The sequence below is a fragment of the Mirounga angustirostris genome, unplaced genomic scaffold, assembly GCF_029215605.1.
Source record: "Mirounga angustirostris isolate CCGP_5_RB_7025 unplaced genomic scaffold, mMirAng1.0.hap1 SCAF_12, whole genome shotgun sequence".
NCBI classification, from domain to species: Eukaryota; Metazoa; Chordata; class Mammalia; order Carnivora; family Phocidae; genus Mirounga; species Mirounga angustirostris.
In genome coordinates this window covers 95,418,102-96,571,534 of record NW_026991720.1, presented here as the reverse complement: position 1 = coordinate 96,571,534, position 1,153,433 = coordinate 95,418,102, and the positions used below count along the sequence as shown (strand labels likewise).

The 1,153,433-nt window shown below is 40.6% G+C and overlaps 6 protein-coding genes, 1 long non-coding RNA gene, 2 other non-coding genes and 2 pseudogenes across 11 annotated transcripts; 7 read left to right on the top strand and 4 right to left on the bottom strand.

Moving 5' to 3' along the window:
• Positions 1-81,378: 81,378 nt before the first annotated feature.
• Positions 81,379-81,665, top strand: LOC135362149 (CDGSH iron-sulfur domain-containing protein 1-like; annotated as a pseudogene).
• Positions 81,666-84,605: 2,940 nt separating this feature from the next.
• LANCL2 (LanC like glutathione S-transferase 2) lies at positions 84,606-134,898 on the top strand. The gene is made up of 9 exons (XM_064575456.1): positions 84,606-85,702; positions 88,590-88,707; positions 113,773-113,980; positions 115,121-115,268; positions 116,360-116,506; positions 120,244-120,426; positions 127,606-127,782; positions 128,028-128,100; positions 131,840-134,898. The coding sequence occupies exons 1-9, from the start codon at positions 85,499-85,501 to the stop codon at positions 131,941-131,943; spliced, it is 1,362 nt and encodes a 453-aa protein (XP_064431526.1). The 5' UTR covers positions 84,606-85,498; the 3' UTR covers positions 131,944-134,898.
• Positions 104,517-104,623, top strand: LOC123836249 (U6 spliceosomal RNA). Its single transcript, XR_006788923.1, has one exon. It is a non-coding gene; the product is annotated as a U6 spliceosomal RNA (small nuclear RNA).
• Positions 134,899-175,717: 40,819 nt separating the features above from the next.
• On the bottom strand, positions 175,718-287,815 carry VOPP1 (VOPP1 WW domain binding protein). The gene is made up of 5 exons (XM_045864944.3): positions 287,561-287,815; positions 238,203-238,261; positions 209,698-209,775; positions 204,595-204,731; positions 175,718-178,351 (listed from the first exon to the last, which is right to left on the bottom strand). The coding sequence occupies exons 1-5, from the start codon at positions 287,612-287,614 to the stop codon at positions 178,161-178,163; spliced, it is 519 nt and encodes a 172-aa protein (XP_045720900.2). The 5' UTR covers positions 287,615-287,815; the 3' UTR covers positions 175,718-178,160.
• An 885-nt stretch (positions 287,816-288,700) lies between these two features.
• LOC123836020 (dynactin subunit 6-like) lies at positions 288,701-289,413 on the top strand (annotated as a pseudogene).
• Positions 289,414-330,604: 41,191 nt separating this feature from the next.
• Positions 330,605-391,059, bottom strand: BLVRA (biliverdin reductase A). Its single transcript, XM_045864942.3, has 8 exons — positions 390,917-391,059; positions 384,729-384,761; positions 367,027-367,148; positions 364,866-364,985; positions 363,649-363,746; positions 338,582-338,689; positions 336,482-336,653; positions 330,605-330,968 (listed from the first exon to the last, which is right to left on the bottom strand). The coding sequence occupies exons 2-8, from the start codon at positions 384,738-384,740 to the stop codon at positions 330,710-330,712; spliced, it is 891 nt and encodes a 296-aa protein (XP_045720898.2). The 5' UTR covers positions 384,741-384,761; positions 390,917-391,059; the 3' UTR covers positions 330,605-330,709.
• A 15,486-nt stretch (positions 391,060-406,545) lies between these two features.
• LOC123835732 (cytochrome c oxidase assembly factor 1 homolog) lies at positions 406,546-509,634 on the top strand. The gene is given in 10 exon segments (XM_045864940.3): positions 406,546-407,131; positions 446,890-447,077; positions 471,074-471,226; positions 476,400-476,595; positions 498,927-499,047; positions 501,082-501,160; positions 501,163-501,180; positions 503,185-503,333; positions 507,221-507,297; positions 508,197-509,634. Coding segments are annotated over 5 exon segments (408 nt in total). The 5' UTR covers positions 406,546-407,131; positions 446,890-447,077; positions 471,074-471,226; positions 476,400-476,595; positions 498,927-499,047; positions 501,082-501,096; the 3' UTR covers positions 508,297-509,634.
• A 15,300-nt stretch (positions 509,635-524,934) lies between these two features.
• STK17A (serine/threonine kinase 17a) lies at positions 524,935-561,817 on the bottom strand. 3 transcript variants are annotated; one of them, XM_064575458.1, is made up of 8 exons: positions 561,472-561,816; positions 549,990-550,202; positions 542,666-542,810; positions 530,806-530,932; positions 527,550-527,598; positions 527,285-527,464; positions 526,376-526,491; positions 524,935-526,276 (listed from the first exon to the last, which is right to left on the bottom strand). In XM_064575458.1, the coding sequence occupies exons 1-8, from the start codon at positions 561,675-561,677 to the stop codon at positions 526,167-526,169; spliced, it is 1,146 nt and encodes a 381-aa protein (XP_064431528.1). In that variant the 5' UTR covers positions 561,678-561,816; the 3' UTR covers positions 524,935-526,166. The 3 variants fall into 3 exon arrangements, with proteins under 3 accessions (XP_064431528.1, XP_064431527.1, XP_064431529.1); XM_064575457.1 differs by having other exon boundaries at positions 524,935-526,491; positions 561,472-561,815; XM_064575459.1 differs by lacking the exons at positions 524,935-526,276; positions 526,376-526,491 and adding an exon at positions 526,536-526,711 and having other exon boundaries at positions 561,472-561,817.
• Positions 561,818-584,837: 23,020 nt separating this feature from the next.
• Positions 584,838-1,018,907, bottom strand: HECW1 (HECT, C2 and WW domain containing E3 ubiquitin protein ligase 1). The gene is made up of 29 exons (XM_045864939.2): positions 1,018,674-1,018,907; positions 886,113-886,170; positions 816,597-816,921; positions 808,638-808,745; positions 773,752-773,846; positions 735,541-735,616; positions 729,572-729,741; positions 695,268-695,410; positions 692,832-692,932; positions 689,902-691,221; positions 684,716-684,817; positions 679,593-679,743; positions 671,601-671,743; positions 668,925-669,046; positions 666,462-666,647; positions 656,141-656,275; positions 646,808-646,913; positions 645,784-645,880; positions 639,225-639,308; positions 638,667-638,776; positions 632,825-632,945; positions 631,957-632,070; positions 630,966-631,118; positions 600,557-600,655; positions 599,881-600,010; positions 595,764-595,910; positions 594,470-594,584; positions 592,208-592,406; positions 584,838-585,098 (listed from the first exon to the last, which is right to left on the bottom strand). Exons 2-29 carry the CDS (start codon positions 886,137-886,139, stop codon positions 584,987-584,989), a joined length of 4,791 nt encoding a protein of 1,596 aa, XP_045720895.1. The 5' UTR covers positions 886,140-886,170; positions 1,018,674-1,018,907; the 3' UTR covers positions 584,838-584,986.
• On the top strand, positions 673,197-698,476 carry LOC123835731 (uncharacterized). The gene is made up of 3 exons (XR_006788825.3): positions 673,197-673,552; positions 680,039-680,332; positions 692,632-698,476. It is a non-coding gene; the product is annotated as an uncharacterized LOC123835731 (long non-coding RNA).
• An 83,466-nt stretch (positions 1,018,908-1,102,373) lies between the features above and the next one.
• LOC123836159 (5S ribosomal RNA) lies at positions 1,102,374-1,102,492 on the top strand. Its single transcript, XR_006788863.1, has one exon. It is a non-coding gene; the product is annotated as a 5S ribosomal RNA (ribosomal RNA).
• Positions 1,102,493-1,153,433: the final 50,941 nt, after the last annotated feature.

Here is a 1,153,433-nt window from a genome sequence, read left to right as displayed (position 1 = left end):
TACTCTTGGGGTCTTTCTCCTTCTATAGAACCCCCCCTTAATATTTCTTGCAGGGCCAGCTTAGTAGTCACATATTCTTTCAGTTTCTGCCGGTCGTGGAAGCTCTGCATCTCTCCATCCATTCTAAATGAAAGCCTCTCCATCCATTCTAAATGAAAGCCCTTCTTAAATCCCATAAGTGGATAGGATAGGGGAAGAGAAGGAAAATAAAATAAAGAGAGGGAGGAAAATCATAAGAGACTCTCTTCTCATTTAGTACCCTGAGTATGTCTTGCCAGGCCCTTTCTGGCTTGCCAGGTCTCTGTGGATAGGTCTAACGTTATTCTGATGTTCCTCCCTCTGTACATAAAGAATCTCTTCCCCCTAACTGCCCTTAAGATGGTTTCCTTGGTTCTAAGATTTGCAAGTTTTACTGTTACATGCCGGGGTGTTGGCCTGTTTTCCTTGATCTTGGGAGGGGTTCTCTCTGCCTCTAGGACTCAAATGTTTGTTTCATTCCCCAGATTACGGAAGTTCTCAGCTCCAATTTGCTCAAATACATCTTCTAGTCCTCTCTCTCTCTCCACTCCCTCCGGGATTCCAATTATTCTGACATTGGAATGCTTCATGGTGTCACTTATTTCTCTGATTCTATTTTCATGGATTCTAAGTTGTTTTTCCCTGGCCTCCTCTTTCCCCTTTTTATCTATTATATTGTCTTCCAGGTCGCTTATTCACTCTTCTGCCTCAGTTACCCTAGCTGTTAGATTATCTAGATTGGATTGGGTCTCATTGATAGCATTTTTAAGCTCTGCCAATTCACCTTTTATTTCTGCCCTTAGAGACTCTATGTTGCCATTAATTGATTTCTCCATTCTAGCCATTGTTTTCACTTGCTAGCCTGAATTCCATCTCCAACATCTTGGTTATATCTGCATCCATTTGTAAATCTGCAACATGAGTCATAATCTCTGAGTCTTTTCTATTTTGGGGGCTCCTCCTCATAGTCATTCTGTTGATGGGTGTTTGAGGGAATGTATAAGGTCCAAATTATTGACCAGAATCCAAGCAAGATGCACCTGTTTTCTTGGGGCCTTAGGGTTGCTGGCCTCTTGTTTTCCCAGGCTCTCTTCTGCAGGAGGGGCCTGCCACGCTATTACTCAGGCAACCCTGTTTGGGCAGAGTTGCCCTGCCCCCCTGTGGTGAGGGATGGGCTCAGAGGGAATCAGTTTTGGGGGCTTTTGTTCTCTGGCGGCTTTCCCTGGTGGATTCCATGTCTCTTCCGCGAGTCAGAGCAGAAGAGACCATTTCCAACTCTCTGCCTCCAAACAGAGAGACCGCAGTCTGTTCTTCAATGAGCTCTCCAGGCCACACTGTCTCCGTTTCTGTCTGTGCTGCTATAAACTGCAGCGTCCTGTGTTGGGCGCCCCTCCTCAGCGCTCCCAGTCCTGCCTCCAGGTCGGGGCACGTCTCTGCCCTTTGTGCTTCTAAAACCGCCAGCCGCCCCCATTTCACCTGTGCGACCCGGTCACTCCGGGTTTCCGCCCCCGGGGCTGCCCTAAAGTCCTTTCCCCACTGCTACCGGTCTGCAAGTCTGTGCCCGGTCCCCAGCGCACGAGGCTGTTGATCACTGGCGGTGTAGGATCCCCACGGCCAGGCACCCTCCCGCTGCCTTTTATCCTCCATTATCTGCCCATGGAATCACGGCTCCCCGCTTTGTACCTCAAAACCAACCGCCTGCAATATTCTGTTTGTAGAGATCCAGATCTTCTTACATCTCAGGCTGGTTTCATGGGTGCTCAGAGTGGTCTGGTGGATATCCAGCTCAATTCTGGGGACCCATTGAAATAGGATCCCCTACTCCTCCACCATCTTTCCCCCCTCCCATATGTGGGATTTAAGAAACAAAACAGATGAACATAGAGGAAGAGAAGGAAAATAAAATAAAGAGAGGGAGGAAAATCATAAGAGACTCTTAACTATAGAGAACAAACGGAGGGGTGTTGAAGGGGAGATGGGTGAGGGGATGGGCTAAATGAGTGATGGGTATTAAGGAGGGTACTTGTTGGGATGAGCACAGGGTGTTATATGTAAGTGATGAATCACTAAATTCTACTCCTGAAACCAATACCAAACTATATGTTAAGTAACTTGAATTTAACTTAAAAAAAAGTTGTAGTCTATTTTCCCTCAAAGAACTGATAACTTACTTGGGGAGAGAAGAATTCCACACATTAAGAGTAGCAAAATAGTATAAAAAAACTTTAAATTTCAGATATAATGGCATGAAAAGAGAAGGTATTTAGGAGAAGTTTTCTGCCCTCCACAAATGTCTGCACTTCTTGGTTTGAAAATGTTAAGTTATTAGGAATTGAGAGGAGAATTTATGGTTTATCTATAATGTTGCTCCTTCCTAAGTCTGGCATATAAATTCAGGAATTTTTCTACTTATAGATACTCTACTTATCACATTTTAAAGTTATTAACAAAACTACTCACAAAAGCTCTACACAAAGACTCTTCTTACCACCAGGAGGTAGCAATAAAGGTGTTGGGGATTTGCAGAGAGAAGACAAGACGACATAGCTGTCCAGGAGAAGAGAAGTGTGAAAGGTCAATAGTAGAGGTTCTCCAACTTTGGTGTTCAGCTCCCCTCGATAGACATTTGTTTGAGTGCAGTAGGCATCAGGTCTTCTTTCCTCCAACTATTACTGCATCTTACTAACCCCAGAAGAGCCAGGACCCCAGCCACCAAGTCCCCTTGAAAGCTTTCTACAGTTCCCTTTTGAGGCTGCATTGACAAATAACCACATTGTGATTTCAAAATCTTACTGGGTATAAAACCATCCTCCACATGCTGACTGTTAAGTTAGTTAACTTGAATTTACTGCTAAGTCAGTGATAAAAGTTTTAAAGTGTAAATGTCTGGTTAAAATAGCAATAGCTAATCAAATCCTTTCTTATGTCAGTGGGGGAACAGATAGATTCTGGACATCTAAGGTAAGGAAGATAAAGCAAGAAAGGAGAATTTATAGAGGATGCAGAAAGCTTCAAAAAGGCAGTACTGAGAATTTTAGAAGCAAACTTCTATCATCTCAATTTTTTCTGGGAGTTAAGCCAACTGCAACTGTGTTCAGGGGTGTTTTGTCAATGACTTACTTGCAGGTCACTGGGGATCCTTCTGGGTTAAACTAAATGACACATTCTGATAATGCATGACTTATGAAGCTGTGTGCTTAACATCTTAGTGTACTCAACTTTGTTCTAAAAGAGCATTCAGACAACTCCTTGGTTAATTATCACTAAGCTATTAAAAGGCCTAAAACTGGGGCACCTGGGTGGCTCAGTCATTAAGCATCTACCTTCAGCTCAGGTCATGATCCTGGGGTCCTGGGATCAAGCCCCGCATCAGTCTCTCTGCTTGGCAAGAAGCCTGCTTCTCCCTCTCCCACTCCCCCTGCTTGTGTTCCCTCTCTCGCTAAATCTCTCTCTGTCAAATAAATAAAATCTTTAAAAATAAAAAATAAAAAAATAAAAGGCCTAAAATTTAATTTCATGGTGCAAACAAATTTCAGTTTTATATCTAAGAGCTGTTATAAAAATAATCCTTTTATTAAGTTATTACAATAATGAAATAATAATGATATCAAGGAACGTGTATTTCATACTAGTTGTGCCCTGGCTGAAATGGCCGCATCTTACCTTAAAATCTGCCCTTATAGGAGAGATTCTGATCCAGCATCTTGGAATCATCAGAGGAGGTCATTTGAACTGCAAATGTCTCCCAGAAATTCTGATATGTAACACCAGTGCCCAGTGAAAGACCCTCTTTCAGTCTCCCACTGCTGCTACTAAAGAGATCACATCATTCATCAGAGTGATGGAATGAAAAATCGTTTAATAACTGCTATCTTAAAACAACTAAAGACAAATATTAAGACTTTTCTGTAGTTTATATGCTTATTTGCTCAAGTCCATGGGAAGAAATTGTTCTGCATGAACCAGAATGCATTAGGAATCAATATGAAACACAGGAGTGCACCAGTAAATAACATCAAATAAGCAAGAGTAGCTGAACTACCCCAGGACTAAAGCATTGTCTAAACAGTAAAGGCAATTCTATTTCAGTTCACCAATTCTGCAATGAGGAATTGGTATTATTATCTCAGTAACATTTGTGTTAACTATATATTAAATTTAACTTATCCTATACAAATTAACTTATTCTATAGGCTAAACTTAAATTAACTGCCTCAGAAACTATACATAATTTGTCCTATACTATGAATATTGTCATCTTGATGATAATGACAAAGGAAAGAAAAATAAGAGGAGAATTGACAAACTTTTAGCTAAATTGACCAGAGAAAAAGAGAAAACTCAAATTATAAAAATCAAAAACAAAGATGGGACATCACTATCAATATCATAGAAATAAAAAGTGTTACAAAGTGGGATGCCTGGGTGGCTCAGTTGGCTAAGCATTCAACCCCTGATTTTGGCTCAGGGTCCTGGGATCAAACCTCGCCTTGGGGTCCAATCTCAGTGGAGTCTGCTTGAGATTCTCTCTCCCTCTGGCCCTGCCCTCACTTTCCCTCTCTCTCAAATAAATAAACTAAATCTTTAAAAAAGTGTTACAAGGTATGGAACGAGGCAGATGGTGGAGGAGTAGGGGATTCCATTTCAACTGGTCCGCTGAATTTAGCTGGATATCTATGAAACCATTTTGAACACCCACAAAATCAGCTTGAGATGTAAGAATATATATCTGGATCTCTACAAACAGAAAAGTGACTGCTTTTTGTAAGATAGGACACGCAGAGTCCTGAATCTGCAGGGAGATATCAGAAAATAAACAGAAGGGGGAGGGAGCCTCTATAAGCTGGCTCCTGGAAAGGGATATAACACCAGAGTGCAAAATTGGAACCTCCAGAAATCTGCTCTAGTGAGAGACATCCCTCTCTGAAAGGGGCTCTGGAAATGAAAAGGCAGAATTCTAGGTAGAGCATTGTGGTCTCAGGATACATGGAACCACAGAGCAAAAGGGGGAGCCTGAACCAGTAGAGGGCCTGAGCAATGGAGCCAGGAAGCAGGTTATGGTCACTGAGCCCAGGAAGGGACTCTCAGCTTGGATCACCATAAACGCTGAGGCAGGCCGGTGGATAATTGCTCTTTACTGAGCAGCCTGAAAAATTCTGGAACCTGTGCCCAACTGGGCAAAAACTCACAGGATAGTAGTAGCTAAGAAAGGACATTAGAGCGGCACCCAGACGTGATCCAGGAGCTTCAGATGTGCACGCAAGTCAGGCTGCTCGAAGTTGTAGAATCACAAAGGGCAGTGGCACTCCCAGGCCCCTAGGACTCTGAGAGAGTTGCAGTGGGCGCCCACCCCCGGAGGCTGCTTTTTTTGGTGCATACAGAAGTGGAGACTGTTTGTCCTGGAGGGTTTATTAAAGAGGCAGACTGCGATCTTTCTGCTCTGGGCCCGAGGTTTGGGTGTTTCCATTTTTGCTCTGATCCTCTGAAGAGGCATGGAAAGCCTCCAGGGAACAAAAGCCACACAGAGCCCATTCCCCTGACAGGGGGCGGGGCAACTCCACCCAGGCAGTGTTACATGACTGGAAGAACAGGTGGTCAACAAGCCTATGGATCCCACAAGACTGTAAATTCCAACACCAGGTGAAAATAGTATATTGAGCTACAGGCGTCACCTGATGACAGATAAAATTGTCCTTTCCTTTTTTTCTTTTTCTTATGCTTTTTTTCTTTTTTTCCTTTTTACCTTTTTCTCATTTCAACTAGATGTTTATTATATCAACTTATATTTCATAGTTGCTTTTAACTTGTATTTTATCACACCTATATTTTTTATAGATATATGCTTCATTTTGGTCCTTTTTTCACTCTATTCAATTTTATCTTTATATATATAAGTTTTATTTTCCTTGCAATTTGGGGATGTAGTGTCTTCTACCACATAGACCAAGACTCACCCAGGAAGAAGTGGAACACCCTGCTTTGACCATACTGAGAGATTATAGTCCATTTCCCCTCCCCCCTTCTCTTTTTTTTTTTCTTTCTAACTTTTAATTCAGTTTTTTTTTTTTTTTAATTTTTAAAATCTTGTGTTTCATTTTGGCTTTGTTTTTCGGTGGTGGCTTCTGATCACTCCGGATTTTGCTAGGGTGCATCTTGCTTGGGTCATGGTTGATATTTTGGACTCAGTTCATTAGCTCAACCATCCCTCGACAGAATGACTAGGAGGAGGAATTCTCAACAAAGAAAAGAACCAGAGACAATGTCCTCTGACACAGAACTATTGGATATGGATATAAGCAAGATGTCAGAGATAGGATTCAGGATGGCAATCATGAAGTCAATAGCTAGGCTTGAAAAAAGCCTTAGTGACAATCCAGAATCTCTAAGGGCAGAATGACATCTAATCAGGTTGAGCTTAAAAATGCTATGAATGAGATGGAGTCTAAACTGGATACTCTAACACCCAGGGTAAATGAGGCAGAAGAGAGAATAAGTGATCTAGAAGATAAGCTAATGGAAAGGAAGGAAATTGAGGAAAACAGAGAGGCAGCTAGAGCACATGAAAAAAGTATTGGAGAGATTAATGATTCCATGAAACGATCCAATGTCAGACTTATTGGGATCCCCGAGGGGGTGGAGAGAGAGAGAGAGGGATAGAGGTATATTTGAGGAAATCATAGCTGAGAATTTCCCTAATCTGGAGAAGGAAACAAGCATTCATGACCAAGAGGCAGAGAGGACCCCTCCCAAAATCAACAAAAATAGATGAACACCCCAACATATAATAGCAAAGCTATAAAGAAACTATCATGAGAGTAGCTAGGGAGGGGAGGTTCCCTATATATGGAGGGAGGAATATCAGAATAACATAAGAACTATCCACAGAAACCTGGCAAACCAGAAAGGGCTGGCAACTCAGGGAACTAAATGAGAAGAACATGCAGCCAAGAATATTTTATCCGGCAAGGCTGTCATTCAGAATGGAAGGAGAGATAAAGAGCTTCCAGGACTGGCAGAAATTGAAAGAATATGTGACCACTAAGCCAGCCCTGCAAGAAATATTAAGGGGGATCCTGTAGTAAAGAGAAACCCCAAAAGTCACACGGACAAGAAAGAAACAGAAACAATCTATAGAAACAGGGACTTGCAGGCAATACAATGGCACTAAGTTCATATCTTTCAATAGTTACTCTGAATGTAAAAGGGCTGAATGCTCCAAAAAAAAGGGCACAGAGTATCAGATTGGATAAAAAAGCAGGATCTGTCCATATGCTGTCTACAAGAGACTCATTTTAGACCTAAACACACCTCCAGACTGAAAGTGAAGGGATGGAGAACAATTCACCATGCCAAGGGACTTCCAAAGAAAGCTGGAGTAGCAATCCTCATATCAGACAAATTAGATTTTGAACCAAAGACTGTAGCAAGAGATGTAGAGGGACACTATATCATTCTTAAAGGGTCTATCCAACAAGAAGATCTAACAATTGTAAATATCTATGCCCCCAACATGGGAGCAGCCAATTATATAAACCAATTAATTACCAAAATAAAGAAACCTATTGATAATAATACATTAATAGTAAGAGACTTCAACATTCCAATCACAGCAATGGACAGATCATCTAAGCAGAAGATCAACAAAGAAACAAGAGCTTTGAATGACACATTGGACCAAGTAGACTTTTGCAGATATATACAGAACATTCCATCCTAAAACAACAGAATACTCATTCTTCTCAAATGCACACGGAACTTTCTCCAGAATAGATCACATACTGGGTCACAAATCAGGTCTCAACCAATACCAAAAGATTGAGATTATTGCCTACATATTTTCAGACCACAATGCTTTGAAACTGGAACTCAATCACAAGAAGAAATTTGGAAGGAGGTCGAACACTTGGAAGTTAAAGAGCATTCTGCTCACCTCTTTGACCTCAGCTGCAGCAACTTCTTCCTAGAAACATCACCAAAGGTGAGGGAAACAAGGGCAAAAATGAACTATTGGGACTTCATCAAGATAAAAAGCTTTTGCACAGCAAAAGAAACAGTCAACAAAACAAAAAGATAACTGACAGAATGGGAGAAGATATTTGCAAATGACAAATCAGATAAAGGGCGAGTATCCAAAATCTATAAAGAACTTCTTAAACTCAACACCCAAAGAACAAATGATCCAATCAAGAAATGGGCAGAAGACATGAACAGGCATTTTTCCAAAGAAGACATCCAAATGGCCAACAGACACATGAAAAAGTGCTCAACATCGCTTGGCATCAGGGAAATCCAAATCAAAACCTCAATGAAATATCACCTCACACCAGTCAGAATGGCTAAAATTAACAAGTCAGGAAATGACAGATGTTGGCGGGGATGCCGAGAAAGGGGAACCCTCCTACACTGTTGGTGGGAATGCAAGTTGGTGCAGCCACTCTGGACAACAGTATGGAGGTTCCTCAAAAAGTTGAAAATAGAGCTACCATATGATCCAGCAATTGCACTACTGGGTATTTACCCCAAAGATATGAATGTAGGGATCCAAAGGGGTACGTGCACTCCGATGTTTATAGCAGCAATGTCCACAATAGCCAAACTGTTGAAAGAGCCAAGATGTCCATCGACAGATGAATGGATAAAGCAGATGTAGTATATATATACAATGGAATATTTTGCAGCAATCAAAAGGAATGAGATCTTGCCATTTGCAATGACATGGATAGAACTAGAGGGTGTTATGCTGAGCGAAATAAGTCAATCAGAGAAAGACACTGATATGAGGAATTCTTAATCTCAGGAAACAAACTGAGGGTTGCTGGAGTGGTGGGGGGTGGGAAGGATGGGGTGGCTGGATGATAGACATTGGGGAGGGTATGTGCTATCATGAGCACTGTGAATTGTGCAAGACTGTTGAATCACAGATCTGTACCTCTGAAACAAATAATACAATATATGTTTAAAAAAAGAAGAAGAAGAAGATAGCAGGAGTGGAAGAATGAAGGGGGGAAATCAGAGGGGGAGACGAACAATGAGAGACGATGGACTCTGAAAAACAAACTGAGTTCTAGAGGGAAGGGCAGGGGGAGGATGGGTTAACCTGGTGATGGGTATTAAAGAGGGCACGTTCTGCATGGAGCACTGGGTGTTATGCACAAACAATGAATCATGGAACACTGCATCAAAAACTAATGATGTAATGTGTGGTGATTAACATAACAATAAAAAAGAGCATCCTGCTCAAGAATGAATGGATCAACCAGGAAATTAAAGAAGAATTTCAACGAGTCATGCAAAACAATGAAAATGAAAACACATTGTTTCAAAACCTATGGGATACTGCAAAGGCAGTCCTAAGAGGGAAGTACATAGCCATCCAAGCCTCTCTCAAAAAATTAGAAAAATCCCAAATGCACAAGCTAACCTTACACCTAAAGGACCTGGAGAAAGAATAGCAAATAAAACCTAAACCAAGCAGGAGAAGAGAAATAATAAAGATTAGAGCAGAAATCAATGAAATAGAAACCAAAAGAACAGTAGAACAGGGTCAACAAAACTAGAAGCTGGTTCTTTGAAAGAATTAATAAGATCAATAAGTTCTGGCCAGACTTATCCAAAAGAAAAGGGAAAGGACCCAAATTAATAAAATCATGAATGAAAGGGGAGAGATCATGACCAATAGCAAGGAAATACAGACAATTGTAAGAACACATTATGAGCAGCTACACGCCAACAAATTAAGCGATCTGGAAGAAATGAATGCATTCCTAGCAACTTATAAACTACCAAGACTGAAACAGGAAGAAGTAGAACATCTGAACAGACCAATAACCAGCAAGGAAATTGAAGCAGTAATCAAAAACCTTCCAAAAAGCAAGAGTCCAGGGCCAGATGGCTTCCCAGGGGAATTCTACCAAACAGTTAAGGAAGAAATCAGACCTATTCTACTGAAGCTGCTTCAAAAAATAGAAATGGAAGGAAAATTTCCAAACTCGTCCTATTAGGCCAGCATTACCTTGATCCCAAAACCAGATAATGACCGCATCAAAAAGGAGAATTATGGACCAATATCCCTGATGAACATGGATGCCAAAATACTCACCAAGATATTAGCCAATAGGAGCCAACAGTACATCAAAAGGATTATTTACCATGACCATGTGGGATTTATTCCTGGGCTGCAAGGCTGGTTCAAAATTCACCAATCAATCAACAAGATAGATCACATTAATAAAAGACCCACATGATCCTCTCAATTGATGCAGAGAAAGCATTTGACAAAATACAGTATCCTTTTCTGATTAAAACTCTTCAACGTATAGGCATAGAGGGAACATACCTCAATATCATAAAAGCCATTGATGAAAAGCCCACAGCAAATATCATTCTCAATGGGGAAAAACTGAGAGCTTTTCCCTTAAGGTCAGGAACATGACACGGATGCCCACTCTCACCATATTTTTCAACATAGAACTAGAAGTCCTAGCCTCATCAATCAGACAACAAAAAGAATAAAAGACATTCAAATTGGCAAAGAAGAACTCAAACTGTCTCTCTTCACAGATGACATAATACTTCATATGGAAAACCCAAAAGACTCCACCTCAAAATTACTAAAACTCATACAGCAATTCAGCAATGTGGCAGGATAAAAAAATCAATGCACAGAAATCAGTTGCATTTCTATACACTAACAATGTAACTGAAGAAAGAGAAATTAAGGAATCGATCCCATTCACAATTGTACCAAAAACCAGGACTGCCATCTGCCCCGTCTAGGAATAAACCATAAATATAAGAACAAAAACATAAAACTCTTAGAAGAAAACATAGGAAGGGCACCTGAGTGGCTCAGTTGGTTAAGCGTCCAACTCTTGATCCCAGCTCAAGTCTTGACCTCAGGGTCATGAGTTCAAGCCCTGCATTGGGCTCCACAGTGGGCATGGAGCCTACTTAAAAACAAAACAAAACAAAAAGAAAGCATAGGAGTAAACATTTATGACTTTGAGTTAGGCAATGATTTGTTAGATATGACACCAAAAGCATGTGTGGTGAAAAAAAATAATAAATTAGGCTCTGTCAAAATTAAACCTTTTGTGCCACAAATAATACCAAGAAAGTGGAAAAACAGACCACCTAGTAAGGAACTCTTATTCACAATATATAAAGAACTCTTACAACTCAGTATTAAAAAGACAGCAACTGGGGCACCTGGGTGGCTCAGTCGTTAAGCGTCTGCCTTCGGCTAGGGTCATGATCCCAGGATCCTGGGATCGAGCCCCGCATCGGGCTCCCTGCTCCACGGGAAGCCTGCTTCTCCCTCTCCCACTCCCCCTGCTTGTGTTCCCTCTCTTGCTGTGTCTCTCTCTGTCAAATAAATAAATAAAATTAAAAAAAAAAAAAGACAGCAACTAACGAATCATTGAATACTACATCAAAACTACATCAAAAACTAATGGTGTACTATATGCTGGCTAATTGAATTTAAATTAAAAAAAGAAAAAAGAAAAAAATAAATATATTTTTTAATTTGATGAAAAATATTCTTTATCACTTATTTTTATTCAGCAACATGTACTAATCTTAGGTGTACAGCTTGATTACTTTTACATTTGTATTCACTCATTTAATGACAATTCTCCCGGAAGGTTCCTTTAAGTCCCTATCTAATAAAAATGTAGCATTCCTTCTCATACCCTCCTTTGGAATAACTGCTATTCCGACTTCTGTCACCATACATTAGTTTTGCCTAGAAGGTTTTAAATGACTGTGCTCTAAGTTTTGTGACCTACTTGGTTTTGTCTTAGAAAATGGAAGTCTCCAAGATGTAGTGAAAAGAAGGGGCCCATGCAACCCAATGTTCATAGTAGCAATGCCCACAATAGCCAAACCATGGAAGGAACTGAGATGTCTTTCAACAGATGAATGGATAAAGAAGATGTGGTTCGTACTGCATGGAGCACTGGGTGTTATATGCAAACAATGAATCATGGAACACTACATCAAAAACTAATGATGTAATGTATGGTGATTAACATAACATAATAAAAAAAAAAAGAAGATGTGGTTCATATATACAATGGAATATTACTCAGACATCAGAAAGGATGAATACCCACCATTTGCACCAACATGGATGGAACTGGAGGGTATTATGTTAAGTGAAATAAGTCAAGCAGAGAAAGAATTATCATATGGTTTCACTTATATCTGGAATATAAGGAATAGTGCAGAGGACCATAGGGGAAGGGAGGGAAAACAGAATGGGAAGAAATCAGAGAGGAAGACAAACCATGAGAGACCCTTGACTCCAGGAAACAAACTGAGGGTTGTGGAACGGGAGGTCGGTGAGGGGATGGGGTAACTGGGTGATGGGCATTAAGGAGGGCATGTGATGTGATGAACACTGGGTGTTATACACAACTAATGAATCACTGAACACTACATCCTAAACCAATGATGTACTACATGTTGGTTAACTGAATTTATTTTTTTTAAACGTCAGGGTTTTTTTTAAGGTTTTATTTATTCATTTGAGAGAGAACGCAAGAGAGAGCACAAATGGGGTGAAGGGCAGAGGGAGAAGCAGACTCCCCGCTGAGCAGGAAGCCCGATGTGGGACTCAATCCCGGGACTCCCGGATCACGACCCGAGATGAAGGCAGTTGCCCAACGAACTGAGCCACCTAGGCGCCCTTGAATTTAAATAAATAAATAAATAAATTCAGTAATAAAAAGACAAATAACCCAATTGAAAAAGGACAAAGTGTTTAAACAGGTTATTCTCCAAAGAATATATTCAAATGGCCAATAAGCACATGAAAAGATGCTTAATCATTGGTCCTTAGGGTAATGCAAATCAGAACTACAAAGATACCACTTTACACCCCCAGGATAGCCAAAATCAGAAAGATAGATAATAACAAATGTAGATGAGGGTGTGGAGAAATTGGAACCCTCATATACTGCTAATGAGAATACAGACTTGGGCAGTTGCTTTGGAAAACCGTCTGACAGTTTCTCAAAAGGCTAAATACAGAGTTACCATATGATACCACCCCTGGGTACATACACAAGAGAAATGAAAAGCATATGGCCACTCAAAGGCTTGTATGTGAATGTTCATCACTGCATTAATTCATGATAGTGAAAAAGTAGAGACAATCCAAATGCCCATGAACTGATAAATGGATGAATAATATGTGGTATATCTATATAATATAATATTATTTATCAATATTATTGATAATAATAAAAATATTATTATCAATAAAAAGAAATGAAGTACTGATACCACAAGATGCATAAATCTTGAAAACGTAAAAGAAGCCAGATGCAAAAATCTACCTTATGTATAATTCCACTTACAGGAAATCTCCAGTATAGGTAAATTTTTAGAGACAGAAGTAAATTAGTGATTGGTGTGTGGAATAAGAAATGACTATTAATGGGTATAGGGTTTCTTTTGAGTAGTAATAAAAATACTCTAAAATTAGATTATGGTGCAGTTTGCACAACTCTGTAAATATACTGCAAACTGCTGGGTTGTACACTTTAAATGGAGGAATTTTATGGTATGGGAATAGTATTTCAATAAGGCTATTAAAAGTTTAAGAGAAAAAAGAGTCAAACACGGAAGAAAAGGAAAGGGAGAAAAAAAGCAAAGAAAGGAGAAGGATGAAGAAGAAAATATCTGTGTTGTCTTTACAGAATCTTAAGTCCCTGACATGAGCATGCCCAACCTACAAAATTGCAGGATGGGTTAAGAGTTTAAATGCCTTAGGCATTTTTATCACAGCTGAGGAACTCCTAGCTTAGAAAACACAAAATATGTCATTAATCTTGTGTTTTTTTGTTTACCTTTTTTATTATGCAGGCTGCTAGCAAACCTGTCTAACCTTTACCTTGAATGTACTTTGTATTGATTCCTAGTAATGTAAATAAACAAAATGTACTAATTAAAAGGTAAAGGCTTTCAGATTGGATTAAAAAAGCTGACCCAACTGTGTGCTGGCTACATTATTATACTGAACAGCAAACAAATTTACTCTCTGCCCCAAAAGGAGATGCTATCTCTATCTTCCAAGGCTGATCACTATACAAAAGCCTTTGAAAAACATAGTCCAGGGCGCCTGGGTGGCTCGGTCGTTGGGCGTCTGCCTTCAGCTCAGGTCATGATCCCAGGGTCCTGGGATCAAGTCCCACATCGGGCTCCCTGCTTGGCGGGAAGCCTGCTTCTCCCTCTTCCACTCCCCCTGCTTGTGTTCCCGCTCTCGCTATCTCTCTGTCAAATAAATAAATAAAATCTTAAAAAAAAAAAAAAAGAAAAAAGAAAGAAAAACATAGTCCAGAACAGAGCCTCGGCTTGGAAGACATGCAGAAACACTAGAGACATGGAGAGTTGTCTCCCAACAGGGCTATTCAGGCTATCTCTTTCTTGACAGAGTGAGCATCGGTAGTTTATGTCTTTCAAGCACTTTATCCATTTCATCTAAATTATCAAATTTATTGTCATAAAATTGATTATAATATTTCCTGACTTTCCCTTTAATATCTGTGGATTTATAATGAAGTCCTATCTCTCATTCCTGATAATGATAGTTTTTGTCTTCACTACTTTCTTCTACTTGGTCTGGCTAGAAGTTTATCAATTTTATTGATCTAAAAATAAAAAGCTCTTGATCTCATTGATTATAGTTTTCTCTTGTCTATTTTATTAATTTCTACTCTGATTTTTATTATGTCCTTTCTTCTGTTCAGTTTGAGTTTAATTTGCTCTTTTTTTTCTAGGTTTTCAAGGTTACTTGTTAAGTTTCTTAGGTCATTGATTTGAGCCCATTCTCCTTTCTAATATAAGCATTAATGTTATAAATTTTCCTCTAAGCTCTGCTTTAGATGCATCCTACATTTTTTGTGTTTTCTTTTAATTTTCACTCAATTCAAAATAATTTCTAATTTTTTTATTTCTTCTTGACCCCATGGGTTATTGAAGTGTGCAATTTAGCTTCCAAATATTTGGAGATTGTCCAGGTATCTTCCTATTATTGATTTTTAATTTGATTCCATTGTGGTAGAAGAACATACTTTATATAATTTGGATTTTTATAATGTATTAATATTCACTTTATAATCCAGAATACAGTCTATTCTGCCAAATATTCTGGGTGCACATGAAAATAATGTATATTCTGCTGTTGTTGCATAAAGATGTATGGTAAAATTGGATAATAGTGCTATTCAAGTCTTCTCTACTCATTGATTTTTTCTATTTGTTCTATTGATTATTGGAAGAGTGGTGTTGAAATCTCTGGTTATAATTGTGAATTTGTTTATTCTTCCCGTGTTATCAGATTTTGTTGCATTGAAGCTCTGTTATCATTATAATGTTTAGAAACATAAACTTTAGGATTGTTATGTCCTCTTGTTGAATTGGCATTTTATCATTATGAAATGAATTTTTTTATTCATGGCATTATTGTTTCTTCTGAAATATTTCATACAATGTTTTGGTAATAACATAACCCTCCAGCTTTTATCTGATTAGAGTTAGTAAGGTATATATATTCCGTTCCTTTATTTTATATGTGTCCATATTTAACTTGGGTTTTTTTATAGCCAGCACACAATTGGGTCGGCTGTTTTAATCCAATCTGAAAACCTTTGCCTTTTAATTAGTACATTTTATTTATTTACATTACTAGGAGTCAACACAAAGTACATGCATCTGTCATGCTAAACCGTGGTAACAAATAAAATCTAAAAATTTTAATGACTTGTCTCAGTAAAAGTTATATATCACCCACTCAACATTCAAAGCCGTTGATAAGGTCTCTTCCATCCGCTGACTCAGGGATCCAGACTTTCCTTATTGTGATGCTATTAGCTCAGCCACGGCAGAATAGAGACATGGAGGAGACATGCCTACTTTTACCTGTCTCTTTTCATAGACCCTTAGCCTGACCTAGAAATGTAGCTCCAACACAACTACAAAGGAGGCTGGGAAAGGGACACATGGGATGTTGTTGAGCATAACTGTCTTTGATGATCTTTGCTGTGTTTGTTATTATAAGCTGGCTCAGAAAGGAATTGGGAGTCTTGGAGAATGTGATCTAGGGGTCAAGTTCTATACTGTCAAGACTCCCTATGGTTAAGAAGGTGTTCAAACTTTACAAAGAACTTTGGGAGAATGAAGATGTGCACTTCAATGTAATTATCCTAACTATTTTAAAACTATAAAATGTTAAATCTCGACAGAGCTTTAGAGATCATCTACTCAATACTCCAATTTTACTATCAAGGAAACGCAGGACAGGTGGTGTACTGTGTTTTTAGCAGAATTGGCTCTAAATACCATGTCTCCTGCATTCCAGGATAGGGCTCTTTCCTTCATACCATCTTAATGTAAAAGTCTACAGAACTACCTTCATAAGGCTTCAAAGTCAGAGAAGATTTATGAATTGAATTCTTTCATAGAACAAGTACAAACTTTTGAGTCTTAAAGACCTAGGCTCAAACGAGATCCCAGCTTTCTTCCCCCCAACCCTTTTTAAAGATTTTTATTTTTAAGTAATCTCTACACCCAATGTGGGGTTAGAACGCATGACCCTGAGATCAAGAGTCTGTGTTACACATACTTAGCCAGCCAGGAAATCCAATCGTACCTTTCTTATATGTGTGATCTGAAGCAAAATATTTAATTTCTTTAACCACAATATCCTCCTCTGAAAATTAGAATAATAATATCTATCCCATGGGATTGTTGTGCATAATAAATGAAGAAAATGAGGCTCCTGCCTGGCTCAGTCAGGACAGCAATGCGACTCTTGATCTTGGGTTTGTAAGTTCCAGCCCCACGTTGCGTGTAGAGATTACTTAAAAATAATAAATGAAGTAATTTATTTGAAGTATCTTTGTAGAGTTGACATTTGTTAAGTATGAGTTCCTTTATATATTCCATCTCTTCAAATGGAGGTCTGGTTTTAAAAGACATACCTAGAATCACAAAACGCCTGAGTTTGAAAAGATTTGTAAAGGTCACCTAACCCCAAAGCCCCCCGGTGCTTGATTCTTCTCTACTACATCCTGACCAAGTGGTCAGCTAATCTGTGCTTAAATACCTTCAGTGGCTGAGGCAAAACAGCCATTTTTATTTGGGGGCCAGTTTGACTTTTGGAAGGTTTTTCTTTAAAACTCCCATGCAGGGAGTTTTTTTTAATAAAAAAATTTCTTTTTAAAGATGTTACCATTGGGGGAAACTTGGCAAAGCATATATGGGATTTCTGTATCATTTCTTGTCACTGCATCTGGATCTACAATTATCTCAAAATAAAAAGTTTAATTAAAGAAAAAAAGAGTCTGCCTTCAGCTTAGGTCATGATCCCAGGGTCCTGGGATTGAGCCCTGCATGGGGCTCCCTGCTCAGTGGGGAGCCTGCTTCTTTCTCACCTTCTGCTGCTCCCCATGCTTGTGCTCTCTCACTCTCTTTCTGTCAAATAAATAAAATCTTTATTTTTTTATTTAAGTTCAATTAGCCAACATATACTACATCATTAGTTTTTGATGTAGTGTTCAATGATTCATTAGTTGCATATAACACACAGTGCTAATCGCATCCTGTGTCCTCCTTAATGCCTATCACCGAGTTACCCTACCCCCCCACCCACTTCCCTTTCCACAACTCTCAGTTTGTTTCCCAGAGTCAAGAGTCTCTCATGGTTTGTCTCCCTCTCTGATTTCTTCCCATTCCATTTTCCCTTCCTTCCCCTATGATCCTCTGCACTATTTCTTATATTTACATATGAGTGAAACCATATAATCATCAATAAATAAAATCTTTAAAAATAAATATAAAAATAAATAAAAATAAATAAATAAAACACCCAAGTGCCCTAGTGTCAACTCCTTAGGGTCATACAAACAGGTTTTCCATATAATAGCTCTTCATTACATTTGAAAACACATTTTATAGTCCCCAAACCTTCTCTCCTATAGGCCAAACATTATCTAGTTCTTCAGTAAATCTCATTTTGGCACATTTTTCCTCTCATCACTACCCTGACTCTTGCTTCTAAACTCCAAATTATTTATAGTTCCCTGAATATGTGGCTTCCAGCTGTGGCTGACCAGCACAGCACAAAGTGGGGCTATCACTTTCCGCCTTCCAACTTCTATACTTGTATTAATGCAGTCTGAGCTCATTCTAGCTTTTTTTGGCAGTCACCTCATAAACCAATGATTCACACTGAGATAACTTCTTAATAAAATGCATTAAAAATCCAAAAGTCTTCTTAACAGGAGTTGCCCCAAAGCTACATATTTCTCATTCTTCATTTGAGCAAATGGGTGTATGGATCCAGATCAGGACTTTCCCTTTAACTTCTACTTGTCGAGATCTTTCTGAATCCTACTTTTGTCCCAAATCTCACTGTAATCTACCAGTGTGAACACCGTGCCTTCTGTTTGTCATATCCCAGGATTGGGACACAAGACATGATCTTCCTTACAGCACCTTGGCATAGGAGGAGTAAAAGAGGGAGCCAGTAAAATGACCTTTACCAGGAGGGTGGATGGAGCCTAGGCAGAGGAATGCTGCACCCGGAGGGGTAAGCCAGGTACACAAGTCAAAGACATGACCAATTTACCCATGAATTTGGCCACAGATGGCCCTCATATTTCCAAAAGAAGATAGTGAAATCTTATTCTGGAGGATTGTGATGGAAGGAACTTAGACTCCAATAGGAAAGGAGCCAAGGCCCAAGGGAGCTCTCCCAAGGGCTACAATTATTTAAAATGTGCAAAGAGAAAGCTTGATCCCCGAAAGAGGAGTTAGTAAAAGCAGGACAGGAAACACAGTGGAAACCCAGTCCTGGAAAACTGGGGTTAAGAAGAGCTTCTGTTGGGCAAGCTCATGGGGGCACAGGAACAGCACTTCTTGATCCAAGTCTAGGGGTAACAACTTGCTGATACATTTACTGGACAGGATTGGTTTGGAGTCTAAGATAACAGGGGCCAGTGCTAGGGATGAATCCACCAGGAGGCAGTTGCAAGTAACAGAGAAGGCAGAAGCTAGAAAATGAGACATACATGCCATCACTAAAGACCCAAGTGAAAGAGCAGAAGACCCACCTGAGACATGGTCATAACACACAATCCCGGCCACACCACTTCCATCCTCTTTGGTTTGATTTCCCCCTTTATGTCTTTTTCTCCATTTCTCTCTAAAATCTGATTTCATGGAGAGCAATTTCCCCTGTAATTTTTTCTTGATGTTTCTTGGGCCCTAAATAGGAAGATTTGTCTTTAAATAAATAGGCATCAGACATCAGTGCTCAAAACCTATACCTAACTGCATTATCATTAAACCTACATTTCCCTCTTATCCAGAGGGTTGATGGGAAAAAAAAAAAAAAAAAAGATTAAATGCCTTGCTGAATTTCAGTAGCAATGTTGACCATTCTGCCAATCTTTCAGTTTTATAACTGGATCAAAAAGGAAATGAAGCTACTTCAGTATAGATTTTGATTGAATCCACTGTCAAACTTAGTTATCTGTAGCTTGTGCAAGTAGAGACAAGTTATTTGTTTGCTAAACTATTTCACAAGACTACAGTCTATAGTATGTAGGATGTGCCTTTCTCCTTTGGGGGAAAATGGAAACACTTGTTCATTTTTGCTCTTCCTACATACTCCAAACACCTGTGATTTTGAAAGACTCCTGCTCATCATTGGTGAATTCAGCTGCTTGATATCTAAATTTCCTTTGGTCCAGACCTATAACTAGATAATCTCTCAGTACAGGTCACCAACTAGTAGATGTTGCCCATATTCAGACCACAGCTGTATTTTGTTTTGTTCAAATAAGGTTTGAAAATTTCGAGCTAGTTGCCAATGTTGAACATTGAAGACATCACATTAAATCAGGATTCCTTATCTCTTTTGAAAATTTGGAAGCTCTGATTTTCCAATTTCCACATGGGATGCCAGGTATCCTGGGGCACCCTGCATTTCTAGTTTGCCCATCCCCACCTGGCTCACTTGACCCCTTTATATTGGCCTCCTGGCTCCTTTCTGTGCAGACTTTGTGATCCCTAATTTAATTTCATCATTTATCCTGGACTCAACTTCCTGCTTTCAGTTACAAGCTTCCTAGCTTGAAGTTAATAATCCCCAAATGAGGATGAAGAGGCAAAATGTGAGTTGAGAGTATGGCAAATGCCTACGTAGCATCTACCAGGTGCCAGACACTGAACTGTTAGTTCAATTCACACTCACAACAACCCTGTATGGGAGGTGCTGTTATTACCCTCATTTTACAGGTGAGGACACAGGCTCAGAGAAGCCCGCTTCCCAAAGGTGTCTTCTCCACACCTTCTGTTCAATGAGAACTGTAATTATTTCTTATGAGTCAGGGAGTATCTAAATTTACTTTCTGAAGTCAGAGCCTTAGAGGATCACCAGCTGCAATCTGGTAGTGAGTAAGTGGTTTAAATACTTTTACTTGTCATTATAAATAAACTTGAGACTGAAGAAAAAGGAAGGAACATCTTTCAAAAGAGCATGTCTTTGACCTGAATGACAGGGGAGGAACTGCATACAGACTCCTAAAATCTCCCCTAGTCAAGCTGGATAGTATTTAGGTTCAAGGACATTTAGGTAGTCAGTAATCCATCAAGTATGGTGCCTACTACACACCAGAAACCATGCTAGGTAGTTGCCAGGGGTTTCATCCTTCACTAATATTCATTTGTGGGCCTCTGAGGTACAAGCAACACACTAGGCTTTGAATATGTAGTCTCTGCCCTTGCAGCTTATGTATTAGCAGAAAAGCCAGACTTTCAACAATTACACAACTAGCTAATTATCATTGTTAAGTATTGCAAAAAAATGCAGCATGCTTTCCAACCTAGGTCTTCCCAAACATCTAGTTCCCTCTTTTGCACAGTTGGTGGGAATGCAAACTGGTGCAGCCACTCTGGAAAACAGTATGGAGGTTCCTCAAAAAGTGAAAAATAGAACAACCATACAACTCAGCAATTGCACTACTAAGTATTTATCCAAAGGATATAAAAATACAGATTCAAAGGGGCACATGCAACCCAATGTTTATAGCAGCCTTGTCAACAATAGCCAAACTATGGAAAGAGCCCAGATGTCCATCAACTGATGAATGGATAAAGAAGATATAGTATACATATATATATAATGGAATATTTTTCAGCTATCAAAAAGAATGAAATCTTGCCATTTGCAATGATGTGGATGGAACTAGAGGGTATTATGTTAAGTGAAATATGTCAGTTAGAGAAAGACAAATACCATATGATTTCACTCGTATGTGAAACTTAAGAAACAAAACGATGAACATAGGGAAATGAAAAAAAAAGAGAGAGGGAAACAAACCATAAGAGACTCTTAACTATAAAACACAAACTGATTGAATTTAAATTAAGAAAAATAAATTAAAAATAAATAAAAAACAAACTGAGAGTTGCTGGCCGGGGATGGGCTAAATGGGTGATGGGTGTAAGGGAGGGCACTTATGATGAGCACTGGGTGTTATAGTTAAGTGATCAATCACTAAATTCTACACCTGAAACTAATATTACACTATATGTTAACTAACTAGGATTTAAATAAAAACTTGAAGCAAACAAACAAAATCTAGTTCCCAAAAACTAGTCTGGGAAGTAAGAAGAGGCCTTCCAGGTGAGATAATTTTTGAGCTGAAATCTGCAGGAGTTGGAGGAGTTAGGTGAATTTAAGTAAGGGAAAAGGGAGAGACTTCTGGTCAAAGGGGATAGAAAGTGTCAAGGACTTAAGGAGGGAAAAGGCCCCTTATTTCAAAGAAGTGAGAAAGGCCAGTAGCCAGCACACACAGTGAAAAAGCAGTGAGGGGAGAGAGGCATGGAGTAGGACCAGGGACCTTGGCAAAGGTTACACCACGTAGGGTTGGTGAACTATGTTAAGAATTTGAGATTTATCCTAAAAGCACTAGGATTTCAAGCAGGATGGTGACATGATCAAATTAGCATCTATAAAGGTCAGTGTGCTGTCATGTGAAGAAAGGTCAGAGATGTGGAAGAACATATACAGGGAGTCAGGTATTGTGCTAACTCACTGGGGCAAGTAAGAAGTGCTGGTTTAGAGCTGAGTTTCTCATCAGCAGCACTACTGACATTCTACACCAGCTACTTCTTTGTTGTGGGGCTGTCCTATGTTTTGCAGGATGTTTAGAAGCTGTCCTGTCCTCTACCCAGTAGATGCCCAGTAGCACCTTCCCCCAGTCATGACAACCAGCTGTGTCCACACATTGTCAAATGTCCCTTGGAAGCAAAATCATCCACAGTCGAGAACCACTGGTTTAGACTAATGTGGTGATAAGGGAGGTGAAGCGATGTGAAGAGATCCAAGATCTACCTTGGAGGTAGCATCAAAAGGAATTAATGATGGACTTGACAATGGTTGGAGATGACTCTAACTTGAGATACTGGTGGATGGCATGGCCACCCCTGATAGAAAATATGAAAAAAAGACCAGATTTGAAAGGAAAAATAAAGAGTTCCATTTTGGGTGTGTACAGTTTACAGTGCCTCTTAAGACCTCCAAGGAATACAAAGAAAAACAGAACAAGGCCCCTGTCTTCCAGGAGTTTAGAGTCTAGAAAGACAGACTGACAAATACATTAATGATTGCAGTGCACTGGGTTAAATACTCCATTAGTTATACTCACATGAGCTGGACACACACAGACAGGCAACCGGACATAATTGGAGAGAGAGAAACAAAGGACGGCTTCTCAAAGACACTGAAGATTGGAATAAGTTTTAAAGACTGGATTAAAATAAATCAGTCAGAGGTAAAGAAAAAAAGAGGAAAGCAAATGGGAAAATATGCAGCCTAAGGAAGCATAATATGTTCAGAAAACATAAGGAACTGCTGAAATAAGGGCTACAACTAAGAGAGTAAAAATGTGGACAAGGTGAGTTTGAGAGATTCTACTGAGGTTGACGCCTCAAGACTTGAAGACTTGCCTGATTGTAGGAAAGAGAAAAGAGACTACTCCAAGATGGCCTCTGCTTGAGCAGCAAGTAACAGTACCAGGGCATGTTCAGTGTTCTACCCAAACAGTTGTTCAAGTAAATATGGGACCATTCATGTAGATAGAGACTTCAGGGTGACAACTGAATTTGGTGGGAAGATATAACCAATTTGAGGTTAGGAATGACGAGCTTGAGAAGTGGGAGAGACAAGGTAGCAGCACCTTCCAGTGAGCTGATCCCAGGCTCCTAGAAACCCTGTTTGTTAAGAGAGGAAAGTCTGGTCCCAAAGACTATCTTTCAAATGACTTTTCTCTTTAATCATCTGGGTTCTTCATTCTGTGCTGATCTTTACTACATTTCAAATATGTCCACACCTCCCCGCTACATTTCTGACTGGTATGTCACTTTCTTTCAAACAGGGACTTGAAGTCTCCACAGTAACCAGCCTTTGAAAAGACAGTTTGGCTTTTTTTTTTTTTTAGCTTTCAAATCATGTTCATACAATTCAGTAAGAGCTAAAAGTTGATGCATTTACCAGTGTACTTATTTAACTGAGAGATTTCAGTCTAGTATGAATATGTTAATCTATTACTTTTCTCAGACATGTATAGTTTAACCCATTAATTCATAAGTATAGAATGATTAAAAACTTCTGTCTGAAGACAACTCAAAATCAGTAATTTTTCCTTCAGGCTAGGGGGAAGGGATGTATTCAGTAGGAGAAAAATTAAACTGTAATTCAGAATGGTCTTAAAAGTGACCTGATGTTGTCCTTGTGCATGTCTGAATCCAGGAGTCCATTTCAAATCTCTCTCAGGGAAGATGGAGTTGGCCTGGTCAGGTGCTGGAGGCTAATTCCCACAAGTGTTCAGAGGCTGAGGGGAACCTATCAGTGACCCCTGAGACTTAGTGTCAGTCCTTCCCTCTAGGTAGAGGGCAATTCAGCAAGTTTATATCTTCTGTGGAAGGTTAGTCATTGAGTTCAATATCACTGGTCTGTCCTTTCAGGAAAGGCAGTTTCCCTTAAAAGGGGCCATGGACTTCTTTGATATACAAATTCTCAGGCCACCAGAATCTGGTACTTTGTCTTTAATGTGACAGTGAGTTTTTCTTATCTTTGTAGCCATAAAACAGATGCAATTTTATTTCCATTTTCCACCCAAGTGGTTCACGTTGAGTTAACGTTCATATTCTTAACCAACTCCATGCCATACTGTTTGCCCATATAAGCAAAGTAGAACTCAGCACAAAATAATTCATCTTTTTCTCCACATCCTGCACCTATTTTATTGACAATTTTATAACTACTAGTAAATTTTATCTCAGAAATTACTTATCAGAGAAAAATACTCACTGATAATTTATTTAATACAGAAATTGTACCCATGCATGTTTTCATTTTTATTTCACTGAGATTATTTTCTTTGGGATGGAATATTTGTGTTCTTTCTCTAAGTCATATTTAATCAGCTCTACTGCCTCATGCTGCCAAGATGGAAGCAGCAGTTGGGAGGCTGTATGAGTCAAGCTTCTGACAGGCCAAATATGACTCACTCAGCCAGGAAATTTTCCTGCTTGGTTTAAGGGATTGCTGTTATAGCTTGTATTAAAAGTTATTCAAAAAACAAACTAAAGCTATGCACCATTATTTGCATTTCATATAGATTTGACCTTTGGTTCATAATCCAGTAAGCAACCCTCATGTCAAATCACTGTCATTGAAGAATCCAGGGTTAAATTAATAAATACTGGGGCACCTTGGTGGCTCAGTTCGTTAAGCATCCAACTCTTGATTTTGGCTCAGGTCATGATCTCAGAATCATGAGATCAAGACCTGAGTTGAGCCCTGCACTCAGCGTGGAGACTGTGTAGGATACTCTCTTTCCCTCTCCCTTCCTTTCTCACACGTGTGTGCATGTGGGCACACTCCCTCTCTCCCTCTCAAAAAAAAAAAAATAAGTAAATAAAAATTTTTTAAAAATTAATAAATCCAAGGGCACCTGGGTGGCTTGGTTGGTTAAGTATCTGCCTTTGTCTCAGGTCATGATCCCAGGGTCCTGGGATGGAGCCCCACATCAGGCTCCTTGCTCAGCAGGGAGCCTGCTTCTCCCTCTGCCTGCTGCTCCCCCTGCTTGTGCTCTATCTCTCTGACAAATAAATAAATAAAATCTTTAAAAAATATTAATAAATCCAGTACCTGTTGTCATTGATGGTGATGGTGGATTTTTGTTTGTGGGAGTTTTGACCACATTAGGATCCCCACATAAAGAGGCATTCAGTAGACCAGATAGAATGTCACTTTAATTGAGGTGATTAGTTGCTCCTTCTTTTCCTGAAATTACATTTGCTTTCTTAAAGAAACAGTTAATGGAATTTCTTTTTTAACATGCTTTATACAGATTGGAATGTTTTCTAATAAAAACAGTTTCTTCCTGTTTTTTACTCTTGGAGCTTTACATAGAAATATTGAGTTTGTTTTAGGTGTCAAATTGAATATGCTAGGTATAGAAAGAATAAATGCCCCATTTTAATTTTTTTTTATTGTGGTAAAATAGAGATAATATAAAATTTACCATCTTAACCATTTTCATGTGCACAGTAAGTGGTAGTAAGGACACTCACATTGTTGTGCAACCATGACCACCATCCAACCCCATGACTCTTTTCATATTGAAAAACTGAAATTCTATAGCCATTAAACAATAACTCATTTTTCCCTACCCCCCAGCCCCAGGCAGCCACCATTATAATTTCCATCTTTATGATTTTGACTACTCTAAGTAGTGCATATGAGTGAAATTATACAGTATTATTTGTCCTCCTATCACTGGCTATTTCACTTGGAATAATGTCCTCAAGTTCATTCATGTTGTAGCATATTGCAGAATTTTCTTCCTTTTTAAGGCTGCATAATATTCCATTGAACGTCTATACCAAATGTTGTTTATCCATTCATCCATCAATGGAAACAAGTTACTTCCCAAACTTAGCTATTGTGAATAATGCTGCTGTGAACATGGGTATAAATATCTCCTTGAGATCCAGCTTTCAATGCTTTTAAGTATATACCCAGAAAGAGAATTGCTGGATAATATGATGTTATTTTTAAATTTTTTATGAAATGCCATACTGTTTTTCATAGCAACTGTACCATTTTACATTCCCACCAACAGTGCACCAGGGCTCCAACTTCTCTACATTCTTGCCAACATTTGTTGTTTGGAGGGGGGCAGGGTTTAATAGTAGCCATCCTAGTGGGTATGAGGATATGTCTCATTGTAGTTTTGATTTGCATTTTCCTAATGATGAGTGATGTTGAGCATGTATTCCTGTGCTTATTGGACATTCAGAAACATACACAAAAGTCCTTTGTCCATTTTTTAATTGAGTTGTTTCTTTGTTGTTTGTTGAGTTTTAAGAGGTCTCTATATATTCTGGATATGAATTCCTTATTATTTGCAGATACTTTGTCCCATTCTATGGGTTGCCTTTTTACTCTATTGTTAGTGTCTTCTGATGCACAATTTTTTTTTCATTTTCATGAAGTCAATTTTGTCTGTTTTGTTCTTTAATTACCTGTGCCTTTTTGTCATATCCAAGAAATTATTGACAAATCTAATGTTACAAAGCTTTTTCCCTCTTTTCTTTTAAGAGTTTTATAGTTTTAGGTCTTACATTTAGGTTGTAGATCCATTTGGGGTTAATTTTTGTATGTGGTGTTAGGTAGGTCCAACTTTATTCTTTTGAATGGGATATCCAGTTTTCCCAGCACCATTTGTTGGAAAGACCATCCTTTCCCCCACTGAATGGTCTTGGCACCTTTGTCAAAAATCATTTGACCGTATACGTTAGTATTGCTTTCTGGAGAACTCTATTCCATTTGATTGGTCTGTATGTCTGGCTTTACGCTAATATTTTTTGTTTTCATTACTGTAGCTTTGCAGTAAGTTTTGAAATCAGGAAGTGTAAGCCCTCTGACTGTTCTTTTTCAGGATTATATTGATTATCCAAGGTCCCTTGAGATTCCACATGAATTTTAGGATAAGTTTTTCTATTTCTGCAAAAATGTTATTGGAATTCTGATAAGGATTGCATTGAATATGTAGATAAGTTTCTTAGTAGTATTAACATTTTAACATTATATTCCTGAACTTGGAATCTGTTTCCATTTATTCATGTTTTCTTTGATTTCTTTCAGCAATGTTGTGTAATTTTTACTGTATGACTTTGACCTTAAGAATGTTAGTTCCTGGGGCGCCTGGGTGGCTCAGTCGTTAAGTGTCTGCCTTCGGCTCAGGTCATGATCCCAGGGTCCTGGGATCGAGCCCCGCATTGGGCTCCCAGCTCAGCAGGAAGCCTGCTTCTACCTCTCCTACTCCCCCTGCTTGTGTTCTCTCTCTCACTGTGTCTCTCTCTGTCAAATAAATAAATAAAATCTTTTTAAAAAATGTTAGTTCCTAAGTATTTTATCATTTTGGTTTGTATTATAAATACAATTGTTTTCTTAATTCTCTTTTCAAAATGCTCATTGTTAGTGTACAGAAATGCAACTGATTTTTTGTACGTTGACTTTGTATACTACTAATTCGCTTAACTTGTTTATTAGTTCTAACAGATTTTTTGGTAGAAACTTTGTTTTCTTATAGATAAGACCATATTATCTGTAAACATAGACAATATTATTTCTTTCCTTTTTGGATGTCATTATTTTATCTATCTATCATCTATCTACCTATCATCTATGTCTATCAATGCCTGTAGCTCTGGCTAGAACTTCCAGTGCTTTGGTTGAATGGAAATGGCAAAAGCAGGCATCTTTGCCTTGTTACTGATCTTAGAAGAAAAGCTTTTGGTCTTTCACCATTGAGTATGATGTTCATTGTGGGTTTTTAATATATGGCTTTTATTATGTTGAGGTTGTTTCTTTCTATTCCTAGTACGTAGAGTGTTTTTATGATGAAGTATGTTAAATTTTGTGAAATGCTTTTCCTGCATCAATAGAGATAAACACCTGTGGGTTTTATTCTTCTTTCTGATATACATATTATAGCTATCAATTGTAGGTTAAATCATCTTTGCATTCCAGAAGTAAGTCCCAGTTGATCATGGTGTCTAATTGTTTTTAATTAATTCTGCTTAATTCTGTTTGCTACTATTTTGTTGAAGATCTGTTGTTGATGGATCAACAATTCCATACATCAGTGTTTAAGGGGATATTGGTCTGTAGTTTTCTTGTAGTGTCTTTGTCTGGCTTTGGTATCACCATAATGCTGGCCTTGTAGAATGAGTATTTCCTCCTGTTCAATTTTTTTTGAGAAGTTATAGAATTGGTGTAAATTCTCCTTTGAATGGCAGAATTTGCCAGTGAAGCCATGAGGTTCAGAACGTTTCTCAATCAGGGTATTTTCCATTACTGAGTCAATCTCCTTATTAGTTTTAGGTACACTCAGATTTTCTATTTCTTCATGGTTAGTCTTGGTAAGCTTTGTTTCTAGGAATTTGTACAACGTAACATTTGCTATCCAATGTGTTGCATATATGTACGGTCTAATAAGCCTTTTATTTCTGAGAAACTGATGATAATGTCCCCACTTTCATTTCTGATTTTAGTAATTTGAGTTCCAATTTGTTTTCTTAGGCCATCTAGTTAAAGTCTGTCAATTCTGTTAATCTTTTTGAAAACCAGCTTTTGGTTTTGTTGATTTCCTATATTATTTTTCTATTCTCCATTTTGTTTATCTCTGTTCTATCTTTTTATTTCCTTCTTACTACATCTTTGGGTTTAGTTTGTACTTCTTATACTAGTTCTTTAAGTTGTAAAGTTATATTTTCGATTTGACTTCATTCTTGTTTTTTTCTTCTTTTTTACTGAGATATAATTGACTTATAACACTATATTCATTATAGGTGTACAACATAATGATTCAATATTTGTTGATGTTGTGAAATAATCGGCACAATAAGTCTAGTTAACATCTGTCACCATATATTTATAGGTTTTTTTGTGTGTGTGATGAGAAATTTTAAGATCTATTCTCCGAGAAACTCAAATATATGATAGAGTATCTTTTATCTATTTCACCCACTCACCAGTCCTTGCCTTTGGCAACCACCAATCTGTTCTTTAAATCTATGAGCTTGCTTTTTTTGGTTTTGGTTCTTACAAGGTTTTTTCTGCTTATAACCTGAACTTTTTTGGTTGTAATTGTTTTGTCTTTTAATTTTATTGAATTCCACTGTATAGTTAACATACAGTGTTATATTAGTTTTAGGTATACAATACCTAGGTATACAATTCAACAATTCCATACATCATCAGGTGTTCATCACAATCCCCATCACCTATTTCATCCATCCCCCCAGCCTTCCCTCCCCCCACCTCCCCCCAGTAATGATCAGTTTTTTCTCAATACTTGGACTACTAGCTGCCTATCCCTATTTTCCTCAGCTTCCTTCCTTTCTTTCAGCTTATCTCTAGATCACTAATTCATTCTTCTGCCTCATTTATGCTGGCTGTTAGAGTATCCAGATTAGACTGCATCTCATTCATAGCATTTTTAAGTTCGGCCTGATTAGATCTCATTTCTGCCCTTAGAGATTCTATATTGTCACTAATGTTTTTTTCAAGCCTAGCTCTTGACTTCCTGATTGCTACCCTGAAGTCTATCTCTGACATCTTGCTTATATTTGTATCCATTAGATCTGTGGCAGATGACATTGTCTCTGGCTCTTTTCTTTGTTGGGAGTTCCTCCTCCTAGTCATTCTGTTGAGGGATGGTTAAGGGAATGGACAGAGTCCAAAATATCAACCACAATCCAAGCAAAATGATCCTTAGAAAAAATCCGAGGTGGTTGAAAGCTACCACAGATACACCACCAAAGCCAAGATGATCCAAAACAATAAAAAAGACAGAAAAAAGAAAAGAAAGAAAGAAAAAAAAAGGAGGGGGTGGGGAGAGAGATTATAATCTCTCAGGGTGCACAAAGCAGGGTGATTTGCCTGTTCCTGCTTGATTTTTGGTCTATGTGTTAGAAGACACTATATCCCAAAATGGCAAGGAAATCCGAACTTATATATATATCAAGATAAAATTGAATAGAGTGAAAAATGGGCTAGCATGGGACATAAATCTATAAAACATATATGTGGGGAAAAAAGTTAAAAAGCGACTTAAAAACATAGGTTGGTAATTAAGAATCTATTTGAAACGGGAGTAGCGTGAAGAAGAAAAAAGAAGAAGAAAGAAGAAGAAGAAGAAGAAGAAGAAGAAGAAGAAGAAGAAGAAGAAGAAGAAGGAGAAGGAAGAAGAAGAAGAAGAAAGAAGAAGAAGAAAGAAGAAGAAGAAGAAGAAGAAGAAGAAGAAGAAGAAGAAGAAGAAGAAGGAGGAGGAGGAGGAGGAGGAGGAGGAGGAGGAGGAGGAGGAGGAAGAGGAGGAGGAGAAGGAGAAGAGAAGAGAAAAGAAGAAGAAGGAGGAGGAGAAAAGAAACTAAAAAAGAGATGTAAAATTTTAGCCTGAAGTATAAATGAGTCCTGAGGGAACACCTGGAGCTCCTTATATTATTTTCCCCTGGTGCTGGAGTTTTACAGTCTTGTGGGAAAATAAGCTTCCAGGCATCTCTTTAGAGGGTAAGAGCAAATATGGCCATGCGGGAATCTCCTGCCCAGAGCCACAGCGTCGCTATCCACCCCCTCAACAAATCCTCCAGGTCAATCTGTCTGTACCTCTGCAAGTACCAAACTCCACTGACTAGACCATCTTCTAGAGGAGGGGCTTTTTGCGTTTATTCTCAAATGCCTTTGCCTCAGGCGAATTGCTCCACCCTTGTCAGGGGCCAGGCTAAGTAATCTGCTCCAGTTTGCTCTCTGTAGCTTTTGTTCCCTGAAGGCTTTCTGTGCAGCTTTAGAGGATGAGAGTGAAAATGGCGGCCTCCCAACCTCTGGCCCTGGAGCCGAAAGCTCGGGGCCCCACTCCTCAGTGCACCCTCAGAGAAAAGCAGTCAATCACTACTGTCTCCCTGGTCTCTGGCCACACTCTGTGCTCGCCCGGCCTGTGACTGAGGGTTTCTATCTCTAGCACATGACCCCATTTGGAGTCTCCAAACCCAGTAGATTCCTGTGGCACTCCTCCCAGGGGGAGGAAGGGGGTGGTCTCCCCTATTCTGCCATTTGTTGGGCCCCTGCTTGAAGAGCAGTGGCCCAACTGTGCCGTGGATCATGGTTTATGGAAACCCCGAGCTGAGAGCCCACTCCTGGGCTCACTCTTCTCAGCTGGCTTCCCCGCTCTGATACCTGGGAGCTCTGCCACACTCCGGCACCCCTGGTCTTTCTGTGACCCCAAGGATTCCGAGACCACACTGTCCCAGTGAGTGTTCCACCCTCCCCACCCCCTAAGCTGCCTGAGTGACATCCCTCACCAGAGCAGACTTCTAAAAGTTCTGATTTTGTGCTCTGCTGCTCTACAACTTGCCAGTATCTGGCTGACAGAGGCTCCCTCCCCCTGCCATCTATCTTCCCATATATTGCCTTGGGTTCACTTCTCTGCACCTCCTACCTTGCAGAAAATGGTCACTTTTCTATTCATAGAGTTGCAGTTATTCCTTTCTTCGATCTCTGGTTGAGTTTGCAGGTGTTCAGAATGGTTTGATAGCTATCTAGCTGAATTCCTGGGACCAGACAAAATTAAGGTCTCCTACTCCTCCGCCATCTTGGACTCTTCTCTATTTGGAACTCTTTATCGGTAAACTACTTATCTCCATTTCATTAAGGTCATCTTTGTCTGAAGTTTCACCTTGTCCTTTTGTTTGAAACATATTGCTTTGTTTCTTTATTTTGCTTGACTCTGTTGGTTTCTAAGCAATTCATAAAACAGCCTCCTCTAACTGGTGTAAGGTGGTATCTCAATGTGGTTTTGATTTGAATTTCCCTGATGGCTAATGATGATGAACATTTTTTCATGTGTTTGTTGGAGAGGTTGTGGAGAAGGGGAACCCTCTTACACTGTTGGTGGGAATGCAAGTTGGTACAGCCACTTTGGAAATCAGTGTGGAGCTTCCTCAAAAATTTAAAAATAGAGCTACCCTATGACCCAGCAATTGCACTGCTGGGTATTTACCCCAAAGACACAGATGTAGTGAAAAGAAGGGCCATATGCACCCCACTGTTCATAGCAAATAGCCAAACTGTGGAAAAGAGCCGAGATGCCCTTCAACAGATGAATGGATAAGGAAGACGTGGTCCATATATACAATGGAATATTACTCAGCCATCAGAAAGGATGAATACCCAACTTTTACATCAACATGGATGGGACTGGAGGAGATTATGCTAAGTGAAATAGGTCAAGCAGAGAAAGTCAATTATCATATGGTTTCACATTTTGTGGAACATAAGGAATAGCATGGAGGACATTAGGAGAAGGAAGGGAAAAATGAAGGGAGGGAAATCAGAGGGAGAGATGAACCATGAGAGACTATGGACTCTGAGAAACAGAGTTTTAGAGGGGAGGGGGGTGGGGAGATGGATTAGCCCAGTGATGGCTATTCAGGAGGGCACGTACTGCACAGAGCACTGGGTGTTATATGAAAACAATGGATCATGGATCACTACATCAAAAACTAATGATGTATTGTATGGTGACTAACATAACATAATAAAATTTAAAAAAAAAAGAAAAGAAAAAAATTATCAGTAGGTTCTTATACTAAAAAAATAAAAATAAAATAAATATTAAAATGTTAAAAAACAAAACAAAACAGCCTCCTCTTCCAGTCTTGAAGGAGTGACCTTGTTTAGCAGATGAGCCATATTGCTCAACCCTACCCTAATTTATGGTTGTATCTCAAACCTATGTGATTGTCCAAACAGCCTACTTTATTTTTAGTGGCCCCCAGTAGGTAAGGGTGTGCAAGATCTGTGAGTGTCTTAAAGCCGACGATTTCAGTCAGCATCTAGACTCAGGCTGATTAGAAATTAGATTCTCACACAGTTTTTATTATTATTTATTTATTTATTTATTTATTTATTTATTTTTACAGATTTTATTTATTTATTCATGAGAGACAGAGAGAGAGAGAGAGGCAGAGGCAGAGGGAGAAGCAGGCACCCCGCAGAGCAGGGAGCCCAACGCAGGATTTGATCCCAGGACCCTGGGATCATAACCTGAGCCGAAGGCAGATACTTAACCGACCAAGCCACCCAGGCGTCCCTCTCACACAGTAGTTTTTAAAATATGCAAATATACAGTGTCTTGTAGGACAGCAAGCATAAGTTCTATTGGCCACCAGAGCCAGTTGATCTAGAGGTGTTCCCTTGGCAACAGCACAAAGATCAGGGTGACAGGTGAGTGTACAAACTGCTTCCTGATAGATACCAGCAACCTGGGGCTGCACTGGCCCCTGCTCCCAGAGAGCCCATCTAGACTCCTAGATGTGAGCTAAACCAGAAGCCTCACCCTCAGACCAAAGATTCAGGACAAGCAAATAGCCTCTTTTTCACAGAATGACAGAGGTTGTTTTTTGGTCCATTTGCTCTGCCCTCAGGTTAGTAGCTGGCCAAGAACTCTCTCCCCAACTGGTACAGCCCCATGAAGAGAAACACAAGCCTTGTTGGTCACCAATGCCAGCTAAGCAGAGAGTAAAAACCAGAGCACCAGATGCATGTAAAACTCCCCTTGAAGATACAAATGCTCTGGAGCACAGCAGAGAGAGAGTAGGGTCTCTGAGAGGATTCCAGTTAGTCCCCAGATGTGCGTTTAATGAGCAGCCTGCTTCTAAAAATCACAGCTGTGAAGATGAGCTAAGAGGCCCCTTTCACAAAAGCACTGGGCTCCTCAGTCTGTTGCCTCCTGGCTGTAGGGTTGGTAGCCAGTTAAGAACCCTTTCTCCATATGTTACAGCTTTGCTGGACACCAGAGCCAGGTGATCCAGGGGTGTCTGATGGGGGGCAGTTGCACAAACCGGGGTGCCAGAGAAGGGTATGTGTTCCTTTGGGGGCAACATCAGCAAGCTGGAGTGAGGCAGAGAGAGAACACAAAGATGGTGATGGCCGGCCTCCACCCCTAAGTGTGTGTGAAATTGAATGCCTCCCCTCAGGTTGGTGCTTTAAGATAAGCAAACAAGCCTCTTTTATGGGGTCTTTTTTAGCCAGTTGCCTCTGCCCTGGGCCCTGGAGTGAGAGGGTACAGGTGAAAAAACCCTGTGAGAACTGCTTCTCAGTTTTCTATAGCCTTGTGGGTCTCATGGACATAACGCCTTTGGATTTCGAAGCTAGATGTTTAGGAGCCTGTCTTTCAGTTGCAGGTCTTAGAATCTGGAATGCTCAGTGTGGGGCTCGAACCCTTCACTCCTCAGGGAGAAGCTTGGGGTTTTAAAATCCCTGCCAGTTGTGGGTTGCTGCACCAGGCATGGGGTTTATGACAAGATTTTGTCTCAGTTTCTCCTACCCACTCTGATGTGCACTTTTTTCTCATTTGCCTGATGTGTAGGAGTTGCTCAGTTAGTTTTTGTCATTGTTCCTATTGTCGTTGTTTTTCAGGGAAGTGTTTTTTTTCTTTTCTTTATGTAACTGTAGATTCAGTATGTCTGTGGGATGAAGTGAATTCAGGATCCTCTTACATCACCATCTTGATCCAGACGATTGTTGTTTTTTAATCTAAGTGTTTATAGCTATAAATGTCCCCCTTAGCACTGCCTTTGTGGTGTCCCTAGATTTTGATGTATTGTGTTTTTGTGTTCGTTCATCTCTAAGTATTTTCTAATTTCCCTTGTGATTTCTTCTTTGATCCATTGGTTGCTTAAAAGTGTGTTGTTACATTTCCACAGTTTTGTGAAATTTTCAGTTCTTATTCTGTTGTTGATTTCTGTCTTGATATTGCTGTGATCAGAACATACACCTTGTGTGATACCTACTTTTTTTTTTTTTAAAGATTTTATTTATTTATTTGACAGAGAGAGACACAGCGAGAGAGGGAACACAAGCAGGGGGAGTGGGAGAGGGAGAAGCAGGCTTCCCACTGAGCAGGGAGCTGGATGCAGGGCTCAATCCCAGGACCCTGGGATCGTGACCTGAGCTGAAGGCAGTCGCTTAACCAGCTGAGCCACCCAGGCGCCCATGTGATACCTACTTTTAAAAAATATATTAAGACTTCACTTGTGATCCTGGAAAATGGCCTATGTGCCCCTGAGAAGAACGTTTATGCTGTTGTTGGGTCTGTGTTCTATTACAGACATTCACTTATTGTGTTGTTCGAGTCCTCCATTTCCTTATTTATAACTCTCTGGTTTTTCTATTCATTATTATAAGTGGGATATTAAATCTTTCACTATTATTGTAGAACTACTAATTTTTCCTTATGATTCTGTCAGTTTTACTTCATATATTTTCATGGTCTGTCACTAGGTGCATAACTGTTTATAAGTGTTGTATCTTCAAGCTGTATTAAACCTTTCATTAGTACGTAGTAATGTCTTTCTTTGTCTCATAAATGTTTTTGATTTAAATTCTATTTAGTACGATATCAGCAGAGCTACCCTTGCCCTCCTTTGGTTACTATTTATGTGCAATATCTCTGCTCATTCTTTCATTTTCAACTTCTTTGTGCCTTTAGATATAAAGTGAATTCTTTATTCTATTCTGCCAATTTTGGTCTTTTAATTAGAAAGTTTAGTCCATTTACATATAAAGAATTACTTATAGAGAGGTACTTATTTCTGTCATTTTGCTATTTGTTTTCTATGAGCCTTATAGCTTTTTTGTCCCTCACTTACTACACTACTATCTCCTTTTGTGTTCAACTGACTTTTTTGTTGTGAAATATTTAAATTTCTTTTATGAATATTCTACAGCTATTTTCTTTGTGGTTACCATGGGGATTACATTTAATAGCCTAACATTATAACATTCTAATTGAAATTATACTATCTTAACTCAAAAACATGCAAAAAGTCTGCTCCTTTACAGTTCTGTTCCCACTTATTTTGGTTGTTGATATCACAAAATTACATCTGTACACATGGTTTGCCCCAAAACATAAACTAGTAATTCTTTTAAATGCATTAGTCACTTAAAGTACGTAGAAAACAAGATGGGTTGTTGCAAACCAATGTTACAGTAATGCTAACTTTTGTACAAATTGCTCTTAAATGTATTAGTCTCTTAAATCATGTAGAACCCAAAAAAGCTAAATCAAACCATTGTTACAATAATGCTAGCTTTACAATTGCCAAGGCATTTACCTTTACTGAAATATTTATTTCTCCATATGGCTTTGAGTTACTGTCTAGTGTCCTTTCATTTTATCCTGCAGGACTCCCTTGAGCATTTCCTGCAGGCAGATCTACTGGTCATGAACTCCTTCAGCTTTTGTTTATCTGGAAATGTCTTAATTTCTCCCTCACCTTTAAAGGACAGTTTTGTTACATATAGGATTCTTGGTTGACAGTTTTTATCTTTTAGCACGTTGAATATATTGGCCCACTGAATTCTGGCCTCCAAAGCTTCTGATGAGAAATATGCTTTTGATCTTATTGAGGATCTATCTCTCACATGTGATAATTCATTTCTCTCATGCTGTTTTTAAGATTCATCCCCCAAAAAACTTTTAGGCCTGGTTCACTTATTTTTTTTTTAATTTTTCTTTCTGTTCCTAAGACTAAAAATTTCCATTGTTTTATCTTCGAGTTTGCTGATCCTTTTCTCAGAATGTTCAAATTTGCCTTTGAATCCATGTAGTGAGTTTTTCATTTCAGTCATTAAACCTTTGGCTCCAGAATTCTTTTGTTTCTTTTAAAGTTTTCTATTCTTTTATTGATATTTCCATTTTGTTCACACACTGTTTTTTGTTTTTGTTTGTTTGTTTACTTTCCCTATGCTTGTTTACTTTACTTCTTTGAGCCTGTTTAAGACAACTATTTTAAAGTCTTTGTCTGGGCACCTGGGTGGCTCAGTTGGTTAAGCATCTGCCTTCAGCTCAGGTCATGTTCCCAGGGTCCTGGGATCGAGTCCTGCATTGGGCTCCCTGCTCCATGGGAGGCCTGTTTCTCCCTCTCCCTCTCCCCCTGCTTGTGTTCCTTCTCTTGCTTTGCAGAGAGTCTGCTTCTCCCTCTGCCCCTTCTCCCACTCATTCTCTCAATCTCTCTCTCTCTCCCTCTCTCAAATAAATAAATAAAATCTTTTTAAAAAATGAAAAAATAAAGTTTTTGTCTTCAGTGTATGTCATTAGATTTTTTTCAGGGACAGTTTCTATTGATTATTTTTTCCATTGAGTGGGCCATATTTTCCTGTTTCTTTGACTGCCTTCTAATTTTTTGTTGAACACTGGACATTTGAATCTAACAATGTGGTAACTCTTAAAATCAAAGTCTTCCTATCCCCCTGGGTTGCAGTTTTTTGTTATTGTTTATTGTTTTTGTTTGTATAACTATGGTCTTAAGCATAAACTTAACGTCTTCTCAGATCTTTCCTGAACCTCTGCCTTCACCTAGGAATGCATGATGACTTTCTAGTTTTTGCTGTCTGTGTGGTTATTTTTGAATAAGCTAGTTTCCAATGGCTGGCTCTCAAAAGAAGAAAAAGAGAGAAAATGAAGGGGAGGGAAAAGGCAGCAGCCTTTTAAATCCCCTGGAAATCACTTCAGCCAGAGAGAAGGGACTTGCAACAATTGGGGGGGGGGGGCGTGCAATAACAATGGCCTTACCTCTTTTTTCTGAATCTCTGTGATTGGAAGCATCCATCTGAGATAAGAGCACAGACCCCTAACATTTGGAGGACAGGATCATTTTTTACCACTCTCGCTCCTGCAAACTGTGTCAAGCTGCTCCTGGAACATAAGCATGGCTGTTTGCTAGAGGGGTGAGGAGTGGGGGATGGATAGATGGTATTGTGCTAAGAGCTGAAATTGACCAAGGTTAACCACAACTTATTATTAAAGCCTTTCCTTGGAATTTCCAAACCTTCAGTAGGCTCTAGAGTTCCAAAATATTACATCACACTGATTTTGCCTATGTAATAGTTGTTTCGGTGGGGAGAAAGATTCATGGTACTTCTTATTCTGCCATCTTCTCCTAATCCTCTCTCTTTTTCTTTTTAAATTGGGGTGAAATTTACCTACACTACACAAAGTCTGAAGAATTTTTACATATTTTTATGCTCATGTAACCACCACCTAGATCAAGATGGTGTGGGAAACAAAGGCAAAAGAAAAATTAAATATCTTTACTACTTACAGCCCATTTACAAGTCCTTAAAACAGGCAGGGTGACATTCCTCTAGGAATACAGCTGCCTTGATGTTAATACTTTGGTGAGGGCAAAAGGCAATTTTAGCACAACCCCCAGGATCCTGTAAGTCTACTTTAACATATAAAAATTTCTTTGGAACCTTCCTTCATCTCTACCCCCAAGATACATGTTGACAATCATCCCTCAAGCATATGACCCACCAGTAAACATCTGAAGGGTCTCATGACTGAGTTTTTACTAAAGAGTAATAACAGACCTTTTCCTAACAATAGCTAGCACCCTCAGGATCCTAGGCAGACTGGAAGAAGTGGTGATGAACTACAACTGTATGGATCCCACAAGACTGAATCTCCAGCTCTAGGGAAAATAGTATATTGAGATCCAGGTGTTTCCTCATGGTTCATTTATCTTTCAGTCTAAAATTTTCCATTTCTTTTTTTTACCTTTTTCCCATTTCAACTAGATTCTTATTTTACCAACTTATGTTTTTAAGTTGCTTTTTAATGTTTATTTTTTTACATCTACATTTTATAGATATATGCCTCAATTTAGTCCTTTTTTCACTCTTTTCAATTTTATTTAAATGTATATATAAGTTTTGCTTTAGTTGCAATTTTGGGATGTAGTGTCTTCTAACACAGAAAATGCAATCAGGAACAAGTGGATCACCCTGCTTTATTCACCCTGAAAGATTATAGTCTCTCCCCCACACCCCCATTTCTGTTTTCTTTCATTTTGATTTTGTTTCCTTTTGCTGTTGTGGCTTCCAAATACTTCGGATTTGTCTAGGATATATTTTAGTGGGGCCGTGGTTGATATCTTGGACTCTGCTCATTGGCTCACTCATCCTTATCTGGGCAAAGTGACTAGAAGGAGGAAGTCACACACACAAAAAGAACCAGAGGCAATGTTCTCTGCCACAGATATGGATATAAGTAAGATGTCAGAGATGGAATTCAGGATAGCAATTAAAAGTTGATAGCTAGGCTTGGAAAAAAGCATAACAGACATACAGAATCCCTAAGGGCAGAAATGAGATCTAATCAGGCCGAACTTAAAAATGCTATGAATGAAATGCAATCTAAATTGGATGCTCTAACAGCTAGTGTAAATGAGGTAGAAGAGAGAAGAAGTGATCTAGAGGACAGGATGATGCAAAGAAAGGAAGTTGAGGAAAAGAGAGAAAGATAATAGCCCATGAAGAAAGGCTTTGAGAATTTAATGATGCATTGAAAAGAACCAATATCAGAATTATTGGGGTGTCCAAGGGGGTGGAAAGAGAGAAGGCTAGAAGGTATATTTAAACAAATCATAGCTGAGAACTTCCCTAATCTGGGGAAAGAAACAAGCATTCCTGTCCAAGAGGCAGAGAGGACCCCTCCCAAAATCAATAAAAATAGATCAACACCCTGACATATAATAGTGAAGCTTGCATATCTTACAGCCTAAGAAACTATCCTGAGAGTACCTAGGGAAAGGAGGTTCCTTATGTATGGGGGAAAGAACATCAGAATAACATCAGAACTATCCACAGAAACCTGGCAAGCCAGAAAGGGCTGGCAAGACATATTCAGGGTAGTAAATGAGAAGAACATGCAGCCAAGAATACTTTATCCAGCAAAGGTTGTCATTCAGAATGGAAGGAGAGATAAAGAGTTTCCAGGACAGGCAGAACCTGACAGAATATGTGACCACCAAGCCAGCCCTGCAAGAAATATTAAGGGGGATATTGTAAGTGAAGAGAGACCCCAAGAGTAACATAGACCAGAAAGAAACAATTACAGAAGCAGGGACTTTGCAGGCAATACAATGGCACTAAATTCATATCTTTCAATAGTTACTCTGAATGTAAATGGGCTAAATGCTCCAATAAAAAGATACAGGGTATCAGATTGGATGAAAAAAAAAAAAACCCACGAACCATCCATATGCTGTCTACAAGAGACTGATTTTAGACCTAAAGACACTTCCAGACTGAAAGTGAGGGGGTAGAGAACAATTTACCATGCTAAGGGACCTCAAAAGAAAGCTGGGGTAGCAATCCTCATATCAGACAAATTAGATTTTAAACCAAAGACTGTAGCAAGAGATGTAGAGGGACACTATATCATACTTAAAGGGTCTATCCAACAAGAAGATCTAATAATTATAAATATATATGCCCCCAACATGGGAGCAGCCAATTATATAAACCAATTAATAACCAAAGTAAAGAAACACATTGATAATAATACATTAAGAGTAGGGGACTTCAACACCCCACTCACAACAATGGACAGATCATCTAAGCAGAGAATCAACAAAGAAACAAGAGCTTTGAATCACACATTGGACCAGGTGGACTTCATAGACATATACAGACATTCCACCCAAAAACAACAGAACACTCATTCTTCTCAAATGCACATGGAACTCTCTCCAGAATAGATCACATACTGGGTCACAAATCAGATCTCAACTGATACCAAAAGATTGAGATTATTCCTTACATATTTTCAGACCACAATGCTTTGAAACTGGAACACAACCACAAGAACGAATTTAGAAGGAGGCCAAACACTTGGAGGTTAAGAGCATCCTGCTCAAGAATGAATGGGTCAACCAGGAAATTAAAGAAGAACTTCAACAATTCATGCAAACCAATGAAAATGAAAACACATCTGTTCAAAACCTATGGGATACTGCAAAGGCAGTCCTAAGAGGGAAGTACATAGCCACCCAAGACTCTCTCAAAAAATTAGAAAAATCCCAAATGCACAAGCTAACCTTACACTTAAGGACCTGGAGAAAGCTCAGCAAATAAAGCCTAAACCAAACAGGAGAAGAGAAATAATAAAGATTAGAGCAGAAATCAGTGAAATAGAAACCAGAAGAACAGTAGAACAGATCAATGAAACTAGAAACTGGTTCTTTGAAAGAATTAATAAGATCCATAAACCTCTGGCCAGACTTATCCAAAAGAAAAGAGAAAAGACCCGAATTAATAATCATGAATTTAAGGGGAGAGATCACGACAAATAGCAAGGAAATACAAACAATTGTGAGAACATACTATGAGCAACTACATTTCAACAAATTAAGCAATCTGGAAGAAATGGGTGCATTCCTGGAAAATCATAAGTTACCAAGAATGAAACAGGAAGAGGTAGAACATCTGAACAGACCAGTAACCAGCAAGGAAATTGAGGCAGTAATCAAAAACCTCCCAAAAAAACAAGAGTCCAGGGCCAGAAGCCTTCCCAGGGGAATTCTACCAAACAGTTAAAGAAGAAATCAGACCTATTCTACTGAAGCTGCTTCAAAAAATAGAAGTGGAAGGAAAACTTCCAAACTCGTTCTATGAGGCCAGCATTACCCTGATCCCAAAACCAGACAAAGACCCCTTCAAAAAGGAGAATTACAGACCAATATCCCTGATGAACATGGATGCCAAAGTACTCACCAAGATATTAGCCAATAGGATCCAACAGTACATCAAAAGTATTATTCATCACGACCAACTGGGATTTATTCCTGAGATAAAAGGGTGTTTCCACATTCATAAATCAATCAACCAGATAGATCACATTAATAAAAGAAAAGACAAGACCCATATGATCCTCTCAATTGATGCAGAGAAAACATTTGACAAAATATGGCATCCTTTCTTGATTAAAATTCTTCTAAGTATAGAGTTAGAGGGAACATACCTCAATATCATAAAAGCCATCTATGAAAAGCCCTCAGTAAATATCATTCTCAATGGGGAGAAACTGAGACCTTTTCCCTTAAGGTCAGGAACACAACAGGGATGCCCACTCTCACCACTTTTGTTCAACATGGTACTAGAAGTCCTAGCCTGAACAATCAGACAATGATAAGAAATAAAAGGCATTTAAATTGGCAAAGAAGAAGTCAAATCCTCTCTCTTCACAGATGACATGATACTTTATGTGGAAAATCCAAAGGACTCCCCCCCAAAATTGCTAGAACTCATACAGCAATTCAGCAATGTGGCAGGATAAAAAATCAATGCACAGAAATCAGTTGCATTTCTATACACTAACAATGTAACTGAAGAAAGAGAAATTAAGGAATCGATCCCATTCACAATTGCACCAAAAACCATAAGATACCTAAGAATAAACCCAACCAAAGAGGTAAAGGATCTCTACTCTAGAAACTACAGAACACTTATAAAAGAAATTAAGGAAGACACAAAGAGATGAAAAAGCATTCCATGCTCATGGATTGGAAAAACAAACATTGTTAAAGTGTCTGTGCTACTCAGAGCAAGCTACAATGCAATCCCTATCAAAATACCATCAGCACTTTTCACAGAGCTGGAACGACAATCCTAAAATTTGTATGGAACTAGAAAGGACCCCGAATGGCCAGGGTAATATTGAAAAAGAAAACCAAAGCTGGAGGTATCACAATGCCTGACTCCAAGCTCTATTACAAAGCTATGATCACCAAGACAGCATGGTACTGGCACAAAAACAGACACACAGACCAATGGAACCTAACAGAGAGCCCAGAAATGGACCCTCAACTCTAGGTCAACTAATCTTTGACAAATCAGGAAAGAATATCCAATGGAAAAAAGACAGTCTCTTCAATAAATGGTGCTAGGAAAATTGGAGAGCCACATGCAGAAGAATGAAACTGGATCCATTCTGTTACACCATACACAAAGACAAACTCAAAATGGATGAAAGACCTCAATGTGAGACAGGAATCCATCAAATCCTAGAGCAGAACACAGGCAGTAACCCCTTTGACCTAGGCCACAGAAACTTCTTCCAAGACATGTCTCTAAAGGCAAGGGAAACAAAAGCAAAAATGAACTTTTGGGACTTCATCAAGATAAAAAGCTTCTGCACAGCAAACAGTCCACAAAACTAAAAGGCAACCTATGGAATGGGAGAAGATATTTACAAATGACATAACAAATAAAGGGCTGGTATCCAAGATCTATAAAGAACTTCTCAAACTGAACACCCAAAAAACAAATAATACAGTCAAGAAATGGGCACAAGACATGAACAGACACTTCTTCAAAGAAGACACAAATGACCAACAGACATGTGAAAAAATGCTCAACATCACTCAATATCTGTGCTGGTTACATTCTGTTCCTCTCCAGCCCTAATCCCTTAATTCATTCTATACCTTCTTCTATTCTGTTTTGTGCTTCAGAATGCTAACCTCTGTGGACACTGTCCCTTTTGCTGTCTTACCCTCTGGCTTTCTGAAGGTTTGGCCAATGAAAGGCACTGACTAAGGTCAGAAAAGGAGAGAAGAGAGAGAGAGGCCAAAGATGTATCTCCTTTTCCCCTGCTTTGGCATGTTCGCAGCAGGCAATGCATCACTCTGTGACTAGATTTTCTTCCAGAAATCTAGTTTTCATGCAGGCTCTGGTAACACCATTGCCCCTTTGGATACTGGCCTGATAAACCTTCCAATTGTGTTAGTCTCTGGGTGCCTTAAAATACTCTGTCTCTTAACCCTGCTCAATCTCTATAAATGTTTCCTCCATTTAAAAGTCTTTTCAAAAATTCCAGCCAACTGTGAGCCACTGCCATAAACTCCACATGAAATCAATGGGTTCCATCTCAAAAGACTTCTGAAGCATAAGAGAATACAAAACACAAGTGAACTAATCAGCACTGTTGATGCCACTATATGTTAGAAAGGAACTCAAGATCACTTGCCCATGAGAGAAAACAAATCCTTCAAATCATAATCATTCTTTGTATGCTTGACTGTCATGGACCTGCCTTTGTTTGCTTCAAAATTGAAGGAAGCTCTGGATACCTGTGGAAGCTATAAATACCAGATGACTTGCTTTAAATTGCCTCACTTTTGTGCATTCTCTAGAAATCAGTACACACACACCAGCTTCCTTTTTCATATGGAGGTAATGGAACTTCCCATACCATGATGCTTTCTTCTCAATCAAGGAATAATGAAATAATGGTCTAAAAAATAGGGCATTTTGAAAGGATTCTAGGAAGATGGCAGAGTAGGAACCACCATGAAATACCTAGAGTAGTCAAAAGTATGGAGACAGCAGAATTGTGGTTACCAGTGATAGGGGGAGGGAGGAAAGGGGAATTTATTGTTTAATGAATTCTGGTGTTGGGTAGTGGTGATGGTTGCACATCAATATCAATGTACTTAATACCACTGAACTGTACACTTAAAAATGGTTAAGATAGTAAATTTTTATATGTATTTTACAACCATAAAAATGTGGGGGGGGGGAAGAGAAAGGAGGTCACATCAAATTGGTAGGAGGGGTGGAGATGTGATCTGTAATCAAACTCCTTGTGAGACAAACCACAATAGGAGTGACACCACAAGCACAAAGAAGGGGAGAATCAGACCTCACACCAGGCATCCCAGGCACAGGGGATCTGCACTGGGAAGATGAGCCCCTATAACATCTGGCTTTGAAAACCAGAGGGGCTCACTTTTGTGAATTTTTATGACCAGCAGGGCTTAACTCCAAGTACTTTAAAAATCAGCAGGCTTGGCTCTGGAAGAGCCTACAGACGACAGGTAGCTGAGTCCCACCCTTAAAGAGATAGCATAACAAACAACCCACTGAGATCCAGCATAGAAGCAGCATCTTGAAAGAGATTTATTTACTCATCTCAGAAGAGGTGCTGGAGATGCAAGGATCTTTAGAAGACTTCAAGAACAAAAGATCTGGTGGGCACCGTTTCCCTTCCCAGATCCCCAGCCTAGATAGCAGTACCCCTGTGGGAACCAGTGCAAACACTCTCCACTTAGCTTGTTAACACCATGTGACCCAGTACTAATTTGTCCTATGGATCCACCCTATCCAACCAGTCCCACCCAGCAGAAGTACCTCTAAAGCAGCTCTTACCCTGTCTCATCCTGCAAGGAGTGTAGTCACAGCAAGGACCGGCACCACTCCAAAGTGATTTCTGCCCTGGGGAAAGAGAGAGATAACCACATACACTAATATGATTGCAGCACCAGCAGGCAAACCTTATAACTTGCAATACAGAGAGTGCGCTACTGATCACTACATCTGCAGTCCCAGCAGACTAGGGACAGGCATCTGATCTGTCAGCCTTGCTCACCAACAAAAACCTCTCAGGAGTAGCATAGGGAGAGAGCCCTGAAGTTCAGGGTCATTGCAGCCTGGACAGATGGTTTGGAGGTAATTATCTGGTTTGTCTGCAGACCCTACCCAACAACTATAGCCTCCAAGGGGACAACACAGGGAGAGTGCCCTGCAGCTCAGAGTGACCTCAGCAAAGAGTCTGAGGACAGGAATCTGGTCTGACTGCTGACACTGCTCAACTACAAGCCCATGATGGCTCCAGACTGGCCCCTTCACAGCACAGGGACCAAACCTTGCCCACAACAGGCAAAATGGGCCACTGCAGCAGACTGAACAAAAACAAATGAGGTAGAGCCACATTAGGGTACATGCAACCCACATAGGAGGCATCCCTGAAATGTCTAGCTCTGGTAAACAGGGGACATTATGCCACAGGACACAACAGGCCTCTTCATAAGGCCACTACTTTCAAGATCAGGAAACATAACTGACTTTCCTAATACATAACAAATACAAAGAGTTAGACAAAATTAGGAGACAGGGGAATAAGTCTCAAATGAAAGAAAAGGACAAAACCTCAGCAAATGAGCTAAATAAAATGGAGAGAAGCAATATGCCTTACAGAAAATTCAAAGTAATGGTCATAAAGATACATACTGGACTTGAGAAAAAAATGGGGCATCCCAGTGAGACCTTCAAAAAAGAGATAGAAAATATATTGGGGCACCTGGGTGGTTCAGTTGGTTGAGCATCCAACTTTTGATTTTGGCTCAGGTCATGATCTCGGGGTCATGGGATCAAGCCCCACTTTGGGCTCTGTGCTCAGCAGGGAGTCCACTCAAGATTCTCTCTCTACCTCTCCCTCTGCCCCTCCTTGCCTGTACATGACCTCTCTCTCTCTCTCAAATAAATAAATAAATCTTAAAAAAGAGATAGAAAATATAAAAAAAGAACCAATCAGAGATGAATAACTCAATAACTGAAAATAAAAATACACTACAGCGGTGCCTGGGTGGCTCAGTCAGTTAAGCATCTGCCTTCAGCTCAGGTCATGATCCAGGGGTCCTGGGATCAAGCCCTACATTGGGCTCCCTGCTCAGCAGGGAGCCTGCTTCTCTCTCTCCCTCTCCCTCTGCCCTTCCCCCCGCCACTCATGCTAGCTCTCTAGCACATGCTCTCTGTCTCTCTCTCTCAAATAAACATATAAATCTTTTTTAAAAAAATTAAAAAAAGAAAAATCCACTAGAAGGAATCATTAGTAGACTAGAGGAGATAAAAGAACAGATCAGTGAACTGGAAGGCTGAGTAATGGAAAATAAGCTGAACAGCAAAAAGAAAAAAATAATAATAAATGAGAATTAGTATAGGAAATTGAGCAACATCATCAAGCATAATAATAATAATAATAATATTATTATTATTATTATTATTATTATTATTATTCACATTATAGGACTCCCAGAAGGAGAAGAGGGAGTAAAGGGGGCAGAAAATTTATTTGAAAAAATAATAGCTACAAACTTCCCTAATCTGGGCTAAAAAACATACATCTAGATCCAAGAGCCACAGAGATCCTCCAAAAAAATCAACCCAAGAAGGTCCACACCAACACACATAATAATTAAAATGGCAAAACGTAATGATAAATAGTGAAATTTAAAAGCACCAAGAGAAAAGAAAACAGTTCCATACAAGGGAAACCCCATAAAGCTACTGACTGATTTTTCAGCAGAAACTTTGCAGGCTGGAAGAGAGTGGCAAGATATATTCAAAGTGCTGAAAGATAAAAGCCTTCAACCAAGAATACTCTAGCCAGTAAAGGTATCATTCAGAATAGAAAAAGAGAAAAACATTCCCCAGACAAACAAAAGCTAAAGGAGTTCATCACTACTAAACCAGTCTTACAAGAAACATTAAAGGAAATTCATTGAGTGGAAAGGAGGGGCCATAATCAGGAGTAAGAAAATTAAGAAAGGAAAAAAATTTCACAGTTAAATACAAATATAATAAAAGTAGTAGATAATTCATATAAAACTAACATGGAGGTTAAAGCACAAAAATAGTAAAATCAATTATATCTATAAATCAGTCAAGGGATTCACAAAATAAAAGGAAGTAAAGTATGACATAATATACATAAAATATACAAGGAGGTAAATACTTAGTGCTTTTAGAATGCGTTAAAACTTATATGACCATCAACTTAATATAGACTGCTATATGCATAAGATGATATATATGAGCCTAATAACAACAAATCAAAAACTACTAATATGCAAAAAATAAAGTGAAAGAAATTCAAGCACATTACTTTAAAAAGCCATAAAACCACAAAAGAAGAGAGCAAGAGAAGAAAGGAACAGAGAAGACCTACAAAAGCAACCATAAAACAAGTATCAAAATGGCAATAAGTATGTACTTACCTATCAATAATTACTTTGAATGCAAATAGACTAAATGGTCCAATCAAAAGACATAGGATGAATGAGTGGATTAAAAAAAAAAAATGCCATCTACACACTGCCTACAGGAGATTCACTTTAGACCTAAAGACACATGCAGATCAAAAGTGAAAGGATGGAAAAACATTTACTATGAAATGGAAGCAAAAAGAAAACTGGAGTAGCAATACTTATATTGGACAAAATAGACTTTAAAACAAAACTGTAACAAAAGACAAAGAAGGACATTACATAATCATAAAGGGAACAATTCAACGAGAAAATTGTAAATATTTACAATATATATTTTTTTTAAGATTTTATTTATTTGCGAGAGAGACAATGAGAGACAGAGAGCATGAGAGGGAGGAGGGTCAAAGGGAGAAGCAGACCCCCTGCTAAGCAGGGAGCCTGATGTAGGACTCGATCCCGGGACTCCAGGATCATGACCCGAGCCGAAGGCAGTCGCTTAACCAACTGAGCCACCCAGGCGCCCCAATATTTACAATATTTATGCACCCAACATCAGAGGATCTAAATACATAAAGCAACTATTAATGGACATTAAGGAAGAAACTGACAGTAATACAATAATAGTAAGGGATCTTAATAACCTACTTACATCCATGCATAGATCATCCAAACAGAAAATCAACAAGGAAAGAGTGGCTTTGTATGACACATTGGACCAAATGGACCCAACGGATATATTCAGAACACTCCATCCAAAAACAGCAGAATACATATTCTTTTCAAGTGCACATGGAACAGTCTCAAAAATAAATCACATGTTAGACCACAAAACAAGTCTCAATAAATGTAAAAAGTTTGAAATAACATCATGCATCTTTTATGACCACAATTGTATGAAACTAGGCATCAGTCATAGGAAAAAATCTGAAAAGAACACAATCCATGGAAGCTGAATAATATGCTGCTAAACAATGAATGTCTCAACCAATAAATCAAAGAGGAAATATAAAATATAGAGAGACAAATGAAAATGAAAATAACAAATCCAACATACTTGGGATACAGCAAGAGTATTCTGAGAGAGAAGATTATAGCAATATAGACCTACCTCGAGAGGCAGAAAAAGTCTCAAATAAACAACCTAACCTTACTCCTAAAGGAGCTAGAAAAAGAAGAGCAAAGGTCGATGAGGATGTGGAGAAAAGGGGACCCTCATGCACTATTAGTGGGAATGTAAATTGGTACAGTGACTATAGAAAATAGTATGGAGGTTCCTCAAAATATTAAAAGTAGAATTACCATATGATCCAGTAATTCCACTACTGGGTATATACCCCAAGAAAATGAACACACTGATTCAAAAGGATACATGCATCACTATGTTTATTGAAGCATTATTTACGATCACCAAGCTACAGAAGCAACTCAAGTGCCTATTGATAGATGATAGATGAATAAATGAAAGAAGATGTGGCATATATATACTATGGAATGTTACCCAGTAATAAAAAAGAATGACATTGTGCCATTTGCAACAACATGGATGGATCTAGAAGATATAATGCTAAGTGAAATCAGTCAGTCACAGAAAGACAAATATCTTTTGATTTCACTCGTGTGGAATTTAAGAAACAAAATAAATGAACAAAGAAAAAAAAGAGACAAAAAAATCCCACACTCTTAAATATAGAGAACAAACTGGTGGCTGCTAGAGGGAAGGTGGATAGGGAGATGGGAGAAATAGATAAAGCAAATTAAGGGTACACTTATTTTGATGAGCACTGAGAAATGTATAGAATTGTTGAATCATTATATTGTACACCTGAAACTAATGTAATGTTAATTATACTTGAATTAAACTAATGTATGTTAATTATACTTGAACATAAAAAAAGAAGATATACAGGTGCCACATAAGCATATGAAAAGATGTTCCACATTATATGCTATTCAGGAAATGCAAATTAAAGCAACAATGTGATACCATTACACACCCCCTGGTGGGAATGCAAAATGGTGCAGCTACTTTGGGCAATTTCTTACAAAACTAAATATACTCTTACCATACAATTCAGCAATCACATTCCCTGGTACTTACCCAACAAAGTTGAAAACTATGTCCACACAAAACCTGCACACAGATGTTAATAGCAGCTTTATTCATAATTGCCAAAACTTGGAAGCAGCCAAGATGTCCTTTAGTAGATGAATGAATAAATAAACTGTGGTCCATCTAGACAATGAAATATTAGTCAATAGTAAAAAGAAATTAGTATCAAGCCATGAAAAGTCATGGAGGCACCTTAAATGCATATTACTAAATAAAAAAAAAACAATTTGAAAAGGCTACATATTGCATGATTTCAACTCTATAACATTCTGAAAAAGGCATGACTGTGGAGACAGTAACAAAGCCAGTGGTTGCCAAGGGTTGGAGGGATGGAACAGAAGAGAGATGAAGAAATGGAGCAAAGAGGATTTTAGGGCAGTGAAACTATTATTCTATATGATACCTAATATGATGAATACATGTCATTATACTTTTTTAAAAACCATAGAATGTGTAACACCAAGAGTGACCCTAAAGTAAACTATAGATTTTGGTTAATAATAATGTACCAATATTGGTTCATCAATTGCAACAAATGTAGCACATTAATGTGAGATATTAGAAATTTGGGAAATTACAAGGGTGATGGGTAAAGGGGTTATATGGGAATTCTGTGTACTTTTCATTTAATGTTTTCTGTAAACCTAAAACTGCTAAAAAATCTACTATTTTTTTTTTTAACAACTAAGGGTTTTATTTTCCCAGTGCAAGAATATAGATGAAGGCAGGTAAAATTAAGGTTTTTAAAATTTTTTAAATTTTCAATTGAAGTACAGTTGACATATAATATTAAACTTAGTTTCAGGTGCACAACACAGTGATTCAACTGCTCACCACAATACGTGTATCACAATATTATTGACTGCATTCCCTATGCTACACTTTTCATCACTTATTTATTCTATAACTGAAAGGTTGTACCTCTTAATCCCCTTCACCCATTTTGCCCACCCCTACAACCCCCTCCATTTTGACAACCACCAGTTTTTTCTCTATATTTATGAGTCTACTTCTGTCTTTTGTTGTTCTTGCTTGTTGTGCCACATATAAGTGAAATCACTCACTATTTGTCTTCTTCTTTCTGGCTTATTTCACTTAGCATAATACTTTCTAGGTCCATCCATATTTTAAATGGCAAGATTTCCTTCTTTTATGGCTGAGTAATATTCCATTAATGTATATATACACAGCTTTTTGTTTTCCTTTGAGTACAATTTATATTAGTGTCGGGTGTACAACCGAGTGATTCCACAGCTCTACATTATGCTATGTTCACCACAAGTATAGGTCCCATCTGTCACCAGACAACACTAACACAATACCATTGACTATATTCCATGTGCTGTACATTTTATTCCCATGACTTACTTTTTCCATAACTGGAAGCCTGTATCTCCCACTCCCCTTCACCTATTTTGCCCATCCCCTCACTCCCCCTCTCCTCTGGCAACCACCACTTTGTTCTCTGTATTTATAGGTCTGATTTTTGTCTGTTTATTTATTCATTTGTTTTTTTTAATGCCACATATAAGTGAAATCATATGGTATTTGTCTTTCTCAGCCTGACTTACTTCATTTAGCATAATACCCTCCATGTTGTCACAAATTGTAAGGCCTCATCCTTTTTGATGGCTGAGTAATATTCCATTATATACAATGGAGATATATATATAGATATAGATATAGATATATAGATATATAGATATCCAACTTTTTTATCCATTCATCTATCAATGGATGCTTGGATTGCTTCCATACTTTGGCTATTGTAAATAATGCTTCAATAAACATAGGGGTGCATATGTCTTTTTGATTTAGTGTTTTCATTTTCTTTGGGTAAATACCCGGAAGTAGAATTACTAGATCATATGGTATTTCTATTTTTAATTTTTGGAGGAACCTCCCTACTATTTCCCATAGTGGTTGTACCAATTTACATTTCCACCAACAGTGCACAAGAATTTCCTTTTCTCCACATCTTCACCAATAAAGGCCACATATGACAAATCCACAGCTAACATCATCCTCAATGGTGAAAAACTGAGAGCTTTTCCTCGAAGATCAGGAATAGAACAAGGATGTCCTCTCTCACCACTTTTATTCAACATAGTTCTGGAAGTCTTAGTCACAGCAAACAGACAAGAAAAAGAAATAAAGAGCATCCAAGTTGGTAAGGAAGAAGTAAAACTGTCACTATTTACTGACGACATACTATCTGTAGAAAACCCTAAAGACTCCACCAAAAACTACTATATGTAATAAATGAATCAAAAAGTTGCAGGATACAAATTCAATATACAGATATCTATTGCATTTCTATATACTAATAACAAAATAGCAGAAAGGGAAGTAAAGAAAACAATCCTATTTACAATTGCATCAAAGAGAATATAATGCCTAGGAATAATTTTAAACAAAGAGGTCAAGGCTTATACTCTGCAAACTAAGGCATTGATGAAAGAAATTGAACACACAAATAAAAGGAATGATATATGATGTTTATGGATTGAAAGAACCAATATCGTTAAAATGTCCATACTGCCCAAAGCATTCTACATACTCAGTGCAATCCCTATCATATTACCAGCAGTATTTTTCACAGAACTAGAACAAATAATCCTAAAATTCGTAAAAAAAAAAAAAAACAACCAGACAATCTTAAGAAAGAAGAACAAAGCTGTATTACAATCCCAGAATTCAAGATATACCACAAAGGTATAGTAATTCAAACAGTATGGCACTAGCACAAAAACAGACATATAGATTAGTGGAACAAAACTGAAAGCCCAGAAATAAACCCATGCATATATAGTAAATTAATTTATGATAAAGGAGGCAAAAATATATGAGGAAAAAACAGTTTCTTCAATAAATGATACTGGGGAAACTGGACAGCTACACACAAAAAAATAAAAACTAGACCACTTTCTTATACCATGCACACAAAAAAAAAACTTGAAATGGAATAAAGACCTAAATGTGAGATCTGAAACCATTAAATTCCTAGAAGAAAACATAGGCAGTAATTTCTTTGACTTCAGCTGTAGTAACATTTTCTGAGATACATTTCCTAAGGCAAGGTAAACAAAACAAAAAATAAACAATTGAGACTACATCTAATTAAAGTGTTTGCACAGTGTTGCAAACCAGTAAGAAGATAAAAAGGCAGTATACTGAGTGGGAGAATATATTTGTAGATAATATATCTGATAAGGGGTTAATATCCAAAATATATAAAGAACTCATACGGCCCACACCAAGAAAAAAAAGTAAAAGAAAATAATGTGATTTAAAAATGGGCAAAGGATCTGATTAGACATTTTTCCAAAGAAGACATACAGATGGCCAGCAAACACATGAGAAGATACTCAACATCATTAATCGTTAGGCAAATGCAAATTTAAAACCACAATGAGATATCACCTTATACCACTCAAAAAGGCTAGTATCAAAAATACTAGAATGAAGGTTTATTATTCTCAGCTATGAGTAAAATTCCAGGGGTCAAGGAATCTAAATATAGTTTGTTTCTCTAGTTATAACTATCATTGGGGTCCAACCAGACAAAAATATACAAGTTTATAAAAATCTAGGTTACCAAGGATTGGAGCCTATCTTCTAAGTATCCTTGGGTACTTCAGGAGGAAAAAATATTGTTTGAATTCTTTGCTTGGATGCATCTTTTGAGCATTCTTTTATTTGCAAAGACTAGTACTGCACCTGGGTATAACAGATCAAGTGGGACTTTTCTATTTGTCCCAGAATTAGTGACTAAGGTCCAATGCCAAGGATAGAAAGTATACCCACTACAGTCCAGGTCAGATATTGAACTCTGCTTCTAGGACTAAAAAAGGAGATTGTCTCCCAACTGCATCCCTCTACCTGCCTTACAAGGAGGAGCAGACTGAGGAGGGGTTGGGGTGGATAAGTCACTGAGTTACCTTGTGATCTTGCCCAGCATTAATGGTGAGAGCCTTCTCTTTTCTCCTTCTACAGAAAAGAAGAAAGTGCTTCTCTCACCCATTTATTCCCACCTAAAAGCCAAGAGAGGAGAGAAGTATTGGAAGAATCATTTCTGGGAATTGTAACTGCCTGAAAAAATATTGTCCTCTCTCTCCCTGGTTGATGCTTTCTTTGGTAATCCAGGAGAGCAAGTATTCCAGGCCAGCAAGGTGAGAAGGACCCACTGTGGGATGTGCCACCCATCCCAGATCTCTGAAGATCTTGGGGACATAAAGGGAACTAAGGTATTCCATTGTGGAGCACAGATGCCAGAGGACAGCAGGAGCCCTGGCGTCACGTAGGCGAAGGGTCAAATAGAGCAAGTTCCACCCTGAACAGATGGAGACCTGGATTGCTGATGTGGCTACCAGGAGAACAGTGGCCCCCTTTTGAAGGAATACTCTATGATAAAGGGTAAGCCTGAGTGAAATTGAATGCTACCCCCTCCCAAGTCAAGCACAGATACTATTTATATAGAGGAGAGAAACCACCAGCACCAGATTGAAACAATCCAAAGCAGGGTACGTCCAGAGAGAAGGTCCCACTCCAGCCCTGGAGCCACATCCCTATAGCGGTGATGGTAGGGAAGACTCACATCAGGTACAACTGGACCAGATTTCATTTAGTTGTTTTTTTTTTTTTTTAATAAATTTTGTTTAAGTGAAACACACATATAGAAAGTACATAAATTATAAGATTACAACTCCATGAAATATCACAGAGTGAACACACCCCTAGATTTAAAAGGACTGAACATTCCCCAGACTCCAGCAACTCACTCATCCTCCTCCCAGTTACTGTCCCCTCCACAAAGGTATCCTTGTCTTGACTTCTAACATCATAGAGAGTTCTGACTACTTTTTAACTTTATATAAGTGGAATCATAAGTATGTTGTCTTTTGACTCTGGCATCTTTCCTTCAGAAGTATGTTTTTGAGATTCATCCATGTTGGTATGTGTTGAGTAGGTCATTTATTTCTATTGCTTTATAGTATTCCATTCTATGATGTATTCCTTTCCTCTGCTGCTGTAACAAATTACCAGAAATTCAGTGGCTTACAGTTCTGGACTGTAACAAACAGTTCTACAGTAACAAACACCAGAAATTTATTCTCTTACAGTTCTGGAAGCCAGAAATCCAAAGCCAGTATCACTGAACTTAATCACGGCATTAGTAGGCCCATACTTCTTTCTGAGACTGTAAGGGAGAATCCATTCCTTGTCTCTCCCAGCATTTGGTGACTGCCAGCATTCTTTGACTTGTGACCACATCCTCTGTCTCTACTTCCTGGGTCACATTCTCTTCCTTTTCTGTGGATATTAAATCTCCTTCTGCTCTCCTCTTATTAGGTATATCTAATTGCCTTTAGAGCCAGCCTGAATAATCTCCCCATCTCAAGAACTTCAGCTTAATCATAACTGTGAAGAAGGTAGTATTTATGGTTCCAGGGATTAAAGCTTAATATCTTTGGTGGGCCATTTTTCAGCTGTACTACAATTTATTTATCTATTCTAAAATCGATGGCTAGGGCACCTGGGTGGCTCAGTAGTAAAGCATCTGCCTTCGGCTCAGGTCATGATCCCAGGGTCCTGGGATCAAGCCCCGCATCGGGCTCCCTGCTCAAGCGGGAAGCCTGCTTCTCCCTCTCCCACTCCCCCTGCTTGTGTTCCCTCTCTCGCTCTCTCCATCAAATAAATAAATAAAATCGTTTAAAAAATAAAATAAAATAAGATAAAATTGATGGCTATTTTGGTTGTTTTCAGTTTGGAGCTTTACAAATAATGCTAATAAGAATATTCCTATATATGTCTTTCAGTTCACGCATGCATTTGTGTTGTGTCTATGCCTACCAATGGAACAGTGGATCATAGGGTGCGTGCAAGTTCAGCTCTAGTAGTTACTGCCAAACAGTTTTCCAAGGAAATCCAACGCATGGCGCATGAGAGTTCCCCATTACTCCACATTCTTGCCAACACTTAATATGGAAATTCTTTTTAATTTTACCTTTCTGCTAAATCATTGTCTGATTTTAATTTGCATTTCTCTAAAGACTTATGATGTTGAGCATGTTTATCTTTGTTAGTCACTTCATTATCCTTTTTTGTGAAGTGTCACTTCAGGACTCTTGCGTATCTTATCCACTGTATTGTCTTTTTCAAAAAATAGATCTTTATATATTTTAGATACAAGCCCTCTGTCAGTTTAATGTACTACAAATATCTGCTCCTAGCCTAAGACTTAACTTTACACTCTTAGTGACGTCTTCTTATAAGTTCTCAGCACAGGACACCTGTGTGGCTCAGTTAGCTGGGCATCTGCCTTTGGCTCAGGTCATGATCCCAGGGTCCTGGGATAGAGTCCCACATTGGGCTCCCTGCTCAGCAGGGAGTCTGCTTCTCCCTCTTCCCCCCCCCCCCTTGCTCGTGATCTCTCTCTGTCTCTGACAAATAAATAAATAAAATCTTTTAAAAAAAGAAACATGTAAGATCTCTATACAGAGAGTCATAGAGTAGTAGTAAGAGAAAATTTAAAAGATCTAAATAAGCACATATTTGTATGAGATGGATTTGAGACTCAGAATAATTAAAGTCATTTCTACCCAAAATGATCTATGGAATAACAAAATACCTAATCAAAATCCCAGAAATTTCTTTTTGTTAATTGACAAGCAGATTCTGAAATGTGTTTGGAATTGCAAATGACCAAGAATACCAAGACAATCTTGAAGAAGAATGAAGTGGTAGAACTTTTCTTTCTGACTCTAAGACTTAGCACAAAGTAACAATAATTAAAACAGTATTGGGAAGAGGATAGACAAATAGACCAAAGGAAAGAATAGAGAACAAGAACAAACTTACACATGCATGCATACTTGACTTCTGACAAAATTGGCAGTATAGGACAATGAGTAAAGGCAATAATGCTGGGTCAGTTGGATATCCAAATGGGAAAAAATTAAAAATAGTCCTTACTGATAGTAAACACATTAGTAATTTCAGGTGGGTTATAGATATTAATATGAAAGGTTTAAGAATAAAGCTCCCAAATGATAACATGAAAATAGCCTCATGGCTTTGAGGCGGCAACAATTTCTTAAACAGAGCCTGAACAGCAACATATTAGGATTACATTAACATCTGGATTGCTTTAATGTCTGAAGGTGATCAAAGAGTTTGAAAAAATAAGCTGCATACTAATACATTATCAATAACTACAATTTATTCAGCATTTACTGTGTACTAAGCACCCTACCAGGTTTTAAATGTCTTATGTCATATAACCCTTACTACTACTATCATTATTTTGCAGATGAGAAAACTGAGGCACAGAGAGTTTAAGTACCTTGTCCAAGGTTGTTTTTACAGCTAGTAAGGAAAAGAGTTGCTGTTCAGACCAGGCAGTCTGGCTTGAAAGTCCACACTCTTAATGATTCCACTTGGGCCCAATTTAAGGTATTGGATTTTTTTTTTTAATGTTTCCAGTTTTTATTTAAATTCTAGTTAGTTAACATATAGTGTAATATTCATTTCCGTCATAGAATTTGTGATTTATCACTTACATGTAACACCCAGTGCTCATCACAACCAGTGCCCTCCTTAACATTCATCACCCATCTAGTTTATCCCCTGCCCACATCCCCTCCATCGAGTCTCAGTTTGTTCTCTATAGTTAATAGTCTGTGTTATGGTTTGCCTCCTTCTCTTTTTTTTTTCCTTCCTTCCCCTATGTTCATCTGTTTTGTTAAATTCCACATGAGTGAAATCATATGGTATTTGTCCTTCTCTGACTTATTTCGCTTTGCATAATACCCTCTAGCTACATCCATGTCGTTGCAAATGGCAAGATTTCATTCTTTTTGATAGCTGAATAATATTCCATTGTATATATAACTCACATCTCCTTTATCCATTCATCAATTGATGGACATTTGGGCTCTTTCCATACTTTGACTATTGTTGATAATGCTGCTATAAACATCGCGGTGCATGTGTTCCTTCAAATCTGTATTTTTGTATCCTTTGGGTAAATACCTAGTAGTACAATTACTGCCTCCTAGTGGTACTTCTATTTTTAGCTTTTTGAGGAACCTCCAAGCTGTTCTCCATAATGGCTGCATCAGTTTGCATTCCCACTAACAGTGCAAGAAGGTTCCCCTTTCTCCTCATCCTCACCAACATCTGTTGTTTCCTGTGTTGTTAATTTTAATCATTCTGACAGGTATGAAGTGATATCCCATCAGACTTTTGATTTGTATTTCCCTGATGATGAGCGATGTTGAGCATCTTTTCATGTGTCTGTTAGCCATCTGGATGTCTTTGGAAAAATGTCTATTCATGTCTTCTGCCCATTTCTTAACTGGAATATTTTTGGGGACAGTGTTGGAGTTTGATAAGATTTTGGATATTAACACTTCATCAGATATGTCATTTGTAAATATCTTCTTCCATTCTGTCGGTTGCCTTTTAGATTTTTTTATTGTTGTTTTAACTTGATGAAGTCCCAATAGTTCATTTTTGCTTTTGTTTCTCCTGCCTCCAGAGACGTGTATAGTGAGAAGTTGCCAAGGTCAAAGAGGTTCCTGCCTGTTCTCCCCTAGGATTTTGATGCACATACCCTCCCCAATGTCTATCACCCGGCCACCCCATCCTTCCCAATCCCCACCACTCTAGCAACCCTCAGTTGGTTTCCTGAGATTAAGAATTCCTCATATCAGTGAGGTCATATGATACATGTCTTTCTCTGATTGACTTATTTCGCTCAGCATAACACCCTCCAGTTCCATCCACGTCATTGCAAATGGCAAGATTTCATTCCTTTTGATGGCTGCATAATATTCCATTGTATATATATACCACCTCTTCTTTATCCATTCATCTGTCAATGGACATCTTGGCTCTTTCCACAGTTTGGCTATTGTGGACATTGCTGCTATAAACATCGGGGTGCACATACCCCTTCGGATCCCTACTTTTGTATCTTTGGGGTAAATACCCACTAGACCAATCGCTGGATCGTATGGTAGGTCTATTTTCAACTTTTTGAGGAACCTCCATACTGTTTTCCAGAGTGGCTGCACCAGCTTGCATTCCCACCAACAGTGTAGGAGGGTTCCCCTTTCTCTGCATCCCCGCCAACATCTGTCGTTTCCTGACTTGTTAACTTTAGCCATTCTGACTGGTGTGAGGTGATATCTCATTGAGGTTTTGATTTGGATTTCCCTGATGCCAAGCGATATTGAGCACTTTTTCATATGTCTGTTGGCCATTTGGATGTCTTCTTTGGAAAAATGTCTGTTCATGTCTTCTGCCCATTTCTTCATTGGATCGTTTGTTCTTTGGGTGTTGAGTTTAAGAAGTTCTTTAAAGATTTTGGATACTAGCCCTTTATCTGATATGTCATTTGCAAATATCTTCTCCCATTCTGTCAGCTGTCTTTTGGGTTTGTTGACTGTTTCTTTTGCTGTGCAAAAGCTTTTTATCTTGATGAAGTCCCAATAGTTCATTTTTGCCCTTGCTTCCCTTGCTTTGACGATGTTTTTAGGAAGGAGTTGCTGTGGCTGAGGTCGAAGAGGTTGCTGCCTGTGTTCTCCTTTAGGATGTTGATGGACTCCTGTCTCACACTGAGGTCTTTCAACCATTTGGAGTCTATTTTTGTGTGTGGTGTAAGGAAATGGTCCAGTTTCATTCTTCTGCATGTGGCTATCCAATTTTCCCAACACCATTTGTTGAAGAGACTGTCTTTGTTCCATTGGACATTCTTTCCTGCTTTGTCAAAGATGAGTTGACCATAGAGTTGAGGGTCCATTTCTGGGCTCTCTATTCTGTTCCATTGATCTATGTGTCTGTTTTTGTGCCAGTACCATACTGTCTTGATGACAGCTTTGTAATAGAGCTGGAAGTCTGGAATTGTGATGCCGCCAGCTTTGCTTTTCTTTTTCAACATTCCCCTGGCTATGCGGGGTCTTTTCTGGTTCCATACAAATTTTAGGATTATTTGTTCCATTTCTTTGAAAAAAGTGGATGGTACTTTGATGGGGATTGCATTGAATGTGTAGATTGCTCTAAGTAGCATTGACATCTTCACAATATTTGTTCTTCCAATCCATGAGCATGGAACGTTTTTCCATTTCTTTATGTCGTCCTCAATTTCTTTCATGAGTATGTTATAGTTTTCTGAGTACAGATTCTTTGCGTCTTTGGTTAGATTTATTGCTAGGTGTCTTACGGTTTTGGGTGCAATTGTAAATGGGATCGACTCCTTAATTTCTCTTTCTTCTGTCTTGTTGGTGTTTAGGAATGCTACTGATTTCTGTGCATTTATTTTATATCCTGCCACTTTACTGAATTCCTGTATGAGTTCTAGCAGTTTTGGGGTGGAGTCTTTTGGGTTTTCCACATAAAGTATCATATCATCTGCAAAGAGTGAGAGTTTGACTTCTTCTTTGCCAATTTGGATGCTTTTTGTTTCTTTTTGTTGTCTGATTGCTGTGGCTAGGATTTCTAATACTATGTTGAATAGCAGTGGTGATAGTGGACATCCCTGCCGTGTTCCTGACCTTAGGGGGAAAGCTCTCAGTTTTTCCCCATTGAGAATGATATTCGTTGTGGGTTTTTCATAGATGGCTTTTATGATATTGAGGTATGTACCCTCTATGCCTATACTCTGAAGAGTTTTGATCAAGAAAGGATGCTGTACTTTGTCAAATGCTTTTTCTGCATCTATTGAGAGGATCATATGATTCTTGTTCTTTCTTTTGTTAATGTATTGTATCACGCTGATTGATTTGCGGATGTTGAACCAACCTTGCAGCCCAGGGATAAATCCCACTTGGTTGTGGTGAATAATCCTTTTAATGTACTGTTGGATCCTATTGGCAAGTAATTTGGTGAGAATTTTTGCATCCATGTTCATCAAGGATATTGGTCTGTAATTCTCCTTTTTGATGGGGTCTTTGTCTGGTTTTAGGATCAAGGTAATGGTGTCCTCATAAAACGAGTTTGAAGTTTTCCTTCCATTTCTATTTTTTGGAACAGTTTCAGAAGAATAGGTATTAATTCTTCTTGAAATGTTTGGTAGAATTCCCCTGGGAAGCCTTGAGGCCTTGGGCTTTTGTTTTTTGGGAGATTTTGATGACTACTTCAATTTCCTTAGTGGTGATAGGTCTGTTCAGGTTTTCTGTTTCTTCCTGGTTCAGTTTTGGTAGTTGATACATCTCTAGGAATGCATCCATTTCTTCCAGGTTATCTAATTTGCTGGCATAGAGTTGCTCATAATATGTTCTTATAATTGTTTGTATTGCTTTGGTGTTGGTTGTGATCTCTCCTCTTTCATTCATGATTTCTCTTTTCTTTTTGATAAGTCTGGCCAAGGGTTTATCAATCTTGTTAATTCCTTCAAAGAACCAGCCCCTAGTTTCGTTGATCTGTTCTACTGCTCTTTTGGTGTCTATTTCATTGATTTCTGCTCTGAACTTTATTACTTCTCTTCTCCTGCTGGGTTTAGGCTTTATTTGCTCTTCTTTCTCCAGCTCCTTTAGGTGTAGGGTTAGGTTGTGTATTTGAGACCTTTCTTGTTTCTTGAGAAAGGCTTGTATTGCTATATACTTTCCTCTTAGGACTGCCTTTGCTGCATCCCAAAGATTTTGAACAGTTGTGCTTTCATTTTCATTGGTTTCCATGAATTATTTTAATTCTTCTTTAATTTCCTGGTTGACCCAATCATTCTTTAGTAGGATGCTCTTTAGCCTCCATGAATTTGAGTTCTTTCCGACTTTTCCCTTGTGATTGAGTTCTAATTTCAAAGCATTGTGGTCTGAAAATAGGCAGGGAATGATCCCAATCTTTTGGTACCGGTTGAGACCTGATTTGTGACCTAGGATGTGATCTATTCTGGAGAATGTTCCATGGGCACTAGAGAAGAATGTGTATTCCATTGCTCTGGGATGGAATGTTCTGAATATGTCTGTGAAGTCCATTTGGTCCAGTGTGTCATTTAAAGTCTTTATTTCCTTGTTGATCTTTTGCTTAGATGATCTGTCCATTTCAGTGAGGGGGGTGTTAAAGTCCCCCACTATTATTGTATTGTTGTCAATGTGCTTCTTTGCTTTTGTTATTAATTGCCTTATATAATTGGCTGCTCCCATGTTAGGGGCATAGATATTTACAATTGTTAGATCTTCTTGTTGGATAAACCCTTTAAGTAGGATATAGTGTCCTTCCTCATCTCTTATTACAGTCTTTGGTTTAAAATCTAATTTTTCTGATATAAGGATTGCCACTCCAGCTTTCTTTTGGTGTCCATTAGCATGGTAAATGGTTTTCCACCCCCTCACTTTCAATCTGGGGATATCTTTGGGTCTAAAATGAGTCTCTTGCAGACAGCATATCGATGGGTCTTGTTTTTTAATCCAATCTGATAGCCTGTGTCTTTGATTGGGGCATTTAGCCCATTTACATTCAGGGCAACTATTGAAAGATAGGAATTTAGTGCCATTGTATTGCCTGTAAGGTGACTGTTACTGTATATTGTCTGTGTTCCTTTCTGGTCTATGTTGCTTTTAGGGTCTCTCCTTGCTTAGAGGACCCCTTTCAAGATTTCTTGTAGGGCTGGTTTTGTGTTTGCAAATTCCTTTAGTTTTTGTTTGTCCTGGAAGATTTTTATCTCTCCTTCTATTTTCAATGACAGCCTTGCTGGATATAGTATTCTCGGCTGCATATTTTTCTCATTTAGTGCTCTGAATATATCATGCCAGTTTTTTCTGGCCTGCCAGGTCCCTGTGGATAGGTCTGTTGCCAATCTAATGTTTCTACCATTGTAGGTTACAGATCTCTTCTCCCGAGCTGCTTTCAGGATTTTCTCTTTGTCTCTGAGACTCGTCAGTTTTACTATTAGGTGTCGGTGTGTTGACCTATTTTTATTGATTTTGAGAGGGGTTCTCTGTGCCTCCTGGATTTTGATGCCTGTTTCCTTCCCCAAATTAGGGAAATTCTCTGCTATAAATTGCTTCAATATACCTTCTGCCCCCCTCTCTCTTTCTTCTTCTTCTGGGATCCCAATTATTCTAATGTTGTTTCGTCTTATGGTATCGCTTTTCTCTTGAATTCTGCCCTCATGATCCAGTAGTTGTTTATCTCTCTTTTTCTCAGCTTCTTTATTTTCCATCATTTGGTCTTCGATATCACTGATTCTCTCTTCTGCCTCATTTATCCTAGCAGTTAGTGCCCCCACTTTTTATTGCACCTCATTAATAGCCTTTTTGATTTTGACTTGGTTAGATTTTAGTTCTTTTATTTCTCCAGAAAGGGTTTCTCTAATATCTTCCATGCTTTTTTCAAGCCCAGCTAGTATCTTTAAAATCATGATTCTGAACTCTAGATCTGACATCATACTAATGTCCATATTGAGTAGGTCCCTGGCAGTCGGTACTGCCTCTTGATCTTTTTGTTGAGGTGATTTTTTCCGTCTTGTCATTTTGTCCAGAGGAGAATAGATGAATGAGAGAACAAAATGCTAACAGGGTAACAATGTCCCCAGAAAATATATTCTAAACAAATCAGATAAGACCTGAAACTGGGGGAAAAGAAAGGGAAAGAAAGAAAGAAAAAAGATAAAGATAAAAATAAACAAAACAGAACAAAAAAACAGAATATGATCAAATATGATCAGGCTGATGCATAGATCAGTGCCACACACTAGATTTGGGTGTATTTTGGTCTGTTAGAAGAAAATGCCTCCCAAAATTTTAGAGAAAGAAAAACTTATATAGGTACAAATACGATGAAGGGATGGAATATGACTATAAAGATGAAAATTATAAAAAATTTTATAAAAGGAACTGATAAGAAGTTGTTTGATAAAAGAAAGAAGAGGATTAAAAAAAGAGAAAAAAAGGGAGAGAATGTGATCAGGCAGGAGACTAGAACAAAGCCATACACTAGAGATTTAGGGTATATTTTGATCTGTTAGAAGAAACTGTATCTCAAAATTTTAAAGAGAGAACAACTTATATATATGCCAAAAATAAGGGTAACTACTATGAAGGGATAGTATATGACTCTAAAAATGAAAAATAAAATTTTTTTTTAAAAAGCGATTGATAAGGGGGCGGAGCAAGATGGCGGAGGAGTAGGAGACCTGGATTTCGTCTCCTCTCAGGAATTCAGCTGGATAGGGATCAAACCATTCTGAACACCTACAAACCCAACAGGAGATCGAAGAAAAGAAGAGCAACAACTCTCTCATCAGAAAAGCGACCACTTTCTGGAAGGTAGGACGTGCGGAGAAGTGAATCCGAGGCGATATTCGAGAGGATAGACGGGGGGGGAGGGGCCTCCGTCGGCCGCTTCTGGCAAGTGATAGAGCCACGGAGCACAAAATCAGAACGTTTAAAAGTCTGCTCCGCTGAGGGACGTCACTCTGGTGGCTAAGCGGGGGTGGAACCCTCGCAGGACAGTGTGGTCTCAGGACCCTCGGGGTCACAGAAAGACTGGGGGTGCCTGAGTGTGGCAGAGCTCCCAGGTATTGGAGCAGGGAAGCCGGCTGCAGAGGCGGAGCCCATGCGCGGGCTCTCAGCTCGGGGTGGCCATAAACCGTGATCCGCAGCACAGTCGGGCCCCTGCTCCTCCAGCAGGGACCCAACAAGCGGCAGATCCGGGGAGACTCACCTTCCTCCCCTGGGAGGAGCCGCGCGGGAGCGCACTGCGGGGATATGCTGGGTTTGGAGACTCCACCCGGGGTCGGGTGCCAGGGATAGAGGCGCGCGGTCGCAGGCCGGGTGAGCACGGAGTGCAGCCGGAGACCGGGGAGACGGGAGTGACTGACGGCTTTTCTCTGGGGGGTCACTGAGGAGCGGGGCCCCGAGTTCTCGGCTCCTCCGGGGCGGACATTGGGAGGCCGCCATTTTCACTCTCCGCCTCCAAAGCTGTACGGAAAGCTCGCAGGGAACAAAAGCCCTGGAGAGCAAACCCGAGCAGATTACTTAGCCGGGAGGGGGCAAGGGCGGGGCAATTCCGCCTCCAGCAGAGACATTTGGAAACCACGGCAACAGGCCCCTCCCCAGAAGATCAGCGAGAACAGCCAGCCAAGACCAAGTTTACCGATCAATGAGAACGGCAGAACTCCAGCACTAGGGGACTACTGCACATAGAATTCACGACTTTTTTACCATGATTCTTTAGTCTTTTAAAGTTAATTTTTTTTTTAACTGTCTTTTTGTCTTATTATTTCTTTTTGAATTTTTCTTTTTCCCTTTTTCAACCAACATCTTATCAATCCCTTTTTTTTAAAAAAAAAAAACAGTTTTATTTTTCATTTTTAGAGTCATATTCTATCCCTTCATAGTAGTTACCCATATTTTTGGCTTATATATATAAGTTGTTCTCTCTTTAAAATTTTGAGATAGTTTCTTCTAACAGATTAAAATATACCTTAAATCTCTAGTATATGGTGCTTTCTATTCCCCTGCCTGATCACATCCTCTCCCTTTTTTTTTCTCTTTTTCTTTTTTCTTTTTTTAAATCCTCTTCTTTCTTTATTCAAACAACTTCTTATCAATTCCTTTTATAACATTTTTTATAATTTCCATTTTTACAGTCATATTCATCCCTTCATCATATCAACCCTTATTTTTGTACATATATAAGTTTTTCTTTCTTTAAAATTTTGGGAGGCACTTTCTTCTAAAAGACCAAAATACGCCCCAAATCTAGTGTGTGGCACTGATCTATATACCATATAGATCATATTTGATCACATTCTGGTTTTCCTTTTGTTGTTGTTGTTTTGTTTTGTTTGTTTTTGTTTTTATCTTTCTTTTTTTTTTTTTCTTTTTCTTTTTTTTCTCTTTCCCTTTCTTATCCCACTGCTTCAGGTCTTTTCTGATTTGTTTAGAGTATATTTTCTGGGGACGTGGTTACTCTGCTAGCGTTTTGTTCTCTCATTAATCTATTCTCCTCTGCACAAAATGACAAGACGGAAAAAATCACCTCAACAAAAAGAACAAGAGGTAGTACCGACTGCCAGGGACCTACTCAATACGGACATTAGTACAATGTCAGATCTAGAGTTCAGAATCATCACTTTAAAGATACTAGCTGGGCTTGAAAAAAATATGGAAGTTATTAGAGAAACCCTTTCTGGAGAAGTAAAAGAACTAAAATCCAACCAAGTAGAAATCAAAAAGGCTATTAATGAGGTGCAATCAAAAATGGGGGCACTAACTGCTAGAATAAATGAGGCAGAAGAGAGAATCAGTAATATAGAAGACCAAATGATGGAAAATAAAGAAGCTGAGAAAAAGAGAGATAAACAACTACTGGATCACGAGGGCAGAATTCGAGAGATAAGCGATACCATAAGACGAAACAACATTAGAATAATTGGGATCCCAGAAGAAGAAGAAAGAGAGAGAGGTCCAGAAGGTATAATGGAGCAAATTATAGCAGAGAACTTCCCTAATTTGGGGAAAGAAACAGGCATGAAAATCCAGGAAGCACAGAGAACCCCTCTCAAAATCAATAAAATAGGTCAACTCCCCGACATCTAATAGTAAAACTTACGAGTCTCATAGACAAAGAGAAAATCCTGAAAGCAGCTCGGGAGAAGAGATATATAACCTACAATGGTAGAAACATTAGATTGGCAACAGACCTATCCACAGAGACCTGGCACGCCAGAAAGGACAGGCAGGATATATTCAGAGTACTAAATGAGAAAAATATGCAGCCAAGAATACTCTATCCAGCTAGGCTGTCATTGAAAATTGAAGGAGAGATAAAAAGCCTCCAGGACAAACAAAAACTAAAGGAATTTGCAAACACAAAACGAACCCTACAGGAAATCTTGAAAGGGGTCCTCTAAGCAAAGAGAGACCCTAAAAGCAACATAGACCAGAAAGGAACACCGACAATATATGGTAACAGTCACCTTACAGGCAATACAATGGCACTAAATTCCTATCTTTCAATAGTTGCCCTGAATGTAAATGGGCTAAATGCCCCAATCAAAAGACACAGGCTAACAGACTGGATTAAAAAACAAGATCCATCGATATGCTGTCTGCAAGAGACTCATTTTAGAACCAAAGATATCCCCAGATTGAAAGTGAGGGGGTGGAAAACCATTTACCATTCTAATGGACACCAAAAGAAAGCTGGGGTGGCAATCCTTATATCAGACAAAGTAGATTTTAAACCAAAGACTGTAATAAGAGATGAGGAAGGACACTATATCATACTTAAAGGATCTATCCAACAAGAAGATCTAACAATTGTAAATATCTATGCCCCTAACATGGGAGCAGCCAATTATATAAGGCAATTAATAACAAAAGCAAAGAAATACATTGACAACAATACAATAATAGTGGGGGACTTTAACATCCCCCTCACTGAAATGGACAGATCGTCTAAGCAAAAAATCAACAAGGAAATAAAGACTTTAAATGACACACTGGACCAGATGGACTTCACAGACATATTCAGAACATTCCACCCCAAAGCAACGGAATACACATTCTTCTCTAGTGCCCATGGAAAATTCTCCAGAATAGATCACATCCTAGGTCATAAATCAGGTCTCAACCGGTACCAAAAGATTGGGATCATTCCCTGCGTATTTTCAGACCACAATGCTTTGAAACTAGAACTCAATCACAAGAGGAAAGTTGGAAAGAACTCAAATACATGGAGGCTAAAGAGCATCCTACTGAAGAATGAATGGGTCAACCAGGAAATTAAAGAAGAATTAAAAAAATACATGGAAACCAATGAAAATGAAAACACAACTGTTCAAAATCTTTGGGATGCAGCAAAGGCAGTCCTAAGAGGAAAGTATATAGCAATACAAGCCTTTCTCAAGAAACAAGAAAGGTCTCAAGTACACAACCTAACCCTACACCTAAAGGAGCTGGAGTAGAACAGCAAATAAAGCCTAAACCCAGCAGGAAAAGAGAAATCATAAAGATCAGAGCAGAAATCAATGAAATAGAAACTAAAAGAACAGTAGAACAGATCAACGAAACTAGGAGCTGGTTCTTTGAAAGAATAAACAAGATTGATAAACCCCTGGCCAGACTCATCAAAAAGAGAAGAGAAATGACCCAAATCAACAAAATCATGAATGAAAGAGGAGAGATCACAACCAACACCAAAGAAATACAAACAATTATAAGAACATATTATGAGCAACTCTATGCCAGCAAATTAGATAACCTGGAAGAGATGGATGCATTCCTAGAGATGTATCAACTACCAAAACTGAACCAGGATGAAAGAGAAAACCTGAACAGACCTATAACCACTAAGGAAATTGAAGCAGTCGTCAAAAATCTCCCAAAAAACAAAAGCCCAGGGCCAGATGGCTTCCCAGGGGAATTCTACCAAACATTTCAAGAAGAATTAATACCTATTCTTCTGAAACTGTTCCATAAAATAGAAACAGAAGGAAAACTTCCAAACTCATTTTATGAGGCCAGCATTACCTTGATCCCAAAACCAGACAAAGACCCCATCAAAAAGGAGAATTACAGACCAATATCCCTGATGAACATGGATGCAAAAATTCTCACCAAAATACTAGCCAATAGGATCCAACAGTATATTAAAAGGATTATTCACCATGACCAAGTGGGATTTATCCCTGGGCTGCAAGGTTGGTTCAACATCCGCAAATCAATCAATGTGATACAATACATTAACAAAAGAAAGAACAAGAATCATATGATCCTCTCAATAGATGCAGAAAAAGCTTTTGACAAAGTACAGCATCCTTTCTTGATCAAAACTCTTCAGAGTATAGGGATAGAGGGTACATACCTCAATATCATAAAAGCTATCTATGAAAAACCTACAGCAAATATTATTCTCAATGGGGAAAAACTGAGAGCTTTCCTCCTAAGGTCAGGAACACGGCAGAGATGTCCACTATCACCACTGCTATTCAACATAGTATTGGAAGTCCTAGCCACAGCAATCAGACAACAAAAAGAAATCAAAGGCATCCAAATTGGCAAAAAAGAAGTCAAACTCTCACTCTTTGCAGATGATATGATACTTTATGTGGAAAACCCAAAAGACTCCACCCCAAAACTGCTAGAACTCATACAGGAATTCAGTAAAGTGGCAGGATATAAAATCAATGCACAGAAGTCAGTGGCTTTCCTATACACCAACACCAAGACAGAAGAAAAAGAAATTAAGGAGTCCATCCCATTTACAATTGCACCCAAAACCATAAGATACCTAGGAATAAATCTAACCAAAGAGACAAAGGATCTATACTCAGAAAACTATAAAATACTCATGAAAGAAATTGAGGAGGACACAAAGAAATGGAAAAACGTTCCATGCTCATGGATTGGAAGAACAAATATTGTGAAGATGTCAATGCTACCTAGAGCAATCTATACATTCAATGCAATCCCCATCAAAATACCATCCACTTTTTTCAAAGAAATGGAACAAATAATCCTAAAATTTGTATGGAACTAGAAAAGACCCCGCATAGCCAGAGGAATATTGAAAAAGAAAAGCAAAGCCGGCGGCATCACAATTCCGGACTTCAAGCTCTATTACAAAGCTGTCATCATCAAGACGGCATGGTACTGGCACAAAAATAGACACATAGATCAGTGGAACAGAATAGAGAGCCCAGAAATGGACCCTCAACTCTATGGTCAACTCATCTTTGACAAAGCAGGAAAGAATGTCCAATGGAAAAAAGACAGTCTCTTCAACAAATGGTGTTGGGAAAATTGGATAGTCACATGCAGAAGAATGAAACTGGACCCTTTCCTTACACCACACACAAAAATAGACTCCAAATGGTTGAAAGACCTCAGTGTGAGACAGGAGTCCATCAAAATCCTAAAGGAGAACACAGGCAGCAACCTCTTCGACCTCAGCCACAGCAACTTCTTCCTAGAAACATCGCCAAAGGCAAGGGAAGCAAGGGCAAAAATGAACTATTGGGACTTCATGAAGATAAAAAGCTTTTGCAAAGCAAAGGAAACACTCAACAAAACCAAAAGACAACAGACAGAATGGGAGAAGATATTTGCAAATGACATATCAGATAAAGGGCTAGTATCCAAAATCTATAAAGAACTCATCAACTCAACACCCAAAGAACAAAGAATCCAATCAAGAAATGGGCAGAAGTCATGAACAGACATTTTTCCAAAGAAGACATCCAAATGGCCAACAGACACATGAAAAAGTGCTCAATATCGCTCAGCATCAGGGAAATCCAAATCAAAACCTCAATGAGATACCACCTCACACCAGTCAGAATGGCTAAAATGAACAAGTCAGGAAACGACAGATGTTGGCGGGGATGCGGAGAAAGGGGAACCCTCCTACACTGTTGGTGGGAATGCAAGCTGGTGCAGCCACTCTGGAAAACAGTATGGAGGTTCCTCAAAAAGTTGAAAATAGAGCTACCCTACGATCCAGCGATTGGTCTACTGGGTATTTACCCCAAAGATACAAAAGTAGGGATCCGAAGGGGTACGTGCACCCCGATGTTTATAGCAGCAATGTCCACAACAGCCAAACTGTGAAAAGAGCCAAGATGTCCATTGACAGATGAATGGATAAAGAAAAGGTGGTATATATATACAATGGAATATTATGCAGCCATCAAAAGGAATGAGATCTTGCCATTTGCAATGACGTGGATGGAACTGGAGGGTATTATGTTGAGTGAAATAAGTCAAAAAGAGAAAGACATGTATCATATGATCTCACTGATATGAGGAATTCTTAATCGCAGGAATCAAACTGAAGGTTGTTGAAGTGGGGGGTGGGTTGGGAGGGTTGGGGTGACTGGGTGATAGACACTGGGGAGGGTATGTGCTCTGGTAAGCGCTGTTAATTGTGCAAGACTGTTGAATCTCAGATCTGTACCTCTGAAACAAATAATGCAATATATGTTAAGAAAAAAAAAAAAGAAGAAGAAGAAGAAGGTAGCGGGAGGGGAAGAATGAAGCGGGGGAAATCGGAGGGGTAGACGAACCATGAGAGACAATGGACTCTGAAAAACAAACAGGGTTCTAGAGGGGAGGGGGGTGGGAGCATGGGTTAGCGTGGTGGTGGGTATTGAGGAGGGCACATTCTGCATGGAGCACTGCGTGTTGTGCACAAACAATGAATCATGGAACACTTCATCTAAAACTAATGATGTAATGTATGGGGATTAACATAAGAATAAAAAAAAAAGATTTTAAACATATTTGTGGAGAAACACAGCTTAATTAAAGTTACTGGGAAATGACCACTTAAAAGAAAAAAAAAGCGATTGATAAGATGTTGGTTGAAAAAGGGAAAAAGAAAAATTAAAAAAAAAAGACAGTTAAAAAAATAATAATAACTTTGAAAGACTAAAGAATCATGGTAAAAAAGCCATGGATTCTGTGTGCAGTATTCCCCTAGCGCTGGAGTTCTGCCGTTCTCATTGATCAGTAAACTTGGCCTTGGCTGGCTGTTCTCGCTGATCTTCTGGGGAGGGGCCTGTTGCCATGATTCCCAAATGTCTTTGCGGAGGCGGAAGTTTCCTGCCCTTGCTGGTCTGAGCTAAGTAATCTGCTCGGGTTTGCTCTCCAGGGCTTTTGTTCCCTGCGAGCTTTCCGTACAGCTTTGGAGGAGGAGAGTGAAAATGGCGGCCTCCCAATCTCCGCCCCGGAGGAGCCCAGAACTCGGGCCCCGCTCCTCAGTGAGCCCCCAGAGAAAAGCCGTCAGTCACTCCCGTCCCCTGGTCTCCGGCCGCACTCCGTGCTCACCCGGCCCGTGACCGAGCGTTTCTCTCTCTGGCACCCGACCCCGGGTGGAGTCTCCAAACCCAGCAGATCCCTGCGGTGCCCTCCCGCGCGGCTCCCCCGGGGGAGGAAGGGGAGTCTCCCCGGATCTGCTGCTTGTTGGGTCCCTGCTGGAGGAGCAGTGGCCCGACTGTGCCGCGGATCCCGGTTTGTGACAACCCCGAGCTGAGAGCCCGCGCCTGGGCTCCGCCTCTGCAGCCGGCTTCCCTGCTCCGATACCTGGGAGCTCTGCCGCACTCAGGCACCCCCGGTCTTTCTGTGACCCCGAGGGTCCTGAGACCCCACTGTCCCGGAGGGTTCCACCCCCCGCTTAGCCACCAGAGTGACGTCCCTCAGCGGAGCAGACTTTTAAAAGTTCCGATTTTGTGCTCCGCGGCTCTATCACTTGCCAGAAGCGACTGACAGAGGCCCCTCCCCCGCCGTCTATCCTCCCGAATATCGCCTCGGATTCACTTCTCCGCACATCCTACCTTCCAGAAAGTGGTCACTTTTCTGTTCAGAGAGTTGTTCCTCTTCTTTTCTTCGATCTCCTGTTGAGTTTGTAGGTGTTCAGAATGGTTTGATCCCTATCCAGCTGAATTCCTGAGACCAGATGAAATCCAGGTCTCCTGCTCCTCCGCCATCTTGCCCCGCCCCCAATGCTGGTGGTATTTTGATAGGGATTGCATTAAATCTGTAGATTGCTTTGGAAAAACCGTTATTGGATTTTATATATTGTAGGCATTTAACTGGCATACTGATCCTGAACCTGAAGAGGACATGTAGGATGCAAATATATCAGGAGCCCCCAGATCCATCTGGATACATCTCAGTGTCACATATTAAAAGATGCTGAAAGATAATAAAAATATCATAAGTGTGGGATGCCTGAATGGCTCCGTTGGTTAAGTGTCTGCCTTTGGCTCGGGTCATGATCATGGGGTCCTGGGATCAAGTCCCGCATTGGGCTCCTTGCTCAGCGGGGAGCCTGCTTCTCCCTCTGCCTGCCACTCCCCCTGTTCATGCTCTCTCTCTGACAAATAAATAAATAAATAAAAATATACCATAAGTGTATGGGCTGAAGATTCTAAAGATAAATATCTCAGAAATCAGGTCAAAATCATGCTAGTAGGCTCAACCTTCATATCTTCCTAATCATGTTTCCACAAAGGTAACTGTGAGTTGTTATGTTGGTGGGAAAATATTTTTTAGACTTAACGGAAAATGTTTTTTAGATTTAAATAACCGCTTGTCAGAATGTACAACTTTCGCCCAGCCATGGGCTTTTCACTGCCTACTTTGAGTATATCAATAGGTTATCATGTCATTATCCACCAATAAAATATCTGAAGAATATGTGAGCCCAAGAAAACCATAGATACTCATGAATTAGTACTGGCAAACAATAAACTTTACATTAATGAGATCCATGATAGCCAATCTCTAATTTTTCTTTGGTGGGTTACCTTTTAATCTGGTTGGGTTATATTGGGCTATCTATCTTTGTTAACCAGGTACTAGGAGGAGGACGAATCCCACATTTGACAGGACACAGTAGAGATGGAACCAATCTTAGTTAATCCTCATTTCCTTTTAAGAACTGAAACCTCCAGTGCTGATATGAATTCTGGGTATATAGAGTTTATTAAAAATAATAACAAAAAGCATAGAGAGACTTTCTGCTCAAGCACATAGAATGCCCATGATATTCATATGGCCAGGGAAATAATACAAGTCTAGAAGAAGTTACCATCATGTGACTCAGCCCTACCCTTGCCAATTCTTTCCCTGACAGATGGAGAGCTGAAAGATCCAAAACTCTGTCTATAGTAGGTTTAACATTCTAAAATTTAGTCACTTGTAGGAATATAATATTAATACTCATTTGAAAAGATTTGGCTTATGAGACCCCAACTGACTTCACTCAGAAGGAGATTAGTCACTTGAGACACCCACACAAGGTACTTTCCTCTCCCTTCATTCCTTCCCTCCATCCTTCTTTTTTTCTTCTTTTTATAAGTTTTTATTTAAATTTCCATTAGTTAATATACAGTGTAATAACAGTTTCAGGTGTAGAATTCAGTGATTCATCACCTACACATAACACCCAGTGTTCATCATTTCCCTCCATCCTTCTTTTGTCTTTTTCCCTTTTTCTTTCCCCTCACTCCCTCATCCCTCCCTCCCTTCCTCCCTTCCTTCATTCTTTTGCAATAGATAATATTTTATTGTCTTAGTCGCATAGCCTTATATATAAATTGTCAGTCAATATATTATTCTAGAAAGGAATATAAAGGAGAGTAAATGCAGTGTTTAACGTCTCATTATATCCATAGTCCTCTCAATCAAAATAAGAATCTTTAAAATATCCAGGTCAGTAAAAAAAAAAAAAACTATAATTAATGTCATTTTTTGTGTGTGAAGATGCTTTGTCTTCTAAGCCAAGCACTACCCAGCAAGAGAGTTCCTAAATGTAAATCACCAATAAAGACTGTTCTCTTCTTCCCTAGGCAAGTCTTCAAAAATGTCCTATTATCAAGGTGCCACTCTCTGCGCTTACATAGATCCATGCTAATTCCTGGAGCTGAGTATTAGGAATGGTGGAGAAGGAATGGGCTGAAGGGTCAGACAAGGTGAAAGAGATTCAGAGAGACCGAAGAACCTAAGCACAAAGCAGGTATGAATAAAAGAAGAAAGGACCCAGGGAGTTTAATACCATATGTAATCCATACTTTCCACAGCGGCACAAGACTTAGATAGCCAAATAAGGGCATGCCTTGTAATTTTAGGATTAACAACGAAGATATTATTTAGTTCCATGACTTCAAGTCATAATTTCACTGGGATCCCCAAGACTTTCATATCCCCCTTTTCCCTGACAGGGTCCCAGGGACTCCTAGATACGGCCACAGCATAGCATAGCTCTACAGTGTGCTAAGCACATTCTAAGTTGTGCTCTGGGGGATGTTTCAAGTATAACACAGGATGAGGGGCCTCACCCAAAGCTGGACAATGCAGGGGTACTGCTACATGATCACTTTGGTGGCCATCTGGTGGCCATTAATATCTTCTTGTTATTTATTACTTACTAAACACACGGAAACAACTAAGTGTGTAATAATAGTGGACAGGTAAAATAAGATGTGGTAGGTCATACAGCGGCATCTTATGCAGCCAATAAAATCACGCTACAGAGGAATATTTAACAGGAAGGAGTTCTGCTATAATGGAATGATTTTGCCAACCTATAATCTTTACTTATAAAACCTGAATAAAAAATTTAAAAATATCTTTTTAAATATATAGGCACTGGTGTGTGACCCAAAGCAGGCAGAAACTGGAGTGCAGTCATTCTTTGAAAACCAGGAAGCCCAATAGGCAAGAGATTCGCAGTTATGCAGCTTCAGTCTGCAGGCAGCTCAAGGCAGCTGAAAACCTCAGCCTTCCTGGCTTGAAATGTCCAATGACAAAATTTGGGGCTGGCAAAGCAGATGGAAAGTTAGGGAATAAATCCTGGATGACAGGGAGACAGAAGGAATAAACTCCAAAATCTGATGGTATACTCTGCCCAAATTCTTGGCTGATTTGCTAAATTACACATGCCAGGGGAGACTCCAGTGAGCCCAGCAAAATATTAACAACTGAAAATTGAAATAATAGAGATTTCAGCTGCTGCTCACTGCAGGGGAGACAGTTTGATTTCTTTATAATTCTATTAATTTATTTTAAGGATGTATGTTTAAAGATTAACACTGTATTGCAATGTTTATAACATACATAGATGATATAAACATACCAACAACACAAATTATAGGGGAGATGTAACTGAACATACCTTTTGTTTGTTGTTGTTTTTATTTTATTGTGGGAAAAAAAACACTTAACAAGATCTACCCTCTTGCCAAATTTTTAAGTGCAAAATATATTACTGTTGACTATACGTGCAAAGTGGTATAGCAGATCTCCAGAGCGTATTCACTTCATTTGACTAAAACTTTATGCCTGTTCATTAGTAACTCTCCATTTCCCTCTTCCCTCGGTTCCTGGCAACCACCATTCTATTTTCTGATTCTATGAATTTGACTATTTTGTTCAAGTTCTTAGTCTATTTTTTAAATCCGGTTATTAGTTTTTTACTGTTAAGTTGTAGGAGTTCCTTGTACATTTTGGAGATTAACCCCTTATCAGATATCTGGTTTGCAAATATTTTCTCCCATTCCACAGATTGCCTTTTTATCTGGTGATTGTTTCTTTTGCTGTACAGAAGCTTCTAACTTTGATACAGCCCTAGTTCCTTATTTTTGGTTTCATTACCTGTGTTTTTGGTGTCACATTAGTGAAATCATTGCCAAGATCAATGCCATAAAGCTTTTTTCTCTGTTTTAGGAATTCTATAGTTTGGGGTCTTATGTTTAAGTCTTTAAAGATTTTGAGTTGATTTTTGTGTATGGTGTAAGATAAGGATCTATCTTTTGCATGTGGATATCATTTTCCAACACCATTTTTGGATGAGAAATTGTGTATTCTTGGCATCCTTGTTGAAGATTAGTTGACCACATATATCGTCTGTGACACACATGACATTCCTTCTTCTCCATTAACCTTATTTCTGAGGTTGGGGAAGGCATACCTTAGGGTACGTAGGGCCCATGGCAGATGTTTTACAGGGCCACCATTTACATAAACAATTTGAATCAGTGTATCAGCCTCATTCTTGTGGCCTGATCACTCTCTTTAGGCCACTCTCTTAGAATCTGGGTTAGGCATGGGGACCCCAGGAAAACCCCCGAGCTACTACCCCTGGAGCTTCTGGGGCATCTAGTTTGTACCCTGTAGGGTGAGTGCTCTGAAGAGAAGAAATGGGAGTGGGCCCTTGTATGTTTTGTCAGGGCTTGGGGCTCCCCACCCAGACTGCACTGCCAGGCTTCACCAATCCTAGGATGCAAGAGGAACAGAGAGAATTCTGAGGAAGGGCCTAGGGAGGTATTATGTTATCTCTGTCACCCTGCTAAGTCTCACGGGCACCATATCAGAGCACATTTGAACAATACCATGCAATGCCCACTCCCACAACCTTCTTTTTGGACAATAATCAATAATAAATCTGTGTTCCAACATGGAGCCCAGGTGTCTTGAGTCTCACATAGTGCAAGTTAGAACAGTCCTTTCTTTCACCTATATTTTTGTAGAGTAGGATTATAGCACTCTGCTAGGTAGGAATTGGCTATCAGTCCCTGCATTGTTTTTTGTGTATAATGCTTTATTGAGATGTAATTCATATAGAATTCACTCGTTGAAAGTATATGATTCAATGGTTTTCAGTATCACAAAGGTTTGCAACTATCGCCGCAACCAATTTTAGAGTGTTTTCATCACTACAAAAAGACACCTTGTACCTCCTAACCATCACTTCCCAATCTCCACTCCCCTAAGTCCCACAGAACCATTAATCTATTTTCTGTTTTTGTAGCTTAGTCTGTTCTGAGTAGTTCATATAAATGGAATGCAATGTGTAGGGTAGGGGGCGGATCTTTCCATGTCATTATCTGCTTAGGAAGTCAGGGAGTCAACTAGTTAGTCAACTCTTTCTTCATAAATGAAGGGGTGGGGAGGGCTGTCCCAAATGAAGTTCAGCTTGCATCAGGAGAGGCCTATTTCTTTTTCTTTTTTTAAATTTTTTATTGTTGTGTTAATCCCCATACATTACATCATTAGTTTTTGATGTAGTGTTCCATGATTCATTGTTTGTGCATAACACCCAGTGCTCCATGCAGAACGTGCTCTCTTTAATACCCATCACCAGGCTAACCCATCCTCCCACCCCCTCCCCTCTAGAACCCTCAGTTTGTTTTTCAGAGTCCATAGTCTCTCATGGTTCATCTCCCACTCCGATTTCCCCCCTTCATCCTTCCCCTCCTGCTATCTTCTTTTTTTTTCCTTAACATATATTGCATTATTTGTTTCAGAGGTACAGATCTGTGATTCAACAGTCTTGCACAATTCACAGCGCTCACCATAGCACATACCCTCCCCAGTGTCCATCACCCAGCCACCCCATCCCTCCCAACCCCCACCACTCCAGCAACCCTCAGTTTGTTTCCTGCGATTAAGAATTCCTCATATCAGTGAGGTCATATGATACATGCCTTTCTCTGATTGACTTATTTCACTCAGCATAACACCCTCCAGTTCCATCCACATCATTGCAAATGGCAAGATCTCATTCCTTTTGATGGCTGCATAATATTCCATTGTATATATATGTTCTTTATAGGAGAGGCCAATTCTTGCATGGAGAAGAGCAAAGGAAATAATTAGCTAGATGGAGGCAGAGCAGCTACCTGAGTAGTTATCTTACAATACTTGTTACCAAAAAATACTGTATTTTTTTCCCCAGAAAGACCTTACCTCTGCAATTGTTCTGTATACCAGGTATGCAGAGGCCGATCCCCCTAGCTCATGAATAAGGTCACATGAACAGTAGTAATTCATATTTCACTGGCTCACTACCTGCAAACTGACCCCCTCCCAAATATATGGGAGTCTTCATGATATGCCTCCTATGTTCTCGAATAAGTCTGCTCCCCTGAGTCTGCCTCTGCTTCGCAGGGCACCACTATGTCTGGCACCTGACTGGCTGTGTCTGGTCTGTAATAAGAAGGAGGAAATGCTCAAGATTGATAAAGCCCATCTTTCCTTCAATGTGACTTTGTTTTCCTACAACCCATCTCAGGTTGAGCTGAGGACAAGCCCCAATCCCACCCACATTGTTCTCAGAATCACACCAGGCCTGCAAACAACTGAGGCTTTGTTGCTGCACCAGATGGTTATACCTGGCTCTCAGAGGGTAAAGAGAAGACAAACTCTTGCACATAGCCTGGTGCTGGGGCTGCCTGCAAGTCCCCAGACCTTCTCAGAGATATCTGAACCCCAGCAGTGAGATCTCTGCTGTACCTTTAATTTCCTATCCGAGTAAATCCTAATGTCTCTTATATTCTGGAGCACTCAAGATGAGCTTCTCTCAAGAGCATGCTGTTCTCAGTGTGACCTTTCTCCCAAGGTCATGCTCCAGAAGGACAGCAGAGGAATGGTGCCCCACAGACACATGCCTTGACGAGAGACGAGGGTGGAGATTGTAATGTTACCACAACCTTTGGTCTAAGTCTCCCATATGAAATCCAGTTACCAGATTTCATAAGCATGGTGTTTTAAGTTCAGCTCCTCATTCCGCCTTAGGTCCTGACCTCGTGTTCCACAGAAGACTGCATGAGCTGTAGCGCCCAGACTGAGTCCAGCAGAGATTGTTCTTGCACCTCTTCTTGTTCCTCCATAACCTTTCCTGGGATCTAACCAGCTTCTGGGTTCCTTTTTGCCTCGTTGTCTATCCCTCAGTCTGAAACAAGTTAAATCCTCACTAATTCCTACAGAAACCTAGAAATCAACCTAGATATTTCGGATAATCATGATAAATTTTGATCCTAGGTAGAAAGAGAGTATGGAAGAGTCTGAAATTGTCTGTTTTGACTCAGAGACTTTAAGGATGACCAAGCCCTCCTCTGTTAAGAACCTCTTCAGCAGCCCCTACTAAGTCCTATGAGAACAATGGCCCTGTCCTCAGCAACAGGTGCAGTGCCGCAGAGAACCCATGTTGACACCTGCCATAGGGACAAAAGCAGAAAAAGATGCTCTCTAATGTGCCATCACGTCTTCCTGGGAATGCTTACAGAACCCAGACTTGGTTAAAATCTAATATGCTTTTGGATTCTACAAGTATAGTATAAGCCCTAGGATCCAACTTATATTCTGAATTTCAGCACAAGCTTCAAATCTATTGAAACATCCATGACCAGACACAAAATTTGGATCAGTTTCTAATTCTCCTTTGACATGTTTGAAGAGACACTTAGCCTTTCCTTGATCATTACCTTTCAGTCATAAATTGAGTCCCACAAAGCAAGAAATTATATAAATGACCTCAAAATACATGAGCTGTCACAGGGAGACAGAGTAAAAAAGACAACAGGAGACAGGAAATAGCCAGAGGTAAGTGCTCTTTGCCAGGTATACTTTGCAGTATTCATCCACACACTGGACTGCTTTGTATTTTCCATATCTCTGAAATGAAATATGCCTAATGGAACAGCTTGTTGAAGGCAGCGATTCCATTTATTTATTTATTATTTTTTTTTTTTATTTTATTTTATTTTATTTTATTTTATTTTATTTTATTTTATTTTATTTTAGTGTTTATTAGTTTCAGGGGTAGATTTTAGTGATTCGTCAGTTGCATATAACACCCAGCGCAGTGCTCATTACATCAAGGGCTCTCCTTAATGCTCATCACTCCATCCCCTCACCCACCTCCCCTCCAGCAACCCTCAGTTTGTTTCCTAGAGTTAAGAGTCTCTTATGGTTTGCCTCCCTTTATCACTCTCTTTTTATCTTATTTTATTTTTCCTTCCCTTTCCCTCTGTTCATCTGTTTTGTTTCTTAAATTACACAAGTGAAATCATATGGTATTCGTCTTTCTCTGATTTATTTTGCTTAGCGTAATACCCTCTAGTTCCATCCATGTCATTGCAAATGGCAAGATCTCATTCCTTTTGGTGGCTGCATAATATTCCATTGAATATATTTACCACCTCTTCTTTATCCATTCATCTGTCGATGGACCTCTGGCTCTTTCCACATTTTGGCTATTGTGGACACTGTTGCTATAAACATTGGGGTGCATGTGCCCCTCCGAATAACTGTTGTTGTATCCTTTGGATAAATACCTAGTAGTGCAATTGCTGGGTCATAGGGTAGTTCTATTTTTCAGTTTTTGAGGAACCTCTATACTGTTTTCCAGAGTGGCTACACCAGCTTGCATTCCCACCAACAGTGTAGGAGGGTTCCCCTTTCTCCGCATCCGCCAACATCTGTCATTTCCTGACTTGTTAATTTTAGCCATTCTGACTGGTGTGAGGTGGTATCTCATCATGGTTTTGATTTCTATTTCCCTGATGCTGAGTGATGTTGAGCATTTTTTCATGTATCTGTGGCCATTTATATGTCTTCTTCAGAGAAGTGTCTGTTCATGTCTTCTGCCCATTTCTTGATTGGATTCTTTGTTCTTTGGGTGTTGAGTGATCTTGGATACCAGCCCTTTATCTGTATGTCATTTGCAAATATCTTCTCCCATCCCGTAGGTTTGAAGGCAGCAATTCTTAAATTTTTGATCTCAGAATCCCTTTACACTCAAAATTTATTGAGAATCCCAAAGAACTTTTGTATGGACAATATCTATTAATATGTACCAGTTTATAAATTATTACTGAAAAATGCTAATTATTTATTAATTTGGCAACATAACATAAAATACGTGCTATAGGTTAATGTAAACAACATATTTTTATGAAACGTAACTATTTTCAAAACCAAAATAATGTGCATGAGGAGGGTGGCATTATTTTACATTTTTACCAATTTCTTTACACCTGGCTATGAGAAGATAGCCAAACTTTCATATTTGCTTCTCTATTAAATCTGCTATGACATCTTATATCATGTTGCCTCTAGAAAACCCCATTGGACACTCGTGAGTGGACAGTGAGATAGGCAAAGAATGTCTGAGAACTCCTCTCGCACCTTGACTCCACTGTCTACACAAGCCCATTTGTGCTCAGCATCCTACATGCCTTGCAGGCAATGAGTCTGACTTCCAGAGCACCAGCTGAACGGGTTTCAGCAGTCACCAGTGTTGCCAGAACAGCTGCAAGTGCTTATCTAGTTTACAAAAGATGTTATGTTAAAGATCATTGCAGCAAATCTACAGTAAAGCTTCACATCCAGAAAGACAACCCCAGGGTGTGATGCTGTTGGTGGTGGTCCAAAAATCCCCGTTCTATGACGGATTGCACACAAAATACAATGAAGAAACTGGAGACAATATGAGACCTCCGATCATGAAAAGCAATTTAAATGGAGAGTTTTAATTCTGCAAACCAATTTTTCATGACGTTACCTAATTGGTTTGTTGTTGTTGTTGTTTTAGTTTTTATTATTTAAGTACAGTTGGCATACAATGTTATATTAGTTTCAGGTGCACAAAATACTGATTTGACAATTGTATGCGTTATGTAAGACCCACAATGATAAGTATAGTTACCATTTGTCACCATACAGTTATTACAATATTATCGACTATATTCTTTATGCTATACTGATGACTACACTTCTGTCTGGTGCACCTCCCCTGGGTTCTAGATCGGGTATATTGCAAACTGCTGCTTTCATATTCATGGCATTTACCTTATTTGCTACATCATGGTACAAACTTGTCTAAATTTAAAGAAAAGGAGAAGGAAAAAACAACGTCATGGTCTGAGTTATTTTAGTTCTGTGAGGATCTGTTTCTTTATATTTCAAATAATGACATTAGAATATAGTTGTATGTTAACATATTAAATTACTCTCAAAATTAACAAAAAAGGAAAAAGAAAAAGAAGAAAGAAAGAAAAAGAAAAGAAAGAAAGAAAGAAAAGAAAGAAAAGAAAGAAAGAAAGAAAAAACACTTTTGGCCTTACAGCTGCCCCCAAAAAGTCCCTGATGATACTTTGAGAACCAGTTACTGGCTTAAGGGATCAAATTTGTCTTAAATTAGAGCTGTAGAGCATATATGGCTTACAGTTGGAAGAAACCATCTTATGTATCAACAGAGAATAGGGGTAAAGCCAATCTCCCCTCTATACCCCTGGGCTAGCCTGTTTCCTCCCCAACAAGCCAACAACCTGGACCCTGATGTATGGACAAAGTGTAGGACAATCTCAAAAGGGAATTGCTGTGTAAGAAGAGGAGAATTTGGTAGTCTGCCTACTGGGGCTTCCCCTTGTACTACCCAAAGGAAAGGTCTTCATCATGGAGGCTTGGGCAGCTCTGGCAAACATAGATAGGACTGGAGGACCCACTCAGTGGCTTAGGAACACAGAAAAATCTAGAAGCTTGCCATATGACACACACGTGAAGAATAAACAAAAAGATATTTAATAAATCAAAACACAAGCAAACAAACCAAACCTTAGGCCTTCACATGTACTCAAGAGATGCTCCTTCACCTGACCCCTCTCCCGACATTCACGCTACCTGGAAGATCCTGTCAAGCAGCCCCGCTCACTTTCTCAAGAAAACCTATCTCCTACAAGAGGAAGCCTCACTCCCTGGACCCTCTCAGAGTGCCCAGCCTTGAGTGGTGTCCTAGTTTCAGCCAGGTGAACACAGATGTTCCCCTCTCCCAGTTAGTTTCCTTTGTCAAGAATTGCCTATTGTCCTCACCACTCGTAGGTATTTGTTTTTGACATTAATCCTTGTACTGTCCCCCCTTACTTACATAGATGAGTAGGGAAGGGCACCCTAAGAATCTGGTTTGGCCTTAAGTGAATAAAAAGTTGTAATTTCAAGGCCCTGGCCCAAGTCTTTATGCTACTAAAGAGTGGCCACCGGAGGATGACGGTCCTGCAGCTTGAAAGGGCAGCAGAACGGATCCCCGCATCTTCTGTATTAAAGAGCCTCCAGGAAACAGGAGGGTGAAGAAAGATCTTCCGCTCCTCTGCAAAACAGTGTAAGTGAAATTTCCACTAACAGCAGACCTGCAGATCAGACAGTATTTAGGAAAAGAAGGCAACTCCTTAAATCGGTTTTACATTTTTTTAGTCTTTGAAAATATTGGTTGTCCTCCGTGTAAGTTTGTGTTCTTGCCAACAGTTGTCCACAGGTACCCACCACATTTTAAGAATGAGAAAAACGATCTTCACTTCACAGCGAATGGGTTTGAGGAGACAGCAAAGGTCACCAGACTCACCATACCAAAGCCAGCCCTGGCTGTTTCTGCCCCACCTGCCTGTGGTGTCCTAGTCTAAATAACTCAGGCTTTGGTGAATATCTGCTGTGGGGTATTTTGTCTAGTGAAGTCCCTGAGGTGGGAGAGGGGTGGTTCCTAAGGCAGCTGAACATCAGTAGTTAGGGGATTAAATTTCCTCCAGGTGGAAGCATGAAAATTGGGAGCAGTAAGAAAATTTCCTTTACTGAGGGTTGGACCCCAGGACAAGGAAATGAAGCAGAAAGTGGAGCAGGCCCTCAAGGGATGCAGCTACATAGGCACGCTGTTATACAGTTGTTTCCTTGAACTCTGAGGATAGTTATGCTGAGTAATCCCTTTAAAATGAGGTTCCCCTACCCTGTAATCGCTGGTGGCCATCCCATCATAGGGGGTGTTTCACATGAACAGTTGGGGGAGACAACAGTATGCAGTGGGGAGCCAGGCCAGAGGCAGGAGGATTGATCCCTTCCTGTTTGATACCGTTTTCCTCTATCATGTCACTTTTTATTATACTCAAGCATCTTGCTTGGTTCCAGAATAAAAAAAGAAGAAAAAATCTCTTCCTACGCTGTAATCCTTACCTTTCTCACCCATAACTGTAGGAACCCGAAGGGCAGAAATTACCTTTTTTAATGTCTATTCGTCATCACCTAGCATCATCTGGCATTCAATCAATATTTAATTGGGGGTGGGGGGCATAAGATATTTTCCTCAAGGAGAAATCATTACATCTATTTGGTCCCAAATAATTAAAGTGACAACAAGAACAAAGAGAGCCAACAAAGACTGTTGTTAATCATACTGTGATTACATAAATGGCACGATTTATTTGTGTCCTTTTACTATGCATGTTATGTTCCCGGGCAATTAAGAAAGAGGAATCTTTCAGGCCAATTAAATATTTAGATGATTAACATTACCTCCTGTTACCAAAGACATGTTTATTCAAACACAGGGACTGAAATAAAACGTGAAAAGGGAAAAAAAAAAAAAAATGGCCTGTGGCTCCTCCTCCAGACACCCCCTCCCAACTGTGATGAATAGGAGGGACTGTTTCCCCCCCCTGCCCCTGGGAGACACTATCCTTGCAGTGTTTTAGGCTGTTTTGAAATGCTTTTCTCTAGAAGAATTTTTTTTTTCCTTGATACCAAAGAGCTGCTGCTGCTCGCGTGGCTGGCGCACCGGGGGCAGAGGACATCGGCGGCACCTGTCGGCTGGTGAAAATGCAGACTGATGATGGCGCGTCTAGGGACGCGCTTTCCCTGGTCTGCACACCGCACACACCTTGAATGACAGCGACTTATTCTCGACAGGCTTTTCCTGCGGGAAGCGCCACGCGCGGTCCTTCGGCTTGCTCTGGAAAATCTGGAGAGGGTCTCGGACGCAGAAGAGGAGCCGGGCGCGGCGAGCCCGGGAGCGACTCCAGAGCCCGGGGACGCCGGCCCTGCCGTGCGCGTCGCCGCGGACCGGCTGTGCAGGCCGCGGGCCCCCAGCCTGAGAGCGGGCGGCGGCGGCGAAGGGGCGATGCGGCCAGGCGTGTGCGGACTCTGAGCTGCCTAGCGCAGCGGAGGCTCCGGCCTGCGCGCTCCCGGCCGGGCAGCTTCACCCGAGCCCGCGCCACCGGGGATCGGCGGCCCAGTCGGCGTCCGGGCGGGGTGGGGGCACCACGTGCAGCACAACAGCTGCCGCCAGATGTGCCGGCGCCCCGCTGCGAGGCCGGCCCCCCGGAGAGGCTCCTGCCCGCGCCGAAGCCCCGCTCGTCCTTGCCGCTGGCAGCCTTCGTGAAGGAAGCCGGCGACCCCCGGCCGCGCAGGGTCGCGGAGAGAGGCGGCGGCGGGAGCACGCCCGGGCTCCCAGAGCGTTGCTCGAATCGAAGCGCCTCGCCGGGAGGTTTGTCCCCGCGCGCTCGCCGTGCCGCGCGGCGCCAGCGGCAGGGGAGAGCGCGCGGCTGAGATGGGCGAGACCATGTCAAAGAGACTGAAGTTCCATCTGGGCGGGGAAGCAGAGATGGAGGAGCGGGCGTTCACCAACCCCTTCCCGGACTACGAGGCCGCTGCCTCCGCGGTGTTCGCCGCCGGGGCGGCCGAGGAGACGGGCTGTACTCGCCCCCCACCCACCACCGACGAGCTTGGCCTCCCTTTTCACAACAACGGAAAGGTGAGTCGGCGGTCGGCGCTGGCCGAGCCTTGGGCCGCGCCAGGTGGGGGGGGGGGGGGGGTTGGCGATGGTAGCGTCCACCCGTCCCGCCCCGCCCCCAAGGCGCGCTGACGTCACCTCTCCGCGCCGGGCGCCGCGCGAGTCCCAACCTGGGAGCGCGAGGGAATCGGGGAAGAACGGCGACTGGGCGCGCTTTCTGTTAGCAAGTTGCCCTGCTTCCGGGAGGAAGGGTTATGGATTTGTTTTGTTGACAGCTTGCCTTTTGATAGGCGCCTCCTGGCCTCTCATGCCTTTGAAATACAGTGATGAAGCCTCTGTTTCTTGGCGCGTGGAAGTGAATGTCAGGGCTGTGGTGGCGGTTGACATGCAGATTTATTTTCTTTTTTTTTTTTTAAAGATTTTATTTATTTATTTGAGAGAGAGAGAATGAGAGAGAGAGCACGAGAGGAAAGAGAGTCAGAGGGAGAAGCAGGCTTCCCGCCGAGCTGGGAGCCCGATGCGGGACTCGATCCAGGGACTCCAGGATCATGACCTGAGCCGAAGGCAGTCGCTCAACCAACTGAGCCACCCAGGCGCCCGCAGATTTATTTTCTATCGGGGGCCCTCGCACGCGCTCCAGCCTCTGGAGCTGCAAGCGTACCCCCTGACAGTCTGTTCCTCGTCTCCCTGAGACCGGTTTTATCGTCAGGCCTGGCCCCTGGTCCCCTGCCCTTGGGATTTACGGCAGAGGAACAACAACAAAAAAGCGTTGTTCATAAACAGTAGTGTCATTTGGATTGGTCTTGTCTGCGTGCCCAGGACTTTGAAACGGGGTATTTGAACAAACGTTCATTTCGTAGGGGAGAAGTGGGAATAAGGGAAGACGTGAACATCAGCGTAACTGTTCACGTTTGGTGAAAGCAGACGTTTACCAGTTAGGTTATTGTTTTTTTCACCGACCTAAGTGTTCCAAGTCCCAGTTCCCCTCCCTGGTTCCCCATGTATTTTGCATTTTTACTGTAAGTCACAAGTAGTGTAAGAGTAAAGAGAGGAGGTTTCTTAAATCTGGAGGGAAAAAATACTAAGGAACCAGCAACGTTTCAAAGAAAAAGTTGTAAGAAAAAATGATAATCCTCATCAGTTCATTCAGTCCCGTGTTGTTAATTCTTGTTCTGCTCGAGTCCAGTTTTTTCATTGGTTCTGGAAATTCTTATCTAATTCGGTTTTATGATCTTAAAGTTAGGTGAAATCTGTATTCTAGACTACTTGCCAGAGTTTTTACCTGTTTTTACCATTGTGTATCTCTCTGAAGATGAAGCACATTTGCAAAAGCATAAGAGTAAAACAATGACTGTAAATGACAAAAGACTTAAAAAATGGCCATAGTTAAAGATGTGATGAGAGTTCATTTGATAAGGAAATGTAGTTATTTCTGTGGTGTGAAACAGTTTAAGATAATTGGTCATATTGGAACATATATCCATACACATACACCTGTTGAGGAGGAAGATCTTCCTTTGCCCTGTGGTCCTTCTAGCTGGACTTAGAATCAAACCCACGTAAGAGATTAACAGGAGAAAATAAAATTTAACAGGTGTACTTGCAGGGAATCCATACAGACAGGAGATTCCAAAGATAATGAGGCAACAGGAAGCTTTTAAGAGCTAAGGAGAGGTGTGTGTGTGGGGGGGGGCTGAGGACACAAAGGGGGAGAAAGACCATTAGCAAGGAAGTGAAAGGGGATGTTTGGAAAAACAAAGTTGCCATATTATGCAGATGAGTTCCTTAGGTAAAGGGGAGTCTTTTTTACTAGCTTTCTTCCCGTTACAGGCTCTCCTTTACAATGTAAATTTAGGCAGTTGTGGGGGAGGCAGAGAGCTTTTCCTGCATCTGCTGGGTTTTGATTACTTTAAAAAAAAAGATTTAATTTTAGAGCATGGGTGGGGTGTGGCGACAGAGGGATAAGGAGACGCAGATTCCCTGCTGAGCAGGAAGCCCAATGCGGGGCTAGATCTTTCAGAAATCATCAAAGACGTAAAAATCTGAACACTGTTGGGGCGCCTGGGTGGCTCAGTCATTAAGCGTCTGTCTTCGGCTCAGGTCATGATCCCAGGGTCCTGGGATCGAGCCCCACATCAGGCTCCCTGCTCAGTGGGAAGCCTGCTTCTCCCTCCTGCTCCCCCTGCTTGTGTTCCCTCTCTCGCTGTCTTTTTCTCTGTTAAATAAGTAAATAAAATCTTAAAAAAAAAAATTTGAACACTATCAACTACTTATTTAAGAAGCTGCTAAATTTCTCTGGAGAAAGGCTACTGGTGATTAAGAATACTTGTTTCTATAGCTCTTAGCAGCCTTGGGACTTAATATTTTTAAATTTTTTTATTATTTGTTAATATGATAAGGCAAACTATGGTACTTATATTTATTTGCATTTCATTAAGTGCTAAGTAATTTAACATTTTTCATATGTTTGTCATTTCATATTTTTCTTTTTGTAAGGTACCTTGATAATTTTAGGTCTATTTCTATATTGTGGTCTTTTTTTACTTATAATGTTTTATATTGCAGATGTTTCCCCCTTGTCATTAATTTTTAAGCCATCTTTCTTACATTCTTTAACTTACGGAAGTTAACATGTTTGTGTAGTCAAATCTATCTTTTTTTTTTTAATTTTTATTTCCTTTGGTTTCTACAACTTATTTTTTGTAATCCTACCAATGCCTATAGTCCATATAGGGCATTACCTCATTTAAAAACTTACCTTATAAAATCAAGGTAGACACCAATGAAGCATCGAAAAGGGCCAGGTAATATAATCTCTACCTCTTACGTTCTGAGGTTATTTAAGTATTTATTATAATATTGCTCTATTCTTACACAATATAAATTTCTGTATTCTTTTGGTTCTCAGATCATTCATAATTTCACAAGGCGAATCCAGACCAAAATCAAAGATCTTCTACAGCAAATGGAGGAGGGGCTGAAGACAGCTGACCCACATGATTGCTCTGCTTATACTGGTTGGACAGGTGAGAATGTGGGATACAAGTAATTGGTATGTTCTATTTTGGATTTATAATTATAAGACTTGAATTAAAATTTTTCTTTTGAAAATAGTAAAGTTTTGGAGTGGGGGTGGGGTGGGAGGGATGGGGTGACTGGGTGATAGACACTGGGGAGGGTATGTGCTCTGGTAAGCGCTGTGAATTGTGCAAGACTGTTGAATCTCAGATCTGTACCTCTGAAACAAATAATGCAATATATGTTAAAAAAAAAAAAAGAAGAAGAAGAAGAAGGTATCGGGAGGGGAAGAATGAAGCGGGGGAAATCGGAGGGGTAGACGAACCAGGAGAGACGATGGACTCTGAAAAACAAACTGAGGGTTCTAGAGGGGAGGGGGGTGGGAGGATGGGTTAGCCTGGTGGTGGGTATTGAGGAGGGCACATTCTGCATGGAGCACTGGGTGTTATGCACAAACAATGAATCATGGAACACTACATCTAAAACTAATGATGTAATGTATGGGGATTAACATAAGAATAAAAAAAAAGAAAATAGTAAAGTTTTATACCCTTTAAGTGATATCTTGAACTTCTTCAGTGATGAGTGCTTTGGAGTTTTATTTCTAAGAAATATTTTCTGCTTGAAGTTTGATATGTAGTATGTCATATTTTTATAGCATTATGTATTTGACCTAATATATGGGTATCTATGAAAATGCATAATAAGAGAAAACTTGCCTTAGGGTCAGTTTTTTGTTTGCCTTTATTACTTTGATCTTTGGGACAAGTTGTAGTATGTGATTTCTCCATTATGCATAAACTGTTTAACCTATTGCTTGTACTCATTTGACTCATTTGTACACATAAAGATTTTGTTTTTGAATTTAGTGATAATAATTGAATAAGCAACCTGTAATACACATTACATCAAAAAACTTAATTTCAAAATTATCTTGTCTTAACTATTCTTTACATTCTTACTATTTTACCATATAGCCCAAACATTGTAATAATAATTTAGGGAGTATAAAAGAAATAAAAGACCTTCTTCTGAGAGTTTAGACTGTATTATGGTTACTGCTAATAACAATTTATGTATCAATGTACAGCCCTTGTTAAGTTTTTATAGTGTAGTCAATGAACAGCATAGACATAAGTATTCATGTTAGAATTACTGAGAACTGATACCTGCTTTTGCAGTGCACAACCAAACATAATGGCCCTGATCTTTTTTTGTGTTCATTTTTATATTTATTTCTGTGATGCTTTATTTGTATTTGCCTATTATGAATACAACATTTACATAATGACATTAAAATTAAATTTTTCAAAACTATTAAACTCAGAAAGACATGGAGCTAGTTCAACTTACTGAGCCAAAGAAATTTACCTTAAATGTAAATTTAGATAATTTTAGCTAACTTGAAATAAAATGCAAGAAGGATTTTTAAGAAATATTTATTTTAGAGAGAGAGTGCCTGCGAGTGGGGGGAGGGGCGGGGGGAGAGAGAGAGAGAATCTCAAGCAGACTCCCTGCTGAGTGCAGAGCCTGATACAAGGCTCAATCTCACAACCCTGAGATCATGACCTGAGCTGAAACCAAGAGTCAGATGCTCAGCTGACTGAGCCACCCAGGAGACCCAAGATAATTTTAGCTAACTTGAAGTAAAAAGCAAAGAAGGATATTTTTACTTCTATTTATTTATTTATTTTAAGATTTTATTTATTTGAGAGAGAGAAAACGAGCATGAGGTGGGGGGAGGGGCAGAGGGAGGAGGAGAAGCAGACAGCCCACTGAGCAGGGATCCCAGTACAGGACTGGAACCTAATGCAGGACTCAATCCCAGACCCAGAGATCATGACCTGAGCTGAAGGCAGATGCTCAACCTGACTGAACCACCCAGGCACCCCAAGAAGGATATTTTTAAAGGAAAAATAACATAGTTATTATTAGCACAGATTTCCCCTAAAAAGTCTTTTACTTAAAACATTTCTTGTTGAAATGGGGGTTTGAAGTCCATGATTATTAGGTTCTAAATAAGCTATGCATCAGAAACAGAGGGCTTTATAATAACATATTATCAGCCTCCATCCCAGAATGATTACATGAGGATCTCTGGCAGAGGAGTCCAAGAATCACTATTTCTTAAAAATCCCCATTTGTTGTCATCTTTTGGAATCAGTGATTGAGCCATCATGGAGGTATTTGGTGTGAATGGTTAAAAATAATATTTAGGGCCATTCAGAACAGACAGGCCCAGATTGAAGTGGTACCTTCTGCCTCTGCCCTGATTATCAAAGCCCTCAAGGAACCACCAAGAGACAGAAAGAAGCAGAAAAACATTAAGCACAGTGGAAATATCACTTTTGATGAGATTGTCAATATTGCCCAACAGATGCGACACCGATCTTTAGCCAGAGAACTCTCTGGAACCATTAAAGAAATCCTGGGGACTGCCCAGTCTGTGGGCTGCAATGTTGACGGCCGCCACCCTCATGACATCATAGATGACATCAACAGTGGTGCGGTGGAATGCCCAGCTAGTTAACTACAAAGGAAAATGTTTCAATAAAGGATCATTTGACAACCAAAAAAATAATAATAATAATATTTAGGGCTTTGGGATTCAGGTAGCACTATGGAATCTACTTAAACCCATACCTCCTATCTTTTCTCCTAAAACTGTACAATATAAGAAGAATGAATGAAGCACCCACAACTTATTATTTTTTTTAGCAAAATTGTGAGATAGAGAATACACCGAATAATAATGTATGAAAAACACATAGAATCCAGAATAACTGTAGAAAGTGACACTGGTGTCCAGGTGAGGAAGCCAAATGACCCATTGGTGGCAAAATGTATTCTGCACTTCCCCCTCTCCCAAATCAATAAATAATTATTCTCAGAAGGATGACACACACCCTCTGGGGGAATTTTTGAGGGCATATCTGAACACAAAGTGGGCAAGGAAGAGAGGCAGAGAAAAATGGTATGGAGAACATACAGGGAACAGAGGTTATAGAATTTTTTTAAACAGCATTATTCTAAAAAAGGAGATTATTTTATGAGGCAGGAACTTCATCCCTGGTGGCACTGGCTAGTAGTGTAGTCAAAAAGGAAACGTCAGTGGGTCAGTGGTAGGAACTCTTGTGAAACAAATAAGGATATGAGAATCAAAGGAAATCTGGTCACCACGAGTCACCATATACAAATAAACTGTCACTTAGTAAGAAGAGGATGCCCTTGAGATTAAAAAAACAGGGAAAGCTATCCTAACATTTTCCCTCTTTTAGAGAGTCCTCCTGAAAAATTCACCTAATTCAAACTTAAGAAAAAATTCAATTGTATATGTAATATTAGAAACAAAGGAATATCAAATTTTGTCAGTGGAAGAAGAAAAAACACCAGGAAAATGCCATTACAATGTGGAGAAGAATTGCAGCATTTTCAACATTAATTTTGGAACTTAATTAAGCAATTATATCACAAAGCAGAAATAAAAGGAACCCGGAAAAGAGACCGCAAGACGCTAAGATGATGTGAAATAAGAACTGAAAGAACTAAGAAAAGAAATTGAAGGACAAGAAAAAATCACTTCAGAAATAAAGTCCAAATGACAAGGGGCTGAAGAAGGAACGGACACTACAGAAAGCACAGCAATACCATAAAAATGAAAAAACATAAAATGAAGAGAGAACTCTAGTTTCTGGTCTGGGAAATGAGTTTAGAAGTTGTCACTGCAGAGTAAAGAGCTGAACAAACTGAAAGATAAACAATTCTTAGATCCATTAGCGAAGTGAGGTCATAGGGCAAATGTCTACACCAAAAATAGGAGAGATAGATAGGGAGATACAGAAAATCACAATTTACTGGAGCAGAGAGCCACACGAAGGAACATCCATGGGAACGAGTGTGGGGATAAGAAATTTAAACTTTTTTTAAATAGAGAGAGACACAGAGAAAGAGGGAACACAAGCAGGGGGAGTGGGAGAGGGAGAAGCAGGCTCCCCGAGGAGCAGGGAGTCCAATGCGGGGCTCGATCCCGGGACCCTGGGATCATGACCTGAGCCGAAGGCAGACGCTTAACGACTGAGCCACCCAGGCGCCCTGAAATTTAAACTTTAATTAATTGCTGGAGGCTGAGTGTGAATAGTTATGAGAGTTAAATGCCTCTAAATGGACCCAGTTATAAGGACCCTTCTTCACTTTTTCAAGCGTTCTCACTGAGATTGGAGAAAAATCCCTTTGTGCTTCTGGAAGGGCTAGGAAAGAGGAACCATTTTGAAATATGTGAGAGCATTGTTTTTCTTCACCAGATGGGCCCTCAGGAGAAACTATTTTACCAGAACCTAACCTACTGGAGTTTTATTGAAGCCAGACTTCCCTGGGGGAAGGGAAGTACCCAACTCCAGCCCCCTATAACTGTCCTGTCCAACCTACAGGAAAGAAAACACCGAGAAGCACTAGTAAAGGTCATAGCCCAGGGGCACACCAAAAGACTGAGACCTAATCATAGGACCATCGAGTGCTTCTACTCCCCTTTTCCTTACCACCACATTACTAAAGGACCGGTTACTGCAGTTTCTTTTACCCTGTACATTATGTTGACCTTGCAATAAAAATTCACAAGGACTACTAAAAGGCAAAAAAGTAAAGTAGAATTAAAACAGTTTGAAGTGACTTAAGTAAACGTCAGACCCAGAATCAGATACGGCAGGAATGTTGACATTATCAAAGCAGGAATTTTCAAATACTGTGATTAATAATGCTGAGCATTTTAGTGGAAAAGGAACCATGTAAGAATACATTAATAATGTAAGTAGAGAGATGGAAATCCTTTTTTTATTGTTTTTATTTAAATTCCAGTTAGTTAACACACAGTATAATATTAGTTTTGGGGCTCCTAGGTGGCTCAGTTGGTTAAGCGACTGCCTTTGGCTCAGGTCATGATCCTGGAGTCCCGGGATCGAGTCCCGCATCGGGCTCCCTGCTCGGCAGGGAGCCTGCTTCTGCCTCTGACCCTCCTCCCTCTCTGTCTCTCTGTCTCTCATTCTCTCTCTCAAATAAATAAATAAAATCTTTAAAAAAATATATATTAGTTTTGATATATAATATAGTGATCCAACATTTGCATACAACACCCAGTGCTCATCACAACCAGTGCCCTCCTTAATCCCCATCACCTATGTAACCCAACACCCCCACCGACCTCCCTACTGATAACATCACTTTGTTCCCTGTAGTTAAAAGTCTGTTTCTTTGTTTGCTTTGTTTTTTTGTTTTTGCTAAATTGCACATATGTGTGAAATCATATTGTCTTTCTCTGACTTATTTTGCTTAACATAATACCCTCTAGCTCCATCCATGTCAGTGCAAGTGACAAGATCTCATTCCTTCTTATGGCTGAGTAACATTCCTTTGTATATATGTATACCACATCTTCTTTATTCATCAGTTGATGGACACTTGGGGTGTGTCCATATTTTGGCTATTATACATAATACTGCTGTAAACTTTGAGGTGCATGTATCCCTTTGAATTAGTATTTCTGTATCTTGTGGGTAAATACCTCGTAGTGCAATTGCTGGGTCGTAGGGTAGCTCTATTTTTTAACTTCTTAAGAAACCTACATACTGTTCTCCCGATTGGCTGTGCCAGTTTGCATTCCCACCAATAGTGCAAGAGGGTTGCCCTTTCTCCTCATCCTCACCAGCATCTGTTGTCTCTTGTGTTACTGATTTTATCCGTTCTGACAGGTGTGAAGTGGTATCTCATTATAGTTTTGATTTGCATTTGCCTGATGATGAGTGATGTTGAACATCTTTTCATGTGTTTGTTGGCCATCTGGATGTCTTCTTTGGAGAAATGTCTGTTCATGTTTCTGCTGGGACCTCTATTCTCCCCATCATCGTTATCAAAAATCTGCCCATGTTTTAATTGGATTGTTTGTCTTTTTGGTGTTGAGTTTTATAAATTCCTTATATATTTTGGATATAGCCCTTTATCACATATGTCATTTGAAAGTATCTTCTTCCATTCCATAGGTTGCATTTTAGTTTTGTTGATTGTTTCCTTTGCTGTGCAGAAGCTTTTTATTTTGATGTAGTCCCAGTAGTTAATTTTTGCTTTTGTCCTTGCTTCAGGAGACATACCTAGAAAGAAGTTGCTATGGCTGATGTCACACAACTTTCTGCCTATATTCTCTTCTAGGATTCTTACGGTTTCAGCTCTCACAAAAATAGCTTGAAATCTGGAATAAGTGATACCTCCAGTTTTGTTTTTCTTTATCAGAATTGCTTTGGCTCTTTGGGGTCTTTTCTGGTTCCATACACATTTTAATATTGCTTATTCTAGCTCTGTGAAAAATGCTGGTGCTATGTAGATTGCTTTGGGTAGCATAGACATTTTAACAATGTTTGTTCTTCCAGTCCCTGAGCATGGAAAGCTTTCCATTTCTTTGTATCCTTTTCAATTTATTTCATAAGTGATCTATAGTTTTCAGAATACAAATGTTTTATCACTTTACTTAGGTTTATTCCTAGGTATCTTATTGGGGGGGCAATTACACATGGGATCGATTCCCTGATTTCTTTTTCTGCTGCTTTGATATTGGTGTATAGAAATGCAATAGATTTGTGCACATTGATTTTATATTCTGCAATATTGATGAATGCACGTATTAGTTCTAGAGATTTTTTGGTGGAGTCTTTCAGATTTTCTTTTTCTTTTTTTTTTAAGACTTTATTTGAGAGAGAGAGAGAGAGAGCAAGTCTGTGCACAGAGTGAGAGGGAGAAGCAGACTCTCCGCTGAGCAGGGAGCCCGGCATGGGGCTCGATCCCAGGACTCCAGGATCATGACCTGAGCTGAAGGCAGACACTTAACCAACTGAGCCACCCAGGTTCCCCATCTTTTGGATTTTCTACATAGATGTTTCTCTATGTCATCTGCAAAGAGTGAAAGTTAGACTTTTTCCTTGCAATTTGGATGCTTTTTATTTTTATTTTCTGATTGCTGAGGCTTAGATTGCCAGTCCTATGTTAAATAGTAATGGGGACAGAGGAAATCCCTCTCTTATTCCTGACAGTAGGGGAAAAGCTCTCAGTTTTTCCCCATTGAGGATAATATTAGCTGTGGGTCTTTCATATATGGCCTTTATGATGGTGGGGTATGTTCCATCTATCCCTACTTTGTTGAGGGTTTTTATCCAGAATGGATGCTGCATTTTGTCAAATGCTTCTTCTGCATCTATTGACAGGATCACATGGTTCTCATCCTTTTATTAATGAGGTGTATCGTGTTGACTGATTTGCAAATATTGAACCACCTCTGCAGCCCAGGAATAGATCCCACTTGATCTTGGTGAATAATTCTTTTAATGTACTGTTGGATTTGATTTGCTAGTATCTTGTTCAGAATTTCTGTATCCATGTTCATCAGGAATACTGGTCTGTAATTCTTTTTAGTGTCTTTGTCTGGTTTTGGGATCAAGGTAGTGCTGGCTTCATAGAATGAATGGAACTTTTCTTTCCATTTCTGTTTTTAGGAACAGTTTGAGTATTCACATTTAAATGTTTGGTAGAATTCCCCTGGGAATCTGTCTGGCCCAAGACTTTTGTGTGTTGGGAGATTTTTGATGACTGATTCAGTTTCTTTGCTGGTTATTGGTCTGTTCAAATTTTCTATTTCTTCCTGTTTTAGATTTGCTGGTTTGTAGGTTTCTAGGACTTTGTCCATTTCTTCCAGGTTGCCTAGTTTGTTGGCATATGATTTTTCATAGTATTCTCTTATAGTTGTTTGTATTTCTGTGTTGTTAGTTATGATCTCTCTGCTTTCATTCATGATTTTATGTATTTGAGTCCTTTCTCTTTTCTTTCTGAAGGGGTTTATCAATTTTATTAATTCTCTCGAGGAACCAGCTCTTAGTTTTGTTAAATTGTTCTACTGATTTTGTTGTTGTTGTTGTTTCTGTATCATTTATTTCTGCACTCATGTTTATTATTTTCCTTCTTCTGCTGGCTTTAGGCTTTATTTGCTATTCCTTTTCTAGTTCCTTTAAGTGTAAGGTTTTTTTGTGTATATTTGAGACTTTTCTTGCTTCTTGAGGTATGCCTGTATTGCAATATACTTCTCTTAGTCTTTGCTGCGTCCCAAAGGTTTTTGAATGTTGTCTTTTCATTTTCATTTGCTTCCATGTATATTTTTTTATTCTTTCTTTAATCTCCTGGTTAAGCCATTCATTTTTTACTAGGATGTTCTTTAACCTCCATGTATTTGTGGTCTTTCCAATTTTTTTCTTGTGATTGACTTCCAGTTTCATAGCATTGTGGTCTGAAAATATGCATGATATGATCTCAATCTTTTTGTACTTGTTGAGGGTTGATTTGTGACCCTGTATATGATCTATTCTGGAGAATGTTCCATGTAAACTCAAAGAATGTGTATTCTGCTGCTTTAGGATGAAATGTTCTGAAAATATCTATTAAGTTCATCTGATCCAGCGTGTTATTCAAAGCCATTGTTTCTTTGTTGATTTTCTGCTTAGATGAGGTATCCATTGCTGTAAGTGGGGTGTTAAAAGTCTCCTTCTTCTAGTGTATTGTTATCAATGAGTTTCTTTATGTTTATTGTTAATTGTTTTACATATTTGGGTGTTCCAAGTTGGGGGCATAAATATTTGTAATTGTTATATCTTCTTGATGGATATAGATCCCTTCATTATGATATAGTGCCCTTCATCTCTTGTTACAGTTTTTATTTTAAAGTCGATTTTGTCTGATATAAGTGTGGCTACTCCTAGCTTTCTTTTGATGCCCATTAGCACGATACATGGTTCTTCATCTCTCACTTTCCATCTGCAGGTGTCTTTAGGTCTAAAATGAGTCTCTTGTAGGCAGCTTATAGATAGATCTTGTTTTTTTTTAATCCATTCCCACACCCTATGTCTTTTGATTGGAGCATTTATTAGTCCATTTACATTCAGAGTGATTATTGAAAGATGAATTTAGTGCCATTTTTTAACCTATGGAGTTGGTGTTTCTGGTGATGTTCTCTGATCCTTTCTAGTCTTTGTTGCTTTTGGTCTCCCCCGCCCCCGCACTCTCAAAAGATTCCCCTGTAATATTTCTTTCAGGGCTGGTTTAGTCGTCACGAACTCCTTTAGTTTTTGTTTTTCTGGGAAAGTCTTTGTCTCTCCTATTCTGAATGACAGTCTTGCTGGATAAAGAATTCTTGGGTGCAGGTTTTTTCCTTCAGCACGTTGTATATTTCCTTCCAATGCTTTCTGGCCTGCCAGGTTTCAGTGGACAGATCTGCTGTGAACCTGATGTGTCTTCCCTTTTAGGTTAAGAACTTTTTTCCCCTTGCTGCTTTCAGGATTCTTTCCTTGTTTGTGTATTTTGTGATTTTCACTATGATATGCCTTGGCGATGGTCAGCTTCTGTTGAATTTCATGGGTGTTTTCTGTGCTTCCTGGATTTTGCTGTTCTGTGTCCTTCCCCAGATTAGGGAAGTTTCAGCTATCATTTGTTTGAATAAACCATCTGCCCTTTTTTCTCTCTTTTCATCTTCTGGGACTCCTATGATACGAATATTATTATATTTTTGTAAATTGCTGAGTTCCCTAAGTCTGTCTTTGTGGTCCATTACCTTTCTTTCCCTTTTTTTTTTTTTTTTCACATTCATTGTTTTTCATAGTTTTATCTTCAGTATCACTAATTTGCTCCTCTGCTTCATCCATCCTTGTTTTTATGACCTCCATTTGGGATTGTGTCTTGGTTATAGCATTTTTAATTTTGGCCTGACTAGATTTTAGTTTTTTTTAATCTATGCAGTAAGTGATTGTCTGGTGTCTTCTATGCTTTTTTTCAAGCCCAGCTAGTCTCCTAATAATCATTGTTTTAAATTCTAGTTCAGACACATTATATCTGTATTGATTAAATCTCTGTCCATGAGTTGTACTTCCTTTCTTTTGGGGTGAATTTCTCCATCTCATCATTTTGGTCTAGAAAAGAAGAAAGAAAGGGAAAAAAACCATAAAAGATAAAGAAAAATAGAACAGAAACAAAGCAACTAGATCCTGGGTGTTTTGGTCTGCTTGTTAAAAAGATCTAGATCCCAACATAAAATAAATAAAATAATATAATATAAAAGTAAAAAATAAAAAATATATGCATAAAGTATATCCATATAAGTAAATTTAAAATTAATATTAAAAACGAAGGAATCAAAAAATAAGAAAATAATTCGAAAATAATAATAAAATAAGTAATAAAAGTAAAAAGGCAGTTCGATCCTATTTACCCCTAGAGCTCAAGCTCTGCGGCACTCTATGATCAGGAAGCTTAGTGCTGGCAAGTAGTTCGTGCTGGTCTTCTGGAGGAGATCTCAGGCTGACTTGTTTCAGTGGAAATGCACCTCCAGGGCACAGGGGTGCAGGGCTTGGTGTAAACAGCTCCGGCCTCCACTAGGTGGTGCTGTTTTCCTCCCTGAAGGCTTTCAGCACTGATGGGTAGGATGAATATGGCAGTATCCCACTATCTAGCCTGGGAGGTGAAAATTCATGCCCACACTTTTCAGTGAGCCCTCGCAGAAGAACAGTCAATCACTCTTGTGTCCCCTGTTTTCATCAGAACCCTACGTTTACCTTGCCTGTGTCTGAGGTTTTTTATCTCAGGTGCAAAACTGAGTTTCAAAACTCCAAATTTTATCGACTTCTCTAGCGTGGATCCATACTGTTCCTCCAGGGGAGGGTCTCACCATGCCTTTGCCATTTGCTGGGCCGTGCCAGGAAAGTGGTCACACAACCACCCAGCCTTTCTAAATTTATGTCCAAACAGAGCAGAAAGCCGGCACCAACACTCGCTGTTCTCAGCTGGCTTCCATACTCCAGTGCCTGGGAACAGTGCAGCACTTAGGCGCCACCCATTCTTGCAAACCAAGGGATCCTCGGACAACGGTGTCACACCTGGGATTCTGCCCCACTTCACACCTGAGCACCTTAATGTTCCCCACTGTAGCAGACCTCTAAAAGTTCAGATTTTGCTTATAATACTTTGTGGTAACTTCTGTAAGTAGGCTTCCTCCCTGCAACTGTATCCATAGCTGTATCTCTCCCAATTCAACTCTCTGCACCTCCTAACTTCCAAAAGAGGTCACTTTTCTACTTGTAGACTTGCGGTTTTTGTTCTCTCAGACTTCTGACTGATTTCTTGGGTTTTCAGAATGATTTGATAAATATCTAGCTGTGTTTGTGGGACGACACAAGCTTAGGGTCCCCCTAATCCTTTGCCACCTTAACTCCTACCCTATAGTGTCCTTCTTTGTCTCTTATTACAGTCTTTGGTTTAAAATCTAGTTTGTCTGATATAAATATTGCTAACTCTGGCTTTCTTTTGTCATCTGTTTGCATTATAAATATTTCTCCGTCCCTTCACTTTCTTTTTTTTTTTCTTTTTTTCTTTTTTAAAGATTTTATTTATTTGACAGAGAGAGACACAGCGAGAGAGGGAACACAAGCAGGGGGAGTGGGAGAGGGAGAAGCAGGCTCCCCGCAGAGCAGGGAGCCCGATGCGGGACTCGATCCCAGGACTCTGGGATCATGACCTGAGCTGAAGGCAGTCGCTCAACCAACTGAGCCACCCAGGCGCCCCCGTCCCTTCACTTTCAATGTACGTGTGACTTTAGGTCTAAAGTGAGTCTTTTCAATTATCATATGGTTTCACTTATATGTGGAATATAAGAATTAGTGCAGAGGATCATAGGGGAAGGGAGGGAAAACTGAATGGGAAGAAATCAGAGAGGGAGACAAACCATGAGAGACTCTGGACTCCAGGAAACAAACTGAGGGTTATGGAAAGGGAGGTTGGGGGGGGGATGGGGTAACTGGGTGATGGGCATTAAGGAGGGCACATGATGTGATGAGCACTAGGCGTTATACACAGGTAATGAATCATTGAACACTACATCAACAACTAATGATGGCTACTTGAATTTAAATGAAATAAAGTTAGTCTTTTGTAGGCAGCATATGATGAGTCTTTTTTTTTTTTTAATGCATTCTGTTACTCTTTGTCTGTGGATTGGAGCATTTAGTCCATTTACAAATATTCAGAGTAATTATTGATAGATAATGTATTTAGTGCCATTTTATTACTTGTTTTGTTATTCTGTCTAGAGATTTTTTTTCTGATCTTTTCTTGTCTTTTTCAATTTTGGTCTCTCCTTTCCACTCAAAGAGTCCCCTTTAATGTTTCTTGCAGGGCTGGTTTAGTGGTTTTAGTTTTTGTTTGTCTGGAAAACTCTTTATCTCTCCTCCTAGTCTGAATGATAGCTTTGCTGGATAGAGTATTCCTGGCTGCATACTTTTCCCATTCAGCATGTTGAATATATCATTCCACTCTGATCTGGCTTGCCATGTTTCTGTTGAAAAAAAATCTCCTGCTAGCCTTATGGGGTTTCCCTTGTAAGTTAAAGACTTTTTTTGTCTTGCTGCTTTTAAGATTTTTTTTGTTTATCAATATGTTTTGCAAATATAATTACAGTATGTCTTGGTATTGACCTTCTTTTGTTGATTTTGCTCAGGGTTCTCTGTGCCTCCTGTATCTGGCTTTCTGTTTTCTACCCCAATTTAGGGACGTTTTCAGCTATTATTTCTTCAAATAAATTTTCTTCCCCCTTTTCTCTCTCTTCTTCTTCTGGGACTCCTATAATAAAGATATTACTACATTTGATGGAGTTACTGAGTTCCCTAAATCTATTCTCATGTTGCATAATTCTCCTTTTTCTCTTTCTTTCAGCTTCATTTCTTTCCATACATTGTCTTCTGGGTCATTAGTTTGTTCCTCTACTTCTTCCAGCCTGATGTTTATTTCTCAATTGTGTTTCTGATCTCTTTTATTGCACTCTTCATCTCTGATTGATTCTTTTTTAACTTTTATCTCTATGGTAAGGATCTCACTGATGTCTTCTGTGCTTTGCCCCAAGCCCAGTAAGTATCCTTACGATCATTGCTTTAAATTCTCCATCAGGCATGTTACTTGTGTCTGTTTCACTTAGATCTCTGGTCATGGCCTTATCTTGTTCATTTGTGACAAATTCTTCTGTCTTTGCATTTTGTCTAAATCTCTGCCTTCTTCTGTGTGTTAGGAAAGCCAGTTATGTTTCATGTTCCTAAATGTAATGGCCTTATGAGAAGTGTTCATGCAGTGCCCAAGGCCTGGCGCTTCAGGGAGTGTCTCTGGTGTGTGCTGCTTGCACTGTACTGATGTTTTTGGCTTCTCTGTCCTTCAGACCAGTCGTTTGCAGAGGCTGTCCTTGCCTGCTGTGGGCAGTGTTTGGTGCCTGGCCTGAATGTGGCAAGTTTTAACTAGGTGTGCTCTTCTGCTTTTGAAGTGAGACCTGTCACCACCTCCACTGCAACTGAGGCCCTGCGGGACTCCCTGTTTGGGAGATGTGATGTGGGCATGAGTTTGTGCTGGTCTTTGGAGGAAGGACCCTCTGCACTGGAACTGAAGGAAGTGTGACTGGAAGGCAGTCTCACCAGAGCACAGAGGGGTAGGGCTTCTTGGTGCAAAAAGTTAGGCAGCCAGTGTTTGCACTGCACTGCTTCCTGCAAGTGACTCTCTTTATGCTTCGGGTCAGGAGAGAGAAATGGCGCCAGCTAGCTCCTTTGTTCCTGGAGAGGCATCCACTTAAATACAGCTCTTCAGGGACATGTTCCAAGAAGAGCAAATAATCTCTCCACTCTGTGCCCCAGACACTCTTCAGATCCCTGTTTCCATGCTATCTGTCCCTCGGGTTGTTTGCTTGCCTTACTTCCAGGATTTGGACAGTGCCCTTTGGGCTCTATTGCAGCCAAGTCTGCTGACCTTTAAAACAACAGGTTTTAAGCCCCACTGGTTGCAAGAACTTAACGAAATTTAGCCCCTTTCATTTTCCAAGTCAGTGGCTTTGGGGAAATGTTTTTTGTGCGTCCCCCTGTGTGCTCCTCTCTCTTGCCCTTCTCTACCACCTCTGCTCCCTCCCTCCCACAACACTCGTGATCCTTTTCTCCCCTAAACCATGTCTCTGCACTTCCTACCTCTTCAGTGTGGCCTCTTTTCTTCTCTTAGTTTTGGAGTTTGTTCCTTCAGTCTTCAGGTTGATTTCTGATGTATTCAGGATGATTCAATAGTTACCTAGTTGTATTTTTCAGATGAGGCAAGTCTAGGGTCTGCCTACTCCAATGTCATCTTTGAAACCCCAGGAGAGATGGAAATTCTAAGAAAGAATAAAACAGAAATGCTTAGAAATCAAATGTATTATAACAGAAATGAAGAATTCCTTTGATAGGTTTGTTACAGACAAGACACAATTAAGGAAAGAATTAGTGACCTTGAGAATGACATAGAAACTTCCAAAACTGAAAATGAAATTGAAAAAAAGTCTAAAAGATACCCAGTAGAGAATATTCAGGTACTGTGGGACAATGACAAAAGGCATAACATCTATGAAATGGGAATATCAGAAGGAGAAGGAACAGAGAAAAAAAGAGGAGCAATACTTAAAGCAACAGTGACTGACAATTTCTAGAAATTAACATCAGACACCAAACCATAAATCCAGGAAGCTCAGAGAACACCAAATAGGATAGATGCCCTCCAACCAAAAAAAACCCTCCACAGGTAGACCAAAAATAAAAAACTTCATGTAGGCATATTATACTCAAACTTCATAAAACCATAAATAAATAATCTTGAAAGACAGAAGGAAAAAAAATGTCCTACTTATAGCAGAGCAAAAATAAGAATTACACCAGACTTCAGCAACCATATAAGCAAGATGAGGGTGGAGTGAAGTATTTAAAATACTGAGAGGAAAGAATCAGGGTCCTAGAATTCTGTAACCTGCTCAGTTAGCCTTAAAAAGTTAGTGAGAAATAAAAACCTCAAACAAAAATTAAGGGAATTTATTGCCAGTAGACCTACCTGCAAGAATGTTGAAACAAGTTATTTTGAGAAGGAAAAGGGTATAGGTCAGAAACTTGGATCTACATAAAGAAAGGAACATCAGAGAATGAATAGGTGAAAGTGGAATAATAGTTTTTATTTTTTTTTATTCTTAATTACTCTAATGGGTCAAACTATATGTTCAAAATAACATTTGTGTAAAATATTTGTTCAAAATAATAACATTACTCAATCATGTTTATATGATATATATGCTTAAATGTGTGTAATACATATAAGTAAATTGAATGACATCGAGATACAAGGGACGAGAGGTAGGAATTAGGAATATTTTGTTATTATGAGGTGCTGGCTCTATCCTTGAAATGATACAGTGGGATATGAGGGTGGAGTGGGATTAAATAAGAAAAATCACATCATCATATCAATAAATGCAGAAAAACATTTGACAAAATCTACCACCTATTCTTGACAGAAAATCTCTGGAAACTTAGGAATAGTTCTTCTATTTAGTGAAGAACATCCACAAAAGAACCTAAAACTAACATCATATTTAATGATAAGACACTTGAAGCTTTCCTGCTAAGGTCAGCAACAAGACAAGAAGGTTCTCTCTCACAACTGCTTTCATCATTGTACCAGAAGTTCTAACTAATGCAGTAAGACTGTAGAAGGAAATAAAAAGGTATACAAATTGGGAAGGAAGAAATAAAACTGTCTTTGCAGATGACATGATCATTCTATGTAGAAAATCAGAAATAACAACAAAAAAAATCAAGCAGTTATTGCAAGGTTACAGGATATGAGGTTAATATAGAAAAGTGAGTCACTTTCCTATGTAACTGCAATGAGTAAGTGGAATTTGAAATTAAAAACAGTGCCATTTGTGATCATTTTGGCAGCACATATACTAAAGTTGGAACGATACAGAGAAGATTAGCATGGCCCCTGCACAGGGATGACGTACACATTCATGAAGCAGTCCATTAAAAAAAAAAACATAATACCATTCATATTAGCAGTCCACCCCAAATGAAATGGTTAGGTATAAATGTAACAAAATATGTACAAAGTTTGTGTGAGGTAAACTACAAAATGCACAACATATCTAAAAGGCCCTCACCAAAAAAGATAATACAGATGTGAAGTAAGTATATGAAAAGATGTTCAACATCGTATGTTATTAGGGAATTGACAAACTCCAAAACACTGACAATACCAATTCCTGATGACAATGTGCAGCACAGAGCTTTCACTTATTGCTAGTATATATTTATATTCTTTTTTTTTTTTATTCTAAAGAATTTTGAGATAAGCAGAAGAGTATGCAATGAGACTGAATGGGGACGTTAAAGAGTAACATAAAGTTGCTATCTGGCCCTTTACAAAGAAAGGGGGGGGTGGCCAACCCTGTAGTAGAGGACCATAGCCAAGGTATGATTGAGGGAATGTAGGTATAAGCTTATAGTGACATTGATTACTTTTAATTATATAATTAAGATCCAAACAGAAGTTTGCAGATAGGGGAAGAAGGTACAGAAACATTATAAATGAGGTGGAGAAACCATTGAAACAGGAAATTTTAGAAGCCACACTCCTTTTCACTGTGTATAAATTTATTTCACAATGTAAATGAAATGGATAATTCTCTGTGAATACATAATCTACCAAACCTCACCCCAGGAGAGATGTAACATCTAAATAGACAAACTTCCAAATAAAAACTTGAGAATGTTGTTCAAGATCTACCCCCAAAATTTCACTGTGAAATTTTGCCAAACCTTGAAAGAACAGGAAATCCAAGAATAGCATCAGCAAATTGGTGGAACAGGAGTTTTCTACCATCTTTCCCCCAAAGAACACTGATTGTGGCAATCACACACAGGTGAGAGTACCTTTGTGGGACCCAGGAATCCAGTAGAGAACTTCCAAGCACACCACTGGGAGGACAAAAAAATCTTGAGATTGGGAACACTGAAGAGAGTAAGCAGAACAGTTTCACTTTTCCTATGTCACCCCATCTCCAAGGTGGCACAGCTCAGTGCAAAAAGATGAACTCGGCCTGCAGTTTCTCCCACAGGGGAAAGTGAGAGCATGTGAGTGAGTTTCCTATTTCCCCAGCTATGAAGGATGCTGTCAAAGACACTCACTTCTCTCTCACTCTTTCAGAATACAGGGGTGATCTACATGACTGAGGGGCAGGGAGACTGGGAGCATAACAGCCAGTGTTCAGAACTCAACAAGGAACACAGATCTTACTAATCACACACTCCATTAGGAAGCCTGGCCACTAGCTGATGGGAATACTTGGCCTGTGAATCGCCCCATCTGACCCACGGGCATCTCTGACATTTCATTCTCCTTACCGACATGGTGCTCCACCCTATACCTGCAGAGTACAAGTCTTTGTGGACAGTTAGAATAAGTAGAAAGCCAGCTCAACCCTGTAGAAGTGAAAGAGAACATACAAACTTGGGCATTTAGCACTGCTGTAGGGAAAGCGAACAGGAGACTCATAGCATGTAGCCTGGCTTTGTGGAATTAGGAGAAGGCATACAATCACAAGAATTCACTCCTAAGAGGGGACAAGAAGTTTGGAGTAGGCATATTCATAGAAAAGGTATGATAAAGCCTCAGAATCCCTAGCAGGGCTGACAGAAGGCATTTTTTCCCCCCGAAGGCAGTTAGTAAAGACGGGAGGAGGTGAGTAGTTCTTCAAATGCTAAGACGACAATGTAAGGCTTAAAGAAACATGAAAAATCAAAGAAATAATACCAGTAAAGGAACAAAATAATTTTCTAGTAACTACTCCAAAAGAAATGGAGATCTACAATTTGCTTGAGAAAGAATTCAAATTAGTTGTTTTGAAGAAGTGAGCTTCCAGAAAACACAGAAAGACACCTCAGCGAAATCAGGAAAACAATATGTAAAACAAGAAGTTTAACAGAGAGATGGAAATCATAAGAACAAAAAAAAGAACCAAAGAGGAATTGGGGAGCTGAAGAATACAATGAATGAAATGAAAATAATGCAGTAGAAAGCATCAGCAGTAGAAAGAAACAGAACAAAAGACTCTATGAACTTGAAGACACGTAATTTATAATTATAAAGTCAGAAGAGAAAAAAGTAAAAAGAATGAAGAAAAAGTGAAGAAAGCCTATGTGAATTATGGGGTATCATCAAGTGAAACAATGCATATGCATTAGAGGAGTCACAGAAGGACAAAGAGGGAGAAAAGGACAGAAAGCTTGTTTAAAGAAATAATGGCTGACAGTTTTCCAAATCTGGGGAGAGAAATGAGCATCAAAGTTCATGAAGCCTATAATTCCCCATGTATTTTCAACCCAAAGAGTACTTCACTGAGACACATTATAATAAAATGTCTAAAGTCAAAGACATGGATAATTTTATAATTTTGAAAGCAGCAAGAGACAAAAAACTCCTATGTCAAAGGAACACCCATCAACCTATCAGTGGATTTCTCAGGAAAACCTTATAGGCTGGGAGGAGAGTAGGTTGATATATTCAGTCCTTAAAGGAAAAAAATACCAAGTAAAAATACTATACCCAGCAAAGCCGTCCTTCCAAAATGAAGGAGAGACAAAGACTTCCACAGACAAACAAAAGCTGAGGGAGTTCATTACAAGACCTGCCTTCCAGGAAATGCTGAAATTAGTTCTTTACGCTGAAATGAAAGGATGCAAACATGAAAATATAAAACACTGATAAAGCAAGTGTATAGTCAAATTCAGGCACTGTAATAATGTAGATCACTTTACCACAAAAGTTAAAGGACAAAAATATTAATAATAACTATAGCTATGACATTTTTAAATGGATATACAATATAGAATATGTAAATTGTGACATTAGAAACAAAATGTTGAAGGGAGTAGAGTTTTTGTATGAGGTCAGAGTTAACTTATCAGCTTAAAATAGAATGTTATATGTTATATAAACCACAAGGGAAAAACTTATAGTAGTATTCAAGCAATTTTTAAAAAGGAACCAAAGTGTACCAATACAGAAAATCATCAGATTACAAGGGAAGACAGCAAAAGAGGTAGAAAGAAAATATAAAACAACCAGAATATGAATAAGATGACATGTGTAAGACCTTACATATTAGTAAGTACTTTAAATTTAAGTGGATTATCAAACCAAAAGAAATAGAGTGATTGAATGGATAAAAAAACAAGACCTAACTATATGCTGCTAACAAGAGACTCATGTCAGCTTTAATGGTCTGCTGAAAGTGAAAGAGCTGAAAGTGAAGAGATGGAAAAAATAACATTTGATGCAAATGAAAACCAAAATAGAACAGGGATGGATATACTTATGAAGAAATACACTTCAACTTCAAAAACTTTAAGAAGAGACAAAGATGGTTATTATGTAATGATAAAGGAGTTAGTTCATCAAGAGGAAATAACAAATATATACATGTACCCAGAGCAGTTAGGGAAGAAAAAGAAATAAAAGCTATCCAGATCAGAAAGAAAAAGTGAAATTGTTTCTGTTTGCAGGTGACATGATCTTCTATACAGAAAACCCTAAAGATCCTGCCAAAAAATTGTTAAAACTGATGAACAAATTCAGTACAAAATTAATATACAAAAATCAGTTGTGTTTCTATAGACTAACAGTAAACTATTGGAGAAAGAAATTAAGAAAACAATTCCATTTATAATAGCATCAAAGAAAAGTCCTTAGGAATAAATTTAATCAAGGAGGTGAAAGACCTATATGCTGAAAATTATAAGACATTGATAAAAGAATTGAAGAAGATGCAGATAAATGGAACAATATCCCATTATTGTGGATTAGAAGTATTAATGTTGTTAAATATTGTTATGTTGTTATGAATATTGAATATGAAATGTTGTTAAAATATTCATAGTTCCCAAAGAGATCTATAGATAATGTAAAAAAAATAAACAAAAAACCTAAAATTTGCATGGAACTACGAAACAACCAGAATAGCAATAGCAGTCTTCCGAAAGAACAAAGCTGGAGGTATCACACTTCTGATCTCAGAATATATTGCAGAGGTATAGTAATCAAAACAATATGGTACTGGCATGAAAAGAGACACATAGCAGAATGGGACAGAATAGAGAGCCCAGAAATAAACCTAGCATAAATGGTTAATAATCCTTGACCAAGGGAACAAGAACACACAGCAGAGAAAAATCATCTCTTCAATAAATCATATTGGGAAAACTGGAGAGTCATATGCAAAAGAATGAAACTGGACCCCTATCTTATACCACTCTCAAAAATTAACCCAAAATTGATTAGAGACTTTAAATGTAATGCCTGAAACCATGAAACTGTAAGGAGAATACATAGGGGTAAAGCTCCTTGACACAGGTCTTGGCAATGGTTATTTGTATACCCAAAGCTTAGGCAACAAAAGAAAAAATAAACAAGGAGGACTACATCAAACTAAAAGGTTCTGCACAGCAAGGGAAGCAGTTAATAAAAAAGGTAGCTCACAGAACGGGAGAAAATATTTGCAAACCATATTTATGCTAAAGGGTCAGTATCCAAAATATACAAAAAATTTATACAACCCAATAGTAAAGATGATGATGATGATCATCATCATCCAATTTAAAAAATGGGCCAAGGACCAAAGAAGGCAAATCAAGACCATAATGAGATACCACCTCACACCTGTTAAGATGGCTTTTATTAAAGATAGAAGAGATGACAAATGTTGGCAAGGATGTGGAGAAAGGGGAACCCTAGTACACTTTTGGTGAGAATGTAAATGTAAAAAATTAAAAATAGAACTACCAGATAATCCAGCAATTCTACTTCTGGGTATTTTTCCAAAGGGAGAAAACTTAACTCGAAAAGATACATGCACCCCTGTGTTCATTGCATCATTCACAATAGCCAAAACATGGAAACAACCTTAGTATCCACCAATGGTTGAATGGATAAAGAAGTTGTGGTATCTTTATCTATTTCTATCTATATTTACATGTACATGTACATCTGTGTCTATACCTACATCTAGGTGGATGTAATGAAACATTAGTCAGCCACGAGAAAGAACACAATCCTGTCATTGGTGACAACATGGGTGGTCCTAGAGGACATTATGCTAAGTGAAATAAACCAGACAGAACCATGATCTCACATATATATGAATTCTTAAATGAACTCACAGAAACAGAGTTGAATGGTGATTACCACAGGTTGCGGGGTGGGAAAAATGGGAGAGATGGTGGTCAAAGAGTACAAACCTTCAGTTACAAGATACACCAGTTTCTTAGATCTAATGTACAGCATTGTGACTAAAGTTCATAATGCTGTATTGTATACTTGTAATTTGCTAAGAGAGTAGATCTTAAGTGTTCTCATCACACACATTAAATAAATGGTATGTGAGGTAATGGATTTGTTAACCTGATTGTGGTAATATTTTCACAATGCATAAATATATCAAAGCACTCTGTTGTACACTTACATATACAATGTTGTCACTTATACCTTAATAAAACTAGGGGGAAACAAACAATAAACTAAGACACAGTTTCTTTCAAAGACCAGGATATCCCAGTGCTACTCTTTTTGTGGGACTACATCAAAATAAAAAGCTTCTACACAGCAAAGGAAACGGTCAACAAAACCAAAAGACAACGTACTGAATGGGAGATATTTGCAAATGACTTATCTGATAAAGGGATAGTATCCAAAATATGTCAAGAATTTACACAACTCATGGCACCTGGGTGGCTCAGTCAGTGAAGCGTCTGCCTTCGGCTCAGGTCATGATCCCAGGGTCCTGGGATCAAGCCCCGCACTGGGCTCCCTGCTTGATGGGGAGCCTGCTTCTCCCTCTTCCTCTGCTGCTCCCCCTGCTTGTGCTCTCTCTGACAAATAAATAAATAAAATATTTTTTTTAAAAAAGAATTTACACAACTCAACACCAGATAAACAAATTGTCCAATTAAAAATGGGCAGAAGACATGAAGAGACATTTCTCCAAAGAAGACATACAAATGGCCAACAGACACATGAAAAAATGTTCAACATCACTTGGCATCAGGGAAATACAAATGAAAACCACAATAAGATACCACCTCACACCTGTCAGAATGGCTGAAATGAACAACTCAGATAACAACAGATGTTGGCAAGGATATGGAGAAAGGGGAACCCTCTGCACTGCTGGTGGGAATGCAAGCTGGTGCGGCCAATCTGGAGAACAGTTAGGAGGTTCCTCAAAAAGTTAAAAATAGAGCTACCCTACGACCCAGCAGTTGCACTACTAGGTATTTATCCAAAGGATACAAAGATACAGATTTGAAGGGGTACACGCACCCTGATGTTTATAGCAGCATTATTGATAATAGCCAAACTATGGAAAGAGCCCCAATGTCCATCAACTGATGGATGAATGGATAAAGAAGATGTGGTATATAATGTCCTGAAGGTTACCAGGGGGAAGTGGGCAGGGGAGGGTGGATGAAGCAGGCGATGGAGATTAAGGAGTGCACTTGTTGTGATGAGCGTTGAATAACGTATAGAATTCTTGAATCACTATATTGTACACCTGAAACAAATATAACACTGTACCTTAACTATACTGGAATTTAAAAATAATAAAATTTAAAAAATAAAATAATAAAAAAAGAACAGGAAATCTCAGTGTTACTTTTTTTCTTTGCTACTTTTAAACTGTTTCAGAGGTAGGAAAATAAGGAATACTTCCTATTATCTTATGAAACAAGGATGATACTGGTACCAAAACTGACATAAAGATTTACTTAAAAAATATACCACAGCTCAGTCTCACTTACTAATTATTAGTTTGGTAGTTATAATGCTATAATGCTATTTTGGCTTTATATATTTTAGATATTCATACTGAAGTATTCAAGGGCAGAATGTTAGGATGACTTTTTAAAAAAATATTTTGCCTATCATTTACTTTAAAATATTTAAGCACTGGGGCGCCTGGTTGGCTCAGTTGGAAGAGCATGTGACTCTTGATGTCATGGTTGAGAGTCCGAGCCCCACGTTGGGTGTGGAGATTACTTAAAAATAAATAAATTAATTAAAAAAAGACCTGGCTAACATTTAAAAAAATAAATAGGGTGCCTGGGCTGCTCAGTCAGTCAAGCATCCCAGTCTTGATTTTGGCTCAGGTCATGATCCCAGGGTTGTGAGAGTGAGCCCCACACTGGGCCCTGTGCTGGACATGGAGCCTGCTTGAGATTCTCCCTCTGCCTCTCCCCCCCTAAAATTAATTATTTAATTAATTAAAATATTTAAGCATTGAATACATATATAACTATAGGTTTTAGGGTTCATAGGCTGACCACATCATCATTCTATTTTTTAAGGATTTCTGAGTCAATCATGAGGTACTTATTTGTAAACCTTTTAAAATGAGTATGTTTGAAATTTCTAGGTACCTTTAGCTTGCTTTCTTTATGTTTGTAATTTCAATTTCTTCAATACAAAAACAACTTAAATACAGGACCTCATAAATAATTCCTATGGAAGGATACTTTACCAAGGCTTACAAATATGGTACTTTTATATTTGTCTGACTTAAACAACTTTCAAGAAATGAATAATGAGGGCACCTGGGTGGCTCAGTTGGTTAAGCCACTGCCTTCGGCTCAGGTCATGATCCCGGAGTCCCGGGATCGAGTCCCACATCAGGCTCCCTGCTCGGCAGGGAGTCTGCTTTTCCCTCTAACCCTACTCCCTCTTGCGCTCTCTCTCTCACTCTCTCTCTCTCTCAAATAAATAAATAAAATCTTTAAAAAGAAAAAAGAAATGAGAAAAGGACTTTTCAAATATAGGTAGAGAGAGAGAGGTTAAGCATTTGAAAAGGAAGTAGGATACTCTGAAATAGAGAATTAAAGGACAAAAAAAACCCCTACCTATTTAGAGAAATTTAAAAACACAGTGCCTAGCAGAACATAGATGGTGAACCATGCATGCTGTGTTGTACACGTGAAAGTGCTGTAATATTGTGTGTCAGGTATATGCAAGTGAAACAATTAAAACAACATAAAGTAAAAAGCAAAATGAAAAATAATAGAAGTGAGAGTAGGATATTAGACAAAGAACATAATATTAGAGAATCCCAATTCAAACATGAATAAATGTTCTGTTTGGCCTTTTCACCATCATATCATTTTCTTCAATACTTTCTCTGCAATATATTTTATTAAGTATATATTTATACAGTTGTTTGTTTTTTGTTTTTTTTTTACTTAGCCATCATAGTGACTGGAGTCCAGGAATAATAGCAGGCTTCTTTCAGAAGCTGTGTAGGTCATCGTCTGTAGATTTTCAGGAAAAAAACCCTTTCTGGTTCACTCAAGTGTCTGGATTTGTTCTTTAAAATAGGAAGGTTACAGGGCACCTGGGTGGCTCAGTGGGTTAAGCACCCAACTCTTGGTTTCAGCTCAGGTCGTGATCTCAGGGTCGTGAAATTGAGCCCCGCATGGGGCTCACGCTCAGCTCAGAGTCTGTGCTCTCCCTCAATAGTAAATAAATAAAATCTTTAAGATAGGAAGGTTGCATAGGTGATAGACTCTGTCTTCTGTGTCTGTTACCTTACTCTGCATCATACGGCTATCCCATAAACCGTGAGTTGACTCACTGGTTGGTTGTTCATTTGGATAGCTTGGTCACTAAAGAAAATTGAAAACTTGTGAGAAATAGAAAAATTAGAAAGAAAGGGGTGTACAATTTAGAAAGTAGTGATTTAATTTGGAAATGATTATATGAGAAGTAAAAAGAAAAGGATCCAAGTTAGCTTCAAATACAGTGGAGAAGGAATAAAATCTTGAAATGAGCGTACAGAAAATGGGAATGTTTGGGAAGTCTTAATGTTTTATTTACCTTGTCTAGGATGTACCGAATCACTGTAACAAAGCAACTAGCAAGATAATGGATTTCAACTTGGTTTAAGCTTTTTCTACCCTGAGGGCTTTTCTTTGTCTCTGTTTTTTAAAGATGTATCAGATGTAACTTGTTTGATGATGCCCCTTCAGAAACTTAGGGTTTATGTAAGTTTTTCATGTGATCATAAAACAATGTCCCGAAGGTGGAAAAAGAAAGGTAATGATGCTTTTCTTTGGGGCCGGGGGGGCATTTTCCAGGCATAGCCCTTTTGTACCTGCAGCTGTATCGGGTCACGGGTGACCAGACCCACCTGCTCCGGTCCCTGGATTACGTCAAGAGAACACTTCGGAACCTGAATGGCCGCAGGGTCACTTTCCTCTGCGGAGACGCCGGACCCCTTGCTGTAGGAGCTGTGGTGTATCACAAACTCAGAAGCGACTGTGAGTCCCAGGAATGCATCACAAAGTGAGTTTTTCAAACTGGAAGTATTTTTTCTAAATTCTCAATTCAAGGTCTTACTGTAGAAAGACATTCAAAAAGGAAATTATTTTTTAATTCGTCTGCTGTTGCCAGCGGATCTTTCCAAGAAGTGAAGGAGGTTTGTATGTTAACGCTGAGCATAATGAGAAGATCATATGCCTCCTTTCTATCCAAGCTTGTGTCTGCCTTAATCTGGGGAGAGATAGACCTGTTTCTTCGTGTGACTTTACTCTTTTTCCTAAATAATTTCTGGTTGCCTTCACTGCATGAAAGTTAGCTTGTATCTGTGCCTTAGATTCACTATCCTAAGTTATTTTTTAGGTTCATTTGTTTTGGAACAGTTAGAGAGTATAAAACTTTTATTGCACCTTTTGGTTTATATTCTTTTTCGAAGAGGTAGAAATCAGGGCCTACTCCCGTGGTCTGGTGGAGTGTCTGGCACACGCTAGTTAGTTGATGTTTGCTGAAAGATAGAATGAGTCAAGCTAATTCCCAAACATTGACTACATTTTAGTACTATTTCTTTTAATTTCTTTTAAATTAAGTGTAATTTCAAAAAAATTTTTAAAAGTAAATTAAGTTTAATTTATTTTAAAATTTCTTTTAAATTTTAAATCATTCTCTTCTAATTCTTATTTCAAAATTGAGTATCATCTCTTACAAGGTTTAGACTAGGTATCAAGGTAGATATTCTGAACAGGAAGGTGTGTTGTTTTTAATGTGCTATCTGAGGGAAATTAGTGTAGTGGAGAAGATTTTATTGTTTGGGTTTTGTTTGTTTGTATTTCTTAGAATCAGTTTTTTTTTTTTTTAAAGATTTTATTTATTTATTTGAGAGAGAGAGAATGAGAGACAGAGAGCAGGAGAGGGAGGAGGGTCAGAGGGAAAAGCAGACTCCCTGCTCAGCAGGGAGCCCAATGTGGGACTCGATCCCGGGACTCCAGGATCATGACCTGAGCTGAAGGCAGTCGCTTAACCAACTGAGCCACCCAGGCGCCCTCTTAGAATCAGTTTTAAATTAAAAATAAGTAACAGGTTATTTCTAAACTGATAGGGTTACTAACAGTTTCAGAAAGAGGAATTTCACACATTCTCCAGGAAAACAGAATTTTTCTTGTTGGGTAGACTTTTGCAGCTCCAGAGAACCATCGTGTGCCGAGATTCAGAGCTTCCCGATGAGCTGCTTTATGGTCGGGCGGGTTATCTGTATGCCTTACTCTACCTGAACACGGAGATTGGTCCAGACACCGTGTGTGAGTCAGCCATTAAAGAGGTACTGTGGGCTTGCCGTCAGCCATGGGCGTCCTGTCATCTCTACCATCCCAACCTGTCTGTCAGCACAGGGCTACGGTAGGGGCTGGACTCTTCTTCTGGGTATGAGTAATTTCTTCAGGCATCTCATAAAAGCGATAAATAGCTCCTTTTTTTTTCCTTTCTAGGAATGTTTTTTTTTTTAATCTGTCCTCCTCTTAGGCCTATTAATTTACCTGTTTCTACTAGTACCAAACAACAGCAGCTTCAAAAAGGTAGAATCTTTATTTCTCTTTCCTAAAGCATCTGAACTGGTAGGCAGTCACAGTGAATATGGCTAAGGATCTGGGTTCTTCTCTGGTCTTCTCCCATATCCTAGGGGCGTGCCCTCATCTGCATCCCCAAAGCTAATCGAGCACCCCCAGGCTCAAGACAGGGGAGGAAGTAGAGGATAAGCAGCTCCTTTTTTTTCCTTTTTCTTTTTCTTTTTTTTTTAAGGCCACGATCCAGAAGTGGTCTACTTCACTTCTGCTCACATCCTACTTCCAGAACTTAGTCAAAGGACCGTGTCTTTCTGTAGCTGAGAGGCCAGACGCCCCGCCAAAACTTAGAGCACTGTTACCAAAAGTGTGGAAGGAGAAAGGATATGAGGGAACAATGTGTCTTTGCTACATAGTCATTACAGATATGATATTCTTTTGATTTAACTAAAATCTGCATGCCACAAGAGACCTCATTTCATTAGCCTTTCATAAATAAGGCTAAATTCCTCCAGCCTTTCCTAGATGTACTGCCAGTCTTTTGGAGAAAACATTGCAGTTACAAGGGAACTAAGTAGTCTAGGATAGTTTTTATAGGAAGTTTTTCTAGATTCTAGTAAACTGTTCATACAGAGGACTTTTAACGTCGTGGTTTGACTTCCTAATTTCTTCTTCTCTTCTGATTTCTCTCTGCCTGTATTTATTAATTTATAAGCTAAAGATTAACGGTGGTGGCTACTGCCTGCTTCTAGATTTTTAGGTTAAGAAATCTATATAGAAGTGTTAGTGTTAATTAGACGAAAACAGGATACACGTAATTCTTTAGGCCAGCGCTGTCTCCTCACCCCCGTAGGTAGTCGGCGCTATCATCGAGTCAGGCAAGACTCTGTCGAGGGAAGAAAGGAAGGCCGAGCGCTGCCCGCTGCTCTACCAGTGGCACAGGAAGCAGTATGTTGGAGCAGCGCACGGCATGGCCGGGATCTACTACATGCTAATGCAGGTAAGGAAGGGTGCTCGGAAACCCTAATACAGTGCCTCCAGTATTACATACTCGGCCAGAGAGGAAAGGGGGGCTGAAATTTTAGTGTAAGTCGCGCAGGCTGAAATAAAATAAGGATCCTACATTGAATCGTGGGTACTTAAGCTCTGCTTCATGAACCCCAAGCACTGAAGTGCTGAGAGCACTTTTTTTTTTTAATGTGAGAGAGCGCGAGCAGAATGGGGACGGGTAGGGTCAGAGGGAGAAGCAGGTTCCCCGCCGAGCAGGGAGCCCGATGCGGGACTCGATCCCGGGACTCCCGGATCATGACCTGAGCCGAAGGCAGTCGCTTAACCAACCGAGCCACCCAGGCGCCCTAAGAGCACATTGTACATGCGGTTTTGTACTGGGTTAGGTGTCTAGTGGCCACATTTTCCTTCGGTCCATGTCCTTCTGCTCATTGGAGTCGTTACTCTTTGAACAGAGGGGAACCCTCAGGGAGCAGAAAGGGCCTCCAGAATCCCTACTGAGGCAGAGACTTTTTCCTATTCAGATACCCCCAGCTTGCTTTCGGTTGTGTTCTAAACTTTCAACTAGTTTATTGTTGTGGTTCTGATCTGGTCTCTCAGTCATGCCTGACGTCGCTTGAACTGAGTAGTCCCCGCTCTGTCAGGCAGGCAGAGACCGCCCCCCCAAATAGTGCTTCAGCCAGCTTCCGGCCTTATGGCCTGTGGTGCCCTTCCCTGCTGCGTACACAGCCTTTTTTTTTTTTCCCCCCAATTAAGCCTTTCTTTATCGACCACACCCATAACAGAGTAGTTAATGCTCAAAAATCACAAAGCTAGCAAGTCAAGGAGCATGGATTAGCATTTAGGTTAAAACTTCTTCACTAAAAGCTAAAAATTTTTACTTCAAATCCCCTTTTTAAACCTACTCTACCATTAAAGGAGATTCATATCTAAACGGGCCTAAAACCCCCTTTTCTGGTAATTAGTTGTCTTTGTTTATTGTTGTAGAAAGCGAAACATATGTATCCCAATTTGTGAATTTTCTTTATAGTGCAGACACATGTTTTCAAAGTAACTAGAAGTCCATCTCTTTTTTTAAAATAGCACTATTATTCTGGAAAGTTGGTAGTTTGTCTCTGTTTTCTGTTTCCCCAAGAAAATGTTTTAACACCAGCTTTTGAAACTTGGCTTAGGGGAACATTAACCATATGAAAACCACACCAATAAGACCTAACCTTAAAGTTTAGATGTAGGTGTTGAGGTTAATTTTGTTAGATATCCGGGGTTTCCTTGAGAGAAACACAAGTCCCCAAGGTTGTGCCCTTTATCTGCCTTTAAAGTGAAGAACGTGCAACTATGAAACCCAACTTCCCTGATGAGACTAGGAGACCATCCGGAGGCCCAGACTACGAACAGGTAGACTGAGACTAGAGGGCAGAATGGCAAACGACCAGACAGGGTGGAGAAGAGCACATGCGAGCCCGCCGGAGCTGAACATGCCGGTACCGCGGAAGGGGAGCCCGGCCGGGTGCGCTCGGGGCAGGACGTGTGGGCGCAGGAGGGCTGCGCTCGAAACCTTCAGCCGGAGCGGCTGGGTCTCCATCAGGAGGGTCGCCCTGCCCCGTGACTGTTCCTCCCTAACTGCTGCTGGAGCGAGCCGGCCTCAAAGGCCACAGGGTGCTGGGCGCGCCCTTCCTGCCCCCATGGCGGAATCGCGCCCCCCCATCCCCCTTTGGTCTCACCACCGACATTCCAGGAGGGCGATTGACGTGGGGCTGTTGTCTGTTGTTGTATGTTGGAGAAACAACTCAGATAAAAGATTGACAGACGTAGGTATTTTAAAGCCCCCATTAAAAATGTGAGCTAGCTCTCGGTGATGGTTAATATTAGATATTAATTTGGCTGGGCCACAGCGCCCAGGTATGTGGTCACACATTTTTCTGGGTGTTTCTGTGAGGACATTTTGGGTGAGATTTACACTTAAATGGTGTTAGAAGGTGGGGGAGGGACAGGAAAGTCTCCCCCGACTGAGAAGACACTTCGAGACCAGAAAACGAAGCAGGCCACTCCATAGAGTTTACACAGAGTTTTATTCGGGGTACCTTACTGATGGGGGGGATCGGGCAGAGGATGATCTACAGCCGCTGCATAGTTATTCTCTGCAAAGTCCAGACCTTAGCCCCTAGATATTGTAGAGCGAGGGGACATGCAGAAGGGCATTGTAGTGAGATCAGAGCGTTCGCACACACCTCGGAGGGCTTGCAGGCACCTAATTGACAGCTACCCTTTAATGAGATCTTGTGGCCCCAGCTGTGCATCAGGAAGGGGCAAGACTATGTTATCTCTGACAGATTCATGAGAGGCCAAAACAGGCCTCCCCCCCCATTCCTGCCTTGACCGGCATTTCTAAGGTATGTATGTCATTCTCCAAGGGGCCCGGAACACATAGCCACAAGAGAGGCCACTGAGCAAACATGAACAAGATGGAGGGCCAAAGATGAATCATCATTGTCAGCACTCTTACAAATGCTTGGGCTTTTAGTAAAGCAGTTTCTCCTCCATAATGTGGCTGGGCCTCATTGAGTCAGTTAAAGGCCTGCCCTGAGCAAGAGGGAATTCTCCAGCAGATGGCCTTCAGACGTCATCTTCAACATCACAACAAGTTGAAATAAAACAAGGTCTGCCCAAGTCTTAAATAACCAGATAAGTGAATTAATTTGAATTTTATATGTTTCTCAGTATTCCAGGTAATGGATGCTTTGCCATATTAGCTATAGTACAAAGGCTTAAAAAAAACACAATCAAGTCAAAAAATGGGCAGAAGACATGAACAGACACTTCTCCAAAGAAGACATACAAATGGCTAACAGACACATGAAAAAATGTTCATCATCATTAGCCATCAGGGAAATTCAAATCAAAACCACATTGAGATACCACCTCACACCAATTTGAATGGCAAAAATTGACAAGTCAAGAAACAACACATGTTGGAGTGGCTGTGGAGAAAGGGGAACCCTCTTACACTGTTGGTGGAAATGCAAGTTGGTACAGCCACTTTGGAAAACAGTTATGGAGGTTCCTCAAAAAATTAAAAATAGAGCTACCCTATGACCCAGCAATTGCACTCCTGGGTATTTACCCCAAAGACACAGATGTAGTGAAAAGAAGAGCCATATGCACCCCAATGTTCATAGCAGCAATGTCCGCAATAGCCAAATTGTGGAAAGAGCCGAGATGTCCTTCAACAGATGAATGGATGAAGAAGATGTGGTCCATGTATACAATGGAATATTACTCATCCATCAGAAAGGATGAATACCCAACTTTTACATCAACATGGATGGGACTGGAGGAGATTATGCTTGAAATAAGTCAAGCAGAGAAAGTCAATTATCATATGGTTTCACTTATTTGTGGAACATAAGGAATAGCATGGAGGACACTAGGAGAAGGAAGGGAAAAATGAGGGGGGGGAATCAGAGCGGGAGACGAACCATGAGAGACTATGGACTCTGAGAAACAAACTGAGGGTTCTAGAGGGGAGGGGGGTGGGGGGATGGGTTAGCCCGGTGATGGGTATTAAGGAGGGCACGTACTGCATGGAGCACTGGGTGTTATACGCAAACAGTGAAGCGTGGAACACTACAACAAAAACTAATGATGTATGGTGACTAACATAATAAAATAAAATTTTTAAAAAAACGTAAGGAAAACTAAATGTTTTGGGTTTTTTTCATTTGTTTAAAGCCAGCAGCAAAAGTGGACCAAGAAACCTTGACAGAAATGGTGAAACCTAGTATTGATTATGTGCGCCACAAAAGATTCCGATCTGGGAATTATCCGTCATCATTAAGCAATGAAACAGATCGCTTGGTCCACTGGTGCCATGGTGCGCCCGGTGTCATCCACATGCTTATGCAAGCTTACAAGGTCAGTACCTCCAGTTGATCACAAGCATTTAATGTTTAGAAATCCACTTTTTTCCACCAGGTTCTCATTTTGATTTTGGCCAGCACATGTGATGGCAAACTAAAAACCTTTTCAAATCAATGTTTTTACAAAATAAAATCTCCCTGTTTCACTTTATCACCCCTGTAGTTGGAGCTATAAGGGTCTGTATGTGTATTTTAACAGGGATTATATTCATATGTAAAAAGGAAACCTGGGGGACAGCATAGTAATGATTTTTATTCTGCGTGTGAATATCCGAGAAGGCAGTAGGCATTATTATAACTAAACGCTTTTTTGTTTGACTTCACATCATTTTATGTTCTTGGTTGAATAAGTCTTTATTGTTGGATGATGATGTTTATTTGGGGCCCTTTAAGTTTGAGTTTAAAATTGTTACAAAATTACTCATAAGGGAGAAGTGTGATGTTCAAAGTTTTACACATATGGGGTATTATAGAAAAATAGGCAGTCCCTTTACTGAATAATTCTGGTAGTCTCAAGATAATATTTGGGCACAATATTAAGAATGCATTCGATTGAAAGCAAACAATGCTTCTTTTTTTTTTTTTTTTTTTAGGTTGTCTTTAAATGTGTTTTCTCTTTCTTTAAGAAGAGAGAGAGAGAAAGCGAGCATGAGAGGGGGGAGGGTCAGAGAGAGAAGCAGACTCCCTGCTGAGCTGGGAGCCTGATGGGGGGGACTCGATCCTGGGACTCCAGGATCATGACCTGAGCCGAAGGCAGTCACTTTAACCAGCTGAGCCACCCAGGCGCCCCGTAAAGGCGTTCTCTTACTATTTTACTAAATAGAAGTTGAAATTACAAACAGCTTACTGTAGCCTATAACATTTAAGTTTTTTAACATTTTTTGGAAAAATAATTCACGTTTAAAGAAAACAGTGTTTTCAAGCAAGTTTTTTAGAAGACTATACCACATTTGGTTTTATTTTTTAAATTTCTTATTTGAGGGCACCTGGGTGGCTCAGTCGGTTAAGCGTCAGCCTTTGGCTCAGGTCCTGATCCCGAAGTCCTGGGATTGAGCCCCGCGTTGAGCTCCCTGCTGAGCAGGGAGTCTGCTTCTCCCTCTGCCTCTGCCCCTCCCCTCAGGCTCACTCTCTCTCTTAAATCAATAAATAAAATCTTAAAAAAAAAGTTTTTATTTGAATGCAGTTGACACACAATGTTGTATTAGTTTCAAATGCACAACATAGTGCTGCCCCAATTTACACATTATGCTGTGACCACGAGTGTAACCACCGTCTGTCACCATCTGTCACCATGCAACACTACTACGGTATCATTAACTATATTCCTTATGCTCTTTTATTCCTGTGACTTATTCATTCCATAGCCTGTTATCTCCTACTCCCTTCACCCATTTTGCCCAACCCCCCCAACAACCATCAGTTTGTTCTCTGTATTTACAGGTATGAGTCTGCTTTTTGTTTGTTTCTTCATTTTCCTGTTTTAGATTCCACATATGAATGAAATCTTATGGTATTTGCCTTTTTCAGTCTGACTTATTTCGCTTAGCATAATACCGTCTTGGTCCACCCATGTTGTACCAAATGGCATGATCTCATCCTTTTTTATGGCCGAGTAATATATTACAAACACACACACACACACACACACACACACACACACCACATCTTATCCATTTGTCTGTCAATGCACATTCAGGTTGTTTCCCTATCTTAGCTATTATAAATAATGCTGCAATAAACAGGGGTGCATGTATCTTTTTGAATTAGTGTTTTTGTTTTCTTTGGGTAAACACCCAGTAGTCAAATTAATGGATCATATGTTATCTCTATTTTTAAATTTTTGAGGAACCTCCATACTGTTTTCCACAGTGGCTGAACCAATTTTCATTCCCATCAATAGTGTGCACGGGTTCCTTTTTTTTCACATCCTCTCCAACACTTGTGATTTCTTGTGTTTTTGATTTTAGCCATTCCAGCAGGTGTGAGATGATATCTCATTATGATTTTGATTTGTACTTCCCTGCTGACTAGTGCTGTTGAATATCTTTTCACTGTCTGTTAGCCGTCTGTATGTCTTCTTTGCAAGAATGTCTATTCAGGTCCTCTGCCCATTTTTTAATTGGATTGTAAATAATGCTTCTTTTGTAATTTTATCTTTTTAATGCATCTTTATTTGTAATATTTGATTTTGGAGGTTGTTCTTCATATATCAAAGTATATAACAGTAACCACATGATTGATTAGTGTTTTGGCAAAGTCTCTTAGTTTTGTAGAAATAGATAGAATTAATGAAGCAGAATTCGTATTTCTACCTAGAAATAACAAAAGAACTAATCCCGGAATCAATTTTATTTTCCCTTTGTGACTAACCATAATAATTTACATAAATTGTGGGGAATCTCATGATTTTGCCTAATTTTTCAGAATTTTTTAGTCCTCCAAGAGTAACACCTAAAATATTCAAATATAAAAGTCAGGTATGAGCATTTAAGAAAATAACTCAGAAAGTTATGATAAAAAGAAAAAGCATAATGAAATATACTCTTTGGAAATCAAAAGAATTTAAGGTTTCATCTTCTTAACAATACCTCAGTCTTTATTTTTATTTTGATTTTTTTTTTAAGATTTTATTTATTCATTTAAGAGAGAGAGAGCACGAGGAGGGGGAGGAGCAGAGGGAGGAGCAGACTCCCCGGTGAGCAGGGAGCCCGATGCAGGGGCTCGATCCCAGGACACTGCGATCATGACCTGAGCTGAAGGCAGTCGCTTAACCAACTGAGCCACCCAGGCGCCTAATACCTCAGTCTTTAAATAAAATAAAATTCTGTTCAAATCAGTGCCTCCCTTTTTTAGAGCCTTAGAATGATGTAACTTCAGTGACATCGAGATAAGTCTCTAATATTGTAATTGTCCAACCATGACGAGTATACTGTTGACAAACAAGGACCCTTTGATATTTAAAACAGATGTATGACTTTGAGAAAAAGTGAAAGCTTTTGTTTGCCGGGCGCCTTTTTCTCTTTCACATTAAAGAGGGCAAGCAGTGCAGGTGGGCCCTCCTGGTGGCTGACGGTCTCGGCTTCTGAGGGTCCCGTCCGGCCCCCCGTCTGACCCGCTCCCCGAGAGAGCGGTAAACAGGTAATCGGGAGCCAGGACGTCCAATGGGGCCATCAGCCTAGGGAGATCCCTTTCTCCTAGCCCCGTTGGCTATCACGCCGTCTGTTTCTACGGCCGCTGGTCACACGGGGAGCACACAGAGCACCCATAGCAGAGCCCTGCTCTCGGTAAACCACAGATGCCTCCCAGCAGCTGCTGCCTATCCGGCTTTGGCTCAGAATATCATTGGAATGTCTGTCCCTGCCTTCTTCCGAAACAGCAAGTTCCCTCTTCTCTTAAGCATAGAGCAAAGACATTACGATCCCGTACTTAGTCACTAAAACTTAATTTTGTCCATTTACATCAAGATTCTCAAACATGAGGAAGGCAAGGAGTAGAATCTTTGGGGGCAGAAGGCCTCAATGGTAACTTGAAAAGGCATATATGATAGAGTTTTACAATATATGAGTGAAGTGTGAGATTGGTGTTTGGCCAAGGCGGAGGGTGGGGTGGGCAGAGACAGGGTAGGGGGTGGGGTGGAAATGCAAAGGTCGAGGGTCCATTTTCTCTCAAGTTATTGTTAACTCAAAATAAGAGCATCTGCATTCATTGAGGCTGTCTCAGAATTAGGAAGTGCTTGCATTTTATATAAGTTTTCAACATTTTCTCTTGCTGGCATGTGAACTCATATAAGTTCTTCAAGAATGCTGATGAAAGCATAAGGTTTTCAGGTGTTTGCAAAAAATATTAATATCTTTCACAAAGAAGACTATAAATTGAGTTTAGTTTCACTTAATTTGCTTTCCCTTCCTAGAGATGCTCATCATATGTGTTAGTTGGGTGGACTCTACTTTGTATGAACATACACTGTTAATTTAAAATTATATTGTATTCTAGATGATCCTTGAAAAATGTCAGGGTTTTAATAATATTCTGTGCTATATTAGGAATTATATTACTTGCAAATGATTTTCTAGCAGATTACATTTGTGGACCCTGTGGCTGGAAGCTATTTTGCTGAGCAGTTCTTGATTATCTGACAGTAGACTACAAGCGATGGTAACCAGTTCTACCTTCTAACTACACACATGGGCCCTCCAGCATTAGCAGTATGTGGATTCAGCCACTGTAAACAGATGCTAACACTGGTCAAATGAAAATTGTATTTGGGAAGGTATTTACAAATATGTGGCCCAGGAAAACCATGTAAGTCATACCAAAGTGATATCGATGTAATCTTTTGATTCCTTAAAGTAGGAAACCACCACGCCTTATGCTCTCCGATGGTCAGCCGTTGACCAGACATCAGAAAATGTTTTCATATAAACGGTGTTCCAAAAGCTCATTTGTAAGTTGATTATTTGAAACATGGCATATCTTGAAGGAGTGCATATCAGAATCAGCTGGAGAGATTCTTTCAAATTATACTTTCTTTCCTTCTTCCTCAAGGTGGTTGATACCTTCCTGAGTGTAAGCATCCCTTATATAAATCTACCGCTTTATCAGTTTTTTTTCCAGTTGTTTCTAGTTTTTTACTCTTATGAATAAGCTGCTATGAACATTCTTGTACAGGTCTTTTTGTAGACATGTGTTTTCATTCCTTTTGGGCCAGTACCTCGGAGTAAAATTGCTGGATCAGAAAGTAAGTGTAAGAAACTGCCAGACATCTTCACAAAGTAACAGCTGTCATACCTTTTACTTTCCATCAACAATGTAAGAGAGTTCACATCTTTGGCAACACGTGGTACTGAAAGGCTTTTTAATTATATTCTGGCGGATATTTCATGGTAGTTTCTAATGGATAGCAATTTTGCTTGTGTTCATGGCTCGTTTATGTATCTTGCTTTGTTGAACGTCTGTTCATTCCTTTTACCCACGTTGTTTTAATCTTTTATCTTTTTATTATTGAGTTGTAAGGATTCTGCCTATGTTCTGGTTACAAGTCTTTGTCAGATAGGTGTTTTGGAAATAATTTTTTTTTTTTTAAGATTTTTCATTTATTTGACAGAGAGAGACACAGTGAGAGAGGGAACACAAGCGGGGGGAGTGGGAGAGGGAGAAGCAGGCCTCCCGCGGAGCAGGGAGCCCGATGCAGAGCTCGACCCGGGAAATAATTTTGTAGTTGGCCTAATCATAATCCTTATGGTATCTTTTGAGGAATGGAGTTTTTAATTCTGGTAAAGTCTGTGTTTTATCAAGTTTTTTATGATAATTTCTTTCTGTATCTTGTCTAAGAAGTTGTTAACCAAAAAAAACAGCCAGTTATTTTACCAGCAAAATGGGCTTATTCAAGAATGGCAGAGAATTACATTTTGGGATATGCAAGCTATGACAAAACCGTAGGCAAGTCCAACAAACAAAGGAGATGAACATTATTTTATGGAGAAGAAGGAGCGGGGGAGAGGTGGTTTTGAATGTCAGTCCATTGGAAAAAAGCAGGAGTTCAGGGTCATGCCAGTTTCTCATTGGCTGAGTTGCAGGGGTAGTCGAATTCTTGTAGGAGATGCAGGGAACCTTTTTTCCCCGTTGGGGCCTATAACTGATGATTCTTTCCTGTTTCCTGTTCCCTCTTCTGTTGGGGTCTGTAATCGACAAGTCTTTCTGGAATTGAGTAGAGTGGCAGGCTTGCCCTTCTAACCTCCCAACTCCACTTTAGTGAGGTTTCCCTTTATTAATTGTCACAAAATTTTACTTACCCCCAGGTTACAGATAATATTCTTCTCCAAGCTGCACGGATTTCGATTTAGAACTATGAGCTATCTCTAACTACGTTTTATATATTACATGTATATTTTGTATATTAGGTTTATATATGTGACGTAAGAAGAGAGATTATTTTTTGTAAGCATCAGGATATCTGATTGTTCCTACATTGTTTCTTGGAAAGACTTTTCTTTTCCCCCATTTGATTGATTTGGTGTCACTAATACTCATAACAAGCCACTGACTTGAAGAACTAGTATCCTTTTAGAGTTGAGAAAACTGAGACATTGAGCCACTTGTCCAAGGCCAGGCCACACAGTTACAAGGTGACAGAGCTGAGATTCGAACTCAGGCAGTCTGACCCCAGAGCGCACATCTCAGTTGCTTTCATGAGCTAAGAGTCTTGCTTCTGACCCTGGTGAATAGTTTCTACATCAGGAACAGTGAGTGAAATACAAATGTCTCTCTCTTTGCCCTTCTACCCTCTGCAGACACTGATGCACATAGTTCATCTTTTTTTTTTTTTGAGGTCACTGCTAATCAGTCACAGGTAGATGAATCCTGTTTGCTCCCCCCAAGGAGGTCCTCTCTGAGGACCCTTTTGTCTCTTAATTCATTTACACTAGCATGGAATGAGCTAAAGCAAGTGGAGATTACAGCAGATTCTGAGGGAAGGACTAGGGAAACAAAACAAATGGAACGTGAGGGGAAAGAGAAGAAAATTTAAAAGGGGATTTGAGGAGGCAAAAACAGCCAGCCTCCTCCTGCCGGGCATTTGTCTTCGGCGAGCTCATCCGTCTCGTGACGTAGAAACCACTCGGTGGAGACCGTGCCAGTGAGTCGTGCAGCCCAGGCACGTCTGCTCCGGGGACTGCAGGAAGCTCCATGCTGGTTTCCGTGTGATGGATTATGGCAGATCGCACCAGCCCTGAAGTGCCAGGCCATCCGGGTCTTACTGATAATGGGGCTGACCCGGGATACTGAGTATTCTTGACCTGGCTGACAGGATATTGTGGGACCGTCAGTCCCTCGGGTGACTTCACCAGGAGCATGTTAGTGCTGCAGGGCATATTGCTCTGGGAATTACAGAATGCTTCTTGGTTTCGGGTAGCTTCTGTTTTAATTTTTTAACTAAATTTTAGAACTACTTTTGCAGAACCGTGAACTGGGAGGACAAGGGGAAGAGATGGGTAGATTAAGCTCGTGAGGTGCGGTACTGTGGTGTTGCTGGTGGTGGTCGTGTTTACCCCCAGAGGGGGTAAGGTTTCAGGTTCAGGTTTCCTAAGGTGTCAATGACTAGCCAGAAAGGGAAACTGTTTTGCTAAGTCATCATCGAAAACATCTTTCTCACGCTGTTCTGCTTTTCACTGCCCAGGTCTTTAAGGAGGAGAAATACCTGAAAGATGCCATGGAGTGTAGTGATGTCATTTGGCAGCGAGGTTTGCTTCGGAAGGGCTACGGGATCTGCCACGGAACAGCCGGGAATGGCTATTCGTTCCTGTCCCTGTACCATCTCACGCAGGATAAAAAGTATCTCTACCGAGCTTGCAAAGTAAGGAGTCTTAATGGAGACAACTTGGGAATACTCCAGAGCATGCACAAAATCCAAAACTACAGCTCCCCTCCTTCTCTTAACCGGTTTCTCCCAGCTCTGTGGTCTCCCCTGTTTCTCCTGGCCCAGCAGTACCCCTTGCCCGGGAACCCTCTTCCTCGAGTGCTTGGTGAATTCATTGCAGTGTCTCATTTGCTGCCTTTTCACCAAGTGAAATCTCTGCTCTTAAATGTGTTTCCCCTTAGTTTGCAGAGTGGTGTCTAGAATATGGAGCACATGGGTGCCGCATCCCCGACAGACCCTACTCTCTCTTTGAAGGTAAGAGTGAGCAGAAAGCGCTGGGTTTAAATATCTGGGTGAGTGAATTTGGGCCTTCTGTGTCTCTGCACTGGCTTGTGGCATTTGCTCTTCCTTGAGTAATAACTCCCCCACTGTAAAGCAGCTGTGAACAAAGTAGTTTATTGCTGAAAATTACGTCGAGTCTTTCTGCCTTACCTATTTCGTGCACCCGTGAGCATGCTTCAAATATTTCTAAAGAATATATGCAGACAACATAGAATGTTTGCTACTCAGTAAAAGAAGAAATAATAAGGTTACTCCTCTGCATTTTGTCTGTAACATTGTATATATAATACTGATCTATTCACAGGAAACTTGTTTAGTTATTTAAATATGTTTAATTATTTCAGATATATAAAGAAGGATGAATAATTGATATTAGTAACTTAAAACTATTAGTAGTTAGGAAAATAGGTAGTTGGAAAAAATAATAGCATACTGAAGAACGTTCTGAAAAACAAGCAAAGACAGGAAATGAGCAAACGCAGTAAGTCTGCTGCAAAGCACCATATATAGACTATAATCAGGAAAACAAAATAGAAACCCTACAAAGAGGACTCGTACATTTTTTGTATTTATATTGTGTGTGTGCCTGTGTGTGTGTGAATTAGATAATTTGTGATATAAGCCACAGAAATCAAAGGGCAAAGGTTGAATGATACTAGGATAAATTGGTGATAACTTTTGATTACTTTAGAGCTACATCTTATACTAATTCCAAAGTAAACTTCAGAAGGAATAAATGATTGAATAATTTTTTAAAAAATCAAACAATAGATGGGTGTTGAATTTTGTCAAATGCTTTTTTCTGCATCAGTTGATATGATCATGTGGATTTTTTTTTCTTCTTTATTAACATTGTGGATTACATTGGTTGATTTTCAAATATTAAGCCAGCCTTGCATCTCTGGGATAAACCTCACTTGGTCTTCTTATATATCGCTGAATTGTATTTGCTAATATTTTGTTGAGGATTTTTGCATCTATATTCATGAGGGATTTGGCCTAGACTTTTCCCTTTTTGTACTATCTTTGCTTTTGGCATCAGAGTAGTACCGACCTAATAAACGGTACTGAGAAGTATCCTTTGCTCTTCTGTTTTCTGGAACAGATAATGTATTAATTGGTGGAAGAATTGGTGTTCCTTCTAACATAAATGTTTGGTAGAATTCTCCACTGAAACCTTGGAGTAGAGATTTGGGTGGGGACTAGTTAGTTCATAGGGCTGTTCAAGTTATCAGTTTCACATATGGTAAGTTTCAGTAGTTTGTATTTTTGAGACATTGTTCTATTTCACCTATGGTGTCAAGCTAATGTGTGTAAAGCTAATCCTCGTTTATTTCCCTTCTGATGTCTGAATTACCTGTAGTGATAGGCCCCATTCTGCTTCTGCTCTTGGGTATATTTTTTAATCATATATTAGAAATATAAGCAGAAAATAGAGCACTTGCCATTATCTTTTGCTGATTAATATCCTTTTAATATTCAAAGCAATCATAATGAAAAAATAATCCTCAGAAAAAAATTTCAGTCTTTTACATCATAAAAATGCAGTGTATCTGCATTCGACAGAACGGAGTTAATACCTGAACTCTCAGTGGAGTGCATTCAGGTTTATAAATGGCAGCTCCAGAGCCCGAGTAGGTCAAGATCTTAGAATGTACAACTCCCTAAAGGCTGGGAAGTTAGATTCGTCTGTTCCCTTGGTGGGCTCTAGGTAGATCCCTGTGGGGTGGGTGGAGAGTAGTTCTGGTGCCTTTGCGGAGGCGACTAGGCTGAAAGGGTCACTGACACGGTAACCCCTTCTGGAGCTTTCTCCTGCCCAAGTGCTCCGTCGAGGTGAATCTGCTGCTCTTCCCCACCAAAACAAGAAAACAAATGGACCACTCTAGGGTGTCGTGGGTCATCGTCTTTTTCTAATAGGTTCTGATAAGTCAGTGTTGTTCAGATTTCTTAAGCTACTGGAACCCTTTCTTCAAACAAAAACTTACAGGGTTAGTCTGAGAACAACCAAAATGTAGGAAAACAGCTGATGACACACACAAAATGTGAATGAATTGCAAAATCATTGAGGGAAGAAGCCACACAGAACAGGCTATATATAGTGTGGGGTTCCATTCAAAGGACATTCTGAAACAGGCCAGACTACTCCGTGCTGGGCATGGCGGCAGGGGTCAGCCAGAGAGGGACACACAGGGGGCAGGCAATGGAAGTATTCCATATCTCTTGACAGGAATTTGGTTTACACGAGTGTGTGCATTTGTCAGACTCAGAGGAGTCCACTGAGGACTTGGGTGTTTGGGTGCATGTAAATTTTATGTCAAAAGAAAAGCTATAAACAAAAATCCAATAAGGGAGGAATTGTTCTGATTGAAAAGGGAGATAAGGGGCCCAGAGGCTGGAGCCAGCCAGCTGGCGGGCTTCCTCACCCACCCTCCTGTAGGTCTCTTTAAAGCCCGATCTTGGTGCAGACTACAGTGATTTGCAGTGGGGATTTCGATGAAAACAAAGTTCATTTTATTTTTTTAAGATTTTATTTATTTATTTGAGAGAGAGAGCATGAGCAGGGGGAGGGGCAGAGACAAACAGACTCCCCCTGCATCCCCCGCCCCTGAGCACAGAGCTCGACACGGGGCTCGATCCCAAGACCCTGAGATTATGACGTGAGCTGAAGTCAGATGCTTAACTGACTGAGCCAACCAGGCGCCCCGAAAACAAAGTTCATTTTAAAGTAGCATTCGTGTGTGTGTGTGTGTAATGGAATATTTATTCAACCATGAAAAAGAATGAAATCTTGTCATTTGCAACAACATAAATGGAGCTAGACAGTATTGTGCTAAGGCAAACTAAGTCAGAGAAGGACACCATATGATTTCACTCATATGTGGAATCTAAGAAACAAAGGGAAAGAAAGAAAGACAAACCAAGAAACAGGCTCTTACCTACAGAGAACAAACTGACGGTTGCCAGAGGGGAGGTGGGCGGGGGGCTGGGGGAAACAGGTGATGGGGATGAAGAGTACGCGTGATGAGCACTGAGTAACGTAGAGAAGTGTTGAGTCATTAAATCGTACACCTAAAGCTAATATAGTGAAGAATTTGACAAATGCACACACTTGTGTAAATCAAACTCCTGTCAAGAGATATGGAACCGGCAGGCTTCCTCGCCCACCCTCCTGTAGGTCTCTTTAAAGCCCGATCTTGGTGCAGACTACCGTGCAGAACGCCGATATGGAAGAGAGAATTCCACCCTACTGGAATTAAACTTTTTTAAAAAAGTTTTTAAAAATTAAAGTGGCATTCTTAAAATTCAAAGAAGATATAAAATGCAACCTTTTTGTTTGGACTAGGAATAAAGCGCTGAGAGAGGAAGTTTTATAGTTGAAGTAACACCATAGCAGCACCCCTAACTTTTTAGGTGGCCCTTCTATGAGATCATCTCAGAGTTGCAAGACACAAGATTAAAGCCCAGAACCCAATTAAAAAAAAAAAATAAGACAGGGAAGAAAACTGGTATCGTTATCTGCTGGGTGCTAATATAAGGATTTCTTTGTGTTTTTTTGGTTTTGGTTTTGTTTTTTTATGAAGTCATTTGTGACGTCCTCAGCACCTTTCCCATCATCCCTGTAGCCCCTGGTACAGGCAGTGATCACAGGTCACTTTGTTTTGGACACTCCCCTAATGCCCTTGAATAAAAGGATGCACATTGTACGTTGCAGGCATGGCTGGCGCGATTCACTTTCTCTCGGACATCTTGGCACCGGAGACATCCCAGTTTCCGGCATTTGAACTTGCTCCTTCGCAGAGGAACAAAAAGATGTAAAGAGACTATAAGACACCTGTTTGGACCAAAAGCCAGGTTGCTTAGTGCCTGACACAGAACCAACTGTGAATCCGGAAGAAGGCAAAAAAAAAAAAAGAAGTAAACACCTTCACGGGCCCCCTTTGTTGCAAAGACCCTCAAGTTAGAGCATGAATGACAGAAACCATCCCGTCAGCGTTTTGTAACAGTGTTCCCCTCACTGGTGTGAAATACGAATTCTTCACCTCCAGCCCTCTGTAGCATTTGCATGTTCCTTGGTGTTCGTTGTCTAGAGGTATAAGTTGTTCCAAACAGAAAGCCCTTCCCTTCCCATGAGCCCGGAGCCGAGCGCACGCGAGGGCATGGCGGCAGCCACTTCTCTGTGTATAAGATTTAAGGGAGGTGTCTCCTGTGTTGACAGGGAAGAGTCAGGCAGTGTCTCTCTCATATACCAGAAAGCGTCTCTAAGGTGGTATCCTTGTGGTACTTTGTCAGCACTCTCTGTGAGTACCTTTTGGACAAGCACGAGGGAAAGACCATTCCAAAAACCGAAAAGAAAGAAGATAAGAGGGGGGGTTTTGCTGGAATGGTTGGGGGTGGGGGTGGGGGTTGAGCCTTTGCACCGGGTCGCCGAACGCTCTGCTCCCTCTTTGTGTTTTGTGTTCACCCTTGGTGTTTTTAAGAAGCCAGAGGGCATGCGTCGCAGCTCTACTGGGGCGCCCTGTTCTCAGCTGAAGTTCCGGGCACCTGTGTGGAGTTCCAGAGGCTCCTGCCAGTCCCAGCCCAAACCAGCCAGTGCCCTGGGCGCTGGACTTCGTGATACCAGAAAACAGCCAAGGGAGGCCTTTCCATGACCATACTGTAAATCAAGTAGGGGTGACTAAGCGTTGGCAATTCTAGATTTGGCTTACATTATTAAAACTTTATCATCATCATAACCTATTATAAGTTCAGTAGATCCAATTCCAGATGGCGATAAGCAGATATTCACCTGTTCCCCTGTCCCTGCAATTAAACTTACATCAAAATTTGGTAAGTTATCTCAGTGTAAATTTGGGAGGAATACGGTCATTTTTGGCCTACTTTTGGGTGATTGAAATCTCACATTTGATTGAAATATATGAAGCAATAAAAGGACTAGTCTGCATTTATACATATGGGAAACATAATCTAACCAAGAAAATTGTGGTATTAATCTGCCTGACCTGTTTTATCTAAAAAAATGGACATTAATTTGGATTAGCATATTCTCAGTAATTCTGTCGTGTGGATTTCAGGTTTTAGAAGAGTTTGTCATCACCGTACCAGTGACCTGGGACTTTCCACGCACTTCTCTTGTGAGCTAAGGCACGGGTCATAAAAGCCTAGATAGGTTTCTCCGCTGGTCTGGTCCTTGTCCATAAGGGTCTGTCTAACCACTTATCAGCCCTAGTTTCCACTCCTTTCATAAAGGAGCAGGAATATCCATGCAGAAGACAAATCTCCTTCATGCATATGCAGTTCGTCGGGTGTTGCTGAACCTTCTTTGTGGGCCTGGCATCTGAACATGGACCTTCATTTTCTTTTCTTTTTTTTTTAAAAGATTTTATTAATTTGTTTGACAGCGAGAGACATAGCGAGAGAGGGAACACAAGCTGGGGGAGTGGGAGAGGGAGAAGCAGGCTTCCCACGGAGCAGGGAGCCTGATGCAGGGCTCGATCCCAGGACCCTGGGATCATGACCTGAGCCGAAGGCAGACGCTTAACGACTGAGCCACCCAGGCACCCCCCTTTTTTTTTTTTAAGATTTTATTTATTTATTTGACAGAGAGAGACACAGTGAGAGCAGGAACACAAGCAGGGGGAGTGGGAGAGGGAGAAGCAGACTCCCCGCAGAGCAGGGAGCCCGACGTGGGGCTCGATCCCAGGACCCTGGGATCATGACCTGAGCCGAAGGCAGACGCTTAATGACTGAGCCCCCTCAGGCGCCCCGGGACCTTCATTTTCTAAATGAAGCCTCATGGATGCCTTCATTGCAGACACTGTTTCTAAGTCATGACTATCTTCTCTCACGTTAGGTTGATGGCTTCCATGGGTATAAATGCTCTTGGTTATATTTTAACCAACCTCCTGGGCCTGCCCAGTACTTCTCAGGCAGCCCAGTACCCCATTCCTAAAGTCGGGACATGCGGTCCTGGGTCAGTTGAGGGGGACTGTTTGGCAGGAGAGCCAAACAACCATGCCCCCTCCTTCCCTCCCCACCCACCTCCTCCAAACCACACACACACAGCTTAGGAGGTCTTGCCTGCCTCAAGGCTTCGGCTAACAGCTTTGCCCAAACTTAATTCCTCAGGGGAAGCCAATGGGACTGCACAGGGGTTACCCCCAGAAACCCGCAGTACATCCTGCCTCAGCCAGGGGGAGCACGTCGAAGGCCCTGATTCTGGGCACATGTCTCCAGAGCAGAAACAGCAATGGAGACTCGCTCACTTACCTGGGCATCTCACCATATATGAGAAGTTAAGTGTCAGCCTTCTTTCCAACTAATGTACTGAGGGAAAGATAAAGTATTCGTGGAATAAATGGAGCTTTTATTTACGGGGTTTCCTTTTTTAAGTCAGCTGGGTTGACACCCTCCTGCTTACCCACTAGATGTTAACAGATGCGCAGCTCTCCGACTCTACGTTATCCCCCTTCCTAGCACCTGTTACGTAGCTGCTGCAGAAGGGACAGTCCCTGAAGGCAGAGGAGAAACGGCATCCACTTCAAGGAACAGAAAACTTACGGAAGTCGGTTCAGTAATTCTAAGTGTTTGAATTCAGATCTCAGAACATCGCACGGTGATCTCTTGATTTGTTTGTGATCTCCAAAATGTGTCTAAATTTTAAAACTATGTGTATGCACAATACCATTTTAAAATTTGAAAGAAAAAAAGTCGATGGCCACAAAAAGTGTGTGGAGTTCTTTGGTTTCGTTAGTAAAGACAGTTCCGCGATGACGACTTGTGGGCTCTTCATTTATTCTCACCTCCATCTGCGTTTGAGAGTGAGGTTGGTTGGGAGCATTGGTCACCATTCTGAAGATTTCATTCTTCACTTAAAAATGTGGCAATCGCCCACATCACGAGGTACTGAATAATTCATTAGAACGATAACAAGGCATCTACACATGCGTTCTTTTTTTATCCCAAGGCTCCCCAAAAGCTGGACAGTGATGGTAAGAGCAGCCTACGTTTAGCTGGCATGGTGTGACGGGCCTTTGCCCTCACCGTCCTTAACGGTGACAAGTGGTGACAACACCGCTGGAGGTAGGCACTGTTATCCCTGTTTTACAAGTGAGAAAGCTGACAGCCTTGCCCAGGATAACCGCTAGAATGGAGGACAGGCGGGGTTTGCCGTTGGTCATGCTCCTTTGCACCCAGTACCCCTTCGCCTAGATGTCCCTGCAGAAAGTAAGAATTGAAACCTGGGAGAGGCCTTGCGCAAGAGTACATGCCTAGGAAAGGAGGAACAGGGCCTCTTTCTCTGTCCTTGTCACCTGCTCGAGCCTACTGCCCTCCAGGCTGGGTGGGGGACTCCAACCGCTAGTGTAATTGTGTAGGGCTTTTAGCATCTATTACTTCATCTGCTGGATTCACAAGAGCAGTGATCCAAGTTTAAAGTCCAGGTTCCCTGAACATTTTGACAGACTGTCCTGACTCCATCCCAGGCTGGCTGCTGCAGCTTAGAGGGGCTCTTCCTTTCTTGGCCCTAAGTCCGGCATGAGGCTAGGTTTGTGGGGGGGTGGGGCCATGGTGGTTGTGAGGATCCTAGGTGTGTGCCATGTTTTCTGTGCATATGCATATGAATCTCCGGAGAAGGGGTTCCTCGCTTCATCAGAGCTTTTCATCAGAGCCTTTGACTCCAAAAGGTAAAAAGTTCAGGTTCTGGAGTAGAGAATGCATGTTAGCAAGCTGGGCTTCAAAACAGGGAGCAGGGAGGCTGTGCAAGATGGGCATGGCAGGGGTATCCGGGATCACGAGGCACCCGCCCATCTAGGAAGATCCCTATCGCAGTGGAAGATGCTACCTTCAGGTCTCGACTTTTCCATATCACGTCGACTTGAGGAGAGCCAGCTGTCAATTTTCAAAGTGACCGTCACCCCCTGAGGCCCGTCAGCCTGCTCTTCAACGGGCCCATGGCCCTGGAAGGCCGTGTTGCATCTTTGCCCTTCCTGATCAGAGCAAGGTTGCAGGCTCCTTCAAGGCCCCATTGTAACCAAGACTGGCTCCCCAGAGCTAGATCGCTAGAAGCACCAGTGATCCCAGATGCTTGAGGCTATTCTGAGGTCCAGTTGCTTCCCAAATACCACTGCACCCATTTTCCCCTCTCACTTAGAGGTGGGAGGCTTGAGTCCTTCATTCAGCACACGGTTATTGCACGCCTACAGTGTGCCAGGCATTGGGCTGAGTGCTGAGAGTGGTCAGTTCTCAGCGGTCATGGATTCTGGCCTCCTGAGTTCACAGTCCTGCTTGGTGAACACCCACTGGGAGTGAGTAGCATTGAGCTCAGACGCAGGGGAGGCCCTCCCTTAATAGGACATCAGACAGCTCCTCTGCATTGTGGGGTGGGGGCAGTAAGCCTCCCGGGTGAAGAAGACACTGTGCGTCTTCCAGGTATGGCAGGAGAGGACCCCAGGTAAGTAATCACCCAGCTGTGCAGTATGACGCCCGCTCGCATGAAGATGAGGCTGATCCCAGCCATCAAGGGGCATATGGACTGGAGGTGAAGAAGCTGAATGCCTGTGTTTACCTCTGAATTCAACCACTTGTGTGAACTTAGACAAGAAATTTCCTGAGCCTCAAGTTTTGTTTTGTTTCCAGAAAATCAGGACAATAACCAGGACATCTTCATGTGGTTGGTGGGAGGATTAAAATGAAATAACAAATAGAGAAAGTGTCTAGCCACTTGTGAGTGCTCTGTTGGGGGAAGTGAAGGTGTTGGTGTAGTGCTTTTAAAATGTGACGAAACAGGCTCACTCTCCTAAGTAGTAGAATGAAAACCCAGAACTGTCCAGCTCCAAACCCCATGCTTCATGACAATGCTGGAGCTTCCAGCCCCTTGAGCGTGTGTGTGTGTGTGTGTGCCCGCGTGAGCACACACGCGTGAGCGCCTCACCGCCCCAGGGTCTTTCAAGGGGAGGAAATCCCATAGGGGCAAGGAGTAACCAAGCAACAATTTCAGGCCTAGGACAAATCTGAAAGTTGAGAGACGTTGGGTCCTCTACTTCGCTGGCCTATTCTTCGTTTAGAGACCCACAGCGATCTTCCCAGTTCTGCATCAGGTGGCCTGTTGTGGCCTTCACAGGATCGTCCAGCAGAAGCAGTGCAGGTCACATGTCAATAGAGTACACCCCACCCTTTAAAGTACTGCCCGTAAGAGGATAAAACATGTACCAAGCAACGTAATCGCACATCCTCCCATAATCATAAATATTCCCCATGGTCCCAAGAATGGATGAGGCCGGCTTTTCAAACCATTTCTTCACAGAGGAAGTTATCACATACTATATCAGCTGTTGGGGACGAAAAGGGGGATAAGGAACAAGGCCTGCTCTCCTGGCCCCAAGAAGCCCTGAGTCGGGAAGGAGGAGCACATTTCCTCTTGGCACCTGGGCTAAATGTTCTCAGACCTTGCGTGCCTGAAAGATGTCTTTGTTCTGCTCTGACACTTAAATCGCTGATTGTTTATAGAATTCTGGACTAGAAATCACTTTTCTGCTGAACTTTCAAGGCATTGCTGCACTGTCTTCTAGCTTCCGGCATTGCCTCTGAGAATTTCATAGCCATGGTGATCCTTGTTTTGTTGTGTGTGATCTCGTGCCTTGCATGTCATTGTTTTACAAGGTGCGGATTTTTTCTTCTCTATGTTTCTTCTTTTTCTTCTCAGGTGTTTTCTTCTCTATGTCATTGTTCTTCTCCATAATGAGTCAGTCAGTCCTGGACTTTTGGTAGGCCCTTCCAGCTTCCCTGGAAACCTGTGTCTTTCAATTCTAGGGCTTTTCTTATTTCTTAATGTTTTTCCCCCTCTGATGTCCTTGTCTTTTTCTTGAACACCTGGTGTTACTTGGTTGTTAATCTCCCGTGACGGTCCCTAACTTTTTTTTTCCTTTTCACATCCCCTTGTCTTTTTGCTTTACTTTCCAAGAGATTTCAACTCTATTTTCCAGTCCTTCTATTAAATGTTTCCTTTCTTTATGTCCGGGAGTTTGTCTTGTTCTTAGGGACCTTTTAAATATATTGTCTTCTTATTTCTTAGCCGCAATATCTTATCTCTCTGAGGATGTTAACTTATTCAACAAATGGTCATTAAGAGCTTATTCAACACCAGACACACTATTCTAGGCAGTTGCTTTGTGAACAAAGCAAAGATGCTTACCTTGTAGAGTTTGCAGTATAGCAGGGAGAGATAAACAATGAACAAAAATAAGCAAATTGTCTCATGTTAAGGTAATAATATGGAAAAAAGATAAAACAGAATAAAAGGGACTGACAGTGGCAGAGAGAAAACATTACTATTTTAAACAGGATGATCAGAGTAAGACTAGAGACTGTGACATCTGACCCAAGACATGAAGAAAACGAAGTTGGCCAGATGAACGTTTGAGGAAGAGCACCCAGGCAGAAGGCAGACCAGTGAAAAGGCCCTCGGGTCAGAGCACGCCACTCAGGTTCATGGAAGAAAAAAGAAAGCCTGGTTGGAATGGAGTGAATGAGGAAGAGGGTGATAGAGGATAGAGGAGACTAGGCCTGGAAGGCCGTTCTTAGGAATTTGGCTCTCACTCTGGGTGATGTAGAGAGCCACTGGAGAGTTTTGAGCAAAGGAAGGACATTATCTGGTCTATGTTTTAAAGGGATCATTCGGGAGAATGCAAGGTAGCAGCAGGGAAAAGAGAAGGCTAGTCCAAGAGAGAAATGATGGTGGTGGCTCACCCCGGTATAGTTAGGAGCAGTGGAGTTGGTGAGAAGTGGTCAGAATCTAGATGTATCTTGAAGCTAGGGTCAATAGAATTCCCTAAAATAGGTGCAGAGTAGAAAAAAGTAGATAAAGATAGCTCCAAAGTGTTTGTCCCAAGCAACCAGAAGCTGAGATGTGAAGGAGGTCAGGCAGGAAGATGAGGGCTCATTCTTAAGCATATTGAGTTTGAGATGACAAACATGAAAAGTCTGGAGTTTAGAGAGAAATCTGGGATGGAGCTGTCACTTTGGAGTCTATCAGTGTTATTGAAAGCCATAGGGCTGGATGAATTCACCCAGGAAGTGAGGATAAAGAGAACAGGGAAGAGAATAAGAGGTCAGACAAAGAGCTTTGGGCCACACCAGCATTAAGAAGTTAGGAGAAGGGCGACTGGGTGGCTCAGATGGTTAAGTGTCTGCCTTCGGCTCAGGTCATGATCCCAGCGTCCTGGGATCGAGTCCCGCATCAGGCTCCCTGCTCCTTGGGAGCCTGCTTCTCCCTCTGCCTCTCTCTCTCTCATGAATAAATAAATAAAATCTTAAAAAAAAAAAAAAAAAGTTAGGAGAAGAGGGGCCTGGGTGGCTCAGTCGGTTAAGCATCCGCCTTCAGCTCAGGTCATGATCCCAGGGTCCTGGGATTGAGTCCCACATCTGGCTCCCTGCTCAGTGGGGATCCTACTTCTCCCTCTGCCTGCAGCTTCCCCTGCTTGTGCTCACTCTCTCTCTGACAAATAAATAAATAAAATCTCACAAAAAAAAAAAAGAAGAAGAAAAGTTGGGAGAAGAGAAAGAACCAGCCAAAGTGAGTGAGAAGAAGCAGTTATTGGGATAGGAAGCATGTTTTCCTAGAAGCCAGTGAGGAAAATGGATGTGTGTGCAGATGGAAATGAGCAACTGACCCAGATGCTTCTGATAAGCAAGAGAAAAATTAAGAATTGACTGTTAGGTTCAGTAGATAGAGGTCATTGGTGAATTTGTCAGCAATATAGACAATACTTTAAAGAAGTTTTGTTGTAGGGCACCTGGGTGGCTCAGTTCATTAAGCATCTGCCTTCGGCTCAGGTCATGATCCCACGGTCCTGGGATTGAGTCCCACATCGGGCTCCCTTCTCAATGGGGAATCTGCTTCTCCCTTTCCCTCTACCCCTCCCCCCTACTTGTGCTCATTCTCTCTCTCAAATAAATAAATAAAATGTAAATAAAAAAGAAAGAAGTTTTGTTGTAAAAGAGAGGAAAGAAATGGGGCCGTAGCTGGTGAGAGACATAGATAAAAAACCTTTTAAGTTCAGAAAAATAATAGCATGCTTGAAAATTGATGGGTATGAACCAATGGGCTGGTAAAAAAAAAAAAAAATGTGACACTGAACAAGGGGCAGTGCTGGAGTGATGTCCTTAAGGAGCAGAAGAGGTGGGAGCCAGTGCCTGAGTGCAGGTAAGCTGTGGACAGGAGCCTGGCCTCTGTGCTCTGGCCGACGGATGGTACAGAGGCTGGTGGGTGAGTGGGAGGCTGTGGCAGCTGTGGAAGTTCTCCTCTGATTTCTTCAGTCTTCTCAGCGAAGTAGGAAATCTCTGAGTGAAGATGGAAGTGGCCGCAGTGTTGGGATTTGAAGAGAGAAGAGAAAGGGAATATTCCCTAGGAGAATGGCAGAAGGAATGAGTGGTTCCCAAACTTCAACACGCTCAGAAAACACTTGGAGGACTGGTTAAAACACAGATTGCTGGGCTACTGTCTGATTCACTAGGTCTGGGGTGGGGCCTGAGAATGTTTTTCTGACAAGTCCCAGGGTGACACCAATGCGGCTGATCTGGGGTCCCCACACTTCAAGAAACATACTGTTGCTCCTCCCCCTGGTTACTCGGGTCTGGACTCAGGGCACCTGCAAGTACACCAGGACGGCATCACGGGACCACAGGCTCAAGAACGCAGGTGAGGGCGCCTGGGTGGCTCAGTTGGTTGAGCAACTGCCTTCGGCTCAGGTCATGATCCTGGAGTCCCAGGATCAGGTCCCACATCGGGCTCCCTGCTCAGTGGGGAGTCTGCTTCTCCCTGTGACCCTCACCCCTCTCATGTGCTCTCTCTCTCTCTCTCAAATAAATAAATAAAATCTTAAAAAAAAAAAAGAACGCAGGTGAGACCAGTCAGTGGGCTGTGAGTTTTTCTCCAGCCATGTTCAGCTTGCTTTTTAGTTTAGTTTGTCTGAATTGCTTTTTCCCATTGGTTGGGTTTAGTTTTTACCTTTCAGATTTTAGGGTTCACTGATTATATGCTGCAAAAAAAAACTGCCCAGAGTTTTTTGTTGGGAGATTTTTGATTACCGATTCAATTTCTTTGCTGGTTATTGGTTTGTTAAAGTTTTCTATTTCTTCCTGTTTCAGTTTTCGTAGTTTGTATGTTCTAGGAATTTACCCTTTTCTTCCATATTGCCCAGTCTCTTGGCATATAATTTTTCATAATATTTTCTTATAATTGTTTGTATTTCTGTGGTGTTGGTGGTGATCTCTCCTCTTTCATTTGTGATTTATAAGTATTTGGGTCCTTTCTCTTTTCTTTTTGATAAGTCTGGCCAGGGGTTTGTCAATTTTATTAATTCTTTCAAAGTACCAGCTCCTAGTTTCATTGATCTGTTCTACTATTTTCTTTTTTATTTCTATGTTTATTTCTGTTCTGATCTTTATTTCCCTTCTGCTGGCTTTAGGCTTCATTTGCTGTTCCTTTTCTAGCTCCTTTAAGTGTAAGGTCAGGTTGTATATTTGAGACTTCTCTTGCTTCTTGAGGTAAGCCTGTATTGTTATATACTTCCCTCTTAAGACTGCTTTTGCTGCATCCCAAAAGTTTTGGACCATTGTGTTTTCATTTTCATTTGCATCCATGTACTTTTTAAAATTTTTCTTTATTTCCTGGTTAACCCATTCATTCTTCAGTATGATGTTCTTTAACTTCTATGTATCTGTGGTCTTTCCAAAATTTTTTTTCATTGACTTCAAGTTTCATAGCGTTGTGGCTCGAAAATATGCATGGTATGATCTCAGTCTTTTTGTACTTGTTGAGGGTTGATTTGCGGCCCAGTATGTGGTCTATTCTAGAGAATGTCCCATGTGCACTCAAAAAGAATGTAAGTCCTGCTGCTTTAGGATGAAATGCTCTGAATATATCTGTTAAGTCCATCTGGGCCAGTGTGTCATTCAAAGCCCTTATTTCCTTGTTGATTTGCTTTTCTTTTCCTTTTCCCTTTTTTTTTGGCTGACACCTGACACTTTATTAGTGAGGAGACTTGGTTTGGGGAGGGGGGATGCCGGGATGGACAAGAAGCTCCCATCACAAGGGATTTTCTTGGAAATCAGGCGTTCCTCCTTGCAGATTTCGAGGAGACACCATCATGGATGAAACCTCCAGAAGGCAGTGCTGTGACTGGAAAGCAGCAGGGATAGGAGGTTTGCTTAGGCACAGAAGGACAGCAGGGCTTTGATATCAGGCTCAATATCGATGGCTGGAAAGCAGGAAAGCCTGCTCACAGGCACACCATCTGGGCCCACCAGGACCTTCTCAAAGTTCCAGGCAACATTGTGGCAGCACATCCTAGACCAAGTATTGAACTTGGGGTTGGTCATGAGCACAGTGGCATTTTCACTGGGGGCGGACAGAGCCCCCTGCAGTAAGGTGAAGGGGGGGTGTACCTGCGTACTGTTCACCTCACACTCCTCAGAAGTGTGCAGGTTGGCTCCAACTATCACTTGGGTGGGGGTGGGATGTACTTGAGGGAATTCAGGATCTCTTTCTTCTTGGCATTCTCCTGATGCCGGAACTGTTTGCCTGGGAAGCCGAGTTTGACCAGGCCCTGGGCCCAAGACACTGCTACAGCTCCTTCATCTGGCGCCCCGTTCTCAATGAGCAGCACCTTGCCCCACAGAGAACCCAGCCAGCAGGCACACAGAGAAGGCTTACATGGAGCCATGAGAGTGCACATGGCGGGCTACGGGACAGGAGTGTGGAGCTTTGTCCTTGCTGCTTTTCTGCTTAGATGATCTGCCCATCGCTGTGAGTGGGGTGTTAAAATCCCCATTAGTATTGTATTATTATCAATGAGTTTCTTTATGTTTGTTTTTAATTGATTTATATATTTGGGTGCTCCCAAGTTGGGGGCATAAATATTTACAATTGTTAGATCTTCTTGTTGGATAAATTATGATGATGATATAGTGCCCTCCTTAATCTCTTGTTACAATCCTTGGTTTAGGGGCGCCTGGGTGCCTCAGTCATTGAGCGTCAGCCTTCGGCTCAGGTCATGATCCCAGGGTCCTGGGATCGAGCCCTACATTGGGCTCCCTGCTCAGCAGAAAGCTTGCTTCTCCCTCTCTCACTCCCCCTGCTTGTGTTCCCTCTCTCTCTCTCTCAAATAAATAAATAAAATCTTTAAAAAAAAATCCTTGGTTTAAAATCTAGTTTGTCGGGGCGCCTGGGTGGCTCAGTCATTAAGCGTCTGCCTTCGGCTCAGGTCATGATCCCAGGGTCCTGGGATCGAGCCCCGCATCGGGCTCTCTGCTCGGCGGGAAGCCTGCTTCTCCCTCTCCTACTCCCCCTGCTTGTGTTCCCTCTCTCGCTGTGTCTCTCTCTGCCAAATAAATAAAATCTTTAAAAAAAAAAAAAATCTAGTTTGTCTTGGGGCGCCTGGGTGGCTCAGTCGTTAAGTGTCTGCCTTCGGCTCAGGTCGTGATCACAGGGTCCTGGGATCGAGCCCCGCATCGGGCTCCCTGCTCGGCGGGAAGCCTGCTTCTCCCTCTCCTACTCCCCCTGCTTGTGTTCCCTCTCTCGCTGTGTCTCTCTCTGTCAAATAAATAAATAAAATCTTTAAAATAAATAAATAAATAAATAAATAAAATCTAGTTTGTCTGATATAAGTATGGCTACTCTGGCTTTCTTTTGATGTCCATTAGCATGATAAATGTTTTTCCATTTCCTCACTTTCAATCTGCAGATGTCTTTAATGAGTCTCTTGTATGCAACATATAGAAGGGTCTTGTTTTTTTATCCTTTCTGACACCCTATGTCTTTTGATGGAAGCATTTAGTCCATTTACATTCAGAGTGATTATTGATAGCTAAGACTTTAGTGTCATTGTATTACCTGTAAAGTCTTGTGTCTGGAAATTATCTCTTTCTTTCCAGTCTTTATCACTTTTGGTCTTTCTTTCATAGAGTCCACTTTAATAATTCTTGCAGACTGGTTTAGTGGTAATGAACTCCTTTAGTTTTCGTTTGTGTGTGAAACTCTCTCTCCTTCTATTCTGAATGACAGCCTTGCTGGATAAAGTATTCTTGGCTGCATATTTTTCCTCTTCAGCACGTTTGAATATATCATGCCACTTTCTTCTGGCCTGTCAAGTTTCTGTGGATAGATCTGCTGCTAGCCTTATTTGTCTTCCCTTGTAAATTAGGGATTTCTTTTCCCTTGGTGCTTTTAAGATTTTTTTCTTATCTCTGTATTTTGCAAGTTTTACTATGTTATGTCTTGGTGTTGGCCGGCTTTTGTTGATTTTGATGGAGTTTTCTGTGCCTCCTGGATTTGGATGTCTGTGTCTTTCCCCAGATAGGGAAGTTTTCAGCTATAATTTGCTCAAGTAAACCTTTCCCCCCCAGGGACTCTTATGATACAAGTGTTATTATGATTTATGGAGTAACTGATTTCCCTAACTCTACACTCATGATCCAATATTTTTCTTTTCCTCTTCACTTCAGCTTCATTATTTTCCGTAATTTTATCTTCTATCTCATGTATTCATTCCTCTGCTTCTTCTATCCTTGTGGTCATTACCTCCAGTCAGTTTTGCATCTCAGTTATAGCATTTTTTTATTTCGACCTGACTAGTTTTTAGGTCTTTTATCTCTGTGGTAAGGGACTCCCTGGTGTCTTCTATGCTTTTCTCAAGCCCAGCTAGAATCCTTATGATTGTTGTTTTAAATTCTGGATCAGGCATATTACTTATATCTGTTTCAATTAGATCCCTGGCCATTACCTCTTCTTGTTCTTTTTTTTGGGATGAATTCCTCCATCTTGGCATTTTGTCTAGGTCTCTGTTGTCTCTGTGTTAGGAAAGCCTGTTATGTTTCCTGCTCCTGAGAGTAATAGCTATTTTAAGAAGAGGTCATATACTGTCCAGGGCCTGGCACTTCAGGAAATGTTTCCGGTGCATGCTGTGGGCACTCTGCTGCTGTGTTTTTTGCTGCTCTTTCCCTCAAGTCAGTTCTCTGCAGAGTTTCTCCTTGCCTACAGTGGGGAGTGTTTGGGCCTTGTCCAGTCCGTGGCAAGTTGTAACTAGGTATGCTTTGGTCTGCTTGTTAAAAGAGGCCAGGTCCTATTTCCACTAGAGCTGAAGCTTTGCAGCACTCTATGGTTAGTAGACATTTTTTTAAGATTTATTTATTTATTTGAGAGACAGAGAACAGGGGAGGGGCAGAGGGAGAGAGAGAAAGAGAGATTCAGACTCCTTGCTGAGCGTGGAGCCTGACGTGGGGCTTGACCTCATGACCCTAAGATCATATCCTGAGCTGAAATCAAGAGTCGGATGCTTAATCAACTGAGCCACCAAGGCACCCCTATGGTCAGTAGACTTGGTGTATGTGGGGAGTTTGCGCTGGGGGGGGCCGCTCCTGCTCTTGTTCTCAGGAACGCTTGCCCTGGTACAGAAGCACCTGCAGAACTCAGGGGGCAGGGCTTGGTATAAGAGGCTCAAGCCTCCACTGTGGGTGCTACACTGCTCACTGAAGTCTGTGCTGATGGGTGGGGGAGAAAAATGGTGCCTGGCTGCTCCCCTGTCCCGGAGCGGGGAGTTTGCACCTTCCACTATACAGGAAGCCCTCACAGAAGAGCAAACAATCTCCACTCGTGTGTCCCAGGGATCCCTCAGATCCCTGCATTCACCCTGTCTCTGTCTGGGCTGGCAGTTCAGTGCACTTGTGTTTTATCTCAGGCACACAGGCTGAGTTTCAAAACTCCAAATTTTAGGGACCCAGGGCAGCATGGACCCATGCTGATCATCGGGGGGAGGGTCTCAGGGTGCTGGGGCTGGTGCCAGTTTGTCCCAGAAGGGTACTCACACCAACACACAGGAGGGACAGCAAAGCACAAGCATCCAGGTTAGCTGCCGTCAGCAGGTGTCTCTGCCCCTTTGCTAATGGATGCAATGGCACCCACTGGCTCTTTTGTCCCTTGAGAGGCAGTGCCACACCTCCCAAATGCACCCCAAGAAGGGGCACGATCTCTCCCAGTGTGTCCCAGGGGATCCAGAGACCATGCTGTCTGCTCCCAGGCCTCTGCCCTCCTTCTCCACAGGAACAATGCTGCACATGCCAGGCTCCACCCTGGCCATGGCATGGACTTCACAAACTTCAGTCTTTGAGGTCCACTGGTTGTAAAAACTCGTGATAATCGGCCCCTCGTGTTTTCCCAGTCAACGGTTTTGGGGAAGTATTTTTCTTGTGCAATCCCCTGTGTGCTGTGCATGTTTTCACTCTCTCTCTGTCTCTCCCCTCTCTCCATGTTCAGGGCTCCCTTCCCTCTGCAGTAGCCATGATCCTTTTCTTCCCCAGATTAGGAGTCTCTGCATCTCCTATCTTCCACAAAGTGGCCTCTTTTCTCCCTCTAGTTTGTTCTCTCAGTCCTCAAATTGATTTCTGGGGTGTTCAGAATGACTTGATATTCATCTAGCTGTGTTTGAGGGACGAGGCAAGCATAGGGTCCCCCTGCTACTGTGCCATCTTAACTCCCTTGACTCAAAAACTGCTGAGTTATGAAGAGACTGAAGCAGATGGAAATTCTGGTCCGTGTGGTATAATCTCATCCACCTCTCTGTTGGGGAACTGCTGGGGCCAGTCCCTACTAAGATGACCTTCTGCAGGTGGCAGAAGGAAGTAGGGGCAGGAAGCTGGGTGGCCACCTTCATCAGATGGCAGTCTGACCTTCAGTTAGATCTAGTGTCCTCTGGACCAAAGACCAGAACTCTTTTCAGAAAAAAAGCTTTCAATTTTGTGCTAGGGTTGGGGAGGGGGCTGTGATGCCATTGGGTAGGTGGGGGAGGCATCTGGAGAGCTGACTGGGTTTAAACCAGCTAGACTCAATCTCCTCACTGCCACCCAGAGGCCCTGGAGCTGTCAGTCCCACGCCTTGAGTAGGGTCCGGGTGACTGACCAGGTAGCTCTTGCTCTCCTTCCTGGGGGCTCTGGACTCCCTTTGCTCCTCCTTCTTCCCACAGCCTTCCTCTGCTCAGTCATTAATCACTCATCCATCTGCTTTTTGGCTTCCCCAAATGTGTAGCTGTTTCCTCCCTTGTTGATCGCATTCTTTTTATCAAAATTCTCTTTATCAAAATACACTGGGGGTTGAGGGAGGGCATGCTGCACTCCAGCAGACCTTGGGAGGGAGCCCAAGTGTGCCCTTCAACCCTGCAGCTTCACTCTCCTAAGGTTCCCTGGCTGGCTTGAAAGTCCAGGAATGGCCCAATATTTTTGAGCCCTCGAGAGTTTTTATCTCTATAATTTTTCTGGGACTCTTCCTAAGCTATACTAAGCACTGCCCAGCCACCATGATCATCACAGATTGAGCAGATTTTAAACTTCTTTTTACTCACTTGTCAGCATCACTATCATGTGTTCAAACAGGGACTAGTGAAAGATGGGCACCGCTTGCCACACTGCACACCCCAGGCCACTCTGGTTTTCTGAGTTTTTCTTGCATTGAATTGTCTTGCTAACATCATAATTTTGTGATTTTGTCCCCTATGGAAAGCCTGCTATTTTTGTCAAATGGGAAAATTCATAAATGAAGAAGTCAAGTGTTTGCAAAACACCATAGTTTCCCAATCGTTTTACCATCATAAATATTAGCCATTTCTGAAAGAATAGACCTTGAAGGTCAATAAGAGCAGAAGCCAGGTGGCTAGGGTTGGGGGAAAGAGAAAGGAAATGGGAACTGCAACCTTACAGACATATGCTGACACCTGAAATTCCTGTATTCCACATCCAGAGAGAAGTTGTAAAATTAAAGTGCCCTGGGGGGATGGCGGTACATTTTATTCAATATCTCATCAACATTTACAGACACTCAGATAAGAATGGTCTCTAATGTCGACTCTCTGGGTTCCAGTCTGGGCTCTGCCACATTCAGTACTTCCTTACAGGGTTGTTGGGGGGATTAAATAAAATAATCTGAGCAAAGCAGCTAACACAGTACAAACGTTCAGAAAATCAATGTCACCTTTAAAAATTAGGAATGATTCTCTAAGGAAAGACGGTTTTAATAATGCCTCTGAGCTGGCACTACCCCAGAAGTAAGCCAGGTAAGGCAGATATCGTCATCATTTTCCCATTCCAGCACCACTTCCTGCTTCTTCTGGTAATCACAAGACCTTTTCTCAGGGAGCTGCTTGCTTGTCTCACTTAGAAGCTGCAGCTTCAGCACCGCCCCCCCCACATATGGCTAACTCTTCCAGAAAAATGTGGTATTTAATTTAAAACTAGCACATTCTGAGTTATTGGTAATGTTCTCAGTGGCCCACTCAAGGGATATAACAATAGGGATTCTTCACATTCTTTCTTCTAGGCTCTCATATCTTTCATGGGCTTAATCCCTTGAGTGCATTTCATTTCTAATGTATGGTAGTAATATCGATCATTTATTGAGCCAGGCACTGTGTGAAGCACTTGATAAGCATCATTGCATTCAATTACTCCACTCAGGCCTTACAAAAGTCTATGCAGAGGCTTCTGAGCCACATTTTACTAGCTATGAGACAACTCAGGATCAGGAGAGCTGCCCAGTGTAGCTGAGTTGTAGGGCAGAGATTCAACCAGACCCAAATTAATGGGAGTAGCATCGGATATTTCAAGGTCCAGGATAAAAATGGACCTAATTTCCATTCTTGCTGAAGGGTGAGGGTAGTGAAGGAAGATAAGCCATTAGTATGAGCAGTACAGTGACAGCAAAGCATCTAAAGATTAGTAAGCTTAGTGGACAGAGACAGCAAAGCAGCAGCTGAAAGATGTGCTCAAAATTGAAGCATTTAAATCATGCACATGAGCTTCATATTCTTGTTTTATACCCTATTCTAACAAGCATGGTTCTCACAGGTTCACCCTATTATACATTGGAGGGAACAATAGAAGGTAAATGTTACTGCTTTGCCCCTTAATTAATTAGTGAGTCTAGGCAATGATCATCAATGGCTATCTGGAGACAAGTAGACCTTATATACCTTCTGATAGAATTATATACCACCACTTCTCAAGTAGACCTTCACAACAAAACAAAAACAGAATCTGAATCTTGGGCGCCTGGGTGGCTCAGTTGGTTAAGCGACTGCCTTCGGCTCAGGTCATGATCCTGGAGTCCCGGGATCGAGTCCCTCATTGGGCTCCCTGCTCTGCAGGGAGTCTGCTTCTCCCTCTGACCCTCCCCCCTCTCATGTGCTCTCTCTCTCCTCTCATCCTCTCTCTCAAATAAATAAATAAAAAATCTTTAAAAAAAAAAAGAATCTGAATCTTTTTTTTTTTTTTAAGATTTTTTTTTTATTTATTTATCTGAGAGAGAGAATGGGAGACAGAGAGCATGAGAGGGGGAGGATCAGAGGGAGAAGCAGACTCCCCGCCGAGCAGGGAGTCCGATGCGGGACTCGATCCCGGGACTCCAGGATCATGACCTGAGCCGAAGGCAGTCGCTTAACCAACTGAGCCACCCAGGCACCCCAAGAATCTGAATCTTATCAAGCTTCTCTATTTACTAGTTTACAAGAAATACCAATATCATGGAGATGCTTTCAGCAAATTCCAGACTGTGGATATATCTGCAGGATAAATAACCTGGTTTGTTTTATAAAAAGGTAAAAAAGAGATGGAAAGGCAACCTGTAGATTCAAAGAGATTTAGAAATCCATTTCATGGTATGACTTTATTTGATCCTGATACAAATAAATTTATTTTAAGAAACTGCAAGACAATCAGGAACAATGTAAATATTCATTGGATCTTTAAAGATATTAAAGAATGATTGTTGAGCTTAAGTGTGATAATGCTACATGCTTAAATAATTATAGGTAAAATGTCTGATATTTGCTTCAAAATAGTCTAGGGAAGGGTCACAAGTAATATAGATGGATAACACACGATTGGTCATGAACTTATAATTTTTGATGGTTTTGTGATCATAATTCTACTCCTTGTTTTGATGTATTTTAAAAAATTTCCTCTAATTGGGATCTGAGATTGGGACCATGGAGATACAATGATTTGGAGAAGGATGGTGGGAAACCAGGACTCTGACACAGAAGACTAGTGGCTGGACAAGAAGGGATAGGATAGGGTAGAGAGGAAGAGATATGTCTCTTGGAAAGAACTGGAAGAAAAGCAGTGTTCAGAGGAAAGCCAAGAATGAAGGGCTCAGGATTCAGTGCCTATGGAATGGAATTATAGTCTTTCAACCATGCTTAAGGCCATGCCATTTTCCCAAACTGCTGTTTCTGATAATCTCTTGTTTCAGTTGATCACTCAAGACAAGTGTCCAAACCATCATCAAAGCTCTAGACCAGAGCACATAATTTATCAAATATATAAGTGAAGTTATTCATTTATTCATTTAAAGGTATGGCCTTCCCCCAAGATCCTTACGGTATTACTGATCTATTCCTGTGTAACAAGTTACCCCAAAGTTTAGTGGGTTAAAATAACAATAAACATATTTGTGTCCATAGGACAGAAATTCACGATCAACTTAGCTGAGCAATTCTGGCAGGGGCAGAGGGAGAGGGAGGCAGAGAGAATCTTTTTAAAAAAATTTTTATTTAAATTCAATTTAATTAACATATACTGTATTATTAGTTTCAGAGGTAGAACTCAGTGGTTCATCAGTTGCATACAACACCTGGTGCTCATTACTTCAAATGCCCTCCTTAATGCCCATCACCCAATTACCCCATCACCCCACCCACCACCCCTCCAGCAACCCTTATTTTGTTTCCTATAGTTAAGATCTTATGGTTTGCCTCCCTCCCTGTTTTCATCTTATTTTATTTTGAGAGAGAGAGAATCCTAAGCAGGCTCCACACCCAGCACAGAGCCTGAGATGGAGCTTGATCTCATGACCCTGAGATCATGAACTGAGCCTAAATCAACAGTTGGATGCTTAACTGACTGAGCCCCCAGGTGCCCCAGTCTGTGCTCCTTTTTTAACTCTTACAAGGACACTGGTCATATTGGATCATGGGCCTACCCTGCTCCAGTAAGACATCATCTTGACTAATTACACCGGCAATGACCCTATTTCCAAATAAGGTCATATCTGGGTCTCAAAAGAACATAAATTGGGGGCAGGGGTCTCTTCATAGAGCTGCTTGAGAGTCCAAATGACATGGCCAATGGATCTCCCAGAGCAAGGATCTAAGAGAGCCAAGGCCATTCATTTGTGGCCAGACATCAGATGTCATATACCATCACTTCCACTGTGTTGTATTCGTTGTGGAGGGATTAGACCGAGGCACAAATATCAGGAGACCAAGATCACTGAGGGCCACCCTGAAGCTGGCTACATGATACAAATTTCTTCAATTGAAAAATACACTCATCCCCTCCCCAGGCCTCCTAAATGCTCATCTCATTACAACATTAGCTTCTGTTAGGTTGTTAAACACAATGACCTTCAGGTTTTTAGCTCTTTTGTTTATCTGAACAATTGTCTGAGGTTTGACCCTAGAAGTTTCTTTTAACACAACTCCTGACAAAAGATTTTATAGCTACACTCTTGCCTTCCATCTTTATACCATAGTTTTCTGACAATACCCTGAATTTCATCTTTGCTTGGAAACTATTTCTTAATTTTAACATTATTTGCCATCTAGAGGTCTGAGAATTTCCAAAACCAGCAAGTCCTGACCCCTTTATGTTTAAGAGTCCTCTGTTTAGCTTCTTTCTCAGCTCATACATTTTGCAGGCATACCTTGGAGATATTGCAGATTAGGTTCCAGACCACTTCAATAAAGCAAGTATTACAATAAAGCAAACCAAATGGATGTTTTGGTATCCCAGTGCACATAAAAAATATGATTACACTATACTGAAGTCTATTAAGTGCGCAATAGCTTTTTTTCTAAAAAAGATAATGTACATACCTTTATTAAAAATACTTTATTGTTGGGGCACCTAAGTGGCTCATTTGTTAAGCGTCTGCCTTCAGCTCAGGTCATGATCCCAGGGTCCTGGGATCGAGCCCCTCATTGGGTTCCCTGCTCAGCGGGAAGCCTGCTTCTCCCTCTCCCAATCCTCCTGTTTGTGTTCCCTCTCTCGCTGTCTCTCTCTCTCTGTCAAAAAATAAATAAAATCTTTTAAAAAAATACTTTATTGTTAAAAAATATTATTAGCCATCATCTCAGCATTCAGCAAGTCAATCCCTGATCAAAAGTCACCATAACAAATATAATAACGATGAAACAGTTTTAAACATTCTGAGAATTACCAAAATATGACCTAGAGATACGAATTGAGCAAATGCTGCTGGTGCTAATAGACTAGTTTGACATGAGGTTGCCACAGACCTTCAGTTTGTAAAAAATGCAATATCTGCTAGGCATAATAAAGCAAACTATAATAAAACAAGGCATGCCTGTTCTCTAAAGAGTAAGAAGCAGCCAGACAGCATCTTTAAGATTTTGCTTGGAAATCTTGTAGGTCACTCAGTTCAATAGACACATTTTCTACTCTCTTAGAAGAGATATCATGTAAGACAGGACTATTAAAAAAATTTTATCTGCTTTAGGTTTCTCTCTCTCTCTTCACACATACGTACACATACATCTGCTGAATCATTTGAAAGTGAGTTGTAGACAATATGACCCTTTGCTCATAAATGCTTCGTTATGCATCTTCTAAAAATAATATCCTGCCACATAATTACAATACCAATATCATACCTAAGAAAACTAACAGTGATTTTATAATACTATGTTGTATCTGTCTTTTAAGTTTATGCTGTTGTTGTTGTTGTTGTTTTTCAGTCAGGATCCAATCCAGGTGAATGCTTTATATTTTGTTCATCTCTTCTTGCCTAAGATAACCCCCCTGTCCCCACCTGTTTGTTTTTTTATTTTGTTTTTATGACATTGACTTTCTGAGAACTCCAGTATTATTGTCTTACAAAACTTCCCCCTATGGATTTGTCTGATTCTTTCCCCATGGTGTCATTTAACATGTTCTGCCATCTCCCACTTCCTGTAACTTAGAAGTTAGGCCTAGACTCTAGAGCTACATTTCCAATATGGTAGCCACCAGCCACATATAAATATTTGAATTTAAATTACTTTATGAAGATTAACTTAAATTTAAAAATTCAGTTCCTCCATCTCATTGACCTCATTTCAAGTTCCCAATAGCCACATGTAGCTAGTAGTGACTGTATTGGACAGTGCAAATACAGTACATTTCCATCATCATAGAATGTTCTATTGGATAACACAGCACTAGACAGTTATATATAGAATAAACATTTTTGGCACGACTACTTCTTTTTAAGCTTTTATTTTAATTCCAGTTAGCGTAAGTGTAATATTAGGTTTGCGTGTATAATATAGTGATTCAAAAATTCCATAAATCACCCTGTGCTCATCATGATAAGTGAACTCCTTAATCACCATCACCTGTTAAACTCATCTGCCCTCCCCACTCCCCTGTGGTAGCCATCAGTTTCTTTTCTACGGTTACGAGTCTGTTTCTTAATTTGTATTTCCCTCTCTTTTCTCCCCTTTGCTCATCTGTTTTGTTTCTTAAATTACACATGAGTGAAATCATATGGGATTTGCCTTTCTCTGACTGACTTATTTCACTAGCATTATACACTCTAGTAGATCCATGTCATTACAATTGGCAAGATTTCACTCTGTTTTATGGCTGAATAATATTCCATTATATATAGATACAGATATAGATGTAGCTATCTCACATCTTGTTTATCCATTCATAAATTCATGGACAAATGGGCTGCTTTTATATCCTGGACATTGTAAATAATGCTGCTATAAATAGGGCTGCATGTATCACTTTGAATTAGTGTTTTTGTATTCTTTGGGTAAATACCCAGTAGTGCAATTGCTGGATCACAGGGTAGATCTATTTTTAACATTTTTTTAAATTCAAGTTGGTTAACATATAGTGCATTATTAGTTTCAGAGGTAGAATTTAGTGATTCATCAGTTGCATATAACACCCAGTGCTCATTACATCAAGTGCGTTCCTTAATGACCATCACCCAATTACCCCATCTTGCCACCTGCCTCCCCTCCAGTTTGTTCCCTATAGTTTGCCTCACCCTGTTTTTATCTTATTTTATTTTTCCTTCCCTTCCCTGATGCTCATCTGTTTTGTTTATTAAATTCCACATATGAGTGAAATCATATGGTATTTGTCCTTCTCTGATTGACTTATTTTACTTAACATAATACCCCCTAGTTCTATCCACGTCATTGCAATTGGCAAGATTTCATTCTTTTTGATGGCTAAGTAATATTCCATTGTATAGATACACCATATCTTCTCTATCCATTCATCTGTTGATGGACATCTGGGCTCTTTCCATAGTTTGGTTATTGTGGACATTGCTTCTATAAACATGTGGGTGCATGTGCCCCTTTGGATCACTATTTTTGTATCCTTTGAATAAATACCTAGTAGTGTGTGTCATTCAAAGCCTTTGTTCCCTGGTTAGTCTTCTGCTTAGATGATCTGTCCATTGCTGTGAGTGGGGTGTTAAAGTTCCCTACTATTATTGTATTATTATCAATGAGTTCGTTTAATTTTGTTTTAATTGATTTATGTATTTGGCTGCTCCCAAGTTAGGGGCATAAGTATTTACAATTGTTAGATCTTCTTGTTGGATAGACTCTTTAAGTATGATATAGTGTCCTTCTTCATCTCTTATTCTAGTCTTTGGTTTAAAATCTAGTTTGTCTGATATAAGGATGGTTACTCCAGCTTTCTTTTGATGTCCATTGGCATGATAAATTGTTCTCCACCCCCCTACTTTCAATCAGGAGGTGTCTTTGGGTCTAAAATGAGTCTTTTGTAGGCACCATACCAATGCGTCTTGTTTTTTTTTTTTTTATCCATTTTCATACCCCATGTCTTTTAATTGGAGCATTTAGTCCATTTACATTCAGAGTAATTATCAAAAGATAGAATTTAGTGCCATTGTATTACCTGTAAAGTTGTTATTTCTGTAGATCATCTCTATTTCTTTCTGGTCTTTTTTACTTCTGGTCTCTCTCACCACTCAAAGTGTCTCCTTTAATATTTCTTGCAGGGCTGGTTTAGTGTTCACGAATTCCTTTAGTTTTTGTTTGTCCTCTAAACTCTTTATCTCTCCTATTCTGAATGACAGCCTTGCTAGATAAAGTATTCTTGGCTGTATATTTTTCCCACTTAGCACATTGAATATATCATGTTAGTCTTTTCTGGCCTGCCAGGTCTCTGTGGATAGGTCCGATGCAAGCCTTAAGTGTCTACCCTTGTATGTTAAGGACCTCTTGTCCCAAGCTGCTTTCGGGATTTTCTTTATCTTTGAAATTTGCAATCTTCACTATTATATATTGAGGGGTTGACCTATTTTTTTTTTTTGAGGGGGTTTCTCTGTCCTCCTGGACTTGAATGCCTGTTTCCTTCCCCAGATTAGGGAAGTTCTCAGCTACAATTTGTTTAAATAAACATTTTGCCCCTCTCCCACTCCTCATCTTCTGGGACCCCAATAATCCAGATAGTATTTTACTTTATGGAATCCCTGAGTTCTGTAAGTCTCCCTTTGTGACCTATAGCTTTTTCTCTCTTCTTTTTAGCTTCCTTATTTTCCATCATTTTATCTTCTATATCACTGATTTTTTTCTTCTACTTCATTCATCCTTATTTTCATGGTCTCCACTTGGGACTGCATTTTTAATTGTTCATTTCTGCCTGACTAGATTTACTTCTTTTATCTCTACAGTAAGGGATTCTGTAGTGTCATCTATGCTTTTTTCAAGCCCAGCTAGTATCTTTAAAATCATTGTTTTAAATTTTAGTTCAGACATCTTACTTATATCCATAGTGATTAAATCCCTGGTTGTGAGTACTACCTCCTGTTCTTTCTTTTGTGGTGAATTTCTCTGTCTTGTACTTTTTCCAGAAAAGAAAGGAAGAAAGAAACAAGAACAACAACAAAAAGAACAAAAACTTCAGGAAGTGTTTCTGGTATAAGCTGTGTACACCTGTTCTGTTGCATTTTGGCTGCTCTTTCCCACTGGTCTGTCCTCTACAGAGTTCCTCCTTGCTTGTAGTGGAGGGAGTGTTTGGACCTTTAACTAGGTGTGCTTCGATTTGTTTGCAAGATAAGCCCGTAAAAGAAAGAAAAAAAAAAAAACCTGATCCAAGACAAGGATCAGGAAAGGAAAAGGAACAAAAATGCAAACAAACAAACAAAAACTACAAGCCTGATTTCAAAGCATAAGAAAGAAAGAATGAAAAAGAGTAAGGAAAGAAAAAAAGAGAAAAAAAAATAGAAGCCTGATCCATAAAATGATAGAAGGAAACAAACCAACCAACAAATGAACAAAAAATTATAAGCCTGAGACAAACAAAAAAAGATGAAGAGAAAAGAAAAAAAACACAAAATGAAAAAAATATATATAAGATAAAACATTGAAAATATGAAATAGAAAAATTTAAAAATTTTAAATTTAAACATTAAGAGAAGAAGAAAAAAAAAAAAAGCAAGCCTAGTTCTATTTCCACCAGGAGCTGGTGTATTGGAGCATTCTTTAATCAGGAGACGTGGTAGATGCAGGGGCCTGTGTTGGTCTTCTGAGGGAGATGCCTGTAGGTTGGCTTACAAGGTTACTTGCCCTTGTAAAGATGTTCCTGCCCGGTGCAGGGTGGCAGGGTTTAGTGTAGGGGACTCCAGCCTCCACTGGACATGCTGTGTTTCTCTTTGCAGTCTGACTGTGCTGGTGGGGGGGGGGAGTGGTGAAGGAGGAGGAGTATGGTGTCATTCACCCTTTTGTCCCTGGCAAGGGAACTCCTGGCCACTGCTGTTCCAGAGGCCCTCTCAGAAAAGCAAACAATCTCCTCTGTCCCATGGCTTTTGTCACTTCCCTGCCCTTAACCTGTCTGTTCCTGGGCCATTGGCAGTCCTAGAGCCATAGATCTCCCGTACTTTATCTCAGGCTGGTCGCTGGGATCAAAACTCCGAGTTTTAAAGGGCCTGGCAAGGTGTGTTCCCACTCTCCAACCCCTACCCCTGGAGGAGAGCCTCACAGCCTGCACTGTCCCATCCTGTCCCCAAAAAGCAGTTGCATAGTGTGCACGAAGAGGCTAGAGTTTATTGTAACGCTCAGTGCAAAGCTGGAACCAGCTTATCGGCAGTCTGCTCCCTACTCAGTACCCTACTCTGTTCTGTCCAGAAAAGCAGTTGCAGAGGCTTGATTCTATTGTGGCAGACAGTGAAAAGAAGCAGTCAGGTTATCTGCAATCTGCTGCTGTCTCTGCTCAGTTCTGCTGCAGAAAAGCAGTCACTCGTGTGTGCACACAGAGATATAGGTCTGTTGTGGCTCACAGTGAAAGTTGTTAAGAGGTTTTCTGCCCTCTGTGCACATCTCTGACCCTGCTGTTGAACAATACTCAATGGCTCCCATCTGGCCTTTTGTCCTTGGAGAAGCAAAAAATGCTCTTCCAAATGTACTCTGGGTTGGGGAGCAATCTCCTCCAGCACAACCCAGGGTATCTCCTTGGTGCGGCTTATTGTGCAATCCCTACCTGCTCTGCTCTCTCCCACTTTCTCCCTCTCCCTGACTTTGCTCTGCAAAAAGGGTTCCCTCCCCTTTGCAGCTGCATGTCTTTCCTCTCCCCCAATTCACAGCTCTGAACCTTGCATTTGCCACGTCTCTCCCTCCAACTGCAGTTTTCGTAATCCTCAATCCTTAATCCTTAATTCCTAGTTGTTCGAGATGTTTGGATGTTGACCTACCTACGTTTGAAGGATGAGGCAAGCTCTGGGTCCCCATACTACTCCACCATCTTAAGTCCGCCCTGCCCCCCTCTTGTTACAGTCTTTGTTGTAAGTCTGTTTTGTCCCATATACATATTGCTATTCTGGCTTTCTTTTGATATCCACCTGCATGATAGATGTTTCTCCATCCCCTCACTTTCAATCTTCAGATTCCTTTTGGTCTAAAATGAGTCTCTTCTAGGCAGCATATATATGGGTCTTGCTTTTTTTTAATCCAATCTGTCAACCTATGTCTTTGGATTGGAGTGTTTAGTCCACTTACATTCAAAGTAATTATTGACAGATATGTATTTATTGTCATTTTTTAACTTGTTTTGTAGTTCTGAAGATTTTCTCTGATCCCTTTTTGTCTTTCATGGTTTTCTAATTTCTTTATCAATATTTGGATTTCTTTATCTTTATTCTTTGCATGTGTATTAGTGGTTTTTGATTTGTGGTTAGCATTAGGTTTGGATATAACTCCATCTGCATATAGCCATCTACATTAAATTGATGGTCATTTATGTATGAACCCATTCTTTATCCCTCTCCTCCCCATGTTTTAGGTATATGCTATTATATTTTATATCCTTTTATTTTGTGAGGTCGTTGACTGACTTTTCATAGAAATACTCATTTTTACTGCTTTTGTGTTTCCTACCTCTATGCTGTCACTTTTGGTCTCTCCTTTCCATTCAAAGAGTCCCTTTGAATATTTCTTGCAGGACTGGTTTAATGGTCATGAATTCCTTCAGTTTTTGTTTGTCTGGGAAACTCTCTCTCTCCTTCTAGTCTCAATGATAGCCTTGCTAGATAGAGTATTCTTGGCTTCAGATTTTTCCCATTCAGCACTTTGAATATATCATGCATCTCCCTCCCAGCTTGCAAAGTTTCTGTTTAAAAATATCCTACTTGTGTTATGGGTTTTCCCTTATTAGTTACTCTCTTCTTTTGTCTCACTGCTCTTAAAATTTTTTATCACTATATTTTGCCAGTTTAATTATAATAAGTCTTGGTGTGGGTCTGCTTTTGTTGATTTTTTAAAAAGATTTTTTATTTACTTATTTGACAGAGAGAGAGAGAGACAGCAAGAGAGGGAACACAAGCAGAGGGAGTGGGAGAGGGAGAAGCAGGCTTCCCGCTGAGCAGGGAGCCTGATGCAGGGCTCAAACCCAGGACCCTGGGATCATGACCTGAGCCAAAGGCAGAGGCTTAACAACTGAGCCACTCAGACACCCCTGCTTTTGTTGATTTTGATGGAAATTCTCTGGGCCTCCTGGATCTGGATGTCTGTTTCCTCCCCCAGATTCAGGAAGTTTTCAGCTATTATTTCATCAAATAATTTTTCTGCTCCCTTTTCTTTCTCTTCCTCTGTGACTCCTACAATATGAATATTATTACATTTGATGGAGTCACTGAATTCCTTAAGTCTATTCTCATTTTGCCTAATTCTTTTCTCTCTCTTTTGTTCAGCTTGATTACTTTTATTACTCTGTCTTCTAGTCATTAATTCATTCTCATTTGTTTCAGTCTTCTCTTCCTTCCATCACGCATGTTTCTGATTTCATTACTGTGTCCTTTATCTCTGCTATGTTATTCTTTATCTCTGTATTAAGGGTCTCACTCATGTCTTCCCCTCTTTTCTCAAGTCCAGTGAGTATCTTTATGATCATTACTTTAAATTCTTTATCAGGCATGTTACATCTGTTTCACTTAGATCTCTGGCCGTGGCCTTGTTCTTTCGTTTAGGATAAATTTCTCTGTCTTTTCATTTTGTTTAAGTCTCTGTGCCTGTTTCTGTGTTTTAGGAAAGTCAGCTACATCTGTTCTTGAGGTTAATGTCCTTATGAAGAAGAGGTCCTGTAGTGACCTGTTATGTAGTGCCCCCTGTTCTCCAGGGCCTGGCACTTCCAGGAGTGTCTCCAGTGTGTGCTGCATGCACTCTGCTGTTGTGTCCTGGTCACTATATCCTTAGGCCAGTCATCTGCAGAGGCTCTCTTTGTCTGTTGAGGGCAGTGTTTGGTGACTGGCCTGAATGTGGCATGCTTTAACCAGGTGTGCTCTGGTGTGTTTATGGAATGAGTCTTGTTGCCACTGCCACCAGAACTGAGGTTCTGCAAAACTTGCAAGTGGGGAGACACATTGTGAGCATTGGTTTGGGTGGTCTTCTGAGGCAGGGGGTCCGCCAGACTGGGACTAAAGTAGGTGTGACTGGGAGGGGCAGTTCCACAGAAATGTGGGGTAGGCAGGCTTGGTGTAGGCAAGTTAGGTAGTGCATACCTGTGCTGTGCAGGTTCTGGGTGGCTCTATTTATGTTGATGGGCTGGGGCGGAAAATGGCACCTGCCAGTTCCTTTGTTCCCAGAGGGATCTCTACATGAATGCTGTCTCTCTGGGACATGCTCTGAGATGAGCAAATAACCTCCCCACTATGTCCCAGGTACTCTTCAGATGACTGTTTTGACGCTGTGTGTTCCCAGGCTGTTTGCCTGCCTTCTCTCCAAGAGCAGTTCCAATGCCTCTGACCTCTCCCAGAGCTAAGCATGCTGACCTTTAAAACTCTAGGCTTTCAGCCCTGCTCATTGCAAGAACTCATGAAATTTGGCCCCTCTCAGTTTCCAAGCCAATTGCTATGGGGTTTCATTTTCCCTATGAGCTCCCCTGTGTGCTAGTCTGTCTCTTGCATTTCTCCATGACCACAGCTCCTTCCCCACTGCAGCAGCCATGATCTATTTCTCTCCCAAACCATGTCTTCACATTTCCTACCTTCTTCCATGTGGGCTCTTCTCTACCGTTAGTTGTGGAGTTTTTCCTGCCAGTCTTCAGGCCAATTTGGGGGATATTAAGGATGATTTAATAGTTATCTAGTTGTATTCATGGGACAAGAGCTTAGGGTCCTCCTGTTTAGCTGCCATCTTCTTTGACCCCATGATGACTTCTTAGCTGATATTTGGTACTTCATATTGTACCACAGGAGGAGGCCTGGCTGGGAGTTCTAGCGTGCCCCAAGTGACTTATGAATTGTGTACATGTGACTAGAAACATCACACTCTTCCCTACTCTAGACATCCTTTTCTGGTCATGTCAGCCTGGATCCTACATCCTGTGATGGAAAAGATTTGTAAGGAAAATAAAACAGAATAAAAAATTTTAGATCTGAAAGGGAATTTTGATACCATTTTTATAAACATCTGAGGAAACTGAGGCTCAAGACTTATCCTGGGTCACTGATGCTAGTTTGAAGCAAAGAAATGACCTTCAACAAATATCTTCTTACTCCTGGCCAGACTCATACATCAGAGTTGAAAATATCTTGTGGCAACTGAGGTCAGTTGGTACTGCTAACCCTACAACTAATAATCATAAAATACCTTTTATTGACTACTTAAGTGTTAGGCACTTAGTATTTAGTCTTTTTTAAAAAATTACTTTCCACAATTCTCACAACCAGCCAAGAGGTACACTATGAACAGAAAATCTGATTAACAGGAATTTATTTTTTCGGGTAATAAGAAATGGCTCACTGGTTCAGCAATTCAACAATGTGAAAGCAGGTACCTCTGTGATTTTCTTGGTAATTATCTTTCCATCTTGGTCATAGGATAGCTGCTGCCACTTTAGATATCACAACAATGATGAAAGCAGAATGAACTGACATGTGGTAGTGCTAGCAACTTCGGTCTCATTCATTAGAAAAGTTCAATCTCTCCCAGAAGTCCCAGAGTAGACTTCCATAGTATCTTTCATTGGCCAAAACTGTCATGATCACCCATATGAATATGATGGGAAAATGACAATGATGTGCAGCTCTTCCAGCTTCTGTAAAACAGACAGGCAAGGGAATGGTGGTAATGGAGGTGTTCCTTTCCTCATGGTTCAGATAAGGAAGCTGATGCTCAGAGTGGCAAAATACCTCACTCAAGGTTACCAAGTGAGTAAGTGGCAGAAATGTTTTGATTCCAAAGCTCATAATGAGTAAGGCATGCTCACTGAAGAACAGTGATGAAAACTGATGTTGCCTGAGTCTCAGGTGATTTGAACACTTAAGAAGAGGTAGGATCTGTGTATTCTCAAAGAACAGAGGAGACACTGCTCCCAGACAGTGATGTTGCCACTTGGATAATGAACTGAAGAAGGCCATTCAGGAGAAGAGATGCCTGCTGGTGTCCACAGGTATCTAAGTGGATACCTTAAAAGACTTCTATTTATTCCACCCTTAATATATATTTAATGCTATATTTCATGTATCTATACATTTAATGCTATATATATCCAGTGCTATATTTTACATATATTTCATAAATACATATTTAATGCTATATTTCATATTCTTCCTAACCGTCTCTCTTTTTTTTAAGATTTTATTTAGTTATTTGTCAGCGAGAGAGAGAGAGAAAGTAAGCACAAGCAGAGGGAGTGGCAGGCAGAGGGAGAAGCAGGCTCCCCACGTAGCAAGAAGCCCAATGTGGGACCCAATCGTAGGACCCTGGGATCATGACCTGAGTCAAAGGCAGCCACTTAACTGACTGAGCCACCCAGGCACCCCTAACCTTCTCTTTTCTATGAGAGCTTAATCTTGCCACTCTTGGTCTTGGCAACCACACACACTTCAAGAAGTTATTTTCCACAGTTGGTGAGGGATACACCTAATAAAATAATGCAAACTTGAATAAAAAATGGGGCTTCTTGTTCCCCGTTCAAATTGGTAATTTTATATGGACTAGCAATCATATACAGTGTTGGCAAAGGCTGGTGGAATAAATCAGTATAATCTTACTAAAGGTAATATGTATCAAAAGCCCTAAAAAATCTACATATGCTTTGGCCCAGCAATTTAAGGAAATAAATGTGGATGCACATAAATAGTAACAAGCATACTCAGTACAGTATTATTCACAATAGAGAAAAATGAGCAACAACTTGTGCAAAAAAGCAAGTTGGAGAACTATATTATTACCATAAATTTAAAAAGGAAGCAAAAGACATATATGGTAAAATTATAAAGAAAAGTAAGGGGATTTTAACACAAAATTCCGGGTAATGGTAGGGGGTGCAATGAGGTAGAGAGTCCCAGGGACCTCCGTTTTCTTAAGTGGGAAGGCAATGTGGTGTGTTCATGTTATTATTGCATTTGGTCTGCGTCATCCAGTTATGCTAACAAACTATGAGCCATCACAATGAAGACTGATTTTCACTGGAGCCCCTCTCCTGGCAGCTTGTAGATCTCAGCCCCACGGCCATCCAGGGACCCCAATGCTGCCAGCTTCCACAGTGTGAGACTCTGAATCCAGGCTTCAGAATGGGGAGGGAGAGCCTGTAGGCCTGGGTTACCAGCATCCTCACTCCACAACTAGCATAGCCCCCTGCCTGGCTGCCAGGGCCTGGGAGAGGTGGGCACAGCTGAAGATGGATCCGCTCTTCTAAGTATCTAGCCAGCATCTACCACAACATCTTATGCTAAGTTACACTCATTCTTTTGAATGTGAGGAATATTTTCTTATTTAAAAATGAAAAACAGAGGAGGAATTAAGATGGCAGAGAAGTAAGGGGACCTGAAGCTTGTCTCATTCATCGACTACAGCTAGATAGTATTAATTAAACCATTCTGAACACCTAAGAAATCAATTGGAGGTCTTGAGAGAACAAAAAGTGCAAGTCTACAAGTAGAAACACCTCCTACATTTCGGAAGGTAGGAGGTGTGGAGAGTTGATGTGGGGGAGATGTAGCTGTGGGTATGGCAGCAGAGAGGGAGCTCTGCTTAAGGAGGCTACCATGGCTACCACAAAATATTATAAGCAGCAGAGCACAGAATCTGAACTTTCAGAAGCCTGCTACCCTTGGGTGATGTGCCTGGCTTAAAGGTGCTCAGGTGGAGAAGCTGGGCAGAATCCCAGGAATCAAGTGTGGTCTGAGAATCCCCTGGGTCACAAAAAGAATGGATGGTGCCAACCTGCTGCACTGTTTCCAGGCATAGGAGTGGGAAGCCAGCTGAGAACAGCAGGTCTTGGTGCCAGCTTTCTGCTGTTTTGCCATAAACTGCAAACTGCTGTGTGGTTGTGTAACTGCTTTCCTGGGACCAGCTGGCAACCAGCAAAAGCTTGGCAAGACCCTCCCCCAGAGGAACAGTACAGGTCTTCACCATGGGGAGTCCCTAAAATTTGGAGTTTCAAAACTCAGTCATGTTCCTGAAATAAAAAAGCTCAGACACAGGCAGGATGAACACAGGGTTCAGATGGAAACCAGGAACACAAGAGGGATGATTGATTGCTCTTCTGTGAGGTCTCACTGAAGAGTAGGGGTGCAAACTTTCAACTCCTGGGCTGGAGACCAGGACTCCACCATATTAATCCCACCCATCAGCACTGAAAGCTTTCAGGGAACAAAACAGCACCACCTAGTGGAAGCCAGAGCTGCTTAAACCAAGCCCCATCCCCCTGTGCCCTGGAGGTGGATTTCCACTGAAATAAGTCAGCCTGAGAATCAGCACAGCAGGCTCCTACCTCAGAAGATTAGCACAAACAACTGCATGACACAAAGTCTACTGGTCATAGAGTGCTGCAAAGCTTCAGCTCTAGGGGAAATGGGACCTAGTTTCCTTTTTACTTTTATTCTTTATTTTTTTGTTATTATTTTTTTCAATTCCCCTTTTAAACTTTTTATTATTAATTTATAAATAAAAATTTATACATTTTTATTTATATATTTTAACATATTTTGTTTCTTTTTAGTTTTTTTTTTTTTTCCTCTTTTTCTTTTGGGATCTAGATTCGTTTAACAAGCAGACCAAAACAGACCCAGGTTCTAGGTTTTGTGTTGTTGTTTTCTTTGTTTTTTGCTCTTTTCTTTCTTTTCTTTTCTTTTCTGGACAAAATGACGGGAAAGAGAAATTCATCTCAAAAGAAGAACAGGAAGTAGAACTCATGGCCAGGGATTTAATCAGTACAGATATAAGAAAGATGTCTGAACAGAATTTAAAACAGTGATTATAAGGATACTAGCTGGGCTTGAAAAAAAGCATAAAAGACACTAGAGAATCCCTTACTGCATACATAAAAGAACTAAAATCTAGTCAGGCTAAAATTAAAAATGCTATAACCAAGATGAAATCCCAAATAGAAGTCATAAAAATGAGGATGGATGAATCAGAGGAGCAAATTAGTGATATAGAAGATAAAATTATGAAAAAAAAAAAATGAAGCTGAGAAAAAGAGGAAAGTAAAGGTAATGGACCATGAATGTAGATTTAGGGAACTCAGCAACTTATTAAAACCTAGTAACATTTATATCATAGGAGTCCTAGAAGAAGAAAAGAGAGATAAAGGGGCAAAAGGTTTAGTCAAACAAATTATAGCTGAAAACTTCCCTAATCTGGGGAAGGACACGGACATCAAAATCCAAGAAGCAGAGAGAACTCCCATGAAATTCAACAAAAGCCGATTATGGCCAAGGCATATCACAGTCAAATTCACAAAATACGGATAAGAATATTGTAGGAGCAAGGGAAAAAAAGTCCTTAACCTACAAGGGAAGACAGATCAGGTTTGCAGCAGATCTGTGCACAGAAATGTGGCAGGCCAGAAGAAAGTGGAAGGAAATATTCAACCTGCTGAATGGGAAAAATATGCAGCCAATAATTCTTTATGCAGCAAAGCTGTCATTCAGAATAGAAGGAGCGATAAAGAGTTTCCCAGACAGGGGTGCCTGGGTGGCTCAGTCAGTTGAGCATCTGACTCTTAATTTCTACTCAGGTCATGGTCTCAGGGTCATGGGATCAAGTCCTGTCTCAGGCCCCATACTCAGCAGGGAGTCTGCTTGAAATTCTCTCTACCTCTCCCTTTGCCCCTGCCCCCTGCTCTTTGTCTCTCTCTCTCTAAAATAAGTAAATCTTTAAAAAAAAAAAAAAAAGTTTCCCAGACAAAAACTAAAGGAATTTTGATCACTAAACCAATGCTGCAAGAAATTTTAAGGGGGACTTTTTGGAGAAAAAAAGACCAAAATCAGCAAAGACTAGAAAGGACCAGAGAACATCACCAGATACACCAACTTTACAGGTAACACAATGGCACTAGATTCATATCTTTCAATAATCACTCTGAATGTAAATAGACTAAATGTGCCAACCAAAAGATATAGGGTATCAGAATGGATAGAAACCAAGATCCATCTATATGCTGCCTACAAGAAACTCACTTTAGACCTAAAGACACCTGCAGATTTAAAGTGAGAATTGGAGAACTATCATGCTAATGGACATCAAAAGAAAGCCAGTGTAGCCATACTTATATCAGATAAACTAGATTTTAAAACAAAGACTGTAACAAGAGATGATGATGGACATTATATCATAATGAAGGGGTCTATCCATCAAGAAGATCTAGCAATTGTAAATATTTATGCCCCCAACTTAGGAGCACCCAAAATATAAATCAATTAATATTAAACATAAAGAAACTCACTGATAATAATACAATAATAGTAGGGGACTTTTATACCCCATTCACAGAAATGGACAGATCATCTAAGCAGAAGAACAACAAGGAAACATGGCTTTGAATGACACTCCGGACTGGAAGGACTTAACAGATATATTCAGAGTATTTCTTCTGAAAGTAACAGAATATACATTGTTTTCCAGTGCACATGGAATAGTTTCCAGAATAGATCACATACTGGGTCACAAATCAACCTTCAACAAGTACAAAAAAATCACGATCATGCCATGCATATTTTCAGACCACAATGCTATGAAACTGGAAGTCAACCACAAGAAAAAAATTGGGAAGACCTCAAATACATGGAGGTTAAAGAACATCCTGCTCAGGAATGAATGGCTTACCCAGAAAATTAAAGAAGAAATAAAAAAAAATACATGGAAGCAAATGAAAATGAAAAAAATGGCAGTCCGAGAATTTTGATATATACTAAAGGCAGTTCTAAGAGGGAAGTATATTGCAATACAGGGCTACCTCAAGAAGCAAGAGAAGTCTCAAATACACAAACTAACCTTACACCTAAAGGAGCTAGAAAACAACAGCAAATAAAGCCTAAAGCCAGCAGATGAAGGGAAATAATAAAGATTAGCACAGAAATAAATGATATAGAAACAACAAAAATCAGTAGGACAATTTAATAAAACTAAGCTTGTTTTGGGGGAGAATTAATAAAATTAATAAACCCCTAGCCAGACTTATCAGAAAGAAAAGAGAAAGGACCCAAATACATAAAGTCATGAATGAAAGAGGAGAGATCATAATCAACAACATAGAAATACAAATATAAGAGGATACTATGAAAAACTATATGCCAACAAACTGGGCAACCTAGAAGAAACGGACAAAGTCCTAGAAATCTACAAACTACCAAAACTGAAACAGGAAGAAATAGAAATAGACTAATAGTAGACTAATAACTAGCAAAAAATTGAATCAGTCATCAAAAATCTCCCAACCCAAACAAAAGTCCTCAGCCAGATGGATTCCCAGGGGAATTCTACCAGACATTTAAACAAGAGTTAATACCTATTCTTCTGAAATGGTTCCCAAAATAGAGATGGAAAGTCTGAAACTCATTCTACAAAGCCAGTACTACCTTGGTCCCCAAACCAAAGACTCCACAAAAAAGAATTACAGACCAATATCCCTGATGAACATGGATGCAAAAATTCTCAATAAAATACTAGCAAATCAACTTCAACAGTATATTAAAAGAATTATTCACCATGATCAAGTGGGATTTATTCCTGGTTGTGGCGGTAGTTCAATATTCACAAATCAATCAATGTGATATACTGCATTAATACATGAAAGGATAAAAACCATAGGAACCTCTCAGTAGATGCAGAAAAAGCATTTGACAAAATACAGTATCCTTTCTTGATAAAAAGCCTCAGCAAAGTAGGGATAGATGGAACATACCACAACATCATAAAAGCCATATATGAAAGACCCAGAGCTAATATCATCCTCCATGGGGAGAAAACTGAGAGCCTTTCCCCTAAGGTCAGGAATAAGACAGGGATGTCCACTCTCACCATTAGTATTTAACATAGTAGCAGCAGTCTTAGCCTCAACAATCAGAAAACAAAAAGAAATAAAAGGCATCCAAATTGGCAAGGAAGAAATCAAACTTTCACTATTTGCAGATGACTTAATGGACTATGTAGAAAGATTCCACCAAAAAATTGCTAGAACTAATATATGAATTCATCAAAGTTGATGGATATAAAATCAATGTGCAGAAATCTGTTGCATTTTTATACACCAATAACAAAGCAGCAGGAAAAGAAATCAAGGAATCAATCCCATGTTCAATTGCACCAAAAACAATAAGATATGTAGAAATAAACCTAACTGAAGAGGTAAAAGATCTGTACCCTAAAAACTATAGATCATTTATGAAAGAAATTGAAAAGGACACAAAGAAATAGAAAAGCATTCCATGTTCATGGATTGGAAGAATAAACATCATTAAAATGTCTGTGCTACCCAAAGCAACCTACACACTTAATGCAATCCCTATTAAAATACCACCAGCATTCTACACAGAGCTAGAATAAACAATCTTAAAATTTGTATGGCCCACAAAAGACCCCAAGTAGACAAAGCAGTTCTGAAAAATAAAAACAAAACTGGAGGCATTACAATTCCAGATTTCAGGCTATATGACAAAGCTGTAGTCATCAAGACAGTATGGTACTGGCAAAAAACAGACACATTGATCAATGAAACAGAATAGAAAACCTAGAAATGGACCCCAAACTATATGGTCAACTAATCTTTGACAAAGCAGTAAAGAATATCCAATGGAAAAAAGACAGTGTCATCAGCAGATGGTGTTGGGAACACTGGACAGCAACATGCAGAAGAATGAAACTCCCTTACACCATAAACAAAAATAAACTCAAAATGGATGAAAGACCTAAATGTGAGACAGGAATCCATCAAAATCCTAGAGGAGAACACAGGCAGAGACCTCTTTGATCTTAGCCACAGCAACTTCTTACTAGACATATCTCCTGAGGCAAAGGAAACAAAAGCAAAAATGAACTATTGGGACCTCATGAAGAAAAAACCTTCTGCACAGTGAAGGAAACAATGAACAAAACTAAGCAGCCAACAGAATGGAAGAAGATATTTGCAAATGACTTATCTGATAAAAGGTTAGTATCCAAAATATATAAAGAACTTAACAAACTCAACACCCAGAAACAAATAATCCAGTCAAAAATGGGCAGAAGACATGAATAGACATTTTTCCAAAGAAGACATGCAGATGGCTAACAGACATGTGAAAAGATGCTCAACATCACTCATCATCAGTGAAATACAAATCAAAACCATGATGAGATACCACCTCATACCTATCAGAATGGCTAAAATGAACAACCCAAGAAATAACAGGTGTTGGCGAAGATGCAGAGAAAAGGGAATCCCCTTGCCCTGTTGGTGGGAATGCAAACTGGTGCAGCGACTCTGGAGAACAGTTTGGAGATTGCTCAAAAAGTTAAAAAATAGAACTACCCCGGATCTAGCAATTGTACTACAAGGTATTTACCTAAAGGATACAAAAATATAGATTTGAAGGGGCATATACACCCTGATGTTTATAGCAGCATTATCAACAATAGCCAAACTATGGAGAGAACCCAAATGTCCATCAACTGATGAATGGATAAAGATATGGCATGCCTATATATATTCCATTATATATATATATATTATAGATATATAATCCATTACATATATATATAATTGCATTTTATATATATAATGGAATATTACTCAGCCATCAAAAAATGGCATCTTGTCATTTGCAGCAATGTGGATGGAACTAGAGTATATTATGCTAAGTGAAATAAGTCAGAGAAAGACAAATACCATATGATTTCACTCATACATGGAATTTAAGGACATATGGAAAGGGGGAAAAGAAAAAAAGGAGAGAGGGAAACAAACCATGAGAGACTCTTAATGGTAGAGAATAAATTGAGGGTTGATAGAGGGAGTTGGGTGGGGGATGGGCTAGATGGATGATGGGTATCAAAGAGGGCACTTGTGATGAGCACTGGGTGTTGTATCTAAGTGAAGAATCACTGAATTCTATTCCAGATACCAATATTGCACTGTAGGTTCATTAACTAAAATTTAAATTTAAAAAAATGAACAAAATGGAACAAAACCCTGAAAATTAGATTATAGAGAATGGAGCATAAGTACACTGTGTAGCAGCCATGTGGTAGGCTACTATTTATTTATTTATTATTATTATTTTTTTAAGATTTTATTTATTTGCGAGAGAGAATGAGAGAGAGCACGAGAGGGAGGAGGGTCAGAGGGAGAAGCAGACTCCCCGCTGAGCAGGGAGCCCAATACGGGACTCGATCCCAGGACTCCAGGATCATGACCTGAGCCGAAGGCAGTCACTTAACCGACTGAGCCACCCAGGTGCCCTAGGCTACTATTTAATCTTTACAGGGAAGAGGTAGGGAAATGTTTTAATGCCATGAAAAAAAATGTTGGAGTGGGCGCCTGGGTGGCTCAGTCGGTTAAGTGACTGCCTTACTGGATCGAGATCCACATTGGGCTCCCTGCTGGGCGGGGAGTCTGCTTCTCCCTCTGACCCTCCCCCCTCTCATGTGCTCTCTCTGTCATTCTCTCTCTGTCAAATAAATAAATAAAATCTTTAAAAAAAAAAAATGTTGGAGTAAAACAGGGTACAAAATATTCCTATTTTATTCCCGTGTGTGTCCTTAAAGCAAGAGAGCTAGAAAGCCTGGAGAGGTACCCAACTGTTATCTTGGGACAGTTGCCAGTGATGTTCCTTTTCCTTAGTGCTTCGTGTTCAGTCTACATTACATTTTCTGTAGTGAGCACATATTACTCCCATAATTAGATTAAAAAAACAAATCCTTGGGTTTGGTTTCTTTTGAATGAAGAATATTAGCAGGGATCTTGTCAAGATGCATGAAGCAGGATCCCCTGCGGGTGCCCCCTTGGGCCCTTCCCCGCCCCCACCCCTACTTCCACCCCCGCCCCTGCACCCTTGCAGTGGCCCTAGGAGGCGTGGGCCCTGAGCTCAACTGGTTGGGGCCGGCCTGCCCAACCCCCCACCCCCGCTCCCCTTGTGCCTCCCCCTCTCCAAGTAGTGCCGGCGGGACCCCAAGTGGTCTGCTTAGTCCTCACCCCACCCGTGTGCCTCCATAGCCCTATTTTCCAGAGGGCGAAATGGAGACATCTGGAGCTCCCGGGACCCCAGCAGTGGGGTGACACGCTGGAGTCGCTGTACCCAGGGACTGGCCCCGCCTCCCACCCCGCGGTCACATTGTGGTTCTGCCTGAGCCCTGATCTCTCTAGGACAGGGTGCACACCAAGAACATCTGTCCCATTGTGTCCTGCCTCCTAGAGTGGAAAGCTGGTGCCTTTGCCCCTGCCCCTGTCCGAGGGCGATGAGGCCAGGCCTTCTGAGGAAGGATGACTTGAGCAAGAGCAGAAGGCAGGAAAATGGAGATGATCTCCAAGGTCAGCACGGCCAGCGTGTCCTTTGCAGGTTCTGGGGCTAACACAGCGGGCAGTGGCCTGGGCTAGAAGGGGATAAAGAGAGCCAGAGAGCTGTAAGCTGGACGTGCCTTCCCCAGGACTTCCCAGAACTGAGATATCCCTTCAGGGCACTAGACCAACAGACTATCCCTGCTAGGCCTCCAAGTCTCTGTGAGGGCTAGGGGTCACCTAGAAGGGTCCCTGGTTTTGCCTCTTCCCTGGGGAGCGCAGAGAAGGGGGTGGAGAGACCACAGTTCTTAGGTAATTGCTCACACAGAGGGCTTTTCCACACAGGGCCTGTCCTGGCAGGTAGTAGCAAAGGACAGCATGGGGGACAGCCAGCCTGGACCCAGGAGACCGGAGCCCTCACCACCCATCAGACTCTGTTGATCCTGTCCCCCTCTTACTTAGTCCCCCTCCGCCCCATCACCCCTTCTGTACCTGTATTCTAGGGCTTAGTCATAGAGGTCAGATGCAAGAGGTCCCGGACAACTTTTAGGTCAACTTGTCCAAGGAAACACTTGTCCAAGGGTACTCAAGTGGCCAGCAGATTTTTAGGGATGAGCACTCTTGACTGGAGGGCATGATTTCTGCAATTTTATCTTAGATCTCTTTGTGCGTCCACACTGTCACACTGGGAAGTTCTTCCAGACAATGACAAGCTTGAAGTGATGGAACTATGATTGCCTTGTCCTCCCTTCAGTTGCTGATAACAACCTGCTCCTTCCAGAGACATCCGAGTTTCCTTGGGGAACTTGGTGAGAACCAAAGGAGTGACGGACTTGTGTCTGGACACACATTTGGGGCAGGAGACCTCAGGGCTTGTCCTGGCATCATCTACCAGACCAGGAACACATGATTTTAGAAGCACTCTTGGGGTCCCACTAAAGCTGTCTCTTGGGTATTCCTTAGCAGCACCTTGACGCTGTTTTAGGACTGACCATCCAGCACCTTTGGACATTGGAATGAAACAGTGAGCTAGAATGGAGGGCAACAACCCTCATGCGCAGCCTACAGAGTGCCAAGAAGAAATTCAACCTTTCACCTCCCAAGACTGACTTGTAACTGTGTTGTTACAGGGATCTGCAATATCAGATACCTAGAGAATTGTGTTGGTTCACTACAGGTTGCAAACTAGGTCACAGGAGGTTGGATTTTACCTTCAACCTTTTCATAATTAACCTAATTTTTAACCTTACTGGATTATGCTGTAAGCAACCAGCAAGAACCTAAGAGCTGAACATTTTCTTATGCACTCTCGCCCCACGCTGTCCAAGAAAGTAGCCGCTAGGGCTGTGGGGTTACCGCACACCGGAGATTGTGCGAGTGAGCATAAAATTCATACTGGATTTTGGTGACAGTGTGGAATAAAAAAAAAGTTAGCATTTCTTTTTAATAAATTTCCTATTGTTATATGTTGAAATGATGAAAATAAATTTCACTTTTTTTCTTTTTTAACGAAAAGCTGTTGAAAATTTAATATATTTGGCTCACAGTATGTTTTTGATGGATGATGCTGGTCTAGAATATCTATCTAAAAGTATTTCTCCCTGTAAACTTTAAAGCAAAATGCAAAATTCCTTTCTTCCACAAAACATGAAGAATTTTGTTTGTAAGTGTCCAGGAATCTTTCAAAGGTACGTGCTTGATATCATTCTCCTGTTTGTGTATAATGAGTATCAGGTCTGTGGCAAATGATTTCAGCATCTCGGGACTGTTTGTGATTTCCAGAGTCCAGAGAGAGAGACAAACGCCGCTCACTCCAGCATTCCTGTTACTGTTGAAAAGAGATGGCATGATGCTCCTCCTCCCTCAACACACTCTTGGGACCAGCACAAGAACTCCCTTCTTCAAGAATGGTAGCAGGGAGGGAAGTGTGTTAATAATCATCCCTGCACCCCCATAGCATTTTAGGAGGGCTTTGTGCCCAGGAATGAAGCAGGATCCTTCCTGGACAGTGCAAGACAGCCAACCCAAAACAGGAACATTACAATAAAAAGTTGTGGGGGGATGGGAGACAGCAAAAGAAATACCCAAAGTAATATAAACATACAAAAATATTGCTTATAATTGATGGCTTATTCTGTGGTGCTCACCAATCTCATCTTAAATAAATGGTGAGGGAAAAAAACACCCATTGCTGAGCAGTAGTTAGATAACAAGTAGATAACCACTTATTATCTACCTTTATGTGATCAGGGTCTGAAAGATGGGAACTACACGGAGGATGTATTCAAGGATCTTCTTCCCTACACCCCGGGTCTCATCTGCGGACAGATGGGCAAAGGATTAGGTGAGAGTTCATTTTCTCTCCCACGGTGCTTCAATTTCTCTTGTTCAAGAAACTGTGGAATGAGGGAGAACAGAGGATTTTAACTATTTGTTGACTCTCCACAATGTGCCGGGTACAAGCCTGGTGTAAAGTTGAGGAAACAGACTTGAGATCATTCGAGTGATTGAAACTTAAGTCATTTGTCTGAAGACACACGGCTAACAAACAGTAGACTCAGGACTGGAGCAAGGCTGTCCATCTTCAGAGCCCAGAGTCTCGCCATGATACCACAATGGGTAGTTCTGCCCCTGTGGCTTGCCCTCACGTCTACTTTGGGCTGTCATCTTTGGCATTCAGAGTGTTAGCAGTTGAGAACTCAAACCATTAAGGATCATTTCGGCTGAGAGATGGTTGGCCAGTTGGGTGGAAAGACTGGTGTAGTGCAAGTCAGGAGAAAGCTCGGCTGAGCTTCTTTCCTCTGGTGCCAGAGAAAACCTCCACATCTGTGGTGCTGGTGACTGGGTCATGATTTTTCACAGGTCCTTGGGTTTCCACTTTGCAGGGCTCTCTCTACAATGCTGCAATCAGGGGCTGTGGGAAAGGGACGGCAGCCCAGCTCATGAATGCTTTAATTGACTGACACATTAGAAAATACTTGTTTTAATCGACTGATTACATTAGAAGATGCTTAACTCACTTTTTAAAAATTAAATAATGATACCACTTAGCCCACCCCCGACACCTTACAATGCAGAGCGTCCCCTCTGTGAGAAAGCAGGCTGCGGGGCTGTTAGTTCCTGCAGTTGGCTGTCCCCCTTACCTGGGGGCCAGGGGCAGAGAACACGGCACATCCACAGGTCGTTACCTTGGCAAAGACCCCTTGCCCATACCTGCCCTCTGCACCTGCTGGCCTCCCTGTGGAGTTTTTGTAAAGCTCTCACCTCCCCGGCCACCTTCTCTGAACATTGCCGCTTCAGTCTTGTCTATCAATCAACCCTACCTGCCATCTTCTATTTCAGAATTACTCAGAATTTCTGTCCTTGTACCTTTTTTTTTTTTTTTGCCTTGAGAGCCATTATAGATTTCTTAAAGTTCAATGAAATTTGGGAGGAACAGATAAAAGTGAGCACTCAGTCACTGTTTGCCATCTCAAGTCATGACCTTTGACTTGTAAATCAGGCTGCTTCCAATTTGCTGGGGCAAGTCGATAACCTGGTGGGGTGTCCTGTAAATTAGGTAAGGTGTGTAAATTAGCCCTGCCTTTGCCAGAGGGAGCTGCTTGACCTCCTCTGGCTTATTTCCTGTCCTGTTTTAAAATCAAATGCTTCTTTATAAATACTATCTCACTTAGGGATTCATCTAAAATGCAGCCTACAGCAGCTTTCTCCTTCAATAGATCTGTGAGAGAAATATGGTTTCTGTCCCAGTAGAGCTGTATTTTTTTTCTCTCCTCTCTTTTCCCCTCCCCTCCCCACTCCCTTCCCCTCCTTCCTTTCTATTAAGTAGGCTCTACGCCCAGCGTGGAGTCCAACACAGGGCTTGGACTCACGACCCTAAGATCAAGACCTGAGCCGGGATCAAGAGTCGGATGGACGCTTAACTGACTAAGCCACCCAGGCACCTGAAGAGCTGCATTTTTAAAACCAAGGCTCACCTACCTATGGAAAGCAGATCCAGGCCCCCTGGATAACTAATGTCAGTGTTACCTGTGAGTTTATCTAATTAATGTTTCTGTCTTTCTACTTGCCTCAGATTATTTTTTCCTTAGCCAGATTTTTAAAATGTGTTGAGGCACCAAACGTTCCTTACATTCTTTGACGGCCTCTAATTTCTGGAGCTCCTGAGGCGGAGTGCACCACACAGCCTCCCTCGTGCCACCCCCACCTGGCCGAACCCATGACCCACTGTGTGCCCTTCCTCCTTAGAACCCTTATCTCTACCCTCTTCCCCACTTCCCAACAAAACAATCGGAGCATGTGCCCAAATTTATTTTTTATTTTGCACACATAGGAAATGGGACCCTATGAAAAGAGAACAAAAAAAGAGGAATGAGCCAAATGTTGCAGAGAAAAAACATGCACAGATCTGCTCCCAGTTTACTCCTAACCACTGACTCTGTAAGACTTCCAACACACCAGGAGCTGGACTCACTCCAGGAGGGGGACACAGGCCACAGTCAGCACAGACGGAATGAGAACGGTCAGGAAATGTCACAAGTGGGATTTCTACATACCGTATCAGTGTTCACTGTAGAAGCATTCTCACCCAGGTTCAAGGGAAACCAAAATTTATCTTCACAAACATGGAATACGAAATTGCTGAGCACTACCTAAATCGTTCAGTCTCTGAGATCATTTGCTATCAAAAAGATAAATAAAATTTAGTCACGGATATCTGGGTGCTTTTTCAGCTGCACTCTGATCCAATTCCAGGGGCAGCTCTTACTGTGCTTCGTTATTAAAAAAAAAAAAAAAAAAAAAAAAGTGAAGGGAGAAATTTCAGTCAAAAATGCAGAACGAATGACCCGGAAGAAGAGGAACCTTCTGGACCCATGTAGTTGTCCTTGGCTGTAAACAGCAAATGTTGTGCTTTGTTGTCTCATTTGGATCAAGGACCAGAGTGAGGGGAGGTACTGCCATCAGGGGCAGGAGTTGGGAGGTCACACGAGGGTAGCTGAAGACTCCAGCAGCACCAACTGCGTTTAAAAACTGTGTTTCCGAGGGTTTGTGTTTGGCTCCCAGCATTTCCTGTGGAATTCCCTGGGAGGCTTGCAGATTCTCCATCTTTGCAGGAAGGTAAGTCTGAGCAGTTGCTGCAGTCCTGTCCTGATTTCTCACCCTTACTCTACACAGACGTCCCGGTAGCAAAGGGACACCCAGACTCCTGGTCTCGGGGAATGAAAACTCCAGCAAGATGTTCTGATGCTCAGGTTCAAGAAATAACAATTTCTCAAGAGGCTCCAATTAGTTTTTACAAAAATAAGCCCCCCCACCCCACCCTATCCCACTACTACACACACAGGGATCTACCCATCTTGGCTACGCTGCTTTGTCTTCCTATACACAACCGGTCAGATCTCAATCTGGGTTTAAATGCACCACCAGCATTATTTGCTGCAGAGGAACAGAACTTCCTTATAACCCAGTGACTACTTGTTAGATCCCAGGGTGACACATGTTTCTTAGCCAGGGTTTGCATTTCTAACCACATCTTCGATTCTAATTTTGATTACGTTGTCAGTGAATCCTATTCAGTACTTTTTGAAGAGATCTTCCTGCAGTCCTGGGATTTTGCATTCCTTTTTTTCAGCAAGCTTTTCCTCTTCAGAGCCTGACACACACACACACACAAACACACACCTGCTGAGATCAAACGACTGGCCTGGCCTGCTGGCCCTCAAAACCGCTGGCCAGACCCTGCCGGCACATCTCTCCCCAAGGGGCTGATGTGACTTCCCAGCCAGATGTGCCTCTCCGCTTTGAAAGTGTCCATCACCACCACCACCAGGGCTGCCATAGGGAAGGGCGTGGAGATCTCTGGTCAGGCACCAAGGCCAGACAGCCGCTGATGTTCAGAGAAGACACTCCGAGTCTGACTTTCAAGGACAGGACTCTACATGAGCTTCCACAAACTCACTAAACAGTGGGGGAAACATTTTATTTTTGCCAAGTCAGACCAAGAGTTCATAAAATGCAGTGTCCCAGTTTGATGCAGGAAATCAATGTCCCATAAATTTAAGTAACCTTCCTTAGTGATTTTCAGGTAACTGTAGACATCCAACCTGACCTAACCCGGATCCTCATCTCCTCGATGATGTACACAGTCCTCTCCCAGCCCTGGCTTTGCAGAAGGGATGCCGCTCTCATCTCTAGGAAGCGAAGGGACATAGAAAGTGCTATGAGGCTTCTCTCACACCAGAGTCTAACAGCTTCTTGAAGAGGAAGACTGACAGGACGAGGGGCTCCAGGAGTGGACCCCGTGGGCCCTCATTTCTGTGAGCTGACTGCTGTGTGCTTGGGAGGAAGCTGCCTAGGCCAGAACAACCCCCTCCTTGTGCTCCCCCTGCACACATGGGCCCTGCCGTGGCTCCTTCTCCTTAGTCTCCCTCCCGAGGATCTCAGGCGTCAACCCTTGGGGACTGTCCACACGCTGCCAGAGCTCAGATTACCCTTGGGGACTGTCCACACGCTGCCAGAGCTCAGAAACAGAAGCAACAGAGGAGACACAGGATAAATTCAAATACTGGTCCTCCACAGAAAACTTGAAAGGGAGCTGTGCTTGCTTTGAAGATATCAAGGAGGAATTTGCCCTTTGTGGCTCAGAAGACAATTCCTGGAAGCGAACATCGATGGGGACAGAGAGGTGGGGTGAAAGCGCCCCTCCCTGTTCCCCTGTGAGGTCGCACAGGCCGTGCCCCCTGCTACTTGGCCTTCACCACCTGTTCATATGGGGGCGGGGGTGTATTGCAGTAAGAGGGGGGCGGAGGGTAGGCTGTGCTTCCCTGGGGTGAGCTGGGTTGGACCTGGAAAGCCATCGCCATGGGATTTCTGGCAGGATTCATCCCCGGTCCTCCAGGGTCGGTGTAATATGGCAGCCCCGGCTGCTGGGCTCCTGAAAAGACAGATGAACAGATGTGAACACAGCGGAAAAAAGGCACTGCCCATCACCCCCGGTCGTCCCCTCAGCTGACAGGGACAGAGGGCCAAATGCCCAGACACAGTGGGGCACCCGGGACATGGGAACGAGCCAGAGCCACACGTGAGTCCCCAGCCTCATGCAGCCCGTGCTCTGGGGTGCGGACGGCTGAAAGGGCACCCACAAACTCCCCTGGGTGGCTAAGCGACAGGACAGACATTAACAGGATCGGGTACAGTAGGCGGTGGGGCTCCCATGTCGCTAACCCAAAGCCTGAATGATAAACCAAGGAGGCCCTGCAAAGAGCTGGGGAAGTGCGTGCTGAAAAAATTACCAACAGAGAAGGCCGTGTCCACTTTCAAGTGAAGAAAACCAGGGCCACGGTAAGGTAAGCCAGTTTGAAGCTCCCTGCTGGTTTCCTGACTCTTGCCAGAATTATCACTGGCAGCTCCACAGGCCCTTTGAGAACACAGTTTGCTGAAGTCCATTCCTGAAGTCCAGCCTCCATTTCCATCCGCTGGGTTAACATTTTATCAGGGTGGCGGATATCGGTCATCCACATGAGCCCAAGTTCACAGACAGGGAGACCATGGGAGCAAATGCTAGAGGGTGGGTTGATGCATCTATGGAATCGCTACTTGTCTTTGGCACTGCTGGAGGGGATGCTTTTCTCCCTGCTTCAGGCCAGCGTGCAGGACATGGGAGGGCGGCACCCAGAAGACAAAGAAGGTGACAAGCTGGCCACCCTGTCCCACATCGAGTCATAACTCTCATTTTAATGGGCAGGAATATTTGAGCTGCTATTTTCGAGTCTATATTTTAGATTTGCTTACTCTGATCACGTGGATAAGGCTACAGAGTACTGAATATATAAACAAAGAATCGAGAAAAACAGAACAAAACAAAACTGTGAGCTTTGGGTGTGTCCCGGGCTAAGTTAATTTTGTTAGTAGACTCAGGTCTATTGGGAGTTAGGCCTCATTTAACCCAGAAAGCTACTTGGAGTGTCAGAGAAATCATCCCTGTATGTATATTGGTTAGGGCTTTTTTTTTTTTTTTTTCCTTTTTTCAAATGTCTCTTGCCACAGTTTAACTGAATAAAGGTCAGTTTACTAAGAAAGATGCCCATCAACCTGCGTAAGATGTCGCAGACCTGGCCTGTGTCAGATCTTGGAAACCTACAGATGTGCAAAAGGAGAGAATGTAAGACAGAAACCGAAGGCCAGAAATGCATTCCAGGGTGTCAGGAGGAGCGCAATCAGTCACAAATGCCACCTTTATCAATCCCTGCCTCATCTCACACCTGTATGGCCCGGCAGGCAGCACCTGCTCCTATCTGTGCATCTTTCCACTGCCTTGGGATGCATTTGCTTACAAGCCCATGACCAGCCACGACCATGAGTTTCCCAAGGGCAGAGATTACAATTTATTTATCTCTGGATCCCTGTATATTTTATATAAACAAAAAGTTACTTAAAGATTAAAAAAACAAACAAACAGGCAATTGTAATAGTTTGGAAAAGACTGACTATGAGAGAAATCCCTGACTATGAGAGAAGGAGAGAATGAGAGGTATTCAGGGGGACTAACTCAAAGGCCTTGGGGACCAATTCAATGTGAAATGCTTGAGGATAGAGAAGAGGTCTGACTTGAAGAGACCCTGGTTTCTGGTCTTGAGAAAAGGGCCCAACAAGAAAGAGAGGGAATATAAGGAAAGAGGGGGTACAGGGGAAAGAGAGAGGGTTGCAGGGGAAGAGAGGGGTGCAAGGGAAAGAGGGGATGCAGGGAAAGAAGGGGTACAGGGGAAAGGGGGTGCAGGGGAAAGAGAGGGTACAGGGGAAAGAGGGGGTGCAGGGAAAGAAGGGGTACAGGGGAAAGGGGGTGCAGGGGAAAGAGAGGATACAGGGGAAAGAGGGGGTGCAGGGGAAAGAGAGGGTACAGGGGAAAGAGGGGGTGCAGGGGAAAGAGGGGGTGCAGGGTAAGTGCAGGGCCAATGAAAGCTCCATGCTGGGCCTGGAGCTGAGGCAGCCTCAGGACTCTCCTGTAAAAGTGGGGACAAAAACATGGGTGTGGTTAAAACCAGGCAGGAAGTGTGAAGGGAGTGAGAAAAGTCGGCTGAGGAGAGAACTGTAGGAAAGACCAACATTCAAGACAGGAAAAAAACACCAAGCGTGTAAGGTTGTAGAGAAGAATGCAAAGGAGACTGGAGAGAAATACTGAAACACAGTGAAGTAGGGGTTGTGTTATGGCAGCAAAGGGAAGGGAGAATTTTTAAGGAAGGAGTGACTGGTCCTCTACAATGTCAAATAGAGGACAAGATAAGAAGAGCAGATTTTCAACGGATATGGTTTTTCATATCATCAGTAGTTTCAGTACAGTGGTAAGCACCAACAGCAGTGCCCAAAACTCTAAAACAGGGGAAGGAAAGAGAAGACCAGATGAGGGGGCAGGTGATAGCTAAAAGGGATGCAGGAAGAAGAAAGATGTGGTTTTAAGGATGGGAAATGCTTGATATTGTGTATAGGGTGTAGGAACACATATTAAGGAAAGAGAAAGGATTTCTAGGGAAGAATATCAGCTCAGTGAGGGCAGGGACCTCATAAGTCTGCTTCAATGTTTGCACCCCACTGCCTAGCCAAGAGCCTGGTGCACCAGAGGACACCGATTCGTTCTGCTGAATGCACAGAGTCAGCAGCCAGGAGGAGGAGCACAGGGAACCCACAGTTGTGTGGGAAGGAGGACCAGGGCGCTCATAGCAGACAACCTCTATATGGAGTGAACTGCAGGGGAGGTTATGTGAGCAGATTCCAAAATGCTCACAGAAGAGATGGCCATAGATGGTAGCAAAACAGTGACAAGGAGTGACAGAGCCCACTGGTATGGGATTCACTATGACAGGGATTTATGAACAGTGGAAGCCAGACACCAAAGGGATGCCAGCACCATTTCCTACCCCTATGGGGGGTAGAACATGGGAGAAGAGAGCTAGCCCTTCAGGACTGAAGGGTCGTGGCAGATGGTCCAGTTAGAGAAAGAAAACATACAGAGGATTCTGTGAAGAAGCTTCCTATAAAGGAAGACTGTTTCTACACTAGACAAAGAGGAAAGGATCTGGAGAAATGAGTAAAATAATGGCAGCCACACAACTCTCTCTTCTGTTTCCTCAAGTATTAAGTAAGTGTCTATAATGCCAATCTGCAGGACACGGGTATACACACATATTTTATGGGTATGGTATGCAGGACACGGGTATACACACGTATTTTATGGGTATGGTATGGGGACAGTAAGGGGATGGGAATGCGATTAGCCAGAATTGTATACCTATCCTTTTTTTTTTTTTTAAAGATTTATTTGAGAGAGAGCGAGCATGAGCGGGAGGGGCAGAGGGAGAGAGAGAGAGAATCTCAAGCAGACTCTGCACTGAGTGCAGAACCCAACACCTGGCTCGATAGCGTGACCCTGAGATCACGACCTGAGCTGAAACCAAGAGTCGGACACTTAACCGGCTGCACCACCCAGGCGCCCCTCGAATTGTATACATATTCTTGAAGACGCTGAGGCTCAGGAAGATGAAGTAACTTGTCAAGGGCACACAGCTGGTATCTGGAAGCACCAGGATTGGAACACAGGAGTGGAGTGGAGAGCCCAGGCTCTTTCCACTATGACAGGTGTTTCTCACAATAGGGTCATGAGCTTGGAGAAGAAGTTCAGGCTAGAAAGGGATGGGAAAACCAGAGAAGAGTGGTGACACAATGGGCCTACATTCTGAGCTCCAACCAAAAATGAAGGGCTTGGTTAAGAACTGTCATAACACAGACTTCCCACCTTGGCTGCCTCTTATCCCTAGCACATCATCTTATCTCCAGAGAACTGAAGTCATTTCATTCTTTGATTCTGTCATCTCTTTTCTCATTGAGAGTCTTAGCATGACTTGAGAAGGAACTCTAGATTCGGCAAAGGTGAGTAAGAGTATCTTCAAAATTCTCTATCAGCTGACAACAGCTACTCCTAAGTAGAACTATTCCACCTATGCTGAAGGATGGTCTGGCGGCCAAGCTTTCTTTTTCTTTTTTTTTTTAGATTTTTTTTTTTTTTTTTAATTTGAGAGAGATGGCGGCCAAGCTTTCTTAACAATGACCCTGCCACCACTCAACTACGCTGACTGGCCAGTAACCTATGAATGGATGAGCTGGGGCCAGTCTTTTCTTGAGATGCAGAAGAATCTGGCTGGTAGCAGAGAATGGAGTGGAAATGCAGGGAGAGGTGGAGACAGCCTGAAGAAGATTGTGTGGCCCAAGAGAGATGGAAAGGTTACCAGCCCCGTGATGTCCCAATTCCCAAGAGCTTCCATGTGTATTTATAATTAGCCCCCACTTGGAGTTAGCTCTAATGAGTTTCGGTGTTCTTTTCACTCTACCGACTGCCTGTGTTCTCAGGTAAATCAGACCCCATATCCTGCCTTCGATATCCATCTCCTCTAGCCAGGCTGCTCCTCAAGGTGTAGGCAGGTCTCTTAAATACACTGCAGTACACACAGCTCACCCTTTTCCCCCATGACTCAGACTTCCTCTATTTATTCCCACTCTTGGTTGGGGTCACCCATTTCACCAGTTCACTCATGGGACTATAAGCTAAGTTCCCTTATGAGGGATAACACACTGTCCCTAATCAGGTTCTTAGCTGCTTCAGTCTTGTTTCTTATTGCCCTGCCTTATTCTTTGCCTCCCAACAAGAACCTAGTTGTTTGTATCCTGCTCACCTCTCCCCTGACCCTCTCCAGAGAGCGTTTCCTATGTGTTCCACATGTAGACCACTCCTCCATCTCCCTACACCACCTCCTCCTGGCTCCTTGTCTGGCTAATTCCCATTTATCTTTCAAGTTTCAGATCAGAATCACCAAGTCCAGGAAGCTACATCTCACTGCCTACCACTCCCTTCCTCTCTGGATTAGGTACCCTGTCTTCCTGGCAGCCAGAACAGTATAATTTTCTGAGCTTTCTGCACACGAAGACAGGATCATTCATCTTGGAACCCTCAGAGTCCAGAACAGCACGTGGTATGTGATATTCCATAAATACATGAGATGAATGACTGAAGAGGGATGAGTGGTGATGTTGCTTTGGATTCTCCCTCTGCTATACTGTGCTGGGCACACTTGGCAGTTTCCTGAGGCACACCCATTTCTGACACGACAGGAAGAACAGGCTGCCCCAGCCCAGCAAGCCTGCACCAACCCTGCCTGTCCCTCCTGGGGACAGAGGCATTCAAAGATGACCTCAACTCCCTATCACAGATGACAGCAGGGTGGGCTGTGGTCTTTGTACCAGAGACGTGCCTCGGGCTGTGTCTATAACATCCGTGCATCATGGCCACTCACACTGGAGAATAATGAGACGCACTGGCAAATGTGTCCAATTTAATTGGCATTTTTATGTTAACAGTCACAACTCATGGCTATTGCTGGGAATTAGAAGGATAGGACTGAAATATTGAAGATGGAGAGGCACTTGGGATATTAAAGAAACAGAACAGATGGGAGGTGGATAAATTACGTACTTGCCAGAACATGAGCCCTTAGGTGAAAACACTTGGCAAACACAGGGATGGAACATGCTGGAAAGACTGCGGTGTAGGTGGAAGGTCAGCAGAAACAGAGGATGGACCCTCACAGAGCAGCTGGCCAGGTGGAGATACCAGCTCACACAGAGACATCTGCTAGATCTCTGCTCATTTGGCTAAAAGACTAAGTCTTGACAAGACACTGACCTGGTTGACCAGACGGCCTCCCATAGAGAAGAGAAACTGAGGAGGTGGACTCCGTTCTGACTCGTTTAGGGAAGTGGCAGACAGAACACTACTTCCCCTGTGTGAAAACCACAGGGAGAAGGCCAGGCAAGAACAGGTCTGTGTCCACAGGCTTGAGAGAGAGAATTTCAAAAATGTTCCCCAAAATGTATACACGATTCTAGGGCACATAACTCTGGAATCCAAAGCATATTAAAATCGAAATCTCAACTCCATAATCACAAATAAGCATGATGATAACACTTTCAAAGGTTGCAAACCAAGCCAGTGTGACTGATCCTAAAGAACAAAATTGAAAAGTGAACCTATCACCAGAATGGAACCAGGTAAAATAAAATCCAATGGAGCTAAGGGTTGACACAAAACTGAACAAAAAAGAACCTTTTCAAAAATGTATGCATGGAGGATAAAGAAGATTCAGAAAGAAAACAAATGGCCAAGAGAAAAACATTCAATCTGATTCTCTTGTTAAAGAGAATGGTTTGAAATGGAAATGGAGATTAAAATGAGGGAAAACAAAACTCTAAGATAAGTAAGAACAGGCCAGGTTTGGGGAGAGCAATCAGATGGCCTGACTCTTGACAAAGTACCACTGTGTAGGAAGTGAGGAAGAAAACCAGCATTTAAACCCTGCATTAATACTATGAGATGCACATCATTTATTCCCGTTTTGTAGATGCAAAATCTGAAGGCCAAAAATTGTACATAATTTGCCCAGGAGGATTTTCTTCTACTGGACAATATTTGGATCTGTAAGACACAAAGAGTCCATCCTGCAGCAAGCAAGGTGAAGTAGCTAAGAGTGAGCTGGGGCGGGCAGCGTACACAGATGGAAGGAAGGAGCTTGAGTCCCTGTACGCTGCGAAGTAAGCCACAGAGTTAAACCAGGAGCCTCCCTCTTTGTGACTTTTTATCACAAGAGATAGCTCTTAAAAACCGGGGTGTCAGTTGCTGCCAAAAATACCAGAACGAATTCTTGCAGAGAACATTTTCATGACTGATAGACAAGTCTCCCCACCCTTCATTACTTGCCCCTTTCTTTCTTCTGATACTGTATTTATTCATTTTGCTAAATTGTCTCAGCTACTAAAAATATTTTTCAGTTCATTCTCTAGGATTTTTTTAGATATGTAATGATATATTGTTTACAATTAGAAATAGTTTTATTTCTCCTTCCTAATGGTAAAATGTTATCTTTCATGTTAATACTTTAGCCAGAAGTTCTAGAACAATGTTAAATATTGATGATAGTAAATATTCTAATTTTTTAATGGGGATACTTCTACTGTTGCACTAAAGATGATGTTGGCAGCAGGCCCAGAGTATAAATTTACTTCATCCTTACTGAACATCAAAAGGCACAGCTGGTCATACTGGGGGTATATCACTGAGGACTTGATCCTTGCCTTCCAGGACCCGCAAGGAACATACACTCTAAGTCTTTATTATATTAAGAAAAAGCCTTACAATACCAGTTACGTTACTAGTTTACAGTACACTAATGGTTTTGAAAGAGTTGTGATAAGCGATTTATACCGAATTTTATCAAATTTTATCAACAGCTTTTTCAGCATCTACGGAGATACTCATTTTTTGTTTTGTTTTGCATTTTTTATTGTGGTAAAATATACATAACCTAAAATTTACCACCTCGACCATTTTTAAGTTTACAATACAGTGGTATTAAATATACTCACACTGTTGTGCAATCATCACCACGATAGGTCCCCATAACTCTTTTCATCTTGTAAAAGTGAAACTCTATATCCATTAAACAATAACTCCCCATCATCCCCTTCCCTAGCCCTGGGCAACCACCAGCGTACTTTCGGTCTTTATGCTTCTGACTACTCTAAGTGCCTCATATAAGTGGAATCATACAATATTTGTCTTTTTGTGGCTCACTTATTTCACGTAGGATAGTATCTTCAAAGTTCACCGATGTGTAGTACATCATAACTCCTTCCTTTCTAAATTAATATCCCATTGTGTATGTGTGTACATGCCACATTTTGTTTATCCATTCATCTGTCAGTGGACACTTGTGTTACTTCTATGTGGCAGTAATTGTGAATAACGCTGCTAGGAACTTGGGTGCACAAATTTATCTTCGAAACTGCTTTCAATTCTTCTGTGTATATACCCAAGAAGTGAAATTGCTGGATCATGTATGATGGTCATTATATTTTTAACTTTCAGGAATCGACATCCTGTTCCCATAGTGGCTGTACCATTTCACATTCCCACCAACAGTGCAAAAGGGTTCCAACTTCTCCACATTCTTGCCAACACTTGCTTTCTGCTTTCTGACAGTACCTATCTTAGTGGGTATGAGGTGGTTATCTTGTAGCCTTGATTTGCATTTCCCTAATGATTAGTGATCTTGAGCATGTATTCATGTGCTTGTTGGCCATTCGTGTATCTTCTTTGGAGAAATGTCTATTCAAGTCCATTGCCTATTTTTGAATAGGGTTATTTGATTTTTTTTTTTTTTGGCTCAGTTTTACGAGTTCTCTATATATTCTAGATATTAATTGCTTATTAAATATGATTTACAAATGTTTTCTCCTATTGGGGGTATAGCCTTTTTACTCTATTGATAGTGTCTTTTGATACATAAAATTTTTAAATTTTCATGAAGTCCAACTTGCGTTTTTTTGGTCCTTTATTACTCAGACCTTTGGTGTCATATCCAAGAAATCGCCAAATCCACTGTTGTGATACTTCTGTCTTCGTTTTCTTCTTCTTCTTCTTTTTTTAAAGATTTTATTTATTCATTTGAGAGAGAGGGACAGAGAGAACACACAAGCAGAGGGAGAGGCAGAGGGAGAGGGAGAAGCAGGCTCCCCACTGAGTCAGCTGGGAGCCCGATGTGGGGCTTGATCCCAGGACTCGGAGATCACGACCTGAGCTGAAGGCAGACGCCCAACCATTTGAGCCACCCAGGCTCCCCTGTCCTTGTTTTCTTCTAAGAGTTTTATTGTTTTAGGTCTTATATTTAGGTCCTTGATCCAGTTATTTTTATTTAAAAATAAATTTATTTTTTAAGATTTTTTTTTTAAGTAGGCTCCACACCTAGCATGGTGCCCAACATGGGGCTTGAACTCATGACCCTGAGATCAAGACCTAAGCTGAGATCGAAAGTTGGACGTCTAACTGACTGAGCCACCCAGGCACCCTTTAGAGATTTTATTTTCAAGTAATCTCTACATCCAATGTGGGGCTTGACCTTACAACCCCGAGATCAAGAGTCGCATGCCCTACCAACTGAGCCAGCCAGGCACCCCAAGTCCTTGATCCATTTTAAGTTAATTTTTGTACACAGTGTTAGGTAAGGGTCCAACTCCATTCTTTTGCATAGGGATTTCCAGTTTTCCCAGCGTAATTTGTTGACCAGACCATCTTTTGCCCATTGAATGGCCTTTGGCACTCCTGCTGAAAGTAATTTGATCAAATATGCATGGATTTATTATGGGGCTCTCTATTCTTTTCCATTGGTTTGCTTATCTGTCTTTATGCCAATACCACATTGTTTTGATTAAGGTAGCTATTTAGTAAGTTCTGAAATCAGGAAGTGTGACTCCTCCAATCAATGTCCTTTGAGATTCCATATGAATTTTAGGATGGGTTTTTCTATTTCTGTAAAAAACATCATTGGGACTTTGATAGGGTTTGCCTAGACTCTCTAGAATGCTTTGGGTAGTACTGACATTTTAACAATATTAAGTCTTCCAATCCATGGACATGAGATCAGTTTCCATTTATGTCCTTTAAAATTTCTTGCAGCAATGTTTATAGTTTCCACTGTACAAGTCTTTCACCTCCTTGGTTAAATCACTAATTATTTTATGTTGTACTGCTACTGTTAAGTGGAATCATTTTTTAATTTTCTTGTCAGATTGTTCACTGCTCATGTACAGAAATTTAACTGATTTTTCTGTTGATTGTTTCCTGATACTTTGCTGAATTCATTTATTATATCTTTTCTTGGTCAAATCTTTAGAATTTTCTACATATAAGATCATATCATCTGTAGTTTCCTTCCTTCCTTTCTTTTTCCTCTCCTCTCCTTCCCTTTCCTCTCCCCCCCCCCCCCCCCCATCTCTCTTTCTTTCATCTTTGTCTGGTTTTGGCATCAGGGTAATGCTGGCCCTGTAGAATATATTTGGAAGTTTTCCTACCTCTCCCATTTTTTGGAATAGTTGAAAAATAGGTATTAACTCTTCTTTAAATGTTCGGTAGAATTCACCTATGAATCCATCTGGTCCTCAACTTTTGTTTGTTGGGAGTTTTTTGATTACCAACTCAAATTCATTACTAGTAATTGGTCTGTTCAGATTTTCTATTTCTTCATGATTTATTTTGAAAAATTATACGTTTCTAGGAATTTATTCATTTCTTCCAGGTTGTCCAATTTGTTGGCATGATTTTTGTAGTATTCCCTTATAATCTTTCATATTTCTATAATGTCAGGTTTTACTTCTCTTTTGTTTCTGATTTTATTTATTTGGGTCCTTTCTCTTTTTTTCTTGATAAATATGGCTAAGGGCTTACCAATTTTATATTTTCAAAGAACCAGCTCTTGGTTTCATTGATTTTTTTTCTATTGTTTTGATGAGGTAGTTACCTCCTATTCCTAGTTTGCTGAGTGTGTTTGTGTTTTATTATAAAAGGGTGCTGAATTTCATCAAATGCTTTTTCTGCATCATTGAGATTATTATGTGTTTTTTTTTCCTTCATTCTGTTTATGTGGTTTATTACACTGATTTTTATTTGTTGAACAGTCTTTGCAATTCAGGAATAAATCCCATTTGGTCACTGTATATAATCCTTTAAAAATACTCCTGAATTCTGTTTGCTAGTATTTTGTTGAGGGGTTTTTCATCAATGTTCACCGAGGACAATGGTCACCTATAATTGTCTTGTAGTGTCTTTGTCTGACTTTGGTGTCAGGGTTATTAATGTTGGCCTCATAGAATGCGTTAGGAAGAGTTGCTTCCTCTCCAATTTTTGGGAAAGTATGAGAAATGAAATCACCAGGTTCAGGGCTTTATTTTGTTGGGAATTTTCTTTTTCTTTCTTTTTTTTTAAGATTTTATTTATTTCTTTGACAGAGAGAGAGAGATCACAAGTAGGCAGAGCGGCAGGCAGAGGGAGAAACAGGCTCCCTGCTGAGCAGGGAGCCCAAGGTGGGACTCGATCCCAGAGCCCTGGGATCATGACCTGAGCCGAAGGCAGACGCTTAACCAAGTGAGCCACCCAGGTGTCCCTACAATAATACTTTAAAAGATTTATTTATTTGAGAGAGAGAAAGAGAGAGTGCCCATGTGCAAGCAGGAGGAGGGGCGGAGGAAGAGGGGGAGAGAGAGAATCCTCAAGCAGACTCCCCACTGAGCACGGAGCCCAACATGGGGCTGGACCTCAGGACCCTGAGATCATGACCTAAGCCGAGGTTGGATGCTTAACCTACTGACCCACCCAGGCGCCCCTATAATAATACTTTTTATATTGCCAAGGCATCTACCTTTACTGAGATGTTTATTTCTCCATATGGCTTTAAGTTACTGTCTAGTGTCCTTTCATCTCATCCTGCCAGACTCCCTTGAGCATTTCTGGCAGGGCAAGTCTACTGGTTGCAAAGTCCTTCAGCTTTTGTTTATCTGGGAATGTCTTAGTTTCTTCCTCACTTTTGAAGGAAAGTTTTGCCTAGAGTATTCTTGGTTGACAGATTTTTTTATTTTAGCACTCTGAATATGTCAGCCCACTGTCTTCTGTCCTCCATAGTTTCTGATGAGAAATCTGCTTATGTCCTCACTGAGGGATGATCCCTGTGGTTTTCAAGATTCTCTCTTGGTCTCTGGCTTTTGGGAAAGATTGACTATAATGTGTCTTGGTGTGGATCTTTGCATTCCTCTTACTTGGAGTTTGTTGAGCTTCTTGGATGTTTATATTCATGTCTTTCGTCAAATTTTGGAAGTTTTCAACCATTATTTCTTCAAATATTCTCTGTGCCTTCTGTCTTTCTGACACTTCCATGATGCAAATGTTGGTCTGCTTGATGCTGCCCTACAAGCCCCTTAGGCTCTATTCACTTTTCTTCCATCTTTTTTCTTTGTGTTCCTCAGACTTGATCAATTCTATTGTCTTGTCTTCAGTTTGCTGATTCTCTCTTCTGCTTGTTCAGATCTGCCTTTGAATCCATGTGGTGAATTTTTCATTTCACTTATTGTACCTTTTAGTTCCAGAATCTCTTGTTGGCATCTTTTTAGGTTATCTCTTTAATATTTCCACTTGTTAATACGTCACTTTCTTTACCTTCTCCACATATACCTGTAGTTCTCTGAGTATCTTTAAAACAAATGTTTTAAAGATTTGTTTAGCAGATGTGGCATTAGGTCTTTTTCATGAACAGTCTGTTGATTTAATTTTTTCTTTGAATGAGCCATACTTTCTTATTTCTTTGTATGATTTGTGATTTTTTTTGCTGAACACTGGACTTTTGAATCTAATAATGTGGTAACTCTGAATATCACATCCTCTTCTTTCCCCAGAGTCTGCTGTCTTTGTTACTATTTTTATTTTTATTTTTTAAAATTAATTGTTGTAGGTTGTCTCTGTGCTGAGAATCAGCCTGAGATATAAACTTAACAGTCTTCTCCCTGGGATGTGCAGTCACGTTCTAATTTTTTGTATATGCAGTTGTTTTTGAACATCTTAGCCTTTAATGTCTGGCTCTAAAAGGAGAAAAAGTGAAAAATGGAGGGACAGGGAGAAGAGCACTGGCCATTTAAATTCCCTGGAGGTCACTTCAGCTGGAGGAGGAAGGGCTTGGAACAGTGTGGAGAGGTGCCTCTTAAACCAGTACTAGCAAATAGCTATCAGAGTGCAGAGACCCCATGTTTGGAGGGCAGGGTCCTTTTACCCACCCTGCTCCTGCATGCTATGCACAAGCTCCTCAAGGAGTATGTGCTCAGCTGCCTATCAAGTGGCCTGCATTGAGGATGGGTAGCTGCTAGAGTGCTAAGAGTTGAAATTGACCAAATTAACTGCAATTTAACCTCCTAGTCTTCCCCGAAAGTTACAAGCTTTCAACAGACTGAAAAATTCCAAGATAACAGTTAAAATCCATGTATAACTTTTGATTCTCTCACAACTTAACTAGTAATAGCCAACTGCAGACTGGAAACCTTATATGTATTATATATATATATATATATATATGTGTATATATATATATATATATATATATATATATATATATATATAATTCTTACAATAAAGTAAGCTAGAGAAAATGTTATTAAGAATATTGTAAAGAAGAAAAAACACCCTTACAGAACTGTATGGTATTAATTGAAAAAAAAAACAACAAAAAACAACCCACACATAAATGGACCTACACAGTTCCAACCTGTATTGTTCAAGGGTCTACCTGTGTAGTTACATCAGACAGTTTCTGCAATTTCTGTCTAGGTGGGGAGAGAAATTCCTGGTGCTTCCTACTCCAACTTCTTCCCGGAATTCTCTGCCAATCGTGCTTTTTGATCTAACTTACACTGTTAACAGCTTGCCTAATATTAGACTATCCTTGCTCTCTTAGGAAGATCAATGCTTGGTTATGGTGGTTTACTTCTTTGACACATTGTTTAATTCAGCTTTCTAGGACTTTTGTATTTATGCTCATTAAACACATTTCCGTATAAGTTAATTCTGTTGTTGTTTCCAAGTTATACCAGCTTCATAAAGCAAATTATGTAGATTTCTATATTTTTTCCCATAATTTTCTATACAGTGTAGTAATACATACACTGTTAAAATGCACAGGTTCTTAAAAGTTTCAAAGATACCTTATGAATTTACAGCCATTTTAGAAGTTAATTCTTTGAAAAGTTCTTCAAACTTTTGCTAGATCCACTGAAATTTTCAAGGTTCTGATGCATCTTTGGTAAAGTACACTTTCCTATCTTACCAAGGCTTTCTGTTTCATGAATACTTCCTTATAATGTTTAATCTTCTCTGTTTTAATTTATGATTTTACTTTTTCCCTGTTCTACGGATTAGATACATCAAGGGTAGGACTTGCAATGACATTTACTTTTTTTTTTTTTAAAGATTTATTTATTTATTTATTTGAGAGAGAATGAGAAACAGAGAGCATGAGAGGGAGGAGGGTCAGAGGGAGAAGCAGACTCCCTGCAGAGCAGGGAGCCCGATGCGGGACTCAATCCTGGGACTCCAGGATCATGACCTGAGCCGAAGGCAGTCGCTTAACCAACTGAGCCACCCAGGTGCCCGACATTTACTTTTATTGCTTTTGTACTGAGTACTAACTTTTAAATTTGCAAATCTATTCTTCTGCTTTGTGCAATTAATTTATACTTATATTATTTGCTTCTTACTGCTTTCTGTGAGTTTATTAGTTTCTGAACCTCTTTTAAAGAGAGGTCAGTTCATTTGCTTTCACATTTTAAACTTTTAGCAAAGAATAAGGCTATGAATGTACCTCTAGAAGTCAACTTACATACACTGCATATGTTTTTGTATTAACATTCATACTGATTCCTATATTCACTTGTGAATTCAACAAATATTGAATCCTTCCCATGTGCCAGCACTGTTCCAGGCATTTAGGACACAGCAATGACAAAAACAAAATCTCAGTCTTTATGATGCTTGCAGCGAAGAGAGACAATAAGCAAGGTAAATAATAAAAAATATAGTACATTGATATTAAGTGTTAAAAATGAAAATAAAGGGGTGCCTGGGTGGCTCAGTCGTTAAGCGTCTGCCTTCAGCTCAGGTCATGATCCTGGGGTCCTGGGATCGAGCCCACATTGGGCTCCATGCTCTGCAGGAAGCCTGCTTCTCCCTCTCTCACTCCCACTGCTTATGTTCCCTCTCTCACTGTGTCTGTCTCTGTCAAATAAATAAATAAAATCTTTAAAAAAAAAAAAAAAGAAAAGAAAGCAGGGATGTTGGAAAAAAGCAAAGAAGGGAGGAGGAAAGGGAATGCAATTTTCCACTGTGTAACCAGGGAGGGTCTCATGAGAAGGTGAAAGACCTAAAAGAAATGAAGAAATCCACCCTGAGTGTATGGGGGAAGGTAATGGAGAAGCATGCCATGTGTATATGGCAGGAAGGGTTTAGATGGAGAAAGAGCCTTTCAGGCAAAAGGAATCACAGTGCAAAAGACACCAACATAGCAGCCTGGAAGGTCTGAGGAAAAGCAAGAGGCCAGTGTGCAGTGGGAGTGGAATGAGCTGGGAAGACAGCAGGAGGAGAGGCAAGTGGGAACAGAAGAGCAGTAGGAGGGGGAGAGACAGGGAGGGGCCTTGTTGGCCACCGTAAAGACTTCTGACTGTGAGCAGGGTGTGTGGTCTCTAGAGAGCTGTGAGCCTTCCACTTAGGAAGCGCTGACCTCTCTTTGACAGTGTCTGCTTTGAAGGAAATAGACCAAAGCAGGGGAAGTGGGAAGCAAGAAGACTAGTCTGGAGGCTCCGGTGAGAATCTGCATAAAAGGTGGCAGATGGGAGAAAATGTCAAGATGGCTTTAGGCCCCAGCAGCTGGAAGAACAGAGCTGCCATTCGCTGAGATGGGAAGACTGGGTGGGCAGGCTTGGGGTGAGGAGCGGTAAATACCAGGCCCTCACTCCTACCCTTCATTTGCTCACCAAATGATTTAGGGAGTATTCTTTTATTTCCAAGTGGGAGCAGGTTATTTATTTGCTCATTTGTAGATTTCTTAAAAACTCCCAAGTTTAGAACCACTAATAGTACCAGTTACTGGCACTTAGGGAGCGTTGCCTCAGGCCTGGAGCTAAGCACCGTCTGTGGGTCATCTCAGATGCAGTCACCCCTAGCAAGTCTCTTATGAGCTCAGCCTCACAGCTGAGGAGCTTGAAGCTTAGGGGAACCGAGTCACATTCCCAAGATGTGCTAGAGGGGCATGAAGTTAGAAATGAAACCGCGATCACCCTAGCCCAGACCCTGAGGTATATGATTTCTGCTTTTGTAAACTTATTTAGATTTTCTTGGTAGTGTACAACTTGAAAAATTCTTTTAAATGCGCCAGTAACTTTTATACTTTGATCAGATTCATAGTAATGCATGGGCACTCCTCCAGTTCACACCATTCTTTCCTCTCATTTCTAAGTTTTCGTGTTATACACTTGAATTAATTCAATACATAACTCAAGTTACATCGTCAAATACAAAATTATTTTTATCAGCGTTAAAAAGACTTCTTTTTTATATGTGTATATATTCAGAAAATCATGGGTTATTTCTTGAAGGATAAACAAAAGACTGGGAATACTGGTAAGCTGAAAAGAAAAAGAGAACCAAGGAAGAAATGACTTTGTATACTTCCTCTTGCATTTATTACCCATTACAAAAAAAAAGGGACCTTTTTCTACTGTTTCTTTGGGAGGAGGAGGAGGGGAGGGAGTTAAAAGGATTATCTGTATTAGGTACCTAATACCTTCATGCTGACCTGCCAGGGTTTATAGAGATTATATATGGAGTTGAAATACAGCTGAGACACACATGAACACTGGGGCCCCAATGTCTCACGAGAAAAGGCAGCCACAAGCTTTGTGAGCAAGGTAAGTAGGAAATAAAACCCTTCCACCAAAAGTTTTCACTTTTTCTTTCCTGGCTATATAAATCCGAAGTTGAGAGAAGAAAAGTTTTGCTCACTACTGACAATTTTTTACAACAGAAGCCAAAATAATTGTTCTAAGAATACAGTGGTATTCCAAGGAGCAAATCCTAGAACACAAGGCAGAAAAAGAGCAACAGTGATCACACCCCAACAGAGATAAGGACTATATTCTACTCTAGTCCTGCGGATCTCAAAGGTTCTCACACAGGCTTTAATGCTTAGCTCGTATGAGATCAGTTATTACCCCCAATGCCCACCCCCCTCCCTTTTTCTTGTTGTTGCTTCTTATCAAACATCTAGACTCCTCTGTGTGGGTACTATTCTATATCACCTGGGGATCTTGTTAAAATGCAGATGTTGATAGAGCATCTCCGTGGTGGCATGAGAGTCTGCACTCCTAACAAGCTCCCAGGGATGCACTTACATCTCCGGCTCAAACTTTTGAGTAGCAAGAACTAGACACTTCACAAGTGTCTACTGATCTTCATAACATTATTCCCCCTCTTAGAAGAGAAATCTGAGTCCTAAAGAGATTAGGCCCCTCGGTTCACTGGAACTCTTCCGTAAGTCCTGTCAACTCCAGGCCCAGATGGACCCCACACCTGTTCTGTTGCTACCACCCTCCCCGCCACCACCCTGGCCCAGACCCACCACCACCCTCCCTGCCACCACCCTGGCCCAGACCCGCCACCACCCTTCCCGCCACCACCCTGGCCCAGACCCGCCACCACCCTCCCCACCACCACCCTGGCCCAGACCACCACTGCCTCCTCCTGAGATGGCGACAGACAGTCTGGTTCCTCTTCTTCCATCTGTGATTCGCACGGAAAGTTCTCCCATGTAGCTATCAAATCACCTTTGATCATTCTCCGCTAAACACCCCCTAATGCACTCCTGTTACTTTTCTGTTACATTCTTCAGCTGTCTCTCTCTAAAGCAGTATGTAATTGGATTTTTAACACAACTTGATGATATTTTAACACATTTAGAGCCACTAGAATATATATTGTAGGTAGTCTTCCACTTTCATATTCTGCTTTTATGTCTTAATGTTTCTCATCTAGTCTGTTTTCTTGCCTTAAAAAATGTTTATTACTATCTTTGATGCTGATTTAGAATGCAGACATGTTACTTTTGGGGGGGGGGAGGGGCAGTGGGAGAGGGAGAGAATCATAAGCAGGCTCCATTCCCAGGGCAGAGCCCAACATGGGGCTTGACCTCACGACCCTGAGATCACAACCTGAGCCAAAATCAAGAGTCGGACACTTAATCGACTGAGCCACCCAGGTGCCCCAACATGTTACTTTTAATTCTAAGAGTAGGTACTATAAAGATGCATAATAAGGTGTCAAACTCAATACTGGGGTTCCTTTTGTGGAAAACTAGCATTACCGACTTCCTTCTACCCCTTTGTCAGTCTTTAACTGAACCTGGGGACAAACATGTTCTTTCCCCTTTCCACCCCATCATGTGCTTCTCCAGTTTGTAGAAGCCTCATGAACAAAAGTGCTGGGCAGAAGTGCCCAAAGATGGCAAAGGCAATGTTGAAGCTGGTTTTCTTTTACTGAAGCTTCTGGTGACAGACGGGAGGCCAATTTGAGGGTGTGGAGCAGAACCCGATGACCAGTAGGATACTGTGACTTCCTATGATTTTTCTCTCTTGTTTGCCTATGATAACTCAAAGGGAACTAATAAAATACCCCTGGTTGGCTACATACCCACTGCTAAGCTTGCTTTGTTTTCAGTAATAATGATTACCTTCATGGGTGTCAAATGAGTAGGCAGCCTAGCTTCCTACCTGACAGCTTTTCCTCCACAGAGATGCAAGGGTTAAAATATTTTTTCCTTCAAATTTTTATCTAAATTCTATTTAGTTAACATATAATGTAATATTGGTTTCAGGAGATTTTAGTGATTCACCACTTACATATAACACTCAGTGCTTATCATAACCAGTGCCCCCCTTAAAGTCCATCACCCATCTAGCCCATCCCCCCACCCACCTCCCTCCGTCAACCCTCAGTTTGTTCTCTGCCATTAAGAGTCTCTTATGGGGGCGCCTGGGTGGCTCAGTTGGTTAAGCGACTGCCTTCGGCTCAGGTCATGATCCTGGAGTCCCGGGATCGAGTCCCGCATCAGGCTCCCTGCTCGGCGGGGAGTCTGCTTCTCCCTCTGACCCTCCTCCCTCTCATGCTGTCTCTCATTCTCTCTCTCTCAAATAAATAAATAAAAAATCTTAAAAAAAAAAAAGAGTCTCTTATGGTTTGTTTCCCTCTCTCTCTTTTTTCTTTGCATGTATTCATTTGTTTTGTTTCTTAAATTCCACATATGAGTGAAATCATATGGTATCCATCTTTCTCTGACCTATTTCACTTAGCATAATACACTGTAGCTTCATTCACATTGCATATGGCAAGACTGTATTCTTCTGATGGCTGAGTAATATTCCACTATGTATATATACCACATCTTCCTCATCCATTCATCAGTTGATGGACATCTGGGCTCTTTCCATAGTTCGGCTATTGTTGATAATACTGCTATAAACGTCAGGGTACACATGCCCCTTCGAGTCTGTATTTTTGTATCCTTTGGGTAAATACCTAGTAGTGCAAATGTTGGGTCATAGGGTAGTTCTATTTTTAACTTTTTGAGGAACCTCCATACTGTTTTCCAGAGTGGCTGCACCAGCTTGCATTCCCACCAACAGTGTAGAAGGGTTCCCCTTTCTCCGCAGCCTCGCCAACACCTGTTGTTTCCTGACTTGTTAATTTTAGCCATTCTGACAGGTGTGAGGTGGTATCTCATTGTGGTTTTGATTTATATTTCATAAGGGTTAAAATATTAATACACAACAAAGAGCAAGCAGAAAAACATTTTAAAGTATCTCCCCAAGACATTAAAAGTCTTCTAAAAAAAAGATGAAATGTATCAGAGGACACTGAAAGTTTATAAAAGGTCAACTGAAAAGGTAAAAGGCAGATCAGGTGAAAAATGCATGTTGTGTATCATTTTTGCTGAAGTGCCACATGCAACCCGAATATGTAAGATGAGAGAATAAAAATTTCAAACTTCATAATTTTTAACTTCAGGATCTACAGCTTCCACATTTTTCTGTTAGATTAGAGGTCAGGAGTTACTACTGCTGTCATTCTGCTTCGCTGTCCTTCTTGAGGAGCCCAGAGGCAGGGGCCATCTGTTTAATCTCCCCTGTATGCACTTGGCTAAGCACGGCACTTGGCACCCAGTACATGCGCTTCAAACACATTGGCAGGTGACAGAAGGAGACTGCGTGTGTACAAGACATCGTTTGGGGACCTCTCTGCAATAAGGAGCCCTCTGTCTAGTCTGGCCCAAGTCTGCCCTTACTTCAGCTCTGAAAGGACTATCACAGCCATTTTGAATACATTTAGGGAGAAAAGTTCATGATGACAGGCTTGGGAGGCAGTCTGGACAGATGAAGCAGCAGACCTGAAAGGTAATCTAAGGGTCTTAAATGCAAATGAAGTGAGTGGGAACAGTCTGTCCGACTGGCTTTGCGCTTAGGAACCACGTAAGGAGCACACTTCAGACACGTGTCATCTTCCCTCAAGTACGAGTGGTTTTTAAGAATGTGCACTGGGCAGAAAAGGGGATCAAACTCTGTCTCTGCTCTGTCATTGGCAGAGCAGAGAATAATAAGCAGAAGACTTACATGTGCTAGAAGTTTCTGTCCCCGATGATCGAAGATTATAGATGGGAACACTGCTGTCATTAAAGTAACAATATGAACCGCCTACCAACAGGGCAGGCTATAAAAAATGCCCTTCCTTTTGCATTGCACTCTGTGTGAAGTGTGTCATCTATCTGTAGTAGCTAAGGATATTACATGTTTTTATGAGGGGGAAAAAAAACCCTCACATTTTCAAATGGCAGGAAAAAAATTAAACTCCCATTTTTATATGGTAGAACATTCTAGATGTATGTACTTTATATGAACTGAGTGATGCAAATCATACAAAATAGCAATTGAGTTGTCATAGAATAAGGAAAGATTGGAATCAAAGTTAGAAAGAATTATCAGAGTAAGAATGACAGAGTAAGACACAGAAGCAGAAAATCAGAAAGACAGACACATGGAACTTTCTGGAAAAAATATTTCTGGTTAGCAAGGAGGAACTCCATGCTGTGAGGCCGTAATCTCAAAACCACACCTCCTCCCTCGCCCTAATTATTTAAAAAATAATAAAATTAATTTTTTAAATCAGTGTTAGTCACATTAATCAGTATTAAAGGAAACCATTTTAAAAGAAGACAAACCACATTAACACCACAGATGTCATAACTGCTTATTCTCTCGCATCTCTCTCTGTGCATTTGTGTGATTACACAGTCAGAATCCACACTCTAAATAACATACCACCAACTGCCCTCCTCCCTAAACACAGCTTTATTCTTGTCTTGCCACAGTTACGTGGCCTTGATCTTCACTATTAACTCTGGTGACCACATAATATCCCATAAAGAAGAGAGGCCATAATTGAATCTTCTTCTTGGTGGTCCCCTTAGCCCCCCCTTCCCTACATTCATCTCGTGCACACCAAATTCAGTTGAGACCACCACTCAGGGTTTCCTGAAATCCAGCCCCTGCTATCCTCCAGACCCACAGCCCTGCTTTAGCCAAGGTTTTTACGTTTTTTTTCCTATTGCTCTAAAAGTTCTTTTCTTCTTCCAGTTTTATGGAGGTGTAATTGACACAGAGTATTGTATAAGTTTAAGATATAAACATAATGATTTGATACATATATGTTTATATTGCAAAATGATCACCACAGTAAGTTACTTAACATCCACCACCTTGCATGGTTGCATCTTTTTTTCTTTGTGATGAGAACTTTCAAGATCTACCCTCTTAGCAGCTTCCAAATAGCAATAAAGTATTGACTATAGTCACCATGCTGTGCATTACATCCCCAGACTGTATTTACCTTATTACTGGAAGTTTGTACATTTTAACCCTCTTCCCCAACCCCCTCTTTCTACAAGTTCTTAAAGGGCAGCAGTGAGGATATCTTGGTCCTACCTCTCCTCCTGTATGAACACAGTGGAGGCTGCCAGTTAGCTCATGTTTTCTGAATGAAGGAAGGAAGTCTATCTTTCCTCTCTACCCAGGAGGATGTATCCATGGGCCCTGCCAGTTAGCATGATGTGGGAAGATTTTGGGGGGGCCTACAGCATTTAGGGAGCTCTGACTTTCTCCGGTTACATTTTGGCTACCTCCGTATATAAAGACGAACAAAAACGAGGAGTGCTTTTCTTAATCTGATTCCATTTTGCAGATAAAGTGCCTACCTAGACTCAGAAAGGACAGGGGCCCACTGTGATCTCAGAGACCTTAGGCCTCCTAACACCCTGTCCAGGTGCCTCTTTTTGTTCCCCAAACCACAGCTTCTCCAACACCCCTCAGCTAGCTCAAGGCCCAAATGAGCTAATGGGAGGCCTCGGGCCTCAGCCTTGGTTTCTTTTGGGAGCCCTACCTTTGAACTTCAATTGCATACCCAGTTTGTCGGTCTCTTCCCCCGGGTCTTGCTCCAACCTGTATCAGCCCCCTAAAGCCATGATGCTGCCACAGTCCTCCCTGTGCCCCAGTTAGGAGCCATCTCTACAATGTGTAGATCTGCTCTTCTTCACTCAGCCACACTGGACTGGGATGCTGGTCCCAGGTGGAACACCGCTGTGTGCCCCTCTGCAAACCAGGATGCAAGCCGCTACCCTCCCCCTGTCCTCCTGTGCATGAGTATGGATTCTCTAAGACCTGCCGCTTTTTCTTCTTCACGAATAAGCAAAGCTCACCAGAATCCACTTCCCCTCCCCCAGGCCAACAGAAGAGAGATGGAGCCACCCCAGCAAATCCACAAACACGTGTGTTTTCCTGAGCACTGAGCAGTCTATTCCTGGGCGTAATATTTATCCTGTGAACCCACCACGTAATGTTAGTTCACTGAGTTTCTCTTCCTACGCTGCCGAGACCTGCATGGCCTTCTCCCACTGCACATCCCCAGGGGCACAGTGATGAGAAAAGGTCAGGATGCGGGGAAGCCATAGAAAAGGAAAGATTGGAATCAAAGGATCTCAACAACGTGCTGCAGAGGGGATGAAGCCCACCGACAGCATGAGATGGGTGTCTCCACCAGAATCACTAAAAAGCCAACAGGCCCCCCCCCCTTTTTTTTATGACTAAAGAATCGAATCAAAGGACTTACATTGCTTCCAAGCTCAGCGCTGTGACCAAATGACACAGACCTTGATCTTGTAGTGCAATTACGGAAACTGCCCAACCCCCACAGAACCCGACCAAACCCTCTTCTCGTTCGATGCTCTGCTATATTTTGGGATTGGCGATTGCATACTGCTACAACAAATGTAAGAAAGATGGTGATGACTCACTGCAGACAGGTAGGAGCACCCAAATCAGTGTCTCTCGACAGGTGGTCAATGACGCAGCTCCAGTGTGGATGCATCATGGGAGGTCTTGGAGGAAAATGCATGGCCCCCACTTCTCTGAATGCCTCCAACCACAAGGTAGCACGGGGTCGAACCACATTCCCCGAGACGCTTAAGAGCCTGTGTTTCATCCCCAACAGCTGCTCCCTGGCGTTTCTGGTCTTTCTCCACTGTCTACAAAGGGACAATTTTGTACTGGGGACCCTCCTACATCTATGCCACCTTCAGTAGTGTCCTGTGGGAGGGGGGGTTGTGGTCACAGGACAGACAACAGCTGCTGGAGCTCTGCAGCTCCAGAGACCTGGGGGCGTGCTAAAGGCTGGTGGGAAAGGAAGACCGCGGGAGCCTCTCTGGCCACCTCCCGGCCCCTCACTCCTCCCCTGCTCACCCCCACTTAGACATTCATTCCCATCTACCCATACTGCAGAGAGCCTCCCACATACATGGCTTCCCCGCATCCTGACCTTTTCTGCCACAGGTTTCACCGTGGTTGGTGACTAGATAGTCAATTGTACAATCACTCAGGCTCTCACACACAGTCGTGCAAACTACGCAATGCAAAGCAGGTGGGTGAGGGCTGGAACCCAGGCTCGCTGCAGTGTCCCATGTCCCTGCTGCACAGCAGCTGGGCAGTATCCATGGGCTGAGTGAGCACTTCAAGCCGGCCAGGGCTCCAGGCTCTGAGGGCGGCCACAGTAAATCCTGACCCCAGGCTGACCAGTGCACTCAGCTGCCTGGTGCCTGAGATGTAAATCCTACTGAAGCAGGGCTCAGTGCGGGGACCAAAGTATACACAAGGGATTAAAACTCACCACAATCAATGCTGTTAAAGCACTTGGCAAAGCACCCAGGGGAGAAAGGCAATGAAGGGCCTGGGACAATTCCACTAAGGGGGCATTTTCCAGGCAGACAGAGGGCATGTGCAGGATCTCATGAGACGGCAGGGCTTGAGAGAGCCGGTGGCTCACACAGGGCACTGAGCAGAAGGCCGTGGGGGGAGGGAGGAGGTTGTAAAGGCTTCTGAGTCCTTGGCTAAGGAGTGTGGACTTGCAGGGAGCAAAGTGAGCCGGCAGAGAACCTTAAAGCCAAAGAATAACATGACCGACGTGCTTTTTATTTTTTTTATAAAGAACTTTCTGGTGGCACTGTGGTAGACAAAGAGCTAGAAGATATCAGTGACTGGGAAACTTTCAGCAGCCATTGCTCAGGGGTAAGGGTCTGAAATAAGGCCTAAGGCCTAAGGTCTCTGAGATGGGTGTGGCTGGTAATGGGACTGAGGACTCCAGGCAGGGTGCACCGAGATGCAGAAAAGAGGCAGAATGAGGAAAGATGGCACGTGGGGGACACAGAGCGTTCTCATTTGGAAATCCTGAGACCACATAGACATTCAAGGGGAATTACGTGGCAGGCAGCTGGGAGCTCCACCTGCTCACCGCATTCACCCTGACAGGAAAGGGACGGCAGACCTGACACTTGGCCAGCACCGTGGACAAAGGGCACGTGGCATCTTGCATCTGTGGCCACGTGGGACATGGACTGCTTTTCCCTGCACTACAGATTGACATAGTGATAACAGAAAGAAGAAGAGGAAATTTGTAAATGTTTGGCCCATTTCTCTGATTTACTGTTTCGTTCTTGGAAAAGAAAAAAAAATCAAAGGACTGACTCAAATTAATCCAGATGAAATCTAATTTTGCGCCCTCCCCAATTTTAACTGAAAATCTGCACCTCACCCTATGCTAGAGAGTACATTTGAAGCTATTCAGATATTTCCAAATACGAAAGAATAAAATCCATGTACATGTGAAAAGTCATGCTATCCTGATTGAAAGTTTAAGTACAGCAACCTCTAAACTGTTAAGGAAAATTCATATTCAGATCTTTTAGTAACATTTAGAAAAATAATAAAGATTATTCTTTTAAAAAAACTGGGGAGTATCTGGTGTAAAAGAACTAATCAACAAATGTCCATTTCTACTCCCTTTGCATCTTGAGAACAGCACGTCCTCCATGCAAACAGGAGAGAGAAAACTTTGTACACTAAATTCCCCTAATTCTTTTTAAAAAAAAAAAAAACACTTTTTTGAGTTATCCCTGACATACAAAAAGCTGAACGTATTTAATGTATACAATGTGGTCAGTTTAGAGATAAATATATATGGTGAAGTCATCACCACAATATATGCCATAAATCTATTCATTACCTCCAAATTTATTATTATGATGATAAGAACACTTAATGTAAGATCTACCCTCTTCACAAAATTTTAAGTTAACAGTGCTGTTAACTATAAACCCTACTACACTGTTTAGCACATCTCTAGGATGTAAAAACCATGGCAGGAACTGCTCCTAGAATTCTGTCTACTTGTGGTGTGCAATCAATAGAGAAAACCCCTGCCCTCTGCTCCCCAGGGGACAACTGTGACAGACAGCAGGAGAGCAGGGTGCACGGGAGTGATGACCTCAGCACACAGTGGCCGAAGGACAGGAACTCGAATGAGCAATGCCTAACCACCCCTCTATCCCTTCCTCTGCAGGAGGTTCCCTCAAAGGGAAGGAAAACATCTCACATATAATGTCAAAAATAGGGAACCAGCCCGTGTCCCAAGGGAAGCTTGAATTCGCCCACCAGAGTCCTTGAGAGTTTTTAGATAGTTAAAGCAATTTTGTAAGAATTAAGAAACCACTACTTTTTTCTGACTCTGTGGCATCACTTTGGGTAATGTTCCCTAACTAGGCCAAATGTAACTTGTACAGAAATGTCTCTAGCCGCACTGTTTATAAGTATTCAGAATACTAGTAAATTGCATAAATACTTGTTGAATGAATGAATAAAAAACAAAACAAACGATCAGCAATGACAGAATATCTGAGCAAATCACCATTTAAAGTGGCATAATTAATATTTAGTCCAGATGCATTATAAATAACAGGGACACTATTGTTTGTACATAGAAATTTATACATGGAATGATTTTTAAGGAAAAAGAGCAAACGATATGCATATATGAACTGCATAAATATGCATAAAAGGCACACCACTATTTAGGGAAGGATACGAGGTCACAGAAATACAATCTAATAGATGCTGCACTTTTCATCAGCACAAATGCATGGTAAGGTTGATCCTCAGACCTTAAATGAATAAACATGGCCTGAATTTTTTTCTTCTAGCACACGTGGTAGCAGGGACCTTTTCAAATGCTTGCAGGGGACACAAACACTGCAGAGAGGAGAGACAAGGACAGAGGGGCGGGCTGACCTGGCGCGGGGTTCGGGGGCTGCCTGGTGTAGGACACGTTGAACGCAGGCTCCTCGATCAGCGGCGGGGGGTACATGCGCCTCCGGATAAAGAAGCCGGCTCCGCAGCAGAAGAGCACGCCCATCATCAGGAGGAACCTGAGCAAGAGCACAGTGGTGAGGTGGTGCTCAGGGCAGACAGTGGCTTGGCCCGGGCTCAAAGGCCCTAGGACTCGGGGGTCCGCGCACAGGGACTCGCGATGCAGGGGTCACAGGGGCTCAGCACCCGGCTTCTCAGGCTGGCCTTCCCCTGACATTTCTGCCAGGACATTCTTGGGTGGATGACACCTGGGAGACTTCTGGGACGCCCCTGAACAGGACTCACTCACACTGAGAAGCTAAGTGAGCTTTCTGTCTCAAAATGCTCCATATGGTTAGCTGCCTTCAAAGGGTTGGTGCAATCCCTTCCTGTCCATGGCCCTGACCTCAACTCAAAAGTTTTAGTCAAAACGGGAGATGCCTGGGGCACCTGGGTGGCTCAGTTGTTAAGCGTCTGCCTTTGGTTCAGGTCACGATCCCAGGGTCCTGGGATTGAGCCTGGCATCGGGCTCCCTGCTCCTCGGGGAGCCTGCTTCTCCCTCTCCCGCTTCCCCTGCTTGTGTTCCCTCTCTCGCTGTGTCTCCCTCTGTCAAATAAATAAAAATAAAATCTTTAAAAAAAAAAAAAAAACGGGAGATGCCTTTTGAATCTCGTCTGGATGCAAGCCGTGGCTGATCCAGCTTTGCCTCACGGTCCATGTCCCCCACTTCCCATGCTTCACCGGGAAAGCAACAAGGATAAGCACTTTTATCCTTCCTAGCAGTTTTCTCTCCATTATTACATGAATATTGACAAAGAAATTTTAAATGGTGGCCTTCTTAGAGCACACCTTAATTATAGAAAACCTACAGGACTAGAGGAAATACAGTCAATAAAAAAGCTGCCGATGTGACATCTCTAAGTATGGCTGCCATTCTCCTACCGTGACCTTAAAGTCTAACAAACAGCAGAGCTGACTGCTTTAATGACAGGATCTTTGTCCAACTCATCTAAGACTTCTCAGAGACTGTCATGTTGCTGGCATTTAATAAATGACAGACAAATGGATAAACGGCTTCTTCCCACCTCACATTTGCGCTGTACCTTGTCTTTCTAGACACTAGGGAAGTCATTCTGAGAAGAGCCAAGCTGTCTGTCCTGCACACACACATAGCTGGGAAACTCTGACATTACTATGGGACTCATGGAATCTTCCAGAACCTCACCCAATATACCCACACTATGTGGGCAGCTTACTGCCTTGTGAAAGATGAACATGGAGCAGAGATGCTACATCATGGTTAAAGGCATCTGACCACACATAAATGAAATTTAGAAAAAAAGCAGACAATAAAGATTTTAAGAATATTAATATGATGCTAAGTGTAAGTCCATCAGTCAGTCAATAAGTATTTACTGGACAACCTTGGAACATGGAGTAGGAAGAAAGATCAGAGGCAAAAGACAGGAAATGATTCAGGAAAGGGCTGCAATTGTGGCTTTCTGACCTGTCTTCTAATTCATTATTTATTCAACAATTTTTAAGCAGCTGCTCTGCTCCCAGCACCATGTTGTGCATTATAGAGAGTAAGGTGAGTCCCTCCCCACCAGTTAAACCTGAGTTCTGGTAGAGGAGGGAAACAGCAAAACATAAAGTTACAAAATCAGTGATTTACAACTCTGGTAAGTGCTATGAAAGAAAAACGAAGGTGCAATCATAGGGGTGTGTGTGTGTGTATGTTACATACGTAAAATTGACCGTCTCCACCATTTTTAAGCATACAAGTCAGTGCAACAAGAGGTTTTAAACAAGGGTATGTGTTACAGTGAGGCAATCGGAAAAACTTCTTTCCCTTCAACATCCGAGCTGAGTTCTGAAGGATGGAAAGAAAGAGGCAAGCTGGAGAGGAGGAAAGGCACGTTCTGGGGGGAAAGAACAGCAACTGCGCCCCAGCAGGGAGCTGGGTGAGCAAGAGGCCCCAGGGGATGGCTGTGGGCTGCAGTCTTGGGGAGCTAAGAAATCCCTACTGCGCAGGGGCCTGGCATCTCAGCTCTGGGATGCTGGAATCACAAAGGGAACTGTTTCAGCTCTTAAAATTAATTTCCCTCGGGGGGACTCAATTATAATCTTACATTCAACAGTAGGTCCAACTGTAAGTATCTGAGCAGGAATATAAAGCACAGAGAGGCTGACTGTATATAAGGGTTTACCTTTTCAAATAACACTACCACTCACTCCCAAGAGACTCACCCCCAGGCTCCCTGGATTGGAAAATGCAGAAGCCATCTGAGATATGGGTCTGTTCCAGGAGATAAGCTGAAATGTGGATTACACTATCAAATGGAATTCTTCTTCTCCTAGCCAAATAAGAACGATATTGCACCTCAGACTTTAGGCTGATGGCAAGTAAGTACAAGGCAGGGACAGAACAAAGTCACACGGCAGGAGACCAATGGCCAGCCTCGGTATCAATCATCATCAGATTCATTCCTCACTGAAATATGGGTCTGAAAGAACTTATTTTAAGAGAGAAACTGGTAAGGGACAGGGAAATGAGCTTATAGGAACAAGGAAAGAGAGAAGCAGGACCTCAGGGAAAAGGAGTGGTAGAGTAAGAAAAGCAGTTCTTTGAAGTACTAGAGATTGATTGCTGAACAGGTTTGGGGAGCTTTCCAGGGATTAAGAGAGGAAGTTTCTGCCTTTTCTATCATCAAAAGTAAACTGGTTTGTTCAATTCAATTTGTTTTTTCCAATCTCTTTCTGCCCTCTCCCCAGCACGTGGTTCTCTCCCTGAACTACTACGCAGACCCAGGTGCATCCAGATCTCCTGAGTGGGAGCCCCCAGGAGCAGGGCTCATGCACGGTGCTAACCCTGCCAGGTTTTACTCCTTTCTAGTGTGCTTCCCAGCTCTACCAAGGTGCTACTGGTCTAGTTTTTCTAACCCCAGTGATTTCATTCAGGCTGTGCTGGTTAAAGATTACTCAAGATTTTAGAACTGGCAGGGACTTTTGAAAGCATTTTCCTCCAAAACCTTTGTTCTATGGTGAGGAGACAGACTTCCTCAAAAGCCAGGTGGGACCCAGGTTGGAGGGCAGCCCTTCCTTCCCTCCACGGCCAGCTCCGTATTCGCATCCCCTGTCCCTCTCCCCCAAACACCTGCCCCCACATGAATTTCCTGCCACTCTCGCATCACACTGGCTCTTCTTATGTCTCTGTCCCATCAATGTGCTGGTCCCTTTGCACAGAACACCCTCTCTGAGACCCGGTCAGAAGCTTTGCAAGCTTTCCCCAACTTCTCTGGCATCAGAGGCTCCATTTTGTGTTTCCAGAACACTGGTTTAAAACTCTCCACACACTGGGGCGCCTGGGTGGCTCAGTCAGTTAAGCATTTGCCTTCGGCTCAAGTCGTGATCTTGGTCCTAGGACACAGCCCCACATAGGGCTCCCTGCTTAGCAGGGAGTCTGCTTCTCCCTCTCCCTCTGCTCCTCCCCTCTGCTCATGCTCTCTTTCTCAAATAAATAAATAAAAAATCTTTAAAAAGAAATAAAACTTTCCACATATAATTACCTACTTAGACATCTGTCTCTTTTAGGAGCCTGACTACTGTAAGTGCCTCTCCATGGGGCCCTGGTGCATACCAGACACTTAATGTTTACCAAGAGAAGGAATGCATTGAGCAGAAAGAACTCAGGCATCCTTTGACTTCAGCTGGGGCACCTCAAAATTATACCTCAGGGTGTTCTCTGGCTATATCCCCACTTTAGAACCTGTTGTCAGAATATCAACACTAGGAGCTTGGCCACATCTTCTGGCATCTGGCACCCCTCACTTGATGGTAACCTGGCAAAACTTCCTAACTATTTCAGAATTCTTGCCCCAGACGGTCCTGTCTCCTTCTACTACACAAGGCCCCATGGAGGAAAATTCTGAGGGCAAGTATGCATGAAGCTAGGCAAAGCTCTGAAAGGGCACCCCCCCTGGTCCTCCTGTCCCCTGCTTTGGTACTAGTCCACTCCACCTTAAAGTGCACCCAGAGATGTTCACATTTAGAAAATCTTAGGCTAAAAACAATTTACCTTCTACTACAGAGTTTTAGGTACCAACATGGCACTTGGTTCAGTAGGGCTTGCCAGAAGAGTGACATCAAGACAGGGGATGTCCAAGCCAGCTCTGAGGGAGGCCAGGCCAGGGCCAGATGTGACAGGTGAGCTGAGCCCCCAAATGCCCGATGCCCCATCAAGGAGGCAGGGACAGTGATAGGAAAGCAACCTCTCCTATCAAAGATAACGTGACATGTGGAATCCCACGTACTGGTGTTTTCCCTGATCAAATGCTCTTTTGGTTTCAGGCAAACCCTCTCCCGCCCATGCCCTGCCAACCCTGAGATCTGAAGCAGTATCTCTCATCTACAGAGTCAAGTACATTTTCAGACATACCCCCAAACGGGCATCCCCTGAGGAGGGCAATGCACGGGGGGTTCCCGTTAATGGAAACTGCACCCCTATCCTTCTGGGATGCTCTGTCAGCAATACTCCCTCACTCCCTCTCAAGGCAGAATTTTACAGACTTCAGACAGCTCCCGATCTCCCTCAGCAGAGCTGGAAGATCATCAGCAGGCTGTCCGTCCTGAAAGTTAAGATTCGGCTGACACAGCGTGAATGGGAATGGCCTTCAGGCAGCAGAAACATTGTACCAAGATTCGCTAACTCCGAGTCCTTCAGACAGTCATCCTCAGTTCCATCCCGGCAACTGGCGAAGCAGCTGCTGAAGGACAACACTGTCATCCCGCCCACCTTCCAAAAGATTAACTCCTCTTTCCCGGCCACAGCCTGTGAAAATGGGAACGAGCTTTCTGCAAACTCTGTGAGCAGAAGTGCTTGTCACGAAGCCAGGCTGAACGTAACTGTTTTCTTGACTGAGGCTGTCCCTGAGACCGAGAGCTCAGGTGAAGGTGATGTGATAATACGGAGTGTGGCAGAGCCCCTGGGGGAGGGGATGTGGGGGGAGAGCAAGGCATTCGAGACCAGGAAGAGTTGTGACCTACCAAAAATACCACAGCCTCTGTATGGAGAGGGCCCGCACGCAGCACCTGGAACCACAGCAGTCCTCGTAGGGGCGGCATCTGCGGGAGAGAGGGGGCAGCACAGGCGGGTCAGTGTCCGGCTTGGAAGGAATACCGAACCAGTCATGAGGTCCAGGCTGATTTCAGGGCAAAGGACGGGACTGGCACCGTCGCATCACAAACTGGCGGGACTGACTGCTGTCAGTCCGGGCGCCCAAATGGGAAGTACTGAGATGGACGCAGTGAGCGTCATTCAAAGTGCCGTGTCTCCTATACATCTCCACGTGCTGGATCACAGGGGCTTCCCTCTGGTGAGGCCTATGACCAAAGGCCAGCACGAAACCCATCAGCTCTGCAGCTGGAAGGAAGCTCAACCACAGACCCGCGTCCATGCGCCCTAGATCCTGCTCAGCGCCCGATCCCTGATGAAGGTCACGAGATGGCCCTACCACATGGCAAGTCCAGTGAGGTTAAAAGCAGAGGTTACGGAGTCAGACGACATAGGAGGGGTAGTCCTGGGCTTGCCACTTAATGGCTGTGGGGCTTCTGACAAGTTACTCAACCTCTGTGAGCCTCAGTTTCCCGTAACTGAGTTTTTGCAGTTTCCCAGTAAAGTGGGTGGGAGGCCAGGCCCCCTTTGCAGGACCGCTTTAAGTTTTAAGGCCATCATCCTTATACAATCTGCTGACGGGACTGTCCTTGCTGCCCCTGCCCCTCCGCAGTGCCTGAGGCTGGGGGCCCTGCAGGGCACAGGCCGTGCTCAGGGGCTGTTCCTCCCCTGGAATTGCTGCCCATTCAAGGCCCTCAGGACTCAGTGTGGACTCTAAAGAGTCACGTTAGCTTCCTTTAATACTCCACCCCCGGGGCACCTGGGTGGCTCAGAAGGTTAAGCGTCTACCTTCGGCTCAGGTCATGATCCCAGGGTCCTGGGATCGAGTCCCACATCGGGCTCCCGGCTCAGCGGAGAGCCTGCTTCTCCCTCTGACCCTCTCCCCTCTCATGCTGTTTCTCTCTTGCTCGCTCTCTAAAAAATAAATAAATAAAATCTTAAAAAAAAAAAATACTCCACCCCCCAACTTTTTTTTGGAAAAGAGAGACTACCATGAAAGCTGAAGCCCCTTGGTTCTGCACGTTGGTATTTAGACACTTTCACTACAGTGACTTGAGTCCAAGCGGTAGTAGGTGGGGAAAGGGAGCAAGGTGGGTTGTTCCTCAATAACACTACACGATCATATAGTTGTGATCTAGGTTCCTGCCAGTTTTCTTCTCTTAAAAATTTAAGTAGGAAACATTCATTCCATGTGTATGGAGTAAGAGAGTGCTAAATCTGATTTTTTTTTTTAAAGCAAAAACACAGCTTACTCTAGCTGAAATAGTTGCCAGTTCAGAAATATTTTTTTTTCCTTTTGGAATAAAATAATACTTCAAATAAAAAAAAATAGCTGGGAGAAATACACAGTTTGATCCAGGATCTTGGACACTGGATTTGTAGGTAATTCCAGTATAAATTGGCTTGTTGTATGAAGAAAAATGTGTAGAAGATAGCTCCCTAGGAAATGTAAGTGAAGACCAGTTGAGATGGAGAGTTATGAGTTCAGTGAAACTCAGCAAAGCTGAGCTCCAATGCCGTTTCTCCTTAGTTGGCTCCCAGGGCTTGTGTCTGTGTTTCTAAACACCCAGCACCCGACTGCTGCTAAATCCTCTATCACTTCAAGGACAAACTGAGCTGAGAGACTCCTGCTGAACCACCACCACCACCAACGGAACCACGCACACACACATTCTCCACATGATACACGTTTTCACACCCAGTCCTCCCACAGCCCACAAACATGAACTTGCACGTACTAGGTAGAACTCGTTATGATTCCTATAGGATGCTCCCATAAGTTGGTGACAGAAGGTAATCTGTTTTACTTGCTTTAATCAACCAACAAACAGCAGAGCACAGAAGTATGTGCTTAAAAATGCTGCCAGTCGAACAAAGAAGAAAAGAGACAAACAAAAAACAGACTCTTAACTACAGAGAACAAACGGGTGGTAGCCAGGGGGGAGGTAGGCAGGGGGATGGGGGGATGGGGGGATAGGTGATGGAGATTTCGAGTACGCTTACCGCGGTGAGCACTGAGTAATGCGTAGAATTGTTGAATCATTATATTGTACACCCGAGACTAATATAACACTGTATATGAATTCTACTTGAATTAAACTATTTTTTTATTTTTTTAAAGATTTTATTTATTTATTTGAGAGAGAGAATGAGAGACAGAGAGCACGAGAGGGAAGAGGGTCAGAGGGAGAAGCAGACTCCCTGCCCAGCAAGGAGCCCGATGCGGGACTCGATCCCGGGACTCCAGGATCATGACCTGAGCCGAAGGCAGTCGCTTAACCAACTGAGCCACCCAGGTGCCCTTGAATTAAACAATTTAAAAAACGCTGCTGTTCTTACAACCTATGCACCCATCAAAAAGCCACCAAGGTGCTACTAGGAACTTGCTGGACCCTGGGGGGTGGAACAATGAAAAGCCAGATAGAAGTCCCTGCCATGGGGGAGCTTTCTTTCTAGAAGAGAAAGACAAACAAACAAGAAAAATATGAACTGTGTTGGACAGCAATACGTCCTACTCTGGTGAAAACGAAAGTAGAAGCTGGAAGGCTGAAAGCGAGGGAAACGGGGTGGTAGGTAATACAAGTTCAAACAGGGTGTTCAGGGATGACTCACTGAGAAGGTGACACCTGAGCGGAGACCACGCAGAAATCCAGCCTGGCAATGACCTGGCCTGGCACGAGGCCCTCAGCGTTGGTGGAGGAGTCCCGGCCCTCCGGTCCTAGCACACACACACCGTGGTTGCATTGTCGGAAAGAGAATGTGAGGGGAAATGAAATGCCCAGTTCAGGGGGCTGGGGGCATCTGGGCCAGGGCTGGGCCAGCAAGGACCCACTACCACCCAAACAGCACACTCTGCTCACTGATGCACAGCACTGTCCACAGCAACTCCTTGGTGCCCTCCTCCTCAAGAATCTCAACGGTCTTGGGTGACCAGTGTGTGTGTGTGCATGTGCATGTTTGTGCACATCGGTGTGAAAGAAGGGGGGAGCACTCAAGGGAGAAAAAGGCCTTCCTGCTTTTAGGGTAGGCGGTGTTCAAACAATTAATGGTAAACAAAGGAGATTAAACTATTTTCTATCATGAATCTGTAAAGAGAAGAATCCTCAGCAACTATGTCAGATTCATGATAACTGTGATGTTGTGATGGGCAGGATTCAAAGATGGCCCCAATATCCCCACCCCTTAGAGAACACGGCCTGTATGATCTTCTCTCCTCGAGTGCGGAGGATCCCATGAATTTGATGGAATGGCCATGCCCACAAGTATGGAATGCTACATGAGGTGGTATGTAACATTAAGACTCTCCTGCTGGCTATGAGAAGTAGCTGCTGTGTGGTAAGAGGGCCATGTGGCTCGGACTGGGGGTGGTCTCCAGGAGCTGGGTGCAACCCCCAACCAGCCCGCAAGGGAACGGGGACTTCAGCCTGACAACCACAGGGACTGGATTCTGCCAGCAACCTGCCTGAACTTGCAGGAGAACCCCAAGCCCCAGATGAGGACACGACCCGGCCAACTCCTGATGTCAGCTTCGTGAGAACCAGAGCAAAGGACCCCATAGTGGCTGTTGTGCCTAGACTTGTGATCTGTAAGATAATTATCTTATATTTATTTATAAGATTTATAAGATCTATTTATTATCTGTAAGGTAATAAATATATGTAGTTTCATTCTGCTAACTTTGTAGTAGCTTATTATGTAGCAATAGAATACTAATACAAATAAGAACAAAGCTTACAGGTTATGAGAGCCCTTCTTACATTCTAGGTACCAGGTCAGGTGCTTTACCTCATTTAACACTCAGAGCATCCACACACAAGGGAAGTATTATTAGCCTCATGTTTGAAAGAAGCTCAGAAAACAAGGCATTAGGGATATCACGCCTCCTTTCAGTCCAGGGCACTATCTGCTAAAGCCAAGAATGGACCTGGCCAGCATTTCGAGAAAGCGTTTGGCACAGACGCAGCCTCTCGGGTAATACCGAGTCTTCCATTACCAAAGGGTAACTCCTTTGTCCCCACTTGGTTTGCCTACTCTTCCTTGGCCCTGCTTTTACAAGCTGCTCTGGACCGAGCCATTACAGTGATGGTGTGTGGTGACCATACTCATTAAGAGTGACTCCATAACCATTTAGCTCATGTGAATGAACCAAGTGGAAGAGACAAAGAGAAGGAAGGCAGTGAAGGGATGCCTTAGAACGAGCAAGAGGCTGAGAAGATGCAGAAGGTGGAGGTGAAGTTTAATGTGGTGAGAGCCATTCCCAGAGGGCAAATCAAGCCCCAAGGAAGTGGGAGGGAAAGGAGGGATATTCAGCAAGACTACAGAAACTCGGACAACGTGAACCAAGCACTGAATCCTCAGGCAAATGGCAGCGGGTCCCCGGGACAGAGCCTACAGAGAGAAATTCAGTAACCACTCTTCAATAATGCCTGTAGGGGTTCTTCCTTTGGAACTGTATATTGACCAGAGATTCCCCAAAATGCCTCTACCGCCCTATATCAATAACTCTCTACAACTGGCAGATAATTTAATCATAAAAGACAGAAATAATGCAGTAAGATGTGATATTAGGTAAGTACGACATTCACTTGGAAAGAATTACCAGTGCTACACAATATTATTCATCGGAACAGTGTTTTTCAACTACTGTGACCCACTAGTGGATTGTGAAATCAAGTTAGTAGGTTGTGATACCCATTTTATAAAGGTAAAGATTGATTTAAAAAAATCAGAGGGCATCACATATAAGAACCGTTCTGTGAAACTGACCTTTGGCTCACATATACACCCATACAGATATGTGTGTGCTAGGTCGCAACACAGAGGGTATTTCTTCAAAGCTTGTGCCGTGTGAGCCCCCAGAGTGGACCAGCTCAAGTTTCTGTTGTGTCTAGATGAGCTTCTTTCGTCCTCCTGGTAGGTTGAGGGCAGCTTTCAGGTCCAACTAGAAGGTTACTTCCTGCTGTCAATGGTGCTGGGCTAAAACCTGTTTTTAGGTCCCCCATGACCTCTGCCTGGGTGACACTGGTCAAATGGCTGTTGCATTTTTATTCCTAATTCTACTGAAAGATGCCTTGCAATGATCAAAGTCTAGAAGATGCAACTCTCAGGAAGGCCCTCTCAAGTGGGAATGCCCCCTGCTCACCCGCCTACTTATGAGCACCCCCTGAAGGAGGGCAGGAGGTGGCTGTGGCAGGCTGGAGGACAGAGATGGCAGATACCTACCTGCAGCTTATGAGAAATGAGACTGTTCATCTCTCCATTGCTCTACAGCCACCATGAGGTTTCCCTTGTCCCTCCCTCTGGGCTTTGCCCCTAACTATAACGAGAGCTGCCTCGGGCACAGTTCCGAGCTGAAGGTATACTCAGGGAGTCCATCCAAGTCTAGTAAACGTAAACTTGGTTAAAAAAAAAAAAAAAAAAAAAAGGAAAGCAGGTATTGGGATAAACATTTGGTGAATGGATCATCTTTCAAGAGCTGAATTTGATAAAATGCTTCCCCTTCACAGCTATACTTACAAGCAAGCATTTGCTACTTTGAAACCTAAGCCCCTGCGGCATCCTATTTCCCAGGTTAGAAAAAAAACGCATAAGACATGAACCTCTATAAGCCTCTTGTCTCAAATTCTACACACACACACACACACACACACACACACACACACACACTCCCCTCAGCCTGAGAATCGAGATAGAAGGATAATGATTTTGAGTTCCTAATTCAAATTACTCTCTGTTGGCAAGATTCAACATTTAAGTGCTCTAGCTCTTTTCAGGATCCAAATTTGGAACACTAGCAGTAAATATTTGTTGTCAACTGATTATCTGCTTTCTTTCCTCAAAACAGAGCAAGCTTTATGCTCCCTTGTTTAGCTGAAGGCCCATTCACTCCAAGTGTACTTGTTGGCTCATCAGCAATCCTGGACTGGCTCCCAGTGTGGATGCTGATGAGTGCCAACCTCTTGAAGGAGCACGTAATTACCCATGGGGTGACACTATTACCCCCTTTCTTTCTGCTACTTTTCCCCCAGTGAACCTGCTGGCAAATGGGAGCCCTCAGAACACACCTACTGGCATTCCAAACAGCTGTGATTACAAAAGGAAAGTTAAGTGTAACACTGAGCTGAATTAAAAGTAGTAAACATCAGCAGGCAGGCCGGCCCATTAAATAAGCCATCATCTGACACATCAGGTCTAGTGCTCCCAGTGCCTAAGCCTGAAATGGCACTGGTGTTCCGAAAGACAGCTGAAGACTAACTAGGCTGGACGCAGAAAAAAATCAGGGTGGAGACAACAGAATGGAATTTTCCTTCTTGTTCTACTCTGTGTGCCACCTCTCAGACTTGCAGTAGAAAGGAACAAACATTACTTTTAAGTAAATCCACTCCTCAACATAACTAATTTTAAGTCCAGGACTCTAAAACACACACGCCTGCTTCAAAGATGTAAAAACAGCATGTACATCAGCAGCACTGGGTTCCTGGAATTGCTTCCTGCTAGCCAGGTATTCTTCACTGTATCCCAGGATCCGAACACAAATTTCTGAGGAGGTCAGAGAAGGGGGTGTTAATTCGTAATTAAGTACATTAGAGAGACAGAATGAGACTGTCCAGCCTCTCTCGTCCAGTAAGCGATAGGTGCTGAGGTCCTGAGGATGCATAATGTAAAAGGAAGCATGAGACTGGAGTTAGAAATGTGTCATAGCAGTGATGAAATGCAAATATGACAGGATGGCGCCCTTGGGAGTTTCAGGAGTCTGCGAAGTAAGCACACGCCACACCTGGCGTGCCTAAGTACAGGATCTAAGAGTTATCTATAATTAAACTTCACGTCTGAACTCTGGTCCATTGTTTCAGTCAGTCAGGAGCTTGTGGAACCACATTCCGTCCCTCCAAGCATTCACTATTCCTTCTAGTTTTCTGTCACTTAAATGGAAGAATCCGAGTCAAGTGTTCTTGGGACCCAGGAATGCCCATCACTACCCAGCCCATTCTGCTCCTCCTGTCTGCATCGACCCCGCAACAGATGACGTGGCATGGCAGCAGCCAATAATGCCACAGTAAGGTCAGGTGGATGGAGAATGAGGCTTGGGCCTGCCCATGAAGTGCACTCTTTCCACACCTTAATGCTGAAATCTAGAACCAGAGATCTTCCCAAAGTCCAACAGGCTGCCTGGAATAAGAAAATCAAAGGAAGAGAAAAAAAGAAACCCACCCTGCTAAGTAAGTGATTCGTGGCCTGGCCGCATGGAATGTTGGGGGGTGGGCAGGGGCGTGCATGAAAATTGAGCACCATGCAGGAGGAGTGGGAGCATGAGCATGCTCATAGGTGCAGTACCAACCCGCCACTGAGTGGTCTTCCAATCAGCTGTCCTAGACACCAATCAGATCAGTTCACTGCCTGGATAAAAAGAAAGCAGTAGGGGCGCCTGGGTGGCTCAGTTGGTTAAGCGACTGCCTTCGGCTCAGGTCATGATCCTGGAGTCCCAGGATCAAGTCCCGCATCAGGCTCCCTGCTCGGCAGGGAGTCTGCTTCTCCCTCTGACCCTCCTGCCTCTCATGCTCTCTGTCTCTCATTCTCTCTCTCTCAAATAAATAAATAAAAAATCTTTAAAAAAAAAAAAAAAAGAAAGCGGTATTTGAATTACATACTCACTTAGAAAGGAAAGAAGGAAGAATGGATCCAAGACCTACCTCCTCTCCCTACAACCTGTGAGTATGATCGCTACAGCATGACTTCCACACTGTCACTCAAATCAGTGACAAAGTATTGAGGATGGAGTGAATGGTGAACTCCTTTAGACACCTTCCTTCCATTTTGGTATTTTATTAATCCTCATTTTATAAGTACAGCTCTTGTACCAGTTATGAATCCACCTAACTGGCCTATTTATTTCGATCAGAATTCCCTTACTGTTGAGCTATTGTGTAAGAGGCTATTAAATGTCCCCATGAAACTCAGGCACACTGTCAAGTCACAGATCTCCCAGTCTTATGGTCTCTTTGAAAAAATTAGCCCAACCTCACAGGACATCAGAGGGGCAAACCCTAATTGGTTGTAAACGATCACAAAATAACCCTTTAAAAATCTCTTCTAGATGATTCTCCTGAAGCCTCCACTTTCCCATATGCCCTTTTTTAAAAATTTTATTTTATTATGTTAGTCACCATACATTACATCATTAGTTTTTGATGCAGTGTTCCATGATTCATTGTTTTCGGGTAACACCCAGTGCTCCATGCAGAACGTGCCCTCCTTAATACCCATCACCAGGCTAACCCATCACCCCACCCCCCCATATGCCCTTTTAAAATCTCAGTTTGCTTCTGAAGTATATAGACATCCTGACTATCCCTGCCTCTTCCCTCCTAAACAAGGTCATATGTGATCTTTGTGACATTTCAGGTTTCCCACTAACCCCTGAAGCAACAGTTCCAAACACATATCAGTGAGTCACAGCCATCTCTTGCCCAAAATTGAGTCTATCATCCTAAAATCTACTACTCATCACCAATTCTACCTTCCTATAGCAAGCTTTTTTATTATTTTATTATTTTCTTTTTTTTATTATGTTATGTTAAGTCACCATACATCATTAGTTTTTGATGTAGTGATCCACGATCCATTGTTTTCGTATAACACCCAGTGCTCCATGCAGTACGTGCCCTCCTTAATACCTATCACCAGGCTGACCCATCCTCCCACCTCCCTCCCCTCTAGAACCCTCAGTTTGTTTCTCAGAGTCCATCGTCTCTCATGGTTCGTCTCCTCCTCCGATCTGCCCCCCTTCATTTTTTCCTTCCTACTATCTTCTTCTTTTTTTTTAATGTAATTTTTCATTTTCATTTTGAAATTTTTCATTATTTCAATTCATTAATGAAATTTTTCATTTTCAGCCTTATGAAGGCATAACATGGCAGATCATATCTGCATTTAATACGTGCAGTTTGGTGTTTGGACAATCATCGCAACCAAAATAATAGACATATTCGGTCAGTTTCAATACTAAACATCTGTGACAAAAAGACTTTTTTTTTAAAGGACGTTCATCTCTCCAATCACAGGTTTTAAACCTTTTATCTGGCTGTCAAGTCAAAAACTTCAGACTTGAGGATTAATTGATGGTTCACTCTGTCCACCTCAGCTGACTATTGGTATGTCAGCCTCTTTTCCTTCCTGATGTGATGTATTCTCCCTGACAGGCAGAGCTGTGCCCATCTGATGAGACAAGGCCCTGTTGTGATGATCTTTTAACTGTGATCTGGCTGACATACCTCATGGCAAAGTCAAACACCTCTGGGCCTTAAAGAGGAGACCACAGTGACTCTGGTGAAAACCAACTTTCAGACTTTGAGGGTCTGCCCTGTGAGTTTCTTCTCCAGAGACACATCTACATCACAAATTTAGAACTAGAACTGGTTGTACTTAGGGTGGCATATGGGATTTACCCAGAGAATTTTTACCTTTACTTTTACTATGGGAGAAAATACTCTCAGTGCTTATCCTAAGTTCTAAAATTAACAGATTAAATGGGTTGCAAAGGGCTCATTCCCTGGCCTCTGGGCCGTGAATCACTGCTGTCTCACAGCAGCCGCACCCAGAGTTGAGCAGGTAAAATGCACCACAAGGCTTTAGCTACTGCTGACCTTTGCTAACTCCAAGTTTGGAGACTCTAACCTCGTGTTTCTGGGAGAGAGATTTCTCCCTTTTTCTCCTCTCAGCAAATTGCTGATCACTTAAAATCAGTTCTGTTCAACTCTATCCTGAAAAACAAAGGATTTATTCCCTGTAGTGCTGGGTTAGCTCTCAGATCGAGAAACTAAATTCTGGCCAGAATAACGAGTTACTATGGAAAAATGAGAAACAGAAGTTCTCCTACGATCTTACAGAATTTAAATGTGATAATAAATTTCATCTTACTGAAATACACAGGCATGGAAAATAAAAATGGAATGATATGAATTTGCCAATAAAATCTTGAAAACAGACAGATTCTAGTACCCATTAGCTCAAAAATCACGAAAGTTAGAGTCAGGCTGACACCTGGCTTACTTTCTCAGCTTTACTTTTACTTGAGTTGGTTAACTATTATTTACATGCTCAGAACTCTTAAATCTACTCTCTGCCTCTGGACTTCCTCCTGAGCTGCAAAAACAAAGCATCCGGGATGTTCAAGAACTTCAAACTCAACATGCACACAGCTGACATCCTCCACTCCTTCTTTTGCTAAATTCCTCCCTAAACCTGCTCTCCTCATGGTCTCTCTCACTGTCTGCCCAACTAGAAATCTCTGGAGTAACTGAGTCCCTTTTCCCCACATCTTCTGTGAAATCCTATTTAAGCCCACCACTGTGTTCTTTAGCTCCATCTTCACTGAGTCAGAGCTTCCATATTTTGCCCTAACTATGGCAACAACCTCCTCACTTCCTGTCTCTACCTCTTACCCCCGTACCATCATGACAGCTTTCTGAAAGACCAAGCTGATGAACCGTGCAGAAGGAAGTCTCAGCCACTCAGTCCCCGTCTCAATGAGCCTCACCTTCTTCTTCCATCTTATCTCCTGACACCTGCCAGGCACCCTAAACTCTAGCCTTGTGGTTCCCCAAATATATGATGCATCTTCATACTTCCATGCCTTACAGCTTCACTATAGCCTCTGAAACTGCTCCTCACCCTTCAAAGGTCAGGTCTGTTAAGTCTTCCCTCATGCCATCCCCTCATTCTCCCCCATACACCATGATCCTCCCTTTGCTGGATCTCCATTTCTACAGTCTCATCGTGTTCACTGCTGATAGCATCTGTCCTCCACACAGGACCCTGAGCTTAAGAGCAATCCTATCTCATTCCTTTAAGTACTGCCCAGGGGCCTACCATGGCTCCTGGCACATCATAAGTGGTTTTGCCTTAAGCAGAAGTGACAGTGCAGCAGAAAGGAGACTCCTTCAAACATAAGAGCACAGTAACTAACATGAACTCAGAGTACGAAGGGCACTTCAATTACTACGTTACACCCAGTGCTAGTGAGGATGGTTGGAAACAAGTGTCTTCTATACTCTTGGCTGATTGTATCATGATCACTTTCGGGAGGTTAGTCCCGCAGTGTTCATTAAAATTATAAAATAAGCATAACCTTTGCTAACACAATTCTATTTTTGCAAAATTATCCCATGACAAACATAAGTTCTGGCATATAAAGATACAGTAGGTAAAAAGATGTTCATTGAGTAGTGGGGCACATTAAAATCCTTTCTCCAAACTCCTGGGACCAGATACGTGGAGAACTCAGAACCGTTTGGATTCATGAATGATAAGATAGGCAATACCATGTATTATATGATGCATCTGAGCAGAATCTGCATTGAAATATACAAAACATCTGCTAAAATAATCAAACAAGGAGGTCATTAGACTGAGGTGGCATCAGAACCTACGTAAGCAAACCAAAATCTAAGCCGGAGTCAATTCCTGTAAATGCCTCCAGGTTAAGAACAATCACTCACAGTCAGCTAGGGTTTCCCAAATAATGCAACCACTTAAACCACAGCCAATTGAATAATTTCCTTGCTTTGCTTCTCTATAAAATCCTTGCCCCAGGCTCCTGTTGGTGGAGTGCTCCTAACTACTTCCATTATGAGACTGCCCAGTTTGAATTGATGTTTACTCAAATAAACTCTTAAGAATTCTAATATGCCCCAGTTAATCTTTTAACACACCATACTAAATGGAATTTTAAAAAGAACAGCCTTATGTCTATTCAAATCCATTTTTGCTACCAAATGAATTATTTAAAAATTTGTTTACATGGAACATTCTCTAGGATAGCTCATATGTTAGGCCACAAAACAAATCTCCATAAATTGAAGAATAGTGAAATCATATAGTGCATTTCTTCTGACCACAACGGTATGAACTAGAAATCAATTACAAGAAAAAATAATGGAAAAAAACACAAACACGTGGAGAATAAACAGCATACTATTAAACAACCAGTGGGTCAATGAAGAGATCAAAGAGGAAATAAAAAATACATGGAGACAAATAAAAATGAAAATACAATGGTCCATAATCTCTGGGATGCAGTGAAAGCAATTCTGAGAGGAATTTATAGTGATGCAGGCCTCCCTCAAGAAATAAGGAAAATCTCAATCTAACCTCACATCTAAAGACACTAGGGAAAAAAAAAAGGAACAAAGCCCAAAGTCAGTAGAAGGAAGGAAATAATAAAGATCAGAGAATAAATAAATGAACTAGAAACTAAAAAGAACAGAAAAGATCAATGAAACCAAAAATGGGTTCTTTTGAAAAGATAAACAACATTGATACACCTTTAGCAAGATTCCCCAAGAAAAAAATGAGAGAGGACCCAAATAAATAAAATCAGAAATGAAAGCAAAGTAACAACTGACACCACAGAAATGCAAAGCTTTATGAAAGACTACTATGAAAAATTGTATGCCAACAAAGTGGACAGCCTAGAAGGATAAATTCCTAGAAACATACCATCTTCCAAAACTGACATTTCAAAGAAATAGAAAATCTCAACAGACCAATACTGGTAATGAAATTGAATCAACAATCTAAAAGCTCCAACAAACAAAAGTCCAGGACCAGATGGATTCACCGGTAAACTCTATGAAACATTTTATTCTCCTCAAGCTAGTCCAAAAAAATAAGAGGAAGGAAAGCTTCCAAATATATTCTACAAGGTCACCATTACCCTGACACCAAAACCAGACAAGGGCACTGCAAAATAAGAAAACTACAGGCAATATTCCTGATGAACACAGATGTAAAGACTCTCAACAAAATATTAGCAAACCACACTCATTAAAAGGATCATTCACCATGATCAAGTGGGATTTATTCTGGGGATGCAAGGATGATTCAACATTCGCAAATGAATCTATGTGATATCCCACATTAACAAAATGAAGGATAAAAATCATATGATCATCTCAATACATGTAGAAAAAGCATTTGACAAAATTCAAGATTTGTTCATGATAAAAACTCTCAACAAAGTGGGTTTAGAGGGAACATATCTCAACATAATAAAGGCCATATATGAAAAATCCACAACTAACATCATACTCCATGGTGAAAAACTGAGAGCTTTTCCTCTAAGATCAGGAAGAAGACAAGGATATCCGCCCTTACCACTTTTATTCAACACAGCACTGGAAATCCTAGCCACAGCAATCAGATGGGAAGAAGAAATAAAAGGCATCCAAATCAATAAGGAATAAGTAAAGAAGTTATATGTAGATATATAGAAAACCCTAATGACTCCACCCCCCCAAAAAAACTATTAGAAGTAATAAATAAATTCAGTAAAGTTGGAGGATACAAAATTAATACAGAGATATGTTGCATTTCTATATGCTGATAATGAAGTAGCAGAAAGAGAAATGAAGAAAAAAATTTCATTTACAATTGCACCAAAAAGAATAAAATATCTAGGAATAAACTTAACCAAGGAAGTGAAAGACCTGTACTCCGAAAACTATAAAACACTGATGAAATAAATTAAAGACAACACACAAAAATGAAAAGTACATATAATGCTCATGAATTAGAAGAATTAATAGTGAATGTCCGTACTGCACAAAGCAATCTACAGAGTCAATGCAATCCCTGTCAAAATACCAATAATATTTTTCATAGAACTAGAATATATAATCCTAAAGTTTGTATGGAAACAAAAAAGTCGCCAAAATAATCACCTTTGGGGGTTAGGATTCAACATATGAATTTGTGGGGGGAGGGAAGGACACAAACATTCAGACCACAGCAGGAGTCTAGAGATCTTAAGGGTAGATAACCAGGGAAATATTTCTCCCTGCTCTGAGGACAAGAAAATGCCTCTACCTTACACCAAGAATCTTCCTTGATAAAGCCAACAATAAGAACAGAGAAAGAAGAAAAATTCTTCCTTAGAATATCTGTCCCTAGACCAGACCAGACACCTCCTCTCCCAAGGCTGCTAAGCAAAGGCTATGCTCAGCTGGCTCCATCACGGCAGAACAGCCAGGGTTCTGTAAAGGGGAACGCAGAGGAACGCACGGTGAAGGGAGTGCACCTGCTCCCTACCCCCACCAGTCCTTTCCACTCTGCACACCCCTCAAGCTCCCAGAGCTGCTGGGAAGAGAGCGGGGCACACAGGAGTCCAGGGGCACATGGAGTCCAGCCGACGTGGCAGAGAGGCAGCTCTCCAAAAGGCTTAGGATCTGACAACAGAATAGGGAGGTGTGGTGCACACCAGCACCTCCTGCTCCTCAGAGGCGGCCTTGTGTTTCAGAGCCCCTGGAACTGAATCCTTCATATATGGCCTTTTTCATATATGGATTTTTCATACATGGCCTTTATTATGTTGAGATATGTTCCCTCTAAACCCACTTTGTTGAGAGTTTTTATCATGAACAAATCTTGATCAGTTCCAGGGGCTCTGAAACACAAGGCCAGGCAGGGAAGGCAGCCCAGCCTGGTCTGGCTCTGCAAAGCCTGTTTTCTGGGCTGTTGATCTGACATCGGCAAATAACACTCCATCCACTCACACCAGTAATTATTCACAACAGAGAAATGGACCCAGAGAGACACAATAAACCAGGGTAATGTGAGTGCTTTACAAGAAGCTTCAACACTCCAGTGGGAGACTCGGGAGTAGGGCCTGAAAATGGCCTGGTCAAACTCAATAGGAAGGGAAGAGCAGTACTGGAAGGAACGGCCTCTACCCGAGCTGCCCAGAGCTGGGCACATACTGCTGCTCAATAAGCCGTGGCCCGTGAACTCCTGGACAGCAGGTCCTGGCTCCCTCACCTTTACTTCCCACGGTCCCTCTCCTCACTCCCTCCTCCTTTGGTGGTGGTGTGGAAATAGCAGGTACTCAACAAATGTTAGCAGAATTAATGCATGACCCTGATGGTATCTTCTTTCATTATCTGTCATGTATCCTATCTTCCTTTTGCATTTGACCAAAACACTTTCCATCCATATGTTCCATTCCATTCTCTTCTTTGAGCTAGGCATGGTGTGGACTCTCTTGAGTCTCGGTGGGGCTGACTTCCGAGAAATTTCCCCACATTCTCTCCTTCAGTGGTACTTAGATCTGGACCCAAAGCTAAAATAAGTGAGTAAACGGAACATCTGGAATTCAGACACTCTGCATCCCTGTTCTAGCCACGTGGCAGCCACAGATGCGACCAGTTATGCAAAAGGCCCTCGAAGAAGATACAGGCCCCGGTGAATGGCTTAACCTCTCCTGTTGCCAGTTATTTCATTTGTAAAACTAGGTAGGAATGATTTTAAGGTTTCCTTAGTTTTCTAAGAAAATATAGATAGGGGCGCCTGGGTGGCTCAGATGGTTAAGCATCTGCCTTCGGCTCGGGTCGTGGTCCCGGGGTCCTGGGATCGAGCCCCACATCGGGCTCCTGGCTCAGCGGGGAGCCTGCTTCTCCCTCTCCCTCTGCCTCTCCCCTGCTCATGCTCTCTCTCTGTATCTCTGTGTCTCAAATGAATAAATAAAATCTTTAAAAAAAAAAAAAAGAAAATATAGATCAATCAAGGACAACCTTTGGGGTCAAACCTTTCCCATCTGCCAGCTCTGCAGGGGGCCACTAGGCTATCTTACTTCAAAATCACTGGTGTCTAGGTTAAGAAGACACAACCCACTTCTAATCTATCCTCAATTTTCTGGAAAGAATTACTAGATTCATTTCTATTCATAAAGAACAGGAAATATGCACACCTAAATCACAAGCTTTCTCTGGCTTGTTTAAAATCACATGAAAAAAGTCATTGTCCAAATTAACATCCGTGTACCTGACTGTCGCAAAGCTTCAGCTCAGCACCTGGGAAGATGCCTTAGGAACCTCAAAATGTGAAACAGTGAGTGCTCACAGGCTTCTAGATCCATCCCACTGTCTGACCATGTGATTCACATCTTCTTCCTACTGTTGTGTCAATACTAAGACCTGCGGAAGAAAGATGACTCATTCCTTTGAAAGAAAATATTCGGTGGTTTTGTATTTGGCAAGAAGGGTGGACCACTAATGAGCTATAATCCAGCCCACATCTGCAGGCTTGTTTCTGCTACAATTCATAAGCCTACTTGGTCATTCATCTATTATTGCCTATGCTCTACATTATTTTGCACAGACAGCTGGAGGGTGTCACTGAATAAGCAGGATGAGACCTTGCAAGACTACTTAGCATAGGAAACTAGGACCCAGAAAGCTTAGGAGATTTGCCCATGATCACACAGCGACCGAATGGCAGAGGAGGACTAGAGAAGGTCTTGACTTCTAAAACATCTTCCATCCCTAAAACATCTTCCATCACTAAAGATTGGAGGTGACTCACTCTTGCCTTCTCCAAGGCTACAAATGTGCACTGAAAGCCTCCTGTGTCAGGCCCTGTGTTAGCACAGGGACACGAAAGTCAGCAAGACAGAACTCGCGTCCTCAACAGACTCTGAGTCTAGGGAGGCGACAGTGAGTCTGATGATGGTTCGAACATGGTACCAAAGGACCAGAGAAGGATAGACGCCCCTCAGCTGAAACAGAGATAAAGGATGAGAGGCCACTATCAAAAGCTTTCTGGAGAGATCATACATATAACAAGCTTAGAAAGGGCACTGCAGAGTGAGCACTCAATCCATGTCAGCTGTTGTCATTTTTAGTCTCTGAATTATAATTAATTCCCCTGATGTCGTGGAGGGCCCTGCCTCAGCTGCAGTCTGGGAAAACTCAGGGACACACTCTGCTCTGTCCTGATCTGAGGGAGACATGGAAATGTGGGTGGATCTTGGTGACCACTGTAGAGTGAGCCAGGGCCCTCCAATGTGAGGTTCCTCCACCACTGTCAACTTTGGAGAAGGCCTTAAGGTCCCTGGCCCCACACTTGAAAACTCACCCATCTACGTGCCCATCATAGACTCGGCACTGGAACGCTTTCCACTGGCTTCTGCTTCCCAAGCTGTCTCCCACCTCTGCCCTTGAAGATACATGTCCATTCATGGATGGCGGCTGTGGGCAAGAGAGCTGCTGGGACCAGCCTCAGGCTGCAAAACTTAGCAGAAAGGATGACATTTCTTGTAGAGAGGGGAGACACTGCTCCTGATCTGTGAGCACCACCTCCACCAACCTCTGCCCAGGAAGGGGTCAGTAACGGCCATGGCGCTACCCACTTAGGCACGAAGTGCACCCTGTGCCAACCTCTGGATCCCGGAGCCAGGTTGGGAAGGGCCCTTCTGAGAATCACCAAGAGCATACCCCACGGTGAGCCAAACTCATCCAGTCCTCCCATCCCTCTGGGGCGGCAATCCTTGTATGTTAAGTCAGGGGTCCCACCTGGTCATCTATGGACACAGACCCCCGGCCCTCTCCAGGCCATAATGCAACTACGTATTAGTGACGATACACACATTATGAACATACACAGCAGTATCTACCCTGACTGTGACTGAATACAGTAGTTATTACCACATCTACTTTATAACAGGAGAATGAAGGCCCAGAGGCCAAGTGATCTGCCGAGTTGCTCAGTGGGTGAGAGGAGGTGAGCCCAGAACTACCTCTCCTGCATTGCCTGGCTGCCCTTTGCATACTCAGGAGCACTGGGTGCACTACCTGAGACAGAAGAGCAGTTCCCAGGCACCTGACAAGGCACAAGGAACTCAGCACTGCCTGCAGCTACCTGGGCATATAAAGGGAGCTCCAGGATGTGAGGCTGCCTTTAGATTAATGCCACCTTTCACTGCAGTACTTTCTGGACACTAAACAAACAGGGAGGAAAGAGTGCTCCTTCAGATCTATGTGGCCCTGTGCCGGCCACTGCCCCAGGATGTGCTCCTTGGCAAGGTCCTTCTCTTATCTTCTCATCTCGTGCCTCCTGCGGCTCACATCGAGTTCTAAGCTATGTGGACAAAGAGGGTTGAATGCACAAGTCCTTGGTAGAAGACCAATTCAAGCAGAGGCAGAATGAAAATGAAGGAACTCGATTTGGTGAGGCCATGTGACCACCTAGCTATTTTTAATTCATACTGTTGCTAGGAGGAGATACAAGGAAGCTATCTGAACCAAAGTACAAAAAAGGCACGTTTTAATTAAAGGCTTTTGAAAGGGCAGTCTGTAGATAAGAAAGAAAGGTAGTAGAATGAAGGGTAGGGCGAAAGGAAAAAAAATTTGAAACATGTGCTTTTCCTCTGTTTGGATTTTAAAGGGGCTTTTTCTTCAAAAATAAGAATATTTTATTTGTACATACATGTATGCAGGCTTCCAGCTCAACAGAGGTTAAAAAAAAAACAACAAATGAAAGAAAGAAAAAAACTGACTGAAGGGAGAAGGCAGTGAGAGAAAGATAATTTAGCATAAAGAAATCTAAACAGGCGATGGTAATTTTGTACATCTAGGTAGCTACAGTGGAAGCCCAATTATCTTAAAAAATGAGCCTCTATTAGCTTAGTACCTTTAATGCTGAAATAAAATTCAGGAACATGCAGAAAAGCAGGAAAAGTAGGAGGACCATATGGGATTTCTGGTGAGACAAATGAAATTAGATTTCAAATATAAGAGTAAAATCTCTAAAACAAGTTTGCAAACTAGATGTTCTCTCCCTAATGCACTCCACGGTAAATTGTAGGCATGAAACAGAGGTATCATTTGGAATATATTTTCTGCAGGGGAAAAAACCCTGTCACAGGGTAAGAGGACGACGCCATCTTGAGTCAACATATCTTCAAGAAACTATCTATCTTGAAGACTCTCATATAAAGCACTTTACCCAGAAGAAATGAAAGGCAGAATACACCAGAAGTGTATTTTTCAAGTGAGATCTGTTAACTCATGGGTTTTAAATTTAATGTTAAAGGTGCTTCAAAAATAACGGCTCAGTCACACCTTATTATACTGCAGCTTCCAGGAGCACGAGCGCCTTCCCTGTCCTACACCAGTGTCTCCCAGCAACAAACACATTGGCAGACACTCCACAAGTGCCTGGGGACAGAACGAATGAAGTGCAGCCGGCTCAGTCCCTCGAGATGCTGCACACATGTCCAATTCTCCAGTGGAAAGAATCGATCACATGCTAGGTCATAAATCAGGTCTCAACCGGTACCAAAAGACTGGGATCATTCCCTGCCTATTTTCAGACCACAATGCTTTGAAACTAGAACTCAATCACAAGAGGAAAGTCGGAAAGAACTCAAATACATGGAGGCTAAAGAGCATCCTACTGAAGAATGAATGGGTCAACCAGGAAATTAAAGAAGAATTACAAAAATACATGGAAACCAATGAAAATGAAAACACAACTGTTCAAAATCTTTGGGATGCAGCAAAGGCAGTCCTAAGAGGAAAGTATATAGCAATACAAGCCTTTCTCAAGAAACAAGAAAGGTCTCAAGTACACAACCTAACCCTACACCTAAAGGAGCTGGAGAAAGAACAGCAAGTAAAGCCTAAACCCAGCAGGAGAAGAGAAATAATAAAGATCAGAGCTGAAATCAATGAAATAGAAACTAAAAGAACAGTAGAACAGATCAACGAAACTAGGGGCTGGTTCTTTGAAAGAATTAACAAGATTGATAAACCCCTGGCCAGACTTATCAAAAAGAAAAGAGAAATGACCCAAATCAACAACATCATGAATGAAAGAGGAGAGATCACAACCAACACCAAAGAAATACAAACAATTATAAGAACATATTATGAGCAACTCTATGCCAGCAAATTAGATAACCTGGAAGAAATGGATGCATTCCTAGAGATGGATCAACTACCAAAACTGAACCAGGAAGAAATAGAAAACCTGAACAGACCTATAACCACTAAGGAAATTGAAGCAGTCATCAAAAATCTCCCAACAAACAAAAGCCCAGGGCCAGATGGCTTCCCAGGGGAATTCTACCAAACATTTAAAGAAGAATTAATACCTATTCTTCTGAAACTGTTCCAAAAAATAGAAATGGAAGGAAAACTTCCAAACTCGTTTTATGAGGCCACCATTACCTTGATCCCAAAACCAGACAAAGACCCCATCAAAAAGGAGAACTACAGACCAATATCCCTGATGAACATGGATGCAAAAATTCTCACCAAAATACTAGCCAATAGGATCCAACAGTACATTAAAAGGATTATTCACCACGACCAAGTGGGATTTATCCCTGGGCTCCAAGGTTGGTTCAACATCCACAAATCAACGTGATACAATACATTAACAAAAGAAAGAACAAGAATCATATGATCCTCTCAATAGATGCAGAAAAAGCTTTTGACAAAGTACAGCATCCTTTCTTGATCAAAACTCTTCAGAGTATAGGCATAGAGGGTACATACCTCAATATCATCCACAAATCAACGTGATACAATACATTAACAAAAGAAAGAACAAGAATCATATGATCCTCTCAATAGATGCAGAAAAAGCTTTTGACAAAGTACAGCATCCTTTCTTGATCAAAACTCTTCAGAGTATAGGCATAGAGGGTACATACCTCAATATCATAAAAGCCATCTATGAAAAACCTACAGCGAATAACATTCTCAATGGGGAAAAACTGAGAGCTTTCCCCCTAAGGTCAGGAAGCGGCAGGGATTCCATTATCACCACTGCTATTCAACACAGTATTAGAAGTCCTAGCCACAGCAATCAGACAACAAAAAGAAATCAAAGGCATCTAAATCGGCAAAGAAGTCAAACTCTCACTCTTTGCAGATGATATGATACTTTATGTGGAAAACCCCAAAGACTCCACCCCAAAACTGCTAGAACTCATACAGGAATTCAGTAAAGTGGCAGGATATAAAATCAATGCACAGAAGTCAGTGGCATTCCTATACACCAACAACAAGACAGAAGAAAGAGAAATTAAGGAGTCGATCCCATTTACAATTGCACCCAAAACCATAAGATACCTAGGAATAAATCTAACCAAAGAGACAAAGGATCTGTACTCAGAAAACTATAAAATACTCATGAAAGAAATTGAGGAAGACACAAAGAAATGGAAAAACGTTCCATGCTCATGGATTGGAGGAACAAATATTGTGAAGATGTCAATGCTACCTAGAGCAATCTACACATTCAATGCAATCCCCATCAAAATACCATCCACTTTTTTCAAAGAAATGGAACAAATCATCCTAAAATTTGTATGGAACCAGAAAAGACCCTGCATAGCCAGAGGAATGTTGAAAAAGAAAAGCAAAGCTGGCGGCATCACAATTCCAGACTTCCAGCTCTATTACAAAGCTGTCATCATCAAGACAGTATGGTACTGGCACAAAAACAGACACATAGATCAATGGAACAGAATAGAGAGCCCAGAAATGGACCCTCAACTCTATGGTCAACTCATCTTTGACAAAGCAGGAAAGAATGTCCAATGGAACAAAGACAGTCTCTTCAACAAATGGTGTTGGGAAAATTGGATAGCCACATGCAGAAGAATGAAACTGGACCATTTCCTTACACCACACACAAAAATAGACTCCAAATGTTGAAAGATCTCAATGTGAGATAGGAGTCCATCAAAATACTAAAGGAGAACACAGGCAGCAACCTCTTCGACCTCAGCCGCAGCAACTTCTTCCTAGAAACATCGCCAAAGGCAAGGGAAGCAAGGGCAAAAATGAACTATTGGGACTTCATCAAGATAAAAAGCTTTTGCAAAGCAAAGGACACAGTCAACAAAACCAAAAGACAACCGACAGAATGGGAGAAGATATTTGCAAATGACATATCAGATAAAGGGCTAGTATCCAAAATCTATAAAGAAGTTATCAAACTCAGCACCCAAAGAACAAATGATCCAATCAAGAAATGGGCAGAAGACATGAACAGACATTTTTCCAAAGAAGACATCCAAATGGCCATCAGACACATGAAAAAGTGCTCAGCATTGCTCGGCATCAGGGAAATCCAAATCAAAACCTTAATGAGATACCACCTCACACCAGTCAGAATGGGTAAAATTAACAAGCCAGGAAATGACAGATGTTGGTGGGGATGCAGAGAAAGGGGAACCTTCCTACACTGTTGGTGGGAATGCAAGCTGGTGCAGCCACTCTGGAAAACAGTATGGAGGTTCCTCAAAAAGTTGAAGATAGAGCTACCATACGATCCAGCAATTGCACTACTGGGTATTTACCCCAAAGATACAAAAGTAGGGATCCGAAGGGGTACATGCACCCCGATGTTTATGGCAGCAATGTCCACAACAGCCAAACTGTGGAAAGAGTCAAGATGTCCATCGACAGATGAATGGATAAAGAAGACGTGGTATATATATACAATGGAATATTATGCAGCCATCAAAAGGAATGAGATCTTGCCATTTGCAACGACGTGGATGGAACTGGAGGGTATTATGTTGAGCGAAATAAGTCAAACAGAGAAAGACATGTATCATATGATCTCACTGATATGAGGAATTCTTAATCGCAGGAAAGAAACTGTGAATTGTGCAAGACTGTTGAATCTCAGATCTGTACCTCTGAAACAAATAATGCAATATATGTTAAGGAAAAAAAAAGAAGAAGAAGAAGGTAGCGGGAGGGGAAGAATGAAGCGGGGGAAATCGGAGGGGTAGACGAACCATGAGAGACGATGGACTCTGAAAAACGTACTGAGGGTTCTAGAGAGGAGGGGGGTGGGAGGATGGGTTAGCCTGGTGGTGGGTATTGAGGAGGGCACATTCTGCATGGAGCACTGGGTGTTATGCACAAACAATGAATCATGGAACACTACATCTAAAACTAATGATGTAATGTATGGGGATTAACATAAAAACAAAAAATTAAAAAAAAAAAATTCTCCGGTGGAGAGACCACATGGCACTGGCCTGGATGCTAGATCCTGACATCCAGGCTCCCAGGGAGGGTGAGCTCAAGCTGGATCCAAGTCAGCTTTACCTGTACCACCACCTGTGCCAGCCCCATGGAAACCATGATAGAGTTGGCTTTGGGGAACAAGAGTTGCTCCCCTTCTTCCACAGACCCCAGTGCTTCTAGTTAGGGTTGTGATCTTTCTGGGCCTCTCATCTGGCCTGCAGCAAATCCGTCCTCGAGCAGCATAAGCTTGGATGGAGTAGAATACATCTAAGCCACTTCTCCTCGCTCCTCACTCATCCCCAACTGGATGGACAGCAGGGAGGAGTACCTTCATGTGGAAATACCTCACAGGGCAGCGGAGTGGAAAGCTCAGCTTGTAGAACCAACCCCGTGTGCACACAGACGAGAAGCAAACGGGCCGTGGGGGTGTATATGTTTGCGTACGATTTCAGTGCCGACCACGCACACGCCCCATGCTACACACCCCGGTCAACACTCACGTTCACATTTCATGAAGAAGCTAACTGAGAATCAGGTCGAAAGGCCAGTAAAGAATGGAGTGCAGCGGCTGTAATGTGCGGAATTAGGTAAAGGCAGTGACTTCACCTCACTGCGAATATACTATAGGCCGCTGAATGAATTGTTCACTTGAAAATGGTGACTTTTGCTATGTGAATTTCACCTCAATTAAAAAGAAAGTCATAGAGCAAATACTTGAACCCTGATCTTCGGGACCCTGGAGGCTTAAAGTCTATGATTAAGGAAAAGGTGCCAGAGGGGCACCTGGGTGGCTGAGTCGGTGAAGTGTCTGCCTTCGGCTCAGGTCATGATCCCGGGGTCCTGGGATCGAGCCCTGCATCGGGCTCCCTGCTCAACAGGGAGCCTGCTTCTCCCTCTCCCACTCCCCCTGCTTGTGTTCCGTCTCCAGCTGTGTCTCTCTCTGTCAAATAAATAAATAAAATCTTTAAAAAAAAAAAAAGAAAAAGAAAAGGTGGCAGAACATGGGAAATAAAAAGGGGGAGAACCAAGCGGGTAGGAAATCAACTGTGCAAACATGACAGTAAATACCCAATGCCACACACCGTGTCAAGCTGCGGGGTTAAGTAGATGTACAGGCCCATCCTGGAAGCACCCACAGGACATACAGCACCGTGTGAAGACTATCTAAGATGCGACATCAGAGCCAAAATGAGGAAGGAGGAATAAATTCTGAAGGGAAGCTTTCCAGCCAGCGAAGAGCCCACCAGCCAGAGAACTAGGAAGGATGCAGGGCCGCCTGCAGAAGTCAGCGTGGGCCCTACCGTAGGGACTGAAGAAAAAGGCACCCACTCAGCATTCAGGGATGTCCGCTGGGTGCCAGGCACCATCTTAGGCACTGGGAATTCAAATACTCAAAAGTCATGGTCCTGGTCCTCATGGGACTCACAATAAAGAAAGAAGATAAAACCAGACAAATATCTTGGAAATCAATCTACTGTTAAAGTTGGCTAAAAATCTGGACTTTGTTCCTGACGTTTTTAAGCAGGAAAGTGACATGAAAATTTCAGTAACTTAGAAAGAAGTGAGAATTTGATGAGAGAAAGGAATGAAAGAAGACCCATTAGAAAGCCATCTGTATATTCAATGCAATCCCTATCAAAACTCCAATGGCATTTTTCACAGAAATAGAAAAAACAATCCTAAAATTTGCAAGGAACAAGAGACCAGGAGTAGCCAAAGCAATCCTAAGAACAAAACTGGATGTATCACACTTCCTTATTTCAAACTACACCACAAAGATACAGTCATGAAAACAGTACGGTACTAGCAGAAAAACAGACACATTGACCAAAAGGACAGAATAGAGAGCCCAGACACAAGCCCTCCCGTTTATAGTCAATTAATATTTCACAAGGGAGCCAAGACTCAGTGGGGAAAGAATGGCCTCCTCAACAAATGGCGCTGGGAAAACCAAAGAAATGCTTGCAGGACAATGAAATTGGATCTCTACCTCACACCACTCACTAAAATTAACTTGGAATGGATCCAGGACTCCCAACACCTGATAAGCTAAAAATCCTAGAAGAAAATATAGGGAAGAAGCTCCTCGATGTGTGTCCTGGCAATGATTTCTTTGGATCTGACACCAAAAGCACAAACAACAAAAGCAAACATCAACAGAAAGGGTGACCCTATATCAAACTAAAAAGCTACTCTAAGCAAAAGGGACAATCAACAAAATAAAAAGGCAACCTATGGAAAGGGAGAAAATATGGGTAAACCACTTATCAGATAAGGGGTTAATATCCAAAATACACAAGGAACTCATACAACTCAATAGGGGAAAATAACAATAATAATAATAATAATAATAATCTGATTAAAATGGGCAGAGGACCTGAATAGACAGTTTTCCAAAGAAAACAAACAAATGGCCAACAAGTACATGAAAAAGTGCGCAACATCACTCATCATCAGGGAAATGCAAATCAAACCACACAGAGGTATCACCTCATACATGTTAAAATGGCTATCACCAAAAAGGTAAGAGACAGCAAGTGTCAGTCAGGGTATGGAGACAGGGGAACCCGGAACCCTGTGCACAGGTGGAATTATAAGCTGGTATAGCCCCTATGGAAAGCAGTATGCAGAGTCCTCAAAAAATTAAGAATAAAATTACAATATATGATCTAGCAATCCCACCTGTAGCTAAACATGCAAAGGAAATGAAAAGAGGATCTTGAAGAGGTATCTGCACTCCCGTGTTCACTGAAGCATTATTCACAACAGCTATGATATTGAAGCAACCAAAATGTCCATCAACAGATGAACAGATAAAAAAGATGTAATATGCACATAAAATGAAATATGAACCACCCACAAGGAAGAGGGGAATTTTGCCATTTGTAACAACATGGATGTACCTCGAGGGCATTATGGTAAGTGAAATAAGTCAGAAAAAGATACTCTATGATCTCACTTATATGTGGAATCCAAAAAAGCCAAATTCAAGAGAGTGGAATGGTGGCTGCCAGAGCCTGGGGGTGGGGGAAATGAGGAGATACGGGTCAAAGAGTAAAAATTTCCAGTTATAAGATGAGTAAGTTCTGGGGATGTCAGGTACAGCACGGTTATTATAGTTAACAGTACTGTATTATATACTTTAAAGTTGCTAAAGAGAGTCAATCTACGTATTCTCACCACAAAAAAAAAAAAAAAAGAAATGGCAATTATGGGATATAATGGAGGTGTTAGCTAAAGCTATGGTGGTGATCATTTCGCAATATATATCAAATCAACACGCTGTACATCTTAAATTTACACAATCTTATACATCAATTATATCTCAATAAAGCTGGATAAAACAAAGTGTATGCAATGGTTCACAAGAGCATTAACACAGGTTTGGATTCAGGTGAAGCAGTGGGAACAACAGAGAGAGCAGAGGTCAGATCAGGAAGAGTAGTGTGTATGGTTGGGGTTTTCAAGTGGCTGTGGGGTAAATGACATTGATTCATGTAAGGGGCACAGGACAATGCCTATAGTAAATTATCAATGTTACTATTATTACTTTTTATATTAGCTTCAGCACTCAAATAACAGTGACTTTACTTTCTAAATTTTAGAACCCCCCCCCCTCACCAGTGGTAAAGAGAGGTGAGAGGAAACCAAACCAGTAGACAAACCACACTAAAGACAAGAACAGGGCTTGTCTCTGTGTTCTCTGTCGATACAAAAACCTTTCCCAAGTATGGAAGGAATAAGTAAATGAATAAAGGAACAAACAAACAAGTAAACACAAGAAGAGCAATGACCTCCAACTCCCAAACTCTAAAAGACCAGGAAATGGGAGCACCTGGGTGGCTCAGTGGGTTAGGCGACCAACTCTTGGTATTGGCTCAGGTCATGATCTCAGGGTCCTGGGACTGAGCCTGCCTCAGGCTTCACGCTCAGCAGGGAGTCTGCTTGGGGTTCTCTCTCTCTCTCTCCCTCCGCTCACGTGCTCACCTACGTGCATGCTCTCTCTCTCAAATAAATAAATAAATATTTTTAAAAACCACCAGAAAATGATTCATTAGCTGATCTACAAAACAATTTCAGAAAGATCTGTTTTCAGGGGCGCCTGGGTGGCTCAGCCGTTAAGCATCCGACTCTTGATTTTGGCTCAGGTCGTAAGATCGAGCCTCGTGTCAGGCTCTGTGCTGGGCGTGGAGGCTGCTTAGGATTCTCTCCCTCTCCCTCTCTCCTCCTACCCCCCCCCCTTGTGGCACACATTCTCTCTCTAAAAAAAGAACTAAAGTTTACCAAGGAATATACATTGTTCTAAGAACCAGAATATTTTATCTTCATGCTATCCCATACCCATGTTTCTTCAAGCTGAAAACTCTGTAATTAAAGTCCTTGTGCTGCTTTATTTTCCAAGTGGGTTTTGTCTTTTTGCAGCTGCAGAGACTTCTGCCAGGACCCCTCCAATGTGAGGCATCGAGGACCCCTGCTTGTCAGTACATCCCCATTCACAGGCAGGCAACCTTTCTCCTCCTATAGTGGTCTCTTTCAGATCAGAAATTCCACAAGAACGGCAGGTAATAAAAATGCACGTCTTGGCCAATTAAGAAGTAACATTCTTAGCTTTGCCCAGTGGCGGTATCGTAGCCACTGAGCCTTATCCGAGGCACGATTATTGCTAAGAAATAACATTCTTTGCTACTATTATGTATTTCCTGTCAAATCTCCCTATATGCTAAAATATACAGTGCTTCTGCTCTAATACAATTATATACATTACCGAAAGATCCCATGTTTTACAAAATTTACTACCAAAAAGAACAGTTTCAGAAAAAATTGGTTTGGGGCATTCCTCTCAAAACCTGTGGATCTTCAAAACACAAAAAAATAATAACTGATAACCTGGAGAGTTAATCTGACCACCTAGGCAGGTGGCTGAGCATAGCCAGTGACTAATTCAGCCAATATTAAAAATAAATAAATAAATAAAATAAAAACAACAGGGGTAAGATACAATAATGCTTTAATTAGAGTAATACTGGCAGACACCCAGGCACAGGAAGAAGCATAACCTGCTCTGAGCCAAGAGCCATGAAAGGCTGACTGTCCCTGACCAGGGAGGGGGCCCAGGGCCAGGTAATCCTTCTGATCACTGTCAACACACATATACGCACACACACACTCACAGCAACTGACCTTTTTCCTATCCAACTCAAGTTCGGAATTCTACTCCCCCTACACTCATTCCCTTTGCCCAGGAAAATTTGTATACACCAACACAACTCTGGCCCTTTTGACCAATTACGTATGAGTGGACATGTCTCCCAGAACAAAGCACCTGGTATTTCATGCTGTCCTCAGAGAAAGTGATCTGAGCCGACTAAAGTGTCCTTAGAGAGGTTACCTGCACATTCGTGAGCAGAGGCAGGTGAAACCAAGGGTTAAGGCCTCCACAAACTGAGTTTTCCCCATCCTATAACCAGTCCTATTACCTATGAAAGAAATAATTCCCAGAGAAAGACGTGACCACAGAATCAAACCAACAGAAAAATGCAAATACTTACATATAGTATGTTGGATAGAGTCCTTCAAAATACCAGCAATGTTTTTTGGCCTCTGTGCACTGAAAATAGAAGAAAAACTGTCAGTGGAAAGTCATCTGCATATTGTTAAGAAGATCCGACAAAAAGGCACAAGGATGGGTGAATTGATATACCTTGAAGTGTGGAAAGCAGAGGGTTAGGGGAGACAAAGAATCAGAGGGAGACCCATCCCCACGATGACTTTTTTTTTTTTAAGATTTTATTTATTTATTTGAGAGAGAGAGAGAGCAAAACAGAGAGCACAAGCAGGGGGAGGGGCAGAGGGAGAGGGACAATCAGACTCCCCGCTGAGCAGGGAGCCCCAGACGGGGCTCCATCCCAGGACCCTGAGATCATGACCTGAGCCGAAGGCAGACACTTAACTGACTGAGCCACCCAGGTGTCCCCACGATGACGCCTTTAATTTCTTTAATTTTTTAAAAGGGAAGAAAACAGGAAAACATCAATTTCCCTATAATTTTTCTAGTCTTTTATATCTCTAAAAATATGGGCATGACCAGCTCATTAAAAAGGTAAACTAAAGACAACCCATTTTTTTAAATTCATATGGTCCCATATTTCAAATATCTAAAATATGCTAAAAATAAAATATGACAAATACTTCCATTTTCCCCAACTGTCATTTCTGAAAGGTATTTCCCACAGTTTTAACATTTCTAGATCTTTATATTTCAGAGTATTCCAAAAGCCATATTCAAATCATGGATCTCCCGGTGCGGATGTACATCGGCCAGGCTTTGTAAATCAGAATTCATTTGCCAGCATCCATGGCGCCCCCTGCCCTCGTTCCCAGGAAGGAGAAATGGACGAGGAGGACAAGGAAAGATAACAGAGCCTCCCCAGTGCTTTCCAAGGAAGTCTGACACTGGACATGGAGGGCAGAACAGGTGTAATGCGACCCTGGTGGACTGGACTACCTCACACACCTCCAACAACCGAGAGTACGTGCACCAAGGGCTGAGTGAGAGCTCCAAGGGGAAACGCTCTCATGGACCTGCACAAGATTTCTCTAAAGTTCTTCAGCTTGTGCTATCATTTTTTTTTAATTCACAACTTCCCACATTCATGATCCAGTTCATTGGACCCTATGTATAAACAATAGCTTCAAAATATTATAGTGCAAAGCTACCGACAGGAAAACAAGGAAAGGCATAATGAAAACTAAGCTTTCTCTGGGGAAGGCAGGGGCTGTCTCACCCAACCCCCACCCCTGGGCATCCTTCCTCTGCCTTTTCCAGCCCTAGCAGATGTATGGCAATGCCCTCCTGCAACAGTCTTCCTGACAGTTACAAGGAAGTTTCAGAAACAGACCCCAAGTGTAAAGCTGAGTGTCGAGGGAAAGGTGAATGCAAATATTATGTGTTACACTGGCTAAATCAGATGGGTTATGAAAAGAGCGTGAAACACTGGGTTGTTTAAAATGTGCTTCAGGACATTCAGAAGCACATTCAGGCAGTCTGAAGTGACCCAGTTTTATTAATGGAAAATGAGTTTAATTTAGACTACGTTAGTTCCTGCCCAGTTCAAGAAATGAAGTTCAGACAACCGAAGAAATCAATTTATTTTGGCAAGGAAGAGCAATTTCAGGTCTCTGCCCTAAATTACAATTCATTTCACTGGAGTCCTCTATGATAAGCTGAGAAGCCAGGTCGTTCTTCCAGGTAGCATGTTAAATGTTTCTTCTTTATTCTCCATCCCTACTGGAGATAGGCACACTTTTCTTTGAACTTGACACCCAACTCTCCCCAGACTGTCTTTTGACCACAGGATGGTAGAAAGAAAAGCTAATCAAGACAGAGGATCCTGGGCGCCTGGGTGGCTCAGTTGGTTAAGCGACTGCCTTCGGCTCAGGTCATGATCCTGGAGTCCCGGGATCGAGTCCCGCATCGGGCTCCCTGCTCGGCAGGGAGTCTGCTTCTCCCTCTGACCCTCCTCCCTCTCATGCTCTCTGTCTCTCATTCTCTCGGTCTCAAATAAATAAATAAAATCTTTAAAAAAAAAAAAAGAAAAGAAAACTTTAAAAAAATAAAATAAAATAAAAAAAGACAGAGGATCCTGCTCCCAGATCTGCCATGACCAGGCTGACCGACTCTGGGAAAGGCAGCGCTCCCTGACCTCAACACCCAGCTGCCTGCATGGTGGTGGTATGGGACATACAGAGAGGCGTGTATGGGATCGATGGGAATCCATGTATGTATGTATGTAGGAGCTTCAGAACTACAACAGGGTATATAAAAGCAGTGAATCATTACGTACAGTACAACTCCCAGACACTCTCGTGGGGAGCCTGCTTCTCTCTCTCCCTCTGACACTCCCCGCCCCCTGCTTGTGCTCTCTTCACGCCTGCTCTCTCTCTCAAATAAATAAATAAAATCTTTAAAAAAAAAAAAGAAAGAAATTTTTTTTTAATTTTTTTATTCTTATGTTAATCCCCATACATTACATCATTAGTTTTAGATGAAGTGTTCCATGATTCATTGTTTGTGCATAACACCCAGTGCTCTATGCAGAATGTGCCCTCCTCAATACTCACCACCAGGCTAACCCATCCTCCCACCCTCCTCCCCTCTAGAATCCTGTTTGTTTTTCAGAGTCCATCGTCTCTCATGGTTCGTCTACCCCTCCGATAAGAAGAAAGAAAATTTTATGGTCACGTTTCCTGAAACAGAAAACACCTTGAGAACTGAGCTACCTACCACTAAAACATAGTTTCATTTTATCGTTACTTGAAATTAGTTTAAGCTTTTGAAATTTGCAACTATCCATGCAACTTCTCATCATTTTTGGTAGCTGGACTTTTACAACGGCTTTCTTAGTAAGGAATGTTAACACTGTAATAACACACACATATTATACTTCACTAAAGGTAAAATGGGGTATTATTCCATTTTATAGCTGGATAATAGGAAGAACACAGAGTCACATATTTCATTACTCAACTGAAAACACTGAATGAGGACTAAGAAGTCCTGGGAATTTTCACTGTTGAGCCTTTCCTTCACTAAATGCTTGTTAACCGAACCCCAGGTGTCAAAATCAGCTTGCACACCAATCCAAGAGCCTGACAGTAAGACTGAAGATTAGGTTCCATAGGACAGGAGGTGAAGAGGAAAATCCCTACTACAAACCACCCAGAGTTGAGAGCCAGGTTCTGCCAAGTGGAAGTCTACCGGCAAACCCTATAAATTCCAATCCCCAAATCTAGCATAAGCACTAGGATTCAGGGCAGAGCCAGAGAGCTGGAACTTCGGATATGTGGTCAAAATGGGAGTTTGTGAGGGATGCGTAAGGGGGAGGGGGGTTCCCAGAGCATTCCCAAACAGTGGTGAGCTCTCACAAGTGACCTCATGAGCAAGCAGAGGGGTGGATATAGGAAGAGGCAGAAGAAAGGCACTGTGCTAGGGTCCCCTGGAAAAACACCCAAGTCAAGAGGAATGGATGGATCTGTCCCACAGAAGAAAGACGAATCAAAACCTAGAGAGCTGGGTTCTCATGCTGAGAACTTACCAGCCATGGTGCCAGTCAGTCTGGACCTCAGCCTTCTCATTTTTAAAACAGGACAGACTCCCGTGCTGAATTTATAAGATGGCTTTATAAATTAACTGAGATTGAATGCATCAAATGCCTGGCCAGATCAGAGTATAGTTTACTGAATCTCACACCCAGCCAACAATTCTATCTCTAAATGTGTGTCCTGAGTCAAGCTTTCCTAATTCTCTGCAACAAATGACTTCCAAGACTCATTTTACTGTGATTACCTATCATCTAAAGAGAAGCAATGCTTCCAAGCCTCTTGAGAACAAAGATTCTATGTATATAGTACATTACATTTGCATGGAAAGTTTTCTAAAATCACCCTAAAATAAACAAGCCCCTCTCTAAAAAAAAAATTTCTAAGTATATAAACTAAGGAAAAAAAAAATCTTTTCAGGGTCATGTCCGCCCTAAAAGTAGGCCTACCCATTCTACCATAGTTACTGCCATGATGCTATCACGGGTTCTTAAAGGATTGGCCATCTACTGAAACAGAAAATATATTTGTTAGGAAAGGTCAGGTCAGCTGCTCTCTGTTACTGATGGGGCATCCTCAACAGCCAGGGTGCTCTAGGGTTCTGGGTAAACAGTACGTTCTCAGTGCACTCATAACGTAATACTCCTTCCGTGTGTACAATGAAAGTAATAATAAGCATAACCATCTATTTCTCAAAGAGATCATAAAGAATAGCAACAATTTATAAACTATTAACAAAGTAGAATATATGCAGGATTGTGAGAAACCACGTCGTGTAAGGAGCAATTCGATCGAGGGTAATCTAAGAGTTAGCCTGGAAAGGCTTGTAAGACATCTGTAGTCAGGGAAGAATCCCAGTGATCTATTATTCAAGGACTAGGATATTTATAAATGTAGTTGAGCTCTCCTAAATATAGTCATCCATATTTAGCCAGGATCTAAGTAAGCCCAAGGAACAAATCCTTGCTAATCCCCAACAGTAATATAAATTATTCTATGTCCATCTGTGCTGAACATAGGAGGCCCCAGACACCACCATTTAATAAAAGGGCACATCCTTTTCCTGATCCAAGGTAAAAGAAAGTTGCACCACAATAACAAACGGGTGACTCTGAAAGAACTGAAGCTGTCTGTGACTTTGGGACACACCCGAGTGAACAGTTAAGGGACAAAAGGATTCAAAACACTATGGATTTTATCAAAATTCCACCCTTTCTCCTTCTGTTCAAAGGGCGGTGGAGCAGGATCTTTAAATGAGTAGCAAACTGGTAACCTAGTGCTTCACTAACAGAACGAATCCCACCGACACCTGGAAAGCAAGGATCCTTTTTTTTTTTTTTATACTTATTTCACAAGTGTGTCCTGGGCAAATAAGTTCACAACTTGCTTCAAAATGGGAGGAAGGCCCTAGAAGGATCAATTTGATGAGTCTCTTTGTCAAAGGGGAAAGATGCCCTGCTGCGCCCCGGTGCTGCCTTCTCATTCACCAAAGGCTGAACTTGAGACACCCGCCCCGGATCTAGGCTGCAGTCAGTTCCAGCCCAAGTGGAGTGGGCACTGCCACTCAGCACAGACTCTGAACAAAGGGAGCCTCCTGGATGCTGGCAGTGTTGGTGCTCAGGACCAGGGACAGAGGCAGAGGGCAGGGAGAGTCCTTGTTGAAGTCAGAGCAAGAATTTATGGAGGCAGTAACATATATTGCATTATTTGTTTCAGGGGTACCGGTCTGTGATTCATCAGTCTTACACAATTCACAGCGCTCACCATAGCACATACCCTCCCCAGTGTCCATCACCCAGGTAATTATAGCAAGGTCTCTGAATTTCAAATAATATATAGGAGTAAACATGCTGGAGTAAAACAGGAGTAAAAATTCCTGTATTGGAATTTTAATAAACTTCCTAAGTGCTAATTACTTAATCCTTTGGCGTATGGACATTTTCTTTTTCAGAACATCTCATCTCCAAGGAACGTTGATTTTTTTAGAAATAAGAGTATGAGGCTTCTCACAAGCATCATTTATTAAAGGAAAGAAAGCTGAGAAACTCTTTAAACAGTAGAAATAAAAGATCCTCTACTGTCTTACATTAGAAGTCAATCAGCCATTCCTATATTGCCAGCAAATAATCATTAGAGATGTAGCACTGTCTAAAGATTCTAGGGGCACGTAGACAAGACACAAATCAGGCCCAGCTGCATATCCCTGGGAAAATTCTGCAGACTCTCATAACTTATTCTGAATACAGTCTCCTTGTTAGCTTTATCTACTCAACAGAAGAATGGTAGGGCAGCTTCATCAAGGTCCTTAATGCAAGTAGGAAAAAATCCTCATCTCCAGGAAATGAAAATTAATCAATAACCAAAATTAAAAGGCAGACAATAGAAGAAACTATTCAAATATAATAAAGTTAATATCTTTAAGCAATCAAGAGCTTATATAATTCAATAAGAAAAAGATAAAAATCGCAATAGGAAAAAAAATAAAAGTAACAGATATGACAATTCTTCAAAGAAGAAACACAAAAGGTCAATAAAGCTATTTAAGAGATAAAATCCACTAGTAATAAAATAAATATAAATTATAATGGTATGGTTTTCGCTACCAAATTTTTAAAAAGAAAAAAAAACAACCTAGTATCAACTGTTGATGAGGGCATGAGAGAAAAGACATATCATGTAATAGCGTTGGAAATATTATGTCTCAGGAAGACAATTTTTCAATACATATCAAAAAACCTTGAAATGCACTACCCAGAGCAACCTACACATTCAATGCCATCCCTATCAAAATACCATCAACATTTTTCACAGGGTTGGAACAAACAATCTAAAAATTTGCATGGAACCAGAAAAGACCCCTAATAGCCAGGGGAATGTTGAAAACGAAAACCAAAGCTGGGGGCATCACAATGCCTGACTTCAAGCTATATTACAAAGTTGTGATCATCAAGACAGCATGGTACTGGCACAAAAACAGACACATAGTCAATGGAACAGAATAGAGAGCCCAGAAATGGACCCTCAACTCTATGGTCAACTCATCTTTGACAAAGCAGGAAAGAATATCCAATAGAAAAAAGTCTCTTCAATAAATGGTGCTGGGAAAATTGGACAGCTACATACAGAAGAATAAAACTCGACCATTCTCTTACACCATGCACAAAGATAAACTTATAATGGACCTAAATGGGAGACAGGAATCCATCAAAATCCTAGAGGAGAACGTAGGCAGTAACCTCTTCGACATCAGCCACAGCAACTTCTTTCAAGACACATCTCCAAAGACAAGGGAAACAAAAGCAAAAATGAACTTTTGGGACTTCATCAAGATAAAAAGCTTCTGCACGGCAAAGAAAACAGTCAACAAAACATAGAGGCAACCCATGGAATAGGAGAAGATATTTGCAAATGACACTACAGATAAAAAGCTGATATCCAAGATCTATAAAGAACTCAAACTCAACGCCCAAAAAAACAAATAATCAATGTCAAGAAATGGGCACAAGACATGAACAGATATTTCTCCAAAGACATACAAATGGCCAAAAGACATGAAAAAATGCTCCACATCACTCGTCATCAGAGATATATAAATCAAAACTACAATGAGATACCACCTCACACCAGTTAGAATGGCTAAAATTAACAAGACAGGAAACAACAAATGTTGATGAGGATGAGGAGAAAGGGGAACCCTCTTACACTGTTGGTGGGAATGGAAGCTGGTGCAGCCACTCTGGAAAACAGTACGGAGTTTCCTCGAGACATTAAAAATAGAGCTACCCTATGACCCAGCAATTGCCCTACTGGGTATTTACCCCAAAGATACAGATGTAGTGAAAAGAAGGGGCACCTGCACCCCAATGTTTATAGCAGCAATGTCCACAATAGCCAAACTGTGGAAGGAGCAGAGATGTCTTTCAACAGATGAATGGATAAAGAAGGTGTGGTTCATATATACAATGGAATATTATGCAGCATTCAGAAAGGATGAATACCTACCATTTACATCGACGGGCATGGAACTGGAGGGTATTATGCTAAGTGAAATAAGTCAATCAGAGAAAGACAATTATCATACCGTTTCATTCATATGTGGAATATAAGAAATAGCACAGAGGATCATAGGGGAAGGGAGGGAAAACTGAATGGGAAGAAATCAGAGAGGGAGAGAAACCATGAGAGACTCTTGACTCTGGGAAACAAACTGAGGGTTGCAGAGGGGAGGTGGGTGAGGGGACGGGGTAACTGGGTGATGGGCATTAAGGAGGGCACATGATGTGATGAGCACTGGGTATAATACGCAACTGATGAATCACTGAACACTACACCTGAAACTAATGATGTACTATATGTAGGCTAAGTGAATTTAAATTAAAAAAATAAAAACCCTGAAATGCACCTAACTTAAGGTTTGGTTAACAAAATTATAATACATCCAAAAGATGTATTAGTAGGCATATACCATCAAATTCTAGAAAAATATACAATTGTATGGGAGCACTTTGCTAAGAAAAATAAAGCCAATAAAATAGCATAACTGGGATAGCATACATTTGGTATACATCACAGTAGAGGGGAAATAATATGTATAGATATATGCCAAAGTAATGACAATAAGTTACGTTTTTGGTGGCATTAGAGAGGATTTTTTTCATTATTCATTTTGGTAATCAAATTTCCAAGTTTTCTTACATAATTTCTGTATGGAACATTTTGTTTCTAAATTTCTGTTAAATTTTACTTTAAAAAGCAGATCGCTGGGGCACCTGGGTGGCTCAGTCAGTTGAATGTCTGCCTTTAGCTCAGGTCAGGATCCCAGGGTCCTGGGATCAAGCCCCTCATCGGGCTCCCTGCTCAGCGGGGAGCCTACTTCTCCCTTTCCTCTCTGCTCATACTCTCTCTTTCTCAAATAAAGAAATAAAATCATAAATAAATAGATAGATAGATAGATAGATAGATAGATAGATAGATAGATAGATAGATAGACAGATAGATGATAGATATCAGATCACTTACAGCCTAATAAAGTGGACAGTGGGCATAAAGAGACATTTAAAATGAGGAAATATAATTGGTTAACAAAAGTGAACATTATTCTACTACAAATTAAATAAAAATGAACAAAGTTTGTGAAAAATAATATACAAAGCTAGAAAGGGTGTATTGAAACAAATACTCATACAGTCAGCAATTAAAACTGTATTTATATCGGGGCGCCTGGGTGGCTCAGTCGTTAAGCATCTGCCTTCGGCTCAGGTCATGATCCCGGGGTCCTGGGATCGAGTCCCACATCGGGCTCCCTGCTCGGCGGGAAGCCTGCTTCTCCCTCTCCCACTCCCCCTGCTTGTGTTCCTGCTCTCGCTGTCTCTCTCTCTGTCAAATAAATAAATAAAATCTTTAAAAAAAAAACAAAACAAAACAAAAAAACTGTATTTATAAAAAGTTTAACATCATGAAAAATGTTCATTTTATGCAGTCATTTTAAAAACATATTATATACATTTAATTTTAACAATGTAAAAAATATGTATTTTTTAGGAAAAATGGGACAAGTCTAAATTTATAGTGTTATTTTGGGACAGTGTGCTTTCTTTTGGGTTACTTTGCAAAAATCTCTTAATCTGAGCCTTAAATTCTTCTAACAATATTCAGAAGCTGTTGCGGCATGATGCAAAGGGCACGTGAGTCCTAAATTAGTTTAAAAGAGGGATCCACTGAAAGACTCGAGACCCTTAGGCACACAGGCATTCCTAGTCATGCCATTTGAACACAAGAGTTCTGAAAAACATGTTATTTTTTTAAAACAGTTATCAACATAAAGTTTAATTTTTGAGACAGTCATGGGATCCAAGTTCTAGCTCAACATGAGGTTTAATGTATATACCATTATGTTGGAAAACTTACACTCCTATGTTTCTCCATTACTCTCCATGACTCACAACACTTCTGACACCAGATGTGTGGGGGCTTTCCCCTCATCACCAAGTAACTCCGTGACACCAGCTGGGTGTCCTACAATTTAACTCAGTTCTGACACTCTGTACCAGGAGACAGCATTAGATCACACAGGTCAAGAGTTCAGTCCCACAAGAGTGCCCCTTCCCACCTTCCCCCTTGTCACTTGGGCTTCTGATCTACTGGCTATGGATCAGAGGTTCCCACAACCCCCTCCTCAGGTTCCATTAATTTGCTAATATGGCCCATAGATCATTTTACTCACTAGACTGCTGGTTTATTATAAAAAGATATAACTCAGGAACAGCCAGATGGAAAAGATGCACAGGGCAAGATAAAAGGAAGGGGTGTGAAGCTTCCATGCCCTCTCTGAACACACCACTCTCCCCAAATCTCTATGTGTTCACCAACCCAGAAGTTCCCTGAACCCAGTCCTTTTGGGCTTTTATGGAGTCTTCATCACGTAGGCATTAGTGATTAAATCATCAACCACTGGTAATCATTCAACCCCCAGCCCCTTTCCCCTCCTGGGGAATCAGGGGAAGGCCTGAAAATTCCATCATATGGTTGGTTCCCCAGTCAGCCAGCCTCCCCATCCTTAGATGCTTTCCAAAAGTCAAGTCATTAATATGACAACAGGTGCCTTTACTGGGATGAAAACCAAATACGTATTTCTTAGTATAAATCATGGTATCATAACCATAAAAGTCACCCACCCATTTTCAATGCACAGTTTGGCGATTTTTTAGAAATTTATATACCTTGTGCGTTCAACACCACAACCCAGTTTTAGAACATTTCCATCACCCCAAAATGTTCTCTTTTCTTTCTGTAGTTGATTCTAGCTCCTACCCCAGCCCCAGGCCACAGTGATCAGTCCTTTAGCTTTGTCTTCTCTTTTCCACAAGGCTCAATTACATGAAATCATAAACTTATAGCCTTTTATGTCTAGATTCTGTCCATCTAGTTGTTAACTAGATCAGAAGTTCACTCACTGCCAGTGCTGAATACTATTCCATTGAATGAATGCACCACATTTTGTTTATCCATTCATCTGGGCTGTTTCTTTGTTTGGGCTATTGTGAACAAGGTGCTATGAATATTTGCATGCAGATCTTTCTGGGGACATATGTCTTGATTTCTTGGGCACATACCCAGGAGTGGACGTGCCAGGCCATCTGGTGACTCGATGTTTAGCTTCTTTAGGAATCTCCACACTGTCTTCCTCGGCAGCTAAACTATCTTCCATTCCCACCTGCCGTGTGTCAGGGCTCCAGTTCCTCCACAGCCTCACCCACAGTTGCTATTACCTGGCTTTTTGAGCTCAACCATCTGATACTCTACTGGTATCCTGTTGTGATTTTAGTTGGCACTTCCCTAATGACTAATGAGGCAGAGCATCTTTTCACTCTAGCTCCGTTTCTGCAATGCCTATTCTCCTCCGGGTACTCTTCATATGAAATCTCACTGAACAGCCTAACAACTCTGGGAGTTAGGCGGTCTGTGTACGTACAAGCAAGTACATGAAGGTCTCAGATAGGTGACTTCCCCTGGCAAGGTAACACAGGAAATGAGCAGAAAGTTGGGGTCTGGATAAGGTCTGCTGGTTTCTAACATCTGTGCATTTTTTTCTGGCGCTGTACAGATGTTGCAATCTTCTGTGTCACAATAATTCATAATCCCAGTCCTTGTTATGTCTGTCACATCTCTCTCAGGGAGCCGGAATGAAATTTATTTCAGGCATTACTTCATCGCCTAGAAGAAAACTAAAATGATGACTGAAACCACATGAAAGACCCCGCTTCCAGGGCGCCTGGGTGGCTCAGTCGGTTTTAAGCAGCTGCCTTCGGCTCAGGTCATGATCCCAGGGTCCTGGGATGGAGCCCCACGTCCGGCTCCCTGCTCAGTGGAAAGCCTGCTTCTCCCTCTCCCTCTGCCTGCCACTCGGCCTACTTGTGCTCTCTATCTCTGTCAAATAAATAAGTAAAATCTTTAAAAAGAAAGACCCCACTTCCATCCTCCCCAAAATAAACTTTCCGAGTCATTAGAAATTAGACCTTAGAACACCCCTCAAGTCTCAGCACTATGACTGACTGCATCTCCAAGAGCAAAATAAAAGACACGAGCACTTAGCAGCGTGGCCAAGACTCGGCCAACCTGCCACAAAACCCCACAAACCCAAGGAGCCCAAAGCCTGTCCAGGGGCCAAACCAACCACCGTCATGCTCAGGAAGTGTTCTTAGCTGCTAAAAAGACACAGAGGTGGTACTGGCTAGTACAGCACAAAGGGAATACACAAGCTGCAGCCAAAAAGGTTTATGTGACAAATTTTCCAAATGCCACGAAACATCATTCATTCAAAAAAACTGATGACTGGGAGATTTAATTAGAACGGTCTGAAAGCAGTGATAACAGATGGAAATAGTAGAGCTACTGTTACTTGCTGGCAACAAATGAATATAATCAACCTTAGTCATGGGCCCAATTCTAAAAAAAAACATGGAGCAGAGATGAAACCTTTGGATACTCTCCCTCAGGGCCTAACCCAGGAAGGGCCCCCCTTTCAACGTGACTGCAGAGGACAACAGCTACGTCATGAGAAAGTCAACCGCTCGGCTCGGCAACGACCTGATCTGTAACGTGGGCACCCTGCTTGGATGCCATATATCCCTGGAAGTGACTGAGCATAGTGAAATTCAGTCGTTTCCAACCACGTCACACAGTGCCCCCCAGATGGATGACACACATACACTTAAAAAGGCCGCTCTTCTCCAGTTGGGCCTAAATCTTTACCAGCAGATCCAAAACTTAACCACCAGACTGATGAGAAAATATCAGCTTCTTACCTTTTGTTGACAGAAATGCCTAGAAAGGTTAATAAGCACAGCAGCTTCAAGGGTAAATAAGGGCTTCCTAACTTAGGCTGTGATCTAGCCTCCCCGTGTGACTTATACTTTAGACGGAAAGTATGTTGGATTCTCTGATACCATTTAAAGCGCTCAAAGTCTGGATTCTAACTGTAAGGAGCACAAGAGCCTAAAAAGAGCTGAGATTTGGCTAAGCACAATGAGAGGCTGAACGACCGTGGGGTCGCTCATATTCAAAAGGCGGTCCAACTTACGCCTCATCTCATGCCAAGCACCTCCAGCCCATTCTTTGTCCCCAGAAAGTCCCACACCGTTGTTCCCTGGGTCTTCAAGTTACCAGGGCAGCCCCACATTAACCCCCCGGCACCCACTGCAATTTCACCAAACAGCGACTCACCCTTCAGGTCTCAACTGCAATATGAATTTCTTCCTAAGTCTGAATGTAGAAGGAGAACCCTGTGGACCACCCCCAATACATTCTGACCCTGCCATTTATACATTCTGGACTTCTCCTCTGTAATTACATAGAGTTTTAGTAACTGGGTGTTAACTGGGGCTCACCACCCCTTATTCTCCTAAACACAAAGGCAGGCACATATCAGCGTAACTCGGGTTTGGTTCCCCAATGCTACTACACTGCTTTGTACGTACAGGGTACTTAACACGTGTGTTTAAAGAATGAAAGGCAATACGCCCCCGACACAGTCCCCAGGTATGTGCTCTGAGGGACCTGCCTTACACACCTCTAACCTGCAGCTACACTCAACTCAACTCATGGTGAGCGTTTTTACCTCATCCTCTTGATGCTCTGTTTTTGGGTACGTGTAACTGTCCCAGAATTTTCCTCCTTACCTTTTCTCCCATTGAGTATGTGGGGTGGGGGTGGGGGATGAATGAAAACAGGAAGGAGAATGGTGGAATTCTGGTCTACAAGGAAAACAATTCTTTGTTTTAAATGTTGCAGACAGCAATGGCATTCCATCCAAAACACCACATTTCTGGAAGAATATCAGAAAATTTTTTCATCGCTCTGTCTCCTAACTCTGTCAGCTATCATTTCTAATAGCTGTCACTGTGTCCTGTTTTTTATTTATTTATTTGACAGAGAGAGAGAGACAGCGAGAGAGGGAACACAAGCAGGGGGAGTGGGAGAGGGAGGAGCAGGCTTCCCGCAGAGCAGGATGGACTCCATCCCAAGACCCTGGGACCATGACCTGAGCCGAAGGCAGATGCTTAACGACTGAGCCACCCAGGCGCCCTATTATTATTTTTTAAAGATTTTATTTTATTTATTTGACAGAGAGAGAGGCAGCGAGAGAGGGAACACAAGCAGGGGGAGTGGGAGGGGGAGAAGCAGGCTTCCCGCTGAGCAGGGAGCCCAATGCGGGGCTCGATCCCAGGACCCCGGGATCATGACCTGAGCCAAAGACAACCGCCTAACTGACTGAGTCACCCAGGAGCCCCTGTGTCCTGTTTTTTAAAATCTATGATGGAGGGGCGCCTGGGGGGCTCAGTCGTTAAGCATCTGCCTTCAGCTCAGGTCATGATCCCAGGGTGCTGGGATCGAGCCTCCCATCAGACTCCCCGCTCGGCAGAAAGGCTTGTGTTTCCTCTCTCGCTGTGTCTCTCTCTGTCAAATAAATAAATAAAATCTATGATGGATATCATTTTGTGTGGGGATTTTTTGGGGGGGTCGATCGGGGATGAAGAAAGAAAAGGAACATGACACAGTAGCATAGTGAAAAAGCAAATGCAAGCAGATGGCAAAAAGCATTCTACAAACATGTGGCAGACAGACATTCTTTGGTGTTTTCTAGTTCAAATATCTAAATTCCACTGGTCTGTCTTGGCTTCATTTCTCATGTATAGTTTTCTAAACCCTTGTCTTGGCAAGTGCGCGGTCCTGCGATGGTCACCAGCAGCACGTGCCAGTTCTTAATCACGATGGTGAGTAGCTGTGTCTGGGAAGCTGGGGCTGCCTACAGCTTTACCCTGGTTGGAGGCATCTCTGTCTCCATCCTTCAGAGCCCGATATTCAATACCTCCACTGACTGGGCTTCTGCTTTTGAGCTCACTCTGCAGTTACCCCATTTCTGACCTAACGAACCCCACACTTCTCCACGGTAGCTCTCTTACACGTGTCTTGACCACAACAAAATGCCAGGATACAATGCTGTGCAGGGCTCTGTCACAAGCCAGGGGCCTTTTTCCAGTGGCCCCCTGGCATCTTGACCATGTGCCTGCAGGACTGTGAGCCTCAGACATCCAGAACGGAGAGCCCCCACCTATCCCCCCACCCTTGGGCTCCCTATTTCCAAGAACAGCACTGCCATCCACCACAGCACAGTCAGCCGAAGGCTGCGCCCACTCCGCCTCTTCTTTTCACTCCACCCCACGTGCTCCTCAAGCTCTCTCCCTCCCCAGCACCTCTCTCCTTGGTGGCAATCGAGGCCAGGAGGCGAGTGGAAAGAGCGGGTAAGCTTGCCTGTGGGGGAGGAAGAAGATGAGGATGCAGGAGGAGACCAGTGGAGACAGGAGAGCAGAGCTCCAAGCTGGGCAGACATCCTCGACCTTCCACGCCCCAGAAGTCCTGGCTGAGCGGCTGTTGACACCGTCCTCGCCTCCCTCACTTCTCGTGACACTTGGTCACGCTCAGATGGCTACATAGCACTCTGCTCAAGACAACCCAAGAGAACCTAGCACAGCACATCAAGTCCTTGCTTTGAAATCTCCAGTGGCTCCCCATTCATGACGGTGTCTTTCTTTTTTTTTTCTTGAGGTCACAAACCCCTTTCTTCTGAATACGATTTTATCCTGTATCGGGCTCCCTCACACAAACACACAAAAGTGGGGGCGCTCCTACGGCACAAACTTCTGTTCGAACCCTGAAAATGCCTCACTGGCAGATTAAACTCGAGACTCACAGGGAAGGTCCTGCCTCAGCCTGGCCATGCCCCCTCATTCACCAGTGCCTCCTATCTCTGCTCCCTCCTCAGCCACCTTCCGTCCACCCGCCTCCAGGGGGCAAGCACCTGACTGATGGCAAGTCTAGATCCTCTCTCCCTCCGCCTGCGATGCTCTTCCCTGGAGTTTCCATTATGTGGGGCTTGGAAGATAACTTCCTGAACTTCCAGAAAATGAGATGTTACTTATTCTCCTTGGGGCTATGACTGAGATTTAATAAAACAATAAGCACTTAGGCATTCAAGGGTTTTCATGTGCATTATCTTCTTTTTTTTTTTTTAAGGTTTTATTTATTTGACAGAGAGAGACACAGCAAGAGAGGGAACACAAGCAGGGGGAGTGGGAGAGGGAGAAGCAGACTCCCAGCTGAGCAGGGAGCCCGATGCAGGGCTCGATCCCAGGACCCCAGGATCACGACCTGAGCCGAAGGCAATGCTTAACAACTGAGCCACCCAGGCGCCCTGTTGTGCTTTATCTTCTTACTTGGTCCTAAAATGTTGCATGAATGGGCAGGCTCCTCAGCCAGGAGGCATGGTTAGCCCTGTGCATGCTGTCCCATGATTCGATCAGAAAGGGGCTGCCCCTTTGTGGCCACCATCCTGCAGCCGGTCTGAGGCCGTCTCCAAGAGCCTTCGTTCTTTCCCTGGTGACAGTGCACTTTTCACACTCTTGCCCACCCACCTGCACAGTGTCTAGCCTCTTCTCCCACAGACCAGGCCTCTGAAGTTTAAGGGCCCTGCCTCGTTCACCCTATTAGCTCCAGTTTCTGGGCCAGGGTAGGGGTTCAGGAAATGCTCGCCTCTTCTTCCTCTGCCTGCTCAAAAGTTTTAATTCGCTTTGACTAAACAGACGGTAGTTTGGAAACTGGCCCTGCTTGCTTTCCAGGTAAGACCCAGCCAGGCAAGATTTCACGTAGCGAGGACAGAGAACTTAGAAAGCACCTCATATGCTGTGGGAGGGGCTGAGGGAGACAGAGATGGATAAAATGCCATACTGTCTCTGAAAGTTTTCATGAGGGTAAAAAGATAAGAATGATGGGAATCATATGACACGTGGCAGAGGAAAAAGGTTGGAAAAACAAAGCACTGGTAGTCGAGGAACACGGAGATGAGCGGTAACAGGGGCAGGGCATCGGCCACAGGGAAAGGGCGTGCGTTACCTACCTGGATTAATGCAGGCACCCAGCTTCACTCTCAGCAGGACAGGAAATTCACTATAACTACCCGAATGTTAACAGAAAGTGAACAGAATGAAATTCAGACAGTGTGAAATCCACGGCTCTTGCAGCAGAACTGCCTGGTTATGTCTAAGAAATTTGGAAGGTCCAACAGAAACTCTAGTCAGAAGCTTCTGGAGGGAAGGGGTTGGCAGTGGACTGAATGCAGAAGGTTAATCAAGAATTTTTCAACTGACCCTGTCTAATTATCTAACCAGGCAGGACTGTAAGAACCCCTCCTCCAGACCAAGCGGGACCTCCATGGAAAGAAAGGCTGCTCCTAATTGGCTCTGATACTCTCTTCGCTGCTCTGACAGCTTCTTCTGGTTTCCTCAGGCCAAACCCACATGCTTTTCATCCTGAGCACTCCGAGTGCTTGGCTGTCTCACGGAAGATTGCGCCAAGCATCTCACTGAATCCCTCCCCTCAGTAAGTCTGATGGGCACGTTAGCTCACATATTATACCCAGGGCTGTTTTTACTAAGAGAAAATCTACATGAGCCAAACCCAGTAGGAACAGCTTTAGGCTTTTTTTTTCTTTTTCTTTTTAAGGATTTATTATTTGAGAGAGGGAGAGAGAGCATGCGAGCAAGGGCAGGGGCAGAGGGAGAGAAACGCTCAAGCAGACTCCCCGCTGAGTGTGAAACCCAACGCGGGACTCAATCCCACGACCCTGAGATCATGATCTGAGCCCAAATCAAGAGGTGCATAACCAACTGAGGCACCCAGATACCCCACAGCTATCAGACTTTTGGGAAAGTGGAGGCACGTAAGTCAGACAACGTAACTCCGCATTTGAGTTTTCAGGAAGATAACATACAACACCCCCTACAATGCTCTCCTTTCTGAAGCCCAAGCTTTGAGCCAGGCTCCAATTCAACCATCAGCTAACCAACCACCTGAACATGTGAGAATATCCTGTGTTCAGTTCAGCGCTGCACTGGCTGGCCCACAGCTACTTGCCATTGATTAGGTCACACGGATGAAACCAATTACAGAATGATCATCAATAAAATGCTGGGAATACCCTCATCCATTAAAATATAGACAACAATATCTACCTCACTGACGGTATTATAAGGATTCAGTGAGGATACAATGTTTTGTAAAAGCACAAAAAAATGGAGCTGTCCCTGCTTGCCCAAGCCAGTAAGAAACAATCATCTCCCAACAGCTCCCACTTCTTCCCACTTCAAACTATGCCAAAGCATTTAAAGGAAAATCCAATTCTCAAACCACCTGCAAAAGTTCACTCTCCTAAAATCCACTCAGTAAGCACTAGCAAGTGTTGCAGGCTTTACCAGGTCCTAGGTGGAGGCCTGGATACATCCGAGCAGTGATCTGCCCACATCCTTCATTGCTCTCCTTAGATCCTTTCCACAAGCCGATGAGGAGGCGAGAGGGCCCCACGTGGGAAACTGCAGCTCACAGTGAGCCGGACCCAAACATGAGCTCCAGCCTAACTCAGTCACCGCGCGCTGCCTTCTGCCTCCCCCTCAGCTGCCCTCAGACCTCCCAGGCTTCAAGACACCTCTCTTCTTCAGCTGCCAGGGTGGAGACTTTTACTGCTAATCTAGAGATTCCGTCTCCAGGACCTGCTCACTGTAAAAGTGTTTCCAGAACATGAACTATTGAAAAGTCTATTACTACAAACCAGAATGGGTAGGTGCTATTCACAAATGCTATCTCTTAACACAATCTGCACTTGGGACAGCTACCTGTTTCCTACTTGGAAGTATCTTCTCTAACTAAGCTACACTGGTCTTTCCGTCTGTCTCTAAGCCCAAGCAAAACTTAGTCATGATCCATCCAGCCTCCAAAGTAATACAAAGATGCAAAGAATAAGTTCAACACCCTGAAATGGACAATATATTTGGGTCTTTTTCTTTCCTTTTTTTTTAAGAGAGAGAGAGCACACATGCAGGGGGGGGGGGGGGGTAGTGGTGTTAAGCAGGCTCCACACCTAGCATGGAGCCCAAAACAGGAACACAGTGCCCAATCTCACAACCCTGAGATCATGACCTGGGCCAAAATCAAGAGTTGGATACTCAATTGACTGAGCCACCCAGGTGCCTCTATTTCAGTTCTTTTCTAACTAATGTTCAAGTATTTTCTCAAAATCTGAGTATGAGCTTTTCCTACTGAGCTGCACCCAAACCACATACAATTAATCATACTACCATCCGAATCCTCACAATTCCGCAGCCAGCTGAAAATCACTTAAACTATGACCTTTCATGGTTTAATAACATACATAATAATCCACTAATGCAAACTTGCAGAAGAGCATGAGACAGACACTTTTCCAAAAGTTTCACAGGGCACTGTGTGTAACAGCAAAAAGCTAGAAACTACCTAAATTCCATCAAAAGAGAGCTGATTAAGTGAGTCATCATCATTCACATAAAGGAGCACTCTAATTCTAAGGGGAATGTGGTGGGTTTATACACATTGATATAGAAATATCTCTAAGAAATATCTCTTAAGAAAAAAAGAAGAAACAAGATGCAGAACACTGTGTCTAATATGATCTGTGTACTTTTAACAAAGTATCTGAGTACATAAATTAGAAAATAAAAATTCAGGGCGCCTGGGTGGCTCAGTTGGTTAAGCGACTGCCTTCGGCTCAGGTCATGATCCTGGAGTCCCGGGATCGAGTCCCGCATCGGGCTCCCTGCTCGGCGGGGAGTCTGCTTCTCCCTCTGACCCTCCTCCCTCTCATGCTCTCTGTTTCTCATTCTCTCTGTCTCAAATAAATAAAATCTTAAAAAAAAAAAAAAAAAAAGAAAGAAAGAAAATAAAAATTCAGAGGGCTGCAAAAGAGACTAGTCGTAGCTCCCTGTGCAGAGAAGGTCTAGGGTTGGGGAGGTAATAGGGAGAAGAGAAGCCCTCACCTTCTGCCTAATACCTTTTTTAACCATATACACACATTCATTTTGTTTAAAAAATTAAAACCATCAAATCAATTATCTATAAAGAGCAAGATCAACATAGATGAAATCCCCAGATAAGTTAAGAATGCCATTTCAACTGGTATTCACCCCTTTACAACAAAGCTTCAAACAAACTGAATTCAGTTTCTCCCTATTCCTCTCTCTCCACCCATCCTTAAAACAAAACTAATGAGCTGTGAAATGGCCAAAAGGAAGACAAAGGCTCTGAGGGATTCACAACTGGATAATCAGCTCCTTCGTGGGTGAGACCCACTGCTTACAGCGGACCCTGCTGTGGGGAGAGTTCATGTTCTCCCACAACAGACTGTGAGTTCTTGAAGGACAGAAGTCTCGGTATTCTGCCTTCTGGCCACGGTCCTGGGACAGCAACAGCCTCAGGCAGGCTCAAGAAATGGTTGCTGAACCAACTATATGGATAAATGGATAAGCATGATTATACACATACATACGTGTATGCATATATCACACAAAATTGCACACGCACATGCATGCACACACACACACAGTCCCCCATGTGATGGAAAAGCTACTGAAAAGGGTTTTTTTGCGGGGGAGTGATGAAAATGTTCTTAAACTGACTGTAGTGATTCTTGCACAACTCTGTGATTATAGTAAAAACCACTGAATTGTACACTTTAAATAAGTGAATTACATGTATGTGAATTATATGTCAATAAAGATACTGTATTTTCAGAGGCAAAGGATTTGAATAGACATTTCTCAAAGAAGATATACAAATGGCTAATAAGCACATGAAAAGATGCTCAGCAGCTTTAGTATTAGGGAGAAGCAGGTCAAAACCACAGTGAGATAGCACTCCACACTCCCTAGGATGGCTATGCTAAAAAAGACAGACAATAACACGTGTAGACAAGGATGGGAGAAATCAGAACCCTCATACACTGCTGGTGAGAATATAAAAGAGTATAACCGCTCTAAAAAAATGTCTGGCTGTTCCTCAAAGACTAAACAGAGTTACTCTATGACTCAGCAATTTCACTCCTAGGTATTAATATACTCAAGAGAAATTATAACATACCCAAATGTTTGTAGCAGCATTATTCATAATAGCCAAAAGTGGAATAAACTCAAATGTACTGGAATGAAGTAAGATACATGTTGTAACAGGGAAGAAGCCAATCACAAGAGACCACGTGTTGCATGATTCAATTTACACAACTTGACCAGAATGAGTGAATTTATAGAGACAGAAAGCAGATTAGTGGTTGCTTAGGGCTAGGTGAGGGGCCTACCCTCACCTAGAATGGGGAGTGACTGCTAATGGGTATGGGTTTCTTTTAGGACATGAACAATATTCTAAATTTAGATCATGGTGATGACTGCACAACGCTATGAATACTAAAATATATTGAACTGTATATTTTAAATGTGCAAAGTGTATGGTATGTGAATTACATCTCAATAAAGCTGTTTTTAAAAATACAAGAAAAATTTGCATGTATGAATTTGTGTTGGTTTGGAAAATACAATTTTAGAAAGATGACAGCTGAGTGAAAGGGAACAAGGGGAGGAAAATATGATCAAACGGGAATAAAATAAATACACAAGATGGCGTGGAGTTGTCAGTTTGGGGCAGCAGGGGCGGGGGGGGATGGCCCCCCTCAGCTCTCAGAGGCCAACACACACAGACAGAAACATGATCAGCCACAGTATTGCAGGGGCCATCAGATGGAAAAAAAAAAATTTCAGAGAAGAGACAGTCCTTCTCAAGAGAATAGTCTTTCTGATATTGGAATGTGATGAAAATTTTCCTTTGGGTCTTCCCAAGGAGAACAGTCGTGATCGGCACGGGAGAATGGGGGTTCTGGGAGAATCTCCCCAGAAGGTAACTGGGACTGAAAGATATAATCTGATATTTAACTCTGGAAATTTTTGTTGAGTTCTGTAGAGCTGGTGGAGACCTTGGGAACTCCACCAAACATTCGAAATAAACTAAGCTAATGAAAACATGAGGCCAGCTTGAACTCAAGGAAAAACAAAAAAGTTGTACAATAAAAGAAGTAAAGTATTAGTATTCTGCATGGCAAGAGTCGCAACATTTAAACAGTCATAATAATGAGGATACTGAGTATGGATTTAACTGAATACCGTGCGTGTGTGTGTGTTGATTTAACCAAACACACCGAGAGAGGAGGAAAGATGGAACAGATAACGGCTAACACCACTGAATCAAGAGCTAGATATATGTGTATTGTTTTAAAATTTGAAGGCAAATATTAAAAGAACCAGCTAAAAAGGTTGAAAACAGTTGCCTCTGAGAAGCAGACCATAATAGTAGAAGTATGATGGAGTTATTATTTTTAGTTTTAAACTCTGGCCCTATTAACCTTTCCAATTTATATTGCTCTATTACTTTCTTAAAAATAAAAACATAATTTAGAAAAACAGAATCAACTTGTTGCTTACAGCAAAAACCACTTACAGTCAACATTACCCATGATCACTACTTCTATCAAAGAAGGTACCAGGTGAGACCAGGTTGGGAGAGAAATACTGTCACCAGGAGGGGCATCCCTCTGGACCATCCCAGCCCCTGGTGCTGCGATGGGGCTGGCCCGCGGCTCCCGGACAGCGTCCCAGCACCCCCAACACAGAGCGGCACACAGCCAACACATGTCAGGCCTGGGCACAGTCCAAGTGCCCCAGCTGGGGCGGGAGAAGTGCATTCTTTCCTGCCCCATCGCCACCCCTTCTGGCTGGCGTGCATCACTGAATTCACCCAGAGAATAACACAGGTATGATCGTACTCTGGTATGACTGAAAAAGATAAAACAGACACGACTGCAGTTGGGGGGGTCCCAGCTTGTGAGTCACACTGGTTACATTTCCCACAGAGCTCAGGGATGCATAAAGTGTGTCCAAGTTACCACCTGCCCCTGTTCTGTCCCCAAGGCTCCTGAGAAGCCACCATTCACATTGGTTTTGGGTGCTATGCCTTCTAAGCCAGTAGACCTATCATTGGGCAGGGGGGTTAAGGCTCTTGCGTTCAAAAGTTAGCCCACAAATGAATATGTAATTATCCCCAGGGCGTTCATCAAGCTGAGAATGGTTGTACAAAGTGAACACCTAATGAAAAGGGAAAGGTGATGGCAGGAAGCAGGAAGTTCTGGCAAAACGGAATTATGCCTGAATTCAGTATGGGGTCCTGGAGTGGATCCTGGAATAGAAAAATTGGGAAAAATGGTGAAATTCAAACAAAGCCTGAAGTTCAATTAAGGGTAATATATCAATGTAGGTCTCTTCTTTTTGAAAATATACCATGGCACTGTAAGATGTTAAATCAGCGAACACTGGGTAAGAGAACACACAGGAACTCTGTATCAGCTTTGCAAGTTTTCTATGAATCCAAAATTATTCCAAAACTAAAAATATGTTTATTTGGGGGGTACATATTGTACCCAAAACAAATATACAACAACAAAAACCTGAAGCAGACGCTCTGGCTTTGAAATACAGAGAGCAAAGGTAGGAGCCGGGGAGAAGAGGCTGCAGCAGGAGTGAAGGGCCAGGTCAGCCAGGGCCTTGCAGGCCACCTTTGTAAGGACTACAGTCTTTTTCCAGAGGCTGACAGAAAGTCACTCAATTCCTGGAAGCTACTGTTGGGCACTCTCCTCAGCATGCCTCCAGGACATGGGGAGATGGGCGGCCTTCAGCGTAGAGGAATGAACCAGCAGGAGCAGAGATGACTCAGCGTGCGAGCAGAGAAGTGAGGGAAGAGTCAGCTCTCTGGACCCACATTATGCCAACTGCCCAATCTGGCAGAGGGCCAGGCAATTCGTCATCCCTCTGACCTGGATGTTTAGCAGCCCCAGGTCAGCTGTAAGGTTGTGAAAGGTGCCAGCACGGCTCTAGGAAATTTTTGTTGAGTTCTGTAGAGCTAGTGGGTTGGGTATGACTCCATGGCACTCCACTAGGCACACCTAATGCCTACAAACATCCAGGTCAGACCCCACCACATCTCTGAGGCTGGGGAGTAATAGCAAGGTGACGTCTGAGCTTCTCTCTAACGAGGATGCCGTATAAAAGCACTGACACTAGGCAGGGCATTTGGCTGATTTTATAACGAAATTCTGTTCTTCTCTGACGTTGAGGAATTCCTTAATACAGGAATCTGTAATTTAAACTTAAGTCTCTATATACCAATAAATCTTGCCTGCTTCTTGGGAGTTACAGAATCATGCAAATTGGAGGAAGAGTAGGGAAAAACCTTGACAGAGACCTCTGTATACAGAGAACTGAATGTGCCAAGCCCTTACTAGAAACTGAGCTGAGAATGGTCATCTCCACTAGCCACCCATGGGTGTGGTTCTGTTTGGCCCACAGTAGTTTTAAGATAGGGAAACCTGTTCACAAAATAATCTCCATTTCCAACCTGTGAAAAATCCAAAAACCTGTCAACGTCAGCTAGCTCTGAGTGGTGCCTCCCCGCCACACCTCTCCCATGATGAGACCTTTGCTAACTATCTACACTTCCTCCCTATCACTGCCTACTAGATGGAGCTAGTCGGCCACACAAGTTCATTTACCTCCTGGGCCCTGTGTCTTCCACACACACAATCTCATTCTTCCACACAAGCACACCAGCAGTTTCACAGTGACTGCTTCATTTCCTTGTCAATAGTTCTCAAACCTTTTCACCAAAGTAACCCTGACAGTACCCAAGAGCATGGAGACAAGATTCTGGGAATGGAAGCAAGTAAATGGAGATGTGGTCTTCAATCACACTCCTCAGTGGAATTCAAACTTTTTTTTATTATGTTATGTTAGTCACCATACAGTATATCATTAGTTTTTGATGTAGTGTTCCAAGATTCACTGTTTGCGTATAATACCCAGTGCTCATTGCAATACGTGCCCTCCTTAATACTCATCACCACGCTAACCCATCTCCCCACCCGCCTCCCCTCTAAAACCCTCACTTTGTTTCCTGGAGTCCATAAGCTCTCATAGTTCATCTCCCCCTCCAATTTCCCCCCCTTCCTTTTTCCCTTCCTTTTCCTAATGTCCTCCATGCTATTCCTTATGTTCCACAAATAAGTGAAACCATATGATAATTGACTTTCTCTGCTTGACTTATTTCACTTAGCATAATCTCCTCCAGTTTGGGATGGTGTTGAAAGTATACAGAGAGCAATCTATACTTTCAACGCCATCCCGATCAAAACACCAATGGCATTTTTCAAAGAGCTGTAACAAACAATCCTAAAATTTGTATGGCACCAGAAAAGACCCCAAATCACCAAGGAAATGTTGAAAACAAAAAACAAACCTGGGGGTATCACGTTGCCTGTCTGTCCCTCAGGACTTCGGAATACCTAAGAGGGTGCCTACCAAGCCTCCCTGCTCATTTTCTCAAAATACAGGCTTTAAAATGTATCTTTGTCATCCCTCACAGTGACCTACAGTAGTTCCATTTGCAGCAAACCTAATATTTTGCATTCAGATATCACACACACTCCCAAACAGACTGGCATCTCTGTGCTGGTTGGCTAATAATATATATTATGTGGGTGATCAAGTTTGCTATTGGTAATTATAAAGCTCTCTTTCATGTGTACTCTCTCTAATGGGCTTTAATCATCTTTACTTTTATCAGCCTTGTGCTGGAATTTACTATATTCCTCTTGGCCCAAGACTGCATGTAGAAATCTAAGAAACATAGTCCATAATTACCAGCACCCTTATCATGATAGATTTCTAATCTATGAAGCTTTGATAATCTATGATAATACATGAAAGATGGGGGAAAGATGGCAAACATTATGGGTTCTGTAATAGGTACTTCACGATGATGAAATCCCAGCATCTCCAATACCCAACAAAATCTACAGTCTTTGGGGAAGGAGGGATCTTGTTGGATCACCATTTGTGTCTAGGAACAGCCGGGGGTGATCACAGTGGGACTGGCCACCTGGAGATACAGGGGTTGGGACAGACCCACCTGTGAGGCATGACAGCTAGGATGTGAAGGGACAAGGGGAAGGTCACACGAAGTCCTGCCTAGCAGGGAGAACACATCCAAGAGATCTGCCAGTAGAGAATGGATAGTCCAGGCATGTGGAGACCAGGTATTCCTGGTCTAACAAGGAAGATAGGATCATTTCATCATAAATGATTCCCAAGCACTAGAGACACCCAGGCTGCTAAGCAAAGGCCCATTTATACAGACAGTCACAGGACAAGAAGGTTAGCAAGTGGCCCAAGTCCCCTAACCATTCATTCTTCACTCAGGGCAGGTGACCCTTAAGGTCAGGCACACATACTCCTTTCGGAACAGTAGACTGATGACAGATGCATATGGCCTATGCCTTAATTTCTACTAAAATGCCCAAATCTGTGGCTCATCTGGACAAAAGCTGAGGAAGGCAATGACCCTCAAACATCACTTTTGCAACAGGGCCTAAAGCAGAACACCATGTTATTAGGGACTTTTTCCCTTTTTTCCATCCTCAGAAACAGGGTCTGCTCCCTATTCTCCATCTTCCCTACGGTGACTGTTAGAAGAAGGGCCACACTGGCTGACACTCTGGGCACTGAGTGTAAACTTTCCCTGGGAGCAAAAGCAAAAGAAGGAAGCATCTGCTGATGCATACTGTTTGATCTACTTCCTTTACCCCAAACACTACCCTCTAAACAGACCATCTCCATATCCAACTGTATGAACAACACTTTACCTTTTTTCCAGAAAAGAGAGTGTGGAAGTTTTCTATTAAAGAAAAAAAAAAAAAAATCCCCCTTAAAAAAAAAAAATCCTATGTATTAAAAAGCCTACACTCCACTCTTTTCTGAAGAAAAAAACATACTGCTCTCAAGTGAAGAAAAGGCTCATTTTTACCTCGTTCCCATCACGGTCACTGCAGAGACTGACTGCCCTGACCAAGAATATAGTCCCTGGACCATCCACATCAAGACCAGGCAACTCTCAAGAGCAAGGATGCCTCAGAGCCACATGGCCAGGGTCAAGGAGCCTGAACCACTGAGTAGCAGGTATTACTTCCCAGAAAATGCCCTTGCTTGGGAGAGGACACAGCATTTCATTTGCTACAGTAACCCAAGAATTCCTGGCAGGCAGAGCTCCATTTCCTGGCATTGCATAAGTCAGTCATGAGAACCAAAGGTCCAACATCAGCTGAGACAGCCCATCTACCAGGCACGGGAACCTGGGCAAGGGGGTAGACTTGTCAGCCTCTCTCTGAGACAGAATATCTGCCAACACCCAGTAAACGCAAGGAAGTGCTAAGATTTTAAACCTCTGTATCTCATAGGGATATCTCATAGTTTTTGCCCAAATAAGCAAAGGTATAATATTTGACACTGTGGTCATGTATACTGCTAGAAGTATAAATTTGGATTAAAAAAAAAAAACTTTCTTTTTTTTTTTTTTTTTTTTTTTTTAAAGATTTTATTTATTTACTTGAGAGAGAGAGAACACATGAGAGGGGATAGGGTCAGAGGACGAAGCAGACTCCCCGCCGAGCAGGGAGCCCGATGCGGGACTCGATCCCGGGACTCCAGGATCATGACCTGAGCCGAAGGCAGTCGCCCAACCAACTGAGCCACCCAGGCGCCCCTTAAAAAAAAAAACTTTCTGAAAGTCAGTCTAGCAAGACAAATCAGATCAGGCAAATTTTTTAATCTGTCAATAAACAGACTCTGGTCTGGTTATTCCATTTCTAGAAATCTATCCTTTAAAAAAAATCCCAAACGCACAAAGATGTTGATCTTGGTATTCTCAAAGTAGAGGAAAACAGGCAACAAGCTAAATATTCAACATCAGAACTGATGAGTCGATCAATAGCCGTATCATAAAAGATTACATGACCACTAAAATGTTTAGGAGTATTTGTTAACGGAACGGCAGTGCTCATGAGAGAAGAATGCAAAGCGGCATACACACGTTACAACTACTATGTGAAAAATGCAAAAAAACCCCACAAAAAACGGCCGGACAGAAAACCTTATGCAATGCTAAGTTGCTAAGAATGGTGAATTAGGAGTACTTGTTCTTGTCTCTTTGTGTGTTTCTCTCTTTTCCAATGATTTCACAATTAGAATGCATTGTTTTAACTTTCGTAGTGAATAAAGCAATGTTTCAACCATGAATTTTGAAAATCACAGACTGTATTGGCTTGAGGGATCGGACGAGCTTCCTGGAGAAGGTCGTATTTGAAATGAGAACTGGCAGACAGAGGGAGAGGGCATTCCCAGAGGAGGGCACAGCATAAGCGAAAGCAAGGGGGTAGGTTCCAGTATGAAAACACAGCACTCTGGCTTGGCTGGTAAATTACCAACAGAAAACACACATGCCCTCCTCCTCCCCCAGAGCGGACTCCACCCCTCAGTCATGGCAGCGTTTCTTCAGACTTCTTTTCAGCAAGGTCCTCCTTGGTGAATGCTGACTGGGGCTACCATCAAGATTAGCCGGAGCTTACAGGATGCAACCAACTAGCTGCCATGCTTGCTGTAGTCTGGCCACTTCTACAGTTGATGTAAGTTTTCGTTAGATCAAAGTAATGCCCTAGCATATTACGATACGAAACTTTAGAAACCAGTGTTTACAGTAAGCACACCCTTCTGAATATCTGTGCTGGTGAAAATTTCCTACTGTTTAGTGCCAACTCTGAATCTGAGCACTCCTCGAGGCATATCCCAAAGGTCAACTGTCCCATCCAAGCGAAATGTCTAAATGCACAAAAACAGAGAGAGAAAGGAGGTCTTATTCCTTTCTCCTAAGGGAAACATGGAGTGGTGAGGGAGTCAGGTAGGCAGAGAAAGAGGGTCTGTGTTTCTCTTTGCACACAGTAGGAGGGTAAACAGGAAAACACTGAAGGAAAAAAGGAGAGTTAAAGCAGAAAAACAGTAAAACATGGGTGTTGAAATGACAATGGGTGAGAGGTGGGGGGACTGTGTTAGGAGCCAGATTAGGGACCAGTGAAAGGGGAGGAAAGGAAGTAGTGGGGCCCATTACTGTCAAGGTCTGTGCCCTCTGCTGGTTTTTACTATGCACTATATGGGGAAGGCCGTCCTTTAAAGAACTAGGTAAGATGACCAATACAGGCACCTTCTGGACTTAGAAACACCACCGAGAGAAGGAACACAAGTCAGCTGATGCCTCCTCCCAAGCAGCCTAAATGGACTTTTTAAAAAGCTGTTCTCGTCACACAGACTCTGGGGATGGGGTTAGCAAAGATTTTCTCATTACCATCTGAAATTAAGTGGCTGTCCCTATCAAAAAACACATGACTCATTTTAAGGACAGCAACCACCATTTATTGGATATCTATTATTTGGCAGACCTCTCCATGCACACAGGATCTCTAAGTTCATATACCCTGCGATACAAGCATGATTTCCCTCCCCAGTGTTACAAATGAAGTCCAGAAAAGCTGTGACATGCCCAAAAAGAAAGTGCTGGAATCAATTTAAAACAGATCTGTCTGGCTCCAAAGCTGCCCTTTTCCTACCACATTACACCCAAAAAAGGGAGATCTCAGGTCATGTAGACCAACGTCCCTCCTAAAGCAGGAGTCTAATCGACCAGATCAATGACACAGGATATTCACAGACTGAAGCAAGAATGCAGCCAAGGGAGCCCGATTCTCCCAGGAGACCTCCCAGTGCCTGAGTCGCTCAACTCTGCCAAATCCAGAAAGGCGACAGAACACCATGGAGACAAGACACAGGATTTCCTAGACTCTACCCTTGAACCCAAAGGAGAAAGTATTCACACTGCTGGCTGCAGACTTCAACAGCTGCTCACACACTTTAGAAAAGACAGGCAACCAAGATCTGTGCCTTGCGCTATTCTAATCCAAGTCAGGGTGGAGCGTTTTGTCTGGGTTTTAATGCTCTTGCTACAGCAAAATGACAAATGCTTGACAACATAATTACAACTGCCAATCTTCCTAAAATAAAGTAAACTTGGAAGCATTCAGGGAGCAGAACTTAAATATTTCATAACCTCGCTCCTAATATTTGTGTCCCCCAACCAGGAGGCACTGTTAGAAAAGACCTGCAGTTCATCTGTTATATTGCCTATTTTTAAAATTTAGATTCAAGAATCTGTTTTTTCAAAAAGGAGGGGTTTGGGGGACAGTTTTAAATGTAATTCCTAACGATCAGTTCCACCGCATTGCAGAATTTAATGGGGATGTATTTTCATTTCTACTTTTGCACCACTTGGGAGGAGGAGTCAGAATGTGCTAATGGAATTTTCACAAATACAAATCTCTGTAAGGGGCCCGCTTCCAAAGTGAGGAAAAGAAAAGACTAGCCAGGGACACACAGGGTGTTTACCTATGATACAGACCCTAAGACAGGGTTACTAGGTCTGGTTGTAAGCTCTAATTCATCTACTACAAAACAGATAATATTTAGATTATAGATCTAGGCCTAACAATTGTGGGTTTGGTTTAAATGTTTCCCTTAAGGAAACCAATGAAACAAAGTAGCGGCAGAGGTAGATTACTTCCCTCAATCCTACCTAAGTCTCTCTGCGCCTGTTCTCCACCCTACCCACCCCCCCCACACACACTCCTGTGTAGACGTGTACCTGTGCACCCATACCTTCATTCACATTCTTCCTAGGCCTAGCAGCCGGGCATCGTCCCCGTCCAGACCCTGGAGCTCACAGCAGGGCTGTTCCCAGGTCTGCCCTGTTTGGCACTCGGGGAATGCCATTCAGAGAGACTACGCTGTGACAGGCACACCCTAGAGGGATGCATCTTGGCAACCCTGGATGCTACTCCCCCTGTTCAAAATTTATAATCTTGGGTCTCTTTCCCTCCCATCTTTTGCCATTTCCAAAATGCAAAAGCTTAGCCCGGAATGTGATCAAGGGTAAAAAGGAGAGGCAGAGAGAACCACCCATACAAAGGTACTTCTCCTTACCTATTTCCTGCTGATAAGATAGGCTCCAAAACCTGTAAAGTGACCAGTTAATTCTCGAAAGAAACAAACGAGCAATGCCTGCTACCTCACCATTGGACACAGCACCTGGTTAGGGCAAGAGCATGGAGTCACAGAGGCTTGGGACAGGAGAGCTCAACCACATAGCATCTAAGGAGATAACAGGGCACTGAAGGGCACCGTGACTTAAGATTGGTTGGAATTTTAGGTCCATTAATGTTTTCAGTTAGGGAAGTGACAGGTTGCATTCGAGTTTCAAAAGATCACGCAGGTAGAAGGAGGAGGACTATACGCAGGCAGAATAACCTGGAATGAGGCAGGTATAGAGAAACGAGAGGCCTGGGGGAGGAGCATTCTCCAAATTGGAAGGACAAAGAATCAATAGGACTCAGAGACTGTAGAGGATGCAACAAGGGTGGGGCTGGAATGGCCCTAGGTTTCTGGGGCAGCATCCTGGGTGAGTGGTATGGCCACTGAGATAGAAACAGGGGACACGTGGGAGAAAGGATAAGCTGTTTCAGGTACAGGATCTGAGACGTCGGCTGTCCTGGCAGAGATTTCTGTTACGCAACTGGATTAACAGAGGCTGGAGCTCAGCAGGGTATTCCTGGGCTAGAGACATAGATTTTGGAGACATGAGCATAAACACGATCACTGAAGATTTAGCCGTGGAGGAGATTCCCCAGGACCTTTCAGAGAATGAGGAGGGTAGAAAGTCCTCAACCAAACCGCGGAGACACCAACACCTAAGGTACAAAGGAGTGGTCTGGGAAGGTAATGGAGGAGGGGATGCTCCGCTGTGTGCTGGAAAAGAGAAAAGCAGGTGCAAGGTTATCTTCCTGAAGAGATGCTCCTTCCAAGTTAAACCGTGACATTAAAGCACGCTTCTAAGCCAAAAGACAAATCCATCTGAAACTTAAGTTCCACAGAGACATACGCATTTAAAAGTCTCTTAAAAAACTATCCATCTGTCTGCAGACTTTGGAGAAGTACCAGAAAAGAAAAAGAAGGAAAGCTGTAAAACATGGGAGCTGGGACGGGAGGGCAGGAGGGGACAGGGAGAGTAGGGGGCCGTGTTGACACACCCAGCTGCCACGATGAACTGCATCCCACCCATCAGCACTGCTGCTCCCTCCCTTCTCCCCAACCCAAGCCCTTGAAGGCTAATACTGCATAGACATTGTGACAGTCCCTAACCTTTTGTGTGCCTCACACACAAAAACTGGAAAAAAGCAACTCCTACTACCTCCTTTTACCGCCCACAGGATCTCTGATAAATCACGTAACTTCTTGACTTTGGTTTATGCATCTGTAAAGTGGAGTGACAAGACTCACAGAGTTACTGTGGGGAACACAGGTGAGGTATACAACTAGAACAATACCAGGTGCCAGGTAAGATCCAGCTATAATTGGTGGGTCTAGATGGCCCTTCTTCTAAGCTTCAAAGTACCAAAAGCTCTTTAGGTACAGGCTTCTCCTAGTTTCTGTGCCCTTCACCTCATTAATTATAGTAATAGTGGTCAATTATCTTCATGTGAGCAGCATGCCCTTGGCTAAGAATATAATTCCTTATGAAAAGTTTTAAAAAAGAAAACCAAACTCCATTCACATAACTTCTTACAAAGACCTTTCAAGAACTATAATCCTAAGGAAATAAATACTTACACCAGATTCTTCCAATGAGGTCTACTAATGAAAATAAAATAGAGAAAATAAATACAAATTTTAAAATACTCAAAATAGTTGTATTCTAATTTCCTAGTAGATTTTCCCTTCCTAGTAATTTGTACATGGCAATGAGAAAATGGATTTGTGTGCCAGGAGCCTCTCCGTTTACCTGTGCGGGGACCAAGCACTCACACTTATGAAGCAGAATGCCACTGCATTCACCGAGCACCTCTGCAGGCTCTGTCTGGAGTCATCAGCTGCCAGACAGTCTGCCAAGCCCCTTCGGACCTCCCATCATGAACAGGCTGGGCCCCTGACTGCAACCAGCGGAAGATGATAATGTGCACAGGACTCAAAGGCCACCAAGACAACCCAATGAGGCATCCTGTTTTCTGAGCCACCATTCAGTTCTTAAGCTTACTTATCTGCTTCTGGATACCATAAGCCAAAATTACCATCTTCTAGATTTTCATTTCCTTTTTATAATAAAGACACATCATTTAGGAAAACAAGACTGAATTTCAGTCTCTAACAACCCAAAAGACCAAAACATGAGTCATCCAGCAGGAACCTTTTCCAGGCCAGGCCCCAACGAACCTGCATGGAAGAAAATGCTATCATGATATAAACTTATAAACATGAGGCAGAGGTGAAGCACGGTATTTAAGAACAAAGACTCTGAGGTCAAGCTGATGCAGGGGGAGAATACTGGCTTTAGCTAGAAAATCTTGGTTAAGCTTCTTAATCACTTGTACTTCATTTGGCTCATTTGAAAAATGGACTGAACTTGTAGGTTGTTGAGAGGAAATGTCAAGTGCTTAAAACAGTGCTTGCAGGACATCAGCAAGATGGTGGAAGAGCAGGTTCCCAGCTCACATGCCCCAACACAAACAACCACTTGGCAGCCATCCACGGACAAAAGTCTCTTTGTGGGACTTTTGGGATCTAAGCAGGAAGCTGCAAAACTCAATGAAGCCTAAGACCAAGAAGCATCTCTCGGAGAAGGCAGGCCCATGCCCCAGTGGTATGCTCACTGGCAGGGATCCCAGCTACAGACTGAAAGCAGCCCTGTCCCCATGGACTTGGCTCCAACCCAGCTTGACCATGGTCCTGAAACCAGCTACAACTACCAGAGGACCCCAGAGGAGCCACATCCACCCATGGCCCTTTTATCACACCTGCCAACCTCAGACCTGACTGTACCTCCTGTGACCTGACACCAAACCCCACTAGGAGGAGGTCTAGAGACACTCCTACTGGCCCAGGGACGCAGAAACACCCATCTTTTCCCCGGGCAGCAGGTCCGTTGACCTCACTCCTAGCTGTGGAATCTGTGGCAGCCTTCCGACTCAGTTCTAGGACTGATCTCTGTGGCCTGAGGGCAATACTGTGCACTCATGGAACTGGAGGAGACATGCCTATATGGCCCCCCAAGGGCAGGTCTGCCAACCTCAGTCCCAACTGCAGATCCTGAAGAACCCTGTGACCCTACTCCAACCCTGCTCTAGAAGGCAGTGCTGCCCACCCAGAAACCTGGTACAAGTATACTCAGGATATAGCTGGAGCCACACCCATCCATATCCTCCCTGGTGAGAGGCTCACCAACTGCAGACCTGAAAATGGCCCCATGACCAGCCTCGAGACCTACTCAACTATAGTTCCAGAGTCAGCCCTGTCTACCTGGGATAGAGGCAGGATCCATAACCACCCATGCCCCTGTCACAGGCCTGCCAATGTTGGACCCAACTGCAGACCCAGTAGCAGCCAGGTTACCCTGCTCAACTGCAATCCTGAAGGCAATCCCATCAGTAGAGGGACATAGAAGGAGAAGGCCTTTACCTGTTAAAACCAGCCTGTAAAGACAGGAAGAAGTGTTTACTGCTTTAAATACACAGACGTCAGCGCAAGGTTACATGGATCATGAAGAATCGGGCAAACTAACAGCACTACAGAAAACTAAAAAAACCCCAGGAACCAACACAAAAGAAATGGATATATATAAATTTCCTGACAAAGAATTCAAAATAATTGTCTTAAGGAAGCTCAGTGAGGTTCAAGAAAATACAAATAGCTCAACAAAATCAGGGGGAAAAATTCATGAACAAAATGAAAATTTCAACAAAAAGGAAAAGAATCAAACAGAAATTCTCAAACTGAAGAATACAACGAAAGAAAAGAGAAATACAAGAGAGACCTCAACACTATCAAGCAGAACAAAGAATCTGTAAACTCAAAGACAGGTCATTTGAAATGATTCAGTCGGAGAGAAAAAAGAGTGAAAAAGAGTGAAGAAAGCCTATAGGATTTATAGGATGCCAACAAGTGAATCAATATATGTGTTATGGGACCTGGAGAAGGAAAATAGGACAAACGAAAGAAGAGAGTTTGTTTAAAGGAAAAATGGCTGAAAATCTCCCAGATCTTCCCAGGCTCCTCAAGCTCAAAAGTTCCCATATAGGATCAACCCAAAGATTACACTAAGACATATTATAATTAAATGATCAAAAGCCAAAGATAGTCTATTTTTAAGGCAGCAAGAGAAAAAAAGACTTGTCACCTATAAAGGAACCCCTATAAGGCTATAAGCAAGTTTCTCAGCAGAAACTGTGCAAGCCAGGAGAGAGTGGGATGATATATTCAAAGTGCTGAAGAAAAAATTGCCAATTAAAAATAACATACCCAGGGCGCCTGGGTGGCTCAGTTGGTTAAGCGACTGCCTTCGGCTCAGGTCATGATCCTGGAGTCCCTGGATCGAGTCCCGCATCGGGCTCCCTGCTCGGCGGGGAGTCTGCTTCTCCCTCTGACCCTCCCCCATCTCATGTGCTCTCTCTCATTCTCTCTCTCTCAAATAAATAAATAAAATCTTTAAAAAATAAATAAATAAATAACATACCCAGCAAAGCTGTCCTCCAGAAATGAAGGAGAGATAAATACTTTCTCAGACAAACAAAAGCTAAGGGAGATTACCACCACCAGACCTGTCTTGCAAGATATGCTAAATGAAGCTCTTCAAGTTGAAATGAAAGAATACTAATTAGTAACACAAAAACATACAAAACATAAAACTTACTGGTAGAGGTGAAGTATTCTAAGTCAAACTTAGAATACTCCAATACCATAATACTAGTAAGTAATTTTTAACTAGTGTAAAAAGTTAAACACAAAAATATTAAAAATAACTATAGTTACAATAGGTGTGGTAATGGATAAACAACATAAAAAGAAAGGTGACATCAAAAGCACAAAATGTGTTGGTGGGGGGAGTAGAAGTGTAGTTTTTGTAGCAACTGCAGGTAAGTTTATAGCTTACACTATAAGGTGTTTCATGTGAGCCTCCTGACAACCACACTGCAAAATCCTACACTAGATACACAAAAGATTAAGAGAAATGATTCAGAGCATACCCCCAAAATCATCAAATCACAAAGGAAGACCATAAGAAAGGAGGAAAGGGACAAAAACTACAATGAAGTCAGAAAATGATGAACAAAATGGCAAGAGAAAGTTCTTACCTATCAATAACAACTTTAAATGTAAATGGATTAAATTCTCCAAACAAAAAACACAGAGTGGCAGAATAGATTTTGGAAAAAAAAAAAAAAAAAGACCCAACTATATGCTGCATACAAGAGACTCACTTAAGCTTTGAAGGCACACATAGGCTCAAAGTAAAGGGATGGAAAAAGATATTCCATGCAAATGGTAACCAAAAGAGAGCAGGGGTGGCTATATTTATACAGACAAAAGATACTTTAAATCATAAACTGTCAAAAGAGACAAAGAAGGTCATCATATAAAGATAAAAGGGTCAATTCAACATGAAGCTATAACAACTATAAATATGCCTGCACCCAACATCAAAGCATGTAAATATATAAAGCTAAAACTGATAGATCTGAAGGAGAAAATAGATAGCAATATAATAATACTCAGATAGCAATACAATAATACTCTCTATAATGGATAGATCACAGAGAGAGTATCAATAAAGAAACAGCAGAACTGAACAACACTATAGATCATATGGACCTAACAGGCATATACGGTACTTCCCACCAACAGCAGAAGAACAGACATTCTTCTCAAGTGCAGATGGAACATTCTGCAAGATAGATTCATGTTATTTCACAAAACAAGTCTCAACAAATTCAAGCAGAGAAAAATCATTTCAAGGTTAGATTTATCTTTTTTTTAAAGATTTTATTTATTTGTTTGACACAAAGAGAGAGAGAGAGAGAGCACAAGCAGGGGGAACTGCAGAGGAAGAGGGAGAAGCAGGCTCCTCACAGAGCAGGGAGCCTGATGTGGGACTCGATGCCAGGACCCCAGGATCATGACCTGAGCTGAAGGCAGACGCTTAACCGACTGAGCCACCCAGGTGCCCCAAGGTTAGATTTAAATGTAAGACCTGAAACTGTAAATTTCCTAGAAGAAAATATAGGGGGAAAGCTCCTTGATATTGGTCTTGGCAATTATTTTTTTTAATATGACAATAAGAGCACAGGCAACAAAAGCAAAAAGAAACAAGTGGGACTGTATTTTACTTAAAAAACTTCTGCACAGCAAAGAATCAATAAAATGAAAAGGCAACCTATGGAATGGCAAAAAAAATATTTGCAAACCATATTATCTAATCTGTAAAATATACAAGGAATAATTCCATAGCAAAGAAAGAAATAACCCAATTAAAAAATAGGCAAAGTATCTGAGTTGACATTTTTCCAAAGAACACATACTAACGGTCAACAAGTACATGAAAAGATGCTCAACATCACTAAAAGGACAGGAAATCAAAACCACAATGAGATGTCACCTCACACCTATTAGGATGGCTATTATCAAAAATACAAGAAATAACAACTGTTGGCGAGGGCGTGAAGAAAAGGGAACTGTTTTACACTGTTCGTGATAATATAAATTGGTGCACCTGTTATAGAAAACACTACAGAGGTTCCTCAAAAAATTAAAAATAGAACTACCATATCATCCAGCAACCTCACTTCTGGGTAGAAATCCAAAAGAAATAAAATCGCTATCTTGAAGAGATATCTGAACCCTCATGTTCATTGCATTACTCACAATAGCTAAGGAAACAACCTAAGTGTCAATGGGTGAATGGATTTTAAAAAAAAAGCTTATATATAAAAAATACTATCATCTTTAAAAAAGAAAGAAATTCAGCCATTTTCACAACAAAAATGAACCTGGAGGACATTATACTAAGCGAAACAAGCCAGACACGTAAATACTACATTATTTCAATTATATATGGAATCTAAAAAAGTCAAACCCACAAAAGCAGAGAATAGAATAATAGTCACCAAGGATTGGGAGAGGGGGGGAAATGGGGAAATACTGTTCAAAGGGTACAAAAATTCAGTTACGCATGATGTGTAAGGTCTGGACAGCTAATGTACAGCATGTGGACCTCCCTGGGTTGATTTTGTTGGGGGCTCTCCGTGCCTCCTGAATCTGAATGTCTGTTTCCTTGTCTAGATTAGGAAAGTCTTCAGAGCTATTATTTCCTCAAATAAATTTTCTGCCCCAATTTCTCTCTTCTCTTTCTGGGATCACTGTAATGCCAATGTTATTAAGCTTGATGATGTTGCTGAGTTCCCTTAATCTAGTCTCATTTTTTATTATCCTTTTTTTCTTCCTGCTATTCAACTAGATTGCTTTCAATTACTCTGTCTTCCAGCTTGCTGATCTGTTTTTCTGCTTCCTCTAGTCTATGATTTATTCTCTCTAGTGTGTTTTTAATTTCAGTTACTGAGTTCTTCATCTCTGATTGGTTTTTAAAAAATAGAGGTAGAAAACATAAAAAAGAACAATCAGAGATGAAATTTCTATCAGGAATATTGCTTTATCTCCATTTCATTTGGTTCTTTTGCTGTAATTTTGTCCTGTTTTTTTCATTTGGGACATAGTCCTCTCCTTATTTTGTCTAACCCTCCGTGTTTGTTTCTATGTATTAGGAAAGTCATTTATGTCTCTTGATCTTAAAAGTAGTGGCCTTATGGAGAAGAGGTCCTATAGTGCTCGACAGTGCAGTGTTCCCGCTTCACCAGAACCTGGCACTTCAGGAGTGTCTCCTATGTGTGCTGCATGCACCCTACTCCCGTGGTTGAGCCATGTTTGCCTTCAGTCCACTTAGTTAGAACAGCTCTCTATGCTTGTTGTGGTCTGTGTTTGGTCACTGCACTGTTAAGGGGTCAGTCTGGGGCCACTCTGGGCTTGTAGTTCTGTCAGACCAGATGCCTGCCCTCAGCCCATTTGCCAGGGCTGCAGTCACACTTAACTGCAGAGTGCTCTCACTGAGCTGTTCCCTGAAAGGCTTTCATTGGTGGGCAGGGCCTGCAGTCAGACTAGGTGTCTGCCCCCAGTCCATCTCTTGGGGTTGCAGTGACTACAGGGCTCTCTCTTTGTGCTGCTCTCTGTGAAGTTTTTGTTGGTGTGTGGGGGTGGCAGTCAGATTGAATCTGTGACCCCAGCCCACTGCTGGGGCTGCAGTGGAACTGGTGTGTGGGGTTATCTTCTCTTCTCCCTGACAGGAGTCACTTTGGAGTGGTGTTGCCCACTGCTGGGACTGCTTGAAGAACGAGAAGCTTCTGGAGCTGCCTTGGAGAGACTCCTGCCTAGTGGGGCTGCTTGGATAGGGAAGTCTGCAGAATGTGGAGGCAGGACACATGGTGTTAGTTAGCAAGATATATGCCGGTCTTCTTGCAGGATGAGACATGGAGTTGCTTTGGAGGGACTCCTGCCAAGTGGGGCTAGTTGGATGGGGCAAGTCCATAGAACATGGGGGCAGGGCATGTTTTATTAGCAAGATCCATGCAGGTGCTTACTGGTACTGCTTGAAGGATGAGATCTGACCAGGCTGCTTTGGTGGGACTTCTTTCAGGTACGGTAGGCTGGACAGGGCAAATTCAAAGGACAACCCAGGGTAGGACACATGGTGTTAACAAGCTATATGGAGAGTGTTCAAGCTGGTTCTTGCAGGTGTCTGGGTATTTAGCCCAGGCATGGGGTGGGTGTGAGAAATGGCTTCCACCAGCTCTTTTATTCTTGGGAGAAAAGGCTCACTGACTATAAAAACTCACAAAGTTAAGCCCCTCTGGCTTTCAAAGCCAAATGCTATGGAGATTCATCTTCCCAGTGCGGGTTCCCTGTGTCGGGGGTACCTGATGTGGGGTGTGTTCCTGTCCCTTCTCCGTGCTCCAGGCTCCATGGTATTCCTCCCATTTATGGTTCGTCTCACTGGTTAGTTTGGCTCCTGACTGGCCAGGACCCTGTCCTTCTTACCATTTTTCAATGTGGCTTCTCTACGATTAATTGTGGAGCATCTGTTCTTCCAGCCTTTGGTTCATTTTCTGGGTTAGTTACACCAGTGTGGCTGTTACTAGGTATATCTGCTGTAGAGGTGGACTTAGGATCCTCCTACTCTGCCATCTTCCCAGACTCCTTGGTAACGCCTTTAGTCTCACAGGAGTAGTATGACTCCTGTCCAGAAGGAAGTCTCCAAGGGCAGCCATTGCCCACAGACATGATCATGTGGCAGCCTGAGCAGCCACCACAGTGATGGCCCCTAACATCCAGCTCAGGTGACCAGTGTGCCCAGGTGTCGTAATTCTGAAGACTAATTCCTTTCCTTCAAGGAAGTGGAAAAAGCATCAAGTGCATCAAGTTAACTGTGGTCTCAATTCCGCTATTACAGAAACCTTCTCGGGGCGCCTGGGTGGCTCAGTTGGTTAAGCGACTGCCTTCGGCTCAGGTCATGATCCTGGAGTCCCGGGATCGAGTCCCCCATCGGGCTCCCTGCTCAGCGGGGAGTCGGCTTCTCCCTCGGACCCTCCTCCCTCTCATGCTCTCTGTCTCTCATTCTCTCTGTCTCAAATAAATAAATAAAATCTTTAAAAAAAAAAAAAGAAAAGAAAAGAAACCTTCTCCCTATCTGTGATTTGTCCTCTTGGGCAACTCAGAGAAGTGGGAAATGAACCTCAACTTCCACAGGGGTGACCACCACATATTTTTTTACTCTTTCTACCAAGAACTCAAAGCATGAAACAGACGTAAGACTTATATTAATAAATCCTCACGTCAGCCCAGTACAGTGAATTGCGGCACACACTCACTCATTCACTCACTCCACTGACCATCTCAGCAGGGCTTTGGACTGCACAAGTTAGTTTCCCACAGAATAACCTTGTAATGTGGTAATGGACTCTAAAAAACTTCACTGACAGTGATTTAGCTCCAATATTTATCTTAAGCAGTATTTTTTTCAACCTTGTGTTAGGCAAAATAATGCCTCTTCCTCCCCCCCGAAGATGTCCACAAACTAATGTCTGGAATCTGTATGTCACCTTACTTGGCAAAAAGACTTTGCAGATGTGATTAAGTTAAGGATCTTGATGGGGCGACTGGGTGGCTCAGTCGTTAAGGCCTCTGCCTTTGGCTCAGGTCACGATCCCGAGGTCATGGGATTGAGCCCCACGTTCGGCTCCCTGCTCGGCGGGAAGCCTGCTTCTCCCTCTCCAACTCCCCCTGCTTGTGTTCCCTCTCTCGCTGTGTCTCTCTCTGTCAAATAAATAAATAAAATCTTTAAAAAAAAAAAAGTTAAGGATCTAGAGATGGAGAGATTATCCTGGCTAACTTGGGTAGGCACCTTGTATTCCCAAGAGCCTTTATAAGTGATAGAGGGAGACAGAAGTGAGAGAAACTTGAAGATGCTACTCTTTGAAGATGAAAGAAGGGACCAGCAGTCAAGGAATGGGGGCAGCCTTTACAAACTGAAAAGGCAAGGAAACAGATTCTCTAGGAGAGCCTCCGGTAGGCATGCAACCCAGCAGTCCCCAAACTGGGAACCTTTAAGTGAGGCTGCTCCCTAACTTTAGTGAGTCCAATTTAAGACTTCTGACCTCCAAAACTTTAAGATAATAAGTTTGTGTTGTTTTAAGCCATTGAGTTTGAGCTAATTTGTGACAGCAGTAACAGAAAACTAATATAGACCTCATAGCAAGTTCTTTTTCCTTAGCACAATATCCTCACTCTCTTCTCCCAAAGGCTTACATTTATGGGGATCTGCCCCATACCCTCATCTCACTTCCATATGACCAATTTTCTTCATTTTCCAATCCATGAACCCCCTTCTAATTTTATAGCTTCGGGACTGACCCTAAATCAGCCATCTTAACGATAACCTCCTAGAACTCTCATACTCCTGACATACTACTATGGTCCCAGGGCCAATCCCAACTCTAGTAGCTACCTTCTCATTCCTCTGCTCCCTTGCCATTCAGAGGCAAGCCAGGACACTTGGCTGTATCCATAGGACTATGAGAAATGTTCATTTAAATCTCACCCATCAATGCTCTGCGATGCACAGGTATACAGCATCTGAGTGGCCCTTCCCACAATGGCTCTCTCAGACCTTTGCCATTACTTAAATTTCGGATCCTTTCCAACTCACCTTCTTGGATTACTTTAACAACAACAACAACAAGATATCTCACCACAGTTGCCCCACTAAACCTAAAATATATCTGCACCTTCCCCCCCTGCTCACCTCCTCATTCCCCAACTCAAACCACATTCTCTTTCCTGAGGTAAACCTCTATATCCAAGCTCCTAATCTCATTATGCTCCCCCTCTTCCCCCACATCCGCTCAACTTTTCAAGGTCCCCTAGGAGCTCAAGGTCTAATGGGTTCACAGACCACAGACCACAAACAGGCAATTAAAATACCTGAGCTAGGAGGTCCTGGAAGTGGCTTGTCCAGGTTCGGCACTTAACTCATACCTGAGGGGACAAATAGCATAGTCTTCCTAGGCCACCTGATCCTCTTCAGCAATGGTGGGAGTTCAAATGGAAAAGTAAGAGGCAAGGGAAACAAGCAGAGATCCTGTGGTGCCTTCAGGGACCTGCGGCAAACAGTTTAGTCTGGCTGGGCTGACTAAAGACTGTCATCTCATCATCTCATCAGAAACCCTGTGCATCTGTTAAAAAATAAAGATGCCTGGGGCCTGCCTAGAGACAATGTTCACAATCTGTTGATCCAGCCTACACAAAGAGTTAGGTTTCAAGTGGGGGATTTTCCCAGGGCCTCCCTCAACACTGAGGCGTTTCTCTTTCTACAGGTGAATCAACTGAGTCAATGAGAGCTTAAGTAATTTACTCAAAGACTCCCAGCCAATACACAAAGAGATGAGATTCTCCAACACATGGTCATGTAATCATCTGTTATGGTCTGAATGTTCATGCCCCCTCAAAATGTATATGTTGAAACCCTACTGCCTGATGTGATGGTATTGGGAGTTGGGGCCTCTGGGAAGTGATTACCTCGCAATGCCCTCATGAATGGGATTAGTGCTCTTATAAAAGAGATCCCACAGAGACCCCTTGCCCCTTCCACCAAGTGAGGACACAGCCAGAAGGTGCTTCACTATGAATCAGGAAGAGGGTCCTCACTAGGATTCAGCCATGCTCACCCAAGCCCAAGCCTTGATCTTAGACTTCTCAGCCTCTGGAGCCATAAGAAATAAATTTCTGTTGTTTATACGAGTAGTTAGTATTTTGTGATAGCAGCCCAAATGGACTGAGGCACCATCCAAACAGATGTTGGCAAGTTTCACAAGATGAGATGAAGAATGTAATGTGAAATATAATTAGAATAAATATATAGGCCTCAATTTCAGTTTTTAAAATTATAAATTATAATAAACATCTCCACAACTGCTGTGAGGATTTGTGGGTTACCAGGAGCACATATTAAAAAGACTGAAGTGCCACTGAAAATTCAATGTGAAGCTCTTGGCTCATCTTATCTGCATAAGACAAGGTCCACACTAGGGCTGTGACAGAGCCAGTCAGTCACACCTATAGAACAGAGTGTCCTTATTGTTCAAGTAAGTCACACCGGGGAAGAGATAGGAGGCAAGCCAAAGGCTTCATGAGAAAATATACTCACCACTGAACTCATTCCTTCTAAAGTAGTGCACCAACAACCCAGCTAAGCACAGCAGCATCTCTGATGACAGGATCACAGGAGAGTACAACACAAATACCACACAAATGGACAACAAAATGCCCTTGTAGATCTCACGAAGATGCAGTATGTCATAAAGCCTATGCAAGGGACAAAAGAATCTGGCAGCTAAGTCATTAGTAATGACCAAAGGAGAATGATATGAATAAAAAAGACCATGAGAAGCTACAGGTGGGAGTTGGGGGTGAAGGGTTGATTACTAGAGCACATAATTCTGAAGACAAAAAAGAAAAAAAACTTCACTATGATCATGTCTCTAACTTCCAATGTCAAGTGAAGACTATCCTATTATTCATCATAGATTTTTGTCAGAAAAATTAATCTCTCCCCACCCCCAAAATTGATTCATAATTATAAAAAATACTTAGATAAACTTAGCTTATTTTTGTAACTTGGGCTTTGTTTTTTCCCCCCACTATTAACCACAAAATTTTGGTCCTTGTTTTAAGTGGATTCGCTTTGACTTTTTCTAGGACCAATCATTTTCAGACAGTGAGAATTTCTTGAGCTTGACGGAGTTCCAGAGTTTTCAAAGGGCAGCTGTGAGGATGGTAAGATGATTCAAAACCACATCTTTGGAGGAAGAAGAGAATGAACCTTGAGAAGAACACAGTGGGGACTATAATAGCTGTATTCAAATACTGAAGGGTTGACACTGTGATTCTATTTCTCCTGAAAAGCCCAAGAATGCAGAACTAGAACCAGGTAAAAACAATGCAAACATGTCTCCTCAATATAACAGAAAACTTTAACAAATGAAATTGTCCAAAAAGTTGATGCATTGTTGTTGAGAGACAGTAAGTTTCCATCACTACAGGTGTTCAAACGGAATAGAGCTAAGTCCTAGTAGAGGTGCTCCATTCTTCAGAGTCCACAGCCAATCAATGACCTTCCCCTCTCCTACTATAGATCTACTCAGCTCCTTCACCCATGGTCATTACCCACTAATCTGTTTACTCATTCAAATATTTACTGAGTCCTATTCTGTGGCAGGTACTGTTCTAGGAGCTGGGGATATTTCAGGTAACAAAATGGAGCAAACCTCTGCCCCTATAATGTAAATTCCATCACATTTTAGAGGTAATAGATACAGAGAAGGGAGGGAATTGGTCTGAGCAAGGGGGCTGGGAGGGGAATTGGGCTGGAATTTTATACAGGGTGATCAAGATAGGCCTCAATGAGGGTGACATGTGGGAGGCCTCATCAAGAAGAGATGACAAACATGAGTTCTAGGAAAATTACTTGTCATCCTATGGCTAGATCAAGTGACCACTAGCCTAATCCATGACCTTCTAGAGTCACTTGCCCCCAGCTGGCCTTTATGGCTGCACACAAGACAAAAGAGGTCAAGGGCCAATTAGAGCCCCAAGCTGGCCCTCCTCACATACCTGGAGCCAGGTTTTCCCTACTGCAGAGCAAGTGCTTGCCCCTGGGTTCATTTATCACTGCCAAAGCTCATCCATCAGCACCCAGCCCCCCACGGAGCCTCTAGAGATAACAAACTCCCTATCGTCTTCTTTTTCATTCAAATTGCACGTTGCTCAGATTCCAAAAGCTCTACGAAGTGGGAGGGTTGAAAAGGTTTATTTCAGAGAACTGGCACCCAAGAGCTGCCACAATTGCTGGCATTCCAGGGCACAAGAAACATTTGGCAAGAAACAAAAAACACTCTTAAACATGACTTGGTTCTAATTTCAAGACGCCCAGGCACCAAAATACATAGGACTTTAGAAAAATACTCAGTAATCCTCTTATTTTCCTTAGTTGCAAAAGACAATGTTCACCATAGCACATACCCTCCCCAATGTCTATCACCCAGCCACCCCATCCTACAGGGGAGGGGGTTGGGGGGATGGGTTAGCCTGGTGATGGGTATTGAGGAGGGCACGTTCTGCATGGAGCACTGGGTGTTATACGCAAACAATGAATCATGGAACACTACATCAAAAACTAATGATGTAATGTATGGGGATTAACATAACATAATAAAACAAAATAAAAAGAAATGAATGGATAATTGGAAGATTTTTCCATAAAACTGAAGTTATTCTATTAAAGTCTGTCCTTAAGTCAAAAAAAAAAAAAAAAAAAAAAAGACAATGTTCACCTTCCAAACCTCTCTCTCTAGGAGAAGACCTCTCCTTTAGAAAAACCCTAGCCTAAGAAGGGTTGTTCTTTTGTGGGAACACGGAGCAGCCTCACTTAAAGGTTCCCAGTTTGGGGTTCCAGGGGAGAAACAGAAAGATACTGATGCCAGACCCTCCAATACAGTAACCCAGTAGAATTCGTGCCCCACCCCCCCACCAGTGAATGGATGCAACAGAACACCCAGCACTTGCACTGGGGAACGTTATACATATTTCTAGGCTCATTTCAGAGCCTGTAGAACAAATACTACTAAGCCTATTATAAAAGTGTCCACAACCTGACCTCCAGAAAGAGCCTGCAATGACAATATCTGGAAAATGAGGCACTGTGATAAAAAGTCCCTGGGAGGCACATACCCTTAGGACATAATTACTCCCCAGGTTCAACGAAAGCACAATCAGATTTGAAACTTTTTTTTTTCTTCTGGTTTCTAAGGTGTTGTTGCAGCTCAGCAAAGGCCCCTGGGAATTACTTTATCAGGGCTACTAGGAGACAACTTAGCACATTCAGTCTTCCTGGAGGCACTGTTCTCAGGGCAGAAGCATAGAACTTTAGAATTTTACTACCCAAAAAAGGCTTGGGGGGGGTTCCCAAGTCTGTGACCACATTCATGACCTGGGTGCCTGGGACCTAAGCTTCTGGCAAAGTGACAGGGGAGTCGGGACGATCAAGTAAGAGACCCTCCTCAGCTTCTCATGCAATTCGTAGGAAGCTCTCGGTTAATAGAAAGGAAAGGTCACTTCAGTAATGAGCTCCCAAGAAGCCTCCCTGGGGAAGGGTTGGTGCTTTCAACAGCCTGTTCCTACTTAAAGCCCTGTCCAGGCTGCAGGGTGAGCACACAACCAAGTTTCCTAGGACAGCCCTGTTGATGGATGCTTGCTGTGCGAGCCCAGTTATTAAGAGCTCCCGATTTCATTCTCCTAAGTGTCGTAGTTTGGATGCTAAATTATATGGGTCCCCTAAGGAAGTGTGACTGAGTTCTAGAGCATATTTTGCAGGTTTACCTGTTTCATGGAACACATACCTCTCCAAGTCCACCACTGGTTTCAGGACATACTCTGGGCAAATTCTTTCCACGTCTCTGTAGACCCAGCCAGGAGAACAGCAGGGTGAGGTGGAGCCCAGCTGCCTGGGTTTGTATCTCAAGTCCCTCGCATTTAACAGCAGTGAGACCGTGGACAAGTTCTTTCTAACAGCTTCCATTCGAAATCAAAATGGCGATAAAAGTAATTGCTAAGAGAATATTCGTAATCAGTTAATATTTGTAAAGTGCTTAGAGCAGTGCCTGAAACAGGGTAAACACTCTATAAATGTTTGATAAGTAAAAAACAAATATGTAGTCTTTATGTCTAATAGGTAAGTGAATTTCTATAAAGGGATGGTGAGCTTCTAGTTCCCCTCCCTACTCAAGGACTTCTTGCTGACATAAATAAAACCTCCCTGCCCGATACTGGGTGGTGCTGGCTAGGAACAGAGTGCTGCGGGCTTGGAATGGAGTAACTGCTGCTAGGAGGGTGCCCTTTTCCCAGACAGTATATAATCAACTACACTACAACCACAATTAAACCAGTTCAAGCAGAACAAAGAATCAGAGGCAACTCTCCTGGGTTGCAGTTGGCTGTCAGAGGTCACCAAATATCTCCGTCAGTACTTTTATGTGCTTAACGTGAAGAGAACTCTGCCTCCTCACATATTTGGCAACTGTGATTCACACTTAATGTATGTGATTCAGGACTTCAAGAGCGTCAAAGGTGCTCTGACAACAACCAATTTTAGATGAAATTCAGAGCAACCAATTTAAGATGAAAACATCTCAGTATCTATCTCATGTATAAAATTCCATGTGTTGAATAAAAAAAAAAAATCTCCTTAATTCTTCAGAGAGACACCTCTCCACCAGAGACAAAATAGGTGCTTAGGATAATCATCTCATAAAAGTGGGCTACACCACACCATCCTATTGAAAACACAAATTACCAATCATCTAGATACCTGACTTTGGGAAAACATCAGCTTAGTCATTTCCTTTTCACTGTTGCCACCGTTTTGCCTTTGAGATCGTTTCAACCTTTCAGACATGATTTGAACACTCTATTAAGAGGATAAATTCTTATGCAACAGCTTCTTTGGAAAGAACTCGGTCCCTGAAGCGGTCTCAGCTACCTAACAGGGCACAGCACCACACACACTGAAGACCTGGGAGAGGCACGACAATGGAATGCTAGATAATTTTATCAAGAGCTGATTTTAAAAGGTGGCTCAGAGGCGGGCATTGCATGCCTAAGTACGGATGCATTGGTTTTTAGCTCAACAGTCCTCTCAGACTCACTTCACCTTCGTTCTGTCTAGTGAGTCACAGAGGAGATGCGATTCCTAAGGTCTTAAAATTCTGAACAAATGCAAAGAATGCAAGTGAGGAGGCCCCACACAAAAATATTAAATAAGAAGGCAGAGGGATATTAAGAACAAAAACAGGGGCGCCTGGGTGGCTCAGTCGGTTAACCATCAGCCTTCATTCAGCTCAGTTCATGATCCCAGACTCCTGGGATCCAGCCCCCCTTCGGGCTCCCTGCTCAAAGGGAAGTCTGCTTCTCCCTCTCCCTTTGCCCCTCCCCCCGCTCGTGCGCTTGCGCCTCTCTCTCTCTCTCTCCCCCCTCCAAATAAATAATCTTTTTTTTTTTTAAAGATTTTATTTATTTATTTGACAGAGAGAGACACAGCGAGAGAGGGAACACAAGCAGGGGGAGTGGGAGAGGGAGAAGCAGGCTTCCCGCCGAGCAGGGAGCCCGATGCGGGACTCGATCCCAGGACCCTGGGATCAGGACCTGAGCTGAAGGCAGTCGCTTAACCAACTGAGCCACCCAGGCGCCCCAAATAAATAATCTTAAAAAAAAGAAAAGAAAAACAAAAAGTCGGCCTGGCGCAAGAAGGTTTTCCATCAACCTTATTTGCGAGTGCTAACATTTCCTAATAATTATTTTTTAATCAACTAAGAAAACCAAGCCATTTCCAGCACAGATACTCAACTATGAAAGAGTTTTACGGCCCTCTAAAATAGAAGACAGAAAGGAGTGTAAGTATTCATCACCCATTTACTCCGATTTCATGAATTTAATGCAAATTTCCTTCAAAATAATGAAGATGAGCAGGGAATCGGACAAACCCTAAGTGAGGCTCCACACCCCAAAATCCTACTAGCTCACATTTTAAAGAACCCACTTTAGCAAAAAGGGGGAACTCCCCCCCCCCGCCACATCAGGGGGCGCAACTTTCCAGCCCCGGGCAGGGCGGGGTGGGCTGGAGGGAGGGCAGGAGCGTTGCGTTCGACCCGGCGCCTCCACCCTCCATCGCTTCTACAAGTTCCCTCTCTCGGCTCCAGCAAATCACGCCCACCACCCAAACTCTCCGTGGAGTTTTTCTCTCGCAACCGAAGGCTGTGCGCTTCATTTTCACACGCAGGAGTGTTTCCTCCCGCTCACTGCTGCTACTTCCCTGGCATTCCGTGACATTTTCCCACAACTACGAGTCCGCGCGTTCGCACCTCCACCCTCCAGCGGCCAACCCACTCCAACCTCAAACCGCACGCGGCCTGGATTCTGCGCCTGCGCCGCTCCCGGGACCACCGCCCCCCTCCCCCCCCCCCGCGCGCATGACCCCCTCCCCACCCCCGTCCTCCTTGAGGGAACTTGGGGTGCAACGCATAAAGGTCACTCCTCAGTCTTCCAGAGCCGCCGCGAGAAGCGGGAGAAATAAGCAACCCCGGAGCGCGGGAGAAGGGGGGTGGGAAGGGGAGGCGGTGCCGGGTGGGGATGGGAGGGGAGGGCAGAGGGGAACAGGGGGGAGGCCGATGCGACCTCGTCACCAGGATCCCCACACAGTCAGCACCCGGACTTAGGTCCGCGAGGCTGGGGCTCTCCGCCGCTCGACCTTTCGGGTTCTCCCAGACGGTCTTCCGGGGGCGTCTCGGCACTGCACCCCGCTCAGCCCCCGGCATTGTTCGCGCTCCGCTAGCGCATCTGAGAGGCGCCGGGGGAAGCGCGGCCCGGGCCTCGGCCCCTACCTCCACGAGCAGCCCGAGCAGCAGCGCCGCCACCCTCCGGGGCAGGCGGCTCATGGCTCCGTGTCGTCTCCGGGTGTGCCCTGCTCTCGAGTCGCGGGCGCGAGTCAGCAGCACGTCCCCAGTGGCGCGGGCGACAGGGCGGGGGTTCGGGCCCCGCGCCGGCCGGATTTGGGGGCGCGGGGCGGCCGGCGGTGGCGAACCTTAGACGCGCCGCGCTGCCCTCGCTGCGCCCCGCCCCGCCCTCGCTGCGCCCCGCCCCCGACTCGCGCGCGCTCCCGGCACGCCCGCTTGGGCTCGCGCCCGCGGGCACCGGGATCCGAGCCCAGGCGGGTGCACTGCTGCTGGGCGCCCGGGTCCGCAACGCCTCGAGCGGGCATAGGGGTTGCAGGGCCAGGCGAGCGGGAGAGGAGCGATCGGCTGTCTTCTTCTCCCTCGATGGAGACCGTCCTGTCACCCTCGAATAGACCCAGGAAGGTTTTGGAAAAGGAGCCAAGTCTTCGCGTGGTGAGGCTTGTTTCGGAGGGAGGTGGCTGTAGATCAGCCTGTCGCTCCGTCTTGCGTCCTGTGCTTCTGTGTTCTTCACTCTCCCTCCTATTCCTACAAACCGCGGGCGCCGGCAGCCGTGCCCCCTACCCACGTGTGACAGAAAGGACAGCCAAAGGGAGAGGGAGACGGACTGTGAATAGAAGGCTCCTTACACCTCACTCCTCATTAAGATGTCGGTGCTTTTTATGTCTGCATTCTTTTCCCCTGGTCCTGCCTGGACTCCACCGCAATAGGTCCCACGTTCAAGTCCACCCTCCCACTGCTCAGTTTGTGATGTCCTTGAACTCTGCTGACTCACCTTTCCACCTCCACTACCTAGCTCCCACCGTATTTATTTTTCACAACGTGGCTCAGATCTCAACTCATCAGTGCAGTTATTCAACAAGCATTTATTGAACTTGTAAGATGTACCAGACCCTGAGCCGGAGGGCCAGTATGTAGAGGTGGGCTTCTTGAAAACTTAATGCCGGAAGTTTAAAGGGATAGTCACTTACATGACTATGACACATCCAGGGTGCTGAGTGGGGAGACCAAGGGGTCAAGGGTAATAAAGGAGCATAAAGGACATAAACGATGACTGGAGGTAGAGGAGGGAGTCGTGGAAATACGTATCACCTAACGCTAATCCCAGACACTTTCTAGCCTTCATCACATGTCCTCATCTGATGATTTTAAAATATGCACCACTCATGGTCCAAACCATGGGGGAGAAGGCTCAAAAGAGTGTGAAGACTGCTCCTAGAGCAGTTGCGTGTGCAGAAAGTGAAATCCGGGGTGATGTAACTGTAGGACCTAGGACGGTGATCCACTCTAAAGGATGAATTATTGCAGAAGCTGGGCCGATAGTGATTGCTCAAGGTAACCTCATAGAAAAACAGGTGCTTATCATAAATGCTCACCCTGATAATATCACCTCTGAGGCTGAAGATCCAGAACAGAAACCTACGATCATTGGCTGGCTGTTATTCCCAAGCCATGAAAATGGGAGATAATAATGTTATCGAATCAAAAGCATATGGGGGCAGAAATGTAATATTGACAAGTGGGGCTTGCTGCAACCTGAATACGTTTGAAGTCATCCCTGAGAACACAGTGATCTAGGGTGCAGACTGCCTTCATCAGGTACAGACTGGGCGACCACAGCCCCAGACACTACTGTTGGATTTCCTGATGAAAATCTTGCCCAACTACCACCACTTAGAGAAGACTATGAAAGGAAGCTCAATTCCAGTTAAGAACTAAGAACAATATATGGCATCAAGATAACAGTTTGTCTTTGACCACTATCTTTTGAAAGGGCCACAGTGTTCCTGCGCTCTTAGCAGTTTACAGAATACATGTTGACTTTATTTTGTAAAATGGAGTCAGAGGAAGGTAATGGATTTTTCACTGTAACTGTCTTTTGTAATTTATATAAAATACATTATTTTCCTATATCCTTGCTCCTTTTCTGAGAATTTACAGGTTTAGTTTATTTTTCTTTTGTCATATAAAATGTTGGCCATGGATTTTAGTTGTATAAAGGACTCCCCATGATAAGAAAGGGCATATTGTTATTATATTCTAGCATATATTGTACTAAATAAAAATGCTAATGATAAGATTTGTAGTGAACATAATTTTAATCGATTTTTCTATTTCTGTTAACTTTCCCAAAATAGATCTTTCCATTTTTATTGCATGATATCTATATTAAAGCTACTGTGTTTATCGTCTCCTTTTGCGGCTTTGGAGCTGTTTAAAATTTCAGGTGAAATTTCAGCAGCTCTTGAATTAATTTGACTTAATTTTGTTTCCAAAAAAATTCGTTTAATTTTCATTTTAGTAAAACAGAAATAATTAGGGGAAGTTGTATTCAGTAGCATACAAAATCAGTAAGAATGATCTCTGATGAAAATGACAAGTAAATGAACATTGAGAGGATAACAAAACTAAAAGAAATCTTGATATATTTATAAACTTATGCCATGATTTTAGCATACTACTAGTGACTGCTGATGTTGTTGTAATTTATCTAATTACATAATGGCAACATATTTAGGATTTTATTATAATTCTAAATTTTAATAATTCAAGTGCGTACATTTGATGGAACATTTTAACTCTTGAATCAATAGCTATTGATTAATACTAAGACATTAAATACTAAAATACTTTCTCTTGAAATTAATTGATTAATTAAAATAAAATAATAAAATAAAATATGCACCACTGGACTGTACCCGTTAGAACCAGAACTTGCAAGAAAATCAGGCAGGATGACTGTGGGCTTCAGTGTCATGGTAAGGGCACCATCAGACAAGCCCATCAAGGGTCTCTGGACTCTCCTAACTTTGACTTACTCTTTACAATTAGGGCATTTTACTACTCTTTTCAGTGCAGAAGTTAACTTAGAGAAAACTAAGCTGCAAGCCTTGTTATAGGGAAGAGGTGCAAAAAATTTTTTCTCCAATGGCAATGTAAGTCCTATAAAAATATAAATGACCTCTGCTAGGGTCAGAACCTCAGCCAATTTTGTGTCTAATTTAGGAATCTCACCCCACGAGCTGTCCCTTCCTCCCCTTTGCTTCTTCGGCTGTATACACACCAGTTGCCTGCCTTCTCCTTTGACGCAGCTTCATATCCGACCAGTTCCTTCATTAATAGAACCCTGACATGTGTATACTATGTACTGGCATGTATTGATATGTATGTGAATTACATTTCTATTCCATTTTGAACATTATGCTGATGCCTCTCTCCTGGTTCTGTATCTCCACTAAGAAGGTTGTTTTGCTGAGTTTAACTTCTTATAATTTATATAAATTTCCTTCAAAACACAGAGCTAAAACTTTGTGATGCTTTCTTCTCAGTCTGATATCTCTTTTGTGTGCCCTCTGCCTGGTCCTAGATGATGAGTGGCTGCTTGGCATGAGTGGGTAACAAGATGAGGGCTGGCCTGCCAGGCTGTTTCCCTGAATACAAATCATAAGGGCACACAAAGGCTCTGAAAAAGTATCAAGATGAAGAAAACTCTACTACAACAACTCTCAGGTAGGATATGACTTGGGGTTGGAGAAGAAATTCTCTGATCTGTTGTTTGGGGCAGGACTAGACATGCCCCAGGCCTGCTCACCTGCCTCTGATGAGGGAAGACCCAAGAACCTGGGCTTTTGTTTGTCAAAGGAAGCAAATACAGGAGGGACTAGGCTTGACTTGTAGTCCCCTTGCAAATCTCAACTCTCCTCACATGGAGTGTGCATGAATGATGGACATGTATTTCATTTATTCCACAAATGTTTATCTACACCTTCTTTCAGCCAGGCACTCTTGTGGGCATTGGGAATAATAGCAATAAAAAAAAAAAAATAGACATAATAGCTGCCCTCTGGATTGAAGTGTAGACTTTAATCCAGTGAGGGGCAAGGGATAATTAGAAATAAATAAATAAATGTGTGTATGTCAAATTATAAGTTCCAGGAAGAAAAATAAATGACATGAAACATTTAGGAGGTATGGCAGGTATCATTGAAAAGAAGAGTGTCAGGCCAGGCCTCTATGGCAAATTGCCAGGAGCAGAGACCTAAAGAGAGGGAAGAGAACTGAATATGACTATTAATCAAAGGCCCTAAGGCAGGAACAGCTGGGGCCTGGGGAGCTTTCAGACAGAGTCAGTGGGACGAGGCCCTGTGGTCCTCTAAATGTGGTGGAACTTGAATTCAAAGACAAAATGGGACCCAGATTGGTAGTCCATTATAAGAATTTGAGGTTTTCTGAAAGAAATGTGATGTTTGAGGATTTTGAGTTGGAAAGTAACATGATCTGGCCTGTGCTTTAAAAGGATCACCCCCTTTTCCGTGTTGAAAACAGACTGCGGCACAGTGGAGAAAGACTAAGGGAAGGGCAGAGACTAGAAGAACAGTGAGGAAACTGACACAATAGTCCAGGCAAGAGGTGGGATGACTTATAATAGGAATGGAAGCGGAGAGAAGTACTTGGATTCTGGCTATAGCTTGACCCTGATGATGGGTATAGCTGTTCTAATAAAAAAAAAGATGACAACAAATCTTTAGGGAGTTGTTCAGTACAACACATCTATAGGATACTGACTGAAAAGTTAACAGGGGTCAGATTTAGGAGTCCTGTTCTAGGTGAATTACAAGAAAGTTGTGACCCATTCATGTACACAAAATTATAAGCTCAGCAAACAGCTTAATAATAAAAATGAGGTATGTCTATCTAGACAAGATTGGAGAGGTTTATCTTAAATACCCTCCAAAATGTGTGTGTGAGGAGGGATGATGATGATAATGATTATGATGATGAGTGTGTATTAGAAAATTGACAAGGATGCTAAAAAGTTTTCTGGTGAATCAGTTAACAGCACAAATTTGTAAACCAGATGAAAAAAACAAAAACAAAAGCCTTCTTATCTCCCATTTATTCTCCTAAAATCCATTGTCTTTTTTAAAGAAACCTCTTTGTTCTTCCCACAGAAGTTCTTTCCCCAACTCCCTTTCACCTATTAAGTATGTAAAACTCTAACATTAACCATTTAGTAAGCTAGCTACACATTTTATTAGTTCTTCTATGTAAGAATAAATCTTTTTTTTTCTCATGTTAACCTGCTACTTCAGTTTAATTTGCAGGTCCTCAGTGAATTAAGCTAAGAAGGTAGAGGAAAAGTTTTACTTCCCTGACATGGCTGATGTAAGAGAATAAGTGAATGAAAAATTGACGAGACTGGATGAGAAATAGAATGGTTTGGAGATAAAGATTTAGTCAATAACCATAGATTTTAATAATCAAATTTTTAAAAACAAAACAGTGGTGGTAACTTTGACACCCCATAGATTGGCTTTGCAAAACTGACCCTACAGTTCTTTAAAAAAAAAAAAAGAATTTCCTACTAGATGTGAACAGATCACAATTCCACATAGTATGCCTTTTCTTTATATTTTTTGTGTCTATTTTTATTTTTTAAAGTTTATTTTAATTCCAGTATAGTTAACATACAGTGTTCTATTAGTTTCAGGTGTACAATACAGTAATTTAACAATATAGTAACTTAACAATTCTCCACATTATTCAGTGCTCACATGAAAAATCTACCCTTTAATCCTTATTACCCATTTCACACATTCCCCCCTACCCACTTCCCCTCTGGTAACATCAGTTTGCTTTCTACAGTCAAGAGCCTGTTTCCTGGTTTGTCTTCTCTTTTTTTCTTATGCTCATTTGTTTTGTTTCTTAAATTCCACTTATGAGTGAGATCATATAGTATTTGTTTTTCTCTGACATATTTTGCTCAACATTATATCCAGCTCTATCCATGTTGTTGCAAATGGCAAGATTTCATTCTTTTTTGTGGCTGAATAATATTCCATTGTCTATATGGAATATATATATCCACTGCTTCTTTATCCATTCATCAATGGACACTTGCGCTGCTTCCATAATTTGGCTATTGTAAATAATGTTGCAGGGGCACTTGGGTGGCTCAGCCAGTTAAGTGTCTGCCTTCAGCTCAGGTTATACCAGGGTCCTGGGATCAAGCCCCAGGTCGGGCTCCTGCTCAGCGGAGAGCCTACTTCTCCCTCTCCCTCTGCCTGCCACTCCCCCTGCTTGTGTTCCCTCTCTCTCTTTCTCTCCCTCTCTGTCAAATAAATAAATAAAATCTTTAAAAAACAAACAAAAAAATAATGCTGCAGTAAACATAGGGATGCATGTACCCCTTTGAATTAGTGTTTTTGTATTTTGGGGGTAAATACTCAGTGGTGAATTCCTGGATTTGGGGTAGTTCTAATTTTAATTTTTTTTGAGGAACCTGCATACTGTTTTCTACAGTGGCTGCACCAATTTGCATTCCCACCTATTTCTTTACATCCTCACCAACACTTGTTGTTTCTTGTGTTGTTTATTTTAGCCATTCTGACAGGTGTGAGCTGATATCTCATCGCAGTTTTGATTTGCATTTCCTTTAAATTAAAGCAACATCATTTGTTAAATACTAAGGGCAAGGGAGGAAATTGCAGTAATTGGACATATATTATGCTATACCTACCTTTTGAATACAATATAGAATTTAATTTTTTAACAGGTGTGGAAAGTGGATAGCATTATGCCTTTTTCACAGATTAGTTACTCCCATTCAGAGACAAAAAGTAACCTTCCCAAACCTGTCAACTAGCATAAGGTGACACTAGGCCAGAACTTTATCTGACTCCAAAGCCTATATACATCCTTTTCACACTAAAGGAAAAGTTCCTTTAAGAGCAGTGTTTCAAACCACTCATTAAATCCTCCGTAACTGGAGAACTGCAGAGAAGCCCTTCTAATAAGAAAAACAAGCATCTTCGATTCTTACTTTGTTTCATTGTTTGAGGATGATCTTAAATTATCTTGATCCAATGAACCAAAAGGGAGAATTATAGCCACACTTTCACTTGATTTGTTTGCTACTAAAAGCTTTTCTTAAAAGCTACTCGAGTAATAACTAGAAGTAAGGTACATTAGGACTCTGGTTTTGCTTCATGAGTAAATGTCCTTGGATTCATGTTTGGCACCAAAGGCCTGACACATGTTTCACAATGACCAGACAAGCTGGTACCTCCGAGTACCAGGCAAGAACAGGTCATATCCCTAAAAGGGCGGGGAGGGCGGGCAACCCTGTTGGGACCCCTCTCACTCCTGAGAGTTTTTTCTGTATCTTCACTTAATAAACTTCTATTGCTTTACTCACTAAAAAAAAGGAAAAAGAAAGGACAGGTCATATCCCTGCTCCATAGTAGCGCTTCCTGTCTAAATTTTATTGATGAGTTATGAGAGCAACCTCTTGCTCCAAGTGAGCTGCAGCAGAATCTAGACTGATTTGGTCAGATGAGGTCTTCTAAGATGTTTCAAAAGACAAAGACCTAAGGGTTTAGTGGATGCCTCTCACTCTTTCATAGATTTGATCTAACACAAAATTGACACATCTTTTTGTAAACTTTACTTCCCTCATTGCCTGCCTCAAAACTAAGCTGTGTACTTTGAGTACATACATATGTCAGATTCATTTTTGTGTCCCTAAAAATTGGTACAATGTCGAAGACAACAGTAAGCATTAAATAAGTATTTAAGGGGCGCCTGGGTGGCTCAGTCGGTTAAGCGGCTGCCTTCGGCTCAGGTCATGATTCTGGGGTCCTGGGATCGAGCCCCACGTCCGGCTCCCTGCTCAGTGGGGAGCCTGCTTCTCCCTCTCCCTCTGCCTGCCGCTCTGCCTACTTGTGCTCTCTCTCTATCTCTCTGTCAAATAAATAAATAAAAATCTTTAAAAAAATAAAAAAAAAAAACTTTAAATAAGTATTTAAGGAAGAAAGAATACATTAGAGAAGTTAAAGGAAGAAAGGTGGTTAGGAGTATCAAGTATGTGCTATAAATGTGAGTTTTAAAGTCCTGCTAAATCCCCTCCTGGAGATGTCCTTTTGCTAAATTTTGCAATCTTAGTGAAATGTCTACATTATTATTCTGAGTCAAAGTTTAAAGTATTGGGGAAGTTTTAGTTGTCAGAACCTTTGAAACAATTTAGCAAATAAAATCCACCTCAATAATCCACTAAAAGTTGTGCTAAGCATAACCTAAGCTTAAGCCTAAGCATAGCCTTGCTTATTCCATTGTCCTCTAGAAATCCCCTTGACCACGTTTCAAAGCCCAGGTCTGCACAAAGGGTTGCTGGGTGAGCTGTGCACATTCAGCCAAGTGATCTTTGGCTGCTTGCCTTGATTTGATAGTTCCTGATTTATATCTGCTCTGTCCTGTCAGCTCCTTAATGCTATTTTCCTCCTGTCTCCCCCAAATAACCATAAAGTCACTATGTTGAGGGCCACTGATTTTCTGCTTAAGCAAACTCTCCTGATTAAGATCATATAATTTCAAGACAGTGTCTATCTCTTAATGCCTTAGAGAAGAGACAAATGGTAGAGAATAGCTCTGAGAAAATTCAGACAACCCTTAGCCTTGTACATTTTGTTCTCATGTTATATAGTACACACTAGGAAGAGCCAATGCAAATGACTGCATGACTGAGGCATTAGTCAATGTCTAAGCAGGAAGAAGCTTAGTATAAAGCAATAGGGAGAGTTGAGGACTATGGCCAAATTAAAAAGTAAGTGTCTAACAAAAAGGTTCATTCAATTACTTTTAGAACATTGAACTGGCTATATAAATCATATTTACAATTACTGCAGGCTATGTTCAGTTTGTGACCCTTGGTCTGTAATATAAAGTTCGGCCTAAATAAATCCTAACTATGAAGGGAAATTTGGAATATCTTCCTACCAAATTCACACCATACATCCCAATTCTTGACTCTTAAGGCACCGTTCAAGTCTTACCTTTATCCAGTTTGTTTTAGGCCTAGCCTACCTGACACAGTTGGCACTCAACCATTATTAATTAAACAATTGAAAGAATCGCAAGTTCTCATTATTAGGTTACTAAAGCACTTGCCAGGTAAGTATACAATAATTTAGCCCCTAACTACAGATATTACTCTACTTCAGTGTTCCTCAATCTTAAGCATTATATGAACCTTTTTAAAAAGAAAAAGTTCTCAGCATCCAGAATCTCGTAGGGGTTGTGAGAGAATCCAAGAGATAATCCCACCATATCAGTTCTCCTCTGCTTCCATAAAAATAAATCCATACTTTTTAGAATAATGAAGATTATACTTTTTAGTCTCCCTTGTGCTAGGTATTTGCAGGTAACCCACGGGAAGAATTTTTTCGGGGTACTGTAACAAAATACCACAGACTGGGTGGCTTTAACAATAGAAATATATTTCCACATAGTTTTGAGGACTAGAAATTCAAGATCAAGGTGTCAACGGGGTTGGTTTTCTCTGAGGATTCTCTCCTTAGTTTGCAGATAGCTGCCTTCTTAATTATTGCCTCTTCATGTGATTGACCTTTGTGCATGTGGCCCTGGTGTGCCTCTGTGTAAAAATTTCATCTTATGAGATCACCAGTCAGTCTGAATTCTAATGGCCCACACAGTGGCCTCATTTAATTGAATCAACTCTTTAAAGGCCCTATCTCACACTCTACCGTAGAGGTGTTGAGAACTTCAACATATGAATGGGGGGGGTAAAATTCAGCTCATTATATCCCACCCATTGGCCCCCCCAAAATTCATGTCTTTCTCACATGCAAAATACATTCACTTCCATCCCAACAGCCCCCCAAATCTTAACCCATTCCAGGATAAACGTTAAGTCTCAAATCTCATCTAAACATCATCTAACTCGGGTGTGGGTTAAGAGTGAAAATGTGATTCATCGTCAGGTAAAATTTCTTTCTAGCTGTAGACTTGAGAAACCAGACACCTTATATGTTCTCAAAATACAATGGTGGGACAGGCATAGGATAGATAGTCCCATTCCAAAAGGGAGAAATAGGAGAGATGGTTGACAGGTTCTAAGCAAGTTCAAATCCTAGCAGGGCAAATTCTTTATATTTTAAGGCTTGAGAATAATTCTCTTTAGCTCAGTGTTCTGTCCTCTGGGTAGTCCTTTCCTAATTTGGGTCCATTTCTGGGGGGCAGAATTGCCTCCTCAGCCCTGGGTTGCAACTCCTCAACTAAGGCCTTGGGTAGTGGCAATCCGGTCCACTGAAACCTAGGTGGTAGCCCCACCCTCTGGAACTGAAGAGGAGAAATATTTCCAGCATCAGAGTCATCCGTCCATTTTCTTGAAGGATAATGCATGTTCACAGCCAGATAGTTATCCGTATTGCAAACAATGAGAAAGTGTGTTCTAGAGAGAACCCCAACAGTGGTCAGACAATCACTCCATAAAGAAACTACCAGGTGTGACTCATGGATTTAATCAGCCATCTCAGCAGTAGCCTGGGATAGAAATGGGGTTAAACCAGCAGAAACATTGCCATATTGAACGAAAGGGACAGAAATGAGATAAAATAAAGGAAGGCTGTTGGACTTCTGGAATTCTTCAGGATGGGACAATAGAGCTATCTGGCTATGAGCATGTAACTATATATCTAAGTTTGTCATTCATGATTTCTCCTTTCCACAAAACACTAGAACACATTCAGCCAAGTTCTCTGCCACACTTTATGATAAGGATCATCTTTCCTCCAGTGTCTAATAACATGTTCTTCCTTTCCATATGAAGCCTCCCTAGAAGGAACTTCAATGTCCATATTTCTACCAACAATCTTTTCAAGGCAATCCAGGGCTTATCTAACATACACCTCAAAACTCCTCCAGCCTTTATCCATGATTCAGTTCCAAAGCCACTTCCAAATTTTTAGGTTTGTTGTTCCAACAGCAGCACTATTTGCATTAGTTCACTAGGGCTGTTATAACAAAGTTATCACAGACTTTGTGGTTATAACAACAGAAATTTATTTTCTAACAATTCTGGAGGCTGGAAGTCAGCCTCAGATCAGAGTGCTGGCAGGATTGGTTTTACAGAGGCCTCCCTCTTTGCTGCCTTTTCACGTGGTTGTCTCTCTGTGCCCTGATGTCTCTTTGTGTGTCCAAATTCTCTCTTCTTCTTTTTTCCATTCAAATTCAATTAGCCAACATACCTAACATCATTAGTTTCAGATGTCGTGTTCAATGATTCATCGTTTGGGTAATAACACCCAGTGCTCATCACATCACATGCCCTCCTACATATAAGTGAAACCATATGATAATTGTCTTTCTCTAATTGACTTATATCACTTAACATAATCCCCTCCTGTTCCACCCACATTGATGTAAATGGTAGGTATTCACCCTTTCTGATAGCCGAGTTATATTCCATTGTATATATGAACCACATCTTCTTTATCCATTTGTTGTTGAAGGACATCTGGGCTCTTTCCACAGTTTGGCTATTGTGGACATTGCTGCTATGAACATTGGGGTGCAGGTGCCCCTTCTTTTCACCACATCTGTGGCTTTGGGGTAAATACCCAGTAGTGTAATTGCCGGGTCGTAGGGTAGCTCTAATTTTAACTTCTTAAGGAACTTCCATACTGTTTTCCAGAGCGGCTGTACCTGCTTGCAAAACACGCTCTCTAAAGGCCAGGGAAACAAGCAAAGATAAACTATTGGCACCTCATCAAGATCAACAAAACTACAGGGCAACCTACGGAATGGGAGAAGATATTTGCAGATGACATATCAGAAAAAGGGCCGGTATCCAAGATCTACAAGTTCTCTCTTCTTATGCGACACCAACCAGATTGGATTCTAACGGCCTCATTTTAACCTAATCATCTCTTTAAGGGCTTTATTTACAAATACGGTGTTAATCTGAGGTACTCAAAGTTAGGGCTTGAACATATGAATTTCCACATGGGGGAAACACAAAGCCATAACACACACCAGTGGAATGTAAGCATCCAGGAATCTTCCTTCCCTAAAGCACCACGTTCTGGTGAAGAGGGGACATTGCACTACAGGACTTCATAAGGCCACTGCTTAAGAGCCGGAGATTGAGCTGACTTTCCTAACATACAGAAACAGACACAGAGAGTTAGACAAAATGAGGAGACAGACAGATAAGTCTCAAATAAACATCGGGTGTTATACACAACTGATTAATTGTTGAACACTCCATCTGAAACTAATGATGTACTATGTGTGGGCTAATTGAATTTAAATTAAAAAAAGAGTTTCCCAGATAAACAAAAGCTAAAGGAGTTCACCACCATTAAACCAGCCTTACAGTAAATGTTTTGGGGTTTTTTTATTCTTATGTTAATCCCCATACATTACATCATTAGTTTTAGATGAAGTGTTCCATGATTCATTGTTTGTGCATAACACCCAGTGCTCCATGCAGAATGTGCCCTCCTCAATACCCACCACCAGGCTAACCCATCCTCCCACCCCCCTCCCCTCTAGAACCCTGTTTGTTTTTCAGAGTCCATCATCTCTCATGGTTCCTCTACCCCTCCGATTTCCCCCGCTTCATTCTTCCCCTCCCGCTACCTTCTTCTTCTTTTTTTTTTTCTTAACATATATTGCATTATTTGTTTCAGAGGTACAGATCTGAGATTCAACAGTCTTGCACAATTCACAGCGCTTACCAGAGCACCTACCCTCCCCAGTGTCTATCACCCAGTCACCCCATCCCTCTCACCCCACCCCCCACTCCAGCAACCCTCAGTTAGCCTTACAGTAAATGTTAAAGAGATTCTCTGAGTGGAAAGGAAAGACCATAAACAGGGGTAAAAAAAAAAAAAGTAGAAAGCACAAAAGCAGTAAAATTAAGTATATCTATAAAAAGAAATCAAGGGATTCACAAAATAAAAGGATGTAAAGTGTAACACCATATACCAAAAACGTGGCGGGGGGGAAGGAGTAAAGAATGGGTTGAAATTTAGTGACCATCAACTCAATATAGATTGCCACATGCAAAAGATGTTACATACAAACCTAATGGAACTGCAAATCAAAAACTGGTACTAGATGTGCAAAAAGTAAAGTGAAAGGAATTCAAGTATATCACTAAAGAGCGCCAACAAACCATTAAAGGAGAGAGCAAGAAAAGAAAGCAACAGAGAACTATAAAAACAAAAATAAAAGTAACAAAATGGCAATAAATACATACCTATCAATAGTTACTTTGAATGTAAATGGATTGAACATTCCAATCAAAGGAAATAGGGTGATAGAATGGATAAAAACAAGACCCATCTATATGCTGCCTACAAAAGACTCATTTCAGACCTAGAGACACATGCAGACTGAAAGTGAAAGGAAGGAAAAGCATTTATCATGCAAATGGAAGTGGTAAGTAAACCAAAGTAGCAATACTTAGATTGTTCAAGGTAGACTTTAAAACAAAGACTGTAACAAGAGACAAAGAAGGACACTATATAATCATAAAGGGAACAATCCAACAAGAAGATATAATTGTAAATATTTATGCACCCAACATGGGAGCACCCAAATACATAAAGCAGCTAAATAGCACAAAGGAAGTAATTGAAAGTAATACAATGATAGTAGGGGACCATCACACCCCACTTACATCAATGGACAGAATATCCAAACAGAAAGTCAACAGGAAAACAGTGGCTTAGGTTTTTATTTTAATTTTTAAATTTTTTTTCTGGAGAAAAGTTTTTATTTTATTATGTTCTAAAGTTATGCTTAAATGTTATTCAGTTGGGTCTCTTTTTATACATCAAGAAAAAGGATCCTTCGATGTGGTATGCAATGAGATAGTGGACATGTATGGAAAATGATTTCGGTCCTTACACAGAATTATATACACAGAGGGGAAAGCACGGTGATTATCAGTGAATTCGTAGAAGTGTTGTGGCAAAAGTGCCGGCAGGGGGCGCCTGCGTGGCTCAGTTGGTTGGGCGACTGCCTTCCGTTCAGGTCATGATCCTGGAGTCCCCAGATCGAGTCCCACATCGGGCTCCCTGCTTGGCGGGGGGGGGGTCTGCTTCTCCCTCTGACCCTCTCCTCTCTCGTGCTCTCTGTCTCTCATTCTCTCTCTCAAATAAATAAATAAATAAAATCTTTTAAAAAAAAGTGCCGGCAGACATTCCTTCAATCTGCCTCCCTTTTCTTTTTTTCTTTTTTTAAATTTAAATTCAATGAGCCAACACATACTACATTATTCGTTTGTGAGGTAGTGTTCAATATTTCATCAGTGGCCTGTAACACCCAGTGATCATCACATCACATGCCCTCCTTAATGCCCATCATCCAGTTGTCCCATCCCCCCATCCCACCCACCTCCTTTCCATAACCTTCAGTTTGTTTCCTACAATCCAGAGTCTCTCATGATTTGTCTCCCTTTCTGATTTCTTCCCATTCAGTTTTCCCTTCCTTGCCCTATGATACTCTGCACTGTTTCTTATGTTCCACATGAGTGAAACCATATAATAATTGTCTTTCTGTGATTTATTTCACTTAGCATAATCCCCTCCAGTTCCATCCATGTTGATGCAAATTGTAGGTATTCATCCTTTCTGATGGTGAGTAATATTCCATTGTATATATGAACCACATCTTCTATATCCATTCATCTGTTGAAGGACAACTTGGCTCCTTCACAGTTTGACTATTTGTGGACATTGCCGCTATGAACATTGCGGGGGGGGGGGGGGGGAGGGGCGTTCAGGTGCCCCTTATTTTCACTACATCTGTATCTTTGGCATAAATACCCAGTAGTGCAATTGCTGGGTCATAGAGTAGCTCTATTTTTAGCATCTTGAGGAAACTCCATACTGTTTTCCAGAGTAGCTGTACCAGCTTGCATTCCCACCAACAGTGTAAGAGGGTTCCCCTTTTTCCTCATCCTCGCCAACATTTGTTGTTTCCTATCATGTTAATTTTAGCCATTCTAACTGATGTAAAGTGGTAACTTATTGATGTTTTGATTTCTATTTCTCTGATGACAAGTGATGTGGAGCATTTTTTCATGTGTCTGTTGGCCATTTGTATGTCTTCTTTGGAGAAATGTCTGTGCATGTCTTCTGCCCATTTCTTGACTGGATTCTTTGTTTTTTGGGTGTTGAGTTGATAAGATCTTTATGGATCTTGGATACCAGCTCTTTATCTGATATGACATTTGCAACTATCTTCTCCCATTCCATAGGTTACCTTTTAGATTTGTTGACTGTTTCCTTTGCTGTGCAGAAGCTTTTTATCTTGATGAAGTACCAATAGTAAATTTTTGCTTTTCTTTCCTTTGCCTTTGGAGACATGTCTAGCAAGAAGTTGCTGTGGCCGAGGTTGAATATGTTGCTTCTTGTGTTCTGCTTGAGGATTTTGATGGATTCCTGTCCCCCATTTAGGTCTTTCATCCATTTGAGTTTGTCTTTGTGTATGGTGTAAGAAAATGGTCCAGTTTCATTCTTCTGCATGTGGCTGTCCCATTTTCCCAGCACCATTTCTTGAAGAGACTGTCTTCTTTCCATTGGATATTCTTTCCTGCTTTGTCAAAGATTAGTTGACCATAGAGTTGAGGGTCCATTTCTAGGCTCTCTACCCTGTTCCATTGATTTATGTGTCTGTTTTTGTGCCAGTACCAGGCTGTCCTGCTAATCAGAGCTTTGTAATAGAGTTTTGAATCAGACATTGTGATGCCACCAGCTTTGGTTTTCTTTTTCAACATTCCCCAGTGATTTGGGGTCTTTTAGTATCTTGGTGAGTATTTTGGCATCCATGTTCATCAGGGAATTTGGTCTGTAATTCTCTTTTTTGATGGGGACTTTGTTTGGTTTTGAGATAAAGGTAATGCTGATTTCAGAGAATGAGTTTGGAAATTTTCCCTCCATTTCTATTTTTGAAACAACTTCAGAAGAATAGGTATTATTTCTTTTTTAAATGTTTGGTAGAATTCCCCTGGGAAGCCATCTTGCCCTGGACTCTTGTTTTTTGGGAGGCTTTTGATTACTGCTTCAATTTCCTTGCTGGTTATTGGTCTGTTCAGATTGTCTATTCCTTCTTGTTTCAGTCTTGGTAGTTTATAAGTTCCCAGGAGTGCATCCATTTCTCCCAGATTGCCAAATTTTTGGCTCATAGTATGTTCTTAAAATTATCTGTATTTCCTTGGTGTTGTCGTGATCTCTCCCTTTTAATTCTTGATTTTATTGACTTGGGTCCTTTCTCTTTTCTTTTGGATAATTTGGGCCAGAAGTTTATCAATCTTATTAATTCTTTCAAAGAACCAGTTTCTAGTTTTGTTGATCTGTCTACTGTTCTTCTGGTTTCTATTTCATTGATTTTTGCTCCAATCTTTATTATTTATCTTCTCCTGCTTGGCTTAGGTTTTATTTGTTGTTTTTTCTCCAGGTCCTTTAGGTGTCATGTTAGCTTGCATATTTGAGACTTTTCTAATTTTTTGAGAAAGGCTTGTATTGCTATGTACTTCTCTCTTAGGACTGCCTTTGCTGTATCCCAAAGGTTTTGAACAGTTGTGTTTGCATTTTCATTGTTTTCCATGAATTTTTTTTAATTCTTCTTTAATTTCCTGGTTGACATATTCATTATTTAGTAGGATGCTCTTTAACCTCCAAGTGTTTGAGTTCCTTCCAAATTTCCTCTTGTGATTGAGTTAAAGTTTCAAAGCATTTTGGTCTGAAATTATGCAGGGAATAATCCCAATTATAATCTAATTATAATACTGATCTTTTAATATCCAGTCAAGACCTGATTTCTGACCCAATATGTGATCTATTCTAGAGGTTTCATGTGTACTTGAAAATAATATGTATTCTGTTGCTTTAGGATGGAATGCTCTGAATATATCTGTGAAGTCCATCTGGTCCAATATATCATTAAAAGCCCTTGTTTCCCTCTTGATCTTCTGCTTAGATGATCTGTCCATTGCTGTATGTGGGGAGGGAAGTCTCCTACTATTATTCTCTTATTATCAATGTTTTTCTCTAATTTGGTTTTTAATAGGTTTATATGATGGCTGCTTCCAAGTTAGGAGCATAAATATTTTTAATTTTAGATCTTCTTGCGGAAAGACCCTTTAAGTATGATATAGTGTCCCTCTTCATCCCTTACTATAGTCTTTTGTTTAAAATCTAACTTCTCTGATATAAGGATTGCAACCTCAGCTTTCTTTTGAGGTACATTGGCATCATAAATGGTTCTCCACCCCCTCACTTTCAGTCTTGAATTGTCTTTAGGTCTAAAATGAGTCTGTTGTAGACAGCATATGGATGGGTCTTGCTTTTCATCCAATCAGACACCCTGTGTCTTTTGATTGGAACCCTTAGCCTGTTTACATTCATAGTAACTATTGAAAGATATGAATTTAGTGCCATTTTATTATCTGTAAAGTCCTTGTTTCTATAGACTGTCTCTGTTTCTTTCTGGTCTGTTACTTTTGGGCCCTCTTTTCGCTTATAGAATCCCCTTTACTATATCTTGTGGGGATGGCTTAGTGATCACAAATTCTTTAGTTTCTTTTTGTCCTGGAAGCTGTTTATCTCTGCTTCCATTCTGAATGACAGCCTTGCTGTATAAAGTATGCTTGGCTGCATGTTTTTCTCATTTAGTACCCTGAATATATCATGACAGCCCTTTCTGGCCTGCCAGGTCTCTGTGGATAGGTCTTTTGCCAGCCTAATGTTCCTCCCCCTGTAGGTTAAGAACCTCTTGTCCTGAGCTGCTTTTAGGATTTTCTCTATATCTCTGAAATTTGCAAGCTTCACTATTATATGTCAGGGTGTTGATCTATTTTTATTGATTTTAGGAGGGGTTCTCTTTACCTCTTGGACTTGAATGCCTGTTTCCTTCCCCAAATTAGGGAAGCTCTCAGCTATGGTTTGCTCAAATATACCTTCTGTCTCTCTCTCTCTCTTTCTTCTTCCTCAGGGACCCAAGTAATTCTAATATTGTTTAGCTTTATTGGTATCACTGATTTCTTGAAGACTCCCACCTTGGTCCATTAGTTGTTTTTCTGTTTTCCTCAGCTTCCTTCTTTTCCATCAATTTGTCTTCTATGTCACTTACTCTGTCTTCTGAACCAATTATCCTAGGTGTTAGAGCATCCAATTTATACTGCATCTCAGTTAGAGCATTTTTTATTTTGGCCTGATTAGATTTTATTTCTGCTAAGAGATTCTCTAGGTTCTTTTAGCCTTTTTCAAACCCAGCTAGTAACTTTATAATTGTTACCCTGAATTCCAGCTCTGATATTTCACTTATATCCATATCGACTAGCTCTGTGGCAGAATATTACCTCTGGTTCTTTCTTTTGTTGTGATTTCCTCCTTCTAGTCATTTTGTCCAGAGAAGAATGGATATAAGAGAATAAAATAAATAATATAAACCACGACCCAAGTGAAATACACACTAGACAAATCCTAAGAGGTCAGAAGGTAAAAAAGAAAAGAAAAAAGAAAGAAAGAAAAAAGGTGGGGAGAGAATATAATCTCCCAGCTGGACAAAACAGGGTGATGCACTTGGTCCTGAGTGTATTTTGGTCTGTGTGTTAGAAGATACTAAATCCCAATATTGCAAAGAAAGCAAAACTTGAATATATACAAAAATAAAATTGAGTAGAGTGAAAAGAAGCCAAAAATGAAGAATATATCTATAAAATATAAATGTAAAAAGTGAAAGTTAAAAAAAGGGACTTAAAAATGAAGTTGGTAAAATAAGAAACAAGTTGAAAAGGAAAAAAAAGAAAAAAGAAAAGGAAAATTTTGAACTGAAAGATAAATGAATCATGAGAAGAAACCTCAAATTCTATATACTATTTTCCCCTAGTGCTGGAGTTTGCAGTTCTGTGTGCTCTGTAAACTTGGTGTTCCCTGTTCTTCCAGCTGGTCTTCTTGGGGAGGGGTCGGCTGCATTGATTCTCAGGTGTTTTTGTCTGGGCAGAGTTGCACCACCCCTTGCTAGGGGTTGAGGCTCAGTGTAAGGTGCTTCAGGTTGTTCTATGTGGCTTTTCTTCACTGAAGGCTTTCCTGGCGTCTTTAGAAGTTGAAAATAAAAACGGCCAGCCCCAATCTCCAGCTCTGGAGCTGAATGATCACAGTCCCCTGTCTTCAAGTAAATCCTCAGGGATAAGTGGTCTTCACTTTTGTGTGTGTGTCAAACTCTGCAGACCCCTGTGGTTGGTGCCCACACTGATCCTCCCAGGGAAGGTGGAGGGTTGCGGAGTTTCTGTCCTTTGCAGGGCTCCTGCATGGAGAGCAGTTGCCGATTATGCTGTGGCTTGCAATTTATGGCAAACTGAGCTGAGGTATCCTTCCCAGGCTCACTGAACCTCATCAGTTTCCCCACTCCAATGCTTGGGAACTCTGCTGGCTCAGACACCCTGTTCTTTCTGTGACCCTGGTGATTCTGAGACCACACTGTCCCACCTAGGATTCTGCCCCACTTCACCACCTGAGTACTTTTCAGGCAGGGATGTCTCTCACTGGAGCAGATTTCTATAGGTTCTAATTTTGTGCTCCAGGGCTATATCACTTTCTGGTAGCCAGCTTACAGAAACTCCCTCCCCCACCATTTGTTTTCCAATATATCCCCTCAGATTCACTTCTCCACACCTCCTACCTTGTAAAAAGTGGTTGCTTTACTATTTGTAGAATTCCAGCAGTTCTTTTCTTACATCTCAGGTTGAATTCACAGGTGTTCAGAAAGATTTGATAGTTATCTAGCTAAATTATGGAGACCAGATAAAACTAGGTCCCCTACTCTTCCACCATCTTGCCTCCTCTCTCCTGATAGCATTTAGATATATGAAGACTCCTAAGATGTTTTATTCTACTTTTGGCCTCCAAAGTTCCATCAGGTTTTTTTCTCTGGACACTCCAATCACACTGGTTTCTCTGGAAAGCTCTGCCCAACATGTTCAATGTGGTATTTATCCCTGAATGAAATCTTGGATAACTACAGGGATGAGCCCTCCCAGAGTATTTGCCAAAGTGAACTGCCAATTTCTGCATCCCAAAACTCAGAGATAATTCTCTCCCCCACTATCATAGCCTTCTCTAAACCATGAATTACCATAGTGCTATGGGTGTGTCTTACTTTCCTTCTACAGATTTGACTCCAAGAATATTTATTGACTACTTGATGGTTTATTCCTATCCAAGGAGGAAAATCACTACCTTTTCATGGTGTTCAACAGGAACCCTTTCCCAATATTGACACCCTCCTTGAAGAACTGCTGACCACTTACTACAGAATAGTTTCTGCAAAAACAAAACAAAACATTTTAGTGTTTGGCTCTGCAAAGGTTTTGTTAGGAGAGAAAATGTCTTCCTCAATAACTTTGCCTTCAGGCTGCCTAAACTCCTCATCATAAATACAGCTAATATTCTACCAGTTCCCACCATTTTCATAGAACTAGATGTTTCTAATAATTAGAATAATTAGCTATTAAATTCTGGACTAAGTAGAAAAATTGCAAGTGTATGTTTTCTAAGAATATGTGCTATGACATCATTGCACTACTTCCAAACATGCAATATCCACAGATATTAATAGACTATTTTTTTAATTTAAATTTTAGTTAACATACAGTGCAGTATTGGTTTCTGGAGTAGAATTCAGTGATTCATCACTTACATACAACACCCAGTGTTCATTCCAAGTCCCTCTTTAATAGCCATCACCCATCAAGCCCATCCCCCACCCATCCTTCCATCAACCCTCAGTTTGTCCCCTATTGTTAAGAGTTTCTTATAGCTTGTTTCCATTTCTCCCTTTTTTCTTCCCCCCTTCCCATATGTTCATCTATCTGTTTTCTTTCTTAAATTCCACATGAGGGGGATCATATGGTATTTGTCTTTCTCTGACTAACTTATTTCACTTAGCATAATACACTCTAGCTCCAACCACATTGTTGCAAATAACAAGATTTCAATTTTTTGATGGCTGAGTAATATTCCATTATATATATAATTATATCTATAAATTTCACATCTTCTTTATCCATTCATCAGTCGATGGACATTGGGCTCTCTCCATAGTTTGACTATTACTGATAATGCTGCTATAAACATTGGGGTGCAAGTATCCCTTTGAATCAGTATTTTTGTATCCTTTGGGTAAACACCTAGTACTGCAATTGCTGGGTCATAGGGTAGTTCTATTTTTACCTTTTTGAGGACCCTCCAAACTGTTCTCCAGAGTGGCTGCACCAGTTTGCATTCCCAACAACAGTGTACCTTCACCAACACCTGTTGTTTCTTGTGTTGAGAATATTTTTTTAATTAATGTTATAACTCTTACCCTCAGAAGATTTATTTTCTTATCAAAGACTATAGTTACTTGCAGATTTATAGTGTGAAAAATAATTCCTAGAAAAGTATTAATCATTATTTCACATCAAATTAAAGGTTTAATTCAAGTTAATATATAAGAAAAATTTTAGTAAGGGACTTGTACCTTTGGGAAGATGAAATACTCCTTTTACCTCCTGTGGAATATCTGTAGAGCCTCTGTGGATGATTTCTTTCATTTTCAGATCTTTACCATTGATATGGTCATGATCCTCAAATCGTTATCTCAATCCACGGTATTTCTGAGCACACTAACATAGCCACATCCAGTGTCCTACTAGAGAATTTCATTTGGGTAATATATCTTCAAGCTCAGGTAAAACCCTGAACTTTATATCTTCTTTGCCAGCCCCTTTTCCTGTTTTCTCCACCTTGTAAAGGTTACCAGACCAAATCCTGAGAGCTTTCCATCTATTCCTCTGTCTCTTAACCTCTCAAGGTGCTTATTAATTATATTGCATAAGAGTCTCTTGAGTGTGCCCTTTACTCTATCTTACACAAAAAAATATTCCTAGTTCAGGTCTTTACATCTTCTCTCAATATTTTCTGTGTTACTTGCTTTCAATCTGTTCTCCATGCTGCTGACAAAATAATCTTTCTAAAATACAGGGGGAAAAATCATCTCCTTCTTTGCTTAAAAACTCCCGAATTTCTTCCCATTGCTTTTTATTTTCTTTTAATAACATATTTTGACCTCGGTAAAATCCCTTAATATAACTTTACCATCTTAATCATTTTAAGTGTACAGTCTGGTGATATTATGTATGTTCATATGGTGAAACCATCATCACCATCCATCTCCAGAATGCTTTTCATCTTTCAAAACTGAAACTGTATTCATTAAACAATGATTCCCCTTTTTCCTTCTCCTCCCAACACCTGGCAACTATGATTCTACTTTTTATCTTTATGCATCTAACTATTCTAGGTGTTTTGTACAAATGGAATCACAAAGTAATAATCTTTTTTGTGACTGGCTTATTTCACTTGGTATAATGTCGTCAAGGTTTATCCATATTATATGTCAAAAGTTCCTGCTTTTTCAAAGCTAAATTATATTCTACTGTAGGTATATAGCACATGTTGTTTATTTGTTTGTCAGTGGACCCTTGGGTTATTTCCACATTAGAGCTATCATGAATAATGCTGTTATAAACATAATTGTACAGATACCTTTTTGAGAATCTGCTTTCAATTCTTTTAGATATATACCTAGAAGTAGAATTGCTAGATTATAGGGTAATTTTATATTTAATTTTTGGTGAAAATGGTAGATTGATTTCACAGAAGCTGTACCATTTTACATTACCAACAACTGAACAAAGATTCCAATTTCTCCACTTTCTTGCTAACAGCCACACTTGTTGTTTTCTATTTTTTCTCTTCTTTCTTTTTTTTAAAGATTTATTTATTTATTTAAGAGAGAGAGAGTGCACGAGAAAGCAGGGGGAGGGACAGTGGGGAGGGAAAGAGAATCTCAAGCAGACTCCCCACTGAGTGTGGAATCCAACCTGGGACTCAATCTCATGACCCTGAAATCATAACCTGAGCCAAAACCAAGAGTCAGAGAGTTAAGTGACTGAGCTGCCCAGGTGCCCCTCTATTTTTTTCTTAATAATATTTATTGTACTAGGTGTGAGGTGATACCTCACTGTTGTTTGATTTGCATTTCCCTCACAATTAGTAATATTGAGCATCTTCTAATGTGCTTATTAGGCATTTATATATCTTCCTAGAAGAAGTGTTTATTCCAGTACTTTGTCCATTTTTAACTAGGTTGTTTGTTTGGAGTTTTAGGAGTTCTCTATATATTCTGTATATTAATCCCTTATCAGATATATATATTTTTTTAATTCTTTATATGTAATTTTAAAAATATTTTATTTTATGTAAAGTCAATTAATTAACATATAGTGTGTTATTAGTTTCAGAGGTAGAGTTCAGTGATTCATCAGTTGTATATAACACCCAGTGCTCATTATATCCTGTGCCCTCCTTAATACCCATCAACCAGTTACCCCTATTTATTTATTTTAGGGAGAGAGAGAGCACATGAGTTGGGGGAGGGCTAGAGGGAAAGGAAGAGAGAGGGAGAGGGAGAAAGTAGACTCCCCGCTGAGCACAGAGCCCGATGCAGGGCTTGATCTCATGACCCTGAGATCACAACCTGAGCCAAAATTGAGAGTTGAACACACTTAACTGACTGAGCCACCCAAGTGCCCCTCAGATATGTAATTTATAAATATTTTCTCCCATTCAATAGAACAAGTCTATCTATAATAAACTTATGATCTCCATTGAAAGCAGCATCAATACATAGTTCCTTATCTGAAGAACCAGTAAAGATACTTCAAATGTGAAAACAGCAATATAGTAATACAAAGAATTTCTGAGTCAAGAAATTATGTCATTGTCAAAAGCTATCAGTATTTCTCCAGCAACTGGAAAAAAACAAATCTGCAATCCAGCTGATAAAAAATTCAAAATAGCAATACTGAAGAAACTCGACAAGCTACAAGTAAACTCAGAAAGACAGTTAAATAAAATTCATAAGAAGGTACATGAACATGTCCTTTGAAGTTGTAAATCTTTTGTCTTTGAAATGTAAACTTAGCCCCAGCAGGTGATCAAAACATTGCCCACAGAGGCTGAAGAAAATAAAAGAGAGGTAGAGGAAGACTCTTTAACATACAGATGACTGTACCTTGTCAACTGCATTATAATGAACTCTTATAAAATCTTTAACTCTGGCCATTTTTAAGTCTTTCGTTAAACGTCTGTTGTTGCTGTTCTGATGCTTTGGCAAGAAAAACGTTCTCTGCCAAACTGCTTCATCTTTCAGGAAATCCATAGAAAAGACTTTGGTGAGTACAGGTCTGATAACTAAGATCAATTTGCTTTCAAGTGGAAGGGACAATGATGAGCTTTCCAATCCCCTCTCCCCCCACAGGTACCTGAATAGCACCCCCCCATATGTCATGGATGGTATCTGGGGATCTATCTCTGTTCTCCTGTTCCACATCGGTGAGAAGGGACCGTTAATATTTATGACATAATTCTAAGATGTAAAGATTTGCCTCTCCTCCAGGGCACATTGCCGTCTTTGCTGGAACATCTGCAAGAGAAAGGATGTAAAATAAATCCATGGAAAATTCAAGGCACAGTCACTACCTTAAGGTTTTAGCTAGGCAAGACTCATATTATTCCAAAAGATGTGATTTAAAAGATGCAAGCCTACCCAAACTCTAAGAAGGTGAAAGAGGTACGAGCTTCTGTAGGGATTTGGGGGTTTTGGAGGACTTTTATTCCCCACCTGGCACAGTGTCTCCATACTTTATATCACCTGATTAAAAAAAAAATATATATATATATCTGGGATGGGGGATCGGACAAGCAAGCCAACTTTGAGAAAGTAAAAGTAATAGTAAAGCAGATTAAAGCTCTGTGTTCTGTCAAGCAAGGCTCCTATTTGAGTTAGATAGGTCTTTGACTCCAGAAGGCATGGGTTGGGCATGGTGGCAGGGACAACAGAAGGAGAGAATACCTTTAGGATTTTGGTGAAAATCCTACATACCACCGTAGAACAACAGTTTCTAGCAGTGTTCACAGCACTCCTCCAGATGGAGCCTCTCACTAAAGAAAGCACTGTGATGAGAATTTCTATGCCTATCAAGGAGAGGATTGAAAATATGTCCACTAACCCATCCCTGCTATGGCTCAAACCCATACTTTGAGTAAGTGGCATGCCCATTTTCAGCAGAGGAGCACCCTGTCCACCAGCCCCCTGTCTCTAGAAATACAGGCACTATCAGGCCCTATGGAGTATATAGAACCTCCAGATGCCCCCACACCTGTACCTGATGGTGGCCTCTACAGCCTATAAAGAGTGGGTAGGGGAGATTCCCACTGATACTTGGTATACTGTTGGATCTAGTCAAGGGAAGCTACTCACAAAGACTGCAATCACTATTCAGCCCAATACTGACACCATCTGGATGGAAACAGGAAAAAACCATAGCAGTCGGTGGAAAGCAGCAGTCTGGCTGTTAACTCTTTGCACTGTAGTTGGGCTTGTCTAAAGAGATTAACCATATGGCTCAGACAATGGAAAGCTGAATGTTTGGATGATTATGAATAAACCATTATGGAGTCAAGATATGTGGAAAGATAGTTGGGTCTGTCTGTAGGAGCCTAAGGCAGCCTTCACTGTTTTCGTTGTACAAGCTTACAAGACACTGACATCTCTCGGCAATCAGAAAGCTGATGCCCTAGCTTGGGTATAAGCTTTAACTACTGGCCCTTCAATAGATACATCATTGGGTGCATAGAAAGAATGGCCACTGCAATACCCAGATGAAATGGCATTTTGCCAGGCATGCTGAACTGCCCTTGAAGTACATTGACTTGGTTAATGCAGTAACAGCCTGTCCTGGGAGTTCTAAACAATGTCCAAAGAAACTGCCAAAAACATCTGGAGCCATTCCCTGGAATTCCTAACCAGTAAGAGATTGCAATGCAGATTGATTGTCCTTTGAGTGAATGTTCTAAATATGCCCTGGTTTCTGTGGTCACTGCATCTGGCCTAACCCAAGCTTTCCCTTGCTGCCATACAATCCAGGCTGCCACCACTAGGGAATTAGAGAAACTGAGTACTATGCATGGATACCTTCATAAAATAGACAGTGATGGGGGGGGGGGTCACATTTCAAAGGTATAATATGCAAGAATGGGCAAAAGAACATGACACTGAATGGAAGTTTTACCTCCCCTATAGCCCACAAATGGCTGGGTTAGTAGAAAATTTAAAAAAGGAATATTAAAGTAACAAATTAAATTACTAACAAGAAAAATGATCTTGGCTGGTGTACTAAAGTACTGTCTCAGGCTTTAATACCTTTAGGTAATGAACCAGTAGGGCATATTGCTCCATATACCAGACTGCCCTCCCCCCCCACTGATGAAATATCTAGCACAATAAAGAAGTAAAAATTGTGGGAAACAGCCTTTACCCTGACTCTCACTTAGGATCAACATGTTATGCTGTTGAGAACACCAAGCCCTAGGAATTATCTGGAAAATGAATTATCTGTTGAAATTTACAAGGTGACATTCCTCTGGGATGGGTAAGCTACTTTGCACCCTTGGGTGAAGGGAAACTGCTCAACCCCCTGCTTGGATCTCATCGTCCATCTGCAAGCTGGATTGTTGAAATACCCTATGCTTGAAATGGAAGAAACACCCTGAAAGAGGGGAGAACGTGGGCATCTCAGACTGGCATAGCCCATCCCCAGTTTATCTTCTCATGCTTGCCGATTTTCTCTAGCCTGGCCAGCATGTATGGTTTATACAATCAAGTCAAGTTTCTAAAGCTGCCAACCTCTCTCTCCTTAAGTCCAGATAGAAATGATTTTTCACTAGTATGACCATTTGGCCACTATCTTTGTTCCTTCCACAGGCCAGGGGGATGTTATAGCACACATAGAAACCTACTAAACTCATTCAACAAGCATTAAATAATAGCCAACAAATCCTGTTCTTACTGAACACTGAAAAGCCTCTGATGAGAAAAGCTGTCCTCCAAAATAAAATGGTCTTAGACATTATTACTGCCTCACAAGTAGGTACCTGTGCATTATCCAAACAGTGGTGTAGGCTAATACCTGGTGCGTCTGCTAATATATCATCTTTATTAAACCACATGAGTTATCCTGAGTTATCCCTGAGTTATCCAACCCCCAGCCTAGGAGATTTAAAAAGTGTATGGTTTGGATCCTGGGGCTCTGGATGGAAAAAGTTGTCACTAATTTGGGGAATTGTTTTCTTAAGCTGTGTTTTCCCTTTCATATGTCTGCACCGTTGCTTAGCATCAGCCTCCAATGCAACCAGACAACAACTACAGATCCGCCTCCACGCTACGTCTTGCTGACCACTCAGAGCCCATTGCAGGAAAGGGAGCAGATGAGACTGTAAAAGCCAGTCATGAGGGGTGGCATTTTGGGGAACATCATCAAAAAGATGTGACCACCAAATGACCTGTAAGCCAGATCCAGGCTTCTCATTGCATCTGTTGTCCTTAAATGTGGGTTCCATTTGCCTTTACCACTCCTAGAGGCTGCTCAAGAACACAGCCTTGAAATGGTGATGTCGTGTTGAAAATACCTGCACAGTATATGTGACTGTATATTTAACTTCTAATATTTGGTAGGCAGGTGTGGGAATTCTTTTCTCTTGCTGCCACTCAAGACAAGCCTTACATGTAAGTTCACGTTGCTTATTGAAACTGCCACCTACCAACCTGGAGTGAGTGGCCGGTCTCTTTCTTTGACTTCTTCCTGCCCTCTGCTCCTGGTGGCCATTTTCATATTACAAATGGGAAGCTCTTGAAAGATTCTCAAGAACAGGCCATATGTCACGTCACAAATTAAATCTCAATAGATTTAGAAAGATGCTATCAAAGACTGTTGGATCTCAGATCTGTACCTCTGAAACAAATAATGCAATATATGTTAAGGAAAAAAGAAGAAGAAGAAGAAGAAGAAGAAGAAGAAGAAGAAGAAGAAGAAGAAGAAGAAGAAGAAGAAGAAGAAGAAGAAGAAGGAGAAGAAGGTAGCGGGAGGGGAAGAATGAAGCGGGGGAAATCGGAGGGGTGGACGAACCATGAGAGATGATGGACTCTGAAAAACAAACTGAGGGTTCTAGAGGGGAGGGGGGTGGGAGGATGGGTTAGCCTGGTGGTGGGTATTGAGGAGGGCACATTCTGCATGGAGCACTGGGTGTTGTGCACAAACAATGAATCATGGAACACTTCATCTAAAACTAATGATGTAATGTATGGGGATTAACATAAGAATAAAAAAAAAGAAGAAGAAGAAGAAGGTAGCGGGAGGGTAAGAATGAAGCGGGGGAAATCGGAGGGGTAGACGAACCATGAGAGACGATGGACTCTGAAAAACAAACAGGGTTCTAGAGGGGATGGGGGTGGGAGGATGGGTTAGCCTGGTGGTGGGTATTGAGGAGGGCACATTCTGCATGGAGCACTGGGTGTTATGCACAAACAATGAATCATGGAACACTTCATCTAGAACTAATGATGTAATGTATAGGGATTAACATAAGAATAAAAATAAATTAATTAATTAAAAAAAAAAGAAAGATGCTATCATGATATCTTTGACAATGATGGGGTGAGTTAGAAATAAATAACAAAACAAAACAAAACAAAAACCCTGGAATGTTCACAAAATTTTGGAAATTAGACAAGAGACTTAACTAACCAAAGGATCAAAGAAGAAATCACAAGGGAAACTAGAATATACTTGGAGATAAATGAAAAGGAAAACAGAACATACCAAAACTTATGGGATGCAGCAGTTTTGCTGGCAAGGGGAACTTTATAGCCATAAGGCTTATATTAATAAATAAGAACTAACGATGAAATTATATGTTGGTTAATTGAATTTAAGTTAAAAAAATAAAATCTATGTAAAATAAATAAATAAGAAAGATTTCAAATTAATTACCACTTTATAATTTACTTTTAAGTTTTTTTTTTTCAAAGATTTTATTTATTTATTTGACAGAGAGAGAGCACAAGCAGGGTGAGTGGCAGGCAGAGGCAGAGGGAGAAGCAGGCTCCCCGCAGAGCAGGGGGAGCCCGATGCGGGACTCGATCCCAGGACCCTGGGATCATGACCTGAGCCGAAGGCAGTCGCTTAACCAACTGAGCCACCCAGGCACCCTTTTTTTTCTAAGTTTTAATTTAAATTGTAGATACTTAATATATACTGTAATATTGGTTTCAGGAGTAAAATTTAGTGATTCATCACTTATGTATAAAAACTAGTATTCATCACAAGTACCCTCCTTAATTCCCATAACCCATTTATTTTCTTCTACTTTTTAAAATTTAAATTCAATTTTCATATACTGTGTTATTATTTTCAGAGGTAGGATTTAGTTGCATATTGATGCTATAAACATTGGGGGTAGTTGAAAGATGCTTTTACACAGTATTGTTCCATTAAGTATATGGCATTTTCCTTTAGTTTCCACACATACATTAGAAAACACCTCTATCTTCATATGAGAAGGTGTTTGAAAACGCACCTATATCATGAGAGAACAGGTTAGTAGAAAGATCCTTCCTACACTGTTGTTTCACTGAGAATATAAAATTTTCCTTCTGTATCCACATAAACTTTTGAAAACCCATCTATTGTTATGAAAGAAGATGTTAGTTGAGAGATGCTTTGTAAATAATGTTCTTTCGTTGAGTTGATTATATGGAGTCCCACTTTCGAGCCCTGCATCAGGCTCCCTGCTCAGTCAGGAGTCTGCTTCTCCCTCTGCCCTTCACAAGGCTCGTGTTCTTGCTCTCTCAAATAAATAAAATCTTGGGGAAAAAAGAAAAGAAAGATGTTTTTTTACAAAGTGTTTCATTGAGTTAATTATATGGCATTTTTAATGTTTCCATACGTATATTAGAAATCACTTCTATCTTAAGGAAAGAAAATCTTAGTTGAAAGATAGTTTCTACACAGTGTTGCTTTACAGATGTAAGATTACGACATTTTCTTTATGTCTCCACACCTACTTTAGAAAACACTTCTATCTTCATGTAAGATGTCTGAAAACACATCTCTTCATGTAAAATGTCTGAAAACACATCACTTCATGTAAAGAGATATTAGTTGAAAGATCTTCTTCACAGTGTTGTTTCACTGAGTATATTGCATTTTCCTTATTTTCCATAAATACATTTGAAAACCCTTCTATCTTCATGAAGGAAGATGTTAGTTGAGAGATGCTTTGTACACAATGTTCTTTCATTGAGTTAATTATATGACATTTTTTTCTTTCCATACATACATTAGAAAACACTTCTATTTTTTAACTTAATAAGTAACTTTAATTTTTTATTTTTTATTTAAATTCAATTTAATTAACGTATACTGTATTATTAGTTTCAGAGGTAGAATTCAGTGACTCAACAGTCACATAGAACACCCAGTGCTTATTATTTCAAGTGCCCTCCTTAATGCCCATCACCCAACTACCCCATTTCCCCACCCACCTCCCCTCCAGCAACCCTGTTTGTTCCCTATAGTTAAGAGTCTCTACACTTTTCCTCCCTCTGTTTTCCTGTCATTTTATTTTTCATTCCCTTCCCCTATGTTCATGTTTGTTTCTTAAATTCCACATATGAGTGAAATCATACGGTACTTGTCTTTCTCTGACCGACTTAGTTCACTTAGGGTAATATCCTCTAGTACCATCCACGTCATTGCAAATGGCAAGATTTCATTTTTTCGATGGCTGCATAATATTCCACTATATACTTACATATAGATGGTATATATATGTATATAATATACTACATCTTTTTAAAATTTTTATTCCATTTTATTTAAATTCAATTAACATATAGCATTTACTTAGTTTCAGAGGTAGAGTTTAGTGATTCATCATTTGCATGTAACACCCAGTGCTCATTACATCAACTGCCCTCCTTAATGCCCATCACCCTGTTACCCTATCCCCGCCACCTCCCCTCCAGCAACCCTATTTGTTTTCTTTAGTTTAGAGTCTTTTATGGTTTGTTTCCCTCTCTGATTTCGTCTTATTTTATTTTTTCCCTCCCTTCCCTATGTTCCTGTTTTGTTTCTTAAATTCCACATGAGTGAAATCATATGACATTTGTCTTTCTCCAGTTGACTTATTTCACTTAGACTAATACCCTCTACTTCCATCCACATCATTGCAAATGGTAAGGTTTCATTTTTTTAATGGATGAGTAATAATCCATTATATATATATATATATCTCACATCTTCTTTATCTATTCATCTGGTTGTTTAAAAATTTTATTTATTTATGGGGTGCCCGGGTGGCTCAGTCGTTAAGCGGCTGCCTTCGGCTCAGGTCGTGGTCCCGGGGTCCTGGGATCGAGCCCCGCATCAGGCTCCAGTCTCCCTGCTTGGCGGAGAGCCTGCTTCTCCCTCTCCCTCTCTCTGCTGCTCTGCCTACTTGTGCTCTCTCTCTCTGTGTTAAACAAATAAATAAAAATCTTTAAAAAAAAATTTATTTATTTGACAGAGAGAGAGAGCACAGGCGGAGGAAGTGGCAGGCAGAGGGAGAGGGAGAAACAGGTTCCCTGCTGAGCAGGGACCCCCCCAACCAGGGCTTGATCCCAGAACTATGGGATCATGACCTGAGCCAAAGGCAGACACAACTGACTGAGCCACCCAGGTGCCCCTATTAATTCGTCTGTTGATGGACACCTTGGCTCTTTCCACAGTTTAGCTATTGTAGACATTGCTGCTATGAACAGTAGGGTGCAGATACCACTTCAAATCACTATGTTTGTATCCTTTGGGTAAATACCAGTAGTACAAGTGCTGGGTCATAGGGTAGCTCTATTTTTTTTATTATGTTATGTTAATCACTATACATCATTAGTTTTTAATGTAGTGTTCCATGATTCACTGTTTGCGTGTAACACCCAGTGCTCTATTCTTAACCTATTGAGGAACCTCCATACTGATTTCCAGAGTAGCTGTACCAGCTGGCAACAACAGTGTACGAGGGCTCCATTTTCTCCACAGCCTCACCAACATCTGTTGTTTCCTGGCTTGTTAATTTTAGCCATTCTGACTGGTGTGAACTGGTATCTCATTGTGGTTTTGATTTCTATTTCCCTGATGCGAGTGATGTTGAACATCTTTTCATGTGCCTGTTGGCCATTACTATGTCTTCCTTGAAGAAATGTCTGTTCATGTCTTCTGCCCATTTCTTCACTGGAGTTTTTGGTTTTTTTGGTGTTGAGTTTGGTAAGTTCTGTATAGATGCTGAATACTAACCCTTTATCTGATAAGACATTTGCAACTATCTTATCCCATTGCATATGCCGCCTTTTAGTTTTGTTGACCTTTTCCTTTGCTGTGCAAAAGATGTTTATCTTACTGAAGTCCAAATAGTTCATTTTTCCTTTTGTTTCTCTTCCTTTGGAGACATGTCTTGCAAGAAGTTGCAGCAGCCAGGGTCAAAGAGGTTGCTGCTTGTGTTCTTCTCGAGGAATTTGATGGATTCCTGTGACATATTTAGGTCTGTCATCCATCTTGAATTTATTTTTGTGTATGGTGTAAGAAAGTGGACCAGTTTCATTATTTTTTTATTATTTTAAAATTTAATTAGCCAACATATAGTATATACATAGTTTCAGATGTAGTGTTAATAATTTATTAGTTCTGTATAACACCTAGTGCTCATCACACAATGTACCCTCCTTAATGTCCATCACCCTGTTACTCCATCACCCCACCCACCTCACCTCCAGCAACCCTCAGTTTGTTCCCTGTAGTTAAGAATCTCTCATGGTTTTTCTCCCTCTCTGATGACTTCCCATTCAGTCCTCCCTCCCTTCCCCTATTGTCCTCTGAGCTGTTTCTTATATTCCACATATGAGTGAAACCATATGATAATTGTCTTTCTCTGATTGACTTATTGTGCTCAGCATAATACCCTCCAGTTCCAGCCATGTTGATATAAATAGTATTTGCCCTTTCTGATGGCTGAGTAATATTCCACTGTGTGTGTGTGTGTGTGTGTGTGTATCTTTATCCATTCATCTGTCAATAGACAGTTTAATTCTTCGGTATATAGCTGTCAAATTTTCCCAGCACCATTTATTGAAGAGACTGTTTTTTTTCCATTGGATATTCTTTCCTGCTTTGTCGAAGATTAATTGACCATAGCATTGAGGGTCCATTTCTGGATTCTTTATTCTGTTCTTTTCCTCTATGTGTCTGTTTTTGTGCCAGTACCATACTCTCCTGATGGTTATAGCTTGTAATATACATCAAAGTCTGAAATTCTGATGCCATCAGCTTTGGTTTTCTTTTTCAACATTCCTTTGGCTATTCAGGGTCTTTTCTGGTTCCATACAAATTTTAGGATTATTTGTTCCAGCTCTGTGAAAAAAGTTGATGGTATTTTTTTTATTATGTTATGTTAATCACCATACATTACATCATTAGTTTTTGATGTAGTGTTCCATGATTCATTGTTTGTGTATAACACCCAGTGCTCCATGCAGTACGTGCCCTCTTTGATATCCATCACCAGGCTGACCCATTCCCCCCACCCCCCTCCCCTCTAGAACCCTCAGTTTGTTTCTCAGAGTAAAAAGTTGATGGTATTTTGATAGGTATTGCATTGAATGTGTAGATTGTCTAGGTAGCATAAATATTTTAACAGTATTTGTTCTTCCAATCCATGAACATGGAATGTTTTTCCATTTCCTTGTGTCTTCCTCATTTTCTTTCATAAGTGTTCTATAGTTTCCAGAGTACAGATTCTTTACCTCTTTGTTTAGGTTTATTCCTAGGTATCTTTAAGTTTTTGGTGCAATTGTAAATGGAATTGATTCCTTAATTTCTCTTTCTTCAGTCACACTGTTAGTGTGTAGAAATGCAACAAATTTCTGTGCATTGATTTTATATCCTGCCACTTTGCTGAATTCCTGTATGAGTTCTAGCAATTTTGAGATGGAATGTTTAGGTTTTTTTTTTTTTTATTAACATATAATGTATTATTTGTTTCAGGGGTACAGGTCTGTGATTCATCAGTCTTACACAATTCACAGCACTCACCATAGTACATACCCTCCCCAATGTCCATCACCCAGCCACCCCATCCCTCCCACCCCCCTCCACTCCAGCAATCCTCAGTTTGTTTCCTGAGATTAAGAGTCTCGTATGGTTTGTCTGCCTCTCCGGTTTCGTCTTGTTTCATTGTTCCCTCCCTTCCCCTATGATCCTCTGTCTTGTTTCTCAAATTCCTCATATCAGTGAGATCATATGATACTTATCTTTCTCTGATTGACTTATTTCACTTAGCGTAATACCCTCTAGTTCTATCCATGTTGTTGCAAATGGCAAGATTTCATTTTTGATGGCTGCATAATATTCCAGTGTGTGTGTGTGTGTGTGTGTGTGTGTGTGTGTGTGTGTGTGGGTACACACCACATCTTTATCCATTCACCTGTCGATGGACATCTTGACTCTTTCCACAGTTTGGCTATTGTGGACATTGCTGCTATAAACATCGGGGTGCAGGTGCCCCTTCTGATCCCTACATTTGTATCTTTGGGGTAAATACCAAGTAGGGCAATTGCTAGATCATATGGTAGCTCTATTTTCAACTTTTTGAGGAACCTCCATACTGTTTTCCAGAGTGGCTGCACCAGCTTGCATTCCCACCAACAGTGTAGGAGGGTTCCCCTTTCTCCGCATCCCTGCCAACATCTGTCGTTTCCTGACTTGTTAATTTTAGCCATTCTGACTGGTGTGAGGTGGTATCTCATTGAGGTTTTGATTTGGATTTCCCTGATGCCGAGCGATGTTGAGCACTTTTTCATGTGTCTGTTGGCCACCTCTTGTTTGTTGGGAGGTTTTTGATTACTGCTTCCATTTCCTTGCTAGTTATGGGTCTGTTGAAGTTTTCCATTCCTGTTTCAGTTATGGTAGAATATGTTTCTAGGAATTTATGCATTTCTTCCAGATTGCCTAATTTCCTTGGTGTTGGTTGTGATCTCTCCTCTTTCATTCATGATTTGATTTGGGTCCTTTCATTCATGATTTTATTTAGGTCCTTTCTCTTTTCTTTTTGATAAGTCCAGCTAGAGATTTATGGATCTTATTAATTCTTTCAAAGAACCAGCTCCTAGTTTTGTTGATCTGTTCTACTGTTCTTTTGGTTTCTACTTCATTAATTTCTGCTTTAATCTTTATTATTTCTCTTCTCCTGCAAGATTGAGGCTTACTTGCTCTTCTTTCTGCAGCTCCTTTAGGTGTAAGGTCAGGTTATGTATTTGAGACGCCTCCTGGTTCTTGAGAAAGGCTTGTATTGCTATATACTTCATTGCATCCCAGTGGTTTTGAATTGTTGTGTTTCCATTTTCATTTGTTTCCGTGAATTTGTTTAATTCTTCCTTAATTTCCTGGTTGACCCATTCATTCTTTAGTAGGGTCTTCTTTAACCTCCAAGTGTTTGAGTTCCTTCGAAATTTCCTCTTGTGATTGAGTTCAAGTTTTAAAGTATTGTGATCTACAAATATGCAGGGAATAATCCAATCTTTTGGTACCAGTTGAGACCTGATTTTTGATCCAATATATGATCTATCCTGGAGAATGTTCCACGTGCACTCAAGAAGAATGCATATTCTGTTGCTTTAGGATGAAATGCTCTGAATATATCGGTGAAGTCCATCTGGTCCAGGGTGTTATTCAAAGCGCTTGTTTCCTTGTTCATCTTCTGCTTAGATGATCTGTCCATTGCTGTGTATGGATATTACACATGGATATCTTCTACTATTGTATTATTATCAGTGTGTTTAATTTTGTTATTAATTGGTGAATGGAATTGGCTGCTCCTAAGTTAGACATAAATATTTACAGTTCTTAGATCTTCTTGTCGGATAGACCCTTTAAGTATGATATAGTGTCCCTCTTCATCCCTTACTACAATCTTTGGTTTAAAATCTAATTTGTCTGATATGAGGATTGCTACCCCAGCTTTGAGGTCCATTAGTGTGTTAAATGGGTCTTCATCCCCTCACTTTCAATCTGGAGCTATCTTTAGGTCTAAAATGAGTCTCTTCTAGACAGCATATGGATGGGTCTTGCTTTTTATCCAATCTGAAACCCTGTGTCTTTTGATGGGAAGATTAAGCCCATTTACATTCAAAGTAACAATTGAAAGTAATGACTTTAGTGCCATTGTGTTGCCTGCAAAGTCCCTGTTTTTGTAGATTGTCTCTGTTTCTTTCTGGTCTATGTGACTCTTGGGCTCTCTCTTCACTTACAGGATTCCCCTTAGTATTTCTTGCAGGGCTTGGTGGTTCACATATGCTTTCAGTTTGTCTGTCCTGGAAGCTCTTTATCTCTGAATGGCAGCCTTGCTGGATAAAGTATTCTTGGCTGCATGTTCTTCTCATAGAATACCCTGAATATATCATGCCAGCCCTCTCTGGCTTGCCAGGTTTCTGTGGATAGGTCTGATGTTAGTCTGACATTCCTCCTTCTGTAGGTAAGGAACCTCCTGTCTTGAGCTTCTCAGTATTCTCTCTTTTTCTCTAAAATTTGCAAGCTTCACTATTATCTATTTGTCGGGTGTTGATCTATTTTTATTGATTTTGGGAGGGGTCTTCTCTGCCTCTTGGACAGGAATGTTTGTTTCCTTCCCCAGATTAGGGAAGTTCTCAGCTATGATTTGCTCAAATATACCTTCTAGCCCTCTCTCTCTCCACCCCCTCTAGAGTCCCGATAATTCTAACATTGTTTCATTTCAAGGCATCATTAAATTCCTGAAGCCTTTCTTCATGGGCTCTGAAGTTGTCTTTCTCTCTTTTCCTCAGCTTCCTTCCTTTCCATCAGCCTGTTCTCTAGATCACTTATTCTCTCTTCTACTTCATTTACACTAGCTGTTAGAGCATCCAATTTAGACTGCATCTCATTCATAGCATTTTTAAGTTCAGCCTGAGTAGATCTTACTTCCGCCCTTAGAGATTCTCTACTGTCATTTATGCTTTTTTCAAGCCCAGCTAGTAACATTGTAATTGCTATCCTGAATTCCATCTCTGACATCTTACTTATATCCATATCGATTAGCTCTATGGCAGAGAATATTGCCTCTGGTTCTTTCCTTTGTTGTGAATTCCTCCTTCTAGTCATTCTGCCCAGAGAATGATGGGTGAGCGAGTGAGCAGAGTCCAAAATATCAACCACAACCCAAGCAAAATACACCCTACACAAATCTGAAGCAGTTGGAAACCGCAAAAGAAAAGCACACAAAACCAAACCAAAACAAAACAAAAAACAAAATAAAAAGGGGTGGGCGAAGAGAGACTATAATCTCACAGGGTGGACAAAGCAAAGTGATCCACTTGTTCCTGATTGAATTTTGGTCTGTGTGTTAGAAGAGGCTACATCTGAAAATCGCAAAGAAAGCAAGACTTGTATATATATGTAATTGGATAGAGTGAAAAAAAGGACTAGAATGAAGCATAAATCTATAAAATGTAGACGTGAAAAAATGGAAGTTAAAAAACAACTTAAAAACACAAGTTGATAAAATAAGAATATAGTTGAAACGGGAAAAAGGTAAAAAAAAAAAAAGAAAAAAGAAATGGAAAATTTTAGACTGAAGGAAAATGAGTCATGAGGAAACACCTGGAGCTCAACATACTATTTTTCCCTGGCTCTGGAGTTTTGTAGTCTTGTGGGATCCCTAAGCTTGTCATTCACTTGTTCTTCCAGTCTGTATTCTGGAGGAGGGGCCTGCTCTGCTGCTTCTCAGGTGTTTTCTCCTGGGTGGAGTTGCCACACCCCCTGTCTGGGGGATGGGCTCAGTGTAACTGGTCCTCTGTGTGGCTTTTGTTCCCTGGCAGCTTTCCATGCCTCTTCAGAGGGTCAGAGCAAAAATGGCTGTGTCTGTGTCTCCGGCCCAGAGCCACAACATCGTGGTCCCCCTTCTTCAATAAACTTTCTGGGTCAAACAGTCTCCATTTCTGTGGGCACCAAACTCTGCAGACTCCCACGGTTCGCACCCACTGCAATCCTCCAGGGGAAGTCCCAGGGACCTGCGAGTGTCACTGTGCTTTGTGTCTTTGTGACCGCGAGTGGTTGTGGGCTCGCACTCGCATCATTCTCCGCTGCTCCCAGGTTACGGCTGGGTGCCGCCCTACTGTCATTTCCAGGGCCACTGCCACCCTGAGAGCTGTTGTCCAGTCTTGGGCACAGCCATTTTGTCCCTCTCACAGGATGGTAAATGGCCTGCACGTTCCAGTCCTTTTCAGGGTGCTCAGGCAAAGAGCGGTCTCCCTACTGGCCTGGCTCACGGTTTATGGTGACCTGAGCTGAGTGACCCCTCCTGGGCTGTCTGACCTTAGCCAGTTTCCCCACTCCACTGCTCAGGCACTCTACCGGTTTAGGCACCCCCATTTGTTCTGTGTCTCCTGGGATCCTGAGACCACCATGACCCACCTAGAATTCTGCCCTTTTCATCCCGAGCCCCTCTCAGAGAGGGATCTCTCTCACTGGAGCAGATTTCTAAGGGTTCCAAAATTGCAGTCCGGTGTTGATTGCTTTCCGGTAGCCAGCTTATGGAGGCTCCCTCCCCCCTTCATTTATCTTCCAATATCTCCCTGCAGATTTACTTGACTCTGCACCTCCTACCTTCCAAAAAGCAGTCATTTTTCTGCTTGTAGAGTTCCAGATTATTTTCTTGCAACTCAGGCTGAATCCGTGGGTGTTCATAATGGTTTGATATCCAGCTAAATTTGAGGGACCAGATGAATGAGGTCCCCTACTCTTCCACCAGATCTGTATTTTTTAATTACTAAACATATCTTTGTCACATTAAACAGCAGGGCTGATCATTGAGTTTGTTATTTGAAAATAACAGCAACTTTTCTGTGTGAGGTGGTTTATGCCAAAACATTTCTATTTGTTCCCAAGTATAATTTGCAATGATATCAGGTCTATAAGCAGCTGAAGAAACCAGAGAAATGTTACAAGACTTCAAAAGGAATTTAGGAAGTTAAGTTCATATCAATGTCTTGCATTTGACCAGTCATTTAAAGTTCAGAAACCCCTTCACAAACCTGTAGATCAGGACTTCAGTGCATTCTTTAGGAAGGCTTTCCTAACTTCTTGCCTAGAAAAACCCTCCCTAGTACACGATTTTAAAATCCACTTTTTAGCATTCTTCATAGCTGTGCTTTAACATTTATTATTTGAGTAACATTTTTCTTCCTTACTAGTCCACAAGCTCCAAGAGACTGATATGCACATGAATCACTATGCAATCCTCTTAAAATACAGATTCTGGTTCAGTAGGTCTAAGGTGGGCCTGAGAATTTACATTTCTAACAAGTTTCCAGGCCAAGGCAAAGCCAAGGATGCTGGTCAGCATATCATATTTTGAGTATCAAGGACTTAGTTGTCTTGGACCTCTTATTCCCCTCTTCCCATTAAATCCCTGTTAATTACTTTTGCGGAGAGATGTGTCTATGTTTTTTTTTCCTTTCAACCCATCAACCTAGGTCCCCAAGGCTTCCTCTTCTATTACAGCCCCCCTCCTATCCTCCTCCATCTCCAACATCAACACTATTAATAGACTGGCTTAGCAGGGACTTTCCCAAAAGAAGCCTCCTCTTGAGGAACTCTAGTGTCATTGACTAAAATGTTTTTTTTTCTTTTCTTTTTTTTCCACTTGATTCCTTCAGACCATAAGGAGGGAATTTACTGTTGGGATTTAAGGGACCAGCAAGGACAGCAAGGAATATCCCTTTTTCTCCTTTCCAATTCTGGGGACCAACTCAGCTATAAATGCAGGAGAAAGACGAAATTTTTTTAAAAATCAGTTTTATTATAATAAAGCTGATTGGGGAATGTGGCTGGGATCTATAGCCAAAAAGGTTTGCTACTCTGCCCTCTCTTAGAGTAACTCAACTTTCTTTCAAAGCCTCAGGCCACCCTACTGCAGTGGAACAGCCTACCCCTGTCACCTACCACATGGACAGAGAACTCAGGGGCACCTAGAGGGTGATTGGGCTTTGTTGCTTAGTCTCTTTTTCAGCTTTACCACTAAGGCAGGGTGCTCCTACCACAGAACTGGGTTAGGAGCAGAGAAGGATCAAGGGCACTACTGTTATTTTCCTCCTGGAAGACCCCCTAACACTTACATAGTGGGATAAAGTACAGGTACAGTACAAGACCTTCTAGCACTTACAAGTACAGTGGGATAAAGGGCTTTTTCTAGTTAGACAGAAAGCCAAGTTTGTTCTGAAATCTCAGACCTCAAATCCCCCCTTTCCCACTAAGCTTTCCAAGGAAGTCAAGATAGCCTTAAGGCAAGGGAGAAAGCAAAGGTCACCATCTTTCGGGTACTTTATACAAATGGCAATGGATGCTTGTGGCTTCTTTATTTCAGTGAAACCCTGGAAGAGAGTTAGGATTGGGGGGCTGCTGGCCTTCAGAGGAAGGAGTATTTGGGAAATGCTGCAGTGGGGTAGAGCCAAGAGGGCTCCAGCAGCCCCAAAGGAAAAGGAGGGCAGTTGTAAACAGCAGAGTAAGAAGGACCGCTTGCTGCTCCGTGACGTGGATGGAACTAAACAGTATTATGCTGAGCAAAATAAGCCAGGCAGAGAAAGACAACTACCATATTTCACTCATATGTGGAATGTAAGAAACAAAACAGATGAACATAGGGGAAGGGAAGGAAAAATAAAATAAGGTTAAAACAGAGAGGGAGGCAAACCATAGGAGACTTTTAAATACAGGGAACAAACTGAGGGTTGCTGGAGGGCAGGTGGGGGGGGATGGGGTAACTGGGTGCCGGGCATTAAGGAGGGCACTGGTTGTGATGAGCACTGGGTGTTGTATGCAACTGATGAATCACTAAATTCTACCCCTGAAACTATAATACAGTATGTTAACTAAAGTGAATTTATTTTAAGATTTTATTTATTTATTTGACAGAGAGAGACACAGCGAAAGAGGGAACACAAGCAGGGGGAGTGGGAGAGAGAGAAGCAGGCTTCCCGCGGAGCAGGGAGCCCGATGTGGGGCTCGATCCCAGGACCCTGGGATCATGACCTGAGCCGAAGGCAGATGCTCAACCGACTGAGCCACCCAGGCGCCCCTAAATTGAATATAAATAAATATTTTTTTAAAGAAAGGACTGCTGCTCCATCTCTCCAGGTTCTGTTTTCTCCTAGCTCCCCTTCCTTCTCCTTCTGCAACTCTTGCCAATTTGTAAAACTAATGGATGTTTTCATTTTTAATCTCATGAAACAAGCTTGAGATGAGTAGTCATCAGTTCATAACTACATATCCCGTGACAAAGACTATGACCAAACTTCAGTCAGGCTCCTCTGAACCCTCTTCTCAACTAGGCCTTGACCTTTGGATTTCCATGTCTGTCTTTGCATCGCCTAATTTAGTGAAAATCCTACTAAGTCCGTTCTGTAAGAATCCCTACCCTCAATATCTGACCAAATTCCTCATCCTGCACCCCTGGTATCTGATCATGCCGACCTGCCTTCAGCAAGAACCTCATCAAGGTGGTTTAGACAGAATCCCCCCACCCTTGACGTTTCCTCTTAGTAATTTTCCATCCCCTGACCCCCACCCTGCCCCTTGGCTATAAATCCCCCACTTGTCCCTGTTGTATTTGGAATTGGGCCTGGTTCTGTACTGAGGTCTGTTTTCCTCTATTGCAGGAATCTTGAATAAAACTGGCTTATACCACTTTAAGCTCTGGTTTTAATACCCATCTCCACCTCTAGTATCAAATATGGCCAATATTTTTGAAACAGTAGAGCGATCAGGCCCAATGGAAGATGCTATTGCACACACTTTAATCATATTTGATATTTGCCTCACGCTAGATGCTGTACAAAAACAGATAGAATATTTCCTGGCCTCAAGGGATATTTGATGTGAGTAACAAAACAAGAGAACCAATTGACCACTGTTTATTAAATTGTTTTACATGGCAAATAAAGGAAGAACCTTAAGGATTTTTGTTTTTTATATTTAAATTAATATATCTGCCTGCTTTACCTTGTGGTATATGGTGATAGAATAATGGAAATCGAGGTAGAAAACAGAGTGCTGACTTCAATGACTGCCTAGCTCCTGAACTGATTAAACCTCACAATGGGGTGGCAGTAGGCAAAAAGCAAGAGGGAGACATTTACAAAGGCAAGAAATCTAACACAGGCTTTGAAGAAAACGCAACAGGACCACCACTGAAAGGAAAAAGCAGGTCTGCGTCAAGGCCAGCACTCTCTCAACAGGAGCAGTGAGTCTAGATAAGTCAAGGGCTGCCAGTATGAACACATTTTTTGGGTCTCAACTGGATGCCTCCTCCTTGGTCTCCAGTACCATCTCCTCCTGGCAGCCTTCCGAGTGCTTTACCTAAACTGGAAACCTGACCACACCACTCCCCCTTTAAATAACACTCTTCAATGCCTCTGCACTGCCTAATAAATAAGACGCCAGCTCCTTCATCTGACTTCTAGGGATCCCACAATCGGATTTACCTCTCTGGGACTCCCTCCTCCAGACACAACACTCCAGGAACACTGTTCCAGGGTACTCACCAGGCTGCTTCTCACTGCCTTCACTTTGCTCAGGTCAGTCCTCTGCCAGAAAAGCCCTCCTCTGACTGTTACACAGCTAACCTAGTTATCAAGATCTGGTTTGTAGGCTTCTCCCCCAACCTTCCTCCAGGTGACCGGGGGTGTATCTCTTTTACTGGACCTATGACATTACAATGACTAGTTGGCGTGACTTGCTTCCTTTCGACACTGAGTTATCGAGGGCAGTGGCTACGTCCTATTCATTTTTAGAATCCCCAGCACCTACCATAGTCGCCCAGTGAACGTTTGCTGAGGGAAATAAATTTCCTTAAAGCAGGGAGGCTCCAATATAGTATTTTGCACGAGTGGGGTTTAAAGGCTGGTTCTGCTCTTTACTATCTGGGTGATTGAGACAAGATTTTCCAATGTACTAATGAAAACAAACCTGGTAATACCCATCTGATAGGGCTGTTGGGAAGAGTAAATGAAATCAGGCATATGAAGCATTTAGCTCAGTTCAACCAAGCGTAGTTCTCCCTACAACACCTGCCCCCAACTCCCAAATATCACTCCCAACACAGCTCGGGACAGTAAACAAAGCCTGTTTACCCAGGATATGTTTAATTGTAAGAATCGAGATAAAGGTCAACTCTTCATGAAAGGAAACTATAGTCCCATCTGAGAGGTGCCGCAGGCGTTCTTCTCTTACTTCTTTGAGGAGCAGTACTTCTGGATTTCTTCTGCGAGCCACAAGCAATGCAGGATGCGCTTCTGTTCAGCAGCTAGTTCCTTTTCAGAGAACTGGCCCAGGAGTTTCTGGACAAATATATTTTGATCTTTCAGAAAAATATTCTTATTGACTCCGACATTTGGCATATTCTCCAGAGACCCAGATTTAAAATGGAAGCTTAAATGTCGGTTCCGTTTTAGACCGGGCCCTTTCTCTTCAATCCATGTGAGCGGACTGCGAAGACAAAAATCATAAATGTCAGAGATTACAAGGGAGGGCAAGTGGATATTTGCTGGCACCCGAGAATCTGGTAACAGGCTTTCATTGTGCACCCATCTTCCCTGAAGCTGCTGCTCAATGGAGTGGCATCTGGACCTCCACCAGCCTCCCAAAGGCCTTGGGTGATTGTTCCCAACTTTACTGCCAAACAGTCCTTCATCGAATTTTGCCATCAGGCAAGGGAATTCATTCAGGGATTTTTGTGTGAACATCAGTTTGTTTGTTTTTTCCTTTTGTGACTGGCTTATCCGTAACTTTTTAAAAAGTTTTTAATTCCAGTTAGTTAATATACAGTATTAGATTAGTTTCTGGTGTACAATATAGTGATTCAACAATTCTATACAACACCCGGTGCTCATCACAACATCCTGCATCCCCATCACCTGTTTAACCCATCCCCCCAACCCCCTCCTCTTCTCTCTTTCTCTCATTTGTTTTTATTCTGAGTCTCACAGATAAAGAGAGCCAGATAAGGACCACAGGCAGTCCATGCACCACCTGAGATTTGTGTGCAAAACTGTTTTTTCCATGTGTATGTGCATTTTAATGGAAAGAAGTGCTTTCATCACATTCTCAAAGAAGTCTATGGTCCAACGCACATGCCAGAAAACACCAGTCTAACCCTGCTGATTAACAAAGCACCTGTTTCTGTTTCAAAATCTGCCTCCCTCCAACTTCCTGCTAAGGTCAGCACTCACAAAAATCTAAAATCCAAAGAGGACAGACTCCACTTCTCCAAAGTCCCTCCTTTCTCTAGGATTATCTTTTCTGTCTTTTTAGCCGGTCAGAGCCGTGGTATCTGCTTAGTGAAACACAGGGAAACCTCCTAGGTAGGCTCTGACCTAAAAAGTAAGAAGCTTCACTGAGTAACATGACAGAAAAAACATAAAATCTGCTTCTAAAAACACATTCTAAAAGCAATACGGCATTGAATTTAGGGATGTTCTAAATGAAAAAAAATTCCACAGGCCCTTCACCTAAATAAAAGAATCTTCAACTTGAGACAATCCTTTTGGATTTTTGCCTATTGGCATACAAATCAAAGTATGGGTAATTTTTGATTATGCTGCTTTTACTTATTTTTAAATATTTGTATGATCCTATAGTGTTGTTTTATTGTCTGCATACCATGCACAATTGATTATATAATTTTTTATTATTGCCAAATATTTAAGCCTCTTTCCAATTTTAAATTAATATGGGTACTCTGGATTCAACATTTTCACACATATATACTCGCATATATAGTTTTCCCCTCTTCTTCTTAGAACAAAGTTCTGGGAATGAGATGGCTTGTGGTTGGCCTCTGGCTACTTCTCTTTGCTTTCCCCTCCCTTTTCTTTTCCTAAAGGGATGAGTCAGGGTGAAGGACAAAGCAATTTTGTTGGACTATTGTGCTAACGGATAAAGTTTTCAGTGTGAATACGGAAGGTGTTAAATCTTGAGTACACTTAAAGTTCTCTAGCCTTTTCCTCCCCTGCCACCATTCCTCAAATTTCCTCTCTCCTTTTCCTTTGGGCTGCAATAGGTCAGGCCTGGGGTGGGCAGGTTAGACCAGTGTTGCTAAGGAAGAAGGGAAGCTACCTTTTGGGTTTTTCTGCCTGTAGACTGATGGTCCCTGATCAAGCTTAAGATTTAGGTGTGAGGTTACAGGAAAAGGACCCAAGCAGGTCCCTTAAGAATGTTTTGGGTGTTGGAGGGAGCTCAGGGCTGCCTTCCACCTGTGTAAAGGAATCCTCCCCTTTGGCTAACCTAGCTCACCAAGACCTACACTAGAGTGTGGAGGTGTATGTTTAAGAGGAAAAGATCTGAAGTACATAAAAGGGGAGCCAGGCCAATAGCCATATATGTACGGAGACATCAGAGGAAATGTTGATAGAATAACTTCCTTATTTTGTGGTCCTATCTGCTAAAAACCTGAGGAGACCCGGTTTCCTAACCTCCTAGTCATGTATTTAAGTGAGGATATTGAATGTTGGCACTGTACTGCCAAATGAATGGAGTAGGGCTGAGGATGGCCCTGGTCCACGCGAGTTCTGGGCTTGGACAACACTCAGCTCCAGACATCCCAAACAAAAACACAAGCTTTAAACTCACAGACAACTTCTCCACTCTCCCTCTCTGTGAGACCTTCATTTGCAAATATTTGCATTTGTCAACTTGGGCATGGACTACCTACAAAAAAGGCCTCTTACAGCTCACCTTCTCCAGGGAGGTGTTCAGCCACATCCACATCCCTAGTATCAGCACGTGTTTGCAAGCCTGGGGGAGGTGGTGATTTCTAACACTGCTCTCCCCAGGCCCTGAAGGATGAGCAGGCAGCGGACTGCATGGCTTCGACACTATTCCTAGCAGCTGGTTTCAACAGGAGAGCTGAAACTTTTAACTCTCCTATACACTGATTAGCCACATAAGATTTGGATTAAAAAAGTATTTTTGTTATTTTTACAAAGTGTGAAAACTGCTGGTAAGATGGAAAGAACATGGGCTGGAGAATCAGCTGCACGGGGATTTCCTGGATGACCTTGGGATCTAAGACAGACACCTGCCTCGCCGGCAGGGGAGGACCACCATAAGGGACAGACAAGGCCTGGTGTGTTTTCTAGGATACAACTTTCTTGTGCCCTTCCCATGCACTTTTGGGGAGAAGCTGTGGCAATCTGGGGACAGGAGACAGGCTGCCTAAGTGTGATCCTCACACAATCACTTAGTTCCGTGCCCTTAGCAAGTTTCTTAGCCGCTCTGAGCCTCAGTTTCCCAGGTGATAGTAATAATGCCCACTTCAGAGAGTTGGTATACAGATTATATGAGAAAATCCTTGTTAAAGGGCTATGTGCCTCACACACAGTAAGCACTCAATAAACATTCATTAACCCTAGCATTGGCATAACAGGGATTCAAGTAATGATCTCGGTCTTGCGAGTCCTTTTATTGTAACTTTTCAAGATCATGCCTCCTCTCCTCCCCGACCCCAGCTATGGTTCTGCTCTCTTCTACTGTGTTGTTTGAAGGTAGTTATAACTTAAATTGTGTCTGGAAACAACTGGCAGAGTTTCCTAATGTGTAGTAATAACCCTAGAAGGACATCTTCTTGTAGCTTTAAGAAAATGTGGCCTAAAAACTGAGACAAGGTTTGGGGGAGAGAGAAAAGAAGCCCACAGATCCCAAGCATTCCTCCCGGGTACTGTCAGGAGCCAAGACTGCATTCACAGTGTAAGACAGCTTTTCTTTGTCACAGGGCACACTATACCAAGGGCCCTGTAAGCCAAGCAGGGACCCATTTGCTTTGAAGAGCTGCAGTTCGGCCAAGTTTTCTATTCTGGAAGTTATTAAAATGATTCATGTATGAACGTGTTGTAGCCTATAAATCAAAAATTCATATTCAGGTCAGACAAAGAATCTAAGAGACAGTAGTTAAATTGGTAAACTACTAAAATGAAGGTGTTCAATCTATCATCTAAAAATTTTTGGTTATGACTCAGATTTTTATAAATAAATGATCTTTACAAACTCTTATCAAAAAGTTGGTCTCTCTTCTAAAATATTCATTTCCATGGCTAGTTTTGTTTAACTGAGGTATAGTTGACATTTAACATTGTACTAGTTTCAGCCCACAGCTAGGTTTATTTTTTTAAGATTTTTATTTATTTGTTTATTTATTTGAGAGAGACGGAGCGTGAGCAGGGGGAAGGGCAGAGGGAGAGGGAGAAGCAGGCTCCCCACTGAGCCAGCTGGGAGCCCGATGCGGGGCTCGATCCCAGAATCCAGGATCATGACCTGAGCCGAAGGCAGATGCTTAACCGACTAAGCCACCCAGGCGCCCAGCCCACAGCTAGTTTTAAAAGCACACAGGCTTTAAAACATTTCATAATGTGATGACAAAAATTAACATTAATGCTGTTTATTCACTGCTTTAACACTGAATACAGTAAGTTTGAGATATTCAAAATACTCTGATCCACCTAATCAGTGAACATGAATAAGAAGTGTATCATTTTCCCTACGCAGTTGTGGTCGTGTTGAGATTAAAAGTACAATCTGGGGGCGCCTGGGTGGCTCAGACGGTTAAGCGTCTGCCTTCGGCTCAGGTCATGATCCCAGGGTCCTGGGATCGAGTCCTGCATCGGGCTCCCTGCTCCTTGGGAGCCTGCTTCTCCCTCTGCTTCTCTCTCTCTCTCTCTCTGTCTCTCATGAATAAATAAATAAAATCTTAATAAATAAATAAATAAAAATAAAAATAAAAGTACAATCTGTGAAGTAGAAAGTATTACATGAAATTTAGAATTTATTATAACATAGTGTTTGCCATCTGCCCCAACCCCTCACCTGATGCTTGCCTCCCCTTTGCAATAATGCGAGTCAGTCTCTACTTCCCTCACATCTTGTTTCCTGTCTGACTCCTACTCAAATTTCAAGACTGAGCAAAGCACCTTTTCCTCTGAGAAGCATGACCTGACCTCTCCAGGGTCCCCTTTCCTGTGCTCCTGCAGCACCCTGAGCGACCTTTAGCTCCGCCTGTAGGAGACTGCACCTGTCTGCGGGGAGGGTCGGACCACAGCTGCAGTTCTAACGCTTGCAATGCTGGTGTCAGAGCCAGGGTCTACCAGTGTGATTCCTCCAAATGCAGCACTTCGAAGCTCTGCATACTTGACCTTCATCTGTGACTTCTGCCTTCCCCTTGCAAAGAGAAAACTCCTCAAATGGACATAGATCGGGCTTCATGCAGGAACTCAAATACTTCTCTTTTTGTAAATACCCACCTGTTTCTTTTATTACCAAGAGACCCACCTACCTGGGAACACATACAGAAACACTACAAAACACTTGCTGTTTTAAATATTTTACAGAGCCTAAGTGCTTTTCAAGGAAAACTATGAATGTGCTTTTGTTTTAAAAGACTTGGTATAAAAAATAAAGAACTAGAACATTTTGGGAACAGTATGACAGTATGATATAAAACTGAGAAACAAAACTTTAAATTTTGGTCACACTGAGGGTTGAGATAATTGGACATGTGATAATAAACAAGCAGGGTAAAATGTCAACGGCAAGATCTAGGTAGTAGTTTGGGTATGCACTGCAAAATTCTTCCAACTCCACTGTATGTCTGAAACTTTCATAATGAAGTGCTGGAAAACATTCGGGCCACAGAGGTAACTGGATTTCTGCTACCACCTCTGGTACTGCTTACTTGTGTGGCTTACACAACCTGCCCAAATTCGGTAAGCCTCTATTTACTTCCTGGCAAAGGGGCTCACGTTAGTCTTATTTACCTCCCAAGGCTGCTGCGAGGATGAAGTGAAGCAACATAAGTGAAATCCCAGCATGTCTTCTGTCTACAAAAGCAGACAGCCCTTCCAGAGTCGGGGGTGGGGGGGTTTAGGCCCTCTGGGCTTTGTCTAGATTCTCCTTTGGGAACACACGACAATGTCTTCAAGTTTCCTGCTCCTTGGTTTCTCGCAACCTACCATTTGTTCTCTGTCTCCAAGCACACAGTCATTTTCATATACTGATCTTCCTTTCGCTCTTCCAAAGTGGCGGACACAAGAGAGAGCTCCCCAAAGAGGGAGACCAGCCAGGTCAGGCGAGAAATGCCACTAAACGCAGGGAAGCCAAACCGCTCTTCTTCTAACGGGCCAGCTGTGGAGAATCACAAATACCATGGGAACTGAGAAGTAAGGTGGAGGGCAGAGGGGGCTTATGGGCAGGGTGGCCGTGGCAGGACGACCCTGCCTCCCCGCGACCTTGCAAGATGACTCTGAATATTTAGGTGCCTGAATGAAAACCTTCATAAAAGCATCTTTAATCTTGTTTATTTAATTCAATTTTGTTAGGAAAATAAGACATTTCATTGGAAACAGTAGTCCATCTAGCCCACAGGATAATAAAAATATTTCAGGCTTCTAATATATATATATATATATATTAGATATATTCGTATATGGATGTATAGTTTATATATAGTAAACATATATACACTTACATATACAAACTTCTACACCCTCTTCAGTTAGTGATTTAAAGAAGTCTTGTAAAAGAAGAATCAAGGTATTTTAGCCCCCGAGTCTACATTCCGATAAATACCATATAACTATCTATATAAATGACAATAGGGTAAAGGCACCATGATAGCTCTGAAGAAAACAGCGATACCTACAAACTATGTAAATATCAAGAAAAGTGATACAGTGTTAAGTGTTTTCTCAGTCTTCATAATCTCCTACACCAAAGTACATTCAATAGAATATTTGTGTGAGAAATACGTGTGGTTAAGATATTGCTCCTGACTGTCCCCGGCCCAAATTTTAAACATAATCCAAATTTAAAAGATTACATACCTGTTACATTGTTTATAAACCAATGATTTCTTACAAATTTGATACTGACTTCAAATTCATAATTATGCCTATGATTTAAAAAAGGTTAACTTATAAATAAAAGCCAACAAAATTGTAAGTTTCATAGGCAACATGGTTTGGAATCGCTAGGACCTAGGTATCAAACTCACAAAAGAAGGGTTTCTCCTTCTCAGCTGGTTACTGTTTGCTCTTGTTCAGAGAGGACACAGCAGCCATCAAATGTTTGAGCCATGAAGTCAGAGGCCTGACCTCCAACCTGGCCTGGCCACTTGGCTGTTTTTGTCAACTCTGTGAAGCTACTCACGTCTCTGATCTTCCTTTTTTTCCTGTATAATGGGGGTATAAATACCCACTTTATAGGACTGTCATATGAATTAACATGAACGAATGCATGTCACATACTTAGCACAGTTCCTGTATAGATTAATGGTTATTATTTGTCACAACAACCCTATCATTAGTTTAAACGATGAAGGTGGATTTCGAAATGACGTTCCACTGTTATTTTCTGGAAGTTCATGAGATGAATGGTTTTGCCACTTAACAATGCCTGGCCATGTCAGGGTTTTGCTTCCATAAGGAGAGCCCTCAGGAGAGGTGGCCCAGATACCCTAGGGTATAGCCAGATAAGGAGTCCATACAAAGGTCACCCCAAGAGCAGGAGCCTCAAGGATGCTCATTTCCTATTGCTAATGGAGCTACTCAAATAATGACCAACATAAATAATCAAATATACAGTAGGTCAAATATTCTGGCTGCAGCCAATGTCCTTGTAACTTATTGGAGGAAGAAAGGGGCTATGCATATTCTGTTTGCTCTGCAAAGAGGATAAAAATGTTCTCCTCCTCAAGAACCTGTCTCAGTCCATTTTGAACTTCCTACGGAAAAATAATCTCCAATTTGTTAAGATTTAATGAGGAAAATTCTACACCTAATAGGTTGGGACGGAAGCATTAGTAAATTTAAGATTTCTAACATACTTTTTACCTAAGGCCCACCAAAGCACTTAAATCTCATTTGAAGAAAGAAGGAAAATAGGTATTTTTATTGTTTGTGGCAACATGGGAAGATAATATTACATTGGCCTTCAGTCAGAGAGTCTTTAGCGAAAATGAATCCAAACTAACATCCTAGAGAACCAGGAAAGAACCCAGTTAGCCTACCAGCCTCCCCAGTTCCACATGAGCCGTGATCCCACCTCAAACTGACCTGTGAAGAGAAGAGACCCTTTCAGCAGTTCTTTCCCCACCACTTCTTTTTTCAGGAATGCAAACTCCTCCATCAAGAGTTCAACATGCTCCTCATGCAAGACCTTCCCTGTCATGACAAAAAATGGGAGTGAAAAAGGCAGTCATCACCGGCTGTGTATAGACGTGCATCCCAGATTCTAGGTCTGTCTTCCCCCAGCACAGGGTACAGAGACCGCAGAACCACCCGCGGTACCCCTGCACCCTAACATACCCCAGCTGAAGGTGGTGCCAGGGCCAGGCTTGCAACAGAAATCAAAATCTAAGAAAGCCAGATGGCATCCACCTGCCCCAAAGGCAAGATGAGATCAGGGAAGTGTCTGAGCCGAGTGTTAAGTTCTCTTCTAGCCAGAAGGGGACAGTGCAGCATAAAAATCTAGGAAACACGGAGAAGACTAGGAACTGTCGGGACTGGAGAGGAGCTAAAATTAGACTCTTTATTTCAAAGAACTGGAAGAACCAAGTGATTTTTCTCAAATTACCCAGGCTGAAGGGAGGATAAATAATATATTCATAACCAAAATTTTGGATTATAAAATAAAGCTGTTAAAAAGTTTTGCTCTGGTGGTTTTTTCTTATCTAGGCTAGAAGTTTCACAAAGTACCAGAACTATTTTCCCCCTCTTTGATAGCTCTTTATTCTCAACTAGTCTCACATGTCTATTTTTTTCATATACATTCCCCCCATATTACTGACCTCTTTTGTTTTGTCCACAAAACAAAAACAAAACCACCAAGAAAAACTTAAAGCACAATTAAAGCTCTTTTGTTCAAGTATGCTTTGCTTAGTATTTCCATTTTTATTTATTTATTTTTCTATCTTTATGGCTTATTTACTACTTGTTACAAGTTTGTAGCCTTAAACATTATAAATATTACCCCCCCACACATCCTATCCCTTGTTAATCACAATTTCATTGGGCCTTTTTACAGGTTTGACTTTCTAGACTCCACATATTAGTTAAATCATATTGTACTTGTCTTTCTCTGACTTATCTTACTTAGCATATTTTGCTCAAGATATACCCATGTTGTTGTAAATGGCAGGACATCCTCCTTTCCCATAACTGAATATTCCACTTCATGTATGTACCACATCTTTTTAAAATATTCATGTTGATGGGCATTTGGGTTGTTGCTATTGTGAATAATGTGGTGATAAATGTGGGAGTGCATATATCTTATCAAAATCCCATTTTCATTTTCTTTGGATAAACACCCAGAAGTGAAATTGCTGGAGTGTATGGTAGACCTATTTTTAATTTTTTGAGAAATCTCCATATTGTTTCCCACTAACAATGTATGTGGACTATCCTTTTCACCTTTTACCAGCACCTGTTGTCTCTTTTTTTCGTGCCATTTTAACAGGTGTGAGGTGATAACTCATTGTGGTTTTATTTGCATTTTCCTGATGATGAGTGACATTGAGCATCTTTTCACATGCCTGTTGGCCATGCCGATACCCTCTCTGGAGAAAATATCTATTTAAGAACTATTTTGTGATTAAGTATAAAGTGTGTTTAAGATCTGTATTTTCACATAAACACAGAGGGAAATCTGGGACACTGGGAGGGGCTCTGGGATATTGGCCATTGCTTATCCCAGCTTCACAGAAAACTGCAGAATGGGGTGGGCTTGTTCTTGCACCTTATGAGTAAGCAGGCACATGGCCTGAATCTCTACAGAGTTAGGTGTGTGGGAGAGTGAGATTTCTTCCGCCCACTACCTAGCCCCTGAATATGGCAAAGAAAGCTTCCTACAATAAGCAGAAGCTTCTCCCCTGTGGTGGTTTTATCCATATTTACATGCCTATGAGGGGACTTGGGCATCTGGGAAGTTGGACCATGTTATATTCTCTCCAGAACTAGTTTTATATTTCCATTTCTGTATTTCTATATCCTTGGTCATTAAAGAATTTTTTTACCTTTCGGATCGCCTGAGTAGCTCAGTTGGTTGAGTGTCTGACTCTTGATTTCAGCTCAGGTCATGATCTCAGTGTTGTGGGATTGAGCCCCACATTGGGCTCCATGCTCAGCGCAGAGTCTGCTTGAGATTCTCTCTCCCCCCTTCGCTGCCCTTCCCCCCCGCTCACGTTCTCGCTCTCTAAACAAATTAATTAAAATCTTAAAAAAAAGACTTTATCAAAGATGTGGTACACACACACATATACACACACAATGAAATATTACTCAGCCATCAAAAAGGATGAAATCTTACCATTTACATCGACATGGATAGAACTAGAGGGTATTATGCTGAGTGAAATAAGCCCATCAGAGAAAGACAATTATCATATGGTTTCACTCATATGTGGAATGTAAGAAACAGCACAGAGGACCATAGGGGAAGGGAGGGAAAACTGAATGGGAAGAAATCAGAGAGGGAGACAAACCATGAGAGACTCTTAACTCTGGGAAACAAACTGAAGGTTGTTGGAGGGGAGGTGGGTGGGGGGTGGGGTAACTGGGTGACCGGCATTAAGGAGGGCACGTGATGTGATGAGCACTGGGTGTTATATGCAACTGATGAATTACTGAATTCTACATCTGAAACTACTGATGTACTATATGTTGGCTAATTGAATTTAAATAACAAACAAACAAATAAATAAATAAAAACTTTACCTTTCACCTGAACCTTTACTTATTTTTCTATCATTCACTCAATGATCTATTGTGATAAACACATGTGGTAACTACAGCATACATACATACATACACACACACAGATTCCAATACACATATTCCTAGATCTCTTTATTGATCACACCTAGAGTACAAACCTTGATATCAAAATAGAATTTATTGCACTGATGCTGGGAACCTAAACTGATGCAGCCACCATAGAAAACAATATGGAGGTTCCTCCAAAAATTAAAACTAAAACTACCATACGATCCAGCAATTCCACTACTGGGCATTTATCCAAAGGAAATGAAAACACTAATTCAAAAAGATATCTGCACCGTCATGTTCACTGTAGTATTATTTACTAAGACATGGAAACAACCTAAGTGTCAACTGATGAATGAATGGATAGAGAAAATGTGACATAAATATACAATGGGATATTATTCAGCCATAAAAAAGAAGGTAATCTTACCATTTGCAACAAAATAGGTGGACCTTGAGGGCGTTATGCTAACTGAAATAAGTCAGAGAAAGACAGACAGCACATGATCTCACTTATATGTGGAATCTAAAAAACAAACAAACAAAAACAAAAAACCCCAGCAAACTGACAGATACAAACTGAGCAGATGCAGAGAACAGGCTGGTGGCTGTAAGAGGTAGGGGGTACGGGGCGGGCAAAATAGGTGAAGGTAGTCAAAAGGTCCAAACTTCCAATTATAACTGGAATGATAATGTCATGGAAATATAATGTACAGCATAGTAACAATAGTTAGTATTGTACTATATACTTGCAAGATGCTAAGAGATCTTAAAAGTTCTCATCACAAGAAAAAAAACTGTGGTGATAGGTATTAACTTATTGTGATGATCATTTTACAATATATATAAATATGGGATCATTACACTGTATACCTGAAACTAATATAATGTTATGTGTCAATTATACCTCAATTAAAAAATAAAAAAAAAAACATTCACCACTAAATGAACCTTAGCTCCTTGGAGAAATGGCTAAAGTGCACAGCTGAGGCAAAGAAAGCACACAATGAACACAAACCAGTTTATGCTGGAAAGCAAGGAACTGCTCAAAGAATAATGGAAATATGATTAAATGACACAAGAGCTAGCAATAAAAAGGTCCCCACTAATCAAATATGAAACAATTTTAATATCAAAATAAATAGATTATAATACATTTAATTAAAAAAGAAGCTATGAATCAATCCATATTAATATAAATTCATAAATGAATAATCAGAAAGTGTGATAAATAATGGATATTTATCAAGTTTCAAACTACCTCCCCACAAAATAATCATTAATACAAAGTGGTGAAAAGTAACTTTCCGTGTAGAAACCTGGCAGACACCACCTTAATCCAATGACATAATTATTAATGGACAAATTGAATTGGATGCCACTTCTTTCACTTAGAAGAACACAGCATTAGAAAGACGGCGGAGGAGTAAGGGACCCTATTCCAACCGGTCCCCTGAATTTAGCTGGATATCTACCAAACCATTCTGAACAGCCACAAAATCAGCCTGAGATGTAAGAATATACATCGGGATCTCTACAAGCAGAAAAACATGACCTGTCCCCAGGTATGAAGCGCAGAGCTGTGATTCTGCGGGCAGATATCAGAAGATAAACAGAAAGGGGAGGCAGCTGCCATAAGCTGGCGCTGGGAAGGTGAGATAACACAGGAATGCAAAAGCATCCTGCACTGGGGACCGGGCACAGACTCACAGACAGGTAGCAGCAGGGAAAGGACTTTAGTCCAGCCCTCAGACAGGATCCAGGAGCTGCAGGTGCACACGTACGAACCAGGGGCGGCTCATGGTTTTAGAAGCACAAAGGGCAGAGACGTGCCCGGCCCTGGGATCAACCTATGGGGGTACTGCCGTGGGGCACACAACAGGGGAGGCTAAGGTTTTTAGCAGTGCAGACAGAAACAGAGACTTTCAGTCCTGGAGAGCTGAGTGGAAGAGCACACTGCAATTTCTCTGTTCTGAGACAGAGGTTTGGATGCAGGTTAATTCTGCTCTGACTCTCGGAAGAGACGGAGGAGACATGGAAAGCCGCCAGGAAAAGCCGCAAGAGAAGAAAAGTCCAAAAAACCAGTTTTAACTGAGCCCACCCCCTCCTGACAGGGGGCAGGACAACTCTGCCCAAGCAGAGTTGCCTGAGTAACATCACGGCAGGCCCCTCCCCCAGAAGACAGGCTGGAAGAACAAGAGGCAGACAGCCCTAAGGTCCCTACAAAACAGGTATGTCTTGCTTGGGTCCTGGTTAATACTTTAGACTCTGTACATTCCCTCAACCACGCCTCAACAGAATGACTAAGAGGAGAAACCCCCAACAAAGAAAGAATCAGAGACTGTGGCCTCTGCCACAAACCTAATGGATAAGGATATAAGCAAGATGTCAGAGACAGACTTCAGAGTAGAAATTATGAAGTCAATATCTAGGTTTGAGAAAAATATTAACGACAGTATAGAATCTCTAAGGGCAGAAATGAGATCTAATCAGGCCGAACTTAAAAATGCTATGAATGAAATGCAGTCTAAACTGGATACTCTGACTGCCAGGGTAAATGAGGCAGAAAAATGAATTAGTGAGCTAGAAGATAAGATGATAGAAAAGAAGGAAACTGAGGAGATCTGTGAAAAACAGATTAAAGCCCAAGAGATCAGACTGAGAGAGATTAATGATGCCATGAAACGTTCCAATGTCAGAATATTGGGATCCCTGAGGGGGTGGAGAGACAGAGAGGTCTAGAAGATATACTTGAGCAAATCGTAGCTGAGAACTTCCCTAATCTGGGGAAGGAAACAAGCATTTGTGTCCAAAAGGCAGAGAGGATCCATCCCAAGATCAAAGAGAACAAATCAATGCCTCAGCATATAATAGTGAAACTATCAAATCTTAAATCCAAGGAAACAATCCTGAAAGCGGCTAGGGGGAAGAGATTTCTTACGTACAGAGGGAGGACCATCAGAATAACATCAGACTTGTCTACAGAGACCTGGCAAGCCAGAAAGGGCTGGCAAGACATATTCAGGGTACTAAATGAGAAGAACATGCAGAATACTTTATCCAGCAAGGCTGTCATTTAGAATGGAGAGACAACGAGCTTTCAAGACCAGCAGAAACTGAAGGAATATGTGACCACCAAGCTGGCCCTGCAAGAAATATTAAGGGGGGGGGTTCTATAAAAGAAGACAGACCACAAAAGTAATATAGACCAGAAATTTACAGAGACAATCTATAGAAACAAGGACTTCACAGGCAACATGATGGCAATAAAATTGTATATTTCAATAATCACTCTCAACGTGAATGGCCTAAATGCTCCCATGAAATGGCAAGGGTTGCAGATTGGATACAAAGACAGGACCCATCCACATGCTAGCTAAAAGAGACTCATTTTGAACCTAAAGATACATCCAGACTGAAAGTGAGGGGATGGAGAACTATTTTTCATGCCACCGGACCTCAAAAGAAAGCTGGGGTACCCCAAAGATACAAATGTAATGACCCAAAGGGGCACATACACCCCAATGTTTAGAGCAGCAATGTCCACAATAGCCAAACTATGGAAAGAGCCTAGATGTCCATCAACAGATGAATGGATAAAGAAGATGTGGTATTTATATACAATATTATGCAGCCATCAAAGAAATGAAATCTTGCCATTTGCAAAGACGTGGATGGAACTAGAGGGTATTATGCTAAGTGAAATAAGTCAATCAGAAAAAGACAAGTATCATATGATCTCACTGATATGAGGAATTCTTAATCTTAGGAAACAAAATGGGGGTTGCTGGAGTGGTGGGGGTGAGAGGGATGGGGTGGCTGGATGATAGACATTGGGGAGGGTATGTGCTATGGTGAGCACTGTGAATTGTGTAAGACTGTTGAATCACAGACCTGTACCTCTGAAACAAATAATACATTATATGTTAATTAAAAAAAATTAAAAAAAGAAGGGGCACCTGGGTGGCTCAGATGGTTAAGTGTCTGCCTTCAGCCCAGGTCATGATCCCAGAGTCCTGGGATCAAGTCCTGCCTCGGGCTCCCTGCTAGGCGGGCAGCCTGCTTCTCCCTCTGCCTCTGCCTCTCTCTCTCTCTCTCTCTCTCTCTCTGACTCTCATGAATAAATAAATAAAACATTTTTAAAAAAGAAAAAAAAACGATCCAAAACAAAAAAAAAAAAGAAAGAAAGAAAGCTGGGGTAGCAATTCTTATATCAGACAAATTAGATTTTAAGCTAAAGACTGTAGTAAGAGATACAGAAGGACGCTATATCATTCTTTTTTTTTTTTTTTTAAGATTTTATTTATTTATTTGACAGAGAGAGACATAGTGAGAGCAGGAACACAAGCAGGGGGAGTGGGAGAGGGAGAAGCAGGCTTCCTGCAGAGCAGGGAGCCCGATGTGGGACTCAATCCCAGGATCCTGGGATCATGACCTGAGCCGAAGGCAGATGCTTAACGACTGAGCCACCTACGCGCCCGGACGCTATATCATTCTTAAAGGGTCTAGCCAACAAGAAGATCTAACAATTGTAAATATCTACACCCCCAACATGGGAGCAGCCATCTACATAAGCCAACTGTTAACCAAAATAAAGAAACATATTGATAACAATATGTTAATTGAAGGAGACCTCAATACTCCATTTTCAGCAACAGACAGATCATCTAAGCAGAAGATCAACAGAGAAACGAGCTTTGAATGACACACTGGACCAGATAGACTTCATAGATATATACAGAACATTCCACCCTAAAACAACAGAATACTCATTCTTCTCGAACGCACATGGAACTTTCTCCAGAATAGACCACATATTGGGTCACAAATCAGGTCTCAACCAATACCAAAAGATTGAGATTATTCCCGGCCTATTTTCAGACCACAATGCTTTGAAAGTGGAACTCAATCACAGGAGAAAATTTGAAAGGAATTCAAACACTTGGAAGCTAAAGACCATCCTGCTAAAGAATGTTTGGGTCAACCAGGAAATTAAAGAACTTAAAGAACTCAGGGATATCAATGAGAATGAAAACACATCAGTCCAAAACCTATGGGATACTGCAAAGGCGGTCCTAAGGGGGAAATACATAACCATCCAAGCCTCACTCAAAAAAGTAGAAAAATCCTGAATACACAAGCTAACCTAATACCTAAAGGAACAGGAGAAAGAACAACAAATAAAACCTAAACCATGCAGGAGAAGAGAAATAATAAAGATTAGAGCAGAGATCAATGAATTAGAAACCAGAAATACAGTACAGTAGATCAACGAAACTAGAAGCTGGTTCTTTGAAAGAATTAATAAGATTGATAAACCACTGGCCAGACTTATCCATAAGAAAAGAGAAAGGACCCAAATCAATAAAATCATGAATGAAAGGGGAGAGATCACGACTAACACCAAGGAAATAGAAACAATTATTAGAAATTATTATCAGCAACAAATTAAGCAACCTGGAAGAAATGGATGCCTTCCTGGAAACTTACAAACTACCAAGACTGAAACAGGAAAAAATTGACAATCTGAATAGACCAATAACCAGTAACAAAATTAAAGCACTGATCAAAAACCTCCCAAAAAACAAGAGTCCAGGGCCAGATAGCTTCCCAGGGGAATTCTACCAAACTTTTAAAGAAGAAATAGTACCTATTCTTCTGAAGCTGTTTCAAAAAATAGAAACAGAAGGAAAACTTCCAAACTCATTCTATGAGGCCAGTATTACCTTGATCCCAAAACCAGGCAAAGATCCCATCAAAAAGGAGAATTACAGGCCAATATCCCTGATGAATATGGATGCCAAAATTCTCAACAAGATCATAGCCAATAGGATCCAACAGTACATTAAAAGGATTATCCATCATGACCAGGTGGGATTTATTCCTGGGATGCAAGGGTGGTTCAACATTTGCAAATCAATCAGTGTGATAGAACACATTAATAAAAGAAGAGACAAAAACCATATGATCCTCTCAATTGGTGCAGAATAATCATTTGACAAAATATGGCATCCTTTCCTGATTAAAACTCTTCAGAGTGTAGGGATAGAGGGAACATTCCACAAGTTCATAAAAACCATCTATGAAAAGCCCACAGCGAATATCATTCTCAATGGGGAAAAGCTGAGAGCCTTTCCCTTAAGAGCAGGAACACGGCAGGGATGCCCACTCTCACCACTATTTTTCAACATAGTAATAGAAGTCTTAGCATCAGCAATCAGACACAAAAAGAAATAAAACGTATTCAAATTGGCAAAGAAGAAGTCAACTCTCTCTCTTCGCAGATGACATGATACTTTATGTGGAAAACCCAAAAGACTCCACCCCCAAATTACTAGAACTCATACAGCAATTCAGTAAATGTGGCAGGATACAAAATCAATGCACAGAAATCAGCTGCTTTTCTATACACTAACAATGTAACTGTAGAAAGAGAAATTAGGGAATTGATTCCATTTACAATAGCACCAAAACCTGTAAGATACCTCGGAATAAACCTAACCAAAGAGGTAAAAGATCTATACTCCAGAAACTACAGAACACTTATGAAAGAAATTGAAGAAGACACAAAAAGATGCAAAAACATTCCATGCTCATGGATTGGAAGAATAAACATTGTTAAAATGTCTATGCTGTCCAGAGCAATCTACACTTTCAACGCCATCCCGATCAAAATACCAATGGCATTTTCCAAAGAGCTGGAAAAAACAATCCTAAAATTTGTGTGGAACCATAAAAGACCTTGTATCGCCAAGGAAATGTTGAAAAAGAAAACCAAAGCTGTGGGTATCACGTTTCCTGATTTCAAGCTATATTACAAAGCTGTGATCACCAAGACAGCATGGTATTGGAACAAAAACAGACACATAGATCAATGGAACAGAACCCAGATATGGACTCTCAATGCTATGGTCAACTAATCTTTGACAAAGCAGGAAAAAATATCCAATGGAAAAAAGAAAGTCTCTTCAATAAATGGTGCTGGGAAAATTGGACAGCTATATACAGAAGAATGAAATTCGACCATTCTCTTACACCATACACAAAGATAAACTCTAAATGGATGAAAGACCTAAATGTAAGACAGGAATCCATCAAAATAGGCAGTAACCTCTTTGACATCAGCCACAGCAACTTCTTTCAAGAAAGATCTCCAAAGGCAAGGGAAACAAAAGTAAAAATGAACTTTTGGGATTTCATCAAGGTAAAAAGGTTCTGCACAGCAATGGAAACAGTCAACAAAACAAAGAGGCAACCCACAGAATGGGAGAAGATATTTGCAAATGACACTACAGATAAAGAGCTGGTATCCAAGATCTATAAAGAACTTCTCAAACTCAACACCCAAAAAACAAATAATCAAGTCAAAAAATGGGCAGAAGACATGAACAGGCACTTCTCCAAAGAAGACATACAAATGGCTAACAGACACATGAAAAAATGTTTGAAATCATCAGCCATTACAGAAATTCAAATCAAAACCACACTGAGATACCACCTTACACCAGTTAGAATGGCAAAAATTAACAAGGCAGAAAACAAATGTTGGAGAGGATGTGGAGACAGGGGGACCCTCTTACACTGTTGGTGGGAATGCAAGCTGGTACAGCCATGCTGGACAATAGTATGGAGGTTCCTCAAAAAGTTGAACATAGAGCTACCCTACGACCCAGCAATTGCACTACTGGGTATTTACCCCAAAGATACAGATGTAGTGAAAAGAAGGGGCAAATGCACCCCAATGTTCATAGCAGCAATGTCCACAATAGCCAAACTGTGGAAGGAGCTGAGATGCCCTTCAACAGATGAATGGATAAAGAAGATGTGGTCCATATATACAATGGAATATTACTCAGCCATCAGAAAGGATTTGCATCAACATGGATGGAACTAGAGGGGATTATGCTAAGTGAAATAAGTCAAGCAGAGAAAGTCAATTATCATATGGTTTCACTTATATGTGGAACATAAGGAATAGCATGGAGGGCATTAGGAGAAGGAAGGAGAAGGAAGGGGAAATGAAGGGGGGTGGAAATCAGAGGGGAAGATGAACCATTAGAGACTATGGACTCCAGGAAACAAAGCGAGGTTTTAGAGGGGAGAGGGGTGGGGGGGATGGGTGAGCCCCGTGATGGGTATTAAGGAGGGCATGTATTACAATGAGCACTGGGTGTTATATGAAAACAATGAATCATGGAACACTACATCAAAAACTAATGATGTACTGTATGGTGACTAACAAAAAAAAAAGGAACACAGCATTAGTTCTATAGTATTTCTATGAAAGATGCATACCCTGAATGTAATTATCAAGACACATCAGACAAACCCAAATTTAGAACATTCTACAAAATAACTGGCCTGTAACCTTCCTAACTACCAAGGAGAATAAGGAACTGTCCAGAGCAGAGACAATGTGATGTGTCAAGTGAAGACAATATGTGGTTTTAAATGAAATCAGTTTGGTATAAAAAATGTTATTAGGAAAACTAGGAAAACTAGGACAATTTGAATGGGGTCTGAATCTCTAATCTGAGGCTTAGATGATAGTATGTACCAATGTTAATTTCCTCAATTTTTTTTCATTTTTAAATTGAGGAGTAACAGTCACACATAATTATATATGTTTAAAGTGTTGATTTGATAAACATATACATTGTGGGATGATTACCAAGAGAAAGGTATTTAATACATCCATCACATTGCAGTTAACTCTGTGTGTTTGTGATGAGAATGTTTTAAGGTCTACTTTCAGCAATTTGCAAACATATTAATTGTAGTTACATGCCACACATATTTTCAGAACTTTACCTTTTTTTTTAAAGATTTTATTTGAGAGTGAGCAAGAAAGTGAGCAAGAAAGAGAGAGAGCAGGAACACAAGTGGGGGGAGGGGCAGAGGGAGAGGTAGAAGCAGACTCTCTGCTGAGCAAGGAGTCCGATGCGGGGCTCGATCCCAGGACCCCAAGATCATGACCTGAGCCGAAGGCAGACGCTTAACCGACTGAACCAACCAGGCATCCGGCAACTATCATTCTAATCTCTGTTTCTATGATACTGGCTTTTCCCCCCTTTTTTAAAAGATTCTGAATGTAAGTAAAACCATACAGTATTTTTTCTCGGGTTGTTTCACTTAGAATACTGTGGTTCTAGGTTCATCATGCTGTTGCAAATTGCAGGATTTCCTTCTTTTTTATGACCGAATAATATATATATTATAAAACTCATTGCAGCATTATTCACAATAGCCAATACAGGGAAACAACCTGAATGTTCTTCAGTGGGTGAGTGGGTAAAGAAAATGTGATTGATATATATGTAATAACATATATATAATATGTACAGATATATAGCTACATGATACATGTAATATATGACATATATGCGATATTAATGCATAATACATATTACATACTGTATATGGTTATATATAACATATTTTATATCTATATTATTACATATGTAATATATCAATTACATTTTCTGTATACATACACACAGTTTGCAAATATTTTTCCCATTCTATAGGTTGACATTTCAATTTACTGATTGTTTTCTTTACTGTGCAGAAGCTCTTTAGTTTGATGTAGATCTATGTTTATTTTAGCTTTTGTTGCCTGTGCAGTTGGTGTCTTTTCCAAGACAACAGTGCTAAGACCAAAGTCAAGGATTTTCCTGTTTTCTTTTAGGAGTTTTACAGTTTCAGGTAAGTCTCTTTTTTTATGATTTTGTCTTTGATACATGTCAAGATACTTTTTTGTGACTGGTGTAAGACAGGAGTCCAGTTTCATTCCTTTGCATGTATATATCCAGTTTTCCTAAAAGCACTGATTAAAGAGACTACCCTTTTTCCATTGCATGTTTGTGGAGTCCTTGTCAAAAATTAGTTGACCACATAAACATGGGTTTATGTCTGAGCTCTCTATTCTGTTCCACTGGTCTGTGTGTCGATTTTATGCCAGTACCATACTGTTTTGATTACTATAGTTTTTTTTTCTTTTTTAAAGATTATTTATTTGAGAGAGAGTGAGCCAGCAAACGCACATGCATGAGTGGGGGGAGGGGCAGAAGGAGAAGCAGGCTCCCCGATGAGCAGGGAGCCCAATGCAGAGCTTGATCCCAGGATCTTGAGATCATGACCTGAGCTGAAGGCAGATGTTTAACTGACTGAGCCACCCAGGTGCCCCTTGATTCCTATAGCTTTGTATCAGAGGCTGTAATAACAAAGTGTGATTTTTTTTTTTTTTATTTAAGAGAGAAAGCGAGCCAGTAGGGGGGACAGGGAGAGGGGGAGAGAGAGAATCTTAAGCAGGCTTCACGCTCAGCCTGGAGCCTGACACAGGGCTAAGTCTCACAACCCTGAGATCATGACCTGGGCCAAAATCAAGAGTTGGATGTTTAACTGACTGAGCCACCCAGGTGCCCCTCCAGATTTATTCTTCATTCTCAAGATTGCTTTTGGTATTTGGGGTCTCTTGTGGTTCCACACAAATTTCAGAATAGTTTCTCTATTTCTGTAAAAAATGCCCCTGGAATTTTGCTAGGGATTGCACTGAATCTGTAGATTGCTTTAGAAAGTATGGACTTTTTAACAGTATCTATCCTTCCAATACAAGAACATGAGGCATCTTTCCATTTATTTGCGTCTTCTTCAATTTTTCTTTTTTTTTTTTTGTGGACAAAATCTTTTATTAGTTTTACAGACCTCATCAGTGCCCCTGGTAGTTCCGTTATGACCATTTTACCTAACTTAGAACTAAATGAGAAAATTTTTTCAACTGCAGTCCTTTCTCACCTATGGATATTTCCCTTAGCACTGTACACCTTATAAAATAGGACACATCCTGTTACTTTTTGCCTGACAAACTTCTTTTGTAAGCAAAAGCCTATTCAGGGAATTAATGTTCAAATGGTCAAGATTATCAAATGCACCAGTGTTTCGAGGTATTTGCCAGGTATCCAAAGCCAAGAATTAGATGGTTGACGCCCAAATACTGTTGATTTACCAAACACTGAATTCTTTAAGTTCTAAAATTAATTTTTAAAGAGCTCTTCGCTTTTCATCCTGTTCAACTGTCATCTTTCAATATTCCCTATTGTTAGATTTTGGAGTGACACTTATCAAGACCTCCAAAACCTTTCCAAACTAAAAACAAAGCTTACCCTACACTCCACTCCAAAATGGATCCTCTCATTATTTCCCATTGCACCTCTTCAAACCTTGGTTAATAATCTCCAGTGCATGATGATGACTCTTCACCCAACCTTGCTCTTTAAAGATGAAAATTCCTATCAGGAAGTGGATTTCTAATTCTTAAGTGACAGTAAACTTCCAGTAGACTTTCTTCTCCTACAACCTAGATACAATTAACGCTACCATTAAGTAAAACATTGAATGCCTGTTTTAGGGTACTTTAAACTACGTATTTATGTGACAAAGCATTCCAGTTAACTGGGAAACTAAGTGTGACAATATATCAAGTTTACCCCATCAGAAGGCTAAATGAATTTCTTTCGTTTTTAAAAAAGTTCTTATTTAAATTCCAGTTAGTTAACATACAGTGTTATATTAGTTTCAGGTATACTCACAACACCTGGGGCTCAACACAATTGCCCTCCTTAATCCCTGTCACCTATTTCACCCATCCACCCACCGCCCCTCTAGTTACCATCAGTTTGTTCTCTATAGTTAAGAGTCTGTTCTTGGTTTGCCTTTCTCTTCTTTCCCCCTTATGACTGTTTGTTTTGTTTCTTAAATTCCACATATGAGTGAAATCATATGGTACTTTTCTCTGACTTATTTCACTTAGCATAAGACTCTTCAGCTCCACCCACATTGTTGCAGATCGCGAGATATCATTCTTTTTGATGGCTGAGTAAATATTCCATTGTATGTATACACATTTTCTTTGTCCATTCATCAGTTGAAGGACCTTTGGGCTGTTTCCATAGTTTGGCTATTGTAGCTGATGCTGCTATAAACACTGGGGTGCATGCTGGATCTTCTTCAGTCTCTTTCATCAGTGTCTTAGAGTTTTCAGTGTACATTTCACCTCCTTGGTTAAATTTAGTTCTATGTATTTTGTTTTTAATGGTACTATAAATGGGATTCCTCTCTTAATTTCTCTTTCAGATAATTTGTTTAGTGTATAAAAACACAACTGATTTCTGCATGCTAATTTTGTATGCTGTAACTTTACTTAATTTATTAGTTCTAAACAGTTTTTTGGTGGAGTCTTTAAAGTATTCTGTATATAAGAGCATGTCATCTGCAAACAGAGATAATTTCACTTCTTCGTTTCTGATTTGGATGCCTTTTATTTGTATTTCTTGCCTAACTGCTCTGTCTACAACTTCTAGTACTATGTTAAACAGAACACAGTGGTAAGAGTGGGCATCCTTGTCTTGTTCCTGATCTTAGAGGAAAAGCTTTCAGTGTTTCACCATTGAGTAGGATATCAATCAGCTTCTCAATATCACCTTCATTATATTGAGAAACATTCCTTCTAAACCTAAATTTGTTCAGAATTTTTATCATAAAAGAATGTTGAATTCTGTCAAATACCTTTTCTGCACCTATTGAGATGATGATATATTTATCCTTCTTTATGTTAATGTGATGTACCACATTTAACGATTTACATATGTTGAATGATCCTTGCATCCCAGGGATGAATACCAATAAATCATGGTATATGATCCTCTTAATATGTTCTTGAATTTGGTACTAGTATTCTGGTGAAGATTTCTGCATCTATGTTTGTCATGGATATTAGCCTGCAATTTTCTTTTCTCTTAATGTACTTGTTTGGGATGATGGAATTTTGGTAATGCTGACCTAGTAAAATGAGTTAGGAAGTGTTCCTTCCTCTTTAATTTTCTGGAAGAGTTTAAGAATTGGTAAAAATTCTTTAAATGTTTGGTAGAATTCACCTGTGAAACCATCTCACCCTGGACATTTATATGTTGGTATTTATTATTATTATTATTTATCTAATCTCCTTCCTCATTATTGGTCTGTTCAGTTTTTCTATTACTTCATGATTAAATCTTGGTAAGTTATATGTTTCTATGAATCTATCCATTTCTTCTAAGTTATCTAATTTGTTGGCATGTAATTGATCATAGTAGTCTCTTATGATTCTTTGTATTTCTGTGGTATCAGTTATACTGTCTCCTCTCTCATTTATGATTTTATTAATTCCAGTCATCTTTTTTTCTTGGTAACCTTTCTAGCTAAAGGTTTGTCAATTTTATTTTTCTTTAAAAAAAAAAAACTCAGTTTCATTGATCTTCTCCATCATCTTTCTAGTTTCTTTTTCATTTATTTCTGCTGTAATCTTTATTATTTTCTTCTGTTAAGTTTGTTCTTCCTTTTCCATTTCCTTGAAATGTAAAGGTAGGTTGTTTGAGATCTTTCTTTTTTCTTAATGTAGGTGTTTATTACCTTAAACTTCCCTCTTAGAAATGTTTTTGCTGGATGCGATAATTTTTGGTATGTTTCCATTTTCATTTATCTCAAGAATTTTTAAAATTGCCCTTTTGATTTCTTCGATTGGCTGTTTTTTCAGAAGTGTGTTGTTTACGTATTTGTGAATTTTCCAGCTTTCCTCCTATTATTTATTTTTATATAATATCATGTGCTCACAAAAGGTAATACTTGGTAAGATTTCAATCTTATGAAATTTGTTAAGACTTGTTTGTGACCTAATATATGATCTATATTCCACGTTCCATTCTTCTTGAAAAGAATGTATTTCCTGTTGCTGTTGTTTGGAATGTTCTTTATATGTCTATTGGGTCCATTTGGTCTGAAGTGTGGTTCAAATCCATTATTTCCATATTATATTTCTATCTAGATGATTTATCCATTGTTGAAAAGCACAGTATTGAAGTCCCCTACTATTGCACTGCTATCTATTTTTGTCTTCAGATCTATAAATTGTCTAATATATGTAGGTGCTCCAATACTGGGAGCATATAAACTTACAATTGTTACAATCTCTTAAATGAATTGATCCCTTTATCATTATATTATGACCTTCTTTATCTCTTGCTACATCTTTTCACTTTTCTATTTTGTCTGATATAAATATAGCTACTCCAGCTTCTTTTGGTTTTCATTTGCATGGTTTATTTTTTTTTTTTAAGATTTTATTATTATTTTTTTTTAGAGAGCGAGCGAGAGAGAAACAGCATGAGAGGGGAGAGGGTCAGAGGGAGAAGCAGGTTCCCCGCTGAGCCGGGAGCCCGATGTGGGACTTGATCCCAGGACCCTGGGATCATGACCTGAGCCGAAGGCAGACGCTTAACCATCTGAGCCACCCAGGCGCCCATTTGCATGGTTTATTTTTCCATCCCTCCAGTTTGGGCCTATGAGTCTTCCTGTAGGCAGCATATAATTGGATTTTTTTTTTTAATTCATTGAGCCACCCTGTCTTCTAGTGGAAAATTTAAGTCATTTACATTAAGAGTAATCACTGATAGGTAACGCTTTTGTCTTTTTAACCTATATGCTAGAGGTCAAATTGCTAGAATTCACTACTGCAGAATTCAGAGTACTTTGAATTTAACTATATATTTACTTTTGCCAGTGAATTTTATACTTTCATATATTTTCATGCTACTAATTAGCATCCTTTCATCTCAGCTTGAAGAACTCCCTTTAGCATTTCTTGTAAGGTCTATGATGATAAATTACCCCAGCTTTTATTTGCCTGGGAAAGTCTTTCTCTTTCCTTCATTTCTAATGTCCGTGGTTGACAGTTGTCTCTTGGTTGACTGTATTTTTCTTTGATCACCTGGAAGGCCTGCTGGGTTTCTGCTAGGAAATCTGCTGCCTTATCAGGATTGCCTCGTATGTGGTGAGTCTTTTTTCTCCTGCTGCTTTTGAAATTCTTTTTTAATTTTTCTTTGAGAGCTTGGCTGCAATGTGTCTCAGTAAAGATCATTTTGGTTTAAGTCATTTTGGGGACGGTTGAGCTTCATTTTTCCCGGATGACCATATCTCTCCCCAGATTTACGAATTTTTAACCATTATTTCTTTAAATAAGTTTTCTCTCCGTTTTGCTCTCCCTTCTCCTTCTCAGACTCCCATAGTATGAACATTGTTTCAACTGATGCTGTCCTATAATTCACATTCACTTTCTTCACTCTTTCTCAGTCTAATTTTTTTCTCCCCCCGTGATTGGATAATATCAAGAGATCTGTCTTCAAGTTCACAGATTCTTTCTTCTGCCTGATTGAGCTTGCTGTTGAAGCCCTCTACTGAATTTTTCATTTCATCCAACATATTCTTAAGCTCCAGAATTTGTTTCGTTCTTGTGATTTCTACCTTTGTTGAACTTCTCATTTTGTTCATGTACTGTTTTCCTGAGTTCATTTACTATGTTCTCTTGACTCGTGCTGAGCTTCCTTCAAATGATTATTTTGAATTCTTTTTCAGGTAACTTGCAGATTTCCACTTCTTTTGGGTCAGTTACTGGAAAATTATTGTATTCCTTGGTGGTGTCATGTTTCTGTTTTTTTCATATTTCTGCTGGCTTTTTCACTGATGTCTGTATTGAAAGAGCAGTCACCTTAGTATCTTTCAGCAATGTTTTGCCATTTGTCATATATGGTCTCTATTATGATGAGGTAGTTTCCTTTCATTCCTAGTTTGTTGAGTGTTTTTATCATTAAAGGGTGTTAAATTTTGTCAAATGCCTTTTCTGCATCAATTGAGATGATCACATGAGTTTTGTCCTTCATTCTGTTAATGTGGTGTATTACATTATTTTTTTTTAAAGATATTTCTTTTTAAGATTTTATTTATTAATTTGTCAGAGAGAGAGACAGAGAGAGCACAAACAGGGAGAACAGCAGGCAGAGCATGCAGAGGGAGAAGCAGGCTCCCCGATGAGCAAGGAGCCCGATGTGGGACTCAATCCCAGGACCCTGGGATCATGACCTGAGCCGAAGGCAGACGCTTAACTGACTGAGCCACCCAGCCATCCCTACATTCATTATTTTCATGTGTTGACCCAATTCTTACATCCCAGGAATAAATCCCACTTGGTCATGCTGATCCTTTTAATATGCAGGTGAACCTGGTTTGCGAGCATTTTGCTGAGAATTTCTGCATCTGTAGTCATCAGGAAGATTGCTCTGTAGTTTTCTTGCAGTAACTTTGTCTGGCTTTGGTATCAGAGCAATGCTGGCCTCATAAAATAAGTCTGGAAGTGTTCTTTCCTCTTTTTAAGGAACTTCTGAGGAGAGTTGGTGTTACTTCTATAAATGTTTGATAGTATTCTCCAGTGAAGTCATCTGGTCCTGGGTTTTTCTAGTTAGGATGTTACTGTTTCAGTCTCCTTACTAGTTACAGGTATGTACAGAATTTTATTTATGATTCAGTTGGTATTCTGTATGTTTTTAGGAATTTATCCATTTAGTCTATAATATCCAATTGCTGAGCATATTTGTTCATAGTTTCTGTGGCACGTTATAATGTCTCCTTCACTTGATTTTATTTGAATCTTTTTTCTTCCTAGTTAATCTAGCTAAGGGTTTGTCAATTTTGTTAATCTTTAAAAAACCCATTGTTAGTTTTAGTTTCCTTGATTTTTTCTATTCTTCCATTATTTATTTCACTTATTTCTATTCTAATCTTTATTATTTTCCTTTTTTCTGCTAACTTTTGATTTAGTTCAGTCTTCTTCTGGTTCCTTCAGGTGTAAAGTTAGGTTGTTGGCCTGAAATCTTCCTTGTTGTTTAATGTGTTTACTGCCATAAATGTCCTTCGTAGCACTGCTTTTACTACATCCCATAAATTTTGGTATGTTATATTTTCACTCTCACTCTCTCAAAATATTTCTAATTATCCTTGTGATTTTTTTCCTTCAACCATTGGCTGATTAAGAGTATGCTGTTTAATTTTCATGTATTTGTGGGTTTTCCAGTTTTTCTTCTGCTAGTGATTTGATTTCTAGTTTAATTCCACTATGTTCTGAAAGATACTTAGCATGATTCCAATCTTTTTAAATTTGTTAAGACTTGTTGTGGCCTACATATGGTCTATTCTGGAGAATGATCTATGTGTGCTTGAGAAGAATGTGTGTTCAGGGGCGCCTCGGTGGCTCAGTCCAACTCTTGATTTCAGCTGGTATCATGATCTCAGGGTTATGGGATCAAGTCCACTTTGGGCCCCATGCTCAGCAGGGAGTCTGCTTGAGATTCTCTCCTTCTCCCTCTGCCCCTCCCCCTGCTGGTGTGTGTGCTCTCGCTGTCTAATAAATAAATCTTTAAAAAAAAAAAAAGAATGTGTGTTCTGCTATTATTGGATGTGTTTTGTATATGTCTGTTCAATTGGTCTATAGTGCTGTTCAAGTCCTCGGTTTCATATATTGATCTTTATCTGGTTTTCCTACCCATTACTCAAAGTGAAGTACTGAAGTCTCCTACTATTATTGTGCACCTTCAACAATGTTTGCTTCATATATTTGGGAGCTCTAATGTTAGGTGAACTGACCCTTCTATCATTATATAATGTCTTTCTTCATCTCCTATGACACTTTCTGACTTAAAGCCTATTTTGTTTGATACAAACACGACTTTTTGCTCTTTTCATTACCATTTACATGGAATATCTTTTTCCATCTTTTCACTTTTAGGCCATGTGTGTCTTTGGATCTGAGGTCTCTCGTAGATAGTATACAGTTGGACCTTATTTTTGTTTTTTTTTTTTGTTTTAATCCACTGAACCAATCTAAGTCTTCTGATTAGGGAGTTTAACCATTTACATTTGAAGTGATCACTGACAGGAAAAAACTTACTACTGCCATTTTGTTAGCTGTTGTCTTACAGTATTTTGTCCTTTTCCTCTCTTACTGTCTTCTTCTGAGTTTTGTTAATTTTTTCTGTGGTGATGTGTTTTGATTCATTTCCTTTTGTGTATCTTCTCCAGATATTTTTATGTGGTCACTATGGGGATTATATAAAACATCTAGCTATAATAATCTATTTCTATATTTCTATTTATATTGTCTATCCATTAACAGATTTATAGTTATTTTTTATGCTGTCTTTTTAATTTTATACCAGAATTAAAAATGATTTATGAACCAACAAAATACTACAGGATTCTATATTTGTCTTTATATTTACCTTTACCAGAGAGCTTTTTATTTTTGTACGCTTTCGTGTTGCTGTTTAACATACTTTTGCTTCACTTTAAAAGACTCCCTTTAGCATTTCTTGTTGAGTAGGTCTAATGGTGATTAACTCCTTCAGCTATTATTTGTCTGAGAAAGTTTTAATTTCACCTTCATTTCTAAAGGACAGTTTTGGTGAATATAGTATTGGTTGGCAGTTGTTTTCCTTTCAACAAATTGAATACACCATCCCACTCCCTCTAGCTTATAAGATTTCTGCTGAGAATTCTGCTAATAATCTTACAGGATCTCCTTTATATATGACAAGTCACTTTTTTCTTGCCTTTTTCAATATTTTACCTTTATCTGTGATCTTGACAGTATGATCATAATGTGTCTTGGTGTGGATCTCTGGAATTATCCTAGTTGGAGTTCATTGTCTTGAATTTGTATTCCATTTCCTTCTTCAAATTTGGGAAGTTTTCAGCCATTATTTTTTTCAAATAAGCTCACTAACCCTTTCTTGAACTTCTCCTTCTGGGACTTGCATAATGCATATATTGATCTATTTTGTGATGTACCATAAGTCCCTAAGCTTACTTCACTTTTCTTCATTCTTTTTTCTTTTTGTTTCTTTGACTCAAATTTCAAATTAACCATCTTCAAGTTTACCATTTTCTTCCACTTGATCAAGTTTACTGTTGAACCCATGCATATTTTTCAATCCAATCATTATATTCTTCATCTCTAGAATTTCTTTTTTATTCCTTTTTATAGTTTACATCTCTTTGTTGATATATTTTCATTTTGTTCATGTACTGTTTTCCTGATTTTATTTACTAGTCTGTGTTCTCTTTTAGCTGACTGAGCATTTTTTAGAGTTATTTTGAATTCTTTGTCCAGTAATTCATAGATCTCTATTTCTTTAGGATCAGTTTCTGGAGATTAATTTTGTTCCTTTGAGAGGCCAATGTTTCCCTGTTCCTTTTTATGCCCTGTGATCATTTGTTGAGATCTGACTATTTGGAAAAACAGCCACTTCTTCCAGTCTTTACAAACTGACTTTGTACAAGGAAAAGACCTTCACCAATCAGCCAGGCTAGCAATTCAAGGGGTCTCTCAAATCTTTTCTGGGGATGTGTCTTCTCTGGGATTATATGTGTAATTTCCAACTGAAAGAGGCTTGCCTCTGTTCTCAAAAACCTGTAATCTCTTGCTCACCCTGGTGTCTTTATGCAATACTGCACTCTCTCTGATCTGTAAGAAGCCACAATGTTTGCCTTGCTCTTAGCAGCCCCAACCTTGCACCTAAAGTACACTACTATTTCTTTCAGCACTCCAAGTCAGGAGAGGTAGAAATCAGTCCCTCAAGCAGCCCTTGAAAAACCAGAACATTGGACACATGTTCCACTCTTCTCTTTTCACCCAAGGGAGAAGCTAAGAGTTGGGAGTTTTGTCCTGATCATACCATGCTGTGCCAGGGAAGGGAAAGGGCTATGATGAGCTAATGCAATGAACTTTCTTACCTGCTTCAATGCAACTCTTCTTGGCTTTGTGTATGCCTGGGGTACTGCAAACACTTACATGGTTTCTGGAGTCCTCACAAAGGCAACATGGTCTACATATTGCTCTTAAGTCAGTGTCTCCATGGAGGAATGAGGTCCAAGGGCTTCCTATTCCACAATCTTGCTGACATTAGTCCTAAATTATCCATAACTTTAGCCATCCAAAATGATCTTGCATTTAGGTATGCTGGGTTGAATAAAATTATTACTTTCTGGGCTACAATGTAAATGTTATAATTACATTTTCAACTCACTTTCAGTGGAGAAATTAATATTGCTAGTTGTGAACATCTGGCAACATGGGCCCCTCAAGGGCAAGGGTCATCTTTCTGTTATTCCTACTGTCAAGCACAGTATCTCATGCATAATAACTATCATGTTCTAATATGAGTTATAAATACTTGCCTAGAGAACAATAGGTCAGTTTCATTGCTAAGAACTTTTTTTCTTTTTTAAAGCCATTTATGATCTCTACATATCCACCCAGATTCTGCTTGCTCATGGAGCTAATACCAAGGCTCTAATATAACACTGATCCTTATTATCTTCTTCTCATTTTTAAAAAAATTAACTGAAGTCCATATTTTATTCAGATTCCATTAGTTTATACCTAAGGTGCTTTTTCTGTTTCAGGATAGCACATTACATTTAGTCATCATGTCTCCTTAGCTTCCTCTTAGGTTGGAAAGTTTCTTTTTTTTTTTTTTTAAAGATTTTGTTTTTATTTGACAGAGACACAGCGAGAGAGGGAACACAAGCAGGGGGAGTGGGAGGAGAAGAAGCAGGTCTCCCGTGGAGCAAGGAGTCCGATGCGGGGCTCGATCCCAGGACCCCGGGATCATGACCTGAGCCGAAGGCAAACAGTTAACGACTGAGCCACCTAGGCAGCCCGGTTGGAAAGTTTCTTAAACCTCTTTTGTTTTTTAATGACCTTGACAGTTCTAAAGAGTACTGGTCAGGCATTTTGTAGAACACCCCTCAACTGGGATTTTTCTGCTGCTATTTTCATGACTGCACTGAGGCTATGTTTTGGGGGAGAAAACTACAGAGGTAATGGGCCATTCTCATCATATTATATTGAAGGTACATCTTATCATGACTTACCACTGTTGATGTTAATTTTGATCAACTAGGTGTAGTGGTGTTTGGTTTCTCCAGTGTAAAGTGTACTCTTTTCCCCTTCTTTCTGTATTTACTCTGGAAGGAAGTCACTATGTGCGAGACTTTGTCTTTCTGAAGAAATAGCCTGCTATTTTGTAGAGTGTTCCACATTCTAGTTTGCTTGATTTTTTTACACTGTTATTTAATATGTTCCTTTATCCCTGTATTACCTGTAAATCTCAATTATATGGTTGATGCTGTGTATATCACATCAAATGGTTTGTGACATCAGATTGACCCATATTAGCAATCTTTTGGTTAGGATGGTAACAACAAACTCTTCATTGTAAAAGTACACTTTTTTCTTTGCAATTAGCAAGAAATCTATGGGGTATTCTTTAGTATCTTGTTCTTTGTCCATGGACATCTGTGCCATGAGAAAATAATACACAAAGGTGATGGCCTCAAAGCTCCTCTCGCTCACATCAATAATCATCTATCTGCTCATTCAACCAACACCTCCTGAAGGCCTACTCAGTTCTAAGCAGTGTTTAGCGCTGGGGCTTACAGAGGGGAAAGATGGATTCTGTTCTTCAGCAGTACCTCTCAGTGCTACACAGTGCTACAAGAGTTCCAATAAAGTCTGATCAGTCTACACTGGCTAAGTGCCAGGTGCTTTCTTCGGTGATTTTCATGTAAGTGTTCACCATACTTTGCTTATATATTAAAGATTTTCAAAAGCACATGTTGAAACAAAGAGTTTGTCATTTAAACTTTATTTAACTAGATCCTGAAATCCCTAAACATTCTAGATAATTCTCATTGCCCCCATAAAGGAACTTGTGGAGGTATTGTAAAAACAAAAATCTCTGGAGGGCAGTATGGCTTAAAGGAACAACGTAGACTTCAGAGCCAGAAAGGATTGAATTCAAATTGGCTTCTCCCAATTCGTAATCATGTTACTAGCTTTGTGACCTGGCACAAATTACTTAACTTCTCTGAAGCATGGATTTGTTTACATAAGGAATTATGTAACATTCCTTTACATAAGCTCGAGAAAATACCTACTTCCAAGGGTTTCTAGGAGAATTAAATAAAATAACATATAAAGTGCTTAGTAGAGTTCCCGAGTTGCTGGCATATAGTAAATATTTGATAAATGATACTCCTCTTGAGAAACAACTCAAACTACAGAGTGTGCACAGAGAAGACAATCAATGACTCTGATTTGGACATTTTTCCAGTAGCAATGTAAGTTTCATATGAATAACAGCGGAATAATATCATGACAATAGCATAAGTCGCAGCTAATTCATATTTTTCATTAGAGTAAAAGAAAAGTCTCTAACAAAAGTTTGCCAATTCCCACTCATCCCTCCACCCTGTTGGCCTTCCACACACACCCATTATGTGCACCTACAGTGCAGGGGAGTGTTGGGGGAGCTGGGAGCCCACAGGACCTATCTGACATAGGGTTAAGTTTTAAAGGCATGAAGATGGTACCAGAGACATCTTACATGCAGGAACTCTAAAAGAGGGTCTGTGTTCGACAGAATATACGTCACCTTTCTGCTCAGCCAGCTTCCACAGGTCCTGAGCTGCTGCCCAAGACAGTGTCATGGGATATTCCACAAGGACATGCTTGCCAGCATTAAGGAACTGCCTTTGGAAAAAAGGGAGAGAGAAAATACACTTCAAGTAAGCTTCACTAAAATGCCCTGCATGACAGAGAACAGACTGTTATAAATACATGTAAGTCTCTGAGTCATGAAGGAATGCAGATGCGAATCAGGGCCAGGGGATAAGGAGGATGAATTGTACGTCCTGTTACCTTCTCCTATGCTAGAAGAGGCGTTCAAGTTATGTGTTAATTTGAACATTCATCCATTCACCTACTCATATATTCAACTAGGTACTATTTGCCAGCTACTTTGGAGGAGAAACAAAAGACATTAACCTGTAAACTGCCTGCCTATTATCACATGATGGCCATAAATAAAGCCTACCAAACCATGAACAGCCAGCTCTGCCTGAGGCAGTCTGAAAAGATTTCAGTAACATCTGAAATAGGAGTAGGTGTTTTCCAGGTGCAACATGCAAGATGAGGGTATTTCACTTTGGGCAGCATATGCAGAGGCTTGGGTGTTGGGAAGTGGCTGGAACTGCCTTGTTAGTTATGTGTGGGGCTCCTCGTTCCAGGCTCAGTCCCACCAAATGCTTGAAGGGCTCTAGGCTTTGCATCTGAAGGTGGGGCAGGGGGACCTGTCACTTCTCTTGCTCCATAATGTCATCTCCCCTCTTCGATGCCACCACTACCTTCTTTCCTCACTTATCTCATGGCAAAAACAGTTCATATTAAAGGAACTCTCAGAGATATTTAAAATGTTAAAAGCACAAAGGATAAAATGTTGGCAGCTGAGCCAAACTTAGAAAGGATTACGACAATTTGCCAAAGCACAGAAAAGATGGTGGCTCCACATCCTACTATGACAAGAGACAAGCACTATTCAACCTACTGTCAATACATTTTTTACAAAGAACACTCTTTAATTCCTCGTATTGTTTTAAATTACAGTGTACTAAGTAAATATCAGTTTTACATAGTTTTTCATTTTCTTATACATTTATAACCAATAGTAAGAGTTTTGAGCATTTTGACATTTTTTAAAGGTAATGGCTCCACTGTAATTCTTCCCTTCAATTATCAAAATTTCTTTGAGAGATTTCAGCTTGCCCCGTCATTTCTACGACGGGGCAAGGACTACCTACATTGGAAACCCACCTGATATAGTCCTCATGGCTGGAGCTTTCACTGCAGATAAAAGCAACTTCAACCTCTTGACTGGAAAGGGCATCTTCCAAAGAAATCTGCTGGACTTCCTCAATGTTCCCAAGCTCTCGTCTATTTGAGAATAACAAAAATGCACCTCAAAAGTACACAGCATATCCAATAAATGAGCACCATCTTTCTCCTCTCCCCCCAACGATGTCCTGATAGCCGGCTTTTGGAAATGAAGAAACGAATTCCCTCCCTCCCTCCCACTTCCAGGACATTTTCCACCACAGAGTGAGAAAAAACAGCCTCAGGGTTTAAGTCAAGAGACCCAGCATTGAGTGCCAACACTACTGTGAACAGCCTCTATGATATGGCAGTCTTTGAATCACTCCATCTCTAAAACAAAAACAACTGATCTCCTTTCATCTCATGAGAAGTGGTCCCTCTGATCACAGCCAGCTCCAAGCATCTGGCCAAGCACTATAACTACCAGACTTCACTCACAGTCTAAGAGAAGAAGCAAGACACACATGTAAATATGTAACATCAATACAAGATGAACATGAGAAATGTTGTGTTTGGGGGTTCAGGTGGGTAATTCAATGAAGGCAAGGGACATCTAATTTAGGGTTTCAGAGTAGGCTTCCTGGGGAGATGGTAGGACTCAGTAGGTAGGTCATGAGAAACAGGGTATGTGAGAAGGGGAATGGTGTGACAGAGGCAGGGGTGCAGTAAAGCAGGGGGTATGAGGTGGCCATCTTCCCACATGCCTTGAATAGTTTAGGAGTTACCACTATATCAGTCATGGCAGCCAGCTAGCAGAAGACTGGGGTTTAAGCGACAAGGAGAGGTCCCACTTCAGCCTTGAGCCCAAGTGCTGTGTTCAACCCAGCTTCAGGTAGGGGTGCAATGGGAGTTACAGTGCTGGGTAATAATAATTTTGATCTCCCACTTATGTGCAAGTACCTTAGAATTTTACTGAGGGGGCGCCTGGGTAGCTCAGTTGGTTAAGCGACTGCCTTCAGCTCAGGTCATGATCCTGGAGTCCCTGGATCGAGTACCGCATCGGGCTCCCTGCTCGGCGGGGAGTCTGCTTCTCCCTCTGACCCTCCCCCCTCTCATGTGCTCTCTCTCATTCTCTCTCACACAAATAAATAAATAAAATCTTTAAAAAAAAAAAAAAAGAATCTTACTGAGGGGAGAAGATTGACCAAGGGCAGATTCCCACCACTTCTGGGTCTCTCTAGTGCCCCAGATAGTCTGTGTGGACCATCACAATAGTTATTCATGCTTTGTTTGATTTCTCTAAAGCACTAAAAAGCAGAGAGAGGTGCCTAAGTTGCTCCCCACCTTCTCTCCTCAGCCAACACAGTGCCTACAACATCTTGTTCACAATTAACACTCATAAATGACATTATATGGTGTTAGTTTGGTGAGTGGTGTATGTAAGGAAGTGGTGAGTGGTGGAGGAAGGTGCTGAGTGAGTGTGGGTCAGAGAAGAAGAAACACGGTGGGAAGTCTGGTTTTGATGGAGTTATAGCAGATAAATGAAGTTATAGGAGATAAAAGTGAGGCTCAAAGTTATCAAAGGGAAAAGGATACACGTGGCTTAGATGATGGGTTTTGGAATCAAATAGACCTGTGTTCAAATCCAGGTCTTAGACTTTTAGACTTTCTAGCTGTGTGTCCACAGGCAAATTACATAACCTCTCTACCTCTCTGTGGCTCCCTTTCTTTATCTGTAAAGTGGCGTTGATAATGGTATCTATGTCACATAGCCCAAGGCCATTGCATGGATGGCTGTCATGATAACTGATATAATGATTAACTGGCACACATTGACAGCCTTCTTTCTAGGCCGACCCACCATGTGTTCATTGTGCTCCTTTTGTGTAACCATCAGGCCCTGCTCTCATCTTCCCTGCCTCTGTCTTCACAGTCCCCTCGAGGCTGACTCGCTGTATATCCCGGCTGCAGATACAGCACTCCAGCTCCCAGACCCATCCCAACTTGAGATCTCGTGGGGCTGACCCTGAGCACGGTTCTCTGGAATGACCCCAGAGCCGGCTCTCTCTCTCCTGGGTCTGGAGAATCTCTATGTCCCAAGCCCTAATTCACCTCACTGGCCTTGCCCTGAATTACAAGGCACAAGACAAATGCCAGCCACCTGGACACGAAGCCAATCAGGTTCAGGAAAGCCGAGGAAGCATGTGGACTCCGCAAGTCCCGGATCCGCACAGAGCCGGCTCTGCCAACGCCAACCACCACCACGCCGAACTTCCTCTCAGGCTGAAACACAAGGGACCGGAGTAGGATTTAAAGACAGTCAATGCCTCTAGCACAGAACAGCAAAACCAAGACATATCAGCAGGACCCGTCGGAGTCCAGACAGGGAAGGAAAGGAGCCAGCCCAGAACACACAAGAAGCCGTAGCACGTAAGGGTGGAAGAAGACACCCCCTGAAATGAGAGCTCAGGGAGAGGTCAGCTCCACCCGAGGCATCTTTCTACAGGAGCTCTGACTGTGTCATCCACAGAGAAGGCTCCTCACATTTGGCGTTCCATTTCCACTGCCCCCTCTCCAAAGATGAGAGATTTTCCTCCTGAAGTCGTATCTCCATACTCCCTGAATCCTCCTCCAGTGGACACGCAATCTGATACAGCCAGGGCCACAGCTGCTTAGAGAGATGCTGGCACACAGGCCCCAGGGCAAACCGTGAGCTGTCACCGTACTCAGACTCCCCACTACAGCTTTCTGAGTTCCAACCAACTTCACTCCCACCCTAGTGGGGAAGCTCACCCAGTATTCAGGTGTACTGCTGGTGGCTGTGTGCAAAGGGAAAAATCAAGTCGCTATAGATCCAAACGGATAAAAGTTACCTCGACACACCCCTCAAACCCAGTTCTCCTTGGATGTCTCTGAGCGTAGAAATGGGAATGTCATCTCGGATTCACCCCTTCCTGCCACCTGGGTTATCTGTCCGTCACCACTTCCCACCGATTCTGCCCCTTCCTGTGTCCACTGCTCTAGGGTTGGCCCAGGATTTGTTTGCCTAAATCACCAACTGGTCTGACTCCTTCTAATCTCATCCTTTCCACACATCATCCACAGGCCTGTCTGCCAGAGTAGTTGCTTAAGATAAAAACTAAGTCCCTCCCCTGATTAAAGCCCTTCATTTTCCCAACTGTTATTGACTGACTGTGTCCTCCCAAAATTCATATACTGACTAGTATGATGGTATTAGGAGATGGGGCCTTTGGGAGGTGACAAGGATTAGAGGAGGCCCTGAGGAAGGAGCCCTCATGAATGGGATTAGTGCCCTTAGACGAGTCACAAGAGACCTTGCTTCCTCTTTCTGCTCTCTGCCCATGTGTCAGCAGTCTGCAACCTGGAAGAGAGCCCTTACCAGAACCTGACCATGGAGCCTGATCTCAGACTTCTAGCCTCCAGAATGGTAAGAAATAAATTTCTGTTCTTTATTAGCCATCTGGTCTATGGTACTTTATCATAGCAGCCCAAACTAAGACACCAACTAAAGAGAGAAAAATACTGAAGTCCAAGTTCTTAAAAAAAAAAAAATACTGAATCATTATGCTGTACTATTAATATTATTATCCTGAAACTAATATTATGTGTCAACTATATCTCAATTAAAAAAATACTTTAAGATGAAAAAAAGAAAAAGCCTCTCTGCCCCTTGGCGTTCATGGAACAAAAACATAAAAAAATTTTCATTTTCTACCCCAGCCCCTCACCCAAGGTATATTTCCCTCAGACTCTCCCATCTCGGTAAATGCCACCACCATCCACTCAGTTGCTCAGGTCCTTAAACTTGGGAGTTATCCTTGCCTTGTTTCTCTGTCCCACATTCCATACCCAATTCATCAACAAATCGCCAAGATCCATCCATAAGCCTTCTATCTACTTCTGTCCATTCTTCATTGCTACCCCCTAATCCAAGTCACAATCTCATCCCTTGGACTGTTCCAGTAACCTTATTATAACTGGTCCCCCTGCTTTACTCTTTCTCCTGTTCTGTCTATTCTTCATACAGCAGCAAGAATGATCTTTAGACTAAATATGATCAGATAATTATCTGCCACTCCCCACCTGCCTCTCAGCTTACAACTCTCTGGAGGCCACCTATTATACTCAGAATTAAACCCAAACCACTTGCTGTGGTCTACAAAGGCCTTCGTGATCTGGCCCTGCCTATCTCTCTTAGCTCATCTCCCAGCCCTCTCCCTCTTGTCATACTGGCCTTCTTCCTGCTCTTTTAGTACGTCATAGTCATTTGCACCTCAGGGCCCTTGCATGTATGGTTTACTTTGAAAAGTGTCAGGCTCCAGGGATGTATTGTGGACAGACCTTGCTCTTAACAGAGATTTTAAAGAAAGGAGAGAGCAAACAAGTCAACATATGAATTAAATATGAAAGTCTTGGGGTAACTGGGTGATGGACATTAAAGAAGGTATGGGATGTAATGAGCACTGGGTGTTATATAAGGCTGATGAATCACTGACCTCTACCTCTGAAACCAATAATACACTATGTTAATTAATTGAATTTAAATAAAAAAAAAAGGCAATTTAAAAACAAGCAAGCAGGAAGGCCAGAATATTAAAATAAAAACAACCATTTTAGTTGACTACATTAAAAAAAACAAACAAAAAAAACCCCATAAAGCTGTCTGGTATCTCCCATCTCTCTCTTATCTTAAAACTTTTCTTCTTTATACAAACACTCATCTTTTAAATATTTTAAAACCACTTCTGTCTATACAATAAACAAAATAAATATTAATAAATAAGTAAGTAGGCAAGTCTTTACCAAAGACTTCTTTACCAAACATTGAGGCCTTCCAAACTTGGCTCTGTCTACTTCTTCTGGTCACCTCTCCCACGGTGTTACCTTTAGACTTCTGACTTTCCAAACAACTGGAAAGTATGTAAAACTTTGTATGTTTGCTAACTTTAAGCCTTTGCAAATCCTGTGTCCCTTGAGCTCCTCCCCACCGCCCACCTGTACACCTTCAAAGCTTTCGAGACCTGGGCATCTTATGAAGCCCTTTCTGATGCTATTGGTTATTCTTTGCATTTAATAAAATTCACCCATTTTAGTGTACATTTCTATGAGTTTTGACCAACGTACAGTCATATTACTACGATAAATCAAGATATAAAACAGTTCTATTTTTTATACCTCCTCCCAAAATTACCTATGCTCCTTTGTAGTCAAACCCTACTCCCACTCCAGGCAACCACTGTTTGCTCACTGTCACAATAGTTTTGCCTTTTCCAGAAAGTCATATAAATGAAGTCATACAATATGTAGTCTTTTGAGTCTGGCTTCAACTTAGCATAATGAATTTTTTATCTATGTTGTTACATGTATCAGTAATTTCTTTCTTTTTATTACTGAGTAGCAGTGGTCCACTGTATGAATATACTGGTATGTTTATCCATTTGGCAAATGAAGAACATTTGTGATGCTCCCAGTTTGAATGAATTCATAATTCATTCTATTATGAATAAAGCTGCTATAGTCAGTCATTGACTAGTATTTGTGTAAACACAGTTCTTACTTAACTTGGGTAAATACCTGGATGTAAGAGTCGCTGGAGTCATATGTTAAGTCATATGTTTGAGACTTAACATTAAGTCATATGTTATGTTTGCTGGGTTATATGTTAAGCGTAGATTTAACTTTATGAGAAACTGCCAAACTGTTTACCAATATGAACCCTGGAATGACCATATGTACTATTTTGCATTCCCACCACCAAGGTCGGAGTTCTACATTCTCACCAACATCTGGTACCATCAGATTTCTCTCCTCCTTTTCATTTCAGCCATTATAGTTGGTATGTTGTGGTATCTGTGATTTCTACTTACATTTCCATAGTGACTAGTGATGAGGATTGTTTCATGTGCTTATTTGCCATCTGTATATCTACACTGATGAAGTGTCTATTCAAATCTTTTGTGACCTTCTATTGGGTCGTCTGTTTTCTTATTATTGAGTTTTTAGGGTTTTTATGTATTTTTGATATTGAATTCATTTGTCAAATTTGTAATTTGCAAACAGCTTCTAGTCTGTAGCATGTCTTTTCATTTTCTTAAGGATGTCATTTGAGGAGCTAAAGTTCTTAATTTGGATGAAGTCCAACTTATCAAAAAAATTTTAATGTATCATTCTTCTGGCTAACACAAGGACACAAAGACTTTTCCCTATGCTTTCTTTCAGCAGTTTTATAGTTTAAGGTTTATAGTTTTAGTTACTTTATGTTCTGATTTGAATTAGTTTTTGTATATGGTGTAAGGTATGAATCAAGGTTCTTTTAAAAAATTTTTTAGGTAGAGAGGCAGTCTCTCGAATGTGTATTCCACAGGCTCTTTCAACTGCCTACAATGAGACAGAGGTGTGCCAGGCTTGTATGTAAATACACCCAGACTTCACACCCGGCTCATGTGCCATCTCTGCTGAAAGTCATGAAGAGTTTTTTTTCCCGTCTTTGTAGATGATATCCAATTGTTCCAACAAAAATTTATTGAGAAAAAGTTTTTTTTTTCATTGAAATGCCTTTGCACCTTTGTGGTATTGTCTCGATTGTTGTAGTTTTATAGTAAGTTTTAAAACCAGTTACTGTCAACCTTCCAACTTTTTTTTTCTTTTCCAAAATTTTAGTTCTCCTGCCCTTACATAAAAATTTTGAGTCAACTTGTCCATTTCTACCAAAAAGAAAACATCTGCCAGGATTCTGAATGGGATTACACTGAATCTACAGATTAGTTTGGGAAAAAACAAACATCTTGGAATAGTGAATCTTCAAATTCATGAACATTGTATATATCCATAATTTAGGTCTTCTTTGATTTCTTTCATTCTATCATTTTCAGTGTATGAATCTTGTTTTGTTAAATTTACACCTAAGTATTTTATGACTTTTAGTGCTATTGTAAATAGTATTTGGCTTTTAGTTTCCACTTCTAAATTGTTTATTGCAAATAATTAATTTTTGTATATTGATTTGAATCTTGTAAACTTGAACTAATCACTTTTAGCAGCTTTTTTTGTAGATTCTGTCAGATTTTCTACATAGACCATAAGTCAGACATAAATAGAGATGGTTTCACTTCTTCCTTCTCAATCTGCACTGCTTTATTCATTTTCTTGCCTTACTGCACTGGGTAGGTCTTCCACTAGATTAGTGAGAGGAGACATTCTTGCTCACTTTCTAATCCTAGGGGGAAAACACTGGGTCTTTAACATGAAAAATGATGTTTAGCTGTAGATTTTTTTTGTAGCTACCCTTTATCAGGATGTGAATATTTCCTTCTATTCATATCTTGCTGAGATTTTTAAAAAATATAAATGGCCTAATTTTATCAAATGCCTTTTCTCATTCTATTGATATGATCATTGAAACTTTTCTTAAAATCTATTAATATGGTAATACCTTTCATTCCTAGGATAAACCTCACCTGGCCATAATGTATTATCCTTTTTATATACTGATAATTCTATTTGCTAAAATCTTATTAAAAATGTTTGCATTTATGCTCATGAGAGTTACTGGTCTATAATTTTCTTGTAATGTGGAATGATTCCTAGGATAACTGATTTTATAAAAGTATTGCCTTTTTTTTTTAAGGTTTTATTTATTTTTGCGCACGCACACGTGAAAAAGAGAGCACATGAGCAGGGGATAGAGCAGAGGGAGGAGACACCCCGCTGAGCAGGGAGCCCAATGTGGGACTTGATCCCAGGACCCTGAGATCATGACCTGAGCTGAAGGCAGACCCTTAACCAACTGAGCCACCCAGGCACCCAAAGTACTGCCTTTTATACTGCATGTATAAAATATATCAGTTAATTCCACTAAGGAGCTGTCTTTTCTTTAAGGTACTAACTCCAATAGATGAGATACATGTCCTTAAAATAGGTGTCCCTTAACCAAAAAAAATAAGATCACTGGTAAGATTCTTGGTTTATGGCTAGATAAGAAGCTCCTAGCATATTTAAGTCTTCATTAAAACTTCATTAAAAACTATGATATGACCCATTTAAAACCTTCAGAATAATTCATAGAAAGTATATTACACACTGAGTGACTGAACTACTAACTAGATACATGAAGCAGCTCTTTTAAGAAATCAGACCCATAAATATGTCTGTCTTGGTATAATATACATAATTGAAATGAACAAAGTTTGGAAGACAAATGTTCTGTTAGAATCTTTAAAAATCACACATTTAGTAATCCATTTGTGCTTACAATATTCATATGTATAAACTTAAATTTTAAAAAACCTCTGTACATGAGAATAAAAAAGATATACATATTTATATATATGTTAATATATAGGAATGCACTATTGTTTAAAATCCTCTCCTAAAGTCAAACCCTCCTCTTCAGGTGCAACAACTTTTCATGCCTAACTGTTGACATGTGGAAGCTCCTCTGGTGTTAGTGAAGTACAGGAGGCAGTGATAAAAGACCCAGCTAAAGCCATTAATCCAGGTCTTTGAATTGACTGATTATCTTCATTTGCACCTTCCCCCGCCAACCATCAAGCCCATCAACCATAAAATGATCCATTTCTTCACATTTAGATTGTTTACTTGTTTTTTTTTTTTGCATTTCCAATTAGTACCTTTTTTTGTGATCACTTTTTAAAATTCAAATTCAATTAGCCAACTTAAAGTACATTATTAGTTTCAGATGCAGTGTTCAATACTTTATCAATTGTGTATAACATCCAGTGCTCATCACATCATGTGCCTTCCTTAGTGCCCATCACCCAATTACCCCATCCCCCCATCCACCTCCCCTCCAGCCACCCTCAGTTTGTTTCCTATAGCTAAGAGTCCCTCATGGACATATCCAAAAGAAAAGAGAAAGGACCCAAATTAATAAAATCATGAATGAAAGGGGAGAGATCACAACCAACACCAAAGAAATAGAAACAATTGTTAGAAGTTATTATCAGCAACTGTATGCCAACAAACTAGGCAATCTGGAAGAAAAGGATGCCTTCCTGGAAACTTATAAACTACCAAGACTGAAATAGAAAGAAATAGACAATCTGAACAGACCAATAACCAGCAAGGAAAATGAAGCAGTAATCAAAAACCTCCCATAAAACAAGAGTCCAGGGCCAGATGGCTTCCCAGGGGAATCCTACCAAACATGTAAAGAAGAAATAATACCTATTCTACTGAAGCTGTTTCAAAAACTAGAAATGGAAGGAAAACTTCCAAACTCATTCTATGAGGCCAGTATTACTTTGATCCCAAAACCAGACAAAGACCCCATCAAAAAGGAGAAATACAGCCCAATATCCCAGATAAACATGGATGCAAAAATGCTCACCAAAATACTAGCCAAGAGGGTCCAACAGTACATTAAAAGGATTATTCACCAGGACCAAGTGGGATTTATTCCTAGGCTGCAAGGTTGGTTCAACATCCAAAAACCAATCAATGTGATACACTATATTAATAAAAGAAAGGACAAGAATCATATGATCCTCTCAAAAAATGCAGAAAAAGCATTTGACAAAGTACAGCATCCTTTCTTGATTAAAACTCTGCATGGTGTAGCGATAAAGGAAACATTATCTCACTATCATAAAAGTCATCTACAAAAAGGCCACAGGAAATATCATTCCCAATGGGGAAAAACTGAGAGCTTTTCCCTTAAGGTCAGGAACACGACAGGGATGCCCACTCTCACCACTGTTGTTCAACATAGTACTAGAAGTCCTAGCCTCTGCAATCAGACAACAGAAAGAAATAAAAGGCATTCAAATTGGCAAAAAAGAAATCAAACTTTCACTCTCTGCAGATGATATGATACTTTATGTGGAAAACCAAAAAGACTCCACTCCAAAACTGCTAGAACTCATACAGGAATTCAGTAAAGTAGCAGGATATAAAATCAATGCACAGAAATCAGTTGCATTTCTATACACAAACAACGAGACAGAAGACATAGAAATTAAGGAATCGATCCCATTTACATTTGCACCAAAACCCATAAGATACCTAGGAATAAACTTAACGAAAGAGGTAAAGGATCTATACTCTAGAAACTACAGAACACTTATAAAAGAAATTAGGGAAGACATAAAGAGATGGGAAAACATTCCATGCTCATGGTTTGGAAGAATAAACATTGTTAAAATGTCTATGCTGCCCAGAGAAATCTACACATTCAATGCAGTCCCTATCAAAATGCCATCGACATTTTTCACAGAGCTGGAACAAACAATCCTAAAATTTGTATGGAACCAGAAAAGACCCCGAATCGCCAAGGAAATGTTGAAAAAGAAAACCAAAGCTGGGGGCATCACAATGCCTGACTTCAAGCTATATTACAAAGTTGTGATCATCAAGACAGCCTGGTACTGGCACAAAAACAGACACATAGATCAGTGGAACAGAATAGAAAGCCCAGATACGGACCCTCAACACTATGGTCAACTAATCCTCGACAAAGCAGGAAAGAATGTCCAATAGAAAAAAGACAGTCTCTTCAAAAAATGGTGCTGGGAAAACTGGACAGCCACATGCAGAAGAATGAAACTGGACCATTCTTTTACACCACACATAAAAATAGACTCAAAATGGATAAAAGACCAAGGTGACACAGGAATCCATCAAAATCCTTAAGCAGAACGCAGGCAGCAACCTCTTTGACCTTGGCCAAAGCAAATTCTTGCAAGACAAGTCTCCAAAGGCAAAGGAAAGAAAAGCAAAAGTGAACTACTGGGGCTTCATCAAGATAAAAAGCTTCTGCACAGCAAAGGAGATAGTCAACAAAACAAAGAGGCAACCCACAGAATGAGAGAAGATATTTGCAAATGACATATCTGATAAAGGGTTAATATCCAAAATATATAAAGAATTTATAAAACTCAACACCCAAAAAACAAAGAATCCAGTCAAGAAATGGGCAGAAGAAATGAACAGACACTTTCAAAAGAAGACATTGGAATGGCTAACAGACACATGAAAAAATGTTCCACATCACTTGCCATCAGGGAAATACAAATCAAAAGCACAATGAGATATCACCTTACACCAGTTAGAATGGCAAAAATTAACAAGACAAGAACAACAAATGTTGGTGAGGATGCAGAGAAAAGGGAATCCTCCTACACTGTTGGTGGGAATGCAAGCTGGTGCAGCCACTCTGGAAAACAGTATGGAGGTTCCTCAAAAAGTTGAAAATAGAGCTACCCTATGACCCAGCAATTGCACTACTGGGTATTTACCCCAAAGATACAAATGTAGTGAAAAGAAGGGGCACCTGCACCCCAATGTTTATAGCAGCAATGTCCACAATAGCCAAACTATGCAAAGAGCCCAGATGTCCATGAACAGATGAATGGATAAAGAAGATGTGGTATACACACACACACACACACACACACAGATACAATGGAATATTACACAGCCATCAAAAAAAATGAAATCTTGCCAGTTGCAACGACATGGATGAAACTAGAGGGTATTATGCTAAGCGAACTAAGTCAGTCAGAGACAATTATCATATGATCTTGCTGATATGTGGAATTTAAGAAACAAGGCAGAGGATTATAGGGGAAGAGAGGAAAAAAGGAAACAAGACAAAATCAAAGAGGGCGACAAACCGTAAGAGCCTCTTAATCTCAAACTGAGGGGGAGGGCGGGGGGGGATGGGGAGCTGGGTGATGACACTGGGGAGGGTATGTGCTGTGGTGAGCGCTGTGTAATGTGTGAGACCGATGAATTACAGACCTGTACCACTGAAACAAATAATAACATTATATGTTTAAAAAAAAAAAAAAAAGAACATCCTAAAAGAAGCTGGAGAAAAAAACACCTCACCTACAGAGAAAGACAAGAACTACATGCTGCTTCTCAGAAACCAAGCATGCACAAAGAGAGGAGAGTGAAATATTTAAAGCGTTGAGAGGCAGACACTACCAACCTAGATTTCTGTTCCCTGTGAAATGATCCCTCAAAAGTGAAGAAGTTCTTGGACAAACAAAAACCGAGGGCATTTATTGCCATTACACTGTCTTGCAAGAAATGTTGAAAAGAAGTTCTTTAGAGACAAAGAAAATAATATAGGACAGACACCCAGGTCTACATAAAGAAAGGAAGAGCACCAAAGAAGGATTAAGTGAAGGTAAAATTAAAACTTTTTCTTATTAATTCATGTAGCTGATAATAATTTGTTCAAAATAGTAACAGCAACAAATATTTAATTATGTATGTTTATGCATATGTATCTCATGTATTTATATGCTTATGTATGCTTACATATAAGTGAAGTAAATGACACAAAGCACAAGAAGAAATAGGAATATTTTGTTAAAGTACTCACACCCTATGAACTGGTATAGTTGTTATTTGAAAGTGGACCTTGATTAGCTGTAAATGTATATTACAAACTCTACGGCAACCACTAAAAAAGGTTAAAAAAGAAGTATAATCAATATGCTAAGAAAGGAGAGCAAATGGAATCATAAAATGCTCAAATTAAAACCAGAAAAAGAGTGGGAGACAAAAACAGGAACAAAGAACCAGAGCAACAAACAGAAAATAGCAACAAATATTAATCCAACGATATCACTTTGAACATTAAATGGTCTAAATGCATCAATTAAAAGATAAAGACTGTCACAGTGGATCAAAAAATAAGACCCAATTAGATGCTGTCTATAAGAATTCCACTTAAAATATAAAGACACATATAGATTAAAAGTAAATGGCTGGAGATAAATATGCCATGTTAGTATTTTAAGAAAGCAGAAGTAGCTATACTAATTTCAAGGGCATTACATAATAATGGGGTCCAATAACATTAACCCTTAACATGTATGTGCCTAACAAGAGCATCAAACTACATGAAGCATCCATCTACCCAATGGATCTACAAGGAGAGAAAGATGAACCCAATATCATAGCTGGAAATTTCGACACCCCGCTATCAGAAATGGACAGATCCGGCAGGCAGAAAAGCAGTAAGGACATAGCCGAACTCAACAATACCATCAGTCCACTGGATATCACTGACATCTACAGACTATTTAAATGACAGCAATACACAATCTTCTCAAGCTCACATGGAACATTCACCAAGACAGACCACATTCTGGGCCATAAAACATACTTCAACAAACTTAAAAGAACAGAAGTGATGCAATGTCTCCTCTGAGACCAAAATGGAATTTAAACTAGAAATCAACAACAAAAAGATAACTGGAAAAATCCCCAAATACTGGTGGCTAAAACTTTGGGGGTGGGAACCAGCAAAAGGCAGAGGAAAGGACAAGAAGGAGGAGCCGAAAGAGGAAGATATGCACAGGTTATGAGAAGGCTGAAGGATATAGAGAGAGGAGCCAGGAAAGGGAGGGCAATGGATTTCTAGAAACTAAGAGGTCTAAAGTTCCATTTTCAGTTGTTTGCTTTGCTCTGCTATGTCAAACCTTTGGGAAAATGCCGCTGAAATACAGGAAAAGGAGCAGTTTCAAGACCGCCGTAAAAGGACACACATAAGGGACAGCAAAGTGACTCAAAAAGTAAGAGTGGGCTTGCTCCCATCTTTTGGACTCAGAGAAGCTGGTGTCTGGAGCTCCGAATCTGATCATAGAATTCAGAGGAAGTTAGGATTCAGAGAACATGTTCTGCCAACTTAGGAAAAAAATTGTTTTGAGATGAAAAGGGTAAAAGTAAACATAGGGGGCGTCTAGGGGGCTCAGTCGGTTAAGCATGTGACTCTTGATTCCAGCTCAGGTCATGATCTCAGGGTCGTGAGATGGAGCGCCACATGGGCTCTGTGCTGGGTGTGGAGGCTGTTTAAGATTCTCTCTCTCCCTCTACACAGCCCCCTCTCTCCCTCTGTAAAAAAAAAATAAAAATAAAAAATAAAATCATTTTGGAGGAACTTCAGGGGATAAGGCATGAGGCAAGTGCTGGACCACCATTCCGGGAGGGGAAAAGGGGATTCCAAATAGGAAGAACAACCTAATGTTTTTCATCCACTGTTTACAAGGATCAGAAAGTTTAACAAAACACTGGCGAGTGCGGAAAAACAGGTATATTCATACAATGCAAGAGGGAGAGAAAAATGGGCAACTTTTGTGGAGAGCAACTTGGAAACAACTTATGCAAATACTCTGTGGTCCAGTAAATCCATTTCTAAGAATGTGTCCTATAGAGATACACAATGAAAAGACTTAGGTTTATTGCAGCCTTACTTGTAAGAGCAGAAAATCGAAAATAACATATATATTGTTAATAGCTGGTTGGTTACGTACATTATGGTATGCCCTTACAATGAAATATTACACCACTATAGAAAAGAACAAGGAAGTTCTTTATGTATTTAAATGGACAGATCTCCAAGATAGATTTTTGGGTGAGAAAAGCAAGACACAGATCAGTGTTAATTTGTGTGCTACACTTTGTGCCAAAGAAGGAGAACAAAAAATATTTGTTGTATGTGTTTAGAATCTCTCCGAAAGGATCGCCAACAAACCAGTAACACTGTTTGCCTGGGAGCATAAGAAACAGAGTAGCTAGGAGGGAAGAGGACTTTTCAGGGTACATCTAATCTCCAAGCAGATTAGAACTCTACGGCTTGTGGACCCTTTGGCTTACTCCCATCTCCCTTCCCGGGGGTCCCTCTACAGTGCCCAAAATCTTCTGCTGCCCCACCCTGGGGACCTCCTGCCCCCGACTGCCCAGTCCACGGACCCCAGTCATTTGACTCGTCACACCTCCAGGCTACAACTGCTGCTTCCACTCATACTTTCTGGCCCAGCTGTAATCTGGTTTCCACTACCATGACTCTCTGCTTCATCACAAGCCATCTTTTCAAGGATAAATTCAAGGTCTTTTTCTCAGCTGCATTCTCCTGGACATCAGACATATTTAAAAGTTAATTGGACCTTCCCTCCTTTCTTATACTGAGGTTTACTTTTCACCTCATACTGAGGTTTTCTTTTCACACTTCACCGCTTTCCTTCTTCACCCTGCCCTCCGGATGTGCATATTTCCCAGGGCTCAATCCTCGTCCCTCTCTTCTTCTCTCTTCTCCATATTCCTGGAGTTTGGGGAGGGGGGAATCCCTTCATTCCTAAGGTTTCCATCACCACCTTTATGCTGAGGACTCCCAACATCCCGAGCTGTGAGCCATCCTTTCCTCCAAGCTCCAGTCCTAAGAAGAAATGCCAACTGGGCATTTCCAGTTTCCACCTGGCCAGCTCATTCTGACCTGGATCATCATCCTCTGTGCCAGGTGCCAATCACCTACGCCACCTGACTGGCTGTGCTCTGAATTTCTGGGCAAAGGCCAGTGGCTCCACGAATTCCGTAAGGGACCCAGCTTGAAATGCTTGAAATCCTGGAAGTCATTCATGTATTCAACGAAAGTCCTCTGAGATCAAAGGGCTAGCGGAGGCCGACAGTCCTTCTCCACACATGTACTCCAGCTAGCCTCTGAGTCACAGCAAGTTTTCCCTGAAATTTTCTGTCCTATGATTTCCTTCCTCTGCATTTTCACTAGCCCATCTAAGTCCAGGATTGCATTACAAGATTACTGAACAGTTTCTGAACCATTGATTGTTTGACTGAATGTTGACTGCCATTTGGTGAGGACAAACAATGTATGAGGCATCAGACCAGGTGCTGTAGGTATACTACGATGAAGAAGACACAGACAGCTATATTTGATTTCAGAGAATGGAAGGCCACAAAAAAAGAGAGAAAGAGCAATGGGAATTAATGAGAGGAAGGTATCAATCACTTCCAGAAAGAAAGCCCTGAGAAATTTCACATAGCAGAAATGACATATGAACCGCATGGACAAGATTAGCTGAATATACACAAGAAGAGAGGCATTCACCAAGTCAGAGACATCAGGGCCTGCATGACCATTCTGCCCCCAATACCCCATGACTTGAGCAAGTTACTTAACCCTCATTTTCTTCATCTACAAAACAGATGCAATAATAGCATCTTGCTCATATTTGTCTTGTTAGGATTAAATTATGCACATCCTGGGAAACTGGGCAGCAGATTAACATTATGTTTTATCTTGAGAACGTAGTGCTGAGTGGAACAAATAAGAAAGAGAACAAGATGTGAACTGTAACACAATACCATTATTGAAATTAAAAGTATACTACACAGGGGTTGCCAGGGGCTCGGGGCTCGGGTGCCTGTGACAACAAAGGAGCAACGGAAGAAAGGAGTATTTTGGAGGGAGGGTCTAAACCCCAATTGTGGGAATGGTTAAACAAATTGATGCATGTGTTGTAGTTCACAGAACTCGTGCACCAAAAAACAAAAAAACAAACAAAAAAACAATTTCACCAAATGTAAATGTAAAGGGTATTTGTACAAAAACAATAACATATACTTTGGGGAATACATGAAAACAAAAAGGTAATCATTTAATCCGTTAGAATAGCTGTCTTTGGAAGGGTGAGAATGAGGATGAAGACGAGAAGGAATGAGAAAATAAATACAAGAGAGGAGCCCTGCACACACCAACAAGGACCACATGTCATGAGCAGGGGCTGAGGAGTACCTTCTAAGCCCCGCAAGAGGGAGAGAGAATGACCTAGAGGAGGGTAAGGAAAGGGAAGGAGAGGAGGTACAGGAAGTGATCAAGTGATGAGGAGGCAGAAAGTGAAGCAAGCAAAAGACAGATTTGGAAGGTACTATGGTCTCACCAGCAAATTCCGTGAGTACAAGTACCTTATCTATATATTTTTTTTTACCATTAAAGCCATAAAGCCAAGTCTAAAGTCTGGTACAGTGTACTGTTACATTTTAGTGACTAAATCAAGCAAATAGGATTTACAGCATGGAGTGTGGGAAAGGAGGGAAGAGGGTGTCAAGCTTCCAGGCCCCATACACAGATGGCGGTGGTGCCATTCCCTGAGAAGCCTATTTGGGGCAGGTGCAAAACAGCAGGTCCAGCTTGGGTGTTGGAATGAGCTGGAGCACCTGTGAAAGCTCTCAGTGAAGATGAGCAATCCAGGCTTCTCAATGTACAGACCTGGAGTTGAGGAGGAGGATCTGGTTGAACAAATCCATTTGGGACATTCCTAAGCATACGACTAACAAAAACTGGGGGATCAGATGAGCAGCCTCGGACAATGGGTAGGAGGAGAAGTATCCTGGGAAACACAAAGTTTTAAAAAGCAGGCAGAAGAGAAGCCTAAGAAAGACTCTGAGAAGAAGTGAGCAGAGAGATAGGCCGAAACCTTGGGATGGCGTGGGAACACTTGAAGAACATGGCCAATAGGGTCAAATGCTTCAAAAAGGAAGTTTCCACCAAATTTGGTGATATGGATGCTACTGGTGACTTTCAGTTGCAAGGTTTTGGTGGAACAGTGAGAACCAAGTCAGACTGCAATGGGGCTGACATAAAAGGGAAGTGAGAAAGTGGTCACATGCACTGAACGACGGGTGTTTAAGGCAGAAGAGAAGTGACAATAGTTAAAGGGGAACCCAAGGTCTAGGAATGTTTTCAAAGGTTGAGAGTAAAAAGCCATCAAAGAAGGAAGGGTCAAAATGATAGGAAAGAAGGGGTAACTGATGATTGATGGAGCTGTTACTGGGCCAGGCTGTATAAGCTTTCAATTAATGCAAAGTTTCTGATTTTTCTTCAGAACTCCTAAGACCATGAAAATTTGAGTGAGTCACAGGGGCCTTCACATAAGGGGTCAGAGGCACCGGAAAGTGCTTAAAAGAAGTCAGCCCTGAAGTGGGGAAGGCTAGGGGAGCAGTAAGTAGGGAGACTTACTTTTGACTTTTACCACTTTATGGCTTTTGAGCTTTGTACTCTGTATGTGTACTGACATTATTACAAAAATAATTTTTAAAAATTATTATTTAAGATGAATTTCAGTAAGAAAGAAGCCCGACTGCAGTAGGTTGAGAATGACTTTGGAGAGAGGAAAAAATGGAGAAGTTACCTATGCACATCTCTTTCAAGAAGCCTCCCTTTGAAAGACATGAGAAAAATAGGACGACGGTAGCTTGACAAAATGTCATGTGTTGTTTTGTTCGGAAGAAAGTAAGAACTAAAGCACTCTGAGGGGCGCCTGGGTGGCTCAGTTGGTTAAGGAGCCGACTCTTGTTTTCGGCTCAGGTCATGATCTCAGGGTCGTGGGATCAGGCCCCACGTCGGGCTCTGTGATCAATGGGGAGTCAGCTTGAGGATTCTCCCTCTGCCTCTGCCTCTCTCCCCACTTGTGCTCTCTCTCTAAAATAAATAAATAAATCTTAAAAAAAAGAAAAGCGTTTGGAGATATTAATCAGAAGAGTCAGGAGAAATGAGGTTAACAATGCAGCTGGTAAAGGAGATAATTAGGGAGAGGCAGGGTGAGGTCTGAAGAGGCAAGAGAATTGGCAATTCAGAGTATGGACAGGGATTTCTAGGGACACTGGATGAGATAGGTCCACTCCCCTTTCTTCTTCCTCTATCCAGCCCAAGCATAGAGGGGAAGCTGCTTCAGGGTGGGCCTGATTAGTCTAAGCCACTTGGCAAAATCTCGGCTCTTCTTAACCCAGTAATTAGTCCAGGAGTGGGCATGTGACACAATTCTTGCCAATAAGACCTAAGGAGGCATTAGGTGCGGTTTCAGTAAAAAAAAAAAAAAAAAAAAGAGGTTCCTACTTTTCTGAGAGAGCTGCAGGAAGCTCTCCTTCTCCTGCTCAAAGTGAATGAGGAAGCATGTAGTCCCAACTGTTGCTGGCAGCCATTCCATAACCATAAGGGGAAGTATCTCTAGGAGAAAGCTAACATTTGGATGAAGAGCAGAGAGACGAAACGATCCTGGATCATCAAGATCGCCGAGCCACTGGATCAGCCAGCCCTGAAGCCTGCCGTCAGTTTGGACTTCCAAGATAAAAAACACATTAAGTTGGGTTTTCCTATACTCACAGCCTGGAGCCCTCTCACTGATAAACATCCCTTTCACCGTGACAAGAGGAGTAAGACATATGGGAAGGCAGGAATTGAGAGAGAGATGATGTCTGATGGTTCTCATTTTTCTCTGTAAAGTAAAAAGTGGTCCAGACGCTAAGAGTGAGGAGGGAGCAGGGAGGCATGAGAAGGCTGGACCTGGCCATTCAGGGCAATGGGGAAGGGGGCTGCATGCAGCTCCGTGGAGGCCAGGTGGGCTGTGCTGAGCATGCATATGCGGGTCTGGAGACGTTTGCCAGCTGCAGATACATGAAGCTGTGCCACCCACCCAAGACCACTGTCCTGGGGTTGGCATGGTAGATCAACGGGACAAGAGGAAAAGCGGTTGGGGACATCAGAACAAGAGTGGTTGAAGAGATGGACCCCGGGGTTTGGCTGGACTTGGAGAGTAGAGGCAGGAAGGAGCTGATCAGTCAGGAAAAAACAAAAGGGCAAAGTGACTAGAAAACTCAGCAGATCAAAGAACAGGGACAGTAGAACTGAAAGCCCCTAGGAGACAATGCAGAGAAATGTCCTAATAAGCAGAGGTTAAGTCCCCAGAATAACACAAAGCAAGGCTCTAGGCCCAGCACCCCTACACCCTGCTGCCCACTCCAGCCCCAGCCCTTCAGTGTTGTTTCAGGATTAACTGCAATAGATAAATTCTAGTCTAACTGAAGCTGAACAGACACAGATAAGAACTTGGAAGGGCCGAATTCTTCCATTATCACCCAGAGTCACGTGCACATCGGCAGGTCGGAAGGGAAATGTTTTCAAGTTTGTGCCAATGTTTTTGAAAGTTCTGTAGGGAGAGAAGACACTCTGTGAAGGAGACATGAGGAACACTGCAAGAAAAGCATTCCTTAAACCAGCCCTTTTAAAGAACTCACCTCTGCATTCATCTTGATCTCCTACTTCTGTGGCTGTGAAGACAAAAGCAGAGGTCAGGACCCTGAAGACACCTGCCCCAGACTCCATGCAGACGCTCCCCTTTGCCATCCCACTTTCTCCCACACTCTTGTTTTTTTTAAAGATTTTATTTATTTTAGAGAGAAAAAGAGAGTGAGTGGGGGGAGGGAGGGGGAGGGAGAGAGAGAGAATCTCAAGCAGACTCAGCACTGAGTGCAGAGCCTACCGGGGAGCTTGATCCCACGACCCTGAGATCATGACCCAAGCCAAAACCAAGAGTCGGACGCTTAACCGACTGAGCCACCCAGGAGCCCCAGATCTGCCTTTCTTTTATGGAGACAAGCAAGGCAGCAGGAAATACATACTTCTTTTTTTTCCTCCTAGCTGACTTTCCAGAGGACTTACACGTATTATGTTAAAAGTACAGTTTACTCTGAATCCATAGCATTAAGGAGGAGGAAAGAAGAAACAAACAGGTGAGTAGGAGTCAGAAGAAATGAGGAAAGAAAAAGGGAAGGGAAGGAGAAACAGGAGAGAGAAGGAAAAGAAGTAAGAAACTAGTAGGGAATAATAGTGGTTATTTAATGTACTTTAATGTACTCCAAGGACTGCTTGTTGAAAATGCATATTTCTGGCTTCTACCCCCAGAGATTCTGATTCAGGAAGTCTACAAGGGAGGGGAGGCTGAGAATCTGCATTTTTAACAGGTGTCCAAAAGATCATGTGCACGTGGTCAGACAGCCAAACCTGGAAAAACACTAGAACTAAGAGTAAAACAGAGAGGCCCATAAAAATTAACTTTCTCATTCATTTTTCAGAGCTCTTAGAATTGCCACTTTATCTCAACTAAGACTCGGGCAGGCAATGGCAGGGTGACTGTGTGACTAGAAGTGACAGAGAAAGAATTAAAGCCTCTCCAGCCCTCCCACCCGAGTGGGATGTCCAGGAAGCCAATGCAGATGCTGCGCAGAGCTGGATGAGAGGGAGGAGGGCCCTCCAAGTCCTCTGGGAAGGGAAGGCTGTGGTGGCTCGGTCCTTGGACCCATCCCTGCATTTGAGCTCATTCTCCTTCAAAATATAGAAAGGGTTGGACATAGTGATGATAACCATGAACAAGAACAATGAAACAAATAACACCCATTATTAAAAACAACAAACAGAAACGAACAAAAAAAATTGACCCTTGACAATCCTATGAACATCTGGGATGGTCATCTGGACTGTGTGTTGAAAGTAACCCATTTTCAGTAATTCCCCTCCCTTCTTCTCTCCTCCTTCCTCCTTTGTGCTTTGAGATTGGGTCTCATGACCTAACCTAGCAGGCACATGGGCTGTCTTTCCTTTAATAACCCAGGGCCTTTTCATGTTTCCTGAAAAATGTGAAAAGGGGAACTTGTAGAAGACAAACCTAAAAAGCAGGGAGTAACAAAGCAGGTAAGCTTTCCTCCCAGATCTCAGGGAGTCAGTATGGGTATGATGTCTTCTCATGCATAAAATATCTTGGAAGGAAAACCAAGACACTGACAGCAAAGCCAGGGGGAAAAGCTAGAACTAAGCAAGGACGTGTGTTAAGTAGCAGCCTGGACCACAGTGGGGCCCCAGAGAACACACCCTGGTAGCTCTCCCATGCAGATGCCCTACCCAAAACTCTATTGTGTTTTACTCATGTTTTTAAGAATTTTGATTAAGCCTCCCTTAGAGCTTACATGTGGGTGGGAAAGTCAGATAACAAAATGCACAGATATGAGGAGGTTAGTTACAGTTGTGAGCCTACTTATATCAACTACTTTGTATTAACGTGAATCCACAGACCCTTGGCAAAAGAGCTAACGCTAATTCTATTTTACAGACAAGGCACCTGAAGTTCAGTGTGGATACAAGCATTTGGTCTCACAATCTAGGCCCTGTAGCACTGCATGGTAATTTTCAGACTTTGTGGTTCTAGAGCCAAACTCCAGAGTACTCCAGAGACCTTTACAGATCCCGTCTTACACTCCCTCAGACAACTACTATGACAAACAGAACTGGTGTTGGCCCTGCATCAGTCATGGGCGAGCCAAGGGATCATGTCCAAACAGGTTCCTCGTCTGTAGGCTGAATGAGTGGGCTTCATCCCTAAGGTCTGTTCCTGCTCTAACAGGCTCTCTGATTCCCACAAAATGAAATTCAGGCGACTTTTAAAACAAGTAGAACAATGCTCAACCTCACTTATGATCACAGAATGCAAATTATTATTTCACAAAGGTGCTCTATCAGACTGCCAGAGATCAAAATGTTTGCCACGGTGCAGTGGGGAAAGGGTGGGGAAGAATACACTCTCTGACATTACTGGGGGACTACAGATGGGTATCAGCTCTGTAAGAGGGCAGTATGCAACATCTATTACAATTCCAAATGCACACAACCCCTGACCTAGCAATTCTACTGCTTCTAATCTGTCTCCAGCGCCCAAATCACATTCAAAAGAAATCATTAAATTGCCCTGAGTCCTTTGTCCTTGCAGAAACATTGCTACTACTTGCCTTTCCTTTCAAATGAGAACTTCCAGGAAAGTTTTCCTATGAAAAATGTCTACAAAACATTGTTTATAAACCTTACTGCTTTCCCACAGAATCTGGGAAAGCAAAACAAAGAATGATATGGAGAAATGCACATGTGGGAGACAGAATCCCGCTTAGAAATCCTAGCTCATTAGGCATCAGTAGTCTACTACCTAGGATGAATTACACTCTCATGTATAAAGCACATTCAACTGGGGTATCCTGGCCAGATCCTAAACCGGGGTATCCTTCCCATGCGCTCTCCCTTCCAGCTTTCAATTCCTCTTATAATAAGATGGCACAGCCAAGAGGCACAACCCCAGACCAGGCGGGATCTGGCTCTGCCTTTCCATTCTCTCCCTGCTCATCACCCAGTTCTCTTCCTCCCCACTGGCCTGCCAAGACGAGTTAAAGTTTGAAAAGAATCCAGGGAGAATTTTATTCTATATTTTAATATATTCTTAAATATCTAAGACCTAATCCTATAGCAAGAAGATTTAGGTCTGTTCATTTGTTTACTTCAAGGGTTTAATATTTAACTGGTCAAACACTAAAAGCCTTTAAGTTTCTGACTGTCGGTATTATGTTTAGAAACAGGTATAGACACATTTTTATTTCCTTTTAGATTTTTAACTTTTTAATTTATTTTTGTATTTTAATCCATCTAGGCTGTATTTTGGTGTATGGCATGCGGTAAGACTCTACGTACTTTTCCCCCAAATAGTTGAGTTGTTCCCAAATAATTAATGGGCTATTTCATCATTTCCCCCAATGACTTGTACATAAGATCTTATGAATATGGTTATTCTTTTTTTCACTTTTTCTGCTGTCATTGACCTTTATTCCCATGCCTATAATATACTGTTTACATGACTATGACTTAATACGTTTTGTTATCTGATAGTTCAAATTCTCTCATTAACTTGTTCAGTACTCCTATCTATTCTTGCTTGCTCGGACTTCCAGATTAATTTTAGAACATCTTTGTCAAGTAAAAAAACAAAACAAAACAAAACAGAACAGTTCCACTGAGACTGTGCCTGTAACTGTATCAAACTTATAAATTAAATTAATGTGAATTAATAGGTCTCTCCATCCAGAAATATATGGTATGTCTAGGAGCAAGCACTTAAAAAAAATACAAAACAGAAGAATCTTGAGTTAGTTCCTGAATTACCAAATAATGACAAACGATAGTTCAGGCTGCAGTGGTCCACTAGACAGCTAAAGAAAAAAAGCCAAGACTTTTGCATAAAAAACCTGCTTAAAGCAATTTGAGGTAGGTTTCTCCTTTCCCCACATCTACTGTAGCAGGTCTACTAAACAGTGTTGGAGTTTGAGCTTTGACCCCAAAATGTGATGCACTCAGACAAGCTATCACTCTGGGGGATACCAGTCTGCCTGTGGCTTAAGAACAGAATTCTATACCTGACATGAGCACCCACTGCCAGTCTGACCAAGGCCAAGGTACGGGTGTTGGTTTCTGCACCACAAAAAAAGGAGAGGGGCAAATGAACTTAGGCATACTTAGATGACCTCTCTTTCGGTGCTGACATGCTGTAATTCTAACCCACTTCTATTTTTTTGTTCTCCTTTGGCTTAGCTTCCTCAGTGTTTGTCTTGGTTAACTGGAGGTTATTAACTTCTTTTCTGGTTCTCTCAAAGGCACAGACGCATGTAAACTGGGACAAGGCTCCAGTTATCAGAGCCAGGGAAGCAGCTGCCATTGACATTAAAACACACAAAAGGGCTGAAGAGGTAAAGCTTTCCTGGACACTCTCTCCAAACCTAAGCCACTCTTCCTCTCCCCACCTTCTTGCCACTCCTACCTGCTCTATGTTTGTCCTATTCCTCCTTATCACCATTTCGAAACCATCTACCTTTTCTTGAAAGTACCATTTTTCAAAATTGTCGTCATGATGTTGACTAGTATAAATAGATGATTTGTGGTGGCTTTTTTTCTTTTTTTTTAAGATTTTGTTTTTAAGTAATCTCTACGGGGGCTCCGGCTCCCAATCCCAAGATCAAGAGTCGAGTGCTCCACTGACTGAGCCAGCCAGGTGCCCTTATTTGTGGTTTTCTACGATCTATAATTCTGTTTTCTATTGGAATGGATGATAAAGCACTAATTATTGAAAAAAAAAAGTGCTCTTGATAGATATAAAAGGAAAAACTGAGGTAACAGGAGTCAAAATACTCTTATTAAGGAATAAACATCTAGTGTACTGAAATTTATGAGGGTCTGTCCTGTTTTTTTAAAGTGACTTAATTAATTCAAATAATTGCAAATAATGTGCAACTCAGTTTCAAAATGGGGTTGAGATCAGGATATTCTGGGGCCCATAGGTGTTGTTAGACACTGATCCCCCAGAAAGATAGGAACGTTGGTTCCCTGTTACCGAAAGGCCAGTTCTTCCTGCTGGAGACAGCTACAGGATCCCAGGACCTGCAGAGCATAACTGACAAGTGGGGGAGGGCAAGCGAATGCAAACCTTCCACACAGGCGGAACATGTAGCACTAACTTTTGTTTCTAACCTTTTAAAAGCTCTTACAAACAGACAGCAAAGTGGTGGTTGCCAGAGGGGAGGTGGGGAGAAGCCTCTAGCATGCTTTACTTCCCAAACGACCAGAACTATGTAACTAACCAAGTTTACCTTCCTAGAAACAAATCTGGGACCCAACTAGAGACCTGCACTGTCCTGTAAGGTAGCCACTAGACAGATATGGCTAGGAATATGTTAGTTTAATTAAATATAGGGCATTTCCATTATCACAGGAAGGTCTACTGGATAGTACTGACATACTTACTCTTTTTTTTTTTTTTTGCCCGGACTTATTTTCTGTTCTTACACTGTCTCTGCTCCCAGTATCTATATACATACACATATATATATTTATATTTATATTTATTTCTGACCATGCTATGCGATTCTGTTGTGAACTGCCTTAATTCCTTTGTCGAACGATTCAGGGTATCAGGACTTGGAAAGATCTGTGTATATATTTAACCGTGTTGCTGCTGGGAGCTCAGCCTTAGTTTTTTAGAGCGCACTTAACTCATTTAACCCTCACAGGGGTCTATGAAATACCTCTACTTTCCAGTTTCCCAAGAGGAAAGCGCGGCCAGGAGAGGCGTAGGGGCTTGCGCAGGACCTGTACTCGAGGCGCAGAACCCGGGCCCCGCACGGCTCGCGTGGAGCGAGCTGTCAGCACACGTTCGAGCTGCCGCGACAGAACCACCGGCTCAGCCCCAGCCCCTTGGACTACGCCGTGCGCGTACACAGCACCGGCCGACTTACGCCTACATTACAACTGAAACCATACACACTTTTAAAATAAAATACACATTTACTTTTTTAAACAGTCTGTGTTTTGCTTATTTGAGGAAGCCCCTTCCAGGGAGAGCTCGCCGCGATCCCGGCCAGCCAAGCCCCGGGACTGCCTGCTCCCCCTCCGGGCCCAGCGGAGCGAGGCAGCAGCCGCCCAGGCGGAGGCCGGGGTTCGGCCCTGGGCCCGAGGCCGCAGGGCGGGGCCCGGCCTCCCGCGGGCCACGTTTTCCAAGCTCCTGCCCAAAGGTTTTAAAAAAGCTGGCCGCGACCCCCGTTCACGCCCGCGCCGCCCGCCTTACCTGCCGCTGGCTGCAAAGCTCGAGCTCCCCGCGCAGTCGCCGTGCGGCCGCCTAGCCTGCCGCCTAGCCTGCCGCTGAGGCGGGCGCCGGCTCCGATTGGCCGAGGCGCGCGGGGGCGGGGGGAGCGCCCGGGGGAGGGGAGGGGAGGGGCCCTGCTCCAGGCCGCTGGTGGGAGAGCCCCGCCCCAGCCTCCAGGGCTGGCTGCGAACCGACCGACGGACGAGGGACGCAGCGGGAGGAGGAGAAGACCGTAGGCCGCCCTGTTCCAGACCTGTGAGGCCTCCGCGCGGGGGGGGGGGGGGCACGGGTGGGGGTGGGGTCTACCGTGTGCTCCGCCCCTCTTCTGGGCCGCACCCCCACCGCGAGAGTCCGTCCGCTCGGTCCTTTTTGGGTCCAGGTTAAAGAGGCAGCAAAAAGCATTTTTTGTTTTTTTTCTTTTTCTGTCGGTGTGGTAACATACACATAACGTAAAAGTTACCGTCTTAATAATTTTAAGTGCACAGGTCAGGGATATCAAGTACATTCGCACTGTTGTGCCGTGATCACCACCATCCCTCCCCTATGTTCGTTTTGTGAAACTCAAACTCTCTACTCATTAAACAATGACTCCCCCTTATGCCCTGGCAAAGTATGCTTTTTTCTTTATGATTCCATTGCTCTTAAGAACCTCCTGTAAGTGGAATCATACAGGATCTGTCTTTTAGTGACTGGCTAATTTCATTTAGCATAAGGTCCTCAAAGTTCATCCGTAAAGCCTTATTGCAGAATTTCTTCCCTTTTTAAGGCTAAACATTTAAGTCTTGTCCATTCATCCAATTGATGGGACACTTGAGTTGCTTTCACAGTTTAGCTATTGTGAATAATATTGCTATGAAAAGGGGTGTACAAATACCTGAGACCCCGCTTTCGATTTTTTTATTTATATCGAAAAAATATGTAAGTGTATATATATATATATGAAGTATATACCCAGAATTGGAATTGTTGGATCATATGGCAACCCTATTTTAAATTATTTGAGGAACCACCCTACTGTTTTCCATAATGACTCTACCATTTTACATTTCCACCAATAATGTACAAGGGTTCCCATTTCTCCACATCCTCACACTCATTTTCTGTTTTCTTGATGGTAACCGTCCTAATGGGTATGAGATTGTATCTCATTATAGTTTTAATTTGCATTTCTCTAATAATATTGAACAACCTTTGGTGAGCATGTTGGCCATTTGTATCTCTTCTTTGGAGAAATATCCAAGTCATTTTGAGTCAGGTTGGTTTGTGTTGAGTTTCGGGAGTTTTCTATCTATTCTGGATATTAATCCTCTATTAGATATGTGATTTGCAAATATTTTCTCCCATTCTGTGAGTTGCCTTTTTACTCTGATGATAGTGTCTTCTGATACAAAATATTTTAAAATTTTCATGGAGTCGATTTCTCTAATTTTCCTTTTGTTACCTGTGCCTTTAATGTTATATCAGAAATCATTGCCGGGGCACCTGGGTGGCTCAATCGTTAAGCGTCTGTCTTTGGCTCAGGTCATGATTTCAGGGTCCTGGGATCGAGCCCCGCATAGGGCTCCCTGCTCAGCGGGGAGCCTGCTTCCCCCTCTGCAGCTCCCCCCATTTGTGTTCCCTCTCTTGCTGTGTCTCTCTCTGTCAAATAAATAAAATCTTTAAAAATAAATAAATAAATAATAAAAATAAAAATAAATAAAATTAAAAAAAAGAAATCATTGCCAAATCTGATATCACAAAAATTTGTCCTATTTTCTTCCAGAAATTTTATTGTTTTAGGTCTTATTTTGGTCCTTGACCCATTTTGAGTTAATGTGGATATCCAGTTTTCCCAGCACCATTTGTTGAACAGACTGTCCTTTCCCCATTGAATGGACTTGACATTCTTGTCAAAAATCATTTGACTATACATGTGAGGGTTTATTTCTGCGGTCCCTATTTTATTACCTTAGTCGATATATCTGTCTTTTTGCCAGTACCACGCTGTTTTGATTGCCTATAGCTTTGTAATCAATTTTGAAATCAGGAAGTATGAGTCCCCCTCCTCTCTTGTTCTTTTTCAAGATCGATTTGGCAATTCATGGTCCCTTGATATTCCATGAATTTTAGGATGAGTTTTGCTATTTCTGCAAAAAAAAAAAAGTCATTGGAATTTTTGTTGGGACCAAATTGAATCTATATATTAGTTTGGGTGGTATTGACACTATAATGAGATTAAGTCTTCTAATAATACATGAGCATGGGATGCATTTCCATTTATTTATGTCTTCTTTAATTTCTTTCAGCAAGGTTTTATAGTTTTCATTGTGCAAGTTTTTCACCTCCTTAGTTAATTTCTAAGTATTTTATTCTATTTAATGCTGTTGTAAAATTATTTTTGTCATTCTTTTCGGATTATTCATTGTTAGTGTATAGAAATGCAAGTGATTTTTGTGTGTTGACTTTATCCTGCTACCTTCCTGAATTCACTTATTAGTTCTAATAGTTTTCTGTAGGGTTTTTCAATTTTCTACATATTAGATCATATCATCCACGAACAGAGATAATTTTACTTCTTCTTTTCCAATTTGGGTTTTTATTTCTTTTTCTTGTCTAAATGCATTGGCTATCACATTGGGCTCTGTGTTGTGTGTAGGGTCTGCTTGGGATTCTCTCTCTTCCTCTGCTTCTCTCTCTAATTTTTAAAAAACTACAAAAATAAATAAAAAAATAAAAATAAATGCATTGGCTAGATCTTCCAGTACTATGTTGAATAGAAGTGGTGAAAGTGGGCATCTTTGCCTTGCTCCTGATCTTACAGGAAAAGCTTTCAGCCTTTCACCATTGAGTATGTTTTGCTGTGTTTTCGTATCTGACCTTTATGATGATGAGGTAGTTTCCTTCTATTCCCAGTTTTTATCATGAAAGGGTGTTGAATTTTGTCAAATGCTTTTCCTATATCAATTGAAGTGATCGTGTAGTTTTTTTTCCCTTGAGTCTCTTGATGTGGTACATTAAATTTATCAGTTTTCATACTGAACCATCCTACTTGGTCATGGTGTATATCCTTTTCAATATGCTGCTGAATTCTGTTTCCTAGTGCTTTGGTGAGTATTTTTTCATCAAGGCTAATAAGGGATATTCACCTGTATTTTCCTTTCTTATAGTGTCTATGTGTGGCTTTGGTATCAGGGTAATATAGGCCTCATAGAATGAATCAGGAAGCAGTCCCTCCTCTTCAATTTTTTGAAAAATTTGAGGATTGGTACTAGTTCTCTTTTAATGTTTGGTAGAATTCACCAAGTGAAGCCAGCAAGTCCAAGGTTTTTCTTTCTGTGGGGATTTTTGATTACTGATTCAATCTCCTTACTAGTTATACAGATCTCTCCAGATTTTCTATTTCTCCATGATTTAGTCTTATTAGCTTTTGTGTTTCTAAGAAAATGTCCATTTCATCTAGGTTATCCAATTTGTTAGTGTACAACTGTTCTTAGTATTCTCTTATAGTCCTTTTTATTTCTGCAGAATAGATAGTAATGTCTCTACTTTCATTTCTGATTTTAGTAATTTGAGTCTTTTTATTTATTTTTTTTCCTTAGTTCATCTAGCTAAAGGTTTGTCATTTTTGCTGATGTTTTCAAAGAATAAACTTTTGGTATCATCCATTTTCTCTATTATTTTTCTCTTCTCTCATTTATTTCTGCTCTAATCTTTTATTATTTCCTTCTTTCTGCTAGCTTTGAGTTTAGTTTGTTGTTCTTTTCTAGTTGCTTAGGTTGTAAAGTTAGGTTGTTGACTTGGAATCTTTTTTATTTTTATTTATTTTTTATTTATTTATGAGAGAGAGAGCACGCAAGCAGAATAAGCAGGGAATTGGCAGGTGAAGGAAAGGGAGAAGCAGGCTCCCTGCTGAGCAGGGAGCCAGACGTGGGGCTCAATCCCTCGATCCTGGGATCATGACCTGAGCCAAAGGCAGATGCTTAATGAACTGAGCCACCCAGGCACCTTTCCTTCTTTTTTTAAATATAGTGTTTTTAGCTATAAATTTCCACCTTAGTACCATTTTTACTGTGTACCATAAATGTTGTGGGGTTGTTTTTTTTTTTTCATTAATCTTTAAGTACTTTCTAATTCCCCTTGTATTTTCTTCTTTAATCTACCGGGTATTTAAAACATGCATTGTTTAATTTCCACAATTTTGTGAATATTCCAGTTTTGTTTTTGTTATTGACTTCTAATTTCATCCCATTGTGGTCAGAGAAGATACTCTGTATGATATCTATCCTTTTAAATATATTGAGACTTAATTTGTGACCTAACATGGTCTGGAAAATGTCCAATGTGCACCCGAGAAGAATGTGGAATCTGTTATTGTTGAGTTGAGTATTCTGTGTATGCCTATTAGATCTAGTTGGTTATTGTGTTCTTTCATGGTTCACTATGAAAACTATCTATTCTGCAGAAATAAAAAGGACTATAAGAGAATACTAAGAACAATTGTACACTAACAAATTGGATAACCTAGATGAAAATGAAATCCTCTGTTTCATTATTTATATTCTGTCTGGTTGTCCTATCCATTATTGTGAGTGGGGTATCACAGTCTTCAACTATTATTGTAGAATTGTCTGTTTTTCCCCTTCAATTCTGTCAGTTTTTGCTCCATATATTTTGATGGTCTGTCCCTAGGTACATGAATGTTTATAATTATTATTTATTCTTGGTGTATTGAAACTTTCATTAATATATAATGTCCATCTCTGCCTCTTGTTAACTCTTCTGTTTTAAAGTCTATTTTGTCTGATATTATTACAGCTACCTCTGCTTTCTTTTGATTACTATTTGCATGGAGTATCTTTTTTCCATCCATTTACTTTTGACCCGTTTGTGTCTTTGGTTCTCTTCTGAGTCTCTTGTAGAAAGCATATGTTTTTATCCATTCTGCTAATCTCTGTCTTTTGATTGGAGAGCTTAATCCATTTACATTTAAAGTAATTACTGATGAGGAGGGACTTAACTTCACTTACTATTTGTTTTCTACATGCCCAATAGCTTTTTTTGGTCCCTCATTTCCTATAACTACCTTCTTTTTTTAGTTGACTTTTTGTAGTGAAATGTTCAAATTCCATTCTCATTTCTTTTGTGTGTATTCTATAGCTATTTTCTTTGTAGTTGCCATGGGAATTACATTTAACACCCTAAAATTATAACACTGTAATTTGAATTTCTATCAGTTTAACTTCAATAACATACAAAAGCTATTCTCCTTTACAGTTCTGTCCCCCCTTCCTTCTGGTTGCTGATGTCACAAAATTATTTCTTTATACTTTGTGTGCCCTAAAACATAAACTAATGATTTTTAAAATGCATCAGTCTCTTATTGTCTAGAAAATATGACTTAGACTTACAAACCAATGTTAGAGTAATACTAACTTTTACAGTAGTAATAACTTTCTTTAAATATATAAGTCTCTTAAATCATGTAGAAAACAAAGTGCAATTACAACCCATTTTTACAATAATAGTAACTTCTATAATTTTGCATATATTTACCTTTATTGAGATCTGAATTTCTCTCTATGGCTTCAAGTTACTATCCAGTGTCCGTCCTTTCATTTCACTTCGCAGGACTCCCTTAACCATTTCTTGCCAAGTTTGTCTGGTGGTTACAAACTCCCCCAGGTTTTGTTTATATGGAAAAATATTAATTCTTCTCTCATTTTTTTTCTCTCTCACTTTTGAAGGACGATTTTGTCAGTATTCTTGGTTGAGTTTTTTTTTTTTTTTCCCTTTTAGCATTTTGAATATAGCCACCTACTACCTTATGGCTTCCAAAGTTCTTGATGAGAAATCTGCTGATAATTTTATTGAGGATTCCTTGTATATGAAGCTTCACTTCTATCTTGCTTCTTTCAAGATTCTCTTATTGTCTTTGCCTTTTGAAAGTTTGATTACAATGTTTCTTGCTGTGGGTCTCTTTGAGTTCATCATACTTAGAGTTCACTGAGTTTCTTGGAAATTTATATTTATGTCTTTCATCAAATTTGGGAAGTTTTCAGCCAGAATTTCTTCAAATATTCCCTCTGCCCCTTTCTCTAGTCTCCTTCTGGGACTTCCTCATTGCATATATTGTTCTGTTTAATCCATTAGGTTTTGTTCACTTTTCTTCAATGTTTTTTTCTGTTTCTCATCCTCATTATTTTCATTGTCCTATTTTCAAGTTTGCTAATTCTTTCTTCTGTTTGCTCAAGTCTGTCTTTGAATCCCTCTAGTGAATTTTCCATTTCAGTTATTGTAGTTTTCAGCTCTAGAATTTCTTCTTGGTTTCTTTTTAGGTTTTCTGTCTCTTTAGTGGTGTTTCCATTTTGTTCACATATCATTTTATTTACTTTATCTACATCTTCCTTTAGTTCTCTGAACATATTTAAGACAATTGTTTTAAAGATTTTTCTAGTATATCTACTTTTTCAAGGACAATTTCTGTTATATTTTTCCCTCTGAATGAGCCATACTTTCCAATTTCTTTGTATGCCTTATGATTTTTTTTGTGTGCAACACTGATCATTTGAATCTAATAGTGTGGTAATGCTGGAAATCAGATCCTCCCCCTTCCCCAGGGTTTGCTGATTTTAGTTATTTTTATTATTTTTAAAATTTTTGTAGGTTGCTTTGTGGTCAGGATTAGGATGAGGTGTAAATTTAAGGTCTTCTCAGATCTTTTTTGAGGCTTTTCATAGAAATGTGCAACCACTTTCTAATTTTCCCATAGACGCAGTTGTTTTTTAATGTCCTAATCTTTAATGTCTGGCCCCCCCAAAAGGGAAAAGGCAAAAGAGGAATGGGGGGAAAGGCATTGGCCCTATAATTCCCCAAAAGTCACTTCAGTTGAGGTGGACAGGGCTTGCAACAATGAAGGGAATTGCAACAATAATGGCTACCCACCTCTTAGTCTGAACTGCTATGATTTTAATTGGCAATCAGTGATCAGAGTACAGATATTTTGCAGACAGACTCCTGGCTTCTGCAAGCTGCATGTAAGCTGCTACAGGGACACATGCCTAGCTGCCTGCCATGTGGCTGGGGTTAGGAGATGGGGAGCCACTACAGTGCTAAGAGCTGAAATTAGCACAATTTACCAAATCCAAGTCTTCGCCTGTATGTTGCAAGCCTTCATCAGACTCTAGAATTCCAAAAATAGTTGCCTCAGACAGATTCTGCCAGTGCACTTATTGTCCAAATGGGGAAACTGATTTCTGATTCTTCCTATTCTACCATCTTCCAAGAATCAGGACTCTGGCCAATAACTATAATTACATTACAATAACTATAGTTACATTTCTATACACTAACAATGAGGCAGAAAAAAGAGAAATCAAGGCATCGATCCCATTTACAGTTGCACCAAAAACCAGAAAATACCTAGGAATAAACCTAACCAAAGAGGTAAAGGATCTGTGCTCTGAAAACTACAGAACACTTATGCAAGAAATTGAGGAAAACACAAAGAAATGGAAAAAACATTCCATGCTCATGAATTGGAAGAACAAATATTGTTAAAACGCCTATGCTACCCAAAGCAATCTACACATTCAGTGCAATCCCTATCAAAATACCATCGACATTTTTCACAGAGCTGGAACAAACAATCCTAAAATTTGTATGGAAACACAAAGACCCTGAATAGCCAAAGGAATGATGAATGATGAAAAAAAAAAAAAAGGTGGTGGTATCACAATTCAGGACTTCAAGCTGTTTTACAAAGCTGTATCATCAAGACAATATGGTATTGGCATAAAAACAGACACATAGATCAATGGAACAGAATAGAGAGCCCAGAAATGAACCCTCAACTCTATGGTCAACTAATTTTCATCAAAGCAGGAAAAAATATCCAGTGGAGGGATGCCTGGGTGGCTCAGTCAGTTAAGCTGCCGACTCTTGATTTTGGCTCAGGTCACGATCTCGGGGTCGTGAGTTTGAGCCCCATATCAGGCTCCACGCTCGGTGTGGAGTCTGCTTCAGATTCTCTCTTTCTCTAAAATAAATAAATAAAATATTTTGGAAAAAAAATCCAGTGGAAAAAGGACAGTCTCTTCAACAAATGGTGTTGGTTCTATTGGACAGTCACATGCAGAAGAATGAAACTGGACTACTTTCCTACACCATACACAAAAATAAATTCAAAACAGTTGAAAGACATAAATGTGAGACAGGAAACCATCAAAATCTGAGAGGAGAACACAGTCAGCAATGTCTTTGACCTCAGTTGTAACAATTTCTTACTAGACACATCTCCAAAGGCAAGGGAAACAAAAACAAAAATGAACTATTGGGACTTCATCAAGATAAAAAGCTTCTGCACAGTGGAGGAAACAATCAACAAAACTAAAAGGTGACTATAAAGAACTTATCAAACTCAACACCAAAAAAATAATCCAGTTACAAAATGGGCAGAAGACATGAACTGATATTTCTCCAAAAAGACATAAAATGACTAACAGACAAATGAAAAAATGCTCAACATCACTCTGCATCAGGGAAATACAAATCAAAAGCACAATGAGATACCAACTCATACCAGTCAGAATGGCTGTATTAACAACTCAGGAAACAACAAATGTTGGCAAGGATGCAGAGAAAGGTGAACTGTCTTAACACTGTTGGTCAGAATGCAAACTGGTGCAGTCACTCTGGAAAACAGTATGAAGGTTCCTCAAAAAGTTAAAAATAGAGCTACCTTATGACCCAGCAATTGCACTACTAGGTATTTATCTAAAGGATACAAAAATATTAATTCAAAGGGTCATATACACCCCCAATGTTTATGGTAGCATTATCCACCTTAGCCAAATTATGGAAAGAGCCCTAATATCCATCGAATGATGAATGGGTAGAGAAGATATGGTATGTATATGTGTGTGTTTTTATATTTATATATATAAGTAAATATAATGGAATATATATATATATATATATAATGGAGTATTACTGAGCCATCAAAAAGAATGAAATCTTGCCACTTGCAATGATGTTGATGGAATTAAGAGTGTATAATGCTAAGTGAAATAAATCCAAGAAAAATACCATATGATTTCACTCCTCTGCAGAATTTAAGAAACAAAACAGATGGGGGCACCTGGGTGGTTCAGTCAATTAAGCATCTGACTCTTGATTTCAGCTCAGGTCATGATCTTAGGGTGGTGAGATCAAGCCTGGTGTCAGTCTCCGCCCTGAGCATGGAACCTGCTTAAGATTCTCTCTCTCCTCACATACTGGGTCACAAATCAGGTCTCAACAAATACCAAAAGATTGAGATTATTCCCTGCCTATTTTCAGACCACAATGCTTTGAAACTGGAACTCAATCACAAGAGGACATTTGTAAGGAACTCAAATACTTGGAGATTAAAGAGCATCCTACTAAAGAATGAATGCGTCAACCTAGAAATTAAAGAAGAATTAAAATAATTCATTGAAACTAATGAGAATGAAAACAAATCAGTTCAAAACCTCTGGGATACAGCAAAGGCGGTCCTAAGAAGGAAGGACATAGCAATCCAAGCCTCTCTCAAAATATTAGAAAAATCCCAAATACACAAGCTAACCTTACACCTAAAGGACCTGGAGAAAGAACAGGAAATAAAGCATAAACCCAGCAGGAGAAGAGAAATAATAAAGATTAGATGAGAAATCAATGAAAGAGAAACCAGAAGAACAGTAGAACAGATCAATGAAACTAGAAGTGGTTCTTTGAAAGAATTAATAAGGTCAATAAACCTCTGGTCAGACTTATCCAAAAGAAAAGAGAAAGGACCCAAATTAATAAAATCATGAATGAAAGGGGAGAGACTGCAACCAACACCAAGGAAATACAATTTTGAGAACATGTTATGAGTAGGTATATGCCAACAAATTAGGCAATCTGGAAGAAAGGGCTGCATTCCCGGAAACTTACAAACTACCAAGACTGAAACAGGAAGAAATAGACATTCTGAACAGACCAATAATCAGCAAGGAAATTGAAGCAGTAATCAAAAGTCTCCCAAAAAACAAGAGTCCAGGACCAGATGGCTTCCCAGGGGAATTCTACCAAACATTAAAAGAAGAAATAATACTTACTCTACTGAAGCTGTTTCAAAAACTAGAAATGGAAGAAAAACTTCCAAACTCGTTCTATGAGGCCAGCATTACCTTGATTCCATAACCAGACGAAGACCCCCGTCAAAAAGAATTACAGACCAATATCCCTGATGAACATGGTTGCCAAAATACTCACCAAGGTACTAGCCAATGGGATCCAACAGTACATTAAAAGGATTATTCACCATGATCAGGTGGGATTTATTCTTGGGATGCAAGGGTGGTTCAACATTCACAAATCAATCAGCATGATAGATAACATTAATAAAAGAAAGGATAGGAAACATACGATCCTCTCAATTGATGCATAAAAAGCATTTAACAAAATACAGCATCCTTTCTTGATTAAAACTCTGCACAGTGTAGGGATAGAGGGAATATACCTCAATATCATAAAAGCCATCTATGAAAAGTCCACAGTGAATATCATTCTCAATGGGGAAAAACTGAGAGCTTTTCCCCTAAGGTCAGGAACACAACAGGGATGCCCACTCTCCCCAATATTGTTCAACATAGTACTAGACATCCTTGCTGCAGCAATCAGATGACAAAAAGAAATGCATTCAAATTGGCAAAGAAGGAATCAAACTCTCTGTCTTTGCAGACAACATGATACTTTATGTGGAAAACCCAAAAGACTCCACCCCCAAATTGCTAGAACTCATACAGGAATTCGGCAACGTGGCAGGATACAAAATCAATGCACAGAAATCAGTTGCATTTCTATACACCAACAATGTGTCTGAAGAAAGAGAAATTAAGGAATTGATCCCATTTACAATTGCACCAAAACCCATAAGACACCTTGGAATAAACCTAACCAAAGCAGTAAAGGATATCTACTCTAGACACTACAGAACACTTATGAAAGAAATTGAGGAAGATACAAAGAGATGGAAAACCATTCCATGCTCATGGCTTGGAAGAATAAACATTGTTAAAATGTCTATGCTACCCATAGCAAGCTACATATTCAAAGCAATCCCTATCTAAATACCATCAACATTTTTCACAGAGCTAGAACAAACAACCTAAAATTTGTATAGGACCAGAAAAGACCCCAAATCGCCTGGGGAATGTTGAAAAAGAAAACCAAAGCTGGGGGCATCACAATGCCTGACTTCAAGCTATATTACAAAGTTGTGATCGTCAAGACAGCCTGGTACTGGCACAAAAAAAAGACACATAGATCAGTGGAACAGAATAGAGAGCCCAGAAATGGACCCTCAACTCTCTGGTCAACTAATTGCCGACAAAGTGGGAAAGAATATTTAATGGAAAAAAGACAGTTTCTTCAATAAATGGTGCTGGGAAAATAGGACAGCCACTTGCAGAATGAAACTGGACCATTTTCTGGGAGAAGATATTTGCAAATGACATTACAGATAAGGTCTGGTATCCAAGATCTATAAAGAACTTCTTAAACTCAACACCCAAGAAACAAATAATCCAGTCAAGAAATGGGCACAAGACATGAACAGACACTTTCAAAAGAAGACATACAAATGGCTAACAGACACATGAAAAAATGTTCCACATTACTTGCCATCAGGGAAAATACAAGTCAAAACCACAACGAGACCCACCTTACACCAGTTAGAATGGCTAAAATTAACAAGACAGGGAAGAACAAATTTTGGTGAAGATGTGGAGAAAGGGGAACCCTCTTACACTGTTGGTGGGAATGGAAGCTGGTGCAGCCACTCTGGAAAACAATACCGAGTTTCCTCAAGATGTTAAAATTAGAGCTACCCCATGACGCAGCAATTGCCCTACTGGGTATTTACCCCAAAGATACAGATGTAATGAAATGAAGGGCACCTGCAAGCTGCACCCCAATGTTCATAGCAAAAATGTCAATAATAACCAAACTGTGGAAGGAGCCGAGACGTCCTTCAATAGATGAATGGATAAAGAAAATGTGGTTCATATATACAATGGAATATTACTCAGCCATCAGAAAGGATGAATACCTACCATTTGCATCGACATGGATGGAACTGGAGGGTGTTACGCTAAGTGAAATAAATCAATCAGAGAAAGCCATTATCATATGGTTTCATTCATATCTGGAATATAAGGAATAGCACAGAGGATCATAGGGGAAGGGAGGGGAAACTGAATGGGAAGAAATCAGAGCGGGAGACAAACAATGAGAGACTCTGGACTCCGGGAAACAAATTGAGGGTTGCAGAAGGGAGGTAGTTGGGGGAATGGGGTGATGGGCATGAAGGAGGGCACATGATGTGATGAGCACCGGGTGTTATAAACAACTAATGAATCATTGAACACTACATCAAAACCTAATAATGTACTGTATGTTTGCTAATTGCACTTAATAAAAAACAAAACAAACAAAATAAAGCAAGAACTGGGGTTTGCCCTCAAGCAAAAAGCCATACAAGTGGGAAACTCACTGTGTCCCATTTCTTTTCTTTCTTTCTTTCTTTCCTTTTTTTTTTTTTTTTTTTTTTTACAAAAGCATTAACTCTTCTCCAGTATATAACTTCTTGTGCTGTTCTCCCATTATCTTTAGGTAGTTATTTTTTTCTACTTGGCTCAGAGTTTACAGTTTTTACCTGTAGGAGGGTTGCTCCAATAGGAAGTACTCAGCTATTACTAGAGGCAGAATCCCTTTCTTTTTCACTAATGCCTATAGGATCTGCGCTGATTTCTTTTCTCTCATTCCTGATATTGGTTAATTTGTGTCCCCCCCCACCTCTTTTTTTCATTGATCAGATCTTTAGCTAGACGTTTACTAATTTTATCTTTTAAAAGAAGCACATTTTCTATTCAAATAATTTCCAGAAGTATCTTTATTTCCTTTGTTCCTAGTTTTGTTTTTTTCCCCCTAATTTCTTAAAGTGGAAGCTTAAATAATTTAGATTTTCCTTTTTTCTAATATAGACATATAAAGCAATAATTTTTTCCTCTAAGCACCACTTGCACTGTGTTCTACACTTTTGGATATTTTTTTTTTTATTCAGTTCAACATATTTATCAGTTTCCTTGTGATTTCTTCTTTGACCCATAGTCTATTTAAAAATATGTTGTTTAGGGCACCTGGGTGGCTCAGTTGGTTAAGCGTCTGCCTTCAGCTCAGGTCATGATCCCAGGGTCCTGGGATAGAGCCCCACATCTGGCTCCCTGCTCAACGGGGAGCCTGCTTCTCCCTCAGTGCTTTCCCCTGTTCATGTTCTCTCTCTCTCTTTCAAAAAAGTAAAAAAACTTTAAAAAATAAAAAAAAAATGTTGTTTAATTTCAAAATATTTGGAGTTTTCCCTCATACCTTTCTGTTATTAACTTCTAATTTGTTATATATTATATATATTATAAATATAATTATGTTATTCTAATTTAATTATGTTATATAATTGTACTACAGTCATATACATATTGTGTGATTTTATTCTATGTAAATTTATTGAGATTTGTTTTATGAACCCAGGCACATACTTAATGGGAAAATTCTAGAGCTATCCCATTAAAAGTAGAATAAGACAAAGAAGCCTACTGTCTTCACTATTTATTAAATATTTTTATTGGAAATAACTAGCCAATACAATTAGATATGAGGAATTAGACGTATAAAATTTGGAAAGGATTGGGCGCCTGGGTGGCTCAGTTTGTTAGGCGACTGCCTTCGGCTCAGGTCATGATCCTGGAGTCCCGGGATCAAGTCCCGCATCGGGCTCCCTGCTCGGCAGGGAGTCTGCTTCTCCCGCTGACCCTCCTCCCTCTCAAGCTCTCTGTATCTCATTCTCTCTGTCTCAAATAAATAAATAAAATCTTTAAAAAAAAAATTTGGAAAGGATTAAGGTAAAACTTTATTTCAATGACATGATTGTAATCACAGAAAATCTAAAAGAATCAACTCCAAACAATAAAACAACTTAGTAAGGTAGTAGAATATTAATATGCAGAAAATGATACTTCCATGTAGAGGAACAACTGCCATATATAGTAACTCTATTCTGATTTGATAGTTCTAGGCAGCTGCTGAGAGATAGACTAGATATGCTGGCTTTGATCCTGTTGCTGTTGGTGCATTTCTCAAAGTAGCCATTTCACCACATAATATTACGCCTCATTGGCAGCACTATAGTAAACCCCTCCTCATCTCTCTACCTCCTACCCCTGCCCTGGCTCCTTGGAAGTTAAGAGGTAGCAAAACAGATCCTTTCCCTAAATATATAGGAAAGAGAGAGAAAGTATCACATAGGATACTTGTGGCTGTAAGAAGTAGAATTCCTGTCTCAAGCTGACTTAACAATAATAACTAATATTTTTGTGCGCTTACAACATCACCAGTGCTACCTAACCTCATTTAATCTTCATATAATCTCTATCAGAAAATAAGGAAACATTAGATATCCCCCCAAGAACTTCATTAACAGGGGAGCTCCAGGTTTGAAATGACATTAAACTTACTAGTCTGGTTATGGGACATACCAAATTTAGGTGACCCACCGATACTGAGACTACTTTTTGGAGGAAAGGTACTTGGACTTCAAACTTGACATTAAAAAAGTAAATGATGACAGTAATGGTGGTGATGATGATGTGGGAAAACAAAGGCAGAAGAAAAATTAATTTCCTTACTAGTTGCCCATTGACAAATCCTTGAAACAGGCAGAGTGACATTCCTCTAGGGACTCACCTCCCTGGATGTTGGCACTTTGCTAAGGGCAAAATGCAATCTTAGCCTGACCCCTAGGACCCTGTAAGTCTTCTATAACATAAAAATTCCTTTGGAAACTTCCTTTATCTTTACTCCCCAAGATACATGTTAGCAATCATCCCCCAAGCATATGACCCAGGGATACGCATCTGAATGGTCTCATGACTAAGGTTTTTTTTTTTTTTAAGATTTTATTTATTTATTTGACAGAGAGAGAGACAGTGAGAGAGGGAACACAAGCAGGGGGAGCGGGAGAGGGAGAAGCAGGCTTCCCGCTGAGCAGGGAGCCCGATGAGGGGCTCGATCCCAGGACCCCGGGATCATGACCTGAGCCGAAGGCAGACGCTTAACGACTGAGGCACCCAGGCACCCCGCCTAAGGTTTTATAAGACAGTAATAAATGTCCTTTTCCCAACAATAACTAACCCCCTCAAGGTCCTGGAAACCTTGTTTCCAAAATTCCTTAGAGACTATGCTATCCCTAACCCCTTCCCAACTTGAAGGTATATCATCACCACCCCTTACCGACCCCATTGCATCTTTCTGCCCGCAGGTCCCTGTCCGTGTACTTTAATAAAACCACCTTTTTGCACCAAAGACCTCTCAAGAATTCTTTCTTGGCTGTTGACTTCGAACTCTAACATCTTTCCTACATCAATGACAGCAGTGGAATGTTCAAAGTGAAAATAAGGGTAACTAACCCTTATTGATCACTTACAAAGTGCCAGACCCTACCTAAGTGCTTTACATCCTTACAACAAATGTAAGAGATTAATTCTGTTATTATTCATTTTACTACTTAACTCAGGTAATTTACATTTTTTTTTCCTTCTTACCCTCGCATTCCCCGGAGCACAGCAGGCATTTAAGAAGTATTTGGTGAATAAAAGGAAATTTAATGTTGCCAAATTTCTCAGCCGAATGGGGCAGGACGGACTTCAGAGCCAGAATGGGACTCGGATGGCGGGTGGTTTTAAGTCCTTGGAGGTCAGCCCAAGCGCCAGATCGCCCCCAGGAGCCATATAAGCCGCTGGTTTAAATTTCCTCGACTAGCGCTGCTGGACTGAGTTGTATGCTGGGGGCTACCGGGACGCAGAAAACAGAAAGAGGGGATCTGAGGAGACGACACCACTCCCGGTGCGAGTCCGGGCGTCCGGGAAGCTGGAGCCACCAACCCCACCTCCGCCAGGGACTCAGCCTGGGATGCGGGTTGGCTGGACCAGGGTCTGGAGCCGGGCGGCCGGCCGGTCCTGACGCTCTAGGCCCGCGAGGATGACGCACCGGAAGTCTCCACTGCTCTTCGCCGGCGTGCGGGCCTGCGGACTTTTCCCGCCCACTCTGCTGCCTCCGGGGGCAGAGCACGCGCGTTCCGTGGCTTGGTGCTCGGATCCCGGACAGGTTAGATTCCGCGTGGGTCCAAGCGCCCCGTCTCTTTTACGCTTGGAAATGTTTGTTCCCACAGTCTGGGCGGCTGCGTTTGCGCTCCGTGTGGGCCGCTGCCAGGGTAATGTCCTCAGGGATGACCTCCCGGCGGCTTGCGCCGCCGCGCGGTTGCGACCTCCCCGCTGGTCGCTCGGCGCCTGGGGGCCCTTGCTGGTCTCGGCGCCGGGGGCTGCTACAAGGTGCTTCCTCTGTCTCGGGCTTATGGGGCCGTGAGTAGCTGGCCGCGACCCTGCCCTGCGGTCCGTGTGGAGCGTTCCTAGGAGCACCTGTGGAGAGTTGGGAGCCCTCCCTGAGAGGTGGAACTGGGCACTTCGTTGATGGTCCTGAGTTACAACAGTGTGAGCAAGACCCTGCCGAGATGATGGTAGAAAAGAGTTTTCTGAGAAGTGGTCGTAGTGATTTTTGTCCCCATCACACTTGCACTCCGTACGGGGTCCTGACCATAGAGATGATTTTTGTTGTTGGGGACAGGACATACGTGCATGTGTGAATGTCAGTGCCTGTGTTGTGTATAGTATTAAAAATCCATAGGGGCGCCTGGGTGGCTCAGTCATTAAACGTCTGCCTTCAGCTCGGGTCATGATCCCAGGGTCCTGGGATCGAGCCCCGCATCGGGCTCCCTGCTCCGCGGGAAGCCTGCTTCTCCCTCTGCTTTTCTCTCTCGCTCTGTCTCTCATGAAATAAAAAAAAAAAAAAAAAAGAATAAACAGAGTGGATGGGGCGTCTGGGGGGCTCCGTCGTTAAGCGTCTGCCTTGGGCTCAGGTCATGATCCCAGGGTCCTGGGATCGAGCCCCGCATCGGGCTCCCTGCTCCGCGGGAAGCCTGCTTCTCCCTCTGCTTTTCTCTCTCGCTCTGTCTCTCATGAAATAAAAAAAAAAAAAAAAAGAATAAACAGAGTGGATGGGGCGTCTGGGGGGCTCCGTCGTTAAGCGTCTGCCTTCGGCTCAGGTCATGGTCCCAGGGTCCTGGGATCGAGCCCCGCATCGGGCTCCCTGCTCCGCGGGAAGCCTGCTTCTCCCTCTGCTTTTCTCTCTCGCTCTGTCTCTCATGAAATAAAAAAAAAAAAAAAAAAAGAATAAACAGAGTGGATGGGGCGTCTGGGGGGCTCCGTCGTTAAGCGTCTGCCTTCGGCTCAGGTCATGATCCCAGGGTCCTGGGATCAAGCCCCACATCAGGCTCCCTGCTCCGCGGGAAGCCTGCTTCTCCCTCTCCCACTCCCCCTGCTTGTGTTTCCTCTCTCACTCTGTCTCTCTGTCAAATAAATAAAATCTTTAAAAAAAAAATCCATAAAGATTCTTACATTTTAATACTTGCTTCTTGAATCTTTCTCATTCTTACCTGTGGGGTATTGCTCCACGTTTAAGGCATTTTATTGCTCTGTTTCACCTTTGTGTCGAAGTAAGGACTCTACTCAAACTTTGCACATACAAAGCACAGATCTGATTGGGTTATTCTCACGCTCAGAATCTTATTGGCCTTCCCGTTGATTCAGGATAATACAGATTCCTTAGCCTGGCTTCCAGACCGTTCAATGTCTTGCTAATGCTGAGTGATTAGTCAACCCCTTTCCTGGAAAACACCTACACACACAGGCCGAATGCTCCAGCAATGCCAACACGCGGTAATTTCATCACTTTGGATATGACAGAGTTTTACAATGGTTTACCTGCCTTTTGAAGCTTATTTTTCCGTTCTGTCAAAATTTATTGAATTCCTAATATTCCCAGGCACTGTTTTAGGAGCTTAGGGGTATATTAGAAAAAAAAAAAAAAAAAATCCTTGTAGAAAGTATCAGCTTAATTGAGATATAGTTCATATACCCTAGAGTTTACCCGTTTAAAATATACATTGATTTTTAGTGCATTCACAAAGTTGTGCAGCCATTTCTGCAAAACATTTTCATCACCCCCAAAAGAAGCTCTGTACCTATTAGGAGCCTTCTGATCTTTCCCCTACCCCACCCCACTCCTACCTCTATGCAACTGCTAATCTGTCTACATATATGCCTTTTCTGGACAATTCATATAAATGAAATTATGCAATATGTGGTCTTTTTTGATTGTTGTCTTTCACCTAACATTGGTGTTCATCCATGTCGTAGCTGGTATCAGTACTTCATTCCATTTTATTGCTAGATAGTATCTTACTGTATGGATATACGGCCATTTATTTATCCGTCGGTTAGCTGGTAGACGTTTGAGTTTTGGCCATTATGAATAATGCTGCTACGAACATTCACGTACAGGTTTTTGTGTGAACATCATTTTTTTTTTATTTTTTATTTTATTTATTAATTTACATTCAGTTAGCCAACATACAGTAACATTAGTTTTGATGTAGTGTTCAATGATTCCTTACCTATAACACCCAGTGCTCATCAGATCACGTGCCCTTAATGCCTGTCCCCCAGTTACCCCATCCCCCACCCACCTCCCTTTCCACAACCCTCAGTTTGTTTCTAGGAGTCCAGAGTCTCTCATGGTTTGTCTCCCTCTTTGTTTTCTTCCCATTCAGTTTTCCCTCCCTTCCCCTATGGCCCTCTGTGCTTCATGTTTTCATTTCTCTTGGGTATATACCTAAGATTAGAATCGCTGGGTAATAGAGTAATTCTGTTTCACATTTTGAGGAACTGCCAGACTGTTTTTCAAAGCAGCTATACCATGTTATATTCCCATCAGCAGTATATGAAGGTGCTGATTTCTTCGTATCGTTGCCAACACTTGTCATCACCTGTTTTTTATTTTAATTCTAGCCATCCTATGTGACGTGATGAGCACTGGGTGTTATATGTAACTGATAAATTATTGAATACTACATCTGAAATTAAGTATGTACTATATGTTGGCTAATTGAGTTTAAATTAAAAAAAATTCCAGTGGTTAAAAAAAAAAAATTCTAGCCATCCTAGTGGGTGTGAACTGTGTCTCGTTTTGATTTGCATTTCCTTGATGGCTAATGATGTTGAGCATCTTCTTATGTGCTGTGGGCCATTTGTATATACGCCTATTCATATCCTTTGTCCATTTTTAAAATTAGATTATCTTTTCATCATGGAATCCTAAGAGTTCCTTTTTTTTTAAGATTTTATTTTTACGTAATCTCTACAATGTGAGACTCAAACTCATAACCCAGAGATCAAGAGTTGCATGCTTCACTGACTGAGCCAGCCAGGTTCCCCTGTAAGAGTTCCTTTTATATTTGAGGTACAGGTCATTTATTAGGTATATGACAGTCTTGTGCATTATGATATAATTCCTTTAAATGAAAAGCACATGAGGTTAATTTTTACCGTTCTTGGAGACCAGGTTTATAGGTCTGTGGGGGTAATTCAGAGAGTCAGTTGAACAACAACTTTAATGTGTAGAAGACCAGGCCCAGGAAAACATGCTGTGAAGAACCTGTGAGCAGCATTTTAAGAGTTGAAAAATGAAGCAGGGGGAAACAGTTTATATAATTTGTCTATTCCTAACCGAGTTTTGTCTTTTCCTTATTGATTGATAGGAATTCTTTGTGTAGAGAATTGACTGTTCTCATTGACTGTTAAATATGTGGCAGGTATTTTTGGTCTGTTTGCCTGTTAACTTTGTTTTGTATCTTTTACTATACTAATGTTTTGCATTTTTCTGTTGTCAGGACTGTCAGTCTTTTCCTATAAAAGGCCTCCAGGTGGCAGTTTGGGATACTGTTCTTAAATTATAGGGATTATATAAACTGACACTAGTTAATGTGATGTCCCTGGTACTGTATTTAACTTTATAGCTTTCATTGTTTCAGACACTGGTGCCTCCCTATCTCTCTGCCTTGAAAAATACACTATAATCTACTTTAGCTTTGTTGGTTCATTTGATTTTATATTTCAAACATACTCCTAGAAGCTATTCCCATGTTCTCTTATTTAGATTTCTGATAGCCATATTGGACAGTTGGTCATCAAATAGTGGGTACTTACCTCATACTAGCAGAAGTTTATTTAAGGATTTTATGTATGCAGAGCTTGAATGTAACTATGCTGGTCCTATATTGATTGGGGCATGCTGGAGATAGTAGTTTTATAAAATCCTATTAAAATTATTTTCATATTTTTCTCATTTCATTGGATTAAAGGTAGTGGTAAAAAAGTATTTTTAGGATCTCTGAACATTTTGAGAAACTGAGGAAAGCTATATAACAAAGCTCCCTAGAAAAAGTTGCATCTCTATTTTACATACAATGTCCAAGGCTTCATTATTACCCTTTGGCCTGATTTGTTAGGAGGACTCTTATATTTCTTGACTCGGTGTTTGTTTGCCTCAGGTTTTTTTGTTTTTTTTTTTAATTATGGTAAAATATATATATCATGAAATCTAGCATTTTAAACATTTTTACATGTACAATTCAGTGACCTTGGGTACATTTATGTTATTGTGCAACCATCACCACCATCCTCTCCAGAACTTTTATCTTCCAAACTGAAACCCTGTTCTCATTAAATAGTAACTCCATATTGCCCCTCTCTCCAGTTGTTGGCAACCACCATCCAGTTTTTGTCTCTGAGTTTGACTATTCCAAGTACCTCATATAAGTGGAATCATACAGTATTTGTCCTTTTATATCTGGTTTATTTCATGTAGCATAATGTCTTTAAGGTTTATCCATGTTGTTGTATATTGCAGAATTTCCTTCCTTTTTAAGGTTGAATAATATCCCACTGTATATGTATATCACATTTTGTTTATCTACCTATTAGTTGATAGACATTTGGGTTGTTTCTATCTTTTGGCTTTTGTGAATAGTGGTGTTATGAGCATTGGTACACAGATATCTGTTTGTGTTCTTTTGGGTGTGTACCCAGAAGTGGAATTACTGGATCATAGAGTAATTCTCTGTTTAATTGTTTTGAGGAACTGCACATACATTTCAGTGTTTTTTGTCATTCACATAAAATATGAAATTTAAAAGAATGGAATAGGTCAGACATATATTGTCATGTTTACCTTTCTATAAATATAAATTCAAAGAGCCATCTCCTAATCGAAGGGATATAGAAGTTTTTGTCTTAGGACATGGGGCTCGTTGAGCTTATTAAAATTATTAGAATTCAGACTAAATGAAAGGTTTACCTCGATAGTTTCTCAAATCCTAAACTTCTTTGTAATTCATGCTCTTGTTTTTCTTAATTCTGTGTTTTTAATGTTTGGGGACAAGTTACCCATCATGGCAGACTCTAAAAAGGAGGTGATTTTGCATACTTGTATAGTTCCAAAGATCTGGATTACTCTCTCATTATTTCATTGCTCTAGATGGATACTTTGGCAATTACTCTGGTATGCTGTGAATACTGCTGCTTTTGACAAGTGAGTTTTCCTCCCCCACTGCAAAAATATCCATGATATTTATTAACGAAGAATGGGAAATTGCTATTTGCTGTGGGGTATGGGCTGTAACAATGATAAGGGAATACTGAGGAGTTTGTGAAAGATGTTGCAGTTGGAGGAGGGGGTGTTAGGGAGGGTCTAACAGGCAACAGGCAATTTCAATTTTCTAAGGTTTGGTTGAACTATACTGTTGTCTTTTTTCCTACATTTCCCCATTGGTCTCAGGGAAGTCACAGTTATTCAGAGGGATCCCAATATCCACAAAAATGTACAGTTCCAACATCAGGGGACTACTTGAAAAAATAATGGTACAGTGATAAATATAATTTATTTCTTTTGCATGTGGCTGTCCAATTATCATTTCCCCACTGTGTGTTCTTGCCTCCTTTGTCATACACTAATTTACCATATAAGTATGGTTTTATTTCTGTGCTCATTTCTGCTCCACTGACCTGTGTGTCTGTTTTTGTGCAAGTACCATACTGTTTTGATTACTGTAGCTGTGTAATATAGTTTGAAATCTGAGATTGAGATACCTCCAGCTTTATTCTTTATCCAGATTGCTTTGGCTATTCAGGGTCTTTTGGGGTTCCATACAAATTTTGGGATTATTTGTTCTAGTTCTGTGAAAAATATTATTGGTATTTTGATGGGGACTGTATTGAATCTGTAGATTGCATTGGGTAGTATGGACATTTTAACAATATTAATTCTTCCAATCCATGAACATGGAATATCTTTTCATTTATTTGTGTCATCTTCAATTTCATTCACCTGTTTCTTACAGTTTTCAGAATACAGGTCTTTCACTCCTTTGGATAAATTTATTCCTTGGCCTCGGCATTTTATCTTTATGATGAATTGTAAATGGGATTTTTTCCCCTTAATTTCTCTTTGTGCTAGTTTGTTATTAGTGCACAAAAATGCAACAGATTTTTGTATATTAGTTTTGTGTTCTGGAATTTTATTGAATTCCTTTATTCTAATAGTTTTTTTGGTGTAGTCTTTATGGTTTTCTATATGTAGTATCATATCAATTGCTAATAATGACAGTTTTACTTCTTCTTTACCGATTTGGATGCCTTTTATTTATTTTTCTTGCCTAATTACTGTAACTAGGACCTCTAGTACTACGTTATATGAAAGTGGTAGGAGTAGGCATCCCTGTCTTGCTCTTGATCTTAGAGAAAGAGCTTTCAGCTTTCACCATTGAGTATGGTATTAGCAGTGTGTGTTTTTCAGAAATGGACTTTATTATGTTGAGGCATGTTCCCTTTATACCCACTTTGCTGAAAGTTTTTATCATGAATGGATGTTGAATTTTGTCACATGCTTTTTTTGCTTCTATTAAGATGATCATATGATTTTTGCCTTTCATTTTCTTAATGTGATGTATCATGGTTGATTTATTTGGGGACATTGGACCATCCTTACATCCCTGGAACAAATCCCACTTGATCATGGTGAATAATCCTTTTAATGTGTTGTTGAATTCAGCTTACTAATATTTTGTTGAGGATATTTGTATCATGTTCATCAAGGATATTTTTTTTTTTTAAGATTTTATTTATTTATTTGAGACAGAGAGAATGAGAGACAGAGCATGAGAGGGAGGAGGGTCAGAAGGAGAAGCAGACTCCCTGCCGAGCAGGGAGCCCGATGTGGTACTCGATCCAGGGACTCCAGGATCATGACCTGAGCCGAAGGTAGTCGCTTAACCAACTGAGCCACCCAGGCGCCCAAGGATATTGGTTTTTTTTTTTTTTTTTTTTTTTAAGATTTATTTATTTGAGAGAGAGAGAATGAGAGACAGAGAGCATGAGAGGGAGGAGGGTCAGAGGGAGAAGCAGACTCCCTGCCAAGCAGGGAGCCCGATGCGGGACTCGATCCTGGGACTCCAGGATCATGACCTGAGCCGAAGGCAGTTGCTTAACCAACTGAGCCACCCAGGCGCCCATCAAGGATATTGTTTACAATTTTTTTCCTTTTTTTTTTTTTTTTGTGCTGTCTTTGGTTTTGGTATAAGGGTAATGCTGGTGTTAAAAATGAATTTGGAACCATTTCTTCATCTTTGAATTTTTGGAATAATTTGATCTTTAAATGTTTATATATATGTATATATGTATATACACATATACCACTAGAATTCACAGTGAAGCTGTCTGGTCCTGGACTTTTATTTATTGGGAGTTTTTTGAATCCTGATTCAATTTCATTACTAATAATCAGTCTGTTTAGATTTTTTATTTCTTCCTGATTCCATTTTGGAAAAATTATGTTTTTAGGGATTTAATAATTTATTTTAGGTTGTCCAATTTGTCGGCGTATAATTATTTATAGTAGTCTCATGATCCTTTGTGTTTCTGTGGTGTGGGTTATAGCTTCTATTTCATTTCTGATTTTATTTTAGTCCTCTTTTTTTCTTGATGAGTCTGGCTAAAGGTTTATCAATTTGTTTGTCTTTTCAAAGAATCAGCTCTTGGTTTCATTGTTCTTTTCTATTGTTTTTTAGAGTCTTTACTTCATTTATTTTCAATCCGATCTTTATTATTTGCTTCCTTCTACTAACTTTGGGCTTTGTTTATTCTTTTTCTGTGTTCTTTATGTGTACAGTTAGATTGTTTACTTGAAATTTTTCTTGTTTCTTGAGACGGGCCAGGCCTATATTGCTATAAACTTCCCTCTTAGTACTGCTTTTGCTGCATTCCAAAGATTTTGAACCGTTATGTTTCCATTTCCATTTTATTTCATGTTTAGCCTACATGTGTTATCTATATTTTTTTTCATTATTTTTTTCTTTTTGGTGCTCTTAGTGGGTAGTTCCTCTGCCTTGTCTGCAAGTTGATTGGTCCTTTCTTCTTCTTCATCTAGTTTGTTGTTAAACCCCTGTAGTATATGTTTCAGTTTAAATATTGTATTCTTTAATTCTTTGACTTCTTTTTGGAATTTTCCTATATTTTCTACATCTGTTGAAATTCTCACTGTTCATCCATTCTTCTGAATTTGGCGAGCATCTTTATGACCTTTATGATCTTAACTTTGAACCCTTTATCAAGTGAATTACTTATCTGTTTTTATTAAGTTTTATTTTCTGCAGTCTTCTTCTTTCATTTGGAGCATATTCCTCTGTTTCTTCCTTTGCTTGCTTAACTCTCTGTGTTGGTTTCTATACATTAGACGAAACAGCTACTTCTCTCGGTATTGAAGTGTCGGCGTTGTGTAAGAGATGAACCTTATTGTTCAGCTTTTGCCCTAGGTCATAGTTGTCTCTCAAAGCTTTCTGATTGCCCAAGTAGCCCATCTTATTCTTAGTAGCTCCCAGTAGTTCAGGGTGTCTAAGACCAGTGTGCCAAAGGGGAGGACCTCAGTCAGCACCTAGATTCAGGTGATTGATTGGAAGCCAGACCCTCAAGCAACAGCTTTGAAAGTATGCAAATACATACATATATATATAGAGAGAGAGAGAGAGAGAGAGAGAGAGAGAGAGTCAGTCCCGTGGGACCACTAATGTAAGCCCTGCTGGCTATCAGAGCCAGGCAGTCTGGGGGTGTCCCCTTGCCAAGAGTCACAAAAAGCAGGACTCAGATGAATGTAAACTTTCTGGGAAATACTAGTGAGCTGTAGCAAGGCACAGGGAGAGTGTAAAAATGGTGTCCTCCAATTTGTTTCTTAGGAGTACTTGTGTAGCCTTCCGATGTGTGCCAAACCTGAAGCTCCAGGACCACCACACAGGCCTTCCATGAAAAGGCAAGGGGCATGTTTCAGTTTGCTGTCTGGGTAGTGTCCTGGGGGTGGTAGCCTGCCAAGATATGTTTCCAATTATTATGGTCCTGTGGGACCCAGGAAATGCAAGCTCCCATTGCCACCAGAGCCAGGCAATCAGCAGATATCTCCCGGGAGTCAGATGCAAAAATCAGGGACCAGACTCTTTACTAATAGTTTTTATCAAGTGTGGTGGGCAAGAAAGTGTAAAATCAACACAGTTCCTTTTCATGTTCTTTCAGAAATTCACAAATTTCCTCACAAACTTGGTTGGGAAGAAAAACATTTTGTTAGTGATGTTTTCCAACAGGTGGCAGTGTGGTACTGTAGTAGGGCATAATAATAAAGACTGTAATGCTGCTGCATTTCCTTTTAAAAGTTTTATTTGAGAGAGAGACCGCGAGAGAGAGCATGAGCAGTGAGGAGAGGGAGAAGCAGGTCCCCTGCCGAGCAGGAGGCCCGACGCGGGGCTTGATCCCAGGACCCTGCGATCATGACCTGAGCCGAAGCAGACGCTTCACCGACTGATGAGCCACCCAGGCATCACTGTAATGCTTCTTATCAACTGGAAAATAATCGCTTTAAGCTTCTACTTCAGAAAAACAATTAAGAATTTTTTTATATAAGTTTTTATTTTAATTCCAGTTCGTTGCATACAGTGCTGTTTTAGTTTTAGGTGTACAGTATAGCATTCAACAGTTCCATACATCACCCTGTGCTCATCTTGACAAGTGCACTCCTTAATCCCCACCACTTATGTAACCCATCCCCCACCAACGTCCCCTCTGGTGACCGACCATCAGTCTGTTCTCTGTAATTGAGTTTGTTTCTTGCCTTGTCTGTCCTCCCTCTCTTACTTGTTTCTTTTTGCTTGTTTTGTTTCTTAAATTCTACATAGGAGTGAAATCATGTGGTATTTGTCTTTCTCTGACTGACTTATTTCACTTGGCATTATACTCTATCGCTTCATCCATGTTGTTACAAATGGGAAGATCTTACTCTTTTTTATGGCTGAATAGTTTTCCATTATTTATTTTATGTATATGTATATACGTATATACGCATATACCACATCTTCTTTATCCATCAATTGATGGACACTTGGGCTGCTTCCATATCTTGGCTATTGTAAATAATTCTGCTATAAACATCAGGGTGCATGTATCCCTTCGAACTAGTGTTCTTCTATTCTTTGGGTAAGTACCCAGTAATGTGATTGCTGGATTTTTAACTCTTTGAGGAACCTCCATACTGTTTTCCAGAGTGGCTGCACCAGTTTGCATTCCTACCAGCAGTGCAAGAGGATTCCCCTTTCTTCACATCCTTGCAATCACCTGTTGTTTGTTTTCTTTTTTTCTTTTTTTTTTTTTTTAAGATTTTATTTATTTTTTAGAGAGCAAGTGAGAGGGAAACAGCATGAGAGGGGAGAGGGTCACAGGGAGAAGCAGGCTCCCCGCTGAGCCGGGAGCCCGATGTGGGACTCGATCCCAGGGCCCTGGGATCATGACCTGAGCCGAAGGCAGATGCTTAACCATCTGAGCCACCCAGGCGCCCTCACCTGTTGTTTCTTTTAGCCATTCTGATTTTAGCCATTCTGACAGGTATGTGGTGATACCTCATTGTACTTTCGATTTTTATTTCCCTGTTGATGAGTGATGTTGAGCACCTTTTCTTGAGTCTGTTGGCTATCTGTATATCTTCTTTAGAGAAACATCTGTTGATATCTTCTGTCCATTTTTAAATTGTTTGGTTTTTGGGTGTTGCATTTTATATAAGTTCTTTATTTGTTTTGGATACTAGCCCTTTATTGGATATGTCATTTGCAAATACCTTCTCCCATTCAGTAGGTCGCCTTTTAATTCTATTGATTGTTTCCTTCACTGTGTAGAAGCTTTTTAATTTGATGTAGTTCCAATAGTTCATTTTTGCTTTTGTTTCCCTTGCCTCAGGAGACACATCTTGAAAGAAATTGCTACAGCCCATGTCAAAGGATTTACTGCCTGTGTTCTCTTCTAGGATTTTTATGGTTTCAGGTCTCATATTTAGGTCGTTAATCCATTTTAAATTTACTTTTGTGTATGGTTTAAGAAAATGGCCCAGTTTCATTCTTTTGCATGTTGCTCTCCAGTTTTCACAACAACGTTTGTTGAAGAGACTCTTTTTCCCATTGGATATTCTTTTATGCATTGTTTAAGATTAATTGACTGTAGAAGTGTGGGTTATTTCTGGATTTTCTGTTCTGTTCTATTGATCTATGCAGCTTTTTTTGTGCCAGTACCATACTGTTTTGATTACTACAGCTTTAAAATATAACTTGAAGTCTGGAATTGTGATGCCCCCAGCTTTGCTTTTCTTTTTTAAGATTGCTTTGCTTTGGCTGTTTGGGGTGTTTTGTGGTTCCATACAAATTTGTTCTAATTCTGTGAAAAATGCTTTTGGTATTTTGATAAGGATTGCATTAAATACGTAGATTGCTTTGGGTAGTATAGACATTTCAACAATATTTGTTCTCCTGATCCATGAGCATGGCCATGTCTTTCCATTTCTTTGTGTTGTCTTGAATTTTTCTCATCAGTGTTTTACAGTTTTCAGATCACAGGTCTTTTATCTCTTTGGTTAGGTTCATTCCTAGGTATCTTACTATTTTTGATGCAATTGTAAATGAGATCGTTTTCTTAGTTTCTCTTCCTGCTGCTTCATTATTGGTGTATAGAGATGCAACAGGTTTCTGTATGTTGATTTTGTATCCTGCAGCTTTACTGAGTTTGTTTATCAGTTCTAGCACTTTTTTGGTAGTCTTTAGGGTTTTCTCTATATAGTACCATGTTATCTGCAAAGAGTGGACATTTGATTTCTTCTTTACTGATTTGAATTCCTCTTATTTCTTTTTGTGTTCTGATTGCTGTGTCAAGGACTTCCACTACTATGTTGAATAAAAGTGGTGAAAGTGGACATCCTTGTCTTGTTCCTGACCTTAGAGGAAAAGCTCTTAGTTATTCCCCATTAAGAATGGTGTTTGCTGTGGGTTTTTCATATATGGCCTTTATTATGTTGAGGCATGTTCCCTATAAACCTACTTTATTGAGGGTTTTTATCATGAATGGATGTAGAAAAACAGGAATTAACATTTAACTCTAGAATCCTTTTTTTGGGGGGGGGGGTGGAGATCTACTCCAAAACTTATCTTACTCTTATAATATCCCTAGCAAAACAATCTGTGGATAAAAGTCTCTTTCCATACTTTCATATTTATTTTCAAATGGCTTAAAATGTTTGCAGAGTTGTGAGTTAACTTTTTAAAAAAAATGTTTTAAGCTTTTATTCAATTCTACAGATTTTAAAAAGGCATTAAGTTAAACATTTCTAGAGTTTACCAAAAATCTCTAAATTATGTCTTCACTTAAAACAGAATCAGTGTTATTTAAACCAGTCACCTTTTTATATTCATAATTTTTTTCTTCAAAAGTAGAATAAATTTTAATTTTAAAAATATATAATCATTTCAATGAGTATAGCTCCATCACAGTTCATGAGATTTATACTTATATATAGTAAAGAAATTCATTTGTATCAAACACAAACAAAAAAACCCCATACAAGAGATAGTTTCAGTATTCATGGTGAGTGTAGGACTTGAGACAAAGTCTCCCTTTCAAAGGTCAGTGCATCTGGAATGTTTAACCTAAAGTTATCATCCTTGATTATCAAAAAACCAAAGCAAAAAATGATATTTTAAAAAGGAAAATGAGTTTCAAAGTCAGTGACCATTCCCCTCATTTCAAAAACAGAATTTTTGCAAAATGTCAAGTTACATACATACCAAACGTCAGGTTACTTAGATAGAAAAAAAACTGCACACCTTAACTAAACAAACTTGAAAAAAAAAAAACTTTACAGACCTAAAATGAATTCATGCAGATTTTTATTTATTTATTTATTTTTATTTTTTATTTTTTTAAAGATTTTATTTATTTGTTTGAGAGAGAGAGACACAGCGAGAGAGGGAACACCAGCAGGGGGAGCGGGAGAGGGAGAAGCAGGCTTCCCGCTGAGCAGAGAGCCCGATGCAGGGCTCTATCCCAGGACCCCGGGATCATGACCTGAGCCGAAGGCAGACGCTTAACGACTGAGCCACCCAGGCGCCCCTCATGCAGATTTTTAAAAATTACAACTATTCTATCTCCTTGTCTCCTTCATTATTATATGTATTTCCTAATCTATATTTAACAAAAATGATAATGCTTTCAAGATACAGAAAATATAAAGCAGGATCATTTTTCAGTAATTTAAAGGAGGAGGAAAAAACCCTAAAGTATAACCCTCCAGAGAAGCAAAGCAAACTGTGAAGTGATGAGTGATCATGATGTTCTCAAAGTAGAAATATGTGACTTTCATTTAAACTTTAAAATAGCAGGCTGCCAGGGTGCCAGCTGGCTCAATCAGAAGAGCATGCAACTCTTGATCTTGGTGTCATGAGTTGGAGACCCACGAGTTAACTTTTTTCTAAACTTTAGCCTTTTGTGGCAAGAATAGCTCCAGTGTTATGAATGAATCTGTGTCATAGATTCTTATCCATGGGACTTAGATGTTTTATATTCTAGCCTTCTCTATCACATGTAGGAACCCTGTTCATAACATCCCTCACAGTTGGTGATGTTAATTAATCAACAGATGGAACATATGCAGAAGAAAGAGATTTTGATTGCCAGCATCCTGAGTTTGAAGATTTAGTGGAGATTTTCAGTGAGAAATGATGAAGTGGAGCTTGTGAGACATTCACACTTAGATGACTCATAGGTTTCCAAACCTAACCCACTCAAGAGGGGATGGGACTCCTCTTTTCCTCACTCTTCTGGCAGCTTATGTCTGGCAGTATATACTTCCCTGGGGACTGGGACCATCATTTATCCAAATGCTCATACAAAATATCTGGGATCATCTTTAAGACCTCTCAATGTTCTTTTGATTCCTCTTAGGTAGAATTTCTCAAATGTGGTCATATCTATTTCTATCATCCTAATCCAAACTACTATCGTCTCTTACCTGGTTGCTACTTCCTAATTGGTCTGCCAAAATGTATTAGTAACTCCACTTTATTTTTCACACAAAGCCATTTAAGAAATACAAAATCTGATTGCGTCTCCTGCTTGAGAAACTACTATTACTTATTATTATACTTAGAATAAACCAGAAATATTTAACTTGAACCATAATATTCTTCTTTCCCAAGCCTACCCTGTGATCTCTCTGCTCATTGCTGCAGCCTCATATCATGCCACTTTTCCCTTGTTCAATGTGCTCCATCCTCTCCAGTGTTCCGTTTGTTCCTTGATTGGAGGAAATAAGGGGAATAGATGCAGGGAGACTTGTTTTTAAGCCAACCTACATTTTAGGTAAAGAAAAGGAGGTTTAGTAACATACTAAAATTTGTGGCTCATAGGACATTTTTATAGCAGTCAGCAACCCATCGCTATGCCACTTTTCCACTCTTCAGATTAGACGTAGGGATAAATACACACCTGAGTGCTGATTCTGCATGGGGGAAGAAATTATATTCCAACTGAGAAAAGGAAAATTAGCACTAGCAGTCATTACCTGTTACATTTCAAGTGTGGATAGTCTTTTTATATTTGGTGGCTTCCTCTCAGTTTGCTGAAAATGATGTTAGGTTTGTAATTTCATCCTTCTAGCATTTAATTGTGCATTAGTTTTATCTTTCACATGTGTTAGCCTTGCCTTAGCAACCAGTGGTACCATACGACCATCTAGGTCCTAGATGCTATTAATGGCATCCTGAATAAATGAGAGTTGGGTGGCCTATTCTATCCTAAGACAGTTGATTTCTTCTTAGGATATTTCTATTTTTAAGAAGTTACTTTCTATCTTGTACAAATCTCTAGCCTGTGGTTTTCTCATGCTGATTATAGTTTTCCTTGGAAGCATACAGAACAAGCCTAACTTCTCTATCGCATTAGCTCTTTAGCTGTTGAAGTAGTTATGATAGCTTCCAGAATATATATATATTTTTTGGTAAACATCCTCAGCTTCTTCAGCTATTTATAGTGTGTTCACTATTCTGGGCACTTTCTACTGATCATTCTCTAGGTCAGTGTTTGAAAGTTTGATTTGGGGACCATGTGCTTCAGAATCACTTAAGATACTTGTTAAAAATGAAGATTTCTATGGGATTATGATGGTAGATTGACTCTTCTAATCTTGTTCCCCATTAAAACCCCACTAAATCTACAGTAAAACCCCAAAGGACAAGAACATTAGGAAAGGAGGCAGTAACAGTACACTTTGGAAAAGTGAAAAGCCCAAGAATAAGTGGAAATTAACATAGACACCAAAGACTCAGTTAGCAGAAGGAAAAACTGAAACCTTTCATAATTACCCTGTAAATCCACAGAAACCTCAAGAACTGGCAATGCCAGGTCTGTCTGGAAATTGGAATACAAGGGAGACAAAATAAGGAAGATTGGGTGACTGTGGCTGAGAGGTAGTTCTCCCAATGGATGACGTTCACCCTGGTACAGATTCTGGAGATTCAAAGGAGATGACCTCTGGGTAAAGTAGCATTTCCATATAAGAAGGCATTTCTAGTATTTCTCAGGAAATTTGTGTATTTGTTCAATTTCAGATTCTGAGAAAGTCATTAAAAAGTCGGGAAAACAGGAAAGACTTTAAATTTTCCTGAGAATCAAAGCTCAGCAAGCAGTATTATTGGATATATTGATTCTAGGCGCTCTACTGATACCAAGTGGAAAGCAGGAGCAGGATATGCTGACAAAATGAGTAGAAAGTAAAGGTCCATGTTTCTGGGAACTGAGATTGGAACTGCTAGCAGGAAAGCATCATGATCTAATCAGTCAGCCTTACTCATAGTTGTTGCCATCTTATAAATATGTTTTCATGCTTTCCTGCTAACAATGAGTTACTCTTACAAATAAAGTAAGTATTAAGTTTATATGCATAGTGTACTTCATGTAAAGCCTGTGAGCAGTGTTCCAAGAATAACGAGTTTGGGAGCAAAAGAAATCTGTAGATTGGCAGTTACAGCATATTATTCTGGGTAGTACTGTTAACCTTGCTATGAGAGCTCAATGTTGTGTATATAAATATTAATAATTAATATTTATATAATATCTAGTAATGTTTGTGTTTTCATGTTCAGACTTCACTATAGCCTATAGTTTCTTTTTTTTTTTTTTTTTGGTAAATACAAAGGAGTTGCAGAGCGAAGGAGGTATGAATGTTTTTGTGGAATACTCTAATATGAAATGAAAACTTAATCTAGAATCTGAATTAGTAAAAGCAATATTGATTTCAAAGGCAAAACCAAAATCAGAGTAAGCAGACAAAATAGTTTATTATTTAAAAAAGTGAAGGAGCTTATATTAAGTAACCTGTACCCTAATGCTCAACTTGATGCTTTTTGGTGCACTCTGAATTTCACCAATGTCAACACAAAATAAATGAAAATTTTTGCCATCTGAAAAAAATTTTTTTTGACATCTGGAATATTTGTCATGAAAGACTATTGAACAGGACAAGTAATGCATGCTACGTTTTAAAATTTCATTGAAGAATGCTAACTTCTAAAAATTCATAGTATTTCAATTTTTACAAGGATTTTTATTTGGCATTTATATTTCTTTTTTAAGGTCTTTGATTCCCGCCCCCCCAGGTTTATTAAGATATAGTTGATATGTAACGTTTTGTAAGTTTAAGATATGTGGTGTGACGTATACAACATATGTGTTTAAGGTATATATTAAGTTCAAGATGTGCAATATATATATATTTTGAAATGATTACTATAATAGGGTTAGTTAATACCTCCATCACCTCACATAATTACCAGTTATGTATGGGTGTGTGGTGAGAACACTTGAGATCCGCTCTCTTAGCAACTTTCAAGTATATAATACAGTATTGTTAACTCTAGTCACCATTCTGTACTTAAGATCCCCAGAATTTATTTATCTTATAACTGGAAGTTTGTACCCCTTGACTAACATCTACCCATTTCACCCACTCCCCAGCCCCTGGCAAACACCATTCTACTTTCTATTTCTATGAGTTTGACTTTTTTAGATTCCACATTTGTTGATACAATACAGTAAATGTTTTTCTCTAGCTCATTTCTCTAGCTCATAATACTCTCAAGATTTATTGAGAGTTTGGTACATATATATGATATATATATATCACATCAGAAATACATATATAGTATATATAACATATCACATATATTTCACATGTATATACTACACATATGTTACATGTATGTGCGATATATATATCACATTTTCCTTATGCACCTTATCCATTCATTCACTGACACATAGGTTATTTCTATGTCTTGGCTATTGTGAATAATACTGTAATGAACATGGGAGTGTAGGTATCTCTTCGACATAGTGATTTTATTTCCTTTGGATATATACCCAGAAGTAAGATTGCTGTATCATATGGTAGTCCTATTTTTAATTTTCTGAGGAATCCCCATACTGTTTTCCATAGTTCTGTACCAATTTATATTTCTACCAAAAGTGCACACAGATTCACTTTCTCCACATCCTCACCAGCACTTATCTCTTTTTATTTTTTGATAATAGCTATTCTAACAGATGTGAGCTTATATATCATTGTGGTTTTGATTTCTGTTTCTTTCTGATTAGGGATGGTGAGTATCTTTTCATGTACCAATTAGCCATTATATGTTTCTTTGGAAAAATGTCTATTCAGGTCCTCTGCCCAGGTTTTAGTCAGATTAATTGCTTTTTGTTATTCAGTTGTGTGAGTTCCTTATGTATTTTGGATATTAATTTTTATCAGATATATCATTTGCAAATATTTTCTGCCTTTTGTATATATCACATTGTTGGGCCTTGTTTTTATCTGCTTTGCCATGCTATGCCTTTTGGATGCAAAGTAATTATTAATAGGTAAGGAATATTAATGTGATCTTATTGTTTTTTGGCTGTTTTATAGTGTTCCCCTACTTCTCTTGCTATCTTCCTTTGGGAAATGATGATTTTCTATAGCTTTGATTTCCTTCTCTTTTGTCTATCTGCTGTAAGTTTTTGCTTCTTGGTTACCATGAGAGTTACATAAAACATCTTATAGATATAATAGTCTATTTTATGCTGATAACAACTTAGTTTTGAACATATACAAAAACTAGCATTTTATCCCTTTGTCTTTTGTTTTTGATGTCACCAATTATAACTAACTTACAAATTACTATAGTTGTAGTTATTTTATATATATATATATTTTTAAAGATTGTATTCATTTATTTGACAGAGAGAGACATAGCAAGAGAGGGAACACAAGCAGGGGGAGTAGGAGAGGGAGAAGCAGGCTTCCCTGCAGAGCAGGGAGCCCGACGTGGGACCCAATCCCAGGACCCTGGGACTACGACCTGAGCCGAAGGCAGACACTTAACAACTGAGCCACCCAGGCGCCCCTATTTTTTATATTTTTGTCCTTTAACCTTTATTTCAAAATTAAATAGTTATTACACCTACGTATTACAGTGTTAGAATATTCTAAGTTTGAGTTATACTCACCAGTATATGTTTTCATTTTACTAATTAGTATTTTTTCATTTCAATTTATATAACTCCTTTCAACATTTTTTGTAAGGCAGGTGTGGTGGTGATGAACTCTTTCAGCTTTTGTTTGTCCAGGAATGTCTTTAACTCCTTCATTTCACAACTTTGCTGGGTAACATATTTTTGATTGTAATTTTTTTTTTTTTTAGCACTTTGAATATACCATACTACTGTTTCTTGGCCTGTAAGATTTCTGCTGAGAAATTTGCTGATAGCCTTATGAAGTTTCCCTTGTAAGTGGGAATTTTTTTCCTTCTTTTGCTTTTACAGTTCTTTCTCTTTGATTTGAGACAGATTTATTTTAATGTGTCTTGGAGAAGTCATTTAGGATTGAACTTGGATGTCTGAATTTTTCCTCAGATTTGGGAAATTCTCAGCTATTATTTCTTTAAGCTTTCTGTCCTTTCCCCCTCTCATCTCCTTTTGGGGCTGCAGTACTACCTAGATAATTTGTCTTAATGGTATCCTGTAGTTCACATGGGCAGTCTTCACTGTCATTCTTTTTATTTGTCCTACTTCTACTGATAATTTCAAAAGTCCTGCTTTCTGTTTCACAAATTCTTCCTCTGATCTGTTCTCCTATTGATATCCTCCATTGTATTTTTCATTTTATTTACTATATTCTTCACCTCCGGAATTTTTTTTTTTAAATGATTTTTACCTTTCTATAAAGTTTTCATTTTTTTGTCCATTTCCTGGTTTCATTGAATTGCCTTTCTGTATTTTCTTGTAGTTCACTGAGCTTCCTTTAAAACAACTATATTGAATTCTTATTGGGTAAATTGCTGATCTCAGTTTCTTTGGGTTTAGTTATTGGAAAATTATTGTATTTCTTTTTGTGTTTTTATGTTCCTTGATATTCATATTTCTTCATGTCTTGCATTGCTTCTCCAGTCTTTATCCACTGGTTTGGGGAGAGAAATATCTTTTTCAGCCCTGTAAGGGATTTGGTCTTTCTCAGACCTCTTCTATTAATACACTTGTTCCACGACTTCTTGCTCCCTCTTGTGGCAGAATTCTTAAGCTTGTATACCTTCTCTGAATCATTCAAAGCTGGACTAGATAATGACAGGTTCCCTTTTACTTTCTCTAGGGTGATGTTGAATGTTTAAGTTTGTGATTTCTCCAGGAGTGGCTTTCTAGGCATGCTTCCCTGCAAAAGCTTGTTCTCGCTGTCATAGGGAGTATGCAGAGTACTTTCCTCAGTGGTATGTTTCTGTAGGTGAGGTATGTCGAGCACTGGGGGTGCCCATGGATTAGTTGCAGGGATCTGTAGGTGAAGCATCCCCAGAAGCTCGAGGGCATGCCTCTTTTTTTTAAATTGAAGAATAATTGATGAACAAATCCGATTACTTTCAAGTGTACGTAATAGTGATTTGATACTTTCATATGTTACAAAATAATCCTCCCCCAAAATCTAGTTACTATCTGTCAATACACAAAGTTATTACAGTGTCATTGACTGTATTACTATGCTGTACTTTTCAACCTCATGACTTATTTCATAACTAGTCAGTTTGTACCTTTTAATCCCCTTCATTTATTTTGTCCTCCCCCCTCTGGTTACCAACAGTATGTTTTCTGTATCTATGAGTCCATTTGTTGATTTGTTGTGGGTTTTATATATATGTATATATATATATATATATATATATATATAAATTCATACAGTATTGATCTTTGACCTATTTCACTAAGCATCATACCTGCTAGGTCCATCCATATTGTCCCAAATGGCAAGATTTTGTCCCTTCTTGTAGCTGAGTAATATTCCATTGTATGTGTATCCACTTATGTATTAATTTATCCACTTGTTTATCCACTTATATATTAATGAGCATTTAAGTTACTTCCATATCTTGACAATTTCAAATAATGTTTAGTGACCATAGGGGTATATACCTCTCTCTTTGGATTGTGTTTTCTTTGGACAAATACCTAGAAGTGGAGTTGCTGGATTGTGTGGTAGTTTTATTTTTAATTTTTTGAGGAACCTCCATACTGTTATCCATAATGGCTTCATGAATTACATTCCCAACAGTGGTATGAGGGTTCTCCTTTATCCGTATTTTCACCAACACTTGTTATTTTTCTCTTTGAAAATAGCCAGTCTGAAAGGGTGAAACCCTAATGACAATTTCATTATGGTTTTGATTTGCATTGCCTTGATGATTAATGAGGTTGACCATCTATTCATGTGCCTGTTGGCTATCTGTGTATCTTCTTTGGAAAATGTCTATTCAAGTTGCCTGTCCATTTTTAAGTTGGATTGTCTGTTTTTTGGGTGTTTAGTTGTATAAGTTCTTTATGTATTTTAGGTACTTACCTTTTATCAGGCATATCATTTGCATATATTTTCTCCCATTCAATAGATTATCTTTTAGTTCTGTTGATTGTTTCCTTTGCTATGTAGAAGCTTTTTATTTTGATGTAGTCCCAAAAGTTTATTTTTACTTTTGTTTTCCTTGTGTTAGAAGACATATCTAGAAAAATTTTTACAGCTGATGTCAGATTAATGCCTGTGTTCTTTTCTAGGACTTTTATGGTTTCAAGTCTCGCATTTAGGTTGTCATCAGTCCATTTTGAGTTTATTTTTGTGTATGGTGTAAGGAAGTGGTCCAGTTTCATTCTTTTGCATGTAGCTGTCCAGTTTTCCCAACACGATTTGCCTTTTTCCCATTGTGTATTCTTCCCTCCTTTGTCAAAAATTAATTGAACGTGTAACTGTGGGCTTATTTATGGATTTCCTATTCTGTTCTATTGATCTATGTGTCTGTTTTTGTGCCAGTGCCATACTGTTTTGATTACTGTAATTGTGTAATATAACTTGAAGCCTGGAATTGTGACACCTCCACTTTGTTCGTTTGTTTTTTCAAGATTGCTTTGGCTATTCAGTCTTTTGTTTCCATATAGATTTTAAATTGTTTTCTTTCTGTGAAAATACGATTGGCATTTTGATAGGGATTGCATTGAATCAGATTACTTTGGGAGTATGGACATTTTAACAATACTATTCCAACCTGGACCATGAAATAACTTTCCATTTGTGTCATCACTTTCTTTCATCAATATCTTACCGTTTGCTGTGTACAGGCTTATCTCCTCCATGGTTAAATGTGCTCCTAATTATTTTATTCTTATTTATGGAATTCTAAATGTGATTTTCTTATTTTCTTTTTCTCATAGTTTGATATTAGCATATAGATATGCAACATATTTTTGTGTATTGATTTTGTATACTGCAGCTTTACTGAATTTATTTGCTCTAACGATATTTTTTAGTGGCGTCTTTAGGGTTTTCTTTATATAGTATCATGCCAAGTAGTATGCCACATAGTGACAGTTTTAGTTCTTCCTTTCTCATTTGGATGCCTTTTACTTTTTTCTACTGCCTAATCGCTCTGGCTAGTGATTCCAATACTGTGTTGAATAAAAGTGGCTAGGGTGGATATCCTCATCTTGTTCCTGATGTTAGGAGGAAAATTTTCAGTGTTGCACTGAGTATAATGTTAGCTGTCGGCTTGCCATATATGGCCTTTTTTATGTGGAGGTACATTTCCTCTATTCCTACTTTGTTGAGAGTTTTTATCATGAATGGATGCTGACTTTTGTTAAATGCTTTTTCTGCATCTATTGTTATAATCATGTCATTTTTACTTTTCATTTTGTTGATGTTGTGTATCACATTGTTTGATTTGTGTATGTTGAACAATCTTTGCATCCCTGAACTAAATCCCACTTGATCATGGTGTCTGATATGTTTAATGTATTGTTGAATTCAGTTTTTAAATATATTGTTGAGTATATATGCATCCATGTTCATCAAGGATTTGGGCCTCTAATTTTCCATTCTTGTGGTATCCTTGTCTGCTTTTTGAGGCAGGGCAATTCTGGCCTCATAAAATGAGTTTGGAAGTGTGCCCTCCTCTTCTATATTTTAGAAAATTTTAAGAAGGATTGGTATTATTTTTTCTTAAACGTTTTGTAAAATTCACCAGTGAAGCCATCAGGTCCTAGGCTTCTGTTTGTTGGGAAGTTTTAGTTGACTGATTAATGTCCTTACTAGTAATTGATCTGTTTAGTTTTCTATTTCTTCATGTTTCAGTCTTGGTGGGTTCTATGTTTCTTGGAATTTATCTTTTTCTTCTTGGTTGTCCAATTTGTTGGTGTGTAATTGTTCATAGTATTCTCTTATGACCTTTTGTATTTCTGTGGTATTAGTTGTGATCATCTCCTCTTTCATTTTTTAATTTTATTTGATTCCTCTCTCTTTTTTCCTTGAGTCTAGTTTAATGTTCATAAATCTTATATCTTATAAAACAAGCTTTTCATTTTATTTATTATTTCTGTTACCTTTTTAACCTCTAATTCACTCACTTTTGTTCTGATTTTTATAATTTCTTTCCTGCTGACTTTGGGCTTCATTTGTTCTTTTTCTAGTGCTTTGAAGTGAATTTTTAGGTTGAGATTTTTCTTATGTCTTGATGTAGGCATTTATTGCTATGAATTTCTCTTTTAGAACTGTTTTTGCTGCATCCCATTGATTTTGGTAAGTTGTATTTCCATTTTCATTTTTGTGTCCATATATTTTTTTGAATTCATTTTTGATTTTTTGACACATTGGTTGTTAAGTAGCATCTTATTTAATTTCTACATATATGTGAATTTTGCAGTTTTTTGGTTACTGATTTGTAGTTTCTTACCATTGTGGCTGGAAAAGATGCTTGGTATGATTTCAGTCTTCTTAAATTTACAAAGACCTGGTTGTGGCCTAACATCTGATCTCTCCTGGAGAATGATTTATCTACATTTGAGAAGAACGTATTTTCTGTTGTTTTGGATGAAGTAATCTGTATCTGTGTGTTAAGTCCATCTAATCTATGTGTTGTTTCAGGAAAATGTTTCCTTAATGATTTTCTCTTCTGGTGATCTAGCTATTCATGAAAGTGGGGTGTTAAAGTTCTCCACTACTGCTATATTATCTATTTCTCTTTTAGGTCTGTTAATATTTGCTTTCTATATTTGGGTTCTCTTATGTTGCATGCACATACATTTAACAAATATCATTTCTTCTATTAGGTTAACCAATTTATCATTATGTAATGACCTTGTCTGGTATTATGGGCTTTATCTTAACATCTAGTTTGTCTGATGTAAGTATAGTTACCCTAGATTTCTTTTGGTTTCCATTTGCATGGAATTTTTTTTTTCCATCTCTTCTCTTTCAGTCTGTGTGTGCTCTTATATATGAAATAAGTTTCTTATAGGTAGCATATAGATGGGTCTTTTTTTTTTTTAATCTAGTTAACGAATCTGTGTCTCCTAATGGAAAATTTAGTCCATTTATATTTAAAGTAATTATTGGTAGGTTTATACTTACTGCCATTTTGTTAATTGGTTTTTAGCTATTTGTAGGAACTTTATTTTTATTTTATTATTTTTTATTTTTAAGATTTTATTATTAGTTTTATTATTAACATATAATGTATTATTTGTTCAGGGGTACAGGTCTGTGATTCATCAGTCTTACGCAATAGACAGTGCTCACCGCAACACATACCCTCCCCAGTGTACATCACCCAGCACCCCCATCCCCCCACCCTCCTCCCCTCCAGCAACCCTCAGTTTGTTTCCTGAGATTAAGAGTCTCTTGTGGTTTGTCTCTCTCTCTCTGGTTTCGTCTTGTTTGATTTTTTCCTCTCTTCCCATGTGATCCTCTGCCTTGTTTCTTAACTTCCATATATCAGAGAGATCATATGATAATTGTCTTCCTCTGAGTGACTTATTTCGCTTAGCATAACACCCTCTAGTTCTATCCATGTCATTGCAAATGGTAAGATTTCATTTTCTTTGATGGCTGCATAATATTCCATTGTGTATATATATACATACACACCACATCTTCTTTATCCACTGATCTGTCGACGGACATCTGGGTTCTTTGCATAGTTTGGCTATTGTGACGTTGCTGCTGTAAACATTAGGGTGCAGGTGCCCCTTTGGGTCACTACATTTGTATCTTTGGGGTAAATACCCAGTAGTGCAATTGCTGAGTCATAGGATAGCTCTATTTTCAACTTTTTGAGGAACCTCCATACTGTTTTCCACAGTGGCTACAACAGCTTGCATTCCCACCAACAGTGTAGGAGGGTTTCCCTTTTTCCACATCCTCACCAACATCTGTCATTTCCTGACTTGTTAATGTTAGCCATTCCGACTGGTGTGAGGTGGTATCTCATTGTGGTTTTGATTTATATTTCCCTGATGCAGAGTGATGTGGAGCACTTTTTCATGTCTGTTGGCCATTTGGATGTCTTCTTTGCAGAAATGTCTGTTCATGTCTTCTGCTCATTTCTTGATTGGATTATTTGTTCCTTGGGTGTTGAGTTCAATAAGTTCTTTATAGATTTTGGATACTAGCCCTTTATCTGATATGTCATTTGCAAATATCTTCTCCCATTCTATCGGTTGTTTTTTGGTTTTGTTGACTGTTTCCTTTGCTGTGCAAAAGCTTTTTATCTTGATGAAGTCCCAATAGTTTATTTTTGCCTTTGTTTCCTTTGCCTTTGGCGAGTGTCTAGGAAGAAAGTGCTACGGCCAAGGTTGGAGAGGTTGCTGCCTGTGTTCTTCTCAAGGATTTTGATGGATTCCTATCTCAGCTTTAGGTCTTTCATCCATTTTGAGTCTATTTTTGTGTATGGTGTAAGGAAATGGTTCAGTTTCATTCTTCTGCATGTGGCTGTCTAATTTTCCCAACAGCATTTGTGGAAGAGACTGTCTTTTTTCCAATGGATATTCTTTCCTGCTTTGTTGAAGATTAGTTGACCATAGAGTTGAGGGTCCATTTCTGGGCTCTCTATTCTGTTCCATTGATCTATGTGTCTGTTTTTGTGCCCATACCATACTGTCTTGACAGCTTTGTAATAGAGCTTGAGGTCTGGAATTGTGATGCCACCAGCTTTGGTTTTCTTTTTCAACATTCCTTTGGCTATTCGGGTCTTCTCTGGTCCCATACAAATTTTAGGATTGTTTATTCCAGCTCTGTGAAAAAGTTGATGGTATTTTGATAGGGATTGCATTGAATGTGTAGATTGCTCTAGGTAGTATAGACATTTTAACAATATTTGTTCTTCCAGCCCGTGAGCATGGAATGTTTTTCCATTTCTTTGTGTCTTCCTCAATTTCTGTCATGAGTATTCTATAGTCTTCTGTACAGATCCTTTGCCTATTTGGTTAGATTTATTCCTAGGTGTCTTACGGTCTTGGTGCAGTTGTAAATGGGATCAACTCCTTAATTTCTATGTCTTCTGTCTCGGTGTATAGAAATGCAACTGATTTCTGTGCATTGATTTTATATCCTGCCACTTTACAGATTTCCTGTATGAGTTCTAGCAGTTTGGGTTTTGCACATAAAGTATCATATCATCTGCAAAGAGTGAGAGTTTGATTTCTTTTTTGCCAATTTGAATGCCTTTTATTTCTTTCTGTTGTCTGATTGCTGAGGCTAGGACTTCTAGTACTATGTTGAACAACAGTGGTGAGAGTGGGCATCCCTGTCGTGTTCCTGACCTTAAGGGAAAAGCTCTCAGTTTTTCCCCATTGAGAATGATATTTCCTATGGGCTTTTTGTAGATGACTTTTATGATATTGAAGTATGTATCCTCTATCCCTATACTCTGAAGAGTTTTGATCAAGAAAGGATGCTGTACTTTGTCAAATGCTTTTTCTGCATCTATTGACCTCTCAATCTCATATGATTCTTGTTCTTTCTTTTGTTAATGTATTGTATCACATTGATTGATTCGTGGATGTTGAACCAACCTTGCAGCCCAGGGATAAATCCCACTTGGTCGTGGTGAATAATCCTTTGAATGTACTGTTGGACCCTCTTGGCTAGTATTTTGGTGCGAATTTTTGCATCCATGTTTATTTGGAATATATGTCTGTAATTCTCCTTTTTGGTGTGTCTTTTTCTGGTTTTGGGATCAAGGTAATGCTGGCCTCATAAAAAGCGTTTGGAAGTTTTCCTTTCATTTCTGTTTTTTGAAACAGCTTCAGAAGAGTAGGTATTAATTCTTCCTTAAATTGGTAGAATTCCCCTGGGAAGCCAGCTGGCCCTGGGGTCTTGTTTGTGGGAGATTTCCTTGCTGGTTATGGGTCTGTTCAGGTTTCTGTATCTTCCTCGTTCAGTTTTGGTAGTTTATATGTATCTAGGAATGCATTCATTTCTTCCAGATTGTCTAAATTGTTGGCATATACTTGCTCATAATATGTTCTTATAATTGTATTTCTTTAGTGTTGGTTGTGATCTTTCCTCTTTCACTCATGATTTTATTTATTTGGGTCCTTTCTCTTTTCTTTTTGAGAAGTCTGGCCAGGGGTATATCAATCTTACTAAGTCTTTCAAAGAACCAGCTTCTCATTTAGTTGATCTATTTTACTGTTCTTTTGATTTCTATTCCATTGGTTTTTGCTCTAATCTTTATTATTTATCTTCTCCTGTTGGCTTTAGGCTTTCTTTGATGTTCTTTCTCCAGCTCCTTTAGACGTAGAGTTTGGTTGTGTATTTGAGACATTTCTTGTATCTTGAGAAAGGCTTGTAGTGCTATATATTTCCCTCTTAGAACTGCCTTTACTGCATCCCAAAGATTTTGGACAGTTGTGTTTTTATTTTCATCGTTTTCATGAATTTTTAAAATTCTTCTTTAACTTCCTGGTTGACCCATTCATTCTTTTGTAGGATGCTCTTTAGCCTCCATGTATTTGAGTTCTTTCCAACTTTCCTAGTGTAATTGAGTTCCAGTTTCAAACCATTGTGGTCTGGAAATATGCAAGGAATGATCCCAATCTTTTGGTACTATTTGAGACCTGACTTGTGACCCAAGATATGATCTATTCTGGAGAATGTTCCATGTGCACCAGAGAAGAATTCTGTTGCTTTGGGGTGGAATGTTCTGAATATCTGTGAAGTCCATCTGGTCCAGTGTGTCATTCAAAGCTGATCTTTTTGATTCAATTCAAAATTGATCTTCTGCATAGATGATCTGTCCATTTCCGTGAGGGGGGGTGTTAAGGTCCCCTACTATAATTGTATTATTGTTGATGTGTTTCTTTCATTTTGTTATTAATTGGTTTATATAACTAGCTGCTCCCGTGTTAAGGGCATAAATTTTTAGAATTCTTAAATCTTCTTGTTGGATAGATCCTTTAATTATAATATAGTGTTCTTCCTCATCTCTTATTACTGTCTTTAGTTTAAAATCTAATTTGTGTGGTTTAAGGATTACCACCCCAGCTATCTTTTGGTGCCCATTAGCATGATAAATGGTTTTCTACCCCGTCACTTTCAATCTGGACGTGTCTTTGGGTCTAAAATGAGTCTCTTGCAGACAGTATATTGATGGGTCTCGCTTTTTTTTATCCAATCTGATATCCTGTGTCTTTTGATTGGGGCTTTTAGCCCATTTACATTCACGGTAACTATTGAGAGAGAGGAATTTAGTGCTATTGTATTGCCTGTAAGGTAGCTGTTAATGTATATTGTCTCTGTTCCTTTCTGGTCTTTGTTAATTTTGGGCTCTCTCTTTGCTTAGAGGACTCCTTTCAATATTTCTTGTATGGCTGGTTTAGTGATTATAAATTCTTTTAGTTTCTGTTTGTCCTGGAAGCTTTGTATCACCCCTTCTATTTTCAGTGACAGCCTAGCTGGATAAAGTATTCTTGGCTGCATATTTTTCTCATTTAGTACCCTGAATATATCATGCCAGTCCTTTTTGGCCTGCCAGGTCTCTGTGGGTAGGTCTGCCAATCTAATGTTTCTACTGTTGTAGGTTACAGACCTCTTGTCCCGAGTTGCTTTCAGGATTTTCTCTTTGTCTCTGAGATTTGTAAGTTTTACTATTCGATGTCAGGGTGTTGACCTATTTATTGATTTTGAGGGGGTTTCTAAGTGCCTTCTAGATTTTGATGGCTGTTTCCTTCCCCAAACTAGGGAAGTTCTCTGCTATAATTTGCTCCAAATACCTTCTGACCCTCTCTCTCTTTCTTCTTCTGGGATCCCAATTATTTTAATATTGTTTCACTTTATGGTATCACTCCCCTCGTGATCCAGTAGTTGTTTATCTCTTTTTCTCGGCTTCTTTATTCTCCATCATTTGGTCTTCTATATCACTAATTCTCTCTTCTGCCTCATTTATCCTAGCAGTTAGATCCTCCATGTTTGATTACATCTCATTAATAGCCTTTTTGATTTTGACTTGTTTAGATTTTAGTTCCTTTATTTCTTCAGAAAGGGATGTCATCTATGCTTTTTTCGAGCCCAGCTAGTGTCTTTGTAATCATTATTCTGATCTCTATTTCCATCATCTTACCAAAGTCCGTATTGATTAGGTCCCTGGCAGTCAGTACTGCCACATGTTCTTTTTTTTCAGGTGAGTCTGTCTTGTCATTCTGTTCAGAGAAGAATAGATGAATGAGAGAACAAAATACTAAAAGGGCAACATGACCCCAGAGAAATATACACTAAACAAATCAGAAGAGACCCAAAATTGGGAGGGTTGGGGGGAGAATATGATCAGGCGGGTGAATAGAACAGAGCCATAAACAAGATTTGGGTGTATTTTGGTCTGTTAGAAGAAACTGCATCCCAAAATTTAAAGAAAGAAATATATATATATTTGTATACACACACACACACACACACAGAAATAAGGTTAAGTACAATGAAGGGAGAGAATATGATTGTAATAATGAAAATTTAAAAAGATTTCAAAAAAGGAATTGATAGGATAAGAAGTTGGTTGAAAAAGGAAAGAAGAAAATTTTAAGAAAAGGAAAGGAAAACAAACAAACAAAAAATCAAAATCGAAAGACTAAAGAATCATGGGGAAAAAAGCCATGGATACTATGTGCTGTATTCCCCTAGCACTGGAGTTGTGCCGTTCTCATTGATCAAGAAGAAAAAAAATAAAATTAAAAAAATTAAAGGTGAAAGACTAAAAAATCATGGGAAAAAAGCCATGAATTCTATGTGCTGTGTTCCCCTAGCGCTGGAGTTTTGCAGTTCTCATTGGTCTGTAAACTTGGTCTTGGCTTGGTCTTCTTGCTTATCTTCTGGGGGAGGGGCCTGTTGCATTGATTTTTAAATGTTTTTGTGGGAGGCAGATTTGCACTGCCCCTGCCAGGGGGCCAGGCTAAGTAATCTCCTGTTTACTCTTTGTAGCTTTTGTTCCCTGAAAGCTTTAGAGGAAGAGAATGAAAATGGTGGCCTCCTACTCTCTGGTCCCGGAGGAGCTGAGAGCTCGGGACCCCACTCCTCAATGAGCCCTCAGAGAAAAGCAGTCAATCACTCCTGTCTCCCCATCTCAGGCCACACTCCCTGCTCACCCAGCCAGTGATCGAGCGTTTCTATCTCTGGCACACAATACCCTTTGGAGTCTCCAAACTCAGCAGATCCCTGCGGTGCGCTCCCATGCTGCTCCTCCCAGGGGAGGAAGGGCGGTCCCCCCGGATCTGCCACTTGTTGTGTCCCTGCTCAAAGAGTAGTGGCCCACTGAGCTGCGGATCATGGTTTATGGCAACCCCGAGCTGAGAGCCCACTCCTGGGCTCACTCTTTGCAGCCGGCTTCCCTGCTCCGATACCTGGGAGCTCTGCCACACTCAGCATGACCCCAAGGATTTTGAGACCGCAAGGATTTTGAGACCACAGTGTCCCAGCGAGGGTTCCACACCCCGCTTAGCTGCCAGAGCAACGTCCTTCTCTGGAGCAAAAGTTTCGATTTTATGCTCCTCTGCTCTATCACTTGCTGGTACCCAGCTGACGGAGGCTCCATCCCCTCGTGGTCTGTCTTCTCATATTTTGCCTCAGATTCATTTCTCCACACCTCCTACCTTGCAGAAAGTGGTCACTTTTCTGTTCAGAGTTGCAGGTATTCTTTTCTTCGCTCTCCTGTTAAGTTCACAGGTGTTCAGAATGGTTTGATAGCTATCTAGCCGAATTCCTGGGACCAGATGAAATTGTCTCCTACTCCTCGGCCATCTTGGACTGTCTTTCAAAACTTTTTAAAAAGTAGAGTCTTAGGTCCTGCCTTCAACCCATTTAATTTATAATTTCTAGGAATTTGCAGTAAAATTGTACTCGTGGGTAAAAATCATTAGTCTGGTTGAGTCTGTTATTGCCTTGTATTACTGATGTGGCCTGAAGAGTACAGAATGATGTTGATCTATGTCTTCCATGAATGTAGTTCCTATGTATATAAGAAAATTGTTCTCTTCTGCCCAGTTACACAACCGTGGATCATAGTGACCCCTTATCTTTCCATGACCCTATAATACTTAGTTTTAATTTATGTCTATTTATGTTAAAAACTTAATCCCAGGGTTTCTGCTGTCACTGAAATTGAATTGTAAAAAGCATAGAGTGAGATATTACATCATCTTCATGTGTTAAAGATCTAAACATCTTTTGATTTTTTCCCTTTAAGTTTAAAGGTGCCAAAATTCAAGGGGGAAAAAAGGCAAAAAAAACAAAAAACTCCCAAAAACAAAAGCCAAAAACCAAAGGAAAAAAAAAAACCCACCAAAAAACCAAAACCCAGAAAGAAAAAAGCAAGCCTAACAAACAAATCTAGTATTGTTTTCAAAGGTGACTTTGCTGGGGGCAGTAATGTCAGAAGTCTCCCGGGTGACTTCCTGCATTCATTTACAGGGAAACCCTGACAGCTGCCTGCCTGTTGTTTTCGTATCACTTATATACTCCCAAGTGGAAAATCTGGTCTTTCAGCTCCGTTGTGAAATAAATATCACATGAATATTAGCAGTTTGCAATAATAGAAAAGGCTTAGCAAGTGAAGGTTTTAGTTACGATCTGATATCTAGTACTTTCTTTCCCTTTTGTAATTTGAGGCTGCACTAATATCTGTTAGAGTTGGAGAGATGAAATGAGATCATTTATGTCAAGCACTTACCACACTGCCCAGTTGCTAAAGAAATATTAGTTCATAGTATATTAGTTCTATGAGCGTACTTTGCTCAAGCCAGATACCTAAGAATCATCCATGAATCTTTTCTCTCCTTTACCTACCAAAGATCTATCTATTTCATCTTAATAGGCCTTCGAATGGGAGTTAGTCATAACCCATGTTTTATAGCAATTGGATATTAGCAGGTAGTTACAACTAAATCCTTCAGGACACTGAGTTCTTTTGCACCTAAACAGTAGTAAACATTACTGGTTTTCTAGAATTCTAAAAGGATTGTAGTAATTTTCACTTCTGCTGGCAAAATTGGTACTGGTAGTACCAGTTTCATAATAAATTTGCCATCATTGACAGAATTAATTATCTTAACATTACCCATAATAAGTTAAATAGGTATTAAAATAATTTATTATTATTTTTATTTGTGTATATTTTTATTTTTAGGCTTAACATTTCTGCATGTGTGAGTTTATAGGCATGCAGGATATAGTAAAGTGTACACTTTGCACAAAGACACTGCAGGGTTCATTTCTAGACTTTGCAGTTTTATAGCCTCACACAAGTTGTGTAATTCCTCTAGGTTTGCTGTACCATATATTTTAAGTAGGTTAGTAAGACTTACACACAGCGTTGTCACAGTCATTGAATTTATATGAAATTTATATGAAAATGCAAAAGAGTAAGAAGAGTCAAGACATTCTTCAAGAACAACGTAGAATAGCTCATTTGATTAGATATCAATATTTTAATGAAGCTAGAGTAATAAAGACAGTGTTCTTGGTTCAGTAGATCAACCAAACAAAATTAGGAATATAAAAACAAGCACATGTTTATAGACACTTGATTTATGGGAAAGGTGACATGTAGAACAGTGGAAACATGGTATTTCAGTAAATGGTGCTAAAGCATTGTGCATATTTATATGGAACAAAGTGAATCAAGTTTTATACCACACCACACCTAAAATAAATTCCCAGTGGATTGTGGACCTACTTGTGAAAGGCAAAACAATAAATATTTTAGGAGACAATATAGAAAACTTTTTATGTGACCTTAGAATATAAAAAGTTTTCTTAAATAGGACACAAAAAGTATTTTAACCCTAAAAGGAAAAAATAATAAATTGGATTTTATTAAAATGAAGAATTTCTGTTTATTGAAAATCACCTTAAGAGAGTAAAAGGCAAGCTACTCCTACAGAGTAGGAGAAGATATTTGTAGCTCTCTGACAAGGAGCTCATAAATTGGATATAAGTAAGACTACAGATTGGTGACAAAAAGACAGCCTCATAGGAAAATGAGTAAGAGACTTGAACAGGTACTTCACCAAAAGGATGTCCAAAGTAAAAATAAGAAAAGTTACTTGAGACCACAAGTCATTGGAGGAATACAAATTAAAACCATGATGGCATACAACTCCTACACACCTACCAGACTAATAATAATTTGTGGGAATATGGAGCATGAAATTCTCATACATTGTTAGTAGAATATATATTAGCGTACCACTCTGGTAAACCAGCAGTGTAAATGCTGAATGTATGCATACTCTGTGACCCTGCAATTCATCTCCCCACAGAAATGCTATATATGTGTGAACCAAGTGGTATGTATATGAATGTTTATGGCAGCATAATTTGGTCTAGCTCCATATGGGGGGTATGTGCATCAATATCATAATAGGTAGTAAGTCATTATATGTTTCTACCTTGGGATATTGTACTGTAGTAAAAATGAACAAAATGGGACACAATGTGTATATTTAAAACACATAATGTTTAGCATAAGAACCCATGTGCAAAAGAATGCATACTGTATGATTCCAGTGTTTAGAAGTCAGAGTCGTTGCCCTTGGAGAGGAGGAAGGGGTTAATGACTAGGTAGAAACAAGAAGTATCTGATGGGGTCCTGGCAGTGCTTTAGTTCTGGTCCTTCTTGGTGGTTACACAGATGCTTGCTTTGTTATAACTTACTAAGCTGAGTATTTATGTTTTGTGTTTTTTTCCTTGAGTGTTAAATTTCAATAGAAAAATAAGGGAAGAACCACCCAGCTTTATAAAACCCAGCAAATACTCAGTATGAGATTTTCCTTCTGACCTCTCAATCTAATTTGTGAATACTTGCCTATGTCCTTTAATTAATGATTACTTTTGGGCTTGATATTATACTTAAAAATTTAAACTCTTTGAAGATTAGATAGGAACCGTGTTAACCAGCACACATGCACGAAGTGACTTTGCCCTTGAAAATTCAAATGCTCCAACTTTTCGTGTGACACACAGTCTAATTTTTTTAAGGATGATAGAAGTGTAATGAAACACTTTTGTGCCACATTTATTGTTGGTTTTTTTTTTTTTTCAATTTTCATCAAAGAAAAGTCTTAATTGTGAATAGTTAAAGCTATCATTTTTTTCTTTTTTGGTACTTTTTTCTATTGTTTTAAGCCTCATTTTAACCCAGGAGGTTTGTGGTTTTATAAAAGTTACATGTATTCTCTGTTAAATTTAAAACATTTTAATATATATATTTTTCTAACTGCAAATGGGATATTGTTTTGAAATTTATATTTTCTAATTGTTGAGTACTTGCAAGAACACTGTTGATTTTTATGGTTATCATTTATTTGTTTTTTAAGATTTTATTTATTTATTTGACAGAGACACAGTGAGAGAGGGAACACAAGCAGGGGGAGTGGGAGAGGGAGAAGCAGGCTTCCTGCGGAGCAGGGAGCCCCATGCGGGGCTCCATCCCAGGACTCTGGGATCATGCCCTGAGCCGAAGGCAAACGCCTAACAACTGAGCCACCCAGGCGCCCCTGTGGTTATCATTTACATCACACTTGATTCAACCAGTGTTCCTAGTTATGATTAAAAGGGCATTGAAGTCATCCTTATTGAGCCCTACCTCCACACACACTTTTTAAAATAAGTAAAATTTCTCTGTATTTTCTCCACTAAATTTAAGTGACTTTTTTTTTTTTTTTAAGATTTTATTTATTTATTTGACAGAGAAAGACAGCGAGAGAGGGAACAGGAACAGGTGGAGTGGGAGAGGGAGAAGCAGAGTCCCTGCTGAGCAGGGAGCCCGATGCGGGGCTCTATCCCAAACCCCAGGATCATGACCTGAGCGAAGGCAGATGCTTAACGACTGAGCCACCCAGGCGCCCCATAAGTGACATTCTTTTCTAGTCTATGCATAAACCTCTGAATAATTAAGAAGGCTCATAGAGTAAATAAAAAGCCCAAACCAGAATTTAAACAGATTCAAGGCATAAACCAGAAAGGAAAATCACTGAAGATTCTAATATCAGTGCATACCTTTTTAGCTTTTGAATTGAAATACTCTAGGCACTTACATAAAAAGAGATATTCTTTCCTGTAAAAGATGAATTCTTCTTGACTTTTATTGGTTAGTTACTAAAAGAGCTTTTTATACTTTATTCTTTAAAAATAATTTAGTTGTAAAGGAGTTTTTTTCTTTTAATGGAAAGGATTCTTCAAAGTAATATAATTGATTGAAGTCTACATAAACTTTTTGGTTTTGTTTGTAGCTTTCTTTTGTAGGAATGAAAACCGATAAGATAGACAGGGTATGTCAGCATTAACTCATTACTGCTGTTGATAAAATGATATGTTAGTCCGTATTATAATTTCTTGTGAGGCAAGGGACCCCTTTAAGCCTCTGATCGCCTGAGAATACCTAACTTCTTTACAGAGCATCTAGTAGGGAGGTCTGTGGTCTGGGGTAGAGGCCAGCATTGCTATGGCTTCAGTTTTCTTAACTCACTACACTTGTAAATGTAAAGAATATTTCCATCCCATTTTTTAAAATTGAACCATTGTGATAAAATGCAGCAAGTCAATGTGAGCTTGAGTATTAAAGTATAAATTTAAAGTTTAAGAGATATATATATGTATATATATGATGTGTATATATATATACACACACACACACGTATATATATACACATATATGTATGTATAGGGATGTTCCTACATTTTTAGAAAGCTGTTCAGTGCTTCTTTGCCAGTTTTTTTCTGTGATATTACCAGAAATTGAGGCCAAAAATAGATAAAATATGGGTCTAAATAATTTTTCTGTGAGACAAATCTGGTTACTTCCAGAGGCTTGCTTTTTTCATTCTTTATTATGGGAAATTTCATACATACACAAAATTGGAGAGCATAAGGTAACAGATACCTGTGTATTTATGAACCAAATTCAACAATTACCAAAAACTTTAATTTGTAGTGATGTTGGAACATTATTACTGATTTGAAGTTTTACATTACTTTTTTGCGATCCATACTTTATTTTCCAGTTTAAAGATAAATTTGCCACCAAATGATACTAAATATTTAGAGCCTAATTTGGATAAAATCCATCAAAATCACAGAGCATCCTGGATTTGCTGGCACAGTCTTGATTTTTGTTTCATGAGGGACACTAAAGAGGTAGAAATTAAGTCTTCCCTATGCCTTTACATGCTTACAAAACTATGTTATATACACACACACACACACACACATACACACAGACACATACATACTTATATACTTAACATAGATCTACCAGGTGAGGAATCAAAAGGACTGACTGAAATGTACCCAAAATAGTCCCAAACCTGGGAAGTTGTATATTTGAAAAGTTAGGCTGACTCTAATCTTGCCCCAAGAATTCCCCTCCTCCTGCCTAATTTTTCTTTCAACATATTTCTCAAATGCCTCTGGCTATAACTTCTAAGGTGGCGCTCATTCTGAAATGATAGTGTCTGTGATATGCTAATTACATGTTGGGATGTTAATAACATTCTAAATATATGTGGTATTATTTGTAAGATATCAAATAAGCTTCTATAGCGGACCTATTCAATCAACTAAAACGTTTCCGCACAGGATTATTTGCTATTCCCTTTTTGTGTCTACGTGACGGGGTACTGGCTGTGTGGGAAAGAGAGTCAAGCGGGAGTCTAGGCAGTCTTGCAAGATGGGAAACTGTACTAGAGCAAATACAAAACACACCCGTGCTGATTAGTACTTAGAAAAAAGTCTTCACTTTTTTTTTTTTTTTATACAAATAACAGGTTGATCCAAAATCCCATGGCTCACTTTAAACAGGTATAATTAACTCTGTAATTATTAAAGTAAATAAGAACTTTTAATTAAATCATAATAACTACTTTGGTTACAGCCGAAAGCATGAATTTCTCTTCTTAGAGACATATGAACTAGGCACTCCTCATTGTTGTGCTTCCTGTTAAATTCACCAGGTGGTGGGTATATATCCCTTTTTCCGCACTGATCCCAGTTTATCAGAATGCAGGATTTACCTTTAAGGGTGTGTTCTCTTACTGGTAGTGTCTCCATTAATGTCTTCACCTCCCACTCCTATAATTTGACGAAGGCAGTCAAGGTATAATTGTAGCTTTCCTAATCCACCCTGTTCTGAGTTTTCCCAAGCCCTAGATGTCTCTGCAGTGCCAAAATAAAGCCCTGGGGAATTTGGTTGACAATTGCAAAGCTGTTCATGTTACTATAAAGTGGTGGTGAGGCCTGTGGCTTTCAAGTATGCAGATGCTTTCTTAGAATGGATATATCAGCCCTTTTGCAGGTGGATCATATGTGTGATGGAAGTCTATGCTTGGCGTGCCCTCCTAGTCGTATCTAATTGTAAAGTTTATTTAATCAGTAAAATGGGTAATGGGCCTTTAAAGCACATTGAAGCTTCGATTAATGTCCTTGGAAACTAAGTTCCAAGTAATGTCTTGGAAACAAGATCATGGGCAAGTATGACAAACTACCGATGAGTCACACCTCGCAGCCACTAAAATGGTTTATAGGTAATTAGCATAATAGAATTGTTCTTCTGCTGTTTGGGTATCATTTTTGGCTCATGGCTACCTCCTGCATCAACTCTTTTAACTTTCACTATGGTTATCAAACAGGTTTTGCATTGAGTTTTGTTCTGAGAGTCTCAAAGTTTCTGTATAAATATTACTGGGTGGCAAGTATTCAGTATTTTTCCATTGTATTAAAGTAAGGAAACCACAGCATTAAGAGGTTTGTCACTTATACTGGTCAGCTGGGTTTATGCCCCTGCATTTGTGAATTGTGTCTCAGTTTTCATGTTTGAGATTTTTAAAAACAATCTGTTTTTTTTTTTAATTTAAATTCAATTAGCCAACATATAGTACCTCATTAGTTTTTTGATACAATGTTCAATGATTCATTAGTTGTGTATAACAATCAGTGTTCATCACATCATTTGCCCTCCTTAATGCCCATCACCCAGTTATACCATCCTCTCACTGACCTCCCTTTCCACAACCCTCAGTTTGTTTCCCAAAGTCCAGAGTCTCTCATGGTTTGTCTCCCTCTCTGATTTCTTCCCATTCAGTTTTCCCTCCTTACCCCTGTGGTCCTCTGTGCTATTCCTTATATTGCAGATATGAGTGAAACCATATGATAATTGACTTTCTCTGATTGACTTATTTCACTTAGCATAATACCCTCCAGTTCTATCCATGTCGATGTAAATGGTAAGTATTCACCCTTTCTGATGACTGAGTAATATTCCATTGTATGTATGAACCGTATCTTCTTTATCCATTCATCTGTTGAAGGACATCTCGGTTGCTTCCACAGTTTGGCTATTGAGAACATGGCTTCTGTGAACATTGGGGTGCATATGGCCCTTCTCTTCACTACATCTGTATCTTTGGGATAAATACCCAGTAGTGCAATTGCTGGGTCATAGGGTACCTTTATTTTTAACTTCTTTAGGACCTTCCATACTGTTTTCCAGAGTGGCTGTACCAGCTCGCATTCCCACCAACAGTGTAAGAAGGTTCCCCTTTCTCCACGTCCTTGGCAACATTTGTTGTTCCCTGTCTTGTTAATTTTAGCCATTCTAACTGGTGTGAGGTGGTATCTCATTGTGGTTTTGATTTGTATTGCAGTGATGGCAAGTGATGTGGAGCATTTTTTCATGTGTCTGTTGGCCATTTGTATGTCTTTGGAGAAGTGTCTGTTTGTATCTTCTGCCCATTTCTTGACTGGACAATCTTGCTTTTAAGAGCAAGTGGGTTGTTTTGAGTCACGAAATTAATCTAACCTGTGATTTATCTGCAGGCTAAACATTTGTTTTTCATATTGTATGCAGTTCCATAACTTTTGTTTTGACCTTGTGAAATTCAGTTTTCCTAAAGATTATGCTTTAGTGTTCTAGGATTTTCATCCTGTATTAAACTAATTAATAGGTGATCATAAGGAAAATTTTTCTAGAATTCAACTTACACAGGCTGGTTTTGGTAAAGGACTTAGAGAAAAAGAGATATCACTGGTTCTGTTATAATTCAGAAACCCAACTCTAAATGAAAAAGCGGTTATCTACCTTTACATTAGTCACTTGTACCAACTGGTGATTTAAGAAGCTTATTTGAATCTTGGTGCCTATTGCTGTGTTTGCTTCAGATTGCATTTCCACTTCACAGCCCTCACTGAGGGCAGTGTAATTATGTGGTACTGTTTACAGATGATTAATATTTAAGTAGAAATGTGCTGCTTTAGGAAAAAGGAAGCTGAGGTAGAGTAATGTGATGGCAAACCAAGCCTCTTTTTGTGGAATTCCAGAATTTTCAGAAAATCCCTGACAACTACCATTCATTTCAGGTAGAAGAAGCTGAGGTGGCCATTGTTTTTTATGAAGTTTGGAAAGTGTGGAATTTTAATCACATAATTTTTCTTAGAATGTAATATGCTTGATTAAAATTATGACTATTTTAAGACTACAGAGAATAACTTAACAAATACCCATGTACCTATCATCTATTCCTGTCAAGTCCTGATCTTTTTCCCATACTTGCTAAGCTTTTCTTTTTTAAGAAATAAAACAAAACTGATGCTGTTGAAGTATTCTGTATAATCCTCCCCCGAATCTAGTTTTCTGTCTTCTTCCTTTTTTTTTTTTTTTTTTAAGATTTTATTTATTTTGACAGAGAGAGACACAGCGAGAGAGGGAACACAAGCAGGGAGAGTGGGAGAGGGAGAAGCAGACTCCCCACTGAGCAGGGAGCCCGATGCGGGGCTCGATCCCAGGACCCTGGGATCATGACCTGAGCCGAAGGCAGACGCTTAACGACTGAGCCACCCAGGCGCCCCTGTCTTCTTCCTTTCTTCATCAGAGGTAACCACTGTCCTGATATATTTTGTTATGTATGAATATAGTCATACATAAGATAGCTTCATTTTCCATGTTTTCAATAATATATATCCATAGGAACATACTGTAATATATATCATTCTGCAGCTTGCTTTTCATTAGGTTACCATTGTGGTTTTTAACTACAGGCATGTTGATATTTGTAGGTTAGTCATTTATTTTAGCTGTTATATAGTATTCCATTATATTTATTATAATTTATACATTTCCTGTTGGTAGATATTTAGATTTCTGGTTGTTCTGCTTTTACATACAATGTGGCAGTGGGTATTCTTGTAATATGTGTAAGATAATTGCTCTAGGCCCCAGAGTCTAGGATTTTTATGCAGATGTGAAGTTGCTGGACTGAAGGGTATATGCATCTTCAGCTTTACTATATGTTGCCAAATTGTTCTGTAAAGTACTCACATGAATTTATACTCCCACCATTGGTGTATAAAAGTTTTTGTTCCATATTCTGATCATTCTTGGTTTTATCAAACTTAAATTGCAGACAGAGGGAAAAACAAATGAGAAGACTTTTGTGTGGCAAGGAGATGAGGTGAGAGAATTAATAGGGAGGCTCATTAGCTATTGTAAAGACTTTGTCTTTTACCTTGAGTGTGATTACTATCTGAAATGCGAAGGTTTTTAACAGAGAAGTGATGTAATCTTATTTAGGTTTTAAAAGGATCACTGTGCTTGCTGTATTAAGAGGACAGTATAAGAGAGGCTAAAGGAGAAAGCAAGGAGACTAATTAGGAGGCTGTTGTTATAATTTAGGCAAGAGATGATGGTGACTTAGTCCAGGGTGTAGATGAAGGTGGTGAAGAATGTTCACAGTCTAGATATATTTTGAAAGTAGAATGAACAAGATATGCTCATGTATTAGATGTGGAATGTGAGAGAAAAAATACAGAGTTTTGGGCCTGGACAACTGGAAGGCTAGAGTTGCCATTCATTGAAAGGGTTCTGCGGGAGAAGCAGGTTTAGGAAGGAGAGAGAAATCAGGAATTTGATTTTGAACAAGCAAGTTCTAGATGCTTCCTTAGCATTCAGGTTAAGATGTTGACTAGGCAGGTAGATTCAAGAGTCCAGAATACAGAGAAATCTGATTGAGGAGTATGGATATCATCATAGAGGAGTGGTTTAAAGCCATGAGATTGGATGAAGGAATGAGTGCAGAGATAGAAGTCCAAGAAGATCCCTGGGCCAGTCCAGCGTTTACAGGTCAGGAGAATGAGGTTTACTGACAAGAGAGAGTGCTCAGTAAGGAGGAGAACCAAGAGTGAGTAGTGTCCTGGAAGCCTAGTGTAGAAACTGTTTCAAAGGAGAATTGGTTGGTGATGTTGAATATGCCCAGATCAAGTAAGATGAGTGCTGAGACTTGACCTTTGGTTTTAACAATATGGAAGGCATTAATGACTTTCATAGAAGCTGTCTCTGTGCAGTAGTAAGGAGATAAAGGCTAAGATGGAGTGCTTTCAAGAAAGAATGGGAAGACAGGAATGGAAGATAACAAAAATAGATACCTCTTTTGAGGAATTTCTTCCCTAAAGGGAGTAGAAAAATGAGACCATTGCTGGAAGATGATACAGGATTAAGAGTTTTTTCAAAGATAGGAGCTAGTATAGTGTGTTTGATGCTGATATGAATAGTATAATAGAATAGTATAATAAAGGAAATTGATGATGCGTAAGAGAGAGGGGTGAATTGCTGGAATGAGGTTGAGTAGATGAAAGGAGATGGAGGGATACAATGGAGGGATTGGTCTTAGTAGGAACACAGACCATTCATCCATAATGGCAAAGGGAAGGCAAGAGTACTTTGGCACAAATGTAGATAAATGGATAGATTTTGATTGCTTTTATTTTTTCAATGAATTGGGAAGCAAGATCATCTGCTGAGCCCAAGGAGGGGAGGGAGATACAGAAGTAAAATATAGTAAAATGTATGACCTGATAACTCAGGAGACTAGAGAACTGGTCAGTGATTGCAAGGCCACACCACCTGTGCCAATAAGGTGGAGAATAGGATTTATCTAGGATTGGGATTTGCCTGGTGATCATGATAGGGGAATTAGTTGAGGGTGTATTCAAAGGAGGGGGATTATAATAATGGACCATGGACTCTAAAGTGGGCGAAGGACAGTGCAAAGGTGATAGGACCAGTGGATTATAGAGCTGAGGTTTAAAAATCTTAGAGTAAAGATATTTGAAGAGGTGAGTTGAAAAGGTAGAGGCTGGCTGGGTAGTGGGAAGCTAGAAATTGAGATTGTTCGGGGGTTCAAGTTATTAGTGAGGAGTTCTAGAGCATGACTAAGGACGAGTAGCTGAGGTCAAGTGAAGGAGTGTACCCTGAGAGGAGAGGAGGATGTCAAGGATCATTTATGTGGATATTTAAATCATCATGCATTTTGTTTCTAGGAATTTACTGATTTCTTCTAAGCTGTCAGATTTGTTGGCATATAATTGTGCATAGTAGTCACTTATGATTCTTTGTTATATCTGTGGAATCAGTTGTAATGTCTCTTTCATCTGATTTTATGTGAGTCCTCTTGTTTTTATTCTTGGTGAGTCTAGCTAAAGGTTTGTCAATTTTGTTGATCTTTTCAAAGAACCGGCTCTTAGTTCCTTGGTCTTTTCCATTTTTTTTTTTCATCTCTATTTCATTTATTTCTGCTTGGATCTTTGTCATTTCCTTCCTTCTACTAACTTTGGGTTTCATTTGTTTTTCTTTTTCTAGTTCTTTGAGATGTAATGTTTGCTTGTTTATTTTTGATTTTTCTTTTTTCTTAAGGTCAGCATTTATTGCTTGGAACTGCTTTTGCTGCTTCCCATAAATATTATTTTATTTTTTTAAAGATTTATGGTATTTTAGAGAGAGAGGGAGGGAGGGCATGAGCAGAGGGTGGGGCAGAGAGGGAGACAAGCAGACTCCCTGCTGAGCAGGGAGCCTGACATGAGGCTTGAGATCATGACCTAGCTGAAACCAAGAGTTGGACGCTTAACTGACTGAGCCACCCAGGCGCCCTGCATCCCATAAATTTTAGCGTCATTCTTCTGTTTTCATTTGTCTCAAGGTATTTTTTTTGACTTCTTAGATCATCATGCATTTTGATAAGAACAGGGTTGGAGAGAGTTATGGCCAGGAACTAAAATATTTAAGGAATGATATTGGAGGTGTCGTGTCGATGACTGCAGCAAGCATTAGGGATGGTGATGATAATTTGGTCTGAAAATTTGAGATTGAAAGCTAGAATTTTAGGGAGGCAGGTGAGACAGTAGTTTGGAAGTAGCAGAAAGAAATAAGAATACCTACCCTGTCTCCAGGCCTAATGTGAAGAGGAGTATGAGAATGAAGACAGGACTGGAAAGGGTTGCAGGGAGAGCCAGGTTTCAGTTGGCAGTGGCTTTCAACCCTGGCTGTGCATTAAAATCATCAGGGAGGGCTTGTGAACATACCATTTCCTTGGTCCCAGCCCCCAGAGATACTGACTCAGACAGTCTGGGGTGGAGCTCAAGCTTAAGTAAATATTTTTAACTCCCAGGTGATTGTATGTACAGCCAGGGTTGTGTCCCAAGCAGGAATGTTCTGAAAAAAGGATGAGTAATTGAGGATGACAGATGTGTTTTTGAGGGCATAGGGAAAGGGTTTGGGAGTTCAGGAGGGGTGGGGCATCTTTAAAAGTTTATTGGCCCTTTGAATTTCTGTGAATTACCTATTTATACCCATGAATCTTTTATTCTGTTGGTAAATGTTTGATTTTTGTTTTGGTTTGAACTTTTCATTGAAGTATTGCATGAATACTGAAGAGTATGCACCTGTATATATTGTGGAATGAGCACCAAGAAACAGAACATTACTAGCATCTAGAAACCATGCTTATGCCCCTGTTATATTAACTATCTCTTCACTGGGGGAGATTTATTTATTGAAAAGGCTCTTATGCTGCCTGTCTTGAGTAGCAAAATAGATTTCATATCAAAGTGTACTGGCCTTAGGTTATAGGGTAAACCAAAATAGTCCCAGCCATGATTTTTTCTCTTTTCTTCTTAAAGTACATAGAATACATAGAAGAGGGCTTGCAGAATCCAAGAAAACCTTTTTTTTTTTTTTTTTTTAATCTGAAAACTGGTCGCCTGGAAATGCATTGTAGTTGGAGATACTGTGGTCTTTTGTGCTGTTTCTTCATTAGCTCTTTTCCTGACTGGAAATGAGTTGTTTTGGCAAGTGGAAACATGTTCTAAGTGATAGGACCTCACCCAGGTGGCCCAGACAGTTTGGGTCTTCTATACCTACCTGACTGTACTGAGTCTAGAGTTTAGGGTTTAGGGATTGTACTGAGTCTAGAGTTTAGGGTTACGGCTGTAAGTCAGATTTGAGTCAGGGAAGACCCCTGAGGAATGGTCATTATGGTTTTTTTTAGAAGTAAAATATATTGAATAAATGTAAATGGCCAGAGCCTGCTTTTAGCATTTGCAACTATTCATTTCCAGTATTTTGACCCCTGCTGAAAAAAAAAAGAAGAAAGAAAGACTGGATTTTTGATCTGCAGAATGTGCAACACAATGAACTTAATTTTTCATTTCTTAACAGAAAGCTGGGAAACAAAAAGCTGGTAGGATATTATGATGATGACTTTTTATTACTGTCAGGAGCAGGAAATACCAATTTCTTTTATTTTAGTTATTCCTTTAGCATCTGTTGAAGAATAAAATTAATTGAAAGTAACATCATAAATATTAAAGACTACTGGAAAAAATGGTGAAGGCAAAAATACTCCTTGCTTGAGACACTTGGCTGGCTCAGTCAGTAGAGCATGTGGCTCTTGATCTCAGGGTTGTGAATTCGAGTCCCATGTTGAGTGTAGAGATTACTTTAAAATCTTTAAAAAAGTACTGCTTGCTTGATTTTACATTGTACCACATTCTCTAAAATTCTTTGATGTTTAGTTGAGTACAATATCAGAATACTGTTATGAAGAAATACATCAGTAACTTACTAAGTTTCATGGGTGGAGTATTTTCTTTCTGTCAGTTTCCTTATCCTGTACTACTTGCATAATAGTGACAGCTCAAGGGCGCCTGGGTGGCTCAGTCATTAAGCGTCTGCCTTCGGCTCAGGTCATGATCCCAGGGTCCTGGGATCGAATCCCACATCGGGCTCCCTGCTCAGCAGGAAGCCTGCTTCTCCCTCTCCCACTCTCCCTGCTTGTGTTCCTGCTCTTGCTGTCTCTCTCTCTGTCAAATAAATAAATAAAATCTTTAAAAAAAAAAAAAATAGTGACAGCTCAAGTGCTCTGGGATGTTGTACAACAGTGAATGGAGACAGCCTAGGACACTGAGTGGTCCTATAACCAGTCTTCCCAACTCTAGGCTACATTGTCCTAGGTAGGCATTTGGCCTTTAAAAAAAGTCATTTGAATACAGAGATCAGTGGTTGCCAGGTGTTAGCGGGAGCTAAGGATGAATAGGCAAAGCTCAGACGACTTTTGTAGTAGTGAAAATATTCTGTATGGTACTGTAATGGTGGATACATGTTATACATTTGTTAAAACCCATAGAATGTATAACATCAAGAGTAAACAATTTAACTGTGGACTTTGGATGATAATGATTTGTCACTGTAGATATTTACTGATTGTAATAAATGGCCCACTCTGGTACAGGATGTTGAGTAGGGAAGGCTATATGTGAAGGGGGCTACGCAGGGACACATGGGATCTCTCTGTACTTTCTGCTCAATTTCTCTGTGAAACTAAAACTTCTCTAAAAATAAAGTTTACTATTAAACAAACAAGTAATTTGCAGGATTTTTATGATGTTGCAATATTTAACAATACTTTTTAACATAAATCTATTCCCTTATCCATCATAAGGCTTTCATTTGATAGTATATGCCTGTTTCTTAGTGTTTGCCATCAATGAATATGAAAAATAACTACCTGTCATCCTCTCAAATGTTAGAATCTTTTGTGTTACAGATGAGCAAATCTAGGCTTTAAAAGATTGTGGGGATTTAGGGCTCCAGTTTCTAAATGTCTAATTCACTGTCACCAGAACCACAACTTTTATTCCATGATTGCTCTATAAAATACTCTATTCCTAAATTTAGCTATAATGTCCTTAAAGTGTTGGCTCTCTATAGTTTTCTTTTACATATTCACTATTTAGAACACACAATCATTTATAAAAAACTGTAGCTCTCTTCTTAATGTATAAATTACTCAGATAAACTTATTTCTGAATTCTCAAAGACTAAAAAATTACTAATGTTTAAGTGTTAATTGAGGCCAAAAAGTAGACATAAAGATTATTACTTTAGAGGGGATTTCCCTTTGTTTTTAGGTCGACTGTAATTTTTTAACTTTTCAGTGTTCCTCTGGTAAATTTATATAGATTGGTTAATAATTACACTCAATTCTTTCTGGAAAAAAAAGTCTAGGTACTATCTCTAGGGATTTAGTTATATTAAATACATTAAATTGCTATAATCAATAAGTATTCAGGCGCCTGGGTGGCTCAGTCATTAAGCGTCTGCCTTTGGCTCAGGTCATGATCCCGGGGTCTTGGGATCGAGCCCCGAATCGGGCTCCCTCCTCAGCGGGAAGCCTGCTTCTCCCTCTCCCACTCCCTGCTTGTGTTCCCTCTTTCACTATCTCTCTCTGTCAAATAAACAAATAAAATCTTAAAAAAATAAGTATTCATATATTATGGACAATAGTCTTGTGTGATAAGGATTAACTGCATATATATTTCAATACTTTATCATTTTAAAATTAGTATTCTGAGATCATGTGGAATATCCATTCATTTGATTAATTTTTTTGTTCATTTTTAGGGTTGTATTCTGAGGTGTTTATTAATCCACTGGTTACCATTTCATAACTCATAAATTATTCTTCCTGAATGACACTTTGTACTTCCTAGAAACTAGTTCCTCCACTTTTCTCATTTCTTCCTGCCCAACACTAAAGAATGGTTAACCTGAAATTTTCTTTCCTTTCTTAATGGCATATTATCATTTTATGTATTTTGATTATCGGACTCATCCAAATATGTCATCTGTTGGCTGTTTTTACTTAAATGGATTAAATTGAAAAGTGATGAAAGTGCTACAAGAGTCAGACTTTTCCACATACTTACTGTTTTCAAGGTATCATTTGTTTGGCCTCAAAATTTAAAAGTCTACTTTTCTATTCTTCATTCCCAATGGAAGATGAAGTGCTAAGCCCTGGTTTTAAATTTAAGGAAAGTAAACTTCTGGTCTTTTTTTCCTTTCTCCCCTATTTCATTACATTGTAGTATTTTGACTTGGAAGAGACTTTAGAGGATAATTTAGATCAACTTTTTTATTTTTTAGATGAAGAAAGTAAAGCATGGAAGTTAAGTGACTTGTCTAAGTAAGATCTTGCAGCTATTGCCAGATTTTGGACTCTGGTATTGAACCCTGACTCTCACTCCGCTTTCCCCCTTTTTCTTTTTCCTTTTTACTTTTTGTGCTTCTGATAGTTGGCACTAATGTTTCCCAGCCACTCTCTTTTGGGCCAATCCAATGTTCAGTAATGTTGATGTTTCATTGGCAGCCTTGTCCACACCTCAAGATCTATAAAAGTGTGAACTTGGAACCACAATGGTTACCCATATTTTCCCCAATCTGTGCTGTTTTTACCCTTTAGCCAATATTGCTTTATCCTTGCAAACCAGTGAAGAAAAGGAAGCTGCCAGGGGCACTATGATATTCAGAATAATGACTCCTTCCTCAAAGATGTCCATGTCCTAATTCTTGGAACCTCTGAATGTTTGGTTACATGGCAAAGAGGAATTGGGGTTGCTAGTCTGCTGACCGTAAAATACGGAGATTATCTTGGATTAATTTGGTGAATCCAATGTAATCACAGGGGTCTCTGTGGGAGAGGTAATTGGAAGAGAGAACTACCAAGATAGCAGCATGAGGAGTAGGCCTGCTGTTGCTAGCTTTGAAGATGGAGGAAGGGACCATGAGTCAAGGAAAGTGGATAACCTCTACGAGCTAGAAAAGGCAAAGAAACAAATTCCTCCACAGAGCCCCCAGAAGAGAACGCATCCTACAAATACCTTGTCTTAACCCAGTAAGATTTATGTTAGACTTCTGCTTAACAGAACTATAAGATAATAAATATGTGTTGTTTTAAGCCACTAAGTTTGTGGTAATTTGTTACAGTAGCCTCATGCTGCTCCTTAGAAAAAGTCACTCACTTTGGCTTTCCCTCTTCCCGCATGATCTGATTATTTCATTAGGTATCTTGATTTCCCTTACACATCCTGGCTCCATGTTTCTCATCTAGATCCTTGGATAAAACAACCCACTATAAGACTGTTCACGCTGAATCAACTCTGAATGTCGTTAGGACACACCTTCTCAGTATTTGGCCGTTAGCTTTACAAAACACACCAATGTTAAGAGGCTATATAAAATTGTGAAACTGTTTTGCTATTGGCTGCTGCTTTTCAGGAATTCAAGGTCAGTACTTATCCAGTACTTCTAACAGCCCTGACCTAACTCTTGAGAGATTACTTTTGTCACCTTGTGATATTTATCAGGGAAACTACCTTTATGGCTATAAATGAAGCTGCTGTGGCTTTGCTATTTATGAAAGAGACTCAGTGAGATGCATATCTTGTTTCTTACTTGACAGAGGAGGAAGATGCTGGGACATAGCCTGGTTACCTATTTTTTGGGCTGACATGCTCAGTAGATTGATGTGCACATTTGACAGCCTGACTTGCCAAGATGTGGCCGACACATGTATTAACTCCTACAAAATCCTTGACTTGATGCAGCACTAACTTTTTTTTTTTTAAAGATTTTATTTATTTATTTGACAGAGAGAGACATGGCGAGAGCAGGAACACAGCGGGGGAGTGCGAGAGGGAGAAGCAGGCTTCCTGCGGAGCAGGGAGCCCAATGTGTGGGACTCGATCCCAGGACCCTGGGATCACGACCTGAGCCGAAGGCAGACGCTTAACGACTGAGCCACCCAGGCGCCTGCAGCACTAACTTTTTTTCTCATTGCCCAATGGCTGTTGTAAAATTAACTGGTGTTGGGGGCTCAATTTTGCAAAAGCCTCAGTGGGTCACCGTGATATGAATTAGTTTGGACAACTGAATCCCCCAGCTTATCAAATTAATGTAATTCTTTATGTGGCTGGAAGGCTTGAATTCACCAAAACTTTATCTTTTCAAGAAATCTGATTCTATGTTAGGGCTACCAGAAAGGCAGAATTCATAATTCCGACTTTCTGCATTTGTTCACTCCATAGCAGGGAAATTTTTTATTGATGAAAGATTTCTTGACCCACTGCAAAATGAGAACCTTACTGAGCCCTCCTTTTTGCACTAAGTCATTTCCCAGGTGGAGAGAAGAGGATATTCCATATTTTTGTAAACCTGAGGGACAGTAGTCATTGTCATGGACCAACTAATTTTTTCAGATGGTATATCATTGAATCTTGTTTCCTTTTTTAATGTTATTATAATGTTTGTTTTGTAATAATGCTTAGACAATTTACATTTAATTATCAAGATGATCAAGTTTAAATCTGCCATCTTGCTCTTTGTTTTCTGCATTTCATCTTCATTCCCCATTTCTTGCTTTTTTTGGATTAATAGAGTATTTTTCCATGATTCCATTTATCTGCATTATTGGGACATTAGCTATTTTATTTTTTAGCAGTTACTCTAAGGTTTACAATATATATCTAACTTTATCAATTTATCATTAAGTAATATATCATTTCATACAATATACTTCTGTCTATATTTTTTTATTCCTTTCAAGGAATTTATTTTACTTTATGTTGTATATATATAAGTTTTTCTTTCTTATTTTGGGATCTAGTTCCTTTTAATAAGTAGACCAAAGCACACCCAGGATCTAGTTTTTTGTTTTGTTTTGTTTTGATTTTTGTTTCTTTTTGTTTGTTTTCTTTTTTCTGTTGTCATTGTTGTTGTCTTCTCTTTCTCTCTTCTTTTCTTTTCTGGAAAAAATAACAAGATGGAGAAATTCACCCCCCAAAAAGGACAAAAGGTAGTACTCACTGCCAGGGATTTAATCAATATGAATATAAGTAAGATGTCTGAGCTAAAATTTAAAACAATGAATATAAAGATACTAGCTAAAAAAGCATAGAAGACACTAGAGACTCCCTTACTGGAGAAATAATAGAACTAAAATGTAGTCGGGTTGAAATTTAAAATGCTGTTACCAAGATGCCGTCCCAAGTGGAGGCTATAAAAACAAGGATGAACGAAGCAGAAGAGCGAATCATAGATATAGAAGATAAAATGATGGAAAATAAGGAAGCTGAAAAAAGGGGAGAAAGTAAATGCTAGATCACAAAGGGAGACATAGAGACCCCAGCAATTCCATAAAGCAGAAAAATACGTGGATAATAGGGGTCCCAGAAGATGAGAAGTGGGTGAGAGGGGCAGAAAGTTTATTTGAACAAATTATAGCTGAGAACTTCCTTAATCCGGGGGAAGAAACAGGCATTCAAGTCCAGGAGGCACAAGGAAGCCCCCTCAATATCAATAAAAATAGGTCAAGAACCCAATGTATAATAGTAAAGTTTGCACATTTCAAAGATAAAGAGAAATCCTGAAAGCAGCTTGGGACAGGAGGGCCTTAACCAACAAGGGTAGACACAAAAGGCTGGCAGCAGACCTGTGCACAGAGACCTGGCAGGCCAGAAAGGACTGGCATGATTTATTCAGTGTGTGGAATGGGGAAATAGTGCAGCCAAGAATAATTTATCCAGCAAGGCTGTCATTCAGAATAGAAGAAGAGATAAATAGTTTCCAGGACAAACAAAAACTAAAGGAATTTGTGAACACAAAACCAGCCCTGCAAGAAATATTAAAGGAGATCCATTGAGCAGAGAGAGAACCCAAAAGTAACAAAGACTGGAAAGGAACAGAGACAATCTACAGGAGCAGGGACTTTACTGGTAATACAATGGCACTAACTTCATATCTTGCAGTAATTACTCTGAATGTAAAGGGACTAAATTCTCCAATCAAAAGACATAGTGTATCAAAATGGGTAAAAAACCCCCACAACAACACCCATCAATATGCTGTGTATAAGAGACTCATTTTAGACCCAAAGACACCTCCAGATTGAAAGTGAGGGGGTGGAAAATGATTTATGATGCTAATAGGCATCAAAAGAAAGCTGGAGTGGCCATCCTTATAACAGACAAACTAGACTTTAAACCAAAGACAGTAATAAGAGATGAAGAAGGACACTACATCATAATAAAAGGGTCTATCCTACAAGATCAAACAATTGTAAATATTTATGCCCCTAACTTGGGAGCAGCCAAATGTATAAACCAGTTAATAACAAAATTAAAGAAACTCACTGGTAATAATACAATAGTAATAGGGGACTTTAACACTCACTCAAGCCAATGGACAGATCATCCAAGCAGAAGATCAATAAGGAAACACAAGGGCTTTGATGACACTGGACCAGATGGACTTCACAGATATATTCAGAGCATCTCATCCTGAAGCAGCAGAATACCCATTCTCCTTGAGTGCACATGGAACATTCTCCAGAATAGATCACATACTGTGTCACAAATCGGGTCTCAACTGATACAGAAAGACTGAGATCATACCATGCATATTGTCAGATCACAATGGTATCAAACTTGAAGTCAACCACAAGAAAAAATTTGGAAGAACCACAAATACATGGAGGTTAAAGAACATCCTAATGAAGAATGAATGGGTCACCCAGGAAATTAAAGAAGAATTAAAAAAATACATGGAAGCAAATAAAAATGAAAACACAACAGTTCAAAACTTTTGGGATGCAGCAAAGGCAGTCCTAAGAGGGAAGTATGTAGCAATACAGGCCTTCCTCAAGACACAAGAAAAGTCTCAAATACACAACCTAACCTTACATCTAAAGGAGCTGGAAAGTGAATAGCACATGAAGCCTAAATCCAGCAGGAGAAGAGAAATAATAAAGATTAGAGCAGAAATCAGTGATAGAGAAATAGAAGAAAAACAGTACAACTATTAATGAAACTAGGAGCTAGTTCTTTGAAAGAATTAGTAAGGTTGATAAACCCCTAGCCAGACATATCAAAAAGAAAAGAGAAAGGACCCAAATAAATAAAATCACGAATGATAGAGGATAGACCACAACCAACATTAAAAGAAAGAGAAAAAATTGTAATAGAATATTGTGAGTAATTATATGTCAACAAATTAGGCAATCTCTAAGAAATGAATACATTCCTAGAAACATTTAAACTACCAAAATTGAAACAGGAAGCAATAGAAAACCTGAATAGATACATAACCAGGAAAGAAATTGAATCAGTAACCAAAACTCTCCCAACAAACAAGAGTCCAGGGCCAGATGACTTCCCAGCACAATTCTACCAAACATTTAAAGAAAAATCAATACCTATTCTTCTGAAATGTTCCAAAAAATAGAAATGGAAGGAAAACTTCCAAACTCATTCTATGGGGCCAGCATTGCCATGATCCCAAAGCCAGACAAAGACCTCACTAAAAAGGAGAATTGCAGACCAATAGCCCTGAAGAACATGGATGCAAAAGTTCTCACCAAAATACTAGCTAATAGGATCCAGCAGTACATTAAAAGGATTATTCACCATGGCCACATGGGATTTATTCCTGGGCTGCAAGGGTGATTCAACATCCGCAAATCAATATGTTAAACAACATTATTAAAAGAAAGGACAAGAACCATATGGTCCTCTCAATAGATGCAGAGAAAGCATTTGACAAAATACAGCATCCTTTCTTGATTAAAACTCTCCGCCATGTAGGGATAGAAGGAACATACCTCAATATCATAAAAGCCATATATGAAAAGCCCACAGGGAATATCATCCTCAGCAGGAAAAAACGGAGGTCAGGAACATGACAGGGATGTCCACTTTCACCACTGTTATTTAACAAAGTACTGGAAGTCCTAGCTAGCCTCAGCAATCAGACAACAAAAAGAAATAAATGCATCCATATTGGCAAGGAAGAAGTCAAACTTTCACTCTTGATAGATGACATGATACTCTATGTAGAAAATCCAAAAGACTCCAGCAAAAAATTGCTGGAATTGATACAGTAAGTCAGCAAAGTGGCAGGATATAAAATCAATGCACAGAAATCAGTTGCATTTCTATACACTAACAGTGTGACTGAAGAAAGAGAAATTAAGGAATCGATCCCATTTACAATTGCACTAAAACCCAAAAGATACCTAGGAATAAACCTAACAAAGAGGTAAAAGATCCATACTCTAAAGACTATAGAACATTTATGAAAGAAATTGAGGAAGGCACAAAAAAAACGGAAAAACATTCCCTGCTCATAGATTGGAAGAACAAATATTGTTAAAACATGTATGCTACTCAAAGCAATCTATACATTCAGTGCAATCCCTATCAAAATACGATCGACATTTTTTACAGAAGTGGAAGAAACAATCCTAAAATTTTTATGGAACCAGAAAAAACCCCAAATAGCCAAAGGAATGTTGAAAGAGAAAATCAGAGTGGAAGATGATATTTGCAAATGACTTATCAGATAAATGGCTAGTATCCAAAATCTATAAAGAACTCCTCAAACTCAACACCCCAAAAATAAAAAAATCCAGTAAGGAAATGGGCAGAAGAAATGAACAGACATTTCTCCAAAGAAGACATACATATGGCTAACAGAGACATGAAAAAATGCTCAGCATCACTCAGCGTCAGGGAAGTACAAATCAAAGCCACAATGAGATACCATCTCACACAAATCAGAATGGCTAAAATTAACAAGTCTGGAAACAATAGATGTTTGGTTGATGCAAGAGTGGTGTGGTCACCTACAGCAAATACTGGTGATGATGCGGGAAAGAGGGAACCTCTTACGCTGTTGGTGGGAATGCAAACTTCTGCAGCCCCTCTGGAAAACAGTATGGAGATTCCTCAAAATGTTAGAAATAGAGCTACCTTATGACCCAGCAATTGTACTAGTAGGTATTTATCTGAAGGATACAAACATAGTGATTTTTAAGGGGCACATGCATCCCAAAGTTTATAGGAGCAATGTGTACAATAGTGAAAATATGAAGGAGCCCAGATGTCCTTCAACAGAGGAATGGATAATGGAGATGTTGTGTGTATATATACAATGGACTACTACTCACCCATCAAAAAGAATGAAATCTTGCCATTTGCAATGACCTAAATGGAACTAGAGGGTATCATGCTGAGCGAAATAAATCAGTCAGAGAAAAAGACAAATACCTTATGACTTCACTCATATGTGGAATTTAAGAAGCAAAACAGATGAACATAGGGGAGGGAAAGAAAAATAAGATAAAAACAGGGGGAGGCAAACCTAAAAGACTCTTAACTTGAAGAGTCAAACTGAGGGTTGCTGGAATGTAGGTGCTTGGGGGGATGTGGTAATTGGGTGATGGGCATTAAAGACAGCACCTGATGTAATGAACAGTGGGTGTTACATGCAACTAATAAACCTCTAAATTCTATCCCAGAAACCAATAATATAGTATATGTTACATAAATTGCATTTAAATGAAAATAAATAAATAAATAAAAATAAAATTTAAAAATATAACTGCTCTGTGATCCAGTAATCACGCTTCTAAGTATTTACCCCCCAAATACAAAAACACTAATTTTAGGGGATACATGCACCCCTGTGTTTATAGTAGCATTATTTATAATTGCAGATCATGGAAGCAGCCCGTGTCCATCGATAAAGGGATAAAGACGTGGCATATATAGATAGTGGAATGTTATTCAGCCATCAAAAGAATGAGATCTTGCGCTCACTTGCACATTTGCAGTGACATGGATGGAGCTAGAGTATAATGCTAAGCAAAATACGTCAAAGAAAGACCTACCATTTGATTCACTCATATGTGGAATTTGAGAAACAAACAAGCGAAGGGGGAAAAAGAGAGACAAACTAAGAAACAGACTCAAATATAGAGAATACACTGATTACCAGAGGGGAGGTGGGTGAGGGGAATGGGTAAAATAGGTGATGGGGATTAAGGAGTGCAGTTGTTATGACGAACATTGGGTGATGTGCGGAATTGTTGAATCAGTATATTGTACACCTGAAACTAAAATAACATTGTCTGTTAACTATACTGGAATTAAAATTTTAAAATTAAAGAAATAAAATTAAGTAGCAAATTAGCTTTTTTCCAGCTTTATTGAATTATAGTTGACAAATAAAATTAATAGGTTTTTAAAGATTTTATTTACTTATTTGAGAAAGAGAGAACAGAGGGGGAGGGGAAGAAGCACACTCCCCACTGAGCCAGGAGCCCGACATTGGGCTCGATCCCCGGACCGTGGGACCATGACCTGATCCGAAGGCAGACACTTAACCAATTGAGCCACCGCAGTGCCCTTAAAAATTAATATATTTAGAGTGTACATCATGATGATGTAATATATGTGTACACTGTGAAAGGATTCCCACGATTGAATTAATTAACATTCACCACCACAGATAGGTACCTTTTAACGTGTGTGAGACAACCCTTAAAATACACTCCTGAGCAAATTTCAGTTATGCAGTATACAATATAGTCACCAGACTATACATTTTCCTGTATGTGCTATAGTCACTATGTTGTATGTGGATCCTCAAAACTTATAACTGAAAACTTGTACCCTCTGGCCAGTCACTTCCCATTTCCCCACCCCCAAGCCCTGGTATCCACCTTTCTACACTGTTTCTGTGAGTTAGACTTAGTCTTTTTTTTTTTATTTTTAAGATTCCAAATATAAGGGAGCTCATACAGAATTCACATTTCTCTGGCTTATTTCACTTAACATAATGTCCTTCAGGTTTGTTCATCTTGTTGCAAATAGAGGATTTCCTTTACTTTTTAATGGCTCAGTAATATTCCATTATATATACTTGCATATACATCTCTTTAAACACAGTTCTACTTGCATAAAGAATGTTGAGCACATCCCTTCACTCTAAGTGTGGGTTGGGCGACCACACTGGGAGGCTGCCAGAGGTTGGGGGTATGTATGAGTGAGGCATGCAGGGTGTTGGGGGTGCCCATGGGCCAGTTGGAGGAATTGCAGGCAAGGCATCCCCAGCACCTCAGGTGTGGGTTTCCTGATTCAGTCTATGAAATGGTTAGTGGGATCCATGTCTTTGATACATTTTTAGCTCTGTCTGCTATTCTGTCAGCCCCTCCCTACCCCTCAGTTGTGCAGTTCATCTCAGTATTTTGGATGGGGCAAGAAAGAAGAGGGCCTTTTGGCAGATAACAGCACAGCTGGGGAAGCTGGGCACACACTTACATGCTCTCTCTCTCCCTTGTGGGAAAAATGGCTGCTGAGAGTGTCTTCTGGCACTGAGCTGTGTCAGGTTGGAGAAATAGTAATGTAGGTAAAGTGAAACTGTTCCTCTTATTCTCTTCAATAAGTCAAATGTGAGTTTTTTTTAAAAAATTGAACTGGAGATGACATACTAGTTTGAGGCATACACCGTAGTGCTTTGACAATTATGTATGTTATGAAATACTCACCACAATAATGTACGTATCATGTCACCATTACAGAGTTATTACGATATTATTGGCTATATTCCCTATGCTGTACTTTTCATCCCTGTGACTAACTGACCACCTATACCCCTGTCCCCTTCCCCTCTGGCAACCACTAGTTTCTTCTCCATGAGTCTTTTTTTCTTTGTTCTTGTTATTTATTTATTTGTTCTGTTTTTTTTAGATTCTATATATAAGTGTGAAATCATACGGTATTTTTCTTTCTCTGACTCATTTCACTTAGCATAATACCTGTTAGGTCCATCCATGTTATCACAAATAGCAAGATTTGATCCCTTTTTATGGCTGAGTAATATTCCATTGCACACACACACACACACACTCCACATCTTCTTTATCCATTCATCTATTAGTGGACACTCAGGCTTGTTTCTGTATCTTGGCTTTTGTAAATAATGCTGCCATAAACAGGGGTACATGTATCATTTCAAATTAGTGTTTTTATTTTCTTCAGGGAAATACTCAGAAGTTGAAGGACTGGAGTGTATGATACTTCTATTTTTAGTTTTTTGAGGAACCTCCATACTGTTTTCCAGAGAGGCTGCACCAGTTTACAATCCCACCAACAATGCATGAAGGTTCCCTTTTCTCAACACTTGTTATTTCTTCGATACTAGTGATTCTAACTGGTATGAGGTGTCATCTCATTACAGCTTTGATTTGAATTACTCCAGTGATTAGTGATGTTGAGCATCTTTTCATTTGTCTCTTGACCATCTGTAATGTCTTCTTTGGAAAAATATCTATTCAGGTCCTCTGCCCATTTTGAAATCTGATTATTTGGACTTTTTTGGTGTTGTTATAGGAGTTCTTTATATATATTTTGGGTATTAATCCCTTATAAGATACATCATTTGCAGATACCTTCTTCCATTCAGTAGGTTGTCTTTTGTTGATGGTTTCTTTCACTGTGCAAAAACCTTTTAGTTTGATGTAGTTCCAATTGTTTCCCTTGCCTGAGGAGGCAGATCCAAAAAAGAATTGCTACGACTAAGAATTTACTGCCTGTATTAGGAGTTTTATGGTTTCACGTCTTAGCTTTAGGTCCAAAACCCATTTTGAGTTTATTTTTATGTATGATGTAAGAAAGTGGTCTAATGTTGTTCTTTTTCACGTAGCTGTCCAGTTTTTCCAGCACAATTTATTGAAGAGAATTTGTTTCCCCACCTAATATTTTTTTTAAGATTTTATTTATTTATTTGACAGAGAGCACAAGCAGGGGGAGTGGGAGAGGGAGAAGCAGACTCCTTGCCAAGCAAGGAGCCCGATGCACAGGATTCAATCCCAAGACTTTGGGATCATGACCTGAGCTAAAGGCAGATGTTTAACCGATTGAGCCACCCAGGCGTCCCTTCCCGACTTAATTTTCTTGCCTTCAGTGTCATTGATAAATTGACCCGTATGTGTGGGTTTATTTCTGGGCTCTCAATTCTGTTCCATTGATCTGTGTGTCTATTTTATGCCAGTACCATACTGTTTTGATAACTATAGCTTTGTAGTTGAGTTTGAAATCTAGAATTATGAGGTTTCCAACTTTTTTCTTCTTTCTCAAGATTGCTTTGGCTATTCTTTTGTGGTTCCATGTGAATTTTAGGATTGTTTTTTCAGTGTCTGTGAAAAATGCCATTGGTATTTTGATAGGGATTGCATTGAATTTGTAGAATGCTTAGAGTAGTATGGCATTTAAACAATGTTAATTCTTCTAATCCATGAGCATGGAATGTCTTTTTTTTTAAGATTTTCTTTATTTGAGGTAGAGTGAGAGAGAGAAAGAGAGAGAGCATAAGCGGGGAGGGGGTAGAGGGACAGAGGGAGAGGTTGAGAAGCAGACTCCCCACTGAGTAGGGAGCCTGATGTGGGGCTCGATCCCAGGACCCTGGGATCATGACCTGAGCTGAAGGCAGACACTTAACCGACTGAGCCACTCAGGTGCCCCTTGGAATGAATGTCTTTCCATTTGTTTGTGTCATCTTTGATTTCTTTCATGAGTGTCTTAAAGTTTTTAGAGTATAGGTCTTTTACCTCTTTGGTTAAATTTATTCCTAGGTATTTTATTCTTTTTGATGCAATTGTAAATTGGATTGTTTTTCAGTTTTTCTTTCTGCTTATTAGTGTATAGAAATGCAGTATTTCTGTATATTGGTTTCATAGCCTGCAACTTCACTGAATTAATTTGTTCAATTTTGTGTGTGTGTGTGTGTGTGTGTATGTAGTCTTTAAGGTTTTCTGATTATAGTAACATGTCATCTGTGCATGGTACTGTCTTCAAATTTACTTCTTCCTTACCAATTTGGATGCCTTTATTTATTCATTTTTTTTCATCTGATAGGTGTAGCTAGGACTTCCAGTACTATGTTGAATAGAAGTAGTAAGGGTGGACATCCTTGTCTTATTCCTGATCTTAGAGGAAAAGCTTTCAGATTTTCACTATTGCACATGATGTTAGCTATGGTTTTGATATATGGCCTTTACCATGTTAAGGTATGTTCCTTCTGTAGCCACTTTGTTGCAGGTTTTTATTGTGAATGGATGTTGAATTTTGTCAGATGCTTCTGCATCTGTTGAGGTGATCATATGATTTTTGTCCTTCGTTTTGTTAATTTGGTGTATCACATTGATTGATTTGTGCATATTGAACCATCTTTGTGTCCCTGGAAGAAATCCTGCTTATTTGAAGTAAATGATCCTTTTAATGTGTTTTTAAATTCGATTTGCTGGGCACCTGGGTGGCTCAGTTGGTTGAGCGACTGCCTTAGGCTCAGGTCATGATCCTGGAGTCCCGGGATCAAGCCCCACATTGGGCTCCCTGCTCAGCAGGGAGTCCGCTTCTCCCCCTGACCCTTCCCCCCTCTCATGCTCTCTCTATCTCTTTCTCTCTCTCAAATAGATAAATAAAATCTTTAAAAAAAAAAATTCGATTTGCTAATATTTTGTTGAGGATTTTTGCATCTGTATTCATCAGGGATATTGGCCTGTAATTTTCTTTCTTTCTTTCTTTTTTTTTTTTTTGTAGTGTCTTTGTGTTTGGTGTCCCATAATGCTGGTATCATAGAATGAATTGGGAAGCATTCCTTCCTCTTTAATTTTTTGGAATAATTTTTGAAGCATAGGCATTAACTCTTCTTTAAATGTTTGGTAGAATTTACCTGTGAATGAATTTCCTGGCCTTTAGTTTCTTGGGAGTTTTTTTGTTTTTGTTTTTGATTTTCTTTCTTTTTTTTTTTGAGAGAGAGTGCGTGTGTAAGAGATGGGGGAGGGTGGGGAGGAGCAGAGAGAGAGAGAGAGAGTATCACAAGGAGGCTCCACATTCAGCATGGATCCCAGCATGGGGCCCGATCTCACAACCTGAGCTGAAACCAAGAGCCTGACGCTCAACTGACTGAGCCCTCCAGACATCCTGGGAGTAATGATTCAATATCATCACTAGTAACTGGTCTGTTCAGATTTTCTGTTTCTTCCTGATTCTGTCTTGGAAGATTTTATGTTTCTAGGAATTGATTCATTTCTTCCAGGTTGTCCAATTTATTGGCATATAATTTTTCATAGTAATCTCTTATAATCCTTTGTATTTCTCTGGTGTCAGTTGTAATTTCTCCTCTTTTATTTCTGATTTTATTTATTGAGTCCTCTCTTTTTACTTGCTGAGTCTGGCTAAATGGTTATCAATTTTGTTTATCTTTTCCAGAGAACTAGCTTTTAGTCTCATTGATCTTTTCTGTTGTTTTTTAAGTCTCTGTTTCATTAGTTTCTACTCCGATCTTTATTATTTTCTTCCCTCTACTAGCTTTGGGCTTTGTTTTTTCTTTTTTAGTTCTTTAGGTGTGAGGTTAGATTGTTTATTTGAGATTCTTATTGTTTCTTGAGGTAGGCCTATATTGCTGTAAACTTCCCTCTTAGAACTGCTTTTGCTGCATCTCAAAGATTTTGAACTATAATGTTTCCATTTTCATTTGACTCCAGGTATTTTTTGATTTCCTCTATTTCTTTGTGAACCCATTGGCTGTTTAGTAACATTTTATTTAGCCCACATGTGTTTGTGTTTCTTCCAGCTTTTTCCTAGTAATTGATTTTTAGCTAAATACTATTGTGGTTGGAAAAGATGCTTGATATGATTTCAGTCATCTTGAATTAATTGAGATTTGGTTTATGGCCTAACATGTTCCATGTTTACCTTAAAGACTGTGTATTCTGCTATTTCTGGATGGGATATTCTTTATTATCTGTTAACCCCAACTGGTTTAATAAATCATTCAAAGCCACTGTTTCCTTAATGTGTTACTATCTGAATGATCTATCCCTGATGTAAGTGGGGTGTTAACATCCCTTCCTGTTACCGGATTACTGCCAGTTTCTTCCTTTTTATCTGTTAACACATGGATTATATATTTAGGTGCTCCTATGTTGGGTGCAGAGATAGTTACAGTTGTAATACCTCTTATTGAATTGATTCCTTTATCGTTATGTTATGAACTTTTTTTGTCTCTTGTTGCAGTCTTTGTTTTAAAGTTTATTTTGTTTGATGTGAGTATTGCTATCCTAGCATTTTGTTGTTCTATTTGCATGGAATATCCATCCCTTCACTTTTAATTTGTATATGCCTTTAGGTCTGAAGTGAGTCTCTTGTAGGCAGGAAGCTTATAAATGGATCTTGTTTTTTTTACCCATTCAGTTACCCCATGTATTTTGATTAGAGTGTATGGTCCATTTAGATTTAAAGTAATTATTGATAGGTTTTTACTTATTTCCATTTTAATTGTTTTCTGGTTGGTCTTGTAGTTCTTCTCTGTTCCTTTCTTCGTCTCTTGCTCTCTTCCCTGTGTTTGATGGATTTCTTTAGTGTTAATGCTTGGATTTGTTTCTCTTTATTTTTTGTCTCTAGTATAGGTTTTTGGTTTGAGGTTACCATGAAGGTCATATATAACATCTCGTGCATAGAGCAGTCTATATTAAGTTGATGGTTGCTTACGTTTGAATACATTCTAGAAGCCCTATATTTTTACTCTCCTCTCCATGTTTTATGTATATGATGTAATATTTTATACTTTTTAATTTTGTGTATCCCTTTACTAATATTTGTAGATATAATTGATTTTACTTTTTTGATTTAACCTTAATACTAATTTTGCAAATGGTTGGTACTTTTACTATGTATTTTCTTTTACCACTGGAATTTCTTCCTTTCATAATTTTCTTATTTATAGTTATGGACTTTTCTTTCCACTTAAAGAATTCCCTTTAACATCTCTTGTTAGGGCTGTGTAGTGATGATGAATTCACTTTTAACTTTTGTTTATTTGGGAAAGTCTTTTATTTCTTCTTCAGTTGTGAATGATATCTGTGGCAGGTAGCATTTTTTGGCTGAAGTTTTTTTTTTCCTTTCAATGTTTTGAATATATTGTGCTACTTTCTTCTGGACTGCAGTGTTTCTTCTGAAAATTTGCCTGATAGTCTTACGAGGTTTCCCTTGTATGTATTTTCTTTTCTCTGGCTGGTGTTTAGATTCTCTCTTTATCTTTAATTTTTGTCATTTTAACTATTATGTGTTTTGGTGTTGACCTCCTTGGGCTCTTCTTATTTGAGTCTCTCTCTACTTCCTGGACCTGGATGTCTCTTTCCTTCCCTAGATTAGGAAAGTTGTCAGATACTATTTCTTCAAATAAATTTTCTGCCTCTTCTCTCTCACTTCTCCTTCTGGGACCCCAATAAATAATGAATGTTACTATTCTTGATGTTGTCACAGAGGTGAACCCTGCCTTCCAGATCGCTTATCCATTCTTCTTCATCCTTTAAGCTGCTGTTGATTCCCTCTAGTGTATTTTTCATTTTCGTTATTGTATTCTTTAGTTCTGACTGGCTCTTTTTTAGGTATTCTCTTTGTTGAATTCTCAGAGTTCACCCACTCTTCTCTGAAGTCCAGTGAGTGTCCATATGACCATTCCTTTGAACTCTTTATTAGGCATATTGCTTTTTTTTTTTTTTAATTTTATTTATTTGACAGAGAGAGACACAGCGAGAGAGGGAACACAAGTAGGGGAAGTGGGGGAGGGAGAAGCAGGCTTCCCGCGGAGCAGGGAGCCTGATGCGGGGCTTGATCCCAGGACCCCGGGATCATGACCTGAGTTGAAGGCAGACGCTTAATAACTGAGCCACCCAGGCGCCCCTATATCTGTTTTTGTTCTTGTTGTAGATGGCTATATGCAGCTGTACCTAGTCCTGACTAATGAAAACAGGGTGCTAGAAGAGGCCCAGGTTTTTATTCTGGATGACTGAACAAAGGGTGATGCATTGGGTCAAGAACAAATAAGCTAGGAACTTCTGGGAACAGATAATCCTATTAAACAATTATACACTGACATGGATAAGTCTCTGCAATTAAATTTTTTTTTTAAATCATGAAAACATTCAACCTGTATTTGAATCTTTTTTTTTTTCTTTTGTTTTCTTAGGTGTAAACATTGATCTCATGCTTTAATAACTTTAGGAATTTGATGACTAGTCGTACATCATGGTGGAGTTCTGAAGTATAAGTGCTCTTTCTGCTTCATTTTTCTGTTAATGGAGGTATAGGTCTTAATCACAACATTCTTGAATTACAAAGAAATTTTTAAGTTTGGGGATCCTCACAAGATAAATTGAAATAAAACATGGAAGAATGCATCACGTGTTGGAACTATTTATGAAGTGCTATTTTTACTTCAGATTATGTCTTTTCCCTCAGTCACTAACTCTTAACCTTTATCACATGTTTTGAACTTTCTTTTTTTAAAAAATATTTTTATTTATTTATTTGACAGAGAAAGAGAGAGAGAGAGCACAAGAAGGGGGAGCGGCAGGCAGAGAGAGAGGGAGAAGCAGGCTTTCTGCTGAGCAGAAAGTGTGACATGGGGATCGATCCCAGGACACTGGGATCATGACCTGAGTCAAAGACAGACACTTAACTGACTGAGCCACCCAGGCACCCCTGTTTTGAACTTTCATGTCAAAATTATTGTTGAGCACACCTAGGGAAAGTTAAATTGAATTTACATTTTTGGCATTATTTATTATCAAACTTTTAAATGACAGTAATTTTGGAGTGTAGATTTCACTTTGCTTTTTAATTCTTCAGGCTAGTCAAGGAATTTTTAGGATGCAAGTATATTTTTAATTTATCTTCTTCCTCTGATCTTTCTCCCTCCAGAAAAATATGATGGATTTGTGGTGATAGTTTTAAGCTTACAGCCATCAAGGAAGCATTTAAAATGTCTTTAGGCAAGCTTGTTTTCCCTATCTTCTTGTCTGGGTGTGATAAAAGCTGAGTGTCTCTTTTTATAACTTTTTAAAAATATGTCTTCTTTAGATGCTGGCAAACAAGTTGAAATTTGAATGACCTGTGAAATCTTTCATGGAGATGACTGTCTGGGAAAAGGAAACTCTAGGACAGATTTTGAGCTAGAGCTAATGTAATGCATCCCAGCGAAGCAGTGCTTGGAACTCAGGTAGCTTTAAGCAGGTAAGTTAATAGCAGAGTAAATTTGCCAGAAACAAGCATGTATAAAAGATTAAAAGAAAAGGAAACAGTAAGGCCATTGATAACAAAATACAGGGAGCAGGATTCAGGGCCTTTGTGGAAATCTGTAGAGGCCAGAGGCTCTAAAAGTTGAGACTGCTTCATTTTTCTTTTGATGTGACAGTCTTAAAAAAAAACAATAATAAGGCTCAGGCTGGGACCAACATGGAAACTCACTTATATCGGTGTTTGTTTTTTTTTTAATATTTGTATTATAGCACAGGGCGGTGTCATATACACGAGGCCTTTTTCTGTGCAAACTGCATTTCACTGAAAACAAAGACAGGCTTGCTTGAAACTGAATTGACAGCTTTGTGGCTGTAAAGATAAATATAGCACTTTTCAGGTAGTGAATTCATGAATAATCAATGAGCCAGCAAAGGACGAAAAGTGGCAGATGGCAGCCTGGTGTGTATTAAGTGTGATTGTCACATTCCCTGCCCCTTTTTCCCTTCTCTCATTTATTGAAGGAAACAAAGCCAGCCTCATGTAGCCAGAACACAGTATCTCTGAAAAAGTCTACTTAGGCAAAGTGTTAACAGGGAAGTTTATTCATTAAATGTCTCCCTACTGCTTGGCTGTTTTAATAGTCTAGCCCAAATTGTTTGTGTTAATTGAAATTTTATACAGAATGAAAATTTGACTTGAATTCTTGAAGTAGTTTTTGTTTTTTAAAATTACTATTACATCAGTATTTCCAAATAAGTAACACTGCTAATTTGCCAGCATGTTTCTCTAAATAAACCACAAATATATTATAGCTGTGTTTTCATGCCTTCAACTAGGATATAAAACAAACTAGAGAAGGCATTCTTAATTTCCCTTTGTATCAACCAACACTTCTTTGACAATACTGATTTTATTATTTTTAACAAAAAATAACCAGTTTTAATGGAAATTCTTTGGTAAAACTGGAAGTTTCTAGAATAGTGTTCTAAGGAACTGTTAATGGGGAGGTATTTGTTCACAACCCAAGTAATAACTCTACCACTTGGAAACATCAGTCTTCTTGGTGTCTAACGAAGGGTGAGGTGTTTAGTCCACTGAGTCTGTTTGCACCTTGCGTTTGTCTGGCTTTGTGCTAAGGATCTGATTCTGAAAGATTTAACATTGGAGGGTCTCTAGATTAGCCTGATTCTGCAGTTCCCTCAGATCCACTCGAGTCTTCCCAAACCCTTTGAAATTGACAGAGGAATTAGTAGTAAGTTTTGATAAAGTACATGTGGTAGAAAGAATTACTGTCTGTTTTGAGTGGTTCCTCCCAACTCCCACCAAAAAAAGTTCTGGAAACATGTTCTTAGAATTGTAGGTTCCCATATGAACATGGAATACAGCAAGTTTTCTGTTAAAGGGCTTTTAATATTAAGGAATCAGCAGAGCAGTACATTAATTATTTTATTCTAGTGGTAAAAGTGAGCCACTGATTAGCATCTGGCTTTATTCAAATTCATTGTAAGAGTCCTTGATAAGATTTTTCACATAAATTCTCTTGAACTGTGTACCACTAGCATTCCCTCCCCCCCCATGTGTAATTAACTTTCCCCGTGTGACATCATCCCCCTATAATTCAGAGTAGTGAATGGTCATGAGATATTTAGCAGGTAATTTGTTACATCTAGGAATTGGATTAAGTTTGTCATTAGTTTACTTTTACAATACAAATGAGGGTAGACTTACACTTAATTTTATAATAGTTTTTCGACTTGTTTCCTTGAGCATGGGGAGGAGGAGATGGTGTTACTGTGAATGCACTTACTTATTCTATAGCCTGGCATGTATTTGTGCATTTAAGTGTCATGTGGCATGTGTGTTGGAGAAGAAAAAAATATGAAGGGCTACTCTTGTGTAAACGGTGTTGAAGAAAAACGAAGTGTAATATCTGTTGAAAAATAAACTTGGCCTATAACCTTTAACCTTTAAAATTACCTTCAACCAAGCAACGCCATCAGTTTATCAGCAGTTTAGAAAATGCCTGATACTTATGCCATGGTTCAGCTATGGAAAGCATGGACTGGGTTGGAATGTGAGTGGTCATGGGAAGCCTGCCCTTAAAAATCCTGAAGATAAGCCCTATTGCTGAATTGTGTATATTTACTCCCTCTGTGACTAACTCAGTAAAGCCTATTCATCAAGGAAATCTTGTCCTTGACTCAGGTCCATTTGTCACAAATCATACACTTCAACTTTAGGATTACGTCAGGCTGAAATTATGAACAAAGCATGTTGCTATGTTCATTCTTTTATAACACAAAGAGTGGCTTATCATCAAATTGCCTACGGTAGTATCACCAGCAGTTTTATGTATTTAGGGTAATTTCTGCCAACTCTTCCTGAAAGCTATTGAGCTTTCACTTTTGGAACAAGAAATAAAGAATCCCTGTTGTGTATTAAAATGCTTAATTTGCCAAACATTGTATTATGCTGAACCCAAAACAAGTTAATACAGTTTCTACTTGTGGGTAAACACAGAGTACTGTTAGGAAGATATAACACACATGAGACAGAAGAAAAGCTTACCCAGAGCTGAATTTTAAGAACAGTTTTGATTTTTATCAAAAACCATCTTAGTTGTTGGAGGTTTATAATCTATAAAACAGAAGTGATAGAGCTACCATTGGGTGGGGGAGGAGGAAGGTACATTTAAAAATTCTATTTAAGAAGCCATTATTGAACCTCTTTTTTGTTTCAGAAACTCTTTGATAGTCACTGGGGTTACAAACCTGATTATACCCCCAAGATACTCAGATGTATAGGATGACATGAGCAGCTCTCAACTGCCTTGCCCTTTACAGATTCCAGATTGTTTTTATGATATCTCCATTATTCTTTATAGCAGAACTGTTGGGGCTTTTACAGTTCATAGGCCCAGAGAGATTAAATGAAGAATTGAGTAGGTATTTAGTCTGACTGCTGTGTTTCTGCAGTATCTTTGGGATATGCTAACTAACCAAATGAGGAATTAGCTAAACTATTAATAAGCCATGCACAGGTGCACAAGGGACCTTTAGAATATATCCTGTCTTGGTCTTCGAGTGACTTTGCTGGGATAAAATGGTGTAGCAAAGCCATTTAGTAGTTTGATAATATTTAAAAAATGAGATATTTATTTTTCTTTATATCTATATTTTTAAAGATTTTATTTATTTATTTGAGAGAGAGAATGAGAGAGAGAAAGCACACGAGAGGGGGGAGGGTCAGAGGGAGAAGCAGACTCCCTGCTGAGCAGGGAGCCCGATGCGGGACTCGATCCGGGGACTCCAGGATCATGACCTGAGCCGAAGGCAGTCGCTCAACCAACTGAGCCACCCAGGCGCCATATTTTTCTTTATATTATGACAGATATTTAAGTGCATAATGTGCATGAGACATTGTATTTATTGACTATTCTGTTTGGTTCTGTTGTCACTCTTAGTAATTTAAGCATGCTTAATGCAGAAGATTTGAAAGTACAGATAAATATGAAGATCCAGAAAAAGTTACCTCTGCCTCTCATCACCTAGAAGTTCTGAACATTTTTATCCATTTCCTCAGGTTCCTTTTTATCCTTAAAAAATAGGTCCTATTTTATAGAGACCATGATTCAATTCTACTATTATGTAGGAACTTTCCCCTCACATTGAATATAGTTAATATTTCTTGAACATTTGTTATATGTTTGGCTCAGAGGTAATATAGTATTATTTTATATTTTTATTTTTAAAGATTTTTATTTTTTATTCATGAGTGAGAGAGAGGCAGAGGGAGAAGCAGGCTCCCTGCGGAGGAGGGAGCCCAATGCGGGGCTCGATCCCAGGACCCCAGGATCATGACCTGAGCCGAAGGCAGCCGCTTAACCGATTGAGCCACCCAGGCTCCCCTGTTTTATATTTTAAAGATGTGTTTTTCATATACATTAAAATACATGCAAAAGAACCTATGTATCACATATATGTTACGGATTTCTGTGAATGGATCACCTAATGTAAGAACAATGTAAGAACCTAGAATACTATTGAAGAGTGGCAGAATATGCCACCTAAGAATATGCCACTGTGGCATAAGGATTATTTTTAGCTAAAGGCACTGGAAAAACAGCAGGTACAAAGAAGGGTGCTCTGACCTTCCAAATGAAAGATGCCCTCCCTATGCAGGGAGCAAACATTCTTATCACCAAAGTCAGGAGTTGAGACTGAGTACTCTGTACAAAGAGACCTTGTTAAAATAATTCCTATTTTCCTTTATGTTTGCCATATATCTTAGTTATTTTATAGGATTTGTATGCTTTTCTCCTGTTAATCTGTCTTTTAACTAGTCAGTTTAATTCTCAGGCCCAGCTGGAGACTCTAAGATGGTAGAGATAAAATTTTACCTCCCCATCAGAAATACTACTGTCCTCAATTTTATCTTTTTTTTTTTTTGCCTTTTAAATTTTTATTATTTTACCTTATTTTTTCAATTTAATTTAATTTTTTAGGATTTATTTTTTTATTGAAGAATAATTGACATACAGTGTTGTACTAGTTCAGGTGTGTAACAGTGATTTACTATTTATATACATTACAAAATGGTCACTACAATATCTCGTTACCGTCTGTCGTATACAGAGTTCTTACAATATTATTAACTATATTCCCTATGCTGTACATTACTTCCTGTGTTTATTTTATAACTGGAATATTGTACCTCTTAATCTTCTTCACCAATTTGGTCTGTCACCACCACCACCCCCCTCCCCCACTCCAGCAAACGCCTTTTTTTTTTTTTTTTTCTCTATGACTGTGTTTCTGTTTTGTTTGTTCATTTGTTTCGTTCTTTGGATTCTACATATAAATGAAATCATACAGCATTTGTCTTTCTCTGTCTGACTTATTTCACGTAGCGTAACACCCTCTAGGTCAGTTCATATTGTTGTGAATGGCAAGATTTCATTCCTTTTTATGGCTGAGTGATGTTCCATTGTGTAAATTTACCACATCTTCTTTACCCAGTTATCCATCAGTGGACCTAGGTTGCTGCCATACCTTGCCTATTGTAAATAATGCTGCAGTGAACATAGGAGTGCCTGTGTCTTGTTGTATTAGTGTTTTCATTTTCTTTTTTTTTAAAAGATTTTCTTTTTTTTTTTTTTATTCATGAGAGACAGAGCGAGAGAGAAAGGCAGAGGGAGAAGCAGGCTCCCAAGGAGCAGGGAGCCCGATGCGGAATTCGATCCCAGGACCCTGAGATCATGACCTGAGCCGAAGGCAGACGCTTAACCATCTGAGCCACCCAGGCGCCCAGTGTTTTCATTTTCTTTGGATAAATACCCAGAAGAGGAATTGCTGGATTGTATGGTATTTTCTACTTTTAATTTTTTGAGGAACCTCCATACTGTTTTCCATAGTGGCTGCACCAGTTTGCATTCTCACCAACAGTCCATGTGTGTCTCTTTTCTCCACATTCTCACCAACACTTGTTATTTATTTGTTGATTTGATGATAGCCATCCTGACAGGTGTGAGGTGATACCTCATTGAGGTTTTGATTTGTATTTACCTGATGACTAGAGATGTTGGGTATTGTTTTATGTGTCTGTAGGCCATCTCCATGTCTTCTTTGGAAAAATGTCTATTCAGGTCCACTGCCCATTTTTTAATTGGATTGTTTTTTTTTTTTAATATTGGGATGTATGAGTTTTTTTAATATATTTTGGATGTTAATTCCTTATCAGATATATCATTTGCAAATAGGTTGCTTTTTCATTTTGATGATTTCTTTTGCTGTGCAATAAACTTTTTAGTTTAATGTAGCCCCTTTTAATGTTCTTGCCTGAGGAGACATATCTAAAAAAATGTTGCTAAGATCAATGTCAAAGAGTTAACTACTGTATTTTCTTCTAGGAGTTTTATGATATCAGGTCTTTAATCCATTTGGAGTTTATTTATGTATATGGTATAAGAAAATAGTCCAGTTTCATTCTTTTGCATTTAACAGTCCAGTTTTCCCAACACCATTTATGGAGGAGACTTCCCCATCTTATAGGAAAAGTGTTCAGATTTTCACTGAGCAGTATGATATTAGCTGTGTGTTTGTCATATATTGCCTTCATTATGTTGAGGCATGTGTCCTCTATACCCACTTTGTTGAGAGTTTTTATCATAAATTTATGTTGAATTTTGTCAAATGCTGTTTTGTCTGCATCTGTTGAGATGATCGTATGGTTTTTGTCTTTCATTTTGTTAGTGGGGTGAATTACATTGATTGATTTGTGGATATTGAACTCTCCTTGCATCCCTGGAATAAATCCCACTTGATCATGGTATATAATGCTTTTGATGTATTTTTTAAATTCATTTTGCTTATATTTTGTTGAGGATTTTTACATCTATGTTCATCAGGGATATTGGTCTGTAATTTTCTTTTTTTTGTAGTGTTTTTGTCTGGGTTAGTATCAGGGTAATGCTGGCCTCATAGAATGTATTTAGAAGCATTCCTTCTTAAATTTTTTGGAATAGTTTGAGAAGGATAGTTTATTAACTTGTCTTTAAATGTTTGGTAGAATTTACCTGTGAAGCTGTCTGGTCCTAGACTTGTTTGCTGGGAGGTTTTTGGTTTTTTTGTTTTGTTTTGTTTTGTTTTTTAATTATTGATTCAATTTAATTACCAATCTATTCAGATTTTCTAATTCTTAATGATTCAGACATGGAAGTTCGTATGTTTCTAGGAATTTATCCATTTCTTCTAGGTTTTCCAATGTGTTGGCATATAACTTTTCATAGTCTCTTTTGATCCTTTGTATTTCTGTGGTATCAATTATAACTTTCTTTTCTCACGTTATTTATTTGGAACCACTCGTTTTCTTGATGAGTTGGCTAAAGGGTTATCAGTTTTATCTTTTCAAAGAATCAGCTCTTAGTTTCATCAGTCTTCTCTATTTTTTTTTTAGTCTCTATTTCATTTATTTACACTCTAATCTTTATTATTTCCTTCCCTCTACTAACTTTGTGCTTTGTTTTTTTCTCCTTTTTTTCATTCTTTAGGTATAAAGTTGATTATTTATTAGAGATTTTCTTGTTTCTTTAGGTGGGTAAGGGCTGTATCATTATAAATTTCCCTGTTAGAACTGCTATTTTGTGTTCCATAGATTTTGAAATGTGTTTTCATTTTCATTTGTCTCAAGATATTTTTTTATTTCCTGTTTGATTTCATTGACCCATTGATTGTTGATAGTGTTGTTTAATCTCCACATGTTTTTGTTTTTTCTTTGTAATTGATTTCTAGCTTCATACCATTGTTTTTGGAAAAGATGTATTATTTCATCCATCTTCTTAAATTTATTGAGACCCATTTTGTGGCCTCACATACAAATTATCCTTGAGAATGTTCCATGTGCATTTGAGAATAATGTGTATTCTGCTGTTTGCAAAAATTTCCTGCCATTATGTAGATTGTCTTTTCATTTTATTGATTGTTTCTTTTGCTGTCCAGAAGCTTTTAAGTTTGATATAGTCCAGCTTGTTGATTTTTGGTTTTGTTGTTTTGCTTTTGGTATCACATGCAAAAAACCATTTCCAAGACCTATGTCAAGGAGCTATTTCCCTATGTTTTTTTCTGGGCGTTTTGTGGTATCAAGTCTTATGTTTCAGTCTTTGATATATTTTGAGTTGATTTTTTTGAGTTTTATAAATGAGGAGTCCAGTTTCATTGTTCTGCTGTGTTTATCCAGTTTTCTCAGCAATATTTGTTGAAGAGACTATACTTTCTCCATTGAGTGTTCTTGGCTCCCTTATAGTGTATTATTTGACTCTACATGTTGGGTATTAATTCTGGGCTCTCTGTTATATTTTCTTGGTCTATGTGTCTATTTTTATACCAAACCATATTGTTTTAGTTACTATAGATCTGTAATACAGTTCAAAATCAGGAAATATAATTCCTCTGTTTTTGTTCTTCTTTCTCAGGATTGCTTTGACTATTCAAGGTCTTATGCATTTCCACACAAATTTTAAGATTGTGTTTTCTGTTTCTGTGAAGAATGCCATTGGGATTTTGATAGTGATTAAGTTGAATGGCTTTGTGTAGTATGGACAATTAATGATATTATTTCAGTTCATGAATATGGGATGTCTTTCCATTTGTTTCTTCTTTGATTTCTTTTAAGAAAGTCTTACAGTTTTCATTTTATAGCTCTTTCCCGTCTTTGCTAAATTTATTTTTTGGTATTTTGGTTTTTTTTAAGCTATTGTTAATGGGATAGGTTTTTGTTTTTTTGTTTTTGGTTGTTTAATTATTAGTGCGAAATGTAACTGGTTTTCTGTGTTGATTTTATACCCTGAAACTCACTGAATTTTTAACTAGTTCCAGCAGTTTTGGGATGAATCTTTGCAGTTTTCTATATAAAAAAATCATGTTATCTGCAAATAACAACAATTTTACTTCTTCTTTTTTGACTTGGATGCTTTTTATTTCCTTTTCCTGCCTAATTGTTCTGTTTTGGTCTCCTAGTAATATGTGGAATATGACTGGTTATAGTGGGCATCCTTGTCTTGTTCCTGATCTTAGAAGAAAAGCTTTCTGTTTTTCACTTTTGAGTATGATGGTAGCTGTGGGTTTGTTGTATATGGCCTTTATTATGTTGAGGTGTGTGCTTTCTATAACCAATTTGTTGAGCATTTTTATCATGAAAAGATGTTGTATTTTGTGAAATGCTTCTTCTACATCTATTGATATGATCATGTGACTTTTATCTTTCATCCATTAATGTGATGTATTATACTTACTGATTTTCATATGCTGAATCCATCCTTGCATCCAGGGATAAATCCTTCTTGGTCATAGTGTATAATCCATTTAACATGTTCTTAAATTCAGTTTGCTAATATTTTGTTGAGAATTACTGCATGTTTATTCATTGGGGTATTGGTCTACAGTTTTCTTGTAGTACCTTTATGTGGCTTTGGAATCATGGTAATACTGGCTTTATAGAATGAGATTTGAAGTGTTCCCTCCTCTTCAGTTTTTTGGAAGAGTTTGAGAAGGGTTGACATTAATTTTTCTTTCTTTCTGGTAGAATTTGCCAGTTAAGCCATCTGGTCCTGGGGTTTTCTGTTTTAGGAGGTTTTTGATTGCTTATTCAATCTCTACTCATAATGGATCTATTCAGATTTTTTTTTTTCTGATTCATTCTTGGTAGATTATGTGCTTCTAGGAAATTTTATTTCTTTTAAAGTATAATTTTTTGGTATATAATTGTTCGTGGAAGTCTTTATGATCATATATATTTCTGTAGTATCAGTTGTAGTATTTCCTCTTGCATTTCTAGTTTTATTTATTTGAGTCTTCTCTTTTTGTTGGTTATTCTGCTAAAGTTTTGTCAATTTTGTTTACCTCGTAGAGAAACCAGCTTGTAGTTTTGTTGTGCCTTTCTATTGTTATATTTGTTTCAATTTCATTTATTTCTGCTCTGATCTTTGTTATTTCTTTCCTTCTGCTAACATGGGCTTTGTTCTTCTTGTAATTCCTTGAGGTATACAGTTAGGTTGTTTATTTGGGAGCTTTTTCTTAATATAGCATTTATTGCTATAAACCTCCCAGTTACAACTGCTTTTGCTGCATTCCATAAATGTAGTATATAACTATGTTTACTTTTTCTTTCTTTATGTTATGTTAATCACCATACATTACATCATTAGTTTTTGATGTAGTGTTCCATGATTCATTGTTATGTTTACTTTTTCATTTGTTTCAAGTTAATTTTTTTTTATTATTATTACCACCCATTTGTTCTGCAGGAGTGTGTTAATTTCCACACATTTGTGAATTTTCCAGGTTTCCTCCTTTTATTGACTTTCAGTTTCATAGCATTATCGTCAGATTGGTACGATTTCAATCTTTTTAAAATATGGTAAGAATTGTTTTGTGACCTAACATATGATCCATTTTTGAGGATGTCCCATGTGCCTATGAAAAGAAGGTATAGGCTGCTGCTGTTGGATGGTATGTTCTGTAAATGTCTGGTAGGTCCATTTGGCCTAAAGTATAGTTTGAGTCCCAAGTTTCCCAATTAATTTACTGTCTGGATCATCTATCCATTGTAAAGTGGGATTATAAAGTCCCCTACTGTTATTGCATTGTTGTCTGCTTCATCTTTCATATCTGTTATATATGTCTTCTGTATTAGGTACTCCAATGTTGAGTGCATATATATATTTACAGTTGTTGTATCCTCTTGATTAAATGACCCCTTTATCATTATGTAATGATTTTTGTTTCTTGTTACAGTTTTGACTTAAAGTTAATTTTGTGTGATAATAAGGTTAGCTATCTGTTCTTTTTTGGTTTCCATTTGTGTTCAAATATCTTTTTCCATCTTTTCACATTGAGACTATGTGTGTCCTTAAGTATTAAGGAGTGTATTGTAGGTAGCATATAGTTGTGTCTTACTTTTATGCATATAGACCCTCTATTCTTTTGATTGGAGAATTTAACCCATTTATATTTAAAGTAATATTTGTAGGTGGTTATTAATAATGCCATCTTACTAATTTTTTTCTGGTTGTTTGTAGTTCCTTTGTTCCTTTCTTTCTCTCTTGTTGTCTTTCTTCTGAATTGATAACTTTCTGTAGTGGTATACTTTGGCTCCCTTTATTAAATCTTTTAGCTATGTAGGTTTTTGCTTGTGGTTTCCATGAGCCTTCCATAACATATCTTTTTTTTTTTTTTAATTCAACTTAGTTAACGTATAGTGTATTATCAGTTTCAGGGGTAGAATTTAGTGATTCATCGGTTGCATATAACACCCAGTGCTCATTACAGCAAGTGCCCTCCTTAATGCCCCTCACCCAATTACCCCATCCCCCCTTCCACCACCCCTCCAGCAACCCTCAGTTTGTTCCCTGTAGTTAAGAGTCTTTTATGGTTTGCCTCCCTCTCTGTTTTTATCTTATTTTATTTTTCTTTGCCTTCCCCTATGTTCATCTGTTTTGTTTCTTAAATTCCACATATGAGTGAAATCATATGGTATTTGTCTTTCTCTGACTGACTTATTTTGCTTAGTGTAATACCCTCTAGTTCCATTCACGTCATTGCAGATGGCAAGGTTCCATTCTTTTTGATGGCTGAGTAATATTCCATGGTATATATACACCACCTCTTCTTTATTCATCTGTTGATGGATATCTGGGCTTCCAGAATATATTTTACAGATATTTATCAGTCTATTTTAAACATTGCAACATAATTTTAATTGCATACAAAAAGCTCTCCCTACATTTTGTGTTTTTGTTTTGATGATTTACATCTTTTCATATTGTGTATCTATTAACAAATTATTATACCTCTAGTTATTTGTAATACTTCTGTCCTTTGTACTGGAGTTAAGTGATTTACAAACCACTGTATTACACTATTGGAGTTTTCTGAGTTTGACTGTAAACTTAACTTTACTGTGTGTTTCATGTTACTACTCAGCATCCTGACTTTTTAGCTTGAAAATCTTGTTCAACATTATTGGTAATGTAGATCTCAGGATGAGTAACTCCCTCAGCTTTTCTTTTGTCTGAGAACATCTTTACCTCTCCTTCTTCTGAAGGAAGCTTTACTGGAAAAAGTATTCTTGGTCGTCATTTTTTTTTTTCTTTCAGCACTTTGGGTATATCATCCTGTTCTCTCTCAAAGTATAAAATTTTGGCTTAGAAAGCCACTAATATCCTGTGGGGTTCCCTTGTAAGTGACAAGCATCTTTTCTCTAGCTGCTCTCAAGATTCTCTCTTCGTGTCCTAATTTTGAACACTGTGTTATAATGTGTCTTTGAGAAGATATCTTTGCATTGAATTGTTTAGAGATCTGTGAGCTTCGTGAACTTAGATGTCCAAATCTCTCTCCATTTTGGAAAGTTTTTAGCCATTATATCTTTAAAAAAACTTTCTGCCCTTTCTTCCTCTCTTCTTTTTCTGGACTTCCATATGCATCATTTATTTATTTCTTTATATGAGAGCACGCGGCAGTGAGTGAGCATTAGCAGGGGTCAGGGAGCAGAGGGAGAGGGAGCAGCAAACTCCCTCCTGAGCAGGGAGCCTGACATGGGGTTTGATCCCAGGACCATGGGGTAATGACCTGAGCCAAAGGCAGATGATTAACAGAGTGAGCCACCCAGGAGCCCCCATATGCATCATTTATTTCTCTTAATGGCGTCCCATACATTCTGCATGCTTTCTTCATTCTTTTTGACTCTTTTCTTTTTATTCCACTGATGGGATAATTTCAAATGATTTATCATTGAGTATACTGATTCTTCTATCTGAGTCTGTTACTGAAGGTATTGAATTTGTCATTTCAGCCACTTCTTAAGCTCCCAAATTTCTGTTTGGTTCTTTTTTATATTTTTCATCTCTCTATTGTTCTCATTTTGTTCTTGTATTGTTTTCCTGATTTTATTAAGTTGTTTATCTGTGTTTTCTTATAGCTGACTATAACAACTTTTAAAAAGGTTTTGTAAGGCAATTTCTTTCTTTCTTTCTTTCTTTCTTTCTTTCTTTCTTTCTTTCTTTCTTTCTTTCTTTCTTTCTTTCTTTCTTCTTTTCTTTCTTTCTTTCAAAGAGAGACAGCAAGAGAGAGAGATGGAACGCAAGCAGGGGGAGTGGGAGAGGGAGAAGCAGACTCCTGGCTGAGCAGGGAGCCCAATGCAGGGCTCGATCCCAGGACCCTGGGATCATGACCTGAGCCGAAGGCAGATGCTTAACGACTGAGCCACCCAGGTGCCCCTGTAAGGCAATTTCTTTATCTTCATTTTGAGGAGCTCAGTTACTGGAAGTTTATTGTGATCTTTTTGTGGTGTCATGTCTCCTTATTTCTTTGTTTTGTTTTGTTTTTTAATAGTTTTAATTTAAATTCCAGTTAGTTAGCATACAGTGTAATATTAGTTTCAGGTGTCCAATTTAGTGATTCAACACTTCCATACAACACCTGGTGCTCATCACAAGTATACTTCTTAATTCCTATCACTTATTTAAACCAACCTCCCCCCCCACCTTCCCTCTGGTAACCATCAGTTTGTTCTCTGTAGTTAAGAATCTGTTTCTTGGGGCACCAGGGTGGCTCAGTTGGTTAAGTGTCTGCCTTTGGCTTAGTTCATGATCTTAGGGTCCTGGGATTGAGCCCACGTCAGGCTCTCCGCTCAGCAGCGAGTCTGCTTCTCCCTCTCCCTCTGTAATTTCTCTTGCTTTCGTTCTCTCTGAAAAAAAAACATCTTAAAAAAAAAAAAGGAATCTGTTTCTTGGTTTGCCTCTCTCTTTTTTCCCTCAGTGATTGTTGTTTTGTTTCTTAAATTCCACATGAGTGAAATCATATGGTATTTGTCTTTCTCTGACTTAGCATAATACTCTCTATCCATCCATGGCACTGCTAATGGCAAGATTTCATTCTTTTTTTATGGATGAAAATATTCCATTATATACATATACCACATTTCTTTTTTTTTTAAATCTTTTTTTTTTTTTAAAGATTTATTTATTCACTTGAGAGAGCGAGAATGAGAGAGAGTACATGAGAGGGGGGAGGGTCAGAGGGAGAAGCAGGCTCCTTGCCGAGCAGGGAGCCCGATGTGGGACTCGATCCCGGGACTCCAGGATCACGACCTGAGCCAAAGGCAGTCGCTTAACCAACTGAGCCACTCAGGCGCCCCTATACCACATTTCTTTATCCATTCATGAGTCAGTGGGCATTTGGGCTCTTTCCATAATTTGGCTATTGTTGGTAATGCTGCTGTAAACATCAGTGTGCATGTATCCCTTCGAATGAGTGTTTTTGTATACTTTGGGCAAATACCCAGTGGTGCAATTGCAGGGTCATAGAGTAGCTCTATTTTTAACTTCTTGAGGAACTTCCATGCTGTTCTCCAGAGTGGCTGCACCAGTTTGCATTCCCACCAACCGTGTAGGAGGGTTCCCCTTTCTCTGCATCCCCGCCAACATCTGTTGTTTCCTGACTTGTTAATTTTAGCCATCCTGACAGGTGTGAGGTGATATCTCAGTGTAGTTTTGATTTGTATTTCCCTGATGATGGCTGATACTGAGCATCTTTTCATGTGTCTGTTGGTCATCTGGATGTTTTCTTTCGAAAAATGTCTGTTTGTATCCTTTGCCCATTTTTCACTAATTTCCTTGTTTCTTTGTGATCGCTGTAGTTATCTGTGTATTTTAAAGAAGCAGTCACTTCTTCCACATTTTGTGGACTGACTTTGGAAGGGAAGACCTTCACCTGGAGGTGGGGCACATCGGAGTGTGCTGTGAACCTGGGTCTAGTGGTGCCGGGTGTGTGGCCACTCTGGGCCGGGGGATATGTGGTGACTTGTCAGCTCAAGCAGCAGGTTTCCACTACATCAACAACTGATACCCTTGGTTAGAGGTCGATGGGGTCCGCAGTTTCTACAGGGGCTGTTGAGGTCCTCAGCGGCACCTCTAGGTACAGCCTGTAGGTCCCAGGGCAGGCAGTGTTGGGGCCTGGAGTTGGCTGGCCGTGGGGGGTGGCTGCAGGGCCTGTGTGGGCAGGGTCAGTGGCAGATAACATGTGCAGTGACAAGGCCAGGGGTTCAGCAGCAGGGTTCTAGAGAACTGGCTGTCAGTATTTCTTTGTGAGTCTGCAGGGGTAGCCGCTTTGGGTGCCAGTATCAGGTCAAGGCCAGCAGCTATCGGGGTCTTTCTTAAGTATGCATGATGGTGCAGGCTGACGACAGGAGTCACAGGGCCTGCTCTGGGGGCCAGAGTAGCTTCAGGGACCTGGACCGTCACTGTACACTTGTGTGGCTTCTGGGGCTCCACACACATGATGTTGGAGGCCTTTGATAGGTTGGGGCCAGCAGCTCGCAGGTGCACAGCTGGGGGTCGAGCTGTGTGTATGTCGAGCCGTGCAGGCCAGTGACTGGAGTCAGAGCCGTATCTGGGCACACAGGCAGCCGTGGGGTCCTTAGCTGCCGGCTCGCACGTGTGTGGCTGCAAGGTCGGCCCCAGGTGCGCGCACAGCGGTGAAGGTCTGCTGCAGGGGCCTAGGCTGCCGGTTGCTTGTGTAGTGGCCAGAGCTAGCTGCCAGGGCAGATCCCGGTCTCCAGCGGGAAGGTGGGCGAGGAAGCAAGAAGGACTGCAGGCGGTTGTCTGTGAATGTGAAAACCTGTGGATGAAAGTCTCCATGGCAGGATCTGGAGGGAACCCGTTGTAGCTGTGGCGGCTGTTGGTTTTCTCAGTGGTGAAAGCTTGCTGATGTACTCTCTGGACAAGTCTGCTGGCATTGTCCGAGATGAGGTCCTCATGATGCGAGCTGATGGGGTCCGTAGTACCCACAGGCCTGTTGTCCTCAGAGGTAAGGGCTGCTGGGGCCCTCTGCAGAGCAGGCCACTGGGCACTGTCGCTTCTGCTGCATGGCTGCTCTTGGTAGGTCTGCCCTTTTCCTTGTTCTAGCTCCCTCCGTTCGCGTCAGCTTTGCTGGTCTCTGGGCAGAGTGACACTGGAACAGGTCCTCTGAAAGGCTGGGGAAGCTAGTGTTCACCTCGCTTTCCTTTTCCTTGCAAAGAGAACTCTGTCCCGTGGGAAAGTTCCTCTTGGCACTGAGCAGTGCTGGCCTGGAGGACGGGATGATGTGAGCAAAATGAAACTTTCTTCTTCGCATTTTTGTGCAGTTATTCTCAGGCTTTTTCGTCCACTCTGTTGCTGAAGCCTTTTAAGTTAACTCCTGAGCTCTCGTACAGCTATTTTTGTTCATGGAGAGCTGTCTAATTGTTCCGTGTTGGGGAAGGAGACTGGGGTCTCTTACTCTGCCATCTTAGTGATGTCACTGTGTTATATTTTTACCACAATTTTAAAATTAAAAAAAAAAAAAAAACAATTTTGGAGAAGAAAAACATTTTATGTACAGAGAATTATTCAATGTGCAACATCCGGAATTCAGACTTCTCTTGCTCAATATTGTGTTTCTAAGGTTTATTCTCACTTGTTCATTTTCATTGCTGTATCGTGTGTCATTATGTGAATATATGAGGTTGTTTTGTTGTTGTCCATTCTGCTGTTGATGGACATTTTTGTTTGGAGGCTATTATAAATAACGTGGCTATGAATTTTTGTATGTGCTTTCTGGTGTATGCATGTATGTTTTTCTATGATACATGTATCTCGGAGTAGGATTGCTGAGTTACTGGATATGTAAATGCGTACTTCACTAGATACTGCCAGACAGTTTTCCATGGTGCTTTTACTAACTTACATTCCACCAGCAGTATACAAAAGTTCTAGTTGCTTTAAGAGGATGTATGTAAAGCTCCTAAACGTTTAATAAATACATAGTAGCTTTTTTTGTTTTGTTTTTATGAGGATGATTCCCAAGTAGCTTACTTAGGGCCTGGGGTGGTTCCATCCACCACTACAGGGAATGCAGGAAGGAGAGCTGGCATAGAGTAGAGAAGGATGGGGGAAGGAGCAGACTTGGGCACATGTGTATGTAATAGAGAGTTTAAAGCATTAAACTGAAGTTGGTTATGCCGTTAGGGATGCCTCACCTAGATACAGAGATTCGGGAATCATCTTAGTTGATCCAGATTCAAGCCTTTGAGTATGATCTTAGGTGAAATTTAGAGTGGGGACAGAGTGGGGGCGGAAGAGAGTATATGGAGTGTTTTAGTTTACTAGGGCTGTCATAACAAAATGCAACAGACTGGGTGGCTTGAACAAAATATATTCCCTCACATTTCTTTTTTTTTTAAAGATTTTTTTTTTTTTAATTTATTTATTTGACACAGAGATAGCACAAGTAGGCAGAGCGGCAGGCAGAGGGAAAGGGAGAAGCAGGCTCTCCGCTGAGCAGGGAGCCCGATGCGGGGCTCGATCCCAGGACCCTGGGATCATGACCTGAGCTGAAGGCAGCCGCTTAGCCGACTGAGCCACTCAGGCACCCCTATTCCCTCACATTTCTGGAGGGTAGATATCCAAGATCAAGGTATCATCAGGTTTGGTTTCTTTTGAGCCCTCTTGTCTGCTTCCAGATGGGACACCTCTGTTTGTCTTTGCATGGTCTTTCCCCTGTTTTTCTGCATGTCTCTGTCCAAATTTCCTCTTATAAGGGAGTCATTATCAGATTAGAGCCTCCCATAAAGACCTCTTTGTAACATTATTACCTCTTTAAAGACCTTATCCTCAAACATGATTATATTCTGAGGTATTGGGCATTAAGGCTTCAACATATGAGAGGCAGGCCAGACTATAACGTCCCCTAATTGAAGTCTCTAGCAGGATCTCATTACACTTGGAATCAAATCCACTCTCTAGGATACCCTAAAAAGATCTACATGAGGAAGACCCTGCCCACTGGCCGGCCCTCAGCATACTAGCCTGCTTTCCGCTTCCTGAACCTACCAAGTTGGTGGCTGCCTTAGGGCCTTAGCCTGCTTCACTTGCCCCTCCTCTGGTTTTCACATTACTCCTTCACTCTCAACTCAAATGTTGCCTTGGCAGAGAGGCCTTCCCTCACGCCACAGCTAAAATTGCTCTTTCTTCCTTTTATATTCTAGCATGTGTTAACCTTAAAAAGAAAACTGCCAGTTATTTTCACCAGCAAAAGATGTTTTTTTCGGGGGAATAGCAAAGAATTGCCATATGCGTCCAGGTAAACTGTGTCAAAACCATAGGGAAGCCCTGAGAACAGAGGAGAAGTACAGTCTTTCATAGAAAGCAATGGCAAATGGGAACTTGGGAGGGCTGTGATAAACACGGAGTTGGGAGTACGATGGCTCCTCCTTGGCTGGGCTGTGGTGGGCGGGATCCGGTGGTCGTGTGGGAGGAAAACCTTTCTTCTTTCCCGCTGGGAGGGTAAAGTGTATCCACCTGCAAGGTCCGTCTCTTCCTCTTGAATTTGCATTTGAGGAAGAGTGATGGGGCAGAAGAGCTACCCCTGCCGAACCTCCTGACCCCATTTTAGTGAGGTTTCCCTTTATTGATTTTCACACGTCACAGACGTTTGTTTGTTTGTTTAGGTAGGTAGGTAGGTTAGTTTTGTAAGCCACTGCCAAACTGTTTTCAAAGGGGATGTACCATTTTGCATATTCTCACCATCAGTGGTTGCTCCACATCCAACATTTGGTGGTGGTAGTGTTTTGGAATTTTGTGGTTGTAGTTAGTAGTGAGTATAGGTGTATGATGGTATCTGATTGTTTTAATTGTAGTTCCCTGATGACAGATGACATTGACTGTCTTTGCGCATGCTTATATGCCATCTCTACATATTCTTTTAAGAGATAATTTGTTCAGATTTTTTCCCCAGCTTTTAATTAGGTTTATTTTCCTATTTTTAGGAGTTCTTTGTGTATTTTGGGTAATAGTTCTTTATCATAAAATATGTGTTTTGCAAATATTTTTCTCCCAGTCTGTGGCTTGTCCTCTCATTCTCTTGACACTCTATTTTTTCCTATGTATTTATCGCTAACTAAATTAATCTTATTATTGTTTATCTCCTCCCACTACAGTGTAAGGTCCACAAACCACCTGTCTTTGTTGTTCTCTGCTGTATTTCCAGCGGCATAGCCTGGTGCCTGGTATTTTGAGTGCAGTTGGCAAATATATGTTGGTTGAATGATTGGACAACAACTTAACCTTTTCAGTTTGTTGTATTCTTTTTTTTTTTTAAGATTTTATTTATTTATTTGAGAGAGAGAGAATGAGCGGGGGGGAGGAGCAGAGGAAGAGGGAGAAGCAGACTTCCTGCAGAGCAGGGACCCCCCCAATGTAGGACTTGATCCCAGGACCCCGAGATCAAGACCTGAGCTGAAGGCAGACGCTTAACCAACTGAGCCACCCAGGCTCCCCCAGTTTGTTTTATTCTTATTGAAAATGGCATTCAGCTGTTATTAAGTTCTTTCATCTTCTTAATTTGAAACCCAGTTCAAATTTTACCTAAATCTTAATCTTCAAAATTAAGGATAATAGCCACTTGCAGTAGTATAAGGTGAATTTCCACTGTGGTTCATATGAATTGGTTTAAGATACCTAATTGCTGATCTATGCTTGTTTTGTCCTCCCAAGAGTTGGACAGATTTATTCTCCAGGAGGTAGTCACAGGACTGGACAGTGGAAACAGGAAAAAATTTATGTCAGTCTCATGAAGCCTTATGAAATGAATGCTACCTGCTAGACACTGAGAAGTCTCAGTATGTTCAAATATGTATTCACAGATAGGTGTGCACATGTGCATACACACTGAAACTTGCAAGGTAAAAAATTACTCAAAATCTTGGTTCTTGTTTTTTTTTTTTTGTTCATTGGATTTGTTACGGATGGAAAATGACATTTTGGTTTCATACTTTTTAATTTTTTTCTTTTATTTTTAGTAGTTTTGGGCTTTATATATTTTAGTGTTACGTTATTTGCTACTACTGATCATAGCTGTTATATTTTTGTCTGTCTTTGACTCAGTTTAAGGCTTTTTGCCTTGAATCTACTCTTTGAATATTTCCACTCTGCTTTGTTTTTGTTTGAATATGCCAAGTCTTCTATTTTTAAGCCTTTCATTGCTTTTTCAATTGTTCTTAAAAATATCGTATATTTTACAGAGTTTTTAAAATCCTTTCAGAAAAGCTTTTAAAGGATGTTTTGGTTTTCTATTCCTGCATAACAAAGCATCTCAAAACTGGTGTCTTCAAACTGGAACCATTTATTATCTGTCGTGATTCATGGATGGTCCTTCTGCTCCGTGGGTGTTCTGCTGGTACTGCAGTCATCTGGCGGCTCACCTAGACTAGCATATCTGTGGTTGCTCATTCACATGGCTAGTGTGTTGGTAGGGACAGCTGGGCTCAAATGGGATGTTGGGACAATGGGGCATCGATGTCTGTCTGTCTATCTCCACCTAGTCTCAGACCTCTCCTTCACCAAGTGGTCACTTCACATGGTCTTTTTATGAGGTCTCTCCAGCAGGGTAACCATACTTCTTACATGGCAGCTTAGGGCTCCCAAGAGTGCTGAACTGGAAGCTGCCGGGCCTCTTTCAAGCTGAGGCATGGAACTGCCACAGCATGAATTCTGCCTCATTCTCTTGGGAGAAGTGATTTATAGGGCCAGCCCAGATTCAAGTGACAGGTCTGTGAAGATGAAGAGGTGTGGTTTACTGAGGGCCATCTTTGGAGCCTAGCTACCGCACTATGAGAGTCTAAATCCTTCACGTTTATTATGTTAGTTCATAGGATATTGTTCCTATGGCAAAAGCTTGTTTGCATTTACTTCCTTTAGTGAATTTGATTCATGCTTTTAATTCTATTAATTTCTCTGTCAACATCAAGACAAAAAGCAGTATTTTTACCTCAGTTATGATGAATGAGTCCCTCCACTTGGTTTTACACACATTTTATGTTTAGGCCATATTATAAATTTAAATATTTTATATATTCTTTTTAAAAAGTACTAGATGTTTCCATTCATTTGGTAATGTATAAATAGTAGTAATTTCGGTCTAACTAGTTTAATTGACCTCCGTGCATGCTGTCAGTCCAAATATGTCATTATTTCTAGGGAATTTGGGCTTATTTTTTGATAAGGTGTAGTGTATCTTCAAATAATGTTTCAGGAACGCTATGAAGCTTATATAATATAATGATATATAATCTCCAAACTTACAGTTCCTCCTGTGTTCACACGGTTTGGCTGTTCTTGGATTTCTTGGGGCACAGTCTTTGTTTCTCAGGAAATCATTGTTATTATTCCATTGTCTTTGGGAATTCATTGTTCTTTATATGTTTACCTTCTTGGGGCCCTGATTTCTATTTGTTTTTCTTTCTTGTAATATAAATTTTTTGCCAGTAAATGTTAGTGAATGGAATTGGAACATGAAGCATTTTTGTCTTTTTTCAACTCTGTCAAGTCATGACTGTAACTTCCTCATTATGAATTCAGCTTTTCTGCTGTGTTAATTCTGCTCTTTTTCTCCTGAGCTAAATGGCAGTTCTGCCATTGTATTTTCAGGTTTCCTTGAAATCTCTCTGTATCTAAATTTCTTCCATTTCTTTCTCAGCATAATGTCTCCTTATTCCCATTGCTCTTGGTTTCCATAGGCAATAAGTTACTCCTATAAACAATGAAATGTCCAAATCGTTTTTCTCTACATGATTTTACCTCTTGGAGTCAATTGTTGCCAGTGCCCGTCTTGCCTCTAATTATTGCAGGGTTTACTTACTAGGATAGGAGTCTCCAAATGGTTATAGAAAAAGAGCTTCTGGATGGGGAAGGGAGAGTGGCTGTTCAGGACTCACCCAGTGTGGGCTGGCCAGCCTATTTCCTGAATGCTGCCAACCCAGAAACTTTGGAGTATAAGTAGAGAGAGGTGAGGAGCTGAACCCTCTTCCCACGTATTTCCTGGGAGCTCTGGTTCTTCCCCTTCAGAGGCCATGGGTGTGTTTCTCGGTCTACATTCACACTGTGGTTAGTAGAAATTTCTCCCAGACTCTAGCAAATTGTTCCTATTCAAAAGCAGGTTCTACCTTCTGTCATTTCTTTTATGTTTCTTTATAGATGTTTTAAATGGGATTTGTAAATTCATGTCAGGAGGTGGTAGCCTGGTGCTCTCTTAAACTAGTTGTTGTCTTTTTTATCTTACATTATTTTAATATTTTAAAAATGTTAATTATTTTTGTTGGCACTGGGGCCCTTTCTCCAGGTAGTCATGGTCTCCCTCTGGTCACTAACAGATACTTTAGATAGAAAGACTATCGGACAGCCTTTTATTAACATTCTTAACTCAGCTTAAACAAAGGGGTGGGGAAGTCCCTCATGCCAGGCTGCTTGTCTCTTGATCGGCCTGTTACAAATAAAAGGTTATGGAAACACTATGGAGGTTCCTCAAGAAGTTAAAAATAGAGCTACCCTACGACCCAGCAATTGCACCACTAGGTATTTACCCCAAAGATAGAGATGTAGTGAAAAGAAGGGGCACCTGCACCCCAATGTTTCTAGCAGCAATGTCCACAATAGCCGAACTGTGGAAGGAGCCCAGATGTCCACTGACAGAGGAATGGATAAAAAAGATGTAGTATATATATATATATATATATATATATACACACAGTGGAATATTAGCCATTGGAAAGGATGAAATCTTACCATTTCTATCGACATGGATGGAACTGGAGCTGAGCGAAGTAAGTCAGAGAAAGACAATTACCATATGGTTTCACTCATATGTGGAATATAAGAAATAGCACAGAGGATCATAGGGGAAGGGAGGGAAAACTGAATGGGAAGAAATCAGAGAGGGAGACAAACCATGAGAGACTCTTAACTCTGGGAAACAAACTGAGGGTTGCTGGAGGGGAGGTGGGTAGGGGGGACGGGCCAACTGGGTGATGGGCATTTAGGAGGGCATGTAATGTGTTGAGTACTGAGTGTTAACATGCAACTGGTGAATCACCTAACTCTGCATCTGAAACTAATGATGTACGTTATGTTGTACAATTGGATTTAAATTAAAAAATAAATAAAAGGTTATGGGAAGATTTTCTGTTAGAAGCATTCAGTTATTCTAAGACTTGAAAGCCAAAACTAGGTTAAAAATCTGGCAGTAACATTTTTATGCTTAATTTTTTAAATGCTCAACTTCATTTTCATTGGTGGAGGTGGGTGCTTAAACAACAGAAATTTTTTTCGCACAGTACTAGAGGCTAGAAGTGTAAGATCAAGGTGTTGGCAGGTTTGGTTTCTTCTGAGGCTTCTTTGCTTGCTTTGTAGGTAGCCCTCTTACTGCCTCTTCACATGGTATTTTTCCTGTGCACGCATCCCTGGTGTCTCTTTCTCTTTTTATAAGGACACCAGCCACATTGGATTAGAGCTCCAGCCTGGTGGCCTCATGTCAACATCATCACCTCTTTGTTGTTGTTGTTATTGAGGTATAATTGACAAATAAAATCGTAAGATACTTAAAGTGTACATTCCCCCATCAAGTTAATTAATAAATGCATCGCCTCACATATTTATCTTTTTTTTTTTTTGGTGAGAACATTTAAGTTCTTTTAATTTTTTCTTAATCTCATATATTTACTCCCATGTTTTTATCTTTTTGTTCTTTGGTATTAGCCTTTTTGTCTCCCTTATCTCAAGTGTAATACATTCCTTTTTTTAAAGTTTACTGCCTTTTATTTCTTAATTTTGCTATTCATACTTTTTTCTTAAAATCATATTTTTTTCTTATTTTTGTCTTTTTGATTTTGTTATCCTTTCATTCTAATTTAAATTCCTATTGACTTAATTTTTTCATCTCTCTTTTCTTAGGCATTGATTCTGTCCCTTCTCTTCCCGTACCCCTCATGGTTTGATTTTATAAGGGCTGGAAGGATATGTAATCCTCAGGAGGTGGTACCAATGGACAATGTCATTCAACAAACAGGGAAGATCTGTCTCTCCTCCTCCTCCTGTAGTCTCTAAATAGATTTTATATGTCTTTGTTTTGTCTTGAGCCCTAAAATTACAACTTGGGGATATATTGATTAAACCATTTCCCAGTATAGTGATGCTTTGCTTGCTTCCTATAAGACGGCACATGTGAACTTTTGGATTGGCTTTTGGACAGCACATACCACCTATGTGGGAAGCTGATTGTTCTGCAACCTATGGTCTGAAACATGGATTTTGTTACTTAGTGGAAAAAAGACGTGGCCTCTGGGATCAGACAGATGCATGTAATAGCTCTGCTGTGGAACAGATGAGCTGTTTCAGAACCTTTCTTGAGGCTTTTTTCCTAGCTCAAAAAAGGCAAAAATACCTACCCTACATAGATACTATATTAGTAGTGCATATAAAATACTCTTCATTGTGCCTGGTATTAGTAGTCACTCAGATGTGGGACAAGCCAGGCCAGCCATATGTCATCCAGAGGAAAATAAGTGAGTGTGTAGATTATTTCTGGAGTGGGTCTCCCCTAGCAAAGCCCAGAGTTAGAGAGAACCGTGGGATGTTGAGTCTTGCTGGGAAGGTCGCATGGCTCTGGGTTCATGTCTAGGCTTCTGGCCTTTCTCCACTTCGGCTGCCTGTAATGCCCACATACTAAGGTAAGCATGGTTTTAACAATTTGGGGATGGTGGTGTAGAGGAAAGAATCCCTTTACTACAGAGATGCAGCTTGTAAGACAACCTGATTTTCAGGAATATACAGTGTGAGAAAAATGCCTGTTAAAAATCAAGGATTTTTATCTGTGGTTTGGTCCATCTTCCTCAGCTGGGTTTTGGGATTATTGTCTCACTGTGAGGGCCTCCTGAGCTGAACTTTTATTAAGCTCAGGGATTTTATCTCACGGACTGGCAAATCTCTGCTTGAGGTTCCCACCACCTGACCTGGCCCCCTGGGGACATCTGCCTCTTGTCCAGTGCCAGAATCCTTGGGAAGAGGAGTCCATTCCATTTACTGCCACAGGTTCTGAATCTCTCAAGATGTGATGGGGGTAGGTGGTGTGTGTGGCACGGAGAGAAGAGCTGTTTCTAGTCTCTGACTTCCCAGGACTCCCTGTAGGATCACCGGACCACTGACTTTCTGTGCTTTGTTCCTGTAGACCACTGGTTCCTAAGCTTGGTTGCATACTAGGATCACCTGGGCCTGGATCCCACCCCCATGGATTCTATTTTAATTCATCTGGGGAGTGGCCTGGACATCTGTTTTTTGTTTTTTGGGTTTTTTGTTTTTTTTTTTAAAGCTCTTCAGATGAATCTGATGTGCAGCCCAGCTTGATTTGTACCACCAGACTGCTTTCATGCTTCCCTGGTTAGATCCTGCCTATGGCTTGAACCCCTTGGTTGCTTCATTTATCCCCCTCATGATATTTCCTGCAGACCTTCATCGGGTTGGGGGCTCAGAGGGAGGCAGACAGGAGGGCCCTCCAGTCCCGTGCTGGCTGGAGCAGCTCTGTCAGCATCTGTTTCACAGATTGCCCTTTGATTCTAGAAAGGCGTTCTAGAAAGTTTGTAAGCCACTGGGGCCCAAGTCACCCTTTGTGTGTCAGAGCAGAGCTACTAGGACTGCTTTCTGGAGAGAGCTTTGCCTGTACTTTGTTCTACCTTCTTGTGGCTAACCAACTTAATTTTCAAAATGCGTCACAATCCTTGCCTCTTAGTTAACTGTAAAGCAAAAAATCTTCCCTCCTCTTAGTTAACTGTAAAGCAAAAAATCTTCCCTTAATCAACTGTGCATTAGTAACTGCATTTGAGTTTCTTGCAGATTTTCACATCAAATTTAAAAATTTCCAGTTCTCAAAAGCTTAGTTCTAGAATGAACAATCCTGGAGGTAGCCTATCATCTATCTCTAGTTCTCTGCCGTGCCTTTTTGCATTTTTGTGTGTGAGGTTGGGGGTTGCTGAACACTTTCTTCAAGACAGTTGATGCGGCAGGTGAATCAGGTGAAGCTGATTAAAAGGAGCAGGGGCTGAGTCTCCATTCTTCCCAACCCCGCCCCCCCCAGCCCCAATCCCAAATCCCTCACCTCACTTTCACACACAGAAACCAGGTCAGTCATGACTGCCTCATTTCTCCTTTGAGTCAAGGTAGCCCATCAGAGCTTCCCATTTAGGCCTCGCTGTTGTGGCCACTTGCTTATGTTTTTTCTTGGACTGTGGTTGTGGCTTTTATTATGGGATGTTACTTAAAAAAAAAAAAAAAAAGGTAGTTCTTTGGAAGTTGTGAACTGTAAAAAAAAAAAGATCCAGGGATGTTGTTTGCAACACTAGCCACTTCAGAGACTCCATTGCTGAGCATGTATGGGAGAGATCTTTCTCAGCCTGGTGTATTAGGAAGTGTATTCCTCCTCAGCTGCTGATTCCTGTTACGCCATGGGCACTCCAGTCCTTGTAATGGCTCAGACTTCCCTTCCTGCCAAGCAGATAGGAAGCTCTGTGTCAAATCTTTGGCTGCCTTGAAGAAATGTCTAGTGCATGAGAGAATGTATTTTTGTGCACTAACTTTACCTCAACTCTGTTTCTTTTCTTAAAATTATTATCTATTTGGCTTTGTTTCTTCAGTTTTTTTCTTTTCTTCTAAAATACGCATCCTTGTTAGCCCTATCATCCTTTTGAGAATGAGCTCATGTACCAATTAGTAAATAAATATTTTAAGAAACTGCCTTTTTGATATACTCTTCCAACCTCAGTGTTAGCTCTTGACTTTGCTCTCTGTCCTAGGTCTTCTGACTGGTCCTGCTGCCTTGGTCCGCCTCCTGTCTGCAGCCCCTCATCTGCGGGGTAGAGCCCAGCAGCTCAGGGTGGATGGGCTCTATTAGCAGGAACTGCCTCCATTTCCCGACCAATGTCCTGTGGCTCAAGCCCCTCCCACTCCCCTGTACTTCTGTATTTCCGTTTTGTTTTGTTTTTTGTGTGTGTGTGTGTGTGTGTTTGTTTTTTTTGTTGTTGCTGGGCCTTTGCTCTCCGTTTCCACTGATCTGAAGCCCGTCTTCCTGCGTTCTCTGCTGAGTCGGTTTCCTCTGTGAACCCTTTGCTGATCCCCTCTAGGCAGAGGCCACCGCTTCCTGGATGTCATTTCCTCCCCTGGTGCACATGTCTGGTTGACTAACCAGGCTGTGGCTCGCCTGGAGGCTCCTTTGTGCAAATTAGAAAAAGGCACCCGCCCCTTCCTCAAGTCACTTTCTAGAACTTCCAACTGTTGGAAAACTGCCTTTTTAATAAATGGGAGTCTAAGATGTTTGACCTGGAAATGGCAGCCTGCGAGGATTGTGCTGCGCTGAACTGCACAGTTGAACTTGATGGCCCTTTTGTGAATCATCCAGATTCCCCTCAGCACTGTTTGACCAGAGCAGGCCCTCTGCAACCATTTGCTAAAGAAAAGAAAGAGTGAAAATACAAGTACATGCCATGTTCTTATCGTGAAAGATAGCAGGAAAGGCCCTGAACATTATGAATATATTCAGAGACATATTTATTTTTTACATTTCAGTGTTTCTGAAATCAGCAGGTATCTTAAAGTCAGTGTATCATGGTGGTTCAGAGCACAGATCCTGGGCCAGACTGCCTGGGTCTGAATCCCAGTTCTACCACATAGACAATATGCTGTGACTTTGGGCACTCTACGTCACCTCTCTGTGCGTCAGGTTACTGATCTGTTAAATGGGGATGATAAAGTAGTTCCTGCTTCATGGGGTGATTGGGAGAATTAAATGAATTATTGTATGCACAGTGCTTAGAATGTAGGTGCCAAGTACCTAATAGTGAGAGATATGTGTTATCTATTATCATTATTATTAAAGTCTGTGCACACACTTAATACACTGTTGTTTCTTTTTAACCCTGAGAAACTGTCTTTAATTCATGGTGTACAGCTTCTATTGATAGCGTCTCATTTTGGTGGGCGGCTGCCTGGCCCCAGGCTTATGCGCACTGTGGTCAAATACCTGCCGCGGGTCCTGCCCCTCCCACACCAGTTTTCTGATTGCTGCAAGAGATACATAACACACACAGGAAAGAGCAGGCTTTGTTGTCTCTTCTTAATACGGCAGAAGAGAAAAGGGGGGAAACCAGGGCCCTTTATAGACAAGGCTTGTTTTGGAATTTAAACCTAACTTCTTATTCATGTTGCAAGGCTTGGATTGGTAATAAATCTTGGCTGTCTTAAAACTGGAAATCAGAGAGAATTGGGTTTGGAGAGTGATTTTAATGTAAAATCTTTATCTAATTGCAGAGCAACTTTCCTTTGATGGTTTTCAAGAAGGCTGTGCTGTGAAGTGGTAAAGGTAATGAACGTTCTGGGGCCATGTTCGCCATTAGAACCTGCCGGAGTATTCTCAAGTTAGACAGTAGATGTAAGTTGCTCCCTCAACAACTCGAGTTTTTCCTGGTCTCTGGTGTCCACTTGTGACTGTAACTTCACATGAGAGATGGGATGGCCATTCTCTGCGTTGTTTCAGGACACTTTTCCCTCCATGCCTCCTGCCAACTTTAGAAACTACAGCCTTGTGGGGAAGTTCTACTTGAGTCACGCTCACTGCCCCACCCTCCTGAACTGTCCTTCACATTAAGCAAGATGTGATTCATGCATTTTTTGGAGATGCTCTGACCATTTTCATTATGAGACTGAATGGCTTTTCCCAGATCACATTGCTGTAATTGACTTACATGCAATTTGGTAAATATTCTTACACGCTACCCAGCACTGCCAAAACTGTCACAGCAGTCCCACTACATGTGTCTGGGGTTTCAACGGCCTTCTCTTAGTTGAATAAAACTGCGTATAAGTAAATTAATATGAGGATGATCTATAGCTTCACCCTCCCTAATTTGATATGTTGATGAAAATCCTTTCCATACATAAACCTCAGTTTGATGTTATTTTCGTGTAGAACTGGTAACCTTTAGCCCTATCTGAGGGTGTGTTTAGTTCTCAGGTCCCAGAAAGAATATCCACATGAGGAACTTTCTCCAACAGGCCTATGGATTCATGTCCCTACAGGTTTCAGAAACGATAAGCAGACTGTAGTTACTACTCTCTGTATTCTAGAAGGTAAAGGAGGGGATGGTGAGAATATAGATACCGTGACTCAAAGGTCCAGCCAGCGGAGGACCTAGTATTATGCCCAGTTCTCTTGCACGGCGATGCCTTGGACCCCTGTACGTCCCATCAAAGGCTTTGTCCTAAAGAAGCACATAAAATCTACGGTTAAATCTTCAAATGGGGACATAAACACTTCATCTTTCCCTTTATATAAACTGGGATTTCCATTTCCGTCCAAAATCTCATTTCTTTTTGGAGAAATATCAACAAAGACAGAGGAATTTACCTAAATCTCATGGAGGGTGAGGGTGCCCCGATGTAGTGTTCGTGGTCAAAGCAAACTGGAAGCCTACAGAAAGAATCTGACTCATAGGCATTTTGTTGGGGTTTTTTTTTTGTTGTTGTTGTTGTTTTTCAGTTGGTTGTCCACATTTAGAATTAGAACAGTTTCCCATAAAAGACCTCTTGAAATACTGGAAGATCCATTCAGATTTGGCCCACATTAACCACTGTCAGCTGGAGCTGGGTTGAAGCTGTGCCTTGGCTGGGCCATGCGCTCCTCACTTTTCAGTGTCTGCTCTCATTTATGTGACTATTGTGGTCCTGTGGGCATTTGAATGGTGACCCGGATCGAAGCCAGTGTCCTACTCTGTTTTATGGCCGGGTATCTTACAGCTTCGCAGAAAGGCCCCGGCCAGGTGTGAGCAGTGGTTACCTGGCCGCCGGGAAGGAGGCTACTGGGTGCCATTGAGGCCCAGGGGCTGCTCCAGGCCCCACCCAGGCCTTCAGGAGGCAGGAGCTAAGGCCAGGTGGGTGTGGTGTGCTGACTCAGCTGAGCTGGCTCCTCTCCATCTCTTCGTTCATCCCGAAAGTCATGACCACAGTTTCCTCATCCAGGGGGTGGGACATTTTTCAAAATATGAAAGAACGCAGCCAGTGACCACGCCGGCCCATTCGTAGGCTCATCAGGCCAACTATTGCTACAAAAGGATAAGCTTCCTGTTTACCAGCGGGCATGAGACAAAGTGGTTGTGCTTCCTGGCCACACAGGACTTGGCACACAGGCTGGGTTCTGTCCGAAAAGACAACAGGGCTGAATGCTTGCTCTGTGCTCAGCCATCGCCCCCACGGCCTGTGTCCTGGATGTGGGCCACTCTTGGGAGGGCACTTCTGCTTTGGCTCCAGAACCAGCCCTGGCTTTCTGAAAGGAAGCAAACAGGGAAGGTGGCCTCGCCTCCTGACTGGCTTCCTCTGCAGCTTTCCTTTCTCTGTGGGGCCCCATCCAGGCAAAGGCCCTAGGCAGAAACCTGAATTTAACAAAAAATTCATGTCTTTTGTTTTCAAGTCTCCAGGAAGCAAAATGCCATGGTCTCAGGGGAAACTGGTCTTTTATTCCAGCGTGGTGGCCAGTGGGACCTGTACCTTACATATTGCCTGATACAAAGTAAGTATCCAGCAAACCAAGCCGCCCCAGGCAGGCTTCCTCCTAGCGCTCTCACCCCTGCTCCTCCATCAAAGGAAATACTTCAGATGCTTTCGGCAGATTAGAGAGAGGAGGAGGGGGCTATTTTTAGAAGCCGTACACCATTCCCATTGGCTATAGCTTCCTGCTTATCCTCTGATCCCAGTTTTTCCTGGAACTACACGTGCATATAAAAGGACCAGGCTTCGTTTGTATCAGAAGCCTTGTAAAAAGCAAGATGGGCTTTCACTCCGGTGCGCACATGAGAGATCCCTTCAGATTTCTGAGATGATATAAAGAAGAGAGGGAAGGGGAGTAGCAGATGGTTCACAGGTGGGGAAAACTGGCTGTTTCTCAAGTGTTGTCAGCCTGTTTGCCCCGCCATTCTCTGCTGTTGATTGAGTGGAGGAGGGGACCTTGAGCAAGGGACTCTAAGCAGAGTCCAGGATGCAAAATCCTGACAGAAGCGCTTCCAGCCCCACTGCACCCAGATCTGAATTTGTAAAGACAGGCCACAATTACTGTGGGCAGCCCAGACATTTAAGGTCATTTCAGTGCTATTGGTTGCAAAGCAGCAGCAGTTTTTTTCTAGGCTGACTTTCTTTGAAGGTCCTTTATGCCTGCCCAGCTTGGCTTCTCACCCTGACTGTGTGCCATTTTCACTTCCTGCCCGGGTGGGAGTATCACCAGCAGACCGGCAAAGACAGCTCAGTGGCCTTTGCATACATTCTTCCCCATCTTCCTTCGGAGTTGGCCCACAGGTCCCTGAGTCTGAGGTGGCCTGAGATGAGCACTGCCAGGGATAATTCAGACTGGAATACCTCCGTCTCCTCTCCCCTCTGCCTCAGGGATGGGGACAGGGCACAACCCCATTTTGTGGGTCCAGTGACTGCCGACCTTCCCCCCACCGACGAGGCTGGCGTCGTCCAGTAGAGACAGCTGAATCTCTGCACTGCCGGTGTGGCCTCGTTGGGGGGTCTCTCACCTCAGTTATCTGTGTGATGAGGGATAATATCAGTGTCTGTGCATGAGGTTGTTTTATAATAAAGCTCACAACCTGTGAGATACTGAGAATTGTGAGATGTATGAAATATTGAGAACAGTGTCTAACCATGGAAATCTGGACCCAGCTTCTGCTCCTCCTTTTTCTGTCTTGGCTGGCACCTGTTCATGCCTGCAAGCCCCTGCAAGCCCCTGCAAGCCCACCACTGGGAAGCAGCCCAGGAGGAGCGTTCTCCCTGGCATCTCCAGGCTCAGGCTGGGAAGCTCTTGCTTGTGGCCTAACTGCAAGCCCTACTTGGGAAGCCTACCCTACAAGGGCAGCTTGTCTACCTTCCACCTTTAGAGAGATGCTTCCTGGAGTTACTAGTAGCCTTTGGGCCAAGAGGTGTATGTACCTGAGACTAAGAGATAAAGTTTAAAAGCTTTACCTACAGGAAATGTTGCCTTAAATCTAAACACTTTGACAAGTGAGCATTTTCAGTGTCTGTTTCTTGGCCCAAGGGTTTGTTGTTGTTGAAGTTGTGGTCTGTCTGATTTTATGCTGGTTTATCAGGACCTTCATCTGAGTGGAGGGAACAGTGTTTAGAAGTCCAGAGTCATGGGTTTGGGCCCCAGCTCTGCCGCAAACTAGCCGTGTCACTTTGAGCAAGTCATGGAGTCATAGGGCTTTAGAACTGAAAGGAAAGCTAGAGAAGATCCAACCCCTTAGATGAAGAAATGAGGCGGGAAATGAGAGATGGAGAAACTGAGGCACAGAAAGATCAAGTACCTCGCTCAGGTTTGTCTGCCACGTTCCTGCAGGTACTGACTTTCTCTCAAATGGACAGCTTAGAGTTAACCGTCCCTAATTATTTTTCCGTCCAGAAATTTCACATTTGTTTCTGTTTCCATGCTGTACATGAATTGTTTCCTCTAACTTTCTACGGAGAGTCTGACCAAGTTTAAAACAGAAAAGTAAATGTAACAACTGTCTTTCCCCTTTAGAGGCTTTTTCCAAGGCTACCTATTACCAGCAGGCATTGGAACACCTGCATGGCCACCCCGAGGCCCTGGAAGCCCTGGGCACTCCCCTCAATGTCCACTGTCTCTGCCTCACTGACAAGTACAACTTCGTGGACATTGCCGAAGCCCAGGTAACGTGCTTCCCTTGCAGCCCGCAGGCTGGCTGCCTACGGAAGGAAGTCGGGGAGAGGGCTGCCTTCATCCGGGGAGAGTCCTGGAGGGAGCTGGAGTAAGGACCCGGGATGAGAAAATCCATTAAGTAAAGCTGCGACTGGGCATTACTGAGCACCTTCTATAAAAGCACTACGGATTAATGTATTCTCATACATTCGTCTTCCTTTCTGAGGAATCAGTGCGGCGGGGCAGGCGGTGTTCTGGCTCGGGTCACCGTCTTGAACTGCAGGTCATAGGGAAGTGACCAGGGTGGTGGGCCACAGCGTGAGCTTTGAACTTGGAGCCCATCTGCAGCCAGTCAGTGCTCGTTCAAGTGTGAGCAGCTCTTTAAAGTGCAGTTTTCTCGCTTACTTGCACTGCTTCCATGGGGTGCCAGTCCATTTTCTCAGTTACGTCTTGTCTTTTCTAGGTCAGCTGATAGAGTCACCGAATACGAAACGCACTTACTCGTCTGTTTAACAAACATGTTTTGAGCGTGCGTCAAGTTAAAGGAATGGTTCTGGGCTCTGTGGGGAAGGCAGAGATGCCGAAGGCTTTCAGGGCTGTAGTTCAAAATCTCCAAGGAAGGCCAGGTGAAGCAAACGCTGTAGCAGTGGCCCAGGAGGGAGCAGGTAGCAAGCTGGGATACTGGTGGAGGGAAGAGAGTGCCAGGCTAAGGAGCAGCATGCACGCGAAGGCAGGTGGCTGTGGTCGCTGCTATGTGAACTCAGCGGAGGGGTAGGCTGCCGGGCGCGGTGCGGGCAGAGCGTGGGCTGCGCTGCGGGGCCGTGACGTCATCGTGGGAGGTGTGCACCTGATTCTGGGGCCAGCAGGAGCCATGAGGACTTTAAGGATAAGAGGGAGATGCTCTCGGGCGCCTGGGTGGCTCAGTTGGTTAAGCGACTGCCTTCGGCTCAGGTCATGATCCTGGAGTCCCGGGATCGAGTCCCGCATCGGGCTCCCTGCTCAGCAGGGAGTCTGCTTCTCCCTCTGACCCTCCTCCCTCTCCTGCTCTCTGTCTCTCATTCTCTCTCTCAAATAAATAAATAAAATCTTTAAAAAAAAAAAAAAAAGAGGGAGATGCTCTCATCCAGGGGGGTTTTTGTTGTTACTGTTGTTTTTAGTAATGTTTTTAATGGGAATAGTTTCATTGGGCTTTTTTTTCCTACAAAAGCCATTCGTGCTCAAGATTTTGATAAAAATAGTTGATCTAGCTTTAGAAGAAGGTAAGTGCATGCTGATTGACAGGAAAGCAGTGTGGTCATGCAGGTGTGTGGCGGTGAGAGATGAGCCAGAGCTGTGGCTCGGTTCTGTCAGGAGAGGGGTGGGTCAGAGGTCACGCTTTAGTGCCCGACAGGGGTGAGTGGACAGGTGGTAGTACCACTCCGTGAGAGGAGGAGCCCAGGAGGAGGAAAGGGAGGGGGCGGGCAGATCCAGGGTGCCCACTGCGGGCCACATGGCGTCAGGTCTTTCACACCACGTGGTATGGCTCCTCTGTGTGTCCCCATCGGCCGGATCCCCGCAAGCACAAGAACCTGGAAAGGCCAAGGGTGGGGTCTGGCTGCTCACTGTGCGTCCGGCACAGAGCACAGGGCCTAGCTTTGATGCTCAGGCACGCAGCTGAGGGCGGTCGATGCGGCATCAGTTCTGTGGTCTGGTGCCCCGATGGGTGGTTGACACCATGGGGGCTGTGTGGGGAAGCTCCGCTGGTCGGGTCCAGCTTCCCCTCTGGCCCGGCATCCTGGCCCACGCCGAGAGTGTGGTGCCGAGAGCACGTCACCCTGGGCTCCTGCAGACCCATGGCCGTGTCGGCGTGGTCCCGGCTTCGGGCTTCTGCTGCTTGGCAGACACTGTGGCTCCAGAGTGACGGGAGTTCGGGGCTGCTGCCCCAGGGCCGCCTGTCACACCAGCTCTTGTTCTCGGTTTATGGAGCACGTGCGACATCTTCTCGGCAGTCTTCACCTCCTTCCTTTACATCAGCTGTTTGTGTCTACAGCACATGCCGGTTTCTCCCACAGTCCTGTTCGTGGCTCGTGTATTTTGTCCACAGCTAAGAAGGGCCGGTGGTTCATGAGGTAGTTGTCGTACCGAAGGGTATTTTTTCCCGAGTGTACGTGCGAAGTAGTTACTACCTACCCAGGTTTTGGTGTGGCAGACGTTCAGCTTTACTCTTTGGCAGGGCCTGGTCAGTGAAGAAACGAGTCTGTGCAGCGCCTTGTCGGCCCCCGGAGAAACAGCTGTCTGAAGTGCAGACATTGACCCCTCATGTTTGCTGCTCTTCATAATCCTGCTTGCTTCTGTCCTTCCCCCCACCTTTCTTTTGTTTTCTTTTAGCATGCAGAGATGCTCAATCTGGGCTCTGTTGTTTGATTTTATTTTATTTTAATTTTTTAAAGCCTTTTTTTAAAGATTTTTTTTATTAGAGAGAGAGAGAGAGGGAACACAAGCAGGGAGAGAGGGCCAGAGGGAGAAGCAGGCTCCCCGCAGAGCAGGGATCCCAATGCAGGACTCGATCCCAGGACCCTGGGGTCATGACCTGAGCCGAAGGCACCCAGGCTTAATTTTATAATCCCGAGAAGAGCTGTGGCTCTGTTCCAAAAGTGGAACCTTGAGGAACTGCCTTAATGTGACGAGGTGACTGCTTATTCACGTGGGGTATGAGGGGGCTCCTTTTTTTAAACCGTGGGTTTTTTTTTCTCTTTTATTATGAAAAGTTTCAAACAGACAGAAAAGATAAAAGAATTCACACTGTGGCACCCATGTAACTGCTACCTGGATTCTACAACTAGAGTTGATCCTTGAATGACACTGATTTGAACTGCATGGTCCCACTTAATACGCAGAGTTGTTTCCATACAGTACAGTACTGTAAATGTATTTGCTCTTCCTTATGGTTTTCTTAACACTTTTTCCCCTAGCTTATTTTATTGTAAGAATACAGTATAGAATACATATAACACACAAAGTATGTGTCACTCGACTATTTATGTTATTAGTAAGTCAACAGTAGGCTATTCGTAGTTAAGTTTTGGGGAAGCCAAAAGTTAGATGCAGATCTTGAAATCTTGTTCAAGGGTCGGCTGTAATATTTTACTTGATTTGCTTTATCCCATATCTGTTCATCTAGTCATATCTCTGTCCATGAATACATTATTTTCAAACATCCATACACTTCATTTAAGCACATAAGCAACATATCATTAACCAGAGTTTAATATTTGTTTATGGTTCTTTTTTTTTTTTTTTGAGGTAAAACTTGCATTCAGGGAAAGGTACAAATCTCTTATTTGATGAATTTTAATAAATGCATACACCTGTGCAACTCAAGCCCCCATCTAGATGTAGACTGTTCACATCGCGTCAGAGTCCCGCATGCTCTTCCCAACTGATCCTCTCACGTCCCTCAGCACCCCCTAGAGACAGCCACTTTCTGTTATTTTTTCCCAGCCTAGTTTAGCGTGTTCCGGAACTTGAAATCATGCATTATATACTCTTGGGTAAGGTCTTGCACTTGGCGTGTCTTTGAGATCCGTATTGTTGGATGTATCTGTAGTTTGTTCTTTTGTAGCAGTGGCTTTTTGAATATCATTGTAAGTACTCAGAGCATTGAGTTTGCACATAAGGTCCCTTTGCCAAATAGGAGGACTGCCATTGACCTCGCCAAACCCTCCACAGAGGGGCAGGACATTTGGATGGAGCCAGATGGAAAATCAGGTCAATTCTACAAGCTAGGCTCAGTTAGAAAACAACCGATTCTGTGAAGGATCATTGGACTTCTTTGGGTTCACTCTAAAAACATCATTTTTTTCATTTCCTTAGAGGACAACAATGTATCCAATTGTATCTCATATTTTTAACCCCCCAGTTGAAGATTCCTGTCTCTGGACCCAAGTCAGAGGGCCATCTGCATGTCATCTCATCAAGAGATGCCCCCTTTCAGAGGTATTGGGAAGGTGGGTGGGAATGGGGGGGAACTTTCTGATGGAAACAATACTGATTCCCATTTTCACTTGTAGTGAAATGATTGCAGGAATAGGAATTTGTTTTTCAAAGCTTGAAAAGTTTCACAGCCTGGACACCAAGCCAGTGTGTTGGCTCTTAGCTTAGTCCAGACATTTTATCCAGTACAATCTACTGAATTGTCCTCTCCTTGTATTGCTGACTGGGAAGAACTTTCCAGTTACCGTGGTCTAGATCTACGATAATTGACGCTGTGTTACAGCTTCTAACGCTACTGTCTCCCGGTCGTTACAAATGACTAAAGTCATGGGTTCCCATTCCAGAATTATTCATCACATTCTTTATATAAGATCTCCACCCCAGTAATTGGCTTTTCTTGTCTGGTTGCCAACAGCTACATTCACTCACTTCCCCCTCGGGAGGCCTCTCTCAGAGATGCTTGCTCTTTAGCCAAGATGCGTTTTAATTCCCCAGGACAAAAGGTGCAGGCGGCCCCCAGGCAACCCCCACCTGCTTCCCCCTGGGCTCGTTGACCCCTGAGCCTGGGATTAATGAAGTTGCTGGCTGAGTTCCAGCCAGGAATCGGAGGTGGGTGTGAATTAGGAAATGGGGGATAAGCTGCGCCGTCTCTTTCGTGGTGCCCCTTCCATTCTCCTGTCATTCATTCTTTGTTAAACTTGCCGTGACAGTGACGCTGGTGAAACAGTGAGAGGCCCTATTACAATGTTAAAACCTTCTGTGAACGTAGCTCCAATATACAGTAGTGTTGAAGACTTTTAAGACATTATTCAAAAAACGACTGCTGTTTTTTTTCTTTTTCCCGACCATGTCTTTTGCCTTGGTGTACGTGAGTAGAGAGACTATCTTCTGGTTTCTCTCAGGTGGCACCTTCAGGAGGTCTTCTTAAAGCTTGAGGATGGTCAGCAGATTCCCATGTTCAAGCTCAGTGGGAACACTGGTCGTGAAGTAAAAAAGGAGTAAAGAGGATCAGAAAGACTCCGCTTGCTGCAAACACGGCCCTTACCTCATTGCCACGTGCCCTCCGTGACTGGGAGCCAGGCGTCCAGCCGCAGGGGTGATTGGATGCTCTGGCATATGGTAGTTTCGGTATAATTCTAATTTGACCACAACTACTGTGGGGTTTTTTATCAGAAATGAAAGTATTACTATAAATTTATAAAGATTTAATTGATAGTTCACTGTCTAAAAACAAAGTACAGAATAAAAGGAATCGGTAAGATGTTTGTTAATTTTTGCTAGTTCTCATCTTTCCTTTTTCCTCCCCCCTCCCCCACTCCCCAGAGTTTTCAGTTCCATCAGTGAGAAGACCCAAGACTTACTAGCACTGAAGAGGTCTCTAATTGTTAACATTAGAATGCCCTACCCTGAATTCGTGTGGCTAAGTAGCTTGTGAACATTCTCAATCCCTTGGGAATATTTATTTTTTTTGCTTCACTGTTGTTGTTTTTTTTTATTTTATTTTTTTTTATTTATTTGAGACAGAGAGAATGAGAGACAGAGAGCATGAGAGGAAAGAGGGTCAGAGGGAGAAGCAGACTCCCTGCCGAGCAGGAAGCCCGATGCGGGACTCGATCCAGGGACTCCAGGATCATGACCTGAGCCGAAGGCAGTCGCTTAACCAACTGAGCCACCCAGGCGCCCTATTTCTGTTTTAGTCACCGGCTGTCTGCCTGATGGAAGATTTGCAAAATAACTGCTTTAATCCAAACATTTTGGAAGCTTAAAATATTCATATGTCTACATAGCACTTGCAAAACTAACTTAGGAATGGTAGCTTAAAGCTACAGGTCCTTATCCTTCTGTTCTGCAGACAACCCCATATTCAAGAAGCACACCTTTAGGTTTTACCTGTTTTTAGGGAACAGTATTATGACGTCAAAGATCTTCCATCCCTCTGAGCACCGCAGCTGATGAAAATCAGAAATCTGATACCTTTGCTTTGAAAAGGCCAGTTTCACCCCTTAATGTGGTTATAATTGCCTACAATAAAGGACATTCATGAGCTCTTTTCCTACTTAATATTAGGATATAATATATATAAGAATCTTAATATAAGAATCTTAATATTCTTTGGAGGGAAGCCTTTTAGAAAATATTGAGCTTAAACATGCTGGGAGAGCATGAGGCCTTTAATCGTTGGAAGTTATTTCTATTCTGGAGCTTGTTTCTTTAAAAACATACGTTCTTTGAATAGAGTTTAGAGCGAAAAGTGAGTCTTCCCTGAGAGCACTTTTGCCCTGTGTTTGTTGATAAACACTACAGTCTGTACAATCTTTTAAAGTAAATGGTAACATTGTATACACAGTTTGTGCTGCTTTATTCTTTAAAAGTTACTGTTTATTGTATATGTGTCAGTTTATGTATTGCTTCATATCGGATTGTTCTCCAACTTTTACTTCCTTACAGTGTTTGCTTGGTTTTCTTCATGCTGTTGCCAAATCATAGAAAAGCAGGGCCTGAGTGGGTCATCTGCTCTGAAGTCAGAGCAAGTGACAGTTTTTGTTTGTGTAGAGTTTGAATTAAGAGACTTTAATCTGGGTGCCTGGGTGGCTCAGTTGGTTAAGCGACTGCCTTCGGCTCAGGTCATGATCCTGGAGTCCCGGGATCGAGTCCCGCATCGGGCTCCCTGCTCAGCGGGGAGCCTGCTTCTCCCTCTGACCCTCCTCCCTCTCATGCTCTCTCTCTCTCTCATTCTCTCTCTCAAATAAATAAATAAAATCTTTAAAAAAAAAAGAGAGACTTTAATCTGACAGGAAATAGTATTAGATCATGAAAAGATCCTTCATTTCTATTTGGAAGCCACCATCTTGGGTGCTTTTTCCAGTTAAGTTTACTTCCTTGTATGTAATTATTACTTTCTGGTATGATTGTGGGACAGGCCGGAACTTGGGTCGTTGCAGTAGACAGACCGGGTCTTTCCTTGCTTTGAGCATAGCGACGATGTGTATTTGCAGCCCACTGCTTCCTGTGTGTCCAGTAATCACTGTGACTCAGCCATCGACTCCACTAACTACTCCTCGAGGTCATCTCGTAATCCACACGGTCGTCAGAGGAAAGGGCAACTCTTCCCCATAAGCAATTTGAGCAAGGGCCCCTGGCATACCCTCTAATAGGCAGGACAGCCCAGGGACTGGAGAAGGGGCTTCACGAGAATTATAAGAATTGTAAAAACCGGGGAGGAGAGAGCACAGCCAACAGATTAGAAGTCACAGCCAACAACGGTAGCATGACTCCCCCGTGCCTTTCCCCTGCAAGATGTGGCACGCTCTCTGCCCTGGAAGTTGCGTAGCAGCTGGCGTGCTGAGTGGGTGGCGAGGGACTGGAGAGTCACAGACTATTAGGATACTGTGGCAAGAGTTTCAGGCAGTGGTGCTGAAATGGAGAAGCGTGTGTGACTGTTGAGGAGGAAATCTAGGAGTCTGATGGGCCTTGAGATCTGGGACTTCAGACAAGTGCAGAGAGCCAACACAAGAAAAGGCCTCAGCGGAAGCAGTGTGAGCTGTGCCCCAGAAATCAGATACCCAGTTTGGCCAGGGTATAGGTTAGCTGAAGACACAGTAAAAGAAAGCCCTGGAAAGGTAAGTGGGCCGTGCCATGTGCCAGCGCTACATTTTGCATGTGGCTGTGGCCATCGTAGATTTTGGAGTGAGCACAGGCTTCTACAGTTCATGAAGGTTTAAGAGCCCATGATGAATGTGTCATGACAGGGCCGGTAGGACTACCAGTAAATCGCACATTTTACTGTCAGTTACTCCACTGTTCGAGAATTGGCTTCCTCCTCCCTCTCTTCCCTTCAACCATCCCCAGTCCGGGGACTTGATAATACCTGATAAGACAAGGTCTCAACTCCCGGTTTTGGTAAAGTTGCTTACAGCAGAGGGGAAGCTGAAATAAATTACATGTACATGAAACCTCCCGAACTTGACAAACAGTGGTCTCTGGTCTCCGGCCCAGTGGAAAGGTCAAGGGAATGCTCAGTAGGCAGCAGCTCGAGGGTTTTCTGGAGGCAACCAGCCTTAGGCCACGTGACTCTTTGGTGTTTTCAGTTAGTCCGTATGAAAAATATGACTAAATACCAAGCGCCTGGCTTACAAGTGAGGCAATGTTTACACTGCTTGTCGGGATGCTTGGGCAAAAGCTGCTGGTCCACACGGGAGGCCTGATGACCACAGGGGTCAAGGAGGTGGCGGAAGGATGTTGGGAAAACCTCCAGTCCCCACCCACAGGATTCTCGCCTCCTTAGTAACCTGCTCACGGTCCAGGCTTGCCTTTTGGCCAACTTCAGCAGAGTTGTTCAGTTGAAAGTACTGTCAGGAACATGTACAGAAAAACTGGCATTTTACAATCCCGGGTAGAATAGTGGGAGATGAGAAAACAGGCCTATCAGACAAGGGTATGTATCACAGATCACATGCACTATTTTAAATGTCTCGTATCACCAAATAATAAGCCTTTGAGGCAGAAATTATTTTTCCTCCACCATATAATACTTAGCTTTTAAATTTAGCTACCACATTAGTGTCAGTCACCTTGCAGTCTTGAGTAATTATTACTTCCAAGTTAGTTTTATAAAGTGAGAAACTATAGACCAATCTCTCCCATGAATGTTGTTGCAAAATTCAAAGTTTTAGCAAACTGAGTCCAGTGACACATAGTAAGTGGTCTGTTGTATTATTTTCCACAAAATATTGTGGTGCCTATCCCTTTGCAGTGCCCTCCTCTATGAGAAGATTATATATCCCTGCCTTGAACTTAGGTGTCACCCTGTGGCTTGTTTTGGCCAATGAATTTGTGAGTGGAAGTGACAGGCAAGACTTCTGAGTAGAAGCTTTAAGTGCCAGCCCTTGGTTCCCCATGTCCTCTTTTCCCTCTTCCCTAAAATCAGTAATGTTCTGGACTGCAGCTACTTCAGGGGCTTAGGTCCTGGAGTGAAGATACGTATGTAAAAGAGCTTATAGCTGACGCACAGTGAGACAGGCAGCATGAACGAGAAATAACCATCATAAGCCCCTAAAATCAGGGGCCATTTCTGCATCAGCTTAATCTAGCCTATTGTAATTGTTAACATTGACTAAGAGAGATTTATTTCAGGAATGCAAGATGGTTCAATAGATTAATAGAGCTAAGGAGGAAAATTATACTTTTATACATATGGGAAGGCACTGACATAGTAAAAACAATTAAATGAGAATCGAGAGTTCCTCTCGCAAAGGGGAGTGCATGCACATACGCGTATTCCCCAAAGCCAGCATCTTACTCAATTGGAAAACAACCAGAGGTTTTTTCCATTCAAGTCAGAAACAAGATAAGGATACACCATATCCCCTATTGTTTAACATTGTGTTGTATCCAATGTAGTTAGGCAAAAAATAAATGAAAAAAGCAAGAGGCCTAAAAACTAGGAAGAGTAAAGCAGGTGCTGTTTTTGTAGATGAGATGATTATGTATCTGCAAAACCCAAAAGAATCTGTGGAAAACTACAGAGTATTTGGTAGAGGATGTAAGAGTAATATATAGAAACAATCTTCTTCACATATACAAATAATAACCAGTTAGAAGAAATAATGGAGATCAGACCCTATCTATGGTAGCAAAAACCAAATTATTTAGGAAAAAAACTTAGCAAGAAATCTGCCAAATTTACATGAGAAGTGCTAGAACACTACTGACAGATACAAAAGTACAACTGGACAGGTGGAAAGACCTACCACATTCATGGATAGCAAGGTTCTTCATCAGAAAGATGCCAGTCCTCTCGGAGTAAAATTTAATGTGATACTGATAAAAATAACATTAGGGATTTTTTTAAAGTTAGATAAGCTAATTAGTTGTAAACGCATTAGGAAGAATAAGCAAGGTAGCCAGGAAATCCCTGCAAAGAGCAAGAGCAAGGAGGGAGGGCTTGTCTTGTCAGACAAAACATACTTAGAAATGAATAATGCAATCCTGACACACGAAGAGACGGTGCGGTCCAAGTGCACATGGAAACCTGGTTATGATAATAGGTAGCATCCAAGTCAGGGGAGGAGTGGAAGACATCTGAAAAATGATGATAGTTGATAGCTAGATGCAAAAGATAAAAACCTGATCGCTATGCAAAAAGATAACCTCAGATCCGTTGTTCACCATACAAATTCCAATTAGATCAAAGATCTAAATGTAAAAATGAAACCATCTAGATACTAGCAAAAATACAGGTAACTCTTAGAACCTGGAAGTAGAGAAACTTTTCCAACCATGAGTCACCATCTACAGGTGATAAGGGAAATTAATAAACTTGACTATATAAAAACAGATTTCTGCATGTCTAGAAATAAAACAAAAAGCAAGTGATAAACTGGGGGAAATATTTACATTTTTTTAAAAGATGTATTTATTTGAGAGAGGGAGAGTGGGGGGGGTTAGGGGCAGAAGGAGAGGGAGAGAGAATCTCAAGCAGACTCCCCGGTAAGCACGGAGCCTGAAACGGGGCTCCATCCTGCGACCCCACGTGACCTGAGGGGAAACCAAGAGCCAGACATTCAACCAACTGAGCCACCCAGGTGCCCCAATATTTACAATTTAAATCACAAAAGTTAATATCCCTAATTTGTAAAGAGCAAAAGTAGAGAAAAACAGTAACCCAGTAGAAAAAGGAGCAAAGGATACTAATGAATTCACAGAAAAGAAACAAATGAATTTTAAACATATTAAAAAAAAATGCTCAACCTCATTCTTAAAAAGAATGCAAATTAAAACTAATGATATCATTTTTCTTCGAGCAAATTGGCAATAATCCCTAAGTTTGAGAACCTACTTTCTTGAAAGGCTGTGAGGAAACAGGCTCTCTTAAATTGCTGGTGGGAACACAGTGATACGAGTCTGTGGAGGGGAGCTTGACAATATCTAGAAAAACGTTACGTGCCTTCACCATTCGACCCCCAACCCCCTTTCTGAGACCGTATGCTAAAACGAAGCTGGCAAAAATACAAAATGCTATTTACATCCTATTATTTAATGAATACGATTTGTAATAGCAAAAAACTATAGCGACAAATCTAACCAAATATAACCAGAATATCCACCAACAAACTTTGAAACCTTTGATACTTTCACGTAATTGAGTATATATGTATATGCATATTGTAAATGTGTGTTTATGTTTACATTAGCTTCTACTTTAAAAGAAACAGTGGAGGGCGCCTCGGTGGCTCAGTCGTTAAGCGTCTGCCTTCGGCTCAGGTCATGATCCCAGGGTCCTGGGATCGAGCCCTGCATCGGGCTCCCTGCTCAGCGGGAAGCCTGCATCTCCCTCTCCCACTCCCCCTGCTTGTGTTCCTGCTCTTGCTATCCCTCTGTCAAATAAATAAATAAAATCTTTAAAAAAAAAAAAAAGAAACAGTGGAGGGGCGGCTTTTTTTTTTATTTAAAGATTTTATTTATTTATTTAACAGAGAGAGACACAGTGAGAGAGGGAACACAAGCAGGGGGAGTGGCAGAGGGAGAAGCAGGCTTCCCGCTGAGCAGGGAGTCCGATGCGGGGCTCGATCCCAGGATGCTGGGATCATGACCTGAGCCGAATGCAGACGCTTAATGACTGAGCCACCCAGGCACCCCTCAAGTGACTTTTAAGACACTTCTGACTCAGCATCCTTGGTGGGATATATTGTAATGGCAAAAAGTAACCCCAAGAAATCTTCAATTGCATTCAGTGGGCTATGTTAGCACACATACATAGGTACATTTTATTCACACACACACACACACACAAACATACTTGAGACTTCTTCCTTTCCACATCTGTAACTTCCATCTCCAGCAGAAAGAAACTGGGCTCTCATTATCCTGGTATATTTACTAATTTGCTCAAGTCTAGAGCATACAAAGGGAGTTCCAGAATTGCTAACTTTAAAAAGCAAAAAAATCCCTACTAACTACAGAGTTTCACTTTTTTTTTTTTTTACATTTATAAAGGTAAGTTTTACAGTGAGATGCACACATCTTAAAGTGTACAATTCCATGGATTTTTACAAATGCGTGCACTCATGTAATCCATATTCTGTGAAATAGTGATCATTTCCATCACCTGGGAAAATTCCCTTGGGCTCCCCTCTAGTCAATTTCCTGCTTCTGCTGTGACCCCAGAGAAAGCCATGTATTGATTTTTTCACATAAATTTATTTTGGGTGCTTGAGATGTGCTTTAAAATACCCCAGTCATCAATGAATCTAGATTACAAAATTGTGATTGTTGAATGTTATTGGTTGATGAGTACATAGGGCTTTATTTTACCGTTTTTTCTATTTTTATGAATTTTTGAAATTGTCAATTTTTATGTTAAGTAGTATTTCAGTGTTTGTTCAGGGGTAGTCTCTTTTCCTGAATATTAAGGCCACTAAAACTCTCTTTATGCTCTTTCATGAATGCTTACCATAAACCATGAGTTTTCAAAGTAAGTGATAAATTAGGTATCATAACATCTCAGGCAAAACACCTTTCTTCTCCCCAGTATCCACTGTCCCTCCCTACTTTTCTCATAAAGCAAGTGATTTCATCTAAGTCAGGGTGGACATTATGGCAGGGATTTGCTTTAATATGGTGTTTATACAAAATATTAGAGACATTAGATCAGCAAGATTTACTCGTAACAGCTCAAAGGAAGAGGCTTTTAATATTGACCATTTCATTTCTAGTATACTAAAACCAAACTACTGTCCCCAAAGTCTACACTTGTTTACCAAAGAATCCCTTATCAAGCTGGGGGGCAGATTTTTTACATAGGGCAGTTTTTTAGGTCCCAATTTCAGTGGGATGATTTAAATGGAGATAAGAAACAACATAATCAAGGATACTTTAAAAGGAAACATCTAAGAGAATTATCCCACTCTGAAAAGATAACTTAAAGGCCGTGAGCATCTCAAAGGGAAAGGCAGTGTTGCTTGCTGCTTCTATTAAACACGGGGGATAAGCAAGACAGCTAAGTTCATCGCAAGAAAAGGAACTTGGAAGCAAAGTAGAGTGAAGTACTTGACTGAAATTTTAATATTAAAGATGATCCTATTGTGTTGGGTTTCTTTATCTACACAAAGAATTCACTGTGGAGAAAACGAAGCAAAAGCTGAAAGCTTTGGGAGCGCATCAAGGGTTCTGTATTCGGGATGCATGTTCCGAGGCAGTCCAGGGACCTTGCTCTGGAAAGCCCTAGTTATTTAAGACCTCACATGGGGCCTGGTGGGAAAGTCTTGTAGGATGGTTGTTAGAATCTTGTGTTGGTTTTGTTTAACCAGCAAAAAAGCATTTTTAAAAAGTGAAATCACTGAATTTCTCTTCCATTGCTGTATTGGTTGGCATAAAAGTTACATTACTTGCATTCTAATTTCATTCCCCACATGAAACTAGAAACTTAAGTGTCTTCCTTGAAAAAGATTCATGAAGTTTTCACTATGTAATATTAAGAAGCTGAAAGAAGGAAAATCTCGGATTTGTCTATTGCCATCCAACTGGGAAAAAAATAATGTACTCTTTTCTATAATATATTTAATGCACTTTTTGCTAATTTTATATCTCATTTGTGTGGTCCTCATTGATTTAGTTTTTATAGCCCAGTTAGCATCTTTCTTTGCCATTTACTGATTCTACTAGCAAACCACCTCCCAAATTCTCCCATTTTGCGAATGTAAATGTTGGCTATGCAAGAGCATGGTGGCACTATGAAACATCTGTTCTACTGATGGTGGTCCGGGAATTATGGCTTTGTGAAAAAGTTGCTCTTGTTGAGTAAAGAGTTAGCAGATGAGAAGACAAGACTTAATTCCTAGTCCTGGTCCTGACATTGACTTCAGTATCTCGAGGGCTCTATATTTGCCCAAGTAAAGACCACGAGTGCAAATTTAGCTGAGAGAAAGAAATAGGTACAGTATTATAACCATCACTGTAAATTGTAGCCAAAGATCTTCTTGTGTAACTTTAAAAGTTTAGAGATTTTTATTTTATTTTATTATTTTTTTTTAAGATTTTTTTTTTTTTTTTTTTTTTCATGAGAGACAGAGCGAGAGAGAAAGGCAGAGGGAGAAACAGGCTCCCAAGGAGCAGGGAGCCCGATGCGGGACTCGATCCCAGGACCCTGAGATCATGACCTGAGCCGAAGGCAGATGCTTAACCATCTGAGCCACCCAGGCGCCCAAGTTTAGAGATTTTTAAAGCCTTGGTTTTACTCTGCTCTTGCTTAAGGTATGACCTTCCAAGATCCCTGTCATTCGGACCTGCATCCTTTACTCCCGCGGCTACCGCATCCTACAGTTCCGGGCACGGGAAGGGGCTCCAGGATGTGTCCTCAGGTGTGTGCCTCAACTCAAAAGGCTCGTCTGTGTTAAAAGATACTTAAATACCGCTCCCATTTTATAGACTAGGTGTAAACAAAGCCACTTCCTAGGACATTTTCAGAAAATTCATTATTCAAAACAAAGTCGGAGGGACAAGATGGAGTACATATGCTTCTCCTTGGGGTTCTTCCCACTAAGTACAGCTAAAAGCCCTGGACACATATAAAATAAAAATAAGACAATTCTGAAAGATGAAGGGAAGCATGCAGATTGGCTAAGGACCTTGGGAATAACACAGTAGTGGGTTCCCTGGGGTGGGTTGGTTGTTTTGGTGGTGGTGGTGGTGGGTTTTTGTTTTTGCCTACAAATCTCAGGGTGTGAGTAGAATGAGCCACCCAGAAATACCAATGGGAGCAGACAACAAAAGCCAAAAGCCAGCTCTCTCAAGCCAAAGGACCAGAAAAGGCAAAGAACTATAAAGGCAAAGAATTTTTAGACAGTAATTGCCCAACTCTAGCCAAAAACCATGGAAAAAAACCCTGGCTTCGGTGCCACCCTGTCAGCAAAGGCCATGTGGAGAGCCTAGACTTCCTCCCTTGCCTGGCTGTAATGTGGTCTCCCCAACCCGGGCCCCTGTTGGGCTGGGGGTACAGAAGATCTAGTGGGGAGTTGAGACTTTCACTCCTGCCCCATGGAGTCAGTGGAGGCCACATGGGGAGCCTACACTTTTACCCCCCCCAAAAGGAATAAGCCCTTGCACCCCCACAGTATCAGTTAAGCCGTGTCCTCCAGGAAGAAGCAGTAATGCGGCACCCTATCCCCTGCCTGGTGTCAAAGGAGGCTGAGGGTGAGCCTGAACCTTCACCTCCACCTGGCAGTAGTGAGGCGATAGAGGTACCCCCACTTGGCCCCCCCTGTGTGATGCCAGAGACGACGGTCTGCTAGAACAGGCTGAAATAAGGTCCAGAGTCCACCCAGATGTCCAGTACAAAAAGTCCAACCTTCATACCAAGAATGAGGAAAATCTCACCCTGAATGAGAAGGGAGAACAGATACCAACACGGAGATGACAGAGATGTTGGAATTACCAGCAAGGATATTAAAGCAGCCATCAAGACATTTTAAAAAAACCTTCAAAGAAAAATTATGAACATGCTTGAAACATGAAAAAAGTCTCCGCAAAGGAATGGAAGAATCAAATGGAAATCTGAGAGGTGAAAAATAAAAATCTCACTGGATGGGCTGACAGCAGAGTGGAGGAAAAGAATCGGGGACTCAAAGATAAAATGGAAATGACCCAATATGAATGGAGACAACAGCCCAAAAGTAGTACCTGTGGGTCTGTAACAAAAAGATCTAACATTCATGTCATGAGAGTCCCAGAAAGAGGAGAGAAGGTAGAGCTAAAGAAGTATTTTAAAAAAATAACGGCTGAAAAGTTTCCAAATTGGCAAAAGGCATAAACCTATCTATGCAAGAAGCAAAGTGAACCCCAAACAGCATAAACCCAAAGAAATCTAGGAAAAGACAATCTTCTGAAAACTAAAGACAAAAAGGCTTGAAAACGGCAACACAGAAACAACACCTTACCAATAAGGGAAAGGTAATTCAGATCATAGATTTCTCCTAGGGAAACCATGGAGGCCAGTGAAATGAACAAAAGTTTTCAAGTGCTTTAAGAACTGTCTATTCCGAATACATCTGGTGAAATTATCCTTCAGGATAATTTCCTTCCTTTCACCATAATATCCTTCAGGATAAAAGGGAAATGAAGACATCCCCACATTACGGCAAACTAAGATTGTGGTTTAAACAGACTTACCCTGAAAGGACAAAAGGAAGTTCTTAAAACAAAATGAGTATTTAAAAAAAGAAAAAAATAAGTCTTGGAACATCAAGGAGGAACAATGAAAAGAGCAAAAAATATGGGTAAAAATAATAGACTTTCCTTCTCCTGAATTTTCTGAATTGTTTGATGGTAGAAACAAAATGTGTAACATTGTCTGATGTAATACTTTACTCAAACTGGAAAAATGTTGACCTCACTGATCTTTGTGATAAAACAGTTCTGTATTTTTTTTTTTAAGATTTTATTTTTTTGACAGAGAGAGACATAGCGAGAGCAGGAACACAAGCAGGGGGAGCAGGAGAGGGAGAAGCAGGCCTCCCACCGAGCAGGGAGCCCGACGCGGGGCTCGATCCGAGGACCCTGGGATCATGACCTGAGCCGAAGGCAGACGCTTAACTGACTGAGCCCCCCAGGCGCCCCGTAACAGTTCTGCATCTTAATTGTGATGGTGGTTACAGGAATCTACACACGATAAAATGGCACAGAACCAGACACACACATTGTACCACTGTCAACTTCCCAGTTTTGATATTGTATTATAGTTACCTGAGATATACTGTACTATCTTTCCACGTCCCTGTGTCACCAGCTAGAGACCCCAAGACCTGGTCTTTACTGCCCACAGCTTGTACCTGCTAGCGTTTTCCTTACATCTCTGCCCAAGCTCTTCTTTCCAGCTTTGCCCTTAACTCACGCAAATGAAACCCGGGAGCACCCCCCAGGTGATGGGGGCTGCCTGGACATAATCTCCGACCCGCCCTGACCACCCAGACTATTTGAGCTAAACCTGGCTCGTACTTGAGCAGATGGACCGTGCAGTGACCTCTGGAATGACCTATTACCTTTACCTCATTATAATACTAAAATCTCCTTCCAAGGAGAAGACTCGGCCTCATTTACATAACTTACAATGTATGTGTAGGCATGTTTCCTTAAGGCACGCGCACGACCTTGTGCCCGCCTCTACGTAGGGTGACAAGGCCTCCCTATCTAAGTATCCGTCCTAACCCTAGACCACAAGAACCCATCCACCCTCTCTTGGGGAAGTCACGGCTTTGGGAGCCATTCTCCATGTTCTCAGTTGCTCCAAATAAAGGCTTCTTTGTGTGACAACTCAACCTGGGACGGGTTCTGACTCACCACGGGGTGAACTCCTGTTGGTTCAGTGACACCTGAAAATATGTAAGTATTTCAAAATAAGAAGTTTTTAGAGGTGTAGGATAAGGACATTGAACATGCTGCTTTGAAAGGGGCAGGGATGAGGTAATAATCCTCCCATCCTGAATAATCTCCAGCTCTCAGAGGATTAAACCTGTATCTTCTCAAATATCTTCATTTATTTTTCTACTGGGTACATTTCTGTCACAATTTATTAGAAAGCTGGTTATTTTAATAATGGAGATAACTAAAGAGATACTAACTGTAGTGAAAACCCATCATAGTGTATTGAAATTAAGAGTATTCTTAGGTAAAAAATCGTTAAAATACTGCTAATGTATTTAGGAAAAATAGTGTACTTTTAGTAAATAAAACCTGTATCTTAATAAAATGTATGAGAAGGAATGGAACCAGAGTTGTGAGATTATTCTGCCATGTAACATAAACTGCTCCCCAAAGGACTGTATCAGTATCAGTTTAAAAAAGGAAACATCCCGTATTTCAACTATGTTTAGATTACAACAGCCCGGGGTTGGCAGACGGTTTCTGTAAAGGGCCCAGGAGTAACTGCTGTGGACTGTGTAGGTCATAAGGTCTCTGTCGCAACGACTCCACCCTGCAGTTGCAGTTTGAAAGTAGCCACAGCCAAATAGCAGTGAATGGGCACGGCTGTGTTCCAGTAAACTTCAAGTAACAAACAGGCCACAAGGGCCACAGTATGCTCACCTCGCACTGGCTAATCTCAGGTGACGCATCCTCCGGTTCTTTAGAAAAAACTATCCAAAGCCAGGTGACACAAAAATAATTGTTAAAAATTGTTGTTAGGGACATGAACTAAAACATAGCCAAAGGTAGAATCCACTGAGGTAAAAGCCCTTCACTAGCAGGAAAGCTCAGTGATTCTAGCCTTTGTTCTGCCTGTAGCTGTAACATTTTGGGCAAATCACGTTCTTCCTGAGACCCCATTACCTCATCTCTTTTCAAAAAATTTTTTTAAGTAATTTCTAACATTGGTCTAAGCACAATGAGCTAAAAATGACCATTGGAAGATTAAGTATCAGCCTCCCCTCTCCTGAAAAAAGAGTATCCAGAACAGTAGCATCCAGCAACAAAGCGCACAGGGATAAAATTAACAGGATGTGCAAGATCTCTACATTACAATATATAAAACGATGCTGGGAAAAAATGAAATAAATGGAAACACTATGTTCATAGATTTGGAAGACTCTGTTAAAATGTTAAATTCTACAGATTTAAGAAATCTCAAGTCAAAATCCCATGAGGCTTTTTTAGGGAGTAATTTTGGTAGAAATTGCCAAGCCAGGCGCCTGGGTGGCTCAGTTGGTTAAGCGTCTTGCCTTCGGCTCAGGTCATGATCCTGGGGTTCTGGGATCGAGTCCCGCATCGGGCTCCCTGCTCAGCAGGAAGTCTGTTTCTCCCTCTCCCTTTGTGCGCTCTCTCTCTAGTAAATAAAATCTTAAAAAAAAAAAAAAATCGGCAAGCCAATTCGAAAATTTACCTCGAAATGCAAAGGACCTAGAATAAACAACAATCTTGAAAAAGAAGGAATTGGAAGTCCTATTTTATGTCACATCAAGGCAAAGCTCTGACAAACGTATAAGCAAACAGATTAATGGAACAGAAGAATGTCCAGAAGTAGGTCCACAGAAATGACTTTACTTTATAAAAACAGCAAAATAATTTAATGGGGAAAGGAAAATCTGACGAATGGTGCTGGAACAACTGAATATTCTTATGGAAAACAAAGATACTTGGTCCCTTCCTAACCTCCCCCAGGCAAACAGTAATTCACAGTGGATCACAGACCTAAGCATAAAAGCTAAAACTAGAAGGTTAAAAAAAGAAAAAAAGATATCTTCATGACTTGGGGTAGGAAAGGACTTCTTAAAAGAAGATACAGAAAGCAAAAACTGATAAATTGAACTTCACCAAAATGAAAACCACCTTCTGCTCAAAAGGCACTATGGAGAAAATAGATAAGCCAGAGTGGGAGAAAATATTTCATACATAAATCTGACAGAGGACTTTTATCCAGACTATATAAAGGACTATCAAAAGAATGGTTCAACAAGCACACGAGGTAGTGTTCCTCATTAGTCAGCAGGGAAATGCAGGTTAAGCCAGCGCACGCCCACGAGAGCGGCTACCATGAATCAGACGGCCAGGCGGAACTCCGGCATTGCTGGCAGGGATGGAAAATGGTGCAGTCACTTAGGAAAACATTGGGGGGTTTCTTACAAAGTTCGGTACCCATCTATCCCATTATGACCCAGCCTTCTACTCATTGAATCTGAGAGAAATGACAGTGTGTCCACAAAAATTCTTGGACAAGAGTATCTAAAGCAGCTGCATTCACAACAGCCCAAACCCGAAACAGCCCAGGGCTCCTCGGACAGAGACACGGACACATAAACTGCTATGTACAGAGTACGGCCCTGCAATAAAAAGGCACAAACTACCCACAGAAGCCCCAACATGGGTGAGTCTCAAAAGGATCATGCTAAGGACAAGACAAACTCTTAACAACGGAGCCGAGTTAACAGGGTGCGTGCACCCGCCCGACGCTGTCCAGTGTGGATGTAGGTCTGCACGTTTTCCTCTCTGCAAATTATATCCCCGCCTCGCACAACAAAAACAGTAGTTGGAGATTAAGGCTCCTGAGGTTAAGATGAAGGTTTTTAACCTAGTTTTTAAATTCTGCAACTAAATGAAGGTACTAGGTGGTAAAGGACCTTGAACAATTTTGACTAGTTTCATCAATCCAATTTAAATTCTTACAAGTGTGTGTGAGTTTAAAATGTATTTAGGATGAGTTTGTTAATACGCTGGCCGAAGACCTTTACCCCTACGTAAAACGGTCTACGTTGGTGCCAAGATCGATCGTGCTAATCGTGGACTGAGCTACCATACATACACCAGGCGTTACGTTACTAGGACTGTAACTCAACCTTTATGACGTCCTCTCTATTCAATTTTCTTCCCAACTGAGGTCACTTGTAAAAGTTTGGGAGTTTGCGGTATCTCTTAATTAGCACCCAACCTTCTCTATTAAATTTTCTTCCCAACTGAGTTCACTTGTAAAAGTTTGGGAGTTTGCGGTATCTCTTAATTAGCACCCAACCTTCCCCTGTAACTACGAGGGTGTGGCGTTTTCTCCTACTTTTCATGTGAGAACAACAAAACATTAAAACACCATTTCTGACCAACTGACTAAAACCACTAATACACTTTGCATGTTTCATAAACTTCTCATCAGGTTAAAATACGACAATGTTGAATTTTATTATTATTCAACATGGGCTTATAAATTCTATGAGCAAATTCAATAATACTGGCTTGGGTCTTTGTAAACTTGTTAAAAGAAAACGTGAGCAGCATTAGGTAAGTACAGGGCTACTGGGTAAGTCATTACTGGACAGACTTTATTTGGCCCAATTCTGTGAAGGCTCTTCATGCTCTACTTACATCATCTGAGTCAGAAGATGTCCGTAGACCTTTACAGGCGCTTACAAAAGCCGCTCAGGAGAAGCAGCGAACCGTAGACGGCAAAGCGGCCAGCTACGAGAAAAGAGGTCTTTTTTTTTTTAAACAAATACAGCAACTATATCAAAGGTATTTATTTTGAGTGTAATATAAAATGGCTTACAAAAAAATCTAAATGTTATCTAAATGATTCTGATTTTAAAATGCGACAAATCTATCGAGTGTGAAAGTGTGTCACTCGAGAGTGGGTATTTTTTTTTCTCACCCCCCCTCCTATTTTTGCCGGAGAGATGTTTACAAAAAGGTGCCTAAACTTGTGTTTCACTCAACTCTTCCAAGACTTACCTGAGGCTTAACATAGTGGTCCTGGGTTTTTCACAGAAAACCCTGCCACTGTGGCAGAATTTCCTCTTCTTCCGTCTACAGCTTGGTTGGAAATGCTGGTTTCCAAGAAACTGTACAAACGAAGCGAACTGACGTCTGGAGCTGCCTCATCAGGTTCAGCTGGTGATGCGTGCACGCCATCGGGGCTCCAACCCCCGCAGGGCAAGGCTGGGGCTGATGACAGACCAGGGGGGTCAGGGTCCCACACACTACACGGCTCACGCGCCACAGCAGGTGGTCAGGGGCTGTCCCGGTCACGGCTCTTGGCATCTGAGAACTCACGCGGCAGAGCGCATCGCGTGAGCCCCCGAGAGCCCCCGCTCGGGGGACAGACCCACTGTATTCACAAGTGCCTTAACGCCCCGAGCCTAATAAAAGGTAAATAAGGACACTACTCAGACGTTTTCGTGTGAGAAGGATATTTAGTTGTTTAAGTTACACGGCGTACACTTGTACGTTTCCACTGTTTAATAGGAATGTATTGTTCACTGTGGGGCCTACATACATCCTAATCAACTTAAATTCTTGTAAGTCTTCTGGGAACGTGGCTGCTCCCCTGATGACAAAGTATCCAAGGTCCAATTTTTTATGAACAAAACAAAGTTTATAAATATTGTGGCTTTTTATAACGTTTCCCAGTATAGTCTGAGGGCACATAAACTCCACAGAAGTGGAGGCTCAATGGCTAGGACGAAGATGCTCCACCTCTTACCCTCTCTGGGGGGTTTTATTAACAAAAACAATGCAACAGCGTCCTTCACTGACCAAAGCAACCACCATGTTGATCAGATCACACTGACACTTGCAAGTGACCCAAATTAGGTGACAAGCACGTGAGAAGGTGGCATGGGTCCGTCTCCTGAGAGCACGCAGACGGGTAAGGCGTGCTGAGGGAAACGGCGAGAGGTCAGCACTTGGGTTAACCTTGACCTTAAAACCAGAATAGTTTGAGGTGAAAAATCAACACCACTCTTACTAGTGACACTGAAGAAAAAAGAAATTAGCCAGGGCTTTTCACTGATAGGTTACAAGCATTAGGCAAAAACAAGGACGACAGAAGTCAAATCAAGTCAATATAAAGCAGTAATAAAATATAAAAATAAGACATTATCAAACTCTAGCGGATGTTATTCTAGGACTCAAAATTTGGAAGATACCTAATTAAAAAGCTTACTCCCCTCAAAAAATCCAAAGTGAAAAGGTATCAGTTTTAGCAAAGATATCAACATACAAATATGCAGATACAGATACACATGAATACTGCAAAATAGATTTACAAAGATGTTAATTTGGCACTTTTACTTAGATTTTTAAAGAAAGTAAATACAGGTATCTTTGCATAACAAATTCTCATTCTGGAGAAACAAGATTTAGAAACAAAAGGTTCAAACATCTCCCTTCTTAAAAAAATAACATTGACACAGATAAAACTTTACCCGTTAAAACTCCTGGTTGGCAGCTTTATAAATCTGTCTTGATATATCTAACTCCACAAGTTTGACAAAGTTATTTGAGTTTCTATCAGTGATACCTGGTTTATCCACTTTCAGTACATGTACCATTTGGCCAGAAGTCCATAAATAATAATAATGGTTTCAATGTAGAAATCTTAAAGTTCTAAAGGGAAGTACTGCTCAGTAGATAAATTCTCCTGGAATTTCTTGTAGCAAAGGTTCCTCAAATTTAAATCGTTTGGAAATGGCCTTTTGCTCCATTTTCTCTTTTTCAGACTGTCTGCATTGTCCTAAAGTATATGAAGTAAATACAATTAACTCCTCTGTTACAACTGATTCCTCGGTTTCTGGTTTCTGAGTATCTGAATTAATTTCAGGCACAGAATCACCTTCTTGGAGCGCATTTGCTTCTTCTAATGCCCCTTTCACCTTGAAAGAAGGATCCTGAATACTGCTCTCTGTCAACCACGGATGTTTTAGACATTCTTCGGCTGTGGCTCGATCTCTTTAAAAAGAAACACATTTCACCCTTAAGACAAGATAGTTTAAAACTTCAATTACAGAGGCGCCTGGGTGGCTCAGGTAAGCGTCTGCCTTCGGCTCAGGTCATGATCTCAGGGTCCCGGGATGGAGCCCCTCATTGGGCTCCCTGCTCAGCGGGGAGTCTGCTCCTCCCTCTGCCTCTGCCCTCGACTCGTTCTCTCTCTTTCTCAAATAAATACAATCTTAAAAAAATAAAAATAAAAAATAAAACTTCAATTATAAATTAGAGCATATTGGGGGACACCTGGCTGGCTGTCGGGAGAGCGTGCGACTCTTGATCTCAGGGTTGAGTTTGAGCCCCATACTGGGTTGTAGACATTACTTAAAAAATAAAATCTTAAAAATATGTAAGTTAGAGCATAAGGTATATTTATTGTATTATATTTGGGGAAGTATGAAGAGTTGACAAGAATCTTATTGTGATCCCGGAATAAGACTAGAAGTTTTGGCATTTGTGTGCAAATGCCATTCCCACAATGTTGAACAATACTTTTAAGTAAGATATCTCTGAAAAGCCCTTTTGGAAGACCAAAAACAGATAGACAGTATCTGTCAGACTGAGATGCAGCTCACTGTTTTCTAAGAAACGTTTTCATTTTTGACATTTTCTTTCAACAGATATAATAAGCTCAAGGTTTCATCTAGTTTAATGGCTACATTTTCCTGCCTTCATTTTGGTGTTTCAGTTTAACCTGCTTTTGTTCAGAGCAGATCACTCAAAAATTGACAAAGATCAATATTAACTAAATACTTACTCAGGTTTCTTAACTAAAAGTGTCTTGATGAAGTCAACAGCTGACTCAGACACAACATCAAACTCTTCCTCAGAATAACTTAAACTCATCCGAGAGATGTTTAGGAATGTTTCTTGTTTATTATCACCTAAGAAAGGTGACACTCCAGTGAGCATGACATATGTTAGCACTCCAATGCTCCTAAATTAGAATGAAAATGTAAGAAAAATTAGTATCATACTCATTTCTTGAAACCCATCTGATCAATTTTTCGTAAGTAACTTACCACATATCCGTCGCCATGCTGATAGGATCATAACTAAGAATCTCGGGAGCTAGTATTAGAAACAAGAAAACATTCAGCTGTGTGAAAAAAAATTCCTAATTTGCTCTTTGAAATGAGTATTTTTTTAAAATACTCATCAGAAACTCTATTAAGACACCATCAAGATTTGGGCTAACGTGAAATAACATTTACATAAGTTATTATGAATTACTGTAAAGTCTGACTAGATGTAATTAACTTATTTTCCCACCAGCACCCTCCATTGTTGGGTCTTAATATTTTAAAAAATATCTGAATGCTTAAGTGCTGTAATAGAAACTGACAACTGTGACACCTTCCTCTTCCCATACCCGCTAAAATCAAGCATCCTATCTAACAGATTACTGCTTTTAAATCTTTCTCGATGCCATCCACGACTCTGCTTCCCTACCGCCCCCACCGAGTCCGTGGCACCTTCCCCTCCTGACCTCCACTCATTCCACCTCCCTGATCTGTTCTCCATACTGGAGCCAGAGGGGGCTTATTAAAATGTCTGCCCACTGATAGAAAGTCCGTCAACAGGGTTAAAGAAAAACAGCATTCTCATTTGACATGCACTATACACAAAGACAACAAAGTTGCCTCTGTAGAGTCCTGAAAAACAGCATGCTTTGATAACATTTAACTAAACTGCTGTCACACATAAAGCAATACAAAAGGCATTCTCAAATGTGCAAGAACTTAGGAGAAATTCACGAAAATCCTCCTTGAAAGAAAAACTCACTCATTGATACAATCCAGTCAACCAAATGAGTTTTTTCAAAAGTAGGAAGAAAAGACAGGCAATCAAGTATTGAATCCATTTAAAAACAGATCAAAGACTAAACAACTGTGGTAATTAAAAAAAAAGGGGGGGGATGAAGATGTTCTAATCCTAAGAAAAAACAAAACACTCGAGTCACATACTCAACACTGGTTGGGGACCCCCCCCCCAACACACGACACACAATATGAGGAAGAAAAGGTTGGGAGAAAATGCTAGGTAGGCTAATTTCCTCAACTTCAACCTCTGATACTGAGTTGTGAAACAGAGGTTATGAACATCATTCTAAGGTTTTAAAAGAAACTACTAGGAAATTTAAAATGAAATGCACAGCACCCAAACTACTCGAGGAGAAAGTGAAATAAGAGACCAAAGAGTAAAAGATGCTGGGAGGAGGGAGCAGGAAGTAACAGTAGCTTCCTTTCCTGTGTTTATTATAAGCTGAACATGGATCTAAGAGCTTGACAGAGCAAATCCAGTAAAGCAGTACTATGACAGCCCCATTTTAGGGACAGAGGAATGGGAGGTATAAAGAGATTTCGGGACTGAGGTCACATGCACAGTTGGCAGAGGAAGCAGACGGAGCCCAGACAGATGATTCTGTGAGGAAAACAAGCTGCGAGGCTTACACTCACCTCTGCAAGTGCAGGAAAGAATGAGAGGAGAGGCCCCTTTTTCTCTATTATATAGTTCTGAATTATTTTTAGTTTTCTTGGATTGGGAATTACTTTTATAATAAAGATAGTTCTGTTTTTTGGAGGGAAAATATAAAGTTCTTGGTAGAAAACAGAATTTACCCAGAGAATAGAAAGCATAAAACATAACAAAACTCCTTCAGGGCAATAACTCCTATAGGGTTCTCAACTCACAGCCCATCATTCCGCTTTCCCTCTCGTTGACAAAGCTCTCAAGCGACCGGCTGAAGGACCCGGGCTTTCCAAGAGGAGGCCCCGTTAAGCCCCATCCTCAAAGCTTACTGAGTGGTCATGACGCGCACTGAAATTTAAGTATTCTAGCCCACGAAAAGCGCATCAACGTTTTGAAGGTGGTTTTCCTGCCCACCGTGCTATCTTTTATTACCTAATTAAGGATCTGTTTCAAATCGTAGGACTTACTTTAAAAGCTTTGAGTTAGATTTTGTCCCCTCACTGCCGAACAGCTTTGTTTTCCTCAACCCTATCTGTCCCCTGGAATTGACTCTCCCTTGTAAACGAAGTCCCACCAGAGCTGCCCCAGTCCCGTCTCCCCTCTGAAAGGAGGCCGAGGCTGCCGCACGCCCTAGTCTAGAATGCAGACAGCCTGTCCGTCCACTTCACACCTCTAACCTCAGGTAAATATTCTTCCCTTGGGGCCCAGGCCTTCTCTACAGCCTCCTCACCCGCCTGCCGCCCCCTGGACAATGTCCACACTCGTGTCTATGACCCGGGCAGCCTGGCGTCCGCGCTTCTGGACCTACAGGTCTACACAGCCCTTCCACAGCTACATCGCAGGCCTACTAATTACGAAGAACTGTTTCATCTCTGAAATTTTAAATGTTAATATTGTAAACTCCTGGTCACAGCCTTTAGATTATTTCACCGCCTTGTTCTGCTTACAGATGGATTATCTTTTCTTTTTTTTTTTTTTTAAACCTCATTCAGGCCACGAATCCCTTAGCATCCTATTGTTCTTCCGGTCTATCAAAAAAGTCATGGTTTACTTATTTTTGTACCAAACCTAAAAGCCACGGTTCATCACTTCAGCTGCTCTTTTACTAGTACCTTCAAGGCTTAGCGCTTTTTTCTTTCTTCCAGAAGCTCCCAACCTTGCATTAATCCAACAGAATGCCCTATGTTTCACAGGGCTTGCCATTACTTTAACAATGTTTATGATGAACTTAAAGTTCTTCAGAGGTCCTTACTTGTTAAATATCCTCCCACCTTCAGATAACCTGGTATCCTACACTTTGTTAAGGAAAATCCTCTTTGATTCCTCTTAGAAGCAATCCCTTCAAATTCTCTTGATTCCCTTCAGGAAAGGGATCATCAGTTTGGTACTTTACTCTTTAATGTTAACCATTTTTAAATTTTTATTTATTTTTTTTTTTATTTATTTTTTTTTTTATTTATTCATTTGACACAGAGAGAGATAGTGAGAGAGAGAGAGCACAAGCAGGGTGAGCAGCAGGCAGAGGGAGAGGGAGAAGCAGGCTCTCCGCTGAGCAGGGAGCCCGATGTGGGGCTCGATCCCAGGACCCTGGGACCATGACCTGAGCCGAAGGCAGACGCTTAACGACCGAGCCACCCAGGCGCCACACCATTTTTAAATTTTTATACAAAAGAAGGGCTCTCTGATGGCAGAATTTTAACACAGCAGATGGCTGGCCCCACTATTCCCACGCCACAGGTGAGTTCCCTAACGAAGACGATGCTTGACCCCAAACACAGAACATAACCCACTCTTACGAGTACTTACCCACATATTCAGGAGTACCCATAATTTCTCGGAGCTCTTCACTGTTCTTCATTATTCTTGAAAGACCAAAATCAACTATCTTAATGTCACCCAGTGGAGATTCACTTGTCAGCAGAATATTCTGAGGCTAAAAAAATAATACAGAAAGAGCAAGTAGCCCTTAAAACACATACAGCTTGCCTGTGAAACTAAGATTGACAAATTTAACAGTAAGCAGTCATTCATTAAACAAATATTTTTACAATATATTTACGATGTGTAAGGCAACAGGCCTTACACAGTCTCTTCCCTTATACTGGCTCCTGCTCAGCACAGAAATGTGCATCTACCCCATCTTAAAAACAAAACCAAGCCACTCATACAAAAATATCCTCTAAGACTCTGCATTTCTTTCTAGCCAACACACTCACTCCCTGCTACTCCCTCAAAGCTCAGCTTCTAGAAGGCACGGTCTTGTACACTTGCGAGCACTTCTCAGTGCAGCTGAATCTGGATTTTGCCCCCTCTCTTAGATCTAGCTGTTCTCAATAAGATCGCAAAATCTTTAATAATCAAAGACCCACCAAATCTAATGAATGTCTTTCAAGGCACCATTTTGTAGGCACTGACTGCTGTATAATTTGGCCTGGCAAACCACCCTTCTATGTGCTCTTGGATACTTTCCTCCTCGAGAGCTCTCTCACCATTTTCTCGAGATTTTTTTCCTTTTTCCCTCCTTTTAAATATTGCTGTGACCCCAGATCTCTCGCTGGCTGGCCCTCTACTATCTCATCTACTATCAAAGCTTCAACCACCACTTACTTGCTGATGACTTCCATCCTGAGCCCTTCGCTGACTCATAGATCCAATTAAAATCAGATCTTTTCATTTGGCTGAAATGGGCCACACTTTCAACTCCCACTAATGAGCAAGGCCATCAGTTCAGTAAACAGCTCAGGCAAGGGCTCTTCCTTCGACCCCACCGACCCCACGCCTCTCCTTCTATACTCCCAATGTCAATGCCCAGGTCAGGCACTGGGGGGAATCCTCCTAAAGTATTCTGTCTCCTTCCTTTTCAACCATGTCTCAACCTAGTGAAGTCACCGGCATGCCAATGCTATGTCCTAAATCTCAAAACCCCCACTGCTTCAAGTTTGGGCTTTCATCATTTCTTACCTGGACCACTACCCTCCTGCCTCTAGTTTTCCCCCACCTTCAACCCACCCTTCACTGTACAGTGATCTTGCCATAATGTAAGTCTGATGATGATCCTCACCAATGGACACACTCTCAAATGGGACGTATCTGAGGACAGGCCAAGAGAGAGCTACCCAAGGCCACAGAATCAATAAGGTTCATCTTCCTGGGGTCATTTTTTTCTTTTACCCAAATAACCTAAGGCACTTTTACATAAAAAGTCAAACATATATTATGCACTAGAATATAAAATTCATTTCCATTTTTTAAAATAAAATGACCTTTGAAAGAAAAGTTTATGTTGCTTCAGAAAGGGTCTGTACTTACTGTCTTCTGCCATTAAGAATATTTCCAAAGATAAACTGAGAACCACTGGTACCAATAAAGTATAAATACCTCACTACAGCACCCCAGGTGTTTTATGATCTGGCTTCCGCCTCCTCTTCACGATTAACCTCCTGCCCCCATCCCACAGGCAATCTGCGTTCCAATTCCAACAAGCTATAATCCCTACACAAGACATGCACGCCCATGTCTCACACCTTTGCCTTCTGTATTCCCTCTGCTCAGGAAGCCCTCTCCCCTTCTCTGCCTGGCAAATTTAGTTTCATCGTTCACTCCATCCACGGCAGGTCTCAACAAAGCACTGGTGCCTCAAGAAAGCCTTCTGTGACGCCCCCTCTGGCCCTCCAGGGAGGGTCTGATGCCTGCCCCCTCTCTCTACTCCACAACATCTTGTACATGACAGACCTGTTCCACTGTTGGGTTATTGTATCTTCCTGTCCCCTCCGTCACACTGTGGTTCTCCCGCCAGAGGTTTACAATGAACGCTAGCACTGCCTTTCCTTCCACGCATATCCAACCCCTCCATCTGACTTCTGTCTCCTCCTCCCTCTGCCGCAGGTCACTAGGTCACTGCGATCTAATGACCTGATTCCACGCTTTCCCGACCACCACCTTAGCAGTGCCTGACACTGTGGCTGCTCATTCCTTGTTTATAGACGCTTTTTCTCTTGGCTTCCACAACAAACCACTATCCTGGTTTTCCTCCTAACTCTCTGGCTACTGCTTCTGTCTCCTTTGTTGGTTCATCTTCCTTTAGCAGGCCCACTCAGTGGGTTTCCCACGGCCTGATCTTGAGGCTCTTCACTCTTTACACGCCACACTCTCACCTGACACAGTGTATCTGCACCCAGGACTTAATTATCACCTAGACATTATGAGTCACAGATTTTTATCTCTGGCTCAGACCTCTTCAACCAACTGCTTACCTAACCTCTCCCCTTTGATGTCTCACAGCTACTCAAATTCAGCATGCCCAAACCAGACTATTTTCCCTCCCGAATCAGATTCCCCGTATGCCAATGACTGTCACCTCAGGGAATGCCACTCTCACCCAGCAAGGTAGAAGAAAACACCAAGAATCACCTTGGTCATTCCTCTCTCCCCACTTTCTCCTCATTTAGCTAAGGTTTCACTACATCCTACTGAGTTTAAATCACAAATGTAAGCATTTCTAGACTTTATTTCTCTCCAACTATAGAACACCCATTCAAGGTACCATCAGTTTTGTGCTCAATTGCCACAGCCTCTAAATGGTTTGCTAGGCTCTATTTTGCCCATACTGTAGACAGAAGGATCTTTTGCACCATATAAATCCGATCTGTCACCCCCCTGCCTAAACCCTTCAGTAGCTTCCCATTAGTCTTAACTTCCAAACACCTTAACGGGGCATACAAACCCCGGCTGGTTCGAGCTCCTGCCTGGCTCTTCAGACTCATCATAAACCTGTTCCCCTTGGCTCGGCGACAGTGGAGACCGTCTCAGCAGACACTGTTCAGTCTCTCCTACCTGCCATGCTCGCTCTCTCACAACAGTTATCTTTGTGTACTCTTTCCCCCATTCTTCTTCGCCTACAGTCAGCTTGCTGAGAAGACCTAGGATGGCAGTGAAGAAGCTTCTAACAACGTTCAACAGTGAAGAGCTGCAATATGAAACAGGAAGTTGAGGTCTAGGTGGTCCCTCTCTTTTAAAAGGGTTACTGTCAACCCAACCATCCATCCTGCTCTTCTCTATTATGAAAACGCTTGTAGGCTGCCCAAAGTCTGGATTCAGACACACAGAAGGAAGACTGTGGCTCCACGCGTCACACAGCACTGGGCACGGTGACAGCACCGGGATCAGGGCCAGCCCACAGGAGGCACACAGAAGGTGCTGCTTGAATGGAAGGGACATAACTGACTATAAAAAAGAATCCTAAAATGTCTACTTCGTGTCCGCAGTGGAGGCACTGTAAATCGGAGCAACCACAAGTCTCTAGTGACAGTTCGTCATCAGAAGAGAAAACAGAGGGGAGGACCATCAGGCTCGACAAGTGCTGCCGTGGACAAAGCACTCAGGCAATCAATAAATAAGAGGGAATAATGCAGCCTTGGAGAATTATACAGGAGGAGAGTGAGCAGGCCCTGGAGAAGAGAAAGGTTTCTGTCGCTTATTCAAAAAAATTGTATTGACTGCCTACTGGGAAAATAACAGAAAAGAAGACGTTAAGTCCCATGTTCTTTTTGGAGCCTTACATTCCCATGGGGACAAGCAAGTGCGAATAAGTAGTAACTCCTCGGGTGCTCTGAAGCACTAAGGAGAACTGGGAGTAGGGAAATGGATGAGAGAGTGTCTGCTGGGTGTCGTCTGTGTGCATGTGTGTGTCATGTTCACCGTAGTCAGGGAAGGTTCCTCTGAGGAGGCGGTATTGGAGCCATGAAGGAGCCAGTCACGGCAGAATACTTTGGGGCTGGGGTGGGCAGGGAGCATCCCAGAGAGAGGAAAGACCTCGCCAGAGGCAAGGACAAGCTACGAGTGGAGGAACTGCAAACTGGAGGACAGCACGAAGGTGGAAGGGACAAGTGGGGTGGCAGGCACAAGACTGGTAAGCAAATGGGGGGGGAGGAACGGGAATCGGAGGGCTTTGTGAGCCATTCTGGAAGAACTGGCAGAAGGCAGACCAGAGGGGAGGACAAGAGGACATTCCAGGGAAAGAACAGGCCACACGCCAAAGTATACACAGGTGAGCTAATATACAGCATGATGTGTGCGAGGGGTTATCAAATACAAGAACAGGTCTTTGAAGAATGTGCCTCTACCCTGTTTTTAAAGTCTTGAAAGGGAGAGAGAGACAGAGTGCGGAAGCTATGATGAAGCATGGAATAAAAAAAAAAAGAAGACGACACGTTACACATTACAGTGGCAAAATCCACAGCCCACTGTGACTGATGCTTTGTAGAAGCAGGAACAATAAGGTGCTTTCATCACTGACTAATACAGTCAGGTCAGCAAGCGAAGACCATTGGTTCAATTCTGATTCTCAGACCCAGAATCTGAGGTGCCTGCAGAACCGCCCAGGACAGTTGGAAATTCAGTCTGGAGAGAATACAAGGCTGAGGATACTGCTCTGGAGGACAAGGACACAGAGGCAAGACTAAAACCATGGAAGTAAACGAGAGGAAGAGAAGTGGCCAAGATGAGTTTTGGCCGGTAACTATATCTATAACGGAAAGCAACAAGAGTGACGAGGGCGCTCAGAAATAGTCTGAGAAGTGAGGCTAAGGACCTAGGCACCATGTTGTAGTAAGAAAGTCAGGAAGGAAAGGGTCAAACAGGACACGGGGAAGAATGAGGACCAAGAAGAGGCCACTGAATACAGCAAATAAACCACCTCTGAAAGACTTCTGAAGAAGTAATTCTTAGTAAAACCGTGAGAGAAAAACCTAGATTATAATAGGTTGAAAAATAAGTTGAGAGGCTAAGTGATCTTTATATTACACGTCATTCTGGCTTAATTATCTGTGGATGTCCTCAAACCAGTGCTGTCCTATGGAAAGGTAATGCAAGTCACAGAAAATAATTTAAAATTTTCTAGTAGACATATTATAAAAAATAACATGAAACAGGTGAAACTAATTTTAATATTTCTTTAATTCAATATGTAATATGTAAAATGTAAAATTATTGAGCTATTTTACTTTTTCCCCCCCATACTAAGTCCTTGAAATCTGGCATGGAGTTCACACTTTGAGCACATCTCTGTTCTCAAGGGCTCAACAGCCACAAACGGCCAGTGTTACTGGATTGAACAGTGCAGCTATAAACTCCCTTAGTTCAAAAAAAACAAAAAAAAAATCCAAATGATACCCTAATAAATGTTCAGGAAATTCTTAACATCTCTTGCATAATGTCCTAATTTGTTACCACTATACAATTATGGAATGGTAGTTCATCTTGAAAACTTACTCATAAAAACTCAGACTTTCTGTCTAAAGTGAAAACCACCACCCTGTGGCTCAGTGTAATCTGTAATTTTGTACAAAAAACTGTTTTCTTAATCATAGAAAGTTCTGGCTACAGTAAAACTTAGAACTGAACAGAAAGACAAAAACAACCAATTGCTGTCACTACAGAAGTCTGCACTGCAGCGGTGAGCTAAATTGTTATAAATTAATCCAAACCAGATAAAGCACCCCTCCTGCCACAAACGCAGAAGGGTTGAAAATGCGCAACTGATCAGTGTTAGAATCAATTTCTCTTCTCAATGATAAAATAAAGAGAGGTTTTGGTAATGTGTATAAACAAACTCCATTATAAAGCTATATTCTCTTTGTTAATTGGCTTCTAGCTATATCTTCAGGAAAAAACCTAGGATTAGGAGTCCCAAGACTTCTCAAGGCAATTTTAGTGTTACTACATTAATGAAATCCTATAGTAAAATCAAACGTCATTATTCAGACAAATTAGATAAGTGAAGTTGCCTCTGTGATATATATTCATCACTGAACATGTTTTGCCCTTCCCAGTACCTAAAAAATTCCGAGAGAAATATTGCTAAGTGGAAATCTTCACCACATCATGAGGGCCGTCTGTGATTACTACAACATGCACAGTCTGTATATGGTCTTAAATACCATTTGTTCCCTTAAAATAGCGGAAATGTTTTCCCCTTACATTTTGTTTACACTGTACACTCCCTGGGAAATGCTTTCTTTAGTAATCATGTAAAACCTAGTTGGTGTGGTGGTAATGTAGTAAATTCTAAATTAATGTGATCAAATTATTAAAATGTTACTGTGTCTGAAATCTAGGCCCCGTCACTTGCATCCATCATCTACCAAAGTGAGAGACATTAAATAGATGACAGAGGGACTGCTAGGAAATAACATAGCTCACAATCAGAGCTCTTTTCATGGGATTTCACAGGTAATGCTTCTTACGCAGCTTCTGCCAACTGTGCCCTGGTGTGACCACAGATACGTTTTAGAAACAGACCGTACTCTTCTAAATAAAACATAAGTACAATCACAGGACTATAATCCGTCAGTCTTTGATGGCAAAATATACCCACTTCAAGGAAGTGAAGCATCTGTGCTGAAAACAAAGAAAAGTACACCGGGATTACAGCTTAGTTAGACCTCCTTTCTAGGGAATCCAGTTCATGATAAAGAAGTTGTGGCTCGGGGCGCCTGGGTGGCTCAGACGGTTGGGCATCTGCCTTCGGCTCAGGTCATGATCCCAGGGTACTGGGATCAAGCCCCGTGTCAGGCTCCCTGCTTGGTGGGGAACCTGCTTCTCCCTCTCCCTCTGCCTGCTTCTTCCCCAGCTTGTACACCCTCTCTCTGTCAAAAATAAATAAAATCTTAAAAAAAAAAAAAAAAAAGAAGTTGTGGCTCATGATACCTAATTCTGTTGAGGATGCATGAAATCCAGGTGGTAAGAGAAAACAAGAAGGTCAATGGAGAGACAATGACAGTGGAAGAAACAGGAAACACACAAACTGTCCTCAAACAGACAAAGGCCGTAGGGAGATCTTTGTAAAATCGTATTTCTCTGCTTCATCGGGAAATCCTTTCTTCCTGTATATATAGCCCACTGAACAGTCACTGAACAATCACCCCGGGATAAGATCACTGTAAAGTTGAGGCTACCTTGCTTAATTAGCCTTAAGGTACCATGAACAAAATTTTCAGGAACATTTTTATCAGGCAATGAAAATTCAAGTGGATTTTTTAATTTATTAACACCCAGGTACAGAAAGAGGTTAATACTACTGTCCAACTTAGTTTGGGAGTCTGTTTAGAAATGTCACCCCTCTTTCAAGTAATACACTGATGCTCAAACTGTCAGTGACCAACTTAAATCTCAAAAGGGAAAGTTCCAGCTCCTAGTTCCTGGTCTGCTCCCCTGCTTCTCATCATATACATGTAACAGGGTGGACAAGCTAATGACTGAGTACCTAGCACAGAACTGCTAAAAGATCTAACCAACAAAGAGACTGGATTTCTGTGTGTTCTTTCTGGTCAAGTCCATCCCTGACTGAAGTAAAAGCAGGCCACTATGCCAATGACTAAGTCACCAACTGAGATTATTTTGAGGCTTTTAGCTCTGTCCTGACTTTGGTAGAGTTATTGTTTCTCAGATTTGTCAATCCTGCCACGATGTACATGAAATAAATGGGCTTTCCCTTAATCACAGTTTAGTGTCTTTTCTATTTTTGTAGTCCTCTAAACAGTCCAAGATCCGCATCTGCTACCGCTCAAAGCATTTGCCATGTTCAATTTAAGATATCTGGCTGAGAGTCATCAGTGAATCAGTCTTTTGGCAAACTGCCCATCTGGGGTCTGACCTGAAACCAAGTAGCATATTTCCCATTGTGACAATTATCTCTTTTATAGGAGCAACTACAATAGTTATTCTAACTTCTAACTACTTCTTGTCTCTGGGAGAAGAATTTCCCATTTTAACCATAATGGGAGAATAAAGAGTCTACTAACTCAAAGTTACCCTAGACATGGGGATTGTCAATTTGCACAGAATTAAAACTTTAGGAAACATATTTAGCTTTGTAGCTTCCCAGCTCTTATGGAGACTCAAGAGTCAACATTATAAGCATAAACTGTCACGGGGCAGACGGCTATTAAAAGGTGTGGGACAGGAGACTCTCTGTCCAGACTCAGAGAGGTCACAGAAAGTCAACTGGAGAGGACCTTGCAGTAAAAATCATTCCCATCTGCACGGCTGCCACACCAACTCCGTCTGCAACCTTCCCCCTTCAGCGGTTCACATAGGGACACATGTGACTGCACCTGTGACCACTATGAGGCAGAGGGACGGCTGAGAACTCACCAGGCCACCCAGTCTTCTAGCTCCTCTGGGCCTAGGACATATGAAGAGTCCAGGGTCTAACATCAAAGGCCCATCATCAAAGCCTCTATTAAATCCAGAAAGAATTTTACACCAAGTGTACTCGGGAGAAAGGAATATGATTTATACTGAGGGTACTGGGGAGAAGGGGATATAATTTCCTTGAGTAAATACAGAGTTAATTTTCACCTTCAGCTGCTTTCAAGTAACATCAAAGACCCATGACACATGGTGCTGGCAACCTGTCTGACCTGCTACTTAATTAGTTCCTGAATAATAGTTAAAGGTTGAGCTGTCATAAATCGAAAGCGTATTTCCTATAGGTGCAATGTTATTTAAATTGGGGTTCATTCCTGGAAGTCCTTTTTACATCACAAAACTAGCAAAACATCATAAAAAATAAATATAGGACTTTCTAAAGTTAAGTGTGTAAAACCCAACATAAAAAAAAAAAAGCTCAGTACAAACATTACTTGTGGGAACTCTTCTGCATGGCTGACACTAACTGAGTCTTCTTAAAGTCTGAGTCCACTGAAGTCTGGACTGCAGAGACCATCTCTTCCGGCTGGCTAAGTGTCCCCGAGGGAGGCAGAGATGGGTATTTCTTTTTTTTTTTTTTTTTTCTTTTTTTTATTCTTATGTTAATCCCCATACATTACATCATTAGTTTTAGATGAAGTGTTCCATGATTCATTGTTTGTGCATAACACCCAGTGCTCCATGCAGAACGTGCCTTCTTTAATACCCATCATCAGGCCAACCCATCCTCCCACCCCCCTCCCCTCTAGAACCCTGTTTGTTTTTCAGAGTCCATCGTCTCTCATAGTTCGTCTACCCATCCGATTTCCCGAGATGGGTATTTCTTGTAGCAAGGATCTTTGAATTTCGAAGCATATGACAGACTCAAGGGAAAAAAACAAAGGCCCAGTTCCCTCAGCTAGCTGTGAGGGTTTTACCTAGGTGACCTCTACAGCCACTTCAGCTTTCACATCCTGGGACTCCACTCACATGACCACACGTGCCTTCCAAAAATGCCACTTCACCTACCACAGTCTACAGTGTTCTAACCATGCGTTTTAGCCACTGTATTAAAAAATTAATATCCTTGAGAAAAATATCTGTTTACAAGACGAATGTAAACTGGCATTTTTCAGAAAAGAACAAGAAAGTTTCCAAATTGTTTTCTTTCCCCAGTATTTTTCTGTACGAAACTAGTATTTGAAGGAATACCTATTGCCCTTCTACCTTATTTCAGATGGACTTTTATCAAGTTTACTTTAGGAGTCAGCCTCCGAAGTACACACTATACATTCCTGTACACTCTTCCTTGAGCGTGTCCTTCATGCAGTGAAGATTAAACACTGCTATTCACGCTGTGGGATATCTTTTTTTTTTTTTTTAAATAAAATAAACCTTTATTATGTGAAACATAGTCTCCTTCTGTCTCAGTCTGCTTGGCTAGCCTGCTATAACAAAATTCCATAAACTGTGTGGCTTAAGCAACTGACATTTATTGCTCTTAGATCTGGAGGTTGGGAAGTCCAAGATCAAGGTGACAGCAAATTATCTGATTCTTAGCGAGGGCTCGCTTCCTTTCTTATAGACGGCCACCTTCTTGCTGTATCTTCACGTGGCAGTGAGAAAGGGAGCTCTGCTGTCTCTTCCTCTTCTTACGAGAGCACTGATCCCATCATGGGGGCTCCACCTTCCTGACCTCATCTAAATCTATTTGCTTCTCAAGGCTCTCCCCCTCCTAAGACCATAATGCGGAGGGTTAGGGCCTCGTGTGCTGTGGGCTATCTACTGGGTGTCCCAGCGCACCTGACTGCAGCAGTTCTCAAAATGGTGCCTGGACCCCAAGTACCAGTCTCCCATGGCCCTACTGTGAATCAGAAACTCTGGAACTGGGGCCTAGCCTTTGCTTTAACAAGCCTCTCCTGGTGATCCTGATCCCTGTCACAGCCGGAGAGCCACTGCCGTGAGCGTCTCCTTTCTGCCAGAAGGCAAACTACAGCAGGAGTCAAGATAGATTGGCAGATGCTGAGTAAAATGAAGCTGCGGAAGTCCAGGAGAGGAAAGCCTTTTTTGGGTCCAGGGGTCCAGTCTCCTCAGGTTACCTTCCTTCTTTAACCCTATCTCCTCTGGCTGAGAAAGAACCGGAGTCACTGGTGTGTTCCTTGAGGAATGTGTCCTTTCCCCACAGCCGTACCTGGACTCAATATGGAAGCAACCATCAACAGGGATCTTAGACTCCTCTCCCCCAGATGCCTGAAGGAATCTGCTAAGGATACTTGTCGTGGGCATTCACTGTCTGTCTCCTGAGCACCCACCCACCCTCTGTTCTTCTAGAAACAGAACTGGTCTGAGAATCCAACCCTTCCCCACTCTTGGTCCGAAAAACAAGTGGGATGGGAGAAGGAATTTACCCCTCCAGGGTTAGAGCAAATGACACTGGTCATGCTGGCCTGGCCAGTCAGAACCCAGCACCATCCCCCCTGCACACTTCTTAGTTCCGGACCAATCGAAGTTGGTTTGGTGACAGTGAATCTCAGGACTTCTGAAAGAGCTAATAAGTAGAACCTGACTCTTTCCTGCTGCATCTCTGGACAATTCCAAGGCTAAAATGGCGGCATCTAACTTACCGTCTTCTTGCCATTTTGAGAAGGCAGAGCTGGAGACTGAAGAAAAACCAACTTCTTGTAATATCTGAATCAATGAATAGTGTCATACCTTAAGTTAGAATTATACCTGGACTTTTTAGCCAATAAAATTTCCTTTTTTGCTTCCCCGACTCTCAGCCAGCATTCTGATTACCTGAAAGCATCATAACTGATATGCTGCCCTTTGTGTATTCTTTCTTCCCTCCTCCCTTTCCTTCTTTGATAATTTTAAATTCTGTATCTACCTGCCTTGAATCTCTTTAGTTCTCTATTTTATTTATTGCTGCCTGCCTAATTTTCTACAACACTGTTTTTCAGATATTCCTGCTAAAAGGTCATCTCCCTCTTCATGACATTCGAAACTCCTAGAATCTGGCCTTTTCTCAATTGTCAATATCTCCTATTTCATTTCTCAATTCCAGTGACACTATTCCATTTATGTTTGCCCAACAAGTTTTCCTAAGTCTTGTGATAGAATTTTATCTTCTATTTTCTACATTCCTGTATTTTCTCTATCTAAATCCTAATTTTTTAAGGTCTAGCTTAAACCCTGTCTCTTATCGGGAAGAGTTCACCTATCCTACCAATATCCTCTAAGCTTCATTTTTTGGGGCAATGTATTATTATTTACCTTTCTATGTACACACATGTACTTTACCTCCTTGATAAAACTAACTGGCAAGAGGATAAGAATAGACTCAACCTTTATTTCCGTATTACCTTATAAAACACACAAACTTGTGTTTTAAATGTTTGAATTAATCACTGCTAAATACTTTAGACCTGGAGGGTCATTCTCTAGCCATTTCAAAACTGTAAAGTAATTCAGATCTTACCTTCAAGTCAAGATGAACTACATCATGAGCATGTAAAAAGTGGACACCTTCTAATATCTGCCTCATGAGTCTTTGAACATCCTTTTCTTTAAAGGCTTCTTCTCTGTCTGCAACACACTGGTCAAAGATTTCACCCCCAGCAGCACTAGAGAAGGACAGAAGCACGCTTTAATTATAAAGGGAAAGGGCTCATAAAAAATATTTAGCCTTTTTTTGTTCTTAATATTTTACACATTAAGTATCTTTATTTAGATAAACTATAATTTGAGTGTGTGTAAATGTCTGTCTACTTGCCTAAATCCATTTTTCTTTTTTAAATAAAAATATGAAGCTTCTAATATGAGGTAAGATTAACATTTCCAAAGCTAAATAAAAACATCACTTTAAGAACTTCAAGAATTAAACTTTAATAGTAAAATATATTAACATACTTTCAAGTGAAAATTTCTCTTTTTAAGATTTTATTTATTTATTTGAGAGACAGAGAGATAACGAGAGAGAGAGAGAGAGCATGAGCAGGGAGGAGAGGGAGAAACAAAACCCCTTTAAAGGACATTTACTTTCTTCCTAATTATTCACAATTATAAACAATGTTGTGATGAGAAGGCACATCACAGTTTCTCACACATTTGTTCATGTGCCAAGAGCTCCCAAGTGTAGACACCTAGAATGAACCAGCTGGAGTGAAGGGAATGTGCATTTAAAATTTTAATAGGAAGAGCCTATCCTCACCAAAAGTGCAATACTGATTTCAACTTTCTTCTAACCTCTGAGCAAAGCATCTCAGTTTGTTTGTTTTCCTCCAAATAATTTTGCCAATAAGAGGAAAAAAAATAATCAACATTTAAAAATTTTTATTTCTCTTTGGCAGAAAGTCCATACTTAAACACTTTGTTCATACCATAAATGACAGCTCATGTCATATCTCAAAATTTCTTGTATGTGTTTAAAAAAAAAATAGACTGGGTTGCTTTCATAAAGTTGTTACAAAATTGACATGAAATATATAACTCCAAACAGCCATGCTGCTCTCAGACCAGAGCTACTTATTAATTTCCTTTCAGTATGATAATTTAGTTCTTTTTTTCTTTCCTTTTCTGTTAAGCAACCTATTTCCAAATTCTGCCCATATAAGGAAAGACAATTTGTCACCAAAATTAGATAAGAACATATTTAAGTTTAGCTGAACAGTTGCAGGTGATCATTGGCTGATAAGGTTTTCATTTTGGCTAAACCTATACAACTGATTTTTTATTATATTTTGATTATAGTATTAAGAAACAAATATGGGGGCGCCTGGGTGGCTCAGTCGTTAAGCGTCTGCCTTCGGCTCAGGTCATGATCCCAGGATCCTGGGATCAAGCCCCGCATTGGGCTCCCTGCTCCTTGGGAAGCCTGCTTCTCCCTCTCCCGCTCCTCCTGCTTGTGTTCCCTCTCTTGCTGTGTCTCTGTCTATCAAATAAATAAATAAAATCTTTAAAAAAAAAAAAAAGAAACAAATATGAAAGCATTAAAATCATTTTTATGTATTTAACTGTAAAATGCCCATCACATATTCAGGCACGGTTAAAGTAATATACAAGTCATAAGAAAAGAAATGGTGAACATTCACAACATAATTACAGAGTAAATTAATTGCAGCCTGCCAATACCGTATACTGTTAATATGGATTTGATGACCTAAAGCAAAAGTCAGTATGAGCTGGGTCAACTCAGTCCCAAGCAGCTAGAGATACACCAGGATGTAACATATGGCCCTCTGCACGCACACACCACAATTTGCCAGTTACAACTCAGAACTGTCCATGTTCCTCAACTAAAACAAAGAACTGTATCTTGGTTGAAGAAAGTCTCCCAGCAATGTCTCTCAGCTCATTACCACCATTCACAATAAAATTCAATAAAGGTCCATTTACGTAAGTGAGAAGATTTATTTACTTAAACTTTAAGAGCAATTTATTATAACTTCTTTCCACTATAAGGTGTACCCATCCTTGCTTTAACGTAAGGGTTTCCTTTGTTTTCCCAACAAGTTAAGTAGTTTACATAAGCACAGAATATGAAGTATAAAACTACAGTTTTCTGAAAATTTCCAAGGATGTATTTCAAATGAGACTATTAAAGAAGCTGCAAAGGCTAGCCTAGCCTTCAGTGACCAGCAAGACTTGCACACCCTCTGATACAGTCTGCAATCATCCCAGTTTACATCTGCTTAAATGTAAGCTTGACCCCATTAACTGTCATATTAATGAGTAGAACTAAACAAAATTATCCTAAAGAACAGTGTGCAACATTTAAAAGCATCTGTTAAGTACTGTTAACAGGAAGTATAAGAACATTACCAACCACTTCACATGAAGTATCTTTCTTCACATAGAAGCCAGAGAAATGCTACAAGTTTTGTTGTGCCCTATCTTTTAACTACAGCAAGACTTCCACGGTTGTATTATAGTATATTTACTTTAGTGCTTATTTTCCACTACACAGACATGTGTTGGCAAAGATGTGGAGAAAAGGGAATCCTTGGGCACTGCTAGTGGGAATGTAGAGTGGTGCAGCCAGTACGGAAAACAGTATGGGGGCGCCTGGGTGGCTCAGTCCGGTAAGCGTCTGCCTTCGGCTCAGGTCATAATCCCAGGGTTCTGGGATAGAGTCCTGCATGGGGCTCCCTGCTCAGTGGGGAGCCTGCTTCTCCCTCTCCTTCTATTGCTCCCCCTGCTTTTGCTCTCTTGCTCTGTCAAATAAGTAAAATCTTTAAAAAAGAAAACAGTATGGAGTTCATCGAAGAATTAAGAACAGAACTTCCATATGATCTAGCAATCCCACTTCTGGTATATATACAAAAGAAATGAAAACAGAATCTCAAAAAGATTTACACTCCCATGTTCACTGAAGCATTAATCACAATAGCCAAGATATGAAAACACCTAAGCGTCCATGAATGGATGAATGGAAGAATGGACAAAGAAGAAGTTATACATATAATGGGATATTATTCAGCCACAGAAACATATTCCACTTACATGTGGAATCTAAAAAAGCAAAGCTCCTAGCAACAGAGACTAGAATGGTGGTTACCAGTGGGTGGGGAGGTGGAGGAAAAGGAGAGATACTGGTCAAAGGGAACAAACTTCCAGTTACAAGACAAGTAAATTCTGGAGATTTAATGTACAGCAGAGTGGTGATAGTTAATAATACTATATTATATACTTGAAAGTTGCTAAGAGAGTAAATCTTAAATGTTCTTACCACACACACACACACACACACACACACACACAAAGTAATTATATGACCTGATGCAGGTGTTAAGCTAATGCTCTGGTGGTAATCATTACACAATACATAACTTACAAAATGCTTTATGTCAACTATATCTCAATAAAGCTAGAAAAAATTTTAAAAATAAAACAAATAATGTATATAAAGCATATAAATAATTTACATAAAGCTGGCTGAAAGACTTAGCATAGTGCCTGGCACACAGTAAATTCTTAACACGAATATTATACTTTGTGTTCCCACAGCAACTAGCAAGCATTTCTAGTAAACACCAACACTGCTGCAATCATTTTTCTCTCCTTCACTAAACCTGTAGCACCTGGAGGGAAGAGGCTACGCTGTTTTTACTTTTATACCACCAGCACCTATTAGCACCTAGTGCATATGGAGGATACTTAAGTGTATGTGAAATGCATTAGTGACACGGTGAACATAAACCTGCCTGTTTCCCTAACAATAATCTATGGATGTGGCCAAGAATTTTGATATCTCAGTATCTAAAAATTTATTTCTAAGACTTTACCTTCCAACAAAAAGTAGAACACATTTTTAGCCAAATCATATTGATCTGTGGTTCTCAAACCATGATCACTGAATCAAAAGAAGCCACCAAAGATTTCTAAGCAAGGGAATAGTATCACCACATCTACGTCTTAGTTACCTAACAGAAGCCTGCGGAACATCCTAGAATTGAAGCCAGGGTGATCAGCCAAGAAGCTACTGAGAGTCCATGGGAGAGACGATGAGGACCCAAAACAGAGGAGAAACAGCAAGTACCAAGAAAAAGGGATGCAGGGGTGAGGCTTACGTGGAAGACTTGGTAATTTATTATATACGTGCTTTTAAAGGAGATAAGGGAAATGAGGATAGAGTCAAGGTTTCTAGCCTGAGCTATGAAATTAATGGGGTAACAATGGAAATGGGGAACAAGAGAAAAACAGGCATTATCAGGGCAATGCAGGAGTGCACACATATTGATCCTGAATTGATAATGATGTGTGGTTGGATACAGAGATACGCAGTAGGCAGTTAGAACTTAGAAGGTCCAAGGTTGGAGACAAAGATTTGGAAAAAATCACATGTAAATAATAGCTGAAGCCACAAACATAGATTGTTATCAGAGTAAATGTACAGAATATAAATATATGACAAGAACAACACTAAGGAACTCTGGGGAGCACTTGTGTTCATACAGTAGAAGCAGGGTAAAAGGCTGTGACAGATTTAAAAAAAAAAAAGAGGACCCTGAAAGCCAAGAAAGGACATCATTTCAAGAAAGGTATAATAAAGTGTTTAGAGAGAGTGAGAAGTGGAGTGAACACTAAAAAGAGGAGACAGATTTTGGCAAACGGTTTGAGAAGAGCAGGTGCGGCAGAATGAGAGTAATGGCGGATGCATGGAACAGCGAAGAACAAAATGGACTAGAAGGTGAGGAAAGCTGTAAAGTCAGCCTGCTCCTTTAAAAAGTACAGCAGTAAAGGAAAGAGCAAGCCAGGACCATGGTTTAAAGACAGTCAAAGCTGAGGAAAAGGAATTTTAGGATAAGAGAGACAGCAACACTGGAAGACAAAGGAAAAGAACCGCCTTGGAAGAGGGGCTGAAGAGCTGACAGAGGTCAGTGAACTGATTTAAAGACAAAACAATGGCCCTAGAAAAGGAAGGAAGAGAATTAAAGAGCCCAAGTTAAGGTCTCAGCCTCAGAGTTAAGCAGTGGAAACTTCGAACAAAAGGGAAAGGGTGAAGGATGCCAAGGGAGGGTGCCTGCTGGTAGGTATCTGAGAAAAGATGGAAAGTGGTGATGTAGGAAGTGTGTTAAAAGTTTTGAGTAGATCCTGGCAGGGGAGGCGGGGGGTGGGGGGTGGGGGGTGGGGGTGGGGACGACACATTAAAAGAATGAGAGATTAGGTAAAGAATGACCCAACGACAGCGAAAGCCCATCTGAGGACCCTTCACGCTTGTAACAAGCAGGTCAAAGATGACACAAATCTTCCCCGAGTGTGCAGGAGGAAGCACAGGCTGGGGTTCCAAACTGGCCAAAGGACTTGCCGAGGAAGACTAGGAGGAAGAAGGAAATAATGCGAGGTGCTGGCGAGAGGTCAGCCAAACTAACTACTGAAGAAGAAAGGGAATCACGGGAAAGAAAAAAGGCAGGGGCTGGCTGAAAGACAGGGGACCTGAGAAGAGCTCAGGATTAAAGGCTGAAGAGCAGGTTTGGTGAGAACAGGAGAGGAATCTGGTCAGAGAATAATACTTCACAAAGTCTTTTCTAGAATCAACTTCTAATTCTGCCTTGATCCTCTCCAAAACAAACTGGAAACCAAAAACCTAGGTAGGCAGGGCATTTATATATGAGATTCCTAAACCAGCTTTTTTTTTTTTCTAAGTTGGAAAACAACTTTATTCAGGTATGATCCACATATACTACATTTGTTACCCATCCCATTTTTAATATTTTTCCGATTATAATTAAAAATACCCTGTGTGAAACACTTTTGTACTTCTCACTGTTCACATTTTATAATTCCTTTAGAAGGGATTCCTAGAAGTGAAATTATGGAATTAAAATTTATGAACACGATGCTCTTGAGTTAATTATCAAGAGGAAACCACTATTTTAGCCATCCAGAATTTGCTTTCTACAAATTTTTAAATTTTTTAAAAACAACACTACACATTTTTTAACTTTTTTCTTTTTAACAATATTAAAAAAAAATCCATGTCGAAACATTTGGATCCACCTTAGCTTTTTTTAAATGACTGCACAGTAATTCACTTTGTGACATTATCACTTACTTAACCAACCAACCCCTCTCTATTGAACAATTAGGTTATTTCTTTTTTGCTACATTAAAAAAAAAAATTCACTAAATATTTTCTAACACATCTTTGCCCAACTGCCTGATTATTGCCTTGTGAAAAAATATGTAAGTGAAATTGCTGGATTAAAGAGTGTTGTGGGTTGTTTTTTTTTTTAAGTTTTTGATACATAATTCCAGTCTGTCCTCCAGGAAAGTTGCACCAATGAATACTCCCACCTGTAGTATAAATCTGATGGTTCAGCCCATGAATATCATTTTCTCTTTATGATTTTTGCCACTCTTATAAGGGGAAATTGAAAACTTATTTTCAAATTTACATTATAAAAATCGTAAGAATCAATATTTTTCATGTACATATAGGCCATTTATATATACATATGTCTATGTGGAATTTCTCTTCATATCTGTTAAAAAGAAAAGCACAGGCCCAAAATGGTATCACTTAGACCAAATCCCCAAACTGGGGCTTAATTAATACCTATGCTCACTGCAGTTTCAACCGCCCCCAGAAGTGTAAGTCTTAACCAGTCAGTCAGAAAATTTCTGACCAACATCAGTGAGGAATCTCACATGGGCCCTTCTCCATCCCCCCAAAAGAAGATGAGGTAATCCCACCTAGTAAGACCCCCTGCCCTTCCCACAGGGGAAGGCGATCTTGCCTGAAACAATCCTTTCTTTTCTTTTGCTAATAGCTTTTTGCCACACCCTCCTTCCTAGAAAAACTGTCCATTTTGTACAACTCCCTGGAGCTGCCCTCCGCTAGAGGAAAACAGGATTTCTTAAGAGGAAAAAACTTCATTTTCCAAAGCTGTTTCCTACACACTCTCTACTTACTCAAATGAAAACATGGTATGAATCAAAACAATCGTTTCTGAAAGAAGGGAGATTATTAACTCAGACTATATGAACATGTAAGGGATTGTAACATGTCTCTTATTTTAGTATTACCATGTTACCACTTACTTTCTGAAGAATGCCTCTAATAAGAACATAAGAGAACTTTACTGTCAGAAGGATTTCATTAAAGAATGAAAATAAAAAGTCTAATATACATGCATTCTTATTAATCTGGTGTTTTCCGAATTAAAAAGAGAAACACATGAAAAAGTTCTGGAAAGTCTTCAGATTTCCAGAGCCAGGCTGCAACAACATATCACAGATGACTAGCATCCTATGAAGTGTGGACTATCAAACAAACTTTATCTAAGGAAAACAATACTTACTATTCCAGAACTAAGATCATTTCTGATGGAGTTTCATAGACTTCATGTAAATTAATGACCCATGGATTGTCCTGTGCTAGTTCAAGAACTGCAATCTCATGAATTATTTCCATCCGACAATCTTGACCTTTTCTTCTTTTTCTCATGAACTTTGCTGCAAATTCTTTTCCAGAATCTTTCTTTATACATTTCCTCACCACTGCAAATTTCCCCCTAGAATTAAACAAAAACATTCACTGTTAAACTCGACAACTTTCTAGAAATGGTAAATTTTAATAAAATTTCCAAATATTCATCAGTGGATATTCAAATTTAGACCATAATTCAAACACAAATGCAGCACTATCACTTAGGAATTTAATAGGTACATCTATAACCAAATAAAATGTAACTGGTAAACCTGCAAAATTCCTTCTGAATAGAGAATAACCAAATATTAAAGTCAATATTTTTTGCAGTTATACATAAACTTTTTTTTTTACACATTTATACAGAAGAATGATTTAAATCTTGAAAACAGGCATTTGACTTGTTAAGAGAAACTGGTTATCAGAATTCCTAAAAGAACTGAATTGACTCTAATACTAGATCGCCTTTCAAAACTATAAAAGTTAGGGATCTCATTTATGTATTTCAACTACAGCATCAGCTGGAAAGGTCTAGTTTTCCTATAAAGACAGATACAACAAGCATTATTTTGATACACTACACTATCATTTGTTATTAAACTAATAAGTGAGTCACAGGGGAGTCAGTATAACAAACTAAGCAAATTAAGGCTATGAGCTCTAGAATTAGATGTGAGTTTGAATCCCACAAATAGTTCTGCAGCTCACTTGGGCAATTCATTTAACATTTTTAAATCTCATCGTCCTTATCTGTAAAAGAGGACACCCCAGAATCCACTTCATAGGGTTGTGTGAGAATTCAAGTATATAATACATATCAATTGCTTAACATGGGACTTGCCACATAAGTGCTAAATGAAATATTATTAATCAAACAAATCATTAATTTGCAATAGTCATCACCCAAAAATACCCAATCTTTAAGTTGGAAGGCAGCTTAGAAATCAGTTTGGTTTTTTTTTATTCTTATGTTAATCCCCATACATTACATCATTAGTTTTAGATGAAGTGTTCCATGATTCATTGTTTGTGCATAACACCCAGTGCTCCATGCAGAATGTGCCCTCCTCAATACCCACCACCAGGCTAACCCATCCTCCCACCCCCCCCCTCCCCTCTAGAACCCTGTTTGTTTTTCAGAGTCCATCGTCTCTCATGGTTCGTCTACCCCTCCGATTTCCCCCGCTTCATTCTTCCCCTCCCGCTACCTTCTTCTTTTTTTTTTTTCTTAACATATATTGCATTATTTGTTTCAGAGGTACAGATCTGAGATTCAACAGTCTTGCACAATTCACAGCGCTTACCAGAGCACATACCCTCCCCAGTGTCTATCACCCAGTCACCCCATCCCTCCCACCCCAACCCCCACTCCAGCAACCCTCAGTTTGTTTCCTATAATTAAGAATTCCTCATATCAGTGAGGTCATATGATACATGTCTTTCTCTGATTGACTTATTTCGCTCAGCATAATACCCTCCAGTTCCATCCACGTCGTTGCAAATGGCAAGATCTCATTCCTTTTGATGGCTGCATAATATTCCATTGTGTATATATACCACATCTGCTTTATCCATTCATCTGTCGATGGACATCTTGGCTCTTTCCACAGTTTGGCTATTGTGGACATTGCTGCTATAAACATCGGGGTGCACGTACCCCTTCGGATCCCTACATTTGTATATTTGGGGTAAATACCCAGTAGTGCAATTGCTGGATCGTCTGGGTGCATATTATTTTAATACGATTTTCATTACAAGCCTAAAGTGAAGGGCTGTGAAGTCTGGGCCTTTTGCTGAGCAGTACACAAAGACCTTTCTCTTCCAAATACCAATCTGTCGGGTATTGACCGAAGCTAAGGATCTGGTAACTGCCACTCCCTCGTCCCATTTTTTTTTTTTTTTTAAGATTTTTATTTATTTAACAGAGAGAGAGAGCACAAGTAAGCAGAGCAGCAGGCAGAGGGAGAGGGAGAAGCAGGCTCTCCACTGAGCAGGGAGTCCGATGCGGGGCTCGATCCCAGGACCCTGGGATCATGACCTGAGCCGAAGGCAGCCGCTTAACCGACCGAGCCACCCAGGTGCTCCTCCCATTTTTTTTTTTTTTTTAAGATTTTATTTATTTGAGAGAGAGGAAGAGAGAAAGTACAAGTGGGGAGGGGGGAGGGGCAGGACCCAGGACCCTGGGATCATGACCTGAGCCAAAGGCAGACGCTTAACCGACTGAGTCACCCAGGTGCCCCTCCTTTTTCCAATTTCAATCATTCCTCATCCCCATGAAGGTTTTGAACACTTTGTCATTATTACAGCTCATCAGAACTGCTGATAAGATTGTGTCAACCAAATCTGAAGCAACTCCCCCAAGTATAATCAGATCAAAGGGTTACATCATTATTATTTTGTTGATCTTGGTACAATACAACCTAATATTTGCTTTTAAAAAAAACCTGACAGGTTTTTCATATTTCATATTGAGCTGGTAAATAAACCATCTAGATCTTTTTCCTTTTGAATTTTTTCAAGCCAGCATCCTCATATTTTTAAAATACGGTTTTTGTTTCTTTGGTTTTTTAAGACTTATTTGAGAAAGAGAGAGAGAGAGAGAGAGAGAGAGAGTGCACAGGGAAGGGGCAGAGGGAGAGGGAGAGGGAATTCCAAGCAGACTCCACACTGAGCACAGAGTGCTACACGATGCTTAATCCCACCATCCTGAGATCACGACCTGAGCAGAAACCAAGAGTTGCACACTTAACCAACTGAGTCATCCAGGTGCCCCAATTTTTAAAATGTTTTAAAAAAATTAAAAGCAAGGCTTTCATGTTCTGTTAAATTTTAATTTTTAGGTTCGGACCCAGCATTCTAGACTACTAATGTAATTTTGATTACTAATTCTTCCTTCCTAGCTACTGTTAACCATAAATATATTTTTCATGCACTCTATACTTTTGTAACCACACTAATAAAAATGTTAAAGGATATATCCTTAGGCATATCTGTGAACATAGTTACTCACATTAGTAACAATCTACCTAACAGCACCCTTGTTCAGATCAAAGTTCTTCTTGTTCACAAAAATGTGAAAGACTCCTATAGATGCTTAGAGGGATTAAATCATAAACCTATTCATCGCAGACTAATGCCTTTTATTTTACCCCACAAAATCATTAGACTAATATCTCCATCAAGTTTTAAAAGGTTCCTAACGACCACTGGGTTCTTTTGAGAACAAAAATCACAGATATTAAAAGAATCAGGGGCGCCTGGGTGGCTCAGTCAGTTAAGCGTCTGCCTTCAGCTCAGGTCATGATCTCAGGGTCCTGGGATCAAGCCCCACATTGGGCTCCCCTGCTCAGTAGGGAGTCTGCTTCTCCCTCTCCCTCTGCCCCTCACTTTTGCTTGCTCTCTCTTTCTCTCAAATAAATAAAATCTTTTTTTAAAAAATAAAAGGATCAAATTATTAATATGTCAGAAGTTTCAAAAGAAGAGAAAAAAAGAGGAAGTTTCATTTATAAAAAACTGACCAACATATCTAATTGACAGCAAGCATGTTCCTGGTAAATTAGAAATGACTCCGCTGAACTGCTTTCAAAATATTCCCCCATCAAACACACAAATGTTTACTGTTCACACACTTAACATTCCAGGCAATACAGTACTCTGCACTAAGTAAAATACTACTTAATATCTGGCCTGAATGCGTATTTTTGAAAAGATGGGAAGACAAATGACTCAAAAGAGAAAGGGATTCATACACATTGCAAACCTACAAACTCTGGGAGCCCTTGTTACAGAAAAGCTATTGCTAAATTCAGGAACCAGAGACAAATACAGGAAAGAGCCCCATACTTATTAATTCAACATCTGGGGCCATACAACCATTTCTTAGGGTCATCAGCACAATTCCCCTGGCTCTCCACCCACACCAATGACTACTACTCTTAACACCGCCTTTGTTTTTGTGGAAGCACTCCTCACAGTTTTAGGTTTATTCTTTCTTTCCACCCTGTCATGCACTGTATTGGGAGTCAGCAAACTTTTCTGTAGAGGGGCAGATAGCAAATATTTTCAGTCTTGCTGGTCTCTGTCGCCACTAGGCAAGTCTGCTTTGTAAAATGAAAGCAGAGACAAAAGGTAAATGAATGGGTGGATCTGGGTTTTAAAAAACAAAACAAAACTTTATGGACACTGAAATATGAATTTCATATAATTTCCATGTTATTAAACATTACTCTTCTGATCTTTTCAACCATTTACAAATATAAAAATCATTCTGTATAGCTCATGAGCCTTACAAAAATAGGTGGCCAGCAGCAGTCTGTCAACCCCTGCATTATCCCACACCGAAGCAAGTCGTCCATCATTCTGATACCGAAACTGACAGCAAGAGCAGCAGATCATGATGGTTTTGAGGAAACTTGTATTGCCTTCATCTCTAAATGACTGGTGCAATGGGAGGAGAACTCTTGAAACTACTCAAGACTCCAAAGGAGATAAAAAGAGATTTCTGAAACTGTTCCTTCTGTAGAGCAACAGAGTACACGGAAATGTGAGATTCAGTATTCAAGGGGCCGAGTCCTAGTGAACACATTAAGAATCACATCATCACAGTGTCTAAATTCCACACCCCACAAGGATTCCAATATGCATGTTTTACCACAGCTTCAGGGCAAAAATCCTGATTGTATCTAAACCCTGAATTTTAGGTTACTTAGGCAAAAACATAAAATAAAGTTTTCTCCAGACACTAGTGGCCACAGTTAATATACAGACTTGAGGCTGATGAGGTTCAAAGGGCATAAGATGTTTGTTTAATATCTACTTTCTTTACTGATTTAGCCAAAATTCTTCCTGGACTACATAGTTATTACATTTTTCTGAGTTCTTCATCCATTTCACAAAAATCTATAGTTCACTATTACACACTAAACTGACAACTCAGGTCTACATTAAACAGTTTTGGGGGGATATCAAAAATCAATTTCAGAACTACTCAATGATAATACATTGCAGAGCAGTGGGAAAGTAAGATATATCAACAAATAAGAGGAAGGACATCTGAGTTAGACCCAACAGTCCAAGCCTCCTAAGAACAAAGACTAGATTTTAGTCATCTTCGCATTGCCAAGGCCCAACTTATAAAGCTTAGGAAGGTGTGGTGAGCATCTTTAAGTAGTATGACATGCTAAGGAGTTTGGGCTTTCTCAGGGTAAAAATGGGTACTTGTTAGAATTTTTAAAATAATTGTTTTTAAAAGATAATTCTGATAGTGTTATGAAGAATATATTGCAAAATCTTAACTAGAAACTAGGGAAACCCATAAAATAATTCAGGGTAGTGGGTCTCAACCAAAACAGCAGTGTAGAGGCTACGAAAAGATGATGCATTTAAAAGAGGGTCAAGGTTCATTAGCACTCCTTGGCAGATGGAATTTTAGGCAGAGATGAGGGGAAAAGGGAAAAGTAGAAGCAGAGGATGACTTGTAGTACTGGATAAATGTGGTACCATCAACTGACAGACTGATTATAAGAACGGTAACAAGTTTGGATGGGTTTATACATGTATTATATTGTTTAAATTGGTCTGACATAGTACAATTTGCTGCACTATGCCTGTCTCCCTAGCTAGGCTATGAGTTCCCTAGCTAGACCTCACTTATCATTCATCTTTGTATCTCCATAGTGCCCCGCACATGGCCGGTGCTCAAAAAGGATATCAGATAAGCACCCTGAATATATACAACTGTTCCTGTTATCTAGTAAGTTAAAGTTCTATGGCAACTTAACCTCATGAAGTTTAATATTTTAACCACATCACACTACTTGCTATTCACTCTTTCACTGAATTTTTCGGCCACTGTGCTTATTTGTATTATTGCCAATGGCTGGAGAAGTATCTTTCATCACTACTACTGAAATTCCATCCATTCCTTAAGGCTCAGCTCAAATGTTATTTTCCCCATAAAACTTTCCCATGTGACATGTCACCCTGTTGATAAAGGGAGTAGTGACTGATTTGTTACATTTGAGAATAACTGCCAGATCCTAGCAAAGTGCCTTACATGCTTATAACATTTACTTAAGAGCAGCAGAGTGTTATTAAATATAAGACCTTCCATGCAAGAAAGACCTAGAACAGATTTTACCTGTCTTCCTTACCTCTGAGAGGAAAACAGCAAAACCCAAAATATCTGTTGACCCTAAGTGTAAAAATCAGTAAGTCCATCAGATCAGCTATCAGCATGAGTGACAAGAACAGGCAGGGCTTTAAAAGACAGACTATTCTGAATTCTGGCTAGTAACTGCATAATCTTAGGCAATTTACTCAACCTTTCTGAGCCTGAATTCCTCATCTGTAAGATTAGGTTGATGGCACTTACCCTTGCAAGAAGATAGTAAATACTAAAAAAATTACATCTCTACAGCATATAGCATTCAGCAAATGATCAGTAATCAGTAGCTATTTTTATTGTTTGAGGCACAAACTTCAGATCTATGATAATGACAGTAATTTGTAAAAAAGAATCCTAGAACAGAGGAGTTTTGAAGGTGGTCTAACTTGAACTCTCTACCTGATGCAAAATTTCCCTCAATATATGTAGTTCCTTCTTCTTCACCTGAATAAGTAAATCAATGGCTATAGCTACTTAGCTTTCTAATGCACTTGGTTCAATAATCCGATTTTATAAAATTGTTACATATAGCTTTAAAAAGAGGCTGAAACTCATTAAATCCTTAAGTTTATGTATTTTATTTTTTTATACTTGATCTTAGCCCAAAGGCTGAGAAGCGATTGTATTTTATTTTTTTTAAAGATTTTGAGAGATGGCGTGCACACAAATGGGGGGAGGGGCAGAGGGAGAGGGTGATATAGACTCCCCGCTGAGTGGACAGCCTGATGCAGGGCTCCATCCCAGGACCCTGGGATCATGACCTGAGCCAAAGGCAGACACTTAACTGACTGAGCCACCCAGGCACACCAAGTTTATGTATATTTTAAATTAAGATTTAAATAAGTCCCAACTTTTCAAAATTAAAACAGTTGACTCAATGAATTATCTGCCTTAGAACTTCCTAAGTAACCCTACTGCTGAACCACAAACATAGCCAATTTTTTTTTAATCCAAAAATACCAGATTACACACAACTGTTGGTAAATACTCTTCAAAGAAATCTTAAATAATATCCATCCTAAAACAAGGCAATTTCTACATGGACAATATTACTTACCAAGGGTCTTATTTATTTTTTTAAATTTATTTATATGAGAGAGAGGGTGGGGGGCTGGGGGGGTGGGCAGAGGAAGGGGAGAGAGAGAATCCTCAAGCAGACGCCCCACTGAGCGTAGCGCCCTATGCAGGGCTGGATCTCAAGATCCTGAGATCATGACCTGAGTGGAAATCAAGAGTCAACAGCTCAACCGTCTGAGCCAACCACATGCCCCAGAAGGGTCTTAATTTCCAAAGAAACTATGAATTACAATTTATGACACATGCTCAAGTAGTTGTAAGGTACAAAAACCTGAGGCCATTATTTACAGCCATGAATCCAGGTAAAGAACATACAGTTCCTGAAATATACCTGCCCTCCTTCAGCTTGAACATTCTCTTATTGTCTGATAAAAATTCTTCCTTGTTCCTGTTACTCTCAACTGCTCTGAAGAGAAAGAGATGAAACATCCCTATCTACCAAAAGGCCCAACTGAAGAGGCAACTATAGGACACAGAAGTTTCATAGGGTTTGTCCCAACATGGAACTCATGTCCTCTCATAAAAACTATGAGAAATTGCTTCAGCTACAAGACAGACTGCAGATTATTCTTTGATCAGTATCTGACATATAATAGAAAGGATTTCAAAGAGTTCCAGCTCAGCAGTCTTTCATAAGACTCAATCAATCTCTGCCTTGGTTTTCTCATTGAAAGTGGGACTTCCCAGGGCCACCTGGGTGGCTCAGTCAGTTAAGTGTCTGCCTTAGGCTCAGGTCAGGATCCCAGGGTCTTGGGATTGAGCCTCATGTCCAGCTCCCTGATCAGCTGGGAGCCTGCTTCTTCCTCTCCCTCTGCAGCTCCCCCTGCTTGAGCTCTCTCAATACATAAATAAAATCTTAAAAAAAGAGAGAGAGAGAGAGAGAGAGAAAGAAAATGGGACTCCCCAAACATGCATTTGAGGAGAATTAAATAATACATGTGAAAGCACTTGTATAACTGTAAAGTATTTATGAAATACTCGTTCAGCAGAGAATTCATATTTTTTTGTCTCATACGGAAATTCAACTATCAGCACGTAATAATTTAGCAAACAAAAGATGCTCTTTTGGCTTTAAAAATCCTTTTTTTCTTAAGATAAAATTTATATATGCATTAAAAAATGTTTAAGTTGAGTACTAGATAATGAAAACACATGTAAAGCAAATCAGTCAATGTGAAATTAGTATTATTTTAAATTTCTAGAAACATTTTTGTTCCTGTACTTTCAAACTCAAGGGAAATCAACATTATGAAAAAATTCTCAGAACCCAAGGTCATGTCTCCCGTACCTATAATCATTAATGTGGTTTACACTGGCACTTATCCTGACTCAAAGAAAGGTAACAAGCTTTAGGAATAACAAGTCAAGCTTCAAGCAAAAGAAAATTTTACATCACATATTTACCCACATTTAAGTTGCTATGGACCTGCTGGAGACATGAAAGAATATGACATGACATTTCTTAAAAATAATCAACCTCACATCCTGTCATTACTATAGAACCAAAATTGACCATTTCAAAAATTCTCTTCAACCATTTCACTGAAAGCTTTCATTTTCTATAAGATAAAATAATGGTAACTTCTTAAAGAACTCAGTTTCTTCATTTGAACAGTTAGCTCTTCACACCTCTTCAACATTTTTGACTAAATGAAAGGCCACAGAATATAACAAATAGATCTTCTGTTTTTCCTACTACATCATTAGAATGTAACATAGGTAATTTTGTAAATTCTATATCAGAGTGAGATCAATTAGTTATATGAGAAATGCAACCACAGTTCGTAGTTGGAAAAAAAGAACTTTCTTATTACAGAAAAGGTTATGAATAAACTACTATGTCAGAACCATAATATACAGGCAAAATTTATAAACCTTCAACAAAAGACTGCTAAAAACACAAACAGAACTTTTGCTTCCTAAGAGTTCTAAATAGTTCCTGTGTGTTTTGCAATGAGATTTCATCACTTTTGCCACAGATAGAAGCATAAGGTTGTACAGATTTTCTTATTTTTGCTTTCTGGTTACATGTAAAAGAACATTTACTGTTAAACAAGGAGTTGTATTTTTGGAGTGCTCCCCCTAAGAAAGGCACAGCCTTAATGCTATATTTAATTCTCTCCACAACTATGAGACAATAAATGGTTAGGTAAGTTACTCAAGTACACATAACTAATAAGTAGAGAACTAAGATTCAGCCAGAGCCTGACTCCAAAGCCCATGGTCTTCACCACTGCATTAAACTTCTCCGTGCCTCCCCCCCCCCCCGCCCCGCAAAAGGAACCAAAAAGAAGCAAGTACATTAATTTTGTTTTCAGTTTTAGGCTCTTATATCAAGTAGCTATCTAATTGCATTGTTATGCTGCTTCAGGAGTTATTATTTTTGTAAGCAAATTTATGTAAGCATATAAATATATGTAACATATATGTAAAAGATGAAACAAATACCTACAGGCAAGTGAATTTTATAATAGATAAAAACAAGAATTGAAAAGAACATTCCCGGAGGAATTAGTATCAACACCTGGTAGGGTATAAATCAGTTTTTTCAGATCAAATCATTATTATTATAAACTCTACAAGACAGTGCTTGCCACCTGAAGATATTTCAGCTTTGTAAGACCAGTTTTCCTTTTGTGGAATGAAGCCAGACAACCAAATAACAGACCGTCTTAGTTGTCCTTTTTCGAGAGATCAGGGCTACTGCAGAATGTCTGGAATTTCGATGATTTAGAATACCTAGCTGAGTCAGTAGCTCTCTAGGCCTTCTTGGTCATATTTAGATTGTGTACAGATCGAGTTAATTAGTGCCCACTATAGGGAAGCGTATCTTGTTCTGAAAGATATCTTTCCTTTCGTTAACATTTGGAGTAAGTGTGACACGTTTAAGGTAGATTCCCCTCCAAAAAAATAAACAAACAAAACACCAACCCCTATTTCTAAAAGCCAGCTTAATACACAGAGAGCATTTTTAATACTGTTTGCAACCAATGTTACAAGACCCTCCTTTTCCAAGACCCCAGATGAAGGCAGTCATAACTGCCAGGCCCGTTCCCCATTATTTTGCAGCCCTGACAACTGTTTGCGACCACAGCTAACCTTCACTGGATGCTACGTGCCAGGCCCCGCAGCATGGGCTTTTCGGGCAGGTCAGCTGCACGACACCCCCATGAGATAGGTAGGCACTGTCATTGTACTGATTTTATAGGTGAGAAACACGAGGCGGGGAGTCGAAGGCACCCACCCGAAGGCACACAGAGCAAGCAGGCCGGGCTTATGCGCTCGCGTCCGACTCCAAAACCGGTGCTTCGGACAACTTCTCCCAAATGCTCGTAAGGAAAAGGGGAGTCAGTCCCCCAACCCCTATCGCTCTACCACCCCTCTTCAACATGCTAACTGTAAAGGAGCCAAACTGCCTTTGCCTTTTACAGTTTTACAGAGAGGCCAAATGAAGGGCGGCGTGGGGAGGAGAGGACAAGGGCCAGCTCACAGCAGAGTAGAAGGAGCGATGCAAGGGCCAAGAGCCTCCGAATAAAGCCAGTCTGAACGTAAGCCCCAGAGACCTAAATATTTTAGAACTAAAACCGCGCAAAACCAAGAAACCGAAAATGAAGTCGGCCCAAGGCTGAGAAGTTCACACAGCACTGCGGCAACGGAAGCTGTCACGCCTGATGTTCTCCCTTCTTGCAGCCAGAGGCGGCGGCGGAGAACACACGCGCCTCGAAGGGCCAAGCTGCCTCTGCAGCTCCGGGTTTCCTTCGGACTCACTAGCTCGGGGAATACAGGCAGCTTGGCTCACACGCCCCCCGCGCTACCCTGCCGTGTAAAAACCTCAGAGGCTGAAAGGGCCTTACGGGCTCGGTAACCCGCCGTTGGGGACTTCCTCACACCCGCCGCCAAGTGAAAGCCACACGCCGGGGAGCGCCTCGCCGGCTCTGGGAACAAGCCCCGGCGCGCGGAGGGCTGGCTGGTGCGACTCGGCCGCCCCGATCGCCGCCCGCACCCACGTTTGTGCCAAGTCACCGCGCGCGCCACCGGCCCGGCCCCGCCACCCCCACCGCGCCCGCCCGCCTCCGGCACTTATCGGCCGCCGGTCCCCCGCCCCCCTCACCTGCCCAGCTCTCGGCCCGGGCTCAGGCTGTAGCCGTCCTGGAAGGGCTCGGTGCGCACGGCCGTGCGGATCTCCGTCAGCAGCCCGCGGGCCTGAGGTGGGGGCGGCGGCCGGCGCGGCGCGCCCAGACTCCTGCCCGCCCGGCCCGACCCGGAGGCGGCGGCCGAGGGGGAGCCGCGGCTGCCGGGCTTCTCCAGGGGGATCATGGTGGACAGGCACGCTTCCTTTCCGGCCGCTCCGCTCGCTCCCAGCTGCGGGCGGGTAACGGTCCCACCTGCGGCTGCCTCGCGCGGCTCCAAAAGCTTCCAGGAACCCGCTCTCCCCCTCGGCGCGCTTAAACTGCGGCGCGCGGACTCCCGGCGTCCCGCCCCGCCCCGCGCCCCGCCCCGCGCCCCGCCCCGCGCCCCGCCCCGCGCCCCGCCCCGCGCCCCGCCCCGCGCCCCGCCCCGCGCCCCGCCCCGCGCCCCGCCCCGCGCCCCGCCCCGCGCCCCGCCCCGCGCCCCGCCCCACTCCCTGGCCCTGCCCTGCCCCGCCCCGCCCCTAGCCCCGCCCCACGCCCCGTCCCACGTCCCGCCCCACTCCCTGGCCCTGCCCTGCCCCACGCCCCGCCCCATGTCCCGCCCCACGCCCCGCCCCACGTCCCGCCCCACGCCCCGTCCCACGTCCCGCCCCACGTCCCGCCCCACTCCCTGGCCCTGCCCCGCCCCGCCCCGCCCCTAGCCCCGCCCCCTCGCTCGTTCCGTTGGCGTCGGGAGCGCAGGGTACCTCCCGTGCTCCCTCTGCAGCCGAGAGGGAGAGAGTGCTGCCTGGGGGGCCGCCCTGGCCTCGGGGAGAAGAAAAGCCGCAGGCGCCTGGCCTCCGTCATTTACACACCTGTTGAGCATCTGAGGGCTCCAAAACTTGATCCCTCCGTCAGTGAAAGGCATAAGAGTTGCCAGCTGGAACTTTACCTTGGGCGTGTGTGGGGGGGGGGCGGGTAATGAGACTCTGTGCAGCACGGGGGGTTGACCAGGGCACCTGGTTCCTTCGTACACTGGGAGGAAATCTGGAAGCAGAAGTTGGATAAATATTATTAACCCCTCACTCTAGCCCTATGCAATATGTCTGTAGTCTTCTCTGTGTTTAACGTGGTGCTCTCGTCTGGGCTTTTTTTTTCTTCTTTTTTTAATATTAGGTTGTTTTTTTAAAATAGAATTTTTTCTTTTAGAGAAATTTTAGGTTCACAGCAAAACTACGTGAAAGGTACAGAGATTTCCCACATACCTTCTCCCTCCACCCCCTCATCTGGTCTTTTCTTAATTGAATTATAGTTGACACACAATATTGTATTAGTTTCAGGTGTACGAGATAGTACCTGTATTTTTATACATTACGAAATGATCAGCGCCGTAGGTCTAGTTGCCATCTATCACTATACGAAGTTATTACAGTACTATTCATCTATTCCCTATGTTGTACATTACATCCTCATGTCTTATTTATTTTATAATTAGAACTTAGTGCCTCTCTTTCCCTTACACCTGTTTTGCCCCCTCCCCACACCTGCCTCCCCTCTGGCAACCACCTGTTCTCTGTATCTGTAAGGCTGTTTATGTTTTGTTTTATTTATTTTTTTTAGATTCCATATATAAATGAAATTATATGGTATTTGTCTTTCTCTGACCTATTTCACTTAACATAATACCCTCTAGGTCCATCCATGTTATTGAAAATGGCTACATTTCATGCTGAGTAATATTATATACACACACACACACACACACACACACACACACTGAATCTTCTTTACCCATGCATCTATCATCTATCAGTGGACACTTAGGTTCCTTTCATATCTTGGGTATTGTAAATAATGCCACAACAAACTTAGGGGTACATATAGCTTTTTTTTTAAATTTTTATTTTTTTTAAAGATTTTATTTATTTATTTGAGACAGAGAACATGAGAGGGAGGAGGGTCAGAGGGAGAAGCAGACTCCCTGCGGAGCAGGGAGCCCGATGCGGGACTCGATCCAGGGACTCCAGGATCATGACCTGCGCCGAAGGCAGTCGCTTAACCAACTGAGCCACCCAGGCGCCCACATATAGCTTTTTGAATTACTGTTTCTGTTGTCTTCAGATAAGTATGCAGAAGTGGAATTTCTGGAACATATGGTAGTTCTGTTTTTAATTTTTGGGGGAACTCTCATACTGTTTTCCATAATGGCTGCATCAATTTACATTCCCACCAACAGTTCACACCCTCACCAACACTTGTCATTTCTTCTCTTTTTGATAATAGCCATTCTAACAGGTGTGGGGTGGGTATCTCATTATTGTTTTGATTTGCATTTCACTGATGATTAGTGATGCTGAGCATCTTTTCATATGTCTGTTGACCATCTGTGTGTCTTCTTTGGAAAAACGTCTATTCAGGTCCTCTGCCCATTTTTTTTTTTTAATTGAGTTGTTTGCTTTTTGTTATTGAGTTGTATGAGTTCTTTATAGATTTTGGATGTCAACCCCTTATCAGGTATATAATTTGCAAGTATCTTTTCCCATTTGGTAGGTTATATTTTGTTTTATTGATGGTTTCCTTCACTATGCCAAAACTTTTTATTTTTTTTATTTTTATTTTTTTAAAGATTTTATTTATTTATTTGAGAGAGAGAATGAGATAGAGTCAGAGAGAGCATGAGATGGGCGAGTGTCAGAGGGAGAAGCAGACTCCCTGCCGAGCAGGGAGCCCAATGCGGGACTCGATCCAGGGACTCCAGGATCATGACCTGAGCCGAAGGCAGTCGCTTAACCAACTGAGCCACTCAGGCGCCCGTGCCAAAACTTTTTAGTTTGAAGTAGACCCATTTGTTTATTTTGGGTTTTTTTGCCCTTGCCTGAGGAGACATATCCAAAAAATATTGAGAGTGATAAGGAGCTTACTGCCTGTGTTTTCTAGGATTTTTATGGTTTCGGGTTTACATTTAAGTTTGTAATCCTCTTTGAGTTTATCTTTGAATATGGTGTAAGAATGTGGTCCAGTTTCATTCTTTTGCATGTAGCTGCCCAGTTTTCCCAAACTGTTTTTTTAGAAATTTTTTAAAAGATTTTATTTATTTATTTGACACAGAGAGAAAGAGAAGACAAGCAGGCAGAGCGGCAGGCAGAGGGAGAGGGAGAGGCAGGCTCCGCAATGAGCAGAGAGCCTGATGTGGGGCTCGATCCCAGCACTGTGGGATCATGACCTGAGCCAAAGACAGTTGCTTAACTGGAGGAGCTACCCAGGCATCCCTCCCAAACCGCTTTTTAAAGATATTACCTTTTCCACATTGTATGTTCTTGCCTCCTTTGCTATAGATTGGCCATAGAAGCATGGCTTTATTTCTAGACTCCCTATTCTGTTCTATTGATCTATGTGTCTGTTTTTGTGCAAGTAACATACTGTATTCATTACTCTAGCTTTGTAGTATAGTTTCATCTAGAAGCATGATACCTCCAACTTCATTCTGTCTCAAGATTGCTTTGCTGTTCTGGGTCTTTGGCAGTTCCACACAAATGTTAGGATTATTTGTTCTAGTTCTGTGAAAAATACTATTGGTATTTTGGTAGGGATTGCATTGAATCTGTAGATTGCTTTGAGTAGTATGGGCATTTAAATAATAATAATTCTTCCAACCTATGAGTATGGTATGTCTTTTCATTTATTTGTGTCATCTTCAATTTCTTTCATCAATGTCTCATAATTTTCAGCATATAGATCTTTCACTGGGGCACCTGGGTAGGCTCAGTTGGTTCAGCATCTGACTCTTGGTTTCAGCTCAGGGCATATTCTCAGGGTCATGAGATCAAGCCCTTGAGATCAAACCCCATGTCAGGCTTCATGCTCAGCACAGAGTCTGCTTGTCCCTCTCCCTTTGCTCCTCCCCCTGCTCATGCTCTCTCTCTCTCTCTCTGTCAAATAAATAAATAAATAAAATCTTTTTAAAAAATGTGTTCCTAGGTATTTCATTCTGTTTGATGCAATTGTAAATGGGATTTTTTTTCTTAATTTTTTTTAGTTTGTTATTAGTCTACAGAAATGCAACAGATTTCTGCATATTAATTTTGTATCCAGCAACATTACTGAATTCATTTGTTCTGATAGTTTTTTGGTGAAGGCTTTAGGGTTTTCTATATATAGTATCATGTCATCTTTAAATAGTGACAGTTTTACTTCTTCCTTTCTAATTTGTATATTTTTATTTGTTTTTCTTGCCTAATTGCTGTGGCGAGGACTTCCAAAACTATGTTGAATAAAAGTGGGGAGAGTGGCCATCCTTGTCCTCTCCTGATCTGAGAGTAAACCTTTCAGCTTTTCATGTTGACTACCATGTCAGCTGTGGGTTTGCCATATATGGCCTTTATTATGTTGAAGTACATTTCCTCTATACAGACTTTGTTCAGAATTTTTATTGTCAAATACTTTTTCTGACTCTATTAAGATAATATGTGATTTTTTTATCCTTCATTTTGTTGATATGTTGTATCACATTTATTTGCAGATATTAAACTATCCTTGCATCCCTGGATGAATCCCATTTGATGATGGTGTATGATCCTTTTTTTTAAGATTTTATTTATTTATTTGACAGAAAGAGAGAGAGCACAAGTAGGGGGGGCAGCAGAGGGAGAGGGAGAAGCAGGCTCCCCGCTGAACAGGGAGCCCGATGTGGGGCTCGATCCCAGGACCCTGGGATCATAACCTGAGCTGAAGGCAGCCACTTAACCAACTGAGCCATCCAGGCACCCTGGTGTATGATCCTTTTAATGCATTGTTGAATTTGGTGTGCTAATTAATACTTCGTTGAAGATTTTTGCATCTATGTTATCAGGGATATTGGCCTGTACTTCTTTTTTTTCTTGTACCATCTTTTGTTTTTGTATCAGGGGAAAATGAGTTTAGAAGGATCCCTTCCTCTTTAATTTTTTTTTGGAATAACTTGAGAAGGATAGGTGTTCACTTGTCTTTAAATGTGTGGTTAAATTCACCTGTGAAGCCATCTGGACCTGGACTTTTGCTGTTTGTTTGGTTTTTTTTTTTGTAATTATTCAATTTTATTACCAGCTATCAGTTTATTCAGATTTTTTTTATTTCTTCATGATTCAGTCTTGGAAGATTATATGTTTCTAGGAGTTTACTGACTTTTATCTAGGTTGTCAAATTTGTTGACATATAATTGTCCATAGTATTCTCTTATGATCCTTTGTATTTCTGTGGTACAGTTGTCATTTCTCCTTTCATTTATGTTATTTACCAGGTTCTCTCTTTTTTCTTGATGAGCCTAGTTAAAGGTTTGTCAATTTTATTTTTTCTTTTTAAGGAACAAAATCCTCACTGATGATTTGTTGTTTTAATTTTTTTAATTCAATTAATTAACATATAATGTATTATTAGTTTCAGAGGTAGAGTTTAGTGATTCATCAGTTGCATATAACATTCAGTACTCATTACATCAGGTGTCCTCCTTAATGGCCATTACCTAGTTACCCCATCCCCCCACCCACCTCCCATCCTGCAACCCTCAGTTTTTTTTTCTATAGTTAAGAGTCTCTTATGGTTTGTCTCCCTCTGTGATTTCATCTGATTTTATTTTTCCCTCCCTTCCCCTATGTTCATCTGTTTTGGTTCTTAAATTCCACATATGAGTGAAATTACACGATAACTGTCTTTCTCTGATTGACTTATTTCACTTAGCATAATATCCCCTAGTTCCACCCACATTGTTGTAAATGGTAGGATTCCATTTTTTCTTATTGCTGAGTAATATTCTAATCTATCTATCTATCTATCTATCTATCTATCTATCTATCTATAGATAGATAGATAGATATATGCCACATCTATATCCTTTCATCTGTCCATGGACATCTGGGCTGTTTCCATAGTTTGGCTATTGTGGACATTGCTGCTATAAACACTGGGGGGCATGTGCAACTTCAAATCACTATGTTTGAATCCTTTGGATAAATATCTAGTAGTGCAATGGGTCATGGGGTAGCTCTATTTTTAACTTTTTGAGGAACCTCCATACTGTTTTCCAGAGTGGCTGTACCAGCTTGCATTCCCACCAAAAGTGTAAGAGGGTTCCCCTTTCTCCACATCCTTGGCAACATCTGCTGTTTCCTGACTTGTTAATGTTAGCCATTCTGACTAGTGAGGTAGTATCTCATTGTGGTTTTGGTTTGTATTTCCCTGATGTTGAGTGATGTTGAGCATTTTTTTATGTGTCTGTTGGTCATTTATACGTCTTCTTTGGAGAAACGTCTGTTCATGTCTTCTGTCCATTTCTTGACTGGATTATTTGAGGGTTTTTTTAGGTGTTGAGTTTGAGAAATTCTCCATAGATTTTGGGTACTAGCTCTTTATCTGAGAGGACATTTGCAAATATCTTCTCCTATTCCATAGGTTGTCTTTTAGTTTTATCAACTGTTCCTTTGGTTTAAAATCTAGTTTTTTTGATATAAGGATTGTTACACTAGCTTTCTTTTGATGTCCATTAGCATGATAAATGGTTCTCTACCCCCTCACCTTCAATATGGAGGTGACTTTGGGTCTAAAACGAGTCTCTTGTAGACAGCATATCAATGAGTCTTGTTTTTTTAATCCAATCTGCTACCCTATGTCTTTTGATTGGAGCATTTAGTCTATTTACATTCAGAGTAATTACTGCAAGATATGAAGTTAGTGCCATTGTATTACCTGTGAAGTCACTGTTTCAGTAGATTGTCTCTGTTCCTTTCTGGTCTTTGTTACTTTTGGGCTCTCTCTGTGCTCAAAGATCCCCTTTAATATTTCTTGCAGGGCTGGTTTAGTGTTCATGAATTCCTTTAGTTTTTGTTTGTCCTGGAAACTATCTCTCTGTCTATTCTGAAGGACAGCGTTGCTGGATAAAGTATTCTTGGCTGCATTATTTTCCCTTTCTGCATATTGAATATATCATGCCAGTCCTTTCTGGCCTGCCAGGTCTCTGGACAGGTCTGCTGCTAGCGTTATGTGTCTACCCCTGTAGGTTAAGGACCTCTTGTCCCGAGCTGCTTTCAGGATTTTCTCTTTATCTCTGAAATTTGCAAGTTTCACTATTATATGTTGAGGTGTTGACCTATTTTTATTGATTTTTGAGGGGGGTTCTTTGTGCCTCTTGGGTTTGAATGCTTGTTTCTTTCCCCAGATTAAGAAGTTCTCTGCTATAATTTGTTCAAATATACCTTCTGCCCCCCTATTATCAGGATATTATTTCGCTTTATGGTATGGCTTTTTTTTTTTTAAGATTTTATTTATTTATTTGACACAGAGAGAGAGACAGTGAGAGAGGGGAGTGGGAGAGGGAGAAGCAGGCTTCCTGCTGAGCAGGGAGCCCAATGCGGGGCTCGATCCCAGGACCCTGGGATCATGACCTGAGCCGAAGGCAGACACTTAACGACTGAGCCACCCAGGTGCCCTGGTATTGCTGATTCCTCAACGTCTCCCTTGGTGATCCAGTAGTTGTCTTCCTCTCTTTTTCTCAGCTTCCTTATTTTCTATCATTTTATCTTTTATATCACTGACTCTCTCTTCTGCCTCATTTATCCTTGCTGCTAGAGCTTCCATTTTTGGCTGCATCTCAGTAATAGCATTTTTAATTTCAGCCTGACTAGATTTTAGTTCTTTTGGTTCTCCAGTAAGGGATTCTCTAGTGTCTTCTATGCTTTTTTCAAGCCCAGCTAGTATCTTTATAATTGTTGTTTGAATTCTAGTTCTGACATCTTACTTATATCCATATTGATTAAATCATTGGCAGTGAGTACGTCCTCCTGTTCTTTCTTTTGGGGTGAGTTTCTCCATCTGGTCATCATGTCCAGAAAAGAATAAAAGAGAGAGAAAAGAGAAAAATAACACCACCACCAGAAATCAATAAACAAACCAGAAGAAATAAAAAACAAAACAAAATAAAAAAAAAATCAAACAAGAGGTAAAATAGAACAAAACAATGAACAAGATCCTGGGTGTATTTTGGTCTGTTTATTAAAAGAAACTAGATCCCAATATAGGAAATAAAGAAAATCTTATATATAAAATACATTGAAAGGAAACCAAAAGTAAAAAAAAATAACATATATATGAAATTAAAATTATAAAAGAATAAAAGAAAAGAATTTAAAAATAAGAAAAGAGCTGAGAAAAAAAAACTGAGAGACTAAAGAATAATAGAAATCCACAAATGCTATATATTGTTTTCCCTGAGTGCTGAAGTTTTGCAGTTCTCTATAATCAGTAAACTTGGTGCTAGCTAGTTGTTCCTGCTGGTCTTCTGGGGGAGGGGCCTCTGCCACACTTTTTTTTTGGTGGGGGAGAGGGGATTATGTTTATTGTCTTGAGGTCACAGGTCAAGTCACTCATCCCCACCAGGAAGGGAGGCAGAAAACTGTGGAAGGAGCCGAGATGTCCTTGAACAGATGAATGGATAAAGAAGATATGGTTCATGTATACAACAGAATATTACTCAGCCATCAGAAAGGATGAATACCCACCATTTGTATCGACATAGATGGAACTGGAGGGTATTATGCTAAGTGAAATAAATCAATCAGAGAAAGACAATTATCATATAGTCTCACTCATATCTGGAATATAAGGAATAGTGCAGAGGACCATAGGGGAAGGGAGGGAAAACTGAATGGGAAGAAATCATAGAGGGAGACAAACCATGAGAGATCTTTGACTCCAGGAAACAAACTGAGGGTTGAGGAAGGGAGGGGGTTGAGGGGGTGGGGTAACTGGGTGATAGGAATTAAGGAGGGCATATGATGTGATGAGCACTGGGTGTTACGCACAACTAATAAATCTTTCAATGCTACATCAAAAACTAATGATGTACTATTTGTTGGCTAATTGAATTTAAATTAAAAAAAAAAAGGAAGGGAGACGGACACCCTGGGCAGGGGTGGGGGTGGGATGCCCAGGGTGGGCTAGCTCCTTTATTCCACTTTTGGAGGCCACTGGGGCCTGGAAACGTGACTGTGCCCTGCCCGCCCCTCGAGAGCAGGGCATGGAGCTCCACACGGTTCCTGCCCCCATGGTGAGGGTGAAGAGACTAGAGGGGCAGGCCTTGGTCCACCAGATGTCCTTGCCCTGGTGGAACTGTGCCTCCCTGCCAGGGGCCAGGCTCATGTAAGTTGCTCTGGATTGCACTATGGGGCACTGTTTTGCTCCCTGAATGCTTTCAGCACTGATAGGGGGGATAAAAATGGTGGTACCCAGATCTCTAGCCCCAGAGCTGGAAGTTTCCATGCCCCATTCATCAGTGATCTCTGACAGAAAAGCAGTCAATCACTCTTCTGTCTCTGGTTTCCATTGGAACTCTGTGTTCATCTAGCCTGTGATGGAGCGTTTTCATCTCAGGCATGTGACCCAGTTTTGAGTCTCCAGACTTGACAAACTCCTATGGTGTGCACCCGCCCTGTTCCTCCCCAGGGAGGGAGGGAGGTCTTGCCACACTTCTGCCTTTTGTTGGGCCCCTGCCAGGAAAGTGGTTGTGCAACCATACAGCAGTTCTCAGTTTATGGCAACACCGAGCAGAAAGCTGGTGCTTAGACTGGCTGCAGATGACTTCCCCACTCTGATGCCTGGGAACTCTACCACACTGAGGCACCCCCATTCTTTTTGTTTACCCCAGGGATCCTAAGATCACACCATCCCACCTGGGATTCTGCCCCGCTTTACCACCTGAGCACCTTTAAGCCAGGGACATCCTCCACCATAGCAGACTTCTAAAAGTTCTGATTTTGGACTCCACTGCTTATAATACTTTGCAGTGGCCTCCTGAAGCAGGTTCCCTCCCTTCTGCCATAACCTCTGATATATCACCCCAGATTCGTGTCTCTGCACCTCCTACCTTCCAAAAAGTGGTTGCTTTTCTATTTGTAGAATTGCAGCATTTCTTTTCTCAGATCTCGGATTGATTTCACAGGTGTTCAGAATGATTTGATAACTATCTCGCTGAATTCCAGGGACCAGGGGAAACTAGGGTTCCCTATTCCTCCACCATCTTAACTGAAGAAGCAGACTCTTAATTATGGAAAACAAACTGATGGTTACAAGAGGGGAAGGGGATGGAGGATGGGTTAAATAGTTGATGGGGATTAAGGAGTGCACTTGTCGTGATGAGCACCAGGTATCAAATGGAAGTGTTGAATCACTATACTGTACACCTGAAACTAATGTAACACTGTATGTTAACTAACTGGAATTAAAACAAAAGCTGAAAAAAATAAAACATTACTCCCCCATGATTCTACAACTATTTAGAGTTCTGAGATCTGAAGGCACAACATTAGAAAAGAAGATTAATACATTTGCTTACAAAATCATTTCTGATGATATCCTCCAGGAAATGAGAGGAGAGTAAAGGTCAGCCTTTTTTTTTTTTTAAGATTTTATTTTTTTATTTGTCAGAGAGGGAGAAGCAGACTCCCCGCTGAGCAAGGAGTCAGATGCAGGACTCAGTCTCATGACCCTGGGATCATGACCTGAACCAAAGGCAGACGCTTAACGGATCGAGCCACCCAGGCATCCCAAGGTCAGCCTTTTTACGTTCTACAAAGAACAGATACAGAAATAATTGTTTTGTACTGGATTGTACTAACCTGATGCAGGAATGTTTTAATTCTTAAATTCTATCTCCTGTGCAAGATAAGGCTGTTCAAGCCAGAAATAACATTTATTAAATCCCTAGGATAAATATCTTCTAGGTGCTGTTTTTTAAGATTTACCTTGAGGCACTTTCTTGAGGGCTCAAAATAACACCGTCTTGATCTGTAGACTAAACACAATCCCAATAAAAATCACAATGAATTATTTTGTAGTTATTGATTCTAAAATTCATATGGAGAGGCAAAAAACCTGGAATATCCAACACAATATTGAAGGAAAAGAACAGAGCCAAAGGACTGACACTAACTAACCTCAAAACTTACCATAAAGCTGCAGGAATCAAGACAGTATGGTATTGGTTACATCAGCAATATGGTGGGAATGAGAATTTCCCAAATCACATCCCCCAAAGAAACAAATATTTGGTAGCTGCTACCCACAGACAAAAGTGAGTTTGTGAGAATTTTGGGATCTGGGAAGGAGGTTATGACACTTCAGTAAAGCCCAAGACTGAGGACGGCCACTTTGAGAAGGCAGGCTCATGAACCACTGGCAGGCCTGCTGACTATGGTCCTAGCTGTGGAAGAGAAGCAACCTTATCCCTCTGTGGACTTGGCTCAGTCTTTGCTTGAGATGATTCATGGTTCTGCTAAACAGCCCCTCCTGCCAAGGGACCCAGGAAGAGCCATGCCTGTCCAAGTCCTCAGTGACAAGGCCTGTTGACCTCAGTCCCTGAAGACGTCATGTGACCCAGTTCACTCCAGGGACCCAGCAGTAGACAAGCCCATGGGCATCTCTGCTAGCAGGCCCATCAGCTTCAGATCCACCTGGGTCCTTGAAGCGGTCCTATGATATCACTCCTGACCTGCTCTGCTGTAGTCCAGAGATAGTCCTGCCTATGCAGGGACCTGCCCAGGAATCCAGAAGGAGAATGCTTAGGGACCTGGCAGAAACGACACTCATTTTTTTGCTGCTGGTAACATGCCTGCCAATGACAGACCTGACTGCGGACCCACACCTTTTGTAATTGTCCCATAATGCTTGCATAGTCTGTTCTGCTTTTTTTTTTTTTTTTCCAGCCTTTGTTCTCTTTGCTTTTCAGTCTTGGGGTTACTATTGAGATAGCCTCAATTTTAGAAATTATTTCCCTATTTGTGTCCAGTCTGCTAATAAGCCCATAAAAAGCATTCTTCATTTCTGTTGCAGTGTGTTTGATCTCTAGCATTTCTTTTTGGCTCTGTCTTAGAATTTCCATCTCTCTGCTTACATTGCTCATCTGTTTTTGTATGTTGTCTACCTTATCCATTAGACCCTTAGCATATTAATCGTGGCTGCTTTATATTCCCAGTCTAGTAATCCCAACATCCCTGCCATTTCTGGTTCTGATGCTTGCTTGCTCTATCTCTTCAAATTGTGTGTTTCTTCTTTGCCTTTTGATATGCCTTGTAATTCTTTCTCAATAGCCAAACATGAGGTACTGCATTAAAGGAATTGCCGTACATAAGCCTTTTGTGATGTGGTGGTGCGACATGGGGGAGAGAAGTGTTCTCTAGTCCATGATTAGTTCTCAGTCTTACAGTGAGTCTGTGCCTTTGGACTATGAGCTCACAATGTTTCTAAGTCAGTTTTTTCTCTTTCCTTAGGTGGGAGAGTTGGGTATTTCTCTTCTCCCAAGTGGAATTCTAGAGTGGCCTGGAGTCTGGTATTTCCTTTCCTTTTTTTTTTTTTTTTTAAGATTTTATTTATTTATTTGAGAGAGAGAGAAAGAGAGCGAGGACAAGCAGGGGGAAGGCTAGAGGCAGAAGGAGAAGCAGACTCCCCACTGAGCAGGGAGCCCAATGCGGGGCTCCATCCCAGGATCCTGAGATCATGACCTGAGCCGAAGGCAGATGCTTAACCCAACTGAGCCACCCAGGTGCCCCTGGTATTTCCCTTCCCTGAAGTCAGTTAGACTCTGTTAACACCCCAGCAGGTTAGGGTCCGGTTAACTAGTTTCCCATGAGGACAGACCTTGTTAAGAGGAACAGAATGCTCTGGAATGTTTCAAAATGGTTCCCTTTCCCCTTCAAGCCAGAAGCTTGAAGAGATTGTTCTCTAATATTTACTGTGGGGACCTGGTTGAACACCTGGAAGTAAATCTCATAATATGGTGGAGGCTTCCCTGTGATTGGAGGTTTTAACTCTCAGATTTGTCCACACTGAGCTTCCAGCAATTTGTCAATTACAATTCAGGGTTTCTGACTCCGGCACAGGTTCCTATGACAATTTCTGCTCAAGAGTCTCTGCTCTGGGGGGCGCCTGGGTGGCTCAGTTGGTTAAGCATCTGCCTTTGGCTCAGGTCATGATCCTGGCGTCCTGGAATAGAGCCCCGAGTCGGGGTCCCTGCTCAGCACGGGAGCCTGCTTCTCCTTGTCCCACTCCCCCTGCTTGTGCGCTCACAAACACACACACACACACACACTCTCTCTCTCTCTCTCTCCTCTCTGTCAAATAAATAATAAAAAATCTTAAAAAAAAAAAAAAAGAGTCTCTGCTCTGGTGTTCCAAACTCCCTGTATTTGCCTGTCTGTCTCTCCAATATTGAAGACCACAGTTTTCCCTGTGTCTTTCCCTCTCTTATGGTTCCAAGGAGAGTTGATTTTTCAGGTCAGTTCAGTTCAGTTTTCTATGTGTTGTTGGGAAGAGTGCAATTTATGAGCACCTTATGTGCAGACCTGGACACTCGAAGCCTCATTAGTTCTTTATACTCCGTATAAAATGAATATATTTATTTATTAAAGAAATATCCAATGAATATTTACTCAGACAGGAACTGCTCTGGGCCTTGGTGCTGTAAGGGTAAACCAAACATTATCCCCGATTTCCTGGAGTTTGCATTATTATGGAGGTGATATGATAAGAAAATAGATGACCCTTGAACAACATGGGTTTGAACTATGCAGGTCCTCTTATATATGACTTTTTTTCAATAAATGCAGTATGGCACTGTAAATATGTGTTCTCTTATGATTTTCTTAAAAACATTTTCTTGTCTCTAGCTTACTTTTTTGTAAGAATATATAGTATGTCATACATATACAAAATATGTGTTAATTGACTGTTTATATTATTGGTAAGGCTTTTGGTCTATAGCAGGCTATTAGTAATTAAGTTTTGGGCGGTCAAAAGTTATATATAGATTTTCAACTGCATGGGGAGTCAGCACTCCAAGCCTGGTATTGTTCAAGGGTTAACTATATAAGACAATGTCAGGTAGAGATAAATAGTATGAAAAAACATGAAGCAAAAGTAGGACATAGGGAGGGATTGGAGGTAGTACTTCAGATGCACTGGCTGGGAAATATCTCTGTGAGAAGGTGACATATAGAGAGAGACCTAAATAAAGACAGGAAGGGAATCTTGCAGACGTGCAGAAGAAGAGGATTTCAAGCAGAGCAAATCATGATTGCAAATGCTTTCAGGGGAAAATGTGTTTGGGGTGTGTGGCTAGGAGAGAGGTAAGAGATAAGAGACGTAACTAATGGCAAATCATGTAGGGATTTAAAAACCGATGGGAAACCAATTGAAGGATTTAAATGAAGAATGGCATGATTTAACACATGTTTTATAATGATTATTTGCTGCAGCGTGGAGGATAGACCATAGCGTTGCGAACTGGATACAGGAAGGCTGGCAGATGAGCAATTACTGTGGCTCAGACTTGGGACATGGCTATGGGATTGATGAAAAACAGTGGAATTCTCTTGAGCTAGGTCCAACGGGAATTGCTGACGGATTAGATGAAGAGTTTAGGAGAAGGATCTCTTTCTGCAGTTTCTCTGAGTCTTGGGTCAGAAATGTGCGCAGCTCCATGATGAAAGGAACCGTTGCTTTCGGAAGGTCACCAACCTGAGGAGGCTTCTAGTTTGTTCTCATGGGTTTCAGTTTATCTTAGTTCCTTATTGTGGTTCACATCTGCTCTACATCTGGCTCTTCCTCCTGATTCAGGTCAACCATTAGCTGCAGAGCTTCCATAGATTTATTCCCCAGCTCCCACAACTGTGTAAGGTCTGTCTCTGGAATAAATTCCTTATTCTGGATCAGAGTGACTATACTTTCCTGATCAAAACCCTGACTGATATAAGTATGATTTATTAGCCCACTGAATAGAGATGTTCATTGGCCAGTTGAATATGTAAGTGTAAGAGATGTTTTAGCTGTTTCCACGAGTTAGGGATAACTCCTGTTTTGTTATTATCCCATGGTAAATAATTTTTTTAAGTATTGGCTTCCAATTATGTTGCATTGTAGTTAGAGAATTGGGGCTATCCTCTCTTTGGCATTTATTAAGACATTGTAGTCTTTTTGTTTTTGTTTTTGTTTTTAAATGTTTCGTGTGCTTGGGAAGAATGCATATTCTCCGTGTGTTAGTAAAAGATCTTACAGGTATCTACACAATAGGTGAATGTAGGTATTCACAGAACCCTTAATAACTCTTAATAACCAAGAGAGTAGAATTGTAGGTGAATATTGATGGGGACTAAGAAGGTCATTACATATTAGTAAAAGAAAGAAGCCACCAAGGAGACCTAACAATCATTAACTTATATACACATAATACATAGTCTCAAAATAAATGAAGCTTACTGAACTATAAATTCAAAGAATTTTGATTTATAAATTACACAAATTAGTAACAATAAGTAAAAACCCAAATCATATTTATGTACATGTATGTGTTGCCCTATGTCAGTGAAACAAATTATATTTACTATGACAAACAAATTTAAAAAACATTTATTAAACACCTATAAGTCTACTTTTTGAAAGTTGAAGTTCAGCATTCTTAGGGTAGAAGTTCAGCATCTGTGCATTCTTATCTCAACCTGAACTTAAATTTATAAAATAAAAACTAACAGAGCATTTATTTATTTTTACCATGCAACTATGATAAAAGTACATTTTGTAAACACATATATATGAAAAATATAGATTCGCTTATTTTAGAAACTACATCTTTCAAGTGCTGTGAGCTGCTACACATTTTCATATGAGTTAAATACTTAAAGAATTCAAGTGGCTGGTTCCAGATAAAAAGCAAAAAACACGATATTGCCCTTTTCAAACCTGCCTTTCTAGATTTATAATTTCCTGTTTCTGATTTATGTATTCTATTATTTCCTTGTCTGTTTGAACATTTCAAAGTACTTACCTTATACCTCTCTTAGATTGTGGTATATTTCGAGTTTCTCCTATTCGTTCTATCTGTGGATTCTCTTTCCTGGCACTGGAGTTCCTCATGCATTTTATAATTTTTTGTTGATAAGCTCATGTAAATATGCCAATTTCTCTTCTGTCTTCAGTATCATTATTAATTTAAATTAAACAGTGGCTACCATGCATAGTGGATGCATTCATACCATTAAAATAAACTTTCCGTGCTTGGTTTCAAAAGTTATCCCAGAAAGGAAAAGATGCCTAATGGTCTTTGAAGTGGTTATCCACTTGCCACAACAGTGATGTATAACAATCATAAAATTTAACTGGCATATAACTGTAAACTTATATTTCATGTTTCTGGAGTCAGCTGGAATTTGGCTTATGTGGCTTTCATAATCTTGGCTGCATTTACTCAAATACCTGGTGGCTCATCTGGCTGTTGATTGCTTGAGCCTGGTCTCACCACAGCTCCCCATGTGTTTATCCTATCCTTACTCCAGGCATGTACTTCCATGACAGTAGAGTATAAAGAGAGAGAGGTCAAGCTCAATTGTGCAAGTAATTTACATGCCTCTGGGCTTGGCTCCCAGTAAGAGGTGACTGGGTATGGCTATAGGGAGGGATGAAGAATTGAGGCCATTTAATGTGATCTATCACGATCTTAGAAAAGAGACACTCTTTATTGTCATTTAAATTTTCCTACTAAAATAATATGCTTAAAAGAAGAGTAGCCCTTTTTATAAGGACAAATATAAAAGTTTGGATATGATGAAAGTCATGACCCAATTTTTATTACATTAGAAAAATAATAGGGATTACATTAACTATAAAGGAAAAAAGAAAACTATAAGATATACTCTTTGGAAAAAGATGGAAAGAAATACAAATTCTTGGGCATATATAAGATGATTAATTTCAACAAGTTTTGACACTAATTCACTCAGAGGTTCCCGGCATTAAAATAAATCTCTTCATAGCTGTCATCTCCCAGGTCTTCAACATATGAAGGTTCTTAGGCTGATTCAGTCATTTCTGGTCCCTTCTCTGTTTACTATTTCATTCCTGTCTGCCTTTCCCCTCCAATGGAGCCAATGGCTCCTGTTTTCTTTTCCCCATAGCATTTTGCTGATTTATTATTATTTTTTAATGACATCATATCTTACTCAGGAACTGGGGAGGGGTTGCAGGGGGAGGGACTATTCATATCAAAAACAGGGGCCAAATCTCACACGAAGCAGAAGAATGAATTGTATATTGCTAGACCATGAGCTCCTTGAGGCAAAGACTGCCATTCTCCCCCTGTACCCAGCACAGGACCCAGCATGTAATAAGTATTCAATAAATGGTTAATTCTAGGAAGGTAGTATGTGGCGGTGGTTGAGTGTTTGGGCTCTGGAGGGATCCCAGCTTCTCATTCAGATCATGGATATACCATTTACTTTGGGCAAATTATTTAACTTCTCTATGTTTCAGGTTTTTTAGTTATCTCATAGGGTTATTCATGAAAAGCACAAATTAGTTCTTTTTTTAAAAATTTTTTTTTAAGATTTTATTTATTTGCGAGAGAGAGAATGAGAGACAGAGAGCATGAGAGGGAGGAGGGTTAGAGGGAGAAGCAGACTCCCTGCTGAGCAGGGAGCCTGATGTGGGACTCGATTCCAGGACTCCAGGATCATGACCTGAGCCGAAGGCAGTTGCTTAACCAACTGAGCCACCCAGGCGCCCACAAATTAGTTCTTCTTAAGTAGTGAAAAAATTTATTGTGGTCACAGTCATCTTCATTAATCCATTGATTAGATACCACAATGTTAATTATTGATTTACTATACTAAACTATTTTAAAAAGCAGTAAACTTAGAGGCAATGTTTTTATTCCTTCTGTGATTACTATTAGAACAATTAAAGAGCCTGGTGAACAGTGTGGTTCTAAATATAAGTTAGCTTTTGTTATTACTGTTGGGGCTGGTGAGAGGTATTTGTGTGGCAGGAAGGAGGATAGTATGGGATTGGATTGTGTCCCCCATAAAAAATACATCGGAGTCCTAACTCCCAGTACCTCAAGATGCGAACTTATTTGAAATTAGGGTCTTTACAGAGGTAACCAAGTTAAAATGAGTTCATAGAGTAGGCTCTAATCCAATATGACTGCTGTCCTTATAAAAAGGGAAAATTTGGACACACACACACACAGAATGTCACATGAAGATGAAGGGCTGAGGTCTCTAAGCCAAGGAAGGCCAAAGATTGCCAGCAAATCCCTGGGAGCTAGGAGAGAGGGATGGGACAGATTTTCTCTCCGAGGGAATCAACCCCACCATCACCTTGATCTTGGACTTCTAGCCTTGGTTAAGCCACCAGTTTGCGGTCCTTTGTTATAGCAGCCCCAGCGAACTCTTACAGAGAGGCTATTGCCATAGGCAAGCCTGCATCCTTCTTTGGTGAGCACACATTGACTGCATTCCTGGCATCCCCCATGGCACCCCAGATAGATAACCGCTTCCATCTCTCCCACCCTCCTGGCCAGTTTCTTCATGGTTATACCAGGTCCAGGAGCTCAGGACCCAAGGGATATTTTGCAGCAGGGCATACCTTTAGCCCTCAAGATAAAGCTTGGTGGCCTTGAGCAAATCATCTCTCCTGGTCTCAGATTCCTTATCTCCAAGATAAAATTAGTCAGACAAAAGTGTCTAAGTGTCTCTTCCCCGCTAAAAATGGGATGATTTCTGCAGCAGTGATAAAGGTTAACCTGACCTTCCATAACTCTCTCTTCATTTATTCTGTTAGAGAACCATCCTCTAAACATACCTAAACTGTGTCTGGACTATAAGGTATATGTGTCTTTTTTTTTTTTTTTTACAGTTGTCAGCACAGCGTATTGGAAAAGCATGGCCATAGAAATCAGGAAATCTGAAATCTAATCTTGACTTCAGAATAATGGTCAGATTAAAATATAAAATAATATTGTCTACTGTCTGTAAATTATGGTTTAGGCTAATTTTTTCTTTATGCCTTAAGAGAAAAATTATTTTCAGTTAGAATGAATCTAAAGTAAACCCAGAGTGTGCATAAAAGCGCAATATTGAGACTTCTCAGGTTTTTCTGTCTCTCAGTCCTACCCACGCTTTCTAATAAGTTTTTTTTTCCCCCTCAAAGAATAAGTCAGCTTCTGACTGCCCGGTGACAGCCACACGATTTGTCTTTTACAGGCTCCCAAGACCACTGTGATTTTGGGAGTTCTGATACGTGTCATTGGACATTTTTGCCTCGTGCTAACCCTTTTCCTAGGGTCATGTTGGGTGTTAGGCTGTAGCCTGAAGTCTTTGTGGAAGCATCTCAACATGTAGGAATTTAGTAAGTCTGTGTATGCCTGGTTCAACGTACAGGACACTCCCAAACGAAGCCCGCGTGGCTTGTGTGCAGACCTAATAGGCATACACAAGGAACTTGGTACAAAACCTGTTCCTTGATTCATGGATTTGGGAACACATACTCTGCCTTTTTGATAAATAATTTTTCCAGGGATTGTTTATCATAGCAGCCGGCAGACTTATGTGCTGTTTTATTTTTATTTATTTATTTATTAAAGATTTTATTTATTTATTTGACAGAGAGAGACACAGCGAGAGAGGGAACACAAGCAGGGGGAGCGGGAGAGGGAGAAGCAGGCTTCCCGCCGAGCAGGGAGCCCGATGCGGGGCTCGATCCCAGGACCCCGGGATCATGACCTGAGCCGAAGGCAGATGCTTAACGACTGAGCCAACCAGGAGCCCCTTCTGTGCTGTTTTATTGCTTACATCCAGTGAGAATATAGGCATAATACAAATTGTTATGCATTACCCTAGACTTCTGTTTGCAATAAGGAGCACACACAATGCCATACCAAAGTGAGTTTATTGACATTCCTTGAAGGTGGTATGATGGAAGAGAAAGCTCGGCCTGAGTATCACGTGACATTTTTCTTGTTGATGTAAGCAAAATCAGCCCAGTAATGTGGACTTCTCCTGCTATTGACTAGAACAAAGACTTTTAACAAAATCGTTATAGACATTTCCTTAGATAAATTGGAAGCTGCAGGAAGTAGGCTAATGGAACAATATTTACTCTATATACTACCTCTAGGCACCTTTTTTTTCTACTAGAACAAAGGGACTACATGTCACTAACAGGAAAATAACGTTTTCTCTTTTGGACCTTATGATGGCTAGAATATCCATCCCAGATTTTTATGATATAGTATTGCAGTAGTTTTAATAATGAACACTGAAGTACATAATAATAATAATAATAATAATAATAAAGCACCACATTTTTCATGTAAAGTTCTAACTACTTTCATTTGAAAGTGTTTCATCTTGACTGGGAAAACACTTGTGGCAATTGAGAAATTTTTTGAACCCAAATTTTGGACACATGGACTGACAAGTACCGTAGACGTAACATTAGATTTGTTCTGGAAAGTCTGGCTTTTCGACTTGCCACACAAGGTACTTACCATTAATGGACATAAAATCATGTATTAAAGAGAAAAAAAGATTTAGAAGTCTGCCAAAGGATCCTTTTTCTCTTTTTCTTAATTTCCTCATTGTCCTTCAAACAATTGTGCTACATTGGTGATGGTAGTAAAAAGTTCTCACAACTGCTGCTAACTTACATACACAGGAAGTTACAAAGAACTCCTGACCCAGCAGAGGCAATTTCTATTTTTAGGATTATCATCTTCATATGATCGAATAAAATGTCATATCCATGAAATTATTCTAATACTTCATAGCATTTTAAAGTATTTTTCTACTTGAAATGTAACTTTTCTCTTACTTACTGTTCTTGTTTGTTCCCCAATTAAGGGGAACAAACTTACTGTTCTTGTTTTACCGGAACTAGCTCTAAAAGGTCTTGTTTAAGGGGAATTGTGGTTTATAAGTGACTAATACTATAATATGCCTCCATGGAGAAAACTCATACTTTAAATTAAATACACATGGTAACAAACAGATCTACCTCACTCATTATGTCATCTGATTGGAGGACGTTTATACCTACAGCTGGTGGAATCAATAGCATAATTATACACACACAGAGACACATAATTTCCATGTATTCCAGCCTCATATATTAGGGAATAATAGCTAAGGAAACGTCACTTGGAAAATAAAGAAATCATAGGATCTTTCAGTAACAACTGTATGTACTCCTTTTCTCTTCGTTTACCTTCCTATAGGATTCTGTGCAAGGTGTAATAGAATCTGGAACCCTGTTAAGCAAGCTTTGCATCCTTTCAGCTGACTTTGACATCAGTACTTCTTTATGGAATTTTACACTTTTACGAAATACTGGTCCTGCAATGCTTGTGAGATACATTTAGATACATTTAGAGTCAGGGCATTGAGGTGGGGGGGGTGGATAGGAAGAAGGAAAAGTTAGTTGAAAAACCAGTACCTTTATGACCAAGATATCTATCTCTATATATTTTCTAGGATACCTTGTTCCTTCTGTGTATGGGTAGAATAGATATCAAGTAATCTAATTAATATGTTAATTAGATATTTGTGTAAATTGCAAAGCTCCCCAGGAGCAAGTTCTGTCTTTTGAACATCTTCCTCCCTTGCCAATGCCTAACAAATAAGATAAGTACTAAAAAAAGAATCGAGTGCTTGAATTAATGAGTATTTACACATGGAGAACACTAAGTTCTAAAAATGAAAGACGATCCCTATACTAGAGATGCTGTTAAAAGAGGTAAATGGTGAAATGATTTGCATTATCCTTATGCTCTGATTTTATAAATAATAGCTCCATTGGAACCCATAACTTTTCAGATACTGAAATGTGAACTGAATTTTACAGATCCCTCAAATTTATATTATGCAACCTATACATTCAGTCTTATCTTGGTAAATATTCTTTTTAGACAACAATATAAAGCTAAATTTCTGTAACATATTATTTCCTGATTGACAATAGACACACAGCCGCAAGGGGTGCTGGGCATTATAAATAATTCCTACTAAAAGAAGTTTCATTTTGGGACCCAGGAAACACAACGCAGTGCCCGGACACACACTGATACAATGAGCACAAGGCATGGCTTCCTGTCAGATTAACTGTGTCTTACATTTCTCACATTTCTCCCTTGTTTAATATATTGGAAGTAACAATGTGACATCGCAACAGTGGGGGGGCCCCTTTAGCTCTTCTTTTCCCAGTGAAGAAAAACACTTTCACTTATGACACATTTCAGACAACATGGAGAACAAGGTTAGAAAAATAGAAATGACCATTCTGTTTGGGCTTATTCCAAATGTAATCAAGAGGTTAGGCTGTCTTTGGAGCCTGCAGTGGTTTTCTGAAAACACTAAGTTTTCCGAGATATCTCTTTACTGAGTGCTAAAAGAAACTGGAGATCTATTTTGACAAATCAACGTGCCTTTGGGGTGTTAGGTGTCTGCTCCAGGAGGATCGCTGTGGGTGAAGAAGGAGTATTATATTGCCCTTGACCCCAAACAAGCACCATCACTCTCTGCAGCTTCTCATTTGACGTGTCAAATGTGGACCATCAAATGTGAAGGAATTCGAACACACAATAAAGAAAAGAAAAAAAGAAAGTGGCATGAAAAAAACAATATCAAAGTTAAAACAAGAGTTTGTTTGCCAATCACCTTTAACAAAAGTCATGAGATAATCTATACATTTTTTTTCCCTCGTGAAGGAGAAATGTAGCTTGACCGAACAAAGCAAAGCAAAACAAAATAGTACAGAACTCAGGTATTCAAACCAACCTAATATGGCCTTCTTCCCTCTCTCCTGCTTGCTTCATCACATTCTACACAACACAGTGGGGGTAGAAGCCTGATCCTTTATGCTACATAACGAGAGCTCCTTCGTGTGCACAAGTTTTTGCTTCTTGTGCGGTGAATGTTCACGAGGGGCGTGCCCCTCCTAGACTTCTCTAAACTCATGTTGAGCAACAATCCCCACAACCCTTGAGATGCACTGTGTTGCATTGGCAGGAGGCGTTTTTCTTGGTGTTATTTGTTGGAAAGTGTAATATTTGCACCATATGTCTAGGCTAGTTCCAGCTGATGGGACTGAGGCCACGTATGACTCATGAGTTGAATGTATAAAAATTTCAGCTTTGCTACTGCTGTTTTTGGATGGATGGTATGCATGGGAAAAGGGAGAGTGGGAGGAAAAGAAATTGTTGGTTGGCTCCTAGGCCTGGAATTGGTTGTTAGAAATTATAAAAAATGGTGGTTCTGCTCAGAAGACATGGGCGTATAAAAGCTCGGAATGCTTAATGCTCCAATTTCCCTAAAATTATATAAATGGAAGTAAACTTTTATTACCATTTGGTCAAGTGTAGCATAACTTGCATTCCTATTTCCTTGTTAGTAATGGAGGTATGTGGAGATACACACAGACCTTGAGACAGCTGTTGTTTAATATTGCATACAGGCTGGCAGTTCATCGAGAATAGAGGAGATAAGCCTGAAGGTTGGATCTCAGAAGAAGGCAGTTCTTCATGCACAGCTTTTGTCAATCCTGATTTGGTTTGAAAATAAAAGTCATGGAATACCAAAATCAAAGGAGAGTTGATTCAGGGAAAGGGCAAGGGGATCATCCCAGAAAGGGTGATGTGACTGCCAGGAAAATGTCAGGTGAGTTTCCATTTCCTCATTCAAGTCCAAAGGTGCTGGTTTCTTCTACTGCTGTTAGCAGCTTCTCATACAACATGGAGTATGAGGGATAAGGTGGAAGATCCAATCGGTTGAAGCATGTGTGTGCCCTGAATGGGGAAAAAAGACTGATGTAGGTGTTTGTTTCAAAGGTACAACTGGTTTGTATGTGTCTGTGATCAGTCTGAAGCTATGAAGCAAAAGTGAATAAAAAGTGAGCACAACCATGATTTTGGACCACCATAAAGCCTTGCAACTAAGGACAATAGTCTTCTAGACACAAATAAACCAGTTGAGGGAGTAGGATACCTGGAAACAGATGGTTTGTGTTTATAAGCAAACCACACTAATGTAGAACGGTACTAAGCGAATCAGTCAGCGACTCTATGGTATCAGCTTTATCCTGCAATTGACCTACGAACTTAGAGGTGATCCGTGAAGGAGGCAGAAACATAATTATTATTAGAAGATCATATTCCCAAGTCTCTTTGTCCAGCTCTGATTTCTGGGCCACAGTGAACCATGTACATTGATGTACAGGTACCACGAGATGCCCTGGAATTTTGAGATCCAAAGCTCTGTCAAGTCAGGGGAGCCCTGGGGACAGTCTAACTCTTCTGTTTTCAGTGAGACACAGCTAACCCGACACCGGAATGTTGCATGTCCAAGGACAGCTGAGCCTGTGGAATAGTCTTCCCTGGTTGCCTGGAGCATCCCCGTGCCCTGGGTTCTGCCTTACTTGCCATATCCTTCATTCAACCCTTGGTGCCATGCATGCCAGTACCTGGTTTAGATAAGGAATGGGTTCCCCCACCTTGCTCTAAGGCACACGCCAGGACCAGATCCTGCATCACTTGTATAGGGCTCAGTGGTGAGCCCAAAAGGCCCAGAACAGGTTCCTCCTGTGGAACTTCAAATCACCTGACTAGTTTCTCCCTGTCGGATGTTCTTTGTTTTTATGGAATCTCTGGTTGAGGCCAAGAACTATAGCAAAGTAGGGAGGATGGGGGATGGGTGCAGCTCAAGGTTAACTTCACGCCTTTTGCTTCCTAGAAGGGGTGGTGTGTTGTGGTGGTGTTTTGAAAGGCCGACCAGCACAAAAAAGGGCACATTAAAATGAAATGAAATAAAATAATAAAAAAATAGAAGAAGATAAAATATCACAAAACAAGTATATATACAAACAAATAAACAAAACTCTAACCAAAGAAACCATTCTCCCTTCATTTGAATTTCATTTGGGATACTGAATTCTTCTGATTATAAGATCCCCAGGGAAGTTGTATATTATTTATACCTTTGTTTTCGGAGTTCCTGATGAGGCTGATGCAGTGCTCAGGGGGAGGATACTGTTGTGTTTGCCTCTCAACACCCATTCCTCCTTTTCCTGGTCACAGCTCCCTCATTGTCCTTGGGAAACTACCCCCCAAACTCCTCCCCTCACAAGCTCCAATGGTGGGCACAGGATAGTAGTGCATCTGGCCTTAGGCCTCAAGAACTTAACTGAGAAGAAGCATAAAAATAGACCAAGATTAGTAGAGGTCTCAGATTATGATCTAAGATTCCAGTAGGCCTATGTTGACTTCACAAGAAAATAATTAAAATATTTTACCTAAACTCATTTGAGTAAAAGTGGAAGAGCCCTCAGTAAAATGAGTAGGATGACAATTACAGTGTTCAGAAAGATTAAAACTAGGACATACTTTGGGCTCTGGCTAGCTATGTTAAGTGGGGCAGGAAAATCCCAAGTATGCTTTTGAACCTAGCTGAACTAGTTAGGCACGGGATATGAGCAGACATCATTGTCTTGGTTTATTCTTTAACTGGCACTCATGAGTGGAAATGTTAGCAAAAAATCCCATATTTGCAAACGAAATGAATTCTGTAAAAGGTGATTTCTGGGAAAAATCTGAAAGCATTAGCAAATGGCACCCCTTCAAGACCTCGTGTGAACACCCAGAGTTTCTTTATTTTGCTTTTGCTGTATTTATCACCAGCTTTGGATAACTCTCTAAAATAGATTCTAGTTTGTAAACTAGAATGAATGAACACAATCAAATCATGATTCAATTTAGCATTCTTAAATGCTTGCAGTCCTCCAGGTGTGGTTCTGACAGCTCAGAATGCCTGCTTACTTTCCTCCTTGGGCACTGGGCCCAGTCTTCCAGGGTGCACTGGGGTGGTGGAGAAAGCACAAAACCAGGGTCTGGAAGACCTCTAATCTGATCCCAGTCTAGCCACTTATTAGCTTTATCAACTTGGGAAAGTCAGCTAGTCTTTCTGAGCCTCAGTTTTCTCACTTGTAAAATGTGGGTATTAATATATGTTCTGTGTACCTCAGGGGTTTGTTGTGAGGGCCAATGTTAGAATACACATAAATGCCTTTTGTCATCTGTGATGCAACCATGATTGCAGTTGTGACTGCAGGAACTGTGTCACACCTGTGGGGACTCAAGACCCTCAGCCTTTTTCACAGAAACTACTGGCAAATGAATCACCCTGATCTCCTATTTGTGCAATTGATTTTATGGAACTCCATGTGGATCTTTTCAATCATGCCAGGTCAATTTTCACTCTGTTGGTGTTAATCTAGGATTCCAGCATTTTGAGATAATTCAGGATTTAGAGTGTGTCAATCACTGTATGATTTGCCCTTCTAATTTGTATCATCTGCATGATTGATCTCCCTGTCTCCTTGATTTTTTTCCAAGTTATTGATTAAAATGGTAGCCAATGCCAAAGAGAGTATGCTTCTCCCCAGAAGAGACCACTTTAAGCCTGGTCAAAAGCAAACAACACTACTAAAAGCAAACAAATCACTGCTCTCTGCTGCTGGTTGCTCAGCGAGCTGTGAGGCCAGTTTTACAAGTCCTGTCCTCTGTTCATGCCATCTTCTTCCATTGCCCAACCACGGCCTCACTCTATAGATGGTTCTCACTCTCGTCACTACTGAACCTACTCTTTTTCAACTTTCTCAAGAACCTCTTGATCCCCAAATCCAGGGACCCATTCTCTATCCCCACCTCCTCAAGCTCTTTAAGAGCCTTTGGCATCTTTTCTTCTTGAACATCTCTCTCCCCGTGGCTTTTCTATGGCTTCTCAGTGGTTGTCAGTCTCTCTTCTGAACTGCCAATGGCTCCCCGAAGCCTCCATTGTAGCCTTATGGTCCACAGGGCAGGGTTTCTCACCCTGGCACTACTAACATTTTAAACTTACTAATTCTCTGTTGTGAGGGGCTGTCCTGTGTGTTTAGAAGCATCTTTGGCCTCTACCGGCTGGATGCCAATAGCATCCTCTCCCCCACAACCAGAAATGTCTCCAGACATTGCTGAATGTCCAGTAGGGGGTAAAATCACCTCTCCCATCCCCCTTGAGAGCCGTCCCTATAGAGTAAGCCAACTGCCCAGCTTAACCAGGCCTCCCCCTCCGCCTGGGCTTGGGCTCAGTTTCCATCTGCAGTGAAGCATGTTGTTAGAATTCTGTTTGCAACTTTTATGCTAACCTGCCCATGACTCATAGTTCTGTAATCCCTGGTCCTTACTCCAAATGTAAACCCCTAAGTTTCTCTCCTCTCCATGCTGTCTTGTGCTGTGTTTACTCTGACTAGCTTCCATGCTTTTCTTTCCTTTGGAGCCTCTCCTCTCTCCCCTCCCCAGTCCTTGTTCCATAGTAAGGAAAATCTCCCACTCTTCCTTTCTGGACATCGCCTACAAGTCCTAGCATCCTTTCTTAGTCCCCATGAGTAGAGATGGCCAATGATCACTCTGCCACATTCTGTGATGTGGATGAGCACTCTGCTCATGCCCCACTGCCAATTCTAGATCATTACTTGTCAATCTTTGATCAAAAACTTCTGTTCCTTTTACTCAGCCATAAAAAAAGGATGAGATCTTGCCATTTGTGACAACATATACCTGGAGGGTATTATGTTAAGTGAAATAAGTCTGACAAAGAAAGACAAATACCAAATGATTTCACTTATATGTGTAATCTAAAAAATAAAACAAAGCAAACAAACAAAAAGCAGAAACAGACCCATAAATACAGAAAACAAACTGGTGGTAGCCAGAGAGGAGAGGGTGGGAGGATGGGCAAAATGGGTGAAGGGGAGTGGGAGGTACAGACTTCCAGTTATGGAATGAATATGTCATAATAATAAAAGGCACAATCCAAGGAATGTAGTCAATGACATCATCAGAGTGTTGTAGATGGTAGCCACACTCATGGTGAGCACAGCACAACTTACAGACTTGGGGAATCACTATGCTGTGCACCCGAAACTAATGTAACATCCTGTGTCAAGTATACTCCAATAAAAATGAATAAATAAATAAAAAAATAAGAGGGAATCAAATGTTTAAAAAATTCTGTTCCTTTGAATCCCGTGCCATTTAGATATTTTCCCCCATAATTACAGGCTTTATCTGACATTTTATTTCAATCAAATAGGATAGATTAGAAGATACGGCGTGTCATCTTCAGGCAGGAAGGTAAAGTGTTGTTTTGAGGAACTTGTATTTCAGACACACACACCACACACGTGCGCGTGCACACACACACACACACAAGTAGATATGCTTGTACTGGGTTGTAATGTTATGTAAAAGGTATTTCTTTCTGTAGCCTATGGTTAAAAAGTTTGCAAATCCGTGATCTAGATCTATCTTCCATACCTTCTGACCTTCCAGCTAATTACATTTATTAAAATCTCTGGTACATTGCTTAAATCTTTCCCATTTCAGGTGTTCTCACCAGACTGTGTAGTATCTGAGTCCACAGGGATGCCCTAACCTGCCAGCTCCTTGACCTCAACCCCAGTGACTATCCCACCCATCTGATACTGAACTTTCTTTACCAGACACTGTAAAATTACATCCTGGAAACCACTACTCTCAAAGTCCTCCTTCCTAACCCTCCTACAATTCAAGGACTTGAATTGATGTAAAGGTTTTATTGAGCCTGGGCTATGATTCAGGTTTGGTTGTGACACTATTTGGCACTCTCATCTGGGAAGCCAGTTGCCTCTCTACAGGGGAAGATCTGAGAACAGAGCAGTTCCAGACCACCTCTCCTCCCAGTGTGGGCAGTGTGCAGTGGGCTCACATTCTCTGGGAAGTCCTGGGTCATCCTGTGTCTGTTTGGTGCCCCTACTAGCCTCTGGGCTTCCTGCCATCTGCCACGTGGTCTGGCTACATCTACCCAAATTTCTGTTCCTGGAAGTCAGAAGTTACTTCTTTCTCTGCACACATTGGTGACCCTTTTTAGGTTCTTGGATCTTCAGAATATGTACAAGGAAGACTAGTTAGGGGTTACTCTCCAGAGGGTCATTTTCACTGTCCTCCCAGAGGCATCTCAGCACTTGCTTCTTGGGACCTTCTTGGCCTAACGCTCTGCCTCCCCAAGGAATCCTCTCTGGGGTTTGCAGAATGGCAACATTTTTAGGGATGCCTTGGCCCAGATGTGAATAGCCCAATTATAAGCCCAATGTCTATCTTATAAGCTCTTTATGTGGGTTAATAGTGTTAATGTACATTTCAAAGCCTCTCAAAGGAAATTTGTAATTAGACTCAATCTGTGGCCCCCAAATGACAAAAACAATTCCTATTTCCATTTCCTAATGAATAAAACAGAGACTCCTCAGCAGAGTCTTCCCTCTGTGACCCACCAAACTATCTTTCTCAATCTCATCCCTTATGAGTATCACTTTGGATATCTTGTTCTCCACGCTGGTTCAGCAATCCTTCCTGCTTCAGCTTGGAATTCCCCTCTACTCATTCATTGACCCTCAATGCTCACCTAAGTGCCATCTTCTTGTGCCATCTCCTCTTCCCAACTCAATGGGGATTTGGTCTGTATTCTATATCTTCACGACACCTTCCTTTCTCAGTGCTCCTCTGATTACACCTCGTGTTGTGATTTATTACTTTTGGGCTGTGTTCCTCCCTAGATTATAAACTCCTCTGGGAAGGTAGATGGTTGTGTCTTAGCCACTCTTCAGGGTGCACATGATGCTGGGGGAGGGGTGGGCTATCATCAAATGGTGATGCAAACTCATTTATCTAAAATAAAAACAGACTGTTCCCAAATAACCTCATCTTCCAAATCTATCATTAAACTAGACAAATGGAAATCTTGCCTTTTTTAGCTTTATTTTCTTGCCAGATTTAATTCAGTAGGCTCAGCTATCAGCAGACCCATGCGAATGAGCACTGAGGGTCTGCTGAACAAGTGGGTGAAGCCAGGGCTGAAAATTATGTCAAGGCTTTAGGCTGTTATTGACCAGCTGGGCATGCACTCTGTTTCCTGGGCCTCCTGATGCTCAGGTGACTTGTCTTCAGGACAGTGGAAGGTCTGGGAGATCTGCATGCAAATCATAGTTCAGTAAATCCTTCCATTGGGGTTTAGCAATAGTATCTGGGAGGCCATGTGGAAACAGCTGAATTAAATGTGAATCTTCTTTTATAATTAGAAAATATCATAGTTGAAGAAAATAATATGGATCAATCTTTTCTCCTGTTGTTGAGCAGTATTTATTACTGTGGTACCTAAACAGAAGTATCTCTTTAGTGCTCTTTATTTCACTGAGCAAGAAAAGGCTGCTCAAAGTGGCCTAGGAAGGACCCGGGAAGTGTTAGAACTCATGGCACAGGGAATTTGTTCCGTTAAATTGCCTGGATCCCTAGTGTCTCCTTTACTGCATTTATCTCACAATAATCTCCTTGACAGCTTACTATATAGAAGTCACTGTAGAGACGTGAGATACTCATGGTCTTGTCCTCACATGTTTTAAAACATAGTAGGAAAAATGTGACATGTACATGCACAACCATCCTACAGAGTATCAAGTGATGTGCTCGAGAAGTACAAATACAGTGCTGGAAGGGTTACTTTGGGCTTCCAGACTCTCCTCCCACTCTTACCTGGCCAGACATTCCTCAAGTTAAATTGGGCTACATACAGATTGGAAAGCTTCCCGCGAGTGACACATGGGCCATGACACTACAGCCTAAATACCATCAATAATCAAAAAACCACTGAGAATATGGTCTAAATTCACCTGCCAGAGACTCCTCACTGGTGCCTTTGACCAATAACTCATATAACAATAACTTGGGTGGCAGGAAAGAATTCCATCCCAAAGGATCATCACCCAAGCTCCAATATCAAAGTATACTGGCCCTCTTTGGTGGGTTTCCTGAAGGCTGGCAGGAGCCCCTACCTGGGGAGAGACGTAATCTTCCCCCACTTCTCTATGCAGAAACGCCGAAGCCCATTGCTTCCTCGGAGGGCTGCAAAACCTTCATAGGGCACGCTTGATGTTCCCGTGACGAACTGAAGTAATCTCAGTCTCTGCTCATTATTGAAGCGCTCCACGGCGGCCCAGAACCAGCGGATCACGAGATGCCCATCGTGATAACCTGAATGGAGCAGAAGGAGGGAGAGTCAGGGAGGTTGTGCAGAGAGGAGGAGGAAGGGGGAGAGGTGACATATACCGCAGGTGTGATGAGAACTGAACAGCTGCTGTCAGTCTGCCAATTTCTCTAACGATGGCCTTCACACAGGTCTAAGACAATCTGTGCAACTAGGTCAAGTTTTATAGCAAAAGCAGATTTAGAAAATAGACATTTTATAAAAAGATTTTATGCTCTGAGGGATGTCCTCAGAGATGTCTGCTTTCTATGTGAACAACTGGGACCCCACCAGCCATTTTCCTGCCTCGTGTAAATGAGAAAAGGTGTGGCTAGACAAAACCCTCTATCAACCCAATATTTCAATGTATTTTCTCTGTTCTGATGTCTTAGCTCTTGGTAACCACATACTGTGGGCAAGTCTAGGACTTAAGAAGGGCTGGAGGTAAACGGCAAGCTCAGTGAACAGAAGATGCCCATGTGTCCAGTACTTGCTCTCAGGCCAGTAGGACCAGTCGGGCCACTGTCCCCATACAGCTGGGAGAGCATGGTTGGGTCAACCAGTCCAAGCAAATGATTCACCAGTGCTGCAAATGCAAGAGGCACTCTGACATGGGAGAAATCTATGTGGGCTGGGGTAGAAAGTGGGAGGTGAGGTGTGCGTTGAGCCTGGGAAGGCTTTGTGTGAGTGGAGGCCAGGAGAGATAGAGAACAACAAGAACGAGGAAGAAATACACAGGGAACAGCAAGCCGACTAGTGCAGAGTGGGGTCTGGGGAGGGCCGAAGGGAAGCTCACTGGGGGCCTTACTGGGCTGTAACAGCCAGGCAGAGACACTGGGACTTGCCACCTGAGGCCGGCAGTGGTCATTCCATGCCAGGAAATGCCCAGTGGTCCCACAGAGGCTCCTCAGGCCAAGTACACTGGGGAGAAGAGGGTGGCTGAGGTGGTGGACCTCGCTCTCTCTCTGTGGTTTTGATTGGTTTCTCTGTAATATTTTACACAAAGAAATGGTTTTGAGCCTAAAAAAAAAAAAAACTTTGAAAAGCCTTTTCTATAAGTAATAAGGAGTTTGTTTTGTGGGTAAGGAAGTGACCTGGTGAAAATAATATTTCAAGAAGACTAGTTTGGCAGCATGAAGGTAAATAGGTGGGAAGGCTTAGAAATAGAGTTTGGAAAAATCACAGAACCATGTTGCGGGAAACCGAGATTGAAGGAACAGGGCTGCAATTCTACAGGAAGTTGGACACACTTCCCTGACAGCATGTAACCGAGCTCAGGAGCTGGCCTCCGGGGGGTGGTCCTCAGTAAAGCATCTACATGGAGGTAGGCCAGAGACTATCCCAATGGGGATCACCTGAAGGAACATTCAGCATGGAAGTTACAGGAAAGCCTGTTATGAGAACCCACTTTGCACAGGTATTGAAGTAAGGCCAAGTTTTTTGTAGTCTTTAAAAAGTGATGGAATATATGTTATAGATGTAGATATAAAATGGAATATTATTTTATATTTATATTACATATATATTACATATATACATATATACATATATATATGTATATATATAATGGAATATATATATATAATGGAATATATATATATATATATAATGGAATATTATATATTCCATATATATATATATATATATATATATAATGGAATATTATTCAACCACAAAAAGGAATGAAGTACGGAAATACTACAGCATGGACAAATTTGAAATAGTAGGCTAAATGAAGGAAACCAGACCCAAAAGGCCACATATTACAGGACTCTTTTTACATGAAATACCCAGAATAGGTAAATCCACAGGGTCAGAATGCAGATTGATGGTTGTCAGGGCTGGGGAGGGCGGAGTGGGAGGAAGCTGCCTAATGAGTAATGAGCTTCCTTTTGGGGTGAGGACAATGTTTTGGAACCAGCTAGAGGTGGTGGAGACACAACACTGTGAATGTACCAAACCCCACTGCATTGTTCACTTTAAAACGGTTAATGTTACGCTATGTCATTCGCCTCAGTATAAATTTCTTTAAAAAACAGTGAACTGTGTGTGCGCTGGCCTGCGAGCTCACCTCCCCGGTACTCCGTGTTATTCCGCCAGTCGTTGAGGTCGATTTCCGCCGTGCCAGCTATCACCAGCTCCAGCTCCCTGGCATCGAACACGGAGACAAGCCTCGAGTCTACGACCTGAAATACAGATTAGGCTTCAGGTCCAACCACATCGAAGTTATATTCCTTATTATTACTTCTGTGGTTTTACACTGGGAGACTGACCATCATTTCCAACTTTTTTTTTTAACCAATGTGCTATCATGTTTAAGTTCAAAATCGTGACTTAAACATTCTGAAACACAACCCATTGATGAGCTGGGAACTCAAAAAAGGCCCCAGGGTTTTCACTACCTCTGATACTCCCTCTCAAAATGATGTTATGAGCAAATCTGACTTGACTTTCTCTGTCATATTGAAGTTTCCAAGTATCATTGCATTTTAAAGGCAAAAGGTCCAAACACTTTAAAGTGACTTGAGAGCTTTTACTATTATCATTTCACTTAAAAGGTATCCTCTCTTCCATGACTTATTTCCTAGAAATGGGCATTCTGTGTTAAAACAACTGTATTTCCCTTCCTTCCTCCCCTCAGTTCCTTCCTCCCTCCTTCAAAGATCTGGAAAGACCTCCTTTGCTAGGGCTCTGAGCTCTGACTTTATGCTTTGTTGCCAAATACATCAGGCACAACGGAACAGCTCCTCTGATCAGACTAGTGGTGGATGAGCCAGTGAGCCATGTTGTTCTCCATTACGGGCAGGGAAAGAAAACCTTCCAAGACCCAAGCCCTGAGAAAACATTTACAGTGTCTTGTTTCTAACTGCAAAAGGTTAAGGATGTCAACATTTGGTACACAGGAAGCTGGCAACTGTCCCTGTCCTCTTGATTTACCACCTTAGTATGGATTATGTGGCACAACGTGACACTGTAACAAAAGAGAAATCTAGCAAGAGTGGACAATGTCCTCCAACACCTTCACTTCACTGATTTTTGTTTCACTAAATGAGAGGAAACACAGCATGCACGTATCTTGACAGGAGATACTGAATGTTGTCATATCACACCTGGGCCACAGTAACACCATTTTTGTGAGAGCATTTTTCACCTACCACCAGAGTTAGGTTTCCCAGAGAACTTTGACCCTTCCTTCATCTGTCCCAAGTGTGTCCAAGTTTGCAGTGTGGTGACTGGAGCTGAGCCCTTTGCCTGCCTTGGTTCTTCTTCTCCTTTCCTCCCCGCATCCCCCCCCCCCCACAAGCTGTGTTGGTAATAAGGGCCCTGACTGCGGCCTGCCTTCCTCAGCCGGGCCTGGGTCTCACCTCATAGAAGCCCCGTACCAGGGCCTCAGTCTGCTGTACCACACCGCGTTCCACCCGCCACTTCACCATCCTCTCGATGTATTCCTTCTTGTTCTTCTCAGTCACCTGGGTGTTGGCTCCTCCAGACTTTAATTCCCTTTCTGTTACCTTGTGGGGAAACAGAAAGATTGTGATGCTTGCCAAGTCAGCTGATCTTGCAGTGACACATATCACTTCTAGGAGGATGAACTATTTACAAAAAGTCTCCTTCACTTGGGTTCAGCATTATTACCTCCTTCATTCTTTTTCCTTTCCTGGAAGTTACTAAAAAAGCTCTGGTTCTTCTCAGATGATGGTTATGCACCTCAGAAAAACTGCATTCTTAGTTTGTTTTATAAAGAGGAAACATATTTCCTTAACTCAAGAGGCATAATGGAAATAAAAGAAAAATGCCCCTTGTTGTCCCAGGGGAACAGATGGACCAGAAGGTCTTTATACTCAATTCCCCCAAATCCCAATTAGATCACATTCTCAAAAGCCACGAGCCTCCCCACCCAGAGCAGGTCATTGACAGGAAATAGCAGAGGGTGGGAAGATGGTTTTTACAGCTGGTATAATGTTGGTCAACTGACCAATGAGACTGACCTTGAGAAAGGAAACAGAGAATGATCTTGCCACTTAGTATGGTGGTGCTTGTTTGTTAGGACAAATGAATCATTAAAAGTTATGATCTGTGACCTATGTTTTGAAAGGCAAGAGGGTGGATAACATGTTAGACATTTTTATCAGAAAGTGTTGGTGTTTGAAGGGGATGTCACTTAAGGGGCTCACCTCACTGCTCAAATCTGTAAGACAAATGAGGCATAACGGTATTTAGCCATTGGTTTAAGAAATGTAGATGTAAGAAATGTATATTTGGCATTCATTGACTTAGGGACCTAGACAAACAGGCCACAGAAGTCTGATGGTTATTTTTTTCTGCTATCACTTAGGTGACTAGTGCTAATTATAAAATGCAAGACTGTTGAATCACAGATCTGTACCTCTGAAACAAATAATATAATATATGTTAAAAAAAAAAAAAGAAGAAGAGAGCAGGAAGGGAAGAATGAAGGGGGGGAATTGGAGGGAGAGACGAACCATGAGAGACGATGGGCTCTGAGAAACAAACTGAGGGTTCTAGAGGGGAGGGCGGTGGGAGGATGGGTTAGCCTGGTGCTGGGTATTAAAGAGGGCACGTTCTGCATGGAGCACTGGGTGTTATGTACAAACAATGAATCATGGAACACTGCATCAAAAACTAATGATGTCGGGGCGCCTGGGTGGCTCAGGTGGTTAAGCGACTGCCTTCGGCTCAGGTCATGATCCTGGAGTCCCTGGATCGAGTCCCGCATCGGACTCCCTGCTCAGCAGGGAGTCTGCTTCTCCCTCTGCTTCTCCCCCCTCTTATGCTCTCTCTCTCTGTCTCATTCTCTCTCTCAAATAAATAAATAAAATCTTAAAAAAACCCCAAAAAACCAAAACCAAAAACAAAACTAATGATGTCATGTATGGTGATTAACATAACAATAAAAATTAAAAAAAATACTGGCTAATTCTAACATCCTAATTGCCACTCAATATCCACATTCCTTGGAACCTCTGATTTTCAGCTGTCCAGTTAAAGACTAATTCCTAACTTCACTTGCAACTAGGTGTGCCATGTAACTACATTCTGGCCAGTAAGGTGTAAGCAGGAATGTTGTATGGCACTTTCAGGAACCTCCTTAAAGGGAGGGGCTGTTGTTCCTTTGTCCAGCTGCTTCAGGCACGAACATGATGGTTGGGCCATGAGTGCAGGTGTCCACGGTAGGCACTGCAGCCGTGGGCTGTCTGCCTCTACACTTTGATTTGAGAGAAAAATAAACTGTTAGTTTCAGCAGGGTCGTTTTGGATTTCTTCACAGGCAGCTGACCCTAACCCTAACTAACACATGTAGTAGGAAAAGCCTATGATGTCTTTGACCTGCATCTATGTGTCTGTTGTATTATATTTCTAATCCAGGTGGAATTTATTGTGGTGTAATGAGTTAGGTTAAGAATCTAACTTAAAAAATTTTAAGATGGCTACTCCATTGTCTTAAACTTGCTAGATGATTGTGTTTATTTTACAAATTTACCCTCTACTACGAGGCAAATGTAAAGAATGGGCTAAAAGAAGTCACACACAAGGGAATAGTGTATTTCGTACTTTCACCTAGTACATGGTAAGACAGTTAAGTGAATTGTATGTTCTTTTTTTTTTTTTTTAAGATTTTATTTATTTGACAGAGAGAGGCAGTGAAAGAGGGAACACAAGCAGGGGGAGTGTGAGAGGGAGAAGCAGGCTTCCCGCCGAGCAGGGAGCCCGATGCGGGGCTCGATCCCAGGACCCTGAGATCATGACCTGAGCCGAAGGCAGACGCTTAACGACTGAGCCACCCAGGCGCCCTGAATTGTATGTTCTTTTTGGGTTTTTTTTTGAAGATTTTATTTTGAGGTATTCTCTACACCCAACACGGGGCTCGAACTTACAACTCCAAGATCAAGAGTCACACACTCCACCGTGTGACTCTTGGGGCCCAACAAATCATACATTCTTGAACATATTTAAATGTGCTCTCTATAGTTGTAAAAAGAAATTTTTTCTCAAATATGGAAGAGGGTATTCTTTTTTTTTTTTAAAGATTTTATTTATTTATTTGAGAGAGAGAGAATGAGAGAGAGCACACGAGAGCAGGGAGGGTCAGAGGGAGAAGCAGACTCCCCGCCGAGCAGGGAGCCCGATGCGGGACTCGATCCCAGGACTCCAGGATCATGACCTGAGCCAAAGGCTGTCGCTTAACCAACTGAGCCACCCAGGTGCCCTGGAAGAGGGTATTCTTGAGGTATGTTTACACAAAGGAAATTCAACAGAATGTTGACATTTTCCAGGACCTGTCCAAAATCCTTGACTATGGTATGGGTGCTGCAAAGTTCAGTGGGTGCCTCTCACACACAGACTCAGCATGCTGTTCACATTTGTGCCTACACTTATGCTTATAGGGACTTATAAAGCCTACCAACTCAATTCCCACAATGACCCATTACAAATTACCACGTGTCAGAGACTTTTGAAATCTCTTCTTGTAAATGACTTAGGCTATGGTTAACCTGATAAAACTGTAACCCAGAACATTCAAAGATATATAAATACTGGTTAAAAAAATGAGAAGCTTTATCTTATTAAATAATACTTATATACATGCATTTTGGAAGAGCAAATATCTAGACTCTAGTGATAAAAAGAAGTATTTTTGTAGTTGCACAGATCACAGAAATACCTTCCAAATGTATTTCACACTTCACAAAAGTGTTTTCTAATCCGTTATCACTTTGATTTTCAAAACCTCTATAAAGTAGATCCATGTCATGAAAAGGAAAAGAAGGAAGAAGACACGGGCAGCTTTATTGAAGGAAGTAGTCCTCAATGAATTATATTTTAAATGAATGAGATTCTTTGTTTTCTAGATTAAAAACAAAATCCCATTGCTTTTTGATCTAGCAATCCCACTTATGGATATATATCCAAAAGAACTGAAAGCAAGGGCTTGAACAGATAAATGTACACCTACATACACAGCAGCATTATTTACAATAGCCAAAATGTGGAAGCAACCAAAGAGTTCATCAACAGATCAATGGGTAAATAAAATATGCTATATATACATACGGTGGAATACTATTCAGCCCTAAAAAATAAGGAAAGCCTATCACATGCTATAATGTAGGTAAACCTTGAGGACAATGAGTTAAGTGAAATAAGCCGGTCACAGAAAGACAAATACTCTATGACTCCACTTATGTGAGGTGTTTACAGCAGCCAAATTCACAGAAAGAGAAAATAGAATGGGTGTTGCCAGGGACTGGGGAGAAGGAAAAATGAGGAATTATTGTTTAATGGCTATAGTTTCAGTTTTGCAAAATGAACAAGTCCTAGAGATTGATTGTATAACAGTGTGAATATACTTCACAATATTGAACTGTAGACCTAAAAATAGTTAAGGTGGTAAATTTTGTGTTATGTGAATTTTCCACAGTAAAAAACAAATGCTCTTTTCCAAGCCCCACATCTCACAAACCTGTCCAAAAACTTCTTCGTTAACAGTGAAAGTGAGGTCTAGGATATCTGTGATATTGTTGTCCTTCATCCATTGCAAACTCTGGTGGAACTCCTCATCCAAATATTCCAGGTCACTCAAATCACAGGGCCTGGATGCATTCCAAGGGCAAAAAGTAAACAGTTTGTTAAACAAACGGATGCCCAGACCTGGCTAAAACAATATAGACCGATTCTAACAATTTGATACTCTTGAATATATGGATGAATCTTTTTAGTTCATTCAATGCTTTTTTTTTTTAAATGACAACAATAAATATGGGGCAATTATTGACTCATGGATTCTTGATGGCAATTGGAGAAAAGTTTTAAAAAATATTTTAAAACAACTAAGTTTTAGACAGATTAATTCTACTTAGTGTAATGCAAAGTTTGTAATATTACTCTAATTATTTATATAAACTGATTCATATCCATTATATGAAGTTATAATAGTCTTCTCCTATGCTTACAGAAAAACTCTAAATACCTTTTTATTGTACTAAGAGGTTTATGTGACATCTAAGCACTCAGAAAAGTCAACAAACAGGAATGGTTAGGGCAAAACAGGGATAGAGAGTCCGAGGTACCAGGGAGGCCAGCACCTCGTGCCCTGCAGGCAGGGCTGGGGGTACCACGGCCTGCAATAATACACTTACAGTCTCAGGAGGGCCTTATAGAAGGGCCTTGTGAAGAAGGCGTCAAGAAGGTACTGATGGATCAAAGCCAGGCCTAGGATACGCCCACTAAACCTGAACCTGAAACACAGACAAGGCAGAAAAATGTAAGGGCAGGTGGAAATCTACATTGTTAAAATTTTTCATTTTAATTTGTATTTAATGTGTTTCTTGATAGTACTCATTGTAAGCTGTTTAAGGAATTTGCCAGTCGATGACACAAGGGAGGTACCTATTTTCCTCCTTCTTATTCTTTACCACAAACAATGCCTATGTGCGTGGTATGTATTAAAGGAACCCTCCTCTCCCCCAAGTACTAGAAGAGAGTCATTATGCTGGAATCTTCTTCTCAGAACTGACAGTATAAGGACCCAAGGGAAGAAATGCACTGGTAAAGGGGAAGTCTGGAACCCTAGATAAGCAGTCCACGTTGAACCTGAGGAGGACCTGAACCCAAGGACATAGAAAGCTTTCTGGACCATGTGTCCTTATCTATTCCAGTATTCCAGAGATACCACCTGAAGGTCTAATGTGTGCTTAATACATGCCAGGGGTTGAGGACTTGAGTATGAGTTATATATGGCAGTTGTGCTCACAGTCAGTAGGAAGGACTACACGGAATCACATTGTGGTAAGCATAAGCTGAGCCTACATTGCTATTTGATATTGCTAGCCACACACAAACAAAGAACAGGTCTCTGCTGGGAAGAATTGGTCCTGTAGATCTGGCTACCTCCAGATATAAGGGCCTTTAATGATTTAAAACCTTATTGGGGCAATACAAATGTAGTGATCCGAAGGGGTACATGCACCCCGATGTTTATAGCAGCAATGTCCACAATAGCCAAACTATGGAAAGAGCCAAGATGTCCAACAACAGATGAATGGATAAAGAAGATGTGGTATATATACACAATGGAATATTATGCAGCCATCAAAAGGAATGAGATCTTGCCATTTGCAATGACGTGGATGGAACTGGAGGGTGTTATGCTGAGCGAAATAAGTCAATCAGAGAAAGACTTGTATCATATGATCTCACTGATACGAGGAATTCTTAATCTCAGGAAACAAACTGGGGGTTGCTGGAGTGGTGGGGGTTGGGAGGGATGGGGTGGCTGGGTGATGGACATTGGGGAGGGTATGTGCTATGGTGAACGCTGTGAATTGTGTAAGACTGATGAATCACAGACCTATACCTCTGAAACAAATAATACATTATATGTCTAAAAAAAAAAAAAGATAGTAGGAAGGGAAAAATGAAGGGGGGGAATCGGGGGGGGAGACGAACCATGAGAGACTATGAACTCTGAGAAACAAACTGAGGGTTCTAGAGGAGAGGGGTGTGGGGGGATGGGTTAGCCTGGTGATGGATATTAAAGAGGGCACGTATTGAATGGAGCATTGGGTGTTATACGCAAACAATGAATCATGGAACACTGCATCAAAAACTAATGATGTCAGAGGATGGGTTAGCCTGGTGGTGGGTATTGAGGAGGGCACATTCTGCATGGAGCACTGGGTGTTATGCACAAACAATGAATCATGGAACACTTCATCTAAAACTAATGATGTAATGTATGGGGATTAACATAAGAATAAAAAAAAACTAATGATGTCATGTATGGTGATTAAAATAACAAAATAAAATTTAAAAAATAATAAAAAAATAAAACCTTATTGGGGCAAATCCTGGGATTTTTTTCCTAATATCCTGAAATTTTTGCTAATAACTTGCTTGGCTGATTGCTGAGTCTCCCTGGAGCTTGATCCCATTGTTGCCCTGCTCCTAAACCAGATGCTTGTCTGCTTTCTCTAGCACATTGTTTCCCTCACTGTATGGGCCTTGCTCATCTCTGGCTCCTACCTCTATAACAGGGGTCTCCCTCGTCTCTTTCCATCTAAGTATATTTTACCCTAACTGTAGACTTAGTTGTGACTTTTTTCAGATCCTCCCAGTTGGAATTTTCAACTAACCCATCTCCACTACCTTTCATGAGACTCTTTTCAGACTCAGAAGATTTCCTACTCTATAACTACTATAAAAATTGTTAAAGTGAATAGATCATCTGATCCCATAGAATGAGCATAATTATAAACAACACTTCAAATTGGCGTATTTCAAGTGGTCAGTTCTATTTGCAGGAAATAACATACAAATGTTATTGACTCTGAAAAGACTGGAGGTGAAGGGAATCTCAGCAAAGGTGCACTGTGGATGGGGAAGCTCATAGAATAATCAGACGTCTTAGAGTCCTTGAGGCCAGTGTGCCCCTCTAGTGCTTTGTCCCTCAGTGCTCTCTCCTGACCAGCTCAATAAATGACCAGTCCCCAACATGGTGACCACAATCCTGTATATATAAACACAGTTTGCTTCTACCCCAATACAGGCTTGCCCACTCTAACTGTACTCCAAGCATTACAGCTGATGCTTCTAGCATGATGGTGGGGTTGTGACCATCCAGAGGGAGATGTCTGGATGCCTGGCCAAGTACCCTCTTCACTTAGAGGTGGCCCCCGCAGGCCTAGTAAAGAGAAATTGTAATCTCAGCAGGCAGTAAGTATCCACAGATATGGAGTAGAAGAAAATATTACACAAGAATACAATTTTCAGCTCAATGTTAAAAAAATGGAATATTTCAGTGAATTGTAAATTTTCTAACAAAATATAAATCATTCATATCTATTCAGGAAGAAGCAGAAAACCTAAATAGACAAATAAGCTCAATATGAACTAGAAAACTATAAGGAAAAAGGACTATATACAAAATTGATGCTGGGACTGGATATATTTGTGTATATATATATATATATATATATATATATATATATATATATATATATATATATATATGTATTTAAAGACATATTCTTTCAAACCCTCCATGGATAGAAAGCCCCTCTGCTATTTATATAGTTCCAGAAATCAGAAAAGGATAGAAAACCTCTTAATTCATCATTATGAGCTACCATCACCACAAAATGGAATCTGGAAAAAAAGCAAAAGAAAGGAAACTAAAGACATTTCACTCATATATTTAAAAAATCATAATTTAAACACCAGAACCTACCAATCCACTCCCAGAACAATGCAAAGTGATTAAAGATATTTGATTTTAGGAAACTGAGGACAGTTTAATATTAGGTATTCTATTATTAAAATAAATTACGAAATCAAAAGACAAAAATCATATGGCTTTTGTTGTTGCTGGAAGCTGAAGTTACTTGATAGTATCTGCCATCAATTTCTGAGCAAAAAAAATCTTTGTAGTAAACCAGGAATAGAAGAATGTTTCCTTACCATAATGATGAATGTCTATCTCAGCACCTTATTTAACAGTAAAAATGCAGAAGGATGCTGGTTCCCACCACCCTTTACAATATGCCATGAGCTTCAATGACTGCAATTACTTATGAGTGAAAAATTGGAAACAGGTTGGAAATAACTTTCACTGGATGCCTATTGGGCCAACATGATACTCATGTTATCTCCCTGACCCTTGCAACAACTCTATTTTCACAATTATAGCTATCTTCATTGCACAAATTAAGAAACTGAAGGTCAATAATTAGCCCCAGGAAGTGATGTGGTGAAGACACCAGATCAGGCCTTTCCCTCTGTGTCCATTTGGAGAAGCCAAACAATGGAGAAGTTAATCCTCTGGGCTAGGGGCCAGGACGCCTGGTGTGTGATCACGTGTAAGGACTTAACTCCCTGTTCTCTGTTTCCTCTTCTGGAAAACTGAATTTTTAAAATGATATTATTATCTTATTTTATGTTGGCTTCCAACACCAACTTGTGCTAATTAGAAATATCTTGGTTCAAGTAAACTTCAACTAGCTTAAGCCAAGGGGGGGGATTCTTTATAAGTTCCTGGTGGTATCTCATGGAATCCAGGGTCAGGAATGCAGTTGGCTGCCAGGAAGATGAGGCACTTCAGTGACATCACTCTCCCTCATCCACCTTCTCTCCTTGACTTCTCTTTGTGCACATCTCTTCCTTTCTTCTCTCTTACTGTCAACGCTTCCTGTGGTTTTCATCCTAGAGAGACCAACTTGACTCTCTCTTCGTCCAAATTTCCAACGTGATTCCTTGCTTGTTCCGACTCAGGTTGGCTGCCCACCCTGGATCAATGGTAAGTGATCAGGAAAGAAAGGTCTGGGGAACAGTCTCAGGGTTTGGTGTCTTGTGCAGCACTGTGTACTGAGGATCACCACTGCCTACCTCGCAACAAGGGGCTGCGACCAGATGGAGTGCAGCAGAGGGCATGCTTTCTTGCACAGGAGACTTGCAATGCAGACCACCAATAGACAGTTGTTTGTTTTGAATGGGTAGACCATAAGATGGAATTTCTAAAGACAAAATTATACTGGTTTCACAGGCTGATGTGGGCCACTAGTGAGCCCTAGATATTTTTTTGTAGGTGTGCAAGCAATCTATGATAATATGGTTTGGCTTTACATAAACATAGACAGGATGGCTCATAGCCAGACCAATATATATATATATATATATATAGTATATATATAGCCAGATATATATATATATATATATATATATATATATAGTAAAATTTATTCCAGAGCAATGAACTATGATCTGGGATATGTACAATACAATTGTACAATTCAAATCCAAAAGAATAGCTTAGAAAGCACAGATTGAAATGGAAAACCTTTACCAGTTGAATAATTGCCATGGTGATAATTTCATTTATGAGAAAACATCTTCTAGTAATTGTGCACTACCTTTGTCTGTCTCACTTAGCTTAACAACTACTTGCTGGGAAATTGATTATACGTGTTGTTACAAATGTGTAGGAATTATGAAATGGAAAGAAATTATGCCTCTTCAGTCTCTGTATTGATAACTGAAGACATTATATACATAATTTAAGCAAAAAAAGTTTATGTTATGTTAAATTACTTGGCACAAAGAGTTCTTTTGAAAGATTTTATTTATTTACTTATGAGAGAGAGAGTGCACAAGTGGGAGTGTGCGGCAGGGTACAGGGCGAGGGAGAGGGACAAGCAGACTCTACGCTGAGCGTGGAGCCCAATGCAGGATCATGGCCTGAGCTGAAATCAAGAGTTGGACACTCAACTGAATGAGTCACCCAGGTACCCCACAAATAAAAAGTTTTAAGGACAAATAAAAGTAAGTCCCTATGGAAGTAGCAGACTGGGCCTTCTCTGCCTGTGGGTATTCATGTGTCACTTCAATATCCAGACCCCAGGGTCCTCGGTTGCAGAGCCCCCATGTGTGAACCTGCAGGACCCCCAACCCTCCTTCCTCATCAGGGGCCCCACAAGGAGTCCCAGCTGATACTGCAGGTCAGCCTGGCTCACAGGGTGTGGCACTGTTCCTCTTTTTCTGGGCTGCCATTTTTTTTTTTTAAGATTTTATTTATTTGACAGAGAGACACAGCGAGAGAGGGAACACAAGCAGGGGGAGTGGGAGAGGGAGAAGCAGGCTTCCCGCGGAGCAGGGAGCCCGATGCGGGGCTTGATCCCAGGACCCTGCGATCATGACCTGAGCCGAAGGCAGACGCTTAACCACTGAGCCACCCAGGCGCCCCTGGGCTGCCATTTTTGAGAGCATTCTGATAGCAGCACATCCCAGAGATGGTTCATGTGCTGCATGTTCTAGTGTGGTGCCATTGCCATCAATCCCCAGATCTGCTCTTTGGAGTGGATTGTGCTCATTTTTATTTTGCTGGTAGGGAACAGCTCCTCTGTGTTAACCTGCTCAGTTAGACGGACTTCACAGCAGAGTTGCTAGGGACCTGAGAGTTTACTAGGACTCCTTTTGAAGTTTACTCACTGTCCTTCAATCCCTAGGCTGGCAAAGTCATGGTGGCCCTAGGGAGCGGCTACCACCGCTCATTCACATCTCAACCTCAGGCTTGTGGGCCACTCTGGTTTGCTGTGCCACTCTTCTGCTTCTCTTGAACTGTGTTATTTCTGAGGACCTAGATTCCCTGCTCACCCTTGCTTTCTGTTGGCTCTCCTTTGTGAGCATATCAGACATGCCCACATGTGTTTAATGAGGGGCATCATTCAACTTCTCTTCAAAGGAGGGGCTTTAGGCCCCAGGTAAATCAGCAGATGCAAGTGCAGACAGCATGGAGGTGTCTGAGGACACAAGAAGGCTAGGCATGTCTCCTGAATGCATGTACCAGACATGCCAGCTACACCATGGCAGGTCCCTCTGGGAACCTTCCCCTGGTACTAGATGGTGGGTCTCAATCTTTTCTCCATTCCAGCCACCTGAAGGAAACAGCACTCTGACGGTCAGGAATGGGGCCTCCCTTCATCAGTAATCCTCAAGTCCAGAGAAGAGAGAGTTTCCCTCTGGCTCCACCTTGAGTATAATATGAAAACCCTCTAGGATATTCTGATACACCATCATCTTAAGATGTATTCCTGACTCTTTAAAAGTACATATGCCATTTTTTCCTATTTATTTACTGATCAGAGATTAATCCACAGAAATCCATTTGGACCCCAGACACCACTAAAATATGATCTGTATAGCAAAATACCAAGAACTCCACATTTAATAGAAAAAAAAAATCCCTTCTATTGAGAGTCAGTCAACTATGGGTTTCATCGTTAAGAAGACATGGTCTATTTTCCTTCAGGGGAAGAATGTGGATAGCTCACAATTACATTTCTCAACCTAACCCCATCAACCCTGTGATTTATAGAAATGATCCTTGGACTCTTAAGTTCTTTTCATATCCTTGGTTTTTCCATGTGTTACAAGTTTTTGTTTTTTGGTATCATCAACCCGTACCCTCCTGCCAAATAAAACAAAACAGAATTGGGTATTCTTTAGTGTAAAGAAAAAATATACACAGCATAGAAAGTATCGAATAAAAGTACATCAACTCTGTCACAGGAGGTTATGTCTTTGACCTTGATGGGTCTTTCCCCTGCCTCAGTTGGTGAGCACAGACACACTTGTGGGAGTGGGATCACCTTGCCACTCCTGCTTCTCTGTAGCTTCCTCTTTTCATACCACAGGACAGCACAGTCACCCTCACATATCTGCAAATACAGGTCTTCATCATCCGATTTAAGTAAACTTGCACAGTATTTCATTTCATAAATGTTGTTCACTTGGTTTGGCCGTTCCCATTCTGATGGAAACCTAAGGGGTTTTCATTTTCATCCATCTGCTCATAGGTATTGGGGAAAGCAGCATGCAGCCAGTTAACTCTGGGACCATCAGGGGACTTTTGAAATGGGCAGATGTCACTCTTCAAGCATCCTCCTCAACACCTCGCCAGATATCTGGAGGGTGAACTGCGGTTGCCTCTGATGATTGAAACTGCAGCTGCCACTTTGAGCTTTCATAAAGACGTGGAGGGAGATTATGGCAGGAGATATGAAAAGAACCGGTCATACTGGCAAGGATTTATCTCAGTTTCTATCTGGGTTTTGTACATTTTAGTGAGTTCAAAAGGCAATGGAGTTTCACACATTTCTAGCACATCTTCCCACGTGGTTTGAAAGCCCAACAAAGACTCGTCTCTCCCCTTGAGTGTATTACCATCTGTTGACTCATTATTTTTTGGGCGGTTTGCCAATAATCCAAAGGAGGCAATGTGGTAGGAAGGACAAAACTGAAAGTTCTGATGTCAGACTGCCTCAGTTTAACTCTTCTGACCTGTGGGGCTTTGGGCAAGCTGCTAAACATCCATGGTCCTCAGTTTACTCATCTGCAAAATGGGGGACATAATGCATAGGGCAACGGCTAAGACACTAAAAGACTTTGCCCAGGGACTAGTGGAGGTCAGTCCACCTGGGTGTTTAATAAAAACACCATCTGCAGACTGGCACGCCTGATCCGTCAGAACCCCAGGGATGCTGGACTGAGGGGGGAAAATGAATGTGGACTGAGCCAGGGGACTAGCATGCAGTTTGTTGCTGCTGCAGAACTACAAGCTTTTGCTGTGCTTACACACAACATTCATGCATCACAATGCCTGGCACAGGGAAGGGTCCCATCAAGATTTGTTGAATTGAATTAAATTAAAAATTTTCATCTGGTTTTATCCCAGTGGAGCACGACTATGCAAGCCTACTGAAAATTTCTGAAACATCATCTACCCTTTGATGCCCGTTTCCAGTATTGATAGTAGGTCCCCATTTAGGAAGACAGACAGAAAGACTGAACTGCAGAGGAAACTGGGTGATTGAGTCCACGTATGGAAAGATGTGGTGAATGTTTTACACCAAGAAGCCAACATAGCAGGCTTCTCCCTCCCTACCTCTCCCTCTTCAGTCTCTCCAGTGGAACTTTGCATGGGAACATGGTTTAGCAGGAGGTAGTATGTAATGATTTCACAGTGTATTTTTCGACTGATTCTTTAAACAAAAGCAGTTTGTGCAATGGCAAAAAATTCAGTCAGGAAGTTTGGGAGAGCAATTTCTTGTTCACAGGCTGGATTTATGGAAGGGAAAGCAGATGGCTTGACAAGTGAAGAAAATAACACCTAATGATACCCTGAAGGACATTTTGGATAGTGAATCAAAATACTCTTAAAAGGCTTCTAATTAATCCCTTTATATGAAAGTGATATAAAAATGGAATAAAACCCTCAGTGCAGTACCCAGGTAATATGCCAAGTCAAAAAGGTTCTTCTGTGGTGTATCTGGTAGTTTGATCCCCTGCCATTAAACTTGAGCCCCTAATAATTGTGTTAAGGTGTCTCTGGGTTTAGTGATCTTCTCAGTTTCTTCTTGACCTGTAAGCCTTCAGTCTCCCTCTGTGTGACTCTGGTTTCTGGATCTTTGGATGCAATACCACTCAGCATCAGCTTCAGCCTTGCAAGACTTAAGGCTGACCCTATCTCCTGGCCTTCCTGCTGAAAGGTGATCAGACAATATATTGAGAGGACAAGAGGCTGGACACTTGGTGATAATATGCTTGGCCCCTGCTGCCTTTGGTGAGGGGATGGGGGCTAAGGCAGATGTTCAAGCATTTGGCAGGAAATGACTATGACTGCACCCACCTGTGCACTGCCTATCACCTGCAGGCTGACAGCAGGTGGTTTGTGTCAGCTGAATTCTAGAAGGTTCTCTCTGAAGCAGCCATGCTTTCCATTCCTGCTACTTTGTGGATCATCCTAGGTCACTGCTCCCCTGGCAATTGATAGGTCTTTGCAGGGGTTAAGGTCCTTTGTGACTCTCAAAAGAACAGAGCTGGTTCCTCAACTGTAGCACTATAGAGTATTGCTGTTCTGTGTGCTTTAAGACATCTGACACTACGGGTGGCCTTTCCCCACTAGATGCCAGGACCAGTTGTGATATTAGCCCAACCTGTCTCCAGACATTGCTCAATGTCCCCTGGTGGGGGTGAGGGCAAAGCCACCCACTTGGGGGAAGAATATCCAAATAGGTGATTATAGTCCCCTTTCTAACTGGCACGTAGGTATCACATGCCTCTCCTGGGCCCTCCGTGGCAATGAAGGTCACCAACCTCAAGGCTTTGTGTTCCACTCTGCGATACCTGAGCAGTTTTTCACCACTCCTAGAATCTCTAAGTATACCTTCCTACTCCACCAAATATAATCTTATATTCCCACCAGAAACTTGGCCTCTAGGTTTCCCTTGGGGAAAAGACGGGAGGCAAGAAGGATGCCTCCCAAATGCACCAGACTGTGTCATCCTTTCGGAGGGGATGAGGTCTGATCTGAATTATGGAAAGGGGTGAGCCTCTAGGAGAATGAGGCATTATAAGTTGGGGGAATAGTGATATACAAGGTGGAAACACATACAGTTTGTTTGAATAACAGAGAAGGGAAAGTGGGACTGGACCCCAGACAGAGAAAAGGAAGAGGGTAGAACATGAGTTTGGAGAGACACCCAGGGGACAGAACATCAGGGCTTGGCAGTCCATAGTAAGGACTTTGGATTTTATCCAAAGTGTGATGGGAATCCCCTGGAGGTTTCACGTAGGGTCTATGAATGAACTGACTGATGCATTGAAATGATCACTCTGGATACTGCATGGAGGGAGGTGAGTGCGGCAAGAGTGGAAGCAGAGAGACCGGTTTAGAGGTTCCTGCAGTAATCCAGATGGGCGGTGATGGTAGCTTACACTAGGGTGGTGATAGTGGAGGCAACGAAGTCAGATTCAGGATGCATTTTCATGATAGAGCCGAAAGAACTTGCTGATGGATTGGATGGGAAATGTGAGAAAAAGAGAGGCACCAAAGACAGTCAATGGTCTTGGACCAGAGCAATTGTGTGGATGGTGGTGCCATTCAGCAGATGAGAAACACCAGAAGAGAAGGGTGCAGGAAAAACTTGAGAGTTCTCTTTCAGACATATTAAGTTTGTCATGCTTGTTAAATATCTGGGTAGAGCTGTTGAGCAGGCAGCTGTATCAATGAGTCAGTACTTCTGGGAACAGGGCCTGGCTGCAGATGTTAATGTGAGGGTTGGCAGGACGTAGATTGCATTCGAAGTTATGCAGATGGACAAGACTTCCCCAAAGAGGTATATGCAGATAGAGAGGAGGACCAAGGGCTGAGCATTTGTAACATTCACAGATCTAGAAGGTGAGGAGGGACAATAAACTAAACTGAGAAGGAATGGCAATGACGTTGGAGAGGAGCCAAGAGACCATGCTTCAGGATGGAGGCAAAGACCAACTGTGTCAGGTGCCTCCGAGATCAGGGAATAGGAGGTGTGAGAGTTGCCCAGTGGATCTGGCAACCTTGATGAGAGCTGTTTCCATGGGGGTGAAGGGGAGGAAAGCCTGGCTGGAGAGAAGGGGAGAAAAGGAAGTGGAGAACGTGGCACAGATAACTCTTTGTAAAAATGTGTCTCTAGGGGAATGGTAAATCAGAGTAGTAGGTGCAGGAGGGTGTGACACCAAAGGAGGCATGGGTTTGTTTCTCAAATGTGAGAGAAATTAAAGTGTATTCATGCATTTTCGATTTCAACAAATTTACTGATTGTCTACCATGCACCAGGTGTGTACAAAGATGCCAAAGGTAAACGTTCACTTTGAAGAGTTTAAAGGACACTAGGGGGAGAGATAATAACAATGCAACAATTCATTGCCATGTAAGATGTGCTGTAGAAAAGTACACAGGGTGTGTGAAAACACGACACTTGCTGATTTGGGAGGGATTAAATCTAGGCTGGGTTTCTGGAGGAGGTGATGACTGAGGTGAGCTTTGAAAAATGAGTAGAAATTAGATCACTTAAGACAGGGAAGGGCTTTCCAAGAAAATAAAATCACATGAGGAAAGAGGCAGGAAATAGAATGGCATGTGTTCATGATGACTAGAGCATAAAGAGTGAGGAGGGGCAAGATTAGGCTGAAGAAAGAGGAAGTGGGAGGTCCTGGAAGGTCTTATTTTCCATGCCAACCAGCTCAGTTTTTAAATCCTAGAGAATGAAGACCTATTGAAGGGTTTAAGCAAGGGAGGGATATACTTGGTTTGGCATTTAAGAAATCAGTCTGCAGTCATGTGAAGGATGGATTTGAGGAGGAGGGCAGATTGGAGGGTGTATTACAGTATGTCCAGGTCATTGTGAGAAAAATTCTGGAAGTAAAAATGTCAGGACATGGAGCTTTCTGTGAGCAGAAGGAGAAATGAAAGATGGCAGGAAGTGGCTCATGGAGAGATTAGATAGATGCTAACTTGGAGGAGGATCAAAATAAAGATATCTAGTAGGTATTTCGATAAAAGAGTTTGCAGCTCAACAGAGAGGTCAGGCTAAAAATATAGCTTTAGAATTCATATTGTAACATGGAGAGAGCTTTGTAAAACAGGGAACTTTGATTCTATTGTTATATTTTATATAGAATTATATCTATCTTTCCATCCATCCATCTATCCAACCATCCATAAAATATCATGGAAGGACTTGAGTCAAAAATATTTTTTTAAAGATTAATTAATTTATTTAAGAAAGAGAGAGAGTGGGGGCGGGGGAGGGAAGGGCAAAGGGAGAGGGAGAGTGGTCCCAAGCAGATGCCTTGATGAGCACAGAGCCCCATGCAGTGGGGCTCCATCTCACTCCCCTGAGATCACAGTCTGAGCTGAAACCAAGAGTGGGACATTTAACTAACTGTGCCACCCAGTGCCCCTCAAGTCAAAATATTAATAGTCTTTATTTCTGTGTGGAGATATTTCCTTATGTGAATTAAATTTCTTACAATGCATGCACATTACTGATGTTATAAAATCATATATGTTTATTTACATATAAAATGTGCAAGTAAATGTTTCCACTAAGATAAGGAGTGGTAATAGTTCACTGGGTCTGTTGATTAGGTGGTCTCTGCTGCTCATGGAAAGGGCAGTTTTGGTGATGAATACTGACATCAGATTCAGTAGAAGTGAATGAAGGAAAGGAGCCATAACCAGGGGGAGAAGGTAAAGTATAAAGATGGATGAGGGAGAGGAAACTCGCTGGAGCAAGGGCACAGAGGGGATGGGAGCAGATGGATCCAGAGCCTAAGGGGAAGGGTCTGTCTTGAACAGAAGGAGGGCGATGCTGGGAAGGTGTCAGCACTGGGCATTTGTAGTTGGGGTGTGAAATTGAGGTGCTTGACTCAGTGTTTTTACTTGAGTAGGATCTGAAGTCATCTCTCCAGAGTGATAGAGACTATTTGGCAGGGGCTTTCAGGATAGTGGAATGGAAGGTGCATCAGTCAAAGGACTGGTGAGCTTTGCTAAAGAACCTGCTGAGGTTAGAGAGTATGATTTAGGATCGTACCATCTCTCAGAATTCTTTCTTTTTCTTTGGTGCTAAAGGTACAGGAAATAGCTCTGGCACTGAATGTGGGAGAGTGCATTATGACATTGATCCACGGTGGCGTTTTGCCCATCAGATGGAGCGCAAGCATGGAGGCCTGGGGTGAAGGAAACCATGCCAGATGGGTAGGGGATGGTGAGTCTGAGGTGCAAATGAACTTGGTGAGCAGCTGTGGTAGGGGGAGGAGGTGGGAACACTGGATGTACAATGATTGATGGTGGGATTTTAAATTTTTCAATTTCAGATATGGCACGGTTCTGGGTGATAATGAGGCTGGGAGGGCCGTTGTGGAAAGCAGGTGGCCAGAGTGCAATGTAGGTCAAGGCCTCTGGGGTTAGGTAGATTAGTTCTATTCTCCATACCCACCTTTATTCAGATAACGTTTCAAGGAATGTGTAAAGAATCCCCTCCCTCACACCCCCAGAGTTGTTTAAATATTGCAGATGCAAGGCATGATTTTTATTTGGTTTTCATAGCTCCTTGTGTGAGGAAACAGTGTTGTAATTAGCTGAGAAAACTTGAATTTTTCTTCATCTGCCATGAAAGAGACTCTGCCAACACAAGATAATGACAGGATATTATCTTCTGATTGCTAATTAGCAACTGAAATGAGTGTCTAGCCCTGATGCCTGCCAAGAGCCTGCTATTAATATCAGCCCTGCAGGGGGCAAACGAGTAAGAACAGGGCTGCTTGGTCCTCAATATGGTGGCCAAATGAGTGACTCCTTTTTAGAGAAAGCTCATCTAGAAGTATACGATGCAAATTATCTGTGCCTTTTAGTGGGTTGAATGTTGGCCCCCAAAGAAGATATGTCTGTTTCCCAAACCCTGGAACCTGTAAATGGAAAAAAGGTCTTTGTGGATATGCTTAAGGATCTCAAGATGAAATCATCTTGGATTATTTACATGGGCCCTAAATTCACTGACAAATGGCCTTATTAGAGACAGAAGAGAAGACACAGAAACAGAGGGAAAGGCCACAAAAAGAAAGAAGGAGAGATTGGAGTGATGCAGCTACAAGCCAAGAAATTCTCAGAGCCCCCAGAAGCTGAATGAGGTAAGGAAGGATTCTCCTCTAGAGCCTTTAGAAGGAGCATGTCTTTGCCAACACCTTGATTTTGGGCTTCTGGCCTCCAGACTGAGAATACCCAGTTTGTGGTAATTTGGTATGGCAACCCTAGGAAAGGAATAGAGAACATAGAGAGTCCAAAAATCCTCTTTAGTTTTCTGGAATGCTTCTCAATAAGCATATTATTGCCTAGTTTGAAAGTTGATCCACTAAAGTCATATATTTCATTTCATGCAAGAGGAGAATTTACCTAATTTCAAATGAGACATGGAGTCTGGTTCCATGCCCAGAATTATGCAGAAAAGCTGACCAGATACGGCCGCTTGCCTAGATAACTAAAATGCTCTTAAATCTACTATATCCTCATCTGAGTAATCCAGGAAAGTGAAGGTTTAAAAGGTCTTAATTATCTGAGCTACACAAAGCAGAGAATATAGGAGAGCAATGTCACTGTGTTCTAAGCAGAATTCATAAAGCCTTATTGACCCTTTAAATGTTGTGTCCCTCTCTTGCCTGTGACTCATTAAGCCATGCACAATATTTTACTAAAACTCAGGTTAAAAAGAAAACAATCAATTTGATAGAGCCTAAACAAATTTTAGGTCTGCCTTCCTTCCTTCTGACAAATCATAATGAAGTACCTACCATTTTTGAGGAACTGGGCTAGTTGTTGGGCTACTTAGGGAACCCAAAAGAAAAGGCTCCCAAGCTCCCATGGGGCATACTGTCTAGTGACATTATTAGGGTTCAGGAAATTATTAGACTTACTGAAGTCTCATCTTCAATGACATTCTATAATTTTCATGTGATTGGCAAAATAATAATGGCTCTGACAACATCAAGTTCTTATGCTACACAGGTCCTGATATACCCAGGACAGCAGGACTACTTGAAGATATTTAAGTAATTGGTTCTGAATTAACTGTATTGATCGAGGGCGAACATAGGAAACATAAACCAAACAAAATAATAAATAAATATGATATTGAGGTTTGCAACTACGTTTTATTTGGCTTTATTGTTTTGCAGATTTATCTACCGACTGTACTTTTCTTTAGATAATAGAATTAATTGATATTCTTTGGGATTAGAATATAAAAAGACAAAGTCCCTAGAAGTCTGGGTAGTAGGGAAAGCCAATCTTGGAGTCTATCTTTGTTATTCGTCATCTGAAAACTGGAAGCCCTTCTTGCCTCTTCTTTGCCCTTAGAGATTCCAAGGTCCTAAGATCTGTGCCCACCCTATATCTGGGGATCTGTGTCTTGGATCATATCATACACCTCCTTAGAAGTCTAGAGTGATTCACATGTATCTTTCATAATGACATTCATTTTTTAAATTTTAAAATTTTTTAAAGCTTTTATTTATTTGAGAGAGAGAGAGATTGTGTACTAGCGAGTGGGGCGGGGAGGAGCAGAGGGATAGGGAGAAGCAGACTCTCTGCTGAGCAGGGAGCCAGATGCCAGGCTCAGTCCCAGGACCCTGGGATCATGACCTGAGCTGAAGGCAGACGCTTAACCGACCGAGCCACCCAGGCGCCGTATCGCTACGATATTCTTGATCATTAGATTTGTATGTCTGCACCAGTTATCCCCCTTCTCAGATCACTCGGATCCCTTGATCCTGTTCTCAACTTAAGGTTAAACATCTGTCCCTGGCTCACCTCTGCAAATGCCATTTTCAACGCTTTTTTTCAGACAGCTTTACTATTCTCAGTTTAGGAAACCCATTCTGCGTGGTTTACATTGGCCCTGACCCTCTGTTAATTCTAGCGTTTGCTGCTGTCAAACTCCACCCTTCCCACTGCTCTGAATGTGCGTTTCCTCTCATGAGACTGAGGCGAAGCAAAAATAAACCTCTACAGTTTCACATCATTTATATATTTTTTAAACCTCTTCCGACAGACAAGATGCTGTTGACCCTGTTAATTCTATACGGTATTTAAACAAACCAGAAAATGAACAACTTTCGTGGGAAGAACATCTTTCAGTGACTTAAACAATAGTTCCAACTTTGTTAATTCTTATACTTAGAAAGAGTCAAGCTTAGGGATTTCTCGGCCATGATATTTGCCACGTATGTTAATTTATTCTTGGGCTTGACATTGTTACTAGAGTCCTTTCTTTTCCTTTGTCTTCAAAGCAAATTTTTAAGGGGGGCGTCATCAATTCCCACTTATTTAATCAAGCCATAATAAATGTATTCATAAAAAAGAGTTTGAGTCATGTAGTCAAAGCATAATTTTTAATCCCTACTTTCTATGTATGCTGAAATAAGGTAATGTAAATAGTCTGGTCAAATTAATTAACTGTGATTCTTTCAAAAGCCTTCCCCATTCAAATCCTAATACACCAGGGAAATCAAGAGAACAGTAAATGACCTCTCCCATCCTTGTGCAGCAATGAGCTTCTTCCAACCCTCCACCAGCAGGTGATCATACAAAATCTGCTGTAACTTCTTTTCCAATAATATAAGCGTACAGGAGAGCAAAGGTGAAATAACAGCCTGAAAACCCAGATCTCCTGTATGGTGGGAACCTTTTATTTCTTTTCAGTCCTTTCAATTTTAGGTCTACATGGGCATGTCACAGCTTCTCCACTCTTCTCTTCCCATCTACAAATAAGGGATAATAATGTTAAAATTTGCTTACCTACCTCATGGGAGAATTAGAAAGAAGAGTAATTTAATGTTAATAGGTTCTTTGAAGATGAAAAGCACTTCATAATTGCTAAGTTCTATTTTACTTTATAGACCTATCTCAAAGATATTCCTCTTTCCTTATGCTCATAACCATTATTAATTAAAAATAATTATCCTTTCTCGACCTCATTATTTAAGTGCATACAATATTTAGGATGTTCCCACACAACTTATGTTTCTATGCTTTACCCAATATTATTGCCTTCATTTCTGGATCTTTATGTTTCTAACTTCTCACATACTGGTAAATTGAGTGAAAAGCTGTTGTTTCTGCCTGCGGTGATTTCATTTCTCTGCAGGAAAACTGCACGAACAACTAGTTCTCTTCTTCTCATGCTCTCTGAGGGCTTTGGAAACTGCCAACATCTCAGCCATGTTTCTGCAAGCGTGGCGACCCTTCTACCCGCATCAGAATCCCTGGGGTGCTTGTTAAAATACAGGTGCATAACACAATAAAATAAAATGAAAAAATAAATAAATAAAACAGTGGGATGCATAAAACAAAACAAAACAAAATATAGGTGCCTGGAAATTAGACTCTGTGGGGTGGGTTCTGGAAAGCTGCATTTAAAACAAGTTCTGCGGTTGCCAACTAAAGAGAATCACTAGCTCTAAACCCCTCATCCCTTTTTTAAATTTTTTTAAAATTTTATTTATTTATTTATTTATTTATTTATTTATTTATTTATTTATTTTTAAGATTTTATTTATTTACTTGACAGAGAGAGACATAGCCACAGCAGGAACACAAGCAGGGGGAGTGGGAGAGGGAGAAGCAGGCTTCCCGCAGCGCAGGGAGCCCGATGCGGGGCTCAATCCCAGGACCCTGGGATCATGACCTGAGCCGAAGGCAGATGCTTAACGACTGAGCCACCCAGGCGCCCATCATCCCTTTTTTTTAAACTGGGGGGAAAAATGGTCTGAAAGTCAGAGGTGAAGTTTTGCTGTAGGCATCAGCCATTGCCTTTTATGAACAGACTCCAGAGACGGGATGGAGTGTAAAGACCTGTCTCTTCTCAAGGCAGATGGTACACTTACACTTGGCCCACTCACCTGCAGCCACACGCATCTGTCTGTGCCACCTTCCACCCCAATAAATAAGGGGAGGGGCTCTTCTTTTTGCCAAAGCTAATCCCCTTCATGTGTCGCCGGCCTCATGTACATCTGCAACCTACACTTGTCAGTTCTTTCCTGCCAACCAGAAAGAGGGAGCTGTCCCCAGTTTAAAGTTTCTCTCTTCACTAGTGTGACAGGTCTTCTTTCCTCCTGCCTCCTCGGGGCTCTTGTCCCATCCATTTCCTGCTCTCTCTTATAATTCAAGCCTTTGCCGCTCCTTATTTTCTCCTCAGAAACCATACATGCTTCTAGCTGCTCCACGTAGCTAGGCCCCCAGGAAGAGCCATTTTAGGGCCATTGACTACTAATAGAAATTTTTTATTGAAGTATAACTGACACACAATATCCTATTAGTTTCAGGTGTATGTCATAGTAATTTGATATTTTTATACATCGCGAAATGCTCACCATGGTAAGTCTAGTTATCTGTCACCATACAAAGTTATTATAATATTATTGACTGTATTCTCTATGCTGTCCATTACACCCCCATCTCCCTTAGGGGCCGAACTCCCTTAGGAAAGTGAACACACAGTGCAAACAGCAGGGACAAGTGCCAACAATAATGACATGCTTGCTACGGAGCTGTTTTGGAAAAGGTGTTAGGAAAGTGGAGTTTTGATCCTTTGCGGCGCCCAGCCCTCTAGCAGGGTGACATTTTCCTGCTCCTTGCTCCCATGCCACGCCCTGCATTGTTTTCATTCCCTCTGCTTGGTGCACATTCCTGCCAGCTGAGTGCAGGGTTTGGCCCCAAGCTAGTCTCCCATCTCCACAGCTAATAGTGGGTTGGACTTGGCCCTGGCATCCCCACCAGTGGTTTGCTCTGTTATTGCTCCCTCCTGGTCTACAGGAAGACTGCGGCGTGGTACCTGGCCCTCCTGCACCTCTGCAGGCCTGCTGGGAGGGAGAAGGTGGTCTACCGGGCAGGTGACAGCGCTCAGCCTGAGAGAACTGCCTGCCTCAACCCTCCCAAGGAACTCCACGTGAATCCTGACTCCTGAGAAGCATGGCCTCTCTCTAAGCTTTACCCCCGAGTCCAGGAGGCAAGTGTCCTGGAAGCAAATGATTAAAGCAAGTGGGAGGCTCCCTTCTGGATGCACTAGAAAGAATCAGAGCATGGAGTCAGGGGCCTGACTGCACCAAGGCTCTTGCCTGGTTCCTGCTCAGAGGCTGGGTTATGCTGATCCACTAACCAAAGATGTCTAAAAAAATGACTTATTCCAATATTGAACATGTTTTTATGACACTACAAGCCTGCAGAAATATTCTTTATCCTGCAAAAATATTGCTGCCCTTGCTCAGCCATGAAATACTTTTCTTTTCCCAACCCCTTTCCATATGGGAACATAAAAGCAGGGGTTCTCAACAGGGAGACATCTGCCTCCCAGGAGACATTTGGCAAATGTCTGGAGACGTTTTGGGTTGTCACAACTGGGGATGGTGGTGGTGGTGGGGATGGTCACTGTACCTAGTGAGCAGACTACATACTACAACACATGAGAGAGTCCCTACAATAATTATCTAGCCCCAAATGTCACTAGTGCTGAGGTTGAGAAACTATGGATCGAAGGAACCACTCTAGCTCTCTCTAGCACCTTCTGATGTGTCTGCAAAATATCAAGGATAGAATGATAGCATCTACGTTTAAATATGTATGGGGTGCCAGTCATTTTTGCTCTACCTTTACAACCACCATGCAGAATAGGCACTGTTATTTCGAGGAAGCTGAGATTCAGATAGGTTAGGAAAACTGCCCAGGTTCACACAGCAGTGAAGACCTGGAGTAGGAATTTACACGCAGGTTTGCCAGGCTCTGATGTCATCACCTCTGGCTGGGTGGCACCCTGCTTCAGGATCTGGAGTGCTGCCTCTCTACCAGAAACCATGCTGGGTGCAAAGGGCAAAGACAAAAAAGTGTTGCCGGATCCAGTTTCAAAACCAACGCAAATCTTTACAATGCAAAGACCCAGGGAGGGAGAAGAAGGGCAAGTGAGCAGCCACCCAGCACCTGATGGAGACTGGTTCTACTTTCGTTGTTCTAGATACTGGGATTGAACATGAATTCCATTGGCAAGCAGTTTCAGTTAAAAGTGTTTGAGTACCTTTGTTTCTCAAAGAACTCAAGAGAAGATGAAGTTGTTTTTCAGAAGAACATTCAGGAAAGAAATCAGGAAGGAACTACAAAATATTTTAAGTGGGCTTTAAGGGAGGTTGAAACGTGGACCCACGTGATTGAGAGAAGAGGGACAGAGGAACAATAGGAACAACAGGGAGCAGGGGACAGTGCCGAAGAAGGACAAAAGAGACGCTGGCCAGGAAAGGCAGATGGTGTCTCAAGGCCTGCGGTCTCAGAACTCAGGTTTGTCCTGAGGATCTGAGGAATCTGGACTTTATTCTGTGGACAGCGGGAATTAGTAAAGAGTTTTGTGCTGAGTAACGGGGGTGGGAGGTGCGTGGGGGTGGGTGGTGGCAGAATGGGATAGAGATGTACACACGGTATTTATAATATGCCAGAGGAAGCTCACTGCCAGGCAGTCTGTGACCATCACCAAGTCCCCAGGAGTGGGAGTGCACAGAGGAGTTCATGTCTGAGACATGCATCCCTCTAGTAATTTAGCTAAGCCCTTTGTACTAAAATGGCATTTTAGTCTTTAGGAATTTATTTTTAAAAAATTACACACATGTAATCTTTAGATAAATTCACTAAAATGATCATAGATCCATTTTTTAAGCTTGCCTTTTGAGTTTGTTTATGGTATTCCTTTTTTTTTTTTTAAGATTTTATTTATTCATTTGACAGAGAGAGAACACAAGCAGGGGGAGCAGCCGAGGGAGAGGGAGAAGCAGGCTCTCCGCTGAGCAGGGAGCCCGATGGGGGGCTCGATCCCAGGGCCCTGGGACCATGACCTGAGCCGAAGGCAGACGCTTAACGACTGAGCCACCCAGGCGCCCCTGTATTATCTTTTTAAGTAGGCTCCATACCCAATGTGGGGCTCAAACTCAACGACCCTGGGATCATGACTGGAGCCGAAGGCAGACGCTTAACTCACTGAGCCACCCAGGCACCCCTGTTTATGGTATTTCTGCCATAAAAATTATTTTAATTTTTATATATATTCAAATATGTCTTTTCTATGACAGATTCTAGGGTCCAATCATGATTTAAAAAGTCTCTACCACGCCAGGTTTCTTGTTCCTTTTACATTCTCAATAATGTTTATGTTCTAGAATATCTATAAATCACCTAGATTTGCTTGAAGAAATTTTGTTATAATTTTTACATATGCTTTCAGATTAGAGAGAAATTTAACCTAACGTTTTGTTGAACAGCTCATTGCATTGGCATCATTAACTAATGAGTCCATTCTTTTCCAACTGAATTGAATATATTAAATATATTAAATCCTCAGGTCTATTTTTGGATAATGCAAGTGTTCAAAGTGAGCATTCTTTCTAATAGTTTTGAAATTTTACTTACAATTTCTCACAAGTTCTGAAGAAAGCTGGGTTAAGAAATGAACAGAATGGACATAGTCACAGCAGGTCATGCACATTTTAACGGTGATTTCTAAACTAGTTTACGCGCCATAGTTTCTTGCTAGCACTGTTGGGGAGGCTACTCAGATTCAGCCAGATGGGACCCACGAAGCTCTTGGTCTCTGGAAGACCCTAGTGACTGCTATTGGATGACTTGGGGCAAGGGAGTTTATCTGATCCTGACTCAAATAAAAACTACACACTGAGCTCTTCTGTTAGGAGGGGCCCTGGGAGGTTGACGGGCCAAGAGACATCCAGTGGGATCTTGTGATATTGTGGTTTCTACCTACTAATCCAAGACTCTGCACATGTAGTAAGGGATATTTAAAGTATGTTATCCAGGGCTTCTTAAGTTCCATAAAACTCTACAATTACACTTAATACCCACTTGGCCAACCTCTAAACATGTTCCAAGGAGTCTCCCTCCTCCCCGTACCTCCCCTTGCTAAAGACCTGAAAGCAGATTTTTACCACCCAGGTAGTGTCTGCTTGGAAAGGGAGAGAGGTCAGGGCAGAGGCAGAAGGAGGGGAGGAGTCTATATTGCAGTTAGCAAAGGATCTTGGAGATTTTGACTTGAGAGGTCTTAGAATTCTGGTTATGACACTGATAATGGTCAGATTTGCCACTGACATGAAATGACCACATGGACCTTCTAGTTGTTGAACAGAAACTGATTAAACAGTGTCAGATTTGAAACCTGGCGTCTGAAAGTTCTTGCACTGACGATTATGTAAAGAGTGACTCATATCACAGTAACTGCTTAAAGTGATGCATGCTAATATCTAAAACAGAGCATGCCTGGCGTTCCAGCACTCTGCTTCCAAATAGAGAAGCTGTTCACCTACTTCAATTGTTTAGACTTCAGTGCGTCTTCAATTTGCTCTGAGAGAAGTAGCATTTAGCATCACTGAGACAGAAAAAGAATTTCCAGCGGTGATTTTAGAGAGGACAGATTGGTAGAATCCTAAATGACATTCAAAAATGAGCACTGTTTTTCTGAATCTCAAATATTTTGAACTAAAAATTGAAATGAGATTGAAACTCTCATAACCAAGGATTTTTAACTGGGGAGCAAGCCTGCTTTCCTTCCTTCCTTCCTTCCTTCCTTCCTTCCTTCCTTCCTTCCTTCCTTCCTTCCATTCATCCTTCTTGCCTCCCTCCCATACTTCTTTCTTTCTTTGCTTCCACGCATATTTATTGAGTGCCAAGTTTGTGATTAGGAAAACAAGACCCTGGTCTTACAGGGCTTACATTCTAGGGGGAGAGACAAACAATAATGAGTTATAAATATACAAGACAAATATACTTTATTTCATATAGCAATAAGTTCTGTCACTATGAAAAGCTCTTAAGTTGGACAGTTATAAATGGATAGGCTATTTTAAATCAAGTGATCAGGGAAGGCCTTTAGAGGAGATGTTTAAGCTGAATATGAATCTTTCCTATTCAAGCATAATAATGTGAAAATATATGCATTTTGCACCATTCATACCTTGTATTAGACATAAAAATAAGTTTAGGGCTTTGCACATTTATAGCTTTGTCACCTCCATTCAAAATATATGAGAATTTTTTACTTGGAATTTTCTTATATATCACTTTATAGCAAGTGGAAAATTTCATATACTCAATTCTCCATCATCTATAATTCATCACCAAGTTTTGCTTTTGCCCATTCTCCCTCTGAAATAACTTGATTCCCACTGCTTTTGCCCTACTTTATTTTCTTTTGAAAGAACTATTCCAACAGCCTCTTAAATGACACCCCCATTGCCCACTCCAATTCAGTTACTTATAACCAGAGTTGACTTTCTAAAATACAGATCTGATCAAGACATTCCTCTAAAAATATTACATTGTCATCTTCATGATAAAATTCAAACTCCCTGGAATGCCATCAGATGCCCTTTCCTACCAATATGAGGATGCCTTTATAGTCTCTTTATCTCTATTTTGTAGCCATACCAAATGGATGGTGTGTTCATATGTGTTCACTCCTCCACCCTGCTGTGAATGTTGGGACCTCTATCTGGAAGTCCCTTTCCCTCATTCATTCATTCATTCATTCATTTGACAGAGAGAGCGTGAGCAGGGGGAGGGGCAGAGGGAGAAGGAGAGGGAGAAGCAGGCTTCCCGCAGAGCAAGGAGCCCGATGCAGGGCTCGATCCCAGGACCCTGGGATCATGACTGGAGCTGAAGGCAGATGCTTAACGACTGAGCCACCCAGGCGCCCCAATTTCCCACTCATTCTTAAAGCTCCTGTACCAAATACTGATTACCATACAATGTGGTAAGTGCATAATGAGGTATATATAACAATTGTCACATTGTATTGTAATTTGCCCAATTAATCACCTGCCTTTGCCCTAGTATGGGGTCTAGAGCCTGATGCTGGAGCCAGGCTGCCTGGGTTCCAAGCCCTACTGGGTTGGTGATTCTTTCTGTGAAAATGGTTGTATCTGTACCTTATTGTCTTCATCTGTGTCCATATCTTCAGCTACTCAGTATCCGGGTTATAATATTGTCACGTGAAAATGTCTAGAACAGTGCCCGGCATGGTTAGTAAGCTTTCAGTGGATGTTTTATTATTTAGCTTTATATTAACTTCTGTATTTCCAGGGCCATAAAATCAGCATACAATAGAGATTAAAAGAATAAAAAGATCAGCATATGAACACCTCATTAATATGCAAATGGCAAAGAATGAAGATATAGACTTTGGAATATTACTTTGAGATTTCTGTAGTCAAAGACACATATGATAGACACATAGAGCTTAGCAAATGGTAACATTTCTAGTGGATGGATTGAAGTCCTGAGTTGTAGAAGCTCTTCTAGTTATTTTTAATTCTTGCCTTTCACGTTCATGGGTTTCCCACCGTTCTTTGCCTTGCATGGTAACCTTGGGGACAGGCTGCTATGGGCGGCAATATCTGGAGGTCCCTTGCCCTCTGGTTTATGGGTGGTTTGGCCAGTGGGACTGGAGGATGGAAGAAGAGTGTCGAGATGCTCTTTCCCAGCCAATTGCTGCCTGACTCATGTATGGCAGGGCTGCATTCATCTGTGACCACAGCTTTTAGGGAAGGACCAACAGGGCTTCAGCTCCATCTCCTCTCTCTTACTTGTCATGAGTGTTTTATCACTGCTGACTTTGACAGGGTCCTTCGCAATTTGTAAAGTCAGTGGTACAAATAAGTAAAGAAACAACAGTTACAAGAAGTCCTTTCAGGCCTATGACCAAAAAAAAATCAGATTTTTTCAGTTTCCTTAATGTGTGTAAATAGATTCCTCGCTATATTCGTTCATATTGGGACCTCTCAACATTCGAGTAGAAACAAAGGGAAGTAGGTGGAATCCATATGCCCCCCTGTACAGGCTTTGGATTTCATTGGCTGTTCCCCAGTGTATATGCAGCCCACACAGAGCAAGCAGGAGCCAGAGAACTTCAGGTAGGTGCAGTCAAATGGCAGCGTGCGGGGAAGCCTCCTCTGCCCATCTGTCTGGGGGGTGGCTGGCCGGGAAGCAGCTGATAGGGAGGCCCAGGGCAGTGTGAGAAGAGGTAGAGGCTTTCCGTCAGTAACAGGCAGTTTGGGCACTGTGCAGAACAGAGTGCAAAGCTCCCAGGGGACATGTGCATTTACTGCTAACATTGTAAGGGCTTTAAAATCACAGATGATAAAAAAGTGTGACCTTTGAGCAATTAATTGCAATGGAAGGTATGAGCCCTCTATTTTAATGGCCCTGTTACAAGGAAGTGCCTAGTGTGGCTTGTGAAACAACACTCATTTATGCAGCCAATCCTCAAAGACATGTTATTTTGAACACCTCAAATTGGTAAGCGTGTGCTAGAGTAAAAATAAGATGGACCCATCTGCTTGGGGGCTCAGCTAGCACTGTAGGGCACAGGAGATGGGGGTGAACCAGGACGGTAGCTGGTGAGGTGAGGGCCAGCACCCGAGAGGTCACCTAGGAGGGACTCTACCCGAGCTCTGCACCTGCAGGGCTGAGGGTGGGACCTCCCTGGTGGTAGGGTCCGCAGCTACCGGGCAGGTGAAGCAGGAAGGGGTGGAGCTGACCTTGCTTGTCTGAAGGGCTCAGAGCCAGGACCTCCGGGCATGGCCTGTGAGACAAGGGAGCAGCATGCTGAACAGGAGCAGGAGACGTCCCCCACCCGCCCTGTACAGAGGGCTTTATAGAAACAAATCTCAGTGTTCCGCATAGCTTTTCCCTCTGTCCACTTTTGAACAGAGTCGAGCTCCTTCTAGGAGCCAGCTCAGACTCCCCAACTTTGGCAAGTATTTAGGCTGAACCCTCAGCCCATAGCAGGGCTAGACCCTCTGGCCACCCAGAAATCGAACGTTTTGTTCACCACCCAAAGGAAGCACTAACTGTGGTGCCTTTTCTGTCCACTCATTTCAGCACTGTGCAATAGAACTTTCTGCAGTGAATGAAGTGTTCTAGGTCTCCATGATCCGGTAGGGTAACCACTAGCCACATGTGAGTGGTAAGCCCTTGAAATGTGACTAGTGCCACTGAAGAACTGAAATGTTCACTCTTTGATTTAATAGTCCTCCTGAATGACAGATTTGTTTTATAGGCACCATGAGTCATTAAGAAGATCACATTTCCTTCTGTGTTGGCTGCTAGGAAGGATGCCAGTTTTGGGTCCCATGCCCTCAAGGGCATATAATCTCATGGTGTGCATAGCTTACTTACAGCCCTGCTCCTATGAAGCTTACTTTTCCAGGGGGAATCATACAAAACAGAGTACAGGACACAGAAAAAGGCCAGTGAAAGATAAAGACTAGAAAAAAAAAAAAAAAGACCAGTGAAAGCATGCCTCCTCCAGCCACAGCTGAGCAATGTTTCAATCCTGGGTGATGCTGGAATCCTGTAAACCTGACCAGTTTTCTCACTGTTTATTTCTGGTGTGTAGAATGAAAAGGCAAGCAGGGGGCAGGAGTCACTCCTCCTTCCAGGCAGACCCCTACCCAGGCCTGTTCTGCATCAGGGACAATTTCCAGCTTTACAAAATCAAGGCTGTGACCATGATGGGTCCTCTATGTGTGATGTATTGATCACACCAAGAATCATCTTCCTGACAGCCCATGTGGATCATGGGATAAAGAGTCCTGGGGAGTGAGGAAGGAAGGAGAGCCATGCACCTAGATCTGAGATCAGCCCCAGCCCTGCCCATCCTGCTGCTGGGGGTGTGGCACTTGCTTTGAGATTTGAGAACTCAGGATTCACTGATGAACTCCACAGTGTCATCAACCTCCCAGCTGAGGGTGACACTGACAAAGCCTCAGGCAGGGGTCTCAGGACCCGCTTGTTGCCCACCCATTGTGCAAGGCCCAGAGTGACTCCAAGGTGTGAGCCTTCCTTGGCGCCCCTCATTAAAATGTCTACAGAGGAGCTGACCGAACATTTGAGGGTGCTCAGTTTTCTTTGTAAAACTATCTGCTACCAGGCACAAGGACGGCTCCTAGGAAAATACCCAGAAGGAGTAATCGCAGCATTACCATCTCACTGAGATGCCCACAGCCCAGCAGGGCTTCCCATCTAAAACTAAAGCAAGCTGTGCCCCAGTGACTCAAGTTTTCTCAGCCATGGCTGTGACCACCCAAAGGAAACTTGCTCCCTGCTCCCAGGCCCCCACAGTGCCGATGAAAGAAGAGTCAGACTCCATGTGAGGTTCAGTGGATGGTCTGGTGCCCATGCTGGTTCTGCATCCCCGCTTCTCCACCAGCCCAGGGTGCAGGGCACTGGAGGTTTGGAGTTGCAGCCTTGCATCCGAGGGCAAGTCCCTGCTCACTTTATGACAGCTCGCCATCCAACATGCAGCACTACAGGGCCCTCGTCTGCCTGGGCTCTGTGGAGATTGTTAGTTGCTCAGAAAGCTACCTGCAATTTTGTTCCAGGCCGCACAGCAAACAGATTCAACATGAGTGGGCACCTCAGCAGATGAAAGTCCCCACGCCCTTTCCTTTGGAAAGACGGCGGTTAGTCAGCACCTCCAGGGTCGGTACTTCTGGGCCTTTGACGTTTATAAAGGATTCATCCAGAGAACTCTGCTAATGCTTGCAACATCCCTGTTTGACAGTTTCCTTCCTCACTGCAATAAAGTATAACTTACACATTGGCACATCTGTCTTCAGTCCCTCGGTGCCAGAGATGAGCAGAAGGCAACCGAGTCAGGTTGAGAGCAGGGGCTGGGCAGCAGGCTAGCCACCCTCCCCAGTGGAAAGTGACTGAGGCCACTCTCAAGTAGCAAGCCACAAGTCCAGTGAGTCTTGTGCTTCTCATTAGGCCCTTGTCTGTGGCCTTACTCCACGTTTGCACTAAAATGTGCTTGGCTGCAAGGTTTCCTTCAAAACATTGGGTCCCTACACATCCCCTCTGCCTCCACCTCTCCAGACGGCCTCCCCCTGCCCCAGCAGGTGTCTCCTGAGCATCTTCTGCCCCCACCAGGGTGTTCCTGCCTGGTCATGCTCCTCCCAGGAGCTCGGCTCTCTGGTTGCTCCTTCTGATCTTTCTCAGGGACCTGTGAGTCTGCCCATGCCTTGCACATCCACGTTGTCCACCTTGCTGTGGGCCTTGGCTCTGCTCATCTTCTGCACAAGCTCTGAGGGCTCTCATCTTCTCTCAGAGTTGAGCCACTCTGCCATCTCCCAAATCTCAATTTCTAGCCCAGCTGCTTTCCAGCTAACTAGGGCCATAGTTTTAGTTACATAATATATCAATCTGTCCTTATTGAAGAAACTGCAAACTACCTGCCAAAGAGTGAATTCCTCATCTTTCCTCTAAACATCATTTAGGGGAGCCTGGGTGGCTCAGTCATTGAGCATCTGACTCTTGGTTTCGGCTTAGGTCATGATCTCGTGGTGGTGAGATCGAGCGCTGTGCTGGGGTCTGCACTTGGTGTAGAGTCTGCTTCAGATTATTTCTCCCTCTTGCTCATGTGCTCTCTCTCGCAAATAAATAAATAAAATCTTTGAATATCGTTTACCTCACATAACTCCCATCACAGCTAATAGTATCAGTCCACCCAACCAGGCAACTCTGGACATATACTATGCTTCTCTCCCTCCCTCTCCTCTATATTACTTCAGTGAACCAACTAGTTCAATCTCTGCTCCCTCCAAGATGTCCCTCAAGTCAGTCTCTTTCTTCCTTGGACACCACCTCTGCCTGAGTTTGAACCCCTTGACTCATCAACAGCTTTAGAGCTGGTCTTACTCTTTCCAGTCTTACCTCCTCAAATGTGTCTCCATGCAATGGCAAGATTTACTCTTCAAAACCACAAATCCAATTACAGTATTCTCCATATAGGGTATGACCATCTGCCTCTCTCTTCTGTCCCCAGCCCCACTTCCCATCACAACCCTGAGGTCATTCTCTGCTCTGATATGTCTACACTGCTTGCTGAAGCCTCCATTCCCTCTCATGCCTTTCAATTCTTAATTCCCATTTTGGCTCCTGGGCATATCTTCTCTCGCCTTCTCTGCCGAGACTGGGTATAATCATCCCCTCTTTTTGTAAGATCCACTGGCTTCACTCCCCACACACCACCCCCTACCTTGGGTGGAGTGAGACATTTTCCTTGTGACTTAATAGAATTCTCAGGCTTATATATGCATCCTAGGCTTACACACACAGGGTTTTAAGACACTGTAGCATAGTTTTTGGTCTACTCATGTGCTGCTCCCATTACCACTCCACCACTCCTTGGGGGAAAGAGCTTGCTCATTTCATCTTTGTGTCTTCCTGGCACATAGGATGTGTTTGGTTTATAACGGCTAAATTAAGGAAGGCATCCCCTTACACAACACCTTAGCATAGTCATATGTGGCATAATATTTGATGGAAATATTTCTTCATTGATTGCTGATTGTAATTCATGACTTCTAAGACACCATCTTAAATGTCATGCTCACAAACTGAGGGACAATTGAGGGATCGTATTAAGGATAATCTGTGTATGTACGTACTCTTGTGTCATGGGGCTACAGCACTCTCTACTTTGGAATGAACCCTGCCTGATGTGACCTAAGTCAGAGCTGGCATTCAATCCTCGGGGCCACAAATCCCCTTAATGGCCACTTACGTGCTCCACCTGTCCTGCCTCTGTGTTTCTGCCTCATAGACTTCAGCATCCACTTACTGATAAATGACAGGAAAAGGAAAAATAATGGGCAAATTTTGGTTCTTCACTTGTGCCAAACACTTAATGCAGATACACTGCTGCCTCAGCTCAAGAACTTCAAGGCTAAGAGTTTTTAGAGAGAGAGGGCATGTGCAATAGCTGGAATTCTTAGCAAAGGTGGGTTATTCTGATGCTCTAAACCAAAATACGGGCATTTGGGCTCTAAGCCAGGAGGCCAGGGATCACCCCAGGAGCTCCCTTCCCCAGCAGCCATCACAACACATCATAAATGAGCAATGTTAAATAAGAACCCACATTCGCAGTTTCCGGGACTCGTTTCCCTCTTAACAGCAGGAGCTCCTACAGTGAGAGTAGGAATCATTTTCAAATCAGGTGTGGTGGTGCCACAGCGGGAAAAAGCTTGCATCCTAGATGTCCCATGCGACTTTCTGGAGACTTCTAATAGCCGTATCTGAGGAATCTCACACACAGAATGGCATACAATGGACTGATAGTTATTTTCTTACACATCTCAGTAAGTGGTAATAGATGCCTCCATAAAAGAGAACCAAAGAGATAATGGATTTTCAAGCCAGGAGGATGTTCAGCAGACTTACTTCACAGTAAGATGCAGAAGCTGATGTCTGCAGTGCTAGGGCCACTGATCCACAGTCAAAACATTTCAAACCCATGAATACCGCCAAAGACTCTTATAATTTTAGTAGACTTTTCAACATTTGGTAAGAATTGCAACATTCATCTATGTCTATTTACCTTAGTGTTTCCTCAGAAGGCAATGACTGGATCTTACATCCATTTGCCGTTGATAGTAAATTTGCAGTGTCTCTAGTAATTTATTTCATGTCCTGAGTGAAAACTAACAGAACCTTCCTTCTAGGGCTTTCATTACACCTCGTAATATCTGGCCCACTGCTCTAAACAAGAAATAGTGCTGCTCAAGTCAGTACTCTGACTTCTGACTAAGAAAGACCAGAACTTTCAAGCATAAGAAAGCAAGCCTCCCAGATCTTACCATTCAAGATGGTTTTCCACAAATGCTGACATGGGGCTGATCTGCACTGTGTAGGTATCATTTGCAGAGTACTCAAAGAGTCCGTAGTAAGGGTTGAAGAGCTCCTGAGACAAAAGGAAGAAGAACTCTCTCGAAGGACCACTGTAGTCCAGGCTGCAAAGGAAGCAGAGGTCCAGGAAGCTCGTTACATGTGGGGGGTAGGGGCCTGTTTCTATCCAAGTGCTAGGGTGTTCTTTCGGAGTCAGTGCAGGGAAAGCAGAGAACAGCCTGTGTTCCTTATAGTGGGTCCCTGTGGGAGCATAATTTGCTGTAGAAAATGAGGATGCAGTTTAGAGATGTTTCTTACTAGATGTCCATGAATAAATTCTTAGGGCAGTGTTTCTTAACCTTTATTCAATCATATGACACCTATTGGATAAAACACACAGCTGGCTCATTAAAAAGAAGGACCTTGCTGTGAGAGGCATAAAAGAGTTTTCCGTGATAGTACATGTGTGTGAATTGAAAAAACTTCCAAGTTTTTTCTGATATGCCTTCCTAGGTAGGCTTGTCCTCCACTGTTGAGATAGTTTTTTTTTTTTTTTTTTACAAAATCACTGATATGTTATGAACAATTTGCTATGTCGTTATATATGTGCACTCTAGGAGGAGGAGCTTTTTGATCAGAGACTCAAGAGTGTACATCACCTGAGAAAGGTAAGATCCGATAGCTTAAGTCTGTATTTTTGGCTTAGTGTATTTTTGGCATGGTGTAAGTGTGTAACCTCAGACTCTAGCACATGCCAATAATCTTGGGCTTTTGAAGAACATGAATTCTAAAGCCTGGCAATACCTGGAGAGAGAAAGACCTCCTGGAAGGACATGATCAGAATCACCTTGGGGCAAAGGCTAAGAGCCACCCTCTTCTTTCTTGAGAAAAATCACCAAGATCTGCTGACTCTGGCCTGCCCACATTGAATGAGGTGTCTGCATAAAACTGCTGGTGCCTCACCCCTCCTCTCCAACAAAGGTGACGTAGAGCTTGTTTCGCTGAAGCTCCTTCCGGGAATAGGCCATCACCTGATTGAAGGTTCCCTCCAACAGATGGTCCCGACGAATGATGAGCCTGGGGAGAAGCCATATGGGCAGTGAGTAGTGGCTCTGAGCTCTGATGTTGGAGAGTGTTCTAGATGAGTTGTGAGTGCCTGAGCTTACGGTCTCGCTCCCTGGCCTCTCCAACGAGGTGCAGATTCCATGAGCTCAGCAATGGATTTATTTTAATGCTCTTTTCAAAACACTGGGAGCACAAGGACAACATGTACATTTTTATAATTGGACGCACTCCATCATATTCGACTACTTTTAGGATTCTTTTGATCAATTCCAAAGACTCTCTTAAGTTGGATTCCTGAGTTTAGATTTAAATTTTAAGGATGAAAATAATAAACCCAGAGGGGGAGAAATGTAACTATTCACTTAGATCTCAGTTACAAAGTTATAGAATCCATGAATTTGACTAATGAGTTAAATTTGTCCCAAGAATAAGTAAGAGGAAATATACAATTTTTTTTTTTTATTTAGTTCAAGATTCTTGGTTTTCTGAAAAGGTCTACCATTAATTTTATATATGCCTTTGTCTGAAATCTGTTTTTTAATCTCTCTCTTTCTCTTCTCTTTCCTTCCTTCCTGCTTCTCTTCCAATTTAATTTCCTTTCTTCTTTCTTCCCAACTTCTTTTTTTAAAACCTTTCTCCTTTCTATGAACATAACTGTTACCACACCATGGAATCCAATCTCCAAAAAGTATCACAAAGGTATAGGGGAGAAAAGGATAGGAACATCTAGCATCTGAATTCAGTGACCAAGCACTGGAGCACTCACTTAATTTTCCCTGGACCCTGACCAAATCCTTTGGCTTCCAGTTTTCGGTAGAAATTGCGGAGCTTGGCCTCAAAGTCTCTCCGGTAGGGTGAAGGGGCTCTTGCACTGGCTCTCTGTAAGCCTGCAGAGAGAAGCACATGGTCTGAAGGTCATCACTGATATGTGGAGCAATGTTAGAAGAAGGGTCAACCAGAGATACATTCCTATGTCTTCTTATTTTTCTTCTCAAAGAAGTTTCCCTTGATTGCCATTACTTTCAGTCTCTTTTATAATAAATGGAAATAATCTAATAAAGAGAAAAATGAATTCTGATGACAATAAACATTTATGTCTTCCAGTCCACTTCAAGTTGTATTTCTCTTAAAAATACCTTGGTGAGCATATCTACTGGCTTCATTGTACTTAAACAATCTAAATCAACAAATCAAGCTAGTCTAAATTTTTCTTGCATAAGTTTTTATATTATAAGTGATTGTAATGAGGCAACTCAGACTAACACATGTGTATGTCATACTTCTCTAACTATATTGACCCTAAAATAAACATAGGTGTCCAGTAGGGCCCAGAGCATTGAGGAATTTATATTAGACTATCTTGCATCATAGAAGAAACATTTGTAATAATAATAATAATAATGACTTGTTGATTTTATATAGAAGAGAGTTTTTATATCACTTAGAATGCTTTGTGAATGCTTTATTATTCTTATACACATTTTAATGAGAAAAGGAGTGGAAAAAATGACATTCTTCTCCAGGTTTTACAGATGGCCAGAATCATGGCTTGCCCCTTCAATAACTACTATATTCCAGGTATTGAATTAATATTCTAAAGAAGATTGATACCAACAAACTCACAGGAAGGAGAATATAATTACAAGTTGAGATGATTGCTACCCAGGAAGGAAAGGAACTCAGTTCTTTGGTATCACAGAACACTCTGGCCAAGTTCGGGAAGGCTTCCCTGGGGAATATCTGAAGAATAAGTAAGCATGTATTGGACCGAATTAGTTGGGAAAGGCTTCCATTTAACTAAGACAAGAGATGAGCTGGGAGAAGAGCAATCTAGGTAGAGGGTCAGCATGTGTAAAGATACTGCAGCAGAACGGAAAGTGGTGCTCCAGTTTATCTGGAGCACAGGGTACAAGGATCAGAGTGATGCAAAACAAGGCTTGAGAGGTGGGTAGATGATCAAACAGGATAAGGTCCATTCTGCTAAACAATTCTGTTCAATACTAAGCACAATAGGAAGCCATTGCACAAGGACTGACATGATGACACTTGAGTTATGAAAACATCAGTCTTACTGCAGTGGAGAGAAAAATGAGAGGACTGGGGTGGGTTTAGAAAGCCTAAATTGGACTAGGGTGGTGTCAGTGGAGGTGAGAAGTGGATAAACCGAGGTGTGTTTAGGAGGCAATGAACTGGACATAGGCAATGAGGGAGAGGTGGGCTTTTGTAATTGAAGGGACTGCAGTGATAGTCACTGAGATGGGGTACAATGGAAGAAGAACAAATTTGTGGGGGAGAGCACGAGTTCAGCTTTCGATGGTGCTGCTTTTGAATGTTCAATTGGAAAGAGACACGGTTTGAGAGAGAGAAGAGAAGAAACCTGGGACTGGGTCTCGGGCATGGTAGGAAGTGAAGGATGTGTCTGCATCGGTGGCCAAAAAAGCCGTTGAAATGCACACTGTAGTGTCATAGGAGCTTACTGAAGGGGTGACTTAAGAGGGAGAGCAGTCAGTGATGTCAAATGTGGCTTCATGTTAAATGTGAGAATCACCCACTGGACTGTGTGTCTGGAGGTCATGGTGACCTTAGTGAAGACACCTCCTCTAATGCACCGGCGTAGAGTGGAAGGAGGGGTAGGCTTGGTAGGCTTGGTAGGCTTGTAGGATTGGTAGCAGGCATTTGAGAAAATGTCTACCTAATGGCTTCAGTTTTCTTAGTGAAGGGAGAAGGGACATCATTTGCCAGGAGAGACACAGAGGTTTGAGGGGAGCATAAACATTCGAAATAGCAGTGGAGGGGCACCTGGGTGGCTCAGTCAGTTAAGTGTCTGACTCTTGATTTTGGCTCAGGTCATGATCCCAGGGTTGTGAGATCAAGCCCTGTGTCAGGCTTCATGCTAGGCGTGGAGCCTGCTTAAGATTCTCTCTCTCCATCTCCATCTGACCCTCCCCCTGCTTGTATGTGCTCTCTCTCTCTCTCTCTCTAAAAAAAAAAAAAAGAAAGAAAGAAAATAAATAGCAGTAGAGAAGTTTACCTAGGAAACGTGGTAGAGTTTTCTTTTGAGTGTTCAAGGTCCAGGTGAGGTGAGAGATGACTAACTTATATTTGCAATCTGCCCTGTCAGATGAATTTGCCCAAGAATGCTTGAGCATAGATGTAGAGGAAGCAGATAGTATGTGTATCTAGGGGCAGAGTTCTGCAAACAAAATGGAGAGGACTGGGGAGTTTAGGCCATTGGCACAGATGTTACCAAAAAAATGAACCGTGGAATCTATGCTGGATAACAGAAAGGAAAGGAGAGACGTGCATGAACTAGAGGTCCTGATGAGGACAAAGGACAGTAATGGGGAGAGTAGTTGAACAAGCATGTTGGATGGGAGTAAGATGCTTGAATCAGTGATTTTAGGGATGACAACAGGGGTGGGAAGATGACTGTGGGAACAAGTAGTTGCGGTGGGGGGAAGTTCATTGCAGACCAGAAATTCCAGAAACCAGGAGGCCAGGGAAATGAATGGGTGTCCTTGTGTATGTTGAAGTCATTCAGGATGATGGAAGCACTTGGGAAGGAGAGTGAGACTATGAGACAGGTACCACAGTCTTTGAGAAAGAGAGAAAGGCCAGTAGATGACAGCAATTGGGGGTGGTGGGGAGAGACAGCTGAGTAGTATAAGCAAGGAAGCATGAAGGTCACGAGCCTCACCTTTGTACCCCCCAGTACCTGAGGTGTAAGGGAACCAACAGCCACCACTTGAAAAGAGCTATCCTCAGTGAAATGCCAGCTTTCAGGCTACAGGCTGAACAATACAAGTCTGTAGGAGAGCAGCATTTTCTGCCCAGTAGAATGCAGTACGTTTTATAATATGACTTTTATTACTGCTGGTACTACACTATGCCCATGATCACTACTGTGTATTTTTCTAGTAATTTATGCTTTACAAAGTCCTTTGGCATAAATATCTGTAATTTGCTATCTCTGTAGTACCCAGGTAAATGTCATGAAGGTCTAGAGAAATGGGAATTGTAAAATTTAACATCAAAATATTTGGATTACATAATCTAGGACCCCATGGTCAGAGCTAGGAGAATTAAGAATTAAAATGAATTGGATGATTGTTTGGGTTCATGGGATTAGTAATGACTCATTAGGAAAGTTGATTCCTTTTATAAAAGTTATGCAAGTAATTATCATTTAGCAAATAACTCTTTGTTCTCTCTTATTTTTCTATTTGTAATATGATATCTCCCCCATGTAATGATGTTAAAATCATACTCTACTGTTAAATGTTTGGACCGAAGTGCAGATACTTTATCAGGCTGGGACAATATCTACAACAAAATGACAGATCATTATGCAGGCCAATAGATGCCCCCGAATGGAAGGCTCTGCTCCCCAAAAGCTTGCACTGGAAACATTTGACTGTCCTGACGTTGGCTCGGGCAAAGCTCCTCATCCTCCTTTTCTCAGGTCAGGGCATCTCAGTTATGTTGTATGTCCTTAATAATGCCTTTGGTGCACTGGTTTGGAGGAAGTGATGATGAGGAGAGACTGACTTCGAAACAGATCTTAGCGGGGCGCCTGGGTGGCTCAGTTGGTTGAGCGACTGCCTTCGGCTCAGGTCATGATCCTGGAGTCCCGGGATCGAGTCCCGCATCGGGCTCCCTGCTCGGCGGGGAGTCTGCTTCTCTCTCTGACCCTCCCCCCTCTCATGCTCTCTCTATCTCATTGTCTCTCTCAAATAAATAAATAAAATCTTAAAAAAAAAAAAAAGAAACAGATCTTAGCAATTAACAAAACTACCTCTTAAGAGATAGTTCTGAGTGACATGGCTTGGAGGAGCCAAGCTAAGATACTCATTTTAGAGACCTGCGGCAGTACCAAGTAATGCTGAGTGAGACATCCCTTCTGAGGGACGGAACACACTGCTAAATTCTGTATCTTTTGTGAATTTCTCCAGTGGCCTCAAAAGCCAAGCTTGGACTCTGACTTTAGAGGCTGTGAGATACAAACCTACTAGATTTTTATTTTACTATTTTTGTTCTTTCTTTCATTTTTTTAAATTAAGCTCAATTAGCCAATATATAGTACATCATTAGTTTTTTTTTTTATTATGTTCAGTTAGCCATCGTTAGTTTTTGATGTAGTGTTCAATGATTCATTAGTTAAGTATAACACCCAGTGCTCATCACATCATGCGCCCTTCTTGATACCCATCACCCGGCTATCCCATCCCCCAACCTACTCCCCTCTGCAACCCTCAGTTTGTTTCCCAGAGTCTAGAGTCTCTCATGGTTTGTCTCCCTCTCTGATTTCTTCCCCTTCAGATTTGTACATCATTAGTTTTTGATGTAGTGTTCAATGATTCATTAGTTGTGTGTAACACCCAGGCTCATCAGATCACATGCCCTCCTTATTGCCTATCACCCAGTTACCTACCTACTAGATTTTATTTTATTTTATTTTATTTTTTTTAAGATTTTTATTTTATTTATTTATTCATGAGAGACAGAGAGAGAGAAGCAGAGGGAGAAGCAGGCTCCCCGCCGAGCAGGGAGCCCGATGCGGCACTCAATCCCAGGACCCTGGGATCATGACCTGAGCCGAAGGCAGACGTTTAACCATCTGAGCCACCCAGGCGCCCCTACCTACTAGATTTTAAAAACTAAATCCCTTTACTTTTAAAGTTATAAAAAGAAATTTGGGTTTACCACCAAGACTTTGAACAAGGTGGTATTGTAAACCAAACAACTGAGGAAAAACTCTCCAATATCTGGATCCCATTTGAGAGTAGGGATTTTACTTAAACTAATTATTTTGATGAACCTGGGAGCAATATCTTCTTTTTTCACAAAAGAGTTCAGTATACATTTCCTTATTTGAAATGGAAAATACCTATAAAGAATTTCTGTATCATGAGTAAATTAATCCTAATACACAAAGAAAACTGTAGGGGAACAATTGCTCATGTAAGAAAACTCTTCAGCGTCTTCATGGGGGACGTTATGGTGGTCCCTAGTAACCATATCACCGAGCAATTCCTTTACACCTTAGCAAAAAGTTACTAAAACTGGTATCTAATAACATTCTGAGTCATAAGGCAGAATGTTTCAGAAAGGGCTCTTCCCTTCTAAATGCCTGCAGAGTACCTTGGAATACAAAAGCAATTTAGAGCAGGGGTCAGCAGACTTTTTCTGTGAAGGGCCAGATAGTAAATGTTTTAAGCTTTTGCACCCATCTGGTCTCATCGTTACTACTCATCTCTGCTGTTGTACTGTGAAAGTTGCTATAGAAAATACATAAATAAACAGGTTTGGCTGGGGTCCGATAAAATTCTATTTACAGACACTGAAATTTGAATTTCATATAGTTTTCACATGTCATGAAAAACTGTTTTTGTAATAAAAAATTCAAATTATTTAAAAATGTAGAATGCATTATAACAAAAACAGGCAGCAATTTGTCAACACCCAATTCTGGCAGCGTGCTTTCAATCAGAAAACTGAGAGGGAAGAAGGGAGAGAGGACATATATACTACTGCCCTTGTTCCACCTTCATCTGGTGGAAACACAGATGGCCACTTATAGGAGACAGAATGCCAGATACTCAAGTTACCTGGGGAGTTCTGAGGTGAGGAACAGGGTGAACAGCGGGGAGAGAAGCTGTACCCAGGGTGGAAGGCAGCCTGCAGTGGGACGTAGGACATAATCTCTTCTTCAAAGAGACTGCAAAGTAAGAAAAAAAGAAGAGGAGGAAGAATAAGAAGAAGAAGCAGAGGAGAAGGAAGAAGAAGAGAGAAAAAAAGTTAGTTTTCCGTCCATGAGAGAATATTCATGAATTGGGGTAATAGTGGTTACAGTTCTCACAAAGCAACAAAAGCACTTTGGTTCACTTAGATAGGCACATGCCAGCATGCAAATTCTCAGTGTTATTTTAAACCCTAATTAATCCTGAAATAATAGAGTCTCCATCAAGTGCTATACACAGTTCTTGATACCCCAGTTGTAAATGTAAAGAAGGCAATGGACAGCAGGTCCAAGGGTGGGGGCCCTACTTTAGTTGTAGTCAGTAGAATCCTCTAAAACAAATGGTGAGTGTTTCAGTCATAGCTGTAGTGGAGGAAGACTGCCCAGAGCAGCCTTTCCAAGAAGTGTTTCAGGCTTAGCCCCTTACCTCAGCAAAATGACTAGATCTGCATCACAGGACAACTTTTCAAGCCCATGATTACCCTCAGTCCGAATGTAATGGATTTTCTCCCTAGAATAATGTGGGAAATAAAGTAAGAATTACCAACAGATAAGCTAGGGAATAAATCGCTTTCTGACTCACTTTTTTCTCTGCCAATATGGCTGACTAGCGATGTTCTAATGTCCAGTGAATTTTGTGGCATTTTAAGTTCCTGTGGCAGGTTCCCATGGTGCTCTATAAGGGATCATCCATCCTCAGAATCACACAGGGATGGAAGCTGAAGAACTCGACAAAAGTAGGTCCTCCCATAGCTATGACAGTCAGGAGTGAAGCTGGGTAAGGAGAGCTGCCGGAGGACTGTTTGTGGGCTCATGGTGTCTTGGGAGCCATGGGGAGAAAGAGCCTGAGAAACCTTGTGCCTGATGGAAAATGTATAATGCAACACTGGGTAAGAGAGGATCTGGCATCTAGAATACCAGAGTCTCCCAGGTCAGTCTGAGCACAGGCATCAATTTCTCTGTTTAATTATAATTTGCATTCTGATCTCTCTCATGACCTCCAACTCCAACCTGACAAATTATTCCAATGAATCTAGAGAGAAATATAACATTTATTTTGATCAAATGAACTTTGTACTTTGATTTTCTGACATTCAGATATTATAAATGCCACAACCAAGAATCATTCCATTGTATGCATGCTTCAAAGAAGTTAAATATTCCTCCCTTTCTTGAAGAGATGCCACAGAAATCTGAGAAGACTTAATATTTTTTAATATTTAACTCTTTCTTTTTTTGTTAAAATTTTTATTTTGAGACCATTTTATATTTTTATTGTTATTTTTAAAGATTTTATTTATTTATTTGACAGAGAGAGATACAGCGAGAGCGGGAACACAGGCAGGGGGAATGGGAGAGGGAGAAGCAGGCTTCCTGCTGAGCAGGGAGCCCAATGTGGGGCTCCATCCCAGGACCCCAGGATCATGACCTGAGCCGAAGTCATGATCTGAAGGCAGTCGCTTAATGACTGAGTCACCCAGGCTCCCCTATTATGAGATGGTTTTAGAATCACATGTAGTTGTAGGAAATTAATACAGAGCCATCCAGTATACCCTATACTCAGTTTCATCCAATGTACGACTTTTAAAAAAATCTATTTATAAAAATACTGCAGATACAAATTTTTCCTCTCTCTGATTATAATAATGTGAACCCAAATCTTCATCATTACTTGCATATTTTCAGGCAACAATAAAATAAACTTGACCTTTTGGGGTGTGTATTTTTTAAAAGGGAAACTTTTTGGCCTCTACAAAGATACACAAAATAAGATTAAACAGAGAAATGCATTGTGACCCAACCTCTCAGTATGGGTAGCGTATCATTGCGGTAAAGACTATTGCCAAAACCTGGGGGTGCTCATAGTGTCTTCTCTGACTGGGGGTTTGAAAAATGGAGCAGAACCGTCCACACATCATTTTGCAGGGAGGATGTGGAAGCCCAGCCAAGAGTGCAAGCACCATGCCTCCTCCACCACCTGTTTCTCCCTTCATGTCCCTATGTTCTCAATTCCATGTTCCTGAGCTTTGGCCTCTAAATCCTGATACCACCTCACAGACCTCTTATTTGGAAGACTTTTGTGGATCTGCTCCCCTGCTTTACTGACTCAGCCCCACAAAGGACTCTCAAATTTATGTTCTCCCAGTGACAGTGCCCCTGGGGCAGATCATCCTATTGCCCCAAGGGACCTATATGTGGGTAAGCCCCTGGTCTCCTTGTCTGGAGGAAAAACAGGGAGAACATTCTAGGGATTGCCCTTTGTTCCCAGTGTCCCCGAGGAAATGAAGTCCAAAGGGGGTCAACTCTACTAGGGCAGGAAAGTGCCCACAGAAAGTGGCACTGCCCTGCCGTGGTTCTATTATCCCACCACCTACATGAACCACATCCATGTATCAGAAAGCCAAGCACAGTTTTCTGAGACTTTCAGTGGCTCTCCACAGGACGTTGCACTTTCTGTCATGTGTATGAAAATTTCATGCAGACCCAGTGGTCTGGGGGCCTCCAGATGCCCCCAGGACTCAATCCCAAAGGTACTGGAACTGGGAAAGATCTCTAAAGGCTAGAATGCCAGATGCCTCTCCTACACATACCCTTGCCCACCAGGAAAACTCCAGTATAAAACTCTCCCCAGGGCTCAGTTCAGTAGAGCCACCTGCCTTCTTGACATCTTGACATCTCCTTTTGTGGTCTCCAAGACCTCAAAACTTGATATCCAAATGAAATCCTTGACGTTCTTTTATCACTGTCACTGAATTCTGATCTTGTCCTTTGTGGCCTTTAACACATTCTATAGCTATATATGGCTTAAAAAAAAAAAAGTCAAACTTGTCTATCATCTGCCTTCCTCAGTAGATGGCAAATACCATGCAAAGTAGGGCCAATGTCTGTTTTGCTTTGCTACTGCCTACACAGTTCTGCTGCAATTCTGATTCAGAATCCTGGAACAATAAAAGCACCAGCTGAAGGAAGAATGAATGAATGAGAACTGCTACCATGACCCTTAAAGTGAACAAATGTCATTAGCCTCTGGATTTTCTGCCTCCACCTTCCCTTTCCACACGTGACTTCCTTATGATTCACTGTTGTCTGCTGAACAGTTTTCTGAGGACTCACCCTCCGCCCTCTGACCCAGAAACTGGCTTTGTGGACCCAATATAGTGAATCCATGGCTCCCTGAGAGTAGCGATGGTGGAACAGGGGTCACAGCCCCACTTGGAGACCACGGAGGAAAGAGTAATTTCTTCCTCTGAACAGTATCATGGAGAAAGAAGGTGTTCTTTTCAACCTTTGGACCTTTAAAATGGAGCTGACTCACCCTCACGTCACACCCAGGGGCAAGCACAGGCCCAGTTATAGCAGTAGGGCCTGGCTTCCTGGTTCCTGTAAGCCCGACTCCCTGAAGAGCAATTTCTTCCTCTTGTTGTTCTCCCTTTTTAATTCCATAGCCTCTTAGTTACTGTGGGCCTTCTGCTTTTGATGAGATATTTGGGTTCTCATCCTGGGCCTACAGGTCCTTAAAGGAATCCATAATCTTAAAGAAGAAGCTATTAGTTTCTATACTAAATAATTGCCAAGATTTTTCCAATCCCAAGATGCCTTAATTCCAAATTCCCCCATATCTGGAAAATTGTAATTGTATAATTCTGCACTGCAACAAAGCCTTGAAAGTTTCTTGAATTTTGTTATAATGTGATACTATGCAATAGCGCTGAAAATAGTTTACTTTCGCTCTTTTACCCATGGGATTACATTTTTCACTTTTAAAATGACTTAAATGAGACTCTAGTGCCTTTGGTGAGTTTAAATTCCTCCAAAAGATTAGCTGTGAACTCATTACTTAGTAATAGAATCATAACATAAAAAATGTTCAAGAGTTTTCAGATAGTACAACTCCTCTGAAAATCCTTTGGAAATTCCCTTAAATTATGATATACTGTGAGTCAGAGAGTAGCACACAAATAAATGATCCATATGACTGAGTATGGCACTGCCTTCTGCGCCACAGTAATAGAATGGGCAGAGTTGAACAGAAGTGGAAATGACAATCACTCATGCTAAGTCTCATCTGTTCATGCTAAAGATCTTTCATTCACTCTAAAGGTAATTAGTGTTTCTTATCTTCAAAGTAGAGGACTAAGTTCAGAGGGGGAGAGTGATACAAAGGCAAAGACCAGAAGGTCCTGCTCTAAGGAACTTACATATTGTAGGGAGAGATCAGTACAGACAGCATTCAAGAGATAATGGAAAGATATACTAGAAGGACAAAAAAGGAATGCTATCAAGCAAGGCAAAAGAAGCACTGAAGTATGGCTAGGTCAGTGAATCTTTGCATTTGGTTTGAGCCTTTAAAATGAGTTGAGAGGTCCTTAAGAGAAAAGCCATTCCCGAGAGGGAAGAAGTAGGAGAGGACAAAGACTGGTGGAGGTGGAAGATATTAGAAGGAAAAAATTAGCATGGGATGGAGAGTTAGGTTAGGGCCAGACTTCGGAGACCATGGAAACTGTGCTTAGAAATCCTGACTTTATTTTACACACAATGGGAAGCTTTTTTGAAGGCCAGGAGTAAGATGATTTATTCTGTGCTATAAGAAGGTAATTCCTAGATCTAGGGGACATCTTCTAGGAGATCCCTACAAAATCCAGGAGGGAAATGCTGAGCACCCAAACACAGGCCATGATAGGGAAGAAAAAAAAAGGCCGGAAGACAAAGTGAGGAGGCAGGTGTTTGGATGTGGAGACAGAGAAAGAGGAAAGCGGGGAGATCCGGCAATGGGGAGGACAGTGATTCTAATTCACACAGAGTAAAAAGCAGGGAAAATAGGTGTCAGTGAGGGTGTGTGGGTGTGTGGGGGGAGAATAGTGAATGATCTACCCTGACAGGAGTAATAGGAATTTGAATAGCAAAGGGGCTATTTTCAGGTGTTGGTGATTCACTGAGGAAGTCAAATCAGAGTACTACAGTTGTCAGCTAGATTCAAAAGACCACCAAAATAGGAGATGAGGAGTCAGAGGTAGTCAGTGACTGCACTCCCACCCACCTTCCCTGATCCTTCACACACCTACCTATAAAAGCATCTCCACAGTGCCCACATGGTAACTCTGTATCTGAGGAGATCAAGGGTATATATGGGCTGAATAACATGCCCAGATCGATGGTCTCTAAGAGCTGGAGCAAGAATTCAAACTGCAAGGGGACACACTTAACCATCATGTATAGCCATCTTCCAAAATGCTATGTAGTCAACTGAAGCAGAGAGTTACCTGAATATCTTGGAGAGAAAGTGGGATTTAAGTTCACTTTGGGTGGCTATCCTTTCCAAATGAAGTGATTCAGTTTCAGAGACACTCATTCAACAATGACACTAATGGACAGTAAGATTTAAGTAGTTAGAACACATGATACTTTGGTTTACTTGTTGGTTTATTTTTGAATATGTTCATCTAATAGTTGGTTTACCACTAAAGGATGATATTTTAAAGATAAAAATTTTTTAAATGGATTAAAGACCTAAATGTGAGACCTAAAACCATAAAATTCCTAGAAGAGAACATAGGCAGTAATTGCTTTGGCATTGGCTGTAGAAACATCTTTATAGATATGTCTCCTTTGGCAAGGGAAACAAAAGCAAAAATAAACTATTGGGACTACACCAAAATAAAAAGCCTTTGCACAGTGAAGGAAACCATCAACAAAAGACAATCTAGTGAATGGGAGAAGATATTTGCAAATGATATATCCAATAAGGGGTTAATATCCAAAATATTTAAAGAACTTATACAACTCAACACCAAAACCCCCCTAAATAATCCAATTAAAAATGGGCAGGGGACATGAATAGATATTTTTCTAAAGAAGACATACAGATGGCCAACAGACACATGCGAAGATGCTCAACATCACTCATCATCAGGGAAATGCAAATCAAAACCACAATGAGGTATCACCTCACACCTGTCAGAATGGCTAAAATCAAAAACACAAGAAACAACAAATGTTGGCAAGGATGTGGAGAAAAAGGAACCCACAAGCAGTGTTGGTGGAAATTCAAGCTGGTGCAGCTACTGTGGAAAACAGTATGGAGGTTCCTAAAAAAATTAAAAATACAATTACTACATGATCTAATAATTCCACTAGTGGGTATTCACCCAAAGAAAATGAAAACACTAATTCAAAAAGATATATGCACCCTTGTATTTACTGTAGCATATATATAACAACCAAGATATGGAAACAATCTAAGTATCCATCCATAGATGAATGGATAAAGAAGATGTGGTATATATATATATATATATATATATATGCAATGGAATATTACTCACAAATAAAAAAGAATAAAATCTTGCCATTTGCAACAACATGGATGGATCTAAAGGGTATAATGCTATGTGAAATAGGTCAGTCAGAGAAAGACAAATACCATATGATCTCACTTATATGTAGAATTTAAGAAACAAAACAAACAAGCAAGGAAAAAAAAGAGACAAACAAAAAAACAGACCCTTAACAATAGCAAACTGATGGTTACAAGAGGGGAGGTGGGTGAGGGAATGGGTGAAATAGGTGAAGGGAATTAACAGTACACTGATCATGATGAGCACTGAGTAATGCATAGAATTATTGAATCACTATATTGTACACCTGAAACTAATATAACATTAATTAATGTTAACTATTCTTGAATAAAAAATTTATATGGTGCTTTACATAAGTAATTTTTTGATGAAAGATATTTTACTTTTTCTGTGCTTCCCTCCGAATCAAAGGAAATCATATTAACATCGTATGAATAATATATAACCTGGCAACAGGGCTATCTCTGATTGTGACACTTCAGAGATCCTTCATTTGAAGTATTCAGGACATAATTAAATCCACAAACAAAACACATCATAAGCTTCTGCTCTCTCTCCACAGAGGTACTGTCCCACCTGGAAGCCCAGCTGGGGAGACCTAGAGCTCGAGGGTGAGGGACAAACCCCTACCTGAGTGCGTGGTTTCTCGCCAGGCTTGGCTGACGCTCTTGCAGCATTTCAAAAATGTTTGGTTGGCGAAGAAATGCCACAATCTTGTCATTATATGCTGAAACAGACAAAAGTGCAAGTTGTGGTTGAGTCTTCGGCCCAGAGATAATTTCTATAGTGGTTGGAAAATGGCTGCTTGATACCAGGATTAACACAGGAGTTTGAAGGGCAGGTAGCATACTCATCAAAAAAATGTAAGCTCTTGAGGGTTTTTTTCCTGTGACATAATAGCATTATCATTTTTAAAAGACCAAACCCAAAGTGAACCAGATCTAAGTTAATTATCTTTAATATTCCAGGAACTTAACTGGGTGTTAACTCATCCCTGTGTGAACAGGTGAAGGAGAATAAAATAGCTCTTCCATGAGGGGAGTTGTACTCTCTTCCTTCTGACTTCTCTTGGTCATTTTGCAATAGATTTATGGCAAAAAATTCTTTATGAGTTCAAAGAAATCCTTTTCTGAGCACTTGACCCTTACAACCTTGGCCAAGGTTGATTGCCCAGTAGTGATAATGGAAGTATCCACATCCATCTGGGCTTTCTCACCTCACTTCCTTTGATACGAGTGGCATGTACCTCAGGAGGTAACTGAGGTTAGGAATGAAGACTATGCTGACTTATCCCCATGCACACCTGGGAAAGAAGTTCTAAATTTAAAACTGCATCTAGTAGCAACAAGATCCATCACTTCACTTAAACTATGCTCTCCTGGACTCGGCTAACAAATCACTGAATGGAATAAAGAAGAAGGGGATGAGGGTCTGGAAGAGAGCAGAGAAGAAAGAGGGAAGATGGAAGGTCAAATTGAGGAGTGAAAGGAAAGGAAAAAGGGGCACAAGGGGGATGGAAGCAAAGGGTAGGGGTAGATTATACCATAGGGGAGGAAAAAGAAAACACAGAATCCTGAATATTAAAAGATTCATGACAAGAAAAAAAAAAAGGCTAACTATTGGGTATCCAGGGTCCCCAAAACATGATACATACCGAGCGGCAATGACTCATGTTGATGTTGGCTTCGAATAGCAGCTACTAGGCTGTGTCCTGGCCTGGCCAGTAAAGAGGCTCCTCTGTTTCTAGAGACTTCTGAAGCCTAATTTCAAAATAAAATTGTTAGCATTGGAAATCTTATCAATTTCAGATGGTCTTTTGATACTAATTTTTCAATATGAGGGGTAAAAGATCCTGATATCACCTAAGTTACAAAAGAAATGAAGTTACAATCCTCGAAGGGAGTGGAAATAAGCAAGTTTTTTATTTTTTTATTTTTTTTAAAGATTTTTTTAAATTTATTTATTTGACAGAGAGATAGCACAAGTAGGCAGAGCGGCAGGCAGAGGGAAAGGGAGAAGCAGGCTCTCTGCTGAACAGGGAGCCCGATGCGGGGCTCGATCCCAGGACCCTGGGATTATGACCTGAGCCGAAGGCAGCCGCTTAACTGACTGAGCCACCCAGATGCCCCAATAAGCAAGTTTTTTTTAAAAAAAGACTAAGCAGGATGGTTGATGGTTTTTAAGAAAGTGATTGTGCTAAATGTTATAAATGTTAACCAGATTAATATACTGAGTAGACTAAGAAACATTTCTCTTCGTAAATACATTCAAGAGACAAATAAATTCTACATGAATACTATCATAGTATTCATAGTAGTAGTAAAGATAAGTTTATGACTTTCATTTCTAAGAGTAGCACTGAACTTCAGCACTGAATGTGCAATGGACGTGCTCTTTTTAACAGCACGTATCACTCTCAGATGGCCATTCTTTGCTTAGTGCCTACTATTCCATTCACTGTGCTGGCTATTCTTCACATAGTATCTTTTTATTCTCTCAAAATTCTGAAAGATAAGCATTATTAACCCCAGATTACAAAGAGGGAAACTGAGAATTGGGATAACTTAAGTTTTTACAACATTTTTAACTGTAAGAGAGAGAACCAGGGTACCAACTAATGCTTGAGTGCAAAGCATTTGTTGACTCCTCTCCTGCCATTAGCCTGCACCCAATACCTTAGTTTTGGATGGGCATTTTGACAAAATTTCATGAAATACAAAACTTGCTTAGCTTAAAACTGATATTTGTGATGATTAATTTAGCTCCATTTTAAGTTTTAATAAACCCCCTAAGTTCAAGAGCATGGCAGTGAGCTCTCTACCATGATTCCATGTACATTTGTTCCTCAAAGGACCCTTGCAGGGTAAGCTATTTAAACAGAGGCCCTATAGAATTTCCACATTGGAGTACATTCACCAAATACATGGGGTTTGCTGTAGAGTATGATTCATTCTATGGTATTTGGTAAAGTATGCCAAAATAGGCTTTAAAGACATTTAAGAATTACATTGAAGATTACTTTGTAATATACTTAAAAAGTGCTCAAACACCCAGACAAATAAGGAAAGAAAATTCTCCCTCTGAGACTGGTATACAATTCACTTCCACAGAATTCAGGAGAGTTATTGAGATCCTATGATACAAAGTCCAGAAAGGTCAGGTCAATCTCAAAGGGGCCATTTAAGACTAGACATGTGTCATATTGCAGATGATAAATAGGACAGATTATTTAGGGCTTACTCATTAAAGACATGGTAATTGCTGGTTTTCCTTTGGGTCCTACTTCCACACTCCACACAGACAGGGGTAACACCCTTTCTTTGCAGAGATGTGCTATCAGTTCACTGTCTGTATACGGCAGTCTTTGAATTGCTCTTCTTGAAGTAGTAGAGATGCAGATCCATCCTTTCTCTTCCGGTCTTTCTCCTTGCCCACTGCTTACTTGAAGGACAAGGCAATAGATTCTGTGCCACTGTGGTGAACCTCTCACTTTGATGTCATTGGCCCTCAGCTCTGCACTTCTAGAGCAGCCAGCCACCGAGATTGAGAAGCTTCTGCAACAGCATGGTTACAATGCAGAGTGATGAAGGAAAGGTTTGTTGACTATTAAAATAGGCAACACTGAGTCTCTACATTTCTTTCTCCTTGAATTAATAAATATGTAAAGCCTCTCTGGGACTGAAATGATAGGTCTCTTTTCCTTGGAAGGAATTATGTCACTCTGCTTTAATGTGTGTTTGAAATATTTTTGATGCTGTAAAGACAGGAATCTGAAAGACCACTCAACTGAAGATGATCTAAACGATGTATTACAGAGAGAAACTGAGGAAGCAGATCTGAAAACAGACCTCAGGAGGGCATGGCTGTATACCGAACTCCGGTGATGCCTGCTGTCACACCCTGAGCTAAAGTGTCTCATTGTTGGTGGGTTGCCCCCAAATAAAGAGCGCTTTGAAACAGGAAGAGGCTCACTTCTATTCCTGGCTGCCACAGGGAATTCATATGTTACAGATATGTTTTAGGGAAAAATGGTGCCTACTTCTGAGGTCACCTGCTCACTGGCAAAACTAAGGCAGATTCAAAAACTTCAGAAACCAGATGAAGTCCAGCTACTCTGAAGGTAGATAACTGACTGATGAATATGCCTCAGGCCAACTATGAGTGAGATGGAGGAAACAACACAGGGGGAAGGTAGGGCACGTGGGGTACCTGAACCATAGAGACACCTGCTGAGGGTAAAGGAGGTACTGGAGAGCCTACAGATGAGGATGGATAGGAAGGTTAGATAGAAACAGCCTTGTCCAACTAGGAGCCAGGAATTTACAGGGATGGAGACAATTTCAAGCAGGGCTGCAGAAGATTCTGAGATTGGTCTAGTTTACTATGTGCCAGGATCCTTGTACCCCTAAAGTAGTACGAAATGGTCCATCCCGAGGAATGTTTGATATCAGCTAGGTGACCTGCTTTGGACCTCACTGCAAACATGATGCTGATGTTTGCTTTCCTAACTACTGAAAATGACTAGAAGAACGGATTTTCCATTTAAAACCAAAATTATATGACTCATTAAATTCCCTTCGCATTTGACACTTTTTGTGTTACTGAGTTTCTCAGGGGTGTGTGTGTGAGACAGAGAGACAAAGAGGGGACCCCCCAAGGGCCTGCCTCTCCCCAGACATGCTATGACTATTCTATGGCTGGCTAAAACCCAGTTTGCAGTAGGGACTACTTTTAAAATTTCTCTTCTTTTTGATGTTGAGATAGCTTTAATCATAATTGCAGATGTGAAAACTTCAAACATTAAGCTCTCTAGAAAAAAAAAAAAGATATGCTCAGAAAATACTTTTCAGTGACTGGTAAGCAAGCTTCTCTTCCATGTTGCAATTTAGAAATGTAAACTGGTGGTTTTTTAAAGCTGTGATTGAAAATTGCAGGTTTTAGACTGAATTTGGGTTAATAATCAGCTAATGCTCTCTTTGAAAACGCTGGAGACCTGATGATAAAAAAAAATAGTGAGTTCAGAGGAAAGGTCCAAGTGATGAATTTGCATTCATCTCTAGATTCCTTTTGTATTCTAAAAATAGATCATTAACAAAGTTTTCAGAATTATCTTAAGGAAACAAAAGAGAGAGATCTATGCTTGAGTTGTTCAACATACTTATAATAGTGAAAAGTGAATAATAAACATAATGTACAAAGAAAGGCTTGAGTTAAATTATGGTAGATCCATACGATTAAAATACAGAAGAATTTTAATGGCATGGGAACAGTCTCCAAGGTATGGTATTGGTAAAGTAGAATACAGAACCATAGACAATATGATTCAATTTTTTTTTTTTTTTATTTCTCTGTAGACCAGGAAGTGTCTCCAGATGGGGTATTATACTCGTCTTTTAACTTCTTTCCCATCTGTGTCTGTGTTTTCTACATTCTTTACGTACTCTTGATAATTCAAAAGTTTATTTTCATAAGTGTTTGAATTTTATAAACTTCCAATCAAACCTATAATCAAGTATAGGTTACATGGAATCAAGAGGAAAATTCCCAACTTTTAGAAGCAGTGCAGATTACCCTCCCTAAAGGCAAGCTTCCTGAATGATGACTTCTCTGTGTTATCAGAGTCAATGAAATAACTTTTGTCGTCAAAAAAGCTCACAGCAAAGAATGACCAAGAGTGACCTCTGCTTTTAAAGTGAAAAGTCACACCAGTTAGAATGGCAAAAATTGACAAGGCAAGAAACAACAAATGTTGGAGAGGTTGTGGAGAAAGGGGAACCCTCTTACACTGTTGGTGGGAATGCAAGTTGGTACAGCCACTTTGGAAAACAGTGTGGAGGTTCCTCAAAAAGTTAAAAATAGAGCTACCCTATGACCCAGCAATTGCACTACTGGATATTAACCCCAAAGATACAGATGTAGTGAAAAGAAGGGTCACATTCACCCCAATGTTCATAGCAGCAATGTCCACAATAGCCAAACTGTGGAAGGAGCCGAGATGCTCTTCAACAGACGAATGGATAAAGAAGATGTGGTCCATATATACAATGGAATATTATTCAGCCATCAGAAAAGATGAATACCCAACATTTGCATCAACATGGATGGAACTGGAGGAGATTATGCTAAGTGAAATAAGTCAAGCAGAGAAAGACAATTATCATATGGTTTCACTTATTTACGGAACATAAGGAATAGCATGGAGGATATCAGGAGAAGGAAGGGAAAAATGAAGGGGGGAAATCAGAGGGGGAGATGAACCATGAGAGACTATGGACTCTGAAAAACAATCTGAGGATTCTAGAGGGGAGGGAGGTGGGGGGATGGGCTAGCCTGGTGATGGGTATTAAGGAGGGCACGTATTGCATGGAGCACTGGGTGTTTTATGCAAACAATAAATCATGGAACACTACATCAAAAACTAATGATGTACTGTATGGTGACTAATGTAATATAATAAAAAAATTATATATATAAAGTCAGTTTCTCTTCTCTACCAGAATCCTGTCCTTTCCTGAGGTAATTACTATTACAAGCTTTTTTTGTGTGTACCCTTCCAGAACTTTTCTATGACTAATGATTTTCTAACCTGACCAAGATAAAGTGGTAAAAGAAATAAAAATTATGTGCTCTGTTATCCTTCCTTATTAAGATTAATTTATATTGTTACTTGCAGTATAAACAAGACAAACGTGATCTTCAGTGATTTCCTTACTGAGAGATGGGATCCAATATTTATAGCCTATATGCTCTTTCCATTTATCTGTATCCATTTCCATTTGGACGTTATGTGAAGAGTTAGGCCTGTTTTGTTGATGCTTTTTTTTTTTTCCCTAAAGATTTTTATTTATTTATTTATTTATTGGAGAGCGAGCGAGCGAGAAACAGCATGAGAGAGGAGAGGGTCAGAGGGAGAAGCAGGCTCCCCGCTGAGCTGGGAACCCGATGTGGGACTCGATCCCAGGACCCTGGGATCATGACCTGAGCCAAAGGCAGTCGCTTAACCAACTGAGCCACCCAGGCGCCCCTGTTGATGCTTTTTTTGTATATTGCAGACAGATGTGACACTGTACTGAAATGCAGGTTAAAGTATCGAATAATGATCCTTTTATGCATAAAGCACTATATTGCTGATAACCGCTTTCAGCAGACTGCCTGAAAAATTTTCACTTGAGGTAAAAAAATCTAAAAGACATTTGACAGTGTCTCTGTTAATAACCTATCATAGGGGTTTTGAGGGAAATTTTTACCATTTAGGATCCTGAATATAGAAACTGATTTCAATTCTGTCTTTAAAAGCAATTGATAAAAATATTCACTGCTGAGCAGTACTCAAGAGAATGGCTCATGAAGGTGAACAGAAAATATTGATTCCTAAGGTCGTGATCTAAGAAACATCTATAGCAAGTCACCCAGTGCCCCTGATATGTGACGCAGAAAAACCATGGGTTATGGAAATAATTCACTGATTGTTCCTGAGTCTCATATTTCCATCTGCTTAACTGTCATTTCAAATTGGATATCTTACCGTTTTCATACTCATTATCAACTTCTCTAACAGCAAACCTGCCATCTTCCCCAACTGGCTTTCCTGCTCATCTTACCTGTGCGTTGTTAATGTGCCTCAAGCCTCACAGACTGAGAATCACAGAGCTGGCCATCGAGTTCCCTTGCTCCCCTTGCAGATGAGGGAACTGAGGCCCCAGAGAGGAAAGGAAGGAGTAATGACACACACCTCCTCTGCAGAGAAGCTGGAGCTGAGACTCCATCTGCTAACTGAAGTCCCAGGTACCCCTTCTTCCCACCTCTTGACCTCTGCAGGCTTCTTCCCACAGGGTGTCCTTCGCCTTGTGTCTCTTTGCCACCTCCAGTGGCCGCTAATGAATGGGGCCACTCTCGCAGATCACTCTTTTCTTTCCTCTTCTTGGCCGTCATTGTCTCCTTTCTAAAATACTACTTTACACTGGACTGGGACTTAGATATGAACTGTGGTCTTGAACTCCCTGTGTGACCTGAGTTTTTGATATTTAAGTTTGCCTGACCATAAAACACAATTCTTAACTGAAGTGGTATTACCACATGGGAATATTTGGAAATGCTGAGAGGTGTTTTGTTTTGTTTTTTGTTTTGGTTGTCATAGTGATTGGTGAGGTGAGGGCACTCCTGACATTTAATGGACGGGACCAGGTAAAAAGGTCCTGCAATGGCATGGGACAATTCTATACATTACAGAAGTGTCCTCAAAATGCCAATAGTCTTCTCCTCTAAAGCCCACTTTTACACAAAAAATTATCATGGTATTCCTCTCAAATTCATTCAGTGGGCTCATGAGAAAGTGCCAACCATGTGATATTCAAAACTTTACAAAAACCAAGACAAAACCCAAGTGGAAACAGTATTCTGGTCACACTGAACTATTCGTTGTCTCTCTACTGACCTTTCTCGATCCTACCGCTGCACCTCTGCTCATCACGCGGGCTCTCTGTGGGGTTGCCCCTCCTCTTCCTCTTCCTTTGTATCTGGCTAGATTCTACCAATTTTCTAGGGTTAGGTCAAGTACCTTACTTTAAAGATGCCTTTCCCTGGCCTCTTTCGAACTTCTGTTGCACTTGTCCTAACATCTCTCTTGGCACTCAATCATATTCTAATTGTTCTTGTTACTTAACTCTGTGTTTTTTGGCCTGGCTTCAAACATAGAATACAAAATTCTCCCGGGCAGGGATCATATCTCATGCTTCTTTGCATTCCACAGTGCTCATAGCAAGCCATGCACTTAATCAATGTTTGTTGAGGAAAATCACATCACAGCAAACACAATTAACATTTCCCACCACCCCCTCCTTCTGTTTTTATACCAAGATCCTCCTGTCTTCTCGTTCCCTAGGCTCTGGGCTCTCACAGCAGGAGGAACCAGATATTTATTTTCACAGACGCTGGGTCTTTGTTTTCCCTGGTATGCTGCCTCTGGGTCAGCTATTCTCTGCCTCCCAGTTTCTCTCTTTTTTGCTTCTCTTGGTTTCTCCTTGTGTCAGCGCAAAGCTACGAGTGGACAGAGGATGCGCAGAGGGATGGGAGGGGTTTAAAAACCTGATCAACTGAGTCAACTGGAGAGTGAATGAATTAGCAAGAATACAGATGGTTGATGCACATTTATACCCTTTCATTGTGACGTGTTACAGTCTTTCTTGGCTGATGCAGGTAGTACTTTGTCATTACTGTTGATATTCAATGTAACTGTGCTTAGGCTAGTCAGTCACATTAAATAAGTGTTTCAGAACAGGTATTGCAAGTGGTACTCATGACTTTAATCTCATTTCAACAGAAATGTTTTAATACTTGAATTTTCAGGTTATTTTCTTATAAATGTAAGACATCTATATCTTTAGGGGTTCATCTTACATTGAGTAACCTACCTTTTTGTTTTATTGACAGTGAACCTGTCTGCAGTACTTAGCTTCTTTTGTCAAATGGGGTTACTCTATATTAGCGCTGAAATTGCCTTCGTAATATTAAATAGCTTGGACATTTTAAATAAATTAAATGGCATATTTCAAAAAGGACTCAGATTTTTGAATTTATCCACTATTATCTCATAAATGTTGTACTTTCTCAAGTGTTATGAAAGCGCCACCAGAGAGGAATACAATGCATGTTGAGCTGGGAAGTTGGGGCACTGCTTTTTGTAGTCGGCAAGTGTATCTGCTGATGAGTGCTGTTATGTGTGCGTCCTGACACCCACATAACCCTTGGGGATGTACAATATTCTTCTCTGCACGGCCATGTACACATTTTACATATATGAGGAAAGAAAGAATCAACATGTTTTCAGCAGTATCCTAAAACAATACCTAAGATGACCCATGAAAGAAAAATTCGTTCTATCACACTGGCTTTAAACCATGAGCGCCCTTGGTTGGAAAGAGTTAGACCTGTCAGAGTATGCAGATGATTCCCCTAGAAAAGTAGTAAACTGGTAGCAATACAAGAGCAACAGGCTCTTCCCTTGAGACTTATGTTTGCTATCTGAGGCTGCCAGGTGGATTGTTTTTCTCCCCATTTCTCCTGAACTGTTCACCCTAGTTCTCCCTGGAATGACCCCCAGGGGCAGTGGGGAGGAGCGCGCTAACACACAAACACACACACACACATTTCTTTTTATCCTGTACTACTTCATTTTTTGCCTCATTGTAATCCAACTCTACAAGTTGTTTTATGAGAAATGGTTCTCAGTGGCCAAAATCTCCTGAGATCTTGGTGGTTTCTAGGATGGTACCAATACTTGGGAAATGTCAGGAAGGGATTTGCTCATAATATTACCAGGAACTGACTAAAAGTAGAAAAGAGCTATGTTTGGAGTTTTGGTTTGAGAAAGGAGGCTAGGAAATGGTATGGGATAAAGAGATAGTAGTTCAGAAAGGCAATGCACGTGATGTTTAAGAGGGATGGCAGGTTTCACGATTCAGTGGAAGTTAACCCTAGGCAGTGAATAAAGATATAAACCAGGAAAGAGCACGTGGTAGGATGGGAAGAGAGTATTCATGTCCCCAGTCGATTTCCCCCAGTTTTTAGTCCATGTATATACTATTGATGTCTTCTCCAGGATCTATGAAGAGCCAGAAGTTTAATGTCAGTCATACCCTGTATGATCTTTTAGGAATTCACATGTGACTGGCAGGCCTAAGGAAGCACAGCTCCAGCCATGGTGTAGGGATCTCTGGACACTGCATTTTCAATTTCCTTCAAGCTAGACAGATTTTTAGTAGTGGCGATTATTAGGACAAAAGGGAAGGCAGAAGGAAGGCAATCTGAAGATGGGTCTAAGGAGTTCAGTGGGTGTCCCTGACTCCTTATTCTTTTAAAGACCAGTGTGGATATGGCAGAACCCCTTGAGGAGCAGGCAATCCTAGATCCCAGCCACTGAAACGGTTCTGACCCCACCTGAGCAGGGCCTGTGGAGGTGTGAATGTGGCAGGGGGCGTGGGGGTGTTACCTCTCCAGCACTGTAGCTCCGGAGCCTCTGGAGGTGCTGTCGATGTGTGAGGTGGTTGGGAAGACGACCGTTCTGAAGAGGGATTCGGGGGTCAATGAAAGTGGTAGCTCGACTGTTGTGGTCCACGAAAAAAGACTGCAGATAGACCAAAAGCACACTGCGTGAGAAAGAGCCAGAATGAAGGCAATAAAGTAAGGGAATGCTACAGGGCTCAGTCTTCTTGTTTATTTCTGTCCCCCCTTTCTATCTACTCAAACCTGATGGAAGACTGGGGCGCTGTGCATCCGTTTGCTCAGTAGTTGAATGGAACACCACCAGTCATTGATAAACACTTCACACTGTGGCATTATAGACTTATGATCATAACATTGCATTCACCATGGAAAATTAGAAAAATGGAGCCTTCGATGTATCAGAATAACACCAATAATAATTTATGGATCATTTTATTTTTAAAACAAAGTCTTTTTGATTACAGAACTAGCACAGTCTTACCAAGAAGAAATTTTAAAAGGATAAAAAAGTAAGAAGAAAACCAAAATTATCCCAAATATCACAATCCAAGGGTAGTCACCAAAATATTACGGTGATTTTTTTTCCAGTTTTTTCTTTTCCTATGCAAATATACAAATAATCTATATATTTTCCTCACATCAGCACCTACAATTTTGTTAGAAGGTTTTTTTCACCTATTATTTTATGAGCATTTCCTTAAGTTATTAGACATTCTTTTAACACAGAATTTTAGTAGGTATATGGTATTCAGCTTGATGGATGCATAGTAATTTTGGTACCCTCTATCATTGGACATTTTACTTTTTTACTGTTTTAAAAATAGTTCTTCAATAAACATTCTTGTTCATAAATCTTTGCAGAATGTTTGATTACTGTACCTGTTCCAGTATGTGGCAAAAGTTATTTTTTACATCTAAAATTACCTCTCATAAAATTTGTACCTTTTCAGAAAAACAAACCTTTTGTACTACTAAACAATCTTTCAAATACGGTCTTCAACAAAATGTAATGTTTTGAAGGTGATTTCCTCTTAAAGATCTCAATCAATGCTCATTGTAGTATCTGAATGTGTCTACACACCTGACGGAAGTAGTCGAAGTCAAATACAGATTTAAAAATTATTCTTGGGAAGTATGAGCTTATAATTTCAAGTATTAGATGTCCTTGTAAACAAGTCTCTTTTATTAAAGAGCTCTATAAGAAGCGATACACGAAGTGGTTTCATTATGGAGACCAAAAGACAGCCCATAGGACACAGGAGATTAACTCTCCTAATATCATGTGAATCAGTATCTGTGACTTGCAGTAAAATTCCCAAGACAGCATTCCACACAGATTCAAAAAGGCCTGTATGGGGGCACGTGGGTGGCTCAGTCGGATAAGTGTCTGCCTTCTACTCAGGTCATGATCTCAGGGTCCTGGGATCCGCCCCACGCTGGGCTTCCCCCTTCAGTGAGGAGTCTGCTTCTCCCTCCGCCTCTCCCCAGTGCTTGTGCTGTTTCTATCTCCCAAATAAAAAAATAAAATCTTAAAAAAAAAAACCCTATATGTCCAATAATTTGGATGGGGCTGAAGATGACGTTAGGTGGTTCAAAAATGACACTAGTGATATCGAAAAATGAGTAAAGAATCTGAAGAAGAAAAAATGTGAGTGGAAAAAAAAACATTTATCAACATGTTTATATAACATGAGATTTTAAACACACAAGTATAAGCTGAAGTCATATTTGAAGGTTTTTTTTATTATTCAACTATATGCCTGCAAGTTTATAAATTGAAGTTAAATGGGTTTCTTATATTTGTGCATATGTGGCAATTCTTTGGTATAAATTCCTAAAAGTTGAGTTAATCACTGGGCTAAAAGTTAGAAAAATTTTGTTTATTGGTCCATATTAACGAATTCCCTTCATGAGCGCTGTACAGATTTATCCTCTTATCGTAAGTTCATGAATGCTTTTCATGGACTTTATAAATGTTGAGTATTTGAAAGACCTCTTAGAAATGTTGAATGGTAAATGATGATAAATTATTTTTTACAGGGGAAGCCAAACATTTTCTCACAGTTTTCTTGGTCAGGTTCTTCATTGGCATATTGTTGACTTTGCTTCCCTTGTTGTTGTTGGGATGTTAAGGTTTTATTATTTACTTATAAATGTGTTAATTACTCCTCTGCCTTCAAATTGCTTTTGATTTTTGTTTGCTTTGTTTTCCACTACACAGAATTTTTTATATTCCTCTGTACTCAAATCTCTCAATCATTTCTGTCTAGAGTTCAGTTCAATGCTTAACTAGGTTTTTCTAGCTTTATTTTTGGTGAGTTTGTTCTGAAACTTATTTTGGTATGAATGTGAGGTTGTAATTCAATTTTTTTCTCCAAGAGCCCGTTTTTCCAAATCATTCATTCCCTATCATTTTATTACATATAAATTCTTATAGATACCACTATCTGTTTCAGGAGTATTTTATTTGTTCCAATGATCTGTAGGATTTTCACTGTTCCAATTACTAATGTCTGTAGGACAAGTTTCCTCTCCTAATTTATCTTTTCAATATTTTCTTAAGTATTCATGCCTGCTTATTTTTCCAGATGAACTGATCTTAATTTTATTAAGTTCCAAAATAGTTCTATTAGGATTTTGTTTACAGTCACCTTAAGACTACAAATGATTTAGAGAGAATTCATTCTTTATAATAGACAATGTATCCTTTCCCATTTCTGAACATAAAATGACTGTCTATTCAAGACTTTCTCTTCTCAGTAAAATTTTGTAGTGTCTTCCTGAAAGACACATATTTTTGGTTAAGGGAGCCCGTAGATATTTAATACTGTTTGTTGCTATTCTGAGTGCTTCTTTTCCTGAATGTTTGTAACCCATCATTCCTAGTACCCAGGAAAGCTATTGTTGGTATATTCAGTTTGTGTCTGTTTATCGTATTAAATGCTCCTATCGAATAAAGGACACTTTTAGGTATATCTTCTTTGATTTTAGCTTATTTCTTATGTTGTTTTCCAGTTCACACACTTCTGGGTTTTTATTTTCAACTAAATTTTGAAATAAATTTTTGCTTTAATTACTGTTGCTTTTTAACCTTCTCTAAGTTATTAGTTTGAAAGCTTATATTTTAATATTTATTTTTCTTGTTTGATAATAAAAACCAATGTACTAATCCTTTGAGTATAGTCTTTCTATATCACGTGTTTTATTAAATATTGGTCACATGCATTTTCAATAATTTCTCAATGGTTTCTATGTCTTGATTTTATTTAAAACCCAATAGTCATGAAGAGCATTGCTTTGAATCTACAATTGGCAAATTGTTTTTGGTGGCTGTGTTTAAATACATTCTCATTGTCATGCAACCATCACCACTATTCATCTCCTGAAATTTTTTATCTTCTCAAACTGAAACTCTGTAGTCATTAAACACCAACTCCTCATTCCTTCCTTTCCCGAGACCCTAGGAAACGCTATTCTACTTTCTGTCTCTGTGAATTTGACTATTTTTAGATACCTCATGTGAAATAAAATATTTGTCCTTTTGTTTCTGACTTGTTTAACTTAGCATAATGTTTTCAAGGTCCATCCATGCTGTAGCATGTGTCAGAATTTCATTGCTTCTTAAGGATAAATAATTTTCTGTTGTATGGGTAATACCACATTTTGTTTATCCATTCATGTAACCTCTATTTTTTCCACCCTTACTGAGGTATAATTGACAAATAAAAATTGTATGTAGTTAAGGTCTATGTAAGCTCTAGTTTTAACAAAAGAATATATATTCCATTAATACAAAATTATATTATTCAAATCCTGACTTATTTTGTCTCCCCGACTAATAGATACAAAACTCATTTTGTACTACAATGCATTTATTTCATTTTCTTTTTGTATTTCTCTTTTAGTTTTCTTTATATGATATGATGCTATTTGGCTCATAAGATACATGATTACTGTATCTTTATTTTAGATGTGCCTTTGATTTATATAAAATCTTACTTTGACTCCATTTAATGGTTCTGAATTCAAACTCTCCTTTCTATGATATTAATATACCACCACTGGTTTTCTTGTTATGGATTTCATGTTCTATTAATATTTATTCTTTTATTTTTTAAACTTTCTGAATAATTTCTTGGGCATGTCTTTTAATAAGCTGGATCGGTTTGTTAACAAATCTGAAAGTGTTTTCCTTTTGGTACATAGATTTGTGCCACCTCCACCCACCACTATGACTGTTATGCTTGGCTGTACTTCTGTTATTTTATTTTTATTATTTTCAATTTCTTCGCTTCCTGGTGGATTTTTGGGGTATTTTGCTATGTAAATTGTATTTTGCTTGATTTTATTTTTGTAGGAATTTGAAACTGAAAAATCTTGCTTTCAAAGTTACAAATAGTTGCCTTTTAAGTTGATCAGATAACTATATTTAGCCCTTGTTTTTCAAATTATCCAATTGGACTCCCCTTACACTCAACCAGGAACTTAGCACAACTTTCCTTGCCCTGTTCATTGGGCCCTCTTCCCTCTTCCTTGTCTATTTAATTCTAGGCTAGGAATATGATTCAGATAGTTCTTATTCAACTATTCCATTTTTCTTATACATATTTTCCCATATTTTATTGAGTCTTTTCCAAAATATTTTAAAGCACTTTAACAGCAATTATTTACATTTATACCCATATATCTGATTGATCTAAACATTTACCACCACAGTCCTTTTATACTATGTTTTCCCCATTATTGATTTCTTGTTCTGCTTCATTTGTGAGCCATCTGAAGAATGGCTTCTGGTGTTTTCTTTGGGCAGACAAAAGAGTACATGTACTGAAATCCTGCATTTAAGGTTGTTTTTCTAGTATTTTCACACTTGAATGACACCAATTTGTTTGAATATAGAATTTTGGGGCTGCAACTTTTTCTCATCAATAACCTGTACTTCTTGCTCTGTGGATTTCTATAGTCAAGTTTCATGGATGGAAAATCTTAAGCTTGTCTGATTTTTATTCTTTTTAAGGTAACTTTCATATTTTCATGGCTATATATTGGTAAGATTTAAAAAATCTCAATTTAAAGACAATTTCAGAGTATGTATAGATATAGAGTTTTAATTAATTTTACTATAATAACTCAGTGAGCCCAATTAATCTGCCTACCTCAACAATTTATTTTAGAGCACAAAGTTTTATTTTCAACATGTAATAACTTAATTTTTATATTTTGAATTTAATTTTTGCTGTTCTACCTATTATTCTGGTTTCTTCTTTAGGAACATCTGTAAGTTATTCATCCAACAGAGATTTTAATTGAGTGCTAATTGTATGCCAGTAATATTAAGCCCTTGGGGTTTCATCAATGAGCAAAAATCCCTGCTCTCAAGGAGCTCAGAATCCTGTCAGGAGAAATAGGCAAAACAGCAAATCTAACAAATGTAGAACTTATATGGTGGAGCACTTGGGTTGGAGATCTTAGGTGCTTTTGGTATTAAATTGAGTGGTTAGAATAGGCCTATCTGAGAAAGGGAGATAGGCTCTTTTTGGTTTTTACTTTTTCTTGTTTTAAAAAAATTGTAGAAGAACATGTAATATGAGACTTATTCTCTAACGAAATTTTAGTTGTAAGGATTAAGTGCACAGAGTAGAACAGTTTCGTTAACACAATGTTGTGCAGCAGGGTCTCTAGAACTTACTCATCTTGTATAACTGAAACTGCACCCATTGAACCTAAACTCCCCATTTCCTCCTGCCCCAGCCCTGGCGACCACCATTCTGCTCTGTTACTCTGAGAGTATTTCAGATACTTCATGTAGGGGAATCATGCAGTATTTGTCCCTCTGTGATGGCTAATTTCGCCGAGCATAATGTCCTCCAGGTTCATCCACACTGTAGCATGTGTCAGAATTTCCTTCATTTTTAAGGAACATTGAATAATGTTCCACTATATGTATATATCACATTTCCTTTTTTTTTTAGTAAGTTTTTTTTTTTAAAGATTTTATTTATTTATTTGAGAGAGAATGAGATAGAGAGCATGAGTGGGGGAGGGTCAGAGAGAGAGGCAGACTCCCCGCTGAGCAGGGAGGCCCATGCGGGACTCGATCCCGGGACTCCAGGATCATGACCTGAGCCGAAGGCAGTCGCTTAACCGACTGAGCCACCCAGGCGCCCTTTTTTTTAGTAAGTTTTTGAATTCCAGTTAGTTAAAACATAGTGTAATATTAATTTCAGGTGTACAATATAGTGATTCAACACTTTCATACAACACCTGGGGCTCATCAGAAATTCACTTGATAATCCCCATCTTCTATTTCCCTTATCCTCCCCTCCACTCATCTCCCTTCTAGTAACCATCAGTTTGTTCTCTATGGTTAGGAGTCTATTTCTTGGTTTGCTTCTCTCTCCCCCCACCCTTTGCTTCTTCATTTTGTTTCTTAAATTCTACGTGTGAGTGAAATCATACGGTATTTGTCTTTCTCTGACAGACTTACTTTGCTTAGCGTAATACACTCTAGCTCCATCCACATCCTTGCAAATGACAACATTTCACTCCTTTTTATGGTTGGTAATATTCCATTGTATATACCACATCTTCCTTATCCATTTGTCAGTTGATGGACACTTGGGCTGTTTCCGTAATTTGGCTATAAATGCTGCTATAAACATCGGGGTGCATGTATCCCTTTGAATTAACATTTCTGTATACTTTGGGGTAAATACCTAGTAGTGCAGTTGCTGGGTCATAGGGTAGCTCTATTTTTAACTTTTTTGAGGAACCTCCATACTGTTTTCCAGAGTGGCTGCCCCTGTTCGCATTTCCACCAACAGTGCAAGAGGGTTCCCCTTTCTCCACTTCCTCGTCAAAACCTGTTTAATACTAATGTCTTAATGAAAGAAGATGTTACTTGAAAGACACATTATGCACTGTGCAGTTTCATTGAATTAAGGGCAGCTCTATTCCCATATGCTTCTACACATAAGTTTACAAACACACCTTTTTAAAAAGTTTTTATTATAATTCCAGTTAGTTAACATACAGTATATTAGTTTCCAGTGTACAATATCGTGATTCAACACTCCCATACATCACCTACACGTGCTCATCCTAACAAGTGCACTCCTTAATCCCCATCACCTGTTTAACAACCCCCCACCTCCCTTCTTATATACCGCATTTTCTTTACCTTCATCTGTCAGTGGACATTTAGGTTGCTTCCATATTCTGGTTATTGTGAATAATAACATAGGAACATAGGAATGCAGGTATCTCTTTGAGATTTTGATTTCAATTCTTTTGGATATATACTCAGAAGGGGGATTGCCAGATCATATGGTAGTTCTGTTTTCTTACATCTGCTTCCTCCCAGCTTTTTTTCAGTTCATGGTTGCTCAATAGAAATCATGTGCTCCTAAACCATCTTGTGTATGATAAGCAGGTACCTTTTAAATTTTTCTGTTTTCTGAAGAAAATTATACTGTAAGATATGTTTTTTTCTCAGATAAAGGTTCTGTTTCCTTCATGTAGTAGTAGGTCTTCATAGGCTCCTTTTTATTTTGCTGCTGTGTGTTCATTCCTTAGTAGAGGTTGCCTCTGCCTCATGCTGGCCACAGACAGAACCTTACCTGCCCCACCACCTGCAGCCCCTCCCCCTCACTCAGGCCTGGAACCCACTTAAGGTCCACATCCAATCTCTACTGAAGTTGGCAGAAGGTTTTGACCTCCTTTCTCAGACTTCCAAGACAGCAGATGAGTCAGATGCCATTTGACCCTTCACTCCGGTCCTCCTGAAGTGGTCCAGCTCTCAGAGCAGTGTCCCTGTCCCCCTTTGTGGGGATGATCGTGCATTCAAAGACATCAAACAGCTAGCCCTGGTCCTTCTCTTCCTACCATGGTATATACTAAAAACGAAGGCTGTCATCTTTGCACATGTCAATAAAGCAAGAATTGGCTAGAGTGAGGAACAAGAAGGTGGTGTGGCATTCTGGAACCTTCTCTGGCCATATATGAAAATGTCTTTTGCAGAGAGCTATCACCACCCGATTTTTCAGTGAGTGGTGTTCCTAAATCCCAGGCTCCGGTGCACCACATTCTTTCCAAGTCAGAGGGGCGAGCCTGTAGGATATAGTCCAAAAATGTTTTTTCTCAACCTATTCCCATCATCGATGGGTTTTGCAGTGAGGTATTCTTGTATTTTCCCCAGTTGCCAGTCTGATGTTGGGTTTTTTGGTAAGGATAATTCCCACAGCATCAACAGGAAGAACAGCAGATATTACTAATCTGCTGTATTATCATGGATTCCCACATTCACTTATTTACTCTTTACACTGGCTATAAAATCATGAAGGCAATAATAATTATTGCTACTTTATGATGAACAAAGTGGGGCTCAGAGCAGTGAAGGGACTTGCTCACGGTCACGTGTTTAGAATGGGATGGGGTAGTCCTTGTACACGTGCCCCACTATTTTTCCCACTATCCTCCATTGTTCCTCTCTACTCAATGGATTGCAGTAACACATTTCCAATTTAAGGCTACTTTCCACCCCAACAATTCAGTATATGGTATGCTTCCCAGAAATTTTGCTTGCCAACTCCGAGTCTGTGTGTGCTCAATTAATAAAGAATTAGATCATTTTATGTGTGTGTATTTAGTCACACCACTGGTTTGTATCACAACTGAAAGCAGAATTCAAGTCCTCTCATTTTAGATTCAGACTTTCTTCTTTCTTGTATATGATACCATCTCACTAAACAGAATAAGTGGGAAAATATTTTGCCAGAAATTCCCTAATATACATTTCAAAATGACTAAAATTCTTGGCGCAAGTCTCAGCTGTTGTGCTTCTTTGCTAGAAACAGGGCTGATGGCACTGGGGGGGTTTCCCTGGCATTCCGCTGGGCCTCCAGCTGTTTGCATCCTAGGGCAAGGGCTGCATGCACTTAACGGCCTTACGGAAATCTGAGGTTAAGCAAGTTGTTTGCATTACTGTGCTATTTGCATAATAAACCATAATGACCCTTTCTGTTCATTGATTCCTAGTGGTGTACTCTTGGCAACTTAGTTAAGTAATAAATGAAAATATGGGCACCACAGACCACCGAGATGAGCACCCCAGTTCCTTTACTTTCTGTTCTTGCTCAGGATTTATTTCCCACCCTAACACACATCTCCAAGCCCTCACAGCGTAAATTACTGTCATTCTCCAAGTGGAGGACACATCCAGTAAGAGAGAAGGTCCTCAGGAGCAGATTCTGGCTCTGGAGGGTTTTCTGCTACACAAAGCACGCCCCCCACCCCAGACCCTCTTCCAATTCTTGCAACTACACAGGAGCTGATCATGCAGACTTACTGAACTGACAGACTTGCATTGGTGGACATTCTTTCTCCACACACTTCAGAGTCCAGGTACTGAGACATGCTAAGGGGTTTGTGGGGAGGAATTTGTCTTCCCAGGGGGCAATGGCGCCCTATGAGCTCACTTTGGGGAACTGTGGCACATTCAGCATCACAGAGGATAGGACCTGCATAATGCATGTTCCCACTGAACGTGTCTACTGACAAAATTTCTGATTCCTTTGACCCTAAAAGAGGGAGGGATTCGTTCTACCAAAGATCAAAAAAAAAAAAAAAGATTACACAGAGACAATTCTTTAATAAACTGTTTGGCCTGTCCTATAAATACATTGATGTGACTGGTGGTGATTAAGAAAGAACATTTTTGCTGTAGCAAACTCAGGTAGGCTTACAAAACATTCCTGGGAAAGGTCAGTTTTGGCTAAGGTCACACAAAGGCAAAATGCAAGCCGGTAACATCCCATGGGTCCAATCTACCCTGCCTGCTTGCCAGGCTGTTTTAATAAAAACTGAAAGCTTATTAGGAAAATCACAACCAGTAATCTAATAATGTCATTCCCACTTAACTAATAATTTCATTCCCTGCGGGTTAGCTGTCTAAGGAGGCATAACAATAGAAAGGTCACTGAACCGACTCTGGTTTCAATTTCCAAACACGTAGGCAGTCGTGTTCACCTGGGCATGATTTTGCCCTCCAGGGGACATCTGGCAATATCCCAAGTTGGTGTGGACGCTATTGGTATCAGTGGGCAAGAGGCCAGGGATGTCGCTGTACATCCTTCACAGGATGGAAACCCTGCTGTGAATAGTTACCCCCTCTTCCTCCTGGTGGCTGATGGCACATCTCTGAGACACAGACTTTCCTGCCCTCACTAATCTCCCCCCTCACTTTCTCACGGGTCTTCTTCAGATAAAGAGCCCGTTGGATGAAAGGCGCACAGGTCAGTCACACTCACCTTTCCCTGCTGGTCCGTTTTGATCTCCCAGCCCCGGGGCAATTCCAGCCTCGTGTCTGCAAACATGTTGATGAAATTCACCAAGTCCCGGTTGTGCTGGTAGCGCTCGAAATTGCGTGCGTCCCGCCGGACTTTCAGAATCATGTGCTTTAAGCAGGTGCTACTGGTGAAGACTCGGTAGGCACCCTGAGAGGGGGTCAGGGCCGATTGGGATAGGGTGTTGGGGGGGGTAGGAAAAATACAGACCAAGTACACCTTGAGCGCCTTAACGTAATGTAACCTGATTGCTAACACAGTGAGTTATTGTGAGCATTGAGGGGGAAGCCTCAGAAGGGGAGATCTTGCTCAAAAATTAAATGTGCACCATAAACACACATGGATCTGTTTCATCTGTACTGGTATTTCCTCAGCCTTGGATACTGTCACACTCCGGGTGCGTCTCAAAGGCTCTCCTTCCCCTCCTCCCCAGTCAGCGCTAGGCTGGGCTCTCTTGAGTCTCCCTCTATTACTGGGAGCATGGCTCCTCTCTCTTCTCCATCCTTCCTCCTCTGCCTGCACCAGTCCTCCCTTGCTCTACTTATGCGTCTGTAACAAGGAGGATTAATTTAGGGTCCCTGGGGATCTAAGGCTGGACTTCTGAGGTCTGTCACAAACTTCTGTGTGTGAGGGGTGCCTGGGTGGCTCAGTCGTTAAGCATCTGCCTTCGGCTCAGGTCATGCTCCCAGGGTCCTGGGATCGAGCCCCGCATCGGGCTCCCTGCTCGGCAGGAAGCCTGCTTCTCCCTCTCCCACTCCCCCTGCTTGTGTTCCTGCTCTCGCTGTGTCTCTCTCTGTCAAATAAATAAAATCTTTGAAAAACAAACAAACAACTTTTGTATGTGGCGGGGTTGGAGATGAGAAGAAAGGAAAAAGTTTCAGGAGTTTCTAAGTGTGCCAGATGATGATTTTTTGGTCCACAGGGCAGGTGTGCATGTGGTGAAAGCAAACACTGCTTGCTACCAGAGCAGGCTGGTGCAGCGGCTCTTCCTGGCCAGGGCCCCCTGGTGCCCAGTGTTTGAGGGCATCAACATCTGCCATCCTTGTCCCCCTTTGTGACTCACCCCTGCACCAGTGGGCCACTGCTCTGGGTCTAACAATGGATGTCCCAGAAGCTTCTCAAATATAACCTGCTAAAAACTGGTCTCCCCCCCAGCCACAGCCTCTGTCACCTAATCAAATAATTGCACCTGCTAATGGAGACGCGCCCTAACTCAGGTGCCCCAAGCAGAAAGGACTCAGACTTTCTTGAGTCCTCACCCTTGCCTGCCTCCATCACAATGGTCCCCCTTTCCATACTCCCAGCCCCTGCCTTAGGCTGGGCCCCGGTCATCTCTCACTTGTGAGGTTGGATCAGCCTCTAGACTTGTAGCCCCTCAGTCTCTGCACTTCTGATGGAGAAGATGTTTAATCAAACACCTGATCCTGTAACACAAATACCTAGGACTTCTCTTGGTTCCAGCTGCCTTCTGAAGTATACCTAGGCTCCTTTTCGTGACTTACCCTGAGTTTTGCCACTTTTTCTCCAGCCCCTCTTCCCACCTTTGCCTGTCATCACATCCCACCCTCAGACCCAACCCCGAGCCCCTTCACCGCTGCGTCCTTTCTCCCTCCCTCTGGAGCTTCTTCCCACCCACTTGCAACCTTCCTGACTCAGTTCAGCAGCCACCTTCTCGGGGATGCTCCCCTATGCCGTATCTCCTGTGTTTCCAGAGCTTTTCGTTCCTCCCTGAGGTTGGGCCCTGTCCTCTCATGTCAGACTGGTCTTTGTACATGTCTGTCGCTCCACAAATTGGGGAGTTTTGCTGTTCAGGTGTCCCACTGGCTCTGTGATTCAAGCACCTAAATCTGTATCTGTCCACAGAAAATGTTTGTCAAATGAAAGAATTAATGAATATAGTGATAGCAAGTCATTGCTTTCTTAAAAATACAAAAAAAAAAAAAGAAATAAAAACTGTATGTGTAAAAATATTAAATTTAACTTAAGCATGGTACTTGAACAACTAATTTTATTAAAGGGAAAACTAGATATTTATCTAGGAGAAATCTATTTTAACACTTCTTCAATGAAAGTGATTTTATAAAATGACTCAGGCTGAGGGGCATCTGTCAACTTCATAATCTTGTTCCTTTAAAATTTTAACAATAATAGAAACTCGTATCTGTTTCCCAACGACTTTCACTGGTATTAATACATTTGCGCCTAACAAAAACAAAGAAGCAACAGTATTGCCAAATCCAGCTTTTCCCCTTTTTGGGAGGCCCACAGAGAGTAAAAAGAGTGGCCGGAGTTGTTTTGTTTCTGTTTTTTTCCATCCTGCTTGGGTTAAAACGCCATCCTTTTTAACCTACTAAACAAGTTCTCAAAGGAGTGTTTTGAGTTTTGACGGAAGCCAGGTGGGCTCCCTCTGTATTCTGGAGCACTCACATAATTGGCGTGTAGTACAGTGAAGAACTCGGGGTTGGTGATGAACTTCACCGCTGGGGACTGCAGCAACAAGGTGATTTTTTGTGAATTCACCGGAGAAAGTGACCCTTCTCTCCTCAGATCTGGAAAAAGTGAAGCAAAGCAATGGATGCATCGGAAAAAAGTCATTTCAAATACAGTACTTCTCTCTCTATACCAGCGGTGTGTTAGCTTTGACTGGACAGACCGTGGTTCTGAATAGTGATTTGGTCGGGTGTCCCAGTGATGTGTGCCAGTTAAGAGTCATTATTTCCTAGGAGCGCTCCTGCGTAACGTCAGTTAGGCTCAAGTCCTCGAACATCTTTTTTTTTAAAAAGTGAAACATTACTTTATTCCAGGACTTCTCAAAACCTTTAATAATGTACACTAGAAATTTCTGGGGGAAGTGATGTAGTTAGTAGTTCCTTCCCGAGGTTTTCTTTTTTTTTTTTTATTTTTAAAAAATTTTATTATGTTATGTTAATCACCATACATTACATCGTTAGTTTTTGATGTAGTGTTCCATGATTCATTGTTTGCGTGTAACACCCAGTGCTCCATTCAATACGTGCCCTCCTTAATACCCACCACCAGGCTAACCCATTCCCCCCACTCCCGTCCCCTCTAGAACCCTCAGTTTGTTTCTCAGAGTCCATAGTCTCTCATGGTTCGTCTCTCCCTCCGATGTTCCCCCCTTCATTTTTTCCCTTCCTACTATCTTTTTTTTTTTTTTAACATATAATGTATTATTTGTTTCAGAGGTACATCTTGTCTCTTTTCTTACAATGATGGTTTTCTTATTTTCCTTATGAGTTGCCAAGCATGGTTATGGTTGTTTGCAGAAAGAAGCACAATTCTTCCCCTCCCTGCATCCACACCCATCTGCCGGAGACTCTGCATTTCTCCCCTTGTTGAATTGAGCTAGCCTGTGCCTTGCTTTAAGTAACAGGACTTGGCAGAACTTGTACGCCAGGGTTTCAAGAAGTCTTTGTGTCCTCACTCTCTCTTAGAACCCTGCCACCACTGTGAGAACAAGCTTGGGCTAGTCTGGGACAAGATGAGAAGCTACGGGAAGCAGGCACAAGGCAGCCCAGCTGAGGCCATCTCAGGCCAGCCGGCCCTCAGCTGACTGGGTAGCTGACTAAGGACACATGCGTGAGCCCCGTAGCAAATGCAATTGCTCACCTGTAGGATAAACACAAGGCTGCTACATTTTGGGATAGTTTGTTACATAGCAAATGCAAAGAGGTCCAATACCAAACTCAGACATTTTCTGTTCCTTCTTTCCTCTTGCCTTTATTTTTTATTTTTTTAAAAAGATTTTATTTATTTATTTGACAGAGAGAGACACAGCAAGAGAGGGAGCACAAGCAGGGGGAGTGGGAGAGGGAGAAGCTGGCTTCCCGCTGAGCAAGGAGCCCGATGTGGAACTCGATCCCAGGACCCTGGGACCATAACCTGAGCTGAAGGCAGACGCTTAATGACTGAGCCACCCAGGTGCCCCTCTTCTTGCCTTTAAACTTGACCACTTGACCACATCTCTCTCAGAGGTCAAAGCAATGAATAAATAGAAAAACCGAAACCAGTCCGTGTAGCTAGCGTATCTGGTAAAATGAATAGAAGGGATGCACTTACAATCGTCTGTGCACGAAAATCCATTGTTCTGCGGTGTAGCAAGGAATGGAGAACTAGCTGAACTGGAGGCAGAACTGCTCGCTCCCACTGGTCCCCGAGCTTCTAACGTGCCATCATTCAATCCAACTTAAGAGAAGGTGGATTGGGGGGCACCTAGGTGACTCAGTCGTTGAGCGTCTGCCTTCGGCTCAGGTCATGATCCCAGGGTCCTGGGATCGAGTCCCACATCGGGCTCCCTGCTCCGCGGGAAGCCTGCTTCTCCCTCTTCCACTCCCCCTGCTTATGTTCCCTCTCTCGCTGTGTCTCTCCCTGTCAAATAAATAAATAAAATCTTTAAAAAAAGAGAGAGAGAGAGAGAAGGTGGATTGGGATATCGCTGTGATAACCTTAGGTGATCACAGGTATAAAAAACTGAAGCCACTCTTCTCTGCCTTTTGAATGTTCTCATCTGAGTTCCACTCAGGCAGATTCAACGAAATGAAAAGCAGACCCCTGGTGGATGCCTGGCCTACACTCTTAGGTAACCAGGCTCAGGGGCAGAGTGCATAAGGTAAGCTCAGGGGAAAAACCTCGTTACTCCCAGGTTGCTCCCACAAGGGGGAATTGTATTTTATTCCAAATGCAAAAAATAATTATTCCTAGTCTTGTCATGTAGCTTCTTTGAAGTAGACTGTGAATTTTCATTGCATGTTTTATTTATAAGTGGAAAATTCTTAGGACACCAACAGATAAATTCACTCGACAAGAAATGATCAGGCCACTGAAGAAATTGCCTCGATGCACCAGGACGAGTTCTCCTACTGCAAATTCATTTCTTCTTTATGTTTGTGGTGGGAAACTCCTGTCTGTTTCACCTTGCTGGCACCAAGCCTCTTTCCCGGCCACCCTGACTGACCTCCCCCATTCCATTGCTCTTCTCCCCCAGGACCCAGTGCATCCCCCAAACCAGGGTAGGGGTGCACACACTATGTCACACTGCCACCAGATGCCATCCCAGAAGACTCAGGTCCCCTCCTGCCATACCTAAGCTCGACTGAGAAGATTCAGCCTCTGAGTCGCTCCCACCACCTCCTCCGCTTCCTCCTGCCAGGATCTGCTCACCACTTTGGCTGCCAGAATCTTCTTCAGGCCTCTCTGTTGCAATGGTTCGCTGAATATTTTGATACCTTTGCATCAGAAAATGGAAAGACAGGAGTTAACTTCTGCTTATTGGCTTGTTGGGGGCTGATGCTCTGAATCGGGTAACTGGAGAAAACTGTAAAGAATTGTCTTGCATATCAGCAAAGAAATGCTTAAAGTTCCCATAAGATACCAAAACAATTGGCAAGACACGCATGTTCCAGATGAGTGGACTTCTTTTTGTTCTGTAAACTGTGCTAAGTTTCAAGTATGGTGACTTTTACACATTAACACAGATAACTAGTCACAAAAAACAGCCTCCGCCCTGCATTAAACAAAACCAGACTAAGTCTAAAAATAACGGTTTGGGAAATAACTTAAAATGTTACAACTAAGATATCAAATTACTTCTACATTATTGTAATGAGTCTACAAACCAGAGTAATGGTTCTACTCACTTACTGTTATCTGATAGGTAACTGATATCCCTGGCAGGAACTGTGGAAATACTGCATACTAAAAGCATGCTGGCCGACAGACAAATGTTTTCTGCTGATTTGAAGGCTCATTTTATTTTTCTTCCCCAGTTGAGGATTCAGCCAGTCAGCCGGCCAGTCAGTCACCTTCCCAGGTACTTACTAAATATTTAGTAACTCCTCCAATATGTTCAGGTTCTGTGCTGGACTTTCAGATCGGAGTCAGGAGGAGGATAAGCTATCACCCTCTGAACACACACAGTGGATGCAGAGCAAAGAGGGAAATGGCATGTAAGCCATTCACTCTAACAGTGTCAAAAAGCTGTCCCGAAGCGTAAGACACAGACGAGGAAACACCCAGATGCATACATTTTGAATCAGTACGAACCTGTTGGGGCCCTTGCAGGGAAAGAATGTAGAGTAACATGCACCGAAGAGCTCACTCTTGGGGACCTTTGAGAAGCTGGGTGGTGGCACCAGGATGTGTGGGCCTCGGGCAGCACGAGGGGGCCAGCAGAGAGGGGGGCAGGGAGCACGGACAGGGTACCCCGGCCACAGTTTGGATGTTATTCTCTAGGCATGGGTTCTCCAGCTTGAGCTGCAGCAGAATCACCTGCAGCCTTGTTGAAACAGAGACAGCTGGGCCCCACTCCCAGATTTTCTTGGATTCAGTAGGTCTTTGGAGGGAGGAGGCAAGAATCTGCATTTCTAACTAGTTCCCAGCTGATGTTGATGCTGCTGGTCCAGGGACCAACTTTGAGAACCACTGCTCTAGGGACTGGCTAGTTGCTGAAAAAGAGGTTGAGCTAGCCACTGAGAATGATGACTTCCATCTAGGTGGGGGATGCACTGGAGGAGGAGAGCATGAATTGGGGAGAGCAGTTGGGAACCAGCCACTGCAACAGTCCAGGCTGCAGGTGCTAAAGGCCTGGGCACAGGCAGACATGGCGGATCATGGTGGCTCTGCAAGCATGCTGTTGGGGGAGGGGAAGACTGCAGGGAGAGTAAGATCTTCTGTCTCTGCCCACAAAAGACAGACATTTCCTAACCCTCCCTACCTCTGATGGCCTGATCTGCCTAATTTAGTCTGTATTTTAAAGGCAGATGCCCAGCTGTGTCCTTCCTCTTTGCTCTACTTCCCTCAGTCCAAATAGCCTCCTTCTCCTCCCCAAATGACCTCTATTTTGCCTAATGTCTCAGCCTACCGAGGCATATGACCGGGCTTCAGCTTCCCTTTTCCTCAAGGCACAGCAGGAATGGGAGAAGGAGGTGAATTCCAGAAAGACTTCGCGGAAGAATTTGTGTAATTTTACATGGAGACTCAACAGGACTTGGGGCCTGTCTGGATGTGGAGGTTGAAGGAGGAGACAACTGTGAAGGGTAAGTGAAGGAGCCAACACTGAAAAAGGACACGTAGGAGAACAGGCAGGAGGGGAGGGAAGATTTTGGTGTGGGTTAGGACATGCTGACTTGGAGGTCGTTGATTTCATGCAAGTGACAACAGGCAAAGGAACTTTGCTGTATGAGTCCCATGCTCTGGAAAGAGATACAGGGGTGGAGGAAGAGGTGTGAAGAGGAAGAGGAGAGTGGGAGTCCAGGGAGCAGCGAAGAACCAGGTCTCCAAATGCAGTCCAACATGGGGCAACGGGAACATATCATTACAGACGAGGTCTGCTGTGGCAGGGCTTCTGAACACCAGAGACCTTTTTCTTTGTACCTTAAAAGGGAATGTTCTTTTTTTTTCTCTCAAGTGTGGTCTCTAGACCACTTGCAAGAGAATCAGCTGGGTTATTGTTATAATCACAGAAATTGAAGCAAAACGGAAACCTGCGTTTCTAAGAAGTCCTTCAGGTAGTGTTACTTCCATCTAGGTTGAAGAATCACTGGTTGCTTTCTTTAAGTTGTATTTTATCTAGAGAGGCTCAGCCACTCACCCCTGACACGCGTCACGAGACATCTTTGCCTGCAGCAGTTACTGTAAGGCATTCCAGAGAAGGCCTCTAATAAGAAAACATGGAGGGGGCAGGAAGGGCAAAGGATCATATAGAGAAATACCCATGTTTATTTACCGTGTCAACATGTCTGTGGTCTGGAGGTTGTGGGGAAGGTGAAGGATGGCTGTCTCCTGTTCTCCCTGTTGGAACTCGGGGAGTGCCACCACGGTGGGAGGGAGAGAGTGGGCCAGCGAGAAGCTGCCTAAGTGTCTAACCTTGACCGGGGGAGGAATGGAATTGCCGAAGACCAAGGTTGCTGCTGTCGGGAGGATCCCCTAAATGATTCATGGCAGGCTGCGTTTTCCAAAAATGGCTCAACAATATTTTTAGGCCCGCATGCTCTGTTAGAACCTAATTACTCATCTATTAAGCGGTAGAATCAATGTCCCCTCCCCTTGAGCCTGGGAAGATCTTGTGGCTACCTTGACTAATTGAGGATAATATAAGTGACAGTTTGCAGTCACCATGCTGTGAGGCCACATGGGAAGTCCCGGGCAGGTGTTCTGGCGGAGAGTCACAGCCAGGATCAACCTCCAGATATGTGGGTCACCAGCCCCAGCCACCCTCTGCAACGACACGACAGGGCCCCAAGAGAGAATGTTTTCACTGAACCCAGTCAGCCTCGAGAACCATGAGAAATAAAAATGATATATAATAACAATGATGGTAGCAATAAATTATCATTGTTTTATGCCACCAAGTTTGGGTGGTTTGTTTCTCCGCAGTAGATACCCAGAACAGGGCACAGACAAATATAAAGCTGTAGCCTCACTTTTCCTTCCCAAAGTGCAGGGACCACAGAAGAGATTTTCTATGAATCAATGTGATCTTATTTGATGATGAAAGTGTCAGTAATTTCACAACCTGCTGTGTCCTCAGTTGGACTTTGGTTGTCTTGTGCCTTACTGAGTCAACGGCCTCAAATCCCAGGTACCACACCCCAACCCTGATCTTTGCTGAAGTGCAGGGACAGTTCTGGGGAAGCAGGACACACAGTTTGTGGAAGGATCACTCAGCGAGGGCAGGATCGCAGCCTCAGATGCTCGCTCTGTTTTAAAGATGAGAGAGGAAGTCAGAAAGCAGGTTCTCTCACATTTCATCAAGAATTATTCTTCCATGTCCTCCTTCATGTTTTTTTTTTTTTTCCCGGAAAAAGGCCAAATTTTATGTTATATAAAGAGTTTATGGAAATTGGTAAGAAAGTCAGCTGGAATATCTAATTTATAAATGAATACACACACAGGAACACACAAAACCCAGCAAGAAAATAACCTTCCAAACCGATCGAGCCAAACCAAACAAATACCAACCAAACAAAGCCCAAGACCATACAATTCTCACGGGAGGAGCTACAATTGGTAAAAGAAAAGCTTATGGAGACAAAAGTTGACCCTCCCTGTGAGAAGTGAAATGTAAGAACCAAAATACCAAGGAGCACCTCTTAAGTCAACAAAACCACACCAAAAGATGGGATGGAAGGGAAGCTGTTGTTGCTGGCAGAGTGAGCCCCCAGAAACACTTTAGAAAACATTAGGCATAGATATCAAATACCAAAACCATAGTGATCTCCCGTGGCCTGCTCTTTTGAGAATATAACCCCAAGGAAACACTACTATGAGATAACACTAATATTTAACAGGGCCTTTAGCCTTATCCAAAATAGTGCCGGAAAGCAATAAGGAAAACATCCAGCAATAGGGCAAATTAAGTTAACTAAAGTACATGTGTTCCTTGGAATACTATACAGCCATTTAAATGATACTCTAAGGCTCTGCAGCAATATGAAAATGCTTATAGTGTGGTAAGTGAGAAGAGAATATAAAACTAACCGTATATTATCATCACAGCTATGCAAGGCCTACGCATGTACACGGAAATTAAAGACAAGATTTTTTTAAAAGGTAAACCCTGGGGTAGTAGAATTATATATACATCATTTTTTTTTTCATATTTAAAACTTTCCATGTCTCAATAATATAAACATTTTATCCAAATAACTAAAAACACCAAACTTTAGTTGATTATTTAAAGTGAGACTACCTATTTATATTTTCTGCTTGTTCAAGAAATACCTGTGAAGGTGAATTGAGTTAATCCAGAATATTCTGGAAGTGTAAGAATTAACTGGAGAAACTGTCTTACACTGAGTCCTGGTAGACTCTGGCACCACACCAGGCACTGGGAAGGGCACCCAGAAGGACAAGGCAGAAGGTTTCAATCACAGGATTGCACAAGAGGCTCTGTGTGGGGGGGTTCTGGGAGGATTTCAGGGACCACAGGACATTCTCATGGGCTTAGCAGAAAGGAGATGTGACCACGTGGCAGGCAGGCAGTGAGGGGCGTCTCTGCACTAGGAGGACGTGGTCAAGCCATAAAGGCCGGGAAGGGGGTGCTGCGTCCGGGCAGTGGCCGAGTTTGAATGTGGTCACCGTAGGCTGCTTTGTGCACTCTGCTTCTCCCCGTGTGCGTCTCCTTGCACAAACAACACTTGACTTTCATAATCACGCTGTCGGGAGTCCAGGGAAACTCCTTTGATGGGGTCCAGGGCAGGCCACCCCAAAATATGCCATTTTGGCATGTTGATTATTTTGAATTAAAGTTACTTAAGAAACCACCAATGCAGGACACTCTGACCCTCCTCTGTTCTCCGGAAGGCAGTAAGTGAATTCCCCATGTGAAGGGTACTCTTTCTGCACCTGGAGGCTGGTAGTCATTCTTATCACCAGGGATAGGGAATCAGGGTCAAGAAGGCTGTGTAAACAAACCTTGTTCCTCTTTACTAATTTACTACCCCAAGCCCAAACTTGTTTGTCTTGTCAATTCTTCACACACACACACACACACACACACACACACACACACACACACACGTTTCTTTGTCTGACAGGTATAAAAGCTGCCTGCTTTTGGTCATTTCTTTGAGTCTCATATTTCTGTAAGCTTCCATACCTACGGAATTAAATTTGCTTTTCTCCTATTAATCTTACATATGTCGATTTAATTGTTAAGTCAGCCAAAGAACTTAGAAGGGAAGGAAGGAAGGTTTTCCTTCCCTACACCTTGCAACACTGAGAAATATTTGTTTTGCTGTGAGAGAGTGATTGCTGTAAATTCCTTCTGATAACCAACCGAAGGTTATCGAAAAACGACCCCCGTGAGTGATCACATCCGTGAGGGAGAAAAGATGGGCAGTATACTTTTCTGTGGCTGCCTTATCAGGCCAAGTCCCTGCAAAACTTTACATGCTTGAACTATTTGGTTAAGTGCTGAAGAGCTGGGATACTTATCTCAAGGCTATCTGGCCTTCCCTAAGTAGGTTTTTTTCACGAGAAGTAAGTACTTTCTCAAGTCACCAAATTCCCTTTCTTTTTATCCGTCCAGACGGATGCAGCAAATACCACTTTCTGTTCTACAAAGTCTGGCTGCCTCTGCCAGTCAGCTCCACAGGAGGGCACAGGAATTTACACATGAAAGCCTGCAAAACTCCTCTAGAGGCCTGATTCAAGATGGATTTGGCCTAATTTTTATATTATACAACCTGAACATGATGAACCTTCATGGATTTTTATGTCCTAGGTCAAGGTGCTTACTTCTGCTTCAATTTATTGATTTCTTTTAGTGCTCGAGCTGTACCTCCCATAGATGCAGCCTGGTGATGATACTCTCCCTATTTCTCAGCCTGCTAAACAAGTTCAGCTTCTCTGTTCTATTTCCGCCTATGGAATCTCAATCTGGTCACTATGTAAAAGGAGCTTGCTGAGTCCTCCACATTTTTTTTTTTTAAAGATTTTATTTATTTGAGAGAGAGAATGAGATAGAGAGAGAGAGCATGAGAGGGAGGAGGGTCAGAGGGAGAAGCAGACTCCCTGCTGAGCAGGAAGCCCGATGCGGGACTCGATCCCAGTTCTCCAGGATCGTGACCTGAGCCAAAGGCAGTCGCTTAACCAACTGAGCCACCCAGGCGCCCCGAGTCCTCCACATTTTTATTTAGAGGAGTTTTGTTGCAATCACCATGAAAGGGCTCTCCTGGGGATTTTTGGTGCATTCTTATCTAATAAAGCTGGGTTATCACAAGTTCTGTAATGTGTTTTCTTTCTGTGGGAATGACTGTAGAGAAATGTACTGCCAATGAAAATCCTTCGTGGTTCTCATTAATGACTTTAAACGCTCGGCTCCTGATGGAGAAAGAATGGAAAGTGAATGTCTTCCAAATGCTCAAGCAATAAAAGAATCCTGGTGATTTTCACCTAAGCATGCTCCTCTGTGTACAACAGTAACCAGAAGTTCAATTTTTCACCTCTGTGTGTTTTTCATAGGACTAAATTGTCCACTTTATTTTTCTGGCTGATACAGTTAACTTCCAGTTCCTTATTCTATATAGTTCCTTTCAACTTTCCTTTATTTCATCCTAATGAGATGGCATGTGGATACAGCTGATTTCAAGCCTGCAGTTTGTGGTCCCGGCTACTGAAAGTATCCCAAATCTGCCCTCTTGGCCTTAACAGAAGCAAGAGGTCGGGTATGATGCTCATGCTAGCTTACAGCATGAGAGAAATGGTATTTAGGGTCTCATTCTCAGGTTAAAAACAAAATGGCATCTTTACAATTTCACTAGTAAGGGTCTAGTTTTTAGACAAAACAAGTCTCAAAAACTGTTTTTAAACTTTTTTTTTTTTTTCTAGGATAAAAGCCTTTTAGGGATTACTGAGTATATAGCAATTAGGGGACCAGGGTAGACACGAATACAGTGATGACACTGTTTTTTTCTCCAGGCAGCTTTTGGTATTCTATGGAATCCATCCTTGGAATGTTTTCAGCTGTTTGAGTTCTGGGCCCTTTTGAGAATCTCATGACCGATATGGACCAGTCTGACAGAAAAATGTGCATCCATGTATAATTTTGCATACAATTTCTGGAGGGTTCCTGGAACAATGGCATCCTCGGTGAATACCTGGGGAGGAGGGTGGTCCAGGGGCCCCTGGTTAAGAACACCTGTCTTTGAGCACATGCCATCAAGAAGCTCAGAGGATTGGGTGGCTCAGTCGTTAGGCATCTACCTTCTGCTCAGGTCATGATCCCAGGATCCTGGGATCGAGTCCCACATCGGGCTCCCTGCTCGGCAAGAAGCCTGCTTCTCCCTCTCCCATTCCCCCTGCTTGTGTTACTGCTCTCGCTATCTCTCTCTCAAATAAATAAATAAAATCTTAAAAAAAAAAATAAATGGCACTCAGGCTTAGTTTGTCTCCTGCCACCAAATTCTAACTCTAGCTTTCCAAGTATCTACTATAAATGGGTTTCTTAAGATACATAATCACTTCCCAGGCTCCTCGTACAATCTGAGCAGAAAAGTGTAAGGGAGGTTTTCTCTGGCTGCCATGCTCCTTTCCCAGGGGTTCCCAGGGGTTCACTGCATGCTGATCACCCACCGCCTGTTGAGTTGCTCCATCTGCTGGATGGACCCCGACCTCCGCATCCCATCAGGGGCAGCTGCTGATGTTGGACACTGCCAGGTGGTAGTGCGGTTCACGTGGTCCACGTAAAAGACCCGCCCATGGCTGTCAATGCGAGCTTCCCAGTCTGGCGTGTAATAAAAAGGCAAAAAGGAAAATCAAGGACAAACTACGGATTCATGGGAAACCAATACCGCTGCCAGGTCTTCTGCAGGTAGAACTCACTGTGGGTTCCTTGCTGAAGGCCAGACGCTGCCCACAGCACCCACCACGACTTCTGAGGTACTAGGGCTGAATTGGCATCCACTGGACTCAGCTTCTCTTAAACAGTAACTGTGGTTCCTCGAATATGACCTAGGTTACAATTCTCCCTATTTTCTAAGGAGGAAGTCTGATGCTTACTTTATTTCTTCCTTTAACAGTTTCCACCCTGTCAATCTTGTTGGCAACTCAAATTACAGCTGGAAGACTTAAGCAGCCTCCAGTGAGAACTGACAGACTGAGGCTGGAGAACCCTTTCTTTGCTAAATCTGAGAGACAGCGACTAGTCGGTGAGGGGAGGATGGCCCTCATATTAAAACCACTTGTAATGACAGTTCTAAGATACTGTACCTGGAACTTCAGATGACCTCTATGCAATACTTTGCAACTTTAATTGATTGCCATTCTTCTTGAGGAAGAATGGAAGGATTGGATCCCTTCGAACCATCCTTTGGGTAAGCTGTAAGTTCACAGTGTATTTTCAACCCACCTGTGGCTGCCAAATATCTCTTGACAAAACAAAACAAAACCAGTAACAACTATTAACACGCATCAAGCCTTTAAATATCAACTAGTTAACACACATCAAGCTTTAAATACCTCTTTGTTGATAAATAACCATCACAGACCAGTAGAGGGAGCCCAAGACAAAGATAAGTTCCTTTACTTCTCAGATTCCAAAACCAAGGAACTAAATGTGGGAGCATGGATGATACACTACATAATACATGGAGGGGTGGGGTGGGGTGGGTGGAAAAGTCCTCAAAACTGGGAGAGCTGGATGTAATACACAAATATCTGAGCTTCACACAGAAGAGCAATGTCTGCTATATAGCAATGGGCAAAAAGCTTTTAGAGTCCAAATGTGAAAACTTGGTGGAAATAACAGCTTCATGATAAAGTTATGCTGAAAAATGCATTAGACTAAAGAAGAAAAAGCAAAAATGACTGCAAATGGAGGAAAACTATTCAGCCTTTTAAGAAAATCCATAGCTTTTGGGAGTAGGTCAGATATTAATAATTCTATTGAAAAATTATCATTCAGGTAATGACATAGCAACTCTCAATTTTTTTAAATGGAAAAAACCCAATATATTTGGTATATTTATGGTTTTATGTGTGCATGGTACATCTGTTTGTGAAGATCATTGCTTAAGTCTGGTATTTATCTGAGGAATTGCCAAATAATGCACGATGGAAACCAAAATACCAGAACACACCAAATCTACCTTGCCTAAGACAAACTGAAGGAAAAATGTCGTCAGATCGTATAAATATATTCTAGAGGGTGTTAATGAAAATTGACTGCTAGATAATCCAGCTCAACTGTTAGTTGTAAATGTTAAATAGCTCACTGATGAAACTGTGTATACGTGTAACTACTAGGTAATTAATCTTGGTCCAAAAATTTTGAAATTTCAGTGATTCCCCAACTAGGAGAAACTGGACAATTTTTTTTTCTTGAACTCAACATGACTGTCATTCAACAAAGAATGAACATTAATCTTTGAAGAGTATTGTGGTATCTAGTTCAGTTGAACAAACTGCTCTCAGCACTCCCTATGAACAAAAAACTATGCCTGGTCCCATGGGCACACCGCTGAGAAACTGATGCCCCCACCCTCCAGGTTCCCACAGTGAAGGAAGGACTCCTTCAAAGAAAGACACAGCTCCAGTCTCATAAATTCTCCAAGGAAAACACTAGAGAATGGTGCAGTGCAGTGGTAATAACAATTTCTCTACAAGTTTCCATATTTCCAAGTCTCTCATGGAAAAGGATGGCAAGCCAGCCAGACAGGCCCTTCTATCAATATTATTAAATATCTAATAGTGCTAATTATAAATGCATAATGCTAAATTCTTATAAATATTCAGAAAGTAATAGCTAAGTGTACTTAGAGATTATAAGCATGTTTTCTGGGTTGCTCTGTAAAGAATTCACTTTCACATATTTGTGTAAAGAAAGAATTTTCAAATAGAACTTCAGGCCTCAGCATGTCCTCATGGACGTGGCACGGTGTTGCCTAGACAGATTCTTGCCAGTGATCACCTTTATGATGCTGGGGTAAGTTAGGGTAATTCATTTCTGCCTGAAAGACCTAGCAAATATAAAATTATATCTTTTCCATGAAGTCTAGGAACACTGTCGAGCCCAACCATGTATCATCTTTAGTTATTATACTAACAAAAGCCTATAAAATTATTCCCCCCTTTCTCTTTTTACTTTAACAAATGCAATACCATGTTTGTAGTCTAGACCTTTCTCTTGAACTTCAGCCACACATCCTGTTGCCTTCTTGACATCACTACCTAGATGACATCTCCAATATAACATGGTCAGAATCAAGCTTCAGCTCTTTCCCACCCAAACGTGCTCTCTCTGCAGCCTTCCCTTCCCATCCCCGTTGAAGGCAACTCCATCCTTCTGGAGGTTAAAATTCTTGAGATCATTCTTGATTCCTACCTCTGTCTCAGACATCACATCTAATCTGTCAGCAAACCTACGTATGGAATATATGTCTAGAATGCGACTGCCCCTCACCACATCCACTGCTCCCACCCCGGCCCTGGCCACCTCTGCCTTTCACCTGGGCCACAGCAATAACCATATGTTGGGTTTCATGCTTCTGTCCTTCCTCCTCAAACTTTAATGCCTGTGCTTCCTCATTGCACTTCTTACCATCAAAACCTAAGTCAGAGAATGTCACTTCTCTGCTCTAAACCTAAAAGGTTCCCCTTTCATCCAGAGTAGGAGCCGAAGCTCTTAAGTGGTCTACAGGGCCCTGTGTGATCTGGGTCCCTGGGATCTCCCTGACCTTACCAGCCACTGCTGTCTGCTTGCTCCAGACACACTGGTCTCCCGGCTGTTCCTCAAACCCACCAGGCGGGCTGTTCTTTTCTCAAAAAGCTCTTCCTCCGCATGAATAACCCTCTTACCGCCTCGAAGCCTAGCTTCAAATGTTGCCTCTCAATGAAGCTTACCTGACCACCCGATTTAAAATGGTGAACCAGCCGCCACCACATCCTCCAAATCCCCCTTGCCCTATTCTGCCTGTTCTTCCGCACAGCACTTCCTACCATCTAAAGTGTTACACTGTTGCCTTGTTCACTCTTTTTATTATGTGTTGGTCTCTGCCTGGCTACACTGGATGCTCCATGAGGGCTGGGATCTTTGTCTGTTTCGTTTACCTAAAACAGTGCTTCACAGGGCCAGCATTCAATGAGTATTTGTTGAATGAATGACTATCAAGAAAATTCTGTTGTTAGGCTTCAGTACCAACTTTTGTCATATTTTTCAGTGTGTAAGGAACAGAGAATTGAAACCCAACTGGAGAAATTTGTTTTCATTATTGAAAACAGCTTGTATAAAGTACGTCTTTAAAATAGACTTATATTCAATTCTTTACAAGGTCTGGATGCATAACTAGTTATTACTCTTGCATGGACTGGAAGTCAATTCATGCACACAGGAATTGATAGGTTTTCTTGTTGTGGGGAAAGTGTTCCTTTCCTGGAGAGAACGTGTTATAGATATTTTTTTACATAAGTGCTAAGTAGAAAGTATAGTGACACTGAAATTTTACTAGTCATTTGTGGACCATCCATAAATCAAGGTGTAAATAAAGAAAGAAATCAGGTATCAAAAGTTAAAGAACATAATGTTTGCCTTGATCCCCCAAAACAAATATGGTGTTGTTTCAAATGTTTACATATTAAAGGTATTTATTGTTTTCTCACTGATAAATTACAACTGAATAGGACAAGAATGGTGTAAATGCAAAATATATCACATTACCAAGAATAGATGAATTAGGGAATAAGTTTTTTTTTTTTGTTTGTTTGTTTGTTTTTTTTTAAACTGTAACCTCCTAATGTAAGCACAGGCAAAAGAATGTAAAGAAACATCGATTCCTTGCATCCTGGCAAGATTTTGCAGTTGTAAAATTTATTAAATCTTAAAGGTTATCTTTGCTTGAAAAATAAGCCTAAGCCAAAACAGAGATGTTCTAGAATTATTCATGAACATACATGATGCTAAGTGAATGTATAATGTCCAGGGTATCAGTTCCTTCTTAGAAATGTCTTATAATGTAGTATTATAAGGTTAAGGCTGGAATGATATCTAGGGATTACCTAGTCCAGATCTAGCCATTTAGCTAATGAGAAAATTAAGGCTTTACTTTACAAATAAGAAAACTGAGTCTCTGAGATATTAAACGATTTTCCCAAGTTCAAATGACTAGTTAAATAATAATTAGTTACACAGTTACCAGGAGAATATGATATGGAATACCATCCCTAAGGATGGTATTTTTTTTTTCTGGAAGCTCCTAAGAAACAATGGAAGAAATAGGCTGTCACCTATTAATGGAAGTTATAGCAAGGAAAGCGCAAGTCCTTGCGTCCTGATGGGTTGAATGTTTTATTATATGGAGGTGCCTGTGATATAACAGGTCCAATGGAGAACAACAGGATTATTCCATCTTGCCCTATGAACTCCTAAATATAAAATAGTAAAATTTAGGACTTAAAGGTCATGTACAGTTTGCAAGGTAGGCAAGTCTCGTAAAGTAATACCTTCTGTTTCAGAAGTTGAGGGGCACTGGAAGGTTACTGGACTATCTCTTCAAGATCACACACTGAAATCACTAGTCAAAAACACCCCATTTTTATAGTAGGTGCCATATGTGTATATATATATATATAATTTTTTTTTTTTATAACAGTGTAAGGTGTGGAGTTGGGGAAGAGTTTGGATGTGTACATACAAGTTCATACTGACCTGTTTAGACTTGATAGGAAGAATTAAGACATAGACTTTAAAAACTAAAGCTTACTTGGTGGAAGAGGCTCATCGATTGTTGGGTAGTGATGATGTTCAGGTCTCAAGGAAGGAAGCTGGCTTACTGGCTGGGAATTATGGAGTATAGGACATTCACCTATGGACAAGATAGTCAAGACATTCAGATTCACTCATTGCTGCAGCAACGTCATCATCAAAGCATGACCATAAAACAAACGACTACAAGGAAAAAAACCCCGGAGAGGGCAATCTATTTTTTTGTGTCAGTTTGCTACGTTCACAGTCATTCATGAGAGAGGGAATAGGGGCAACTTTTTTTTAAACCCCAAGAAAATAAATACTTCATGACTATGATCTGTACCCCACAGACCAATACGTAGGATCAGGGGCTGATTCTGTAACCACTTGACTTTTCTGGATGGGAAGGTGGCATCAGACGGGGACACAAAAGAAAATGAGCAGAGCCTGACTTGAGCCCAGCTAAAGAAACAGGCCTGTTTGAGGGAAGCGTGCCATTTGTAAAGTCCCATAAAAGCTTGGTGAGCCCATGCAAAACCAAAGGTCTTTATTTGGATAGGTTTCATCAGAGGGCTACCAAGAGGCTATTTTTCAGATTCTGATTTTGGAATGAAACTCTTAGATGGTGCTTTTCCAAGATGGCACTGAGGAACTGGTGAGTCAAGAAGGTAAATTCCTATAGTATGGAAGCTTGGGGACTGGGGTGGGGAGCCCAGTAGTTTTGGGATCTTGTGATTGTTCCAGATTATTCTGAGGAAAAATCAGACAAGCCAGGGTATGCTGGAAAGGGAAAAGAGAAAAAGACAAGAGATGAAGGAAGTAGATAAGAGGCAGGAAGACTGAGACAGGAAAACTGGAAACACAGAAGTGGGATAGAAGGAAGAAAGACAGACATGGAGAAATTTTAGAAATTAACATATCCAAATGCATGCCTCGATTATTATAGACATAGTTAATATTATTGTCAGCCAGACTTATAGTGAACGAAACAATGTCCTAAAATGATGTTCCTATTTCTTGATGTCCTTAGGTCCTGGTAATACTGCATGAGAGTGGCTATGTGGAGGGGAGGCCCATAGGGTTAGGCCACATCATCAGAGGCAGTGGCTCTTGACTTTTGGAAAACTGGAAGGGCCTAAGCCATGAGACAGGCCCCGTTCAGAGTGGTGACCCTCTAGCTCACATGCTCCTGGCTCTCTGCAATAGCCTCTATTAGCCAGAGGACAAAGGTCAGGCCTTCTCCTTCCTCTGCCCTCCATGGCTGATGCAAATAGCAAGTGTTCCATCATCCCTTAGGTCAAAAAGGAGGGAAACTAAAAACCAGTGGGTAAGATCTTTATGGGATCCCAAATTTCAAACATTTCCTAGAATGTCCATACATGGAAAGGACCTCTCAGTCTAGGTCCAAAAAACTGATAAAAAAAAAAAAAAAACAATTAAGAAGGAAGTTACGTGGGTTTAATTTAGCAGTTTAATTCCTAGAGCTAACTGTAATACAAGAAACAGAGATGTAGTCAGGAACCTGTAGTCAGGGTCCTTTTAAATGTTAAATGTATAACATGGTTTCTTGTGCAAACTTTGGTATGTTACTCAAATCCTGGGGGTCTTCTGAGACTCCGAGGAGCCCCGAGGAAGGGGCCCCTCATGCTCATGCACAGCGCCTTGGCAACCGACTCCTGGTTCAGATAGGGGCTCTGTTTTTAGTGGATCCCACACTCATGTTTGCTTTTGCATGTGCTTAGCGTCAGAAACTAAAAAAACAATGGTACAGTTGTTATGTCACTAACTGCTGCATTTTTAATTTGGTTTCTTAAAAAGAACAACAAACTTACCTCTTGGAATTAATTCACCCAATCAGGTTAATTACTCCTCCAAGCTAGTGGACACATAATACTGCCGTTTGCTGGGGTTAACGGAGCTGACCCCACCTGCTCGTGAACCCCAAGCAAATGCAATGATGTGACAGGCGCAGCTCAGCCCACTGAATGGATGGAGCGCAAGGAAGAAGCAAGCGAGTCTGTTCTGCGGGAGGCCATAGCTCCACACGCTCACCCTTGCCTCAAACATAGAGCAAGTGTTCAGACCTGCTAGAATCCCTGAGAAGGAAAACATATTCCACTTTCAAAGGTAGCCTCCCTGCTTATCTGCCTGGAAGAACCCATGTGCATCATATCTCATTTAATCCTTCCCATAACCCTTTGAAATAGAATCTACCTTTACACCCATTTCACACACGAGGCACAGAGCATTCCAGTAAGTTGGCTTAGGTGTCACAGCTAGGAAGTGGTGGGACTCAATTAAAACCCAGCAAGCCTGACTCCAGGGCCTGGACTCCCGAGCTCAAATCACATTATATTGCTCTTTTCATTTGACTTGCAGACAGTTTTTAAAAACTATTTTATGTTGAGGTTAAAAAGGAGGTTTTCATGGGGCGGGGGTGGGGGGGTGGAGTGGGAAAGCAAAAAGGAGATACAGAACACGTCTTCCATGAATGGCTGCAGACTCAGTTATGTGGGCGTGTGTACGGTCAGTCTACCTCAGCTAACTTCGTGAAAGAATTTGCCGGCCTAAAAATCACAGGAGAGGGGCAATAGTGAGTCTTGGGGAAGAACAGGGCACACACGCGAAGGTCTGGCGGGTTGTGGTGAAGCCCTGCTTTCTTCGAGCGCGTGTCAGCGAGGGACAGACCGGTAGCTCAGCAACTCAGCACCGAGAGGGGAAGGGGCAGGCTCTGCCAGCTTCCACCCAGCCTTCATGAGATTGACCATCTCAGGAATCTCTGCAATGCCCCAACAGCCACCAGAGTGAAGCCTGTAGGTGCTTCTTAGCCGTTTTTGAGTGTATGGTCGGCAGAATTCAGAAATTCACAAATTTCTTTGGAAACTGCCCCGCCAAGACTTCCGCTATGGCCCGAAAACACTTTCCTGTCCTTTCTGCTAAGGAGGAGTTTTCCCAGTTGGGCTGTTCGTCCGTCAAGGGCGCGGACAGTGTTTTTGTTTGTTTTGTTTTGTTTTTGTTTTTTTTTTGTAAAACATGCCTTTGTATACTGAACCAATTTTCAATTAACCATATGTGGATTGTCCCCCAACACGGTGGTCAAAATATATACCACAGGCCACAGCAGGTCGACAAACTATGACTCTGGCCTTGTTGTTGTATGGCTCTGAGCTAAGAATGGTTATTACACTTTTAAATGTAAAACTGTTAAAAAAAAAAAAAAAGTAGCCTTTGGTGAGAAGAGTTGCTTGATTTTGCCTCTTGACCTACAAAGTCTAAAATATTTATTATCAGCCCCTTTACAGAAAGGTTTGCCAACCTCTGGACTAAAACCCCCCTGCCAGATCCTAGTCGTGCCCTTTAGGTTTATATCCCCAGATCTCTTTATACTATAATTATTTTTAATTCTGTTGTAATTACTGAGCCCCTCTCACACCTTCTGACACTTATCCATCTACCTGTGCTCTGCACATAGCATCTGGCCCAGAGCAAAGGGACTCAAAACATCCTCAGTAAAGAAAGGAATTATCCATCCCATTCTCAGGTGTGCCTTTCCATATTGCGTGCCACTCTGGTTTTCCTCCCTGTGGTTCTCTTTCTTTACCGATCTCTTTGCACGTCTCCTCATCCCATGTGCCACTTTCCCTCACTCCTTCTTTCTCTGAAATGCGGAATTGGGCATTGTCAAATACTCAGGATTAATTTTTGTGCTCACTTTGGTTCCTCTAAAAATTTACAGGTGCCAGGCATTTGTTTAGGTGCTAAGAATCAAACAGAGAAAATACAGTTCTGGCCCTTGATGAGCTTACAATCTAGAGACAACACCACCACCTTTGTTTGGAGTCTAACGTAAACAGTAGAGCAGAAAAACAGCAGAATCTATATTTCTCTCCTTTAAAGCAACTGAATTATTTCACAGTATTATGTGACCTTTGAATTATTTCCCCCCATGTCACTGTCACTTGACTGGAAGATGGTTCCCAAATCTGGATAAAGAAATGTGAGTTAATTTTATAGAAGATTCCACAGGCATGACTAAGAAGAAACATCTTTGGTTAAAATACAGAATATATTTTAAAACCAAAGGTGGCAGCTTTTGGATTAGAATCCCACTTGAAACAAAGTGATTTACGAATTCATGTTATTTTCCCCTTCCGTTAGCCAAAATAAAACAAAACAAACAAAAAACAACAGAACACAACACCAGAATTAATTACTATAGCTTTGTAGTTTGAAATCAGAAAGCATGAGGCCTCCAGCTTTGTTCTTTCTCAAGACTGCTTTGGCTATTTGGGGCCTTTTATGGTTCCATATACATTATAGGCTCGTTTGTTCTATTTTTGTGAAAAATGCCACTGGAATTTTGATAGGGATTGCCTGGAATCTTGCAAGCTTGTAATAATGTTGCTTTGGGTAGAATGGACATTTTAACAGTATGGATTCTTCCAATCCATCAGCATGGAAGATCTTCCCATTTATTTGTGTCTTCTTCAATTTCTTTCATTAACGTTTTGTAGTTTTCAAGTGAGCAGGCAACAGACTGATGGTTGCCAGAGGCAGGAGTGGGAATGGGAGAAATGGGTGAGCTGTTTTTGTTTTTAGATTGAATAAACTGAATAATAGTAAAAAAACAACAATAACGAGAACTGAGCAGACAGAAATACTGACAAATACATGTAGGCTATACATTTCCGTATGTACACAGGCTAAGTTAAATTCTAAAGCAGAGGTAAAATCAATGTTCTTCAACTTGTATTAACATTTACTGCTAATCTCCCATATGTTTTGGGAAGTCAGCAGATATTTACACATTATCCACCGCAGGGTTGCCGAATGTTTTCTGTTCAGATCATTCAATACTGCCTCTGGCTCTGGTCATTGTCAAGACTAGAAGGGTAACACGAACACGTGTAGCCAGTTCTAGTGCTTGGGTGAGACAGACGCACACACACAAGAGCACACTCACATGCGTGCACCAGCTGTCATTCTCGGTGTGTGTCTGCGAGCGGGTGGAGGCGTGCTAGTCGCGGCCGCGGATACTTACGTACACATAGACACGGGCACACATACATGGTCAGGACAGGCACACGTTGCCCCAGCAACCCCATCTGAGACTGAGCCTCTCACTTGTTTTTCAACCTTGTTGGTGAGACCTGCGGCCCCCTGGTGGTCCTACTCTCACTCTGACCAGGTTTGAGGTCTAACCTTCTCTCCGATGGCTTGGCCCTGCCGCGGGGGACTCCAGACCTTCCACGGTGCGCGCCACGCTCCCGGCGGCGGTGGCCAGCTCGTCGTGCCACGGCGCGGCACCGCTGGCCGACTCCGGGTCCAGCTCCGGGCTCTGCACCGAGTCCGGCACGGACTCGAACGCACTGTTCTCGTCGTCGTCGTCGTCGTCCTGCGACGAGAAGACGGTGCTCTCCGAGGCCTTGGCGCTGTCCACCGAGGAGAAGCGCGTGTGGCTGGCGAGCCTGCTGCCGCTGTAGCACGAGGGGCTGTAGCAGGAGCTGCTGTAGCACGAGGAGCTGTAGCACGAGGGGCTGCAGCACGGCGTGTCGCAGCCCTCGCAGCTGTGGTCCCCGCCCTGCCGGGGGCTCGAGTCGCTCTCGCTGCCCGTGCTGGGGAGCACGTCGCCGTCGGGGACGAGGCCGTTGGTCAGGCCCGAGCGGCCGGGGGTCGCCGTGCCCGGACTGGCCCCCTCGGGGCCCTCCCCGTCCTCCTCGAGGGGAGGGGGCGCGGCAGCTAGCGTGTCCGCCTCGCTAAGCCCGTCCTTCTCCGAGGCGTCCTGGAGGGTGGCCTCCTCCTCCGGGCCCTCGTCGCTCGCGCCGCCCTGCGCCGAGGGCATGCTGTGCAGCAGGGTGTGGATGCGGATGTAGTGTGTCCGCGGGGTCTCGGGGTCTCCGCAAGCCGACGCGATCACCGTCTCCAGCTCGGACACCGGCAAGGAGCAGGGCCTGCTTTTCCTCTTCACCGAGGCCCGCAGCTGCAGCCTGTCCTCCCCCTGCGCCAGGGCAGACACGTCGCCCTCCTCCTCCTCCTCCTCCTCCTCCTCCTCCGCCTGCTCCTTCTCCTCTCCCCCCGCCCGGCTCTCTGCGGCCGCTTCCTCCGCCTCGGGCTCCCCGGTGCCGCCCGGGGCTTCACCGTCCTCCAGCAGCCCCGCTGGGGGCGCCTCCCCACCCAGCTCCAGCCGCTCGGCCACTTCTTCCGCACTCGGGGCGGGCTCGGCGTCCTCGCGCCCCAGGCCCAGAAGCTCCCCAGCCCCGTCAGGTCCCACCGAGCCCGCTCCGTCGTCTCCTGCCTCGGTGGTACCTGCCGCTTCCTCAACCGGCTCGGCAAGCTCCAGGCTCTCGCTCCCGGCAGCGTCCCCGGCGCCGCCCTGGCTCGGCGGCTCGCGCTCCGAGCTCCCGGAGGGCTCCAGGGCCTCGCCCGGAGGCTCCCCGCGGCTGCTGGCCACCAGGCTGTTCATGGCGCTGTGCCGAATTTCCGCGGACTCGGGATCGGCGCTCAGGGAGATCTCCTCGTCATCTGCGGGCGAGAAGAAAATGTCATTTCTTCCAGAAGAGAGCATTGTGCGGTTAGGGCACTGGTGGACTCTGCCGGCCCTGTAAGCCATCCTAAAGGACTTCTGCGTGAGGATATTGGATGCAGGCGTTGAGGAGGGTTTCCCGCAGGCCAAAGCTCGGCTAAAAAATTCCATAAGGATGAGTTCTCATGTTTTTGTTTTTTAAATTTTATTAGGTTATGTCAGTGAGTTCTCCTTATGTTAATGACAGTTTGCAGTCGTGACATATTTCAGAATTCTGTTTCAAGGGAATTCATAGTTTTGGTTAAAATACCCAAAGCCTAGAACTACCCCAGTTCCTGGCACATGGTGGGTGCTCAGCAACGTTTGCTTCAGGGAAGACTGCAAAGAAGCCCTTGGGGGTTATTAGTGCCTTGCCCTACCAGACAAGGTTAATGCTTGCGCAGAGTGTCTCCTCTGGCTGGGTCCAGCAGGTGGCAGAATGGGTAAGCCAGGTTCTTAACAACTGCAGAGCAGAAAATGGCTAGTTGATGGGAGCAACCAGGGTCCTTCAGTAGCTCAGACTGCCAGGCCACCTGGGGGTTATTGCAATGGAAAATAAACGAGGTCTCCACATCAAGCAACCATTCAAGGAACAGCAACCACTGTTTACTTCTACTTTCCCCCAGTTGCTTGCTCTGCTGGATCCCTGCCTGGTGTGAACTTCCCATTTCAGAAGCACTAGTGCAGTGTTCTGATTGAAGATGAATGATGTCTCTGATGAGCCATGAGGCCATCTTTACTGCTACGGTGAAGGAAGAGTCAGTTTTATTCTCAGGATGAAGAAAAGGCTGGGTGTGAAAGGACAAAGCAGTCAGGGTGTTTTCTTACACTCTGCATTATATATTAGATATAGACAAGTATAACTGGTCTTTTAATGAGTGGGCAGTGATAAACTACCGACTTGGAGTTTTCAAAGCCTCATTAGCTTTACCAGCAACTCATAAATGTGGCCCAGAAGGACTGGCTAATTCTCAGCATGATCTACACTTAGTATAGGGGTTGTGGGAGAAGAACAAAAGTGGAATTATGAGGCCTCTCATCATTCTTATTTGGAAATATGTTTTGGCTTGAAAAACAGAAAACTGGATGATTCTGAAGTTTTCTAACTTCTAGTTTTCATTTTTCCCTGGGATAAATCCATTGTGCAATAATAGTTCTTCAATAATATGATATGTATCACATTCATTCATGTTTCTCATTGATTCATTGATTCATTGATTCATTCATGTTTGCAATGAATCAGCATCTATTGAGCATCTCCTATGTGGGTGCTGGGAGTCAAATGATAAATTAGACACGGCTCCATACCCGTGTGGGCCTCATTGTCAAATCCCACTCCACTGTCTAACCCTCTACCTTTGGGTCACCAGAATGAAGAGGAGCCTCTCAATCAAGGGGACAGCAACCTGGCTTCCAGAACAGATCACTGGCTTCTGGGCCTCAAATGGAGAAGAGAGAGAACCACAAAACCTAGGACATGTCTGGAGAGAACCATGGTTATTATATTTTAGAGAAAGGAACCACACCAACCCTAGGCTAGGACAAGACATGAAGTTCATGCCAAAAATACCTGGGTGGATGGAGGACGTGATCTCGAATCGGAATTGCAGCTGTCCACTCACATGATCTGTTGGAAGCCTGCGGCCAAGTGTATAGCTGACCACCCTATCCCTAGAAGGAAATAAGCACCATTTACAGATCTGGTCAGTACCTCTCCTTGAAGATTACACAGCATGCTTTCTATGCCAGGAGGTGAGATAGGCAAGTCCGGGGAGGCCCTGCTAATAGGAGGTGATGATCCGCTCAGGTGCATAGAAGATGGACATAAGGTAAAGGTGGGAAAGTACATCTGCTCAACAGCAATGAAAAACGTCAAGAAAATCCTTATTGAATATTCTAAAGCAGGAGTGAGCAAACTGTGGCCCAGGGCTCAAATCTGGCCCACCACCTATTTTTGTACAGCTATGAGCGTTTTACATTTTAAAACGGTTAGAAAAAAAAAATAACAAAAGAAGAATAATATTTTGTGACACAGGAAAATTGTCTGAAAATCAAATTTCAGTTCCCAAAATAAAAGTTTTATTAGAATGCAGCCATGCTTATTAGTTTATTGTCTGGGGCTGCTTTCATGCTACAACGGCAGAGTTGAATAGTTGAAACGGAGACTGCATGGTCCACAAAGCCTGAAATATTTACTACTTGGCCCCTTACAGAAGGTTTTCTGCCAGCCTGTGTTATAAGCCAAGAAAACCCCAAAAAGACAACAATAACAACAAAAAAGACATGGATATCTTTGCTTGCTTTTCTTGTGCAGGCTGACATTTTCCAATGCCCTTAATGGACATTGCCAGCAACAGACGCATGTCTTGCAGTATATATGCATAGTGTCTAAGAAAGGATGCTGTCATGGTTACTGGAGTGGTGTGGAGAGCTGTGGAGTGCTTCAGAAAGGGACCTGCTGCAGGATGGACTGAAGCAAGACTTGTAGGTTGGTTTCCAGTTACACCAACTCCACAGTCCTACATACAGATTCTGAAACTCCATCCTGGCATCTGGCATCATCCCCTCTGCCCACTCAGGGCAATTTCTTGATTATAAAGAAGAGAATTATCCAGGGGGAATCAACTTGAAAGTTTGCTTTTACAGTTTCATCAACAATGTAAGCTTTAGCAGAGTACATTACCCGCCCCCCCACCCCCACCTTGGTTTAAATAGGAAAGGTAACTACCTTGGCTATTCAAGAATTAACAAATCCAGTTTATCTAATACTAACAAGACATATTCCAAAACCGTTTGTTACTCAGATGATTCTGTATTCATTCCATTTATTCATTGGTCATACTAAAATAAAAAGGTAAGTTGCTGGCTGGTAGTGTTTTAATGTTTCTAGAAAATACCAGCATTATGAAACAACATATATCCCAATGATACTCTAAGTTAATATATTTCTTTGGTAAACCGTAGTTTAGTGTTTGAAGTTCCTAGGAGGTCCATTAAATAAAGCATTATATGTAGGAAAACAGAATGAACCACAATATTTTGTTTATTTAGAAAGGACCTTGGTCAATATTATGAAGCAAATCTACTTATGACCATAGGAAAGAGATCTTGAACCCAAAACCTAGTTGAAATCAGGAGATGCCTAAAGATAACCAGGCAGTGAGACAAAAACTAAATTTGCTATGCCTTGCATTTGTTCCAGGCTTTTCTGCCAATTCTCCTCATTCCTTCGATATCATTCTAAGGGTTACAATTGTATAGCATGGCATAGCGTAGATTTATGGCCAGAGAGCTATACTTAGCATTTACAAATATAGTTGCTGCTAACTAAGGAAGTATATACTATATAGAAATATTTCATCTGGTAAGAGTCCATTTTAATGAGAATCATGAGAGGACATGAAAATAAAAGATACTAACAGAAACATTCTTATATACAACTGAATTCTGCAAGTAACTTAATTGCTGTCATCCATGAGAATTCATGCTTTTAAAATTTCATACATAGTATCTAGCATTTTCTACAAATACTAGCATTTTCTAAGTCTCTCTACTCTAGTAACCCAGGATTTCATCTTGTTAGAGGAGCGTCCCAAATGATTAAATCCTACACACAAGCAGAAATAATATTCTTGATAGTAAAGCAAATTTTAATTTCTACCTGTATAGAAAAATGCCCCATTTTTTAGTTTACTTATTGTCTGGGGCTGCTTTCATGCTGTAACAGCAGAGTTGAATAGTTGAAACAGGGCTTCTTTCAATATTGTCTTGGGATTTTCTACTCTCTTGCATAAGTAACCAGCGGTACACAAACAAGAGGAAAGGGAAGGGTTCATTTAATTGAATGTTGTGGCTGGAGCAACATAATTAATGGGAGAAGCCAAGGAAATTCAATACCACCATTTTAGTTTGAGTCTCCGCGAGACTATATTGTTGCAGCTTGTAGGCCTCCCTTTGCCTGCTCGCTGAAGACTTAGTGATATTGAGGTCTCAGTCACAGGTTTACCCTATGGCGTGTCTTTCCAGGAGTCTTTGAACGGGCATCGACAGCTTTCCCAAGAAGCGCTTGATGATGGGGCGGCTCTTAGCAAACTTGTCCTTCACCTCAATTTCCAGTACATCAGTGGGCAAGGACACAAAGCTGAATTGCTGCAATGAAATAATATGTCACATCAATTAACTGAGAGGTGAAAGGGCTGGCCAATTCCCAGCCCGTCTGCCTTGGATGAAGTCATTATAAAACATCCCAGTGGCAATATATATATCAAGGTCTTAGAAATGCTGTGAGCTCTGTTTATTCAGTAAATGAATAATAACAACATTGAGGTACTTTTTTGATGCTTAAAAATAAGGCTATTCTCCAAGATTCAAATAATAAAAACAACTCACCTTAAAGACAAAGAACCCACTTAGGCCTCACTATACTAAAAGTATTAACATATTTAAAGAAAGAACAAGCACACACTCACCTATAATTAAGGAAATACACTTTAAACCATAACAAAACACCTCTTTTCCTTGATTATAAGGGCAGAGATTTAAAAATGTTTCATAGTATCCTGTGTTCTTGACAGTGGAAAAAGAATTCTCACACTGTATTGATATACAATCCCATTCAATTGATTCAACCTTTGGGAAAGGAATTGGCAATATTTATTGGCATTTAAGCTGCAAATTCCCTGCAACTCAGAATTCCAATTTTAGGAATTTTCCCTCTGGATTAATTTGCACACTTGTGCAAGTTAACAATAGCAAAAGACTGGAAAGACCAAAAATGTCTATCAACAGCAACCAGTTAAATTAAGGATAGTAAATCTTTGAAATAGAAAACTCTGTTGTAATTAAAAAGAAAAAGAAACCGGTAAATATGCACCAACATGAATAGATACTTGAAAAACAAAGTAAAAAAACAAGATGTAGAACAATATGAAGAGTGGGATTCATTTGTGTTTGGAACTGCAAAGAAAATGCCTGGAGGGGTGGACTCCAAACTCAACCTTAGGAAGTAGGTTAGTAGGGAGGAGAGAAAGCAGATCTTTTTCATTTGATTCTAAACTATTCATTTTTTAAATAGCTGTATGACCAGTTAAATTAAGGATAGTAAATCTTTGAAATAGAAAACTCTGTTGTCATTAAAAAGAAACAGGTAAATAAGTTAAATTAAGTTAAATTAAGTAGGCTAGTAGGGAGGAGAGAAAGCAGATCTTTTTCATTTGATTCTAAACTGTTCATTTTTTAAATAACCGTATGACTTTTAAAATAAAGGCAGCAACAATTAAAGAAAGACTGTAACCATCAGAAGGTGGCATAGTAAACAATGAAAAGTGTAGAAAAGGAATAAACAACCTAAACTTACACCTAAAGGAGCTAGAAAAAGAAGAGCAAACAAAACTAAAAGCCAGCCGAAGGAAGGAAATAAAGATTAGAGCAGAAAGAAATGGTATAGAAACTAAAAAACAAAAACAAAAACAAAAAACCAATAGAACAGATCAATGAAACCAGGAGCTGGTTCTTTGGAAAAAAAGAATACAATTGATAAACCTCTAGCCAAACTCATCAAAGAGAGAGAGAGAAAGAGGACTCAAATAAACAAAATCACAAATGAGAGAAGAGAAATAATAACCAACGCCACAGAAATATAAACAATTGTAAGAGAATATTATGAAAAAATTTATGCCAACAAATTGGGCAACCTGGGAGAAATTGATAAATTCCCAGAAACATATAACCTACCAAAACTGAAGCAGGAAGAAATAGAAAATTTGAACAGACCAATTACTAGCAAGGCAACTGAATCAGTAATCAAAAAACTCCCAACAAACAAAAGTCCACGACCAGATGGCTTTATAGGGGAATTCTACCAAACTCTTAAAGAAGAGTTGATACTTATTCTTTTCAAACTATTCCAAAAAAATATAAGAGGAAGGAAAACTTCCAAATTCATTCTATGAGGCCAGCATTACCCTGATACCAAAACCAGATAAAGACACCACAAAAAAGGAGAACTATAGGCCAATATCTCTGATGAATACAGATGCCAATATCCTCAACAAAATACTAGCAAACTGAATCCAACAATACATTAAAAAAAGTCATTCAGCACAATAAGGTGGGATTTATTCCCAGGATGCAAAGGTGATTCAATATTAACAAATCAGTCAGCATGGTATTTCATATCAATAAGAGAAAGGATAAAAACCATATGATCATTTCAATAGATACAGAAAAAGCATTTGACAAAGAACAATATCAATTCATGATAAAATCCCTCAACAAAGTAGCATTAGAGGGAATATACCTCAACATAATAAAAGCCACATATGAAAAACTCTCAGTGAACATCATACTCAGTGGAGAAAATGGACAGCTTTTCCCCAAAGGTCAGGAACAAGACAAGAAGGTCCACTCTCACCACTTTTATTCAACATAGTACTGCAGTCCTAGCCACAGCCATCAGACAAGAAAAAGGAATAAAAGGCATCCAAGGTGGCAGGGAAGAAGTCAAACTTTCATTATTTGCAGAAGACATGATGCTCTATATAGAAATCCAAAAGACCACCAAAATACTGCCAGAACTGATAAATGAATTCAGTAAAGTCACAGGATACAAAACCAATGTACAGAAATCTGTTACACTTCTATATACTAATAATGAAGCAGCAGAAAAAGAAATTAATAAAATAACCCATTTACAATTGCACCAAAAAATAATGAAGTACCTAGAAATAAGACTTAACCATAGAGGTAAAAGATCTGTAGTCTAAAAAGTATAAAACATATTGATGCAAGAAATTGAAGAAGGCACAAAGAAATGGAAAGACATTCCATGCTTATGGATTGGAAGAACAAATATTGTTAAACTGTCTATATTACCCAAAGCAAGTTACAGATTCAATACAATCCCTATCAAAATACCAACAGCATTTTTCACAGAACTAGAACACACAATCCTAAAATTTGTATGGAACCACAAAAGACCCTGAATAGCCACAGCAATCTTAGAAAAACAAAACTGGAGAAAAACTACCTCCAGACTAGACATCATACTACAAAGCTGTAGTGATCAAGACAGAATGGTACTGGCACAAAAATAGACACATAGATCAATGGAACAGAATAGAAAACCCAGAAATAAACCCACAATTACATGGTCAATTAATCTTTGACAAAGGAGGAAAGAATATGCAATGGGAAAAAGACAGTCTCTTCAACAAATGGTGGTGTGAAAAATGGACAGCTACATGCAAAAGAATGAAACTGGACCACTTTTGTACACCATAGACAGAAATTAATTCAAAATGGATGAAAGACCTAAATGTGAGACCAGAAACCATACAAATCCTGGAATAGAGCACAGACAGTAATTTCTCTGACATCAGCTATAGCAACATTTTTCTAGATGTGTCTCCTGAGGCAAGGGAAATAAAAGCAAAAATAAACTATTGGGACTATACCAAAATAAAAGGCTTCTGCATAGTGAAGGAAACAATCAACAAAACTAAAAGGCAACCTATGGAATGGGAGAAGATATTTGCAAATGACATCTCTGATAAAGGGTTAGTATCCAAAATATATAAAGAACTTACAAAACACAACACCCAAAACCCAGATAATCCAATTAAAAAAAAGGCAGAAAACATGAACAGACATTTCTCCAAAGGAGACATACAGATGGTCAACAGACACATGAAAAGATGCTCAACAACACTCATCATCAGGGAAATACAAATCAAAACCACAATATATCATCTCACACCTATTGGAATGTCTAAAATCAACAACAGAAGAAACAAGTATTGATGAGGATGTGGAGAAAAAGGAACCCTTGTGTACTGTTGGTGGGAATGCAAACTGGTGGAGCCACTGTGGAAAACAGTATGGAGCTTCCTCAGAAAATTAAAAAAAAGTAATGGCACCACTGTGTATTTATGCAAAAAAAAACCCCCCCAAAACAAAAAAAAACCCCAAAACACTAATTCAAGAGGATATATGCACACCTATGTTTATTGCAGCATTATTTACAATAGCCAAATTACGGAAGCAGTCCACATATCCATTGGTAGATGAATGGATAAAGAAGATGTGGTGTGTGTGTGTGCGTGCATGTGTGTGTGTGTGTGTGTGTGTATGATTCAGCCATAAAAAAGAATGAAATCTTGCCATTTACAATAACATGGATGGAGCTAAAGAGTGTAATGCTAAGTGATAATTCATAGAAAGACATATAATTTCAGTTATACGTGGCATTTAAGAAATAAAACAAATGAGCAAAGGGGACAAAAAGAGAGAGACAAACCAAGAAACAGATTTTAACTATAGAGAACAAACTGATGGTTGCCGGGGGGGGGGGGGGGGGGGATGGGGGAAATAGGTGTTGGGGATTAAGGAGTGCACTTACCATGATGAGTACCATGTAATCTATGGAAGTGTTGAATCACTATATTGTACACCCAAAACTAATATAACACTGTATGTTAACCATATCGGATTAAAAAAAAACTTAATAAATAAAACAAAGTATAGAAAAGGAGAAGGTACATGTTGGCATTGCCTAGCTCAGACTGTCTGGGAGAAGGGAGTGTTAATAATATTGAACATCACAGTACCCTTAATCAAGGGTTGTATAACAGCTGAGATATATAATTATTTCCTTTTATTGTGATTAATTTCTAATAGCAATCTTTTAACTTCAGTTGATTCTAATTAGAGATTAAATATGTTAAATATGCTAATGTTAAAATCTCCTCTGTACCATGACAACAGGCTAAGTCATGCTTCAGTAACAACCAAATTTCAAGTCTCAGTGACTTTTGATGGTGAAGCTTTGTTCCTTGCTCACACTGCCATTGAGGGCTGGCAGAGGGCTCTGCTTGTTAGTCGCTCAAGGAGCCAGGCTGATGGAGCAGACACCCCCTCAAAAGTTGCTAGGCACAGTGACAAAGGAAAGAGAACTCTGGAAGGTCTTCTCCCTGCAAGTAAGTGTTTGCTTCCAAACCCAACTCCTCATCACGACTAGACACATGTCTCAGCCAACCACAGGGAGGAGGATATACGATCCTATAGTGTGTTTGGGAAGCGAAGAGCAGAAATATTGACAAACAGCACTAATGACTTCCATACCTCCATGTAGTGCTTCTAATTTCCATTTTACATTAGTATAATTCAATTCTATACAACTCCTAAGAACCAATCATTTCTGGTACTAACAGAACAAAATTTATGGACAGGCAAACTTGAAGATCAAACCAGGAATATGACTTCTCTAAGAAGGTCTATCTAAGCAAGAATCCAGCCCCACTAACTGTCTCAGGTCCTCAAAACTTCTATATCTTTGATCCAGTAATTCCATTCTGAAGCGCACTGTAATCAATATCCTAACCTAAATGCTCAACAATAGGTTAGGTACACTGTAGTAAATGCATATGATAGAATAGTTTATAATTTTCTAAATTACAATAATTTAGATTTATATATATAATTACAATATTATAACATGTTAAACAAAAGATAGAAAATGCTTGTTTTACAATGCTAAGTGATAAGAGCATCTTTTTCTTAACATTTAATTCATGATCACAAGGATATGAATTATATGAATAAAAAAACTGGAAAGAATTACAATCAGTTTTAATAGCAGTTGTCTTACCAAGTAGGATTGTTTCCCCTCATTTCTTTTTCTGTATTTTCCATACTTCCTGTAATGAGCATGTATTATTTTCATAATGAAAAAATCACCTTTATTAAAACAAAGAGTATTTCTGGTTATAGCAGCCTACACAGGACACTGAAGTCAACTTAGCAAGACTCACTCTGAAGTTCAGTAGGAATGCTTAAGTTCTTCCCTCTCTCCAGAGGGACTTCCTTTTTGGGCTCTCTTCAAAAATCTACCCCTCCACCCCAGGCATCAAGCTTTCCCCACTAGGCCCTTGCTTCCATTCCATCATTATTGGAGTCCATGTAAACCCCCAGCTATGTGAGGTTCTTAAAAGAACCAGTGAGCAGCTCTGAAAATGTAAAAGTCTGTGTATCCATGAGCAAGCTGCTTGCACCCGTGAACCAGGGTATTTCTCCTGCCTGCTTCTGCTGACCTGGCTTTTACCTGAAGCCCTTGAAGAGCCTTTGGAGTGACATGGACTTGGTGTTTATTTCTAGCTCTGCACATCCAAATTCTTGAGTCTCATTCACAACCTCCCTGAGGCTCAGCATCTTCACCTGTAGAACGGGAAAAGAAGGCTCATGCCATGTTAAATTAAACTGTATTCTTTCCTTCCAATTCTGCTCTATCCAGACTCTATCTGCCACATCCACTACAGATCTTCAACTTACAATGGAATTACATCCTGATAAATCCATTTTAAGTTAAAAATATCATAAGTTGAAAATACATTTTAATGCATCTAACCTACTAAACATCATAGCTTAGCCTAGCCTGCCTTACATATGCTCAAAACACATTAGTTTACAGTTGGGCAAAACCATCTAACACAAACCTTTTTTATAATAAAGTGTCTCATGTAACCTATTGAATACTGTACTGAAAGTGAAAACAGAATGATTGTATAGGTACAGGATGGTTGTAAGTGTATTGGTTGTTGACCATCATGATCACATGGTTGACTGGGAATTGTGGCATCACCAGATAAGTGAAGCATCATAAGAGAGTATCACACATATATCCCTAGCCCAAGAAAAGATCAAAATAAAAAATTTGAAGTACACCATCATGAAATTGAAAATTGTTAAGGCCAGTCACCATAAGTTGGGGATTATCTGTCCTATCTCCTTCTCCTTTTGACTTTCCAATTATTGTACTTTTTTAAAATTTACTATCTCATTTCAGCTGGCCCATAATGACCAATAATTCTACAGCTGTTTGTAATAATCTATAAGGCCTGGTTCAAATGCCTACAGCACAGACAAAAGCTATAGTTTTCCTACTGCTAATGCCCCCTCTGTCTTTTTATCCAGAAATGGCTTGGCTATTGGCCAAAATAGAAATCTATGAACTGTATCTGCAAACGATTTTTTGAAAAGATGCATTATTGCTCCAAGCCCTCTCTGTTTTGGGAATTTTATCTTTTTTTATCCTAATTCACCTGTGAAAGAAAACCAATGTGGCAAATGAAGGAGCCAACCCTGAACATTCTTAGGTTCTAAAGTTTGGCCATTTCCCACTTCATCCTCTTTTTGCTCATGGGCATCTAAAAGCAACTGTAACATTGTTGGGGAATGCTATAAAAAAGACCACTGATTGAGGGGCACCTGGATGACTCAGTTCATTAAGCATCTGACTCTTGATTTTGGTTCAGGTCATATCTCAGGGTCCTGGGATCAAGCCCCATGTCGGGCACCACACTCAGTAAGAAGTTTACTTGAGATTCTCTCACCCTCTCCCTCTGCCCCACCCCAGTCTCTCTCTCTCTCTCAAATAAATAAAAAAAATAAATTAAAAAAAAAAAACTCCAAAAAACAAAAAACACTGATTGACCTGTGAGCTGGACCCAGACACTAACAGGCTCCTTGCTGCACAACCCCCATCCTTGGAATGTGGGTTTGCTTGCCTTTCTCACTCCCAGAGTCTGCTCGAAGGACATAGCCTCAAGATGGTGATGTGATGTTGAAAACAGCTGCATGGTACATGTAACTAAACCCATTTAGGGTCTTTTCATAACCTTTTAAGATTTAAAGCGTAGGTATGGGGATCCATTCATCTTACTGCTGCCCAAGACAAGCCTCATATGTAAGTTCCCTTTGTTACTGTTAAAACTGCCACCTACCAACCTGGAGTGCCATGCCTCTTTCTTCGTCTCTCCCTGCCCTCTACATATGGGGGTCCGGTTTCAGACTACACCTAGGAAAGCTCCCTAGAGAACTGTGAATCTACAAACACATGCTTGGACCAACCAATACATAAATGGCTCCTTCTCTCTGCCTAAACATGAGACTGTCCTAAACAAAGGCACTCCTGGTGTCCCAAGGGTCAGAGAAGGGAAGTTCCACAGGTCACCGTTCCATTGGATCCCCTTTCTTGGCTGTGCTGTAGGCAATAATTGTCCAATTAGGCAAGAATTGTCATAATTGTCAGATCTCTTGCACTTGGGCAGCAAGGGCAGGAAGAAAGCTGTTCAAGGCCCAATGCCTGGGTGTGAGTTGGAGTGATATATGCAGTACTCCTACAGCAACAAGCCTCCTCTTGGTTAAAAGTAAACTTCGCACAAAAGTAAACTTTCAAACACAAAGTAAACATTTTGCTTAAGCACACACTGTTGGGACTCTTATTTTTTGCTTTGGGCCATTGGTATGCAGCTCTGGCTCTCATTAGAATAATCTGGGGAGCTTTCACAAAAATACCCATAAGTCGATCCCATTCTTGACTACTTAAATTAGATTCCCTTGGGGGTGGAGCTGGGCACTGGTAGTGTTTCAAGCTTCCCAGGTTACTTTGCTGTGACTCAGAGTGAAGAGTCACAGTTCTCTCAATAACAATCATTTTAACTCCAAATAATCTCATTGTTAGGAAAATATTCCTTAGATCAAATCTAAATCTTTTCTGTGGCTTAAATATTTAGTCCAATGATTCATAACCCATTCTTCATCCGAGATTAATAATTTTATTTTGGTCTTGGCATTCTTAATAATAGCAGTGGATGTTAGCGGGCCTCTGCCCAATAGATGCCAGTAATAGCTAGTTGTGACAACCAAAAATATCTCCAGACATTGCCCAATGTCTCTCGAGGGACAAAATCGCCCTTGTTGAGAACCACTGATGTAGGGCTGCCATCTTCAGTTTTCCAGAGAGATACTGGACTGGTGTTACAATCTGTGGGCAAATTTATTTATTTTGGTTGGCACTGTTACTCAATAGGCCATTTATAGAAAGAAGATACTTTATTTATTATGTTCCATAGTGCTTCAGAAAAAACATGAGGCAGATCTTTTATAAAAAGAACTTCCATGAACTGAACTTGTTGAAATACAAAGAGTAGCTAACTAAAGGGAATATTTAGTGCAATTATGTAAGCTGGCAGCAGTTCCACAATGGGCAAGAAATTAGGAGTGTCACTAATGAAGGAGCCAATGACTAGAAGAAGGGGAATGTTATATACTCACTCACAAATACTTGCTGAGCACTGGCTCTGAGCTGGGTGCCGATGTCACAGCCACCACTCTTAAATACTGGGGCCATAGATCTCTAACCTTACAAGTCACAGTGCTTATGTTGCAAGTAGACAACCATAAGACAGGAAGTGCTATAGTGAGGTCCCCAAAGGCCCTTTATTTAATGAATGAATAAAGAGGAGAGCTGTGAAGGTGGGGAGGAGTCTGATGGACAGGTAGAGATGACATCCCAGAGGAGGCGATGCTTTAACTGAATCTTAACACATAAGCACACATCTGCCAGGTCAAGAAGATGTGGGAAGAACATTCCAGGGAGGGAGAGTACCATGGACAAGGGGTTGAAATTCACAGAATTCACGGGTCCCTTTGGGGACTGTGGGCTGCTCAGTATGTCTGGGTCATGGTGGGGGTCATGTTGTGAGATAAAACTGGATGGAGAAGTAGGATCCAGATCATGACCAGCCTCCTGGCCAGAGCTTGGATTTATTCCAAAGGCATCTGGGAGGAACTGAAGGAAGTGAATCATGCAGATGACAGACACACTGAGGTCTTGCATTTGAGGATTGTAGTAGTGCTGAGGAGGTGGCCCATACATATGTCAGACCTGAAGGTGGGCAGATCAGGTGAGACAAGTGAGATGTGGGGAGGAAGCCTGGCAGGGAAGGAGGAGAGGATGGCAGATCTGTGGACTGGTTAAATGTTAGTGAGAGCCATGGCATGTGGGAGAGAAAGAGGCCACAAATTCCCAAGATTGGATTCCCAAGATTAAGGGCATGTGGGAGAACTGATAGTTAGGAATGAAAAGAGGGGCTGAGTAACTAAATGTCCCAAAGTAATCAGAGAACAGAGTGATGAAAATGAAGGGTTGGGTATCAAAAGATAGTTGACGGTAAAGAGAGAGCTGGAGAGCTTGTGATATTTTAACAAGATCTAGGGTATAAGTGTTGGAGTGGTTGGTTGGTGATGAATGGAAATGAAGATCAAGGAAATTGAGGAGGTTAGGAAAACTAGGATGTCTGATAGGTCATTCATGTGGATCATGATCATCCATAATAATAGCAGGTCTTGGATAGAAAGGGAAGATGTTACCACAGGTAGAAAGGTCTTTACTGGTCATGGCAGAGTAAATAATGGGACTCATTATTGCCTCAATGAAGCTAAGATGATATGGATATCAATGTGAGGATGATATTATAATAAAAAATGAGGAAATAGTTGTGGGAAATTTAAGAGACATGTTCAACATGATTTGGAAAGTATTTTTCACTTGGGTGTTTAGGGAGGGGTATGAGAAAAAGATGACCCCAGTCTTTAACAGCAGAAGTATAGTATTTTATTTATAAACTTACGCAAGTTGAAAAAGGCTGAGAATCAAAAAATGGTAGGGATGGTTAACTTTGCTTTTGAAGAGGTAGGAGGACATTCAGGAGTAAGGCAGGGACACCAACTAGAAGCCAAGAATATATAACTGGTGATGTGGAGTAAGAATGGTCCTGTTTGGTGAAACAGGTCAATTAGAAGGGGCATCTAGTTTTGCCTCACCTCTACTGCAGTGGGGCATAATGGGGAAATAAGTCACCAGCTCTGTTCACAGAAGGCTGCCTGGTACCACCCAGCCAACACTATTACTCATTGCTAATGAAGTTAAATGGACCAGGTCTGCTGTTTCCTGTGCAAAAGTTCTTCAAGGAAAGAGGAAAGCAGGAAAGAAGTAAATGGAGCATACAAACTGCACGCTCAGCTCATAAACTGTGAACAGTAGCAGGATCAGGTGACCACTTCCCCCCATGTGGGGGCCCTGCAAGGGGCAGAAACCTGGTGACCCTCCATCTTTCCCCAGGAAGATCCATGATGGTGTCACCACAGGAGTCTACAGAGTTTGGTGCACACAAAAGTGAACAAAAAAGTGAAGATTGTTTTCCCTGAGGGTTTACTGAAGAGAGGGGGCTGAGATCTTTCAGCTCCAGGGCTGGAGATTGGGTGGGGCCATCTTTATTTCCATCCTCTGAAGTGGTGTGGAAAGCCTTCAGGGAACAAAAGCCACACAGAAGAATCCAAAGCAGCTCACACTGAACCCAGCCCCTGGCAAGGAGCAGTGTAACTCAGTGCAGGCAAAGACACCCTCCCCCCAGAAGACCAGCTGGAACAACAGATGAACACCAAGTTTATGGAGCACATAGGACTGCAAAACTCCAGTGCTAGGGGAAAATAGTATATGGAATTCGAGGTTTTTTCTCATGATTCCTTTATCTTTCAGTTTAAAATTTTCATTTTCTTTTTTCCTTTTCAACTAGTTTCTTATTTTATCAACTCTTTGTTTTTAAGTCTTTTTTAATTTTCACTTTTTTAATTTACATTTTATAGACATATTTTTCATTTTTGGCTTCCTTTCACTGTATTCAATTTTATTTTTGTATATATATAAGTTTTGCTTTAGAATTTTGATTTAGTGTCTTCTAACAAACAGACTGAAATGCACCCAGGACCAAGTGGATCACACTGTTTTGTCCACCTGAGAAATTATATTCTCTCCCCCTCTTTTTTTTTTCTCTTATTTTTCTTTTCTTTTTTGGTTTCAGACTTCTTCGAATTTGTCTAGTGTACATTTCACTTGGGTCATGGGTGATATTTTTGATTTTGTTCTCTTGTTCATTCTTCTCTGGGCAAAATGACTAGAAGGAGGAATTCATAACAAAAAAAAGAATCAGAGGTAATTCTCTCTGCCACAGATCTAACTGATATGGATAGAAGTAAAATGTTAGAGCTGGAATTTAGGATAAGGATTATAAAGTTATTAGCTGGGCTTGAAAAAAGCATAAAAGATGCTAGAGAATCTCTTAGTGCAGAAATAAAATCTAATCAGGCCAAAATTAAAAATGCTTTAACTGAAATGCAGTCTAAATTGGATGCTCTAACAGCTAGGGTAAATGAGGCAGAAGAGAGTCAGTGACATAGAAGATAAGATGATACAAAGGAAAGAAGCTGAGGAAATGAGAGAAACAGAACTAATGGACCATAAGGGGAGGCCTCAAGAAGTCAACGATACCATAAAGTGAAACAATATTAGAATTATTGGGGTCCCAGAGGAAGAAGAAAGAGAGGGCCAGAAGGTATATTTTAGCAAATCATAGCTGAGAACTTCCCTAATCTGGGGAAGGAAACAGGCATTCAAGTCTAAGAGGTAGAGAGAACACCCCCCAAAATCAATAAAAATAGATCAACACCCCAACATATAATAGTGAAGTTTGCAAATTTCAGAGACAAAGAGAAATTCCTAAAAGCAGCTCAAGGCAAGAGCTCCTTAACCTACAATGTTAAGAAACATTAGACTGGCAGCAGACCTATCCAGAGAGACCTGGCAGGCCAGAAAGGGCTGGCATGATAAATTCAGGGTGCTAAATGAGAAAAATATGCAGCCAAGAACACTTTATCCAGCAAGGCTGTCATTCAGAATGGAAGGAGAGATAAAGAGCTTCCAGGACAAACAGAAACTAAAAGAATTTATGATCACTAAAGCAGTCTTGCAAGAAATATTAAAGGTGATCCTGTAAGCGAAGAGAGAGCCCAAAAGTAACACAGACTAGAAAGAAACAGAGACAATCTACAGAAACAGGGACTTTACAAGTAATACAATGGCACTAAATTCCTATCTGTCAATAGTTACTCTGCATGTAAATGGGCTAAATGCTCCCATCAAAATACACAGGATATCAGATTGGATAAAAAAGCAAGACCCATCAATATGCTGTCTACAAGAGATTCACATTAGACCTAAAGACACCTCCAGATTGTGAATGAGGGGGTGGAGAATCATTTATCATGCCAACAGACATCAAAAGAAAGCTGGGGTGGCAATCCTTATATCAGACAAATTAGATTTTAAACCAAGGACTGTAATAAGGGATGAAGAGGGACACTATATCATACTTAAAGGGTCTATCCAATGAGAAGATCTAACAATGATAAATATTTATGCTTCTAACTTGGGAGCAGCCAATTATGTAAACAAATTAATAACCAATTAAAGAAACACATTGATAATAATACAATAATTGTAGGGGACTTTAACACCCCACTCACTGCAAAGGACAGATCATCTAAGCAGAAGATCAACAAGGAAACAAGGGCTTTGAATGACACACTGGACCAGATGGACTTCACAGACATATTCAGAGCATTCCATCCTAAAGCAACAGAATACACATTCTTCTCTAGTGCGCATGGAACATAGACCCAGAATAGATCACATACTGGGTCACAAATCAGGTCTCAACTGGTCCAAAAGCTTAGAATTATTCCCTGCATATTTTCAGACCACAATGCTTTGAAACTTGAACTCAATCACAAGAGGAAATTTGGAAGGAACTCAAATACATAGTGGCTAAAGAGAATCCTACTAAAGAATGAGTGGGTCAACAGGAAATTAAAGAAGAATTTTAAAAATTCATGGAAACAAATGAAAATGAAAACACAACTGTTCAAAACCTTTGGGGTGCAGCAAAGGCAGTCCTAAGAGGGAAGTATATAGCAGTACAATCCTTTCTCAAGAAACAAGGAAGGTCTCAAATACACAACCTAACCTTACACTGAAAGGAGCTGGAGAAAGAACAGTATATAAAGCCTAAACCCAGTGGGAGAAGAAAATTAATAAAAATTAGAGCAGAAATCAGTCAAATGGAAAACAAAAGAACATCAGAAGAGATCAATGAAACTAGGAGCTTGTTCTTTAAAAGAATTAATAAGATTGATAAGCCCCTGGCCAGACTTATCAAAAAGAAAAGAGAGAGGACACAGATAAATAAAATCATAAATGAAAGAGGAGAGGTAACAACCAACAAAGAAGAAATACAAACAATTATAAGAACATATTATGAGCAACCATATGCCAACAAATTAGGCAATGTGGATGAAATGGATACATTATTGGAAACATAAATCTACCAAAATTGAAACAGGAAGAAATAGAAAACCTGAACAAACCTATAACCAGGAAGAAAATTGAAGCAGTAATCCAAAATCTCCCAACAAACAAGAGTCCAGGGCCAGATGGCTTCCCAGGGTAATTCTGCTAAACATTTAAAGAACTAATACCGATTCTACTGAAGCTGTTTCTAAAAATAGAAATGGAAGGAAAACTTCCCAACTCATTCTATGAGGCCAGCAATACCTTGATCCCAAAATACGACAAAGACCCCACCAAGAAGGAGAATTACAGACCAATATCCCTGATGCCAAAATCCTTACCAAGATACTAGGCAACAGGATCCAACAGTACATTAAAAGGATTATTCACCATTACCAAGTGGGATTTATTCCTGGGCTGCAAGGGTAGTTCAACACTCGCAAATCAATCAGTGTGATACATTGCATTGATTGAAGAAAAGACAAGAACCATATGATCTTCTCAATTGATGCAGAAAAAGCTCTTGACAAAATACAACATCCTTTCTTGATTAAAACTCTCCACAGTGTAGGGATAGAAGGAACATACCTCAATATCATAAGAGCCATCTTCAAAAAGTCCACAACAAATATCATTCTCAGTGTGGAAAAACTGAGAGCTTTTACCCTAAGGTCAGGAACACAACAGGGATGCGCACTCTTACCACTGTTGTTCAACATAGTACTAGAAGTTCTAGCCTCAGCAATCAGACAACAAAAAGAAATAAAAGGTATTCAGATTGGCAAAGAAGAAGCCAAACTCTCACTCTTCGCAGATGACATGATACTTTACGTGGGAAACCCAAAAGACTCCACCCTAAAATTTCTAGAATTCATACAGGAATTCAGTAATATGACAAGATATAAAATCAATGCACACAAATCAGTTGTATTTCTATACACTAACAATGAGGCAGAGGAAAGAGAAATCAAGGAATCAGTCCCATTTATAATTGCACCAAAACCCATAAGATAACCTAGGAATAAACCTAACCGAAGAGGTAAAGGATCTGTACTCTACAAACTACAGAACACTCATAAAAGAAATTGAGGAAGACACAAAGAAGTGGAAAAACATTCCATGGTCATGGATTGGAAGAACAAATATTGTTAAAATGTCTATGCTGCCCAGAGCAATCTACACATTCAATGCAATCCCTATCAAAATACCACCGACATTTTTCACAGAGCTGGAACAATAATCCTAAAATTTGTATGGAACCAGAGAAGAAGACCCCAAATAACCAAAGGAACGTTGAAAAAGAAAGCCAAAGCTGGTGGCATCACAATGCCAGACTTCAAACTATATTATAAGGCTGTAGGCATCAAGAGAGTACAGTACTGGCACAAAAAGAGACCCATAGATTGATGGAACAGAATAGAGAACCCAGAAATGGACCCTCAACTCTATGGTCAACTACTCTTTGACAAACAGGAATGAATATCAAATGGAAAAAGGACAGTCTCTTCAATAAATGTTGCTAGGAAAATTGGACAGCCACATGCAGAAGAATGAAATTGGACCATTCTCTTACACCACACACAAAGATAAACTCAAATGGATGAAAGACCTAAATGGGAGACAGGAATCCATCAAAATCCTTGAGCAGAACACAGGCAGTAACCTCTTTGATCTCCGCTGCAGCAACTTCTTGCTAGACACATCTCCCAAGGCAAGGGAAACAAAAGCAAAAGTAAACTATTGGGACCTCATCAAGATTAAAAGCTTCTGCACAGCAAAGGAAACAACAAAACTAAAAGGCAACCTACAGAATGTGAGAAGATATTTGTAAATGACATATCAGATAAAGAGCTGGTATCCAGGATCTATAGGGAACTTAACAAGTCAACACCCAAAAAACAAAGAATCCAGTCAAGAAATGGGCAGAAGACATGAACAGACATTTCTCCAAAGAAGACATAAAAATGGCCAAAAGACATATAAAAAAATGCTCTGCATCCCTCGGCATCAGGGAAATATAAATCAAAACCACAATGAGATACCACCTCACATCAGTCAGAATGGCTAAAATTAACAAGACAGGAAACAACAAGTATTGGCGAGGACGAGGAGAAAGGGCAACCCTCTTACACTGTTGGGGTAATGGAAACTGGTACAGCCACTCTGGAAAACAGTATGGAGGTTCATCAAGAAGTTATAAATAGAGCTACCCTAGAACCCAGCAATTGCACTTCTAGGTATTTACCCCAAAGATGCAAATGTGACCCAAAGGGGCACCTGCACCCCAATGTTCATAGAAGCAATGTCCACAATAGCTAAACTGTGGAAAGAGCCCAGATGTCCATCGACAGATGAATGGATAAAAAAGATGTGGTCCACATATACAATGGAATATTACTCAGCCATCAGAAAGGATGAATACTTACCATTTACAGCAATGTGAATGGAACTGGAGGGTATTATGCTGAGCGAAATAAGTCAATCAGAGAAAGGCAATTATCATATGGTTTCACTCATATGTGGAACATAAGCAATAGCACAGAGGACTACAGGGGAAGGGAGGGAAATCCAAGGGGGAGAAATCAGAGAAGGAGATGAACCATGAGAGACTATGGACCCCGGGAAATGAACTGAGGGTCTCAGAAGGGAAGGAGGTGGGGGGAGGGGTAATGGTGATGGGTATTAAGGAGGGCACGTGATCTGATGAGCACTGGGTGTTATATGTAACTAATGGATCATTGAATACTACATCAAAAACTAATGATGTACTATACAGTGGCTAACTGAACTTAATAAAAAAATAAATAAAAACTATTGTCCTGGAACAGGGCTGTCGGCTAGGGCTTCTGTCATACTCACCACCAGTGCCAGTTTTGCATTTTGAAGAATGCTTTTCTTCCATAAATGTGACTTTTGTGTTTGTGAAACTATTCATCTAGTCCAGGTTACAAGTACAGTTTAATTTCTGATTAAATTACCTTTCAATTTCTAATCAATCTGGACTGAGGTTAACAATCTATTTTAAACCAATCAGAATTTGGTTAAAACCTGTTAGGGCTGGCTGATTACACTAATCATCTAGCATTGGCCTTACAGATCATGGGCCTTAGCCAGGCTCCTTTATTTATCTCTAGAGGATGAGGCTTGTAGCTTACCCTGGTCCACTTGCTCTGCTTGGTCATTTAGGTTTTGGCAATCTCTCTGACAATAAGTCTCATCCTTACCCACTTGTGATGTTGTTGGGGTGATTAAATGTGAAAACTCTGGTAACAGCCTATTAGTACTTGGCATCTAGAAGAATACTCTAAATGGTGAGCCCAAGCCCAACTCTTGTGAGTTACATATTAACCCACATCTGACCCTTCCAGTTGTCAGGGTGGTGGTTCGTCGTTTGCTTAACTGTAAGCTAATTTTTTGGTTGTTGGTACCTAATACGGACTTCTAGCCAGCCCCAGCACTAGAAGCTGCCCTGAGCTACCTGCACTGTTTGAAGTTCCTCTCACATGCAAGAGCCCTATTTTAAGTGCATGGTAGCTGGGAGATATTGAAGGGACCCAGTAGACAAAAGTGAGGCATAATGACTAATTATATCTACATCTACACTTCTCTGTGTTCACTGAAACCGTTCTGGTCCAAGCTTCATCATCTCCCACCTAGCTTCTGCACCTGCCTCCTCACTGATGCCCTTTCTCCCCCTCCTCTCTTTCACTCCACCCCCAGCATCAGCAGAGTATGAGTCTTATTTGTTCCATACCTCACCAGCATTAGTTATTGTCCATTTCTTTCATTTTACCCATGCTGGTGGGTGTGCGGTCGTATCTGCACTTTTAATTTTTAGTCCTGGATGACTAATGAAGCTGAGAAGCTTTTTATATGTTTATTGGCATTTGGACAACCTCCTTTGTGAGCTGCCTGTTCAAGTCTTTGCTCCACTTTTCTGTTAGTGTCTGTCCTTTTCTTCTTGATTTGTAGAGGTAGCGTGTGCTATCTAGATAGAGTTCAATATATTTTCCCACTCTGTGGCTTGCTCTTAATGTAGAATTTTGATGAACAGACATTTGTAATTTCAATGTCATCCAATGAACCAAGCTTTTGCTTTATGGTTAATGCTCTCCATATTCTACTTAAGAGCTTTTTTTTGGCTTCCATAAGGTCATGAAAGAATTCTCATATGTTATGAATTAGAAACTTTATTGTTAAACTTTCATAGCTAGATTTACAATCTATTGGGAGTTGACTTTTGTGTATGCTATGAGACTGCATTCAAGACTCATTTGTTTTTTATATGGATAGCACATTGACCCAACATCAAATTTTGAACAGGCTATCCTTCCCTTACTATATATTGCAGTATCACTGTTGTCAAAAACAGTGATGCTATGTGTGTATCTAATCTGTTATTCTAATCTTTTCAATTAGCTATTTGTCTATTCTATGCCAATGTATACCATTTTAATTCCTGTAGCTTTATATTTATCATGGCATCTGGAAGCATAAGTCCTTTTGCTTTTTTTTCAAGATCTTCCTGCCCATTCTTGGCCTTTTGTATTTCTATATAGTTTTAGAATTAGCTTGTCAAGTGACATTAAAAATACCTCTTAGAATTTTGATTGGGATTTCACTGAATCTACAGATCAATTTGAGAATGAATTGACACCATACAGTATTGAATTTTCAAATCCTTAAATATATACTATCTTTCCTTTTTTTAGGCTGTTTTTAATTTCTCTTAGAAATTCACTTAGTATAGAGGTCTTTTACATTTTTGTTAGATTTATTCCTAGGTATTTGATGTTTGTGGTGCTATTTTAAATGGTATCTTTAAAAATTTTATTTTCTATTTGCATGCAGAAATACAGTTTGTGTTTATATATTAACCTTTTATTTATTTAGTGACATTAAATTCACTTATTAATTCTAATAGTTTATTATTTTACACTGTTCACTTACACAACAAAGTTATTTGAGAATAAATAGTCTTCCTTTCCAATTTTGATATATTTTCTTTCTTTATTTTTGCCTTATTCCATTGGATGGATCTTTAGTAAACAGAAGTAAATAGAAGTGGCTAAAGCATGTATCCTTATCTTGTTCTCAATTTCAAGGTAAAGTATTTCAATATGATGTTTACTATAGATTTTATTCTTATTTTTTTAATATTTTAAATCCCCTTTCAGAGTGAAGAAGTTCTCTTCTATTCTCAGTTTTCTGTAACTTGTTAAAATCAGGAATGAATATTAAATTTTATCAACTACATTTTCTGGATCTACTAAATAAACATGATTTTTCTCCTTTATTAAATTTAAATAAATTTTAATAGCACATTTAAAATGAACACCACAGAAGACAGCTCGCCATTGTTGCTTATTTAAAAAAAAAATCCAATGGGGTGGCTGGGTGATAGACATTGGAGAGGGTATGTGCTATGGTGAGCGCTGTGAATTTTGTAAGACTGATGAAGCACAGACCTGTACCTCTGAAACAAATAATACATTATATGTTAAAAAAAAAAAAAAGAAGATAGTAGGAAGGGAAAAATGAAGGGGGGGAAATCAGAGGGGGAGATGAACCATGAGAGACTATGGACTCTGAGAAACAAACTGAGGGTTCTAGAGGGGAGGGGTTGGGGGGATGGGTTAGCCTGGTGATGGATATTATAGAGGGCACATTCTGCATGGAGCACTGGGTGTTATATGCAAACAATGAATCATGGAACACTACATCAAAAACTAATAATATGGTGATTAACATAACATAATAAAATAAAAAAAATCCAAATTCTCGCAATGTCCAGAAAAATGTAAAAGGATTGTTTATAATTGTGATACAGTTGAATTATGAAAATTTGTTCACTGAAATGAGACTGGGGGCCTTTGACTTGAACGCAGCTATAGTCACTCCAATAGTGGTGAAGAGCAGCTAAAACTTCAATAAAAACCCTACCATCTTTCTGGCTGGCAGAACAAGGTAAAGGAGCCCACTGTAACCAGTATCACCAAAAAGTGAAAGAATGCCAGAAAGAAGAAAGGCAAAGAAGGAAAGTGCCAAATTCTTTTTGTAAACTCAGCCCAAGTTTCTGGCTGATCACAGAATCATATATGCACAGGGAAAATGAAATCAGCTTGCAGTTAGGTCTTAAAGAACTGAACTGAAATCTGAACTGCTGGCCACCACATTCATGGCAGTGTGAGCCTACCCAAGTTAATTGCCCTATCACAAAAACAACAAAATAACAAATAACAACAACAAAAAAAGGGCATGTATGTTAGAATTATCAGAAAAGGACTTTAAAGCAGCTATTTTAACTACACTCAGTGAGGGAAAATATACTTGTTATGAATAAATAGATAAGAAATATCATCAGCAAAACATAAATAAGACCACACTGCAATTCTAGAATTAAAAAAATCTAACCTATGAAAATAAATCATAGTGAGTAGAGATAATAGTAGAATGGAGGTGATAAAGAGTCAGTGAAATTGAAGACAGATCAATAGAAATGATCCGATTACAAGAAGAGAGAGAATTGCCTTAGAGATCTGTGGGACAATATCTAAAGGTCTAGCATATAATACTTGGAGTCCAAGAAAAAAAGGAGAGAGAGCATTCAACAGAAAAATATTGGAAGAAGTGATGGCCAGACTTCACCAATTTGGTGAAAATGTAAGTTTATAGATCCCAGAAGTTCAGTGAACCCATAGGATAAATTAGAAGAAAACTGTTATGGGTTGAATTATGTTGTTCCCCAAAACATAGCCCTAAACATGTGAATGTAATCATATTTGGAAATAGAGTCTTTGTGGTGTAATCAAGTTAAGATGAGGTCTTAGAGTGGGCCCTAATCCAATGTGTCTGTTATATTTATAAGAAGAGAGGAATATGGACACAGAGACATATGGTGAGAATACCATTTGAAGAAGGAGGCAGAGATTGGAACAACACATCTACAAGCCAAGGAATAACCAAGACAGCCAGCATCACCAGAAGTGAGGGCGGAGGCATGAAACAGATTTTCCTTCAGAGCAATCAGAAGGAACCAACCCCAATTACTTCTTGATTTTGGACTTCTGGTCTCCAGAACTATGAAATAATACATTTCTGTATATGGCAGGAAAATGTATGTGGCAGGCCTAGAAAACTAATATAAAAACCATACCTAGGAATGTCATAATCAAATTTGAAAACCAAAGATAAAGGGACAAACTTGAACCAATCAAAGAAAAATGACACCTTCCCCATACAGGAGAGCAACAATGCAAATTACTGCAGATTGCTTACTAGAGACTGTGGGGACCATAACACAGTGGAACTACATTTTTAAAGTCTTGGGGGGAAAATACCAGTCACCCAGGATTTTATATTCAGTGAAAATGTCTTCCAAGATGAAGATCAAATTAGAACACTCAGATAAACAAAAAACTAAGAGAACTGCCACCAGCTGGGCTCACTCTACAAGAAATGCCAAGAGAAGGATTTCATGCTGAAGGGGAATGATACCTGAAGGAAACTCAGATCTTCAGAAATGAATGAAAAACATTAGAAATAGGAAACAAATGGGGGAAGCATAAGGGACTGTACTTTTTCTTAACTTCTTTAAAATACATATTTTGGTCTGGCCTTTTATTTATTAGAGAGTGGGGAGAGGAGGGAAGGGCAGAGGGAGAGAGAAAATCTTAAGCAGACTCCACACCCAGTGCAGAGCCTGATGTGGGGTTTGATCTCACAATCTTGAGATCATCACCTGAGCCAAAATCAAGAGTCAGTCACTTAACCAACTGAGCCACCCAGGCGCCCCTAAAATACACATGTCTGTTTAAAGCAAAACTTATAACATAGCCATGTGGGGTTTATAATGTATTATAAAATGTACCATATTTGGCAACTATACCATAAAGGATCATGGGCACAGGTAAATGCAGGTAAATATTGTTGAAATGTTACCACATTTTTGTGAAGTGGTATAATATTAAGTCAATGTAGATAATGAAAATATAAGAAGGTATATTGTAGTCCTTAAAGCAACTACAAAGAAAGTAATGCAAAAATGTGTAGCTAAAAATCCAATAGATGAATTAAAATGGAATTCTAGAAAGTATTCAAATAATCCAAAAACAAAGAAAACAAAAAAAACCCTGAAAAAAGAATAAAGAGGACAGACAGAAAACAAATAATAATAAAAAAAATAGACCTAAATACAACCATATGAATAATTACATTAAATGACAATGAACTAGACTCCTATTTAAAGGTAGAGATTATCACAGTAGGTGAAAAACTGTCTACAGGATATGCACGTTTTATATAGAACACAAATATTTTGAAAGTAAATGGACGAAAATAGGTATACCATTCAAGTATCAAACATAAGAAGGCTAGAGCTGCTATATTAATGTGAGATAAAACAGCCTGCAAGACAAAGGGTATTGCCAAAGATAGGGTATTTCAAAGAGAGATATTTCATAATGTTAAAAGGGCCAATTCATCAGGACAACATTACTATGCATGTACCTAACAAAAGAGCCTCAAAATACATAAAGCAAAAGTTGGCAGAATTGGAGAAAGCAATAATTCCATGATCATAGCAGGAGATTTAAACATCCTTTTCTCAGCAATTGATAAAAAGCTAGACAGTAAGAGCAGTACCTTGAATTTAATTTTTACAGACCACCACATAAAACAATAGAATACACATTCTTTTCAAGTGTACATAAAAAATCCACCAAAATATACCATATACTGCACTGTAAAACATGATTCAATGTATTCAAGTAGATTGAAATCATACCAGGTATGTTTTCTGACCACAATGAAGTTGAATTAGAAATCCGTACAAGAAGATATTTAAGAAAATCTTAAAATTTGGACTTTACACAATCCATTTCAAAATAATCCATGGGTCAAAGAAGGGATATTAAAAAATATGTTGAACTGAATGATGATGAAAATAAAAAAGATATCAATTTTATGGAATGCACCTAAACCACAGCTTAAAAGAAAATTAATAGCTTTAGAAGATCATATTAGAGAAGAAAAGTCAGTCTAAAATCAAAACCTAAAATGTCACCTTAAGTGGCTAGAAACAGAAGAGCAAAATAACCCTAAAGTAAGTAGAAGGCAATGAAGGAGAGAAATAAAATTAAGAGTAGAAATAGAAAGAAATAGAAAACAAAGAAAAATAGAGAAAATTATCATCAAGAGCTGGTTCTTTGGAAAAAAATCAACAAATTTTATAAAGCCATATTTAGATTGGTTAACAACAAAAAAAGAGAAAATGCAGTTCACCATTAAAAAAATGAGAAAAATATTATCCTTAATTAATTTATAAACATTAAAGGACAATAAAACACTATGTGGAACAACCCTATAAAAATTGCAGGAAGAAAAATGTCAATATTCCTTGAGAAAAATTACAAAAACGTACCCATGTAGAAACAGTTAACTTGAATAGCCCTATTTCTATTTAAAAATTGAACTCATGTTTTAACACTTTTTCACATATTTTAAAACTGTAGTCTAAAATGTCTTCACTCATACATTCTATTAAACATTTAAGGAAGAAATAACAATTATACACAATCCTTCCAGAACATATAAAAGCAGGAAAACTTCAAAACTCATTTCATAAGACCAGATAAAATTATACCAAAACCAGACTAATACAAGAAAACTACAGATCAACATTCTTCATGAATGTACATGTAAAAATCCTTAATAAAATATTAGTAAAAGAAACGCAACAATAGATAAAAATAATGATACATTTAACCAAGTAGAATTTATCTTAGGAATGCATGGTTGGTCTAATATTAGAAAATAAATCATGGTAATTTACCATATTAATAGAATAAAGGTGAAAATTGTGGAGTCATTTCAACAGGTAGAAAAAGTGTTTAACAAAATTCAAAATCATCTATGATCAAAAAAAGAACTCTCAGCAAACTAGGAATAGAAGGAAACATTCTTAAGTTGATGAAGAGCATCTACAAAAAATCTAGTATCAGTATACTTTATGGTGAGATATTGAATGTTTTCCCCCTAAAATCAGTAATAAAGCAAAAATGCCTTCTGTCACCTCTTCAATTCAACATTGTACTAGATGCTCTGGACATTGCAATAAGGCAAATCATCAAAAACAAACAAACAAATCAAAAGGCATAAGTTTAGGAAGGATTGAGTAAAATTACTTCTATTTGCTGCAGTATGTTTACTTAAATATCCTCACACAAAATAACTACTGAATTAGTAAGAGAATTTAGTATGGCTGCAGGATTCAAGATTAATATAGAAAAATTTAGATGTAGGCAGCAAATAATTGGAAATGAAATGAAAAAAAGATTCCACTTACAATAGACAAAAAAAAAAGTATGCAAGACTTCTATACTGAAAACCACATAACACAATTAAAGACCTAAATTAATGGAAATGTATCATTTCATAGAACGGAATAATTAATATTCAACAAATTTACAAATAAAATTCCAGAACTCCTTTTTTTTTTTTTTCAGATTCAAAGGTCTTTATAAAATTTGTAAGAAAATACAAAAACTCTAGAGGAGCCAAAGCAATTTTTAAAAGAATTTATTTTTTAGAGCCCTGTTAGATTTATAACAAAACTGAGAGGGAGGCACAAAGATTTCCCCTATACCCCCTGCCCCACACATGCATAGTCTCCTCCGTCATCAACATCATTCACCAGAATGGCACTTTTTTTTTTTTTAACCAAGAATGAACCTGCACTGACACATCATAATCACCCAAAGTCAACACTTTACCTTAGGGTTAATTCTTCCTGTTGTATAAGCTATTGATTTGGACAAATGTAAAATGAGATATATCCATCATCATAATATACCAAGTATTTTTATGGCCCTGAAAATCTTCTGCACTCTACCTATCATCCTTCTCCCCTACACATTCCTGGCAACCACTGAACTTTTACTGTCTGTCTCTAGTTTTGCCTTTTCCAGAATGTCATATAGTTGGAATCATGCAGTATGTAGTCTTTCCAGATTGCTTTTTTCACTTAATAATAAGAATTTAAGTCTCCACTATGTCTTTTCATGACTTGATAGCTTGAATCTTTTTAGTGCTAAATAATATTCCATTGTCTGGATCTACCACAGTTTATATATCTATTCACCTCCTGAAAGGCATCTTGGTTGCATCCAAATTTTGGCAATTATAAGTAAAGGTGCTATTAACATTCTTGTGCAGGTTTTTGTGTGGACATAAGTTTTCAAATCCTTTGGATACTGAGGGCCTCGAATGCTGGATCATTTTGTGAGAGTATGTTTAGTTTTTTTTTTTTTTTTTTTTTTTTTTTTTAAAGATTTCATTTATTTGACAGAGAGAGACACAGTGAGAGAGGGAACACAAGCAGGGGGAGTGGGAGAGGGAGAAGCAGGCCTCCCGTGGAGCAGGGAGCCCGATGCGGGGCTCGATCCCAGGACTCCAGGATCATGACCTGAGCCGAAGGCAGACGCCCAACGACTGAGCCACCCAGGCGCCCGAGTATGTTCAGTTTTTAAGAAACTGACAAACTGTCTTCCAAAGTGAATGTACCATTTTGCAAGCCCACCAGCAATATATGAGATTTACTGTTGATCTACATCCTCTCCAGCTTTTGTGTTGCAAGTGTTTTGGATTTAAGCCATTCTAATAGGCTTACAGGGGTATCTCATTGTTATTTTAATTTGTATTTTTCTGATGACATAAGATGTGCAGCATCTTTTCATATGCTTATTTGCCATCCATATATCTTTGGTGAAATGCCTGTCAAGATCTTTGGCCCATTTTTTAAATTGACTGTTTTCTTCTTAATGAGTTTTAAGAGTTCTTTGTATATTTTGGATAACAACCATTTATCAGATATGCCTTTACAAATATTTTCTCTCAGTTTGTGGCTTATCTTCTAATTCTCTTGATATACTCTCTAACAGAGCAGTTTTAATTTGAATGAAGTCCAGATTGTCAATTATTTCATTCATCGGCCATGCTTCTGGTATTATATCTAAAAAGGCATCACCAAATCCAAGGTCATTTAGGTTTTCTCCTGTGTTAATTTCAGAGTTTTTATAATTTTGCATTTTACATTTAGGTCTATGATCCATTTTGAATTAATTTTTGTGAAGGGTATAAGGTCTGTCTCTAGATTTTTTTCTTTGCATGTGGATTTCTAGTTGTTCGAGCACCATTTGTTGAAAAGACTATCTTTGCTCCATTGTATTGTTTTTATTCCTTTGTCAAAGATCAGTTGACTATGTGGGGGTCTAATTCTGGGCTCTCTACTCTGTTCATCGATCTAGTTATCTTTTTTCCCCCCAATACCACATTTTCTTGATATTGCAGCTTTATAGTAGACCTTGAAGTTGGGTAGCATTGGTCCCCAGTTTTGTTCTCCTCCTCCAATAATTGTGCTGGATGTTCTAGGTCTTTTGTCTCTCCATGTAAACTTTAGAATCAGTTTGTCAATATCCATAAAATAACTTGTTGGGGTTTTAAGACTGCATTGAGTTTATAGATGGAGTTAGAAAGAACTTAATGACAATATTATCTTCCTATCCCTGAACATGGACTATATATCCATTTTTTAGTTCTTTGATTTCATTCAATACAGTTTTGTGGTTATCCTCATATAGCTATTGTACAAATTTGTTAGATGTATATCTAAGTGTTTCATTTGGGGATGGTAATATAAATGCATTGTTTTTAATTTCAAATTCCATTTGCTCATTGTTGGTATACAGGATAGCAATGGACTTTTTGTACATTAACATTGTATCCTGCAACCTTGTTACAATCAAATCATTTCCTTTATTTTTTTTAAAAGAGTTATTTATTTATTTGAGTGGGGGAGGAAGGATAGAGGGAGAAAGAGAAGCTCAAGCAGGCTCCCTGCTGAGCATGGAGCCCAACGCGGGGCCTGATCTCATGATCCTGAGATCATAACCTGAGCTGAAACCAAGAGTCCGACACTCAACCAACTGAGACACCCAGGCGCCCCCCCACCCCAAACTGTTTGCTTTAAATTAATGCAGCTTTTTGTTGTATGTAATGAATTGTATTTATGTTTGTAAATTGTTCCTTAATAAACATGATAAAAATAATCATGTAAAGAGTATTTCCCATTTCCTCTAAATTTTCAAATTTATTAGCATAAATATTTTAATAATACTCATCTTTTTAATACAAGTACAATCACTACATTGTAATTTTTGTTAACTTTCCCTATCATGTATTTGTTTTCTAATTCAGTGATTTCTGCATTCATCTTCTCCACGGTACTGGTATAGTAGTTTAATCACAGGGAAACTCACATCACTGGGATCAGCTTATTTTCCAATTATCTGCATCCTACAAGTTTAGATATGTTATATATTCATTATTATTCAGTTCAAAATATCTTCTAGTTTTTATTATGATCTCTTTCTTGACCTCTAGATTTTTTAGGAGTTTTTTTGCTTAATTTTCAAAGTGGATGGGCATTTTCTAGTTGTATTTTTATTATTTATGTCTAGCTTCTTAAGTTTAAAAACATAAAATAGTATTTAAAATCTACCTCTGATAACTCCAATAATAGTCACCCATGTATTAAAGAGGGCACGTATTGGGATGAGCACTGAGTGTTACATGCAACTAATGTATTGTTGAATGCTACAGCAAAAACTTATGATGTACTATATGCTGGCTAACTGAACATAATAATAATAATAATAATAATAATAATAATGATAATAATAATAATAATAATAATAAAAAGTCACCCATGGTCCATTCCTTTTGTTACTGAGGTCAGATACTATTTTAACGAATCAGGGACTGACTGGGCTGCTTGAGCTATCTTGAAATTTTCTACCATTGGTTGGCCCTGATTCCTTCACTGTAGCCAGCCAGGGGTCTAACTGAGAATCTACGGTTTTGCTAGGACATCTCCCCTTGGAGGATCCAGAACTTCACGTTTTGTCTCTTCAGCAGTCAAACTACAGAAAACTCCTCTTTGATCTTCAGCAGCTTTTGAAGCCTACTTTCTTATCCCTTTCATAAAAAGCAGTTGCAGAAAGTTGACTCACTTGAAATTCCTTTCTCGCCAGGATCTTTTTTTTTTTTTTCTTTAAAGATTTTATTTATTTATCTGTCAGAGAGAGGGAGAGAGCACAAGCAGGGGGAGCGGGAGAGATAGGAGCAGACTCCCCGCGGAGCAGGGAGCCCGATGCGGGGCTCAGTCCCAGGACCCTGGGATCATGACCTGAGCGGAAGGCAGACACTTAACCGACTGAGCCACCCAGATGTCCCTCTCTCCAGGATTTTGGCCACACGAGTCCTGTTGTCCTGACCATCTCTCATGATCACAAATCCTTTTTTCTTTTTCTTTCTAATTATACCTGGCTGTTCTAGGTATTATGTGTTAGTGTGCCATAATGCTGTTCCAGGACAGCTAGAAGCAGATACCAACTGTTTCCATTCTTGACTCTTTATAATCCATTCCACACACAGCAGCAGGAACATTTGGATAAATTTCGATCAGAACATGATGCTTTCCTACCCCAATAGCTTCTTACCACATTTAGAATAAAATCCCAACCACTTCCCCTGACTTACAAGATGCTGGGCCTTGCCTCCCTCCCCAGCCTCATCTTGTATCTCACTCCCATCCCTCACACACGGTTCTTCTCCAGCCACAATGATCTTCCTGCTGTTGCGTAAGCCTGCCAAGCTTGGTACACTCAGGCCCTTCATACTAGCTGCTTCCTCGATCTGCAACATACATCTAACCAGGCCTTCATGTGTCTGGTCTCTCAGTTCATGTGACAGCAACTCAGAAAGGTCTTCCTGGACCATGGCTATCTAAGTTAGCTCCTCTCCATCATGTACATCATGTTACAATGTAGTATTTCCTTCGTGTTGCTTAGTTTCCCTTGCGATTGTCTTGTTAATTTTTTGTTTTGTTTTCTTACATTAGAATATAAGCTCTAGGAGGCAATGTCTTGTCTTCTAATCTTGTGACCAGATTGGAGCAGACTGATACTGTACATGTGTGGGATTAATCCACCCAGCTTTGAAGGCTGAGACAGAATAGAGTAGAGGCTGACAAACACCATGGCCCCAGGCTTGATTTTAATATTTGCTCAACCCACATGATATTTCTGAGAAGTTGCACATGGGAGTTCCCTGTTAGATTTAGAGGTTTAAATATACTCTCCACATAGGCACTCTGAATAAATAACCCAAAACTCTTCAGTTGCTGCCATTTTCTATTTAACTTCTCTGTGTGGTTATAATCTTATAAGTGCCCATTATATCCATTCAGGAAAGTAAACAGACCTGAAAATCAAGGAGAGTTTTCCCTGGGTGAAAACAGTTTCTAATTACAGTAATAATAATAAAAAAAGAGATCAATCAACATGGTAGTCTTCTTTAAAAAATTTTTTAGTTGACATTATATTTAGTATGTATTTCTCTCAATTTTCCCTCCTCATTTTAAAATTCTGATAGTAAAAGGCAAAAGATTTATGCAATCTGAAGAGAAACCAGAAAAAAAAAAAAGAAGATAGCAGAAGGGGAAGAATGAAGGGGGGGGATATCGGAGGGGGAGAAGAACCATAAGAGATGATGGACTCTGAAAAACATACTGAGGGTTCTAGAGGGGAGGGGGATGGGGGGATGGGTTAGCCTGGTGATGGGTATTAAAGAGGGCACGTTCTGCATGGAGCACTGGGTGTTATATGCAAACAATGAATCATGGAACACTACATCAAAAACTGATGATATAATGTATGGTGATTAACATAACATAATAATAAAAAAATCTGATAGTAAAAAAATAAATAAATAAAATTCTGATAGTAACTGTATTTTTCTAAGATTTAGCATGTTTTAATCAGCAAAAACATGTTTTAAGTTTGAACTTGCCTAAATTTGAAAAAATTGCATAAGATTTTAATGCAACATTAATCACAGAAATAAAATTAGCATTTAAACTATACACTAAAGGATATTCTTGCTCTTAAGTTCAGGTAACTTCAATTATTTCTCATGAATGTCCTTTATATGTTATTAGGTATATACAGAAAGTAGGACAGTTTGGTTCTCACTTACCCGGTTGCATAGAAATTTAAAGATGTGCATGAATTCTGTAGGAGCAGGGAATCTTCATTTCATTCACGAAGTTGCAATGTGAGACCCAGAACCCAACATTAGGTTTTGTTTGTAAGAAATAAGAAAACCAAACCATGAGAGACTCTGGACTCTGGGAAGCAAACTGAGGATTGCTGGAGGGAGGGGGGTGGGGGGATGGGGTAGCTAGGTGATGGGTATTAAGGAGGGTACATGTTGTGATGACCACTGGGTGTTATATGCAACTAATGAATTGTTGAACACCACATCAAAGACTAATGATATACTATATGTTGGCTAACTGAACATAAAAAAAAAAGAAGAAAAAGAAAAAGAAAAGAAATAAGAGAACCACGCTGGATGTATGTAACTGGAGTAAGCCCAGCCCAATAGCTATCACTTCTCTGTGTGTACCATGAGCTCCAACCACATGGCATTTTTTTCTTTTTCTTTTTCAACCACATGCCATTTCTATAGAGTTCCCCAAGTGTTTGTGAGATGCCTTGGTAGTTTTGCACATGCTATTCCTTCTACCTGGAATGCCCCCAACCCACTCCCCAAAAATGTCTCATCACCCATCAAGACCTAAGTCCCACAGCACACCATCTGGGAAGTCTTCCCTCAGTATTCTGCTGCATTCGGTCCATACCTTGATTAGAACATTTATTTCATTGTCTTGTCTCCTTCCACCAGCCTGAGAGGTCTTACCTATCAATCATTTTTGTGTCCTTCCAGAGGTTTCTGTTTCTACTACAGAATAGATACTCAGTAACATTTCTTAAATTAATAATCAGCCAGAAGAACTTCACCTGGCTTTCCCCATTAAAAAAGTTCTCACAGAACCTTCAGACTTATCTTCAAGGAGTAGTAGTTCATATGATTAGCTGAAAGACCAAACTAAACTTTTTGATAACTGCCTTCAGCCTTATCATCCAGTGCTATCGATTTAAACTTTATTTTCCTCTGAAGGGGAATAATGAATCTTAAATTATTTGTTCCTTCAATCCTGGCTATTCTCACCAATTATTTCTGGTCTCCTCACTGCATATCCGATAGAATCTTTGCATATCCGATGGAATCTATGGATACTCTCTCCAGAATTTATCTACAACCACCTACACACAACATTGATCAGTATCAGGCTCTAAAGGCAGATGACCTGCTTCAAATTCTGGTTCTGCCATTTAATAGCTATGAAACCTGGGGAAAATTACTTAACTGCTCTGTGCCTTGGTTTCCCCATCTTTAAATGGGGATAATAATAGTACATATCTCATAGGGTTGTTGTGAGGCTTGAGTTAATTATATAAAATGTTTACACTGCTTGGCATAGTAAGCCCTATATATAAGCCTTATATAGCCTATTATTAGTAGGTTCCAGGAATTGGATATGATTCCTTCCCTTGAGGAGCTCAAAGGCTCACAGGAAAGACAGATGTGCAAATAAAAGACAGTATGATAGAGGTCTAGACAAAGGGGCAGAGAGGAAGGAGCACTTTCCTCCTGAGGCCCGGGGTGGGGGGGTCAAGGAGTGGCCCATAAGGGAGGTGGTGTTTTAGCTGAGTCTTGATGGATGAGCAGGAGCTGCTAGTTGGATTCATTGGGAACGTACATTTTAGGCAGACACGAGCAAAGACAATCTATGCAACCATGTGAAAGCATGAGGGGTAGTGGGGGACAGCAGCTACTGAGAGTGGTCTTAGCATAATGTCTGAGGTGTAAGGTACCGTACAGCGGAGCTGAAGCCCATTGCCCACACTACAGATTGTTTTATTCAACACCCATGTTCAACCACCTCTCCTTTTGCCCTCCTTACTATAGAGCTGGGGAACTGAAGCACTAGATTTTCCCAAACAGGTGAAGGTCTGTGACAGGTCATAGGGCTTTTGCTGGGAAGGGCTTCTCTTACAGAATAAAAACGCAAAGCCTTACAAGGAGAAGGCTTTTTGCCTCTTTGCTTTCTTCCTACCTGGAACTTGAGTTTGAGGCTTTAAAATAGGAGGATGAGAGCCATCTGCTAAGGGCGCAGTGGGAAGACCCAGAGAGCTCGAGTCCCTCGTTGGTGCTCTCAGTAGCTGCACTACCAGAACCACTTCCCTCTGGACTTCTTGGTCGTGAGAAATATCACAGCTGGCCCCACTTCCTCTAGCTTAGAGCCAAGTGCACCCATAACTACGCAAGTGGTAAGCCATGCTGGGACAGCAAAGTCCTTGGATGCTCTGCACAGGAGAGCATTTAGGGGTTGAAAGTGCAGATCTTCAGTCAAGTTATTTGACGTTGAACTTGAGAAATCAGTTATCCTCAGTCTGAGCCTCATCAGGGAGACGTGGCAAAACTTATTTTAGAACACCAACTTAACTTTTTTTTACTTATTTATTCAATTCATTAACCTACAGTGTATCATTAGTTTCAGATGTACAGTTCAGTAATTCATCAGTGCTCATTACATCACATGCCCTCCTTAATGCCCATCACCCAGTTAAGAAAAAAAAAAGAAAGAATACCAACTTTAACCACGGGATGCTGGATAGAATGCAGGAGGTCAAAAGCAGAGGTCTAGTGAGGGTTTGCTAGGATCTTTCCAGAGTGAAGTAAATCTTAACTAAAGACTCAGGAATAATTTCAGAACTTAAAGTGGATTCTAGCTGACAGTTTTAGACAAAAAACATTCTGATGGTGTTGGGTTTCTGAAATGTTCTTTGAGGACTTATCATACCTTTATGACTAAATGTTTTAGAACAAGTTGCTCTGAAGTTCTTCAGAAGAGAGAAACCTTTTTTTTTTTCATGTACTATAAATTCCTGTAGCATCATGTATTATCCCCAGGAATGCAGTGAGGAGACCAGAAATAATTGGTGAGAAGAGCCAGGACTGAAGGAACAAATAATTTAAGATTCATTATTCCATGCTACCGGTATCTTCAGCGCTTTAGAATCTGTTGATAACCAAAGTAGTAGGAAGTTTAAGTGCAATTCAATTTCCTTTACGTTGCTCTAACTTCAAAGCTGTAACATTGCTCCTCTGTAAGGCCTGGGTCTGGGTTAATTAAGCCTAGGAAGTGGGTGGTGTAATTTAAGAGACAATGAACAAGATTTGCCCCCAAATATCTAATCACACTTTCTTGTTCAAGAATGCTTGAAAAGCCCATGTCAGAGATGACCTCCTCTGAAGAATAAAGGAAGGAAACCTGTCCATAGCAAGTGCCTTGGGTAGGAGTAGCGCGTTCTCATCAGTAACAGCCTGATGAAGGTAACCGAGGCTCAGACTGAGGATGTCTGATTTCCTACATCTACACAACTGGTAACAAGCCATGCTGGGATTTCAACCAAGATTTGTGTGGCTACAATTCTGTGCTTTTAACTCCAACATTATTCTGTAGCCCCTCCCATGCCCTAAGCCTCCCCGCCTCCCCGCCCACACAGTTAGCAGGTCACACCCTCAAGCTGAAGCCTGTGAGTCAGCTGCCAAATGGGTTGTGACAACTTTCCGCTAGTTCTCCAAGAGAGGACTTAGTCACTGTGAGGCCAAGCCTGACATCACGTGGCTTTGCTGAGGAACGTCCTCACTCCTGGCTGGTGGAGGACACACATTTGGAAGTGGAGATGGGCCTCCACGAGACCGAACACACCGTTCAATGCTCTAGCACCGTTCAGACCAGGAAGATGGCGTACACAATTAGGATTCATGTTTATTTAAATCAAACAATATGTAGCTCCCAGGGGTATTCTAGGGCTTAATGATTTACCTGTCCCAGGAAACTGACAGTTTTAGAATCTCCGGAACTGGTCTAGAGGGACACATTTAAAATTTGGCACTCTTGCCTAAGGACTGCACACGCAGGAAGAGTGTAAGAATGCTTCTCTTCCTTGTCCCACACAGAGGTAGGGAGAGGCTGCCTTGCTTTCAGATGCAGGTTCTGAATCAGATGAAGAAGCTGTAGCAGGGCTACTGAGTGTAGCTGCAACAAAGAGTTTCCTGGTATTGCCTCGAGGGGTTCCATCAAGATCCCTGAGTTACAACCCACAGAGAACACAGCTCCCTTCTAAGACCAGAGAGCCATGAACTTAGCAGCAGTTTAGGGCGCCAAGGAAGGAGGGCACGGCATGTGGGCTGGCTTGTGGTCAGTTGTTTCAGGTGGCCACCTTAGGCTTCTTCTCAGGGCCCACAGCACTCACCTCGGCCTGCCAGATGGGGTTCACGGTGTTGCCTATGATCTTGGATCTCCTCTCCTGTCCGTGGTGTGGGAGGGCAGGGAAGATGCTGTGCTTTCCAGGCTGAATGGAAATCTTCAGGTAAGGGTCTGGGTTGAAAAACATCCCTTTCTTCAACCCCATGGCCTGGAAATCTATAAAATTAGGAACATTTTAATTTAAATGTATTTTGGTAAGGTTAAAGATCATATCAGGCTTTACACAAGGAGAAAGTCCATCTAAAATACGGAAAAGTCTTTCCAATCTTTAGACTATTTTCTACCTCGTTACAAATATGGACTGGTATGTCTACAGAACCCATTATATGGAACATTTACTGGCATGTATAAAACCATTCCTTGTCAGAGGTCAATACAACAGGTATTGTGGTCACTATGTGTTTTAAGAGAGGATGGTTGGCCCTTCCTGGACTGGACTTCCAGCATTCCTCAGGAAGCTTGGAGTGAGGGTCTGAGGTCACCTCAGGAAACTTGGTGGACACTGAGGGAAGAAATCCAATGGAAAATTCCATGGGTCTAAGTGAAAATTCCCCTGCAAAGTGGAGATGTAAGAAAACCAAGGGCTGTAGTCTCACAATGAATATAGTAGGTCTATCAGCCCATGTCTATGTGGCAGAACCAAAATGGGAACCAATTAACAGAGATTTTGTCTCCTTCCCCAGCCCCATGCTGCCCATCCTGCATGGCATCCCTCTCGGGTTTCAGGATTTCACTGAGTTTTGGTTAATGAAATTTCCTCTTGGTTTCTGGAAGGTAGCTGAGTAGTTTTCCAGGCTCCTGCTGTTTCTGCAGGTTTGTACAAATAATTGTTATTTCTTAAGCATTTCAACAGGAACATAAGAATGGCAAATCAGGAGTTGTTGGCTTTCTGCCCTAATAACACAAAAGTATTGAGTTTCTTCTTCCTTTTTCTTTTAACTTAGACACATGCTAATGTCATCAGCTGATTTTTTTTTTAATAAAAGACTTTATTTTGAGCGGGGAGTTGTAGGTTCACAGCAAAATTAAGAGGAAGTACAGATTTTCCCATATACCTCTTGCCTCACACATGCAGAGCCTCCCCCATTATCAACATCTCCCATTAGAGGGGCACATTTATTACAACTGATGAAGCTATACTGACACATCATTATTACCCAAATTCCAGAGTTTACATTAGCATTCACTCTTGGTGGTGTACATTCTATGGGTTTTGACAAATGTATCCATTATTAGAGTATCATACAGAATATTTCTCCTGCCTTAAAAAATCCTCTGTGCTCCACCTCTCCCTATCTTCCCCCAGCCCCACCCCCAGGCAACCACTGATCTCTTTACTGACTCCACAGTTTTGCCTTTCCCATAATGTCATATAGTTGGGATCATACAGTATGTAGCCTTTTCAGGTTGACTTTTTTTCACTTAGTAATATGCATTTAAGATTCCTCCATGTCTTTTTCTGGTTTGACAGCTCATTTCCTTTTAGCAATGAACATCAATCCATTATCTGCATGTACTACAGTTTATTCACCCATTCAACTACTGAAGGACATCTTAGTTGCTTCCAGGTTCTGGCAATTATGAATAAAGCTGCTATAAGCATCTGTGTGCAGGTTTTGTACAGAGTTAAGTTTTTAACTCGTTTGGGTAAATACCAAGGAGTGAGTGCAATCACTGGATCCTATGGTAAGAGTATGTTTAGTTTTGTAACAAATCACCAAACTGTCTTTGAAAGTGACTGTACCATTTTGCATTTGCACTAGGAACCATTGAGAGTTCTCATTGTTCTACATTCTTGTCAGCATTTGGTGTTGTCAGTGTTCTGGATTTTGGCCATTCTAATAGGTATGTGGTGGTATCTCATGGTTGTTTTTATTTGCATTTCCCTGGTGACATAAGATATGGAGCATCTTTTCATATGATTATTTGTCATCTGTATGATATGTCTGCCAAGATCTTTGGTCCATTTTTTAAATTGAGTTGTTGGTTTTCATATTGAATTTCAAGAGTTCTTTGTATATTGGATAATGTTCCTTTAATGGATGAGTATTTTGTAAATAGTTTCTCAGTGTATCTCGTCTTCTCTTTCTCTTGACATTGTCTTTTGTGGTGTAGAAGTTTTTAATTCTAATAAAGTTCGTCCTCTATCAATTATTTCTTTCATGCACCACATCTTCAGTGTTGTAGCTAAAAAGCCATTGCCATACCCAAAGTCATGTAGGTTTTCTCCTGTTACCTTCAAGGAGTTTTATAGTTTTGCATTTTACACCTAGGTCTGATCCACTTTGAGTTATTTTTAAAAATTGAGATATACTTGACACATAAGATTATATTAGTTTCAGGTGTACAACATTCATATATTTGCATTATATTTGTATATAATGCAAAAGAGTTACCAAATAAGTCTATTTAACAGCCGTCACCACACATCATTATAACTTTTTATCTTCTGATAAAAACTTTTAAGATCTACTCTCTTACCAACTTTCAAATACACAATACAGTATTTGTTAACTTTAGTCACCATGCTGTACATTACATCCACATGACTTATTTGTTTTATAACAGGAAGTTTGTATCTTTTGACCACCTTCACCCATTTTGCCCAGCCCCAACCAATCTATTCTCTGTATCCATGAGCTTGATTTTTTTTTTTTTCAGATTCCACGTATAAGTGAGGTCATATGGTCTTTGTGTTTCTCTACCTGACTTATTTCATTTAGCATAATGCCCTCAAGGTCCATCCATGTTGTCACAAATAGCAAGATTTCATTCTTTTTTATAGCTGAATATCACTGTATTGTGTATATATATATATATCACATTTTCTTTATCCATTCATCTATCTGTGGACACTTAGGTTGCTTCTGTGTTGTGGCTATTGTAAATAATGCCTCAGTGAACATGGGGGTGCATATATCTTTTTGAGTTCGTGTTTTCATTTCTTTGGATAAACACCCAGAAGTAGAATTGCTGAATCCTATGGTGGTTCTATTTTTAATTTTTTGAGGAAACTCCATACTGTTTTCCATAGTGGCTGCACTAATTTATGTCCCCACCAACAGTGCACCTTTCTACCTCCTCGCTAACACTTGTTTTCTCTTGTCTTTTTGATACTAGCCATTCTAACAGGTGTGAAAGGATGATCTCATTGTGGTTTTGATTTGCATATCACTTATGATGAGTGATGTCGAACATCTCTTTGTGTACTTGTTGGCCATCTGTATGTCTTCTTTGATGAGATGTCTATTTGGATCTTTTGCACATTCTTAAGTCAGACTTTTTTTTTTCTGCTGAATTGCATGAGTTCTTTATACATTTTGGATATTAACCCCTTTTCAGACATACAGTTTGCAATTATTTTCTATTACTCCTTTTCATTTTGTTGACAGTTTCCTTTGCTGTGCAAAGCTTTTTAGTTTGATATAGTCCCATTTATTTATTTTTGCTTTTGTTGCCTTTGCTTTTGGTGTCAAATCTAAAAAAATCACCACCAAGACTGATGTTAAGGAGCTTATTGCCTATAACTTCTTCTAAAAGTTTTGTGATTTCAGGCCTTATGTTCAAGTCTTTAATACATTTTGAGTTATTTTTTGTGTATGGTGTAATACAGTGGTCTAGTTTTATTCTTTTGCCTGTGGCTGTCCTATTTTCCTAGCAACATTTATTGAATAGACTGTCTTTTTCCCATTGTATATTCTTGGCTCCTTGCTGTAAATCAAATGGCCATAAACGAGTATGTTTATTCTGGACTCTCTTTTCTGTTCCTTTGATCTATGTGTCTTGTTTTTATGTTAATATCATACTGTTTTGATTGCTCTGGTAATATAGTTAGAAATCAGGAATGGTTCCTCCAACTTTGTTCTTCTTTCTTCATATTGCTTTGGTTTTTTGGGGTCTTTTGTGGTTCCATACAAGTTTTAGAATTCTTTGTTCTATTTCTGTGAAAAAATGCCATTGGAATATTGATAGAGATTGCATTGAATGTGTAGATTGCTTTGGGTAGTATGGACATTTTGACCGTATTAATTCTTCTCATCCATGAGCATGGACTATCTTCCCATTTATTTGTGTCTTCTTCAATTTCTTTCATCAATGTTTTCTTGTTTTTGGTGTACTGGTCCATCTTTCCTTAGTTACATTTATTCCTAGGTATTTTAATCTTTTTGATGCAATTAAAAATGGGATTGTTTTCTTAATTTCTCTTTCTGAGAGTTCATTATTAGTGAAGAAATAGCAGATTTTGTATTTTGATTTTGTATCCTGCAACTTTATTGAATTTATTAGTTCTACTAGCTTTTTAGTGGGTTAACTTTTGTGAAGTATATAAGTTCTGGATATAGATTCTTTTTTTTTTTTTTTTTTTGCATGTAGATGTCCAGTAGTTCTAGCACCATCTGTTGAAAAGACTGTTTTTGTTCCATTGTATTGCCACTGCTCCTTTGTCAATGATCACTTGACTAAATTTATGTGGGTCTCTTTCTGGGTACTCTATTCTGTTCCACCAATCTATTTGTCTATTCTTTCACCAATATGACACTATCTTGATTACCATGGCTGTAGTAAGTCTTGAAGTTAAGTAAGTCAGTTCTCCAACTTTGATCTGCTCTTTCAACACTGTGTTGGCTATCCTGGCTCTTTTGCCTCTCTCTATAAATTTTAGAGTCATTTAATCAATATCCACAAAATGCCTTACTGGGGTTTTAATTGGGATTGCATTCTATAGAAAAACTGAAATCTTGACAATACTGAGTCTTTTAATCTATCAATGTGGCATATCTCTCCATTCATTTAGTTCCTTTTTAATTGCATTCATCAGAGTTTTGTAGTTTTCCTCATATAGACCTTGTACATACTTTGTTAGATTTATATTTAAGCATTTCATTTTGGGGGGCGCTAATATAAAAAGGCATTGTGTGTTTAATTTCAAATTCCATTTGTTCATTGCTGGTATATAGGAAAGCAATTGACTTTTTGTTTATTAACCTTGTATCCTGCAATCTTACTCTAATTGCTTACCAGTGGCTCTTTAGGCACACATTTTCTTTACTGGGGCTCACTTAGACATGAAAAATGTAAGGACACTCATGTACTAAGATCATGTGGTCTTAGATCTCTGACATTCATGGTCTGCAACATTTGTTGGTTGATAACAAGCTAAGGCAACAGTTTTCCAACTGTGTTCTATAGAGTCCTAGAGCTTCATGCCATTGTGTCTCCTCAAAGACCACTTAGGATGGAAGTTAGTGTGTAGGGCTCTGAGCTTTGTATATCTTTTTAGGCAGGGTAACTCAGTTTTTCTTTATACTTTTAATTTTGAAATTATTCTAGATTTACAGAAGAGTTGCAGAGATAGTACAAAGTTTTCAACATATCTTTTACCCAGTTTGCCCCATTGTTAATATATTACAGAATACATTATTAATTAATTAATACATTATGAAAACTAAAAAAATTAGATTACTCAACTAAATACTATTAATTAAGTTACATACTTTGTTTGGATTTTCACTGACTTTTCCACAAATGTACTTTTTTGAGCAGCTTGGTTTTTATCTTTTTTACCAATTGAGCTTCATGTGAGATTTTGTTTAGACAAAGTCTGCTGGCTGCTTCTCTCCCTGGGCTTTCCCCTACTTCCACTTTATAAACTTTCAGATAATGCTAGTGACGATGGAAACAAAGTGAAATTGCAGCTTTTCTCCTCATCATCTCAAAGTGCTTTAGCATCTATTACTTATTGATTCCTCCAGTATCCTTATGAGGTCAAGGAAAATGGAGCAGATATTTTTAATTTTTGTTTTATATTAGATGGGGAATTAAATTAGCAGATGGGGAAACTGAGGCACTTAGAGGTAGAGTAACTTGTAGGTAAGAGTCAAATTGAAGTAGGTCTCCTGACTGATGGTTGACCTTCTTATTGTCTCCATAGGCCTTCAGGTGAGCAAAACATACCTGAGAGAGAAAAGCTGATCAGCCTCCGACTTCCTTGCCCTTGGACAGTCTCATCAGAGCCAATGCTTTTAAAAATCTGTAAGAAGAAGGAAAATGGGAGACAAGCAAAACAAGCATTGAAATAGATACTCACACTGCAAAACAAACATGCTTAATCACAGCTATTTCTCCAACTACAGTCTACAAAGACAGCAGTGTTGTGATTTTATTAGGCTACCATTGATTAAAACAAGCTTCTAGCAATCTAATGTCTTTCCCAGTAATAGAGGATCTGCTAGTGGGGATGAGGGGTATTTTTCAGAGTAATGGAAATCAACAAACACAATTACTGTAATATTAGAGGCTCTTTGTAACCACTAATGTAGACAAGGTCTTTTCACATTCAAATTTGCAAAAACTATTTATTAAAGCAGACCCTAAGGCAATAGAATAGGTCAATAGATGTTTACTGTTGTAATTATAATGTGTTTCCCCTTAGCAAAGTACACTGTTAAACTGCTGTACCTCCATTTCTTCTGATCTGTATTATTATCTAGGGATTTCCAGGAAATTCTGTGTATTAGGGAAGAGCCTGAGCATAGCATTAAGAAACTACTCTGAGGTCTCTCTTATTTAATTGCCTTCCTGGGAAATTTCAGAACATAATTGTTACATGGGTCATCTGTAGTCTAGTAGGTATTTGCAAGTCAGGTTGCTAAAATGTTTTGTTTTCCAGCACTGCTCAATATATATCTGCTAATGTATTAATCAGAACATCTAAAGTCCTTGCTTCCATTTTCTTCTAGGAAAGTTCTACTCAGAAATGATTCTGAATATTTATTTATTCAAAGGCAGATTTACTATTTAATACATTGCATTTGCAGAAAATAATTTTTAAAATCGGAGTGTTAAGCAAATTCATACAGTATCCACTTTCTAGAAGATAATCTGTACTGAAGAAGGTAAAGATAGAAAACTTGATGACCTCTAGCTCAAAGTCTCTTTGCTGTAGTTTGTGTGGGCTGCTTCTCTTTCTTTCAGTATCTTTGATGCTGTAAGAGTGTGATTGGATGTTACCATCAAGCTGCCTTTATAAGACATGAGCGTAACGACTGGGCATCACTGGGGCTCACAGCTTTGGCCCAGGACAGTACGAAGGGATTTTTAGAATACTTCCTCACACTGAAGCTGGTGCCCCTGGTGTGCCTTTGTGCTTAGCTTCAGCTAATGTGCAAACTTCTTTAGTATGCTGGCTTCCAGACCCAAGTGCAAGGTGCATTTCAGGGCTGCTGGGCTGCTCAGCAGAGAGAATCAATGTCAGTGGCAAATGGAATGGATCATGGCATCACGTGAGATAAGAGACAGGTCTGTCCTCTAAGAGTCTCATTTGATAATAAAGAATCAGAGGAAGACATGGCCTGGGATTTGTGAGTTGGGAATATGGGCTGGTCCCAAGGCATTATCTTCCTTCAGTTTGGAAAGCCCGATTCTTCCTACTCTGTTCTTCACATTGCCTGGCTGACATACAGCAACAGGGGTCAACAAACAGCTCAGAAACCGCGTCCTCAGGCTGGACCACTCTCCTAACTCTTGAAGTGGCCAATAAATCAAAATTCCTTAATGTAAATTTTTCTTCTTTGTCAAACCTACGTCCAGATGAAGGCCATAGGAGCCCTCAACAGGCTGGCCACAACCCCTTATGCTGCTGTACCTGTCAAAGTAGGACAATGACAGTCATCTTCCTAGTTCTAGTTAAAAGACGCCAACATCTAGCTTATCTCCTCAGAATATAAGTTCCTTGAAGACACAACAAAAACTATACTTTTAATATAGACTTGTAGAATTATAAGTCTAAAGTGCGTGCATTCCAATTATTTAAAAGTATAGGATTAAACTACACGTTTCATAGTAGGCTAACACAAGTAACATGCTGATAATCACAACAGAGGATAGTATATTTGCTCCTTCCAGTTTAAAGCATACATATTTTGCTTCTTCCTATTTAAATATTCCTCTGCTGGCTATTCAGGGTATTTACAAAACGTTTCTCCATCTTTATGGCATCAAAAAACAGGTCTGTAGACAAAGAAATGTATATTTTTCAGAAGCTACTAAGCTCAAAGGGGAGACACATTTAAAACTCCATAGAAGTCTACTTAACCTGTGGCTCTTTGCTAACATCATTTACAAAGTCATCTCGCCACCAGATTGATGAGATGAACATGGAGGCAACCATAACTGTGATAAACATTTTGCAGGGAGTAAAAATATTTGCATGTCTCAGGAAGGTTCCGCATCTTGCCTTCTTGTTTGAGGTGAGTTCCAGGGGCATGTTTGAGGTTAAAAAATCTGTTGCACGTACCAACGCTCTACCATTTACTGCCTGTGAAAACGGTGTGAAGACTCAGCCAAAGAGTTCACCCTGGAACCACCTGAGGTGAAGGGGGCACATGAACAAATTGCTCTTCTTCTCGGGTCTGCAGGTTCTCTTTGTTCCCTTTGCTCTTCCTTGTGTGTGATGCCACGCTGTTACTCTAACCACTGGGTGCTGGGTCCTGATGCCCCCTCTCAGATGAAGTGTCACTATTTGTTTCACAGACAGATGTTTCCACAACAAAGCCTCCTTGGCAAATGGTTTAACATATTCAAAGCCGAATCTGTTGGTGGTGTCGGAAGATCCGAAGATCCCGTAGGCTACTGAGAAGGCTCTTGGAGTTGAGTGAAGGGCTCTGGGGTTTAATTCTGATGTATCCCTTCTGCTCCCATTCTCATTTTCTCATTATGTCTGCTGTTTTAAAGGCTATAAGTATGAATCCACACCACTGTTGCATACTCCCAAAACACAATTCAGCAAAAAATAGAGTGGTGAGCAGGCCTTTTTACCCTGGCCAGGGAACTCTGCTTCAGCATTATGAAGATGCGTAGCTGTGATGACTAGGCCCCCTCCGCCTTAACTCTGCCACGTTCTTTAAATTCTACTTTTCCTTTCATGGTACCACCTCATGAAGATGAGTCTGTTTGCTGGAAACACACGTGCCTCAAACACGTGGTCAGATAAGCGTGTTGACTTATATCCTCCGTCTTCCAGCCTCCGAGAACACAGAGGTTTCTCAGACAGGTGCGCTCTCATTTCCAGAGGTGGGCAGGTGTGCCAGGGGCAAGGGTGCCTGCCGTGGAGCATCCACTGTTCTCAGAATTTAGGGTAAAACTAATTTAAAAACAAACATGAAGAGACTTAAAGTTGAATGCAAAATGTGTGTGCATTTCGAGGTAAAACAGGAGTTTTCAAAGAACTCTCTTGCATGTGAAAGGTGACTCTGAGTTGTTTCTCTGAATGTCCCAGACCTGGCTCTTGTTCCTCAGGTAAAAGCTGGAAGAGCTCCATGTAGCACACATACCCAGCATTTCCCACAGGGGTGTGGTCACATTATGCTCAATTCTGATGCATTAACTCCATTTATATATCCACAGTTATTCTCACATAATTGTAGACGGCTCTTCCCCCTAAAATGCTGACAAGGTTTGTGTTTAGTTACAAAAAAATTAAACCAACAATGATGCCAGAAGTTGAAATTCATGACTTCACTGAACCTTTATTTATTTACCTGACCCGGATAACTCTGATTTTCCTATAAATGAAAAGTGCAGGGCTCCATGACTGATGATGTGGATTTAAAAATCAGGTGCCGGGCACCTGGGTAGCTCAGTTGGTAAAGTGACTGCCTTCGGCTCAGGTCATGATCCTGGAGTCCCTGGATCGAGTCCCGCATCGGGCTCCCTGCTTGGCGGGGAGTCTGCTTCTCCCTCTGACCCTTCCCCCTCTCATGCTCTCTCTCATTCTCTCTCTCTCAAATAAATAAATAAAATCTTAAAAAAAATTAATAAAAAAATAAAAATCAGGTGCCAAGTAACACTGCATTACAAATAATAAAACAGCCAAACTGTGGCATATTAGCAGCCAAGAGCAGGGGATTACAGGTTCCATTTTACATCAGAGATCAGTGGTTCCTATTCACTTGATATCTTTTGCCTCCAAGATAAAGTCTAATAAATAATCTGATATGCCTCCAAGCTGCCTTAAAAAACTTAAAAAAAATCAAACAAATCCAAGTCCCAAGTTTCATTTCTACCTCCAAGTCTCTGAAATGTTCAAAAGTGCAAACAATAAACAAAGAAACACATACTACAAATGTTTATAGAGAACTTTTGAGTAATTTGTCTCGTTGAGTCCTCATAATATGATTATTAGGTGGTTAGGGAACTCATTCCAAGTTCTCCAGCAGAAAGGCCTATAAAGCTAAAGTGCAAAATCATCTTTAGGGGCATAAAAGAATAAGACATAAAATTCTAACAGTCAACCACATCCCAGGCAATTTCCCCAACCCCAGGGACACCTGTGATGGAAGACTTACAAGGCCCATTGAAGGGGCAAGAGACAAGTAACGGGGATGAAAGCTGCTTAGGTGCCAAGCACAGAGCGAGTTCTAGACATTCTAACGGTTTGCAAATTAAGCATCATTCACTCATCACCAGTTCACAAACGTGACAGCTGAGCTCAGAACAATTTGTTGACTTCCCAAAATTCACCTGGGATGAATCAATCTCTGGTCCCTCTGACTTAAATAGAATGAGTTGCAGAACCTGCCAGAGAGTCCTTCAACCCTGTGAGGCCATTTCTTCAGACCTAGTCTGGCTACTCGGCTCTCTTTTGCTTGTATTCTGTTCGTATTCTGCTTGCTCCTTGCTCCTCTCTACCTTCTGATGCTGCTGTCACCAAGCCCGCTTCCAGAGTCCCCACTGCTCCTACTTCATTGCCTTGAAGGCAAGGCATGGGCTTCCCAATCTCAAGGGTCTTCTGCTAATCACTATGGGCAAAAAGAGAGGGGTTGGAAAATGAGGAAGTCCTCCTAGTTTTCATTTTGTGAATTAAATAAAACATGTTAATTACTTAGGAATGATTTTCTATCTCTGACTGCTTTGGGCAACACAGGACTGCAGATATTAGCACCAGGAGCAAATCTGCTTGGGGCAAGGAGCTGCTCTGTTTGAGAGGTTAGGCATTTGGCTCTCTCTGAAGAAAGTGAGGAGACTTACACAGCAATGAGAATGCTAGCTGAAAGTGAGCAAATCCTGGATGTTCCCTGATGATTTTTGGTTTTTCTAACGATTTATTTAAACATAGTTTCTTGTGTAGTTCAGACTATTCTGAAAGTAGGGATATAACAAACTCTACCAAATTCTAAGACATAGTTGAGCCATTCTGTTTGCTCTGGGGCTGAGGTCCCTGATTTTAGCATGCATCAGAATCACCTGCAGGGCTTCATAAAATATAGATTGCCAGGCCCCATCCCAAAGGGTCTGATTTTGTAGATTTGGGGAGGGCCCGAAAGTCTGTATTTATACCAAGGTTCAGATGAGGCTAATGCTGCTGAGGGGACTACGTTTGGAGAAGCATCAGTCTTAAGTCTCTACTTCTTTCAAATGGTAATAGAAAGATGCCTTAGATTTGTTTGTAACTCTTATCTCAAACTGTCTTGATGCTAGTTCCAAGCATCAGGAGCAGGTTCTATAATGCCTTGACCCATGGAGGCCCCATGCACAGGGCTCAAGCCTGTACCCATTAGGGACAAAAAATCCATTCTGTGCAGATCTCACTTCCTCATCCGGATGACTATCGCCTAGCCAGTTAGTCCGTCAGTCTGTGAGGGGTCCTTCACTCTACTCTCCGTGAGCTGATCGTTGTTGCCTGGTCCCACCTGCAACGGGCACTCTTTCTCACTCACTGGGCACAAGTGAGGCTACAGGCTGTATGGCCTAGTGACATGTTTTCTTTGGCTAATACAGTAATAGAGTTTTAAAAAAATTAGTTTCCAGCATATTTTTAAAAGTTAAACTATTTACTTAGAACGTGGGTTTCAGACTTTTTCGGAATATCCAGCAGTAAGCAACCGAAGCTGAGAAGTAGCAGTACCATACCTTCCCAGGCCTTCTCTCAGGAGCTGCCTTCATCAATCCTAAGACATCCTTTGCTTTCCATGTTCATACTGTGAGATCAGGGTATGGCTAATCATCAATGTGTCTTAGAATTATAATTGGAAAGCTTCTTCCAGCATGGTGGTATGAGAATCAATGATGCATCTTAATATCCATGGCATTTTAGATTCCATGACATGTGATACCAACTTGGCTCTCTGGAAGCTTTTGGTGTATTTATATGTATGTGTAGAGTGTGTATGTGTGCATGTGAGCATGCAGGTACACGCACACATATGTGCACACATGTGTGGGCATACACACACGTGCACACATGTAACCACACATGCATGTGCGCACGTGTACATGCATGTGTGTGTGTGAGTACGTATGCATGTATTTTTTTTTTTTAAGATTTTATTTATTTGCGAGAGAGAGAATGAGAGACAGAGAGCACAAGAGGGAGGAGGGTCAGAGGGAGAAGCAGACTCCCCGCCGAGCAGGGAGCCCGATGCGGGACTCGATCCAGGGACTCCAGGATCATGACCTGAGCCGAAGGCAGTTGCCCAACCAACTGAGCCACCCAGGCACCCTGCATGTATTTTTTACTTTGTTGTTTCATTTAAAATAATTTGTGAGGTGAAATTCACATAACATAAAATTGGCCATTTTAAATGGAACAATTCAATAGCACTTAACACATTCACAGTGTTGTGTGACCACCCTTCTATCTACTTAGACATTTTAATGACTCAGAGTAAAACCTTACACCTTTTGCCCATTAAGCAGTTTCTTCCCATTCTTCTCTCCTCCCCTGCCTCAGGAAACCTCCAATTTACTTTCTGTCTCTGTGGATTTACATATTTTAGATATTTCATATAAATGGAATCATACAATTTATAGCCTTTTGTGGATTCTTCCACTTAGTATAATGTTTTTGAGGTTTGTACGAATCAAGGCTCTCCAAAAAAACAGAACCAATAGTTGTGTGTGTGTGTGTGTGTGTGTGTATAAGGAATCAGGTCACATATTTATGGAGGCTTACAAGTCCTAACATCTGCAGTCAGCAAGCTGGAGACTCAGGAGAGCTGATGGTGTAAGTTCTAGTCTGAAAGCTAGCAGGCTCAAGACCCAGGAAGGGTTGATGGTTCAGTCTGAGTCCAGAGGCAGGGAAAAACTGATGTCTCAGCTAGAAGGCAGTCAGGCAAGAGGAATTCCCTTTTATTCAACAGAAGGTTAGGATTATTGTTCTATTTAGATCTTCAGTTCATAGGATGAGGCCCACTGACATTAGGGAGGGCAATCTGCTTTACTCAGTCTATCAATATAAATGTTAAGCTCATCCAAAAGGACCCTCACAGAAAAACCCAGAATAATGTTTGACCAAATATCAGTGCACCCTGTGTCCCTGTCCAGTTGACACATAAAATTAACCATCACAAGGTTTCCCCATGTGGTAGCATCTATCAGCATATTAATCCTCTTTATGGCTGAATAATCCATTGGATGTATATGCCACAGTTTTGTTGTTGTTGTTGAAATCCTGTCAAATTATTTTTTCCCTAGCCTTGAGATATAGTTGACATATAACATTGTTATAAGCTTAAGTCATACAATGTGTTGATTTGATACACTTAGATACTGCAAAATGATTACCACCATAGTGCCAGGTAACACCTCTGTCATGTCACATGACTACCATTTCATTTTTGTGATGACAACATTTAAGATCTACTCTCTTTGTAACTTTCAAGTTCATAATATAATATTATTAACTATAATCACCATGCTCGACATTAGATCCCTAGAACATTATTCATCTTATAATTAAAAATGTGTACACTTTGGCCAAAATCTCTCCATAATCCCCCACCTCCCCACCCATGGTAACCACCATTCTACTACTCTCTGTTTCCATGAATTTGGCTTTTTTTAGATTCCACATATAAGTTATACCATACAGTATCTGTCTTTCTCTGTCTGACTTATCTCACTTTTAGCACAATGCTCTCAAGATCCCTCCATGTTGTTGTAAATGGCAAGATTTCCTTCTTTCTCATGGCTGAATAATATCATTCATATATCTATATAACTATATCTATATTTATCTCACATTTTCTTTACCTAGTCACTCATTGATGGACACTTAAGTTGTTTCCATACCTTGGCTACTGTGAATAATGCTGCAATGAACATGGCAATGCAGATATCTCTTCAAGATCCTGTTTTCATATTTTTGGATATACACCAGAAGTGGGATTGCTGGATTATATGGAAATTCCGTTTTTAATTTTTTAAAGATTTATTTATTATTTATTTGTCAGAGAGAGAGAGAGAGAGAGAGCATGAATAGGGGGAGTGGCAGGCAGAGGGAGAAGCAGGCTCCTTGCTGAGCAAGAAGCCCGATGCGGACTCAATCCCAGGACCCTGGGATCATGACCTGAGCCAAAGGCAGACGCTTAACTGAATGAGCCACCCAGGCATCCCCTATTTTTAATTTTTTGAGGAATCTCATACTGTTTTCCAGAGTAGCTGCACCAATTTACATTCCCACCAGCAGTGCACAAGAATTCCTGTTTCTCCACATCCTCACCAGGATTTGTCTCTTATCTTCTTGATGATGGCCATTTTAATAGGTGTGAAGTGATAGTTCATTATGGTTTTGATTGGCATTTCCCTGATGATGAGTGATGTTGAGCATCTTTTCATGTGTCTGTTGCCCATCTGTATGTTTTCTTTGGAAAAATGTCTATTCAGGTCCTCTGTCCATTTTTAAATTGGATTGTTTGTCTTTTGGCTATTGAGGTCCATTAGTTCTTTATATATTTTGGATACTGACGCCTTATCAGATACATGATTTTCAAGCACTTTCTCCCACTCTGTAGGTTGCCTTTTCATTTTGTTGATTGTTTCTTTTGCTGTGCACAAGTTCTTTAGTTTGATGTGGTCCCGCTTATTAATTTTTGCTTTGTTGCTTGTCCTTTTGGTGTCATATCCAACATATATCATTGCCAAGACAATGTCAAGGAGCTTTTTTTCTATGTTTTCTCTGAGGAGTTGTATTGTTGCTGGTATTTCACTTAAGTTTTTAATCCATTTGAGTTAATTTTTGTGAATGGTATGAGATCAAGGTCTAATTCATTTTTTCTGCATGTGGTTATCCAGTTTCCCCGATACCATTTATTGAAGACACGATCCTTTCTACATTGAGGATTCTTGGCTTCCTTGTCAAATATTGACTATGTATACAAGGGTTTGTGTCTGGGCTCTAGTTTCTTTTCCATTGGTCCATGTTTCTATGTGTATGCCAGTGCCATCCTGTTTTGATTACTATAGCTTTGTAGTATAGTTCAAAATCAGGAAGTGTAATAACTCCAGCTTTGTTCTTTCTCAGGATTTCATTGACTATTTGGGGTCTTTTGTGGCTCCATACAAATTTTAGGATTGTTTTTTTCTATTTCTGTGAAAAGTGCCATTGGAATTTTGATAAAGATTGCACTGAATCTAATATTGATTTGGGTAGCTATGGACATTTAACAGTATTAATTCTTCTGCTACATGAACATGGAATATCTATTTTTGTGTGTCTTCTTTAACTCCTTTCATCAAAGCCTAGTACTTTTCAGTGTACAAAACTTTTACTTCCTTGGTTAAGTGTATTTCTAAGTATTTAATTGTTTTTGATGCTATTGTAAATAGTATTTTTCCCCTTATTTCTTTGGCATTTTCAGATAGTATATAGAAACAACTGATTTACATATGTTGATTTTGTATCCTCCAACGTTACTGAATTCACTGATTGATTAGTTCTAACAGTTTTCTGGTGTGGTCTTCAAGATTTTCTATATATAAGATCATATTAAAAAAAGACCATGTCATTGCAAACAAAGACAACTTTACTTTTTCCTTTCCAATTAAGATGCATTTATTTCTTTTTCTTGCCTGATTAGTCTGGCTAGGACTTCCAATACTATGCTGAATAGAACAGGTGAGAAGGGAACCTTTGTCTTATTCTTGATATTGGAGGAAAAGCTTTCAACCTTTCACTGTTGGGCTTGTTATACACAGTCTTTATTATATTGGGCTGCCCAATTATTACATTCTCTGCCCAATTTGTTGCATTTTTTTAATCACGAAAGATGTTATATTTTATCAAATGCTTTTTCTGTATCTATTGACATGATCACATGATTTTTATCTTTCATTCTATTAATATTTATTTTACTCACAGATTGATTTGCATATGTTGAACCATTCTTGCATCCCAAGGATAAATCCCACTTGATCATATTGTATGATCCCTTTAGTGTACGGTTAAATTCTGTTTGCAAATATGTTGTTGAGAATTTTTGCATCTATATTCATCAAAGATATTGGTCTGCAGTTTTCTTTCATATAGTGTCCTTATCTGGCTTTGGTTTCAGGGTATTACTGGCTTTGTAAAATGAGTTTGGGGGTGTTCCCTCCTCTTCATTTCTTTTTTTTTAAGTTTGAAAAGCACTGGTGTTAATTCTTCTTTAAATGTTTGATAGGAAAAACCAATGAAACCATCTGGTCCTGGGCTTTTTTGAGGGAAGGTTTTTGATTTCTGATTCAATCTCCTTACTTGTTATTGATCTGTTTAGATTTCTATTTCTTCATGATTCAGTTTTGATAGGTTGTATGTTTCTAGGAATTTCTTCTAGGTTATCAAATTTGTTGGTGTATAAATATTCACAGTGATCAGTTGTTACCCTCTGTATTTCTGTGGTATCAGAATGTCTCCTCTTTCATTTGTGATTTTATTATTTCAGTCTTCTTTTTTCTTTTTTTAGTCTAGCTAAAGGTCTGTCGATTTTGTTTATCTTTTCAAAAAAATTGGTTCTTAGTTTTGTTAGTCTTTTCTATAGTTTTTTGGGTCTTTATTTCATTTATTTCTGCTTGGGTTTTTGTTATTTCTTTTTTCTGCTAACTTCAGGCTTAGTTCTCTTTTTTTTTCTAGTTCCTTTAAAGTGTAAGTTTAGGTTGTTTATTTGATCTTTCTTTTTTCTTAATGTAGACATTTATCGCTATGGAATTCCCTCTTAAAACTGCTTTTGCAGCATCATACAGGTTTTGATATGTTGTATTTCCATTTTCATTTGTCTCAAAGTATTTTTAAATTTCCCTTTTGATTTCTTCTTTGGCCCATTGGTTGTTTAAGAATGTGTTGTTTTATAAACAGATATAGATAGATAGATAGTTGCTGTATGTTCTTGATAAATAGACCCTTTTGCAATTATATGATGATCTTTGTTTCTTATTACAGTTTTTGGCATACACAGTGATGAAGGTCAGCCATGGAGCTTGAGGGTGGCATCTTGCAACCTTGCACAGCTGTAGAGGCCTAGGCTGGCAGGCTCTGGTGGAAGGGGGCAGAGAAAGCTAAGAGGGACCCTGGTAGTTTGCATTGGCAAACACAAGTGCCTATGGGACAAAAGCTGGTAAAATCTGGAGGGGTTCTGCCACAGCTGAGCTGGTCCTTAGTTCCTTCTACAGTGGTGAAAGCTGCTGGGTTTGTCTACAGAGCAGGTCACTGTGAACCACAATCGCCCCTGCTGCATGCTGCTATTGGTAGACCCTACTTTTCTTCCTTGTTCCTACCTCTCCCTATACAGCTCAGCTTTGCTGGTCTGAGTGTGGTGACATCCAAGTGGGACCTTTGTGTGGTGGTGCCCTAAAAGACTGGGTCACTCACTCTGTTCTTCCTTTCCCAGAGAGGGGAACTCTTTCTACTTGGGGGGTTCCCTCAGCATCCCTGGGGGTGCTGAGCAGTGTCAGCTGGGGGAAGGGGACGGCGATGCAGCCAAACAAAGCTGTCTTCCTTCTGTTCTTCTGTGATTATTCTTAGGATTTTTGTTCACTGTGTTGCTGAAGTTTCTTAAGTGGACTCCACAGCTTCCCCAGAGCTGTTTCTGTTCATGGATAGCTAATTGTTGATCTTTGTGGGGTGACAGAAGCTGGAATCTCCTATACCACCACCTTGTGTTGGTATAACAAGTATTATGTTAGCAGATTATCTAATATTTTATTCTTTACTTTTCAATGAAGAACGTGAAGCATAAAAAGGTCAATCGAGGGACCTGCTTGGCTGGCTGTGAAAAAGAGACGTGACCCAAGGGTACTCTGAGAGCTGCCTCCATGCCTTCTATATGTGTGGGTCAATTTTCTGCTCAGCGAGACTTTCTTAAAAATCCACACTACAGGTCAACAAATCCATTGTCTGTTATGCCACGCTCATCTGGATTAATTTAATATACTTGGAATCTTGTCCATATTTTTCCATCCTCAGTTTTCCAACAAATTCATGTCAAGCTGCTTTTTAAATAATTTTGTAAATAATACTTGGCCTTCATGAAATACAAAATAGAAGCAACTGTGCAGTAAGCTTCTCCACTCTTCAGTTGGCCCAGACAGCAGATGAGCACATCTCCCTTATCTTGGAGCCGATCTGAGGGACCATGGACCTGGGATGAAGGGTCATAAGTTGAGATTAGGGATCACAGAGCTGCAGCAGGCAGGGAGGTGGGAGTGGGCAGAACTTCTGGAAGGGTTCCATCAGAAGATAGGGAAAACATATAGAGAGTTCTGAGCATCTCCCTGGTTACTTTGTGATAAGGCTGGACTTAGAGCAAGTACTTGGCAGTTCATGGGGAAGGAAAGGTGGCAGCCCTGCTTCTTCAGAGGGCATGTGCATCCCTGAGAGTGAACATCTACATAATGTAGGTAGTTAGGAACTCTGGGTTGAGTTGGCTTGGCCAATCTCTTTCCTCCTCCATCTTCAACCCCCCAAAACTGGGAGGACCGAAGGGGCCCTTTTAAGCCTTGTGGCAGGCAAGAAGGGGCCTAAGAGTTTCCTGGGGCCAGGAAAGAGTTTCCAGGGGCCCCAAGGTTTCCTGCCCCTGGTATACCAGCCCTGCATAATCCCAGGGACTGATCCTGTGATTAGGTGATGTGATATGTCACAGTTGACTTTGAGAGAGGGAGATAATAGGGTGCATCTAATCACATGAGCCTTTTAAATTTGGGTCTAGAGGCCAGAGGGAGTCAGAGTTTCAGAGTGAGAAGGGTTTGATGCACTACTGCTATTTGAAAAGCCACCAAGGAAGGGCGCCTGGGTGGCTCAGTCGTTAAGCGTCTGCCTTCGGCTCAGGTCATGATCCCAGGGTCCTGGGATCGAGTCCCACATCGGGCTTCCCGCTCTGCGGGAAGCCTGCTTCTCCCTCTCCCACTCCCCCTGCTTGTGTTCCTGCTCTCGCTATGTCTCTCTCTGTTAAATAAATAAAATCTTTAAAAAAAAAAAAAAAGAAAAACCACCAAGGAAATGGGAACTACAACCATGAGGAACTGAATTCTTCCCTACAGGACTGAGCTTGAAAGCAGAATTTTCCCCTGGAACTCCCAGACGAGAACTCAGCCTGGCTGATGCCTTGATTCTGTATTTATCTGCATTCCACTGAGCAGGGAACACAGCCATCATGTACTGGACTTCTGACCTACAGAACTGTGAGCTAATATGTGCTGTTTTAAGCTGCTAGCTTTGTGGTAATTTGTTACACAACAACAGAAGACTAATACACCCTTCCTCACTCTATTTCCTTTATGAGCCAGAGCTCATTTTCAACACATTCTTTCGCCTTGTGAGAAATAGCTGCCCTATCTTAGAACCAACTGATGTACTTCTCCTGAGCAACTGTGGCTGGGTTTCATCCCCTGGTAAACCATGAACTATATAACAGGACTTGTTCCTCTGTTAGCAAGGACCACTTGAACACACAGCCATCAGCCCCCACCACAGCCCCTGGAAAATGTGTGCCCACCATTGTCATGAGCACACTCACCTGACCCAGGAGCCCCACGCTTCACGGACTACAAGTACATGCTTGTGTATTCTGTAAGTAACCTGAAATCCTCTTTGGAGCAAGGCAGGGCAGGTGCATACACACACACACACACACAATTTTGTCTGCATTTCCAGACTCTTACGACACTTTGTAGGGGCAAGAAATTGACGGTTCATGATTAACAACTGGAACCATTGCTTTAAATGTAAAACACCTGGAAAGGTGTTTGGAGGGTAAAGACAAATATATTAACTGTATCATTTGGAAATATAACTAACTTACTATCTAAAAACAAGTTTATTCTATGTTTCTCAACTTTTTGAAAAAATGTGTGTATAAAACATCATATAGCATATAGAATAATTTATGTTGTATATTATAAAAATGTATATGTATGTACATGTGTATATGTACATATGTATAAATGTATAAAACTTGTCTCTCTAGTCTTCTTGAATGATAACCTCCCCTTAAGTAACAATCCTTTCTTTTTTTTTTTTTTAAAGATTTTATTTATTTATTTGAGAGAGAGAATGAGACAGAGAGCACGAGAGGGAAGAGGGTCAGAGGGAGAAGCAGACCCCCCATGGAGCAGGGAGCCCGATGCGGGACTCGATCCCGGGACTCGAGGATCATGACCTGAGCCGAAGGCAGTCGCTTAACCGACTGAGCCACCCAGGCGCCCAGTAACAATCCTTTCGTGACTCTGTGTTCCTTGCATATCTGCAACCATTTTGAGTGCGCTATGCACTGATAGACCATACTTCTACTAAAGCCAAACCATGCCAGAGTATACTCTGAAAGCCAACGGAAAGAAGTCAGGGTAAAGGTGCCACAAAACTCCATGAGGGGGAGAATGGCAGTTGGAGAGGCAGGGCCAGGGGGCTGCTGTGTGTGTCACCCAGGGAGGTCCACCCACAGTCTCTCTCCTGTGGCCCTGGAGTGCCGTGCGGGACTTGGCATCTTCCGTTAAGGAGCTGATCTTTTGACAGGCAACAGATTGCTTCAATATTGTGCAGGTGGAGGTATGGCCCAGGTTTGCTCTGGAGGCTGGACACTCCTGAACTGGGTATCTCTGGATGAGGTGGAATGAGCCAGGGGAGGAAGGGGAGGAAGGAGGCTGTAGGAAGAGAGAACTGCCGCAGCAAAGAAAGAGCAATGCAAGCTAGCCTGGTGTTCTGGGAGCTGCAAGCACAGCCACATCCCTGAGCTGGAAAGCGTGGTGACCCTGAGACTCTGCAGGGGTCAGGAAATGGAGGCTGGTGTTGCTACGTTTGGGACATTTAAATTTATTTATGCTTTATTTTTATTTCTTTTTTATTGTGGTAAATGTTTAGGAACTTGACCTTTACCTATAGGCAAGAGAGAGCCATTGAATGTTTGGTTTGATTTTTTGGTAAATAACTTTGTATTTAAATGATCAAATTTACTTCAGAAAGGAAGACATACTCATTGCAGAAGCTTGGTGATGCTCTGGACAGGAGTTCAATGCTTAGATTGTGCTCTGAAGGCTCCCATGATCATAGCCTGGAGGCTGAAGTGAAGGGGATTTCGTACTACGTCAACCCTCTCTAGACCCAGGGAGGTGGACCCTCTGGGTGTGGCATGGACATATATCCTTAAAGCTCCCCAGGTGAGTCTAGGCTGCACCTCAGGCTGAGAACCATGGAATCAGAAGGCACAACACTGAGGCAGCTGCAATGGTCCAGATGAAGCATAATGAGGGTCCTGACAGTGTGGTAGGAGAATGGGGTGGAGGGGGCCTTGCTCCATTAAGTGGTAAATGAAGGTGCTCAGGGAAAGAGAGGAGCCCTGTACTGAAGCTCTGTCTTTGTATTCTCCTTGAATTTAGAATCTTGTTCTAATGGATTATGAAATTCCTAAAATCCATTGCCCTTCCAGACCTGGGTTTTGTACTTTACCACCAGCAAGTGTAGCTAAGAAGGCAAGAGTGCCAACAGTTAGGTCTTGGCATCTAAATCTGTGAGGTTGGAGGGGAAAAAGAAACTGCTTTAATTCTGCTTTTTAAAAACAGCTATTAAATTAATTTACTGAAAACCTTTGGGTAAATTAAATCATGGGGAGTATGTCAGCTGCTATTCTATGTGGGTCAAAGTCTGCTGAATGAAAGACAAGGACTGCATTCTGCACAGAGCTCTTTTTTACCATCCACTCCCTCTGACTGAGCATACCGGCAATGTAAGGGATCATCCAGGGAGGGATGTGCAGGGTTCATCCATTTCAGTGTTTGGTGAAACTGTGACAGTATTTGGACTTAGATCCATCGGGGACAAACCTTGAACCCATAATGCCCATTTCTGGACCCTAACTCTACATGAATAACCCTGCTGGCCAGGAGTATGAACCCATCTCAGTTTTTTGACATCCCTGAATATTGTATGGGAAATATAGGGTAATTGGATATTTTCTTCAATATTTGGCAACGAATGAGGAAAGCACCAGGCCAATTTTAATTTGTACAATCCAAGCAAGAAGAAAAATTATGACAAAATGGTATTATCCACTTTCTTATTCCATATTCCCCCTGTATTATTGCTTTAAAGATTTTAAGAGTGGGAACTAAGTATATGAAGGAGTAAGGCAAAAAATGCCCATACAACTGTTGGGACAGTATTTACTTCTCACTAAATGAAAGATGTTCCTGAAAAGATACCTATAAAATGATTTTGCTTCCACACAAACCATTTCCCCCTTGCTAACTTGCTTTAACATTTCTAGGATACATTCCCATACGACTGTTGGGGTTGGGTATCTTATTCCCAGCTTCAAAGGCATACAGTCAGTAGGTCAGAGAGCAGGGATTTGAATCCAATTCGTCTGCCTTCAGTGTGTTCTTAATTTCCTACTCCTATTAGCCTAACAAGGTGCGTGCTTGTGCATGTGCACAGACCCAGACCCAGACACACACACACACACGCACACACACCCAGAAGCAATAATTAGCCCCCCATGTCCTATACCTGGGATATATGTTGCCTATATGTTCTTTTTAGTTAAAGTGCTTCATCATGCACCACTGGAACATCTGAGAGAACAATGCAGAATCTTCCTAAGGCAGGTTATCTGGGAGCACTCCACCCATAAACTATGTGATTGTTCCAGGTTATAGAGTAGCTCTTTGACAAGTCAGATTCTCCTGCTCTTGAATAAACTTCCTCCTGAGAAGTCCCCTTTTTCTTCACCCAATAGTTACCGTGCACATAGGAGAGCAAAATCACCTTATATTAGCTCTTTGAGTCCTTAAGAGAAGGCAAACTAAAGAGAGTTAGACATTGCTAGAAAGGGTCCAGAAAGAGAAAGAATAATGATTTCAAATAGCTAGATTAAAAAAATCTTAGGGGGCGCCTGGGTGTCTCAGTTGGTTAAGCGACTGCCTTCGGCTCAGGTCATGATCCTGGAGTCCCGCGTCGGGCTCCCTGCTTAGCAGGGAGTCTGCTTCTCCCTCTGACCCTCCTCCCTCTCATGCTCTCTGTCTCTCATTCTCTCTCTCACAAATAAAATCTTTTAAAAAAAAAAATCTTAGGTTAATGTTGGCAACTTTAAGCAAGGATGATTTTTTTTTTAATCTGAAAGTGTAATACACATATACTGTATAATGGCCAATAAAATTAAATTGGCTCCAGTTAAACTCAAGGATTTCTCCACAACAACCTGTCAGGGGCTATATGGAAATGCATCTATTTGGATGTATAAATAAACACACCCATACACCAAAGCATTAATGCTAAGGTTCTACTGACCTCCTCTGAAATGTGGACAGAGCAGCCATTTTTCATAAAAGATGGCTGCAGTCAAGAATGTGGGAGGAGAAATTATCCACAGCCCTGGGAGAGGTATAAGAAAATCCAGAGGATCAGACTTCCACTTTAGATCTTAGGGCTGCCTGGTAATTATGACTTCCCTTTGGTGGAAACACAGATAAGGGCGTTTACCCATGCAACATCCCTGAAGACTTTATTAATTTTAGGGCTTCTGCCATCTTTGTCAAAAGTTACATAGGAAAACTCCAAAGGACAAAAAGTAATTATCTCTGTGCATTAAAATGCAAGGATTTGATTCTGACTTTTTGAGCCTCTAATGAAACAGCACCTGGGAAGATGTCAGATCTACAAGTGTTGGCCCTGGCTCCCCAGTCAGCCACAGTGCCTTAAATGCAGGGCCCTTCATGGTCCAGTGCAGGTGGTTGGAGGGCGTGGGACTTACCGATCTACCAGAACCTGAGATTAATTATTGTGAGGGGGCAGGGAGAACAACAAATTCTTGAAAAAACACATTTTGAGAGCTTGGCTCCCTGGATCAGTCTCCTGTGTTTTGAAGCAAAGAAATGAGGAGATTGGAGTCAAATCACTTGCGAATCAACCTGAACTTCACTTTCTTCATAGATCAAGGATGGCGAAAATGTTGATGGCAGTTTGCTGTACGTGACAACCGTGGACTCTTAAGTTTGAAAATGTGGTTGGTGGAAGGGTAGGGTGGGCTTCCTGGGGATGGAGACCAGGCCAGCCTGGACTCGATGTCTCTGTGTCCCATTATTTTTCTGCTTGAGATGAGGAAGAACTGAGCCCTCCCTTCCAAGTCCCAGGTGTATCTCTGTCCAACCAGAATGCTTTATACACTACATTCACTCAATCTGTGTACAGCTCAGATTTAATTTACTTAATCGGCTCTGTGAAATCCTTGGGAAGTAAGAATATACTTTTTCTCAAGACTTTTTACCTGAAGGAAGGTTTTTTTCCAGAGTGTGGCCACTGAGTTGAATACTGGAACTGAAAGTTGCAAATCTGGAATTAAGATCTTTATATTTGAAATTTTTTTATCCTTCAATGAAGTGTTAATAAAAAGAGTTTTTATAGAAAGGACATTTGGGATTTAAAAACCAGGAAGATTTCAGCTAGATTTTTGCCGACCTAGTGACCATCTTTTGGGCACTTACTGTGTAAAAGGCATTGTGTCAGATAGCCATAAGTATCCACATAATCCAGATGCTGCCTGGGACCCCCTCACTGGGAGGCTTGTTAAACTTTCTCCAAATGCTGTCTCCAGGGCTGAGATAATCAAAAGCCCTTCATTTCTGTGAGTTCCTAAGGCTGTTAAGTGGTGGGATTACTGGTGATATTTTTATCTTTGTTTCTATGTATTTCCAAAGAGCATATACTATTTATATACTTTTAGAATGTTAAAAAGGATGATATCCTATATACTTATTTTGGTCCAATTTTCATTTTATTTTTTTCTTGCATTTTTGAATTTTAAATTCAATTAATTAACATATAATGTATTATTAGTTTCAGATGTAAAGTTCAGTCATTCATCAGTCTTATATAATACCTAGGGCTCATTAATCATGTGCCCTCTTTAATGTACATCACCCAGTTACCACATCCCCCCACCTTCCTGTCCTCCAGCAACCTTCAATTTCTTTCCTATGATTAAGAGTCTCTTATGGTTTTTCTCCCTCACTGATTTTGTCTTGTTTTATTTTCCTCTCTCTTCCCCTATGATCCTCTGTTTCATTTCTTAAATTCCACAATGAGTGAGATCATATGATAATTGTCTTTCTCTGATTGACTTACTTCACTTAGCATACCTTCTAGTTCTACCCACGTCATAGCAAATGGTAAGATTCCATTTTTTGAATGGCTGAGTAGTATTCCATTGTATATATATATACCACATCTTCTTTATCCATTCATCTGTTGATGGACATCTGGGGTTTTGCTATACTTTGGCTATTGTGGACATTGCTGCTAGAAAGGGATGCAAGTGCCCCTTCGGATCACTACATTTGTATCTTTGGGGTAAATACCTAGCAGTGCAATTGCTGGGTTATAGGGTAGCTCTATTTTAAACTTTTTGAGGAACTTCCATACTGTTCTCCAGTGTGGCCGCACAGCTTGCTTTCCCACCAACAGTGTAAGAGGTTGCCCTTTCTCCCCATCCTTGCCAAAATCTATCGTTTCCTGATTTGTTAATTTGAGCCATTCTGATTGGTATGAGGTGGTATCTCATTGTGGTTTTGATTTGTATTTCCCTGACACCAAGTGATACGGAGCATTTTTTCATGTGTCTGTTGGTCATTTGTATGTCTTCTTTAGAGAAATGTCTGTTTGTCTTTTGCCCATTTCTTGATTGGATTATTTGTTCTTTGGTGTTGAGTTTAATAATTTTTTTTATAACTCATGGATATGAGCCCTTTATCTGATAAGACATTTGCAAATATCTTCTCCCATTCTGTCAGTTGTCTTTTGGTTTTGTCAACTGTTTCCTCTGCTGTGTAAAAGCTTTTTATCTTGATGAAGTCCCAATAGTTCATTTTTGCCTTTGTTTCCCTTGTCTTTGGAGATTTGTCTAGGAAGAAGTTGCTGTGGCCGAGGTCACAGAGGTTGCTGCCTGTGTTCTCCTCAAAGATTCTGATGGATTTCTGTCTCACGTTTAGGTCTTTCATCCATTTTGAGTCTATTTTTGTGTATGGTGTAAGAAAATGGTCCAGTCTCATTCTTCTGCATTTGGCTGTCCAGTTTCCCCAGTACCATTTATTGAAGAGACTGTCCTTTTTCCATTTTCTCTATTCTGTTCCATCGATCTATGGGTCTGTTTTAGTGCCAGTACCATACTCTCTTGATGATCACAGCTTTGTAATATAGCTTGAAATCTGACATTGTGATACCACAAGCTTTGGTTTTCTTTTTCAACGTTCCTTTGGCTATTTGGGGTCTTTTCTGGTTCTATATAAATTTTAGGATTATTTGTTCATCTGTGAAAAATGTCGATGGTATTTTGATAGGGATTGCATTGAATTTATAGATTGCCTGGGTACCATAGACATTTTAACAATATTTGTTCTTCCAATCCATAAGCATGGAATGTTTCTCTACTTCTTTGTGTCTTCCCCAATTTCTTTTATGAGTGTTCTTTAGTTTTCTGAGTTCAGATCCTTTGCCTCTTTGGTTAGGTTTATTCCTAGGTATCTTATGATTTTTGGTGCAATTATAAATGGGACTGACTCCTTAATTTCTCTTTCTTTTGTCTCATTGTTAGTGTTTAGAAATGCAACTGATTTGTGTGCATTGATTTTATATCCTGCCATTTCGCTGAATTCCTGTGTAAGTTCTAGAAGATCTGGGCTGGAGTCTTTTGGGTTTTCCACATGGAGTATCATGTCATCTGTGAAGAGTGAGAGTTTGATTCCTTCTTTGCTGATTTGGGTGCCTTTTATTTCTTTTTGTTGTCTGATTGCTGAGGCTAGGACTTCTAGTACTATGTTAAACAACAGTAGTCATAGTGGACATCCCTGCTATATTCCTGACCTTAGGATAAAAGCTCTCAGTTTTTCCCCATTGAGAATGATATTCTCTGTGGGCTTTTCATAGATGGCTTTTATGATAGTGAGGTATGTTCCCTCTATCCCTACACTGTGGAGAGTTTTAATCAAGAAAGGATGCTGTATTTTGTCAAGTGCTTTTTCTGCATCCATTGAGAAGATCATAGGGTTCTTGTCCTTTCTTTTATTAATGTAGTGTATCACATTGATTGATTTGCAGATGTTAAACCACCCTTGCAGCCTAGGAATAAATCCCACTTGGTCATGGTGAATACTCCTTTTAAGGTACTGTTGGATCCTGTTGGCTAGTATCTTAGTGAGGATTTTGGCATCCATGTTCATCAGGGATATTGGTCTGTAATTCTCTTTTTTGGTGGGATCTTTGTCTTGTTTTGGGATCAAGGTAATGCTGGCCTCATAGAATGAGTTGGGAAGTTTTCCTTCCATTTCTGTTTTTTGAAACAGCTTCAGTAGAATAGGTATTAATTCTTTAAATGTTTGGTAGAATTCCCCTGGGGAGCCATCCAGTCCTGGACTCTTGTTTGTTGGGAGATTTTTGATGACTGCTTCAATTTCCTTGCTGGTTATGGGTCTGTTCAGGTTTTGTATTTCTTCCTGTTTCAATTTTGGTAGTCGTATGTTTCCAAGAATACATCCATTTCTTCCAGATTGCCTAATATGTTGGCATATAGTTGCTCATAATATGTTCTTATAATTGTTTGTATTTCTTTGGTGTTGGGTGTGTTCTCTCCTCTTTCATTCATGATTTTATTTATTTGGGTCCTTTCTCTTTTCTTTTTGATAAGTCTGGCCAGGGGTATATTAATCTTATTAGTTCTTTCAAAGAACCAGCTTCTTATATATATTCAATGGAATATTATGCAGCCATCAAAAGGAATGAAATCTTGCCATTTGCAACGACGTGGATGGAACTGGAGGGTGTTATGCTGAGTGAAATAAGTCAATCAGAGAAAGACATGTATCATATGACCTCACTGATATGAGGAATTCTTAATCGCAGGAAACAAACTGAGGGTTGCTGGAGTGGTGGGGGGTGGGAGGGATGGGGCAGCTGGGTGATAGACATTGGGGAGGGTATGTGCTATGGTGAGTGCTGTGAATTGTGCAAGACTGTTGAATCACAGACCTGTACCTCTGAAACAAATAATACATTATATGTTAAAAACAAAAAAAAGGAGAAGAAGATAGCAGGAGGGGAAGAATGAAGGGGGGAAATCAGAGGGGGAGATGAACCATGAGAGACTATGGACTCTGAAAAACAAACTGAGGGTTCTAGAGGGGAGGAGGGTGGGAGGATGGGTTATCCTGGTGATGGGTATTAAAGAGGGCACGTTCTGCATGGAGCACTGGGTGTTATATGCAAACAATGAATCATGGAACACTGCATCAAAAACTAATGACATAATGTATGGTGATTAACATAACATAATAAAAAAAAAAGTAAAAAACAAAAACAAAAAACCCCAAAGAACCAGCTTCTAGTTTCATTGATCTCTTCTAATGTTCTTTTGTTTTCTATTTGATTGATTTCTGCTCTAATCTTTATTAATTCTTTTCTCCTGCTGGGTTTAGACTTTATTTGCTGTTTTTTCTCCAGCTCCTTTAGGTGTAAGGTTAGGTTGTGTATTTGAGACCTTTCTTGTTTCTTGAGAAAGGATTGTATTGCTAATACTTCCTTCTTAGGACCACCTTTGCTGCATCCTAAAGGTTTTGAACAGTTGTGTTTTCATTTTCATTTGTTTCCATGAATTTTTAAAATTCTTCTTTAATTTCCTGTTGACCCATTCATTCTTTAGTAGGATGCTCTTTAGCCTCCATGTATTTGAGTTCCTTCCAAATTTCCTCTTATAGTTGAGTTCAAGTTTCAAAGCATGGTCTGAAAATATGCAGGGAATGATCAATCTTTTGGTATCAGTTGATATTTGATTTGTGACCCAGTATGTGATCTATTCTGGAGAATGTTCCATGTGCATGTGAAAAGAATGTGTATTCTGTTGCTTTAGGATGAAATGCTCTGAATATGTCTGTGAAGTCCATCTGGTCCAGTGTGTCATTCAAAGCCCTTGTTTTCTTGTTGATCTGCTGCTTAGATGATCTGTCCTTTGCAGTGAGTGGGGTGTTCAAGTTCTCTACTATTGTTGTATTATTATCAATATGTTTCTTTAATTTGGTTATTAATTGGTTGATATAATGGCTGCTCCCATGTTAGTGGCATAAATATTTAAAATTGTTAGGTCTTGTTGGATAGACCTTTTAAGTAAGATATAGTGTCTTTCCTCATCTTTTATTACAGTCTTTGGTTTAAAACCTAATGTGACTGATATAAGGATTGCTACCCCAGCATTCTTTTTATGTCCATTAGCATGATAAATGGTTTTCCACCCCCTCACTTTCAATCTGGAGGTGTCTTTTCATCTAAAATGAGTCTCTCGCAGAGAACATATTGATGTGTCCTGCTTTTTCATCCAATCGGATACCCTGTCTGATTGGGGCATTTAACCCATTTACATTCAGAGTAAATATTGAGAGATAGGAATTTAGTGCCATTATATTACCTGTAAAGTCCCTGTTTCTGTAGATTGTCTCTGTTCCTTTCTGGTCTATGTTACTTTTGGGCTCTCTCTTTGCTTAAAGAATCCCCTTTAATATTTCTTGCAGGGCTGGTTTAATGATCACAATGTCTTTTAGTGTCTGTTTGTCTGGGAAGTTTTTTTTTTTTTAATCTCTCCTTCTAGTTTGAATGACATCCTCTTTGGATAATGTGTTCTTGGCTGCATCTTTTTCTCATTTAGCACTCTGAATATATCATGCCAGTCCTTTCTGGCCTGCCAGGTCTCTGTGGATAGGTTTGCTGCCAGTCTAATGTTTCTACCCTTGTAGGTTTCGGACCTCTTGTCCCAACCTGCTTTCAGGATTTTCTCTTTGTTTCTGAAATTTGCAAACTTCACTCTTATATGTTGGGGTGTTGACCTATTTTTATTGATTTTGAGGGGGGTTCTCTATGCTTCCTGGATTTGAATGCCTGTTTCCCTCCCCAGATTAGGGAAATTCTCTGCTATAATTTGCTCTAATATACCTTCTGCCCCCCTCTCTCTTTCCTCCTCTTCTGGGATCCCAATTATTCTAATATTGTTTCACTTTATGGTATCACTTATCTCTCAAATTCTCCCCTCATGATCCAATAGTTATTTATCTCTCTTTTTCTCAGTTTCTTGTGTTCTGTATCATTAATTCTCTCTTCTGCCTCATTTATCCTAGCAGTTAAGAGCTTCTGTTTTTTGATTACATCTCATTAATAGCCTTTTTAATTTTGACTTGATTATATTTGAGTTCTTTTATTTCTCCAGAAAGGGATTCTCCAATGTCTTCTATGGTTTTTCAAGTCCAGCTAGTATCTTTATAATCATTATTCTGAACTCTAGTTCCTACATCTTACTTATATCCATACTGATTAGATCCCTGGCAGTCAGTACTGCCTCTTTTTCTTTTTTTTTGAGGTGAGTTTTTCTTTAGGTGAGTTTTTCTTTCTTGTCATTCTTGCAGAAAGTGGTTGCTTTTCTATTTGTAAAGTTGCAGCTATTCTTTTCTTAGATCTCCGGTTGAGTTCACAGGAGTTCAGAATGATTTAGTAGTTGTCTAGCTGACCAGACAAAACCAAGGTCTCCCAATTTTCATTTTAAAAACCTCTAGTGTTTCATGGTTAAGTGTTGTAATGTATGAATATACATTTGGTTTGTTAGATTGTGGAGAGATGATCAAGCTCATGTAAATAAGAAAAGAAAAATTCATATATAATTATATATATGCATATATATGTATAGCTACATTTATATTTACATCTACATCTGTATCTGTATTTATATGGCTAAGGAGACAGGACTGGTGCTCTAGGATCAGCATTCATCTCCAGTGCTATTTCATTATAGAGTCCCTCCCAGAAAATTAGACTAAAATCCTTACACTTTAATATATATTAAATATATAATTATATACTTATATGATAATATGTATTTATATAAATATATAAAATATATATTATGTACAATGGTTGATAGCGAGCTAGCTATATGAGATCTCCTGTAGCACAGGCACTCTACGCAGACAGACAGAGTAGACTTTGTCAAATCAGCGCAAGGAGACAGTGGGTCTCTGTTATGAATGTTGAGGTCCTAACTCCTAATGTAACTATATTTGGAGATAGAGCCTTTAAAGGGGTAATTAAGGTTAAATGAGGTCTTTAGGGCAGGGCCCTAATCCAATCAGACTGGCATCTTTATAAGAAGAGGAAGAGACACCAGAGATGCACGTGCACAGAGAAAACAGCAGGTGAGGACACAGGGAGGAGGAGGCCATCTGCAAGCCACAGAGAGAGGCCTCAGGAGAAACCAACCCTGCCAATACCTTGCTCTAGGATGTCTAGCCTTCAGAAGGCTAGAAGAGAGAAGATAAATGTCTGCTGTTTAAGCCACGCCATCTGTGGTATTTTGTTATGGCAGCCCTGCCCGCTAATACAGTCACCATGTGAGTCCTCTTTGCTGCTCAGGAATAGAAGTGTTCCCTCTCTCTTTTGCTCATTCTCTCTCTCAAATAAATAAAATCTTTAAAAGAATTTTATTGTTTTTTTTTGTTCAACCCATTCATGCAATAAATCACACAATGTATGTTTGAATAATAAAACAATAATGTATCCTCACAATTATTTTGCCTATCATTTTATAGCTAATTAGTTTCCTTATTCACTTTTATCCACAATTTCCTCAGACCTGGGATTGTGTCTTTGATGTGTGGGCAATTTCTATATTCTTACATGCTTGAGAATATCTGTCTTCCCTTGTCTTCACCTATCTTTGACAGCTGATACAGTAGAAAACAAAATGTTTCCTTTAAATAATCTTCTTGCCACCTTTAGTGCTGTGGAGGGAACATTCAAAGTTTCTTGGCTTTTGTTTTTTTTCCAAGTATGCTGAAAGTTTCTTCTGCTTGTTTATAGGATTCTTCAGTTTGAAAATTCTTCCAGATATAGTTCCAGAGGCTTGCTGCATGTTGGATTATCATTTTTCCTTCTTATTTATATGCTTACTCAATTTTCTACCATGAACATATATATGTATTTTACTATGTAAATTCAGATATCTGAAATATTAGGATTTTCAACGTTTAGTCTAACGTATATATTTTTTTAAATCAGAAAAGGTTTTTATCTTTTATTTCATTTGTAATTTTTTTTTTTTTGGAAATTCCTATTGTCCCTAGATTTGATCTCTAGATCTTTTTTATTCTTTCTCTATTTTTGTTTCTTATTTCCACTGGGTTTCAGGTGAACTTTCTTATTTTGTCTTCTAACTCAGTGATTCACTTTCCTGTAGCCTTTAGGTCAAGCTTCTGTGCCAGCTGTGTAAAGATGCCCCATTATCTCCTAGCTGTCACTTCCTACAAAGTCCTTCTCTTACAAAATTTCAAAGATACCATGTTGTTTTGGATCATGTTATATTTGCTTTCTGATTGGAGCATCTCTCTCTTTTTTTTAATTATTTTTCTTTAAGAGCAGTTTTAGGTTCACAGGAAACCTAAGCAGAAAGTCCAGAGAGCTCTCAGAAACCCCCTGCCCCGACACACACACAGCCTCCACCATCATCAACATCTTCCATCTTGGTTACAATGTAGGAATGTATGTGCTTCCATCATTATCACCCAAAGTCCCTGGTTCACATTGGGGCTCACTCTTGGTGTTGTACGTTTTGTGGGTTTGAACAAATGTATAATAACATGTATGCATCCACCATTAGAGTATCATACTGTTCATCCCTCCCTCCCCACAACTCCTGGCAATGACTCATCTTGTTACTGTCTCTATGGTTTTGCTTTTTCTAGAATGTCATATATTTGGAATCCTACAGTATGTAACATTTACAGATTGGCTTCTTTCACTTAGCAATATGCATTTAAGATTCTTCTATGTCTTTCCATAGCTTGATAGCTCATAATAATATCCTATGGCCTGGATGTACCACAGTTTATTTATCCACTCACCTAATGAAAGACATTGTGGTTGCTTCCAAGTTTTGGCAATTATGAATAAGGCTGCTATAAACATCTGTGTGTAGGTTTTTGTATGGACTTGAATTTTCAATTTTTTTGATAAACGCTATGGCGTGTGATCACTGGATAATATGGTAAGAGTATGTTTGGTTTTGTACAAAACTACCAAACTGTCTTCCAAACTGGCTGTACCATTTGGCCCTCCCACCAGCAATGAATGAGCATTCCTGTTACTCCACATCCTTGTCAGCAGTCAGTGTTGGCAGTGTCTGGATTTTAGCCACTCTAATAGGTGTGTAGTTGTATCTCCTCATTTTAGTTTGCATTTCCCTGTTGACATATGCTGTGGAGCATTTTTTCCTGTACATATTTGCCATCTGTATATCTTCTTTGGTCAGGTGTCTCTTCAGATCTTTTGCTTATTTTTAAATTGGGTTGTTCATTTTCTCGTTGCTGATTTTAAGAGTTCTTTGTATATTTTGGATAACAGCCCTTTATCATCTATATATTTTGCAAATATTTTCTCCCAGTGTGGTTGTCTTTATATTGTCTTGATGGAGCGTCTTTTTATGTGTTTATTGGTGATTGGATTTTTTTCCCCTAAAAACCGACCTCAGGTTCTTTGCCTGTTTCTAAAATGGTTTGTCTTTTCTTTAAACAATAGAAATTAGTTCTATGTAAATTAAAGAAGTTAGCTTTTTGCCTGATTTTTTTATCAGTTTCTTCTTTTTATTTTCTACTTTTTACTTTTTAGAGTTTTTTTCCATTCAGATTTTTTTTTTTTAATGTAGCTAATACAATTTATTGCTACTTTTCCTTTATGGCCTTAGATTTTGTGTTCTGATTAGAAAGAACTGTTCCTCTCCAAGATTTTAAACTATGCATGCTTTCTTACTAGAATTTTTATGTTTTTTAAATATTGAAAACTTCTATCCATATGTACATAAGGAATTAGGAATAATAAGAGGGTTTGATGTATACATATATATACATATATATATTTTCAAGACTTTGCTTAGCTGCCATGATACCACATATGGTAAAATCTCTCTTTCCCACATTGATTTTAAATATTACTGTTAACTGTTAATTAAAGTTTCCAATATCCTGGAGTCTATTTTCTTACTCTCTTCTTTTCCATTGTCCTATTAGTCTCTTTCTTCATTAATGATTTTAATTTTTATAGCTTCATAGCCCGTTTTAATTCCTGGCAAGCTAGTCTTTTCTCATTATTTTCATTTCCCAAAACCATTATAAACTTTTCTCACATACTGGTTCCGACGAAGCTAGGGTTACTCTGTTGTCAAAAGCAATCTATTTATATTTATTTAATTGCAGTTGTGTTGAATTTATAAATTAATTTACAGGGAATTTATATAGTTTAAACACTGCTTCTGAAACAGGAACACAGTTCATCTTTGCATATATTCAAATTTTCTATACCTTTCAATAGTTCTAAACTTTTCATTAAATTGGTCTTGCACAGGGGTACCTGGGTGGCTCAGTTGGTTAAGCGTCTGCCTTCAGCTCAGGTCATGATCTCGGGGTCCTGGGATCGAGTCCTGCATCAGGCTCCCTGCTCGGTGGAGAGCCTGCTTATCCCTCTCCCTCTGCCTCTCTCCACCCTTGTTTGTGCTCTCCCTCACACTCTCTTGTTCTATCTCAAATAAATACATAAAATCTTAAAAAAAATAAAAAATAAATTGGTCTTGCACATTTTTTTCCATTTCTATTGAGATATAATTGACATAACATTGTGTGAGGTCAGCCTTTTTAGATTCTACATGTGAAACAATACAATATTTGTCTTTCTTTCTGGCTTATTTTACTAGCATGATGTCTTCAAGGTTCATCTATGCTCTCACAAATGGCAGGATTTTCTTCTTTCTCATGTCTGAATAATATTCATCTATCTGTCTGTCTGTCTCTCTCTCATATTATCTTCATCCATTGACAGACACTTAGGTTGCTTTCATATCTTGGCTATTGTGAATAATGATGCAGCGAACATGTGAGTGAAGATAACTCTTTGAGGTCATGGTCTTGTACATTTCTTACTAAGATATTTTATTTTTCTTGGTTAATCTAAAATGAAAACCTTTTTCCATTATGTTTTCTAATTGGTTTTCTTTGCTTATAGTACAGCTATTAATTCTTACATATTAGAGATAATTTATTGTTTCTAAGAGTCCCAATTATTTTGGATAATATAGTCAGGTCATTTAAAAGTAATGATAATTTTGTTTCTCTTTCCAATATTGAATCTTCATTTCTTGCCTATGTTTTCTGGGGAACCACTAGAAATGGTTTCATTAACCATAACCAGAACAAGACAGAGATCACTACTAATACCTCTAGTAATACCACTATTACTTAGCATTATTCTGAAAGTGCAAGCATTATTAAGAGAAAGAAATGTGAGATGCTTTTTTTTTTGTATCTATGGAGAGGATGATGCGGTTTTCTATTCACATACTTTATTGTAATAATAATTTTCTGAATATTGAGGCAACTTTACAACCTGTGTATAATTTTATTTTAATAATCCTTTTAAAATCTATTTGCCAATATTTAACTTAAGGATTTTATATTTACATTCATCCATAAGATTGACCTATAGTTTTCTATTTTAGTGCTCTCTTTGACAGTTCTGGTTTTAGTTCTATGGTGGATAAGGAAAATTATTTAGAAGCTTCTTTCTTTTTGCTCTAGAATGTTTAAATTGTATGAGATTTACTTATACCTCAATTGTTTGAAAGACCTCACCTATGAATTCATCCATTTTGCTTTGCTTTAGGAAGAATAAATACTTTTTAATTTGTCTACTCTGTGCCAAGCTCCTTGCCTCTAATCCCTGGGATGTCAATATTTGTATCCTGCTGCAGAAGAAAAACAAAAAGCTTTCTGTTTAAGAGGCCTTCATTTAATTTTCATGTCCTTCTGTATCAGGTTCCCTGAATATATTCATGTCTAGATTCATCTCTTTTCTAGATTTGGGTCTCTTATCTAGGTATTTACTACTTGTTTCCTTTCATTAAGAACATTCTTGGCTTTATTCTTTGGGTTCCCAAAGACTGGGGTGTTTACTCCAAAAAAGGCAAAGGTAGACTTTTAACAGTACAAAGCTGAACAAATTAGGTCTCTATATCAGCAAAGAGTGATACTGGTGTTTTCTCTAACAGTGATAAGCTTTCTGGGACCATGAACCCTGTTCAGAACCTAATGAACGCCTAAGAGCCACCCTCTAAGACATTCATGAACACATCCATATAACATCAGGGCTTCACAGATACCCCAACCCTGGTGTAAGAACGTGGCTCTTAAAAAAATACAGAGGATCTCCACTTCCCACTAGTGATATGTGTCTAGGTATTTTCAAATTTGGTTTCTATGGACAATGAAGAGGATGTGATTTGGCATTTGCTTCCCATACCCCAGAAAGGAAGGATGTAAACCACCCCTATGCCAAAACAAAGCTGGTAGAAGAACCTTATCAAGAAACACCACCTCCAGACTCAAGACCCCAAAATTCCACTTTAAAATAAGCTCTGAACCTCTTCTGCTGAAATAGAACAAAATTTCTTAATGTTGGGCCACGATGGAATCCAAACTTTCAGGGTACCTTTTTAAGAGGTATGATTTTGGGCAGGACCTGGGTAAATTCTCTAGAAGAGGATGCATGGTGTGGCTGTGATTTCCTTTCCTCTTATTTCTCTTCTACAAAAATGAGTCCATCTGATGTGTTAGCCAAAATACAAATGTCTAAATGTTCCCCTGTTTTAGTCTAATCAAAACCTCAAGGGACTTTTGCTGAAGATATACATGTGAATAACATGTCCCGACACTTGGGTAAAACAGTGTAGACAAAAATAAAGGGATTGATCAGGAATCCTGGCCATGATTTGGTCCGCTCCACTTAGAAAGCCTTCCATCATGTTCTGGGCCTGCTCATCCTTGGTCCTCCCGAAGTGCCCTATGGGTCCATTCCCACAGCACTTAGAATAGTCCTTTGTTATTGTCTGTTTTCTAGTCTGTCTCCCCACTACTTAACCCCATCCCAGGCAGGTGTCTTCAAGAGGATGGGCATTTATTCTGTTCAGTTTTGTATAACTAGTGGTCAACACAGAAGAGCTCACTAATAAATAAATAACTGAATAAATGAATTATAAAAGCCATAGGCTATACAAAGATGTACAAAATAACTATGTTCTCAGCAGACCTCCAAGGTTGGGGAATCAGAGTGCTGCATATACTGGGGGTGGCGGGGGGGGGCGGGGTTTGCTGCTGAGGAGTTGGGAGTGGTTTCTGGAGAAAGAGGATTAGAGGCAAGAAGTTCTGAGCACCATAAAACAATTTGCCAGATTAGGAATGAGACAAAAGGTGGCTATGGATTCTCAAATAGAAGAAATGATATGTTATGTCAATATCTAACTATAAAATTGGCTCAGGGGATCAAAAGGTTAAAAAAAAAAAAAACCTAACCACCAACTTCTCCCTATTCCCCCTGAGAAATCCCTTTCCCAGTGCACCCCAGACTTTGTGGAATGGAGACAGACTTTAAAGACACAATAGTCAGGAGATCTTGTAAAACACCCCCTTATAAAATCATTCTATAGCTCACTAGTAAATGTCTGGGCAACACTGATCCTTTGCATGTAAATAAATCATGCGTGCAGCTTTAGCAGGAGCACTCAAGTTTACATTTATTGTGTTTTATCTGTAGCATTTGATTTATGGCTTCTACAAATCAAAATGTTTTCTTAAGTCCTCTCCTACAGAAAGGCTAATAGGCATAGATATGAAGGAAAGAAATGAAAAATTAAAAAAATGTACAGTCTAATTACTTCAGACTTCTTGCCCTTCTAGTGTAACTGAGATTATTTCATTTAGAAACTGATTTTCAGAATATTAGGGACTAACTCTCAGAATTTCATCTCATCATCGGATTATTGATGAAGTTCTCTTTTAATGCCTGGTTGGACAGGTGCTGGTGACAAGCTACAAAAATAAATTATGGATGTGTTAGTGAGAAAACAGACAAAACAGAATTAATTCACAAAAGGCTCCTACGGCAATTATAAAATCCACATCCAATTATAAAATAAACATCATGTCACCTTCCCAAACTGTCATGGGGCCAGGTTTCCAGCATCAGAATGGGAAAAGAGGGCAGATTTAAGAATATGATTGTAGGGCACAAGTCTGGTGAGATCACAAAGGGCTCAATTCCGACTAAATCCTTACAAGGCCCTGTTTTCTTACGATTTAAGGAAAATGGCTCTGAACTTTCCTCAAGTCCCTCTTTCACTGTGTAGAGGCAATTCGTTACATAGCAAACTCATTTAAAGAACTAAAATCATGAAATAGTAGCCCTTTGGGAAGCGCTGCCATCCCAAGGTTTGCTCAAGACTGCCTGTGCCTGGGGCTGTGAGAACCTCTACAGGGTCTCTCGTGGGTCCAAAGCCAGGGCCACTCCAGCAGAGCAGTGCCGGACATCCCAGGTAACAAGAGGGATAAACTCTTTACTCCTCCTTTAATTTGGGGAATACTTCTTGGCACATTTGGGGATGAAGCTGAGACTCCATGTGGACAGACAGGAGGAAGGGGACCCTTTAATAAACTGGGAGACCTTCACCCCCAAACTGATGATACATTGCAACTGATGCTTATCAAGAATGACTTCATTCAGCAACTAGTCTTGCCACTTAATCTCTCCCAATGGTAAACCACAAGATCATTTTACTATCTTTTATGAAGCTGATCAAATTATCAGTTTATGTCTAACAATTCTGTTTGACAGCTGGTCCCATCAATCACTTGCCTGTGAGTTAATTTTGCAACTAATCTGGCCAGAGTGTTTTCCAGGAGGTTCATAACTTTAAGGTAGCTATTCTATAGTTATTTTTAAGAATTTAAAATTTTTTTTCCGAAAAATCTGCTTTTAAAATTCCCAAGACAAATATTACTAGAACAAAGTTTAATAACTTAGAGTTTGGGGGCTATTATTCACCTATTTGTCCATTGTCCATTGCAGGAGACCCAGACTGTTTGTAAAGAAAATCTTAACCTGATCTTATTTTATTTTTATTTTTTTAAAAGATTTTATTTTAGAGAGAGACACAGAGAAAGAGAGCATGAGTGGGGAGAGGGGCAGTGGGGAAGGGTGGGGGAGAGGGACAAGCAGACTCCACATATCCAGGTTCCAGAGCCTGGAAAGGGGGGCTTGATCTCAGGACCCTGAGATCATGACCTCAGTCAAAACCAAGAGTTGGCCACTTAGCTGACTGAGCCACCCAGGTGCCCCATGAACCTGATCTTATTTTAGAGTACTAACTTAGCCTACATTTCCAGACAAATGGCCTATTCAGTTTTTTTATTTTTCCAATAGGAGAATGTGAACTCTATCTCTGCTTGGTAGTCTGACAAAGCAAATGAATGTGTGAACATGAACTTACAGAAATATATTTCATGTTTTGGCAGAGAACTTTGCTTTGAACTTTCTGCTGTTCAATTATCATCAAAAGCTTGGTTGCCGAGACATTGGATCAAAGTGGTGAAAGAAGGAGCAGAAACGGGTATGTTCACTTCCAATTTCTCATTGAAAAAGCTAGAAGATACTAATAGGTAGCCAGACAATAGCAATGTGAGTTAGGGATAAAAACAATCCAGAATAACAAAATTCTGATGGGATTTCCACAAATTAAAATCTTGATGAAAATATTGTTCAAATTTGTGTTTTTGTTGATTTTCTAATCTAGTTGTTTCCTCTATTGCTGAGAGAGGTGTTAATGTCTCCACTATGATTGTGGAATTTTTTATTTATCCTTTTAATTCTGTCCAGCTTTCCTTCATGTATTTTCAAGTTCTGTTAATAGGTATATATTTAGGATTGTTTTATAATTTATTTGTGATTTATGATTGTTATGGCCTCCTGGTTACTCTTCTATCGTTATGACATGTCTGCAAATACTTTCTGGTGTTGAAATCTATTTTATCAGATATTAATAAATCCACTTCAGTCTTTTTAAAAAAAAATCTTGATAAAGACTGAGTAAGAGATACATTCCTGTCTAAATCGAAATCTGGGGAACCCTCTACAGCAAGCCCCAGGTAAGGCAGGAACTAAGATCCTCTATCTACCCCTCACTGTGGTGGCCCTTCCCCAACTCCCTGGACCCGGCTTCCTGACCCTGCTGCAATTATGCTTCCAACAGCTACCTATTTTCTGTATCCAGAGGCTACAGTCCCCAGGCCTCCTCACGGCTGGGGATGAGGGAACTTGTGGTGGTCACTGCCCTGTGCAGTGAACGCCCCTCGGGGACAGTCCTGGGAAGCAGGCGTGGGGAGCACACAGGTTGCATCTGAATATCTTGCCCTGCAGAGAACCCAGCAGGCAGAGGGAGAGCTCTCTCCCCAGCCAGTAGATGCCACTAGAGGATGCCCCGTGGTCCACAAAAAGGGAAGGGCAGATTGGAAACCTACTGTGGAAGAAGCATGGACCTGAAGGAAAAGCTGGAAAATTCACAGTGTGTTGAGCTAAGGACAATTTACCGTTCCCGTCTTTTGGCAAATTGTAGGTATGGAGAGATTTCTGTCCCTCGATGTATGAATAGGGAGAGGAAAAAAAAATACCATGAGGCTTATAAGAGGGGCTGTGATGCACAGGATGCGAAAGGTAGCAAAAATACTGAGAGAAAGAGCTTATTTTGAACGTGATTTTCTATAGAAAATATAAGTAAAACCATATGCTAGGTGCTCCCAATGAGATACAAACAGTATGGGAAACGAAGTACAGGGTGCTATATGGCAAAAATTAAGTAAGTCATATATTCATTAGATCTAACACAATTCAGGTCTCCTTCCCTGTCAGGCCTGTGGCACTTTCCTATCCCCACACCTTTGCACTCGCTATCCTTCCACCAGTGCCTTACTCCCTCCAGAGCCTCACAAATCCCATTCATGCTGCCCGCATGCCACCTCCTCTGAAGGCCTTCCCAGCTGCTGCAGGCGCCTCCTCACTGCTTACTCTACACACCAGCCCAGTGGGTTTTCACACCCCAGCACTGGACATTTCAGATCGTATTTGTAAGTCACAATAGCATAACCATGAGTTCTCAATGCCAGGACTCATATTTCATTTATTTCTATACCCCTTACTCATCATAGTTTCTGATATACAGTTAAGAATAATAAATCAATGAGAGCCTTGGAAAGATAAGGATAGGTGACAACCTCTTTTTATTACTGGGACCTCAATGACTGTCGGTAGGACAAAGGCAAAGGATAAGGGGGAATGACGGAATGAGAAAAAGAATTAAAACACACTGAGAATCTGTTGTGCTCAAGACACTGAAGTGCTGATTATATACCAAGGGGGCATTTGACATCTTTCCCTCCTTTCCAAAGAATTATACTTTTAGCATAGTGCCACAGACTAACTCACTGACCCTCAGGGCATGACATCATGGCCATTGGCAGTCATCTTTTTAAGAGATTAGTGCAGCACCAGAAATCCTCCATTGAAAAATGGATGCTCAAAGGTTACTGGCAAAGTGATTTTGGAAAACTTGAATAGCATCTTGCCTTAGAAACAGTGTGCATAAGTCCTTAGGCCAGACTGCAAGTACTTATTTAACCCAGAAGGCTGCTAGGTCTTATCAGAAACTCCATCACCAGATAGCCAAAATGGTCCTATAACCAAAATGGTACTTCCTGCCTATCTCACAGATGCGCTGTGAATCAACTAAAATAAGGCGAGTGAGACTCCTCTGAAGAGAGCAACATGCTGTAAGAACCAGGGGTTTAACTATTCTAAAACCCAACTGCACATTAAAATACTGTCTGCTGGAAAATGCATGCTCCCTCTGCAAATTCCACCATGGCAGTGGGAGCACTACTCTCAGTTCCTGGCATCATTTGGCCTTATGATCTGGTGCTCGCATGCGTGGGGATTAAGAAGAGAAACAAAAGTTGTCTGCGGAACATACATAAAAGTGTTAACCCGAGTGTCTACTGATGTATGTGAGAAAATCATTATGGGGATGACCATCAGGATGACGGCAACATGTCAAAGTATTTCAGGATGTCTGCGATTTAAGAGCAAGCAATGGTAGCCCAGGTGGAATAACAAAGATGAGGTCAGGGCTGACTCACATTCAATGCCGTCTCCTGTACTTCCTGTCAAATAATAAGTTGAAGCACCCCACATGCCGTTTCCTCTTCTCAGACAGCACCCCTGTTTCTTGTCGGCAGCCCCTGGAAAACCTGTTTGTTGACAGTTTATCCCACTTTGTAAAGCTTGTCTACTGTGCAATCCAGGCAGTTTTCCAGGTAGCTGGCACCTTGTTTTCTTTTAGGCTTAACACTGCACACTTCTGTGATGATGTGTATCACATTTTGCTTTGGTCTGAGAAGCAGATTACCTCTGGAGTCCCCGGTAGGCTCAGTTCAGAGAAGCCAAATGTTCCAGAGAGTCTTCTCCAAAAAGGGAATCCTAAAGATTCCAGTGCTGCCCAAGCTCACCCATGGTACCACTCTGAGCAGAAGCAGGTGAGGAACTCTCCTCTCCCATTCCAGCCTTGAGCCAAAAAAGCTTGTCCATCACTGTGCAAAACCCACCCTGGCTTGAGAAATCAGTGTGTCTGGAGAGAAGCTGCCTCATTGCATGACAGGCTGTGCCTGGGCCTGGAAGGCTTTTCCTGCTTCAGTAGCCTCCATGTCCAGCCTCCCTTCTTTGTCTGGTGTGTGTTCGGGCCTCTGGTTCAATTCAGCCCCAACTCCAACTTGGCCGCCTTGATTTAGCTGACCCTCCTGCCTGGACAACTGGCCACTTCTATCAAGGCCTCTTTGGCTTTTCTAGGCACCCTCTTTTGAGAATGTCCCACACGTGATGGGCCCAGGGAGGGGGGTCTGGCACTCTGGGAATACTTCCCCAAATCATTTGATTATACCACCAAGGACTCAAGTCACTCATCTTCCACACCCTAAAGGACTGACTTATGAGACAGCAAAACCGTGCCTTTTAGAGGCAAAGGTCTTTCTAAATCATACATATTCCACTTCAAGTTTTCTCACTGGAGCCCGACATGGGGCTTGAACTCACAACCCTGAGATCAAGACCTGAGCTAAAATCAAGAGTCCGATGCTTAACTGACTGAGCAACCCAGGCTCGCTCGCTCTCTCTTTTTTTTTTACATAGAAGAAACCAAATCTTTTCTACTTAACACACCACCCTGACAAAGTCCTTACTGGTTTTTGGTCAGCCTCCCCCACCAACTAATCTTTATTTTATGTGAAAAGGAAATGGAGTGCCACTTCAAAGTAGATTTCAGCTAATCAGATGTATTGAGAACAAAGGTAAGAAGCACCACAAAGACGCAAACTAGACTGTAATTAAGGAAAAGACAGCATTTATTACTGGAGTACTGAGCAAAATCAGAGAGCAACAAACAGAAGACATGACTTAAATCCCTGGTTTGCAACTGTGAGCTTAGGTAAGTTACTTAGGCACTTCAGACAGTTTCCTCATTCACGTAAAGGAAAAAAGGACCGGCGATTCTAGTCTTTCCTAGGCCCACCATTTTATAATTTTATGACCCAAATCAGTCTGAGATTATAAATTTCTATTCCATAAATTTATTTATAAGCCTAAAAAGAAATTAAAACATATGAAAATATAAATACTTAAAACCAAGGAATTTTAAAAATGCATTCCAAAGAAACACTTGGTATTCACTGCTATTAAGCATGAGTCTATTACAAACATCTCACTATTGAAGCTTAACATTTCACAAACAAAAAGTGGTATGATTTTAATAAGATTGCCTTTGGATCTCATTCCTCTTGACTATTTTGAGGTTGTTTCTGTCTATCTACTTATAATCTATCACTATATCTCCATATGTGTATACACACACACACACACACACACGAAATGGGAAAAAGCAAAGAAGCACCAGGATTAGCTCTGACCGAAGAGGAAGAAATGGGACTTACAGGAGCTGCAGAGTTTTTGACTGTGACGCTGGGCGTGGTGGCTCGCAGGGCTCCACTCACACCATGGTAGTATTTGAAGCAGATCTTAGTTTCAGCTGAAAAACAAAAATCAAATGGTACTGAGAAGCAGGGTATAAGCCAGGGAGAGATAACCAGCTCCGGAGGGACAGCCCCAGGAAATGCCATGTAATTCCTCCCATGAGCCAAGCAGGCCACATCTGATGATGCTTATTCAACATGTGGCTCCCTGGACAGGTCTGACATCTTTCTAAAAATGTGCCATCAAAAACTGCCCTTTGTACCCAAGGGAAATCCATTATTTCAACTTCTCAGCATCCATCCAATCCCATTAGAGGTTATTTGGAATTAACCCTTAATCCTAAGATTCTGGGCGGTTTGATGCCTACCACCAGTCTGTTCTGTAATTTTTGGTTATTTAATTCATTGTAATTAGTATCTTAGCAACTTGGAGGAGGACTTTGAGAAGTTACTGAAATACATGGATGGGAGGCATATTTTCCAAACTCTGATACACATCAGTGATAACCTCTTTGCATCACGGTTTGTTTTTCTTCAAAGTCCTATCTATGTAAGTAGAAGAGATATGGCCTTGGGGGCCTACTCTGCCTGGGTTTGCTTTTTGGGTCCATTACTGACCATCTATGAGACAACAAGCAAGTCCCTTAACCTCCCTTACTCCACGTTCCTTGTAAAATAAATAGAACTAACAATAGTACCCACCTCATAAGGTATTGGATAAGCAAATAAAAGTTCTTAGAGTGCAAATAATGCATGATGAGCATGATGACTAAAGACAAAATCTGTGGCCAACCTGAGTCTAGTTCATTTGAAGGTGACTTGCTTTTCCCAATTTACTGTTTGTAGGATTTTTCCTTTAAATTTGAAAAATTTGCCAGGCTATGTGTTAGCCCCTTATATTAATTTTGTTTGGAACAACATGAGAAATCTCCAATTTGAGATCCTGTTTCTCAAATCTGGGAATTTGTCGATTGTAATGTTTCAAAAAATAATGTCGACAATTTTCTTAGCATGAATTTTAGATATGTTCATTATGGAGAATATGGACAATGAAGAAAAGTATAAAAAAATCTTCTATGAGTGTTTTTATGTACATCTGAGAGTATAAGCTTTAATATTATATGTAATGTAGTAAAATAATAATGCAATAATACTGCATTTTTAAAAATTAACATTAAACAATCAGGTTCAACTATCAAACCTTTGTTGATAACATTCTTTGTTTTATGGAATCATTGAATTGATTTGTAATTGTAAGTATTCCTGTAATTTTGAAAATTTGGGCTTTTCCCTAAAAATGAATGACTTTTTGAAAATTATGTTGAAGTTCAAGATTTCTCCATAGGATAATGGAGCAAAACTTGCTGGTTACCTACCCGACACCCATTCTCCCTTTCCTCCTTAATGACAAAATCTCAATTTTACTTTGGATGGTACTGTCCAGCTAAAGTACTTTATTTTGTAGCCTCCCTTGCATATAACATTTATGTTGTTTTCCACTGTTATTTTGGGGTTTCTGTTATCTGTAAACTTTACTATATATAGAAAGGTTTCTTGACATAGAAGATATGAGTACTGCAATATTATTCTTTAGAAGATGTGAATATTTTAAGGATTCTCCCTTCTTGTGCCCAAACTGCTTCCCAAAGAGCACTTTACACTTTCATCAGAAAATGTAGCTCTGACCATTTCATGGAACCCTTGTTAATATTGAGTATTATCAATTAAATGTAACTTTAAAGTAATATTTCGTTTTTATTTCATGTATTTGATTAGTAGTGAGATTAAACATTTTTTCATCAAATTTTAATTAGCCATTTGTATTTACTCTTTTTTATCCATTGAACTGTACTTGTCAAGACTTCCCACTGCCTGGATGATACCTGGGTGCTCACCTTTTAGTGGATATGCTCTTCCTTTAGATACATCAATACTTTCCAATTCCCTCCTAAGTCATTCTTTCCCTGCAGTGATTTTACATTATTGTCTATTGCCTTTTAAGCGCTTCTTGTGGACAATCTTCCAACCTAATTCTGCATTCTTCAGGGCACCTCACAGTTATCTGCACGTTGTTAGGTATACACATCCAGATCCACTACTACTTCAGCCTGAAAGGCAGATATCTTGTAGGTTAGGGATCACGGGGGACACTGAATAAAGCAGTGAGCCTATATAGCTAGGCAACCTCACTGAGCCAGTGCAATTTAAGTTCCTTTGCTTGTAGGTGCCAATGACATCAGCAAGGAGGAGCCAATGGCTTCACCTCAAGCACAGTTGGGTGGAAGAAAATTTTAGATAACAGGCATTCTAAACAGGCACTACTAGCTTTCCTTTCAAATAAAATTATTCCAATGCCTTTAAGTAAGAAAGGTCAGGATAGATAAGAGCCATATGATCCTCAGAAAAAGCATTTGACAAAATACAGTATCCATTCTTGATTAAAACAACAACAACAACAACAAAGTAGGGATAGATGCAACATACTTCAACATCATAAAGTCCATATATGAAAGACCCAGGGCTAATATCACCTTCAAAAGGGAAAAACTGAGAGCTTTTCCTCTACAGTCAGGAAGAAGACAGAGATGTCAACTCTTACCATTACTATTTAACACAGTACTGGAAGTCTTAGCCTCAGCAATCAGAAAACGAAAAGAAATAAAGGCAACCAAATTGGCAAGGGAGAAGTCAAACTTTCACTATTTACAGACAACACAGTACTCTATGTAGAAAACCCAAAAGACGCCACCCCCCCAAATGCTACAGCTAATACATGAATTCAGCAAAGTTGCAGGATATAAAATCAATGTACAGAAATCTGTTGCATTTCTATACACCAATAATGAGGCAGCAGAAAGAGGAATCAAGGAATTGATCCCATTTACAATTGCACCAAAACCCATAAGATACCTAGGGATAAATCTAACTAAAGAAGTAAAAGATCTGTACTCTGAAAACTATAGAATACTTATGAAAGAAATTGAAGAGGACACAAAGAAATGGAAAAGCATTCCATGCTCATGGATTAGAAGAACAAACATTGTTAAAATGTCTATACTACCCAAAGCAATCAACACATTTAATGCAATCCCTATCAAAACATGTAACATATACATTTTAATAATATTCTTCCAATCCATGAGCATGGAATGTCTTTCTATTTCTCTGTGCACCCTCATCAGTTTCTCTCATCAATGTTGTTTTTTTTTTTTTTTTAAATTATATTTTGTTAGTTAACGTACAGAGCAATATTGATTTCTGGAGTAGAATTCAGTGATTCATCACTTATATACAACACCCGGTGCTTATTGCAAGTGCCCTCTTTAGTACCCACCACCCATCTAGCCCATCCCCTACCCACCTCCCTCCATCAACCCTCAGTTAATTCTCTGTTGTTAAGAGTCACTTATGGCTTGTTTCCATCTCTCTTTCTTCTTCTTCTTTCCCCCCTTCCCATATGTTCATCTGTTTTCTTCCTTAAATTCCACATGAGTGAGATCATATGATATTTGTCTTTCTTATTTCATTGAACATAATACACTTTAACTCCATCTGTGTTGTTGCAAATTGCAAGATTTCCTTCTTTTTGATGGCTGAGTAATATTCCAGTGTGTGTGTGTGTGTGTATGTGTGTGTGTACGTACACATCTTCTTTATACATTCATCAGCAATGGACATTTGGGCTCTTTCCATAGTCTGGCTATTGTTGATAATGCTGCTATAAACATTGGGGTGCATATACCCCTTGAATCTGTATTTTTGCATCCTTTGGGTAAATACCTAGTAGTGCAATGGCTGGATTGTATTGTAGCTCTATTTTTAACTTCTTGAGGAACCTCCATACTGTTTTCCAGAGTGGCTGCCCCAGTTTGCATTCCCACCAACAATGTAAGGGGATTCCCCTTTCTCCACATCCTTGCCAATGCCTCTTGTTTCTTGTGTTGTTAATTTTAGCCATTTGACAAGTATGAGGTGGTATCACACCATGGTTTTGATTTGTATTTCCCTGATGATGAGTGAGGTTGAGCATCTTTTCATGGGTCTGTTAGCCATCTAGATATCTTCTTTGGAAAAATGTCTAGTCATGTCTTCTGCCCATTTCTTTTTTTTTTTTTTTTTAAATGTTTTATTTATTTATTCATGAAAGTCAGAGAGAGAGAGAGAGGCAGAGGCAGAGGGAGAAGCAGGCTCCCCGTCTAGCAGGGAGCCCGATGTGGGACTCGATCCCAGAACCCTGGGATCATGACCTGAGCTGAAGGCAGACGCTTAACCATCTGAGCCACCCAGGTGCCCCCTGCCCATTTCTTAACTGGATTTTTTTTTGGGGGGAGTGTTGAGTTTGGTAAGTTCTTTATAGATTTTGGAAACTAACCCTTTATCAGATATGTCATTTGCAAATATCTTCTCCCATTTCATATGCTGCCTTTTAGTTTTGTTGATTGTTTCCTTCACTGTGCAGAAGCTTTTTATCTTTAGATAAAGTCCCAATAGTTCCTTTTTGCTTTTGTTTCCCTTGCCTCTGATGATGTGTCTAGTAAGAAGTTGCTATTAGCTGAGGTTAAAAAAATTGCTACCAGTGTTGTCCTCTAGGAATTTGATGGTTTCCTGTCTCACATTTAGGTCTTTAATCCATTTTGAATTTATTTTTGTGTATGGTGTAAGAAAGTGGTCCAGTTTCATTCTTCTGCATGTTGCTGTCCAGTTTTCCCAACACCATTTTGTTGAAGAGACTGTCTTTTTTTTCCACTAGATATTTTTCCTGCTGTGTCAAAGATTAGTTGACCATATAGTTGTGGGTCCCTTCCTGGGTTTTCTATTCTGTTCCACTGATCTGTGTGTCTGGTTTTGTGCCAGTATTATACTGTCTTAATGACACACATTTAATGCAATCCATATCAAAACACAAACAGCATTTGTCACAGAACTAGAGCAAAAGATCCTAAAATTTGTATGAAACCACAAAAAAATCCCTGAATAGGCAAAGCAATCTTAAAAAAGAAAAGCAAAGCTGGAGGAAGCACAATTCCAGACTTCAAGTTTTATTACAAAGCTGTAGGAATCAAAACGGTGTGGTGCTGGTACAAAAATAGACACATGGAACAGAATAGGAAACCCAGAAATGAACTCACAACCATATGGTCAATTAATATTCGACAAAGTAGGAAAGAATATCCAATGGAAAAAAGACAGTTTCTGCAACAAATTGTATTGGGAAAACTGGACAGTAACATGCAGAGAAAGAAACTGGGTCACTTTCTTACACCATACACAAAAATAAATTTAAAATGGATTAAAGACATAAATGTGATACCTGAAACAACAACAACAACAAAAAAAACCCTAAACAGAACATAGACAATAACTTCTATGACATCAGCCATAGCAACTCTTTTGCAGAAAAGTCTCCTGAGGTAAGAGAAATAAAACCAAATATAAACTATTGGGACTTCATCAAAATAAAAAGCTTCTGCACAGCGAAGGAAACGATCAACAAAAGTAAAAGGCAACCTACAGAATGGGAGAAGATATTTGCAAATGGCGTATATGATAAAAGGTTAGTACCCAAAATATATAAATAATTAATAAAACTCAACATCCAAAACCAAAGAATCCAATTAAAAACTGGGCAGAAGACATGAACAGATATTTCTCCAAAGAAGACATCCAGATAGGGGTGCCTGGGTGGCTTAGTTGGTTAAACAACTGTCTTTGGCTCAGGTCATGATCGCAGGGTCCTGGGATCGAGCCCCACATCGGGCTCCTTGCTCAGTGGGGAGCCTGCTTTTCCCTCTCCCTCTACCTGCTACTCTGCCTTCTTGTGCTCTCTCTCTCTGTCAAATAAATAAATAAATAAATCTTAAAAAAAAAAAAAAAAGAAGATATCCGGATGGCCAAGAGACACATGAAAAGATGTTCATTATCACTTACCATCAGGGAAATTAAAAATAAAAACTACAATGAGATATCATCTCACACTGGTCAGAATGGGTAAAATCAACAACACAAGAAACAACAGGGTGAGCAAGGATGTGGAGAAAAAGGAACTCTCAAGCACTATTTGTGGGGAAGGAAAGGGGTGCAGCCACTGTAGAAAACAGTATAGAGATTTCTCAAAAAGTTAAAAATAGAACCACCCTGAAATCCAGAAATTTCACTACTGGGTATTTACTGAAAGAATACAAAAACACTAATTCAAAGAGATACATGCACCCATATGTTCATAGCAGTGTTATTTACAATAGCCAAATTATGGAAGCAGCCCAAATATCCATCAACTGAATGGATAAAGAAGATGTGGTATACATATACAATGGAAATTTATTCGCCATAAAAAGAATGAAATCTTGCCATTTGCAACAATGTGGATGGATCTAGAGGGTATTATGCTAAGTGAAATTAGTCAATCAGAGAAAGACGAATACCATATGATTTTATTCATATGTGGAATGTAAGAAAAAAAAAACAAACAAGCAAAGGGGAAAAAGAGAGAGAGAGAGAGACAAATGAAGAAACAGACTTTTAGTTATAGAGAACAAACTGATGGGTACTGAGAGGGAGATGGTTGGAGGAATGGGTTAAATAGGTGATGGGGATTGTCTGATGATCATGAGGTGATGTATGGAATTGTTGAATCACTATGTTGTACACCTAAAACTAATATAACATTGTATGTTAACTAACTGGAATTAAAATTAAAACTTTAAAAAAATTATCTGGCAATCCTACTGGGTATTTATCCAAGAGAACTGAAATCAGGATCTTGAAGAGATATTTGCATTCCCATGTTCACTGTACCACTATTCACAATAGCCAGGATGTGGAAACAACCTAAAGGTCCATCAGTGGATGAATGGATAAAAAAATATGGTAAATATAACAATGGAATATTATTGAGTCTTCAAAAAGAAGGAAATCCTAAATATGCAACAACATGGATGGAACTTGAGGGTGTTATGCTAAGTGAAATAAATCAGTCACAGGACAAATACTGTGTGATTCCACTTATATGTGGTATTTAAAATAGTCAAATCATAGAAGCAGAGAGTAGAATTATGGTTTCCAAGGGCTGGGAGGGAGAGGGAAATAAGGAGTTGATAATCAGTGATGTAAACTGTCAGTTATGCAAGATAAGTAAGTTCTAGAGATTTGTTGTATTAAATTATTCCTATAGTTATCAATACTGTATTATACACTTAGAGATCTGTTAAGAGGATACACCTCATGTTAAATGTGTTTACTATAACAGAATAAAAGTAAAAGTAAAAAAAACAAAAATTAAAAAAAGTTAAAACAAATTGGTCTTAACAGTTAATTAGCATTTAACATGTACCAGATCAGTCATACTATCTTCTAATTTGATCCTCACAAAATCCCTATGAAGTGTAGGTAATTATTATTAATCTTTTTTTAAAATGCTTAGCACAATGCTTGGCATATAATAAGACCTCAACAAATGTCATCTATCATTCTTTTTTTACATCTAAAAACAAAGAGGCCAAAATATGAAGCTAATTATACAAGGTCACATATGTAGTTCATGGCAACTAGGAAATCAGTAAACATATTAACTTTCCATTTGGTGATTTGTCTTTTAAAAATTTTTAATAACTCAAGATTGTTGACTAGCTAGGCAACAGCAAACTTCCACTTCCAGTAACAATGTACTAGGTAATTCAGAAAGCATCTAGACAAGCTGGAAAAATATGGACATAAATCTGCCTGAAGTAGGACTGCCAGGTAAAATATAGGATACTCAGTTAAATTTGGGTTTCAGATAAACAGAGAATACATTTTTAGTATAAGTCTGTTCCAGTTATTACATGGAACAGACTTATACTAGAAAAGATATTCATTGTTTATCTCAAAATCAAATTTAGTTAGGTAGTCTTGCAATATTTTCCCTCTAAAATTGGAAATCCTAGCCCGAAGTCATCAGAGACCTGGTAAGACAATGGGAATATTGAGGACAAGATCCAGAAAAAGAACACTTATAGATGAGCCTAGGATTTGGGGTTGCTGTTTCCCTAGCTGGGGCTGGGGGCTGTGTTGATTCCAAAAAATGCAGCTGAGAAACTGGAAGAGCTAAAAGAACTTTTTTCAGACTTGCAGGGCTAAGGGGATCAAACGTAAGGGTTCAGGTCCCGCCAAAAAAGAAGACTTTGGTAAATCCTTCATGATTCAAATTGGAACCCTGAACAGCAGAATAGATATGCTGTTGAGAATATACTTGCCCTTGCCCTTCATATCATTTCAAATCTTGAAATTCAATTGAGCTTATTAGTCTGGATTGCCAGGTATCACCCAGACAGAAATGTAAATCCTCTCAGGAGGGAAATAACATCATTCTTAGCTTCAAACTATTTCTACAAGTTCTCACTTACAATGTCCAGTTCTTGATGAAAATTGTCCAGGCACATGCAGATACCAGGCAATGTACAACATACCAACAGAACAAATAGGCATTATAAGCTGATTCATATGGCTTCTAGATATTGGAATTATCAGACACAAGCTTTACTGAACATATACTGAAAACATTCAAGGAAATAAAAGACAAGATTGAAAATATCAACAAAGAATGAAGCCTATAAAAATGAACCAAACAGAAATTCTGGATCTAAAAAACTACAATACTCAATAGATGGGTTTTAAAACGGATTAAACAAAACACATGAGCATATTTAGGGAATTGGAATATAGGTTAGGAAAAAATTCAGAATGAAGTATGCAGAGAAAAAAGGTATAAAATATAAAAGAGAAGTAAGAAACATATGGGATACTAGGGGGTGGTCTAAAGTATGTATAAATTGGAATCCAAAAGGAGAGGAGAGAGACAGTGGTGTTAAAGCCAAAAATTCTCCAAAAGTGAAAACTTCTCCAAAAAGTTCCAAAAGTTACAAAAAACTTCAAGCTATAGATTCAAAAAATTCTATGAATCCAAAAAGAACACAGCATGCAGACATCACTATAAAACTTCAAAAAAGAAGAGAAAAATCACATCATCAACCAGTGAAGTTAAGAGCTAGATTATCTTCATAGGAACAACAATTTGACAGATGAGTATTCAATATCAGCAGAAACCACAGAGGACAAAGGAATGACAGCTTCAATGTGCTAAAACAAAACAAAAAACAAAACAAAACAAAACCGTGTTATATAGAATTCTGCGACCCAGAAAAATATTCTTTAAGAATAAGGTGATTATTCCTATTGCTGTCTGAACATTGCACAGATTGCCGTCACCATGAATAAATATCTGAACTTCATGGCGAGTCTTTAGCTATCCATATGTTACAATGTCTGCAATGCAGAAATGCCCAAGTCTTATGAATCAAAATATGATCAGAGTAGATGACTGAGAAAGACATTTGGACAAGCCGGAAGTAAAATGCTTTCCTCTGTGAACTACTTATTTGTGCAGAAAAAAACAAATTATCTGTGCAATAACATTCTGTAGCAAGAAAAATGAGCTTACATCTACTAATATTTCATTTATAAGAGATGTGAGACAAATGTAAACCATATCTTCAACATCCAAGAAAAACAATTTTAACTCGAGAGGTCATAATAACTGTGAGAGAGTCAGTCCCAATAGTTATTTAAAAGGAGTAATGGAGAGTATAATATTTTCAAATGCTCAAAAAGATCAAGAAGCAATGGAAAGGATGTGGAGAAAAAGGAACCCTCATGTACTGTTGGTGGGAATGCAAACTGGTGCAGCCACTGAGGAAAACAGTATGGAGTTTCCTCAAAAAATTAAAAAACAGAATGACCATATGATCCCATAGTTCAATTACCCAAAGAAAATGAAAACACTAATTTGAAAAGATATATGCACCCCTATGTTTACTGCAGCATTATTTATAATAGCCAAGATATCAAAGGAGCTCAAGTGTCTACTGATAGATGAATATCCAGATAAGGAAGATGTGGTATAAATGTACAATGGAATATTACTTAGCCATAAAGAATGAAATCTTGCCATCTGCAACAACATGGGTGGAGTTAGGGTATAATGCCAAGTGAAATAAGTCAATCAGAGAAAGACAATACCATATGATTTCAGTCATATTTGGAATGTAAGAAACAAAACAAGCAAACAAAAAAAGAGACAAACAAAAACACAGACTCTTAAATACAGAGAACAAACTGGTCATTGCCAGAGGGGAGGTGGGGGGGAATGGAGAAATACATGAAGGGGATTGAGAATACACTTATCTTGATGAGCACCAAGAAAAGTATAGAATTGTTGAATCATTATATTGTATACCTGAAACTAATATAACACTGTATGTTAATTATAGCTCAATTAAAAAAAAAGCAATGGAACAATAAGATACAAATTAAATTTTGAATCTGAAGAATACTTAGCTTTAGTAAGAGGAAAAAATACCAAGAGCAGTATTTTTAAAGAAATAATCAACATTTTTTTTTAAAGATTTTATTTATTTATTTGAGAGAGAGAGTGAGAGAAAGAAAGAGCACAAGAGGGGGGAGCGGGAGAGGGAGAAGCAGACTCCCTGCTGAGCAGGGAGCCCGATGCGGGACTCGATCCCGGGACTCCAGGATCATGACCTGAGCCGAAGGCAGTCGCTTAACCAACTGAGCCACCCAGGCACCCAAGAAATAATCAACATTAATGATATGAACTTTCTTAGGTCCTCCCAGTCTATCCTATATAGCAATATGTTCATTTGTATTTGTTTTTTCATTTTAAATTGAATTAAATGGATTTTAAGAAATAAGTAGCTTAGAGGGCGCCTGGGTGGCTCAGTTGGTTAAGCGACTGCCTTCGGCTCAGGTCATGATCCTGGAGTCCCGGGATCGAGTCCCGCATCGGGCTCCCTGCTCGGCGGGGAGTCTGCTTCTCCCTCTGATCCTTCCCCCCCTCTCATGCTCTCTCTCTCTGTCTCATTCTCTCTCTCAAATAAATAAATAAAAATCTTTAAAAAAAAAAAGAAATAAGTAGCTTAGAGAAAGGCTGTGATTTTTGACAAAAACAAAAGGAAGGGCTTCCTAATAAATGGGAATAAATGGAATTAGTGTTCATTGACAAGGCGTCTAACATTGAAGATTCCATGATACATGTAAATAGTTGACACTTGGAGAAGTCATTTTAATTTAAAGCTGATATTGTCTGTTGGATATCTTGAAGGTAGAGTTTTAAAGCCTCTCATGTATCAGGCCCTGGTTTTGGACTAACACCAGAATGAAGCAGTCACCTTTTATATATGCTTGTCCTGTAACATTTCATTTTAGCAGTTTGCATTCAAGAACTCATTAAAAAAAAAGAAAATTATGTAAGTGTGAAAGCCATAAGAAGTTGTACCAAAAAAAACTTTGTTCTACTATAAATAGCTCTGAAAAATATGGTATTTTCACTTGGCATTCAAATGATATTTTTGCAGTAAAATTCTCATTAAAGTAATATATGACTCTAATAGAAAAAAATCTTATTGTATTACAGAATATCAAAATGATTTGTCAAAATTTTGTAATTTGGTAAGATAGTATCTCACTTAAATCTGCACTTCCAGGAGTGGTTTAGAATGTTGTCTTACAGACTAATTACATTAACTTTGTAATTTGAAAATAATAAAAAAGCCAAAGTAATAAATTTTATTTATATATAATATGTAAATATATATTTATATATAATATAAAATATATATAAATTTATATATTTATAATCTTATATAATAAATATATAAAATATTTATATAAAATAAATAAGAGGAGATGTTCACATTTTTAAGTATTTCAGATTTGCCTAACTTATAAAAATTGCCATGTGATAAGGTCATGTTTCTCTAATAGCTAAATTATGATTACTTCAATGAAAAATATTTAATTGCAACTTCTTTCTGAAGTAATTGTAATAACTGATATATCTCTTTTTGCACAAAGAACTGTATATTATTTACGTAATTTCCTATTTAGAACAGCAGCAGCATAAATCCTATGTTAATGCTTTAAACATGGTACCACAGCAAAAGTGGAAGATTGATCAAAACGAACCATTATGTAAAATAACATTACAACTTTAATTTATGGGCGATATTTATTTCAGGTGCTAGAGGGTCAATTCTAAACTAAACAATGATCCAATAAATGTATTTTGTTTCCTGTTTCAGGGCAGGTTATTAGACAAGTATTTCTGGTCTCTGGGATCATTGCATGTGGAGTATTTGCTAAAAGGCAATTAGCAATTTCCTCTTCCTTCTAGAATATAGTAATTGTAGCAGATAAATGCTCCTGCTGCTAACTCAGTAAGCTGATTTTGAAGCAAAATGTTTAAGGCACTGCAGAACGATGGAAGCAACAAGAGAAGAGAGAGACTAGTCAGGTGAACTGATAACCTACAGACCCTTTCCTCGGTGGCAGAGGACGAGCAGAGCTGCTGCTGGCCCTGTGGGGCCAGAGTGACAGGACTGGAGACCTCAATCCCCAGCTGACATCCCCTCAGACCTTTGCCAAATCTTAAGCTTTTAGGGCGAAAGACTAAAAATCTAATCATGGAAACATCTGAAAAGTAGAGCCCAAATCTGTCTCTTGGTCGTGAGGAGACCTGGTAGGGAGAGGGTCAAGAAAGGGTCCCTGCTGAAAACCCTTGGTTCTCAATGCAAGCCCTGGAGAGGGGTCCCTAGGAACACGGTGAGCCAGAGGGAGATTCTGGCTTACCAAGACTGCATTGCACTTCATTCAGCTCATCCTCTCATTGGGCCACCACCATCAGCACCTGCACCACTGAGCTGAGGAAAGGGCAAATGCTCTCCAAGGAGAAGATGCTACCACCGAAGTTTCTACATTTCACAGCCAACATATGATGATGGATAGAAAACTGTCAGGTATGATAAGAGACAGAAGTCATGGACCTAAAGCAAGAACAAAAATGGAAATAGGGTCCTGATACTGAAGTCATTAAGCAAAGACTTTATTTTTTTAATTTAAATTCAATTAATTAACATATAGTATATTATTAGTTTCAAAGGTAAAGTTTAGTGATTCATCAGTTGCATATAACACCCAGTGGTCATTACATCAAGTGCCCTCCTTAATGCCCATCACCTAAGCAAAGACTTTAAAGAAAACAGATAAAATGCAACCTTTGTCAGAAAATTAGAACCCATAGAAATGAATCGAATAGTGACTTTATTATTGAAAAACAGAACAGCTGAAATTAAGAACTCAATCTGTGGGCTTAGTGGCATAGCACATATAGCAGGAAAAGGGTCAGTAAGATGTATTCATAGAGCACATCCAGATTGAAGGAAGAGAGAAAAAAGAATGATAAATATAGGGGAGAGAACAAGGGATATATGGGACAGTGGAATGACTGGAGCCCCCGAGAACTGGGCAAAGGTAACTGAGGAAATAGCAATAGCTTATCATCTAGCCTCAGAATAAAAACAAAAATCAGTCATAAAAACATCATAATTCAACTGTTGAAAACAAAAGACAAAGGGAAAAGTCTTGAAAGCATCAGAGGGAGAAAAACACCCATATTATTTTCAAAGGAATGAAAGAAAGACTAACAGATGACTTTTCAGAAGACAGAAAAATGACATTCCTAAGTGCTATAGAAAATAACAACAAACCTAGAATTTCATATAACTGTGAAGTTATTCTTCAGAAGTCAAAGTGAAATAGTGACATTCTCAGACAAACAAAAACTGAGGGGTTTATCACTAGTAGGCCTGCACCAAAAGAAATACAAAAAAAAAAAAAAAAAAAAGAAGCTCTTTCCTTTTAGAAGGAAAATGACCCTAGACAGAAACATAGAAGTGCAGGGGCTTGAGCTAAATGGTGGCATAGAATAGGACCCTAGGCTTGTCTCACCCCCCGAAAATAGCTGTATAACTATCAAATCAACCTGAGGAGGGACAGAAGAAACTCCACAACTAGAGGGAGAGAAGAAGCCACATCAAGGAAGGTAGGTAGTACAGAGACTTGGTTTGGGGCTGAAACGGATCACTGGTGCTGTGGAGGGGAGGGAGCTGTGGTTGCAGAAAAAGGCGAGAGAGAGAGAGAAAGAGAGAGGGAGAGAGAAGCACACAAGGAAACCCACAAGGAGAACATTTCCCCAAAGCCATTGGCTGGGAAAATGAGAGGGGCTAATCTCCTTGAGTTGTTGCAGCCAGCAGGGCTTGAAGACTAGAGTTTTAAAGGTCGGTGGGCTTGGCTGGGATGAGGCCCAGAGGGTGCTGCCCCTCTCCAAGAGAGAAGGCAGGCAAGCAACCCTGGGGGCAGAGGGCATGGAAACAGCCATCTCAGGAGCACCTGGGGCACACGGGAGGTAGATTGTTCACTCTTCTTGGAGCATATCCCTGAGACGTAGTATTCCCAGAGGCTCCTTTCTAGGAACAAAGGAGCCAATGGGCACCATTTCCCTCGCTGGACCCTCAGCCTCGGTGCAGAGCCACTTGCAGAGGCAGCTGGCCCAACACTGGCCGCCTAGCCTGCTCACTCCAAGTTCCATTCCCCTGCACTCTGCTGCAACTGCCCTTCTCAGCTGAACCTCTCTCAGTCCCAGCGAGGCAGGACCCACCCCCAGAAGACCAGCGCAGGCCCCTGCCCACACCCTGTCCCTAAAGCCTGGAGTTTTAAAAGTTAGCAGGCTTGGCTGGGATAGAGCCCAGAGGGCAATGTGCTGCTTCTGGAGAGAAGGCAGGCAAACAACCTGGGGGGCAGATAGTGTGGAAACAGCGAAATGGAAAATACCTGGGACACACAGAGGGAGATTATTTGCTGTTCTCGGAGTGCTTCCCTGAGAGGCAACATGTACTGAGACTCCTCTCTGGGGACAAAAGCGTTGACTGGTGCCATTTTCCTCCCCCACCCCTCAGCATAAGCACAGAGTCACCTGCAGGAGGCAGCAAAGTGGCTACCCTGGCTGCCTAGCCTGCTTACACCGCACCTCACACGCCCGAACTCTGGCAGGCCTGTGTTCTCGGGCAAGTTGTGCCTCATGCCCAGCACGGTGGGCCCCTTCCCCAGAAGACCAACAGAAACCCCTGCCCACACCATATCTCCCAACCAGAGAGTTCTGCAGAGCCTCAGTTCTAATGGAGGTGGTATCAGGTCTCATTTCACAAGCAGACCAAAGCACACCTAGTTGAAACTTTCCACTTCTGGCCAAGTACCAAACATTGCCCACAGCAGACAAGGAGAGCCTCTGCAGACAACTGGCCTAAGGATAAAGCAGCCAAAAGACAGCAGCAGAGTGCACAGAGCACACACCAGTGACACTCCCTGAAGCACCAGGCCCTGGACATTGTATGATCTCTTCCTCATGAGGCCACTACGTTCAGGAGCTGGAGTCATAACTGGCTTTTCTAACACACAAAAGAAGGCAGAGACTTAGACAAATGCCAAGATGGAGGAATTCATCCCACATGAAAGAATAAGATAAGGTCATGCCAGAGATCTAAATGAATTTAAAGGAATGATCATAAGGATACTCACTGGGCTTGAGAAAGGGATGGAAGCCTTCAGGGAGGCCCTTGGCACAGAGATAGAAGAGTTAAAAAACAATCAGTCACAAAGGAAAAATGCAATAATTGAGATTTGAAACAGACTGGATGTAATAACCACAAGGCTGGAAGAAGCTGCGGAATGAATTATTGACCTAGAAGACAAAATAATGGAAAAGAATGAAGCTGGACAAAAGAAAGAAAGAAGAATTATGGATCATGAGCACAGACTTCGGGAACTCAGTATCTCCATCAAATGTGATAACATTCATATATATTATAGAAGTACCAGAAGAAGAAGAGAGAAAAAAGGGGGCAGAAAACAGATTAGAGGAAATAATAGTTGAAAACTTCCCTAATCTGGGGAAGGAAACAGTCAGACAGATTTTGGAGGCACAGAGAACTCCCACCAAAATCAGCAAAAACAGTCTAACATCAAGATATATTGTAATTAAATTTGCAAAATACAGTGATTAAAAAAACCTTAAAAGCAGCAAGATAAAAGAAGTCCTTAACTTACAAGGAAGACCTATAAAGCTTGCTGCCGATCTCTCCACAGAAACTTAGCAGGCCAGAAGGGATATATTCATGATATGTTCAGTGTGCTGAATGGGAAAAATCTGCAGCCAAGAATACCCTATCAAGCAAGGCTATCACTCAGAATAGAAGGAGTGAGAAAGAGTTCCTCCAACAAGCAAAAACTAAAGGAGTTTGTGACCACTAAACCTGTCCTGGAAGAAATATTAAAGGGGACTCTGAGTAGAAAGGAAAGACTAAAAGTGACAAAGACAAGGAAGGAACAGAGAAAGTCTCCAGAAAGAACAACAAAACAAGTAATACAATGGCACTAAATACATATCTATCAATAATTACTCTGAATTACTAAATGCTCCAATCAAAAGAAACAGGGTATCAGAATGGATTAAAAAAAAACAAGACCCATCTATATGCTGCCTACAAGAGACTCATTTTAGACCTAAAGACAACTGCATATTGAAAGTGAGACGATGGAGAAACATTTATCATCAAATGGACATCAAAAGAAAGCCAGAGTAGGAATACTTATATTGGACAAACTTGACTTGAAACCATAGACGGTAACAAGATATGAAGATGGGCACTGTGTCATAATAAAGGGGAAAATCCAACAAGAAGATCTAACGATTGTAAATATTTATGACCCCAAAATGGGAGCACCCAAATATAGGAAACAATTAATAACAAACATAAAGGAACTCATTGATAATAACACAATAATAGTAGGGGACTTTAATACCACACTCACAGCAATGGGCCGATCATCTAAGCAGAAAATCAACCAAGAAACAGTGGCTTTGAATGACACACTGGACCAGATGGATTTAACAGATATATTCAGAACACTGCATCCTAAAGAAGAAGAATACACATTCTTTTCAAATGCACATGGGACATTCTCCAGAATAGATAACATACTAGGTCACAAATCAGGCCTCAACAAGGACAAAAAGATTGAGATCAAACCATGCATATTTTCTGACCAGAACCCTATGAAACTTGAAGTCAACCATGAGAAAAAATTTGGAAAGACCTCAAATACATGGAGGTTAAACAACATGTACTAAATTAAAAAAATTAAAATTAAAAAATTAAATTAAAAAATTATATGGAAACAAATGAAATTAAACAAATACATGGAAACAAATGAAAATGAAAAATATACGGCCCACAACCTTTGGGATGCAGCAAAAGTGATCCTAAAAGGGAAGTATATAGCAATCAGGCCTACCCTAAGAAGCAAGAAAAATCTCAAATAAACAACCTAACCTTACACCTAAAGGACCTAGAAAAAGAACAACAAACAAAGCCTAAAGACAGCAGAAGGAGGGAAATAATAAAGATTAAGGCAGAAATAAATGGTATAGAAACTCAAAAAACAATATAACAGATCAGTGAAACCAGGAGCTGGTTCTTTGAAAAAAGTAGTAAAATTGATAAACCCCTAGCCAGACTTATCAGAAAGAAAAGAGAAAGGACCCAGATAAATAAAATCACAAATGAGAGAGGAGAAATAACCAACACCACAGAAATACAAACAATTGTAAAAGAATATTATGAAAAACTATATGCCAACAAATTAGACAGCCTGGAAGAAATGGATAGATTCCTAGAAACATATAAACTAACAAAACTGAAACAAGAAGGAATAGAAAATTAGAACAAACTGATAGCCAGCAAAGAAATTGCATCAGTAATCAAAAACCTCCCAACAAACAAAAGTGCAGGGCCAGATGGCTTCACAGGGGAATTCTACCAAACATTTAAAGACTTAATACCTATTCTTCTCAAACTGTTCCAAAAAGCAGAAATGCAAGGAAACTTCCAAACTCATTCTATGAGGCCAGCATTACCCTGATACCAAAACCAGGTAAGTCACCACTAAAAAAGAGAACTACAGGCCAATATCCCTGATGAACATGGATGCAAAAATTCTCAATAAAATACTAGCAAACCGAATCCAACAGTACATTAAAAGAATCATTCACCATGATCAGATGGGATTTACTCTTGGGCTGCAAGGGTGGTTCAATATTTGCAAATCAATCAATGTGATACCCTACATCAATAAAAGAAAGGATAAGAACTATATGATCCTTTTAATAGATACAGAAAAAGCATTTGACAAAGTACAACAGCCATTCTTGATAAAAACCCTCAACAAAGTAGGGTTAGAGGGAACATAACTCAACATAATAAAGGCTGTATACGAAGAGCCCACAGCTAATATCATCCTCAATGGGGAGAAACTGAAAGCTTTTCCTCTACAGTCAGGAAAAAGACATGGATGTCCACTCTCACTGTTATTTAACATAGTACTGGAAGTCCTAGCCACACCAATCATACAACAAAAGGATATAAAAGGCATCCGGATCAACAAAGAAGAAGTCAAACTTTCACTATTTGCAGATAACATGATACTCTATATAAAAGAACCCAAAAGACTCCACCAAAAAATTGCTAGAATTAATGCAGGAATTCAGTAAAGTCACAGATACAAAATCAATGTACAGACATCTGTTGTATTTCTATACACCAATAACAAAGCAACAGAAAGAGAAATCAAGGAATTAATCCCATTAACAACTGTACCCAAAATAATAAGATCCCTATGAATAAACCTAACCAAAGAGGTAAAAGAACTATACTCTGAAAACTATAACACACTGGTGAAAGCAATTGAAGATGACACAAGGAACTGGAAAGACATTCCATGCTCATGGATCGGAAGAACAAACATTGTTAACATGTCTATACTACCCATTTAATGCAAACCCTATCTAAATACCACAAGCATTTGTCACAGGGCTAGAATAAACAATCCTAAAATTTGTATGGAACCACAAAATTACCCTGAATAGCCAAAGCAACCTTGAAAAAGAAAAGCAAAGCTGGAGGCATCACAATTCCTGACTTCAATTATATTATAAAGCTATAGTGATCACAACAGCCTGGTGCTAGTACAAAAACAGACACATAGATCAGTGGAACAGAATAGGAAATCCGTAAATGAACCTACAACTCTATGGTCAATTAATCTTTGACAAAGCAAGAAAGAATAGCCAATGGGGAAAAAGACAATCTCCTGGATTGTTGGGAAAACTGGACAGCAATGCACAAAGAATGAAACTGGACCACCTTCTTACACCATACACAAAAATAAATTCAAAATGGATTAAAGACCTAAATGTGAGACAAGAAACTATTAAAATCCTAGAGGAGAACACAGGCATTAACCTCTTTGACATCAGCCATAGCAACTTCTTACTAGATATGTCTTCTGAGGCAAGGCAAACAAAAATAAAAATAAACTACTGGGATTTCATCAAAATAAAAAGCTTCTGCACAGCAAAGGCAATAGTCAACAAAACTAAAAGGTAATTTAGGAAATGGGAGATGTTTGCCAATGACATATGTGGTGAAGTGTTAATACCCAAAATATATAAAGAACTTATAAAACTCAACACCCAAGAAAAAAATAACCCAACTAAAAAATGGGCAGAAGACATGAACAGATATTTTTCTAAAGAAGACATCCAGATGGCCATCAGACACAGGAAAAGATGCTCAACATCATTCATCATCAGGGAAATGCAAATCAAAACGACAATGAGATATCACCTCACACCTGTCAGAATGGCTAAAATTGACAATACAGAAAACAACAATACAGAAAAAAGTTAAAAGTCAACAGCATGACTTTTAAAATGAACTGTATTGGCAAGGATGTGGAGAAAAGGGAACCCTCTTACACTGTTGGTGGGAATGCAAACTGGGGCAGCCACTCTAGAAAACAGAAGGGAGGTTTCTCAAAAATTAAAAATAGACCTACCTTACAATCCAGCCATTGCACTACTAGGTATTTACCCAAAGGACATAAAAATACTAATTTGAAGGGATACATGTACCCTGATATTTAGAACAGCATTATCAACAATAGCCAAATTATGGAAAGAGCCCAAATGTCCATTGACTGATGAATGGATAAAGAAGATGTGGTATATATACATAATGGAATATTATTCAGCCATAAAAGAATGAAATCTTGCCATTTGCAAGGATGTGGATAGAGCTAGGCAGTATTATGCTAAGTGAATTAAGTCAGTCAGAGAAAGACAAATACCATATGATTTCACTCATAGGTGGAATTTAAGAAACAAAACAAACAATCATAGGGGAAAAAAAAGAGGAAAACCAAGAAACAGAGTCTTAACTATAGAGAACACATTGATGGTTACTAGAGGGGAGGTGGGTTGGGGAATGGGTTCAATAGGTGATGGGTACTAAGGAGGGCACTTGTGATGAGCACTGGGTGTTGTATGGAAGTGTTGAATCACTAAATTTTACATCTGAATCTAATATTACACTGTGTATTAAGTAACTGGAATTTAAATAAAAACAAAAAAAAAGCAAAAAGCATGCAAGATTAAAAAAAAACACAGATATACATAAAGGAGGGAGGAGAAACAGAATGGGTTAAAATGTGAGTAAAGCTTTGCTTCTTGATTTGGGTGCTGTGTACATGGATGTGTTCACTTTCTGAAAATTCATAAGCTCTGCGTTTAAATTTGAGCATCTTTCTGTTGTGTTATGCTTCACTTAGAATTTTACCAAAACAAAGTAAAACAAAAACTGCTTAGTGGAAAATTCAGCTTTAAATGCATACATAGAGAAGAATAGCTAAAAACCAATGAGCTAAGCAGCCATCTCAAGAAATTAGAAAAAGAACAACAAATTAAACCCAAGGAAAGTAGATGGAAGGAGATCATAAAAAATAAAGATAAGAGCAGAAAGGAAATAAACAGAAAACATACATAGAGGATCAAGAAAACCGGAAGTTGGTTCTTTGAAAAGATTAATAAAGTAAAAAAATCCCTGGTGAGGGATAGGTGGAAGGATAAAGAATCTGAAATGAAAAAGAAGCACCATCTAGCTGCTGACACTTTTTTTTGGTCCTCTCTCCTGGGTGGAGCTGTCCCTAAGCCTCCCTGGGGGCATTCAAGCTCAAAGCAGGGATCCCAACAGATCCTTGGAGGCCAGATAAAGGATTGGCCATGACACCACAAAGTCCAGTACCTTCTGTGCCACATATTTTTACCCCTAATCCTGGATTACGGGGGTGGGTCTCTGCATTTCAGTCCAAGAAGTGGGAAGGCTTTTAACTGGTCAGATGGTGGAGCACTGAGTTCCCTAGGGTTGAGATAGGACATGTAAACCAAGAATGACAGACGGTCCTACTGAAGAGCTCCAGATGGTAGAAAGTACAGCTCCTGGCATAAAGGGAGAAGGTCAGACGGAGACCTTACCCCATATCCTATCCTGATTACTAATGCCTTAAACCAGCTCTTGACCTGCTGGTGTGTGCTCGAGGTCTTTTATTTCAGAAGCATGTACTTTTCTTAGGTATTAGCCAAATTTTTCCAGATTGGTGGTGCCGTGAGGTGCAAGGATGCGTTGGGGCAGATGTGTAAATGTATGAAGGACAGTGTTGAGAGTGTGTTGGTGGAGGAGGGAAGCAATCTCAGCATGACTTTTTAAAAAAATTTTTTATTGTTATGTTAATCACCATACATTACATCATTAGTTTTAGATGTAGTGTTCCATGATTCATTGTTTGCGTATAACACCCAGTGCTCCATGCAGAACGTGCCCTCTTTAATACCCATCACCAGGCTAACCCATCCTCCCACCGCCCTCCCCTCTAGAACCCTCAGTTTGTTTTTCAGAGTCCATCGTCTCTCATGGTTCGTCTCCCCCTCCGATTTCCCCCCCTTCATTCTTCCCCTCTGCTATCTTCTTCCTCTTTTTTTTTTTCTTAACATATATTGTATTATTTGTTTCAGAGGTACAGATCTGAGATTCAACAGTCTTGCACAATTCACAGCGCTTACCAGAGCACATACCCTCCCCAGTGTCTATCACCCAGTCACCCCATCCCTCCCACCTCACTCCCCACTCCAGCAACCCTTGGTTTGTTTCCTGAGATTAAGAATTCCTCATATCAGTGAGGTCATATGATACATGTCTTTCTCTGTTTGACTTATTTTGCTCATCAGCATGACTTTTAAAATGAACTGTTTAGGGGGCACCTGGGTGGCTCAGTCGTTAAACGGCTGCCTTCGGCTCGGGTCGTGATCCCAGAGTCCTGGGATCGAGTCCCACATCGGGCTCCCTGCTCAGCAGGAAGCCTGCTTCTCCCTCTCCCACCCCCCTGCTTGTGTTCCCTCTCTCGCGTGTCTCTGTAAAATAAATAAATAAAATCTTTAAAAAAAAAATGAACTGTTTAGGATCAGTAAGAGCATTTTGAATATTGACTTATAAAACTGGATCAAGGTGAGAACCTCAAATGAATGTCAGGGGCCTATTTCAGAAGACCTAACTGTTGAATAGTTTTCGTGACACTAAGGCATGAGATGTACTGCGGTGTAATTTCTGATACGTGGTCACCAGATATTCCCGTGACCATACTTAACAGGGCTGATATGTTACCAGCTCCCGGGACACAGCTCACAGAAATCCACCAAAATAGCTCTCCCGGAGTCATGTAACACAGACAGTCACGCTTTAATCTTGTGAATGGGCTGCCTGACAAGGTAAAATCCTCAGAGGTGGGCTAGTCTGGCAAGAAGTGAAGAATCCACCCTAGTAGGAAAAGCTGCTTTGTCCCTGGATTTCCCTTTGCCTCACAGGGTGCCTCTCTTCTCCCCCTACCCAATTTTCCCTTAGATTCTAGGAGACATTAAACTTTCTCACAGTTTGATGCTCAGTCAGGACTAACATGGTCAGCTGCAGATGGGACCACAGTTTTCTGTGGAGAGAATCTTGCAGGCTAGGAATATTCAGACCTGCAGTTCTGGCCCAGGAGAGCCCACCCACCAGTCTGGCTCCCTGCCACACAGGACGTGGTAGCTTGAAGCTCATATAGAGATGCCAGGCCATCTGGCATGCTGCATATTGAATCGGCTGCTGCTTTTCCCAGGTGCAGTTGATTCCAAAGTCTAGGATACAACTGAATCCTGGGTCCCTCTAAGAGACATCTGACATCAAGAAAGAAAGGCAGGCAAATTCCTTTCCTGAAAAGGGGACAATGCACTCCACTGATGTGGGATTTCATAAAAAAAATATATTTTCAGGTTTAGAATTTACTGTCTCTTGGGAAAAACTCATTTCTGATTTGGAGGCATTGATCTTCACTAGATGGCAGAGTTGGGGAGGCCATCCAGGAAGAGAGTCTACAGACAGCAAGAGGTATGATGGGGCAGGTTAGTGTCAGGGCTGTTAGAGAAAAAAGTGATGAATGAGGCACACATGCCATCCCATAAAACCAAGAACTATTAACCTGGTTAATGGTGCATGCCTTTGATGGGCTAGCAGGGCCTCCCTTTCCACATGTCTGGCATGCACAGGCCAATCTGTGGAACTGGAAATTTCAGGGTCTTTTTCTGGGTAGGCTCAGAGGGCAGTCTATACCAGATAATCACGAATTGTCCTAAAGGAAAGTGTGTAGAGGTGGGAGAGGTGACAGAAGATCATCGAACACACCAAGTTCAGGCTCTTGCTTGTGTCCGAGATGGTCAAGCAAGAGGAGCAGGCGTCATTTAATTTGACATAAATATCCCAATAGTAACTATTCCCTTACTTCTACACTTCCTCGAGGTGTCAGGAATCACAGGCTTTATGAAATTCTTACTATCTTGCATCTGGCTTAACTTCTTGCCCGCAGCCAGCTTGGAGCTTCCTATAAGCTTTGCATCATCCTTGCGCGTTTCATGCAGAATCTCAGGACACCCTGATCCTTTAGGCGAGTTCCGTATTCCTTGGCTCCTTTCCAGCCTTGGCAGGTGGCGGGGGCGCAGGAACAATCTTCTCCTGTGCCTCTTGGCTCCGCCGCCGACAGAGGGCGCTGGACGGGCTGTGCGTCGGGACCCCACAGCCCCGCCGGGCTGAGCAGGTGATGGAGCCAAGTTAGGACCCTCGCGAGCCCTCAGGGGGGCCGGATCTTCTTTGAAGAGTCCATCTCTTATAAGAACTTGCTTTGTGCAGTTGCCTCGTGTGGTTACTTCGTCTGGGTCAAGTATCCAGAGCTTCTATTTAACCGGTTCTGGTGTTTTAATATTCATTGTTTTGTATGGAGTTTGCCTGAAATTTATTTTGTCCAATCTGGGAACTACCTGTGATTAGGCTAGTAGAAGGAGTGAGGTCTCGTGGCAGATGATTCTGGCTATGCTTTTCCATGTTCCCACACCCTTTTTGCCTTTTCCCTTCTGTTACTGTTTTTTTTTGTTTGTTTGGTTTTTGGGTTTTTTTTGAGATGATCTAATCCTCCCCTTCTGAAAGATATTTCATATTATTTCTATTCTTTATTCTTTCATCTGTTTCTTTGTTAAAGGGCCAGACAGGCCTTAAAATTTTAGCATTCACTAGAAATTCATGTTCTCTGTTCTGGAAATAAAAGAAGCCTCTTTTTTTCAGGGGTAACTATTAATGGAGAGAGGTGGGGGGGAAGAGATCAGAGGTTTTAAGTATAAGGAATAGAAGTCCCATGAAAGGCTTGAATATATAGGTTCAAATTTCTAGATTTTGTATAAAAATAGCAGTGCTTCATGTATGTCGTTCTCTGGTAGATGGTGTGGTATTTTAACTATATTTTCTCCAAGGCTATGGAGGGCATAATGACATAGTTCCTCCCTCAGAAGACACGTTCTCTGGTTTGGATTTTAAAGAGAGATTGGCACTCATTATGGTGAAGCTGAAAGAAACACAATTAGCTCTTTTCTCCTTTCAGCTTTTTGTCTGTCCTCTTCTCTCAGGTAACAGCTAGCAGTAGAAACGTGGGTCTAAATATGGACCGGGACCTGCCAACTCTGGTTTTGCCTGGAAAACGGGAAACAGGGCTAAGGTTAGCAGCTGCTTCCAGGGACAAGGCATTGCTTGCATTTTCTAGACCTTGTGGGTGCTTTTGGGTTTTTCAGTATTCGTGGGTATCATATCAACTCTAGGATTTTGAGAAAGTGGGAAACATGAGAGACTGAGGTCTGGATTAATGAGAATTTGTGAGGAGTTAGTGCTTTTTTATAGTATAAGAACTCCGAACTCTTTCTTGGCTCTACAAAGCCCATATGGATAGCATCGCTGGCATCATTTGCAAATGGCCCTGGAGTTGACTTGGGGAAAAACTGTCTTGGTTGATGACAGCAACTCCTGGGGGTAACCTCTGAACTGGCCCCAGGTATGTGCAAAGGACCAGTGAAAAAGTGTCTAGGAAGGCACACATGGTGTTCAGGCAGGTTCCCCTGACCTCTGTGGGTTTCTGTCCTTACAAGAACACTACAGCTGTGCATGACATAGACTTGGCTGAAAGACTCAGTGGGTCAAAAGGAAGAAATGTAAGTTGGGAAAGAAGTAGAAAAAGGAAAATTCTCCCTTTCCACTACTCTTCTAGCAGCAGCTTCCAGGACCTGAATCAAAGAAGGAAGAGTTGCTAATCACTAAATTGGTTGGTCAAATTCCCAGTGTGGACTGGCCCGTGTTTACTGAAGAGTAGAGTAACTCTGCTTTAAAAGGTGGTACCTCTCTGCCACCTCCTTATTCCAAGAAGTTGGACAGATCAGAAGACTGCATTCTGTCGTTGTAGCACTCATTTGCCATACATATCTGTCCAGGGACTACTTGCTTCCCTCCCTTACCCATATTTCTCTGTCTCTTCCTCTAGATGGCTCAGGGGCCATCTGTGGGAAAGATAAGACATAATGGTTATTGTCCTTGAGCATAAGTCTCTTGCTTTCTACACAGGAGTTCTGAGCACTAGCTTAATTAGTTCATTAATTAATTGAATAAATATTTATTAGGCCCCTCTTACGGAGATGCTACTAGAAATAAAAAAATCTTTAAAAATGTTATCTTGTGTTGAAATTATGGATGATTTTTACTTTGATCTTTTCTTCAGATTTTGTCAGGAACAGGTAAACTTTAAAAAAATGTATATACAAATGGGATTCATACACACCTAACAAATACAATAAAATAGAGAAGACTCTGGATTTATGTGTGAGGAGGCAACTGACATCGTGGATAGTGTCTGTCTTCTAATTTGAACTTTCCCTATAGCTTTTTATGGTGGAGCCTACTGAGCTCCTCACTCAGAATCATCTGGGTGGGAGGAAGGCCATATATTAGCCACTCCACTTTCCTTCTTCTGGTCAAGGATTTGCTAGTGCAGTGACATCTGGGTTCCCATTTTGATGACCATATAATTTTCCTGCCAATCATTCTGGGAGGTATGCCCCCAGCACTGACTCCAACTTCAAAGTTCTATCTAGTGTATTACCTGATAAGCCACCCTCCATGGGACTGGAATCCTGCACTAAAACTCCACCTTACTGGTGGAAGCCCTTTTGGCCTACTTTGATCTTATCGGGATGTCATGGTTGGCTCTGAGGTCAGACTGCCAAGGTTCAAGTCCTGGTCCTGCTCTGTGAATAGTGGACCAGTTGCATTACCTTCCTGCACCTCAGATTCCTTATCAACAAAAAGGGGAAAATATTATCTGCCTCCCAGGACTTTCATGAAGGTTAAGTGGGACAATAGGTCTTCGGTGCTCAGCATGGTGCCTGGCACACCGGGAGAGCTCAGAGATGTTTAGTTGCACTATTACTATTATGACTCCTCTATTCAGGACATCAGCCTTATGCCAAATGGCAGCCCAGGGGTAAGATTTATAAGCCATGCACAGATCCCCAGGGACACGCACAGGCCACCCCCTGTGGGATGGCTGTAGCCACCTCATGCCCATCTGCTCTATCTGTCTAATTGGACATCACGGTAATCAGCTGGCCATGCCCTTCGGACAGGGCTTCACCTACCTGGCTGCAGGTCCAGACACAGCATCTTAGTTAGGTCAAGTTCCCTTGTCTGCCCCACATACTCTCCTGCCAAATGTGGCCTCTCTCTGCCCTCACCTGCAGAGGCCTTTAGGAGAGAGCTATTGTGTCCCCATCTCATGGAGATTAAAATGGGCAGAATACTCCCTCCTTACCTTGTTGAAGCGCTGTCTAGGGGCAGAGATATGGAGAGCCTCATCAGCCCTGCTTGTTTCTAGTTCCCTGTGTCTATGGTCTTGAGTAAAAGAGATTAATTTTGCGTACAGAGTGGCTTTGAGAGGGACGGAGAGAATCTTCTTTGGGGGAGTGCTAATTTCACTCTACCACATCGGTACAGGTGAAAATCACCCCTGAGTCCTTCCAGTTTCTTCTTATTTCCCCTCTTGCTAGGAAAGGGGTGCTGGAAGGTAGTCCGCACATGCATTTTGTCCCCGAGTCCTGTCCCTATCCTGCCCCATCACACTTCTAGCCACCTGGTTCCTAGCAGGTCAAGGGCTTCCAGGAGAGGCTGGGCTCTTCACTTTCTCTGCATCTGTTCCTTCTGACCATGAACCCCACTCCATCAAATGCCCAACATCCCCATGACTCTTCCCTAAGGCTGACAAGCACAAACAGGTGAGGCTGTGTATGCTCCAGGTCTACCACACACAATACCACATCTCTCAAAGACTGTTTCTTCTCAGATGCAGTGGTGATGCTGTCCTCCTCATGGTGCTGTCATCAACATAACAGGATGTAAGAAAGTGGACACAAGGGAAATCAATGAGAGTTCTCACGTTATGGCTCCTTCCACTCAGTTGGTACACATGTTCGAGCCCATCTCAGTCCTATTCCCCATGCTTGCACCTTAGAGTCTCTCACTGCCTCCTTGCTGGAGGAGCGCTCGGACATTTTGATCTTCTCTGTCGTTATGAAGATATACCAGAGGACCAGCACCAGTCCAGTGTGCCCAGGGCTGAGAGGCTTCCTGGGACTGGGAACTTTCAGAGCCAAAACCAGGATCCCTCTGAGCAAAGCGGGATGAACTGCTCACCCTACTCTTCAGCCTGCAGACTTTCTCATCAGCTTGTTGAATTTTCTTTTTACAAACACCACGGCCCCCATATGGCAACTCTCCACAGATGCATTCCAGACTATGTCTTCCATGACTCCTCCATTGGCACTCACCAGGTCATGTGGACAGGCCTCCTCTGAGAGTTTCTTCCTCCTTATTTCCATGGCCCCGCTCTTTTGGTTTCTCTGATGCTACAGTTACGATTACTACACAACAAAGGAACCAAAACCTTAACAGCTTAAAACAGCACTGCGTTATGATCTCTCAAAGTTCTGTGAGGTGACTGGGTTCAGCTGGACAGCTCTCCCTTGGGGTCTCACATGCTGTTACCGTGGATAACAGCTGGGCTGCACCTGTTATCCCCTGGGTGGGGATGGCTGGAGCAGCTGGGCTGGCCAACGATCTTTCCATGCAACCTTACACATGGCCACCTTGGGCTTCTCCTAGCACAGCTGTCTCACAGCTCCAAGAGTGAGCATTCTAAAGGGTAGGAAGTGGAAGCTACCAGTCTCTTAAAATCTGGGCCTGGAAGTTGGCATAGCATCACTTTAGCATGGAAACTCGCACAGGAGAGGAGACTTGAATGCCTCCTCTCGAGAAGACTGTCAAGGAATTTGTGGCCATACTTCATCCTGCACACTGGATGATTTCTCTTCCTCCTCCTCCATTTCCTCCCCCTCTTTGTCAGGACTCTGTCCTCAACTCTCACCTATCCCTGCCGGCCCACCCCCACCCCATGCCTTCCTGCCTTTGCAGGTGCTGTCCCTTGCCTGCAATGCTTTCTCTACCACTTGGCCCCCCAATGCCAGCCCTTCCTTCCCACTGGCCCCGTCTGCCAACAAGCTCCTCTTATGCATGGGTGATGATCAACTCTGTACTGCAAAGCTGGGCTGGGTGCTCCTTCTCTTCACTGATACAGGACACAGTGAAAAGTATGTGCTTAGAGATAAGCACATTGTTACCGGAATGCAACAGCCTTGGCAGCCAGGGACCAAGCCTCTACCTCTAGATCTGAGGTCCTGAAGATGAGTACGGTTCCCAGGAGGCCTCTAGCACTCTAGGGTTATGAGAGGCAGGTGAATCTGTATGTTCTTTTATTGACACAGTGACTCAGGTTTACGCCAGAATAGTCTGTCTGTGATAATAGGGCCTGATCATCTATTTGTATTGATTAAGAGCTTTTATCTCATTGGGAGAATCTGACAACGGAGGGCAAGCCTGCTGTGTGTGTCTCCTCACTTGTATGTCTCTGTATGACTTGTTTTCCCACATGGACCTCTGCCCTCCCACTGCCACACTCCCATTGTTTCATTGGCCCTGTTCAGCCAGACCCACTGCACACTTAGGTTGGCCTCTCTAGCCCAAACGTTATTACTGTGTGAATATTTCCAACCATTTGACCCTGGTCTGCTAAAGAGTGAGTGATTGTATATTTGGTGATGTGGGTTCCTTCCTCTACCATTCCAGGAGCTTTATCTCCAGCAAGATTACTTCTTTTAGGCTTTTAAAGCAAAATGTGAAGGAAATAAGGAAGGGAAGGAGAGCACCGTGAGTGTGAGCTACAATCAGGAGTAGCTTAGTGGAGAAGTTTAGGTGGGAGGAAAACCGGAGGGATTAAGTGGTGCAAGAGGAAAATGAATTTTAGGAGTGTCGTGTGAACTGTACATTCTTTTCTCAAACTTTAAGAAATATAAGAACATAGGCAATATTGAAATTACTTTATGATTGTTGCAGAGTGCAACTTTGACCATGACTTCCCTTTGGGATACTATATTAAACTGGGTGAACAACGGCGTTGTCATGGTGCCCCAGGAATTAGATAATAAAAACAAGATGACATAATAATACGCATGCCCACTGTCTTGCAAATATTTATATGGAGCCATACTTGTTCCTCACAAAAAACCCGTGAGGCCGTGTGAGGGCCGGGTTTATGTTGAGTCTCCCCAAGTAGACTTGAGACTTCTTGAGGGCTTGGAGCCTATGACTCAAATATTTACTGTACTACAAATGGAGACGTCTCCTTGGAAATAACAAATCAGTGATTGAAAATGGCAGCCCCCGGTGCAGTTCTTTGCCATACTGCTAACAGCAGAGCAGTCCTGGTGAAAGTACGTCCACATTCAAATAAAAGGCTGCAACAGTGTGTCACCTGAACCAACTGGATTGTCGACCCGACAAGATCCCTGTGTCTAATCATGGATCTGGGTGGCCTCCCAGCTCCAGCAGGGCTCGTCCTTGCTCTCGTTGCATTGCCGGAGAGGAGAAAGCATGGGCCAGAAATGGTAATGAGGGGAAGCCAGCTAGTTCTCCTGGAGCCCTGCTTTTCCTTCAGTGTCCTTCGGTCTTCAACGCTAGCTGCAAAGCATTTCCCACAGAAAACTCTCCAAATAAAGCCATTCCGTTCACAGTCATCACCATGACACCCACTTGGCCATTCCCTGAGGAGAAATGCCGAGTGGAATGGACGCTGCTGATTTGACCCCTCTCAGAGTGGCACCGCGGTCCCTAATTCAAAGCCTTCTACTTACATAGCAGACGTGGCTCTACCAGACACATCTGGCCCTCGTGGGGTGAATCAGTTCATCTTCATGGGGCTGCCTTATCGGCACTCTACATTAACTTCATTTGATAGATGGAGAGACAGAATGGGCCACACCGGGGTGAGTGTTGAGCCCACATACCTCTTGCTTGGAAGCCCCTTGCCTAAGTGTGGACTGAGAGGCAAATCCTGACCCCCTCCCACCTGTGTAAATTTTACCTCACCATACTCAATGGGTGTCGTTAAAAACTTACAGCAGGACTAGGTGCTTAGATTTGCTGTTAAGTATAATCAGGGGCCACCGTGTGCTTTTTAACTTCGGGATGATGGATGGAAATGGATTGGCAATGTGCTGATGTTTGAGGGACATTCTTCTGACAAATGCTGGGTGACAGAATCAGCGCAAGCAGTAATCGGGGCGTGACTCTGGAAGTGAGGGCAGAAATGGGAAAAGGCTGAATGTGAGGGGCCGGCGTGGACGTGGGGCAGGACCAGTGACCTGAGCAGGGGCAGGAAACCAAGGCAAGGCAGAGCGGTCAGAAAGGACTGCGGATTTCTGGTTTACACCCAGACAGCTGTGAGAAGGCCACGCTCATGACTGTGACAACATGACACAACTCAAGGAGGTCCCTTTGGGAGAAACTCTTTAGCCGTAATCAGTGGTGGCTGAAGGCACACTACTCTATTCGTCCTGCTAGCGATGGGGAGCTACAGTGAACAGGGAGCTCTTTGGAACAGATCAAGAAAAAGATGCCTTTCCTGTAGAATCATTGCTTCTGGGCAACGCAAGCCCCAGTTTTGAAGGAGTTCTCATAGCAGCACATAATCAGCAAGGGCTGTGGTGACTCCTGAGGCTTGAGTCTGGTCCCCTCTTAGCCTGACTGCATATATTAAAAAACAGTAATGGGGTTACAATAACGATACAACAGTGTAAGATTTGATCAGGATGAGGAAGGCTAAAACTTCACTAGTTCTTTCTTTTGTCAGGGTTAAAATTTGCATCTTTTTGCAGTTCTCAGATCATAGCAATTTTTACTATAGTCAAACAGCCAAAGGCCCACTAGGGAACATTTACGCCAGAGAAAAGGAAACAATTCAGGTTTTATTTCTTCTGCGTTTTATTATGCATGTAACTCCTGGGAGAGTGCAGGAAATATTTGTTTTGAAGTTTCCTAATTTGGTAATACTTCCAAATCTGATTTAGTCAGACCTTTAAAAAAATCATATAAATCAATAGCAATTACCTAATTCTAAATTGAATCATAACCCCAAAGAAATGTACTGTTAGAACATTATAGACTCCAGGTAATCAGTGATATACTTCTACTCTCATAAAAGGAAAAAATTAAAAACAGAAAATAAAAATAAAATAAAAACCTCATTTATTATTTTAATTTAATCCTCAGATAGAAGGAATGGCCTTCTGTTGTATTTCAGCATTTAAAATCTGGCCAATGTGCAACGTTTGTAAAATAATTTTTAATTTTAAGAAGGTATAATTTACCAATTAGATTAATGTGTTTATTACTGTTTAGAGACTGCAAGAGTCTTATTTTCATTAATATCAAAAACTTCTGTAACCTTCTGGATAATGGCCTGGCTTCTGCATTTTTATTATAGCAAGAGGACCTTTGATGCTTTATTACATTAATGAAAGATAGCCATATTAGAACATTTTGTACATTCAACCCCTTCCTATTTGTTCATTTGGCACTTTTTCAATCATACATTTTTGAAAATATCAATTATCTCATTTTAAAAATATAAATTCATAGAGCATATTATATGCAGTTTTAATGCATTCAGACTCCTAAAGCTATAATCCATTATAGCATTCTAATTTATTTGATTTATACGTGTGCCCTGAGTTAATATTCTAATCATTTACAAACTCTACAAACTCAATTAAGTTTTTCTTGATAAATTTTTAGTTTTTGACGAATTATATTACATTTGTAGAGAATAATACATTCTTTGTATCTTGAACACTAGTTTGATGTATTTGCATCCACCATCTCAATTTCACTTTCACCCATTTGTCCAGAGCACTGAGATACTGCCAGTCCAACAGGTATACTGCCAAGTGAGATATTCTCAAGTTTGCACCAGGACATTTGTAAAATGTCATTTTTCTAAAGTGTTCAATTTTTAGTTTTTTGACTATGACTGGGCAAGCCACTGGTTATCCTAGGACATGGCTACTTAACCAAGTCTGAATATACTTTCACTCAATTATGACAATATTTTACATAATTTACAGAGCTGGTTTTATATTATAATATCTTTCTAATGGTACTTAAAGTGTGTCTTCATACTTCTGATGAAGACAATTATATTAAATGGTTTGTTATTTGAATGTACAAAAAATGTTCTATATGTCACAGAAATCTCGAAGAGAACTGCCTCGAAAGGAACAGCCCTATTGCCAGATTAATTTATACACAAACCCCTCTTTTTCACATTAGCTCATAAAATTTCACATTATTCTTAATACTTATTTCCTTGCCCCTAAAAGGACAAATACTTGTAGGATGTGCTCATTCCTGCACCATTTTGAGCTGATACTACATTTTGACCCTACATGGTTTTTTTCTCAATTGGTTAGAACTCCAAAGAAGAAAATAGGTGGACAGTAAAGAAAGCCTCTCCACACAACTTCCAATGTAGATTAGGGCATACTGTCAGCTATTCTGTCTAATATTCATTACTAATGCAAGTTTTTACTTTTTCTGTTCTTACTGCCATTTGGGAAGTCATATTAGGTACCATGAGCTGGAAAGCATCTTTATCCCCAAATCAAGCCCATCTATGTCCTTTATGATAAATAATGCTATTTGTGGGATGGGGAAGATACTGGCATGACTTGGGCAAAGGCAGGCATGCTGGGGAGGATGGAGAAGCAGGGTTGAGGAGTGAGGGGGGTCTTGTTTGGTCTTGGCAGCAGGGCAGAGAAGTTTCAGTTCATGTAGTCAGAAAGCAGAGCCATGAGGCTTTGGGGCAGATGGTATCAGAGTTGAGTTCAAGGCATTTTGTCTGGTATCAAGGATTAGGAGGAGACAAGCTAGAGTCAGGGAGATAAATATTAAGGAAAAGGAAATCTCTTGTTGGGAACTTCATTGTGACTAAACCAAAGTCAAGGGCCCAACCACATCTCATAAAATCATGTCCCCTCTACATCTAACAGTATCAAATCTCCTGACGGTCTACACACTCTACCCATGGCTAATTAATGCAAAAGAAAGGGGCACTTGTGTCATTTCTAGGAGAGATGCCATAAGCTTCCAATGGGCAGACATTAGACCTTTCCCTTTCAAATCTCTGATCCTTGAAATACAGTAGGTCTTATAAAATGCTTACTGAGTGGATGAATAGAAATGAGAGTGAAGAAAAAATGGGAGCAAAACATGAGCATATAGAGAGCATATAGTTTTTCTTGAATGAGTCAAATGATAATAGACAACTTTAGGTTCCTGGCCACATATGCTTTTCTCTGAGAACTGGATGGTTGGAACAAGGGAGTATTTCATCATTGCCTTTCAGAAGTGCTACACTGAATCCCTGCTCTGAACAAGAAGGTGCAGAAAGGGATTTGTGCATTTAGCACTCTCCAGTACCCAAGTGGGAAGGGAAGGACTTGTAGATAAGAGTAAATTCTGCATTCCTTCAGCTGGTAAACACGAGGCCCACATGGCTATTTCTTTGTGCAATGGGAAATGTACCAGTATGGGGACCTATGAAAAGAATCCTTCTTTAACTGTAAAAATGATTTTTTTTTTCAAAGACAGATAAAAATTTTAGAAAATAGCTCAGTAAAATACACAATGACAAGTTTATACACCCAGAAATATCAGTAGATCAGGCATCAAAGAAATAGGTTGGTGGTAGTAATGTATTATCTGCATCCTGGGGAACTGTGGCCAGAGTCAAAGATCAGGGAAAAGCATGGAATATCCCCAACATGATGGGGCCATGAGCAGAGAGCCTTGAAGAACTGGCTCAAGCAAAGCCAAAACTGGATGATTGGATACAGCAGGGGCAACTATTGCAAAGTTAGAGAGCACCTGGAGGAGCCACAGAGTTAGAAAGTTAAGGGGTCTAAGTCAAAAGGTCCTGAATCCAGAGGCCTATGAATGACCATGAGCCAAACTTCTCTTTGAAACGAAAAGAAATGGCCCCCTGGGCTGGTTTGGATGGCTGTTGCCCAACTGCTCTAGAGCTCACCTTTACTGTTTTTAAGCATTTCATAAATCTATGGCTTTCTAACATGGCACATTTCTAAGGGAATGCAATGCAACAGAACAAAGAACAAAGCAGTTGAACTCTGTTTTATCCCGAGCAACAAGAATGGGAAAAGTACTCACGTTCCACAAAGTAAGAGCTAGCATCAATCTTCCAGATGATCTGGCCCCGATGAGAACCATTGACTCCACGGTTCTTATAGTCCAAAAAGTTTTCTGACAAGACCTCATCTATATTCCCGGGAAAGGAAGAAAGCAGAATAGAAAAATATATCAGCTAACAGCATATTTAGAAAAAAAAAAAAAAAAGGATATTAATGCTACCTCCAACTCAACAGAAGAAAAAGCACCTGGAATCAGAATCAGAGAGCTAGAAGTATCCTCAGGTACCCCCTGAACCAACCCCTTCGTAATGCAAGAATCTCCTCCCCACTCTGCAATACTCCCAAGATCATCTAGCTAGTTCATGAACACTTCCAAGGACAGAAAATAATTGCTCCTGTGGCTGTCCATTTCACTTTTGAATAGCCCTTACATGTGTGAAATCTGAGTGTGAAAATCTTCTTCCTAAAACTTTCAGTAGCTGGTCTCTATTGGGGTCTGTGAATGAGCCATAAAGAAAACATCCAATCACATTTTCTATTTGGGTCCCAGTCATCATAGGCCCCAACCTCTTCTCCAGCCTGAATACCTATCATCCTGTAATACCCGGGACTCATTCATGAATATATCCATCCATCCTTCATGCACTCATACATTCATTTGTTCGTTCAACAGATATTTGTTGAGATTGAACCATCTGTTATGCTGAGGAAAATGCAAGAGCCATGGATGGGCAAAACCAAGATGGTCCTTTTTGAATGAAAGCTTACAAACAATTGAGGATACAGACTTTAAACACCAAGTAAAGAAATAAAGGTATTATTACAAGTTGTGATGGCGGATAGGAAGGAAAAGAACAGGGTGCTCTGACAGGGAGTTTCAAGGAGGGAGGCCAACAGGGGTTCAGGGAAGCACTGAGGGATAAAGGAGCCACAAGGGTAGAGATGAGGGTGGGTGTGTGGAGGGCAGAAAGAGAGGCCCTGACGTGGTGTCCAGGGCCCAAGTTGAGGGACAGCATGGTGGCACTGAGAGGAGCTTGTGGGGGACTATGTACTTTTCCTTTCCTACTCTTTCTCTGCTCATCACATTGCAACTGTCAATATCCTTCCTACAGCTGGTGTCCAGAGAGGAACACAGCATTCCTGGATAGGACATATCTCTGAAGACCTAGCTGACTTCCTCCTCTCTGGGTCTAGACCTCATGTTTTCAGTGCAGACTAAGACAGGGATATGAATTTTACTTTGATCATCTCTGGGGCCCTGGCAGTTTCCACTTCACCAGAAAGTAACCACTTGAGCTAGATGGATCGGAGGCTGTGGGAAAACCATGTTTAAGAATCCAAATCCACCACAGTGATGGGAGGAATTAAGAGAACTCAGGGGCCCCTGAAGGCAGGCCCCAAGCCCCAGCTCTGCAGAGAGGAGCTCGGTCATAGTTATCCTTTTTGCAACTAAGATACCCTGAGGTTCACGTCCTGCATCTGACAGGACTGGGAGAACAGGCTAGAATGAGATGCAAAGAGGGCAGGTCTTATAGCTAGCTAAAGGACCCAGCTCTCAAGGCCCTTTGTGCCATGCACCAATGGTATCACCTGCAAAGTAGGGGACAGAGTCCTAATAACTAGGGCCTCCCAGTGGAGGATTAAATAAGATAACTGGTCAATGTGCTTGTGACCTGCCATGTTGATTGCACATTTTTGGCTGTCTCTTCTTTGGCAAAGATGACTGGGCAAAGCACAACAGTCTGCTTCATTAATGGCAAGAACTCTTTGCATCCCTTGGAAAATCACTTGGTTGCAAAATTTGCCAGTCTTAATATTCACAGTGTGTGCTCACAGCCTTGGTTGGGTTACTAAGATGATTACATAATATGTCTTTTACAGTAATTGCCTCATTTCTGCAAAAAGGACATAATATTTTCCTTGCTCCCTAGGTCTTCAGTATAGATACAACGAGTCTCACATCCAGATAGAGATTCGCTTTGTTATGGCAATTCTCTAAGGAGAGGTATTTACTTGAATCTATCCACTCTGATCACCAGAATATTCATTTTAACAGTTACAATCAGGTATCCATGTAAATAATACCTAGAAAGGGGATGTTCATTCATGCATTAGGCAATTGTGTAGTATTTCCTCCACTTTATGCATTGTGTTAAACCATGGGGACACACTGGTAAACATGGTCTATGTTCTCAGAAAGTTTCTAATAAATTTGGGGATTTATTCAAGAAAATAGACAATTTCATTAGATTATAGTAAGTATATAAGAATGGGTTAAATATCAAGGAAGCTCAGGGGCACAGATGAGAAAAGGATGGGGTGAATAGGTGGGAAGACTCTGAAAAGACTAAATGAGGTTGGCAAAATAACACACATTTTAAGGAGAACAAGATACATGCTGCTGTACACGTTTAAATGCAACACATTTTAAGAAACCGTCAGTTGGTCCTAATAAATAGCCCATTCTCTTACACTAATAATACCTCGTAACAAATACCACACAAGAAAATAGAATAGTCTATATTCTTGCCTGGACCATCTGTGCTGAGAGGTCAGGTCCTTCCCCAGTGGCATTTATTGCCAATTGTTAGAAAAGTTACTGGTCTTAGCTTGGCAATCCAAGTGTATCGTGGGGGTCAGATGCAGAAAAACAGAATCAGTCCAGATAGTTCATGCAAAAGGGGATTTAATGCAGGGAATTAGGTTTTGGAGAAATGGACTCCAGGCTGGGCCTCTGGGAACAGGCCCAGAATAAGAGAGTAACTCCAAGGCCCTGCTTCTGCCTCACTCAGAGAGGACTCGTGGGAACTGCTGTGTTCAAGAACCTCATAGAGCAGCTGTAGCCAGTGAGCAGAGAGTGCCCAGCCCGCGGCAGAATGAGTACCTGCCACCACCACATTGCTCATGAAGCGAGTGAGCGGACAGCAGGGCATCACGGTAGAAAGCTGAATTTCTCGAAGCCATGCTTGAGGCAGCTACAGGCTAACCAGTAGGAGGAACCCCAGGGTTCACTTCCTCCTTCCTCACCTTGCACAACTGCACCCGACGAAGGGACCAGTGTGCATCTGGAAGATGGTTGCACAGGAGTCTGAAACATGTAAGTTTTTGGGACCAGATTCCGCACTAGAAGAAGGCACTGGAGAAGAGAAGAGGTCTGAAATGGACGGTGGGGGCCCAGCCAGACCCTTTGCCACCCCGAGGATTGGCAGTCCCTGGGTCCTATGTCCCAAAGTTCTTTTTTTCATATTCTTTGTCATGGTGGAAGTCCTTTTATGGGAGCAATGTTTGTGTAATTACAGGGATATTTACAGCCCCTTGAGGCAGGAAGGCTAGGCTACCTTAGCAGGTATGTGGTCTTGGGCATCTTATTCAATCCCTCTGTGTCTTTACATCCTCACTACAACATGGGTACACTATTAATACCAACCTCAAAAGTCTGTTGTGAAGACTGAGTGAATGAAGATAGGTAGTGGTCTTAGAACAGACATCACTAGTAAGTAGATATTTCTGTTTACAGTCTGGGCTAACAACAGGGCCCTCTACGGCAAAGCTCTATGATTAACATGCAAAACCATTAATAATAACCTGGAACATTAGCTTAGGCCAGTACCATTTAAAGTTTTGTCATTACTCATTTTGTACAGAACACATAGAGATGTATTAAGTTCCTCAAAAAAACATTATACTTGCTGAATGATATTTCTTCTAGCGTGTAAAATCCCACTCCCTGTTCCACAGTCTACAACAGAGAAAAGATCTTTACAGGTTGTTAAAAATTTGTTTCAGAAAGTTCTAGTGAAGTTTACAGAAATAGCACACCTGAGAAACATGAAATGTACTTCTCTTGTCTTCAAAATGAAAAGTGAAGCTATGCTTTCTATACCCTAATCTGTAATAGAAAAGTGTACAACAAAAAGACCATTGCTGTTGAGAACAGCATGGACCACTGAGCACAGAATCAGTTAAAGAGGAGAACTGATCCACTACGTACATCTCCTAAGCCCAACAAAGAAAATGCAACCTGGCTTCCACTTCTCAGAGGAACTCACGTCTTCTGATAATCTAATGGGGGCAAAAACACCCTTGACTGAGAACATCTGGTCTATGATTAAAAGCACTCATCAGGCGCCTGGGTGGCTCAGTCGTTAAGCGTCTGCCTTCGGCTCAGGTCATGGTCCCGGGGTCCTGGGATCGAGTCCCACATCGGGACTTCCCTGCTTGACGGAAAGCCTGCTTCTCTCTCTCCCGCTCCCCCTGCTTGTGTTCCTGTTCTTGCTATCTCTGTCTCTGTCAAATAAACAAATAAAATCTTAAAAAAAAAAAAAAAGCACTCATCATAAGAACAATGTAATTTTTAAATTGATAGATCTATCTAATGGAAAGAAGAAAAAACAAAAGAAACAAAAAGAAAATGCAGTAAAGAATATGAAGAAATGGTAAAAATAAATCTTAATGTAACAGTAAATACAATAATAGAAATGTGCTATTCTGGCCAATTAGAAGCCAGACACTCCTAGATCAGAATATAAAAGCACACACAAATGGCTACATTTAAAAAAAGAGTTTGAAAATAAAGAAAAGTAAAAGATTAAGCAAATGTGAAGCAGAAGGAAACTGAGAGACTAATCTTAAATAGTTAAAAAAAAAGAACAGAATTCAAGGCAAAGAGTAGCACAAGGAACAGACAGATCTGTAATAATAAACTAAGAAATTGTAGAAGAAAAAGATCATGAACATTTATGTACTTGGTAATTCACATCACCATATACAAAGCATAAAATCTAGAGAAGTGAAGGTAGAGATAGATAAATTAAGATGAAAATTTAAAGATTTTTACTAGCAATTTTTGACACACTCCATTCAAAAATCAGAAGAGACAAAAAAATCAGAATATACCTGATTAAACTTTCTACATATTAAATACACAGGAGAGACAGAAAATCCTTGGTTTGCAAGGTGCCCTATGAACTGAAACTTATATCAGAATTGTGTCCTTGCTCTGCAAGGTTCTTGGAAACTGTTACCATTGTTATCTCAGCTGCTATGGAACTGGGCAGGGTGAGGACACAGCCTTAGGACGCAGTTTGGGAATTAAGGTCATTTGCTATCACATACCCAGAGAAGAGAGCTCCCTGACAAGGTAGATCAAGACATGAATTATCGATCAACAGGCAGTAAACGTGCAGTGTCTCATCAATTCTACTCAATGATTCTAGAGGAAGTTCTGTTTTCCCCTCTATTTTGGAGATCAGGAACCTGGAGCTCTTTCGATGGTACCTGGCTGGGGTCCTACACCTGGCCAGTGGTAGGGCATGATTCTAAACAAGGTCACGCTGTCACTGAAACCACATGATCTTTCCCCATTCTGTGTCACTAGGAGAGAGAATCCTTCATTACATGGTATCGAGCTCATGAACCACTCCATAAAGGAGGGCAGCCAAATGGGATTTCCCCGATAATAGTAACAATGGTGAAGCTACTGTCCCTGCCCCCTCACTGGGTTCCTAAGTGGGGTCGGGGAGCAGGCTACACATCCCCCTCCACATGCAGGTGTCTCACTCTCTCCCCAGTTGTGTTTGCCTGGGAAGCTCGAAGGTCGGAGCTGACAGCATCACAAACCTGGCCTCACGTGGGCATTTCGTTTGTCCGTGGATGCAGAGTGGTCCCTACCTGACACTGTACCAGGATGTGCTGAGCTGACCCTATGGACAGCACAGGGTCTGCCACCAGACCTGGCAGCTCTGTGGCCGTGGGAGCCACGCACTGGCATTACTTCCGCGGCGAAATGACAGATGAAATTAAACCGTCACCTCTAAAATTTTAGGCCTACATCAGTGATTTGATCTTTGGCAAGGCACTGCAAATCTGACAGATACTTTACTAAGGACCTACAAATTATGAGCTCTTAAAGACTCACAGATAATTTTGGATTTGGAAATTATTTCTGAAATGCTATGTTGCTGAAAGTGTTGGCGTTTTGAATTAAATAACTTCACAGTTATATATATGCAGCTACTATGAGAACAAACTGTCAAGTTAGGATTCTAAGATGATGAGCTGTTTACTTTTGTCTTAGTCAAAATGTCATGTTAACACCAGATCTGATTCATTTCTAGAGTTTCACGACATTCGATGCTGCTGACCACTCCTTCCTTCCTCCACCGCCTTCTCTTGACTTCTGTGACATGGTCTCCTAGTTTGGTCCTAAGTCTCCATCCCTCCTCCACCTCCTTTGTGAGTGCATCCTCTGCCCGTGTCTCCGACAGAGGCCTTCTGGTGCTCTTTTCTACACAACCCACAGTGACCTCATCAACCCTCGGGGTGCCAATTACCCCAAACCTCCACCCCCAGCCCGGATCTGGGGCTGAGCTCCAGATCCACCCATTTTTTGCCTTCACTTTGGATGAATGTCCTTGGGTGTCACACCTTCCCCCCAACACGTGCTCCTCCTCCAAATGTTCCCTGACCTGGGAATGAATGGCATTAGTACTCCCCACTGCAGGAAGATACAGCTTTAAAGGGTTGGTTCAAAACCAGATCTGTGGCCAAAAATCTAATTGCCCAAGGTGCTAAACAAGTAACATTCATCATGAAAGTAGGGATGGGTGGGAGGGAGACTGTGGCAAAACTGAAGGGTACAGACAGGCTACCCGAAGCAGCCAATGCTTAACTTTAGTGAACTAAAGCCAAGCAGAATTATAGGCTCAGTCTGCCAAATTGAGGGCTTTTGTGAAAGAAGCTAGAAATTTCGATTTCAATGTGAAATCTCTACATTTTTCAATGTTGATAACTAATCAAATTTAAAATAATATAGACTAAAAATATGCTTAGGGGGGCTGTTATTTTACAAGCTCTGTTTTAGATTGATGGTATCCAAACAATTTTATTCAAGAACTATTTTTTAAGCAAATGAAATTTTACCTAAGTCCAATTTAGCTAGTAACCACTATTTGTGTACAAATTTAAAAAATTACATTTCTCCATCTTTATAATAAAGTGTGTATTGTGAATACACCAGCCAAGCTGATTTCAAAACCTTTACGAGAGCTAAAAATGTTTCCCTGATAGTCAGATAAGATCCCCTTTATTTTGTCAGAAAAACAGTCCACGGTTATAAAATACTCGTAACGATCCATTGGTTCCTGTGACAGTCCATGATATTAAATCAGGCATTGTGTGTCTGAATGTGTAGACTGCCCCATGCACAGACTGACAGCGGAAGGCCTGGCCTCCTCTGAATTGGATGCCCGACTCTACAGACTCCCCAGCAACCGTACCCTCATTTCTGATTAACCAGTATAAATGCACCAATTTCCACCACACCCGATTCTATCATGAACAATAGATCAAATCTGTTTTTCAGGTGATTTCAAATCTGTGAGATCTGTTTTCTGCCGCACACAGACTGGTGTATTTCCCGCTCAGCTATCCCTCTCTTCCTCAGCCGGCGGTGTGCTTGCGTTCACTGTACGTTGAATCGAGTTACATCTTTCGAATACAAAGCAGTGAGCATGTTGAAAGAGCAGGTGAGAAGAGGTGCATGATTATGTTGGCAACAAAGGGAAACTCCCTGCACAGAGATGGGTGCACATCAGTTGTGTATGTGGTGTTGCTTTGGTCTTACGAACATACGGACTTGAAAACAGGCTTTTGACATCAACTTATTTGTAAGTAGAAGAGCTTCTGTACTTGCCAATGGTAACGACATTTGTGTTCAACCACACCTGGCCCTTCTATCTTACGACTTTCTTCCACTGAATGGAGATAGCAAGAGAGGCCTCCGTGCATGATCTGCAGTGTGTTGGGATTCGGTGTGTAACACATGTGACTGCAAATTGTGTGAGTTTGTTGAAATATTAAAGCACACGTAAAAGTGAACCGCGGGTGATATACTTGTCGAACACCCACACCACAGTGCGGAGACCGCTTTGTCTGCAGCACAGCGTTAGCCGGTCTGGCTAAGGGCTGCCCTACTCACCGATGAGATACATGCCAATCCAGTCTCCAGCATCCACTTCCTCCTTGATGTCCCAGTGGATCACCAGGTCCTGTGAGTGCCCTATGGAGTAGTAGGAGCTGCTGACCATGAGTGTGGAGCGGCTGTCTGAGGTGACCAGGTCGGTGTCACTGGTGGAGCGCGGGATGGTGACGGCGCCATGGGGGCCATTCCGAATGGCCATGCTGTGGAACTGGCCGGGGTTGTAGCTGTGGCGGAGAGGCTCCTTACAGCGGCGGCGATTCTGGGAGTTTCTAGATGGAGATGCCATGGCGGCCAGGCCTAAAAACCTGTTCTGGTACAGATTCTGTGGGGGCAAACAGACAATTAGCAGGGGTGTGAGACACCAGCTGCTCAATGACGGTCTTCGCAGGTTAAGAAGGATGTGCTGGGAGAAGGAGCTGTGAGGGAGCAGCCGTCCAAGGAAGATCTGAAATACGGCACAGAGCATCCTCCGCGGGCTTCACACAGGGAAGGCTAGAACAAAAAACAAAAAACAAAAAACGAAAAACAAAAACAAAACCCCCCAAAAGACAACAGAAATGGAGATTAAGCCCTGAAAACGTGTTGAGTCATGCGGTTTGGATCCCAGGGACAGTTACTTACTGCACACATCAATCAGAGGCAAGTTTCTGTTTACTGGTCATGAGGCCCAGGCCTCAGCAGCGGTCTGCTCTGCTCTTCAGATTACATAAGTCTGTTTAGCAGTCACTTAGGTCTGCACTTTTCCACCCTCTAAGACCAGGGCACTTGTAAAAAGTCAATTAACCTGATGAAGCACAGTGTTGGCATTCTCCGTCTCAGTCCTTAATGGCCATGTGGCAGGCCTATTCGTTCATTATTTGAGTCTCTTATTAGGAATTCCTCAGGCCCCACTGGTGGTAACCATGGCATTACTATAGGCAGAAAAGCCAGACTTCAGAAAGCATCTCATCATATTGGTACCATATGGTCTTATTTTTTTTTAAATGCTTGTCATTGCGACAGTATGAAAATGGACAGACCCTGGTGTTGCCTGGAAACCAGTCCTTCTCTCAGGAAGCCAGGCAAAGCCCAAGAAGCATGAGCCGTCCGTGCACTCAGCAGGCCCCCTGGCTCTGGGCAGTTCAGAGAGGACATCGCTAACCTGACCATCCTCTGGGGGGCTTTGTCCAGAGACCTTCATGACATCTCCAAAAAAGAAAGGCTGTTGCTAGAGCATAACATTTCTGTAGTTTACATATATTTTGTGTGGACAAATGACCTCTTACAGTATTATTATGGAGATTCAAAACAACTTGGAATTAAACAGTCAAATTTATGATTACAGGTTAAAACAAAGTGGGTGCGGCACCTACCAAATTCCAACCTCTGCATCCCTAGACATTTTACTTAATCTTCCTGGTCCTCAGTTTCCTCATTTTAAATGGGTTGTTGTCAGAACTTAATGAGGTAATGCAAATCAAGCTCTTACCATAGTAGGCACTCAATAAATAAAAATCTACTGAAATACTACTGGTATTGCTTTACTAAGAAAGCCTCACTGAAACATAGGTCCCGGGCAGTTGGCCGGGCTCACTCACTGGCCAAGGGTGCCCTCACATCATCCCCAGAGCCCTCACATTTAATTCCTTCTGCAACAAATCCTCAGATTGTTTCTAGTCATGGCCCCGCAAGTTTTCTTACAAAACTGAAATTCCAAGCTTAAACAGTCTAGTGTATTTATAAAGGTACCCTATATACCAATTTTTTGGAGGGGAAGGCTCCCTTTATCTGTAAGGTTTATGCTTGAATAGGATGTTTTTGCATTAGTGTTGAGGCTGAGGGAATTTTACCGACGTAGTATCAGCCAGGGCCGCAAAAAAAGATTATAGATTGCTTTTCTTTTGTTGAAGACACTTCTGCTGTGGTATTTTTATTAGGATTCCCTGGAAATCAGGCAACTATCCTGAAACTGTCAAATTACACCAGTGCTCACTGTGCACGTGGTGGGAACAAAGGCATAGAAGGAAACATCAGTCAAGGAAGACATTTGTCAGTAATTTCCTGGATTGGAATAATGGCATTTGCCCGGAATAAGAAGGGAAGTTTCAAAGCTGCTCCTTTTTGACTGCACTCCCCCACCCCGCCCACCCCCATCTTTGTCCGCACCCTCTCCATTTGGACTCGCAGGAATTGTATTTCTGATTCAAGATTACGCCCCAGCACCAACTCTGCTATAACCGCCCCCTGCATCCTTTTCCGATTCCCCAAAATGTGGGTCTCAGCTCTCTGATCCCACAGGAATCCCCTTCCCCTGCAGAGAGTCTTACTATATTATTGTTAGTTGACCAATTCACGCACATCCCTAAGCAGTGAAGACTTCAAGCCAGTGTTCCCTGCTCTTTATATCCCCTGGAACTGGCCTGACTCCTGGCACAAAAAAAGGCCCTCGAAACTTTAATTAATATGATTTTATTCAGTGATGCCCCTTCTTTTTGCAGAAAGGGTTTAAGTTTGCTATTAAAAAAATAGATAAAATATAGTAAGACATAAGTTAGTAGATAGTGCAGAGAGAGAAGAAAATAAAGAGACAAAAAGTTATGTACAAACTATATGCCATCACGTCCCTAAACAGGTGTTATTGTTAAAGACTCACAACAGTTGCTTCTTGGATGCAGCAGGTGGATAGTTGATTCCCAACCTGCGATTCCTTTGTGGCTACGTTTGCCCCCGGGCATTCACAAGGGTTCCAAGCTCACACTATAGACTCATCCAGCTGGAAGAAACAATTTAATCATTCTCTGTTCACATCTGAACTGTGGGAGATCGAGGAGGATCTGTCCTGTTTTTAAATAGCCCTGGATAAAAGACCACTCTCTTCCCAGACAGTGATTTCACTGTCTTGCAACCTCGCAATTCTTCCTAATCGCTAAGGCAAATCTCACGGGACAGAGACCTGCCTTCTCCTTCCTCCCTGCAAAGAGTAGGAGTGGCTTTCCCATTATCTCTGAGGAGGACGTCAACAGTATCACTAAATTGCTTCCAGCTTTTTCTCCATTCCACTAAGTAATTTGAGTGTCTTTTATTTCCCCTTATCTTGGTGATGGGTAAAAGACATGGATAAGAAACCAAGAGAATATTAGTAACAGTTTCAGTGCTACTGTAATTTTCCAATTATTGGTTGTAAGCAAGGGTCTCTAGTTATGGGCTATGTTACGCACAGATTTTAATTGACCCCTGAAAAAGTGAATCCAATGAGTGAGCCACTGAAGACAATCTGATCACATTGTGACCTACTTCATAGGGAGTAAGATTCCATTTGCTGGCTTGTTTCCTATTTGTAGCCGAGGATCCAACAATGATGTTTTGTTTACTTATTTTGCTTTCCCACTTAAATAACTCAAATTGTTAAAATGTTTTTAATTAAGTGATATGTTCTTGGATTTTTAAAAAATCTTAGAACAGGTCTGATATGTTTAATGTTTTAAGTTATTGTTATGCATTATAGTACATAGCAAAACCAAAACATGTAAGGAGATGGAATCTTAAAAAATTGTCACTTCTAGGAAAGGGACATGTTATTATGGATTTTTTTTTTCAGAACACAGGAAAACAAAAGATTCTGCTGTGTCAATTTCTAACTAAGTCATTAATAGCTTTTCTGTTTTGAAACATATAAAGCTGTGAGTACCATCTCAGAAATAAAAAGAAAGTGGACAAAAGGCACATCTATAATAGAGAAAATGATTCTTAAAAATTGCTTCTACACTAAGAAATCAAAAACAGTGAGTGGAAAACAGAGGCCCTGAAGGAAACCTCATTAAAGTATATGAGATGAGGTTATAGAAACTGGTATTATTTAGCTGGAAGAAGAGCATAATAGTTTTTGAGTTCAGGAACAGATTTTATTTTGAGCAAGTAGATGCCTGAAGCTTTTTTATCCTACACTCAGCTCTGGTTATGCCATCAAGGAGGTAATGGAACTTCAAAAAAAATTATATGTAACTTTTCTCTTTCTACAATGGATTTGAGAAAATTTACAACAAAAGAAATGTACACAAATAGGGAGAGACCAGATAGAAAGCAGGAATAGCAATATGAAAAAGGATAATAATTATGAACGTTCACTCTATGCAGGGAACGTGGTGCATTATCCTATTAAAAACCTATCAGGTATCACTACTCCCTTGTTGGTGAAAACCCAGCTCAGAATCGTGGTTAATAAACATTCCCAAGGTCCTCTTACAGCAGGAAATGGGGATTTGAGCCTATTCTGTGTGATTGTAAGTAAGCACTTTTATCATTCTGAAGCACTCTCTCCAAATTATAACATGGGCAGATATACTTGCAGGAATTGATTCAGATACTCCTCTAATCTTCTTGACAGCCAAGAAGATATAAGGAAAGCATAGTTCTTGGGGCGCCTGGGTGGCTCAGTCGGTTAGATGTCTGCCTTCTCAGATCGTGATCCCCGAGTCCGAGCCCGGCATCAGGAGCCCGGCATCAGGCTCCCTGCTCAGCAGGAGTCTGCTTCTCCCTCTGCTCCTCACTCCACTCTCATGCTCTCTCTCACTCTTTCTCTGATAAATAAATAAAATAAAATAAAATAAAATAAAATAAAATAAAATAAAATAAGGAAAGCATAGTTCTCATGATCAGAATATTTGAATTTTTTCTCCCTCCAAGTTCTTTTTTTTTTACTTTTATTTTTTTTAATTAAAAAAACTTTTTTTATTAACATATAACGTATTATTTGTTTCACGGGTACAGGTCTGTGATTCATCAGTCTTACACAATTCACAGCACTCACCATTCCCTCCAAGTTCTTAATAAAATGCTTCATTTTAGACTTTATACAGAGAGCACCACATGATGTGGTGACCATTATCTCTAAAAAACATTTTTTTAAAAACCACAAACAGTGGCAGATTCTTGCACAAGTTTTTGACAAAAGTTGGGGTTATAATATAGAGAGTCTATTTGGGGCTGTGTATAGCTGTGTTTCCTTCTGACCACATTCAAACGCCCCCTTGGCTTCTTCCACTCCTTATGCCCCAAACCTCCTGCTCTCCATTCGGTGCCTGTTCTCAACCTCACATCTCTCTGGCCTTGACACAGATAAACAGGAGCCTGAATGACCTGTTCTATCTGCAACTGTCTTACTTATTTCTTATCAGTGCTCCTCTACTGAGAAGCAGGTGCCAAGAGAGCATGGGCCTTGCCCCGCCCCTCTGGCCTTCATTTCCACGGTCAGAATGCAGTGGGTACTCAGGAGATGTTTTGTTGGATTGGGGCGCATCTGCATCTGCATCCCAGAGCTATGTCACGATGCTCTGCTGCTTGAGTTCAGAAACCCTTCTCAGTGCCTATTTGGCCTAAAGCACAAGGCTTGTTGTCCAGAATCCCCCATTACTAGCTCCTGAATGACACTGGTAAGAAGGGAGAGGTAGGGATGAGATGAGATCCCACCCGTGGGTCCCCTTCTGTGTCTCACATCCTGAGATCCGAGTCCTGCCCCTACATTGGTACATCTGCTTGGGAACAGCTGTGGGTGAGTGAGGTTATGGGACAGAAGTGGCCATGACCTGCCAGATGGCCAAGCACTTCCGAGGAGGAAAGTGACAGGTGGCTGCAATGTTACCATCTCTATCCAACTCTTCAGCTCCTCACACCTGTCTCTGAAACTGCCTCAAAACGGTGTTTTTAGCCTCAAAGTCATGTGTTGAAAAAGTTCTTTTGTGCTGGCCATTGTGCAGAAGAATATCACAAAATTATATAAACTAAATTGTGTGGGTTCCTTTTCTTTGGAGAAGAAATAGAATCCCACACATTGCCAACAGGAAGGGAACATTAGGCGGAGGAAATTTTAATAAGCAAATCAAACCAAGTCAGGGAATATCCACATAGGAAGTCATGATTTAACAGACAAGGGACTTGTTAAAATGACAGTCAAATGAATTATTTTAGGAACACAAAAAGCCTTACCACTAATGAAAATAATCCAACAATAGGTTTGAGTGGAACAGCCCCACCCCCACTTCTCTCTGGGGCCCCCAGTGATGGTGGCAGAGAGAAGTCTTTGCTCTTTGTTGCTCCAATGCCATTCTTGCTCTTGTGCCTAAGAGAGGTGAGCAGGAAGCCTGGCCATGCTTTGCGGGACACGCAACTTTCACCACTTTGGCCAAACATGGAATTTCTTGATGCAACTCTGAGCCACTTGGGAGGATTATGGTTGGAGGTGTTCAAGAATGAAGCTGCCAAAGTCTGGGCACTTACTATGGCCAGAATAATGGGTGGGGACGTGGGTGAGGAGAGAGAGGAAGACTAGAGGCAGCAGGGACCTTCCTATGTTATTTAAGGGAAATTCCTGATCCCTAGCAGCACCTCCTTCTGATCTACTTGAAAAGAAAGGTCACTGAAAGTGGTACTCCTCTGTGTGTGTGTGTGTGTGTGAGAGAGAGAGAAAAAGAGAGAGAGAGAGAGAAAGAGAAAGGCAGACAGATGGACACACTGACAAAGACAGGGGCAGAGAATGAATAGGAATGCACAGATGTCTTTCCCTTTTCGGTCTCAGACGTGTCCTTTTCTTCCTCAGGACAGTCCCATCTTGATGCAAGTTGGGAAGGTCCCTTGTTTATGTGTTGACACATGCCAAAGTAAAGGTTAGGCTTTTTTTTTAATATATTTTTTTTATTATGTTATGTTAATCACCGTACATTACATCATTAGTTTTTGATGTAGTGTTCCATGATTCATTGTTTGCATATAACACCCAGTGCTCCATGCAGAACGTGCCCTCTTTAATACCCATCACCAGGCTAACCCATCCTCCCACCACCCTCCCCTCTAGAACCCTCAGTTTGTTTTTCAGAGTCCATCGTCTCTCATGGTTTATTGCCCCCTCCGATTTCCCCCCGTCATTCTTCCACTCCTGCTATCTTCTTCTATTTTTTTTAACGTATAATGTATTTGCTTCAGAGGTACAGATCTGTGATTCAATAGTCTTGCATGCTTCATAGCACTCACCATAGAACATACCTTCCCCAGTGCCTATCACCCAGCTGTTCCATCCCTCCCACCCCCCACCACTCCAGGAACCCTCAGTTTGTTTCCTGAGATTAAGAATTCCTCATATCAGTGAGGTCATATGATACATGTCTTTCTCTGATTGACTTATTTTGCTCAGCATAACACCCTCCAGTTCCATCCACGTCGTTGCAAATGGCAAGATCTTATTCCTTTTGATGGCTGCATAATATTCCATTGTATATATATACCACTTCTTTTTTATCCATTCATCTGTCGATGGACATCTTGGCTCTTTTCACAGTTTGGCTATTGTGGACATTGCTGCTATAAACATTGGGGTGCATGTACCCCTTTGGATCCCTACATTTGTATCTTTGGGGTAAATACCCAGTAGTGCAATTGCTGGATCATATGGTAGCTCTATTTTCAACTTTTTGAGGAACCTCCATACTGTTTTCCAGAGTGGCTGCACCAGCTTGCATTCCCACCAAGAGTGTAGGAGGGTTCCCTTTTCTCCATATCCCCGCCAACATCTGTCGTTTCCTGACTGGTTAATTTTAGCCATTCTGACTGGTGTGAGGTGATATCTCATTGAGGTTTTGATTTGGATTTCCCTGATGCCGAGCGATGTTGAGCACTTTTTCATGTGTCTGTTGGCCATTTGGATGTCTTCTTTGGAAAAATGTCTGTTCATGTCTTCTGCCCATTTCTTGATTGGATCATTTGTTCTTTGGGTGTTGAGTTTAAGAAGTTCTTTATAGATTTTGGATACTAGCCCTTTATCTGATATGTCATTTGCAAATATCTTCTCCCATTCTGTCAGTTGTCTTTTGGGTTTGTTGACTGTTTCTTTTGCTGTGCAAAAGCTTTTTATCTTGATGAGGTCCCAATAGTTCATTTTTGCCCTTGCTTCCCTTGCCTTTGGCGATATTTCTAGGAAGAAGTTGCTGCGACTAAGGTTGAAGAGGTTGCTGCCTGTGTTCTCCTTTAGGATTTGGATGGACTCCTGTCTCACATTTAGGTCTTTCAACCATTTGGAGTCTATTTGGGTGTGGTGTAAGGAAATGGTCCAGTTTCATTCTTCTGCATGTGGCTGTCCAATGTTCCCAACACCATTTGTTGAAGAGACTGTCTTTTTTCCATTGGACATTCTTTCCTGCTTTGTCGAAGATGAGTTGACCATAGAGTTGAGGGTCCATTTCTGGGCTCTCTATAATGTTCCATTGACCCATGTGTCTGTTTTTGTGCCAGTACCATACTGTCTTGATGATGACAGCTTTGTAATAGAGCTGGAAGTCCGGAATTGTGATGCCGCCGGCTTTGCTTTTCTTTTTCAACATTCCTCTGGCTATTCGGTGTCTTTTCTGGTTCCATACAAACTTTAGGATTATTTGTTCCTTTCTTTGAAAAAAGTGGATGGTATTTTGATGGGGACTGCAATGAATGTATAGATTGCTCTAGGTAGCATTGACATCTTCACAATATTTGTTCTTCCAATCCATGAGCATGGAATGCTTTTCCATTTCTTTATGTCTTCCTCAATTTCTTTCATGAGTATTTTATAGTTTTCTGAATACACATCCTTTGCCTCTTTGGTTAGATTTATTCCCAGGTATCTTATGGTTTTGGGTGCAACTATAAATGGGATCGACTCCTTAATTTCTCTTTCTTCTGTCTTGTTGTTGGTGGATAGGCATGCCACTGATTTCTGTGCATTGATTTTATATCCTGCCACTTGACTGAATTCCTGTATGAGTTCTAGCAGTTTTGGGGTGGAGTCTTTTGGGTTTTCCACATAAAGTATCATATCATCTGCAAACAGTGAGAGTTTGACTTCTTCTTTGCCAATTCAGATGCCTTTTATTTCTTTTTGTTGTCTGATTGCTGTGGCTAGAACTTCTAATACTATGTTGAATAGCAGTGGTGATAGTGGACATCCCTGCCGCGTTCCTGACCTTAGGGGGAACGCTCTCAGTTTTTCCCCATTGAGAATGATATTCGCTGTGGGTTTTTCAGAGATGGCTTTTATGATATTGAGTTTGTACCCTCTATGCCTATACTCTGAAGAGTTCTGATCAAGAAAGGATGCTGTACTTTGTCAAATGCTTTTTCTGCATTTATTGAGAGGATCATATGGTTCTTGTTCTTTCTTTTATTAATGTATTGTATCACGCTGATTGATTTGCGGATGTTGAACCAACCTTGGAGCCCAGGGATAAATCCCACTTGGTTGTGGTGAATAATCCTTTTAATGTACTGTTGGATCCTATTGGCTAGTATTTTGGTGAGAATTTTTGCATCCATGTTCATGAAGGATATTGGTCTGTAATTCTTTTTGATGGGGTCTTTGTCTGTTTTGGGGATCAAGGTAATGGTGGCCTCATAAAACGAGTTTGAAAGTTGTCCTTCCATTTCTATTTTTTGGAACAGTTTCAGAAGAATAGGTATTAATTCTTCTTGAAATGTTTGGTAGAATTCCCCTGGGAAGCCATCTGGTCCTGCGTTTTGTTTGTTGGGAGATTTTTGATGACTGCTTCAATTTCCTTAGTGGTGATAGGTCTGTTCAGGTTTTCTATTTCTTCCTGGTTCAGTTTTGGTAGTTGATACATCTCTAGGAATGCATCCATTTCTCCCAGATTATCCTATTTGCTGGCATATAGTTGTTCATAATATGTTCTTATAATTGTTTGTATAAGGATATGCTTTTATTTCCCAGAACCACAGTGATGCTCCAACAGGTCATGGAACCCAAGCCCCAGGGGCCCTGCCGACCACCGAGGAGCCACCTGGTGGGAGTACAGGGGAGAAATACGGCTGCAGAATGGGGCAGCCATGAGCAACACCCCTGACCACCACAGCTCCACTCCTGGAGCTCCACAGAGCTGCTGTAGCAAGCGGGTGACTGTGTCTCTTTCATAGCCAGGGCACTACCACTTGCCTAAAGACAGTCTAGTCTTCAAAACCTTACCCATAAAACCGAGTCACGCAGACTCCCAGAGTGAGTGGTGGAAGGTCATGTCCAGCCTCTCCCACCGCTCCAGAAGGGCAGTGGCCTGCCCTGGGCCCAGCAAGGGAGCAGCAGTGCCAAGAGTGGAACCCCAGCCCCATGGCTTGGACCCTGCTGCCTCCCTCAGGAGGGAGCATCAGGCTTGCCGAGAATTTAAGTCACCGTGTGTTTGCCTCCTCAATCCACAATCCTGTTCAGATTTGCTAAGAGGCAATGTGGCCAGGCAAGGAATACAGTTCTAAGAAGGACATTTCAGCAGGACTGCAAAGGAGGTGCTAAGTTGGCATACATACTGAAGTTAATGTTCAAATACCTAATTATTTGTTGTGGAAGTTCAGGGTGCTATATAGATGCTCTCTTAAATTCTTCCACCCCCTGGGAAGTTGGACTCAGCAGAGCTGGCAAGATTTTTAAGTAAACTGTTGTTTTTTTGTTTTGTTTTGTTTTCTTCCTTCCTTTAGCCCATTCAATGAGCAAATGTTTATTGAGTCATTAGTATGGACCAGACACTGTACCAAGTATCGAGTATGCACAGAGAGATGAATTAAACAGTGCTCCTGGGGCGCCTGGGTGGCTCAGTTGGTTAAGCGACTGCCTTCGGCTCAGGTCATGATCCTGGAGTCCCGGGATCAAGTCCCGCATCGGGCTCCCTGCTCGGCGGGGAGCCTGCTTCTGCCTCTGACCTTCCCCCATCTCATGTGCTCTCTCTCATTCTGTCTCAAATAAATAAATAAAATTAAAAAAAAAAAAACCAATAAAAACAAAACAAAACAGTGCTCCTACCCTCAAAGAGTTTTGTGCAGGAGGAAAACATTCAAGCAGTCAACTTTGACACAATGACAAGGACCATGACAGGAATGGTAGGCAAGGTCCTCATGGGAGAGAGGTGCTGGAAATGTCCTCCCAGATGGGAGAACAGTGACACTGTATTTGGAAGGAGGAGTAGGAAGGTCACCCAACTGGTCAGGGGCAGAGGGGAAATCCAATCTGAGCAGAAGGAACTCTATGTATAAAGGCAGAGCTTTACAAACAAGCATGTTGTGCCTGTGTATTCAACAGAGCTCCTCCCAGCTGCCTGCCACAGAGTGTCAGGAGGGGCAGCGAGAAGTGCTAGAGGAGGGTCTCCCTTGATACACCAAGAGATAGGACCTCCCCCCTTAGAGGATGGGAGGGCCACGGGAGATTTTTGGTCAGGGAAATGATATAATCTGTTCACCTTAGAAACATCACCCTTCAGCAGTGAGATGAGTGCAAGGGGCAAGGAGCCCACTACGTCTGGGAAAGCCAAAACTACAGCAATCCCAAAAGCCCAGTCTACCTGCAGGGAGGAGCCACCTCAGATGATCCCTTAGTGCCATCTGCGACCCAGGCACTAAGTCTCATTGTGGGAGGATGAAAGGTAAAGGAACAAAGAATGGCCTGCGTCCTTGAGGGGTGTGTGTAAATGAAGGAACAATCCAAAGGCACAGGATTAGGGACCATGGACAGCACCATTGTGTGGCCTGTTTCTACGGGGATCTCGTGGCCATTGCATCCACCCCGGAGTAGGGCAGTGCCAGTGGTACTTGTGTCTAATTTTATCGTTGGGGACGCTGCATCATTTAATAACATGTGCCCCGGGATACGTTGCTCCTCAGAACTAATCAAGAGAAGTAAATTTCAGGACTTCTGCATCCTTCATTTTCAAAGCTTGGACAGCACTTATGTCAATACAAACTGAATTGGACTGACTTTCTGGAACATACTGAATTTATAATCTTATTTTGCCATGGAATACAGTACAAAGGCTATTCTTGACTGTTATATAGTAATGTCACCAATGGTGTAGTAGAGCTAACTAACCTCTAAGTTACATACATGTGAACATGTACAACCTGACCTGTTCAACACTGGAGATGTGGTACATGCTATGAGCTGGATACAATCTAGTGATGAGAAGATACATAAACTAATCATTTCAACGTAGGGTGAAAAACAAACAAGTTTAGAGGGATTTACAAGATAGGAAGATAATTACTCATTTTGTCAGATAGGGAAGGAAATAAGATTTAGGGAGAAATGGAGAAAGTATTTTTAGGCAGAAGGAAATTATGCAAATGCATGATGAGAATTATAAAGAATGCCCACACATGTCCAGGGGACTGGAAGACCAGTGTGCCTGAAGCAGAGGGTATGTGAAGCAGGAGCAGTGGGGAGTGGTGAGGCTGGAGCAGAATCAAGACCGATTTTAAAGCCAAGTGTTTCAAGGTAAGGAGAGAGGTGTTTCTTTTGGGGACACTGAGCCCTTTTGAAGACAGGGAAAGTAGTAGTGGTGGGCTCATCTACACCATGATCTCGTGAATATTGTGATGCTGAACACCTTCCTTCAGGAGCAATGTGTCAGAAGTTCCAGCCAAAGCCCTAGAGGAAGTACTGGCCAGGTAGCTAGGTATGCACAGCTCTCCCCTCAGGAAGGTAGGGGTAGTCAGCACTGCTCTTTCAGATCACCTAGCAGGACAGAGGAAGACACCATCCTGGACTGTAGCTCTAACAGAGGAGCTAATCTTCAGGAACACGAACCAGCTGGCCCATTATCAGCACACAAGTGAACTGCACTAGCCACAACAGCACTTCCTTTTGTTATCAAACTGAGATAAGTTCAGTGTTAATTCCTGAGACCATTTTTTGGAAGACAACTTAGAGCAGTGACGAAGAGGCAAACAAACAGCATCTGGTCTCTCCTTTCTGTGTCATTCTTGTTTCTCTACCTCCCTTGGGAAGTGACACGGCCAGTTCATGTCCTAAAATGGGGTCACAGGTAATACATGCCTTTCCTCCCATCATTGTGCCCACTCCTGTGATATTTCTAACCCAGGCTACTCAAGTCCAGTGCTAGCTGTCACTCATTCTCTGAGCCACAGCAGGCTGTGCCATCTTGGCACCCATGCTATAATATGAGGGCCAGCAGGGATGGCTTAAATCGAGAGATGTCTGTTGGAAAAAGAAGGAAAAAATTAAGAACTGGTGCTATTGAAAAAGAATTACACCTATCTCCAGTGATTTAAGATAAAATGGTTGGGAGAGTTGGAATGACAGGGAGAAAAGTCAACCCACCAGCATCTCCATCAAGCTTCTGACATCTATAGAAGAGAAAAAGAATTAATACAAGAGCAGGACAAAGCACTGCTTTTTAAGTGAACCACAACTAAATGGACAAAGTGTCTAAATCTGCGGAAGTCCCTTGGAAGTTCCCACAGCATCAAGATATACCCCATGGTCAAAATAGCAAATCAAGTGACCCAGTGACATATTACTTTATTATCAATTATTTATGGAAATGAGTAAAGGAAGGAAGAATGCTATTTTGAAAACAACAACAAAGAAAATAGGATATGTTACTTAGCTCTGTTGGCATTGGGGAAGTCATCACTGAGATTAGGGCTAAAGCCGATTGGGAGCTCACATTCAGGCTGTGGTTATTCAGATCGCTGGGTTCCCTACTTGACTTCTCGTGTAGGGACCACCCCAGTCCAAAGGCTTGCTTGGTTTTAAGAGAACATTAAGAGAAAAGAAACACTTAGCCATTACTTTTTCAAACATGACACACTGCTGAAACTCTTGAATATCTTTCATAGAATGTCCCTTCTGACATTTGTTACACCAATGAATCTATTTCATTTTTCAGAACTAAGGAGAAGGGGTAATCAATTGAGGCTGGTTGGAACCTTTGAATCAAGCTACCAGCAGACCGTATTTTCAGTTTTCCAGACTAAAGAAATAGAATGGTTTTCTCCTAATCTGTCTCTTTGGATGCCTGGGACCATCACCTGAGCTTGTCTATGATACACAAAAGATGCAGCCGACACAGTGAAATTATAAGCCTCAGTGCTTCTCTCAACAATTCCCAGCCACAGGGAATCTTTGCTCAATAGTACAGTATAGGTTTACGTTACATTCAAGGAGAATACTATTTAATTTGATTCTCTGTAGCAATCACCAGAAGGCAAACTAGATTATCATCTGGCTAAGACATTTTTCACTCTTAAGCTGATGCCTAGAAGTCGTGGGTCTCAATGATACGGTAATATATTCAAGAGCACTCACTGCCATTTCTGTTAGTTAAAAGATAAGCTGCCTACCCAGACAAATAGAACTCAGAAGTCTAAATGATCTGGATATTTAAGGAAAAAAATTTTTTTTTCCCATTCAAGGTTTGAATTAATTACTCAGATAACATCTCTAATTTTCTCTTTTACTTTGTAGGTGGGAAAATTAAAGTTCTGTATCCTTCCAGGGAGTGAGAGCTGTAGGGGGAGCCATGGGATGTAGGGGGAACCAGGGGATGTAGGGGGAGCCAGGGGATGTAGGGGGAGCCAGGGGATGTAGGGGCAGCAACAGAAGAAGTATCATCACAACGAGATGCCTAGGTTTCCATTCAAACTGCTCATTAGGCTTTTTCACAAAGCCCTAAGAGACAGTGGTATTAAAAGGAAAATGAGAAAATGAAGTAATTTGGGTTTCTGAAAGGCTGTTCAAGATGAAACATGAGCTCTGAAGAAGCAAGAGCCACAGGTACATGCTAATGAATCTTAAGTGCATGTATTTCCAATACATTAGCTTTGTTCTTTGCAGAGGACAAGTCTTATCCTCTCTGTAACAATGTGCTCCATGTCAGAACCTCAATTATCACCCATAGTCAGAGGCCAACATTTTACTCTTGCTTTATTAACGTTACTCGAAGGTAGCTAGAGCCATGTTTTGGAATGGCTTTAAACTGCTCAAGGTGCATTTCCCAGACAATCTTCATTTATTTATTCATTTGGTCAACAAATGTTGTGTCAAACACTGGAAAATGAACAAGACTATAAGCATCTGCCCTGGAAAACCAGAACACATTTGTTAGAAAAATTAGTGGGCCCAAGGTACTCTGTGGAGTCTTAACTACTCTACTGCTAAGGTAAGAGGTACCAGAAGAAACACAAATGCAGGGTGAGAGCGGGGTGGATATTTCTGGTAGGGAGAATGGTGCATGCTGATCAGAAGACACATATTTTAAGTCCTACTCAATTTAAGTTTGCAAATATCTTCTCCCATTCAGTAGGTTGCCTTTTCATTTTGTTGATGGTTTCCTTTGTGTGCAGAAGCTTTGTAGTTTGACATAGCCCAATTTGTTTATGTTTGCTTCTGTCACCTTTGGCTTTCGAATCAGATAAAAAAAAAAATCACTAAGACAAACGTCACATATATCCCGCAAGGAGTTAATATCCAAAATATAGGAAGAACTCATGTAACGCCACAACAAAAACCCACATAAGCTGATTTAAAAATGGGCAGAGGATCTGAACAGATATTTCTTCAAAGAAGACATACAGATGGGCAACAGGCATGTGAAAGATGTTCAGCATCATTAATTATCAGGGAAATATGAATAAAAACCACAGTGAGGTATCACCTCACACCTGTTAGAATGGCTATTATCAAAAAAAGAGAAATAACAAGTGTTGGAGAGGATATGCAGGAAAGGGAACCCATGCACTGTTTGTGGGAATGTAAATTGTGCAGCTACTATTGGAAACAGTATGGACATATCGTTAAAAATTTAAATATAACTACTCTATGATCCAGTTAATCCACTTCTTCGTATTTATCCAAAGAATATGGAAACACCAATTTGAAAAGATACATGTACCCTTGTATTCATTGCAGCTTTATTTACAATAGCCAAGACGTGGAAACTATCACTATTTGCAGATGACATGACAGGAAATTACCACCTATGTTTTCTTCTAGGAATTTTATGGTTTTAGGTCTTACTTTCCAGTCTTTAATCTATGATGAACTATTTTTGTGTATGGTAAAAGAGAGCGGTCTTGTTTCATTCTTTTGCGTGGGGCTGTCCAGTGTTCCCAGCACCACTTATTGAAGAGACGTCTTTTCCTTTCTCCGTTGTATATTCTTGGTTCCTTTGTCATAAATTAAGTGTGTGGGTTTATTATGTGAGCTCTCCATTCTGCTCCATTCATCTATGTGTTGCTATGCCAACACCATACTCTTTTTATTACTATAGCTTTGCGGTATAGTTTGAAATCCAGCTTTGTTCTTCTTTCTCAAGACTACTTGCTTTGCCTTTTTGGGGTGTCTTATGTGATTCCATACAAATTTTAGATTTATTCTAGTTCTATGAAAAATGTCATTGGGATTTTGAGAGAGATCGCTTTGAATCCATGAGTACAGAGTATCTTTTCATGTATTTGTGTCTTCTTCAATTTCTTTAATCAAGGTCTTACAGTTTTTAGCATACAGGTCTTTCAGCTCCTTGGTTAAATTTATTCCTTAGGTATTTTATTCTTTTGATGCAATTGTAAATGATAGTTTTCTTAATTTTTCTTTCTGATAGTTCATTATTAGTGTATAGAAATTCAACAAATTCCTGTATATTGATTTTGTATCCTTTACTGAATTCATGTATTAGTTCTAACAGCTTTTTAGTGGAGTCTTTAAGGGTTTTCTATATATAGTATCTGTAGATTGCTTTGGGTAGTATGGACATTTTAATGATGTTCTTTGAATTCATTCATTAATCTTTTCTACTGTCCTTTTAGTCTCTATTTCATTTATGTTTACTCTGATCCTTATTTCCTTCCTCTACTTACTTGGGCTTCATTCTCTTCCCTAGTTCCTTTAAGTATATATTGTTTATTTGATACTTTTCTTGTTTTTTGAGGTAACCTTGTATAGCTACAAACTTCCCCCCTTAAAACTGCTTTTGCAGCATCCTACAGATTTTAGACTATTGTATTTCCATTTTCATTTGTCTCCAGGTATTTTTTTATTTGTTCTTTGATTTCTTCATTGACCCATTGGTTGTTCAGTAGCATTTTGTTTAATCTTCACATATTTGTGATTTTTTTTTCAGTTTTCTTCCTGTAATCACCTCTAGTTTCTTGCCATTGCAGTTGGAAAAGATGCTGGATGCGATTTCAATCTTGTTGAATGTATTGAGATTTGTTTTGCATCCAAACATGTGATCCATCCTGGGGAATGTTTCATGTGCACTTCAGAAGAAGGTGTATTCTGCTGTTTTTGGATGGAGTGTTCTGTGTATATCTATTAAGTCTATGAAGCCATTTGGTATAAGACCTAGTTTAAGGCTCATGTTTCTTTATTGATTTTCTGTTTGGATGATCAATCCATTGATGTATGTGGTGTGTGTGTGTGTGTGTGTGTATCAATTTCAAATTGATAGCATCTTATGTTTGAACACATTCTAATAACTACATTTTTACTCCCTTCCATGTGTTCTGTCTTTGATGTCATATTTCACATCTTCTTATTTTGTGTATCTCTTAACTAATTATTATGTTATGGTTAATTTTACTACATTTGTCTTTTAACTTTCATATTAGCTTTATAAGTGGTTGATCTAATACCTTTACTATATACTTGCATTTACCTGTGAGATTTTTACTTTCATATGATTTCTTGTTACTAGTTAGTAACAAGCTTTTTATGAGCTTAAGTAAGTCTCTTTAACATTTTTGGTAAGACCAATTTAGTGGTGATAAACTTTTTTTAGGTTTTGCTTGTCTGGAAAACTATCTTTCCTTCTATTCTTGCTGGAAGACTATTCTTGGTTAGAGGTTTTTCCTTTCAGCACTTGGAATATATCGTGCCACTCTCTTCTGGCATGCAGTTTCTGCTGAAAAATCAGCTTAGAGTCATATGGAGGTTCCCTTTTATATAACAAGTTGTTTCTCGTGCTGCTTTAATATTCTCTATCTTTAACTTTCACCAATTTAATTATAATGTGTCTTGGTGTGTAACTCTTTGGGTTCATTTTATTTGGAAGTCTCTGGGCTTTCTGAAGCTGGATGTGTATATCCTTCCACAGATTAGGGATGTTTTCTGCCATTACTTCCTCAAATAATTTTTCTGCCCCTTTCTTTCTTCTCTTTCTGGGATCTTTACAATGCAGGTATTTTTCCACTTGATGTTGTCCCACAAGTCCCTCAAGCTTCTTCATATTGTTTAATTCTTCTTTTTGCTATTCTGTTTAGGTGATTAACACTGCCCTGTCTTCCAGGTCACTGATCTGTTCTTCTATCGTGTAGTCTGCTATTGAACCTCTCTATGTATTTTTCAGCTCAGTTATTGTATCCTTCAGCTCTCTGACTTGTGTTTGGTACTTTCTTTTGTTTTCCATCTCTTTGTTAAAGTTCTGTGTTCATTCTTTCTTCTTTCGAGTTCAGTTTGCATCTTTATGACCATTACCCTAAACTCCTTATCAGGTAGATTACTTTTCTCCCTTTCATGAGGTTTCGTCTTGTTCTTTCATTTGGAACATATTTCTCCGCTTGACTCTCCCTGTGTTTGTTTTTATGTATTAAGCAACACAGCTATGCTTCCCAGTCTTGAAGAAGAGGCCCTGTGCAGGTGATGAACAAATTGTTCAACCTTGCCGTAGCTTTTGGTTGTTCCTCAGACCTTTGTGATTGTCTAAGTAGCCTGATTTATTCTTGATAGGTCCCAGTTGTTGAGGGTGTGCCAAGACTGTCAGTGTTTCAAAGGGAGGGATATTAGATGGTGTCTAGATTCAGGCTAATTATAAGCCAGATCACCAGGCACCAGCTTTTAAAGTATGTAAATATATAGCCTGGTTTGTCCACAATTGTAAACCTTGCTGACTTTCAGACCAGGACATCCAGAGATGTCCCCTGGTGACAGTTGCAAACACCATGGCTTTTCCTATGTATAGTATAAGCTTCTTCCTGGGAGATATCAGTGAGCTGTGGCAAAGTTAAGGGAGAGCACTAATATGGTGTCTCTCTGCCCATGTTCCCTGTGGGCATCTCTATAGCTTCTTGTGTGACAAACTTGATGCCTGACCCACAAGCTGAGGCTCCAAGATAAGAAAACAGGCCTTTTTTTTACATGAAGACTGGGGACGTATTTCGGTCTGTTGTTTGTGTTCTGGGGGTGGTACCTGGCCAAGGGCTGTCTCTCTGACTGTTTCAGACCCATGGGGCCCAGAAGCACAGCCCCCTCCAGCCACCAGAGCCAGGCTCTCAAGGGGTGTCCCCTGTGTAGGCTGTGCATGTCCACTAGCTGTGGTGGGGTGGGCCACAGCTGCAGGACACAGGGGCAGGGCACTCCTATCAGAGTTAGCAGGCTAGAAGTGGGGTGCAAAAATGTTGCCTGCCAGCACCTCCATCCTGAGAGAGTTCCTAACAGGTTTCTGGCTCTTTGGCAGATGCTTTAAATTTAACAAATGAGTCTCCTTCACGTAGGGTCTAGGCACCTTTCAAACTGTTGATTTTGCATTAGGTCCAAGGGAGAATGGATCTGTGCATGAGGCCTTTAAGAGCAGATTTTCCATTCCCTGTAGTCCCGTCCTGGAATTAAACCTCACTGGTTTCCTAGGCCAAATGTTTTGGGGTGCTTGATGCGGGGCACAAACCCCTTGTGCCTCAGGAACAAGCTCCATACTATGAAATCCCTCATGACTGGGGATGCCATGCCTGGGATGGGGTTCCTTGTGAGACCATGTCTCTGCCTCTCCTACCTAGCCCAATATAGCACTTTTATCTTGTGGAGGCAGCATTCAGCTAGCTTTCAGGTCCTTTTCAAAGGGAACTGTTCCATACGTCATTGTAGCTTTGTTGTGTTCATGGGAAGAGGGGAGTTGAGGATCCTTCTATGCTGCCATCTTGAACCCCACGTGTTGAGCATTTGAAGGTTATTGGAGTGCTCCACACCTCAAGAAGACATCTAATGATGGGATAAGTTGGTCACAGGATGGGTTCAGATTGATACTAGGTCCCCCACCAACCTCAAGAAAATTTCCATGCACCAAGGTACACTGTAAAACACTGCACAACTCAGGGACACATCCTTTTTAGGTATTAGATTGGCTTTCAGAAACCCAAAGCCTTAGCTAGTGGGATGCTTAAACTCTAAAGAGCCAAGCATGACACTTGACACACCTGCTTATTTTATGCCTAAAATCTATGGTCCTAAAGCTATAAATATCTACAAAAATGGTAAAATCTTCCAAAAAACAACCTAGAATTAGGAACTTTCCAGTTAGACAAAATCATTTAAGAGGTGCACCTAAAAATAAGAATTCTAAAATTAAGCAAACAGAATGGGATACTTATTTTCATTGGTATGCGTAAGATGCAAAGGTTTCAAAATTCCACAACGGCTGCATTGAAAGGTTTTTCCAGAAAAGACTAATGAAAAATTAAAGACACAAGAGGTACCGAGAACAAAGAAATATAGGACTGATGTAATTCCTACTGCTCTCCTCTATCTTCCTTTATTTAAGTACTCATTCTAGTTATCCTTTGTCTGAATTGTCTTTACATGACTGTTAACAAAAGTCCTCCAAGTTAATGGCCTTATAGACATTCCCATATCTACCTTTGAAGGAAGGTCCGCAAATGTGCCCTTCCCAGAGTTGAGACTCTGAGGGATTTTCTGGTAAACTACTATATCATTGTCTTAAATGGCCAAAGGAAAACTAAAATAAAAGAGAATGAAAAACCTTGCCCAATTCTGTGAAATACTGGAGCTACAGATGGGAGCCTGGAAAAACTGGCAAAAGCTGGGTAAAGGTAAGCCTTTATGAATCTCCGTCTATAGCACCCTATCAATAGAGAAAAATAAAATTTCACATGGTCTCTTTCTTTCCAAACCCACACCCACTGGTTACTGGTCCTTTCTTTCACAGGGATAGCTATTGCCTTCTTGCTTGTCTCAGAGTGTGGCTTAGGTTTCTGACTGCCTGGGACAGGCAGGCTGTCAGTTCCTTTTTTTGGCTATCTTTGGGAGTGACTCTGGATCTTGGGGAGATAGTAATTCTTGTACCCTCTTGGAGGTCAGCTCCTTTTTTTTTTTTTAGCCTCCCACGAGCATGCCCTCATGTCCCCTGACTGGGACCAGGAGGCAGGCAAAGGCCAAGCTCTCCCCTGCACTGAAATCCTGCAAGCCTTAGCCCTGCTGCTCCTGAGCCCTTCTCCTTCAGCCATGCCCCTCTGCTGCCCTGAGTCCCTCTCCTCTCCAGGAAAGTGGGTGTAAGCACCCGAGGGCCCCTCTCAGGTCAGTCAGCAGGGTTAAATGCACTCATGCATTGCCCAGACCCGGCTCCTGGAGCAAGCACCCAATTTTATTTCTGCCTTCCTCCAGAATGTCTGAGGCTCTTGACCCCACGGGGCCAGGGCACAGGCTCCTACTTCCCTCCAAATCCAAGCAGGGCTTCCGGGGGCTTCAGAGAGGCCACAGGAATAGTGCCTCTCCAGGACTGGGGGAGACTTTCTTCATTCCTGGAATAGCCTTCACAGGGCAATCCAGGAGCTAAGGATAGGGCTTTGCTGAAGGAAGAAAAGCAGGTTGAGCCCTGCCTCCCCAGCCCCCTTCCCACCTTCCAGGGCCTCCTATGGCCAAGTTCCTGGCTGGTGGGGGACAGGGAAGGCTCCTGGGAACAGCAAAGCAGGATGGAGAGGAGCCTGGAGTCCTGTGTTCGGGGCCTCCCATTCTTGCTGAGTTTCCCATTGTGCAGTGCTGGAGGGTCTACACGCCTTCCTCATCGCCCCATGGGGCAGCATTCCTGTTTGTCCCAGCCAAAATTACAAAGTAGCTCTGTGGTTATAAATTGGCTGAATTGCAGAGCCTAAAAGAAACTTTTTATTTTAGGCCTTCTCCCCTAGGATAAAATAAAACTATGTTTGAGGGGGTGGGGGGTGGGAAACAAACCTTTTAAAGCCTTTATAAAAAGATGAATGGATGGATCAATCTATGATGTCATTCAAGTTGCAACCCAATCTTTGAGAAATTGTGAGCCACTGTTTTTTTTTTTTTTGTTTTGTTTTTTTTATTTATTTGAGAGAGAGAGAATGAGAGAGAGCATGAGGGGGGGAGGGTCAGAGGGAGAAGCAGACTCCTCACTGAGCAAGGAGCCCGATGCGGGACTCGATCCTGGGACTCCAGGATCATGACCTGAGCCGAAGGCAGTCGCTTAACCAACTGAGCCACCCAGGCGCCCGTGAGCAACTGTTCTTAACTTACAAATCTTTACAAAACTAGAAATGTAATTCTAATGGAAGTTCAAACATCACCTATTCCTTTTACCTTTCCCGAAGTCTCCCCTACATATATTAAAAGGCTTGTAACTTGCCTTCTTTCTCTGTGCCTTTGAGACATAAATGTTAAAGTACAAACTTTAGAGAGGTAATCCTTATCAGAAGAAAAACCAAAGAGGGAAAGGTCATTTAAAACTTAGCTTTAGGGCGCCTGGGTGGCTCAGTTGGTTAAGCGACTGCCTTTGGCTCAGGTCATGATCCTGGAGTCCTGGAATCGAGTCCCGCATCGGGCTCCCAGCTCAGCGGCGAGCCTGCTTCTCCCTCTGACCTTCTCCCCTCTCATGCTGTTTCTCTCTCTCTCGCTCTCTAATACATAAATAAATAAAATCTTTAAAAAAAAACAACAAAACTTAGCTTTAGACATCTGAGCAGGTAGCCTTCATTAATTCTATCTACCGGAGAAACAACATAGATCCTATTTCTTTTGTAACTCATATAATAGAAACTATAAAGTTTCTGTTTATATATTTCTGTATGTTTACATGTGTTTATACATGTGTGCTCTAGATGTATGGTATTTTCTACCTTTGGATGATACTGCTAAAATTAACTTGTAAAAGAGCTCTATTTAATTAATTTAGACAAGCTCTTATAAGAATTAAGTATTCATAAAAAATCTCAAAAATATACTAGAAATTAACCCAACTACTTTTCAGATTCATGTGATCTGGGATAATTTTGCAAATAAAAGGTAGTTTAAATTTGGTTTAATTAAGATAAGCATGTCTTCAAAGTTACCAGCATTGAATATAATGCTGATATACAACTTCTATTTTACCTGACTTTTATTAGTGAAATAAGTTCATGTTATCTCACAAAATTTGTCAGCAAGAAAAACAGCTTGGGATGATGGCTCACTTTGATGTCTCATGAAGTTTAGTGGGTAACCTAAACATAATTATTAAGAACAAGCAAATTAAATAGATGTAAATAGAATAAAAATGTTTTCGGTGAACTTTTTAAATAGTTGCCCCCAAATCTTTTTGGTAACCTGAAACCTTAAGGTTTGGTAAGTTCAATTAAATGATGAATAGTCATTAAATGTTGAATATATACAGTTAAATACCTAGATCATTTCCAAATAAGATAAAATACTAAAACATTAGTTACTAGACATAGGCTTTCTTTCACAGAGGAACTAAAGATATTTGGGTCTATTAATAAACATGTTTTGTGTCATGCTGAAAAAAAAATTTACTATGAGAAAACATGCTTCTAGAAATTATAAAAAGCATTTTTAAATTTGCTAAGCCACAGAATGCTAACATAAAAGACAATTCATAGTTGTTTACTTATTTTCACTAAAAATTAAGGTTTTAAATAATTTTTAAATTCCAATATATAATTGAAGCTATTAGAAATTAAAGCTAGCAAGGAAACATCTGTGAATGCAAGTGAAGTAGGATGTGTGTTTTCAGTAAAAGAAGGTGTGAGGAATGGAAATGCATTTTTGTGGAGGGAAATGAAAGTAATTTTGTCTTAAAGAGAGGCTAATTATTTCAAAATGGGAAAGAGAAAAACAAGACAAAATTTTAAGAAATTTGTGAAAGGCAGGTAAGATCATAAAACTGAACCGGGTAAGAATTTCCAGAGCTAATGGAAAAACTGGATTCAAGCAGAATAAGAATTAATTACTTGGGACTGAATAAACTGAGGAGGATGATTATCATTTTTATGACTTCTCGTTTGAAACAGTGCTGGTTTTTTTAATGTTTTGTTTTTCCAGATTTAAGGAAATCTTTTCTCTTAAGCTATCTATGACTTACAACAATTTGGTAAAGCATAACTTTGTAAACAAAGATGAAACATTTACTTTTTCTCCCTACAAGATCCCTCCAAAATTCTTTTCATGGTGAAATAGTTCTTTACATGAGTTCAATAGGAATCTGTTCTGAGTCTGACCAGACAGTTAAGGAACTCAGGTTGACTTTATTGAGCCAATAAAGCCCCTTGGAAAAATTGGCCTGGTATTTTCCTTACAAGGTTCCAGCAAAGCAATCCTAAAAAGAACTTACATGGTCAACCACTATTCTTGCTGCACTTATGTAAATGACCAGTTCAAGTCTAATGTAAGCAAATTAGTTTTACTGTGACTGTCATTGGAAAAAATGGGGATAATTGTAGAGAAAAAAGCTGTATTTGCACCTTTGTCTATATTAGATTCTGATCCTGTTAATTATCTTTAAAGTTTTGTTGTATACCTATAAACTGGACTAGATCCTGAATCCTAGTTTCCTCAAATACTTGGCAACAACTCACCAAACTAATGTTCCCAATTTTCTCCAACCCTACTGATCTGGAATCACTAAAAACAAAGACTGCCCTTAAATCTCCCTAGAAGGAGATACCAAATTCTTTTAACTACCCAGATGGCAGCCAAACTTCAGGGACCTGAAGCTTAGATACACATCTCACAGCTGAAGAAGGCTCCAGTAAACATACACGGGAAACACCCAAATCAAATGAACGAAGAAGGGGCTGACATTCAGGTAGACTGCCTGCACACAAGATACCAGATCAAGACTTCATACTTTGATGGAAAGCTTTTTTTCTTCTCTTTCTTTCCTTCACTCTGGCATCAGCCCGGAGAGATAATGCCCCTGCTTGTTTCTCCCAGGCCATTGCTAAGGGGGTGGTAAACTTTGCCTTTCAGACTGCTGGATTTGTCATCAAAAACTCCTATCTGTCCCTTAACGGTGCCACCTTAGTGGGGGTGATTTGTGCCTTGGCAGGATTTGTCTTTGTCTATGGTGGTCATCATTCTCCTTGAGCCTCTGATGGCAAGATAGAACCAGACAATGTCTTAGATTATCTAACTGGGCCCCTAACTTTCCACAAACTAAGACACCTCATTTGTCGAATACCCTGGATCTATACCAGCAAGTTAGAAAGGAATGACCAGGAGGCCTTCATGACTCAGGATCAGCATTCACTTCCTTTGGCAGAGTCATGTTTCCCTGGTTCAGAGTAAATGTAAATGAGAATATGATCAGAAACCTCTCCTTACTCTTGAAGATACTGCAGAATCCATTGCTAAACAATAACTACCCACAAGAGTCTCTGGCCAAAGTTGTTCTCGGTAAGAGGATAGCCCTTGATTATCTTTTAGCTGTGGCCAGACCACCTACTGCACCTGGATTAACACTGCTGAGGAAGTTGAAACCCAGTTACGTAAGATCACTGAGCAATCTACTCAGATGACTCCTTCAGCAGAGTCTTTGACTTCTCTGATTTTGATTGGTTTGAGTCTTGGGGACCATGACTCCAAAGTGCACTACAGATACTGGGAATTATCCTGTTTATAACAGTCACAATGATCTCCTTGGTGCATTGTGTTCTCTCAAAATCTTTAAATGCATGTTTATAGCTGCTAAACACCAAGAAAATGATCTCCCTAAGACTGGAACATCAGAAAAGGAGCAAAGAAAAAGGCCAACTTAAAAACCGTGAACCTGAATTCATGGCCTGTGACTATCACAGAGATTAAGCAAAAATTGGAATGTCCTGTGAATATACCACACAGAGGATTGACAAAAGCTGCAAGAACGACAGAGCAGTAGCTGAGTGGTGATAATGCCTTAAATTTTCATCACATCTCAGTCAAGCTGAGAGTCTGATCAAAAGGGGAGAATTGTTAAAAAGGAGACAGCATTCCCAAAATGGAGTAACCTGTGCTAAATCCCACACCAGCAAATCAAGGCTTCATAGCTAACCTAACTGCAGTTTCGACCCCTCCAGGAATGTAATCTTTAACTAGACAACATGGAATTACCTGGTCAGCACTAGAGAGCTAATCCGCCCAACAGACCCCTCCCGCTCCCCTTAGGAAGGCAACCTTGCCTGAAACAATGCATTCTCTGCTAGTAATTTCCTTTTCCGACCTTTCAAAACATTTTCTCCACCACAGTTTGGCAGAGCTCCTTCCTATTGTTAGATGGGATGCTGCACAATTCCTGAATCATTGAATAAAACCAATTTAATCTTCAAATTTACTTAGCTGAATCTTTGTTAACACCAGCTAGGACCAGAGATACCAAGGCGGCCAAGTGCTCCCTAGGTTCAAATGTCTTGAGAACTGCCAGGAAGAACCTTGGGACAGATTCTAAATGGAGTCACCAGCCTTAGTGCACATTTGGCTTCATTCCTCAACCTAGAACGGTGGAACGGGACCATAAAGCAAACTGAGACAAGCAAAATGGCATGGCTGAGTTTGCTCTGGACCTGAGAGCACCAGTGGAGGATGAGCAGGGACATTATCATACCCTGGCCCTTCTTTCAGCTCTATCACCCCACGGGAGTCCATGGCTGTGCTGCTGACTGCAGAGCTGAACATTCAGGTGTGTGTCTCAACTATGGGCCTCACTCTCCCCCCTGCCACAGTCTTTGCTGGGCAAGAAGAAAAGTTGAGCCACATTCTGCAAATTTCCAGGACCTGAGGAAGTCCGGAGTTGGGATTTTGGAATATAAAAATAGTATGTGCTAAAAATTTGAAAAATATACAAATTAAAAAAATATGTATCAGGGGCGCCTGGGTGGCTCAGTCGTTGAGCGTCTGCCTTCGGCTCAGGTCATGATCCCAGAGTCCTGGGATCGAGCCCCACGTCGGGCTCCCTGCTCGGTGGGAGGCCTGCTTCTCCCTCTCCCGCTCCCCCTGCTTGTGTTCCCTCTCTCGCTGTCTCTCTCTCTGTCAAATAAATAAATAAAATCTTTAAAAAAAAAAAAAAAATATATATATATATATATATCATGTCCCCATAACTATGTCATTCAGAGGCTCCCAGAATGGTCATTTATAGTTTCTTCTTTTTTTCTTTACCCATTTTGTCAGGTAGTTGAGACTACACATTTTGGCATCTTGCTTTTTCACGCATAACACAGTATAAGAATTTCTCCATGTTATTAAAAATATGCTACAAAAGTCATTTCCATAACCATAATTATTAGTACGTGGGTATTTGTAGTAATTATCACACTAATTTTATTTTTGGAAATTCAGATTGCTCAATTTTTCTCCATTGTAAATAATGCTAATTAAGCTGGCATGACCATGTACTAGTGAAAATGTCCAAGTCAAAAGCAGCATTTTGAGTTTTAAAAATAATAATCTATAATTTGAGATGTTAAAAGTAATTTAAAACAATATGCTTTTGTCACAGATGCCATTGATATTTAAAAACAATTTAGTGGATCTTTGGAATGAACGGGCTTACAACCACTTGTTGCTCTCTTACCAAAGTGTTCTGGGAACTACTGCTTAGAGCTATGAGAGATAATCAGATATAAACAAAGGTCAATTTGAAAGTCTTTAGATTGACTGGAAAATACACATGCAAAGCAGATGTCCTCTTCCTTCACTGCCACCACCGGCCTGTTCCTCCACCAGCTGCCCCCACCCCTTCTCCTTAGCCTCTGGTCTTCCCCTCATTCTGTGGAAAACCTCCCTCTAAGAGTGGGCTGATCCAGGTCCATTGCCCAGAATGGTTCTCGGTCCTCAATCCCGCTTGCCAGCCCGGGATGGCAGAACAAGAGAATGTCCCTGCCAGTAACATAAAGGCTGGTCTGGGGGGTAAAAGCCTTTGAAGTCAGCCTGACTTGGGCTTAAATGTACTTCTAACTGCTGTGTGAGCCTGACCTTTTCCAAACTTCAGTCAATTCAATAAGACCTGATCTCCTCAGGACACACTTGCTACAGCCAGTGTGGAGTCAGGGATGAGGACTGAGGAGCCAGGTATTAGTGAGCTGAATAACCCCCCCTTGTTTGGCCCTATATAATGCTGCTTCAGGGTTCTGTTAGGGGCTAGTTTTACCGTGACGGCGGCAGCCAATCCCCCAGGACCTCTCTGAATCGCGTTACTTCTCTCTGCTAAGAAATGCTTTCTCAGAAATACCCTCTCTCCCACCACGGGCGCCAAGCCCCAGAAAGGCTGGTTATAGGACTGCTGCCATTGTCTTGAAGATTTTCCCTGGGGTGGTTGCCTGCGTGGCCACAGGTCCTGCTCTGGAGAAGAGGTGATGCCATGTTGAAGGTACCAGAGTATCTGAGGTCACGGGGGAGGCAGCAGGGTTTGCCAGACGGCCCTATGAGGTTTCCACTTGAATGAGTCCCGGATGTTTCCCCTATGGGTTCAAAGATTATATAATGCAGGGCGCCTGGGTGGCTCAGTTGGTTAAGCGACTGCCTTCGGCTCAGGTCATGATCCTGGAGTCCCTGGATCGAGTCCCGCGTCGGGCTCCCTGCTCGGCAGGGAGTCTGCTTCTCCCTCTCTCTCATGTGCTCTCTCTCTTATTCTCTCTCTCTCAAATAAATAAATAAAAAATCTTTAAAAAACAAAAAAAACACAACTAATTCTTATCACTCTTGGCCTCCTTGGAGTCACCATGTCACTGGGCTGGTGGGCAGTGTGTCTACTCCACTAAGCGACAAGTCAGCCCTCCAAGGCTTCTGGCTTCCAGCAGGGAAGCCAGAGTCTGCATTCACCAAAAGCCACACTCCCGGACATCAAGGTCCGTGTCCGGCTCTGAAATGCCAGTGCCTGCCTGTGGCTTCCGCTTTAGCCAAGCTCCTCCAGCTTCTAGTTCTCTTTTCATTCCTGGCTCCTCTTTTGGTATTGAACTTGGATATATACACAGAATGGTATCTCTTATTTAGCATTTTTATGTATTTGAAGCAGGTGGGGGCAGCATTAGCAGTGGGAGGCAGAAGGCCTTTCATGTCAACTTGGTTTGCCTTATTGCATGAGGCCCCAAAATGTTCCAGGAAACCAGCATAACATTGACGTTAAAGCTGCCGAGACCCGGGCGCCTGGGTGGCTCAGTTGGTTAAGCGACTGCCTTCGGCTCAGGTCATGATCCTGGAGTCCCGGGATCGAGTCCCGCATCGGGCTCCCTGCTCGGCGGGGAGTCTGCTTCTCCCTCTGACCCTCCTCCCTCTCATGCTCTCTGTCTCTCATTCTCTCTCTCTCAAATAAATAAATAAAATCTTTAAAAAAAAAAGATTATATAATGCACTAGAGGTAAGCTGTTTCTAAGTTAAAAAAAAAAAAAAAAAAATCACACCTCTGCTCCAGACTCTCTTCAGATCTGGAGAGTACCCTAGAGCATGCAGTGACTAAGATGGAGGACGGGGCCTGGGGAAAGTGCCAATGAGAGCAATGGAACATTATCTGACAGACACCTAGGTTTTGCCTTGAACCAGCGGAAAAGCTGAGCTGAACACAGAACATCCACAAGTCCCCAGGGAACACCTCACACACGATAAAGTCCGAGAAGTCCAGGGAGGCCTGAGGAGCGCTGGATGGAGGAGAAGGTCATCCAGTAGAACAGCGACCCGCCCAGCTCTGCCACCCCTCCCTCAGCCCACAAGCGCCACTTGTTGCTGGTTGTGCCCGGCCACCCCTGCGATTAGTCCTTAGAGGGGAAGTATGGTGACACAGCAGGAAATTCAATTTGCTTTGCTCCTGCTATGACGGGTGACCGGCGTTATGAACTGGACTCCAGTTGTTTTTATTAACTTCCCTCCACTTTGGTGTCCATCCCTGAGGCTGGTTCCCTGGGGCCACAGAATATGCAGGGAAGAGTAGTTGCTTTAGATCCAGCGTATCTGTGCAAACCGCTGGCCGTATACCTTACTACCAATGTGATCCCAAACCAGCTACGCTCAGTCAGGTAGGCCTTATGCTTCCTCTGAGCTTCAGTTTCATCTGATGAATAACTATCCTGGATGGTTGTAAAGTTAAGGAGAACTGAAGAGAGGTGCCTGGCCCAGTCAGGCTGTCGGCATGGCACATTACTATTGAGTATTCTTACATCTTGTCTTGATAGAAACCTCACTGCTCTCCTTCGCTCTCCTGAAACTGGGTCCCTACCTTGTCCTGTCACTTTCCCTAGAGAGAGAACAGACCCTGGTATTCAGTCCTACATTCAGCTCTCAGATCTCAGATCTTCACCATGTCACTGACCAGGCTGGATCCCCAAATCTGGCCTCCCAGGCTCCCTCTGCTGGCTTGCAAACCAGTTACTCCTTGCTGGGCTTCACAGATACTCTTCCTGCATGGACCGGCCACCTGTCACTATTGGCTCTGGACATTACGACCTTCCTGCCACCTCCCTTATACCACCTGTGGGTCAAGTTGATCCTGCAAATACTTGGTCCCTGGACAGCGCTTGAATAACTGTCTCCGGATCCTCATTCTCTTCTACGCTAGCCCATGACCTCCGGAACCTTTGAGTTATCATTCTGGCGAGTGAGAACACCAGGGAGGTCTCAGAAAGCGGCTAGGAATAGCATCAGTATTAAAAGACTGTACTCCATTCCTTCACTGAACAAATATTATTGAGCGCCTGCTACCAACCAGATGCTGTTGTGGGCAGTGAGATAAACCAGCGAATTCAAGAAGCAAATGGCCCTGCCCAGGTGAAGCTTGCATTCGGTTGTGCACGGAGCACCTGGATGTTGACCTAACTGGAATGCAAGGGTAAGGTGAGAGAGGCAGGCTGGGAACAGGGTTGGGGAGGTTTGAATGTTGGGAAACTGTCTTTGGGATTCATTACCTCCGATGGCAAAGAACATGCCATTGCATGTTCTTCAGGAAAGGTGGAGAGGAACAGGATGAAAATGGACTCTAAGAAAAGCAAGACTGACAGAAGCGAGTGAGTGAACGGTAACAGTGAGCTTGTGCACAGCATTTTTCAGTTTCTGAGAAGCTCCCTCAGCTATCATGTCACAACAATCGTCCCGGTGACAGTGGCCCAGGAAGAGAGATTAGTCCATTCTGGGGGGGGGGGGGGGGGGGCTCTTGCCTGGGGTCCCAGTGAGCAGCTAAGTGGAGCCTCAAACCTCCAGCTTGTGGCTCCTGGTCTTCCAGTCTATTTCCTTTCCTAGCAAAAATGTTATTTACTCTAGGGGCACCTGAGTGGCTCAGTCGCTAAGCGTCTGCCTTCGGCTCAGGTCATGATCCCAGGGTCCTGGGATCGAGCCCCGCATCGGGCTTCCTGCTTGGCGGGAAGCCTGCTTCTCCCTCTCCCACTCCCGCTGCTTGTGTTCCCTCTCTAGCTGTGTATCTGTCAAATAAATAAATAAAATCTTAAAAAAAAATGTTATTTACTCCAAATACATTGCATATGTTCTCAAAAAAAAAAAGGGGGGGGGCCACCTAGGTGGCTCAGTTGGTTTAAGAGTCTGCCTCCAGCTCGGGTCATGGTCCCAGGGTCCTGGGGTCTGCTTGGCAGGGAGCCTGCTTCTCCCTCTACCCTTCCCCCTGCTCATGAGCTCTCTCTCTCTCTCTCAAATAAATAAATAGTAAAAAAAAAAAAAAAACCCTCTCAATTTAAAAATCTGTAAAGCTTTATCACAGTGTTCCCACAAAAATGGCAAGAGGGAGGAATACTATCAAAATTATCCTGGAGATTTTTTCCAAATACATATGGGTACCCTGTTCCCCCCTCTATCCTCTGCTCCCAAATTCTGACAGTGCCATTGTGATGTATCTAATTAGCAAAAGCTCCCTTAAAAACATTTTAATTTTTATTTATTTTTTTAATTCAGATTGAACTCAGTTAACATATAGTGCAGGATTGGTTTCAGGAGTAGAATTTAGTGATTCATCACTTACATACAATACCCAGTGCTCATCCCAACAAGTGCCTTCCTTAATGCCCATCACCCATCTAGCCCATCCCCCAGCCACCTGCCCTCCAGCAAACCTGTTTGTTCTCTATATTTAAGAGTCTATCTTATGGTTTGCCTCCCTGTTTTTATCTTATTTTACTTTTCCTTCCCTTCCCCTATGTTCATCTGTTTTGTTTCTTAAATTCCACATATAAGTGAAATCATATGATATTTGTGCAAGAACTCCCTTGCTCTGCTATCTATCAGCCTTCACTGTAGTGTGTCCTGCCAATCCCCTCCCCGATTCATTGAGGAAACTTAGTCCTGGTGGTTTTAGCTATGTGTTCAATTGTGCAAGCCCTGGAGAAAGAGAAGATGTTACTAAAACACTATCAATGAGAAAAAACATGGAGAATATCTCCCCTTTGTAACATGCAGAGAACCACACCATTAATGCTAACCCCCAGCTAGCAACATCTATTTGTATATTGACTCAGCATCTCAAGCACAACATGTCCAAAAAAACAAGTTCTTGGTCAACCCGTCCCCAAGTCCTCACTTCCCCATTTCAGTAGACAGGAACTCCATTCTTCCTGGTGTTCAGGCTGAACATCTGGAGGCATCCTTGACTCTCCCTCCAATTCAGCACATCACCTCATCCCTAATCACCCTGCACCAAGTAGCATCATTTCCCTGTGTCTAATCGTTTCCCTCTTTCCCCTGCACTGTCTTGACAACACTTAACATGGACAAACAAATACAGATCCATTTGTTTATTGTCTGTCTTCCACTACAAGGTTTATTTCATGAGAGCCAACACTGTTTTGTCCACTGCTGTATTCTCCTGGTGCCCATAGCAAAACACTCAATTACTTTTAACTAGGTGAATAAATAAATGTTACTCTTGTCCTTGTATGTAAATCATTTGCAAATCTATTGTTTTTCCCATTTAATTAGTATGAAGAAGTTAAGTGACCACCCCAGGAAGTTCAGGATGCTTCAGTACTCAGGGCCAGCATTTATGTAGCATCATGGAACTCCCTGAATTCCATGACTTTCAAACTGCAAGTAGTCTGGGGACTATGACTTTCCTGCAGAACTAAAAGCCCAGTGGTTCTGGGTGATACTAGGTCAGTAATATCCCTCCTTGTGAGCACTCTTAGGGGTGGTAGTTGGGACTTCTGTTGGACACGAAAACATTTTAAAAGTGGCAAACAGAAACTCTGTGCATTTGTCAATAGGAATAGAAAAGAAAAAATAACAGGTACCATTTTTTTTTTAAACAGGTACCATTTTTGAGAGCCAGCAAGTGGCCAGCACTTCTATTAAATATTATTTTAAGTATTTACTATAAAGAAACGGACACTATATTTATTCTTTCAGGGAATAAACTGAGGAGAGATCAACTGCACAATCAGAAAAGAAGTGAGAGCAGGAAACACTGCAGCTCGGAAGGCTTGAGGACCAGCCTAGCCACAAACGAAAGGAAGAGAGTATCATAGGGCTCCCTGCCAGCTCTGCGGAGGTCAGTCTTGGTGGCGTGATTGCTGGGCTTCCTGCTTTGTGCTTTGCTTAGTCCCAACCACCGGGTCTCTGCAGCCTGCTGCTGTGTCTCTTCCTCACTGAAGGTTTGTCTGGACTGTTTTGATTTCTCATTCCATCTCTGTTCAATTCAATTCTCTACCTGCCCTCCTTGAGCCCCCACCCTCCAGGCTCCTGAGCTCCTTCCTTTGGAACCCAGGGCAATGACGCACTTGCTCTCAGTCTGTCCTTTTCCTTGTGGACATAGCTTCAAAGCCTCTGTGATCTATCTTTGTGGTCTTTCATTTATAGGCAAGGTGTAAGTAGAGACATACACACCATGGACCAAGAGACCTCTGACCGGTTCCTGCAATTAGACCAGTGGCCTTTGTCCAACTTGGATTCCTGGTGCTTTCAGTATGACTTAATCTTCCATGGCTAGGCATTTTCCTGGGATCAAAGAGATTAAAGCTTGCTGCTATTTGCTATTTGCTTTTTTTTTTTTTTTTCCAGCCTGCTCTGGGTCCTTTATTTTTTGACTCAGAGAAAGTTCATTCCTGACTGTACTCCTCGTAAGTAGTTGGAATCGAAGTGGCATATGCTTCAAGACATTCAGAGAGCCTCACTGATCTTTGCAGAGCTGTATTTTGATTCTCTAGTCCACTAGTTGTCAACCTGGGAAAGTGCTTGGAATAGCTCGAGTAGCTTTTTTTTTTATTTTTTTTTATTTTTTTTTAATTTTTTATTCTTATGTTAATCCCCATACATTACATCATTAGTTCTAGATGAAGTGTTCCATGATTCACTGTTTGTGCATAACACGCAGTGCTCCATGCAGAATGTGCCCTCCTCAATACCCACCACCAGGCTAACCCATCCTCCCACCCCCCTCCCCTCTAGAACCCTGTTTGTTTTTCAGAGTCCATCGTCTCTCATGGTTTGTCTACCCCTCCGATTTCCCCCGCTTCATTCTTCCCCTCCCGTCGAGTAGCTTTAACAAATACGTGTAAATGCCTGGCTGGACCCCAGCCCCAGGGATTCAGACTTAACTGGCTGGTAGTCTGGCCTGGGCACACAAAGCTCCCCAGGTCAGAGCCTGATTCAGTTTGTCTCAATATCGAGTCCCAGGAAGCTCTGATAACGACCCATCCCACCTCCCACCCCCCTCCCCGCCCTTTGTCTTAAGCTGCTTTTTAAAGTGAGGGTTCCAAGAATCACACTATGTCTATAAATATTCTCCAGCAGTTCCCAGTTATTGTAAAATCTGCTCTTTTAAAAAGCCAGCCAACTTATTTTATAGCAAAAAGTTATACTAAATTCACATAACTATGAGTTTAACAAATGTAAATAAAAATTAAAGCTTTGAAGCAAGAAGGAAAAAATCCATATCGAAAGCACAATATGAATAAAACACAATGAATAAAATCAGACCCCCATGCGATTTTGAATTATAAAGCCTGCCCCTCCCCTGGGTCTGTCTCTTGCTTGATCTGCAATCTTGGGCAAGTCTCTTACCCTCTTGCTTCTTAATTTCCTCATTTTTAACATCAAAATGAGTAAGGGACAGGTGGAGCTGGGTAGGGAGAGATAGCTAGGGGGCCGTGGGATCAGGCTCACAAAATTCAAAATGTGGGAGACGAAAGGAAACCAGAGATAAGGGAACAAACCAGACCATCCCGTCCTAGGTGTCAGAGGTGGGGTCTTGTTCTAACAGCTACTTGTGACCAACCAAGAATTACCAGACCCTAAAAAGGAAAAAAGCCACTGAAGGTGTTATCAGTAGTCCTTACTCAATTGTGCTATCGATAGAGATGTTAAAAAGATTTAAGTTGCCTGGTTAGCTTTCTCTAAAAGACCATCCTAAAAGCCCTCAGTGGCAACCCTGTCGGGACCCCTCTCACTCCTGAGAGCTTTTTCTGTATCCTTGCTTAAACTTCTGTCGCTTTACTCACTCTGCGTTGTCCTCGAGATTCATTCTTCGACTCCTTGAGACAAGAACATCGCTCTCCCGCATCATTTTGGTGCTGAAACCACGGAATACTCCCACCGAAGGGTGAGTATAAGCGGACTCTTTTCTTTCCTGAGAGAAGTCTCTCCACTTTTAACAAACAACAAAACCAGGCACCTGTCGGCCAGTCAAAGGCAAATAGCGTGGCCGCCGGTCTTAAGTCTCAGGTGACAGGCTTCTCGAGAAAGATTTGGTCAATCCCCCCTTCCTCAAAAGAAGGGAATGTTGGCCTAGCCCTACCTAGTTCTGCTTTCTGTTCATTGGCTTTTCTTAAATGGCTTTCTCCCGCTTCAGGCACTTTGCCTCAGGTCCTTCCAATCTCCAATGATCAGTACGCCCTGCTAATGAGGGATTCATTTCAGGATTGCCTTTATCCTCCAACAGTTCCTTCTCTAAGCACCTGGGAATTTTATGGGTTCAGTGGCCCCACTGACTTTGTCATATGGGGGAAGAGTGTTGCCTATGTAGATATAAGGTTTTTTCATTTAAAAATGTCTTTCGTGAGAACTTAGTTCAGGATGGACAGGAAAAGGGCCCACGGGTAAGACGAGGAAGCATAATTGAAATTGGCTTATAATTGGCCTGAGGGATCAGGCACCCTGTGGCTAGGAAAGCAAGCGAATTTAAATGCGCAAACAATGAGGGCTCAATCAAGAGAGCTCGGAAGAATGAGGCCATTAAAAGGATTCCCTGCTTTAAGATTCATCTGGGGAGCGAATGTAAGGACTGGCAATCCAGCGCTCTGAACCTGCCCTTTGGTACCATGGGTGACCTTGGGATCTCTGAGACACGTAAAAAGATAGAGACCTGGTGTGTGTGTGGGGGGGGGCGGTTCACACCCCGGAGGAGCCTCATCCATAAGGAGCACACATGCCTCCCACTCAGAAACCCTACCCGTTTCGCTCGCATTCTTAGCCTTCTAAAAAGAACATCAAAGTTTAAACTGTTAACTTCGTTAAGCCCTTATGATTAGGCCAGATTTCTTTTTTGGTGGGGGGTTGGGGTGGGGCGGAAATACAGAAGAGAAAAGGAGGATCAGGTGACCGAAGGGTAAGAGTGGCTACTCCAGCCGGCCCGAGCCCTCCGCAACCCAAGATGTTAAGCCACTCTTTCACCTTGGGTAGGAACCCATGGGACGCCTTGGTTCACAGGGGAGAGCGGATGTGTAGGGACGCCTTCATAATCACCTCTCTATAACAGGTACGGGGTAACTCCTACCGGGATCGTGAGATGGGAAACAAACCATTCTCCGCGGGGACCCCTCTGGAGTGGATACTGCAAAATTGGGCAATTTCCCCTTGTAAAACTTTTCTAGTGTTTTTTACGCGTTAAACACGGCAGGTTCTTCAAGGCAAGGTAAAATAAGGCGCGACCTCCGCGGCAAGGCATGATCTCTTCTTCAGTTTCCAAGGACTCTTCCTTGGGGTGCCTTTCAACCCACTGGAGACAATTTGGATTGCAAATTTAGGAAAGGACTGAGCTCCTGTAATGCTCACTGCATGGCCAGGGTGGGATCTATCAGGTGTCTTCTGCAGGAAACAGGGTGAATAGACGGAGGTACCCTAGGTCCGTGCAGGCTTTCAGGGCTCTAAATCAGGACCCAGACCTAAGGGCCTCTTGCAGAACGTGTTTGGCGGTAACCAGAACAGTAAACTCCCTCCTGACATATTGGATAATTGTCTAAACAGCCATCCTCCAAATAAACCCTGGTTGCTGGAGGAAACACAGGCCAACCCTAGCAAAGGGGATGCTGACTCACTCCCTCTCTCTCTCCCCCCCCACCGCCACTGTTCCTCCTAATAGATGTGAAGGCGTCTCCCTCATTCATTTCCCAGGTTAATGGCTATAATTGGAGCCAACTGTGGTTAGTCTACCTCAGGATGGGGACTTTAAGGAATATTCCCAAGCAGCCGCCGAAACTCCCTTTGTTTCGAGGAAATTCCCTGTCTTCTCCAGCTTGACTTCCACTTGGTGGAAAAACATGGCGTTTGCTCATCTGTCCAAGTGGATGAGCTTTACAGCTGGGAACCCTTTTTCTCTCCCTCCTGGCAGCACTTTGCCTCTTCTGTTTCCCACTCCCCCTCCTGTTTCTGCAGACCTTGGGTGTGGGTTGCATACACCACTCACCTCAGATTTCCCCACCAGTGTCTCAGGTAAAAGTTGACAACGCGAAACAAATTGATTGACTTTTAAAAGTGGGCCCAGGTGAGTTGCTGGAGTGGGAGGGATGGGTGGCTGGGTGATAGACACTGGGGAGGGTATGTGCTCTGGTGAGCGCTGTGAATTGTGCAAGACTGTTGAATCTCAGATCTGTACCTCTGAAACAAATAATGCAATATATGTTAAGAAAAAAAAGAAGAAGATAGCAGGAGGGGAAGAATGAAGAGGGGGAAATCGGAGGGGGAGACGAACCATGAGAGACGATGGACCCTGAAAAACAAACTGAGGGTTCTAGAGGGGAGGGAGTGGGAGAATGGGTTAGCCCAGTGATGGGTATTAAAGAGGGCACGTTCTGCATGGAGCACTGGGTGTTATGCACAAACAATGAATCATGGAACACTACATCTAAAACTAATGATGTAATGTATGGGGATTAACATAACAATAAAAAATTAAAAAAAAACGTGGGCCCAGGTGAGACATAGTATTTAAACTAATTTAAGCTTCTTGGTTTAATTAATAGACGTCTTTAAAGTTATCAGCATTACATGTAAAACTTTTATTCAGTCAAGGTTTACTGAAGGTCAAATAAGCTCGTGTTATCTCTGTTACAATTTATTAGCAAAAAAATGACTTAAAATGATGGTTAATTGTCTCAGTTTTCATGGGTAATTGTTAAGATAGCTTTCAAAGTCTTCAGTAACCTAAAACTTTAAAGTTTTGCTTGGATGATAATTAGATTCATTGGACATCTAGGTCTTTTACAAATGGGATGATGTACTAAAGCACTGATTACTGGACGTAGGTTTGTGCTTTTGACTTCCTATTGCGGAGAAACTAAGGATTTTTAAATCTGCTGGTAAACATGCTTTGTGCTTAACGGGTTCATAAATCTGCCATCTGAAGAATTCTGGTGTGACAGTTTACAATTGGTTACTCCTTAGTTTTTACTGGAGACAAAGTTTCTAAGAGTTAAAATTTTGTGAACTGTAAGACTGATGGGAATAAGGGAAGAAACTGTAAAATGAAAAAAGAAAGTGGTAGGTTTGTGAAGGGAAATCTTTGGAAAGGAATTTTAGGTGTGGTCAGGATGGACTAAGATTAAAATAAAGGGATTTTAAAAGTACAATGGTATATAAGATTGGAATTCTCTGTTCAAAAGAGAAAGTTTTCTTGAATTGGTTTACTCTTGATATTAGAAAATGTAAACAGCTGTTTTCTCTTTGCCTGCTCAGGAAAACCAGTTTCTTTGTTTTGCCCTTATCAGGTCTTTAACATCCCTAATCCTATTTAGACATGTGCTCTAAAATTTTCTAGGGTTTTAACAATTTTTCCAAGATTTAAATTGTAAATGAGGTCTCTTTAACTCATTAGGCCTTTTATTTTGTATGTTAAGTTACTCTGAAAGAACTGTTAAACAAATAAGCCTTAGGTTATGTTATTTGGGCAAATGCTGTAACTATTCTAGAGATGATATGCAACTCCTAAAGTTTTACTGTGTTTTAATATAAGGTCATCACTTAATATTTTGATCATTAAAGTGTTAAATGTCACAGAAATAACCTGATTTTCTTGCCAGCTATATTGTAAACTCTTGGCTCAGATTACTAACAATGTCCGTTTCTGAGTTTTTGTCATTTATAATTGTTATTATTCTCTTGCAAAATGAGTTTCATCTTCAAGGAGGTTCATAAAAAGGACTTTAGGACAAATAAATACAGGTTTTGAGATCTTTAAGATCAAAACTGAAATGGGTAAAAACTTCCAAAACTAAAGTTGCATTTTAAACAAGAATAGTAACACGGGACTAAATAAACTAAAAAGATGTTTATAGTTTTGTGACTCTTGTTCAAAGCATTGCTGATTCTCTAATGTTTGCTCTCCCAGATTAAGGAAACTTTCTCTTAAGATACGATTTACAGAAATGTGATAAAATATTTGTAAAGCATTTAACATTTCTCTCTACCTAAACCCTCTGACATCCAAAAGTTCTCAATAAGCTTTCTTTCATGGCAAACATAATCATTTGCATAAATTCAATAAAATCTCTTCTCCTTGTAACAGGACACCATTGGAAATATTGGTTATTTTACCAAGGCTTTGACTGGAATGTCATACTTGAGAGACATGCATAGATTCAGATATGACCAGACAGCTTTAAGAAACGGGAAGGTTGACTTTATAAAATCTAGAGCCATAAAGCTCCTTGGAAATGTTGGTCTGATACCTTGCCTACAGAGTTCCCAGCAGCCTCATCAGGTGAGTAAAGAATGTCACTTCCTGGCAGGTGCAAGAACCTCAGGCTATATTGGGGACCTCATGAAGAGGAATCTGCCCACATCTACAGGTATTGCAGCCATGTCTGATGGCAAGTACTTGGCTTGGCTTCTGGCCTGGGGAGGCTACTAAAAGTTCAACCAAAGTTCCAGCGAAGCAGATTCTAAAAGATCTGTATGATCTTTCATTATTCTTGTTGAGCTTATGTAAATAATTAGGCCAAGTTTGTTAAAACTGGACTTGTTTTGCAAACATATTAGTCCTGATTTGGCTACCTCTGATTAAAAATGAGGGTTACTATAGAGAGAAAAATGATGTTTCAATAACATACCTTTGAGGATGTTAGATTTTAGTTCTGATTGTCTTTGAACGTTTGCCTAAGCTAGACAACTTGAGGTGAACTTCAGAGAAATTGCCACAATAGCTCATGTATAGGCAATCTTGCTTGTTATTCTGTGGGGATAATAACAGGACCCCATGGTCATATGATTAAACAACTAGAAAATGGGATTATTCCCCAGCACTTGTGTAACTCAACTAGCACTTTGTCCTATTCTGTGTAGCTGGGATAACGAAATCGCTCCTTTAAAGCCAGAGCGTACCCCACGCATGGGGTTAACTATGGACTTATGGAAATGATGTGACCCCACTTTCTTTATGATTCGATTGGATGATGTACTTGGGGATGCCCTTATCTCCTGAGACAAGTCTTCTCCCACTTGCCAGTGATGCCTTGTCATTACGATACTGCTCAAGCATACAACAGTCCTCTTGGTACAAAGTGCCTCAAAGCTCACTATGGGACTTCCAGAACTTACGATAGGACTGCAACATAAAATAAGCAAAGCAATATGCTTGCGCAGCAGGACTCTAAATGATACTTCCCAGGCGCTAGATGCACTCAGCCAAAAATTACGTGAAGTCGGAGAGGGACTTCCTGAGAACTGTGTCACTATTGACTGTCTACTCTTGCTACACCATTTGGGTGTGAGGAGTTTCCTCACGTGTGGTTTTAACGTTACAGATAACTCCCACAAGGTGTCCCAATTAATAGGGGACTTTCATGATCAATTAAATAAGTTCAGAATATCCACTGGTCTGTTTGACAGAATTGGTAATTGGGGATCTTATCTGATGGATGTGATAATAATTTTGGGCCTCATACTTGTTTTATGTTTATCCTCTTGCATGTGCTGATGCATGTACCATTTCCTGCCCATCGTGACCCCCTGGAGCCATACCACGGGCCCCTGGCCTGGCCCCTGGATAGATTCTACCTGCCCTGTAGCCTCCAGCCCCATTTCAGCAGGAAGCAGCCAGAGTGGTCATCGTCCCATTCCCTAATGGCAGTTAGGGTTACTATTCCAGGGGAGAGGAATGAGTAAGGGACAGGTGGAGCTGGGTAGGGAGAGATAGCTAGGGGGCCGTGGGATCAGGCTCACAAAATTCAAAATGTGGGAGACGAAAGGAAACCAGAGATAAGGGAACAAACCAGACCATCCCGTCCTAGGTGTCAGAGGTGGGGTCTTGTTCTAACAGCTACTTGTGACCAACCAAGAATTACCAGACCCTAAAAAGGAAATAAGGCATTGAAGGTGTTATCACTAGTCCTTACTCAATGGTCCTATCGATAGGGATGTTAAAAAGATTTAAGTTGCCTGGCTAGCTTTCTCTAAAAGACCATCCTAAAAGCCCTCAGTGGCAACCTTGTCGGGACCCCTCTCACTCCTGAGAGCTTTTTCTGTATCCTTGCTTAATAAACTTCTGTCGCTTTACTCACTCTGCGTTGTCCCCGAGATTCATTCTTTGACTCCGTGAGATAAGAACCTCGCTCTCCGGCATCAAAAATGCAAATACTATGATTTCACAGGTAGGAAGAAAGTGGAATAGTGCTTGTGAATGTATCTCATAAAATTATTACTTTATTAAGAATAGAATGAAAATTATTTTAGATTATAGAAAAGACAGTAGTTGCATTTCTTTCAGTAAAATGGCCTGTGACTAGTAGAGCCCACAGACCCAAAAGAGAAGGGTCCCCCACTCCTGACACTCTGCTTGCTTTAGAGAAATCACTTATCTCAAACACAGGTGAGCCACTGCTTCTGGATACCCCATCGTTACCGTCACCCAGGTTCCAGAGACATCCGCCCCCACAACTCCAGAAGGCTGAGAGGTGCTCACAAGCTAGCAGAATGGAGGCTGTGGGACGTTGGCATTATTGAATGATACAATTACCCTTATATTGGTATAGCTGTAGCTCTAAATCAGTGATTCTAAACATTTGGCTTCAAGATCACCTTATACTCTTAAATACCGTTGGGAATCCGAAAGAACTTTTACTCATGTGGGTTATATCTATCAATATTTATCACGTTAGCAATTAAAGCTGAAAATTTTAGATTTATGTATTATGTCATTTAAATTCATAAAATACTAACTTGGGAAAGGTTTTATGCAAAATATGTTTTTCAAAGCAAAAAAAGAGAACTGAAGCATTGTTTTACATTTTTGCAAGTAAAGGTCTGGTATAATAGAAGACAGCTGAATTCTCACACCTGCTTCTGACTTCAGGCTGTTGATATAATACATCATGGAGCTTCTGAAAAACTCCAGGGCACATCACGAGAGAATGAGATGAAAAAGGCAAAGAAAGTCTCACTAGAAAGTTAGTACTGACCTTACAAACCCTCTGCTTTACCGGCATTCCTGACTGTTCAAGGAGCCGCGGGAAAACTGTATTAGGCTGCACATAGTGAACAAGGGAAAGAGAGGCGTGGGGCAGAGGCGGGCAGGGATCATGGGAAGACCGGCAGCTTGTTCTCAATACAGTGGCAAAGGCTTCGAGCGCGTCAGCCGTGATCCAAAGGAAGTTCAGGGGTTCCGGGTATGAGCAAATCACATTTTGTTTAAAATGCTTCTTTTCCCCTAATTGAAATGCCTACACCCTAAAAGGGACACAAAAGAGCATTTCGCTTCTAGTACTCATAAAATATTCATTCTGGAACTTTCTCCTTATATAATAAGTAGTAACTAGAAAAAAAATTAAAGAAAAAGGCAGCAGTGCAAAAGCCCAAGGCTGCCCTTTGTCTGCTACTTGTTCAAAATGAGTTCAGGAAAATGCAAAGAAACTCAGTTCGTGATCACAGAGTTCCCTCAGCTGGAAAGAAAGGGCCCCTACTTGTAACTCAAATTGACTACCCCCTCCCAAAGCCCACCTAAACGTTGCATCTAAGATAAATGAGGAGGAAATGTAACCTAAACCAGCTCAAAGGAATAAAAAAAATACGCATCTACACCTGTGTCCTTAATCACTGAAAATCTTTGGGTTTATTCCATCAGGCAACTGATGGTGTTCATGCCTCTGTGTTAGCACTCTCGATTGGGCAGCAGACAATTGACAAAACCTCTGCCCTCTCAGAGCTTAAATTCCAATGACAGAAAGACCATAAACAAGGCAATTGAACCAATTATAAACTGTATTAGGAAGGGATAAGAGCGTGGAGAAAAACGAGGCAGGAAAGCAAATCCGGGAGTGGGGTGGTTGCCATTTTAATAGGGTGGTCAGGGAGGCTAGTGTCTGAGGAAGAGAGGGAGCAGGATGTCTGGAAATCAGGGAACAGAGGGGAGACCAGGCACGAAACCCCCAAGCAGCTGTGTGGGCAGTGCCAGAGGACAAGCAAGGAGGCCCGTGTGGCTGGGGCAGAGGGAGCAAGGGGAGGAAAGCGGGAACCAGGTCATGGAGGCCCTGGGAGGCTGCTGAACTGGCTTTGGGAGCCATCCATCAGAGGTTCAGACAGAGAAGTGACACATTCCAGACTAGGTTTGAAAAGAGGCATGCCGGGGGCGGGGGGGGGGGGGTCACTGTATGCCCCAAGGATGGAAACAGGAAGAGCAGTTAGCAAGCTGCCAACGAGATCAGGGGAGACATGCTGATCCCCCCACCAGGGCGCTAGCTGTGGACATGCTGAGAAACGATCTATTTTTAAGGATAACGCTTTGCATGCAGCGTGCAGAGAAAGGATGAGTCAGGGATGACTCCACAGTTTTTGGCCTGAGAAACAGGAAAGATGGAATTGCCGTCAACTGACACACTGGGGAGACTGTGAGTGGAGGAAGTTGGCGAGCCGATAAGGACATCAGCTGGAGTTTCAATGTGAGATGTTTGTCGGGCATCCGATTGGAGCTCTCAAACAGGAGCTGACCCCTCAAGTGTGCAGTTCAGGGGAAAGGTCCCGAGTCACCAGCTTATAGACATTTTGTGAAGTCATGGCAGTGGATGAGACCACCAACGGGGGAGGAGAGGGCCAGGGTCTGAGCTCTGGGGCAGCCTGCAGTTCAAGGTTTGGGGGGGTCAGGGAAGGAGCCCAAGAAGCAGTCAGTGAATTAGGGGGAAAAAAACAAAACAAAACAGGAAAGGATGTTTTCCTGCAAGCGGAGAAAGCAGTGTTTCATGGAAGGTGCGGTCAACCATGTCAGGTGCTGGGAGGTGAGAACTGAACATTGACCACTGGATTTTCCAAAGTGGAAGCCAGTGGTGAGTGTAACAAGAGCTGCAGTTAGGGAAGCTTGATCAGAGGATGGAGGGAAAGGAACGGGAGGCAGTCCAGACACCTCTGAAGAAGTCCTGCCTGACAGCAGGGGAGATGGGCGTGGGGGAGGGTGGGGAGGGAGGAGGGAGATGAGAATGTCTGGGAGAAGGAGCTGGTTCACACTTATGGGAATGATCTAGCAGAGATTGGGGGGCAGGGATGTGTGTGCTGGGGTGATGTCCTCCTAGGAAACAGAGAGCAGGGACTAGTCCACAGTGGGTTGTATTACAGAAGGGGTGGGCAGTTTCACCTGCCCTGAAAGGCAAGACATTTTCTCTGATCATTTCTGACCCTCTTTTCTGACCTTTGCAATGAAGCAGGGGCATCCCTCATCTGAGTAGGGGGACGGGAAGGACATGGCGGAGATTTGTTCATCATCACATTTTAATCAGTTAATGGATTCATTTTTCTTTTACAAATATACAGTCTGTTCTCGCATAGAGGAGGAGCAGAACTAGAAGGAGGAAGAGAAAAAAGCCCTGAGCATCTTGAGAACCCCAGAGAAACCCCAAATGAAGCTTCCAGCCAACACTGGGTGTACCCAGCTGATATTTTCTGAGTGACAAATATAAGTGGGATAAGAGATATTTGCATTTCTGCTGAATGTACTTTCTACTCCACAGGCAAAGGAGGGCTAGAGTACGTTCCTTATGATTCGGGTAGCTGACTTCACTTTAGAAAAACAAAACAGAAAAAAGACAAGCTAGACCACGTGCCATACAAGGAGACAGCAAAGCTGAACTCGTTTTGCAAATACTATAAAACATTAATCAGTTTCGGTTTGAGGTCTGTTTTCAAATGTAGACTGTACCAGTGGACAGGCATGTTCCAAGAAGAGTTACCAACACATTCCCAGCATTCTCAGCATATTCCCAGAAGACCGCATTTGGCGTATAGCGGTGCAAAAATAAATAGCATCATCTAAGAAATGAAACACTTCTTATTGGGATTAATAATAATTCATAATTAATAAAGATGGTGGAATTCCCCTTAACATAGGAAAAGACAGGGCTATTTATCACAACTTTTAAAAGGTCATAATGATGTGAATTTCTACCTACATTTTTATTTTGAATAGTACCTGACAATATAATTTTTAGAAAGATTAAATGTAACACCTAAATTCTAAAAATCACTGTGTGAGACCTTTGTGTTTGTGTATCTTTTAATGCAAACTGGGAGCAGTATTACAGAAGGTCTCTGGTCACTTGCTGGGACAAAGGGGAATTCTCAGAGGAACCACACCCCCTTGGAGTTTATGAGTCTCGACGTGGAAATCGGTGTTGCTGGCCTTTGGATAACTCTAAAGAACAGAGCAGGCTGTAAGTCAGTCTGTTAGATTGATGGAAAACGAACGGTCCGTTGCATGATTTTTGTGTAATGTGATTTCCCACAGTTTCTGGTATCCTTTACACAGGAAGCAAAATAAATAAAAGGGTCAGTTTTTGCCACAGGGCCTCCATCATCTGGAACAAGACTGGCCCTTTGACAAGGGGCCTTCTGCACAATCAATTCTTGAAATCACGAATCTCTCCCCCCTACGCCGCCTCCACTTCCTTCTAGCACTAGTACTGGATGCCATTCCCTATAATTGATCTCAATTTATGAAACGTTTCTAACAACAAAAATCCAGTAAGGAAATTCAATAAAAGCTGACACCATAAAATACCACAAATCACTAGAGGAAATGGTGCCATGGATCAATTAGCAGGCTATTGGTAGAAACTCCTTAAAGCATTTGATTGAATAAACTAAAGCCACCTGTCTAGTTTTTACACTGTTCTTCTGAACAGTGACTAGATTTGTTGCAGGGTTGGGGTGAAGGAGAGAGAGAGATTGTAAGGTGTAAGTAGTGGAGGGGAACCCCACGGATTAAATTAATGACCAAGCTGCAAGGCAGCTCCATAATTTGGGCAGCTGCTTCCTGCATCTACATGACTGCTTCCTCCTGCCTTTTCAAAACTTATATATACCATTTCTTTCTAATTCAGAGTTTTTATTATAAAAACAATGCTACCTAATTAGAAACAGCTTATAAAATAAACAAAAACATACAGAGAAAAACCAAAATCACCTCAAGCCCCATCACCTCAACATTTGCACTGCTGATATATCAGGGATTTCCTCTCCAACTATTTCCAATGCATTTTTCAGCCAAAAAAAAAAAAAATGTTGTGCTGTATACGTTGTACTTTACTTATATAACATTATGTGATGGGCAATTTTTATTTTATAAATATTCTTAGGAGATTTGTTTTATAAAAGTTACATACTGGGGTGCCTGGGTGGCTCAGTCGTTAAGCGTCTGCCTTAGGCTCAGGTCATGATCCCAGGGTCCTGGGATAGAGCCCCACATCGGGCTCTCTGCTCTGTGGGAAGCCTGCTTCTCCCTCTCCCACTCCCCCTGCTTGTGTTCCCTCTCTCGCTGTGTCTCTCTCTGTCAAATAAATAAAATCTTAAAAAAAAAAAAAGTTACATACTATTCCATATTATGGTACTTAAACATTTTAAATAATCTTTTTATTGGAGTCTATTATTTCTAATTTTTCACTATTGTAAATGTATGCTGCAAAAAACTATTTATAGCTTATTCTTTGTACCAATATCTGAGTATTTTGTTATATTATTCTCTAAGGACCCTGATAACTCAGTCATACTACTGATGCATGCAAACTGCTAGTAGCCAAAACCTATGACTCACATCGACTCATTTGACTCATATTTTGAGTGCCTGTCCCAGCACACATTTAACACATTTTTAATTTTAGTATCATTTTTAAATTTTTTAGTTTGATAGGCAGAATGGCATAGTGTTTTTCATTAATTTTTGTTTTGTGTTTTAGTATGGCTAAATATATTCTCAGTGGTTCAATAATCTTTTACATGTATGACTCATACCTATCACAGTATTTGGTACATCATAGATGCTCATTAAATATATATTGAAAGAATAATCAATGGAGAGACAACTCATGTCTTTTCTATTTTGTTGTAGGATTTTACTGCTTTACTTATCATAACATATTTTACTACTTCTCATATATTCAGGATATCCATTGATATGACAAAATTTGCTGATCTTGTCTTTAATTTTGCCTATGCTGTTTTTTTTAACTTACAGAGAATTTAACATTTTATATTGGCAAATATCTGTATTTCTTTTCCATTGTTATCATTCTGTTATTCTATGCTTAAAAGATGTTTCTCTCACCAATTCAAGGTAATATTCATCCATATTTTCTTTTGACTCTTTATGGTTTCACATTTTATATTTAATGTAAATCTGTTAGGAACTGGTGTATGGCTAATGGAGAAAATGATTAAGTTTTTTCAAGTAGTTAGTTGATTGTGTCTAATATTTATTGTGTAAATATTTTTTATTCAAAGAGTTTTTATTTCATCATTATTTACAAAATTTATACTAGGGTCAATTTCTGGCCTATTTACATAGTTTCACTCATCTTCCATTATATTACTGTACTAATAACACACCACCTCAAATTACTTTAGAATATATTAATGTTAAACCAAACATCCACACTTCTTTCCCTAAAGTTTCTTGGTTATGTTGTTCCATTTATTCATCTAGATAGTTTCTGGAATTGTTTAATAAAATACATATACAATAAAACATATAGGAAATTATATTTATATAAATCTCTCTCCTTGGAGCTTAGATTTGTACCTAGTCTATATATTAATTTGTGAAGAATGAAGTTATGTAAAGTTCGGCGTTTCCATCCCAGCCACATGATGTAACTCTCAATAATATTCCAATCTTTTAAGTCTCTTTGTGAAATTTTATATTTTTCTTCAAAGGGTTTCCATGGACTTCTTTTTGCAGTTAGCTCTAGATACTTTATGACTGGATTTTCTTTCCCTTGTACTTTCTAACTTTATATCACTAGTTTCGATGAAATCTGTTGACATCTATTATATGTATCTGTTTTGTTTCTTGTCACATTATTTAACTCTTTTTAATTCTAATATTTCAGTTGACCATTTTTTTAGACAACTGACATCTCCAAATGTTATAGTGATTTATTTTCTAATATCTGTACTTGTTTTTGTAGATTTTTTTTTTTAAAGATTTTATTTATTTATTCATGAGAGACAGAGAGAGGCAGAGGGAGAAGCAGGCTCCCAAGGAGCAGGGAGCCCGATGCGGGACTCGATCCCAGGACCCTGAGACCATGACCTGAGCCGAAGGCAGACGCTTAACCATCTGAGCCACCCAGGCGCCCATTTTTGTAGATTTTTAGCCAGCCTCATAGACGATTCCCAGGGATCCTCACCTCCTGGTGTTTCACAGCGTTACAAAGTACCTTTCTGCACTAAGTCGGAGCTGGTCTGTGTGACCAGTACAATCAGGCAGGAGTGACACTTCTCAGGCTAAGTCGCAAAGGCATTGTAGCTTCTACCTTGGTCTCTTAGCGCACCTGCTCTGGAGGAGACAGCCCACCTGCTCTGGAGGAGACAGCTCACCTGCTCTGGAGGAGACAGCCCACCTGCTCTGGAGGAGACAGCTCACCTGCTCTGGAGGAGACAGCCCACCTGCTCTGGAGGAGACAGCTCACCTGCTCTGGAGGAGATAGGTGCCATGCTGTGCCAACACACATGCACATGAGGGCATGACCAACACCTCATCATGCACTGTCCTAGCCCATGTTTACTGCGTTTCTCAGCCCTGCTTTATATTTCAAGCAAGATAGGTCTTTATTATGGGGACTGTCTTGGGCGCTGTAGGGTTCCCGGCTTCTACAAGTCAGATGCCAACAAGAACCACCCAACTGTGAAAACCAAAATGCCTCCAGACATTGCCAGTTGTCCCCTTAGGCCACCACCTCCCCTCCCCCAGTAAAAAAACACTGCTTTATTTTCTTGGCTTCATTAGATCAGTCATGTGTTATCAGACATTACAGACTTTGGGCAGCTGGGACAAGAGCTCTAGAAATGCCCCAGTGTTCTATGTGCTGGTTGTTCCTTAGACTTGGTGTATTCATGGATGGGTGAACTAGCCCTTCTTGTTAATTTACTTTCTTTAGCTCCGCAAGTATTCTCTCCAGTTCCTTCACTCCTATGCTGAAATTGTCTTCCTAACCTAAATCCCTCCCAAGCTTTAATTTCATATAACTCTAGAATAAAGGTTGGACCGTGTCACAGGTGCCAGGGAAGAGTGGTAGATGGCCACAGGCCTGAAGTTTCATTAAAAGCCTCCTGGAGGAAATGACATCCACACTGAAACCTGAATGAGTTCAGCAGGTGAAGTGCGTGCGATTGTAGGCAATGCCAAAATGTCCTAGCCCCAGAGAGAATATGTGAGGGCCCTGTGGCCAGTACAATAAAAGAGAGAAGGTTCCCAGCATGTTTGTTCCAAGAGGGGCAGAAACGGGAGTGGTAAGAAGACTGGAGAAGTAAATAGAAGCCCCACAACGGAGCTTGGTAGATGGATTCAAGAGATATTTAAGAGGTAGGTTGTCAGAATTTTATTGAAGACAGTATTTCCATGGTGAGGGAAAGGATGGCACTCAGAGTTCTCGTGTGAGCAGATGGGTATGTGGTGAGGTCATTTACTGAAAAAAATGAACAAAAGGAGGCAAGATTTTCAGAGGAAGATGACATACTTTGAGTTTGAACCCTCAAACGGAAAGACCTACTGAACAGTTAGATATATGGCGCTGGCTCTTTGTCCCCCGCTGGAGCAACATATTGGGGATTCATCATCATGCACTCGTGTTTCTCAGCCTCAGCACTATTGATATTTGGGGCCAGACAGTTCTTTGTTGCGGGGGCCACCCTGTGCACTGCAGCATCCCTGACCTCTACCCACTAGATGCCAATAGCAGCCTCCCGAGTTGTAACAAGCAAATGTGTCTCCAGACATTACAAATATCATCTGGGGAGCAAATTAATTTCCCGTTAAGGATCACTGGGTTAAAGCTTTCATAGCTAATAAAGCTTGGATTCCAGCCCTGGCGCTCTGGGTCTGAACTACAGCTCTCAACTCCTGAGCCCATGAGCAAGTCACCTCATCACGCACTGTCCTAGCCCATAGTGGGTCTCCCAGCATTTATCTCAATCAGGTAACCAGTTCTGTAGTTACTTGTATGTATCTGTTTTCCCCACTAGAAAGGAAGCTCCCTGAGGGCAGTGACCCTGTATTCGTCATGCTTAGCAGAATGGCTTGCACATTAGAGAAACTCAATAAGCACCTTTTAAATACAGGAATGAATTATAGATGGTTGATTTTGATTATTAATGACCTAAAGGGATGTTAGCACCTATATTTATGAAAGACGTCAGTTTCTAGTTTTCTTACTTTGTGATGTCCTTGTAGGTTTGGACACTGGTTACGAGAGCCCCCAAAAATAAAGTGACAAGTGTTTTATTTTCTCTGATTACTACTATGGATAATTACTACTTGTCTCTGATAATTAGCATGTGAATTATGTATTTCCTGAAGGTGTATAAATATCCATTTCTAAAATGGTGTGGTTCTGGAAACTTTAATAGGTATTCTCTGGCAAGTTTTATAATTTCCTTCATAATTTTGGTATTTTGAAATTTTCTACTTTGCAAATATGGTAATTTTCCCCTTCTGAGAAATTAATCCAAGTCGGGCGCCTGGGTGACTCAGTTGGTTAAGCGACTGCCTTCGGCTCAGGTCATGATCCCGGAGTCCTGGGATGGAGCCCCGCATTGGGCTCCCTGCTCAGCGGGGAGCCTGCTTCTCCCTCTGACCCTCTCCCCTCTCATGCTGTTTCTCTCTCTCTCGCTCTCTAATAAATAAATAAATAAAATCTTAAAAAAAAGAAAGTAATCCAAGTCTTTAAAATATAGTATTACAATTTTGAACAGAAAAACTTCTGTTATTATAATCTCTTTGAACTTTATGTAATTTTATATGCCTTTTCTGATTCTAATCATGGATATTTGTTTTCTTTAATTAGGTCTGTCTGCCAGAATGTTGCCTTCCCCCAAATAGATGCTTTTAGATTTATTTATTTATCAATGCCACTGTTTTCCTGTATTTTATGTTTAGTACATCAATTTCTTCTTATATTTTAATTACTTAATTTTTCTTTCTAAATTTAGGTTTGTTTGGCTGGGGGTTCTCTAATTTCTTCATCTGGGTGTTTAGTAATTTTCTTTTCTTTGATTTTAAGTAATAAAAACATAATTGTGACTTTTTTCCCTATAAATAATTTTGGCAATATTTGACGACTTTCAATGTATAATAATCACATTGGCATTATTTCCTAAATAGTCAGCATTATAGCCTTAATTTCTTCTTTGACCAACAATTATTTTTCAATTTTAAAAATTGTTGGGATTTTTAAAAACCTTATTGTCTAATTGTATTGTGAGCAGAATTGTAATTGTAATCATTATGGTTTCATTGATTTTCTCAATTAATTATCTGTTTTGTTTCATTGATTTCTGCCCTAATTCCTATTATTTATTTTCTTCTGCTTACTTTGGCTTTGATTTGCTGTTCTTTTTCTAGTTTCATAAGATGGGAACTTAGATTTTTGATTTTAGGTCTTTGCTCTTTTCTAATAGACCCATTTGATGCTAAAGTATTGCTTGTGTTGCGGTCCATGAATTTTGGTAGGTTGGTTTTCAATTTCAATTAGTTAAAAATATTTTAAAACCTCTCTTAAGATTTCTTCCATAGGTGTCTGGGGTGGCTCAGTTGGCTAGGCATCTGACTCTTGATTTTGGCTCAGGTAATGATCTCAGGGTTGTCAGATTGAGCCCCTTGTGGGGCTCTGCCCTGGGAGTGGAGCCTGCTTAAGATTCTCTCTCTCCCTCTCCCTGTTCCCCTCCCCACCTAAAAACAAACACTTTTTCCATGTGTTATTTCGAAGTGCTTGTTTAAAATCCACACAGCTGGTGGTTTTAAGTTTCTGTTACTGATTTCTAGCTTAATTCCACAGTGGTCTGATAGCAGCTATTGTATTATTTCTATTATTTCATAGTTGTTAAGGTGTGTTTTATGCTCCAGAATGTGGTCTATCTTGGTGAATGTTCCATGTTAAGAAGCATGCATGAGGGGCGCCTGGGTGGCTCAGTCGGTTGAGCGTCTGCCTTCAGCTCAGGTCATGATCTCAGGGTCCTGGGATCGAGCCCCGCATCGGGCTCCCTGCTCAGTGGGAAGCCTCTTCTCCCTCTCCCACTCCCCCTGCTTGTGCTCTCTCTCTTTCAAATAAATAAATAAAATCTTTAAAAAAAAAAAAAAGCATGCATGTTCTGCTGTTGGATGAAGTCGTCTGTAGATCTCAATTGCATCCACTAGACTGACTGTCAGTATCTGACAGTTGAGCTCAACTGTCCTTACTGATTTCCTGCCTGTTGGACCTGTCCATTTCTGAGACGGGTGTGTTGAGAGATCCGACTGTGATAATGGACTCATTTATTTCTCTATGCAGTTTTTGTCTCATGCAGTTTAACATGGTGTTTTAAGTGCATACACATTAAGGATTGTCATGTCTTCTTGGGGAACTGACTCCTTTATCATTATGTAATGTCCTTCTCTATATTTGATAACTTTCTTTGCTTTGAATTCTGCTGTCTGAAATTATTATAGCTACTCCTGCTTTCTTCTGATTAGTGTTAGTATGGCATATTTTTCTCCATCCATTTACTTTCAATCTATATATCCCTTTATATTTATATTTATATTGCTTGTAGACAGCATATATCTGGGTCCAGTTTTTGATCTACTCTGATAATCTCTGACATTTAATTGGTACATTTAGACCACTGGTCTTCAAAATGATTACTGATATTTTAGATTAATATTTACCATTTTTGTTACTGTTTCCTATTTGTTGCTCTTATTCTTTGTGTCTATTTCTGTCTTCCACTCTTTTTCTGTTCTTTGTGGTTTTAAAAAGGGATTTTATGTGATTCCATTTTTTCTCCTTTCTTAACTTGTTTTCTTGGTTGTCCTAGTGTTTCCAATGTAAATTTACAACTAATCTGACTCTACTGTCAGATAACACCGTACCACTTCATGGGTAGTGTGAGTACTTTAGGAAGAATCCTAATTCCTTCCTTCCCTCTATTGTATCATTACTGTCATTCATTTCACTCATATATAAGCATACATAAGTATATACACATATATGCGCATATACATAATATATCCACATAAGCATATACAATCAAATACATTGTTGCTATTATTACTTTGAACAAACTGTTTCCTGTTAGATCAGTTAAGAAATACAAGAAAAATAAGAAATATAAGTAAAGTTAAGTTTTTATTTTACCTTCACTTATTCCTTCTTCAATGCTCTTCCTTTCTTTATGTAGATCTGAGTTTCTGACCTAGATTATTTTCCTTGTCTCTAAAAACTGCTTTTAACATGTCTTTCAAGACATGTCCACAGGCAACAAATTCCTTCAATTTTTGAGAGTTTTTATTTTCCCTTCACTTTTGAAAGAGAAAAGTACAGTTCTAAGTTTGGTGGCTTTTTTTGTCTAAACACTAAATATTTCACTCCATTCTCTTCTTGCTTGCATGGTTTCTGAGGAAAAGTCAGATTAAGGTGTTATTTTACGCTGGTTTCTTTCAGAGTTATCTTTGATTTTCTGTAGTTTGAATTTGATATGCCGAGGTGTAGTTTTTTGGTATTTATTCTGCTTGGTGTTCTCTGAACTTTCTGGATCTATGGTTTTAGTGTCTTAATTTGGGGGAAATTCTCAGTCATTGTTTCAAATATTTCTTTTGCTCTTTACTCTCTTTCTTCTCCTGGTATTCCCATGACATGTACGTTGTCCCACAATCCTTGGATATTATGCTCTGTTGTTGTTTTTTTATTTAAGTCTTTGTTCTCTTTCCTTTTCGGGTTTTTGAGGGTTCCACTGAGATATCCCCAAGCTCAGAGGTTCTTTCCTTGGCAGCGACCACTCTTCTAATAAACCCATCTCAAAAGCATTCTTCATTTCTGTTATAGCAATTTTGATCTCAAGCATTTCTTCTTAGGATTTAATCTCTCTGCTTACATTGCCTATCTGTTCTTGCATACTGTCTACTTTATTCCCTAGAGTCCTTAGCATATAAATCTTGGGGAAAGCATATAAATCACAATTGTTTTAAATTCCCAGTCTGAGGATTCTAACATCCTTGCCATGTCTGGTTCTTATGCTTGGTCTGTCTCCACAAATTGTATTATTTTTTTTATTTTTAGTATGCCTTGTCATCTTTTCCCTGATAGCTTGACATGATACACTGGGTAAAAGGAACTGCTGTAAATAAGCCTCTAGTAATGTGGTGGTGAGACCGGGGGGAAGGAGAACATTCTTTAGTCCAATGATTAGAACTGTCTTTTAAGTGAGAGTGTGAAGTTTGAAGGGGTTCAGGACACTTTGGCAAGTGGGTTATTTTGAGCTGAAGGCACTTGAGAACCTGTGGGCTCAAGAGAAACTTTTTCCCTTCCTTTAACATCACAAAAGAATCTAAGTTGGGGGTCTTTCCCAGAATAAGGGTTATTAGCAGAGATAAATTTTATCCGAGTTACTCATCTGTATGGTAGGACAAACGTCCAATTACCAAACATCTGTGATAAGAAGATAGGAATGTTAGAGATTCCTAGAGGTAGGGATGCTCCTATCCTCTGAAATCCTAAGCCCTTACCCCCTTTTCCTTAGTTCAGAATGGCATATATACCTCATTTTTTTCCTGACTGTCTTTGGAATTTCCATGTCTGTATGGATTCCCCATATGTACACTACTAAATTTGGTGTCCCCCTGTTAATCTGCCTCATGTCAATTTGATCCTTAGTCCAGCTAGGTGGACCTTTGAAGGGACACAAATTCTTGCTTCCCAACAACTTCACAAGTGTTTCTCTGTATTTTTCTCCTCCATTAGGTGAGACAGGATAGCTAGAGGGGGCTGAGTTGGGTATTTCCTTCCTCCCCCCACACCTTGGTCACTTAGGCTCTGGTAATAATCCAGCAGGTTAGACTCTGGTTAACTAGTTTCCACTGAGGACAGGCTTTGTTAAGAAGAACAGAGTGCTCTGAGGTAGTTCAAGATGTTCCTTTTCTCCTCCCTCTGCCAGAAGTATGAGGGTATTTTTTCCTGATATTGAGTGTCAGAACCTGGTTGAGCTCCTGGAGATCAATCTCTCAGAATCATGGTGGCCCCCTAAGACTAGGTCCCTGGAGTTTCTAATTCTCAGAGTTGTCTGCACTGAGCCTCCAGCAGTTCATCAATTATAATACAGGTTTTCTTACCTCAGCATGATTCCTGTGGCTGTTTCTTCTCATAACTCTTTGCTCTGGTAAGCCATGACTCCCTGTATTTGCCAGTCCTGCTCACCAGTCCTGGGGGCAGCAGTTTGCCCTATGTCTTCCTCTCTCTTAAATACTCAGGAGGAGTTGTTGATTTTTCAGTCTGTTCAGCTTCCTATTTGTTAGGATGGAGTGGAAATTTCTAAGCCTCTTGCATATAGAATCAGAAACCATCATGCAGAACCAAAACCTGGTATAATTTTTAACTTTATATATTATTTGGCTTCTGTGTAATAATATTTATGTCACATTTGCATGCCAAAGAATAAGTTAAAACTCTCAACAGAAGTACATTTCTGTTCATTTCCTGCAGCTTTACCTATTTCAAAGCTATATTATTAGGAGGAGCGTAGAGGTTCGTGGCTCTTTCACTGGAGACTGTAATTTTCATCAATATAATATTATCATCCCTGTCACATTAAGAACCTTTTCCCAGAAAACAGTACTTGACTTGATAGTAAGCTGATTTTTATTATTTTTTTTTATTTCTCACTTTTCTCTCTTAATCATTTACTTTATACACATCTTTTTAAAATATGATATATATAGGGTGCCTGGGTGGCTCAGTCAGTTAAGCGTCTGCCTTCAGCTCAGGTCATGATCCCAGGGTCCTGGGATCGAGCCCCGCATCGGGCTCCCTGCTCAGTGGGGAGTCTGCTTCTCCCTCTGCCTGCTTGCTCCTCCTGCTTGTGTGCTCTCCCTGTCAAATAAATAAATCTTTAAATGTGATATACATAAATTTTGTAGTTTGAATCAGTTTGAGAATTTCTTAGGAGATATGTATTTATCTTTATTCTTGTAAGAGGTGTGTGGTTTCAGGTATATATTTGGTTTTTGTCCTCAGTTTCTGGCACATTTCTTGAGTGATAAGATCATCTTCTCTTATTTTTATTATTTTTTAAAGATTTTATTTATTTGACAGAGAGAGACACAGCGAGAGAGGGAACACAAGCAGGGGGAGTGGAAGAGGGAGAAGCAGGCTTCCCGCTGAGCAGGGAGCCCGATGCGGGGCTCGATCCCAGGACCCTGGGATCATGACCTGAGCTGAAGGCAGACGCTTAACGACTGAGCCACCCAGGCACCCCTCTTCTCTTATTTTTATAAGCCCCTTTCAACCATGCCTGAATTTATGACGATGAGGTGATTCTTTCTGGGCCCTGAGTTTTAGGATAGGTCTGGTCACCAGAAAAACCAAACACGTGATCAGAAGATTTGAACTTTCAGATCAATTGCCAATGGCCAATGATTTAATCAATCACGCCTACCTAATGAAACCTCCATTAAAAACCCCTAAGGACAGGTTTCAGGGGAGCTTCCAAGTTGGTGAATAAATCCATATGCCAAGAGGGTGGTGCACCCCAACTCCACAGAGACAGAGGCTCCTATGCCTCAGGAACCTTTTAGGACCTTGCCCTATGTATCTCTGGCTGCTAACTGGAACACTTTATGATACACTATAATATTAAGTATAGTGTTTTTCTGAGTTCTGTAAGTCTTTCTACTAAATTATTGAACACCAGGGGAAGGTGTCATGGGAACCCTGGAATTTATACTTGGCTGGGAAGAATTTATAGTTGACCTGGGCACCCCATTTGTAGGTAGGGCCTAAAGTGGGAGCAGTGTGGTGGGACTGAGTCCTTAAGCTGTAGGGTCTATGCTAACTCTGGGAGTTAGTGTCAGAAATGAACCGAACTTTTGGACCCCCAGCTGGTGTTGGAGAATAGGAAAAGCACATGTTTAGTGTCAGAAAAAAGACAAGGCATTTTAATCTTATTAGTGTGAGCCTTATGAAATTGCAGTTTTTGTAGATCAAAATCGAATATTAGCAATTATATACATTGTAACATATACTTGTGTTATCTGATGTAAGGGTTCTGTTTATGCTTTCTTTGCAGTGAGTATTATTGTTGTTATTTCCATTTACATATGAAAAAACTGAGCTTTAGAGAGGTAAGGTAACTTCCCTCAGGTCAGAGAAATCAGCAGTGGCAAAACATGGATATAAACCTAAAAAGTCTGAAGCAAGAGCCTATAGACTTTATGCACTCTGCTGAAATTCCTGGTATTACTGACCCTCAACGTCTTGTTTTTACTAATAATATCTCATATTATTAAAATTAATAATGCAAATAAAATAAATTACCATCAAGTTTGCTTGGTCTACGTGACTATGCTTTGTCTTGGTTTTCTACCTCTTCATCACTAGAGGTTTGCTACTATCCCCCCATCCGAGTCAGAACTCTGACCTGATCCCTATGCCTCCTGCTAGGGGTCCTAACCAGCCCTGCTAATATCAGCCTCCTTACCTGGAAGGCCGAATCCTGCTTAGATGTACAAATCCTGGAGCATAACCAAGGAATCATGAGTTAGTAGATGATGTTTAAAAAAAGGCTACCTAAATGCTGCATTTCTGAATTTCCCTCTCATTATACATTAAACTCTCTGAGAAGTCCTGCAGCAAAGAAATCAGATTATATTTGTTCAACCCAGTGTTTTTCAAGCTTACTTGACCACAGAAGTCTTTTATGGACAACTACTAATATCTAACCTTGGAATATCAACACACATAACCATATTTATGTAAACATCTGTTTGTGTCTTGTTCATTGGGGTGGCCCCACAGTTCTTGCTATGGTAATCAGTTAAGGTTCACAGAATGAATGAACAATGGAAAGAACGAGCAAATGCCTAGTAGTAATACTGTAACACAAATTGTTAATTCTGGAACAGGAAGAGAGTCGACATTTTTCCTTTTTGTTTCCTGATCTCTGTATCAATTATACTAAAATGTTTAGATCTCAGGTTAAAATTGAGCCTTACAGAGCATAAATAGAATAAAAAAATGATTCATAATACTTATCTGTATCCATTTTTTTTCCCTTTGAGGGGAGGGGAGAGGGAAGCCATATGTAGAGAAGGGAGGTAAAGAGGAGAATGCTCTCTTCTAGGAAATATTGCTTTTAGTGCAGTAGCTTTTACTAACCAATTACTCCCTTGACACACATTAGGCTAATGCGTTAATTATTAATTATTCCAGTATTTTACTGTGGGATTAGTAATTGGGAGAAATTACTTTGGTGCTCATCTTTTACTCTACTATATTTTTACTTGGCTTGAACTGTAATTCTTCCTTTGTATGGTGCTCAATAGACCTCTCCTGCCACACATGGTTCTGTGACCAACACAATAGCTCTGCACATTTATTATTGTGGGTAGTAGGATAAAGCAAATAGCCAGTCATTATTCTTTTCCTTGAAGACTCTCAAAATATTTATGAGAGCCTACTACAGATCTAGGGTGTGCAATAACTTGAAGAACAGTTGCCCAGAAATACAGGAGATGGTTTGCAAGGTAATGAGCAGTACACTTTAAATGTTACAAAGGTTGTTCTGGAAAGATGAACTAAAAAGTATTAACTTGCTTTATTTTTCACACCTCTCCATATTAAATCATGAGGTCAGATTTCCTTGAAAGCAGATGGCATGAATTTTTATAAGAAAATCTTCCTCTCTTACCTAATTAACTGTAATTCATGTGTCAGCTCCCCAGTAAGTGTCCCTTCCTCAGGTACACTTCCTAAATCCCAGTCTAGGTAAAGTGCCCCCCTTGTGTGTGCTCATAGAGTAATGTTCTTTTCCTTCTGAACACCCAAATAGGTTATAGTCTGAGTGACTTTTCTCTTTCAGTAGACTGTAAGCCTGGAAAATCAGTACTGGCTTTGCTCACCATTTTATTCCTCACATAAAGAACAGCATCTGGCCCAGAGTAACTACTCTACAAATATTTATGAGTGAATGAATCTATAGTATGAAAGTATCTGTAGTGTCCTCAGTTGTTTTCATTTCAAAATCTCTGGTTTGAAAGTAGATGAGGAATCAATATAAATGGGTTAGCAATGTGGATTACATTGGGCACACATGTTGAGCTTTTAGATGCTTAATTCTTAAATAATATAGGATTGGGGCTCTAATTTTTAATCTATCATAATAATTAACCAAGACATTGTGCTCCCCTTCTTGACTTGTAATTATACTTTTCACACATGAATACTAAGAAAACAGAAAGTGGATTACTGGACTGAGTAATACAGAGACACCACTGGGCAGCCCAGTGGTAATGAGGAAGTGACCTGAGAGAAAGTAATTAAAAACCCCTCTCTCTAGTGACACCACAGGGCCTTGGGGATATAAGTGACCATGGTGGACATAATTTTAGACAGATAACAGTTACAGTTGGTCCTGTGGTTTTCAAGAGAGTAGAGAGTGGCCATTTCTCTGGGAGGTAGGACCAGTGCTGGAGATGGAGCTGAGGGGGGCCCTGGCTCCCACACACTTTTACATATCGTGTTCTGGGGGCTGGAGGGCTGAACTCTCTGCTGAGGAAAAACAGTGGTGGAGGAGGCAAGGAGCTTTTTGTAGAGGTTTGCAGGAGTGTGGTGTCAGGAAACTGTGTATTGACTTAATGTTTGATAGATGTGCTTTCCAGTACATTCTGCAAAACTTCTTGACATAGCTTTCCAGTCTGAGCGTTTGTCAGGTATTTCCAAGAGGGCTGGGAAAGTAGAAAAGTGCCACCTGGCAATATTTCATAAAATAAATACCTTAGGGAAGTAGAGCAATGAAAAATTGCAGATACAAGTACTATAATATAGGGTTAGTAGACCATGTCATATTTTCTTCTAACAATTACCTAAATTATGTTATTTTTTCAGTTAAGTGGGCCTTTATTATTTTGCTCTCAGTGGTCATTGATTCTCCATTAAAAAAAAAAAAAGGATCCTCTGTTTGGCCTCCTCAGATTTGAAAAAAACGAAAAATAAGACTAAATTAACGCTTGACCCAGGAAACAAAGATATTTCCCAGATAACTGTTAATCTAACAATTGGCAGAGATTCATCAGCACTCAACCAAAAAATTTACCAGGGAAACTCTCCTTAATATGGGCTTTTAGTAGAAGTACAGCAGTCTTTCTATAGAGACCCGGGGCCCAAAGACCTGAGCCCCTTTCAGGTTGTGCAGTGAGCAGCTTTAAGCAAGCCCCTTGCTTCTGTATGTCCTTATCAAGTGAGGTTAAGATCATGTGAGAGCTCTGTGCACCCCTTAAGATCAGATGGAATGTCAAGGGAGATGATGTACGGCAAAGCACCTGGAAAACTGAAAGTACAAAGCAAACATAAAACACCATTATTATTATTCCCTATGCTGTACTTTTCACCCCCATGACTTATTTATTTTATAACTGGAAGTTTGTTCCTCTTAATATTATAGGTCAGCTATACTTCAATGAAAAATAAAGTTTAAAAAATTAAAATAAAACACCCAGAATTATTAAAAGGGAAGATTCAAGTCTGCTGCAGACCTACCAGCAGCCAGAATAAAATAGTCGTATTTATTCTGACAATTTCTGTTAATGGGCTTCCACACAGACCCACATATAAAGTAAAGCTTATATTTCAGAAAAAGGAATGTAGATTTGTGCATATCCAGCAAGTGTGTAAATGGAACCTACATCATGATCATCATCACCATCACTGCTCCCACCACCATCTTCCCCATCACCTAGTAAAGAATCTATTATCCATCATCATCGTCGTCCCCATCCCCATCATCATCCTCACCATTACCTGTGTTGAGCAACTATTCCGTGTAAGGCATTTGACATTAATCTTTCTCTTTGTGTTACCATTAAGTTCTCTCAAAAACCCACGTTATTATCCCCATGTGACTGGTTTCCAAACTCAGCTGTTCTTCAAAATGACCTAAAAATTTTTCAGAAATCTAGATGCTTGCGTCTTAGCAGAAAGCTACTGAAGCAAGGTCTCTCTACTGGTGGATCCCAGGCAGCCGAAAATGTATTTCCAAGCCCTACAGACAATTCTACTGAGCAGGTGAACTTGCAGATGGGAGCAAAACAGGACCCTAGATGTTGGCCACTGGACTCCCATGTCAGCTCTTAACCACTTTTCTGGCTCGCTGACTGGTGATAACGTTCTGTTTAATTTAACAACTGTTTTTTAGTGACTTTAATTGGTTTTTCCACATTCTACATCCACTGTTGAACTACACGGCAAGATTACTTTTTCCCTAATGACCATTTAGATGTTTTGATGAATTACTTAGTTCCCAAGGACATTTTATACTATGGTCAATGCTTAGAGGTCTACATGAATTTCCTGAGAATCTTACTAAAATGCAGATGTTGACTTAGCCTTTCCCGAGTGGGCCTGGCAGTCTGCATTTCTAAGCTCCCAGCTGATGCCAAAGTTGCTGGTTTCTGCGTAGAGGCAGCTGCAACCCTGGGGTGGCTATGAAGAGATCCACTCCCAGAAAATGAGCCTAGGAGTGAGGGTCAGACTGCCCCTCACTGACAGGGATACTGACCAGGGCGAAATGTTGTAAAAAACACTCAGACGTGTGCTTCTGACATGAGGAGGGACACGTGCAGCAGGGGAGAGGGCATCACCTAGTAAAGAATCTAGTATCCATTATGGAGTAAGGAAGGGTTATTTAAGTGAAAATTACACTAACGTATTGATTAGGGGGACTGCAAACATATGGTTATGACAGTTATGTACATTTGGAAATATCCAAACATTGGTTGAACCAGTTGAGACAAGGAGGAGGACACTCCTGAACGCTGACATTTTTGGGAGGTGAGCTGAGGATCCCAGGGCATGTGCCCCATGGAGCATCGGGTCTAGCTCAGAGGACACTGCCTCTTGTAATTGCTGGGGTCTCACTCTGATGCCAGGTAATGAATGGCATCATACTCTGAAAAAGCTCATTGAAATGAAATAAATGTTAATTGGAACAAAATAACATACTTTGGTTAATCGCATTTTGAGGAAGAGAAAGGCTGGGAAGGTTTTGGTGGGCTGAATTGATAAAGGACAAAAGATGATATAATGAGAGAATGGACTTGAGTTTTAATTAGGCAGGAGTGTAACTGACCCATAACTCCAAGAACATCTTAGTTACTTAGACCTGCAACTGTCATGCATGAAATCATTCAGTCCCCTGCTCTGCTGGGCTGTGTGAGACCAGGTGGGAAGAGAAAGCTCCACAGCGCCCATCCAGGAAGGAAGGCTCCCTCGTACTAGAGACACCACTGCTCTGAGCATTGCAGGGTTGGCCTCAAAACAGGCTGAAGCCAGGGCTGCCTTCAGAGGCCAGCAGGAGGGGAGCTAAATGGGAACAATGACAATCAGAAGATCATATACCTCCTGACCCAAGAGGGACCTCCTGACAATTACTGCCAAGCAGAATGTGGACCAAATACTGTAAGAACTATTGATTTTTTTTTTTCAAAAGAAGCTCAGATTTTGAATTTTTATATAGAATCGTCTGTTTTTTAATAAATTCGTCAACAGAATCAAACTCTTCCTCAAAATAAAACCCACAACAACTACAAAAGACACTGGCAGCCAAATAAAATAATCTTGCCAGGGAGCATAGAAGTGATGACTTCTGGGTTAAATTTTTATGCAAGTTCAGAGATAACATGAGTTTTTGGAGATTATACACAAAGGTGGGGTGCAATGGCGAAGCAGGCAAACACAGGGTGTCCCTGGGTCCTCTCTTCTCCACGCATCCTTACCCTGCTCTCTCTTTCTTTGTAGAACTTCCCAGTTCCTGACATCATGCTGTATACTTACTTTAATTTCTGAAAAACCCCTCCCCCCAACTAGAAAGAAATCCCCATGAGGGCAGGGGCCTGTTTCTTCGTGGCCGTGTCTCCAGTACAACTGTGTCTGGCATGTAGTAGGTGCTCAATGAATAGGTGCCAAATTAATAATGAAAGACGGGTCCATGTCTCCATCTACATCGTCCAAACCAGGATGAGCCTGTGTCCCAGGACCCTTATTCTGGGGTCTGATATCTTATTCCTAGCAGCTCATGAGGCCAGAGTGACATGGATAATCTATATCCAAAACTTTAACAGAGAATAAAATATTCCAAAATCCTATTTCTACTTTGTGGGGGAAAAAAAAATCTGCAAGAGACAAAAGAAAATACGTATCCATTCATGGTACAGTATATATTTAGCCGTGATCATTACAATACTGACTTATTGCCTGAAATCATGTAAAACAGGAAACTTCGTTAAGGAAGCATAACTAAGCACACGGACCCAGAACCCACATCTGCTGACATGCAGCGCCGGACCCAGACAGCAGCAGGGTATCAGTGATGCCGTGTTGTCTAAGAATTCTGCACAATGCAAATGGGCAGAAGGGGATACAAAGCAGTACTAAGGGACTTCTAGTTCTTGCTGAGGAAGAAGATTCAGGTTCTAAATCCAGCACTACCAAGAAGAGAGGTATCTCGTTTGCGGCCACATATAAAGCTGGCACTCCCTTGCTTGAACAAAAACACTTACTACACTCTACTGCAAACAAGCAAAGCTCAAAACAATTAGCTACACATGCACGTTTTCGGCCACCTGCTGCCTGAGGAAAATAGCTATGCAATGTGCATGCCCTAGTTTAAAGCAATCTTTGAGTTCCACACAAAAGCATCCTTCCCCTACCTGTCTCCCTTTCTAAAGTTGAGTCCACAAAGAGACTAGAAATAACTAGAAATACATTTCCCTTTAAGTGAGAGAAAAATATGTTTAAAGGACAGTCCAGACCTTTTACAAAAGCACTTACTTTGAAAGAACAGGACAGATTATGTATTCAAAACAAGACACCTTCTAAAGAGCACACCAAGAGGACGTTCAATGCCAGCGCCTTGCTCGGTGTTGGAGGCTCTGGTCCTGCTAGGCCGGGTTAACAGAAAGAGGTGAGCCGGTGTGGCCTCTTCGGCTCGGGCTGCTGCGTCAGGATGACACTCAGAACAATTATTGGGACAGGCTGTGAGCGAGTCAGCAGGACAGTTTTATTTCTGTGCTGAGATTGCTGCTTCTTTTTTTTTTTTTAAGATTTTATTTATTTATTTGAGACAGAGAGAATGAGAGAGAGAGAGCATGAGAGGGGGGAGGGTCAGAGGGAGAAGCAGACTCCTTGCCGAGCAGGGAGCCCGATGCGGGACTCGATCCCGGGACTCCAGGATCATGACCTGAGCTGAAGGCAGTTGCTTAACCGACTGAGCCACCCAGGCGCCCCTATTATTATTTTTTTTAAAGATTTTATTTATTTATTTGAGACAGAGAGAATGAGAGACAGAGAGCATGAGAGGGAGGAGGGTCAGAGGGAGAAGCAGACTCCCTGCCGAGCAGGGAGCCCGATGCGGGACTCAATCCCGGGACTCCAGGATCATGACCTGAGCCGAAGGCAGTTGCTTAACCGACTGAGCCACCCAGGCGCCCCTATTATTATTATTTTTTTAAGATTTTATTTATTTATTTGAGACAGAGAGAATGAGAGACAGAGAGCATGAGAGGGAGGAGGGTCAGAGGGAGAAGCAGACTCCTTGCCGAGCAGGGAGCCCGATGCGGGACTCGATCCCGGGACTCCAGGATCATGACCTGAGCCGAAGGCAGTTGCTTAACCAACTGAGCCACCCAGGCGCCCGAGATTGCTGCTTCTTAATGTGAAAATACTGGGGGCAAAGCTCCCCCCAGGTATTAGACGGAGCCAACGCTCCCCAGATGATCTGGGCTCCGAGGGGGGTGAGGAGGGGGTACCCATCACTTGTTGGGGGGCAGAGGGCAAGCAGCCCCTGAAGGAGACCTTGTCTGTCAGGTCGGACCCCTTCTAGGTTCACCTAAGGATATTGGTCTCTTTGATGTAGTTCCTTGACTCTGTCAAGGGCATGACTCAGCTCACCCACTAGCAGTGCTGGGCTACATAATTTCTCTCTCAAGGTCCAGTAAGGCTGAATTCAAGGCATTGAGTGGAGAAGAGCTGGGGGGAGAGCTTGGTGGTCTCCAACTCAGTGAAGTCTAGAGCTTGTGGCTTCACGTGCAGGGAGATTTAGAGCTTATCTCTTCAGTAGTTACCGCAATACGGTGGCTTAGGACTTCAGAACCTGAAATCTATGAGGGGGTGAGAAAGGGGGGAGGAGGGGGAGGAGGAGGAGGAGGGGAAGGAGGAGAGCAGTGGATCTTTCAATTGAGTTCCCAAGTCAATAAATGGAGAGAATTAATGATTCTCTATTGCTGGTTTTCTACTGGTGTCAAGATGACAAATTGTGGGGTGGAATTAAAGGCCTCTGATGACTTTCCATTTATGCCTGAATGACACTGTAACTGAAAAGCAAGACAGAGATATAGTGGCTATTTAGGGAAGCTGGTTGTGGGCTTCAGATGCCCAAGGATCCACACCTCTGTCTACTAATACATTCTAGATACAGAGCTCACCTCCAGGACATGATGGTGTGGGGATAAGGTGTAGGAAACTTTGGGATCATTTTCAGGTTGGAAGACTTTAAGCAAGAACACTAAAGTTATGAAGACATGCAATTTCTTTTTATCATACAGAGTTTGAGGTGAAGGAGAATGAACAGACAAGGAACATTCTGTTTCAGGAGGGGTGTGCAGTCAGTCTCAGGCAGACGTGAAGCTGGGTGGAGCAGAGGCTGACCGCCCCCCACCCCCGACCCAGCTCCCTTAAGTCCTGCCTCTCTGGATGATCTGGGATAGCACACAACCTCTCTGGGCTTCACTTCCTACATGAGGAGTTTTTAAGATTCCCCAAATCTTAATGCCCTATTCTTCCGAGTCCTGACTTCTAGCACATGCCCTGATACAGAGAGAACTCTAATGAGCCAAGTTTGTCTCCCTATTTCTTCCATTTCCCTCTGTCCCTCCACGGAAGGCAGTGAATTCTAGCACAGGACCTCATCTTAGTTCTGCCTCCCTATTCCAGCTGCTTCTGACCAAATTCTGAAAAGCCCAGAACCTATTTTTTAAAGTTTTTGGAGAGTATGGCAAACAATGGAGATAAGGACTCATTGCTTCCAGCTGCCAATTCCTTCAGGGACACCTCAGCTTATGAGGTGTGGTCATGGTCTTCTTACAGCGCTCTGAGCTTGGTGGGGGTCCAAGTGCCTGGCCGTTCCCCACCCAACATGCATGTTTCTGAGCAGGCAGGCTTTGCTCCTGAGGGTCCCACTGGGTGGAAGAGACTGTCAGGCTGAAGCTCCCAGCCCATTTTCTTTCCTCCCTTTTTCTTTCACAGGTGTTACTTCTCTCTTGCACAACCATATCTATGCCCTGGGGGACCTAACAGACACAGAGATGCTAGTCATTGCAACATGTAAGTCCTAATGTCTATTTGTTTGCTTTTCCAAAAAGGACCTTTTACAGGCTTTAGGAAGCCTATCTTTGAGCAATAAGATCCTCTTTGTAGCATAAAGATCTGCAGTGTAGATTTCTGTTCTGTTCTCATTCACCCATACAGAGAGGTTTAACTCCCATCAGTTCTAGCCAGCGGTTCTCAACTAGGGGTGCATATAAGAATCACCCCAGAGACTTTTTCAAAATGCAGATGACCAGGTTGCACATGCAAAGCTATACTTGATGATCTGAGACGGACCCCTTGTTGAGAACCACTAGTCTCGGCATGAAATTCCCCCTTATTTGGGCTTCTTGCAGAGATTAGCATTCATCCTGCTGAGGATCATTCCAGAACCTGAGAAGTGTATCTGCATTAAATGGTCAGATATCTACATTAAGTGATCTCTCGTTCATCTCCAGATATTTTTATAAATCCAGCTAGTAATGCAGGCTTCTTTTGGACCATGGTAAATCTTCTTGGAAAATATTACAGAAAAGCATAGGAAACCTTGAGATTATTTTCAATTTTGAAGATCTAAATAAAAAACACAAAAGTAATGGGGCTGTAACATTTCCTTTATCATGCAATTTGGGACAAGGAGTTTTGCACTGACTTTCCACAGAAACTGGGAATAAGGTTGCTGTGTTCTGTCCCTTTGGGTTTCTAGGGTCATTGTTGTGTAGGAAGTTGTGGTTATGCTCATATTTCACAAGCTAAGTCCTTTGGGAACATCAGTCTGATCTCTGTCTTCTCCCTCCTATTAATCAGGGAGAGCTCACTCACATAAATGTCAAGGGAGAGTATTAGGACATTGTGTTTCTCGGATTGCTGAATAAAATCCCCTGAGAAGATCTGTGTGCCCACTTGGCTTTGCAGTTATGTTCGAGGCAAAGCTTGTATCTGAAGATACACATAAGCTGAGATTCTCTGGGACAGGGAAGCCCTAACTTTCGAAGGATACCAGTCCTGAAAAGAGGAAAGTGAGAACATTCTCCCAGAATGTTAAATGCATCCAAAAGGTATTTTTTAAGACTTCCTATTGTATCTAGGGCACCTGGGTGGCTCAGTCATTAAGCATCTGCCTTTGGCTCAGGTCATGATCCCGGGGTCCTGGGATCGAGCCCCGCATCGGGCTCCCTGCTCGATGGGGAAACCTGCTTCTCCCTTTCCCACTCATCCTGCTTGTGTTCCCTCTCTCGCTGTCTTTCTCTCTGTCAAGAAAATAAATAAAATCTTAAAAAAAAAAAAAGACTTCCTATTGCATCTTTATAGCGAAAGAGAAAAACCAGAAGTCCCAGGGGAATGTAAACAGACAAGAGTGCTATGCATTGGGAAAAGCATTCTCTTAAAGAAAGTCCAGTCTTCCTCAAAGGGGAAGACTAGTTGGTGGGTAGCTGAGTAAACTCAGAGAAATAAAGCTGTTGCTGACAGCACAACAAACTGGGAGACACAATAAGAAAAGCTTAACATTATAAAGTGAAAACATTTAAAGTTACTGCATGTGATTGTCCCTGCACATTTGGCAGCACATGATTAAGTACTAATTTAATGCTTCCTGAACACAACACATAAAATGCTCATTCCCTAAGCGCGTTACTCTAAACTTACTAATTAAGACAGCTCCCCTGTGGGTGAGTTGGAAGCAGTGCCCTGCGGTGGGAGAAAGACCCGAGTTTGAGGACTGCATGCCTCCTGCAAGCTGATGAATGCCAAGATGCTCACTGAACATCTCAGGGCTTCGCTCTCCTTACTGCAGGGCTATTTCACGGATTAGCTGAATATGCATGTGGATATTTTTAGTACATTTGGGAAGTACTATGCAGATGTGAGCTTTTAATTATTTTTTTAGACAAAAGCCTCATTTAAGGGTTGCCACGCTAGGGCCTGTGGATGGAGATTCCAGCTCAGACAGGCAGGTCCCTGCCCCTCACTTACCCACCCGGAGACTCAGCAGTGATATGGCCCTTTATGCCCAGTTCCCTCGAAAATAAGTTGGGAACAATGGTCATACCTACCTCTTCATATTGTTGCGGGTAGAGAGGATTCATGCAGAAAAAGCATCTAACACATATCATGACATATAGTGTCCACTATGATTATTATAAACCAGGGGCTCTCACCCACAGTTGAGAAGCTGTGAAATACGGGAAGGAGGGGACTTGGCATGAAGTCTGCAGGGATCTGGGGAAAGCCCTTCCAGGGAGAGCCCCCCCCCCCGCCCCAGCCGCAAGAGGCCCCTTCCAGTGAACTGGCAACCTCCTGGTGGCTGGCCTGACCGAGTCAGCAGGAGAAATTGCTGTCCTGGTCTCCATGTGAATTTCCGTGCAGCCACATCAACGGTAAGGTAATTCCCCACAGCCCAGCAGAGTTCTCAGCTGTAGCTTTGGAAGGACCATCACAGAGTGCTTGTTTCCAGGTACAAAGTCACTTGCGACAACTATAGGTTCACATCACACAAGGGAAACTTGACATGCAAAAAACATCATCTCAAAATGGAGCACGGTCGTTAGGGGAGGATGCAGGTGGCAGGGGAGGGACGGGTGATGGATCTCAAATGTCAGAGCTGCACTTGAGAGAATTCCTGGGCCGGGCAACCACAGTGGGCTGTGGGCTGGGACACATTCCATTATGAGTGGAGTGGGTATATAATGGAATGACATGGATGGGTTCTTATAATCAGAAAAACACACTGACCTTCACACTACACAGGTGCAGCAGCATAATGACCCACCACGTGTACGCGCATCAATTCCTGGGGAAAAGTCCAACGAGGTTAACTCAGCGTGTATCCCAAGCAAACAAAATCAGCGACATTACCCGAAAGAAGAACGTTGTGCCCCCACCCCCACCGAGATACCTGGCTTGGGCAATCAACATGTAAAAGGAAGAATTGCACGAGGATCATAATCATTTTCATGAAGTGGACAAAATGTAGCAAGCAACATTATTTTATGGCATGAGTAATTTGATTTAGATCTTAAAATTTAATGTTAAGGAGTGAGAATCATGGGACTAGAAAAAAATCTTTGTTTTTTCTTTTCAGGAAATAAGGATTTGGCATGGGGTTTGTGGGGAGAGGATTTGGCATGGGGTTTGTGGGGAGAGGACGGGAAAACTACCTAAAAGCATCCTCAGACGTGCTCCACTTGTCAGTCTCCCTCAACCACAAAGGAACCGGATCTATGGCTAAACTGCTGGAAATATCACTGACTCATCTCAGTGCACTTACTCAGATGTGAAAGGTTCAAGAGGGAGTAGTGTCCCTTACATGGCCAGTAGAGTATTGCCCCAAATAGCAATCACTGGTCACACCATCTGCATTTTAGTATAGAGAAACCATGGTAAAAATTAGGAGTTTAAAGGAGAGATGCCAGACATAGGAAAATTGCTGATGGTATTCCACCAGGGTCCTATTAATCCCAGTATCACTGTGGTTCATGAGTCTTTATTCCAATTTTATGGACTCATCTTCCTCTGAAGTTAAAGTTGCTATGAAAGGAGAATCAATATGGTCTCACTCCAGAAAAGAGTGGTATATGATATCAGCTTTCCAAAAACCCCAATGAAACCTGAAGCTTTGCTGACAAATGGGTTTGTGTAAGAAACAAGTCACAAGCTTGCATTCTGAATGCATAGATTATATTCTCATCCCTGATCCAAGCAGATTTGCACAGGAGAGAGAATTTAAGGTCCATGTACTCAGATCCTGCTGTGTGCCCTTCCCGCCCATTCTGGACTCTATCTGCAGCCTTTCCCTACAGTGGCCACTGGCTTCCCAGGTGATCCTCAGGCTGCCCCAGCCCTGCCCCATATGCAGGCTCTTCCTCACTCACCTTTTCCATGTTGGAGGTCCTCAGACCCTCCTATATTCACAGTAGGGGCCCATATTCCCATCCATGGCCTCAATTACTACCTGAGCATTGACAATTCCCAAATTCCCATGACAACTCAGAGCTCTCATCTGAACTCCAAACCAACATCCACTGGGGCTTCTCACAGCCCCCAGTCACAGTGCAAAAGGAAATTAGGATCTTCATCCTCAAACCCAAAGCCCAGACTCAGTAACGGTTCGTTACCCACTAGGTCTCCCTGTCAGTAACTTTTTTTCCCCCTGTTAGTATCTTTTGCTACTCCTTCTTAACCATTCTAGAATCCATTGCTTCTTACCATTTCTACTCTTTCGTCATGGCCCAAGCGTCTCTCCTACCCAATCTCTGTTGACTCAAATCAGTCTCCTCACCCTACCCATGCCCCACATACATTCTCTACAACAGGTAGAATGCTTTTTATAAAAGAACATCAGACTGTGGCACTTCTTTGTTTTAGTGGCCTCACACTTCTTTTAGGCGAAAGTTTGAGACTGCAAAAGGGATCTGGCCCTGCCTCCTCCCTCCTTCCCCCTGCCTGCCTCCCCACACCCTGTGCATGGCCCCCCAGCCACTTGGGGAGTTTTACAGTCTTCAGAGGCACTTGTTTCTCTTTCTCTTGGAGATGTCAGCATGCTATTCCCTCTGTCTGAAACGTGCTTCCCTCAGCCCTCCTCCACAACCTTTAGTCCCCAGTCCCCTGGGCTCCTCAGCCAGAATAAATGCCCCTAGAACAATACCCTCTACTTGTTTTGACATTTGTGAAAATAATTCTAAAGAACAATTTGTGTAATTTGTTTAATGTCTGTCTTGAGAAGTCAACCCGGAGTTCTCTGGTTGCTGGGGCTGCCATCCTCAATACTGAGCACAGACCTGGCATAAGGGCTTGCTTACCATGCACAGTGAGATTTGGATGGATGAAAACGTTGCTGAATGATGGGGGACTGACTGTTTATGTCCTTGAGGAACTCACAATCTAGACTTTAGAAGATATAAAAGAAGCATCTTGATGCACCTGTCCCAAGCCAAATGTTGATCCAATTAATCAAACATGCATATGCACATTAGAAGAGTAAGCAGAACAGAAAAAAAGACCATTCAAATTACACATTACTGACTTAGCACTTAACCCGGGGGAATACTGGTGTATTTTACTTTACAGTTTACTGTAAATTGTTTTTTTTACAGTTTCCTAATAGTTTAGCTGCAAAACTTGACACTGGCGAAGAAGAATGAGAGCAGAGTGGAGACTTCATAAAGAAAGTGAATGGGGATTAAAAAGGATCCAGCTCTAGATCCCAAAATCTCATGCCACCCCATCAACCAGGACATGGATGGAACCTCTTCCATCAGGAATAAGTTGGAACCCAAGGAAGTTAAGGAATGAAAAGAGGACCCAGTGACTGTCTACATGAGTGTAACCAGAAAATTGCTCTACTCTTTGCTTTTGGCCCATCTAAGCTTACAAATCCACCCAGGCTCTTCAAAGATTTTAAGTAGAGGTAACCCCAACAAGAAAAGACAATTGACAGTATTGGGGATCAACGAAGTTGTACCTTGAAAGTAACCTGAGATTAGACAATTCTTCCTTTAAATTCATGAGCATTTTTATGCAGTTATATCAATTTCTACTACTGTACTCAAGGGGCTATGACCCCTGGGGACACTCTCAGAGCCCACCACTACACAGGGCAAAAGGAAAATCAAGTGGGAAGGTCGCCTCTGAAGATCATTACAGCAGGGCCTGTGGTAGAAGCCCTAATAGCAGAGCAGGGATGGCAGAGCAAGCACAATCCTCAACGAGGCCAATCCTTCATGGTCCCCAAGTCAGCTCTCTGAGGCTCCAACATCCATGCACGTGCCCTGCAAACTAACCCTCCAACAGCACCATTCTAGTGATCAAGGCTGAAAGGTGCCAACACCCTGCTACCAGGTCACCAGGGTAGAAGTTACCATGATTAAAAATCAAATAAACCAGATAAGATATCAATACAGGGCCAATATTGATCCTGCCCCTACCCAAATGAGCTCAGGTTAAAAACTAATACAGAAAGCGTAACACAGTGATTTATCATGTGCTAAAAAAATTTTTATTGTTTTTCTTTCCTCCTGCTCCATTTGGTCTGCATCTAGGAAGTGAAGGGTTTTTGAGGAAGAGAGCGATCTCATTGTGGGTGGAATGGATAAAAGGAAGCAATATAAAAGATGACAGATTTTTTAAAACCCTTTCTTGGTTATTATAGAAACAATGTACATTTGCTGTTTAAAATGCCAACCCATACAGACAGTATGACAAAAAGTCACTCATAAACCTATCCCTGAAGAGATCTAGAGATTCTGGTTGGGAGTGGGTTTCTCATTTCTAAGAAGTGGTTTGAGGGAAGCCTAGCCAAGGTGCCACCTTCTGGGTGGCCAGGTCTCAGCAGGTCCCATGAGCCTGGGGGTGGGCATCCTGGGAAAGCCCCAGAGCTGCTGGCCTTCCAAGGAAGCTTGTGATATTTAAAAAGAATTTACACTTATTCTAAGTGGATGTATCTGATATCTTCAGAAAGCTGGTCAACTAGCACAATCACCCCCATAAAAGACTGCAATCATGACTATCAATTATTTTAAGCTGTCCTCAGAATGGATGATTGACAATTAGGATCGACTGAATTCCAACAGGAGATGCCAAGTTGTATGCGGACAATTTCAAATACAACACAACAGACCCGCCTGGAAGGACAAATTAAGCTCAACTGCACGTGTTTTGAATGAGATTTTTAAAAGCTTATTTCTCTTTGGAGACGAGAATATTGCACTCGCTGATTTGATAAAACAATTCTTGTTGAGAGATCCCAGCAACAAGCTGTGTCACTAGAACTTCCCTCGTGTTGGTGTCACAGCAAGGACTCCTCTACTAACGTCAGTGCGACAATGAACTCACACAAATGAGTCTGGTCCTATTTTCAGTTTCATGACCATGAACTTGTCAGCACCAATGGGGGTCTAACCCGTCCATCTCGTTTCATCCCGAGCTCATTTCTTTCAGTCCCTCGACTTGATGCCATTTACGTTTTCAGGACATATAAGATTTACTATCACATAACCTTAAGGGTACCACTGTCGTTGAATTCCTTTTCCTGGGAGGAGGTGTCTTCATGAGTCACTACCTAGAGCATCATGTCATGCCATTAACGACTTACAGTGCCTTCCAAATTCTCAGGCCCTACAATTCATATAGATCATCGGTCTTAAATTAAAAAAAAAAAAAGAGGCTTTGACAAACTAGCGAGGCTTTTCTCGACAAACACTGATTCAGTGGCATACCCACAGAGCTACTCATTTTATTAGTATATTCTTATATTTTCATTTATTCATATACATCTCCGGTTCTCTAGCATAACCATGACCAGATGTCTATTAATAATGATACACAGAAGGAAAATAAAGATGTCTTGACTTTAAACTTCCAAGTTCACCAAACTTCCCATTTGACATTTTCGTCCCAACCCAGTGATACGCTGATTCTAAGGAAGACTGGTTCCAAAGATGACCAGTTGTCCTTACAGGGACAGGTCCAACTCCACGAGCAAGCAACATAAATAGGTGAGTGCAGCTACCTCCTCCCAGTACCTTGTTCCTCAGACCCCAACTCAGGGCAGCAGAGGGGCAATGCCAGGAGGAGGGGTGCGTTTGAGTCCTATAGCCAAGGTGGTGAGGACGAGTGGAGGCAGAGCCCAGCAGCCCTCCTGCTAGGATCAGTGTTCACGGCATGAGCTGGGTCCACACCCCACCACTTTCATCCTTCCCAGGGCTGAGATCTACTGCTGCTCAGCCCACGGCTGCTTTTCCTCAACCTTCATGTTCTCTCCACAGGACATCTGTGGTGGGGAAGCTCTCATAGCAGAGCTCCATACTTGACTAACTCCACAACAAAGCTGTCTTCTAAGAATAATAGCTGATCCCAGGATGTTTTCATTAAAAACAGATTTCAGTGACAGACTATCAAAACATTTTCCTTGTACAATAAGCAGTATGATGGGGCAGAATTATGCAAAACATATGGGCTTAACACTGCCCTCCGCAGCTAGGAGCTCACTTACACTGTTTTCTTTTTTTTTTTTTTTTAAAGATTCCATTCATTTATTTGAGAGAAAATGAGAGAGAGCACATGAGAGGGGGGAGGGTCAGAGGGAGAAGCAGACTCCCCGCCGAGCAGGGAGCCCGATACGGGACTCGATCCAGGGACTCCAGGATCATGACCTGAGCCGAAGGCAGTCGCTTAACCAACTGAGCCACCCAGGCGCCCACTTACACTGTTTTCAATAGCTCATTTCACTCATGTATCACGGATATGTGCAGACTCAATCGTGCTCAGTGCTTTTCATGCTCCAAGTGGCAGAAGAAAAAGAAAGGCTGGTGAGCTGCATTTTCAAATCTGTCACCAGTTGTCTCTGAGGGGTGGGGTTTGCCTGTATCCTTAGAGAGTCAGAGAGGTGCTAGGTAGCAAAGCAGGCTCAGAGTCGTTCATTTATTGACAGTTTACCACTTGCCCGGCATCATTTTAGCGTTGGAAAAACAGCGTGGTTAAGAGCTAATATCTAGAACTTATATAGCTTCCGATGCATCAGACCCCTTTCTAAGTGCTTTACATAGAGGAACTCCCTAACCCTTGCAGTAACCCTATGAGACAGTGGCTGTCTACAGTTTACAGGTGAGGAAGCTGAAGCATGGGGTGGTTATGTAACTTGCCACGGTGCCGTACAAAGAATAAGGAGCAGACCTAGGCATCAGGCTCCAGAGAGCAGGTAGACCTGGCCCCTGCCCTTTAGGGGACCTTTAGGAACCAATATAGACAGACCAGATCAACTGAATACACAACCTCTCTTAGAGCATTGAATTTAAGAGCTGAGGAGGGTCCAGGCAGATCCTGTTCAGTGATTAAAAAGTTATTTTGGGAAAAAAAAAAGTTATTTTGGTCGGTAATACCTTGAAGACACTAATGGAGACATGTCTTCTGGAACCCCAGTATGGTTTATTATATTTAACATCTGTTTCATTTTTGGTTTTTGCCCCTACAAATAGTTTTCTAAGTGCCATTTGTTAAGCGATCATTTAATATATTAGAAATCAATAAATTTTTTATAAACTCATGTATTTCAAGATTACCAATCTCTTCTATTGTTCCTTCTATTCATACACAAAGTTTTCAGGTTTGCATGTACGTGTGTATACACGTACACAGAGTCAAACATAAAAACTTATTTACTATGTATTTATAATAATATTTTTATTTAAATAATATATTTTTATTTATTATTTATTTATTTTATTTATTATTTATTATTTATTAGTTTTTATTTAAATAATATATTTATAATAATATATCACATCGGGTAGCACAAGTACTCCCTTTATTAATTCTTGAAATAAATTCTTCTGCTTGCTTCTTTATTTGTCTAGAATCTGGAGAACCAGGGCTGCTGTGAACACAGGGGGACATGTAAAATGCCGTAACAGCATTATGTTTATCACAAGGCACTGATAAGGCAGGAGGCCAGAGAGTGCTGGCCACACCACACAGAGGACTCTGACTAAGATCTAGAGGAACTCAATCCTTACACTCAATTGGCCACATTCTAGAACATAAAAATCCCATGGATCTTGTTAGTGGGATTAAGTTAAACTAACAAATGAATAGGGGAAGGGTTTGTACATTAAGCTATTCTAACCAGGAGCACGATCTGTTTCTCCACTTACTAAATTCCTGTTCTGATTTTTAAAATTAATACTCGTAGCTTTCTTTGTGTAGGTCCCACAAAGTCCTTGCTGTTTGTGGTTGATGTTTTCTTTCTTAAGATTTCAAGATGGTTTCTAAAATTATCATGGGTTTGGGCCAAAGAACACCTTTCTTATTCTGCATTTTTTTGTGAATAATGGCACTTTATTCCCTTCTGTTTCAGATTCTTTTTACCAGCCTAATTTTGTGCTCAAGTCGTATCATATTTTTTTTTTTAAAGATTTTATTTATTTATTTGACAGAGAGAGACACAGCGAGAGAGGGAACATAAGCAAGGGGAGTGGGGGAGGGAGAAGCAGGCTTCCCGCCGAGCAGGGAGCCAGATGTGGGACTCAATCCCAGGATCCTGGGATCATGACCTGAGCCGAAGGCAGAGGCTTAACAACTGAGCCACCCAGGCGCCCGACAAGTCGTATCATATTTTATTAACATGCATGGTCAAATATTAACATGTTTGCTGCTCTGGGGTTCACCACCAGCCAGAGAGGGCAGACTCCTACCTACATCCCCCTGTAGGAAGGACCAAAGTCTCCTTTGCCAGCCACTCCTGGAGTAGGGGCAGGCGGTTCTCTTTGGGACACCCCCAGGTGAGGAGCCTGTGGCGTGAGCTCCACCTTCCTTCAGAGTCTCAAAGGGCAGAGCTCTAGAACCCCTTGAGCAAGGTTCTGCCTGGTTCCAGGTAAGGGCTCCCCCTTACCCAGGTCTTCTCCCTACAGGTGTGTTGGAGCCAGGCCTCACAGGTACGAGGGTAGTCAGGACTTGGATCTGGACCATGGCTCTGGCAGGGGATTGGTCTGATATGCTGGTCAATCTTAAGTCAGTGAGATTAGGTGGAGGAGGACTAGTAGGATCTTGCTTTGGGTCTGCTGCCTAAACCCCCAGACAGTCACAAAGTGACCTAACTTTGTTTGCTTTCATTTGCTGTGTATATATTTCCCTCTCGGCCTTCATGTGGAGGAGTCTTTTCATTCAGTCATATATTCAACAAGTGTTCATTGAGGGCCAACCACACACTAGGCACTGGAGACAAGGCTGTTTGTGAACACCACAGACTATAAGCCTTGGCTGTGCAGCTCATGTTTGAGAGGAGAGAGCAACAACAACAAAATCACAATAAATAAGTAAAATACACATGTTAGATGGTGGGAAATTTTAAGACAAAACAATAAATGAGAAATTAAATGTTAAGATGTAGATAGGCGGTGACATTTTAGATTGGGTTTCTCAAAAGAAAGAAGATTTTGAGTGAAGGACAGAAGGAATGAAAGGAAGTGTCTAAGGAGATGTTTAGGGAAAGATGGTTCCAGTCAAAGAGAACAGCAAGTACAAAGGTCCTGAGGAGGAAAGTGCCTGGGCTTTATTTGAGAAACAGCAAAGAGGCTAATATGGCTAGACAGAACTAAGAAAACAGAGAGGAGAACAGTAGGAAATGAAGTTGAAGATGGAGCATGGGGCTGGATGGTGCTAGGCTTCCTAGTTCAGCGGAAGTGCTCTGGTCTCCACAGGGAGTGAGGTAGGGAGTCACTGGAGAGCAGGGAAGTGACACAACCTGACTGGCAATGAGCAGAGTGTCTCTCACTCCTGGTTTAAGAGCGCACTAAAGGGGAGACAAGGGAGAAAGTTGGGAGACCCTGCAAGAATCCAGCACAGACATAAAGGCTGCATGAACAGAGTGGGGGCAGTAGGAGTTGTGGGAATTTGGTCAGAATTATAGAGAGAAGAGCGTTGTCACAAGCAAGGTTATATTGCATTTAATTTGTAATGCCTCTAGCTACGCTTGTGTTTGTCTAGCAGGCTTTTATCACGTGCAGCTCTTGCAGAATGAAGGGGATACTTGCTGGTCCTTACCTGCTCATCTACCTACGGTGAAACTTCTTGCTGGATAGTATGAAGCAGCTTCTCTTTCCCTTGCCAGAAACTGTAATCTGTTTTCATGCCTCTCTCCAATTCTGCCTTTGCTTATTGTGAACATCACAGTTCCTGTGCCCACTGTATCTCTATGTCCACTTCCAGCTTCACTGCATTTGGAGAGTGGAAGACCCCAAATGAAAACAGGAAGAGGGGAGCAAATGGAGGCTGGCCAGGAGGTTGGTTGGTGCTGGTCTGGAGCTACTGAGGGCAGGTGATGTGCAGGTCCACAGAGGTCTGGCCCTGGTCTTCCGGGTGCCAGTCATTCTCTGTATCCTGGAAATCAGTTCTGGAGACAGATATATCAATCACTATTCCCAGGCTCCAGAGCAGTATCATTGTTCATCATTTTGGAAACTTTTCATAAAATTCTTTTCATAGAAGTTGTACTTGGGGGAGGGAGAGGTGTCTCTGTCACTCTGTCACTACCAGTCACTTTGGTAACTGGATATTCCCGCTCTCTTTCGGTCACACATTTTTCCACTGGATGACATTTTAAGATTCTACAGACACATAGAAGAGTACCTCAGACATTGAAAGACAATAGCAGATTTTCCTTGAATGCATAATTCATAAAGATATTAAATCCATAGACATATGTTGACCCAGATATATGTGACCGTGTGAGCTCAACACCCATCTTTTCCACAATAGCATCTCAAAAGTCCTAGGGACTCAATGTAAAAATATTGTGCCACTCAATGCTAAGATGTTGAGGGTTTATAAGGCAAGAAAAATTATAGTATCCAAGTTGTGGTTTCTTCAGTAACTTTATCTTTTCCACATTGATGGTGTATATGAACATGAAGAATTTCCAGATGTAATATCTAACCCAATAATGTCAATCAGTTGGGATAGGGAGACAAGTGTGAGATTTTCACTCTGGTCTCAACATTTCAGCTGGAGAATATTCACCTACCAAGGACTGTGCACCAGAGAGGTTCTCATTTCCACCTGAAAATGCTAAAACTTAACAACAACTTTAACAGTCTTAAAAATCAGAACATTAAAAAGCATGAGTATCAGGAAAAATGGCCTATGAATATTATCCCGTTTCTGGTGGTTAGGGGTTTCTGAACAAAGAGCACCAGCACCTGGGTTAGAGAGTGATTTATGGTCACCCTAAAGATAGAGACCTCTGGAAAGATTTTATCTTACCTCCTCTGGAAACATCTGTTTGCATGCTGGGGTGTAAGTCTTTTGCCTCCTCTCCTCAGAAAGGATTTCATTATTTTCCAGAAAAAAGGTTTTTCTTCCTTTCTCCAGAGAGGAACATAGCTAGATGTGCCAGTAGGTCCTATATAAGCGCCGAGATTCATAATTTCAAGAGTTTCTCTCCTGTGGCACAAACTCCTGCCTGTATAGGGAACATCTGGCTCCCGTCAGTTCACCCCAAGGGGAAATAATGGTAAGATTGCACAGAAATCAGTCTGTTCTCTCATCCAAAGACTTCATGTTTTCTGTCAGAATAAATGAAGACAAGTGGATGTATAACTTAACATCGAAAGGGTAGCTGGCTGGGATGGTAAACCACTCACTATTCTAGAGTGCATTATGATGCCCCTCAGTCATTCCACTCTCCTCCGCAGGGATCACACATCCCTGCCTGCCATGCAACTTGCTCATGCTACCTGGGGGAAGACTATAGACATCTACCTCATACACTTTGGACTTGACCATGTAATATGTAATATGCTCCGGCCAATTAAATGTGATGTTCACTTCTTTTTTTTTATTAAAGATTTTATTTATTTATGTGACAGCGAGAGACAGCGAGAGAGGGAACACAAGCAGGGGGAGTGGGAGAGGGAGAAGCCCTTTGCGGGGCTCGATCCCAGGACCCTGGGATCATGACCTGAGCCGAAGGCAGACACTTAATGACTGAGCCACCCAGGTGCCCCGTGATGTTCACTTCTGAGCAAGAAGTTTTAAGAGGTATGAGTTTACACCATCCCTCTTGCTCCTGTTCCCTCTCCCCCAACACAGCGTGTTCCAGTTCTAGATTGGCCTATACCTTCAGCCTACACCTCAGAAGGAAGAATATACATGCAGCCCAACCCACAAAGTGAAGGACAGCTGCAGCCGATCCATAGCCTAAATGTGATGTGAGGGAGAAATAAACATTTGTAGCAGAAGCCATGAGGTTATGAGGATGTTTATTTCACCGCCTACCCAGGAAAAGCAAATTGTGTAGACATTTCTATCACAACATAACCAACCAAAGCAGACGAGCACAGCTGCACACGCCAGCCTCTGTTCTACCCCCAACCCTTTGAATTGAACCCCACTGCTCAATGGAATGTGGTGTATCCTGATTCTTCTGCACCAACCAGCACTTAGCATTTCCCTAAATTGACCTTCTTTAAAAGAAAGGTTTTCTATTTCATGAGTGGGGAAGGTTTCAGCACCAATATAAACTTGTGAGATGGTAATGATCTAAGAGACATCTTTCTTCTCTCCTTTGTCCCATTCAAACCATCCCAATCAACCAAGTCCTCTACTTTTTATTTTTTGTACTTGCTGGTTTCTCACTTTCTTTGAAATTCCAAACTGTTTATGGTCACTCTCCCTTAGGAACTGTCTACTCTCAGGTCAAACTTGTCCCAGCAGTCATCAGGTCAGGACATATATTGTATCCTTCCCTCCTGAGCATTTCCCACAAAGAAAACATTCTTGGCTAACAAGGGAGAAGATTGGATTCTACTCTGTGGCTGCAGGGCTGGTTTGCTGGTAAGGGCTCATAGTTAGATTCTTGTATTTACTAAGTTTTTATCTCAAAACATAGAAAACCACAGGAAATTGTCTCCTGCACCATCCAAAGACTACATTTCCTGCTTTGATCTGCGTCTTGAGTCCTTAGCTGGTAAATAGAAAGCCCCCCTTAGGGCACTAACACAGTTACAAAATTGGAGTTTAACAGACTTAAACTGGGTCCTCCTGGAGGCATTTACACTTTAGAATAAGAGCAGTCTCAGATCATAGCAGCTGGGACAGGGAGACAGTAGGAGGGAGAAGACGGGCCAGGAGAAGTTAGTGTCTTGTCTCTTTTCAATGTCTACCATGGCCAGGAGGGGCTTCTGACAAACCAGAGCCAGAGTAAGTCAGAGATTGCTCACTTTAAGTCAAAGAGCTTAAAGGACCTCAGATTTACAGACGTAATGAAACAGGTCACTGCTTCATTTTCCCTAACCAGAATCTAGTAGTTTAAGGAATAAGAGGGCAGAACTTCCACGTGATTTTAATGGCGGCACACTGAGCAAATGGGATAACATACGCTTGGCACAAATCGATTCAGTGAATCCACATCATGTGCGAGAACCACAGGGATGCTTTTAGAGTTGTCAGTACCCAGAAAAAAGAGTTGCTTTGAAAGGGTTGTGATGAGAGAGACAGATGGTTCCCAGATGTGGAACAAGCAGAAGGGCAGAGGGAGGTAGAGAAGTCTGAGTTCAAGTCAGCTTCTGCCTCTTTCAGCTCTTGGACCATGAGCAAGTTACTTAACCTATCCAAACGTCACTTGTAAACGGGGATTATGAATGTATCTACTCCACAGTGCTGTTAATGGATTTAAGTAGGAAAATATATGGAAAGTATCAGACACATGGCACCAAGAGAGACATTAGTACTTCTTTGTCTTAAATGTGTCTTAAATGTGATGTTCACTTCTGAGCAAGAAGTTTTAAGCGGTATGAGTTTATACCATCCCTCAGTATCAAGGAAGGTGTGTCAAGTTCAGGAAATGAGGGGCCTTCACACTCCAGCCAGGGCCTTAAAGAAATACTAGTGCTTGGCTGAGCCTGCAACCACCCAGGCACTTTCTGCTTTACTTTTTTTTTTTTTTTTAATTTTGGCAAAATTCCAGACTTCCAGAAAAGTTGTGAGAATATTACAATGAATTCCCTAATATATTTCACACAGTTTCTCCAAATGTTAATATTTCGCTGTATTTGTTTTTCCTCTTCTCTCTGCCTCTGTGTGTGTATGTGCACATTCATGCATATATGTATATACAATTTATATAATTATGCATATTGATATGTGTGCATGTTTAATTTTTTCTGAACCATTAAAAGGTAATCTGTAGACTCTTTACTCCTAAATACTTTGGTGTGTATTTCCTAAAAGCAAGAAATTATTTTATATAACTACAGTATAATTATAAAAATTAGGAAATTAACACTGACACTGTTCTGTTATCTAATCTATAGACCTTATTCAGATTATGCTATTCTTTTCAATAGTCATTTATGGGAAAGGAAAACCCAGAAGATCCCAGGGCACACGTTGCATTTGGTTGTCTTTCTTCGTATTTCATGACACTGATAGTCTTCCAGGGTACAGAGCAGTGATTTTGTGGAGTATCTCTCACCTTAAATTTGGCTGATGTTTCCTTTTCATCAGCACAGGCTCTGCTTTTTGGGCCAGAACACCACAGAAGGGGAGCTGAATTCTGCATGCCCCGTATCTGGTGCACATGCTATCACTCCCCATTTCTGATGTTGTTATCTTTGGTTACTTAGTTGAGGTGACGTCTGTCAGGTTTCTCCACTGTAAAGCTATTTGAGCCTCTGCAATTAATAAGTATCTTGTGGATACTTTGAGATTATGGAAATACACTATTACTTCTTAAACTTTCACCTACCCCTTTCAGTATCAATTAATTATTTTTGCCTCAATCAGTTATTATCTTGATGGTCTTAGCCCCTTTCTTAATAGGGGTTTTGAATTCTGTCTTTTGAGGAAGATTTTCGATGGCTGTGAATTTCATAATGAGACTCACTAATGCTGCTACACTAAAGCATCTTTCCAAAACGTGAGTTCCTGATGGACGTCAGCTAGTTGCAAAGACTGATTAAGGAAATGTGGGCTCAACCAACACTAGAAATATATTTTATTTGCCAGAAAGTAGATAAAAATTAAATTTCTCTCGACTTTAATTATAGTAGCCATTTTATGTTTGATTTCAACATAGCATTGCCTTTCTTTTTCTTTCTTTCTTTCTTTCTTTCTTCTTTCTCTTTCTTTCTTTTTCTTTCTTTCTTTCTCTCTTTCTTTCTCACTTTCTTTCTTTCTCACTTTTTCTTTCTCACTTTCTTTCTTTCTCACTTGCTTTCTTCTTTCTTTCTTTCTCACTTTCTTTCTTCTTTCTTTCTCACTTTCTTTTTCTTTCTTTCTTTCTTTCTTCTTTCTCACTTTCTTTCTTTCTTTCCTTTATGAAAGAACCTTGTTCTTATTATGGAAAATCTTAAAGCAATCAAAAGCAGAAAACAGGAAAAAAAGGACACCCATAACTCAGAATCTCAAACTGTAAAGCATTATTTTATAGAACTACAGTATAATTATAAAAATTAGGAATTTCCTATTACTCTTTTATTAACTGATCTTGTTCTTTGAGTGCTTATCTACAGATGCTTAGTATTATTTTTTACTTAAGTATAGGAATTCTATGCACCCTAAAATATTAAGCTTTTGTCCAACATGCTTGTTGCAAATATTTTCATTTGAGATTTTTATTTATTTATTTGAGAGAAAAAGAGCACGAGAGTAGGGTGAGGGGCAGAGGGAGAAGCAGACTCCCCGCTGAGCAGGGAGCCCAATGCGGGACTCGATCCCAGGACTCTGGGCTCATGACCTGAGCAGAAGACAGACACTCAACCGACTGAGCCACCCAGGTGCCCTAATTTTGCATATTTGGATATGAATGAAAGATTTCCAATTTTATGTAGTCAAGCTTTTTCTTTCTGACTCCTTCTCACGTGTTATCTTAGGAAGCCCTGCTCTCCCTTTCTCTTATACCCAACTAGCTGCTGTTGGCACTACTGAAAACTTGGCTCTCAAGTCCATCTGTGGCTTATTTGGGAACATGTGAATAACATCCCTCTTCCTTGCTGATACCTGCTGCCCCAGTCATGTAGCAGAATTTCCATGTGTTAGAATTCTCACTCTGCAGTTCCATAAATCTCCTGTTGTTTTCAGAGTCAAGACCATATTCTATTCATTAGAATAGAATGTAACTTTGACTATGGCAATACCTTATTTCATTCTTTCTCTTTTATCCTCTTTAAGTGTATCTCTTCTGTGGGCACCTGGGTGGCTCGGTCAGTTAAGTGTCTGCCTTGGGCTCAGGTCATGATCTTGGGGTCCTGGGATCAAGCCCCACGTCAGGCTCTCGGCTCAGCGAAGTCTGCTTCTCCCTCTCCCTCTGTGCTCTCTCTCTCTCCCTCTCACACTCTCGCTCAAGTAAATAAATAAAATCTTACATTAAAAAAATAAATGTATCTCTCTGGCCTTCTTATTCTTTCAGAATACTTTAGAATAATTTTATTAATTTAAGTTAATCAAAAATTTTAATTAATAGGGAAATTGAGTATATTTTTATTGTAACACTGTACCCTATATATGAATTGCCATGAAACATATCCTCAACTTTGCAATATTCAGTTTTCTCCTGAAAGAATATGAAATGTCTGTGGATTAATGTAAATCTTTTTTTTTTATTCTTATGTTAATCCCCATACATTACAACATTAGTTTTAGATGAAGTGTTCCATGATTCATTGTTTGTGCACAACACCCAGTGCTCCATGCAGAATGTGCCCTCCTCAATACCCGCCACCAGGCTAACCCATCTTCCCACCCCCCTCCCCTCTAAAACCCTGTTTGTTTTTCAGAGTCCATCGTCTCTCATGGTTCGTCTACCTCTCCGATTTCCCCCGCTTCATTCTTCCCTAATGTAAATCTTTTATGTTTCTTAGTAAAGCTTTGTAGTTTTATTTACATACTTCTTGCACTTAATGATTACATATGGACATTTTATGTTTTCATTACCACTGTGAATAGGATGCTTTTTAAATTACTTTTAAATTTTATATTCTGAATATTGTTAATTTTGTAAACTACCTTAATTATTCAATTAACTAGCTATTTCTCTTTCATTTTACAAGTATACAATCATATCCCTAAAAATAATTACTATTTTTTTTCTTAACTTGACAATGGCCATTCACATTGCTTTTGTTCTGTATTTCCTTTCATTAGCCAGAACTCCAGATCAATGTTAAATAATTACTAAAAATGGCGGTCAATTTCATATTGTTTTTGACAGTAACAGAAATATATTTAACATAAAGTAGGACACTGGCCGTTAGTTTCAACTAGACATTAATTTCCATCTTATATTATCTAGATGAATATATGCTTTAATAAGTCATTTTACTGTGAATAATGGTAATCATGGTCATCAAACATAAAATATGCTAAGGCATTTTCATGACATTGTGACAGCCCTGAAAATGTAACTCAGATTTCTGACTGCTGGAGATGAGCCCAGCGTTGTGCTCTGGAACCCATGACCCATCACAGGTGGCTCCTGCCAAGGGCTGGGTGTGGCAAGGAAGCCAGGCTGGGCCCATTCCCAAGAGATGAAAGGCTGTCCTGAAGGGCCTGGGAAGATCCACCCAAGCTTCTTCCCTCTCCTGACAATGGTCAGCACTGATCTGCTCTACCTCACAGCCCTTCCAGCTCCCTCCCCACCTCCCCTTCCAGGGGCTTCTCCTCATCAATCCCCTGCATGGCTAATCCCATCCTGTACCTGCTGCTCAGAGGACCTGAAGTAACACAGATATTAATAGTTTTGGTCTGTGAATAGAAAATTCAGGCTGCTTTACTGTCCTTTCAGATCTGCCAGTTGAGTAACAATGTTATTTCAAAATCTATTATTTCTGTAAGATAAAAAGGTAAAGCATGTGGTCAGCGAATTCATAACGACAAGCTTGGAGGGCAATTAATCTTCACAAAACCCCTTTCCTCTACACAGTTTCACTAGGTCCTCACCAACACACCATCAATGTCAGAGCAGGTAATCCTGTTCTCATTTTAAAAGGAACACCAAATAACAGAAGTCTCAGAAAGTTCAAGTGACCTCAACAGCTACAGAAATAAGGAAAGAGCCAGGGCCAGAGCTTATGTCTTTCCATTCCATTCCAAAGCTCTTTCTGTTTTAATCCCAGATTCCCTAAATTCATATAGAACATACTATCATTATTAGATTTACAAAAGAAGATACGGTGTTTAGTGGCATTTTGACATTTCAGGTAAGTATCTAAAAATAATCTAATAATGTAAATCAAAGATCTCTTCAACTAGTAATTATGTATCCTGTACATATTCTATATTACAGAAATCTCACAGAAAATTTTCTATTATTTTCTACTATTATGATTTTTAACTAACCTTTCTTAGTGGCATGGATGATTCCACATTAGTTTATAAAAAAGTTCCTCACATTCTAGAAATAACAATGTTATGTTTGGGATATTTACCTACATTAGTACATAGTGCTAGACTTCTGGTTTATTCATTCCATAGTATTTCATTGCTGTGTATTCCAAAATTTATTTATCTACTCTCCTACAAAATGAGCATTTAGATTTTTTCCATTTTTTTCTTTTGCTATATAAGTATGTCGCTTTTTTTACCCACAATCCATGACACACATATATGAGAGGTTCCTGAGAATGTGCACAGGTGTGGGTTTGCTGGAACAGTAAGACAACTGATCCTTCACTTTCCAGGCGGGGGCGGGAGGCGGGGTGTGGCATAGCACTTGCCAAAGGGGCAGAACCCATTCATCCCCCCATATCAGTGTGGTTCCTATGTTTCTACATTCTTTCCAATACTTGCTATGGTCAGCCTCCTTTTTTTGTGCTGATGGGCATGAAACTGTATATCACTATGGGTTTAATTTATATTTCTTTTATTATTAGTGCTTAAGACTTTACTCCCCAGTCAGGGTTTTGACTGTTAAAACTAGGCCAATCACCCTTTCATATCTCTGTAAGTTTCTTGACCCTCCACACTGCGCTGCCCGGCCCTAGACCAATCTCCATTGTCACAGTGCTAGCCTTCCTTCACCTTCATCTTTCCCTGAACTTTCACTAGAGGTGTTTACCTGCCATCAATTTAATCTTGTTATTTCTTTGCTTAGAACACTTAATGGTCCCCCACCGCTTACAAGATCAAATCCAAACTCGCCCGTCCAGAAAACGCACCCCTCCATAGGTTGGTCTCATTCCTCCTCTTTCCAGGATTATCCCAACCACTCCCACCCACATACCAGACTGCATCCGGCTGTTCAGTGATTCTAAAAGTACTTCTTACCGGTGTCCTTTTTCATATGGTGCTCTCTCTGCCTAAGATGCTTTCCTTTTCTTTCCCTGGAGACTCCCACTCTTCACCACATTCAATGCCACATCTCCTACTTCAGCCAGATTGTTGGTGTCCCTCTGAACGCCCAGGGTATTTGTTTTTTAACTATAAGCCCATGAATCACATTATACTGTGCTTGTTTGCACATCAGACCCTTGCTAGGCCTTGAGCTCAGAGATCCTCAGATAATGTCTTAGTGATCCATGCTGCTGGCAGGGCCTGGTAAGCACTGGGTGACAAACACATGATGCTTTACGTTAAATGGGGTCCAGTATTCTTTGGGAAAGCAAATATATCCATTTATTCATTTTATGTGCCTTTTCTAGGCACTAGTAATACAACAGTGAATAAAACAGTTGAAATGTCTTTTTCTACCATCTTGGAGCTTACATTTAGACTGAGAAGACAGATGATGAACAGAAATGAATGAGTTATGTAGTGTAGTGGAAAGTGATGTGAGTTTTGGGGAAAACAAGGCTCAGACACAGGATGAGCACTGGGAGGCGGGAGGCTGTGAAGGACTGAATTATAGGAGGGACAAGAGGACAAAATGGATGTGAAGGAGGGAGGGAAGGAGATATGTGGATATCTGGAGGAAGAACGTCCCAGGCAGAAGAATGATAAAAGCCAAAGCCTGAGGGAAAGTTCATGCCTGGCACAATGGAGAAAAGACTGGGGAGGAAGGTGGAGATGTGGACGGGGAGGGAAGGAGGGTGGCCATCTAGGTAACCCCTCCTAAGTCCTAGTAAGGACTTTGATTTTGCTCCCAGGAGATAGGAAGCCATTGAAAAGATTTGAGCAGAGGTTTTAATGGGCTCTCTCAGTGTGTGAAGGTGACCAAAAGAAAAAGCAGGGAGACAAATTAGGAGTCTTTGCAATAATTCCAGTGAGAAATGTTGGTGGTTTGGACTAGGGTGGTGGTGAGAAGTTGTTGCTGGATTTTAGACAAACATCAAAGACAGAAGCAAAGGATCCGCTGCCTGACTGGCTGTGGAATGTGAGTGAAAGATAAGGAGGACAACATTATTTGACCTGAGCCAACTGGAAGGATAGACTTGCCATGAACTGTGATAGGGAAGGGGTAGAGCAGGGCCTGGGGAGAAAAACAGGAGTTCAGTTTTGGACATTTTGTGTTTGAAAATGCTTATGAGACATCCAGGTGGAGAAAGCAATACAAGTTTGGCATTCAAAGGAGAGATGTGGAGTGGAAATACAAATTCACAAGTCATCAGTACATAGGTGATTCTGGAAGTCTTCAGAATAGATGGAACCACCAGGGAAGTGAGTGTAGAGAAGACAGGAGGCCAAAAGCCTGAGCCCCAGAATGCAAGAAAAGGAAGAAGAACCTACAAAGGAAACACAGGAGTCAAGATGGCCATGAAGGTCATTGCGTGGCCAAGGGAAGATAAACCGAAGGACACAAACCTCATACGTAACAGGTTTCCAGATTAATTTTGTAAACTGAAGCATCTGTGCAAGTTGCCCCCTACTGAACTTGGCTCTTTATAGAAAGCAAACAATTTCTCTAGACTAATTCAGTGGTGGCAGCAGAAGAAAATATTATTAAAAGATTTGACCTTGCAAGTTTCTTGTAAGGTTCCTCAAAGTACTTCAACCATTCTCTTCAAAGTCCACATTTTGAAAATAGCTGATCCTAATTTAAACATGGCTCAAATGCAATCCCCTCTGACACGAAGTATCTTCCAGACATGAATATTCTGTAATTTTGCAAGATGTCCAAGATACAGAGATAGAGCCAGATTTTATTGGAAGGAAAGGTGACTCAGTTTGTGACTATGGCATCTGATTTTCAGAGCAAAAAGCCAGATTGTCCAGCTACATGCAAAAGAACAAAACTGGACCACTTTCTTTCACCATGCATAAAAATAAACTGAAAATGGATTAAAGACCTAAATGTGAGAACTGAAACCATAAAAACCTAGAAGAGAGCACAGGCAGTAATGTCTGTGATATCCGTTGTAGGAACATTTTTCTACATATGTCTCCTGAGGCAAGGGAAACAAAAGCAACAATAAACTATTGGGACCACATCAAAATAAAAAGCTTCTGCACAACAAAGGAAACAATCAACAAAACTAAAAGGCAATGTACAGAATGGGAGAAAATATTTGCAAATGACAAATCTGATAAAGGGTTAGTATCCAAGATATGTGAAGAATTTACACAACTTAACACTGAAAACCAAATAACCCAATTAAGAATGGGCAGAAGACGTGAACAGACATTACTCCAAAGAAGACATACACATGGTCAGTACACACATGAAAAGTTGCTCAACATTACTCATCATCAGGGAAATGCAGATCAAAAACCACAATGAGGTATCACCTCACACCTGTCAGAATGGCTAAAACCAAAAACACAAGAAACAACAAGTGTTGGCAAGAATCTGGAGAAAAAGGAACACTTGTGCACTATTCATAGGAATGCCAGTGGGTGCAGCCAATGTGGAAAATAGGATGAAGGTTCCTCAAAAAATTAAAAATAGAATTACCATATGGTCTGGTAAATACCCAGTAGTGGGACCCTGGCAACCGTCTATCTAAATAGCCAGTAGTGGGTAATTATAAAAGCTATAAAAACACTAATTTAAAAAGATATATGTGCCCCTATATATTACAGCATTATTTATAATAGCCATATTATGGAAGCAACCCAAGTATCCATCAATAGATGAATGGATAAAGAAGATATGGCATACACACACACACACACACACACACAATGGATTATTAGCCACAAAAAAGGAATGAAATCTTGCCATTTGCTACGACATGGATGGACTTAGAGGTTATAATGCTTAGTGAAATAAGTCAGTGAGAGAAAGACATATACCATATGATTTCATTCATATGTAGAGTTTAAGAAAGCAAAACAAATAAACAAAGAAAAAAGAGACCAAAAAAACAAAAAACAAAAAAACAAAAAAACCCCCCAAACCAAAAAAACCCGGACTCTTAACAATGGAGAACAAACTAATGGTTACCATCGGGGAGGTAGGGGGATATGTATGAAATAGATGAATGGTAATCACTGAGTAATGTATAGAATTATTGAATAACTGTATTGTACCCCTAAAACTAATATAACACTATGTTATTTTTACTAAAAGCAAAATAAAATTTAAGAATTAAAGAGAAAAAAACCTAGATTGTCCAAAATGACCGAAGCTGCTTCCTCCAGAGTTACAGTGAGCTACCCTCATGGTTTTCCTTGGGAGTTTTGAAAACACTGAAGCCTGGTTTCCACCCACAGAAAGTCTGATCTAATTGTAAATGCTTCTTAAATGTAAATGCACATGCATTTCCCACATTGTTAAAATACACATTCTGATTCAGTAGGTCTGGGTGGGAGCCTGAACTCAACATTGCCATCAATTTCCCAAGTGAGGACGTGATTTAGTCTAAGAACCACACTTTGAGTAGCAAGAATCTACACTACATAATCACCTCTACAAAAGTCAACTAGCATTACTATCTATGATAATAAAATGTAGTCAACTCAACTATTAAAAGCTAGTTCTCCAACTTTTGTTTAGGAAGTACTTACTGAACAGTTCTATGCATGAGGCTTGGCTTTAGAGCCTTCAAGAGATACAGATATTAAGAGGAAAAAAAAAGTTATAGTTCTGACCAGCGTTAGGGAAGGTCAAATAGGCTCCAATTCAAGTATCTTGTCTGATTGAATGGTACACATGTCATCCTTGGCCTAAAGAGATCAAAATAGAAAATAACCCTGGAAAATCAGCTTCAGAAACCACAGAATCTTCCCAAACCTCTAATGTAGTACCAGGTACCATTACTTTCATCTAATACACACGAAATGGGACCCTGGCAACCATCTATCGAAACTCCCTTAGCCTTAAAACCCAGGTGATTAATGGCTAACTCCACTATTTGATAAGGGACCTGTCAAACCATGTTCAAAGTGCTTCCAGGCCTTAGAAGAAAGATTCATTAGAGACTTCAACAAGCCCCATGGGTGGGCACCAAATGCTGCACCTGCATGTCCCTCTGGAGTAGTAGGATCCGCCCATGAATATGTGTCTCAGTTCTTCCTTCTGTGACACTAGTCACACCTGACTATGCACAGTGAAGCCTGTGAATTTCTGACCCAGTCCTGCCCATTTTTAGAGCAAAGATACGTCTTATCTTCTTGTTTGGAAAAAGCAGCCTGAGCTCTAGAGGAGTCAAGAGCACGGCTCTCAAGGTGACCCTGTACCACTGCATGAAAGAAGAACTGGGACCTGATCCCCTCCTGTTCTCTCATATCATGTTGCCACTTAGGAACAACATTCAACCTCTGATCTAAATATACCTGAGGTTGAATGGTCCAGCATTGTGATATTGATTTTTTAAGTTAAAAATACAAGGCGAACTATCAGTTTTCACCTGCAAAGTTCTGTTCCGAAAACTTCAAAATCCTTTTTGACACAGACTGTTAGGCCGTTTATACAGGTCTCCTCCAAAGGAGAATGTAAAAATGCCTCCTAATACCTCAGTGATACTCTGCCCCTCTCCCCAATTCTGCACCACACAAGCCTCACTCCCTGTCCTACCAGCTCAGAATTTCCTCTTCTTGGAAATTCTTCCCTCTCCAGCCCCACAAGGAGCGAGTGTTGGCAGCCAGGTTTGCCTAGATGACACCACTCCCAGGCCGAAGCTGACTGCCAGAGATGGACACGGCACCAAGTGGAGCTAATTAATTGGCTGGTCAGGGACCAAAACGAGTTCCTCTCCTGATGGTTCTAAGATACATGAGTGGTGGGTGTTAGTGCTGTGAGGTCATCCAAACCTCAGGCCGTACAAGGACATGGACAAGCAAAGGAATACAGTCCAAAAAGAGAAATGGAGGGAAACCTAAGCCCCTCGTGATTTTGCCAGTGAATCTATCTGTTGTATGATTTTACAACAGTCCTCCTCTACAACTCCCCCTTTTTTGAATTAGCTCAAGTAGGCTTCTTTTCCTTGCAAGCAATGATTCTGGAGGGAATAAGACATACCTTCCTCTCTAGGACACCACGATTCATCTATAAATGGAAAGAAACTGCAACAGATCCAATTAATTTGATAGAGACATTCAGCTATAATCCAACACCGACCCTCTTTAACAGAATTCATGCATTTTAAGTAGAAAGAAATATGTTTCTTATTTCTTATCGGCATTCCCAGGGAGAGACTTCATTTAGCTGGAGCCAAGAATATATTTTGCATATCTAACCGAGACTCAATTATAATTTATAGTACTGGCTTCAGGATTAGAATTTAAACATAAATTATCTACGAAGCAATATATGGAGAGAAGATAAAAACAAGTGAGTCTCTCAATTTTCTCTAATATAGTGTAATTGGTAATAAGTTGTTGTCATTAAAAAGTGTGCATGGTGGGCCGCCTGGGTGGCTCAGATGGTTTGGCGTCTGACTTCGGCTCAGGTCGTGATCTCCAGTTCCTGGAATCGAGCCCCATTTCAGGCTCCTGGCTCAGCGGGGAGTCTGCTTCTCCCTCTCCCTCTACCTCTCCCCCTGCTTGTGCTCTCTCTGCCTCTCTCTCTCAGATGAATAAATAAAATCTTAAAAAAAAACACACACAACAAATTGTGCATGGTGTAGGGCTGAGACACAAATGGGAAAGTGTAATCAGGAGTTTTTAAAATGGTGTCACAAAGGACTCTAATTCCACTTATGACCAGATATTCCCTTGAGGGCTAGTCCAAGGACGCTTTAAGATTGCACAGCTTTTATCACTCTACTAAAGGTGAGCAGGACAAGTTCTGGGAGACTGCTGTCTCTGTGTAGACAGAGCATCTGGAGAGCATACCAGGCAACATCTTTAGCTTACCGTACCAAGAGAAACAGAAAAAGCCTACAGTGCTGACAACTAAGCTGGATGGACTGCCTACTGCCATGGCTGAGATCTTAAAGGTTTTAAAACCTGTTTCATGTCACCAGATTCAAATTTCCTCTCATAAAACCCAGATCACACAAAATGGCATTCAGATCCATGTGACCTCCAAGTCCATCTTTGTGCCTCAGAGGGCCTGAGTCTACTCCTGTAAAACACTGGGCAAATATTTCTCCTTTGAGGGGGTCAGGCATTTTGAAGAACTACAGTGATTTCTGTCTGCCCCCTCTTATGTCTGGATCTCCACACACTGCCATTACATGTCCTCAGGGACAGCTATGACCAGAACAAAGCTATTGAGGAAAGCCTTCAAGATCCTGACCATCAAAAAATAGATTTGTTTTCTAATATTCATGAAGCATTTACAAAAACTAGTTATACATGGACCACAAAGAAAAACTAGACAAATTACAAGATATGGAAAGAATATGGATAACATATTCTGACCACAAAGCAACTAGGCTAGATATTAATAATGCAAATTTGAAGTTTAAAAATACTTTAACCAATTTAAAACTAAGAACCTAAATAGCTTCTTGGTTAAAAGGAATTTTAAATTGCAATTACAGCCTTAAGAAATTAATGATGATGAGAAGGCTACAAAAGGAACACAAGCAAAACTATACTCAAAAGGAGAATCTATGGCATTAAATAGGACTTTTGTCCAGCCAGTACTCACTGGGTCAGCCATCTGAAGGATAAAAAATGCAAATACTTCTGTATAGGATGACAAATAGCACCACTCTCTCCTAGGAACACCAACCCTCTCGATTGTGATCCTATACAAGACCAGTAATTAAATATATACTTAACTGCTTTTGCTATGAAATAAGACAAAAGGTAAATAAAGGAAATGAGAATTAAATTCTCACATTTTTTAAAATTAGAAAAAAAATAAAAGCAGAGGGTTACTGATCTTATTTATCTATTTTACTTTCAATTTTACATATATGTGCACATTTACATGAAAAAACAGAAAAATATTTGAAAAACTAAAAAAGCCTACAAAATTTATAAATATATATGAAAAACTAGAGAAATATATACATGTGTGCCCATATATATGTATATGCACATACATACACGCACACACACACACAAACTTAGAAAAGAAAAACTAGAGAGAAAAAGCAAATAAGCACCATTAGTAATATGAAAGTAGATTATAACTACTAGTGGCAGGGAAAACAGTTTTAAGTATAAAAGAAAATTATTTAAAAGTCTAACGTGATAAATTCCCAAATCCTGATGAAATGTTTAATTTTTCTAAAAATTTGACTTTTCTTCTAAAATTTGAGAACTGTAAATATAGAAGAAATTCAAAACAATTTTTTTTAGAGAGAGAGGGAGAGAGGGAGGGGTGGGGTAGAAGGAGAGAGTGTGGAGCCCTACACTGGGCTTGATCCCATGACCCTGAGATCATGACCTGAGCCAAAATCAAGAGTCTGATGCTTAATCGAATGAGCCACCCAGGCGCCCCTCAAAACAATTTTAAAAGTGTGTTTTGCAGAGACTTCCAGGAAAGATGGCAGAGTCGGAGGACCCTAGGCTCACCTCATACCACAGATACAACTAGATAACACTCACATTAGTGTAAGTAATCCAGAAAATAATGCAAAGACTGGCAGATCTAACTCCACAACTAAAGGTAGAAAAAAGGCCCCATCAAAGAGGGTAAGAAGGATGGAGAAGCACTTGGCAATTAACCAGACTGTGGGACTGTCCCTGGGAGGGAGGGATGCCCCAGGCACGGAGAGGGGAGAGAAACAGACCCCCACACTGGGCAGCACACAGGGGAGACAAATCCCTTTGAAATCATTTGGCTTTGAAAACCAGAGGGGTCAAATTTTGTGAGTACCTATAGACAGCAGACTAAAAACCTGAAATTTTAAAAAATCAGCAAGCCGGGCTCTGGAGAGGATGTGGGCAACAGAAATGGAGTTCCCGCCCTTAAAGAGACAGCACAACAAATAGCCCATGGAAATAAAGCATAAAAGCAGCAGTTTGGAAGGTGCCTGGAGCATATGCGAGGGAGAGTTATTTACTAATCTCAGAGCTTGTCCTGGAAGGACTGAGATCACTAGGGAACTCCTACAGGAACAAAGGAACTGGAAGGCGCCATTTCCCTCCCCTGCTCCCCAGTGCGTATAGGACTCTACCAAACTTGCTAGCATTGCTGCGCGGACACTCCCCACCACCCTCTCCAACCCTGCACTGTATTGTGCTTCCACCAATCCGCCCAGGACAGCCTGTCTCAGTCCCAGGGCCTCAGGGCCCTTTCCAAAGAGGACTTGAGGCATGCAAAGTTGGCTAACACCACTGCCTCGCCACACTGTCCTCCACTCTGTTTCCACAGAGTCAGACAGGCTACTTCAGTCCCAGCACTGCGGGGTCTCGACCACAGAAGACCAGCCACATGCAAAGCTTGCTAGCAACACCACCCCACCCTGTGCTTCTGGTGGATCTGCCCTCTCCAATATGCTCATGGTCAGAGCCCATACAGAGCAGTGCCATAGTCTGGCAGAGTATGAGCAGACCCTGCAGTGGCCAGCAGCACCGCACTGGGCTAGGGGCAGACATCTCTGACTGTAAGCCCTGTCCACCAGCGAAACCTTATTAGGGGACAACATAGGGAAAACACTGCAGTTGGTGCTACTGCGTCTCTGGCAAACACCTAGTCCAACTCAACTTGAGCCCAAGGCATCCCTCGTCTGCCCACTAACACCATAGGGACCAAACACTTTCCTAACAGGCAAAGAGAAACATTGCAGATGACTGGACTGAAGGGAAAAGTGGCTCAGCCACAAGAGCACCCTCAAAGTGCCAGGTTCTGGTGAACAGGGGACACTACACAGCAGGGCACTATAGGACCTCTTCATTAAGCCACTCCTTTCCAGTGCAGGAGACACAGCTATCTTTCCTAACACAGAGAAACAGACAGAGAGTTAGACAAAATGAGGAGACAAAAAGTATGTCCCAAATGAAAGAACAGTACAAAATCACAGCAAGAGACCTGAGTGAAATGGAGATAAGCAATATGTCTGACAGAGAATTTAAAGTAATGATCATAAAGATACAATGATCATAAAGATAGTAAGTGGACTTGAGAAAACAGTGGAGGACATTAACAGTGAGACCCTTAACAATGAGATTTAAAAAAAAGAACCAACCAGGGATGAAGAACACAATAAATGAAATTAAAAATATACTACATGGAATAAATAGTAGACTAGATGAAGCAGAAGAACAAACTGGTGACCTGGAGAACAGAGTAATGGAAAGTAATGGAAAGCTGAGGAGGTGAGAGAAAGACAAATTATGCAACAAGAGAATCAACTTAGGGAACTCAGGAACATCATCAAGCGTAATAACATTCACATTATAGGGAACCTAGAAAGAGGAGAGAAAGAAGAGAAGGCAGAACATCTATCTGAAGAAATAATATCTGAAAACTTCTTGAGTCTGGGGAAGAAAATAGAAATCCAGATGCAGGAGGCACAGAAATTCCCAAACAAAATCAACCCAAAAAGGTCCACACCAAGACACATAGCAATTAAGATGGCAAAAAGTAGTGATAGAGAATTTTAAAAGCAGCAAGACAAAAGAAAGGAGTTACATAGAAGAGAAACTCCAGAAAGCTATGAGCTGATTTTTCATCAGAAATATTGCAGGCCAGAAGGGACTGGCATGATATATTCAAAGTGCTGAAAGGAAAAAATCTGAAGCCAAGAATACTCTTATCCAGCAATTCCATCAATCAGAATAAAAGAAGAGATAAAGAGTTTCCCAGACAAATAAAAGTTAAAGGATTTCATGACCACTAGACCAGCCCTACAAGAAGTGTTAAAGGGGACTCTGAGTGGAAAGGAAAGACCGTAAGCAAAAATAAGGAAAGTAGGAAGCACAAAAGCAGTAAAAATAAGTATATCTATAAGAATCATACAAGGGACAAAATAAAAGAATGTGAAATATGACACCATGTATCTAAAATGTGGGGAGAAGGGGAGTAAAGAATGGGCTCAATTAAGCATTCATCAACTTAATAGAGACTGCTATATGCAGAACATGTTACATACAAACCAAATGGTAACCACAAATCACAAAACCAGTAATAGATATGCAAAAAATAAAGAGAAATGAATCCAGGTATATCATTAAAGAAAGCCAGGAAACTGTGAAAGAGAGCAAGAGAAGAAAGGATGAGAGAAAATCTACAAAAACAACAACAACAACAAAAAATAAAATGGCAATAAAGACATCTATATCAATAATTACTTTGTATGTAAAGGGACTAAATTCTCTAATCAAATGACATAGAATGATAGAATAGACAAAAACAAAATCCCAAAACCAAAAAACAAACAAAAAAAACAAGACCCATCTATATGCTGCCTACAAGAGTCTCATTACAGACCTAAAGACACTTGCAGATTGAAAGTGAAGAGATGGAAAATAATTTATCATGAGAATGGAAGTGAAAAGAAAGCTGGGGTAGTAATATTTCTCTTCGACAAAACAGACATTCAAAGACAGCAACAAGAAACAAGGGACACTATATAATCATTAAGGGGACAATCCAACAAGAAGATGTAACAATTGTAAATATTTATGCACCCAGCATAGGAGCAGCCAAACACTTAAAGTAGTTAATAACAAGCATAAAGGAAGTAATCAATAGTAATACAATAACAGTGGGCTATTTTAACACCTCACTTACATCGATGGACAGATCATCCAAACAGAAAATCAATAAGGAAACAGGGGCTTTGAATAACACATGGGACTAGAAGGATTTAACAAATATATTCAGAGTATTCCATCCTAAAACAGCAGAATACACATTCTTTTTAAGTGCACATGGAATATTTTCCAGAGTAGATCAGATATTAACACAAAAAACACACCTCAACAAATTTAAGAAGGTTGAAGTCATTCTATGCCTATTTTCTGACGACAATGCTATGAAACTAGAAATCAACCACAAGAAAAAAATCTGGAAAGAGCACAAAATATAGAGGTTAAATAACATGCTACTTAATAATCAAACCAAACAAGAAATCAAAGATGAAATAAAAAAATACATGGAGACAAATGAAAATGAAAACACAATAATCCAAAATCTTAGGGATGCAGCAAAAGTGGTCCTAAGAGGGAAGTTTATAACAATACAGACCTACCTCAAGAAGCAAGAAAAATCTCAAATAAACAACCTAACTGTATACCTAAAGGTGCTAGGAAAAGAAGAACAAACAGAACTTAAAACAAGTAGAAGGAGGGAAATAATAAAGATTAGAGCAGAAATAAATGAAATAGAAACTAAAAAACAATGGAATGGATCAATGAAACCAAAAGCTTGTTCTTTGAAAAGAGCAACAAAATTAAAAACCCTTTAGACAGATTCATCAAAAACAAAAAGAGAGAGAAGAGACAAAATTAGAAATGAAAGAGGGGAAATAACAACTGACATCACAGAAATACAAAGGATTATAAGAGAGTATTGTGAAAAATTATACGCCAGCAAACTGGACAACCTAGAAGAAATGGATACATTTCGGGTGCCTGGGAGGCTCAGTTGGTTAAGCGACTGCCTTCGGCTCAGGTCATGATCCTGGAGTCCCTGGATCGAGTCCCGCATCGGGCTCCCTGCTCGGCAGGGAGTCTGCTTTGTCCCCTGACCCTATCCCCTCTCATGTGTTCTCTCTCTCTCATTCTCTCTCTCTCAAATAGGTGAAATCTTGAAAAAAAAAAAAAGAAATGGATACATTTCTAGAAACACATAATCTCCCAAAACTGAATCAAGAAGAAATGGAGAAATTAAACAGATTACCAGCAATATCCTAACAAACAAAAGCCAGGACCAGATGGCTTCACAGGAAATTCTACCATACACTTAAAGAAGATTTAATATCAATTCTTCTTAAACTCATCCAAAAAATAGAAGAGGAAAGCAAACTTCCAAATTTATTCCGTAAGGCCTGGATCCCCCTGATACCAAAACCAGACAAAGACACCACAGGAGGGGAGGAGTTAAGATGGCAGAGGAGTAGAGTGGACCCTAGGCTTGTCTCCTCCCTGGAGCACAGCTAGATAGTTATCAAATCATTCTGAACGTCCAAGAAATTCAACTGGAAGTCTGAGAGACGAAATATTGCAAGTCTACAAGTAGAAAATTGAAAACCTTTTGGAAGGAAAGGGGTGCAGAGAGTTGACTTGGGGGAGATACAGCTGTGGGTATGGAGGCGGAGAGGGAGCTCTGCTTAAGGAGGCTACCACAAAGGATTACAAGCAGCGCAGCACAAAATCTGAACTTTTAGAAGTCTGCTACCCGTGGGTGATGTGCCTGGCTTAAAAGTGCTTAGGTGGAGAAGCAAGGTGGAGTCCCAGGCATGACAGCGTGGTCAGAGGATCTGCCGGGTCTCAAGAACAGGTGGCACCTAAGTACTGCACCGTTCCCAGGCAAAGGAACGTGGAAGACAGCTGAGAGCAGCAAGTCTTGGCGCCGGCTTTCTCCTCCATTTTGCCAATAACTGCTGCATCTCGTGAAACTGCTTTCCTGGCACAAGGGGCAAACGCCAAAAACACAGCAAGACCCTCCCCCAGAGGAACAGCTCAAGTTTGCACTGCGGGAGTCCCTGAAATTTGGAGTTTTGAAACTAAGTTGTGTGCCTGAGATGAAAAAACGCTCAGACATAAGCAGGTGAACGCAGGGTTCTGATGGAACACAAGAAGGTTGATTCCAGGAACACAAGAAAGGTGATTGATTGCTCTTCTGTGTGGGCTCCTGAAGAATGAGGGGTGCAAGCTTTCCACTTCAGGGCTAGAGAGCAGGGCACTGCTATATATTCATCCCATCCATCAGCACTGAAAGCCTTCAGGGAGCAAAACAGCACCACCTAGTGGAGGCCAGAGCTGCTCATGCCAAGCCCCGCCCCCCTGTACTCTGGAGACCCAATTCCACTGAAGAATCAGTGAAGCCGACCCTCCCCCAGAAGACCAACACAACAACTTGCTCGTAGCAAGTCTACTGATTACATAGAGTGCTGCAAAGCTTCAGCTCTAGGGGAAATAGGATCTAGCTTCCTAATTTTACTTTTATTTTTTTTAATTCCTTTTTCAATTTTTTATTATTAACATTTTAAAATTTTTATTTATATGTATTTTATATACTTCCTAAATTTTTTTACTTTCATTTTATTACTATTTTTTTTTTAATTTTAGGAACTAAATTCTTATAAAAAGCAGACCAAAACACACCCAGGAACTAGTATTTTGGTTTTTTGATGGTTTTTCTTTCTTCTTTTCTTTTCTGGACAAAATGATGACATGGAGAAATACACCCCAAAAGAAAGAACAATAAGTAGAAATAATGGCCAGGGATTTAATTAATACAAATATAAGTAAGATGTCTGAACTAGAATATAAAAAAACAATTTTAAGGATATTAGCTGGGCTTGAAAAAAGCATAGAAGACACTAGAGAATCCCTTATTACAGAGATAAAAGAACTAAAATCTAGTTAGGCAAAAATAAAAATGCTGTAACTGAGATACAAACCCAAATGGATTCAATAAAAACGAGAATGGATGAAGCAGAGGAGCAAATCAGTGATATAGAAGATAAAATTATGGACAAGTAAGGAAACTGAAGAGGGGAAGAGAAACAATGGACTACCAAGGTAGACTTAAGGAACTCAGTAACTTATTAAAATGTAATAACATTTGTATTATAGGAGTCCCAGAAGAAGAAAGAGAAAAAAAGGCAGAAAGTTTATGTGAACAAATTATAGCTAAAAACTTGCCTAGTCTGGGGAAGGATACAGATATCAAAATCCAAGGAGCACAGAGAACTCCCATTAAATTCGATAAAAGCCAACTATTGCCACGACACATCATGGTCAAATTCAGAAAACACACAGACAAGGAAAGAATCCTGAAAGCAGCAAAGGAAAAAAAGTCCTTAACCTACAAAGGAAGACAGATCAGGTTGCCAACAGATGTGTTCACAGAACCTTTGTGGGCCAGAAGAGAGTGGCAGGATATATTCAACATACTGAAAGGAAAAAATCTGCAGACAAGAATATTCTTATCCAGCAAAGCTGTCATTCAGAAGGGAAGGTGAAATAAAGAGTTTCCCAGACAAACAAAAACTAAAGGAGTTCATGACCACTAAACCAGCCCTGCAAGAAATTTTAAGGGGGACTCTTTGAGTGGAGGAAAAAAAAAGAAGGAAAGCATCCAAGACTAGAAAAGACCAGAGAACATCACTAGAAACACCAACTCTACAGGTAACACAATGGCACTAAATTCATATCTTTCAATAATCACTTTGAATGTAAATGGACTAAATGTTCCAATCAAAAGACACAAGGTATCAGAATGGATAAAAACCAAACCAAACAACAACAACAACAAAACAAGATCCGTCTATATGCTGCCTACATGAGACTCATGTTAGACCTAAAGACAAATGCAGATTGATAGTGAGGGAGAACCATCTATCATGCTAATGGGTGACAAAATATAGCCATACTTATATCAGACAACAAACCAGATTTTAAAACAAAGACTGTAATAAGAGATGAAGAAGTAACATTATATCATAATTAAGGGGTCTATCCATCAAGAAGATCTAACAATTGTAAATATTTATGCCCCCAAACTGGGAGCACCCAAATACACAAATCAATTAATAATAAACATAAAGAAACTCATTGATAATAATGCAATAATAGTAGGGGACTTTAACACCTCACTTACAGCAATGGACAGATCATCTAAGCAGAAAATCAACAAGGAAACAATGGCTTTCAATGACGCATTAGATCAGCTGGGTTTAACAGGTATATTCAAAACATTTCATCCTAAAGCAGCAGATTACACATTCTTTTCGAGTGCACATGGAACATTCTCCAGAATAGATCACATCCGGAGTCATAAATCAGTCTCAACAAGTAAAAAAGGTCGAAATCATACCATGCATGATTTCTGACCACAACACTGTGAAACTTGAAGTCAACCACAAGAAAAAAATTAGAAAGACCTTGAATACATGGAGGTTAAAGAAGATCCTACTAAAGAATGAATGGGTTAACCAGGAAATTAAAGAACAATTTAAAAAAATACATGGAAGTAAATGAAAATACAAACATAACAGTCCAAAACCTTTGGGATGCAGCAAAAGCAGTCTGAGAAGGCAAATATATTGCAGTACAAGCCTACCTCAAGAAGCAATAAGAGTCTCAAATATACAACCTAACCTTACACCTAAAGGAACTAGAAAAGGATAAGCAAATAAAGCCTAAAGCCAGCAGAAAAAGGGAAATAATAATTAGAGAAGAAATAAATGATATAGAAACAAAAAAGAAAATAGTAGAACAGATTAACTAAACTAAGAGATGGTTCTTCAAAAGGATTAATAAAATTGATAAACCCCTAGCCAGACTTCTCAAAAAGAAAAGAGAAAGGACCCAAATAGATAAAATCATGAATGAAAGAGGAGGGATCATAACCAACACCACAAAATACAAACAATTATAAGAGAATACTATGAAAACTTATATGCCAACAAATTGGGCAGTCTGGAAGAAATGTACAAATTCCTAAAAACGTACAAATTACCAAAACTGAAACAGGAAGAAATAGAAAATTTGAACAGACTCATAATCAGCAAAGAAATCGAAGCAGTCATCAAAAACCTCCCCAAAAACAAAAGTCCAGGACCTGATGACTTCCCAGGAAAATTCTACCAGACATTTAAAGAAGAGTTAATTATCTATTCTTCTCAAACTGTTCCAAAAAATAGAAATGGAAAGAAAACTTCCAAACTCATTCTATGAAGCCAGTATTACCTTGATTCCAAAACCAGACAAAGACCCCACTACAAAAAAGAATTATAGGCCAATATCCCTGATGAACATGGATGCAAAAACTCTCAATAAAACACTAGCAAATCAAATTCAACAGTATATTAAAAGAATTATTCACCATGATCAAGTGGGATATATTCCTGGACTGCAGGGGTGGTTCAATATTTGCATATCAGTCAGCATGATACACCACAAAACAGAAAAAAGGATATGAATCATAGGATCCTGTCAATAGATGCAGAAAAATCATTTGACAAAGTATAGCATCCATTCTTGATAAAAAAACGCTCAACAAAGTAGGGATAGATGGAACATACCTCAACATCATAAAGGCCATATATGAAAGAGTCATAGCTAATATCATCATCAATGGGGAAAAGCTGAGAGCAGTCAGGAACAAATCAAGGATGTCCACTCTCACCATTATTATTTAACACAGTACTGGAAGTCTTAGCCTCAGCAATCAGACAACAAAAGGAAATAAAAAGCATCCAAATCAGCAAGGAAGACAGCAAATTTTCACTTTTTGTAGATGACATGATATTCTACAGAGAAAATCCAAAAGATTCCACCAAAAAATTGCTAGAAATAATACATGAATTCAGCAAAGTTGCAGGATATAAAATCAATGTAAGAAATCTCTTACATTTCTATACACCAATAACGAAGCACCAGAAAGAGAAATCAAGGAATCTATCTCATTAACAATTGCACCAAAACCCATAAGATATCTAGGAATAAACCTAACTAAACAAGTAAAAGATCTGTACTCTGAAAACTGTAGAACACTTCTGAAAGAAACTGAAGAGGACACAAAGAAATAGAAAAACATAGCATGCTCATAGATTGGAAGAACAAACATTGTTAAAATGACTATCCTACCCAAAGCAATCAATACATTTAATGCAATCCCTATGAAGATACCAACAGCATTTTTCAGAGCTAGAACAAACAATCCTAAAATTTGTACAGAACCACAAAAGACCCTATATAGCCAAGGCAATCCTGAAAAAGAAAAGCAAAGCTGGAGGCATCACAATTCCAGACTTCAAGCTATATGACAAAGCTCTAGTTATCAAGATAGTATGGTACTGGCACAAAAACAGACACACGGATCAATGGAACAGAACAGAAAACCCAGAAATGGACCCACAACTATATGGTCACCTAATCTTCAACAAAACAGGAAAGAGTATCTAATGGATAAAAAAGACAGTCTTTTCAAAAAATAGTGTTGGGAAAACTGGACAGCAACATGCAGAAGAATGAAACTGGACTACTTTCTTACACCATACATAAAAATAAATTCAAAATGGATGAAAGACCTAAATGTGAGACAGGAAACCATCAAAATCCTAGAGGAGAACACAGACACAAACCTCTTTGACCTCAGCCATAACAACTTCTTACTAGACACATAGCCAGAGGCAAGGGAAAGAGAAGCAAAAATGAACTATTGGGAATTCATCAAGATAAAAAGCTTCTTTACAGTGAAGGAAACAATCAACAGAACTAAAAGGCAGCCTGTGGAATGGGAGAAGATATTTGCGAATGACTTATCTGACAAAGGGCTAGTATCCAAAATCTGTAAAGAAATTATCAAACTCAACACCCAGAAATCAAATAATCCAGTTAAGAAATGGGCAGAAGACATGAATAGACACTTTTCCAAAAAAGACATACAGATGGCCAACAGATGCATGAAAAGATGCCCAGCCTCATTCATCATCAGGGAAATGCAAATCAAAACCACGATGAGATACCACCTCCCACCTGTCAGAATGGCTAAAATTAACAACACTAGAAACAACAGGTGTTGGCAAAGATTGCACTGTTGGTGGGAATGAAAACTGGTGCAGCCACACTGGAGAACAGTATGGAGGTTCCTCAAAAAGTTAAAAATAGAACTACCTCTCTATAATCCAGTCATTGCACTACGAAGTATTTATCCAAAGTATAGTTTCAAAAATACAGTTTTGAAGGGGTACATGTACCCCGATGTTCATAGTAGCATTATCAACAATAGCTAAAATATGGAGAGAGCCCAAATATCAATAAACTGATGAAGGATAAAGAAGATGTGATATATATAACTGTAATATTACTCAGCCATCAAAAAGAATCAAATCTTGCCATTTGCAACAATGTTGATAGAGCCAGAGTGTATTATGCTAAATGAAATAAGTCAGTCAGAGAATGACAAATGACATATGATCTCATTCATATGTGGAATTTAAAAGAAAACAAGTGAACATATAGGAAGGAGGAAAAGCAAGAAAAGAGAGAGGGAAACAAAACACAAGAGACTCTTACTGATAGAGAATAAACTGAGGGTTGATGGAGGGAGGTGGGTGGGGGATGGGCTAGATGGGTGATGGGCATTAAGGAGGGCACTTGTTGTGATGAACAGTGGGTGTTGTATGTAAGTGATGAATCACTGAATTCTACTCCAGAAAACAATGTTGTACTGTATGTTAACTAAAATTTAAATTTTAAAAGAGACACCATAAAAAAGAGAACTATGAAAGATGAACATAGGTGCAAAAAAACTTAACAAAATATGAACAAATCTAATCCAAGGATACATTAAAAAATTATTCACCCTGATGAAGTGGGATTTATTCCTGGGCTACAAGGGTGATTCAGTATTTGCAAATCAATTAATGTGATATATCACATCAACAAGAGAAGGGATGAAAACCACAGGATCATTTCCAAAACACACACACACGCACACACACACAAACACAGAGGATCACTTCAATAGATGCAAAAAAAGCATTTGTCAAAGTACAACATCCAGTCATGATAAAAACCTCAACAAAGTATGTTTATGGGGAACATACCTTAACATAATAAAGGCCATATATGAAAAGCCCACAGCTAACACCAGACTCAATGGTGAAAAACTGAAAGCTTTCCCCCGGGATCAGGAACAAGACAAGACAAGGATGTCCACTGTCACCACTTTAATTCAACATAGTACTGGAAGTCTTAGCCACAGCAATCAGACAAGAAAGAGGAATAAAAGTCATCCAAATTGGTAAGGAAGAAGTATAACTGTCACTATTTGAGATGACATTATACTATATATAGAAAACCTTAAAGACTCCACCAAAACACTAACAGAACTGATAAATGAATTCAGGGAAGTTGTAGGATACAGAATACATGTACAGATATCTATTGCATTTCTATACATTAATAATGAAGCAGCAGAAGGAATAATTAAGACAACAATCACATTTAGAATTGCACCCAAAATAATAAAATACCTAGGAATAAACTTAACCAAGGTGAAAGACCTGTACTCTGAAACCTGTAAAACCTTGATGAAAAGAATAGGAAATGACACAAACAAATGAGAAGATTTCATGCTCATGGATTAGAAGAACAGATACCATTAAAATCTCAATACTACCCAAAGCAATATATAGATTTAATGAAATCCCTGTCATAATACCAACAGCATTTTTCACAGAGCTAGTACAAACAGTCCTAAAATTAGTATGGAACCACAAAAGACCCCTCATAGCCAAAGCAACCTTGAAAAAGAAAAGCAAAGGCGGAGGTAATCACAAGCCCAGATTTCAAGTTATATTACAAAGCTGTAGTCATCAAGACAGTATGGTATGGCACAAAAACAGACACATGTGGTCAATTAATGTTCGACAAAGTAGGACCACTTTCTTACCCCTTACACAAAAATAAATTCAAAATGGATTTAATACTTAAATGTGAGACCGGAAACCATAAGCATTCTAGATGAGAGCACAGGCAGTAACTTCTTTGACATAGGCCAGCACAACATTTTTACCAGATGTGTCTCCTGAGGCAAGGGAAATAAAAGCAAAAATAAACTATCAGAACTACACAAAATAAAAAGCTCCTGCACAGCGAAGGAAATAACAAAACTAAAAGGCAGCCCATGGAATGGGAGAAGATATTTACAAATGATATAGCTGATAAAGGGTTATGTCTAAAATATATCAAGAACTTATAGAACTCAATGCCGAAAAACCCAAATACCCAAGGAAGAAGGGGCAGAAGACATTAACAGACATTTCTCCAAAGAAGACATACAGATGACCAACACACACAAAAAGATGCTCAACATCAGTCATCATCAGGGAAGTGCAAATCAAAAACCACAATGAGATATAACATCATACCTGTTAGAATGACTAACATAAAAAACTCAGGAAACAACAAGTGCTGGGGAGGATGTGGAGAAAAAGGAACCCTTGTGCACTGTTGGTGGGAATGCAAACTGGTGCAGCCGCTGCGGAAAACAGTATGGAGATTGCTCAAAAATTAAAAATAGAACTACCCTATGATCCAGTAATCACACTACTGGGTGTTTACCCAAAGAATACAGAAACACTAATTTGAAAGGATATATGTACCCTTGTGTTTAATGCAGCATTATCTATAATAGCCGTATTATGGAAGCAGCCCAAGTGTCCATTGATAGACGAAATTATCCATATATTATATATACCAGAAGAAGGGGTATATATAATGGAATATTATTCAGCCATAAAAAGAATGAAATCTTGCCATTTACAAGAACATGGACAGAGCTAGAGAGTATAATGCTAAGTGAAATAAGCCAGTCAGAGAAAGAGATATACCATATGATTTCACTCATATGTAGAATTTAAGAAACAAAACAAACAACAAAAGAAAAAAGAAGAGAGATACAAACCAAGAAACAGACTCCTAACTACAGAGAACAAACTAATGGTTACCAGAGGGGAGGTGGGTGGGGGGTGGGTGGGTGAATTAGGTGAAGGGGATTAAGAGTACACTTATTATGAGCAATGTATAGAATTGGGGTTTTTTTTCAAGGTTTTATTTATTTATTTGTTAGAGAGAGAGAACGAGCACAAGTAGTGGGGAGTGGCAGGCAGAGGGAGAAGCAGGCTTCCTGCTGAGCACGGAGCCTGATGTGGGACTCGTCCCAGGACCCTGGGATCATGACCCGAGCCGAAGGCAGACGCTTAACTAACTGCGCCTTCAGACGTCCCGAGCAATGCATAGAATTGTTGAATCACTACATTATATACCTGAAACTAATATAACACTTATGTGAGCAGTGGAATTAAAATAAAAAGCTTAATTTTAAAAAATAAGCAAAATACGTAAATAAAAAATAATAAATAAAAATAAGTGTTTTTTGCTCAACAGAAAATTATTTCACAAATTCAAGGAACTCATAATTATTATATAATTTCCATCCTAATTTAACAAAGCAACACCTATGCCATGCCCCCTCCTCTCAAAAATTATAACCTACCCATTCTTAAAATAAATGATGCAAAAATCCTAAATCAAGATATAGAAAATGAACCCAGAAATATGTTTCAAGAAAAATACTACATGAAAGAATGGGAATTTGGCATTTTTTGCCCAGCGGTGTGCTAGTGAGCTGGCTTTCTGGGAGTGCCAGAGGGCATTTGCTGATTTCTGTGCTATGAATTCCCTCATCCTGGTCAATTCCAAGTTATCACTGGTTTAACAGCAGGCTCACAAAATTCCTGAAATAGTAGCAATCATTTCTTGCATGCCTATCCCTGAGAGGGCAGACTCCAGTACCCCAGCGCTATTCTACTCAGCAACCACATTTCTAGGAAGGTATGCTGAAGATCCATCACCAGAATACGAAACTATAGATGCACAAGGATATCCACTGCAGCATCGTTGTAATTAAAAATTACTACCTTAATGACCAAGCATAGGATACTGATTGAATACATTTTGCTTCTACCTGCACGTCTACAGTTCCCCCAAGTCCTCCTCTCTGGGCCCCATCTTCTGCTTAGGTTGGTTGCTCCCCAACTTTTCTAGTCCTAGCTCAATTACCAGTGACTCCAGGAAGTTTTCATTTACTTACCTGTCTGAGATATGTGCCATATACTTATCATACTTATTATTATATTAATGGAACCATGTGATAATTGTTTTATTTCTATGTGAGCTCTATTATAGTTCTTTTGTTCTCTTCAAACATTTCTGTTATCATAACTACTAAACGTGTTTTTTGAAAAACCATGTAATTGTGTATATATTTTAAAATTGAAGTAGAATATTTTCATCAAAAATTTCAGTCACAGCAAAGGATGTTATTTCTGGTATATTGTATATATTGACTTTTTAAAATTAAATGGTTGCATCTACTGGGTATTTACCCCAAAGATACAAATGTAGGGATCTGAAGGGGTACGTGCACCCCGATGTTTATAGCAGCAATGTCCACAATAGCCAAACTGTGGAAAGAGCCAAGATGTCCATCGACAGATGAATGGATAAAGAAGATGTGGTATATATGTACCATGGAATATTATGCAGCCATCAAAAGGAATGAGATCTTGCCATTTGCAATGACATGGATGGAACTGGAGGGTGTTATGCTGAGCGAAATAAGTCAATCAGAGAAAGACATGTATCATATGACCTCACTGATATAAGGAATTCTTAATCTCAGGAAACAAACTGAGGGTTGCTGGAGTGGGGGGTGGGGTGGGAGGGATGGGGTGGCTGGGTGATAGACACTGGGGAGGGTATGTGCTATGGTGAGTGCTGTGAATTGTGCAAGACTGTTGACTCACAGATCTGTACCTCTGAAACAAATAATGCAATATATGTTAAGAAAAAAAAAAGATAGCAGGAGGGGAAGAATGAAGAGGGGGAAATCGGAGGGGGAGACGAACCATGAGAGACGATGGACTCTGAAAAACAAACAGGGTTCTAGAGGGGAGGGGGATGGGAGGATGGGTTAGCTTGGTGATGGGTATTAAAGAGGGCACGTTCTGCATGGAGCACTGGGTGTTATACGCAAACAATGAATCATGGAACACTACATCAAAAACTAATGATGTAATAATGTATGGTGATTAACATAACAATAAAAAATTTTTAAAAAATTGAAATGGTTGCATGACTGTTTTAAATGTATCCAGCAGGGGCGCCTGGGTGGCTCAGTTGGTTAAGCAACTGCCTTCTGCTCAGGTCATGATCCTGGAGTCCTGGGATCAAGTCCCGCATCGGGCTCCCTGCTCAGCGAGGAGCCTGCTTCTCCCTCTGACCCTCCCCCCTCTCATGTACTCTCTCTCATTCTTGCTCTCTCAAATAAATAAATAAAATCTTTAAAAAAATAAAAAAAAATAAATGTATCCAACAGACTCTAACATGCTCCTTTGATGTTTACAACATACAGAAATCTTACACCTTTTGTTATTCTTATTGCACTCATATTGCCATTGCAATTCCTGACATAATTTAATCTTAATGTTATATATTTATGATGTAAACTCTTTTCTTAATTATGCCTTTCTCTGACAAAATATATACAGAGATTTAAGTATAATTTAAAAAATACCAGTGACCCCAGCTCTAAGTGTTAAACAACTTCTTCCAGTTGGGTAATCAACTACTACTGCTGTTATTTATTTATTTATTTTTTAAAGATTTTATTTATTTATTTGACAGAGAAAGACACAGCGAGAGAGGGAACACAAACGGGGAGTGGGAGAGGGAGAAGCAGACTCCCTGCCGAGCAGGGAGCCCGATGCGGGACTCGATCCCGGGACTCCAGGATCATGACCTGAGCCGAAGGCAGTCACTTAACCAACTGAGCCACCCAGGCGCCCCTACTGCTGTTATTATTATCAGTAGTATACAATTGATCCAGATCAAATAAATTTGTAACAAATTTGGTTTTAAAAAACACTAACATAAAACATGATCAGAAGTGCATCTATCGATATATATGAATAAGGGCTGTTTCTCCTCAAGTAGCTCATGTAGCCATGATTAATATGACACTGCTAGAATGATTTAGGCTTCTAAGTTAGTGTAATTCCTGTTGTTGTTGTTATTATTATTATTATAGAATTAAGCAGTAACATATCTTGGTAACGTAAATAAGTATATGTGAGTGGAAAAGATTTTATTATAGTAATAATATAATACAAGTCTTTGAACTATTTCTAAGGTTTATAATCCAAATTCTATAGTTATTCATCAATGAAATTATTTTTAATGATCATAAGCCAGCAACTCTATTAGGTCCTGCTTCAGTTTGGTGAAAGTAAAGAACTGGAAAACACTTGACTTAGAAAAGTTTGTTATTTGTCATCAGGGTCATTCACTTTCTGGGAAGTATGCAAAAAAAGGTTACCAAGATTTATTAGATGATCAATATTCCTCTTTCACTTAGAAATACACTGATTAATTCATGAAAAGTTGGGAGAGTCACTTATTAATTTCATTACACTTTTACCAATATAACATTTTTAATAACATGGTTTTATGTTAAATATATTTTTGGCATAATCTTGGAGCTATATATTTAATCATTCTATTCATGGAAATATTTACCATTTAACATAAATGGTAAAGCCTTCTTTGTGAAATCAAATAGCCAAATCAGATTTTTTGTCAGAGAAAGTCTGACTTTATTTTTAAATTCAAATCAATGTGTTAATGTGTATCTCAAAACATTATAGATGTGACTAGATATAAAGTAAAGGATGTAATTTGTAAGCTAGATTACTAAAAATATTCCAGTAAGATTAAAATGACATGATCTAATATATTTACCCTTCTTAAAGTAAGTTATATGAATAAGATAATAAATCCTTCTCATTACTTAATTTGTTCTAGTGCAATGTAATTTGCAGCTAAAATTATCAATTATTATTTTTTTCTTTTTTTTCTTTTTTTTTTTTTTTAAAGATTTTATTTATTTATTTGAGAGAGAGAGAGAATGAGAGACAGAGAGCATGAGAGGGAGGAGGGTCAGAGGGAGAAGCAGACTCCCTGCCGAGCAGGGAGCCCGATGTGGGACTCGATCCCAGGACTCCAGGATCATGACCTGAGCCGAAGGCAGTCGCTTAACCAACTGAGCCACCCAGGCACCCTAAAATTATCAATTATTTGAGAAGAGTGGAGTATGACAATACCTTGGCACTCCTTCTGTAATTGTTTGTATATGATTTGGTTTTGAAGGACAATTAAGTGAATCTCATGTATAAAAATCTGAAATAACTCCAATAATTTTATTAGACATAATTATCAAAATTTTTATATCTATTTTAAAAAATGAAAAGAATATATTGCTAAAGAGAATCAGTCTAGTAGCTAGCATATAATTACAATTTTATTTTGTATGAATAGTAGTAGGAAGGAAATACCAAACATTTTAAACATGACAAATGATTATAAGAAAGAGTTTATGATATGATTTGAAAAACTAGGTTTTGACTATCTCCCTTAATAACATACTGCTAATCTGAGAGTGAAAGTGAAAGTTTCATTCGTGATTTTATTTAATAGCCTTGCAAATGTTGGTAGTTCCGGGAAACATCCTGATTGCATCTGCAGAAATCAATGGCCAGGAGGATGAGCACTGATAATGGGTGTAAAGAGTCGCTCTCATTTAAATATGGTGGCCTGTTCTCAGTATTAATTATTTCATACAGAAGCTCTCCTTGCTTTGCTCTCCAGCGCATCTCCCTTAAGAACTTCTTTCTATGGGCAGAGAATGGAAGAGGCCAAGTCATTAAAATGAAACCTGTCATTTCTCTGCATACCATACATCAGAACATAATAAAATGAGGGGCAACCATTCCCTTTCCAACACCACGCTTCACTCTTAACAGAGCTATAGAAGACAGGAAGAGAGGAGGACACTCCAAAGGTTTATGATGTCTTGATTAATTACAAAAAGGTTTTCTCTTTCTTTAATACCCTTCAAGTTTTGTCTGTGGGTAATGTATCAGGGTAAATTTCAGGTAGGTGAGGGGAATGCTCTCTTTTGTAAAAAGTTATTGTGAGCACAGGTTCATCCAAACAAATTAATTTTAGAGAAAAATAGGAAGAAGCTGAGGGTTTCAGAACAGAATTCTGTAAAAGAGCCATGATTGAGTACCCCTTGGAAAGTCTTTTGCTCCGGGGAATCATGACCCCCAGTTTGAGGACCACTGTCCCATGAAACTATGAGTTCCCTGAGGACGGAGGCAGTTTACCTATCCCTGCATCTCTGTCCCTCCCATGGTGCCTGGCACATAGTATTGCAAATAAAAACTGAATGAATTAGTTCATTCATTTACAGAAGAGAAAGGTGTCATTTCAGAAGGGATTTAAAAGTGACAACTACCTGAATAAGCCCAAAGCAAGTTGTAAAGTTTAGATTTTTTTCATCCTGGTTTTTAGCCTATCTGCTTCCCTATCTCTCTCTCACTCTCTCTTACACACACACACACACACTTTTTTGCTTAACCCTTCTTGAGTCCTCTATCGGGTTCTTCCAAGCATGCACATATTCTGTCTTCTAGATGGCCTGAGTCCCCCTCTACAAGTTTCTACCAAAGCCATCCATCCCAGGCCTCAACCTTTGAAAGCTTCCTTATACTCACTCTGATAAGGACTGAATGTTTGTATCTCCCCAAAATTCCCATGCTGAAGCCTTAATCCTTAATGCGGTGGTATTTGAAGGTGCAGCCTTTGGGAGGTGATCGGGTTTAGATGGGTTCATGAAGGTGGAGCCTCCATGATGGGGTCAGTGTCCTTACAAGAAGAGGCAGAAATCAGAGTCCTTGTGCTCTCTGTCATGTGCGGACACAGCAAGAATGTGGTCTGTGAACCAGGAAGAGGGCTCTCACCAGCCAAAACCTTGATTTTGGACTTTCCTGCCTCCAGAACTGTGATAAATAAATAGCACTTTCAGTCACCTAAGTTAAGGCACTTTGTTACAGCAGCTGACTAGAACACACCCCATCACAATGGGTCTATTCAAGGACCCATTTCCACAAGTTATTTTTGGGCAGTGACAACAGACCCATCTATTTCTACAAAACTCCTCCACTAAAAGACTTGCTGACTACCCTAGTCTCCCAATCCTGGCAGGATGACAGGCTGCAGGGGTCCTTTGGTTGAGGAAGGCCCCACATCAGACTCTACAGGTGCGTGGCTCCAGCCAGGCCAGGAAATACCAGTCCCTAAAGTCAAAAATCAAAGATAGTGATTTCAAATCCCTCTCAACTCTGCCCACCGTTTTGGAGAAGAACCCAAAGTTAGAGCCGTGGCACTGTTCCTTTAGTTGAAGTTCTCCCTCTGACATAGTCCAGTGCATCACCTTAAGTGGAGACACTGTGGGGCTGTGCATCTCAGGTCACCCCACAGTAGAATACTGTCCTGGTCCCTCCATGACTTTGTTCTCCTAGTTACCTTCCACTGTCCTCACTCCTTCCCATCAGGGCTCAGATATGCTCACTCCTCTCTCACGTTCCTCTCACTCAAATAACCTATTTATCTTCTCCCCTTCTCAGCAGCCTTGTAGAAAGACATTTAGGGTCCTGGCTTCCCTTCTCCATGTATCCCTCAAATCTTATCCAGTTGTATTCTGGCTACAAACTCACTCTCCCACTGAAACTTTCCTCACAGAGGAAAAAAAAAAACAACAGGGTTGAGAGGGCACCTTCTTGCAAATTCCTATCTGTAAGACTCGGGAAACAGGGGATGAAGTTCCCTTGCAAGTATGATAGGGATTTACAGAGGAGACATGAGCCCTAAGAAAGAAAACAGTCACCAGCCCAAAGAGACAGAGAACCGGAATCCAGAATGAGCTGCTCAGGAAGCAGAGCGATGCTTCTTGTGTCTAGAGAAGGTCACAGGTCCCCGGTCACTGACTGAGGACACCTGTCTGTGAGGGGTCACCTTCTTCTGAGTCAGCAGGAGTGACAGGGAAGCATGGATCTTCTGGGGGCCAGTGGGACCAATGCTATCTCAAAACCACTCATCACTACAGCATTGTGGGGAAGGCTATTAAAGGGTCTCGGCAGCTTTTTTTTTTTTTAAAGATTTTTTATTTATTTATTTGAGAGAGAGAGAATGAGAGACAGAGAGCATGAGAGGGAGGAGGGTCAGAGGGAGAAGCAGACTCCCCGCTGAGCAGGGAGCCCGATGCGGGACTCGATCCCGGGACTCCAGGATCATGATCTGAGCCGAAGGCAGTCGCTTAACCAACTGAGTCACCCAGGCGCCCGGGTCTCGGCAGCTTTAACGTCAATGTTATGCTGGTTTCCTGGAACATTTTGGGGCCTCATGCAATAAGGCAAACCAAGTTGACATGAAAGGCCTTCTGCCTCCCACTGCTAATGCTGCCCCCACCTGCTTCAAATACATAAAAATGCTAAATAAGAGATACCATTCTGTGTATATATCCAAGTTCAATACCAAAAGAGGAGCCAGGAATGAAAAGAGAACTAGAAGCTGGAGGAGCTTGGCTAAAGCGGAAGCCACAGGCAGGCACTGGCATTTCAGAGCCGGACACGGACCTTAATGTCCGGGAGTGTGGCTTTTGGTGAATGCAGACTCTGGCTTCCCTGCTGGAAGCCAGAAGCCTTGGAGGGCTGACTTGTCGCTTAGTGGAGTAGACACACTGCCCACCAGCCCAGTGACATGGTGACTCCAAGGAGGCCAAGAGTGATAAGAATTAGTTGTGTTTTTTTTGTTTTTTTGTTTCTTAAAGATTATTTATTTATTTATTTATTTGAGAGAGAGAGAATAAGAGAGAGAGCACATGAGAGAGAGGGAGAAGCAGACTCCCTGCCGAGCAGGGAGCCCGATGCGGGACTCGATCCAGGGACTCCAGGATCATGACCTGAGCCGAAGGCAGTCGCTTAACCAACTGAGCCACCCAGGCGCCCAAGAGTGATAAGAATTAGTAAGAAAATCATGCCCCAGACCTAACCCCCCAACAGAAATGGAGTCAGAATTCACATACATGGGTAGTAAAGAGACACGCGACACCTCCAGCCGAAAACTGACATATGAGATTGCCCTAAACTCATGAGTTGCATGAGGCCCAGAGAGGTAAATGTGAACTGTTCCACTGGGAGGCAGTCATGGCCCAGGCGCATGGGACTCAGTGAGAGGAAACCACCTGCATAAGACACAGTCAGGAGGTAAGAAATGGGAGACTTTGAACTCTGAAAACCAAAAATAATAAAACCATCTGAGATAACCTTTAAATTAAGACTGGCACCTTAAATTGCTCAAAGAGAAAAAGGAAGAAATACGAATCATAAGACAGGAACCTGTGGGGAAAAAGAACAAGTTGATTTACAAAAGATGCAAAGAAATTTTACAAATGAAATACCGAGCTACTGAAATAGTGAAATCCACAGACTGGCTGAAGAACAGATCTCAGAGTAATAGTCTTTGGGAAGAGAGATATGAGGAAATCATCTAGAGTGCACCACCTGCAAGCAAAGATCTGGAAAATACAAGACTTCAATAATATGGAGGGAGAATGAAAATATCCACTATCTATCTATCTATATTTATATTTATATTTATATCTATATCTATATCTATAAAAGCATAGAATAGAGAAAATGGGGGAAGGACTAATGGTGGAGACATTTCCAGATGGGAAGAATGACACGATCCCTAAAACAAGCCATACAGCAGATCTCAAAGAGAATAAGCAAATCTATACACATAGAGCACAGTGAATCTGCAGAACATAAAAATACTTTAAAAATTGCCAAAAGGAAGGAAAGATTATCTAAAAAGTAATAGCAATTAGACAAAAGCACATTTTCCCAAAGCAAAAAGTACTCCAGAAGACAATGTAATGATACATTCAAAGTGCCAAGGGAAAATAGAAGCGCTAGGCTAGAATTATATACTTAGTGAGTCCGTAATTCGAGCAAGGGTTAGCTTTCAGATAGCACAAAGACCTAGAGATTTTCTCACTCTAAATAGTTTAAAGATTATTTCAGCACACAGGAGATTAAATCTAGAAGTAAGTTGGATTTAAGACACCATATGAAGCAAAACAATGGACAAACATTTTGGTTAATCTAAATGTGAGCTGACTGTACAAATAATGATAAATGACCAGACGGAAGTTCACAAAAAGAAGAAAGTAAATATGGGAGGCAGCTGAGGAAAACGCACATTTTAAGGCCTCTGTGTTGTTAAGGACAAAGCAGAGATTAATGAGCTTTAGTGTTTGTAAAGTTAATTATGCCTCTTAGAAAGAAAATTAACCACTAAAAGAACTCAAATAGAACACATCATTTTGTGGAGGTCAGGGAGAAAGCTATAAAGAAAACATAAGTGATCCAACAGAGAGCAGAAGAGAGGGGGAAAAAAACAAAAAAAGCGTGGTAGATCTTCTTAGCCAACTCACCCCTTTGTACTGTATTTTGCTCTCTTCTGCCTATCTACCTTTGTTTTATGGAAGTGCCTCCTGGAAGGCTCCTTTTCTCTGCTGCAGACTGGCTGATGTACCCTGGTATCTGCCCCCAGAGCACACTTACTTTCCCCCCAGAACTCTTAAATTGCTTCCTTGTAAGTGCTCTGACAGAGGCTTATCTAGATGTATCGATCCATGTGATTCCTGTGTTCTTTAATTTGCTCTCTTCACTGCAAAGGGGAAAGAGAGACTGGAAAGAGCCACAGCCTAAGGTGTCAGACAATGTCTGCTTATAGAGATTTTAGTCTCCAAAGAGAACAGCAGTGAGGGCAGAGAATGTTCTGGATGGGGAAGGTAAGTAAAGACCTTCTCTGTGGAAGACCAAAGGACAGGATGGAAGGCAGTAGGGTCTAAGTTGTGCTCGGTGCATGGACCCACCCGCTCAGCACTGTGGACCACGAATAGTCAATAGTCCAAGACTCCCAGAGTCTCAAATGACAGTCAGGGACTCAGACACCTTGGTGGAGATAGGACAGGAGGGACCTTGCCCACTGACCAAGACGGAACTTAAGGAAACCAACTGGAAATTCTTCTACCAGCTGAGGCAGCTGTGGCCACAGGACTGCTGCACATGGTTATGCAGGCTATCCACCACACAACTCAACTGTTGGTAGTCATTCACATAGCTTATGAAGTAAATGGCACTCCTAGAGTTGTACAGTGTGCAACTTGCACACCTTTCCTGGCAGTGCAATAATAAGCCTCATTTTAATTGTCTGTGTCCTGATAAAGAGTCTCTCCTTAACCAAACTTTAGTCAGTCTCCTGAACCCGCTTCTCAAGTAGGCCTCAACCTTGGGATTTAAGAAGTACAACTTTCAGAATAAGAGCCATTAAAATGTTAATAGATGCAGAAAAGGCATTTGACAAAGTACAACATCCATTCATGATAAATACCCTCAACAAAGTAGGATTAGAGGAAACATACCTCAACATAATTAAGGCCATCTATGAAAAACCCACAGCTAACATCATCTTTAGTAGGAAAAAACTGAGAGCTTTTCTTCCATGTGCAGGAATAAGACAGGGATGTCTGCTTTCATCACTGTTATTTAACATACTACTGGAAGTCCTAGCTATAGCAATCAAACAACAAAAAGAAATAAATCAGCAAGGGAGAAGTTAAACTTCCACTATTTGCAGATGACATGATACTCTGTATAGAAAACCTGAAAGATTCTACCAAAAAACTGCTAGAATTGATAAATGAATTCAATAAAGTCACAGGATATAATAATCAATGTACAGAAGTCTGTTGCATTTCTATACATCAATAATGAAGTACCAGAAAAAGAAATTAAGGAATCAGTCCCATTTACATTTGCACAAAAAACCGTAAGATACCTGGGAATAAACCTCACCAAAGAGGTGAAAGACCAATACTCTAAAAACTATAAAACACTAATGGAAGAAATTGAAGAAGACACAAAGAAGTGGAAAGATATTTCATGCTCATGGATTCGAAGAACATTGTTAAAATATCTATCCTACCCAAAGCAATCAACACATTTAATGCAATCCCTATCAAAATACTACCAGTACTTTTCACAAAGCTAGAACAAACAATCCTAAAATTTGTACAGAACCACAAAAGACCCCGAATACCCAAAACGACTTAAAAAGAAAAGCAAATCTGGAGGCATCACGTTTCTGGACTTCAAGATATATTACAAAACTGTAGTATGCTACTGGTATGAAAAGAGAGTTCTCAATGGAACAGAATAAAAAACCCAGAAATGAACCCACAACTATATGGTCAATTAATCTTTGACAAAGCAGTAAAGAATACCCAATGGGAAAAAGACAGTCTGGTCTCTTCAACAAATGGTGTGGGGAAAACTGGACGGCAACATGCAAAACAATGAAACTGGATCACTCTCTTACACCATACACAGAAATAAATTCAAAATGGATAAAAGACTTAAATGTGAGACAGGAAACCATCAAAATCCTAGATGAGAACACAGGCAGTATGTTCTTTGACATTGGCCATAGCAACTTTTTTTCTAGATAGGTTCCCTAAGGCAAGGGAAATAAAAGCAAAAATAAACTACTGGGATTACATCAAAATAAAAAGCTTCTGCACAGCAAAAGAAACAATCGACAAAACTAAAAGGCAATGTACAAAATGGGAGAAGAAATTTGCAAATGACATATCCAATAAAAGGTTAGTATCCAAAATATGTATAGAACTTATAAAATTCAACACCCAAAAAACAAATAATCCATTTAGAAAATGGGCAGAAAACATGAACAGATGTCTTTCCAAAGAAGATATGCAGATGGCCAACAGACACATGGAAAGATGTTCAACTTTGGGACGTCTGGGTGGCTCCGTCGGTTAAGCATCTGCCTTCGGCTCAGGTCATGATCCTGGAGTCCTGGTATCGAGACCCACATTGGGCTCCCTGCTCAGAGGAGAGTCTGCTTGTCCCTCTGCCTGCCGTTCCCCCTGCTTGTGTTCTCTCTCTCTCTGACAAATAAATAAAATCTTAAAAAAAAAAAAGATGTTCAACATGACTCATCATCAGGGAAATACAAATCAGAACTACAATGAGATATCATATCACACTTGTCAGAATGGCTAAAATCAACAACATAAGAAGCAGGAGGTGTTGGCGAGGATGTGGAGAAAGGGGAACCGTCTTGCACCGTTGGTGGGAATGAAGAATACAGTCTGGGACAAACTAACCCACAAAAAAAATGACTTAGGATTCTTGAATATATCTACTGCAAATGAAGAAATGGAGTGCTCTCACTGCTTTAGATTACTTTTGTTTATTCAGTGAACTATACATGAATCACGCCAAGTGGTCTTTCCTTGTGAGCTTTCTTCAGAGATTTCCTCACGATAAGAATGAACTTACTCATTGATGACAGGGCAGCAAAATTAGCTGCCCCAACATCTAATGTTGAAGAAAGCAAAAATATTCTTTTATCGTGGTGCAGGTGTAAGTAAAACCATAATCTGCCAAGAACTGCAGGAATTACTCATCCCCTGAGCTAAATAGTCACAATCAGCATTCTTGTAAAATAAAATTTCATTTGTTATTAATTACAACTTCAAAATACATCCCTTGGGAAAGACAAAGAGAGTTCATTTATAATTCAGTTAGCGCTTTTTTTTTTCAGCAATATACACCTAAACACAATGAATAAAAGATATATTACTAATATCATCTGCTATTAAGCATATGTAACTTAAGAAAGTGGGGGTACACTTGCAAAGGATTTTAACACGAAAATATGCCCATCCTTGTGAGAGTGTGGAGGAACAGACTGTGCATCCCATAATGGATAACCACATACAACTACCCGTTAGAAAAGTAATGTGACTTTAGGGGCACCTGGGTGGCTCCATTGGTTAAGCCTCCGACTCTTTATTTATTTATTTATTTATTTATTTATTTATTTATTTATTTATTTATTTATTTGACAGAGAGTGAGAGAGAGCCAGAGAGCACAAGCAGGGGAAACAGTAGAGGGAGCAGGAGAAGCAGGCTCCCCAGAGAGCAGGGAGCCCGATGCAGGGCTCGATCCCAAGACCCTGAGATCATGACCTGAACCAAAGGCAGACGCTTAACCAACTGAAGGCCTCCAACTCTTGATTTCAGCTCGGGTCATGATCTCAGGGTTCTGAGATGGAACCTTATGTCTGGCTCTGCACTCAGCAGTGAGTCAGCTTCTCTCCCTCTGCCCCTGTCCTCTCTCCCCACTCTCTCTCTCAAATAAATAAATCTTAAAAAAAAAGAAAAGTAACGTAACTTTATTTTTGCAACAAAAATGTCTTTATCCTTTGTCTAGTAACCTCACTTCTGGGGATTTATCTTTAAGAAAGAGCCCAGAAGAATTAAAAGAAATAATTTATGAGATGATCACCGCAACGTTATCTGCAGTAACACACAAAAAAGAAACCAAGAGAGGATTATCTCAATAAATTATGGAACATCAACTTATTGAAGCATTTTACAACTATTAGAACAATTATTATCAAGACAACGTGGCAAAATAAAAATATTTGAAATGAAATAAGTGGAAAAAAGCAGGGAACATATATCTGATGATTATAATATGATTATGATAATTATGAATGCATATGGACCTGGAAAGGAATATGGAAAGTATGGAAAAGGAAAATACTCTTCCTTTTATTCTATAATTATTGTCATTATTGCTACGGTGTTTTAGTGTGCACAAAATCCCAAATATACACGCAACTTTTTAAAAATGAGAGAGTGATCCTGTAGGGTACAGATCCTGGCCAAAAGAGAGTGAGGAAGCTTCTAAGGCAGCGTGCATTGTACTGGCTCGAGAACAAGAATCAAATGTTCAGAGTCTTGCTCTGCCACCGACTAGCTTGGTATCCTTGCAGATTACTTAACCTTCATGTACCCTGATTTCCTCATCCGTAAAATGGGAACCTTAACAGAAGCGATGTGTACTTCTCAGAGTTACTGTGAGAATTAAATAAATGCTTAACACAATGTTTGCTAAATATATTTTTTTAATTATAAAAAACCCGCTTACGTGGGGAAAAGGGAACATCTCACACTGTTGGTGGGAATGCAAGCTGGTGCAGCCACTATGGAAAGCAGTATGAAGATGCTTTAAAAAGTTAAAAATAGAGCTACCCTACAACCTTGCAATTGCACTATTAGGTATTTATCCAAATGATGCAAATATAGTGAATCGAAGGGGCACATGCACTCCACTGTTTATAGCAGCAATGTCCACAATAGCCAAAATATAGAAAGAGCCCAGATGTCCATCAACATGAGTGGATGATATGAGTGGATAAAGAAGATGTGGTATACATATACAATGGAATATTATGCAGCCATCAAAAGGAATGAGAGCTTGCCATTTGCAACGATGTGGATGGAACTGGAGGGTATTATACTAAACAAAATAAGTCACTCAGAGAAAGACAAATATCATATGATTTCACTCAAATGTGGAATTTAAGAAACAAAACAGATGAGCATAGGGGAAGGGAAGGAAAAATAAAATAAGATGAAATCAGAGAGGGAGACAAACTATAAGAGACTCTTAACTATAGGAAACAAACTAAGGGTTGTTAGGGGGAGGTGGGTAGGAGGATGGGGTAATTGGGTGATGGGCATTAAGGAGGACACATGATGTAATAAGTCCTGGATGTTGTATGCAACTGAGGAATACTAAATTCTACCTCTGAAACTAATAATACACTATATGTTAATTAAATTGATTTTAAATTTTTAAAAAACCTCTTTATATAGAAGGCATACATAGCAAATTTCTCTGAAGTTTTCATAAAGCTACTATTTCACAGTCATAGGTTACAACACTTCATAGCATTACAGTTAACTTCTCTCTTAAATATATTCAGACATTCAAGTGTTTTCTTTTTGTTTTACATTCTAATGTTAATGACATCTTCGCACATATAATCTTTTCCTTTGGTAGCAAGACTATAACCTAGATATTTCTCTCCACACCAGACCATTCTCTACACTTAGTTCATCCCAAATTCTCTACCATCAGGTCCATGAGAATTGCTGAATTTCTCTGGCAACTTTGTGCAGGAAAAAGACTTGGCAAGTGTAAGTATGAAAAAAATGCAACTTGAACCAGTTATGGGTCACAGATCTACCACGAGAAGTGTAAAGATGCATTCATGCTGGCTGTTACTATTTTTCTTACAATAATTATCCTAATAATTTGCAGAAAGTCCCCATCACATAGACTTCAGCTTCCACATGTCCTTCCTCCATGCTGTGAACACAGCACAGCTTTGCGCTGGACAATCTCAAAACCCCATCTCCTCACATCTCACCTTGTAGATTTGTGGGTGTCTGAGGCTCACCTATCCCCTTTATGACAAAGACTCAGAAATCTGCATTTCTAGCTTCTAAAAACTCTCTGTAGTGGAGCCCCATGGTTGGGACAGTCTCCTCCATCTGGATTGTCCTTAATTAACCAAACTATTGCTCTGCCCAGCATGCAGGAGGACCCAGCCAGCCAAAGGGGACTCTGATGAAAAGGAATGTGTGAGGGCTGGTACGTGATGTATTTAGTCCAGCTTAGAGCAAGACCATCACTTCGTGTCCACGGTGCTCAAGCAGGGTTTGCATACAACTCCCCTTCCACAACTGCTCTCCTCCCATGTTCCAAAACACAAGCATACCTCTTCCCCGCCATGAATCCTACCCTGAGTCTGGATGTTAAAACCTTCTGGAAATCCACAAAGAGTTGATGTAAAAATCTCTTTCACGAAGCTTCTTTCAATCAAGGTGCTTTGGTAAAGTGTCCTGTATTCCCAGTTTTATAGCTATTTTTGTTAAGGGTTAAGCCCATGCTTAACACAGAACACAGAATCAGAAACGAGCATTTTGGCCCATGTTGCTGTATTCATTACTAAGACATACTATCAAATGGGGACGCAAAAGTGGTAAGGATGTTTAAAGACCCTACCTCTTTTCTATTTCCCAGCTCAAGCCAAACCATGCATGGCTCCTGAGGGAGCCTCCCACAAAAGGAAAGCAAAGGGCCTGGTACAAAATATTGGTGGCAAAAGAGCCTTAATTTATGACAAGACACGTGTGGGAAAGCTCCCTGTCTTCTCTATGTAATTATTTTAGAAGGAGAAATCACAAGTGAGCTGGCTGTCTCAGCAACATGTATTAACACACACTGTTTGAATCTAAAAAAATAGGGAGATAATATTTTCTGGCAGAAAGCAAATCTAATTTGGCTAATTGATTTGCCAAAGAGGACTGGCTTTGCAAATTTGGCTAAAAGTGATCATTTTACCAATTACATGACATACATGAGCTAAAATTGTCAACTCAAGTTTTTGACAAAAATATTAAAAAATATATAGGATTAAAAAGTATTGCATTACATTGGCAAAGGTGTACTAAGTTAACAATATTTCAATCTTACCTTTTCTAACTATATAGATCAACCTAGAGAAGGTGCCTCTAAGTTTAAGAGTAACAAGCATAATTAAGTCATTTAGGAAAGACTCCTTGGTTTCTAATACTCCCAGAAATAAACTGAAAGAGAACATAATCAATTTGTCAGATGACAAAACCTCAAAAAATAATTGTTGTGATTTTTGGAGTGGGCCCTAGAAGGAGTTAAAAAAATGAATGATTTCTTCTTGATGTTATTCACAGATTATTACTATAACTGTCCCCCAAACCAAACAGAAGTAAAGCTAAAACTTGTCCTTATTTTCAACTGTGAAAAAAATTTTTTAAATGTACAGCATTGATGCTGACAACTATCTCATTCTAGCAGCAAATAATATTCATCCATGGGTACACAAATGTGGGAGAAATAAATGCCCTTTCTCACTCAGCAAGAAATACATACACTCTTGAGTGGTGCAGTCGGTTAAGCATCCGACTCAATTTCAGCTCAGGTCGTGATCTCAGGGTGGTGAGATTGAGCCCTGCATTGGGCTCCATGCTCAGCGAGGAGTTTGCTTAAGCTTCTCTCTCCTCCCCTTCCTCTTCCCCCTCCGCCCTGTGTATTCTCTCTCTCTCAAATAAATAAATCTTTAAAAAAATAAATAAAATAAAATACATATGTCCAATGGAATCTAAATACCATAGTTCTTTGATAGTCATTGTCATCAAACTATAAAATCCATGTAAAGCTTTCCTTTAACATGGAAAGTTTGCATTTCTCTTTATCTCCTGGAACTCATGTATCTGTCTCACTGAGTCCACGGAATTTTATCCTAATATAAATATATTTTTATGCAGGAAGTCTTATTGTTCATTGTGTCATATTTTGCTGCAACAAAATATGCACCTAAGTAGGAATTAAGTTTTTTAAAATTTCTTGTGAACATAAAGTTTTCCTGTATGTGAAAAATATCTGAATTGATGAATTGTTACAATTATGATTAGTGTACAGTAGATCTCAACTAAATATGTTGTAAATCTTTATGAGAACAAATGTAAAATTTTATTAGGAATCTCTCACTGGAGGTGCCTGTCCACGTGCCCTAGCATTCAGAGCCCCCTAGGAAGCCCAGAGGGAGTTGGCACTGCACATCCTAGACTGTGCAACTTTGTCACATGCCATTTTGCAAGAAGTGAAATTCCCCCCTGCAAGCCTGAAGCTCCAGGGGTAATCACCATGCCATTAATGATTCTTTCTTTTTCTTCCCAAATAAGTGGAATTAACAAAATGTGACAGTTATCTATTGATCTTGTCATTTTTACGATCTGGGTGTCCCTCTATCAAGAAAACAAACTATGCCTATTGCAACAAGGAAGGGAAACACAGTAATTGCCAAACTTCTGGGGGGAAAAAAAATCTCTCTCTCATTAAAAAATAGGCTTGTTTGCTCTTTTAATGTCTCCTCCAGAGACCACTTCCTCACTGCACCTACCTCATTGCACCTGCCTCACCCGGCTGCCATAACCCACATTTTGGGCTCATGGGCAGTAATAAAACGTTACAATACCCTCTCCTCTCCTCTGTAGGAAGCATTTGCTACCTACAGAGCTTGGTCTCCATAAAGAATTTTGAAAAGAGGGTAATTAACTAAGGCAAGACCATCATCTCTGAATTTGACAAGGTTTTGTGGAAAAGAGGAAGAGCCGAAGGAAAACACACTAGGGCTTATTGTTTTTCATGTACTGATTCTGATCAGAGAAAAATGCCAACAGTATCCCAGATTCATAAGGACAGAGAAAATCTCATGTTAGGTCAGCGTTTATCAAACAAGATTAAATTCCCACTAAGTACAGAAATTGAACTGTGTCCACAATAAACCTTTCTAGCTTTAGAAACTATTCCATGGGTATGTAAACTACAACAACCCTACTGGAATATAATTTTTCAATATCTATCTCTAGAAACAACATTTAGGTTCTTTCAACAAGTTATCTCACTGTTATCTTTGCAAATAGCAATATGAAAGAGAGAAAAATAACATATGATAAGTAAATATTATACTTACAGTATAAAATATAATAATAATATGAAAAAGAGAAAACCTTATGCACAAATCCATTTGTGTAGTGTTACATATATTATGGACAATCTGAATCAGCCAATGCTATCCAGAAACAACATGGTTTGTTAAACTGCAAACTCTAAAAAAGATATATTTGCACCACTAAATGAATATCTATCAAGAATTTATAGTAAGCTTGGAAGAGGCATATGTTATCATATCTAAGGAAAAGATCAAGATATAGAAATATATGTACAGTCTTAACAGTTGAAGAAGATGTCTACTAAAATAAGATTATAAAAATAAAGTACACCAAAATGTTGACATTAATTGTCACAAATTGGTGGCCTCGAGGATGATTTTTTCTTCTTTATACTTTTCTGTATTTTCCAATTTCCTCAAATAAGCATGTACAACTAACAATTACAATAATTAAAGAATTTCTTTAAAAAGAATCTTCAATAATGTACCATTTGTTGAAGCAGTAGCAATTACTGGCTAAGCATCAAAAATGTCTTTTCACACACAAAAAATGTCTTTTCACATCGTGTTTTTCCATCAGTCCTATTCTATTGGATGACATGAACTTGCTGTATCATTTGACATTACTCAATTCTGCTAAGGAAGACAAGAAGAGCAAATAAAATGGATGAAATGCATAAGAAATGTAAAGCATAATCAGTGAGTTAGCAAGTGGCTTGTGAGCCACAGGAGGAACTCAGTATGCGTTAAGCACAAATAATGATTAAACAAGTGGCTTGTGAGGCATGGGCAGAATTCACAGTGTGTGCTAAATGCTGACAGTAAGTTAAAAACTTATAATGTGAAAAATAGAAAGCAGAATATATGATGGCACAAATGTAAAGTTTACTCAAAGCTAGGAAAGGATGGACAGACCAAGTCATCAGCTAACAGCTGGGTGACCCCTGACATCGACCATCCATTGGTGACACACCCTGTGTCCCCATTCTGGGTCCACATGTGCTCTGCCTAAAAAGTGCAATTAGAAACCATGGCTGTTTAGCAGCTAATTGGCAAGCTACAGCTATGGGTTAACCACGTTTCTCAGATAGAGCGAGGACGCATCAATGGCCCCAGGCACCTTCAGCCTGTGGGTCCCCTTGCTAAAACCCAACCCTGGCCACCACTGAGGAAGGCTGATGCAGCAGAAAGACAGAACACATCAACTTTACTCACCCAGGATTCAGACTAGCCCTCCCTTCTGATAACTTACCCCAACTATATTAATCTATCCCTTGCCTCCCCTTGTTTTTATTTTAAATTAATTTAATAAACTGTGGGATTCAAGCACCTTAATTTGGTTCAGAGCCTTCCTGTAATGGGACATCAGGAATACCTTGCCTGGTAGGTTCTCGCTTGAAGTCCTTCCCTAAACACCAATGGAAGGGACAGGTTTTCCTCTACTCCAGTCTCAGGAATGATGCTTCAGATAGACTCAGGTTTGGGATTTGATATGAACTCACACAATGAACCTTTTAGCAGCCAGAAATTAAGACTGGGCCTAGATCTTTTACAAATGTAGTGGAATTGAACAAGGTAGGAGTTTGGAATATGGAGGGTAGAGCATCGTGGGAGGAGGATGTGCCTACAGACGGGTTTGTTTGTAAACCATGAGACTGCCCCACTTGGGGTGGCTGGCAGAAGGGCCATCTCTTGATTTACACTATGGCAGGAAGCTCTGTGATTCTTGGACTGAGTCTAGATGAGGACTGAAATTATTCTTGTTGTAAATACATCACTAATCAACTGAATACGTTATGAGAAATCATTCTTGATCCATGGCTCCCCCATATCAATGTATTCCACCCTCATTATTCTTTTGAAAATCCCTCAGGCTTATCAGGATTTAGTAGTACAATGAAAAATGCATTCTCCCTCCACTTTCCAACTGTGACTGTAAAATACATTTCCTCAGCCATGACCATGGGTGTGCGAAGGCGATGTAGGAGCAAAGAGCATTTATTTTGCTTTGAATCCACTCAGCATGTCTTCCTCTCTCCCCAGATTAACTCCAAAGTGTTGACTATCTACCACAGCTAATAATCTTCCCTGTATTAGAAAATAAAATACACAAAAAGCTCTAAGGCCCATGAGATACTGCAGGTCTGCTATCATATTCTATGTAAGAGGCATCCCTGGAATTGAGCAGTGAGGTTGCCTTGACTGAGACCTTGTGAGATGCATCTACTTAAAGGCTGTTTAATTGCTGGAAGAGTCTTAGTAACTTCCGCTGGTAATCCTGCATTCCAGGTAATATGTTATAAGCTCTTCTCCAGTATCCAGGTCTACTAATGCAGAAAGTATTTTGAGTAGAGAATTACTTAAAAACAATAAATAAAAATACCTGAAAATTTTACTTCAACCACAAACATCTATTTTTTATAATAGGATAACGCTCCTTTCTTTGACTATGCTTCTCCAAAGTGGAAGTCACATGCTCCCGACCACATAGCCAGCTCTCTAACACACCTTCCATGCACTCCAGAAGAAGCTTCTGCAAAGTGCAGCAAGACTTTAGAGAACTAGTAGCCCAAGCAAAGCAACCTGAGGGATATGTCCTTCTAGACATTAATGATGTTCCAGAAACCTTTTGTAACTGTCTCAAATTTTGCTATTACCAGTGTGATCTGTGGACCAGCAGCATCAGCATTACCTGGGAGCTAGTAGAAATGCAAGATCTCAGTTCCCACCCAGATCCACAGAAATCCATCTCTGGGTGGTTTGTATGAGCATTAAAATGTGAGTAGCACTACGTGAAATAAGTAGGTCAAAGAAAGAAAAATACCATATGATTTCACTCATATGTGGAATTTAAGGAACAAAACAGATGAACATAGGGGAAGGGAAAGAAAAAATAAGATAAAAACAGGGAGGCAAACCGTAAGAGACTCTTTACAGGGAACAAACTGAGGGTTGCTGGAAGGGAGGTGGGTGGGGGATGAGATAATTGAGTGACGGGCATTAAGGAGGGCATGTGATGTAATGAGCACTGGATGTTGTATGCAACTGATGAATCACTAAATTCTACCCCTGAAACTAATAATACACTATATGTTAACCAAAAAAAAAAAAAAAAAGAGAGAGAGAGAGAAAAGAAAGATGGTCTCCACACACCCAAAATTTGAGTAGCACTGATCTAACTTATACCTATTTCAGCAGCAATTTTTTAAAGAAGATCCCCTCTTTCTTTTTGTCTGATATTTTATAATATTAGGTCTGATTTAACTGAACTATAATTATAAAAGTAAGTATAACTAGTATAAACAAGTATGAGAGAAGCGCACCTGACTCTTTAGAAGTATTCAACGCCATGAGTGAGATTGGGAGAGAGTGAGTGTGGTTAGTGAGGTGCTCACCACACTGGGCATCACTAAGGATGTGTATCACTGAGGTTGCGTGACAGAGGAAAGATGACATCTATTAATCCAGTGAGCAATTTAAATGTAGCTGTTTGAAAGCACCAGGACTGACATAGTCATTACTATTCACTGATGAATTTTGGTGAATGTTTTTTAACCCTAACAACCACACGGTGGGAGGGCAATTGAGGTAGGCACTGTGCACTTGCCAAATTCCAGTTCTTCAGCTTCCAGGCACCTGCTGGGTTGCCCTTTCTGGCCTACTGTGACATTGAGGCAGGAGGCTCAGTCGGTCAATGAGTTGTGAACCAGAGTAGCACATGTCGTTCCAGCCAGAGCATCTAATTTTTAGTGTGAGGCCCTCCAGAGCATACTCTTTTCCTTTGGCCCAAAGACCAACAACATCAAAGAGACTCAGCCAGATAGGAAGCACTTCCGACATTTAAAGTCCCTGAGATTCTGAGGTTTACTGCAGCAGAACATAGTCCATTCTGACTGAGACAATACTCTTACTCTCCCTTACACCACTGGCTTTCCTGTGTCTCTAGGTTGCAGATGGCAGACTTGGAACTTCTCAGCCTCTGTAACCATGTGAACCAATTCCTATAATAAATCTCCTTTTGTATATCTATATATATCCTATTGGTTCTGTTTCTCTGAAGAACCCTAACTAACACAGCTACATTACAGAATTTAGATTACAAAAGGTGTGAATGAAACTTGATGACAAACAATACAACTTCAATGATTCAAATTAGTGTTTTCCAGATGAGACTCCTTTTTTTTATTATTGTTATGTTAATCACCATACATTACATCATTAGTTTTTGATGTAGTGTTCCATGATTCATTGTTTGTGCATAACACCCAGTGCTCCATGCAGAACGTGCCCTCTTTAATACCCATCACCAGGCTAACCCATCGCCCCACCCCCCTCCTCTCTAGAACCCTGTTTGTTTCTCAGAGTTCATAGTCTCTCATGGTTCGTCTCCCCCTCTGATTTCCCCCCTTTCATTCTTCCCTTCCTGCTATATTCCAGAATGAGACTCTTTATTTTTAAAGATTTTATTTATTTATTTGACAGAGACAGCGAGAGCAGGAACACAAGCAGGGGGAGTGGGAGAGGGAGAAGCAGGCTTCCCGCTGAGCAGAGAGCCCGATTTAAGACTCAATCCCAGGACTCTGGGATCATGACCTGAGCCGAAGGCAGCCGCTTAACGACTGAGCCACCCAGGTGCCTGAGATTCTTTATTTTTAATCTACAGGTATCCATTAAATAAGATGAAATTGGGGCTGGAGAACTCTGTTTAAGGAAATATTAAATTTATTAAAGAGATGCAGCTGCAGAGAGAAAGTACCTTTCAATTTCTACTGTTTATAGCGGTGGACAATGTTCTCCATGCTTACTGCCCTGTGATTATGAAACAACCTTAAAGTAAAATAAAAAGAATGTAGATAATAAATCTGTATTAAATAAACATGAAGATAAAAAATGTGGAAAACAAAATATAAGAGACTAAAGGGGCACCTGGATGGTTCAGCTGGTTTTGAGTGTCTCACTCTTGGTTTCAGCTCAGGTCATGATCTCATGGGTCATGGCATCAAGCCCTGTGTCTGGGTTCCACACTCAGTGGGGAGTCTGCTTGAGATTCTCTCCCTCAACCCCTCCCCCTCTCATGCACACACTCTCTCTCTCTCCTAAATAAATAAATCATTAAAAAAAATATAAAAGAGACTAAAAAGTTAAAGGTAGGAAAAACCCAATAAATAGAATAAAAAGAATGATTAATATATAAGGTAAAATAAAATTTAAGAAATTAAATGTTGTGTTTCAGGAATTAACTTTGACATACCTCAGTACATAGGCAGAGTGCCTGAGTTAATCTGTAACCCAAGGGTAGTTAATTAACACCTGAAGCTCCCTGACTCAAAGTCCCTGCTCCCCGATCAACAAGAGCAGTTACCTAGCATTGGAAGGGCTGTAGTGGTGTTCTCAGTCCAGAGTATGACTGTCCTTCAAAAATCCCAACCTAAATCTGCCTCTGGAAGATCATTAATTGGTCTATGGGATTTGGAGATAATTTTTCATTGATCAGAAGTATTGTTCAGGCAACTTAAACCTGGTATAAATGGGGTTGAAGAATCCAAGGAGCCAGGAAAACAAACCCTTTTGCGGAGATATCCTTCATCTACAATTCTTCTCAGTCCTGTGCCCACAGAACATTCTCTCACCTGAACCTGCTACAAGTTTAGCTGCATCAGGATGTTCGCTATGTTTGCACCAAAATTAGTCTTTCCTGCAAGGGATGTGGGAGAACGCTGGAAAGTTTGTGGGTGGAGTCTTCACTGAGTTTACAGATAGGAAACGCACATGTCTGAGACCTGTTTCTGTGGTAGCAGACCACTCTACAGGGTGGCTGTGGAGATAGGTAGCTCCCATTCACCTCTAAATGTCAGAGGTTACCCATAATTACCAAAAGACTTAACAATTTTATCAAAAGAACCTGTTTAAAATTGGATCAGTTTGCAACAACTGATACGTAAAATTGTAAAAAGCTTCAAATCAAGAAGATAGATTAAGAGAGATAAGCAAGGAAAGCGTAAGGAGCTAGGAGTAAATCCAATTACTGAAAGATCATCATGGTTAAAATAAAAAATCAAGTGATAATACAAATGAAAACCCAAAATTCAATCACATAAAATTAAATGTTTCAGACAAACAACATTAATTAAGAACATTAGTGATAAAAGTCACAAAACAAGACTTCAGAATGAATAAAATGTAATAGCGTCTATAAAAACAAAATAATGTAATGAACTATTAAAAGGAAAACAAAAATCCTAAAATTTGAAAGCATAAATTAGAATAACAAAATGAACTGAAATTATATAAAACTATGGTATGTGGTGGTTCAAAATATGCCCACAAATTCTTTGACGCTATCGTTAAAAGGTGGAGCCTAATTCTCCTCTTTGAGTGGGCTGAACATAGTGACTCACTTCTGAAGAACAGAATAAAGTTGAAGTGATAGTGTGTGATTTCTGAGAGGAGGTCATGATAACCTTCGTGGTCTCTTGGATCTCTGGCTCTGGCAGAAGCAGCCACCATGTTGTGAGGACACTCAAGCAACCCTATGGAGAGGTCTGCGTAACGAAGGGAATAGCCATGTGATGAGTCATCTTAGAAGCAGATCTTCTGAGACCAGTCAGACCTTCAGATACGCTAATCTTGGCTGACATGTGGCCTCGTGAAAGACTGAGCCAGAACCTCCCATCTAAGCCGCTCTCAGACACCAGACTCTCAGACACTGTGTGAAAAAGATAAGTATGTGTTATTTTAAGCTACTAGGTTTTATTTTTATTTTTTTTTTAAAGATTTTATTTATTTATTTGAGAGAGAGAGTCAGAGAGAGAGAGAGAGCACAAGAGGGAGGAGCGGGAGAGGGAGAAGCAGACTCCCTGCTGAGCAGGGAGCCCAATGCGGGACTCGATCCGGGGACTCCAGGATCATGACCTGAGCCGAAGGCAGCCGCCCAACCAACTGAGCCACCCAGGCGCCCTAAGCTACTAGGTTTTAGATCACTTGTAAAGCAGAAATAGATAATGAACACAAATTGCTAGAGTTACTTTTAAAGTAAGCAAATATATCATTTGTAGAGGTTAAAAAGGAGTCAAATAGGGTGTGTTCTATTGGAGCTCTCTCATTCGAGATAGAAGGGATCTCAAAGTATAAAACTCCCAGAGGAACTCTCAGGACTATCACACTCTAGATCTTTGAGCAGGGAAGCCCCAGCAACTGTCCCTTATCTAGGACCTACGTAGGCCCATTAGAGTAAGCCCATCCTTTCCTGCAAACAGAACCCTTAAATCCATGACCCTAACGCATATGCTCATACTGGCTTGTGGGAGAAGACTGCTATTCTTTCAAATTAGACATGCCAGTTGTTAACTAAAACCATGAAATCGGTCGCCTGGGTGGCTCAGTTGGTTAAGCGACTGCCTTCGGCTCAGGTCATGATCCTGGAGTCCCAGGATCGAGTCCCACATCGGGCTCCCTGCTCGGCAGGGGGTCTGCTTCTCCCTCTGACCCTCCCCCCTCTCATGTGCTCTCTCTCTCATTCTCTCTCTCTCAAATAAATAAACAAATCTTAAAAAAAAAACATGAAGTCACTAAGAAAAATTAAATGATATAAAGTTAAAATTAAATCAATTACATTAAAGAATAAGGCAGTAAATACCGAAGGCTCATCACATCTTAATTATTTTACTACATTATACTATTATTTGTGCTTTTGAAGTAACTTCTGTGTACTGAATCTATATGATGGAAATACTGCCCTGTGCATCTCTTCCCAACTTTTTGTTCAGTGGGAATCACACTGGTAGCTGGAAATCCTCCATGGTGGGAGTAATTACACCCTGGGAATTGGAAAAGGCTAGAAATCAGGACCGGATTTACTTTTTTTTTTTAAAGATTTTATTTATTTATTCATGAGAGACAGAGAGAGAGAGAGAGAGGCAGAGGGAGAAGCAGGCTCCCAAGGAGCAGGGAGCCCGATGCGGGACTCGATCCCAGGACCCTGAGATCATGACCCGAGCCGAAGGCAGACGCTCAACCATCTGAGCCACCCAGGCGCCCTGGATTTACTTTTTTAAAACATTGTCTATTCTTTAGGAAGTGATGGGGAAAGTGTTAATAATGCAGATTATTTTGCATTATTCGGTCATTTCTGTAGTTGTTACGTGTGGAATAGCACAAAACTTTGAGGAAACATTCCTCCAGTATTCAAAACATTTCATCCAATTCATCATGGAAGAATGAGTGAAGTTCTAACATGTGTCTTTATTGGTTTGTTTTTTTTTTTCCAGAAAAAGAGAGAGACAGGGAGAGAGAGACAAAGACAGAGACAGAGAGCGGGAGAGAGGTGGTGGGAGAGGGGCAGAGGGAGGGGAAGAGAGAGAATCTTAAGCAGGTTCCACATCCAGAGCAGAGCCTGACGCGGGGCTCTGTCTCACAACCCTGAGATCATGATCGGAGCCAAAATCAAGAGTCTGATGCTTAACCAACTGAGTCACCCAGGTGCCCCTCCACTGGTTCACTTTTACCTTACTAGTTAAGGTAAATGAAAATACCAAACAACATGCAATTTGAATTGCACTCATCTGTCCGTTGCAACTATAGGATGCAAAATACAAAAATTTGGCAGAAATTAACATAAACATTCTATGGAAATCAATTGACTTTATGGAATTTATAACAAAAAAGATTGTATATTTTATTATTATTTGTAAACTGTGTGCTACATATCCTTTATGTCAGGAAAATTTTTAATAAACGTGCATGTACGTATATAGACTTCATTTTCTTAAAATAGCCAGTTTTTAAACATTTGCCAGTAAACGACGGACACTAACTCAGGCTGACTATAGCAGGTGAATTATTTTTCTTAAAATAAGCCAACATTGTGTATGGCATGGACTGTGCTGAGGGGCAGGGATATTTGGGCATCTTTCTTGAGGGCAGGAGAACCAGGTATCTATTCCCTAGCCTGATGCCACCTACTAGATCTACAGGATGGAGGGGCAGGTAGCAAGAGCGGGAAGAGTCTTCAGAGGGGAAAGGTTTTGATTAATGTTTCTGTGATATCTTTTATAATCTAAGTCATGAAGGCAAACACAAATGACAAGTGAGCACCTGCACACAAAGACCTTATTTTATACCCTTCGCTGCCACAGACCAGCACCTACCCTTTCAGGGCACCGAGCCTAGTCGATGCTCAATAAATATTCGGTAAATGTCTGCATTAAAATAAAGATGAAGTGAGAGCTGCTTCCACTTTATAATCATATACAATTGGTAAAGGTTTTATGCATGTTCTGCAGGGATGCTTGGAGAGGTGCCCTTGGAAGTTACAGCCAAATTTGCACTTAAATCACTGAAAATATACCGAAAGAAGAATATACTCCACACAAATGAGCCCAAGTCAGTTTGGATACTCAAAGCTGTTGGGTTCTTTGGATGGCCTCTAACCAATAGATGGCATGGGGACTAGAGGACATTGTCTCAGGAGCCACAGTGCCCTGCATCTCTGTCCTGAGCAAACACTCTTCATCAGCAGGATCGAAGACAGTCTTTCAACGTGTGCTATAAGGCTAGGGTCCTCAGCCTTTTTCTGATTATTTTACCTTCTGCAGACAAACGCAAAGAGGCCTGCATAACCTCCCTGGACAAATTTCACCAATGAAAAATTACTTCTAATATCCCTTGAGCTAATTAATGAACACTTTATGACTAATTTGAATGTTGATAAAGCTCAACCATGCTCTGGGTAGTGAACTTTCGGTAGGTTCTAGGGACACAACTCCTGAGGTATGGCCTCCTGATCAGGAACATTTTGTTATCTAACTTTCCCTAGATATGAGTACGGCAGCCATAGTCCACGCTGCAGTATCTAATACAGACAATACGCAATACTAAATAGATTAAAAACACATTTCTTTGTCGTCAACTGTTCTCAAAACTGGAAGTGTTGGGGCGGCTGGGTGGCTCAGTCAGTTGTGTTTGACTCTTGATTTTGGCTAAGATCATGATCTCAGGGTCATGGGATTGAGCCCTATGGCTGGCTCTGTGCTGGGTGTGGGGCCTGCTTGGGATTCTGTCTCTCTCTCTCCCTATGCCTCTCCTCACCCACGGCACTCTCTCTCTCTCTCTTAAAAAAAAAAAGTGGAAGTGTAATCTTTGCTTTTGGATATATTTGATCTCTCAGGCTAAATAAATAAAGGCATAAGTAACTTCCCCCACCATACTTCATTTTAATGGGTGACCATAATCACCTTAAGGGATTTAGGTGCCAATAAAATATAAAGACTGTTCAATTTTAATACCACATCTAGGCTCTTAAACACAAGGAACTTCTACCGAAGTACAGCACAATTCAAGCTAAGGTCGGCATTAATATTGTCCTTGGAATTCTCAGACTTGGGAGTAAGAACATTATACTACAATCTCCTTGGCTCTGTGCAGTAGATTTCAGCTTCACCTTTGATGTTGCACAAATAATGCAGCTTGATTCAAACTGGAGCCCTTGGGTAGAGCTGTCAGCCACTCTCTCCAGCATCCTAGGATGGCTGTGTTCCATTTATTATTTCCTGTGGAAAGCAAGATTCTCTTTTGAGTGGCAACAACTCTGATGGTTTCTCACCACAGAAGAAAAGAGGATGAATTATTCTGGAGAAAATGCTTTCTCCTTTCTTGGTGATATTTGTGAAGGGCCTGGCACTTCCCAGAAAGCAGGTGATATTCTCCAAGGCTTTGTCCTCTAGATGATATTATGTTCAGGGTTTTATTTAAATATTCTTTAAGTGATTTAAATACCTTATGGAAGTATTAGCCTCCGCAAGGAAGGTATTTTCAGGAAGAGCTCTAAAAATGCAATTTTTGCAGTTGAGCTTGCCCATATCACCAAGCCCTCTCTAATTTAAAGAATGGACAATAAAAGGATCTTTATAAGATTTAAAAATCAGAGTGGGCCAGGGCAGGCCAAGGGGCATGATATAGCACAGTCCTGAAGGCATGAGCCCCCCTTGGCTGCACATCCTCTAACTGTGGGACCTTGGGCACGTTTTCTTTACCTCTTTAAGCCCGAAGATCTCACCTTTAAATTGGGGGTATTAGAGAACCCAAGTCAAAAGGCTATTGCAAGGGTTAGATTAGGGATAGAGCTTCACAGTGACTAGTGCATAATAAACATAAAATAGCTCAATAACTGCAAGCTATTATAGAGAGCAGACACTTGGTAGACAGCTGTCTGGAGGCCAAGTTATGGAATCATTTGATATTTGATCATTTCCTCCATGTCACAAAGTGCCTTTTTTAACTCAGTAAATTTCTGGGTAACAAGGAAAACATATTAAATTCCTCTCTATTATGAATAGCATTAAAAACAACTTTTAGTTGAGCACCTTTTATATGCAAGAAGGATTTTGTCTGGGTCCATGAGGATAAGCAGGCAGGAATCCTGTCCACAGGGACAGGGTAGGTAAGACTGGTACACAAAAGTCACACACAGCAGGGAGTGGTAAATGCCAAAGAAAGATAAAAATAAAATGTCACCCATATTCAGAAGAGGGAGGAGAGCCTCCTGCAGGGGGAGTGATGGGAGACCCAAGGAGACTTCCAGGAGATGATGGGTGTAGGACTCGCAGTGAAGGGGGAAGGCAGAGGGACAGGAGGAAAGGTGCCAGCAGTTAAGCTCTTCTCTGTGTTCCAGACACTGTGCAGAGCTCCATGACTTGGTTAAGGGAGTTTTGCTAAGGGAGGTGCAATTATTCTTATGTCATTAGGGATGAAATTGAGGCTCATAGTGATTAAGTCACTTGTCTAGAGTCACACAGCTGACAAGGGGCAGTGCCAGGACTGGAGCTCAGGTTTGACTCTGCAGCCTTTCTAAAAAAATTTTTTATTTAAATTCAATTTAGTTAACATATAGTGTATGTTAGTTAGTTTCAGAGGTAGAGTTCAGTGATTCATCTGCTGCATATAACACCCAGTGCTCATTATATCCAGTGCCCTCCTTCATACCCATTGCCCAGTTACTCCATCCTTCCATCTCCTTCCCCTCCAGTAACCCTCAGTTTGTTTCTTACGGTTAAAAATCTCTTATGGTTTGCCTCCCTCTCTGTTTTTATCTTATTTTTCCTTCCCTTCCCCTATGTTCATCTGTTTTGTTCCTTAAATTCCACATATGAGTGAAATTACATGGTATTTGCCTTTCTCTGACTGACTTATTTCACTCAGCATAATACCCTCTAGTTCCATCCAACGTCGTTGCAAATGGCAAGATTTCATCCTTTCTGATGGCTGAGTAATATTGCATTGTGTGTGTGTGTGTGTGTGTGTGTGTGTGTGTGTGTATATATATATATATATGTCACATCTTCTTTATGTATTCATCTGCTGATGGACATCTGGGCTCTTTCCATATTTTGGCTATTGTGGGCATACCCTGCAGCCCTTTTTTAACCACACTATAGGAGGGATAGAATGGTGAGTGGCTCATCCTGGCTGGAAGACTACACAGGGAGGATGAAGGAGGGAATATAATGAAAACTTGGGTAGGGACCAACCCAGCCCAGACTGCTTCTTACATCAGGCTACAAAGTCATTAAGTAGTGGGGAGCACATGAAATTTTGGATTGAGAGGTAACATGATCAGAACTGAGTACTGGAAGAATAATTGTTGAGGTCCTCGTCACTGATGGTCTAATGAGGGGAGTGCTGGGGCTTGGTTCAGACATGTTCTCCTGGCCATCAAGCCTCTTTGGGTGCCATTTCCCACAGAAGCTGAGTTACTCAATCCCAAATTGTAAGACAGTAGGATTAATTCCTTCAGGGCCCACGGATTCTATTCTCTAGAATAGTAGTTCCAAATATTTTGACTGTCCTGGAAAAATGTTCATATGCAAATCACAAAAACATTTGGATACAGTCTCAGGAAATTTCAAACCCTGAAACTCTAGAGAAGTGGTTCTCATACTTTAATGTACTATAAAGAACAGCCAGAGAGCTTGTTTCCAATGCAAATTCCCAAACTCCAGCCCCTGAAAGAGTAATCTAGGAGATCTAGGGATGAGGCCCAGGAACCTGCCTCTTAACAGACATTGCCAGGGGATCCTAACGCAGGTAGCCTCTACACAAATTCCAGAAACTCTGACCTAGGGGTCCCCAGACCCCAAGGGAAGAACCCCTGTTCTGGAACATCACAGACACATCCTGAAAAATGGCCCCCAAATACAAAATTAGGACTGTTTCACAGTCTCTCCCTACAGCTCCATTGTATAGTTCTGGGTGTAGCCTGTCTCTCTCTTTCTGAAAAAAATATGGCATAGAAAAAGAGACACTGGGGGCATCTTTTACAGTCCCCCCATGAAGCACTTTGCACACAGTAATGGACTCCAGAATTGAATCCAGGGGTACAAAAGGTCCACCATCCTTTATCAGTAATTGCTCATATTTGCCACCTTTATCTGCAAATACCAACTCCATCAGGTAATCTATTTCTCCTCCTCAAGGAGTACTCACAACATAGGTAAACATTATGCTAAGAAAATACCATGTGGTTCTCTGAGAAGAATTACCTAAAAGGTTACTCAAATGTGAACAGACCATTAGCCGCTATGAACATTAAGAGGAAATGTGGTCTGGTGGGCCAGGAAAAAAAAAAAAAACAACTTGAGACATAATTAGCTATCGAAAAGGTAGCAGGACCAAGAGACTGTTAAAATAAGGTATGCCTGTGAGAAGGAAAAAGTGACTGAAATATTAAAAACATTCACCCAGGAAAGGTCTGCATTTATCAAAGTGAGCATTCTATTGAAAGGAAGCGAGTAAAATGCCACCCCAGCGCTTCCGTGACTTTTTTGTTCCATAAAAAGCTTCATGCTCTTCCCAAAATATTTCATCTTACATGCACAGAGAAGATAGAGCAAATATTAGTGGATTTACTCTGCCTACCTTCAAATCAGCTGCATTTTGGCAGTAATTTGTTGTGCTTGTAAAGAGCCTTTCATCAGAGGATTCCCAATCTGCATGGTGAAGGGTTCTCCTAACTACCCACTCGAATATGAATCAACCAGCATTGACAGAGTACTATGTTGCTGAAACTCCATCTTCAACATTCAGAAGGCATTTTTACTTGAAACGTAATGGAAATGTTCACAATTAAATTCTTTCAGCCTTCCTGTATATTTGAAAATTTTCATAATAAATTCTATGGAAAATGATATCAAGAAAACAGGAAGATGGGCTGGTGGGGGGGGGCACATCCCTGTATCTTCAGCTGTTCTAATTCTTAAATTGTGAGATGGATTTATTAATACGCCTCATCACTTACACATACATAGAACATTTATTTCTTTTTATCAGATATTATATGATAAAAATTTTAATTAAATCGAACAAAATGAGACATGAAATAAAGTGTATTCCCTTTGAGTGGCTTTGGGGTCATAGCAAATGTCAACTATTTTAAATCATTCTTTGCTTGCTATCCACTGACAGTACAAAAGAGACATTTTGAGAGTGTTCCCCATGTGTCAGTGAGTTGGTTGAAATAAAACTTTGTGCATCCTACAAGAAAGAAACAAAATTCTCTAGAGGTGTTTTTGTTCCTAGAAGCTGACAAAAGAGACAGTGACTTGGGATGGTGTGAAGTGGTGGCTGGGGGTTCTTCTCAGCTCACACCAGAACCTGAGCATCAAGTTCCCTGGTCCTAGGCTGGGCTAGAGAATTATTTCCCCATCCAGGCTGACACGGGACAAGACCTGGGAAGCAGAGAAGGAACTGGGGTCATCTCTGAGTCACGGTTTAGAGCAAGGACTAGAACAGCTGCTGAAGCTAAGGAAGAAAGACCACTTGGGGGTTGGCTGGGAACAAGGGTACTGATCTGAGGCCACCTACCCATGACCCAGGAAACCCAGATTGATAAGTTTCCAGCTTCCTCACAAGGGATTTCCATGGATCCTCCCGTGCAAGAATGACCTCAGACACTGGGGCTTTGCCAGGCCTCGCTGGGGTATGAACCCCTTCCCTATGCAGTAGGATATTTATGCCATCTTCCCAATCTTACCTGACATTCCAATTATCAAGGTTCATTGAAGATAACAGGCATCCAGGTCATGGTGGGTATACTGTGAGTCATCATACTCTCAGTAACTTTATTTAATCAAACCGTTTTTCTAAACACATCACATAGTCCGGAGTGGACATCTTCTGGAGAGCACGATATGGCCGCTGGGTGCCAAGGGAGAAACAACCCATTTCAACACTATATTTGATTGTCCAGAAGTAGACCAATCCTTCCTTTTCAGGAACCAGACAGCAAAACCTTTCTGCCCTGCTCGACATTCTAAGTGGCCCTTTCACTTTCCTCTGGCTCTTTTGTCTTTCCTTCATGCAGGGGTGGGAAGAGTTTGTATTTAATCCTTGAACCTAACCACCCTCTATCTCTGCCCACCCTATCCCATCCTCTGGAAATGAGAAGACTGGTGTCTTCTTGAGCCCCAAGATTTGCTGCTTTCTTCCTCGGGTGCCTCCACTCCATGCCACAGAGCTGAGAACGGTTTCCAGGTGGCCCAGGTATGACTGGCACATTCTCACAGTGGTCACTTACATCCGAAAGCTGGGGTTTGCGGTCTTTCTTAATGGTTTTCCCCAGAGAATCCTAGTTCCAGGTTATATTTTACACAAAATCAAAATATACAGACAATAAGAGCAGCTCTAGTTGTAAAGGGATGGGAAGTCTGAGCTCTCCTCCGAACCTGAGACTTCTGTGCACACTGTGTGAAAACCACTACCTTGCAGGGACTGAGGGTTAGGAACCAAAAGCAGTGAGCGTTTGAAGACACAGTGAGGGATTTGACAAAGGCAAACAAAACATCCCCGGGGGAGGTGGACTAGTCTAGCTGTTTGTGTCCTACCGGCCGCTCATCCATTCCACCGTGGGATGAAAAGCATCCCTTTCAGTGGGCACAAAGCTTTCTACAGAACCTCTGCATACTGTGTCCAAGGATTCCTTATAATGCGACTGAGAAAATAAGAGTATTTCCCAGCACCTTGTATTCCTTTGAGCCTCTTATAATGAGGGCAGACTTCTAATTGTCACATTGGTTCCCTGTAGGGATCTGTGCCAATTAAGAGGATTCTGAGAGCTGAGGGAAGGAATGGGGGGTGGGGAGGGGTAGGCACCAAGAGTCTCATGCCTCTTTTGATTGTTTATTTTCCTCAAACCTAAAGCATGCTATTAAAAGTGATTTTGAACATGAAGTAACACATTACATTCAAGTGCGTTTAATAATAGTTTAATTAGTACCTAATTATAATTTGTCCTGTTTCTTTGAGTGCATATAATACTGCTTTAATTAGTACACAAGTAAAATTTGACCCTGTCTATAAGTGTGCATATATGTGTTTGATGTCAAACAGACATATATGAAAGGATTTTTATGAAAAAAAAATCTTATAAGCTTCTAAAGCCCAATGGTGAAAATACGGAGTTGTAGAGTCAACTTTTTTTTTTTCCTTATAACAAACGTAAGTAACTCTCAGTGACTGTAAAAGTCTTGCATCTGCTTAAATATTCAATTCATTGTAACTTAAAGCTCACCAGCACATAAATAACATGAAACTAATCTCAAAAGCTGTCAGATGAAATACCAAAAAGAATTTTATTTTTATTATCTACAAGTGTCATCTTACTGAAAAGATTTCCTGTAATGCAGCTGACCACAGGGAGAAGCAAGAACGCCCAGCCCTTGGAGGGAGATTCTATATTAAACACTTTCAAGTCCGGTCATTTATCATTCACAGGCAATTCTCCAAGTTTCAGGATTGTAGACTTTTCTAGGATATGAGCTAAAACTCCCAGGAGGGGAAAAAGGATTTTCCTTCCTTTGCTTCTCATACATCTTCTCATATTATTGAATTATATTTTCTGAGACTGTCTTTTCCCACTAGATTGTCCACGCAGAGCTCCTAAGTGTCTTATCCCTGGGTCCTGGCTGGTGGGTTTGCTGCAAGTGTGATGCCTAAAATTTAAATGTTCACTTAAATTTTGAACAAGACCTAAAGAAATTCCAGAAGCAGACACTCGAAAATACAACTTGAAAATGAGATCTTATAAAACAGCAGACCAGAACTTAAGTGTGTGTGTGTGTGTGTGTGTGTGTGTAACTAACCAGTGATTCTGAACAGCTCAACACTGTTACATTTCCCATCTCTCAGAATAGTTTTGGAACTCCTTGACTGTGAGGTTGTAATCTTCATTCCAAACAACAAAGTCAGGCACTTTATTCTTTTATAAATTTACACACTTCTCTTGTTTTTATTTTAAAATTAAAATGTGAGGGACCGAAGAACCCAGTACAAAGCACATGGGTTCTCCACACTGGCACCCTCCCAATTCGCCCACCAGTGTGCCCCCATTGACCTTCTGTAAGAAGGCAAGACCGCACGCCAAGCCACGCCGGCATCACTGTCTCTAAGTTAGAGGACAGGGGTTCCACTAAGGCACACTCTTCACCGTGTGCAAAAGGACACGTGCACTGCACATGGGCTGTCCTGGCCCTACTTCCAGGTGAACCCCTTGTCTGATTTCCTTGGGATCCGTGTCCTTGCTCTATCCCCACTCTCACCAACCAGCAGGGCCACTTTCTTTCTCAGGGCTTACACTTTAATAGATTCCTCCCAACCCTGCTCTCGCTCACCAAGCCCGCCGCCAGGCCTGGGTGACTTGTGACCTAACAGCTCTTCTTCTTTGGACAAACAGTGCTCACTCCCTAAACACAGCTGACTCAGCTGATTTAAAATTCAGGCCCTGCTACCCGCCCGAGGTTGTTTCCAGCACTCTAATCCCCGCATGTGTGCTCCCCTTTCGGGACCTTTTCACAAGCTGTAATCTCTGGTGACTGACTCCTTTTTTTGGTTTAGGCTAGTTTGTGCTGATTTCTTTCTTTCTTTTTTTTTTTTTTTTTAAGATTTTATTTATTTATTTGAGAGAGAGAGTGAGAGAGAGAAAGAGCACAAGAGGGGGGAGCGGGAGAGGGAGAAGCAGACTCCCTGCTGAGCAGGGAGCCCGATGCGGGACTCGATCCCGGGACTCCAGGATCATGACCTGAGCCGAAGGCAGTCGCTTAACCAACTGAGCCACCCAGGCGCCCCTAGTTTGTGCGGATTTCTGTTACAACCAAGGGCCCCAGGGCATCTATGACTGGAAACAAAGTGTTTCCACTGGAATGATCTTGTCCAGAAGTTCTGATGATGTTCAACAAACAAAAGTACTTTCTCTCCATAATCTCATGGCTCTGAGCTATCCTGGAGGATCAAAATGCACGGTCTTGTCAGGCAGAGAGTTGCCCCTACCTGGGCATGGGAAGTATATCTAAGATACAAAGATAAGGAAAAACAGTAAAATATAATTTTGTCAAGGAATATACAACAGTGGTGTAGGGAATAACAAAGAACTAGCACAAAATAATTAGGTCCCTAATTTTTTTCTTGTAGAAGTGGAATTGGACTGAGTTGGGAAGCCTAACTTCTTTTTCTGGGCTTTGCCTAGACTGGCGGTTTGTCCCAACTCAGGAGGTGGGCAGAGGGCGGGGGTGTTGCTGACCATTCTCCCGGGCACAGGATGACCCCTAACAACACCAAAGTGTTGACCCAGGCCCAAATAATAGTGCTCTTCTTGAAAAACCCCGCTCTAGACTCTATTTTCCCTCTGAACTGGTATTTCCTTTACTTCCAGATTCTATATCACCAATCATTAAGATGTGGTGGAAAGATAACAGAATTAGTAATGCACATCCTGAGTCTTTCTTCCTGCTGTGAAAGCAACAAGTAACACATGTCATGATTCCCTGTAATTACCCAATAATGTAAAATGAGGGGGCCCAGGCAATGATTTTTCTTTATTAATTTTAAATATACAAGCAATGCATGAACCCTTTCTCCTGCTAAAACAATTTAAACATCACAGATAAAAGTCCAAGTTTCCCTAGCAACCACCCTCCTTTGCCCTCAGAAGTAGACATATCAGTTTATTCTCAGCTTGGTTTGTATCTTTCTGTGGTGAACAAAGACCCATTTCCTGCTCCTCTTAAACTGGTTATTTCACCAATCCGGTGGGAGTAAAATAACATCCATTGTTGCTTAACTGGCATATTGCTAATTACAGGTGAAGCAGTATCTTTTCATACGTTCATTGACAATTTCTAGTTCCTCTAAGAATTGCCAGTTCATTTTCTTTGCTCATTTGTGTCGGTATAGGAATGTGTCCCTTATCCCCTAAATGCTTTGACAAGTATATGCATGTGTTGCAAGTGGACTCTTCCTCTTCACTTGTATTTATTTTTATGTTATCCTCCTTTTAAGACAGAAGCTTTCAATATACTGATACGTGTCATATTTGTCAAGTGTTTCCCTTAAAGGTATTGCTTTTGTTGTTTTGTTTAAGGTCTTCCCAACTCGGTGATTTTTAAATTCCAAATTTCAGTTCATTCTTTTAGAATGGAGGCTGTCTACCTGCCATTCAAACGGCTCCCACAATGCAGGGTGCTCAGGATGTAGGACCTAAAAACCCAGCCACCCTTCAGACATCTGCACCCAGAGTCCCAAACCCACCAAGTCCCAAACCAAATCATTGACTTCCCTCTGGCTGCAAACTGCTCCCCAGTGACCACCTCCTCCCGCCCACGTCATCCCTGCCTCCTCCCTTCCCTGAATCCTACATCTGCCACCAAGTTCTTTTGATCCTACTTTCTAGTGACCTCCACTTCTCACCCCTCTACACGATATATTGACACTTATCAATATATAGAAAGCTGTCACCCCACTTCCCATTGCCCCTACTCTCCTCACAGATTCACAGCGGCCTCTCAACTGATACTCCTGCCTCCAGTCCCAGCCCCCCATAGCCCATCTCCCACCATGCTGCTGGAGAGCCTTCTCAGAACTTGAGTTTGATTCTTCAATTCTTCAACTCTTTAAAGTCTTTCAGTTGTTTCCTCTGAAAGAAGGTCAAACTCCATCGCACAACAGAAAATGTTCTGATGGCTTTGCCACTGCTTACCTGCTCATGCTTCTTTCTGGCCACCACCCTTTCCTCTTTCCCCATCTCCAGCCATACTGAGCCACATATCGAGCTTTTGTCTCTGCCTGGAACTTTCCTGGGCCACCCCTACACATCCTCTCAGGTGTAGTTCAGGTCTCAGGCCCAGAAAGCTGCCCTTAGCTGACCCTACCCTCCACTCCCCTCCCAGTCTGAGCTAAATGTCCCTCTTAAGCTCTTCCCAAACGCCTTATGCTCACCTCAATCTTGGCACACAACAAACTGTTCAATAATTGTGGCTCCTTGGTTGTCTCTCACACAGGCTGGACATATAATTGTGGTTTGAATTAATAGTCCTTTATTTGATGAACACTCAGGAATCTGATCTTTGTGCCATGCAAGGTACAAGATACGGGGGGCACCATGCAAAATTGAAACAGGTCCAGATCCTGCTCTCAAGACTTGCACACAAATCCACTTACAAAGATAAACTAGTTAGAAACTAACAAAGGCCAAAAGAGAAATATATCTCATATGGTGTGGGGGGGTGGTTCAAAGAAGGAGGAATAACTAACTACTGGTAGGGGTGGAGTGGGGGCATGTAATATGTGAGTATTCAGGAGTGCTGGATTTGGAGTGTGGTTGCCTGGTTCAAATCCTAGCTCCAACATTTCTTTACTAGTATATCACTTGGCCTCTCCAAGACTCAGTTGTTTTATCTCTACAGTGGGGGGGGAATTGATCATAATAGTACCTGTTTCTGAAGACTAAGAATTAAATTAGATAATGCTAGTAACACTCTTAGCATAGTGGTAGCCCTAAAGTAAGATAAAAATAAATGTTATTAGCCATTATTATGGAAGGAAGAGTGGTATATGAGTTAGGACTTGAATGATAGAAAACATCTAGATATGCAGTGTGCAAATTTTGTGAAGATTAGTTTTTTACTCCATAACCCCTCAACCTTCTTTTTACCTTTTCCTCCCTTATTTTCCCTAAACACACATTTCCTAAAAATTGTCTACCACTCCACCCTACCCATGTACTCATTCCGTCTCCTTGTGGGTGCCTTGTTACAATGTCTTCCCAGGTCCTTCTAGAATCTGAGTATCTGGACCTCTCCCAACCTGTCCCCATCTGTAGTTGGTTGATAGTGTGCCCCTAAAATTCATATCTACCTAGAACCTCAGGATGTGACCCTATTTGGAACTAGGGTTTTTGTAGATGATGTAACTAAGGATCTCAAGATGAAATCAACCTGGATTTAGGGTGGGTTCTAAGTCCAAAGACTAATGTCCTTATAAAAGAGGAGAGGCCACAGAGACACAGATAAGAGGGCCACATGAAGACAGAGGCAGAGATTGGAGAGATGCTGCCATAAACCAAGAACACCTAGAGCCACCAGGAGCTGGACGACAACAAAGGCAGATTCTCCCGTAGAGCCTTTGGAGGGAGCATGGCCCTACCCTCACACTGACATGAGATTTCTGGCCTCAGAATTAGGAGAGAATCAGTTCCTGTTGTGTTAAGCCACCAAATCTGTGGTAATTTATTACAGCAGCCCTAGGAAATGAATCCACCATCCCACCAAAATGTAATCACACAGGGTCGTTCTGAAACATCCTACTCTGATCATGCCTCTTACCTGCCCAGCACCCTTCAGGGGCTGGCATAACCTCTGGGAGGAAGTGCAAACCATTCAGGCATGGCACACAGGGTCCTTCCCATCGGGCCACCTCTGAGCTCTTCGAGTGCTTCTGCCATCACACTTGGCCAGACACACCCTGGCCACACACCCTGGCCCCACCACCCAACCTGGCATCTGGCAACTCCTACTTTTCTTTAAGATCAAGAATTTAAATGGACCCCTCCACTCAATGACCAAAACGCTTGCAGAATGGTTAAGGTCATTCACCTTAATTCCTCATTACTCTTGAATACCCAAAGATTCCTACCATACTTTCTCTCAAGTCACTAATCGTCTATAATAATCTATAAAGGGTAATCTGAAGTGTAATATATGACCATATATTACAGTATGAATTAAACAATTATTAGCATTTTTTTGTCATAGAGAGGCTTTTTTTTTTCAGTTTTTTTTAAATTATGTTATGTTAATCACCATACATTACATCATTAGTTTTTGATGTAGTGTTCCATGATTTGTTGTTTGTGCATAACACCCAGTGCTCCATGCAGAACATGCCCTCTTTAATACTCATCACCAGGCTAACCCATCCTCCCATCCCCCTCCCCTCTAGAACCCTCAGTTTGTTTTTCAGAGTCCATCATCTCCCATGGTTCGTCTCCCCCTCTGATTTCCCCCCCTTCATTCTTCCTGTCATGGGGAGGCTTTTAAATGTGACTAATCACTATCCTTTCTAAAAGTATCAATAATAATAAAAGATTTGGCCCAGGGGTCAGCTTTTCCAGGCAGCCTTCCCTCACTCATCTCGGCCTTGCCGTTGATTAGGTATTTCTTCTAGAACTAGATAACACTATATCCTAGACAGCTTCTAACTTAACATTTATCCTATTAAAGACTTCTGATTTCTTGTCAGTCTCCTTCAACAGATTGTAAGGGTTTTGACCATGTCCCATTCATCTTTTTGACCCAATGACTATAACTGCTTGAACCATATGGGTGTTCATAAACACTGGTTGAATAATCGAATGAATGAATGAATGAGTCAGTAAGGAGTTAGAAGGGAGGTCTCCTTTTGGGACCCAGAATCTCAACACATGCCAATGGCTTATAGCATGCTTTCTTACCTCTGGCATGACTGATTGATGGACATAGCCTCTAACTTTATTTGTCTGACTATAAAGCTCATAGCATGTTTTCATAACTGCTGGCATGGTTGATTGATAGGGAAACCATTGCCAAAAAAGTTAAATGAGATCACAATGACTGTCTATGGATAAAAAGCCCCAAAGAAATGCAAAAAAACCCTTTTGGATAGCCCTGTCCTTTTCAAATGCACAAAGAGCAAAGATAAAAACACTCTAATGTCCCCAGAATAATCTAAACTTCACATAATAAACGTCTTACACTTTTTTTTTTAGAGAGGGAGGGGGCACGCGTGGAGTGGGGAGGGGCAGAGGGAGGGAGAGAGAGAGAGAGAAAGAGAGAATCTTAGGCAGGCTCACTCAGCGAGGAGCCAAGGTGGGGCTCAATCTCATGACCCTGAGATCAAGATCTGAGCCGAAATCAAGAGTCAGTCACTTAACTGACTGGGCCACCCAGGCGTCCCAAACATCTTACACCTTTATGGATAATCTATTGAGTTGGTATTAATGACTTGTGATGAGTGGAAGAAGCCTGGATGTCAGAAGATACTGTATTCATTCACACACACAGCCACAAAACCTGTTTCCTTGACATTATTTTCTAACTTTCTAACCTTATGATATATACTCAAATGTAATTCACACAGAGTACACTAAAATTAGAAATTTCATATAAGGAGGGGCACCTGGGTGGCTCAGTCTGTTAAGCATCAGACTCTTTGTTTTGCCTTGGGTCATTATCTCAGGTCGTGAGATGGAACCCTATGTGGGCTCCGCGTTGAGGGAGGCTGTTAAGATTCTCTTTCTCCCTCTCCTTCTGCCCCCGCCCCTGCTCACAATCGCTCTAAAAAAAAAAAAAGGAAAGAAACGAAATTTCATGTAAGTGGCTCCCAATGTGTTTTAGACATCTCCAGTTGTGGACACACAAGCCTTTGAAAACATAGGAAAGAAAAAATATATATACACACACACATATATACACAATAAACACAAACAGTTCCATAATGCACTGTGGTCACACTTGAAATACCTGCCAGTGAAAAATTAAAATCTTTCATTTTCATTACTCATTATTGAGGGACTGAAAAGCCCTTGCCGTTAAAACTGAACTTACAGCTAAACAAAGTTAAGGCATTTCTTAAAAAGTGGAAAGGTTCTAAAGCAGGGGAACAGTTAGGAATAAAGGCAGGTATATTCCCAGAGGGCAAGGGACCTATTCTTTCTTCTGCCCACACTGGGGACTCCTCACTCCTAAGACACTCCCCGATAAATGAGCTCTTGGGATGACGTGCGCACTGCATGACAGTATTCTAAATAATGCACCAGGTAAGCGCTGGCGTCTCCTCTGATTTTGGAAAGAAGAGTCTGTGCCCACCCGCCTGCACTGCCCACTCCTTAGTCACTCCTGGAGACCTGAGCTAGGTCAAGGTTGTAGCCGTGGTGCATGGCGAGGGCAGGGGGAGGTCCACGGCCCTCTCAGCTCAATCTGTCCTCACAGAACTGCACTTCCAGTTCAGAAATATACTTCCCTGTTTTGCTGTTTATGTACCTTTTATTAGCTGGCTTAGTTCTTTTTCTTAAGTAATTGAGGCATAAATAAATAAAAAATAACCAATAAATAACGAATGGCAATGGAGCAGCCTTCTTTCCATTCTTTCCCCCTGCTTCCGTGTCTCCTACCCACTGGGAAGCGATGCCGGCTCCCTCGGACTGATCCTCATTCCCCAGCCTGATCTGCAGCCTCCCCTTCAGTGAGAGAAAGAAAACCAGGAGCATGTAGGAGTCCAGGGGTTGTGGGTGACCCATGGCAAGCTCCCTGGGTGACTGGACTATGGTCTGGACCTTCCAATGGAAGTTCTGAAGCTTGGGTTAGGAATACAGACAGAAGCCTGCCTCCAACCCTACTCTTCACATCATCTCCTTCTAGTCAGAATAAGCGAGGCGGCTGGCATACAGACAGGAATGGAGGATGTGTGTGTGTGCTCATGGATATGTGTGTGTGTGTCCGTGTGGTGTGCAGGCCCACCCATGTGCAAGCCGATCAACCATAACCATGTTCTCCTTTCCATATATGGTGTACGATCCTCCCCAAGACGAAATGTGATGGAATTTGCATTCTTTTCTCCAGTAGCTTGGCAGTGGAGGGAAACTGGTTATTTTTACTGGGAGCCCTTGGCATAGACAGGCACAGCAGAAGAATTTTGAGACTTTCTCCAACTTGTCTGTGCCACTGTACTTCTAGTCTCCTCCCTTGCCTTTGCGGGACAGTTTACAGGGGATGATGCTGGGTTACTTCTGTTCATGAGCTTAACAAGTCACAGTTACACACATTAAGTGACTCTTCCCCCTACTGCTCATGTGACCTTAAGCAAGTTCCTTAACTTCTCTAACACGCATTTTCTTCATCTATAAAATAACAGTAGGGCGCCTGGGTGGCTCAGTCGGTTAAGCGACTGCCTTCGGCTCAGGTCATGATCCTGGAGTCCCGGGATCGAGTCCCGCATCGGGCTCCCTGCTCAGCGGGGAGTCTGCTTCTCCCTCTGACCCTCCCCCCTCTCATGCTCTCTCTATCTCATTCTCTCTCTCAAATAAATAAATAAAATCTTTAAAAAAAAAATAAAATAAAATAACAGTAATAGTTGCCTCTTCACAGACTTGTTGAGAAAATTAGCCAAGATGATGCTTGTAAAGTTAGTTAGAATAGTGCCCGGCACATAACAAGTTCTCTGTAAATTATAGCTGCTATTACTATTATGTAATTATTATAGTGATATAGGATTTTTGTTTATACACACCATTAACTCAGGATACAGTGGCATCCCTGGGACGTCTATGTGAGATCTTACTCAGTTTCCTTTTCTCCCTATGAGATCTCCTGGCTGACCGCCTGTATGGTCATCTCCAAAAGAGATGTCCACATCCTAATCCATGAGAACTGTGAATGTGACTTTATTTGGAAAATGGGTGCACATGTAATTAAGTCAAAGATCTTGAGATGAGGCAATCATCCTGGACTGTCCAGGCAGGCCCTCAATAAGTGTCCTTATAAGAAACACACAGAGGAAAGACAGAGAGAGAAGAGAAGGCATGTGACCACAGAGACACAGATCAGATCCATGAAGCCACCAGCCAACAAATGTCTGGAGCCATCAGAAGCTAGAAGAGGCAAGGAACCAATTCTCCCAAAGCCTCTGGAGAGAACTGCAACATCTTTGATTTCAGACGTCTGGCCTCCAGAATAAATTTCTGTCATTTTAAGCCACTAAGTTCATGTTAATTTGTTACGGCAGCCTTAGGAAACTAATATACTTACAAATAAGCTTTAAAAATTATCTTACATTATTTTGCAATTCCTTTTTAAGTTTTAGTTTGTTTTGTAAAGCAAAATGAGACAAAGAGTAGCGACACGTGATTCAACAGTCAGGTAAACGTCCTAATCTATAAATCTCGAGGTTTGCTGAAATGGATATCCAAATGTTTAGGGTGTTAATAACATGAAATCATTTTTTTCTCCCTCCATCATTTATGAAGAAAGAGAGATTACAGTGCAAGTGACAGATGTTTCCATCACATTTGCATATTCAATAAAGACAAATGGGCTGCCAAAGGAGCAAGCAGATGAAAAGCACCAGGATTTCCCAAGGAATTAACAGGAGATGGACTGTAGCTGCAGTCATAATTTAGAGGACACAAATGCACACAAGTAACATGACAAACTTTGCAGAGAAATGAACAAAGGGATTTAGGGCAAGGAAAAAAAAGAAAGGAAAAATTGAAAACATAAGCTTAATTAGCTGAGAATAATAGAATCCCTGAATCTTAGTGACACAGGCACCCCTGCAGTCATCTAGTTCACCATCCAAAATAATGAAAGCAGTAATCACCTTCACAGTACCCACGAACAGTTGTTATTCAGCCTCTGCTTGAATACTTCCAGGAATGGGGAGTTTACTACCTCACAAGCCTGCATTACTTGAAGCTTTATTTGAAATACCTTTCTTAGCCAGAGTAACATGAACTCTATCTTCCAGTATCATGCATCCACTGGTGCAGTTCTTCTTTAAGAACTTTACACAATTCCTGCATTCGTTCATTTGACAAAGAGTCTCCAGGTCTGTGCTCTGAGCCAGGCCCTGTAATAACAAGGTTCTAGAAACTCAGGAGCTAGTCTGCTCTCAGGGCTGGGCCAGTCACACAGTGGGAAGCTGACAGTGAGCAGACAGGTACTCTGCAGTGTTGCTCACAGGGTTACAATGGGATATCTGAGGAGGGGGATTAACACGCAGAGCTTACTGTTAGAGATGACCCATCAGTTGGGTCCTGAAAGCTGATTAAGTCTCAGCCTAATGAAGGGTGTGTGTGTGTGTGTGTGTGTGTGTGTAGAGGATGCAGGGCACCTCCAGGAGGAAGGGGGTCCAGGCTTTCAGTCACTTAGTCAAATATTTTTGAACCCATCTAATATGTGCCAAAGATTGTTTTAGATGCTGAGGGTGCACAGAGAAGGAAAGGCTCAGCAGCTTTCATTCTGGTGGAGGACACAATAAACTACATCATTGATGACATGGCCAATAAACAAAACAAAGAAGAAAATATATAGTACATCAGGTGATGACAGGTGCAATGGAATAAAATGCTGGAAAGCAAGAAAGGGGGACAGAGAGAGTCTGGGGTGTTTGGGCTGAGTGTAAACAGGGCATGCCCAGCTGAGCACACTGAACCAGGCAGAAGCCCCAAGGCAAGTGCTACCTGTTCTTTTCTCCATGGCCCCATCTTGACCCTCGACACATCTGATGGTGTCGAGCCTACCTTCCTTCCACCAGCTCTTCTCATTCTCAGGTCAAGTCCAAAACTTAGGGGTATGAATGCCATTAAACAGAATAAAGAGAATACAATTATATGGATAGAATTTTTTAAAAAGTAATCTTAAAATACAGTACCATAGAAACATGCAAAAGGGAGCACTTTCAGAAAAGTGACACTAAAATTATTCTGTCACTTGTCATTCCCAGTTAGGACCCACAGCTGGGCCTGGCACAAGAGACCCTTGCACTAGGCTCCCCTTCAGCCCTGCCTCCCCACCTCTAGCCCAGGGACACACACACCCAGTGTCCACATTCCCCTCAAGAAACCTGGCGATTTGGAGGGAGAAATGAGCCATAGAAATGAAGGAGAGATAAGTTATAAAAATTAAATAAGGTAATTAAATTGAGTAAGGTAAACAAAACAAATTAAATGGGAAAAGGGATAGAACGGTGGCCAGAACAGCCTGAAACACTGAAATTCATAGGAAAAAAAGGTTAAAAAATATATTTAAAGGTCTTTGAGGTAAAATTTGACACAATTTTATTGGCCTTTCTGAGGGAACTAGACAAAATGACATTTCCTGTGGAAGTAGCCATTATAATTGCTAAAGAAATTTTGGGGGAATCAAAGAAAGTCAATGAGATGCATTAAACGCATTTTAAATGTTCAACAATTACCAGTGTTGTCCTGGGCAGAGGTTGACAGATCAATGGAACAAAAAGAAGTTCTAAAAACAAACCCTAATACATTTAAGACTCTGCAATTGATAGAAGTGGTGTTTCTGAATAACGGGGAATGGACGAATCACTCAAGAGTGGTTCTAGGAGATTTATGGAGGAAAACTATACCTCTATCAACGGTAGTCTAAACACGGAAACATGAAAAGAAATCCATTAAAGTAATAGTAGAAAACACAGGTAGAGAGTTACATCCCGTTGGGAGTAAAGGTGGCTTTTGTTTTTCTAACCATATGGGCTAAAACCTGACACCATAAAGTGAGGGGCTGAAACCTCTGACTACAGAAAGAACAAAAAATGTTTTGTCTGAAAAATAATCAGAAACGAAACCCAAAGACAAACAACGAACTGGGGGAAATATTGAAAATGCGTAAAAGACAAAGGTTGGTGTTGCTTACAAATAAAAATGATCTCAAATTATAAAAAAAACAACAAATGGACACATAGACAATGGGCAGAGGTCTCCAAAAATCAGGAAGTGCAGACAGACAAAAGCAAATACAAAGCTGCTTCATCTCACTAGTTATCAAGATAACTCAAAAGAAAACAATAGTTGCATTTTCTCATGTATCAATTGGCAAAGATTTTAATAAATGCTAAAATGCTGCACTACATTTGTAAAGATAGCACAGAAAGGCTGATTTTCATATTTGTTGGGAATTATAAATTTATAAAAACTTTCTAATGGGCCGTCTGGCAATAAAGATCAAAAACCTTAAAACTCTGCATATATGTATACCCAAGTTCTACTTTTAGGAAATTTTTTGAATGAAACTAACAAGTCTGTGTGTAAAGATTTAGCTAAAAGGACATAGATGTCAAAGTTACTTGTATCAGGGAGAGATAAAATAAACTATCACACTCACACAATGTAATGAATGTTTAATGCACTGATTCTCAAAGTATAGTCCCTAAACTAGCAGCTCCAACATCATCTGGGAACTTGTTAAGAATGCAGACTCTCACCTTTCCCAGACTTACTGAGTCACAAGTTCCCCAAGGTCATGCCCAGCAATCTATTTTAAGAAACATTCCAGGTAGCAAACCATAAGAGACTCTCAACAATAGAGAACAAACTGAGGGTTGATGGAGGGAGGGGGGTGGCGGATGGGCTACAGGGGTGATGGGTGTTAAGGAGGGCACTCATTATGATGAGCACTGGGTGTTATATGTAAGTCCTGAATCACTAAATTCTACTCCTGAAACCAATATTACACTATATATTAACTAACTAGAATTTAAATCAAAATTTGAAAAAAAAAAAAAAAAGGAAACATTCCAGGTGATTCTGATGCACACTACAGAAAAGGATTGTGCAGAAGAATGTTCATATGTGAGGTGTTCTTGAAGTATCAAATTTTGATTTTTAAAAATTTTTTAAGTTTATTTATTTATTTTTAGAAATCTCTACACCCAAAGTGTGGCTCAAACTCATGACCCCAAGATCGAGTCTCATGCTCTTCCAACTGAGTCAGCCAGGTGCCCCAAGAAGTATCAAATTTTTAAAAAGCAGAAGATGATCCCTTTTTCATTAAAAAGTGTATATCATACAGAGTTTGTTTACATGCACACCTATACATGAAAAAACTGCTTGTAGGACATCTACCAAAGTCTTAATAGTAGTTATTTCTAGATGTTGAGATAATGGGTAAGTTCTTACTACTTGATTCTTTTTGCTTCTCTGTATTTGTTACTTGATTCTTTTTACTTATCTGTATTTTCTAAGAGTTATTCAGTAAACACGTAAAATGAAAAGTTAAGGCACTCACCAAATCATGAATAAAAGAATCTCAAAATTTCCCTCATACCTTGTTTATTGTTCATAATAATCACCCATATTTGGTCAACATGTATTGTCTTTTAACTTTAAAAAATTTTGGAAACAATGTGGCTAAAGAAGGAGTAAATGTAGTTGGTAACAATATTAATTAGTACTGCCTAATAAACATTTCTTGAGGGAATACTATGAATAAAGCACTCTGCACAAAGCGCTTCCTGACTTAGTGCTCACAAGAAGCTTCAAAGATGAGAGGTCATTACTTCCACTCTGTAGCTAAGAAAACTAAAGCCCTGGTACATGAAAGTTACTAGCCTCAGACTTCACATCTCATCAGTGGGGGAGCAAAGACTCAGATCAGACTAAGGCCAAAATCTGAGCTCTATATTTCTGCAGATGTGAATCAATTTGATTTTGAAAAGAACACAGCAATTCTATCCCTACAAAAATAAACCCTGTGACAGAGTAATTCACAGCATAATATCACACAATAGTTTATTACTTTAAGAGTAGAGCAATGGTGGGGTGTCTGGGTGGCTCAGTCGTTAAGCGTCTGCCTTCGGCTCAGGTCATGATCTCAGGGTCCTGGGATCGAGCCACACATCGGGCTCCCTGCTCGGTGGGAGGCCTGCTTCTCCCTCTCCCACTCCCCCTGCTTGTGTTCCCTCTCTCGCTGTGTCTCTCTGTCAAATAAATACATAAAATCTTTAAAAAAAGAAAAAGAGAAGAGCAGTGGTTTCACATCAGTTATTATTATTGATCTTATTATTTCTTTAGAATAATATATTTAATAATATTTAAAATTTATTATTATAAATTATAATTTAATAGTCTACTCAGAGAAAATTTGTATATCAAACATGGAAACATTTTAAATCCTCTAGTCTTAAATAATACAGCCAGAAGAATGAATCTGCTGATAAAATATTTTCTGAGTGTTTGATAAAAGCCACTGGAAAGAATTCATTTTCAACTATGAAATTGTTGGAGTTTATAGCTTTTTAATTCAAACCACTGTACCTGAAGCAATACCTCCCACAACTTTTAATCTATCTTATAAGTGTTTGACTTATTATACTTTATTGTACTTATTGTACTTGTAGGCTGAATGGTACTTTTTGTGCACATGACTCTCTCATTTGAATGGAAACTCCTCCGAAGTAAAGATGCATATTTTATTAGTATTGGTTTCCACAATGACTAGAAAAACGCCCAGCTTTGTGAATGTGAACGCATCAGTCAGGACAGGCTAAATCACACTGTGGTAGCAAATAATCACCCTAGATCTCATGGGCTTAATTCAAGGAAAATTTTTTTTCTGAGTCATACTACATCCCAAATCTTGGTCAGTAGTAGAGGTCTGTTTATCAGGATCAGACACTGATGGCAATTTCAGCTTAACACAAGCTGTCTGGATCACCTCTGTGTGGAAAGATAATGTGCTAAAGAGCTTCATAAATCTCAACTAGAGGCAATACGTATATATCATTTCCACTCTTATTCCATTGGCCACCCTAAGTTACATGACCATGACTAACTTCAATGCGCAGGAAAGTACAATCCTAGCACACCACCTAAAAGATGAAGAGCTAGAAATACTGGATGGCCATCTTAAGGACTGCCATAAAAGGTTTAAAGAATGAATCTTAAGGTTATTAGTTAGTAGTCATTAATGTATTTACTCACTGATGGTGGTCTACTATGTCAGTTTCTCTTTCTTGATAATAATCGAAAGAAACATAGAAATAGATGGCTTTATATATCTCCTTGACATTACAGTTGAGTTACTGCTGAAATATCTGTTACTTTTCTTTCAATGTGTGTGGCAAATTCATATTTATTATACATTTTATTCATTAGTTTCACCTTTCCATAGGTACAAAGAGAAAAGCAATAGCTACTGATTAACAATGACCAATAAGAAAGGTGAGAGAAGAAAGAAGGGCTTGAAGACATCCCATAATTAATTCACTTAATTCAGTGAACATCTATGGAGGGCCTGCCCTGACCCGGTTTCCTGAGAGACTCTGGGAGCATGAAGATGACTAAGATGTAGATTCCGGCCTCAGGCTAAAAGAAAGCACACCAAAATGTTTTAGTGTTATAATGAATAATTTTTTCCTTATATGGTAGTTTTTCGTATATTAGACTTTTGTTACCATGTGTTTCTTTTATAATTTTGTTAAAAGGTAATTTTAAAAAGTCAGCTATCCTTTTCATGAGAGTTCAGAATTAGTGTAATTTACATTCCCTAATTAAATGTCCTTAGGTACTTAACTGCACCTGCTAATTTTCTTCCTGTCTAGCTGTCATAGGATTCATTCCGGATTTACTGTTTTAAACACTTAAACAAGAAAGCGACAAGTGAAATGTAGTTCCTTGCCACTTCAAATGGCTTCATCCATGAATCAAAGACATCGAGCATATGACTTTCTGGTTCATTCATAAATTCACTAACTGTTACACCTGTGAGATTGTGCTGGACACATGAGGTTGGCAGGGCCCATCTGAGCACAGCAAGCCAGTAAGTGCAAGGGTTTCTACCAAATCTGTTCCATAAAAAAGGTGTCCTTGTATCCCATGATAAATGCCTGCCAGCTTTTATTATCCTAGAGATATTACAGTAGCGAACGACCAAAACAATAATTTAATACTTGATGAATACAGGAATAAATACGCAGGTAAGCCTATCAAATAGCACGTTTAAATTGATCTTCACATGTTTACTATACAAAGTATTTAAAATATATATACATTTATAATTCTTTTGCCAAGTAAAATATAATTTCCATAAACACTGCATAGTAATTTTTAACAAGCTCAAATTTCTTTTTTTAACTTTTTTTTAAAGATTTCATTTATTTATTTGTCAGAGAGAGAGAGGGAGAGCGCGAGCAGGGGGAGCAGCAAAGGGAGAAGCAGGCTCCCCTCAGAGCAAGGAGCCCAATGCGGGACTCGATCCCAGGACCCTGGGATCACGACCTGAGCCGAAGGCAGACGTTTACGTGACTGAGCCACCCAGGCGTCCCCAAGCTCAAATTTCTTATCATATACTTTGCTTTTCCTGTTCACTAATTTCATTCTACGCTTTTCTATGTATGCTCTTCTTTTCATGTTTTATTCATGCAGAAAAGATCTTTGACAAGCTCTAAACCATTTTTGTCCCCAAAGTCTCCTTTGTTCTTCCCGCTTCCAGTTGCCATGGATCCTAACCCTCTTGGTGGGAGCTCTGTTTATCGTTTGTTTAAAACAATTTCACTTCCTGGGGGCCATCTGAAAGAGTTATGAAATTTGATAGCCGTGTATAGCATCTCCATAGAGACATGTACACTCATATGCAGTTTCATGATTTCTAAGGACTTTCCTATACGTGATCTCATTTGGTAGAGCAAAGGACAGGTTTGTTATTTTGAAGGTGATGCCGCAAGGTAGCCAGTCACCCACAGGTTGTTCTTCAAGAGGTGCATGGATTTACTGCACGGTTTGAAAGTAAATGCAGACTCACTAAGTACGACAATGTACAGCCTGGCGGTGCTGCCTGTGTCCTTTGCGGGTCACGCAAAATACAAGCGAGGACTGGAGAGAGGCACCCAGGTGGGTTCAGCATGGTTAGTAATGTTCTAGTTCTGAGGTTACATATCTTTTTTTTTTTTTTTTAAGAATTTATTTATTTATTCGACAGAGAGCGAGAGAGCGAGAGAGGGAATGCAAGCAGGGGGAGTGGCAGAGGAAGAAGCAGGCTTCCCGTGGAGCTCGATCCCAGGACCCTGGGATCATGACCTGAGCCGAAGGCAGACGCTTAACGACTGAGCCCCCAGGCGCCCCCTGAGGTTACATATCTTGCTTGTATAGATCACATGTTAATAATTTTTGAAAGAAAATGAAAAGATAACCCCTAAGATTTCCACAGAGGATTACTCTTATTTCACTATATAAGAAACATTACTCCAAAAATGCATCTAGAACCTACCAATAACAGAAGCTGTAAGAGCAGTGACCCCAACCAGGACTCTGGCCTGGCCTTTGATTGAGCCTAAGTAAGAAACACCAAGGCATGGCTTAAACACTCCTGCTTCCTATACTCAAATACAGGGAGTTCTTAAAGTTTCCTCATTGATGGCAAACCAAGAACTGCTTCTAAAAATACTATTAGAATTGAGATGTAATTCAAGTTACATATCAGGATTAACGGTATTTCTCCAAAGAGAAATTGCTTTTCTTAAAAACTATTAAAAGACAATGAAAATACTGAAACTAAACATCTCATTCACCTTAACAACAAAAACCAAAATACGGAGGCATGTACCTGGAAGTATCCTATGCTAATGAAATAGTAAATAAGGACCATTATTTTTTTATCTCAATTCTCTGTGCTCTACACAGACTCTTTCTAATTCTCACTACATCTCCACAAGGCGGTTGTTAATGTCCCATCCGGACCTGAGGAAAACGAGTTCAGGATAACGGAGTCAGCTGTCAGATGCCACACCGCCCCTAGCAGGGTCAGGCCAGGAACCTTTATTTTTCTTCAATGCCCTCCCATGCCCCACTGTCCCCTGGTCAGCTGCTCAACCCGGGGCAGAGAAAACTGAGATGTTGTTGAGGACACCTGAACTGAATGTCAAGTCATCTATGTTCCCAGGTGAGAAAACTCAGGATTAAAAAGAAATTCTTTTTTTCTCAAAGTAATGTACAGATTTAATGTAACTTCAGCCAAAATCCAAATGGGACTTTCTTTTTGGGAGAAGAGCCTTTCTGTGGCAATGTTACCCCAAAGTTCGTTGAGAGGTATAAGCAAGGAATGAATGCATGTGCTTACCTTTGCTCTCTCCTTTCAAGCTGATGAGATAGCAGAAGACTTTAGAAGCAATGAAGTTGCAAGAACAAAAAAATACAAGAGATAATGATAATGAATGAGAAATAATACACAAACCCATTTTTGAACAATGGATGGTAAAGGGAAACACGATTTTAAAAAAATAGCAGATACCAAAGAACTAGCCCAAAGAGAGGGCAGTCAGTAGGAAACAAGCCAATTCACATCACAGAATCCCAGAAGGTTCCAGAACTAGAGAGTAAAAAAAGAGGAGGCCCAAAATAGGAGACTGTATCAATAGGGAAAGCTGACTTTCACGTCCTCTTCCCCCACCCCACAGCAATACATAGAAAGCTTATCTTCAGAAGGAAGTTTTTAAAAGAAGCTCCAGATTACAAGGTACCAAGCACGGAAGAGGGGAGAGGTGTGTCACTGAACTGAGCCATGTTGACCCCTGCCTGATTGAGCTCCCAGCACTCCAGCAGTCAAGTTCAAACCCACAGTAGGAGTCTGGAGGTTTCTTTTCCAGAAGAAAATGGCCAGCCCAAGGAGAAACACCTATAGATATGAGAACTGGAGGGCTCTTTTGATGAAGTGAGGTCCACCAACTGATAGACTAAGTCTCATTCTTAAATATGACCAGACAGCCAAGGGTGACCATATATTTGCAGACAAGCTTCTAGTAGGAAATACAGAGATTAAAATAAACAAGCATGTTAAAAGGATTTGAAAGAAAAAGACATCAAGGAGCAGAAGAAAACTAACAGCAAGGGGGAAAAAGTGATGTTATATGAGAGAGTTCATCCATGAAACAAGAACAGCAGTCTGTAAAAAAGAGCAAAAAAGAGTAATATAAAACTCTTAAAATTAAAAATGAAATATTTACTTCACCAGCATACAATTTTTTTAAACCAGTTGGAACTTTAGTCCCAGATTATTATGATACTGTTCATTTATGTCTTTTATTTTAGGCTTTTTTTTTTATCAGCGTTATATTAAACTTTCTCCAAGTATGTGTTTTAAAACATATTTTGGCTCATCTATGAGATTAGTGGCTTTAGTGCTTAACACTGTTTCGTGTATGCACTGACTTTTCTTTTCCTTGAACATTTTTCCAGAAATAATGCACTAATAAAACATTTCCATGATACTGACATGTCACAACGTATATTCTTTTGTGTAGCTATACGAATACTACTTTGTCTACATGAAATACTCCAACCTCACAATCCTGGTGAATCTTGTTCCTTTGTCACCAGGCAGTTAGTGAAGCAAATGAGCCACTGGATAACACCACCGGTCTCGTCCACCTTTTTTTTTAGTTTAAATGTTTATGAATTTTTCTCTTTTCCTATGAAGTTAAAACATATTGTTAGGATACGTATATGTGTGTATCTCTTTCAATATCCTCTATGGGCTGAGGAGGACTTTCTTTTTTTAAGATTTTATTCATTTATTTGAGAGAAAGTGAGTAAGAGAAAGAGCATGAGCAGGGGGAAGGGCAGAGGGAGAGGGAGAAGCAGACTCCTCTGCTGAGCAGGGGGAGTCCGATGCGGGACTCGATCCCAGGACCCTGGGATCATGACCTGAGCTGAAGACAGTCACTCAACCGACTGAGCCACCCAGGCAAACTTCAGGGTGACTTTTATACCAGAAACCTCAACTCTTTCTTTAGCACAGGTAAATTTCCTTCTAGATACCTTAAAAAAATTTTTTTCTTCTTCTATATATCTTTAAATGTCACTACTTCTCTACCTGCTCCAAGTCAGAGTGAGTGAGGAGAATAAACGTATGTTAGATACCCTAAACCTATCCTTTTAGTCATTTGTTTTTTATAATGCCTATTTATCTACATTTTCACTCTATGTTCTGTGAAAATTCCTCAAATTAGATTCCAGCTCTCCACCTCAATCCTAGCAGTGTTTAACCGGTATTTATGGCCAGTATTGGTGGGGCTTTGTCAGCAAGCAAATTTTCAATTTCCTTTTTCATAGCAGCCTATTTTTTGGCCCAATATCCCCCTCAACTATCCTTGAGATAGCTAATTGGAGTGTATTTAAATGCCTCCTCTCTTTTTTTTTTTTAAAGATTCATTCTATTTTATGCGTTTTCCCTGAACATGTCATATCTTACCCCCATCAATTTGACCTGCTGCTTCTCTTCAAGTGTCTTCAGTTAAGATTCTTCATTGTTTGCCCACATTTACCAAGTGAAAATATAAATCAATCGTTTTTACAAGAACAGGTTTTACTAAGCACTTTCTGTGTGCCAGGCATAGTGCTAAATAATACAATGTTATCTCATGTAAACCCCAAAATAATTCTATGAGATAAATGATGTAATGTATGGTGATTAACATAACAATAAAAATTTTAATAAATAAATAAATAAATGTTATTACCCTGAGTGTCACCTGGGGGTGAAAGGACATAGGTAGCCCTGCTGAGTTAATGAATTCTGTCCAAATTACTGAGGTCTTTGGCCCTTCAACCCCACTCGGTCCTCCAGCCTCTGTTTGGGACCAATGGGACATCTCTGCAGTCAGAGCTTTGGGTGCCCAGAGAAAGTCCAGGAAGAACACCTGAACCGATTCATGACCTACGCCAACCCTCCCAAACTAGTGACTCAGAGCCAGGATTTTGAGGGATCTCCTAGGACACCCATCTTCTCTGGACACCTTACTTTGCCTGTACCAGGTTGAGGATCATCCACTGGTGGATTTCTTGGTCATTCTGATCTCTTTAAAATGTTGGTTCAGTGATGGTACCTTTCCTTCCATGTTAAAAAATCTGAAATCAATTGTTATTATTGTGCAGGAGTGTTATGGGCAATGTAACTAAAAGCTAAGGTTCCGAAGTTACATAACCTTGGTTCAAATCCTAGCTTTACAAATTACTGTGAATTTGAGCAAGCTATTTTACTTCTCTAAATATTTGCTTTTCTGTAAATTAGCAATAATAACAGGTTATTGGGCAGAATAAAGCATTTAGCACAGCGCTTGGTTTTGCAGTAAACACACTAAATGTTTGTTATCATTATTTTTTACTTTAAACACTCTCGAGTCAGCAAAGCTACCAGGATAGCTAAGACCACCACAATAATTTTGAATTGCTTGAGTTCTAGCTTCTGTGGAGGAAAAAGAGGTATAAATAATAGAAAAGTAAAAAACCTTCATTATTGACATAATATGATATATAAAGTCTAAACTACTCTATTGTATATGTGTTTTTGCATGTAAAAATGGCTGAAAATTTTTGAAGAATATGCCTATAGATGTGTTTACTTTTTAATTTTTTTAGTTTTAAATAATTTAGACTTGCAGAAAAGTTGAAAAAATAGAACAGAGTTCCAGTTTACCTTCCACCAAACATCCCTTAATGTTAACATCTTACATCACCATAATGCATTTGTGAAAACTAAGTATCTGTGTAATAATATAAACTAGAGACTCCATTTGCATGTTTTACTGTCCTTTTTCTGTTCCAACATTTAATCTAAGATCCCCTGTTGTATTTGTCGTGTCTCCTTGGTCTCCTCCAATTAGTGACAATTTCTCAGTCTTTCTTTCATGATCATGACACTTTTAAATAGTTCTGGTCACCTATTTTGTAGAATATCCCTCAGTGTGGGTTCATGTAATACTTTTTCATTACATTAAAGTTGCATGTTTTACACAAGTGTACACAGAAATGACATGCCCCTCTTGGTGCATCTTATAAGGAGGTGCATGTCAATATGAGTCATTACTGGTGATACCAATTGTGATTACTTGGTGAAGGTCATGCTTGCTATAAACTTATTATTTTTCCTCTGTAATCAATAATACATGGGGGAAGAAGCTTTGCTATTATGCAAATATCATGTTTCTCCTCAAACTTTTACCTTCTAAATTTAGCGTCCATCCACAGATCTTACCTAAGACAATTACTACAAGGGGGTGTTCTAACGGTGATTTTCTATTTCCTTATTTCTTCTCTAATTACCAACTGGAATTATTCTCTAAGGACAAGCTGTCCCTGTGTGTTCAAGACCCACTGAATCTCAGAGCTGGAAGAGACTTCAGGGTCTTCTGAAACCTCAGATGCCAGCAGCATTGACATGACCTGAGAGCGTGTTAGAAATGCAGAATCTCAGGCTCCACCCAGGACCTGTTGGATCAAATCTGCATTTTAACAAGGATCCTGGGTGATTTATGTGCTTCAAAGCTCATTTTAGCTCCATGTTTATTGATTTGACAATTGAAGACACACTTGGAGTTAGCAGCAGGGCAAGTCTACGATCCGTCTACGATCCGTCTCCTGACTCCCAACTCATGCTCTTCTTACCTGGTTGATTCACTCCCAAAAGAAACCCACAGCACACAGGCTTCAAAGTCAGAGCTGAACCTAATTTAAATATTTAACACTGCTTATATGAGATATATATATATATATAATATTCTTTTTCTTAATTCAAGTATAATTAACATACAGTGTTATATGAGTTTCAGGTGTACAATAGAGTGATCCAAGAATTCTATACATTACTCAGGGCTCATCACAATACATGTACTCCTAATCTCCTTCACCTACTTCATCCATCTCCCACCCACCTCCCCTCTGGTAACTCCTAGTTTGTCCTCTGTATTTAAGAGTCTGCTTTTTTTGTCTTTTTTTCCTTTGTTCATTTGTTTTGTTTCTTAAATTCCACATATGAATGAAATCATATGGTATTTGTCTTTCTCTGGCTGCCTTATTTCAACTAGCATTATACCCTCTAGGTCCATCCATGTTGTCCTGAATGGCAAGATTTCATTCTTTTTTATGACTGAATAATATTCCATTGTGTATATACACCACGTCTTCTTTATCCATTCATGTATTGATGGATGCTTCAGCTGCTTCCATAGCTTGGCTATAATAAGTAAAGCTGCAATAAACATAAGGGTGCATGTATCTTTTTGAATTAGCGTTTTCATATTCTATGGGTAAATATGCAGTAGTGGAATTGATGGATCATATGATGATAATTCTTTTTTTTTTTTTTTTTTTTGAGGACTCTCCATGGTATTTCCAGAGTGGCTGCACCAATTTGCACTCTCACCAACAATGCACAAAAGTTCCTTTTTCTCCACATCTTCACCAACGCTTGTTATTTCTTGTATTTTTTTATTTTATTTTTGCCAGTCTGACAGGTATATCAAGTGATATCTCATTGTGGTTTTAATATGACTTTCCCTAATGATGAGTGATGTTGACCATTGTTTCATGTGTGTTGACCATTCATATGTCTTCTTTGGAAAAATGTCTATTCAGGTCTTTTGCCCATTTTTAATTGGATTATTAGTTTATATTATTTATTTGTTAACCTCTCTGAACTTCAGTTTCCACATGTGCAAACTGAAGGAAATATTAACCGACTTTAAGGATAACAGTGAAGACAAGAGATAGTATGTGGAAAGAACCTGGTGGAGTAATGGACCCAGAGATGTGCATGTATGTGTGGGCCCAGCTGCTGAGAGTGCACGCACCTTCACCTCTGCCTTCTGCCCCTTCAGGGTCAGCCTCAATGGCAGAGAGCTGCCTCACCCAAAGTCACTCCCTTCCAAATATGACTCATATCCAAAGACTAGGATACAGAGGCCCAGCCATTTGGGCCCCACAGAAAACAACCCTGATGATCATTTCAGCACTGGAGGCACTCCCTGTTAAACATCCCTCCCTGTTAAACATCCCCAAACACCCAGCTGCATCTCAGAGTTCACTTCCAGGAGAGCCAAAGACTGCCAAAAGATTAAAAAAATGTTCTCAAGAATTGGGAACAACTGTTATGAAGATGATTGCTATGCCTTTTGGGGAAAAACTTTTGCATATTGTCCCTATCACTAAATATGAATTGATCCTATATGTATTAAGTACCTATTTTGCACCTGGCACAGTGCTAGTGACAGAGATGGAGACTCTAACAAAACAATGTGTGCTGTCGAGTAAGGAAGATTGAAAACTAAACAAGATTGTGCAATTAACCAAAACACGGTTTTGGAAAGAGTACCGTGGCCAGTGCGTGGTCCCTTCCCAGCCCAAACTCTCCTCAAAATCACATCCTGAGATAGCTCCATCGAGGGCCACCACTGGGGAAGCCTGGGTCAACAGCTGGAGGGTCACACTTGCTTTTTAACAAAGCAAAACAAAACAAAACAAAAGACACACCTGATTTTAAACTAAAGTAACTCATTGTTACCTGAATGACTCTTTGATTACCCTTGACACAAGTTCACAGATGTCAGCAAGTTCTGGACACCCAAGTCATGAAGAATATAGAAGTGCTTTTTACGAATGCTTCTAAATGTTTCCCCACACCTTTATTTCAGCTATTCTGCAAAAACAAAAGAAAAACTACATCGTGCTTCTATTGTAAAGGAACGTGCCCTGAAAGTGAAATGAAATCACATTTCTTTGAGCAAAGGGCAAAATGTGCTCTATGTTGCTATCTCGACAGGCAGAAACAGTGTAAAACTCACTCTAGTTTTGGGTTTAGGGTTTCTGTACCTCTGCACTGATGCAGATCTGATGAAAAATCTCTTAGCCTGAAGTGTTGTTAAAACACACAAAAACACACAACACGGTCTTGCATGATTAAATCCCTACTGCCATTAGAAACATCAGAACAGGCACATGAAAATGCTTGCCTGGGCCCTGCCTATTATTCTTTAGCTCTGGCTTTGAAAGCTTAGTAAAGATTTCCTTGGAAGATAGACAACTTTAATGGTCTTTCACAGAAAATTTTAAAAGTACAAAATGTCCATTACCCACTGCTAGACAGAGGCAAGTTGCTCAAGGGGTACACAATTGTACTAGCATATGAAGCAGCCTTAAAATAGTCTTTAGAAACAATAAGTCCCCCCAAGGTGCCAAATAACCCAATTCTTCTGTCCCATTTATGATCTTTATGATATACTCATGTTCTTTGCCTTCATTTTCCATGTCCACATGTTCTGAATTATGAACCATACCATACCGGGCAGTGGAGGCAGTGGAAAGCCCTGCTTGTGTGTGGACATGGGGCTTGACCAGTGCCCTGCGAATGATGGCTGCTGATAACTCACTTGTCTTGTTTGTCTGTAGTGGAGTGGGAGTACACAAAGAAGCCTGGGCCATTACACACCCTCTATTTCTCTGCTTCAGAAGCCTCTCTCTTTAAAAACATGACAACTTCCTATGTGCTATGGTGAGCGCTGTGAATTGTGCAAGACTGTTGAATCACAGATCTGTACCTCTGAAACAAATAATACAATATATGTTAAGAAAAAAAGAAGAAGAAGAAAATAGCAGGAGGAGAAGAATGAAGGGGGGGAATCAGAAGGGGAGATGAACCATGAGAGACTATGAACTCTGAGAAACAAACTGAGGATTCTAGAGAGGAGGGGGTGGAAGGATGGGTTAGCCTGGTGATGGCTATTGAGGAGGGCACGTTCTGCATGGAGCACTGGGTGTTATACGCAAACAATGAATCATGGAACACTTCATCTAAAACTAATGATGTAATGTATGGGGATTAACATAACATAATAATTTAAAAAAATAATAAAAAATAAATAAATAAAAACATGACAACTTCCATGGACTAAATGCTGCTCTAGAATCACCAGGTGAATACAGTTAAAGGGGTTCAGAGCAGTTGCAGTGATGCTTGGACAACTTACAAAGGCTCTAGTCTATGTTAGGTCCATATGTAAATGTTCCACTCCCCATTTCTTTACCCATTAAGGCTTATTTATTTCATTATTTATTATTAATTTAAGTGTTATACGTTGCCTTATAGCCGAAAATACATAAATACATATAGTCCAGTGATTTTCAACCAAGGAGTGGTTTTGCTTTCCAGGCGACATCTGGAAATGTCTGGAGAGATATTTGCTTGTTACAACCGGGGGTAAGTGGTGCTCCAGTGGCAGAAGCCAGGGATGCTGTTAAACATCCTACAAAGCATAAGGCAGAGCCCCACAGGAAAGGATTAAGTGGCCCAGAACATCAACAGTGCAGAGGTAGAGAAACCCTAAACCCAAAACTAGAAAATTGAATGGAAAAGGATATCAGGACAAAGTAAAAATTGGAAGCAGGATAGAATAATTCAGTAAGAGGCAAAGATTTTGCTTTCAGTGGACCATGGAAGCTCATTTGCCTCTGAGCTTCCTATCACCCAAACCAAAGACAGAAATACCATATGGTGGAGGAAACAGTGCCCACAAGATAAACACTAACCACCAACCACCCTGAGGAAGTTTCTGCTGGCCCACAAAGCTGATCAGAATTCTTCCCAAGGCCAGCATGAAGGAAACATAGGGTGATGGAAAGGACCACATCTTCCACCATAAAGCCCCAAAGGATAAATCCAAGTGTAGTTTCAGAGCAGCTAGTTCTCATAGCAACCCAGAGTGCAAGGTTGGGACAAAAACCAACACAAGAACAGTCTACAAAGGACCCAAACTGGTAGACCCAGTCCACTTCTGCTCTATTTTGCCCTGGTGGTAACATGCAAAGAGTATTGGACAGACCATAAATCTTTCAGAAAATGTATCATGTACTGTGTTTCTCACAATCACACCCCAGTAACACTTGGGCAACAGAGAGTTTGAAGTTACCTCCTGCTAAATTGGAACAGATAGGCTTTTCAATAAGGGAATTAATTCCACAGAGGTACACTGAGAGAAAGCTCCATGGCCAAAGCAAGAAGCTAGAGTTCCCAAGCGAGAAGACATGCATCCACTGCACCTAGAAACCGTTCATTAAGATATAACAAAAAAGGAGGGCAAAACAATTCTGATTTTACCAGTGACATATCTCTCAACTGTATTAAGGAACAGCATGCACTAGACTGAGCTCACACAGCTTAACCTGTAATCTAATCAATCAGTTATCTCAAGATTCAAAGACCAAGGAAAAGTTACTTAAAAAGCAGAAAACAAATCCTATTGAGAGAACTGGTAAGATATTTTGGAAAAATGTAAGCTATCTACTTGATACTATGTACCAAAAATATAGCTTATATACTTAAAGATTCAAATGTTAAAAAATATAGCCAAGAAATAATTGTTATTTCTAATAATAATAATATATGTTATTTGGTCTAATTTACATCACCTATCCATCTGTTCTTAGAAAGGAAAAGTATTTTAAGGTTACCCTTCTTGCAAAGCAAGAAAATAGTGAGTAGAATATCAATAATTTTACTAAATCAAGCTTAATGCCATGGGTTTTTGAACATCAAAAATGTCATAAAACCTGGGACCCAGATTTCAGCGTCCAATTCCATTCTCTGATAAGAAACCAGAACTCCTTGGAGAAATGGCTGATTCTAGCACTGAAACAGAAATATACAAGATGGGCCTGTGTGCCTTTTGGGTGCCAGGAACTAAGGAAATGCTCAAACCAAACCAAATCAAAAAACCCACATGGTGATGGGGTATGTCAAAAGAACACAAGAGTCAACTGCAATAGCTCCCAATGCCCAAAGCTGGAACAATTGGAGCAACAAGATAAATAATGTATCATTGGACTATAACTTAAAGTATAAAATAAATACTCATGAGTCTATACCAACATAAATAAACGTTTGAATGAACTATCAAGTGGAGAAGAGACAAATGTCCTATGGAGAAAAATTCCAAGTAATTTATGTGGGTAGATATTCTGCCCTCAAGGAGGTCGAGCACAGTACTGACCCCTTAAGAGTGAACTGCACGTTGTGACTTCCTTCCAAAGAGGACTGTGTGGAAAGTGGAAAGAAGAGGACTTTACAGTGGAGAAACTCGACAAACACACCTCAGACAGACGATCAAGGTCAGCATCAACCGTGACAAGTCACACGGACAGCATGTACCCTTGATACAATGTAATGAAAACGGCGCTCTACCTCTATGGTCTTCCCGCTCAAAACAGGCAACCTCAGGATAATCATGAGAAGAAATTCCAATAGACGGATGTGCTACAGACACCTGACCAGCACTCAAAATGGTCAAGGTCATCAAAAACAAGGAAAGTCTAAGATGTTGTTGCAGCCGAGAGGAGCCAAGATGACTAAATGCAAATAGCTATCCTAGGGGGAATCCTGGAAGAGAAAAGGGATATTAGGTAAAAATTAAGGACATCTGAAAGTATGGACATGATAACTAAATGTCATTGGCTATCTTGGATGGAATCCTAGAACAGAAAGGAGATACTAGGTAACAATTAAGGAAATCTGAAAGTATGGCCTCCAGTTAATAATATATAAATACTCGTTTATTAATTATAACAAATGTAACATTAATATCAGATATTAATAATAGGGGAAACTGGGTGTGAGATATATGGAAATTTTCTGTAATACCTTCTCAATTTTTTTGTAATCTGAAATTAAGTCTATTTTTTAAAAATGCCATAATCCTTCAAAAAGTTAAAGTTAGAATTACCAAAGATCCCGGGGCGCCTGGGTGGCTCAGTTGGTCAAACAACTGCCTTCGGCTCAGGTCATGATCCTGGAGTCCCTGGATCGAGTTCTGCATCGGGCTCCCTGCTCAGCAGGGAGTCTGCTTCTCCCTCTGACCCTCCCCCCTCTCATGTGCTCTCTCTCTCTCTCATTCTGTCTCAAATAAATAAATAAAATCTTTAAAAAAAAAAAAAAAAGAATTACCAAAGATCCCAACAATTCCACTCCTAGATTTATACCCAAAAGAAGTGAAAAGAAACAAAGACATGTTAAGGCAGCATTACTCACAATAGCTAAAAGGTGGGAGAAACAGCCCAAATGTCATCAGATGATGAATGGCTAAGCAAATTTGAATACATACATACAATGGAGCATCATTCAGCCATAAAAGGAAAGGAAGAACTGACAAGGGCCACAACTCAGATGAGCCTCAAAAACATTATGCTAAGTGAAAGAAGCCAGACACAAGAGGTCATCTATTTAAAACAGATCATACAGATTTATTTAGAAAGAAGGTTATCTTATTGATAAAACTGACAATTGGCAAGAACCTAAATGCCGAGCAACAAGACTTTCATTAAACAAACTGGAGTGCATCTATATCTAAAACCAACAGAACAGTGTCAAAGTAACCTCTCATTATTTGACGACGTTATCACAGTAAATAGTGGGGGGAAAAGGGCTTGCAAAATGTTAAAGTATATGTGTGTGTGAGTGTATATTCCTACGGTGATAGGAAAAACACTTAAATTTTCTATAATGAATCTGGATCTCTATATAGAGAAAAATATTATTTAAAAATAGCAAAAGGCTTAAACAATGTTAGATTATCCTGACAGATTTTTTTCACTTAGTGATGAAAAATTTACTTAAAGCCTCCTGCTTCTACATCTAAGCTCTGATCAGGGAGCTGGCTTGAAATTAAGAACTAAAGGGGAAAACAATTTGGAAGTCAACGAGGATAAATAAACTAACCCTCAGAGTGCATTTCTATTGGCAGAAGGTCATCACATGACCCCTATCTACTTTGTAGATTAACTGGGTAAGTAAGGCAAAGTTATCAATACCTAACCAGAAAGGGGTGGGAGGCCTACAAAATTTAAGTGAATAACTTGCCCTTCAAATAGAAAGCTGGTAAAAATTCTTAAATTCAGAAGTATCTTCTTTGAGTCATAAAGTGGCAAGAAACAAAAAGTTAAACTGGCAACCAGATCTGGGCTGGCCCTGGAGCAGCCCCTGCTGTTAGCCAAACACTGCATCTCCCAAATGTGTGTATGCTTTGTGGTTTATTTCTTTAAGTGATAGGACGTTTTTAGAAAGATTTAAATTTGCTACAAAACAATGGTCCTCTTTTCAAATTCTGATTCGCGTGTCCTGTTACTAACCTGGTCAATGTTTTTTGGGTGTGTGGGTGGGTGGGTAAGGATATATGTGTGGTAAGTTCATTAATAGTTCTTTTCAAGGGTGCCTGGGTGGCTCAGTTGGTTAAGCGACTGCCTTCGGCTCAGGTCATGATCCTGGAGTCCCGGGATCGAGTCCCACGTCGGGCTCCCTGCTCAGCAGGGAGTCTGCCTCTCTCTCTGACCCTCCCCCCTCTCATGCTCTCTATCTCATTCTCTCTCTCAAATACATAAATAAAATCTTTAAAAAAAAAATAGTTCTTTTCAAACTAGGAACTAGAAGATAAACCTCCAGGTGAATGCATAAATCTTAATTTATTCAGAGATAAAGATGAAATCCCTGACTTAGGCTTGGAGCTCCTCAGAGAACAACAGGTCTCCCACTGACTCACATGCTTCCTCCTGCCTTCTTTTCCACCCCGTGTTGCATGCAAGCAACTTCAGGACATCTATGTATAGTTGCGGATGAGGGTAGGATTACCACTTGTTAGTAATAGTGAACAATTACTAAGACTCATTAAGGGCACTCTGAGCCAGTCACAATGTTAATTGTATTACATGTATGCCCAAGGCCACGGCTAAAAATGGCTGCGGAGTCCATTCTCTTGACCTCCATGTCAGTCCACTCCACTAGATGCTCCACTCCCCTGTATGAGGTCACTGCACAGGGCCATGACCCCCGAGCAAAGTTTGAGGAAACCAGGGCGGAGCGAAGGAGCCGCTAAGGGGTGGAAGGTCCAAAGTCAGGTCACTCATCTTTAGATGAGCTAAAAAGTGTACACCGCAGAGGGGAAAATTTGGAGGGTCCCAGGTGCTAATGCAACATCCATGCCCCAGCGAAGGAGGCCACTGAAGTGGAGTAACGAGCCCATTCCTCACATGGCCATTGCAGCAGGAGGGAGAAGGTCCCCAGTGAGTGCAGGAGACTCTGTGCTGTCCCCCACTGCCGCTCTTCCTCCCCGCACATCGGGCAATAGCGCTGCTAAGGGCAGGGTGCTTGCAGACAGAGGGGCATGCAGGGCTGCCAGCTCCATGAAGATCAACACCCTGAGTCAGCAGAAACAGCAGCTGGTCTTAGCAAAGATCCCTCACTTTTCCTCTTTGTGATCAGCACTGGCAACAGGTGGTGGGCTTGGAGAATCCATGTGAGGGAGCGTCTCAGTATTTGTGGACAGTGCTCATGTCCAGCTTGATGACAAGGGCAGCCAGACGGTCTGTCTCAGAGCTACCCTTTCGTTATGGTGCCTCTCACCTCCATCCTGTCAGAAGGCCCCTCCTTGGGGTAGCAGATCAGGCCAGAACTGAGGAGGTATGAAACATACCGGAGAGTTTTCTGGGGATGTCAAAGTCAATGTTGGTGACAACACTGAGATATGGCAGAAGGTGTGGGTCTTCCACATCAGGGTGGGGTTGAGGGTTTACAAGAAGGAAAGACTGAGACCCAGGGAAAACATGACAATGAATTACAGCCCTACATCTGGGTGCACACTGTGGAGGCATGGTCCCACTGGCTGCTCAGTTGCCACCATATCCAAGAAAGCAGGTTGGGTCCAGGTGGGCAGTGGGGCAAGTATGACAAGATCTTGGCTAAACACTGCATGACATCCTGAAATCCGGCCTTAACCTGGAGACTTATGCCCATTGATGTAAGTATGAGGGATGTAGTACTTTGTCTCTTAGGCTGCAAATGATGTGTGACAAGGGGTTTGAGGAAGTCCTCCATAGGCCCTGGTGGGGAGGGTGAGGTCACTCCACATGCTAGGCTTTTGGGGACAGAAGCAAAACCTCCCCCCACCTCCCTAGGACATGCATGCCATCTTGCCAGGAGTGTGCCCAGGCTGAGGCATTATAAAGGAGAAAGTACACATCCACGTGGAAGGATAGAATAAATGGTGGTAGGCTACGTAAAATAGGAGCCTCAGGTGCCCTGACCCATTAATTTAATAAGACCCCTCCAAGCCTTTTAAAAATTGGAGCAATGATAGAGGCAACTCATTCTATTCCAGATGTGACTATGAGGTAGAACCTAGAGTCACAGACTACAGCCAAACAAAGGACTCTGGTCAAGTCTTTTTTTTTCCTCCCCTTAAGGTATGCACTTTTAGTGAACAGCCTCACCATCTCAGCCAATGCCCAGAGAGACCAAAAGTCTTCATATATTGAAAGTTTGGTAGCAAAAAAAAGGGTCATTATGACTGACGACTCAAAACAGTCCTAGACACAGAAATCAGATGAAAAGAAATAAAAGGCATCCAGATCATCATGGAAGAAGTCAAACTTTCACTATTTGCATATGACATGATAGTCTACATAGAAAACACAAAAGACTCCACCAAAAAATTGCTAGAACTGATATATGAATTTAGTAAAATCATAGGATACAAAATGAACGTACAGAAACCTGTTGTATTTCTTTACACCAATAATGAAGCAGCAGAAAGAGAAATCAAGGAATCCATTCCATTTACAATTACACCAAAAATGATAAGACAGTTAGGAATAAACCTAACCAAAGAGGTAAAAGATCTGTACTCTGAAAACTATAAAACACTGATGGAAGATATTGAAGAGGACACAAAGAAATGGAAAGACATTTCATGCTCATGGATTAGAAGAATAAACGTTGTTAAAATGTCTATATTCTTCAAAGGAATCTACACATATAATGCAAACGCTATCAAAATACCAACAGCATTTTTCACAGAGCTTGAACAAACAATCCTAAAATTTGTATGGAGCCACAAAAGACCCCAAACTAGTCAAAGCAACTTGAAAAAGAAAAGCAAAGCTGGAGGCATCACAATTCCAGACTTCAAGTTATATTACAAAGCTGTAGTGATCAAGACAGAATGGTATTGGCACAAAAACAGACACAGAGATCAATGGAACAGAATAGGAAAATCAGAAATGAACCCATAACTGTATGGTCAATTAATCTTTGACAAAGCAGGAAAGAATCGTCGTTATCATCCCACCCAATGGGAAAAGTCTCTTCAACAAATGGTGTTGGGAAAACTGGACAGCAACGTGCAAAAGAATGAAACTGGACCACTATCTTATACCAAACACAAAAAGAAATTCCAAAATGGATCAAAGAGCTAATGTGAGACATGAAATCATTAAAATCCTAGAGAAGAACACAAGCAGTAACCTCTTTAACACTGGCCGTAGCATCTTCCTTCTAGATATGTCTCCTGAGGCCAGGGAAACAAAAGCAAAAATAAACTATTGGGACTACATCAAAATAAAAAGCGGCACAGTGAAAGAAACCTCAACAAAACTAAAAGTCAGCCCAAGGAATAGGAGAAAATATTTGCAAATGATACATCTGATAAGGGTTATTTTCCAAAATATATAAAGAGCTTTTAAAATTCACCCCCCCCCAAAATATAATCTAATTAAAAATGGGGAGAAGACATGAATAGACCTTTTTTTCCCAAAAAGACATACAGATGGCCAACAGAGACATGAGAAGATGTTCAATGTCCCTCATCATCAGGGAAATGCAAATCAAAACTACAATGAGATATCACCTCATACCTGTCAGAATGGCTAAAATTAACAGCACAAGAAACAAGAGGCATTGGCAAGGATGTGGAGAAAGGGGAACCCTCACCCTCGTACACTGTTGGTGGGAATGCAAGCTGGTGCAGCCACTCTGGAAAACAGTATGGAGGTTCCTCAAAAAGTGAAAAATAGAACTACCCTATAATCCAGCAATTGCACTACTTGGTATTTGCCCAAAGGATACAAAAATACTAACTTGAAGGGATACATGCACCCTGATGTTTATTGCAGCATTATCTACAAGAGCCAAATTATGGAAACAGCCAAATGTCCAACAAGTGATGAATGGATAAAGAAGATGTGGTATAAATATACAATGGAATATTACCCAGCCATTAAAAAGGAAGAAATCTTGCCGTTTGCAATGATGTGGATGGAGCTAGAAAGTTTTATGCTAAGTGAAATAAATCAGTCAGAGAAAGACAAATACCTTATGTTCTCACTCATGTGTGGAATTTAAGAAACAAATGAGCAAAGGGAAAAAGGGAGGGGGCAAACCAAGAAACAGACTCTTAAGCATAGAAAACAAACTAATGGTTACCAGAGGAGAGGTGGGGGGGGTGGTTAGAAGGTGATGGGGATTAAGGAGTGTACTTGTGATGAACACCACGTGATGTATGGAATTGCTGAATCACTGAATTGGGCACCTGAAACTAATATTACACTGTATGTTAACTAATTGGGATTTAAATAAAAACTTTAAAAAAAGATGTTAGCTGAAAGACACATAACAAAAAAATTTAAATAATAGGTATTCAATTAAAAAAAAGAAACAAAATAAGAATAAGCGTTTATGCAGAAGATGTAAAAAAATGGACTACACAATTTCTATAAAAAGCAATGCTATCACCCTCCCCTGAGTGGACTGGGCAAGGTCTGGACCATTCTCCTTCGGGAGATGTGGGGAAGTGTTTGGGAAGGCATGGAACTTCCTGGAACAATGCATCTCATGATATTTGGAATGACTAAAAAAAAAAAGTGTACAATCAAAACACTCAGTCACATTGCAGAACTTTGGGGAACAGAATCCAATTGACTACTGTCACCTTCACCGTTCCGGTTTTTAAATCTTGAGTCAAGCAGCAAAAAATAAAAAAATTCAGTCATGCTGATGTCATCTCATTTTCCGCACAAGTGAGGTTTTGTCAAGAAAGAAGGTAACACGCTTTCTGCCTGGAGACATTTGAGGGGGAAGGGGGAGCTGGACTTGTGGTTCTCCTGCTTGCTGATCCACATCTGCCAGAAGGTGGGCAGTGAGGCCAGGATAGAACCACCGATCCACACAGATGCCTGCGCTCAGAAGCATGCTGATCTCACCCTTCATCATGCTGGGAGCCAGTGGGGAGCTCCCTCTCCATCCTACTGGTAGAGCCTTTGGTACAAGGTTTTGGTACAGGTGGTCCCACCAGATAGCACTGCGTTGGTATACAGGCCACGTGTTGTGGACAGTCACACTTCACCCTGGAGTTGCAGTTAGTTTCATGAATGTCTCAGGATCCCAAGCCCAGGAAGGAAGGCTGGAAGAACCCCAGGCAGCAGAACCACTTCTCACCAGTGGTGAGCACTTGACCTTCCCAGGCTCACAGCTCTTCTCCAAGGGAGGAGCTGGGGGTTGCTAGCCATCCACTGCTCCAAGTCCAGGGCAAAACTGCAGGGCTTCTCCTGGAGGCTTCACGCAGTTTCCTGCCTGGCATGGCGGTAAAGCTCCGTGAGGATTTCCTAAGGCAATCTGTCAGGTCCCGGCCAGTCAGGTCCAGGCACAGGACGGCGTGCCTGTGTAGATGGGCACAGTGTGAGTGAGCTCATTGCTGGAGTCCATCACACGTCTGTGGTATGGCCAGAAGTGTAAAGGACAGCATGGCTGGCTAGGGTGCTGGAGGTCGGGAATATGATCTGGGTCATATTCTCCTGGCCTTAGGGTTCGGGGGGGGGGGTGGGTCTCAGTCAGCACATGGGGTGCTTGCTCTTCAGGGGCCACATGCAACTTGCTATAGAATGTGGTGCTAGATCTTTTCCATCATCCCAGCTGATGACAATGCCATGTTTGGTGGGGTACTTCAGGCTCAGGGGTCCCCTCTTACTATGGGCCCAGTAATCCACCTACAAGTCTTTCTGGCCCATGTGCACAGTCATGCTGGGGGTGCCCCACAAAGGAAGGAAAAACATCCTCCCTGACAGAGGGAGGTGGGGTCCAGACAAACCAGGACCCCTCATTTCTGAGAATGAGGCACACGAAGCTAACAAGTGGATGCTGAAATTGGTTCCTAAGAGAACCAATATTTAAGCATGGCAGATCATCCAAAAGTTGTGTTGTCAAATTTGAAGTGTAAAACAAAACTGTAGAAGGCCTATCTGGTGGGCAGAGAAGCCAGGCCTATAGTGAAGGAATATGGGAGGTGGGCAGCCAGCGTGGTGTTACCCCTGAGCTGAAATTAAGAGGACACACTGGCTCTGTTTGTGAACATGAGCAAGGCAGGGTGGTCTCCTTAAAATAACAGCCAATCATCCTGGCACAAGGAGGAGCTAACTTCCTCCAGGCTTCTTTCCGGTACCGTCTTTCCCAGTAGTAGAATCTGTGTGTGAATACATTTCTAAGAAGTCTCTATTTGGGAGAGAAAGCAGCGCTTCAGGAACACTGGAGTGTGCATAAGAATAGCATGGGACCTTGTTTTGAAATGCTGATTTTAGGCACAGCAGGGGACAGATTCCAGGGCCTCATTCCAGGAGATCGGAATCTGCATTTTTAATTAGCCTCCCTCAAGGGTTTCTTCTGTAGGATATCCAGGTCACATGTTAAGAAACAAAAGCTGACATCCCACTCCTCAATCAGACCCCAACGCTAGTCGACCCAAGTGTACAGGTTCTCAGAGAATTTTCTGCATCATAGAATATGTGCAACACAGGGCAATAGATAAATACAGACAGACAGACCCCAGTGCACACGTATTGTGAGCATTTTCCCAGGAGGAATAAAACACTGTAGTCAATTGCATCCAAAAGGCCAGAGACTAAATTAGGACCAGAGGCAAAAAATCCTATGGTATGATTTAGAGTCTGGCAGTGGTCCCTGTGGGGCTGACATAATTCAAGTGGTTAGATCTCCTTACGGTTACCAAAGATTTTTATTTCCTCAGTTCCTTACAAACGGCGAAGTCAGTTTTCTAAAATCTAAATTTCTCACACACATATGATATTAAAACCCAAGAGAATTGTCAATGCTCTCGGCTGCATTCCAAGAAAAACACACTCCAAGGAAACCACCTGCCCAAAAGGACATGGCCAATCGCCTCGTGTAGCTCAACTCCCAACCGTAAGTGAAGCAGTTTGGCGGTCAGTGGGCCAAGGTGCCCTGTCTTTGGGCAATTCCCGGACAGGTGACTTCGGTTGGATTCCAAAATGATGTGGTGGCGCTCCCTAGTGAGCCAGTGAATCAGGAGTTTCCTCAAGGCTGCACTCAGTGGATTCAGGCAAAGAGCAGCAGGTACTTCAGGCTCAGGGGTCTCTTCTTACTATGGGCCCAGTAATCCACCTACTGGTCTTTCTGGCCCATGTGCACAGTCATGCTGGGGGTGCCCCATAAGGGAAGGGGGTGTGAAGCTTGGGTACGGGGTGGAGGTGGAAAATGTCACCACCCAGCGCTGGCAGACAGACGTGCCCCCAGCCAGCTTTCTTCTTACCTAAGAGGGGAATGGCAAAAGAGACTTGCACTATGGGGGGGGGGGGGGGGGGGCTCTCCAGATCTATGGGAGAAAACTGAACAGAATATATCGAATCGTCATTATCATCTAAGACTAGACTGACTGATCATGACACCTTTAAGAAACTACCTTCCAAAAAAATGACAAAAGAATTTAAGGCTGACGAGGGCCAGAAGTGATGGATTTGAGAATTCTTTGCAGTGGATGCATGCTGCAAGGGAAAAACAGCATTACACCAGCACGGAGATGTGCTCCCGGTGAACAGAGAATTGGTATTCGCTCCGGAGGAATCCGTGACTGGAGCACAGAAGGATTCTTCAAGAGAACTGATGTGAAAGGACACGGGAGCTTTCAGAGGGGCAGCAGTCCCTGGTGTGAAAGAAAAAGTCCTTGTAAACTGTGCTCTCCTCATTGGTCCTGGGACCCTCCTAATTTCAGCTCTGCCTCGTCCCGTCCCTCTCCATGTAGCGAGACAAAGGGAAGCCATAATAAAAATAACAACATTCGACAGAGATTAAAAAAAAAAAAAAAACTGACAAAGAGGTACATAGATTAAATAAAATTAAAAAAAGAATTTCAAAATCCCAAATTTCAAGGATTAGAGATGAATAGGAAGAAAAAAAATAAGAAATAAAATCATCGAAAATACCAAGTACAAATTTAGCAGCAAAGAGAGACAAAACAGCTTAAAATGCAATAATAGTAACATAGCTGTGAAGAACTTTCATTAGACACTTGCTACCTAGGCACTGGGCTAAGAACTTGAGATGCATTTAGTACTCAAAGGGACTCTTCACTAACTCCGTTTTACAGCTCAGAAAACAGGCACAGACAAGAGTTAAACAACTTGCCTAAAGACACCTAGCGAGGAGCTGGTGGAAAGAGCATGCAAGATCCCATCCTCTGACCTCAAGACCTGCCCCTAGAACATCACACTGTACTTCTTTTTCCAAAGATGAAACGGATGGGGTCCAGGGCAGGCCATCCCGGAATATGTCACTTGGGCATATTGATTACTTTGAATTAACATCACTTTGAGAAAACAGCTGGTACAAGAAGGACACTGACCATCTTCTGTCCCCCTGAAAGCAGACAATACGGTTTCCCATGGAAGGGTGCCCTCCCTGCACTAGGAGTTAGAGAGACATTGTTACCACCAGAGATAGGGAATTCGGGGCCAAGAGGGCTGTGTAAACAAACTCTGCTTGTTTTTTTCACTAATTAGTAGCCAAGCCTAAGTTTCTTTGTCTGGACAATTCTTCAGAAATGTACTGTTTCTCTGTCTATAGGTAAAAAAGCTGCCTTTGTTCACTTCTTTGGGTCTCATACTCTTATGGGGCTCTCATATGTATGTAATTAAATTTGTTTTTCTCCTGTTAATCTGTCCTCTGTTAATTTAATTATTAGACTAGCCAAGAGAACCTAAAAGGATGGGAGAAAATTTTCTACTCCCCAACAAAACCCTCAAAATTAATCATGAGACAAAGCAATTAAGATAAAATTCAACTGAAGTTGGATTAAGAAAATAAAAGACTAGAAAGCAGAGAAGAACAACAGCAAGTAGTGTGTTAAACTTCTAAATCAAGGAAAATTTAAAAAATAAAAAGGAGAAAAATTACCAAAAAAAAAAGGAAGCTATTTTAATAAAATAGAGGAGGAAACAGAAAGAAAGCAAATTAAAATGGCATAGATGATGTGAAAAATACCTTATTAAAGCAATGCCAAAATGCCAAGTGTTCTGAAAGAGAGAACGGGGCACTAATAAAATAGAAAACAGGAGTTCCCACCGCATGCTCTCCCCAGGGGCACGAGGACTAACACTGACGTCTTCGTCCCACATAACCCTACAGAACGGATCTTTGAGCACTTGTAAGCCAAACTGGCAGAGAAACTCTAGCAAACCTCCAATTTTACCTTCATTACATGGTTGACAGCAGTCCATGTTTGACACTGTGTTTCCCAAAAAACACTACTTCTAAAATATATTCTTAAAAAAAATAAAAGAGCCTCACTCCAGATACTTCTGGAATGCCGCTGAAGTCCCCTCTGGGGTTGTGTCACTGGACCCCTCCGAGAGGCACAGTTCACATCAGAGCTGCTCAGTGCACAGCCCCGACAACCTGTCCTGCTAGAGCTTCGTGCTGCAAAGTTGCATGCCAAAAGCCCTGAGAAGTCCTGCAACAAAGAAACCTGTTTCTCTTTGTTCAAGCCATTTTATTTGACCTTGAAAATCCCAACCATTTTTCCATGAATAAACTCTATTTTCATCCTAAAGCAGTTTTATGGGAAGCACTCCAGAAAATGCGGTCCTAACAATGGGTCACTTGGTCTCAGAGGGAAGGCAGTATTTACTAAGGCATAACCATACCAATTTAAAAGCAAACGCTATAGACATAGATTAGGAAAATGAAGCTTCTGTGGGGAGTGGTAAATACATCACGCAGACAAGTACATGTGCAGACAGAAAAGTCTCAGGCCTTTTATAACAGCAATTCAGGAAGGAGAAATGTGGGGAAAAGGACATGATAAATGAACTCCACCAAGAAGACCCTCAACTCCTGCCTCCCAGAAGAAAATCCACCTGGTGCTTCATGATTAATTCACCTGCAGTGCTAGAGTAATCTGTGCTTTAGGAACCACAACAAAACCAAAACCAGAAACAAAACAAAGCTCATGTTTTCAGTAAAGAGGTATTTAATCAGCAGCAGAGAGTAAGCCATTGGCTACATGTGCCAAGAAAGTAAAAAGCATAAAATGAGACCTTCACCTGGCATTCCAACAGTCCCCATACAACTGGGTTATACCAACATGAGCAGCACAGTTTCAACTACAGAAAAGAATGACATTTTCCTACATTACCTCTCAAAGTCAGATGGCTATTATCCTGACTTTTATAGCTGGGAAAAATAAAGTCTATTTATTGCCATTCTTTAGAGGAATAGCATAAATAAGACACTTAAATGATTGATATAAAAGAAGTTACATACAAATCCAGTGACATTATTTCCAAATATATAAAAATCCTATTCAATTTATAATGGTCAAAATCTTTTTTTAAAAAGTATTGGTCAGAACAATCTGACAACTGGATTTGAGCTGGTCCTTGGGAAGGGGTAGAATCTAAATTGGCGATAGATGAAGAATGCAGAAAGCATTCCAAGCAGGAAAAAAAAAAAAAAAACCAACATAAATAAGATTTTAAGAGCTGAGGATGAGCACTGAACGGGTGTGTGGAGATCTGCTAATGAGATGAGTATCCATCTTTGACAGCAGTAGGAATCAAAACGGGGCAGATGAATGTGGAATCCAGCTACGGGAGGTCTCTGAACCTGATACCATACATCAAGGGAAGGAGACAACCGTTCCTCGGCAAAGTAGTAGCATGACTGAGTTCTGTTGAAAGATGAAACCGGAATTGATATGCTTGTTGAGAGGAAGGGGAGAAGAGACTGGGTGAGGGAGATGAGCAGGAATGTTCTTTTGCTGATCAGACAGGAAGTAATGAAATCTTGCACAAGAGTGGCAGCAGTGAGAACAGAAAAGATGGAATCCTGGAACAACCTGAAAGCTATTTAGAAGGTGATACTTCTTGTGTCTGGCTGCTTAACTCCTATATGTTAACTTGGACATGGGTCAGGTTGCATTACTACAAGTCTTAAGGGCTAGGAGAATTACAACGTCATTACCACGAGAAGTCATCAATGTGGCTTTATACATATTAAACTTGAAGCAATAGAAGGATTTCTCAGATGAAATGCCTTTAAGTCTCAGCGGGCTCAGACTCAGGTCTGGAAAATCCTGGGCTTGATTGGGCTACCACCAAAACAGGTGTGAGTCGACTTCCACTGATGGTATTGCTCCCAAAGCACAGCCCTGGGAACTGATAATGCCGATCAATATTTTCCGCTCCCTGGAAGAAATCTTTCCTAGCTGCAGTGTGGATGGGCTGGATTGCAAAACTGTGATCTGTTCAGAGGGTAGCTTTGCAGAAAGCAGGAGTGGATTGGAATCAGCCTCCCTTGGGAATGGAGAGGAAGAGTCTTACAAGCTCATCCCCTTCTATCGTGATCCAGAAGCCAATTTCCGTTCAGTGATCACAGAAACACATACAACTGGGAAGCTAGATAAACCCCAGTAGGTAAATGCCCAGGAGACATTAAAATCTGACTGCAGCCAGTGTGTCACCTTGCTTCCAGTTAGTCCTGGGACCCTCTGATTCTGGCAGAACACACACAGAACCCAGGAGAATATGTGCCCCTGGAAAACATCAGCCTAGATGGTTTTACCGTCCAAAGATGAATAAACTGAAAAGAAAAAATATGTAATATGCAGACAAGTGGGGATTCAGGGAAAAGCATACTTCGAGAGGTGGCACAGCAAATAGTAGAAAAGCCTAAACTGGATCTATTCCAAATAAATGTTATAAATGCACAAAAGGCTTTGTGAGCCCACATGACAGGTGAGGTAAAAAAGAACTTAAGAAACCATTTCAGAAGACACTTAAATACCCTCCTAAACTGGATGAAATGTTAAGTTGAAATAAAAAAAAAAAAAGATATGGCTCAAATTGGGGGCTAGATCAAGAAGAATTAAAAGGCAATAACAGAAATAAAGTCTGCTTTAGAGTGGAATTCAAATTAGAGGTGTAGAAAGGCAATAAAAAGATCTCTAAGAATACAAAAGGAAGGGTCAAAGGACAAAGCAATGTGTGAGAAGATGATAGCTGTAGACAGATGGCTCATCTTTATGAAATAGGCATTTGTTTATCAGAGAGGGATTTGGTTCAAAGACACTGATGGAAAAAAAACAAGTCATTAATGGTGGCTTAGCTAAGAGACAAGTTTACTTTCTCTCCTGTGACAGAAGTCCAGAGATGACATTTCTGGGCTGGTAGGGCAGCTACCAGGGACCAGAACTTATTTTTAGGCCTTCTTCTATCCGCTTTAATGTGTGGCTTCCTTCTCCAACTCACAAGATGGCTGCTGGCACACCAGCCATCACGCCCACGTTCCAGATTAAACATGGAGGAAGAGTAAGGGCGAATGTGACATGCCAGGTGAGTCAGCCCCCCTTAAAGAGGTTTCCCAGAAGTCCCACCCAGTGACTTAGACATACATCTCACTGGGCTCAAATACATTGTATGCACACACATGTATGTATGTGCAAGGAAGACTGGGAAATAGAACTTTTAAGATGGGACCATTCCAAAATTAAGTCAGTTTATGATAAGTAAAAAAGAGAGAAGAGATACTGGTAGATAAATAGCCTATAACAAAACTCCTGAGACAAATACAATGACAAAGGAGCAGAGCGAATACACACAAATAGAACAGGTAATGATTTTCCTGTGCTGCATATGCAAATAAAAAGAGTTTGTCATGTTTCTAGTGAGGTCCAATAAAAACAACAACAGCAACAAAAGCCTACTTACCTAGATATCTTGGTAAAAATGCTCTAATTCCACACAGATTTTCTACAAAGAATTTAAATTTAGGCTCTCCTCAGACTTCTCCATGATTCTCAAAGACAGGCGATCACGAAATAATATATCAAGAGTCTTGGGGAAACAGATATTACACAAACATGATAATTACAGTCGAAACACTACTTATAAAAGTAAGAGGGAAAAAAATCCCCCATACAGTGAAAGCATCAGAAAATAATCCCATAAAAACTTAATAAAACATAGATTTTCCACCCAAATCTATGAATGAGAAACTCATTACATTCATGTTTAAGTAAGAATAAATTTAGTCTTAAAATTTACGAATGGGAAACCTGCGCTATAAAAGACCACAATCTGGGTAAATGTGAATCTGTTAGAGAGGTCGAGTAGCCAACTGCATTTTCCAAAGGCCAACACAGCAGCACCTTCTCTCCTACATGTGACAACGTATGGCTTGGTGTTGAGAAAATCCTGAATCCAAATCTGGGCTCAGCAGGAAAGGATGACTGGTGTAGAACTACTAACATCACAAGATGGAAATAAATACAATTAGCTTTTTATCCAAGACAGCATAAAGAGAAAAGCAAAAGAGACTCACAAAGAAGGTATTATTAAGAATAGACACATCTGTCTTTGGGGAGTAACACAGGTGGGCAGAAAGGGACAACTTCTAGTTTCCATTTTATATTTTTTGAAATTTTTTTGGTTTTGTTATGCTTCTATATTACTCTTGTGATTAAAGAAAACTAGCAATGAATTAATAAAACAAAATGTATGCAACAGAAAAAAATAGACACATCAATAACATTAGATATAAGAAAGTGATAAATAAAGTAAATACTAGCTCTAGTTCTTGGGTTAAAAAGTAAAATAAAATAAACAAATTTCTAACCAATCTTATTTTGAAAAGGAAGGGAGGAACAGAGGGAGATAGGAAAAGAGGGAATCAGGGGAGGGAAAACATGAAATTAAAAAAAAAAGTAAGACCACAGGTTAGGAGGCAATTAAAAATTTACAAAAAAAAAAAAGGTTAGTAATTTCAATTTAGGCAAATAGATAACTTTCTAGGAAAAAAAATTATTTGTCTCAAGTAGAAGTAGAAACTCTAAATAGACCAATAACCATGAGATTAATGAGTTAACTTATCATATTGCCTGAAAAAGGCATAAAGCCCAAGGAGATTTTCCAAGTAAATCCTGTCCGAATTCCAGGGAATAATAATCCTAACATCACATTCATTTTCGGGAGGACTAAAACAACAGTTTCCTAATTAATTTTTGCAAATTTCAAATATATACCATAATAAAAATGTAGACTAATCTCATTCCTTCATTTATACATAGAGTTATATATAAACACATTCATATACAGCTTATATTTAGCTTTAAATAAAGATATTATTACATGTATATATATAAAACTAAGCATACTGAATCAACACAGAATTAAAAAAATAATAAACAATGTTCAGGTTGGGTGAATTTGAAGACAATACAAATATTTAACTATTAGGAAATATAGTAATGCAATGGATCATTTCATTAGGTCACAGGAGAAAATGCACTGGTTAACCTTTGTAAATTCCCCCCAAATTCTGTGTTTACAACATGATCAAAACACATCCTAAACTAGGAATAGAGGAACACTAACTTCTTTTTTTAACTGAAATAAACAGCCTATTCTATTTATTTATTTATTTTCTTTTTTTTTAAGAGAGGTTTTGGATTTATTCTATTTTTTAAAAGATTTTATTTATTCATTTGACAGAGAGAGACACAGCAAGAGAGGGAACACAAGCAGGGGGAGTGGGAGAGGGGGAAGCCGGCTTCCTGCTGAGCAGGGAGCCCGATGCGGGCTCGATCCCAGGACCCTGGGATCATGACCTGAGCTGAAGGCAGACACTTAATCACTGAGCCACCCAGGAGCCCCCAGCCTATACTGTTTTAATAGTGAAAAACTAAATCCTTTTTAATTAAGGACAAGAATAAGATAAGAAGACTTCCTCTTACCATTTTTACTTAATACAGCTCTGGTTTAGCCAATGTCATGAACACCTCCCACTCCAATGAGAGAGAAAGAAGGGAGGGAGGAGGGAGCAATGGGTGCAAGGAGGGAGAAGGAAGAAGGGAGGAGGGAGGAAGAAGGGCGAGAAATTACAAAAAAATATAAGCATTCCATTTCTTGTGGTAGAAATAGCATAAAAGGCTCCCACTGGCCAAAACTAGGTTAATTTGAGCATAAAAAAATGACTATAAATAAATGTATCACAGAGAGTAAATAAAAATTTATGAGAACAGAGTGATTCCTCTCTTCCCCAAAGGACAGAAAACAGAAGAAAGCTCTTTTTCACAGAAGAATGACAACTAATAAATGTGGAAGGAATTATATCATGGTAAAGTCACCAATTTGCACTCCCCAATGTAATAATGGATCCAGGGAAAGATTCATTGGATGATAAAAGAATTAAGTGCCAGGTTATTGGGAAATAGGAATTTGTCCCTATTACTAACTCTGAAGACAAATTGTACCGTCTGATGGAGAACTCTAAAGATCACCACCTTAACCAATAGATCATCGTAAATAAAATTAAAAGACACATTATAACCACATCATATATGATCGAGTTAATGTCTCTAATATATAAAGACTTCATACAAATTGGAAAGAGACCAAGACCTTACCTAGGGAGAGGGTGTTGGCAAAACACGGGCACAGAGAATTTGCAGAATCAGAGCTTCACATCCCTTTGTATTTTCACTGGCACGTGGAAGAAACAGCACTGGATGGGCTTGCCTCAGAACCCTACCAACAGATGCTTCACTATATAGGGGTGTTTTTCCCAAATAGTGCCCCCAGGGACCCAGGCCCCCAGGCCACCTTTCTGTTTTCCTGCCATTCTTAGCCTGCAGCTTCCCATCCTTGGTCACAAGAAGCTGGAAGAAGTGGAAAGGCAAAGATTTGTGGCAGCTGAGCCTGTCCTTTTTTGTCCAGAAAACATCTTTCCCAGAAGTCACTGTCAGAGAAGTCACTTAACCACAGCTCCCTGCAAAGAGTCAGCTTCCACTATCCCTCCTCCGTTGATGAAAGGGCAAAAACAGGAAGGCTAAATCATAGCACTCGGTACCCAGCACGCTCACAGAGCATTAGCGTTTGGTATAGATTGTTACAACTTTTCCAAAAGCAACTCTTCAGCCTATTAGGAAACCACAATGTACTTTTCGGATTGATCTGTTCTGCTTTGGGGAGCCCTTTCTAAGGAAATGATGAGAAATTCAGTCAATGATTTGTATACATTGATATTCATCAAAGCAACATTTCTTAGACCCTCCCTCACTAAACAAATAAACAAAAAAGGTAAATTTAAGTTCAGTGCCCAGTAACAGGTGAATGGCTGAAAATGCAGGGTGGGGTGTCAGGGAGGCCAACTGTGCGAGCTGGTCAAGTCACAGAAACACTTGACATCTCAGTGTTCCCATCTGTAAAATGGAGTTAGTAATATTTCCTACTTAATTTTAGAAGGATTAAATAAAATTTTATATGTAAAGCATACAGCAAAGTGCCACAATAAAAATCAATGCATAATAGATAGATAGATACATAGGCACGGAATGGTATACAGATCATTACACAGTCAATTAAAATAACACATATAAACATCAAAAACTGTATGGCAAGAGAATGAATCTGAAACACTATTACATGCACATGAATGTGTATTTATGGTGTGATTTCAGCATCGCACATATGCCCAGAGAAATGCATTAAGATAACAATGTTCTTACACCCGGCCATTGCATTACAGGTGATTATTATTTTATTCTTTATACAAGGTATTATTTTCAAGTTGTCTATCTGATATAATCAAGGGTCAGGAACCTTTTTCTTAAAGGGCCAGTTGGTAGATATTTTAGGTTTGCTGGCCTCATGGTCTGTCTCTGCCTTAATTACTCTCCTGCCGCCGAAGCTTTCTCGAAAGGAGCCATAGATCACATGCAAATTACGGGTGTGCCCATGTCCCAATAAAACTACAAAAACAGGAGGCAGGCCGGCCCCAGGTCGCAGGCCCTTGCATAATGACATATACATGTTGTATTTTAAAAATAAAATTTTTAAGGTGGTATAAGCAAAAATCAAGAAAAGAGGAATTTTCCTAGCGGTGAGGAAGCCTTGCACTATGCTTTATAGACAAGAGAAAACAGCCATTAGAGAGGAAGACAAGAAGTAATCCCTCAGTGGAAGAAGGAGTCAAGCTGATGGGGTTTTACTCAAAAAAAGAAAGCGAGAACAAACTATTCTGGTGACCCCTGAACAACGCGGCTTGGAACGGCATGGGTCCTTATACGTGGATTTTTTTCAATAGATACAGTACGGTACTGTCAACGTATTTTCACTCATGGTTTTCTTAATTACATTTTCTTTTCTCTAGCTTACTTTGTTGTAAGAATACAGTATGTGATACATGTAATATACAAAATATGTGTTAATCGACTGTGTTCTTGGTAAGGCCTCTGGTCAACAGTAGGCCATTAGTGCTGAAGTTTTTTGAAGAGTCAAACGTTCTACTTGGGTTTTCAACTGCATGGAGGGTTGGCACCCCTCACCCCCACGCGGTTCAAGGGTCAACTGTATATAGATTCACCCTGTAAGCTTTGGCCCTTCTCCCACGGTACATTGGGGCAGCAGGAAGCTCACAGGATTACGGCAAAACCAGGTCACCCGGCAGCCTTACAGCTTATCATGGCGGGGGTAATGGAAGGTGCAGGACCCCAGGCCTCTACCCAGCACCCCAACAAAGGGCCCAGCGCCCCTGCTCAGTGGGACACCGGCACACGGATGCCTCGCTGCTCTCAAGTAATTCTGAGTAACAGAAAATACTTCCTACTACTGAATCAAAATCCCCTGCTGGGCTACTTCTCCTTCTGAACTCAGGGCAAGCCTCTCTGCCGCATTTCAGATTTTAGTTATTTAAAGCCATGATCATGGTCCTTTCTTGCCACCCCAGAAATCCTCAAAGCACAGTTTTTCTAGAACAAAAGTTGCAAACTGGAGGCTTACAGTTATGCCTGGCCTGGCCCACTGAGTACTGCCATATCATTAAATGGAATGAGTGAAAAAAAAATCCTAAAAAACTACAATTCTCTTCAATATTCAGTCTTTTGGTTTTCTTAGATAAATCAGAAGAACTAGCAACACGGTCACACGTGTCAGCAATTCGCTTGAAACCAAGTGGCCACCAGCAAGTCCCCGGCTCACAGTCCCCTGCCTGCAATTAACTGCCCCCCCTCCCCCAACCCTGAAAACCCATTACTTGCCTGGACTCCAAGGATTACAAGCTTCCTGCCCAGCCCTAAAAGGAGCCAGCAAATGGTGCTGCAAAGTGTCAAGCCAGGAGCCCAGAGACAGTTTCTCATCCTAGGTCTCACAAATGCAGGGGCTGTGACCCCGGGAGAGGGCTGTCTCACTGTGGGGAACGTGAGAGGGTTAAGTGGGACATGGCTTAGGTGCCTTCCCCAGCCAGCATTCTATGAATCTATAAATGGCTTAGCTAATTTTCAAACCTCACTGAGCTCATTGCCTGAAAAATACCGGAAGTCATGAGTTCCACCTGCTAATGGCACTTGGAAAAAATAGATTTGAAAAATAAAATATCTGGATCCCTCAAAAGCCATCTGCAAATTCATACCAAGATGTGCTAAATGTAAAAACAAAGCCATTCACTCTACTTTGCTTCTGAAATGAAATTTCAAAGGCAAGAGTTCTTACAATTAAGAAAAAATTCCTACCACAAAGTTTTTAATGTTTTTATAAAAATTGTGCGTCAATTACATTATTCAATTGAGACCAGTGAAGACTTGAAAAAGGGAGGGGTCATGACCCCAGACTGACCTTCCTTTCCTTCTCTTGAAGTGTTACACTTCTGACACCTAATTCCTACCCTCCCCCTTTACTCCCACAGCTTGGGTTTAGATTTGTTTTATTTCTCTTGCCATAACCCCTTAACTTTCTCCGTATGGCTGAAATGGTTCATTCAATACTTTCTCTAGGAACTAAAAAAAATACCCTAGGTTAGCATGATAAATGCCATTTAACCCAGAGCAGGATTCAGACTTCTGGAGAGGAGAATCTGGCCTGCTGTCCTCTTCCCTCCCTTCCTCACTCACAGCAGCCTGAGGCCCAGTGTCCAGTGTGGTCTCCATCCCAGGCCTCATCCACTTGCTAACAATGTGTACCAAACCAGGCTGTTCACTTCACCTATGGGTCCTGAGCAGAGAGCCAGTCTGAGCTACAGAATATCCCTTGACACAGATGTTCACTGAAGTCTATATAAAATATTTAGATAAAAAAATACTTCCTGCTCCAGAAGGTTCTCTGGATCACTGGGGAAAAATACCTTTTGTGCCAAAGTTTTGAGTCATGAGGAAACATGATCCTACAGCAGTGGGATCTCAAGTAACAGATCCAGTGCTTTGGCCCTAGGGTGCCTAAGGTCAATGACAGGAGCATTCGATTTGGTAAAATTAAGTTTAACTGAAGAACAGCACAATGATTTCTAAATCACTGACAAGGCGATGTTCTGTTTAATGACCAAACTGTGAGTATATTCTCAGAAGCAAGATCGTAAACTTGTGGGCCTCACTCTTAGCTCTGTGAAGACAAGGACTTTGGCTGCATATCCATTCACCAGGGTAACCTAGCCCCCAGCCCAGTGTCTGGTATATAAGAGATGCTCCATCAGCAGTGTGAAAATAAAACAATCAACCTTGGGGTGCCTGGTTCAGTCGGTGGAGTATAGGACTCTTAATCTCAGGGTTATGAGTTCGAGCTCCACAGTGGGTGTAAAGATTAATTAAAAATTAAAAATCTTAAAAAAAAATCACTCTTAAAAGACACAACATTTCGGGGGCGCCTGGGTGGCTCAGTCGTTAAGCCTCTGCCTTCGGCTCAGGTCATGATCCCAGGGTCCTGGGATCGAGCCCCACATCGGGCTCCCTGCTCCACGGGAAGCCTGCTTCTCCCTCCCCCACTCTCCCTGCTTGTGTTCCCTCTCTCACTATCTCTCACTGTCAAATAAATAAATAAAATCTTAAAAAAAAAAAAAAGACACAACATTTCAATTTGCTTTCTCAAACTAAATGTTTCTCCACTGCAGGGATTTTATTCTGCTGTATTTTTTTTTTTTTTGCACATTTTTCCCTTAAAACTTCAAGTAGATTTTTGTCTAGGTGTTAAAATCCCACACACAAACAAACAAATACTTGTCATATAATAGAAACTCAAGAAATGTCTTCTAGGTGAATAAAGCATTTGAAAATTACTTGAAAATAATTAACCAGAATTTTAAAAGATTATATACATGTACTTATATATTTTATATGTATTTCTATATTATCTGTACATAGATATGTATTTTTATTTCGGTTTGTGATCCAATAGTCCCTAGGTCAAAATTTTCATTAGATGCTTAGAGCCTCTTCAGTCTATATATATAGTGATATTTTTCCTCTCTCTTGGGAAAAAAGCTGCAAGTAGCAATTAGTGACTTTCAACTATTTTCCCAAGGATGTCACACCAGGATCTGAATGTATGTTCCCAAGACAGATGCATTTTACTTGCTTGCAACAAAAGGATGGAGAACGTTTGCAAAGTTTTTGTGAGAGATATTTCATCAAAAATTGTACTAGCTTGCTACTCAAACTTGTCATGAAGATAGAGAACAGCAGTGTCAATAAAATTCCCTGGTGAAATGGAACCAGATGACTTCATTGTGAATTAATATGCCATCAGAGAGGTTCTAAGAAACACTGACAACCTCGTTCTTTCAAGCAGCCACCAGGTTTAAGCCAAGTCCCCAAGCATGGCCCACCAGAGCCAAGGGGCCATATCAGCTCAGGCATTTCCAAAAATGAATGCACCACACAAGCAGCATGGGAACATGTAAATGTTGTTTCCTATTGCCTGGGCTCTGAGTCCTTTGAAATTCTGCAATTTCTTCTCTATTGCTCCTTTCAGAAGATCTAAAAAGTCAGGTTTCTTCTGAAGAAGGAAGTCACTCAGGTATTGGTAAGAAAGAAATACTGAGAGCATCCCTTTGGGAATAGTTATCAGGCATTCTTCTGTTCATGGCTGGGCCGGACAGCAGGGAGAAGACAGGTTCCATGTCTTACTGCGTGATCTTGGGAAAGTTTCTCCAGTCCTCGGGCTTGCTCATTTATATTCAAGGATATTAAAAATTTAAGATATGGTCCAGCTATAAACTGCATTCAGTCTTTAAATAGTGAGTTCTGTTCCTGGGCACTATTCCTGGCACTTAGGAAAATCAATGAAAAAAGCAGGATAGAAATTCCTGTCCTTGTGGAGTTCACCTGTTCCAATTTTTCACTTACCGTTATGATATGCATTTCATGGATGCATACATTGTGCATTTGCTATTCTAGAAGCAGTAAAATACAGACCTTCTCAACTCAGGTTGTTCCTTGGGGCACTCATTCATTTAACATTCAGACACATACCTGCAATGGCAGATACCAAGACAAGTATTTTTAGGATAGTAAGATAAATGTGACACAGTCCTTAACCTTGGGGAGCCTGTCATTTTGTAGGGAGGCTGAAAGGCAGAAGAGTTAATAGTGACCATACAGTGATCCTTATTACATGGGAAATCAGTGCAGGGAGAATCCTATCAACTGGGAAACTCAGGATGTAAGAGTTAAGCTAGATCTTAAAAATGGGTAAATTTAGAGAGGGCTAAGGAAACCAAGCATAGAACACAGTGTAAGGAAGAAAGTACATAAGTACAGGAAAACGCATGTTTGGAGAAATGAAAAGAAGGTCCATTTGTCTGCAGCAGAGGTCAACGGGACATCCTGGGACATGGCTGGCTACCACCCACAGACCTGCAAGACCAGCCTGGGGAGTGGGCTCTTTATTGTGCTGGCTTTGGTGGCTCCTGATGGTCTTGAACACAGGAATGACATGCTCACATTCAAGATGACAAAAATCAGTGTGGACCAGAGGAGGCAGAGACGGAGGGCAGAGAGTTTTATCTAGTCCTAACAACAACAAATAACTTATTCAAATTCAACAATAATGGAATGACCAACTGCTATTTGCCTGGTGGTGAGGAGGAAACAAAGACAAGCTCGAGCTTTAACTGTGGGAGAATGCCAGCCAGGATAAATGACACAGAGATTCAGTACCAACAAAATGTCCAGGCAGTAATGAAGAGCCCAACCCTCACCTTGTGGAGTGGGGGAAATCATTTATGGGAAAGAAAAAGAGTATTCTTGGAGGATCCAGAGACCTGAAAATACCATCCAAACTCTAACCTGAAAAGATTTTATTCCGTAAAGAGTGTGGCTACTCAACAGACACATGAAAAAATGCTCAACATCACTCGGCATCAGGGAAATATAAATCAAAACCACAATGAGACACCACCTCACACCAGTCAGAATGGCTAAAATTAACAAGTCAGGAAAGGACAGATTTTGGTGAGGATGCGGAGAAAAGGGCAGTCCTCTTACACTGTTGGTGGGAATGCAAGCTGGTACAGTCAGTCTGGAAAACAGTATGGAGGTTCCTGCAAGAAGTTGAAAATAGAGCTACTCTACACCCCAGCAATTTTACTACCAGGTATTTACCCCAAAGATACAAATGTAGTGATCCGAAGGGGCACACGCACCCCAATGTTTATAGCAGCAATGTCCACAATAGCCAAACTATGGAAAGAGCCCAGATGTCCATCGACAGATGAATGGATAAAGAAGATGTGGTATATATCTGCAATGGAATATTATGTAGCCACCAAAAAAATGAAATCTTGCCATTTGCAACAACATGAATGGAACTAGAAGGTATTATGCTGAGCGAAACAAGTCAATCAGAGAAAGATAATTATCATATGATTTTGCTCATATGTGGAATTTGAGAAACAAAACATAGGGGAAGGGAAGGAAAAATAAAATCAGACGAAATCAGAGAGGGTGACAAACCACAGGAAATAAACAAGGGTTGCTGGAAGGGAAGTGGGTTAAGGGGATGGGATAACTGGGTGATGGGGATTAAGGAGGGCATATGATGTAATGAACACTGGGTGTTATACACAACTGAAGAATCACTGAACTCTACCTCTGAAACTGATAATACACTATATGTTAATTAACTGAATTTAAATTAAGTCAAAAAATAAAAGAGTGTGGCTACTATGTTCTGGGCACCTTTCCAGGCACTGGGCAAATAAACAAGCCACCGCTCCAATGAGTTTACAAGTTAGAATGGGAGACAGACAACAGACACATAAGGAAGTAAATATATCACAAATCAAGTGGTGCTAAGTGATGTAAAGAAAAAGAAAGCAGGGAGATGGAAGAGAAGGCAGTGTACATGGGTGGTCAGGGAAAGCCTTTCTGAAGGAGTGATATGTCATTAACTGTGGGGCAAACTTGCAGATTTCTGGGAAACGCCCCCCCCCACCCCCCCGCACACACATCCCTTCCAGGTCAAAGGAACAGCATGTGAGATGAGAGTGTGAGTGGCATGGTTGAGGAAGAACAGGAGGTTGGGGACACCGGCCAGGTGAGGCGGGAGTGGGGAGGCCCAGTTATGCAGAGCCTGTAGGCCAAATAAGAAGTCTGGATTTCATTCTGAGAGGGAAGGAACCATCGGAAGATTGTGGGCAAAGAAACAACAGAGATTTCTGACTGCTCTGTGTTGTATTTATGCTGCATGCCAACACCTAAAATAATGTCTGAACACATAGCAGACAGTTAGTCAATATTTGGTGAACGAATGAATGATCACTTGGCCTGCTGTACAAAAAACAGATTGCAGATGGGCAAGGAATGCAAGGAGACTGGTTGGGCATGAGTGCAGAAGTTGAGAGATCATGGTGGCTGAGATAAGGCTGGTCATGCTGGCCAGAGGGGGTGAGAAGAAGGGAGAGCCGTTTGCAGAAAGCTAGATTAGATGACAGAGAGAAGCCAGGGGATCAAAAGCATTCGGCCTGAGCAACAGGAAGAACAGAGGTGTCCCTTTACACAGATGGAGAACTCCGAAGGGGAAGCAGCTTTGAGGAGTGAAAATTGGGGGCTGTGTTTTGCATATATAAATTTCAGATTGCATGGTGTTCGGGGAGATGCTGGTGGTAGCATTCTAGAAGTGAGTCAGGACCACTGAGATACACTTGAGATCATCGGCATGAAAGCGGTATTGAGACCAAAGGCAGGAATATAGGTAGGAAGAGATGTGAGAGCCAAGCCATCATGTAGGGGTTAAAGGATTCCATCATGTAGGGATAAAAAGTCAGGGGCCATCAAGAGAGCCTAACAAAGAGATCCAGGGATAGAGCTGGAAGCCAGGAGAATCTGGTGTCCTGGAAGCAAAGGGCTCAAGGCAGAGAAAGTGGACCCCAGCGCGTGATCAGCAGCACTCAGATGGAGAGCCAACCTGGTACTGGATGAGCAGAGACCACCAGTGACCATCATGGGGACAGTGGGAGGGAAGGGTGGGGACCAGAGCTTGGCTGGGTGCTCTGAGAGGTGGAAGTAGAGATGAAGCAGGAACATACAGGGCGCCTCAAATGAACTGACAGTATTCTGGTCTCAGACTACAAGGCCATCCAGTATTTGTTTTATTTTCCTCATAATTTGCAGATACGTTAAACATCTTGTTAGTCTCAATCAAACGTTACACAATAAAACATGTTTTCACGGGCTTAGACGGGGAGAGTAAAGAAAGCCAGTGTAGACAACTTTGTCCAGGTGTGTTCTGTAAGAGGGAACAGTAAAGAAAGAGAAGTCCTTTTAAGGGTAAAAATCTATCGATCATGTCCTGTGGTCTTCTAGCTGGTCAGCATGTTGCAGGAAGGACCGTGGTGGATGGCTGCCACGTTCCATCAGCTCTGCTCGATACTGACAGCAAGCAAGCAAGGTCTAATGTGCTCAACCCTAGTCTCCCCTTAACCTGAATCTCTGAATTGCAGGACTGAGATTTCTGTTTCTCAAACTGCTGTGACTTAAACCCCGAAAGCAAAAGCAGGGAACATTTGTGCAAGTTAAATGAGTGTCAATTTAAGGACAAAGTGATTGAATCACAATCGCTGGCCATGGATGTGAATTTTGGTCTTCGTTTTTTCCCTTCCACACACATGATATTTCCCTGACATCTGTTCAATACAAATAGATCTAGAAAGTGTGAAAGGGAAAATCTGCTCCACTAAATATATAAAAGGGACCCCGAGTGAAGTTTCCATGATGGCATTCGTCATTATGGGCACAGATGGCGTCCTTTTCCAGTGCCCCCCCCATACACCAGCTTAAGTTCCATGCACTGAATTCTCCCCCAAAATACTGCCAGGCAATAGATGCTGGATAATACCAGAAGAGCCTGTCTGTACACTATATCTTTATTTATCAATCCTCTGTGTACATCAAGCTTTGGGCCAATACAATCAGGAAGAGCGTGGGTTCTCAACTAATAATGTGAACAGTGCACGTCACTTGTTGCTATGGGAATCCAGATGTTTTTCTCTAGTGACCTGGGGGCTTAATACTAATCCTTTTCTCCCTTGCCGATAAACAGTGACATTATTGTCATCCTGCACGGACTACTTATCATTTTCCCTACCATGCTCATGTCACAGAATATGACAACCACTTACCAATAAATACCCATACATCCAAACATTATGGTATGGGACATATAAATCACCTATCTACTGCTTTGTTTCCTAAAGTGTTTTAAGGAGGCTTTAAGACAAATGCCCGGTGGTCAGTAAGTCCGTGTTCACGTCCAACAAAATCATCAGATGAGCTGGTCTGCCTCTAAACCTCATTGTATCTTAGCTTGAGAAGTAATGTTTATGAAGAAGGTAGAAAGGGTTCAGACAGGTGGAAGGTTATGAGGCTCTGACTCCTGCATCTAGTGGGGCAGGGTAAGGGTGGGTGGGCAGTGTTACCAGCCTCCTATGTGTTATGGCTGGGACAGGAGGTCAGCCGAGCCCCAAAAGAGGCAGAAACACAAAACAGTAAGTAAATAAGTAAATAAATAAGAGCAAAATGAGGGACCAGAAGGAAATGGGAACACTGTTAGATGAATCCCAGGGAACACTTCTGACCACCAGGATTACTCAACTGTGAAACACACTCCATGGTGAGAATAAAAACGTTTTACTATAGGTCCTGGAACATTGACTATCAAACCATAAACTTACAAACGTTTTATACAGGAGTTGGGGATCGTCCACTTTTTCACCACTGCCCCCCTCACTAGGAACAGGAATGCCACAGATCATTTCCTTTAATACAATAAATCTAATTTTACAAATAAGAGAGAACTGTTACAGCTACTTACGACAATATTGTTAACAGAGGGCCCAAAATGATTATTAGATAACCCGGAGGCTAACACACATAGCCTTAAGTATTTCTAGTATATACGTTGCAAAGTTAAATTTATAAATAAATGTAAATATTAATATAATTATAATTAATACTAATCCTTTTCTCCCTCTAATTCAATTGAATAAACCAACAAAAACAACCCCATGGCCTTTGGGATTACCTGGTTCAACTCCCTACTTTTAAAGAAGAGGAAACCAAACCTGAGAGAGGAAAAATTACTTGAAAAAAAGCCATGTGGAACATTCCACACTGTTTTCTCTAAAAACCCATGAGTGGCAAACATGCTCAGGGCTGCCTTACAGTAAGGCACATGGATTTGAACTTCCTGGTTTCCTAATGGTAACCCTTCCTGCTTTTCAGACTGAAAAATTAAGGAGGTGATGGAATGGAAGCAAGGGGTCTGTCTGTAAGTCACACCTGTTGGCACAGAAATCCGCCTGCGAGGACACTCAGTTAGGGTGGGCTGGCCCAGCAATGATGGTTGTCTCTGGTCTAGCTGCTGGCTCATTTCAGAGGTACAGCTCACAGAGGTTAAATGTGAGTCCAACAAACGACTGTCAGTCAGGGGCATTCCCTAGACAAGTCCATCATCATCCGAGCAAGCCGTGGGCGGTGGAACCAGCCTTGGAGAGGAAGTGGCAAAGGGGGGCTCACCTTCACCGGCTAATTGCGGGCTGGAGTGCTGGGGCTGAATAAATTCCCTTCTAAGGCCACAGCAAGACAGAACCAAGCAGCGATCAGACCAATTTTGTCAAAGGATAATCCAGGTTTTTCAAGCAAGAAAGAACCTAAGCGTGCAGTATCTGGACTTGCAACTACCTGATTTCTCACTGAGAGTCGGGGGGACCTTTCTCTGGGGCCTGGATTTGAGTCCTAGCTCACCTGTTCCCTCAGAGGCTTACATAACCCCTCTCATCTGCCCATCTGACTCACGAAGGGAAGAATTCCCACCCACCTCCGGCGTAAACGGGTAGAGGGCATTTTTATGACTTGAAAGGCACTCAACCAACATTTCTGAGAACATACCCCTGTCCCAGGCAAAGTGCAATGTGCTGGGGAGATGAGAGATGAATTGAACAACGTCCTTGTCCTCAAAGTGCTCGTAGCACGTTCAAGACAAGGGGGCTGTGGCCCTTTCTTCACACCTCACGTAACTGCAATATGGTAAGAGCTGCCTTAGCAGTATGAAGGGGAAGGCTATGGAAACAAGAGAGGGGTGCTTCGTTGTGCCTGGCAGGTAGCCTCCGTCCAGGATGTTATTTTAATTGTAACTTTAAAACAAATGAGCACACTACAGTGGAAAATTGAGTAGATAAGCATAAATCAATGATCAAATACCTCAACCATTCCTAAACTGTAAAAATTACTACAAGCCCACAAAAACGCTTTGCTTGCCTGTTTCAAGTAATTGTCGCCTCATTTCTGTAATGAGCATCAGTGCTGGCAAGTTTTGTGAACAATATCAAATTCTATCAGGGAAAGTAAGTCAGACGCTGTTGCCAACTGCCGATGAAACAACCACTTAGAGTCTTTCATTAAAAACAACAACAAAAAATCAATCATTGGAAATAAGCTATATTGTCCATTATCTACAAAAGATGGGGCTGTAATAAATAACTAATCCACAAATAAGGAGAAAATCTGTTACCCAATATTCTCCTAGGTACCCCAGACCCTACCAAATCTTCTGCTCTAGTGAACAAAAACCAACAAAAAAATTTGACCTGTTTGAGTCATTGGCTATTTTCATTTAGAGGAAAATGCAGATACCGGGCTCAAAACAAATTGCAAGGTGTAAAAATAAACCACAAATTCTATAATCTCTCCTTGGTTTGCTTGCATAATTTGGGCTAGAATTATTGGCCTTACTGAACTGTGTAACTTTTCTTACTCCTCTACCATTCTCACACAATGCTAGAACTGGAAGGAACCATGGAAATCAGCCAGTCCAACTTCCTCACTTTACTGATAAGGAGGGGAGATGGCAAAGGCTTGTCCTACCATAATCGCATCTGTCTTCTTAGTACTTCCTATATTGATAATCGTATCTGATGCCAGCATCACAGAAAGTCAAGCTTAAATGATCTTTTAAAACAACCGTCTTTAAAAGCCCGAAGTGCGAGGGGAAGCAAATGATGGTCCAGACACACAAATCACAGGAGCTGCAGTCCCTCAGTACTGATGCATTAACAGGCTGTTCCAGTTCAGAATGTGGTCTCCCTACCAAGTCAATAATGTCACTATCTAAACAAACTTGGGCAATTTGCCTTCGTAAAATAACTACCTGAGACAAAAAGAACTGTCATTCCACAAAGCTGCTAAGCTGCCCTGGACTGGGATTCCAGAATTAGTCAGAACATAGTTTATTAAATGAAACACTCTAAAGTTCCATTTACCTGTAGGTCTAGGAACTAAAATAGTGCTACGTTTTCTCCAATGCCACATTCCAGAGGAGGCTGCAAACAGAGGGCAGGGGCAACAGGGAATTCTGCCACACTCTTTTGCTCCACCAAGCAGGCACACACATTCATAGCAGGGTAGGCATTTGGACTCTAATCCCTTCTTAGTGGAAAACACACATTTTCAAAATGAATCCCCGATCTAGAACGAATTACCGTAATAGCCAAAGCCGGAGCGAGTCCGCTGATGAGAAACGCAGATCTGGCCACCTCTTTTGAGACGCCTTGGACCACGACACTGCCTGGGTCTTTAAGGTCCGGCCTTTTCAGGTAGGGCATCTGCCCTCCTAAATCGCGTTTAAATCCCAGGAAAAGAGAGAAGATGCCTCCCTTAGTCTTTGAACTATGCTGTTCCTCCTGTATCCATTTCTGCTGAACACAGCCTTGTTATCTTTTCAAAGAGAAAAAAATAAAAACAAGGGGAGAATTGCACCACTGCAGATCCCAAGAGAAGTAAGCACAAAACTATAGCAACGTCAAATATCTCCAGCAACTAGGAAAATCCCCACATGCTATCCGGTGTCAGCTCAGTGCAGACTGGGGCGCTCTGTGCCCGAAACCACAGGAAGCCGGGCATCTCTGCAGCCTGTGTCCCTGCCAGCCACCCCCCCACACACACACACGCTCAAATTGGGCAGGGAAGTTATGGTCTCTGTGTGCAAGACAGAGAGACAGACCACGCACCCACACTCCACAAATCCGCCAAGGGGCCGGGACGTCAACACGGCAGAGCAATCACAAGGCACTGGCGGAGCGGGGGATGGAGGGGCCACATTGTTGGAGCCCTCGGATTTTGCTGCATTGTCACGGCCCGGGAACGTAGGGGTAGAAGGAAGCGCACCTCCAGCTAAAAATGGACCGGACGCGTCTTTCCCGGCGGCTCCCTCCCCGCCTGCGTGCAGGTCGCAATACGGTGGGCGACAAGACGGGCTGCTCCCGCTAAAACTCAGGTGGCAGGCCCGGCTGAGCGGTGCAGCCGGCCGGGGACAGGGAGGCGCTGGGAGAAGCACCCACACCGCGCATCCTCCCAGCCTGGCACCCCCCAGGGGAGCATGGCCCCGACCTGCCACGCACCCCCTGAGAGCACTAGCGAGCTCGCGCGGGGCTGCGGGCTCGCTCGGCTAACCACGGCATTGCCCGGGACGCAATTGTCGAAAAGGCAGCCCAAGGCAAAGCCCAAATTCGGAGCCTTGGTTCACAAGGGGTGGGTGTGGGCTGGGAAGGGGGATTACGTAGGTCTCTCCGCCCCCTCCCCTGACACCTCCTCGCCACTGGGAGGGCGCCGGGGGGCGGGGGAGGCGCCACGAACCCGCTTGGGGGCTTCTTTGTTTCTCTCGGTGCCCCGCAGGAGGGCCCGGTGTGCCTGCTGTAGCCGAGCCGGGGTCGCCACCCGGGCTGCCCGCCCGGCCCGGGCGGCGGCACGTCCCAGGCTGACAATTGAACCTCGCGGGAGAAGCGAGAGGGTGGGGAGGAGGGTGGATCCCGGGCCCTGGGGAGGGAGGGCGCTGCCGGGGCCTCGGGAGCGGCGGGGAAGCCGCCCAGAGAAGGGCGGGGGAAGGGGCGGCAGGCAGAGTCCCCGCACGGCGCTCGCTTACCTTGGCAGCCCCGGCCTGGGCACAGATCATGCTCCAGTCAGCGCGCAGGTTAGAGCCGGGGGGCGCACGTGCCCCGCATGGCGCGCCGGGCACCGGCCGGGGGACCCGGGCGCCCACCCGCTCTCGCAGCGCTCCGGGGGCTCGCGGCGAGCGGCAGCCACCGCCGGGGCCACGGCGAGAGGCGCGCGCTGCTCGGTGAGTGTACGCGCGAGGACTGGGCCGGCTCGGTCAGAGGCGCACCGGATTCCGGCTCCCACAACGGCGCCTGGTGCGCGGCCACGCAGCACACTTCATCGCCTTATCCTCCCGCCCGCACCCCCTCCCTCCCTGCCTGCTCCTCTGTGGGTACCAGACTTCCCGAACCAACCACAAGCCGGGCTTGCTCTCATTAGCGCTGCCCCGCCCTGCAGCCTCCGCGCACCCCGCGCCCCCGCCCCCGCCGTAAATATATATTGATTCTTGTTACCGCCCGCCCCATCCTTCCTACACCCAGCAGGCGTACTGGGCATAGCCAGCACCAGCCCCGGCTCACTGGCCCTTTTGTGTCGCTGCAAACAGTACGTTCAGAAAGGATCTGGGGGAGACACCCTAGCAGGTACCCTATGACAGGTGTTCTTGGCCTCTGTCTCACACACTTTGCCCACCTACCCTACACACAGTTAGGAACACTCACACATGTCTGGGCACCGTCCTGTGTCTGCACCGCGAACACACAAAACAAACATTATAGTTACAAATGCAAAGGGTGAAAATACTCTCCCCCCCCCCCCCGCAAAAGCTATTGTTGGGCAAGACTAGCTTTCAAACAGGGTTTTATACTAAACTGCACGCAGTGTCAGGATGCTAGAACTGGAAGGAAGCAAAGAAGGAACCCCTCCTTGTACAGCCAACCAAGATGCATAGAGAACTGAAATGTTAGTCGCTGTTGGCTGCTGGCAGATCCGTGTGTGTAAATCTATGTGCATTCGGTCAGGATCTGGCCTGATGTATTCACATAAGATGCAGTGGTTTTGAGCACATAATCTCCATCGTCTGTAATTCCATGAACTAACTGCCTTCTTCAGAATGTTTATTTATTTATTCCCAGTCTCCTGCCCAGCATCCCCTACACGAGACATTTTACACACCAGGAGAAATCTTCTTTCCCATACCCCAAACTCAGTCTTCCTCTAGAACAAACAAAGGGCTGGCCCTGACCCCAGAACTCCTCATTGAAGTCAGTGCACAGACTTCTCTAAACCAAGTCCTCTCCCCCAACACTGTAGGATGGGATGTTTCTCAATGACTCTCCTTTCACTGACCCAGCTCTTGATTTCTCTGTCACAACCAGAAGTTTTCAGAAGTGGAAGCCTTGGAAGATATGAAGGCAGCTTCACCAGTTCTCCTTTCTCCAAGAAGGCACACCTCATCAGCCCTTCCCTATCCTCATTCCACTGGGGCTGGGGGTGCCCAGGACTCCTCTTTTCCTGGCAGACACCTTCTTGCCTCACATGTTAGATGTCCTAGTCGGATGAGCTCAAAGCAATACCTTTTCAAACCTCAGCTAAGGATCCACACAGAAAATTGGCCACACGTTTCTCCAGATTTTGCACTCCAATCAGTATCACCTCCCATGTGAAGAAGACCCTCCAAGAATAGACTAAAAGCAGGCTCCAGCAGTAAATAGCAACATCAACCATGTGAAGTGCGCGACTAGAGACTTGAACAAAAACAAAAACTCTGCCATAAACCAGCATCCACGGTTTCTAAATTAGCACAGTATCACCAAACCACAATAAAGAGAATTCTTTACTTCAATTAATTGTCAAGATGTTCACCTCTTTATTTTCAGTGATGCAGACTCAACCTGGCTCAGAGATACTTCTTTCTGTTCTCTCTGTCATGGAGATAACTTGGACAAGTCAACATCTTTCATAAGGTTATCGAAGCAACAATCCTGAACGGTGCTTTATTTTCCTCTGGAGAGTTTCCTTTTTTTATACTAAAGGCAAAAGATAAGAAAGCAGAAGTATACAAACTTCCACATTTTAACATGTTGAGTAGATAAACTCGTTATAAAGCAGCTTCTCCCTGTTGGGGTCAATAGCAGCTCACACCCACTCACACTCACACTTACTGTCCTCTGTGTTCTCCACACTCACATTGTCTTGTTTATTCCTCACAGTCCCCACTGCAGCCTGGGTAACATCCTCCTGTTTTACGGAGAAGAAAACCAAGACGAATGGGTTCTATAATTGCTTTAAGGTCTCATGGCCAGCAGAAGACCTCAAATCTAGAATTAACTGACTTTGGCTACCTGAACCTTAAAGCGAGGCATATTCGGTGAAGAAATAAAAAGACTAGTCATACATTTTAAAGCCATCCAATTGTGGCTCACATTTATGAAGCTTCTAATGCACTCCAGACAGTGTTATAAGTACCATAAAATCAAGTCACAGTCCCAGTGCCCCCAACAATACTAATCTTACATAAGGGCGTAAGATGATGACCCATTTTGAGAAGCATATTCAAACACTGGGTGTTACCACGATTGTGATGTAACCTTGTGTTTCCAACTTTTGTAACTCAGGGAGGGACTGGCATGCATGCTCATCTCAGGCCATATGCAGATAAAGACAAGCAAACAGCATCCTTTGTAAGTGGCACTTACAATGCTGAGAAATCTAGTGGCTTGAACTAACCAAGGGGTCACCTTTAGGAACAGACCTCCATCATAATGTCAGAAGTTAATGTCTTACAGCGAAATACCAAGCAGCTGAAACTGTGTTCATGGTGTCACGTCTGACATCGTCTCCATAAGACCAATTGTAGCCATGATACAAAATTATCATCTGAGGACACCTAAGGCTAAGGATAGTAATTCAGAGGCCAGGGTGTCCAACTTTGGTCAGCTGAACAAGCTACCTAGAGAAACCAGGTCTTCCTCTTATGAAGGAAAAAGGATTTTAATTAGCAAATGACTAGGGAATGGCAGTGACTATCTTGGCAGCTATGAAAACCTTAGGGGGTTTGGGATCAAGGGTGGGTCAAACAGAGACTGAGGTTACATGAAAGAGCATAGGACTTTTTTAACATGAATTTATCTACTCATTCAACAATATTTGTTAATGTGCTAATTTCTGGGGATATAACCTTGAAGAAGACAGAGTCTGACTTCATGGAGATCAGAGTTAAGAGTACTAAAACCTCTAATTAAAGAAGTGAGCACTCTATATTTGACAGATGAGGTGATAGGTAAAACGGAGGGCCCATCAACACATATTACAAGGGCCACAAATTCAGACCCACTTGTGAGGAGCGAGGGTGGGGTCAAAGGACAAACTTCTTAGAATTAATGGTGCCTAAATTGATTGAGTCTTAAAGGATCAGTAGGAATTGGCAGGTGAAGGGAGTGAAGGAAAAGGACCCTAGATTAAGATAGGCAGAGTGGTGTACGGTATATTCAAGAAAATTTCAGTCTGATTAAAATACAGACAAATACATAGGTGTGTAGCAGTGTCTTTTTTTTTTTTTTTAAAGATTTTATTTATTTATTTGAGAGAGAGAGAATGAGAGAGAGCAAGCACATGAGAGGGGGGAGGGTCAGAGGGAGAAGCAGACTCCCTGCCGAGCAGGGAGCCCGATGCGGGACTCGATCCAGGGACTTGATCCAGGGACTTGATCCAGGGACTCCAGGATCATGACCTGAGCCGAAGGTAGTCGCTTAACCAACTGAGCCACCCAGGCGCCCCTGTAGCAGTGTCTTATTATGGTTTTAAGTTGAATTTTCCTATTAATTACTGAGGGTGAGCTTTTTCTCATGTTCTTATTTTCCATTTTTAGTGAAGAGTCTGTTCAAAACTTGTGCCCATTTTTAAATGGGTTGTTTCTTTCCTGTTGAGTTTTAGAGTTCTTTATGTGTTCCAGATACAAGTTCTTTGTCAGAAATGTGATTTGTAAATATTTCCTCCCAGTCTGTGGCTTGTCTTTGCATTCTCTTAGTTTCTTCCACAGAGCAGTTTCAAAAGGTTGAAGGAGTTTAACTTAACCAACTTTCTTTTATGAGTCATATGACTAACCTGAGGTTACATTTTTGTTGTATTTTGGTTGGTTGATTTTTTTTACAACTTTTACATCTTACACTTAGGTCTTTGGTCCACTTGGAATTATCATTATATTTTAGATGTGAAGTATAAGTCATAGGGTCTGTTTGCCTGTCTGTTTTTGCACATGGATGTTAAATTATTCCAACACTATATATTGGAAAGACTGTCTTTTCTTAATGGAATTGCTTTTGTAAATTTTCAGAAATAAATATTGATAAGGGTCTCTTTCTGGATTCTTTGTTCTGTACCACTGGTCTGTTTGTCAATCTTTTTGCTAATATTACACTATCTTAATTACATAGATTAATCTTAAGTCTTGAAATCAGGTAGAGTCCTCCAAACTTGTTTTTTTCAAAATCGTTTTGTCTAGTCTCACTTATTTGCTTTTACATATAAATTTTAGAATCAATTTATCAATACCTACAAGAAATTCCTACCAGGGTTTTGATTTCAATTGTGTTAAATTTATATATCAACTTCAGAAGAACTGACATTTTAACAACCTTCCAATTTCTTTCAGTGTTCCAGTCCATACACTTAGGGTACCTTTGTATTTCTTTAATTTATTTCATCGGTGTTTGAGGTTTTTAGCATACAGATCATACACATGTTTTCTTAGGTATATATCTAAGCATTACATTTTTGGGTCTTACTGTAAAAGGTATTAATTTTAATTTTGAATTTCACTTTGTATTAAAATGTGCCTGGGATTCAGTTTTAATAAGTTATGGACAGGCAGACGTGCAGGTACAGAAATTATTGCCAAGAAGGAGGAAGTTTACAGGTTTCTAGAAACAGGAAGCAGGACATGCCATGCAGGGCCACATGGTAAAGTACCTGGATGGGTCAGGAGGCAGAAAGGGCAAGGGGAGACCACAGCCCGGAGCCTATATATTGTTCTCTGAAGGCAGGAATCAGGGGAGCAGGATAGGCAAGTTTGAACAAGCTTAGAATTGGATAGTTCGAATAATTTTAGTGGGCTCTGGGCTAGAAAGGTGGTCCCAAGTTGTTCTCTACGTGGCCCTGAGGAAATACTGTCTTGGTATGTGACAGTTAGATGAAGGAGATAGTTAGGAGTCAGAATTAGCTGGCTTGTATCTGAAAGGTGTATTCACAGGAAGGATGTTCACTCCCCAGGCAGGAAGGCCCCTAAAATGTCAAAACATAGTAAAATACAGAAAATTTTAAAACATGATTAATACAGACTTAGTCATTGCTAGAATGGAAAAAAAAAAATGAAGCTTTTTTTTTTTTTTGGTATATTTATCTTTTATCCTGTGATCTTGCTAAATTCATTTATTAATTCTAGGAGCTTTTGTGTAAATTACTTGGAATTTTCAATATAAACAATTATGGTGTCTGTGAATAGAAAGAATTTTATTTCTTCTTTTTCAATTTGCTTGCTTTTTAGTGTTATCTCACTATCTTTTCTATTTCTTACATATATTTTAAAATTATTAACTCAATAATTATTTGTTGAGCTTCAATGTGAGGATGAATAATACTTAAAAAGCATATATACCTGTGATCAAGTTAAATGCATAAATACAAGATGATATAAGTCCTAGGGCAGAGATGTGTTGTAAGTGTGATGGGACTGAACATGCTATTTATGGCCAGGAAGCTAGAGAAGCCTCCACTAATAGGGCTTTAAAGGAAGAATAGGACTTTGTTGAATGGCCAAAAGGGGAAATACATCTTAAGAAAAAATAACAGTGCATATGGAAGTGCAGAAATACTAAAGGAATGGAATGTACCTGGAAATGGTGAAGAGTTCAATTTAAATGGAGCAAAAAAAGAGGTAATCAAGGATAACTGGATAGAAAGTTTTGGGATAGATTGTGGTGAGCTGAAGATGCCCTGCTCTAGATTTTAGACTTAATTCTGTAAGTAACGGAGAACCATAATGCTTTTTAAAGCCGGGAAATAAAACAACAAGATTTGTCATTTAAATGTATAGTAAAGGAAAATTTACAGTGTGCTTTTAAGTTTGTAATAATTTTAGATTATGAAGATATATTGATAACAGAATAGTCAGGATAGGATGGCTGCTGGCTAATTTGCCCTCAACCACCTTTCCATCATAATACTTATTAAGGAGCATAAGACAAAGAAGTGTGACAGGCTATTATGAACTATGAATGTTTATCAACAATTTATCACTCTCCAGAAGGATTTTTTCACTAATCAAAGTATGGCTTAGGCATTGAAACACAGCCAAACAAAAATATATATATATAGAAACAAATATTGCTGTGTTCCCCTTTCTTAGAAGCGCAAAGCCTTCATTTAGAAAAAGAAGTAGAGGATAGTGGTAAAGAATATGGACTCATATCAATGACTGGGTTTTGAAAACATGGTTCTACCATTGCTTTATGTTGTTAAAAACTTAAATTCAATTTTCTTATTTATGAAATTGACTTATTAATATTATTTACCTTAAAAATTGTTAAGGTTGAAGTGGGATAACAAATGTGAAGTTCATAGCATTGAGCATGATGGCTTGTTCCATCAGTAATATTTTTTATATAAATCCATTTGGGAATTTCAACATGCTGCAGTGCATATACTGAGTTTGAAAGCATCTGGACAAAAGTTAGATATTTTTTAAAGAGATTTTTAAAAACCAATTTATACAAAAGAAAGGTGGGACAAAGTACACTCAAAAATTTTAATCGATGGGGCGCCTGGGTGGCTCAATTGGTTAAGCGACTGCCTTCGGCTCAGGTCATGATCCTGGAGTCCCTGGATCAAGTCCCGCATCGGGCTCCCTGCTAGGCAGGCAGTCTGCTTCTCCCTCTGACCCTCCCCACTCTCATGTACTCGCTCTCTCTCATTCTCTCTCTCTCAAATAAATAAATAAAATCTTAAAAAAAAAAAACTTTAATCGATGATTTAAAATTAACAATGAAAGCATTAAAAACTTTTAAATAGCCCTGTGAATCAAATAAGTGCAAATTAAATTGAGAGAACATTAGCACTGATTAAGTTGCCCCCCCCCAAAATATACATTTCAAAAATTACTAGTTAGGATGCAGTACACTTCTCCTAGTGAGAAAGTAAATTATTCCAACATATCTGAAGTGCAATTTGTCACTTGTTTATGAATCTTTAAATAGTTCATGTGTTTAAATGTAGCTGCATCAGTTAGTTTTTGCTGCATAACAAACCATCCTAAAATCTAGTTGATTAGAACAACAACCATGCATTATTTCTCATCGGTCTGTAGATTAGCTATAAATTGCTGATCTGTGCCAGACTAAGCTGATCTCAGCTGGGCTCATCCATGTGGGCGTTTGGCAGGTTTCCTGGGAGCTGGCTGATCTAGGACAACCTCATCCAGGACAGCTTGGCTCTCTTCCATGTGATCACTCATCCTTCAGCAAACAGTCCAGGCTTGGGGGGTGGGGGAGGAGTCTGCAAGGCCTCCAAGGTCTAGGCTCAGAATTGGCACACTGTCATTTCCACCATATTCCATTGGCCGTAGCCTGTCATGAGGCCAACCCAGATTCAAGAGATGCAGAAATAGACTCCACTTCTTGATGGGAGTAACTGTGAGTTCACAATGTTAAAGGGTATGAATACAGAGAAAGATAGAGAATTTGGGCCCAAAAGTGGCGGTGGTATGAGAAACAAAAGAGACAAGGTCACATTGGCCAAAACCTGAGCAGGAGTCTAACAGGATAGGCAAGTCTAACATATCTTTTTGATATGAGGACTCAGAAATACATTCCTGGACAATGTATCATATGCTCTATCCTGTGGGATCTAGATGATTGACACCATATGACACCAGACAAGGTAGGAGGCAATGCAGAGAAATTTGAAGTACATATGATTAGAATAATGATGAAATAATGGTGACAAATTTCAATTAGTTGATATATTATCAATAGTTCTAAAAATCAAACATATGCTTAGTTTAATCAGCCATGAAATATTTATAAAAATGGACAAGGTTACAAAGTAAACATTCAGAACATCTAAAGTGAGGCATTTTTTTTTTAAGATTTTATTTATTTTTTGAGAGAGAGAGAGACAGAGAGAGAGGGAACACAAGCAGGGGGAGTGGAAGAGGGAGAAGCAGGCTTCCTGTGGAGCAGGGAGCCCGATGTGGGACTCGATCCCAAGACCCTGGGATCACAACCTGAGCTGAAGGCAGACGCTTAATGACTGAGCCACCCAGGCGCCCCTAAAGTGAGACATTTTATACCCCATATATTGTAATAGATTAACACATTAAAACATCTTTGCATTACCTCACATTTTCCTCTATAGGATAAATATTCCCTGTTTTTTTTTCTTTTTTTCTTTTTTTTTCCCTTCTTAGGTCTTAACTGCAAAATTTCATATCTTGCAATTCTTTCAGTGTAAAACCTATTTCCTCCTGGAAGACCGATAGTAATGACCAGTACCTAACTCTAATTTATCAGGATGGAAATAATGGCAGGAGATGAAGGAAAAGCATCATCGTGTAAGGTTTCTGCCTTAAGTGAACCTCTGTGAGGTCTAGGGCAAGGGAAGCTTTCTCTCCTCTATCAAGGGAGACAGAGCTGCAGTCTTGGGATACTCCAGGAAGTCAACTAAATGCCCCATTCCCATATCTCAGGGTCCCATTCTTATCAGAAACCTCACTTTGACATAGATGATCTATCAAGGATGTGCATTCAGTCTCCTGGAATCTGCTAAGATATGTTACAACTAGTGGTGGTAGGAATGTGTGTGGATCAGGAAGATGCTCAGTTGGACAAAGGAACCAAACCTGTGAAAATGTAAGGTGTTTAGAGGACATCGTATTCATCAGCAGACATGCTGTTGAAAATGAATCCTTCAGCAGCACTCTCTTCCAATAGGATCCCTGGCCTGATTTTCAGCAGTGTCTTCCCTGCAGCTGAAAGACCTAAGGGTTTCCCAAAACCCTGTCTTATAGACCTCTGGCTTTCATGGTGTACTGCAGGTAGATAGTTTGTTAAATGATTCCAAAGAAATCAAGAAAACCTAGCCAGGATGTCAATCCCATGTACCTACAAAAATAGTTAAAATTTGTTTTGCTTTATTTCAAATAGCATACACCAAAAAAGACATCCTTTTTCACTGACCAGATCTTCACCCAAATGTCCAATGCTTTTGTAACCTAGATATCAGCTGGGACCTCCCTACACTGGTGTTATTGATATCTTCATGATTGGCTCAAACTTCAATTCCATACTCTGAGGAAGTTCAGAGCCTACTAAGATCTTCAAATTCCCAGTGTGCTCATAGTCTCACAGTCACTTCTGCCCATGGACAACTTCCTCAGTGTTTTTTCGTAATGCAATGTGTTGCACAGATGTGATGCTTTCTTTGGATACCCCTGTCAAAAGTGGGGGGATAAAAAGAAAAGAAAACTATGCATAGAAATATTTCTGGATGTTTGGAAGTAGGTTGTGGGGACGGTAGGTGGCATTACAAACATTTCCTGACTCTGCATTTAACAATCTTATTAAAATTCTTTTGGGTCACCCTGCCACCCCATCTCACTGATTGTTTTCTTTCCAGTGTTTCTCACTTCCTCCCACCCAGATTGCCTTGAAATCCAAAAAAGTTTTTGTCCTCACTGTTATGGAGAACTGAAGTTCAACTTTCCTTCAATTCCTACTCCCAAACTTACCCACACAAACCCTCAGTCCAGCAGGAAAGGGCTGCTATTCCATGGAAGTCACTTTTGTTATCAGCTATACAAATTATAAACAGTAAAATTTGCTTTTCTCTAACACTTCCCTGCTCTTGTGAGTGATTGTTGTCCCCCAGTAGTCCCAGAGATGTAGCCCCTAAGCATATACTGACAATGCTTTCACAAAGAAGCAAGAATATTCTTCTAAAGTCAAGGTTTCCTTATCCCAAGGTAAAGACACCTGTTCTGCCTCATCCTCTCGTGGAACTCAGAAGCTCAATTTCTTTTTTCCCTGATCATTTCCAGCAGGAGGGCCTCTTGTGTATTTAGATACATTTTTCAGCCTCTTTGCCTTAGTTTCTCTCATCTGAAAATGCAAATAATAAAAAAAAATGCAAGTACAAATAATAATAATGTCTTTTTCATAAGTTTATTATGAGGACTGAATAAACAAATACACTTGGAACAGTGTCTACCTACCACAAAAAGGGTTCAATGTTGGCTATTCATTTTTATTTTCATGTGATTATCATATCTGGACCCAAGAGTCTCCTCATTGCCAGAAAGGAGAAAGTAAAGCAGCATAATGTCACTGAATGCCAACTAGGTGTTGGATAGGGGTTATTTTGAAAATGTCACTATAGGGCGCCTGGGTGGCTCAGTCGTTAAGCATCTGCCTTTGGCTCAGGTCATGATCCCAGGGTCCTGGGATCGAGTCCCACATCAGGCTCCCTGCTCTGCGGGAAGCCCGTTTCTCCCTCTCCCACTCCCCCTGCTTGTGTTCCCTCTCTCTGTGTGTCTCTCTCTGTCAAATAAATAAAATCTTAAAAAAAGAAAAGGGGGGGGGGGGCCTGGGTGGCTCAGTCGTTAAGCGTCTGCCTTCGGCTCAGGTCATAATCCCAGGGTCCTGGGATCGAGTCCCACATCAGTCTCCCTGCTCTGCGGGAAGCCCGTTTCTCCCTCTCCCACTCCCCCTGCTTGTGTTCCCTCTCTCTGTGTGTCTCTCTCTGTCAAATAAATAAAATAAAATCTTTAAAAAGAAAAAAAAGAAAATGTCACTATAGAATAGCACTCCCTACAAAGTACCCTCTCTCAGTCCCCTTTTTTTCTCATATCAAACTCTATCCCTTTCCTCTCTAGCTAGAGACTACAAAATAGACTGAATGCCATGTTCTCTACACATATACACACACACATACACACATACACACAATGTAGGAAAAGACAGGGCTATATACGGTCAGAGAGATTTGGGAGAATATACATGCGACATCTTTTCTGGCCATGCCTCAACATCAGCTGGATTTCAGAGCTTCCTCTTGGATAAAGCCCATCTGACACAAAATTGTTTCTATGCATGCTGAAGAACACTTTCTCTCTTAAGGAATGTCGGGAGAAGGTACTGCCAAAGTCCTGGCAGAGCCTTACTGGGGGACTGTTCTCCTCTTTTTCTTTGGCCCCCAGAAGTGACTTACATTCAACATTTGCCTTAGTCAGATGGATAAGACAAGCAATGTGCCTTAAATAGCATTCTTATAATTAGAAATATGAAAGCAAAGATTAATTTTGGAATTTATGCCTTTTTTTTCCCCGAAAAGCATAATTTTCTAAAATCTAGGAAAAAATAGTTTTATGTTCTTGGGCACCTTTTTGAAAAAAGTCTCAAAGAGCCTTCTTGTTCCCTCCAATTTCATCTTGCAACCTGAATTTTATAAGTTGAGAATAAATATAAAATATAAATGGTAAGAAAAACTAAGCAAATTTTTTGTCACCCATACGATGGAGAAATCCATTATATTTAAAGAATAATTACAAATTAATGAGAAAAAAGAACAATCCATTAAGAAAAAAAAAAGAACTATCTAGTTAAGAAAGAACTGCAAGTCACCAAGGAACACGAAATAATGTCCCACCTTAATAGTAATCTAAGATGAACGAATTTAAGAACAATAATGATGGGTCATTTTTTGCCTAAGAAATGTGTCAATGCTACTAATAAAATAAAAAGAAAAATATCTGATTTGGGTGATGGTGCAATAATGATAAACTGGCACTCTCTTATTGTATAAAATAGGAGGATAAGGTGGTTCAAACTTTGGAGGAGGCAAATTGGCAATGCTTTCAAAACCTTATTCTTTGACCCAAAATTTCCATTTATCCTAAAATATATCTAAGGTATATTTAAATATGTATTCCTGGAGATGCTTAATGGAATATTTTTTTGTAATTAAAAAAATTATAAACAACTTAAAAATCCAAAATAATTATTTGTTAGATATAATATGATAGATTATTTTTTAAACAGATTTATTTATTTGTTTGAGAGAGAGAGAGAGAGAGAGAGAGAGAATGGAGGGGGAGGGGCAGAGGAAGACAGAGAGAGGATCCTCAAGCAGACTCCTCACTGGACACCCAGCCTGACATGGGGCTGGATCCCAGGACTCTGAGATCATGACCTGAGCTGAAACCAAGAGTCAACTGACTGAGCCACCCAGGCGCCCCTATAATATGATATATTCTTAAAATGGGCTACTCTGCAGAAGTTTGAAAATGCTCATGTAGGAAGATTAGGTATGATATGGAAAAAATATTTATAGCATTTTAAGGGAAGATGAAGGTGAGAAAACTATCTCCTTAGGTATGCTTTCTTCTTAACACAATTCAAAATGTCATCACTCCTCAAATTCCTTATCCAACACACTTTCTTCATTCACAGGTAAAGTTCTCAACTCTTACTTTAATTAAAGGAAAAATATCTGCCAGGTAGGACCTCTCTAAACTTCTATCACGACATCTACAAGTTTCCCGACTTACCCAGGGCCATTTCATTCTCTCTTCTGACAATGATTGAGGCATTCCCTCTTCTAGCCTGCAGCTCATTCTGCCACCTGGGCTTTTGGGAGCTATCTGCCCCCCTGAAATATGTGAGGAGGAGCAGGGCAGACTTTATTTTTTTTTTTTTTAAAGATTTTATTTATTTATTTGAGACAGAGAGAATGAGAGATAGAGAGCATGAGAGGGAGGAGGGTCAGAGGGAGAAGCAGACTCCCTGCCGAGCAGGTAGCCGGATGCGGGACTCGATCCAGGGACTCCAGGATCATGACCTGAGCCGAAGGCAGTCGCTTAACCAACTGAGCCACTCAGGCGCCCGAGCAGGGCAGACTTTAAATGTGGATGCACATATCTGTGTCTAAACATTTTAAAGTTTATAAGTCAAACCAACTCTTACGTGAAATATGTTTCATCTTCCCGATGAACGAATATGCCTCCCTAATATCTGGAAAGCCAGATTGGAATCCAAATTCTTGAGAAGTTCTGAGCCAGAACAGGGTGGGTGCTGGGAGGGCTGGGCCTGGCACCACTCTCAGCCTGCGTCCTGTTCCTCCCACCTCAATCTTCATCCCACATTCTAAAGGGGCCTCTCATGCAGGTTCAAGTTTTGTGAAACCACCAAGACGTCCACCTTTGACCTCCCTTCTGGCTTACAGGTTGCACACACCTGCCACATGCCTAGTTGAGGGAGGAAGGACTCTGGGAAGAGGCCACGTGGGCCCGGAGGGCGGCTCTGCAGGGTCTCATAGGCAAGAGGTGAGCTTAAAATGGGCACCAGTTGGGCACTACATAGACACAATACCTTGATCCACGGACCTTGCCTGCCCTTCAGGGAGGAGCACCATCAGAGGAGAACCAGAGCAGCCCCAGGACCTGGTCTCCTGTCTTCTCCAATCATATACTGACCATGACTACTGTGTTTGCTAGAGAGAAATTGCTCTACTTCGTAAAGGTAGGGTTTACTTCTTATTTTGAATAAAAGGCTATGAGTTTTGGCAATATTGAAGAACAAATGAAAATGTGATAGTTTCATAATTTAATGTGTCTTATTTCATATATTTTGAATAGTTCTATCTTATTTATAGAAGGTAATATTAACTGCCTCCGGAAATTCACTTTACATGAAAACCCTCTCCCCAGTGGATTCTTGAATTGTCATTCATCTGCATGAGTCTCTTATCTTAAAAAGAAAAAAATTCCTTTAGATATATCATTAGTGATTATATTAATTCTTGAACAATCTTATAGATATAATTATTTTCCCAGTTTATCATTTATGTTTGTATGTTTTTTATATAGTCATTAAAATTTGTATACACTTGTACAGATTTTTTTTTGTAGTGTTGTATATTTATGGATCACCTGTCAAAGCGCCTTCCACTTCTCATCCTGTTCCTTCAAGGTTATGTATTCTCCTATATTTTCTTCTTAGACCTTGTATTATCCTACTTTTACTTTTTATTATTTAACTCATTGGAATTTATTTTACTATATGGTGTGAAATAGTGTCTAACCTTTTCCTCCAGAACTTAACCAAATGTTATAACTTAATCTATTGACAAATTGCTTTTCTACTTTCTTTATCATTTTCTATTAAGGTATAATACATATAAAGCTGCATAAATCATAAAGATACAGCTGGATAAATTATCACAAAGTAAACACATTGATGAACACACCTCAACAGCTCAAGGAATTAGAACATTTCCAACAGCTGGGACACCCCCAGCTGTTTTCAGTCAGTTCTGGAGGCCAAAAGTCCAAAATCAAAGTGTAGACAAGGGGGTTCCTTCTGGAGGTTCTGAAGGCAAATCCATTCCATGCCTCTTTCCTAGCTTCTGGTGACTCCACGTGTTCCTTGGCATTCCTTAACTTGTAGACACATCACCTCAATAGCTGACTCCATCTTCACATTATCCTTTTTGTCATTGTGTCTTTGTCTTCACATCATGGTCTCCTCCGTGCCGCTGTGTCTTTCTCTCCTTCTCTATCTCCCAAAGGACACTCCATCACTGGATCTGGGGCCCACATAACCCAACATGATCCAATCCTGAGGTCTTCAATTCAATCACATCTTTTGCCATATAAGGTAATATTCACAGGTTCCAGGTGACATGAATTTGGAGGAATACCATTCAACCCTCTACACCCTTGTAATTATATTTTTTCCCTCATGGTTGATGCTTTTTTGCATCCCTTTAAAGAAATCTTTTCCTCCCCACCCCACTTCTCATTATGAAGATATTCTTCTGTGTTATCTTCTGTGGAAGCTGCACATTTAGATATATCCATCAGGAATTGATAGTTGTCCATGGTGTAAGGAAAGGGTCAAACTTCACTCCATTCCAAATAGACATCCAACTGACCAAGGAACATTTTGCTAAACAGATATACTTTTTGCAGTATTTTTCAGGGTCGTTTATGTTATTAAGTGCCCATAGATATGTGAATTTGTTTCTAGACTCTTAGGTAAAATTTGTCCATTGGTCAATCCTTAGATCATTCCCACACTCTTAATTACTGTAGTTTTATAAGTCCTGATATCCAATAGTGGGAAGTCTCTTTCTTCACAGAATCCTCTTAATTTTTTCTTCTCAAAATGCTTGAATTTTTATTGAGGTTGCATTGAACCTTACATCAATTTTAGGGTACACTGAAATTTTTACCATATTGAATGTGTATATTCTTCCTTTTTAAGTCTCTGTTTCCCCTCCAATAGTGTCTTGGGTTCTGTAAAGAACTTTTAATTATCTTTTGTTATGCTTATTGCCATGTATCAGATGTTTCAGTATCTTTTTTAAATGATATATTTAAACTGTTTTTCAATTTCTAATTGCTTGTTGCTGGTATATAGAAATACAATAGATTTTTTTTAAAACTGGTTTTGTAGACCTTGCTAGTCCATTTGTTAGGTATAATGGTTTATCAGTAATTCTTTTAGCTAATTATATACATAATCTTATCCTTTGAGAACAGCGAGAATTTTACTTCTGCCTTTTTAATCCTCTACCTTTTATTTCTTACTCTTGTCTTATTACACTATCTAGGGTCTCTAGTACAATATTGAACAGAAGTAGGTAGAAATCTTTATCTGGTTCCCACTCTCAGAAAGCTTCCAACATTTTACATTTTACCATTCAGAGATCTGCTATAGGTTTTTGCAGATACATTAGGTTAAAAAGTTAATTCTCATCTCTAATTTGCTGTTTTATTTTTCCAATAAATTGATAAATTTTACCAAATAATTTCTTCACTTTCACTGAGATTTTTATATAAATTTTTCTTTCTTTGTTAATTTGGTCATTTATATTTAAATCGCTATAATGGGGGCACCTGGGTGGCTCAGTCGGTTAAGCGGCTGCCTTTGGCTCAGGTCATGATTCCAGGGTCCTGGGATCAAGCCCCGCATCAGGCTCCCTGCTCGGCGGAGAGCCTGCTTCTCCCTCTCCCCCTGTCTGTGCTCTCTCTCTATCTCTGTTAAATAAATAAATAAAAATCTTAAAAAAAAAAAATCGCTACAATGGTTTTGAAGTTTTTAACGTTAAATCAGCCTTACTTTCCCAGGATCCCACGTTGGTGATGTATTTTCTTTTCTATATATTACTACATATACTAAGATTTTATTTTTTATCAGGTTACAATAACAAAGTTTGTCTGACTTTATGATATAAATTGCACAGTGATCTCTTTATGATATTCCCTTTTTATAATTTTAATATTTACAAGATAAATAACAAAGTCTGTTTTTCATGCCTGAGATGAATGAATAACATTTTTTTTTTGGTTTTTGATCAGCCTCCCAGGGGTTTATCAATTTTAGTAGTATTTACAAAGAATCAACTTTTTGGAATTACTGACCTCCCCATTTTATTATTATTGTTAATATTATTATGTCATTGGTTTTTACGTTTAGCTATATTTACATTAGCTGTATTAGTTCATTTTTTTTTCTGCCTTTGGGTAACTGGATGCTCTTTTACTAATTTCTTTAGATGAATACTTACATCATTGTTTTTCAGTCTTCTTTTCTAATACATGCATTTAAGGCTATAAATTTCATATAAGCATGGGCTTTAGCTGCATTTAACAAATGTAAAAATTTGATATATTGGTCTAGAAGTAGAAATCCTTTTTTACTACTTTTTAATTGTCACATTCTTATACACACTTGACTCTGTTTCTGGACTTCCTTTTCTATTACATTATTTTTCTGTTTATTCCTGCAACAATCCCACCTTGCTTTCCTTTTCCTCACTTTACAAGATGGTTTGATAGCTCACAAAGTGAGGTGGGTTCAATGTAGTAATTATAGACAATTCTCTTGTCTCTTCTTATAAATTCACAGGTATGAACTTTAAAATAATTTTGTCAAACTTTCTAAAAAAACCTCATTAGACTTATGTTCTGAGTACAATTGAAAATATAAATTAGTTTAGGAAGAAGTGACATGTTTATAATATTAACTTTTTGCATGCAGGAACAGGATATGTCTGTACATTTATTCAGTGAAATTATTTTATTTATCTTTAATTAAAAGTATAGTTGACATATATTAATTTCAGGTGTACAACATAGTGATTTGACAATTATCTATATTACAAAATGCTCACCACAATAAGTGTAGTTACTTTCTGTCACCATACAAATTTATTACAGTATTACTGACTATATTCCCTATGTTGTACTTTTCATCCATGTGACTATAACTAGAAATTTGTAGCTTTTAATCTCCTTTTGCCTATCCCACCCAAGCCCATTCCCCTCTGGCAGCTACCAGTTTGTTCTCTGTATGAATCTGCTCCTGTTTTTGTTTGTTTATTTATTTCTTTCTCTTTAGATTCTACATGTAAGTGAAATCATATATTTGTCTTTAACTGTCACTTTGTTGTTTCACTTGGCATAATACTGTCTAGGTCTGTTCATGTTGTCACAAATGGCAAAATTTCATTATTTTTATGGCTGAGTAATATTCAATTGTGTATATGTACTACATCTTCTTTATTCATTCATCTGTTGATGAATGCTAGGGTTGCTTCTGTATCTTGGCTATTATAAATATGTTGCAATAAACATAAGGGTGCATATGTCTTTTCAAATTAGTGCTTTGGTTTTTCTGGATAGATATCCATAAGTGCAATTACTGGGTTGTACAATATTTCTATTTTTAATTTGTTGAAGGACCTCCATATTTTTTCCCACATTGGCTCTACCAATTTACAATCTCACCAACAGTACACAAGTGTTCCTTTTTCTCCACATCTTTATCAACACCTGCTATTTCTGTCTTTTTGATACTAGCCATTCTGACTGGTGTGGGCTAATATCTCATTATGGTTTTATTTGCATTTTCTGGGTGATTAGTGATGTTGAACATCTTTTCATGCGTCTGTTGGCCCTGTGTATGTCTTCATCGGAAAAATTTCTATTCAGATCATCTGCCCATTTTTTTAATTGGATTATTTGGGGTTTGTGTGTGTGTGTGTGTCTGTGGAGTTGTATGAGTTCTTTGTATATTTTGATATTAACCTCTTAACAGATACATCATTTGCAAATATCTTGTTTCATTTCTGTGGGTTGCCTTTTTGTTTTGTTGATGTTTTCCTTCACTGCCTAAAAGTTTATATATATATGCAGCACTTTAAGAGTAAACAGAAAGATTTCCAAGTTCATAAAACCATAATTGAAATGAATTAAGATAATTTTAGTTTTACATACAAAAGTGGGTGAAAGAACCATTTGTTCAACATGCATTTATTCAGTTATGCAAATATTAGTATACAAGATGCTTATTGTTAAATAGTGAAACATCTCCACTAGATCATGTACTGTATATGGTATCCGCTCAAGAGTACTTGGTGGTGGTGATCACAAGAAGTGGTATCAGGAGTTTATAATCCAGCTGACTGGCAGAAAAGAGAATTATACAAGATAGAAATAAATACAGTCACTGATGAACAATATTCTTGAGTCTAGGCTTAAAGACCATCTAATTTAGAAAATAATTATGTGCAAAAGTTTTTTTAGTTTGCTATAGTCCCAATTGTTTATTTTTGCTTTTGTTTCCCTTGCCTGGGAAGATTTATCCAGAAAAATATTGTTAAAGTTGATCTCTAAGAGCTTACTGCTTACGTTTTTTTCTAGAAATTTTATGGTTTTATAACTCACATTTAGGTCTTTAATCCATTTTGAGTTTATTTATTTATTTATTTATTTATTTATTTATTAAGATTTATTTATTTATTTGAGAGAGCGAGAATGAGAGAGAGTACATAAGAGGGGGGAGGGTCAGAGGGAGAAGCAGACTCCCCGCTGAGCAGGGAGCCTGATGTGGGACTCGATCCTGGGACTCCAGGATCATGACTTGAGCCGAAGGCAGTTGCCTAACCAACTGAGCCACCCAGGCGCCCCATTTTGAGTTTATTTTTATCATTACAGTTATCTCCATGCATTTTTTATTTCCTCTTTGATTTTGCTTTTAATTGACTTATTTGTTGTGTAATAGTATGTTGGGTAGCTTCTATATGTTTATGACTTTTCCAGTTTTTTTCTTGCAATCGATTTCTAGTATCATACCGCTATGGTCAGAAAAAGATGCATGATATGATTTCAATCTTCTTAAATTTACTGAGACTTGTTTTGCACCTCAACATGTGATCTACCTTGGAAAAATTCCATGTGCACTTGAAAAGAATGTGTATTCCGCTGTTTTTGGATGGAATCGTCTATATATATTTATTTAGTCTATCTGGTCTAATGTGTCATTCAAAGCCACTGTTTCCTTATTGATTTTGTTGGGATGATCTATTGATATAAGAGGGGTGTTAAAGTCCTTCACTATTATTGTATTACTATCAGTTTCTCCCTTTATGTCTGTTAATATTTGTTTTATGTATTTAGGTGTTCCTATGTGGGCTATAGTTATTTACAATTATTATATCCTCTTATTGGATTGGTCCCTTTATCATTATGTAGTGCCCTTTGTCTCTTGCTTCAGTCTTTGTCTTAAAGTCTATTTTGTCTAAGTATTGCTACCCTAGCTTTTTTTTTTTCACTTCCATTTGCATGGAATATCTTTTTCTATCTGTTCGCTTTCAGTCTATATGTCTTTAGGTTTGAATTGAGTCTCTTGTAGGCAGCGTATAGATGGGCCTTGTTTTTGTTGTTGTTGTTTTTTTTTTTTAAATCCTTTCAGTCACCCTATGTCTTTTAATTAGAACATTTAGTCAATTTACATTTAAAGTAACTATTGATAGGCAGGTAGCTATTGCCATTTTGTTTATTGTTTCCTGGTTGTTTTTGTAGTTCTTTGCTGCTCCTTTCTTATTCTCCTATTCTCTTCCCTTGTGATTTGATGACTCTCTTTAGTGTTATGCTTGAATTTCTTTATTTTTTGTGTATCTATGATAGGTTTTTCATCTGTGGTTACCATGAGGTTCATATATAATATCCTATGTATATAGCATTCTATATTAAGTTGATGGTTGTTTAACTTTGAACACATTCTAAAAGCACATTTTTACTCCCTCCTCCACATTTTATGTATATGTAAAGTCATATTTCACATCTTTTTATTTTGTGATTCCCTTCACTAATTTTTGTAGATATAATTGATTTTACCACTTTCATCTTTTAGCCTTCATGCTAGTTTTATAAGTTATTGATCTGCTGCCTTTACTGTATATTTGCTTTTACTAGTGAATTTTTTCCTTTCATAATTTTCTTATTCCTAGTTATGGCCTTTTCTTTTCAATTTAAAGAAGTCCTTTTAACATTTCTTATAAGGACATTTTAGTGTAATGAACTACTATAACTTTTTGTTTGTCTGGGAAACTCTTTATCTCTCCTTCAATTCTGAATGATAAACTTGCCAGGTAAAGTATTCTTTGTTGTAGGTTTTTTTCTTTTGACACTTTGAATACATCATGCTTCTCTCTTCTGACCTGCAAAGTTTCTGCGAAAAAATCAGCTAATGGTTTCCCTAGTATGTAACTGTTTGCTTTTCTTTTGCTGCTTTTAAGATTCTCTCTTTATCTTTAATTTTTGCCATTTTAACTATTATGTGTCTTCGTGTGGACCTTTTGTGCATTCATCTTATTTGGGCCTCTCTGTGCTTCCTAGACCTGGATATCTGTTTCCTTCCGCATGTTAGGGAAATTTTCAGCTATTTATTCCAATAAGTTTTCTGCTCCTTTCTCTCTCTTCTCCCTCTGAGACCCATATAATGAGAATGTTATTATCCTTGATATTCTTATAGGGGTACTTTAACCTATCTTTGTTTATTTTTTTTCTTTTTGCTGTTCAGCTTGGTTGCTTTCTACTACCCCATCTTCCAAATTGCTGTTCATTTTCTGTATCCTCTAATCTACTGTTGATTCATTCTAGTCTATTTTTCATTTCAGTTTTGTATTCTTCAGCACTGACTGGTTCTTTTTTATATGTTCTCTTTGTTGAAGTTCTCACTGAGTTCATCCACTTTTCTCTCAAGTCTAGTGAATATCTTAGTGACAATTTCCTTGAACTCTTTATTAAGTAGATTGCTTATCTCTGTTTCATTTTGCTCTTTTTTTCTGGGGTTTTGTCTTGTTCTTTAGTTTGGATCATATTTTTCTATTTTCTCATTTTGTCTAACTCTCTCTGTTTGTTATTATGCATTGGGTAGGTCAGCTACGTCTCCTGGTCTTGAAAGTAGTGGCCTTACATAGAAGGTGTCCTGTGGTGGTCATAGTGCAATCCCCTTGGTCACCAGAGTCATGCATTTCAGAGGTGTCCCCTATGTGAGCTGCATGCAGCCCCTGTTGTGCTTGGGCCATGACTGCTATGAGTGCCCTAGTGGGTGGGGCCAGCCTTCAGCCTGGCTGTCAGCAATGACTGGCTGCAACTGCAGTGGGTGCACTGGTGGGCAGGGTTTGCCCCTGGCTCGGCTGACTGGGAGGCCCAGCTGTAGCCTCTACAAGGATGCTGGTGAGTGGGGCTAGCTCCAGGCTCAGCTGTAGCTACTGTGTTCATCCTGGCATAACTGCCTTGCTGCCCCAGAGGCTGGGCATGACTGCTGCCATGCCCCGCCCCCACTTCTTTGTTTACCTAGTTAATTTCCATTCAAACCCAGTGTTACTGGGGATGACCAATCCTAGGGCTTGTACTCAAGCCCTGGATGCAGGAGAAGCTGGGAAAACTAATTTTATCTTCTGCCTCACACCAATACTCACAAGGTTCAGGATTCTCCAAACATATGAAGATGCCAGACAGTAGCCCACACACAGTCAAAAAGATGGCTTTTCCACTTTAATTAAGACTAATGAATGGGTTGTCTCCTTTAACCTATCAATGTGAAAAAATATACTAGAGTCCCTAATGTTGCCTTTTGGGGAAATCAATTCTACTTGGCTACATTTTTCTTCAAATATAGTTCTGTTTTCAACTTATTCATACTTACCTACATTTATCATTGAGAATGGCCAAGAATTTTCTTTCCTGTGCTAACTCTGTCAGGGTTTTCAGAGCTATATAAATTGTGTTGGAAAGATTTCCCATTTTATTTAGGCCTTGAGAAATTCATATAAGAGAAGCGTCATCTGTTCTTGAAGGGATTGGTCTAAATGATCAACAAAACAGCCCAGTCTATTTTGGGACAGTTCTTTGACAACATTCCCCAATTTTTCATGATTATTGATCTATTCAGGTTTATGTCTCTTCTGGAGTCAATGTCTTAGAAAATGTCAAGGATTGAAGTTAGTGTGTTAAAAGCTGTGAGATGCCAGAAAGAACTGGTGTGTAGTCCATGAACATGAGTGATAAGGATTGCAAATAGATTATTTTTAGAAAGTGTGGAAGAGAAGCCCTTTCAGTTCAGTAATGTAAGGTTGTCAGTAAAGTTGTCATACTGTTTGTTAAGTTACCTATGTTGTTTATATTGAGAAGGTGTCTGTCCAGAGATTGAATCCTGGAGGTGTTTGGTTTGAGGTGTTGAGTGGATTTCTTCTTCATTAAATTGGCTCATTTCTGTTGCTATAGTTCCCCAAAGCTCTAGGCCTTTGCACATATTCACATCATCTCCAGAATCCCTGAAAGAATTTAGTCTGTTTCTTTTTATGGCACTATTTTTCGGTTATTTTATGCTTTGACTATTATAACAATAATACATGCATGTTATGTAATAAGACAAACAATCCATTACAAATATATATAATGACAAAGCTGATCCTCTCCCTGCCACCTCACCCATCCCTATGAGATAAACAGGATAAACAGCATGCCAACCCTCGGTTCCTTCATTCATATGTGTACCTTTAAATGTATATGCTTTCTTTGAGTCTTTGTTTGCTTTTACTAAAATGGAATCATATTCTACCCAGTCTACAAATTATTTTTCTTTGAAGGCTTAATTTTAGAAAATCTCTAACATATACAAGTAGTATGATGAATTCCTATATACTGACCACAGAATTTCAACACTTATCAACTCACGGTTAATCTTGCTTCAAACTCTACCCTTACCTGTCCACACCCCCCCCCCATATTGTGTATTATTATTATTTTTAATACGTAGCATCTCTCCCCAACATTTTAGTTTTTAAAAATTCAAACCTATAAAAAGTGTTGGAAGGCTAGTACAATGAGCAATCATCTACCCATCACCTGAATTTACCACTTGTTTTTCATCATTGAGAACATTTTATGAACATCTTCATATTTAGATATAACTTTACCTTTTTTCCCCTAATTCCTTGATGCAAAAACACACATATATATTACTTTATATAATTACTAATATTTTCTAGAACACTGTTGATGTGCGGAAGCAAGAATTGGCTGAGATGCTTAAAGCAAGGTGGCCAAGTTCACCCAAACAGAAGGATTTAACCAAAACAGTTGCCAAAAGGAAAAAAAAAAAAAACAACTCTATGCAACAACAGTGTAGGCAGGCAATTTTTCATGCTTGGCAGGGGAACTCCAAAAACCTCTTCTGCCAAAGTGCTCACAGACACTTAGCTTGAGGCCCAGGCAGCCATCTATGCACTCCTTGGGCAGGTGGGAGCACTGAATCCTGGCCCTGGGCTCAGCAGATCTCTCTAATGACCTGCTAGCCAAAGTTTCCTTTATTAAACTGTTGGAACAGCAAGTAAGTCCAAGTCTAACTACTTATAGCTCACTCCAATTGCCATTTGAATTGGGCAAAGTTTACCACTAATATATTTTTGTCAATTCTCATATTTCTTTTTTTTTTTTTAAAGATTTTATTTATTTATTCATGAGAGACAGAGAGAGAGAGAGAGAGAGAAGCAGAGGGAGAAGCAGGCTCCCAAGGAGCAGAGAGCCCGATGCGGGACTCGATCCCAGGACCCTGGGATCATGACCTGAGCCGAAGGCAGACGCTTAACCATCTGAGCCACCCAGGCGCCCAATTCTCATATTTCTAACAGTTTATGTTTCATATACTTTTTCAGAGTATTATTAGGTATATCAAAGTGCATTACAATTATTGCCTCATTTTGAATTTTTATAAAAGAAAGACGATCCAATTTGGTAGTAACAAATGGTATACATTTGCCTAGCCTTCTGTGTAGATATCTCTCTTTTCACCTTGGAGCAGCGGGAAATAAGTCTACTAAGTCTGAGAAAACTCAGATACCAGCCCTTTCTCTCCATATGCATTTCTCCATCTTGGACAATGATGAATTATACCATGAACCTAATGCCATTCAGGTGGTGGTTAGATCTCCTCTCCAGGTTTAGATATGAAAGGGATTTTAGTATTCGTAATTTAAGACTTGAAGTCTATATCAACTAATATTAACATCATGATCCCAACAAACTTTTGTTTGCATTTCCCTGATATGTTGTAGCCATTGTAATAAGTTTAACATATCATTTTGTTTGAGATTTGTTTGTTGTAACTTTGTATTTGTTAGCTATGATTGCATAAATAGTGGCTTAAGCAGTAACAGTTTATCATTTCACAGTTTCGGTGTGTTGAGAATTCAGGAGTGGCTTAGTTGTGTGGCTCTGGCTCAGGGTCTCTCCTGAGGTTACAGATATGTTACCCAAGAGACAATCACATGAAGGGATAGATGGGGGCTGAAAAACCTGTTTTCAAGATGGCTCTCTCACATGCCTGCTGGTTGCTAACAGGAGCCCTCAATTTTTTGCCACATGGACGTCTCTATAGTGATGTTTCAGTGTATCTTCATGGCATGGCAGCTGGCTTCTACCACAGTAACTGATGCAAAAGAGAGAGCAAGGAGGAAGCCATAATGCCTTTTGAAACCTTGTTTCAGAAGTTACCTATCATCACTTCTGCCACATTCTATTCATTAGAAGCAAGTAGCTAAGTTCTCAATTAAGGGGAGGGGAATTAGACTCCACCTTTTGGGGGAGGAGTATTAAATAATTTGTGGACCTTTTGTTAAACCATGATAAACTCTCATAAACAGCAATACTTGGCCTTTGAGGACACAATCCAATATTCTTTGTCATCCAACTACAAAGTTTAAACTATTTACAGAAATTGTTAATCATTTATCTCTTAATTCTTCTACCTCTTCTTGTTCTATTCCTTCTGATTTTATGCATTCTAGATGATCTGCTCATTTTCTTGTAGTGTAGGTCTGCTGGTGAGATCATCCAGATTTTTGAATGTCTAAAAACCTCTTTCACCTGTGTTTTTGAAAGATATTTTGCTAGGTATAGAATTCGAGGTTGATAGGGGTTTTGTTTAGGGAGAGGTTGTCAGTATTTTAAAAATATTGTTCTGCCATCTTCTCTGGCTTGTGATGGCTTTTATTGCTTCCAATAAGAAGTCCACTGTCACACATAAATTTTGTCCTCTGTACATAGTGTATCTTTTTTCCTCTGGCTGCTTTCAAAATTTCCTCTTCATCACTGGTTTTGAGCCATTTGATTATATATTCCCTGGTGATGTTTTCTTCCTGTTTCTTGTGCTTGAATCATTGAGCTTTCATGAAAATTTGAAAAATTTCAGCCATTGTTTCTTCAACTGTAAGTTCCCACTCCTCTGTGGACTTCATGTACATGTGTGTTAGGCAGCTTGAAGTTCTACCACAGGTCACTGACACCTTATTTTTCTAAGTCTTCTGCAGTGTCTAATTTACTGTTAATTCCATCATATATTTTTAAACTCAGATATTGATTTTTTTTCATCTTTGGAAGCTTAATTTGGGTTTTTTTAATGCCCTCTGTGTTTCTCCTTAACATGCTGATTCTTTTCTCTAACTACTTGAACATCTGTGATTTAGTCTTCCACTCTGATTAGTAAAAATACAAACCATTCTTGGTCCTGTGTGAATTCCCAGGATTGTTCCTTCTAATCCTCTTGGGAAGGTTTCTCATCAGCCTCGGGCATTTCTCACACACTTGTGATGATTCGTACTTAGTGGAAGATAAGAGAGGATCCCTCTGGAGAACCCCAGATCTCTCTCTTTGGGCAGTTCTCTCCTCTCTGAGAAGTTCTCTACTCTGGTACTTTGTGCTGTAAATTCTAGCCTCTGTGGCCTACTGACTTCTCACTGTCTCCTTAACATAGTGAGACTTTCAGGCTCCATTTGGGTCTCCTCTCCCTGCATTATAGTCTAGATACTATCCAGGCAATAAGCCAAGATAATCCTTGGACTTACCTCATTTGCTCCTCTGCTCCTCGGTGTTGTGTTGCCTGTATCTAATGTTTGAAAATGTGTGTGTGTGTGTGTGTGTGGTTTTTGTTTGTTTGTTTTGTCTGACTTTCTACTTATTTAAGGAAGGAGAGTATAACTAATCTCCATTATTTCATTGTGTTTGGCAATAGAAGACTCTCCAGAAACTGGCTTTGAAATCAGCATTCTATACAACTGTATCAGTTACCCAGCTATGCACTTTTGCACAATAAACCTCCCCAAGGGGAAGAAAAAAGAGAGGGAGAGGGAAACACACCATAAGAGACTCTTAACAATAGAGAACAAACAGGGTTGATGGAAGGAGGTGGGTGGGGGATGGGTTAGGTGGGTGATGGGTATTAGGGAGGGCCCTTGTTATGATGAGCACTGGGTATTACTTATAAGTGATGAATCACTGAATTCTACTCCTGAAACCAATATTGCACTGTGTGTTGTCTAATTAGAATTTAAATTCAAATTTGAAGAAAAAAAAAAATAACAACCTTCCCAAAACATGTGTTTTTAATATTCACAATTCTTTGTGTTGGTGATTTAAGAGGTTTGCTTTCTTTCTTTTAAGATTTTATTTATTTATTTATTTGAGAGAGAGAGTGCGAGTGAGTGCACATGCACTAGAGCGGGGAGGGTCCGAGGGAGAAGCAGATGCCCCACTGAGCAGGGAGCTTGATGTGGGACTCGATCCCGGGACCCAGGACTCGAGGATCATGACCTGAGCCGAAGGCAGTCGCTTAACCAACGGAGCCACCCAGGCGCCCTTAAGATGGTTTCAAGCCCAAATTTTTCAGAATGCCTGAACATTGGGCTCCACTGGGAAACTCTGCTCTTTATGGTACCAGCTGTGCTAACTCATGCATTTGAAGTTAATTGGCAATTTGGCTGCTGGCTGGTCTAGGAAGACCTCACTCCTATGGGCTGTTGGTGCAAACTTCTGTCTGGGCTGTTCCCTCTTTAAAGCCTCTCACCCCACCCCCCAGTAGGCTAAACTAGGCTTTTTCACATGATTATCAAACATACTATTCTCTTTATCTTCTGTCTGTAGCTGTATGGACAACACTTTCTTCATCTTTGTCTTCCCTAGCATTTTTTTAAAGACTTTATTTATTTATTGGAGAGAGAATGAGTGAGAGAGAGAGAGAGGGAGCAGCGGGTGGGGCAGAGGGAGAGGGAGAAGCAGACTACCCGCTGAGCAGGGTGCCTGACCTGGGACTTGATCCCAGGATGCTGGGATCACAACCTAAGCCGAAGGCAGACACTTAACTGACTGAGCCACCCAGTCACCCCATTCTCTAGCATTTTGAAGACAAACATGTATACATTGATTATTGTGACAAAAATGGCCAATGTTCACCAATATCCAGTTCTACCCTTGTTGGGCTCAAAGCTAACAACATTTCCCAGCAACTATCCCTTCCCCACCCCACTTTACCACTGGGTAAGTCACAAGATTGTGACCTTGTGATTGCCCAGTGGAATGTCAGCCCTGGCCATGGAACAGTCTGATCTTCTTCATGCATACTCTCTCTTTTCTTCTGTGTGGCTGGCGTAAAGGTCTCCAAGATGGTGGAACCATATGTTGAAAAGAGCCTCAATTCTTAATAAGAGTCATTCAAACAGAAAATTAGCACTTTACTTTGGATGAGTAAGAAATAAACCTGTGCTGGGACTAAACTACTGTAATTTTGCTACAGTGACTAGTTGTATACTCAGACTAATACAGTTACCATCAAGTATCAAAAGTGTTAAGTTTCTCTAATGTCATAGAGAAGAGCAAAATAGGATGGTTTTATCCATGACACTTTAAGATGAGGACACCATAGCTTTCAAGTTGCCTTCCTTCCCTTTCCATGCAGTTTTTTAATTATATTTGTTAGTATAATCTGTGATATATTATTATATGATATAACTTAATGATACATAATATTATTATATGTTATAACTTAGTGATATAACTTAATGATATATGATACTTAATATATATAATGATATATAAGTTATATGATATATATAATATATCATATAACTTAATGATAATATAATGTAATATAACAATGTAATATAATTTTAGATCAAGGCCTAGATTATTCTAAAACATCAATATTTTTATACCATATGTATTCTTTTTTAAGAATAACTCTTCAGGGCGCCTGGGTGGCTCAGTTGGTTAAGCGACTGCCTTCGGCTCAGGTCACGATCCTGGAGTCCCGGGATCGAGTCCCGCATCGGGCTCCCTGCTCAGCAGGGAGTCTGTTTCTCCCTCTGACCCTTCCCCCTCTCATGCTCTCTATCTCATTCTCTCTCAAATAAATAAATAAAATCTTAAAAAAAAAAAAAAGAATAACTCTTCATCTTAGCATTCAGTTTTATGTTTGGGAAGGCCACAGTTAATGTAGGATTGTGTAGGCATTTCACTTGTTCAGTGCTGTTTACCACAAGTCTTTTGGAACATGAATTTCTCTTCCTGGGTTCTTAATTCTATTTCCTTTTTCCAGTTAGCTACAGTACATTTGAATGTAAATTTTTCAGAATCCTTGAACATTTTTTTCTTCCTTTGCCTATAAAATTTTTTGAGTGTATGATTCACATTTTTTGTTAGGAAGGGTCTAGATACAAGTCTCTTTTTGTTGATTTTTGCTTGGAATACTGTGAAGCTTTTCAATTTCTACGTTTGTTTTAACAGCTAAGGAAAATTTTTAAATGATGTCTTTAATTTGTATTGCTTTCCTTTGTCTTTGTGTCTTACTTCAGGGACTCTGTAATTCTTTGGTAGCACCTCTCTTCTCTGATCTTTTATACAGACTCTACAGTCCCTTATAATGTATAATTGTCTTGCTTTCTGGGAGACCTAACCAGATTTGTTCCGCATATTATTTACTCTGTGGTGACAAACTTTATTCTTCATTTCCTGCCATAATGTATGCTTTAACTCTTCTGTTGTATTTTGGGTTTCCTTGCCTGATTTTCCTACTTTGACAATTTCATTCTGCATCTTTAAACTTTTCTCAGCCTCTTCTCTCCTTATGTATTTATTTCAGAGGTCATGTTTTCAACTTAATTTGGGGATACAGAAAACAAAAAAACCCTCCTGATCTAAAAGATATATGAGTAAAAGAGCTTCAATCTTATGTCTTTCCTTTGATACCTTATGATCTTCTTCTACTTGCCTGATTTTGCCTACTTTTTTCTTAGCACACTTACTCATCCCCATGACACTTCTAACTCATTCTGATGTAAGGGGCTATTTGCAGACCTGATGTTTGTTAACTTGCTGTACGACCCTTTTCACTACCCAGTTTTTGTTGCCAAATTTTCAAATAAAAGTAGCAGATGAAATATTTATATGTCATACAGTCTATTCTTGTTAATCATGATAGTTATGTTCTATAAAGTTGCCTTGCACACTGAATTAGTGAATACAGAACCATTGTTCTTAGGGGAAATTTGAGGTTAACTCCCTACATACCTCTAGAAACATTTTGTCAATTGATTAAAACATAACCTTGTTTTATGTGTTTCTGTTTAAAGGCAAATTATTTAATATATATTATTGATTCATTAATGTTGAACTTATGACTAACAGCTCTATAAGTCATGCCTGAATGAGACTTATCTATATACGTTTTTTTCTCCATAAGGCATATCACGGCCTTCTTGTGTTTGGGACAACTAGACAGTACTTGAGCACTACTCTTAAACAGAGAAGTCACTATCAAAAAGCACAAACACATGAAAAATGTGCCACTAAATAGACTGAGGAAAGCATACCTGTAGAAGGTAGAGTGTTCGCTTATTCAGCTGGGAACGTGTGTGGGGCAGCCCAAATTTTTCACTGCTCTGCACATGTCTGGGAATGACTGTTAATAGTGCGGTCAGTGTTGATTTGGGGGTTACAAATAAATTGTAACATGTAGGTAAATCCTAACTTTGGAATTAGCAAATAATAAAGAACAACTGTAAATGTTAAAAGATATTTTGGTCTTTCTGTTTTCATTATCTACCATGTCAAATCCATCCAACCCAATGAACTTTCTTTTTTTTTTTAATTTTATTTATTTATTTGACAGAGAGAGACACAGCGAGAGAGGGAACACAAGCAGAGGGAGTGGCAGAGGGAGAAGCAGGCTCCCCGCTGAGCAGGGACCCCGATGCGGGGCTCGATCCCAGGACCCCGGGATTATGACCTGAGCCGAAGGCAGACGCATAACGACTGAGCCACCCAGGCGCCCCCCCAATGAACTTTCTTAATGTAGCATAGATACAATCACATGATTTCCCTGTATCTTCACCATCTACTGATCTCTATTTCTTATAGAATGTACACAGCAAATGATGTATTCAGTGTTGACCAAGTGCCAAGCAGGATGTGCCGCAATGGAATAGTACCAGATACCTGAAAGTGTACTTTTGAATATATTGATGTATGTTGATGGAACCTGACCCCAGTGATATACAGCCAGAGGCTGGGTGATAGGCAGCCCTTATGAGGCCAATTGACCCAACTGACATTTTCCTGAGATTGGATTAAGGCATAATTTTCTCTAGACTCTCTTGCTCTTAAGCTTTAAAACTATGAACAGGGTTTAATAAAAATGTTTTTTTAATAACACTATAAAATATCTAGCAATATTTACCAAAGTGCATTTTTAATTTGTGGTAACTACACCTACTTGACTGCAACCTGCCATTATGTGTTGTTACCCGTTACCGGCATTCTGGTTTTCTGACGGTTGTGATTTCTGAATGCATGTAGAGTTTGGGAAGCAGTAATCAGGTTGGAAGGGCTAATACTGAAAGAGCATCTCTGAGAGAGAGGGGAGTGGAAGCCAGCTTCCTCTCTGGTAACACCTGGAAGTCAGAGAAGGAAGCGTTGCTCAGATTTTAGAAGGGAATGGCATGGAGGACCTTGAGAAGACTAATCATTAGACACCAAGGTGCCCAGACTTCAGAAAGACCTTTTAGTGCCTCACTACTTTTAAGACATCATGGGGCTTTGAATAGTAGCTCATCTCTGGTTACTAGTGTGAATCAGAGGCCACAGGAATTGTTTTGGACAGCACAATTTCCTTGGGACTTTTGTTTGAACCTAGACCAGTCAGGGGTCCAGCACTATGATTAAATTTGATTTAGAAAATAAGAAAAAGGGGCGCCTGGGTGGCTCAGTTGGTTAAGCGACTGCCTTCGGCTCAGGTCATGATCCTGGAGTCCCGGGATCGAGTCCCGCATCGGGCTCCCTGCTCAGCGGGGAGTCTGCTTCTCCCTCTGACCCTCCCCCCTCTCATGTACTCTCTCTCATTCTCGAATAAAAAAAATCTTAAAAAAAAAAAGAAAATAGGAAAAAAAATGTATTTCTTACATTTGTATTTCATACATCCTCTATGGTGGTACAAAATTCATAAGACCAACTTACTATGAAACCTTAGGCAGATTACTTTGCCTTTTTAATTTTCAACTTCCTCATTTGTAAAATAAGGAAAGTAATGCTTACCTTGTAGGGTTGTTTTGGAGATTGGTTATTTTATGTGTAGGTCAACTAGTAGGTCTTAGCACCTGATGCTCAGTCAATATTGTACAGAGTTCTCTCCTTCCAGTTGTCCTCTGAGTTCTCTGTCATTTTAAGGACATCCTTGCTGTCAAGCATTTGTATTCTCCCACGTTCATTTTTACAGAAGTTTGCAACCATGCATTTATACAGATACACCAATATTTTGATAGGGTCGTATCATTATTTCATCCACTGGTTAGTCTTGTGTCCCCTGGGTTGATTGCTCTGCTGTTCTGTTCTTCTCAAGCATACCTGCAATTCACTCCAGATCTGCCTGAGCAGGCAGCCCCCCTTTCCTTAGGTAAAATGACTCTTTCAACTTTAATTATTTCTAGTTTCTTATTTAAATAGTATGTAGGTATAGGTATATAGTGTATTTTCAGTTATTTTATTCATTTACACCTGAAATCTTCTTACAAGGGGTTTAAGGACACTCACATATATAATATCAATAAACAAAAAAATTACATTAAAACTAACAAGAAAAAAAATATGGACAAAAGAGAAATAAAGCAGAAAATTGGGATGCCAGATGGTTTCAATAAAAAATACTGAACATGCTGGGAAGAAATGTGCCAAACATATAAAAAGTGGAGTAATGTGTCAAACTTATAAAAAATGTATTAATTATATTGTTATGTTTTGTGTCTGATCATGGAGCTGTTTTCTTTTTTCTTTTGCTGCCCAAAAGATTTTTTAAAATCCTCAAAGATAATGCAGTTTATACTAACTTTGCACTTAATCTGTTATACTCATTGATGCATAGAGTAATTGTGACACTGAAATGAATCTTTATGCTCATATTTATCACAAGAATTTAAAAAGAATATTAAACCACGTTTTGACAGATTTGGGTCAACAAGTATATCTTTATTGAAAAAAAAGTCTATTTTAAGAAATGGGAAGCACAAGGGAAATAGTAATTATGTCCCTAAAGCATCAATATTTACAAAAAGAGGCTGTAGAAGAAGATTGTTTTCCATGATTTTAACAGAGCACATTTACTGCTCTCTGAGAAAGAAGGCATCTCCCTGCAGCTCTCTGAAAGTGCTCTGAGCACACTGCAATACAATTTCAAAAGGAAACCACCCCCACTCTGATGTGCAGTGATAACTTCAGAGGTAAAATTATTGACTATTTAAACAAGAAATTAATTTTTATGCAATGCAAATTTAAATTCATCTTCAAGTGTTTAACATTGACAACAAATATCTTTTTTTTTTAAAGATTTTATTTATTTATTTATTTGACAGAGACACAGCGAGAGAGGGAACACAAGCAGGGGGAGTGGGAAAGGGAGAAGCCGCCTTCCCGCTGAGCAGGGAGCCCGATGCGGGGCTCCACGCCTGGCTCGATGCGGGGCTCGATCACAGGACCATGAGGACCAGCAGGATCATGACCTCAGCTGAAGGCAGATGCTTAACGACTGAGCCACCCAGGCGCCCGTGATAACAAATATCTTGAAAAGCAAGATATTTTAGAACCAAAAATTAGTAAATTCTTTTTAAAGCTAGGCACCCTCAAAAAATGTTTCTTACTTACTGACTTGCTTTTGTCATATAATAGTTGAATTTTTGTAACATTTACTTATGCTATAAACATAATAATGAAATAAACCCCTGTGAGCCCTCTATTCAAATTATGATCTAAGACCCTGCCAATATCACTGAAGTTTACCTGTGTGTTTTCATGTTCCCACCTCCTGCCTCCCTCCCCAGAGGTAGCTACTACCCTGAAGTCCTCCTAGTTTACCACATATTCGTGGATCTTTAAACATAATGCTGTTCACCTTTACTTGGTTTTGAGCCTTAAAAAATGTTATAATACTTAATGTACTATGACATATTTGTAATTTTTACTTTAAAATACATTAATTGCATTTAATAATATATAATTATTGCAATTAATAACACATTAATTGTATTAATGTATTATTACAAATGTAATTTGTATTATTACAAGTGTAATTTATATTATTATAAATGGAATGAATACATTTATAATTTGTAATACATTTGTAGTTTGTAATGCAGTCTGTAATTTTAATAATTATTGCTAAGATCCATCCATTTTGTTTTATTTAGCTGCAGACTTCTGGAACACATATACACATATACACAAGTATATACCTGGGAATGGAATTTCTGGATTGCAGGAAACTCAAATTCTCAACTTTTTAAAGTGATGCCAGTTCACATTCTCATCAACAGCATCCTTTGCTGTTTTCATTCTTCTACATCTTTTCTAACATTTGGTATTGTTAGAGCTCTTGCGTATTTATCCACTGAACACCATGTGTTTTTGTTTTTGGTATTTACCTGTGCATCTTTTTATCTACTTATTTACCTATCTATCCATCTATTTAAATTAGCCAATTTTAGTCCTTTTCTATAAAATGCCTGTTTGGTGCTTTGCTCGATTGTCATTGAATTGCTGATCTCTTTAAGTTACAAGGATTCTTTATATTGATAGATTTTATTCTTTCATCAGTTATGTGTGTTGTAAAAATCTTCTCTCAGATTGTGGATTATTTTATATTTTTATTATAGTGTGTTTTGAAAAACAGTAAGTCTTAATTTTAATTTCTTTAGGTTTGTCAGTCTTTTATGTTAATGGGTTTTGGCTCTTGTTTAAGAAATATTGTTCTATCTTAAAGTAAGAAAGATAGTGTCTAGTATTTCTTCTGAAAAATTTAAAAGCCTTTTATATATATCTTTTATATTTGTCATTAATCCATTAAATTTTGTGTGTAGTATGAGAGAGAAATTCAATTTCATTTTTTTCCATGTGGATTAGCTGATTATTTCTGCATCATTTACTGAAAAATTTTACCTTCTCCCATGGATGGGCAATTCCATCTCTGCCGTATATAATTTTTTTATATGTACTGGTCTATTTCTAGGCTTTTAGTTTTGTTTCCTTGTTCAATATGTTTAATTTTGCATCAAAAAACTTATTTTAAAAATGGCCATTCTGGAAAAGTGAAAACTATAGAGAGAGAAGTCAGATCAGAAGTTGCCAGGGGCTGGGAATTGGGGAAGGGAATTTCTATATCTTGATTATGGTGATTATAGACTATATATATTTGTCAAAACTCAAAACTGAACAATTAAAAGGACTGAATTTTACTGGATATAAATTTTACTTCAGTAACTAAGAAAATTTCCCAAATTTCCAAAATATTAATTTGATATGTTGTTATTTTTCTTCAGGAATGCTTCACTCTTATTTGGCTTCTGCTTTTCCGTATAAATTTTAGAATCCTACTTTGAAAATTTCACCAAAAATAAACCTGTTGTGATTTTGATTGGAATTACATTGAGCCCATAGATAAATTTTGGGATGTTTTGTATTATCCATGAAAACAGTATATTTCTCCATTTAGTTAAGTCTACTTTAATGTCATTTTGTATTTAAATATTCTAACATTCTGAATACCTAAATATTAAATATTAAGATATCTTTTACAAGAATGGGCTAGATTATTAAGCTGTTGTCTCTTGTTCCAAGCCCATCCCTCCATATGTTCCCTTATGATGCTGGGCTAGGTCTCTGCAAACGGTAGTTCTCCTTTGCCAAATGGCTTCTTTTTAAGTTTTGCAATAAGGGATATTGGAGGGAAGGTGGGAGACAAGAGGGGAAGAAGAACCTTCATCTCTGCTCTGTTGTCCTTGCCAGTATCTTTCTGGTAATAGTAATACGGTCTTTATCATGGCAGGAATTGTGGGTTCAATTTCCAGCTTTCTTCTTCCCTCTCATACCCAATTTAGTTGTCTCCCTTTAGAGGTATAACCGCCTCCTGGGTAGGGCCCCTTCTCAGAAGCCTGAGCCTCATTCTATGGGTCCCCTCTTCAAAGATTTTGAGCCACTAAAGCAGCTCCCCTTGATTTTTGGATAGAGATTAATTAATGTAGATCTATTGAATTCGGAAACCTTGCTATATACTCTCTTATTTCTTAAAATTTGTATGTATATTCTTTTGACTTTTCTATGTAGCTACCACATCATATACATATAATGACAGTTTTGTTCTTCTTTTCTATTCCTCCTTATGACCTTTCTCTTCCCCTCACCCTTACATTGCTTGTTAAGGTCTCCAGTATAATGATGGATAAAAGTGGTCATAGTTGATAGCCTCGTTTTATTCTCGGTTTTAAGAAGAAACTTCTAATGTTTCACCATTAATAATTGTATTCTTGGAGATTTTTTTTTATATATCATCTATTATGTTAAGGAAATTCACTTATATTCATAATTTGCTAATATTTTTAGAGTCTACTTACTATTAGTTGTTTAGGATTTTGGCATCTATGTTTATCAATGATATTAGATGATGAATTTTTCTTTCTCATTAATGCCATTTTTTGGACTTGGTATCAAAATTAGTTGGGAATTGTTCCCCTTTTCTGATTCACTAGAAAGTTTACATAAGATTGAAAAGATCTGTTCTTTGATGATTTTGTAGAATTTGACTAAAGACATCTGAGAGTGATGTTTTTGTGGGAAGATTTGTAGTCTCTTTAGTGGTTGTAGAAATATTCAAGCTTTCTATTTCATTCTTTGAGTTAGTTTTGGGTAAGTTATATTACTCAAGAATTTTGTTGATTTTGTCTACATTTTAAGATGTGTTGGCATTAATTTCTTGATGGTATTATTCCCCTTTCATTTTTCATTCGTAATTTCATTTCTTTGTATTTCTCGCTCTCTCCTCCCCCCTCTCTTCTTGATCCATCCTGTCAGGAATTTGTCATTTTTATAGGGATGCAGTGACATTCAGCTTTGATCTCAGCATTTGGTCAAAATATGCAATTAAATTTCCGCTTCAATCAGGTCTCTAGAAACCTGAATAGCAAATCATTATCATTTGCAAATCCCTGAGTGTGTGCGTGATCAGTGATTATTTAATTGAATGGGCTAGTTACCAGAAGAATAATGATAATAATAAGGTAACAAACATATATTAAATCTTCATTATTTTTTCACTTTTTAAAAGGTGGATATAATGCACTTAGGTCATTTTAGATGAGTAGAAGCCTCAAATGTCCCAATTTCCAGGCAACAAAACCATTTCCACCATTACATTTTCTATCTACTGAAACATGGGAATTTACAAAGAACTGAAATTTCAGAGAGCTCCCCAGACCTCAGATTGTTTAGTAAATTTGAGCTTCTAAAACCCTTTGCTTCTACTTCCATCATAAGTGGTATTTTTTTTAGACACACTGGCCAGCTTTTCTCCTTGCTCTAACCAGTATACTGATGCTTATTTTCAGAAGTCTTTCTATCTTTATATGATAATGGTACCATAGTAATAATAATAAATGGGTTAACTCTCATATGGCACTTTCTATGTACTAGACATTATTCTAAGCACTTTGAATTTATTAAATCATTTACTTCTTCAAACAAACCGATGAGGTAGATACTATTATTATTCCATTTCCAGATGAATAAATGGAGGCACAAAAAGGTAAAAATAACCTACTGAAGGATCACCTAGTGAATAAGTAATGGAGTCAGGATTTGAACCCAGTCTTCTGGAAAGGGTAATAGGGCAGGAAAAAAGTTCTAGAGTCCCTGAAATTACTCTTTGTTGCTGGCCACTTATTCTGCTAACCGTGACTGTAGGGGTATTATAAGCATATCTCGGAGTGATATTGTGAGTTCAGTTCCAGACCACAGCAATAAAGTGAATATCATAATGAAACAAGTCAAATGAATGTTTTGGTTTCCTAGTGCATAAAAAAGCATGCAATAGCATTATGTCTGAAGGAACCATGTACATACTTTAATTTTAAAAATATTTTATTGATAAAGAATTCTAACCATCATCTGAGCTTTCAGTGAGTTGTAATCTTTTGCTGGTGGAGGGTCTTGTCTCGAAGTTGATGGTTGCTGGCTGATCAGGGTGATGGTTGCTGAAGGTCAAGGTGGCTGTGGCAATTTTCTTAAAATAAGACAATGATGATGTTTGCTGCATTGATTGACTCTTCTTTTGTCAAACAATTTCTCTGTAGTATGTAATGCTGTCTGATAGCATTTACCCACAGTAGAACTTCTTTTAGAACTGGAGTTGATTCTCTCAAACCCTGCACTGCTTTATCAATTAAGTTTGTGTAATATTCTAAATCCTTTGTTGTCATTTCAACAATCTTTTTTGGCATCTTCTGCAGGAGTAGATTTCATCTTACGAAACCACTTTCTTTGCTCATCCATAAAAAGTAACTCTTTATCAGTGAAACTTTTGTCATGAGATCGCAGCCATTTGGTCACATCTTCAGGCTCCACTTCTAATTCTAGTTCTACTGTTTCTACCACATCTGTAGTTAGTGCCTCCACTGAAGTCTTGAACTCCTCACAGTTACCCATGGGGGTTGGAGTTCTCCAAACTCCTGTTAATGTTTATATTTTGACCCTTTCCCACAAATTACAAATGTTCTTAATGGCATCTAAATGGTGAATCCTTTCCAGAAGGTTTTCAATTTATTTTACCCAAATCCGTCAGAAGACTCCCTATGACAGCTATAGCCTTAAAAAAAAAATGTATTTCTTAAATAATAAGACTTGAAAGTTGAAATTACTCCTTGATCCATGGGTTGCAGAACTAATTTTGGGTTGGCAGGCATGAAAACAATAATCTCATTGTACATCTCCATCAGAGCTCTTGGGTGACCAGGTGTATTGTTCATGAATAAATGGAAAGAAATCTATTTTCCTTGAGCAGTAGGTCTCAACAACGGCTCAAAATATTCAGTAAGCTATTTTGCAAACAGAGGTGCTGTCATCCAGGCTTTCTTGTTCCACAGAGTGGATTTAGCATTATTCTTAAGGGCCCTAGGATTTTCAGAATGGTGAATGAGCATTGGCTTCAACTTAAAGTCACCAACTGCATTAGCCCCTGACAAGAGAGTCAGCCTGTCCTTTGAACCTTTGAAGCCAGACGTTGACTTCTCCTCTCTAGCTATGGAAGTCCTAAATGGCATCATCTTCCAATGGAAGCCTGTTTCATCTACACTGAAAATCTGTCAATTAGTGCGGCTACCTTCATTAATGATCTTAACTAGATATCCTGGAAAACTTGCTGTGGCTTCTACATCAGTACTTGCTGCTTCATCTTGCGCTTCTATATCGTGATGATGGCTTCTTTCCTTAAACCTCATAAGCCCACCTCTGCTAGCTTAAAACCTTTCTTCTGCAGCTTCCTCACCTCTCTCAGCCTTCACAGTATTGAAGACAGAGTTAGGGCCTTGTTCTGGATCAGGCTTTGACTTAAGGGAATATTGAGGCTGGTTCGATTCAGACCACTAGAACTTTCTCCATATGAACAATGAGGCTATTTTGCACTCTTATCATTCATGTACTCACTGGAGTAGCACTTTCAATTTCCTTCAAGAACTCTTCCTTTGCATTCACAACTTGTGGTTTGTTTTGTTGTTTTGTTTTTGTTTTGGCTCAAGAGGCCTAGCTTTTGACCTATCTCATGTTGTGACATGCCTTCCTCACTAGGTTTAATCATTTCTAGCTTTTGATTTAAAGTGAGAGGAGTGTGACTCTTCCTTTCATTTGAACATGTAGAGGACATTGTAGGGTTGTTAACTGGCCCAGTTTCAATATTGTTGTGTGTCAGGGGACAGGAGGGCATGAGGAGAAGGAGAGAGATGGGGGAATGAATGGCCAGTTGGTGGAGCAGTCGGTACACGCATCTATCAGTGAAGTTTGCTGTCTTACACGGGTGTGGCTCACGGCACCCCAGAACAATTACAACAGCTCAAAGATTGCTGCTTACAAATCACTGTAATAAATAAATTAATAATGAAAAAATTTGAAATATTATGAGAATTGCCAAAATGTGACCCAGAGACATGAAGTGAGAGAATATGGGAAAAAATGGCTCATCACAGGGTTGCTACAAACCTTCAATTTGTAGAAAACACAATGTCTGCAAAGCACAGCAAAGCAAAGTGCAATAAAATGAGGTATGCTGTATTATAAATTATTATAGCATGGCATATAGAAAAAATTTTCTTCAATAAAGGAATGTTTTTGTCATTAGCTTTTAATGTAAGGAAATGCTCATTCTATTTAGTCTCTTTTTTCTTCTGGACTGTTTGGAGTTAGACTTCACTTGTGATCTATAGTCCAGCTTTATCCAAATAGCAATTCAGAGGGAAGAAAAGAAAAATGGGATAAAGTGCTAACTCCCTTGGCCACCTGTTCTAATTTCAGAGCCCTTTTGGAAAAAGCGATGGACAGGAAGAACTGTCAAAGTAGCAGCCTAAATTGCTAGCAAAGACAGTCCACAAAGGCCACCTCACCAGGAAAAGAGGGCCAACTTCTTCCTGTGGGTTTATCAGCAGCCACCAGGAGAAACCTGGTGTGGTTGTTTGCCCCAGTTTGTTTCAGTCAGTGGGATACACGGCAGACCCGCATTAGCAAGCCTCACCCATTGTTTTTACTAATAACCCTGAGGTCATCCCACAAGCCCTTCCAAATGTGGTTTCCACCCTATTCAAGGCCTCTTTGTTTATAATGTCTTTCCTGATGAAGCCAGAATCAGTAACAAAGACAGTAGTGAGGGAGACATGTGGAGCTTAAATATTTGCAAAGAACTTTCCACCATTTGTATAATCCTGGCCGTATCCTTAATTGGCTGTAAGTGTAACCGAGATCTTTCTCTTCTTTCTGTCAACCACACAGTCTTTCTATTCATCATGCTGCCCAAGAAAGATACTTAAAACACCCTAAGTATGTATATCCACAGAAGACCTTCTCTCCCTCGTAGAGTTTCTTACCAAATACAATTATAGCCTTTATGAGTATTTATACACTTCACTATAAATTAGCATTGTTTTATTCTAACATAATAGCTTTCCTTTTAGAAGATGCCTCTGTGTTTTCTCATAAACTTTCTCATGTTTTAGACCCAGCACTTCCACAAAATGCTTGATTTAAATATTCAGTGGGAAAGTAGCAACGTTTAACCCTTACGAAACATCTCTGGGTCAGATTTCAGTACTTGCAGTCCCCGAAGTAGCAAGCCAAGGAGGTTAGACAATTGCTTGGTGTAATTCCCTAGAGACTGTGGGTTTCCTTCTTTATAAGGTGCAGCAGCCTAATTAACACGCTGAAAATACCTTCTTGACTCAAATTGTGCTTAAGACATTTGCAGAGGATGGCTTTCAGCTGCCCACAGGGAAGCCAAAGGAGCTTGGGCCTTGTTTTAAAAAAATCTTGACATGATTGCTAAGTTTCAGAAAAAGCTTTCCATTTTATCACATTCCTTGACACCCTCCTTTAAAGAGATTGAAAAAAAAAAATTTTTTTTTTTGTCTCCTTAGCCCCATGAAGTGTTGGAATAAAAGCCTCAAAGCTTTGCAACTGAAAGAGTTAAAACAGTCTGCATGGCAGAATATCAAATCCCACTGCTTCTCCCTGCCAAACAGGGAAAAAAAAAATCAAAGCAATAAGAAGGAAGAGGAAAGGGGAACATCCTTGTTAGTAAATCAATCAATTTCTGTACAATAATCTTCTTAAATCCATCCCTCAAGGTGGGGAGAGCCCTCTTATCGGGGTCTTCGGTGAAATCTATACCAAGGTCTGTCAACTCTCTCATGGTTGACAGTCTACATTTAGTCCTATTTATCTGGATTTCAGGATCATCCTATGGAAATGATCCACTAGTACAATTATAGGAGTACTTAGTAATTTTATCCCTTTACTCATTAATATTAATTAGTGCTTAGAGGGGAAAGAGGACAAGGAACAGCTTCTCATATCCAAGCTAATTAACTTTGTCTAGCTTGTATGAAAGTGAGAAAGTACTTTATTAAAAACGATAAGATAAGTACACGAAGGACTTTTATTTTCTGCTTAGGCTAAACTGTGATAACATTTGGCTCTTTGTGAGCATCCTAGAATTGCCAGCAAGAATAAAAGGATTGTTACTGAAAAGTAAAGGCTCCAGCATGGTTTCCAAGGCACCCACTCAGCTGGTGGTAATGTAGATTTGACGTTTTCATGCTATTTTGGAAAATGAAGGGTGGTTTCCAAGCCCCATATTTAGGACATGGTAACATTACAAATGATGGAAAAGTAAGGTAACAGAAGTACTTGTTACTTCTTTTTCAGTATTATAGATTTGTATGTTATCTAATCTATATTGACACAGTGAGTTGAAACTCTTTTTAATTTAATGTCTAAAATGTATTTGGTTTCTAGTTAGGATTAGGAACATTTTTTAAACCAAAGATTTCAGTAGACATATTTCCTCTCCTCTATGAATAAAACACTGTAAGAAATATGTAAGGTTAGTAGCATTAGAAGCTATGTATTCCACACATTTTTTTTATGGTAATATTCATTGATTCACTTGTTCTTTTGGAAAATTTGATTGAAGAAACTGTGTTGAGCTCTAAAACCTTCGAAATAAATACAAAATTTAAAATAACCCCGATTTTTCCTCATGTTTATACTTTGTGTTTGCCCATGACCTTTGAGAAGCAGACACCGAGACAAGATTCAGTGTGAGGATTTTATTGGGTAATAAAACAGAAAATGAGGAACTAGGATCTGAGAAAAGCCTGGGGAGCCACCAGACTGCACCGCAAGCCTGCTCCTGAATGAAGGGGAGAAGGAAAGGAGGCTGAATGGGGTACATTCCAGATCCCCAGGCAGCCAATAAGGAAGATGAAGCAAGACTGTCTGCGAGTCCTTGAGAAACAGTTACCTCTCAGGAGACCTGTGTCTCCCTAAACAGGCCTGCTTTACTATCCCTGATGCTCAACTGATGGCTGGGAACAGCCCATGAGAAGCATGGCTTTGGTTCAAACATGGCGATGAATTTCAGAACAAGTAGCTGGGGTCTTGGTCAGTTACGCTTCTTGTACTTAGAGGCTGTGAGATGCATTCTCATGGCTGCCGTAGGCTCTCTTCACTTCTTCATTAAAACATTACCTATTTGAATTCATCTTCCTGACATTTTTTTTACTGACAGTAAAAATTGGAATCTTATTTATGCCCAAGTCATAAAATGTTGATTTTTTTTTTTTTGTAGAATTAGATTTTGGAAACGTTACTGTGAAATCCCTAAAATATCTAATTCTTCCGTCCAAAATCTAAACATATTTGTGGTTTATATATTCAGTGCTTGATTCCAACCTGAAGGCAATGAAATGCATTTGCAAAAAAAGAGCAAAGCTTTAAAATCTTTCATAACAAAATAGCATGCAAAATATAGACTATAGAGGAAAGCATCAGTGATATCCTAATGTGACTTTTATTTCTTCTGAACATCTTGAATTGGTATTTTTGAATTGATATCAAATGGTGTTTTTTTACCGTTGAAATCAAGGTCATTGTGAATTCAAAGCATTGTCAAGCCTTATTGATATCTTTCACTTCAGGATATCAGTTTAATTTGAGGCCATTGGGTCTTATTGACCTTTTGCCAGTTTAGAACTTGGGTTTTTGTTTTTGCTCTTTGCTTGCAATAATTCCCTATTTTCTTTTTTCTTTCTTTCTTTTTTTTTTTAAAAGATTTTATTTATTTATTTGAGAGAGAGAGAATGAGAGAGAGCATGAGAGGGAGGAGGGTCAGAGGGAGAAGCAGACTCCCTGCTGAGCAGGGAGCCCAATGTGGGACTCGATCCCGGGACTCCAGGATCATGACCTGAGCCGAAGGCAGTCGCTTAACCAACTGAGCCACCCAGGTGCCCCAGTAATTCCCTATTTTCAAATGGCCTTGCTGGTTTAAGTATTTGTCTATATTTTTAGCGCTTTTGCAAAGTTTTGAAGTTTTGTGTCATAGGATGGAAAGACCCTGGTTTTTGAGATCAAACAGACCTCAATAAGGTCACCTCTGCCACTTATTCATTGCATGACTTTAGACAAGCTGATGAACCTTTCTGAACTTGCTTCCTTCTCTGTAATTTAGGGTCAACAACTCCCACCTTGTAGGTTGCTGTGGGAAAGAAATGAGGCAGCTACACCAGCTGAGGCTGAGGATCCCCGTCTGTACTGTTATGCTAACTGGCATTTTGTCTCCTCGAAGGTCCCAAGTTGGCCAGCCAAAGTGCCCAGGTGCCGAGCAATGTCCCTCAGCAGCTGGTCGCTCAACACTTGTGCTGACAACCTGTGGCCTGCCCCGGTCTATGCTCCTGCCATCCCTCCTTCAGCTCATGTGTCAAATGCTACTCCATTCCCTCATGCCCAACACGGTCCCATGATTGTAACTGTGAGAGAGGGTTGTCTGAAAAGGTCCAGGAGTGCAGGAAGCAACACCCTCAAGGTCTTATTCATTTGGACCACGGACCAGTCTGTGGTCCTGGGTGCCAGCAGTCAGGAGTGAATATATGGCGTGGCCCTTCTCACCTGGTTTCTCACTCATCTCCTGTAAACTCTACCTCAGCCAAGGCTCCATCTTCTCCTGCTCTTTTTTTTGAATTAAGGTTTCAATTGTAATTCCAGAGTAGTTAACATACAGTGTTATATTAGTGTAGGTGTACAATATAGCGATTCAATACTTCTATACATTACTCAGCGCTCATCCTGATAAGTGTGCTTTGAATCCCCGTCCCGTATTTCCCCCATTCCCCCACCAACCTCCTTTCTGGTAACCATCAGTTTGTTCTCCGTATTTAAGAATCTGTTTGTGTGTCTCTCTCTCTCACTTTCTCTCTTTTTTCCCCCTTTGCTCATTTGTTTTGTTTCTTAAATTCCATATATGAGTGAAATCGTATGGTATTTGTCTTTCTCTGACTGACTTACTTCACTTAACATAATATTCTCTAGCTCCATCCATGTCATTACAAATGACAAGATTTCATTCTTTTTTTTTCTTTCCAAATTTTAATTTAAATTCTAGTTAGTTAAAATAGAGTGTAATATTGGTTGCAGGAGTAGAATTTAGTGATTCATCACTTACATACAACACCCAGTGCTCATAACAAGTGCCATCCTTAATATCCATCACCCAACTAGCCCTATCTCCCACCCACCCCCCTCCATCAACCCTCAATTTGTTCTCTATTGCTAAGAGTCTCTTATGGTTTGCTTCTCTCTCTTTCTTTTTTTCCCCTTCCCATATGTTCATCTGTTTTGTTTCCTAAATTCCACATATGAGTAAAATCATACAGTGTTTGTCTTTCTCTGACTGACTTATTTCACTTAGCATAATACACTTTAGCTCCATCCACATCCTTACAAATGGGAAGATTTCATTCTTTTTGATGGTGGAGTACTAGTCCATTATATATATAATAATACATATTATATATATATATATATATATATATATATATATATATATATACATACACACACACACACACACACATATCCCCCACATCTTTATCCATTCATCAGTCAGTGGACATTTGGGTTCTTTCTATAGTTTGGCTATTTTGATAATGTTGCTATAAACATCAGGGTGCATGTATCCTTTCAAATGTACTTTCTGTACACTTTGGGTAAAGACCTAGTAGTGCAATAGATGGATGGTAGGGTAGTTCTATTTTTAACTTTTTGAGAAACCTCCATACTGTTTGTATGTATGTAGCTGTACCAGTTTGAATTCCCAATGTAAGAGGGCTCCCTTTGGGGTGCCTGGGTGGCTCAGATGGTTAAGCATCTGTCTTCGGCTCGGGTTGTGATCCCAGAGTCCTGGGATTGAGCCCTGCGACCAGCTCCTGGCTCAGCAGGGAGCCTGCTTCTCCCTCTGCCTCTCCCCTTGCTCATGCTCTCTGTCTCTGTATCTCTGTGTCTTGAAGGAATAAATAAAATCTTAGAAAAAAAATAAAAAGAAGAGGGTTCCCTTTTCTTCACTATCTCACCAACATCTGTTGTTTCCTGTATTGTTAATTTTAGCCATTCTGACAGGCGTGAGGTGGGGTCTCATTGTGATTTTGATTTGTATTTCCCTGATGAGTGATGTTAAGCATCTTTGCATGTGTCTGTTAGCCATGTGTATGTCTTCTTTGGAAAAATGTCTATTCTTGTCTTAACTGGATTATTTGTTTTGTGGGTTGAGTTTGATAAGTTCTTTATAGATTTTGGATACTAACACCTTATCAGATATGTCATTTGCAAATATCTTCTCCCATTCCATAGGTTGCCTTATAGTTTTGTTGATTGTTTCTTTCACTGTGGAGAGGTTTTTTATCTTGATGAAGTCCCAAAAGTTCATTTTTCCTTTTGTTTCGCTTGCCTCCAGCAACATGTCTAGTAGTGAGTTGCTGCGGCCAAGGTCAAAGAGGTTGCTGCCTGTGTTTTCCTCTAGGATTTTGATGGTTTTCTGTCTCACATTTATGTCTTGCCTCCATTTTGAATTTATTTTTGTGTAGGGTATAAAAAAGTGGTCCAGTTTCATTCTTCTGCATGTTGCTGTCCAGTTTTCCCAACACCATTTGTCAAAGAGACTGTCTTTTCTCCATTGGAGATTCTTTCCTGCTTTGTTGACCATATAGCTGTGGGTCCATTTTGGGGTTTTCTATTCTGTTCCATTGGTCTATGTGTCTGTTTTTGTGCCAGAACCATACTGTCTTGATGACGACAGCTTTGTAATAGAGCTTGAAGTCCAGAATCATGAGGCCTTCAGCTTTGCCTTTCTTTTTCAAGATTGCTTTGACTATTCAGGATCTTTTGTGGTTCCATGCAAATTTTAGGATTGTTTGTTCTAGTCCTATGGAAGGATTTAATTCTTTTTTATGGCTGAATACATCTTCTCTTGCTCTTAAATACTGTTTACCCTTACTCTCTTCACTGTATTCACTAATTTCCTGCTTTGCCACACCTGAATTACATATCCTCCCAGGCAGGGGGTCCTAACAGTGTTAGGCATGTGTATGGTGGGCCTCCTTAATGCCCTTTCACCTGGTTTCCTGCCTCTCAGAAGCAGCCATACAATCTAGGTGGTCTGACCTTGGAGCTTCTGCTTATCACACACCTCGGGAGATTCTCCTACAAACTGTTTGGTCTATGAGAGATGGTTGGGTTGGACATTCCTGACAGAGGTGAAAGACAGAACTTTTGCTGAAGTTTTTTAAAAGGCCTTTTTGTTTCACATGCAGAAGGGCAGATTTGTTTGTGTGCTTACTTCCCAGTACGTTTGCTTTTTTGTTCATGAAGTCATAGAAGGAAATACGTGTTGAGCAAGGAGATGTTTCCAGTTACACAGATTTCCTGATCTGTGGTGGAAGGGATCCTGCGGGGTAGCGCATTTCTTATACATCTGCTGCTTATTTGGTTCCTTTAATTTCTTGCATCTAACAGAACATAGTCTCAGTGACCGTGAGGGGTCTGGTGAGTTCAGGGGCTCTGAAAGCGCTGGGGGAGGTGGGAAATCCCCATGCTCAGGATGACCTGCACAGCCCAAGGTTTATCACTGATGTGAGTATCCAGGGATAGACATTGTTGAATGTTGGGAACCAGGACTAGGGTGAGGTACATAGGCATTCATCTTGGGTGTGAAATGTGTAAATAATATTCTAATGCAATATTTTTGAAAACCAAAATATATGCAGAAAAATACATCATGAACAAGATATCAAAATTTTAAACGAAGACAGGATCGGTACACAGTGCTGTGCCAAGCCAGACTCGAGCTGGCAGCAAAAGGAAAAGCCAATAATGCCGATCTGTCTTTATTAAAAGTTTTAAAAAAATAAATAGAAGGTATAATAATTTATTGATCGTGGATTTTTTACATTCATTCGATTTTTTGAAAGACTGCATTAAAATATTACTTTTCTTCACTATTATCTTTTAGTGCCCTTAAACTTTGAGCCCAAGGCAAGTCCTCACCCACCACACCCCAGGTCCAAACTTGCTGAGAGCCACTTGGTTTAAAGAGCATTCCTTTGGCTCCCTTTCATCTTTCATTTTGCTTCCTTTCATCTTCTGCAAAGGGCCACAAAAGCACCTTATATCAGAAGCTGTATTGACAGTATTTAATATTAATCTGCATGTGGTTTGTTTTGGGCTTGGTAACTCAATCTGCTTCTCTACCAGAAATCCTTCAGGGGCAAATTGAACAGTACTAGAGTAAATTAATGATGAAAAAAATAAATGATTTTTAAAAATAGATTTTCAAACACTATAAACCTTCAGGCTGTTTTAAAATAAGAGCTTTATTTCTCACTCCGACACGTTTTCTAGGTAGAGTGATATTCCTCTTGTTTATGAGATTATCGCATGGTGGTGTATCTGAGGCGTATTTCAACCTTTCACCAATTGGGAGTCATCATTAGCAGGCAGCCTACGTGTGTAGAGCAGTTGAAGGGCGCATGTGTTTTACACTGTGCTTCACACTCATATCGTAAGGTAGCATGACATGGAAGGAAGTGCACAGGACTCATCAAAAGACATTGATTCCTCATTTGTCACTTATTACCAGGGTAAGCTTCAACTTCTCTAAGTCTTGATTAACTACATTCTTTCAATAGAAATAACAACAGATTCTTCCCAGGGTTGTTGGAAAGAACAAATTGAATCACAGGGGGAAATGCTTTGAAAACTGCCAAAGGGCTCTACAAATAAAACAAGTTCTTTCCTTGATCAATGTGCAACCATGGGGCTGATGAGGCTGTGCAGGGAGCTGAGGCTGACTTCTCTAGAAGCCCAGAGAATGTCTAGGTTGCATTTTTAGTGGCAGTCTGTTATTCTAAAACACACTAACTATATAAAAAGATGGTGAAAGGAAATCCTTAAAGGTCTTCACTGAAAAGTTCTTCCTTATAAAATGCAAAGCAATCATAAAGAGTAGCTTGCCACAAAGCTTCCTGAGAAAGGTACATGGACCTCAAATGCAGCTAGCTAATTGCACGAGATTTTCATTGATGTAGCAAAATAATGAACAAGAAGTGGAAAATGCTCCACAGAGAAGATAATTGTTTATTTAGGATATGAAATAGTTGCACCAATTCCCGGAACTAAAGAGCCAATGCATCATAACTAATTGGATTAGAAATTGGTCATCTCTGCTTTAGAAGTATCCTAGCTATTGGAAACTGGAATAGTCTCTTAATACATCTGACTGGAAAACCAAAGAGATAAAATTATCTTTAGGGTTTACATCTGTCAGATAAACAGATGCCATTTTTGAAGAGTAATTTTAAAAGCTCTCAATTTAGAGAATGCCAGTTTTATTTTTTTTATTTTTAAATCTTTTTTTTTCTTTTAAAGATTTATTTATTTGACAGAGAGAGAGACAGCGAGAGCAGGAACACAAGCAGGGGGAGTGGGAGAGGGAGAAGCAGGCTTCCCGCGGAGCAGGGAGCCCAGTGCGGGGCTCGATCCCAGGACTCTGGGATCATGACCTGAGCCGAAGGCAGACGCTTAACGACTGAGCCACCCAGGCGCCCCGAGAATGCCAGTTTTATTGATTTCAATGCCCTTATATAGTCAGTGAGCAGGTAATGTACAAAAGTCTGGTCTTTTAGTTAAGCTGATGGCAATGGCTTGTGACAAAGGAAAAATATTCATTTTTTACTGGCTACATGGTAGGATGTGCTGTTTGAACATAGTTAGAGATGGATCAGCTCCTATCTGACAAGGTTTTTGATTGGCATTAGTTTAATCTCTGGAAAACCACAATGCTCCAGAAGAACCCTACAAGGAGAATATCACTGCCGTAAAGGAGAAAGTAGGCAGGTGCTTCTTATACTATGCAGTCATCCCAGATCCCAAGAATGTAATTTCTTGCAGTGAAGGATTTATTTGGTCTTACATCGTGGTCAGGTCTCCTAAAATATTTGCCAATTGTAAACTAAAATATCTTAGTGGGTGAGGTTATTTTTAAATGTCAGTGCTTATCAGGCAGCATTTTAGAAACTTGAGCATTATATAAAACCCATTATAGAAAAGTAACAGACACCTGCTATTGATTTAAATTATTTTTATTATACTGTTACTTAAAATACAACAAACATTGGGACGCACTGAGCAGAATCATCATGTGCGCACGCTGGGTTGCCTGGGCAATAGCAAGAAGGGACCAGGAGATTCATCTTCTCCCTCTCTGTCAGCAGCTCCCTTTCTCTGACAGTAGGGCCTGGACTGCTTTTTGCAGACTGCTCCCGAGATAGCTGGTGCCCACATCCCCAGGGCTGCTCCAATTACCCCCATTGACAAGACTTCATTCACATACCTGCCCAGTAAAGAGGAGCACCCACCTGGGGAAGCTCCACCACGTGTCCATCAAATCACATTGGCCTTGGCTTTCCTCTCCATCGGCTGATGGAAAAAGGGCTATCCTGTTCCTTCCCTTATATTGACCTGGCCTCGTTAGTTTTTTCTTTCCTCAATATATGCTATCCCTTATCATTTTCCTTATGGAATTTGTCCCAAACTCTGATGGAGACTGTTGAGGCTTAGTTTTTATGACAAACACGAAACTAGATGAAAATGCCCTATGAGTTTGGCTCTTCTACAACCAGGAAACTAAATTTTTAAAATTAAGTACAAATGTAAAAAATCATAGTAACAACATTAATGTAATGTAATAATTGATTGTTGTTTGGGTGAAACTAAATCATCCAAATTGAGTTTAATAAAAGAAAAGAGTAACCTTAGCTTCAGTTGTATGTTAGTCTATTTCTGCATTGTAACTGGAAAGATATTAATTTTAGAGAATGCCTGTTTGGAGAAGTTCAATGGGCAAAGTGTTATTCATACCCTCAAGGTTTTTTCAGTAAGTAGACCTCCTATTTAACCAAAATTCTGCCAGCAAGTAATTGTTGAGTGCATATTTTGAAGAGATGTCACATGGTAATTTGTCTTTACAAAGATGACTAGTTCATCTTAAAATAAGGTCAGCATTGTGATGTTATTGAATCTATAATAAAAGGGTGCTTAATCCATTTATTCCTGGCATTGCAAAAAGAAAAAAATCTTCATTGTAATTCCAGTAGTTTTTGCTAATGAATTGTTCATTAGTACAGAGCAAGATGGGCTAGACTCTATGCCATGTACATGCCTGAAATGGGAACACAAGGCCAGTTGCCCACTTGGTGTGAGCTCTTTGAGTTTTATGAACTCTGTACCATGAGCTGTGTGAAAACCCACATCTTCCACCATTGTTCTCTAAAACACGTTAAACATAAAACTTATGTGTGATCTGGCCTATGTTCCACTCATTCATTCATTCATTCCCTCATTCATTCATCCATCAAAAACACTACGCACATTTCATGTGACAGGCACTGTTCTAGGTAATTGTGCACATCACTGAACAGAACAGACAAGATCCTGGTCTTCGTGGAGCTCATATTCTAGCAGAGGTGGACAGAAAACAAGAGATATATGACTAAGTTTTATCGTGTGTTGGAAAATGATAAATGCACTTTACAAAGAAAAGTAGAACAGGGCTTAAGGAGTGCCAGGGCTAGGATGGGGCAGGTGGCAGGGGGATGGGCTGGGCCTCACTGAAAAAGTGAGAATGGAGAAAACATTTGTGGGCTGTGAGGGAGTGGGCCAAGGCAGATATCAGGGGAAGAGCCATCCCAGCAGAAGGAAGGCCAGGGCAAATCTTCCAGATGGGAATGTGCCTGGTGTGTTCAGGAAACCGTGTGTGGCTGCACATGAGTGAGTTAGGGTAGGAAAGGAGGGTGGAGAAATGAGGGCAAGGCTGTGTAAACTCCGAGAAACCACAACAGCCATGTTGGCTTTTACTCTGAATGGAAAGGGGAGCCACTGCGGCTTTTTGAGCAGAGGCATCACGTGATCTGACTTACAGTTTAGAAGGGTCACCCTGGAAGGATGGAGGTGCTTTCAACCAAGGTGGGGAAGCTGCAGGTAGGGCAGGTATCAGGGTGAAGAGAGATAAGGAGTTCAGCCCTGAGCTAATTAACTTGGGGACATCTGGGAGGCATCTAAGTGGTGGAGAAGCTGGGTACAAGAGTCTGGAGTTTGAGAGAGAGGTCTGTGCTAGAGATAAAGATTTAGGAGTCAGTGAGTGTATAGATGTCATTAAAACCAAGGGACTGAATAAATGAGACACAGGGAGTGGATGAAGCTAGAGGAAAAAAAGAAGACAAAAGTCAAAACTGGGGGCCCTCATAACATGGAGGATGTATTCCCTAAAACCTGCAGGAGGTCTCGGGATAGTCATCAGATGGTCCAGACTACACAATAATTACATTGTTCCAAATTATCATTAAAGTGAATACATAATTTATATGTTATGCCAGAGAACTCAGAGCCCCATAATACAGCATCTGTGGATCCTTATTTGAGAAATCTTGCCCCACAGAACTCAACCATGAGCAAGATATGTCTTTAAACTGAGATGGATTAATGTGATTCTATAATCATGCTTATGACTGACTTGCTCCAGAGAAGTGATTTTTCACATTTATGCCCTTGTTCTACTTTATAAATATATCAGAAAATATATCAGAAAAAATACCAAAAATGTTCTATACCATAGAAAATGTAGCAACTCTAGAAATGGGAGTTTAAAAAATAAAGAGTTATAATATTTTCCTGCCACAACGCAGTGGGATATATCCCACTTGACTTGGGGACCCTTAGCCTAGAGCAGTGTTGTTCATAGAGGTTCATGTCTCCTGGGCTTCAGTCTTCAGACCTTGAGGATCTTATAACTCTTCCTCAACACTGAACTGCCTGGAACTCACTTGCAGCAACAATGCTTTCTCTCATCCCCGAGTAGAACTTCCAGCTCATTCTTCTGCAGAAATATCCCGAAACAAGTTCTCATTCATGCACTGACAAGGTTCAGTGAACTATAGATTAAACGAGCTTCTTGGAGCCTGCCTGATGTATTTTTAATTCGATGAGAATGTTCATTTCGCATTATGACAAACTTAGAATACAATAAATTGTAACGAAAGATTTAGTCACTTCTTCTAATTTGTTATAATTTACAATCTGTGGAATTATTTATCAATATTTTTCCTGTATTATTTTTATATGTTAGTAGTTTGCACCTAAAATACTTTATAAATAGTATTCCTTGCATGTGCAATTATATTGTATATAATGATTGATATTCTTTGCACATGTATTTTTCCAATTTATCAGTTGCTTTATTTAGAAAATTGTCTTGAAATACTAAGTATTTTTCAAAGGGTGTTGTACTAGGCCCAGCAATTCAAAGTGTATTTCATGGAGAGAGAGAAGCAGAAGATCACATTGATTTCAGCTTTGCTTTCTAAAAGAGACCAATTACAGCACTAAAAATGCCAATTCATAGCTATATTACACAAAACAACAGCAATTGGACATTATAAATAGCCAAAATAGTTTTTCTGTGATTGCATGGAGGAGAATTTTCCTATCTTATATTCCAAGAATGTAATTTGATATCTGGGATTTAATTCCTGCTAACAAAACTAAAATGCACTATTTCTTTGTTTGAATTATTTTTCAACTCTCACATCAACAAGAGCCACAATCATGTTTTCAACAGACAGGCTCACAATTATATATGGCTGAAGGTATGTTTATATCAATTAGTTTATATATATATTTTTTCTCCTAACAAAAATAATACATACTATTGTAGAAAATTAAGAGAATTCAGATAAAAGATAATGCTGCTTGTTACAAATAGAAAATGCATTTTTTTTTCAATTAACATGAACTATTTATACAAATTACTCAGGTCATAATGAACTCGAATTCATTTTAAAAATAAAATTCGTGGGGAATTAAAAGTAGAGACTCCTAAATAAGTCTTGAGTAAAAAAAGAAAGTTAAAAATCAAACCACAGACTATTAGATAAGACATTACATTAGACTAAATAATGAGATCGGGTTAAGGTTATATTAAAATCCTTGGCTTTATTTATCCTTATTTTTGTGTGTGTGCACATCCACAGTTACCTTATGTACAACAAAAGAATGGGGAAGTGGAAAATGAAAGAACAGAGAAAACCATATTGTAGTAGTCAGGATGTGGTGGAACCAAATTGCAGTTTTCTGACTGAGACTGTTTTCTTGGTCTGGAGGAATAGTGTTCTTGAGTAAAGTAACAGGTTCCCTTTTTAGTAGACACCTCTGTCTGCTGCTGGAACACATGACCTGTAGCTTCATCCTCCATTTCCAGCTGTGCAGGTGTGTCTGTTTCATTGATTGGCTGCCCATCAAATCGGAATCTGCCTCATTGACAAACCCTGCCCTTGCCCGTAGGCTTTCATCAGTTTACTGAGTGGTGTATGCCTCTTAATCTTACACTGCATCGCAGAACCATCCTGCCCTGCCACCTTCACATTAACGTGATCGTTGTTCTCAGTCTTGACTCCATCCTTGGGCTTTTTGTTGCCATGGCAAGGGCTGGAGTCACCTCCGGGGCCACTTCACAAAAGGGGTACCAGGTCCGCACCCAGCGAGCACCCAAGCAGCCCCAGGAGGAGGCGGTGGCCTTGGTGGAGAGCAAAAATCCTTGGCTTTAAATACATTATTCGACAAGAAACAAAATTTGGTTAAGCATTCAATAAAATAATCTAGGGAACACAAATAAATAAAAGACAGTATAAAGAAAAAATAGGATTAAGCATTAATAACTTTTTATTTATTTATTTATTTATCTATCTATCTATCTATCTATTTATTTATTTATTTGAGAGAAAGAGAAAGCACAGAGGGAGAGTGTGAGGGAGAAGCAGGCTCCCCGCCAAGCAGAGAGCAGGATGGGGGCTTGATCCCAGAACCCTGGGATCATGACTTGAGTGGAAGGCAGACGCTTAACTGACTGAGCCACTCAGGAGCCTCTAAGCATTAATAACTTCTTAAAAAAACAAAGAATAGAATTGTTTCATTTAAGAGCAGCTAATCCCCCACTGTTTTTAGTTTTGCTCACTGGAGGAGCATTCCTAAGAGAATTGGCTTCATATTTTTTAGTGCTGTTTTCATTGGTCCCGTCATCATTCATGACAATTACATCTTTGTTTTAGATTCTGCTTTGATTTATGATATGGCCCCCCTTGTTTAAGTGATTCCTTTTCTTCGTTCAAGTTGGTCCAGTATTAATAGTCACTTCTGCTTCTTATTTGTGTTCATCTGGTGAGTCTTTGTCCATCTCTGTGAAAGATATGTTTCACTTCAATTTGTTTAATATGTTTTTTGAAACAACATTTAGCTAGATTTTTGTTTTCCCAACCCAATTTGAAAACTGTTCTTTTCTGAAGAGATGGAATATGACACATTCGCACTTATCTTAGTTAATGTAATTGTGTTTCATGCTTGTCTGTTGTATCGTTCTTTACTTTTTCTGTGCTTTCGTGGGTTTTATTTATTTATTTATTTTGATGTATTGTATTTTGTCTTGCTACTGATTTGGAAAACGTAGTCTATTTGAGAGCATCTTTCACTAAAAATAAGGAAACATTTATTGCCCTATCATAATAGTATGAGCCTCAATGCCTCACATAAGGTGAAGAATTTGGATTGCTTTAATTTTTTTCTTTTTTCTCTGTCTCTCAGATTGTGTCAGAATTATCTCAGATTTTAAGACCATTTTGACATTTTAATTACATGTAACCATCTAAACAATAATTATTCACTGAGGACCTTATTTTTTTTCCTTGTTATCACTATTGTTCACCTCATTCATCTTCTTGAGTATTTTTAATATGACATGGGTGTTTTGTTCTCTGAATACTTACAATACCTCAGAGTATGGTTATCATTTCCTAGTGTTGTGATGATAAATTGTTATAATTGGGAATCCCTGGCCACATTCTTTTCCCTTAAAAATTCTGTGGATCTTGTTCCACTGTTTTGGCATAATTCCATTGCAGAGAAGATGAGCCAAAGTCTTCAGTTAACTTGGTTTTACTGCTTTTGTCCTTCATCTTTGAAAATCCAAAGTTTTATCAAGATAAATTTAGGTGTGAGTCTCTTTGTTTTCCAGGTAAAAACCAAAACAAACCCTGATATTCTGAAAGCGTCTACAATCTGAAGTCTCAAGAATTTCTTCTATTATGTCTTTAATTGTGTGGGTATTTTTTCTCCATTTGCTCTGTTGCTTCACTGTGAATTTTTTTATTCCATAACCTCAATGCCACTGTCTTCTTCACTGGTATTTTAGTTTCTATCTAAATCTCTTCTTCCAGAACATTTGGAAGGTTGCAAGGTTGAGAAGGAGGCAGGGAGAAATGCATGTGGCATTACTTGTCTTGCAAATGAGCATCACTCATAAGGCAGGGAGGAATGCATGTCTTGCAAATGAGCATCACTCATAGGGCAGGGGTGGCCTCTTAGCCCTGGTTTCGGAGCTGTTGCTTGAGGAGTCTGGATTCCCAGCACCTGCATCTCCAGTACTCTTGGGCTGTCTCTGGACTCTCCAGATCCATCTGTCTGTGGCACCTGAACCTCTGTCATAAATCTCCCCCCGTAGTAAGTGAGATTAAGTTGCTGGCATTAGCCTGCTATACACAGAGCTCTCAGAACTCTCAATCACCATCTTGGGCAATTTCTTTTTCTTTCTTCCCCAGAAATGCATTCCATGAAGGAGTATATTCTGGCCATCTTTGCAGAGTTCTGACCCACAATGGGGTTCCCAGGGCTTCTTCTGCCTTCCCATCCCTTCTCTGGAAATGTCTTCTGCCATCCCACCTCTCACTTTAACTCTGGACATCTCTGGTCAGAACTTTTTCACTTTGAAGCTTTTGTTATGGCTGTTTCCTTTCTTCTTCCCACAAAGTATCACAATAAAATATTTGCAGCTTTTTGACCAGGGATTCCTACTTTAGGTTATACAAAAATTGGCAAGGGTCATGTTGTTGATTTTAGGTTTGTTTGTTTTAACTTTTTAGCCAGGAAGTCCATAAATAGTCTTTGCATATGGCCTCCAAAATGCCCTAAATAGCTTAAAGAAACAGGAATGGTACTCCCATTCATGACCTGTGTTCAAAAATCATCCAAAGTAAAGAAAATGGGTTTCCACTTATTTCCACTGGGATTCAGATCCTGCTTTTCCCAGACTAAAGAAGTTCTTTAGTCCCGTGGCTCTGTTCTTTCCAATGCCTCTAGAGTTGCTTTGTGAGAAGCAAAATGTCAAAAGATAGTCACATATTTATTAATTCCTGTGGAGATGAAAGGGCTGGTACCCAAGCACCATCTTTCAATCTCTCATATACTGCTTCTGATTCCTCTGCCTCACTACTCTCTATACCTCAGCCATCTTCTTTTAGGAAGGATTTGACACATCTGACCCCAAATTCAGTTTAAAGAGTGCCTTTCTTCTGGCCACCAACTAAGCCTAAGGGGGCTAAATGTCCTTCTACCATTTATAGATAGTTTCTCTGACACATCTTAATTGAGTTCCTTCCTTTAGTTGCCTGCATTTTCTCCATGGGTCTCCAATGGTTCCACCAAGAGATAAGAACTTATCTGGGATGGCCAAATTCTACAACAGAATCTAGAAACCTTCTCGCTGCATCTGTCCTTTCAATGGCATTACAGTATGTATCTGAACCCTGCCTCTTAGATGTGCAAAACTGATGTCTGGTTTATATTAACTAATTATTTGCTAGAACAGCAAATGTTAGCATGGGAGGCTGGCTGGAGAGCCACCATGGCCTGGAACACTTATATTCATATTTTCCTCTGACCTCAATTATTTAAGACAATTGTGACTCTGTTCTTCCTCTTGTCATGAAAATGACTTTCTGTCTTCCTCTCCTTGCCAGCAAGCCAGTTTGGAATGGAAACCCTGAAGCCAGATAATTAAGGATTTGCAATAATGGAATTTTTTTTTTTTACCAACCTCTGTAGTCCCCAGAGAATCCCACTTTTGTGCTGATAGTCCACAATGCTAAATTGTGGATTTACAGTTTTTCTTTGGAAGTGTTTCTAGAAAAACCCAGGTATCAGCAAATGCAGATATATGAATTCAATGTGACGGCCAGTTGCCGTGGAGTAAGCCTAGTTCTTTAACTCTAGTTGCTGAATCCTCTTTGGAAAAGAGAATGATAGTAAAAATTTCTCTTCCCAGGAGATTTCATTTAGCTGTCTCTGTCTTATTTTCATGCAGGATTTCCCAGCACCAAGCATAGTACTTTTTCCTCTTACTGCTCTCCATAGGCTAAGGTAGTCTAATTAAAGCAATGGATCCTTCACGTCGCTTTTCAGAAAGCTTATAATGAATGGGGTACAGGTAGTTCAAAATGGGTTTTTATATGCTACATCCTAATTATACATGAGTACTGTACAATTATATTGAGACACTTGTAGACATTTCTTTCTTTTCCTCTTCAAAGAAAGAGCAAACATTTAGTGAGCCATAGCATGATTTGAGAGATAAACATTTTATGTAAATTTTTAAAATCTCTAGTAACAAACACCATTCTTGTTCATGTCAATTTTCTTAATTTTGTACAATGAGCATGTACTATTTTTGTTAAGAGACAAGGGATACAAAAATTAATTGGCATAAAAATCCTTGCAGCTATCTTTAAGTCGTGAGTCTGATTGAAAGTAGCACTAGTTCTTTGCTTATTGATAGAAAAGATTAGATATATTTCAGTGAGAGAAATAGTGCATTATAGTTTTGAACCTTGAAGCATGGAGACCAACCTGGAGTGCTAAGGAAAGGAATCTGAATTCTGAGATGCATACTACAAAGGGGAAAGAATGTAAGTCTTGGAAAAAGATTCTAATTATGTAAAGCAATTATTAATACCAGACATACTTTTAGGTAATCTTTTTCACTGAACTCATTTTCAATGAGATAGCTTGTTTAAAAGACTTACTTTTTACAGTAAAAGCACTGCAAAAAGTAGCTACATATCTATATTATTAAAATTGTTATTTGACTTGTTATAGTTAACATTCTGGGACTTCCAGCAAGCACTGATTCTGAGCACTCCTCAGCTGGGACATGAGGGAGAAGACATCAATCAGGATGACAGAATGCGACGAAATCATATGCCAGAGCCACAATGAGCATGTTGTGAGCAGACCAAGTCCAGGCAACCTGCACAGACCTCTTTCATTACTGGCTGTCTCTGGGTGGAAATCCTAGGAGATTCTCTGGGCTCTCAGAGCTCAGTTGTTCCTTTGGTAGAATGAGGAACAGGAACACATCAGATATGTTCTAATGTTCTTCTGTCTTTAAGTCTGTGATTCTATTGCTGTGGCACTCACAGATACTTCCAAATGGCCAGTATTCCACAAAGATCCAAAGCCTATTTTTCAAGACCAGTGTTCTCCAGAATTCTCATACCTTGGCTGGGGCCCTGTCTCTCTCTCTCTCTTTCTCTCTCTCTCTCTCACACACACACACACACACACACACACACACACACACACACACGTGTTGTCTTCAGCATCTCCTGCATGCTTTGAGTTCTGATCACACTCATTGGGTAGCTTAAATGCTCTGACATGTCTTTAACGGTCAAGGGGTAAGAGAGAGGAACAGAGGAATGGGGGAAAGGACAGAATATTCATCTTCAACCTCACCCCTTTCCCAGCACCCCTGCAAAACCACTTAGTGACCTACTCTCCAGGGAGCTCACATCACCACAGAATTTGGATGTTTCCTGACTTTGTCTTGTGATAATCAAATAAATGTCTCGCAAATACTGTTTAAGATTCTACAGTTTGCCAGATGGTCACAGGGTAAAAATCTGAGGCTACAAAGATGAGTCCTTAGACTTTGTCCTCAAGGTCTAAATCAGGTGTGGAAAGAGAAATACACCAGATCAGCAGGAACACAGTATTGATCATACCAAGGTCAAGATGGGGAAGCTCTACAGGCAGCCCATGAGCTGAGGAATGAAGGCCAGTGGGGCTCTGCCAGGCTTCCCAGGTAGAGGTGAATAGGAAGGCATGGAAACACATCTGAGTGTGGAATGTTCAGGGGAGGACAGGCTGCTCCCTGTGCCTGGTTGTAAAGTGCTTATTGGGAAGGGATCAGAGAGATGAGCCTAAGAAAACAGGCAAACTTGAAATAAAGACCTTTGGAAGATGAGCTAAGAAGTCCAGAATTCATCCTAGGCAGCAGTGATTCTCATCCCTATCAGAACCAGTGACCCTTTTTATAACAAATACTGTGTAATGCTTCCTATATAGTGCAACCTGAAATGAAATTCATATTACTGTAACTTATCTATATACATAAAGAAAAATTACATAAAAAATGAAAGTCAATGTGCTGCCCTAGCTATGATATGAAGGAGAACATAAAGGAAAATAATGTTTCCAATATGTAAATGCCTGAACCTCACTAAAATAGAAGACATAATGAAGCGGCTGGATGTTTGTACCTATACATAGAATCACCAAGGATGCGGAAGCTACAAATATACATGATATAGGGGTGGGGTTCTAGTGACTCAAGAACCTCGTTGTCATCAGTGCTGGGATCTTCTGAAATGTCAAAAAACCCTTGGAGAAGTCCTGAACACAAAGTACAATATTCTCTTGATTTCCTTAATATTTTCACTTCTGGATAATCAGAGTATATGAAAACTATGCAAAAATACTTTGTGTGTCTTTGTAAATTGGAATTGGTCTGAAGTTTAAATAATTATAAATAGCTTTTTCAATTATAGGAATGTTTGGTAAGACTTTCAGAAGTCACACTGCAGGTGGGACTGTTACTTCTTAGGACAGTTCTGTGTAAGGTGAGGGGACTTGAGGGTGGTGGTGAAGGTGAGGTTCACAGCTAGGGGAGTTACGGCTGCAACAGCCCAGCAGCGGAGTCTGAGAAATCCGCAAGTGCCCTAGAGAAAGAGTCAGTTAGAAACTACTGCCCTGGCCGGAGGAAACCAACCACAGATTATATTAGTTATATCGGAGTCAGCCAGCTAGAGCTCTCCTGCACTTGACCTCACATCCCTGTCTCTGCTTCCACACTGGAGGAGCCTGGTGAGTAGGGGGAGGAGATGCAGAAAAGTTGAAGTGATAGACAAATTCATAATCCCCTTGGGAAAAAAATAAAGTGTTAGACTGCTTCATCACACCATATATAAAATTAATTCCAAGAGGGAATGAAATCTAAAAACAAAAAATAAAATTGTAAAAGAACCAGTAGAAAATATTGTTAAATAGTTTCAGAATCTTGGCTTAGATAAAGTCTTCTTGATATCTAGATGTCACAAAAATGGACAGAGTTGGCTACGTGAAGCTTTAAAATCTATGTGTGAGATACCCAAACCAAAGACAAATGGCTGCATAGTAGAAACTAATCACAAAATGTATTACAAATAAAAATATCTTGAAAATATGATGATGGTTTCTGGACAGCATTGATAAGAAACAGAAAAGCAATTCCTTACAAAAATCTAAGCAAAATGAATAGGCAATTCTCCAAGGAAAAAATACAAAAAGAAAACTGACAGAGGTAGTGAGATGGTGTAGGCTTGTAGACCCCTTGCAGGCCAGGGTCATTTGAGGACTGCACTGAGGTTAAGGTCGGCCAGGCAGGCCTAGGCCAGGAGGAGAAAATGTTCTCTTCCCCTTACCTCATGTTGCAAGGCCTAAATGCCTGGATCAGCAGGAAGTGGCTCTTGCCTCGCTTAAAGTGTATCTTTCTAAACAGAAGTGTTCTTTCTAAAGACAAAGAACATGTTGTCTCCAAAGGAAGGATGGCTAAGAGAATTCTTTATTCTGCAAGCATAAACAGGATGTATTTTGTTCTTATTGAATTTTGTGTATATTTCACTTCACGGATGTTGGCTTGATACTTTAAGTATACATTGTTATGTTTATCTGATCACTGCGAGTATATAGCTATGTGAGTAATAAACGGCAGTATGCAGTTGCAAGCGCTGCCTTTGCTCTGCATCCCCTGTGTCCTGGTGATTTCGTAGACCCTTACCCAGGGACCCCAACGCACTAGACGTTGACAAGGTAGCACTACAAATTAGTAGAAAAAAAGTTCTTTATTTACTGCTGTTAGGTCAATTATTTATGCACATGGACAAAATGAAATTAGATTGCTAACACATATTATAATAAAAACTAATTTCCAAGTGAATAACTCCTTACAAGAAGAAAAGAAAATGTTAAAACACTTAGAAGAAAATATTTTTTATTTTAATTCAATTTATCAACATATAGTGTGTTATTAGTTTCAGAGGTAGACTTCAGTGATTCATCAGCCTTATATAACACCCAGTGCTAATTACATCACATACCCTCCTTAATATCCATCACCCAGTTATGCTATCCCCTCACCTCACTCTCCTCCAGCAACACGCAGTTTTTTTCCTATGTTTAAGAGTCTCTTATGGTTTGTCTTCCTCTCTGATTTCATCTTGTTTTTTCCTTCCCTTACCCTATACTCCTCTGTTTTGTTTCTTAAATTCCATATATGAGTGAAATCATATGATAATTGTCTTTCTCTGATTGACTTATTTCGCTTAACATAATACCCCCCTAGTTCCATACATGCCATTGCAAATGGCAAGATTTCATTTTTTTTTTTGATGGTTGAGTAATATTCCATCTTCTTTATCCATTCATCTGTTGATGAATATCAGCTCTTTCCATAATTTGGCTATTGTGGACATTGCTGCTATGAACATTGGGGTGCAGATACCCCTTCAGATCACTACATTTGTATCTTTGGGGTAAATATCTAGTAGTGCAATTGCTGGGTCATAGGGTAGCACTATTTTCAACTTTTTGAGGAACCTCCATACTGTTTTCCAGAATGGCTGTACCAGTTTGCATTCCCACCTACAGGGTGAGAGTGTTCCCCTTTCTCCACATCCTTGCCAACATCTGTCCTTTCCCGAGTGGTTAATTTTAGCCATTCTGACTGGTGTGAGGTGGTATCTCATTGAGGTTTTGATTTTGATTTCCCTGATGCCAAGTGATGTGGAGCATTTTTTCATGTGTCTGCTGGCCATTTGTATGTCTTTGGAGAAATGTCTGTTCATGTCTTCTGCCCATTTCTTGACTGGATTTTTTTTTTTGTTTTTTTGGGTGTTGAGTTTGATAAGTTCTTTATAGATTTTGGATACTAGCTCTTTATTTGATAAGGCATTTGCAAATATCTTCTCCCATTCTGTTGGTTGTCTTTTGGTTTTGTCGACCGTTTCCTTTGTTGTGCAAAAGCTTTTTATCTTAATGAAGTCCCAGTAGTTCATTTTTGCCTTTGTTTCCCTTGCCTTTGGAGATGTGTCTAGCAAGAAGTTGCTGCGATTGAGATCAAAGAGGTTGCTGCCTATGTTCTCCTCTAGGATTTTGATGGATTCCTGCCTCACATTTAGGTCTTTCATCCATTTTGAATCTATTCTTGTGTTTGGTGTAAGAGAAGCATCCAATTTCATTCTTCTGCACATGGTTGTCCAATTTTCCCAACACCATTTGTTGAAGAGACTGTGTTTTTTCCATGGGATATTCTTCCCTGATCTGTCAAAGATTAGTTGACCATAACACTGAAGGTCCATTTCTTGGTTCTCTATTCTGTTCCATCGATCTATGGGTTTGTGTTTTTGCCAGTACCATATTGTCTTGATGATTACAGCTTTGTAATAGAGCTGGAAGTCCAGAATTGTGATGCCACCAGCTTTATTTTTCTTTTTCAACATTCCTTTGGCTATTTGGGATCTTTTCTGGTTCCATACAAATTTTAGGGTTGTTTGTTCCAGTTCTGTGAAAAAAGTTGATGGTATTTTTATAGGGATTGCTTTGAATGTATAGATTGCTCTAGGTAGCATAGACATTTTACCAATGTTTATTCTTCTAATCCATGAGCATGGAACGTTTTTCCATTTCTTTGTGTCTTCCTCAATTTCTTTCATGTGTGTTCTATAGTTTTCAGAGTACAGATCCTTTGCCTCTTTGGTTAGGTTTATTCCTAGGCATCTTACACTTTTGGTGCAATTGTAAATGGAATCAATTCCTTAATTTCTCTTTCTTCTGTCTCATTGTAGTGTATATAAATGCAACTGATTTCTGTGCATTGATTTTATGTCCTGCCACTTTGCTGAATTCCTGTATGAGTTCTAGTAATTTTGGGGTGGAGTTTTTTGGATTTTCCAAATATAGTATCATGTCATTTGCAAAGAGTGAGAGTTTGACTTCTTCTTTGCCAATTCTGATGTCTTTCATTTATTTTTTGTTGTTGTTGTCTGATTGCTGAGGCTAGGACTTCTAGTACTATATTGAACAACAGAGGTGATAGTGGACAATCTTGCCATGTTCCTGACCTTAGGGGGAAAGCTCTCAGTTTTTCCCCATTGAGAATGATATTCGCTGTGGGCTTTTCATAGATGGCTTCTATGATATTGAGGTATGTATCCTCTATCCCTACACTGTGAAGAGTTTTAATCAAGAAAGGGTGCTATATTTTGTCGAACATTTTTCTGCATCATTTGAGAGGATCATATGGTTCTTGTCCTTTCTTTTATTAATGTAGTGTATCACATTGATTGATTTGTGGATGTTGAACCCTCCTTGCAGCCCAAGAATAAATCCCACTTGGTCATGGTGAATAATCTTTTTAATGTACTGTTGGATCCTATTGGCTAGTATCTTGGTGAGAATTCTTGCATTCATGTTTATCTGGGATATTGGTCTCTAATTCTTCTTTTTGGTGGGGTATCTGTCTGGTTTTGGGATCAAGGTAATGCTGGCTTGTAGAAAGAGTTTGGAAGTTTTCCTCCCATTTCTATTTTCTGAAACAGCTTCAGAAGAATAGGTATTAATTCTTCTTTAAATGTTTGGTAGAATTCCTCTGGAAAGCCATCTGGCCCTGGACTCTTGTTTGTTCCCAGATTTTTGATTACTGCTTCAATTTCCTTGCTGGTTATGGGTCTTTTCATGTTTTGTATAGCCTCCTGTTTCAATTTTGGTAGTTTATACCTTTCTAGGAATGCATCAATTTCTTCCAGATTGCCTAATTTGTTGGCATATAGTTGCTCATAATATATTCTTATAATTGTTTGTATTTCTTTGGTGTTGGTTGTGATCTCTCCTCTTTCATTCATGATTTTATTTATTTGAGCTCTCTCTCTTCTCTTTTTGGTAAGTCTGGCTAGGGGTTTATTGATCTTATTAATTCTTTCAAAGAACCAGCTTCTAGTTTCGTTGATCTGTTCTACTGTTCTTTTGGTCTCTATTTCATTGATTTCTGCTCTGATCTTTATTAATTCTCTTCTCCTGCTGGGTTTATGTTTTATTTGCTGTTTGCTGTTTTTTCTCCAGCTCCTTTCAATGTAAGGTTAGGTTGTGTATTTGAGACCTTTCTTGTTTCTTGAGAAAGACATATTGTTGAGGTGCCCGGGTGGCTCAGTGGTTAAGCGTCTGCTTTTAGCTCAGGTCATGATCCCAGAGTCCTGGGATCAAGCCCCATATCAGGCTCCCTGCTCAACGGGAAGCCTGCTTCTCCCTTTCCCTTGCTTGTGTTCCCTTTCTCGCTGTCTCTCTCTGTCAAAAAATAAATAAAATCTTAAAAAAAAAAGAAAAGAAAGAAGAAAGGCTTGTATTGCTCTATACTTCCCTCTTAGGACTGCCTTTGCTGCATCCCAAAGGTTTTGAACAGTTGTGTTTTCATTTTCATTTGTTTCCACGAATTTTTAAAATTCTTCTTTAATTTCCTGTTGATTCATTCATTCTTTAGTAAGATGCTCTTTAACCTCCAAGTATTTGAGTTCCTTCCACATTTCCTCTTTTGACTGTGTTCAAGTTTCAAAGCATTGTGGTCTGAAAATAGGTAGGGAATGATCCCAATGTTTTGGTACTCGTTGAGAACTGATTTGTGACCCAGGATGTGATCTATTCTGGAGAATGTTCCATGTGCACTAGAGAAGAATGTGTATTCTGTTGCTTTAGGATGGAATGTTCTGAATATAACTGTGAAGTCCATCTGGTCCAGTGTGTCATTCCAAGCCCTTGTTTCCTTGTTGATCTTCTGCTTGGATGATCTGTCCATTGCAGTGAGGGGGTGTGTTAAAGTTCCCTACTATTATTGTATTATTATCAATGTGTTTCTTTAATTTTGTTATTAATTGGTTGATATAGTGGCTACTCCCATTTAGGCACATACATATTTACAATTGTTAGATCCTGTTGGATAGACCCTTTAAGTATAATATAGTGTCCTTCCTCATCTGTTATAACAGTCTTGGCTTAAAATCTAATTTGTCTGATATAAGGATTGCTACCCCAGCTTTCTTCTGATGTCCATTAGCATAATAAATGGTTCTTCACAACCTCACTTTCAATCTGGAGGTGTCTTTGGGTCTAAAATAAGTCTCTTGCAGACAGCATATCCATGGGTCTTGCTTTTTTATCCAATCTGATACCCTGTGTCTTTTGATTGGGGCATTTAGCCCATTTACATTCAGTAAGTATTGAAAGATATGAATTTAGTGCCATTGTATTACCTGTAAAGTCACTTTTTCTATATGTTGTCTTTGTTCCTTTCTGGTCTATGTTTCTTTTGGGCTCTCTCTTTGCTTAAAGGATCCCCTTTAATATTTCTTGCAGGGCAGGTTTCGTGATTACAAATTCTTTTTCTGTTTGTCCTGGAAGCTCTTTATCTCTCCTATTTTGAATGGCATCCTTGCTGGAGAAAATACTCTTGGCTGCATCTTTTTCTCATTTAGCATCCTGAATATATCATGCCAGTCTTTTCTGGCCTGCCAGGTCTCTGTGGATGGGTCTGCTGCCAGTCTATCATTTCTATCCTTGTAGGTTATGGACCTCTTGTTCCGAGGGGCTTTCAGGATTTTCTCTTTGTCTCTGAAATTTGCAAGCTTCACTATTATATGTCAAGGTTTTGACCTATTTTTATTGACTTTGAGGGAGATTCTCTGTGCCTCCTGGACCTGAATGCCTGTTTCCTTCCCCAGATTAGGGAAATTCTCTGCTATAATTTGGTCAAATATACCTTCTGCCCCCACCTCTTTCCTCTTCTTCTGGGATCCCAATTATTCTAATATTGATGTGTTTTGCTTTATGGTATCACTTATCTCTCGAATTCTCCCCTAGTGATCCAGTAGTTGTTTAGCTCTCTTTTTCTCAGTTTCTTTATTCTCTATAATTTTGTACTCTATGTCACTAATTCCCTTTTCTGCTTTATTTATCCTAGCAGTTAGAGACTCCATTTTTTATTGCATCTCATTAATAGCCTTTTTTGTTTTCCCTTGATGAGATTTTAGTTCTTTTATTTCTCCAGAAAGGGATTCTCTAGTGTCTTCTATGCTTTTTTCAAGCCCGGCTATTGTCTTTATAATCATTATTCTGAACCCTATTTCCAATATCTTACTTAAACCCATACTAATTAGGTCCCTGGCAGTCAGTACTGCCTCTTGTTCTCTTTTTTGACATGAGTTTTTCCATCTTGTCATTCTGTCCAGAGAAGAATAGATAAATGAGAGAACAAAACACTAAAATAGCAACAACAACCTCAGAGATATATACACTAAACAAATCAGAAGAGAACTGAAACTGAAGAGGAAAAAAAAAAGAAGAAGAAGAAGAAAGAAAAAGAGAATATAATCAGATAGGTGAACAGAACAGAGCACTACACTAGATCCTGGGTGCGTTTTGGTCTGTTGCTTAGAAAACTAGACTCCAAAACTGTAAAGAAAGAAAAATTTATATATATATATACAAAAATAAAATTAAATACAATGAAAGGATAGAATGTAACTATACAGATGAAAATTAAAAAAGACTTTTTAAAAAAAGAGCTAGAATATATTCAGACAGTTGAACAGAACGGAGCCATACAGTAGATTCTGGGTGTATTTTGGTCTGTTTGTTAGAAGAAACTATATCTCAAAATTGTAAAGAAAGACATATATATGTATATATTTTATATATATGTTATATATATAAATGATATATATAGATATAATTAAATACAGTGAAAGGATAGAAGGATAGAATATAACCTTAAAAGTGAAAATTTAAAAAAGACCTAAAAAAGAGTCGATAAAATAAGAAATTGATTCAAAAAGAAAAAGAAAACAAATTAAAATTGAAAGACTAAGGAATCATGAGAAAAAAACATGAATTCTATATACTATTTTCCCCTAGCACTGACGTTTTGCTGTTCTGTGGGATTGGTAAACTTGGTATTAGCCAGATGTTCTTGCTGACCTCCTGGGGGAGGGGCCTGTTGTGCTGATTCTCAGGTGTCTTTGCTTGGGCAGAATTGCACTGCCCTTGCCAGGGGGCCAGGCTAAGTGTAAGTGGCTCTGGGTTGCTCTATGTCACTTTTGTTCTTTGAAGGCTTTCCAGGCCACTTTAGAGAATGAGAATGAAAATGGTGATCTCCCAGTCTCCAGCCCCGAAGCTGAAAGCTCAGGTTCCCCACTCTTCAATGCTCCCTAAGCAAAAAGCAGTCAATCACTCCTGTCTCCCTGGTCTCTATCCACACTCCGTGCTCACCCAGCCTGTGACCAAGTGTTTCTATCTCAGGCACATGACCCCGTTTGGAGTCTTCAAACTTTGCAGACTCCTGCACTGCATATCCGAGCCTCTCCTCTCAGGGGAGGCAAGGGTGTCTCCCCTATGTTCTGCCGCTTGCTAGGGCCCCTACTAGAATAGCGGTCACGGGGACCATGCAGTGGTTCGGGGTTTATGGCAACACCCAGCTGAAAGCCCACTCTTGGGCTCACGATTGCAGCTGGCTTCCCCACTCTGATGCCTGGGAATTCTGCCACACTCAGGCACCCCTGTTCTTTCTGTGACCCTAGGGATCCTGAGATCACAGTGTCCCAGGTAGAACTGTGCCCCTCTTTGCCACCTGAGTACCTTTCAGACAGGGACGCCCCTCACCAGAACAGACTGTGACAAGTTCCAATTTTGCATTTGGGGATATATCACTTTCCGGTAGCCAGTTTAGGGAGGCTCCCTCCCTCCATAGTTTATCTTTCGATATATCACCTCAGATTCACTTCTCCCCACCTCCTACCTTGCAGAAAGTGGTTGCTTTTCCATTTGTAGAATTGCAGCAATTCTTTTCTTAGATCTCTTGTTGAGTTCCCAGGTGTTCAGAATGATCTGATAGCTTTCTAGCTGAATTCCAGGGAACCGACAAAACTAAGGTCCCCTACTCTGCAAATAATGTCCAGTACATATCTTCAGTGTAACAACATGCAAAATTGATAATATTCAATGTTGTCAAGGAATGTGGTGGTACCTATCAAGATTTAAAAATTATTTTTATTGTGCATCTGGCAATTCTACTTATAGATCTCTGTTTTTGAGAATAAATGTACAGAAAGCAGGGTAAAGATTTTTATTGCAGCATTGTTTCTAATCATGAAAACCTGGAAACATTATATATGTTTATCTATAGGAATGTGCTTGAATGGATTATTGTACCTTCCATACTGTAGAATAATCTGCACAAGTTAAAGAAAAATGATGTGAATTTACAATGGTATGAAAAACCCTCCATGCTCATTAAGTATAAAAGTAAATTTCATAGCAATATAAGCAAATAATCCCATTTATGTAAGGAGTAAAAATTACACACATACACTTATATACACAAACACACATAATTGTATAAATACACATACATTAAGGAAGTTAACTAGAATAGATATACAATGAGTAGTTAATGGATGTTTCTTCTTTGTTAGAGAATAAGACTGGGGCGTGATGAGAACTTTGTGCAATCTATATGTTTTTTAAGTGTTATATGAGAAAATGTTGAAATATTTCTTGTGCAAACTTTTAACAAGCACTTAAAAACTGGCAAACACATTTTTTTATGTGGATATCATGTATGGGGTCCTCCTCATCCTCCTGTCTCTCAGAGTTGCAGTGTCCCAGTGCTCAGCTAGGAAAAATATTCTTTCTTAGCCAACTATTTTCTCAACATTATTTTCTAACTTTTTTTTTTTGAGTTTTTCATTTCTGCTATCATACTTTAATTCCTCAATTTCCTATTTTTTAAAATAGCATCTAATTCTCTCCTCACTGATTTGATCTATTATATCACTGAGAATAATAACTTTTTTTAAAGGTTCTTTTTCCCTAGATAGTTTCTGTTTCTCCATCTTCCTTCATGCATATGGTTTTTCCCTTTATATATGGCAATTCTTGATGGCATGCTCAAAATTAGGGAGGGAGGGGAAAAAAGCCAAGCGGAAGCTCTAAACCTGTGCTGACTGGGTGGCTTGTCAGTCTCTGAGTTTCACTTTAAGGTATTTGGGGGAGGGGTCATTGCTTGGACAACCCTGATGTCTATATTTTCATGTCGTTTTTTTTTTTTTTTTTAATCTGAGCATGTTCCACAGGGTGGTGTCTTCCCAGAAAAGTAAAGGTTTAGCTGCAAGCTTTCTGAGAGCAAACACTGGTTGGCGGCTGGGAGGAGAATGTGATTCCAGAGTCAGCATTCTGTAGACATGCCGTCATTTAACTCCTCTGATTTTGGTAAAGTCCAAAGGCTCTCACCAGTAGTCTCAGTTCAGAGTACCTATTTTACATTTGCTAGTGTTTTTACTTCCAAGTATTGTTGATTGTGGAATGAGGGGAGCAGGAGGGGTGGCTGTCTAGTGAATGGGGTAAGGGATCTACAGATGTGTCACCCAAGCGACTTAGCAACACTTATTTTAGCAGTCCCCTTTGTCCCATGAGCCAGAGATTTAATGCCAGTAGTTCTCAAGCCTTTTGAGGATTCTGCACTGTAAATCAAGGTGGACTGTCACCAGGATCCCCAACAAAATATATGAGTATATAGAAGAGTGACCTTCTAGACAAAGGCAGTTACACACATCCGGGCAGACATGTCCGCATGCCAGGGTGCATTGCTTGGCTGGAGAAATGTGGCCAGGATTTCAGCTCCAACTCAGCCCCTAGATTGGGTGCATTTATGCAGTGAACAAGCCACACACAGTTGCCCTATTTCTCAGCTTCCTTTATGACTGTTTTGTGTCCACCTAATTGGTTTCCTTGCATCCATTTTCCAGAAATGTGTTGCTATTGTCATTCCCCTGTTCTCTTTGTTCTTGTGGATTTATGTGTTCTTGGTAAGTGTCCTTTTTAATGTGATTTTAGCAGGGTTTGGGGAAGGAATAAAATTAAAAGAATGTATTTAATCCATTATTTGACTCAGGACCTTACTCCTTCTTTTAAACTACTGCATTTTTTCAGGTCTTTAAATTTCCTGTTTGTTCATCATTACATGGGAGGCATTTGTGTCTGTTTCATACTGGGAATTGATATGGGACCTGCCAAAATGGTGTCAAAATATGTCAAAAATATTTGAACATATATCAGGCCAAGATGAAGGAAGGAGGGAGAGGTTTATGCTTCTTGCTGTTAAAATGAATGCCCTTATGACCATTTTTGAAGGTGCCTATTTTGTTTAATTTTAGTCTTCATCTTATCTTTTAATATGAACATCCAATACATTTATACTTCTCGGTCATAATTGTATGTATAACTGCATGTTGTTGGCCTTGGTTTTGCTTTCTCTTTTTTATCTTCCTTCTCCATATTACTTTGCTCTCCATCTTGTGTTATGTATTCTCTATGCTTTATTTTCCTTAGATATTTTTTTGCTTATAAGAATGATTTTGGTATATGCACTAGTTTTAAATTCTACATTTAGTTGTTAATGTTGCATGTGCAACATTTATATGAACCTGGAATTTGCTTATACCACGATTTTCCTATTCTTTTTATTAGTTTCTCAATTAACTGGAATGTTTTTGATAAATATTTATAGGAAGGTTACATATGAGGTTTATTTCAGAATTGATTCATATGTGACCATTTTTCTGTTGCCATCTTTTGGCTCTATTGTTTTATAGAAGATGAAATCTGAAGCAAGTTTGATTTTCCCTCTATGGATGAGTTAGGTGGAAATTTTTTCCTATGCTGAAATAGAATTTTTAACTTATATGTGGGGTTCTTTTATATATGTGTATGTGTGAGTATCTGAATGGTTTGTTAAATTCTTTCTTTAATTTTGAAAATCAACATTTCACTACAATTTGTTGAGGTGTCTTTTGATCAATGCATGGAGTGGAAATACAGATGACCTTTTCTTTAAAGATTTTTTTATTTATTTGACAGAGAGAGAGAACGCAAGAAGGGGGAGTGGCAGGTGGAGGGAGAGGGAGAAGCAGGCTCCTCACTGATCAAGGAACATGATGTGGGGCTCAAACCCAGGACCCTGAGATCATGACCTGAGCTGAAGGCAGATGCTTAATGAATAAGTCACCCAGGTTCTCCAATACAGATGACCTTTTAAGAAAAAATTTTTATTATAATTATGTTCAGTTAGCCAACATACAGTACATAATTAGTTTTTGATGTAGTGTTCAACAATTCATTAGTTGCATATAACACCCAGTGCTCATCACACCATGTGTCCTCCTTAATAACCATCACCCGGTTATCCCATCCCCTATTCCCCCTCCCTCCTGTAACCCTCAGTTTGTTTCCTGGAGTCCAGAGTCTCTCATGGTTTGTCTCCCTCTCTGATTTCTTCCCATTCAGTTTTCCCTCCCTTCCCCTAAGGTCCTCTGCGCTATTCCTTACGTTTCACATACAAGTGAAACCATATGATAATTGTCTTTCTCTGCTTGACTTATTTCACTTAGCATAATCCCCTCCAGTTCCATCCATGTCAGTGCAAATGGTGGGTATTCATCGTTTCTGATGGGTGAGTAATATTCCATTGTATATATGAACCACATCATTTTATTTTTTTATTTTTTTATTTTATTTTATTATTTTATTATGTTATGTTAATCACCATACAATGCATCATTAGTTTTTGATGTGTTGATCCATGATTCATTGTTTTTGTATAACACCCAGTGCTCCATGCAGTACATGCCCTCCTTAGTACCCATCACCAGGCTAACCTATCCCCCCAACCCCCTCCCCTCTAAAACCCTCAGTTTGTTTCTCAGAGTCCATAGTCTTTCATGGTTCATCTCTCCCTCTGATTGCCCCCACCTTCATTTTTCCCTTCCTTCTCCTAATGTCCTCTGGGCTATTCCTTATGTTCCACAAATAAGTGAAACCATATGATAATTGACTTTCTCTGCTTGACTTATTTCAAGCATAATCTCCTCCAGTCCCATCCATGTTGATGTAAAAGTTGGGTATTCATCCTTTCTGATGGCTGAGTAATATTCCATTGTATATATGGACCACATCTTCTTTATCCATTCATCTGTTGAAGGGCATCTTGGCTCTTTCCACAGTTTGGCTATTGCGGACATTGCGGCTATGAACATTGGGGTGCATATGGCCATTCTTTTCACTCCATCTGCGTCTTTAGGGTAAATACCCAGGAGTGCAATTCCGGGTCACAGGGTAGCTCTATTTTTAATTTTTTGAGGCACCTCCACACTGTTTTCCAAAGTGGCTGTACTAACTTGCATTCCCACCAACAGTGTAAGAGGGTTCCCCTTTCTCCACAACCTCTCCAACATTTGTTGTTTCTTGCCTTGTCAGTTTAACCATTCTAAGTGGTGTAAGGTGGTATCTCAATGTGGTTTTGATTTGAATTTCCCTGACGGCTAATGATGATGAACATTTTTTTTCATGTGTCTGTTAGCCATTTCTATGTCTTCTTCAGAGAAGTGTCTGTTCATGTCTTCTGCCCATTTTTTGACTTGATTATTTGTTTTTTGGGTGTTGAGTTTGAGAAGTTCTTTATAGATCTTGGATACCAGCCCTTTATCTGTAGTGTCATTTGCAAATATCTTCTCCCATTCTGTGGGTTGCCTCTTTGTTTTGTTGACTGTTTCCTTTGCTGTGCAGAAGCTTTGTATCTTGATGAAGTCCCAAAAGTTCATTTTTGCTTTTGTTTCACTAGCTTTTGGAGATGTATTTTGAAAGAAGTTGCTGTGGGCGATGTCAAAGAGGTTATTGCCTATGTTCTCCTCTAGGATTTTGATGGATTCCTGTCTCATATTGAGGTCGTTCATCCATTTTGAGTTTATCTTTGTGTATGGTGTTAGAGAATGGTTGAGTTTCATTCTTCTGCATGTGGCTGTCCAATTTTCCCAGCACCATTTATTGAAGAGACTTTTTTCCATTGCATACTTTTTCCTGTGTTGTCGAAGATTATTTGACCATAGGATTGAGGGTCCATATCTGGGCTCTCTATTCTGTTCCATTGGTCTATATGTCCATTTTTGTGCCAGTACCATGCTGTCTTGGTGATCACTGCTTTGTAATATAGCTTGAAATTGGGCAACGTGATGCCCCCAACTTTGATTTTCTTTTTCAACATTTCCTTGGCGATTCGGGGTCTTTTCTGCTTCCATACAAATTTTAGGATTGTTTGCTCCAGCACTTTGAAAATTGTCATTGGAATTTTGGTTGGGATGGTATTGAAAGTATAGATTGCTCTGGGTAGCATAGACATTTTAACAATGTTTATTCTTCCAATCCATGAGCATGGAATGTTTTTCCATCTTCTTGTGTCTTCTTCAATTTCTTTCATGAGTGTTCTGTAGTTCCTAGAGTATAGATCTGTTACCTCTTTGGTTAGGTTTATTCCAAGGTATCTTATGGTTTTTGGTGCTATTATAAATGGAATTGTTTCTCTAATTTTCTACAGTTGCATTGTTAGTGTATAAGAAAGCAACTGATTTCTGTGCATTGATTTTGTATCCCGCCACATTACTGAATTGCTGTATGAGTTCTAGTAATTTGGGGGTGGAGTCTTTTGGGTTTTCCACATAAAGTATCATGTCATCTGTGAAGAGAGAGAGTTTGACTTCTTCTTTGCCAATTTGAATGCCTTTTATTTCTTTTTGTTGTCTGATTGCTGAGGCTAGGACTTCTAGTACTATATTGAATAGTGGCAAGAGTGGGCATCCCTGTTGTGTTCCTGACCTTAAGGGAAAAGCTCTCAGTTTTTCCCCATTGAGAATGATATTCACTGTGGGCTATTTATAGATGGCTTTTATGATATTGAGGTATGTATCCTCTATCCCTACACTGTGAAGAGTTTTAATCAAGAAAGTGTGCTATATTTTGTGAAACATATTCCTATATGTTGAAGAGTTTAAATCAGGAAAGAATGCTGTATTTTGTCAAATGCTTTTTCTGCATCAATTGAGAGGATCATAGATTTCTTGTCTTTCTTTTATTAATATGCTCTATCATGTAGATTGATTTCTGAATGTTGAACCACCCTTGCATCCCAGGAATAAATCCCACCTCGTCATGGTGAATAATCCTTTTAATGCACTGTTGGATCCTATTGAGTATTGAGTATTGAGTATCAATGTTTATCAGGGATATCGGTCTGTAGCAAATAAAACCTAAACCAAGCAGAAAGATAGAAATAATAAAGATTAGAGCAAAACTCAAAGAAATAGAAACCAGAAAAACAGTAGAACAGATCAATGAAACTAGAAGCTGGTTCTTTGAAAGAATTAATAAAATCAATAAACTTGGGCGCCTGGGTGGCTCAGTTGGTTAAGCGACTGCCTTCGGCTCAGGTCATGATCCTGGAGTCCCTGGATCGAGTCCCGCATCGGGCTCCCTGCTCGGCAGGGAGCCTGCTTCTCCCTCTGACCCTCCCCCGTCTCATGTGCTCTCTCTCTCATTCTGTCTCAAATAAATAAATAAAATCTTAAAAAAATAAATAAAAAATAAATAAAATCAATAAACTTTTGGCCAGACTTATCCAAAAGAAAAGAGAAAGTACCTAAATCAATAAAATCATGAATGAAAGGGGAGAGATCATGACTAATACCAGGGAAATAGAAACAATTATTAGAAATTATTCCCAGCAACTATATGCCAGAAATTAAGCAATCTGGAAGAAATGGTAGCCTTCCTGGAAACTTATAAACTACCAAGACAGAAACAGAAAGAAATAGACAATCTGAACAGGCCAATAACCAGTAAGGAAATTGAAGCAGTAATCAAAAACCTCCCCCAAAACAAGAGTCCAGGGCCAGTTGGCTTCCCAGGGAAATTCTACCAAACATTTAAAGGAGAAATAATACCTATTCTTCTGAAGCCGTTTCAAAAAATAGAAACAGAAGGAAAACTTCCAAACTCATTCTATGAAGCCAGCATTACCCTGACCCCAAAACCAGACAAAGACCCCATCAAAAAGAATTACAGACCGATATCCCTGATAAACATTGATACTCAATAATCAATACTCAATAGGATCCAACAGTACATTAAAAGGATTATTCACCATGACCAGGTGGGATTTATTCCTGGGATGCGAGGGTGGTTCAACATTCAGAATTAGGTGTAAGGTTAGCTTGTGCATTTGGCATTTTTCTAATTTTTTGAGAGAGGCTTGGATGGCTATGTATTTCCCTCTTAGGACCACCTTTGCAGTATCCCATAGGTTTTGAACCGATGTGAATTCATTCTCATTAATTTAAAAAAATTGTTTAAGTTCTTTTTTAATTTCCTGGTTGACCCAGTCATTCTTTAGCAGGATGCTCTTTAACTTCCCAGTGTTTGAGTTCCTTCAAATTTCTTCTTGTGGTTGAGTTCCAGTTTCAAAGCATTGTGGTCTGAAAATATGCAGGGAATAATCTCAATCTTTTGGTATTGGTTGAGACCTGATTTGTGACCCAGTATGTGGTCTATTCTGGAGAAAGTTCCATGGACTTGAGAAGAATGAGTATTCTGTTGTTTTAAGGTGGAAAGTTCTGTATATATCTACGAAGTCCATCAGGTCCAATGTGTCATTCAAAGCTCTTGTTTCTCTGTTGATCTTCTACTTAGATGATTTTTTTTAAAGATTTTATTTATTTATTTGACAGAGAGAGACACAGCGAGAGAGGGAACACAAGCAAGGGGAGTAGGAGAGAGAGAAGCAGGCTTCCGGCGGAGCAGGGAGCCCGATGCGGGGCTCGATCCCAGGATCCTGGGATCGTGACTTGAGCAGAAGGCAGACGCTTAACGACTGAGCCACCCAGGCGCCCCATCTTCTACCTAGATGATTTGTCCATTGCTGTGAGTGGAGTGTTGAAGTCTCCTACTATTAATGTATTATTATTAATATGTTTCTTTATTTTACTTATGGTTTATATAATTGGCTGCTCCCATGTTGGGGGCATAGATATTTACAATTTTTAGATCTCCTTATTGGATAGACCCTTTAAATATGATACAGTGTCCCTCTATATCTCTTACTACTTACTACTGTCTTTGGTTTAAATCTAATTTGTCTGATATGAGGATTGCTACCCCATCTTTCTTTTGAGGTCCATTAGTGTGGTAAATCATTCTCCATCCCCTCACTTTCAATCTGGAGGTATCTTTAGGTTCAACATGAGTCTCTTGTAGACAGCATGTGGATGGGTCCTGCTTTTTTATCCAATCTGAAACCCCATGTCTTTTCATGGGAGCATTCAGCCCATTTACATTCAGAGTAAGTATTGAAAGATATGAATTTAGTGCCATTTTATTGCCTGTAAAGTCCATTTCTGTAGATTTTCTCTGTTTCTGTCTATGTGACTCTTGCGGTTTCTCTTTACTTACAGAATCCCCCTTAATATTTCTTGCAGGGCTGGCTTGGTGGTCACATATTCTTTCAGTTTCTGCCTGTCTGGGAAGCTCTTTATCTCTCCTTCCATTCTGAATGACAACCTTGCAGGATAAAGTATTCTTGGCTGATGTTCTCATTTAGTCCCCTAAGTATGTCTTGCCAGCCCTTTCTGGCTTGCCAGGTTTCTGTGAACAGGTCTGATGTTATTCTGATGTTCCTTCCTCCAAATATAAGGAACCTCCTCTCCCTGGCTACTCTCAGGATAGTTTCTTTGGCTATAAAATCTGCAAGCTTCACTATTATATGTTGGGTGCTGATCTATTTTTATTGATTTTGGGAGGGGGTCCTCTCTGCCTTTTGAACTTGAATGCTTGTTTCCTTCCCCAGATTAGGGGAGTTTTCAGCTATGATTTGCTCCAATATACCTTCTAGCCCTCTCTCTCCACCCCCTTGGGGATTCCAATAATTCTGACATTGGAACGTTTGATGGCATCATTAATCTCTCCAATCCTTTTCTCATGTGCTACTAGCAGCCTATCTCTGTTTTCCTCAACTTCCTTTCCATCAGCTTATCTTCTATATCACTGATTCTTTCCTCTGCCTCATTTCCCCAGGCTGTTAGAGTATCCAGTTTAGACTGCATCTCATTCATAGCATTTTTTTAGTTCGGCCTGATTAGATCTCATTTCTGCTCTTAGAGATTCTATATTTTCACTAATACTTTTTTTTAAGCCTAGGTATTGGCTTTATGATTGCTATTCTGAATTCTATCTCTGACATCTTGCTTATATCCATATCCATTAGTTCTGTTGCAGAGGACATTTTCTTTGGTTCTTTTCTTTGTTGAGAGTTCCTCCTCCTAGCCATTCTTTCAAGGGATGGTTGAGTGAATGAGCAGAGTCCAAAACACCAACCACAATCCAAGCAAGATGCACCCTAGCAAAATTCAGAGTGGTCAGAAGCCACCACAGAAAAACAAAGCCAAAATGAAATGCAAGAATAAAATTTAAAAATTAAAATTAAAAAAAAAGGAAAAAAAGGGGAAGGGGAAAGGGGACTATACTCTCTCTGTGTGGACAATGCAGGGTGTTCCAGTTGTTCCTGGCTGTATTTTGGTCTGTGTGTTAGAGGACAATACATTCTAAAATGACAAGGGAAGTAAAACTTTATATATATATGTAAAACATATACATATATATGTAAATTGAATAGAGTGAAAAAAAGGATTAAAATGAAGCATATATCTATAAAAAATATAAGTATGAAAAAATACAAGTTAAAAAGTGACTGAAATATAAGTTGATATACTAAACATCTAGTTGAGGAAAAACTAAAAAGAAAAAAAAAACAGAGAAAAAGCATAAAAAAAAGAGAAAGTAAAGGGGAATTTTATCTGAAAAATAAACAAGTTGTGAGGTCACACCTGGAGCTCAATATACTATTTTCCCCTGGCGCTGGGATTTTACAGTCTCGTGGGATCCATAGGGTTGTCATCCAATTGTTCTTACAACCTGTTTTCTGGGGGAGGGGCCTGCTGGCTGTTTCTCAGGTAACCCTGCCTGGGCGGAGTTGCCCCGCCCCCTGTCAGGGGGGTGGGCTCAGTGGAAGCTGGTTCTCTTGTGTTGCTTTTGTTCCCTGGAGGCTTTCCATGCGTCTTCAGAGGATCAGAGCAAAAGTGGCCACACCCAAACCTCTGGCCCAGAGCAGAAAGATCACAGTCTGCCCTCTTTAATAAACCCTCTAGGACAAACAGTCTCCACTTCTGTATGCACCAAAAAATGCAGCCTCCTCGGGTGGGTGCCCACTGCAACTTTCTCAGAGGTAGTCTCAGCGTCCAGGAGTGCCACTGCCTTTTTCGATTCTAAAAGCGTGTTTGGCTGTGGGCTCGTTCACACACCCAAAGCCCCTGGATCATGTCTGGGTGCTCCTGTAATGTCCTTTTGCAGGCCGATACCCGCCCTACGAGTTTTGGCCCATTCACTGGCGCAGGCTCTACATTTTTTCAGGCTGCTCAGGAAAAGAGCAATTATCAACCAGCTCCCAGGTTATGGTGATCTGAACTGAGAGTCCCTTCCTGGGCTCAGTGACCATAACCTGCTTCCTGGCTCCATTGCTCGGGCCCTCAACTGGTTCGGGCTCCCCCTTTTGCTCTGTGGTTCCTTGTATCCTGAGACCACAATGCTCTACCTAGAATTCTGCTTTTTCATTTCCAAAGCCTCTTTCAGAGAGGGATGTCTCTCACTAGAGAGATTTCTGGAGGTTCTAATTTTGCACTCTGGTGTTGTATCCCTTTCCAGGAGCCAGCTTATAGAGGCTCCCTCCCCCTTCTGTTTATTTTCTGATATCTCCCCACAGATTCAGGACTCTGCATGTCCTACCTTGCAAAAAGCAGTCACTTTTCTGTTCGTAGAGATCCAGATATATATTCTTACATCTCAGGCTGATTTTGTGGGTGTTCAAAATGGTTTCATAGATATCCAGCTAAATTCAGGGAACCAGTTGAAACAGGGTCCCCTACTCCTCTGTCATCTTGCTTCCCTCCTTAAGAAAAATTTAAAAGGTGCTCAGTCCTAGGGTAATTGGGGGAAGCCAAGTTAAAAGTATAACAAGGTACTTTATTTAGATTGTCAGGCATTTTTAAAACTTCTTGATTGAAGTATAATGTATGCATATATCTTGATTGTACAGCCTGAATAACTGCCACAAACTGAACCACAGTTCATAACCAGTAGCCAGGTCCAGAGCAGACCCTTGCCAGCTCCCTGGAATCCCCACTTGAACCCTATCCAATTACTCCCCTCCACAAAGCAACTGACTTCTAACAGCCTACATGAAATCTGAGTTTGCAAACAATATAAAGTTTGGTGACATCAAGCAATTGCAAAATTGGAGGGAAAGTTCTCACCTTCATTACTGGGGAGAATGCAAATTTAGGCAGACGTTTACAGAGCAGTTAGATAACACCCATGTTCCATCCTTTTCCATCATTCATTTCTGACTCTCCTTGACCTTTTTAATACAGGTTGATTTGTGTTTCCCTTTGCCTAATTATGATTCAGCCAACCAACATTTGCTATTGTACTTTCTGATAAAAGAAGCTTGCTCTGAGAAATGACTGTTAATGTTGACCTATGGTGCCTCTCATGTTCAATTCTGAGCTGCCTGCCAAATGTACCTGGCTCAAAATATCTTTCTCAATGCTGCCCTGCCCTTTCAGTCATTCCCAATTCCATTTATTATTTCCCTGATGAAAATTGAAATTTCTGCCAATTGCAAGTGTACTTAAAGCTCCCCATGAAAGGAATAGAATGGAAATGATATCTATGGAGCATGTCCTCCAGCATCTAACACAGAGTTGTGTTGTCAAAATGTGTTTCATTCCTTTTCCTTTTGTTTCAAAAGCTTCACTTACCCTCCAAACAGCTCTGAACATCATGAAAAGCCAGACTGGGGTACTTGCACAAAGGATAAGAATCCTTTTCTCTTTCAGAGAAATGTTCGTTGGTGGGCCAAAGTTTTTAAATAATATTTTTGCTTATTTTTGGACGGTGATAAAAATACAATCTGTGCAATTATAATTTTTTACAGATTAATTATATTAAGGTATTTCCAATTAGTAAAATCCTTGTGGTGTGTCATACTCAGATAAGCAAAGTGGTAGGGACTGAGAGCAAGCAACATGAAGCATGTAGACATGACACAGTGTGCATCACATACAAAGGCAGGGGAATAACTGTCCAGAGTCGATGTCAGAACCACTCCCACTGCAGGGCCTGCTGGGCTACACCAGGTATTTCAGTGTGGTGGCATTTAGCTAGATTCTCCCCATTTCCATATTGCTCTGGTATGGCTTCCTGTAACTCATTGTGGCTTAATTTGTCTGACTTACCCCAAATTACACCACAATGCCCTAGAAAATATTTATTCTGATAGTGGCCTAATTTCCTTGGGTCTAGAGAAATAGGCAAGAAGGCTGAGAAATTGACACATTCCTTCCAAAATGAGCTGCTGAAAATTTTAAAGAAATAGTTGTAAATTCCATGAAATCATTATTGGTACTTTATAGACACCAAAATAAAATGCTATCCTGAATTCAGAGAAGATTCTTTTCTCTCTATAGTTTAAGTGAACACTCTAAACTTTCATGCAAGGATATGTATTTGAGCTCTTTTTTTCCCTAATTGAAAGGGATTTGCACTAAACTCCTTCATCTGCCCCTTGTTCCCACATAGCCAGTGGCACAGAGCTTTTAATTTATTTAACTTGTTTATTTATTTATTACCAAAAATGTAGAGAATATTCTGCAAATAAACAGCCTTTTCAAAGACTGCATCTTTAATCATGATCTCATTAGTACTCCTGCCCCTTGGAGACAACCAACATCTTGGAAGGATACAAAGCTTTTTACATTTAGCCACAGACAAACCCCCAGTCTTTGAGTTTCACCAGCATCATGAATGTCAGTTTAATACCTTTTTGCCCCTTGATCTTCTGAACCTCTCAAACACTGTTTGTATAACTATGCGGAGAGTAATAGGAGTCTATGACTAATTAGAACTTGAGGGAAATGGGGAGCCCAACTTGGAGACAACTGTTCTTTTTCTAACATCTCTTTCCTGTCCCCCAATCATAGCCATGCCCTGCAGGTCTATTCAAGGTCATCTGCTTGTCTCTCACTGTACTTGTCTCTCACTCTACAAAGACCTTGTTCACTTTCTTGTCTTCTTTGGAAGGGGTTCAGGAAATGCCACCCCAAAATGTGCCACTTTGGATTGATGACTTTGAACTGAAGACACTTGAAAAACAGTAAATGCAAAGAGAAGCTTTCTATCTTTGAGCTCCCTTATCTACCTAAAGACAGGTCCTCTAAAAGGAACTCAATTGTTATAAATCCCCTTCCCAGAAGTTTCATCAACCAGGAAGATGGACTCATCACAGCAGAGGAGGCTAGAAGTCGACAGCACACCCAAAAACACTTGGTAACACATTATCACAATTCCCATCTCTTCTTTTAAGGGCCTATTCATCTGTCCTAAAAATCACTTACTCTCCAAATTGTCTAAATACCCTCTCCTAGTCTCCTATTAAGATGGGTATACAGTCTACAGCCATACCGCCCTGAACGCGCCCGATCTCGTCTGATCTCGGAAGCTAAGCAGGGTCGGGCCTGGTTAGTAGTTGGATGGGAGACCGCATGGGAATACCGGGTGCTGTAGGCTTTTTCCTTGAGGGGGGCAGAGCAAGATGGCGGAGGAGTAGGAGACCTGGATTTAGTCTCCTCTCAGGAATTCAGCTGGATAGGGATCAAACCATTCTGAACACCTACAAACCCAACAGGAGATCGAAGAAAGGAATAGCAACAACTCTCTCATCAGAAAAGCGACCACTTTCTGGAAGGTAGGACGTGCGGAGAAGTGAATCCGAGGCGATATTCGGGAGGATAGACGGCGGGGGAGGGGCCTCCGTCGGCCGCTTCTGGCAAGTGATAGAGCCGCGGAGCACAAAATCGGAACTTTTAAAAGTCTGCTCCGCCGAGGGACGTCACTCTGGTGGCTAAGCGGGGGCTGGAACCCTCCAGGACAGTGGGGTCTCAGGACCCTCGGGGTCACAGAAAGACCGGGGGTGCCTGAGTGCGGCAGAGCTCCCAGGTAACGGAGCAGGGAAGCCGGCTGCAGAGGCGGAGCCCAGGCGCGGGCTCTCAGCTCGGGGTGGCCATGAACCGTGATCCGCGGCACAGTCGGGCCACTGCTCCTCCAGCAGGGACCCAACAAGCAGCAGATCCGGGGAGACTCACCTTCCTCCCCGGGAGGAGCCGCGCGGGAGGGCACCGCAGGGATATGCTCGGTTTGGAGACTCCACCCGGGGTCGGGTGCCAGAGATAGAAATGCTCGGTCACAGGCCAGGTGAGCACGGAGTGCGGCCGGAGACCGGGGAGACGGGAGTGACTGGCGGCTTTTCTCTGGGGGCTCACTGAGGAGCGGGGCCCCGAGTTCTTGGCTCCTCCGGGGCGGAGATTGGGAGGCCACCATTTTCACTCTCCGCCTCCAAAGCTGTACGGGAAGCTCGCAGGGAACAAAAGCCCCGGAGAGCAAACCCGAGCAGATGATTTAGCCGGGAGGGGGCAAGGGCGGGGCAATTCCGCCTCCGGCAGAGACATTTGGAAACCACGGCAACAGGGTAGGGGAATATAGCACATAGAATTCATGGCTTTTCCCCCGTGATTCTTTAGGTCTTCAAACTTAATTTTTTTTAACTTCTTTTTCTTTCTTTTTTTTTTTTGAATTTTTCTTTTTCCTTTTTCAACCAACATCTTATCAATCCCCTTTTAAAAAAATCTTCTTTATTTTTCATTTTTAGACTCATATTCTATCCCTTCATAGTAGTTAACCTTATTTTTGGTATATATATATAAGTTGTTCTCTTTTTAAAAATTTTGGGATACAGTTTCTTCTAACAGACCAAAATATACCCTAAATCTCTAGTGTATGGCTTTGTTCTAGTCTCCTGCCTGATCACATACTTTCCCTTTTTTTAAATCCTCTTCCTTCGTTTTTCAACCAACTTCTTATCTTATCAATTCCTTTTATAAAATCTTTTATAATTTTCATCTTTACAGTCATATTCCTTCCCTTCATCGTATTTACCCTTATTTTTGTACATATATAAGTTTTTCTTTCGTTAAAATTTTGGGAGGCACTTTCTTCGAGCAGACCAAAATACGCCCATAATCTAGTGTGTGTCACTGATCTATGCACCAGCCTGATCATATTTGATCATATTCTGTTTTTGTTTGTTTGTTTTTATCTTTTTCTTTCTTTCCCTTTCTTTTCCCCCAGTTTCAGGTCTCTTCTAATTTGTTTAGTGTATATTTTTCTGGTTAGCATTTTGTTCTCTCATTCATCTATTCTCCTCTGGACAAAATGACAAGATGGAAAAAATCACCTCAACAAAAAGAACAAGTGGCAGTACTGACTGCCAGGGACCTAATCAATATGGACATTAGTAAGATGTTGGAACTAGAGTTCAGAATGATGATTTTAAAGATACTAGCTGGGCTTGAAAAAGCATGGAAGTTATTAGAGAAACCCTTTCTGGAGAAATAAAAGAACTAAAATCTAACCAAGTCAAAATCAAAAAGGCTATTAATGAGGTGCAATAAAAAATGGAGGCTCTAGGGGGAGGAGCAAGATGGTGGAGGAGTAGGAGACCTGGATTTTGTTTGGTCCCAGGAATTCAGCTGGATAGGGATCAAACCATTCTGAACACCTACAAACTCAACAGGAGATTGAAGAAAAGAATAGCAACAACTCTCTGAACAAAAAAGCGAGCACTTTCTAGAAGGTAGGATGTGCAGAGAAGTGAATCCGAGGCGATATTTGGGAGGATAGATGGTGGGGCAGGGGGCCTCCGTCTGCCACTTCTGTTAAGTGATAGTGACCCAGAGCACAAAATCGGAACTTTTAGAAGTCAGCTCCACTGAGGGATGTCACTCCAGTGGCTCAGCAGGGGGTGGAAACCTCACGGGACCATGTGGTCTCAGGACCCTCAGGGTCACAGAAAGACTGGGTTGCCTGAGTGTGGCAGAGCTCCCAGGTATCGGAGTGAGGAAGCTGGCTGCAGAGATGGAGCGGAGGCATGGGCTTCCAGCTTGGGGTTGCCATAAACCATGATCCGGGACACAGTCGGGCCACTGCTCTTCCAGCAGGGACCCAACAAGCAGCAGATCCAGGGAGACTCCCCTTCCTGCCCCGGGGAGGAGCGGCATGGGAGCACACCGGGATCTGCTGGGTTTGGAGACTCCACACGAGGTCAGGTGCCAGAGATAGAAATGCTCAGTCACAGGCCGGGTGAGCACGGAGTGCGGCTGGAGACCGGGGAGATGGGAGTGATTGACTGCTTTTCTCTGGGGCTCACTGAGGAGTGGGGCCCCGAGTTCTCGGCTCCTCTGGGAACAAAATCTCCAGAGAACAAACCAGAGAAGATTACTTAGCCCAGATCTGGCAAGGGCAGAGCAATTCCACCTCCAGCAAAGACATTTGGGAACCACAGCAACAGGCCCCTCCCCCAGAAGATCAGTAAGAACAGCAAGCCAAGACCAAGTTTACCGATCAATGAGAATGGCAGAACTCCAGTGCTAGGGGAATACTGCACATAGAATTCATGGCCTTTTTACCATGATTCTGTAGTCTTTCAATGTTAATTTTTTTTTTAACTGTCCTTTTCTGGCAGGCCAGAAAGGACTGGCATGATATCTTCAGAGCACTAAATGAGAAAAATATGCAGCCAAGAAAAGTATATCCAGCTAGGCTGTCATCGAAAATAGAAGGAGAGATAAAAAGCCTCTAGGACAAACAAAAACTAAAGGAATTTGCAAACACGAAACCAGCCCTACAAGAAATATTGAAAGGGGTCCTCTAAGCAAAGAAAGAACCTAAAGGTAACATAAACCAGAAAGGAACAGAGACAATATACAGTAACAGTCACCTTACAGGCAATACAATGGCACTAAATTCCTATCTTTCAAGAGTTACCCTGAATGTAAATGGGCTAAATGCCCCAGTCAAAAGACACAGGCTATCAGATTGGATAAAAAACAAGACCCATCGATATGCTGTCTGCAAGAGACTCATTTTAGACCCAATGACACCCCCAGATTGAAAGTGTGGGGGTGGAAAACAATTTATCATGCTAATGGACACCAAAAGAAAGCTGGGGTGGCAACCTTATATCAGACAAATTAGATTTTAAACCAAAGACTATAATAAGAGATGAGGGGGGACACTATATCCTACTTAAAGGCTCTATCCAACAAGAAGATCTAACAATTATAAATATCCATGCCCCTTAAATGGGAGCAGCCACTTATATAAGCCAATTAATAACAAAAGGAAAGAAACACATCAACAACAATACAATAATAGTGGGGGACTTTAACATCCCCTCACTGAAATGGACAGATCATCTAAGCAGAAGATTAACAAGGAAATAAAGACTTTAAATGACACACTGGACCAAATGGACTTCACAGACATATTCAGAACATTGCATCCCAAAGCAACAGAATACACATTCTTCTCTAGTGCCCATGGAACATTCTCCAGAATAGATCACATCCTAGGTCATAAATCAGGTCTCAACCGGTACCAAAAGATTGGGATCATTCCCTGCCTATTTTCAGACCACAATGCTTTGAAACTAGAACTCAATCACAAGAGGAAAGCCGGAAAGAACTCAAATACATGGAGGCTAAAGAGCATCCTACTGAAGAATGAATGGGTCAGCCAGGAAATTAAAGAAGAACTAAATAAATACATGGAAACCAATGAAAATGAAAACACAACTGTTCAAAATCTTTGGGATGCAGCAAAGGCAGTCCTAAGAGGAAAGTATATAGCAATACAAGACTTTCTCAAGAAACAAGAAAGGTCTCAAGTACACAACCTAACCCTACACCTAAAGGAGCTGGACAAAGAACAGCAAATAAAGCCTAAACCCAGCAGGAGAAGAGAAATAATAAAGATCAGAGCAGAAATCAATGAAATAGACACCAAAAGAACAGTAGAACAGATCAACGAAACTAGGAGCTGGTTCTTTGAAAGAATTAACAAGATTGATAACCCCCTGGCCAGACTTATCAAAAAGAAAAGAGAAATGATCCAAATAAATAAAATCATGAACGAAAGAGGAGAGATCACAACCAACACCAAAGAAATACAAACAATTATAAGAATATATTATGAGCAACTCTATGCCAGCAAATAATGTAATCTGGAAGAAATGGATGCATTCCTAGAGATGTATCAACTACCAAAACTGAGCCAGGAAGAAATAGATACCCTGAACAGACCTATCACCACTAAGGAAATTGAAGCAGTCATCAAAAATCTCCCAATAAACAAGAGCCCAGGGCCAGATGGCTTCCCAGGGGAATTCTACCAAAGATTTAAAGAAGAATTAATACCTATTCTTCTGAAACTGTTCCAAAAAATAGAAATGGAAGGAAAACTTCCAAACTCGTTTTATGAGGCCAGCATTACCTTGATCCCCAAACCAGATAAAGACACCATCAAAAAGAATTACAGACCAATATCCTTGATGAACATGGATGCAAAAATTCTCACCAAAATACGAGCCAATAGGATCCAACAGTACATTAAAAGGATTATTCACCACGACCAAGTGGGATTTATTCCTGGGCTGCAAGGTTGGTTCGCCATCTGCAAATCAACTAATGTGATACACTACATTAATAAAAGAAAGAACAAGAACCATATGATCCTCTCAATAGTTGCAGAAAAAGCATTTGACAAAGTACAGCATCCTTTCTTGATCAAAACTCTTCAGAGTATAGGCATAGAGGGTACAAAGCTCAATATCATAAAAGCCATCTATGAAAAACCCACAGCGAATATCATTCTCAATGGGGAAAAACTGAGAGCTTTCCCCCTAAGGTCAGGAACGCGGCAGGGATGTCCACTATCACCACTGCTATTCAACATAGTATTAGAAGTCCTAGCCACAGCAATCAGACAACAAAAAGAAATAAAAGGCATCCGAATCAGCAAAGAAGTCAAACTCTCACTCTTTGCAGATGATATGATACTTTATGTGGAAAACCCAAAAGACTCCACCCCAAAACTGCTAGAACTCATACAGGAATTCAGGCAAGTGGCAGGATATAAAATCAATGCACAGAAATCGGTGACATATCTATACACCAACAATAAGACAGAAGAAAGAGAAATTAAGGAGTCGATGCCATTTACAATTGCACCCTAAACCATAAGATACCTAGGAATAAATCCAACCAGAGAGACAAAGGATCTGTACTCAGAAAACTATAAAATACTCATGAAAGAAATTGAGGAAGACACAACGAAATGGAAAAACGTTCCATGCTCATGGATTGGAAGAACAAATATTGTGAAGATGTCAATGCTGCCTAGAGCAATCTACACATTTAATGCAATCCCCATCAAAATACCATCCACTATTTTCAAAGAAATGGAGCAAATAATCCTAAAATTTGTATGGAACCAGAAAAGACCCCGCATAGCCAGAGGAATGTTGAAAAAGAAAAGCAAAGCTGGCAGCATCACAATTCTGGACTTCCAGCTCTATTACAAAGCTGTCATCATCAAGACAGCCTGGTACTGGCACAAAACAGACATATAGATCAATGGAACAGAATAGAGAGCCCAGAAATGGACCCTCAACTCTATGGTCAACTCATCTTTGACAAAGCAGGAAAGAATGTCCAATGGAAAAAAGACAGTCTCTTCAACAAATGGTGTTGGGAAAATTGGACAGCCACGTGCAGAAGAATGAAACTGGACCATTTCCTTATACCACACACAAAAATAGACTCCAAATGGTTGAAAGACCTCAATGTGAGACAGGAGTCCATCAACATCCTAAAGGAGAACACAGGCAGCAACCTCTTCGACCTCAGCCACAGCAACTTCTTCCTAGAAACATCACCAAAGACAAGGGAAGCAAGGGCAAAAATGAACTATTGGGACTTCATCAAGATAAAAAGCTTTTCACAGCAAAAGAAACAGTCAACAAAACCAAAAGACAACTGACAGAATGGGAGAAGATATTTGCAAATGACATATCGGATAAAGGGCTCGTGTCCAAAATCTATAAAGAACTTCTTAAACTCAGCACCCAAAGAACAAATGATCCAATCAAGAAATGGGCAGAAGAGATGAACAGACATTTTTCCAAGGAAGACATCCAAATGGCCAACAGACACATGAAAAAGTGCTCAACATTGCTCAGCATCAGGGAAATCCAAATCAAAACCTCAATGAGATACTACCTCACACCAGTCAGATTGGCAAAAATGAACAAGTGAGGAAAAAACAGATGTTGGCAGGGATGCGGAGAAAGGGGAACCCTCCTACACTGTTGGTGGTAATGCAAACTGGTGCAGCCACTCTGAAAAACGGTATGGAAGTTCCTCAAAAAGTTGAAAATAGAGCTACCATACAACCCACTAGTTGCATTACTAGGTATTTACCCCAAAGATACAAATGTAGGGATCCGAAGAGGTACGTGCACACCAATATTTATAGCAGCAATGTCCACAATAGCCAAACTGTGGAAAGACCCAAGATGTCCATTGACAGATGAATGGATGAAGAAGATGTGGTATATATATACAATGGAATATTATGCAGCCATCAAAAGGAATGAAATCTTTCCATTTGCAACGATGTGGATAGAACTGGAGGGTGTTATGCTGAGCGAAATAAGTCAATCAGAGAAAGACATGTATCATATGATCTCACTGATATGAGGAATTCTTAATCTCAGGAAATAAATTGAGAGTTGCTGGAGTGGTGGGGCGTGGGAGGGATGGAGTGCCTGGGTGATAGACACTGGGGAGGGTATGTGCTATGGTGAGCACTGTGAATTGTGTAAGACTGTTGAATCACAGACCGGTACCTCTGAAACAAATAATACATTATATGTTAAAAAAAAAAAAAGAAGAAGAAGATAGCAGGAAGGGAAAAATGAAGAGGTGGAAATCGGAGGGGGAGGGGGAGACAAACCATGACAGACTATGGACTCTGAGAAACAACTGAGGGTTCTAGAGGGGAGGGGGGTGGGAGGATGGGTTAGCCTGGTGGTGGGTATTGAGGAGGGCACATTCTGCATGGAGCACTGGGTGTTATATACAAACAATGAATCATGGAACACTACATCAAAAACTAATGATGTAATGTATGGTGTTTAACATAACATAAAAAAAAAAAGATATTAATGGATTCATCCCTGCTCTCCTGAATCACCCACCCTAGGTGAAGCCAGCTGCCGTGTCATGAGGCAATCCTATGGAGAACTCTGTGAGTGAACTGAGGCCTCCCGCCAAAAGTTACCTGAGAGAGCCATTTTGGAGGTGAGTCCCCTAGCCAACCCTTCAGATGACTGGTCACCATCTTGACTACACCCTCAGGAAAGTCCCTGAGCCAGAACTTCCCAGTTAAGTGCTACCAGATTCTGAACCCTGTGAAATATTAAATGTTTATTGTTTTATGCCACAAAGTTTTGCAGTAATTTGTGTAATTAGTAATTTGATAACAAATAAACCAATGAAGAAGCATTTTTCAGGGAGACATAAAGAAAGAGTATGGGTCTACACTGATGGGGTCATCATAGGATCTAAGAGGAGAGAGGTATGGAGAGGTGGCATTTCACTGGCAGAACCTCCAAGAACACCACATGGCTGAGTCCATTTCTTTTCTTTTTTTTTTTTAAAGATTTTATTTATTTATTTGAGAGAGAGAGAATGAGAGACAGAGAGCATGAGAGGGAGGAGGGTCAGAAGGAGAAGCAGACTCCCTGCCGAGCAGGGAGCCTGATGCGGGACTCGATCCTGGGACTCCAGGATCATGACCTGAGCCGAAGGCAGTCGCCTAACCAAGTGAGCCACCCAGGCGCCCCTGGCTGAGTCCATTTCTAAGTCAAGGTTTCCCTTGCAGCCTCTCAGTTCCTTAGATTGCATTTTCTCCCTAACCCAGAGATCTGTTATGATGATCTCAGGACTGGCAGACCGATGGCAACAATAGCTCTCACTTGTAAGCATTTGCTCCAAGCTCAGCATTGTTCTAAACACTTTGTTCATATGAAGATGTTCATTTAATCTTCACCACAACCTTCTGGAGGAGGTTTTGCAGGTGCAGAAACTGAATTACAAAAAGTTAAGTAATTTCTTCTACATCACAGACCAACTATGGGTGGGTTCCAAGGTCAGGCAGACAGGCTCCAGGGACTACACTGAACCACAGCTTTATGCAGCAAACAAGACTAATCTGTAAGAAGAATGGCAGTGTATTAATTAGTGATTATTGTGAGGTGGGGTGTCCATTTCAAGTAATACAAATACTTCTGCAATTTAAGGCACTCCTTTTCTCAGGAACAAGATATTGCAGGTTCACTGAAGAACATGGAAGCTGGGTCCCAAGTCTGAACAGGGGTGAAGTTGCTCTTTCCTGCACCAGAGATCACCTCTTTAGGGACTAGACTATCTGTGTTCTCCAAGTCAAGAGTCTTTCCCCCTAGGACCAAACTTCTGTCCATGTGTTTCTTCTTTTGATGTTACCACCACCTGGTCTCCCTGGGTGCCTCCTCCCACTGAGTGAAGAAGATCAGACCAACTCTTGGATTTATAGAGGTGCCCTCTGAAATTGAACATATGGAGCCTTGAAGAGGTGGGATGGAGTCAGATCATTCAGAAACTTAAATGCCAGCCTGACAAATTCAGCCTTTATTCCATACACAATTATTTTTCTCAGTAAGAATCTCTCTCATTGCTCAAAATGTAAAGGCTCTCAGTCATCCTGCATATGAAGCATATGAAGAATAATCAACACACTTTAGAGAGGAAGAATTTGCTTTTTCCCAAAAGAGTTTTCTAGTTCCCACATAGTGTTCTAGGAATATCTGGTTTGTGGGTTTGGGGCAGGAGAGATCAGAAGGTGTATTCCTGCTGGGGCCGGGGGGGAAAGGATGTGGGAATAAGGGGAGAGAAAAAGTGAGACAAAACTTCAGACATAAATAGACTCAAACTTAAGGTTAGCAAGATCTATAGATGCCGAAAGAGGCTTGGCTCACATTTCAACCTATCCTCAGCTCTGAACTTCATCTCCACTCACATGTCCACTCACAACCTTCTCTAATATGTCCAAAGGAGAACCCTCGATTTCTTCCTCCCTCTCTCTGAGTTTCTCTTCCCTCAGGTTTCTCTCTTTCAGAAAACACCAACCTTATTCATGTAGCTCTGCATCCCCAGTCTTTGGAGTTCTTCTGTCTCCCAGTCTTTCAGCAAAGCCTGTTGACTTCACTTTTGGAGTACAGCTTGAACCTAGTCCTCTCTGCCTCCCCTCACCCACCCCATCCTTGTCACGTTCCCATTACCTTTCATGGGGTTATTGTGTAACTCCTTCCTGGTTTCCTGCTTCTACTCTTACCCCTGTAGTCCATTCTCCTCATCACAGTTGGAGTGACTCTATTAAAACAAAGGTCAGATTATGTCTCCTTGCTCAAAACTGTCCAACGGCATCCCAACTTTGTCAGAATGAAATTTAAGCTGCTTTTTTTGGCCCACAAGGCCTTACCTGAATCTGTCCATCAACTACCTGTTCTCAGCCACTTTCCCGATGCTCCTTGTGGTCCAGACTTTGTGTTTTTTCTTTTCCTCAAACATGCCACCCCTGCTCCATCCTGAGGTCCTTGACATGTGCTGTTCCCTATGTTTGGAAGGCTGCCCAGTAACTGCAGAGCTTGCTCTGCTTCACTTAGGTCAGCTTCTTAGAGAGGCCTTCCCTCACCACTGTAACCTCAGTTCTCTTCCCTCTCCTCACGAACTCTTTACCCCACCTAGTATTGTTCCCCTGGATATCTTACCAACAGATATTTATTGATCTGCCGTCCTTTTTGCTCCTTGCTTGTTAGCCACCTCACTGATGTCCCCTGTGCCTCAGCTGGTGTCTGGCACCCAGGAGACAGTCAGTGAAACTTGCTTGAATGGACAAGTGTCATCATTCTGTCCTGTGAGCTATAATGAATGTGAAGTGATGCAAAAGAGTAAGGACTCTCATTAGGTCAGCTCAATAGCTACTCTTAATTCCCTGATTGATGTTGTAAAGCGAAAATCTCTGGGTGATAAATTAAAGCTACTAATGTCATTTATCATAATTCTTGTCATAATCAACTCAATAGACTATGGGATGCCTTTTGTGCATCTAACTGAATGCGTGCAAACCAGGCATGTAATGACACAGACGTATAGCTGGTGGGTTGGAGTTACTGCAGAAAAGTGTAGTATTAACTAAAAACAAGAGAGCTAATGACACGTTCTCTGCACTGGCAGACCTATACACCATTGTAAGGAATGAGGAAATGAAATCAAAGGGATTTCATTTTTGGCAAAACAGAGAAAAGAATGAAATGGAGAGGGCATGGATTGGCACCATTTAAATCTAGGCCTTTCTGTTTTACCTCCTAATTGTGACCTAAGGTTTTAAATCAAGGTAATAAAAGCTGATAAATGCATAAAAGGAAGAAAGTAGCAACACAAACGTCTCTGGCAGAGACTTCTCATTATTTTCATTTTGTTTCCTGGTACTCAAAGACAACTGTGCAGTTTTCACTTGTCTGAGAGGTTGCAAAGGAGACAGGGCCTGGGATCAAATAATAATAACAGAAGCGAAGAAGAGGCCACAAAGAGAAAGTATCTTTTAGAATGAGAAGTTCAGAAGGGTTCTGCATGATGCTGGAAATCTTGAGCACAGGCCCTTTGTGCTTACAACACAGCTATGTGGAGTGTACACCGCAGCTCTCACAGGAAGGAAGGGATGTTCCCAATGACAGTGCATTTTGGAGGTTTTGACAGAGGGGTCAGAAATTTAACCAAAATTGGCAGGAGTTAGTCTCTAGTTTAGGAGATTTCTTGCTATATATCTACCTCCCAAGGTTCTACTGCCCAAAGGGAAGACAATCTAGATACTTAGCCTTTTCCCCTCCCTTTATTAAAATGGTACAGATGTTTAAAAAATAATCACAGGACATTCTCTACAATATATAACAGCAGGCCTCCAACCCCCACAACCTCCAGAGTGTGTCTCCTAAGTCACTTTTCTCTGTAGTGAGAAATAGGAGACAAATGGATAATACAGGTGGTTTCTTAGATTCCTCCAAAATAGGAGATTTTAAGTTTCTGTGAAGTCAGAAGTTACTCCATAAAACTAACTCAAGCAAATAATTTCTATCTACAACATTTCTCCAGCGCTTCCAATGAAGCTTCCAGTGAAGAGTGAAATCCACACCAGAGTTCTCCTTGGTCCTGCCTCAGCTTCCCTGGCTAATGGTCCTACTAAAGAGTGAGTAAAATGATCAAAACTCTGAGAACAGGCAAAGGAAGAAATCAAGCCTGAATAAAGCACAAGCTGGAACATCTACTTCACAGAAATCAGGAGTTAACTGAGGACTCCACGTTTCCTCCTGTTTCCAGAGCAAAAACAGAGAGGATCTGCCTGCGGGACTCACTCTTTCACACCTGGACAGCAGGCTGATGGTGCTGTGAGAAGTAAATCACTGGGGCAGGGAGAGGGGGTGAACTGGGTCCTGCCTCCCTCCCTTGCTTGTGAGTTCAGCAATATGAGCCTCAGTTTCCTCATCTGTCAAATGTGCATAATTAAATAATGTATAAATATGCTTTAAGCTGGTGCACACTGCTTAGCAGGTGCTCAGTAAATGGTGGCTTTCTTAGCTCCTGTTACCTTTACTTAGGTACAGAAGGAAAGACCTTAAGGATTTAGCAAAGTGAATATACACCCAATAGCTTATAAAACACATCAAGAGTTGTGCCATAAAAAGTCACTAATAGGGAGATTTAAAGCTGGAGACAATAGCTAGAGGAATCAAAGAAGTCTTCCTGAAAGTAGTGTACCAGAGTATAGCTCAGGGCCCCTCTGCCCAAACTCGCGTTCACCTTCTTTTGCCTCCGAAACTCAACTTCAGCTTTCATCCTTGATCCCACTCCATCTTCACTTCTCCAAGCATTTGGATCATGAACAGAAGGGAAAAACAGTGCCTGGCTGAGCAGTGTTAAATTATTTACTACTGTGCACACGCAGTGGGAGTACGTGTGAAATGTTGGTTGTGTTTTTTAAGCCTAGAAAAACTTAGTGATTAACATAACCCCTTATGGATTCTCCCTACTGAATATTAAGAAAACAATTCAACTTTGTAAATAAATCTCTATACTGAGAATCAAATGCGTGTTGAATTAAAAGCCATGGAGAAGCCTGTCTCTGGCACTCAAACTGAATATATCCCAAATCTAAGACTTGAATCTCAGCTCCTCTCACCAAACCATCTCAGCCTAAGGGCTAATCTACTACTATGGCTCCATTGTCAGATCAATCACCCTCCTGAACTTGGATGGCACACCAAACTCAATGTTTGCCATTAGGGATCTCTTACTAAAACCACTGTTTCTCCCTAGATGTTGATATATGCCCTCTTGCAAAACACCAAAATTTTGATTTCTTTACCATTTTTGGTAGAAAAGGAGGCACTGATAATTTCAATCCTCTTGGGAGATCTTCTTTACCATAAATCCATAGATTTATTGCTATGCTAGGTGACACCACTCAGACCTCCCAGGGAAAAGCCATTGCCCAAAGTCCCCATGACCATTTCATGCCTACTTTTGAATTTCCAGCATATAAATAAATCTTAGAGTTCACTCAACATTCCAGTGGCTGTATGTTACATTCACTGATTTTCATGTCTGTTTCAAAAACAGAATACCAAAATATACACTCTTGGAAAAAAAAAAAAAAAGCAAGGGTATTTGGTCATGGTCAAGTGAAATTTCCCAAATATAAATTTTTTGAAGACAGAGTACTTTTCCCTAAGTAACTTCTTTTCAAAGTTCCTTTTGGTTTCCTAAGATTATTCCTACATTGAGAAAAGAAACTTATCCCTTTATGTCATAACTGGTACCAGATCTCATATTTAGGGTTTTTCTAATCTCAGACATTAAATATACTTTTCATTGTTTTCCACTTAAAATTTTTACTTTTTTTGCCCTATATAGTTGTGAACTGGACTAATGTTATGTGAGAATATGTATTCAAATGCTGCAGGCACTGGGCTGAATTCTGGCAAATATACGCTTAAAACACAGTAACTCTTAGTAGTAAATGGGAATTTTTTTAACGGAGTCATTAAGATATACTTACGAACAAGAAATCCCAATTTCATAAGGACAAGAGATCATAATCTAAACCACAACTCCCTTTCCTTTTTAACATCTTTAAATACATAGGAACTGATTTTAAGTGAAGCTACTTGTTTTCATCTGTAATGTTATCTGGACATTTTTCTTTATTGCAAGTCAAGAACATTAAACACAGAATAAAAAATAATGTTACTTTACTTACATCAAAGTTAGAAGTATTTTAGGAGGAGGTGATAGCTGGAGCATTGATACTTCAATGATTTATTTTTTCTTCCCTTTTTTCCCGTCTTCAAGCTATTTTGAACATCAAAGAAGTTCCTAACAAACTTTATTTTGTATCAACTCATACTTGGGGCTATTGAAAAACAACACTGTAAAAAGATGCTGAAATCTGATTTTGATCAACTATATACACACTTTCACGACTTCTCCAAGAGTGGCTTTATAATTAAATACTCAAGCACATAATTGGTATTCCTAACAGTTCACTCACAAGGTCAAAGTTCTATTGATAGGAAACCTTCTCCCCCAAAAGGAAGTGAGATTGCCCCATGAATTATGAAGAGGCTGTCTCAAAGTGCAGTTCTTTAATGGTATCTGACGGTCTGTTGCTCTGAAGCCCTCCTAATGCATTTGCTCCTGAATAAGTAATAGGTTTCCAGCCTCTCTGCTTTCCTTCAGCGCTCAACCTTTTATTGTACAGTGGGCTGAGTCAAGGTACATGACGAACGTGGCTTCCCTCTTCTTTATTTCTTTATTACTTTGTTATTTTTAAAAGAATCATCAAAAGATGCAACCTGAATTTATAATGATCTGGGTGGAAATGTCTACTCACAGTGCTTTAGCATGACAGGGAATGTTTTTACTCTCCCCCTGAAATCTTACTTTGAATTTACTTTGACATTAACTAGGTTTACAAAACCCATTCACTGAACTTTCTCATGTCTAAGTTCCTCCTGTGCTTCTGAGTTCTTTTGCTTTTGAGAAACATCCATATGAAATATGAGAAAATCTGATTCCTTTTATAATTTGGGATGGGGGGGGATGAATTGGCTAAAAACAAAACAGATTTTTAGAATTTGAACACCACACACAGTCATTAGGTTGTTCTCAGCCAAGCTTGGAATAATGCTACCAGAAGGACTCCGTAAATCACCTCTGGAATAAAAAGAATTTAAGGACGCTTCTACTCCACCCTTGAGATTCTTACGCAGTAAGCCCAGATTGCAATTCAGGTATTCAGCTGAGGAATTCTATAAAAAAAGACATACAGGCTATTTCCAGGAGAAAAATGTGTTCTTCTCTCAAAAGGAAAGCTACAGGGTGACACTCTGGAACAAGGAAATATTAAGAATGGTTTGGATCAGGGTCTTCTGCTTCTACAACTATTAATTTTTATGTCCAAATTAAAATTCACCTGCAAAGTGGGATATGGTCTCTTAGCAAACCTTCTTATTTCTTTATCTTTAACCTCCTTCTATCTTTAAATTAATAAACACAATACTGTTTAGTTTTTTTTATACTTTCAGATTTTTGTTTTTTAATTTAATTTAATTCTAATTAAAATCAATTAGTTAACATACAGTGTATTATTAGTTTCAGAGGTAGAGTTCAATGACTCATCAGTCTTATATAACACCCACTGCTCATTACATCATGTGCCCTCCTTCATGCCCAACACCCAGTTACCCTATCCCCCCACCCACCTCCCCTCCAGCAACCCTCAGTTTGTTCCCTATGGTTAAGAATCTCTTATGGTTTGTCTCCCTCTCTGATTTTGTCTTGTTGTATTTTTCCCTCCCTTCCTCTATGCTCTTCTGTTTTGTTTCTTAAATTCCATATATGAGTGAAATCACATGATAATTGTCTTTCTCTGATTGACTTATTTCACTTAGCATAATACCCTCTAGTTCCATCCAGGTCATTGCAAATGGCAAGATTTCATTTTTTTTTTAAAGATTTTATTTATTTATTTGAGAGACAGAATGAGACAGAGAGAGCATGAGAGGGGGGAGGGTCAGAGGGAGAAGCAGACTCCCTGCTGAGCAGGGAGCTCGATGTGGGACTTGATCCTGGGACTCCAGGATCATGACCTGAGCTGATGGCAGTTGCTTAACCAACTGAGCCACCCAGGCACCCAAGATTTTATATTTTTGATGGCTGAGTAATATTCCACTGTTTAGTTTTATATTTATATTTCTCCTATTTTGTAGGTTTGGCAATATAGATATTATAACTGGATCCATGCCAGTTGTCCTTTTGTTCTATTTTATGTTTCCTACATCTTATTTATATATATATTTTAAAGATTTTATTCATCCATTTGAGAGAGAGAGAGAACATAAGCAAGCAGGGAGAGGAGCAGAGGGAGAGGGATAAGCAAACTCCCCGCTGAGCACTAGCCCTACATGGGGCTCTATCCCAGGACCCCAAGATCATGACCTGAGCAGAAGTCAAGAGTCCAATGCTTAACCAACTAAGCCACCAAGGTGTCCCTATTTCCTACATTTTAAATATTGTTAGTTTCATATTAGTGACTTGGAATGTCTTTTTTTTTTTTTTTCTAATCTAATCAAGCCCCTGAACATTCTACTACTCTGTGACTTACTGGGAAATTTTTCTAGAAAAGAATTTTTTTTTTTTTTTTTAGGAAAAAAAAAAAAGGAGAGCGAGTCTCACTGCTCTGTTCTAAGGTTCAGCCGCCATCACCTCCTTGTTTATCCCTAGGCAACTAAAGAAAGAGCAGATCACCTCTCAGGGTGGTGAATGTCCATTGTGTCCAGGGGTTTTCTGTTCCAGTCCTGGGTATGATATTACAGCAGAGTTGTGAACTTCACCAGCTACCCAGGAAAATAGAGTGGGGGAGGGAGAGTACCCTGGGCCACCAAAGCCTGCAGGGAACTGTCACCCAAGTGACTTCAACCTTGATGCCAAAGAAGGATGAAAAGGGAAAATAATTTCTCAGGAACACTGGCTTCCTCTACTTCTGTTAAATTTATTTGTACCCTGGGGACGATTTGAGAAATGTCTAGTCTGGAGTTCTGAGGCTCTAAAATATTTCCCTTTCATTCTCAGCCTAAGTTACCCAACGGACATATTTATTTTAGACATAGATTTCTGAAAAATGAGTGTGAGTCTGCCTGCCATGAACGGTGGATTCTACTCAGAGCAGAACTTTATTTCCTTATCTTTGTTTTATTTTGTATCTGTTCCCCTTTACTAATACAGTTTGCTTGGATGTCACCAGGACCCTTAAAACATCTGATTATGAAATTAATAAAGACCAAACTCATTAATTTTTTGAAGCGTCACTTGAATAATGCAAGAGATTTTTCTAAAGCCCCCACTTTCCCACTGTCACCCCACATGGAATTCTGAGCGAGCTCCCTGCTGTTTGTAAATCTAGCCCACCAGCCTCCCCACTTCGCACTGCTCCCAGGGACGGTTGTTGTCCATGGTCCAAGGGCTCTGTTTCTCTGCAGGCCTCCTCCTGGGCTTGGCTCCTACATCCGTTTTCTTGGGTCTACTTTCTCTTACATCCATGTATCTAAATTAGCAGCATAAAATTCCCGGTGAATAGCATGCACCTGAGAGAGAAAGACATCTTAAGGGGAACTTTTGGAAAATACGGAAAATCCAGAATCTGTTAGTACAAATTATTTCTTGGCTTTTGTTCTGACTTTTAATTTAAGCTGTGCCAAATTCATACTCTCTTGATGACTAAATTTATAGTAATTCATGATATCAGGTAGTGTAAGTCCTCCAGTTTTGTTCTTTTTCAGGATGGCTTTGGTCTAGGTCTAGGTTTCCATAATCGTTTTGAGAATCATCGAGTTAATCTCTGCCAAAAAAAAAAAAAAAAAAAGCCTGTTGAGATTTTGACCATTTATTTCACCAAAAATATATCAAAGCTCTTGATAATTAGTGAGAAAGTCTGGGTTCCTTGTCTGAGTTCTACTGGTAACTAGGTGAGTAATATATTTGTGAATTGGGGGTGTGTCTTAGGGCTTAGGATGACCCAGGGTGCACTCCTGGCTTTGCCATTTACTAGCTGTGTGATATACACAAGCTATTTTAACTCCAGGCCTCCACTGCCTCATCTGTAAAAACAAGCATAATAATAGCACCTAGTTCATAAGGTAGTGGTAAGATAGATGACTTCATGTATAGAAAAATTTTCCCCACAGTTTTCTTTTTTTTTTTTTTTTTTAAAGATTTTATTTATTTATTTGTGTGAGAGGGAATGAGAGAGAGCACATGAGAGGGGGGAGGGTCAGAGGGAGAAGCAGACTCCCTGCCGAGCAGGGAGCCCGATGCGGGACTCGATCCAGGGACTCCAGGATCATGACCCGAGCCGAAGGCAGTCGCTTAACCAACTGAGCCACCCAGGCGCCCTCCCCACAGTTTTCGATATGAAATCTTGATGTCTAGCTTGAAAGATTTTCTGATTTTCATTATATTTTCTCTTTAATTTCAATTTAACTTTGACTACATTTCTTAACTTTAGATTATTTATAAATGCTTTATTTTCCAAATGTTTTGCTAACTATGTTTTAAAATTTATTTCTAGCCTAATTGCCTTATGATCAGAGAAGATACTGTATGCTTTTAATCATTCGTAATTTGTAGGGACTTGCTTTATGATTCAATATATGATCAATATTTGTAAGTGGTCCATTTCCTGTTGAAAATAGTGTTTATTCTCCAGTTGGTGGATGCAGTATCCTAGGTATGTCCTTTAGGTCTGATTTGCTGATTGTGTAATTCAGATCTACATCATTACTGATATTTTGCCCATTTGTTTTATCATTTTCTGCTAATTATCTATTTATCCCTATAGTCCTCTGCCTTTTTCTTATATATAAGACTTGTTTTTAGATACATACATATTTAGAATTGTTATATGTTCCAGGTAAATCAAATATTTTATCATTTTGAGGAGCCTTTTCTCCTATCTAGTAATTTTTTGCCTTGATGTCTACTTTGATATTAATATTGCCACTTCAATTTTATTTTGGTTTGCATTTGTATGAAATATTTTTTATCTCTCTGTATCCTCATGTTTTAGATGTATCTGTCCTAAATTGCATATAAGTTTTCTATCAGTCTTATAAGCTTTGTCCTTTGAGTTATCATTCTTTTATGTTGAATACATCTGTACATTTGAATATAGATCTATAACCTTAGTATATAATCTCTATTTTTCTGACTTATTCTATATTCTCTTGTTGCTCCTCTGTAAACTTTTTTTTTTTTTTAATAAATGATTCCACTTGTTGGCAGTTTGGAAGATATGCATGACACATGCTATGATTCTTCTAGCAATTGTTCCTGAGATCACAGCATGCATCCTCACTCATCAGAGTTGAACATTACACATTGACCTTCTCTCTGGGCAATGCAGGGACATTAGAACACTTTAATTCAGTTTGTTCTCCTCATGTCATGCAATTTTAACTCTGCCTGCAGTATAAACTTATGAAAATAATAATCGACTGTCAATATTTATTTTAATTAACCTCTATGTTCATCATTTTCATTCCTCCCGCATCTCAAGCTTTCTATTTAGGATAAGTTTTCTGCCTGAAGATTATCTTTAAGTTTTCCCTGTAGGTCGGATCTGCTGAACTAATTCAGCTTTTGTTTGCTGAAAATACATTTAATTCACCTTCATTTTTGAAGGACATTTTTGCTGCAAAGTAGGATTCCAAATATTGAAGATATATCCTTTAGGATACCTTAGGCTTCATTACTCTTTTGAAAATAATCTTTGACTGCTTTGTGATTTTTTTTTTTTTGCCTTTATTTTCTCTTTTCCTCTCTACTCCTCTCACTTCCATTTTACTTGGATATTTTTAGGTGTCAGTTTTATTTTTATATTCTGGTTTGTATATTTTTTGGAATTCTTGACTCTGTATATCTATGCTTTTCATTAGTCTTATAAAGTTCAAAGCCATTATGTATGTTAGGAATTATAACTGTATCCCCTATGCTTCTTACCTTCTCATCTGTGTTTTTGCTCCTTTTATTTTATGCCTTCTTCTGGATATTTTTCTTCTGATATTTTATCCATTTCACTAATTTTCTCTTGAAATTTTTCTAATCTTCTGTAAATCTTAACTTTGAGTTTTTAACTTTAGTTAGTATATTTTTTATTTCTATAATTATATTTTGTTATTTAAGTAATCTCTATGCCCAGTGTGGGCTGAAACTCATGACCCCTAAATCAAGAGTTGCATGCTCTACTGACTGAGCCAGCCAGGTGCCCCTATATTTTATTTTTAACATGTATTTTTTCTCGTTTTATGCAGAAATATTCTATCTTGTGCTTTAGCTCCTTGACCATATTAAGAAGAGTTATTTTATTTTATTTTTATTTTATTTATTTATTTATTTTTTGATATAGTGTTCCATGATTCATTGTTTGTGCATAACACCCAGTGCTCCATGCAGAATGTGCCCTCTTTAATACCCATCACCAGGCTAACCCATCCTCCCACCGCCCTCCCCTCTAGAACCCTCAGTTTGTTTTTCAGCGTCCATCGTCTCTCATGGTTCATCTCCCCCTGCGATTTCCCCCCCTTCCTTCTTCCCCTCCTGCTATCTTCTTCTTCTTCTTCTTTTTTTTAAACATATAATGTATTATTTGTTTCAGAAGTACAGGTCTGTGATTCAACAGTCTTACACAATTCACAGCACTCACCATATCACCTCATACCAGTCAGAATGGCAAAAATTAACAAGTCAGGAAACAACAGATGTTGGCGGGGATGCGGAGAAAGGGGAACTCTCCTACACTCTTGGTGGGAATGCAAGCTGGTACAGCCACTCTGGAAAACAGTGTGAAGGTTCCTCAAAAAGTTGAAGATAGAGCTACCATATGACCCAGCAATTGCACTACTGGGTATTTACCCCAAAGATACAAAAGTAGGGATCCGAAGGGGTACGTGCACCCTGATGTTTATAGCAGCAATGTCCACAATAGCTAAACTGTGGAAAGAGCCCAGATGTCCATCGACAGATGAATGGATAAAGAAGATGTGGTATATATATGCAATGGAATATTGTGCAGCCATCAAAAGGAATGAAATCTTGCCATTTGCAACGACGTGGATGGAACTGGAGGGTGTTATGCTGAGCGAAATAAGTCAATCAGAGAAAGACATGTATCATATGACCTCACTGATATGAGGAATTCTTTTTTTTTTTTAAAGATTTTATTTATTTATTTGAGAGAGAGAATGAGAGAGAGAGAGAGCATGAGAGGGAGGAGGGTCAGAGGGAGAAGCAGACTCCCTGCTGAGCAGGGAGCCCGATGCAGGACTCGATCCCGGGACTCCAGGATCATGACCTGAGCTGAAGGCATTTGCTTAACCAACTGAGCCACCCAGGCGCCCAATATGAGGAATTCTTAATCTCAGGAAACAAACTGAGGGTTGCTGGAGTGGTGGGGGTGGGAGGGATGGGGTGGCTGTGTGATAGACATTGGGGAGGGTATGTACTAATTTTAAATATGAAATTTCCTGGTCACTCAATTAGTAGGGACTAAAGCTGTATTTGGAACACAGATCTGTCTTATGCTGAAGCATATGTCATGATGCTATACCATGACAAAATTGCCCTTATGAAACACCTCCTCTAATTAAAGTTTGCATTTAAATAAAATACATCCATTAATTTAATGTAGAGCAGTCTTAGACAAAATCAAAAGGTTTAAATTTTGTTTTCCTGGTAAAGAAGGAAACTTACTCCAAAGTTTTCACGTAATAATGCACATCTCAGAAAAAACTTTCAGATTACATGTATTGTACATCTTCATTGCTGCATGTAAGAATTTAGTAGTCAAAACAATAGCAATAATGGAAAGTATGTATCTGTTTAGTAAACTCAATATGAATCCAATTTTCAAAGATTGTTATTTTGCATAATAATTTATTATATTGCAATCTCTCTCTCTGATTTATATTTCTCCTAGTCAATGTGATCTCAGGAGGCAAAATAGCAGCAATTAACCCTTGGAATGCATGCACTTTGCCAGTGACAGCAGCCCCTGGAAATATCACCTAAATGGCAAGAACCAGAAGATTATCTGGACATCTGTTATCTATGAAAACCCATTGTCTAAATTCTACCTTCTTGGTTTTAGGTTATAAAACCAAAGCTGGTGGTTCAATTGATTGAATATTAATTTGGTATTTTTACACTAGGAAAAAGAATGATGTCCTTTATTCTATGCCTGCCATGATAGGAAATTAGAAATTATAGAGTGGTGGCTGATTGCATGGACTTTAGTACTTAACTAAGCTTTGTTCAAATCCAGGGGCCCCATAGTTATGTGATCTTGGAGAATTATACATCTCTAAACACAGAAGTTCCTTATTTAGAAAATGTGGGCAGTAAGAATAGTGTCTACTTCATGGAAATTTTATAGATTTTTTTTTTAAAGATTTTATTTATTTATTTGAGAGAGAGAGAATGAGAGACAGAGAGCATGAGAGGGAAGAGGGCAGAGGGAGAAGCAGACCCCCCGCTGAGCAGGGAGCCCGATGTGGGACTCGATCCCGGGACTCCAGGATCATGACCTGAGCCGAAGGCAGCCGCTTAACCAACTGAGCCACCCAGGCGCCCGAGATTTTATAGATATTAAATAAGGAAATGCCAATAAAGATTTAGCATAGTGTCAGGCACATAATCATAATGTAATTATGGGAAACATATGTTACAATACAACTGTGGTTCAAAGGCTTTACTGAATAGGCCCCTAGAAAGGCTAATGAAATGAAGATAAACAGAAAGAATAGAGGGTGGTTATGAGAGAAACAAAGATGTCTTGCGGACTACTGTACACCAAACATAATATTAGTCACACAGCTTAATCATTTCAGTCCTGTAACCACTCTGAGTTGTGCATAATCTTCCACTTCCTCAACAGGGAAGAAAGTAAGTTGAGGTCATGTGGTGATGGAGCTGGAATTCAGATTCCTGTTTGCTTGACTCCAAAGTCTATTCTCACCCTTTATAGCACGCATTGTACTAAAGCTGGATGCCAAACTGACTTGAAGTCAAGTCATCTGTGGATTTGTATTCTATTTCTGGTTATTTCATTGATGTTCTGTTATTATGTGTAAAGTACAAAATTAATTCCTCCTTCTTTCTTTAATCATCCTTAAGGAGGGTTAACAATAATTGTCTTTCATTTCTCATGAGGTGTTAAAAATAATAATCTCATGAGCTATTTGAGAGGGCAAGTCTAGATAAAAAGAATAATCAAATTTTAAAACTAGAAGGGGCTTTAGAGATCAACTGGGAGAATTTGCTCATTCGATAGAGGAGGAAACCCAGGCTTACAGAAAAAAATCCCTTGCCCCTGTTCTGACAATGTCATCTGGGGCGTGGTTGTCTTCCCTGCTAGTGAGGCTTAGGTTAAGGCAAGGAATGTTTAGATTGAGAGCAATGCATCATGTTTTCTTGTGACTCTTTGACACAAACACCCACCTTCAGGAGTCCATCCCTCTCTGTCTGGAAAGGGAGGAAAAAAGCAGCATGGCTCCCTTGTGGGATCAAGACATCTGGTCAACTTCAACATTTTATAATCCATTCTTGCAAACCTTCCCTAATACCATCCATAGCTAATCAAAGTAGTTTCTAATATTTATAGAGGACTTATTATAAGTATTTATAGCATATAAAATATATCTAGTACATGGTAAGTCCTTACTTACCTTTTCATTGATTTTCTCTTATCCTTTATATTTCCCTTGGGTAGCAGAGGCTAGGCAATTGGGGTTCCAGTGCATCCTCAAAATTATAGAAGAGACATGTACACAATCAGAAGGTTGGATATGCAATAGATATCTGTTGGGAGGGCACAAGACAAAAACCCATCCTAATGATATTCCAAACCAAATATGTGTTTTGTTTTTCAACATATACACCTCTATTTTTTGCTGAAAAACAAAATCTTGTTCATTCTTTCAACAGATGCCCATTCACCTTTTATCTTTGAAAAACAGTGAATCTTATTGATGACCACAGTGGAAAGTGGTATGATTTCTTTAGTCAGTTGTGTATGGGGAAAGAAACAGTGACCCCAACTCTGCCTTTCTATGCAAGATATGCTGTGCATAGTGCACAGGGGAGGAATTAAACTTCTCATTGTGTCCTTCTAGAAAGTGAACAGGTGCCAAGCTATGCACACATTGGCAGAATACAATAAATACAAGTTCCTGGCTCAATAATCTATTGTGCTGAATGCAGCAGAGTAAGGACAAGACCATTGCAATGGGTCCTATAAAGATGAGAACCATGAAGCAGTATGTATATATATATTTAGTTTTGCAATTTGAACCTAACTTACTCACACATACCTAACCCTATCATTAAACACCAGGAAAACACCTTTTAAAACTTCATCTTTCTTTAGAAAAATGCTTTTAATTTTGGATTGGCCTTTCTGGAATAATTCACCAAATCATTACTGTAAAAAATCAAGGCATGTGATTGCCCTACATGTGGGTCCCTTCTTGGAGAGACATTGGAAAAATAAAGAAAAGAGTCTCATTGCTTCTGCCATTAGCCCCTTAATTTGATTGTGTTCATTGTTTTTGAAAAGCATGGGAAAGAAAGGAACAATTTAGGAAACAAAGGAGTCTGGAAGTGAGGTCTAAGACCCTGCACAAACAGAAGGGTACCTTTGAGTAACTGTTCACACAACATGGTGACTATCAAGGTCCTTTCTACCACGCAGGGGTGGCCTGAGTCCTATTTCTTTAGCACCCTTTGTTAAGATTCTCTGGCAGTCAGAGAAGAAAGAAAAAATATTTTTTTCATCAGACAAAAATTATTAGGGAATGCAACACTGAACATTGAAATTGGGAATTTTCTTGAACTCATAGGAATTAATGAGCACTTTTCAAGTTTTTTTAAAACCCATCTGTGAGTCTCCTTAGGTAAAAAGAGTCTTTAGTATGAGTGAGGGAGGAAGAAATTATTTGGTGCTTGTTGGTGGAAAAGTGGATGTGGTATTTCATTTAAATGGGCTGACTCTTAGCTTTCTTCATATAGTGACCCCCAAGTCATTTTAAAAGGAAAAGTTTGACTTTCTTCTTGATCACATACTCTCTTCCCTTCCTGTCTACCACTCTCCACTCTCTGTCTTATTCTCCAATATCCTAAACCTTTCTTCCTGGTCCCCCTAAAACACAACGCTGCCTATAGCTTTCAGGAATGAAAAGAGAAATTGAAGTTTATGAGGATATTCCAATGACCAATGGAGCAACTCTGAGAAATGTCACTCATGCTCCATCACTGCCTCTCAACCAATACTGGAGGGCCAATAACTACAGCTCAAAATTCTTTTTTTTTTTTTAAAGATTTTATTTATTTATTTGAGAGAGAGAGAGAATGAGAGGGGGAGGGTCAGAGGGAGAAGCAGACTCCCCGCCGAGCAGGGAGCCCGATGTGGGACTTGATCCCGGGACTCCAGGATCATGACCTGAGCCGAAGGCAGTCGCTTAACCAACTGAGCCACCCAGGTGCCCCAACAGCTCAAAATTCTTAATGCTCACCTAGCTCTTGATCTAACCCTGTATTCAGGCAAGAGGGGTAAAAAGGGCCTTGGATTAGTCATTCAAGTGACTCCACATCAAGTCAGCCCAATGACTGTCCTCAGGTTGGTATCAAGACCCATCTTGTGGGCATCTGCTGTTTTTATCAGCCAGATACTTATCCCCCTACTATGAAATAGATATTTACCAAGATGCAACCTGCAGTCAGTCAAGAGCCAAGCTAATGGTAACAACTGCTCTGGAAAAGCCAGTCTCAGAGGAGTTGTTACATTAAACAGTTTATGGGAAAATCCCCACTTTATGTCTTCCAACCTATTGATAGTGTCATCTACCTGCCCTACTCATTCCTCACTTCCAAAATCCTGCCAACATCACCAGAGTTCCACCTGACCTTTTAAGCCCTACTCTTATCAAAATCTTGCCATAACTTCTGTTGGTGAGAGTTTGTTTTCCCTTGCCTAGCAAGAATAAATTTAACTTAACCAACAATTCTCCCTAGTGGCTTTGTGGGACCCGCAGCATTCCCGTTTGGTAAGAGGACCTCAAATTTCCTTGGAGAACTCCTCCCTAGTCTTCACCCAAGTGTTTCAGGTGTGGTTGACTTCACTTCCATTTCTAGCTGTGACCATGTGATCCAGGTCTACATAACTATCACATTCCTCTGACACATGAACTAGTTTTAAGAATGTGAAATAAGTGAGACATTCAGAACTAATGAATGTCATTGTCATTAGAGCTATTGGTAAATGGACATTTTTCTTTCCATTGGGGTTAAGTTGATAAACTGTAAGCCTAGATCTTCCAGAAGCCCTCTTGAAACTGTATAAAAGAGGCTGATACAGAAAGTGATTCCTAGGGAAATTATTTGTGAGCATAGAACTGGTATCCCTCAGCTCCATCTGGAGATGCCAACCCATTAGGTCTTTTTTCAATTAAGCTAATTTGAGTTAGGTGTCTATTGCTTGTAATAAAAAAATTTATACTATGGAAATTAGTAATTAACTTACTGCCCATCTCTTGTGGACAAAACCCTGCTTTGTACCCCATTCTAGTCACTGGGAGCCTTTCTCCTTCTCCCCTCCCTTAATCTATATTCCCCATGATATTGTTTTCAAATATTTGCTTTTCCTTTGAAACAGGATTATGCATTCCCACCCTGTGTTAAGTGATCTGCCCCCACATGGCAGGGAAACAGGATATGTGATCAGGACTTGGCCCACTGTGCTTTAGCCAATGGTTGCAAATGTCCATGACATTAGCTTTATTTAGCTAGAAGTTTTACATTATGTGGATTGGCCCAAGCTCTTTTTCATTTCATGTCCTCTGCTGTGAGAATAACAGGTGTCATATAGAAACTTCTCTTTCTCTGGGTGCCAGAACTGAGCAGAGGTCAGAAGAACTTACCAATGCCAGCAGAACTGAAGCAGATCTATAGCCCTCCTTTTGTAACTTGAACAAGAAATACTTTTGTGGTTTTTGCAAGCCACAAGAATTCTTGGGGTTGGTTGTCACTGTTGCAAAAGCTAATACATCTTAGTTCAGCTTGTCTAGTACTGCCTTGACTCAACAATTCTGTTCTAAAACTTTCAATTGGCAAGCTCCTCATTACCTGCTCTTTGTCTGAATTTCATAACTCTAAAGAGAAAAGGGCAGACAGCTTTGGGGAAGCAGGGACCAGGGCTGGGGCTCTTCCTCTGAGTTAGCATGAGTTCAAAGACTCTAGTGCTAGGACCTCCAGAAGTAATCGAAAAGCTATTTGCAGAAGCTGGAAGAGATCCAGAAAGAGCAATTAAACTGTAAGTGTCCAGGTCCTCTGTGGAGTTTAGAATCAAGTTGTTGAAACTACTAAGGACAGGAGAATCGAAACTGTCAGATTTGGGAAAGATGTAGGGTGGGGAAAGTAAAAAATGAATAATTTGTTAAGTCCTCAATAAAGGTCCTTGATAGAGCAGATGCCGTCACTACCCCATCCCCTCACAAATTTCCCCAGGCCTGAGGGTTATCCAGTGGACTGTGATGGTGCCTCTCAGGCCATTCTGGAGATGGTGGGAAGATTCAGTAACAGTTTTTCCAGCCCACATCTTTTCTATTATCACTGGCAGTAGAACTGTGATACTGCCAGAGTCTCATCCTCCTCCTCCATGTGCTCAATTATTTCTCCCTTTCATATCATTGGAGTCTCACATTGGGCCCTTTTGTGGATGGATGGGTTCTAGAGGAAGCAGAGGGAAAAGGGGTTGAATGCTATGATGCTGATAGGTAGTCAGATTGTCTCCCCTGAATCCTTCGCCTGTTTGCCTTTGTTTTGTGTTGTACCTTGGCCTGCCAGAGGGTGTCATGTTGGTGGTCCAGGATGCTACAAGAAGTGGGATGGGGCATGGTTGCTGTGGAATGGCATGTTCTGGGTAGAAAGTGCAGTGAATCGCTACACCTCAGAGAAGAAAGTTAACCCCTTATACAGCCTGACAGATGGGCGGCAACAGAGGTGCTTCATTAGAAATGATCCACCTCTGCAATGAATGCATGGGTGAAGGGGATAAAACACAGAAGAATAAAGGCATGTGTACTTGGAGACAAAGACTTTGAGGCACCACTCTTCTGAACAGGAAATGAGGTCTAGATTCAGGTGCTAGGGAGTCTGATGAAGAGGGAAACTCTTATGTGCAAAGTGGTGGTGACTAGAATGGACAGAGTTGAATGCTGGGAATAAAATATGGGAGGCCCAGCACTGCAAAGTGAATGGGCAGGTGGGTGACATTTCTCATTCTCTGCTTTTATTGTGGCTATTCAGGCTACATGTTCTAAACTCTGTTATTAGAATCTAAACTCTTTGTATACTTAAGAAAGTATGTATCTTCCATCCCTCTCAACACAAGCATTGCTTCTTGTACTATGAGTGCTCAATAATAATTTAATAATAATGATAATAATAATGGTGGTAGCAAATGGTTAATTAAATGAATGAATGACCTGGATCTACACAGAACTGTCAGGGAAAAAATAGCTATAATGTGCTGTTTTCATAAAGTAGACTTATTCACAGAGTTTTCATTACTGTTAGAGATGAAACATGTTTTAGTGAAAAAAAAAGTTAGATGATAGCCAACAGAACACATTTAATTGTTAATTCCAGGATTAGAAAAAGAAAACACAATAAGCAGGAAAACAAATAAAAAATATCATAAATAGCTTTCACAAGCATCATTTGAAAAGGGAATCTTTGGGGTGCCTTGGGTGGCTCAGTCGGTTAAGCGTCTGCCTTCGGCTCAGATCGTGATCTCAGAAAACACAATAAGCAGGAAAACAAATAAAAAATATCGTAAATAGCTTTCACAAGCATCATTTGAAAAGGGAATCTTTGGGGTGCCTTGGGTGGCTCCGTCGGTTAAGCGTCTGCCTTGGCTGAGATCGTGATCTCAGAGTCCTGGGATGGAGCCCCGCATAAGTCTCCCCGCTCAGCGGGGAGTCTGCTTCTCCCTCTATCTCTCCCCTCCAGCTTGTGCTCTCTCTCTTACTCTCTCACTCAAATAAATAAATAAAAAAATCTTAAAAAAAAACAAAAACAGAAAAGGGAGTCATTTTCCAAAGGATTTCTCATTTTATCATTTCCATTAAAGACGTCACACCAGGGAGTTGTGGCATCTTTCTAACAAAGTCATTTTAGGTATTCAAGCCATTGTTGTCTGATAGCAAAGCCCTTAATCCTGCAGCCTATCTTCCAATCCTGTGCGGCAATATAGTTAGTTCAGAAAGCTGGAAAAATTTTTTACAGAGCTGACTAATTATCTAGGGTAATTCTCAAAGGGGGAAGAAGGATGTTAATCTCATGCACTTCTCGATAAGCCTCTGCTGATGTTTTTCTTGCATCAAAGTAAAGAGTTCGTGTATCACTATAGGGTAGAATCTCTGAAGACCTATTCCTTCTTAGAATAAAATGCCTTTGAAGAATTTAGGCTATACCCAGTCACAGTAATGGTGTATTGCACAAAGTAATTATGCCCACAGAATCATTACATTTATAAGAAAGTTTGAATATTTTTAGATGAGGGTTGTTGGTTTTTTATTTATTTATTTACTTATTTTGTTTTGTTTGTTTTGTTTTTTTAGTTGCTTCAGGCACTATAATAATTAGTTTTAATATTTCACCACTTGGGATTAATGTATTATTTTTTACATGTAAAGGGCCAGTTAAAATAAGATTAGTAAAGCACAATTCATTTTCATCTCTTGTCACCACACAAGTTTGGTTAAACAGGACCAAAGTTGACAGAGGCTAGAAACTCTGCCACCCACTCACCATTAGTAAGCCAACTGTCTTGGTGGTAGCAGAAATGGATAGGCTCTGATATATTTACATTTCTATACCAACTTTTAGCTAATGGTCATTACATTTAGGAAGTATAATATTTTGCCTCATTTAATACAACATTTTAATCAACCAGTCAATAATTAATAGATATTCATTGAGATGCTTCATTAGGTACTATAGGAAATAAAAATCATAAAGAATAACTCCTGCCTTCAAGAAACTCATAAACTCATGTTCTAACCAAAAAAATATTTGTCCTCTTTTGGTTCCAGAGCAGGTCATTAGTCTTTGGAAAATTTAACCAGAATAATCCTAGAAATGGGAAGGAGAAGATGATTTTTTGGAGGCAGGCAGAGATAAGCAGTTTAGTTCTGAATGCATTAGGATCATGTGAATGGCAACATCCCAGAAGCAGCTGAAAACAGAAAACTGAAGATCATAAGGCTATGTGTATTATACAGGTAGTAGTCAGGATATAGGGATCACAGATCCAGGAGAAAAGACTCTACATTTCTAGGTTCTGTAGCAGGCTCTATGAAATAAACTGACAATGAGCAGATTAGCAGGAGAAAAACTATACAAATTTATTAATTTTTACCATCACGTGCATAGGGCACCAAAGGGAAAAAGTGAATACCCCCCAAAGCAATGAGATTTGAGAGCTTATATATACCCATTTTTCTTTTTTTAAATTATGTTATGTTAATCACCATACATTACATCATTAGTTTTTGATGTAGTGTTCCATGATTCATTGTTTGCGTATAACACCCAGTGCTCCATGCAGTACGTGCCCTCTTTAATACCCATTACCAGCCTAATCCATTCCCCCCCAATCCCCTCACCTTTAGAATCCTCAGTTTCTTTCTCAGAGTCCGTAGTCTCTCATGGTTTGTCTCTCCCTCCGATTACCCCCCTTCATTTTTCCTTTCCTGCTATCTTTTCTTCTTTCTTTTTTTTTTAAACATAAAATGTATTATTTGTTTCAGAGGTACAGGTCTGTGATGCAACAGTCTTACACAATTCACAGTGCTTACCAGAGCACATACCCTCCCCAGTGTCTATCACCCAGTCACCCCATCCCTCCCACCCCACCCCCCACTCCAGCAACCCTCAGTTTGTTTCCTGCGATTAAGAATTCCTCATATCAGTGAGATCATATGATACATGTCTTTCTCTGTTTGACTTATTTCACTCAACATAATACCTTCCAGTTCCATCCACGTCGTTGCAAATGGCAAGATCTCATTCCTTTTGATGGCTGCATAATATTCCATTGTATATATATACCACTTCTTCTTTATCCATTCATCTGTCGATGGACATCTTGGCTCTTTCCATAGTTTGGCTATTTGGACATTGCTGCTATAAACATCAGGGTGCACGTACCCCTTTGGATCTCTACATTTGTATCTTTGGGGTAAATACCCAGTAGTGCAATTGCTGGGTCATATGGTAGCTCTATCTTCAACTTTTTGAGGAACCTCCATACTGTTTTCCAGAGTGACTGCACCAGCTTGCATTCCCACCATCAGGTAGGAGGGTTCCCCTTTCTCCGCATCCCTGCCAACATCTGTCGTTTCCTGACTTGTTAATTTTAGCCATTCGGACTGGTGTGAGGTGGTATCTCATTGAGGTTTTGATTTGGATTTCCCTGATGCTGAGCAATGTTGAGCACATTTTCATGTGTCTGTTAGCCATTTGGATGTCTTCCTTGGAAAACTGTCTGTTCATCTCTTCTGCCCATTTCTTGATTGGGTCATTTGTTCTTTGGGTGTTGAGTTTAAGAAGTTCTTTATAGATTTTGGATACTAGCTCTTTTTCTGATATGTCATTTGCAAATATCTTCTCCCATTCTGTCAGTTGTCTTTTGGTTTTGTTGACTGTTTCTTTTGCTGTGAAAAAAAGCTTTTTATCTTGATGAAGTCCCAATAGTTCATTTTTGCCCTTGCTTCCCTTGCCTTTGGCGATGTTTCTAGGAATAAGTTGCTGTGGCTGAGGTCGATGAGGTTGCTGCCTGTGTTCTCCTTTAGAATTTTGATGGACTCCTGTCTCACATTGAGGTCTTTCAACCATTTGGAGTCTATTTGGGTGTGGTGTAAGGAAATGGTCCAGTTTCATTCTTCTGCATGTGGCTGTCCAATGTTCCCAACAGCATTTGTTGAAGAGACTGTCTTTTTTCCATTGGACATTATTTCCTGCTTTGTCGAAGATGAGTTGACCATAGAGTTGAGGGTCCATTTCTGGGCTCTCTATTCTGTTCCATTGACCCATGTGTCTGTTTTTGTGCCAGTACCATACTGTCTTGATGATGACAGCTTTGTAATAGAGCTGGAAGGCCGGAATTGTGATGCCGCCAGCTTTGCTTTTCTTTTTCAACATTCCTCTGGCTATTTGGGTCTTTTCTGGTTCCATACAAATTTTAGGATTATTTGTTCCATTTCTTTGAAAAAAGTGGATGGTATTTTGATAGGGATTGCATTAAATGTGTAGATTGCTCTAGGTAGCATTGACATCTTCACAATATTTGTTCTTCCAAACGTTCCACATGGAACGTTTTTCCATTTCTTTGTGTCTTCCTCAATTTCTTTCATGAGTATTTTACAGTTTTCTGAGTACAGATACTTTGCCTCTTTGGTTAGACTTATTCCTAGGTATCTTATGGTTTTGGGTGCAACTGTAAATGGGATTGACTCCTTAATTTCTCTTTCTTCTGTCTTATGTTGGTGTATAGGAATGCCACTGACTTCTGTGCATTGATTTTATATCCTGCCACTTACCTGAATTCCTGTATGAGTTCTAGCAGTTTTGGGGCGGAGTCTTTTGGGTTTCCCACATAAAGTATCATATCATCTGCAAAGAGTGAGAGTTTGACTTCTTTGCTGATTCGGATGCCTTTTATTTCTTTTTGTTGTCTGATTGTTGTGGCTAGGACTTCTAATACTATGTTGAATAGCAGTGGTGATAGTGGACATCCCTGCTGCGTTCCTGACCTTAGGGGGTAAGCTCTCAGTTTTTCCCCATTGAGAATGATATTCGCTGTGGGTTTTTCATAGATGGCTTTTATGATATTGAGGTATGTACCCTCTATCCCTATACTCTGAAAAGTTTTGATCAAGAAAGGATGCTGTACTTTGTCAAATGCTTTTTCTGCATCTATTGAGAGGATCATATGGTTCTTGTTCTTTCTTTTATTAATGTAGTGTATCACATTAGTTGATTTGCAGATAGTGAACCAACCTTGCAGCCCAGGAATAAATCCCACTTGGTCGTGGTGAATAATCCTTTTAATGTACTGTTGGATCCTATTGGCTAGTATTTTGGTGAGAATTTTTGCATCCATGTTCATGAAGGATATTGGTCTGTAGTTCTCCTTTTTGATGGGGTCTTTGTCTGGTTTGGGGATCAAGGTAATGGTGGCCTCATAAAACGAGTTTGGAAGTTTTCCTTCCATTTCTATTTTTTGGAACTGTTTCAGAAGAATAGGTATTAATTCTTCTTAAATGTTTGGTAGAATTTCCCTGGGAAGCCATCTGGCCCTGGGCTCTTGTTTATTGGGAGATTTTTGATGACTGCTTCAATTTCCTTAGTGGTGATAGGTCTGTTTAGGGTATCTATTTCTTCCTGGTTCAGTTTTGGTAGTTGATACATCTCTAGGAATGCATCCATTTCTTCCAGATTACATTATTTGCTGGCATAGAGTTGCTCATAATATGTTCTTATAATTGTTTGTATTTCTTTGGTGTTGGTTGTGATCTCTCCTCTTTCATTCATGATTTTATTTATTTGGGTCATTTCTCTTTTCTTTTTGATAAGTCTGGCCAGGGGTTTATCAATCTTGTTAATTCTTTCAAAGAACCAGCTCCTAGTTTCGTTGATCTGTTCTACTGTTCTTTTGGTGTCTATTTCATTGATTTCTGCTCTGATCTTTATTATTTCTCTTCTCCTGCTGGGTTTAGGCTTTATTTGCTGTTCTTTCTCCAGCTCCCTTAGGTGTAGGGTTTGGTTGTGTATTTGAGACCTTTCTTGTTTCTTAAGAAAGGCTTATATTGCTATATACTTTCCTCTTAGGACTGCCTTTGCTGCATCCCAAAGATTTTGAATAGTTGTGTTTTCATTTTCATTGGTTTCCATGAATTTTTTTAATTCTTCTTTAATATCCTGGTTGACCCATTCATTCTTTGGTAGCATGCTCTTTAGCCTCCATGTACTTGAGTTCTTTCCAACTTTCCTCTTGTGATTGAGTTCTAGTTTCAAAGCATTGTGGTCTGAAAATATGCAGGGAATAATCCCACCTTTTGGTACCAGTTGAGACCTGATTTGTGACCTAGGATGTGATCTATTTTGGAGAATGTTCCATGTTCACTAGAGAAGAATGTGTATTCTGTTGCTTTGGGATGTAATCTTCTGAATATATCTGTGAAGTCGATTTGGTCCAGTGTGTCATTTAAAGTCTTTATTTCCTTGTTCATCTTTTGCTTAGGTGATCTGTCCCTCACTATTATTGTATTGTTGTCTATGTGTTTCTTTGCTTTTGCTATTAATTGGCTTATATAAGTGGCTGCTCCCATGTTAGGGGCATAGGTATTTACAATTGTTAGATCTTCTTGTTGGATAGACCCTTTAAGTAGGTTATAGTGTCCTTCCTCATCTCTTATTATAGTCTTTGGTTTAAAATATAACTTGTCTGAAATAAGGATTGCCACCCCAGCTTTCTTTGGGTTTCCATTAGCATGGTAAATGGTTTTCCACCCCCTCACTTTCAATCTGGGGGTGTCTTTGGGTCTAAAATGAGTCTCTTGCAGACAGCATATTGATGGGTCTTGTTTTTTATCCAATCTGATAGCCTGTATCTTTTGACTGGGGCATTTAGCCCATTTACATTCAGGGTAACTATTGAAAGATAGGAATTTACTGCCATTGTATTGCCTGTAAGGTGACTGTTACTGTATATTGTCTCTGTTCCTTTCTGGTCTATGTTGCTTTTAGGCTCTCTCTTTGCTTAGAGCACTCCTTTCAATATTCCTTGTACGGCCGGTTTCGTGTTTGCAAATTCTTTTTTTTTTTTTTTTTAAGATTTTATTTATTTATTTGAGAGAGAGAGAGAGAGAGAGAGAAACAGCATGAGAGGGGATAGGGTCAGAGGGAGAAGCAGGCTCCCCGCTGAGCCGGGAGCCCGATGTGGGACTCGATCCCAGGACTCCGGGATCATGACCTGAGCCGAAGGCAGTCGCTTAACCAACTGAGCCGCCCAGGCGCCCTGCAAATTCTTTTAGTTTTTGTTTGTCCTGGAAGCTTTTTATCTCTCCTTCAATTTTCAATGACAGCCTAGCTGGATAGAGTATTCTTGGCTGCATATTTTTCTCATTTAGTGCTCTGAATATATCATGCCAATCCTTTCTGGTCTGCCAGGTCTCTGTGGAGAGGTCTGTTGCCAATCTAATGTTTCTACCATTGTAGGTTACAGATCTGTTCTCCCGAGCTGCTTTCAGGATTTTCTCTTTGTCTCTGAGACTCGCAAGTTTTACTATTACATGTTGGGGTGTTGACCTATTTTTATTGATTTTGAGGGGGGTTCTCTGTGCCTCCTGGATTTTGATGCCTGTTTCCTTCCCCAAATTAGGGAAGTTCTCTGCTATAATTTGCTCCAATATACCTTCTGCCCCTCACTCTCTTTCTTCTTCTTCTGGGATCTCAATTATTCTAATGTTGTTTCGTCTTATGGTATCACTTATCTCTCGAATTCTGCCCTCGTGATCCAGTAATTGTTTATCTCTCTTTTTCTCAGCTTCTTTATTTTCCATCATTTGGTCTTCTATATCACCAATTCTCTCTTCTGCCTCATTTATCCTAGCAGTTAGCACCTCTATTTTTGATTGCACCTCATTAATAGCCTTTTTGATTTCGACTTGGTTAGATTTTAGTTCTTTTATTTCTCCAGAAAGGGTTTCTCTAATAACTTCCATGCTTTTTTCAAGCCCAGCTAGTATCTTTAAAATCGTCATTCTGAACTCTAGTTCCGACATCTTACTAATGTCCATATTGATTAGGTCCTTGGCAGTCGGTACTGTCTCTTGTTCTTTTTGTTGAGGTGATTTTTTCCATCTTGTCATTTTGTCCAGAGGAGAATAGATGAATGAGAGAACAAAATGCTAACAGGGTAAGAACGACCCCAGAAAAATATACACTAAACAAAGCAGAAGAGACCTGAAATCAGGGGAAAAGAAAGGGATAGAAAGAAAAAAGAAAAAAAAAGAAAAGAAAAAGATAACAAAACAAAACAAAAAACAAACAAACAAACAAAACCCCAAAATATGATCAAATATGATCAGGCTGGTGCATAGATCAGTGACACACACTAGATTTTGGGCGTATTTTGGTCTGTTAGAAGAAAGTGCCTCCCAAAATTTTAATGAAAGAAAAACTTATATATGTACATAAATAAGGGTAAATATGATGAAAGGATGGAATATGAGTGTAAAGATGAAAATTATAAAATATTTTATAAAAGGAATTGATAAGATAAGAAGTTGGTTGAAAAAAGAAAGAAGAGAATTAAAAAGAAAGGGGGGGATAGAATGTGATCAGGTAGGAGACTAGAACAAAGCCATACACTAGAGATTTAGGGTATATTTTTTGTCTGTTAGAAGAAACTGTATCCCAAAATTTTAAAGAGAGAACAACTTATATATATATACCAAAAATAAGGTTAACTACTATGAAGGGGTAGAATATGACTCTAAAAATGAAAAATAAAAAAGATTTTTAAAAAAAGGGATTGATAAGATGTTGGTTGAAAAGGGGAAAAATAGGGCGCCTGGGTGGCTCAGTCAGTTAAGTAGCTGCCTTCGGCTCAGGTCATGATCCCAGGGTCCTGGGATCGAGTCCCACATCAGGCTCCCTGCTCAGCAGGGAGTCTGCTCCCCCTCCACTCCCGCTGCTTGTGTTCCTGCTCTCACTATCTCTGTCTCTGTCAAATAAATAAATAAAAATCTTAAAAAAAAAAAGAAAAGGGGAAAATGAAAAATTCAAAAAAAAAAAGAAAAGAAAAAGAAAAAAAGAAAATTAAAAAAATTAACTTGGAAGGACTAAAGAATCATGGTAAAAAAAGCCATGAATTCTATGTACAGTATTCCCCTAGCACTGGAGTTCTGCCGTTCTCATTGATCGGTAAACTTGGTCTTGGCTGGCTGTTCTCGCTGATCTTCTGGGGGAGGGGCCTGTTGCCGTGGTTCCCAAATGTCTTTGCCGGAGGTGGAATTGCCCCGCCCTTGCCCGGTCCGGGCTAAGTAATCTGCTTGGGTTTGCTCTCAGGAGCTTTTGTTCCCTGCAAGCTTTCTGTACAGCTTTGGAGACCAAGAGTGTAAATGGCAGCCTCCCAATCTCTGCCCCAGAGGAGCCAAGAACTCGGGGTCCCGCTCCTCAGTGCGCCCCCAGAGAAAAGCCGTCAGTCACTCCCGTCTCCCCGGTCTCCGGCTGTACTCTGTGCTCACCTGGCCTGTGACCACGCATTTCTATCTCTGGCACTTGACCCCGGGTGGAGTCTCCAAACCCAGCAGATCCCTGTGGTGCACTCCCATGCCTCTCCTCTGGGGGAAGAAGGTGAGTCTCCCCGGATCTGCCGCTTGTTGGGTCCCTGCTGGAGGAGCAGTGGCCCGACTGTGCAGCGGATCACGGTCTATGGCAACCCCGAGCTGAGAGCCCACGCCTCAGCTCCGTCTCTGCAGCCAGCTTCCCCGCTCCAATACCTGGGAGCTCTGCCGCACTCAGGCACCCCCGGTCTTTCTGTGACCCCGAGGGTCCTGAGACCACACTGTCCCACGAGGTTTCCAACCTCGCTTAGCCACCAGAGCGACGTCCCTCAGCGGAGCAGACTTCTAGAAGTTCCAATTTTGTGCTCCGTGGTTCTATCACTTGCCAGAAGTGGCGGACGGAGCCCCCTCCCCCGCCGTCTATCCTCCCGAATATCGCCTCAGATTCACTTCTCTGCACGTCCTACCTTCCAGAAAGTGGTCGCTTTTTTGTTCAGAGAGTTGTTGCTAATCTGTTCTTTGATCTCCTGTTGAGTTTGTAGGTGTTCAGAATGTTTTGATCCCTATCCAGCTGAATTCCTGGGACCAGTCGAAATCAAGGTCTCCTACTCCTCCCCCAATCAAAGCCATCATATCTTTTACAATTAGTTTCAGAAGTCACCTGCTGTCATGTCTGTCACGTTCCATTTGCTAGAATAAATCTCTATGTCCCACTCATATGCAAGGAGAGAGAAATTGAGCTCCACCTTTTGAGGGGGAGATTGACAAAGAATTGTAGACATTGCAAAAAGGCTACAATTGGTGACTGAGCCTCAGGGCCAGTAAGTTATAATATTTAGGACAGTACAAACTCTGCCTCCATCATCTTTAAACCTCACTGGTTTATGGAACCTTGCCTATCTGCCAGGATATTCACTAAAAACTCAGAACCCCAAAGCAGTGTTTTGTGGTTGACCCAAATCAGGCCCTGTTAAGAACCCTGACCACAGACAAGTCCCTGAAAGCACACATGACCACAGTACCTACTGGGGATGGTAAGGAGAGCAGTCGTGTCCCTGTGAGTGCCTGACTACCTGATAACTGTTGCTCAATTATGGTTAAGCCCACCTCTTGTAACTCTTAATATTAAAAAGTTGTTTTTTCTTTTCTGTCATGAGACTAAACTCCGTTAAGATGGGTTTTGGCATCAGCGGAGAGCTGCCTTCAGGATTTTTAATTCCTTCATATCCACCTGATCTCAAAAGCATGGTATGGTAAGTAAATTATAAGAACAAGATGGAACACACTTGTCACAGAATCATCCACAGACGTTGTAGAAGGATCTGTACTAACAAGAAAAGATGTTCATAACATTAGAAGTGAAACAAGCCAGTTATAAAACAATATATAAACCAGATCCCTTGTTAATTTAAAAAATTACGTGGGGGCACCTGGGTCGCTCAATTGGTTAAGCGACTGCCTTAGGCTCAGGTCATGATCCTAGGGTCCTGCGATTAAGCCCCGCATCAGGGCTTTGCAGGGGAGCCTGCTTCTCCCTCTCCCTTTGCCTGCTGCTCCCCCTGCTTGTGTTCTCTCTCTCTGTCAAATAAATAAAATCTTTAAAAAAATGTACTGTGGGTTTATATCTGTTTGTAGATCTATATCAACAGACTTACATTTCAAAGCATATACACCAAAATATTAACATTGGTTAACAATGGTTATTTCTGATTGATAGGATTAGAGGGACTTATGTTTTATTTTTTGCTTATTGCTTTTTTTCCTAATTTCTCAGTGATAAATACATATTGTTCATTTTATAAAATAGTTATTTCTTAAGGAAGAAAGTCTGGGGACAGTAGAAATACACTGGAAAGTATGGTTACCTAAGTTATTGTGTTAGTGTCAAATGACAAAACTAAAAGAATTCATAATGAGTTTGATGTTCTTAAGACAACCCATGTATGGGGAGAGTGCTCACAGACAGTGGAGCACTCTCCCCAAGGGATTTAGGGTGAGAACAAGTTGTACACAGTTAGAAGAGGTAATATGGAAACAGATGGCTAGGAGGTCCTATTTTCTAGGATAGAGTAAGCTAGCCAAAGCTAAGTTGGAGGATTTCATTAGAATAAGTTAGGTTTCCTTGACAATGAGGCATTTCCTGTAAGTGCTGCAGCTGACTCAGGTTTAGATTTGTAACTTGAGTCAGCAGACTGGGATGGCCTCTATTATGTGGGTACTGATATACAAATTAACTTTATCATTATAAACTTTAAAATCACTTAGAGACTGGATTCAAAACCTTGTTTGGATCCTGATGTGAGCTGAAAAACCAGCATGATATTGCGATTTATAAAAAGAATTATATTTGGTTTTCCTCCCCATTTCTGGCACAGAACTCCTAAAACCATTGGAATTTCCTAAGTGATGAGAGCAATACAGATGTCCTTTGTTATGTTAATGAAGCGACTTTTGGGAAGCTCCTATAAAACCCAAGAATGGGACGGTTGCCAGTGAAGCCAAACATGGGATTAGAAGATTGGAACTTTTGGTCCCAACTCCAATCTCTGGGGAAGGAAAAGGGGCTGCAGATTAAGTTCAAGAACCAATAGCCAGTGACTTAATCAATCATGCCTATGTAGTAAAGCTTCCATAAAAACCCAAAAGGACAGGGTTCTGAGAGCTTCCAGGTTGGTGAACACCTGCAACTTTGGGGAGAATGGAGCACTCAGAGAGGACACGGGTACTTTTGTGCCCTGCCTTATGTATCTCTTCCATCTGACTCGTCCTGAGTTGCTTTCTAATAAACCACCCACCTAGGGAGAAAACTGGTTTCCTGAGTTCTGTGAGCTGCTCTAGCAAGTTAATTGAGGGGAGTCATTGGAACCTGCAATCTAAAGCCAGTTGGTCAGAAGCACAGGTAACAACCTGGACTTGTAATTGACATCTGAAGTGGAGGGCAGCCTTGTGGGACTGAGACTTTAGCCTTGGAATCTGATACTGTCTCTGGGTTGATAGCATCAGAATTGAGATGAATTGTAAGACACCCAGCTGGGGTTCCAGAATTGCTTGGTGGTGTGGGAGAAACCCCATCAGAATTGGTGTCAGAATCGTTAAATAGAAAAAAGACATTTTTGAGGCAATCTGGGAAATTTGATTATGGACTGGATATTAGATTGGGTTTTGCAAACTATGGCCTGATGCTTGTTTTCATAAATAAAGTTTAGCAGAACACAGCCACATTCTTTCATTTATGTACTGTCTAAGACTGCTTTCTCTCCATAGCAGTAGAAGTTGAGTAATTACAATAAAGAACATAGTGCTCACAAAGTCAAAAAGTTTACTATCTGGCCCTTTACAGAAAAAAAATTGTTCATCCATTGATGCTATTTGAAAAACATCCATAACATTTGGAGATGCAAACTGAGTAATCCTTGTATCCTTTACTATGCATGTCTGCAATTTGCCTTAAAATCCTTCAGCAAAGGAAAAAAAAAAAGCAAAACAGGTTTGATGAAACAAATCTTAATGATTGTTGAAGCTAAGTGAAGACTATATGGGGAATCATTGTATTATCCTCTCTACATTTGTTTAATTTTTTTTTTGTACAAAGGATACGGAACTGTGTTTAATTTGAATCAATTAACATGTGTGATGGATTGTTGGCCAAAATGGCTGCCATTGGTTTCCTCCCTGTCCCCCAGCTGGGGAATGGATAAATAACTGCAGTAAATCTATACCATGGCATGGTATTCAGCAATGGAAAGGAAGAACTACCAATACACTCAGCAACATGGATGAATCTTCAGTGCAAATCGCTAAGTGAAAGAAGCCTAGATTCAAAAGACTACATATTGTATGATTCCATGTATATGGCTTTCTGGAAAAGGCACACTAGGGGGATAAAGAAGCCATCAGTGGCTGTCAGGGCTTAGGGGTTGACTGTAGAGGGGACATTTTGAGGCATACGGAGACTTTGCAGTATCCTCACTGTGATGTGGCATGATTTTACACCTAGTTTCAGGTGGTTCTAGTTATTGTCAGTCCATCACCAGTGATCTGATCAGTTCCACATTAGAGAGAACATCCAGTTTTGGAGAGGTTGACACTGTAACCCTCACTCTCTAATGAAGTACTGCCTGCCCTGAGAAGTTTACAGTCCTTTACTATATTCCTTTTGTTATGGACTCCCCTCCCCATAAAAACTGTCCATACAAGATTTCCTCTGATAGCCCCCCCTCATCTGAATGCTTACTTCCCTTTGCGTTTGCTTCATAACGCTTTGTCCCTGGAATAGAGAGCTTTGAATGCAGAACCTTAGGTTGTCACTTAGGTGTCTTAGGACCAGCTGCTGAGGGATTTGGATCTAGTTCTTAAGGAAAAGGTGATTGAAATAAGCTGAACAAGTCAAGTGAAGGAGCTGTACCTCAGAGGGTGATGCCAGAAAACTAAAGACCTGCCCTGCTTTATAGTCTAACAACAACAATAATGGCAACAAGTATATTTACCCTGGGAGGCAAACTTTGGAGTGTAAGAGAGACTAGTCCCACAGAAGGAGGAGTTCTGACAAGTGAACAAGCCGGATGATGTGGATGGTGACTGAAGTGAGGCCACCAGGGGCCCTTCTGGGTACAGCAGCCATGACAAGTAGGACCACTGGGGGGCGTCGGTGGAGCACATACGGGTCACAAGAGCACAAAAGGGTGACTCTGTTGACATAGTGGTGGAATCTAAGCTGCTCTAGGATCTTGCTGTAAGGAAAAATGAGAGAGAGCACTGAGAGGCATTCAGGTAAAGGATTCCATGATGATGAAAATCACTTAACTGTATCTTGTACTACAGAACCAGGAAATGCAGTCTCATGACCAGCATTTTCATAGATGTGTATGATGTAATGGATACTCCTGGACACCGTCCCACCCAGGATCATTCTCACCCTTGCTATCTAAGCAAGGGAGGTGAGGCTCCTTACTACCATAGACAACCTCAAATGCCAGTCCCACGGGGAATAAAGCCTTATCAGCTTTTCTGAGAGAAGATGTGTGTTCCATCTGCACCTGCTCAGAATTCCACCCGCCTTTGGCCAACGGCGACCCACAATGCAAATCTCTCCTGTCATCTAACTTTTCATTCACTATGCTGTGTCTTCTTCCATAATTCTTCCTAATTATGACCTTCCTTTGATCCATCATTTTCTGAATCCTTCATTCCATCCCAATAAACTTTCCTTCATCTTCATCTTCTTCAAAGAATATTCTCTCCATGTCCATGCCTGGGCACATCATCCTATCTCTGCGTTGTTCCTTCCTCTCCCTCCATAGGCTTAACCTCTTCCACCTTTGAGGTCTTGTCACCTAACCCTATCTCCCTGTTGCAGATTCCTGGCCATTCTCCCTCATTCACTGAGGACTGAGGTACCTGAATCTTCCAGCTCAAGGCCTGTTATCACTGGAAAACTTCAGCATTCATTTGTTCTCTGAACTCTGTGTTGTCTTTACTACTATTCCTCATTAGCCACCATTCCTGTGACCATACCCTGCATTGGGGATGGCAACCATGTAGCGCTATTGCCCAAATTCCCACAGCCTGAGATCTTTGAGATGTCATATTATTCTTTCCTCTGACTGGATAGGGTACTAGAACTCTTCCCAACACAGTGCATCTGAGGGGAATCTTAGCCACATTCCTATACTAGATGATTACTCAGAACTGCACAATGCCTGAGATCTTAAATTCCAGGAAACTATTCTCACTCTTTTTACCACCTGCTCTTCCAATTCATTGAGAACATCATTATTTCATCTACCTCTTTCTAGGCCACTTGATATCTAGTAGCCTTGTTCTTCTGGCAACCATCCCAATATGCCAAACCCAGGACCAAACAAACCATCCCTGGTCTATGTTCCCACCTGTCTTTGCTCAGCAAATCACAGCTGGGAGTGATTTCACAATCATGCTAAAACAAAAGCATGGCCTCCATAAAGGAGCAAGTGGTTCTTTGGTGCCATTTCAAAATCTTTTTATGTGCCATATTTTCTGCCTGGCACATTTTAAATGCCTTTCTAGTAGTTGGAGAATTAAAAAATGTGCATCCCCCTTTCCCTGGCTTTCTTTACAACTAAACCACAGACCTATGATCTAGGTGCCCCCAGTTGAGCTCATTCATGTGAGACCTTAATCTGAAAGTCAACAGTGAAAAGAAGTGGGCTCCTGTGAGGTATCAGTTCAACTGGCAAGGGAAGAAGCAAAAACATCCAGATGTTGAAGTTGGCAGTGGGTACAAGATTGAGGGGACAGAAGTTCCTTCCACTGTGGGCCAAGGTAGACACATCAGGGGAATGGGAAAACATTTCCCATATTGCAATACAGTATGTCCTTTGATTGTCCATAATTTACCTTTACAACCTCCATTCTTATGTACTTGGCTCACAGTAGGTGCTTAATAAATTTTTAGTATTGATGACTTGCCCAAAGTCACTCAAGGTAGAGAAGCCAATGCCAAATTCATTCTTTCAACTCTAAAGCCACTAGTCTTTCCCAGACATAGCTGACAGAGCTATTCTCTGTATCTGACTCCCACCATTAGGCCTGGGATAAACAATGATGGGTGCTTACAATGAAGTGCTCACATCCTCTGGCCTTCCTGCTTCTGGCTCGGCAGCAGACATGGTAGGATAGTTGCAGAGGGCATAGTGCATTCTATATTTGCTAAGGGGGATGATTCACTGTACCTCCTAAAAGAAAAAGCTAAACTTGTGTCCTGAGACACAACCTTGAGGAAAGTGTGGACAGCACTGTGGGAAGTCTGAGTGGTGAGAAATGACCAGTGGCTTAGAGGCCTTCCCAGTGCCAGAGAGAGTTTGCAGGGGAAACATTCAGGGTTAAAGGAAAACAGGTCTGTTGCATCTCTAAATGAAAGAATCATAGCACCTTGAAATGCATGCAACTAAATCTTCAGTTGTTTCAAAAGTATTTTTACAATAGTGTTGCTCAAGACTCTGCATGTGTTGCACTTTGAAACATGTGGTAGAGACAGTGGTGTGTCTTGGCCCATCCATTTCCTTTTTCTCCTAGTACAGAAAAACTGCTCTTCCCAGGAAGTGTTTTTCTCTTCCATAGGAGGTCTACATACTGCTGCTGGTGCCACCGCCCAGTCTCTGGTGGTCTCTGAGAAGCTCCAGGGCATTTGTGAGCACTCAACACCAACACTGATGGGCGGTGGAAAATAGCCTTTGCCATCATCATTGCAGTTGAGAGTATGGGGACAGATATGCTCCTGTGGTGTTGAGGAAAGCAGATGTCAACCTCACCAACACTTCAGGGTTGCTCACTGAGGATGAGGTGGAACATATGATCACCATTACACAGAATCCAAACCAGTACAAGATCCAAGACTGGCTGTGAAGAGATAGGAACTGATGGACGGAGAGTAGAGCCAGGTCAGGCCAAAGGTCTGGACAACAAGCTCTGTGAAGACCTGGATCGACTGAAGATTTGGGCCCATGAGGCCTGTACCTCTTCCCATATGGTATCCCTATATTGCAGTAAGTTTCTTTCTTTTCTTTTCTTTTCTTCTTCTTCTTTCTTTTTTAAAATTGCATTTATTTATTTGACAGAGAGAGAGAGAGCACAAGCAGGGGAAGCGGCAGGCAGTGGGAGAGGGAGAAGCAGGCTCCCAGCTGAGCAGGGAGCCCGATGTGGGGCTCAATCCCAGGACCCTGGGATCATGACCTGAGCTGAAGGCAGATGCTTAACCGACTGAGCCACCCAGGCACCCCTGTAGTAAGTTTCTTAATGGTCCATAATTTACCTTTACAACCTTGGCCTTTGTGTCAAAGGCCAGCACACAAAATCACAGGCTGCTGCGGCTGCACCATAGGTATGTCCAAGAAAAAATAAAACTGTAGGACTTTTCTGTTAATATATAGTTTATACACCTACAAAAGAAATGGGGTCATGTGACTTCTAGCCAGCGGAATGCAGATGAAAGTGATGTAACCACCATTTGTGCTTCCAAAAACCTATGAGGTCCTCCAATTCCCCTCTGCCCATGGCTGGACGTAAAGATTCTGGAATCTGGAGTCACACAGTAGAAGGAGCCAGAATGTCTGATGTCACCACTTGGAGAAGAGGCTCCTGAGGAATCACCCTGGAGACCTGACTAACTAAGCTCTTTGTTAGGCTGTGATGTGCATGAGATATAACCCTTTCATTGAGATATGACAGACACATTATGGATTATATCAGTGACTGGCATCAATCATCCTGACTAACATAGACCATGACCAAGATTTTCATCTACTGCTTAAAAAACCAGTGGATGGTACCTTTTAAAATAAAGCTTACATTAGGGCAATTCAGTTTGGAAAATATTTATTAAGTGTTTACACTGTAAGTTCCTTTTTACCTTGGGAAACTCTTATCTGCCCTCTACCTGGAATTTTCTTCTGCTCATGGCCCACCTCTCACTCATGCTGCAACTCTCAGCTTACCTCCCATGCCCACAGAGAAGCTTTTTCCAAAAGCAGGCTCCCTCACCATTTTCTCTCATAACACCTTGTTGGTTTCCTTACACAACACTAATAACAATTTATTTTTTTTTAAGATTTATTTATTTATTTTAGAGAGACAGAGCACACAGCAGGGGGAGAGGCAGAGGGAGAGGGAGAGAATCTCAAGCAGACTCCCCACTGAGTGTGGAGCCTGACACAGGGCTTGATCTCATGACCCTGTGATCATGACCTGAGCCAAAAATAAGAGTTGGCTGCTTAACCGACTGAGCCACCCAGGTGCCCCTACAATTTCTAATAATACATTTTTCTTTGTGTGTGTGTTTATTCTGCATTAGAGAGTAAGCTCTGTGAGACTGAAGCTCATCACTGCAGAGACCTTACTCATGGAATGCAGCACATGGTGGGAGACAGTTGTATGAATGACTAAATGAATGAATACATACATGCTTTGGTCATTAGCACTGCAGAGAACAAAGTTGAATACAATGAATTAGTGATTAATAGTGAGGCTTAGTCAAGTATATAGATAAGGACAAGACAAAATGCAACGTGGTATTTTTCAAAAGTTATAGAATAAGAAGCGAACCTAAAGGAGTTCTCAATGGCCAACACTGGAACAATTTGAGCAACCAAATAAATAATATAGTATTGGATTATAATCCAAAGTATAAAATAAATATCCATGAGTCCATACTGACATAAATAAATGCTTGAATAAATAAATAAATGGGAAGAAGAGACAAACCTCACATACAGAAGAATTCTAAATAGCTCATGTAGGTCCTTCCCCTCAAGGAGACAGTATCTAATCCCTGCCACTTGAATGTGGGTGTGCTTAGTGATTGCTTCCAAAAAAGCAGAGTATGGAAAGAGGGGAGAAAGTAGCTTGACAGTGGAGGAACTTGGCAAAAATTACCTCAGCTAGGTATTTTGTTATAGCAGTCTGAAGACAGTAAGCCTAGGTATGTGTATGTGTGTGTGCGCACACACAGGCAGACACACACACACGCACATATATGTATATATGAATTAATTATAAAGAAGTGGCTCTTGCAGTTATGAAGGCTGGCAAGTCCAAGATCTGCAGAGCCAATATATATACCAGTTCAAGTCCAAAGGCTGGCATGGCAGACTACTGTAGAACCAGGAAGAGCTGATGCCCTAATTCAAAGGTCATCAGGCAAAAGAAATTCTATGTCACTTGGGGAAGGGCCATCCTTTTGGTATATTCAAGCCTTCAACTGATTGAATGAGACCCACCACATTGTGAGGGCAATTTGCTTAACTCAGTCTACTAATTTACATGTTGTTCTCATGTAAAAACACCCTCACAGAAACACCCAGTTGGTTTGCTCTGGGTTTCAGCGCAAAAAACAAACACAAAAGCAAAAATAAAACCATCCAAACAAACAAAAACACCCAGAATAATGTTTGACCATTAAATTAACCATCACAGAACCTAGGGAAACATGATAAATAAATGTAATGTGGTTTTCTAAATAGGATCTTGGAACAGAAAAGAATATTAGGCAAAAGTAAGGAAATCTGAGTAAAGTACAGACTTTATTTAATAATAACATATCAATATTGGTTTATTGATTGGGACAAATGCATTACACTAATGTAAATTGCTAGTAATAGAGGAAACTGTGTGAGTGGTATATGGGAACTCTCTGTACTAATTTTGCAATTTTTCTGGAAATCCAAAACTATTCTAAAATAAAAAATACATTTAAAAAAATGTTAGAGTAGTGTGTGTATAGGAAACACCATGTCTGAGTAATGGTGTCAAGAAAGGTTTCCTGGACAAGGTGGTTTTTGAAATATCTATTTCAAATGCAGGTAAGCACCAGAACGTGGAAGCCCTTGAATGTCAGGCTGGAAGGTTTTTATCTGAATGTCTTAGTTGGAGCTCTAGATATTAAAAATTAGATCAGAGAAAAAGTGGGGAAAGGGAAGCCAAACAGATTATTGCTGGGTCCAAGGGAAGGTATGGAGGGATCCAATATGGTGCTAACAGTGGAAGCAGAAAGAAAGTAGTGGATTTGAAAGACACCAAGGAGTGAGTTGATGGGATTTAGGAGCAGGCTGGATATAATGAAAGATCCAAAGGATTTTAAAGGATTTTTCAGGGATTTTAGCTTGAGAGACCTGAAAAATGGTGGTGACCAGGATTAAGGTAAGACAAGACCAAGAGCAGATTTAGAGAAGAATGAAATTTTACATTTGCATTATCCTCAAACTATTCTGGACAGGACATCTGGAAAGCCTTGGAAAATATACATGTGGTATTTGGGAGGGTGCCTCTGGTTAGAGATAGAGGTATTGGAGTCCTTGTCAGAGGTGGGAAATAGCTGGAGTCCTGGACATAGAAGAGATGCTCAAAGGGAGGAGGAAGGAAGAAGGTAAAGGACACAATGCTGGAAGACCTGGATCTATAAGGGGAAATAACACAGAAACCAGAGGACTTTAAGAGGCCAGAGGAGAAACAGTGACGTGACTGAAGCTTAGTATAACTGCCTGCCCCCTCCCTGAAGAAATAAAGCAAAAGAAAACCAACAGCCCTATAAAATATGCTGCAATTGATCAATCTAAACAAAAAACAAAAAACAAAAAATTCAGGAAAGGAGAAGTTATAGCTTATTGGGAAGTCTTTTACTGTTAAGTAGAAATGACCATTGAAGGTGTGGTTAACAAATTGAATGCAAAGGCAAAAAAAAGATTTGGGGGAATGGGCAGTTGATATAAAGAAGGGGACATTACAATAATAACCTAGACCTGCAAGTTAGAAATAAAATAAAGAGTGAATCATAGAATTAAAGGTATCTTTATATTTAAAGAATAAGCAGGGCGCCTGAGTGGCTCAGTTGTTAAGCGTCTGCTTTCGGCTTGGGTCATGATCCCGGAGTCCTGGGATCAAGCCCCACATCGGACTCCCTGCTGACTCAGCAGGGAGTCTGCTTCTCCCTCTGACCCTCACCCCACTTGAGCTCTCTCTCTCTCTCAAATAAATAAAAGTTTTAAAAAAATGAAAGAAAAAAGAATAAACAAAATTTATTGTATTATCCTGATATAGTTTATTATTTACTTGATACTCAAGTGCAAATGGTATTAAACTGATGGTTTAAAGCATGATTTTTAATATCTGTTACTTCAAAAAGAGAAAATAAATGAAAGTATATATCAGATAGAAAACAAATTATACAGCAAAGAAGAATAAAGAGGAAACAATGTTTTAATATGCTTTAAGAGGCACCAGAAATATAGAAAATTTACTAATTTGATTGCAAGTGCAACTCAGTAAGAAAACACTATTAAAATGCAAAAATATCAGATTAGGCTAAAATGCCAGTTCAAAAGAAAACAAAATATTGTAACACAGAAAAGTTAAAAAATAAATAGGCAAAAATGTAAAATGTAAAATGATTTGTACACAAGGTTGTTCATCACCACATTAATAATACCAGAGCAATACAAACACCCAGTGTCCACCACCATGACATTTGTTGGATGAACTGTGGCACATCTACACAGTGCAGAACTGTGTGCCCTTCAGGCTTTTACTGGTGTAAGGATGATCTCTCTATCCTGCTGCAGAGATGCTTCCAGGACACATGGCTGCAGGAGTCACTTAGGTATTCTCTCTCCCCAGACAGTGACAGGAGTGCACTTCCATGCCCACTTGGATTTTGCTTTTGCCAATTCAGTGTGAGTGGAAGCATTGTGCCTCAGCTCTATGTGGAGTTGTTGCGAGGCACTGTGTGACTGGACTTTTTTCTTTTCCTTCTGCTGAGCCCACACAGAGTTCCAGATGGTAGTTGCTCCTTTAGCTTGGGTTCCTAGCTGATTGGCAAGGGGCATGTAACATGAGTGAGACACAGACTTTTGTTGCATAAAGCCCCTGAGATTTTGTGTCAGTTTGTTGCTGTATCTTAACACAGTATCTTAGCAGATACATAAACTTGTAACCAGAAGTAGGGTGCCTTGGGATGGGATATTGTCTAAGGCCCAGCAGTCGAGTGTTTGGAAACTTAGTGGAAGCTGGAAGGATGGTGATCCATGCTATGCAGTGGTAAAACATCTGGTCACATTTGATCAAAGAGGATAACACGTGGAGAAGGAATTTCTTGAGGTCCAGAGAGTCATAAAAAGAGTGGCCTGGGAGCCCCTGCAGAGATCAGAGCAGTCCTGCTCAAGAAACAGCCCCTAGGTAGAAGGTCCTCATGACTGCAGCCCAGTGGGATCTCAGAGTTGCTATGGAGATTGCTATGTTCCTCCCATTGGTCCACTTTCCAACTAGGAATGTCAACCATGACAATCTTACTCCATCCCTTCAGGGCATGTTGTTGGGTGTATGAGTGTGTGTGTGGTGGGTAGATGGTCAGATAACTTGTCATTTTGGTTCATAAGTCTCTGGATCCAGGAAGCATATCAAATGTGAATAGATACAACCACCTTAGAGAACTATTTGATAGGTAAACATAAATATGATATGAATTATTAAAAATAAAATATATTTATATCCCATAGCCCAGCAATTTCCCTCCTAGATAAAAAACCCAAGAATGCATATAACCACCAAAAGACAGGTACAGCATCTTTATCCAAAATAATCCAAAATAAGAAACAGTCGAAATGTCCATCAATAGTAGAATGAATAAATAAATTGTGGTATTTTTACAATAGAATACTATTGAACAATATACAGGAGTGAACACTTACTACATAACAACATCTCATGGATATGATGTTGAGTGAAAGGAGTCAAACATAAAAGATTATATACTGTATGATTCTATTTATATGAAATTCAAGAACAGGCAACTATATTGATAGAAATCAAAATAGTAACTATCTCTGTGTTGGGAAAAGGGCACAAAGAAACCTTCCAGGGCGCTAGAAGTGTTCTGTTATACCTCAGAGACAAAATTTCAAATAAAATAAAATATAAACAAAATAAGAAAAGCCACGACTGGATCCAGCGTAGAGACATACACTCACCCCCAGCATCGGGGCTACCACCAATCATCCAAAGAGTCTGGACTTGGAGACTAAGGCCAGGAATGGGTTAGTTAGCATCTTCAGGTTAGACGAGTGTATTTGTATGCAGGAAAGAATTTGAAGCAAATATTTACTGCCAAGGAAAGTGGGCTCTGATCGTTATTATGACTGTTCACAGGTGTGCTGGCTTTCTCTCTTCCCACGCATATAATAAAGTTGCACTTCTCTGAAAATAGCTATGGCCATATTTTCTACGGCCAGTGAAATGTGAGTGAAATGCGGTGAGTCCTTTGAAAAGCAGAGCAGGATCTGCCACGTTCCCTTCCCTCTGCAACTCACCAGGTAGAGCTGCTCCCTCTGCTCGGGGCCAGAGGGAGCACCTGAGAGGGACACGGACTCTGAGATGAGAAGTGGACTTGTGTTTCAAACCACTCAGGTCTCAGTATTGTAGGCAAACGTATGCACACAGGCAGACACCAGCCTATCCTGATAGCTGGCAATC

Bases quoted from the DNA above. Each gene is read 5' to 3' on its own strand.
- LANCL2 (XM_064575456.1), top strand. From the start codon at position 85,499: ATGGGCGAGACCATGTCAAAGAGACTGAAGTTCCATCTGGGCGGGGAA. The intron at 85,703-88,589 runs GTGAGTCGGCGG...TTTGGTTCTCAG, and splicing joins CTTTTCACAACAACGGAAAG to ATCATTCATAATTTCACAAG. The intron at 120,427-127,605 runs GTCAGTACCTCC...TTCACTGCCCAG, and splicing joins TGCTTATGCAAGCTTACAAG to GTCTTTAAGGAGGAGAAATA.
- VOPP1 (XM_045864944.3), bottom strand. From the start codon at position 287,614: ATGAGCCGCCTGCCCCGGAGGGTGGCGGCGCTGCTGCTCGGGCTGCTC. The intron at 204,732-209,697 runs GTAGGTCACAAC...GCTCTTGCTCAG, and splicing joins CAGAGGCTGTGGTATTTTTG to GTTCCTCCTGATGATGGGCG. The intron at 178,352-204,594 runs GTCAGCCCGCCC...CTGTCTTTTCAG, and splicing joins GCCCCCGAACCCCGCGCCAG to GAGCCCAGCAGCCGGGGCTG.
- BLVRA (XM_045864942.3), bottom strand. The intron at 336,654-338,581 runs GTCAGTTTGAGG...GATTCTCCACAG, and splicing joins AGGGTCTCTTCTCTTCACAG to CTGGCCCGTTAGAAGAAGAG. The intron at 330,969-336,481 runs GTAGGTTGCGAG...TTGTCTTCGCAG, and splicing joins TTGGAGACAGAGAACAAATG to TCCGCTCACATGGATTGAAG.
- STK17A (XM_064575457.1), bottom strand. From the start codon at position 561,677: ATGATCCCCCTGGAGAAGCCCGGCAGCCGCGGCTCCCCCTCGGCCGCC. The intron at 527,465-527,549 runs GTAAGTTACTTA...ATTCTAATTTAG, and splicing joins AGCATGGCGACGGATATGTG to GAGCATTGGAGTGCTAACAT. The intron at 526,492-527,284 runs GTAAGTATTTAG...TTCTTTTTAAAG, and splicing joins CTTTTAGTTAAGAAACCTGA to AGATCGAGCCACAGCCGAAG.
- HECW1 (XM_045864939.2), bottom strand. From the start codon at position 886,139: ATGCTGCTGCACCTGTGTAGTGTGAAG. The intron at 816,922-886,112 runs GTCAGTGTGTTT...TTGCCCCCACAG, and splicing joins TGCACCTGTGTAGTGTGAAG to AATCTGTACCAGAACAGGTT. The intron at 632,946-638,666 runs GTAACTTGAGTA...TTCTCTCTGCAG, and splicing joins CTCACCTCAGAACTCCCCAG to GCTTACAGAGAGCCAGTGCA.